The 1,153,433-nt window shown below is 44.9% G+C and overlaps 1 protein-coding gene across 1 annotated transcript; it reads right to left on the bottom strand.

Annotated features, from left to right (window-relative positions):
- Positions 1 to 242,641: 242,641 nt before the first annotated feature.
- On the bottom strand, positions 242,642 to 1,030,333 carry dcc (DCC netrin 1 receptor; the record flags this gene model as incomplete). The annotated part of the gene is made up of 28 exons (XM_067983624.1): positions 242,642 to 242,731; positions 243,496 to 243,635; positions 270,088 to 270,306; positions 274,045 to 274,194; positions 285,930 to 286,046; positions 292,249 to 292,478; positions 299,947 to 300,109; positions 348,550 to 348,621; positions 353,933 to 353,965; positions 358,981 to 359,175; positions 362,771 to 362,878; positions 365,206 to 365,344; positions 372,816 to 373,002; positions 380,621 to 380,711; positions 382,981 to 383,175; positions 388,707 to 388,817; positions 402,774 to 402,915; positions 504,116 to 504,165; positions 531,154 to 531,292; positions 540,553 to 540,701; positions 557,959 to 558,113; positions 559,937 to 560,093; positions 700,684 to 700,804; positions 707,426 to 707,580; positions 835,768 to 835,904; positions 837,893 to 838,043; positions 867,027 to 867,311; positions 1,030,012 to 1,030,333. Coding segments are annotated over 28 exons (4,203 nt in total), but the record flags the coding sequence as incomplete, so codon positions are not given.
- Positions 1,030,334 to 1,153,433: the final 123,100 nt, after the last annotated feature.

Genomic DNA, 1,153,433 nt, shown 5'->3' with positions numbered 1-1,153,433 from the left:
TTATCGCTTCTAAAAGTTTCCCCACCACCGAGGTTAAACTGACTGGCCTATAGTTGCTGGGTTTATCCTGAGGTGATCCCGCAAACACTCGGAGTGACGGTGGGGACCATTGGGCACGATCCTTGTGTAACCTGCATGATCGCAACCCGAGGAATTTCAGGGTCAAAGTATTCCCGTTACACTTTGATGGGAAATATTCTCGGAGCTGCTCCCACTCCGCTGCCATAACTTCATCAGAAGTGCGGCAGAAACCGTTTACACACTTAAACAGGGTTTCCGCAACCACTTCCTTTGAGGATATGGCAGTGGAACAGGAGTGGCTCTGTGGAAATTCCTGGCCTTTATCTTGATGCAGCAGTAGGAGACAGCGTAGCCATATAACAACAACTTGCATTTATATAGTGCCTTTAACGTAGTAAAACGGTCCAAGACGCTTCACAGGAGTGTTATCAAACAAAATTTCATACTGAACCACATAAGGCGATATTAGGACAGATGACCAAAAGATTGGTCAAAGAGGTAGGTTTTAAGGAGCGTCTTAAAGGAGGAGAGAGAGGTAGAGAGGCAGAGAGGTTTAGGGAGGGAATTGCAGAGCTTAGGGCCTAAGCAGCTGAAGGCATGGCCACCAATTGTGGAGGGATTAAAATTGGGGAGGCGCAAGAGGCAAGAATTTGAGGAACGCAGAGATCTCGGAGGGTTGTAGGACTGGAGGAGGATACAGAGATAGGGAGGGGCGAGGCCATGGAGGGATTTGAACACAAGGATGAGAATTTTAAATTCAAGGCATTGGTGGACCGGGAGCCAATGTAGGTCAGCGAGCACAGGGGTGATGGGAGAACGGGACTTGGTGCGAGTTAGGATACGGATAGCAGAGTTTTGGATGAGCTCAAGTTTATGGAGGGTGGAAGATGGGAGGCCAGCTAGGAGAGCATTGGAATAGTCGAGTCTAGAGGCAACAAAGGCACGGATGAGAGTTTCAGCAGCAGATGAGCTGAGGCAGGGGCGGAGACAGGAGATGTTACAGAGGTGGAAGTAGGTGGTCTTGGTGATGGAGCAGATATAAGACAAAGGTTTTTGCTTTGGCAAAAAGCTGGAAAAAAGTTGGTGCAGTGGGCTTTGCGCCCACAAGAGTTCATTGCCATTGACCCTGGGGAATTTTCTGGGGTTAGCCTTACTTGAGTAATTTCAGCGAGCTCCCGGTGGGATTCCTGCTGCACTGAGGAGCCTTCCAGTGGGGAAAATGGCTGAGAGTGGGGACGGTTGCTTTGAGACAGCTAAAGAGGAGGGGAAATTTATGGTTGCAGGAGTGCAATCCTTTAGGGGGCCATGTAAATTTTAAATCCCCTCCTGCCCGTCATAGCAAGATTGTGTGCCAAGAACAAGCTGGTGTTCCTTGTGTCCAATGTTGTCTTGGATGTAATGACAAAAAATGTGATGTGACGTCACTCTGTCATTGCCACACAATGCCCCTTCAGATTTAGGCCTGCTATATTCAACCGCTGCCGTCACTTCCAGCAGCAAATCCCAGAAGTGACTGCGATCGGTGGGGAGTCGGTTAGCACAGTCTCTAGTCGGTTGTCCACCCAGATCTGCCCAAAATTGGGCAAGAAGGGACACACATACATTGAAAATTTTTTTAAAAGAAACATTGAAGTCAGTGAACCTGAAGGTGGCAGAATTTGCTGTCAAATCCTGGAGCAGGCAGTGATGTAATTGTTCTTCTTTGGTTTGCTGCCATCATGATGACTGTGGATGGGTAATGAAGAGAAGATGGAAGAACTCAAGATCAGCATCCTATGATTATTCCTATAATATGGGGAGCAGTATAGAAAGAGGAAAGACTATAAAAATGACCATTGATATTGAAGAGGTGGAAATGGTGGGTAAATTTATACATCTGAGAAGTTGTATGTCTGATAGGGGATGTGAGAAAGTGGTGAGGAGACGTATTGGTCTGGGTGAAGTCATTTAGAGTGGAAAGAAGCAGCCGGGCGGCTTCAGACAGGACAAAATTGCAGGGCCCAGAGGGGCGCCCGCTGGCATCAAGGTAAATCGCAGGGGAGGAGGATTGGGGCGTTTCACAGGTGGAAAGGGGTGGCAGCCTGGGGAAGCAGAGGCCCAGACTTCTTTTTCAGATTCCTGCTCCTCCTGGACCCAATAAGGAAAGTTTTTGACTTATCTTAGAGGCCCCCCCTTCTTCCCCTCCAGGTTTTACTGTGCAGGTGCTCTGCTCAATAGACCATTAAAATGTCATTGGGATCCCAATAGCATCATAGGACCCCAATTTGCATGTATTCATGAGGCAATCGCCTGCTTCTCATGGGTGCTTCGCTTAGAAAATGTGTGCGGTTAAAATGACAGCCTGCAGGAATCGAGTAAGTACTCCCAGGTCAATTTAACTGCCCCTCTCCCCCTACCCCCCTCCTCCCTATTCCTGCTGGGTGGGGTGGATTAAAATTCCCTGTTAAATCTCTCCATTTTGTTGAGAACTTGACATTGATTGAAAGCCGTAGTGCAGAGGCTGGCTGCTTTTGGAACCTGCAGTGCATGGAGGGTGGTAAGTATCAGCAGGGAAGACTAAGTGATCAATGGTGATATACTGAGAAGTAACCAGTGTGCAGTAACAGAGCATGTTATAACAAGAAGATTGCAATGGGCCTGCCCTGTTACCATATGGCTAAAAAAGCATTTCTCTTATGGAATGGACCTTAGCTGTTAAAAAAACTGGATGAAAAACCAACACTGAGCTGGTGCTCAGAAAGAGTGATAGCAAGCAGACAGCGGCAGTGGTTGGCTGAACACAATGGCAAGGTCTTGTGGTGCCCACAGCCATCTTGTTCATGACTTTCGGGTACCTGATAGACATGGAACCAACACTAAGCAAAACTACTGAGAGGTTCCATTTGCTCGACATGGTGTGTACGCTCTTCCTTCATAAGTACATGTTGGAAATGTAGTAAACAATGTGGAGAGTAACAGACTTCAGGAGGACATAGACAGACTGGTGAAATGGGCAGACACATGGCAGATGAAATTTAACGCAGAGAAGTATGAAGTGATGCATTTTGGTGGGAAGAATGAGGAGAGGCAATATAAACAAAATGGTACAATTTTAAAGGGGGTGCAGGAACAGAGATACCTGGAGGTGCACATACACAAATCTTTGAAGGTGGCAGGACAATGTTGAGAAGGCTGTTAAAAAAGCATATGGGATCCTGGGCTTTATTAATAGAGGCATAGAGTACAAAAGCAAGGAAGTTATGCTAAACCTTTATAAAACACTGGTTAGGCCTCAGCTGGAGTATTGTGTTCAATTCTGAAGGGATAAACTCAGGGTTCAGCTTGCCAAAATCATTCTGGTTCCAGCATAGAACTCCACACTGCTTATCCAGTCTACCTGTTAAAGCATTTGCTTGTAGGGTTATCAGTAACCATGTGAGAAGAAACCCAGTTCCCATTAATGAGCCAGGCTTACTGGCCAATTATCTGCAACACCCTAGAAAACAGGCTCAGGTCCTGCCTGGCTCATGCGTCAAATTACAAGTCTTCCCCAGAGTATTGACTTGATTCCAAACTTCCATCACCAGGTATATCATCTTGGAGGCAAACTCTGTGCTAAAGAAACCTCATTTATCTCCCTCTCTCGTCCGAGGAATTTAGTCAATAGTTGGCTGTTAGAAACTGACAAGCACGGTTTTGAGCCCTTGCTAGGTTGACAGCAGGGATTCCCCTAAGTGCCATGGTAAGTAGTACATCGGAGCATAAAATGTGTGAGTGCACTACCACCGTCCTTCTGACCACGGCTTGGATGATGTCAAATGGTAGTCCCACTAGTTGGATGTGCAGAGCTTCACCAGCCACTGCTTACTTCTCTGCAGCCCAATTAAGGTAAGCACCGGTCCCTGTATAAATAAGCATGTCGTCATTAGTTGTATGACCGATATCTGACTTCTATACAATGGAGGGACCGACATAGGGGAGTTTGTGACATGCTGGCCACCTTGATGTCCTAGATGTCTACGGTCAGTTCCGATTACCAGAATCTTTTGTCACCAGTCCTTTAGTCCAGGTCCTCATGTAATGGGCTTTGGCAAAGACATACGTCTGTTGTGAGGCTGACTCCTCCCCCTCCTCCATGGTGCAGAGTGATGTAGGCCGGAACTCTTCCTCCTTGCAACAGTCTTCCGTTTTTATACAACAAATCAACCTCACATCTTGCTGCTGGATCTTGCACGTGGACCCTTTTGAGTCTTGCAGAGCTTTATTACCACACGGATATGATCAAGTCCACTGGCTTATGGTGACTGAATAAGTCAAATTTAATTTGTGTTACCTGGGATTCCAACATTTTTACCAATGTTCTGAGGATTGCATTCTGCACCCATGCACTTATCCAACAAAATGGCAAACCAGTGGCCTTGCTTATGCTGATTAATAAAGTTGTCTTAGGTTTCTTAATTAATGGAGATCTGGGGCTCAATTTTAGGGGGCGATTGCGGTGCTTTGGGGCGGGGGTCTCCAAAAATCGCGGAAATCCCGTTCGGGTTCGGAAGCCGGCTCCAACCCGCCGGCTTCCGAATTTCCCAGGGGCCCACCTGTGTGCGCGCGGGCGACCCGAAACTGGAAGTCCCGCAGGCAATTAAAGCTGGTGGGATGACAGTTAAAGAGCTAAATGTACCTCATTGAGGTACTTAAGGCACTTTACCTCTGACAGATTAAGTGATTATAACGATTTTTAACTTACCTGGGTGGCTTACCCATCGCTTCTGATTCACACCAGGTGTGAAGGGCCAGATCAGGCAAAAAGAAACTAAATAAATGACATAAAACACCATAGAAGGAAGTTAAAACACAAAATGAACCTACCTTTCCACGCTGCTTCCATGTCCGATGTCTCGCTCTCCGATCTCCCTCTCTTCGCTCCCCCCGATGTCCTCTCAATGTCCCCCTCTCCACCGCCCCCCGTTCTTCCACTCTTCCCCCCCCGCCCCCCCCCCGATCTTCCACTCTCCCCCCCCACCCCCCCACCCCCAATCTTCCACTCTTCCCCCCCCCCCACCCCCAATCTTCCATTCCAGTGCCGGATGACGTCTCGTTCTCTTTCTCTCCCCCCACCTCGCTTTGTAGCTCCTGACGGCAGCCACCCTGTCAATCACGCTGGCTGCTGGGCGCAAAACAATGAGAGGACTTTAATCATCAGCAATCACCATTCAATCGCGTTGGAAACGGTAAGTTTTGTTTGTATGGGTTTGCCATGCGCACCTTCACCCCCCCCTCCCCCCCCCGCTGCCAACCTGCCACCATTGCAAAATCGACCCCCTGGTTCCCAAAGGGAAGGAAAGTTGGGCCTACTGTGTTGTGATTATTTTCACAACCTGCAATCATACTGCAGCATTTGGAAATCGTTGATATTTTTTAATCCATGAAGGTCTGTGGTTTTACTGTAGAATGAGTCCTTTACATTTTAACAGGAACTAGTCCTAAAGCTCAACTTTCATTTCAGCCTTCTTTACTCAGCAGCACTAGTACGTTCATAATCACTGTTTAAATGGATTAAAATTACTGCAGTGGTAAAAATAATTTGAAGATATTACTTCTCCAGTGTCCATAAAATATCGTTTTTTTTATTCGTTCATGGGATGTGGGCGTCGCTGGCGAGGCCAGCATTTATTGTCCATCCCTAATTGCCCTTGAGAAGGTGGTGGTGAGCCGCCTTCTTGAACTGCTGCAGTCTGAGTGGTGAAGGTTCTCCCACAGTGATGTTAGGAAGGGAGTTCCAGGATTTTGACCCAGCGACGATGAAGGAACAGCGATATATTTCCAAGTCTGGATGGTTTGTGACTTGAAGGGGAACGTATAGGGGGTGTTGTTCCCATGCGCCTGCTGCTCTTGTCCTTCTAGGTGATAGAGGTCGCGGGTTTGGGAGATGCTGTCGAAGAAGCCTTGGCGAGTTGCTGCAGTGCATCCTGTGGATAGTACACACTGACGCCACAGTGCGCCAGTGGTGAAGGGAGTGAATGTTTAGGGTGGTGGATGGGGTGCCAATCAAGCGGGCTGCTTTGTCCTGGATGGTGTCGAGCTTCTTGAGTGTTGTTGCAGCTGCACTCATCCAGGCAAGTGGAGTGTTCCATCATACTCCTGACTTGTGCCTTGTAGATGGCGGAAAGGCTTTGGGGAGTCAGGAGGTGAGTCACTCGCCGCAGAATACCCAGCCTCTGACCTGCTTTTGTAGCCACAGTATTTATTTGGCTGGTCCAGTTAAGTTTCTGGTCAATGGTGACCCCCAGAATGTTGATGGTGGGGGATTCGGCGATGGTAATGCCGTTGAATGACAAGGGGAAGTGGTTAGACTCTCTCTTCTTGGAGATGGTCATTGCCTGGCACTTATCTGGCGTGAATGTTACTTGCCACTTATGAGCCCAAGCCTGGATGTTGTCCAGGTCTTGCTGCATGCGGGCACGGACTGCTTCATTATCTAAGGGGTTGCGAATGGAACTGAACACTGTGCAATCATCAGCGAACATCCCAATTTCTGACCTTATGATGGAGGGAAGGTCATTGATGAAGCAGCTGAAGATGGTTGGGCGTAGGACACTGCCCTGAGGAACTCCTGCAGCAATGTCCTGGGGCTGAGATGATTGGCCTCCAACAACCACTACCATCTTCCTTTGTGCTAGGTATGACTCCAGCCAATGGAGAGTTTTCCCCCTGATTCCCATTGACTTCAATTTTACTTGGTCTCCTTGGTGCCACACTCGGTCAAATGCTGCCTTGATGTCAAGGGCGGTCACTCTCACCTCACCTCTGGAATTCAGCTCTTTTGTCCATGTTTGGACCAAGGCTGTAATGAGATCTGGAGCCGAGTGGTCCTGGCAGAACCCAAACTGAGCATCAGTGAGCAGGTTATTGGTGAGTAAGTGCCGCTTGATAGCACTGTCGACGACACCTTCCATCACTTTGCTGATGATTGAGAGTAGACTGTGAAGACTGTGAAGACTGACTTTGTGAAGCTGTAATAGTGAGCATTAAAGCAGATCTGTGAAGTTAGGGGCTGCGAACCTCCTGGTAATACTCCATTCCTGACACCAGTGCAGTTTAATCACGGGTGGACTTTCTTTTTATGTGTGTCAGCTGTGGCTTAGTGGTTGCTCTTTCACCTCCGAGTAAGCAGGTTGTGGTTCAAGCTCCACTCCAAGACTTGAGCACATAGTCCAGGCTGACACTCCAGTGTGGTACTGAGGGAGCGCTGCACTGTTGGAGGTGCCGTCTTTTGGATGAGATATTAAACCAATGTAAAACAGTGGACGTAAAAAATCCTATGGCACTATTTGAGAGTAGGGGAGTTCTCCTCGGTGTCCTGGCCAATATTTATCCCTCAACCAACACTACTAAGAACAGATTATCTGGTCAATATCACACTGCTGTTTGTGGGACCTTGCTGTGCGCAAATTGGTTGCCGTGTTTCCTACATTACAACAGTGACTACACTTCAAACATACTTCATTGGCTGTAAAGAGCTTTGGAACGTCCCGAGGTAGTGAAAGGCCCTGTGTCAATGCAGGTCTTTCTTTTTTAATAGAGGTTCTTTTTTGTCCAATTTTCTCCCTTCCTCCCCTACTGGTGCTGACTCTTGCTTCGATATGGTTTAACAGGTGCCACAAGGCCTCCACTACCTCATCCAAGTGGATATTCATCATGTATGAGCCTAGATATGAGACTATTTAACCATGGAGGCCATCACAGCTGAGCCCAATATTGCTGTCACTCTGAGTACACAGAGGTGCACTTTCCAGCGAGATCATGAATGACAGTCAGAAACATGTTGCACCCCAAACTTGAGCCATCTCACAAAAAAAGTGATTTAAAAAAGAAAATTAATTCTCGGGATTTCAGCGTCGCTGGTAAGGCCAGCACTTATTGTCCCTCAAATCAAAAGCAAAATATTGCGGGTGCTGGAAACCTGAAATAAAAACAGAAAATGCTGGAACTACTCAGCAAGTCAGGCAGCATCTGTGGAGAAAGAAACCGAGTTAACGGGCATGATTTTAATATGTCGGTGGGATGGCAGCGGGCGGGGTCAATGGGCAAGGGGGAAACCGGAAAAATAAATCTCTACCTTTCCCCACACGATCACGACTTAATTGATGGCCCTTAACGTGGCTTCTGGGTTTGCCATCTGAAAGCTACGCGGCAGGCGGACTGTGCACCCGCATGACTTGCGGTCAGCTGGAGTGTCGATATTTAAAGGGTCATTGCATCAATGGCTTTTGCTGGACAAAGGAGGAACCAGGCAGAATGGAACAGCAGAGGGGCAAGCCAGCTCCAAGATTCAGTGATGCCTTACTTGAGGTGCTGCTGGCCGGGGTGAGGAGGAGGAGGGAAATATTGTACCCGGCGGACAGAAGGAAGCGCCCTCCCTCTGCCACCAAGAAGGCCTGGCTCGAGGTGGCTGAGGAGGTCGCCAGCAGGATCAACATCTCCCACACTTGGGTGCAGTGCAGGATGCGCTTCAATGACCTAACTAGGTCAGCAAAAGTGAGTACACTTACTGATTCTGGTGCACATCATGGCCCCCCACCCCGACTCACATTCTGCACTGCCAAGACTACTCCATCACATCACTCCTCACACCCACTTAAGGCTCATCCTCAACTTACCTTCACTTCCTGAGCACTTCCTCACCACTACCACACACCCCAATCCTAATCCAATGTAATGTCCCTGTCTGATACTAACCCTCTGATGCACCTCTTTCATGGTCAGCCTCACCCAAAGAAATGCATTAATTGGCTGACCACTTCACCCACACTCACCCACACATCTGTACTTTCTCCCCTTATAGGAGAAGAGAGCTCAGAATGCACGGGAGAGGGCGAGGATCGGTGGGGGGGAGGGACCACAACAAATTGTGATCCTCACAGAGGCAGAAGAGTAGGCCCGGAGATCAGCCGCATCGTCGAGTGCCTGTCCATTGGGGACGCCGAGACTAGCACCCCACAAATGTCTGGTGACATAACTTTAACATTCATCACACACAACATGAATTGATGTTATTAATGATTGGCATGTTGAACACCTCAGTATGCTCTTCGCGACATGACATCATGATGCTTAATATTGCCTTCTGTTCTTTTCCAGGCCCTTCAGCGACCGAAGTGACGGGGGAGGGCGATTCCTTAGAGGAGCTCCAGGCCTCTGAGAGCGCACCGTCACATCTTAGCGAGCCATCCACCAGCGCAGATACTCACACTTGGTGGGTCCTAGTCCTCAGTTAGTTGGGTTGTCACCTGGTGAGTCACCACACACAAGTGAGCATGAGCAGACACTAATGGCAGGGGCAGCTATGGAGACTCCGCCTCGGTGGGTGCACTCTTCTCCAGGCTCTGCTCAGCTAGATGCAGATGCTGAACCCCGGGGGCCAAACTTTAAAAGGAGAATGATCGAGGGACAGCAGCGCATTTACGAGCTACTGGTACAGGGGCCACGCACGATCTCCACAATAGCACAGAGGATGAAGGAATCCAACTCCTGCATTAGTGGAATGGTGGCACAGGTACGTGAGGGAATCTCTGAGATAGTATCACAGGTAAGTGCTGAAATGTCAGCGATGGAGAGAAGACTAGCTTCCAGCAATTATAGGCCAGTCAGTTTAACCTCAGTGTTGGAGAAACTTTTGGAAATGATAATCCGGGACAGAATCAACAGTCACTTGGACGAGGGTGGATTGATTAGGGAAAGCCAGCACGGATTTGTTAAAGGCAAATCGTTTTTAACTAACCTGATCGAGTTTTTTGATGAGGTAACGGAGAGGGTAGATGAGGGCAATGAAATTGATGTGTATATGGACTTTCAAAAGGCATTTGACAAGCCTACCATGCAGCACTTTATCATCAAGATTGCGGCCCATGGAATAAAGGGGGCATAGCAACACGGATACAGAATTGGCTAAGGGACAGGAAACAGATTGTACTGGTGAACGGTTGTTTGTTGGACCGGAGGGAGGTGTGCAATGGTGCTCCCCAGGGGTCAGTGCTGGGACCATTGCTTTTCTTGATATATATTAATGACTTGGACTTGGGTGTACAGGGCACAATTTCAAAATTTGCAGATGACACAAAACTTGGAAGGGTAGTAAACAGTGAGGAGGATAGTGATAGACTTCAAGAGGTTATAGACAGGGTGGTGGCATGGGCGGACACCTGGCAGATGAAATTTAACACAGAAAAATGCGAAGTGTTACATTTTGGAAGGAAGAACGGGAAGAGGCAATATAAACTAGAGGGCACAACTCTAAAAGCGGTACAGGCACAGAGAGATCTGGGGGTATATGTACACAGATCATTGAAGGTGGCAGGGCAGGTTGAGAAAGTGGTTAAAAAAGCAGATGGGATCCTTGGCTTTATAAATAGAGGCATAGAGTATAAAAGTATGGAAGTCATGATAAACCTTTATAAAACACTGGTTGGGCCACAATTGGAGTATTGTGTCCAGTTCTGGGCACCGCACTTCAGGAAAGATGTGAAGCCCTTAGAAAGGGTGCAGAGGAGATTTACTAGAATGATTCCAGGGACTTTAGTTACATGGATAGACTGGAGAAGCTGGTGTTGTTCTCCTTAGAACAGAGACGGTTGCGAGGAGATTTGATAGAGGTATTCAAAATCATGAAGGGTCTAGACAGAGTCGATAGAGAGATACTGTTCCCATTGCCGGAAGGGTCAAGGACCAGAGGACATAGATTTAAGGTGATTGGCAAAAGAACCAAAGGTGACATGAGGAAAAACTTTTTTACACAGCGAGTGGTTATGATCTGGAATGCACTGCCCTAGGGGGTGGTGGAGGCAGATTCAATCATGGCCTTCAAAAGGGAACTGGATAAGTACTTGAAAGGAAAACATTTGCGGGGAAAGAGCGGGGGTGTGGGACTAGCTGGATTGCTTGTGCACGGAGCCGGCGTGGACTCGATGGGCCGAATGGCCTCTTTCCGTGCTGTAACCTTTCTATGATTCTATAATTCTATTGAGCTTCAAGCTCGGCTCACAAATGAGTCCATTCAGGCCCTGACAATGAGCGTGCGGACTCTGGATGCCAACATGTCTGCTGCCCTAAACAGGCAGACACATACTTTAGAAGTGGCCTTACAGGGCATCACACATGTCCTCCAAACCTGTGGTCCAGGAGGGTGGAAGGAGTGATGTGGCCCTGGCCCAGGAGTGGGATGATGGTGAAAGGGGAACATAAGAACAATAAGAACATAAGAAATAGGAGGAGGAGTAGGCCATACGGCCCCTTGAGCCTGCTCCGCCATTCAATCAGATCATGGCTGATCTTCAACCTCAACTCCACTTTCCCGTCTGTTCCCTATATCCCTTGATTCACTTAGAATCCAAAAATCTATCTATCTCAGCCATGTACACATTCAACAACTCAGCATCCACAGCCCTCTGAGGTAGAGAATTCCAAAGATTCACAACCCTCTTAAATGGCCGACCCCTTATCCTGAGATTATGCCTTCTAGTTCTAGACTCTCCAGCCAGGGGAAACAACCTCTCAGCATCTACCCTGTCAAGCCCCCTCAGAATCTTATATGTTTCAATGAGATTACCTCTCATTCTTCTAAACTCCAGAAATTATAGGCCCATTCTACTTAATCTCTCCTCATAGGACAATCCTCTCATCCCAGGAATCAATCTAGTGAAGTATATCCTTCCTTAGATAAGAAGACCAAAACTGTACACAGTCCTCCAGGTGTACAGTCCTGTACAATTGTAGCAAGACTTCCTTACTCTTGTACTCCAACACCCTTGCAATAAAGGAAAACATGTCATTTGCCTTCCTAATTGCTTGCTGTACCTGCATGCTAACTTTCTGTGTTTCTTGTACAAGAACACCCAGATGTCTCTGAACACCAACATTTAACAGGGACATGGAAGTGGGGACACCACTCAAAGCGCTCCCATGTCTCACCAGTTGTCTCCCCCCCCCCACAACCATTACCCACCATGCTGCTCCCCCTCCAGGTGACCAAGTCTGCCCCAGCACAGGTGCAGGTGGAGCAGTCTTTGGCGGGGCCCTCATGGGCTCCAAAACTCAGAGGGCATAGGCCCAAAGCATCTCAACAGACAGGACATGAACATGAGCAACCTGCCACTACCTCTGTTGTAGCCAGAGGGGATGCACCACGTAGAAGTAGTGGGAAGTGAAAGGCTAAGGTTTTGTGATCACAAAAGGGTATGCACAAGGGTGTCTGACAGACTGTTATGTTTTTCACTTATATTTGGTTTTTGTTAAATTCACATTAAATGTTAGCATTCTCACCACTATTGCCACGTCTTGCCTATTCTTGAGTCCCTTTTGTGATAGCGCCCTTTCATGTGCTTCACCATGAACGGTGAGACTTGATGCCATCCGTTGGGTGCATTTACAGTGGGTGTATGTGTAGTTGTAGGACTGTTTTGTGCAGGGTGGAGGGAAGTGGGGTGGGGGCGCTGGTGTTGGCGGTGTTTGTTCCAGGTGGTCTGAGGACTGAACTACTCTCATTTTGCAGATGTCCATACAAGAATCGGTCAAATATTAGTGACTCCCTGGCCTCAGGAGCAGCCAGGTGAGCCATTGCTCTGCCAATGGGTTGCCCATCCTCCTCGTCCTCCTCCTCCTCCTCAATGTTGATGGCAGATGTGGATGCTGAATAAGGGCACGGGGCCTCATCCACCAGTAACCCTTTCTGTTGCACGATGTTGTGCAGGATGCAACAGACGACTATCATTCTACCCACTCTCGCTGATGCGTATTGAAGTGCTCCCCCAGATTGATCCAGGCACTGAAATAGCATCTTGCGCTGTCCTATTGCATGTTCAATGACAGACCTGGTGGTGATGTGACTGTCGTTGTACCGACGCTATGCCTCACTGATGGGGTTTCTCAGAGGTGTCATGAGCCACGTCTGCAGGGGGTATCCCTTTTCTCCGGAGAGCCATCCCTTAAGTCTGTTTAGTGTGTGGGAGAGGACCGGAATGTTGGATTCCCGCAGAATGAAGGAATCATGGAAGCTGCCAAGGAATCTGGCACACAAGTGAAGAAATCTTTTCGTTGAAGGAGTGATATCCCTTTCTGTTGATGAACTGTCCTGGCTTGTATGGAGGTCCTCAGATTGCTATATGCATGCAACCAATGACACCCTGTACCTGTTGGAAGCCAGCCACAGAGTGGAAACCCACTGCCTTCTCCGTCTGGCTGAGGTCATCCATGGGGAAGTTGACGTAGTGCGACACCCTGCAAAACAAACCACTTGTGGGCAGACGACTGAGAGATCCCGGTGATGTCACCGGTGGTGCCCTGGAAGGATCCGGAGGTGAAGAAGTTGAGGGCAGTGGTGACTTTAACAGCGACGGGCAATGTGACGCCACCAGGCCCAGCCGGGAGCAGCTTGGCATGAAGGAGGCTGCAGATGTCTGCGACCACCTGGCGACTCACTCTGAGCCTTCGTAGGCACTGCTCCTCAGAGAGGTCCAGGAGGCTCAGCCTCGGTCTGTAGACCCTCTCAAAAGGGTAGTGTCCCCTGCGACGTTGGGTCCTCTGTTGTTCCCCTCTCTGCTCTTCTGCAGGTTCTTTTGGCGCACCTCTGTCTTGTGGAGCTGCAAGTGGCAGAACTGCACAACGTGTCTGGCGTGGATGATGTGCCTCCTCCTCGGATGTACTGGTGAATGCAGCCATTGCACCCTCCCATCCTGATGTTGTCAGTTTGAGGGGGTCCAAAAATTAGGTAAATATGTGTAAACAGAACAATTCTGAGTGTGAACTAAGAATTCTCAGTCTAAACACAAAGAACTCCCAGCCAGAAGTTTGAGAGAACTGAGTGCCCTGTTGAAATAACTTACCTTTTATCCCCCTCTGTCAAACAGGGATTTAAATGGCCAAATGGCTGCCGGCTGCAACCTGCCGAGGTTTCCATGGCGTACTTCACACATCACGGGAAACACTTTGAGGCAGCGCTCATTGTTTCCCTGCATCAATAAAAATATCAATCGCAATTCCAACGACTTTAACTACATTAATTTCGTGTTTAAATATCTAAAGCCGGCGGGACTTCCGGCTTTCTGAAGCGTGCGCATCCAGATGGGTCTGGGTCGTGCGCGTTTTTTGGCGGGTTGGAACCAGGATTCCTTCCCGCTATGGAAATTCCCGATTTTGTTTGCCACCCCCCTCCCACCCCCAACGTACCCAGACTTTGAAGATAAAATCGTGGCCTACGTTTCAGGTCGATGACCCTTCATCAGAACTGAAACATTAACTCTGTTTCTTTCTCTGCAGATGCTGCCTGACTTGCTCAGTATTTCCAGCATTTTCCATTTTTATTTATTGTCCCTCCCTAGTTGCCCTGTTAGCTAGGGAGTGCCAGGATTTTGACGATAAAAGAACAGGTCAAAATTGTAAGAGTACTTTCACCATATGGACTGCAGTGGTTCAAGAAGAAGGCCCACCACCACCTTCTCAAGGGCAAATGGGAACGCTCACACCTTGAGAATTAATTTTAAAAAATCATTATTTTCCTGAGTGGGCAAATTTGGAAATAAGCATTTAAACTGAGCATCAGTATTATAAAGTGCAGTGTATATGCAAGAACATGTGGTATTTATACCTGCTAAAATAAGAAAATGCAAGAAAATTATTCACTACCCAGGATGTCAGCCAGAACCGAAAAGCTTCATTGCTTTATCATTTGATGATAGGCAACTGCTAATGATCCCTCCAAAGCAATTAATGGCTGCTACAAGGCTAATGGGGAACATTTACTTTGAAACTTGCTTTCACTGGGCAGATGAAATGAAAAATGAATTAAGACTGGAAACGAAACACTGGAGGAGTGCTCCATCTATTAAACACAAGTTGTGAAGAACCAATAGCTTCCCTTTAAGAATTCCAACTCACATTCTGTATATTAGTCACCCTCCACTGAACCAACATATGATTCATCAATCACATTGCTGCCTCCAGGAAATGACTGAAAATATAGGCACCTCTCACACAAGAAGATGTCCTGGTGTTCAGAGTTAAGCTGTTTTTGTGTTGGGTTAAGTGGCATGCTGTTGCCACTGGCTATCGACGTGTGGATCTCGCAAAGCCTGTGGCAGCTCCAGAGTAAACTTTCCAACGAAAGGTCATCGACCTGAAATGCTAACTCTACTTTTCTCCACAGATGCTACCTGACCTACTGAGTATTTTCCAGCATCTTTTGTATTTATTCCAAAGTAAACTTGCTAGATTCACTAAAGGCCCATTTTTTTCCCGATGCCTCAACAAATACAGCAAGTTTGCCTGGGGGCTTCTGCCTTTTTTAAAAATTCGTTCACGGGATGTAGGCGTCGCTGGCGAGGCCAGCATTTATTGCCCATCCCTAATTGCCCTCGAAAAGGTGGTGGTGAGCCGCCTTCTTGAACCGCTGCAGTCCGTGTGGTGATGGTTCTCCCACAGTGCTGTTAGGAAGGGAGTTCCAGGATTTTGACCCAGAGACGATGAAGGAACGGCGATATATTTCCAAGTCGGGATGGTGTGAGACTTGGAGGGGAACGTGCAGGTGGTGTTGTTCCCATGCGCCTGCTGCTCTTGTCCTTCTAAGTGGTAGAGGTCGCGGGTTTGGGAGGTGCTGTCGAAGAAGCCTTGGCAAGTTGCTGCAGTGCATCCTGTGGATGGTACACACTGCAGCCACAGTGCGCCGGTGGTGAAGGGAGTGAATGTTTAGGGTGGTGGATGGGGTGCCAATCAAGCGGGCTGCTTTATCTTGGATGGTGTCCAGCTTCTTGAGTGTTGTTGGAGCTGCACTCATCCAGGCAAGTGGAGAGTATTCCATCACACTCCTGACTTGTGCCTTGTAGATGGTGGAAAGGCTTTGGGGAGTCAGGAGGTGAGTCACTCGCCACAGAATACCCAGCCTCTGACCTGCTCTCGTAGCCACAGTATTTATATGGCTGGTCCAGTTCAGTTTCTGGTCAATGGTGACCCCCAGGATGTTGATGGTGTGGGATTCGGCGATGGTAATGCCATTGAATGTCAAGGGGAGGTGGTTAGACTCTTTCTTGTTGGAGATGGTCATTGCCTGGCACTTATCTGGCGCGAATGTTACTTGCCACTTATGAGCCCAAGCCTGGATGTTGTCCAGGTCTTGCTGCATGCGGGCTCGGACTGCTTCATTATCTGAGGGGTTGCGAATGGAACTGAACACTGTGCAGTCGTCAGCGAACATCCCCATTTCTGACCTTATGATGGAGGGAAGGTCATTGATGAAGCAGCTGAAGATGGTTGGGCCTAGGACACTGCCCTGAGGAACTCCTGCAGCAATGCCCTGGGGCTGAGATGATTGGCCTCCAACAACCACTACCATCTTCCTTTGTGCTAGGTATGACTCCAGCCACTGGAGAGTTTTCCTCCTGATTCCCATGGACTTCAATTTTACTAGGGCTCCTTGGTGCCACACTCTGTCAAATGCTGCCTTGATGTCAAGGGCAGTCACTCTCACCTCACCTCTGGAATTCAGTTCTTTTGTCCATGTTTGGACCAAGGCTGTAATGAGGTCTGGAGCCGAGTGGTCCTGGCGGAACCCAAACTGAGCATCGGTGAGCAGGTTATTGGTGAGTAAGTGCCGCTTGATAGCACTGTCGACGACACCTTCCATCACTTTGCTGATGATTGAGAGTAGACTGATGGGGCGGTAATTGGCCGGATTGGATTTGTCCTGCTTTTTGTGGACAGGACATACCTGGGCAATTTTCCACATTGTCGGGTGGATGCCAGTGTTGTAGCTGTACTGGAACAGCTTGGCTAGAGGCGCAGCTAGTTCTGGAGCACAAGTCTTCAGCACTACAGCTGGGATGTTGTCGGGGCCCATAGCCTTTGCTGTATCCAGTGCACTCAGCCGTTTCTTGATATCACGTGGAGTGAATCGAATTGGCCGAAGACTGGCTTCCGTGATGGTGGGGATATCGGGAGGAGGCCGAGATGGATCATCCACTCGGCACTTCTGGCTGAAGATGGTTGCAAACGCTTCAGCCTTGTCTTTTGCACTCATATGCTGGCCTCCGCCATCATTGAGAATGGAGATGTTTGCAGAGCCTCCTCCTCCCGTTAGTTGTTTAATTGTCCACCACCATTCACGACTGGATGTGGCAGGACTGCAGAGCTTTGATCTGATCCGTTGGTTGTGGAATCGCTTAGCTCTGTCTATAGCATGTTGCTTCCGCTGTTTAGCATGCATATCGTCCTGAGTTGTCGCTTCACCAGGTTGGCACCTCATTTTTAGGTACGCCTGGTGCTGCTCCTGGCATGCTCTTCTACACTCCTCATTGAACCAGGGTTGATCCCCTGGCTTGTTGGTAATGGTAGAGTGAGGAATATGCCGGGCCATGAGGTTACAGATTGTGCTGGAATACAATTCTGCCGCTGCTGATGGCCCACTGCGCCTCATGGATGCCCAGTTTTGAGCTGCTAGATCCGTTCTGAATCTATCCCATTTAGCACGGTGGTAGTGCCACACAACACGTTGGATGGTGTCCTCAGTGCGAAGACGGGACTTCATCTCCACGAGGACTGTGCGGTGGTCACTCCTACCAATACTGTCATGGACAGATGCATTTGCGACAGGTAGATTGGTGAGGACGAGGTCAAGTAAGTTTTTCCCTCGTGTTAGTTCGCTCACCACCTGTCGCAGGCCCAGTCTAGCAGCTATGTCCTTCAGGACTCGGCCAGCTCGGTCAGTAGTTGTTCTACCGAGCCACTCTTGGTGATGGACATTGAAGTCCCCCACCCAGAGTACATTTTGTGCCCTTGCTACCCTCAGTGCTTCCTCCAAGTGGTGCTCAACATGGAGGAGGACTGATTCATCAGCTGAGGGAGGACGGTAGGTGGTAATCAGCAGGAGGTTTCCTTGCCCATGTTTGACCTGATGCCATGAGATTTCATGGGGTCCAGAGTCAATGTTGAGGACTCCCAGGGCCACTCCCTCCTGACTGCATATCACTGTACCGCCACCTCTGGTGGGTCTGTCCTGCCGGTGGGACAGGACATACCCAGGGATGGTGATAGAAGAGTCTGGGACGTTGGCTGAAAGATATGATTCTGTGAGTATGGCTATGTCAGGCTGTTGCTTGACTAGTCTGTGGGACAGCTCTCCCAATTTTGGCACAAGTCCCCAGATGTTAGTAAGGAGGACCTTGCAGGGTCGACTGGGCTTGGTGTTTTGCCGTTGTCGTGTCCGGTGCCTAGTGGTCCGATGCCGGGTGGTCCGTCCGGTTTTATTCTTATTATGACTTTTCGTCGCGAGATTTTACAACTGCTGCGTGAGGTTGTGTTTTGGGGACTGGCGCACAAGCCCAGGTTTTGTGTAATATAAAAGCAACATAATACAGTCCCCTCAGTTAGTGTTCTAGAAATTTTTTTTCTTTGTCCTTTGAATTCCTCCCTTTTTCTCCTGAAAACATTGGATCGGTACAGTTCCATGGGTGCCACCCGATGGCTCTTCCAAATGGCCACTCTCATTTGTGAGCTCATAGAGTGAGTGCTGACAAACTCTTGGACTGTGGTGCATCAAAGCTCAATTGAAATCTGTCCTCACCTAATTAGAACAGACTCACACACCTTTTGAGTAGGAGTAACTGGATGGCAATTAAGAGCACAAGCCCTGACTGTTTTGTTTGGTCATTTTCTCCATCAATTTTTCTTCCCATCCCTCTCACCTGAATGCGTTGATTCCTGGCTGGTGGGTGTGTTTCAATGGGCTCCAGGCACCCACTGGTGCTTTGCCCAATTTGGCTATTATTTACATATGAACCTTGACAATGAGTGTTGGTAGACAGTCCTACCATTGGAACATCACAGCGGTCCCAATTATGTCCTTATTCCACATCCACTGTTTTGAAATTTGTCAGCCAGTGGGTTACAAATTAGATTCCTCAGCGAAACATTAAATATTACCTCTGTGAGGGGAGGAAAAATATCAATATTGCCCTTACCTGCTCTAAGTAGAGCGCCACTTGGCTACACAGATTGATGTTCATAGCATTTGTGCACAAATCTACAGCCTGGATTGAAACATAGCAACAGGAGTCGGCCATTCAGCCTCTCGAGCCTGTTCCACCATTCAATTAGCTCATGGCTGGTCTGTGTCTCAACCCCAATTGCTTTGCTCCATATCCCGTGATAACCTTACCGAACTAAAATCTGTAGATCTCAGTCTTGAAAATTTTAATTGACCGTGGATTCACATCATTTTGGGGAGAGAGTCCCAGATTTCCACTACCCTTTGTGTGAAAAAGTGCTTCCTGATTTCACTCCTAAATGGCCTAGTTCTAAATTTAAGATTGTGCCTCCTTGTTCTGATTCACCTCCCAGAGGAAATAGTTTCTGTATCTACCCTATCGAATCATTTTAAACATGGAGCAAAGGTAGATAAATGGTGTTGAGGTATAGATCAGCCATGATCTAACTAAATGGCGCAACAGGCTCGAGGGGCTAAATGGCTTACTCCTGTTCCTATGTACCTCGATTAAATCATCCCTCAACCTTCTAAACTCAAGGGAATATAACTACGTTTATGCAACCTGTCCTCATAGTTTATCCACTTTAGCCCTGTTATCATTCTGGTGAATCTGCGTCATAGACCTTCCAAGGCCAATATATGCTGCTTGAGTTTCCGTGCCCAAAACTAAATGCAGCACTGCAGATGGGGTCTGACCAAGACTCTATGCAACTGAAAAATCACTTCCTCCCCTTTGTATTCCAACTCCCTTAAGATAAAGGCCACCATTCCATGACCCTTTTTAATTACTTTTTGTACCTGGAGAAGTTATAATGGAGAATAAGGAAATGGCAGAGACGTTAAACAGATATTTTGTGTCTGTTTTCACAGTAGAAGACACAAACATACTGGAAATAGTGGGGAACCAAGGGTCTAGTGAGAGTGAAGAACTTAAAGCAATTAAGATTAATAATGAAAAAGCACTGGAAAAATTAATGGAACTAAAAGCCAACAAATCCCCTGGACCTTATGGCCTACACCCTAGGGTTTTAAAAGAGGTGGCTGCAGAGATAGTGGATGCATTGGTTTTGATCTTCCAGAATTCCCTTGATTCTGGAACGATCTCCATGGATTGGAAGGTAGAAAATGTAACCCCGCTATTCAAGAAAGGAGGGAGAGAGAAAACAGGGAACTACAGGCCAGTAAGCCTGAAATCAGTAGTAGGGAAAATGCTAGAATCTATTATTAAGGATGTGGAGATGCCAGTGATGGACTGGGGTGGACAAATGTAAGGAATCTTACAACACCAGGTTATAGTCCAACAGTTTTATTTTAAAATCACAAGCTTTCGGAGATTATCTCCTTCGTCAGGTGAGTGAGTGAAAGGTTCTCAAATCGCATATCTTATATTAGGCTGGGACACGCTCACACCAATCAAAGGTGTCGTTGGTGTTCAGACAGGTTAGCCACGGAAAACAGTACTGAATACACAATGGGTCAGATTACAAAGCCAGAGAGAGAAAGAGACCCGAAAGGCAGAGAGAGAGAGAGAATGTCCAGTTGTATTAAAAACAGATAACTTTTTTTTTCTCCCTGCTGGTGGGGTTACGTGTAGCGTGACATGAACCCAAGATCCCAGTTGAGGCTGTCCTCATGGGTGCGGAACTTGGCTATCAATTTCTGCTCGATGATTTTGCGTTGTCGTGTGTCTCGAAGGCCGCCTTGGAGAACGCTTACCCGAAGATCGGTGGCTGAATGTCCTTGACTGCTAAAGTGTTCCCCGACTGGGAGGGAACCCTCCTGTCTGGCGATTGTTGCGTGGTGTCCGTTCATCCGCTGTTGCAGTGTCTGCATGGTCTCGCCAATGTACCATGCTCCGGGGCATCCTTTCCTGCAACGTATGAGGTAGACAACGTTAGCCGAGTCACAGGAGTACGAAGGTTAGCGTTCTCCAAGGCAGCCTTCGAGACATGAGGACGGCCTCAACCGGGATCTTGGGTTCATGTCACGCTACACGTAACCCCACCAGCAGGGAGAAAAAAAAAGTTATCTGTTTTTAATACAACTGGACATTCTCTCTCTCTCTCTGCCTTTCGGGTCTCTTTCTCTCTCTGGCTTTGTAACCTGACCCATTGTGTATTCAGTACTGTTTTCCGTGGCTAACCTGTCTGAACACCAACGACACCTTTGATTGGTGTGAGCGTGTCCCAGCCTAATATAAGATCTGCGATTTGAGAACCTTTCACTCACTCACCTGTAAACAATTTTACAACACCAAGTTATAGTCCAGCAATTTTATTTTAAATTCACAAGCTTTCGGAGACTTCCTCCTTCCTCAGGTAAATGTATTGTCAGCAAACTTGTATACATTACACTCGGTCCCGTCATCTAAGTCATTGATATAGATTGTAAACAGCTGAGGCCCGAGCATTATTCCTTGTGGCACTCCATTAGTTACAACCTGCCAACCCGAAACTGACCCGTTTATTTCTACTCTCTGTTTTCTGTCTGTTAACCAATTTACCTGAGGAAGGAGGAAGTCTCCGAAAGCTTGTGAATTTAAAATAAAATTGCTGGACTATAACTTGGTGTTGTAAAATTGTTTACAATTGTCAACCCCAGTCCATCACCGGCATCTCCACATCATCACTCACCTGACGAAGGAGATAATCTCCGAAAGCTTGTGATTTTAAAATAAAACTGTTGGACTATAACCTGGTGTTGTAAGATTCCTTACTATTATTAAGGATGTAGTAACAGGGCACTTAGAAAATCATAATATGATTAGGCAGAGTCAACACGGTTATATGAAAGGGAAATCATGTTTGACAAATCTATTAGAGTTTTTAGAGGGTGTAACCAGTAGGGTAGATAAGGGGGAATGAGTGGATGTAGTATATTTGGATTTTCAAAAGGCATTCGATAAGGTGGCAGGCAAGAGGTTGTTACACAAGATTAGGACTCATGGGATTGGGGGTAATATATTAGCATGGATTGAGGATTGGTTAACAGACAGAAAACAGAGAGTAGAAATAAACGGGTCAGTTTCGGGTTGGCAGGTTGTAACTAATGGAGTGCCACAAGGAATAATGCTCGGGCCTCAGCTGTTTACAATCTATATCAATGACTTAGATGACGGGACCGAGTGTAATGTATACAAGTTTGCTGACAATACAAAACTAGGTGGGAAAGTAAGTTGTGACGAGGATGCAAAGAGTCTGCAAAGGGATATAGACAGGATAAGTGAGTGGGAGGGAAGGTGGCAGATGGAGTATAATGTGGGGAAATGTGAAATTATCCACTTTGGTAGGAAGAATAGAAAAGCAGAATATTTTTTAAAAGATGAGAGACTAAGAAATGTTGGTAGTCAGAGGGATTTGGGTGTCCTTGTACATGAATCACAGAAAGCAATTAGGAAAGCAAATGGTAAATTAGCCTTTATTGCAAGGGGGTTGGAGTATAAGAGTAAGGAAGTCTTGCTGCAATTATATAGGGCTCTGGTGAGACCACACCTGGAGTATGGGTACAGTTTTGGTCACCTTACCTAAGGAAGGATATATTTGCCTTAGAGGTGGTGCAACGAAGGTTCATTAGATTGATTCCTGGGATGAGAGGGTTGTTCTATGAGGAGAGATTGAGTAGACTGGGCCAATATTCTCCAGAGTATAGAAGAGTTTAGAAGAATGAGAGGTGATCTCATTGAAACGAATAAAATTCTGAGGGGGCTTGACAGGGTACTTGCTGAGAGGCTGTTTCCCATGGCTGGAGAGCCTAGAACTAGGGGGCATAGTCTCAAAATAAGAAGTCGGCCATTTAGGACTGAGATGAGGAAAAATTTCTTCACTCAGAGGGTTGTGATCCTTTGGAATTCTCTACCCCAGAGGGCAGTGGATGCTCAGTCAAAGCAAGTCAAAGCATGATACAAAGATAGGTGGAAAAGCAAGTTGTGATGAGGACACAAAGTGTCTGCAAAGGAATATTGACAGGTTAAGTGAATGGGCAAAAATTTGGCAGATGGAATATAACGTGGGAAAATGTAAAGTCATCCACTTTGGGAGGAAAAATAAAAAAGCAAAATATTATTTGAATGGAGAACTACTACAAAATGGTCCGGTACAGAGGGATCTGGGTGTCCTCGTACATGAAACACAAAAGTTAACATACAGGTGCAGCAGGTAATTCGGAAGACAAACTGATTATTGGCTTTTATTCCTAGGGGGATGCAGTATAAAAGCAGGGAAGTCATGCTACAACTGTACAGGGTGCTGGTGAGACCACACCTGGAATACTGCGTATAGTTCTGGTGCCCTTATTTAAGGAAGGACATACTTAGATTGGAGGCAGTTCAGAGAAGGTTCACTAGGTTGATTCCAGGTATGGAAGGGTTGTCTTATGAGGAAAGATTGAACAAGTTGGGTCTATACTCATTGGAGTTTAGAAGAATGAGAGGAGTTCTTATTGAAACATACAAGATTCTGAGGGGACTCGATAGGGTAGATGCTGAGAGGATGTTACCCCTCATGGGGGAATCTAAAACTAGGGGGCATAGTCTCAGAATAAGGGATCGCCCATTTAAGATGGAAATGAGGAGGAATTTCTTCTCCCAGAGGGTTGTGAATCTTTGGAATTCTTTACCCCAAAAGACTGTGGAGGCTGAGTCAACTTCCTGGCACCACGGGTAGCTCTGCTGCACAGGCTGGGAGGAAAAAGAGTGGCAGAGCTATAGTGATAGGGGACTCAATTGTAAGGGGAATAGACAGGCGTTTCTGCGGCCGCAACCGAGACTCCAGGATGGTGTGTTGCCTCCCTGGTGCAAGGATCAAGGATGTCTCGGAGCGGCTACAGAACATTTTGGAGGGGGAGGGCGAACAGCCAGCTGTCGTGGTGCACATAGGCACCAACGATATAGGTAAAAAAGGGGATGAGGTCCTAAAAGCAGAATATAGGGAGTTAGGAGGTAAATTAAAAAATAGGACCTCAAAGGTAGTAATCTCAGGATTGCTGCCAGTGCCACGTGCTAGTCAGAGTAGAAATAGGAGGATATTTCAAATGAATACGTGGCTACAGGAATGGTGCAAGGGGGAGGGATTCAAATTCCTGGGACACTGGAAACGGTTCTGGGGGAGGTGGGACCAGTACAAACCGGACGGTCTGCACCTGGGCAGGGCCGGGACCGCTGTCCTAGGAGGAGTGTTTGCTAGTGCTGTTGGGGAGGGTTTAAACTAAAGTGGCAGGGGGTTGGGAACCTGAGCAGGGAGAGAGAGGAAAGCGTAACAGGAAGGAACAGAAGGTATGGAGTAATAGGTAAAGTGTTAAAAAAGGAAAAAGCAGGAACTAAGCGTCACAAAACAGATTTGAAAGTTCTTTATCTGAATGCACGTAGCATTCGTAATAAAATGGACGAGTTAACGGCACAAATAACTACGTATGGGTATGATCTTGTGGCCATTACAGAAACATGGCTGCAGGGTGACAACGACTGGGAATTAAATATGCCAGGGTATTTAACAATCAGGAAGGACAGGCAGGAAGGAAGGGGAGGTGGGGTGGCTATGTTAATAAAGGAAGGAATCACTGTAATACAGAGAAATGATATTGGGACAAAGCATCAAGATAATGAAACAGTTTGGGTGGAGATAAGGAATAATAAGGGAAAAAAACATGAGTGGGCGTAGTATATAGGCCTCCTAATAGTTGCAACTCTGCTGGAAGAAGTATTAATCAGGAGATAGTCGGGGCATGTAATAAGGGAACAGCCATAATTATGGGGGATTTTAATTATCATATTAACTGGACAAATCAAATTGGGCAGAGCAGCCTTGAGGACGAGTTCATTGAGTGCATCAGGGATGGATTTCTTGAGCAGTATGTAACTGATCCTACAAGGGGGCAGGCAACCTTGGACCTGGTCCTGTGTAATGAGTCAGGATTAATTAATAATGTCCTAGTTAAGGATCCCCTTGGAACGAGCGACCACAACATGGTTGAATTCCATATCCAATTAGAGGGTGAGAAGGTTGATTCTCAAACAAGCGTACTGAGCTTGAATAAAGGAGACTATGATGGTATGAGAGCGGAATTGATTAAAGTGGACTGGGAAAATAGATTAAAGGGTAAGACGGTACATGAGCAGTGGTGTTCATTTAGGGAGTTATTTTACAACTTTCAAAATAAATATATTCCACTGAGGAAAAAAGGGTGTAAAAGAAATGACAGCCACCCGTGGCTAAGTAAAGAAATCAAGGATAGTATCCGACTAAAAACAAGGACATATAAGGTAGCCAAACTTAGTGGGAGGATAGAAGATTGGGAATTCTTCAAAAGACAGCAAAAAGTAACTAAAGGATTGATTAAGAAAGGGAAGTTAGATTATGAAAAGAAATTAGCAAAAAATATAAAAACAGATAGCAAGAGTTTCTATAGTTATATAAAAAGAAAAAGGGTGGCTAAGGCAAACATAGGTCCCTTAGAGGATGAGACCGGGAAATTAATGGTGGGAAACATGGAGATGGCAAAAATGCTGAACAAATATTTTGTTTCAGTCTTTACAGTAGAGGACACTAAGAATATCCCAACACTGGACAAACAGGGGACTCTCGGGGGGGAGGAGCTAAATACGATTAAAATCACTCAAGAGATGGTACTCAGTAAAATAATGGGACTCAAGGCGGATAAATCCCCTGGACCTGATGGCTTCCATCCTAGGGTCTTGAGGGAAGTGGCAGTAGGGATTGTGGATGCTTTGGTGATAGTTTTCCAAAATTCCCTGGACTCAGGAGAGGTCCCGGCAGATTGGAAAACTGCTAATGTAACACCGTTATTTAAAAAGGGTAGTAGGCAGAAGGCTGGAAATTATAGGCCAGTTAGCTTAACATCTGTGGTGGGTAAAATTTTGGAGTCTATTATTAAGGAGACAGTAACGGAACATTTAGATAAGCATAATTTAATAGGACAAAGTCAGCATGGCTTTATGAAGGGGAAGTCATGTCTGACAAATTTGCTTGAGTTCTTCGAGGATATAACGTATAGGGTGGATAAAGGGGAACCAGTGGACGTAGTGTATTTAGACTTCCAGAAGGCATTCGACAAGGTGCCACATAAAAGATTATTACTTAAGATAAAAAATCACGGGATTGGGGGTAATATTCTGGCATGGGTGGAGGATTGGTTATCAAACAGGAAGCAGAGAGTTGGGATAAATGGTTCATTTTCGGACTGGCAACCAGTAACCAGTGGTGTTCCACAGGGGTCGGTGCTGGGTCCCCAACTCTTTACAATCTATATTAACGATTTGGAGGAGGGGACCGAGTGCAACATATCAAAATTTGCAGATGATACAAAGATGGGAGGGAAAGTAGAGAGTGAGGAGGACATAAAAAACCTGCAAGGGGATATAGACAGGCTGGGTGAGTGGGCGGAGATTTGGCAGATGCAATATAATATTGGAAAATGTGAGGTTATGCACTTTGGCAGGAAAAATCAGAGAGCAAGTTATTTTCTTAATGGCGAGAGACTGGAAAGTACTGCAGTACAAAGGGATCTGGGGGTCCTAGTGCAAGAAAATCAAAAAGTTGGTATGCAGGTGCAGCAGGTGATCAAGAAAGCCAACGGAATGTTGGCTTTTATTGCTAGGGGGATAGAATATAAAAACAAGGAGGTATTGCTGCAGTTATATAAGGTATTGGTGAGACCGCACCTGGAATACTGCATACAGTTTTGGTCTCCATACTTAAGAAAAGACATACTTGCTCTCGAGGCAGTACAAAGAAGGTTCACTCGGTTAATCCCGGGGATGAGGGGGCGGACATATGAGGAGAGGTTGAGTAGATTGGGACTCTACTCATTGGAGTTCAGAAGAATGAGAGGCGATCTTATTGAAACATATAAGATTGTGAAGGGTCTTGATCGGGTGGATGCAGTAAGGATGTTCCCAAAGATGGGTGAAACTAGAACTAGGGGGCATAATCTTAGAATAAGGGGCTGCTCTTTCAAAACTGAGATGAGGAGAAACTTCTTCACTCAGAGGGTGGTAGGTCTGTGGAATTTGCTGCCCCAGGAAGCTGTGGAAGCTACATCATTAGATAAATTTAAAACAGAAATAGACAGTTTCCTAGAAGTAAAGGGAATTAGGGGTTATGGGGAGCGGGCAGGAAATTGGACATGAAGCTGAGTTCGGATCGGTCAATGCCCTGTGGGTGGCGGAGAGGGCCCAGGGGCTATGTGGCCGGGTCCTGCTCCGACTTCTTGTGTTCTTTAGATTTGTGGTTGGGATCAGATCAGATCTTATTGAATGGCGGAGCAGGCTCGAGGGGCCGATTGGCCTACTCCTGCTCCAATTTCTTATGTTCTTATGTTCTTATGTTCTTATGTACATTCACGGCTGAGTTAGACAAATTTTTGATCAGCAAGGGAGTCAAAGGATATGGGGAAAGGGCGGGAAAGTGGAGTTGAGGTAAAAATCAGATCAGCCATAATCTCATTGAATGGCGGAGCAGGCTCGAGGGGCTGAATGGCCTACTCCTGCTCCTATCTCTTATGGTCTTATGGTCAGTCATTGACTATATTCAAGACTGAGATGGATGGATATTTGGACACTAGGGGAATCAAGGGATATGGGGATAGGGCGGGAAAGTGGAGTTGAGGCCATGATCTTATTGAAAAGCAGAGCAGGCTTGAGGGGCCGCATAGCCTATTCCTGCTCCTAGTTCTTATGGATTACAAACCCACCTCAATAAGGCTAAGCAGATCCTGAGGCAAATGAAAGGATGAAGAAAAAAAAAGTTCAGTGATGATAGACTAGTTGCCTAAAGACAGACATTAAATCCAAACTGTTGGTTCTTTCGTATATCAGGTTATTTCAGAGACATACATGGTAAAGATTCTTGTTGTGAAGGTGAAGTAATGGCATATAGGATGAAAGCAGTTACAGTTGCAAGAAGCAGCTCAGTTGCCCTACTGTTCTGCAGAGGTCAATCTATGCAAGAATAAGATCCTAAGAAAGCATAGAAGAAGAAAAAAAACCAATTTAAAGCCAATTTCTTCCACAGGGATTATACAATCCATTTTGTCTGAGGAAAGATTCTACATAGTTTCTCCCTGCCCACAAAAGTAAAGCAAGCAAAACTTTGGAATATCTTTTGCAACCTACTTCCTACATCATTCATCCTTGATCAATCACCTTTCCTTAGCGAAACATTTTCAAGGTCTGAGCAGCTCAGGTTCCTATCAAGTTCCACATTACAGGTGATTATCCCTAGCTGTGCATATCATTTGAACCCTACATTCAATAGCTAACCAGATATTCATCCATTATATATTTCAATACTTTCTGATTTTTTACTTTTATCCCTTACTCATTTCAGCTTTGGTGGTGTCTTACACAAACGGCCTTCTCTCTTCACCCAGAAATATTACCATGTTAGAAATTAAAACAGAAAATGGTGGAAAAGCTCAGCAAGTGAGATGCTGCCTCACTTGCTGAGCTTTTCCAGCATTTTCTGTTTTAATTTCAGATTTCCAGCATCCACAGTATTTTGCTTTTGAATTAACGTCAGAATTTTTGGCGCAGGATTTTCCTTCCTAATGCACCTTAGTTCCCAGACACATGAACAAGGAATAGAGGGTGGAGACCCATGATGCCGGGTCTCTGCCTCCTGTACATTACTCCAGTGATCTCTGGAGTTTCCTTTGAGGATTGGCGGAGTGTTTGTGCCTGCACCAAGTGCAAGCAAAGGGCAGGCCTGTTAATGAAGCAGGAGGATCATTATCAACTCTTTTTCTTTCTGCGTTGCTGGAAGAGTCCCCATTTTGAGTGGCACCCAGAAGAAGTGAGCCTTGAGCCCTGCACCCAGCCCCTATCTGATTGGAGGATCGAACATAGGAACAGGAGTAGGCCATTCAGTCCCCTCGAGCCTATCCTGCCATTCTATTAGATCATGACTGATCTGTACCTCAGCTCCACTTACTCACCATTGCTCCATATCCCTTGATACCTTTACCTAGCAAAAAAGGCAAGAGGACCAAAAATGGTTTGCCCCTTTTTACAGGTGTAAACAATTTTACAACACCAAGTTATAGTCCAGCAATTTTATTTTAAATTCACAAGCTTTCGGAGGCTACCTCCTTCCTCAGGTGAACGATGCGGAAATCGTTCACCTGAGGAAGGAGGTAGCCTCCGAAAGCTTGTGAATTTAAAATAAAATTGCTGGACTATAACTTGGTGTTGTAAAATTGTTTACAATTGTCAACCCCAGTCCATCACCGGCATCTCCACATCATGACTACCTTTTTACAGGGTTAGTAAGACAGGAAATAGCACTGGACACTGTTAGCAGTCATTTCCACCACTGCAGGTCTCTTGAGGTCTGCAGTAGTGGTATCATTTTGATGCCTATTTCTAAGTGCACAGCCTTGCCAAGGGATGAACCTGCACCTGGGGTGCATTGGGCGTAGACTAATAATCTGGACCCACAAGTATGAGCAGGCTCAGGTCAGCTCAGACGCATAGGAGGAATTCACCCCAATTACAGTCACAAGGAACTGCAAGTTACAGTAGCAGAGTAGATTACTGATTTTCTGGGCTGCGATCTTTAACTGCCTCTGTTGAAGCATCAGTTTAATGTGTCATCCAAAGCATTATATCTCCAGCAATTCAACATTGTCAATAGTGAACTGAAGTGCCAGCCTAGATTATATGGGTACATCCTGTAGTGGGGCTTGAACCCGCGAACCTCTGATGCAGAGGTGAAGGTGCTAGAAACTGTGCCAAGCAGTAGGTATGTGATACCAAGCTTGGATTTCAAAAGTCAATAGATTGTAAAAGGGAGGGAAGTAAAGAGTTCCACAGCTTTGAAGTCCTGAGAATGAGTTAGAGTAACGGACAATGCAATTAGTCTTAACTCTTATAGAGTCATAGAGTCATACAGCACGGATAGAGGCCCTTCGGCCCATCGTGTCCGCGCCGGCCATCAGCCCTGTCTACTCTAATCCCATATTCCAGCATTTGGTCCGTAGCCTTGTATGCTATGGCATTTCAAGTGCAACTCTTCTGATAATCCATTGGGATAGATTTTTGTCTTTACCACCCAAGCATTAAACACTGCTTGACTAGAGTGCGGAGAGGAAAATTTGGTGGGAGAATAGTGCGCCAGTTAAAATGGAAGGAAAATCAGGCGGGTTCTGTTAGGGAAGTGAATTCTCTCTGCCAGATTTTCCTCTCTGCTTGCCGCCAACGCGATGCTTAATACCCAAGCGGTAAGGATGAAAATCTACCTCATTCTCTCCGGGACTTATGCAGATGTGGATTTTTCCCGCTCTGGTTTTTCCTGCTCATTCCCGAAGGCACTGACTTGCTAGGGTAGAGTTCCACAGATGACAGTCACCTTCTACTTCCTCACCCAAATGATATTGTTCATCTGTGAATCTAGACAATGAAGGCAGGACTTCCTGTCCTTTACCAAAAGTTTTCCGTTGATAGTTCAGCTGCTAAGATTCTAGACTTGGGTAAGGCCGACTTCAATGGGATGAGACAAAGACTGTCCACAGTAAACTGGGCAAATCTGTTAATGGGTAAAATGACTGATGATCAGTGGGAAATGTTTAAAGAAACATTTAACGTGATACAGAATTGGTTTATACCCCTGAGGGGCAAGAACTCTACTTGCCAAAAAAAACAGCCATGGACAACTAAAGAGGTAAGGGACAGTATAAGACATAAGGAAAGGGCATTTAAAAAGGCAAAAAATGGCACAGATCCTGGCGAATGGGAAAGATACAAAGATTAACAAAGGGTCACAAAACAGATAGTAAGGGCTACAAAAAGAGAGTATGAAAAGAAACTTGCGAGGGATATCAAAACCAATACGAAGAACTTTTATAGTTACATTCGGAAAAAGAGGGTGGTCAGGAGCAGTGTTGGCCCCTTAAAAACTGAAAGTGGGGATATTGTCATTGACAATGGGGAAATGGCGGATATGTTGAATAATTACTTTGCGTCAGTATTTACAGTAGAAAAAGTGGATAGCATGCCGGAAATCCCAAGAAAACTAATATTGAATTGGAGTATATTGAAGTAAAGCAACAGTAATGAAGAAAATAATAGCACTAAAGACAAATCCCCAGGACCAGATGGTTTCCATCCCAGGGTTTTAAAGGAAGTAGGTGAGCACATTGCAGATGCCCTAACTATAATCTTTCAAAGTTCTCTAGATTCAGGAACTGTCCCTCTGGATTGGAAAATTGCACATGTCACTCCGCTTTTTAAGAAAGGAGAGAGAGGGAAACCAGGGAATTATAGACCAGTTAGCCTAACATCTGTTGTGGGGAAAATGCTGGAGTCTATAATTAAGGATAGGGTGACTGAACACCTCGAGAATTTTCAGTTAATCAGAGAGAGCCAGCATAGATTTGTGAAAGGTAGGTCGTGCCTGACAAACCTGATTGAATTTTTTGAAGAGGTGACTAAAGTAGTGGACAGGGGAATGTCAATGGATGTTATTTATATGGACTTCCAGAAGGCATTTGATAAGGTCCCACATAAGAGACTGTTAGCTAAGATAGAAGACCATGGAATCGAGGGAAAAGTACAGACTTGGTTAGGAAGTTGGCTGAGCGAAAGGCGACAGAGAGTAGGGATAATGGGTAGGTACTCACATTGGCAGGATGTGACTAGTGGAGTCCCGCAGGGATCTGTCTTGGGGCCTCAATTATTCACAATATTTATTAACGATTTAGATGAAGGCATAGAAGTCTCATATCTAAATTTGCCGATGACACAAAGATTGGTGGCATTGTAAGCAGTGTAGATGAAAACATAAAATTACAAAGCGATATTGATAGATTAGGTGAATGGGCAAAACTGTGGCAAATGGAATTCAGTGTAGACAAATGTGAGGTCATCCACTTTGGATCAAAAAAGGATAGAACAGGGTACTTTCTAAATGGTAAAAAGTTAAAAATAGTGGATGTCCAAAGGGACTATGGGGTTCAGGTACATTGATCATTGAAGTGTCATGAACAGGTGCAGAAAATAATCAATAAGGCTAATGGAATGCTGGCCTTTATATCTGGAGGACTAGAGTACAAGGGGGCAGAAGTTATGCTGCAGCTATACAAAACCCTGGTTAGACCGCACCTGGAGTACTGTGAGCAGTTCTGGGCACCGCACCTTCGGAAGGACATATTGGCCTTGGAGGGAGTGCAGCGTAGGTTTACTAGAATGATACCCGGACTTCAAGGGTTAAGTTACGAGGAGAGATTACACAAATTGGGGTTGTATTCTCTGGAGTTTCGAAGGTTAAGGGGTGATCTGATTGAAGTTTATAAGATATTAAGGGGAATGGATAAGGTGGATAGAGAGAAACTATTTCCGTTGGTTGGGGATTCTAGGAGTAGGGGGCACAGTCTAAAAATTAGAGACAGACCTTTCAGGAGCGAGATTAGAAAACATTTCTACACACAAAGGGTGGTAGAAGTTTGGAACTCTCTTCTGCAAATGGCAATTGATACTAGCTCAATTGCTAAATTTAAATCTGAGATAGATAGCTTTTTGGCAACCAAAGGTATTAAGGGATATGGGCCAAAGGCAGGTATTTGGAGTTCGATCACAGATCAGCCATGATCTTATCAAATGGCGGAGCAGGCATGAGGGGCTGAATGGCCTACTCCTGTTCCTATGTTCCTATGGTGGGTGGGCTGGAAAATTGGGTGGAGCTCCATTATGCCAGATGCCTGTCCATTTTTACAGCTATTAGATTTTCTGGCAGAAGCAATATTGAACACTGGATGTACCCGCCCAGATATGGACAGGGGCATTTTAATGAGGTGGTGATGACATGGTGATGTCATTCTTCTCATTTTCCATCATTATGATGGACGCAATTAATGACTGTATAAAACAGGTGCCCAGCATTGCTAGGCACTGCTGAAAAGGCACAGTTACTTTTAAAGGGCTACATCAATTTTGAAACTCCTGCGACTGACTGCTTCAACTTCTATCTTAGTGTCATCTGCAGTGGAGCTTCCCTTTTTGCACCCCCCCCCCGGCCGACTCATTTAAAAATAAGTGTTGTTCTCAGGATGTGGGTGACGCTGGCCACATTTATTACCCATCCCTAGTTGCTCCTGAGGGCATTAAGAATCACTCACATAGTATGGGACTAGAATCATATGTGGGCCAGACGAGGGGTGGGCAGGTTCTCTTCCCTGAAGGACAGTAGTGACCAAGTTGGGTTTTTACAACATCCAGCAGTTTTCATGGTTATTTTTCTGGTGCCAGCCCACAAATTACCAGATTTATTGAATTCAGTTTCACCACTTATCATGGTAGGATTTCAACTCGTGACAGTTCCTATAACTCTCTGGGATCTCTGCGCTCCTCCAATTCTGGAATCTTGCGCATCACTGATTTTTATCGCTCCACCATTGGCAGCCGTGCCTTCAGCTGCCTAGGCTCTAAATTCTGGAATTCCCTCCCTAAATCTCTCCGCCTCGCGTTTTATTACGTTAAAGACATTATATGAATGTGAGTTGTTGTTGTTAGTCTACCACCATAACCATGACACTACCGCATCCGGTCCAGAAGCCACAATAGGCATACCTCTCTATCTGTGCACATTGGAGGAAGAAAAGGAGGAACGGAAGGCTATGACACCATAGAATGCATATGGCATCTGGCCACAGGTACCTCTGCTCCAGATTATACAGACTGATGCACCTACCTCTCGCTGTCCCAGGAACAGTATACAAGGAGACTGCACTTCACAAGAGAAGCCGTCAATTATGCCACATGCTGCAGCCCTACCTCCTACCAGAGGCACCGCACTGACAGTGATTGTAAAGGTAATCACCGCCCTGAATCTGTATGTTATGGGGTCAGTTCAGGCTGCCTTTAGGACATCGGTAACATTAGTTAATCAGCTGTGCGCAGATGCATCAAACAAGTCATCATTGATGCATTTTTTGCCAGAGGAAGCTAGTTCATCACCTTCCCCCTTAGATAACCAGCAGCAGCATGACAAGGCACTGCAATTTTACTGATTTACAGGATCCCCAAACTGCAAGGAGTTATAGATTGTACCACATGGCCCTACATGTGCCCTTCTTCAATCTCATCACCTATCACCATCGCACACTCCGCAACCATCTCATACACCAACTCTACAGCAGACGCCACAACCTCGAAACCAAGATAGAGTCCATACTCTCAACCTGTACTCAGGACACAGCAGACCAGCTACGTTATACCGCCAAACAGACGAGGCAACGGAACTACGCTGCCTACATGAAAACCAAGAGCAGGAAGCTTGAGAAACTCGGCATCACCACCAGCAACGACCAAGCTTCCCCTGGTACCACGGTTGCAACCACAGGGAAGTCTATTGTCAATTTATCCGACCACACCCTTCAACCAGACGAAATCGAAGTTCTCAGCCGAGGGCTCAATTTCTGCCCCACTACCAAAATGGACCCCACTAGTCTCGCGGCGGACACAGAGGAATTCATCAGGAGAATGAGGCTCCGGGAATTCTACCACAAACCCCAAGATTTCAGCAGCGAACCCAATGAGACAATCGACGATCCGGAACAGCAGACAGAGGGATCCGCGGTACAGCAACCGAAGAGGAAAGAGTCAAACTGGACTCCTCCGGAGGGTCGCTGCCCTCAGCTGGACATGTATGCTCAAGCTGTCAGGAAATGCGTCAATGCCAGATTCATCAGCCGCACTCAGAAGACAGTCCAGAATGTCACCCGAGCACAACGCAACGCCATCAATGCTCTCAAGACCAACCGCAACATCGTCATCAAACCAGCGGACAAAGGAGGAGCCATAGTCATACAGAACAGAACAGACTATTGCAAAGAAGCATACCGACAACTGGACAACCAGGAACACTACAGACGGTTACCCGCAGATCCGACCAAAGAACACACCCACCAGCTCAACAAACTGATCAAGACCTTCGATCCAGACCTTCAAAGCATCCTACGCATTCTCATCCCACGTAATCCCCGCGTGGGAGACTTCTACTGCCTCCCAAAGATACACAAAGCCAACACACCCGGACGTCCCATCGTATCAGGCAACGGAACCCTGTGTGAGAACCTCTCTGGATACATCGAGGGCATCCTGAAACCCATCGTACAGGGAACCCCCAGCTTCTGTCGTGACACTACAGACTTCCTACAAAAACTCAGTACCCACGGACCAGTTGAACCAGGAACACTTCTCACCACGATGGACGTCTCGGCACTATACACCAGTATCCCCCACGATGACGGCATCGCTGCGACAGCATCAATACTCAACACCAACAACAGCCAATCTCCGGAAGCCATCCTACAACTCATCCGCTTCATCCTGGATCACAATGTCTTCACCTTCGATAACCAGTTCTTTACCCAAACACACGGAACAGCCATGGGGACCAAATTCGCACCCCAATACGCCAACATTTTCATGCACAAGTTCGAGCAGGACTTCTTCACTGCACAAGACCTCCAACCAACACTATACACCAGATACATCGACGACATTTTCTTTCTATGGACCCACGGCAAGGAATCACTAAAGAGACTACACGATAACATCAACAAGTTCCATCCCACCATCAAGCTCACCATGGACTACTCCTCAGAATCAGTTTCTTTCTTGGACACACGAATCTCCATCAAAGACGGGCACCTCAGCACCTCACTCTACCGCAAGCCCACGGACAACCTCACGATGCTCCACTTTTCCAGCTTCCACCCTAACCACGTCAAAGAGGCCATCCCCTATGGACAGGCCCTGCGAATACACAGGGTCTGCTCAGACGAGGAGGAACGCGATGGACACCTACAGACGCTGAAAGACGCCCTAGTAAGAACGGGATATGACGCTCGACTCATCGATCGACAGTTCCGACGGGCCACAGCAAAAAATCGCATAGACCTCCTCAGGAGACTAACACGGGACGCAACCAACAGAGTACCCTTTGTCGTCCAGTACTTCCCCGGAGCGGAGAAACTACGCCATGTTCTCCGCAGCCTTCAACATGTCATCAATGAGGACAAACACCTCGCTATGGCCATCCCCACACCTCCACTACTCGCCTTTAAACAGCCACCCAACCTCAAACAGACCATCGTTCGCAGCAAACTACCTAGCTTTCAAGAGAACAGCGTCCACGACGCCACACAACCCTGCCACGGTAACCTCTGCAAGACATGCCAGATCATCGACACAGATACCACCATCACACGAGATGACACCACCCACCAGGTGCATGGTTCATACTCCTGTGACTCAGCCAACGTTGTCTACCTCATACGTTGCAGGAAAGGATGCCCCAGAGCATGGTACATTGGCGAGACCATGCAGACGCTGCGACAACGGATGAACGGACACCGCGCAACAATCGCCAAACAGGAGGGTTCCCTCCCAGTCGGGGAACACTTCAGCAGTCATGGACATTCATCCACCGACCTTCGGGTAAGCGTACTCCAAGGCGGCCTTCGAGACACACGACAACGCAAAATCGTCGAGCAGAAATTGATAGCCAAGTTCCGCACCCATGAGGACGGCCTCAACCGGGATCTTGGGTTCATGTCACGCTACACGTTACCCCACCAGCGAACAAATGTTATCTGTTTTTAATATAATGGGTCATTTGCTGGCTCTCTCTGCTTTCCGGATTTTTCTGCCTCTCTCTGTGTTTTTTTTTCTCTGTTTTTTTTCCCTGTTTGTTTTTTTGTTGAATGTGTATTCGGAGGTTCTGCAGGTAACACCTCTCTGTCTGAACACGGTGATTGCCTTGGCAACGGGCAGTTGCAGGGGCAGTCTGTAAACACCATGTATTATTGTTCAATATGTATAAATGCGTAGGCTTCAAGGAGATCTTGAAACATTTGCCTGAGGAAGGAGAAAATCTCCGAAAGCTTGTGAATTTAAAATAAAATTGCTGGACTATAACTTGGTGTTGTAAAATTGTTTACAATCACCTATTTCAATAGGAAAGGATTCTATTTACTCAATTACTAGCTCATTTGCGGCTGGTAACAAGTTGTTTTGCTGGCAGTTGCTATAATACCTTGATTTTAAGATGGTTCATCATGTCCACACTTTTTCAATTGGAAAAGGAAGTATCTACTGTATATAGGTCCTGGGTAATTAAAGGTACCCTCTACACCCATGGGTGATGACAATTGTGTGCTTGCCCAGGACACCAGTTGAGTACTGTTATATTGGGATCCAAAGTTATCATAGAGCACACTACTGGAATTCTGAAGACAGGCTTCAGATGCCTGGATCGACCTGGGGGTGCTATGCGATATAATGTCTACTTCTATTAACTCAAAGTTGTTTAATTCAAATTATTGGATAACCTAAATTCCCATTTTGCTGTGTTATTTACGTAGCTTAATTCAAATTATTGGATAATTTATATTTTTTTGTCACAAGAATCTTTCAATGACCAGAAGTAGACTGTAGTCTAGCTAACGACTTAAGGATCATGGTGCTATGCTGCACGTTGCACAACTTTGCCTTACAAAGAGGCCTCCTCAGAGAGGGCAATAGGAGGATCAGGCAGGCAAACAATAGCAGCATCAAGAGGAAATAGAAGATAATCCATTAGCAGCTGCAAGAGACATTCAGGCCAATCTGATATGTGAGAGCTTCTCTTGACCATCAAATCTGCCCAATCCATCAACATCCTCTTCATACCATTCTCTGTGCACTGCAACTCACACACATTCAAGACAACTCATCAAATCCACTTTTGAAACTTGCCAATAACAATCTCTGCATGCAAACCTTCAGTGTTACCATTATTTTGTATTCATTCCCAGTGTATGCAGGCTGGACCTGTCTTCTGCTGCCCATATCCTAACTCGCACTAAGTCCTGTTCATCCATCATCCATATGCTCGCTGACCTACATTGGCTCCCGGTCCACCAACGCCATGAATTTAAAATTCTCATCCTTGTGTTCAAATCCCTCCCTATCTCTGTATCCTCCTCCAGCGCTACAACCCTCCGAGAACTCTGCATTCCTCCAATTTTGGCCTCTTGTGCATGCTCGATTTCCTTCGCTTGACCATTGGTGGCCATGCCTTCAGCTCTGGAATTCCAATCCTACACCTTTCTGTCTCTCTACCTCTCTCCCCTTCTTTAAGACACTCCTTAAAACCTACCTCTTTGACCAAGCTTTTGGTCACCTATCCTAATATCTCCTGATGTGGCTTGGTGAAAATAATAACGCTCCTGTGAAGCGCCTTGGGACATTTTACTATGTTAAAGGCTCTATATAATTGAAAGTTTTTGTTGTTATTTCTGTATTTCTTTTTTCTGTGCTGCTGTTTCTCTGCCTCTTTTCTGCTCTTATTTCTGTCTCCGTGTTTTTCTTGTATTCCTTTCTATTCTGCTGCTTAACTTCTTTATATCACTGACCTCTCTCTTCTACTCTATTTACTTGGTGCTTTTGCTTTTTAGACGGTGTAACATTCCCTTCCTGTGTATAGTACTTTATGATGGAAAATTATTGGTTGCCATGCCAACCTGACACCTGAAGTTCACAGTGTCATCACTAGATATGTACAACGTTAGATTCTTTCACATCAGATAGAACACACTGCTGCTCAGCCCACCATAATTACTGAATGGCTCCAGCTATTCAAAAAGCAAATTACCTTTCTGATGCTTTGGGTATCTGTTTGAAATAACCATTAAAAAAAAATCAGGGCACTATTAATGCACTACAACTTGTATGACTTCTATGGCAAGATATTTCAGCAATGAAAGAGAAAAATTGTTAAAATTTCAATTGGTGTCTGTGAACATTTAGTTAGTTCTCTTCAATTCAGTGCACGTGCTTGGGGACCTCAGATTGCTAAGGAACAATGCAGGATACCACATTGGAAATAATACATTATGGTCGGATTCTCCTCTCCTAAATCAGGCAGGATAGTGGTGGGAAAATCAGGCAGAATGGCCCATTACCACTTCCTGCCATGACCTTAATTTTCCTCCCCCCGTATCATAGAGGAAGGCTGCCAGCTGCCTCTCCCCTGTCTGCCACATGCAAGTGCCAGCAGGGAGGCAGCGGCTGACAAGCCGTTCCATTTTTGGACCTTTCACCACTACTACTGCCCATCACAGGGACTGCCAAGAAAGGGGTGGTGGTAATCATTGGCGTAAGACCCACTAATGGCTATTTTGGAGGGAGAGGTCCCAGTTGTTAGCACCTTTCTCTCCCCTCTGGCCTTAGCAGCCTGCTTTTTAGGCCTTGGCCCAGCCACCCATATCCATCCCTATCTTATAACTACCTAACCCCCACTGCCACTGAAATCCTCATCCATGCCTTTGTTATCTTCAAACTTGCCAATCTTAATTCTAACATCCAGAAATCTGTTGCTCATACCTTATCCCACATTAAAGGGACAACTTTAACCCTGTCCACCCAGCGAATACACGGAGGGGTGGGCGGGCAGTTACAATGATGCCCTCAGGGCCCGACTGCGATTTTAATCCCAGGCCTGCACAGGGAAGCCGGGGTGGGTGCCTTGCTTATTTGCATTTGCATTTATGTGAGGCTCTTGTTGCAGTGAAATGGGACCCTCATCTGCTGCCAAAGACCAATGGTGTTAAAATGGGGAACGGAGTGGGAAATGGAACCGTTCCATTTTAACTGCTCCCCTGCTCCTTTCCACCAATTGAGGAAGGTTTAAAAAAACCTCGCTATAGACACCACAGCGCCTATCAAGGGGCTTTTGGTCACAAGTCGGTCAGAATTACGCCCTCCCATGAGTGGGATGTATTTTATAGAAGTTTTGCTATATACAGGAGATCCCTGTGAAATACGTCAGGTCTCTGGGTCTTCATGGCACTTCAGCAGCTCCCTGAAAAAAATTCACTCTGTGCAAAACATGCGCCGGGAATTTCCTCAGAAAGTTCTCCCGATTGGCCGAGAAACCACATTTATCTCGTTTATCCGGTGTTTCTGCTCAAGTTAGTCTGGCCGATCATGAGAACCTCGATGAAATTCCTTGCGATACACGTAAGAAACTGCACTGATCTCTGCTTTTGAGCTTTGATTTCTTGCCTAGAAATTTAGGGTCGGCCAATCCCTGTCCCTGTATGGTGAGGCCTGAGGCGCGCTCGATATTGGTTTTCTCTTTCTGATATTCACTTTCACCCAGGCGACCCAGTGCGCCTGGATACAGACCCAGGGAAATCTCTCCTACTGTCTCTACCCTTACTTTTAGTGAGCCAAACTCCTCATGGCAGTGGCTGGCTGGGCCGCAACCAGTGTGGGTTCTCTCCTGGTGGCTGTGGGCAGCCTTCACCTTTAAAAATAGATGCTTTCAGCATTTGAATATAACATGAAGTACACCCTTAAACCTAGCTTACAATCCATCTTGTAATGGGGTGATTACACAGCATGCAAGTAATCTGAAGTGCCATATGGACATGATGACAAAACATGCAACGGTTTTGAGAGGCAATGGAAGCCTTTCCCCATGGCAGCTACCAAAGCTGTACAGACATGATAGCTTGGGGACTCATTCCAGCAAGTGCTTTCCATGCTGTACTGACGATGTGGTAACATATACTGGGATCAGTGTTTGGTGCATGCATACTATAGGCATTCAGTTCATCCAAAATTGGCACTCTTCCTCAGGCTTGGCCTTCTCTTTTCGCAGGACCTTTGGATCTGGGAGAATGCATTCACTCTGTTGGTTATCTCCTGCTGCACATTGCTCAGATTGGAGAGTTCCTTTGCAACACATCCTCCAGCAACAACCACCCTTCTTGATGAAGGGGGCAGTTGTGCCATTTGGCTCTGGGTGCAGACCCTTTATCTTCCCAACAGTCAGCCAAAACAGGGAGCATTGAAAGAAATGGGCATCAAAAGAAATGAGCAAAAGTCCTTTATGAGATTTGCAGATTCCCTGCCAACCTGATGCCATGGCACTGCCTGGGCATGTGGAAAACACAGTAGAATATTATTGATGGGACAGCCCCCCATTCTGCCAACATTGGAGCATTGGTATATGCCGTGATCCCGAGGCCGTTGCTCCAGATTGGGGAGTCAGCCTTTTAATATTTCATTTGTGATTTATTTTGGAACAGATGATTTTCCGTAGCTCTCACTTAAACATTATGGAACATTGAACTTTAACTGGCTTGCATTGGGCTAATATTATTTTGTGATCGTGAAAAATCCATTACTTCCACCTATCTGTAAATGAAGACAGTCATTCTCATAATTCAATGTTTGCTTCATGCTTTGTGGACTATTTCACATGATCACAACATCATTGTGGATAAGGAAGGCTATTCGCTCCGTCCATCTATCCAGAGGGAGACCCATGTCCCCGTCCTTTTAGCATTCAATTGCTTTGTCAGTGGTTCCAGGGTTTTTGCTTTCACTACTCAATCGGGAGGTCTATTCCACAAATTGATCACTTTTTGTATGAAGGAGAATTTCCTGATATCAAACCTAAAATTACTTTTTACAGGTTTGAACTGGTTACTTTCACAGTTTAATTTAAAGTAATATTCTGGGTCAACTTTTTCAATACCCTTAACAATCTTATATACCTCTGTATGATTACCTCACAGACGCCTTGGCCTAGAAATTCCTGTTTTACACCAGAAGTGCGCCACCCGCCATATTGGATCAGGCTCCTCCGTAGGTGTCCAAATGCACGTGCTGGAAACATTTAAAAGGCTCATTATAATATTTAAATAAGGGTCCTACGCTTTTGGTATGAACCTTCTGTGAAATTGGTCTGACTCGCTACGTGATCAACTCATTTAGCAAATCATGGCGCTAACAGGCAGCAAGGACCCTGCAGGAGTGCAATAGAATTTTTTGCAGCACAGAAGACGGCCATTTGGCCCATCATGCCTGTGCTGGCTCTTTGAAAGAGCTCTCCAATTATCCCTCTCCCCTGCTCTTTCCCCATAGCCCTGTAAATTTTTCCCCTTCAAGTATTTATCCGATTCCCTTTTGAAAGTTATTATTGAATCTGCTTCCACCACCCTTTCAAGTAGTGCATTCCAGATCATAACAACTCTCTGTTTAAAACATTTGTTCCTCACGTCGTCTCTGGTTCTTTTGTCAATTACCTTCAATCTATATCCTCTGGTTACCGACCCTTCTGCCACTGGAAACAGTTTCTCCTTATTTACTCTATCAAAACCCTTAATGATTTTGAACACCTCTATCAAATGGTGTATGGTGGACAGGTATGTCCTGTCCACAAAAAGCAGGACAAATCCAATCCGGCCGATTACAGGCCCATCAGTCTACTCTCAATCATCAGCAAAGTGATGGAAGGTGTCGTCGACAGTGCTATCAAGCGGCACTTACTCACCAATAACCTGCTCACCGATTCTCAGTTTGGTTCCGCCAGGACCACTCGGCTCCAGACCTCATTACAGCCTTGGTCCAAACATGGACAAAAGAGCTGAATTCCAGACGTGAGGTGAGAGTGACTGCCCTTGACATCAAGGCAGCATTTGACCGAGAGTGGCACCAAGGAGCCCTAGTAAAATTGAAGTCAATGGGAATCAGGGGGAAAACTCTCCATTGGCTGGAGTCATACCTAGCGCAAAGGAAGATGGTAGTGGTCGTTGGAGGCCAATCACCTCAGCCCCAGGACATTGCTGCAGGAGTTCGTCAGGGCAGTGTCCTAGGCCCAACCATCTTCAGCTGCTTCACCTTCCCTCCATCATAAGGTCAGAAATGGGGATGTTCGCTGATGATTGCACAGTGTTCAGTTCCATTCGCAACCCCTCAGATAATGAAGCAGTCCGTGCCCGCGTGCAGCAAGACCTGGACAACATCCAGGCTTGGGCTGATAAGTGGCAAGTAACATTTGCGCCAGACAAGTGCCAGGCAATGACCATCACCAACAAGAGAGAGTCTAACCACCTCCCCTTGACATTCAACGGCATTACCATCGCCGAATCCCCCACAATCAACATCCTGGGGGTCACCATTGACCAGAAACTTAACTGGACCAGTCACATAAATACTGTGGCTACAAGAGCAGGTCAGAGGCTGGGTATTCTGTGACGAGTGACTCACCTCCTGACTCCCCAAAGCCTTTCCACCATCTACAAGGCACAAGTCAGGAGTGTGATGGAATACTCTCCACTTGCCTGGATGAGTGCAGCTCCAACAACACTCAAGAAGCTGTGTTGTTGGAGCTGCACAACACGATCCAGGACAAAGCAGCCCGCTTGATTGGCACCCCATCCAATACCCTAAACATTCACTCCATTCACCACCGGCGCACCGTGGGTGTAGTGTGTACCATCCACAGGATACACTGCAGCAACTTGCCAAGGCTTCTTCAACATCACCCCCCAAACCCGCGATCTCTACCACTTAGAAGGAAAGGGCAGTAGGCACATGGGAACAACACCACCTGCACGTTCCCCTCCAAGTCACACATCATCCTGACTTGGAAATATATCGCCGTTCCTTCATCGTCGCTGGGTCAAAATCCTGGAACTCGCTTCCTAACATCACTGTGGGAGAACCTTCACCACACAGACTGCAGCGGTTCAAGAAGGTGGCTTACCACCACCTTCTCAAGGGCAATTAGTGATAGGCAATAAATGCTGGCCTTGCCAGCGATGCCCACATCCCATGAACGAATAAAAAAAAACTCCTCTTGTCCTTCCATGCTCTAAGGAGAACAACCCCAGTTTCTCTAGTCTTTCATCCCTGGTACCATTCTGGTAAATCTCCTCTGCACCCTTTGAATGCCTTGACATCTTTCTTAAAGTGTGATGCCCAGAATTGAACACAATACTCCAGCTGAGGCTTTACCAATGTTTTATAAAGGTTTGGCATAACTTCCTTGCTTTTGTACCTTATGCCTCTATTTGTAAAGCCAAGGATCCCATATGCCCTTTTAACAGCCTTCTCAACTTGTCCTACCACATTCGAAGACTTGTGTATGTACATCCCCAGGTCTCACTGTTCCTACACCTCCTTTAAAATTGTACCATTCTTCCTACCAAAATGTATCACTTCACACTTCTCTGTGTTAAATTTCATATGCCATGTGTCTGCCCATTTCACCAGTCTGTCTATGTCCTCCTGAAGTCTGTTACTATCCTCCACGTTGTTTACTACATTTCCGAGTTTCATGTCATCTGTAAACAATGAAATTATGCCCTGTACACCCAAGTCCAGGTCATTTTGTATATATCAAAAAGAGCAGAGGTCCCAACACCAACTCTTGGGGGACACCACTGTGAACTTCCCTCCAGTCTGAAAAAAACCCATTCACCACTACTCCCTGCTTTCTGTCCCTTAGTCAATTTCTATCCACGTAGACACTGCCCCTTTAATCCCACGGGCTTCAATTTTGGTAACAAGTCTATTTATCTAATGCCTTTTGAAAGTCCATATACACACATCAACCGCACTACCCTCATCAATCCTCTCCGTTGCTTCATCAAAGAACTCAATCACGTTAGCCAAACAGGATTGGCCTTTAACAAATCTGTGCTGGCTTTCATTTATTAACCCATATTTTATCAAGTGCCAGTTAATTTTGTCCCGGATTATTGTCTCTAAAAGTTTCTCCATCACCGACCTTAGGCTGACTGGCCTTTAGTTGCCGGGTTTATCCCTCTTCCCTTTTTTGAACAGTCCTGTGGTATCATGCCCATATCTAAGGAGGATTGGAAGATTATGGCCGGAGCCTCCACAATTTCCACCCTTACTTCCCTCAGTAACCTAGGATGTATCCCATCTGGACCTGGTGACTTTTCTACTTTGAACGCTGCCAACCTTTTAAGGACATCCTCTTTATTTATTTTTATCTCATCCAATTTCTCTACTGCCTCCTCCTTCACTGTGACATTGGCAGCAACCTCTTCTTTATTGAAGACAGATGCAAAGTATTCATTTAGTACCTCAGCTGTGGCCTCTGCTTTCACAAGAAGATCTCCTTTTTGGTCCCTAATCTGTTCCAACCTTCCTTTTACTATTTATATATTTATAAAAGACTTTTGTGTTCCCTTTTATGTTACCTTTTAATCTATTCACATACTCTCTCTTTGTCCCTCTTATATCCTTTACAATTCTCATCTCTACTTTCTGTATTCAGCCTGGTTCTTTACTGAATTATCATAAGCCTCCTTCTATGATTTCATTTTAATCTCTATGGGGGTTAAATTCGTTAAACCTCGAAAACGGGCGCGGCGATCGTGGTGTGTGATTAACCCGCGCCCGTTGGTTGAGATGCAGGCAGCACGTAATATTCGTGCTGCCTGCTAATCTACGTGATTGCTGTGAGCAGCCAGCTTCACCTGCGCTGTGAGTGGCTGCATGTACCATCAGAGAGCCCCGATATTGGGAGTGGCAAGCACTACTTAAAGGCAGCCTGCCCCTCTTAAAGAGGTGGGCGGGGGGGTGCTCTGTGGTTACAGGGAGTGGTGTAAAGTGATTCCTGGGCTGGAAGATATTGAGGAATGGCTGTGCCTGCGACAGAGCGTGTACCAAGGTTTACAGATGGAGCACTGGAGGTCTTGGTAGAAGAGGTGGACAGATGGAGGGCCATCCTATATCTGCAGGGGGGCAGGAGGCCCTGCAGACACATCCTTAAGAGGCATAAGACCATAAGAGATAGGAACAGGAGTAGGCCATTCGGCCCCTTGAGCCTGCTCCGCCATTCAATGAGATCATAGCTGATCTGATTTTTACCTCAACTCCACTTTCCTGCCCTTTCCCCACATCCTTTGACTCCCTCGCTGATCAAAAAATGTGTCTAACTCAGCCCTGAATGTATTCAATGACTCAGCCTCCACAGCTTTTTGGGGTAAAGAATTCCAAAGATTCATGACCCTCTGGGAGAAGAAATTCCTCCTCATTTCCATCTTAAATGGGCGATCCCTTATTCTGAGACTATGCCCCCTAGTTTTAGATTCCCCCATGAGGGGTAACATCCTCTCAGCATCTTCCCTATCTAGTCCCCAGTGGGAGGCTGTGATGGACAAGGTCAATGCCAGGAGCATCACTCCACGTACATGGATGCAGTGCAGGAAGAAGTTCAATGCTTTGACATGAGTGGTCAAGGTGAGTACATTCAACTGTCAAATGGCATCTCCCACCAATTGCACCACTAGCCTCATCCACTGCACCATGCACTACACCCCCATCACCGATCTACCAACAAACTCTTTCAATCAGTACTCAACCCTACGAATCAGATGCTGCATCTCACCCTCATATATTGCCACTCTTGCAATCAGCACACTCACAACTCACAATTCACACACACTGGCAGCTATTCAATCATGAGACTATGATGGTATGAGAGCGGAATTGATTAAAGTGGACTGGGAAAATAGATTAAAGGGTAAGACGGTACATGAGCAGTGGTGTTCATTTAGGGAGTTATTTTACAACTTTCAAAATAAATATATTCCACTGAGGAAAAAAGGGTGTAAAAGAAATGACAGCCATCCGTGGCTAAGTAAAGAAATCAAGGATAGTATCCGACTAAAAACAAGGACATATAAGGTAGCCAAACTTAGTGGGAGGATAGAAGATTGGGAATTCTTCAAAAGACAGCAAAAAGTAACTAAAGGATTGATTAAGAAAGGGAAGTTAGATTATGAAAAGAAATTAGCAAAAAATATAAAAACAGATAGCAAGAGTTTCTATAGTTATATAAAAAGAAAAAGGGTGGCTAAGGCAAACATAGGTCCCTTAGAGGATGAGACCGGGAAATTAATGGTGGGAAACATGGAGATGGCAAAAATGCTGAACAAATATTTTGTTTCAGTCTTTACAGTAGAGGACACTAAGAATATCCCAACACTGGACAAACAGGGGACTCTCGGGGGGGAGGAGCTAAATACGATTAAAATCACTCAGGAGATGGTACTCAGTAAAATAATGGGACTCAAGGCGGATAAATCCCCTGGACCTGATGGCTTCCATCCTAGGGTCTTGAGGGAAGTGGCAGTAGGGATTGTGGATGCTTTGGTGATAGTTTTCCAGGAGAGGTCCCGGCAGATTGGAAAACTGCTAATGTAACACCGTTATTTAAAAAGGGTAGTAGGCAGAAGGCTGGAAATTATAGGCCAGTTAGCTTAACATCTGTGGTGGGTAAAATTTTGGAGTCTATTATTAAGGAGACAGTAACGGAACATTTAGATAAGCATAATTTAATAGGACAAAGTCAGCATGGCTTTATGAAGGGGAAGTCATGTCTGACAAATTTGCTTGAGTTCTTCGAGGATATAACGTATAGGGTGGATAAAGGGGAACCAGTGGACATAGTGTATTTAGACTTCCAGAAGGCATTCGACAAGGTGCCACATAAAAGATTATTACTTAAGATAAAAAATCACGGGATTGGGGGTAATATTCTGGCATGGGTGGAGGATTGGTTATCGAACAGGAAGCAGAGAGTTGGGATAAATGGTTCATTTTCGGACTGGCAACCAGTAACCAGTGGTGTTCCACAGGGGTCGGTGCTGGGTCCCCAACTCTTTACAATCTATATTAACGATTTGGAGGAGGGGACCGAGTGCAACATATCAAAATTTGCAGATGATACAAAGATGGGAGGGAAAGTAGAGAGTGAGGAGGACATAAAAAACCTGCAAGGGGATATAGACAGGCTGGGTGAGTGGGCGGAGATTTGGCAGATGCAATATAATATTGGAAAATGTGAGGTTATGCACTTTGGCAGGAAAAATCAGAGAGCAAGTTATTTTCTTAATGGCGAGAGACTGGAAAGTACTGCAGTACAAAGGGATCTGGGGGTCCTAGTGCAAGAAAATCAAAAAGTTGGTATGCAGGTGCAGCAGGTGATCAAGAAAGCCAACGGAATGTTGGCTTTTATTGCTAGGGGGATAGAATATAAAAACAAGGAGGTATTGCTGCAGTTATATAAGGTATTGGTGAGACCGCACCTGGAATACTGCATACAGTTTTGGTCTCCATACTTAAGAAAAGACATACTTGCTCTCGAGGCAGTACAAAGAAGGTTCACTCGGTTAATCCCGGGGATGAGGGGGCGGACATATGAGGAGAGGTTGAGTAGATTGGGACTCTACTCATTGGAGTTCAGAAGAATGAGAGGCGATCTTATTGAAACATATAAGATTGTGAAGGGGCTTGATCGGGTGGATGCAGTAAGGATGTTCCCAAAGATGGGTGAAACTAGAACTAGGGGGCATAATCTTAGAATAAGGGGCTGCTCTTTCAAAACTGAGATGAGGAGAAACTTCTTCACTCAGAGGGTGGTAGGTCTGTGGAATTTGCTGCCCCAGGAAGCTGTGGAAGCTACATCATTAGATAAATTTAAAACAGAAATAGACAGTTTTCTAGAAGTAAAGGGAATTAGGGGTTATGGGGAGCGGGCAGGAAATTGGACATGAAGCTGAGTTCGGATCGGTCAATGCCCTGTGGGTGGCGGAGAGGGCCCAGGGGCTATGTGGCCGGGTCCTGCTCCGACTTCTTGTGTTCTTTAGATTTGTGGTTGGGATCAGATCAGCCATGATCTTATTGAATGGCGGAGCAGGCTCGAGGGGCCGATTGGCCTACTCCTGCTCCAATTTCTTATGTTCTTATGTTCTTATGAAAGCCACATCACCCAAACATCTTGCAGGACACTCACTGATACACTTCCCTCTTTCTTGCAGGAGAAGGTGGCGCATATCAACAGGCAGCAGGAAAGACCTGGGGGAGGACAGGCTCGCCTACACGTCCTCACCCTCATGGAGGAGACAGTGCTGTTGATCTTGGATGGGCCGTCACTGTGGCCGTGGCCACTGGCGGTGCTGAAGGTGTTGATAAGGGTCTCCACATACCTAATCCTCCTTCTCGCTCCCCACTTCTCCCTAATCCCACAATCTTTTCTGTCGATGGGCCAGGCTATAGAAGAAAGCTGATGGGCATACAGAACCAAATGCTTGATGCACTGGAAAGCCTGTGCACAATGTCATGGGGCATGGAGGAGTCCAGCTCCAATTTGGCACAGGGCTATGCACAGAGCTTGGAGCCCATCCTTTCCCACATGGAACAGGTGGTCACCTCCATCAGCTCAGCTGTGGAACCCACCATGATGGAGCATCTGAAGACCGATGTCACAGCTTCCATTGCAGCACAAACAGCTGCCATCCAAGATCTGCATGCTCCATTTGAAGCTCAGACTGCTGCTTTGGAAGCTCAGACTGCTGCTATCGTGGCTCTGGGTACCACTGTGGAATAGGGCATCCAGGGCGTCACAGCACTCCAGCAATTTGTTCTCCAGCAGGTCACCAGGAGTGCTGAGGCGCCATCCTATGCGAGCGGCAGTGGCGCCATGGCAGTCGAACCTGGTGTTCTCTCTCAGGATGACAGATTCCTGCTCCCACCTCTGTCACTCTGCTAGTGCCCTTGTCGTTGCCTGTCAGCCAGCCAGGCCAGATTGCTGCAGCCCAGACCGAGATGGTGCAGTCTGAAGCCGGGCTCTCCCAGCCCAGAGCTGCTTGAGGTCGTCCTTTAAGGCCATCTGCACACTCCTCCATTGAAGGTCAGCAGCCTCCTACCATCCATGCTCCAGCCACTGGGAATACACCTCGTCGGAGCACTAGGAAAGGCAAAGACAGTCGAACGACAGGCACTAAGAGAATGCACAAGGGTGAATAGTCTCATTTTGCTTGCTTTATTGCATATGTTAATTGATAAATTTGGATTTGCATTTGCATTTGGTGTTGGTTTTCATTTCTGTGATAAGCTGAGGCAGGAAGCAAAGTGTAATCATAAGGAGGACGATTTGACGGTCATGTGGGAGCAGAAAGGTAAGGAGTGAGGGTCTGTTGGTGAATTGGGAGATGTCCTGGAGTCTACTGGTATCTCTCATTCATAATCTGATCACGCAGAGCCCTGGCAGACAGTCCCTGTCTACCTTGTTGCCTCCCTGCTTCTTCCTCCACTTCCTGCTGCACTTCCTCCTCCTCCTCCATCTCTTCTGGTTCAGGTTCTCGCTGGATAGGCGGTAGCAAGGGCTGTCCCCTCATAATAGCCAGGTTTTGCAGCATGCAGCATACAATGACAAATCTTGATACCCGCTCTCAGCTGAGTATTTCAGGGCTCCTCCAGAGTGGTCCAGGCAGCGGAAGCATTGTTTGATGATGCCTATGGTGTGTTCGATGATGTTCCATGAGGCAGCATGGCTCTCATTATTGGCTTGCTGTGCACGTGTGCATGTGTTGCAGACCGGAGTCTTGAGCCATTTCATGAGGGGGCTAACCCTTGATGCCCAGTAGCCAGCCTTTGACTTGCTGTGCTGGATGAAATACAGGTGGATTGCTGCAGAATGAAGGAATCATGACTGCTGCCATTGACCTGCATGATGCGCTGCGTTTGGTTGCACACCTGCTGCACATTGAAGGAGTGGAATCCCTTTCTGTTCATGAATATGGCTGAGTTCTGATGTGGAGCACGCATGGCAATATGCGTGCAGTCAATGGCACCCTGCATCATGGGGAAGCCTGCAATGCGAGCAAACCCTCGTGCTCGCTCCTGCTGCTGGTCTCTGTCAAGAAGGAACGTGATGAATCTGTTTTGGAGTGCATACAGAGCATCAGTGACCTCCCTTATACAGCCGTTCACTGCAAATTGCAAGATGTTGCTTATATCGCCAGTAGCAGCCTGAAAGGAGCCAGAGCCATAAAAATTAAGTGCCACAGTTTCCTTGACAGCCACAGGCAATGCTGTTCTTGCCCTGCTCTGAGGCTGCAGTTGTGGCTGCAGCAGTTGACAAAATCTCAGTCATGACCTCTTTCGTGAACTGCAGCCGTCGGATGCACTGGTCGTTGCTGAAGACCCTCCTTGGCTATGGCCACCTGCTGAGTGCCTTGCACCTCCTCCTCCTCCTCCTCCCTCTTCTAGCAGCTTGTCCTGCTCTGCATGGCCTCTCTGCGCATACCCAGTCATGTTCAATTCCCAGAGGAAGCTCTAGCGGGCCACCCATGTCTGGAAGCAACCTTGTTCAACACATTATTTTAAATGCCACTAACAGGACTGCGCACTCTATATAATATTGCAACTTTCTCCAAGTATAGGAAACTTCCACAAACACTCACAATTGTACCTGCAGCCAGAATAATGAATTCAGCAACTAACCTGTAACTCCGGCATGCTCCCTTTAAATAGCTCTGGTGGAGGGGTCCTTCATGCCCTTTAACTTCTGTTCAGTTGTGAGAGGTTAGGACAACGTGTTGGCTGGAGCGGGGAAATCGAAAATGGTATTGGCTGCTTCAAATCAGCATCATAATCTACATCATAATCTCCCTGCTTTACATGCTACCGGCATTCGTTAGGTGCGCGTGTGCAGCCATCTTTACCAAGATGGCGTCCTGTGCACGTCACACCGAAAGTGTGCATGTTTTTTGGGCTTAGGAGTCCGCGAAGCGCCTATACCGTGGGCGCTACGCGGCCCAATTTCGCCCCCTATATCTTTAGTCATCCAAGGAGCTCTAGTGTGGGAATGTGTCTAGTCTGTAGCCGAACTATCTCCTCTTTGAAGGCCTCCCTTTGCTCATTTACTGTTTTACCTGCCAATCTTAGATTCCAATCCACCAAAGGCCAGATCCCGTTTCAACTCACTGAAATTAGCCCTCCTCCAGTTGAGTATTTTCACATTTGAATGTTGCTTGTCCTTTTCCATAACTACTCTAAACCTAATGATATTGTGATCACTGTTTCCCAAATGCTCACCCACTGAAACATGCTCCAGTTGCCCCACTTCATTCCCAGAACTAGATCCAGAACTGCTTCCTTCCGCATTTGGCTGGAAATATACTGATCATAAATGTGCTCTTGTACAAATTTCAGGAATTCCCAGTCTATTTTAGGATAATTGAAGTCCCTTCATTATCACTACTCTAAAGTTCTTGGATCTTTCTGCAATTTGCCTGCAAATTTTCTCCCCTATCTCCTTCCCACTATTTGGTGGCTTACAGTATATATCCAGCAGCGTAATCATTCCTCTGTTGTTCTTTAATTCTAACCAAATAGATTCTGTCTTTGAACCCTCAAGTACATCATCCCTTTCCAGTGCTGTAACAGTATCTTTGATCAATACCGCCACCCCCCCACACTCCTTTTTTTCCCTTTCCTACCTTTCCAGATTATGTTGTAGCCAGGAATATTAAGTGCCCATGCCTCCCCTTGTTTGAGCCAGGTCTCCGTTATTGCCGCTATATCATAATCCCATGTAGCTACTTGTGCCAGCAGCTCTCAAACTTTATTTACCACACTCCGTACATTTATGCACATGCACTCCAAACCCATCTTAGTCTGCCTCGCATTTTCCCCTGCCTGATCCCTCTTATTTTTGAACTACTCTTTATTCTAATGAGGTTTGTCTCTCCCAGTCCTCTCTGCACCTTGTTCCTCCCCTCTAATGCTTCATCCTGTTGCCTCACCCCTGCCAAATTAGTTTAAACCCACTCCCACATCACTAATTAACCTACCTGCAAGGACATTGGCCCAAGTTCTGTTGAGGTGCAACCCGTCCCTCTTGTACAGGTCCTCCTGCCACAGAACTGGTCCCAATACCCCAGGAATCTGAACCCCACCCTGCACCATTTCTCCAGTCTCGCATTAACCTGTCTTATCTAACAGTTCCTATCCTCACTAGTACGTGGCACTGGGACTAATCCAGAGATTACTACCTTTGAGGTCCTGCTCTTTAACTTCCTCCTTAGCTCCGACTGTAGGACCTCAACCCTTTTCCTACCTATGTCATTGGACCACGTTATCAAACATGGGCCATGACTTCTGGCTGATCCCTTCTCCCCGCAAAATGTTCTGCACCCTCTCAGTGATGTCCTTTACCCTGGCACCAGGGAGGCAACACACCATGCGAGACTCACGTCAGGGGTTTCAGAAGCCCCTGTCTAACCCCCTGACTATTGAATTCTATATGACAAATGTATTTCTACTCTTCGCTGTGCATCCCTGTTATTTGCCCCACGGTGCCGTGGATGTGCTCTGTACTGCACTCCCCCGATGTGTGTCACCCTCACCAGTATTCAGTATTATTAAAAAGGCTCATGCATTTCATGCTTGCTTTTCCTAACTTTTTCTGCAGAGCGGCGGTGGACCTGAGCAGCAGCAGCAGACTGAGGCCTGAGAGCGGGGATAAAATCAGCAGCAGCAGAGCGAGAGCGGGGATAAAAGCAGCAGCAGCAGACCCAGAGCGGGAATAAAAGCAGCAGCAGCAGAGCGAGAGCGGGGATAAAAGCAGCAGCAGCAGAGCGAGAGCGGGGATAAAAGCAGCAGCAGCAGAGCGAGAGCGGGGATAAAAGCAGCAGCAGCAGAGCGAGAGCGGGGATAAAAGCAGCAGCAGCAGAGCGAGAGCGGGGATAAAAGCAGCAGCAGCAGAGCGAGAGCGGGGATAAAAGCATCAGCAGCAGCAGAGCGAGAGCGGGGATAAAAGCATCAGCAGCAGCAGAGCGAGAGCGGGGATAAAAGCATCAGCAGCAGCAGAGCGAGAGCGGGGATAAAAGCAGCAGCAGCAGAGCGAGAGCGGGGATAAAAGCAGCAGCAGCAGAGCGAGAGCGGGGATAAAAGCAGCAGCAGCAGAGCGAGAGCGGGGATAAAAGCAGCAGCAGCAGAGCGAGAGCGGGGATAAAAGCAGCAGCAGCAGAGCGAGAGCGGGGATAAAAGCAGCAGCAGCAGAGCGAGAGCGGGGATAAAAGCAGCAGCAGCAGAGCGAGAGCGGGGATAAAAGCAGCAGCAGCAGAGCGAGAGCGGGGATAAAAGCAGCAGCAGCAGAGCGAGAGCGGGGATAAAAGCAGCAGCAGCAGAGCGAGAGCGGGGATAAAAGCAGCAGCAGCAGAGCGAGAGCGGGGATAAAAGCAGCAGCAGCAGAGCGAGAGCGGGGATAAAAGCAGCAGCAGCAGAGCGAGAGCGGGGATAAAAGCAGCAGCAGCAGAGCGAGAGCGGGGATAAAAGCAGCAGCAGCAGAGCGAGAGCGGGGATAAAAGCAGCAGCAGCAGAGCGAGAGCGGGGATAAAAGCAGCAGCAGCAGAGCGAGAGCGGGGATAAAAGCAGCAGCAGCAGAGCGAGAGCGGGGATAAAAGCAGCAGCAGCAGAGCGAGAGCGGGGATAAAAGCAGCAGCAGCAGAGCGAGAGCGGGGATAAAAGCAGCAGCAGCAGAGCGAGAGCGGGGATAAAAGCAGCAGCAGCAGAGCGAGAGCGGGGATAAAAGCAGCAGCAGCAGAGCGAGAGCGGGGATAAAAGCAGCAGCAGCAGAGCGAGAGCGGGGATAAAAGCAGCAGCAGCAGAGCGAGAGCGGGGATAAAAGCAGCAGCAGCAGAGCGAGAGCGGGGATAAAAGCAGCAGCAGCAGAGCGAGAGCGGGGATAAAAGCAGCAGCAGCAGAGCGAGAGCGGGGATAAAAGCAGCAGCAGCAGAGCGAGAGCGGGGATAAAAGCAGCAGCAGCAGAGCGAGAGCGGGGATAAAAGCAGCAGCAGCAGAGCGAGAGCGGGGATAAAAGCAGCAGCAGCAGAGCGAGAGCGGGGATAAAAGCAGCAGCAGCAGAGCGAGAGCGGGGATAAAAGCAGCAGCAGCAGAGCGAGAGCGGGGATAAAAGCAGCAGCAGCAGAGCGAGAGCGGGGATAAAAGCAGCAGCAGCAGAGCGAGAGCGGGGATAAAAGCAGCAGCAGCAGAGCGAGAGCGGGGATAAAAGCAGCAGCAGCAGAGCGAGAGCGGGGATAAAAGCAGCAGCAGCAGAGCGAGAGCGGGGATAAAAGCAGCAGCAGCAGAGCGAGAGCGGGGATAAAAGCAGCAGCAGCAGAGCGAGAGCGGGGATAAAAGCAGCAGCAGCAGCAGAGCGAGAGCGGGGATAAAAGCAGCAGCAGCAGCAGAGCGAGAGCGGGGATAAAAGCAGCAGCAGCAGACCTGCAACAAGAAGAGAAAACTGCAGTGTGATGTCACAGGTGAGGCAAGTAAGTGATTGGTAGTGACTGTGGGCTAAGTTTTAAGTTAACATATAGTATATAACTAAATTTTCAAAACTAAACTTAATTAATTTAAATTAAACGAGGTAAATAATTTGATTAACACTAAATTAATTAATTAAATAAATAAAATAATGGAGAACAGGAGATGTGTTGCTGCTGCATTATGTGGGAGCTTCTGGACATTTTTGTCCAGGGTGACTACATCTGCAGTAAGTGTCTGCGGCTCGAGGAACTTCAGCTCTGAGTTGAGGAGCTGGAGTCCGAGCTGTGGACGTTACGAGTCATCAGGGATGGAGAAAGCTACCTGGATCTTTTGCTCCAGGAGACAGCCACACCCCTTAGGTTAAATACTTTAAAATTGACACGTGGTCAGGGACAGGAGGGTGTGACTGCGAGTGAGGCAGGTACGGGGATCCAGGAGGTAGTATTGTAGGAGCCTCAGTCCCTGCACTTGTCCAATAGATTTGAGGTTCTTGCAACCCTTGTGGACATGTGCAGGGACTGCGGGGAGGACGAGCAAACTGACCATGGCACCGTGATACAGGAAGCCGTTCAAGTGGGGGGGAGTAAAAAGGAAGGTGATTGTAGTAGACGACAGTATAGTTAGGGGGATTGAAACTGTTCTCTGCAGCCAGGAGCATGAGTCCCGAAGGCTATGTTGCCTACCCGGTGCCAGGGTTAAGGACTTCTCCTCCGGGCTGGAGAAGAACTTGGAGTGGGAGGGGGAGGATCCAGTTGCCCTGGTCCACGTAGGTACCAACGACATAGGTAGGACTAAGAAAAAGATTCTGCTGGGAGAGTTTGAGCAGCTAGGGACTAAATTAAAAAGCAGAACCACAAAGGTAATAATCTCTGGATTATTACCTGAGCCACGAGCAAATTGGCATAGGGTCAATAGGATCAGGGAGATGAATGCGTGGCTCAAAGATTGGTGTGGGAGAAGTGGGTTTCGATTCATGGGGCACTGGCACCAGTACTGGGGAAAGAGAGAGCTGTTCCATTGGGATGGAACACACCTGAACCAGAGTTCTAGCGAATTGAATAATTAGGGAGGTAGATCGGGCTTTAAACTAAATAAGTGGGGGGGTCCCGGTGGAGAGAAATCTAGAATGCTGAAGAGGAGAGACAAGGAAGCAGTGCAGGAAAGTGACTGGGGTAAGGATAACCAGATTGTGTCAGGGAGGGACAGAGCTCACAAACAAAAGAGTGCACTAACAAATAGGGTCCAGGTAAGAAAAAATGGTAACAAGACAAATAGGGCCATAGTGCAAAAACATGTTAAGATGTCTAAAAATGTTTAAAAGTCAAATCTAAAGGCACTGCATCTGAATGCACGAAGCATTCGGAATAAGGTAGACAAATTAACAGCGCAAATAGATGTAAACGGATATGATATAATTGAGATTACGGAGACATGGTACCAAGGCTGGGAGCTGAATATCCAAGGGTATTCGATATTTAGGAAGGACAGACAAAAGGAAAAGGAGGTGGGGTGGTGTTGTTAGTAAAGGATATTGGCTCAGAAAATCAAGATGTAGAATCAGTCTGGGTGGAGTTAAAAAGCACCAAGGGGCAGAAAACACTGGTGGGAGTTGTCTATAGGCCTCCAAACAGTAGTGGTAATGTAGGGGATGGGATCAAACGGGAAATTAGAGATGCATGTAACAAGGGTACTACAGTAATCATGGGTGACTTTAATCTACATATAGACTGGTCAAACCAGATTAGCAATAATACTGTGGAGGATGAATTCCTGGAGTGTGTACGAGATGGTTTTTTAGACCAGTACGTTGAAGAGCCAACTAGGGAACAGGCTATCCTAGATTGGGTATTGTGCAATGAGAAGGGGTTGATTAATAATCTTGTTGTGTGGGGTCCTTTAGGGAAGACTGCCCATAACATGATAGAATTCTTCATTAAAATGGAAAGTGAAGTAGTCCAATCTGAAACTAAGGTCCTAAATCTAAACAAAGGAAACTACGAAGGTATGAGGAGTGAGTTGGCTATGATAGATTGGAGAAATGGTAGAATCCGTTATTAAGGAAGTTGTAGCAGGACATTTGGAGGCTCATAATACAATCAGGAGAGTCAACATGGTTTTAGGAATGAGAAATCATGTCTGACAAATTTATGAGAGTTCCTTGAGGAAGTAACGGGCAGGGTGGATAAAGGGGAACCAATGGATGCAGTATATTTGGATTTCCAAAAGGCATTCAGTAAGGTGCCACATAAAAGATTACTGCACAAGATAAGGGCTCCCAGTGTTGGGGGTAATATACTGTCATGGATAGAGGATTGGCTAACTAACAGAAAACAAAGAGTCGGGATAAAAGGGTCATTTTCAAAATAGCAATCTGTTACTAGTGGGGTGCCGCAGGGCTCAATGCTGGGGCCTCAACTATTTACAATATATATCAATGAATTGGATGAAGGAACAGAGTGTCTTGTGGCCAAATTTGCTGATGATACAAAGATAGGTGGAAAAGCAAGTTGCGATGAGGACATAAAGGGCTCGATTTTAGCGTCGGGTTTCCTGCGGGTTTCCAGCGGGGGGGCCCCGAAAATCCCGATATCCGGTCACGTGACCGGATCGCATCGCGATCCCGACCACTTCCGGGTTCCCCGATGACATGCGGGGCTGCGTGCGTGGCCCCCGCTGGTGGGAATCCCGCAGGCAATTAAAGCCAGCGGGGTTCCACTTGAGTGTATTTACCTTGCTTGTTGAGGTCATTTAATGAGCTGAATCAGCTGTCAAAAGAGGAAGTGTGGGATTTCACCTTCATCGCAGAGTGTTTCACACACTGGGGGAAACAGTCTCTCTCCAACCAGGCGTGTTGCAGCCAGCAGCCTGTGGCAGGTGCCAAGGTGCACTCCACGGGGGAGAGCCCTCACCCACGCAGGAGGCCACCGCGTCACATAGGGCAACCCCTGCCCCCCACCACCCCCCGCCAAGCCAGAGGACAGACCGACACGAAACCGCAGCCCCACTCCGAGGAACCACCCACCTACCCTGCACAACCCCTCAGACCAACACCTGCCAGATGGGTGGTGCGTGGACACCCTCGGAGGACGAACAGCATGACCAGCCCCAGCAGCCTCGCAGTCCACGCCGTCCGCCGCAGAGACGTGGAGCCCCCCAACACGGTGTTGTTGCACGCCCACCTGCACAGCAGGAGGGAGGGCTACCGCAGGGAGAGACGCATCGCAGAGGGCACTACCCTCGCCACATGGTCCACAGACCGAGGCGCAGCTCCCCGGACCTCTCCGAGCAGCAGTACACAGGGAGGCGCAGATTCGCTCGACATGTAGTCGTGGAGATCTGCAGGCTCTTTCATGCCGAGCTGCTCCTGGCTGACCCCAGCACCAACTGCTTACCTGTCGCTGTCAAAGTCACCACTGCCCTCCACAACTTCTCCTCCGCATCCTTCCAGGGTGCAGCCGGCTACCCCGCCGATGTCTCTCAGTCGTCTGCGCGGAAGAGCCCTGCAAATACACCTGCACCTACTCTGCAGTAACACGATGGGTGGCATCAGTGGTGGGTCCTCATAGTGATACCCAGGAGCGGGCATTATTGGACACAACAGACAGGATTCGCGGAGACATGGCAGTGGTGGTGCCAATATAATGTGTGATGTTTGTTGCTCTGAAATTCAATATAGGTAACACCCATGGCAAACCCTCCGACACCCTTGTGCACCCCCTTCATGCTCACGACACGTTTGCCTTACGCTGCCTACTGCACATATGTGATGCATGCCCTGTGGCTGCAGCACAGGTGGTGGCAGGTTGAGTGAGGCTGGCCGTGAGGGAGATGCACGAGAGGGTGAGTATGGGATAGAGCCATGAGATTGTATGAGGATTGGGTTGCGTGTTAGTGGCAGGATGAGTACTGGCGAGGTGAGTAGGTGGAGGTAAGATGAGGATGGGGTTTGAGTGGGTATGAGGGGTGATGTGACAGAGTAGTGTTGGCGGTGCCGAAGGAGATGTGGGGTGGGGGCAGTGTTGTGGCAGACGGAGTGTAGGGGAAAGACTTTGTGTTCTCACTGTGGCTGACCTACTGCGGTCATTGCAGCGCCTCCTGCACTGTATGCAGGTGGGCGATATGTTGGTGGCGCAGGTGACCCCCTCTGCCACCTCGAGCCAGGCCTTCTTGGTGGCAGAGGCAGGCCGCTTCCTCCCGCCCGCCTCCTCCCACCTGCCGGGTGGAAGATCTCTGTCCTCCCCCTCCTCCGCACCCCATCTGATGATACCTGTGATGAGGCATCATTAAACTGGGAGCAGCCTTCCCCCTGGGCTGCTCCATGCTGTAATTTGTTCCATTGGTTGCAACATCTGTCAGTGGAGGACTGCCCCTTTAACTAGAGAGCCTCCAGCTGACAGATCGTACTGCGCATGCGCAGCCCGCCCGACGCGCAGACCAGCAGCGCGGAGCCCGGAGGAGCAGGTAATTGATTCCTATTAGTGTGTTGCCTGCTACGATCGCGCGGGCAACCCACTAATTTCAACGGGCGCGGAGGCCACGCACCCGAAACCCAACCCGCAGGAAACCCGCAGGCCTGCTAAAATCAGGCCCAAAGTGTCTGCAAAGGGATACTGACAGGTTAAGCGAATGGGCAAAAATTTGGCAGATGGAATATAATGTGGGAAAATGTGAAGTCATCCACTTTGGGAGGAAAAATAAAAAAGCAAAATATTATTTGAATGGAGAAATACTACAAAATGGTGTGGTACAGAGGGATCTGGATGTCCTCGTACATGAAACACAAAAAGTCAACATACAGGTGCAGCAGGTAATCCGGAAGGCAAATGGAATATTGGCCTTTATTTCTAGGGGGATGGAGTATAAAAGCAGGGAAGTCATGCTACAACTGTACAGGGTGCTGGTGAGACCACACCTGGAGTACTGCATACAGTTCTGTTGCCCTTATTTAAGGAAGGACATACTTGCATTGGAGGCAGTTCAGAGAAGGTTCACTAGGTTGATTCCAGGTATGGAAGGGTTGTCTTATGAGGAAAGATTGAACAAGTTGGGTCTATACTCATTGGAGTTTGAATGAGAGGAGATCTTATTGAAACATACAAGATTCTGAGGGGACTTGATAGGGTCAATACTGGGGGAATCTAAAACTAGGGGGCATAGTCTCAGAATAAGTGGTTGCCCTTTAAGACAGAAATGAGGAGGAATTTCTTCTCCCAGAGGGTCGTGAATCTTTGGAATTCTTTACCCCAAAAAGCTGTGGAGGCTGAGTCATTGAATACATTCAAGGCTGAGTTAGACAAATTTTTGATCAGCAAGGGAGTCAAAAGATATGGGAAAAGGGCGGGAAAGTGGAGTTGAGGTAAAAATCAGATCAGCCATGATCTCATTGAATGGCGGAGCAGGCTCCAGCGGCCGAATGGCCTACTCCTGCTCCTATCTCTTATGGTCTTATGGAGCTTAATTAATAGGCATGATGATGGATAGGCAATGGGTAACATTTAAGGAACGAATGCATGGATTGCAACAATTATACATTCTTTTCTGGCTCAAAAACGCAAATGGAAAAATGGCCCAACCATGGCTAACAAAAGAAATTAAGGATAGTATTACAACCAAAGAGGAGTCATATAAAGTTGCCAGAAAAAGTAGCGAGCCTGAGGATTGGGAGCAGTTTAGAATTCAGCAAAAAAGAACCAAGAGATTGATTAAGAGGGGAAAAATAGAGTATGAGAGCAAACTTGAAAGGGACATAAAAGTGGACTGTAAAAGCTTCCACAAGTATGTAAAAAGAAAAAGATTAGTGAAGACAAATGTAGGTCCCTCACAGTCAGAAACGGGAGAATTTATAATGGGGAGCAAGGAAATGGCAGAGCAATTAAACAAATGCTTTGGTTCTGTCTTCACGGAAGCGGACACAAATAACTTCCCAGAAATGCTGGGGAACCAAGGGTCTAGTGAGAAGGAGGAATTAAAGGAAATTAGTATTAGTAAAAAAATAGCGCTGGAGAAATTAATGGGACTGAAAGCCGATAAATCCCCAGGGCCTGATAATCTGCATCCCAGAGTACTAAAAGAGGTAGCCACGGAAATAGTGGATGCATTGGTTGTCATCTTCCAAAATTCTATCGATTATGAAACAGTTCCTGCAGATTGGAGGGTGGCAAATGTAACCCCGCTATTTAAAAAAGGAGGGAGAGAGAAAACAGAGAACTACAGACTGGTTAGCCCAACATCAGTAGTAGGGAAAATGTTAGTCTATTATAAAGGATGTGATCATGGGACACTTAGAAAATATCAACGGGATTAGACAAAGTCAACATGGATTTATGAAAGGGAAACCATGTTTGATAAACCTACTGGAGTTTTTTGAGGATGTAACTGGTAGGATAGATAAGGGAGAACCAGCGGATGTGGTGTATTTGGATTTTCAGAAGGCCTTTGATAAAGTCCCACGAGAGATTAGTCTGCAAAATTAAAGCACATGGGATTGGGGGTAATATACTGGCGTGGATTGAAAATTGGTTATCAGACAGGAAACAGAGTACGAATAAATGGATCTTTTTTGGGGTGGCAGGCGGTGACTAATGGGGTACCGCAGGGATCGGTGCTTGGGCCCAGCTAGTCACAATTTTTTTTTTTATTTGTTCATGGGATGTGGGCGTCACTGGCAAGGCCAGCATTTATTGCCCATCTCTAATTGCCCTTGAGAAGGTCGTGGTGAGCTGCTTTCTTGAACTGCTGCAATACCTGTGGTGAAGGTTCTCCCACAGTGCTGAAGGTTCTCCCACAGTGCTGTTAGGTAGGGAGTTCCACGATTTTGACCCAACAACGATGAAGGAACGGCGATACATTTCCAAGTCGGGATGGTGTGTGACTTGGAGGGGAACATGCAGGTTGTGTTGTTCCCACGTGCCTGCCGCCCTTGTCCTTCTAGGTGGTAGAGGTCGTGGGTTTGGAATGTGCTTTTGAAGAAGCCTTGGCGAGTTGCTGCAGTGCATCCTGTGGATGGTACACACTGCAGCCACAGTGCGCCGGTTGTGAAGGGAGTGAATGTTTAAGATGGTGGATGGGGTGCCAATTAAGCGGGCTGCTTTGTCCTGGATGATGTGGAGCTTTTTGAGTGTTGTTGGAGCTGCACTCATCCAAGCAAGTGGAGAGTATTCCATCACACTCCTGACTTGTGCCTTGTAGATGGTGGAAAGGCTTTGGGGAGTCAGGTGGAGAGTCACTTGCCGCAGAATACCCAGGCTCTGACCTAGTCTTGTAGCCACAGTATTTATGTGGCTGGTCCAGTTAAGTTTCTGGTCAATGGTTACCCCCAGGATGTTGATGGTGGGGGATTCGGCGATGGTAATGCCATTGAATGTCAAGGGGACATAGTTAGCCTCTCTCTGGTTGGAGATGGTCATTGCCTGGCACTTGTCTGGCGCGAATGTTACTTGCCACTTATGAGCCCAAGCCTGAATGTTATCCAGGTTTTGCTGCATGCGGGCTCGGACTGCTTCATTATCCGAGGTGTTGCGAATGGAACTGAACACTGTGCAATCATCAGCGAACATTCCCATTTCTGACCTTATGATGGAGGGAAGGTCATTGATGAAGCAAGCGAAGATGGTTGGGCCTGGGACATTGCCTTGAGGAACTCCTGCAGCAATGTCCTGGGGCTGAGATGATTGGCCTCCAACAACTACTACCATCTTCCTTTGTACTAGGTATGAATCCAGCCACTGGTGTAAGCGGTTTTCTCGGGTGTATTGAAAACACACCTCTTACTATAAGTTCTGGAACGATAGGGATTATAAGGACAGATCAGACTCAGACACAAGTTTTTGCGCTCAACTGTATTGTGTTTAATAAGATTAACAATAACACTAGTAAACAGTACAACCGTGGCTTGTCCAATAAGCCCTACTGTGCTAAATTACCACGGCCTAATAAGAGAACCCTCCCGTGAAATAAACTAACACAGGACCCCCCAGCACTAAAACCCTCTAAGGTTTGGTTGGGACTTACAATCAGCCCCTCACACAGCTAAGTGGTATTGTGGATGTGTAGGCGCAGGCAATATGCTCACCCCGATTGCCCATTGTTGCTTGCAGTTTCTTCCTGCACGTCTCGCTCCTGGTTCCGTACCGCCAACGCAGTATCCAAGTTCCAGTTTGAGTCGAGGTCCGTTGATGAAGAACAGCGCTCAGCTTCTGGCAGTGTTCCGTTGAATCGAGCCGAGCCCCACTCGGGAGACTCGCTGTAGATTGATGCTGAGGAGAAGAGATAAGAGAGCAGAGAGCAGAGCCGAGCCAGGAACCGTTGCCAAACGGCTCCTTGTATCCCCCAAAACCCATCACCTTTTCTCCCGCCAATACTGAATGATGTATTGACTCAGGTGATCTGTCTGGACGCCCCCACTCTGTGGCCTGGAGTGACTCATAACCTTTGAAATCTTAGTGAAAAATGCTATTTCGTTTTGCCGCTCCCAGGCCTTGCACCTGGAGAGACAATGGGTGCTGATTACTGGGTGCCCGTCGTTTACCGAGTGTCTGAGTTACCTCTCGGGGTATTGTTCCCAGTAATCATGCTAAATGGTGATGATGTCAATCGGTCTGGGTTCCCTTCCACCCAGCCTGTCAGTGTGAAATGTCCGATTGCATATAATTGCACCTTAGTCAGGTTAGCCTGGCTCGAAACTCCTGCCAGTCAATCCTGTTCTCTAAGCCACTCCCACAAGCTTGCCAAACAGTACAGTTCTTTCTTGGGGTGTATTGGATTTAAAATAGGATTCATAAAAATGGCCAGAACACTGGTGCTATATTGGAGAGTTTTCCCCGGTTCCCGCTGACTTCAATTTTAGTAAGGCTCCTTGGTGCCACACTCGGTCAAATGCTGCCTTGATGTCAAGGGCAGTCACTCTCACCTCACCTCTGGAATTCAGCTCTTTTGTCCATGTTTGGACCAAGGCTGTAATGAGGTCTGGAGCAGAGTTGTCCTGGCGGAACCCAAACTGAGCATCGGTGAGCAGGTTATTGGTGAGTAAGTGCCGCTTGATAGCACTGTTGATGACACCTTCCATCACTTTGCTGATCATTGAGAGTAGACTGATGGGGTGGTAATTGGCCGGATTGGATTTGTCCTGCTTTTTGTGGACAGGACATACCTGGGCAATTTTCCACATTGTTGGGTAGATGTTAGTATTGTAGCTGTACTGGAACAGTTTGGCTAGAGGCACGGTTCGATCTGGAGCAATATATATCAATGATTTGGATGAGGGAACCAAATGAAATATTTCCAAGTTTGCTGACGACACAAAACTAGGTGGGATTTTCAGTTGTGGGAAGGATGCAAAGAGGCTTCAAGGTGATTTAGACAAGTTGAGTGAGTGGGCAAATACATGGCAAATGCAGTATAACATGGATAAATGTGAAGTTATCCATTTTGGAAAGAAAAGCAGAAAGGCAGAGTATTATTTAAATGGTGATAGATTGGGAAATGTTGATGTAAAAAGGGACCTGGATGTCCTTGTACACCAGTCACTGAATCAAACATGCAGGTGCAGCAAGCAGTTAGGAAGGCAAATGGCATGTTGGCCTTCATTGCAAGAGGATTTGAGTACAGGAGCAAGGATGTCTTACTGCAGTTATACAGGGCATTGGTGAGACCACACCTGGAGTATTGCGTGCAGTTTTGGTCTCCTTACCCAAGAAAGGATATACTTGCCATAGAGGGAGTGCAGCGAAGGTTCACCAGACTGATTCCTGGGATGGCAGGACTGTCGTATGAGGAGAGATTAGGTCGACTCGGCCTGTATTCACTCGAGTTTAGAAAAATGCGAGGGGATCTCATTGAAACATATAAAATTCTGACAGGGCTAGACAGACTGGATGCAGGGAGGATGTTTCCCCTGGCTGGGGGGGGTCCAGAACGTGGGGGTCACAGTCTCAGGATACGGGGTAGGACATTGAGTGAAGAAATTTCTCCTCATCTCAGTCCTAAGAGGGTGGTGAACCTATGGAATTCTCTACCACAGAAGGCTGTGGAGGCCAGGTCACTAAATATATTTAAGAAGGAGCTAGATAGATTTCTAGAAACAAAAGGCATCAAGGGGTATGGGGAGAGAGCAGCAATATGATATTGAGATAGAGGATGAGCAGTGATCATATTGAATGTCGGCGCAGGCTCGAAGGGCTGAATGGCCATAAGACCATAAGAGATAGGAGCAGGAGTAGGCCATTCAGCCCCTCGAGCCTGCTCTGCCATTCAATGAGATCATGGCTGATCTGATTTTTACCTCAACTCCACATTCCCGCCTTTTCCCCATATCTTTTGACTCCCTTGCTGATCAAAAATTTGTCTAACTCAGCCTTGAATGTATTCAATGACTCAGCCTCCACAGCTTTTTGGGGTAAAAAATTCCAAAGATTCATGACCCTCTGGGAGAAGAAATTCCTCCTCATTTCCATCTTAAACAGGCCACCTCTTATTCTGAGACTATGCCCCCTAGTTTTAGATTCCCCCACGAGGGGTAACATCCTCTCAGCATCTACCCTATCAAGTCCCCTCAGAATCTTGTATGTTTCAATAAGATCTCCTCTCATTCTTCTGAACTCCAATGAGTATAGACCCAACTTGTTCAATCTTTCCTCATAAGACAACCCTTCCATACCCGGAATCAACCTAGTGAACCTTCTCTGAGCTGCCTCCAATGCAAATATGTCCTTCCTTACATAAGGGCAACAGAACTGTACGCAGTACTCCAGGTGTGGTCTCACCAGCACCCCGTACAGTTGTAGCATGACTTCCCTGCTTTTAGATTCTATCCCCCTAGAAATAAAGGCCAATATTACATTTGCCTTCCGGATTACCTGCTGCACCTGTATGTTGACTTTTTGTGTTTCATGTACGAGGACACCCAGATCCCTCTGTACCGCACCATTTTGTAGTATTTCTCCATTCAAATAATATTTTGCTTTTTTATTTTTCCTCCCAAAATGGATGACTTCACATTTTCCCACATTATATTCCATCTGCCAAATTTTTGCCCATTCGCTTAACCTGTCAATATCTCTTTGCAGACACTTTATGTCCTCATCGCAACTTGCTTTTCCACCTATCTTTGTATCATCAGCAAATTTTGCCAGAATACTCTGTTCCTTCATCCAAGTCATTGATATATATTGTAAATAGTTGAGGCCCCAGCACTGATCCCTGCGGCATCCCACTAGTTACAGATTGCCATTTTGAAAATGACCCTTTTATCCCAGCTCTTTGTTTTCTGTTAGTTAGCCAATCCTCTATCCATGCCAGTATATTACCCCCAACACCATGAGCGCTTATCTTGTGCAGTAATCTTTTATGTGGCACCTTATCGAATGCCTTTTGGAAATCCAAATATACTGCATCCATTGGTTTCCCTTTATCTACCCTGCCCGTTACTTCCTCAAAGGACTCTAATAAATTTGTCAGACACGATTTCCCCTTCATAAAACCATGTTGACTCTCCTTGATTGTATTATGAGTCTCTAAATGTCCTGCTACTACTTCCTTAATAATGGATTCTAGCATTTTCCCAATGACAGATGTTAGGCTAACTGGTCTATAGTCACCTGCTTTCTGTCTCACTCCCTTCTTGAATAGGGGTGTTACGTTTGCGGTTTTCCAATCCACTGGGACCTTTCCAGAATCCAATGAATTCTGGAAGATTACAACCAATGCATCCACTATCTCTGTAGCCACTTCCTTTAAGACCCTCGGACGCAAGCCATCAGGTCCAGGGGACTTGTCAGCCTTTAGACCCATTAGTTTACCTAGTACTTTTTCCTCTAGTGAGAGTGATTGTTTTTAGTTCCTCCCTCCCCTTTGCCCCTTGATTTTCTACTATTATTGGTGTGTTATTAGTGTCTTCTACTGTGAAGACAGATACAAAATATCTGTTCAATTCTTCTGCCATTTCCTTATTTTCCATTATTATTTCCCCTGTCTCATCCTCTAAGGGACCAATGTTTACTTTAGCTACCCTCTTCCTTTTTATATACTTGTAGAAGCTTTTACTGTCAGTTTTTATATTTCTTGCTAGTTTACTCTCAATTTATTTTCTCCCTCTATTATTCTTTTAGTCATCCTTTGCTGGTTTTTAAAGTTTTCTCAATCTTCGGGCTTACCAGTAATCTTTGCCAATATGTATGCTTTTTCATTTAACCTCTTACCATCTTTTACTTTCTTATGATGTGGAGATGCCGGTGATGGACTGGGGTTGACAAATGTAAAGAATCTTACAACGCCAGGTTATAGTCCAACAATTTACTTTCTTAGTTAGCCATGGTTGGTTCACCCTTTTTGTGGAGTCTTTCCTCCTAACAGGAATATATTTTTGTTGCGAGTCATAAAATATCTTTTTAAATGTTTGCCACTGCTTATCCACCATCATACCATCTAATCTGTTTACGCAGTCCCCTTTAGCCAATTCCACCCTCATTCCTTTATAGTTCCCTTATTTAAGTTTAAGACAGTAGTTTCAGACCAAAGATCCACGCTCTTAAACTGGATGTGAAATTCTATCATGTTATGATCACTGCTTCCCAAGGGATCCTTTACTTTGAGATCATTAATTAATCCTGTTTTGTTACCCATTACCAGATCCAAAATAACCTGTTCCCTGGTTGGTTCTCCAATATATTGGTCTAAGAAACAGTCCCTAATACACTCCATGTACTCCTCCTCAGGGCTATTTTTGCCAATTTGATTTGTCCAATCTATGTGAAAGTTAAAATCGTCCATGATTATTGCATTACCTTTTTTACAAGCCCCCCTTATTTCCTGATTTATATTTTGCCCTACAGTGTAGCTATTGTTAGGGGGCCTATATACTACTCCCACCAGTGATTTCTTTCCCTTGCTATTTCTTACCTCCACCCAAATTGATTTGACATCTTGATCTTCTAAGCCAAGATCATTTCTCACTATTATACCAATTTCATCCTTTATTAACAGAGCTACCCCACCACCTTTACCTTTTCTCCTGTCCATCCAAAATGTTAAATAACCCTGAATATTTAGCTCCCAACCACGTCTCTGTAATGGCCACGAGATCATACCCATTTGTTTCTATTTGTGCCGTCAATTCATCTATCTTATTACAAATGCTGCGCACAGATAAAGAACCTTTAATTTTGTCTTTTTACCATTCTTTCCTACCCCATTTGCTAGTGCACTCTTATGTTTGTACGCTCCGTCCCTTCCTGACACACTGTTTATCATTACCTCCATCACTTTCCTGCACTACTTCCTTGTCTTCTCTTTATCAATCTAAACTGCGCCCCACTTGAGCCTTCCACCCCCCCCCCTATTTAGTTTAAAGCCTTCTCTACCGCCCTAGTTATTCGGTTTGCCAGAACACTGGTCCCAGCATGGTTCAGGTGAAGCCCGTCCCAACGGAACAGCTCCCTCTTTTCCCAGTTCTGGTGCCAGTGCCCCACGAATCGAAACCCACTTCTCCCACACCAATCTTTGAGCCACGCATTCACCTCTGATCTGATTGACCCTATGCCAATTTGCTCGTGGCTCAGGTAATAATCTGGAGATTATCACCTTTGTGGTTCTGCTTTTTAATTTAGTCCCTAGCTGCTCAAATTCCCTCAGCAAAACCTCTTTTAGTCCTACCTTATGTCATTGGTACCTACGTGGACCACGACAACTGGATCCTCCACCTCCCCCTCCAAGTTTCTCTCCAGCCCTGAGGAGATGGAGATGTCCTTAACCCTGGCACTGGGTAGGCAACACAGCCTTCGGGACTCTCGGGTTGCAGAGAACAGTATCTATCCCTCTAACTATACTGTCGCCTACTACAACCACATTCCTTTTTACTCCCCCCACTTGAATGGCCCCCTGAACCATGGTGCCGTGGCCAGTTTGCTCATCCTCCCTGCAGTCCCTGCACTCGTCCACAAGGGCTGCAAGAACCTCATATCTATTGGACAAGTGCAGAGGCTGAGGCTCCTGCAGTGCTACTTCCTGGATCCCCATACCTGCCTCACTCGCAGTCACACCCTCCTGTCCTTGACCATGTGCCAATTCTACAGTATTTAGTCTAAGGGGCGTGACTGCCTCCTGGATCAAAGTGTCCAGGTAACTTTCTCCCTCCCTGATGTCTCGCAATGTCTGCAGCTCGGACTCCAGCTCCTCAACTTGGAGCCGAAGTTCCTCGAGCTGCAGATACTTACCGCAGATGTAGTTGCCCTGGACAAAATTGTCCAGTAGCTCCCACATATTGCAGCTGCAACATATCTCCTGCCCTGTCATAACTATTTAATTTATTTAATTGATTACTGCAATGCCAATCAAATTATTTTTAGGTTGAACCAAGTACTGGCCTTGTTCAGTTTATTAAATTAAGTTTAGTTTTAAAAAAAAATAGTTTTATGCTATAAGTTAGTTAGTCCACAGTCCTAAGAAAGAAGAAAACAGAAGAGATACTCACCACCAACCACCTACCTGCCTTACCTGTGACATCTCCTGCTCCTATTTTCTATATAGGTTAGTTGCCGGTTTGTTGTCTTAGGCTGCTGGTTAACTCTTGGCCCTGATTTAGCTAATTTCTGCATTCAACAACTAAATTCTGACTCCTGTTAATAACTTTGTGCCGGCGGTGGACTGCTTTTGTCTACTTCGGAAGAGTTTATTCCTGTCATGGGTGGTCTGGTAGGGCTGCCTTTGGAGCTGGAGGATGAGGTGGAGGAGCGAACAGAGGACAGAGCAGGAGCAGCTGGGTGAACTGGGAGATGGTGTTATCTTTACTATTACCTATGGGACTAATTACATAGTTGCATCGCAGTGGCGATGGGAAAGCTGCACTTCGTACACACATAGTGCCCCTGGCTTAGTGACCTGACTTTACCTGAGTTCTCAAATTGCAAGAAATCAGTGGCGTTTAAGAGGCTAGAAGAATGTGGATTTTAGTAATTGAAGTATTGAAATTTTCATTTCTATATTTTGAGTTCAATTTATTTTAGTTATTCAGTAACAGGAGCGGTCTTAAATTCTTTATTTCCTAACTGTGGGCTGGTTTGAGGCAGTAATAGGAAATTAATTAGTTATAAAAGAGGTATAATTGGCTGTTCTGGTTGATTGGCAGTGTTTTCCTTTGGTAGCTGGGCTAGTGTGTAAGTTAAGACAGTATAAGTTTGAGCGGAATAACAAGAGGCCAGAAGTGTAGAGTTCAGTCTTAAAAAAGGTACTATTGGACAGGAACTGGTCTTCCTAAAGGGAATACTTGCGTGAAGCTTAAAGGCACTCCTGCCTGGTTAAACAGGACTACTAAGCAATGCAAAGAAAAAAAATGCATTTAAGGCCATGTAAGAAAATGGCACAGAATTAAGACAGATTCAATACCAAAAGACATGCCAGGAGTGTGAAGCATCAAAATGGTAAAGAACATTTTTTAAATTGAATATGGCAAGAGAAGTGAAGGATAATAATAAAACTTTTTTTGTTACTTTGAGAAAAAGGGCTGGAGTGGGGCATGACAACTGATGCTATACAAATGCAAATATGTTTTTTGCCTCAGTATTCGCCAAGAAGGAGATAGGTAACTTAGTTGATCTGGAAAGGGAACCAGAAGGTGTTGCAGAGCTAAGACCTGACACTATTCATATTACTACCAGCATGTTTGCTGAACAGCTGTGCAAACCCAAGGTAAAGAAACCTTAGGAGGCGGATTTTTTTTTAATATTCACTCATGGGATGTGGGCATCGCTGGCAAGGCCAGCATTTATTGCCCATCCCCAATTGCCCTTGAGAAGGTGGTGGTGAGCCGCCTTCTTGAACCGCTGCAGTTCTTGTGGTGAAGGTTCTCCCACAGTGCTGTTAGGAAGGGAGTTCCAGGATTTTGACCCAGCGACGATGAAGGAACGGCGATCTATTTCCAAGTCGGGATGGTGTGTGACTTGAAGGGGAACATGCAGGTGGTGTTGTTCCCATGCACCTGCTGCCCTTGTCCTTCTAGGTGGTAGAGGTCACGGGTTTGGGAGGTGCTGTCAAAGAAGCCTTGGCGAGTTGCTGCAGTGCATCCTGTGGATGGTACACACTGCAGCCACGGTTTTGCCGGTGGTGGAGGGAGTGAATGTTTAAGGTGGTGGATGGGGTGCCAATCAAGCGGGCAGCTTTGTCCTGGATGGTGTCGAGCTTCTTGAGTGTTGTTGGAGCTGCACTCATCCAGGCAAGTGGAGAGTATTCCATCACACTCCTGACTTGTGCCTTGTAGATGGTGGACAGGCTTTGGGGAATCAGGTGGTGAGTCACTCGCCTCAGAATACCCAGCCTCCGACCTGTTAATGTCACAACAGTATTTATGTGGCTGGTCCAGTTAAGTTTCTGGTCAATGGTGACCCCCAGGATTCGGCAATGGTAATGCTGTTGAATGTCAAGGGGAGGTGGTTAGTCTCTCTTGTTGGAGATGGTCATTGCCTGGCACAAATGTTACTTGTCACTTATCAGCCCAAGCCTGGATGTTGTCCAGGTCTTGCTGCATGCCGGCATGGACTGCTTCATTATCTGAGGGGTTGCGAATGGAACTGAATGCTGTGCAATCATCAACGAACATCCCTACATCTGACCTTATGATGGAGGAAAAGTCATTGATGAAGCAGCTGAAGACAGTTGGGCCTAGGACACTGCCTTGAGGAACTTCTGCCGCAATGTCCTGGGGCTGAGACGATTGACCTCCAAACAACTGCTATCAAGGGGTGATCTGATCGAAGTTTATAAGATGTTAAGAGGAACAGATAGGGTGGATAGAGAGCAACTATTACCACTGGTTGGGGATTCTAGGAGTAGGGGGCACAGTCTAAAAATTAGAGCCAGACCTTTCAGGAGTGAGATTAGAAATATTTCTGCACACAAAGGGTGGTAGAAGTTTGGAACTCTCTTCCGCAAACGGCAATTGATACTAGCTCAATTGCTAAATTTAAATCTGAGATAGATAGCTTTTTGGCAACCAAAGGTATTAAGGGATATGGGCCAAAGGCAGGTATATGGAGTTAGATCACAGATCAGCCATGATCTTATCAAATCGCAGAGCAGGCACGAGGGGCTGAATGGCCTACTCTTGTTCCTATGGATAAGATGCATCTGAGGATTCTTAAGGAAATAAGGGAGGAAATTGCAGGAACTCTAGCACAAATCTTCCACTCAAATACTGGAGAGATGTCTGGGGACTGGAAAAAGAAAGATGTTACTCCCACTTTAAAAAAAGTTAGCATAAAAGTGACCCAGAAAGCTATAGATCAGTGATTTTCACATCCATTGTGGGTAAAATTATGAAAACCCTTATTAAAGATAAGATCCATGGGAGCAACTCTAGCAAAGAGCCAGCACAGATGTGATGGGCTGAATGGCAGCCTCCTCTGCTGTAAACTTGTACAGTTCCATGAGATTTGTGACATCAGATCATTAAAACCAATAAAATATGTTCCCTGGAGATGTTGGCCTTGATACAAGGAGTGTGCTGATGTCAGTGTAGAATCTCTCATGCAACCCAGTAGCCTTTATTATCAAAGACATTTTAAGGGATGCAGCTACCAAGGCAGGTATCATATTGTGGGGGGTCAGCAATTCTTCCAGTCTTTAGAAAGGCTGAAAATACTTTAAAAATATTTGTTAGCTGCATGCAGTGGTGGGTTTTGCAGAGAGGTGACAGGCTAAAAACACAAAGTAAAGGCTCAAAACAGTGCAATTGGTCAAATGGAATAGCTGCTGTTTGATGATTGACAAAGTGAATGTGCTCCTGCAGGAGGCAGATGCTCTCCCAATTCTGCAATCCCTCTGTACCTGGGGCATAACTACTCTCCCAGCACATAGTGCTACAGAATGCAATTCTATGTTTAATGAACATCTTTAAAATGTTGCCAGGAGACATTGTTACATGGCCAATTACTGGGAGATGTGGCACATCAACTACAATGAGGTTGCCCCTGTAAAACCTTCAGGTAACCATCCCAAGTCTCGAAGAAGACTGGCCATATCAGTGAACTACAGGAAGGATAGGATCAGGTGCTGGACTCTGCAGTTAGCAGACTGAGAAAAGAGACAATCTCCTTTGATTGGTGCTACACTGCTATAATTTATCACAATTGTGAATGATTATCTTACTAAACTAATAGCACCAATTGATCCAAATGTTTAGGGCAAATCCATATTAACTTGATAGAAAGGAAAGCACTTCCCCTCCCCCATTTTTGAGCAGAAAGTAATTGACCATAAATTTCTATGACCAACTTAAAAAAAAACATCATTTTTTGTTGTCAACATAGAGATGCTTGAATCTCCTACCCTGCAAGAGAGAGTGCAGAAGAGGTTTACTAGAATGATTCCAGGGATGAGGGACTTTAATTACATCTCTAGACTAGAGAAGTTGGGGTTGTTCTCCTTGGAACAGAGAAGGTTGCAAGAAGATTCAATAGAGGTATTCAAAATAATGAAGAGTCTAGGCAGAATAGATAGAGAGAAACTGTTCCCATTGGCAGAAGTGTCAAGGACCAGAGGACATAGATTTAAGATGACTGGCAAAAGAACCAAAGGTGATATGAGGAAATATATTTTTACACAGCAAGTGGTTAGGATCTGGAATGCACTGCCTGAGGCAGTGGTGGAGGCAAGTTCAATCATGGCCTTCAAAAGGGAACTGGATAAGTACTTGAAAGGAAAAAAAATTGCAGGGATAGGGCAGGGAGTGGGACTAGCTGGATTGCTCTTGCATAGAGCCAGCACAGACTCAATGGGCCAAATAGCCTGCTTCCATGCTGTAACCTTTCTATGATTCTAAGGCCACTGTCTCATCAATCATGCAGAACAGCATCATGCATTCCAAAGTGCTTCCATACAAAATAATAGGGGCTGCAACATCAAACTGTGCTGAAAGCAGCACCAGAGCTGACCAAACATAGAAACTGCCAATGCATGTAGAATGGCTCTCAGGCCAGTTTGAAGTTATGCAATCTGCTGTTTACAATGCAGCCTCTCAGATGTGAAGACACTTTCCATGTTTAACACTGCAGCAGTCCAGCAGGGGAAGTACTTTCAGCTCTGATTAGAAGGTTGTGGGTTCAAGCTCCACTCTAGGACTTGAGTACATAACACTCAGTTGACACTCCAGTGCAGCACTGAGGGAGTGCTGCACTGTCAGAGATGCCTTCTTTCAGATGAGACATTAAACTACAGTCCTGTTGAATTTTATATCAGATCAGGCCTAGTACTGTAGCTCCTTACATAATTAACAGATTCAAGGACCCATGAGACAGTGATATATCTGACAGATGTTTATTACTATATGACAACACACAGAATTGAACAAGCAAGCAATACATTTTATATACTCACAAGTAGGATGCCCATCAGGGAAGTAGGTCCTTATACCTCACCAGGGAATTCACAATCTTGAGCTTCAACTTGCTCTTAAACTCACTCATATTTATATAGCTGTATGGACAATTTCTAAGTAATGGCAGATGACTTCCTTTGAACCTATTAACTTTAAGACAACTATCATGTGATCTTTATGTGTCATATGTTACTGCATCAGTAGGTGGCAATGTTGCACCACGTACACATTCTCACTGGAATAATAGGTGGCCCCATAAACGATAAGTAACCTTACATGGCTGTTGCCAATTACTTTTTCACACGTAATTTAACCCAGGCATGCTCTCTCCAAAATAGGCTATAATTCTTTCTGTCTTTCTTCTTAAATTGTCCTAAACTTTACAATACTCCTGTCTTGCTTGGCTTGCAGAATCCTAACTGTCTAATCTAAATTATGTTAGTCACTATCACACAGAATACATTCTCAGAATACAAAGATATTATTACTGACTTCTGTATTGTTAAGCTATTTTTACTCATTTACCACTAGATATTCTGAGCCTTCTGTCGAATCATGGCCAATGCAGCCCTGCAATTTCTATACTTCCTCCTTTACTGAAGCCCTGTATGCGAGCCACCCCATGATGCTCTTTAGTTATGCCGAGCTATTCACCAATTATACGCTGTCCTACACCATCTGCTCTCTCAGGTGGACATAAAAGATCCGATGACATTATTCAAAGATGAATAGGGGAGTTCTCCCAGAGTCCTGGCATTTATCCCTCAACCAACACACCCAAAACAGTTTAATCGGTCATTTATCTCATTGCTATTTGTGAGACCTTGTTACATACGAACATATGAATTAAGAGCAGGAGTAGGCCATTCGGCCCCTCGAGCCTGCTCTGCCATTTGATAAGATCGTGGCTGATCTGATTGTGACCTCAACCCTACTTTCCCATCTACCTACTATAACCTTTGACTCCCTTGTTAATCAGGAAACTATCTAACTCAGCCTTAAAAATATTCAATGACCTGCCTCCACCGCTCTCTGGGGAAGGGAGTTCCACAGACTTATGACCCTCTGAGAGAAAAAAATTTCACCTCATCTTCGTCTTAAATGGGAGACCCATTATTTTTAAATTGTGTCCCCTAGTTCTAGTCTCTCCCAAAAGGGGAAACATCCTCTCAGCATCTACCCCTTCCAGTCCCCTCAGGATCTTATATGTTTCAATAAGATCACCTCTCATTCTTCTAAACTCGAATGTATACAGGCCCAACTTGTCCAACCTTTGCTCACAACCGTTATGCATAAAATAGCTGCCACGTTTCCCTGCATTACAACAGTAACTACAATTCAAAAGTAAATAATTGGCTGTGAAGTGCTTTGGGACATCCTGAGGCCATGAAAGGCTATATAAATGCAAGTTCTTTCTTTACTTTTTTTTTGATTTGTTCATGGGATGTGGGCGTCGATGGCGAGGCCGGCATTTATTGCCCATCCATAATTGCCGTTGAGAAGGTGTGGTGAGCCGCCTTCTTGAACCGCTGCAGTCCGTGTGGTGACGGTTCTGTTAGGGAGGGAGTTCCAGGATTTTGACCCAGCGACGATGAAGGAACGGCGATATGTTTCCAAGTCGGGATGGTGTGTGACTTGGAGGGGAACGTGCAGGTGGTGTTGTTCCCATGTGCCTGCTGCTCTTGTCCTTCTAGGTCGTAGAGGTCGCGGGTTTGGGAGGTGCTGTCGAAGAAGCCTTGGCGAGTGGCTGCAGTGCATCCTGTGGATGGTACACACTACAGCCACGGTGCGCCGGTGGTGACGGGAATGAATGTTTAGGGTGGTGGATGGGGTGCCAATCAAGCGGGCTGCTTTATCTTGGATGGTGTCGAGCTTCTTGAGTGTTGTTGGAACTGCACTCATCCAGGCAAGTGGAGAGTATTCCATCACACTCCTGACTTGTGCCTTGTAGATGGTGGAAAGGCTTTCGGGAGTCAGGAGGTGAGTCACTCGCCGCAGAATGCCCAGCCTCTGACCTGCTCTCGTAGCCACAGTATTTATATGGCTGATCCAGTTAAGTTTCTGGTCAATGGTGACCCCCAGGATGTTGATGGTGGGGGATTCGGCGATGGTAATGCCGTTGAATGTCAAGGGGAGGTGGTTAGACTGTCTCTTGTTGGAGATGGTCATTGCCTGGCACCTGTCTGGCGCGAATGTTACTTGCCACTTATCAGCCCAAGCTTGGATGTTGTCCAGGTCTTGCTGCATGCGGGCTCCGACTGCTTCATTATTTGAGGGGTTGCGAATGGAACTGAACACTGTGAAATCATTAGCGAACATCCCCATTTCTGACCTTAAGATGGAGGGAAGGTCATTGATGAAGCAGCTGAAGATGGTTGGGCCTAGGACACTGCCTTGAGGAACTCCTGCAGCAATGTCCTGGGGCTGAGATGATTGGCCTCCAACAACCACTACCATCTTCCTTTGTGCTAGGTATGACTCCAGCCACTGGAGAGTTTTCCCCCTGATTCCCATTGACTTCAATTTTACGAGGGCTCCTTGGTGCCACACTCGGTCAAATGCTGCCTTGATGTCAAGGGCAGTCATTCTCACCTCACCTCTGGAATTCAGCTCTTTTGTTCATGTTTGGACCAAGGCTTTAATGAGGTCTGGAGCCGAGTGGTCCTGGCGGAACCCAAACTGAGCACCGGTGAGCAGGTTATTGGTGAGTAAGTACCGCTTGATAGCACTGTCGACGACACCTTCCATCACTTTGCTGATGATTGAGAGTAGACTGATGGGGCGGTAATTGGCCGGATTGGATTTGTCCTGCTTTTTGTGGACAGGACATACCTGGGCAATTTTCCACATTGTCGGGTGGATGCCAGTGTTGTAGCTGTACTGGAACAGCTTGGCTAGAGGCGCAGCTAGTTCTGGAGCACAAATCTTCAGCACTGCAGCTGGGATGTTGTCGGGGCCCATAGCGTTTGCTGTATCCAGTGCACTCGGCCGTTTCTTGATAGCACGTGGAGTGAATCGAATTGGCTGAGGACTGGCTTCTGTGATGGTGGGGATATCGGGAGGAGGCCGAGATGGATCATCCACTCGGCACTTCTGGCTGAAGATGGTTGCAAACGCTTCAGCCTTGTCTTTTGCACTCACGTGCTGGACTCCGCCATCATTGAGGATGGGGATGTTTGCAGAGCCTTCTCCTCCCGTTAGTTGTTCAATTGTCCACCACCATTCATGACTGGATGTGGCAGGACTGCAGAGCTTTGATCTGATCCGTTGGTTGTGGAATCGCTTAGCTCTGTCTATAGCATGTTGCTTCCGCTGTTTAGCACGCATGTAGTCCTGAGTTGTAGCTTCACCAGGTTGGCACTTCATTTTTAGGTACGCCTGGTGCTGCTCCTGGCATGCTCTTCTACACTCCTCATTGAACCAGGGTTGATCCCCTGGCTTGTTGGTAATGGTAGAGTGAGGAATATGCTGGGCCATGAGGTTACAGATTGTGCTGGAATACAATTCTGCTGCTGCTGATGGCCCACAGCGCCTACATGGATGCCCAGATTTGTTCTGAATCTATCCCATTTAGCACGGTGGTAGTGCCACACAACACGTTGTATGGTGTCCTCAGTGCGAAGACGGGACTTCATCTCCACGGGGACTGTGCGGTGGTCACTCCTATCAATACTGTCATGGACAGATGCATTTGCGACAGGTAGATTGGTGAGGATGAGGTCAACTAAGTTTTTCCCTCGTGTTGGTTCACTCACCACCTGCCGTAGGCCCAGTCTGGCAGCTATGTCCTTCAGGACTCGGCCAGCTTGGTCAGTAGTGGTGCTACCGAGCCACTCTTGGTGATGGACATTGAAGTCCCCCACCCAGAGTACATTTTGTGCCCTTGCTACCCTCAGTGCTTCCTCCAAGTGGTGCTCAACGTGGAGGAGGACTGATTCATCAGCTGAGGGAGGACAGTAGGTGGTAATCAGCAGGAGGTTTCCTTGCCCATGTTTGACCTGATGCCATGAGATTTCATGGGGTCCAGAGTCAATGTTGAGGATTCCCAGGGCCACTCCCTCCTGACTGTATATCACTGTACTGCCACCTCTGGTGGGTCTGTCCTGCCGGTGGGACAGGACATACCTCAGGGATGGTGATGGAAGTGTCTGGGACGTTGGCTGAAAGGTATGATTCTGTGAGTATGGCTATGTCTGTGGGACAGCTCTCCCAATTTTGGCACAAGTCCACAGATGTTCGTGAGGAGGATTTTGCAGGGTTGACTGGGCTTGGTTTGCCGTCGTTGTGTCCGGTGTCTAGTGGTCCGTCCAGTTTTATTCTTATTATGACTTTTCGTAGCGAGATTTTACAACTGAGTGGCTTGGTGGGCCATTTCAGAATCAACCACGTTGCTGTGGGTCACATATAGGCCAGAAGGTTTCCTTCCCTAAAGGACATTAGTGAACCAGATGGGTTTTTACGACAATCCGGTAGTTTCATGGCCACCATTACTAATATTTTAATTCTAGATTTTTATTTGATTAATTGATTTTAAATTCACCAGCTGCCGTGGCAGGATTTGAACTCTTGACTCTGGAATTTAGTCCAGGCCTCTGGATTACTAGTCCAGTAACATAACCACTATGCTACCATACCCGTACTTGAGAGTCAATAAGAAAATTGATATGTTTCTTTTTCAAAGTATCAAAGAAATTGATGGTGAGACCATTATTTTCTTCAATAAAAATAATGTGTACAAAAATTACTGTCCAGACTTTCCTTCCCTTCTGTGGTGAAGCTGTAAAGCTGCATGTTCAATTTTTTCAGAAGCCTTGCACCAGGCAACAGAACTTAAGGCAATATGGTTAATGTCATTAATTTCATTCTTAATGGAATTTCTAATTAAAATGTTTAGTGTTTAAATGATACAGATGCAATATGGCGCCTTGTAAGCCAACACTAATGAAATCTTTTCTAAGGCAGACTGTAGGAGTACCTGTGTAGCAATAATAAGGAACAGCCAACATGGATTTACAAGGGAAAGGTCCTGCATGACCAACTGTTTTGACTTTTTTGAGAATGGTATAGATAATTACATAGTGGAACTCCTTATGATTGCTTTAGATTTTGAGTAAACTTCTGACAAAGTTCCACATGAAAGACTTCTAATTACACAAGCCATAGGAATCTGAGGTGAAACGTGGAACTGGATTAAAAAGTAAGTTTGAAAAATAGGAAATGGAAGGTACTCATAACCAATGCAATGTTGGGTGGGGTAGGTGTTGAAGAGGGTTCGGCAGGGAACATAGAGATGGACTCATATTTGTTAAAGACATTAATGACCAGGAAACCAATCTAAATGTAGATATCAAGTTTGTTAATGATATTAAAATAAGAAAAGCAGCTAAAGGTTTGCAAAAAAGATTTAGATCAATTATGCAACCAGGCTGACAAAAAACAACTTGAATTCAACTAGGAACATAGGAACACAGGAACAGGAGTAGGCCATTAAGCCCCTCGTGCCTGCTCCGCCATTTGATAAGATCATGGCTGATCTGTGATCTAACTCCATATACCTGCCTTTGGCCCATATCCCTTAATACCTTTGGTTGCCAAAAAGCTATCTATCTCAGATTTAAATTTAACAATTGAGCTAGTATCAATTGCCGTTTGCGGAAGAGAGTTCCAAACTTCTACAACCCTTTGTGTGTAGAAATGTTTCCTAATCTCGTTCCTGAAAGGTCTGGCTCTAATTTTTAGACTGTACCCCCTACTCCTAAAATCCCCAACCAGCGGAAATAGTTTCTCTCTATCCACCCTATCTATTCCCCTTAATATCTTATAAACTTTGATCAGATCACCCCTTAACCTTCGAAACTCTAGAGAATACAACCCCAATTTGTGTAATCTCTCCTCGTAACTTAACCCTTGAAGTCCGGGTATCATTCTAGTAAACCTACGCTGCACTCCCTCCAAGGCCAATATGTCCTTCTGAACTGATACCTATAAAGTTTTGCAGGCGGGTCAAACATATACAATGAATGATATTGAGTTAGCACAGGAAGATAAGAGATTTAGAAAGAGGCCTATGAATAATAGTAGACACATGCAGCAGGATTTCAATTGAATACCACCCAATTTTCAGAAAGGGGTAGGAAATGGATTGTGGACCTATTTTACCAGATCCATTCTTACAGCCGTCAGATTTTCCTGTCCCATTTCTGGGTGGGTGTATTTAAACGAGATGGTAATGATGATGTGATACCATATTTCCTTTCGTAACAACCTCAATAATGCTGAACATAAATTAAGCCTATATACATTCTTACGTTACAACAGTGACTACACTTCAAAAGTACTTAATTGGCTGTAAAGCGCCTTGGGACGTCTTGAGGTCATGAAAGGCTCTGTATAAATGCAAGTCTTTCTTTTCCAACAGGCGCCCAGCATTGGTAGACAATGGGAAATACGGAAGAAAGCTTAAATCGCTACAGCAAGCATTTTAATGGAGAGAGGGATATTCAATCTCACTGATGGAATTTGCATTTTTCAGTGTAGGTATGGGGACAGTTGGGCAGTCTTCTTGACCCTTTAAGCTTTTAAGGCATTGGAATCCTGCAGTAGCAGCCATTTCTTCAGTGACTGGGCTTCCTGCTCACTGGTAGCCACACTGCCTTGATCCTGTCTGAAATGTTTAAATTAAGTTGACCCCAGAAAAACTGCTGGGGTCAACTTAATTTGAGGACTGAGGACTTTCAATGTTCAGACAATGTGAAGCACTTTAAAAAAAAAGCCTGATAAAATGCTAGGATATACAGCCAGAGTTATAAAATACAAATATACAGAAGTACTGTGCACAGTTCTGGTCTGAATATTACAAAGGGATAAAGAAACACTTGTTGTGGTGTCCAAAACTAGGGGTCATAAATATAAGATAGCCACTTAATAAATCTGATAAGGAATTCAGGAGAAACTTCTTTACTCAGAGGGTGGTGAGTATGTGGAACTCGCTAACACATAGAGTGATTGAGGCAAATAGCATAGATGCCTTTAAGGGGAGGCTGGGTATGTACATGAGCGAGAAAGGAATAGAAGGATATGTTGATATGTCAGAAAATGCAGCTGCTAATTGGAGCTTAGCAAGGTTCCACAAACAGTAATGAGGTGTTTTAATGGTGTTAGTTAAGGAAGGAATGTTGGCCAGCATCATGGGAAAGCTCTTGGTCTTCTTCAAATAGTGCCTGGGAGTCTTTAACATCCACCTAAGCATGCTGATGGACCCCCGGTTTAAGACCTCATGTGAAAGACGGCACCACTAACAATGCAGCACTCCCTCAGTGCTGCACTGAAGTGTCACCTTAGATTACATAGGTGAATTTCTGAAGGGTGGGGGGGTTTTCTTTCACGCGTCCCCTGTAACTTTGACAGAAGAGCTGCAGAAACCCCAGAAAACGGCGTAAACGATATTTTTCTAAGGTTTCCACAGCCCTCCTGCAAAAGTTACCGTAGAATTTCACCGCCATATGCTCAAATTCTGAAATGGGATTTGAACTCACAACCTGTTGACTCAGAGGCCAGAGTGCTGCCAACTAAGCCAAAATGTTATTAGGATAACCTTTTTTTCTCAAAGAGTGATAACAGGGTACCCGAAGCAAAAATACTTGGGTTATTCAAAATGCAACTGGTTGATGTGATGGAAGAGTTAGGGTACGAGAGAGATGCTTCCATGGGGCAAGCTGCCTCCTCTCTCTAAGTTTTTCCACGTTCTTATTTGTATTCCAAATATTGCACTATAGTCCAATATATGTAGCAGACCTATTAATGTTACATTGTACTACTGCAGTGTTCTGATTAGACATTAGCTAAAGGTTGCAATGGTAACATTTTGTAAAGGGAATTATTTGAACTGACAAAAGTCAAGCCACTTTCTACATGAATACATCAAGGAAAGGACTCAAAGGATAAAAGGGCACCACTTGTAAGAGAACATTCCAGAAATTATAAAAGCTACAACAAGGGAGGGTGCATCGACAGTACCTATATTGCATGAAGGCAACATGAAGCCACTGCAGAAAGAAGAAAATAAAAATATTTAACATTACTGTGTTACAAACCTAGGGGTGTTTATTCTATTTACAGAACGTACAAAGGATTTTCTAAATGTACACTTGTCAGGAATAATTTTCACCTTCACCAACCGATTATCATTCCATTGAAATCAAGTGATGAAAGTGAAAATTACCTCCATAATGATTTGGATGTGGTAGAACATCTACTAGAAAAAACGTGATGCTGGCATTACAGATTGGACTTTAAAGAGCTTTGTTCTCTTGTCCCTGATTCTCCTTAAGATACTGGCCTAGAAATTCAATCATGTTCACATCCATTTTTCAGGCATTAAACGGGTGCATAGGTGTCCAATATGGCGGTCAGGAAGTTCGTGTTCATTAGGAGCCAGAAATGCACCGCTCACCATATTGAATCAGGCTGCTCCATAGGCGGCCAGGACACACGCCAGAACTGTTTAAAGCAATGGCTAAAATATTCAACTTGGGGCCCTATGCTTGTTGTAGGACCCTTTTGTGATCTTGGGTGTCCCAGCACCCGATTCACCATGTGTTAAACTTGCCCAGCAACTCGTGATGCTAACAGCCAAGAAGGTCCTGTCAGCAGCGCTATTTACAGGGATCGTCCACTAATTACAGGTTAGTTGCTGGTTTGTCATTTGAGGCTGCTGGTCAACCTTTGGGTGTTTTTTTAGCCTGTTATCTGACTTTCGAATCTTAATTTTGACTGCTGAGTAGATTTTGCTGGTGTTTTGCATTATTTTTGAATGCCTTCTAAACGGTTTTACTGCAGACATGGGTGGTCTGGTAGGGCTGCCTTTGGGTCTGGAGGGGAAGAGGGATCAGCAGCCACAGAGGGAGGAGGAGGGCATTGTGCAGGACGCCATAAACACAGTGGGCATACAGGGAGCACTTCTCCTACATGAACTTTTCGGAGGAGCAATGTATGAGGTGCCTTCGCTTCACCAAGGAGGCTGTCACTGATCTATGTCACCTGCTGCAACCACAACTTGAGCCGCGCACATGGGCATGAACAGCACTGCCTGTGGCTGTCAAAGTCAACGTGGCCTTTAATTATTACGCTACGGGTCTCTCTTAGGCAGCAGCAGGTGCCATCAGCGACATCTCCCAGTTTGCAGTCCACCGCTGTATGAGGGAGGTCGGTCACCGAGGCTCCCTACACCAGGAGGAACAACTACATTACTTTCCCCGTGGACAAAGCAAAGCAGGACGAGAGAATGTTAGGCTTTGCCCGCATGGCAGGCTTCTCCAGGGTCCAAGTGACGATCCGGATTCTTTCCCCTCAGTCTGGTTCAGTAAAAACTGAAGTCGAATACATTTTAAAGTTCAGCACAACTTTAATAGCAGGGTTCTTAGTCTGCAGCATTGATTTCAGAGCGCTGAGAACAGCTGAGAGGAGCCGAGCCGAGCGGAGGGAGCGTCCGATAAAAGGCGGGATTTCAGAGCGCTGAGAACAGCTGAGAGGAGCCGAGCCGAGCGGAGGGAGCGTCCGATAAAAGGCGGGATTTCAGAGCGCTGAGAACAGCTGAGAGGAGCCGAGCCGAGCGGAGGGAGCGTCCGATAAAAGGCGGGATTTCAGAGCGCTGAGAACAGCTGAGAGGAGCCGAGCCGAGCGGAGGGAGCGTCCGATAAAAGGCGGGATTTCAGAGCGCTGAGAACAGCTGAGAGGAGCCGAGCCGAGCGGAGGGAGCGTCCGATAAAAGGCGGGATTTCAGAGCGCTGAGAACAGCTGAGAGGAGCCGAGCCGAGCTGCGACCGAGTTCGAAGTGACGTCAGGAATCAGATCGGGACGCGACACAGGGGAGGCACCTGATTGGTGAGTAGGTTCAGGTGAGTATTTCTACTTATCTACAGTAACGAAAGTAAAAGGAAAGGGAAGGTCTGCAGGTCTTATCGGAAGTAGCGTTTATTTTTTAGTGAATCAAGGTCCCTAGTGTAGTTAACATTCTCTAAATTGAGAACAATTTAAAGGAGTAAACTCCTTAAAGGGAGTGGTAAGTAGTTTTTCTTTCCTTTTTTCTTCTCTTGACATTGTAGTTGTTCTTAAGCTAATTTAAGGGTTAAGTCATGGCAGGAGATCCCAGCGCCGTGTCATGTTCCTCTTGTGGGATGTGGGAATTCAGGGCTCCTTCCTGTATCCCTGATTCCTTCACCTGCGGGAAGTGTGTCCAGCTGCAGCTATTGTTTGACCGCTTGACGGCTCTGGAGCTGCGGATGGATTCACTTTGGAGCATCCGCGATGCTGAGAAAGTCGTGGATAGCACGTTCAGTGAGTTGGTCACACCGCAGATAAAAATTACTGAGGGAGATAGTGAATGGGTGACCAACAGACAGAGGAAGAGTAGGAAGGCAGTGCAGGGGTCCCCTGCGGTCATCTCCCTCCAAAACAGGTATACCGTTTTGGATACTGTTGGGGGAGATGGCTCACCAGGGGAAGGTGGCAGTGGCCAGGTTCATGGCACCGTGGCTGGCTCTGCTGCACAGGAGGGCAGGAAAAAGAGTGGCAGAGCTATAGTGATAGGGGACTCGATTGTAAGGGGAATAGACAGGCGTTTCTGCGGACGCAACCGAGACTCCAGGATGGTATGTTGCCTCCCTGGTGCAAGGGTCAAGGATGTCTCGGAGCGGCTGCAGGACATTCTGGAGGGGGAGGGTGAACAGCCAGTTGTCGTGGTGCATATAGGCACCAACGATATAGGTAAAAAACAGGATGAGGTCCTACAAGCTGAATTTAGGGAGTTAGGAGTTAAACTAAAGAGTTGGACCTCAAAGGTAGTAATCTCAGGATTGCTACCAGTGCCACGGGTTAGTCAGAGTAGGAATGACAGGATAGCTAAGATGAATACGTGGCTTGAGAGATGGTGCAAGCTGGAGGGATTCAAATTCCTGGGCCATTGGAACCGGTTCTGGGGGAGGTGGGACCAGTACAAATTGGACGGTCTGCATCTGGGCAGGACTGGAACCAATGTCCTAGGGGGAGTGTTTGCCAGTGCTGTTGGGGAGGGTTTAAACTAATGTGGCAGGGGGATGGGAACCGATGCAGGAAGTCAGTAGGAAATAAAGTGGTGACAGAAACAAAACGCAGTAAGGGAGAGTGTACAGAACATGACCGGACAGATGGTCTGAGAAAGCAGGGCAAAGACCAAGGGAAGTCTAGATTAAACTGCATTTATTTCAATGCAAGAAGTCTGATGGGCAAGGCAGATGAACTCAGGGCATGGATGGGTACATGGGACTGGGATGTTATAGCTATTACTGAAACATGGCTAAGGGAGGGGCAGGACTGGCAGCTCAATGTTCCAGGGTACAGATGCTATAGGAAAGATAGAGCAGGAGGTAAGAGAGGAGGGGGAGTTGCGTTCTTGATTAGGGAGAACATCACGGCAGTAGTGAGAGGGGATATATCCGAGGGTTCGCCCACTGAGTCCATATGGGTAGAACTGAAAAATAAGAAGGGAGAGATCACTTTGATAGGATTGTACTACAGACCCCCAAATAGTCAACGGGAAATTGAGGAGCAAATATGTAAGGAGATCACAGACAGCTGCAAGAAAAATAGGGTGGTAATAGTAGGGGACTTTAACTTTCCCAACATTGACTGGGACAGCCATAGCATTAGGGGCTTGGATGGAGAGAAATTTGTTGAGTGTATTCAGGAGGAATTTCTCATTCAGTATGTGGATGGCCCGACTAGAGAGGGGGCAAAACTTGACCTCCTCTTGGGAAATAAGGAAGGGCAGGTGACAGAAGTGTTAGTGAGGGATCACTTTGGGACCAGTGATCATAATTCCATTAGTTTTAAGATAGCTATGGAGAAGGATAGGTCTGGCCCAAAAGTTAAAATTCTAAATTGGGGAAAGGCCAATTTTGATGCTATTAGACAGGAACTTTCAGAAGTTGATTGGGAGAGTCTGTTGGCAGGCAAAGGGACGTCTGGTAAGTGGGAGTCTTTCAAAAGTGTGTTAACCAGGGTTCAGGGTAAGCACATTCCTTATAAAGTGAAGGGCAAGGCTGGTAGAAGTAGGGAACCTTGGATGACTCGGGAGATTGAGGCACTCGTCAAAAAGAAGAAGGAGGCATATGACATGCATAGGCAGCTGGGATCAAGTGGATCCCTTGAAGAGTATAGAGATTGCCGGAGTAGAGTTAAGAGAGAAATCAGGAGGGCAAAAAGGGGATATGAGATTGCTTTGGCAGATCAGGCAAAGGTGAATACAAAGAGCTTCTACAAATACATAAAGGGCAAAAGGGTAACTAGGGAGAGAGTAGGGCCTCTTAAGGATCAACAAGGTCATCTATGTGCGGAACCACAAGAGATGGGTGAGATCCTGAATGAATATTTCACATCGGTATTTACGGTTGAGAAAGGCATGGATGTTAGGGAACTTGGGGAAATAAATAGTGATGTCTTGAGGAGTGTACATATTACAGAGAGGGAGGTGCTGGAAGTCTTAACGCGCATCAAGGTAGATAAATCTCCGGGACCTGATGAAATGTATCCCAGGACGTTAAGGGAGGTTAGGGAGGAAATTGCGGGTCCCCTAGCAGAGATATTTGAATCATCCACCGCTACAGGTGAGGTGCCTGAAGATTGGAGGGTAGCAAATGTTGTGCCTTTGTTTAAGAAGGGCGGCAGGGAAAAGCCTGGGAACTACAGACCAGTGAGCCTGACATCTGTAGTGGGTAAGTTGTTAGAGGGTATTCTGAGGGACAGGATCTACAGGCATTTGGAGAGGCAGGGACTAATTAGGAACAGTCAGCATGGTTTTGTGAGAGGAAAATCATGTCTCACGAATTTGATTGAGTTTTTTGAAGGGGTAACCAAGAAGATAGATGAGGGCTGTGCAGTAGACGTGGTCTACATGGACTTCAGCAAAGCATTTGACAAGGTACCGCATGGTAGGTTGTTACATAAGGTTAAATCTCATGGGATCCAAGGTGAGGTAGCCAATTGGATACAAAATTGGCTTGACGACAGAAGACAGAGGGTGGTTGTCGAGGGTTGTTTTTCAAACTGGATGCCTGTGTCCAGCGGTGTGCCTCAGGGATCGGTGCTGGGTCCGCTGTTATTTGTTATTTATATTAATGATTTGGATGAGAATTTAGGAGGCATGGTTAGTAAGTTTGCAGATGACACCAAGATTGGTGGCATTGTGGACAGTGAAGAAGGTTATCTAGGATTGCAACGGGATCTTGATAAATTGGGCCAGTGGGCCGATGAATGGCAGATGGAGTTTAATTTAGATAAATGTGAGGTGATGCATTTTGGTAGATCGAATCGGGCCAGGACCTACTCCGTTAATGGTAGGGCGTTGGGGAGAGTTATAGAACAAAGAGATCTAGGAGTACAGATTCATAGCTCCTTGAAAGTGGAGTCACAGGTGGATAGGGTGGTGAAGAAGGCATTCAGCATGCTTGGTTTCATTGGTCAGAACATTGAATGCAGGAGTTGGGATGTGTTGTTGAAGTTGTACAGGGCATTGGTGAGGCCACACTTGGAGTACTGTGTACAGTTCTGGTCACCCTATTATAGAAAGGATATTATTAAACTAGAAAGAGTGCAGAAAAGATTTACTAGGATGCTACCGGGACTTGATGGTTTGACTTGCAGGGAGAGGTTAGACAGACTGGGACTTTTTTCCCTGGAGAGTAGGAGGTTAAGGGGTGATCTTATAGAAGTCTATAAAATAATGAGGGGCATAGATAAGGTCGATAGTCAAAATCTTTTCCCAAAGGTAGGGGAGTCTATAACGAGGGGGCACAGATTTAAGGTGAGAGGGGAGAGATACAAAGGGATCCAGAGGGGCAATTTTTTCACTCAAAGGGTGGTGAGTGTCTGGAACGAGCTGCCAGAGGCAGTAGTAGAGGCGGGTACAATTTTGTCTTTTAAAAAGCATTTGGACAGTTACATGGGGAAGATGGGTATCGAGGGATATGGGCCAAGTGCAGGCAATTGGGACTAGCTTAGTGGTATAAACTGGGCGACATGGACATGTTGGGCCGAAGGGCCTGTTTCCATGTTGTAACTTCTATGATTCTATGATTCTATGATTCTATGATTTGGACTCCTGATAGAGCCCCTCTATGCTGGCAGAGCAAGAACAAAAACATACAGAAATCCACACGTTTTTATACAATCAATAGGGGTTGGAACATACTTAACGAGGGTCAACACCAATCATAAGCCGGGCATAGGTTGCCATGCGAGGTTACATTATTTCCGGCCAATCATAAATCGTCCATGTGCTGATCATGCTGCTGTTAGACATCAAAGGGGATACTTCCTCACCTTCCAACTTGGAATGTTCTTCCCTGTTCCTTCTGTTCCTTATCTCCCAACCTGGAATGTCTTTCAACTTTGGCTAAGCTCGTTACCTATATTGATCTGCCATAAACATGGAGACATTCAGACCAGTCCTTGAATCACATCAAAGACTCTACATTGCTAAGACCATGCAAACCTGCTGACTATGCAAACATATGGCCTAGCAGGAGGCCAGGCCACCTGTACCAATCTCAGTTACTAACTAATTAACCCTTTCTAACCATTTTGCATTCTGCTTCTTTGCCACGTAGGCATCTTAATATTTTACCGAAAACTGACCACGTAGGGATTCTCACAAGCTGCCATAGAGTGCACCCACATTGTTTTGTGTGTTCTCCATAACCATCCTGGCACCTTTATCAATGGAAAGGGATTCCAGTCCCTCAACACCCAGCTGGTGGGTGACCTCAAGCAACAGTGGGCTCGGCTGCAAACTGCAGTCTGTCCCAGCTGGTTGTATGGCACTAACAAAGGTTAGATAGACTGGGACTTTTTTCCCTGGAGAGTAGGAGGTTAAGGGGTGATCTTATAGAAGTCTATAAAATAATGAGGGGCATAGATAAGGTCGATAGTCAAAATCTTTTCCCAAAGGTAGGGGAGTCTATAACGAGGGGGCATAGATTTAAGGTGAGAGGGGAGAGATACAAAAGGGTCCAGAGGGGCAATTTTTTCACTCAAAGGGTGGTGAGTGTCTGGAACGAGCTGCCAGAGGCAGTAGTAGAGCCGGGTACAATTTTGTCTTTTAAAAAGCATTTGGACAGTTACATGGGTAAGATGGGTATAGAGGGATATGGGCCAAGTGCAGGAAATTGGGACTAGCTTAGTGGTGTAAACTGGGCGACATGGACATGTTGGGCCGAAGGGCCTGTTTCCATGTTGTAACTTCTATGATTCTATGATTCTATGAATGAGATCTCCTCTCATTCTTCTAAACTCTAGTGAATACAGGCTGAGTTGACCCAACCTCTCATACGACAGTCCTGCCATCCCAGGAATCAGTCTGGTGAACCTTCGCTGCACTCCCTCTAAGGCAAGTATATCCTTTCTTCGGTAAGGAGACCAAAACTGCACACAATACTTCAGGTGTGGTCTCACCAAGGTCCCGTATAACTGCAGTAAGACATCCTTGCTCCTGTACTCAAATCCTCTTGCAAAGAAGGCCAACATACTATTTGCCTTCCTAACTGCTTGCTGCACCTGCATGTTTGCTTTCAGTGACTGCTGTACAAGGATTCCCAGGTCTCTTTGTACATCAACATTTCCCAATCTATCATTATTTAAATAATACTCTGCCTTTCTGTTTTTCTTTCTGAAATAGATAACTTCACATTTATCCATGTTATACTTCATCTGTCATGTATTTGCCCACTCACTCACTTGTCTAAATTGCCTTGAAGCCTCTTTGCATCCTCCTCACAACTCACAATCCCACCTAGATTTATGTTGTCAGCAAACTTGGAAATATTACATTTGGTTCCCTCATCCAAATCATTGATATATATTGTGAATAGCTGGGGCCCCAGCACTGATCCCTGCGGTACCCCACTAGTCACTGCCTGCCACTCCGAAAAAGACCCATTTATTCCTACACTCTCTTTTCTGTCTGTTAACCAATTTTCAATCCATGCCAGTACATTGCCCCCAATCCCATGTGCTTTAATTTTGCACACTAATCTCTTATGTGGGACTTTATCAAAGGCCTTCTGAAAATCCAAATAAACCACATCCACTGTATCTTCCTTATCTATTCTACCAGTTACATCCTCAAAATATTCCAGTAAGTTTGTCAAACATGATTTCCCTTTCATAAATTTTTGTTGACTTTGTCTAATCCCGTTGATATTTTCTAAGTGTCCCGTGATCACAACCTTTATAATAGACTCCAGCATTTTCCCTACTACTGATGTTGGGCTAACCAGTCTGTAGTTCCCTGTTTTCTCTCTCCCTCCTTTTTTAAATAGTGGGGTTACATTTGCCACCCTCCAATCTGCAGGAACTGTTCCATAATCTATAGAATTTTGGAAGATGACAACCAATGCATCCACTATTTCCATGGCTACCTCTTTTAGTACTCTGGGATGCAGATTATCAGGCCCTGGGGATTTATCGGCTTTCAGTCCCATTAATTTCTCCAGCACTATTTTTTACTAATACTAATTTTTAACTAATACTAATTTCCTTTAATTCCTCCTTCTCACTAGACCCCTGGTTCCTTAGCATTTCTGGGAAGTTATTTGTGTCCCCTTCTGTGAAGACAGAACCAAAGTATTTGTTTAATTGCTCTGCCATTTCCTTGTTCCCCATTATAAATTCTCCCGTTTCTGACTCTAAGAGACCTACATTTGTCTTCACTATTATGTTGTTTCTACGCAAAAAGATTTTTCCATTGTTAGTGACTTGTGCGGTTATAGTGAGTTCAGGTGGATACAGTGAGGACAGTGACTAGTGAGGTTACTGTGAAGTCAGGGAGGAATGTTTGCAGATTTAGCGCACTCCAACAGTAAGAGAGCACTAATTAAAAAAAATTATAAATAAATCAAAGGGAAGCAAAAACAAAGTTAATCACAAAATATATGAACATCCAAACAATAATTAGAGGAAAAGACCCTCTGGTCGATCCAGCCTGTCCCACACAACTGCAATGCCTTGTGCCAACCCAACGAGGAAGGAGATTGCTGGATCTCGTTCTGGGGAATGAAGTGGGTCAAGTGGAGCAAGTGTCTGTGGGGATCATTTAAGGAACAGTGATCATCGTATCATAAGGTTTAGATTAGTTATGGAAAAGGACAAGGAGTAATCGAGAGTAAAATACTTAATTGGAGGAGGGCCAATTTCAGTGGGATGAGAACGGATCTGGCCCAGGTAAATTGGAATTAAAGACTGGCAGGCAAAACTGTAATCGAACAATGGGTGGCCTTTAAAGAGCAGATGGTTCGGGTACAGTCTAGATACATTCCCACGAGGGGGAAAGTCAGGGCAATTAAAGCCAGAGATCCCTGGATGACGAAAGAGATAGAGAGTAAGATGAAGCAGATAAAGGGGGCTTTTGACAGATGTCAGGTTGATAATACAAGTGAGAACCAGGCTGAATATAGAAAGTACAGAGGAGAAGTGAAAAAGGAAATAAGAGGGGCAAAGAGAGAGTATGAGAATAGACTGGCAACTAACATAAAAGGGCATCCAAAAGTCCTCTACAGGCATATAAATAGTAAACGGTTGGAAAGAGGAGGAGTGCGGCCGATTAGGGACCAAAAAGGAGATCTATGCATGAAGGCAGAGGGCATGGCTGAGCTACTAAATGAGTACTTTGCACCTGTCTTTACCAAGGAAGAAGATGCTGCCAAGGTCAAAGTAAAAGAGGAGATATTTGAGATATAGGATGGGCTAGAAATTGATAAAGAGGAGGTATTGAAAGGTTGGCTGTACTTAAAGTAAGTAAGTCACCAGGTCCAAATGGGATGCATCCTAGGTTGCTGAGGGAAGTAAGGGTGGAAATTGCAGAGGTGCTGGCCATAATCTTCCAATCCTCCTTAGATATGGGGGTGGTGCCAGAGGACTGGAGAATTGCAATTGTTACACTCTTGTTCAAAAAAGGGTGTAAGGATAAACCCAGCAACCCCAGTTTAACCTCGATGGCGGGGAAGCTTTTAGAAACGATAATCTGGGACAAAATTAACAGTCACTTGGACAAGTGTAGATTAATAAAGGAAAACCAGCACGGATATGTTAAAGGCAAATCGTGTTTAACTAACTTGATTGAGTTTTTTGATGAGGTAATAGAGAGGGTTGATGAGGGCAATGCGGTTGATGTGTATATGGACTTTCAAAAGGTGTTTGATAAAGTGCCACATAATAGGCTTGTCAGCAAAATTGAAGCCAATGGAATAAAAGGGGCAGTGGCAGCATGGATACGAAATTGGCTAAGTGACAGGAAACAGACAGTGGAGGTGAACGGTTGTTTTTCGGACTGGAGGAAGGTATACAGTGATGTTCCCCAGGGGTCGGTACAAGGACCACTGCTTTTTTGATATATATTAATGACATGGACTTGGGTGTACAGGGCACAATTTCAAAATTTGCAGATGACACAAAACTTGGAAGTGTAGTAAACAGTGAGGAGGATAGTGATAGACTTCAAGAGGACAGAGACAGGCTGGTGGAATGGGCGGACACGTGGCAGAACAAATTTAATGCAGAGAAGTGCTAGGTGTTACATTTTAGCAGGAAGAATGAGGAGAAGCAACATAAACTAAATGGTACACTTCTAAAGGGGGTGGAGGAACAGAAAGACGTGGGGGTATATGTGCACAAATCTTTGAAGGCGGCAGGACACGTTGAGAAAGCGGTTAAAAAAGCGTGCGGGATCCTGGGCTTTATAAATAGAACTAAAGAGTACTAAAGCAAGGAAGTTATGTTGAATCTTTATAAAACAGTGGTTCGGACACAACTGGAGTACTGTGTCCAATTCTGGGTACCACCCTTTAGGAAGGATGTGAAGGTCTTAGAGAGGGTGCAGAAAATATTTATTAGAATGGTTCCGGGGTGAGGGACTTCAGTTATGTGGATAGAGTGGAGAAGCTGGGGTTGTTCTCCTTGGAGCAGAGAAGGTTAAGAGGAGATTTGATGGAAGTGTTCAAAATCATGAGGGGTCTAGACAGAGTAGATAGAGAGAAACTGTTCCCATCGGCGGAAGGGTCGAGGACCAGAAGACACAGATTTAAGGTGATTGGCAAAAGAACCAAAGGTGACATGAGGAAAAGCTTTTTTACACAGCGAGTAGTTATGATGTGGAATGCACTACCTGAAAGGTAGTAGAAGCAGATTCAGTTGTGGCTTTCAAAAAGGAACTGGATAAACACTTGAAGGGAAAAATTTGCAGGGCTATGTGGAAAGAGCGGGGGAATGGGCTAACTCGATTGCTCTTACAAAGAGCTGGCACGGGCTCGATGGGCCGAATGGCCTCCTCCTATCTGTGACCATTCTATGATTCTATGATAAACTAATAACCTGAATAATTCCAAATCATATTAATTTTGTCCCACTGTTGGAGAAGGGAGAGAGAGAGAGACACAGCATGGTGTCACCTTGCTGCTTTTAACCATGGGCTCGAATTTAGCAGGCCTGCGGGTTCCCAGCGGGTGGTCCTCCGGGAGCGTCGAAAACGCGGACGGGTAATTGTTCGCGTCCCCCACGCGATCGCGGGATAATTGGACCCATTAAGGCCTGCTTCCGGGTTCTGCGCTCCCCAGCTGCGTGCCGGCCGGCTGCGCATGCGCAGTACCGTCGACGCGATGTAGGAGCTCCAGTTAAAGGGGCAGTCTCCCAAAGCCCCTCCTGCTGCAAGCAAGAGGTCTGGGAGAATGGCTCAACCAAGGGGAAAGGCTGCGCCCCGTTTTTCAGATCTGGCACTGCAGCTGATGCTGGAGGGCGTGAGGAGGAGGAGGGAAACACTCTTCCCTGAGGATGGGCGCAAGTTCCCTGCCGCCGCAACCAGGAAGGCATGGGCAGAGGTGGCGGCGGAGGTGAGCAGCAGGGGCAACACCCCAAGGACTTGGGAGCAGTGCCGCAAGCGCTTCAATGACCTGACTAGGTCTGGCAAGGTGAGTACACCAACGCACCCTCCCACATCCCGTCCCCACCATCACGCCAAGCAGATCACAACCCCCTCCTGCACAGCCACCACTGCGCTCCATCAGCAATCCTCACAGCCACTCATTCACCATCCTCGCCGTGCACGCAAGTACCCACCGTCCCTGACCCCACCCGAACACTACCACACACCCCAATCCCCATGCAATGGGATGGGCACGTGGCCCACACTTCCTCCCATCCGTTCCGCGCCACGCTCAACCCAACCACACCGATGCTCGATGCGTCTCACGATGCAAGACGCACCCACTCACACATCTGTGTTTTGCCTTCACAGGAGAAGAGGAGCAAGAACAACCGCGAAAGGGCACGCACCGGAGGTGGGCCGCCGCAAGTGGTGGAGCTCACCGACGCAGAGGTGGAGGCGCTCGACCTCGCCCGCACGCGACATTGCCTGTCGGTGGCCGATGGCGAGTGTGTCGCTGCCGAAATGGGCGGTAAGGGAAAGCTGACACTCAACACCCATGATCGCGAGTGACCGTATCATCACCTGCCATCAGGCGCACTGTCAAGTTGGTCCACATGCCTCAAAGTGCCCTCTGTTCTCTTGCAGGTGCGTCTTTGGATCAAGCGAGCATGGAGGGCGATTCCTCAGAGGACATGGCGGTCTCTGAGGGTGCATCGTCACATCAGAGCCAACCATCCACCAGCGCAGAGACACGCACCTCGGTGGGTCCCCCTCGCCAACTAGTTGGGGTAGCACTTGGTGAGTCACTGCGCACGAGTGAGCATGAGCAGACCCTGGTGGCAGGGGCAGCCGCGGAGGGTCCGCGACGGAGGGAGCACTCATCTCCAGGCTCTGCTCAGCCGGACCCAGATGCTGAACCCAGGGGGCCACCAGAGAAAAGGAGAGTCGTCGAGGGCCACCAGCTAATTGCTGAGGTGCTGGCAGAGGTGCCGCGCGCATTGTCCACAATAGCGCAGGCGATGGAGGAGTCCACCTCCTGCATGTGGGCATTGGTGGCGCAGGCACAGGAGGGTACCGGCGACACAGTGTCGCGGGTAGGTGCGGGACTGTCTGCGGTGGAGGACAGGCTGGCCTCCCTCGAGCGTCACGCACAGCTCCACTTCGAGTCCTTGCAGGCCCTCACAACGTCTGTACGGATTCAGGGTGAGCAACATTCCGACGCCACCAACAGGCTGAGGGATACACTAGGGGTGGCCTTGCAAGGCCTCACACATGCCATCCAAACTGCCGTCCAGCAGGGTGGAAGGGGTGATGTGGGCCGAGGCCAAGAGAGGGATGATGGTGACCGGGGACATGGAAGCGGGGACGCCTCTCAAGGCGTCCCCACGTCCCACCCGTCGCCCACCTCTCAACCAGCACCCGCAATGGTGCCTCCTCTCCAGGTGGCCGAGTCTGCCCCTGCCCCGGTGCAGGAGGAGCAGTCTGTGGAGGTGCCCTCACGGGCACCGAAACCCAGGGGCCGTCCGCCAAAAGCATCTACCCGGTCAAGGCAAGAAGACGAGCAACCTGCCACTACCTCTGCTGGAGCCACAGGGGTAGCACCACGTAGGGGTTCCCGGAGAAGAATTCCAAAGGCCTTATAATCACAAAGGGAATACACCAGGGTGTTTATTATTTTGTACTTTGTTTCTTAAATGATGTCACATTCCACATATTAAATAGTCTATTCTCACCACTCCTGCCACCTCTCGTCCATTCTTCCGCGGCTTGTGCAGTAGTTGCGTTCCGTGGAGGCCATCATGACGGCGAACACCTGCTGCCACCCATTGGGCACACTGCTGTGGGTGCAGGATTACTGGCAGCACTCTTCAGTGGAGGGGGCTGGTATGGCCGCTCGCATGTGCAGGTGAGGAGATGCGAGCGCCTCGCAGTGTCTGACTCTAGGAGAACCGTTGACGTATGAGTGCGTCCCTGGCCCGGCGACCATCCCGGTGAGTCGCGGCTCGGCGCATGGGTCGTCCAACATCCTCGGGCGCGTCCTCCTCCTCCTCCTCCGCCTCCTCCTCCTCCTCCTCCTCCTCCTCCTCCTCCTCGCCCTCGCCTTCCTCAATGTGGGTGGCGGGTGTGGATGGGGCCTCCTCCAGCGGCACCCCTCTCTGTTGGGCCATGTTGTGCAGGGCACAGCAGACAACTATGATTCGTCCCACTCTGAATGGTGTGTATTGGAGCGCTCCCCCAGAACGATCAAGGCACCTGAAGCGCATCTTGAGAAGCCCTATGGTCTGCTCAATTGTAGACCTGGTAGCAGTGTGGCTGTCATTGTACCGACGCTCCGGCTCGGTGATGGGGTTCCTCAGAGGTGTCATGAGCCACGTGTGGAGGGGATACCCCTTGTCGCCGAGGAGCCAGCCGTTGCCGGCGTTGGGTGCCTGCAGGATGGGCGGGACGGCGGACTCCCTGAGGACGAAGGCATCGTGGCAGCTGCCGGGGTATCTGGCGCACACGTGTAGGAATCTCTGGCGGTGGTCACAGATGAGCTGGGCGTTCATGGAGTGATACCCCTTCCTGTTGATGAACAGCCCTGGCTCATGCGGAGGTGCCCGTATTGCGATGTGGGTGCAGTCGATTACACCCTGCACCCGTGGGAAGCCGGCCATGGCATGGAATCCAACCGCCCTCTCCATCTGGCTGCGCTCGTCCATGGCGAAGTTGATGTAGTGGGAGGCCCTGCGGAACAACCCATCGGTGACCTGCCTTATGCACTTGTGTGCAGAGGACTGACAGACCCCGGTGATGTCCCCGGTGGCACCCTGGAAGGAACCAGATGCGAAGAAGTTGAGGGCAGTGGTGACTTTGACGGCGACAGGTAAGAAGATGCTGCTTGGTCCATCAGGGAGCAGCTCGTCGTTAAGGAGGCTGCAGATGTCGGCGACTACCTGGCGATTGACTCTGAGCCTCCGTATGCACTGCTCCTCGGAGAGGTCCATGAAGCTGAGCCTCGCTCTGTACACCCTGTGCGGAGGGTAGTGCCTCCTGCGACGCATCTCTCTCTGCGGTTGCCCTCCCTCCTGCTGTGCAGGTGGGTGTGCCGCAGCACCGTGTTGGGTGGCCCCACCTCTCCGAGGCGGACGGCGTGGACTGTGAGGCTGCTGGGGCTGGTCATCCTGTTCGTCCTCCGACGATGTCAACGCACCACCCATCTGGCAGGTGTTGGTGTGAGGGGTTGTGCAGGGTAGGTGGGTGGGTCCTCGGACTGGGGCTGCGGTTTCGTGTCGGTCTGTCCTCTGGCTTGGCGGGGGTTGGTGGAGGGCAGGGGTTGCCCTATGTGACGCGGTGGCCTCCTGCGTGGGTGAGGGCGCTCCCCCGTGGAGCGCACCTTGGCACCTGGCACAGGCTGCTGGCTGCAACACGCCTGGTTTGAAGGGTCCTGTTTCCCCCAGTGTGGGAAACTGACTGCTTTGACCGTAAAATCCCACACTTCCTCTTTTGACAGCTGCTTCAGCTCATTAACTGACCACAACGAGCAAGTTAAGTGCTCTCAAGTGGAACCCCGCTGGCTTTAATTGCCTGCGGGATTCCCACCAGCGGGGCTTGCGCGCGCAGCCCCGCACGTCAGCGCGGTACCCGGAAGTGGCCGGGATTTCGTCCGAATCCGGTCACGTGATCGGAGATCGGGATTTTCGGGGCCCCCCCGCTGGAAACCCGCCGGAAACCCGACCCTAAAATCGAGCCCCATGTGTCTGTTTTTGGGATAAAGCAATGCCTCAGGTATGTGACTGACTTATGACTGAAAATCTCACAGTTAGGATTTACCCAATGTTGACAGCTGTGAGTGAAAGTGAATTGTACTTTGTGATAAGATTGACTTGTACTGTCTGAAAAGATTGACTTGTGCTGTCTGTTGGAATGACATGTACTCCGTCATTAGATTGACATGTACTTTGCCATCAGAAAGAGAAAAAGTTCTTCTGTATATTCAGATTGGCTTGTATCATATGGTTGGATTGACTAGTCCTGTCCAAATAGAGAAACGTATATCGTACTATTAGTATGATTTATATTGTGTATTTAGCTTGACTTCTGCTATGTATATTTATTAATGCTGTGTTTGGATTGATTAAGACAGTACAGATAGATTGACCTCAGTGTTGTATTTAGAGTAACTTGTACTGTATAGTTAAGAGTAACTTACCCTGTGTTCTGTGTTTCAGTGACTTGTACTCTGCTGTTAGGCACGTGTGTGTTAGAGTGACGAGCACTGTGTAATTGGAATGGTTTGTGCTATATGGTTAGAAAATAATGGACACCTGGGAATTACTGCAAGAACAATGAACACTTCAGAACCATCTTTTACAAAGCCGTGTTATGAGTCTTTAATAACCCCTTCTCTGTCAAGGTAATTTTCCTATAACCAAAGTCAGGCTAATCGGCCTGTAATTTCCTCTACCTTCTAACAGAGCTGAAAAATATTTTACTATTGCTATTACAGTTATGCACTATTTTCTTCCCCAATAAAGGGGTCAGCCCTGGCTTAGTTGTAGCACTCTCACTCTTTGGGGGTGATTTTAAACCCCAAGAACGGGTGGGTTGGGGGCAGGTGGGAGTTGAAAATAATGTTTTTTTGGGTTGCAACGGTAACCTGGCTTTATTTCTGGGTTTAACGTCGGCGGGTAAACGTACAGGCTTCCCTCTGGGAATGCAAAGTCCTAAAATTTTGCGGTTGCAACCCAAAAAAACAATTATTTTCAACTGCCACCCGTCCCCAACCCACCTGTTCTTGGGGTTTAAAATCACCCCCTTTGAGTCAAAAGGTTGTGGGCTCAAGCTGCACTCCAGGCATTAAGCACATAATCCAGACTGGCACTTCAGTAGAGTACTGAGGGAGTGCTGCATTGTCGGAGGTGCCGTCTTTCAGATGAGATGTTAAACCAAGGCCCTATCTGCCCCCTCGGATAGATATAAAAGATCCCATGGCATTATTCAAAGAGTAGGGAAGTTATCCTGGACAATGTTTATCCCTCAATCAAAACCATTAAAACAAATTATCTGGTCACTTATCTCATTGTAGTTTGTGGGAACTTGCTGTTTGCAAATTGGCTGCCACATTCCCTACATTACAACAATAACAAGACTTCAAAAAATACTTCATTAGCTGTGAAACTTTAGGACATCCTGAAGCCGTGAAAGCCACTAAATGAATGTAAGTTCTTCTTCAATTACCTTTTGGCTGCTCTGATAGGAGCTTTGATTGCCTTTAACTGAGCTCGATACCTATCTCTGTTCTCCTGAGAACTATTTCCTTTTCATCTACAAAAATACCTTTGTTTAAGTCTGATTTGATGTGGAGATGCCGGTGATGGACTGGGGTTGACAATTGTAAACAATTTTACAACACCAAGTTATAGTCCAGCAATTTTATTTTAAATTCACAAGCTTTCGGAGACTTCCTCCTTCCTCAGGTAAACGTTTACCTGAGGAAGGAGGAAGTCTCCGAAAGCTTGTAAGTCTGATTTGTCATTGCACATGACCAGTTAGCCACCTTGGCTTTGATTCAGATGCTTTCTAATTTATGCTCAGGGTGCCTCATCATTGTTGAGCTGGAGGCCTATAACATGTGCCAATGATCAATTTGAAGCCATTAGCATGATCCAAATAGCTTCAGCTGGAACCTATGCACCAAAAATTCCACAGCATCTACTGTTGAAAGCAATTTAGAACAGCAGCTCAATTGACCACTGACTTTGCTTTGTTTAGTAGGTGTTTGAGGATTTATTAATCTGGTTCTTATGTAGAGAGGGATGAAAGATGTGATTATCTAGTGAAGTAAAGTAGTAAAGCAGGCCAGACAGGTTTGATTTGCATAAACCATAAGGGAATTTGAACATTTGCACAAATCATATAAATGAATTTTCTGGCTACTTGCTTGATTTGAGGACTGGTATTGTACTTGAGCTACAGGAAGAAAAAAAAAAGCCTAAAACAGTGAGTGCTTAGTTTTGGGGATGTCTGAAAGAGGAACATGTTGATGTTGTGGAGCTAAAAGCTCATGATAAAATAACTTGAATCACAGTGGTGAGTAGATGCTGAACCTCAGGAAGCTTAATATGGGCTTAAAGCTGGGATGTAAAACTGGAATACCTTGGAGTAAATTTTTGTCCTTACTGTATTAAAATCAATAGAATGGAAAATAAGGTGGGTTCTATAACGGGCAGGCGATCCATTCTGTCAGATTACCGCCCATTGCCGTGAAGATGAAAATTGACCTTATTATAACTAGGCCAACTGATGAACAGCCAAAGGAAATGCCAAAGTGCAGCCTAGGGCAAGGTGACTAAGAAGGACAGGTCTATTGAAGGCTGACAATGATCCATTGTGCTGGATTCAGATAGGAATAATGATAGTGTCTCCTATGAACATAATTAACATTTACCCATATCCTAATTTAATCATATTCATGTTCGAGAGACACACAGAAAGCCTATGGATGTGTCTAGCCAATTAATCAGATCATAGGTAGCAAAGTTAATGAAGGATTTACCTATTAGTTTAAAGGGTGAAAAATAGAGCTAAATTGGAATTACTTCCCTTTGTGTATGAAGGACAAAGGGAGACAAACATTGATATTACTGATGTAAAGCCATGTGGAGAGTTTTACACTATTTTCTTTTCAAGAGGTTCAAAATATAAGGGGGGACTGATGTAATTAGTCAGATGTAAATATAAGTCTGGCACATGGGGAGGGGGATGACTTTAACCCACCCCACCTGGCGAGAACGACACAGTTACAATCGCCTCTGAAAACTTACCACGCTGTTCCCACTCCAGTCCGCCCACCACCGCTTGTGACATCAGCTAACCGGCAATGTATGGAACCTAAACCTTATCATGGCTGCATATTTGACATTTACAGACTTGTTCCCCAAAATTGCCATTGTAGCTCTGAATGTGCCACTTGTGACATCAACTGACCAACAATTTTGATGACCATTTTATACAAGAAATTACGGGGGTGAATTTTCTTGGAGCTTCTTGGAGTCTGAACAGGGTTCCCGCCAAACTCGCACCTAAGTCACGGTAGCGGAGCTGGAGAAGCTTCGAGGAAATTCGCCCCTATTCTTCTTGTGGTACTACCTCCACCTTGACTCCTTGCTGGACTATACCTCAGTTCTGGTGGAATACTCATACCTTCAGTAGCCAATCATTCAGTTACATAAAAAAACTGTGGCAAGTCAAAGATCTGTTTGATGACTGGCGCTAGGAGCAGCAGGGTTCTGATGAGGCAAGACTCCTTGTTGAGTGAACATCAACTATCTCAGTTGGATGAATGCTGCAAAACAAGAGTGAGTCAGTTGGGAGTCACAAGCTGTGAAGAAAAAACATCCACCTCCCTCATAATTCTTTAACCAGTGTCCAAGTTAAAAAGAATAGGTACTGTATTATCTTTGATACAACTTTCTGTGTTTTTCAATCTATCTCTACGGCCTATCCACCACTTCAAATCTGAAGGTTTTTTTGTTCTTCGTTCCTCAGGTGCTATAGACAAAAATATTAGGCCATTTATTTCTTCAGGCTAGAACATTTTTTCTAAATATATGAGGATCAATGTATCTTGAATAAATAGTTAATAAGCAAAACATAAATTAAGAAATAGGAGCAGGAGTAGGCCATGTGTCCCCTCGAGCCTGCTCCGCCATTCAGTAAGATCATGGCTGATCTTACACCTCAACTCCACTTTCCCATCTGATCCCCATATCCCTTGATTCCCCTAGAGTCCAAAAATCTATCGATCTTAGCCTTGAATATATTCAATGACTGTGTGTTCATACTTGTGTTCAAAATTCAGAGGGGAAGTGAAAAAGAAAATAAGAGGGGCAAAGAGAGAGTATGAGAATAGACAGGCAGCAAACATAAAAAGGGAATCCAAAAGTCTTCTATAGGCATATAAATAGTAAACGGGTAGTAAGAGGAGGGGTGGGGCTGATTAGGGACCATAAAGGAGATCTACTCATGCAGATGACATGAAACTTGGAAGGGTAGTGAGCAGTGAGGAGGATAGTGATAGACTTCAAGAGGATATAGACAGGCTGGTGGCCTGGGCAGACACATGGCAGATGAAATTTAACGCAGAAAAATGCGAAGTGATACATTTCGGTAGGAAGAACGAGGAGAGGCAATATAAACTAGAGGGCACAACTCTAAAAGGGGTACAGGAACAGAGAGATCTGGGGGTATATGTGCACAAATTGTTGAAGTTGGCAGGGCAGGTTGAGAGAGTGGTTAAAAAAGCATACAGGATCCTGGACTTTATAAATAGAGGCATAGAGTTCAAAAGTAAGGAAGCCATGATAAACCTTTATAAAACACTGGTTCGGCCACAACTGGAGTATTGTGTCCAGTTCTGGGCACCACACTTCAGGAAGTAGAAAGGTTGCAGAAAAGATTTACTCGAATGATTCCAGGGATGAGGGACTTTAATTATATGGATAGACTGGAGAAGCTGGGGTTGTTCTCCTCGGAACAGAGACAGTTGCGAGGAGATTTGATAGAGGTATTCAAAATCATGAAGGGTCTAGACAGAGTAGATAGAGAGAAACTGTTCCCATTGGCGGAAGGCTGAAGAACCAAAGGGCATAGATTTAAGGTGATTGGCAAAAGAAGCAATGGTGACATGAGGAAAAACTTTTTTACACAGTGAATGGCTAGGATCTGGAATGCACTGCCTGAGGTTGTGGTGGAGGCAGATTCAATCATGGCCTTCAAAATGGAACTGGATAAGTACTTGAAAGTAAAAAATTTGCAGGGCTACGGGGATAGGGCGGTGGAGTGGGACTAACTGGATTGGTCTTGCATAGAGCCGGCGCAGACTCGATGGGCTGAATGGCTTCCTTCTGTCCTGTAACATTTCTATGGTTCCATGATTCTATCCGCAGCCCTCTGGGGTAGAGAATTCCAAAGATTCACAACCCTCTGAATGAAGAAATTTCTCCTCATCTCAGTATTAAATGGCCAACCCTTTATCCTGAGTCTATGCCCCCTAGTTCTAGACTCTCCAGCCAGAGGATACAGCCTCTCAGCATCTAAAACATAAAAGAGTACAGATGTCTGAAGTATGAAAAATTGAAGTGAAGGTCTATATTTACTTACAGGCCAATAATTGGTAGTCTGGCTGGTCGTCTTTTAAAATCTGTTCTTGGGATTATTTATTGCCCATTTCTAGTTGCCCTGAAGGCACGAAGAGTCAACATAGAGAGTCATTTTTATTTAACCCGTCTGGCGGGAAACTGAAGCTAGTTTCTACGTTCGTCTTGCCAATGGGAAATTACGTCCAAATTTCCTGCAGAGCTCATTTACCTACAATGGCATAAGACAACACAAGTGCAGCATCACCAACAGGGTTAATAGCAAATGGGCTGCTATCTTCTGCCATGTCGCCTCACTCTCAGAGCCTCTTGCTTCTGCTGCTTCTCTACCTCTTCTATTATTATACAGTTGTAAACAATTTTACAACACCAAGTTATAGTCCAGCAATTTTATTTTAAATTCACAAGCTTTCGGAGATTTTCTCCTTCCGAAATCTCCGAAAGCTTGTGAATTTAAAATAAAATTGCTGGACTATAACTTGGTGTTGTAAAATTGTTTACAATTGTCAACCCCAGTCCATCACCGGCATCTCCACATCATTATTATACAGAACAGAGATATGCCCATTGGGAAGGCCATTCCATATGCTTAGTCCTTCTGAATGCATGGAGGAGAAGAGAGGGGGGGGGGGGGGAATGGGGGAGGGGCGGTGGTGGGGCGCAGAGGCCCAAAGAATGCACTGAGACTGACAGCACTTTGGTTAAATAAAGTGCAGGTCTCGCTAAGCAAATGTTTAAAAATATTACAAAGTAAATTGCTATCAAACTCCAGAAATTGGAGTTATACCGAAATCAAGTGATTTTGGGCCGTGCTGCACCTAAATATATGACCAAGGATCCTACATGCTTTTTTAACAGCCTTCTCAACTTGTCCTGCCACCTTCAAAGATTTGTGGATGTATCCTGTGTCACATCTCAAATTACTCATATACTGTATCCCAACATATTATTGTCTGAAAGAAATCTATCTAATTTGAATCTGAATGAATCAAAACTAACTGCTTCCACCATCTCCCTAAGAAGCCTGTTCCATAGACTGACCACTCGCTCACTGAAATAATGTTGCCGCAGATTAGTTTTGAATTTACCTCCCTTCAAACACAGGCTGTACCCTTTGGTTCTATTCTTCTGAACAAGGTGAAACAGCTTGTCATGTTTACATTATCTAGTCCCTTTAGAATCCTAAAACCATCAATCACAAACAAAGTTTCCTGACGTAAACTATGGGGAAAATAAATAACGCAACTTTAGTTGAAGCTGTAGATTATAGATTGGAATTACTGCACCAAATATGCATTGAGACATGCTAACTTTCCAGCTCACTGTTATCGATCCATCAAGGATTTAATGCTTTACTGTTAAGATCTTGCTTTGGCACCCGAACTGGCTCCTAGATCTACAAGCATCAGGGACGAGAGATCTGTACGTTAAATCTGTGATCCTCTCACTTCGGGTCACTGAAAAGAGCAGCCAGGGCTAGAAGAGGCCCAGTGAGGTAAGTTTAAAACATTTTTTTTTAGTTTTCTTGTGGGCCAGGTGGAGCAGGAGTTTCACTTGATTAATTCCTGGAATGAGAGGGTTGTCCTATGAGGAGAGATTGAGTAGAATGGGCCTATACTCTCTGGAGTTTAGAAGAATGAGAGGTGAAACATATAAGATTCTGAGGGGGCTTGACAGGGTGGATACTGAGAGGTTTTTTTCCCCTGGCTGGAGAGTCTAGAACTAAAAGGCATAGTTGTAGGATAGGGGGGTCTGCCATTTAAGACTGAGATGAGGAGGCATTTCTTCACTAAGAGGGTTGTGAATCTTTGGAATTCTTTATCACAGAGGGCTGTGGATGCTCAACCGTTGAGTATATTCAAGGCTGAGATCAATAGATTTTTGGACTGTAGGGGAATTAAGGGACATGGGGATCTGGCGGGAAAGTGGAGTTGAGGTCGAAGATCAGCCATGATCTTATTGAATGGCGGAGCAGGCTCGAGGGGCCATATAGCCTACTCCTGTCCCTATTTCTTATGTTCTTATGCTCCTTCGGGCCCCACAAGGAATCCTTGGGTCACCCCTGCCCCAGGTTTTCTTCCCCCTTCCTTGACGGGGCTACCCCTTCCAGAGCACTCCGATGGGCTTACTTTGCGCTGGGGATGTTTCCCACGGGTCCCTAACGGCTGCCTCCTGCCGCCCAAATTCCTGCTCCCGCTTACCGGCTAGACAGTTATTCCTGCTTTGGGCGGGGGTCTAATCTTAGTTATATAATTGAGGCTCGGGAGCTAAATTCATCTGAACCTCAGTTTGTGAGCTTGTTGCTAGCTCTGTCCCACCCCCAACCCCCAACCCCCACCCCTCCCCCCGCCCCACCTATGTACTAATCCCGCTCAGAGTTAAATCAAGGCCGTAGAGTGGTATTGTTACCTTTATTGAGATTAATTTATTAATCATAGGCTATTAAGCCTGAGGCCTTCCTGTTCTAAATGGCTCCTTTCCACAGTGGGCAGCACATTTACAAACTGAGCCATTGGAGGCATGTATAGAAAGATTTGCATAACTGAGGTCACTTTGTCCCAGTACAGATAGTATCATCAGAGACAGTCAGGAAGGTGATCTGTGCATTCCTAGAATCAAAATGATCTGAGGAAGAATTTTATGCAGTTGACACTTAACCCCGCTGATTTGAAACACAAGATTATTCTTCATTATGTAATTACAGCAGTAGTTAGAAGCATCAGTAGATACATAATCTATGCTGTATTTATTTTGTCTGCATACATTGTTGAGTCTGTTAGCTGCCCTTGGGCAGGAATCCATTGTACACAAGCTTTCAGTCTTCACTCGGACATCCCATATAAATATTTATACTGTGGTTCTGGTCTCTGGAGCCATTTAATAACACACATTGGTAAGATTTATTTCATGGGGCTGCTTCCCCACGGCAGAAAGCCAATTAAACAACTCTCCAGTGCTGGGACTGATTGATGCAGTGGATTAGCATACTGCTCTTTCATCTCCGGAACCTGTGTTTGAATCTAATTATATTGATGAAACCAAGGTCTCCTGTCTCTACCAGCTGTAAAGATCTTAGTCCAGATATTGGTGCCTGGGATTTCCGGGGTTTCCCCAGGCTGGCGACTCTGGATCTGGGCCAGCGCCGAAAACAGGTGTAGGACCAAAGCAGCATGGTAATGAGGCAGGAGAGGGGTATTCTTGCCCCTCCGATCTCACTTTCCTGTGGTTGTGTCAGGGGGGCACCTGAGAAGCCGACGGTGGGCCTTGCATCTGAAGTGGCCAAGTAGCAAGTCAAGGGAGGCCACAAAGGTAAATGCTCCCCTCCTCTTGCGACCTCTGAACCTCTAAGGCTTGGAGGTCTTCTGACTGTTGCTGAAGAACAAGAATCATAAGGACTTCAGGCCGGTGGCCAGTCAAATGGCTGCAGGCCTCTTTATTCACCTGTTTACTGGCACACGGTCCTGCCAGGGGCAAGTCTGCACCAGGGGTGTGACTGGGCTATGCTGATGACTTGAACCAACAAATTTGGGCGTTCTGAAGCCTGGACAGATGTTGTGCTCTGTCTGTCCAGTGGCCAAGAAAAGGGGGAGGAATATTGGGGCCCTTATATCAAATGAAGTTGGGCAGTTTCAATTAAATTCCAAGTGAAAGTAGCTCCAGAGCACCAAACTGTCCACAAATGTTAGGTTCCAGAATAATAGTTCTACAACCGGTTTCTCATTTGCTCTGAAGGAATGTTCAGCAAGTTTCAGCCATCTATGCTTTATTACTGTTGCTATTCTGTCTGTCTCCATGAAATATATCTCATTGGGGATGGGGTCTTTCCAGCTGACAGCTAAGGCTTTTCTCAATAGTCTTCTGTCGGTGCCGTCTAGTTCCTTTTCCAGTTTCTTAGTAAATGTCAAATTTTAGCACCTTGCATCAGCACTGACTCCACTGTGTTCTGAATATCTGGATCTTACCTTCCCTACTCTGTTCATTTGATTGCAAGCTGACCAAGCCTCACCTATTCTAGAGTTGATATCCTTTTCTGTTGTTCTAATCTATGACCCCAAGTATTTAAAGTTGCTGACCCCCTCTAATACTTCATTTAGCATAATTTTCAATTCTCTTGTTTCTTCGCTGATGTTTAGCATCACACATTTCCTCTTCTCTCCATTCATTTGAAGACCGACTTGTGCTGCTTCTTTTTCCACCTTGCTTAACAACTTCTGTCCATCTTCTACTGTGCCATTGCAGAGTGCAGAGAAGTTTGATCTTTCTTGCTGGATATCTTTGACTCGTTTTCATCTGGATGGTAAAACCATGTTTGATTTCCTCAGAGTCTGCTGATTTCCTCATTACATAGTCTAGCACGATGATAAATAAAAAGGTGCCAATGTATCTGCTTGCAGAACTCCTATTTTAATCTGAAAAAGTCTCTATCACCATCTGGGGATTGTACTATGTGTAGGTATTGCCATATATCACTGAGATGGCCATGGTGATTTATCTGGAATCCCATATGCTTTCAGAATTTTGAACATTTGACGGCGATATATAGTACCGAAGACCTTCTTACAATTCAAAAAAATCCACGCTGGGCCTATTGGACAGAATTCCCAGGGGTGAAATCGGTGAATGCACAAAACACACTGACAACGAATCAGCCGCTTCACATCAGACACAATTTTCTTTTCCATTGATTTGCTATCAGCCCGTTTTGCGCTACTGGAATTGACCAATTTCACCTCCATTATGTTTAAATATTATTATTATTTTTTTTAAATCCCAATTTTCTTTCCTTGGTTGGCAGTTCCAAGAGCTACAACAGCCCGGGTAGCCATTCTTGATGTATGAGCCTAGACAGTGAGTGTGGACAGGCTATTTATGTTATCAAAAGCTGTGGAGGCTGAGTCACTGAATACATTCAAGGCTGAGTTAGACAAATTTTTGATCAGCAAGGGAGTCAAAGGATATGGGGAAAAGGCGGGAAAGTGGAGTTGAGGTAAAAATCAGATCAGCCATGATCTCATAGAATGGCGGAGCAGGCTCGAGGGGCCAAATGGCCTACTCCTGCTCCTATCTCTTATGGTCTTATGGTCTTATTATCATGGCCCGATTCATCCTGTCCTCATCTGCTGTCCATACATATAACACCTAACAACAGGGGACATCTGGGTAGTGATCAAGGACAGGAACTCTGGCTCAATCTTATTTCTCATCGAACCCTGGGACATTGAGATCAATTACAATAAGCTTAGGGCAGCCAGGCTGAGATCAGATAACTCAGCCAACACAAACATTTTAGGATGAGTGACCTCCATGTGCTGCTTCCCAATTTTGTACTCTGCCTCAGGGAGCCAGTCCCTGTAATATTGTTGGAGTCCTCAAATTCAAAAGCCCAGGACCAGCTCCCACATTTACTTCAATTAAACTGGTGGACAGAACCCAAAGGCACATTCATAGACCCACTTCTTTGTGAGTCGAGAAATGCTGCCAGTTTACTGTAGCTTGGCTGGTTTATAGTATGGAGTGCAGCCAACAGCAAAAGAATATGACCATGAAGCTGTCTGATTGTTGCTAAAACCCAACTGGTTCACTAATGTCCTTTAAGGAAGGAAATCTGCTGCCATCATTTGGTCTGGCCTATGTGTGACTCCAGTCCTACATCAACGTGGTTGTCTCTTAACTGTCCTCTGAAGTCACCTAGCAAGCCACAGGGGCAGCTAGGGTTGGGCAATAAATGCAGCCCTTGCCAGCGACCTCCACATCCCAAGAATAAAAAAGAAATCTCCAGTCAGCTGCACTCCAGTCACGTAAAAGCACCTTTACTTTTGCGATACTGCTACCGATCAGAACCTTACCACAGAACGTTATTAAACCATTTCATTAGGACTGAAAAGAAAAAGGCTACTAAGCAATATAGTTTAAAAAAACTCAACAAAAATTTGAAGAACTATGTGAAAATTCAGAATTAGTTTTCTTTTGCAATTAATTTGCAGTGCGAGCATTGAGGACCGTTACTAACCTTTACTGCAGAAAGTATTGGAAGGATTTATCACAGTAATTTAACTGAAAGACTTTTGAGAATGGAATTGGTTTTCCAGCTTTTTTGATCTTGCTTCATCTTCTCACTTATGATTTGACGTTCAATTCTAAGACTGAATATTTAAAATAATAATTTCGGAAAAAGATAGCACCACACAATTCTTTTAAAATAAATTTCTCCTTTTACCCTCACTCTGACTTATTGGGCCTGATTTTAGCAGGCCTGCGGGTTTCCGGCGGGTTGGGTTTCGGGTGCGTGGCCTCCGCGCCCGGTGAAATTAGTGGGTTGCCCGCGCGATCGTAGCAGGCAATGCACTAATTGGAATCACTTACCTGCTCCTCCGGGGTCCACGGCGCTGGTCTGCGCGTCGGGCGGGCTGCGCATGCGCAGTACGATCTGTCAGCTGGAGGCTCTCTAGTTAAAGGGGCAATCCTCCACTGACAGATGCTGCAACCAATGGAACAAATTACAGCATGGAGCAGCCCAGGGGGAAGGCTGCTCCCAGTTTAATGATGCCTCACCCCAGGTATCATCAGATGGGGTGAGGAGGAGGGGGAGGACAGAGATCTTCCACCCGGCGGGCGGGAGGAAGCGGCCAGCCTCTGCCACCAAGAAGGCCTGGCTCGAGGTGGCAGAGGGGGTCACCTGCGCCACCAACATATCGCCCACCTGCATACAGTGCAGGAGGCGCTCCAATGACCTCAGTAGGTCAGCCACAGTGAGTACACGTAGTCTTTCCCCTACACTCCGTCTGCCACAACACTGCCCCCACCCCACATCTCCTTCGGCACCGCCAACACTACTCTGTCACATCACCCCTCATACCCACTCAAACCCCATCCTCATCTTACCTGCACCTACTCACCTCGCCAGTACTCACCCGCCACTAACACGCAACCCAATCCTCATACAATCTCATGGCTCTATCCCATACTCACCCTCTCGTGCATCTCTCTCACGGCCAGCCTCACTCAACCTGCCACCACCTGTGCTGCAGCCACAGGGCATGCATCGCATATGTGCAGTAGGCAGCGTACGGCAAACGTGTCGTGAGCATGAAGGGGATGCACAAGGGTGTCTGAGGGTTTGCCATGGGTGTTACCTATATTGAATTTCAGAGCAACAAACATCACACATTATATTGGCACCACCACTGCCATGTCTCCGCGAATCCTGTCTGTTGTGTCCAATAATGCCCGCTCCTGGGTATCACTATGAGGACCCACCACTGATGCCACCCATTGTGTTACTGCAGAGTAGGTGCAGGTGTATTTGCAGGGCTCTTCCGCGCAGACGACTGAGAGACATCGGAGGTGTAGCCGGCTGCACCCTGGAAGGATGCGGAGGAGAAGTTGTGGTGACTTTGGCAGCGACAGGTAAGAAGATGCTGCTTGGTCCATCAGGGAGCAGCTCGTCGTTAAGGAGGCTGCAGATGTCGGCGACTACCTGGCGATTGACTCTGAGCCGACGTATGCACTGCTCCTCGGAGAGGTCCATGAAGCTGAGCCTCAGTCTATACACCCTGTGCGGAGGGTAGTGCCTCCTGCGACGCATCTCTCTCTGCGGTTGCCCTCCCTCCTGCTGTGCAGGTGGGTGTGCCACAGCACCGTGTTGGGGGGCTCCATGTCTCCGAGGCGGACGGCGTGGACTGCGAGGCTGCTGGGGCTGGTCATGCTGTTCGTCCTCTGACGATGTCAACGCACCACCCATCTGGCAGGTGTTGGTCTGAGGGGTTGTGCAGGGTAGGTAGGTGGTTCCTCGCACTGGGGCTGCGGTTTCACGTCGGTCTGTCCTCTGGCTTGGCGGGGGGTGGTGGAGGGCAGGGGTTGCCCTACGTGACGCGGTGGCCTCCTGCGTGGGTGAGGGCTCTCCCACCCGCTGTGGAGTGCACCTTGGCAGCTGCCACAGGCTGCTGGCTGGAACACGACCGGTTGAAGGGAGACTGTTTCCCCCAGTGTGTGAAACACACTGCGTTGAAGCTAAAATCCCACACTTCCTGTTTTGACAGCTGCTTCAGCTCATTTAATGACCTCAACAAGCAAGGTAAGTACACTCAAGTGGAACCCCGCTGGCTTTAATTGCCTGCGGGATTCCCACCAGCGGGGCCTGCGCACACAGCCCCGCACGTCAGCGCGGGACCCGGAAGTGGCCGGGATCTCGGCGCGATCCGGTCACGTGACTGGATATCGGGATTTTCGGGGCCCCCCCGCTGGAAACCCGCAGGAAACCCGACGGTAAAATCGAGCCCATTATCCCTATTTGTTTAATTTTTACTATGTCTTGCATGTATAAAGAATTTACAAAACATATTCTTGGAAAACAAAGTTGCTTGCATGAGAAACTCAACAGCTGATCATAACAGGTGAGTTTTACCATCATCAACTATCTATAAAATCAGTTACAGCATTGGCACCAGGATGATTTTGGAGTGGGCTGTCTAAAATCTGTGTTTTCTCAAATAACATCTGTTTTTTCCACTGTGTTTCATAATGTGGTTATTAATGTTATTAATGTTTCTCAGCCAATATGCTATGACATGGCTCTCATATCCTTTTACTCCTCCAGATCCTTCTTCATATTTGAATATCTCACCATATACCACCTCCCGACCTCTCCTTCAAGATTCTTATTTTCTATCACCCAAGTCCCAGATGGCTTCCTTACCAAAACCTCCTCCATGTTGTTCTGATCAAGGATCGTAGACCTGAAATGTTAACCCTACCTTTCTCTCTCCACAGATGCTTCCTGATCTGCTGAACATTTTTACCATTTTCTGTTTTTACTCCTCCATCTTGTTTTTCTTCATTCTTTGCCTTGAGTGACTCCTTATTATCATTGAATACAAACCTATACCTGAACACATCCTTCCCCCATCTCTCCTGGCTTCCTCACAATCCTTGCCTTCCTTAATGCCATTCTCCTTATTGATTCACTCAGCCACACACATGGCCAACTTTCAACCTTGTTAGCACAGATAGACTTCAGACCTCCCAACATCTCTATCACTGACAGGGCATTGTCCAATCACTTCCTCTTCTCCTTTCTTTTACACATGGTTCTGCCTGCCCATACTCCAACACCCTTGTTTTCCACCCCTGGATTAAACTACACCTCAAATCTCTGAAAGTGCCCTCTTAAAATTCCTGCTATTTATTCCTCTGGCCTGCCATCCTTTTGAACATCAATAACTCCAGCAATTTCTCCAGAATTACTTTACCTCCACCTTCAAAGCCCTCATTCTCATTGGATTTCAGATGGTGTCCCAAGCTCACTACTCCCCCAAATACAACAGTCACCCGTGGGGCTGAAATTCATGTACTGCAAGATGAATACATTTGGCAAGTGACCAACCTAGCTGTCCACCTCCAGACATGACTTGATCACCTCAAGCAGTACTATTACTCCCTCTCCACTGGCAAATCTACATACTAATCCAGAATCATCCTAGAAAGAAGGTACAACTCCAAACTAATTTTCTCCACCATTAACATTCCAACCTTCCTCTATCCTCACCTCAAGCGCTAAATGTGAAGAACTGATGATTTTCCTATCACAATTGAGGCCATCTGCACAGCTGATGAGGTTTACTATTTTAGCAGAGTGTCCCTGGCAGAAGGTGGGAACCAACCTGTTCTGCTTTTCACAATATATCGAAATTGCGCTGTTAAACAAACAACGTCTCTGAGGTTTAAATTTGCCTGCCATAGAATACCTGAAGAAGTGATTTCAGATAATGGACCTCAATTATCAGAATTTGTCAAGCTCCAGAAGCACAATGGTTTTACCAACTTTCAAGAAGTCCTAATTACTCATAATGAATAGGGAAGGAAAGTAAGGCGTGAAGCTATAAAGGATCCATTAACCAAATAAGATCCGGGGGTAGAAATTGGTGTGCCATGTGTTTTGGGCATAAAACGGGCGCAATGCATACCAATTTAACAGTGGGTCGGCTTGTGCCCAATCTGCACAGGCGTTGGTCACACTGCTAAATTTGTGAGGACTATTTTCTAGGCATCAGACGTGCCCTGCTCAGGAATACTGCAGCGCCCCTCCTGCGGCCACCAACAAGAAGAAAATTATTACCGGGACGTCTAAAAGAAGATCCCAGGCGGATTGGGCGCAGGGCATCCTACCACTAAATTAGTATTCCTTCCACCCGTTTTATGCCCAAAAAATAGGCGCAGTGCATACCAATTTTTACCCCATAGAGTTTTATTTTTTGCCCTTCTCTGAATCCATAGTGATTCCAGGCAGGGATTGAGTTCTGAACCTGTGCTGAGATTCATGCATCGGTCTGAGTTAGTTTTATTCTATCTCTGTGGTCTGAGTGTGTATTCTCTTATTTCAACAATTGGAAATCACTTATACACGCCATTCTATCAATATAGGGCGCATGCAATTTCTCCCTCCTAATTCCCATCTGGTCTCCATGAGTTTGATTATGGTTCACTAATGTCCTTCAGGGAAGGAAACCTGCCGTCCTTACCCGGTCTGGCCTAAATGTGACTCCAGACCCACAGCAATGTGGTTGATTCTTAATTGCCCTCTGAAATGGCCTAGCAAGCCACTCAGTTGTAAAATCTCGCTACGAAAAGTCATAAGAATAAAACCGGACGGACCACCCGGCATCGGACCACTAGGCATCGGACACGACAACGGCAAACCAAGCCCAGTCGACCCTGCAAAGTCCTCCTCACTAACATCCGGGGACTTGTGCCAAAATTGGGAGAGCTGTCCCACAGACATAGCCATACTCACAGAATCATACCTTTCAGCCAATGTGCCAGACTCTTCCATCACCATCCCTGGGTATGTCCTGTCCCACCGGCAGGACAGACCCACCAGAGGTGGCGGTACTGTGATATACAGTCAGGAGGGAGTGGCCCTGGGAGTCCTCAACATTGACTCTGGACCCCATGAAATCTCATAGCATCAGGTCAAACATGGGCAAGGAAACCTCCTGCTGATTACCACCTACCGTCCTCCCTCAGCTGATGAATCGGTCCTCCTCCATGTTGAGCACCATTTTGAGGAAGCACTGAGGGTAGCAAGGGCACAAAATGTACTCTGGGTGGGGGACTTCAATGTCCATCACCAGGAGTGGCTCGGTAGCACAACTACTGACCGAGCTGGCCGAGTCCTGAAGGACATAGCTGCCAGACTGGGCCTGCGACAGGTGGTGAGCGAACCAACACGAGGGAAAAACCTACTTGACCTCGTCCTCACCAATCTACCTGTCGCAAATGCATCTGTCCATGACAGTATTGGTAGGAGTGACCACCGCACAGTCCTTGTGGAGATGAAGTCCCGTCTTCGCACTGAGGACACCATCCAACGTGTTGTGTGGCACTACCACCGTGCTAAATGGGATAGATTCAGAACAGATCTAGCAGCTCAAAACTGGGCATCCATGAGGTACTGTGGGCCATCAGCAGCAGCAGAATTGTATTCCAGCACAATCTGTAACCTCATGGCCCGGCATATTCCTCACTTACCATTACCAACAAGCCAGGGGATCAACCCTGGTTCAATGAGGAGTGTAGAATAGCATGCCAGGAGCAGCACCAGGCGTACCTAAAAATGAGCTGCCAACCTGGTGAAGCTACAACTCAGGACTATATGCATGCTAAACAGTGGAAGCAACATGCTATAGAGAGAGCTAACTGATTCCACAACCAACGGATCAGATCAAAGCTCTGCAGTCCTGCCACATCCAGTCATGAATGGTGGTGGACAATTAAACAACTAACGGGAGGAGAAGGCTCTGCAAACATCCCCATCCTCAATGATGGCGGAGTCCAGCACGTGAGTGCAAAAGACAAGGCTGAAGCGTTTGCAACCATCTTCAGCCAGAAGTGCCGAGTGGATGATCCATCTCGGCCTCCTCCCGAAACCCCCACCCGAAACCCCCACCATCACAGAAGCCAGTCTTCAGCCAATTCGATTCATTCCATGTGATATCAAGAAACGGCTGAGTGCACTGGATACAGCAAAGGCTATGGGCCCCGACAACATCCCAGCTGTAGTGCTGAAGACTTGTGCTCCAGAACTAGCTGCCCCTCTAGCCAAGCTGTTCCAGTACAGCTACAACACTGGCATCCACCCGACAATGTGGAAAATTGCCCAGGTATGTCCTGTCCACAAAAAGCAGGACAAATCCAATCCGGCCAATTACCGCCCCGTCAGTCTACTCTCAATCATCAGCAAAGTGATGGAAGGTGACATCGACAGTGCTATCAAGCGGCACTTACTCACCAATAACCTACTCACCGATGTTCAGTTTGGGTTCCGCCAGGACCACTCGGCTCCAGACTTCATTACAGCCTTGGTCCAAACATGGACAAAAGAGCAGAATTGCAGAGGTGAGGTGAGAGTGACTGCCCTTGACATCAAGGCAGCATTTGACCGAGTGTGGCACCAAGGAGCCCTAGTAAAATTGAAGTCAACGGGAATCAGGGGGAAAACCCTCCAGTGGCTGGAGTCATACCTAGCACAAAGAAAGAATGTTGTGGTTGTTGGAGGCCAATCATTTCAGCCCCTGGGCATTGCTGTAGGAGTTTCTCAGGGCAGTGTCCTAGGCCCATCCATTTTCAGCTGCTTCATCAATGACCTTCCCTCCATCATAAAGTCAGAAATGGGGATGTTCGCTGATGATTGCACAGTGTTCAGTTCCATTCGCAACCCCTCAAATAATGAAGCAGTCCGAGCCCGCATGCAGCAAGACCTGGACAACATCCAGGCTTGGGCTGATAAGTGGCAAGTAACATTCGCGCCAGATAAGTGCCAGGCAATGACCATCTCCAACAAGAGAGAGCCTAACCACCTCCCCTTGACATTCAACGGCATTACCATCACCGAATCCCCCACCATCAATATCCTGGGAGTCACCATTGACCAGAAACTTAACTGGACCAGCCATATAAATACTGTGGCTATGAGAGCAGGTCAGAGGCTGGGTATTCTGCGGCGAGTGACTCACCTCCTGACTCCGCAAACCTTTCCACCATCTACAAGGCACAAGTCAGGAGTGTGATGGAATACTCTCCACTTCCTTGGATGAATGCAGCTCCAACAACACTTAAGAAGCTCGATACCATCCAAGATAAAGCAGCCCGCTTGATTGACACCCCATCCACCACCCTAAACATTCACTCCCTTCACCACCGGCGCACTGTGACTGCAGTGTGTACCATCCACAGGATGCACTGCAGCAACTCGCCAAGGCTTCTTCGACAGCACCTCCCAAACCATGACCTCTACCACCTAGTAGGACAAGAGCAGCAGGCACAAGGGAACAACACCACCTGCACGTTCCCCTCCAAGTCACACACCATCCCGACTTGGAAATATATCGCTGTTCCTTCATCGTCTCTGGGTCAAAAACCTGGAACTCCCTTCCTAACAGCACTGTGGGAGAACCGTCACCACACGGACTGCAGCGGTTCAAGCGGTACCAGCTTCTCAAGGGCAATTAGGGATGGGCAATAAATGCCGGCCTCGCCAGCGATGCCCACATCCCATGAACGAATAAAAAAAAAAGTAAGACAGACAGCTTGTAGGTTGCTTTTATTTTGTAGCAATATTTATTCTTGCACTCTGAAAAAAAAGTTAACTTCTTTGTTTACCGTTCTCCTACTATTGAAGTTAAAGCAAGCAGTAGAAAGCAAACAATGAATTCACACTGAGACTCGGACAGCTTTCCAATATAAAAGGAACTTGTACAGCAAGGATAACCAGATAGGGAGCTCGACGGTACGTCCAAAATATAACAAGAGTAATTGGGAGCTCTCCAGGTGGATTAATGGATAAATGTACCACCTGGTGTAGTACAGAAAGCAGGGAGTAGTGGTGAGCGGTTGTTTTTCAGACTGGAGGGAAGTATACAGTGGTGTTCCCCAGGGGTCATTATTAGGATCACTGCTTTTTTGATATATATTATTAATGACCTGGACTTGGGTATATAGGGCATAATTTACAAGTTTGCAGACGACACAAAGCTTGGAAATGTAATAAACAGTGAGGAGGATAGTAGCAGACTTCAGGAGGACAGAGACAGACTAGTGAAATGGGCAGATACATGGCAGATGAAATTTAATGCAGAGAAGTATGAAGTGGTGCATTTTAGAAGAATAAGTGTGGAGAGGCAATATAAATGACATGGTACAATTTTAAAGGAGGTTCAGGAATAGAGAGACCTGGGGTTGTATGTACATAAATCTTTGAAGGTAGTTGATAAGGCTGTTAATAAAACATACAGGATCCTTGGCTTTATAAATAGAGGCATAGATACAAAAGCATGGAAGTTATGGTAAACCTTTGTAAATCACTGGTTAGGCCTCAGCTAGAGTATTGTGTCCAATTCTGGGCACCACACTTTAGGAAGGATGTCAAGGCCTTGGAGAGGGTGCAGAGGAGATTTACCAGAATGGTACCTGGGACGAGGGACTTCAGTTACATGGAGAGACTGAGGAATCTGGGATTGTTCTCCTTACAGCAGAGAAGGTTAAGGGGAGATTTAATAGAGATGTTCAAAATTATATGGGGTTTGGACAGAGTAGATAGGGAGAAACTGTTTCCACTGGCAGGAGGGTCAGTAACCAAAGGATACAGATTTAAGATAATTGGCAAAAAAGCCAGAGGGGAGATGAGGAGAATTTTTTCATGCAGTGAGTTGTTATGATCTGGAATGCACAGCTTGAAAGGGTGGTGGAAGCAGATTGAACATTAACTTTCAAAAGGGATTTGAATATATACTTGAAAAGGAGAAATTTGCAGGGCTATGGAGAAAGAACAGGGGTGTGGGACTAATTGAATCACTCTTCAAAGAACTGGCACAGGCATGATGTGCCGAATGGCCTCCTTCTGTACTGCATCATTCTATGATCCGTACAGAACAGGAAAGTCCCACTTTCAATCCCTGGGCCAGGCTGAGTTAGCTGATCACAGCCAGAGCAGCAGAAGTGGTGCTACAAACAGCCTCAATCTCGGATCCCTGGACAAGGGAGGAGGAAAAGTCAGTTGGGGTTCAGCATCTGAGCGCTATCCAGTGACCCGTGCTGGAAAATGTGTGTGTCTAGATATGGACAAATCGTTATTCAGAACTGGAAATGGAGAGAACTCCACTGGGAGAAGGGGGAGAAATATCAGAGTGATGGAGGATCAGACCTAGAACAGATGGGGGACAGGGATGGGTAGAGGAAGAAGAGGTAACAGCATAGGCACCCACGAATATGCTGTATCTTAGAGCTCAAGAAATCCATGAGCTCTTTGCAATTGGCAGTGGAGGTGAGGATGGAGGGCATGAAGAAGGAGGTTTAAAAAAGCAATTATCTGTGGAGAAAGGAAGCTTGGATTATCCTTACCGTCTAGTATGAATCTGGAACAGTAGGCAATTTTAGCTGAGGAGAGCAAGACATGGTAATAACTGACGTGATCAAGCAAGATCTGGTGATGGATGAGCAGGCTGAATGTGTGCCAGTTATAGACCTCTGACTCTATAGATGGAGGTGGCCAGTACCTCATTGTACTGAATCATCAGATGGACCTGCAACTATGGGTGCCATGGTGAGTGATGAAGTGAATGCCCAGACATATGCATTCAGGTACACATCTATATTCATTTGAGTGGTGTGACAGGGAGTTTTAGATGTGGCGTTGCCCCGAGATTATTTGCATCATCTATGGCAACTCCTATCATTCCCTGCTGCTGGGTATTCTGTCAGCTTGACTACAGATCTTTGTGAGGTTTTGAAGCCCTGCGTGTGAAGTTGATTCCCCAATGTGTTGAATCCAGACAAGGTAGACTGCTGTAGATTGGCACCCAAGATCTGTATAGCTCCAGTCACAGAATTTGTCATGGTAGCCACATTTGTACTTACGACCACTACCAGAGACCCCTGAAGTGGCCACATTTTCCATGGTGGTCTGCAGCTTGGTCAGGTAGTCATGCAGTACTGCACAGCCAAGGGTTGTGGACTCCTTCATGGATGCTGCTAAGCTGTATAAGCTGCTAGGCACACATTCAAATCATTCCATGAAGTGCTGATATTGAGTCACCAAAGTACATTTGTACACAGGCCCTTAAGATCAGAATCCCTGGGCTCAGCTGCTGAAGAATCCCTTGAGCTGGCCTCCAACTAGTAGGTTGCATCTTCTGCAGTTCCACCCATATTTACTCCTCCTCACTCGTGATCTGTGCGACTCACCAACAGACCCCCTGGAATGACTTTATCTGTGATGGTGCTTGCCACTGTAGGAGTAGGTAGCGCATTGTGCAGGAGTGCTTCTCTGAGCCCCACAAGGAAAGCTTGGGCAGCCCCTGCCCCAGGCTTCCCTCCACCCTCCCTCAACCAGGATCCTCTCCGGACCCCTCCCAACCACTTACATGAGTGCAGGTGACCGTTCCTTTGGATCCCCAGCAACGGCCTCCTGCCGACTGAAATCCTGCTCCTGCCCACCAACCGGCTAGTGATTCCGGCCGGGTTCGGGTGGCAGTCCAACCTCTAATATGGAAATGAAGCTCGGAAGTGAAAATCTCTCCCGACCTCAGGTGGTGCCAGCATGTGAACTTGCCGCTCACCACAGCCCTTCCTACCACCTCCCCCCAGCCCCACCACATATCGATCCTGCTCACCGGTAAGACCTTTGCATGAAGCAAAATATAAAGTATTGTGAAGAAGCTCCAGTTGTAACAATGGGTACAGTGCCTACTAATTAAAGAGAAGCCATACAAACATCCATCATTTCTAAAAGCAGAGTCATATGATCCTCCTCACTCTTCCACAGAAGGACCTAGTATCTTCATAATTGGAGGGGAAATAAGTGAAAGTGTAAACTAATGGGACCTTTTGGGAAAATAAGCCATCTAAGACCACAGACAAAGAACATTATTAACATGATCGATGAGATATCAATTTAGAGAGGAAGGTGATGTGAAATATGTCTTGTAGCATATATCTTCATTTGTAGAATGATCACTACATCTAAAGAGAAACAAGGTGCCCACATCACGAGTAACCTGTATCAAGGGATAAAGCTTACTGTACTTTATCTTGGGCAAGGAGAAGAAGGGTGAAATCCAATTTGTTTTTTCTGAATTCCTATAGAATAAACAATCATAAAGAACATAGGATAACTCATCAAGCCTGTTCCTTTCACACCTCACAGCCTAACAAAGATTCTGCCTTTTCAATTTAATCTAATGAGGGAAAGTTCTTCAAAAATATTCCCTTATCCCCAGAAATAATCAAGTGGAACATCAGGATGGGTATCCCCATCTTTCCTATTTAATTTTGCTCAATTGCCCTCCACGACAACAACTCGCATTTATATAACATCTTTAACATAGGAAAACGTCCCAAGGTGCTTCACAGAAGTGTAAACAGACAAAAATTGAAACCGAGCTAAGGAAGGAGATATTAGGAGGGGTGACTAAAAGCTTGGTCAGATAGGTTTTAAGGAGGGTGTTAATGGATAGGAGAGGCGGAGAGGTTTAGGGAGGGAATTCCAGAGCTTTGGGCCTTGAGAGTTGAAGAAACGGCCACCAATGGTGGGGCAAAGGAAGTGGGGTTGCGTATGAAGCCAAGGTTGGAGGAACACAGAGTTCTTGGAGGGTTGTAGGGCTGGAGGAGGAAACAGAGATAGGGAGGGGCGAAGCCATGGAGGATTTGAACACGAGGATGAGAATTTTAAATTTGAAGCATTGGTGAACTTGGAGCCAATGTAGGTCAGCGAGCACAGGTGTGATGGGTGAGTGGGACTTGGTGCAGGTTAGGATATGGACAACAGAGTTTTGGATGAGCTCAAGTTTATGGAGAGTGCAAGATGGGAGACTTGCCGGAAGAGCATTGCAATAGTTAGGTCTGGAGGTAGCAAAGACATGAATTTCAGCAGCAGATGGGCTGAGGCAGGGGCAGGGGCAGAGACGGGTGATGTTACAGAAGTGGAAGTAGGCAGTGTTTGTGATGGAGAGAATATGGAATCAGAAGTTCAGCTTGAGGTCAAATAGGATACAGAGGTTGCAAACAGTCTGGTTCAGCTTGAAACAATGGCTCAAGAGAGGGATGGAATCATTGGTGAGAGAAGTTTGTGGCAGGGGCCAAAGACAATGGCTTCGGTCTTCTCAAGGTTTAATTAGAGGAAATTGTGCCACACCCAGGTCTAGATGTCGGACAAGCAGGTTGACAACATAGAGGCAGTGGAGGGATCGGGAGAGGTAGAGCTGGATGTCGTCAGTGCACATGTGGAATATGATATGTCTTTGGATGATGTCAACGAGAGGCAACATGTAGATGAGAAATATGAAGAGGCTAAGGATAGATCCTTAGGAGACTCCAAAATTAATGATGTGAGAAGAGAAGCCATTGCAGGAGATTCTCTGGGTACAACTGGATAGGTAAGCATGGAACCAGGTAGTTCCATTCAGCTGGGCAACAGAGGAGAGGAGTTGGAGGAGGATGGCGTGGTCAACTGTATCAAAGGGTGCAGAGAGGTCAAGAAGGATGAGGAGGGATAGTGCACCATGGTCATAGTCACAGAGGATATCATTTGTGACTTTGAATAGGGCAGTTTCAATGTTGTGGCAGGGATGGATATCTGGTTCGAGAGGTTCAAACATGGAATTGCGGGAAAGATGGGCACGGTTTTGGGAGGCGACAACACGTTCAAGGACGTTGGAGAGGAAAAGGTTACAGATGGGGAGGTAGTTTGCAAGGGCAGATGGGGCAAGGGTGTGATTTTTTGGGGAGGGCGTAATGATGGCAGATTTGAAAGGGAGGGAGATAGCACCCGTGGAGAGGGAACTGTTTACAATGTCAGCTCGGGAAGTTGGGTGGTCAACAGTTTGGTGTGAATAGGATTGAGAGAGCAGGAGATGGGTCTCATGAACAAGATGAGCTCGGAGAGGGCTCGGAGAGGGGATGCTACAGTCAATATCATCATCCCCACTCCCCCCTCACCCCCAGCATCATAGGAACTTGTGTCCCATGGAGTATTTGGTTGTCTCGGTTTGTACCTATCCCTATAGCGTTCAATCCTGCTCACTACTCGTTCTTCATCCAAATCTTGTTTGAAGGATTTTACGAACAAAATAGAGAATATTTTTGCGGACCATTTGTTCCACATACCCTCTACTCTAGGAAAAGAAAAATCCTTTAATTTTCAGGCTTACTTGAGGCTTGCTAATTTTGAACCTGTGTTCAAAAAAGAAATCCTCAATGACAAACTGTTTTGAAAATTTATTGAAGTTCCAGAATTGCTTTGGCAATTTATTCTGACCGTAAACAAAGAAAGAGCTCCCCAATGGCAGAACTCATCATCACACAGAGAGCTTTTCATTAAACACAAATCAGCCAGAAAAAACATTATGTAAGTCTGAAGGTTCATCACTGAAGTACAAGGTAATTTTACAACCTATCAGTGCTGTATAATCCTATATTAATACACAGAGTGTGTGCACTTCCCTATCTCTATGACATGCTGTCTTCTAGTCTGCATTGCTGCTGGGGAAGAATGAATACATGTGCACAGTGTGATTTGTCCTGACAGCAGTGAGCAGGTTATTATTCGCTGTTCTGCAAAATGTGTCACATCAATACCTTCAATGCTTAGGACAGCGTAAAGATTATTCATAGAAAGTTAGCTTCTCACCAAAATTTCAAGGTGAGTATAATCAAAGAGGAATTGGGGGAGCAAGAGGTACAGGTAGTGTGCATCACTGTTTGGCTTAAATGTAAGCACATCCTTGAAGGGGGATAAAACAGCTCAATAAACAGATACATACACACACAAAAAATAAAGATTATGCTGCTGACCTTATTTGTAAAAACCCTCATTGAAGGAGATTAAGACAATTTGCTTAATGCTGATTTAGTTAATCCTATCTTGAGTACAACTTTGCGGTAAAATGTAGTTGAGATTGGCTAAACATGGTGCAGTCATAATTCTGCATCAAAAACAAAAGTGGAATGCACTAACAGCAAAAACATAGGTTAAACTTTTATGAACATTGCCTTACTTTAGTAAGTGTCCTGTTTTACACAGACTGCTGGTTTGTCAGATGGGGTAAAGACATGGTCTGTCCCAAATTGATATCAATATCAAGTAACTTCAAGTCATAATCATCATAAGTATCAATGTTTCATGTAAGTTTGAGTATGTCATTTAGAAAAGTTTCCTTAACAATGGGCTCGATTTCAACTGTTCCCGGTGGGTGGTCAGAAATAGGGTGGTAGTGGGTTGGGTGCCCATTTTACACTATACCCAACGTATAGGCGGCCGATTCGCTAAGGCCCCTTTTCCGCCACTGTTGAAAGTTAAAATCAGCCCTCTAAATTGCAAAAGATTATGATTCAAGCGATAGGATACTTGGGAACAGGCAAACCGGAGAAAAGAGGTGTGTTATCAGCATCGCTTACAAGGACGCTAAATATAAGTTATCATTTTTAATGGTGCCAAAAGATATAGCATTAATTGTAGAAACTGAGTGCTTGTGAGAAACTCAATCTAGTTAGGAGGGTACTTACAGTAAAAAGTGCGCATGACATGGGATATGGAAGACGTCTACAGAAATCCAAAGATATATTTCAAGGATTAGGTTGGTTGCCAAGTGAACATTGTAAATTTTGATAGAACAAATTATTAAACTTTATACTCGTATTCCAGCACATATCTCTCGAACAATGACAACTTCTTATAGAAGGTTACATTTTCATAATGTGTTTTGATTTAGGTTCAGTGCTCTCATGAGTACTTACAGGGGCTGCAATGCAAAGATTATAAAATTGGGGCTTTGTTATTTAAAGAATTCATAGAAATCTTGATCCAAGCATGAGAGAAAGCCAAGCAAAAGCATCGGCTCAAAACCTAGGCTACTGTGAGATGTCAGTTCAGATTTCTTTTGAGTAAATCAATGTATTTTTTTCCTCTTCTCCATCTTTCTCTTTTTCTCACTTTTCTCTTCCATTCTTCTATCTTTATTTCTTTCTGTTTTTTTCTCTCTCTCTCTCTCTGTAGCCTGTCTGTTGTGGGATTTCTGAGTACCTCTTTTTTAGAGCTTTATATTTTCTTTCTGGCTCAAAGTAAAACCCTAGTTCTACATAATTGCAGTCCAATAAGAAACAATGGCCCTGAAATGATTAGGGAGAGTCAGCATAGTTTGTGAAAGGTAGGTCATATTTAACTAGCCTAAAAGGTTCTTTGATAAAAGCACTGTGTAGTTGGATAGAGAAGAATCAACGGGAGTGAATTTCCTCTGAGTTTTTCCGTAACTTTGATCGAAGGTTGGAAGAAATCCGATTTACACATGTAAATGGGTTTTCTGCTGAAAGTCTGCCAAGGTTACGGCAGTGTAGCGAGAAAAGCCCCAAGGAAATTTACCCTCAGAGGATTCGGAGGTGGCTTTTGATAAGGTACTGCACAAGAGGTTGCTGGCTAAAATTGAAGTGCATAGAACTAAAGATAGTCTTATAGCATGGACAGGAAATTGGTTGGGAGATAGGAGGCAGAGATTTGGGATTAAAAGAGACATTTCTGCTTTGGCAGACAATGGCAAGTGGTGCCCCCCAAGGATCAGTGCTGGGCCTTTAACTATTCATTCTATATTTAAATGACCTGAATTTTAGAATAGAGGGGAATATAGTGAATAGTGAAAAGTGCGGAAAATTGGGAATAAGTAAGATCAAGCAAGTGGACAAAACATTGGCAGATGCAGCTTAATGTAACAAGGTACTGTGGATCTAAGAATAGAGGATGGGAACACACTCTAAATGGTAAAGCACTGGTGGTGGGATGGGGGTTTGATGAACAAAGGGGTTTAAGGATCGAGATACATTAAATATTTAAAAGCTAGTTTGCACGTGCAAGCCCTAAATATTAAAGGAATACCAATTGTTAGAATACGCCTTTACACTTGCAAAATATTGACCGGGAAATTTCTTGGAGTCACTCCCGATTCTCCAGCATTACTTCACCGGAAGTGCAACAGAAACTCCATTTACCAACGGAGCAGGAGCAACACTGAGGAATTTCCTGGCCACTTGTGCTATTATCTCTCTCCTTCCATTGTCAAAACTCTAATCTACATCTTCATCACTTCAAAAGACTGATTTTTCAAATGCTGTCCTCACCAGCCTCTTTCTTTGTACCCTTCATCCTTCACTTAATCCAGAATTCTAAAGCTCAAATCCTCTCTTGCACAAAATCCCATACACCCTTCAAGCTCCGCTCTTTCCCATTGACTTCCATTATCTCACACTATCTTTCTGAGTGATCTTCTCCAGCCACATGTCCCAAGCACTACCCTCTATTCCTCCAGCTTTGGACTACTTCTCATGTCACAATCCCTCTGCTCCACGATCTGAGGATGATCTTCAGTCACGATGACATTGCTCTTTGGAACTCTCCTCCAAATCCACTTTAACTTTCTACCTCTCACCCTTCTTACAAAAACCTCTTTAAAAAATTTGTCTCTTCAATCAAGTTTTCAGTTCCTCTCTTTCCCCAACTTATTCTCTACTTCCTTCTTTTCAGAATTCTCCTCTCCCTCATGTAAAAGTTTCAGCCTAGAAATTCTTGCAGCTAGATCTGGGATGGGGTGGAACTTCCATCCATCTCATGAATGCACCCCTGACCCCCTCCCAAATCTTGGAGTCAGGGGATAATATATTTTGCAGGGGAGGGGGGGAGGCATGCTGTTGGGCACCTGCCTCAGTTAGGGAATGGGAGGAGAGCATGATATTGCTGCAGCATCTTGCCGCATTATAAGTGGGCTGGTTTTGTTGGCTGAAAATCTTCAAAAAAAAGTTTTAAAAATTGCAACTTTAACTTTGCCACTTTCTCAGTGGCAGGAATCTGGTCTTTGAAAGGTAAATCAGTCCCACTTCTGCCAGGAGCAGGTCCTTCATGTAGGTATACATTGCGTTGTGGAGTACGGGAGGCAAAACTGACAGGGATTCCAATGATAACATCATCCTGCCAAATCTGCCTCTTTCTGTACGTCCACTTCCAGCAGAATTTTCAATGGTCCCAAAAAAAGGGGTGGAGGTGGGGGCAGACCCGATAAACAGATCCTGCTCCAAGTTCTCCCTCCGCTCGCCCAGATTGTCCCATTTTTGCACCTCCACAATGGAGAAATTTTGGGGCTATTGGAAGAGGCATTCAACTCATGGCTGCCCGTTTTATGCCTGAAAAACGGGCATCCATGAGTTGAAAATCAGGGGTGGGGAGTGGCTTCTTGATGCAATATTCAGGCGGGCCTGTAAATGGGTGAACAGCCTGCCCACCTGAAACAGGTGTAAGGTTGCTTAAATAAGCAAATTGGGGTCCTACATCCTTGTAAGACCCCAATAGCAAAATTCAGGTACAAATGGGTGAAGCATGGGTCATGCACATTCCACCCTGTTGTACTAGGCTTTGATCCCATTATTTTCTCCATTACAACTATTTTGTTTTCAAAATATTCAATCAGCAATTTCAGCATGTCCTTATTCTCTATTATTGTCGCAACTAACTCTGTTTTTATGGGTTTTCTTCCTCCTTTATCACTCGCTTTTAATGATATATTTACAAAACCTTTGCCGATACCAAGTTTATATTGAATAAATATATCCCAACTTCATTCTTGGCACAAGCAGCAACAAGCACCACTTTGGAAATTCCCTATTCAGTCTCCATAAAGCCAAACTAAAAGAAACTTTTTCCAGCATGAACTTCATCATTCACATGTTCTTTGTGTTACAGCAGATCATATTGTCAAGCTTTAACTTATGTGCCACAATCATTCCTCAACAATATATCCATTTCTTATTTTATTAATGATTTTACAAATACAACAGCAACAACTTGCATTTATATAGTGCCTTTAATGTAGGAAAACCTTCCCAAAGTGCTTCACAGAAGCATAATCAGACAAAAATGAATGCCCAGCCAAAGATGGAGATTTTAGGAGGGTGACTAATTGCTTCATCAAAGAGATGGGTTTTAAGGAGGGCTTCAAATGAGGAGAGATGTGGAGAGGCAAAGAAGTGTAGGGATGGAATTCCAGAGCGGATGGCCTATCCGGTTAAAATAAATGGTCGGGCGAGGAGAGTGGGGAGTGCACTGGAGGCTAGAGTCAGAGGAACACAGAGTTCTCTGAGAGTTGTAGGGCTGGGGGAGTTTGCAGAGATAGTAAGGGGTGAGGTCATAGAGGAATTTAAAATTGAGAATGAGAAATTTTAAATTTGTAGCATTGGAGAAATGGAAGCCAATGAAGGTCAGGAAGCACAGGGGTGACGAGTGAGCAGAACTTTGTTTGGGATAGGATACGGGCTGCAGAGTTTTGAATGAGCTGAGGTTTATGGAAGGTGGAGGATGGGAGGCCAGCCAGAAAAGCATTGGAATAGCTGAGTCTGGCAGTATATATATCACAGAAAATAAGCTGGATCAAAAAAATGGAAGCATTTGGTCACTAAAGTCTGAAAATCTCTTTAGGGCATCCTATATGAATGTATCCATATTCTGATTACAAGTTGACATCACAGTAATACTGGACAACAGAACTATTGTGTTCATTCTTACATGTTACAGTTTTTCATGGAAATTATAGTCTTTCTCCTGGATGGCCCCCCATCTTGCATCCTCTTGAAATTTGAGCTCATCCAAAACTCTGTTGTCCGTATCCCAACTCGCACCAAGTCCCATTCACCTATCACCCCTGTGCTCGCTGATCTAGATTGGCTCCCGATCTGGCAACGGCTTGATTTTAAAATTCTCATCTTTGTATTCAAGTCCCTCCACGGCCTTGCCCCTCCCTATTTCTGTAACCTCCTCCAGGCCTACAACCTTCCGAGATCTCTGCGGTCCTCCAATTCTGGCCTCTTGCGCAGCACCAATTTTCATCTCTCCACCATTGGCGGCCATGCCTTCAGCTGTCTAGGCCTTTAACTCTGGAATTCCCTCCCTAAACCTCTCCAACTCTCTACCTCTCTACTCCTTTAAGATGCTCTTTAAAACCTACCTCTTTGACCAAGCTTTTAGTCACCTGTCCTAATAACTCTTTATGTGGCTCAATGTCAAATTTGTTTTACTAACGCTCCTGTGAAGTGCCTTGGGACATATAACGGTGCTTTATAAATGCAAGTTGCTGTTGTTGTTGTTAATGGTGAGAATATTTCTCTGCTTTCCTTTTGGCTGCAGCTGGAATGGTAACCTGTTCCCAGGCTTCTACAAATATTATTCTGAACCAGCCACTATGAATAGGCCCAGAGGTGACTTCCCTCCAAAATGTTGCTGCCTCCCTGTGGTCAGCTACATCAGCACAGATTAGGGAGTGAACCTGAAAGCCTGCTGATCTGTATGACTTTAGCATCACACCATTTACCCACAATGCTATTGAGGAATTTAATAGCCTGCCTTTGATGTGAAGTCAGTGCACCTGCCTGGGAATGTTGCTTCTTTCAGAAAGTTTCTTCAGACACAAGAAGTGTCTAAACATCGCAGGACGACGTCTTAGTCACAGAGAGGCTTTCCACAAAGTGTTTCATTCTTATGAAGCAGAAAAGGCCTTTCACTGACGCTGAGACAGTGAATGAATATTTTCTTGTGGGTGGTGATGTACCAGTAATAAAGACCCGACAATGAAGGGTCTTCAGGCAGTGCAACTGTCAGATTCAACTTACAGTTGAAAAATTGATGCATCATCTAGGAGCAAGTTGTCAACGATTTGAAGAATGGAAAATAATTCATTTTGGCAAGAGACAAATCAACAGATGAAGGTGATGTTATCCATGTAACTGTGTGGGTCACATATAATTTAGAGTTGCTTTTTCCCAAAAGAAGAGATGCCTTGTTTGATTTCATTACATGGCCAGACAATGGCGAGGGTCCGGGGGTTAAATTGGATAACCCTTGAAAGCGGGCGTGGGGATCGCAGTACGCGATTAACCCACGCCCGTTTGTTGCGCTGCAGGCAGTACTTTAAATTGGTGCTGCCTGCTGTTTTACATGATTGCTGCATGCTCCAATTGGCCTTAGTTTTACTTAGTCCCAATCACGATCATGGTGACTCCTTGCTTGTGCGGACGGTGAGTATTGTGTGCTAAGTTCAGAGTTGATGGCCTTCACAGTTAAATAACACATGGAATCATCGCCCAATTGACTCATGAAGAGCTGCTAGTTGGACTCAGTTTCAGAGGGCCCATGGAATTGCTCCATTAATGATAAGTACTCAAAAAATGAACACTTTTGCCTTAAGATTAAGGATATTGTAATTTAGCAGCTGTTGTAAGACATAGTTGGAAAGCATTTTCTACAAAATAGGTTGCTTGACTGATCATGTGATCAAAAAGGTGATATTCAGAAGTTAGTGCTGGTCATGAAATAATTAATTACATTTTTCAGACACAATTTCAAATAAATTATGCCAAGTCATACATTATTTTGTTCAGCATGACTTCTTCTACAATTTTACTTCGCATTTACAAAATAATTTCAATTTAATTTCACATGTACAATTTTAGATGAGTTGAACTGAGTGGAATGATATACGACATGCCATGCTTGGTATAAAAATAGGCATGCAGTTTCCACACAAAAAATTTCTTGAACCTGCAGAGAATGGGTGGAACAATAAATGGGTGGAAACCTCGGTCCTGTCTCCTCAGAGGTGCAAGAGGTGGAGAGAAGGAGGGACATCCTGTATCCGCAGGGAGGCAGGTGGCCCTCCAGATATATGCTCAGGAAGTATTGGGAGGAAGTATTGGTGGAGGTCAATGCCAGGAATATAGCTTCAAGTACATGGATGCAGTACAGGAAGGAAGATGTTCAATGATCTGACACGTGTTGTCAAGGTGAGTGAGTTCAATCTTCAAATGGCATATCCCTGTCAACCATCTACCAACAATCTCTATCAATCAGTACTCAACCCTTCAATTCATGTGCTTTACCTCACTGTTGCAAGCCTCACACCCACAACTCACAGTTCACACACACTGGCAGATATTCAACCATGACAGCCACATCATCCAAACATCTTGAAGGATACTCACTGACATACTTCCATCTTTCTTGCAGTAGAAGATGGAGCATAACAGGAGGCAGCAACAAAGAGTTGGAGGAGGACAGGCGCGCCTACATGTTTTAACCCCTATGGAGGAGATAATGCTGACCACCATGGGAAGGGACATTGCTGAGGCCATGGCTATTGGCGGTGCTGGGAGGTTTCGATAATGAGGGTCTCTGTGTACCTAATCCTCCTCTCTTCCCACTTCTCCCTCATTCCCCAATCTTTTCTGACTCACATGCTGCAGATGGTGTGAGCACGCACTTTTTACTTTCTCCACTCCCCTCACCACAACTCAACCTGTGTCCCTTTTTCATTTCAGATTCTCAGGAAATGGAACCTTCCCAGTCAGAAGAGGAAGAAGACAGTGATGATGAAGAGACACCGTCACTCGACCTTACACTCACAGCCACCTACTCAGAGACTGACACTGTGCTAGGGTAGAGGAGGGATCTGCACGTGGTGAAACATTGGGCACAAGTGCACAGGTGACAGGGTAGGGGGAATGGATACCGCAGGTTCCAGCTCACCAGAGGCAAGGTCACATACTAATTCTGCTGCAGAGGATTCAGATGAGGACTTTGATGGGCCAGGCTACAGAAGAAGGCTGATGGGCGTACACAACCAAATGCTTGGTGCACTGGAAAACCTGCTAGAAAGCCTGCGCGCAATGTAAAGGTGCATGGAGGAGTCCAGCTCCAACTTGGCACAGGGCTTTGTGCAGAGCTTGGAGCCCATCCTTTCCACATGGAAGGGGTGGTCACCTCCATCAGCACACCTGTGGAACCCACCATGATGCAACGTCTGAAGACCGATGTCACAGCTTCCTTCAAAAGTTTGACTGCTGCCTTGAAAGCTCAGACAGCTGCCATTGTGGCTCTGGGTACCACTGTTGAAAGGGACTTCCAGGGCGTCAGAGCAATTCAGCAATCTGTTCTTCAACAGATCACCAGGATTGCTGAGGCGCATCCCAGGAGAGTGGCAGTGGCTCCATGGAAGAGGAACCTGCTGTCCTCTCTCAGGATGACAGCATCCCTGCTCCCACGCCTGCCACTCCTCCAGTGCCCTTGCTGTTACGGGTCAGCCAGCCAGGCCAGACTGCTGCAGCTCAGGCCGAGATGGTGCAGTCTGAAGCCAGGTAGTCTAAAGCCAGGCCCTCTGGGCCGTCCTCCAATGCCATCTGCAATCTCCTCAATTGAAGGTCAGCAGCCTCCCACCTCCCATGCTGCAGCCACAGGGGAAGTAGGAGCACTAGGAAAGGTAAAGGCACACAAAAGACGGGCACTAAGGGAATGCACATGGTTGAATAGTTTCATTTTGTATGCATTATTTAATGAGTGAATTGATAAATTTGGATTTGGTTTTGGTGGTGGTTTTTATTTCTGCAGTGAACTGAGGGAATAACCAATTTCTGTTGTCAGAAAGAGGATGATGTGATAGTCAGTGATAGAGGAAAGGTTTGGAGTGTGGGACTGTTGGTGAATGGGGAGGTATAGTTGAGGTTACTGGTATCGCTCATGAATAATCTGATTACATAGAACCCTGGCAGAAATAGCCTGTTTACATTGTCGCCTCTCTTCCTCTTTCTCTTCCTCCACTTCCTCCTCCTCCCTCTTCTAGCAGCTTGTCCTGCTCTGCGTGGCCTCTCTTCATTCTCCTCGTCATGTTCAATTCCCAGAGGAAACTCTACCTGGCCATTCACATCTGGAAGCAACATTTTTCAGCACGATATTTTAAATGACATAAGAGGTACTGAAAGTCCAGCTAGACCACTCCTGACCACCACTGAAACTTTAGCTAAGTATAGGAAACCTCCAAAAATGTGTACAGTTGCACCAGCAGCCAGAAGAAATAGTCCAGCAACTAACCTGTAGTTACTTCATGATCCCTTTAAATAGTGCTAGTGGAGGGGGGAGGGGGTCCTTCATGCCATTTAAGTCCTGCTCAGCTGTACGAGGTTAAGACATAGTATTGGCTGGAGTGTGGAGTTGCAAGATAGCAGCGGTGGCTTCAAATCAGTGCTGCAGGCTGATCTGCATCATAATCTCCCTACTCTGCATGGTCGTTAGGTTCGCGCGGGCAGACATCTTTACCAAGATGGCGTCCTGCGGACTTCCCATCGGAAGTGTGAGCACGCATCTCAGATCCCATTTTCGAGTCTTAGTTGGCTGCGTAGCGCCTAAAAAAAACAGGCGTTACATGACCCAATTTAACCCCCGGCGTGTTTAATGCAATTTTGGATTTTCTTGCAGAACATTCGTTTTTAAAATCCAATTTTGTGTTACAACAGATCATGGCTGAAGTTCAGCTACTGGGGTACAAATTGGTTATGGCCCGTTTTCAGATCCACAACCAGCAGCGCCCCAGCCAGGAGGCTAGAAGCTGGCCCGAAATTGGTCCTCAGGCCTCACTATCATTATTTGGGTGAGCTGCCGACACTTCCACAGTGGCAATGTTGGAGAAGAGGTCGCGCACGGTTTCTGCACATCTTATCCTCTTTTCCCCCTCTTACCTCTATCTCACTCTACATAATCTGCATGACAAACTGCAGCTTCTTTCAGTAGCAACTCATTTCATTCTGCTCTCCCTTCACACTTAAAAACTAACCCTTGTCCCTCTCTTTCATTTCAGATGCTGAAAATGTCGACTCCCCTCTGCCACTTCAGGAAGAGGAGGCCAGCCTTCCTGAAGATGCAGCATCACTCTATCTGACCCTAGCAAGCACCAGAGACTGGCACCACGTGTACTTTAGAGGATAGGCTAGAGGAGGGGTCTTCAGATGGTGAATCATTGGCCACAAGTGTTCAGGAACAGTGGGCAGGTGGATATGACGCCATAGGGCAGTAGCTCGCCGGAGGACAAGATCACAGACTAGCTCTGCTGCAGAGGACTTAGATGAAGATTTCGAGGGCCCACATTACCAAAGAAGGCTGAGACCTTCTCTGCTCTAAAGAGAACAACCCCAGCTTCTCCAGTCTATCCACGTAACTAAAGTCCCGCATCCCTGAAATCATTCTAGTAAATCTTTTCTGCACCCTCTCTAAGGCCTTCACATCCTTCTTAAAGTGCAGTGCCCAGAATTGGACAAAATACTCCAGTTGTGGCCGAACCAATGTTTTATAAAGGTTCATCATATCCTCCTTGCTTTTGTACTCTATGCCCCCATTTATAAAGCCCAGGATCCCGTATGCTTTTTTAACCACTTTCTCAACCTGCCCTGCTACCTTCAACAACCTGTGCACATATACCCCCAGGACTCTCTGTTCCTGCACTCCCTTTAGAATTGTACCCTTTCATTTAAATTGCCTCTCCTCATTCTTCCTACCAAAATGTATCACTTCGCACTTCTCTGCGTTAAATTTCATCTGCCACGTGTCCGCCCATTCCACCAGCCTGTTTATGTCCTCTTGAAGTCTATTACTATCCTCCTCACTGTTCACTACACTCCCAAATTTTGTGTCATCTGCAAATTTGGAAATTGTGCACCTGTACACCTAATTCCAAGTCACTATATATGAAGAAAAGCAGTGGTCCTTGTACCAACCCCTGGGGAACATGCTGTATACCTTCCTCCAGTCCGAAAAACAACCGTTCACCACTACTCTCTGTTTCCTGTCACTTAGCCAATTTCATATCCATGCCACCGCCTCTTTTATTCCATTGGCTTCAACTTTGCTGACAAGTCTATTATGTGGCACTTTATCAAACACCTTTTGAAAGTCCATATACACCACATCAACTGCATTGCCCTCATCTACCTTCTCTGTTACCTCATCAAAAAACTCAAACAAGTTAGTTAAATGCGATTTGCCTTTAACAAATCCATGCTGGCTTTCCTTAATCAATCCATACTCGTCCAAGTGACTGTTAATTCTGTCCCGGATTATTGTTTCTAAAAGCTTCCCCACCACTGATGTTAAACTGACTGGCTTGTAGTTGCTGGGTTTATCCTTACACCCTTTTTTTAACAATGGTGTAACATTTACAATTCTCCAGTCCTCTGGCACCAACCCCATATCTAAGGATGTTTGGAAGATTATGGCCAGTACCTCCGCAATTTCCACCCTTACTTCCCTCAGTAACCTAGGATGCATCCCATCCGAACCTGGTGACTTACCTACTTTAATTACAGCCAGCTTTTCTAGTACAACCTCTTTATCAATTTTTAGCCCATCCAATATCTCAACTACATCTTCCTTTATTGAGAGTTTGGCAGCATCTTCTTCCTTGGTACAGACAGATGCAAAGTACTCATTTAGTAGCTCAGCCATCCCCCCTGCTTCCATGAGTAGGTCTCCTTTTTTGGTCCCTAATCGGCCTCACCCCTCCTCTTACTTTCTGTTTACTATTTATATGCCTATAGAAGACTTTTGGATTCCCTTTTATGTTAGTTGCCAATCTATTCTCATACTCTCTCTTTGCCCCTCTTATTTCCTTCCCTGCTGAACTTTCTATATTCAGCTTGGTTCTCACTTGTGTTATCAACCTAACATCTGTCATACGCCCCTTTTTTCTGCTTCATTTAACTCTCTATCTCTTTCGTTATCCAGCGAGCTCTGGCTTTAGTTGCCCTACCTTTCCCCCTCGTGGGAATATGCCTAGACTGTACCCGAAACATCTCTTTAAAGACCGCCCATTGTTCAATTATAGTTTTGCCTGCCAATCTTTGATTCCAATTTACCCGGGCCAAATCCGTTCTCAACCCACTGAAATTGGCCCTCCTTCAATTGAGTATTTTTACTTTAGAGTGGTCCTTGTCCCTTTCCATAACTAATCTAAACCTTATGATACTATGATCACTGTTCCCTAAATGTTCCCCTACTGACACTTGCCCCATTTGACCCACCTCATTCCCCTGAACCAGATCCAGCAATGCCTCCTTCCTCATTGGGCCGGATACATACTGATCAAGGAAGTTCTCCTGAACACACTTCAGAAATTCTTCCCCCTCTCTGTCCTTTACACTATTACTATCCCAGTCTATATTAGGATAATTGAAGTCCCCCATTATCACTATTCTACAGTTCTTGCATTTCTCTGTAATTTCTTCCTTTATATTCTTCCTCTGTAAATTTGTTCCTCTATATCCTACCCACTAGTTGGTGGCCTATAGAATACACCCAGAAGTGTAATGACACCTCTTTTGTTGCTTAACGCCCAAGTTCTTAACCTTCGGATAGCAGAAAAATATACCCTCTGTCAGGCTGTTCAACTTAGGTATAAACTACAAACCATGTTTGTTGAAAGTAAAAGTTAAACAGTAGCAGAAAATCAATACAGCAGGTTGCACTTGATTACAGATTTTGAAACGACACCTTCTCAAATACAGAAATAAAGACACAACATTGAGAGCATCGGGAGAGCAGGGTGCACCACGGGAGATGGAGAATGTGGAGCACCACGGGAGATGGAGAATGTGGACCCCCCCACGGGAGATGGAGAATGTGGACCCCCCCACGGGAGATGGAGAATGTGGAGCACCACGGGAGATGGAGAATGTGGAGCACCACGGGAGATGGAGAATGTGGACCCCCCCACGGGAGATCGAGAATGTGGAGCACCACGGGAGATGGAGAATGTGGAGCACACGGGAGATGGAGAATGTGGACCCCCCCCACGGGAGATGGAGAATGTGGAGCACCACGGGAGATGGAGAATGTGGACCCCCCCACGGGAGATGGAGAATGTGGAGCACACGGGAGATGGAGAATGTGGACCCCCCCCCCCCACGGGAGATGGAGAATGTGGACCCCCCCACGGGAGATGGAGAATGTGGAGCACACGGGAGATCGAGAATGTGGAGCACCACGGGAGATGGAGAATGTGGACCCCCCCCACGGGAGATGGAGAATGTGGACCCCCCCCACGGGAGATGGAGAATGTGGAGCACCACGGGAGATGGAGAATGTGGAGCACACGGGAGATGGAGAATGTGGACCCCCCCACGGGAGATGGAGAATGTGGACCCCCCCACGGGAGATGGAGAATGTGGACCCCCCCACGGGAGATGGAGAATGTGGACCCCCCCACGGGAGATGGAGAATGTGGACCCCCCCACGGGAGATGGAGAATGTGGACCCCCCCACGGGAGATGGAGAATGTGGACCCCCCCACGGGAGATGGAGAATGTGGACCCCCCCACGGGAGATGGAGAATGTGGACCCCCCCACGGGAGATGGAGAATGTGGACCCCCCCACGGGAGATGGAGAATGTGGACCCCCCCACGGGAGATGGAGAATGTGGAGCATCACAGGAGCGGGAGAGCGCGGAGCACTAAGGAGTGGGAGAGCGCGGAGTATCAAAGGAGAGCGCAGAGCACCGTGAGAGTCGGAGCGGCAGGGAAAACAAACTGAGAAAATTTGCATAAGTGAGGTCACAGCCGACGTAGTGGAGGAGCCGGTGAAAGTAGAGGTAAGTCCATTTAGTATACACTCTATAATATTAATTGCAGTTGGTTATCATTGATTGAGAAATAACTATCTTAAAAAAGGGTAAATGAATTAAAAAATAGTAAATAGGAGTTAAAGGGGTACTAAGATAAAACACCTAAATAACATAAGAGGCATATATAATATAAGTTGACTAAATAGAATGGAGGGACAGCTAAAACCCATTGCCTGCAATTCCTGCTCAATGTGAGAACTCCAGAACACTTCAGGTGTCCTGGGTGACCATGTGCGCAGGAAGTGCCTCCGCTTGCTCAAGCTCAACCTCAGAGCTTCTGAGCTCGATGAGCGGCTGGAATTACTGCAGGGCAAACCGGAGGCTGACATTTTCCTGGATCGTACGTTCCTGGAGGTGGTCACTCCACAGACACGGAGAGCTCAGGAAAGAAAGTGGGTGGCCATCCAGCAGGGTAGGAAGAGGCAGGTGGTGCAGGAATCCTTCGGGAGTGTGTCGTTCACATTTCAGTATTGAATACCGGTGAGGGTGATGACAACTCGAAGGAGTGCAGTCCGGAGCGTGGCACCGTGGGGCAAAGAACTGCACTGGGGGGCACAGCGAAGTGTAGGAATGCAGGGGATTCAATAGTCAGAGGGACAGACAGGCATTTCTGCAACCGCTGATGTGAGTCCCACATGGTGTGTTGCCTCCCTGGTGCCATGATAAAGGACATCACTGAGAGGGTGCAGAACATTTTGAGGCGGGAATGGGAACAACCAGAAGTTGTGGTCCATGTGGGAACCAATGGCATAGGAAGGAAAAGGGATGAGGTCCTGCAATCAGAGTTTCAGGAGCTGGGAGGAAGTTAAAAAGCAGGACCTCAAAGGTAGTAATATCTGGATTATTCCCAGTGCCATGCACTAGTGAGGATAGGAATAGTAGGATAAGACAGGTTAATGCATGGCTGGAGAAATGGTGCAGGAGGAAGGGCTTCAGATTCCTGGAGCATTGGGACTAGTTCTGGGGCTGGAGGAATCTGTTCAAGATGGACGGGTTGCACCTCAACGGACAAAGCAGCCCTTTTGATTGTCACCCCATCCACCACCGGCACTTCCTGGTTGCAGTGCGTACCACCTACAAGATGCACTGCAGCAACTCGCCAAGCCTTCTTCGACAGCACCTCCCAAACCCGCCACCTCGACCACCTAGAAGGACAAGGGCAGCAGGCGCATGGGAACAACACTACCACATGGATTTTCCCCTCCAAGTCACACACCATCCTGACTTGGAAATATGTCGCCGTTCCTTCATCATCACTGGGTCAAAATCCTGAAACTCAGCACCGTGGGAGAACCTTCACCACACGGACTGCAGCAGTTCAAGAAGGCGGCTCATCATCACCTTCTCAAGGGTAATTAGTGATGGGCAATAAATGCTGGCCTTGCCTGCGACGCCCACATCCCATGAATGAATAAAAAAAACACAATTTTCCCTTTAACAAATCCATGCTGACTTTCGTTTATTAGCCCATACTTTTCCAAGTGCCAATTAATTTTGTCCAGGATTATTGGTCCCGATATTAGCGGGGAGGCGCGATGGCAGTGTGGGGACAAATGGGCGCGTGTCATTTGGAACCACTTAACGTGGCTTCCGGGTTTGCTGACCGAAACGATCGAGGGGCAGCAGCACGTTTGCGAGGTGCTGGAACAGGTGCCACACGCACGCTCCACAATTGCACAGAGGATGGAGGAGTCCGTCTCCTGCATTAGTGGAATGGTGACACAGCTACGGGAGGGAATCTCTGAGATACTGTCACAGGGGCGTGAGGGCATCTCTGAGATAGTGTCGCAGGTAAGTGCGGGAATGTCTGCGATGGAGGGAAGGCTAGCCTCCATGGAGCCTCAAGCACGGCTCACAAATGAGTCCATTCAGGCCCCAACAATGGCGGTTCTATAACTATTCTAAACCTAATAATTTTATGATCACTATTACCCAAATGCTCCCCCACTGAAAAATGCTCCACTTTTTAAAAATTCGTTCATGGGATGTGGGCGTCGCTGGCAAGGCCAGCATTTATTGCCCATCCCTAATTGCCCTTGAGAAGGTGGTGGTGAGCCGCCTTCTTGAACCGCTGCAGTTCCTGTGGTGAAGGTTCTCCCACAGTGCTGTTTGGAAGGGAGTTCCAGGATTTTGACCCAGCGACAATGAAGGAACAGCGATATATTTCCAAGTCAGGATGGTGTGTGACTTGGAGGGGAACGTGCAGGTGGTGTTGTTCCCATGTGCCTGCTGCCCTTGTCCTTCTAGGTGGTAGAGGTGGCGGATTTGGGAGGTGCTGTCGCAGAAGCCTTGGCAAGTTGCTGCAGTGCATCCTGTGGAACCACAGTGCACCGGTGGTCAAGGGAGTGAATGTTTAAGGTGGAGGATTGGGTGCCAATCAAGCGGGCTGCTTTGTCTTGGATGGTGTCGAGCTTCTTGAGTGTTGTTGGAGCTGCACTCTTCCAGGCAAGTGAAAAGTATTCCATCACACGCCTGACTTGTGCCTTGTAGATGGTGGAAAGTCTTTGGGAAGTCAGGAGGTGAGTTACTTGCCACAGAATACCCAGCCTCTGACCTCCTCTTGTAGCCACAGTATCTATATGGCTGGTCCAGTTTAGTTTCTGGTCTATGGTGACCCCAGGATGTTGATGGTGGGGAATTCGGCGATGGCAATACGTTGAATGTCTGGGGGAGGTGGTTAGACTCTCTCTTGTTGGAGATGGTCATTGCCTGACACTTGTGTGACGCAAATGTTACTTGCGACTTATCAGCTCAAGCCTGGATGTTGTCCAGGTCTTGCTGCATGCAGGCACGGACTGCTTCATTATCTGAGGGGTTGTGAAGGAACTGAACACAGTGCAATCATCAGCGAACATCCCCACTTCTGACTTTATTTGATGGAGGCAAAGTCATTGATGAAGCAGCCAAAGATAGTTGGGCCTAGGACACTGCCCTGAGAAACTCCTGCAGCAATGTCCTGGGACTGAGATGATTGGCCTCCAACAACTACTACCATCTTCCTTTCTGCTACGTATGATTCCAGCCACTGGAGAGTTTTCCCCCTGATTCCCATTGACTTCAATTTTACTAGGGCTCCTTGCCTCCACACTCGGTCAACTGCTGCCTTGATGTCAAGGGCAGTCACTCTCACCTCACCTCTGGAATTCAGCTCTTTTGTCCATGTTTGGACCAAGGCTGTAATGAGGTCTGGAGCCGAGTGGTCCTGGCGGAACCCAAACTGAGCATCGGTGAGCAGGTTATTGGTGAGTAAGTGCCGCTTGATAGCACTATCGACGACACCTTCCATCACTTTGCTGATGATTGAGAGTAGACTGATGGGGCGGTAATTGGCCGGATTGGATTTGTCCTGCTTTCTGTGGACAGGACATACCTGGGCAATTTTCCACTTTGTCGGGTAGATGCCAGTGTTGTAGCTGTACTGGAACAGCTTGGCTAGTTCTTTGATGAAATATCGGAGAGTGTTGATGAGGGTAGTGCGATTGATGTTGTGTATATGGACAAAAGTACCACATAATAGTCTTGTTAGCAAAATTAAAGCCTATAAGATTAACGGGACAGTGGCAGCGTGGATACAAAATTGACTAAGGGACAGAAAGCAGAGAGTATGGTGAATGGATGTTTTTCAGACTGGAGGGAGGTATACAGTGGTGTTCCCCAGGGGTCAGTATTAGGAACACTGCTCTTTTTGATATATATTAATGACTTGAGTAGGGGTATACAGGGTAATATTTCAAAGTTTGCAGATGATACAAAACTCAGAAATGTAGTAAACAATGTGGAGGATAGTAACAGACCTCAGGAGGACATAGAGAGACTGGTGAAATGGGCAGACACATGTCAGATGAAATTTAACGCAGAGAAGTGTGAAGTGATACATTTTGGTAGGAAGAATGAGAAGAGGCAACATAAACTAGATGATACAATTTCAAAGTGGGTGCAGGAACAGAGAGATCTGGGGTTGTATGTAAACAAATCTTTGAAGGTGCCAGGACAAATTGAGAAGGCTGCTAAAAAAGCATAGGAGATCCTTGGCTTTATTAATAGAGGCATTGTTAACAGATCTAGCAGCTCAAAACTGGGCATCCATGAGGCACTGTGGGCCATCAGCAGCAGCAGAATTGTATTCCAGCATAATCTGTAACCTCATGGCTCGGCATATTCCTCACTCTACCATTACCAACAAGCCAGGGGATCAACCCTGGTTCAATGAGGAGTGTAGAAGAGCATGCCAGGAGCAGCACCAGGTGTACCTAAAAATGAGGTGCCAACCTGGTGAAGCTACAACTCAGGACTACATGCATGCTAAACAGCGGAAGCAACATGCTATAGACAGAGCTAAGCGATTCCACAACCAATGGATCAGATCAAAGCTCTGCAGTCCTGCCACATCCAGTCGTGAATGGTGGTGGACAATTAAACAACTGACGGGAGGAGGAGGCTCTGTAAACATCCCCATCCTCAAGGATGGCGGAGTCCAGTACGTGAGTGCAAAAGACAAGGCTGAAGTGTTTGCAACAATCTTCAGCCAGAAGTACCCAGTGGATGATTTATCTCGGCCTCCTCCTGATATCCCCACCATCACAGCAGCCAGACTTCAGCCAATTTGATTCATTCCACGTGATATCAAGAAACGGCTGAGTGCACTGGACACAGCAAAGGCTATGGGCCCCGACAACATCCCAGCTTTGGTGCTGAAGACTTGTGCTCCAGAACTAGCCGCACCTCCAGCCAAGCTGTTCCAGTATAGCTTCAACACTGGCATCTACCCGACACTGTGGAAAATTGCCCAGGTATGTCCTGTCCACAGAAAGCAGGACAAATCCAATTACCGCCCCATCAGTCTACTCTCAATCATCAGCAAAGTGATGGAAGGTGTCGTCGACAGTGCTATCAAGCGGCACTTACTCACCAATAACCTGCTCAGCGATGCTCAGTTTGGGTTCCACCAGGACCACTCAGCTCCAGACCTCATTACAGCCTTGGTCCAAACATGGACAAAAGAACTGAATTCCAGAGGTGAGGTGAGAGTGACTGCCCTTGACATCAAGGCAGCATTTGACCGAGTGTGGCACTAAGGAGCGCTAGTAAAATTGAAGTCAATGGGAATCAGGGGGACAACTTTCCAGTGGCTGGAGTCATACCTAGCACAAAGGAAGATGGTAGTGGTTGTTGGAGGCCAATCATCACAGCCCCAGGACATTGCTGCAGGAGTTCCTCAGGGCAGTGTCCTAGACACAACCATCTTCAGATGCTTCATCAATGACCTTCCCTCCATCATAAGGTCAGAAATGGGGATGTTCGCTGATGATTGCACAGTGTTCAGTTCCATTCGCAACCCCTCAAATAATGAACCAGTCCGAGCCCGCATGCAGCAAGACCTGGACAACATCCAGGATTGGGCTGATAAGTGGCAAGTAACATTCGCGCCAGACAAGTGTCAGGCAATGACCATCTCCAACAAGAGAGTGTCTAACCACCTCCCCTTGACATTCAACGGCATTACCATCACCGAATCCCCCACCATCAACATCCTGGGGTCACCATTGACCAGAAACTTAACTGGACCAGCCATATAAATACTGTGGCTACGAGAGCAGGTCAGAGGCTGGGTATTCTGCGGTGAGTGACTCACCTCCTGACTCCCCAAAGCCTTTCCACCATCTACAAGGCACAAGTCAGGAGTGTGATGGAATACTCTTCACTTGCCTGGATGAGTGCAGCTCCAACAACACTCAAGACGCTCGACACCATCCAGGACAAAACAGCACGCTTGATTGGCACCCCATCCACCACCCTAAACATTCACTCCCTTCACCACCGGCGCACAGTGGCTGCAATGTGTACCATCCACAGGATGCACTACAGCAACTTGCCAAGGCTTCTTTGACAGCACCTCCCAAACCCGCGACCTCTACCACCTAGAAGGACAAGAGCAGCAGGCACATGGGAACAGCACCACCTGTACGTTCCCCTCCAAGTCACACACCATCCCGACTTGGAAATATATCGCCGTTCCTTCATCGTCGCTGGGTCAAAATCCTGGAACTCCCTTCCTAACAGCAGTGTGGGAGACCCTTCACCACACGGACTGCAGTGGTTCAAGAAGGCGGCTCATCACCACCTTCTCAAGGGCAATTAGAGATGGGCAAAAAATGTTGGCCTTGCCAGTGACGCCCACATCCCATGAACTAATAAAAAAAAGAGTAAAAAAGCAAGATAGTTATGCTTAACCATTATAAAACATTGGTTAGGCCTCAGCTGGTGTATTGTGTTCAATTCTGGGCAGCACACTTTAGGAAGGATGTCATGGCCTTAGAGAGAGTGCAGAAGAGATTTACTAGAATGGTACCAGGGATGAGGGACTTCGGTTATATGGAGAGTCTGGAGAAGCTGGGATTGTTCTCCTTAGAGCAGAGAAGGTTAAGAGGAGATTTGATAGAGGTGTTTAAAATCATGAACAGTTTTGATAGATGGTGCAATAAAGAGAAACTGTTTCCAGTTGCAGAAGGGTCAATAACCAGAGGACACAGGTTTAAGGTGATTGGCAAAAGAGCCAGAGGCGACATAAGGAAATATTTTTTTATGCAGTGAATTGTTTTGATCTGGAATGCACTGCCTGAAAGGGTGGTGGAAGCAGATTCAATAGTAACTTTCAAAAGGGAATTGGATAAATACTTGAAGGGAAAATTTTTTACAGGGCAGGGTAGTGGGAATAATTGGATCGCTCTTTGAAAGAGCCGGCATGGGCACGATGGGCCGAATGGTCTCCTTCTTTGCTGTACCATACATGATACTTCACTAGCTCAATTAATAATACTGATCCTAGACCCTCATCCATAACACAAACTTATACCTGTGGTTTAATCTACTCCCACAGTGTTTTTGGGTGTTCATCTCTAACTTGATGGAACCAGAAAAATGAAAAATATGCTGAAAGTTGGTGTGAGATATATCTCTTGTCTCCTTTGAGGTTTAAACTGGGACAAAGGAAATCAAAAGGATATCTCTCACAATACAGGTCATAAGCTGTCAATCAATCATATCGGTTTTAGTTCAATGGTAGCACTCTTGCCTCTGAGTCAGAAACATGAGTGCTTAATCCAGGCTGACACTTTAGTGTAGTATTGAGGGAGTGCTGCATTGTTGGAGCTGCTCTCTTTCAGACGAAATGTCAAACTGAGCCTCCAATTGCCTTCTGAGATGAATGCAAAAGCTCCTAAGGCACTATTTGAAGAAGAACAAATGAGATTTTCCTGTGTCCTGGCCAACGTTTATCCCGCAACCAACAGTACCAAAAACAGATCGTCTGGTTATTTTTTTTATGAGTGTTTGAGGGACCTCGCTATGCATTTCCTTACATTACAATAGTGACTTCACTTCAAATGTACTTCATTGGCTGTGATGCCCATCCCACAATTAAATAGACTGCTGACATTCACCGCCTAGCTGATGCATGAAGAAGGGCCACTTGGGCAAGTTGCCAGAGGATGGTTAGCCTCTGTGGACCCACACCAGAGCTTGCAGTGCCTTTAGGACAGAAGGGAGAAAATTGAATGGATAAAAAAAGCACATAGAAATGCTTCAGAGTGAGTTTGTGAGAGTGGCCATCAATGAAGGGTCTGCTTGAGATTGTGGCCCTGGCACATGGCTCCCATACAATAGGATAAGATTGTGCCTTGAGCCTGTGGGATAAACATTACTCCTATCATGGTCTGCTGTTGAATCATTTCTCCATTTTAGCATTAATGGAGCAGGCTCTGCTCTATGATGTTTTCCTCACACGCTGGTGTTGGTTGATGCTACAAACTTTTCTGGGTCGCAGTTAATGTGTTTGAAGATTCATTGACTATCATTGACCAAAACAGAGAGGATTGGACTTTGTTATCTTCTCTAAAGTGTACATCACAGTTTACACAGTACTTCTGCTTGGGAAATAGAAGATGTCTTTCCAGTGTGGCATTATGGGAAATAGTGGGTGTTCTGAATTCATTCTGTTGAACAGAAATGAACAAAATCCAGCAAACCACTGAAAGGATTTCTGTTAGCGGCAATGAAGTCGAAACTAATATGATACTGGCAGTTTTCCTTCTTACAAATTCCCCCTGAGTTTTTGTGCATTTCTGATTTTTCTTGCCTGAAGCATATTTCAATCCATTAGTAATTCTCTCCTCTCTGGTCCAATAAAGAGCTTGAGGATGACGTAGTTTTAAACTTTTTTTTAACTGTTTCAGGTCATTGTTTAAGAGCAATTTGTTTCATCACTATTTCATACTGTTATTGTAATCCTAGTAGTTATAATTTTTATTCTTTGTGTTCGAAAGTAATCTTTAAGCCTCTAACATATTTTTTAGTTTCTTTTCCGCCCTTTGCTCCCAACTGATGCTGGGATAAAGTTCCACAGACATTAGCAGCCCTCTGGCCAATTCTGTATTCTTGTGAATCTAAGTAATGAATGTTAGAAAGATATTCAACTGTATGAAGCATCACAGTCTAGCCCAATCATGTCTTCATCTGATGTCCACGCACGATTTTTTATAGCTGAGGTCACTTTATCAATCGCAGGAACCCAGACTAATTTTTGTGGACTGGGTGGCACCATCGATTGCTATTTCACCTCTGGCAGCTAGATGCAAATAGACCAACAGAATAAAAGTTTTCCCTGTTTACTACAAAGTTTGTACATTAGTTTCAATGCAGTTCCTAATCGGGGACAGACCCATGTTATAAAATATGTTTTCATGTGGTTCTGAATGCTTCCTTTGAACTCATTTTCTTGAAGAATACATAAATTGGTCTTGAGTCTTTGAATTATCCTTGCCTCATTGTCATGATAATACAAGTGTAAACAATTTTACAACACCAAGTTATAGTCCAGCAATTTTATTTTAAATTCACAAGCTTTCGGAGACTTCCTCCTTCCTCAGGTAAATGTTTACCTGAGGAAGGAGGAAGTCTCCGAAAGCTTGTGAATTTAAAATAAAATTGCTGGACTATAACTTGGTGTTGTAAAATTGTTTACAATTGTCAACCCCAGTCCATCACTGGCATCTCCACATCATGATAATACAAGGATTACTTTTGTTCAAGTAACATTGCTTGAGGTGGAAAATCACAAAAAGCATAGTAGGAAAACAACTTTGAGAAAGCGCTGAGGCAGAATTTGGTCAACGGTAGGAAACTGGTTGTGTTTCTGTTTTTTATATGACATCTGTCAGCCATAACAAATGAGCTTATCAAAAGTAGTCAACATCATAAATGCAGCTGAGTCAGTCTAGAAATAGGATCGGGATAATTGTGGATATTGCATTCAGAACAAATACGGACTTGCACCATAAGTGACTAATGCTGGATTAGTTCTGAAATCATGACACACCAATTAGAGGAGGCGAATATTCCAACTGACATGCAGTAGTGTTTACGATTAGCAGACATTAACCAGTCTCCACCATAGCAAGAGAAAAAGAAATCAATGTTTAGTCTGACAACTGTAGGGCCTTTCCATATATTTGACAGTTTATCTTCTCTGGGGCCGGTGACATCCTGAACTAAAGCAATGCTCCTGCCTGTTACTCCATGGATCCTTTGGTGGTAATATTTTGTGCAATTATCACTGGTCTGAGTTTTCCCACAGTAAACTAAAGCCAGCTGGAGCAGATTAGTGCACAAAAACTAAGTATTAACATAGTCAATTACTGGCAGAAAACTTGACTAAACTAAGCTAAGTTTTGTATTTAACATGCACTATAAGTCTCACTTGAAATAGGCATTTATGCCTTCTATGCTGGATCCTTATGATTGCTTATTTTGTATTTTCTATTAAATAGGAATCTGCTGTGCTTTATGCAATCATAGGAATTCATTGGGATCTATTAAAAGTTATGTTGTTGAGAGGAAAGAAATGTTGGACGCAAAAGAAGAAATCAAGCTTCTTGGAGGCAGCTTTAGCAATGGGGGAGATATGAGAGTTAGTGAGATCAAAAACATCAATAAATGAAAAATGCCTAAGGTACAGCTATCAAAGAAGTGGAAGCTGATGTTTAGACTTGAGAGAAATAATAAAAGCTGTCTTGAAGAATTGAATGACAATTTTTATTGCCCTATTAAAGGGAACAGGATAAATTGTAATATCGTGATTCAATCATTGCACTCGAGGGGAAGGAAGATTTTGTTCAGTGAAGCCTTGTGAGCTGAAGAAAGTTGATATATGTGGAGTGGAACCATCAGCAAAGTAACTGATAGGATTGGATGAGGAGTGGATTGGAGGAGGTGATTAATATGAAGGAAAGTAAATTGAATCCTGTGGAACCCTTGAATTAATGGAATTAATAGAAGAAAGGCAGAGAGTCATCAACAACAGCACTGTTAAAGCCATTTAAAAGGAAACTAGATAGCCATGAATAAGCTTTGATGGCAGGCCATATAATGATAATCTGCTTAGAAGTGTACAGTGACAGACCCTGTCTGAGGCTTTGGAGATGTCCAAGGCAATGACAGATGACTCGCTAACGTGTTAAAGAGCAGATAACCCATAGGTGCATAACATATGCGACAAGATGAGATGGCATACTAAAATTGTACTGGTCAAACCACACCTTGTTTATTGTATTTTTCTATTTGTTCTTAGAATGTAAGCAGCTCTTAATACCCTCACAAACATTGTAAAACAATTGCTACCCTTCACTGACGTTGGGTCAAAATCCTGGAATTTCCTAACGAGCAGTTATTCAAGAAGACCCAACACCACTTTCTCAGAGCAACTAGGGATTGACAACAAATACAGCCTTGCCTGCACCCCCACATCCAAAAAACAAATTGAAAAACACAATGCTCAAGGTGTGGTCTGACCATGACACTGCACAATATTGAACTGACCTAGCAATGCAGTTTAATAACATTCTACTTACTTTGTTTATTGCTGCTCCACAGTGATTTGACATGCTAAGCGTTAAATCTAGATCCCTTTCTATTTCACCTTTTAGCTATTTCTACAGCATCCATTTTTCATGCAATGTGTAGAGCCTTGCATTTATATCTGTATTAAATTTCATCTACCACAGATTTGCCCATTTGTAGATTTTATCTAATTCCTTTGCTAGGTCCCTGGCTGCTTCATCCACCACAACTACTCCCTAGTTTAGTATCATTTGCAAATTTGGCTAGTTTGCATTGGGTTTCTGTATCTAAGGTGTAGATCTTGACTTTGTGCGATAGTGTAAAATGGGTGATAGCGAGTCGGCAGCTCATTTTACATCTCTCCCCATTTTCATTTCTATTCAAGTCAATGGAAATAAAAATCAGGAGAGATGTAAGACAGGCCGCTGACTCGCTGGGCCCGATTTTAGCAAGGGTGCGGGTTCTCGGCGGGTGGGCAAGCGGTTCCGTGGGTAACGCGCCCGGTGAAATTAGTGGGTTTCCCACGCGATCGTAGCAGGCAACCCACTAATTGGAGCCACTTACCTGCTCCTCCGGGTTCCCCGCTGCTGATCTGCACGTCGGGCGGGCTGCGCATGCGCAGTAAGATCTGTCAACTGGAGGCGCTCTATTTAAAGGGGCAGTCCTCCACTGACAGATGCTGCAACCAATAGCAAAGATGACTGAATGGAGCAGCACAGGGGGAAGGCTGCTCCCAGTTTAATGATGCCTCACCCCAGGTATCAATACATGGGGTGAGGAGGAGGGGGAGGACAGAGACCTTCCACCCGGCGGGCGGGTGGAAGCGGCCCGCCTCCGCCGCCAGGAAGGCCTGGCTCGAGGTGGCAGAGGGGGTCACCTGCGCCACCAACATATCGCCCACCTGCACACAGTGCAGGAGGCGGTCCAATGACCTCAGTAGGTCAGCCAAAGTGAGTACACGTAGTCTTTTCCCTACACTCAGTCTGCCACATCACTGCCCCCACCCCACATCTCCTTCGGCACTGCCAACACTACTCTGTCACATCACCCCTCATACCCACTCAAACCCCATCCTCATCTTACCTGCACCTACTCACCTCGCCAGTACTCATCCCGCCACTACCACGCAACCCAACCCTCATACAATCTCATGGCTCAATCCTATACTCACCCTCTCGTGCATCTCTCTCACGGCCAGCCTCACTCAACCTGCCACTACCTGTGCTGCAGCCACAGGGCATGCATCACATATGTGCAGTAGGCAGCCTAAGGCAAATGTGTCGTGAGCATGAAGGGGATGCACAAGGGTGTTTGAGGGTTTGTCATGGTTGTTACTTCTATTGGATTTCAGAACAACTCACATCACACATTATATTGGCACCACTACTGCTATGTCTTCGCGAATCCTGTCAGGTTTGTGCAATAATGCCCGCTCCTGGGTATCACTATGAGGACCCACCACTGATGCCACCCATTGTGTCACTGCAGAGTGGGTGTAGGAGTATTTGCAGGGCTCTTCTGCGCAGACGGCTGAGAGACATCGGCGATGTCCCCGGTTGCACCCTGGAAGGCTGTGGAGGAGAAGTTCGGGAGGGCAGTGGTGACTTTGACAGCGACAGGTAGGAAGATGGTGCTCGGGCCAGCCAGGAGCAGCTTGGCATGAAAGAGGCTGCAGATGTCCACGGCTACATGTCGAGTGACTCTGAGCCTCCGTGTGCACTGCTGCTCAGAGAGGTCCAGGAGGCTGAGCCTCGGTCTGTGGAACCTGTGGCGAGGGTAGTGCCCTCTGCGACGCATCTCTCTCTGCGGTAGCCCTCCCTCCTGCTGTACAGGTGGATGTGTCACAGCACTCTGTTGTGGATCTCCACGTGTCAGAGGTGGACGGCATGGATGGTGAGGCTGGTGATGCTGTTCGCCCTCCGAGGAGGTCATGACTGCAGCTACGGCGGCCCCCATCCGGAAGATGTACATCTGAGGGGGTCCGCAAGGTAGGTACATGTCTCTGTACCCCGGGGTAAGTGTGCAGGTTGGTGACTTTGACCGTCAGGAGGAGGGTGGTGGAGGCCAAACTTTGACCCAAGTGACAGAGTGGCCTCCTGCAATGGGTGAGGGTCTCCCCCCCCCCCCCCCACCTGTCAAATGGACCTTTGCAGCTGTCACAGGCAGTGTGGGAAACTGTCCCATGTTGATCCAAAATCACACATAGTCCCTTAATCAGGTCAGTTAATGACCTGAAATAGCAAAGTAAATAGCGTCAAGTGGCATCCCGCTGGCTTTAATTGCCTGCGGGATTCCCACCAGTGGGGGCTGCACGCGCACGCCCGCGCGTCAGCGGGGAACCCGGAAGTGGGCGGGATCCTGGATTTCCTGATTTTCGAGGCCCCCCCGCCGAGAACGCACCCGATAGCGGGTGCTAAAATCGGGCCCGCTCTCTCTTGTTTTACACTATTGCACAAAGTCAAAATCTACCCCTAAGGCTTTCCTTTACATTACAAACAGTAAGCCTCCAATTCATTGTCACCCTAGGGCACTCTACTCAGTTACCCAGTATTTACCAACCCTATGCTGACATCACTTCCCTAACAAGTACGTACTGCTGCCTTTCCTGCGGTCAGTTCCTTATTCACATCCAGGTTTCACCTTGACTGTCTCATGCTTTCAGTTTCAATAGCAGGCTTTCATTAGGAAATTAATTTAAGGTTTTTTTTTAAATCTGAGCACTTCATGTTATATAGTTTTCTACTTTCCACTTCTGATGTCAAAAAAGTCTAAGAGGTTTATCAGGCAGGGTCTTTCCCTTCTTTATGCCATGTTGTCTAATGTTTATTATCAGGCAAGTTTCCTCTTGATAATCGCCTCCATTATTTTACCAGGTATTACTATTAGACTGATGGGCCTGTAGTTGTCCAAATTAGATTTAGCCCTTTTCTTGAATATGGGTATTCACTCATGATAATTGTTAGCACTTCACAAATTTCCATCCCTGGTCTCTCTTAATACCATCCATACCAAGGGTTTTATTCTAAACATGCTTAAAACCTTCATTCTGTCAACGTAGAAGCCCTTAAACCTGCATGTATTCCTTCCATCACATGAGGGTATTTTGCTAAATTGATCTCTATTGTGTCCTTTAAGATTCTGACTTCTTTTTCTTTAACTGTCTCCTTGCTGTCATGATTTTGGAAGAATTTCTTACTGTTGGGTTTTACTTCTGCAGCTATACTTATTTCCAGTTCCCTTGTTATGTTCCTCTAGTCACTCTTTTGACAAGCTTCTGAGATTTCCTGTAATCTCCCCAGTGGCTCTCCCCTTCTCCTCGCAGGCCTAGTGAAGCCTATTTTTATTTTTTATTTCACCACTGAGTGTCTTAGGAACATAGGAATAGGAGTAGGCCATTCAGCCCCTCAAGCCTGTTCTGTCATTCAGTGAGATCATGGCTGATCTGTATCCTAACTCAATCCACCCACCTTGGCTCCATATCCCTTAATACCCTTGGCTAGCAAAAATCTATCGATCTCAGATTTAAAGTTATTAATTGAGCTAGCATCCACTGTTTTTTGTGGGAGAGAGTTCCACACTTCTACCACCTTTTGCTTCCTTCAATTCCTTCCAAAATCCTAAAAACCTCAATCAAATCATCCCTTAGCCTTCTATATTCCAAGGAATACAAGCCTAGTTTAAGTAATCTCTCCTCATAATCTAACCCTTGGAGCCCTGGTGACATTCTGATGAATCTGTGCTGCACTCCTTCCAAAGCCAATATATCCTTTCTAAGGTGTGGTGCCCAGAACTATACACAATACTCCAGATGTGGTCTAACCAGGGCTTTGTATAGTTGTAAACAATTTTACAACACCAAGTTATAGTCCAACGATTTTATTTTTAATCCCACAAGCTTTCGGGGGCTTTCCCCTTCCTCAGGTGGTGTGGAAATTACAAAGAGACATTGATAGATTAAGTGAGTGGGCAAAACAGTGGCAGATGGATTTCAATGCAGGTAAGTGCAAGGTCATCCATTTTGGACCAAAAAGGATAGATCTGAGTATTTTTAAATGGTGAAAAGCCAGGAACATTGGAGGTCCCAAGAGATTTAGGGGTCCATGTACACAGATCACTAAAATGTAGTAGTCAGGTACAAAAAAATAGTCAAAAAGGCTAATGGAATGTTAGCCTTTATAACTAGAGGGCTAGAATATAGAGGGCTAGAATATAATGGTGTGACTACTTCCACACCACCTGAGGAAGGGGAAAGCCCCCGAAAGCTTGTGGGATTAAAAATAAAATCGTTGGACTATAACTTGGTGTTGTAAAATTGTTTACAATTGTTAACCCCAGTCCATCACCGGCATCTCCACATCTTGTATAGTTGTAGCAAAGCTTCCGCCCCTTTATATTCTAGCCCTCTAGTTATAAAGGCTAACATTCCATTAGCCTTTTTGACTTTTTTTGTACCTGACAACTACATTTTAGTGATCTGTGTACATGGACCCCTAAATCTCTTGGGACCTCCAATGTTCCTGGCTTTTCACCATTTAAAAATACTCAGATCTATCCTTTTTGGTCCAAAATGGATGACCTTGCACTTACCTGCATTGAAATCCATCTGCCACTGTTTTGCCCACTCACTTAATCTATCAATGTCTCTTTGTAATTTTATGTTCCTGTCTACAATACTTATTAAGCCACCAATCTTTGTGTAATTGGCAAACTTGGATAAATGGCTCTCTATTGTGTTATCTAAGTCATTAATAAATATAGTGAATAGTTGAGGCCCCAGCACAGATCCTTGTGGGATACCACTAGTCACTTTCTTCCAATTTGAGTACATACCCATTATCCCTACTCTCTACCTTCTACCGCCTAACCAATCTCCTAACCAGGTCAATAATTTGTCTTAAATTCTATGAGCTTTAATTTTAGCTAACAGTCTCTTATGTGGAACCTTGTCATATGCCTTCTGAAAGTCCAGAAAACTGCATCAATAGACATTACTCTGTCTACTACTTTAGTTACTTCCTCAAAATATTCAATTAGGTTCGTTAGACATGACCTACCCTTTACAAATCCATGTTGGCTCTCTCTAATCAGCTCAAATTTCTCTAACTGCTCACTCACTCTGACCTTAATTATAGATTCCAATAACTTCCTCACAACAGATGTTAGACTAACAGGTCTATAATTTCCTGGTGTCGCTCTCTCACCTTTCTTAAATAATAGAGTGACATTTGCAATTTTCCGATCCAAAGGGACAATTCCTGAATCAAGAGAGCTTTGGAAGTTTATGGCTGAAGCATCTGCAATTTCCTCACCTAAGAACATAAGAACATAAGAAATAGAAGCAGGAGTAGGCCAATCGGCCCTTCGAGCCTGCTCCGCCATTCAATAAGATCATGGCTGATCTGATCCTAACCTTTAAAACCTAACCTACTTCCTTTAAAACCCTGTGGTTGAAACTATCAGGTCCTAGGGATTTGTCAGTCTTTATTGCCATTATTTCTTCTAATACTGTTTTCTTGCTTGCATTAACTTTAGTGAATTCCAGTCCTTGATTCATTAATAATTTCCCTGGAATATCAGGTATATTATCCTCTTCCTCTACTGTGAAGACTGACACAAAATAATTATTCAACAAGTCTGCCATTTCCTTATTTTCATTTGCAATATTACCCGCATCTGTTTTTAAAGGGCCTACATTACTCTTAATTACCCTTTATCTTCTAATATAATTGTAAAAACTTTTTGTGTTAATCTTGATATCCCGTGCAAGTTTCTTTTCGTATTCCCTTTTTGCAGCTCTTACTATCTTTTTCGTCTTCCTTTGCTGTTCTTTTTATCTCTCCCAGTCCCCTGGATCTACACTATTCTTTGCATTTTTGTATGCTCTTTCCTTTAGTTATATGTTATTTCTCAATTCTTTTGTCAACCATGCTGTTTTATTTGTTAAGTAGAACTCTTACCCCTTGTGGGTATATACTGGTCCTGTATTAAGCTAAATTCTTTTTTGAACACCTCCCACTGTTCATCTGTAGTTTTACCCATTAACAGATTTGACCAGTTTGCTGTCATCAGTCTCCGTCTCATCCTTTTAAGGTTAGCCATACCAAAATCCAGAATGTTAGTAACTGTGTTAAGTTTCTCCTTTTCAAATCTAACATTGAATTCAATCATATTATTCAATCATATATTAAATGTCCCTTTACTGCTGGATTATTAACTAAGTCTGGCTCATTACTCAGTACTAAACCTAGTATAGTTCTAGAATCTGGTATAGTTCTAGAACATATTGCTCCAGAAAACTATCTTGAATGCACTCAAGAAATTCGCTACCTGTCTGACTTCAGCTACTCTGCTCTTCCCAATCTATATAGAAATTAAAGTCTCCTATTAAAACAACTCTGCTTTTGCTACAAGCCTCTCTAATCTCTGAATTAATAAATTCTGCCACTTCATTGCTGCTATAAGGAGGCCTGTAGACAACTCCCATTACGGTTTAAAGTCCTCGCTTATTCCTCAATTCTAACCATATAGTCTCTGCTGATTGCTTTCCCTTACCCATATCCTCTCTTACTAATGTTGTAATAGTATCTTTAATCAATAAGGCTACCCCTCCTCCTCTTCCAGTTTCCCTATCCTTTCGAAAAACCTTATAACCTGGAATATTCAACTCCCAATCATGACCAGCTTGCAGCCATGTCTCAGTCATGGCCACCATGTCATACCCTCTAAGCTGCATTTGAGCCTCTAATACACTCAATTTATTTCTTATACTCCATGCATTAGAATATAAAACTCTTAGTTGGGCAAGAGACTGCCCTGATGCTGTCTTTCTCACACCATCTAACTTAACACATTTCTTATTTGTCACTCCTGCTGTAACTACTTTAATTATTTTAGTATTCCCTTCACCTGGAGTATTTATATCATTATTTGTGACCTGAACTCTGCTCTTATCCCTTTTTAAAATCTTTAAACTGTCATTTTTATTACTGTTTCTGACTGAGCCCTCCCCCAATTTTATGTTTTTTTTAATTCATTCATGGGATGTGGATGTCGCTGGCAGGACCAGCATTTATTGCCCATCCCTAATTGCCCTTGAGAAGGTGGTGGTGAGCTGCCTTCTTGAACCGCTGCATCCCTGTGGCGAAAGTACTCCCACAGGCTGTTAGGTAGTGAGTTCCAAGATTTTAACCCACTGACAATGAAGGAACGGTGATATATTTCCAAGTCAGGATGGTGTGTGACTTGGAGGGGAATGTGCAGGTGATGGTGTTCCCATGTGCCTGCTGCCCTTGTCCTTCTAGGTGGTGGAGGTCGCGGGTTTGGGAGGTGCTGTCGAAGAAGCCTTCGTGAGTTGCTGCAGTGCTTCTTGTAAATGCTACACACTGCAACCACGGTGCACGGCAGTGGAGGAAGTGAATGTTTAAGGTGGTGAATGGGGTGCCAACAAGTGGGCTGCTTTGTCCTGGATGGTGTCGAGCTTCTTGAGTGTTGTTGGAGCTGCACTCTTCCAGGCAAGTGGAGAGTATTCTATCACACTCCTGACGTGTGCCTTGTAGATGGTGGAAAGGCTTTGGGGAGTCAGGAGGTGAGTCACTCACCTCAGAATACCCAGCCTCTGACCTGCTCTTGTAGCCACAGTATTTATGTGGCTGGTCCAGTTAAGTTTCTGGTCTATGGTGACCCCCAGGATGTTGATGGTGGGGGATTTGGTGATGGTAATGCCGTTGAATGTCAAGGAGAAGTGGTTGGACTCTCTCTTGTTGGAGGTGGTCATTGCCTGGCACTTGTGTGGTGCGAATGTTACTTGCCACTTATCAGCCCAAGCCCATGTCTTGTTGAGCCGTGTATGATGAGGGCAGAATTCATGGAGATGCAAATGAAAATGGACAGAATTGAGATGTGAGGTGATACCATGGATGTTACAGGAAGTAGTGGATACAGACGATACAGCTTTGCCTGTCTCAGAGGCCATGGTAAGTTCTGAATCCTTAGGTTGAACTTTCATATTATTCATAATATTGCTGGAGAGAAGAAAAAGTAGAGTTGGGCTTTGTTGTGTTTAATGATTTTCAACCATTTTTTCACAGAAGGAAATTGGCATGAACTATATTAAAAAATATTAGGGCGAAGTTTCAGCTTGTTTCCGCGAGTCTCGTGCCCAGATTCCAGTGCAATCTGGGCGGAATCGACTGAACCAACGCAAAAGAGCGGGTTATTTAAAACTTAAGTGAGTTACGCCCAAAACCACTTACTTTCGTGTTTTCTGCGATCTTTTACGCTGATTTTAGGTTCAATTCACCCAGATCAGGCCCCGCCCACAAAACTGGCCACCCCCCCCAGGTCAAAATTTCTCTGGTTGCTGTGGTACTTTTAATCCATTGAGACTAAAAGATAATGGGGTAGAGTTTCCGCTTTGGGTTCAATCAGGAAATTGTGCCCAGAATGCACTTGAAATTATGCTGGTTAGGCTATAGTTCAAGTTTCTGCTAAAATTTATTTGCATAATCACAAACAAAAATCTTCCATGAACTGATTGCCCTGGTTCGGGAAGATTTTTGGTCATTTTCTTAGGCGCACAGGCGCTAGTAAGCATGTTTTAAAAGTTTTCATATCAAAAAATACTTAATTTACTGAGAAACTGACCAGTGTACACCAATGAAACTATTAAATGGTTCAGTATAGTTTTTTTTAAAAGTCTTTTCAGTGATTTCAAATCAGGTTACTCACAGGCAGAGGACTGGACACTCTTATTAAAAATGCTTATTTTTGGTGATAAACCCATTTTCAGCTGCATTGATAAAACTGCACCAGGTTACCACTTGTAAATACATCAAGGAATACTTTTTAATGGAAAGAAAAAAAAAGAAACGATTATGTTGCCTGATTGCGCTGGTTCATGGAAGATTTTTGTTTGTGATTATGCCTAACCAGCATAATTTCAAGTGCGTTTTGGGCACAATTTCCTGATTGTACCCAAAGCGGAAACTCTACCCCATTATCTTTAAGTCTCAAGGGATTGAAATTACTACAGCAGCCAGAGGATGGGAGGATGTGCTAAAACTAGACAGACCCGCTTATGAAATGTTGCTACTCACATGCCACTTTGAACTGAGGCGATAAGGTCTAGAATGCCTCAAAATGAGTTACACTGCTGTTGCACCTTTAAAAAGAATGTTGCATTCCCCCCGGTGGCCACTGGACCCAGATTCCTGGGTCTGCTGATTTGCATTGCCACTGGTGCAGGCATTGGTGTAAAATCAATGTAAGCAGCTGAACTTCTGGAAGCTTCTGTACAGCCTTTAAAAATACAGCTCACCCTGCACTCTTCAGCAGCAGACCGAGGGGAGAAACAGGGAAGAGAGAAACAGTACTTGGCTCTTTCACTTCATTCTCTAATATCTTCACTGCATGTCTTAGCAATATTCTTATTATACTTGTACAAAATAGTAACCATCCAAGCACCACCTGTGCCCAGAGGGCACAACTCCAAGCTAGAGAAGAAGGACACGCAACATCACTCATTCAGATCTCCAAGCTCTTCAGGAGGGCACTGAAGGCAGGATGAACAGACTTCTGGGTGTGGGTGCCACCAAGTCGTGCCACTTGGAGAGAGCCTGTCCCATTCTGCCCTTGTCCAGTTTTGGAGTTGGCAAAAGTTGTTAACCCTAAGTAAGAGGGAAGATATTTTTGAAACATTAACTAAAGTTGCCTAAAACTGTTTCAAAACAGATATGAATGGGAACTTGTTTTTAAAGAGCGAGAGCCTTATTATCTCTCACATCATCGCTTGACTACAAGAGCCCTGTTAGAGAAATGCTTTACTCGAGGGGATACTGCAGATTACGCACAAGTGTTATGTGATTATAAACAGTAGAAGACAAATTTTCTCATTATCTGCTCTTTAGAACTGTGAGGGATCTCATTTTCTGTTGTTAATTTGTCACACCTCGAGTATTTTTCTGATAGTGTTCTTGTTTTTCAACAAAGTGTTGCTTTCATTTGGAAAATATCAGCGGGATTTTTTTTTTAAAAAACAGCTACAATCTTTATCTCTTTCCAGCTGCTCTTTACAAATGTGTGATTGAGAGCTGTAAAAAAAAATTAGCCGTCCATTCACACTTTGCAACCGTTTTTTTCTAGTGGGCTGCTATCACACCAAAGACTACAGAAAATAAACTGTTGATATTGAAGCTGCCACTGGAACAGCACACCATTCCAAAAGGATCCTATTTGATCATTAATACCTGGCCATTCTATTTGGAATGAGATAACTATATTCAGTCTATTATATTTTGCCCAGTTTATCTAACTTATGTGATAAATGATGATGCGTGTTGGTAGCATAGTGAAAGATACATCATTGAGTGACAGCAAGACTTCTTAGCTCATTGGCAAGCCTGATTGGTAAATATATGCTTGGCAAGCCTGATTGGTAAATATAAGAATTTGATAACCCATAGTCTGAAGTATGTGTATAATCAGATCTGATAACGCACACAAGAAGGAAAGAGCTTGCATTTATATAGCATCTTATTATGTCCTCAGGATATCCCAAAAGTGCTTCACACCCAATGAATTATTTTTGGAGTGCAGACACTGTTATGCAATAGCCAGTTTGCACAGAGCAAGGTTCCACAAACAGCAAATGAGATGAAAGCCTAGTTCATCTTTTTATTCTGGTGGTGTTGGTTGAGGGAGGAATGTTGGCAAGGACTATACTTCAAATAAGGCCATGAAATCCCACATGTCTATCTTGGTGCCTCGGTCTTATCCTAATGATGGCACTTTTAACAATGCAACAGTCCCACAGTATTGCACTGAAGTGACAGCCTGGATTATAGCCTGAAGAATGAAGAATACACAAAAGTGAAGAATGGCTGATATCAGGACTTCACAGCCCATAGGGCTGAAGAAGGACTGATGTCACAAATTTATAATTCATTAGTCTGAAGAGTGAATGACAGTGGGATTTCTTTACTCATGAATCTGAAAGATCAACGATTTCAGGACTTCATCCTCATTTCCTAACTAGAAAATTGGTGCTGGCTGGTGACACCAGGTGACCAAAATTAGAGAAGTATTCATTCCCCAATATTGATATCCTTCATTTTGATGGACATAAAGATATACAAATATTATAATTATGTTAAGACAGGTATTGTGGTGACTATGCCAACTACTCCAAAGATTTAAACACTAACCAGGGATTCACATTTCCATGGTAACACACTGGCTTTGTACAAAATTCCTTTACACTATTTTAATAAACACATTAAGCAGAGTGCTACAAGAAAAAAAATCCCAATCTGTTAATTGGAGACAGCAGGGGAGAAATTCCTATTGGCAACATTCATATTCGAACATTTAATGGGCTCAGACTACATTCCTGTATGCACTTTTCACACAAGAGTTAAACATTAACTTTATGCCTGTGCAAAAACAGCACACAAAGGAATGTAAGACAAGCACATTAGGCGCCAAATGTGATCCTAAACTAAACCACACCAAGTCACTAACATAAAGATTAGTTTAGTGAAAGTACATTACTGGGTTAAAATCAAATCAACAGTTAACCAATGAATTATTTAATCATATTACATAGGTCCAGATTTAATATTACCATAAAACTATTCTCATTAGAATTCATATTGACAAATAAATTCAAATAAATAACCTTATTAGAATGTGAGATCAACAACTATTATTTCTAAATTAATCACTGTCATAATTTATTAGTAATTGTTGTTCACTTAAGTTAATACTTAGCTTTGTACATCTTGGTTCTATTATCATATGGTTTGCAGACATCTTGTATCATAAGATTTGCTATTTATTATCTCAAGAATAGAGTCTCAACCAATCATCTCTCTGGGTTGATTCTGCCGTTGTCCCATCCTATCATGTCCTCCTTCTCCGTACTGTCTAACGCAGCCTGCTGCAACTCCTTCTGGATGGTTCTAAGAACTCAAAAGCTGATTTATGACTGCCATAAAGATCTATCTGTGTGGTGAACCAACCCTGAGCTACACGTCACCAGCTCAGTTCTGTAACTCTCTGGGGTGGGAGGGGAACATGGTGGAGGGCACATGGAGGAGAGCTATACTTAAATGAAAACTCCTAACTGCAAAGACTATAATAATCTCCTTCAGGCTCTTTGATATAAATGATTAAAGGGCTTCAGTGCATTTCATTTTCATTAAATAAAAATGACAGTTTGGCTAAAATTATTTCAGTAGGCATGAGTACTATGCTTGGGATGGGGCTGATGGTGAAAGTGTAAATTATTGATAGGAAAATCTGCTTCAGTCACTAAAATCAAAAGGGTAATGTTTGGATATGCAATAATGTTATAGCCCCCTTACCACTGAGTGGGAAATGGTTGCTTTGGCATTAAGGGGGCCCACACAATATTACTGCTGTACCTCATTACACCCCCTCCCCTAGGGTTTGATACTGGTTAACATATGAACTAAAGCTTCCAATTATTAGAGGCTGGATTTCTTCAGCGTTAAAAGATGTAATATTTTCCTGTCTGGCAACTGTATACATTCCATGATTGTTATCAGCAATATCAAGAGAAATACATCAGCACAGATTTTCCCCAGAAACTGCACATTTTTCAAGCCTTCCCATTTTTTTCATGGGTTTAATAAAAACCTGTGTAAATTAGATTTTTTAATTGATTTTTTTCATTGTCAATGCAGCTCCAAATGGCCTCAATTCTCACCAAATGGCTCACCTGATTGCATGCTCCAGTTGGAAGCGAGGGCTGATAACCCAATGTGTTCAGCAAACTACAAAAATCCCAGGTTGTTCATCACTGAGTTTATCTGTCTCTCCACTTCATTCTGGGTAAGTGGATCTGTGTAGCACTGATTCCTTTCTGTTTTAGCACAGTTTTTGTACTAACGAGTTTCCATTCTTTCCTAATTCAATTTGGAACGACTTGTGTGCCCACAATGTTAATGGAATGGTATCTGGCAGCACACTCTCGTTATCCATACTTTTTAAATTTATGTTTTGATATGACCCCCAGCAATTCTAAAGATTTGGGGGCGGGGTGGAAATCTCAGGGGATTTTAACTGAAATGTTTTTGGATTTTTGATGACCCTAATAGGCCAAAGTAGGTTTTACTAATGCTGAAGATGAATTCAGTGCAGCTTTATCAGCAATTTCAACAATATCTCATGTTAGGTGAATAGTGGTTACTTTATCTCGGGACAGAGATAAAAGCGAGATGACAGCAAAAGGATCATTCAAATCCTAACCCATCACAAGACTGTATGGGCTCAGGATGAATATCTGAAGGGCAGTGTGTCTGACTATTCAGGTTTATCAGGGAAACTATCTTTGGACGATGCATCACAGATATCAGCTGCTCTGCCTGTAGCTGTAAAGGTCACTGCTTCAATCACTTTTTTTATGTGATAGCTCCTTTCAACCTGAAGGAAATCTCACTCAAGGTACCATAGTTGTCTAGATACAGGGGACGACAGATGCATTGATCTGGAAAGGGGTCAAGTTCATCCATTGGTTTAAAAATGTTCAGAAACACTGAGCCACACAACAAAAGGTTGATGCTGTTGCTGGATTTCTCTGTTGACTTTGATTGTATTAAAATATGTCTATTGTCAAGTGATCCAACAGTATATGTCAAACAATAGAGTCAGTGCCGGGTGGTGAATGATGCCCAGATCATAGTCCACCGCACATTACCTCAGTTCCTCATGAGTTTGTCATCCTTAGCAACTAATGAGCCATGCTCCTTGTTTATTTGAATAACTGTCTCAAAAACACTGAGGGTATGGAGGAAAATCATGACCTTTGCACTACTCTCAAATCCGAAACTGGAATTGAAAAAACAAAGATTTGTATTTATATAGTGCCTTTCACATCCAGAGTGTTTCAGATCCAATGAACTACTTTTGAAAAGTAGTCACAGTTGTTTACTAGGCAAGCATGGCAATCAATTTGCACAACAAGGCAGTGAAATGCTCAAGATCCATTTTTGAAGGAATCTTTGGGGTGTTGAAGCAGTAATGTCAATGGTTGGGTTGTTCTGGTGATAGATTTTTGTATATAGCACCCAAGCTGTATAAAATTTTGGCATGTTGGATATTATAGCCTAGGATTCCTGAGGAGCATTCACAGTGATGGCACTGAAGAAAAGATTCATGCTCTGACTATGGACAAAGAAGAATTTCAATAGTTGTACCTGGAGGTGATGCACTAGTATTAGTGAAGAAGACTTGCGTTAAGTTATTGAAGCATCTTACAATTAAATGATTTTTAAAAAAAAATTAGTTGAAAACCAGTGCCCAAGTACAGGTCGTCATAGGTGCCAACTGTACCCGCAATGTTAATTGGGGTGTAATGCACTCCCAATTTAGATGTGTCTTTGCCTTATTCACAGCCTATCTGTTTGTGTTTGCAGTTTAATGAGCAGATTAAAATTTCTTTGACTCCAGGAACCATGCCCATCAGTAACTGTGGCTCCTTAGGGCATCGATAATTTGAACCTGCTGATTCTAATGTACACTTGTGCTGCAAATCGCTTAAAAGTCCCAGCTTCCCGAACATTCTTCCCTGGAGTAACTTTAAGTAATGAGGTATAACACTTAAACCCGACCCTGTTGTCAGACTGCGGCGAATATCTTCATTATTTTAAATTGCAGAGGCAATGTTGATATTTTATATCTACAACACAGGGAAAGTAGTTCAGCAAATGTGATCAGAATTATTAAAAGATTATAGATATGGCTCCAGATTTAGTGAAAACTGCTATTACTCTATCAATAATGTCGCTGCCCTCTGCTCTTTTGTAATATTTGACATATACGTTGAGTTAGATTTTATTTTGGATAAAATGTAATAAAAACAAAAGATTGACTGACATCTCAGTTTTTACAAACAATTTAAGGGAAAAGTGCTAAAAGGGAATTTTAACTCCATCTGCCGGGCGGAAACTGGGCAGTGCAGGAGTTAAAATGGAGCGAGTTAATTTCCTGCTCCATTCCCGGCCCACGGTGATTTAAACGCTGCTGTTTTTTTGGAGCGGGATCCTTATAGATTTATTGAACTTGGGATCATAAAAAAGCACAGGACTGCAATCAAAGCTGGGCCTTCTGCCCTGTATGGCTTAGAACTACACTTAGAACCATAGAACCATAGAAAAGATACAACACAGATGGGGGCCATTTGGCCTATCGTGTCCGCGCCGGCTCGAAGAACAACCAGGTGCCCATTCTAATCCCACCTCCCAGCACCCGGTCCGTAGCCCTGCAGCTTACAGCACTTTAGGTGCAGGTCCAAGTACTTTTTAAAAGAGTTGAGGGTCCCTGCCTCTACCAGCAATTCGGGCAGTAAATTCCATACACCCACCACCCTCTGGGTAAAAAAGATTTTCCTCATGTCCCCTCTAATCCTTCTGCCAATCAGCTTAAATCTATGTCCTCTAGTTCTTGAACTTTCCATTAGGGGAAACAGGTACTTCCTGTCTACTCTATCTAGGCCCCTCATAATTTTGTACACCTCAATCAAGTCTCCCCTCAGCCCCCTCTGCTGCCCCCAAGGAAAACAACCCCAGCCTATGCAATCTCTCCTCATAGCTGCAATTTTCAAGCCCTGGCAACATTCTTGTAAATCTTCTCTGCACTCTCTCCAAAGCAATTACGTCATTCCTGTAATGTGGTGACCAGAACTGCGCACAATACTCCAACTGTGGCCTTACCAGCATTTTATACAGTTCCATCATTACATCCCTGCTTTTGTATTCTATACCTCGACTAATAACGGAGAGCATTCCGTATGCCTTCTTCACAACCTTATCTACCTTTACTACCACCTTCAGGGACCTGTGCACATGCACTCCAACGTCTCTCACTTCCTCTATCCCTCTCAATATATTCCCGTTTATTGTGTATTCCCTTTTACTGTTTGCCCTCCCTATGTGCATTACCTCACACTTCTCTGGGTTGAACTCCATTTGCCACTTTTCCGCCCACTCCACCAACCCATTGATATCCTATTGGAGTCTACAGCTATCTTCTCCACTATCAACTACACGGCCAATTTTTGTGTCGTCTGCAAATTTGCCAATCATGCCCCCTACATTCAAGTCCAAATATTAATATATACCACAAACAGCAAGGGACCCAACACTGAGCCCTGTGGCACACCATCGGAAACGGATTTCCATTCGCAAAGACATCCATCGACCTTTACCTTTTGTTTCCTGTTACTGAGCTAATTTTGGATCCAATTTGCCACATTTCCCTGTATCCCATGGGCTTTTACCTTTCTGACCAGTCTGCCATGTGACCTTGTCAAATGCCTTACTAAAATCCATGTAGACAACATCCACTGCACTACCCTCATCAATCCTCCTTGTCACTTCCTCAAAGAATTCAATCAGATTTGTAAGGCATGACCTTCCCTGAACAAATCCATGCTGACTATCCCTGATTAAACCATGCCTTTCCAAGTGACAGTTTATCCTATCTCTCAGTATTGATTCTAATAGTTTGCCCACCACCGAGGTAAGACTGACCGGCCTATAATTGTTCGGCCTTTCCCTCGTACCCTTTTTAAACAATGGTACCATATTTGCAGTCTTCCAGTCCTCTGGTACCTCCCCTATATCTAGTGAGGATTGGAAAATGATCCTCACAGCTTCTGCTATTTCCTTCCTGGCTTCCTTCAATAGCCTAGGAAACAATCCATCCGGCCCTGGTGACTTATCAACTTTCAAGGATTCCAGTCCCTCTAGTACTTCCTCTCTTGTTATGTTTACCTTATCCAATATTTCACACCTCTCCTCTTTAACTACTATGTCCGGATCATCCCTTTCCTTTGTGAATACGGAGACACAATATTCATTTAAAACCCTACCCACATACTCTGTTTCTACGCACAAGTTACCCTTATCATCTCTGATAGGTCCCACCTTTTCCTTAGCTAGCCTCTTGTTCTTAATGTACTGATAAAACATATTTGGGTTTTCTTTAATCTTACTAGCTAATATTTTTTCATGCCCTCTCTTTGCTTTCCTTATTTCCTTTTTTACATCATCCCTGTTCTTTCTACACTTCTCTAGGCTTTCTGCAGTATTTAGTTTTCTGTGACAGTCATAAACTTTCTTTTAACTGTTTATTTACCTAATATGTAACAAAAATTATGCATAGCTCTCCACCCTCAACACCACCTAACCACTCCCCCCCGCCCCCGTCAAAAAAGAGATTTTCAAGCACTTTTTTTTAGTGATGACAGTTCCCTATTTGTTGAGCAGAAGTTATTTCTATAGTTGACTGAATGACCTCTGCTCTGGTGTCTGGTTTAGTAATGGAGTCCTTTGGCTTTCTACGAATTGTTGGAGTTTTTAATATTTTCTTTCATGTCCTGTTCGTCTACTAGAAGTCTTGTCTTAAAGAGAGTGACATTAAACTCTAAACCTATCTCCTCATATTTAGATGTGTGGATTATAATGCCGTGCAATGAAATGTCTCCCAGAAAGTAACACTGTTCCACTGGCAGTGATGCACTCTTTGTGCTGGATTGGTGCTCATTTGATGTAATGATATGGATTGTATTAGTGTTTTCATTGCAGGTGCTTGTAGTGATGCTGGTACTTCTTGAATTTGCACTGGATTGACAGATAGTCTCTGAAGTCCTTTATTGTACCAGTTTAGAGAAAAGAAATGCATTCAATGACAATGGTAAACATGGCATTTTATCAATGTTTTTTTTTCTTCTTGTATACATAAAATGTTTGATATTTTAATTAGATTCTGTGTGGGCCTTACTTCTCTCTATCTCCGTAACCCCCTCCAACCCTAGAGCCCTCCAAGTACTCTGTTCCTCCAACTCTGGCCACTTACACATCCTCCACTCCCTTCACCCTACCATAGGCGGCCATGACTTCAGCCGCTTAGGCCCTAAGCTCTGTAATTCCCACCTTAAACCGCTTTGCCTTTTCACTTCTCTCTCCTCCTTGAATACCCTCCTTAAACCCTGCCATTTAGTCATCTCTCCTAATATCTCCTTCCTTGGCTTGGTGTCAATTTTTGTCTTCTGTGAAGCAACTTGTGACACTTTCCTACATTACAAGTGCTATATAAATATAAGTTGTTGTACCTCACAAGCAAACACAATATGGATACTTTAGCAAAATACCAAGGGCACTATTTTAACCACCTCCAACCCGCCCATTTCCGGTTTTCACCGGGACGGGACAAGGGGCCGACGACCAACCCACTCCCAGGAGGCAGGTCGGGCCTTAAAATCTTTCAAGGAGGCTTTGGGCCGATTTCAACCCCGGGATTCCCGGGCCTTCTCTTTTATGCCTCGTCAAAGGAGACGAGAAGGCCCGAGACGAACAGGTAGGTTCCTTTCCAGCACAGCTTGTGGGCTGGGAGGAGCAGAAGTGCTTCCTCCAGGCTCAACAAGCCTACCTGCAGCGACTACCCAAATATCGCAGACCCCCCTCAATCGTGGACCCCTGATCCCGATCATGGACCCCCGACCCTGATCACCGATAGCGGACCCCCCCGATCACCGATTGTGGACATTGATCGCGGACCCATGACCCCAATTGCCGATCGCGGCCCCCCACCCCGATCACTGTCCCGACCCCGATCCTCCGCCCCAATGATCGCGGACCCCTAACCCCAATCGCAGTCCCCCGCGATAACCCCCGATCCCGACACCCCCGCCGTGACTGACCCCCAATCCATCCCCCCATGACTGATGACTTCCATGTCAACCTGTGCCCCCATGCCAATGGGTGCCCACCCATGCCCCCATGCCAACCCACGCCCCCTGTGCCCACCCATGCACCCCATGCCTCCCCCCCCATCCATACAAACAAAGACTTACCTGAAGACTTATCTGAACACATCGTCTCCCTGACTGGTTTCCCGTCCGACTGAGACCAGCCGGTCAATCAGGCCGGTCAGGCGGACGGCAAACCGACAAAAAAAATAAAAGACGCCCTTATGTCAAAATTGTAAGGACGTCCGGCAAACCCGTACTTCTGGGTTACCCATCTGCAATTTGACCGCCCCACCCCCTTCCCGGCTCGGAGTCAAAATCATGCCCCCCGTGTTGTTAACTATTTAGAAATATGTAATTGACAGACAAATTGAACTTTTATACAGAAAAATGGTTTTGTGGTGTGGTTTGCAATATTACATGAGTCCCAGTGCAATGTACCCCAATTACATTCTGTAATGTACTGACCCGAACTACTCAGCCCAGCCATGGCTGCTTCCATTGGTGGGGGCGGTGGGGGAGGGAAGGAGAGCCAGAGTTGCCTCTGGAGAATCCTGCAGAAGACTATTTTGTTCAGACCCTGAGAGGCAGCCCTGCCACCTCGTCTACTTTACCTCACAGCTGAGGAAGTTTGAACTGCTATCAGTGGCAATACAATAACATTAACTTGACAAAGGCATTTTTGAGAACACTCTCAGAATCAATAGAGTGAACCCACATCACATCCTCAATTCCTTCCAAATTTTCCACGTAAAAGATTTCTGACCGTCTTCACCGCTGCAGTCATCTCTTCCTGGCCCTGGGATCATTCTCTGATTTCATCTTTGGCTTGACAGTTGAACAGAATCATTTCCATGGCTATGGTTTTGACATCAATCACTCCTGATGTGTTTGTTCTTTGACATTTAGCTGCCTTGTAATATCTTCCTAGGAAGAAACTTTGCCGAACCTCTCCTCAAGAGAGGTGGGAAATGTGAGGTTATTCACTTTGGTAGGAAGAATAGAAAAACAGAACATTCTTTAAATGGTGAGAAACTATTAAATGTTCGTGTTCAGAGGGATTTGGGTGTCTGCATACAAGAAACACAAAAAGTTAGCATGCAGATACAGCAAGCAATTAGGAAGGCAAATGGCATGTTGGCCGTTATTGCAAGGGGGTTGGAATACAAGAGTGAGGAAGTCTTACTGCAATTGTACAGGGCTTTGGTGAGACTTCACCTGGAGTATTGTGAACGGTTGTGGTCTCCTTAGCTAAGGAAGGATATACTTGTCTTCGAGGAGGTGCAACGAAGGTTCACTAGATTAATTCCTGGGATGAGAGTATTGTCCTATGAGGAGAGATTGGATAGAATGGGCCTATACACTCTGGAGTTTAGAAGAATGAGAGGTGATCTCATTGAAACATATAAGATTCTGAGGGGATTTGACAGGGTAGATGCTGAGAGGTTGTTTTCCATGGCTGGAGAGTCTAGAACTAGGGGGCACAGTCGCAGGATAAGGAGATGGCCATTTAAGACTGAGATGAGGAGGAATTTCTTCACACAGAGGGTTGTGAATCTTTGGAATTCTCTACCCCAGAGGGCTGTGGATGCTGAGTCGTTGAATATATTCAAGGCTGAGAGCGATAGATTTTTGGACTCTAGGGGAATCAAGTGAGGTTGAAGATCAGCCATGATCTTATCATAGAATCATAGAAGTTACAACATGGAAACAGGCCCTTCGGCCCAACATGTCCATGTCGCCCAGTTTATACCACTAAGCTAGTCCCAATTGCCTGCACTTGGCCCATATCCCTCTATACCCATCTTACCCATGTAACTGTCCAAATGCTTTTTAAAAGACAAAATTGTACCCGCCTCTACTACTGCCTCTGGCAGCTCGTTCCAGACACTCACCACCCTTTGAGTGAAAAAATTGCCCCTCTGGACCCTTTTGTATCTCTCCCCTCTCACCTTAAATCTATGTCCCCTCGTTATAGACTCCCCTACCTTTGGGAAAAGATTTTGACTATCTACCTTATCTATGCCCCTCATTATTTTATAGACTTCTATAAGATCACCCCTTAACCTCCTACTCTCCAGGGAAAAAAGTCCCAGTCTGTCTAACCTCTCCCTATAAGTCAAACCATCAAGTCCCGGTAGCATCCTAGTAAATCTTTTCTGCACTCTTTCTAGTTTAATAACATCCTTTCTATAATAGGGTGACCAGAACTGTACACAGTATTCCAAGTGTGGACTTACTAATGTCATGTACAACTTCAACAAGACATCCCAACTCCTGTATTCAATGTTCTGACCAATGAAACCAAGCATGCCGAATGCCTTCTTCACCACCCTATCCACCTGTGACTCCACTTTCAAGGAGCTATGAACCTGTACTCCTAGATCTCTTTGTTCTATAACTCTCCCCAACGCCCTACCATTAACGGAGTAGGTCCTGGCCCGATTCGATCTACCAAAATGCATCACCTCACATTTATATAAATTAAACTCCATCTGCCATTCATCGGCCCACTGGCCCAATTTATCAAGGTCCCGCTGCAATCCTAGATAACCTTCTTCACTGTCCACAATGCCACCAATCTTGGTGTCATCTGCAAACTTACTAACCATGCCTCCTAAATTCTCATCCAAATCATTAATATTAATAACAAATAACAGCGGACCCAGCACCGATCCCTGAGGCACACCGCTGGACACAGGCCTCCAGTTTGAAAAACAACCCTCTACAACCACCCTCTGTCTTCTGTCGTCAAGCCAATTTTGTATCCAATTGGCTACCTCACCTTGGATCCCATGAGATTTAACCTTATGTAGCAACCTACCATGCGGTACCTTGTCAAAGGCTTTGCTGAAGTCCATGTAGACCACGTCTACTGCACAGCCCTCATCTATCTTCTTGGTTACCCCTTCAAAAAACTCAATCAAATTCGTGAGACATGATTTTCCTCTCACAAAACCATGCTGACTGTTCCTAATTAGTCCCTGCCTCTCCAAATGCCTGTAGATCCTGTCCCTCAGAATATCCTCTAACAACTTACCCACTACAGATGTCAGGCTCACCGGTCTGTAGTTCCCAGGCTTTTCCCTGCCGCCCTTCTTAAACAAAGGCACAACATTTTGCTACCCTCCAATCTTCAGGCACCTCACCTGTAGCTGTCGATGATTCAAATATCTCTGCTAGGGGACCCGCAATTTCCTCCCTAACCTCCCATAACGTCCTGGGATACATTTCATCAGGTCCCGGAGATTTATCTACCTTGATGCGCGTTAAGACTTCCAGCACCTCCCTCTCTGTAATATGTACACTCCTCAAGACATCACTATTTATTTCCCCAAGTTCCCTAACATCCATGCCTTTCTCAACCGTAAATACCGATGTGAAATATTCATTCAGGATCTCACCCATCTCTTGTGGTTCCGCACATAGATGACCTTGTTGATCCTTAAGAGGCCCTACTCTCTCCCTAGTTACTCTTTTGCCCTTTATGTACTTGTAGAAGCTCTTTGGATTCTCCTTTGCCTTATCTACCAAAGCAATCTCATGTCCCCTTTTTGCCCTCCTGACTTCTCTCTTAACTCTACTCCGGCAATCTCTATACTCTTTAAGGGATCCACTTGATCCCAGCTGCCTATGCATGTCATATGCCTCCTTCTTCTTTTTGACTAGGGCCTCAATCTCCCGAGTCATCCAAGGTTCCCTACTTCTACCAGCCTTGCCCTTCACTTTATAAGGAATGTGCTTACCCTGAACCCTGGTTAACACACTTTTGAAAGCCTCCCACTTACCAGACGTCCCTTTGCCTGCCAACAGACTCTCCCAATGAACTTCTGAAAGTTCCTGTCTAATACCATCAAAATTGGCCTTTCCCCAATTTAGAATTTTAACTTTTGGGCCAGACCTATCCTTCTCCATAGCTATCTTAAAACTAATGGAATTATGATCACTGGTCCCAAAGTGATCCCTCACTAACACTTCTGTCACCTGCCCTTCCTTATTTCCCAAGAGGAGGTCAAGTTTTGCCCCCTCTCTAATCGGGCCATCCACATACTGAATGAGAAATTCCTCCTGAATACACTCAACAAATTTCTCTCCATCCAAGCCCCTAATGCTATGGCTGTCCCAGTCAATGTTGGGAAAGTTAAAGTCCCCTACTATTACCACCCTATTTTTCTTGCAGCTGTCTGTAATCTCCTTACATATTTGCTCCTCAATTTCCCGTTGACTATTTGGGGGTCTGTAGTACAATCCTATCAAAGTGATCTCTCCCTTCTTATTTTTCAGTTCTACCCATATAGACTCAGTGGGCGAACCCTCGGATATATCCCCTCTCACTACTGCCATGATGTTCTCCCTAATCAAGAACGCAACTCCTCCTCCTCTCTTACCTCCTGCTCTATCTTTCCTATAGCATCTGTACCCTGGAACATTGAGCTGCCAGTCCTGCCCCTCCCTTAGCCATGTTTCAGTAATAGCTATAACATCCCAGTCCCATGTACCCATCCATGCCCTGAGTTCATCTGCCTTGCCCATCAGACTTCTTGCATTGAAATAAATGCAGTTTAATCTAGACTTCCCTTGGTCTTTGCCCTGCTTTCTCAGACCATCTGTCCGGTCATGTTCTGTACACTCTCCCTTACTGCCTTTTGTTTCTGTCACCACTTTACTTCCCACTGACTTCCTGCATCGGTTCCCACCCCCTGCCACATTAGTTTAAACCCTCCCCAACAGCACTAGCAAACACTGCCCCTAGGACATTGGTTCCAGTCCTGCCCAGATGCAGACCGTCCAATTTGTACTGGTCCCACCTCCCCCAGAACCGGTTCCAATGGCCCAGGAATTTGAATCCCTCCCTCTTGCACCATCTCTCAAGCCACGTATTCATCTTAGCTATCCTGTCATTCCTACTCTGACTAGCCCGTGGCACTGGTAGCAATCCTGAGATTACTACCTTTGAGGTCCTACTCTTTAGTTTAACTCCTAACTCCCTAAATTCAGCTTGTAGGACCTCCATTATCGAATGGCAGAGCAGGCTCGAGGGGCATGTGGCTTACTCCTGCTCCTACTTCTTATGTTCTTATGTGCTTTTATTTTTCAGTGCCAGTTTCAGGAGGGTATCATTATACTGACTGTCCGGTGCTGCTCTCCTCCATCGGACTTTCATCTAGCACCGTTCTCCATTAGGGGCTATGCAAAAGCAAAGCCAATCAATAAGACCCATTAAAATGGATCCCTGGTGCCAAAGGATCGAGGGGAGTTGTCAAGATTACATTACTAACTGAAGCTGGCAGGGAGAGAACTGTGGTTTGCTGTTGGACACAGTTTTTAGATGTAAAAACACCTTAATTTAGTTGGAAAGAGTTCACTACAGAATGGTTCATACATGGTCTGTGGAAGGAATGGGCTCCATGTTTCAAATGATCTTTTCCTATTCTATATTTTCTTAATGCTCATTACTCTTTTCAGTTCATTTTATACAAGAAAAGGACCAGCAAACTATACAGATTGTGGGAATATTTTCCGATCAACATAGTTCAGGTCAACGCTTAACGTGTTTGTACCACATCCCTCTGTGAACTATTTTAAGGTAGGTGCTAGTCCGAAATAAACTGCCGATAAACAGTGTAGAGATGTAATACCTGATTTAAACTCCTAGGGCTGGGAGTTGTGCTGGCGGTGCCTGAGGCAAAGGGCAAACCGTTCAGACCTCCGCAGTTGAGACCCAGGAGATTTTAACCCTTGCGCCTCACCTGCATAGGCCCTGTCAGTCTCCCACCCGAACCCAGCAGAAGCAGTAGCTGGCGTGGGGGTGTGATGTCGGGTGGCTGCAGGCCACTACTGGGGACAGTCTCCAACATTCAGCTAAATGGCTGAGAGAGGTGAGTCAGGAGATCCTCGCAGCCAGGGTCGGGGAAGGGTAAGGCCACGGTTTCCTTGTGGGTCCCAGAGGAACATTCCTGCTCCTCCTGGCCCACAAAGAAATACCTTTCTGGGCTTCTTATGGCTCTGGCTCTTCTTGCCATCTGGTTGGCCTGACATGGGAAGCCACAATAGTTTCCCCATGTGCAGGCCTCCGGTTAAAATTGCAGTCGGGCCCTGATGATGTAATTGGAGCCTGATCTGCATATTTAAAGAAGCTTCTATCAGGTGGCCCTCTCACCTGCCCAGAAAAGCATTTTATGATCGCAAGCCATGGGAAGGCAGTGGGATCAGTGTGGGTTAATTGCATGGGAATTTTAACTTTCTCACCATCTTGTTTCCGCCAGGCAAGCATGGTTAAAATCAGCCCTGTAGTGCAGGCGTATTAAGGAGTCATACCTGAACTTCACTGAATGGGAAATACACCCCAATAATTGAATATGCTGAGAAGCCTGAATGATTAAATACATTTTCAAAGAACATCTACTTTTCCATTGTTATGTTAATACCCATCACTTCACAGCTATTCAGCGGAGCATTACAAATATAATGAAACTTGTTAAAGGTGCTAGAAACACATCCATCTATTATGGAAATGTCATAGGTTGAGGCTTCAACTCAGTGAAGGTTTAGGAATTTCTCTTTGGAATCTATTTATACAGTGAAGATCATCAAAACACTGGAAGAAAAATGGAATTAAATCCTGTGTTTCCATTTCTTATGTAAGGAGAATATTATACTACAGTGCATCTGAGAACCCTGATTAATCGCACACTGAAAAGTAAGTAATATTTCCTGCTGTATATCATTTTTATAATCCCTCAGATGATTTTGAGAAGTATTTTGAATTATATTGTAGTAATCCATCCAGATGGTGATCTTTTTATTACTTAAGAGTATTTTTACCACCGTCCATTGTTATTCTTTTGCACTAAAAGTAAAATGGAAGCTGTCAGCTTCTGAAGTCATTTCAATAGAAAATGCACATCAGTTCCAGTTTCCAGAGTGAAAAGAAAGAATGAATTAACATTTATATAGCCCCTTACCACATCCCCAGGCTGTTCCAATGTATTTCACATCCAATGAATTACTTCTGCAGTGCAGTCATTGTTCATAGAATTATAGAATCATAGAAAGTTAGAGCATGGAAGGAGGCCATTTGACCCATCGTGTCTGTGCCGGCCGAAAAAGAGCTATCCAGCTTAATTCCACTTTCTAGCACTTGGTCCGTAGCCCTGTAGGTTACGGCACTTCAAGTGCACATCCAAGTACTTTTTAAATGAGTTGAGGGTTTCTGCATCTACCACCCTTTCGGGCAATGAGTTCCAGACCCCCAACATCCTCTGGGTGAAAAAATTCTCCTCAGCTCCCCTCTAATCCTTCTACCAATTACTACGTCCCCTGGTCACTGGCCCCTCTGCTAAGAGAAATAGGTCCTCCCTATCCTCTCTATCTAGTCCAGTCATAATTTCATATACCTCAATTAAATCTCCCCTCAGCCTCCTTTATTCCAAAGAAAACAACTCCAGCCTATCGAATCTTTTCTCATAGCTAAAATTCTCCAGCCCTGGCAACATCCTCATTAATCTCCTCTGTACCCTCTCTAATGCAATCACATCGTCCCTGTAATGTGGTGACCAGAACTGTACGCAGTACTCAAGCTGTGGCCTAACCAATGGTTTATACAGTTCTAGCATAACCTCCCTGCTCTTATGTTCTATGCCTCGGCTAATAAAGGAAAGTATCCCATATGCCTTTTTAACCACCTCATTTACCTGTCCTGCTACCTTCAGGAATCTGTGAACATGCACTCCAAGGTCCCTTTGTTCCTCTACACCTCTCAGTATCCTCCCATTTATTGTGTACTCCCTTGCCTTGTTTGCCCTCCCCAAATGCATTACCTCACACTTCTCTGGATTGAATTCCACATTGTTGTTGTGTGGCCAAACAGCAAGTGAGATAAATAACTAGTTAATCTGCTTTGGGTGGTGTTGGTTCAGGGAAGAATATTGGCCAGGACACTGGGAGATCTCCATGCTCCTCATCAAAAAGCCATTATATTTTTTACTTGCACCTGAATCACATGACCAGGTAGGTGGAGCCTCAATTTAACATCTCATCCAAAAGATGGCACCTCCAACAATGCAGCACTCCCTCTGTACTGCACTAAAGTGTCACCCTAGGTTATGTGCTCAAGTCCTGTAGAAAAGCTTGAACCCACTTCCACACTGAGATATGTGAATGCCACTAAATGTGCCAGGCTAAGGAGAACAGGAATTTATGGTTACAACTCTGTTCATGTGGTTCGGCAGCCTATTTTTTAATTGTAAATGTTAAAAAATTTAAATAATTAAAAAGCAGAAAAATGCAATGGATAAAAAAAAGTTATACCTTTATCTTAAAAAGTCTCACTTGGATCCAAATTAAAGAGTACTGTTCCTTTAAAAGGTTCCCACCAAACCGGGATTAATTTTGATGATTCCATAGTTTGTAAAATATAAATAAACGTGACAGTCTTTCCTAGGAACTCCGCTCATCCCTCAGTCTTTCTCTTCCTTTAACAGTTTACAGACTTTGACAATCCAACCTTGATGTCCTTGATTAATCTAATCCTCCCTCCTACTCTTTTTAACCTTGGTGGTATTGTCACCAGCACCCTTTGTCACCTAGCTTTCACACCAGTGGAAAGAAAAAATGTAGGGTGCTTCACTGAAGATTAAGCAGATAGAGCAAGTTCAGCACTCAGAACAAGACTGATCCAACGGTGGACCTGTGCCAACTGATTTCAAGTGCAGCGCATTTGTGATGAGTACATACTATTTAACTTATAAACATGGTTTTGGCTCATTTACTGCGGTGGTGCGAGGTCACCTTGCACCCTGCCATTGATAGCAAATATAGACGGAACTACATAAGCAAAAAAGGGAAGCTTGCATCAGATACCAAGAGCTCGATACTGCAGAAAGCCTAGAGGAGCATTCTGGTCAATACGTATCCCTCAACCTCAATTTATCTGGTCATTTATCTCATTGCTGTTTAGGATCTTGCTGGGCGCAAATTGGCTGCCCTGTTTCACCACATAACAACAGTGACTACACTTTAAAAGTACTTCATTGGCTATGAAGAGCTTTGGGTCACCGGGAGGTTGTGAAAGCTGCTATATAAATGCAAGTTCTTTATTTTCTTCCTTCTTTCATTCTTTCTCAGAAAATGCTGGAAATCCAGGTCAATCAATACTGAAAAAGAAAGACATCTGAAAGAGAAGGGATAGTAAATCAGATAAAAAGAATAAAATACAAATCATGGAAGTCTGAAGAAAAACAGAAAATGCTGGAAATACTCAACAGGTTACCCTGCACCTGAAAGAGAACAAAAGCCACCTCATAAGGTTTGCTTTGTTTGTTTTTAACATTTTTCTATTTACTAGTTATATTATTTAAAAGTTTTCAGCCAGGATCTGTGGCCTCCAAGAGATAATTAGATAATCTGCAGGGAGTAGTGATTGAGTAGGTTTACACAATGCCGTTTCATATTGTCAGGTTTGGCTCAGTAGTAGGACACTTGCCTCTAAGTCAGAAGGTTCTGGGTTTACTCCAGGACTTGAGCACATAATCCACTCTGACACTTCAGCGCAGTACTGAGGGAGTGCTTTATTGACAGAGGTGCAGTCTTTTGGATGAGATGATAAACTGAGGTCCCATCTGCCCTCTCCGGTGGATGAAAAGATTCCATGACACTCTTTGAAGAAGAGCAGGGGAGCTTTCCTGGCCAATATTTATCCATTAACCAATATCACTAAAACAGATTATTGGGTCATTTATCTCAGTGCTGTTTGAGGGGATTTGCTGTGCACAACTTGGCTGCCATGTTTCCCTACATTACAACAGTGACTACATTCCAAAAATACTTCAATGGCTGTGCAGTACTTTGGAATATGCTGAGATTATTGAGGGTACTTTATGAATGAAACATCAGGGACCTGGATTTGAATCCAGCCCTGTTTGATGGGGTGACAGTCTCTCTATTCTCTAGCTGTTATGGCCCAATATGAAATACATTTGGGCAATCTCACCCCAGTTCCTAGTGAACATGATCCCACAGCACAAAACTGTTCTTATGTTTGGACCAATTGGCTATCTCACTTAAAGTTCAAAAGGATAGCTGGTGTGGGGCATAGAAAAACTCACACTAGTCCTTTCGAGTGGGCCTTTCTGAGCTTGGAGCTAAAGTGTATTTTTAAGGCAGACTAAAGGCAGCTTCAATTTGCACCTGGCTGTGTTTTATCTAACCTGTCAGGGCTTGATACTGACATCTACTTGGTAACAAAATTGGAAAGAGCATTCTTGAGCTTGGATGGTACAAAATTCACCCCAAATTGTAATATAAAAAAAAGATGAGAGTTTTAAGTTAGCTTGGTATTTTATGTATACCTTGTAATTCTGTAACCTGACAATGGAGTTTAAAATACCCAGTCAGACAAATATATTTTTATTTCCAACTAATTGGCCATTCACATGTGCATATCCATCACGATGACCAGAGGTTTGAAGAACTGTTGCCAACCAGGTTACATTGCTGCAAGGCCAAGGATCATATCAGATTTGTTTCCTTTATTATTGGAACATATGGAGGACTACAGCCTCTACCAAGATGCTGCAGGAAACGACCAAGGCTGAAAACAGTGGAGGTAAACCAAGATGTACTGTTTAAGTGATGCTAAACACGGCTTTTAATTACTCGAGGGTTGTAGACGGAAGGAAGATTGAGGGAGGTAAGCAGTTTGCCATATTTAAAGTCCTGTTAGACTGCAAGGAATTTAGTATATTTAATACAGGGAATGTTCCTGTGGCAAACTGTGAGGAAGAATGCAGGAGGATATAGCTAGGTTGATGGATTGGTGGCACAGAAATGTGATATTGTATATTTGAGAAGGATCCTTAATAGAGTGAAGGAACAAAGAGATCTAGGGGTGACAATGGATCTTTAAAAGCGGGAATGTAGGTAGAAGAGGTCACTGAAGGCAAATGGGGTTCCGGGTTTTATATATAGGACCAGTGAATATAAAAGCAAGAATATTAGGTTTGGAATTTGAACAAGATATTGGTTAGGTCATATTTGGAATATTGTGCACAGTTAAAACCATACAATAATAGAAATTTATAGCATTGAAGAAGGCTATTCGACCCACTGTGTCTATATCAGCTATAGCAATCAATAATTAATCTCATTGTCCAAGAATGATGGGTGATATTAATCAAGAAAGGCTCGAAAAATTGAGACTGTTCCACTGGAAGGTTAAAATCTAATAGAGGTTTTGGGAAGGCAAATAGTAAGAAATGAGCCCTGAGTTTACTCAGCTTTCCGGCAGCCTTGGATAGGAATTTCCTGCACCTTGTTTGGAGGCAGGGCCTCCACTTGCTCCAAATAAGGCAACTGATGCGGAGGGAATGGGGACTCCCTACATTGGGAATTCCCGCTTTGTTGGCCTAATTGGGGTCCAGTGTATGTTTTGGAGGTCAGTACTCCAAGTGCGATGAGACCCATCTGCCTCCAAAATGGTGTAGGTGGGATCCACAAGGGGGTTCCAAGGGCCACACCCTTGAAGATTTTGGGGTAATATTTTTGTAAGCGCCATGGCACTCAGATACCTCTTCTGGGGGGTGACCTGCGTTTTCTTACCCAGACCAGACATCTTAAGCCAATATTTTAAGGGTCGTCGGTTGGTGGGTGGTGAGGATGTGCCCCCACACAGCCAAAGGCTACTCCTACAGGTTCTTCCCCCGACCTCGCAGACTTTGGTGGTGTCAGTGGTAGAGTACAATGGTGGACACCATAGTCAAACAGATTGTGGTCTAATGGCTGGAATCACAATCCCATGGATTTTCAGGGCCTTCACTGGTTGACAAATTGATAACAAGGGGGCATGGACATGGGATTATCACTTCAAGAACAAAGGGCGAAGTTAGAAGACTTTTTTTTCCACACAGAGAGTTATTAGAATGCGGAATGCTTTACCACAGGTGTCTGTTGAGTCATAGAAAATAATATAATTCAAAAGGGATTTGGATAAATAGTTGAAAAAGAAGAATTGAAAAGGATATAGAGAAAGGGTAGGGAAATTATTATCTTAATGGCGAGAAACTGGAAAGTACTGCAGTACAAAGGGATCTGGGGGTCCTAGTGCAAGAAAATCAAAAAGTTAGTATGCAGGTGCAGCAGGTGATCAAGAAGGCCAACGGAATGTTGGCTTTTATTGCTCGGGGGATAGAATATAAAAACAGGGAGGTATTGCTGCAGTTATATAAGGTATTGGTGAGACTGCACCTGGAATACTGCATACAGTTTTGGTCTCCATACTTAAGAAAAGACATACTTGCTCTCGAGGCAGTACAAAGAAGGTTCACTCGGTTAATCCCGGGGATGAGGGGGTGGACATATGAGGAGAGGTTGAGTAGATTGGAACTGTACTCATTGGAGTTCAGAAGAATGAGAGGCAATCTTATTGAAACATATAAGATTGTGAAGGGGCTTGATCGGGTGGATGCGGTAAGGATGTTCCCAAGGATGGGTGAAACTAGAACTAAGGGGCATAATCTTAGAATAAGGGGCTGCTCTTTCAAAACTGAGATGAGGAGAAACTTCTTCACTCAGAGGGTAGTAGGTCTGTGGAATTTGCTGCCCCAGGAAGCTGTGGAAGCTACATCATTAAATAAATTTAAAACAGAAATAGAGAGTTTCCTGGAAGTAAGGGGAATTAGGGGTTACGGGGAGCGGGCAGGAAATTGGACGTGAATTTAAATTTGAGGTTAGGATCAGATCAGCCATGATCTTATTGAATGGCGGAGCAGGCTCGAGGGGCCGATTGGCCTACTCCTGCTCCTATTTCTTATGTTCTTATGAAATAGATTCCTCCAATGTTTAGTTACCAACACCAATTCATTTTTAATGAAGCATTGGCTACATGTGTGACTTTAGCTACAAAATAGAATAAAATAACTTTTATTGTTTAATTCATGCAGTAAAACAAGATTCAGTTGAAATTACAATATAAATTAAAGAGCCTTATGTGGTTTAAATTCATTTTCTTTTTACGTTACCAGATTGCAGAATAGCTATTAACACTCAACCAGAAATTCGTTCTCGAGATGCAGACGTTGCTGACAAGGACGGAATTTATTACCCATCCTGGTTGCCCTTGACAAGGTGTTGGTGAGCCTGCTTCTTGAACTGCTGCAGTCTGTGTGCTGAAGGTGCTCCCACAATGCTGCTAGGTAGGGAGTTCCAGGATTTTGACCAAGCGACAATAAAGGAATGGCGATATATGTCCAAGTCAGGATGGTGTGTGACTTGGAGGGGAACTTGTAGGTGGTTTCCCATGCACCTGCTGCCCTTGTCCTTCTAGGTGGTGGAGATAGTGGGTTTAAGGAGGTGCTGTCGAAGAAGCTTTGGCAAGTTGCTGCAGTGCATCCTGTAGATAGTACACACTGCAGCCATGGAATGCAAGTGTTGGACAGAGTGGATATTCAAGGTGGTGAATGGGCTGCCAATCAAGTGGACTGTTTTGTCTTGGAAAGTGTCGAGCTTCTTGAGTGTTGTTGCAGCTGTACCAATCCAGGCAAGCGGAGAGTATTCCATCACACTCCTGACTTATGCCTTGTAGGTGGTGGAGTGGCTTTGGGGAGTCAGGAGGTGAGCCACCTGCCTCAGAATACCCAGCATCCGACCTGTACTAGTGGCCACGACATTTACGTGGCTGGTCTAGTTCAGTTTCTGGTCAATGGTGACTCCCAGGCTGTTGATGGTGGGGTACTTGGCGAAGGAAATGCCGTTGAATGTTAAGGGGAGGTGGTTAGACTCTCTCTTGTTGGAGATGGTCATTGCGCGGCACTTGCCTGGTGCGAATGTTACTTGTCACTTATCAGCCCAGAAAGTGATGGAAGGTGTCGTCGACAGTGCTATCAAGCGGCACTTACTCACTAATAACCTGCTCAGTTTGGGTTCCGCCAGGACCACTCGGCTCCAGACCTCATTACAGCCTTGGTCCAAACATGGACAAAAGAGCTGAATTCCAGAGGTGAGATGAGAGTGACTGCCCTTGACATCAAGGTAGCATTTGACCATGTGTGGCACCAAGGAGCCCTCGTAAAATTGAAGTCAATGGGAATCAGAGGGAAAACTGTTCAGTGGCTGGAGTCATACCTAGCACAAAGGAAGATGGTAGTGGTTGTTGGAGGCCAATCATCTCAGCCACAGCACATTGCCGCAGGAGTTCCTCAGGGCAGTGTCCTAAGCCCAACCATCTTTGGCTGCTTCATCAATGACCTTGCCTCCATTAAATAAGGTCAGAAATGGGGATGTTCGCTGATGATTGCACAGTGTTCAGTTCCATTCGCAACCCCTCAGATAATGAAGAAGTCCGTGCCTGCATGCAGCAAGACCTGGACAACATCCAGGCTTGGGCTGATAAGTGGCAAGTAACATTCACGCCAAGACAAGTGCCAGCCAATGTCCATCTCCAACAAGAGAGAGTCTAACCACCTCCCCTTGACATTCAACGGCATTACCATCACTGAATCCCCCACCATCAATATCCTGGGGGTCACCATTGACCAGAAACTTAACTGGACCAGCCACATAAATACTGTGGCTACAAGAGCAGGTCAGAGGCTGGGTATTCTGTGGCGAGTGACTCACCTCCTGACTCCCCAAAGCCTTTCCACCATCTACAAGGCACAAGTCAGGAGTGTGATGCAATACTTTCCACTTGCCTGGATGAGTCCAGCTCCAACAACACTCAAAAAGCTCGACACCATCCAGGACAAAGCAGCCCACTTGATTGGCACCCCATCCACTACCCTTGACATTCACTCCCTTCATCACCGGCGCACTGTGGCTGTAGTGTGTACCATCCACAGGATGCACTACAGCAACTCACCAAGGCTTCTTTGACAGCACCTCCCAAACCCCCGACCTCTACCACCTAGAAGGGCAAAGGCAGCAGGCACATGGGAACAACACCACCTGCACATTGCCCTTCAAGTCACAAACCACCCCGACTTGGAAATATATCGCAGTTCCTTCATCGTCGCTGGGTCAAAATCCTGGAATTCCCTACTTAACAGCACTGTGGACTGCAGCAGTTCAAGAAGGCAGCTCACCACCACCTTCTCAAGGGCAATTAGGGATGGGCAATAAATGCTGGCCTTGCCAGCGACCCCCACATCCCATGAACAAATTTTAAAAAGGCAAATATGTGGCAAATGCAGTTTAACAAAGATGGAATGGTACATTTTAAGAAAAGCAACAGCGAATAGAAATATACCCTGAATTGTAAAATTCTCTATTGAGTACAGGAAAGACACATTTAGGGGTACAAATGCACAGATCTTTAAAAGCAGAATTGTAGTGTGGTTCTGGGTTTTATATATAGAGGCATTGAATGAAAGGGGTTGATTGTGAATCTTTGCAGAAGATTGGTTAGGCCATAGTTGAAGTGCTGAGTTTATTTTTGTTCACCTCGTTGTACAGATTTACTAGGATGATGTGAAGGACGCAATGGTGTTGCTCTGATGAGAGACTTGAAAAGCTAGGACTGTATTCACTGCAGTAGAGAAGATTAAGTAGAGATCCAGTAGAAGTGTTGAAAATTACCAAAGTTTGAGAGAGTAAATAGTGAAAAATTACTTCCAGTGGTTGGTTATTCAATAGCAAGAGGGCACAAATTTAGAATTAGTGCCAGAAGCCTAAAGAGAGAGGTTAAGGAGGTCAGATGACTTTTTTTCAGACATATGGAATGCATTGCCACAAGGGACAATTGAAGCCAACGTTTAAGACTAAGTTAGATAAACACTTTATGAGGAAAATATTGAACGGTATGGAGAAAGAGCAGGAAAATGTGACTGGAGTAGATAGCTCTAGTTTGGAGCTAGCAGTGTCAGGGGCATTTATATAGTACTTTCACATCTTCAGGATATTCCAAAGTGTGGCAGTCAAGGTCCCACCTACAGCAATAAGTTGAATGGCCAGTTAATCTGTTTTGGTAGCATTGGTTGAGAGTTGGCCAGAACATGAGAAAAACTCTGGTCTTGCTCACATAGTGAGTGGGATCTTTTACATCCATCGAAACAAGCAGATTGAGCTTCATTTAACATATCATGCGAAAAATGACACTTCTGACAATGCAGCACTCCCTCAGTAATACACTGATGTATCAATCTCGATTATATGCTGAAGTCCTGGAGCAGGGCTTAAACCCACAACCTTTGGACTCAGACAAGAGTGCTACAACACTGAACCAAGCTGACAAAATTGGAGGACCTAAAGGTGTTGGAGAGGACATACATAAGGCAGAGGAGTTTGCACAGGTCGGGTGGGAGAAGGGTTGGAGATATTTGAAGATGAGGATTTAAATTCAATGCACTCATTATTGTAGATTAGTGAGGACAGAATGATGGTCAAGCAGAACTTAATGTAGAACAGGATACAGGCAGTAGAGTTCTGAACGAGTTGGAGTTTATAGAAGTAGGAGGATGGGAGGCCGGCAAGGAGAATATTGGAGAAATCGAGTCTGGGGTGATATAAAGGTTGCTAGTGGTTTTGGTGGTCGTGTAAAGTAAGGTCCTGCCCTACAAGTCAAATAATTCAGATTGTTAGAGGAATATTGGGGGCATGCCTTCCCATGATTCTCACAGACCAATCAACTAACTGGAAGAGTAATGAAAGTACGAATTTTGTGATTCCCATAGACCGATCAGATCGCTAGAAAGCAAAATGGACTGATCTGGCCAATCACATGGTCGGAAGATGACCTGATCTCAATTTTTTTATAAGGTGAATAGACAGATTTTCACCAGTAACTTGTTTAATTGGTCTTGGAGCTAGCACATTTTGGACTCCAGTTATATATTTAAAAACACTTAATATACATTCGGCTGAGGAAAGGACGGTTTGGTTTCCATCAGTACCTGTCATAGCTGCTAAGTTGAATTCCCTAGGTAGGTACGGTTCAGACTTCTTGGGAATATTGACTTTGGTGCTCTTTTATGGGTGTCATCCCCTGAGATCACATACTAGAATTAGGCACTGATCAAGGTGGGATTATGTTTACCTTATGCTTATTTTTTCCAGTGCTAGCTCTGGAGCAGAGGTCTTCAGCACTGCAGCTGGGATGTTGTCAGGGCCCATAGCCTTTGCTGTGTCCAGTGCACTCAACCGTTTCTTGATATCACGTAGAGTGAATTAATTGGCTGAAGACTGGCATCTGTGATGGTGGGGACCTCAGGAGGAGGCCAAGAAGGATCATTCACTTGGCACTTCTGGCCGAAAATGGTTGCGAACACTTCAGCCTTTTCTCATGCTGTATTCCTCCATCATTGAGGATGGGGATGTTCACGGAGCCTCCGCCTCCCGTTAGTTGCTTACTTATCCACCACCATTCACGACTGGATGTGACAGGACTGATCTGTTGGTTGTAGGATCGCTTAGCTCTGTCTATAACATGCTGCTTCAGCTGTTTAGCATGCATGTAATCCTGTGTTGTAGCTTAACCAGGTTGGCACCTAATTTTCAGGTAAGCCTGGTGCTGCTTTTGAACATGCTCTTCTACATTCTTGTTGAAGTCCTCATTGAATCAGGGTTGGTCATCTGGCTTGATGGTGATGGAGGAGTGAGGGATATGCCAATGAGGACTTCCAGATTGTGGTGGAATACAATTCTGCTGCTGATGGCCCACAGCGCCTCATGGATGCTCAGTTTTGAGCTGCTAGATCTGTTCTTATTCTATCCCACTTTAGCGTGGTGGTAGTATCACATGACACAATGGAGGGTGTCCTCAGTGTGAAGATGGGACATGGCCCCCACTCCTACCAATGCTGTTATGGACTGATGCATCTGTTCAAGAAGGCGGCTCACCACCACCTTCTCGAGGGCAATTAGGGATGGGCAATAAATGCTGGCCTCGCCAGCGACGCCCACATCCCCTGAACGAATAAAAAAAAAAGTAGGTTATTCCCTCGTGTTGGTGCTCTCATCACCTGCTGCAAGTCCAGTCTGGCAGCTATGTCCTTCAGAACTAGGCCAGCTTGGTCAATGGTGGTACTATGGAGCCACTCTTGGTGGTGGACATTGATGTCCCCCACCCAGAATATATTCTGTGCCCTTGCTACCCTCAGTGCTTCCTCCAAGTAGTGTTCAACATGGAGTATTGATTCATCAGCTGAGGAAGGGCAGTAGATGGTAATCAGCAGGAGGTTTCATTGCCCATGTTTGACCTGAGATAAGAACATAAGAACATAAGAAATAGGAGCAGGAGTAGGCCCTTCGAGCCTGCTCCGCCATTCAATAAGATCATGGCTGATCTGATCCTAACCTCAAATCTAAATTCATGTCCAATTTCATGGGCTCTGGAGTCAATGTGACACCACCGGACTGCACCAGCTCAAACGATGGGAAATATATTGTCTGATGTATTTCCCTCATTTGCATGGTGTCATAATAGATCTATATTTGGCAGGTGTGTTATGCCCCCGCCCAAAATCTGGTGGTAATTCTGACATGTAGAATTAGGGGTGGAGAACTGGAGTAATCAGGCCCTGCCCCACATTCAGCCAAACTATGACACGGCAATATAAAAGGAAATTTGGGGCCAGGGTAGAGCTGATTAGAGATAAAAAAACAAAATCTTATGGAGGATGAAGTAATAGAGGAAATACTGAATGAGTACTTTGCTTTGGTTTTCATAGAAGGGGGTGATAGTGGGAATGAATGGGTACAAGAGGAGGAACTGGAGCCATTAGATAATATAGCTAAATAGATAAGGAACTAATACTGAAAAAAAATTGGTTGAACTCAAAATGGAAAAGGCATTAGGCCCTGATAACATGTGTCCTGGAATGCTAAGGAATGTCAGAGACATTCTTGGATATGGAACTTATGCCAGAAAATTGGAGGGTTGCCAATGTTACCCCTCTGTTCATAAAGGAAGAAAGGGATAATTCAGGTCCCTATATGCTATTGAATAGTGGGTTATCTTCTAGAGGCCATAATATGGGATAAAATTAATATTCACTGGAGAGACCTTAGATTTGTAAAAGGTATGTTGTGCCTGATAAATCTAGAAGACTTCTTTGAGCAAATAACAGGGTAAAGGAAATGTAGGCAATAATGAAGATTTTATAATCTTCGTAAGTATAATCTATCTTAACTCCTGTACAGGCTACAAGAAAAAAATTCATTATCTGATAAGCCTCCAATCTTCTCTCTCTCTCTCTCTCTCTCTCTCTTTCTCAGCCTTTCTTATCTCTGTTATTGACAGAATGGTCATTGTACATCTGAACTTTCCTCTCTTGTTCTCTCTAACCCAGGACCTCAAAACTATGGCACTCCTTACTTCCCTCAATTTTCCCTTCCTCTTGCTCCTCACCTGGATTTCTCAATAATGCAATAGCAGTGGGAGCAGCAGTAGCTGTTATGATACTGGTGATTTGGTTTAATGGTAGATGCTAGAGAGGGATAAGGATGGTGATGGAATGGGAAAAGAGACAAAACCTGGGAATGGGGTAGAAAGAAAAAAAGTGGAAAAGAAAATGTGCACAGTTATTAAAACAAAGAAAATAAGACAGAGGATAAAAGAACTTGTATTTATATAGTGCCTTTCATATCCTTAGGATGTCCCAAACTGCTTCACAGCCAACGAATTACAGTTAGTCACTGTTGCTTATAGGCAAACATAGCTGCCAGTTTGCAAACAACAAATGACTAGATAGTTTGTTTTGGTTATGAGATTAATGTTGGCCAGAGACAACTTCCTGCTATTCAAAGGGCATCATGGGACCTTTTATATTCAGTGATACAGACAGGACCTTCAACTGAAAAGCAGCACTACCAACAATGCAGCACTAAAGAGTAATACATTGAAGTGTCATTCGAGATGATGTGCTCAAGTCCAGGAGTGGAACTTAAACCCACAACCTTCTGATTTAGGGGCAAGTCTGCAGTCACTGAGTCAAACTGACAGAACACAATGAAATGCAGTGAAAAAGTAAATAATTAAAGATTGAGTATAATAAGCAAAGAATAATGATAATTAAGAAAAATGGATGTAGTAGAGCGGATAGAGAGAAACAGAAGAATAAATGCTTAACGAAACTACATCAAAAGTACTCTTTTTGTGCTACTGAGAGAACAGTGGCAAACTATACATCTAGAAGAATGGGACCTGAAGAGATGGCCTCATTTTAGACTGGCACTAGTCCAGTTAGTTTGCTCTTTAACAGGTTATGCTGTGCTTGCAGTGGATCACAGATGGTATCATTTTGCAGGCTGGCTTTTTTTGTACACTATCACTTCTCAGTGTGCTTAGCTCCTTTAATATTTATTGGCAATAACACAGCACACCTGTAGTACTGCACTGTCTATATACATTGTGGATTCATACCAGTTATTGCTTTTTAAACTAAAAAGTGACTGAATGTGTATTTTAACATCAAAAAATAATATTTACTTTTTAAATCTACATAGCCTGTGATAGCATTACAACTGGAGATCTAAGGAAATACAAACATTAACGGTTTTCACTCCAAATTAAGAGTGATTAAAAATAGGGTTATTGGTTTATAACACCTGAGTAATCATGGAATTCTCATACATTTATCAATGTTTTGGCAATCAAATTCCATTATTTTGAGGATCAAATTCTATGACGACTGTCCATTTTTTCATGAATACCACAAATCAGTGTCCTTGAAAATATACATGCAAACATTAGCAAATCTCATTTAAAAAAAAATCATTCTTGGGATTTGGGCGTCGCTGGCAAGGGCGGCATTTATTGCCCTTCCCTGAGTCTTTTTGATACAATTGAGTGGCTTGCTAAGCCACTTTAGAGGGCAGTTAAGAGTCAAACATGTTGGCATGGGACAGGAGTCACATATAGGCCAGACCGGATAAGGATGGATGGTTTCCTTCCCTAAAGGACATGAGTGAACCAGTTGGGTTTTATACGACAATCCAACAGCTTCATGGTCACTTTTATTGATACCAGGGGGGTAATTTTAACCCCAAAGAATGGGTGGGTTGGGGACAGGTCTGCTGTAAAAATAGTTTGTTTTTGGAGCGGGACTGTATCCCGGCTCCAACGCACCCATTTCAGGTTTAACCCAGGCGCATTGGGATGTGCGCAGGTGAAACCCAGAAGTCCCATCCCCACTTAAAGCTGGTGGGCCGATATTTAAAGGGGTGATTCGCTTCATTGTGATAGTTGAGGCATTTAATTTTTTGAGTATTAGAAATGTCAAACAAATTTAACCTTACCTGTTCGGGATTCCCATCGCTTCCGGTTCATGTCAGGTGAAAGCAGGCGGGAAGGGCCGGATCCATGAGGTGAGTGCCTTTATTGCACTGCTTGGGGACCAGGAGGAGCAGGAGTGCTTCATCCAGGCCCAACAAGCTCATCTGGCTTGATCGGACCCATGCCATCGGCTGACCACCCCCCCGCCCCGATCTTCTTCAAGGCCCACCCCGATGTCGTCCATGTTCCCCCCCCCCAACACCCGATTTGTTCCAGGGCCTACAATCTCTCCCTCCCTCCCTGCTCTCCGATTCACGATTCCTTTCCCTACCGACGGGCAATTCCCTACTGTCAATCTCGCTGCCTGACGCGTGAGAAACCCAAAAGCACAAATACTCACCTTCAATTGAGTTGCGATCGCAGATTGTGACCCACTCGACTTTCAGGTTCCCCACACAAATATTTATGCACGCGCTGGGTTCCCGGCTCCGAGCTAGAATCATGCCTCAGCTTTTTATTTCCAGCTTTTTATTTCATATGCAATGATTTATGGTGAGCTGGAGATTTTATAAAAACATGGCTGTTATGCCAAGTAGTATTATTAGGGACACTGATTTTATCAGCACTGGGGGCAGCCCAACATCTAGCACTAATAGGATGGGATCTCAGGGTCTAGGAGCATTGGGAGGGGGGTCCTGTAATTTTGGCAATATCATAGAGGGAGCTTCTGCGAAGATGTTCAATGAGGTAGCGGGTGGGTTGCAAGTAGTTTGTGTAGCAGTACTAGGGAGTAAGGAGATGTAGCTGCTGGGAGGGTAGTCCTGGGGTGTGGGAGAACGGGCGGGGGGGTGGATCGGTATGGTCTGGCAGGGGTGGAAGAGTGTGTGATAAAATTGGACCAACTTTGTCTATGTTATATCATGATATCAGTTTAAAAAATCTGTAAATAATAAAAATGAAAATCTGGTATTAGAAAAAGAGACCATGAAGCTGTCGGATTTTCTTAAAACCCAATTGACCATAAGACTGCCATCAATGTACTTTGGGAAATGCAGCAATGATCCTGTTTCTATTCAGTGAGAGAGAAGATGAAAATTATGATAATCAAAGTGGATAAGGCAGCAGACCCTGCTGACATCCTAGACTTTTACAGGACATCAGAACGAAATAGCAGAGGCTCTGACTACATCCTTGGATAGAAAATAGCTGGAGGGTTGCTAATGTAACACCTGTGTTCAATAAGGAAGGAGGCGATAAACTGAACAACAATAGACCAGTTAGCGTAATATCAGTAGTAGGTATAATGCAGTATAAAATTAGCACTCTGAAAGGCATAGATTAATTAAGTACAGCCTGCAAAGAATTTGTAAAAGGTAAGCCATGTCTGACAGATTTAATTGAGTTTTTTTAAGGAAACAACAGCGTGTATAGATAAAGCTTCAGTGGAGGCTGTATATATGGATTTTTAAGAAGTGTTTGATAAGGTGCTGCATACTATGTTGATAAAATGAAGTGGAGATGCCGGTGATGGACTGGGGTTGACAATTGTAAACAATTTTACAACACCAAGTTATAGTCCAGCAATTTTATTTTAAATTCACAAGCTTTCGGAGGCTACCTCCGAAAGCTTGTGAATTTAAAATAAAATTGCTGGACTATAACTTGGTGTTGTAAAATTGTTTACAATTGATAAAATGAAGGTGCATGGTATTAACAAGAATATGAGAACAGGGGGGTAAATTTTAACAGTGAGGCAGGATCTCAGCGAGATGGGGGTCAATAAGCGGGTGGGAAACAGGGAAAATTTTTTTGTGTGTGTTCCTGACTCAATTAAAGGCACTTGATTTTACTTCCAGGTTTTGCGACTCCAAGCTGCACAGCGGGCGTACTGTGCACCCACATGACGCAATTTAAAGCCCACTATTTAAAGGGCCAATGCAACAATGCATTTTGAAGGAGAAAGGAATAAAAAGCAGAATGGAAGAACATAGAGGAAAGACAGCACCCAGGTTCTCAGATGCCTCTCTTGAGATACTACTGGCTGCCATGAGAAGCAGGAGGGAGTTGTTATACCCAGGTGACAGGAGGAAGAAACCTGCTTCTGCCACCAAGACGGCGTGGCTGGAGGTGGCAGAACAGGTCAGCAGCAGGAACACAATGCCCAGGTCTTGGGTGCAGCGCAGAAAGCGATTTAATAACCTAACCAGGTCAGGAAAAGTGAGTACAGTCACTGATCCACCCACATCCTGCACAGCAACATTCCTCTCACTCTGTCCTACCAAGCCTGCTCCATCACATCACTCCTCACACCCACTTGAGTCTCATTATCAACTTACCTTCACTTTCTGTGTACTTCCTCACCTCCCCATTTGTGAACCCACCACTGCCACTCACCCCAATCCTGATGCAATTTCATGAATCTGTCTGATAGTCACTCTCTGATGCATCACTTTCATGGGAAGCCTCACCCACAGCAATGAATCCATCGGGTGACCCCGTCACCCTCACTCACTCACACGTCTGTTCTTTCTCCCCTTGTAGGAGGACAGAGCACAAAGTAGGACTGAAGGGGGCCACAACAAATAGTGGCCTTGACAGAGGATAAGAAGGAGGTAGTGGAACTAAGCCGGACGCAGGAATGCCTGCCCGTTGGAAATGCTGAGACTGATACGCCACAAACGTTTGGTAACAGAACTTTAACATCCCTCACACACAACATGGATTGATGTTATCAATGATTGACCTCTTGAACACCTCAGGATGCTCATCGCAACATCACTTCTGCAGTGATTCTTAATATTGCTGTATGTTCTCTTCCAGGACCTTCAAGGAATGCTGAACAGGCGGATAACGTGGAAAAGGGCAATTCCTCAGAGGAGCTCCATGCCTCTGAGGGCGCACCATCACATTCTAGCAAGCCATGCACCAGGGCAGATACTCACACCTCGATGGGCCCTATTAGAGAGTTAGTTAAGTTGTCACCTGGTGAGTCACCACACACAAATGAACACAAGCAGACGTTGGCGGCGGGGGCAGTTGTGGGTAGTCTGCGTCGGTGGGCTCGCTCCTGTCCAAGCTCTGCTCAGCTGGACACAGATGCTGAACCCCGGGAGTCATCCTTGAAAAGGAGAATGATCGCGGTACAGACGCACCTTTGCGACGTACTGGAAGACTTGCCACGCTCAGTCTCCACATTAGCGGAGAGGATGGAGGAGACAACCTTCAACATTAGTGGACTGATGGCACAGGTAAGAGCGGGAATGTCTGAGAAGGAGAGAATGGCACTTCAAGCATGGCTCACAAATGAGTCCATTTAGGCCCTGACAACTGCCGTGCGGACTCAAGGTGAGCACCATTCTGCCACCTTAAACAGGCAGACAGATACATTAGTAGTGGTCTTACAAGGCATCACACATATCCTCCTAGCTGTTGTCCAGCAGAGTGGTAAGAACGATGTGGCCCTGGCCCAGGGGAGGGATGATGGCGAAAGGGGACATGGAAGTGGGGACGCCACTCAAAGCGCTCGCACGTCTCACCAGTTCACCTCCCTCAACTAGTACCTACAATGCTGCTTCCTCTCCAGGTGGCCAAGTCTGCCCCTGCACAGGTGCAGGTGGAGCAGTCTTTGGAGGGGCCCTCACGGGCTCCAAAACCCAGATGACGTAGGCTGAGAGCATCTCAGCAGTCAAGGCAGGGACCTGAGCAACCTGCCACTATATCTGCTGAAGCCACAAGGGATACACCACGTAGAAGTAGTAGGAAGAGGAAGGCGAAGGTTTTATGATCACCAAGGGAATGCATAAGGGTGTGTGACAGAGTGTCATGTTTTTCACGTGGAGGGCATTAACGGGATTGGACAAAGGCAGCATAGGTTTAAGAAAGGGAAATCATGCTTAACAAATCTACTGGAGTCTTTTGAGGATCATAGAATAATAGAAAAAGGAGCGAGAGTAGGCCATTCAACCCTTTGGGCCAGCTCCGCCATTCAAAATGATCATGGCTGATCGTCTAACTCAGTACCCTGTTCCCGCTCTTTCCCCATATCCCTTGATCCCTTTAACATTAAGAAATATATCTAACTCCTTCTTGAATATATTTAATGACTTGGCCTCCACTGCCTTCTGTGGTAGAGAATTCCACAGGTTCACCACCCTCTGAGTGAAGAAATTTCTCCTCATCTCGGTCCTAAATGGCATACCCCGTATCCTGAGACTGTGACCCCTGGTTATGGATTCCTCAGCCATCGGGAACATCCTCCCTGCATCCAGTCTGTCTAGTCCTATTAGAATTTTATATGTTTCGATGAGATCACCTCTCATTCTTCTAAACTCTAGTGAATATATGTAAGGAATCTTACAACACCAGGTTATAGTCCAACAAATTTATTTTAAAATCACAAGCTTTCGGAGATTATCTCCTTCGTCAGATGATTGAATGAAAAGGTTCTCAAATCGCATATCTTATACGATGTTGGGACAGCATCACACCAATCAAAAGGTGTCGTTGTTATTCAAACAGGCCAGTCACGGAGAACAGCACGTCCCAGTACACTCGATATACATTGTGTCTTTTACACAGGCAGGCAGAAAGAAACTCAAAATGGCAGAGAGAGAGAGAGAGAGAATTTTAAAAAACATATAAATTTTTTCCCCCTTTTTGCTGGTGGGGTTACGTGTAGCGTGACATGAACCCAAGATCCCGGTTGAGGCCGTCCTCATGGGTGCGGAACTTGGCTATCAACTTCTGCTCGACGATTTTGCGTTGTCGTGTGTCTCGAAGGCCGCCTTGGAGAACGCTTACCCGAAGATCGGTGGCTGAATGTCCTTGACTGCTAAAGTGTTCCCCGACTGGGAGGGAACCCTCCTGTTTGGCGATTGTTGCGCGGTGTCCGTTCATCCGTTGTCGCAGCGTCTGCATGGTCTCGCCAATGTACCATGCTCCGGGGCATCCTTTCCTGCAACGTATGAGGTAAACAACGTTGGCCGAGTCACAGGAGTATGAACCATGCACCTGGTGGGTGGTGTCCTCTCGTGTGATGGTGGTATCCGTGTCGATGATCTGGCATGTCTTGCAGAGGTTGCCGTGGCAGGGTTGTGTGGTGTCGTGGACGCTGTTCTCCTGAAAACTGGGTAATTTGCTGCGAACGATGGTCTGTTTGAGGTTGGGTGGCTGTTTAAAGGCGAGCAGTGGAGGCGTGGGGATGGCCTTAGCGAGGTGTTCGTCGTCATCGATGACATGTTGAAGGCTGCGGAGAACATGGTGTAGTTTCTCCGCTCCAGGGAAGTACTGGACGACGAAGGGTACTCTGTTGGTTGCGTCCCGTGTTTGTCTTCTGAGGAGGTCTATGCGATTCTTCGCTGTGGCCCGTCGGAACTGTCGATCGACAAGTCGAGCGTCATATCCCGTTCTTACGAGGGCGTCTTTCAGCGTCTGTAGGTGTCCATCGCGTTCCTCCTCGTCTGAGCAGATAGTGAATATAGGCCTAGTCGACCCAATGTCTCCTCATACGTCAGTCCTGCCATCCCAGGAATCAGTCTGGTAAACCTTTGTTGCACTACCTCTATGGCAAGGACATCCTTCCTCAGATAAGGAGACCAAAACTGCACATAATACTCCAGATGTGGTCTCACCAAGGCCCTGTACAACTGCAGTAAGACATCCCTGTTCCTGTGCTCAAATCCTCTTGCAATGAACGCCAACATACCATTTGCCTTTCTAACTGCTTGCTGCACCTGAATGCACACTTTCAGCGACTGGTGTACAAGGGCACCCAGGTCTCGTTGCACCTCCCCTTTTCCCAATCTATCACCATTCAGATAATAATCTGTCTTTCTGTTTTTACAACCAAAGTGGATAATCTCACATTTATCCACATTATACTGCATCTGCCATGTTCTTGCCCACTCACCCAACTTGTCTAAATCACATTGGAGTCTCTTTGCATCCTCCTCACAGCTCACATTCCACCCCAGCTTTGTGTCGTCTGCAAACTTGGAAATATTACATTTAGTTCCCTCATCCAAATCATTGATATATATTGTGAATAGCTGGGGCCCAAGCACTGATCCCTGCGGTACCCCACTAGTCACTGCCTGCCACCCGGAAAAAGATCAGTTTATTCCTACTCTCTGTTCCCTGTCTGTCAACCAATTTTCAATCCATGCCGGTATATTCCCCCCAATCCCATGTGCTTTAATTTTGCACACTAACCTTTTGTGTGGGACCTTATCAAAAGCCTTCTGAAAATCCAAGTACACCACATCCACTGGTTCTCACCTATCTATTCTACTAGTTACATCCTCAAAAAACTCCAGTAGATTTGTTAAGCATGATTTCCCTTTGATAAACCCATGCTGACTTTGTCCAATCCCGTTAATGCGTTCCAAGTGTTCTGTTATCACATCCTTTATAATAGACTCTAACATTTTCCCCACTACTGATGTTAAGCTAACTGGTCTGTAATTCCCTGTTTTTTCTCTCCCTCCTTTTTTAAATAGGTTGTAACCCTAGTCTCCAAGGAACCAGCCCTTAAGTCTGTTTTGTGCGTGGAAGAGGGCCGGGATGATTTACGTAAAATGAAGGAATCAATGCAGCTTCCAAGGAATTTGACACACACCTGCAGAAACCTCTTTTGGTGGTCGCTAACCAGCTGCGCAGTGATGGAGTGATATCCCTTTCGGTTGATGAACAGTCCTCATGTGTAGGCCCTCGGATTGCTACGTGTGTGCAATCAATTTCATCCTGTACCCTTGGGAAGCCAGCCAGAGAGTGGAAACCCACTGCCCTCTTAGTCTGGCTGATGTCGTCAATGGGGAAGTTGACGTAGTCTGATGCCCTGGCAAATAAGCCATCTGTGACCTGTAGTATACACTTATCTGCAGACGACTGAGAGATCCTGGTGATGTCACGGTGGCGCCCTGGAAGGATTCGGAGATGAAGAAATTGAGGGCAGTGGTGACTTTAATTGCGACGGGCAATGCATGGTCACCAGGCCCAGCCGGGAGCAGCTCTGCATAAAGGAGCCTGCAGATGTCTGCGACCACCTGGTGACTCAGTCTCAGCCTTTGTAGGCACTGCTCCTCAGAGAAGTCAAGGAAGCTCAGCATCTGTCTGTAGTCCCTCTCATGTGGGTAGTGCCTGCTGCGACTCCAGCCCCTACATTGGTCCCCTCTCTGCTCTTCTGCAGGTCCTTGTGGCTCACCTCAGTCTTGTGCACCTGCAACTCCCAGAACTGCGCGCCGTGCCTGCCGCGGATGGTGATGTGCCTCCTCCTCAGATGTACTGCTGAATACATCCATTGCGCTCCTCATCCTGATGTTGTCAGTTTGAGGGGGTCCAAAATATAAATATGTGTGAACACAAGAATTCTGAGTGTGAACAAAGAATCTCAGTATAAACACAAAGAACTCCCAGCCAAAGGTTTGTTTGAGAGAACTGATTGCCCTGCTGCAAAAACTCACCTTTTCGTCACATGTCAATCACTGGTTTAAAGGTCCAAATGGGTGCCAGCTGCATCTCGCCTCTGTTTCCATGGCATCTTTCAGAGGCCACGGGAGACACGTTAAGGGAAAGTTAAGATCATTTGTCTGGCTGAATGCACAAAAATTTAATCCCCTTAACTGCTTCAACGGCTTTAATTGGCTCTTTAAATATTGGCCCGCTGGCTTTATAAGCTCCCAAAACCAACAATTTTCACTGCCCACCTGCCCCCAACCCACCCGATCTTGGGGGTTAAAATTTACCTCAATGGGTGGCTAAAGGATAGAAAATAGAGAGAAGTGGTTAATGGATGTTTTTTGGTCTGGAAGATACAAACAGTGATATCTCCCTGGGACTATTGCTATTCTCAAAAATTTATATATATATATATATATATAAAGAGACTTCAGGAGACATGTTAGTAGATTGGGCAGATAGATGTCATTGCACACCCAGATGAAACTTAAAAAGGGGAGAAGTGAGGTGATACATTTGGAAGGATAAATAAGGAGACGAAGCAGACACCAAAGGCTTGATTTTAATCTGGAGCGATAATCGGACGGACGGACAGAGCCCATGGCAAGCACCAAAACCCTAACCTTGGCAGCGTAAGGCCGGCCAATTTTAACTCCTGGTCTTCATCTGCATGCCTCTGGTCAATCGCCTACTCAAAATAGGAGGGAAGAGTCACCTGGCTGGCAGGCGGGAGTGTAAATTTGGGCGGCAGAAGGCCATTGGCTGGGCCCAAAGGAATGGTTGTGGCACTCAAGTAAGTTGCGGGGAGGGCATTTTGAGAGGGTCTCGCATTTCGGAAGGAGAGCCTGGGGCAGAGGAGGCATAAACTGGGGTCTAGAACTCGCTGCCTGAGAGGATGGTAGAGGCAGAAACCCTCAACTCATTTAAAAAATACCTGGATGTGCACCTAAAGAGCCGTGATCTGCAGGGCTACGGACCAAATGCGGGAAAGTTGGATTAGGCTGGGTGGCTTGTTTCTCAGCCGGCGCGGACACGATGGGCCGAATGGCCTCCTTGTGTGCTGTAAATTTACTAAGATTCTATGATTGTATGATTCTAAACTATCCTTATGGGGCCCAAAGGAACACTCCTGGCCCCAACAAGGAAAGTTTAAAAAAAACTTATCTGTTTGGGCCTCTTCCCGCTATCTTCACCTGGCAGGAAAGCAACAGAGGCTTCTCTGCTCGGCCACCAGTTAAAATAACAGTCAGGTCCCGATGATGTCACCTGAGAAATTCGGGCTCTTTTCAGTGGAACAGAGAAAGCCAAGAGGAGAAGGTTCAAACCTTCTTATCACATCCTCATGACATTCAATGAATCACAGTTATTATTTAGGCAAACATAGCAATCAGTTTGCACAAAACAAGATCCCACAAACAGCTCTGAGGCGAATGACCAGTTAATCTGCTTTTGGTCCTGTCGATTGAGGGAGGAATCAGGACACCAAGAGAACTATGTGGTCTTCTTGAACAGTTCTATGGATTCATTTATATCCACCTTTGCATCTTACCTGAAAGACAGCAATCTCCCTCAGCCTAAATGATATGCTCATGTGGGAGCTTGAGCCTGCAAGCTTCTTATTTAGAGGTATGAGGATTGCAAACTGAGCCAAACTGACACTAAACAAATAAATAAAGTATTTGCACCTTAAGGAGGTAGAACAAATTATTGGGAATAAGATATTTTTACATTGCTGTACATTCCATGTAATTTTCATGACCAAAATGTCCATGCCGGTGTTTATGCTCCACACGAGCCTCCTCCCTCCTTACTTCATCCAACCTTATCAGCATATCCTTCTATTCCTTTCTCCCTCATGTGTTTATCTAGCTTCCCCTTAAATGCTTCTATGCTATTTGCCTCAACTACTCCTTGTGGTAGCGAGTTCCACCTTCTAACCATTCTCTGAGTAAAGAAGTTGCTCCTGAATTCCCTATTGGATTTATTAGTGATTATCTTATAGTTCTGGTCTCCCCTGCAAGTGGAAATGACTTCTCTATCAAGCCCTTTCATAATCTTAAAAGACCTCTATCAGGTCACCCCTCATTCTTCTCTTTTCTAGAGTAAAGAGCCCCAGCCTGTTCAATCTTTTCTGACAGGTATAACCTCTCAGTTCTGGTACCATCCTAGTAAATCTTTTTTGCACCTTCTCCGGTGCCTCTATATCCTTTTTATAATATGGAGACCAGAACTGTTCACAGTACTCCAAGTGTAGTGTAACCAAGGTTCTATATACGTTTAACATAACTTCTCTGCTTTTCATTTCTATTCCTCTAGAAATGAACCCCAGTGCTTGGTTTGCTGTTTTTATGTGATAAGCAGTGATAAGCAAACACCTGTCGTAACAGGAACTGCACTCTAGTCCTAAACTATCTATGAACAATTACACAGGTGAATTATAATTATTTTGTTAAAGTACTAAATTTGTTTAAATATGTTAAGAGGCAAATTGAGTATATATCAAAGAAGCTTAATTTATAATATCTATGTATTTTTATGTAGAATTTACAACACAGAAAGAGGCCATTTGGCCCAACAAGTCTATGCTGGTGTTTATGCTCCACACGAGCCTCCTCCCACCTTACTTCATCTTGCCCTATCACCATATCCTTCTATTCCTTTCTCCCTCATGTACATATCTAACTTCCCCTTAAATGCAACTATGCTGTCATTTCCTTGTCACTTCTCTCCACCTTTCTTCTTAAGGTGTTGATTCTTTGCTGACACCATGGGTACTTCACTCAAGTGGCCATTATTCATTTTTGAGCCTGGATAGTGAGTACTGGCAGGGTATTTGACCATGTGGAGGCAGCACAGCCATGGCTGATCTGGTCCTCACCTGTATCCACACATGCACACTTCCAGCAGGAAAGCATTAAGGAGTGGGAGCTCTCCCTTCTCTATCCCAGTGGGGCTGAGGCCAGTTTTATCAGCCCTATAACCACCATGACTGCTATCAGCTGGCTGAGGGTGGTACTTGAGACCCCTCTTGCTCTGTATGGTTCAGCTACTCACTGACTAAATACAGCCATCAGGGGTATTCAATTATAACACTTTAAAGAGGACAGGAGTCAACAAACGCTAGAGTACAGTCAGCTTCCAGCAGAAATAATCAATCACCCTGATTTTATAATGATTATCTCATGCACAATGTTGTTTGACAATGGATTAATCATCCAGATAGTTTTATCAATACTTGCTGATGTATTACCACATAGCCAATTGTTTCTTGGCCGTAGTCGTGCATGTTCTTAGATGCTCATGAAAGAGATGGCGGTATTAACAGGAGACTGAGTTAACTAGATCATGTTTCAGATTATTCCTATGTCAACAGTGAAGCTTATGTTCACTCTGAAATTCCTTCCTTCCTTCCCATCCCCCAAAGTAGGGTCGAGTGTGCTGGCTGCGAACTGCAAATGTATAAAGGGCTCCCTTCAAATCAAGAAGCTTCTAATTCTAAAAAGGAAGGAAAGTAGACCTTGGGGGAATTTTAACCCCCAAGAACGGGTGGGAGGGCAAAATTGCAGCTTTTTAAATCGCGACTGCAACCCGGCTCCATCGCGCCCACTTTCCGGTTTAACCTGGGTGTGTTTGGATGCGCTTATGCAGCTAAATCCCAGAAGCCACTTCCCCGATGAATGCCAGCGGGCGGATCATTAAAGGGGCAATTTACCTATTTGAGATACTTGAGGTCGGTATTTTTTAATTGATTCTGAAAGATGAACAAATTTAACGTTTCCTGCACGGGTTTCCCGGGGCTCATGAATCTCGCCAGTGTTGAGACTGAGAGTTCTTGTGTTGAGACATCTTTAGCAAACCTTTGGAGCCTCTCAAATTGACACGATCAGGATGGGGAGCACAGTGGATGTATTCCAGAGGACATCTGAGGAGGAAGAAAATTACCTTCCATGGCAACCACATCGTGTTGTGTTGGGATCTGCAGGTGCGCAAGAGAGAGGAGCACAACAAAGATCTGGAGAACAGCAGAGAGGGGAGCAACAGAGGGGACAAGGTTGCAGGAGGCACTACCCACGTGAGAGCATATATAGGCAGAGGCTGAGCTTCCTGGACCTCTCTGAGGAGCAGTGCCTACGAGGCTCAGATTGAGTTGGCAGGTGGTCGCAGACATCTGCAGCCTCCTTAAGAGTTGCTCCCTGTAGGACCTGGTGGCCTCGCATTGTCTGTCGCAGTAAAAGTAACCACTGCCCTCAGTTTCTTTGTTTTTGGACCCTACCGGGGTGCCATTGGTAACATTTCTAGGGTGTGTCAGTCGTCTGCACATAAGTGTATAAGGCAGGTGATGGATGAGTTATTTGCCAGGGTGTCCAATTATGTGAACTGCCCCCGCGACGACAATAGCCAGAATGAGCGGGTAGTGGGTTTTGCCTCTCTGGCTGGCTTCCCACGGGTGCAGGGTGCAACCGATTGCACACACCTGGCAATCCGAGGACCACCACATGATCCGGGAGTCTTCATAAACCGAAAGGGCTATCACTCCATCAATGCACAGCTGGTGTGGGAACACCAGAAGATAATTGTGCAGGTGTGCGCCAGATTCCCTGGCATCTGTTCATTCTGTGCCAGTCCAACATTCCAGACCTCTTCCAAACAGGAGGCAAGCTTAAGGGCTGGCTCGTTGGAGGCAAGGGATACCCCCTGCAAATGTAGCTCATGACACCTGTGAGTAACTCCACCAACAAAGCACAAGAGCGCTGCAACCAGAGCACTTGACCACCAGGTGTGTAATTGAGCGAGCCATCGGCATGTTGAAGATACACTTCAGGTGCCTGGATAGGTCTGGAGGAGCCCTTCAGTACTGACCAGCAAGGTTCTCCAGGATAATAGTGGTGTGCTGCGATCTTTTTAAAAATTCCTTTATGGGATGTGGGCGTCGCTGGCGAGGCCAGTATTTATGGCCCATTCCTAACTTGATCTGCACAACATAGCGCAGCAGAGAGGTTTAGAGGGGAGGAGGATGAATGCGCTCTCCAAGCATCCTTTGTTGGTAACAACATTGAAGAAGAGGAAGAGGATGAGGAGGACGATGAGGAATATGAAGATGGGACACCCATCGCCAGACCATCCACACACTTTGCTGCTAGGGAAGCCCTCATCTCTCACAGATTCTCTTAATAACAGTGGCAAGAGAGAGTCATTGAGATGCTCAGGCCAGCTGGCACAACCACCACCAACACCACCAAACCCCCTGTTTGCACAAAACAGTCCCTCATCCACACATACACCCATTGCATATCTGTCCAATGGGTACCGACTTCTATTGGCATTCACCATGAAGCAAATGAAAGGGCGGCTTAACACTTGGGATGCAATAATGGCCAAGACGCGGAAGTGGTGCTAATCAATACATTTAATGTGCCATTATAAAAAAAAAAGGAAATTTAACAAGATAACATTTCTTCAGCACCCTTGTGCATACCCTTGGTGAACTAAAATTGCTTGACTTACGCTTCCTACCATTTCTACGTAGAGCCTCCACTATGGCTTCAGCGGCGGTAGAGGCAGGCTGCTCAGAAGCCTGCCCTGATTGCTGAGATGCTTTTGGCTTAGGACCTCTGGTATTTGAAGCCTATGAGGGCCCCTCCAAAGATTGCTCCACCCGCACCTGTGCAGGGGCAGACTCTGCTGTAGGGAGAGGAGGCAGTATTTTGGGTACTGCTTGAAGGGGTGGGGGGGCAATGGGTGAGACTTTGAGTGAAGTTCCCACTTCCATGTCCTCTTTTGCTATCATCCCTCTCCCAGGCCAACGCCACATCACTCCCACCACTCTGCTGGACAGCAGCTTGATGAACATATGTGCCACATTGTTAGGCCATAGATAAGGTATCTGTCATCCTGTTTAAGGTGGCAGACATGCTGGCTTCCAAAGCATGCACGGCCGTGGTCATAGCCTGCATAGACTCATTTGAGAGCCGTGTTTGAAGCTCCATGGAGGCGGCCACTCTCTCCACGGCAGACATTCTCGCAATTACCTGCGACATCAATCCACTAATGCTGGAATTGGACTCCCCCATCCTCTCCATTATTGTGGAGAGCGTGTGTGGCATGTTTTCCAGTACCTCGTAAAGTTGCAGCTGTACCTCAATCATTCTCATTCTCAACCAAGGCCCCCAGCATCTGTGCCCAGCTGAGCAGAGCTTGGAGAGGAGTGCGCCCCACCTACTCTCCACAGCTACCCCTGGCACCAGTGTCTGCTCGTGCTCACTTGTGAGTTGTGAATCACCAGGTGACAACCCAACTACCTGGCTAACAGGACCCACCGAATTGCCAGAGGAATTGATGTAATCCATCTCCGCACATTCTTCTTCTACGCATGAAGGCTGTGGAAGGCAACAGAAAGTCCAATCTCGGTGGTGGGCAAATTATTGGAATCAATTCTGAGGGACAGCATAAATCATCATTTAGAAAGGCACGGTTTAATCAAGGACAGTCAGCATGAATTTGTTAAGGGAAGGTCATGTCTGACTAACTTGATTTAATTTTTTGAGGAGGTAACAAGGAAGGTCGATGAGGGTAATGTGTTTGATGTAGTGTATATGGATTTTAGCAAGGCTTTTGACAGAGTCCCACACGGCAGACTGGTCAAAAAAGTAAAAGCCCATGGGATTTAAGGGAAAGTGGCTAGTTGGATCCAAAATTGGCTCAGTGGCAGGAAGCAAAGCGTAATGGAAGGCTGTTTCCAGTGGGTTTCCGCAGGGCTCAGTACTAGGTCCATTGCTTTTTGTGGTATATATTTATGACTTGGACTTGAATGTGGGGGGCTTGATCAAGAAATTTGCAGATGATACAAAAATTGGCCGTGTGGTTGATGGTGAAGAGGAAAGCTGTAGATTGCAGGAAGATATCAATGGACTGGTCAGGTGGGCAGAAAAGCGGCAAATGGAATTCAATCTAGAGAAGTGTGAGGTAATGCATTTGGGGAGGGCAAACAAGGCAAGGGAGTACACAATAAATGGGAGGATACTGAGAGGTGTAGAGGAACAAAGGGGCCTTGGAGTGCATGTCCACAGATCCCTGAAGTACAGGTGGATTAGGTGGTTAAAAAGGCATATGGGATACTTTCCATTATTAGCCGAGGCATAGAATATCAGAGCAGGGAGGTTATGCTAGAACTGTATAAACCATTGGTTAGGCCACAGCTTGAGTACTGTGTACAGTTCTGGTCACCACATTACAGGAAAGATGTGATTGCACTAGAGAAGGTACAGAGGAGATTTACGAGGATGTTGCCAGGACTGGAGAATTTTAGATATGAGAAAAGATTCGAAAGGCTGGGGTTGTTTTCTTTGGAACAAAGGATGCTGAGGAGAGATTTAATTGAGGTATATAAAATTATGAAGGGCCTAGATAGAGTGGATAAGGAGGGCCTATTTCCCTTAGCAGAGGGGTCAGTGACCAGAGGGCATAGATTTAAAGTAATTGGTAGGAGTAGAGGGGAGCTGAGGAGAATTTTTTTCACCCAGTGGATGATGGGGGTCTGGAACTCACTGCCTGAAAGGGTGCTCGAGGCAGAAACCCTCAACTCATTTAAAAAGTACTTGGATGTGCACTTGAAGTGCCATAACCTACAGGGCTACGGACCAAGTGCTGGAAAGTGGGATTAAACTGGATAGCTTTTTTTCGGCCAGCACAGACACGATGAGCTGAATGGCCTCCTTCTGTGCCGTAACTTTCTACGTTTCTATGAATTAGTCATGGCAAAGTAACAATCTTGCCCTTCACCATACTCAGTTTTCTCATAGTTCAGTCATTGATGAAATAAAGGCATCATGTGTGTGAAAGATGTTTAAGTTCTGTCACCAGGCATATACGGATTCCCAGTCTCTCCATCTTCGATGAACAGGGATGCAGCTGTCCCACTTATTGGCATGACCTCCTCCTCTGCATCTGTCAGCTGGACAATTTGTAGAGGGCCACCTCCAGTCTTCGCCTTCTCCCTTGTATTTTGTACTCTCTTCTACAACGGGCAAAAAAACAGACTTGTGAGTGCCTGAAGGTGACGTATTCACTCGATGGATGTAGTGCATTGGGTGAGGCTGACTATCAGACAGATGTATCACATTGCATAAGGATTGGGGTGAGCGGGAATAGTGGGTGGATAAATGGGGAGGTGAGGATGTGCAGAGAAAGTGAAGGGTGGGTGCTGCTGAAACTCAAGTGGGTGTGAGGAGTGATGTGATGGAGTAGGCTTGCCAAGACAGAGTGAGAGGTGGGGTGGGGGTTGTTGTACACCACAGTATATGGGTCAATTAGCAACTGTATTCATTTTTCCTGACCTGGTTAGGTCATTAAATCCCTTCCTGCACTGCAGCCAAGACCTGGGCACCGTGCTCTTGCTGCTCACCTCTTCTACCACCTCCAGCCGTCTTAGTGGCAGAATCAGGTTTTTTTCCTCCCATCTCTTGGGTAAATTACCTTCCTCCTCGTTCTCACTGCACCCAGCAGTACTTCAAGCGATGCATCCGAGAACCTGGGTGCTGTCTTTGCTCTCTTGAAATCCATGGCTTTATTTCCTCCTTTCTCCTCCCATTGGCCCTTTAAATGGTAGACTCCGGGTTGCGTCATGTGGGTGTGCCCGCTGCGTAGCTTGGAGATGCAAAACCCGGAAGCAAAAATAATCGCCTCCAATTGAGTTACGATCGCAGATTCTGACGTGCTCACTTCACTTCCGGGTTTCCCACACGAAAATCTACCCACCCATTCTCTTCCTGAGTTCAAGTAAAAATCATGCCCCTTGAGGCAGACCATAACAGGAGGAGAAAAATTGGTGCAAATTGATCTAAAAACAACAGCAACTATAATGTTTGTTGCAAAAAAGAAAGGTTTCAACAGATCTTGGAGAGAAGTTGTACAAATAGGCCTCTCTGGAGAAGACTGACTCAACAAGATTGACATTTACAGAAAGCTCACTGATACCCTGTATAACAGGATCCATTTATAATGAACTCAAGCTTGATGTAATAATATTTCACCATGGCAGGAGTTTCAGTACATCAGGAGGGGCTTGACTGGGCATTCCTGACTGACAGTTTGATGAAATGAAGAAAGCAGTTCAAGTTCAGTTTGTGTAAAACAGTCGACTTGATTTGAAATCACCACATGCTCAATATCAATTCAAAGTATGTCTGATTCAAAGAAGGCTCTGTTTTCCCTGTTCCTTTATTGTGTGGGTCTGACCTGATGTGACTGCATGCTTTACAAAGAGAAAAGGATTGTGAAATTGGAATGAACACAGAAAAGAAAGTAAGGCAGAATTGCAGCCAGTGTACAGGCAGAGATTAAGTATACTATGACTGATGATATTAGTTTTTCTGTTGGTTTTAAAACTGTTTATGTACCTCCACTTGTCTCCTTTCTCGAAGTTGCTGACTTATACTGAGCTCCTGTTCTGCAAGTGCTGATAACTCCTCGATAGTGTAGCATGACAGCCTATCCTCGCCTCAAAGCTACTCACACACACTTTCCACCAGAAGTCATTGGACAGGAATGAGAAACAGAGCACTGACACACTCAAAACTTCTTTTATTATGTTTTTTAAAATTCATTCATGGGATGCGGGCGTCGCTGGTGAGGCCGGCATTTATTGCCCATCCCAAATTGCCCTTGAGAAGGTGGTGGTGAGCCGTCTTCTTGAACCGCTGCAGTCCGTGTGGTGACGGTTCTCCCACAGTGCTGTTAGGAAGGGAGTTCCAGGATTTTGACCCAGCGACGATGAAGGAACGGCGATTTATTTCCAAGTCAGGATGGTGTGTGAATTGAAGGGGAACGTGCAGGTGGTGTTGTTCCCATGTGCCTGCTGCCCTTGTCCTTCTAGGTGTAGAGGTCGCGGGTTTGGGAGGTGCTGTCGAAGAAGCCTTGACGAGTTGCTGCAGTGCATCTTGTAGATGGTACACACTGCAGCCACGGTCCGCCGGTGGTGGAGGGAGTGAATGTTTAGGGTGGTGGATGGGGTGCCAATCAAGCGGGCTGCTTTGTCCTGGATTTGTCTTGAATTTAGCACATTTTTAATGATAGAGAACTTCAATAGTTAAGGCAGCAGCCACTTGCTTTTTCCTTGAAGAGGTATTAACGGCTCTTTGGTTTGGTTTCACACCTCCCTGTTTTTTTCCCTCCTCTTGCTCATATTGGAGCTGAAGCCATTTGTAATCATTATTTCATAAAACTAACCTGTTCCGAGAAGCTGATCTCAGTCAGCGTGGCGACAACTGAGATCAGCTCCTCGGAACAGATTAATTTTACAAAATAATTAAAAATTATCACTCATGTTTTTACACTGAACTATTTAAAAAATAGAAGAAAGCATGGCAGAAGAAAATGCCAAGTGATCCATCAAAGAAAAGGCCAATTAGCCCACTCCATCCAGAGTCTGTTTTTGATTGATGTCCCTCCCACAGCACCCATCAGTCCCTTACTTAGGTTGGGGTCTAAATTTAACATTGTGTTCCTGGTACTATCGGTGGTTATCCTTATCACCCTTGATCCCATTTACAACTCGAAGTAAAGCAAGGTTTTTGAAAGAATGAATAATCAGAACTTTAGCTGAGATTTGTACACTTCCTGTGAACGGACCATATTTTTAATAGCATTGAAAATGAAAATGTTTTAATGTTCCGCGTTTTAAGGTTTTGCGCCATACAGCCTGGCATAAAAGGACTTGCTGATCCTCAATAGGTCAGCCTGCGAAGACGTCACCAAGCTGTCTTCCTCCTGATCATAGAGGTCTCTCTATGCAGTTTCTGGAAGAAGAAGCGCGAGCACTTTTCTCCCTGCTCCACAAAGCGGACTCTGGACCGGAAGATGATCTTTGAGGCCTTGAAGGCAAAGAGCGAAGCTTGCTGGCTCTTCAGCTCTGAGTTCCTCCCCGACATCAATCCCTATCGACTGCACTGGAGCAGATGCTGCATGCTTTTCTGGAGCTGCGACACTTCCCTCTGTCTCTCTCTCTCGCCTTCTGAACACCTTTGAGGATGAAGAAACTCTTGATGTTGGCCTTGATCGCTTCCCACCAGTGCACCGTGGAGTCGAAGAGGGGTGTCACGGTCCTCCAACCTGTATAATCCCTCTTTAGTACCTCTGGGGTTAACAGTCTCGCATTCAGTTTCATAAGAATATGAGAAATAGGAGCAGGAATAGGCCATATGACCCCTCAAGCCTGCTCCACCATTCAATCAGATCATGGCTGATCTTCAACCTCAACTCCACTTTCCTGCCCGATCCCCATATCCCTTGATTCCCCTAGAGTCAAAAATCTATTGATCTCAGTCATGAATATATTCAACGACTCAGCATCTACAGCCCTCTGGGGTAGAGAATTCCAAAGATTCACAACCCTCTGAGTGAAGAAATTCCTCCTCATCTCAGTCTTAAATGGCCGACCCCTTATCCTGTGACTATGCCTTCTAGTTTTAGACTCTCCAGCCAGGGGAAACAACCATGTTCTTATGGACCAGGTGTATCTTTGCAGCGCTCTTTCTGCAGGGTTGCTGAAGATATCGCGAAGCTTTGAGTCTTTCACTGCCTCCATCAGGAGTTTGGACGTGGTGTCCAGTATTCCATCACCCCTGCTGGACCGTCCAGCTGCATCGATGATGCAGTTGAAGTCTCCAGCGAGAACGACCGGCCTGGAGGTTGCCAGCAGCATCGGGAGATGCTGGAAGATCTCCAGCCACTCAATCCTAAAGGTCGAGGCATACACATTGATCAGTCAGAGTGGGGCGTTCTTGTATAGAACATCTGCTACGAGCAGGTGGCCCCCCACCACCTCCTTAACCCCGGTGATGGTGAAGTGGCTTCCTAGCAGCAGAATCCCCAGGCCTGAGGAATGACTATTGTTACCTCCCGACCAGATCGACTGCTCTTGGGTCCATATGTGTGACCACTGCCGGTAGTTGCTGAGGTGCGGGACCCAACACTCCTGCAAGAGCAGCAGGTCCCTCTTGACCCTGGACAGGTAGTTCAGAGTTGCAACACTTCGCGTAGTCGATTTAATACTACGCACGTTGATGGCTGCAATTTTTAAAGCCATTTTAAAAATACAAAAGGACAACCATTGAGGTCTTACAATTGGACCAATCCAGGTTCTACGTTACCATCCATTTTAGACCCTTGGTCCAGATTCTGCATTTGTGTGGTGTGCAGGAACTTCTGGACGGTCCTTGGGATGAGGAAGGAGGCCTGTCCTCCATTGGGGGAGGGTCTGCGCTTGGGGTCGACGACGGGGTCTCGTAGGGTGCTGTTTCCGTGAGCTCAGTGACCAGGTTCTTTGCTGGTGATTCCCTCTCCGCGACCGTCGTGCTGATCCCGGTTTTCCGGAGTTGGGGGACCTCGGTCTCCGCGTCGCTATTCCCAGAGTCCCGGAGTTGGGGTGTGCTGGGCGCATCACTGCTCCCAGTGACCCAGAGCTGGGTGTTGCTGCTCCCAAGTTCCTGGATCTGGAGCGTGTTGTCAGCGTCGCTGGTCACCGTCGCGTTTCCCCCCTTTTCCTTGTTCATCAGCTGAGGAGTGGTCGGTGTTGTCCATTGGGGACTCTAAGCTCCTTTTGCTGCTGGTAACACCTTTGGCGTTTGTACCTCTGGTCCTACGTGACTTTCTCTTTTTCTTTCCCTGTGTCATCCATCCTTCTGCTGCCCCTGGGTCACTTTCCATCAACTCTGTATTCTCAGGGGCAGTCTCGGGACTGGGCGTCAAGGTTTGGTTGCTTTCCTTGACTCTTCCTTCCTGCTCTTTGTCGTCCTCCTCCTCTTGGTCTTTGGCTCTTTCACGGGGGTCCACAGCAGGGGGAGGAGGGGTTGGCCTCCTTTTCGACAGCCATGACTGCTGCTGTCTTCTCCTGCATCACCTTGCCTCACGCTGCCTGTGCGTAGCTGTGTCTGTGGTTCGGGCAGGTCTTGTACGGGTGACCAGCCTCTCCACAAAGGTTGCAGCACTTGGCCCTCCTTCCTGCAGTTCCTGCAGATCATCGCCTTGCAGGAGGCCGCCTCATGCCTGGGTTTGACAGGATTGACACACTCTGGGTTGCCCCTGGTACACCACATACCCACGACTCGTCCAATTGTGAAACTTGATGGGAGGTGGACGATGTTTCCATCAGCATCTGCCTTCAGCATCGCCATGATGCTCTGCTTGCTCGTCCAGATCCCGTACATGTCCTCAATGTCGATGCTCCGATCTGCTCCGTCCACGTATCTCTTGAGGAACATCAGCACATCCATGATGGGCACATGCGAGTTGAACATGTGGACCATTAGCTTCCGTCCCTTATCCTGCGGGAGCGCGAAGAGCAGCTCCGCGGTGAGGAGCGACAACGGCGCTTCCTTCCCCTTCTTGTTGAAGGCCTGGAGCATCTTCAGGCATTCTGTGACATCCCCGAAGGTTACGTTGAAGAATCTGCTCCTCGGAAGTCCTGCAGGCAGAAGATGTCCGCAGCCTCGAATCCACAGGCTTTGAGAAGAACCTTCCTCACGAAGACGTCCCGCTGCCACGGTGAGGTTCCTTCACCCGTCCTTGCGGTCAGCCTGACGGTGTTGTGCACCCCGTGCCCAGGTGCTCGGGAAGCTCTGGCCACCATGTCCGCATGAAAAACTGAGAAAAGGTGTTAGACCGGTCCCCGGCCAGCATTAGGATCCACCTCTACGTCAGCAAAGCTCCAACAGGCTATAGCTGCTTCTACTCGTCTGGTCTAGTCCTCGTCCTCGTCCTGGGAGATCCGCCTTCTGGACCACGGACTCTAAGTTCTTCTTGATGGACGCGACCAACCGCTTTGAGTCACTTAGTCCTCTTGTGAGGATTAAATGAACACCGGTTGTTGGCAGAGAATAACATCATTAACTGGCTGCGATGTGAATGGATGTTCCTCCAGAATAGACTTTTCAGGTACCATGGGCGCTAAATTGGGCCGTGTAGTGCCCATTGTTTCAGCGCTACGCGGCCTCTCCAACATCCAAGATGGCATCTTGGCTGCGCACGCACATTTTCAGCGTGGCGTGAGTTGGACGCTATCTTGGTATAGGAGTTAGCGCAGGCGCAGATAACGAATGCAGGAATCATGTAAAGTAAGGAGAAAATGGATACAATCAGTGTGCAACGCTGATTTAAAGTGATGGACACCATTTTGGGACTAATGATCAACTCAATGCACAGTCTTAACCCCGAACATCTGAATGTGTCTTAATCCCCCCACCAGCGCTATTTAAAGGGACCATGCAGGATTTACAGGTTAGTGGCTGGATTATTGCTTCTGGCTGCCGAGACATTTGTAACTGTTTTTGGAGATCTCCTATACTTGAATACTAGGATTAGGGAACATAGCCTAACATTTATAGCCAGGACGTGCAGGAGTGAAGTTAGGAAATGCTTCTACACGCAAAGGGTGGGAGAAGTTTGGAACACTGTTTTGCAAATGGCAGTCGGTGCTAGCTCAATTGTGAGATTGATATATTTCTGTGAACCAAGGGTATTAAGGGATATGGGGCTAAGGCGGGTATATAGAGTTAGGTCACAGATCCACCATGATCGCATTGAATGGCAGAACTGGCTCGAGGGGCTAAATGCCACTGCCACTTGCTGCCTCCTGATATGCACCACGTTCTCCTGCAAGAAAGTGGGACGTGTGTCTGGGTGATGTGCCTGTCATGGTTGAAGAGCTGCCAGCATGTGTGGTCTTTGAGTTGTGGGTGTGCGGCTTGCAACTGTGGTAATGTGTAAGGGTGAGAGGAAGCATCTGGTTGGAAGAGTTGAGTACTGATGGAAAGAGTTTGTTGGTATGTGGGTGATGGGGGTGTGATGCGTGGAGCAGTGGATGCAGCTAATGGTGAAGTTGGTAGGAGACGGCACTTGACAGTTGACCTCACTCACCTTGACCACTCATGTCAAAGCATTGAACTTCTTCCTGCACTGCATCCATGTTCATAGTGCTGTGCGCCTGGCATTGACCTCGTCCCCCGGTGCCGCCCACTGCCTCTTGGGTATATGTCTGGAGGGCCTTTTGCCCTCCCCCCCCCCCCCCACCGCCCTGTGTGTTTAGGATGTCCCTCCTTCTGTCCACCTCGTGCATCAAGGCCTCTTGTACATCAGCAGAGAACCTTGGTGCACGCACTCTCGCAAGCCTGGTACAAACTCAGATTGGCAGATTGGTGAGGTCTGGCATGCAGATTGGAGGATGTGAGATTTAGTAGTGTGCAACCTTTATTCAATGTTTTAACATAACTCATCAGTTTGTAAACATAGGGACGGGAGCTGCATCTGTGTTTTGCATGTGCGATGTCTCCATGCAGACAGCAGACTGTTATTTTCAGCAAATAACAGGCATCAGCTACCTTTAAGAGATTTTTAAGAGACAGCCTGCCTTTAAGAGATTGGAGCTCCCCCTGCTGACGGGAAGTGCAAATTGCATTGAATCCTCATGTCAATGCTGATTCGGAATGCTGCTTGAAGGTAAGTCCTCATGCTTCACGAAAGTCTCGTCCTGCCTGCGCAGGGGCCAATGGGCACGGGGTAATAGCGGATTGCGCTACCCCTGCCCAATAATAGGCCCCATCCAATTTTTTGTTTTCCTCCTACATGTCTTTTAATTTAGTCCACAGGCATCAGGGTGTGACAGAACTCATTATCTCTTGAATTCACAAAAACTGAACCGCCTGCCACTTCTATTGTAAACATGTGAATTATGGGAGCACAGACTCTTTCTCATTTACCAAATTCATTTCATCCTCCAGGATTTAGTGCAGGGGCTTAATCAGTATTGACAAAACCAAGCATCGATTGCTCTCTTCACGGAACAGAATATAAAAAGGTTGTCCAGTTTTACATTTTTATTGGAATGTTTTATAATTAAAGAACAAAGTCAGTTTTTTTTTGTCTTTATCTAATGTGCCCCCATTGTCTTTGAAATGGCAGTGCAGAAGCATCCACATCTTGTACACTAGGGAGGAATTTTTTCCCGTTCTATGTGTGTAAAATTGTTTATAAAGAAAAGAAAGAATTTGCATTTATATGGCACCTTTCACAACCCCAGGATGTCCCAAAACGCTTTACAGCCAATGAACTACTTTTTGAAGCGTAATCACTGTTATAATGTAAGAAACGCAGCAGCCAATTTGTGCACATTTGTCCCACAAACAGCAATGAGATAAATGGCCAGATAATCTGTTTTGGTGATGTTGGCCAGGAAAGCGGGGAGAACTCATTTACACACAGGAGAAATCTTCCCTCACTATTTGCTAGGCCTATGAGTTCTTCACTACTTGACTGCCACTACCTATCGCAATTCTAAAAGGGAGTCGCAATACAATGTGCAACTGGGAGTGTTGAGGTTTGGAGCTAAAGGACTCATTCTGGAGTCTATTGGTTCCACCTCAGCATTTCTTCAAGACTCTCACTTGACTCTCACTTGGAAACTGTATCAGGACTCTCTTTGACAATTACAAGTGTAGGCAATAGTATGTCTGTCCATAAACTGCTGTATTTGTATTAGTTTCAGATAGATTGCATATTGAGGATTGTTGAAATATGCTAACCCCTATCCTTTCTCCTCTTTCTGTAAAGGTTTGAAGTGAAATATCTTAATCTAGTTCTTAGGGGGCACAAGACACTGCACAAATGTGCCCACTGATTGCAATGAGCAATTAAATTTGCAGGGCCGATAATAATAGCAGGTGTGGAATATAGAATTTTGACACTGGTTGAGTAGGGAGTCCTTTATGGAGGTTGGAGCTGAGGCATGTGGTTGGGGCAGTGCTAAGGGAGCATAACTCTTAATTGGGTCGATCTTGACTTTGTGCGATAGTGTAAAATGGGTGATAGTGAATCGGCAGCCTGTTTTACATCTCTCCCCATTGACATCAATGGAAATAAAAATGAGGAGAGAAGTAAAACGAGCTGCCAACTCACTATCACCCATTTCACACTATCACCCATTTCATACTATCACACAAAGTCAAGATCTACCCCAATCTATGACCTGATATCACCTGGAATTCTGGATGCTGTTACTGGGTGAAAAAGTAGAAAAGCGTTCCTTTCTCTAGAGCTGGTGTTCTTTACCTTGAAGGGCGCATAATTTCACTAAAACAGCAAATTTGGGTGAACATTTTAGGTAATGGATTGAAAGGGGGTTGGTGCAGATCTGAATATGGTGGCTTCTTAATCTCATCTGGGACACAGAAAGAAAATAGATAGGAATGGTTCATGGCCTGGGAGTTCTAACAAATGAGAAGAGGAAAAGCTCTCAGGTTTGATGGTCGGTTTGATGGCCAATTTGTACAGAGATAATCACAGCTGGGACAGTAGTGAGGGCACCACAAATGGCTTCAATGTCTCTGGGCTAGGAAAGCGAAAAGAAATCACTCAGAGCTCCTGCTGCTGTTCATTTTTCATTGACCTCGACTGAAACATGCATATCTAGTGAGAAGATATACAGTCTTGGTGTCCCCCGTGGTGAATAGCTTTGCATGCAAAGGGATTCCATTAGATCTCAGCACGCTGGTTGTGTGTTAAATGAACTTAAATTTTTGTCTCTTTTTTTAGTGTGCTGGCAGGAATTTAGAGGTTTATTCGTTGCGCAGTTCTTAGAGTAAGGATATACAACTGAGAACCTAATAAAAAAAAAATCTATAGTAATGGTGCTAAATCATCTATTCTTCTATAACGGGCATATAAGCACTATGGTCCTGAAATTACACCTTCAGATACAAACGGCCAGAATAATGTCTATTCCTGATGTGTAGGCAGGACCATCCAGGTTCAATGGAAGTAGGAGGCCAGCGGAATCACAAGTAGATTCTTAGAAAGCCTCTAAACCTGCTCTTTCCAATAGGACGTCAATTAGAAGTAGTAAATAAGAAAGGACATGGTGCATTTATATACAAAACACCAAGGCAAAGCACAGTTGCATACCGTTGTTAAATATATTGTTAAATATAGGATGCTACCGGGACTTGATGGTTTGACTTATAGGGAGAGGTTAGATAGACTGGGACTTTTTTCCCTGGAGAGTAGGAGGTTAAGGGGTGATCTTATCGAAGTCTATAAAATAATGAGGGACATAGATAAGGTAGATAGTCAAAATCTTTTCCCAAAGGTAGGGGAGTCTATAACGAGGGGACATAGATTTAAGGTGAGAGGGGAGAGATACAAAAGGGTCCAGAGGGGCAATTTTTTCACTCAAAGGGTGGTGAGTGTCTGGAACGAGCTGCCAGAGGCAGTAGTAGAGGCGGGTACAATTTTGTCTTTTAAAAAGCATTTGGACAGTTACATGGGTAAGATGGGTATAGAGGGATATGGGCCAAGTGCAGGTAACTGGGACTAGCTTAGTGGTATAAACTGGGCGACATGGACATGTTGGGCCGAAGGGCCTGTTTCCATGTTGTAAACTTCTATGATTCTATATTACACGCATGCACTATATCACGAACAGAAGAAAATACCCTAAACAGTAAGCATTGCAGTCTTTGCTTTTTAAAGTAAAGTTAATGGGGACGGGAAAAAGGTGTTGACTTTGAACAAAGGCCATATACCTGTGAACTCTAATGTGCTGGCTGGAGAAATGAATTAGCCACTGAATTAGCAGCTGAGTACTCAACAATAAGAAGAATAACAGCGGAGACACTTGGGTGAGACTTAGATGAAGGGACCGAGTGTAATGTATCCAAGTTTGCTGACGATACAAAGCTAGGTGAGAAAGTAAGCTGTGAGGAGGACACAAAGAGTCTGCAAAGGGATATAGACAGGTTAAGTGGGCAAGAAGGTGGCAGATGGAGTATATTGTGGGGAAATGTGTGGTTATTCACTTTGGTAGGCAGAATAGAAAAACAGAATATTTTTTAAATGGTGAGAAACTATTAAATGTTGGTGTCCAGAGAGACTTGGGTGTCTTGGTACAAAAAGCACAAAAATTTAGCATGCAGGTACAGCAGGCAATTAGGAAAGCAAATGGCATGTTGGCCTTCATTGCCAAGGGGGTTGGAGTACAAGAGTAAGGAAGTCTTATTACAATTGTACAGGGCTTTGGTGTGACCTCACCTGGAGTACTGTGTACAGTTTTGGCCTCCTTATCTAAGGAATGATGTACTTGCCTTAGAGGCAGTGCAACGGAAGTTCACTAGATTAATTCCTGGGATGAGACAGTTGTCCCATGAGGAGAGGTTGAGTAGAATGGGCCTATACGCTCTAGAGTTTAGAAGAATGAGAGGTGATCTCATTGAAACATACAAGATTCTGAGGGGGCTTGACAGGGTAGATGCTGAGAGGTTGTTTTCCCTAGCTGGAGAGTCTAGAACTAGTCGGCATAGTCGCAGGATAAGGGGTCAGCCATTTAAGACTGAGATGAGGAGGAATTTCTTCACTCAGAGGGTTGTGAATCTTTGGAATTCTCTACCCCAGAGGGTTGAGTCACTGAGTATATTCAAGACTGAGATAGATAGATTTTTGGACTGTAGGAGAATCAAGGGATATGGGGATTGGGCAGGAAAATGGAGTTGAGGTTGAAGATCAGCCATGATCTGATTGAATGGCGGACTATGCTCAAGGGGCCATATGGCCTACTCCTCCTCCAACTTCTTATGTTCTTATGAGACCAGAAAAGAGAGGAGCTGCAGCTGAAGTAAGGTACTGTGAGCACTGATATGGTGTGGGAAAAAGAATATCCAATCTCAGACATTGTTGATACACGTAATGAAGCGAAATGGCAATCATTGTGTACTAGATCGAAGATGGCTACCTGGCATTTAGCAGCATCAAAGAGCGGGGTATGGAATTTGGCAGCATTGGGGGTTGGAGTGTCCGAGCCTTTAGTAGCACTGAGGGGGTGGTCCTGGGGTTTGGCACAACTGAGGTTAGGGTCCTGGAGGCTGGCAATATCATAATGGGGTAGGTAATATTTTTCATGTGAAACATCTTTGTTCTAAACATTTCCAAACTTATTTTTGATTATTGTTTTCCCTTATCCACTGCAGCTGGATGAATAAATAGCACAACGTCACACTTATATGTATCTGTTTTCAAATGGAGGAAATAACCTGCAGGAAAGCAGTGGAAGGCATGAAAATGAGAGAGAAAGTAGGATTTCGGGGGGTCAGGCTGGGAAGGAATGGGAAGGCAGGGCTTGGTGAGCTTGGATCACTGTTCCAAGGAGGGGATGCTGAGCTGTGTAAGTGGGCTACGGGTACACATCTCATAGGATAATAGTATCATCTATGGTACAGCGCAGGAGGAGGCCATTCAGCCCATCGTGCCTGTGCCGGCACTTTGAAAGAGCTATCCAATTAGTTCCACTCCCCTGATCTTTCCTCGTAGCCCGATAAATTTTTTCCCTTCCAGTATTTATCCAATTCCCTTTTGAAAGTTACTATTGAATCTGCTTCCACCACCCTTTCAGGCAGTGCATTCCAGATCATAACAACTTGTTGCATAAAAAAATGTTTCCTCATGTCGCCTCTGGCTCTTCTGCCAATCACCTTAAATCTGTATCCTCTGGTTACCAATCCTTCTGCCACTGGAAACAGTTCCTCCTTATTTACTCTGATTTTGGGTGCTTTAATTTTAAGCCAATCCAGCATGCCAGCACTACTTCGCCTGGAAAGGATATCCTGGCAAGGTGCCTGGGAGATCAGGGCTATCCTTTGCAGCAGTAGCTGATGACAACATTGCGCTATTCCGGGATATGTACTGAATGTTGGTTTAATTAATTAAATAAAATCTGGAATATAAAAAAAACAATATCAGTAATGGTGGCCATTAAACTACCAGATTGTCATAAAAACCCAACTGGTTCACTAATGTCCTTTAGGGAAGGAAACCTGCCGTCCTTACCCGGTCTGGCTTATATGTGACTCCAGACCCACAGCAATGTGGTTGATTCTGAATCGCCCTCTGAAATGGCCTAGCAAGCCATTCAGTTGTACAATGTCGCTACAAAAAGTCATAATAAGAATAAAACCGGATGGACCTCCCGGCTTTGGACCACTAGGCACCGGACATGACAAAGGCAAACCAAGCCCAGTGGACCCTGCAAAGTTCTCCTCACTAACATCTGGGGATTTGTGCCAAAATTGGGAGAGCTGTCCCACAGACTAGTCAAGCAACAGCCTGACATAGCCACACTCACAGAATCATAACTTTCAGCCAACGTCCCAGACTCTTCCATTACCACCCCTGGGTATGTCCTGTCCCACCGGCAGGACAGACCCACCAGAAGTGGCGGTACAGTGATATACAGTCAGGAGGGAGTGGCCCTGGGAGTCCTCAACATTGACTCCGGACCCCATGAAATCTCATGGCATCATGTCAAACATGGGCAAGGAAACCTTCTGCTGATTACCACCTACCGCCCTCCCTCAGCTGATGAATCAGTCCTCCTCGCACCACTTGGAGGAAGCATTGAGGGTAGCAAGGGCACAGAATGTACTCTGGATGGGGGACTTCAATGTCAATCACCAGGAGTGGCTTGGAAGCACCACTACTGACCGAGCTGGCCGAGTCCTGAAAGACGTAGCTGCCAGACTGGGCCTGCGACAGGTGGTGAACGAACCAACACGAGGGAAAAACCTACTTGACCTCGTCCTCACCAATCTATCTGTCGCAGATGCATCTGTCCATGACAGTATTGGTAGGAGTGACGAAGTCCCGTCTTCACACTGAGGACACCATCCAATGTGGTGTGAGGCACTATCACCGTGCTAAATGGGATAGATTCAGAACAGATCAAGAAGCTCAAAATTGGGTATCCATGAGGTGCTGTGGGCCATCAGCAGCAGCAGAATTGTATCCCAGCACAATCTCTTACCTCATGGCCCGGCATAGTCCTCACTCTACAATTAGAAACAAGCCAGGGGATCAACCCTGATTCAATGGAGGAGTGTAGAAGAGCATGCCAGGAGCAGCACCAGGCGTACCTAAAAATGAGGTGCCAGCCTGGTGAAGATACAACACAGAACTACATGCATGCTAAAACAGCGGAAGCAACATTCTATAGACAGTGCTAAGTGATTCCACAATCAACGGATCAGATCAAAGCTCTGCAGTCCTGCCACATCCAGTCGTGAATGGTGGTGGACAATTAAACAACTAACGGAAGGAGGAGGCTCTGTAAACATCCCCATCCTCAATGATGGCAGAGTCCAGCACGTGAGTGCAAAAGACAAGCCTGAAGCATTTGCAACCATCTTCAGCCAGAAGTGCCGAGTGGATGATCCATCTCGGCCTCCTCCCGATATCCCCACCATCACAGAAGCCAGTCTTCAGCCAATTCGATTCACTCCACGTGATATCCAGAAACAGCTGAGTGCACTGGATACAACAAAGGCTATGGACCCCGACAACATCCCGGCTGTAGTGCTGAAGTCTTGTGCCCCAGAACTAGCTGCGCCTCAAGCCAAACTGTTCCAGTACAGCTACAACACTGGCATCTACCCGACAATGTGGAAAATTGCCCCGGTATGTCCTGTCCACAAAAAGCAGGATAAATCCAATCCAGCCAATTAACACCCCATCAGTCTACTCTCAATCATCAGCAAAGTGATGGAAGGTGTCGTTGACAGTGCTATCAAGCGGCACTTACTCAGCAATAACCGTTCACTGATGCTCAGTTTGGGTTCCGCCAGGACCACTCGGCTCCAGACCTCATTACAGCCTTGGTCCAAACATGGACAAAATAGCTGAATTCCAGAGGTGAGGTGAGAGTGACTGCCCTTGACATCAAGACAGCATTTGACCGAGTGTGGCACTAAGGAGCCCTAGTAAAATTGAAGTCAATGGGAATCAGGGGGAAAACTCTCCAGTGGCTGGAGTCATACGTAGCACAAAGGAAGATGGTAGTGGTTGTTGGAGGCCAATCATCTCAGCTTCAGGACATTGCTGCAGGACTTCCTCAGGGCAGTGTCCTTGGCCCAACCATCTTCAGCTACTTCATTGATGACCTTCCCTCCATCATAAAGTCAGAAATGGGGATGTTCACGAATGATTGCACAGTGTTCAGTTCCATTCGCAAGCCCTCATATAATGAAGCAGTCTGTGCCCGCTTGCAGCAAGACCTGGACAACATCCAGACTTGGGCTGATAAGTGGCAAGTAACATTTGTGCCAGACAAGTGCCAGGCAATGACCATCTCCAACAAGAGATAATCTAACCACCTCCCCTAGACATTCGGCATTACCATCACCGAATTCCCCACCATCAACATCCTGGGGGTTACCATTGACCAAAAACATAACTGGACCAACCACATAAAAACTGTGGCTACGAGAGCAGGTCAGAGGCTGGGTATTCTGTGGCGAGCTACTCACCTCCTGACTCCCCAAAGTCTTTCCACTATCTACAAGGCACAAGTCAGGAGTGTGATGGAATACTCTCCACTTGCCTGGATGACTGCAGTTCCAACAACACTCACAAAGCTCGACACCATCCAGGACAAAGTAGCCCGCTTGATTGGCACCCCATCCACCACCCTAGACATTCACTCCCTTCACCACCAGCGCACTGTGGCTGCAGTGTGTACCATCCACAGGATGCACTGCAGCAATTCGCCAAGGCTTCTTCAACAGCACCTCCTAAACCAGCGACCTCTACCACCTAGAAGGACAAGGGCGACAGGCACATGGGAACAACACCACCTGCATGTTCCCCACCAAGTCACACACCATCCCGACTTGGAAATATATCGCCGTTTCTTCATCGTCGCTTGGTCAAAATCTGGAACTCCCTTCCTAACAGCACTGTGGGAGAAACTTCACCACACGGACTGCAGCGGTTCAAGAAGCTCACCACCACCTTCTCAAGGGCAATTAGGGATAGGCAATAAACGCCGGCCTCGCCAGCGACGCCCACATCCCATGAGCCAATAACAAAAAAATAATGATATTCATGCAGCCCCCAGAGCCATTTATGAGCACATCACTGCATTGTTGAAGCATAGTTCAGGTGCTTGGATTGTCTTGGACATGTCCTGCAATATAACCTGTCTCACGGATCATGGCTCTGTGCTGGTTGCTGCACAACTTTGCTTCAAAAAGATGCCTCGTCGTGGAGATGCTGGAGGAGGAAGGAAGATACCCAATGGCAGCAGAGGCATCATCCAGAAAAGCAGCCCGTTGCCAACCACAAGAGACATTCGTGCTGCTTGCATAGAAAAAACCTTGTCTTTGAATTTTACATTAACATTCCTGTGTACATCTTCACCTTGCACCAAGATCCCATCATCTTAAGAACCTTTTCCATGCTCAATAACGCAGTAAGCTCCCGTTCAGTAATCTCATGAAATCAGCTTCCACACCTTTCCAAAAACAAAGTCTGCCACCCGTGCAGGCATCAGAGAGGGATGGTGAAAGCGTACATATATGCTGCTGTCATGTGTGGCCATTTGCTCAGCATCCTGTTCTTTGTCATCATCATCACCATCGTCAACAGGGAATAAATTTCTGCTCTTCTGCTCTTCCTCCTCATCATCATCTTCTCTCCCCCCTCCCCCCACCATTGATGTGATGGATCTGCAGAAAAGGTTAAGAAAAGTTGAGCATAACCCTCTTGGAATTAAGGACTCAGAGAAGGGATGTGAAAGCTTCTGACTAATTGCTGTCATGGTGGTTTTCTGGGTCTGCAACCACTCACCTGCCGCCTGCATTGTCCCACTGATCTCGCTATCTCCCACACCTTGAGAAGAGTCCTTCCTCAGGAGGCTGAGCAGATAGCCCCTGCAGCAAGATCCTGCTCCCTGTTCCTCTGCTTCAATCCTTTCAATGTCACGCCCTGCATCACTTGCTTTCTCACTCTCACACACTAGCTTAGATCCTCATGACCCAGAATGCCCCGCCTTTCGAGAGCATTGTGCAAAGTTTCTTCTGTAATAAGATTGAGGGAATTAAAAGAAAGAAATGATTAACTTGCACTTATACAGTGCCTTTCACCACCTCTGGACATCCCGAAGTGCTTTACAGCCAATTAAATAATTTTGTAGTGAAGCCATTGCTGTAGGGAACACAGCAGCCAATTTGTGCACATCAAGGTCCCACAAACAGAAATGTGGTAATGACCAGATAATCTGTTTTAATGATGCCAGTTGAGGGATAAATAATGGCCAGGATACCAGAGTGAAGTCCTCTGCTCTTCTTTGAATGGTGCTTATGGGGTCTTTTACCTCCTCCCGAGAGGATAGATGAAGATTGGCATTTGAGGAATGTCTCCCAGCTGGTATCACCCTATTAACGTGGAGGAAGGGATTTTAAGTTATTGCTGTTAAGGGAGATGTCGACACATACTATGAGATCCAGAATTAGTGACCTCCTTAAGTACAGTGCAATGCGAAGCTATTAATTTTAGGGGGCGAACAGTATGTTGATGCCTATCGTGCCCAGGGAAGAAATGGGAGAGTGGCCAGCGTGTTACCTTACCTGACTTTGTCAGGTAATTGAACTAATTTCCAGCACCAGTCTGCAGTTGTGGGGGTGAAAGAGGTGGCACTCAGTGCCAGTGCCACCTTCCTCCATATGGCACAAGAGTAATTTTGCTAAAGTTTCCTCCCATGGTCATCCAATGTTCTTTCTCTCCTCTACTACATTTCAGTGAGGAGAGTTTGGTCCAATCTATTAACATTTTGTGCTCTTCCTTTCTATCTCTTTCTTCAGGTACCTCTGCCAGGTCCTCCACTTGAAGATTTTTGCTTTACGTGCCTTGGGGTGTTTATTTCTACAATAAGGCACTATATAAGTGCAAGTTGCTGTTGTTGCTTGAAAATGCCCTAAAATCTCAGCTGAGCCATCTATTACACATACCTGAGAGTTAACCTTAGTCTGGCAAAATGTTCACTACCTACCTGCTGCGCCCCCAGCCTGCTGTTGTAATCTTCAGCCGTTCTAGGCTTTTTAAAAACTGCACCTGCAATTTTCATTCAGTTTATTACCAGTATTCCTGACTGAACACCTGATATTTTATCTGTGCCAATTCCAGGTAGGCATGATGTGGAGATGCCGGTGATGGACTGGGGTGGACAAATGTAAGGAATCTTACAACACCAGGTTATAGTCCAACAATTTTATTTTTAAATCACAAGCTTTCGGAGATTATCTCCTTCGTCAGGTGAGTAGTGAAGGATGGGAAGGATATTCCAGGTAGGATAGGGGAATAATTACCCCAGCACAGTACTCCAGTGTTACATGGGAGTTGTGCACAGCCAATGCCAATGAATATTTAAAATGATCTGATCCTCTGATTTACAATGGGATCGGCGCTACATTCAACCATTGGGTGGTAATGCTGCTTCTGGGCTTCATCACAGGCATAAAATGGCCCTGTGGATTTGCAGGGCCCCTATGTTGAGTGTTGAGAACACACTGTCATATGTTTCAGGGGTCCCTACAATCCCCTAATTATTCCCCTGATCCAAGCTTATCCAAGTTAGAGTTTCCGTCTCCAGCTTCGCTGGGTTCCAACGCAGGCCTTTTCACAAGTGACAAGTCCCCTGTTCTACACAATCATGGAGGAGATCTGGAATTGGCACAGTTAAAATGTCAGCTGCTCAGTCAGGAAATAGTAGTAATAAATTGAATTAGCCAAATATTTCGCAAACATTTATGGAGAAAATTTGAACGTTCATTCTGAATGTGTGGAAGTTCTGAGTGATCATTTTGAAATGAAACATGGAAAATAGGATTTAGCATTTCCCTGCCCGTATTCATTTATAACTGAAGAGCCTGGCAGGAGCCTGAAAGACAGAGACTTAGCAAAAGATTGCTAAACATAGAATAAGTAGGAAGAATGGACCTATTCAGAGAAGGACCCTCAAGTGAGAGAATAAAATCAAGAGCATTAGAAAACAAAATGCCAGTGAATCTCACAGCTGGGCTGTAAGAATTAAACTCACTCAGAATGTATTTATAGGGAATTTAAATTGTGGCTGAAAGGAAATAAAATTACTGAACTGACAACTGTTCTTAACATCTTTGACAATGCTTTTATTTTTCTCCCCTCCTTGAAAGCAGACTGACTCATCAAACACAGTTTTACTCTGATTTCTGACTGAAAACCAACTCTAAAGGCACATACAGCTACCTTGGAAGCTCATAGGGCTACTATGGCAGCTCACACTGCTGTCACGGTAGCACAGGCGGCTGTCATTTTGGCTTTAGGGGCCACTGTTGAAAGGGGTGTCACATCACTCCTGCACTCTGTTCTCCAGCAGAGCCCTCGGAGTGCTGACGCACCGCTCCAGAAGAGTGGCCTTGGCTCCATGGGAGAGGCACCTGCTGTCCTTTCTCAGGATGGCAGCATGCCTGTTCCCCCGCCAGACATTCCGCCAGTGCTCTTGCTGGTGCCACTCAGCCAGCCGGCCCAGACTGCTGCAGTCCATGCCAAGATGCTTCAGTCTGCAGCCAGACTCTCTCGGCCCAGAGCAGCTCGAGGCCGTCCTCCAAGGCCATCTGAAGTGTTCTGAATGGAAGCTCAGCAGCCTTCCATCTCATAAACTGTAGCCACTGGGTAGTGGCTCCATCTCGTAGGAACACCAGGATAGGAAAATGAGCATACAAGACAGGCACTAAGGGGTTGCACAAGGGTAATTAGTTATTTTCTTTTCTCAATGCTGGCATGATTTGTTTGATAAATTTGTTTTTTGATCTGGATTTGGTTTTGGTATTTGTCTTTGTGGTGAAGTGAGGACATGACCAATACGTTTGGAGTGAAGAAAGGCAATCGGATGGTGGTTGTGAGAAGAGTGGTAAGGATTGTGAGATTGTTGGTGAATGGTGAATGGGAAGGCTGATTTGGTTGAAGCGCTCCTCAATGAGCTTGGGCAGAATTTTGATCTTGAGCCGAGAAGGGAGTGGTAGCAGGTTGGGGGTGGGGGGAGATTTTCGGGTGTGACACCCGGAAGGTAAGTTGTTGGATCGTGATCTTTAATGAGGTCAACAAATTTTACTTCCGGGCTTCGCGTCTGGCAGCCAGCCTGATTGACAAGTTGGCTGGCTGTCGGGCTGGAAGGCCTGCAGTAGCAGGCTGCAGCCACGGATCGGAGGGAGGGATCATGGGCCGGAGAGGAGATCGGATGGGAGAAGGAGGAGATAAGAACATAAGAAATAGGAGCAGGAGTAGGCCATACGGCCCCTTGAGTCTGCTCTGCCATTCAATAAGATCATGGTTGATCTTCTACCTCAACTCCACTTTCCCGCCCGATCCCTATATCCCTTGATTCCCTTACAGTCCAAATATCCATCGATCTCAATCTTGAATATACTCAACGACAGAGCATCCACAGCCCTCTGGGGTGGAGAATTCCAAAGATTCACAACCCCCTGAGTGAAGAAATTATTCCTCATCTCAGTCCTAAATGGGCGACCTCTTATCTTGAGACTATGACCCCTAGTTTTAGACTCTCCAGCCTGGGGAAACAACCTCTCAGCATCTACTCTGTCAAGCCCTCTAAGAAATCAGATGTCGCTTAATAGTCATCCTATAACTTGGTGGCCAAGTTGGTATAAAGGCGGCAAAGAGGACTGACGCAGGATGAAAGAGTCATGACTGTTGCCAGGATAGCAGGCACAGAACTGCATAATGCACGGCCTGTGGTTGCCTGTGCATGAAGTCAACTGCATGTTGAGGTATTGGAAGCCTTTTTGATTGATAGAGATGCCAGGCTGGTGATAGGGAGCGCGCAAGGCAATGTGCGTGCAGTCAATGGCACCTTGCACCATGGTGCACCAAGCCTGTCACGCGTGCAAAACCTAGTGCTCTCTTGTCCTGCTTCGCTCTGTCAATAGGGAAGGAGATGTAAATGCTTCTTCTGGTGTAGGGAGACTTAGTGACCTCTCTGATACATTAGTGTACTGCAAACTGTGAGCTGTTACTGAGCCACCTGTTGCAGCCTGAAAGGAGTTTGTGGCATAAAAGTTGAAGGCCACGGTGAACTTGACAGCCACAGGCAGTGCTGTCCATGCCCTTGTTTGAGGCTGGAGTTGTGGTTGCAGCAGGTAATATAACTTGGTGACAGCTTCCTTGGTGAAGTGGAGGTGCTTCATACATGGCTCCTCAATAAAGCTGAGGTTGGAGAAGTGCTCCCTCAAGATCCTCTGTGGATATGGCCTTCTCTTCACTGCCCTTCTCCTCCTCCCTTTTCTGGCAGAGTCTCCTGCTCTGTGGTGTCTTCCTTGCTGCTCTCCTTTGTCTATTCCCAAAGGCAGCCCTACTAGACCACCCATGTCTGCAGCCAGATTATTAGAAAGGCAAAGAGTGACAACAGTGCAAAAGCCATAAAACATCCCTCTGTGCAAATAAAGTGAACTTTTCAGAGTGATACAACACGGCAAAAAATGCCCAGAAGTCATGCAGTAGCCAGAAATACTAAACCAGCAACTAACCTGTAAGCACTGCATGATGCCTTTAAGTTGCGCTGGTGAGAGGGCGTTCCTGCTGGTTAGCGCACGTTGTGCTATGTGAGGTCAGCACATGGCGAGTGAAGCGTTGGAGCGATGCACAATGGAAAACGGGTCCTGCAAAAAGCGCAGGACCTTAATTTAAATACATTACTTTCCACTTAGAATGCTTCTGGCTTGTGCTTCTGCCGCCAGCGCGACCCCCTCTACCAATATGGTGGGCGATGCATTTCCGTCTGGAAGTGTGCGCGGACTTGCTGCCCTCCCATATTGACGACTTAGCAGGCTGCTTAGCCCCTGGAAAAGGTTTCAGTTTGATTTTTATTTCAGCTGCATCCTAAAAAAAAGGAAAAAGTATGTTCCATTATTCAGCCCTGTTCATCTTTCATCCGATATTTGTAGTTTGCCCTTTAAATGGCCTTTCAAGGGTCATTAGTCGTAATAAACTCTTCCCAGAATATATCATTTTCTCCAACATGTTGTGAGCATTTATGGATGTATATAAAAAAAAATCGAAGCCATTTGATAAATACTGCAGATATTTGGTGTCATTGGATAAGATTGCTTGCTATAAATATCTTTTACTTTCTCATTCTAAAAATGAAGTACTTTATTGTGGAGCTGATACACGGCAATAATGATAAAAGCCTAGAAATACTGACGGGGGAAGTCGCAATGTAGGGTAGAGCCCGGATCCGTCGGGTTTCTGCTCCATTGAACATACATTTTGAAATTGCACTCCAGGGGGGCAAGCACATCTTACGCCCGCCCCTATAATGTCATAGAGGACCTCGGAGGAGTGTCTTGGGGGTTGTGCTGGGCTATCCAGCTTGCCTCTGATAGGAGCAGTGGGTCCGATGAGGCCCCATTCTGGATCTTAAAGAGGCCCCGATGTTGCAAAGAACAAACTAGCCCCTCTGTTTCTTGAAGAGAACGTCAAAAACTTTGTTGCCCCCTTTCTTTGTCCTAATTCTGGCCTCGGCTGCCCCCTCTCGGAGCAGCAAGCTGCCATCCCAAGCTCCATCTCGTTTGTTGCGCCATTGCAGGCGTGGGTGACTGCTTTGCATATTTAAATGAACCCATCAGCGGGACTTGGGTGGGGGTCAGCGGCAAGCTAAATTGGTGGGTGGAAATCCCATCCTGCTGCACTTCTGGGCCCTCAAAAGGGTCCGTGGAATTTCTATTCCAAAGTATATATTTTACTTTTAACAGTTTTGATTGGTGAGTTATTGTGCAGAAAAGGGTCTGTAGATGATGTGTTATTTGTGGTGGGAAGGGGAAAGATGTAAACAGAGTTGTCAATACAGTGGAAGTCAAGAGGTCTCCTAAATGTAAGTGGCACGAATGCCTATTGCAGCCGGAAAACGTGCGTGCAATCTATCACTCCTTGTACCTTCTTGAATCCTGCCCGTGCCTGCTGCCAGTTCTGCATGGGGAAGGAGATGAAATTGTAAGCTGTAGCAAACAATGGATTTGCTCAATGTATCTCTGTGCAGCTAATGTTACCAACGACCCCAGTAGCAGCCTGGACTGACCCCATAGCATAAAAATGTAGCGTGGCTGTGACCCTAACAACATGCGTCATAACTCGGTGATGACTTCCTCAGGAAAGCAAAGCCTCAGTAGGCACTGCTTTACGCAGTTACGTGTGCCTCTGTATATTCTAGTGTAGGGGTGCCAGGGTCAGCCTTGATTCAATGGCGGTACTCTTGCCTCTGAGCCGATGGTTGTGGGTTCAATCCCATTTCATCTCCACTTAATCTATAAACTGACACTTCACTGCTGTACTGAGGGAGATGCCATCTTTCAGATGGGATGTTAAACCAAGGTCCTCTCTCTTGGATGTAAAACATCCTATGGTACCACTTGAAGAGCAGGGATGTCTTCTGGTGTTTTGGCCAATAAGTATCCCTCAACCAACCTCACCCACTCACTGCTTTGTGGGGCCTTGCTGTGTGCAAATTGGCCGCTTTTAAAGTGTAGTCACCATTGTAAAATAGGGAAACACAGCCACCAATTTGCGCACAGCAAGGTCCCACAAACAGCAATGTAACAAATGACCAGAAAATCTGTTTTAGTGATGTTGGTTGAGGGTTAAATATTGGCCAGGACATCAAAGGCTGTTAATGAGACTAAATTAAGGGTCATGGAAAACTGTAAGCATGCAGGAGATTGCAGGAAGTTAGACGGGTGAGCAGAATGGGCAGATAGGTGGGCAGATGCAGATCAATACAGGCAAATGTGAAGTGGTACATTTTAGGAAAAAGAACAGTGAAAGGAACTGTGCAATTAACAACAAAGTCTCTTACCAGAGTGAAGGAACAGAGAGAGCTAGAGGTGGAGTTACATACATCTTTAAATATGGGAGTGCATCTGGACAAGGTCATAGTAAGGCAAGGGGGAGTTTAGATTTTAGAATTAGAGGTACTGAAAAGGGGTACTGATGTTAGGTACTCTGGTCCCGTCCGGGCTCTCTCCTATCCCTACTCCTTCACTGTCCTAGCGAGGCTCATCCTGGTGACCCTGCTCTGCCATGCTCCCTGGAAACTCTGTTCTACCTGTCCTTCCTCTGTTCCCTGATACTCAGCCCATTCTAGGACCTTCTCCTCACCAGTGCTCCAACCTTACTACCACTTTGCAGCCCATTATTGGCCTGAGTTGAACGACCACTTTTCCCCGTTCCTTCACTGTAACTCATATGCCGGCTCACCCAACATTTTCCACAAAGTTTAAAGAAGTTTTAGAATGGAAGCATTGCTCGAAAAGCTGAAGGGCTCCAAAACTTTTTAAGACTGTACCTTATTGCTGTTTACCCAAATGTAGTACTGGCATCTAGACTATTAAAAGAAATGGGGGGGGGGGTGGGGAGGTGGGATTTTAACCCTAGCATCTTGGTGGGCAGTTAAAATGCTCTGGGTTACTTACCCGCCTAGAAAACCATCTGGATCCCACAGTGTCAGATTTTAACCTGCTCTTCTGAGCAGGCTGCAAGGCACCTGCCTGAAGCTGGCAGAGTTCTTCTTTAAACATGCTAAAGAGGCCAATGACATCAACCAGGCCCTGACGGTATTTGAACTCAGGCCTGAGTGGGGAAAAGCTGCTGTGGCTTTCCTGCCAGGCTGATGTACGTCAGAAGAGGATTGGGACATGAAGAGGGCCTGAAAAGTAATTTTTGGAGGTTCCTTTGTGGGGCCTGGTGGAGCAGGAGTGCTCCTCTGGGCCCCACAAGGAAAGTTTAGGCTTCCTCTGCCCTGGGGGATAATTTGAACCCCCAAGAATGGGTGGGTAGTAAAAATTGTTGAATTCTTCAGCGGGACCACATCTTTTGGCTCGAACGTGTCTACTTTCGGGTTTAACCCAGGCACGTTAGGATGCGTGCGCAACAGAAACCCAGAAGTCCCATCCCCACTTAAAGCCAGCGGGCCGATACTTAAAGGGGCAATGTACCTTAATTTTTTGTGTTTTAGAAATGTAAAACAAATTTAACCTTACCTGTTCAGATTTCCCGTCACTTCTGATTCACGTCAGATGACAGCGGGGAGAAGGGCTGGATCCATGAGGTGAGTCCCTTTATTACACTGCCTGCAGGCCAGGATGAGCAGGAGTGCTTTGTCCAGGCCCAACATCCTCACATGGCGCACCAGGATGCCGCGATTGGCTGACCCCTTCCCCCTGCCCCCGATGGTGGACCCCCCCGATCTTCTCTAAGGCCCACTCGATGTCAGCCATGTTCTCCGCGCCCCAACCCCCCAATTTTTTCCAGGGCCCACAATCTCTCTCTCCCTCCTCCCCGATTTGCGGCTCCTTTCCCTCCCAGCTTGTCAATCTGGTTGCCTGGCGTGTGGGAAAACCAAAAGCACAAATACTTACTTTCAATTGAATTGTGATCACAGGTTGCGATGCACTCACTTGACTTCTGGGTTCCCCACGCAAATATCTAGGCATGCGCTGGGTTCCCGGCTCTGAGCTAAAATCATGCCCCTGGTCTCCTCCCCCACCCCATTCTCTGCCGGGAGACATTCTCAGGAATCCCCCCCCTAAACTTACCTACCAGCGGACAGGTAGGGAGTGGACCCGCTGCATGGTAATAAGGCCCGACCATTAAAATCGCTGCGGCCTCGTGTTGCTGCGGGCGGGCAGTAAACTAACTAACTCCTGCGGTTTCCCTCCAGAAATCAGCTGTGAGTTAAAATCAGCCCCATTTTCTTTCAATGTGTACTGACCAAAACGGGAAAAAATGTTTTGTACCCCTGATGTTTTTTTCACAGGTTTTGTGAACATGTACAAAGTTTTAAATTTCATTCAGAAAATAAATAAAACTAAATTGAAGATTAAAATGAAGAAGATGCCAAAAATTTCCTTCCTTACTGACTATTATAAAAAATCTATAAATACTGTGAGGTAGAATTTCTACCTGGGGGGGTTTCCTGATAAACCGCAGTAACTTTGGCGGAAGAGCGACAGAAACTCTGGAGAATTAGTTTAAACAGTCACTTGTGCTATGAAAAACCCACTAGTATATAATATAATACAATATAATAAATTAGGCGGCAGGCTAATCATTTTTTCTATCAAAACTTTATTTATCAAACAAAAATGCACCATTGAAATAACATTTCTATAAAAAACGGACATCTGACTGTTCTACAGTGTATTACAAAACCCTTTTTTCTTGCGTACAAGTTTTATGTAGAAACTGTCATTCTACGTTCCTCCTTTTAACCATTTGCAAGTCAGATGTACACTTAATATTGCAGTTGCTAATCTAATTTGGTTAACATTGCCTATATTTCAACATGTGACGGTCTGGTCATTCACGAAGAGTCTTTCTCGTGTATGTGAAGCTCCAGCACAATAAACCTTTACTGTAGTCACAAAAGACCCCATTCCAGACTCAGCAGCATGTTGACACTTTCTTCATAAATTATTCGAAAAGGACAGCCTAATAAATTAAATATTAATTATAAAAGGGTACAGTTCCCACCCTCCCTCCAATCCCCCAGTTAGCAACTCACAAAGAAAGAAGTTGCTAAACATTATTGTACAATAAAAATGGCATTGTTCTTTCTGCAATCACATATATTCAGTTTGCCCCAATTTACAGTATATAGTAACAGGTTCATGCCAGTTTAATCAAGTGTACATTTTTGCAATGTGTGTGGAAAATAGTCATGGCTGCTATGAGACACAGTTGTTCTGTGGCAAAAACACAACGTACAGTTCTACAAGGAAATTGAAACGACAAATAAATAGCCTGACAATAAAAAAAATAGTAGGCTTTGTGGAGAAGGAATTCTGCATACATTACTCTTACTTTAACTTAGAACTGCAATATGTTGTAGCTATTGAAGAGGATATCATACAAGCAATAATGTTCTTGGTGACTGTTCTATTCATGAATGTGAAAGATTCATATCACCAGTTGTATTTTTAACGCAAGCAAAAGAACAGCTGCAGCCTACTGTCCCATGTAAAATTAAATTTACCGAATGGTTATTGTTTGATTGTTTGAATCAAGTGGCTTGCCAAACAAAAACTCCACCAGTTCAAAGCAAGGATCATTCTGAATGGCAAAAGACTGCATCATACAGCTTACAATAAATTTCACGCCAATTGCAGTTTTGCTTGGAACAGTTTCAACAAAGTGACAAAGATGCCATTTTGACTGAAACTGATAAAAGATAATCGCGTTAAGAATCCGGAGGGAAGGCGCATTTTGCTTAAATGCAGGGATTTGTCCAGCCTGGACTTCTGTCACTGACCTTGCAAAAAGTTTGTGGGGTCAGAGTGAGGTCCCTTTATTTGCACAGCAATGGTTGGCACCCAGGCCACTTGGATCACATCTTAGGTGCCCACCCACCAGAGAGACAGCACAGTGCTGGGATCGAGGGAGAGGTGGGGGGAGGTGGGGGAGTCAATCCCTCCAGGTCTTGGAAAGAAGAAATTCATCCTTGGCCATCTGCTGGACTTTAAAAATAGGGAAAAATATTGCCTGCCTAAAATCATCATAGGAACATGGGAATTCCTGAAGTTGGAAGTCCTCGCCCCGGTCCCTCTTACGTCAATGGCCTTGAAAAGGATAGGCAGAGGCTCCACCCCTTAGAAGGCCCTGCAGAATCCCTGAATTAACATTATAATCTGGCTCCCTGCCTAATTTACGACTCTTTCAGTGCACTCCCACTGGAATTACTGCAGGAGTCCATGGGAACAGTAATGGACTTTCGACCCAAATGTTTTACTGGTTACTTGGTGGCTTTTGCCATTTTGAATATCTGCATTTTGACCCTGCAGAATTTTTGCCTCACAAGGCATTTTTGCAAAATTATACAGTCCCTTTGAAAACACTGTAGAATGTGGCACGTGAAATGGTGGTTTCTTTAATAGTCGTTTTATTCTTCTTTATTCCTCCCCAGGTAGCTTCCACCCACACCTACTACATTCCCTTCAGTTGGACTGTTGGACAATCCAGGCTATAACCCCTTTCATAGGTTCCGGTACCATTGCTCACCGGTTAACCTTCTAGGAGATACGATTAGAATAAAGTAATCTATCCTCTGCCAAAAACTAATGAACTATCTTAGCCCCGACAGTTAACCCGACCAAGGCTAGTAGTTTTAGCCCCTACAGATAACCCAAATTTGTTGCTTCTCTCGCCCACCCCCCTGCCCCCCACCATCCCCATGGGATGACCAAGTATAAATCCCAGTAGTGACAATATTCAGAATCTTAGTCAGTAATCATCAACACTTCCCACCAGCAACCTAACTGCACATGCTCCAAGTTGGCCGCTGCAATGGTCACATGATATAACTTAGCTACAATTAATTACAATTCTGATAACAGTCAAAACAATAGCAGGAGAAGAAATATTTTTCTTACCAGCAGGTGATGTATTTTATTGGTATAAATTCTAGTCTCAGGAAAATTAAGTCAATGGAAACATTTAAGTGTTTGAAAAGCCAAGTTTCCTGCTAGATCACCTTCAAGCTATCATTGACCAATAATATCATTCTAATGAACCAAGTTACCTTCAAGGATACTAGTTAACTATCTAAGAAATAGAGCAAAAGGGAGCCAGTCGCCTGCCCATTGATGTTCAAGGGACATTAATATCACAACCTTGGTCTTTGACCCTTCACATGGATTTCTTCATCAAAACAGGTACATTTCTCCAATACACCCACTCCCTCCATCTACAAGTCACCATTGCAAAATGTGCTTTCTTTCAATTTTTATGCACTATTTTTACTTTTTTATGGGCTTATTAGAATATAGGAAGTTGGGTGGAGAATAAATTATTTTTTTTTAGTTTGTAGGATACCCTTCATGCATGGTCTTCCAGATTCCTTGCTGTGCTGTTGTAAACGATATAAAGGGGAAATATTTTTAGCAATGTACAAATATTATTGTTTCTCTAGTGATTGCCTATCTTTTATCAATACAATGAATGGGGGAATCTAAAAATCCCCCATTCTAAAAATGGAAGACAAATTATTTTCAATTCTATTAATTAAAGTTTAAAGAATAGTTTGTTGGGTTTTATATTGAAACTCCAGGCTGATAAAAACTCAACAATTTGTTGGAAAAAAAACCTCAGTTTGGACCAGCTTTGGACATTGGAGCTGTTGCCAAAAACCAAGCAGTTTTCTAAACAACTAGAGGTTCCCTGCAACCTGTTTAGCAATGTAGACCTTAGGTTGGCCTATGTATGGTCATAAACCAGGACTAGGTGATTTCCTTAGTTGATCATTTGTCTGCTACACATTGCCGGCATTCTGTAATTTTACCTCTGCCATAATTTTAAACCTGCACGCACAATCCTGTAAAATTTGAAATATTACTTCACAGCGTCGGACCTCAAATACACAGTAATATTACTAGTGTATGTAGAATGTTTCCTTTTCCATAGAATGCTTTTCTAAAACCTCATGGGATAATATTTGACAATAGGCATCAAGAAACACACGGTCCAGTAGCTGGGTTTTGTAGTGTTGATAACTAATCAGTCCTGAAACTTTTGTTTCCACTGATGTGGAAAGAGAGAAAAACAGTGTGAGAACAACCCTTTATTAAGAGATTATCATTCAGAGAACATCTCTCATCATTTTTGCAACTTTTCAAATATTATTTTGCCATATTTAAATGAAAGAATAAACTGCTCTTCCACATTTAAGATCATGTGATGTGGGAGAGAGAGAACGCTGTGGGGAATCTTAGCCAAGACTATGTGAAATGAAATAAAGTGATTTGTTTTGTTTCTGTTTTTCCTTGTTTAATTACCATTTCCTTTGGAATAAATTGAAAGCTCCGAGTTCAATTTTTTTCAGCTCCCGTTATGTTATTCTATCACCAGTTACTTTAATGACTTCAGAAAATGACTTGATGCCGCTTAGTTCAATTAATTAAACTAAGTTGGGAGGTAATAATGAATTATTATTAAAGTTATTACAGGCATAAGGGAGCAATCTTGAATTGCATGTTGTTTGTTCAGCCTCCTGCTGTCTTTATTTTTTCATTTTTAATTAACAATTATTTGCAGTGTTAATAATTTGGCAACTCTTCAAACAAGTTAATTTATATGCCTGTGAATGCTGGTGATGGCTCAAAGTTAGTATTTTGATCTAATTTCTACTTGCAGCTGGCAAAATTACTTTTTAAAAATTTTCACGACTAAATCAGCAGTTTAATGCAGTAGTTTGGAAGGTTTTTTAAAATTTGGTTCTCAGGATGCGAATGGTGCTGGCAATGCCGTTTTTATTGCCCATCTCTAATTGCCCTGAGAAGGTGGTGGGAGGCCTACTCTTTGAACCACTACAGACCTCGTGGTGATGGTGCTCCCACAATGGTATTGTTCTATCGTTTTACAACTGAGTGGCTTGTCAAGCTACCTTAGAGGGCATTAAGTATCAACCACATATTGTGGAACTGGAGTCAGGCTGGTGGCACTTTCTCTTTGCTGAAGAATATTAATGATCCAGTTAGGGTTTTTACAATAAGCCAGCAGCTTTCAGTGGCCATTTTTTCTTATGCCACCTCACATATTTCCATATTTATTGCCTTCAGTTTCACAACTTGCCAAGGTGGGATTGGAACTCTTGACCTCTAAGTTGGTTATCCAGTACAATAATCACTAGGCTATTGTAAAATGTAAAATTAAATTACAAAATTTGTTTTTCTTATTCATTCTCAGGATGTGGGCGTCACTGCCCATCCCTGGTTCCCTTGAGAAGGTGATGATGGGCCTCCTATAAAACTAAGTGATTTGCTGAGCCACTTCAGAGGGCAATTAAGAGTCAACCATGTTGGTATGGGACTGGAGTCACATGTGGTCCAGACTGGGTAAGTTTGGCAGGTTTCCTTCCCTAAGCAACATTAGTAAACAGGTAGATTTTTACGACAATCCGAAAGCTTCATGGTCACTTTTACAGATACCAGCTTTTTAAAAACTGAATTCCAATTCTCAAACTGCCATGGTGGGATTTGAACTCATATTCTCTAGATTATTGGTCCAGACCTCTGGATTACTAGGCCAGTAACATAACCACTACATTACTGTGCCCATATCTTTCAAACTAACGATCTGAAACAAATAAAATAAAATTCAGGAAGAAAATTTCAAGAGTCAACAGAAATGATATCATGGCTCACAAAATGGGTAGTTTTACCTTTGAAAGGTGAGAATTTATTTTTTCTATCTAAAACATTACAAGGTAAACTAGGAGACACATGTAAAAGAGACAGAAATAAAAAAAAAATCATGTTAATTTAGCAATTAATGTGTTAGATGTAATGAAGGTATGGGCAGATCAGATCAGTACAGGCAGATGTTCCCTCACTGTTTGTATTATATAGGCCTTTCCCCGAGGAGTAGAAAATAAAGTAATTATAAAATGACTCAATGATCAAACAACTCTGCATCATTATATTTAGTGTGAAATATATTGCACCCCTCTGAAATCTGTTCATTCATAAATTAATCTTGGCATCAAAAGTAGTGTTTAAAATGAACTGTACTAAAACTGGGTAACTTGAAGGGATAGATTTTTTTTAGGAGACAGGAGAAACATAACATGTTAATTTAGCAACTAATGCATTAAATGTAAGGTATTAAAAATTGTGGTACCACCTAATGCACAAGGTGATAAACCCGGCACTAAAACCAAAATGAGTTGGTTCTCGAGACTCATTTCCTTTTATAAGTGTCACCCAGCTCATCAGTGCTAAAATGAATTTTTCCCTGTCGTATATGATTTATTGAAAGCTAGACATTAGGCTGAAGTGAATACACAAAAGAGAAAGTTTCAGAGATGCTACGATATATTTTACACTCGTTATTGTCACACAAGCTGATTTCAGTCATTTATTATTCTACTCTTTGGTTAAATATCAATATAACATAAACAATTGGGGCAGTACCATGTGCTTTTTGTAATCTGTGAATGGGTTCAGTTTGTTACCAGGCTAGAAACAGGTATTTTGAGACCATCTCCATTGTGAAATTATCCCCATTCTGTTCTGTAGTTCTTTTACAGCTCTCACTGTCCAATTTGGAGATGGGAACATCTTAAAATAAAATGCCATTTGATTGACTAAAAAAAAACTGACTCTGGTTTGATTTTTTTTTAGGAAATTAAATGGCAAAGACCTGAAGATTAACACAGTTCATAGACATGACCATATTAATCTTTGTTGCATTGAACAGAAAGGGGCTATTGAAGGATGAGCAAAATCATCAACAGCCCCAGGACGAAGAGATTAGTAAATCTATTTGTGGCACAGTAATGGTAAAGTTATGCAGGACCAGTTTTGGAGCCTAAAGTGAAGCACATGCTGACTGATATGCTCAAACAGAACAGAAAGAGAGCTAAGCCTCAAAATTCTGACTGAAGCTGCTGTTAGGTGTAATTCATTCCCAGAGGCTCAGGATCAGTAGTTTTCCTAAATCCAGTTAATAGAAAGACTTGTTGCGGGGGGTGTCCTAACTTTTAATGTATTCTGTATATTTCATTAATGTTTCTCATGCCATAACCTGTATTACTATAGACATTAGTTCACTAGCCAACTCACTATATTATGGAAACAGCATGTTCCACCTTCAAACGGCTTGTGAATGAAATATTTAGAACCAGATGTCAAGGGTCAACAATAGTCCAAAGTTAGCAATTAACAGTGGCCCACTAGATTGCAGATGACAAAAATAAAGAACAGTCCAATGAGAATGGGCATGTGACTGATCTTCTGACAGCATAGCAAATGTGTCCTATTTATTGAAAAAGATCTGGGGGGGGGGCGGGGTTGTGAATATTTTGTGCTTATCAAGAAGAGGAGTGCTAATTCTGCAGAAAAGTACACTTTTCCACTTTTAGCACCTTGTGTGAGCATTAAGCATTTCCATTTCTGGCATAGGATGGATAAGATCGAAAACCTTCTTCAGGTTCCCCCAACAGTATCCCTTAATCTCAACTCATTTCTATCAGGAAACTATGGGTCAGAGACAGAGCAGTAGAGTTTCAACGTTTCATTCTGAGCTGGATTCAAGCACAAGTATCAGCAGTCGACAACAGCAGCAACTTGCATTCATGTAGCACCTTTAATGTGGAAAAATGTCCCAAACTGCTTCACAAGAAAAAATGAATGACAAGTCAAAGGAGATATTAGGAAGGAAAGAGGTGGGATTTAAGGAGGGTCTGAAAGGAGGAGCGGGAGATATTGACCCACCCATTGTATTACTCAAGGCCCAATTTCTGGTATTAATACTTCACTGCCTCAAGTTTCCCTCTGCAAAAAAATAATTTATCCAAGGATGTATGTGTGAAAGCTAAGTTTATTTTAGTTCCTATAATGTTGAAGACCAAATATTTCTTTACCTTACTGTTAACAAAGTGTCATTCGTTAGTTACTGACCCTGAGTGCTTTGTAGTCCTGCATATATGTAAATTACAAGCCCTCACTACAGCCCAGTATTTGCTCTGCCAGCTGAAGGATGTCAAGTATGGAAGTTGGCCACCTATGAATGTTAGAACATAAGAGACAACAGAATGAAAAGAGGCCATCCAGCTCATCAAACCTAATTCTTCTATATTCTATACATAATTACCCAATCATGGACTGCACCCTGCCTACTTAATGTCCTGCATAAGCTCTGCATAAAAACTCGCTCGTGCCCAAAGCTTATCAAGCAAAACTCCACAATATTCAGCCACTATCACATCTCCACTATTCAATCCTAGCCTGCTGCTCTCCAGAGACATTTCATACTTCTTCCAATGCAACAGCATAGGAACAATTATGTCCTGTGGAATATTTTGGTCGTATTACCAATATAATCTTCAACAGCGGGGAAACTAAATTGAGGAGCAACAATGAAAAGGATTGTGAAAATATAATTGTTGCAACAATGCCCTAGATTTTGCAGGACTTTTTTTTTTCAGTATCTAAAAAAATAGCTTGTGGCTAGTAACAGTAACCAAGATGAGAAAGTTATTGATCTGACCTACCATGGTCCAGATGCCCAGTTCTAAATTTCACTCCAGTATACCATTGAGCCTCAGGCCTCTACCAGTGATAACTTGAAGGTTGTTTACTAATGAAATATGTCCTATAGCCACATTTCCTAATAATCCAAGAGGAATGCAGCAAGAGTCTAATTGATTATGGATGTTTGTCAATAATGATTCAGATTTCAAACAAACTCATAGGGGTAGAGATTGGCATTGCACAGGCAGCACCTCTGCACATGGGTGGAACTAGGAAGTAAATTGGTCAGGGGCCCTCATTATAATTAAATAGGCGGACTGACAGCCTGTCTAATCGGGGATGTGAATATCGGGTGCTCCTGACATAATTTAAAGATATCCTGCACCTCTTAAAGGAAATGTGTACTTTGGCTGCAGGCAACTTCTCAACATGACAAGGAAAAGCCTCTAGGGTCCCCCGCTTCTCAGGTGCAGCATTGGGAGTCCTGGTGGAGGAGGATGGCAGGAGGAGGGATGTCTTCTTCCCACCAGGTGGCAGGAAGGTCAGCACCAGAAGCATCACCCCACGACATGGCTGAAATGCAGGAAGATTAATGGCCTGAGCAGGGTGCCAAGATAAAACTCCTAACTCGTATCTAGCAGCATTCCCTGCATAATCCTGCACTACTTAAAGCTCCAGCACACTCAACCCTTCCCTCCCCAGATTACCAGCACTCTCCTCCATTCACTGTGGTGCACTTCACTCCACCTCTTTCTGCTCCTAATGCTACACTCTGCACCTCCTACCTCTCCTCACGATTACTGCCTTCACCTTCTCACAGCTCAGTCATCCTTCATTCACTAGCACCACTATTCATCTTGACATGCACATCCTCAAAGCATCTCACTAGGCTATCACCAACACTCTCCTATCATTCTTGCAGGCCAAGCTCACGAGTAATAGTGGGGAGGAGGTGAGGACAGGAGGAAAGAGAACTTCCATTCAGGTCATCTCCCAAGTCGAAGAGGACGCCATGGAATCCGTGGGCATGGGTGCGTCAGGGGCGCGGCAAATGGTGAGGCTGGAGGACATGTCCTGCAGGGCTCTTGGCCATCTTACACTCTTTCACTTCTCACTAAAATCTCATTCTCACACACAATGCCTGACAAAGTGCAGCTGCTTTCAGCAGCCACTCATCTGCCTCTGCTTATCCTTAACACTAAATGCTAATCGTTGTCCCTCTCTTTCATTTCAGGTGAAGCACATGGAGAGCGCCTGGAGACTGAGGTGCTGGAAGAGGGCAACACTCATAATGACGCAGTGTCACTTGACTTTACCTTAGCAAGAACCAGCTCAGAGACTGGCACCATGCTTACTTTAGAGGATAGGCTAGAGAGGTCTGCACTGGAAGACTTGCTGAGCTCTAGTGTGCAGGAGCATGGGCAGGGGGATAGAGGGCCCAGGAAGCAACTTGCCAGAGGGAGAGCTCACATCCTAGTCCTGCTGCAGAGGGCACACATGAAGCCTCTGATGGCACAGCCTACATTAAAACACTGATTTATGTACACCAGGAACTTCCAAGTGCACTGGGGTAGCCTGATAGAGAGCTTGTGCACAATGGCAAAGAGCACGGAGGAGTCCAGCTCCAACTTGTGTAGGGTCATCCAGCACACATTGAGCCTATGCAGTTAACCATGGAGTGAGTGGTCAGCTCTATGAACACTGCAGTAGGGCCCATAATGATGGAGCTTCTGGTAACAGCTTTGACAGCTATGCTGGGAACTCAGCCTGCTGTCATCAAGGCTCTGAGGTCTAGCATCTCCTCAGGCTTTCAAATCTATGAAGGAGAGTATGGATAGGAGCGTGGAGAGCATGAATAGGGGCTTCCAGGGCATCACTACACTCCTTTACTCTCTTCTCATGCAGAACAATGGGCGGGTAAAGGAGCAGTCCCATGACAGTGGCTTTGGCTCCATGGGAGAGACTCATGCTGTCCTCTCTCAGGATGACAGAACACCAGCTCCCCTGCCAGCCTCTGACCCAGTCCCTTTGTTGGATACACACAGCCAGCTGGCCCAGACTGTCTCAGCCGACACCGAGACACAGCAGTCAGCAGGTGAACCCTCAACGACCAGAGCTGCTCAAGATAGCCCACCACAGCCATCTCAAGTGCCCTCAGGGGAACCACCTCATAGGAGCACAAGGTAAATGAGTGCACAGTACAGGCACAAAGGGATTGCACTAGGGTGATTTCAGTTCAACTTCAACAGAAGGCAAATTTGTTAAATCCAGATTATACAAGATGTGAAGTAAAGAGTTTTTTACACTGACTGATGTTGATCTTCATATTTATAGCTATGTGAGAGGAAGACCCATGAGGTAGTAGTGTTGGAGGGGCAAACTGAAAGTGGGTGGAAGGAGCGGGTCAGATGGTAAGGTGGGATTGTTGATGTGCTGGGGGAGAATTTGCTTAGGAGAATCTCTCCTCAATAATTTGTTGCATCATGGCTCAGGCATTGCTCGGACTTGGTCTTCCTCATCGTTCTCTTCTTCCTCATCCCCTTCTTCATTTTCCTCCTCCACTTCTTGCAAGGCTTGGCATCTCTGAATGGCGTAGTTGTGTGGCATGCAGAAAACCACTGCAGGACTCCACCGGATCGGTCCAAGCTCGAGGATGCCTATGGTTTGTTCAATGAGAGCTCTTGTTCCTGTGGGCTTTCATTGTATTGGCATCCGCATCTGTGCCGGGTTCCTAATAAGAGTCATGAGCCAGGTGTCTCCAAGGAGCCAGCCAGCCAGACATTGGTTTGGTTGGAAGACAGAAGGGATTGAGGACTGGTGCGGTATGAAGGCCTTATGACTACTGCCTGGAAACTGGGCACAGAGCTACGTTGTTCACTGCCTGTAGTCACAGAATAGCGGAACATTCAGGGAGTGGAATCGCTTCCTGTTATAAAACAGGGCTGGTTCTTGACAGGGACAACATAGGGCAATGTGTGTGCAGTCAGTGAGGCCTTGCACCTGAGGAAACCCAGCGATGTGGGTAAACCTGACAGCTCTCTCCTCCTGATCAGCAGCCTGCACTGGGAAGGTGATGCATTGCTGTTTCCTTGCGAAGAGGGCATCCATCACCTGAATAATGGCCGTGTGGACAACAACCTGACTGATGTTGCTTATGTCACTAGAGTGACTCTGCAGCATAGATGTTAAGGGTCACCGTAACCTTCACAGCCACAGGCAGTGCTGTGTGTGCCCTGGTGTTTGACTCCAATTCTTGCTGCAGTAGGTGACATAGGACAGTGACTGCCTGCCTGCTGAAGCACAGCCTCCTCACACACTGCTCCTCTGTCATGTTGAGGTGAGACATCCTGTTGCGTGCTGTAAGGCTTCCTTTGCCCTTGCCTCATTCGCCCGCTTCTTTGACCCTCCGGAGGTCTGCGCTGCCACGCTTTCCACTGCTGCTGTTGTTCCCCCTGGTGTGGCACCAGGAATAAGACAATCCCAACAATATTCCCAGTATTCCTGCCACTGGTGAAGCAACAGAGTACAGCTACAGCCAAAAGTCAGCTCTCATGACTGCTGCTTGGAAACTGGGTACAGAGCTACTGATTTAGTATTAAATACTTCCCAACCTCAGCCAAAGTAGTCAAGAAATGGCTCCAAAAATCCCCAGCAGAGTTTTCTCGCCAAGTTTTTCGGGCATCCTTAAGAACGATCGACTCAAACGCTCCTCGGCACCAATTTCCCAAAAGGTTCCTAATACAAGCTAGAACAGAACCCCAATTTAGGTATTTTAATGAGCCCAGCCTTCATATCAGGTGGCCGCCAGGGATGCCTAAGGAGAGCCTTAAGGCGGCCGCCGCATTCTGTGTGCTCTTCCCACAGTGAATTGATATATAGAATACCGATTAGAGCCTGAAAACTGGGCAAAACGCAATTGAATTACTACCCCATAACCTGTTGGCAATAAGGAACTCAAAACTATCATAAGATTTGCCATTTGTCAAAATAGACTCTATTGGTCTAAAATATCTTTCATGTTCTTTTTTGCTATAGGTTTATGAGATTGCTGTGAAAGCCATGAGGTCATGGATATTTGATTCTGACATGGGAAGGGAAGGGTAACTTGGTTGATTGACCAACAACACTGCTTTATATACTGTCTGAGGGACTTACTTTATTGTAGTTGGTAGATCCAGATATGCAGACTGATAGTTCTACAGTTTATGTGTTGCTGCTTTTTTGCGCATAACAAGGACGAACAAAATACAACTGCAACACTGAGAGGAACTGCAACAGACAGCAAGAAGCTGGTAAACTATACCATGACTCTGCTGTGATTCTTAGCCTATGAGTTCCCAAAATAAATCTTGGCATGTTGGCACACAATGTAAGGCAATTGGATACTGTAAAAAATGTCAAAACTTTGACGGCTACATTTTTGTGATCAAATTATGTAGTAAGTGTAATTAATTGTCAAGGAATCCATGGTTGAATAATCGATCCAACACGGCCATATATCCTACAACATCAAGAATTAGAGCATGTGTGTTTTGTCCCCATTAAGATCATTTAGCCTAGGGTGCTCCAGAATTCTGCAGACCTTGTTATGTCTGCACCTGCAGCTTTAATTATTTTCTCTCTCATCAAACGGGAAAAAAAAACAATTGGTTTCTTCAAAGGTCAATGAACACTCTATGTTAAACACCCATTACTGCTTCATTTTAAACAGGGTCAATAACAAGTTATTCTGGGATGAGCACACACCACGGTTCCAAAGCTTAGCAGAAGCTTTGATTCTCTATAGCCTGCAGTGTGCTTTTAATGATACTATCTGAGGCTTGAACTCTGAACACTGAACATTTCCTTTAAATGTAAACTGACATACCACTGTGAATTATTTAAAATATTACCTTATACTGATGCCCCACTGACTCAGCCCACTGTCTATGCCTATATTCTTTCTAGACGATCAATATTTATTTACCAGTATCAAATGGGACTGCTCCGTTTTTTTCCTATTGTGCATGCCCAATAATCCAGTGTCTCGTGAGACTCTGATTGCCTAAAAACCACAACATTTTCCCCCCAACCTGAATTGGGTCACTGATGCAGTGTGCTCACGGATTCTATTCTACACGTATTTAATTGTCTGAGTTGTGGATGAAGCATTTTCCCAAAATGCACTGATAGAGCGTGCTCACTGATTCCATTTTGCTGCTATTGTATTTTATTCCCTTTTCCTGTTCCAGGCTAGTAACTTCCCTAGGTGAGCTGCCTAGATCAGTTGCAAGTGAAATACTGAACCAGTCATTAACAAAATTCCAGTGCATTACTCTAAGACAGTGTGTATATACAGATGAGCAATGGAACAGTTGTCAACATGAACAATGTCCTTTTGAGGAATTTCCTTGTTTGAACTGAAAGTTGCTGAAGAGAGGGCACACTGCGTGTCCCAACATCAGTACATAAATACTGGCATGCTGCCTGGCTCCTGGTTGATTTGTCTCTAGCGGGTGGTGGTGGTGGTTAGAATGCCGAGCCTGTGATGGCATTCAGCTGCTTCATTAGGCCCTCCAGACTGGCCATTTGCTCACTCAAGTCATCCTGCTCATATACCTGAATGAGGAAACACGACAGCCATGTTTTACACTGTGCAGACATTTTGAAGAATGGAAAAGACAAAACAGTGTGACTAAGGGGCATCTCAAAAATTCTCAGAACTATTCTAAATACAGTTTAATATACCCTTTGACTGACTTATCACCCTCAGAGTGTAACTCAATTCTGAATTCAAATTATAACGTAACGTAAGATGAAAATATGATGTGTACTATTCACCATTTTTTTTGCTTTTTAAAACACATTTTTAGATACTTTTGTGATACTGTTTTTGCATAAAATTTCAAATATATGGAGGGCTGAACAACTCCAACCTGACACAATGACACCAATAACAGGAAGGAAGGTGCCCACTGAATGGAGACTGTGACTTCAGACCATCCTGAGAGTTGATCCAGAGCCAACCCCAGTTAAGCATACCACTAGTCAGGTTCACTGCATGCAAAATATCTTGAAATGCAACCGTGTTTTAAAATGTGATTGAACAGAAATAAGCACTCAATTTGCAGTCTTGTCTGTCAAACAAGTAGCTGCCCTCAGTTATGACATACTCTATTCCTGCTTGTCTGTTATTGCTAAATTTGTCCGCATTGTTTTCTATGAACAAAACAACAGCAGGGAAATCTCATCATGCCAACAGTATACTAACTCCATTTCTATCAATGGTAATCTTATTGAAGGAAAATACTACCAACATGTTATTTTTTCCTCCAGTATTAGCTGTTTTGCTTTGAAAATGTAACTAATTCTATTGACCTTACATTAGAATGGTCCTCTGTCCTGTGGCTCTCCTCTGTGACCTCTGGGGCTGTTGGGACAGAAACAGGAAGCAATGGAGATCTCGCTTTTCCAGCCAGTCCCAGTGAAGCTGTCTTACCATGACTCAGTGTAAGATTAGAACCTGTAATCAAAACCCGCACAAAATACAAAGTTAGACGACACATAACTCTGATTTGCCGGTTTTAGTTCATACATCTTTATAAAATAATTACCTGTTTAGACAATAGAATTTATGAAGCTTCACTTTTATAAATGGAAGCCTGCAAAATGTGCAAGTGATGGATCAGCGCAGCACCCAAACCCCTGTTTGTTGCTTGGCAAAGTGGAGATACCACTACATGAGGTGGGTTGTGAAGACGTTTGCCTGGTTTGCCACTTTAGGGCACCCCACCCAGAGCATTTCAGCATGCCTGGCGGAAGGAGGTAGCTAGGCTTAACACTGTTTGGAATAATTAAAGACTTGGCTTGGATTTTAACTGCCAGCAGGTCTCCGTCTGGAAACTGCACTAGTAACTTAATTTCCCGCCAGCCCACTGCGGAAAATCAGGCAGCCTGGAGACCAGCCGCTGAGACCGGGTGAGTGGCTGGAATGGTTTCAGGGGCCGTCCAGTGGGGCTTTTGCAATGAGAGGCAGGGTGAGCCCACGGCAGAAGAGGCCTAAGCTTTGCTTGTGGGGCTGAAAGGAGCACTACAGGCCCCACAAAGACAGTAAAAACAAAACTTTTTTGGGGCTCTTCTAGCCTGATTCTCTTGCCTGCTTGGTTGGCCTGGCAGAAACCTCATTGCGGCTTCCCGCTCAGGCTGCCAAGTTAAAATTGCAGTCGGGTCCCGATGATGACGTAATTCAGGACCCAACATACATATGTAAAAAAGGACCCCGCCAGCTTTGGGCTCAGTTGAGCAGGTTAAAATCCCAAATGATTAGCTCCCGACGGCGCCAAGGCAGGTAAGTAACCTGAGTGATTTTAATTTCCCACCCACTCGGTTTCCACCGGGTGGGTATGATTAAAAATGTCCCCCTGGAAACAGATGCGGAAGAAGATGGCACACTTGAGTAAAATTGTCAAGGTAAGACTATACAACAGTGCCATCTACCAGATAGATGGCCTCAGTGTGCATGTCACAAAGTTGCCCACCATCCTATTCTACATTTACTGCGGCCCATGCCATGCCCTCACGAAACAATAGAGCTTTTACATTGCTGGGTATGCATACTCATGCTTCAGTAGGGCATATATTCAGGTTGCAACTTGCAGTTGAATGATACACTCATATCTTCAAAGGGCTACACGATGCATGATCACATATTGACACACAGAACTGCGGGTTAGCCAGATGCCTATCACTGGGTATGTGCTTGTTCAACTTACAATATCTACAGACTAGTTCTACGCTTGTATGACGAGTTGGCAGAGAATAAAAGGAACATTCTGGAAGTGAAAGAGGGCTCAGAAATTACAAGCCCTGCATTACTTTTACGGAGGCCATCGCAGACATCCTCGCATATAAGACCATAGAGAGAATCAGGAAAGATGTAGGGGCTGGCCTCTGCCTCAGCTGAGGGTAGTACATGATGTGGAGATGCCGGTGATGGACTGGGGTTGACAATTGTAAACAATTTTACAACACCAAGTTATAGTCCAGCAATTTTATTTTAAATTCACAAGCTTTCGGAGGCTACCTCCTTCCTCAGGTGAACGATGTGGAAATGAAGTCCTCGAAATGAAGTCGCATTTATAATTCACAGAACAATGCTGGTGATAACAGACAGTTTTTTCATGTAGCGTGACATGAACCCAAGATCCCGGTTGAGGCCGTCCTCATGGGTGCGGAACTTGGCTATCAATTTCTGCTCTACGATTTTGCGTTGTCGTGTGTCTCGAAGGCCGCCTTGGAGTACGCTTACCCGAAGGTCGGTGTCAAGGACATTCAGCCACCGACCTTCGGGTAAGCGTACTCCAAGGCGGCCTTCGAGACACACGACAACGCAAAATCGTAGAGCAGAAATTGATAGCCAAGTTCCGCACCCATGAGGACGGCCTCAACCGGGATCTTGGGTTCATGTCACGCTACACGTTACCCCACCAGCGAACAAATGTTATCTGTTTTTAATATAACGGGTCAGTTGCTGTCTTTTCTATGTTTCTACCTCTCTATCTCTGTTTTTTTTTGTTTGTTGTTTTTTTTGGTGATTTGTATATTCTGAGACCTGGCAGGTAACACCTGTCTGTCTGCACACTGATTGCCTTGGCAACGGGCAGTTGAAAAAACTGTCTGTTATCACCAGCATTGTTCTGTGAATTATAAATGCGACTTCATTTCGAGGACTTCATTTCCACATCGTTCACCTGAGGAAGGAGGTAGCCTCCGAAAGCTTGTGAATTTAAAATAAAATTGCTGGACTATAACTTGGTGTTGTAAAATTGTTTACGAGGGTAGTACAGTTCTAGGTATGCTTCCCTTATCTGACACTCCCCCACAAGCACACACAGAACTACACAAACATCACATACAGTTAGTATTGTGCAGTGTGGGCTGATTTGAAGGTCTTGGAGCCGGTGTTCTAACTTTTGTTCATTTTCTGTCATTCCAGGGGGCTGAGGGCACAGCAGGATCCCACTGTTAAGGGTGGGAAATCACAAGCTCTATGATCAGTAAACATTTTGGCCTTATCTAAATATTAAAAAAAAGCTCACAATGTGTACCAGTAATTTGTGTGGGTGTTAAGCCCGAATTGAAATTCATGTGCAGTGAGATTCCAGCTGAAATTTCCAGTCCCTGTCTGCAGAAATTATACTGGTGATCCCACAGGGCATAAAATGTACCGGTAATTGTGAATCAGAATTGGTGCCGTCTACATTGTGCCCAACTTAAGGTGCTAGCACTGAAACAACTGAGCATGTCCGAGATTACGTATATGGAGTTTTTCACTAATGTTACTTTTGAAAAAAAATAAACTTTTGGCTGTGGATCTTCCTTGATGTTTGGCAAAGAACTGCACAAGTCAACAAGGGGAAAATCAGGACTGCTGGACTTTACAGTCAAACTGCCTACAAGTACAATGGCAACAGAAATAGGTGACAGAAATGCCCCCGGGATTCTCTTTGGAGTGAAGCTCCAATAAAGCGGGACTTCCATCCGCCCCTCTGGATCCACACCAACCCTGACTCACTCCCCTGGGTCAGAAGTTATTCCCTATGATGGGATTTCCACTACTAAGAGGGAGTCCACCAGTGCGAGGTCAGAAAATCCCAGCACCAGAAGAGACAGCGATGGACCTTAATAGGGCAGAAGCATCCCAAAGATTAGAGTGCATGTCCCACTTAGGGTTGCCATCCCTCTCGGATTGTCCGGGAGTCTCCAGGAATGGAGGATTGTTCTCCCGGGCACTGCTGCTGGTAGTCTGGGAGAAAAGTACTTCACATTTGCACTTTCACTTCTTGCGGGTCAGAGATGGGCCAGAACTGCAGATGGGAACTCACAGTAATAATTTATTCAATTTATTGATTTCCTGCTCTACACGCGATTTTGCCCGGCCCCGATCTTAACAGGATCCGTTCCGTGATTCTGGGGTTTAATGGTTGATACCCCTATCCAGAATGCACTGTGTGCTAGAATACGTCCTATCTATTTTACAGTAAACTGGCGCACAGCCACAGAAGGAGCTCTTTACACGTGCGCTTCACCAGTGCAGCAAGTATGATTATACTGACAACGCCACAAAATATACAATTAGTATTGACTAAAATGCAACATTACTCTGGTAATCTGTTATAATTAGAGTGGATAAAGCATATTTAATAACGATCACAGACTTCACACTGCACAAGGATGTATGGTGAATTTAGTAAGTTGTTTTTCTTCATTCAACAGCCACTCTGTTGACAGACAATAAGTAGTCAGATTAAACTTTGCATATCAAAACATCCATTGAATGCACAGAATATCCTTATAATGTCATAGGAAAATGTTACATTTCAAGAAAGAGAATTTCACAATTGTAGGGGAGTATTTAAATTCACTCTTGGAAAATGGAGATACAGATTTTCTTCAAGACACTGTCAATGGCTTCAATGGGCAAATTAGCAGGCATTCAGGAAAGGTCAGACTAGCACTGTGATATCTGAATGATAAAGCTGACTGTCTTTTTTTTGAGCCCTCTTCTGATGCCATAGTTACTGACTTTGTGAGAGTTCCTGAGGGAGAGAAAAACCCCATCTTTGAAAACCCTGTTCTGTCGAAATCTGATGGACAATTTACCGGGATGTTTTCCAATTTTAGAAATTGGAATGTTGCCACTTTTATTTTAATGCTAACTAATACAAATCCTCCTGAGATGAGGAGGAATTTCTTCATTCAGAGGGTTGCGAATCTTTGGAATTCTCTACTCCAGAGGGCCGTGGATGCTGAGTTGTTGAGTACATTCAAGCCCGAGATAGATAGATTTTTGGACTCTAGGGGAATCAAGGGATATGGGGATCAGGCGGGAAAGTGGAGTTGAGGCCAAAGATCAGCCATGATCTTACTGAATGGCAATGCAGGCTTGAGGGGCCATATGGCCTACTTCTGTTTCCATTTCTTATGTTCTTATGTAAATGATAACTACTTCAATTTCTGCTGGGTGAGTTTGGTCTAGACTATAGGATTTCATCAGCCTTACCAGCAGAAATCTGGCCGATCAGGACTCACCTGCAATAGCATTCAGTTTACTCTTCTCAAGTGGTTTGATGGCCAATTAACTAGTAAAATGCTCTGATTAGCAGGAAATAAGTTAAACGTAGTATTGAAATTGCACAGCCTGATTAACTGACAATATTGTTTCTCTGACTTTGGAAGACAATTTTATTATCACAGGTTACTATCTCAGGTGCCAAGCAATGACCATCTCCAACAAGAGAGGTCTAACCACCTCCCCTTGACATGCAATGAACCCCCACTATCAACATCCTGGGGGCAACCATTGACCAGAAACTCAACTGGACCAGCCACAATGTACCATGGCTGCTGCAGCAGGTCAGAGGCTGGTATTTGCGGGAGTAGCTCACCTCCTGACTGCCCAAAGCCTTTCCTTCACCTTGAAGGAGCAAGTCAGGAGTGTGATGGAATACTCTCCACTTGCCTGGATGAGTGCAGCTACAGCAACACTCAAGAAGCTCAACACCATCCAGGACAAAGCAGTCCGCTTGATCGGCAGCCCTTCCACCACCTTAAATGTCCACTCCCTCCATCACCAGCGCACCATGGCTTCAGTGTGTACCATCTACAGGATGCACTGCAGCAACTCGCCAAGGCTTCTTCAACAGCACCTCCCAAACCTGCAACCTCCACCACCTAGAAGGACAAGGGCAGGAGATGCATGGGAAAGTCATCATCTCCAAAGTTCCCCTCCAAATCACACACCATCCCAACTTGGAAATATATCACCGTTCCTTCATCGTCGCTGGGTCAAAATCCTGGAACTCCCTACCTAACAGTATTGTGGGAGTATCTTCACCACATGGACTGCAGCGATTCAAGAAGAAGGCCCACCACCATCTTCTTAAGGGCAAATAGGGATGGGCAATAAATGCTGTTCTTGCTCGCTACACCTATATCCTATGAAAGAATTTTAAGAAAGGTGCTAGACCCCAAGTATTTACTCTTGTGTGTAATCAACATTCCGACTTTTGAAATCAGAAACAAAGATTAAACTACAATCCAAGTTTTACAAATTGTATGCATTATCTACTTGTGTAGGTTGCAATCCAAACTGTGGTGCAATGAGGCAATAACATTTATAAACTGCGGGCAGATGTCATGTCATCAGATGCCACGTGACTGGACGTCACATGATCAGGTCACGTGATCAGACCTCTCAAGAATATGTCAAATCAGTATTGGCAGCCCTAGACTCCCGCTGAAGGTTTCGGCCGAGACCAGGGTCTTCAAGAGTGTTTGGGTTGCTTGGAGGCAGAGAAGGTTGCTCCATTAGGGGATGTAAGAGCCTTTAATGGCGCTTCCCAGGGCCTAATGATGGGCCCTGGGAAAAAATGTTAAGTGTGGTGAATGGGAGAGAAGTCCTCTGGGGACTTGGGGGCCGATCCTCGCACTATTTTCATGCAGTGGGTGTGGAAGGAATGGTCAACAGTGATCCTGGCGGGGATGGAGGGAAAGATATTCTGGTCGGGGCGGTGAACCAATGGTAGGCCTCACCATCCGAATTTTCCCTCATTCTCGGCTCAATTTCGGGCCAGATTGTGGAGTAGAATCCCCCCAAAATCTGTATATGTGACAGACTTATACAAATTTCCCAGAATATTTAAACAAACCTGTATCGATTTACAGATAATTTCTTTGAACCGTGTGCCATTTTTATAAGGCTGTACAGATTTCCTGCCATACTGGCAGCAGGGGGGAAACTACTTCTTGGGATAAGTCTCTATGTCACTGGAGTCACTTGTGCCGTCTTGTTTTTATTACATGTTGTCATAGGACCAGGCCTGCCTCTGGTGATAAGGTCATTACATAAAGGCAGAACAGACAACTGAAACAACATCTGAAGCCAATATGTAAACAGTATAGATCTTAATTTTCTCCTTAATAAATGCAACATATTCATGAATTTCATTTAAATGTCAACTGCATCATATATATATATATATATATATGTGTATGTATATATATAAATAAACAAAAAGATATGAGAAAGATCACAAAGCAGGATTTGATGCTGAATCCAGCCGTGAAAATAAATTTCTTAAATTCTGCTGAAAAATATTATGGTGACTAGTATAATTGAGAAGAGACACATAGTATCATGGTTTGGTACAGTACAGGAGGAGGCCATTCAGCCTGTGCCATTCGTGTCTGTGTCGGCTTTTTGAAAAGGAGCTACCCAGTTAGTCCCAGTCCCCTGCTCTTCCACTGTAATCTTATACCCTTCAAGTATTTATCCAATTCCCTTTTGAAAGTTATTATTGAATCTGTTTCCACCACCCTTTCAGGCAGTGCATTCCAGATTATTACAACTCGCTGCGTAAAAAAATGTTTCCTCATGTCGCCTCTGGTTCTTTTGCTGATCACCTTAAATCTGTGTCCTCTGGTTACCGACCCTTCTGCCACTGGAAACAGTTTCTCCTTATTTACTCTATCAAAACCGTTCATGATTTTGAACATCTCTATCAAATCTCCCCTAAACCTTCTCTGTTCTAAGGAGAACAACCCCAGCTTCTCCAGTCTCTCCACACAACTGAAGTTCCTCATCCTTGGTACCATTCTAGTAAATCTTTTCTGCACCCTCTTCAAGGCCTTGACATCCTTCCTAAAATGTGGTGTCCAGAATTGAACACAATACTCCAGTTGAGGCCAAACCAGTGTTTTATAAAGGTTTAGCATAACTTCCTTGCTTTTGTAGTCTATGCCTCTATTAATACAGCCCAGGATCCCATATGCTTTTTTAACAGCCTTCTCAACTTATCCTGCCACCTTCAAAGATTTGTGTATGTGCACCCCCAGGTCTCTCTGTTCCTGCACCTCCTTTAAAATTGTACCATTTAGTTTATTTATATTGCCTTTCCTCATTCTTCCTACCAAAATGCATCACTTCATACTTCTCTGCTTTAAATTTCATCTGTCATGTGTCTGCCTAATTCATCAGTCTGTCTATGTCCTCCTGAAGTCTGTTACTATCCTCCACATTGTTTACTACATTTCCGAGTTTCGTGTCATCTGCAAACTTTGAAATTATACGCTCTGTACCCAAGTCCAGGTCATTAATATATATAAAAAGAGCAGTGGTCCTGATACTGGCCCCTGGGGAACACCACTGTATACTTCACTCCAGTCTGAAAAACAATCGTTCACCACTACACTCTGCTTTCTGTCCCTTAGCCAATTTTGTATGAGGAAACATTTTTTTATGCAGCAAGTTGCAATGATCTGGAATGCACTGCCTGAAAGGGTGGTGGAAGCAGATTCAATAATAACTTTCAAAAGCAAATTGGATAAATACTTGAAGAGAAAATAATTACAGGGCTATGGGGAAAGAGCAGGGGAATGGGACTAATTGGATAGCTCTTTCAAAGAGCCGGCACAAGCATGATGGGTCGAATGGCCTCCTCCTGTGCTGTACCTACTGTAATACTATGATAATTAGGTTCTGAATAGGATTCCTTATGAAGGTGGTGCACTGGCGTGGAGTACTGGAGCTTCAAACACTCTGTGGCACTCTGTAGGTTCGTATCTCGGATTGTGATTCCTCACACTGTGAGTTCCCATCTTCTGGCCATGCCACTCAGTTGGGCCATAGTCAAGTGCAGATAATGAGGACTGACCAGAGGGGGATTTACTACAGTCTACCCTTACACACATTCAGTGGCTGGATACAAAGCAGCATTGGAAGAGCCTCAGCAGCAGTCCAAATTCAAATGAAAAACAAAAATAGTAGGGAGAAAAATACATTTGGCAGGTTTTTGGCACAAACATAGTTTCTTTTTCCTTTCTCATTTCTTTTTTAACTACACCAAGAGAATCTTTATATGGGAGGCCCCATTAAACTGCTCAGAGAGAGGCCAGGAAAGAAGCACAAAGCAAGCAGGCTGATGGTGGCCATTTTGTCTTTTTTTTGCTGCAGTTATCAAATTACCTTTGTCCCTTATTATTGTGAGTCTGCCCCTCAGTATAAATGGGTCAGCTTCATGAACAGAAGGAAATTCCAAATGCTTGGAATTTCTTCACAAACATGACTCTAAGCAAATAACAGCAGACAAAGGTTCCAGATAGAAAGGTAAACAAAGTCGTCAGAAATGACTCTAACTCAATATAGATGGAATGTGTAGGATTCGTCCTCTCAAACCCATACTCGAAACAAATGCACCTGGAGTCAATTTTTAACCTCCCAGGGTGAGAGGTGTCAAACATCATCTCAGCTGAGGCAAGAACATTTCATCATATGTCAGAGCATGGACTCTAAACTATATGTCAGGATTTGAACTGTTACCCTGCCAGTCTGTTTTGCGGTTATTATTTTCAAATGAATTTACAATGCTTTCTATTCCTCCTGGCTCTCTGAAATGCCTGGCAGGGTACAGCAGCGCACAACACTTATATTCAAGAAAAGGCTTCATCAACTGCCTTCCCACAAGGGAGTGGGATGATGGTACTTGTCCATCTGTCTGAGCCAAAAGAATAGGAAACAAAATGAAGAATGACTCTATAAATTTTCAATTAAATCTTACAAATAAGCTTCTTTAAGGATAAGTTTCCTCCCTTTTGAAGTTTTTTTTGCCTGATAACATTCAAGATGACATTTAACACATCAACATATTTACTCATGCTTTGACTATACAGCTTGACACACAATACTGTGTAGGATTGGCTTTTCACTGCTGCATGTATTTAGCACGTAGCAGGAAGAGGCTGCAGACTGCATAACTTGGGGGAGGTGGGGGATTCTGGATATGATGGTTACCTAGGAAAAGAAAACTTAATGCTGGAAATACACATCGGGTTAATTCGCATCTGGCAGAAAAAGATAGGTTGATGTTCAGTATACCCTTCATCGGAAATCAACGAAACATTTTGCTTTCTTGGGGGATATTGTAAAGCCCTTCCAATATGGTACAAGCATCTATAACTGCTCAATGGGGGCCCTGTCTCTCCTTTATGTTGTAATGGGAAGAATGATGAAACCAAATTTCTGAAAGGACATCTTCATATAAATCTATCTCATGATTTTATGATGTGCCTTATTGTATTTGTTCTCTGTTGGGGTGCTCAGTGTGTACAGAGGTGTCAACAGCATGATTGAGCCAAATAGCCCAGATCTGTGAGGAACTCGCCATCCATCCTTCCTTCACCTCCAGATGTTAGCTGTGGCTCAGTGGCAGCACTCTCCCCTCTGAGTCATAAAGTGGGTTCAAGTCCCACTTCAGAGGCTCAAGCACAAAATCCAGGCTGATACTGAGGGAGCGCTGCAATGTCCGAGGTGCCGTCTTTCAGATGAGACGTTAAACCGTGGCCCGTCTGCCCTCTCAGGTGGAGGTAAAAGGTCCCATGACACTATTTCTAAGAAGAGAAGGGGAGTTCTCCCCTGTGACCTGGCCATTATTTATCCCTCAACCAACTTTGCATCATTATCTCATTGCTGTTTCTGGGACCTTGCTGTGTGCAAATTGACTGCCGCGTTTCCTACATTACAACAGTGACTATACTTCAAAACTTGGCTGTAATGTGCTTTGAAACGTCCTGAGGTTGTGAAAGGTGCTAGACAAATGCAAGTTCATTCTTTCTGATGAGCAAGACAATGTTATAACATTGTTGACCATGTGAGAATCTATCAGAATGGTTTAGACCTCACCACAATAGCCATAATGCCTGATTGAAAAGATAATGGGGTGGATTTTAACTTGGTGCAGGTTTCTAGTGGGAAAACGCTGAAACAAGTTAATTTCCCGCCTGCCAGCGGCAGCGTAAGGCATTCAACGATTTTAACCACTGGGCCTTACTTAAATGCTGCCGGTCCACTTCCCACCCAGAATGGGCAGAAAGAGGGCACCAAGCAGCTGCCGGCAGGGGAAAATCAGGTGCCCTTCGCCATCCACCGGCTGAGTGGCAGGGATAGGGACTCGGGAGGGTTTCACGGGAGGGAAGGCATTCCTGCTTCTCCTGGCCCAAGTTTTCCGCTTACCTCTTATTCCTTCCTGGCAGCATCTGACCTGGTTTCACCTGGCAGGAATGCCACCGTGGTTTCCCACTCAGGCCCGTGTTGAAATGCAATTGGGGCCGCGTTGATGTAATAGATGCATGGATTTGTGAAGTCCCCGCCTGCTTTAGGCAGGCGCCTCAGCTGCCTACAGAACCCCGCAGGCTAGGATTGCAGGCGGCACGAACCGAGCAATTTCCAAAGGGGTAAGTAACACCCCTGGGTTTTAGCTGCTCACCCGTCCAGTTTCTTTCCATCAGACGGGTAGGGATAAAATCCACCCAAAGTACGAAGTTTACAGAAGTGGTTATAAGATACAGTATAAAGAATGCTTCAATCTGAACAATATAATACACTTTTGCATTTACAGAGTCAGGCACGCAAAGAACACAAGAACATAAGAAATAGAAGCAGGAGTAGGCGTCGAGCCTGCCCAGCCATTCATTCAGATCATGGCTGATCTTCGACCTCAACTCCATGTTCCCACCTGATCCCCATATCCCTTGATTCATCTGGAGTCCAAAAATCTATCCATCTCTGTCTTGAATATATTCAATGTCTCAGCATCTACAGCCGTCTGGGGTAGAGAATTCCAAAGATTCACAACCCTGAGTGAAGAAATTCCTCCTCATCTCAGTCTTGAATGGCCGACCCCTTATCCTCCGATTATGCCCTCTAGTTCTAGACTTGGATTTGGATGATTTGGATGAGGGAACTAAATGTAACATTTCCAAGTTTGCAGATGACAAAAAGCTGGGGTGGAATGTGAGCTATGAGGAGGATGCAAAGAGGCTCCAATGTAATTTAGACAAGTTGGGTGAGTGGGCAAGAACATGGCAGATGCAGTATAACGTGGATAAATGTGAGGTTATCCACTTTGGTTGTAAAAACAGAAAGGCAGATTATTATCTGAATGGTGATAGATTGGGAAAAGGGGAGGTGCAATGAGACCTGGGTGTCCTTGTACACCAGTCGCTGAAACCGAGCATTCAGATGCAGCAAGCAGTTAGGAAGGCGAATGGTATGTTGGTCTTCATTGCAAGAGGATTTGAGTACAGGAGCAGGGATGTCTTACTGCAGTTATACAGGGCCTTGGTGAGACCACATCTGGAGTATTGTGTGCAGTTTTGGTCTCCTTGTCTGAGGGAGGATGTCCTTGCCATGGAGGGAGTGCAACGAAGGTTTACCAGACTGATTCCTGGGATGGCAGGACTGACGTATGAGGAGAGATTGGGTCGACTAGGCCTATATTCACTGGAGTTTAGAAGAATGAGAGGTGATCTCATCGAAACATATAAAATTCTAACAGGACTAGACAGACTAGATGCTGTTAGGATATTCCCGATGGCTGGCGAGTCCAGAACCAGGGGTCACAGTCTCAGGATACGGGGTATGCCATTTAGAACCGAGATGAGGAGAAATTTCTTCACTCAGAGGGTGGTGAACCTGTGGAATTCTCTACCTCAGAAGGCAGTGGAGGCCAAGTCATTAGATGTATTCACGAAGGAGATAGATATATTTCTTAATGTCAAAGGGATCAAGGGATATGGGGAAAAAGCAGGAACAGGGTACTGAGTTAGACGATCAGCCATGATCATTTTGAATGGCGGAGCAGGCCCGAAGGGCTGAATGGCCTACTCTTGCTCCTATTTTCTATGTTTCTATGTTTAGACTCTCTAGCCAGGGGAAGCAATCTCTCAGCATCTACCCTGTCAAGCCCCCTCATAATCTTATATGTTTCAATGAGATCACCTCTCATTCTTCTAAACTCCGGAGAATATAGGCCCATTCTACTCAATCTCTCTTCATAGGACAACCCTCTCATCTCAGGAATTAATTTAGTGAACCTTCGCTGCACTGCCTCTAAGGCAAGTATATCCTTCCTTAGATAAGGAGACCAAAACTGTACGCAGTACTCCAGGTGAGGTCTCACTAAAGCCCTGTACATCTGTAGTAAGACTTCCCTACTCTTATACTCCAACACCCTTGCAATAAAGGCCAACATGCCATTTGCTTTCCTAATTGCCTGCTGTACCTCCATACTAACTTTTTGTGTTTCTTGTACAAAGGACACCCAAGTCTCTATGAACACCAACATTTAATAGTTTCTCACCATTTAGAAAATATTCGGTTTTCTATTCTTCCTACCAAAGTGAATAACCTCACATTTCCCCACAATATACTCAATCTACCACCTTCTTGCCCACTCGCTCAATCTGTCAATATCCCTTTGAAGACTCTTTGTATCCTCCTCACAGCTTACTTTCTCACCTAGCTTTGTATCATCAGCAAACTCGGATACATTACACTCCGTCCTTTCATCTAAGTCATAAATATAGATTGTAAATAGCTAAGGCCCAAACACTGATCCTTGCAGCACCCCACTAGTTACAGCCCGCCAACCTGAGAATGACCCGTTTGTCCCTACTCTCTGTTTTCTGTCCTTTAACCAATCCTCTATCCATACTAATATATTACCTCCAATCCCATGAGCCCTTACCTTGTGTAACAACCGTTTATGTGGCATCTTATAGAATGCCTTTTGAAAATCCAAATATACAACATCCACTGGTTCCACTTTATCTAACCTGCTAGTTACATTCTCAAAAAACTCTAATAAATTTGTCTAATAAAAGTGAAAGTTTAGCCAAATATGTTCCACCCCATGATTTGTGACAAACACATCCATTCTGTAGTTATAGTATCATATTTGTGACAGATGCAGTCAGCTTAGTGAGTGAAACAGGAGTATAGGAAAGGTTATTTATAGCACATGGCTGAGGTGCAGTTTACAGCGTATACTATACATCTGAGCTGTTTGAAATAGAAGAGTTCTGTGTCTTTCATTCACTATGGAGAACACCCCTGATTAATATATCCAAAGCACAGGATAATACACTAAGCAAATGTTTCAGCAACAAAACAACAAACAAACATGAAAGTCAGTGACACTAGCACAAATTGTAATGATTTCCCTAGGATTAATATTATTCCTGATTTCTTATTGTCTTGCTCTTTAAGTCTTTTTCCATGCCTTGCATCATTCTCCACACAAGAGGCCAGCACTTGCTGGCCAGACTCCAGCAATCCCCACTTATGAGATTATCACCAGGAGTTGTACAAGAGTGGTCCAGGGTAACTCAACAAGTCAACTGAGTTGATGCTACTAGGTATCTTTTATGGATTTGCGCTAGAAGTGCATTTTGGGAATTTGGATGGAGAGGTCAGAGGGGCCTGCAGAATTTTACCCTCATAATGGACAGACAATCCTGTGGAGCCCACTGACCTCTGCACCTGAATTCTTTATAAAGGCTATTAAGGGTGAAGCTCTGGGATAGGAGTGTGAATTCAATTTAAAGTATACCCTTACATTTCATTTATATTGCAAAGAATCTGAAAATATATGATTAGTCAGTCAACTGAAGTCTGAATGTTAGGAATTTGTTTTTATATCACATGCGTTAAAGTAATTTCAATATTTTTTTATCGTCTCTGCTTTTGACACTTCTGAAGCTGAGGTGGAGAAGGGTGGAGGAGTGGCAGGGGGGGGGGGCGGTGGGGATTTCTTAAAGATAGTCAACTTTCTGACAGGGAAGTTGAACTCAGACCAATTGACTACTTGTCCACTTTAGCCTCAGTTGAGACTATTGGACCATCTTGCAGTTTACGAGGCGGAAAAAAATCAAACTCAATTCCGCAACACTGTGAAGTGCTTTTTAGTCCTGTTATGCTTCCTGACATATTGATCAAAGGCTGAAAAGGCTGTTACTGAGTGCAAGATTTACAGAAATGCGCTGTAATATTGGAAGAACAGCACCCGTTGATAAAAAAGGTACAGCATAAAGACGCACAGTGAAACCTCCCATATTAGGGGTTGCTTTGCCAACTGTACCAAATTGCCAGCCTAAGATAAATGACTGTTTAATCTAAATTCACTTGAAGTGCATCAAATCATTACCTGTGCTGATTAGATGCACTTAATTTCAGCAGATTTTATCCCCTTTCTGTTGTCCTGTTATCTACGTGTTGGCTGCCTAGAAAATAGACTAAATAAATAGGCTAAGACAATATGAAGCAGATTGTTTGGTGACAGTCCTTCACAATAGCACAACTATAATACTTTCATTAATTTATATTCTAGACAATCTACTGGTGAGTATGGGTTAAGTATGGGTTGATTGGTATATTTCCGGCTCAACAAGGAAGGAGGCATTGCTGGATCTGGTTTTGGGGAATGAGGTGGGTCAAGTGGAGCAAGTGTCAGTGGGGGAACATTTAGAGAAGAGTGATCATAGTATCATAAGGTTTAGATTAGTTATGGAAAAGGACAAGGAGCAATCTAGAGTAAAAATACTTAATTGGAGGAGGGCCAATTTCAGTGGGTTGAGAACGGATCTGGCCCAAGTAAATTGAAATCAAAAATTGGCAGGCAAAACTGTAGTTGAACGATGGGCGGGCTTTAAAGAGGAGATGGTTCGGGCACAATCTAGGTACATTCCCATGGGGGGGAAAGGTACAGCAACCAGAGCTCCCTGGATGACGAAAGAGATAGAGAGTAAGATGAAGCAGGAAAAGGATGCGTATAACAGATGTCAAGTTGATAATACAAGTGAATATAGACAGTACAGAGGAGAAGTGAAAAAGGAAATAAGAGGGACAAAGAGAGAATATGAGAATAGACTGGTGGCTAACATAAAAGGGAATTGAAAAGTCTTCAATAGACATATAAATAGTAAACGGGTAGTAAGAGGAGGGGTGAGGCCGATTAGGGACCAAAAAGTAGATCTACGCACGGAGGCAGAGAAAGTAACAACATGAGGAATAGGAGCAGGAGTAGGCCTTACGGCCCCTCGAGCCTGTTCCGCCATTCAATAAGATCATGGCTGATCTTCGAACATATCACCACTTTCTCACCCGATCCCCATATCCCTTGATTCCCATAGAGTCCAAAAATCTATCTAGAGGGCATGGCTGAGGTATTAATTAGTACTTTGCATCTGTCTTTACCATGGAAGAAGATGCTGCCAAAGTCACAGTTAAAGAGGAGGTAGTTGAGATACTGGATGGGCTAAAAATGGATAAAGATGAGGTACTAGAAAGGCTGGCAGTACTTAAAGTAGATAAGTCATCCGGTCCAGATGAGATGCATCCTAGGTTGCTGAGGGAAGTAAGAGTGGAAGTTGCAGAGGTGCTGGCCACAATCTTCCAATCCTCCTTAGATATGGGGGTGGTGCCAGAGGACTAGAGAATTGCAAATGTTATGCCCTTATTCAAAAAAGGGTGTAAAGATAAACCTGGCAACTATAGGCCAGTCATTTCAACCTCGGGTGGGGAAGCTTTTAGAAATGATAATCTGGGACAAAATTAATAGTCACTTGGACAAGTGTGGATTAATAAAGGAAAACCAGCACGGATTTGTTAAAGGCAAATCACGTTTAACTAACTTGATTGAGTTTTTTGATGAGGTAACAGAAAGGGTTGATGAGGGCAATTTGGTTGATGTGGTGTTTATGGACTTTCAAAAGGCATTTGATAAAGTGCCACATAATAGGCTTGTCAACAAAATGGAATAAAAGGGGGCAGTAGCAATATGGATACGAAATTGGCTAAGTGACGAGAAACAGAGAGTAGTGGTGAACGGTTGTTTTTCAGACTGGAGGGAGGTGTACAGTGGTGTTCCCCAAGGGACGGTACTAGGACCACAGCTTTTTTTGATATATAATAATGACTTGGACTTGGGTACAGGGCATAATTTCAAAATTTGCAGATGACACAAAACTTGGAAGTGTAGTAAATAGTGAGGAGGATAGTGATAGACTTCAAGAGGACATAGACAGGCTGGTGGAATGAACGCACACATGGCAGATCAAATTTAATGCAGAGAACTGCGAAATGATACATTTTGGCAGGAAGAATGAGGAGAGGCAATATAAACTAAATGGTACAATTCTAATGGGGGTGCAGGAACGGAGAGACCTGAAGGTATATGTGCACAAATCGTTGAAGGCGGCAGGGCAGATTGAGAAAGCAGTTAAAAAGCATACGGGATCCTGGGCTTTACAAATAGAGGCATAAGGCTCAATTTTCAAAGGGCGGCTGGATGGCAGCAGGGGTGGGGGTGGGGGGTCAATGGGTGTGCAGTAAACCCAGTTAATAAAAACTTACTGTTCTCCACGTGATCGCGAGTTAACTGGTGGCCCTTAGCGTGGCTTCTGGGTTTGCCGGCCGAAAGCTGCGCAGTGGGCGGACTGCGCACCCGCATGACAGGCTGTCAGCTGCAGCGTCTGGATTTGAAGAGCCATTGCTCCAATGGCTTTTACTGGAGCAAAGACCAAGAACACATAAAATGGAGCAGCACAGGGGCAAGGCTGCTCCAAGATTTAACGATGCCTCACTCCAGGTTCTACTGGCCGGGGTGAGGAGGAGGAGGGAAATTTTTTACCTGGCTGGTCGGAGGATGTGCCCTGCCTCTGCCATCAAGAAGGCCTGGCTCGAGGTGGCAGAGGAGGTCACCAGCAGCAGCAACATCTCCCGCACCTGGGTCCAGTGCAGGAAGCATTTCAATGACCTAACTAGGTCAGCCAAAATGAGTACACTTACTGATTCTCCTGCATTCTGTGTTCCACGTCAACCCCCACCAACTCATTCTGCACTGCCAAGACTACTCCATCACATCACTCCTCACACCCACTTAAGGCTCATCCTCAACTTGCCTGCACTTCCTCGCCTCTCCATTTGTGACCCCACCGCTACCACTCACCCCAATCCTCATCCAATATGATGTCTCTGTCCCTTGCACCTCTTTCACAGTCAGCCTCACCCAAAGTAATGCCTTCACCGGTTGGCCACTTCACCATCACTCACTCACACGTTTATACTTTCTCCCCTTCCAGGAGGAGAGAGCTCAGAATGCACACGAGATGGCGGGGACTGGAGGGGGGCCACAACAAATAGTGGTCCTCACAGCGGCGGAGGAGGAGGCCCTGGAGATCAGCCGAACCCTCGAGTGCCTGTCCGTCGGGGACGCCGAGACTGGCACCCCACAAACGTTTGGTGACACAACTTTAACATTCGTCACAAACAACATGAATTGATGTTAATAATGCTTGGCATGTTGAACACCTCAGTATGTTCATCGCAACATGACACATCTGTGATGATGCTTAATGCTGCTTTCTGATCTCTTACAGGCCGTTCAACGATCGCAGTGACGGCAGAGGACAATTCCTCAAAGGAGCTCCAGGCCTCTGAGGGCGCACCGTCACATCATAGTGAGCCATCCACCAGCGCAGATACTCACACCTCGGTGGGTCCTAGTAGTCAGTTAGTTGGGTTGGCACTTGGTGAGTCACGAAACACAAGTGAGCACGAGCAGACACTGGAGTCCGCGTCAGTGGCCACACTCCTCTCCAGGCTCTGCATGCATCAACTGGACGCAGATGTTGAACCCCGAGGGCCATCCTTTAAAAGGAAAATGATCGAGGGACAGCAGCACATTTGCGAGGTACTGGAACAGGTGTCACGCACACTCTCCACAATAGCGCAGAGGATGGAGGAGTCCAACTCCTGCATTAGTGGAATGGTGGCACAGGTATGGGAGCCATCGCCCCCCCCCCTCCACTTCCTGATGGTGTCAGTTTGAGGGGGTCCGAAAAGTTGGTCAATATGTGTAAACAGGACAATTCTGAGTGGAAACTAAGAATTCTCAGTCTAAACAGAAAGATTTCCCAGCCAAACGTTTGTCTGAGAGATCTGAGTGCCCTGCTGCAATAACTCACCTTTTATCCTCATCTGTCAAACAAGCATTTAAATGTCCAAATGGCTGCCGGCTGAAACACGGCTCCTTCAACATGGAGTGTTTCACACAGGACGGGAAACAATCTGAGGCAGAATGAAAATCCTTTCCCTGCCTCAATCACCATAAAATTAAATACTTTAACAACTTTAACAACTTTATATCAGCCCACCGGCTTTAATTGCCGGCGGGACTTCTGGATTCCTGAAGTGTGCTCGCACACAGATGCATCTGTGTGAAATGCAGAAGTCGGCGGGTTGGAGCCAGGTTCCTTTCCTGCTCGGATTTTCCCAATTTTTGTTGCCCCCCCCACCCCCAACGCACCTGGACTTCCATTTGAAAATTGAGCCCATAGAGTACAAAAGCAAGGAAGTCATGATGAACCTTTATAAAACACTGCTTCGGCCACAACTGGAGTGTTGTGTCCAATTCTAGGTACCACACTTTTGGAAGGATGTGAAGGCTTTAGAGAGGGTGCAAAAAAATGTATCAGAATGGTTCAAGGGATGAGGGACTTCAGTTATGTGGATGGACTGGAGAAGCTGGGGTTTTTCTCCTACGAGCAGAGAAGGTTGAGAGGAGATTTGATAGAAGTGATCAAAGTCATGACGGGTTTAGATAAAGTAAATAAAGAGAAACTGTTCCCTTGGCAGAAGCATCGAGAACCAGAGGACACAGATTTGAGGTGATTGGCAAAAGAATCAAAAACAACATGAGGATAAACCTTTTTATGCAGCGTAGTGATGATCTGGAAAGCATGCCTGAAAGGGTGATGGAAGCAGATTCAATTGTGGCTTTCAAAAAGGAATTGGATAAATACTTGAAGGGAAAAAATTTGCAGGTCTATGGGGAAAGAATGGGGAAAGGGATTAATTGGATTGCTCTTACAAAGAGCTGGCACGGGCTCGATGGGCTGAATGGCCTCCTTCTTTGCTGTAACCATTCTATGATTCTATTCTAAGTACTGACCCGAAAAAGTGGAATTTTTGTTGGAACAAGGAGTGTGAAATAACATTAGTTCAGTTGTAAAATGTAGGGTTGTATCCTGTAAAGTCTACTATCAGACTCAATGGGGGGGGAATTGTACCTTCTCCAGCCTGATGGACACTGAGCTGGGCCAGTTAAAGTGGAGAGGGTGAATACGCAACTCCATTACTGCTCCGTTCCAACTGTAAAATCTTTAATGTTTCAGGTGTATTAGGCCCCCACCTAAGTCAGGCAGGAGCTTTACACAGCAACATCCCAACGCCAACTTAATCCAGAAGAGACAAGGATGCCCACAGTGGCCGCCCTGGAGGCTACAACCAGCTGTAAAGAACAAAGAGCCCTTTCCAGGTAAGTTTAAAACTTGTTTTTTGGGAAGTCGGCCAGCGGCATTTAATCATGCCTGGTCGTTAAAATCGGCTGGGCCTCCCGCTGCTACTCCCAGACGTGCCGGCTGCTCACTAGGACACCTTCCTGCCTGGGAGTTAAAATTCCACCCAATGGGGCTGAGTCCCACACAGCCAAGAACTACACGGTACTGAATTAACTGTTGTCAAATGTCTGACAGCAACAAATAGGTAAGCTGTCATCATGTGCCAGTATTTTATATAGATATATATCACAGCACAATGACATTAGAAAATATGAGAAAAGACTATTTAACCATCCAGTTATGTTTTTCCATTAGCAGGGCGTACACATAAATATTATTAGAGACTGAACATAGGAACAGGAGTAGGCCATTCAGCCCCTCGTGCCTGCTCCGCCATTTGATAAGATCATGGCTGATCTGTGATCTAACTCCATATCCCTTTGGCCCATATCCCTTAATACCTTTGATTGCCAAAAAGCTATCTATCTCAGATTTAAATTTAGCAATTGAGCTAGCATCAATTGCCGTTTGCGGAAGAGAGTTCCAAACTTCTACTACCCTTTGTGTGTAGAAATGTTTTCTAATCTCGCATTTAGGAGAACAGGAGAAGGTTTTCCTTATTAAATATAGAAAGAAACTTGGGGGTAATTTTAACCTAACTCGCTGGGCGGGCAAACCCCAGGATCGGGTGAAAGGTCGGTTTTACACCCCGCACAATATTACTCTCCAGTGACTTCAATGGAGAATAAAATCAGGCTGAGTGTAAAACCAGCGCTGCATCTGATCCTGTCAGTTTCCCAGCGGGTGGGTTAGGTTAAAATTACCCCCACTGTGTGTGGTTCTGTGTTTGGCCGTGTGTGAGTAAGTGAGAAGTGGGGAAGGCCATGACATGACAGGATGATACTAGCCCTGAACATAGACTTCACCTTCCTCTACTCCTCTGGTATTCTTATAGTCAAGAGTGACCAGTTGACATCCTCCCAAGGAGTCAAGGAATTATCATTTCTGGGCCACTCTCCTGTTAAAATCTGTTCCTTTACATTATGTGAATTTTTGCCCTGAAAGCAGGGAATATTGAGATATAATTTGAAGGAGCATATACACTTGATTTTTATTGGGGGGGGCGGGGAACGAGGAGTGGGAAGGATGTGGGGGAACTCGGCAACAAGCGACGAACCCAGCAAGGCCAGGGGCGTGGAGGGCCTGCCAATCTTGATGGCAGAGACATTTGAATAAATATTTGCACTGTCCTGCCCGGCACCCGGCCAGATTGACTACCGGGGAACAGGCGGCAGGAGGTCACAGCCGTCAGTCAGTGGGTGGAGGGAATTCCCTGGTTTCCCGGTGGGGGGGGACAGGCCGGACTTTCCTCTTGATTGGAGATCATGGGAATGCCTGTGCTGGCGATTCCATCAAAGATCGGGGGAATACCAGGGTTGAGGGAGGCCCAAGGTCTCCTTGAGGGATCTAGGGGGACGCACTGCCAAAGTTTTAAAACTTACCTGGGCCTCTTAAGGCCAGTTGGCTTCTCCTGCCATGTAGCTGTTGCCGGGCAGCACACAGCGCGGGACTCCCCCTTGCATGGACCTTAAAGTCACGTTGTGGCGCTGACGATATCATCGAGCCACGACTTTTGAACCTTAAGAAGGCCCCCGCCTGCTTTTAGCGGGAGCTTTGTCCAGGGCCTGAATCGGTGCCGTAAATATTACCCCGGCCAGAAACGCAGTGGCGTGGAGGCGGGATCTCGATTTTTAGGATTTTAACCCCTCGCCTGTCCCTTTCCTGCCCATCGGTGTGGGGAGGGGGTGTTTATAATCGTGGCCTGTTAGACACTTACCGACTAAACCATCAGAAGAGTATAAAATATTTCTCATTTGGAATAATCGGATAAAAGGAGTGTTCTGTTCATTACAAGGATGAAGGGCTGCTTGGTCATACTTACAAACTTTTGATGGATTAGGTATTTCTACTACATCTTCAATTGATAACACTCCTGGCAAGTGAGAACTGGGTCAATCTTCCAACTAACCTAGAATGGCAGTTTGAGATAAATGGGCGCTTAGTCTGCATTCGGATGAAGTGCACTGAATCATTACTTGCACTGATCACATAGACTTCATCCAAACAGATTGTATTCCCTTTCGGTTATCCTGGATCTATGTGTTACTTGGCTCAGACAGAGACTGATTAATTCAGCTGCGCCTGAAGAACTTTCTCCATAGAATGTATACATATTTTTAAAGCCGCTAACCAAAGCTTTTGGGACTTCATAGCTAGATCTAACTTTAACTAAGCATCAACTCCTGTATATCATTCTCTTTGGCTGATTCCAACAGCAGTCCAAGCAAATAAAGACCTATTTGAGAACCTCACTGCTATCTGCAGGGACTCTAGTGATCATTTGAAACAGGAGTCTTCTTTCCTCTGACTTTTTTTATTCATTTGTGGGATGTGGGCATCGCTGGCAAGGCCAGCATTATTTGCTCATTCCGAATTCCCTTGAGAAGGTGGTGGTGAGCTGCCTTCTTGAACCGCTGCAGTCCGTGTGGTGAAGGTTCTCCCACAGTGCTGTGAGGTAGGGAGTTCCAGGATTTTGACCCAGCGACGATGAAGGAACGGCGATACATTTCCAAGTCAGGATGGTGTGGGACTTGGAGGGGAATGTGCAGGTGGTGTTGTTCCCATGTGCCTGCTGCCCTTGTCCTTCTAGGCGGTAGAGGTCGTGGGTTTGGGAGGCGCTGTCCAAGAAGCCTTGGCGAGTTGCTGCAGTGCATCCCATAGATGGTACACACTGCAGCCACAGTGCGCCGTTGGTGAAGGGAGTGAATGTTTAGGGTGGCGAATGGGGTGTCAGTCAAGTCGGCTGTTTTGTCCTGGATGGTGTCGAGCTTCTTGAGTGTTGTTGGAGCTGCACTCATCCAGGCAAGCGGAGAGTATTCCATCACACTCCTGACTTGTGCCTTGTAGATGGTGGAAAGGCACTGGGGAGTCAGGAGGTGAGTCACTCGCCGTGGAATACCCAGCCTCTGACCTGCTCTTGTAGCCACAGTATTTATGCGGCTGGTCTAGTTAAGTTTCTGGTCAATGGTGACCCCCAGGATGTTGATGGTGGGGGATTCAGTGATGGTAATGTCATTGAATGTCAAGGGGAGGTGGTTAGACCTGCTCTTTTTGGAGATGGTCATTGCCTGGCACTTGTCTGGCGCGAATATTACTTGCCACTTATCAGCCCAAGCCTGGATGTTGTCCAGGTCTTGCTGCATGCGGGCATGGACTGCTTCATTATCTGAGGAGTTGCGGATGTACTGAACACTGTGCAGTCATCAGCGAACATCCCCATTTCTGAGCTTGTGATGGAGGGGAGGTCATTGATGAAGCAGCTGAAGATGGTTGTGTCTAGGACACTGCCCTGAGGAACTCTTGCATCTTCCTTTGTGCGAGGTATGACTCCAGCCACTGGAGAGTTTCCTCCTGATTCCCATTGACTTCAATTTTACTAGGGTTCCTTGTGCCCACTCGGTCAAATGCTGCCTTGATGTCAAGGGCAGTCACTCTCACCTCACCTCTGGAATTCAGCTCTTTTGTCCATGTTTGGACCAAGGCTGTAATGAGGTCTGGAGCCGAGTGGTCCTGGCGGAACCCAAACTGAGCATCGGTGGGCAGGTTATTGGTGAGTAAGTGCCGCTACATAGCATTGTTGACGACACCTTCCATCACTTTGCTGATGATTGAGAGTAGACTGATGGGGTGGTAATTGGCCGGATTGGGTTTGTCCTGCTTTTTGTGGACAGGACATACCTGGGCAATTTTCCACATTGTCGGGTGGATGCCAGTGTTGTAGCTGTACTGGAACAGTTTGGCTGGAGGTGTGGCTGCAGAGGAAGCTCACACAGTAGTCATAATTAGGCAGCTGGCTAATGCTAGTACTATTCTTATTATTCTAGGAATGGTAAAGAAGAAAACCAAGGTTACAGTTTTAACCTACTATTGGCTGGTTAAAAATCAATAATCTGTTGCTTTGACTCCAACAGAGAGGGAAGTCACTTCCAGATTCATTGGTTGCTTTACCGATACTGCACAATGTAAAGAAAGAGAAATAACTTGTATTGTATAGCGCCTTTCACAACCCCAGGATGTCCTAAAGCGCTTTGCAGCCAATTAAGAACTTCTTACAAATGTAACCCCACTATTTAAAAAAGGAGGGAGAGAAAAAACAGGGAATTACAGACCAGTTAGCCTAACATCAATAGTGGGGAAAATGTTAGAGTCTATTGTAAAAGATGTGATAACAGAACACTTGGAGGGCATTAACGGGATTGGACAAAGTCAGCATGGGTTTATCAAAGAGAAATCATGCTTAACAAATCTACTGGAGTTTTTTGATGATGTAACTATTAGAATAGATAGGGGAGAACCAGTGGATGTGGTGTATTTGGATTTTCAGAAGGCTTTTGATAAGGTCCCACACAAGAGATTAGTGTGCAAAATTAAAGCACATGGGATTGGGGGGAATATACTGGCATGGATTGAGAACTGGTTGACAGACAGGAACCAGAGAGTAGGAATAAACGGGTCTTTTTCCGGGTGGCAGGCAGTGACTAGTGGGGCACCGCAGGGATCAGTGCTTGGGCCCCAGCTATTCACAATATATATCAATGATTTGGATGAGGGAACTAAATGTAACATTTCCAAGTTTGCAGACGACACAAAGCTGGGGTGGAATGTGAGCTGTGAGGAGGATGCAAAGAGGCTCCAATGTGATTTAGACAAGTTGGGTGAGTGGGCAAGAACATGGCAGATGCAGTATAACGTGGATAAATGTGAGGTTATCCACTTTGGTTGTAAAAACAGAAAGGCAGATTATTATCTGAATGGTGATAGATTGGGAAAAGGGGAGGTGCAATGAGACCTGGGTGTCCTTGTACACCAGTCGTTGAAAGCGAGCATTCAGGTGCAGCAAGCAGTTAGGAAGGCGAATGGTATGTTGGCGTTCATTGCAAGAGGATTTGAGTATAGGAGCAGGGATGTCTTACTGCAGTTATACAGGGCCTTGGTGAGACCAAATCTGGAGTATTGTGTGCAATTTTGGTCTCCTTATCTGAGGAAGGATGTCCTTGCAATGGAGGGAGTGCAACAAAGGTTTACCAGACTGATTCCTGGGATGGCAGGACTGACGTATGAGGAGAGATTGGGTCGACTAGGCCTATATTCACTAGAGTTTAGAAGAACGAGAGGTGATCTCATCGAAACATATAAAATTCTAACAGGACTAGACATACTAGATGCAGGGAGGATGTTCCCAATGGCTGGGGAGTCCAGAACCAGGGGTCACAGTCTCAGGATACAGGGTATGCCATTTAGAACCGAGATGAGGAGAAATTTCTTCACTCAGAGGGTGGTGAACCTGTGGAATTCTCTACCTCAGAAGACAGTGGAGGCCAAGTCATTAAATATATTCAAGAAGGAGATAGATATATTTCTTAATGCTAAAGGGATATGGGGAAAAAGCGGGAACAGGGTACTGAGTTAGACGATCAGCCATGATCATTTTGAATGGCGGAGCAGGCCCGAAGGGCCGAATGGCCTACTCTCGCTCCTATTTTCTATGTTTCTATGTTTGAAGTGTAGCCACTGTTGTTCTGTAAGAAACAGGACAGCCAATTTGCGCACAGCAAGGTCTCACAAACAGCAATGAGATAATGACCAGATAATCTGCTTTAGTGATGTTAGTTGAAGAATAAATATTGAGGAGGACACCCCCGCTCTTCTTCAAGAAGTGCCAAGGGATGTTTTATGTCCATGTGTTTAACATCTTCAACAGTGCAGCACTCCCTCGGTACTGCACTGATGTGTCAGCCTACGATATGTGCCCAAATCTCTGGTGTGGAACTTGAACCCACAAACCTCTGACTCAGAGGCGAGAGTGATACCTCTGAGCCATGGCTAACACCTACGTTAACAAATCAGCACATTTCCCTAGCCTCACCTTTCTTTTCATTCTGTGTACTTCTGATTGCAAGGAAGTCTGGCATTCATAAATATAGCAGAGTGTGATGTTTGGTATTATCCCCATTTTACACCTTATAGAGTTTGAGGAATTCCTGTCCCCAATCTGGAACTAAACGTATTCAATGTAATGGAGTCGATCATCAGAAATTTGTTTTTAAATGATTCTTCTTTGTAATCCTCAGATAACAACACTCATTTAAATATAACCCACTGGGGGTATTCAATGCACTTTCAATAGATTTCAATCTCTATACACACCTTCATAGGTGAAGCATCAAACTGCATAAAGCAACAATCATTCTTTACTGCCTCATTAGCAGTGGTCTTAGCAGAGTGCTAACTTTAAACAGAATCCATTTATTCTTAGTTTTTGCATTTTTGTTCATCTTTTTTGTTGCTAAACTCTATTTGTAAAAATAATAAAAACTAAACACATGGAAAACCAACCAACCAACCTTTTCCTGACTGGCCCTCAGTTTTGCATAGAGCAGACACACCTCCTCAATACTTGCACTACCAGGAAGGCAGTAAAACCATTGTGGCCTTGTTGTAGTAAGCCCTCAGATTGCTCGAGCAATTGGTCAGGAGGTTCATCAACTCCAAACTGAAAATGCTGTCTTTTACATTTCAGTGCACATATCATTTCAATCACTTTCCTTAAAGTAGGTGAGGAAATTAGCACTAAACAAATACCAATTCACAAAAAGTAATCATGGCTCATTGCTGCTTACCTGGTTGAGAGAGAAGTGGCGTGTAAGGAACTTTGGGCTCCAGTGCACTCATAGGAGGAGGTAGCAGGGGGTTTGCAAAGCTGCGCAGCGGGTGAGTGGGTCGAACACAGGCCGTTGGAATCGTTCTGCTCGGAGCCTCCTCGCCTGACGGGTGCTCAGGCTGTGTCTGGGTTAACATGGATGGCTGCTGAAGATGCGACGTCTGAACCTCATTCATGGCTTTGAAAAAGAAAACAGAGGTTGGAGTGACAGTAAATAAATATCCCATTTACGACAAGAGGCTTTGGAACACACTCAACAACAACGAGAACAACTTGCATTTATATAGCGCCTTCAATGTAGCAAAACGTCCTATGGCGCTTCACAGGAGTGTTATCAAACAAAATTTGACACCGAGTCACATATTAGGACAGATCAAAGAGATGGGTTTTATGGTGCGTCTTGAAGGAGGAGAGAGAGGTAGAGAGGCAGAGAGGTTTAGGGAGGGAATTCCAGAGCTTAGGGCCTAAGCAGCTGGAGGCACGGCCACCAATGGTGGAGCAATGAAAATCGGGGAAGCACAAGGGGCCAGAATCAGAGGAGCGCAGGTATCTTGGAGGGTTGTGGGGTTGGAGGAGGTTATAGAGATAGGGAGGGGCGAAGCCATGGAGGGATTTAAAAACAAGGATGAGGATTTTAAAATCGAGGGGTTGCCAGACCGGGAGTATCTATCACATCTATCTTGTTTATGTCACAGTATCAAAATGCCCCACTAACATCACCACTTTATATATCGATGGTGGAGGAAATGTGGCTCCTATGCTTGGAACTACCAGGAGGTCAATTACAGCTCAAAAATAAAAAATTGTGCAAACTAAGTCACCTAACCTTCCTGGAAACATAAATGCTACATTAAGCCGAGAGCTCAGCAGTACAGAACTGTGGTAGACCAGCATATTGCACCACAGACTGGCGAGACTGGAAGTCCAGATCCATGATTTCCCATGGAATGAGTCCCAATCTCAACCGAACCACTTGTAGAGGCATTAAAGGATGGCACGGTCCTTTCTCACAGTCAAGTAAGAAATCGAAAAACAAATATACCTCAATGGCCAGTTGCAGAACAGAATTGCCAGATATCCAGAATGGGTTTCCTGGCTGTGCTCTTCATTTGGGAATTTCTCAAGGGAAAAATCAGTGTTTTGTAGTTTTCACAGAAACAAAAATGGACTGGATTGCAGAATGCAATCCCCGAAACACCCAGCAAAAATGCCAAAATCCCATGTAATAAACTGGAATTCTTATTTATTCAATAGCCATAAACCATGGCTATAGAGGAGAGACAAAAAATAAAATGGATGGGGGAAATAATAAATAAAATAAATTTATCAAAGTCTGATGGCATTCCACATATAGCTCCATAGGACACCATCCCCAGTTTTTCTGCCTCTCTTCTTGGATAGCTCGACTATATAGGCTGTCTGTCAACAAGTCCCAGTTATCATAGAAGTTACAACATGGAAACAGGCCCTTTGGCCCAACATATCCATGTCGCCCAGTTTATACCACTAAGCTAGTCCCAATTTCCTGCACTTGGCCCATATCCCTCTATACCCATCTTACCCATGTAACTGTCCAAATGCTTTTTAAAAGACAAAATTGTACCCGCCTCTACTACTGCCTCTGGCAGCTCGTTCCAGACACTCACCACCCTTTGAGTGAAAAAATTGCCCCTCTGGACCCTTTTGTATCTCTCCCCTCTCACCTTAAATCTATGCCCCCTCGTTATAGACTCCCCTACCTTTGGGAAAAGATTTTGACTATCTACCTTATCTATGCCCCTCATTATTTTATAGACTTCTATAAGATCACTCCTTATCCTCCTACTCTCCAGGGAAAAAAGTCCCAGTCTGTCTAACCTCCTAGATCTCTTTGTTCTATAACTCTCCCCAACGCCCTACCATTAACGGAGTAGGTCCTGGCCCGATTCGATCTACCAAAATGCATCACCTCACATTTATCTAAATTAAACTCCATCTGCCATTCATCGGCCCACTGGCCCAATTTATCAAGATCCCGTTGCAATCCTAGATAACCTTCTTCACTGTCCACAATGCCACCAATCTTGGTGTCATCTGCAAACTTACTAACCATGCCTCCTAAATTCTCATCCAAATCATTAATATAAATAACAAATAACAGCGGACCCAGCACCGATCCCTGAGGCACACCGCTGGACACAGGCATCCAGTTTGAAAAACAACCCTCTACAACCACCCTCAAAGGCACAACATTTGCTACCCTCCAATCTTCAGGCACCTCACCTGTAGCGGTGGATGATTCAAATATCTCTGCTAGGGGACCCGCAATTTCCTCCCTAACTTCCCATAACGTCCTGGGATACATTTCATCAGGTCCCGGAGATTTATCTACCTTGATGCGCGTTAAGACTTCCAGCGCCTCCCTCTCTGTAATATGTACACTCCTCAAGACATCACTATTTATTTCCCCAAGTTCCCTAACATCCATGCCTTTCTCAACCGTAAATACCAATGTGAAATATTCATTCAGGATCTCACCCATCTCTTGTGGTTCCGCACATAGATGACCTTGTTGATCCTTAAGAGGCCCTACTCTCTCCCTAGTTACTCTTTTGCCCTTTATGTATTTGTAGAAGCTCTTTGGATTCTCCTTTGCCTTATCTGCCAAAGCAATCTCATGTCCCCTTTTTGCCCTCCTGATTTCTCTCTTAACTCTACTCCGGCAATCTCTATACTCTTCAAGGGATCCACTTGATCCCAGCTGCCTATGCATGTCATATGCCTCCTTCTTCTTTTTGACTAGGGCCTCAATCTCCCGACTCATCCAATGTTCCCTACTTCTACCAGCCATGCCCTTCACTTTACAAGGAATGTGCTTACACTGAACCCTGGTTAACACACTTTTGAAAGCCTCCCACTTACCAGACGTCCCTTTGCCTGCCAACAGACTCTCCCAATCAACTTCTGAAAGTTCCAGTCTAATACCATCAAAATTGGCCTTTCCCCAATTTAGAATTTTAACTTTTGGGCCAGACCTATCCTTCTCCATAGCTATCTTAAAACTAATGGAATTATGATCACTGGTCCCAAAGTGATCCCTCACTAACACTTCTGTCACCTGCCCTTCCTTATTTCCCAAGAGGAGGTCAAGTTTTGCCCCCTCTCTAGTCGGGCCATCCACATACTGAATGAGAAATTCCTCCTGAATACACTCAACAAATTTCTCTCCATCCAAGCCCCTAATGCTATGGCTGTCCCAGTCAATGTTGGGAAAGTTAAAGTCCCCTACTATTACCACCCTATTTTTCTTGCAGCTGTCTGTAATCTCCTTACATATTTGCTCCTCCATTTCCCGTTGACTATTTGGGGGTCTGTAGTACAATCCTATCAAAGTGATCTCTCCCTTCTTATTTTTCAGTTCTACCCATATAGACTCAGTGGGCGAACCCTCGGATATATCCTCTCTCACTACTGCCATGATGTTCTCCCTAATCAAGAACGCAACTCCTCCTCCTCTCTTACCTCCTGCTCTATCTTTCCTATAGCATCTGTACCCTGGAACATTGAGCTGCCAGTCCTGCCCCTCCCTTAGCCATGTTTCAGTAATAGCTATAACATCCCAGTCCCATGTACCCATCCATGCCCTGAGTTCATCTGCCTTGCCCATCAGACTTCTTGCATTGATCAAGTGTACAGGAAATTTGAGTGCATTATTATATTGTACAGGTTCTGTGTGGTGGAAGTATTGAATTCCATAGTGCAGCAACCGTCTACTTTGATGGTAAAAATAAAACTTAAGGAGAAATATCAAATTTTCAACGTCTCGTACACATTTTTATTTTTAGCATACTCTGTTATGTGTGATGATATCTTGCTATTACTAAATGCAATAAAAACACATTCTTATATAAACATTCAATTAATAATGGATGCTTACCTGATCCAAATCCTCGATCGACTGTCAGTGTAGGGAACGGCATGGTACGTAATGGAAACTGCGGGTGGGGATATCCACATGTCGGAGACGGCAGGATGCCGGGATACTGGGCACTCTCTAGTGTTGGAACAGGAATAGCACTTACAACAGCTGCAAACAGAAAATTTAAAAAACTCATATTATTGCTGGATCACATTGTCAACAAAATAAAAAAGTTTGTCGCTAATTGCAAAAGGCAAAGCACTCGAAATATGGGAAAAAAACACATTTAAAAAGATCTTATTAAACATTTAATGTGGTTTTGGTTTTATAATTATGCTATGTTTATACAATTAGGCTACATTTTAAATTAAATCATATTTCATATTAATTCTGATTAGCAAAAGGAGACCTTCAGTTTTTGCTGGAGGACACTCAAGGGAGAGTGTCTCATGATAAATGAATTCTCCAATACACTTTAAAGGTTGGAAGACAAGGGCAACAACTTTACCGATCATGGGATGTTGTCATCACTTGCACCGATCACATCTGCCTCGGCAGATTTATTAAGTGAAAGCTTTTAATATTTTTATTCACCGTATTTGGAGTAAGCTTCACATTCCAGTGGACACCAGTTAAAAATGCACAAGTTAGAGGTAAGAAAGGATGTCAGGTAGAGTTATGGAATAAATTACTAGGGAAAGCCACTGAAAACAATGGAGATTGAGGATATGATGGGAAGGCAGGTAGGTAAGATTGATATATGAAAGGGACAGACTTTTTTTTTATTCGTTCATGGGATGTGGGCGTCGCTGGCGAGGCCAGCATTTATTGCCCATCTCTAATTGCCCTTGAGAAGGTGGTGGTGAGTCGCCTTCTTGAACTGCTGCAGTCCGTGTGGTGAAGGTTCTCCCACAGTGCTGTTAGGAAGGGAGTTCCAGGATTTTGACCCAGCGACGATGAAGGAACGGCAATATATTTCCAAGTCGGGATGGTGCGTGACTTGGAGGGGAACGCGCAGGTGGTGTTGTTCCCATGTACCTGCTGCTCTTGTCCTTCTAGGTGGTAGAGGTCGCGGGTTTGGGAGGTGCTGTTGAAGAAGCCTTGGCGAGTTGCTGCAGTGCATCCTGTGGATGGTACACACTGCAGCCACTGTGCGCCAGTGGTGAAGGGAGTGAATGTTTAGGGTGGTGGATGGGCCAAATGGGTTTTTCTTATTCTTAAAAATCCTTATTTTCTAAACTAACAAGTAAAAACAAAATACATTGCAACTTGCCTAAAACTGGCCCTAATATCATAGTATCGTAGTAAGTACAGCACAGGAGGAGGCCATTCAGCCCATCGTGCCTGTGCCGGCTCCCTTTAGACAGCAGTCTGGACATAATTGATCATCCTTCTATTAAAACATTTTGGGGTATGTTTCCACAGGGATTCTCCCGCTCACGCACTGTAACTTCGGCAGAAGAGCCATGGAAACCCTGGAAATGTAAAGTTATGATGGGCATGCGGGAGACCCTCTGTGGAAATTCACCCCGTTTGTGTCTTGTATGAATGACTGAATTGTGGAGCCCCTCTTAGAATCATAGAATCGTTACAGCAGAGAAGGAGGCCATTCGGCCCAGTGAGCCCATGCTGGCTCCTCATATGAGCAATCCAGTTAGTCCCATTCCCCTGCTCTTTCCCCGTAGCCCTGCAATTTTTTTCCCTTTGAGTATTTATCCAATTCCTTTTTGAAAGCTATGATTGAATTTACTTCCACCATCCTTTCAGGAAGTGCATTCCAGATCATAACTACTTGCTGTGTAAAAAAGTTTTTCCTCATGTCGCCTTTGGTTCTTTTGCCAATCACCTTAAATCTGTGTCCTCTGGTTCTCAACCCTTCCACCAATGGGAACAGTTTCTCTTTATTTACTTTTTCTAAACCCATCATGATTTTGAATGCTTCTATCAAAACTCTTCTCAACCTTCTCTGCTCTAAGGAGAACAATCCCAGCTTCTCCAGTCTATCCACGTAACTGAAATTCCGCCATGTGTAGATCTCCTTTTTGGTCCCTAATCGGCCCCACCCCACCTCTTACTACCCATTTACTATTTATATGCCTATAGAAGACTTTTGAATTCCCTTTTGTTTTAGCCGACAGTCTATTCTCATACTCTCTCTTATTTCCTTTTTTCACTTCTCCTCTGTAAAATTCTATATTCAGCTCGGTTCTCACTTGTATTATCAACCTAACATCTGTCATACGCCCCCTTTTCTGGCTTCATCTTACCCTCTATCTCTTTTGTCATCCAGGGAGCTCTGGCTTTGGTTGCCCTACCTTTCCCCCTCGGGGGAATGTACCTAGACTGTATCCGAACCATCTCCTCTTTAAAGGCCGCCCATTGTTCGATTACAGTTTTGCCTGCCAGTCTCTTCTCATTGTGAACCACGTGTTATTATTGGGTCAGCAGCAATCAGATTGCAAAGCCCAAAACTGAAAATGGCAGTTCCCAACCAACAACTTCACCTTCATCTTCAGTTTCTACCGCCAGCCCCAGAAAAACATAAAATAGGGCTGAGTGCTATAAAACAGCTCATATTCCTACTCTATGCTCATCCCCTCCAACTTTGCCCATCCAACCACACATACCACCACTTCCTCTGGCCCCCACCTGCACTCACTGTGCATCCCCTCTATGTATCCCCTCTACTAGTTGCCCCATGCCAACTCCCTCCATCTCCTCTGCCCATGAGCAATGCTTTGGGAGATCCAACGGTGTTATAAAATACAAATATAAAATAATGGATGTACATAACAGGTCAGTTTGCAGTTGAGAAACAGCATAGTTAGGGTAATATTTTGCATGGGATCCTTCATCCAAATTCAATGGATGGTCCCCTCAAAAGGTTACGCTATCGTTCTCTTTCAAATACTGATGGAACTGCATTTCTAATATTTTCTGTTTTTATTTCTGATAAGGTTATACTTTAGTAACATCGTACATAAGAACATAAGAATGCTTAGGAATGCGAAAGGGACATTAGGTCTAATAAGCCTACTCCTTGTTCACAGATTAAGCACACCCATGTGTCTTGTTGCCATAGATGGTGGTGAGAGTGAGAAGGGGAGGCTCAACAGTCTATTATTTACTTAACAAAAATGGAAATATCCAATTTTTAAGGCATGAGTTTACAGTACTGCTAAGAAATATCCTCATTTATTTGCAGATAGGCTGGATGGTTAATGTCCTTGACCTCCAATTTTACAGATCAATCATAAAGTCAATCATTGATTTGTCAAGATAGCAGACACTTTTGCTGAAGTGACTAATATGTTCAGTGCTACACACAGTGATAATATACATGCTGACCATGGACTAATTTCCTTAATAATGAAGATTATGCTTGCAGTTTCATCAACACAGCTATTATATTTTAAATAACTTATTATCATAGTTGAAAGCTGTGTGTCTGTAATTGGTCAGATATTATTCATTAACCCTAGAAAACTGTTGATCTTGGTTCTACCAGAATTAGTATTTGCAAAATTTTAGTGCCAAATTAATGACAAATTAATAACTGGTAGCCCTCATATTGAGTTAATTTTATTTACTGAGTCTTGACCTGCTTTTAACACTGATCCACACTCTACCCATTCTCCAGTGGCCACAACCCATACTGAAGAAGCTGATGGCAATGAGCTTGGGCAGCCTCAATCAAGTGTCTGGAGACATGGGCCAAAAACATAAAACTGCTCCAAATTTAGTGTTAAGTGGCTATCTCGCTCTGATTGACAGGATGGCCGGTGTGAGAAATTGTAAAATATCACACTAATACAGTAAGGCATAGCCTTCTGAGTTTGGAGCTGAGGTGTATTGTTAGAGCAGAGCAGAGGACGTTTAATTGCTGTAGTTGGCTGAACTGTATTTGATCTGGGAGCGCTTTATACTGACACTGGGTATGAGTTCCATCTCCCAGCATTACCAAATCCGATTCTGGGTGACCGGCTGTCCAAGAGAGCTGTGTATACTGTGGAGTCGGAAGATAACAGATGTTTATCACCAATCTAAGGCGGAGAGATTTGTGTAGCACTGGAATCAGTGCAAAATGTCGCTGCGTCGGGAACACGGCCTGAAGACATCAGCCCGAGGCTCACTAGAATTGGGCTTTGGTCTAATCTGCATAAAACCAGCGAGCTGCGGATGCCAATCGGGCGTCCCGCTGCAGCTTGCTGGTCGGGCCATTAGGAAAATCGGTCGTTTTCAACACCAAACAGGTTGGTCCTGGGAAGGGGAGCATAACCTGCTCTTCGTGGCTCCACATAAGCATAGGCATAAAAATGTTAACTTACTTTATCGGCGGCGGCCTCCAATGATCCCTTTAAGGACCGCGGGAGGCCTCTGTAGACCTGGAAAAATTGATTGATGTGCTTCGCCCAATTTATGATGAACATCAAGCGGGGTCCTAGAATGGGTGTTAGGACCCTGATTGCCATATTAAAGATGCCTAATGCCTGTTTCAGGCGGGCACCCTGGACACTTGGAAATCACCGGCTTCCAATTTGGCAGCTGGGGCACATCCAGAGGCGATCGTACCCGAGAGATCGCACTCCTAAATTGGCCCCTCCAATGCTAATTTTTTTGCCCAAAAACCGGTTGTGACAGGGACCATTTTCTCCTAAAATTCATCTGTTCTCTGGCAGGACAATCCCTCACTGCACTTCCTCATGACCCATAACATTTAAGGGATGATAAAGACACCATCTAACATCTTTGAAAGGCGAAAGACTGACAGGTTAAAGATGCTAAGTAATGTGATTGATCACATATGAAATTAATCTCAACTACAGATTCCCTTTTATTTCAATTATTATACAAGGTCAAAAAAACTTCAATCAGAGCCTCAATTTATACCTTTTCAATTTGGTGTAATAAAGTGCAGCTAAAAAACAGGGTTCCTCTCACTCATAGAAACAGTTATCCAAAATTTCAAAATCATTAACAACTCCATATTTTGACACAGACACACACTCAATAGCTGACCTCCATATCTTATAAACGCATCGTTTATTAATACTAAAACTTAGCCGTGTTCATGTCATTTCCCATTCCTCTAACCTTTAACCTTCATAGCTTGCAGCAAAATGGTATTGTGCTAATCGTTAGAAGATAATGACAAATATTGTGGACAGAGATTGTTTCATTTGAAAGATATGGGCCCTGAATTTCTGCAGGGATTGTCCGAATCTCCTTCAATACCTCGGCTGGAGATTGGAGGAACCCCACTGGTGTTTATGTTTACGGCATAAACAGATGAAAACAATTGTTCATGCTGCTTACACGTGGGTTATGTTCAATCTCCCATCAAAGTTACAGTAGGAGATTGCATGAATTCCCACGGAAATTCAGGGCCTTATAACCTATCTATAAATATTGTTGCAATTCCCGTCTGCACACTTGACTTCCTGTCACCGTGTTTTCGTATTAACTTTTTCCCATTATAATTTCATGCTCCACATTTATAATGTGTTTTTCCTATGTAAACTTGTCACGCTGATTGTGCAACAGCTTTCTCAGCTGCCTGTGCCACCTCGGCCGCCATCTTGATTTTTGTTGCATTTTTTCCAAAGTTACAATGTAAATATATTTTTCTCCCCTATTTTAAGCTGCTGCTGCCTTCCAGTCTTGTTTCTACCTGATTTTTCACCTCCCACTTCACCCATTCATTGGGATAAGGTTACCATTGTTAATGAAATTAATGTAAATACTTTAAAAAAAACTTCTCCCAGGCTTGCGTCAGCCCTAAGGTAGGTGACCTGAAATGGTAAGAAAGAAAATAAACTGACAAACGTGTCCTAGCCTCCTACTGCTGACATCAAAAGCCTCCACCTTGCAAGGAGCCTGCTCTTGATAAATGCTGTCATTTCGATCCTGCATAAACTAGGCCAGCAGAGCTAAGTTCCCAACACCGCAACCATTAAAACTTCTGACCAGCTTGCCAAAAGTTGGATGTTTGCCAGTCATCACTTAACGAGGCCGTTTGTAACTCGCATCCAGCATAAACGAGGGGTGTTGGGGGGGGGGGGTGTGGGTGGGTGGTGGTGGTGGTGGTAGCAGTCTCAAATTTACATCGCTGACCTCACTGCCCCGATCCAACAACCGCCATCTAATGTAGGATCCTGAGACGGGCGGTCCAGGCGCTCACCTGTTTCCGGCGAGAGCCTCATTACAGTATGCAAACCGGGGCCCAATGATGTATGTATGACCCCAATGTAAGTTTTATGCACCAATAGCTGGAGTGGGTTAACCAGTGGCCCTAAAAGGAAGAGCTAAGTTTTAAAAAAAATTTCTTTTGATTTTATGGGGCCAGGAGGAGCACGAATGCTTCTCCTGACCTCTAAAAACTTCTGGCCCACTGCTGGCTCTTCCACACCTCCCCCACTCCATAGCTTCCACCCCCCCCACCCCCACCTCCCCGGTAAAAGTTTAGGCTCGGCTTAGCATCTGAGCCATTGGAATTCCAGACCCCACCCCGGTGAACTTGCCGGCCTAATGTAAATGTGGCCCCGACCCCAAAATGGGTCAAGCCTCTCAACAAGGTCCTTGGGCAGGGGTTAAGATCACACTGCCTGCCGCCAGCACAAAGTCTGCTCAAACTTAAAACCGACCCCAACATTTCTGGGAGGCAATTTTCAGCCCCTGCCACACTGATGTAGTTCAGAGAGTTATTTCCCTCCTCACACTCTGCTGAGGCAGTTTACCGGTTCTCCTCCCTGGAGCAGAAGATTTTCAGCTCTCCCCGGGCAGATTTTAGCCTTTATCCTCCTTTCTTTCCTCCTCCTGCTCTCCCTTCCCTCTTCCCCCTCCATCTCCTGTCCCCCATCCCTTCCCTCCTCTGTTCTTCCTCTCCTCCTCCTCCTCCACCATCTCCTCTTCTGCTCCACCGCCTCCCTTTTATCCTCCTCCTCTTCCCTCCTTCCTCCTCTCCTTTTCCTTCTGTCTCCTTACTTCCTCCCCCCCGGCACCCTTTCCTCCCCCTCCCCACTCATCCTCCTCCTCTCATTCTCTCTTCCTCTTCCCCTCACCCTTCTCCTCCTCTTTTCCTCCATTCTCCCCCTCCTCCACCTCCTCTCCTCCTCTGCCCTTTTTTCTCAGTAACTGATATTTCTAATGTCTGAAATAAGGGTTCAAACAAAATAAATGATTCATAATATATATTTCACAATATCATGATTAAATTTATCCAGTACATTGTCTTTTGTGTCTTTTAGTGCTTTTGTTAAAGTTTTTATTTCAGGGCCTCAGCCTCTCCTAACAGCCTTGGTTTTGAATTGATATTTCTGCCAGAACTGCTAAGCTGTGAGCTGAATTTAGATTGTACAGTCTGAGCATGTATATTGTGTCTAATTTCTCAGGAGGCCTCATTATGGTAGTGTCAGCTGTTACAATGGATTAATTTTCTGTAGTTTCTAAAAGTTTCAACCCACCTGTTTTTGAAAATTATTTGAAGAAAAGCTAGAGAGCAAACTTAAAAAGCTTTAGTTAGATAATGATTATTTTGACAGTTTTTTTCCTGTTGTGGCTTCAAATGCATTAAACTGAAAATGTATTTCCTTATGCTAATGTTAGTTCAATTTTCAAAAAAAACAAACTAATAATCTCACTTCTGTTTTGTTTACAGTTAAAAAAGGTAAATGCCCTAATTCTTAACACCTGTGAGACACAAGGGGGTATTTTACTCCCCTGCGCGGCGAGAACAGTGATGAAAGATGTTAATGTGGGCTAATGGAATTCTGTCATCCCAGCAGGAAGTTAAATTTACAGGGAGGCTGGAGGAAGTAATGAAGGAAATGAAATTTTAGATAAGGCAGTCACAGATAGTATGAGGAAATTAAAGGAAGATAAAGAACTAGGCCCAGATGGATTTCATACAAGGCTACATAAAGAAATCAATCAACTTCCTACCACTAATAATTAGGGAATATAATAATAATAAGTAGGGAATTATTAGAAATAGTGCCTGATGATTTGAAAGCAGTGAACCCAACACCAATCTTTAAAAGGGGCATTGGAATGACCAATGGAAACTACAGGCCAGTGAGCCCAATATCAATTGTGGGTAAAGTATTAAAAGGTATCCTGAAAGAGAGAATAATTAAACATCTAGATATAATGGTATGGTTAGATACATATGGGATGGTCAGAGGGAGTCACATGGACTTATAGGAGGGACGTCTTGCCTAACACATTTACTGGAATTCTTTGAGAAAATGGCGAGCCTTGTTGACAATGGAAATACTGTGGATGCGATATAGTTAGATTTCAGCAAGTTTTTGGATACTGTGTCACAGAAGAGAATAGTCCACAGGAGGCAAGTCTCTGAGGAGAGTTGAAAATTGGCTAAAGCAGAGAAGGTAAAGAATAGTTGTACGTAGAGTTGCATTAAAATGGGAAGGGCTTACGAATGGGTGCTATAGGGATCAGTGCCATTGATGTTCACAGTGTATATTAATAATTTAGAGCTGGGGATAAAAACAAAACTATCTAAAGTTGCAGATGATACTAAATTGGGAGGGGGGTTCAAACTATAGTAGGAACAGCAAAACCAAATACAAAGGGATTGGGATAGATTGGGAAGATGGGCTGATGAATGTCAAATGTCATTTAATGTGGAAAAATGTAATATAATGAGATTATGGGAGGGAAGCAAACTAGAAATATAAACTAAATGGCTCCAGGCTACTGGACACAACACAGGAAAGAGATCAGGGATGTTGGTGGATAGCTCACTGAAGCTAACAACAGTGTGCAGCAGAAGTGAAGAAAACTAGTTAGATCGCGGGATATATAGCCAGAGGCACAGAGCACAAATTCCAGGAGGTGATAATGAGTCTGTACGTGGTACTGGTACAGACACACCTGCAGTACTATGTACAATTCTAATCACCATACTACAGTGAGGATATCCAGGCATTCGAGCAGCGCAGAAAAGGGCAACCAAAATGATGCCTAGCTCAAGATATGTAAGCTACAGGGTGAGGTTGAAGAGCCTGGAGTTGTTAACTCTGGAAGATATTATTCCAATACTCAAGATTCCTAAGGGAACAGATAAACTGAATCCTGATAATATATTTGCCACTGGCTCTAGAACTAAGAGACAAGTGCTCTTAGAAGAGGAAAGATGCACAAGCAATTTAGATTTAATTACTTTATGCAAACAGTGGTGAATGTGTGGAATGGGCTGCCCAGGGAGACAGTGGAGGTAGATAGTGTGGAAAAATTTAAGGGAGAAGTGGATAGATATTTGAGGGAGTGACTGATTGAGAGCTATTTGTTCATGGGATCAACCTGTACTTTTCTATGTTCCCATTTCATCTAGCGTCAGCATCAAGCACTGTAAAGCATAGCCAGGTGTAAAATAAAACTTCCTATAATGTGCCTCAAAAATGCATCTTAAACCCGAGTCTGAAAAGAATACCATTACCGCATGTGACACTTCCATTTCCTACACCAGTCATCCTAATAATCCATCATCCACTTATCATGGCTGTTGTGGCTGAATACAATGGTACATGACTGCAAGGGTAGGTTGAGAAAAAGCAATTGCTTCAAAATATAAGCTGATTTAAATTTCAGGCAAAGATGATGACGTCCTAATGGAACATTCGCTGCTGCTAAGCTGCAAAGGTTGTGATAACTTCATCTTTGGATTTGCTTTGGCTCTTTGGTGATATTGTGATGGATCAGATAACACTGAGAGCCTATGACAAAATGTTCATTTATATTCTCCAATTTAGATTTCACTCAACTTCAGGGTTTTCATTTATCTACCATTATGCTAAATTTAGGTGAGAGAGTGCATCTTTCATCATCTGTAAAGTAAGACACTCACAGACAGATGAAGAACACAGAATTACATAGAATATACAGCACAGAAACACCATTCAGCCCAAAAGGTCCATGCCATGTTTATGTTCCACACGAGCCTCCTCCACCTCTTCCTCATCTAACCCCATCAACATATCCTTCTATTCCTTTCTCCCTCATGTGTTTATCTAGCTTCCCCTTAAATGCATCTATGCTAGTCACCTCAACTACTCCTTGTGGTAGCGAGTTCCACATTCTAACCACTCTCTGGGTAAAGAAGTTTCTCCTGAATTCCTTATTGGATTTATTAGTGACTATCTTATATTTATGGCCCCTAGTTCTGGTCTCCCCCACAAGTGGAAACATCATCTCTACGCCAAACATATCAAACCCATTCATAATCTTAATGACCTCTATCAGGTCACCCCTCAGTCCTCTCATTTCTAGAGAAGAGAGCCCCAGCCTGTTCAATCTTTCCTGATAGGTATTACCTCTCAGTTCTGGTTTCATCCTAGTAAATCTTGTTTGCAACTTCTCCAGTGCCTTTATACCCTTTTTATAATATCCAGAACTCAGTACTCCAAGTGTGGACAACCAAGGTTCTATAAAAGTTTAACATAACTTCTCTGCTTTTCAATTCTATCTCTTTAGAAATTAACCCCAGTGCTTGGTTTGCTTTTTTTATGGCCTTATTAACCTGCATCACTACATTTAGTGATTTGTGCATCTGTACCCCCAGATCCCTCTGCTCCTTTACCCCATTTAGACTGTTATTTTCCAAGGAGTATGTGGCCTCCTTATTCTTCCTACCAAAATGTACCACTTCACACTTATCTATATTGAAATTCATTTGCCAATTACACGCCCATTAATGCCTTCCTGTATTTTGTCACAGTCCTCCTCAATATTAACTACACCCCCTCCCCCCCACAATTTGGTGTTGTCCACAAATGTTGAAATTGTACTCCCGATTCCCGAGTCCAAGTTGTTTATGTAAATGGTGAACAACATTGGTCCCAGCACTAATCCTTGTGGAACACCACTTCCCACATTTTGCCAGTCTGAGTAACAACCTTTAACCCCTACTCTCTGTTTTGCAGCCAGCTTGCTATCCATCCTGCTACCTGTCCCCTGACTCCACATGCTCTGACCTTAGTCATGAGTCTAACCACATGGTACCTTATTGAAGGCTTTTTGAAAAAGCAAGTATATTACATCCACTGCATTACCCTTGTCTAGTCTTTCTGTTACTTCTTCAAAGAATTCAGTAAGGTTGGTCAAGCATAGACCTTCCCTTTTGAGATCCTTGCTGACTATTCTTTATTATATTTTCAGTTTATAGATGTTTTTCTATTACACATTTGAGTAAAGATTCCATTATCTTTCCTATGACTGACATTAGGCTATTTGGTCTATAGTTCCCTGGACAGGTTCTATCTTCTGTTTTAAATATAGGAATTACATTAGCTGTCCGCCAGTCCTCTGGTACTATTCCCTTTTCTAATGAATTTTTATATATATATGTAATAGTGCCTCTGCTATCTCTTCCCCAACTCCTTTTAATATGTGGAATGGAATCCATCTGGACCAGGGGTTTTATACACTCTAAGTTTGATTAGTTTATCAATTATCTCCCCCCTTTCTATCTTAAATGTCTTTATATCTTTTTGATCTCTTCTTCTAATGTCATGCCCACCATGTTAGACTCCCTGGTAAATACTGAAGCAAAGTAATTATATAATATTTCTGCCATTTGGCTGTCATTACCTGTGAGTTTATCATGCGTATCCCTTAGTGACCCTATCCCTATCCTGATTTTTCTTTTGTTATTTATGTGTCTGTAGAATACTTCACTATTTCTTTTTTATTCCTTGAGTAATGCAGTGCCTCTTGCTCTAAAAGCAGAACTCTGGATTCTAACCCCTCTTTCTTTCCAATTCCCTGAGGAAGACAATGCCCCACCTCCATTATAAAACATATTCAGACAATAAGAAAGGCAGACAAAATTGAGCCCGAATTAGAGAAATTGGCTTGAATCGTAAAATACCAAAGTCACTTACTTGGATTGGTGGGCTGTGAGTCCATAGGAATCATCAGTTTTGGGCGTGTTCCTCTTCGAGCTGCTAGAGAACGTTCTAACGTGGACATACTGCTTCCAACTTCATCAGGATCATGACCTTTGGACAAAATAATTGAAAGATACAACCATTTAAGTAGGGTTTGAACAGAGACTTCTCTAAGACTAGAAATGCTGCTTCTATATATCTATACATATGAAGGTGGAAGGTGTCGTTGACAGTGCTATCAAGCGGCACTTACTCACCAATAACCTGCTCACTGATGCTCAGTTTGGGTTCCGCCAGGACCACTCGGCTCCAGACCTCATTACAGCCTTGGTCCAAACATGGACAAAAGAGCTGAATTCCAGAGGTGAGGTGAGAGTGACTGCCCTTGACATCAAGGTAGCATTTGACCGAGTGTGGCACCAAGGAGCCCTAGTAAAATTGAAGTCAATGGGAATCAGGGGGAAAACTCTCAATGGCTAGAGTCATATCTAGCACAAAGGAAGATGGTTGTGGTTGTTGGAGGCCAATCATCTCAGCTCCAGGGCATTGCTGCAGGAGTTCCTCAGGGCAGTGTTCCTGGCCCAACCATCTTCAGCTGCTTCATCAATGACCTTCCCTCCATCATAAGGTCAGAAATGGGGATATTCGCTGATGATTGCACAGTGTTCCGTTCCATTCGTAACCCCTCAGATAATGAAGCAGTCCGTGCCCGCATGCAGCAAGACCTGGACAACATCCAGGCTTGGGTTGATAAGTGGCAAGTAACATTCGCACCAGACAAGTGCCAGGCAATGACCATCTCCAACAAGAGAAAGTCTAACCACCTCCCCTTGACATTCAAAGGCATTACCATTGCCAAATCCCCCACCATCAACATCCTGGGGGTCACCATTGACCAAAAACTTAACTGGACCAGCCACATAAATACTGTGGCTGCAAGAGCAGGTCAGAGGCTGGGTATTCTGTGATGAGGGACTCACCTCCTGACTCACCAAAGCCTTTCCACCATCTACAAGGCACAAGTCAGGAGTGTGATGGAATACTCTCCACTTGCTTGGATGAATGCAGCTCCAGCTACACTCAAGAAGCTCGACACCATCCAGGACAAAGCAGCCCACTTGATTGGCACCCCATCCACCACCCTAAACGTTCACTCCCATCACCAACGGTGCACAGTGGCTGCAGTGTGTACCATCCACAGGATGCACTGTAGCAACTCGCCAAGGCTTCTTCGACAGCAGCTCCCAAACCCACGACCTCTACTACCTAGAAGGACAAGGGCAGCAGGCACATGGGAACAACACCACCTGCACGTTCCCCTCCAAGTCACACACCATCCTGACTTGGAAATATATTGCCGTTCCTTCATTGTCGCTGGGTCAAAATCCTGGAACTCCCTACCTAACAGCACTGTGGGAGAACCTTCACCACACGGACTGCAGTGGTTCAAGAAGGCGGCTCACCACCACCTTCTCAAGGGCAATTAGGGATCGGCAATAAATGCCAGCCTTGCCAGCAACGCCCACATCCCATGAACGAATAAAAAAAAATAACATATTAACGTCTGCGCAGATTTCCTACATCAACATTATAAATTCCCATGTCCACTTTTATAATGGAAACTGACTATGTAAACTTCTGATAATGTAATGGTATCCTCTTGTACTACCAAAGTGCAGAACAATCCATAGTGCAGCTAAACCTCAGTAAATATCAGAGCCCAGAAATTGCACAGCGGTTATGGATATAAACCTGAAAATGTGGCGGCACCCAAACACATCAGAGTCTTACCCCTCTTTGCCTTGGACAGCAAATTCTCCCGAGGGGCTGCAGATGCTTCTTCTGCCTGCAGTTCCTTACATGCCTGAAGGAGTTTGAGGGTGTGTCTGGGATGGGTAGTGGGAGGGTGGGGCGTCCTGGTCTACCCAGGGAATCCCACCAAATATGCCTCTGATCAACCCATTCATACCTACATCTGCTGAGAGCAGACATAGGTTCCATTATGGGCCAAAATATGGGCCCAATAGTTACAATAGTAAATGGCAACTGATCCCAGAGGGACAGATTGCTACTTCATTATGAGCCTGCCAGCCTAGGCCTGACAAAGATCCAAAAAATGCAGCCTTTAATTTTCAATCCAACCTCACTCTACTTCCTCCCCCTCCCCAGAGGGACAGGGTGCCACACCGCCTGAAGATGGCAATGTTTTCACCGGGCAGTTGCCCTTGGTATTCTGCTATGGATGCGGCGGAGGGGGGGCGGCGGTGGGGAGGGAAGGGGCGCCACTATTATTTAAATGACTGTTCCTAGGATTTGAGACATCAGGGCAAGATGAAATTCTGCAATTGTACCACCAGAATTTCAGGTTGAGGTATCTAACTCCAACTGGTACATCTTGCATACCATCTTGGTTTGTATTCCCAGCTTTAAAACTGGTAAGAGACAAAAAATTAAATTGTTACATTAAGGATTATGTATCTAAAATGAAGGCCACTCATTTACGGTTTTCACAGGATAATGGACAGAAGTGTGAAATTCAATTTCCAAAGCATTAGTAAAATCACAAAATACCATTTATTAAAAATATTAGAATTTAACTTATTCAATCACTGTAAATCAGTGGCCTTGAGTTTATCACTGATGCATTTAAGGGGAAGCACACGAGGAAGAAAGGAATAGAAGGATATGCTGATCGGGTGAGATGAAGAGGGGTGGACGGAGGCTCGTGTGGAGCATAAACACCGGCATAGACCAGTTGGGCTGAAAGGCTTGTTTCTATTCTGTAGACTCCATGTAATTCTTTATGTAATCAGCATAAACATCCCTATTATTATAAAGCAGCAAATCCCCTGACTCACTATGAGCTAAGTTATGGGAGAGCTGCTAATTTTATTTAATAAGTATATATTTTCTGAAATAAGATGTTTTCAAGCAGACAAATTAAATAAACTTTTTCTTCAAATCTAAAATTCAACTCCTGTAGGTTTATATGGTCAATACTTTATTATACAATCTATATGATAACATTCAATCAACGGGTGCTGACCTCATTGGATGACGCACAAGGGCCAATTTTACGAACAGGCCAATTTTACAAACGCACTCTCTTGACACCAAGCCTCATCCACCAGGAGTGCATGTCACAAAACATAGAAACATAGAAAATAGGAGCAGGAGTTGACCATTCAGCCCTTTGAGCCTGGTCAGCCATTCAATATGATCATGGCTGATCCTCTATCTCAATACCATATTCCCGCTCTCTCCACATACCCCTTGATGCCTTTTGTGTCTAGAAATCTATCTAGCTCCGTCTTGAATATATTCAGTGACTTGGCCTCCACAGTCTTCTGTGGTAGAGAATTCCACAGGTTCACCACCCTCCGAGTGAAGAAATTTCTCCTCATCTCAGTCCTAAATGTCCTACCCCGTATCCTGAGACTGTGACCCCTCGTTCTGGACCCCACCAGCCTGGGGTAACATCCTCCCTGCATCCAGTCTGTCTAGCCCTGTCAGAATTTTATATGTTTCAATGAGATCTCCTCTCATTCTTCTAAACTCGAGTGAATACAGGCTGAGCCGACCCAATCTCTCCTCATATGGCAGTCCTGCCATGCCAGGAATCAGTCTGGTGAACCTTTGCTGCACTCCCTTTATGGCAAGTATATCCTTTCTTAGGTAAGAAGACCAAAACTGCACACAATACTCCAGGTGTGGTCTCACCAAGGCCCTGTATAACTGCAGAAAGACATCCTTGCTCCTGTACTCAAATCCTCTTGCAATGAAGGCCAACATACCATTCGCCTTCCTAACTGATAACTGCACCTGCATGTTTGCTTTCAGTGATTGAACACCCTGGTCCCTTTGTACATCAACATTTCCCAATCTATCACCATTTAAATAATACTCTGCCTTTCTGTTTTTCCTTCTGAAATGGATAACTTCACATTTATCCACATTATACTGCATCTGCCATGTATTTGCCCACTCACTCAACTTGTCTAAACCGCCTTGAAGCCTCTTTGCATCCTCCTCACAACTCACGATCCCACCTGGTTTTGTGTCGTCAGCAAACTTGAAAATATTACATTTGATTCCCTCATCCAAATCATCAATATATATTGTGAATAGCTGGGGCCCAAGCACTGATCCCTGCGGTACCCCACTAGTCACTGCCTGCCACCCTGAAAAAGACCCATTTATTCCTATTCTCTGTTTTCTGTCTGTTAACCAATTTTCAATCCATGCCAGTTTATTACCTCCAATCCCACGTCCTTTAATTTTGCACACTAACCTCTTATGTGGGACTTTATCAAAGGCCTTCTGAAAATCCAAATATACCACATCCACTGGTTCTCCCTTATCTATTCTACTAGTTACATCCTCAAAAAACTTCATTAGGTTTGCTAAACATGATTTCCCTTTCATAAATCCATGTTGACTTTGTCTAATTCCGTTGATATTTTCTATGTGTCCTGTTATCATAGAATCTAGCATTTTCCTGACTACTGATGTTAGGCTAACCGGTCTGTAGTTCCCTGTTTTCTTTCTCCCTCCTTTTTTAAATAGTGGGGTTACATTTGCCACCCTCCAATCGGCAAAATATTTGGAAGATGACAACCAATGCATCCACTATTTCCATGGCTACCTCTTTTAGTACTCTGGGATGCAGATTATCAGGCCCTGGGGATTTATTGGTTTTCAGTCCCATTAATTTCTCCAGCACTATTTTTTTACTAATACTAATTTCCTTTAATTTCTCCTTCTTACTAGACCCTTGGTTCCCTAGCATTTCTGGGAAGTTATTTGTGTCCTCTTCCGTGAAGACAGAACCAAAGTATTTGTTTAATTGCTCTGCCATTTCCTTGTTCCCCATTATAAATTCTCCTGTTTCTGAATGTAAGGGACCTACATTTGTCTTCACTAATCTTTTTGTTTTTACATACTTGTAGAAGCTTTTACAGTTCACTTTTATGTTCCTTGCAAATTTACTTTCATACTCTATTTTTCCCCTCTTAATCAACCTCTTGGTCCTTTTTTGCTGAATTCTAAACTGCTCCCAATCCTCAGGCTTGCCACTTTTTCTGGCAAGTTTTTATATGACTCCTCTTTGGATCTAATACGATCCTTAATTTCTTTTGCTAGCCATGGTTGGGCCGCTTTTCCTTTTGTGTTTTTGTGCCAGAAAGGAATATATAATAGTTGCAATTCATGCATTCGTTCCTTAAATGTTAGCCATTGCCTATCCACCGTCATGCCTTTTAATGAAGCTCTCCAATCTATCATAGCCAACTCACTCCTCATACTCCTCGTAGTTTCCTTTGTTTAGATTTAGGACCTTAGTTTCGGATTGCACTGCTTCACTTTCCATCTTAATGAAGAATTCTATCATGTTATGGTCACTCTTCCCTAAAGGACCCCGCACAACAAGATTATTAATTAACCCCTTCTCATTGCACAATACCCAATCTAGGATAGCCTGTTCCCTGATTGGCTCCTCAACATACTGGTCTAAAAAACCATCTCGTACACACTCCAGGAATTCATCCTCCACAGTATTATTGCTAATTTGGTTTAGCCAGTCTATATGTAGATTAAAGTCACCCATGATTACTGTGGTACCCTTGTTACATGCATCTCTAATTTCCTGTTTGATCCCATCCCCTACATTACCAGGAATTCATCCTCCACAGTATTATTGCTAATTTGGTTTAGCCAGTCTATATGTAGATTAAAGTCACCCATGATTACTGTGGTACCCTTGTTACATGCATCTCTAATTTCCTGTTTGATCCCATCCCCTACATTACCACTACTGTTTGGAGGCCTATAGACAACTCCCACCAGTGTTTTCTGCCCCTTGGTGCTTCTTAACTCCACCCAGACTAATTCTACATCTTGATTTTCTGAGCCAATATCCTTTCTCACTATTGCTCTGATTTCATCCTTTACTAACAATGCCACCCCACCTCCTTTTCCTTTTTGCCTGTCCTTCCTAAATATTGAATACCCTTGGATATTCAGCTCCCAGCCTTGGTCACCCTGAAGCCATGTCTCCGTAATTGCAATTATATCGTATCCGTTTACATCTATTTGCACTGTTAATTCGTCTACCTCATTACGAATGCTTCGTGCATATTCATATTCAGAACCACATTATGGATGCAAAATCAAAAGGAAGGTGCAACAAATGAGGCTCCATATCGAGAGTGTGCATTCGTAAAATTAGCCTGATAGTAATCAGTGCGCAGTTTGTAGACTTTATCAGGATTTGGCTCTAGTATTATACAAAAACCGTTAAATGTACTGGGCTTACCTGAATGTGAGCCACTTTTGCTGGTTAGCTGGTTCTCTGAGTGGCTGTGACTGACAGGGGTTATATCCTGGCAGCTTTGTTGCATGGGCGAATCTCTCACAGTTGGATCTGTGCCTGAGGGCTTTTCAATATTTTTCATCTCCATTTCTTCATGATGTATCCAGAGGTCTGGTGGCCTTAAGTCTTTTTGGCTGCCCTTTCGTTTGCCTCCACTGTGTGCTGCACGTTTTCTGTGATGGGAACATCATAAATTAAATAGTATTAAATAGCCAGGACACAATGGTGCAATAATTTCTACCATTTATCTCTGAGTTTAAAACCAATTGTGGAAGAAATTAATGAGGTCTGATCTTTCTGAATGTCCATAAAGTGGAATTTCAGTACAAATAAATGATGTCCTTTTAACCCTACAATAGTTGCCTGTTCTTCCCTCAAGAATATGGTGATTTTGGCCAACAGATAGCCTTGTACCACAATTTATTGGCCAAACCAATTATGTTACATTTTATTTGTAGTACATGCTAACACAACATGCAAAGAAAGGGTACCCTATCGCAGGTACTGTCAATTTGGTAACCCTGATAGCTCTAAATATCATTCCAATTAAAACACAGTGAATGACACAAATGTAACAGGCAAGACATGAGCACTTGGTTGATGCTACAGTTGCATTTGTTTCCAATTGACTCTCCTCTTCTCATGCTGGGGTATAGTTCCATGAGCAACAGCACTTCATGCAAGAGGCCATTCTTCATTTGTGAAGAATGCACATATCAACAATGTATGCAAATGTGAAAGAAATCACACAGCCGAGACGATCACCCAATTCCACACACGCAAACTTTTCAGCAACGGCCAGCAGATCACAGTCTATATGGCAACCCCTGGCTGACGTCTTCCCTCCCTATATCAGGGGCACTGAGAGCAAATGTAGCATCCCAACTACTGCCCTGGCTGGGAACAGCTAACTCAGTACAAATCAGGAATTGAGACCTTCTCGACTGTGTGGTTAGGTACCAGGCAGTGCCTTGACCCATGTGGCATTCAGAGGAACTGTGCTACTATTACATTAGGATAGGGATAGGGCCACTAAGGGAGACACGTGATAAGCTCACAGGAAATGACATAAAAATGGCAGAAATATTAAATAATTACTTTGCCTAGTATTTATCAGGGAGACTAATATCGTGGGCATGACATTAGTAGAAGAGAGAAGAGATCAAAAAAGGGAAGGTCATGCTTGACCAACCTTGTTGAAATCTTTGAAGAAATAACAGAAAGGGTAATGCAGTAGGCGTATAATATTTGGATTTTCAAAAGGGCTTTGATAAGGTACCGCTGATAGACTCATGACTAAGGTCAGAGCATGTGGGGTCAAGGGACAAGTAGCAGAATTGATAGCAAGCTGGCTACAAAACAGAAAACAGAGATAGGGGTTAAATGTAGTTACTCAGACTGACAAAAAGGTGGGATCTGTGCTGGGACCACTGTTGCCCACAATTTACATAAACGATTTGGACTCAGGAATTGGAAGTGCAATTTCAAAATTTGCTGATGTCACCAAATTGGAGGGTACACTTAATACTGAGGAGGACTGTGACAGGAAGACATTAATAAACTTGCAGAATTGGTGTGTCATTGGCAAATTAGTTTCAATATAGGTGTGAGGTATTACATTTTGGTAGGAAGAATAAGGAGGCCACATACCCGTTAGAAAAGAAGAGTCTAAAGGGGGTCGATGAACAAAGGGATCTGGAGGTACAGATACACAAATCACTAAAAGTATCGACCCAGGTTAATAAGGCCATAAAAAAGCAAACCAAGCACTGGGGTTCATTTCTAGAGGGATAGAATTGAAAAGCAGAGAAGTTATGTTAAACTTGTATAGAAGCTTGGTTAGGCCACACTTGGAGTACTGTGAACAGTTCTGGTCTCCATATTATAAAAAGGATATAGAGGCACCGGAGAAGGTACAAAAAAGATTTACTCGGATGATACCAGAACTGAGAGGTTATACCTGTCAGGAAAGATTGAACAGGCTGGGGCTTTTTGCTCTTGAAAAGAGAAGACTGAGGGGTGATCTAATAGGGGTCTTTAAGATTATGAAAGGGTACATCTACTGCATTACCCTTGTCTACCCTTTCTGTTACTTCTTCAAAGAATTCAATAAGGTTGGTCAAATATGACCTTCCCTTTTTTGATACGGTAGAAGTAGAGAAGATGTTTCCACTTGCGGGGGAGACCAGAACTAAAGGACATAAATATAAGACAGTCAGTAATAAATCCAAGAGGGAATTCAGGAGAAATTTCTTTACCCAGAGAGGGGTTAGAATGTGGAACTCGCTACTACAAGGAGTAGTTGAGGCAATTGCATAGATGCATTTAAGGGGAAGCTGGATAAACACATGAGGGAGAAAGGAATAGAAGGATATGCTGATAGGGTCAGATGAAGTAGGGAGTGAGGAGGCTCCTATGGAGCATAAACACCGGCATGGACCTGTTGGGCCAAATGGCCTGTTTCTCCACAGATGCTGCCTGACCTGCTCTGTATTTCCAACATTTTCTGTTTTTATTTCAGATTTCCAGTATCTGCGGTATTTTGATTTTAGAGTCATAGAGAGTCATAGAGTCATACAGCATGGATAGAGGCCCTTCGGCCCATCGTGTCCGCGCCGGCCATCAGCCCTGTCTACTCTAATCCCATATTCCAGCATTTGGTCCGATAGAGTCATAGAGTCATTATATTAAATCCCTTCTGCTTTTGGACTCACTGCTACTGCTATCAAGATGAGTGCCCTACATGGAATACATACACTGTTCATGGTCTAATATTTGTATAAAAGATGCAGACTGGAAGAAAAGTCCAGCAATAGCTTTCTTGAATAAAGCAAATAATTGAATAGGAAAAAAAATAATGAAAAATACTATGAACAAATAGGTAACTCTGAACAAATAGGTAACTCAAATCTTATCTTGTTACCACATCAATCAAATGTTGCCAACAGTTTCTAAGCTGAATCCCAGTAAAATTAAATCCTCACTTGGGGATAGTCGTAGAATCATAGAAATTTATGGCAAAGAAGAAGGTCATTCGGCTGAAAAAGAGCTAGCCATCCTAATCTCACGTTCCAGCTCTTGTAAGTTATGGCACTTCAAGTGCATATCCAAGTACTTTTAAGATGTGATGAAGATTTCTGCCTCTACCACCCTTTCAGTCAGTGAGTTCCAGACCCCCATCACCTTTTGGGTGAAAAAATTTCTCTTCAGCTCCCCTCTAATCTTTCTACCAATTACTTTAAATCTGTACCCTCTGGCTATTGGCCTCTCTGCTAAGGGAAATAGGTCCTTCCTATCCACTCTATCTAGGCCCCTCATAATTTTATACACCTCAATTAAATCTCCCCTCAGCCTCCTCTGTTCCAAAGAAAACAATCCCAGCCTATCCAATCTTTCCTCATAGCTAAAATTCTCCAGTCCTGGCAACAACCTTGTAAATCTCCTCTGTACCCTCTCTAGTGCAATCCCATCTTTCCTGTGATATGGTGACCAGAACTGTACGCAGTACTCTAGCTGTGGCCTAACTAATGTTTTATACAGTTGTGGCATAACCTCCCTGCTTTTATATTCTATGCCTCAGCTAATAATCCCATATGCCTTCTTAACCACCTTATCTACCTGTCCTGTTACCTTCAGGGATCTGTGGACATGCACTCCAAAGTCCCTCCATTCCTCTACATCACTCAGTATCCTCCCATTTATTGTGTATTCCCTTGCCTTGTTTGCCCTCTCCAAATGCATTACCTCACACTTCTCCGTATTGAATTCCATTTGCCACTTTTTTGCCCACCTGACCAGTCCATTGATATCTTCCTGCAGTCTACAGCTTTCTTCCTCACTATCAACCACACGGCCAATTTTTGTGTCATCTGCAAACTTCTTAATCATGCCTCCTACATTTAAGTCTAAATCATTGATAAATGATTCCTAGAAGTAAAGGGAATTAGGGGTTACGGGGAGCGGGCAGGAAATTGGACATGAAGCTGAGTTCGGATTGGTCAAGGCCCTGTGGGTGGCGGAGCGGGCCCAGGGGCTGAGTGGCCGGGTCCTGCTCCTACTTCTTGTGTTCTTTAGATTTGAGGTTAGGATCAGATCAGCCATGATCTTATTGAATGGCGGAGCAGGCTCGAGGGGCCGATTGGCCTACTCCTGCTCCTATTTCTTATGTTCTTATGTTCTTATAATGAATCATTTAATAATCATTGACCACAAAAAGCAAGGGACCAATTACTGAGCCCTGCGGAATGCCACTGGAAACAGCCTTCCAGTCACAAAAACACCCATCAGCCATTACCCTTTGCTTCCTGCCACTGAGCCAATTTTGGATCCAACTTGCCACTCCCCCTTGGATCCCATGGGCTTTTACTTTCCTGACCAGGGTGCCATGTGGGATCTTATCAAAAGCCTTGCTAAAATCCAGGTACGCTACATCAAACGCGCTTCGGTCATTGACCCTCCTTGTTACCTCCTCAAAAAATTAAATCAAGTTAGTCATACACAACCTTCCCTTAACAAATCCATGCTGACTGTCCTTGATTAATCTGCGCCTTTCTAAATTATGATTAATATCATCCCTCAGAATTTTTTCCAATAGTTTGCCCACCACCGAGGTTAGGCTGACTGGCCTGTAATTACTCAGGTCTATCCCTTTCTCCCGTTTTATACAACGGTAAAACATTAGCAGTTCTCCGGTCCTCTGGCACCATGCCTGTAGCCGGAAAGGATTGGAAAATGGCTTCTCTTAACAGCCAGGGATACATTTCATCCAGGCCTCGCAATTTATCTACTTTCAAAGATGCTAATCCCCTTAATACTTCCTCCCTCACTATGTTTATCCCATCCAGTATTTCACACTCTTCATCCTTAACTACAATGTCTACATTGTCTCCCTCTTTTGTGAAGACAGATGCAAAGTATTCATTAAGAACCAAACCCACGTCTTCCGCCTCCACAGAAAGGTTACCTTTTTGGTCTCTAATAGGCCCTACTCTTTCCTTGGTTATCCTCTTGCTCCTTATGTATTTATAAAACATCTCTGGGTTTTCCTTGATTTTACTTGCCAGTATTTTTTCATGCCCTCTCTTTGCTTTCCTAATTTCCTGTTTAATTTCACCCCTGCACTTTCTATACTCCTCTAGGCCTTCTGCAGTATTGAGCTCTCGGAATCTGACATAAGCTTCCCTTTTTTTGCCTTATTCTACCCTGTATGCTCCTTGACATTAAGGGGGTCTAGATTTGGGAGTTCCACCCTTTTTCTTTGTGGGAACATATTTGCTCTGAACCCTCACTATCTTCTCCTTGAATGCCTCCCACTGCTCTGACACTGATTTACTTCAAGTAGCTGTTTCCAGTTCACTTTTGCTAAATCACATCTCAGCTTAGTAAAATTGGCCTTTACCCAGTTGAGAACTTTTACTCCTGGTCTATCTTTGTCCTTATCCATAACTATGCTAAAACTAACTGAATTATGATCACTACCACCAAAATGCTCTCCCACTGATGATCCTTCCACCTGCCCAGCTTCATTCCCTAAAATTAAGTCCAGAACTGCACCCCCCCCCCACCCCTTTGTGGGGCTTGCTACGTACTGGCTAAAAAAGAATGCATTTTAAGAATTCTGCACCCTCTATGCCTTTTACACTGATTCTATCCCAGTTACTATTAGGGTAGTTGAAATCCCCTACTATTACTGCACTATTGTTTTTGCCGTTCTCAGAAATTTGCCTACATATTTGCTCTTCTAACTCCCTCTGACTATTTGGGGGTCTATAATACACTCCCAGCAGTGTGACTGCCCCTTTTTTGTTCTTCAATTCAACCCATATGGCTTCATTTGATGATCCTTCTGCCATATCATCCCTCCTCACGGCCGTAATTATTTCTTTAACCAATATTGCCACCCCCTCTCCTTTATTATCCCCCTCTCTATCTTGTCTGAAAACCCTGTAACCAGAAATGTTCAGCTGCCATTCCTGCCCCTCTTTAAGCCATGTTTCAGTAATAGCTATGATATCATACTTCCACATGTCTATCTGTGCCCTCAACTCTTCTGCCTTATTCACTAAACTCCTTGCATTGAAGTATGTACCACCGCCAAACTCCTTTGTTGTCTATTTTCTAATCTTTGTTTCCTCAGCGTTCCAAACTCGCTCACTAATTTCCTGCCGTCTATTTCCAGCTTTGCTTCTCTCCCTTCTGAATCTATGCTCAGGTTCCCATCCCCCTGTCAGGCTAGTTTAAACCCTCCCCAACAACACTAGCAAACCTCCCCACGACGATATTGGTCCCGGTCCTTTTGAGGTGCAACCTATCTGGTTTGTACAGGTCCCACCTCCTCCAGAACCGGTCCCAATGGCCCAGGAATCTAAAGCCCTCCCTCATGTTGTACGTAACCCACACTACTTCGGTGATTACAAAGATAGTTTTCAGTTCCCTTGAAAGAAACATAATATTGAAAGAGAAATCTTTTCTATATGTTTCCCTTGGTGCCTCTTCTATTCACCAATTGATAGATCTGTTGCAATGCATGAAAATGCCACAATGGAGTTCTGCAACCGTGAGGTGGCTCCATTGTTAAATCAGATAACCTTATTGTACACCCTCCCATTTGAATAAGCCCTGTGAACTACTCATGATACAAGTATCAAAAATGATTACCTAGGAGCTGAGGTTCACTATGGATTAGCACAACATTCTTTCACCTCTGGTACTCGTGACTGGTTCCAGCACTAGCGCCGGGCTGAAAGTCTCTTCTCTCTGTCAGCTATAAGTATCCTATGTAAAGTGCATTTGAGTGGTTTCAACCTAGTGGCTATAAAGCTAGTGCAAAATACCAAATTGGCAATCTCACTCAGAAAGGCCAGATAGATTCCTTGTGTGAGAAGTGTTCAAATGCCTACTGTTACTGTAGGGTGTGCTTTTCTGAGTTTGAGATTAACGCATGTTGTTAAGACAAAGTAGAAGGAGCCTGCTGTACTCTACCTGACCTGTGAGTGCTTGGTGTTGACACTTGTTGTGTGAAATGGAAAATAGAGTGCTTCTTTTCCCACCACTGCTATCCTTCAGCTTGATGAATACAAAATACACTATTTAATCATTATTTAACATTATTTAAGCACTGCATTGTGTCCTACAATACTTGGCAAGTGTACATAGAAAGAAAGAAAGAACTTGCATTTATATAGTGCCTTTCATGACCCCAGGATGAGAGGCACTACACTGCCAAGGAAGTAGTTTTGAAGTGTAGTCACTGTTGTAATGTAGGAAATGCGGCTGCCAATTTATGCACAAGGAGCTCCCGCAAACAGCAATGTAATAATGACCAAGTGACCTGTTTAGTGATGTTTGTTGAGGGATAAATAATGGTCAGGACATGGCCACACAAATAGTCATATCTACCATGCATCTCTGAATAGTGCTCAGGAACCCTGGTCAATTTTTCCCACCTTAGCCCAAGAATGCTGAGCCACCCTGACTGAGCTAAATCAACCCAAACCTGAAATTCAACCTGGGACCTTCCTGCTTTCGATGGCTCAGCTACTCACTGGGTAAACTCACGGAGGCATCAGGTGACCTCCTTCAGAAGTTATCACAACTAAATGAGAATAAGATATCAAAATAGTGAATAAAATGCAAACATACTTCCTTTGCTGTGCTGAAGATCGACGGGTGCAGATCACAGCAACAACAATGACCACTACGACTGTTACCGCTCCAATGGAGACCACGATGATCACCAGCAGATTACCATTCTTTTGAGGGGTCACACTGCCGTGAGGTGGGTGCATTTGACCAATTGGAGGCTCTGGAAGAAAAACAATAAGAAATATTAATATAAAAACTTAGCATTAGTCCTAAAAACATAAAGTGAGGAGGTTGGAAGAATTTTCTTCACGGAAATGGTTCTTAGAATATGAAATACATTACCGCATGTGTCTATTGAACCAATTCACTTAAGAGGAGTTAAGCATTTGAAGAAGAAAACTATTAAAGGGCATGAGCAAAGAGCAGGGAAATGGGATTACAGTAAATAGCTCAGGTGTAGAACTAGCAGTGGCACAGTCACAATGGGCTGAAACTGCTTCCTTTCTAAGCTTAAATATCTGTGCTTCTTTATATATTATTTTTGTGTAACTATGGCAAAGATACATTGTTCTGCGAGCAATGCCAGCACAATCCAGGTTATTATACCGTTAAAAGTCCAAAAGAGCATAAGGTAGGATACAAAACCGCATTAACCCATAACCTGGTTAATAAATAGATAAATTTTACAGCATTATTGTATTATTCTGCTCTGCTGTTTCTTATCCTCCATTTTGTGTTTTTCTTTTAATTGCTGTCTTTCTCCTTTTCTCTATTTCCTTTTCTCTCTTTCCCTTTCTTTTTTTCTCTATTTCTTTTTCTGTCTTCACAGGATTTGCAAGAGTTTCCCACTGGAAAGCAAAAAAGGACTAGAGCTTTAATAGAAGGTTTTCACTTTTATTATGCCAACTGGGATTGACCTGCCTCCAGGTTGAGGAAGGGGCAGAAATGCCAAGAATTACAGGGACAGGAGACTACAATTCTCAGGCAGCAGGGTAAGAGATTGTGATTTCCAAGTAAGATCACTACCAAATATGGTAGAGTGGGAGGCCAGGATAAGCACAGGTCTCTGTAGTTTAACTAACAGTATTTCAAAAGTTGCTGACTTCTCAATAGCAGATCACTGGCAGACCCGAAACAACCAGTTCCTTCTTTTCACTCATTCACTCAGCAGAAAGCAAGTTACCATTAAACAGCGGGTGCATTAAAAACAGGAGCATTTCCTTTCCTCTCGATTGGTAGCATCATGGCAGTGCTAGCATGCCAAAAAAGACAAGCCTCCACCTGGTGACAGCGTTACAACACTAGCACGCTAAAACTGACAAGTTCTCTCTTTCCATTTGGGGAAAAAAAACTCCAGGGATCTGCATCTAAAATCGGAGCTGGCAGTGAAAGTCTGGATGGTGCCTTTGGCATGCTGGTAGTATCAGCCCAACACCAGCATGCCAGGACATTAACAAAACTCTTGGTGACAGCATCTTAATTCCAACTGGTGAGAGAGAATTCTTTTCCTCTTGGAGAAAGCAGCCCTGATGCTGATCACCTATAGCAGCTAATCTGAAACCATCTCTTCCATGTAAATTGGACAGAAGTAAGGCTTGATGAGTTGCAGCATGCTGGAAGTGTGCTGAATGCGTTACAATGTTTTGAGGGAGTAGGTGGGAGGAGAGGGATAGTGCAGGTGATGCCTCCTCTGTCAAAAAGTTTATGGATCTTACTTCAGTTTTAATAATAACATAAGAACAAGAACATAAGAAATAGGAGCAGGAGTAGGTCATACGGCCCCTCGAGCCTGCTCCGCCATTCAATAAGATCACGGCTGATCCTCGACCTCAACTCCACTTTCCCGCCTGATCCCCATATCCCTTGATTCTTGAAGCTTACGGATTTTACCTCAGTTTTGACTTAGTTGACTGAAAGGCCCATGTTTTACCTAATTCATGTGTACACTCATTGGTTGCTTCACACCGCAGGTTACATGAGTCATACCTGACATTACATTTCTGAATGTACAATCTATAGTTTTGGTTTAAAGATGTTCTTTCAGAGCAATGCAGTGATACTGGGGTTTGGAGATTCATGAGCATCGGACTGGGGAATAGTAGATTTTTTTATTTGGCTTCTTTTCTCCACGTTCTCTTGAAGGTTCCAGGGGCAATTTTCCTCTGCTGCACCTGGGGAACACTCAAGTTGCCAGGTGCATTGAAGAGGAAAAGAGGACAGAGACCGGTTGGCCCCGATATTTACTCGGAGCCAGGAAGAGAGCTGGGGAGGGGGTCGGATTTTCGGACGGGAAACCCGGAAGTAAGGGTAAGTAAATCATGACAATTTTGATGGTAGGACATCTTTTAAATTTTTTCAACAGCTTTCGCGCCCGACAGCCAGCCAGATTGATAGGGTGACTGTCTGACTGTCGGGCGGGAAAGCAGCCAGCGAGTGATCAGGGTCTTTGGGGTTTGGATAGGGGGTAGATCAGAGCCTTTGCGGTTTGGATGGGAGGGGTCGGGGAAAGATCAAGTCTTCGGGGTCTGGATCGGAGATAGATCGGGGTCTTCGGGGTTTGTATGGGGGTTCGGGGAGAGATCAGGTTCTTTGGGGCTTGGATTGGGGGGTCGGGGAGAGTTTGGGGTCTTTGGGGTTTGGATGGGGGGGTCGGTGAGAGATAAGGGTCTTCGGGGCTTGGATTGGGGGTTTGGGGAGAGTTCGGGGTCTTCAGGGTTTGGATGTGGGGGGGGGGGTCGGTGAGAGATCGGGGTCTTTGGGATTTGGATGGGGGGATCGGGGAGAGATTGGGGAGAGATCAGGGTTTTCAGGGTTTGGATGAGGGGGCTGATCGCGGGGGGCTTGGGGGAAGTTGGACAGCGTGGGGGGGTAGGGGAACATCGGACCTTGTGGGTTGGTTGCCCACACCCCCCACTACCCCCACCCTGTTAAAACTGGAAGTGGGCGGGTTGGAGGTGTGTTGAGGTCGGACTTGAGAAATTTTAAATTTTTACCTCCCACCTGCCCCCAACCCACCCGTCCTTGGGGGTTAAAGTTCCTCCCATTATGTCAGGTCTCTATCCCCACTACATTGCCCAGGGATTTTCAGGTGAACCAAAAATGAACATAACTAGGCCTGCATCCACAAAAGACGTAGGCCTAGCATTTGTATTGAATGATTCAGGAAGGGGGCGTTCCCAGACCTCCTGGCTCACTTTACACTGCATCCACAGCGGCCAAGCGCAGATGCACGCCAAAACGTTGGCAGAACCCTCCTCAGTCCAGAGAGTCTGAGGTGGGTCTCCAGAGCAACCCGGAGATAGAGACGACTGCGGGTGGGGGCTATTCTTCCTTCCACAGCAGCCAGAAGACCCTGAGGCTGGCGACCGGGAGCACAGCTACAGGCTACGGAGAGCCTGGGCCTGTGCAGGGCAGGAAGTTTAGGCACATCCAACCCTTCACAGGCGCACTGCACCTCAGGTACTCTCCACCTGTCTGGTGCCTAGTTGGGGTGTGGAATTGGGGGGTGGGGGGGTTGCGGTTTGGGTATGGTTCAACTGGCATTGGCAGCCCTCTGGTACCACACCCAAGCAGAATCCTTCCTGGTTGACTCGAGAGTGAGTGTCAGCAGGCTATTCATCACAAGCAAGCCACATACTGTTCTCATTCGACAAACACATGAGCATACAGACACATTCCAGCACACAGGGACTTGTACATGTAATTATTTCTGCAAACAGGTAGTAAAAATTTAGCTGCAGCAAACGTCACAGTATCTCGTAACTGTTTTTATAGTTGCTATATTAATAACACACCTACACATGGTAGATGAAATGTTCAAGTATTTGCCTGAAAAATGTGGCCTTCTCTCATATTTGAAAGTTCACAACTGGCTGACAGTAAGATTTCAAGCAGCACAGAAAATGACAAAAAAGGTACACAGAAAATGACAAAAAATTACTCAACAAACTGAAGGAAAATATTGTTATCACCGATAGTACATCACTCCTCCATCATGAAATATTTTAGTGTTATACCAAGAGTGAATACAGCAAATTTCAGGCATCCATCAGCTGTATTTCAAGTTGTAATGTAGCAAAAACATGTACCCAAATCCTTCTAATAGTGCGTGATCATCCTTGGACTGAGGTCACAATAGGGGAAATGTCTGAAAGCATCTGTAAAGTGATGTCTTAAATTCAGCTAAGTGAATCATTTATCTGTGAAAGTGACAGATGCTATCAAAGGAATGGAATGGGAGAGCCGGTGAGTAAAAAGGCAGCTGTGAAACTGAGGGAGTGAAAGTCCCAGTGAGTACAAAGAGAGCTGTGAAACTGAGGGAGTGGGAGACCCAGTGAGTATAGAGAGAGCTGTGAAACTGAGGGAGAGGGAGACCCAGTGAGTATAGAGAGAGCTGTGAAACTGAGGGAGTGGGAGACCCAGGGAGTATAGAGAGAGCTGTGAAACTGAGGGAGTGGGAGACCCAGTGAGTATAGAGAGAGCTGTGAAACTGAGGGAGAGGGAGACCCAGTGAGTATAGAGAGAGCTGTGAAACTGAGGGAGAGGGAGACCCGGTGAGTATAGAGAGAGCTGTGAAACTGAGGGAGAGGGAGACCCGGTGAGTATAGAGAGAGCTGTGAAACTGAGGGAGTGGGAGACCCAGTGAGTATAGAGAGAGCTGTGAAACTGAGGGAGAGGGAGACCCGGTGAGTAGAGAGAGAGCTGTGAAACTGAGGGAGTGGGAGACCCAGTGAGTATTGAGAGAGCTGTGAAACTGAGGGAGTGGGAGACCCAATGAGTATAGAGAGAGCTGTGAAACTGAGGGAGAGGGAGACCCAGTGAGTATAGAGAGAGCTGTGAAACTGAGGGAGAGGGAGACCCGGTGAGGATGGAGAGAGCTGTGAAACTGAGGGAGAGGGAGAGCCGGTGAGTATAGAGAGAGCTGTGAAACTGAGGGAGAGGGAGACCCAGTGAGTATAGAGAGAGCTGTGAAACTGAGGGAGTGGGAGACCCAGTGAGTATAGAGAGAGCTGTGAAACTGAGGGAATGGGAGAAGCGGTGAGTATAGAGAGAGCTGTGAAACTGAGGGAGAGGGAGAAGCGGTGAGTATAGAGAGCGCTGTGAAACTGAGGGAGAGGAAGACCCAGTGAGTACAGAGAGCTGTGAAACTGAGGGAGAGGGAGACCCAGTGAGTATAGAGAGAGCTGTGAAACTGAGGGAGAGGGAGACCCAGCGAGTATAGAGAGAGCTGTGAAACTGAGGGAGAGGGAGACCCAGTGAGTATAGAGAAAGCTGTGAAACTGAGGGAGTGGGAGACCCAGTGAGTATAGAGAGAGCTGTGAAACTGAGGGAGTGGGAGACCCAGTGAGTATAGAGAGAGCTGTGAAACTGAGGGAGAGGGAGACCCAGTGAGTATAGAGAGAGCTGTCAAACTGAGGGAGAGGGAGACCCAGTGAGTATAGAGAGAGCTGTGAAACTGAGGGAGTGGGAGACCCAGTGAGTATAGAGAGAGCTGTGAAACTGAGGGAGAGGGAGACCCGGTGAGTATAGAGAGAGCTGTGAAACTGAGGGAGAGGGAGACCCAGTGAGTATAGAGAGAGCTGTGAAACTGAGGGAGAGGGAGACCCCGTGAGTATAGAGAGAGCTGAGAAACTGAGGGAGAGGGAGACCCGGTGAGTATAGAGAGAGCTGTGAAACTGAGGGAGAGGGAGACCCAGTGAGTATAGAGAGAGCTGTGAAACTGAGGGAATGGGAGACCCAGTGAGTATAGAGAGAGCTGTGAAACTGAGGGAGAGGGAGAAGTGGTGAGTACAGAGAGAGCTGTGAAACTGAGGGAGAGGGAGACCCAGTGAGTATAGAGAGAGCTGTGAAACTGAGGGAGTGGGAGACCCAGTGAGTATAGAGAGAGCTGTGAAACTGAGGGAGAGGGAGAAGCGGTGAGTATAGAGAGAGCTGTGAAACTGAGGGAGTGGGAGACCCAGTGAGTACAGAGAGCTGTGAAACTGAGGGAGAGGGAGACCCAGTGAGTATAGAGAGAGCTGTGAAACTGAGGGAGAGGGAGACCCGGTGAGTATAGAGAGAGCTGTGAAACTTAGGGAGAGGGAGACCCAGTGAGTATAGAGAGAGCTGTGAAACTGAGGGAGTGGGAGACCCAGTGAGTATAGAGAGAGCTGTGAAACTGAGGGAGAGGGAGAAGCGGTGAGTATAGAGAGAGCTGTGAAACTGAGGGAGTGGGAGACCCAGTGAGTACAGAGAGCTGTGAAACTGAGGGAGAGGGAGACCCAGTGAGTATAGAGAGAGCTGTGAAACTGAGGGAGAGGGAGACCCGGTGAGTATAGAGAGAGCTGTGAAACTGAGGGAGAGGGAGACCCAGTGAGTATAGAGAGAGCTGTGAAACTGAGGGAGTGGGAGACCCAGTGAGTATAGAGAGAGCTGTGAAACTGAGGGAATGGGAGAAGTGGTGAGTATAGAGAGAGCTGTGAAACTGAGGGAGAGGGAGAAGAGGTGAGTATAGAGAGCGCTGTGAAACTGAGGGAGTGGGAGACCCAGTGAGTACAGAGAGCTGTGAAACTGAGGGAGAGGGAGACCCAGTGAGTATAGAGAGAGCTGTGAAACTGAGGGAGAGGGAGACCCAGTGAGTATAGAGAGAGCTGTGAAACTGAGGGAGTGGGAGACCCAGTGAGTATAGAGAGAGCTGTGAAACTGAGGGAGTGGGAGACCCAGTGAGTATAGAGAGAGCTGTGAAACTGAGGGAGAGGGAGACCCAGTGAGTATAGAGAGAGCTGTGAAACTGAGGGAGAGGGAGACCCAGTGAGTATAGAGAGAGCTGTGAAACTGAGGGAGTGGGAGACCCAGTGAGTATAGAGAGAGCTGTGAAACTGAGGGAGAGGGAGACCCGGTGAGTATAGAGAGAGCTGTGAAACTGAGGGAGAGGGAGACCCAGTGAGTATAGAGAGAGCTGTGAAACTGAGGGAGAGGGAGACCCAGTGAGTATAGAGAGAGCTGTGAAACTGAGGGAATGGGAGACCCAGTGAGTATAGAGAGAGCTGTGAAACTGAGGGAGAGGGAGAAGTGGTGAGTACAGAGAGAGCTGTGAAACTGAGGGAGAGGGAGACCCAGTGAGTATAGAGAGAGCTGTGAAACTGAGGGAGTGGGAGACCCAGTGAGTATAGAGAGAGCTGTGAAACTGAGGGAGAGGGAGAAGCGGTGAGTATAGAGAGAGCTGTGAAACTGAGGGAGTGGGAGACCCAGTGAGTACAGAGAGCTGTGAAACTGAGGGAGAGGGAGACCCAGTGAGTATAGAGAGAGCTGTGAAACTGAGGGAGAGGGAGACCCGGTGAGTTTTGAGAGAGCTGTGAAACTGAGGGAGAGGGAGACCCAGTGAGTATAGAGAGAGCTGTGAAACTGAGGGAGTGGGAGACCCAGTGAGTATAGAGAGAGCTGTGAAACTGAGGGAGAGGGAGACCCAGTGAGTATAGAGAGAGCTGTGAAACTGAGGGAGAGGGAGACCCAGTGAGTATAGAGAGAGCTGTGAAACTGGGGGAGAGGGAGACCCAGTGAGTATAGAGAGAGCTGTGAAACTGAGGGAGTGGGAGTCCCAGTGAGTATAGAGAGAGCTGTGAAACTGAGGGAGAGGGAGACCCGGTGAGTATAGAGAGAGCTGTGAAACTGAGGGAGAGGGAGACCCAGTGAGTATAGAGAGAGCTGTGAAACTGAGGGAATGGGAGACCCAGTGAGTATAGAGAGAGCTGTGAAACTGAGGGAGAGGGAGAAGTGGTGAGTGCAGAGAGAGCTGTGAAACTGAGGGAGAGGGAGACCCGCTGAGTATAGAGAGAGCTGTGAAACTGAGGGAGAGGGAGACCCAGTGAGTATCGAGAGAGCTGTGAAACTGAGGGAGTGGGAGACCCAGTGAGTATAGAGAGAGCTGTGAAACTGAGGGAGAGGGAGACCCAGTGAGTACAGAGAGAGCTGTGAAACTGAGGGAGAGGGAGACCCGGTGAGTATAGAGAGAGCTGTGAAACTGAGGGAGAGGGAGACCCAGTGAGTATAGAGAGAGCTGTGAAACTGAGGGAGAGGGAGACCCAGTGAGTATAGAGAGAGCTGTGAAACTGAGGGAGAGGGAGACCTGGTGAGTATAGAGAGAGCTGTGAAACTGAGGGAGAGGGAGACCCAGTGAGTATAGAGAGAGCTGTGAAACTGAGGGAGAGCGAGAGCCGGTGAGTATAGAGAGAGCTGTGAAACTGAGGGAGTGGGAGACCCAGTGAGTATAGAGAGAGCTGTGAAACTGAGGGAGAGGGAGACCCAGTGAGTATAGAGAGAGCTGTGAAACTGAGGGAGAGGGAGACCCAGTGAGTATAGAGAGAGCTGTGAAACTGAGGGAGTGGGAGACCCAGTGAGTATAGAGAGAGCTGTGAAACTGAGGGAGAGGGAGACCCAGTGAGTATAGAGAGAGCTGTGAAACTGAGGGAGAGGGAGACCTGGTGAGTATAGAGAGAGCTGTGAAACTGAGGGAGAGGGAGACCCCGTGAGTATAGAGAGAGCTGTGAAACTGAGGGAGAGGGAGACCTGGTGAGTATAGAGAGAGCTGTGAAACTGAGGGAGAGGGAGACCCAGTGAGTATAGAGAGAGCTGTGAAACTGAGGGAATGGGAGACCCAGTGAGTGTAGAGAGAGCTGTGAAACTGAGGGAGAGGGAGACCTGGTGAGTGCAGAGAGAGCTGTGAAACTGAGGGAGAGGCAGACCCAGTGAGTATAGAGAGAGCTGTGAAACTGAGGGAGTGGGAGACCCAGTGAGTATAGAGAGAGCTGTGAAACTGAGGGAGTGGGAGACCCAGTGAGTATAGAGAGAGCTGTGAAACTGAGGGAGTGGGAGACCCAGTGAGTATAGAGAGAGCTGTGAAACTGAGGGAGTGGGAGACCCAGTGAGTATAGAGAGAGCTGTGAAACTGAGGGAGAGGGAGACCCGGTGAGTATAGAGAGAGCTGTGAAACTGAGGGAGAGGGAGACCCGGTGAGTATAGAGAGAGCTGTGAAACTGAGGGAGAGGGAGACCCAATGAGTATAGAGAGAGCTGTGAAACTGAGGGAGAGGGAGACCCAGTGAGTATGGAGAGAGCTGAGAAACTGAGGGAGAGGGAGACCCAGTGAGTATAGAGAGAGCTGTGAAACTGAGGGAGAGGGAGACCCGGTGAGTATAGAGAGAGCTGTGAAACTGAGGGAGAGGGAGACCCGGTGAGTATAGAGAGAGCTGTGAAACTGAGGGAGTGGGAGACCCAGTGAGTATAGAGAGAGCTGTGAAACTGAGGGAGTGGGAGAAGTGGTGAGTATCGAGAGAGCTGTGAAACCGAGGGAGTGGGAGACCCAGTGAGTATAGAGAGAGCTGTGAAACTGAGGGAGAGGGAGACCCAGTGAGTATAGAGAGAGCTGTCAAACTGAGGGAGAGGGAGACCCAGTGAGTATAGAGAGAGCTGTGAAACTGAGGGAGAGCGAGAGCCGGTGAGTATAGAGAGAGCTGTGAAACTGAGGGAGAGGGAGACCCAATGAGTATAGAGAGAGCTGTGAAACTGAGGGAGAGGGAGACCCAGTGAGTATAGAGAGAGCTGTGAAACTGAGGGAGAGGGAGACCCAGTGAGTATAGAGAGAGCTGTGAAACTGAGGGAGAGGGAGACCCGGTGAGTCTCGAGAGAGCTGTGAAACTGAGGGAGAGGGAGACCCGGTGAGTATAGAGAGAGCTGTGAAACTGAGGGAGAGGGAGATCCAGTGAGTATAGAGAGAGCTGTGAAACTGAGGGAGAGGGAGATCCAGTGAGTATAGAGAGAGGTGTGAAACTGAGGGAGAGGGACGAGAGTAAAATCAAAACATCAAGAAAAAGTCAAAAAGTGATTTCACAGCACAAGCAGTAGTGCCGAGGGCAAGTCACTAAGTATTTAGTTTATTGATCAGCTTTTATAGTGGTTATTGTTCTTAATGGTTAGTGTCTATAGTGGTTAGTTAGTGTTTTTAGGAGTTCGTGTTTTAACTAAAAAGTAAATTGACTCAAGGGCAATTAGGGATGGGCAATAAATGCCGGCCTCGCCAGCGACGCCCACATCCCATGAACGAATAAAAAAAACTTGAAGCTAAACAGTTTAAATAACTGTTAGCTCACATGGCAGGACAGCTGGGGCCCATCGCATGCACATCCAATGCCACATGGGAACTCCAGAACACTTTGTCCTGGAAAACCAAGTGTGCAGGAAGTGCCGCCAACTGCTCGAGCTCAGAGTTTCTGAGCTTGAGGGGCTGCTGGTGTCACTACAATGCATACAGGAAGCTGAGAGTTTCGGAGAGTTCAGGCAGAGGGGGAATGGGTGACCACCAGACAGACTAGGAGGAACAGCTAGGCAGTGGAGGAATCCCCTGGGAGTTTGGCTCTCACGGTATCTAGTGTTGGATACTAGTGAGGGTGTTGACACCTCGGGGGAGTACAGATAGGAGCAAATCCATGGCACCATGAGAGACTCGGCTGCATAGGGGGGCAAAAGAAATGCAGTTGTTACAGGGGATTCGATAGTCAGGGGGATAAATAGGCATTTCTGCAACCGCTGACGTGAGCTCCCATATGGTGTGTTGCCTCCCTGATCCCAGGATAAAGACATCACTGAGAGGGTGCAGAACATTTTGAGGGGGGGAAGGGGAACAGCCAGAAGTCGTGGTCCATGTAGGAACCAATGACATAGGAAGGAAAAGGAGTGAGGTCCTGCAGTCAGAGATTCAGGAGCTAGGACAGAAGTTAAAAAGCAGGATCTCAAAGGTAGCAAGCTCTGGATTACTCCCAGTGCCATGCGCTAGTGAGTATAGGAAAAGTAGGATACGACAGGTTAATGCGTGGCTGTAGAAATGGTGCAAGAAGAAGGGCTTCAGATTCCTGGGGCATTGGGACCAGGTCTGGGGCTGGAGGAATCTGTTCAAGATGGACAGGTTGCACCTCAACAGAGCTGGGACCAATATCCTCGCGGGGAGGTTAACTAGTGCTGTGGGGGAGGGTTCAAACTAATTTGGCAGGAGGATGGGCACCCGGGGGAAACTTTAGAGAGGAGAAACAAGGTGCACAGAGGACTGGGAGGGACAAATAGAACTAGAGTAAGGCATAGTTCAGAAATAGGAGGGATCAGAGAGGGGACAAATACAAGGCAGGCTAAGATGAGTTTCGTGTGCATATGCATAGTGTGGTAAATGCACAGTGTGGTGAATAAGGTGGTGAGCTGCAGGCTCAAATTGCCACATGGGTCTATGATATAGTGGCAATAACATAAACCTGGCTCAAAGAAGAGGAGGACTGAGTACTTAATATTCCTGGCTACAAGGTATTCAGAAAAGATAGGGAAGGAAAGAAAGTAGGGGGGTGGCAATAGTGATCAAAGAAACTGGAAAGGGATGATGTAGTTGAGGAGTCAAAGACAGAATCTATTTGGTTAGAATTAAGGAACAATAGAGGAGCTATTACGCTACTGGGTGTAGACTATAGGCCACCAAATAGTGGGAAGGAGATAGAGGAGCAAATTTGCAGGCAAATTACAGAAAGATGCAAGAACTATGGAGTAGTGATAATGGGGGACTTCAATTATCCAATCAAGGGAGAACCTTCACCACACGGACTGCAGCGGTTCAAGAAGGCGGCTCACCACCACCTTCTCAAGGGCAATTAGGGATGGGCAATAAATGCTGGCCTTGCCAGCGACGCCCACATCCCATGAACGAATAAAAATAAATCCCAATATAGACTGGAACAGTAACCGTGTAAAGGGCAAAGAGGGGAAGGAATTCCTGAAATGTGTTCAAGAGAACTTTCTGGAACAGTGTGTTTCCAGCCCAACCAGGAAGGAAGCCGTGCTGGATCTAGTTCTGGGGAATGAAGTGGGGGAAGTGGAGCATGTTTCAGTGGGGGAGCATTTGGGGAAAAATTATCATAATATCATTAGGTTTATGGAAAAGGACAAGGAACAATCAAATGTGAAAACACTTAACTGGAGGAGAGCTAATTTCAGTGAGTTAAACAGGGATCTTGCCCAGGTGGATTGGAATCAAAAATTGGCTGGTAAAACAGTAATTGAACAATGTGAGGCCTTTAAGGAGGGGAAAGTTCAGGTACAGTGTAGACACATTCCCACGAAGGGGAAAGGAAGGGCAGCCAAAGCTGGAGCTCCCTGGATGACTAAAGATATATGGCACGATTTTAAAAGGAAAGTGCGGGTGTGTTGGGGGCAGAGGGGCAAAGAAAATTGGGATTTTTTGGAGCAGGCATGAATCCCGGCTCCAACCCGCCAAAAAACGTGCACGACCCAGAGTCATCTGGGTGCGCCGCCGTTCCTGAATCCGGAAGTCCCACCGGCAATACGATATTTAAGGCAGTAAATCAAATACTTAAAGTACTTGAAATGTCCATAAATCCAATTAAGAATGAAGGCAAGCAATTTCAACGCTGCTTCCCCATGGCTGTGTGAAGCACGTCATGGGGAACGAGTCGTGTTTCAGCGGGAGCCATTTGGACATTTAAATCCCTGTTGACAGATGGGGATAAAAGGTCAGTTATTGCAGCAGGGCACTCAGTTCTCAGACAAACCTTTGGATGGGAGATCTTTGTGTTTAGACTGAAAATTCTTGGTTTACACTCAGAATTGTTCTGTTTACACATATTTACCTATTTTTTGGACCCCCTCAAACTGACACCATCAGGATGGGGGGGGCGCGATGGCTGCATTCATGAGTACATCCGAGGATGAGGAACATCACCATGCTCGCCATGCACGGCGTGCACTTCGCCACTTGGAGTTCCACAACACAAGAGCAGAGAAGGGAACAACAGAGGGAGCGACGTCGCAGGAGGCACTACCCTCGTCTACAGACTGAGGCCAAGCTTCCTGGTAGTTGCTGACATCTGCAGTCTCCTTCATGCCGAGCTGCTCCTGGCTGGGCCTGGCGGCATCTCCTTACCCATCGCAGTTAAAGTGACCACTGCCCTCAACTTCCTCTCCTCCAGATCATTCCAGGGTGCCACCGGGGACATTGCCGGGGTCTCCCAGTCGTCTGCACACAAGTGCATAAGGCAGGTCACCGACGGCATGTTTCACAGGGCCTCGCAATACGTCAACTTCCCCATGGATGGCCTCAGCCAGTCGAACTGGGCAGTGGGATTCCACTCTTTGGCTGGCTTCCCACGGGTACAAGGTGCAATTGACTGCATGCATATGGCAATCCGAGCACCTCCACACGAGCCAGAACTGGTCATCAACAGAAAGGGTTATCACTCCATCAACGCTCAGCTTGTTTGTGACCACCGCAAAAGATTACTTCACGTGTGTGCGAGATTCCCTAGCAGCTGCCATGATTCATTCATTCTGAGGGAATCCAACATCCCAGGCCTCTTCCATGCACCGAACAACCTTAAGGGCTGGCTCCTCGGGGACAAGGGGTACCCCCTGCACACTTGGCTCATGACACATCTGAGGAACCCCATCAGCGAGGAACAGCGTCAATACAACAACAGCCACATCGCCACCAGGCCTATAATTGAACATGCGATAGGACTGTTGAAGGTGCGATTTTTGTCCCTTGATCGTTCTGGGGGAACGCTTCAATATGCACCAGCGAGAGTGGGTTGAATTATAGTAGTTGTGATGTGTCCTCTACAACATGGCACAACAGAGAGGGGTACCGGTTGATGAGGCCCCATGCCCTCATCCAGCATCCACATCCGCCATGAACATTGAGAAGGAGGAGGAGGAAGGGTACGAACCCATTGGCAGAGCAGCGGCTCACCTGGCTGCTCGTGAGGCCAGGGAGTCACAAATATGTGAATGTTTCTTATAAGGAGATCAGAAAGTGATAATAGTCCAGTCCTCAGGCCACCTGGAAAGACCAGCGCCAACACCATCCCCTCACCCCACCCCCCACCCAGACAAAACAGTCCTGCAACTACACATACACTCACTGTAAAGTCACTCACTGGATGGCATCACTGTTCATGGTGAAGCACATGAAAAGGCGCTGTCACAAAAGCCAGTCAAGAATGGGCAAGATGTGGCAGTAGTGGTGAGAATTATAACATTTAATGTGACTTTATCAAAAACCAAATATAAATGAAAAACATGACAGTCTGTCAGACACCCTTGTGCATACCCTTCGTGATCACAAATCCTTAGCCTTTCAGTTCCAACTACTTCTACGTGGTGCATCCCCTGTGGCTGCAGCAGAGGTAGTGGCAGGTTGCTCATGTCCATGCTTGGACTTCTTAGATGCTTTCAGCCTACGCCCTCTGGGTTTTGGAGCCCGTGATGGCCCCACCAAAGACTGCTCCACCTGCACCGCTGCAGGGGCAGACACGGCCTCCTGGAGAGGAGGCAGCATTGTGGGTACTGATTGAGAGGGGGGCAATGGGTGAGATGTGGGAGCACATTGAGTGACATCCCCATTTCCATGTCCCCTTTCGCCATCATCCCTCTCTTGGGTCAGGCCCACATCACTCCTCCCACCCTGCTGGAGAACAGTTTGGAGGACATGTGTGATGCCTTGTAAGCCCAGTTGTAAAGTTTTTGTCTGCTTGTTTAAGGCGGCAGAATGTTGTTCACTCATAGTCTGCACGGCCGTTGTAAGGGCCTGAATGGACTCATTTGTGAGCCGTGCTTGAAGCTCAATGGAGGCTAGCCTTCTCTCCATCGCAGACATTCCCGCATTTACCTGCGACACTATCTCGACATTTCCACAGTTAACTGCGACACTATCTCAGACATTTCCGCACTTACCTGTGACACTATTTCAGAGATTCCCTCACGTACCTGTGCCACTGTTCCACTAATGCAGGAGTTGGACTCCTCCATCCTCTGCACTATTGTGGAGAGTGTGCGTGTGGCACCTGTTCCAGTACCTCGCAAATGTGTTGCTGTCCCTCGATCATTCTCCTTTTAAAGGATGGCCCCCAGGGGTCAGCATCTGCATCCAGCTGAGCAGAGTCTGGACAGGAGTGCACCCACCGACGGGGACTCTCCACAGCTGCCCTGCCTCCAGTGTCTGCTCGTGCTCACTTGTGTTTGGTGACTCACCAAGTGCCAACCCAACTAACTGAGGACTAGGATCCACCGAGGTGTGAGTATCTGCGCTGGTGGATGGCTCACTATGATGTGACGGTGCACCCTCAGAGGCTGGGAGCTCCTCTTAGGAATCGCCCTCTGACGTCACTGCGGTCGTTGAAGGGCCTGTAAGAGAGCAAAAGGCAATATTAAGCATCATCACAGATGTGTAATGTTGCAATGAGCATACTGAGGTGTTCAACATGCCAAGCATTGTTAACATCAATTCATGTTGTGTGTGATGAATGTTAAAGTTGTGTCACCAGACGTTTGTGGGGTGCAGTCTCAGCATCCCCGACAGACAGACACTCGAGGGTGCGGCTGATCTCCAGGGCCTCCTCCTCCGCCTCTGCGAGGACCACTATTTATTGTGGCTCCCCTCCAGTCCTCGCTCTCTCGCATGCATTCTGAGCTCTCTCCTACAAGGGGAGAAAGTACAGGCGTGTGAGTGAGTGATGGTGAAGTGGTCAGCCGATGAATGCATTGCTTTGGGTGAGGCTGACTGTGAAAGAGGTGCATCAGAGGGATAGTATCAGACAGAGATATCATATTGGATGAGGATTGGGGTGGGTGCTAGTGGTGGGCTCACAAATGGGGAGGTGAGGAAGTGCAGGTAAGTTGAGGATGAGCCTTAAGTGGGTGTGAGGAGTGTTGTGATGGAGTTGTCTTGGCAGTGCAGAATGAGTGTGGGGGTGTGGGGGGTGATGTGCGACACAGAATGCAGGAGAATCAGTAAGTGTACTCACTTTTGCTGACCTAGTTAGGTTGTTGAAAAGCTTCCTGCACTGGACCCAAGTGCGGGAGATATTGCTGCTGCTGGTGACCTCCTCTGCCACCTCGAGTGAGGCCTTCTTGCTGGCAGAGGTAGGGCGCTTCCTCCTGTCGGCTGGGTAAAATAGTTCCCTCCTCCTCCTCACCCCGGCCAGCAGCACCTCAAGTGAGGTGTTGCTGAATCTTGGAGCTGCCTTGCCCCTCTGCTGCTCCATTGTGTGCCCTTGCTCCTTGCTTCAGCAAAATCTATTGGAGCAATGGTCCTTTAAATCTAGACGCTCCAGCTGACAGCCTGTCATGCAGGTGCGCAGTCCGCCCACTGCGCAGCTTTCGGACACCAAACCCGGATAAAAGGTTAATGGCCACCAATTAAGTTGCGATCGCGTGTGGAACGGTAAGCTTTAATTTTTCGGGTTACCCTCAGATAATGAAGCAGTCCGAGCCCGCATGCAGCAAGACCTGGACAACATCCAGGCTTGGGCTCATAAGTGGCAAGTAACATTCGCGCCAGACAAGTGCCAGGCAATTACTATCTCCAACAAGAGAGAGTCTAACCACCTTCCCTTGACATTCAACAGCATTACCATCGCCGAATCCCCCACCATCAACATCCTGGGGGTTACCATTGACCAGAAACTTAACTGGACCAGCCACATAAATACTGTGGCTACAAAAGCAGGTCAGAGGCTGGGTATTCTGTGGCAAGTGACTCACCTCCTGACTCCCCAAAGCCTTGCCACCATCTACAAGGCACAAGTCAGGAGTGTGATGGAATACTCTCCACTTGCCTGGATGAGTGCAGCTCCAACAACACTCAAGAAGCTCGACACCATCCGGGACAAAGTAGCCCGCTTGATTGGCACCCCATCCACCACCCTAAACATTCACTCTCTTTACCACCACATTTGTCATAAGGCTCCTTTTACTGTTTCATTTTAATCTCTATGGGAACAATTTTAAAAGGACGGCGGGAAAGCAATGGTGGGGTGAACAGGCACGCGGGTAACCCGAATTTTTTTTTATTCGTTCATGGGATGTAGGCATCGCTGGCGAGGCCAGCATTTATTGCCCATCCCTAATTGCCCTCGAGAAGGTGGTGGTGAGCCGCCTTCTTGAACCGCTGTAGTCCGTGTGGTGAAGGTTCTCCCACAGTGCTGTTCGGAAGGGAATTCCAGGATTTTGACCCAGCGACGATGAAGGAACGGCGATATATTTCCAAGTCGGGATGGCATGTGACTTGGAGGGGAACGTGCAGGTGGTGTTGTTCCCATGTGGCTGCTGCTCTTGTCCTTCTAGGTGGTAGAAGTCGCGGGTTTGGAAGGTGCTGTCGAAGAAGCCTTGGCGAGTTGCTGCAGTGTGTACCATCTACAAGATGCACCGCAGCAACTCGCCAAGGCTTCTTCGACAGCACCATCCAAACCCGCGACCTCTACCACCTAGAAGGACAAGAGCAGCAGGCACATGGGAACAACACCACCTGCATGTTCCCCTCCAAGTCACACACCATCCCGACTTGGAAATATATCGCCGTTCCTTCATCGTCGCTGGGTCAAAATCCTGGAATTCCCTTCCTAACAGCACTGTGGGAGAACCTTCACCACACGGACTGCAGCGGTTCAAGAAGGCGGCTCACCACCACCTTCTCGAGGGCAATTAGGGATGGGCAATAAATGCTGGCCTCGCCAGCGATGCCTACATCCCATGAACGAATAAAAAAAAATTCGGGTTACCCGCGTGCCTGTTCACCCCACCATTGCTTTCCCGCCGTCCTTTTAAAATTGTTCCCATAGAGATTAAAATGAAACAGTAAAAGGAGCCTTATGACAAATGTATGGTTCATAATACAGTAGAGAACCAAGCTGTGTACAAAAAGTACAGAGGAGATCTAAAAAAGGAAATAAGAGGGGCAAAGAAAGAGTATGAAAATAGATTAGTGGCTAACAGAAAAGGGAATATAAAAGTCTTTTATAAACATATAAATAGTAAAAGGGTAGTCAAAGAAGGGTGAGACTGATTAGGGACAAAGAAGGAGATCCTCCTGTGGAGGCAGAGGGCATGGCTCAGGTACTAAATGAATACTTCGCATTGGTCTTCACTAGAGAAGAGGATGCTGCCATTGTAGAGGTAAAGGAGGAGACAGTAGCGATGTTGGATAGAATAATAATAAAGAGGAGGTACTTAAAAGATTGTCAATACTTAAAGTTGAAAAGTCACCCGGTCCAGATGAGCTGCATCCTAGGTTTCTGAAGGAAGTAAGGGTGGAAATTGTGGAGGCTCTGGCCACAATCTTCCAATCCTCCTTAGATATGGGGGCGGTGTCAAAGAGCCAAAGGCGAAATGAGAAAAAACTTTTTTACACAGCGAGTGGTTGCGATCTGGAATGCACTGCCTGAGGGGGTGGTGGAGGCAGATTCAATAGTGGCTTTCAAAAGGGAATTGAAGGGAAAAAATTTGCAGGATTGTGAGGATAGGGCGGGGGAGTGGGACTAGCTGGACTGCTCTTGCAGAGATCTGGCATGGACTCGACGGGCTGAATGGCCTCCTTCCGTGCTGTAACCATTCTGTGATTCTATGACTGGAAAATTGCAAATGTTACACCCCTGTTCAAAAAAGGGGGGAGCGATAAACTCGCCAATTACTGGCCACTCAACCTAACATCTATGGTGGGGAAACATTTAGGGACAATAATCAGGGACGAAATTAATTGGCACTTGGAAAAGTATGGGCTAATAAATGAAAGTCAGCACGGATTTATTAAAGGAAAATCGTGTTTGACTAACTTGATTGAGTTTTTTAAATGTAGTAACTGAAAGGGTTGATGAGGGTAGTGCGGCTGATGTTGTGTATACGGATTTTCAAAAGGCATTTGATAAAGTACCACGTAATAGACTTGTTAGCAAAATTAAAGCCCGTGCGATTAAAGGGACAGTGGCAGCGTGGCTGCAAAATTGGCTATGGGACCGAAAGCAGAGAGTAATGGAGAACGGTTGTTTTTCAGACTGCAGTGAAGTATATAGTAGTGTTCCCCAGGGGCCAGTATTAGGACCACTGCTCTTTTTGATATATGTTAATGACCTGGACTTGGGTAAAGAGGATATAATTTCAAAGTTTTCAGATGACACGAAACTCGGAAATGTGGTAAACAATGTGGAGGATAGTAACAGACTTCAGGAGGACATAGACAGACTGGTGAAATGGGCAGACACATTGCAGATGAAATTTAATGCAGAGAAGTGTGGTGATACATTTTGGTAGGAAGAATTAGGAGAGGCAATATAAACAAAATGGTACAATTTTAAAGTGAGTGGAGGAACAGAGAGACCTGGGGGTGTATGTACACAAATCTTTGAAGGTGACAGAACAATGTTGAGAAGGCTGTTAAAAAAGCATATGGGATCCTGGGCTTTATTAATAGAGGCATAGAGTACAATAGCAAGGAAGTTATGCTGAACCTTTATAAATCACTGGTTAGGCCTCAGTTGGAATAGTGTGTTCAATTCTGGGCACTACACTTTAAGAAGGACGTCAAGGCCTTAGAGAGGGTGAAGAAGAGATTTTCTAGAATGGTACCTGGGATGAGGGACTTCACTTATGTGGGGAGACTGGAAATGCTGGGGTTATCAGAATCATAGAAAGCTTACAGCACGGAAAGAGGTCATTCGGCCCGTCGAGTCCGTGCCGGCTCTATGCAAGACCAATCCAGTTAGTTCCACTCCCCCGCCCTATCCCCGTAGCCCTGCAAGTTTTTTCCTTTCACGTATTTATCCAGTTCCCTTTTGAAGGCCATGATTGAATCTGCCTCCACCACCCCCTCGGGCAGTGCATTCCAGATCCTACTCACTCGCTGTGTAAAAAAGCTTATCCTCATGTCACCTTTGGTTCTTTTGCCAATCACCTTAAATCTATGTCCTCTGGTTCTTGACCCTTTCGCCAATGGGAACAGTTTCTCTCTATCTACTCTGTCTAGACCCTTCATAATTTTGAATACCTCAATCAAATCTCCTCGCAATCTTCTCTGTTCGAAGGAGAACAACCCCAGCTTCTCCAGTCTATCCAAGTAACTAAAGTCCCTCATCCCTGGAATCATTCTAGTAAATCTCTTCTGCACCCTTTCTAAGGCCTTCACATCCTTCTTAAAATGTGGTGCCCAGAACTGGACACAATACTCCAGTTGTGGCTGAACCAGTGTTTTATAAAGATTCATCATGACTTCCTTGCTTTTATTCTCCTTAGATTAGAGAAGGTTAAGGGGAGATTTGATAGAGGTGTTCAAAATCATGAACGGTTTTGACAGAGTAAATGAAGAGAAACTGTTTCCAGTGGCAGAAGGTTCGGTAATCAAAGGACACAGACTTAAAGTGATTGGCAATAGAGCCAGAGGTGACATGAGGAAACATTTTTTTATGCAGTGAGTTGTTATGATCTGGAATGCACTGCCTGAAAGGGTGGTGGAAGCAGATTCAATAGCAACTTTCAAAAGGGAATTGGATAAATAATTGAATGGTAAAAAATTACAGGCCTATCAGGAAAGAGCAGGGGAGTGGGACTAATTGGATAGCTCTTTCAAAGCGCCGGCACAGGCATGATGGGCTGAATGGCCTCCTGCTGTGCTGTACCTACTATGATACGATGAAAAGAATTATGAAAATGGCCTTTCGGAAAGGGCAAAACTAGACAGTTAGGCTAGAGCAGTGTTGTACATCTTAGATTTGTGAACATTTCATCTGAACTTCATGTACTGTTGAATTATTTAGAAGAGGCAGCCAGCAATTCCCCTGAGCCCAGATACGTCATTCTCTCCTGCCTGTAATGTTATTCTTTGTTATTCACAACAGCCAACTTGTCCCAATGTAACAAGCAGAAAATGAAAAGTCCAGGCAGATTTCAAGCTGTATAGTAGTAACAACATTGCATGCTCTATCTTTAAGCATGGTCAAGTTGTGGAAGGATCCTGGTTGATTTTAGGCTGTTAGTCTGTTTTAACAAAACTTAAACTATGTCTCTGGATTATATAAAGATAGAGTGCGTCAATCTCCAACAGAGAAAGAATATGCTGTTAATGGCCAGAATTGGTTGGTCCTCAGTGTCTAAATTGGTAAGTGCACTATCTAGTAGCGAACTGAGACATAACAGACCAGGCAGTACATTTGTCTAATCTCAGCAATAAGGACACTACAAGTGGCCTCAGCAATACTAGGCCAAGGTTCCTGCTTCTGAACACTATCCCAGCGACTCATGCTGGAGCATGGGTGAGGTGTGTGAGTGCGAATGCGAGTGTGCGTGTGTGTGTAAAATATCAGGTGAGGACAGTATTGAGCTCGACAACAACAACTTGCATTTATATAGTGTCTTTAACATAGTAAACATCCCAAAGCATTTCAATCAACTATGATGTCTTCATGATTGAATAGGATATTGTTACACACTCTCCACAGGACTGCAAATTTTCTTGGGAGTTCCAATATTCTGTCGGGCAGGGACGGAATTTGAGGCAGGATACATTCGTGCCTGGCCCTCGGCTCTCTTTTCAGTCTTTACACTGTTTCTTCAGCGTTTCCACAGATCTTCTGCCGCAGTTATAGTGGATGATAGGGAAAACCCCTGCGGAAATTCAACCCCATAGTCATTAGGACTGCTTGGAGACAAGAAGGAACGGTGGCTGCAGGGCAGCTGGTAGGCAAGCTGGTGGTGGGTCTGTTTTTGCCATCAGTCATGTTTCTCTTCCCCTCCAGCTAGAATTTCTTCCCTTCCCACGGCATGCTTGTGGGCGCACATGTACGCATGTACACACACAGGCACATAGTACAAACAGGGTGGGTTCACTAATAGAACAGAGGCACCCCAATGCTCAAAGCTACATTTTGATTCTCATTATAAACACAGTTTTCGCTGGAAGAATAAGCTGTCGTGTAGAGAAATATGGCTTGGAAAAAGCAACGAGTTTTTGCTTCAACTATAATTTGTTTAATACAGCCCGTAAAATGCTGAGACATTATTCGGCAATCTACAGCCATGCTGTGTCACACATGGTGTCAGAGGTGGGATACACTCATCAAGGATATTACAGCGGTAGATGAGATCCACCATTTGGAACAGAAATTAGGATCATTCATCATGGATTATTAAACTGCAAGATGAAGTCCACAATTTGGAGCTGTATGAACAGAAGCTAGAACCTTCATCAAAGATTGTTAACTCAGCAGGTGAAACTCACAGTTTGGTGCAGAAATAGAATAATTAATCAAAGATTGCTGCTTGGAGCTGTAAAAGCTAATCAGATGAAGCATGGCAAGAAGTATTAAAAGGAAAAAAAGAAAGCAGAATGCAAAAAATGAATCATGGTGGCTCCTATATTCCTGGGGCCATGGGCCAATTTATGGTATCTGTTTGATCTTGTTTGAGCACTTTGGTTTGTAGGGTTATACTGATGCTCTGGAGTTTTGCTCAGATATCTATCGCCTGTGAAGGTCAGGGAAAGATGTTACTGCTTTTCCCCCAATTATCTCTCCTTCTGTTGACTCAGACTGGGGTATGGGTTCCACACCTCACCCGAGTCACCATTCTTCACATTGTGAGCCTTAACATTGAATGACCAGGAGGAGCATCAGCGCCAAAACATGATGCTGTTCTCATCCAATGTCCACACACCCTTTCCAGAGGATTCACTGGATAGCGATCAGAAATGGGAACTCTGGCTGATATTCCCTTCCGTAGACGACAGCATTGAAGCCAATTGTTGAGCCTCTAACTCAGCACAGATCGAACCTTGGACTTTCTGATAAGCATGGACCAGTTCCTCACTGCTTTTACCAGCCAATCCATCGGAGGAGCTCCACGTTCTTGTAGGTTTTAGTGGTGATTGGTCCCCTCCCTCAGGATTGGGTGTTAAAGACAGTGAAGAGCTGAATACCAAGGGCTGGAAATTATTCTGGAAGTTGTATAAAGCTGTAGTTAGACCCCATTTAGAGTACTGCGTTTAGTTCTGGGCGCCACACCTCAGGAAGGATATATATAGGCCTTGGAGGGGTGCAGATTCACCAGAATGATACCGGGGCTAAAAGGGTTAAATTATAGGGCCTTTACTCTCGAGTTTAGAAGAGTGAGAGGTGATCTCATTGAAATATATAAGATTCTGAGGGGGCTTGACAGGGTAGATGCTGAGTGGTCGTTTCCCCTGGCTGGAGAGTCTAGAACTAGGGGGCATAATCTCAGGATAAGAGGGTGACCATTTAAGACTGAAAAAAGGAAGAATTTCTTCACTCAGAGGGTTGTGAATCTTTGGAATTCTCTACCCCAGAGGGCTGTGGATGTTGAGTCGTTGAGTATGTTCAAGGCTGAGATGGATAGATTTTTGGACTCTAGGGAATCAAGGGATATGGGGATCAGGCAGGAAAGTGGAGTTGAGGTCGAAAATAATCCATGATCTTATTAAATGACGGAGCAGGCTCGAGGGGCCGTGGAGCCTACTCCTGCCCCTATTTCTTATGTTCATAGATTAAGTTTGTATTCCCTTGAATATAGAAGATTAAGTGGTGATCAAATTGAAGTGTTTAAGATGATTAAAGGAGTTGATAGGGTAGATGGAAAGAAACTATTTCCCCTGGTGGGGGAGTCCAGAACAAGGGGGCATAACTTTAAAAATTAGAGCCAGGCCGTTCAGGAGTGATGCGGAAAGCTCTTCTTCAATAAAAAGGGTAGTGGAAACCTGGAACTCTTTCCCCCAAAAAGCTGCTGAGGTTAGATCAATTAAAAATTTCAAAACTGGGATTGAGAGATTTTTGTTCGTTAAGGGTTATAAGGGTTATGGAACCAAGGCGGGTAGATGGAGTTAAGATACAGATCACCCATGATCTAATTAAATGGCGGAACAGGCTCGAGGGGCTGAATGGCCTACTCCTGTTCCTATATTCCTATGTTCCTAGTAGCTGAGCCATGCTTATCAGGAAGTCCTAGGTGTAATCTGTGTGGAGCGGGCCGATATGGTGAGGTAAAAGGCACGGCAGAAGTGGAAGAAGTGGACTTTTCTATAATTTCCTGTGTTCTTATAAGGTTGCACGTGAGATAATTTGTACAGTTCTTGAAAGGAATAGAAGAAAAAAGAGATAATGAGGTGAGGAGGAATAGCAGAGCACAGAAAAGGAACAGAAGTAAAGGAGGTTTGGTACAATATAATAAAATGTAGAATGGTTTCCTCCTGGGGTTAAGAAGGCACCAGTTCATTTTAATTCATATTCTTGCTCAAGAATTTTATGATCAGATTCCTATCTCTAATGGGGCAGGAGTTCTGTCATTAATAAAATATGAACATTAATATCAGCTCTGCCTTTTTTTTAAAATCAGTGCTGTGTCAAACATCCACTATATATTGTCAATTGAATATTTTCTCCTTTAGGTGTGCAACACAAGTCAAACTTTCTTTCCAATTTTCCCATCCTTTCTTTAATCCTTAGGAAAAGGAGTATTTCTCCTCTGTTCACCTCTCCAGACAGCTCCAGCAGAGATGAGGGAATCTCTAGTATGAACCAATGTGCTTTCACTATGGCACAGCAGCATGTCAGCACACTAAACTAACGTGACACTTGCATATGCCAATTGAGCCTTTTCCAAGTTGCTACTGTAAACTGAGCCTCCTCATCTCTGCTGCATCAGTATACTAATCTGAGAGAGAGGGTTAACCAAATCAATTCTGCTGCTTGTCACTGTTGAAATAATTTCCATTTCCTCCATGGAGACAAGTGTGCCTCTAAAATAAATGCTTCACAAATGGCAATTATAGTGCCGAATGTCAAATGCTGTAGGCACAATGGGATGGTGCACTACTTATGCAACATGTCACCTTTTTATTTCACTTTTCAGTTCCTCACTCGCATCAAGATGTAAGCATGGGAGAAGAATTTCCCAGGCTTTTCACCCCACTTCTCGTGAAGATAGTGACTCAAGCTGGTGTACCGATCCAAAGGAAGATCGCTGCCACCTCATCCAAGTGACCATTCTTTATGTGTGAGCCTGGACAGTGAGTGTTAGCAGACTAGTCAAACAAAAATTCAAGCTAACGCTTGGAGGACTATATTTTTGCACCAATTTAAAAAGACGACATCTGTGTAATTTGGAGAAGGTCGACTTCAATGGAAAAGAAGATCGGACGGAGTGCAAAACGGGCTGCGGATTCGCTATTGCCCGTTTTGCTCTACCGCCCGAGACCAATTTATACCCCAGATAGCAGAAAGGCCATGAATGAATAAGAACTTTAATTCTGGGGTGGTTTGGCAGAGGAGAGTGTGGTCCAAAAGTGCTTGATGTGGTCCAGCTACATCTGGTGAATGATGGCCACGCCAGTTGTGGGCCAGATACACTCAAGTCTACGCCCCTTGGACTTGAGGGAGCGAAGATGACAGCCATACAGGGAGAACGAGTGAAATGGGAGGGAGTAAAAGTTTCACTGGGGACATGGGCATCAAAGGTAGAGGTGAGGGAATGGTTCAACAAGCAACAGCTGCTGAAGAATGTAAAATATGTAAAAATGTAAGAAATGTTTTTGATTTTTATTTTCATACCCAAAGTGTCCGCTCACTTCAACCTTAGTTCCCACACTTGGTGTTAACCTGTAGAGATCTGTGTAGCTGCATATCTCAGTTACGGCTTTCAGTGTGTTCTGTTCATGGGTCTACATACCTTTTTAATAGCAATACTTGCCAGTATGCATTATTGATGTGTTATACCACAAAATCCTTTCCCTCCCTCCTTACAGTCTTCACATTTAAAATAAAGCTTTTCTACCCTCATCGATGTTCACGGGGGCTATTATTAACCCTTTACCCTGCCTTTTCCAGGTTTTTTTTTTAGAAGTTCAGATGCGATATCAATACACTTTCAATTGGAACATGTATAATTTTTTTCCCTGTTGATTTTTTTCCCCTTGGGGGCATGATCAGTGGTGTGCAAAAGGTTTCAGATTTGCTCACCCAAATTGAACAATAATTGAGCCCAGGAATCTTGTCTGCTTTGTTTCAGTAGATTTGTTTTTTTTCTTCTCCAGAATAGGATTTATTTATTTTTTGGTGGGGGGTGGAGGGGGAGCGGTTTTATTTGTAATACTTTACTATTGTTTGTTGAGGAGAAAGCCCTTTTGACTTGTGGAAACCAATGTTTTGAAAAGAAAAATGGCAAAGAAGTTACGTCATAACTGCGATCCAGGACTGATAGCCAGGTTGACAGCATTTTCACAGAATCATAGAAAATTTACGGCACAGAAGGAGACCATTCGGCCCATCATGTCCGCGCCGGAGAGTCCGTTGTTAAAATTCATTACATGAAAGTAAAAAATTGAGTATTTTCAAGGATGAATACTTGAAGGGGAGAAAATTGCAGGGGATAGAGCAGGGGAATGGAATTAATTGGGTAGCTTTTTCAAAGAGCTGGTACAGACATGATGGGCCGACAGGACTCCTTCTGTGCTGTATGATTCTATAAGTATTGTGGTGAATGGTGGGCCAAAGGCTCAGCAGTTGAGAGTTTGAAAGTGCAGTTGTGAAGGATGGGGAAAGTTTTTCCGAGGGTGGATGTAGATGGAAGTGAGGTTGGAAGGGGGTACGGAGATATGGGTTTTGAGTGATACAAGGAACTGGTCAGAGATGGCCTTCTCAATGATTGAGACCATTGGAGTAAAGAGGCAGCAGGAGACTGAAAGGTCAAAGAGGTGGCCATGAATATAGGTGAGAGGTTATATGGAGGGAGAGACAAGAGGGTGGTGAATTCAGAGGAGAGAGGGCATGGGGATCTGAGATGGAGATTCAAATCTGAGGATGTGAATGCATAGGCTGAAGGAGGAAAGGAAGAATATCTTGGAGAAACTTGGTGTGAGGCTTATGGGGTGGTAGACAATGTGAGGAGCTCAAAGGAGGAGAAGGTACCAGAGATATAGGATGAGATACCAAGGTGTGACTTGATGGTAAGGACCACATCACCACCTCATTTGGCATTCTCTGAAGGGCCCATTGAGGCACCCATCGCTGCCTCCTTACAAGCAACCCCAACTGTCCCATCCTCTTCTTTAACCAATCTACCTGCCCAGCGTGCCGACAGGGGGCTAACCTCGTCAACCTCCCTCCTATACTACCACCTTGGACTCTGCCAGTGGATCAATCACTGCCCCTCTCCGCATTTCTTTCCAGAATGTCCGTTCACTCTTGAATAGGTTCTTTGCCATCCATGACCTTATTGTAGTTAATTGCAATGACATCTCGCCTTTGACTGAAACTTACTTACGGATGATGACACCTTGCCCCTTACCAAAGCCTGGCTTTTTTTTCCAACCCCTGCCCCATTCGAGCTGTCACGGTGGTGGTGTGGCCCTTATCACTTAAACTATCATTCTCCTTTAAGGAATGGTCTCAGTCACATTTGTCATATAAATGTAAAGTGGTCTTATTTACCCATGGAACCATTATTATGGTTATGTTGTGGTAATAGCTGCTTTGTAAAGATCGTGTAGTCAATTGTCATGCAAGGCTGTACATCTCATAATAGTTGCAAACACACTGGTTATTGCCATTCTTCAATTCTAATAGTTTATCCTTCACCTTCATTATGTCGCTGGCCTATTTAACTTTGCGTGTGATTACACAAGTGACCTTCAGTTGAACCCATGAATAATCGTTTGGACACTCTAATAACCACCAGCAATAACCAAGTGATTCCTCACGGTAATTGCAGATGAGAATTCTAGCAGTAATCACAGTGGGTGAAAGAGCAAATATTTGTATTCATCAAATAGCTGTCATGTTCCAAATTCCAGTATTTTTTTTCTTCATTGATCTTTAACCTCCTGCGGTTCTGGATTAAAGGGATATTTCCCTCATGATAAAGCAATCACGTAAATTGGGTCAAACACATCACTCACATGTGATTACATCATGGCTAAAATGGCTCTTCTCATTTCCTCTACAAAGGTTTGTCAAACATGTGTGCATCTAAGGTGTCAGTTAGTCTAAAGCCTGAGACCCTTACAGCTACCTGCATCTGTAGAGTACAATGCAGAATTGGCAGACCTGAGTAATGCAGGCAGTTCCTACTCCTTTTGTGGATCCCACTATAATTTCAAAGGGACAGGTTGACCAAAAATGTGGAATGAAGTTTTTTCTTGTAGACCAACCTGACACATTACTGCTCAAGCATTCAGCTCTCATTTTTTTAAGGGCTAGAGGTCTTGTCATTATACACATACACTGGTAAAGACTTTCCAGTACCCACCACATTAATGCAGAATATGTCACATGGCTATGTGTCCTTTAATGGTGCATTTACCTTGCCACTCGTGGCAGCTCTGATTTCTGTGGTAGTACTGTAAGGTATAGGGAGTGTATCTATTGCCTATAGAAATGCTAGGACCCACCTGAAGAGTGTTTTATCCTGACACTTCTGGAGATAGGAGCAGCAGATGCCGCAATTGGTAGTGGCAACCACCACTTTTTCAGGTCATAGATGGATGGAGTGCTCAGGTCCGTTGTGTGCAAAGATAGAGTTGTGGGTGGGTGAGGGGGGGGTGATTATCATTTTGGACGGACTTCAGGTGAGCAACAGAAGGATCACTCGTGCCACCCACCCTCAGTCCTTGGTGTGAGGCCTGATCCACTGTGAGGGCTGAGCCTCATTTGCTTACTACTGGACAGCTGTGAGCACAGAACTAAAGCCCGGGAATTCTAGTGGCTTCGACAAGGAGCTGAGCCGGAAGATTTGGCAGGGGGAGGGAAGCAATCACGAGGGGGCTGGAAGCAAGCAGAAGATTTTTGTGGAGCCAGGAGGAGGATTCATGCACCTCCTGACTCCACAAAAATCTTTTTATAAAACCAGAAGCTTACCTGGTATGGGAGTGGCTTTTAAGGACTGCTGGTTAGGCGGCTCAACACATGGGGACAGTTTCCATATTTATGTTGATGATAACCAACTCTACCTCTCCATCCCATGACCACCTCTGTGTTGTCAGATTGTTTATCTGACATCAAGCCAGGAATGAGTCAGAACTTTCTCCAACTGAACATGAGAAAGTCCAAAGCCATCTTATTCAGCCCCCACCAAAACTACTCCACCCCTTACCCCCGTCACCTCCTTGGCTGCATGTCAGGTGAAACCAGGCAGTCTCAATTTCATTGTCCTGTTTGTCCCTGAGCTCAGTTTCACACTCTACCTCCACAACATTGCTTAACCCTGACCTTAAATCATTCCCACGACCACTGAAATCCTTATCTATGCTTTTCTTAACTTCCGATCTGACTTCTCCATTGGCCTCCACCCTACAGAAACTCCAAATGATCCAAAACTCTGCCATCCACTCGCTCATCACCTCTCTCCTCCCTGTTCCCGACGCACTGAATCAAAATCCTCATCCTCATTTGCAAATCTTTCTACAGCTACATCTCATCCTATCTCTTCCAGTTCTGCATCTCAGACTGTAACCTTCAATCTGACGCTAGTCTCCTTGCATCTCAACCTCCCTTCATTCCATCATCTATGGCACAGCCTTCAGCCATCTTGACCCCCCTCTGAACTCCTTCCCTTGCTTCTCTCCCTTGCTGCCTCTCTCTGCTTGCAAATTTTATCATCCATGCCTTTAATCAACACTCCTAATTTTTCTTTTAATGATTGCTGTCTGTTCTTCCACTGCAAAGCACCTTGTGATGATTTAATACAATTAAAGGCACTGTGGAAATACAAGTTGTTACTGTTGTTCATAATACAAATGCACATTAATATGCACAGATTGTTTTGTTCCAGAGGGTACAGGAAGGGAACTTGTCATTAAAAACAATTGTAAGTATAGTTTCCCCAGCACTCAATGTATTAAATGTAGAAAATATCAAGCAGTTCTCCATGTCCTTTCAAGCACAACAGTTAAAGAAAGTAATCAATCTCATGTTTTAATCACATGTTGTGAGTCTTGTTATTACATTTCGCACCTGGGTTTTATGCATCTCTTTATGTTATTTCTATCCGTACTTTGTGATTCTTCCTCACTCATATACTGTCATGAATATTAAAGTGCACGTAACTCCACTGGGTAAAATGCAGTCGACTGCGTACCTGAGTACAATTGCTAATAATCAGTGTAAATAATGGGCCGGAAATTGCTCATAAAATAACAGTGAGCCTAACACCGCTCACCGTTATTAATGGCCAAATCAAAGGGCAAGTTCCGATGACTGCACATGTGCAGTCAAACGCGGAAATCCGGAACTTGCTCTTCCTGATTGCCTGCTGATCTGACAGCTTCATGTTAAAGAGGTGTTGCAGGCTGGAATCAAAGGACCAGCGCCAACTTGCTCTCCTGCCCAGCTGAAAACTAACTAATCTCGCCAGGATAATGGTACGCTGAGTTGTATCAGGTCTAAACTAACTTTTAACGGCGTGGTAAGTATTAATGACTGCCAAACAGGACAAAGCAGCCCGCTTGTTTGGCACCCCATCCACCACCCTAAACATTCACTCCCGTCACCACCGGCGCACCGTGGCTGCAGTGTGTACCATCCACAGGATGCACTGCAGCAACTCGCCAAGGCTTCTTCGACAGCACCTCCCAAACCCGTGACCTCTACCACCTAGAAGGACAAGGGCAGCAGGCACATGGGAACAACACCACCTTCAAGTCACACACCATCCGGACTTGGAAATATATCGCCGTTCCTTCATCGTCACTGGGTCAAAATCCTGGAATTCCCTTCCTAACAGCACTGTGGGAGAACCTTCACCACACGGACTGCAGCGGTTCAAGAAGGCGGCTCACCGCCACCTTCTCAAAGGCAATTCGGGATGGACAATAAATGCTGGCCTCACCAGCGACGCCCAAATCCCATGAACGAATAAAAAAAAACCTTTCTGGTACTGAAAATTAACTTTTAAAAATGTGGAGTCTCATTACTCCTGATTTTAATAGTTTTTGGACATAAAAAAAATTCTTTCTGCCTCTTTTATCTCAGTCTTTTAATCCTACCCTTTATTTCGCTTTCTCTATCTGATTTTATAGTAGATTTATTAATCTTATCTGATGCTTCCTGGTTCTTACTCTGCGCGGTTTGTGAATGAGCTTCACTTCCTGGTTCTCAAAGCATGGCTTGCTTCAAGCTGATTGGTTGAGGAGAGACAGCGAGAACCTTTCCTCCTCTCACAGCTCAGAGAAGCCCACGAATGATCGGTGCATCTCCTGCAGCTCTTGATTAAAGCAAACTGCTGCCCAGAAGCCCGCCAAACGTTTGTGGGTGAGTTAGTTACTTCTGAGCGACGGGCGATGTCCATTTGCCGCTCGGCGCTATTTCCAACCCAATGTCATGAAATCTGAAATAAAAACAGAAAATGCTGGAGATGCTCAGCAAGTCAGGCAGCATCTGTGGAGAAAGAAACAGAGTTAATGTTTCAGGCCTGACGAAAGGTCTTCGACCTGAAACGTTTCTTTCTCCACAGATGCTGCCTGACTTGCTGAGTTTCTCCAGTATTTTCTGTTTTTATTTCAGATTTCCAGCATTCGCAGTATTTTGCTCATGACATCTGATGTCATTTTCTCCCATTATACTAAGTGAAATTAAAGTTACTTTCTCATCAGGTGACTTGTCCTTTGGAACCAGCTCATTTTGCTAATCCTAGGGAAGCTCTGGAACAAGATTTGTTAAGTGAGGCTCTGCCTGAACTAAACAGATGCAAATTAATCCCCAAACCTCTAAAGTAAAGTTTGTCCTTCACAGGTTACTGCTAATCAGGTCAATAGTTTAGCAACATTACACATTTAAATTCCCTCAGGGTATAATGCATGTTCTCACCCACTGGCTTATTTTGCATTCAGCAGTAATGCAATTGGATAAGTACTTGAAGGGAAAAAATTTGCAGGGCTACGGGGGTAGGGTGGGGGAGTGGGACTAGCTGGATTGCTCTTGGAGAGAGCCAGCATGGACTCGATGGGCTGAATGGCTTCCTTCCGTGTTGTAACCATTTTATGATTCTATGATTCTAATGTGCAGTATTTCTAAAATACCCAGACCAAAGGATGGCACTTATGGAAATGGTATCCACTTCGTAGTCACTGCAAATTCCATAGAAATTCCTACAGTCTAACAATGTAAAACGTTTAGCAGCTATTCTGTCAATCATTGTGGCCTGGAGTTTCCTTCCTGGGCGCAACTGTGAAGTTAGACCCGTAAATGTGCCCAATATCAACAACAACAACTTGCATTTATATAGCACCTTTAACGTAGTAAAATGTCCCAAGGCGCTTCACAGGAGCGTTATCAAACAAAATTTGACACCGAGCCACATAAGGAGGTATAAGGACAGGTTGGTCAAGGAGGTAGGTTTTAAGGAGCATCTTAAAGGAGGAGAGAGAGGTGGAGAGGTTCAGGGAGAGAATTCCAGAGTTTAGGGCAGCTGAATGCAAGTCTGCCAATGGTGGAGCAATTAAAATCGGGGATGCACAAGAGGCAAGAATTGGAGGAGCGTAGAGATCTCGAAGGGTTATAGGGCTGGAGGAGGTTACAGAGATAGGGAGGGGCGAGGCCATGGAGGGATTTGAAAACAAGGATGAGAATTTTAAAATCGAGGCATTCCTGGACCGGGAGCCAATGTAGGTCGGCGATACAGGGTTGATGGGAGAAGGGGCCTCAGTGCAAGTTAGGATACAGAGAGCAGAGTTTTGGATGAGCTCAAGTTTATGGTGGGTGGAAGATGGGAAGCCAGCCAGGAGAGCATTGGAATAGTCCAGTCTGGAGGTAACAAAGGCATGGATAAATGTTTCAGCACCAGATTAGCTGAGGCAGGGTGGAGACAGGCGGTCTTAGTAATGGAGCGGATATGGTGTCGGAACCTCATCTCAGGGTCAAATAGGATGCCAAGATTATGAACAGTCTGGTTCAGCCTCAGACAGTGACCAGGGAGAGGGATGGAGTCGGAGGCTAGGGAACAGAGTTTGCGATGGGGACCAAAGACAATGGCTTCGGTCTTCCCAATATTTAGTTGGAGGAAATTTTTGCTCATCCAGTACTGGATGTCAGACAAGCAATGTGACAAATGAGAGACAGTGGAGGGGTCGAGGGAGGTGTTTGTGAGGTAGAGCTGGGTATCGTCAGCATACATGTAGAATCTGACATTCTGTTTTCGGATGATGTTGCTGAGGGGCAGCATGTAGATGAGAAGTAGGAGGGGACCAAGGATAGATCCTTCGGGAACACCAGAGGTAACGGTGCGGGAGTGGGAAGAGAAGCCATTACAGGTGACTCTCTGGCTATGATTCGTAGATAAGAATGGAACCAGGCGAGTGTAGTCCCCCCAGCTGGATGACAGAGGAGAGGCATTGGAAGAGGATGGTGTGATCAACCGTGTCAAAAGCTGCAGACAGGTCGATGAGGAGGGATAGTTAACCACGGTCACAGTCACATTGGATTTGTGACTTTGATAAGGGCCATTTCAGTACTGTGGCAGGGGCGGAAACCTGATTGGAGGGATTCAAACATGGAGTTGAGGGAAAGGTGGGCATGGATTTGGGAGGTGACAACATGTTCAAGGACTTTGGAGGAGAAAGGGATGTTGGGGATGGGGCGGTAGATTGCAAAGACAGAGGGGTCAACGGTGGGATTTTTGAGGAGGGGTGTGATGATGGCAGATTTGAAGGGGAGGGGGACAGTACCTGAGAGGGAACCGTTAACAATATCAGCTAACATGGGGGCCAGGAAGGGAAGTTGGGTGATCAGCAGTTTAGTGGGAATAGGGTCGAGGGAGCAGGAGGTGGGTCTCATGGTCAAGATGAGCTCGGAGAGGGCATGAGGGAAGACAGGAGAGAAACCAGAGAAAGATGCGAGTTCTGGGCTAGGGCAGGGAGGAGCCGTAGAGGAAATTTGGCTTGGTGGACTAGGGGAAGGGAGGGAAGTGGCAGAAGCAGCTGCCCGTATCGCGTCCATTTTGCTGATATCAAAAATGCCCAATTATCTTCCCAATCTCATTAGAACTTAAAATGGGTGTAAATGGACACACATCGGCATAAACCATCGGGGCCAAAGGAAACATCGAGCCCACACCGGCATATGGGGGTTAAATTGGATAACCCCTGAAAACGGAAGCGGGGAGGATGGTGCCCGATTAACCCGTGCCCGGTCATTGCGATGCAGGTTGCACGTTACATTTGTGCTGCCTGCTGTTTTAAATGATTGCTGCTTGCAGCCTGAGTTACTTACGCTGTTGATAGTCTGCACACATTGGCAGGGGGCCCCGATATCGCGAGTGACTCGTGCTTCTTAAAGGCAGCCTTCACCTCTTAAAGGGGAGGTGCATTGTGGCACAAGAAGTGGTAGGAATCATTTGAGAAGTGATTCAATGCTGTAATACTTTGAAGAATGGCTGCGCCTGGGAGAGAGCGTGCACCAAGGTTCTCTGATGATGCACTGTAGGCCTTGGTGCCAGAGGTGGAGAGAAGGGGGGGCATCCTGTATCCACAGGGGTGCAGGAGGCCCTCCAGACATATGCTCAAGAGGCAATGGGAGGAAATAGCGGAGGAGGAAAATGCCAGGAGCACAGCTCTGAGAACATGGATGCAGTGCAGGAAGGAGTCTAATGATTTAACATGAGTTATCAAGGTGAGTGAGTTCAAGTTTCAAGTGGCATAACCCACCAACTGTACCACTAGCCTCATCCACTGCTCAGTGTACTACACTCCCATCACCCACCTACCAACAATCTTTCAATCAGTTCTCAACCATTCAATTCATATGCTTTTCCTCACCCTCACACACTTAGCACTGTTGCAAGCCTCACACCCACAACTCACAGTTCGCTGTAAAGCACTTTTAGATGTCCTGAGGTTGTGAAAGGCACTAGACAAATGCAAGTTCTTTCTTTCTAAATGTGGCAGAAAATTGTGCACAGCAAGCTCCCACAAACAGCAATGAGATAAATAGTCAGAGAGCCTGTTTTAGTTATGTTGGTTGAGGGCTAAATGTTGGCCAGGATCCTGGGAGAACAGATAAGACGGGCAGTGCTCTCAATTCCATTTCATTTGTATTATGGGATAGATTTAAGAACAGTGTCAGGGTGGCATTTGTTGAAGGAATTTGTGTCTTCAACTGATTGGAGCTGAAATTCTTTGAGGTGCGATCCCGATAGTGCCCACTAATGGTGACCCCGCAGGTATGCCTCACCTCACAGCAGAAGATGGGATGTACTTTTGTAAGTAGATTTTAAGAATTAGTGCTTGTGATGCAATTCTTTGTACTGTATGATCGCACTTCAGGAATTTGGGTGCGAAAGTCAGCACACCATGCACGATTTTCTGTCTGTTGATTTTAACAGATGAGAAATTCCGTGGCATTGCAAATCTCCACACCCAAATTCCTGAAATTCATTCCTGTCATAGGAAGTTTTGCGCCAGGAGTGCAAACACGTAAAATCTACCTGCTGATGTTTATTTTGCTGTTGATTTTTTGAAATCTTGAATTAATAGATTCACATCACAAGATATAAAAATTAGTGAATAAATTGCCTACGGTTTTAAAAAATGGGACATTTGCAGTCTGGTTTACATTTTAGAAATTGCTGGGCAGCCTTTCAACAACTGGACTGTCCTATGGCAGAATCTATTCAAGAATATTATGGCATTTCAACTATGCAAATAGCGAGCCTGTAGCACAAGAGTAAGAAAAATTGAAGACCTCATAGTTTATGACATGAGAAAACCTCAACAGTTTATATTACAGCCGTGTATCTTGGTGTCATTATTATCTATTATCCTACATGTCTATCCATCTATAATCTCATCTATCTCACAACCCACCTATCTATCATCCTATGTACCCATTATACTATTCATTTATCATCCTAACTTGTATAAAATCTATCAATTTATCTGTTATATGTTCTAATCCTATCCAGTAACCTACTTCTGCCAGAACTGCCTTTTTTAAACTTATTAATATAATCCTATACAACATATTAAAAACAGTTTTTTTTTTCTGGTTATTGATTGCAGTTTAAAATGTGAATTCCAGAATCCTTAATTACAAAAGATTAGAATACAAATAATTGTTTCACAGAAACATTATTGTAACTTAAATTATATGGTTTTCAATAAATAAACTTGAAATTTGTAATTTGTAACTATCAGTATGGCTCTTTACATTATTTTAAGAGTCAAGGCACGGCAGTGATGTAGAAATGAGAACTGATTAGACAGACCTGAGACATTTTTCTCTGACTGGGATGAGTGAACATGAAGTCTGCTGTATAAATCCAGTCTGTAAGGGTTGCCTGAGCTAGCTAAAGAGAAGATATTTACCACCAGCTGTTTATTTCTATCCTCGAGAGCAGGAGAGAGGGGAAGAGAAGTTGGTTTCTTTTGCCAAAAAATGGCTTTAAAGGTTTTTGTTCAGCCAGTTCAAAGCCTAAACTTGCAGCTGCATCATAGAGCAAAAAGAAATAACTGAAAGTAATAATTCTTGACCCAAAGGGGTCTATTTTAGCACTCGCGATCGGGTGCGTTCCTGGCGGGGGGGGCTGAGAAAATCGGGGATTCCCGGGGCGGGTCGGGAGCCCGGCTCCAACCCGCCCCATTTCCGGGTTCCCCACTGACAGGCTGACATGCGCACGCAGCCCCCGCATGTGGGACTCCCGCCGGCAATTAAAGCCAGCGGGGTGCCACCTAAGGTATTTCAGGTTGTTTACAGACCTGATTAACGTGATATTTTAGGAGGGTTGGGATTTTACAAACAACTGGGACTGTTTCCCGTACTGGGGGAAACACTCCCAGTTCAAATGGACGTGTTGCAGTCATCAGCCTGTGGCAGCTGCAAAGTCGATTTGACAGGTGGGGTTGGGGGTGAGACCCTCACTCATTGCAGGAGGCCACTCTGTCACTTTGGACAAAGTTTGGCCTCCACCACCCTCCTCCTAACAACAAAATTCACCAACTTGCACACTTACCCCGGGGTCCAGAGACATTTACCTACCTTGCGGACCCCCTCAGATGTACATCTTCAGGATGGGGGCCGCCGTAGCTGCAGTCATGACCTCCTCGGAGGGCGAACAGCATCACCAGCCTCGCCGGCCACGCGTTCACCTCTGACACGTGGAGCTCCACAACACAGTGCTGTGACACATCCACCTGTACAGCAGGAGGGAGGGCAACCGCAGAGAGAGATGTGTCGCAGAGGGCACTACCCTCGCCACAGGGTCCACAGACCGAGGCTCAGCTTCCTGGATCTCTCTGAGCAGCAGTGCACACGGAGGCTCAGAGTCACTCAACATGTAGTCGTGGACATCTGCAGCTTCCTTCGTGCCGAGCTGCTCCCGGCTGGCCCGAGCACCATCTTCTTACTTGTCGCTGTCAAAGTCACCACTGCCCTCAACAACTTCTCCTCCGCATCCTTCCAGGGTGCCAAAAGGGACATCGCCGACGTCTCTCAGTCGTCTGCACAAAAGAGCCCTGCAAATACACCTACACCCACTCTGCAGTGACACAATGGGTGACATCAGTTGTGGGTCTTCATAGTGATCCTCAGGAAAGGGCATTATTGCACAGACCAGACAAGATTCGCAAATACGTGGCAGTAGTGGTGCCAATATAATATGTAATGTGAGTTGCTCAGAAATTAAATAAAAGTAAAAACCATGACAAACCCTCAAACACCCTTGTGCATCCCCTTCATGCTCACGACACGTTTGCCTTATGCTGCCTACTGCACATATGTGATGCATGCCCTGTGGCTGCAGCACAGGTAGTGGCAGGTTGAGTGAGGCTGACCGTGAAAGAGATGCATGAGAGGGTGAGTATGAGATAGAGCCATGAGATTGTATGAGGATTGGGTTGAGTGGTAGTGGCGGGATGAGTACTGGGCGAGGTGAGTAAGTGCAGGTAAGATGAGGATGAGGTTTGACTGGGTGTGAGGAGTGATGTGACAGGGTAGTGTTGGCTGTGCAGAAGGAGATGTGGGGTGGGGGCGGTGATGTGGCAGATGGAGTGTAGGGGAATGAGTAAGTGTACTCACTTCGGCCGACCTACATAGGTCATTGCAGCATCTCCTGCACTGTATGCAGGTGGGCGATATGTTGGTGGTGCAGGTGACCTCCTCTGCTACCTCAAACCAGGCCTTCTTGGTGGCAGAGGCAGGCCGCTTCCTCCCGCCCACCGGGGGGAAGATCTCTGTCCTCCCCCTCCGCCTCACCCCATCCAATAAGAGCTGGAGTGAGGCATTGTTAAACCTGGGAGAAGCCTTCCTCCTGGGCTGCTCCATGCTGTAATTTTTCCTATTTCTTGCAGCATCAGTCAGTAGAGGACTGCCCCTTTAAATAGGGCTCCTCCAGCTGACAGACCTTACTGTGCATGCGCAGTCCGCTCGACGCGCAGATCAGCAGCGGGGAACCCGGAACAAGAGGTAAGTGGATCCAATCAGCCTGCAATTGCGCGCGGGGCAGACTGATTTCACCGGGCGCGTTGAATTGCCCCCCCGCCGCGAACCCGCCGCCATGGTAATATCGGGCCCAAAGTGGCAGTACCAAATTGCACACATTTTCAAAAAAAATAAATTGAAACTTGCCAAATTTCAATCAAAAGACAGTTAGCTCATTCCTAATTTGTAATCTTATACTTGGGGCAAGGAGTTAAAATTTAGTCCTTAGTTTAAGGAACGGCTCACCTTTCCACCAGTGCCCAGTTGGAGAATGAACCACTGCCACATCAGGCACAGCACGAGTTAAAAACAAAGTAAAATTCTGCCCAATAACGGGCCTTAAAGCCAACCAGAGACGAGCACCCTCTCCTACACCAATGTGGCATTTTGATTTTTAACACCATCCATCCTTGACTGAGGCTGCCAAATTACAAATGACTTATGGGCAGTTTTCTGATCTGGACTCTTGCCTACTACTGAGTCTCATTTCACGTGGGACTCTTCCAGCTGTCGGAGAGAGAGGATCTTCATTCCATCAGTTCACCAGAGGTAAAAAGATAGTGTACTCTGATCCTCTAAACATTAGTTAAATTTAAAATGAATGTTAACAAAAACATGAATGACAGGAACATTAAATGCAACAAAAAAAAGATGATAAGTTTGTCCCAGCATAATGACATCTCCAGAGTATCACTTCAAGATTTGAAGCAGCCTAGATTTTCTTGCTACAAAAGAACAATCCAATCAGCCACTGCATATTGTGACTATGTTTTTTTTCAAACTTAAGTCATGTCTTTATAATGCATTGTAAAAAAAGTCATTGAATAATATATTAATGAGTTCTTTATCAGCCTTTTCATGCCAAGAAGTCCTTTTGAGGTTGGAGGTCTGAATTCAAAGCCAGCTCTAGGGCAATTGATGGAGCGGGGAGAGCTGTTCTCGATGAAAGATGAAATATTGTCCCTGGCAGTGTTTTGCTAGTTATGGTGACTTTGAACCTGTGGTGTACAGTATGTATTATTGCAGGATTTTCATCTCCTTCAGGTTCTAAATTACAAAACTAATATAAATCAGATACAATCAGTATTATTTGCTGCATGCTTTCAGTTTAGATGAAAACAAATTCCATTCACTGTTAAAATAATTTATTTTAAAAGTTTAGCTACAAGTGCAATTGAGGATCTGAAACTTGGCCTTGGTTTGTCCAGGTCCAAGGTTTTATCTGAGTTTTGGGGCTTCTCAATTGATTCAGCTCCACAGAACTAAACTTGGGATTATATTTTTCAGGGATTGGGTAACAGGTGTTTTGGAAAACATCTCAAAATTACTTTCGATGCCACACACAATGTGGGCCCTAAAATTATGTAGGGATTCTCCCAGTCTCCTGTCATAACTTCAATAGGAGACTGGTGGAACCTCCAAAAATATGGGAGACACCCATTGTAACAGATTGTCTGGGGAACCTCTACAGAATTGCAGGGCCATGGTGTAGAAGGGACGGTTTCAGATTTTTACTTCATTGGGAAAATTCTCGAGCAGGTGGAATGGGCTTCATTTAAACAGAACCAGTACTAATATCCTTCTAGAGAGAGTAAATAGAGTGTGAAGTATTTAAACTAGTGAGACGGGGGGAGGGGGGGGAGAGGCATATCTTAGAGCATATGGGGGAGGGGTTAAGAAGAAAAAAAATCTAATGGAATTCTAAATTTTATCTCAGCAGGTATGGAATATAAAAGCCAAGAAGTAATGATGAGCTGATATAAAACCTTAATAAGACTTTGATTAGAGTATCGTGTACATTATTGGGCTCCACACTATAGGGAAGATATTGAGGCTTTAGAGAGAGTATGATAACAGTATGATTGTTTTCATTAGAACAATGCAGAATGTGAGGTGATATAAAAGAAGTGTTTAAAATTATGAAAGGATGGGACAGGGTAGATAGAAGTAGACTGTTTCCAGTAGTTGAGGGGTCTAGAATGAGGGGCCTTTAATACAAGATTAAATGTCTGAGATTTAGAACAGAGAGCAAGAAAAACTTTTTATACAGAAAGTTGTGAGGTTGTGGAATTCACTTCTAAGATTAGTGGTTGAGGCAGAAACTATGTCAACATTCAAGGTTAGATTGGATAGGTGGATGAAGGAAAAGAGGATAAAGGGATATGGGAACATGATGGCCAAATGTGATTAGGACCAATACTGACATGGATTGCAAAAGCAAAATACTGCAGATGCTGGAAATCTGAAATAAAAGCAAAAACTGACATGGATTGGTTGGGCTGAATGGCCTGTTTCTGTGTTGTAATTTCTTTGTATTTCTGATATATCTCATGTGCAGACGAAATAATAGAATCCAATTTCATAGCATGCAGTTGCAGAAGCAATTTTGAGTGTAATACCTTTCTCAACAGCACTATTCTTTAAGCTAAAACTTAGTACAAGGAGAGGGCTCAGAAACTATGGGCAAAAATACTCAATTGTTGTCAAATATGGTTTCTGTGGAGACGATGTGTGATGGAAAACGACTAACCAGGGTTGAAATTTTAGATTTTACAATTAGGTGCATATTCAGTCAAAAATGTTGTAGCATCTTCCCTCTGGAGATTGGCTAGGTTGTATAGAGTCCATGATGGATCAGATTGTAAATGGCTTGTGTAGGGAACACTTCTCGTCAACTGGAATAGATTTTCCTCATTCCAAGTTTTCTCATGTCGCGGAACTATATAAATTATGGCTCCTGTGAGAGATCTTTCTATAGATGATATAGTATCACTAACATTTGTTGACTGTATGCTAATAATACTGGAAGGCAGAATATAGAAAACTTAGTTTTAACATCTGCATGCACAAGTATAGTCATACTATCCAGGCAACATGATTTATAAACTATAAGCTTACATATATATTAATAATGACACACATACATTGTTCAAAATTATGGGTCATCATATTACTATACATATATAGTTCTAGAATTTAAGGGACAATTTTTTACTTGGTGAAATATTTTTGTCTTAATGAAGGTGAGGGACATTAGCATTAGTAAATTGAACATGTTTCAATTGCAATCACCCAGTGCTAGCACTAGAAACTTTCCAGTTAGGAATAACACAGGTTGGAAGCGTAGTGAGGCTTTATCTACTATTGGGGAAGATTTCGGGGGTTATATCGGTGCCTGATTAATCTGCGCCTGGCCATTGAGATGCAGGCAGCACGTAACATTCCTGCTGCCTGGTGATTTACTTGATTACTGCGTCCAGCCAGGCTGAACTGTGCTGTTGAATGGCTGCTCACAAGCAGGGGCCTCCGATATCGCGAGAGGCTAGCACCACTTAAAGGCAGCCTGCACCTCTTATTTGCAAAATATAAGATACGGATCCGCAGGGAGTCTGAACGGAGATCAAGCATCACACATGTAAAACACAGGTGCAGGTCCCGTCCCTATGTTTACAAACTGTTGAGTTATTTTAATTGTAAACAAATTTACAACACCAAGTTATAGTCCAACAAATTTATTTTTAATTCCACAAGCTTTCGGAGGCTTCCACCTTCGTCAGGTGAAGCCTCCGAAAGTTTGTGGAATTAAAAATAAATTTGTTGGACTATAACTTGGTGTTGTAAATTTGTTTACAATCGTCAACCCCAGTCCATCACCGGCATCTCCACATCAGAGTTATTTTAAAACATTGAATAAAGGTTGCACACTACAAAATCCCACATCTTCCAATCTGCATGCCAGACCTCACCAATCTGCCGATCTGAGTTTGTACCAGGCCGGCGAGAGTGCGTGCACCAAGGTTCTCGGATGATGCATTAGAGGCCTTGGTGCAAGAGATGGACATCCTAAATTCGCAGGAGGGGCAAGAAGCCCTCCAGACATATGCTCCCGAGGCAGTGGGAGGCAGTAGGGGATGATGTCAATGCTAGGCCACAGTACCATGAACATAGATGCAGTGCAGGATGAAGTTCAATGCTTTGACACGAGTGGTCAAGATGACTGAGGTCAACTGTCAAGTGGCGTCTCCCACCAACTGCACCATTAGCCGCATCCACTGCTCCTCGCACTACACTCCCCATCACCCACATAACAACAAACTCTTTCCATCAGTGCTCAACTCTTCCAATCAGATGCTTCCTCTCACCCTTACACATTACCACTGTTGCAAGCCGCACAACCACATCTCACAGGTCTCACACACACTGGCAGCTGTTCAACCTTGACGGCCACATCACCCAAACATCTTGCAGGACACTCACCGACACACGTCCCGCTTTCTTGCAGGAGAAGGTGGCGCACAACAGGAGGCAGCGAGTGGCAGTGGCTCCATGGAACATGAACCTGCTGTCCTCTCTCAGGATGACAGCATTCCTGTCCCACCCCTGCCACTCCGCCAGTGCCTGTCAGTTAGCCAGCCCACTCCCTGTAGAGTATTGGAACTTTATTATAGGAACATAGGATGATAGGAACAGGAGTAGGCTATTTAACCCCTCGAGCCTGTTCCGCCATTCATTGAGATCATGGCTGATCTGAGACCTAACTCCATATCCCTTAATACCCTTGGTTAACAAAAATCTATCAGTCTCAGATTTAAAATTAACAACTGAGCTAGCATCAACTGCCATTTGTGGAAAAGCATTCCAAACTTCTACCACCTTTTGCGTGTAGAAGTGTTTCCTAACTTCACTCCTGTAAGTCCTGGCTCTATTTTTTAGGCTATGACCCCTAGTCCTAGTATTCAAAAGCGGGTACAAATGCATCAGCAGCCAGAAGCAATAATCCAGCAACTAACCTGTAACTCCTGCATGAACCCTTTAAATAGTGCTGGTGGCGGGTCCTCCATGCTATTTAAGGCCAGTTCAGCTGTGCGAGGTTAAGACAATGCATTGGTTGGAGCGTTGAGTTCCAAAATCGAATCTATTCCTTCAAATCAGCACTGCACACTGATCGACCACATATCCTCCCTACTTTACATGGTGCTGGCATTTGTTACGCCTTTACCAAGATGACGTCCGGCGCACATCACGCTAGAAGTGTGCACGCGCATTCCTGATGCCATTTTGGGTCCTTAGAAGGCCGCGTGTCACCTGCAAAACGGGCGATGCATGGGCCAATTTCACCCCCTCTATCTTTGTACTATGTGTAACAAAGTCATAAACACGTGTTTATGGTTTCATTAGACACAGCACACATAGGGAACCTTTCCCAATTGTGTGACGGCCCCTAACTCAGGAGTGCATCCCGACTGCACCAATGTGACTGTAACATTTCAGGATCTTTTGATGACTTTTCCATAGAAAGGATTGGGAAAAGCGTTACTTAAAATGTTGTGTTTTGAAGTATAAACTATTGATGCAAGTTAAAAAAGGGTCTGAGATGACTGATTTGTTAAGATGTTAGTTAACTAGCTGAGATAAACAATAAGCAATTTTATTAGCTTGGCTGAATAATCAATAAACACCTCACACCTGTCGTGTCGGGGAAATCACTGGTCCTTGTCATTCAGCAGGAAGTCTGGCCGGCCTTCCCTTTCTGGCTTTGAACAGCGAAAGATAAAACACAGGGGTGACCAAGCAGAGATTTGTGAAACAGAATGCTGTGAGGCAATCAGGCACAGAAGGCTGAGAAGGTTGGACTGCAGGGGAGGATGGTCAGAAATTAACTTGTTTAAGTCAAGTAGGATGAACCACTGATATGGAGAAGCATGGCATGTTTTTTTTATTTTATACTATTACGTGAAGATAAGTCCCTGGCCACTGTCTGAGGATGAACCAGACTGTTCGTAACCTTGGCGTCCTACTTGACCCTGAGATGAGCTTCCAACCATATATCTGCTCCATCACCACTTCCAACTCCGTAACATTGCCCGTCTCCGCCCCTGCCTCAGTTCAGCTGCAGCTGAAAGCCTTATCCATGCCTTTGTTATCTCTAGATTTGACTATTCCAATGCTCTCCTGGCTGGCCTCCCATCTTCTACCCTCCGAAACTCTGCTGCCCATATCCTAATTCGCACCAAGTCATGTTCTCCTATCCCTCCTGTGCTCACTGACCTACATTGGCTCCCGGTCGAGAACACCTCGATTTTAAAATTCTCACCCTTGTTTTCAAATCACTCTATGGCCTCGTCCCTCCCCATCTCTGTAACCTTCTCCAGCCCTACAACCCTCCGAGGTCTCTGCGCTCCTCCAATTCTAGCCTCTTGTGCATCCCCGATTTTAATTGCTCCACCATTGGTGGCTATGCCTTCAGTTGCCTAGGCCCTAAGCTTTGGAATTCCCTCCCTAAACCTCTCTGCCTCTCTATCCTCCTTTAGATGCTCATTAAAACCTATCTCTTTGACTAAGCTTTGACCTGTCCTAATATCTCCTTATGTGGCTTGGTGTCAAATTTTGTTTGATAATGCTCCTGTGAAGCGCCTTCAGACGTTTTACTATGTTATTGGCACTATATAAGTGGGAGTTGTTGTTGTTGTTGTTGTTGTTGTTGTTGTGTTTGAAATAAGTGAATCTGATCATAAATGCAATTCAGTGTGTTCATTTAGCTGTGAAATAAAAAGCTTATTAATTTACAATCAAGTCTTGCCTCACTGAACGTCTGCCCAGTCTGCCTTTAGAGAGATTGAAGAGGTACACATTAAAAATACATGACCATCTGGTCCAGGTCACAAGGTATTCTTGTTATACCCCACTGTCATACAAGTAGATTTGGGGCCGTTTCAGTCAACTCCCATAAAATTAAGATGCTTAAACCGCTTATGGGAGTGACTGATGCCACTGAACCTGAAAAAGTATAGCAGACCCGAATTTATAATTGTGTGATTTTCCATATCCTGCACATTCACCCTTGTGGCCTCTGTAAATGAGGTCCCCAGTTTGGTGCCAAACAGAAGCACTGTGACCATACCAGTAGGAATTAGTTTGAGGCTGCCCAAAGTCATTTCACATAGGACCCTTACATCCAGCAGGCAGAAGTAATTTTCTTCCCATTTGTCTGGCTTTGAACTCAGATCCCAGAAGTGAAAGGACAATGTGCTGATTCTGCAGCACTTAATACCTTTATTCTGTCTACAGAAATGTAGTTAACAAAACAATTGATAAGTGAACTTGGATAATCTTGGAAGTCACTCAGATAAACGTGCATCAATAAATGTCAGCCATTGAGTGAGTTGATACTATTTTCCAGTAATCTGCTGTTGATTACTATTCAATAAACCTGTACCTCACAAACATTAATGCTTCCATATAACATTAACATGCTTCAACAAAATGAAGTTCACTGGCTATTGACACCTTGGGGCTGAAAATGTTGGGTGAGAGCATAAAATAGGCGATAGCAAATCGGCAGCTCGTTTTATACTTAGCTCAATTTTCTTAAAGAAAATCAGGCAGATTGTAGAATAGGCTGTTTTTAATGCTATTATTGCCCGTTTTGCATTATCGCCTAAGATGAATTTCACTCCACCTTATGTCTGTGAAACAACAAACCCAAAATAAAACAAAACCATCTGCATGAACTTTGTAAAGTATAAAAAATTATAGACACAATTGAGTCATTTCCCAGTTGTGATCTCATTTCCTTCAATGACATCACTGTCTTCCAATTAGTCTCATTGTTTCTTATCCAACCTCCTGTTTTAGTTTGTTTAAATGTGGACGAACGCTGTGGTACGACGCCCTGGTACTTTAATGCGATGTGCCAATGAATGGCGGGGTGCTGGTTCATGTACATGATTTTCCACACGGTGAGTTAGAATCATAGAATGCTTACAGCACAGAGGGAGACCATTCGGCTCGTTGAGTCAGTGCTGGCTCTCTCCAACAGCAATCCAGCTAGTCCCACTCCTCCGCCCTATCCCCGTAGCCCTACAAATTTTTTCCCTTCAAGTACTTATCCAATTCCCTTTTGAAAGCCACGATTGAATCTGCCGTCACCACCCCCTAAGGCAGTGCATTCCAGGTCACAACCATTCGCTGTGTAAAAGAGTTTTTTCTCATGTCGCCTTTGGTTCTTTTGCCAATCACCTTAAATCTGTGTCCTCTGGTTCTTGATCCTTCTGCCAATGGGAACAGTTTCTCTCTATCTACTCTATTCAGACCCTTCATGATTTTGAATACCTCTATCAAATCTCCTCTTAACCTTCTCTGCTCGAAGGAGAGCAACCCCAGCTTCCCCAGTCTATCCACGTATCTGAAGTCCCTCATCCCTAGAATCATTCTAGTAAATCTCTTCTGCACCCTCTCTATGGCCTTCATATCCTTCCTAAAGTGCAGTGTCCAGAACGGGACACAGTGCTCCATTTGTGGCCGAACCAGTGTTTTATAAAGGTTCAGCATAACCTCCTTGCTTTTGTACTCTATGCCTCTATTTATAAAGCCCAGGATCCCATACGCTTTCTTAACCGCTTTCTCAACCTGCCCTGCCACCTTCAACAATTTGTGCACACATACCCCCAGATCTCTCTGTTCCTGCACCCCTTTTAGAATTGTACCCTTTAGTTTATATTTCCTCACCTCATTCTTCCTACCAAAATGTATCACATCACACTTTTCTGCGTTAAATTTGATCTGCCAGGTGTCCACCCATGTCACCAGCCTGTCTATGTCCTCTTGAAGTCTATCACTATCCTCCTCACTGTTCACTACACTTCCAAGATTTGTGTCATCTGCAAATTTTGAAATTGTGCCCTGTACACCCAAGTCCAAGTCATTAATATATGTCAAAAAAAGCAATGGTCCCAGCACCGACCCCTGGGGAACACCACCGTACACCTCCCTCCAGTCCGAAAAACAACCGTCCACCACTACTCTATGTTTCCTCTCAAGTTGGTTAAATACGATTTGCCTTTAACAAATCCATGCTGGCTTTCCATTATTAATCCACACTTGTCCAAGTGACTGTTAATTTTGTCCCGGATTTTCGTTTCTAAAAGTTTCCCCACTACCGAGGTTAAACTGACTGGCCTGTAGTTGCTGGGTTAATCCTTACACCCTTTTTTGAACGAGGGTGTAACATTTGCAATTCTCCAGTCCTCTGGCACTACCCCCTTATCTAAGGATGTTTGGAAGATTATGGCCAGTACCTCCGCAATTTCCACCCTTGCTTCTCTCAGCAACCTAGGTAATGCATCCCATTTGGACCGGATGACTTATCTATTTTAAGTACAGCTAGCCTTTCTAGTGCCTCCTCTTTATCAATTTTTAGCCCATCCAGTATCTCAGCTACCTCTTCACTTACTGTGATTTTAGCAGCATCTTCTTCCTTGGTAAAGACAGATGCAAAGTAATTATTTAGTACTTTAGCCATACCCTCTGCCATGTGGGAGGCACGGAATGAAGGTGAGATACTTCCCCACCCCACAGGGATTATCAAGGAGAGTCTCCCCAGATTGTTCATGTGTAATTCATGTGGTTGGTTATAGAGCAGCACTGGAAGAGACATGGAAGCTTGCCTGCCCTTTCGACTCTGGTCATTAAATGGTTCAGGGGTAACCACAGAGCGCACAGAAAGAAATTAATAAAAAGCTTCAAAATATTTTTAAAAAACAAAGTAAAGTTTGAATTTGACAGCTGTTGTGACAGTTGGAAAATGTACAAAGATTAATTTGTAAAAGTCAATCACAATGATTGGTTTGAGACTGTTGAACAATTCAAACTCTGTTGGAAAGCTGTTTAAATTCTGTAACTGTTCCTAAAGGAATTTCTTTCAAAAATTAGTTTTAACTCAAATTATAGTAATCCTGTTACTGTCATCGATTGTATTTGATTGGAAGACCTACAGGAGAATCATTAACCTGCAGTGTAAAGCCTTATGTTTTTCTTAAATTATCACAGGGACACCATGCAATACAACAGTGTTAATTATTCCAAGCATGAAAGTCATTGAAAAAGATGTTAACTGGGACTGGGATGTCAGAGCCAGTGTTTAATATCCAAGAGCGCGTGGTTACTAAGTAATGGTTATTTAAAGTAAAATACTATGTTAAAATCCCAATTATGTAAATCATCTGTATCTGACAGCCCTAATGGCTTTGAGGCTAAAGGTTCCAGAGGTTCCCTGGTCAATGCTGAATTAGCTGATAGCAGGGATAGCAGTTTGGCTACATTTGGTCTCAGTTCCCTGGGTTGGGGGAAAATTAGCTTAGATTCTCACTCTTGATCACTATTAGTGACCTCTCCTGGAAATACATGTATGTCTGGACATGAAGTGAGAATAGGATTGGTCTTTGCGTGTGAATCCTTCTACAATAGAATAACTTGCCAACATTCACTGCCCAGGCTCCCATCTGGAAAGTGAGGTACCAGAGGGCTACTACCAGCCACAGAGCCATACCCACCAAGGTGTTAGTGCCTTTAATGGGAGAAAAAAATGGATGTTGTTTTCTTTCATCTTATGTTTATGAACTTACCATTTAAGCTGCTCCTGTCAATTAGGTTGGTGTCTGCTGGCCAGAATGCTCCGTCTCCATGTACACTCCTACCTGCTGATCAAAGGAGGCATGTCAGAGCTATTGAACAGAGCTGGATACCAGCATTGCAGAACAGTGTTATAAAAGAAACCTTCAGCATCACCGAAGACCTTGAGCAAAAAGTAAACTGCAAGTGAATGATAAAGGAGAAGGGCTGCATGCTGGATCCCTGTCATGGAATACTTCAATCACACATGCACATCTCTTCCAATATTATATAAGATGGAGCACTCCATCCCAGATCTTTCGAACTTCATTAAAAAACAATTGTTGTTTCGGAAATCCACAAGCTAAATAATTAGCATTAAGCTTGAAATTCTTTCAAGTAATGGATTTCTTATTTGAGTTGTTAGATTGAAAGATTAGCAAACCCTTCAAAGCAATAGGAAAAAAGCTTTCAAATCTAATGCAAACTGATGTTGCCTCAAATGGACTCGTCCACTGTTGATGTCAGGGTTGATGACATCTCAGCAATGCGCCATGTGTTACCTGTTCAGCCTATGACATTTAACTGGAAAGAGGGGAGTGGCAGAATTTGGGTAACAAGATTGGAAAAAGTTGATTCAGGATTTGAAACATCTGAATATTGGATCTGAGCAACAAAATCTAATAAAGTACCTGTCACCATTTTAAATGCATGCTATTATTTCACAGGTTTGCCTATTATAATTTAGCTATTTCCCTCTGTGAAATTTAATTGAAGTGAGTGTTTTACTTTTAAATACCAACATTCTCATGTGAGGCAGTACACCACAAATAATTAATAATTAAATCTTGGTTTAAGTGCCTGCTTTGAGGGCCTGAAGGACTATTGTAGAATATTTGTATACTGCCCCTAGTCATGGCTCCACAATCTCTCTATAAAACAAATTTACTTTGAAATTGAAAGAAATGGTGCTATCCCAGAGGTGTGGTCAATCATTTACTCTTGTTTTACCAATGTTCCAAATTGGGATTAGAATGGAATGACCCTTTAGGGGGAATTTCTTAAAGACACATACACGTTTACAGCACGTTGTGCCTCACATAACAACAATGCAAAAAAATCCCAGGAAAATGGGAGACAAAGTACAAAGGGAGCAATTTCAGGAAGGAAGATGTTCAACTTGCTACTGGGAGGTTCTGATAGGATGCAATAAAGTACAGAAACTGTTGATAAAAGTAGTCCTGCTACTATTTTTTATATTTTCAATCTTGCTTCACTATTTTATTATGATGTCATCAATTAACATTCCTGCAGTTTTGCCGATGAGAAAGTATGTTTTAAGTTCTGCCATGAAAATTCAAAACTCATGAAGATTGAATAATTATGTCCATATTTATATGTATTCCAGTCTTTATTCTGTGGTTAGGATCACAACTGTTCTCAAAATATATTTATCACTTTTTTTTCTCATCTCTCACTTCAGGTTTACCTCTCGCCAAGGTTAGATTAGCATGGACATCAATTTTTTTTGTGAATTTTGTGGTGATGAAGGTGAAGTATATTACTGCGGAGGAATCGAACACCTTCCATTTGGGACTCATGTATGCCTTGATTAGATGCACAAATATCCCAATAATTAAGAAGATTTCCATTCTATACCAGATATGCTGAAATTGTATACATATCCTTTATACGAACATATGTACGAACATATGAATTAAGAGCAGGAGTAGGCCATTCGGCCCCTCGAGCCTGCTCTGCCATTTGGAACATAGGAACATAGGAACAGGAGTAGGCCATTCAGCCCCTCGTGCCTGCTCCGCCATTTGATAAGATCATGGCTGATCTGTGATCTAACTCCATATACCTGCCTTTGGCCCATATCCCTTAATACCTTTGGTTGCCAAAAAGCTATCTATCTCAGATTTAAATTTAGCAATTGAGCTAGTATCAATTGCCGTTTGCGGAAGAGAGTTCCAAACTTCTACAACCCTTTGTGTGTAGAAATGTTTTCTAATCTCGCTCCTGAAAGGTCTGGCTCTAATTTTTAGACTGTGCCCCCTACTCCTAAAATCCCCAACCAGCGGAAATAGTTTCTCTCTATCCACCTTATCTGTTCCCCTTAATATCTTATATTTGATAAGATCATGGCTGATCTGATTGCAACATCAACCCTACTTTCCTATCTACCTACCATAACCTTTGACTCCCTTATTAATCAGGAATCTATCTAACTCAGCCTTAAAAATATTCAATGACCCTGCCTCCACCGCTTTCTGGGGAAGGGAGTTCCACAGACTCATGACCCTCAGAGAAAAAAATTCTCCTCATCTCAATCTTAAATGGGAGACCCCTTATTTTTAAACTGTGGCCCCTAGTTCTAGTCTCTCCCACCAGGGGAAACATCCTCTCATCTACCCCTTCTAGTCCCCTCAGGATCTTCTATGTTTTGATAAGATCACCTCTCATTCTTCTAAACTCCAGTGTATACAGGCCCAACTTGTCTAACCTTTCCTCATAAGATAACCCCCTCATCCCATGAATCGAGTGAACCTTCTTCTGAACCGCCTCCAAAGCAATTATGTTCTTTCTTAAATAAGGAGACCAAAATTGCATAGTATTCTAGATGTGGTCTCACCAATGCCCCATACAACTGTAGCAAAACATCTCTACTTTTATATTCCATTCTCCTTGCAATAAATGACAACATTCCATTTGACTTCCTAATCACTAGCTCTACCTGCATACTAACTTTTTGTGATTCACTCATTTATAAATGAGTTTACAATCTCCTTTCACATAATGTACGAAGGAATCCTTCCCCAAAGTGTCGCAAAACATCATCAACCAGTGACATTTTTCTGATTCCCACATCAGCCATCTTTCTCTCTGAGTGAGATTGCCAGTTTAAAGTCAATTACTGCCAAATTAGAGATGGCTATTTTGTACTGTGACTATTGGGAACTGATTTGAGACTGCCCAAACTCATTTCATATAGAACCTTTATAACCAACAGACACTTTCATCCCATCAGTTTGGGCTGGAATTGAACCCAAGTCCCAGAGACATATATACCAAACATAAGCATTGCACACTAATGGACAACAGATACAGAGTTGTGCCAGCATTTGTTGACAAAAAATCAGCCTGTCCAGCAATGCCTGGCACCTCTTCTGAGATCAGTCTAGAATGCCTTGCAGTTCTGTTGTGCACATTGCACATGCTTGACCTTATGTATGATGATACATATCCTGCATTGCTTAACTTTTCTTCTAAGATCTCTTTCTACACACAAGCACACATACAAGTACACACACATGTGTGAGTTTCTGCACATCGGTGATCATGTGGGTTCTGCAGTTGCTCAGAATGTAAGGTGCCTTTATATAAATAGATTTTCTAAACTCCTCACTTTGACACTGTCAGAAATAATGTCTGACATGAACTGCTGACAGCTCCTTTACATAAGTCTATCAGGGGCATGTTTTCCTCTTGACCCCTACAGAGCACAATATCAGCAGGGTGAGACTGTTGTCTCCCCACACATGCGTCCCTGATCCCGGCCGATATCCCGGTGTCAGGGTCATTGTCATAATTTTGAGATGTTCGTAGCAGTGATTCTGGCACCGCCAGGTTACCTGCTTTGAGTCGGGGGCACGGGGGAGTGAGGAGGAATAGCTTTGGCACCTAACAGAGTAGTGTGACCAGTGGCCCTGACAGAAGAGGAAAAATTGTACATTTTTCAAATAAACTATCTTGTTGACAGTGTTATTTAATTTCTCATGGCATTGCTCACAGCCAAGAAATTAAAAAATTGGCTCTCCTTGCACCAATTCTTTTCCTCTTAGTCTCTGTCTATACTCTTTTTGCCTACCTGTTCCTTTCTCTCTACACCTCATCCACACTTTCTCTTCTTGTCTCTGCATCTCTCCATTTGTCACCAACTCTTTTTCTCACAATCCCTCTCTCCAAAGAAAAATATAAAGGGATAGCAGGGAAGTGGGATTCACGTAGATAACTCCAGTTGAAGAGTTAGCACTGGCACAGATGTAATGGGTCAAATGACCTGCTGTGTTGCACTTTCTATGATTTCATTATCTCTCTGGAAGACTCTCCTTTCCTCTGTTTACTTTTCTTCTTGTATGTCTGCCACTCTGTTTGTTTCTGACAAATACCATTTCACTGAATTACTCAACTGGTATCTTTGATATTTTGCTGAGTCTAAACTGGACAAGGGATGGTGCTGACAAAGGGAATATCATATCATGCTCTGCAAATGGCAAAATTTGCTGTCAGTCATAAGAAAAATGCTGAGGCTATATTATCCATACCCGAAAAAATATGTTGTATACTCCTGCAAACAAAATGTTAGTGGTGCATTTACCAAATTGTTATGATTCACAGCAATACCTTACAATGATAAAGGGCTCCAGACCCGCTCCAGGATTCCCTGATTTTAGCAACCTCCCCGCCATGAACGCACCCGTTCGGCCATCCTAAAATTGACCCCAATGGATCCAATAGCCTCCACCTGTACTGTATCATACCATGATACTATGATATGGTTGAAACTCTATATAAGCAGGCCCAGGCCTCAGGGAGGGAGCAAGCGGATGGGGAGAAACAAGGAGAGGGTAACTCTTTCTAAGGATAAGTTTAGTGATTTATCAAAATATCTATTATGTTTGAACTTTTATTTCAGTACCGTATCTTTCGGTTACAGGGATGGCAACCGAAAAAACTTTCAAAAATATTGTGAGAAGTTTTATTGCTTGCCTTCTTCTGCTTGCCAGTTGTTTATTGGTAGCTATTTTTTGCTGCTTGCTGGTTCCTCCTTGGAACTTTTCCTATCCATGTAGTAATATTTAAAGCAAACAGAATTATTCATGTAACAGTGATTTGTTACTTTTTTATGAATACAATGTTTGAGGCAATCAGGATTTCAAGTGTGACAGACACTTTGCATGTGTGATGGATACTTTCCCATGCCCTATGGATGCACACTACATACAAAATGTTTGATTATAGATAGAAAGAAAAAGAAAGACTAGATTCATAACAGCCAAAACTTGGTGCCATCATTTGTCTACTGAGTGATTAAAGGATTATTCATAGAAACCTGAATCCCATGTGGAGGGACTGAACTGAAATCAATTCACTTGATGTGTCTGACTAGAAAGACAAAACAATTCTCTGCTCAAGAAGTCTACTTCTTATTCATTAAGCACAAAATTCGGCTCAGCGGCACTTCATTAATGAGATTAATTACCACGGGAGCAGCAATTCCTTTCTCTATATGACTCTGAAGGATCACGGCATAAAAACTGGCACTCAACATCATTTATATTGCACATTTCTGGTTCAACCTGAAAAGTTGACAGACTGTGGTTACCGTACCTTGGTCATTAGCCATTTTGTCAGGATGTTCAACTGTAAGAAAAGACAATATTATTAGATTCTGACAGCTTTAGGGAGTGGGGTTGCATCTGGGACTGACTATGTGCTTTGAAAAACAGGTGTAACACAAGTTGGCTGCACTTTCAACCAACTGACTGACTGGAATGAGGGTGAAGCATTTTATATTTGCACTTCAAACAGACCCACAAGAAAAAGAATTACATCAAGCCACAGAAAATATTTATCACCTAGCTCACTTGAGGAAATTAACAGAAAGTTCTGAGACTTAAAATAAATGGATTACTAGATAAGACTTTTTCTACAAAATAAATTAATTCAGTTTAAAAAGGCAATGTTTAAAATAAATCCCTTTTATAATAAAAATCCCTAAGTCAAACACAACATATCATAATCCGTCTACATTAATTTAATGCATTTAGGGGGAAGTTGATGCATTTAAGGAGAAGATGGATAAGTATATGAAGGAGAAAGGAATAAAAGGATATGTTGATAGTAAGGTGGGAGGAGGCTCATATGGAGCATCAACACCGGCATAGACCTGTTGGGCCAATTGGCCTGTTTCTGTGCTGTAGAATTCTATGTAATTGCTTCTTGACAATGCACAAAGTCATTTTATACTTGTTGGATTTTGTCATTATCACTGATAACCATACCACTGCTTTTATAGCTGGTCCCTGTGACAAATATAAACTGTTCACTCAATGTTTTATTAGCTATGTTGATTACTGTGGTTGAGGATCTTTATAGCAGAGTCTGCAACCATCCCTGAAATGTTGGGATCTTCCCAGTATTTCTATGCCTGTATCCCAAACTGGTACAGTTTGCTTCTGGATTGAAGTTACCTCAGTTGAAAACGGACATGTGCAAAGGTTATGTCCAAGATTCGGGTTATTCAGATAAATAATTTTCAACAAACATGAATCCATGAAATAGGATTTTGAATGTTAGTTTGTCTGAGACAATTGGATGGGGAAGGGATTTTGATGACCTGGGAAGTCTAGGGACAAAGTATTACACTTTCAATTCAGAAGGCTGTACATTCATATCCCAGCTATAACTGACATTCGAGATCAACTGTCCTCATTGAGTGAGTTTTACCAGTTCTCAGTTGATGGAAAAATGTGCCACCGACTGACCAGTAGCCCTCCGAATTAATGAGAAATAGCAATGGTAGGAGATAATAGTGAAGAAAAGACCCAGGACAAAGGGCAAGGGGAAGAGAGAAGTGACAATGTTAAGGTAGGCCTGTTACCACTTCCTCCTCAAATCAGACTGTGCTGAGTCAAGTCCAACTGTTTCTGGGCTGGACACTGGGAAGTCACCATAAAGTAAAACTAGCACCGGCAATCAGGCCATTTACACCGTCCAATTTGGAAATTGAGACAAATTGAGGGGAACGTTTACACATGTATTTTAGATTTTTTTCAGAGAGAGGGAAGCAACGTGTGTGTTAGCGAGAGAAATTACTTTCACATTGTGCAGCCAGTAATTATAGGCCAGTCAGTTTAACCTCGGTGGTGGGGAAGCTTTTAGAAACGATAATCCGGAACAGAATGAACAGTCACTTGGATGAGTGTAGATTGATTAGGGAAAGCCAGCACAAATTTGTTAAAGGCAAATCATGTTTGACTAACATGGAGTTTTTTGATGAGGTAACAGTGAGGGTAGATGAGGGCAATGCGGTTGATGTGGTGTATATGGACTTTCAAAAGTCGTTTGATAAAGTGCCACATGGTAGGCTTGTCATCAGGATTGTGGCCCATGGAATAAAGGGGGCAATAGCAGCATGGATATGAAATTGACTAAGTAATAGGAAACAGACAGTAGTGGTGAACGGTTGTTTTTCGGACTGGAGGGAGGCGTACAATGGTGTTCCCCAGGGGTCGGTGCTGGGATCACTGCTTTTCTTGATTTATATTAATGGCTTGGACTTGGGTGTACAGGGCACAATTACAAAATTTGCAGATGACATAAAACTTGGAAGGGTAGTGAACAGTGAGAAGGACAGTGATAGACTTCAAGATGATATAGACAGGCTGGTGGCATGGATGGACACATGGCAGATGAAATTTAATGCAGAAAAATGCGAGGTGATGCATTTCGGTAGGAAAAATGAGGAGAGGCAATATGAACTAAAGGGCACAATTCTAAAAGGGGTACAGGAAGAGAGAGATCTGGGGGTATATGTACACAAATCGTTGAAGGTGGCAGGGCAAGTTGAGAAAGCGGTTAAAAAAGTATATGGGATCCATGGCTTTATAAATAGAGGCACAGAGTACAAAAGTAAGGAAGTCATGATGAACCTTTATAAAATACTGGTTCGACCACAACTGGAGTTCTGGGCACTGCACTTTAAGAAAGATGTGAAGGCCTTAGAGAGGGTGCAGAAGAGATTTACTAGAATGATTCCAGGGATGAGGGACTTTAGTTACGTGGATAGACTGGAGAAGCTGGGGTTGTTCTCCTTGGAACAGAGTAGGTTGAGAGGAGATTTGATAGAGGTATTCAAAATCATGAAGGGTCTAGACAGAGTAGATAGAGAGAAACTGTTCCCATTGGCAGAAGGGTCAAGACCCAGAAGGCATAGATTTAAGGTGATTGGCAAAAGAACCAAAGGTGACATGAGGAAAAACTTTTTTACGCAGCGAGTGGTTATGATCTGGAATGCACTGCCCGAGGAGGTGGTGGAGGCAGATTCAATCATGGCCTTCAAAAGGGAACTGGATAAGTACTTGGAAGGAAAACATTTGCAGGGCCATGGGGATAGGGCAGGAGAGTGGGACTAGCTGGATTACTCTTGCAAGGAGCTGGCACGGACTCGATGGGCCGAATGGCCTCCTTCCGTGCTGTAACCTTTCTATGATTCAGTGTCAGTCTCAAGCACTCACAGATTTGATGCAGAGTAATGTCTCTTTGTGTTGATCCTATCTCAAAAATGCACCCTGTACTGAATCAATCTTAACATTTCCATTTCCACACCAGCCATCGTTATGGCTTTTCTGAATGAGTCAGCCATTAGTGGTAAATCATGGGCAGTTCACTGCCATAAACTCAAACTCCCTACAAATTGGTTTGAGACAGTCCCAAAATAACTTCAGTTAGAACACTTGCAGCCATTAAAGAGATGAGACTTTCACTCCACTTGTCGAATCAGGATTTAAACACAGATCCCAGAGGTTAAATGACAGACTGCTGACTCACTGCGACACCCAGTCCTCATTTTATAGTTTTTTTAAGTGGACGTCTGTTAGTTCCCTTGATATTATGTATAATCTATAGATTGCCATGTCAGGATGTTTATAGACTCTCTGTAGACTTAAAGAAGCAATTAGTGAGGTGAAAGTTGATCCATTTACTAATGTTAACAAAATTGTTGGCATCAGTAGGAAGTGAAAAATACTGCTTTATACTCATTTAATTAAAATTAGTGAGTGGAGGAATTTCATTTTCAAGAGTACAGGCAAGCCTACAGGATGCATTTGAACACCTGAGGTAGACAAATAGGGGAGAATTTCCATGAGGTTCTCCTGATTTCCTGCTGTAACTTCAGTAGAAGATCGGTGGAAACCCTCCAGCAGTGGGGTAAATGGCCGTTGTTATCTGTTTACGCTGTTTTCTCAAGGTTTCCTCAGAGCTGCCATTGGAGAACTCCCAGGGAAATCCTAGTCAATAATTTTGCTTGGCTTCAGAACCTTTCATTATTCTGCATCAGACCTGTTATTGTGAACTCAGTATCATCCTAGACAGCAGTGGAAAATACATTTAAAATTTGTTACAAAATAAAGATTATAGATAGATTTATAATAAAAAGGCAATCCAAAGTGACAGGTTTAAATATATCTAGGCTTCATCTCAGTTTTCCTTGTCTTGCCTTGATCTTCTCAAACCCACAGTAAATGCAACCTTTATTCCCTTTATTGCAGCATTAATAATACCAGAGGGATCTAAAAAAGATTTACAAAGCAGAAAGATGAATGACAATGTCCCCTCTCATTCTTTAACAACTGGTTGTTATGGAACTTGCTTAAGTCAGGATAAACAAAGATTTAATACTGACTCAGGAATGAATGGACAATAAGCTTACCAACCAATTACTATTCTCACCAGAATACTGCTGCATTTATTGAGAGAAATAAAGTCACCTTCTATAGTCATAGGTCCACACTCAAAGTATGCTTGGGTCCACACATACAAGGGAGAAGTGTGGGCAAATAAGTGACCAAGCTCCCAGTTTGAAAAAAGAAATTGGAGAGAATCACTCATTATAGGGGAGGGTTGGCCTGCTTCTAGCTCCACATATTACCAAATAAATGTTTTATATTGGAAGTCTCCTTAGATCTAAGCTATGCACACAAAACGCTAAAGGTCAATGGGCAAAAGATCTGGCACATCTTCAGATGTTTTAGTTTCTACATTCATGTTCACCTATACGTATGGATGAAAATTGTGGCCAAAAGATATATGCAAATGTTGGGACTAAAACCCTGGATGGCATTGTAGCATGCTAGGCAGAATCATGGATCAAGGCGGTCTTATGAATTTATAAGGGCCATTTTGCAGATTTTCAAGACGGTGTCTAGATAGTCCTCAAAAGGCAAGAGGGAGCTCGCATGGCACAATGAGGCTACTAAAGCACCCTCTGCACTTATATAAATTGTAATGGAAATTATTATAATACAATTTTTGCCCATGCATGTTAAATATACGGTAAACAGAGGAACATTAGAATACCCAGCTTACTTCACTCATGAAGGAAAGTATCAAAATTTACTGGCGAGTTAGCACAGCTTCCTCATTCCATTGCGTGTTTTCTCTTTCTAAATTCTATGTCAAAAGAAATTCAGAGCTTCTCCACATTGTCTTCTTAAGATACCTGAAATGCATTTTCTGATGAGCTCCCTCTGAACTATAGAATGACATTAAAATGTTCCACAAATTCAATCCCTTACAATGCAAAACTACAAAGTTAGCACCACTTTATTACTGCACAGAGTAATATATCCTGAATATTGGTTTTGAACCCCAACCTTTTGGTGTTTTGAACAGAATAGGATCAGATAGCGGTCCGAGGCCCTTGGCATTTCGCCCTTGAATTCGGAAATAGTACACTATGTCCAAATTCAGATCCAGGATTTGGTGGGTCAATCTATCACCGCTCACGGACTCCATTACCCATTCATCGATTGGTGCATTCTTCTCCATTGTATAAAACAAAGAGTAGCCTAAAGGTAAAGGAAAGAATCATTAGAACTATTTTGTAACAACAATGCATTAATGAGATAGGTTCACCTTTTGTGTGATGTCCATAATATCTGAATTGTAGAATTGGATATAATATCACTATACATCAAATTGCATTTGAATAGCGCCTTTAATATAGGAAACATCTCAAGGTGTTTCAAACAGGAGAAACAAGCAATAGTGGAAGAGTTAAAAGAGATAGAACATAAGAAATAGGACCAGGAGTAGGCCATACGGACCCTCGAGCCTGCTCCACCATTTAATAAGATCATGGTTGAACTTTTACCTCAACTCCACTTTCCCACCCTATCCCCTAATGCCTAAAACAAGATTGAAAAATAGAAGGTTTTTAAAGCTGGATGGATAAGCAACAAGGTGAAGGGATTTAGGGAAGGAATTCTAGAGAATAGGGCCAAGACACTTGAAGTCTCTGCCACCAATGATGGACTAGGGGATGGGGATAATACACAGGAAGCCAGAGTTGGAATACCAAAGTACACAAGATGGGCAATGGGTTTGGAGGGGATTGCAGGGATGGAATGATTGAAGGCTGTGGAGGGATTTGTAAATGAAGATGAGGACTGAAAGCCAATAGAGAATAACAGGTAGCTGGGAATAATTGAAAGTCAGTAATCAAGAAATCTCAAGCCCTAATTTGGTGGAAGCAGTGTGTATCTGAGCTATACAGACCAGAAAGTTCCCATATTCTATCCTCGGTTTATGATGAATTACTGATCCCAGCTGGGCTGGCATTGTGTGTACTATAATGGGCCTCAGCACCCCTGAGCTAGGGAGGGGAAAATTCTGCTTCAGATCAGAATCCTGTGGCCTCGGTTGGAAAATGCTTGTGTGTGAAGATCAGGTGAAGGGAGGATTGTCCATGATGCCCTCTATACTCAGTTATGATATAGTCTGCTGCTGACAGTTATCATCTGGACTCACACATGAAGAAGAGCTACTTGGGCAATTAAACAATTATCCAGCAGGTGGGGAGAAAATTGGAAGCATTTTTTAAAAAACAGTCAGTAATCTCAAACAAAGGGGTTGGATGACGTTGTACACCATGAGAAGAAAACCGGAGCAGTTTATAACTATCACTTTCATCCTGAAATAAGATTAGAGCCTTCAAATCACTCTAAGCTATTTATTTCTGGCCAGCAGAGCATAAATCATTAACCAGTGCACTCTATGTAGGTGATATGTAGTGGCATCCACATCAAAGCATTAATGATTGCGCCCTGATCAGAGATACAATAGTCAGCAATTAATCAATAGGATTTTATTAGGGATGGGCAATAAATGCTGGCCTTGCCAGCGATGCCCACATCCCATGAACGAATAAAAAAAATTTTAGCACTATCAGTAGATATTATATAAGGCTAATAATTCATGTCGCTGAAATACGTAGAATGTTATGTTTCTATGGGGGGGGTGGGGGAAAGACTTTGAGACAATTAGATACGTTTATGGAGAGAAAAGGGATATGAACATATGAAATTGACAGGCAGGAAAGGACCACGATGGCTGGACCAACATGGCTAAACACTTCTTACCTTCCCCAGCCTGCCCAACCCCCATTGTGGTGAGAAGGCGGCTGGAGGGATCATCTATCAAAAAAGGAAGGCTTTGTTGGGACAAATGTTCTGTCTCAGTTGCTAAAAATCTAATGTCCAGCCACTGTTGGCATAACCCAGTTATCCAGTTACGCCAGAATAGCCTCCACTTGCCTGGATGAGTGCAGCTCCAACAACATTCAAGAAGCTGACACCATCCAGGACACTTGATTGGCACCCCATCCACCACCCTAAACATTCACTCCCTTCACCAACGGCGCACCATGGCTGCAGTGTGTACCATCCACAGGATGCACTGCAGCAACTCACCAAGGCTTCTTCGACAGCACCTTCCAAACCCACGACCTCTACCACCTGGAAGGACAAGGGCAGCAGGCACATGGGAACAACACCACCTGCACGTTCCCCTCCAAGTCACACACCATCCTGACTTGGAAATATATTGCCGTTCCTTCATCGTCGCTGGGTCAAAATCCTGGAACTCCCTACCTAACAGCATGGTGGGAGAACCTTCACCTCAGGGACTGCAGCAGTTCAAGAAGGCGGCTCACCACCACCTTCCCAAGGGCAATTAGGGATGGGCAATAAATGCTGGCCTTGCCAGCGATGCCCACATCCCATGAATGAATTAAAAAAAAAACAGACCATCACTATGGGATAAGTCACATGCAAGTGCTGATGTGGGTACATACCACTACAAACTGACAATAGACTAACAAACGAATCCCATTCAACCAGTCAAAGCATCTCTCCTCTTTGTTGGCTGGCTATTCCATTTTCTTCAACACATGCATATTGCTTCCTCTTTACTCCTGCCACTCTCCCCCATTGCCACCATATACAAATTAGAAGGAAGTTATGTGACTGGACTTCTTGGAGCCCATTTCATAATTGTTCCGTTACAGACAAAAAAACAATATTACTATTAAGTATTAAAAAACTCAAAATCTTTTATATATTAATTATCTTACATCTGTGCACAATTCCTATCAGCTTTTCCCATTATAAATTCTTATGGCCATATTTATAATAGAAACTGTTAATCTAAACTTGTTATGCTGTAACTATACCTTTCAGTCTGATCCCATGTTGGGTTGGACGATATTCAGGTGTCCTTGGCGGCCACCCAAAACAGACGTTAGGCCCCTTAAATATGTTAATAAGGAGCCTAACAGCTGTTTAAGGACTTTTCCTGAAAATTGGTTGGTCATGAGTATTTTGGCTTTTAATGCAATCTAACCATCGGTCCTTAAAGGGACTGCTGGAGGCCACCACCAAAATAGTAAGCATATTTTTAAAAAACTTACCTTTATGTGAAGCCGGGGAGAGCAGGAGTGCTCCTCCTAGCTTCTCAGCACTACCGTGGACCTGCAGCGAGGCTCCTAGTTCAAATTGGTTCTCTTCCAACAGACTTCCTGAGGCCACTCACCGGAAACATGCTGATGAGGCCCAAGCCTAAATTTGGGATGAGCCTTGGGCCTCCGGCTTCTGGTGTGGTCTCGGAACGCGCTGCCTATTTCAGGCCTGAAAACGGGCCTAAACAAATTTCTAGCCCCCTGTTTTCAATGCCAAAGAAGATTGACTAGGGAAACGTGAAAACATATTAGGAACAAGCAGGATACTAGTAAATTAAATCTGCCACATGAAGCTAATCAGTCAATTTTAATTAATTTAGTTACAGGGCCAAATAGGTCCTGTAATTCACTGTCCAAAATTGGAACTTGCAATGTTTGAGAAATTTCCATAGGGTAGATCTAATTTGAAAATCAAGCAATAGCACAAACAATATTTTAAAAATGGTTTTCAGGCATTTTTTTAACATAAATTTTAACCATGATGATTAAATATGATTTTAATAGAAATAACAGTGAACAGTAATGGGTACAATTGAATCACCAATAGCTTTTCTCAGCTTTTTGGTAATGGGAATTGGAACGTGTACCTGGATTGCATTGAGGGTACGAATGGAAACAGTCTGATAGAAATGAAGCTATGCATTTACCAGTGATCTTTCCATTGGCCTCCATTGGCGGCTGCCAGCTAATGATGACTGCTCGAGGCTTTCCTTCTCTGCTAATGACAGTCAGGTCCTTTGGGGCTGAGGTAGGAGCTATTATCCAAGTATAAAGCAGAGAGGAGGAAAGAGAAAGCAAAGTTAAGAGAACCGTGGATCATTACTGCAGAAAGTTGATAAGTAAATGAGTCATAATTCTAAGCAGGTCACTTCAAGTTTGAATCTGTAGCATTATGTTTCCTCAATTGGACCCATATCGTAAGCCTGGTTTGGACACCTTGTTAATAAGAGACATGTTGACCTACAAAGTGAATATTTGCTCAGATGCTGAAGCATTCCCCTGTACCTGCTACAGTATTTGGATAATCCTTTCGCTAACACAAACCTTAACTGAACAAACTAAGCACCAGGTGACACCTACCCAGATTTTAGCACTGAAATATCATCTTCATTCTTTGATTGAAATGATAATATTCAAATCTGTGTTGACAGCTTGTGAGTGAAATACAGTAGCAAATTAGAGCTCCAACACAATGGGCCAAGATGTAGATGCAGTTGTGGAGCGGCACTGAGTGGAGGCCAAAAGAAGTCAAAATTCACTTAGTTCCCCAGTGGCTCTGTAATTTTATTTAGTGAGTAGCTGAGCTTTACAGACCAGGAAGGTCACAGCATCAATCCCAGATCTGTGCTCAGTTCAATAGGAGCGCTACAATTGGCCTCAACACTTTTTCTGGGCAAGGGAGGAGTAAAGCAGCCGAGCTTCCTGCTCCGGATCGCTATCTAGTGACCCCTGCTGGGAGTGTACATCTGTGGGCATTGAGTGAGAACAGGATTGAATGCTCTCTGTGGTTGAATGGTCTGTTAACAGCCACTAGAAAGGTTTACATTCCAAACAACAGCTACTTGGCTGAGGTACTGAAAGATGATCAATGGCCATGGAACCGTACCCCAGCAAAGAGTCAATGCCTTCAGAAGGGGAGAGGAGAAAATTGTGAAGTAAAATCATGGGCTGGCCCCGTGCACCTCCCCGTGTTAAGTTACGGTGCAAATTTTGGCTAAGGTTTGGGAACAGATTGCCTGCCTAACTGGCCCCCTGGCTAAACATGGTGCATGGCATAGGGACAGCACAGAGGGAGGGGGTGGAAATATTAAAATATCATAGAATCATACAGCATAGAAGGATCACCATGACTGTGCCAGCTCTTTGAAAGAGTGATCCAATTAGTCCCACTCCCCTGTTCTTTCCCCGTAGCGCTCCAAATTTCTCTTTTTCCAAGTATATATATCCAATTCCCTTTTGAAAGTTACTACTGAATCTGCATCCACCACTCTTTCAGGTAGTGATTTCCAGATTATAACAACTCGGTGGGTTAAAAAAATTCTCCTCATCTCCCCTCTGGTTCTTTTGCTAATTATCTTAAATCTGTGTCGTTTGGATACTGATCCTCCTGCTAGTGGAAACAGTTTCTCCTTATTTACTCTATCAAAACCATCCATATCTAAAAAAGATTGAATAGAAATACACATAAACTCAACAGGAGAATTGTTTTATTGCCACCATTTCAATGACTTGTTTTCCCTTTCTTTAGACCCCATTTAACGACACTCACTAAGAAACCTGTTCCTTTGTCCCTGCGAATTCTGCTTTGTGAGCAGCAGCTAAGAAGTATACAAGAGTAGTCTGGGGTGACTCAACTTTAAGATTTGCTTTTGTCTCTCTGGAGGAAGCAGCTTACCTTCATTTGGTCCTTCCTCCAGACGACACTGGCTGAGATCAGAGAACTTATCGTGTAGGGTATTCTAAGCATGAGCCCAGTTTCCAAAACTACATGGCACAGTGGGTTGGCATCACTCACCAACCCCAATAAGAATTTAACAGAAACAGAAAATAAACATTTCAAAAGACAATTTGAAAAGAATGAAGAACTTAATGCCACACTAAGAGCTGCTGTGTGATCACAGCTGGTCAGTCAAAAGATCTATTGGAAGAATTGGAACAAATGACTAAGGGGGATGTTTTATTAGCCATTGTGTCATTTCTATTAAGTGGCTCTTATTGAATAAACATAGCTTGTAACAACATAAACTTGAATTAGGCGTGTAAAAATCTGACAGTCTGGCTGAATAGTTCAGATTTGCCTGTGAACTCAGTCCAAATGAATCTATCTAGATTTTCTCATTGGAAGTTTTGACTTTTAAAAAGAAGGTTCTTCACTGCTAGGTAAAGATGTAACAGGGTACAGCTATGTAATGAGCTTTTATGTTTTACATTCACAATGGCTTCTTATTGTTCATATGGTCAAGAAAGAGCAAAGCAACACCTTTGTGGCTACAAAAGCTTGAGTATAAGAGTGCTCATCCAGCCAATAAAAGGTATCAAGATTATCAGAATAGTTGGGCTTCTACAGATTACAATGACTCACCAGCCTCGAATGTTGTAGCATGTGCTGTCATACTCCATGTGCTTGACCTCCGCCCTTTGGTTACCATGATAGAAAACTCATACATGGTATTGGGTTTGAGACTTGTGACAGTGTGACTCAAGGCCGTTGCATCTACAGACTAGACAATAACAAGACAGAAAACACTGGGGTAAGTTACTGACAAGGTGGAATGTACTAAAGGAAATTCAATTCAGCAACCTCAAATGTAACTATGCTGTGAGGTAAGGATGCACAATGGACTGGGTTTCCAAGATTTGATTCAGCAAGGCAAATTATTGCTTTAAGCAGTTTATGAATTTACCTAAAATGTAATCACTCTGTATTTGGTTTTCCAAATCACACAAAGATGCCAATTCCTTTTACATTAAGCTTGGTTTACCAGCTAATGAGTTCTCCTTGGAGTAAATATGCCTAACCGGGAAGGACACTGTGACAAAGCCTTCTAAAATGGATGGTATAATTTTTTGTTTTTATTTAACGATTTGAGTAAAATTTGCTTTTAACAATGAAGCTGTCCTACATGCTCGTCTGCTTCCTGCATCCTCATTACATTTGGATCAAGGATCATCGTACCATCCTCTACTTTCCTATCATCATACTATTTACAGGCATTTAAAACTTGGTATCACCTAATCACTGTTTTTACATTTCTATTTATTTTCTCCTACTCTTTTCAGCCTTGGTGATGTTATACAACTTGGGCTTTGTCCCTTGAGGGTTTTCTCAATAATAGTAATTTTATATAATAAAAATCTGAAACCTATATTAGCTTTTCAGAATCTTTGACAGTCTTACAAATGCTTGTCAGGTTAAACAGTTTAACTTTAAAATCAAAATTATCTTAGGATTAAAAACGTTAAGTTTTTTGTCTAAAAGAGGGTTTTTTTACAACTGTGCTGTACTGGATTAATGAATTATAACTGAAATTCATTTGCATTTCAATCCAAAAACTGAATGGAACAGGCCCAGCGCCAGCTTCGCTCAGCACCAACAAATTTAATGGAAAGGTCCCTCATTAACACATTCAAGGGGCCTAACATCTGTTTTAGGTGGCATCCAGGATGCCTGAAGACCGCCTGCTCCAATGTGGGGTCAGATGTATTTAAGGTGCCCTTGGGGTGCAGGACATTTTGCCACAAAATTGGTCCTCTTTGCTCCTGTTTTCCTCCCGGAAAATGTGTGCAATGAGAACCAATTTCTCCACCCGAGTGTTTCTTTGGCAAATAAAAGGTTTATTTAGACAAGCAAAGCAAAAGCTCAACATCACAGAGACCCAATGTAACACAGGAAGAAATAACATGGGAGACTCTCAAATATTTGAACAAATGTTTGGAGGCAAATGCATTAATCAAGATTTTTTTTCTTAAAAAAACAAATTTAATTTGATAAAGGCCACAGGCATGCACCCAAACGTATACACACACGTGCACAAACTCATTGTTTTAACTCCATTTCACCAATTCTCAAATCAGCTGCACACGTGCATTACTGACATATCCCTCCTACACTCTTTATCCACATTGCATGGGTGTATAAAAAAACCTGCAAATGACACCTTCTAACCAATCATAAACAAAGTACTACACATGCTGGAAATCTGAAATAAAAACAGAAAATGCTGGAGAAGCTCAGCAAGTGAGGCAGCAGCTTTGGAGAAAGAAACAGAGTTAATGGGCCCGATGTTACTAGGGCTGCGGGTTCTTGGTGGGGGGGCTATCGGGCGCGTGGGTAACGCGCCCGGCGAAATCAATCAGCTCCCCGAGCGATCGCAGCATAATTGGATCCACTTACCTGGTCTTCCGGGTTCCCCACTGCTGATCTGCGCGTCGGGCGGGCTGCGCATGCGCAGTAAGGTCTGTCAGCTGGAGGAGCTCTATTTAAAGGGGCAGTCCTCCACTGACAGATGCTGCAACAAATAGAAAAAATGACAGCATGGAGCAGGCCAGGGGGAAGGCTGCTCCCAGGTTAATGATGCCTCACTCCAGGTATCAATACATGGGGTGAGGCGGATGGGGAGGACAGAGATCTTCCCCCCGGCGGGTGGGAGGAAGAGGCCTGCCTCTGCCATCAAGAAGGCCTGGCTCGAGGTGGCAGAGGAGGTCACCAGCACCACCAACATATCGCCCACCTGCATACAGTGCAGGAGGCGCTCCAATGACCTCAGTAGGTCAGCCGAAGTGAGTACACTTACTCATTCCCCTACACTCCGTCTGCCACATCACCGCCCCCACCCCACATCTCCGTCTGCACTGCCAACACTACTCTGTCACATCACCCCTCACACCCACTCAAAGCTCATCCTCATCTTACCTGCACCTACTCACCTCGCCAGTACTCATCCCGCCACTACCACTCAACCCAATCCTCATACAATCTCATGGCTCTATCTCATACTCACCCGCTCGTGCATCTCTTTCACGGTCAGCCTCACTCAACCTGCCACTACCTGTGCTGCAGCCACGGGGCATGCATCACATATGTGCAGTAGGAAGCGTAAGGCAAACGTGTCGTGAGCATGAAGGGGATGCACAAGGGTGTTTGAGGGTTTGTCACGGTTGTTACTTATATTTAATTTCTGAGCAACTCACATCACACATTATATTGGCACCACTACTGCCACGTCTTCGCGAATCTTGTCTGGTTTGTGCAATAATGCCCTTTCCTGAGGATCACTATGAAGACCCACAACTGATGACACCCATTGTGTCACTGCAGAGTGGGTGTAGGTGTATTTGCAGGGCTCTTTTGTGCAGACGACTGAGAGACGTCGGTGATGTCCCTGGTGGCACCCTGGAAGGATGCGGAGGAGAAGTTGTTGAGAGCAGTGGTGACTTTGACAGCGACAGGTAAGAAGATGGTGCTCGGGCCAGCCGGGAGCAGCTCGGCATGAAGGAGGCTGCAGATGTCCACGACTACATGTCGAGTGACTCTGAGCCTCCGTGTGCACTGCTGCTTAGAGAGGTCCAGGAAGCTGAACCTCGGTCTGTGGACCCTGTGGCGAGGGTAGTGCCCTCTGCGACGCATCTCTCTCTGCAGTTGCCCTCCCTCCTGCTGTACAGGTGGATGTGTCACAGCACTCTGTTGTGGATCTCCACGTGTCAGAGGTGGACGGCATGGCCGGCGAGGCTGGTGATGCTGTTCGCCCTCCGAGGAGGTCATGACTGCAGCTACGGCGGCCCCCATCAGGAAGATGTACATCTGAGGGGGTCCGCAAGGTAGGTAAATGTGTCTGGACACTGGGGTAAGTGTGCAAGTTGGTGACTTTGATTGTCAGGAGGAGGGTGGTGGAGGCCAAACTTTGTCCCAAGTGACAGACTGGCCTCCAGCAATGAGTGAGGGTCTCCCCCCCCCCCCCCACACCTGTCAAATGGACCTTTGCAGCTGCCACAGGCTGACAGCTGCAACACGTCCATTTGACCTGGGAGTGTTTCCCCCAGTGTGGGAAACAGTCCCAGTTTGCTTTAAAATCCCACCCCTCCTCACATAATCCGTTAATCACGTCAGTTAATGACCTGAACAAGCAAAATAAATACCTTCAAGTGGCATCCCGCTGGCTTTAATTGCCTGCGGGATTCCCACCAGCGGGGGCTGCGTGCACACGCCGGCACGTCAGTGGGGAACCCGGAAGTGCGCGGGTTCGAGGCCGGCTCCGGTCCTGCTCCGGGATTTCCCGATTTTCGGGGCCCCCCGCCAGGAACACACCCGATAGCGGGTGCTAAAATGCTGCCCAATGTTTCAGGTCGAAGACCTTTCGACAGAACTGGAAAATGTTAAAGAGTTAAAGTTTTTAAGCAAGTACAGAGCTAGGGAGGGGGGAGGGGGGGAGGGGAAGGGAGGGGAGGGAGGAAAGAACAAAACAAAAGGGAAGATCTGTGATAGGGTAGAGGGAAAAAGTGATTAAATGATAAAAGGGATGATGGTGCAAGGCAAGGAAGGTGGTAATGGGACAGGTTAAAAAACAAAAGATTGGTCAAGAGTGGCTGTAAATGACAACAGCAGAACTGTTACCAACACGCACTGTCCAATAAAATGGGAGCAGTAGTTATGATCTGAAGTGATTGAACTCAATGTTGAGTCCAGAAGGTTGTAAAGTGCCTAAACGTAAGACGAGGTGCTGTTCCTTGAGCTTACGTTGAGCTTCATTGGAACTGTGTAAGAGGCCGAGGACAGAGAGGTCAGAGTGGGAGTGGGACGAGGAATTAAAATGGCAAGTGACCGGAAGGTCGGTGTCACGCTTGCGGACAGAGTGGAGGTGTTCAGCAAAGCGATCACCCAGTCTACGTTTGGTCTCCCCATTGTAGAGGAGACCTCACTGTGAGCAGTGAATACAGTATACTAAATTGAAAGAAGTACAAGTAAATCGCTGTTTCACCTGGAAGGAGTGTTTGGGGCCCTGGATGGTGGGAAGGGAGGAGGTGAAGGGGCAGGTGTTGCAACTCCTGCGTTCGCACGGGAAGGTGCCGTGGGGAGGAGAGCGGGTGTTGGAGGTGATGGAAGAGTAGACCAGAGTGTTGCGGAGGGAGCGGTCCCTTCAGAATGCTGAAAGGGGAGGGGGAAGATGTGTTTGGTGGTGGGATCGCGCTGGAGGTGGCGGAAATGGCGGAGGATGATACGCTGAATGTTCTGCACTCCTCTCCTGAAAGTGCTGTCCTATGCTGAGGTACAGTTCCACAGCCAATAGCAACCCTCTGAAACCTTCTCCGAACGGCCATTCTTCAAGTGTGAGTTTAACCAGTAAGTGTCGGCCAGTCATTCGACTGTGAGGCTTCACAGCTAAGCTTGATCCTGTTGCCATTTGAAGTCCATATACACTTCCTGCAACAATCACTGGAATTTGCCCTCTCTGTCTTGGGAGACATTGGGGTCAAAAGTCCACTATCCCACTCTGCTACCATAACTGTGACAGACCCCGGATTGTGCTCCATTGATAACCCAAGTGCCTGACCCCACGGGAGTTCCAAATGCAGGTAATTTACATATTACCAGTAAGTCCATGTGGCAGTATAAGCACACCTTAAGTGCCCACTAAGTGGGTGGAGGGGTGTGCAGAGAATGCAATACTGGCCAGCCCTTCGCAGGGCAGCTGATATGTTCGGTTGTAAAAATTCAAAATCAGCCGCTTTATAGGAGGGACAATGTCACTGGGGGCGCAAGTTCTTTTTTGGAGTGTTCTGCTGGAAAATATGTTATTATTAATGCTACCAAGGGTTGTTAATCCTTCTGAATAATAACTCCCACGAAGATTCAGGCCCCAGCGTGACCGAACATGCAAGATTAATTATAGACACAAGGACAATGTTCCAACGCGGCTATAACCAAACAATAAGTATTCATATAACAATGTTCTAATGGAGTTATATCAAATAAACAAGGATGGTACAACCTGTCCCGAGGAAATTTCAGGATGATCAGGCCTGGTATCGTAGGGTGTGTGGACTTCTGCCAGTGCCGAGAAACGGCTTCTGACTTGTAGTGGGACAGTGCCTCAGTTTATATATCTTTCTGAAGCATATTTGCTTCTAGTAATTTAATGACAATGGTCCCATGATGTCCTCTGTCCCGAACATCTTCCTCTACCGGGGTGCCCATTGTTCTAGACATCTTTATCCATTCTATGGTATTAACTGTTGTCCATTCTATCTATCTTATGGGGGAGGGACATGCTCTTATTTTTCTGTGTATTTTGATTGTTCGGATGCAGATATTTAAGATGTCTCATCCTGTACATGCCAATCACGAAGGTTAGCTAATTATCTGAACAAAGCTCCTGCAATTAACATAACAGGATTAGTCTGTGTCGAGGCCCCGAGTCTTTGATTATGCCGTGGGACTTCTTCTTATCTGTTTCTCACAATTGGTCCTCAATGGGCACAATTTTAACAGTGAAAAACGGTGGGTTGGGGTCTGGGGTGGCATTCAAAATTGCAACCATTTTAGACCCGCCCCCAACCTGCCTCCAACCCACACATTTCCGTTTTTCACTGGGTTGGGACGAGGGGCGGGCGACCAACCCACTCCAAGAAGGCGGGTCGGGCCTTATAACCTTTCAAGGAGGCTTTGGGCCTCCACTTTCCCACAGTTTCCAATTTCAACTCCAGAGGGCCGGGATTCCCGGGCCTTCTCTTTTATGCCTCGTGAAAGGAGGCAAGAAGGCCCGAGACTAACAGGTAAGTGCCTTTCTGGCACAGCTTGTGGGCCGGGAGGAGCAGGAGTGCTTCCCCCAGGCCCAACAAACCTACCTGCAGCGAGCCCCCAATGATCGCGGACCCCCCCGATCGTGGCCATCCCCCGATCCCCGATCACGGACCCCTTTCCCCAATCACGAACCCCCCCCGATCCCCGATCGCAGACCCCTGACCCCGATCCCCAATCTCCCGCCAACGATCGCGGAGCCCCGCAATGACCCCCCCAATCCCGACACCCCCCCCGTGACTGACCCCCAATCCCTCCCCCCATAACTAACGACCCCTGTGCTAACCTATGGCCCCATGCCCACCCATGCCCCCCCTCCATTCATACAAACAAAGACTTACCTGAACACGTCCTCTCCCTGGCTGCTCTCCCGTTCGACTGAGACCAGCCGGTCAATGAGGCCAGTCAATAGGACGGCAAACCGACAAAAAAAAGGCATCCTTACATCAAAATCATAAGGAAGCCCAGGAAACTCGTACTTCCGGTTTTCCTGTCCGTAATTTGACACTCCGCCCCCTTCCCAGCTTGGGGTTAAAATCACGCCCAATGTGTCTGTTTCACACTTCTATTGTTTCTGCAATATTCCCAATCACTTTGCTTGATGGCCTGATGTCAGACGTATCATTTCCTGTGGAATGTTGGCTCTCTTTGTATTCTCACAGACGCAAGGTCTGCACTTCGCTTTTTAGCCAAGCGTCTGAAGCTTTGCAGAATAGGATACATGATTATGATTTGGCGTGGAAATCATATTTCTTACACGTTCCAAGCCATGAACCTGGCCTGGAAAACTCCTGTGGATCCCACTTCTGCTTTAAAAATGTTCTATGTGGCTGTATCTTGCTGACGTACTGTACCTTGGGGACTCAGTGGGCGGAACTAAAGGGAATACCATTGGATGACTCCATCCCATCGGTCCTACTTCCTTTTTAATAGGTCGGGCTGCGAGGGGCAGACTCTTGCCTCCAAAGGAAATTCTTGTGACTGCACCTTGTGGGTGGAAATCTGGCATTTTCAGCCCCAATTAGTCAGTGCACCCAGGCTATGAGGAAATTCGGAACCAATGAAGCCAATTGACTTTGAAGCCAATTGTACTGCTGCACTAGTTGAGCTTAGCTATCTCAACACAGATCAGGGATTGTATGTGGGGTTTCCTGGTATGTTTGGCTCAGCACTATACCAGGAGCCATCAGGAGAGTCCCCTTCCTCCCTCCTCCCCATGTACATTTTTTTAACAATGGAGACAAATTTCAATGACTGACTAATGAATTAAACAGCGCTAAGAAAAAATAAATCAAGTTTAACTTCAATCAACAGTGTAAGCTTCGGATTATTCTTAAAGATAATTGAAAAGAGTAAAGAGACAGCTAGCCTGTAAGGAAGTGTGAAGTAGCAGTTACCTTGTACTTGGCATTAGCAGAGTAGCTTGTCCTCCATCGAACAGTATAAAAGCGGATGTCTGTTGTTGACTTCTGGTTTTTAGGCACAGTGTTATCTGCCCAACTGACCCTGACAGAGTCGTGACTGACGGCAACTGCCTGGACACCTACAGGTGGTAGCATGGGGGTGGAGGTATCTGGGATTGAGGTAGGGAGGTCACCAAACAAATGAAACAAATCAACATCTAAGGGGTCAACAGGGTCTGGATCATGACACCAAAACAAATCATGCATTGAATCAAGGAGCAGAAAAAGAAAGGAAACAGTAGCAATAATTTGAGAAGTGAGAAATGCAAAAAAATGGTGTGAAATGATGTGAGAAAATTATGAAAAAAAATTCATGTTAATTCAGTCAGGAAAGCCAATTTATATAGGGATAAGCAAACGTGTGAGATTTATCGCTTCTCTTTAAGACGTAATGGGGTAGTCTTTCTTTAAATTAATCTGCAACTATCTCTAGTTCTAATCTCTTGGCGTTGTTTTGTTTTCTTTGTGTATAGCGCATAGTATCACACTTGGCAGAGTGGTAGGCAGTGAGTTAACATCTTCGTTTTTCTTGCACTCCAAGTCAGTAGGACTTCTGTTGTTAACTTCTGGTTTTTAGGCAGAGAATTATCTGCCCAGCTGACCCTGACAGAGTTGTGACTGACTGCAACAGCCTGGACACCTACAGGTGGTAGCATGGAGATGGTGGTATCTGGGACTGAGGTAGGGACAAGGATGAGAGGTGGGAAAACTTGGAGGGAGAGTCAAGCTGTGATGTTCTCATATGTCTTGTGTATTTGCATATTGTCAAATGTAATGGACCAGTTGGACTTTGGCTCACACCCTTGCGGTGAATTTCTGAACTTAGCCAAAGGGAGACGGAGAGCAGAGGACTCCTTTCAGGAACAAAAGAAGGGACAAATTGGAGGGATAGTTGAGCTGTGGCACTGTCTTTCATCTCCTAATGTGGCAGCTATAAAACATCACTGCAAGAGGCTTGCCTGCACTGTCTGGGAAATTGCGTGTGGGACAAAGGGACCTACAGAGAGAAGAAAAGAGAAGTATAGGGAAAAGGGAGAAACAGAGTTTTAGCAAATAAGAAGTAAACACCACCTAGTTGTCTTATGTAGAACAGCGCTATATGTAGGTAAATAACAAAAATTTCAGAATTAAAAAAATTATGGCAAAAAAACATTAATTTATGCCCCCATTAGTCCATTAAAGGAGAATAAACTCTGAGAATTTTTTTGCTTATCCCTTTCAATCTATTTTTTGTTTGATTAAAGCAAATTTAAATATAGATCAAATCAAAATAAGTTTACTTTTAAAAATTTTGAGAATTGTGATCCAAACCATCTCCACACACTTTTTTTTTACACAAACTGCAAAATGTACTAAAGTGTTTTAAGTGCTGATTTCTACTGGAAGTAGAATGCAAGTTATGACTCTTTATACCAGACATCTAGCCTCAAATAATAGCACAGTGACTTTCTATATTTTCTTAAATGTTCAGAGATGGACCTCAGGCCAATTCTTTGAGCTTGACTGATGTGAACTTTAGCAATCGAGAAGATTTAGTCAAGACCCAAAATGTTCGCCCTGGGTCATCTATTCCGCTTTCAATGCACAAAAGTACCTCAAGAGCAGGCATCATGTGCAATGAACTATAGTGAAATAGTATCACACTACAGTAATTACCAGGCTTGTTTGCCGTCTCAGGTTTGACAAATGCATACCCCTACCAGTACTCCCAGGATGACAATTCAACTCTCAAAGGGATTTAAGATCAGTTTTTTTTTGCCATACAAAACCTCATTCCTAGTGGAGCAAGATTTGTTAAAGTGAAGCCCCAGAGGTCACAAGATCAATTTTGCCCTTAATTCTGCACATTACGCTTTAGACAAGGTCTGACTTAAAGTCACAGCTGGTACAGTGCCTTAATTAACTCTTAGAAAGTTGCCTTTGTCTCCTTTGAGGATCACCAGTAGTTTTGTCCATTGCTGAAATGACAGTGAGGGAACATTTCGCAGTGTAACTCCATGAAGAACACAAATGATTGAGACCTACAGGAAGGACTTCATGGGTTGTTTGTTTTTCTATTTCTCATTCTAACTTTGTTTAATTCGTTATTTTAGTCTTCTAGGCTTAATTCAATTGGAAAGCAACTGTAATTCAGCCATGACCTCACTGAATAGCGGAACAGGCTCCAGGGGCTAAATGGCTTGCTCCTGTTCCTATGTTCCTCGAGGAAAGTACTTCCAATTTAAATAAGTTGTTCCTTCAATGTCTCCCACAGCTTAGTTTTGAAATAACTTTTAACCACAAAGAACAGAGGTCTGCCGGAACAAAAATTTAATTGAAACAGATGGCAAGGGAATGCCAACTGGTGTTTCCTCAAATCTGTTGCAGACCCACCACTATGAGATGTCCCACGATTAGTAGGTTGAAACCTCTGATGAGTGCCAGCCAGATGATGATTAGCTGTGAGGCGTTGGAGTATTTCATTGTGCTGACTTTGGGCAGAGAGATGAGCGTGATAAGATACCAGCTGCTACTGAATATTCCACAATATGTTTTTGTAGTTGTAACTATTTCATTTACATTTTTTCACTGTTTATGTATTTAGAATTTCAACCAATACAAAGTTATCAACAAAGTGGAACAATCAGAATTACAAGTCTAACTAGAATAATGAACAAAAAAAGGCAGAAGAATTCCAGTAACAAAACTGAGGCCTGGAAGATAAAATAATGAATTATAATTCAACTTTATCAAATCTAGAAGATTATGCATCACCCAATTGAGCAAGAAGTATCCAATATGAGACAAAGGGGATCCTCAGACCACCAGAAGCAAGGATGTAAGGGCACCTGAGGCCCAGACTGAAGAATGGGAAAAAATATAGTTATGGAAGATTAAAAATCCAATAGGTTGTATACTCACTTGAGAAATCATGAGCATAGACTGCTCCTGAACATTTGGTAGAGAAATTGGGAGGCAAGTGAGGAGAGAAAAGGGGCAAAGGGGGTGAGTAAAATATAAGAGAGAAGGAAAAAGGGGAAAGTATGGGTGGGAAAGAACCAACAAAAACCTAGTCAAAGAAAGAGGGCTGCCTTATCTCCAGACTCAGCCATCCCATTGTGCCCAGCTCACAAAAGCTGGACTGAGAGTCCCCCAGAGTAATTTAATTTTATTTTAAGCCTCTCCACATTGAGTTCTGCTGCTGGTTACCGAACAGTATGTCAATAAGCAGAAAAAATATTTAAAAGAAAGTGAAAAAAATGTTAACTCTTCATCATGGACCAATAGCACCTAGTAGACCCATTCTGTGAGGTAGTGCTGCGTGTGTGCATCAAGGAAAGGTCAGAACAAGGAATTTGTAAAACTTATTGTTAAACAGTGATGACCATATTCCAAATTTGAACTTCAGGGTTCACCCATGGTCAACCTTGAGGGAACTTCAGATCATTCCCAATTCTTGATGGTTGACAATCCACTAAACCTGCTGAAGTCAATGGGAATCAGGGGGAAAACTCTCCAGCGACTGGAGTCGTACTGAGCACAAAGGAAGATGGTAGTGGTTGTTGGAGACCAATCATCTCAACCCCAGGACATTGCTGCAGGAGTTCCTCAGGGCAGTGTCCTAGGCACAACCACCTTCAGCTGCTTCATCAATGACCTTCCTCCATTATAAGGTCAGAAATGGGGATGTTCACTGATGATTGCACAGTGTTCAGTTCCCTTTGCAACCCCTCAGATAATGAAGCAGTCTGTGCCCGCATCCAGGCTTGGGCTGATAAGTGGCAAGTAACATTTGTGCCGGACAAGTGCCAGACAATGACCATCTCCAACAAGAGAGAATCTAACCACCTCCCCTTGACATTCAACAGCAATACCATCGCTGAATCCCCCACCATCAACATCCTGGTGGTCACCATTGACCAGAAACTTAACTGGACTAGCCACATAAATACAGTGGCTAAAAGAGCAGGTCAGAGGCTGGATATTACACGGTGAGTGATTCACCTCCTGACTCCCCAAAGCCTTTCCACCATCTACAAGGCACAAGTCAGGAGTGTGATGGAATACTCTCCACTTGCCCGGATGGGTGCAGCTCCAACAACACTTTAGAAGCTCGACACCATCCAGGACAAAGCAGCTCGCTTGATTGGCACCCCATCCACCAACCTAAACATTTACTCCCTCCACCATCGGCGCACAATGGCTGCAGTGTGTACCATCCACAGGATGCACTGCAGCAACTCGCCAAGGCTTCTTCGACAGCACCTCCCAAACCCGCGACCTCTACCACCTAGAAGGACAAGGGCAGCAGGCACGTGGGAACAACACCACCTGCACGTTCCCCTCCAAGTCACACACCATCCCGACTTGGAAATAGATCGCCGTTCCTTCATCGTCGCTGGGTCAAAATCCTGGAACTCCCCACCTAACAGCACTGTGGGAGAACCTTCACCACACGGACTGCAGCGGTTCAAGAAGGCAGCTCACCACCACCTTCTCGAGGGCAATTAGGGACGCCCACATCCTGTGAACGAATAAAAAAAAACCTCTTTCTCTGGAGCTCATTATTTGTGGAGCATTTTGCTGATTCTCCCCCATAGTTACTTTTTGAAAAATAGTTGCAGACATTTGCATCCAAAGTCAGGTGAACAAACATAGTGGGGGGAATTTTAACCCTCCAGGACGGTTTGGGGGGTGGGGGGGGTGGCGGGAGCTGGTTAAATTCTTCAAAATGTGAAACCAGACCTAACCCACCACGAGCGAGCCTGCTTCCGGTTTAAACGGGATGGGTTGGGGGTTGGGCGAGTAACCTGCTCTCAAGAGGCAGGTCAGTAATTTAAATATGTTAATGAGGCTCCATGCCTCAGATTTTAGCAGCCATTTAGATTTAATGGCTGCGAGCGGGTTTCCCAGGGTTTCAGAAAACCCAGCAGCTGATGGGAGGAGAGAACTGCTGGATCCAGCAGGTAAGTGCTTTTTAAAGACTGCTTGTGGGCCAGGAAGAGCAGGAGTACTTCACCCTGGCTCCTTAAGCTAACGTGCCATGATCTGCCTCCCTCCCAATGATCCAACGACCTGCCCCCGCGATCTCTCTCCCCCCCACACCGCAATCCGATGCCGACCTGCGATCTCTTTCCCCCTGCGATTTCTTCCCCCCGCGATCTCCGCCCCCCTCCCCGCCATGATCTCTTGCCCCCTCCTCTCTGATCCCCGGCTGCGGCCTTGTACCGCAGGTCTTCCAGCCTGCCAGCCAGCCAACCTCTCAATCTGGCTGGTTGCCGGCCAGTGAAAGTAAGATAGAGTTCCTGAGGTGTGTTTGCTGGAAAAAGTCAACTTTAATAAATGAACAAAAAGGTGCAAAATCTGCCTATTGATTCACAAGTGGTGCAGGGAAGGACCAGTAGGATGATCCTTAGAGAAAAAAGGTTAGAAAAACTCAGATTCGTCAGCCTTAAAAGGTGGTGGTTGAGGAAGACCTTGTATAAGATTTTATTTGGAACAGAAAGATTAATCCTGAACACTATTTCAAGGATGCATGACTGTGGATCAAGGGGATGTAGGTACAAACTTGTAGAAGACCAATTCATGCCCAATGTCAGGAAGTGTTTCTTCACATAAACAGAGATTAATTTCTGGAATGGTCTTCCAGGTGGCATAGTGAATCTTCCAAGGTGCAATTAGATGCTGTGATGGTGAGAGTGTAGGTTTATATATAAGGATAAGCTAGATTAGATGAATAGTTTTCCTCATTGGTAATTGGATTGAGAATTGGTTGACAGACAAGAAACAGAGAGTAGGAATAAATGGGTCTTTTTCCGGGCGGCAGGCAGTGACTAGTGGGGTACCGCAGGGATCAGTGCTTGGGCCCCAGCTATTCACAATATGTATCAATGATTTGGATGAGGGAACTAAATGTAACATTTCCAAGTTTGCAGATGACACAAAGCTGGGGTGGAATGTGAGCTGTGAGGAGGATGCAAAGAGGCTGCAATGTGATTTAGACAAGTTGGGTGAGTGGGCAAGAACATGGCAGATGCAGTATAATATGGATAAATGTGAGGTTATCCACTTTGGTGTAAAAACAGAAAGGCAGATTATTATCTGAATGGTGATAGATTGGGAAAAGGGGAGCTGCATCAAGACCTGGGTGTCCTTGTACACCAGTCGCTGAAAGTGAACATTCAGGTGCAGCAAGCAGTTCGGAAGGCGAATGGTATGTTGGCCTTCATTGCAAGAGGATTTGAGTACAGGAGCAAGGATGTCTTACTGCAGTTATACAGGGCCTTGGTGAGACAATATCTGGAGTATTGCGTGCAGTTTTGGTCTCCTTATCTGAGGATGTCCTTGCCATGGAGGGAGTGCAACGAAGGTTTTCCAGATTGATTCCGGGGATGGCAGGAATGACGTATGAGGAGAGGTTGGGTCGACTAGGCCTGTATTCATTAGAGTTTAGAAGAATGAGAGGTGATCTCATCGAAACATATAAAATTCTAACAGGACGAGACAGACTAGATGCAGGGAGGATGTTCCCGATGGCTGGGGAGTCCAGAACCAGGGGTCAGAGTCTCAGGATACGGGGTATGCCATTTAGAACTGAGATGAGGAGAAATTTCCTCACTCAGAGGGTGGTGAACCTGTGGAATTCTCTACCACAGAAGGCAGTGGAGGCCAAGTCATTAGGTGTATTCAAGAAGGAGATAGATATATTTCTTAGTGGTAAAGGGATCAAGGGATATGGGGAAAAAGTGGGAACAGGGTACTGAGTTAGACGATCAGCCATGATCATTTTGAATGGCGGAGTAGGTCTGAAGGGCCGAATGGCCTACTCTCGCTCCTATTTTCTATGTTTCTATGTAATTATATTTGTGACCTTTGTAATAAATTAATACTTATCTGATGCATGTCTAGAATAAAAGAGTCATTTATTATCAAATGGAATCTTCTATAATTCCACCGAGGCTTAGCAGAACCCAAATTGTTATTTAAATAAATGTTGCTTCAGTTGAATTCTTGGTGAAATTTGTGCCGATTAAGTTAGGGATACCAATGGGAGGAGACAGAACAATTTTCCATTCTCTGAACCCAGTGCTAGTATTAAATACTTCCAGGTATAAAGAGAGATGCAGCCCTTCATAAAGAGACTGAGTTTCAACCAAGAAATCCTGATCATTTATTCCATCATAACAAATTATTTCACTGGTTGGTAGGCACAAGAGATCACTTAATTCTTTGAGGCCTGGATGATTTTTCTTGATTTTCAAGCAACAAACCTATTTTCTTTCTTTGGGGATATGCAATTGATTCCTCGGAAATTTAGAAAGATAAAGCTTATAAAAGGTAAGATTTTGAGAAAATATATCTCACAAATAAATATAGAAATAAATAATTAAGTTTTGATGCTTTAAAGCTTCATTGTGTTAACATATGTTAAGCTTCATCTCTCCCATTCCAGCCGTGAGCTTGCTTTCCAGCCATTTCACATTCCCTCTGGTTCCAGGCACACAGGCACTTAAAGTGTCAAGGATTTGCCAATATAATCTAAAACATTGAAATTCTACAACAATGGCCAAATAAAGGGCCACAGAACGTTCCCCAATTCAGATTAATTTGAGCAAATGCACTAGGCCTCATGATAAATTTCTGCTGGGAATATTCCAGAACAGTTGTCACTACATAATTAGGCTTGGCTAACAGTTTTGTACAATCAATATAAGCAGAGTAGTTGCCTCCTCCATCCATCCAAGTATAGCCTACCTGATAATGCCCTGGTGGTGGCACTCTCATACAGAGGGACCCCCTGCCCTGCATTGTTAAAGGCCTTCAAAGAAATGACGTAATGGGAGCTTGGCTCTGCAAAAGAAAGCACAGTATCACAGTCAGTATTTTTCTTATTAATAATAAGACTTGGAACTAAATAAAGAGTCTGAGACTTCCAAGTGAAATATTTTTGGTGCTGTATTTGAAAGAAGTTAATGTCCTAATTCATCCCCACACAGGTACATATGTATATACTTTCTCAAAATTTGAGAGAGCAGCAAAGGAGTAGAAGTCATTTGTAAAATTAAATCCAATTAATATAGGTCACGGCCAGATTTGAACAAAAATATTAAATTGACAGAATATAATGGGAATTAATGTTAATTGCTTTATGATTATGAAATATGAACTTGTTCTGACCCAGATCTCCTGTTATAAGTCATCTTATTATCTAAGTCCCATAAAATTCCAATGAAATCACACCCGTGCATAATTTGTATTCTTTTGGATTCTATTTTCATGCAATCTTCCCTTCATGCTTTTTCTGCTTCTTCTCCTGAAATCACAGACCCATGCTGGGCTGCAGTTCCATATATATGCCTGGAGACCTCTGGTGTCTTGCCCAAGTGATCATTCTTTGTGTGAGGTTAGACCGTGATGGTTGACTTCACCTGATTAGACCATGAGGTTCTCCCAATTCTCCTTCGGTGGAAGATCGTCGGAAACCCTGGAGAAATGGAGTAAACGGCTGTTTATGTCATTTCTCCGGGGTATCCCCCAAGCTTCTGCCAAAGTTATGGTGGAAGATCAGGGTAGCTGCATGCAAATTCCAGACAATGATGTCGAAATATGTGCATTTTCCAATAGGAGTCACTGGCTAGAAGTTAGCAGTGGGAACCCTGACTGATATTTCCCCCTCCCTAGCTGAGGGATGCTGAGACCAACTGTAGCTTTTCTGCTGTCATCCAATTAGTAAGGCTCAATGTTACATAGGGCAGCAGATTTATCCATTGAACCATGGGAGGAATTCATCACCATTTTTTTCAATTAAAAGTACCGGAATGAACCTTCTTATAAGTCACACAGTTTGTGCATAACTAAAAACAGATAAAAATTATTTTTAAAAATACACCATTGTGGGTGGGAGGAACTGCGTCTGGGCTATCAAAGTCGAATATCATAATGGCACCATATAAAGAACTCACACTCTTGAGTGAATGAGCAGAGAGGGCCCTGTGCTGTCTTTGCAGTAAGGAAAATATCTGCTATCATATCCCCTCAGTAGTGAAGTCAGAGCAGGTTATGCAAGTCAGTAGCTGAGTAGAATACTTTCCATAGCCCAAGGACTAACAGACAACTATTCTGTACACAGACTCGGACTGACACTTTGGAACATTATTTCTTCTATTTTTGGAAACTTTTCAGTAGATTTACTTCAACTTTTATCTGGCTGCTTCCTTCCATGTAGTTAGAGGATAACTAGTAGTTTCTTCATCTTTAATGTCAAATATAAGGAGTTTATGGACTTTTCAGTCTCTGAGATTGAGACTATCTGTGCAGTTGCCTCAGCCACCAGCTCCTCTACTCTTATCTTTGGCCCTCCCTTAACCCCTCTGTCACCCCAGATCCGACCACTTACCATTTTGTAGTTTCATTCCAACTCTTCCCAGTCCTCCCCAACCTCACGTCCTCTATGAGATCCACCTCCTGCTCCCTTGATCTCTTCGCCATATAACCACCAACCACTCAACTACCTCTCCTTGCCCCAGTGCTGATATCATTAATGATTCCTTTTGCCTTGTTCCCCCTCTTCAAAATTGCCGTCATCACTCCCTCCTCAAAAAGCCCATTCTTGACCCTGCCATCCTCTCTAACTACTACTCCATATTTCTCTGAACTTGCAGCACTCTATTTTCTCAGGTCCAACCCTGACTTTGTCATTAAACCTGCCGACAAGGACACTGTTGTTGTTTGGCGAACAGATTTCTAACTTGTGGAGGCCCAACACCAACTCTCCAACACCACTTCCTACGTCCCCCTGGGCCATAACCCCACCGCCGAACATCAAGCCATAGTTTCCCAGACCATAATTGACCTCATCTCCTCTGGAGATCTTCCCCCCATGGCCTCCAATCTCATAGTCCCCCAACCCCACACAACCCGCTTCTACCCCCTTCCCAAGATCCACAAACAGGACTGCCCTGGTAGACCCATAGTTTCAGCCTGTTCTTGGCCCAACTTTTGCTTTCCTGGTTGCCAAAATATTTTCAGACCACAGATTTACTGCTAAAGGTATCGAAGCGAGATGCCTAGCTAGTATCTCTAATTCTTCTCCAAAAGACTAGTTTCAGATGATATTTACCTAGATTTTCAATGGAAAAATAGCGCTGCTTGTTGTCGACCTGCGCAGTCTCAGCGTAGGGACTGCCTACTCCATAACCAATGATGTATCCCCGGACCGCTATGTTTGGGTTTAATGGTGGAGTCCAGCTCATCACAATGCTTGTAGTCAGAGGCCTGACATGAAGAGAACTTGGCTGGTCAGGAACTTGGGATTCTGTGATAGAAAGAGGAAAAAAAATTATGTTAGTATATATAATTTTCAATTTCATTTTATAAAATTACTAAAAAGAAAATATATGTTTTAAGAAAAGAAATTCGCTTAATTTTATTTCTCACGCAAGTATCTTGCACACAGTAGTTTTAGGATAGGTTTATTTTATAATGATATGTGGATTTTGTGCCTTATCACATTGAAATGCTTCATAGTATTTCATGCAATGAATTATTTTTGAACTAGATCGACTGCTGTTGTGTAGACAAATGCAATAGTCATTCTATGTCAGCAAGATCCCACAAACAGCAATGAGATAAACATTTAATCAGTTTGTGATGGCAATGTTGGTAAGTATGTTGGTCAGGACACTAGGAAAAATCCCTGCTCTTCTTTAAATAGTGCCATTAGACCCTTAACACCCACAGGAAGATGGGATCTCAGTTTAACATCTTCAGGTTGATTTTCCAAATGACCACTCCTGGCGTGGAGCCCTGCCCTTTGGCAGCTCAAATCGAGAAATCGCGGGTGTGCTCCCCACGACCCTGTGTCTGTAAATGGGATTGTAGTGGAGTCTTTGTTAACTACACAGTAAGTCTGTTTACACAATCCCAGTTGAACACATTATAAAGCTGACAGGCTTGGAGGAATTGGCTGGGATGAGCATATTTAAATCTGTCTTCAGATTCATAGCTAGTTGGAATTCAAAATTGGTCAATCAGATTTCACTGAAGCCATGGCCTATTACATTGAGGAAAAGCAACTTTTTTTTATTTTTGTCCCTTTAAATTGGAGTTTTAACCAGCTTCCATTTAATGTCTGATTATAACAGGCAGATAACTTTATGGACATGACTTTTGCCTAAACACCTTAAACATTTCAACCCTAAACCTACAAGTCCCACTTACGCAATGCAGTGGACATTCAATGGCATTACCATCGCCGAATCCCCCACCATCAACATCCTGGGGGTCACCATTGACCAGAAACTTAACTGGACCAGCCATATAAATACTGTGGCTACGAGAGCAGGTCAGAGGCTGGGTATTCTGCGGCGAGTGACTCACCTCCTGACTCCCCAAAGCCTTTCCACTATCTACAAGGCACAAGTCAGGAGTGTGATGGAATACTCTCCACTTGCCTGGATGAGTGCAGCTCCAACAACACTCAAGAAGCTCGACACCATCCAAGATAATGCAGCCCGCTTGATTGGCACCCCATCCACCACCCTAAACATTCACTCCCTTCACCACCAGCGCACTGTGGCTGCAGTGTGCACCATCCACAGGATGCACTGCAGCAACTCGCCAAGGCTTCTTCGACAGCACCTCCCAAACCCGCGACCTCTACCACCTAGAAGGACAAGGGCAGCAGGCGCATGGGAACAACACCACCTGCACGTTCCCCTCCAAGTCACACACCATCCCGACTTGGAAATATATCGCCGTTCCTTCATTGTCGCTGGGTCAAAATCCTGGAACTCCCTTCCTAACAGCATTGTGGGAGAACTGTCACCACACGGACTGCAGCGGTTCAAGAAGGCGGCTCACCACCACCTTCTCGAGGGCAATTAGGGATGGGCAATAAATGCCGGCCTTGCCAGCGACGCCCACATCCCGTGAACGAATAAAAAAAAAACATTGCTAGTTTGGTGCTGTCTGTGTACATTAGGAGGGAAGGTGAGTTTATCATGTCTCTTATGTTTCACACAATTTATAATGTCCCATGTTTTACTGAGTGTATGTTACTCTCTGAGTTTTCTGCCCTTGGATTCTATCACTGGGTAGCATGCCTCCTGTAATCCAGAAATTGGGAAGCAGCTTACACCTAGGCCTCCTTTATTACACTCTTGATGCAGCCTTTAGGAGATTTCTGATAGTAGCCCAGTGAGAAGTCTTCTGATTGTCCCTCCACCCTCCTTTGTTGGTAGGCACTTGACTTCTACCATTGTCTCTCCACAGTTGAGTGTCAATGCTTAGGATCTCAGCAGAGCAGGGGATCAAACCTGATCACACCAATAACTTGGTTCTCCATTCTACCATGCCTCCATGCTGACCACAATGACTGGACTTTACCATCCTGTTGGTTTTCTCTCTCTTTCTCTCATTTTCTTTCCTGTATCTGTACTCAGGTTATTTTTCCAATAAACTCAGGAATTCCTCTATTTATTCAATGCCACTACAGTATATAATGATGGAGGCAGCACAGATATACAGATGTACTGACAGTAATACACAAAGAAATAACACAGATATACACAGATCTATTATTTCCCAGCAAAATTCCTTCCTCTTATCATGCAGCCCTAATATCAAAGCTCATGATAAACCATTCTTGTTGTTCCATAATGTGCAAAGGGGCTGGCAAAAGAATGCGCATAATGGAAACCTCTACAGACTGAAACTGGGGCAGATACTCCCAGCTACAATGCAATGAGAGTATACATTCTATACAATAAAACTGGCCTCTGATAAACTTATTAATCACCCATGGCTTCCGTCTCAAAGCTCCACAAGTTAACACATTCACCACTCAGGTTACATCCTTTGCATGAGATATTCACAGTTCAATTCCCTTTTATCATAGAATCATAGAAACATAGAAAATAGGAGCACGAGTAGACCATTCGGCCCTTCGGGCCTGCTCCGCCATTCAAAATGATCATGGCTGATCATCTAACTCAGTACCCTGTTCCCGCTCTTTCCCCATATCCCTTTAGCATTAAGAAATATATCTATCTCCTTCTTGAATATATTTAATGACTTGGCCTCCACTGCCTTCTGAGGTAAAGAATTCCACAAGTTCACCACCCTCTGAATGAAGAAATTTCTCCTCATCTCGGTTCTAAATGGCATACCCCGTATCCTGAGACTGTGACCCCTGGTTCTGGATTCCCCATCCATTGGGAACGTCCTCCCTGCATCTAGTCTGTCTAGTCCTATTAGAATTTTATATGTTTCGATGAGATCACCTCTCGTTCTTCTAAACTCGAATGAATAAAGGCCTAGTAGACCCAATCTCTCCTCATATGTCAGTCCTGCCATCCCCGGAATCAGTCTGGTAAACCTTTGTTGCACTCCCTCCATGGCAAGCACATCCTTCCTCAGCTAAGGAGACCAAAACTGCACACAATACTCCAGATGTGGTCTCACCAAGGCTCTGTACAACTGCAGTAAGACATCCCTGTTCCTGTACTCAAATCCTCTTGCAATGAACGCCAACATATCATTCGCCTTCCTAACTGCTTGCTGCACCTGAATGCTCGCTTTCAGCGACTGGTGTACAAGGACACCCAGGTCTCGTTGCACCTCCCCTTTTCCCAATCTATCACCATTCAGATAATAATCTGTCTTTCTGTTTTTACAACCAAAGTGGATAACCTCACATTTATCCACGTTATACTGCATCTGCCATGTTCTTGCCCACTCACCCAACTTGTCTAAAATCACATTGGAGCCTCTTTGCATCCTCCTCACAGCTCACATTCCACCCAAGCTTTGTGTCGTCTGCAAACTTGGAAATGTTACATTCAGTTCCCTCATCCAAATCATTGATACATATTGTGAATAGCTGGGGCCCAAGCACTGATCCCTGCGGTACCCCACTAGTCACTGCCTGCCACCCCGAAAAAGACCCGTTTATTCCTACTCTCTGTTTCCTGTCTGTCAACCAATTCTCAATCCATGCCAGTATATTCCCCCCAATCCCGCACACTAACCTCATGTGTGGGACCTTATCAAAAGCCTTCTGAAAATCCAAGTACACCACATCCACTGGTTCTCCCCTATCTATTCTACAAGTTACCTCCTCAAAAAACTCCAGTAGATTTGTTAAGAAAGATTTCCCTTTCATAAACCCATGCTGACTTTGTCCAATCCCATTAATGTCTTCCAAGTGTTCTGTTATCACATCCTTTATAATAAACTCTAGCATTTTCCCCACTACTGATGTTAGGCTAACTGGTCTGTAATTCCCTGTTTTTTCTCTCCCTCCTTTTTTAAATAGTGGGGTTACATTTGCCACCCTTCAATCTGTAGGAACTGTTCCAGAGTCTATAGAATTTTGGAAGATGATCACCAATGCATCCACTATTTCCAGGGCCACTTCCTTTAGTACTCTGGGATGTAGATTATCAGGCCCTGGGGATTTGTCAGCCTTTAGCCCCATTAATTTCCCTAGCACTATTTTTTTACTAATACTGATTTCCTTCAGTTCCTCCCTGTCACTAGACCCTTGGTTCCTGAACATTTCCAGGAGGTTATTTGTGTCCTCCTTTGTGAAGACAGAACCAAAGTATGTGTTTAATTGTTCTGCCATTTCTTTGTTCCCCATTATAATTTCCCCCATTTCTGACTGTAAGGGACCTACATTTGTCTTCACTAATCTTTTTCTCTTGTTATATTTAGAGAAGCTTTTACAGTCAGTTTTTATGTTCCCTGCTAGTTTACTCTCATACTCTATTTTTCCCCTCTTAATCAATCTCTTTGTTCTCCTTTGCTGAATTCTGAACTGCTCCCAATCCTCAGGCTTGCCGCTTTTTCTGGCAATTTTATATGTCTCCTCTTTGGATCTAATACTATGCCTAATTTCTTTTGTAAGCCACGGTTGAGCCACCTTTCCCGTTTTATTTTTGCGCCAGACAGGAATGAATAATTATTGTAATTTCTGCACATGTTCTTTAAATATTAGCCATTGCTTATCCACCGGCATCCCTTTTAGTAAAGTTCCCCAATCTATCCTAGCCAACTCACACCTCATACTTTTGTAATTTCCTTTATTTAGATTCAGGACCCTAGTTTCGGATTCAACTACTTCACTCTTCATCTTAATGAGGAATTCTATCATGTTATGGTCGCTTTTCCCTATGGGACCCCGCACAACAAGATTGTTAATTAATCCTTTCTCATTGCACAATACCCAGTCTAGGATCGCCTGTTCTTGAGTTGGTTTCTCAATGCATTGGTCTAGAAATCCATCACATACACACTCCAGGAATTCCTCCCCCACAGTATTATTGCTAATTTGGTTTGACCAATCTATATGTAAATTAAAGTCACCCATGATTATAGTTGTACCCTTCTTGCATTGCGCCTCTAATTTCCTGTTTAATGCCCTCCCCTACATCTCCACTACTGTTTGGGGGCCTATAGACAACCCCCACCAACATTTTCTGCCCCTTGGTGTTTCTTAGCTCCATCCATACAGATTCCACATCGTGATTTTCCGAGCCAATATCCTTCCTCACTATTGCATTGATTTCCTCCTTGACTAACAACGCTACCCCACCTCCTTTCCTTTTTTGCCTGTCCTTCCTAAATATTGAATACTCCTGGATGTTCAGTTCCCATCCTAGGTCACCCTGCAGCCATGTCTCCGTAATCGCAACTATATCATACCCGTTGACTTAGATCGGTCTTCACCCAAACTCATGATTTTTTTTTTCACCACCAACTGATGATTTGTTGACCATAATTTCAATTACCATGGTTCCGTGCAGTAAATCGTGTAACAGATTTTCCTAAAAGGATTATTACCATCTAGATCATTCTCTGGTGTTTCTACGGTGAACCAGTCAGATGCTGGGCCTGTTCCATTCACTGTCATGGCAGCAAGTTGAAAACTGTACTGCCCTCCTTTGTCCAGACCTGTCAATCAAATCACAACAGTGGTTAGCCCAAACTGTCTTTAGAAGTTAACTTTTTTTTTGCATGGTTCATATGCCAAACAAGAAACATTAGATATACAACAAGCTTCATAGTCATTTGTTCTCCCTTTCTCTAAATGCAATGAGGCCTAACATCCAGTGCACATATAGAAATCAATCAGTATTGGAGTTAATAGAATATTACATCACTGGAAGAGGTTTTTCTTTTCACTATGGAGTAATGAAATGTCATTGTCCTGAAATATTGGGTAAATTTTAACAGCGCGCCGGGAAGGGAGTGGTGGGAATGATTTCCTGGTGCAAAACCCAGAAGGTAAGTGGGCGCTTAATGAGGCCAATCAATTGCATTTCCGGGATTTGGCCCGGAAGCAAACCTGATTGACAGGCTGGCTGGCTGTCGGACAGGAAGGCCAGCTGGAGTTCAGGGGGGCCCGAGGAACAGATACGGGGGGGCCCGAGGAACAGATACGGGGGGGGCCCGAGGATCAGATACGGGGGGGGGGGGGCCTGGGGAAGAGATATGTGGGGGGGCTCGAGGAACAGATACGGGGGGGGGGGGCTCGAGGAACAGATACGGGGTGGGGGGGCCGAGGAACAGATACGGGGGGGGGCCGAGGAACAGATACGGGGGGGGGGGTTGCCGAGGAACAGATACGGGGGGCGTGGGGGGCTGAGGAACAGATACGGGGGGGGGGTTCGAGGAACAGATACGGGGTGGGGGGGCCGAGGAACAGATACGGGGGGGGGCCGAAGAACAGATACGGGGGGGCGTGGGGGGCCGAGGAACAGATACGGGGGGGGCCCGAGGATCAGATACGGGGGGGGGGGGCCCGGGGAAGAGATATGTGGGGGGGCTCGAGGAACAGATACGGGGGGGGCTCGAGGAACAGATACGGGGGGGGGGCCCAAGGAACAGATATGGGGGGGGCCCGAGGAACAGATACGGGGTGGGGGGGGCCCGAGGAACAGATGTGGGGGGGGGGCCCGAGGAACAGATACGGGGTGGGGGGGGCCCGAGGAACAGATGTGGGGGGGGGGCCCGAGGAACAGATACGGGGGTCGCTGGAGGTTGGCTGAAGAGTCGGAGGTAAGTGGGGATCCATCAGGAAAGGGATCCACCATTGGGGTCGGCTGATTGCGGGGGTCCTGTTGGTCAGGTGAGCTTGTTGGACCTGGATGAAGCATTCCTGCTCCTCCGGCCCCACTAGCAGTGCAGTAAAAGCACTCACCTCGTTGATCCGGCCTTTCCAACTGCTTTCACCTGATGTGAATCGGAAGCAATGGGAAACCCGAACAGGTAAGGTTATAATTATTTTATTATTCCAGTGCACAAAATATTAAGTACCTCAAGTATCTCAATGAGGTACATTGCCCTTTTACGTATCGGCCCGCTGGCTTTAAGTGGAGGTGGGACTTCCTGATGCTGCCTGACCAGCTGAGTGTTTTCCAGCATTTTCTGGTTTTATTTTTATTTTCACTATTGTCTGTCTTAATCCTCTCATACCTCATCCACTGGGTAAAGCCTGGCGCACTGAGCCCTAGTACTTTTACTAGGATACATTCAATGCATATGTAAGAGTAGAAATTGCAAGGCTCCACTGTTGGCACAGGACCTTGCTAGACATGAGCATGGATAAGAGGTAGAGCTGCAACATTATAGCCCAGGTTCTGCATACTGCAGTCACATTTAGTGAGGTTCTGCACTGGAAAAACAGCAAAACTTGCAATTTTTGCTCAATTGAAAGCAATCTTGCCTCTGAGTCAGAAGGGTGCTGGTTCAAGGACTTGAGTATACAATCCAGGCTGACAATTCAGTGTAGCATGGAAGGTGCGCTGCATTGTCAGAGGTAGCTCTTATGATTTTGGGTCCTTTCTATCCTTCTTACAATAGATTTATTGGCTTCTCTATTTTAGATTACTCTTCCGGTCAGTACCAACTCCCTATGACCTTAAGGGTATCTTTACTTGTTTCATATCTAGGGAAACTTTCAGTATAAACAGCTCAGGATAATGGCCAGGAATTTCCTTGGAGCTGTTCCCGCTCTGCTGCCGTAACTTTGTTGGAAGTGTGAGAGAAAACCCTGTTTACATGTGTAAACGAGGTTTCCATCGCACTTCCAGTGAAGTTACAGTGGCAGAACGGGAGCAACTCCAAGTAAATTCCTGACCATACGAACATACGAATTAAGAGCAGGAGTAGGCCATTCAGCCCCTCAAGCCTGCTCTGCCATTTGATGATATCATGGCTGATCTGATTGTGACCTCAACCCTACTTTCCCGTCTACCTACTATAACCTTTGACTCCCTTGTTAATCAGGAATCTCTCTAACTCAGCCAATGAAGTTAAATATCTTTCTGCTAATTACTTTAGCCACTGGAATTAGCCTCTGCTTTCAAAAGACCTCTCTATGGTCTACAAAAAACAGCAGAACATCACAATATTAGACCTTGTTTCAGACTTTGACTATTTATTTAACAAGAGATAAACAAATTAATAAATAGCAGCAATATATAACACAGATATATTTAAAATAGAAATTTACATTGTATATACTTAGTTCTTTTAATTTCTCATCAGTGTTGGAGCTACACTAACCTGATCTAACTCTTGAAGGTTTCAAACCGGCTCCCGTTGATTTAACCAACTCAGCTCACTTAAATATCCCAGAAACAGTTTCCAGGGTTCCTGGATTTAAGTAACTGACAGTTCAATTCAGAAAGAAGCTGTCAGTCATACACATAATTGAACCAAATCATTAGGCATTGTTTATGTTTGAATTATATGGCTTGGTTCTTTTCTCAAGCCTGTAAACCTATTGACAAAACAACTAAATATTGCAACATTGATATCAATTTAAGCTGTGACTTCATAGTACCCCAATAGCTACAGCACAAGAGGAGGCCATTCGGCCCATCATGCCTTTGCCAGCTCTTTGAAAGATACAATTAGTCTCATTCTACTGCTCTTTCCCCATAGCCCTGTAAATATTTTCCCTTCAAGTATTTATCCAATTCCCTTTTGAAAGTTATTATTAAATCTGCTTTCAGCACCCTTTCAGGCAGTGCGTTCCAGATCATAACAACTCGCTGCGTAAAAAAATGTTTTCTCATGTTGCCTCTGGCTCTTTTGCCAATCACCTTAAATCTGTGTCCTCTGGTTACTGAATCTTCTGCCACTGGAAACAGTTTCTCTTTATTTACTCTGTCAAAACCCTTTAATGATTTTGAACACCTCTATCAAATCTCCCCTTAACCTTCTCTGTTCTAAGGAGAACAGCCCCAGCTTTTCCAGTCTCTCCACATAACTGAAGTCCCTCATCCCAGGCACCATTCTGGTAAATCTCTTCTGCACCCTCTCGAAGGCCTTGGCATCCTTTCTAAAGTGTGGTGCTCAGAATTGAACATGATACTCCAGCTGAGGTCTAACCAGTGTTTTATAAAGGTTCAGCATAACTTCCTTGCTTTTGTACTCTTTGCCTTTATTAATAAAGCCCAGGATCCCATGTGCTTTTTTAACAGCCTTCTCAACATGTCCTGTCACTTCAAAGATTTGTGTATGTGCACTGCCTGGTCTCTCTGTTCCTGCACCCCCTTTAAAATCGTACCATTTAGTTTACATTGCCTCTCCTCATTCTTCCTACCAAAATGCATCACTTCGCTCTTCTCTGAGTTAAATTTCACCTGCAATGTGTCTGCCCATTTCACCAGTCTGTCTATGAAGTCCTGAAATCTGTTACTATCCTCCTCACTGTTTATTACATTTCTGAGTTTTGTATCATCTGCAAACTGTGAAATTATACCCTCTATACCCAAGTCCAGGTCATTAACATATATCAAAAAAAGCAGTGGTCCGAATACTGACCCCTGGGGAATACCACTGTGTACCTCCCACCAGTCTGAAAAACAACGGTTTTCCATTACTCTCTGCTTTCTGTCCCCTATCCAATTTTGTATCCACGCTGCCACTGTCCCTTTAATCCCATGGGTTTTAATTTTGCTAACAAGTCTATTATGTGGTACTTTATCAAATGTCTTTTGAAAGTCCAAATACACAACATCAACTGCATTAACCTCATCATCCCTCTCTGATATTTCATCAAAGAACTCAATCAAGTTAGTCAAACACAATTTTCCTTGAACAAATCCGTGCTGACTTTCATTTATTAGCCCATACTTTTCCAAGTGCCAATTAATTTTGTCCCGGATTATCTCTAATGTCTCGAAAAGTTTCCCCACCGCCGACGTTAGGCTGACTGGCCTGTAATTGCCGGGTTTATCCCTCTCCCCTGGTTTGAACAGAGATGCAACATTTGCAATTCTCCAGTCCTCCGGCACCATCCCCATATCTAACGAGGATTGGAAGATTGTGGCCAGAGCCTCCGCAATTTCCACCCTTACTTTCCTCAGTAACCGAGGACCAGGTGATTTTTCTACTTTGATTTTAACTGCAGATGGATTTTAAAGTACTTGCTCTGAAAATGCACAGGTCATCCAACACACTCCTGCTGTAATTCCAGCAAGAATGCAACGGAGTGCCCATGAAATAGGCTGGGACCTGGATATGCTGGATCCTAGTCTTGGCCTGGAGTTTCCGAGGGACAAAATGCCAATCTGCCCCAAACATAGTCTCCTGTATTAGACACAGCAGGAGCTCCCTACGCTGGTAGTTTTCACATCCCCAGCCTTAGTAGGAACCAGCATAAGAATGGAGGCTGGTATTTCTAGTCAGATAAAGCAAGGGGGAAGGGGAGGTGTGATGGCCCAGGTCAGGGAAGTAGCCTGGCCTCCTGAAGAAGTAAGCATTTTTTTCTCTTGTAACTGCAGCTCCCTCACAATGGCAGCTTCTTGCGTTGTTTCTGTGGGTGTGGAGCCCAGACACACTTCCCCGCAGACCTGGCAAAAAGACTGGTGTTCCTGGCTGCTTGGTGCAGGCAGGTGCCCAAAATGCATCAGTGGTGGCACACTACAGCTGGCCACTGACCCCATCCGAGTTAGCTGCATAATCTGGTGGGGTCAGCGTTGGAAGGTTCCAGGGTCACAGTCCATGCAAATTTATTTATTTTTTTTATTCGCTCATGGGATGTGGGCGTCGCTGGCGAGACCAGCATTTATTGCCCATTCCTAATTGCCATTAAGAAGGTGGTGGTGAGCCGCCTTCTTGAACCACTGCAGTCCGTGTGGTGAAGGTTCTTTCACAGTGCAGTTAGGAAGGGAGTTCCAGGATTTTGACCCAGCGACGATGAAAGAACAGCGATATATTTCCAAGTCGGGATGGTGTGTGACTTGAAGGGCAATGTGCAGATGGTGTTGTTCCTATGTGCCTGCTGCCCTTGTCCTTTCTAGGTGGTAGAGGTCGCGGGTTTGGGAGGTGCTGTCGAAGAAGCCTTGGCGAGTTGCTGCATTGCATCCTGTGGATGGTACACACTGCAGCCACAGTGCGCCGTGGTGAAGGGAGTGAATGTTTAGGGAGGTGGATGGGGTGCCAATCAAGCGGGCTGCTTTGTCCTGGATGGTGTCGAGCTTCTTGAGTGTTGTTGGAGCTGCACTCATCCAGGCAAGTGGAGAGTATTCCATCACACTCCTGACTTGTGCCTTGTAGATGGTGGAAAGGCTTTGGGGAGTCAGGAGGTGAGTCACTCGCCGTAGAATACCCAGCCTCTGACCTGCTTTTGTAGCCACAGTATTTATGTGGCTGGTCCAGTTAAGTTTCTGGTCAATGGTGACCCCCAGGATGTTGATGGTGGGGGATTCGGCGATGGTAATGCCGTTGAATGTCAAGGGGAGGTGGTTAGACTCTCTCTTGTTGGAGATGGTCATTGCCTGGCACTTGTCTGGCGCGAATGTTACTTGCCACTTATCAGCCCAAGCCTGGATGTTGTCCAGGTCTTGCTGCATGCGGGCTTGGACTGCTTCATTATCTGAGGGGTTGCGAATGGAACTGAACACTGTGCAATCATCAGCGAACATCCCCATTTCTGACCTTATGATGGAGGGAAGGTCATTGATGAAGCAGCTGAAGATGGTTGGGCCTAGGACACTGCCGTGAGGAACTTCTGCTGAAATGTCCTGGGGCTGAGATGATTGGCCTCCAACAACCACTACCATCTTCCTTTGTGCTAGGTACGATTCCAGCCACTGGAGAATTTTCCCCCCGATTCCCATTGACTTCAATTTTACTGGGGATCCTTGGTGCCACACTCGGTCAAATGCTGCCTTAATGTCAAGGGCAGTCACTCTCACTTCACCTCTGGAATTCAGCTCTTTTGTCCATGTTTGGACCAAGGCTGTAATGAGTTCTGGAGCCGAGTGGTCCTGGCGGAACCCAAACTGAGCATCGGCGAGCAGGTTATTGCTGAGTAAGTGCTGCTTGATAGCACTGTCAACAACACCTTCCATCACTTTGCTGATGATTGAGAGTAGACTGATGGGGCGGTAATTGGCCGGATTGGATTTGTCCTGCTTTTTGTGGACAGGATATACCTGGGCAATTTTCCAAATGGTCGGGTAGATGCCAGTGTTGTAGCTATCCTGGAACAGTTTGGGTAGAGGCGCAGCTAGTTCTGGAGCACAAGTCTTCAGCACTACAGCCGGGATGTTGTCGGGGCCAATAGCCTTTGTTGTAACCAGTGCACTCAGCCGTTTCTTGATATCACGTGGAGTGAATCGAATTGGCTGAAGACTGGCTTCTGTGATGGTGGGGATATCGGGAGGTGCCCGAGATGGATCATCCACTCGACACTTCTGGCTGAAGATGGTTCCAAACGCTTCAGCCTTGTCTTTTGCACTCACATGCTGGACTCCACCATCATTGAGGATGTGGATGTTTACAGAGCCTCCTCCTCCCGTTAGTTGTTTAATTGTCCACCACCATTCACGACTGGATGTGGCAGGACTGCAGAGCTTTGATCTGATCCGTTGGTTGTGGAATCGCTTAGCTCTGTCTATAGCATGTTGCTTCCGCTGTTTAGCATGCATGTCACCAAGTTGGCACCACATTTTTAGGTACGCCTGGTGCTGCTCCTGGCATGCTCTTCACACTCCTTGTTGAACCTGGGTTGATCGCCTGACTTGTTGGTAATGGTAGAGTGAGGAATATGCCGGGCCATGAGGTTACAGATTGTGCTGGAATACAATTCTGCTGCTGCTGCTGATGGCCCACAGCACCTCATGGATGCCCAGTTTTGAGTTGCTAGATCTGTTCTGAATCTATCCCATTTAGCACGGTGATAGTGCCACACACCACATTGGATGGTGTTCTCAGTGCGAAGATGGGACTTCATATCCACGAGGACTGTGCGGTGGTCAGTCCTACCAATACTGTCATGGACAGATGCCTCTGCAACAGGTAGATTGGTGAGGACGAGGACAAGTAGGTTTTTCCCTTGTGTTGGTTCGCTCAGCACCTGCTGCAGGCCCAGTCTGGCAGTTATGTCCTTCAGGACACGGCCAGCTCGGTCAGTAGCGGTGCTACCGAGCCACTCTTGGTGATGGACATTGAAATCCCCCACCCAGAGTACATTCTGTGCCCTTGCTACCCTCAGTGCTTCTTCCAAGTGGTGCTCAACATGGAGGAGGACTGATTCATCAGCTGAGGGAGGGCGGTAGGTGGTGATCAGCAGGAGGTTTCCTTGCCCATGTTTGACCTGCTGCCGTAAGATTTCATGGGGTCTGGAGTCAATGTTGAGGACTCCCAGGGCCACTCCCTCCTGACTGTATATTACTGTACTGCCACCTCTAGTTTGTCTGTCCTTATGTGTGGTAACTGGATTTAAACAGTCATCGATCAAGCCAAAATGAGATAATATACTTTGAGTGCAATGTAAAACGAAGGTCCCATATCTCTATTCTGCTGGTCAAGGTGGATGTTAAAGATGCCATAGCACTATTGAGAAAGAAGAGCAGGGAGGGTTCTTCCACCAACACTACCAAAACCAAATTAACTGGCCATTCATCTCAAAGCTGTTTACGGGATCTTGCTGGGTGCAAATGATTGCTGTGCTTCCCTATCTGCTGTATCCATATTTTTTTGTCAGCAAGTTGCATAACCACTAAACAAAAGAGACATATTTGAGATGAGGACAAATTATATTCATGAAGGAGGTAATCAATATTTATTTTCTATCATCTCAGAAAGATACTGCATGTTATACGTTATACTGCATGTCCAAATTATACGTTTTTATTGAGGATCCAATGCCCAAAGTGGAGGACAACACTAAGATTGAAAAGTGTAGGAGAGAAGATAAGGCAAATCAAAAATTTGTGGTAAGGTAACATTATGTTTGGGTTTTAAAAGCCTATAGACAGTACGAAGAAGAAAGGACTGAGGGAATAAAGATTTCCAGTTCTGAGATCCTGTAGGAGACAATTTGATCTCAACACTTCGAGAACTAAAGGAAGAGGAGGAGCAAGTGTGTTTAGGATAGTATAATTAGAACTTAGAAGAAAATAGAGAGGAAAGTTCAGAGAAGCACTGAACATAGTATTGTGAATATCTCCTGTGCAAATGATGTACATATGCAGTGAAGATGCCATGTACCCTACTCTGCATAAGTAGTATACTTGTGCAAACAGTGTACATCCCTAAATACAAATGTTACGCATCCTTGTACAAACAGTGTGAATAAAACGAAGCTCCCAAATCTCTAAGACAAGCACACATTGTATGCATATAATGAGTCTATTAGTGTCAATTCATATTTTACACTCAGTTGATGTCGTCCTTTGATGTGGATGTGACGTGTATGACAATGATTTTCAGAATGTGGAACATCACAGACAAAGGCCATATTCTGCTTTGCTGTGTCACTGTCTTTAGATAAATTAGTGATAGCAATTCCCAGCTTAATAACATGATCATTAACTATTAAAACTCATGGATAGTAATGCAGTTAAATGCCACTTGTCACTCTATACTCTGTTGGACAGTTAATGTTCAGAATATTGCACCACTGCAGGTACATAACAGGAAAGGTTTTACCACTGCTGTAAAGAGCTGTCATAAGGCAATCACAGCTGCTCAATGTCTATGCAATGGCTGGCACAGTGAGTACTGGCATTGCATACTGTACATGTACAAAGATGTTTGCAACCCCTCATCGTCAGACAGTGGGCAGCTACAGTTCAATCACTAAATATGCTCTCAGTCAACTCAAGGGTCAGATGTTTTTGACACCACCATACGGTAAATTTTCATCTTTAGCAATTCCAGTGCAGAGTTAATGTGTGCTGGAGAGCATTGTGACAAAAATTAACCATTTTCGTCTATAATTTGCATGGTAATGGCTTCTTTAATTCTATCATGATGCAGCTAGTGGTGGGTAGGGGCATGTCTAGTCATAATGCTTCACGCATCGACTGTGTGGGTCAGGCTTGATAGACCAGATGGTCTTTTGCTGCCCGTCATTTTCGTATGTTTGTATAAAAGGTTAAAAGTCATGTCCCATCTAAACTTGATACAACCGTGACAGAATTAGTCAGTTTGTCTGGGAGCGGTGCTGTGGGAGGGACGAAACCTTTGAATTCAATCTTTACAGTAGAGGACACTAAGAATATCCCAACACTGGACAAACAGGGGACTCTCGGGGGGGAGGAGCTAAATACGATTAAAATCACTCAGGAGATGGTACTCAGTAAAATAATGGGACTCAAGGCGGATAAATCCCCTGGACCTGATGGCTTCCATCCTAGGGTCTTGAGGGAAGTGGCAGTAGGGATTGTGGATGCTTTGGTGATAGTTTTCCAAAATTCCCTGGACTCAGGAGAGGTCCCGGCAGATTGGAAAACTGCTAATGTAACACCGTTATTTAAAAAGGGTAGTAGGCAGAAGGCTGGAAATTATAGGCCAGTTAGCTTAACATCTGTGGTGGGTAAAATTTTGGAGTCTATTATTAAGGAGACAGTAACGGAACATTTAGATAAGCATAATTTAATAGGACAAAGTCAGCATGGCTTTATGAAGGGGAAGTCATGTCTGACAAATTTGCTTGAGTTCTTCGAGGATATAACGTATAGGGTGGATAAAGGGGAACCAGTGGACATAGTGTATTTAGACTTCCAGAAGGCATTCGACAAGGTGCCACATAAAAGATTATTACTTAAGATAAAAAATCACGGGATTGGGGGTAATATTCTGGCATGGGTGGAGGATTGGTTATCGAACAGGAAGCAGAGAGTTGGGATAAATGGTTCATTTTCGGACTGGCAACCAGTAACCAGTGGTGTTCCACAGGGGTCGGTGCTGGGTCCCCAACTCTTTACAATCTATATTAACGATTTGGAGGAGGGGACCGAGTGCAACATATCAAAATTTGCAGATGATACAAAGATGGGAGGGAAAGTAGAGAGTAAGGAGGACATAAAAAACCTGCAAGGGGATATAGACAGGCTGGGTGAGTGGGCGGAGATTTGGCAGATGCAATATAATATTGGAAAATGTGAGGTTATGCACTTTGGCAGGAAAAATCAGATAGCAAGTTATTTTCTTAATGGCGAGAGACTGGAAAGTACTGCAGTACAAAGGGATCTGGGGGTCCTAGTGCAAGAAAATCAAAAAGTTGGTATGCAGGTGCAGCAGGTGATCAAGAAAGCCAACGGAATGTTGGCTTTTATTGCTAGGGGGATAGAATATAAAAACAAGGAGGTATTGCTGCAGTTATATAAGGTATTGGTGAGACCGCACCTGGAATACTGCATACAGTTTTGGTCTCCATACTTAAGAAAAGACATACTTGCTCTCGAGGCAGTACAAAGAAGGTTCACTCGGTTAATCCCGGGGATGAGGGGGCGGACATATGAGGAGAGGTTGAGTAGATTGGGACTCTACTCATTGGAGTTCAGAAGAATGAGAGGCGATCTTATTGAAACATATAAGATTGTGAAGGGTCTTGATCGGGTGGATGCAGTAAGGATGTTCCCAAAGATGGGTGAAACTAGAACTAGGGGGCATAATCTTAGAATAAGGGGCTGTTCTTTCAAAACTGAGATGAGGAGAAACTTCTTCACTCAGAGGGTGGTAGGTCTGTGGAATTTGCTGCCCCAGGAAGCTGTGGAAGCTACATCATTAGATAAATTTAAAACAGAAATAGACAGTTTCCTAGAAGTAAAGGGAATTAGGGGTTATGGGGAGCGGGCAGGAAATTGGACATGAAGCTGAGTTCGGATCGATCAATGCTCTGTGGGTGGCGGAGAGGGCCCAGGGGCTATGTGGCCGGGTCCTGCTCCGACTTCTTGTGTTCTTTAGATTTGTGGTTGGGATCAGATCAGCCATGATCTTATTGAATGGCGGAGCAGGCTCGAGGGGCCGATTGGCCTACTCCTGCTCCAATTTCTTATGTTCTTATGTTCTTATGTCTCGTGGGATTTTTCAAAAACGTGTTTGATTGGCAGCTTTTTTGAAAATTAAATAAGCAGTTATTTAAATCTGCTTGGTCCCAGTCACGTTTTTGAAGATATTTATCAGTCTGTCTTGTTCAAATGGTAACTCTGTTTGGAGCCTTTAAAGCGAGACAGTCAGGTCAGATAGTTTCCGTAGATGTAAACAAAAAAGAACTGCTACATAAGAATATTACTTATAATGTAGTTTAGTGCAGCAGTCATGGACTAATTATTATTTTCTACTACTCGAGGAGCTAGCTAAGATTAATAAAAAGAAAGACTTGCACTCCCTCAGTACTGCACTGGAGTGTCAGCCTCGATTTTGTGCTCAAGTTGCTAGTGTAACAAATGGGCTCGATATTAGCAGGGCTGCGGGTTCACGGCAGGGGGGCTATTGGGCGCGTGGGTAACGGTCGGTGAAATCAGTCTGCCCCGCGCGCGATCGCAGCCCAATTGGATCCACTTACCTGGTCTTCCGGGTTCCCCGCTGCTGAGCTGCGCGTCGAGCGGGCTGCGCATGCGCAGTAAGGTCTGTCAGCTGGAGGAGCTCTATTTAAAGGGGCAGTCCTCCACTGACAGATGCTGCAAGAAATAGGAAAAATTACAGCATGGAGCAGCCCAGGGGGAAGGCTGCTCCCTGGTTAATGATGCCTCACTCCAGCTCTTATTGGATGGGGTGAGGAGGAGGAGGGAGGACCGAGATTTTCCCCCCGGTGGGCGGGAGGAAGTGGCCTGCCTCTGCCACCAAGAAGGCCTGGCTCGAGGTGGCAGAGGAGGTCACCTGCACCACCAACATATCGCCCACCTGCATACAGTGCAGGAGGCGCTGCAATGACCTAAGTAGGTCAGCCAAAGTGAGTACACTTACTCATTCCCCTACACTCCGTCTGCCACATCACTGCCCCCACCCCACATCTCCTCTGCACTGCCAACACTACTCTGTCACATCACCCCTCACACCCACTCAAAGCTCATCCTCATCTTACCTGCACTTACTCACCTCGCCAGTACTCATCCCGCCACTACCACTCAACCCAATCCTCATACAATCTCATGGCTCTATCTCATACTCACCCTCTCATGCATCTCTTTCACGGTCAGCCTCACTCAACCTGCCACTACCTGTGCTGCAGCCACAGGGCATGCATCACATATGTGCAGTAGGCAGCGTGAGGCAAACGTGTCGTGAGCATGAAGGGGATGCACAAGGGTGTTTGAGGGTTTGCCATGATTTTTACTAATATTTAATTTCTGATCAACTCACATTACATATTATATTGGCACCACTACTGCCACATCTTTGCGAATCTTGTCTGGTTTATGCAATAATGCCCTTTCCTGAGGATCACAATGAAGGCCCACACCTGATGCCACCCATTGTGTCACTGCAGAGTGGGTGTAGATGTATTTGCAGGGCTCTTTTGTGCAGACGACTGAGAGACGTCGGCGATGTCCCCGGTGGCACCCTGGAAGGATGCGGAGGAGAAGTTGTTGAGGGCAGTGGTGACTTTGACAGCGACAGGTAAGAAGATGGTGTTTCCCCCAGTACGGGAAACAGTCCCAGTTGTCCACCCCTCCTGAAATATTCCCTTAATCAGGTCTGTTAACGACCTGAAATACCACAATAAATACTGTCAAGTGGCACTCCGCTGGCTTTAATTGCCTGCGGGAGTCCCATATGCGGGTGCTGCGTGCGCACGCCAGCGCGTCTGTGGGGAACCCAGAAGTGGGCGGGTTGGAGCTGGGCTCCCGACCCGCTCTGGGATTCCCCGATTTTCGGAGCCCCCCCCGCCAGGAACGCACCTGATAGCGGGTGCTAATATCGGGCCCGATCTTCTGTTTCCACTATGTTTGTTCTATTATTGTTTAGTAAATTTGTTTGGTGGTTGAAGCCTAATTCAGAGTCTCGTGTAGTGTTATTCTGCTATCTTCCAAAGATAAAGAGGATGACATGAGATTGCATGATAAAACTAATAGCTGGAATAAACTGTACACTGCTCTCTGATTGTTCCCTGGGCATACTACAAGACCCAAGAACGTAGCATACGTATCAACAACAACTTGCATTTAAATAGTGCCCTTAATGTTAAAAAACATTGGGCAAGGCGTTTCACAGACTGGTGTGTATAAAATGGATATTGAGCCAAGAAAAGAGAGGTGAACTAAAAGACTGGTTCAAGAGGTGTTTAAAGGAGGAGAAAGAATTGGAGAGGTAATGGGTTTTAGAGAGAGAATTACAGAGCATCAGACCCAGGAAGCTGAAGGCTTTGCTGCCAATGTTGGGGTGAGGGGAAGGGATGGGCATCTTTGAGGTCAGGTACAGAGGTACAGAATGTTAGGAACATAGGAACAGGAGTAGGCCATTCAGCCCCTTGTTCAGGGGGATATACGGCTGGACTGGAGTGATTTAAAATCAGATTTTAAACTTCAGGCGCAGGGGGATGGGGAGCCACAGTAGGTCAGTAAGGAGGGTGGTTATGGGCGAGCAGGACTTTGTACAGGGCAGGATACTCGCAGTGTCAATAAAAACGGTCAATGCTTTGAACAGACTGAATCTCACCTGTAAAGAGGTACCAGAGATTGTTGGGCTCCAGAGTCTCCATGTCACCCCTACGGCCAATCTTCTTGTGCCTGATTTTGTATCCAGTAATGAAGCCATTCTGCATATTGGATGGTGGTGGCAGCCAGCTGACTTTTATACTCTGGAAAACAAAAAGAATACTGACCTTTAATCATCAATGTTCAATCAAAGCTTATTGTATTAGAGTAACATCCCCTTTTAGTACAGCTCAATTAACCCTCATTCAGGTTTGCCAAAACATAGAGAGGCAAATTTTCAGCTTTAATTACACCACTTCAGTGACATTAATTAGGCTGTTGGGAGTGGAAAATCCATTGGCTCCCCACCAATTCCCACCACTTCCAAGATATTCTGCTTGAGGGTAAGCGTATTCAAAGCAGGCGGTAATAGAAGAGTGACTTCATACATCACATTTTCCATCATTACCGCCATAGCAACACTTGAGTTTAGTAATGTCACCATCTTGCAGCAATCCAGTGTTGCTGAAGGCACTGGTAGAAGAACTTTAAATTTTAAATCTCTCGTCAAGGAGTGAAATTAATCACACAGCGACTAATTCACTAATTTGGCCCACAATTTCTACATTTAAGCACAGAAGACCATGTCCAAGTTTATTTACAAATAAAATAATATGCAGAAGCAGAAATGTCATCAAAGTAATAATGGTACAATAATCAAATTTACACTTTGCACAAACTTGGTTGATTATTGAAAAAACATAGACTACATCTGTAATCTTACAGTTCCTTTCAAAATCTTCTTAGATATGTTGTTTATGATGGTACAGACATAATAGTTATTTTTATGGAGTTCCTTTTCTTCATCTACACAAAAGGTGAGCAGAAGACTGAAGACCCCCAAGGGGGTTCCTGGATTTTGAGGATATATTTTCTTTTGATGTAGAAGCATTTTCTTTGAGGAAATATCAGAATCTGAGTAGTCACATATCACAGTAAACAACCAATTAATGGTCTCGGAATCAAGTCTTACCTCACCTCTTATCTCATGACAATGATGCTAATTCTAAAACACACTTTACAGTGGATTGCCAAATAGAACATAAGGTTAACCATATTCATCAGTTAATCTGCAATCACAGAAGCCCTGCAGAAATTATGGGCTAAATTCTTCAAAGATCAGCGCTCTCCGTGAGGAACTGCACTCAAAGGGAGCACAGCTGGAAGATTCAGCACTATCATGTTATAGTCCTATATCTGAGCGGGATTCCCTTCGAGCCTGGCTCCCCACTAGGAGGGGTAGATCTTGACTTTGTGCGATTGTGTAAAACCGGTGATAGTGAGTCGGCAGCCCGTATTACATCTCTCCCCATTTTTATTTCCATTGACTTGAAATGACCTTGGATTTTCAGCACTAATATTTTTATCACATTGATGCAGCCCCGATTCTGCTTTTTATTGATAATACAGAGAAGTTTTGGGAATAAATGAAGTAAAAGAAAACCCATCGTGGAATCTTAAACAGTTTCTATGGGCAGGTAACAGCTAGGTAGAGCACCTGGCCCACTGTTAGAGTTAGAAAAATGGATGTGCAGCTGAGTGGGGAAGGTGTGAAGAGGACTGCCCTGTTTGGCACTTCAGGGCACTTATCCTAGAGGACAGCAGTAAACAAGGTTACCGCCACACTTTCAGCAAAGTTACGGCAGAGGAGTGGGAACAGCTCCAAGGAAATTCCGAACCGTGATTACATCAAAGTCTGACATGAAAATTGTGCCACCAATGAGTAAACTCATCCATTGTGTTTTAAGGGTTAAATATTATGCACAAAAGTTATATTTTACTCCCAGGTTTTACATCTACTGTTCCTTTGAAAGATGTCATGAGTTAAACATAGAAAAGACTGACCTCTGATCCATCATATAATCTAGTCCATTGAAAAAGGTGGGGAAAGGTGAAGCCTCATAAATTTGTTGCTAAAATTTAAATTACCTCTGCAGGATCATAGACCTTTGATCATTGTTTTATATAGGATCTGCTACTTGTCACGATGTAAATTTTTTGACATCGATAATTGAGAGTGGGGTTTTACTTTTGAATCATTCCAAGCAAATCGCACTAATGAGTCTCGAAATTAGATAATTTATCAAGAATTTTCACTTCCTCTATCCCAGCAATGTTGTAAGCCTCATTGAATCATTTTTATTGAGGGAGACCAGCCATAATAAAAATGTTCTGATACCAATTCTTAAGTCATAGTACCTACAGTTTATGATATGTAAGATGATACAAAATCCAGCAGTTTACAATTACGTAATCAATGTTTTACCTTATCATTGGAATGTACAAACCACCAATCCTTATGAATGTGCAAAAGGGCAACTCAGCTAATCAATGTCCAGTCCGCTATGAGTATCCCCCCAAATGAAGGTGAAGGCTGCGATACATTAATTAGCTGGTTCTGAGGGCATAATGGAAGAATATGTGGATGATAATCAATTTTTCATAGCCTTTTATGTATTTCTGAGTTTATGAAGGTAAGGGGTGTTATCACTATGGAATGTTTCCATTCGCAGGAAGTGTGCTCATCTAATGTATACCATGGTTTAGATGCAAAGAAAAGTTACTGGTTCCCTACCAAAATGCCTTAAATCCAACTTCAGAAAAGCTCCCCCTACTGCATTTCTGTTTCCTACAAAAGTCATCCTCTTTGAGCAGGATTTAGCATCTCGGAATATTTTTGTTCATCAAATGTACTATATAAATGTAAGTTGTTGTTAATCATTCCAAATTAGAGTCAGTTTTGCCTTATGAGCTCACACCAATAAGAACTAGGTTGAGATGGTCATGGGTCCATTTTACAAAGGACTGCCAGGTTGCATAGAATTAAATAGAAATTACAACATATAAAGAGGCCGTCTGTATTGGTACTTATCCTCCACATGAGCAGTAGTCTTAATCCCATGTGCCTGCCCTATTCCCAAATCCCTTTATTCCCCTTTCCTTCAATCACCTATCTAACCTATTCTTAAATGCTGATATGGTCTCTGCTTCAATTGTTAACTTTGGTAGTGCATTCCACAGCCTCACAATCCTCTGGGTAAAAAGGTTTCTTCTGTCCTCTGGCCTAAATCTCTTACATTTAATCTTATATCTATGTCCCCTTGGTCTAGATCCCTCAATGACTGGAAACAGTTTGTTTCTATCTACTCTGTTCCATCTCTTCATAACTTTAAACAACTCTGTCAAATCACGCCAGAATCTCCTCTGTTCCAATGAAAATAGCCCCAATTTTGAGTCCTTCTTCATATGTGCTTTTCCTCATATCAGGCAGCATTGTTAGTGAATCCGTGCTGTACCCTCTCTATTGCCTCAACATCCCTCCTATAATGCGGAACCCAAAACCACACGTAGTACTCTAAATGTGGTCTAAGATTTCATATAGATTCACTATTACATCTCGGGGTGTTAAATTGGATAACCCCTGAAAATGGGCGTGGGGATCGCGATACACAATTAACCCACGCCCAGTTGTTGCAATGCAGGCAGTATGTTACATTCGTGCTGCCTGCTGTTTTAAATGATTGCTGCGTGCAGCCAGCGCTACCTACGCTGTTGATTGGCTGCATGCATCAGCAGGGGGCCTCGATATCGCGAGTGGCTCGCTTCTTAAAGGCAGCCTGCACCTCTTAAAGGGGAGGTGCATTGTGGCTGCAAGAAATGGTGGGAGTTGTTTCAAAACTGAATCTGTGCTGTGAAATTTTGAAGAATGGCTGCGCCTGGGAGAGAGCATGCACCAAGATTCTCCGATGATGCTCTGTAGGCCTTGGTGCAAGAGATGGAGAGAAGGAGGGGCATCCTGTATCTGCAGAGGGGCAGGAGACCCTCCAGACATATGCTGAAGAGACAGTGGGAGGAAGTAGCAGAGGAGGTAAATGCCAGGAGCATAGCAGCACGGACATAGATGCAGTGCAGGAAGAAGTTCAATGATTTAATACAAGTTGTCACGGTGAGTTAGTTCAAGTTTCAAGTGGCATATCTTATCAACTGCACCACTAGCCTCATTCACTGCTCAATTCACTACACTCCCATCACCCACCTACCAACAATCTCTTTCAATTTACTCAACCGTTCAAACCATACACTTTATCTCACCCTCACACACTTAGCACTGTTGCAAGCCTCACATGCACAACTCACAGTTCATACACACTGGTAGCTATTCACCCACGACAGTCACATCACCCAAATATCTTGCAGGACACTCACTGACACACTTCCCTCTTTCTTGCAGGAGAAGGTAACGCATAACAGGAGGCAGCAAGTGGCACTGGCTCCATGGAACACGAACCCACTGTCCTCTCTCAGGATGACAGCATTCCTGCTCCCACCCTGCCACTCCTCCAGTGCCCTTGCTGTTGCCTGTCAGCCAGCCAGCCAGCCAGCCCACTCCCTGTAGAGTAATGAAACTTTATCCAAGTATAGGAAACCTCCAAAAAACTTACAAATGCATTAGCAACCAGAAGAAATAATCCATCAACTAACCTGTAACTCTTGCATGATCCCTTTAAAAAGTACTGGTTGGGGGGGCGGGGGGGGGCCTTCATGTCCTTTAAGTCATGGTCAGCTGTGCGAGGTTGGAGTGGAGTGCATTGGATGGAGTGTGGAACTCCAAAATAGCAGCGGTCCCTTTAAATCAGCATTGCGCACTGATTTGCGTCATAATCTCCCTACTCTGCATGCTCCCGGCGGTCATTAGGCGCGCACCCAAAACCCTTTACCAAGAAGTGTGTGCACGCATCTCATACCCAATTTTTGAGGCTTAGTTGGCCACGCAGTGCCTAAAGAATTGGCGCTAAACTGTCCGATTTCACCCCCCTCAACTTTTATATTTTTGCCATAAAACCCAATATTCCATTAGTTTTTGTATGACCTTATGCATGAGGGGTAGCTTTTAAGATCTGTGCATTTAGACACCACCCTCTCTACTTTATATCCAAATCACTGATGTACACAGTGAACTGAAGCGGTCCAAGAAGAGAACCCTGCGGGACACCACTACCCACTTCCAACCACTCTGAGAAACTGCACTGCACTCCCAGGCCAGCCACAGAAATAAGCCCATAGAGCACTTTTCCGATCTTCCCACCTCACTACCCTCTGTGTGCAATGGAAGGATGCCTATTCTCGGGGGGTCAAAGTAGCTGGCAATAGGCCTTTTACATAAGAACATAAGAAATAGGAGCAGGAGTAGGCCGATCGGCCCCTCGAGCCTGCTCCGCCATTCAATAAGATCATGGCTGATCTGATCCTAACCTCAAACCTAAATTCATGTCCAATTTCCTGCCCGCTCCCTGTAACCCCTAATTCCCCTTACTTCTAGGAAACTGTCTATTTCTGTTTTAAATTTATTTAATGATGTAGCTTCCACAGCTTCCTGGGGCAGCAAATTCCACAGACCTACTACCCGCTGAGTGAAGAAGTTTCTCCTCATCTTAGTTTTGAAAGAGCAGCCCCTTATTCTAAGATTATGCCCCCTAGTTCTAGTTTCACCCATCCTTGGGAACATCCTTACCGCATCCACCCGGTCAAGCCCCTTCACAATCTTATATGTTTCAATAAGATCGCCTCTCATTCTTCTGAACTCCAATGAGTTTTGTCTGAAACCTTCTCAGATCACAGGGTTGGAGGGGGCCAGTCAGCAAGCCAAGGGATTCCACTGCTAACACTGTCTGTCAGCCTTCTCTGATCTTCAGGCCTGGAAGTTTTCTGGCTGCTGTTTTCCAGCCCTGAGGCTGGTGACCAATCCCACACCCACAGGTCCCTCAGGCCTGCAGCTACACCTGTGCTCTTGTCCGTGTTTCAAGGACCTGCTAGGAGTACCATCACTCCTGTGCTCGCTGACCTACATTGGCTCTCGGTCCAGCACCTCCTCCAGCCCTACAATCCTCCGAGATCTCTGCACTTCTCCAATTCTGGCCTCTTGCGCATCCCCAACTTTTAGCGCTCCACCATTGGTGGCCATGCCATCTGCTGGCCAGACCCTAAGCTCTGAAATCCCGTCCCTATACCTCCCCGCCTCTCTCTGCTCCTTTAAGACGCCCCTTAAAAGCTAGCTGTTTGACTAAGCTTTTGGCCACCTGTCCTAATATTTCCTTATGTGGCTCAGTGTCAAATTTTGTTTCATAACACTCCTGTGAAGCGCCTTGGGACATTTCACTGCATTAAGGGCACTGTATGAAAGCAAGCTGTTGTTGATCTTGGTGTGACTGGGTCATGGTAATGATCCAGCGTAATAAATTTAGGTGCACTGCGCCTGTCCAGCTGGGCACAGGAGGGAGGAACATTGGGGCCATTATGTCTTTTATGCCACCTGTGCAGCTTTATAAAAAGTGATGTATGTATTTTAGAATCAGAAGAGAATTCAATGTTTAAATCGTTAATTCTTCCATCCCTTTCCTCTTTCCATTTCCTATGGCTAATTTCACCATCACTTCACAGAGACTGGATTAGAAGCAACCAGATGAAGTGAACCAATCTGGAGATTGCAGTTAAAACCAAATTCATATCCGGCAACCTCACAGTAACACTTTTCTCTTTGTCCAGTTCACACCGGAGGAAAGATTAAATTACTAATTGTGAGCCATAATTTACAGAGTCCACAAATCATTGTGATTTCTGATGCCCTCATAAAAATCAAAGCATTCTTTCGTCCACGACTCCAAAATGCTACAAAAGCAAAACTTCAGCACCAATGGCGAGCTCGAGCTAAAGCGGTAACTAATTGCAACAGCTAACAGCTGTAATTATAATCATTGAAGCATAGATTCAATATATCACAGACAATTACACGGATTTCAGGTAGCTATCGTTGATGAACCAGCCTCTCTTTGTCCTTTCGCCATTAAATACAGTCTATTTGCAAGATCAAATAATGATAGTCATTTTAAATTAACACTCTAGGCTTTCAGCAGAATTTCTGTACTGCACTATTAGCATTTCCATTCTAGATATGAGAATGGATAAAGACAAGTTGTTATCTCAATGTGGTATGATTAACATTACAATGCACAGAACCAGAGCATAGCAAAGTCAGGTACTGAAAGACCGCCACCAACGGCTGACCTGACCTTTAATCTCTCTGACCCTACCTAACAGAGTACGCTCTTCTAGCTGGGAAGATTTATTGGCCTAGAAATTCGATGGCGCGGCGCCCGTTTTTCAGGTGCCTAATCATCTAATATGACAGGCAGGGCATACGTATTCACTCTGTGCCGCAAGTGCGCTGCACGCCTTATCGGTAAAGGCAGAAGAAAAGGCATCCAGGGCCCACACCTGGAACCAGCGTTAGGCTCTTTGCATATGCAAATAACACCTGTTTGAAGTCGCCTTTGTAAAATTGGGCTGCCCCAAACAAAGCTGGCACCGGGCCTTAAAGCAGTGGTCCTATGCCAAAGACTATATCCAGAAATGTTTTTGGGTTGTTAGCTGTTATTTGAATTGTTAGCATTTGTTGGGCTGAGTCAGCCTTTTCAGAGCTATTCATCGGCATTTATGAGTTTTTAGTTTGAAATGTGTGTATCTTTCTCTTCTATTCCATCTTTCTGCTCTTCTTCTCCTATTCACAACTGGAGATTTTATCTCTTGCAACTAGTGAGACAGAGATACCCACCTCTTAGGTTGTGATGGAGCATTCCCCTTACACACATTTCTATGTGTTCTTTTGTTTCTTTTCATTCTCTTCCAGTTAAGTGAGTTAGCATATTCTGTTCACATGTATGATTGTGATCGTGGGAAGGTTACAATTATACATGTTAGATACCTGCACAATAAAGGAAGGTAACCATGAGTTTGATGCCAAATACCGTACTTGATTGGCTAGTGGGAGATGGGCTTATGTGGAAAATGAGCCAATCTACTCCAATGCTATTCACTAACTTTGTCAATGGTGACAATCCTGAACAATACCACTTTGAAGAATGTTCTAACATGCTGCATCACAGAGTAAACAGGGATGTGACCATGATTTCTCCATGAGCATGGAAATTGATAAATAGAGGACTGACAGCTTCTAATGTGAATGTGAAAACAACTGCAAGGCCATTCACCTGGTACAAAAAAACTGCAGACCACACCACCTGATACAGTCTAACTTCAGGGCACACCAACTGATACAGTCTCACTTCAGGGCACACCAACTGATACAGTCTCACTTCAGACCACACCCCCTGATAAAGTATCACTTCAGACCACACCCCCTGATACAGTCTCACTTCAGACCACACCCCCCGATACAGTCTCACTTCAGACCACACCAACTGATACAGTCTCACTTCAGGGAACACCAACTGATACAGTCTCACTTCAGACCACACCCCCTGATACAGTCTCACTTCAGACCACACCAACTGATACAGTCTCACTTCAGGGCACACCAACTGATACAGTCTCACTTCAGACCACACCACCTGATACAGTCTCACTTCAGGGAACACCAACTAATACAGAATCACTTCAGACCACACCCCCTGATACAGTCTCACTTCAGACCACACCCCCTGATACAGTCTCACTTCAGACCACACCAACTGATACAGTCTCACTTCAGACCACACCAACTGATACAGTCTCACTTCAGACCACACCAACTGATACAGTCTCACTTCAGACCACACCAACTGATACAGTCTCACTTCAGACTACACCCCCTGATAGAGTCTCACTTCAGACCACACCCCATGATACAGTCTCACTTCAGACCACACCAACTGATACAGTCTCACTTCAGGGCACACCAACTGATACAGTCTCACTTCAGACGACACCAACTGATACAGTCTCACTTCAGGGGACACCAACTAATACAGAATCACTTCAGACCACACCAACTGCAACAGTCTCACTTCAGACCACACCAACTGATAAAGTCTCACTTCAGGGAACACCAACTAATACAGTCTCACTTCAGACCACACCGCCTGATACAGTATCACTTCAGACCACACCCCCTGATACAGTATCACTTCAGACCACACCCCCTGATCCAGTATCACTTCAGACCAGACCCCCTGATACAGTATCACTTCAGACCACACCCCCTGATCCAGAATCACTTCAGGACACACCCCCTGATACAGTATCACTTCAGGACACACCCCCTGATACAGTCTCACTTCAGACCACACCCCCTGATACAACATCACTTCAGACCACACCCCCTGATACAGTCTCACTTCAGACCACACCCCCTGATACAGTCTCACTTCAGACCACACCCCCTGATACAGTCTCACTTCAGATCACACCCCCTGATACAATCTCACTTCAGACCACACCCCCTGATACAACATCACTTCAGACCACACCACCTGATACAGTCTCACTTCAGACCACACCCCTTGATACAGTCTCACTTCAGACCACACCCCCTGATACAGTATCATTTCAGACCACACCCCTTGATACAGTATCACTTCAGACCACACCCCCTGATACAACATCACTTCAGACAACACCCCCTGATACAGTATCACTTCAGACCACACCCCCTGATCCAGAATCACTTCAGGACACACCCCCTGATACAGTCTCACTTCAGGACACACCCCCTGATACAGTCTCACTTCAGACCACACCCCATGATACAACATCACTTCAGACCACACCCCCTGATACAGTCTCACTTCAGACCACACCCCCTGATACAGTCTCACTTCAGACCACACCCCCTGATACAGTCTCACTTCAGATCACACCCCCTGATACAATCTCACTTCAGACCACAACCCCTGATACAACATCACTTCAGACCACACCACCTGATACAGTCTCACTTCAGACCACACCCCTTGATACAGTCTCACTTCAGACCACACCCCCTGATACAGTATCATTTCAGACCACACCCCTTGATACAGTATCACTTCAGACCACACCCCCTGATACAACATCACTTCAGACAACACCCCCTGATACAGTATCACTTCAGACCACACCCCCTGATACAGTATCACTTCAGACCACACCCCCTGATACAGTATCACTTCAGACCACACCCCCTGATACAGTATCACTTCAGACCACACCCCCTGATACAGTCTCACTTCAGACCACACCCCTTGATACAGTCTCACTTCAGACCACACCCCTTGATACAGTATCACTTCAGACCACACCCCCTGATACAGTATCACTTCAGACCACACCCCCTGATACAGTCTCACTTCAGACCACACCCCTTGATACAGTATCACGTCAGACCATACCCCTTGATACAATATCACTTCAGACTACACCCCCTGATACAGTCTCACTTCAGACCACACCCCCTGATACAGTCTTACTTCAGACCACACCCCCTGATACAGTCTCACTTCAGACCACACCCCCTGATACAGTCTCACTTCAGACCACACCCCCTGATACAGTATCACTTCAGACCACACCCCCTGATCCAGTATCACTTCAGACCAGACCCCCTGATACAGTATCACTTCAGACCACACCCCCTGATCCAGAATCACTTCAGGACACACCCCCTGATACAGTATCACTTCAGGACACACCCCCTGATACAGTATCACTTCAGACCACACCCCCTGATACAGTCTCACTTCAGACCACACCCCCTGATACAGTATCACTTCAGACCACACCCCCTGATACAGTCTCACTTCAGACCACACCCCCTGATACAGTCTCACTTCAGACCACACCCCCTGATACAACATCACTTCAGACCACACCTCCTGATACAGTCTCACTTCAGACCACACCCCCTGATACAGTATCACTTCAGACCACACCCCCTGATCCAGAATCACTTCAGGGCACACCCCCAGATACAATATCACTTCAGGACACACCCCCTGATACAGTCTCACTTCAGACCACACCCCCTGATACAACATCACTTCAGACCACACCCCCTGATACAGTCTCACTTCAGACCACACCCCCTGATACAGTCTCACTTCAGACCACACCCCCTGATACAGTCTCACTTCAGATCACACCCCCTGATACAATCTCACTTCAGACCACACCCCCAGATACATCACTTCAGACCACACCACCTGATACAGTCTCACTTCAGACCACACCCCTTGATACAGTCTCACTTCAGACCACACCCCCGGATACAGTATCATTTCAGACCACACCCCTTGATACAGTATCACTTCAGACCACACCACCTGATACAACATCACTTAAGACAACACCCCCTGATACAGTATCACTTCAGACCACACCCCCTGATACAGTATCACTTCAGACCACACCCCCTGATACAGTATCACTTCAGACCACACCCGCTGATAGTCTCACTTCAGAACACACCCCTTGATACAGTCTCACTTCAGACCACACCCCTTGATACAGTATCACTTCAGACCACACCCCCTGATACAGTATCACTTCAGACCACACCCCCTGATACAGTCTCACTTCAGACCACACCCCTTGATACAGTATCACATCAGACCATACCCCTTGATACAGTATCACTTCAGACTACACCCCCTGATGCAGTCTCACTTCAGACCACAGCCCCTGATACAGTCTTACTTCAGACCACACCCCATGATACAGTCTCACTACAGACCACACCCCCTGATACAGTCTCACTTCAGACCACACCCCCTGATACAGTATCACTTCAGACCACACCCCCTGATCCAGTATCACTTCAGACCAGACCCCCTGATACCATATCACTTCAGACCACACCCACTGATCCAGAATCACTTCAGGACACACCCCCTGATACAGTATCACTTCAGGACACACCCCCTGATACAGTATCACTTCAGACCACACCCCCTGATACAGTCTCACTTCAGACCACACCCCCTGATACAGTCTCACTTCAGACCACACCCCCTGATACAACATCACTTCAGACCACACCTCCTGATACAGTCTCACTTCAGACCACACCCCCTGATACAGTCTCACTTCAGACTACACCCCCTGATACAGTCTCACTTCAGACCACACCCCCTGATACAGTCTCACTTCAGATCACACCCCCTGATACAGTCTCACTTCAGACCACACCCCCTGATACAGTATCATTTCAGACCACACCCCTTGATACAGTATCACTTCAGACCACACCCCCTGATGCAACATCACTTCAGACAACACCCCCTGATACAGTATCACTTCAGACCACACCCCCTGGTACAGTATCACTTCAGACCACACCCCCTGATACAGTATCACTTCAGACCACACCCCCTGATACAGTCTCACTTCAGACCACACACCTTGATACAGTATCACGTCAGACCATACCCCTTGATACAGTATCACTTCAGACTACACCCCCTGATACAGTCTCACTTCAGACCACACCCCCTGATACAGTATCACTTCAGAGTACACCACCTGATACAGTCTCACTTCAGACCACACCCCCTGATAAAGTCTCACTTCAGACCACACCCCCTGATACAGTCTCACTTCAGACCACACCCCCTGATACAGTCTTACTTAAGACCACACCCCCTGATACAGTCTCACTTCAGACCACACCCCCTGATACAGTCTCACTTCAGACCACACCAACTGATACAGTCTCACTTCAGGGCACACCAACTAATACAGAATCACTTCAGACCACACCACCTGGTACAGTCTCACTGCAGACCACACCACCTGATACAGTCTCACTTCAGGGCACACCAACTGATACAGTATCACTTCAGAATACACCCCCTGATACAGTCTCACTTCAGACCACACCCCCTGATACAGTATCACTTCAGACTACACCACCTGATAGAGTCTGACTTCAGAACACACCCCCTGAAAAAGTCTCATTTCAGACCACACCCACTGATACAGTCTCACTTCAGACCACACCCCCTGATACAGTCTCACTTCAGACCACACCCCCTGATACAGTCTCACTTCACACCACACCAACTGATACAGTCTCACTTCAGGGCACACCAACTGATACAGTCTCACTTCAGACCACACCAACTGATACAGTCTCACTTCAGGGCACACCAACTGATACAGAATCACTTCAGACCACACCCCCTGATACAGTATCACTTCAGACTACACCACCTGATACAGTCTCACTTCAGACCACACCCCCTGATAAAGTCTCACTTCAGACCACACCCCCTGATACAGTCTCACTTCAGACCACACCCCCTGATAGAGTCTCACTTCAGACCACACCCCTTGATACAGTCTCACTTCAGACCACACCCCCTGATACAGTCTCACTTCAGACCACACCCCTTGATACAGTCTCACTTCAGACCACACCAACTGATACAGTCTCACTTCAGGGCACACCAACTGATACAGTCTCACTTCAGACCACACCAACTGATACAGTCTCACTTCAGGGAACACCAACTAATACAGAATCACTTCAGACCACACCAACTGCAACAGTCTCACTTCAGACCACACCCTCTGATACAGTCTCACTTCAGACCACACCAACTGATACAGTCTCACTTCAGACCACACCAACTGATACAGTCTCACTTCAGGGCACACCAACTGATACAGAATCACTTCAGACCACACCCCCTGATCCAGTATCACTTCAGACCACACCCCCTGATACAGTATCACTTCAGACCACACCCCCTGATCCAGAATCACTTCAGGACACACCCCCTGATACAGTATCACTTCAGGACACACCCCCTGATACAGTCTCACTTCAGACCACACCCCCTGATACAGTCTCACTTCAGACCACACCCCCTGATACAACATCACTTCAGACCACACCCCCTGATACAGTCTCACTTCAGACCACACCCCCTGATACAGTCTCACTTCAGACTACACCCCCTGATACAGTATCACTTCAGACCACACCCCCTGATATAGTCTCACTTCAGACCACACCCCCTGATACAGTCTCACTTCAGACCACACCCCCTGATACAGTCTCACTTCAGACCGCACCCCCTGATACAACATCACTTCAGACCACACCCCTTGATACAGTCTCACTTCAGACCACACCCCTTGATACAGTATCACTTCAGACCACACCCCCTGATACAGTATCACTTCAGACCACACCCCCTGATACAGTCTCACTTCAGACCACACCCCTTGATACAGTATCACGTCAAACCATACCCCTTGATACAATATCACTTCAGACTACACCCCCTGATACAGTCTCACTTCAGACCACACCCCCTGATACAGTCTTACTTCAGACCACACCCCCTGATACAGTCTCACTTCAGACCACACCCCCTGATACAGTCTCACTTCAGACCACACCCCCTGATACAGTATCACTTCAGACCACACCCTCTGATCCAGTATCACTTCAGACCAGACCCCCTGATACAGTATCACTTCAGACCACACCCCCTGATCCAGTATCACTTCAGACCACACCCCCTGATACAGTATCACTTCAGACCACACCCCCTGATCCAGAATCACTTCAGGACACACCCCCTGATACAGTATCACTTCAGGACACACCCCCTGATACAGTATCACTTCAGACCACACCCCCTGATACAGTCTCACTTCAGACCACACCCCCTGATACAGTCTCACTTCAGACCACACCCCCTGATACAACATCACTTCAGACCACACCTCCTGATACAGTCTCACTTCAGACCACATCCCCTGATCCAGTATCACTTCAGACCAGAACCCCTGATACAGTATCACTTCAGACCAAACCCCCTGATCCAGAATCACTTCAGGGCACACCCCCTGATACAGTATCACTTCAGGACACACCCCCTGATACAGTCTCACTTCAGACCACACCCCCTGATACAACATCACTTCAGACCACACCCCCTGATACAGTCTCACTTCAGACCACACCCCCTGATACAGTCTCACTTCAGATCACACCCCCTGATACAATCTCACTTCAGACCACACCCCCTGATACATCACTTCAGACCACACCACCTGATACAGTCTCACTTCAGACCACACCCCTTGATACAGTCTCACTTCAGACCACACCCCCTGATACAGTATCATTTCAGACCACACCCCTTGATACAGTATCACTTCAGACCACACCCCCTGATACAACATCACTTAAGACAACACCCCCTGATACAGTATCACTTCAGACCACACCCCCTGATACAGTATCACTTCAGACCACACCCCCTGATACAGTATCACTTCAGACCACACCCCCTGATAGTCTCACTTCAGAACACACCCCCTGATACAACATCACTTAAGACAACACCCCCTGATACAGTATCACTTCAGACCACACCCCCTGATACAGTATCACTTCAGACCACACCCCCTGATACAGTATCACTTCAGACCACACCCCCTGATACAGTCTCACTTCAGACCACACCCCTTGATACAGTATCACTTCAGACCACACCCCCTGATACAGTATCACTTCAGACCACACCCCCTGATACAGTCTCACTTCAGACCACACCCCTTGATACAGTATCACATCAGACCATACCCCTTGATACAGTATCACTTCAGACTACACCCCCTGATACAGTCTCACTTCAGACCACACCCCCTGATACAGTCTCACTTCAGACCACACCCCCTGATACAGTATCACTTCAGACCACACCCCCTGATCCAGTATCACTTCAGACCAGACCCCCTGATACCATATCACTTCAGACCACACCCCCTGATCCAGAATCACTTCAGGACACACCCCCTGATACAGTATCACTTCAGGACACACCCCCTGATACAGTATCACATCAGACCACACCCCCTGATACAGTCTCACTTCAGACCACACCCCCTGATACAGTCTCACTTCAGACCACACCCCCTGATACAACATCAATTCAGACCACACCTCCTGATACAGTCTCACTTCAGACCACACCCCCTGATACAGTCTCACTTCAGACCACACCCCCTGATACAGTCTCACTTCAGACCACACCCCCTGATACAGTCTCACTTCAGATCACACCCCCTGATACAGTCTCACTTCAGACCACACCCCCTGATACAGTATCATTTCAGACCACACCCCTTGATACAGTATCACTTCAGACCACACCCCCTGATACAACATCACTTCAGACAACACCCCCTGATACAGTATCACTTCAGACCACACCCCCTGATACAGTATCACTTCAGACCACACCCCCTGATACAGTATCACTTCAGACCACACCCCCTGATACAGTCTCACTTCAGACCACACACCTTGATACAGTATCACGTCAGACCATACCCCTTGATACAGTATCACTTCAGACTACACCCCCTGATACAGTCTCACTTCAGACCACACCCCCTGATACAGTATCACTTCAGAGTACACCACCTGATACAGTCTCACTTCAGACCACACCCCCTGATAAAGTCTCACTTCAGACCACACCCCCTGATACAGTCTCACTTCAGACCACACCCCCTGATACAGTCTTACTTAAGACCACACCCCCTGATACAGTCTCACTTCAGACCACACCCCCTGATACAGTCTCACTTCAGACCACACCCCCTGATACAGTCTCACTTCAGACCACACCCCCTGATACAGTCTCACTTCACACCACACCAACTGATACAGTCTCACTTCAGGGCACACCAACTGATACAGTCTCACTTCAGACCACACCAACTGATACAGTCTCACTTCAGGGCACACCAACTGATACAGAATCACTTCAGACCACACCCCCTGATACAGTATCACTTCAGACTACACCACCTGATACAGTCTCACTTCAGACCACACCCCCTGATAAAGTCTCACTTGAGACCACACCCCCTGATACAGTCTCACTTCAGACCACACCCCCTGATAGAGTCTCACTTCAGACCACACCCCTTGATACAGTCTCACTTCAGACCACACCCCCTGATACAGTCTCACTTCAGACCACACCCCTTGATACAGTCTCACTTCAGACCACACCAACTGATACAGTCTCACTTCAGGGCACACCAACTGATAGAGTCTCACTTCAGGGAACACCAACTAATACAGAATCACTTCAGACCACACCAACTGCAACAGTCTCACTTCAGACCACACCCTCTGATACAGTCTCACTTCAGACCACACCAACTGATACAGTCTCACTTCAGACCACACCAACTGATACAGGCTCACTTCAGGGCACACCAACTGATACAGAATCACTTCACACCACACCCCCTGATCCAGTATCACTTCAGACCACACCCCCTGATACAGTATCACTTCAGACCACACCCCCTGATCCAGAATCACTTCAGGACACACCCCCTGATACAGTATCACTTCAGGACACACCCCCTGATACAGCATCACTTCAGATCACACCCCCTGATACAGTCTCACTTCAGACCACACCCCCTGATACAGTCTCACTTCAGACCACACCCCCTGATACAGTCTCACTTCAGACCACACCCCCTGATACAACATCACTTCAGACCACACCCCCTGATACAGTCTCACTTCAGACCACACCCCCTGATACAGTCTCACTTCAGACCACACCCCCTGATACAGTATCACTTCAGACCACACCCCCTGATATAGTCTCACTTCAGACCACACCCCCTGATACAGTCTCACTTCAGACCACACCCCCTGATACAGTCTCACTTCAGACCACACCCCCTGATACAACATCACTTCAGACCACACCCCTTGATACAGTCTCACTTCAGACCACACCCCTTGATACAGTATCACTTCAGACCACACCCCCTGATACAGTATCACTTCAGACCACACCCCCTGATACAGTCTCACTTCAGACCACACCCCTTGATACAGTATCACGTCAGACCATACCCCTTGATACAATATCACTTCAGACCACACCCCCTGATACAGTCTCACTTCAGACCACACCCCCTGATACAACATCACTTCAGACCACACCCCCTGATACAGTCTTACTTCAGACCACACCCCCTGATACAGTCTCACTTCAGACCACACCCCCTGATACAGTCTCACTTCAGACCACACCCCCTGATACAGTATCACTTCAGACCACACCCCCTAATCCAGTATCACTTCAGACCAGACCCCCTGATACAGTATCACTTCAGACCACACCCCCTGATCCAGAATCACTTCAGGACACACCCCCTGATACAGTATCACTTCAGGACACACCCCCTGATACAGTATCACTTCAGACCACACCCCCTGATACAGTCTCACTTCAGACCACACCCCCTGATACAGTCTCACTTCAGACCACACCCCCTGATACAACATCACTTCAGACCACACCTCCTGATACAGTCTCACTTCAGACCACACCCCCTGATCCAGTATCACTTCAGACCAGACCCCCTGATCCAGAATCACTTCAGGGCACACCCCCTGATACAGTATCACTTCAGGACACACCCCCTGATACATTCTCACTTCAGACCACACCCCCTGATACAGTCTCACTTCAGACCACACCCCCTGATACAGTCTCACTTCAGACCACACCCCCTGATACAGTCTCACTTCAGATCACACCCCCTGATACAATCTCACTTCAGACCACACCCCCTGATACATCACTTCAGACCACACCACCTGATACAGTCTCACTTCAGACCACACCCCTTGATACAGTCTCACTTCAGACCACACCCCCTGATACAGTATCATTTCAGACCACACCCCTTGATACAGTATCACTTCAGACCACACCCCCTGATACAACATCACTTAAGACAACACCCCCTGATACAGTATCACTTCAGACCACACCCCCTGATACAGTATCACTTCAGACCACACCCCCTGATACAGTATCACTTCAGACCACACCCCCTGATAGTCTCACTTCAGAACACACCCCTTGATACAGTCTCACTTCAGACCACACCCCTTGATACAGTATCACTTCAGACCTCACCCCCTGATACAGTATCACTTCAGACCACACCCCCTGATACAGTCTCACTTCAGACCACACCCTCTGATACAGTCTCACTTCAGACCACACCAACTGATACAGTCTCACTTCAGACCACACCAACTGATACAGTCTCACTTCAGGGCACACCAACTGATACAGAATCACTTCAGACCACACCCCCTGATCCAGTATCACTTCAGACCACACCCCCTGATACAGTATCACTTCAGACCACACCCCCTGATCCAGAATCACTTCAGGACACACCCCCTGATACAGTATCACTTCAGGACACACCCCCTGATACAGTCTCACTTCAGACCACACCCCCTGATACAGTCTCACTTCAGACCACACCCCCTGATACAACATCACTTCAGACCACACCCCCTGATACAGTCTCACTTCAGACCACACCCCCTGATACAGTCTCACTTCAGACTACACCCCCTGATACAGTATCACTTCAGACCACACCCCCTGATATAGTCTCACTTCAGACCACACCCCCTGATACAGTCTCACTTCAGACCACACCCCCTGATACAGTCTCACTTCAGACCGCACCCCCTGATACAACATCACTTCAGACCACACCCCTTGATACAGTCTCACTTCAGACCACACCCCTTGATACAGTATCACTTCAGACCACACCCCCTGATACAGTATCACTTCAGACCACACCCCCTGATACAGTCTCACTTCAGACCACACCCCTTGATACAGTATCACGTCAAACCATACCCCTTGATACAATATCACTTCAGACTACACCCCCTGATACAGTCTCACTTCAGACCACACCCCCTGATACAGTCTTACTTCAGACCACACCCCCTGATACAGTCTCACTTCAGACCACACCCCCTGATACAGTCTCACTTCAGACCACACCCCCTGATACAGTATCACTTCAGACCACACCCTCTGATCCAGTATCACTTCAGACCAGACCCCCTGATACAGTATCACTTCAGACCACACCCCCTGATCCAGTATCACTTCAGACCACACCCCCTGATACAGTATCACTTCAGACCACACCCCCTGATCCAGAATCACTTCAGGACACACCCCCTGATACAGTATCACTTCAGGACACACCCCCTGATACAGTATCACTTCAGACCACACCCCCTGATACAGTCTCACTTCAGACCACACCCCCTGATACAGTCTCACTTCAGACCACACCCCCTGATACAACATCACTTCAGACCACACCTCCTGATACAGTCTCACTTCAGACCACATCCCCTGATCCAGTATCACTTCAGACCAGAACCCCTGATACAGTATCACTTCAGACCAAACCCCCTGATCCAGAATCACTTCAGGGCACACCCCCTGATACAGTATCACTTCAGGACACACCCCCTGATACAGTCTCACTTCAGACCACACCCCCTGATACAACATCACTTCAGACCACACCCCCTGATACAGTCTCACTTCAGACCACACCCCCTGATACAGTCTCACTTCAGATCACACCCCCTGATACAATCTCACTTCAGACCACACCCCCTGATACATCACTTCAGACCACACCACCTGATACAGTCTCACTTCAGACCACACCCCTTGATACAGTCTCACTTCAGACCACACCCCCTGATACAGTATCATTTCAGACCACACCCCTTGATACAGTATCACTTCAGACCACACCCCCTGATACAACATCACTTAAGACAACACCCCCTGATACAGTATCACTTCAGACCACACCCCCTGATACAGTATCACTTCAGACCACACCCCCTGATACAGTATCACTTCAGACCACACCCCCTGATAGTCTCACTTCAGAACACACCCCCTGATACAACATCACTTAAGACAACACCCCCTGATACAGTATCACTTCAGACCACACCCCCTGATACAGTATCACTTCAGACCACACCCCCTGATACAGTATCACTTCAGACCACACCCCCTGATACAGTCTCACTTCAGACCACACCCCTTGATACAGTATCACTTCAGACCACACCCCCTGATACAGTATCACTTCAGACCACACCCCCTGATACAGTCTCACTTCAGACCACACCCCTTGATACAGTATCACATCAGACCATACCCCTTGATACAGTATCACTTCAGACTACACCCCCTGATGCAGTCTCACTTCAGACCACAGCCCCTGATACAGTCTTACTTCAGACCACACCCCATGATACAGTCTCACTTCAGACCACACCCCCTGATACAGTCTCACTTCAGACCACACCCCCTGATACAGTATCACTTCAGACCACACCCCCTGATCCAGTATCACTTCAGACCAGACCCCCTGATACCATATCACTTCAGACCACACCCCCTGATCCAGAATCACTTCAGGACACACCCCCTGATACAGTATCACTTCAGGACACACCCCCTGATACAGTATCACATCAGACCACACCCCCTGATACAGTCTCACTTCAGACCACACCCCCTGATACAGTCTCACTTCAGACCACACCCCCTGATACAACATCAATTCAGACCACACCTCCTGATACAGTCTCACTTCAGACCACACCCCCTGATACAGTCTCACTTCAGACCACACCCCCTGATACAGTCTCACTTCAGACCACACCCCCTGATACAGTCTCACTTCAGATCACACCCCCTGATACAGTCTCACTTCAGACCACACCCCCTGATACAGTATCATTTCAGACCACACCCCTTGATACAGTATCACTTCAGACCACACCCCCTGATACAACATCACTTCAGACAACACCCCCTGATACAGTATCACTTCAGACCACACCCCCTGATACAGTATCACTTCAGACCACACCCCCTGATACAGTATCACTTCAGACCACACCCCCTGATACAGTCTCACTTCAGACCACACACCTTGATACAGTATCACGTCAGACCATACCCCTTGATACAGTATCACTTCAGACTACACCCCCTGATACAGTCTCACTTCAGACCACACCCCCTGATACAGTATCACTTCAGAGTACACCACCTGATACAGTCTCACTTCAGACCACACCCCCTGATAAAGTCTCACTTCAGACCACACCCCCTGATACAGTCTCACTTCAGACCACACCCCCTGATACAGTCTTACTTAAGACCACACCCCCTGATACAGTCTCACTTCAGACCACACCCCCTGATACAGTCTCACTTCAGACCACACCCCCTGATACAGTCTCACTTCAGACCACACCCCCTGATACAGTCTCACTTCACACCACACCAACTGATACAGTCTCACTTCAGGGCACACCAACTGATACAGTCTCACTTCAGACCACACCAACTGATACAGTCTCACTTCAGGGCACACCAACTGATACAGAATCACTTCAGACCACACCCCCTGATACAGTATCACTTCAGACTACACCACCTGATACAGTCTCACTTCAGACCACACCCCCTGATAAAGTCTCACTTGAGACCACACCCCCTGATACAGTCTCACTTCAGACCACACCCCCTGATAGAGTCTCACTTCAGACCACACCCCTTGATACAGTCTCACTTCAGACCACACCCCCTGATACAGTCTCACTTCAGACCACACCCCTTGATACAGTCTCACTTCAGACCACACCAACTGATACAGTCTCACTTCAGGGCACACCAACTGATAGAGTCTCACTTCAGGGAACACCAACTAATACAGAATCACTTCAGACCACACCAACTGCAACAGTCTCACTTCAGACCACACCCTCTGATACAGTCTCACTTCAGACCACACCAACTGATACAGTCTCACTTCAGACCACACCAACTGATACAGGCTCACTTCAGGGCACACCAACTGATACAGAATCACTTCACACCACACCCCCTGATCCAGTATCACTTCAGACCACACCCCCTGATACAGTATCACTTCAGACCACACCCCCTGATCCAGAATCACTTCAGGACACACCCCCTGATACAGTATCACTTCAGGACACACCCCCTGATACAGCATCACTTCAGATCACACCCCCTGATACAGTCTCACTTCAGACCACACCCCCTGATACAGTCTCACTTCAGACCACACCCCCTGATACAGTCTCACTTCAGACCACACCCCCTGATACAACATCACTTCAGACCACACCCCCTGATACAGTCTCACTTCAGACCACACCCCCTGATACAGTCTCACTTCAGACCACACCCCCTGATACAGTATCACTTCAGACCACACCCCCTGATATAGTCTCACTTCAGACCACACCCCCTGATACAGTCTCACTTCAGACCACACCCCCTGATACAGTCTCACTTCAGACCACACCCCCTGATACAACATCACTTCAGACCACACCCCTTGATACAGTCTCACTTCAGACCACACCCCTTGATACAGTATCACTTCAGACCACACCCCCTGATACAGTATCACTTCAGACCACACCCCCTGATACAGTCTCACTTCAGACCACACCCCTTGATACAGTATCACGTCAGACCATACCCCTTGATACAATATCACTTCAGACCACACCCCCTGATACAGTCTCACTTCAGACCACACCCCCTGATACAACATCACTTCAGACCACACCCCCTGATACAGTCTTACTTCAGACCACACCCCCTGATACAGTCTCACTTCAGACCACACCCCCTGATACAGTCTCACTTCAGACCACACCCCCTGATACAGTATCACTTCAGACCACACCCCCTAATCCAGTATCACTTCAGACCAGACCCCCTGATACAGTATCACTTCAGACCACACCCCCTGATCCAGAATCACTTCAGGACACACCCCCTGATACAGTATCACTTCAGGACACACCCCCTGATACAGTATCACTTCAGACCACACCCCCTGATACAGTCTCACTTCAGACCACACCCCCTGATACAGTCTCACTTCAGACCACACCCCCTGATACAACATCACTTCAGACCACACCTCCTGATACAGTCTCACTTCAGACCACACCCCCTGATCCAGTATCACTTCAGACCAGACCCCCTGATCCAGAATCACTTCAGGGCACACCCCCTGATACAGTATCACTTCAGGACACACCCCCTGATACATTCTCACTTCAGACCACACCCCCTGATACAGTCTCACTTCAGACCACACCCCCTGATACAGTCTCACTTCAGACCACACCCCCTGATACAGTCTCACTTCAGATCACACCCCCTGATACAATCTCACTTCAGACCACACCCCCTGATACATCACTTCAGACCACACCACCTGATACAGTCTCACTTCAGACCACACCCCTTGATACAGTCTCACTTCAGACCACACCCCCTGATACAGTATCATTTCAGACCACACCCCTTGATACAGTATCACTTCAGACCACACCCCCTGATACAACATCACTTAAGACAACACCCCCTGATACAGTATCACTTCAGACCACACCCCCTGATACAGTATCACTTCAGACCACACCCCCTGATACAGTATCACTTCAGACCACACCCCCTGATAGTCTCACTTCAGAACACACCCCTTGATACAGTCTCACTTCAGACCACACCCCTTGATACAGTATCACTTCAGACCTCACCCCCTGATACAGTATCACTTCAGACCACACCCCCTGATACAGTATCACTTCAGACCACACCCCTTGATACAGTATCACATCAGACCATACCCCTTGATACAGTATCACTTCAGACTACACCCCCTGATGCAGTCTCACTTCAGACCACAGCCCCTGATACAGTCTTACTTCAGACCACACCCCATGATACAGTCTCACTTCAGACCACACCCCCTGATACAGTCTCACTTCAGACCACACCCCCTGATACAGTATCACTTCAGACCACACCCCCTGATCCAGTATCACTTCAGACCAGACCCCCTGATACCATATCACTTCAGACCACACCCACTGATCCAGAATCACTTCAGGACACACCCCCTGATACAGTATCACTTCAGGACACACCCCCTGATACAGTATCACTTCAGACCACACCCCCTGATACAGTCTCACTTCAGACCACACCCCCTGATACAGTCTCACTTCAGACCACACCCCCTGATACAACATCACTTCAGACCACACCTCCTGATACAGTCTCACTTCAGACCACACCCCCTGATACAGTCTCACTTCAGACCACACCCCCTGATACAGTCTCACTTCAGACCACACCCCCTGATACAGTCTCACTTCAGATCACACCCCCTGATACAGTCTCACTTCAGACCACACCCCCTGATACAGTATCATTTCAGGCCACACCCCTTGATACAGTATCACTTCAGACCACACCCCCTGATACAACATCACTTCAGACAACACCCCCTGATACAGTATCACTTCAGACCACACCCCCTGATACAGTATCACTTCAGACCACACCCCCTGATACAGTATCACTTCAGACCACACCCCCTGATACAGTCTCACTTCAGACCACACACCTTGATACAGTATCACGTCAGACCATACCCCTTGATACAGTATCACTTCAGACTACACCCCCTGATACAGTCTCACTTCAGACCACACCCCCTGATACAGTATCACTTCAGAGTACACCACCTGATACAGTCTCACTTCAGACCACACCCCCTGATAAAGTCTCACTTCAGACCACACCCCCTGATACAGTCTCACTTCAGACCACACCCCCTGATACAGTCTTACTTAAGACCACACCCCCTGATACAGTCTCACTTCAGACCACACCCCCTGATACAGTCTCACTTCAGACCACACCAACTGATACAGTCTCACTTCAGGGCACACCAACTAATACAGAATCACTTCAGACCACACCACCTGGTACAGTCTCACTGCAGACCACACCACCTGATACAGTCTCACTTCAGGGCACACCAACTGATACAGTATCACTTCAGAATACACCCCCTGATACAGTCTCACTTCAGACCACACCCCCTGATACAGTATCACTTCAGACTACACCACCTGATACAGTCTCACTTCAGAACACACCCCCTGAAAAAGTCTCATTTCAGACCACACCCACTGATACAGTCTCACTTCAGACCACACCCCCTGATACAGTCTCACTTCAGACCACACCCCCTGATACAGTCTCACTTCACACCACACCAACTGATACAGTCTCACTTCAGGGCACACCAACTGATACAGTCTCACTTCAGACCACACCAACTGATACAGTCTCACTTCAGGGCACACCAACTGATACAGAATCACTTCAGACCACACCCCCTGATACAGTATCACTTCAGACTACACCACCTGATACAGTCTCACTTCAGACCACACCCCCTGATAAAGTCTCACTTGAGACCACACCCCCTGATACAGTCTCACTTCAGACCACACCCCCTGATAGAGTCTCACTTCAGACCACACCCCTTGATACAGTCTCACTTCAGACCACACCCCCTGATACAGTCTCACTTCAGACCACACCCCTTGATACAGTCTCACTTCAGACCACACCAACTGATACAGTCTCACTTCAGGGCACACCAACTGATACAGTCTCACTTCAGACCACACCAACTGATACAGTCTCACTTCAGGGAACACCAACTAATACAGAATCACTTCAGACCACACCAACTGCAACAGTCTCACTTCAGACCACACCCTCTGATACAGTCTCACTTCAGACCACACCAACTGATACAGTCTCACTTCAGACCACACCAACTGATACAGTCTCACTTCAGGGCACACCAACTGATACAGAATCACTTCAGACCACACCCCCTGATCCAGTATCACTTCAGACCACACCCCCTGATACAGTATCACTTCAGACCACACCCCCTGATCCAGAATCACTTCAGGACACACCCCCTGATACAGTATCACTTCAGGACACACCCCCTGATACAGCATCACTTCAGATCACACCCCCTTGAACAGTCTCACTTCAGACCACACCCCCTGATACAGTCTCACTTCAGACCACACCCCCTGATACAGTCTCACTTCAGACCACACCCCCTGATACAACATCACTTCAGACCACACCCCCTGATACAGTCTCACTTCAGACCACACCCCCTGATACAGTCTCACTTCAGACCACACCCCCTGATACAGTATCACTTCAGACCACACCCCCTGATATAGTCTCACTTCAGACCACACCCCCTGATACAGTCTCACTTCAGACCACACCCCCTGATACAGTCTCACTTCAGACCACACCCCCTGATACAACATCACTTCAGACCACACCCCCTGATACAGTCTCACTTCAGACCACACCCCCTGATACAACATCACTTCAGACCACAACCCCTGATACAGTCTCACTTCAGACCACACCCCCTGATACAGTCTCACTTCAGACCACACCCCCTGATACAGTCTCACTTCAGACCACACCCCCTGATACAACATCACTTCAGACCACAACCCCTGATACAGTCTCACTTCAGACCACACCCCCTGATACAGTATCACTTCAGACAACACCCCCTGATATAGTCTCACTTCAGACCACACCCCCTGATACAGTCTCACTTCAGACCACACCCCCTGATACAGTCTCACTTCAGACCACACCCCCTGATACAACATCACTTCAGACCACACCCCCTGATACAGTCTCACTTCAGACCACACCTCTTGATACAGTCCCACTTCAGACCACACCACCTGATACAGTCTCACTTCAGACCACACCCCCTGATACATTATCATTATCATTTGAGACCACACCCCTTGATACAGTATCACTTCAGACCACACCCCCTAATACAACATCACTTCAGACCACACCCACTGATACATTATCACTTCAGACCACACCCCCTGATACAGTATCACTTCAGACCACACCCCCTGATACAGTATCACGTCAGACCACACCCCCGATACAGTCTCACTTCAGACCACACCCCTTGATACAGTCTCACTTCAGACCACACCCCTTGATACAGTATCACTTCAGACCACACCCCTTGATACAATCTCACTTCAGACCACACCCCTTGATACAGTATCATGTCAGACCATACCCCTTGATACAGTATCACTTCAGACTAAACCCCCTGATACAGTCTCACTTCAGACCACACCCCCTGATACAGTATCACTTCAGACTACACCCCCTGATACAGTATCACATCAGAGCACACCCCATGATACAGTCTCACTTCAGACCACACCCCCTGATACATTCTCACTTCAGACCACACCCCCTGATACAACATCACTTCAGACCACACCCCCTGATACAGTCTCACTTCAGACCACACCCTCTGACACAGTATCACTTCAGACCACACCCCCTGATACAGTATCACTTCAGACCACACCCCTTGATACAGTTTCACTTCAGGACACACCCTCTGATACAGTCTCACTTCAGACCACACCCTCTGATACAGTATCACTTCAGACCACCCCCTTGATACAGTATAACTTCAGACCACACCCCCTGATACAGTCTCACTTCAGGACACACCCCCTGATACAACATCACTTCAGACCACACCCCCTGATACAGTCTCACTTCAGGACACACCCCCTGATACAGTATCACTTCAGACCACACCCCCTGATACAGTCTCACTTCAGGACACACCCCCTGATACAGTATCACTTCAGACCACAACCCCTGATACAGTCTCACTTCAGACCACACCCCCTGATACAGTCTCACTTCAGACCACACCCCCTGATACAACATCACTTCAGACCACACCCCCTGATGATGTCTCACTTCAGACCACACCCCCTGATACAGTATCACTTCAGACCACACCCCCTGATCCAGTATCACTTCAGACCAGACCCCCTGATACAGTATCACTTCAGACCACACCCCCTGATACAGTATCACTTCAGGACACACACCCTGATACAACATCACTTCAGACCACACCCCCTGATACAGTCTCACTTCAGACCACACCCCCTGATACAGACTCACTTCAGACCACACCCCCTGATACAACATCACTTCAGACCACACCCCCTGATACAGTCTCACTTCAGACCACACCCCCTGATACAGTACCACTTCAGGACACACCCCCTCATACAACATCATTTCAGACCACACCCCCTGATACAGTCTCACTTCAGACCACACCTCCTGATACAGTCTCACTTCAGGGCAAACCCCCTGATACAGTCTCACTTCAAACCACACCCCCTGATACAGTATCAGTTCAGACCACAACCCCTGATACAGTATCACTTCAGACCACACCCTCTGATACAGTATCAGTTCAGACTACACCCTCTGATACAGTATCACTTCAGACCACACCCCCTGATACAGTATCAATTCAGGATACACCCCTTGATACAGTCTCACTTCAGACCACACCCCCTGATACAACATCACTTCAGACCTCACCCCCTGATACAGTCTCACTTCAGACCACACCCCCTGATACAGTATCACTTCAGACCACACCCCCTGATACAACATCACTTCAGACCACACCCCCTGATACAGTCTCACTTCAGACCACACCACCTGATACAACATCACTTCAGACCACACCCCTTGATACAGTATCACTTCAGACTACACCCCCTGATACAGTCTCACTTCAGACCACACCCCCGATACAGTATCACTTCAGACCACACCCCTTGATACAGTATCACTTCAGACTACACCCCCTGATACAGTCTCACTTCAGACCACACCCCTTAATACAACATCACTTCAGACCACACCCCCTGATACAGTATCACTTCAGACCACACCCCTTGATACAACATCACTTCAGACTACACCCCCTGATACAGTCTCACTTCAGACCACACCCCCTGATACAACATCACTTCAGACCACACCCCCTGATACAGTCTCACTTCAGACCACACCCCCTGATACAACATCACTTCAGACCACACCCCCTGATACAGTCTCACTTCAGACCATACCCCTTGATACAGTATCACTTCAGACTACACCCCCTGATACAGTCTCACTTCAGACCACACCCCCTGATACAACATCACTTCAGACCACACCCCCTGATACAGTATCACTTCAGACTACACCCCCTGATACTGTATCACTTCAGACCACAGCCCTTGATGCAGTATCACTTCAGACCACACCTCCTGATACAGTATCACGTCAGACCACACCCCCTGATACAGTATCACTTCAGACCACACCCCCTAATACAACATCACTTCAGACCACACCCACTGATACATTATCACTTCAGACCACACCCCCTGATACAGTATCACTTCAGACCACACCCCCTGATACAGTATCACGTCAGACCACACCCCCGATACAGTCTCACTTCAGACCACACCCCTTGATACAGTCTCACTTCAGACCACACCCCTTGATACAGTATCACTTCAGACCACACCCCTTGATACAATCTCACTTCAGACCACACCCCTTGATACAGTATCATGTCAGACCATACCCCTTGATACAGTATCACTTCAGACTAAACCCCCTGATACAGTCTCACTTCAGACCACACCCCCTGATACAGTATCACTTCAGACTACACCCCCTGATACAGTATCACATCAGAGCACACCCCATGATACAGTCTCACTTCAGACCACACCCCCTGATACATTCTCACTTCAGACCACACCCCCTGATACAACATCACTTCAGACCACACCCCCTGATACAGTCTCACTTCAGACCACACCCTCTGACACAGTATCACTTCAGACCACACCCCCTGATACAGTATCACTTCAGACCACACCCCTTGATACAGTTTCACTTCAGGACACACCCTCTGATACAGTCTCACTTCAGACCACACCCTCTGATACAGTATCACTTCAGACCACCCCCTTGATACAGTATAACTTCAGACCACACCCCCTGATACAGTCTCACTTCAGGACACACCCCCTGATACAACATCACTTCAGACCACACCCCCTGATACAGTCTCACTTCAGGACACACCCCCTGATACAGTATCACTTCAGACCACACCCCCTGATACAGTCTCACTTCAGGACACACCCCCTGATACAGTATCACTTCAGACCACAACCCCTGATACAGTCTCACTTCAGACCACACCCCCTGATACAGTCTCACTTCAGACCACACCCCCTGATACAACATCACTTCAGACCACACCCCCTGATGATGTCTCACTTCAGACCACACCCCCTGATACAGTATCACTTCAGACCACACCCCCTGATCCAGTATCACTTCAGACCAGACCCCCTGATACAGTATCACTTCAGACCACACCCCCTGATACAGTATCACTTCAGGACACACACCCTGATACAACATCACTTCAGACCACACCCCCTGATACAGTCTCACTTCAGACCACACCCCCTGATACAGACTCACTTCAGACCACACCCCCTGATACAACATCACTTCAGACCACACCCCCTGATACAGTCTCACTTCAGACCACACCCCCTGATACAGTACCACTTCAGGACACACCCCCTCATACAACATCATTTCAGACCACACCCCCTGATACAGTCTCACTTCAGACCACACCTCCTGATACAGTCTCACTTCAGGGCAAACCCCCTGATACAGTCTCACTTCAAACCACACCCCCTGATACAGTATCAGTTCAGACCACAACCCCTGATACAGTATCACTTCAGACCACACCCTCTGATACAGTATCAGTTCAGACTACACCCTCTGATACAGTATCACTTCAGACCACACCCCCTGATACAGTATCAATTCAGGATACACCCCTTGATACAGTCTCACTTCAGACCACACCCCCTGATACAACATCACTTCAGACCTCACCCCCTGATACAGTCTCACTTCAGACCACACCCCCTGATACAGTATCACTTCAGACCACACCCCCTGATACAACATCACTTCAGACCACACCCCCTGATACAGTCTCACTTCAGACCACACCACCTGATACAACATCACTTCAGACCACACCCCTTGATACAGTATCACTTCAGACTACACCCCCTGATACAGTCTCACTTCAGACCACACCCCCGATACAGTATCACTTCAGACCACACCCCTTGATACAGTATCACTTCAGACTACACCCCCTGATACAGTCTCACTTCAGACCACACCCCTTAATACAACATCACTTCAGACCACACCCCCTGATACAGTATCACTTCAGACCACACCCCTTGATACAACATCACTTCAGACTACACCCCCTGATACAGTCTCACTTCAGACCACACCCCCTGATACAACATCACTTCAGACCACACCCCCTGATACAGTCTCACTTCAGACCACACCCCCTGATACAACATCACTTCAGACCACACCCCCTGATACAGTCTCACTTCAGACCATACCCCTTGATACAGTATCACTTCAGACTACACCCCCTGATACAGTCTCACTTCAGACCACACCCCCTGATACAACATCACTTCAGACCACACCCCCTGATACAGTATCACTTCAGACTACACCCCCTGATACTGTATCACTTCAGACCACAGCCCTTGATGCAGTATCACTTCAGACCACACCTCCTGATACAGTATCACGTCAGACCACACCCCCTGATACAGTCTCACTTCAGACCACACTCCCTGATACAACATCATTTCAGACCACACCCCCTGATACAGTATCACTTCAGACCACACCCCCTGATACAACATCACTTCAGACTACACCCCCTGATACAGTATCACTTCAGACCACACCCCTTGATACAGTATCACTTCAGACCACACCCCCTGATACAGTCTCACTTCAGACCACACCCCCTGATACAGTATCACTTCAGACCACACCCCCTGATACAACATCACTTCAGACCACACCCCCTGATACAACATCACTTCAGACCACACCCCCTGATACAGTCTCACTTCAGACCACACCCCCTGATACAGTCTCACTTCAGACCACACCCCCTGATACAACATCACTTCAGACCACACCCCTTGATACAGTATCACTTCAGTCTACACCCCCTGATACAGTCTCACTTCAGACCACACCCCCTGATACAGTCTCACTTCAGACTACACCCCCGGATACATTATCACTTCAGACCACACCCCCTGATACAGTGTCACTTCAGACCACACCCCCTGATACAACATCACTTCAGACCACACCCCCGATACAGTCTCACTTCAGACCACACCCCCTGATACAGTATCACTTCAGACCACACACCCTGATACAACATCACTACAGACCACACCCCCTGATACAGTCTCACTTCAGACCACACCCCCTTATACAGTATCATGTCAGACCACACCCCCTGATACAGTATCACTTCAGACCACACCCCCTGATACAGTATCATGTCAGACCACACCCCCTGATACAGTCTCACTTCAGACCACATCCCCTGATACAACATCACTTCAGACCACACCCCTGATACAGTCTCACTTCAGACCACACCCCCTGATACAGTATCACTTCAGACCACACCCCTTGATACAGTCTCACTTCAGACCACACCCCCTGATACAGTCTCACTTCAGACCACACCCTTTGATACAGTCTCACTTCAGACTACACCCCCTGATACAGTATCACTTCAGACCACACCACCTGATACAGTATCACTTCAGACCACACCCCCTGATACAGTATCACTTCAGACCACACCCCTTGATACAGTCTCACTTCAGACCACACCCCCTGATACAGTCTCACTTCAGACCACACCCCTTGATACAGTCTCACTTCAGACTACACCCCCTGATACAGTCTCACTTCAGACCACACCCCCTGATACAGTATCACTTCAGACCACACCCCTTGATACAGTCTCACTTCAGACCACACCCCCTGATACAGTCTCACTTCAGACCACACCCCCTGATACAGTATCACTTCAGACCACACCCCTTGATACAGTCTCACTTCAGACCACACCCCCTGATACAGTCTCACTTCAGACCACACCCCTTGATACAGTCTCACTTCAGACCACACCCCCTGATACAGTCTCACTTCAGACCACACCCCTTGATACAGTCTCACTTCAGACTACACCCCCTGATACAGTATCACTTCAGACCACACCACCTGATACAGTATCACTTCAGACCACACCCCCTGATACAGTATCACTTCAGACCACACCCCTTGATACAGTCTCACTTCAGACCACACCCCCTGATACAGTCTCACTTCAGACCACACCCCTGGATACAGTCTCACTTCAGACTACACCCCCTGATACAGTCTCACTTCAGACCACACCCCCTGATACAGTATCACTTCAGACCACACCCCTTGATACAGTCTCACTTCAGACCACACCCCCTGATACAGTCTCACTTCAGACCACACCCCCTGATACAGTATCACTTCAGACCACACCCCCTGATACAACATCACTTCAGGGCACAACCACCTGATACAACATCACTTCAGGGCACAACCACCTGATATCATGTCACTTTCGGACACACCACCTGATACCATCTCACTTCAGGGCACATCTGAAATTATTTCACTTCAGGGCACATCGCATGATACAGTATCACTGCATCGTAATTCACCTGGTATTATTTGTGAAGGAAACAAAAGGGTTGGTAGAGACTATGTGGGCTGTGAGGCCACTATCTGGGAGCCAGTGACTACAGTTGGAGACAAGTGCTAGTAATGATTGGGGGAGTTGATTGGTATGTCTGCGAGTGCAACTTGGAATCCAGGCATTGTGCATGGCAGACCGACATCAAGTAGCATATGAACAGACTTTTGGGAGAGTTGGGACAGAAATTGAGGACAAGATTTATAGGCAGTTTAGGGAAGTTTGCAATAGTTCATGTGGAATCTAACAACATTGGTCGTACTGAGGAAGGGGTCTTATGTCAAATTTATGAGCAGCTGTGAAGAAAGCCAAAACAAACATGATTCTAATGAATACTATCCGTGCCATGCCATAAACAATATAGGAAGAGAAAGATTAAGCATCTGAATTTGTGGTTGGAAGAGTGGTGTGGGAAGGAGGGCTTTAAGTTTGTGAGGCATAGGGACCAGCTTTGGAACAGCAGGTGGCTGTCCACAAGGGACAGACTCCACCAGATCCGAATCAGCACTGGTTTCCTGGCACCAAGAATGGATAGGGATGTTTGTGTGAGTTTAAACCAGTAAGCTCAAGGGATGGATGGCGAGATTTACCTTAGAGCACACCGGAGAGGTGCTAACAATAAGAACAGTTGAGAAAAGAATAAGGTAATAATAAGGAGGAAAGAGTACTGTTGAGTCTGAATGGGCCAGGCTTGCAGTCTGTATATGTGAATGCACAAGCATTAGAACCAAAGTCATGGAATTAGAGAATTTAATTAAAATGGAGGGTCATGATATTGTAGTCTTGACAGAATCTTGCATTTAGCTGGGGCAGGACTCGAACTAAATATTGCAGGCTATAAAATTATCAGAGAGAGAAAGAAGGAAAAAGGGAAGAAAGGTACTGTTGTTAATTAAGGACATCATGGTAAGGAATGTAGTACTTGGACAGAGTTTATCTGAGTTGAGAAAAAAAAGGGATTTATTGCCATATTGGGAGTACATTATAGACCACTAAATAATGGGGAAAAATTGAGGATGAATTTCTTGGGCAATTTAGAGCAGTTTGCAGTAGTAACAGAGTTGCGATAATGGAGGACTTTTAACTATCCTAAGGAAAACTGGGATAAGACAAAGTTTTGTGACCAGAATGGGATCAGTTCTTCCAATGCATCAAGGACTGTTTCCCTAATTAGTCTGTTGTATATTTGGTTAGGCAAGGTTATTAACGGTTATAGGTTACAGAACCAAGGTGGGCAGATAGAGTTAAGATGAAGTGATGAGGTAGTTGAGATACTGGATGGGCTAAAAATTGATAAAGAAGAGGTGCTAGAAAGGCTAGTTGTACTTAAAGTAGATCAGTCATCCGGTCTGGACGGGATGCATCCAAGGTTGCTGAGGGAAATAAGGGTGGAAATTGTGGAGGTACTGGCCATAATCTTCCAATCATCCGTAGATATAGGGGTGGTGCCAGAGGGGACTGGAGAATTGCAAATGTTACACGCTTGTTCAAAAAAGGGTGTAAAGATAAACCCAGCAACTACAGGCCAGTCAGTTTAACCTTGATAGTGGGGAAACTTTTAGAAATGATAATCCGGGACAAAATTAACAGTCACTTGGACAAGTGTGGATTAATTAAGGAAAGCCAGCACGGATTCGTTAAAGGCAAATCGTGTTTAACCAACTTGATTTTTGATGAGGTAATAGAAAAGTTCGAAGAGGGCAATGCGGTTGATATGGTGTCTATGCACTTCCAAAATGCAATTGAAACAGTGCCGCATAATAGGCTTGTCATCAAAGCTGAAGTCCATGGAATAAAGGGGGCAGTGGCAGCATGCTTATGAAATTGGCTAAGTAATAGGAAACAGAGAGTAGTGGTGAATGGTTGTTTTTCAGACTGGAGGGAGGTATACACTGGTGTTCCTCAGGGGTCGGTACTAGGACCATTTCTTTTTTTGATATTTATTAATGGCTTGGACTTGGGTGTACAGGGCACAACTTCAAAATTTGTAGATGACACAAAACTTGGAAGTGTAGTGAACAGTGAGGAGGATAGTGATAGACTTCAAGAGGACATAGACAGGCTGGTGGCATGGCAGATGAAATTCAATGCAGAAAAGTGTGATGTGATACATTTCGGTTGGAAGAATGAGGAGAGGCAATATAAACTAAAGAGTACAATTTTAAAAGTTGTGCAGGAACAAAGAGAACTGGGGGTATATGTGCTTAAATTGTTGAAGGTGGCAGAGCAGGTTGAGAAAGTGGTTAAGAAAGCACATGGGATCCTGGGCTTTATAAATTGAGGCATAGAGAACAAAAGCAAGGCAGTTATGATGAACCTTTATAAAACACTGGATTGGCCACCACTGGAGTATTGCGACAAGTTCTGGGCACCAAACTTTATGAAGGATGTGAAGGCCTTAGAGAGGGTGCAGAAGAGATTTACTAGAATGATTCCAGGGATGAGGGACTTCAGTTACATGGATAGACTGGGGAAGCTGGGGTTGCTCTCCTTCGAGCAGAGAAGATTGAGAGGAGATTTGATAGAGGTAGTCAAAATCATGAAGGGTCTGGACAGAGTAGATAGAGAAACTGTTCCCATTGACGGAAGCATCAAGAACCAAAGGACATAGATTTGAGGTGATTTGCAAAAGAACCAAAGGCGACATGAGGAAAATCTTTTTTACACAGCGAGTGGTTGTGATCTGGAATGCACTGCCTGAGAGGATGGTGGAGGCAGATTCAATCGTGGCTTTCAAAAGGGAATTGGAAAAGTACTTGATGGGAATAAATTTGCAAGGCTACGGGGATAGGGCGGGGGAGTGGGACTAGCTGGATTGCTCTTTCAGAGAGCCGGCACAGACTCAATGGGCTGAATGGCCTCCTTCCATGCTATAAAAAAAGATACAGGTTAGCCATGATCTAATTGAATGAGGGAACAGGCTTGAATGGCCCATTTTGTAATGATGCATCTTGTGCGCTGCTATTGTATTTCTACTTAGAAAGAAATTCTTGCATTTATATTGTACTTTTCATGACCTCAGGACACCCAAACGCTTTACAGCCAATGAAGTACTTTTGAAGTGTAGTCACTGTTGTAATGTAGGAAACATCATTCTTTTCTTTTCTTTCCACTTAAATCTAAACAGGTGGAGCTGGAACTTTTTTCTTTGCTTTCCAGCCTTGAAGCAGGTTTCCAAACCCAACAGACCTTGTAAGGGTTACAAAGGAAGGTAATTAAGGGGGAGCACCACTGGTCTCCGTTTGCATGCTGCTCTCTCTGAACACTCACAACTCAAATATAGAAGTGCCTCCTAACTACATTTTGCGGCAGTGTTTGGTCACACAGTGCGACTCCTGGCCTAACCTACTCTCCGTGGACACCGCTGTCATGATATTTATTAATAGGGTTTCACACACAACCCTTTGGCCTCCAGAGACAAAGTAAAATTAACCATCGGAGCAGTGTAGCTACCCTGAGTCCATCATCTACAATACAGCAAACATAAAGGTATATGATGCACAGAAACTGCTGGAGTTTTGTGACAGCTACCTAGTAAAAAGAGGATATTAAAAGGAAGTAATTGAAATTTAATCTTTGAAACCCAGTGTGTTACACCTTAGGGAAACTATACATCTACTGCTTGGTACATCAATGATCCCTAACCATCAAGGGCGAAGTGTTTCAGCGCACATAAGTTTCTTCACCAATTGCAACCTTAAAGGGGAAGTGCAGTCCCATTATGCTTGTTATTAAACACCTTGGGATTTTTTTTCTGCATTAAAGGCACTATATAATTGCAAGTTGCTTATTGTTTTGTTAAGAAAGAAAGAAAAAAACGAAAGTCTTGCATTTACATCAGGACTTTCACAACCTCAGGATGTCCCAAAGTGCTTCACAGCCACTGAAGTCCTTTTGAAGTGTCGCCACTGTTGTAATGTAGGAAACAGGAGTGTAGGCCTAGGTTTTGTGCTCATGTCTCTGGAGTTGGACTTGTGTTACTTTATATTTTTTCCTCTTTCTGTTTTAGGTCAGAGGGTAGAGCATCTATCAGCTTCCAGACAACTACAAATTCTATCGCATAGTTGGGCTACCCGGATACTTGCAAGAGCAGCCCACTGCATAACTTAACATCCGAATGTCTCTTCCTGTGGGGAAAATCTTGGCCTGTACTCAACTCCACTTCTTAACAATACTGGCCAGACTAGGAATTCACCAGATGAAGAATCTGAGCCATGGACCCCCCTTTCTACCAACCCCTGGGACAGTTACACGCCACCCATAAATTTTCAACATTTCAACTCCCTGGCAAAATCTGCAGCTGTGTTGTGGAGAAAATTAGTGTGTAACCTTGCATCGTTTTACTGCTGGGAGGAGTGTCATTTCTTCTGATTTGTACCCTGCATTGTGGAAGGATGACATTGTTGTGGTCAACTTGCAAGTCTACAGCTTTAACGTGAAAGTTGTGGCTTATAAACCAACAGAAATTTACTATTTCTCACAAGACCAAATTCTGCCCAATGCTTTAGATCATCCTTCCCAAAATACACTGTGTAAATGATGAACAGTGCTCTCTCTCTCCCTTGTAGTACGATTGATTTCTCTAAACAGCTCGGGATTTTGTGAGCACGTCCTGTATCCAGCCAAAAAGGGACGATAGAACGCATCATAAAAGGGAGCTCCTGCTGATTTCCTCTTCCTCCTATTGGCTGGGCTGTATCTGTTCAATGCTTTGCCCAAGGTCATAAGTTCAAATCCCACTATGGCAAATTGTGAAATTGAATTCGATACATCTGGTGATTTGTGGGTTTACACCAGTGAATGTGGCCATGAAAGCTAATGGACTGTTGTAAATATCCAACTGGTTTACTAATGCCCATCATGGAAGAGATCTGCCATCCCTGCCTGGTCTGGCTTCCATGTGACTTCAGTTCCACATTATGCAATTGACTCTTGATGACCTCTGAAGTGGCCTAGCAAGCCACTCAGTGTTAAAAGAATCACTTTCAACGAGCTTCTAGGGTCAGCCTCACATCAGTAACGACCTGGTACTGGAAAATCGGGTGGTAGGTAGCGAGTGGGCAGGTAAGCGGATGTCAGCAGCTTTAAAGTATTGCTAGAGAAATTGGCACAATAAATATTGGACAGCAAATGGTGTCTGTGAGTTAGTGATGGAATGACCCAGAACCAAAACCCTCAAATTAATGACTGGCAAAGTGAAGTGCTGCTGCATGAAATAGGTATGAGACGGGTTGCCCCGTTTGACGCTCCTGGGCACCTTCCCCAGGTTAGATATATTGGGCCAGAACTTGCTCCAATCAGCATGGCCAGGCTGTTCACACATCCTGCAGACAAAGACGACAAAAATACTTACCTCGTGGTCTCCAACGTTCACTTGCTCCATTTTAAATGTTTTCTCAGTTCAGCGCTGTGATATCAGCGCACCTTCCTTCCTATCGATAGGCTGTGTGGGAATGGAAGCCCCGCCCACAGAATCTGTCAAGAGAAGCCCCGCCCACAAGCCGGCAAGTAAAACTCATTCATTTAAAGTGAAATTCTCTATGTTAGTGTAAATAAAAATTTAACATTCCTTATTATAAAAAGCCAAAGCAAATTATTTAATTTAATGAAACTTACAGAAGTTAAAAGTAAAAAAAAATGTTAATTTTTAATTTTAATTTTTTTTTTAATGATCAAAAAATATCAAAATATGAGTAATTTGACATTCCACATTTTTAAAGTTTAATTTTTTGTTGTTTCGCAGTCATTAACAGTAGTGTTAAAAAGTAGTGTTCGGCTGGCATTTTAAAAAGCAGTATTTGTCTGGTATTTTCCAGCATACCTTTTGGTGGCGTAAGTATCTTCGTCCCAGCTGGGCAGATGAGTAAGTTTATGAATTTTTAATGATTTTATTGATTGCTGCATAGGTGGCCCTTTAATTCGGACTTGTCAAACCACCAGCGAACCAATGGGAGCAAGTTTGCGATTTTGAGGTTTTACTGTGCACATGCGCATTCGTGAACTTGCACAATCGATTCGCTGGTGGTTGGAGAGGACGCCATTATGGAGCGGTGTTCTCAGGTGAGTAATTTCTGGCTCGTTATAGTACATCTATCAGTGAAATAGGATAGCACATTGTTTGAAATGTCTTACCAGGGAGTAATACACAGAGCAGATAAGATGACGTCATAAACAAAAGAGCAGCCAAACTATCACAATCTTTATGATCCATATTCCAGGAATTTTTCAGAGCACAGAATTGACTAGCTTGGCTATACTTAGGCCTCCTATTGCCTGTGTAAATCAGGGATTAGGACGTTGCTTAACAAAGAGATGAGAACGGCAGAACTCACTGTGATTTAACCAACAGCAACATATGACGGGAAAGAAAAATTATATTTTCCTACAACACAAACACATCCCAGCAGGGACCAAATCCAAATAAACCATAAACCAAATCCTGAGATCAAGCAGTGACTGGAGGGATGACAATGAATATTTTCAGACTGATCAGAAGGTAATAGTCTGAATTTAACCCCTGCCGATGGGAAAATGGCCTAAAATGCATATTGTGGCCTAATAATCAAGTTGAGTTCTCCCTGGGAATTGCGGAGAAACAATTCTCACATTCGGAGCATTATCCATAGCGATGTCTTGTTAAAATCTACTATAATGTATGGTACGAGAGAGGATGAACAAATTAATAAGCTGGCGCGTCACTGTAACAGATGGGTACTTGGCCCTCTCTCAGTCTTACTTTCTCAGCATTTTAAGAACCATCGCATTTTAGCTTGCCACTAGAGGTAGAATAACTGATTACAAAAAGTACTGTTTAAATTAAATCTCTCCCCCCCTCCCCCTTTTCTTCTTAATGTTTTTCCCATCTTTCCTGAAGACAGTGACTCACACTTCAGATGACCCAAGCCTTCCAATATCATACCCAAGTAATCCAGACAGTGACTGTCAGCAAGCATCACAACTGATCCTGATCCTGTCTCTATGTTCACACTTTCCTGCAGGGTTACTGCATAGTGATCAGGATTGGGAACCCTGGCTAATTTTTCTCCCTCCCTAGCCCAGGGACACTGAAGCTCGTTGGAGTATGCTGATCAGAAGGTGTCCAGAGGAAGGAATATAGTGGCCTTGGAGAGGGTCCAGAAAACATTCACTAGAATGATACTGGGACTAAAAGGGTTAATTTACGAGGAAAGGTTGCATAGACGAGGGGATCAATTTTCGGATGGTCGAGCAGGTGCGTTTGTGGCGGGGGGGGCTCCTAAAATTGGGGATTCCCAGAGCGAGTCCGGAGCCCAGCTCCAACCCGCCCACTTCAGGGATCCCCAATGATGCGAATCGGTGTGCGCGCAGCCCCCGCATGCAGGACTCCCACTGCAATCAAAGCCGGCGGGATCCCATTTAAGATCATTATCTGGGTACTTGAGGTCGTTTACAAACCTCATTAGTTGGATATTTTAGGAGGATTCGGATTTTGGACTACCCAGAGCGTGTTTCCCATGATGGGGGAAACACTCCCTGTTTAAACAGACGTGTTGCAGCCAGCAGCCAGTGGCAACTGCAAAGGTCCATTTAACAGGTGCGGGGTAAACCCTCATTCATTGCAGCAGGGCACTCTGTCACCTCAGACAAAGTTTTGCCTGCCACACCGTTGTCTCCACACTCCAAATTATTAAATCATACCCTAAACTCTGTCCAAACACATTTACCTACTTTGCGGACCCCCTCACACTCACACCATCAGGATTGGGGGGGGGGAGGGTTCCATTGCTGCATTCATCACTCCATTGGAGGACGAGCAACATCACCAGCCTCGCCAGGCATACCGTCCACCTCCACCACGTGGAGCTACACAACACAGTGCTGCGCAACAGGCACCTGCACAAAATAGTCGTGCAACTACACATACACCCACTGTAGGGTGACCCAATGGGTGGCATCAAGGGTGTTCATGGAGAACCTCATGAAAGGGCATTATTGCACAAGCCAGTCAAGAATGGCCAAGACGTGGCAGTTATGATGACAATATAATATGTAATGTGAGTTGATCAGAAATCAATATAAGTAAAAACCATGACAAACCCTCAAACACCCTTGTGCATCACCTTCATGCTCACGACACGTTTGCCTAACGCTTCCTACTACACATATGTGATGCATGCCCTGTGGCTGCAGCACAGGTAGTGGCAGGTGGGGTGAGGCTGACCGTGAAAGAGATGCATGAGGGGGTGAGTATGAGATAGAGCCATGAGATTGTATGAGGATTGGGTTGAGTGGCAGTGGTGGGATGAGAACTGGGGAGGTGAGGAATTGCAGGTAAGATGAGGATGAGGATTCAGTGGGTGTGAGGAGTGATGTGACAGAGTAATATTGGCAGTGCAGAAGGAGATGTGGGGTGGGGATGGTGATGTGGCAGAGGGAGTGTAGGGGAATGAGTAAGACCTGGTTGACCTGGTTAGGTCATTGAAGCGCCTCCTGCACTGCATGCAGGTGTGTGATATGTTGGTGGTGCTGGTGACCTCCTCTGCCACCTCGAGCCAGGCCTTTGTGGTGGCAGAGGCAGGCCACTTCCTCCCGTCCGCTGGGTGGAAGATCTCCCTTCTCCTCCTCACCCCATCCAGTAAGACCTGGAATGAGGCATCATGAAACCTGGAAGCAGCCTTCCTCCTGGGCTAATCCATGCTGTAATTTTGCCTATTTTCTGCAGCATCAGTCAGTGGAGGACTGCCCCTTTAAATAGGGCTCCTCCAGCTGACAGCCTATGATACGCAGTCCGCCCGCTGCGCAGCTTTCCAGCGTGAAACCCGGAAGCCAAGGTAAGTGGCTTCAATTTATTTACGATTGCGTGGGGAACCCACCGATTTCACTGGGCGCATTACCCACGCGCCCTGTCGACCCCCCGCTGCCAACCCGCCTCCCTCCTAATATTGGGCCCTAGGCTTGTGTTCCCATGACTATAGGAGATTAAGGGGTGATCTAATTGAAGTGTTCAAGATGATTCAAGGATCTGAGAGGGTAGATAGACAGAAACTATTTCCTCTGGTGGGGGTGTCCAGAACAAGGGGGCATAACCTTAAAATTAGAGCTAGGCAGTTCAGGGGTGATGTCAGGAGGCAGTTCTTCACACAAAGGGTAGTGGAAATCTGGAACTCTCTCCCCCAAAAAAGCTGTTCAGACTAGGTCAATTGAAAATTTCAAAACTGCGATTGATAAATTTTTGTTAGACGAGGGTATTATGGGTTACGGAACCAAGGTGGATAGATGGAGTTAACACACAGATCAGCCATGATCTAATTGAATGGCAGAACAGGCTCGAGGGGCTGAATAGCCTCCTCTTGTTCCTAATCACTGCCCCTTCTGTGGTCAGTTAAGTCATCACAGATTAAGGAGCAATCTTGGGACCTTTATGATCTACATGGCTGAGTGCCGCAGCCGTGGGCTCGTTTAACCAATGTGCCATCAGATAGCCTAAAAACATTTCCATTTTAATTTTATCGAAATTGAAAGCAGAGTAGAACTTCACCCACTTGCTTGCTGACCCTGTTTCCTAGATGGGGGCACCTTAAAACTCTGATTTTTCAAATTTTTTGAATTAATTAAAAATAAGGCAGTGTTCCATTAGTGATCTTAACTCTGTCATGGTTCAGGGAGCACGACATAGTAATCTTTCAAAAACAGCAGAATTTTTCTTCCCATTCCAGTGTCCTCATCTATTTTCCTGTAGGCATCAACTCCTTGCTGGGCATATAGTTCCCAGACACTGGCTGCTCTTCAGTAGCTCATCCAAGTGGTCATTATTCATGTGTGAACCTCGACAGTGAGCATTGGCAGGATATTGTTGTGTAGTGGGGTATCACAGCCAAGTCCAGTCCTGTCTTCACCAGCTGTATATGGACACATAAATGCATATTTTCCAACAGGAATCAATGAATTTCAATCAGGCCTGGGAACCCTGGCTGATTTTGTTTCCACCGTCTCGCTTAATTTTTCAAAGGTTCCCCCATCTTCAGAATGAGCACAGGTTGCAGGGAATTTGAAGAAACAATGGTAAATAAAAATTGATCAGAATATGCACTTAGGTTATATTAGGCAGAAAAAGGTTACATTTAAAAAGTAGGACAAAGAGAAAAGAGAATAAAGATCAGGGAGACATGAGTTTTCCTGGATATCCAACAAGATAAGAGTTAAGCAGTGCAGAGGGTTTCAGACAGAGAACATTGCATTAATAAGAATTTATGTCTTGTGTACGCCATTCTATGTGACTTTGGCTGAAGTTTGATGTTCCTTCTCATCCTCCTTGATCTCTTCAGTGCCATCGTTTATCACGAACAACTCAAATTGTGTTAGAACTGATGTCTATGCCCATGTCAGATACACCCAGGCACATAGTGGATATATGCAGACTAAGGTGACAGTACAGCTTAGCAGTCGCACTCTTGCCTCTGTGGAAGAATGCTATGGGTCCAAGCTCCACTCCAGAACTTGGGCACGTAACGTAAGAGTGATAGTTCAGTGTTATACTGAAGGAGTTCTGCATTGTCAGAGGTGCCATCTTTCAGATGAGATGTTAGACCAAGGACCCATCTGCCTGTTCAGGTGGGCATAAAAGTTCCCATGGCACTATTTGCAGAAGTGTTGTCCTGGCCAACATTTATCCCCCAGTATACACCAGCAAAGCAGATTAGCTGGTCATTTATCTCATGTACTGTTTGTGGGACCTTGAAGTCTGCAAATTTGCTATCATATTTGCCTACATAACAACAATAAGTACACTTCACAAATAATTCATTGGCTGTGAGGTGCTTTGGAATGACCCAAGGACATAAAAGTGCTTTATAAATGCAAATTCCTTCTACGGCCTTGCCTCTCTCTATCTTCGTGATCTCCTCTAAGTGTATTTCTCTGCATCTCTAACATTGACTGAATTCTTGCCCTTGCTATCTCTGCTTCGCCATCAGAGGCCACTCTTTTAGTGATAGCCAGGGGGTTGATTGAATATAAAAACAAGGAACTGATGTTGAATTTGTACAAGACATTAGTTAGGCCACAGTTGGATTAGTGTGTGCCATTCTGGACATCCCATTAAAGGAACAAACTTAGGGCCATGGAAAGGGTACAGTGAAAAATCACTAGAACAATACCAGTAATAAGAGGTTATAATTATGAAGTAAGGCATGAAAAATTAAGGTTTTCTTCATTGAAACAGAGAAGGTTAAGGGGGAATCTAACAGGGGTTTTCAGTATTATGAGAAGTTTTGATAAAGTAAATAGTGAAAGATTGTTTACACTGGTTGGAGAATCAGTAAAGGGTGGAATAGACTGAAGATCAACAGAAGGATGAAAAGGGTAGTTAGAAAGTTTCTTTGTGCACACAGAGTGTCATTAGAATATGGAATGCTTTACCTCAAGTGGTTATTGAGACATAAAGTGTAACATTATTTAAAATGGAAATGGGTGTGTATTTAACAAGGAAGATAATCTCATCTTGCACAAACAATATTTTAAAATTGGTGCCAATGTTTTGCTTTTGCTGGAATCTTAATAATCGATGGGCCTTGCAATCGTTGTATGGATGGGCGGAATGATGGAGAATGCAACGGATGATGATATCCCATTGTCCTGCCCTCATCTGCATTCTTCAACTTGGGGGTGCAAATCCTGGAGGGCAAACAACTGGGTGGACTCACAGCAGAGCTTGTTCCTAAACCAGTTTCTGCCCATGCTCAGCACTAATGTGCTGATTTTCAGGCAATGAGATTTTCCAGTCCCAGGGGTATAGAGTGCTGTCCCATACTATTTCTAGTGTATAACCCAGCAGTATAAGGGTAGACTGATGAGCCTGAGATACACTATCCCAAATAGTTAATACATTCAGTAAAGTATCAGTTCATAGGAAGTGTGGTATTGTCTGTGGAAGATTTTTATTGTGAATCTGAGTACAGTATTGGAAAGTAGCCCAAATCATAGAATCATAGAAAATTTAAGACACAGATGGAGGCCATTCAGCCCATCGTGTCCGTGCCAGCTGAGAAACGAGCCACCCAGCCTAATCCCATTTTCTAGAATTTGGTCCATAGCCCTGCAGATCACGGCTCTTCAGGTGCACATCCAGGTATTTTATAAATGAGTTGAGGGTTTCTGCCTCTACCACCCTCTCAGGCAGTGAGTTCCAGAACCCCACCATCCTCTGGGTGAATTTTTTTTTCCTCATTTCCGCTCTAATCCTTCTACCAATCACTTTAAATCTATGCCCCCTGGTTATTGACCTCTCCACTAGGGGAAACGGGTCCTTCCTATCCACTAGGCCCCTCATAATTTTGCACATCTCAATCAAATCACCTCTCAGCCTCCTCTGTTCCAAGGAAAACAACCCCAGCCTATCCAATCTGTCATCATGGCTAAAATTCTCCAGTCCTGGCAACATCCTCATAAATCTCCTCTGCACCCTCTCTAGCGCAATTACATCCTTCCTGTAATGTGGTGACCAGAACTGTGCATAGTACTCAAGCTGTGGCCTAACCAGTGTTATATATAGTTCCAGCATAACATCCCTGCTTTTATATTCTATGCCTTGGCTAATAAAGGAAAGCATTCCATATGCCTTCTTAACCACCTTATCTACCTGTCCTGCTACCTTCAGGGATCTGTGGACATGCACTCCAAGGTCCCTCACTTCCTCTACACCTCTCAGTATCCTCCCATTTATTGTGTATTCCCTTGCCTTGTTTGCTCTCCCCAAATGCATTACCTCATACTTCTCCGGATTGAACTCCATTTGCCGCTTTTCTGCCCGTCTGACCAGTCCATTGATATCTTCCTGCAGTCTACAGCTTTCCTCCTCACTATCAACTACACGGCCTATCTTTGTGTCATTCGCAAATTTCTTAATCATGCCCCCTACGTTTAAGTCCAAATTGTTAATATATACCACAAAAAATTCCAACAATTTGCATGAAATATCCTTCGCCACGATTTTAACAAAAGAAGAATTTTAGCTATGATGACAGATTGGATAGGCTGGGGTTGTTTTCCTTGGAACAGAGGAGGCTGAGGGGTGATTTGATTATAGTGGGCAAAGATCTCTTAAATGAACGCATAAACGTGTTGTTTACTAATATACAGTGAGGTTTAAGCCCATGAGGATTTTGAAATAGAATTGTTCAATGAGATTAAGAACACTTTCTTATTATGCATAGTACAAACAGAACTTTTTATGACTCCATTATGTATTCTATTAAATATAGTAAATGTATTTATACAGTTTTATTCAAGTATTTCTTATTAATTTTGTTTTCAGGTTGTAAAATTTTTATGTATAACTTAAAATTGTCGATTCACGGTCAATTCGCATACAGAGTTTACCTTTAAACTCATATTATAGACATCAGTTAATGAATTATAGAAGAGATTCCACCATTGGGCGCTCCCAGCAGGGAGCATTGCTGCAGGGAGAGCATCCAATGAAATCGCAGGGGTGCAGCCTGCACACTCATTTTATTAAGACAGAACATTATGGGCGACGCACCCTCTACTTCTTGAGATGCACTTTCTGCAATTGCCACTCACAGCTGGGACAGTTGGATTGTGGAATCACCCTTTATATTTAGGAGTTGACCTGGAAGAACTTTGCAATTAATAATTTATTAAAGTCGTTTAATGGAATGAGTGAACATTGCAAGAAACAATTTATCTTAAAATTTAGAGACTTGGAGTAACATGATGGAACTTAGTGTCATGTAGATACAGACATAAGAATGCTTGGATAAAGAAAAGGCAACTCACCCTGTTAAGCAAGCATGTTCCTTTCAGAGATAATGTACAGAATTTACCATTTATTTAATCTCCTGAGGAAAGCTTCTACCAAATCTATTCCTGCTGTCTAAAGGTAAATCAAGCAGTACTCCAGAAACCGGTCTAATCCTATTTAATATACCTGAGACTCGTTGCTGTTCATAGCATCACATTTCCATTGTCTAGCAGCTCATGAAGTGTCCTGTTCCACAAAGTAGTCCATCAACCGTATACAAAATTATCTTTATAACCCCCAATTCCCTTCCTAACCAGATATCCACCATGTTCTCTTTTTTTAAAATAACAGTATTAATTGTTCCAACATTAATTGTTTTAGTTGGGGTTTATTCCCTATCCATAACTTTGAGTGAAAAGTTTATTAGATTTGTACAGTTGCCCAGTAGTTGAACTCTCACTTTCCAAGTTAAATAATTTACATACATCAACATTATTGATGCCCATCAGCATTTTAAAATCTGTACCACGTTATCTCAATTTTCTTTTATTTGAGGACAAGTTCATTTCTTGGTAAGCACTTTGTACAGAATCCTAAAATTTAAGACTATCGTAGTAGGTACAGCACAGGAGGAGGCCATTCGGCCCATTGTGCCTGTGCCGGCACTTTGAAAGAGCTATCCAATTGGTCCCATTCCCCTGCTCTTTACTCATAACCCTGAAAATGTTTTCCATTCATGTATTTATCCTGTTCCCTTTTGAAAGTTATTATTGAATCTACTTCCACCACCCTTTCAGGCAGTGCATTCCAGATCATTACAACGTGCTGTGTAAAAAATGTTTCCTCATGTCGCCTCTGGCTCTTTTGCCGATCACCTTAGATCTGTGTCCTCTGGTTACCGACCCTTCTGCCACTGGAAACAGTTTCTCCTTATTTACTCTGTCAAAACCGTTCATGACTTTGAACACCTCTATCAAATCTCCCCTTAACCTTCCCTGTTCTAAGGAGAACAACTCCAGCTTCTCCAGAGATTAGGCTGGATGGCTCTTTTTCGGCCGGCACAAACACAATGGGCCGAATGGCCTCCTTCTGTGCCGTAAATTTCTATGATTCTATGATGTGCACCCCCAGGTTCTCTGTTCCTGCACCCCCTTTAAAATTGTACCATTTAGTTTATATTGCCTCTCCTCATTCTTCCTATCAAAATGCATCACTTCACACTTCACTGCATTAAATTTCATCTGCCATGTGTCTGCCCATCACCAGTCTGTCTATGTCCTCCTGACGTCTGAAACTATCCTGCACATTGTTTACTACATTTCCGAGTTTTGTGTCATCTGCAAACTTTGAAATTATACCCTCTAGACCTCAAGTCCTGGTCATTAATATATATCAAAAAAAGCAGTGGTCCTAATACTGAACCCTGGGGAACACCACTGTATACTTTCCTCCAGTCTGAAAAACATCTGTTCACTACTACTCTCTGCTTTCTGTCCCCTATCCAATTGTGTATCCATGCTTCCACTGTTCCATTAATCCCATGGGCTTTAATTTTGCTAACAAATCTATTACGTGGTACTTTATCAAATGCCTTTTGAAAGTCCATATACACATCAACTCTCATCAACCCTCTCCATTAATTCATTGAAGAACAAATTAGTCAAACATGATTTTCCTTTAACAAATCCGTGCTGACTTTCATTTATCAGCCCATACTTTTCCCAGGCCAATTAATTTTGTCCCGAATTATAGGGCCCGATTTTACCAGGGGTGCGGGTTGGCAGCGGGTGGTCAGGCGGGCTCGAGGAAAACGCGCCGGCCAAATTGAGTGCGTTGCGCACGCGATCGCGGGATGATTGATGTGATTAGCCGGCAGTTACGGGTTCCGCGCTTCTCAGCTGCGTGCCGGCGGCCTGCGCATGCGCATTGACGTCTGAGCGATGGTTGCGCTCTATTTAAAGGGGCAGTCCACCAAAGCCCCTCCAGCCACAAACTACACTCCATCAAGGATGGAGGAGCACAGGGGTAAGGCTGCTCCCCGTTTCACGGACCACGCCCTCCAGGTGCTGCTGGACGGGGTCCGCATGAGGAGGGAGACGCTGTTCCCCACGGATGGAAGGAGGTGCCCTGCCAGCGCCACCAAGAGGGCATGGGAGGAGGTGGCCGCGGAGGTCACAAGCAGGGGAAACACCACCCGCACTTGGATTCAGTGCCGCAAGAGATTCAATGACCTCACCAGGTCCGGAAAAGTGAGTACACTAACGCATTCTGCATCACTCCGTCTTCCACATCACCTCAAACACCTCACAACCCCATCTCCACTGACAGTACTGCGCTCCCGCACCAATCCTCACAGCCACCCAACTATCATCCTCACAGTGCCTGCACGTACCCACCGTCCCTGTCCCCACTCGACCACTACCACACACCCCAATGCCCATACAATGGGATGGCCATGTGGCACACGCATCCTCCCATCCATCTGGCACACGTTCAACCCAATCACACCAATGCTTGAAGCGTCTCACATTGTAATCATCACTCAATAACGTTTTTGTGTTTTGCCCTCACAGAAGAGGGCCAGGAACGCACGCGATAGGGCATGCACCGGAGGGGGCCCGCCACACGAGATGGCCCTGACAGACGCCGAGGTCGAGGCACTGGAGATCAGCCGCACGCTGCATTGCCTGTCGATGGCGGATGGCGAGTCTGGTTCTGGCGAAACGGCCGGTAAGGGAAAGCTGGCACTCATCACTCATGATCGTGAATGATCGTAGCATCACATGGCATATGCCGCACCGCCACATTTGGTCACATGCCTGATATTTCCCTCTGTTCTCTTCCAGGACCGTCTGCGATCGACGTCTCGGTTGAGGGCGATTCCTCAGAGGACATGCCCGTCTCTGAGGGTGCATCGTCACACATGAGCCTTGCATCCACCAGCGCAGATACACACACCTCGGTGGGTCCCCCCCCTCAGCTAGTTGGGATTGCACATGGTGAGTCACCGCGCACACATGAGCATGAGCAGACCCTGGTGGCAGGGTCAGCCGCGGAGGGTCCGCGTCGGTGGGAGCACTCTTCTCCAGGCTTTGCTCAGCCGGACCCAGATGCTGAACCCAGGGGGCCACCTGTCAAAAGGAGAGTCGTCGAGGGGCACCAGAACATTGCTGAGGTACTGGGAGAGGTGCCACGCGCACTCTCCACAATCGCACGGAGGATGGAGGAGTCCAACTCCTGCATGAGGGGAATGGTGGCACAGGTGCAGGAGGGTATCGCCGAGATAGTGTCGCAGGGACGTGAAGGCATCTCTGAGATAGTGTCGCGGGTAGGTGTGGGAACGTCTGCGGTGGAGGACAGGCTAGCCTCCCTCGAGCGTCACGCACAGCTCACCAATGAGTCCATCCAGGCCCTCACAACGGCTGTTCGGATTCAGGGTGAACAACATTCTGCCGCCATCAACAGGTTGACAGATACATTGGAGGTGGCCTTGCAAGGTCTCACCCACGTCATCCAAACTGCCGTCCAGCAGGGTGGAAGGGGTGATGTGGGCCTTGGCCATGAGAGGGAAGATGGTGAACGGGGAAATGGAAGTGTGGACGCTACTCAAGGCGCCCCCAAGTCTCACCCGTTGCCCCCCTCTCAACCAGTGCCCGCAATAGTCCATCCTCTCCAGGTGGCCGAGTCTGCCCCTGCACAGGTGCAGGAGGAGCAGTCTGTGGAGGTGCCCTCACGGGCACCGAAACCCAGGGGGCGTCGGCCCAAAGCATCTACCCGGTCAGGGCACGAACAGGAGCAACCTGCCACCACCTCTGCTGGAGCCACAGGGGTAGCACCACGTAGGGGGTCCCGAAAACGAACGCCTAAATTTCCGTGAGCACACAGGGATTGCAACAGGGTGTTTGTCGTTTTTTTTTAATTTTCTACTCTTTGAATGTCACCACAAAATAAACTCACTTTTTCTCACCAATGCTGCCACCTCTTGTCCATAATTCTGCGGCTTGTGCAATATGTCCCTTCCCTGCGCCTCATCATGACGACGACCACCCCGTCCCACCCATTGAGCATAATCCAGTGGGTGCAGGTGTACAGGCACCACTCTTCTGTGGAGGGAGCCTGTATGGACCCTCGTCTGTGCACGTTATGACATGTGAACGCCTCACACAGTGTGATGTTAGGAGAACCGTTGGCATATGAGTGCCTCCCTGGCCTGACGAGCACGCAGGTGAGCCGGTGTTCGGCGCATGGGTCGTTCCTCCTCCTCTCCCTCTTCCTCCTCCTCCTCTTCCTCCTCCACCTCCTCCTCATTGTCGTCCTCAATGTGGGTGGCGGGTGTGCATGGGGCCTCCTCCAGCGGCACCCCTCTCTGTAGTGCCATGTTATGCAGGGCACAGCAGACAACTATAATTCGTCCCACTCTGAATGGCGTGTATTGGAGCGCTCCCCCGGAACGATCAAGGCACCTGAAGCGCATCTTGAGCAGCCCTATAGCCTGCTCAATTGTAGACCTGGTAGCAATGTGGCTGTCATTATACCGACGCTGTGGCTCGGTAATGGGGTTCCTCAGAGGTGTCATAAGCCACGTGTGCAGGGGATATCCCTTGTCGCCGAGGAGCCAGCCGTTGCCGGCGTTGGGTGCGTGGAAGAGGGGCGGGACGGTGGACTCCCTGAGGACGAAGGCATCGTGGCAGCTGCCAGGGTATCTGGCGCACACGTGTAGGAATCTCTGGCGGTGGTCACAAATGAGCTGGGCGTTCATGGAGTGATACCCTTTCCTGTTGATAAACAGCCCTGGCTCATGTGGAGGTGCCCGTATTGCTATGTGGGTGCAATCGATTACACCCTGCACCCGTGGGAAGCCAGCCACAGCATGGAATCCAACCGCCCTCTCCGTCTGGCTGCGCTCATCCATGGCGAAGTTGATGTAGGTCGAGGCCCTGCGGAACAACCCATCGGTGACCTGCCTTATGCACTTGTGTGCAGACGACTGACAGACCCCGGTGATGTCCCCCGTGGCACCCTGGAAGGATCCGGAGGCGAAGAAGTTGAGGGCAGTGGTGACTTTGACGGCGACGGGTAAGAAGATGCTGCTTGGTCCATCCGGGAGCAGCTCGTCATTGAGGAGGCTGCAGATGTCGGCGACTACCTGGCGAGTGACTCTGAGCCTCCGTATGCACTGCTGCTCAGAGAAGTCCATGAAGCTGAGCCTCGGTCTGTAGACCCTGTGCGGAGGGTAGTGCCTCCTGCGACGCATCTCTCTCTGCGGATGCCCTCCATCCTGCTGTGCAGGTGGATGTGCCGCAGCACCGTGTTGTGGGGATGCATGTCTCTGAGGCGGACGGCGTGGACTGCGAGGCTGCTGAGGCTGGTCATCCTGTTCGTCCTCCGAGGATGTCAACGCAGCACCCATCTGGCAGGTTTAGGTTTGCGGGGTTGTGCACGCTAGAAAAGTGTGTCCTCGCACAGGGGTTGCAGTTCCACGTCGGTGAATCTTCTTGCTTGGAGGAGGGTGGTGGAGGGCAGGCGTTGCCCAATGTTACGGAGTGTCCTCCTGCGTTGGTGAAGGCTCTCCCCCCCCCCACCTGTGGAATGCACCTTGGCAGCTGCCACAGGCTGCTGGCTGCAACACGTCCGTTGGGAGTGTGAGTGTTTCCCCCAGTATGGGAAACAGTCTCATTTCACTGTAAAATCCGACACCTGTTAAATAAACAGCTCAATCAGGTCATTTAATGACCTGAAATACCAAGATAAATACACTCAAGTGGAACCCCGCTGGCTTTAATTGCCTGCGGGATTCCCACCAGCGGGGCCAACGCACGCACCCCCGCACGTCATCGCGCAACCAGGAAGTGGGCGGGATCGAGGCGCGATCCGGTCCCGCTCCTCGAAACCGGGATTTTAGAGGCCCCCCCGCCGAGAACGCACCCGGAACCGGGTGCTAAAATCGGGCCCATAGACTCTAAAAGTTTCCCCACCACTGATGTTAGGCTGACTGGTCTGTATTTGCCGGGTTTATCCCTCTCCCCTTTTTAGAACATTTGCAATCTCCAGTCCTCTGGTACCATCCCCATATCTAAGCAGGATTGGATGATTGTTATCAGAGCTTCCGCAATTTCCATCCTTAATTCCCTCAGTGACCAAGGATGCATCCCAGCTGGATCGGATGACTTTTCAACTTTGAGTACTGCCAATCTTTTAAGTACCTCCTCTTTATCTATTTTTATCTATCCAACATCGCTACTACCCCCTCCTTTACTGCTACAATGGCAGCATCCTCTTCTCTCATGAAGACGCATGTGAAGTATTCATTTAGTGCCTCAGCCATGCCCTCTGCCTCCACAAGAAGATTTTTTTTGACTGCCATTTTACTATTTATATATTTATAAAAAACATTTGGGTTCCATTTTATGTTAGCTGCTAATCTATTCTCATATTCTCTCTTTGCCCCTCTTATTCCCTTTTGTTAAATCTCCTCTGTACTATTTCTATTCAACATGGTTCTCTATACTGTATTCTGAACCTCAGATTCATCATAAGCCTTCTTTTTCTGTTTCATTTTAATCTCTATATCTTTAGTCATCCAGGGAGCTCTAGCTTTGGATGCCCTTCCCTTCCCCCTCATAGGGATGTGTCTATTCTGTACCTGAACTAACTCCTCCTTGAAGGCCTCCCATTGTACAACTACTGTTTTGCCTACCAATTTTTGATTCCAATCCACCTGGGCAAGATCCCTTTTAACTCACTGAAATTTGCCCTGCTCCAGTTAAGCATTTTCACATTTGATTGTTCCTTGTCCTTTTCCATTACTATTCTAAACCTAATGATATTATGATCACTGTTCCTCAAATGCTCCCCCACTGAAACACACTCCACCTGCCCCACTCCATTCCCCAGAACCGGATCCAGCACTGTTTCCTTCCTGGTTGGCCTGGAAACAAACTGTTCCAGAAAGTTCTCTTGAACACATTTCAGGAATTCGTCCCCGTCTTTGCCCTTTACACTGTTACTGTCCCAGTCTATATTGGGATAATTGAAGTCCCGCATTATCACTTCTCTATAGTTCTTGCATCTTTCTGTAATTTGCCTGCAAATTTTCTCCTCTATCTCCTTCCCACTATTTGGTGGCCTATAGAATACAGGCTATACTATATCTGTAGTATATATATAGCATAATAGCTCCTCTATTGTCCCTTAATTGTAACCGAATAGATTCTGTCTTTGACCTCTCAACTACATCAAACCTTTCCAGTACTATAATAGTTTCTTTGATCAATACTGCCACTCCCCTCCTTTCTTTCCTTCCCTATCTTTCCTGAACACCTTATAGCCAGGAATATTAAGTCCACAATCCTTCCCTTCTTTGAGCCAGGTCTCTGTTATTGCCACTATATCACAGTCCCATGTGGTGACTTGAGCGTGCAACTCACCAATCTTGTTTACCACACTGTGATTTAAGATAATAATGATTATTAATTATTAATTAATAATCATTATTACATTAAATTAATTAATCAATACACTCTATGCAGAAGGGAAAATGATCATTCATGGATTTTGCAAATGCCTTGCAGCAAAGATTATACCAAACACTGGGTATGCACAAATTGATTTGAAACAGATACTGAACAATACTGAAATTATGCTGAAACATTTTAATTATTATTTAAAACTTCACCCCATGAAAATGTCAGATTCTTGCATTGGGAGATGAAAAGCTCCTAGGTCCTTGTAGGCTTCTGGTTCACTGACTTGCCACGGGCGATATACAGTTGGATCAGATGTTCGGTTTAGGGATGCATTAATGGTGAAATTTCTCATAACAAGCACCCTCAGAATCCTAATAAACTTACATAAGAACATAAGAAATAGGAGCAGGAGTAGGCCAATTGGCCCTTTGAGCCTGCTCCGCCATTCAATAAGATCATGGCTGATCTGATCCTAACCTCAAATCTAAATTCATGTCCAATTTCCTGCCCGCTCCCCGTAACCCCTAATTCCCTTTACTTCTAGGAAACTGTCTATTTCTGTTTTAAATTTATTTAATGATGTAGCTTCCACAGCTTCCTGGGGCAGCAAATTCCACAGACCTACTACCCTCTGAGTGAAGAAGTTTCTCCTCATCTCAGTTTTGAAAGAGCAGCCCCTTATTCTAAGATTATGCCCCCTAGTTCTAGTTTCACCCATCCTTGGGAACATCCTTACCGCATCCACCCGATCAAGCCCCTTCACAATCTTATATGTTTCAATAAGATCGCCTCTCATTCTTCTGAACTCCAATGAGTAGAGTCCCAATCTACTCACCTCTCCTCATATGTCCGCCCCCTCATCCCTGGGATTAACCGAGTGAACCTTCTTTGTACTGCCTCGAGAGCAAGTATGTCTTTTCTTAAGTATGGAGACCAAAACTGTATGCAGTATTCCAGGTGCGGTCTCACCAATACCTTATATAACTGCCGCAATACCTCCCTGTTTTTATATTCTATCCCCCTAGCAATAAAAGCCAACATTCCGTTGGCCTTCTTGATTACCTGCTGCACCTGCATACTAACCTTTTGATTTTCTTGCACTAGGACCCCCAGATCCCTTTGTACTGCAGTACTTTCCAGTTTCTCGCCATTAAGATGCATAACCTCACATTTTCCAATATTGTATTGCACCTGCCAAATCTCCACCCACTCACCCAGCCTGTCTATATCCCCTTGTAGGTTTTTTATGTCCTCCTCACTCTCTACTTTCCCTCCCATCTTTGTATCATCTGCAAACTTTGATATGTTACATTCGGTCCCCTCCTCCAAATCGTTAATATAGATTGTAAAGAGTTGGGGACCCAGCACCGACCCCTGCGGAACACCACTGGCTACTGGTTGCCAGTCCGAGAATGAACCATTTATCCCAACTCTCTGATTCCTGTTAGCTAACCAATCCTCCACCCATGCCAGAATATTACCCCCAATCCAGTGATTCTTTATCTTGAGCAATAATCTTTTATGTGGCACCTTGTCGAATGCCTTCTGGAAGTCTAAATACACTACGTCCACTGATTCCCCTTTATCCACCCTGTACGTTATGTCCTCAAAGAACTCAAGCAAATTTGTCAGACATGACTTCCCCTTCGTAAAGCCATGCTGACTTTGTCCTATTAAATTATGATGTGGAGATGCCGGTGATGGACTGGGGTTGACAATTGTAAACAATTTTACAACACCAAGTTATAGTCCAGCAATTTTATTTTAAATTCACAAGCTTTCGGAGGCTTCCTCCTTCCACAGGTGAACGATGTTTTCAATATCGTTCACCTGAGGAAAGAGGAAGCCTCCGAAAGCTTGTGAATTTAAAATAAAATTGCTGGACTATAACTTGGTGTTGTAAAATTGTTTACTATTAAATTATGTTTATCCAAATGTTCCGCGACTGTCTCCTTAATAATAGACTCCAAAATTTTACCCACCACAGATGTTAGGCTAACTGGTCTATAATTTCCAGCCTTCTGCCTACTACCCTTTTTAAATAAGGGTGTTACATTGGCAGTTTTCCAATCTGCCGGGACCTTTGCCGAGTCCAGAGAATTTTGGAAAATTATTACCAAAGCACCCACAATCCCTATTGCCACTTCCCTCAAGACTCTCGGATGTAGGCCATCAGGTCCAGGGGATTTATCCGCCTTGAGTCCCATTAATTTACTGAGTACCAATTCCTTAGTGATTTTAATCGTATTTAGCTCCTCCCCCACTACAGCCCCCTGTTTGTCCAGTGTTGGGATATTCTTAGTGTCCTCTACCGAAAAGACTGAAACAAAATATTTGTTCAGCATTTTTGCCATCTCCATGTTTCCCACCATTAATTTCCCGGTCTCATCCTCTAGGGGACCTACGTTTGCCTTAGCCACCCTTTTTCTTTTTATATAACTGTAGAAACTCTTGCTATCTGTTTTTATATTTTTTGCTAGTTTATTTTCATAATCTATCTTCCCTTTCTTAATCAATCCTTTAGTTACTTTTTGCTGTCTTTTGAAGACTTCCCAATCTTCTATCCTCCCACTAAGTTTGGCTACCGTGTCTGTCCTTGTTTTTAGTCGGATACTATCCTTAATTTCTTTACTTAGCCACGGATGGCTGTCATTTCTTTTACACACTTTTTTCCTCAGTGGAATATATATTTTTTGAAAGTTGTAAAATAACTCCTTAAATGAACACCACTGTTCATGTACCGTCTTACCCTTTAATCTATTTTCCCAGTCCACTTTAATCAATTCCGCTCTCATACCATCATAGTCTCCTTTATTCAAGCTCACTACGCTTGTTTGAGAACCAACCTTCTCACCCTCTAATTGGATATGGAATGTAACCATGTTATGGTCACTCATTCCAAGGGGATCCATAACTAGGACATTATTAATTAATCCTGTCTCATTACACAGGACCAGGTCCAAGGTTGCTTGCCCCCTTGTAGGATCAGTTACATACTGCTCAAGAAATCCATCCCTAATACACTCAATAAACTCTTCCTCAAGGCTGCCCTGCCCAATTTGATTTGTCCAGTTAATATGATAGTTAAATCCCCCATAATAATAGCTGTTCCCTTATTACATGCCCCGACTATTTCCTGATTAATACTTCTTCCAGCAGAGTTGCAACTATTAGGAGGCCTATATACAACGCCCACTAGTGTTTTTTCCCCCTTATTATGCCTTATCTCTACCCAAACTGTTTCATTATCCTGATCCTTTGTCCCAATATCATTTCTCTGTATTACAGTAATTACTTCCCTTATTAACATAGCTACCCCACCTCCCCTTCCTTCCTGCCTGTCCTTCCAGATTGTTAAATACCCTGGCATATTTAATTCCCAGTCGTCGTCACCCTGCAGCCATGTTTCTGTCATGGCCACAAGATCATACCCATACATAGTTATTTGTGCCGTTAACTCGTCCATTTTGGTATGAATGCTACGTGCATTCAGATAAAGAACTTTCAAATATGTTTTGTGACACTTAGTTCCTGCTTTTTCCTTTTTTAATACTTTACCTTTTACTCCATACCTTCTGTCCCTTCCTGGCATGCTTTCCTCTGTCTCCCTGCTCAGGTTCCCAACCCCCTGCCACAGCTTTGATGCTGGGTTAATCGCCTTACGCCTTCTAGTTTTTATTTTATCTGTCGTGCCTAAAGTACACTTTCTTTCCGCTGCTCTACGCTTTTCCCTTTCACTTGTTCTTGAACAACTGTTTGTACTATTTGTATTGTAGATTTCCCCTGGGTCTTCCCCTCTCTTGCTGCTCTCAACTTTATTCCCTTCTGACTCCCCGCTCAGGTTCCCATCCCCCTGCCACTCTAGTTTAAACCTTCTCCAACAGCACTAGCAAACACCCCCGCGAGGACATTGGTCCCAGTCCTGCTCGGGTGTAACCCGTCACGCCTGTACAGGTCCCACCTTCCCCAGAACTGGTCCCAATGTCCCAGGAATCTAAATCCCTCCCTCCTACACCATCCCTGCAGCCACGCATTCATCCTGTCTATTCTCCTGTTCCTATACTCACTAGCACGTGGCACCGGTAGTAATCCTGAGATCACTACCTTTGACGTCCTGCTTTTTAATTTATCTCCTAACTCCTTAAATTCATCTTGCAGGACCCCATCCCTTTTTTTACCTATGTCGTTGGTACCAATATGGACCACGACTACTGGCTGTTCACCCTCCCCCTCCAGAATGCCCTGCAGCCGCTCAGTGACATCCTTGATCCTAGCACCAGGGAGGCAACATACCATCCTGGAGTCACGTTTGCGGCCGCAGAAACGCCTATCTGTTCCCCTTACAATTGAATCCCCTATCATGATAGCCCTGCCACTCTTCTTCCTCCCCTCCTGTGCAGCAGAGCCACCCGTGGTGCCCCGAACCTGGCTCTTGCTGCTTTCCCCTGATAAGCCATCTCCCCCAACAGTATCTGAAACAGAATATCTGTTTGAGAGGGAGATGGCCCCAGGGGACTCCTGCTCTACCTGCCTAGTTCTTTTACTCTGCCTGGCGGTCACCCATTTCCTTTCTGCCTGCGTAATCTTTACCTGCGGTGTGACCACCTCACTGAATGTGCTATCCACGATAGTCTCAGCATCGCGGATGCTCCACAGTGAATCCACCCGCAGCTCCAGCTCCGAAAGACGGTTAGCCAGTAGCTGCAGCTGGACACACTTCCTGCACACATGGTCGCCAGGGACACATAGCTTCCCACATAGTGCAGGAGGAGCATATCACGGGTACGAGCTCTGCTGCCATGACTTGCCTTAGACTCTCAGACTCTTCTCCCGCTCTAGGTCTCCCCTTTTATACTGTGCTCACCTCTCTGACTCTCCTGCCTCACCTGTGACGTCACACAGTAGTTGTCTCTTGTTGCAGGTCTGCTGCTGCTTTTATTCCCCAATCTCAGTCTTCTACTCTCAGGTCCACTGCCGCTCTGCGGAAAAAGTTCGGAAAAGCAAGGCAAAGCAGGACCTCCTTCCCCCACTTCACCGAACTCCCACACTTACCAAACTCTCAGCAGCTCACACTGTGTTGTCCTCACACCGTCACTGACGTGGAAGCTCATGCATTGACCAAAAGGGACAGAGGCTCTTGGGTCTGATATGTGTGTCAGCTTGACCATCAGTACATCATTCACACATTTAAACAGAGTGAGCCTCATGTACTGGTACAGTAGCATAGTGGTCATGTTACTGGACTAGTAATCTAATTGGCCTGGACTGATAATCTAGGCACATGAGTTCAAATCCTACTACAGCAACTGGGAATTTAAATTCAGTTAGTTAAATTTTTAAAAAGCTAGTATCAGGTAATGATGGCTATGAAACTATTGGATTGTCATAAAAACTCATCAAGTTCACCAATATCCTTTAGGGAAGGAAACCTGCCGTCCTTACCCGGTCTGGCCTATACATGACTTCAGACCCACGGCAATGTGGTTGATTCTTAATTGCCCTCTGAAATGGCCGGGCAAGCCACTCAGTTGTACAATGGAAGGTGGTTCACCACTACCTTCTCAAGGGCAACATGGGATGGGCAATAACTGCTGGCCTTGCCAGGGATGCCCACATCCCATGAATGAATAAAAAAATTGAACCAGGTACATTTAGCTTCACTTAAACAGTCTTTCCAATTAATGCAAAATATTCACTTGCAATAATATCTGATTCCATTAAACTGAAGGACAGAACCATGCACAGGTTTTGAACTATTCTGGTACAGGATGGAGGTATGGCAACACATCTATACTGTTATACTGATGTACCTCACAGTAGCCTTGCCAATCATATGCTGAAACCAGAACCAATATAATGCTTCATCACAATGACAACTCTGGAAGTCCACCCTTTTTTCCTGAGATCCTTGCTTGGACCCTCTCCCTTCTGCCATCCCTATTCAAGGCAAATAAATGAACATGGTGTTTTTGCTCTGTCTGTCCTGTGCTTAATGACATTGTTCATCAGCCCAATGTCATCAAATACCAGGTTCCTTATATTATTTTGCTCATCACCCCTCAGTCTCTGCCAGCTATACAGAGTACCACTAAAGGTTGGCTGTGGCTTAAGAGCAGGTAGCTTCCTACCATCTCAGGCAGACCATGTATGTAGCACTGGGATCCTTAAAGACAATACAAGAAAATAACTATGAATACATGCAGAAAGGAGGAGGATAAATAATATATTTATTATATACTGGTTTGAAACTTTGGGCAGTTTGCAGAAGAACATCAAACCATGTGCCCCATTTTCAGTCCCACTCTCTTATAATAACTAAGAGTCCAAGGGGTAGAAGATCGTAGACTCTTCAGCCTTGAAAGGAGAGGAATAATGCGGAATCTTACAGAGATACTTGAAATACTAAGTGGAATAGAAAAGGTTCATTTGGAGCACTAAACCGTGACTGCAGGGGGGGACGTAATAACAAAATGGTAAAAGGAAAGCTCAGGACTGATGTCAAGAATCAATTCTTCACACAAAGAGTGAGTAATATCTGGCTTGGTCCTCCAGGTAGAGACACGGAAGAGGACACAAATAAGTTCCCAGAAATGCTAGGGAACCAAGGGTCTAGTGAGAAGGAGGAATTAAAGGAAATTAGTATTAGTGAAAAAATAGTGCTGGAGAAATCAATGGGCCTGAAAGCCGATAAATCCCCAGAGCCTGATAATCTGCATCCCAGAGTACTAAAAGAGGTAGCCATGGAAATAATGGATGCATTAGTTGTCATCTTCCAAAATTCTATAGGTTATGGAACAGTTTCTGCAGATTGGAGGGTGGCAAATGTAACCCCACTATTTAAAAAAGGAGGGAGAGAGAAAACAGGGAACTACAGACCGGTTAGCCTAACATCAGTAGTAGGGAAAATGTTACTGTCCATTATAAAGGATGTGATAACAGGACACTTAGAAAATATCAACAGGATTAGACAGAGTCAACATGGATTTTTTAAAATTTATTTGTTCATGGGATGTGGGCGTCACTGGTGAGGCCGGCATTTATTGCCCATCCCTAATTGCCCTTGAGAAGGTGGTGGTGAGCCCCCTTCTTGAACCGCTGCAGTCCGTATGGTGACGGTTCTCCCACAGTGCTGTTAGGAAGGGAGTTCCAGGATTTTGACCCAGCGACGATGAAGGAACGGCAATATATTTCCAAGTCGGGATAGTGTGTGACTTGGAGGGGAACGTGCAGGTGGTGTTCCTATGTGCCTGCTGCTCTTGTCCTTCTAGGTGGTAGAGGTCGCGGGTTTGGGAGGTGCTGTCGAAGAAGCCTTGGCGAGTTGCTGCAGTGCATCCTGTGGATGGTACACACTGCAGCCACAGTGCGCCGGTGGTGAAGGGAGTGAATGTTTAGGGTGGTGGATGGGGTGCCAATCAAGCGGGCTACTTTGTCCTGGATGGTGTCGAGCTTCTTGAGTGTTGTTGGAGCTGCACTCATCCAAGCAAGTGGAGAGTACTCCATCATACTCCTGACTTGTGCCTTGTAGATGGTGGAAAGGCTTTGGGGAGTCAGGAGGTGAGTCACTCGCCGCAGAATACCTAGCCTCTGACCTGCTCTCGTAGCCACAGTATTTATATGATTGGTCCAGTTAAGTTTCTGGTCAATGATGACCCCCAGGATGTTGATGGTGGGGGATTCGGCAATGGTAATGCCGTTGAATGTCAAGGGGAGGTGGTTAGACTCTCTCTTTTTGGAGGTGGTCATTGCCTGGCACTTACCTGGCACGAATGTTACTTGCCACTTATGAGCCCAAGCCTGGATGTTGTCCAGGTCTTGCTGCATGCGGGCTCGGACTGCTTCATTATTTGAGGGGTTGCGAATGGAACTGAACACTGTGTAATCATCAGCGAACATTCCCATTTCTGACCTTATGATGGAGGGAAGGTCATTGATGAAGTAGCTGAAGATGGTTGGGCCTAGGACACTGCCTTGAGGAACTCCTGCAGCAATGTCCTGGGGCTGAGATGATTGGCCTCCAACAACCACTACCATCTTCCTTTGCGCGAGGTATGACTCCAGCCACTGGAGAGTTTTCCCCCTGATTCCCATTGACTTCAATTTTACTAGGGCTCCTTGGTGCCACACTCGGTCAAATGCTGCCTTGATGTCAAGGGCAGTCACTCTCACCTCACCTCTGGAATTCAGCTCTTTTGTCCATGAAAGGGAAATCATGTTTGACTAACCTACTGGAGTTTTTTGAGGATGTAACTGGTAGAATAGATAAGGGAGAACCAGTGGATGTGGTTTACTTGGATTTTCAGAAGGCCTTTGATAAAGTCCCACATAAGAGGTTAGTGTGCAAAATTAAAGCACATGGGATTGGTGGTAATATACTGGCATGGATTGAAAATTGGTTAACAGACAGAAAAGAGAGTGTAGGAATAAAGAACGAGTAATATCTGGCTTGGTCCTGCAGGTAGAGACACGGAAGAGGACACAAATAAGTTCCCAGAAATGCTCGGGAACCAAGGGTCTAGTGAGAAGAAGGAATTAAAGGAAATTAGTATTTGTGAAAAAATAGTGCTGGAGTGGCAGGCAGTGACTAGTGGGGTACTGCAGGGATCAATGCTTGGGCCCAGCTAGTCACAATATATATCAATGATTTGGATGAGGGAACCAAATGTAATATTTCCAAGTTTGCTGACAACATAAATCTAGATGGGATTGTGAGTTGTGAGGAGGATGCAAAGAGGCTTCAAGGTGATTTAGACAAGTGAGTGAGTGGGCAAATACATGGCAGATGCAGTATAACGTGGATAAATGTGAAGTTATCCACTTTGGAAGAAAAAACAGAAAGGCAGAGTATTATTTAAATGGTGATAGATTATGAAATCTTGATGTACAAAGGGACCTGGGTGTCCTTGTACACCAGTCACTGAAAGCAAACATGCAGGTGCAGCAAGCAGTTAGGAAGGCAAATGATATGTTGGCCATCATTGCAAGAGGATTCTAGTACAGGAGAAAGGATGTCTTACTGCAGTTATACACAGCATTGGTGAGACCACATCTGGAGTATTGAGTGCAGTTTTGGTCTCCTTACTGAAGAATGGAAATACTTGCCAAAGAGGGAGTGCAGCGAAGGTTCACCAGACTGATTCCTGGGATGGCAGGACTGTCGTATGAGGAGAGATTGGGTCAACTAGGCCTATATTCACTTGAGTTTAGAAGAATGAGAGGGGATCACATTGAAACGTATAAAATTCTGACAGGGCGAGACAGACTGGATGCAGGGAGGATGTTTCCCCTGGCTGGGGGGCCCAGAACGAGGGGTCACAGTCTCAGGATATGGGGTAGGACATTTAGGACTGAGATGAGGAGAAATTTCTTCACTCAGAGGGTGGTGAACCTGTGGAATTCTCTACTACCACAGAAGGCTGTGGAGGGCAAGTCACTGAATATATTTAAGAAGGAGATAGATAGATTTCTGGACACAAAAGGCATCAAGGGGTATTGGGAGAGAGTGGGAATGTGGTATTGAGCTAGAGGATCAGCCATGATCATATTGAATGGCGGAGCAGGCTCAAAGGGCTGAATGACCTACTCCTGCTCCTATTTTCTATGCTTCTAAATGCCCAGTATCAGACATTAGGTAGTTAGATGCTATGCTGGGGAGGGGGGGGGGGGGCTGCCGATTTCTATGGAAGAATGAACAAGATGGGCCAAATGGTCTCACTAATCTGTACTTATCTTTGCGATTTTTGTGATCTAATCTTTTTGCATTCAGGTTTTACCATAAATGGCTTTCAGTGGATTATTTTTGACGGGGAAATTTTATAAATCATATCATATAATTTGAGATCGACCAGCATTACTGAAGTTTTAAAAAAAATATATTTTCTTATCTGTTCAACCACACAGATCTGCAGTATAATTACAATAATGAATTTGGGATTGCCAGGATTTTTTGCAACTGAGAAACTTTGGGGAAGGGCCAACGCCCATAGTGCAAGAAATCACAAAGGTTTAACAAAGTAGGAAAGAAGACGAGGTAAATGGAGAGTTAGTGATTAGGTGATGCCTAAAGTTGGATTTTAAAAGCCTGCAGCTTGTAGAGGGAGGTAAGGAGTTGCACAGTTTTGAGGTCCTGTTGTAGGGGACAGTGCAGTGATATGGAAAATAGTTGCATCCATGACATGGGGTTTCAATTTATCTGACTTCACTTGGTATTTTTTTTGGCATCACTCCTGGTCCTGATGGTTAATTCTCCATTAGGAATATAAAGACACCCTGCTTCTGCAGATATCACAATGAAGACCAATAAAGGTTTAAAGGGGGCTTGGTATCAAAAATTGGCATTGACTAGTGAATTCTGAAAGATACATAAAATGTGTTATATTAAAGGCTAATATTTTATTCATAATAAATCAAAAGAAATATTACTAAGGAAACTGAGAAAGATGAAAAAGTGAAATATGGCAGACTAAATATACTTACTAAATAAAACCAAATAAAATCTTTGAAGACACCTGAGCTGAGCAAACAGTAGAACGCTCTGACATAAAGAAGCTAAAGTCTCTCGTGACTGTTTAGAGCAGTTTGATTGACTGCAGTAATCAAAGTTCCACATTGTAACCATGGCAACCATTTTAAAACTCAAATTGCAGTGCTGCAATAGTTAGTAACAAAATTGGCAGAAGATTATAAGGAGAACAGACTCTAATCCTTCACAAAATAACGTATTATGTGCTCATTTGGACTTACAAGTTGAGACAGCCATTTTGCTAATATTACTTGAATCATAGAATCATAGAATGGTTACAGCACAGAAGGAGGCCATTCGGCCCATCGAGCCCATACCGGCTCTTTGTAAGAGCAATCCAGTTAGTCCCATTCCCCCGCTCTTTCCCCGTAGCCCTGCAAATTTTTTCCCTTCAAGTATTTATCCAGTTCCTTTTTGAAAGCCATGATTAAATCTGCTTCCACCACCCTTTCGGGCAGTGCATTCCAGATCATAACTAATCGCTGTGTAAAAAATGTTTTCCTCATGTCGCCTTTGGTTCTTTTGCCAATCACCTTAAATCTGGTTCTTGACCCTTCCACCAATGAGAATAGTTTCTCTCTATCCACTCTGTCTAGACCCTTCATGATTTTGAGCGCTTCTATCAAATCTCTTCTCAACCTTCTCTGCTCTAAGGAGAACAACCCCAGCTTCTCCACTCTATGAACTGAAGTCCCTCATCCCTGGGACCATTCTAGTAAATCTTTTCTGCACCCTCTCTAAGGCCTTGACGTCCTTCCTAAAGTGAATGGAAGATAAATTACCCATTTCCTCTTCCTACTTCCATTTTCCATTGTACAATGAATCTTCAAGTAATTATTTACCATATATTAAAGATTTAATCCTTTCCCAATCCTTTAGATGTCATAGAATAAGACTGTCTTCCTATAATGGTACTAAGTCTATATGGAACAATACGCCTATCATTTAAAATAACATACAAACTTGATTCTTAAAAGAGGCACAGCATTCATCTCTAAGGGTGGGGGGGGGGGGGGGGGAGTCATTTCAACTTTTGGCAATAGGGTAAATGGGACGATATTGGATCAGCCGCCCATCATACACCTCTCCCAATTTTCATTTAAATGGATGGGAGGGGAGTACTGATTAGGGTGACCCAGCGATTGGTACTGGAACCCTGACTGTTTCTAATTTGCATAATGACTTAGGGCGTCATTTTAGCACCCGCTATCGGGTGCGTTCTCGGCGGGGGGGCTCCGAAAATCGGAGAATCCCGGCGCGGGACCGGAGCCCGCCCCGAACCCGCGCACTTCCGGGTTCCCCACGGACGCGCCGGCGTGCGCGCGCAGCCCCCGCTGGTGGGAATCCCGCAGGCAATTAAAGCCAGCGGGGTTCCACTTGAAGGTATTTATTTAGGTATTTCAGGTCATTAACTGACCTGATTAAAGGATTATGTGAGGAGGGGTGGGATTTTAGAGCAAACTGGGACTGTTTCCCACACTGGGGGAAACACTCCCAGGTCAAATGGACCTGTTGCAGCTGTCAGCCTGTGGCAGCTGCAAAGGTCCATTTGACAGGTGGTTGGGAGAGACCCTCACCCATTGCTGGAGGCCACTCTGTCACTTGGGACAAAGTTTGGCCTCCACCACCCTCCTCCTGACAGTCAAAGTCACCAACCTGCACACTTACCCCGGGGTCCAGAGACATGTACCTACCTTGCGGACCCCCTCAGATGTACATCTTGTGGATGGGGGCCGCCGTAGCTGCAGTCATGACCTCCTCGGAGGGTGAACAGCATCACCAGTCTCACCAGCCTCGCCATCCACGCCGTCCACCTCTGACACGTGGAGCTCCACAACACAGTGCTGTGACACATCCACCTGTACAGCAGGAGGGAGGGCTACCGCAGAGAGAGATGCGTCGGAGAAGGCACTACCCTCGCCACAGGGTCCACAGGCCGAGGCTCAGCCTCCTGGACCTCTCTGAGCAGCAGTGCACACGGAGGCTCAGAGTCACTCGACATGTAGTCATGGATACCTGCAGCCTCTTTCATGCCGAGCTGCTCCTGGCTGGCCCGAGCACCATCTTCTTACCTGTCAAAGTCAAAGTCACCACTGCCCTCAACAACTTCTCCTCCGCATCCTTCCAGGGTGCAACCGGGGACATCGCCGATGTCTCCCAGTCATCTGCGCAAAAGAGCCCTGCAAATACATCTACACCCACTCTGCAGTGACACAATGGGTGGCATCAGTTGTGGGTCCTCATAGTGATCCTCAGGAGAGGGCATTATTGCACAAACCAGACAGGATTCGCGAAGACATGGCAGTAGTGGTGCCAATATAATATGTAATGTGAGTTGGTCAGAAATTCAATATAAGTAACACCCATGACAAACCCTCAAACACCCTTGTGCATCCCCTTCATGCTCACGACACATTTGCCTTACGCTGCCTACTGCACATATGTGATGCATGCCCTGTGGCTGCAGCACAGGTAGTGGCAGGTTGAGTGAGGCTGGCCGTGAAAGAGATGCATGAGAGGGTGAGTATGAGATAGAGCCATGAGACTGTATGAGGATTGGGTTGAGTGGTAGTGGCGGGATGAGTACTGGCGAGGTGAGTATGTGCAGGTAAGATGAGGATGAGGTTTGAGTGGGTATGAGGGGTGATGTGACAGAGTTGTGTTGGCAGTGCTGAAGGAGATGTGGGGTGGGGGCAGTGATGTGGCAGATGAAGTGTAGGGGAAAGACTACGTGTACTTACTTTGGCTGACATACTGAGGTCATTGGAGCGCCTCCTGCACTGTATGCAGGTGGGCGATATTTTGGTTGCGCTGGTGACCTCCTCTGCCACTTCGAGCCAGGCCTTCCTGGTGGCAGAGGCAGGCCGCTTCCTCCCGCACGCCAGGAGGAAGATCTCTGTCCTCCCCCTCCTCCTCACCCCATGTATTGATACCTGGAGTGAGGCATCATTAAACTGGGAGCAGCCTTCCCCCTGGGCTGCTCCATGCTGTAATTTTCGCTATTTGTTGCAGCATCTGTCAGTGGAGGACTGCCCCTTTAAATAGAGCGCCTCCAGCTGACAGATCTTACTACGCATGCGCAGCCCGCCCGACGCGCAGATCAGCAGTGGGGAACCCGGAGGAGCAGGTAAGTGGATCCAATTAGTGGATTGGATGCTACAATCGCGCGGGAAGCTGACTAATTTCACCGGGCACGTTACCCACGCGCCCGATCGCCCCCCCGCCGAGAACCCGCAGCCCTGCTAACATCGGGCCCTTAGATTCAGAAGCTCAATGCAAACAGGTGAAACTTGCAGATGATACCAAACTTGGAGGACAATTGAATCTGAGAAGGCAGCTCAGGAATTGGACAAAAGATGTAAGTGAGTGGGAAAACGACAGATTAAATTTTTATCTGGGCAAATGCATATATCCCAACCTAGAGAACTAGCCAACAGCTCCAAAAAAAGCTGATCTCAAAAACCGCTCTGAATATAGGCCTATGTAATATCGCGAGAAATGCACTAGGGTATGGGTTTGTCATAATTTAAGCTGCATGTATTCTATCCCTTGTATCATGACAGATTGTGGCAAACATTGCAGGGGTGTTCTCTCATTTCTCGCGGATGAATTGCAGGCTATTGTGGATATATATTGATACTCTCCGGCCAAGACACCGACACAAAGTCCACAATGCACCTGGAATACGCACCCAAAGACACCGACCGGCCCGAGGCTGGCTCCAAATTGGGTCTTGGCTCCCTCTCTGTTGCTAAATCTGATTGTTAAATGATTTTAGAATTATTGATAACATTGTCATAATGACATGGAGGTATGCTTTTACTCCCCACCACACTCTCCTTCCTCCAGCTCCCAGAGGCATTCTTTTCTCTTTCTTCAGTTTACCTCCTTCACCAAATATATATATGCCTCTTCAAAAAAGTGGTTCATACACATCATCTGCTGAGTTAGCTGAGGTCAGCTCAGCTCGGGCCGCAGTAAGGGGTGCTCCAATTAGCTTCAGCATCCCTGAGTTAGGGAGGGAAAAAAGGAAGGAGCCAGATGATTTTGTTTTGGAAACCCCTGTTTTAATTGATGTATCTAACACTATTTAATATTGTTTGAAATATCATAGCCGCCTTCTCTGACTGAAATTGGTTCTGCAAAGCTTCCACAGCTATAAGTGATCCTGGAAGATGAGGGGCTTCTGAAATGCTGCATTCAATTTATTTTGAACAGCACAATAAATGTGCCAGTGGGTAATTTTTTTTTCAATTGCAGAATATCACCTTTTCCTCAGCACAAAATGTAAATTAATTCAATATTTATCACCTTGGACACTAATGTTGTTAAGGTAATTTTCTGGTATGTGATGGATGACAAATTAAGCCATCCCTTACTGTAAATACATTAATGAGCTTCTGAATAATCATTAACTGATGAGATTGTGTGAATTTTTTTTAATTCAATGGAAAAAAAGCTTGAATTGGTTCAGAGTCTCTGTAAGCAGCAAGGGATGATAATCTCTATCATGGGTACTCTCTCAATTAGATTGTTAAAAACTGCAGACAGGATGGTGCAGTGGTTTATACACTGGCCTTTCACCTATAAGCCATTGGATCAAATTCAGCTCAGACCGATGAGCTAAAGGTTTGCTCTGACTTGCGCATTAAGATCCTGTGTGAAATACATTTGGGACATCTCAATTCCGTTCCATTGGTTCAATATTTGTGCCCTGGATCACTGCCTCAAATATTGCACCAATTTACATTAAATTGGCACAGGATGGCTGGGCAATATCCCAAAATAGGAAATGTCATATTGGAGCAGTATGGATGCTCCTTTGAAAGTGCATCAGATTAGAGGGAACTTTATATCGAATTGTGTTATACCTGACCTTGAGGTGCTTGATGCTGACATGGGGAAGAGATAGTGTTTGAAATGAAAGGAATCCATTCTCTCCTGTTGATGAGGACTGTATTCACAATGAAAGGTAAGAAAAGAGAATGTTAACATTGCAAGACATTAAATAATAGATTAAATGACTATACTTCATTTTTTGAACTTTACCTAGAAAGAAATATAAATCTGTCAAATATCAAATCTTCTTGGAATAAATTTCTAAAATTGTTCCAGCCTTTCGTTGAAGTTCCTGTTTTCCTCTTCCCCACCCACTCCACTTTGACAGGACAAATCATTCTTTTTGTTTCCACCGTCATACATTACAACTATCTGTCCTTGATTGAAATGTTTGAAGATTTTGACTTGTAAGACTCTGGAAAGTAATAGAATTGCATTCTCATGAGACTCATTGCTTGTCAGAATTAATAAAATGTTACTGTTTGCTGGTTGGGTAGGGGTTATCCATGTTAAAAAAGAAGCCTCACCATCAATACTCTATTTATAAATTAATCATGCTATTTCCACTATGTAGGCAATGTAAGCATGAAGCAGTCCTAATCAGGTACAAGCAAAATGGAAATTATTAAGAGGGGTGTTATATAACCGTTGACCCCACCACTGCAACATTAGGCCCTCTTTACTCCATAAATTTTGACCCTCATCACTGCAACATTTAGGATTTTATAAAGTACCTGGTCATGGCCACATAATAAAATCAAAGAGTAATTTATTAGTTCCTCAGAAAATGGTGCACTATCGCTTCAGTATGTAATATCTACAGGGTGCACCGCAGCAACTCTCCAAGGTTACTTTGACAGCACCTTCAAGTTCCAAGTACACTACCATCAAAAAGGACAAGAACAGCAATGACGTGGGAACACCAAACACCTCCAACATCCTACTGCTGTTCCTTCATTGTTGCTGGATCAGAATCCTGGACTTCCCACCCAACACCATCATGAGAGCACCATCACCACAAGAACCTCAACAGTTCAAGGGGAAAGCCCACTACTACTTTCTCAAAGCGACCAGGGAAGGGCAATAAATGTGGCTTTGCCAGCGCCGCCCACATGCCAAGAACAAATTAAACAAAAACAGTGAAGTAATCCGATTCAGTCTGCCACCATAAAATAAACACTGGCTTTCAACAAAATAAAACTGCCTTGAAATGAATTCACCCTAACCCTAAAACCTACCCTAAATGCTAAACCCAAATATAACAATAAAACCAAATATAACTCTAAGCCCAAGCCTAAATTAAACTTTAAGTGTAAACCCAAATTCCCCTAACCTTATCCTGGGAAGATTTCGTTCTGATTTTATGCTGGTGGCTGAGCTGGAGGATAAAGTTCCACCTGGCGATAAAAGTTAAAATTACCCCCCTTTGTCCAAGGAAGAATTTCCTGATATCAATCTTACATTTCTTTTGTACCAATTTGAACTTCTGTCACCTTGTAGCACTCTCACAGTTTGATTTAATGTAGTATTCCTGATTTATCTTTTCCATTCCCTTAACTCTTGTCTACCTCTATAAGTTTACCTCTTAGATGCCTCCTTGGCCAAAGACTCAGTCAAAGAGGACTGCACAAAGACCATGAAGCTCAATAGTGCTCGAAGCCAATATCCCCACTGTTAGCAGAACACAATTTCCAATTAAAATCTTCACAAAAAACTTAAATAATTACAAAGATGCAATGGGTAAATCTTTTGTAAATCAGTGACTTTTGATGGCAAGATGATCTTTTTAAAGATTAGAGAAGTGGATCCTAGTAAACGAACTCGGTCAAAGAAGTCTGCACAAAAAATATGAAGCTCAATAGCTACTCAAAGCCAGTTTCCCCGCTGTTAGCAGCACACAATTTTTAATTAAAAATCTTCACAAAAAACTTGAATAATTACAAGGATGTCATGGTTAAATCAGTGTCTTTTGATAGTGGGATTTGCTTTTTCAAGATTAGAGAAGTGGATCCTAGTAAACGAACATATTCTGTCCCTGTGAATTCTTGATTCTACACACAGCTATAAGAATTTGGATTGATTAACCCCTGTAAATGCCAATCATCAACTTGACATTGATACTGACAGGTGCCTCCTGGCAATATAAGAATCCTATCATGGCTTAATGACTGGCACATTAGTTCAGTTGAACATTTGGACCAAGCCAGCTGCAAGTATGTGAGGACTCAGTCACCATCTGCATCAAGCAGCCTGTTAACATGCAAATAAACCAATTAAAATTCAAAATATGATTGGAAGACATGTTAAGTCAACCCTGATTTATCAACAATTTTTTGTAGATGCAACAAGGAATGTTCTAATTTTGTTCTAACCAGTTGGCAGCTGTCCCTCAGATTTTAAAAGAACCTCGAGTTATTTCCCGTCCCCTCCCCCATTTGAAGATATGAAAGGCCCCTTCTGCAGTGATCAATGGTACACAAGTTAGAGTTACAGTAATTATACAGTCCATTGATTAATAATTAGTGCCACCTGTAGCTGACTGAAGATTTTAATTGATTATATGATATTGTTCCTGATTCTATGAAATGTGATTATGAATCAGCGTATCGGACCCCAGGCAGCATAGTTGGTTATGACAGATTTATCAATGTAGTTTGAAGCTGTCATTTGGATAAATACCAGGGTATTATACTATTGATCTTAAATCATACTTTTAATATAGTATAATCAATAGTATACAGTCAGGGGTGTGAGTCCTCAATGTTGACTCTGGACCTCATGGCTTCAAGTCAAACAAGGTCAAGGAAATCTCCTGCTGAGGACTAACAGCCATCTCCCCCACCCCCTCAACTTTGACTCAGTACAACTTTATGTTGAACTCCATTTGGAGGAAACTCTGAGAATCAAAGGTAAAGAATGTACCATAATAATGTGGGGGACCATAATATCCACCAGTAAGAGTTGCTTGGTAGTACCACCACTGATCAAGCTGGTCGAGTCCTAAAAGATGTAGCTGTCAGATTGGGCCTATATCAGGCAATAAGAGAGTCAGCACGAGGGACTAACCGACTTGATCTCATCCTCACCAACCAACTTGTCGCAGTCAAAACTTTCTATGATAACATTGGTAGGAGTGATCTCCACACAGTCCTTTTGAACACAAAGTCTCATCTTCACAGTGAGGACATTCTCCACAATGCAGTGTGCAACAACCACATGCTAACTGGGACAGACTAAGTATAGATCTAGCAGCTCAAAACTGGGCATCTGGGCATCAGGCACTGTGGGCCATCAGCAGGAGCAGAATTGTATACCACCACAGTCTGTAACCTCATAGCTCAGCACATTCCGAATTCCTCCATCACCATGAAAACAATCCTGATTCAATGGGGATTGTAGATGAGCGTGTCAGGAGCTGCACGTGACATACCTTTAGATACCAATTTAGTGAAGTTACAACATAAGTATGTGTGTATAACACAGGATTCCTCTATGCTAAACACCAAAGCAGCTGGCTATAAACAGAGCTAAATGGTGCCACAACCAATGGATCAGAGCGAAGCTCCATTCATCATTGGTGGTAAATAATCAGGCCAGTAACAGGAGGATCTCCATAGACATCCCCATTCTCGACTATGGTGGAGTCCAGCATGTGAGTGCAAGAGACAAGGCTGAACTGTTTGCAATTGTCTTTAGCCAAAACATCCAAGTGGATGATCCCACTCCACCTCCTCCCAAAGTCCCCACCATCATAAATATCAGTGTCCAGCCAATTCGATTCACTCCACATAACTTTAAGAAGTGGCTGAGTGCACAAGAGATAGCAATAGCAATGGCCCCTGACAATATCCCGGCTATAGTGTTGAAGACCTGAGCACCAGAACTGGCAGGACCCCAAGCCTAACTCAGCCAATTACCGCCGTATCAGTCTCCTCCCAATCCCTAGCAGAGTGATGGAATAAGTCAATCACGTCACATATAATCACCAATAACCTGCTCACTGGTGTTCAGCTCAGGTTCTGCCATGTCCACCCAGCTCCAGACCTTGTCACAGCTTTGATCCATATTAGACAAATACCAGAGGAGAGGTGAGACTAACATCATCCGTTAACATCAAGGCAACATTCCACGGAGTATGGTACCAAGGAACCTTAGCAAAACTGAAGTCAATGTGAGTCAAGGGGAAAACCCTTCAGTGGCTGAAGTCATACATAGGAACAGAGGAACAGGAGTAGGACATTCAGTCCCTCGTGCCTGTTCTGCCATTCAATTAAATCATGGCTGATCTGTATCTTAACTTCATTTCCCCGCCTCGGTTCCATAACCCTTAATAATCTTAACCGAACAAAAATCTATCAATCTTAGTTTTGAAAATTTTAATTGACCTAGCCTCAACAGTTTTTTGAGGAGAGTTTTCCATATTTCCACTACCTTTTGTGGGAAGAAGTGCTTCCTGACGTCACCCCTGAACGGCCTAGCTCTAATATTAAAGTTATGCCCCCTTGTTCTGGACTCCCCCACCAGAGGAAATAGTTTCTCTATATCTATCCTATCATATCCTTGAATCATCTTAAACACCTCAATTAGATCACCTAACACAAAGGAAAGGTAGTCATGGTATTTGGATGCCATCAAAAAACCTTTCAATCAACTGCTGAACACAGGCTTTGGTTGCGAATTCAAAGAATTTTAAAATTATATTTTGACTTTATACCGGTAACACTACAGCTGCCAGCAACGCTTCACTGCAGCTTTAGAGGCCTGCCGCAGATTTTCTCCAGCTCCATTCCAGGCAGACTTCTTGGTGGAGGCCAGAATGCCCACTAAAATTGTGCAGATGACTCCAAGGCTAGAAAATTGTAGGGAGCATCTTTGTGGCAGGCAGATGTCCCTCCATGCTGGGTAATCCCACTACACCAAAGATACAGCCCAAATCTGCTAACGTGGAAGATCGAGCCTTTGCTCCTTTACTAGAGTAAATAAAACTCACTATTTGTTAGTGCTTCCTGTAGGAGGTGCTCCTCACAGGTTGAGGTGCATTGTCAGTAATGTAAAGGGAACCGTGGACACCATCTGACCTCATTGAAGAAGAGATGAAGTCTGACAGTGCAAGAGAGCAGAATTAACACACACATAACTGAAAGGACGTGGCCACTGAATCACAAGGAGTTAGTCAGAGTCAATAATGTCTTCATAGCAAGCACCCTAATTATGCCATCAACACTCAGTGGGGTAGATCTTCACTTTGTGCGATAGTGTGAAACGGGTGATAGCGAGTCGGCAGCCTGTTTTACATCTCTCCCCATTTTTATTTCCATTGATGGGCCGCCGACTCGCTGTCATCCGTTTTCCACTATCGCGTAAAGTCAAGATCTAACCCAGCGATTCAACAAAAAAAAATCAAGTCAACAGGAAAAATATGAATGTAAAACGAAAAATCAAAGATAATTATAATTCAATGCAACAGTTTGATTTGTTTGAAAAGAGGAACTAAGAAAGAACAAACAAACAAACTTGAATTTATGTAACATCTTACATCCCACAGTAATTCACAGCCAATGAACTGCTTTTCACTGTTGTCATGTAAGCAAATGCAGCAGCCAATTTGGAACAGCAAGGTCCCACAAACAGCAACAGGATAAATGGCCAGCTAATCTGTTTTTGTTGGTTTTGGTTGAGGAATAAATATTGGCCAGGATACCAGGGGAATTTCCATGCTCTTCTTCGAATAGTGCCATGGGATTGTTTACCTGAGCAGGCAGACAAGGCCTCACTTTAATGTCTCATCCAAAAGACAACACTTCTGACAATGTAGCACTCCCTCAGTACTTCAGTAAAACTCTTCCTTTAAAAACATTGAACCTGAATTAGAAACATTCTTGCCCAGTGTGGTACGGATCCATACTGAGTGGGAAAGTCCCAGGTTCATCCCTGGTTTGTGCTGAGCTAGGTAATCTCAACTAGGGCACCGTTAGGCGCATTAGTATTGGCCTCAGTGCTCTCTGAGTTTGGAAGGAGGAAATAATCAGCTGGGATCCTCACTCCCAAATCCTATTCAGTGACCAGTGCAGGAAAGTTCACATATGTAGACACCAGAGGAAGATAGGATCAGGAATTTTTTTTATTCGAGCATGGGATATGGGCGTCGCTGGCAAGGCCAGCATTTATTACCCATCCCTAATTGCCCTTGAGAAGGTGGTGGTGAGCCGCCTTCTTGAACCGCTGCAGTCCATGTGGTGAAGGTTCTCCCACAGTGCTGTTAGGTGGGGAGTTCCAGGATTTTGACCTAGCGACTATGAAGGAACGGCCATATATTTCCAAGTCGGGATGGTGTGTGACTTGGAGGGGAACGTGCAGGTGGTGTTGTTCCCATGTGCCTGCTGCCCTTGTCCTTCTGGGTGGTAGAGGTCATGGGTTTGGGAGGTGCTGTCGAAGAAGCCTTGGCGAGTTGCTGCAGTGCATCCTGTGGATGGTACACACTGCAGCCACGGTGCGCCAGTGGTGAAGGGAGTGAATGTTTAGGGCGGTGGATGGGGTGCCAATCAAGCGGACTGCTTTGTCCTGGATGGTGTCAAGCTTCTTGAGTGTTGTTGGAGCTGCACTCATCCAGGCAAGTGGAGAGTATTCCATCACGCTCCTGACTTGTGCCTTGTAGATGGTGGAAAGGCTTTGGAGAGTCAGGAGGTGAGTCACTCGCTGCAGAATACCCAGCCTCTGACCTGCTCTTGTAGCCACAGTATTTATGTGGCTGGTCCAGTTAAGTTTCTGGTCAATGGTGACCCCCAGGATGTTGACAGTGGGGGATTCAGCGATGGTAATGCCGTTGAATGTCAAGGGGAGGTGGTTAGATTCTCTCTTGTTGGAGATGGTCACTGCCTGGCACTTGTCTGGCGTGAATGTTACTTGCCACTTATGCACCCAAGCCTGGATGTTGTCCAGGTTGTGCTGCATGCGGGCACGGACTTCCTCATTATCTGAGGGGTTGCGAATGGAACTGAACACTGGGCAATCATCAACGAACATTTCCATTTCTGACCTTATGATGGAGGGAAGGTCATTGATGAAGCAGCTGAAGATGGTTGTGCCTAGGATACTGCCCTGAGGAACTCCTGCAGCAATGTCCTGGGGCTGAGGTGATTGGCCTCCAACAACCACTACCATCTTCCTTTGTGCTAGGTATGACTCCAACCACTGATTCTGGATAGGCTCTGGAATTCCCTCCCTTAATCTCTCCACCTCTCTTTCCTCCTTTAAGATGCTCCTTAAAACCTACCTCATCTGTCCTACTATCTCCTCATGTAGCTTGGTGTCAAATTTTATTTGATAACGCTCCCTATGAAGTGCCTTGGGACGTTTTACATGTTAAAGGTGCTGTATAAGTGCAAGTTGTCGTTGTTGTTGCATTGGTTCACTGTTTAGGTTCACATTTGAAGAATGGGCAGTCGGATGAGGCCACAGAGGGTGGTCAGCACCCGTGGAATCACACTGCAGCATGAGCCAGCAACTTCAGGAGGGGAGGGGATTGGGAGGGACAAAATGGAAGCATTTTCGAAAAGGAAACTTGAACGGCTATATTTCGCTCCGTGTTTTTAGCAAAAAAGGTAGATGTGACCATAAATTAGGGAGCATCGCCTGTATACTGAACTTGTTTCATTAAAATTGCCAGCAGAAAATATACATCAAAATAATCAAATGCTAAAGTCTTGTCATTTTTATATTAAAATCTGTTTGTTACAGACCTGCTTTCATTTCCTGTTCTGGACTGTGTTCCATTGAAATAACCTGAAGTACTAATCTCACCATAGGAAGTGATCGACACCCATGTGCATCTGATTTCTGACCTCTTTCTAAACACAGATCGATTGGAATTTTAGGGAGTCTCTCTGACATTGAGCTCTAGCATTATTCAGCAATGAAGTTATGTTTTTGAAAGGTTGATTTTTTTTTTGTTGGTTTTAAATGTTTTCTGCAGAGTAACTGAGATTTCCAAGCCCAATTTCACACCAGGCACAGCATGGTGTCTATCATTCTGTTCAGCTCCAGCTGCTCTGCAATTGAACATGTGCATTATCTTCATAGATAATGAAAAACATTGAAAATAAACTGAAATGTTCTCTTTTCTTTTCACATTAAAACCAAAATGGTACTTTGTGCTCGGAAAATTTTTCTCTTTTCAATACTAACGAGGGCGGGGGTGCAAGGGACAATTACATCATCAAATTGAAGGTATATCCCAGGCAAAACTTATGAAACAAAATCCTATTTCTTCTACGGCAGTCATTAAACCACAGAGGGTAATTATAGAGGGAGAACAAGGGTGAGATCAGCACTAGAGAACTTCAATTTTTTTTTCACCACTTTTCTACCGTATTCTACTCTCCTGAAGACAGATAATCTTGAACTTCATCACCTGGGCATTACCCTAGTTACCCATTGTAGGGGTTCACTGTTCATCCCATTGATTTCAGTGGGAGAAAAACCAGGCAAGTTTTGCAGTGGGCAGGCAATTCGCTCTCTCAGGGTACTGTCCAGATGGCAAAGTTGAAAATTACCCCGTTGATTCCTTCCGCTATGGTGCCAATCAACACTCCTGGTAGTTTGTACAAGTGGCCATTGTCCATACGTAAATTTTGACAGTAAGAATCAGCAAACTATTTGATCATGGGGTGGGGGAGAGGGCACTTCAACTGAGCCAGCTCCTAGTTCTTATATTTCTTATTGTCCTGGATTACCAACCCCAGAAGTTATAAATTCAAATAACGTCATGGCAACTTGGGAAATTGAATTTAATAAACCTGGTTCGTTGTGGACTGGAACTAGAACAATGTCCATGAAATCTGCCACTTTGCTAAAAACTGGTTTACTAATGTCGCCCAGCAGTGCCCCGGTTATTTTTGAGGATTTAAATACATAAATTAGCTGTGCGCTTATTTCAGGTGGCCGCCCGAGCCGCCTATTCTGAGGACCAAGGCAATATGGTGGCAGCACCAACTGGCACATCTAGTTATATTATGACATGTACTGTGCATTACTCACTCAGAAGGCCTCAGGCCTCATCACCCTACAAAGCAGGGAGCTGGTGTCCAATGTGAACCCTTAATGTGTGAGGGGAGGGGGTTGTGTCAATCTCCTAGAGGAAAAATAGATTTGATCTTACACCTTAAATCAATACTGAGCACCAAAAGAAAACGTTCTTTGTAATGCTGATTTTCTACCACTAGATGTTGCTAACATCTTAAAGTAAACCAATAAATAACAATACTTATCATATTCAAATGTCTCAAATGCTACACACAATTAATTATTTCCGAAGAGTGGTGACTATTATGTATTTATGAATGCTGCACTGTTGATTATTCATCGAGTTCAAATTCAATGCTGAGTGGTCTGTCTGGTTTTAGTTTTCTTATTCTTCCTTTGTAGTGGTTTGGTACAACTGAATGACTTGCTAGGCCATTTCAGACAGCAGTTAAGATTAAACGGGACTGGAGTTACATATGGACCAGACCCGTTAAGGACAGCAGGTTTCCTTCCCTAAAGGACATTAATGAACCAGTTGGGTCTTTAGGACAATGTGACAGCTTTGTGGTCACTTTTACCGGTACCAGATTTTAATTTCAGATTTATTTCGTTTTTTTTTAAAACAGAATTCAAATTCACAAACTGCCAAGGTGGGATTTGAACTCACGTGCGATTAGTAGTCCAGTAACATGACTACTACACTACGGTACCCTTTTTGCTGTGAACAGTGGATGCTTGTGACAGGAGATGTTCCATTCCTCAGCAAGCACATTGTCAGTTTAATGAGCACAAAATTCACAAAAGAAAATTAATCTTTAATAACCTGAGATTGAAATTATGGACAAAAATGTGATCTTAAATAGAATTTGATCATATCCATAATAAATAACTTTGTAGAGAATGGAATTGGTTTTCTACACCAATGGCATTTTTCATATTAAGTCTGATTTCAACTTGTTTTAAGTTTAAAGTGTCTTTGTCACTGAGGAGGGAGAGGCAGGGACATTATGAGGTGGATTATCAACTTGCCGCCCTGGCGTAAAACTAGGGTTGGCAATTGGCCGCCCGTTATAGACACCGCCAATCTCCAATTAAATCAATGGACATGAAAATCGAGCGGTTTCTATGACAAGCGGCCGATCCGTAACGTCAGTTTTACAACCGGACGGCAAGTTGAAAATCTATCCCTATATACAATCTTCATCATGGGGATGTGACTATTTGCGACGCAAAGTCCTGTTTCACTGTGAATTCCTCATTGCGTTGAAATGTTTGGCAAACTCAGAAAACATGTTTAGCAAGGATGATGTCGCGTTAAAGGATAAACTGGAATCATTAGCAACAGAATTATTAATACTGCAGTTCCAACATCAACAATCTAGCAGTTAAAAATTTGACCTATTTTAATTTATTTTCAAGAGTAGTGCTCTCACTACACTATCGAGGACACCATTTTCCTTCTGGGAGGATGGGGGGCTGCAGATTCCAGCCCACCTACAACCCAAATCTCCATTTCCTAGAATGTGCAAAGGACAACGGCTGATGCAATTTTGTTTTATTCGTTCATGGGATGTGGGCGTCGCTAGCGAGGCCGGCATTTATTGCCCATCCCTAATTGCCCTTGAGAAAGTGGTGGTGAGCCGCCTTCTTGAACCGCTGCAGTCCGTGTGGTGAAGGTTCTCCCACAGTGCTGTTAGGAGGGGATTTCCAGGATTTTGACCCAGCGACGATGAAGGAATGGCGATAGATTTTCAAGTCGGGATGTTGTGTGACTTGGAGGGGGAGGTGTAGGTGGTGTTGTTCCCATGTGCCTGCTGCCCTTGTCCTTCTAAGTGGTAGAGGTCGCGGGTTTGGGAGGTGCTGTTGAAGAAGCCTTGGCTTAAATACTTTACAATTCATCCAATCTATCCAGGAGGATATCAACTCCCCTATGCTGGCAACAGGTAAACCCGAACAAACCCCCTGCTCCGTTACCCGGCCCCCCGCCCAGTCTGGAGCAGCGGCCATTACGTGGGGGTGGGGGGCAGGGGCCAGGACCTGTCACAGGTAATCGGAATGCTCTTAGGTGACTTGTCCGGCACATTACTACAAGTCAAAAGCAAAATACTGCAGATGCTGGAAATCTGAAATAAAAGCAGAAAGCGCTGGAGAAGCTCAGCAGCATCTGAGGAGAAAGAAACAGAGTTAACATTTCAGGTCGAATACCTTTCATCAGAACTGGAAGATGTTAAAGAGTTAACGTTTTTAAGCAAGTACAGAGCCAGCGAAAGGGAGGGAGGAGAGGGGAGCAAAGAACAAAAGGGAAGGTCTGTGATAGGATAGAGGGCATGAGTGATTAAATGACAAAAGGGATGATGGTGCAAGGCAAGGAAGGTGATAATGGGACAGGTTAAGACACAAAAGATTAGTCAGGAGTAGCTGTGAATGGCAACAGCAGAACCGTTACCAGCACTGGCTTTCCGAAAAAATGGGAGCAGTGGTTATGATCTGAAGTTATTGAAATCAGTGTTGAGTCCGGAAAGTTGTAAAGTGTCTAAACGAAAGGTGAGGTGCTGTTCCTCGAGCTTACGTTGAGCTTCATTGGAACAGTGTAAGAGGCCGAAGACAGGGAGGTCAGAGTGGGAGTGGGACGGGGAATTAAAATGGCAAGTGACAGACAGGTCAGGGTCACACTTGCGGACTGAATGGAGGTTCGCAAAGCGATCACTCAATCTGCATTTGGCCTCCTCAATGTAGAGGAGACCTCATTGTGAACAGTGAATACTGTATACTAAATTGAAAGAAGCACAAGCAAACCGCTGTTTCACCTGGAAGGAGTGTTTGGGGCCCTGGACAGTGGGAAGGGAGGAGGTGAAGGGGCAGGAGTGTCTACAAGTGTTACCACGAGTGTTTGTCACTCCAACTGATGTGGAAGGAGGCAGGCCTAGTTAGACTAGAGCAACTCTTACAATGAAAATAATACAAAAATAGCAAATTCCTCCGAGAGATGAGGATATGTTTTGCTGTGACTTAAAAATAAATGAATAAGCTACTGCATTCCATTAAAGCGACCTCCACTGAATTGAAGAGATTTGTAGCAGTTACAACACAGGGAGGAGCACGGCTTCAGTAGCTGCTGCAGGTGTCGCACAGGGACACAATATTAAACTTTGATTTGCATTTCAATGAAGAAACAAAAAGATCCAGAAATTTGCATCAGTGACCTTAAACGCTTGGTGTCTTTCGTTATGCATTAGCAGTATAATTCCACATAAAAACGAGAGGGAAAAAAAGTGGAAGACTTTCTGGCAAGCAGCATGGAGACTGCATTCTCCCTGTTTTCACATCTCGAAAACACCAGATGGTAGAGTATGCTCCAGAGCCCAGATGTTCAGTTCGGAATGAAAATACCTCATTGTCCATATGGACACAAGCAAAGGAAATGCAGTGAACTGAACTTAATAGTTTACCATTCTTCTCCCTTTTTATTCCATTATACTGCAAATACTGGTTTAACACCAGTTCAGTTCAAACAGTGAGCAGTTCAAACTGGCATCACTGAGTAATATTGCACAATTCCAATGCTCTGTTCTCAAGCAAAGCAGAGGTCTACGTATGCACACCTAAATCATCCATTCAGAAGCATCAAGCTGCCTGAGATATTTTAAAAACACTTCAAAAATACATTTTATAATCTTAAAAAGCCTTGGACAGGGTGCAGAGGAGATTTATTAGAATGGTCCCTGGGTTGAGGGACTTCAATTAAGTGGAGAGATTAGAGAATTTGGGATTGTTCTCCTTGGAGCAGAGAAGGTGAAGGGGAGATTCTAATAGAGGTACTCAAAATTATGAATTTTGATAGAGTAGATAGGGAGAACCTGTTTCCACTGGAAGGAGGGCCACTAGCCAGAGGACACAGATTTAAGGTAAATGGCAAGAGAGCCAGAGGGGAGATGATGAGAAACGTTTTTTACGCAGCGAGTTGCTATGATCCGGAGTGCACTGCCTGAAAGGGTGATGGAAGCAGATTCAGCAGTAACTTTCAAAAGGGAACTGGACATATACTTGAAAAGAAAAAAATTGCAGTGTTGTGGGGAAAGATCAGAGGAGTGGGACTAATTGGATAGTTCTTTCAAAGAGCTGGCACAGGCATGATGGGCTGAACGGCCTCCTTCAGTGCTTTATCATTCTATGAAAACCTCATAGATCTCTCGTAACCTCTATTCCAGTGAAGAAAGTCTCAATTTAATAGGCAAAAGCAAAAAAAACAAGTTCTGATGAAGGATTCATACCTTAATTGTTAACTGGGAATTGCACCCTTTACAATTAAAAGGCCTCAGCAGAACTCTTGCCAGCTGATAGCTGCCATGCATCCTGTTCAGGCCTTTTAAAATGCCCCAATCCTCACCTGGATTAAGGTAATTGATCCTTTTGACAAACATTAATGATGACTCTAAAATACTTCAGGAAGATATAGACAGCTTAGCAAAATGGGCAGGCATGGCAGATGCAATTTTCTGGGAATAAGTGTGAAGTAATAAATTTTGGGAGAAAAAAACAAGGATTGGATCGATGAACAGAGCTCAAATACATAATTCCCTGGTTGTGTGAATGCAGATAGATAAACCTATAAGAAGCAAACAGAATTTTAAGTTTTATAAACGTGAACATTGGCCTAGAAATTCGATGGCACCACAAAACGGACGCTTAAGTATCTAATATGGTGAGTGGGGCATTGGAAGTGTGCCACCCGCTATATTGGTGAAAGCAGAAAATATGCCTGAAACAGATGTTAGGCTCTTTGCATATGCAAATATAAGGAGTCTTACAACACCAGGTTGGACTATAACCTGGTGTTGTAAGATTCCTTATATTTGTCCACCCCAATCCATCACCGGTATCTCCACATCATATGCAAATAGGGGGCCTAATTCCCATTTAAGGCCCCTGTACAAAATTGGGCTGGGCTTGCTCCGTTCAGGAAAATGGGGTCTAAAATCTCTCCAGATCTCAGCATGCGAGCTTGTCGTTCACCCTGGCTCCTCCTCCCCACGCAGCAATCCTGCCCCAAGTTAAAATTGAGCCCCATAAATCTGGTAATTTTCTAGCTTCTGTAAAAACCCAACCTGCTCACTAATGTCCTTTAATGAAAAGAATCTGGTCTAGCCTACTTGTGACTGTCCCATATTACATTGTTGTAACCAATCCCACATTACATTGTTGTAACCAATCCCACATTACATGGTTGACTCTTACATTACTCTGAAATGGTCTAACCTGCCACTCAGTTGCTTCAAGAAGAAAGCCCACCACTATCTTCTCAATAAATGCTGTCTTGCCAATATCACCCTATCCTGAGACAAATTAAAAAGAAATATAGCACCACATCAACAGCTGAGAGGAGCCGAGCCGAGCGGAGGGAGCGTCCGATAAAAGGCGGGATTTCAGAGCGCTGAGAACAGCTGAGAGGAGCCGAGCCGAGCGGAGGGAGCGTCCGATAAAAGGCGGGATTTCAGAGCGCTGAGAACAGCTGAGAGGAGCCGAGCCGAGCGGAGGGAGCGTCCGATAAAAGGCGGGATTTCAGAGCGCTGAGAGGAGCCGAGCCGAGCCGAGCGGAGGGAGCGTCCGATAAAAGGCGGGATTTCAGAGCGCTGAGAGGAGCCGAGCGGAGCTGCGACCGAGTTCGAAGTGACGTCAGGAATCAGATCGGGACGCGACACAGGGGAGGCACCTGATTGGTGAGTAGGTTCAGGTGAGTATTTCTCCTTATCTACAGTAACTGAAGTAAAAGGAAAGGGAAGTTCTGCAGGTCTTATAGGATTGTAAACAATTTTACAACACCAAGTTATAGTCCAGCAATTTTATTTTAAATTCTTATAGGAAGTAGCGTTTATTTTTTAGTGAATCAATTTAAAGGAGTAAACTCCTTAAAGGGAGTGGTAAGTAGTTTTTCTTTCCTTTTTTTTTCTCTTGACATTGTAGTTGTTCTTCAGCTAATTTAAGGGTTAAGTCATGGCAGGAGATCCCAGCGCCGTGTCATGTTCCTCTTGTGGGATGTGGGAATTCAGGGCTCCTTCCTGTATCCCTGATTCCTTCACCTGCGGGAAGTGTGTCCAGCTGCAGCTATTGTTTGACCGCTTGACGGCTCTGGAGCTGCGGATGGACTCACTTTGGAGCATCCGCGATGCTGAGAAAGTCGTGGATAGCACGTTCAGTGAGTTGGTCACACCGCAGATAAAAATTACTGAGGGAGATAGTGAATGGGTGACCAACAGACAGAGGAAGAGTAGGAAGGCAGTGCAGGGGTCCCCTGCGGTCATCTCCCTCCAAAACAGGTATACCGTTTTGGATACTGTTGGCGGAGATGGCTCACCAGGGGAAGGTGGCAGTGGCCAGGTTCATGGCACCGTGGCTGGCTCTGCTGCACAGGAGGGCAGGAAAAAGAGTGGCAGAGCTATAGTGATAGGGGACTCGATTGTAAGGGGAATAGACAGGCGTTTCTGCGGACGCAACCGAGACTCCAGGATGGTATGTTGCCTCCCTGGTGCAAGGGTCAAGGATGTCTCGGAGCGGCTGCAGGACATTCTGGAGGGGGAGGGTGAACAGCCAGTTGTCGTGGTGCATATAGGCACCAACGATATAGGTAAAAAACAGGATGAGGTCCTACAAGCTGAATTTAGGGAGTTAGGAGTTAAACTAAAGAGTAGGACCTCAAAGGTAGTAATCTCAGGATTGCTACCAGTGCCACGGGTTAGTCAGAGTAGGAATGACAGGATAGCTAAGATGAATACGTGGCTTGAGAGATGGTGCAAGCTGGAGGGATTCAAATTCCTGGGCCATTGGAACCGGTTCTGGGGGAGGTGGGACCAGTACAAATTGGACGGTCTGCATCTGGGCAGGACTGGAACCAATGTCCTAGGGGGAGTGTTTGCCAGTGCTGTTGGGGAGGGTTTAAACTAATGTGGCAGGGGGATGGGAACCGATGCAGGAAGTCAGTGGGAAATAAAGTGGTGACAGAAACAAAAGGCAGTAAGGGAGAGTGTACAGAACATGACCGGACAGATGGTCTGAGAAAGCAGGGCAAAGACCAAGGGAAGTCTAGATTAAACTGCATTTATTTCAATGCAAGAAGTCTGATGGGCAAGGCAGATGAACTCAGGGCATGGATGGGTACATGGGACTGGGATGTTATAGCTATTACTGAAACATGGCTAAGGGAGGGGCAGGACTGGCAGCTCAATGTTCCAGGGTACAGATGCTATAGGAAAGATAGAGCAGGAGGTAAGAGAGGAGGGGGAGTTGCGTTCTTGATTAGGGAGAACATCACGGCAGTAGTGAGAGGGGATATATCCGAGGGTTCGCCCACTGAGTCCATATGGGTAGAACTGAAAAATAAGAAGGGAGAGATCACTTTGATAGGATTGTACTACAGACCCCCAAATAGTCAACGGGAAATTGAGGAGCAAATATGTAAGGAGATTACAGACAGCTGCAAGAAAAATAGGGTGGTAATAGTAGGGGACTTTAACTTTCCCAACATTGACTGGGACAGCCATAGCATTAGGGGCTTGGATGGAGAGAAATTTGTTGAGTGTATTCAGGAGGAATTTCTCATTCAGTATGTGGATGGCCCGACTAGAGAGGGGGCAAAACTTGACCTCCTCTTGGGAAATAAGGAAGGGCAGGTGACAGAAGTGTTAGTGAGGGATCACTTTGGGACCAGTGATCATAATTCCATTAGTTTTAAGATAGCTATGGAGAAGGATAGGTCTGGCCCAAAAGTTAAAATTCTAAATTGGGGAAAGGCCAATTTTGATGGTATTAGACAGGAACTTTCAGAAGTTGATTGGGAGAGTCTGTTGGCAGGCAAAGGGACGTCTGGTAAGTGGGAGGCTTTCAAAAGTGTGTTAACCAGGGTTCAGTGTAAGCACATTCCTTATAAAGTGAAGGGCAAGGCTGGTAGAAGTAGGGAACCTTGGATGACTCGGGAGATTGAGGCACTAGTCAAAAAGAAGAAGGAGGCATATGACATGCATAGGCAGCTGGGATCAAGTGGATCCCTTGAAGAGTATAGAGATTGCCGGAGTAGAGTTAAGAGAGAAATCAGGAGGGCAAAAAGGGGATATGAGATTGCTTTGGCAGATCAGGCAAAGGTGAATCCAAAGAGCTTCTACAAATACATAAAGGGCAAAAGGGTAACTAGGGAGAGAGTAGGGCCTCTTAAGGATCAACAAGGTCATCTATGTGCGGAACCACAAGAGATGGGTGAGATCCTGAATGAATATTTCACATCGGTATTTACGGTTGAGAAAAGCATGGATGTTAGGGAACTTGGGGAAATAAATAGTGATGTCTTGAGGAGTGTACATATTACAGAGAGGGAGGTGCTGGAAGTCTTAACGCGCATCAAGGTAGATAAATCTCCGGGACCTGATGAAATGTATCCCAGGACGTTATGGGAGGTTAGGGAGGAAATTGCGGGTCCCCTAGCAGAGATATTTGAATCATCCACCGCTACAGGTGAGGTGCCTGAAGATTGGAGGGTAGCAAATGTTGTGCCTTTGTTTAAGAAGGGCGGCAGGGAAAAGCCTGGGAACTACAGACCAGTGAGCCTGACATCTGTAGTGGGTAAGTTGTTAGAGGGTATTCTGAGGGACAGAATCTACAGGCATTTGGAGAGGCAGGGACTAATTAGGAACAGTCAGCATGGTTTTGTGAGAGGAAAATCATGTCTCACGAATTTGATTGAGTTTTTTGAAGGGGTAACCAAGAAGATAGATGAGGGCTGTGCAGTAGACGTGGTCTACATGGACTTCAGCAAAGCATTTGACAAGGTACCGCATGGTAGGTTGTTACATAAGGTTAAATCTCATGGGATCCAAGGTGAGGTCGCCAATTGGATACAAAATTGGCTTGACGACAGAAGACAGAGGGTGGTTGTCGAGGGTTGTTTTTCAAACTGGATGCCTGTGTCCAGCGGTGTGCCTCAGGGATCGGTGCTGGGTCCGCTGTTATTTGTTATTTATATTAATGATTTGGATGAGAATTTAGGAGGCATGATTAGTAAGTTTGCAGATGACACCAAGATTGGTGGCATTGTGGACAGTGAAGAAGGTTATCTAGGATTGCAACGGGATCTTGATAAATTGGGCCAGTGGGCCGATGAATGGCAGATGGAGTTTAATTTAGATAAATGTGAGGTGATGCATTTTGGTAGATCGAATCGGGCCAGGACCTACTCCGTTAATGGTAGGGCGTTGGGGAGAGTTATAGAACAAAGAGATCTAGGAGTACAGATTCATAGCTCCTTGAAAGTGGAGTCACAGGTGGATAGGGTGGTGAAGAAGGCATTCAGCATGCTTGGTTTCATTGGTCAGAACATTGAATGCAGGAGTTGGGATGTCTTGTTGAAGTTGTACAGGGCATTGGTGAGGCCACACTTGGAGTACTGTGTACAGTTCTGGTCACCCTATTATAGAAAGGATATTATTAAACTAGAAAGAGTGCAGAAAAGATTTACTAGGATGCTACCGGGACTTGATGGTTTGACTTACAGGGAGAGGTTAGACAGACTGGGACTTTATTCCCTGGAGAGTAGGAGGTTAAGGGGTGATCTTATAGAAGTCTATAAAATAATGAGGGGCATAGATAAGGTCGATAGTCAAAATCTTTTCCCAAAGGTAGGGGAGTCTATAACGAGGGGGCACAGATTTAAAGTGAGAGGGGAGAGATACAAAAGGATCCAGAGGGGCAATTTTTTCACTCAAAGGGTGGTGAGTGTCTGGAACGAGCTGCCAGAGGCAGTAGTAGAGGCGGGTACAATTTTGTCTTTTAAAAAGCATTTGGACAGTTACATGGGTAAGATGGGTCTCGAGGGATATGGGCCAAGTGCAGGCAATTGGGACTAGCTTAGTGGTATAAACTGGGCGACATGGACATGTTGGGCCGAAGGGCCTGTTTCCATGTTGTAACTTCTATGATTCTATGATTCTATCATGTCCTCAGGATGACTCAAGGTGTTTTACAACCAACTGATTCTCATTTTTTTCCTTTCAAGTTCAGCAAAGGCCAGAAATAATTCCACTGTAACTTGCCGATTCCCAGGTGGGGTGGTGGGGGCAGGGGGGGGGGGGGGGGGAATGGGGCACGTGGGGAAGTGATCCCTAGTGGAAACAAATTTATAGTGTCCCCATAGCAACTCCCTTGGTAAGGGAGCCACTTTCTAAAAAAATGTGTGCTCCTCTTCAGTTGTCCAAGACATGATTTCGGCCCAGAGCCCCGGGTGGGACCAACATGTGCACTTTGGCGACTTGATACGCCTGGTCCCATCAGATCTGGTTCCTGGTCCCTGCCTAATTCCAGCCTTTCGGGCACACACCCATCAAAGTTGCAATCGGACTATGTCAGAAGGGCTGAGGTTTTTCAGCCCTGGTGGATATTCAGTTTACTATCACTCCTAAATCATTTTCAACATCATTCAACACAGGACTAGTTTACAGAGTGAGATTTGTTGCAGGAGTCAGCTATGAGATAGTGACCCGAAGAGCTCATGGTTTTGAAACAGATATAATATAAGTGTTAGGATTAAAGTTAAGGAAAAGTTCTAGGATATTAGCTGATTTACTAGGGCAATCAGGGATATGGCTAGGCTGGTTGAAAGGACATTTGCGGTTATTCAGCACAGCAAAGGAGTTGACATTAGTACCAGCCTGATCAGTAGAAGAGAAGCAAAGCCATTGCTGGTGGTGAAAACTGTCATAAAGTTAGGAGAGCAATATAGAGAGGTATAAGTGAGATACTTTTAGCTACAGGGCATCGAAGTAGGAGGATTGAAAGGAGTTAAGATGAGCAGCAGGGACCTCAGAATGAATAGCAAGAAATAAAACATGAGAGCAGGATGATTGGAGCTGAAAACAGAATGAGCTGAGATTTGAGGAGATAAAATGAATGTTACAGAAGTGTAGATTAAAGCAAGAAAAGGGAGCAGCAGATATACGCCGAAGTTTTGGGAATTGCAGTAAGCCAAGAATCTTTGTTATACTTTCATATACTTTTGTTGATTGGCAGAAGAAAAGGCAAGGTTAGGGGCTGTCACTGTTGAAATGTGTGAGGTGGGGGCTGGCACATGATTCACAATGTGCCATGTGGCTGGTAGTGTCCTATGGACAAAAGAGCACAGTGAAGACACCCATCCAGTCATGGATTGGCAGTGTAGTAAATTGTTAACTTCATGAAACAGGATCAGTTCTTTTTATTCTTCTGTTTTCAATCGTTTGGACGACAGTGATTGGAAGTCAACACTTCAAACTGCAGTCATACATTGAGCTGCTTGCACAGCTGGTGGTGTGGATGACCATAGAATAAACAGTGTTTGGATCCGGGGAAGAAATCTATACCCTTAATCAACAGATTCAATGGGTTGCTGCTGCTGCACAGTAAGAAAGATAATGATAAAAGAGACTATCAGTACACTGTGCTACGTCTCATCATCATCAAAGATATCACTTCCAAAGATACCCGCTTGATGGTAGTTGAGCCTAAAAATAACTTAGCAAAGCAGTACATACACATCATAGCACATGCTCCCAGAGGCCAGCAATGGGACTATGAAAAAGCCACTGTGCCTTGCTTCCTTCTCTCTCCCTCCTCGCTCAGTAATTCCAGTCGTGAATATATTCTTATCCTTAAGCATCCCACAATGTTTTTTCCAGCAAAATGTCACCTGACCAAGAGAAAAAAATTCTAGCTTGAAAGTACTAGAAAAAATTCACCAGGATAAGTTACAGATAATTACAGGAGATTTACCAGAATGGTGCCAAGGATGAGGGAATTCAGTTATATAGAGAGACTAGAAAAGCAGGGATTGTTCTCCTTGGAGCAAAGGAGGTAAAGGAGAGATTGAATTGAGGTGTTCAAAATTATGAGGGCATTTGATCAAGTAGATAGGGAGAAATTGTTTTCACTGGCAGGATGGTTGGTAACCAGAGGACACAGATTTAAGATAATTGGCAAAAATCCAGGGGGAAATGAGGAGAATTTTTTTATGCAGTGACTTATTATGATCTGGAATGCACTGCCTGAAAGGGTGATGGAAGCAGATTCAATAGTAACTTTCAAAAGGGAACTGGATAAATACTTGAAAAGAAAAAAAATGTGGAAGGAGCAGGGCAATGGGATTTATTGGCTAGCTCTTTCAGAAAGATGGCATAGGCACAATGGGCCAAATGGCCTCCTTCCGTGCTGTATGAAAGAGGGGAATTTTATCCCCCCACCACAGGCGGGAAAAGGGTCGGGGGGCTTAAATCGTCAAATTTGGGAAACCAGATCCCAACCTATCGTGTATGCATCTGCTGCCATTTTTATGGCAGTGGGTTGCGAGCCATGTCTGTGTCCCGCTCTAGAGAGGCGAGACACCTCATTATAATATTTAAAACTGGCTCTCAGTGCAGTTGGGAGCCTGATTTAAATTTAACCTGGCAGCTTTGTGGAGACAGGAGCTGCCGGATCAAGCAGGTAAGTGCTTTTTATAGCACTGCTTGTGAGCCAAGAGGAGCAGCAGCATTCCCCCCGGCAACCCAAGCAAACCTTCTGCCAATCGCGGCTTTTCTTTGCTACCGCGATCGGCTGACAACTCCTTCCCCTCCAAACCTGCGATCCAAAGCCTTCTGCCCTGTGATCTGCCGACCTCCCATTTAACCTGCGATCTTTCTCTCCCTCCCTCCTGATTGCTGGTCTGACCCCCACCTTTATGCTTTGCGATCTTTGCCGATTGCCTGGGACCGTCCTCAATGGTCCCCGACTGCGGCCCCTTACCTCAAGCTTTCCGGACCGGCAGCCGGCCAGCCCGTCAATCTGGCTGGCTGTTGGGCGGGAAACCAAATAAAGTAATGATAATGAGGTCCTACCATTAAAATTGGCAAGACCTCCGTGTGCCAGGGATTTTCGGGCTTCCTCCCTGCCTCCCCCCTCCCCCACCCACCCCCACAAACCCATTTGCCCGCTCCTTCCCCTCATCCTGGAAATATTGGGGCATACGATTCTATGATTCTAAAAGTGGAAAAAAAACACAACTGCGGGAAATCTGAAATAACTAACGATAAACACCACAATCAACCAAGAGAGAAATATAGTTTGATGCTTTGAACTTAACCCTCAAAAATATTTTTGGCTGAAAGTCAGTAATAAGGATGCAGGATACATAAGAGATTCACATAAGAACATAAGCCATTTTAGCATTCCAGAAACAATGGAAATGTTTCCACAGGGAATGACAAATTAAAGGGATATTACAAAGATCTTTATGACATGAAAGATGACTAGATTTTCAATTTGCAAAGCCAGAACACACCTGCAACTTGTTAATTGAAATTGTATTTCCCAGTCACTCGATCTGGTGAGAGGGCGCCAGGAGACAGAAAAAGAGAAGTTTTTCGATTCCTTCCCTTTTTCTATCTCCTTCTGGCACCTTTTCTCTATATTCTACTTGTTTATTATTTTACATTGAGAAACGCAGGAGAATGGGGCAAGGCCCACAGTGCAGGACACAACCAGGGTTGAAAAGAATAAGAGTGAACATGAAAAAAACATTTAAAGGGAGATATAGTATGAAAGAGTCATTTGGGAAATTATGAAGTCCAAAACTGATACGAGAAGGGATGAGATATTTTTTTTAAAAAGGCTCAATGTAGGATTGGAAAAGTTTGAAAGAAGGAGGCATACAAGGCTACGGACCAAATGCTGGAATATGGGATTAGAGTAGACAGGGCTGATGGCCGGCGCGGACACGATGGGCCGAAGGGCCTCTATCCGTGCTGTATAACTCTATGACTCTATGACACTGACAAGCTTTTGAAGACCAAAGGGGAAAAAATTCATTTTGAAGGAAAGTAAAAGTGGGAATTAGAGAATAATAAGGGTACAGGAATAAAGAGTGAAGAGCCATAGAGTGGAATTTAGCAGAAGTCTTTGGACTTTCACATTATTTTACTGTCTAGGAACATAGGAACAGGAGTAGGCCATTCAGCCCCTCGTGCCTGCTCCGCCATTTGATAAGATCATGGCTGATCTGTGATCTAACTCCATATACCTGCCTTTGGCCCATATCCCTTAATACCTTTGGTTGCCAAAAAGCTATCTATCTCAGATTTAAATTTAGCAATTGAGCTAGTATCAATTGCCGTTTGCGGAAGAGAGTTCCAAACTTCTGCCACTCTTTGTGTGTAGAAATGTTTTCTAATTATTTTACTTTCACATTATTTTACTGTCTGTACAAGACTTTGTTTACAAATTACAACGCACTTCCAAATGAAGAATTACTGCATAGTAAAGCTTTTGTTTTCTCTGACAACTCAAGCCTCCTCCGAATGATTAGTGATCAGAGCATTAGGTTACCATGTTACATATAACGGCTTTTCCTTATTGAATACAGATGAATCCAGAGCCTTTTATTTACTGGCATTTGTGGTCCTGTTTTCTTTCAGCCCCCTAGTTGTTTGCTTTCCTGTGTTCTATTCACAATATACCTTCTCTGAGATCTCCACTGAAAAGCCACAACAACACATTTGCAATGAAGGGGCCACACATTAAACGTAAGCTCAACGATTCTTTCGACAGATGCTGAGCGCTTCCAGCGTTCACTATTTTTGTTCCACATTTGTTTGTTTGGGCTGTTTTGAAGGAATACTCCAGGAGAGACAAACAAAAATGACAGACTTAGTCCAGGAATTTCTACTCTGTTTTTATTCACATACACGATTGGATCTCCTGTGACTTTGCTCACAGATATACCAGGACCTTTGATGTTTACTACAGCCTAAATATGATAATGTTTTATGGTGCAAGTATGACTGACCTCTCTGGTATTGAAAGACACAGGGCGTCACAAATACAAAAACTGTAATATATTTAAGTACCGTTTTTAAAAACTTGTTTAAGATGTAAGTAACCCTCTCCCGCCTGTCGTGGTGGTGGGGTGGGGTGGTTAATATTGACCCCAATGTTTTACATCATTAAATAAATTTAAAACAGAAATAGACAGTTTCCTAGAAGTAAAGGGAATTAGGGGTTACGGGGAGCGGGCAGGAAATTGGACATGAATTTAGATTTGAGGTTAGGATCAGATCAGCCATGATCTTATTGAATGGCGGAGCAGGCTCGAGGGGCTGATTGGCCTACTCCTGCTCCTATTTCTTATGTTCTTATTAGTTTTGAATTCACTGCCCCCCCCCCTCTTCTGGTTCTGCTTCTCAGGACTACATTATCTTGTCTCTTTAGAATTGCAAAATCAGCAATCATATCAACTCTCAACCTTCTCTTTTCCAGTGAGAACATGCTCAATTGACATAATCTCTCCTCATATCCAATTCCTCCATCCCCTCAATCATTCTGGTTGCCCTTTTCTATATCCTCTCAACAGCTGCAATATATTTTTGGACTGAGATGACCAGAACTGTATTTTAAATGTGGTTGCACCAGTGATTTATAAAGTGAAAGGATTACCTCACTATTTCTACTCAATATTGATCTTTTAATACATCTCAATATCTGATTTGCTTTACTCACTGCCACCGAGCATTGTTGCGATAGCTTTAATTTATTGTCAATCAGGAATCCCCAGATTTCTTTGGGGGAATTTTAACCCCCAAGGATGGGTGGGTTAGGGGCAGGCGAGAAGGTAAAAACTTAAAAATTCTCAAACCCGACCCCAAGCCACCTCGAACTGTTTCAAACTTTTGGTTTTAACAGAGGCGTGTTTGGGCACGTGCGAGTAACCTGCTTGCCAGAGGCGGGCCGCTCATTATTATATGGTCATAAGCCTCATTTGAAGGGATTTAAACTTAACGCCTCCAGCAAGGGTTTCCCACGGCTCGGGAAACTCGTCAATGAAACAGAGGCGAGAATGTGCGGCACTTCATGGGGATGTTTAAACTTCTCATCCCCCAATATGGATAAAGGCTCAGTGCTCACAGCTGCTTTCTCAGTTCAAACATTTTGCTGAGAGTTCTTGTGGTGAGATACGGGTTGCAGAAGTTTGGAAGCTTTCAAACGGACAAAATCAGGATTGGGGGGGTGGGGACTATAGGTGCTTTCAATTGGAATTCGGACGAGGAAGACAATCACCATGCAGGGCAGCAAGGTTGTGTTGCAGTGGAAGCTGCAGGTGTGCAAGAGAGAGGTGCACAGGAGAGAGGAGAACAGAGTGGAGAGCGGCAGAGAGGAGAACAGAGTGGAGAACAGCAGAGAGGAGAACAGAGTGGAGAACAGCAAAGAGGAGAACAGAGTGGAGAACGGCAGAAAGGAGAACAGCAGAGTGGAGAGCAACAGCGAGGAGAACAGAGTGGAGAACACCAGAGGAGAACAGCAGAAAGGAGAACAGCAGAGTGGAGAGCATCAGTGAGGTTGCAGGAGGCATGACCCACGTAACAGACAGAGGGTCAGCTTCCTTGACCTGACTGAGGAGCAGTGCCTCTGCAGGTTCAGATTGACATGAAAAGGTGGTCGCAGACATCTGCAGCTTCCTAGAAGAAGAGCTGCTCCCCGTTGGACCTGGTGGCCGTGCATCGCCTGTCGCTGTCAAAGTCACTACTGCCCTCAATTTCTTTGCCACTGGCTCCTTCCAGGGTGCCACCGGAGACATGTTGAGGGTCTCTCAATCGGCTACACATGAATGTATAAGGCAGGTCATGGATGGGTTGTTTTCCAGGTCGTTGATTTATGTCAACTTCTGCAGCAACAATAACCAGAATGAGCAAGCAGTTGGATTCGCTTCTCTGACTGGCTCCGATTGCAAACATGTGGCAATCTGAGGAACACCAGATCAACCAGGAGTATTCGTCAACCGCAAGGGATTTTATTCCATCAATGTACAGCTGGTGTGCAATCACAAGAGGTTCATGCAGGTCTGCACCAGATTCCCTGGGAACTGCCACAATACTTTCACACTGCGGCAGTCTAGTATCCCAGACCTTTTAGTACCAGGAAACAGACTTAAGGGGTGGCTCATAGGAGACAAAGGATACCCCCTTCAAACTTGGCTCATGACACCTGCGAGGAACCCCACCAATGAGGCACAAGAGCAATACAATGAGAGCCACATGACCACCAGATGTGTCATTGAACACGCCATCGGCACATTCAAAATGTGCTTCAGGTACCTAGACAGGTTTGGAGGCGTCGTTCAGTTCTCATCAGCAGGCGGTTTGCTGCGTTCTACACAACATTGTGCAGCAGCGAGGATTAGAGGTGAAGGTGAATCAGCAACTGTACTCACTTTTCCTGACCTGGTTAGGTTATAAAACTGCTTCCTGCACTGTATCCAAGAATGGGATACAATGTTCCTGTTGCTCACCCCCTCAGCCACCTTCAACCATGCCTTCTTGGTGAGAGCAACAAGTTTCTTCCTCCTATTGCTGGGGTAAATTATCTCCCTCCTGCTCCTGACTGCACCCATCAGTAACTCAAGGGAAGCATCATTAAATCTCGGTGTTGCCCTTGCTCATCCTGAATCCATCTTCAATAACTCTCACCGTCTCCCTCCAAAACCTCCTAGCTCCTCCAAATGTCATTTTTGCATTGGCCCTTTAAATAATGGACTTTAGATCGCGTCATACAGGTGCATATCATGCTCACCAACGCAGCTTGGAGATGCGAAACCCAAAGTAAAATTCTAATGAGGCAGCCATGTTGAAATCGGACATTCTGACCCGCTAAATTTTCTTAAGGGTTTCGTGCACACAATTCCCCCCTCCCCCCCACAGCTTGGAACCCACCTCTATATCCATGCCTTTGATTCTATGAAGTAGTAATCAGGTGAGGACAAGGCTTGAATTTAAAAGCCTGTAGATTGCAGGATGAAGGGAAAGCTGAAGGAGGTAAGGAGTTACGCAGTTCTGAAGGATTGCGAAAGAATGAGTTAAGAGTAGGTAACTTGGCGACGTAACCAAAGTATTGAATAAAAATAATAAAAGTAACACAACACAGTTGGGATGCAGCTTTGTGATGGGCCTATATTCTCTGGAGTTTAGAAGAATGAGAGGTGATCTAATTGAAACGTATAAAATTCTTAGCGGGCTTGACAGGGCAGATGCTGAGAGGCTGTTTCCCCTGGCTGGAGAGTCTAGAACTAGAGATCATAGTCTCAAGATAAGGGGTTGGCCATTTAGGACTGCGATGAGGAAAAATTTCTTCACTCAGATGGTTGTAAATCTTTGGAATTCTCTACCCCGGAGGGCTGTGGATGCTCAGTTGTTGAGTATATTCAAGACTGAGAAGGATGGATATTTGGATACTAAGGGAATCAAGGGATATGGGGATAGGGCAGGAAAGTTGAGTTGAGGTAGAAGATCAGCCATGATCTTATTGAATGGTGGAGCAGGCTCGAGGGGCCATATGGCCTACTCCTGCTCCTATTTCTTACGTTCTTATTTCTCTTTCTTTTCTCTACGTCTTCCAGACACATCAAACCCTGCTCCAGATATTATTTCCTCCTCTCCTAAAAACTGCATAGCATTGCAGGATTGATTTTAGCTTTCAGCCTGTCACATTTCATTATTTAGTACTCATTGTGGCACTCCTAATAGATTGGAGGTATATTGTTTTACCTTTATATTGATTTTTACCTCCACCATAGAATTTTAATCAACGTCCTCTTTTTCCAACATAGTCATAAAAGTATAGCCTTAAGCCTCAAAAAACAGAACTTGAGTACTTCTTCCATGGGAGCCACAATAGATCATTTTACATTAATTTTTACTCCTGTATAAATTTCACCTCAAAGATCTTGCACCAAAGCAAATTAAAGCTGAAAGAGTTAAAAAAAATGTTTTGCATGTACCAAGTCAGTCAAATCTGTTTTTTTGTAACCAGAGGTGATAATAACTCGAAAACTCTCATATAAGGGAAGCATTAGGAAAGGCGGTTGTCATGCTTCATGAATATTGTACAGTCAGTCATACACGCAATTGGAAGACAAATTTTTTTGCTGCAGGAATTTGTGTAGGTGAAGAATTCACGATTTGCTTTAAGGTCTCCAGGCAGACCAATTATAATGGTTTGTCCTGAATCCCTGAGCCTTGAAGTTGAAGAATTTTAAAATCTGGATAGAGTGAAGCTTCATGCCTTATCCTTGATCTTTATTTTTCCTTTTTTAATCATCAGTGCGAGGGTTGACAATGCTTGGAAATGGATTTTTTCTCCCCTATTTGAACTCGGTGATGCCATTAAACAGTCCAAGAACAGTCAGAAGGTCATGGGTTCACATCCCACTCCAACGACTTAAGCACGTAATCTAGGCTGACATTTCAGTGCAGTTCTGAGGGAGTGCGGCACTGTCAGAGGTGCCAATTTTGCAGATGAGACATTAAACAGAGGCCCCGTCTGCCTTCTCAGGTGGATGTAAAAGATCCTATTCTAAGATGAGCAGGGAAGTTGTCCCTGGTGTCCCGGCTAATATTTATCCCTCATTAAAAAAGGAACAGATTATCTGGTCATTATCTCATTGCTGTTTGTAGGACCTTGCTGTGCGCAAATTGGCTGCCGTGTTTTCTTACATTACAACAGTGACTACACTTCAAAAATACTTTCACCTGACGTGATTTGGAAGCGATGGAAAACCCGAACAGGTAAGGTTAGATTCATTTTCATGTTCCAATGCACAAAATATTAAGTACCTCAAGTACCTCAAGGGGCGGTAGCACCCTGAAAATGGCAGGCAATGAGTTACCACCCCATTTCCGCCGTTGCTATGGCCACCGCAATCCTCCCCCGGGCCTACCACTGGGTGGCTAGAACTTCCGCATGAGTCAGGCGGTAAGCCCTTTTAGTATGCAAATCGGGGTCCTATGACATACATAGGACCCCATTTTAGGACAGTACTGGGCAGAGCATGTGCTGCACAAACTTCGCCCAGAACATGCTGGTGGTCCAGCCAAAGAGGAGTCATAGGCTATATTTTTGTGGGGCTGGGAGGAGCAGGAGAGCTTGTCCAGGCTCGACAAAACCCGACTGGGCTGCTGTCACTCTGGATTCACGACCCCATTCTGACACTGGACCTACTTTCTTTCTGCCTGGAGGCTAGCTGGACCATCCCATATTCCGGCGGCCTGGAGCTGGAAGGCTGGCCCACGGCGCTTGTTTTCCTCCGACAGCCCTCCAGCCGAATGCTATTGAGGCCCAGCGCTCAAAATAGACCGGGCCTCCCGCCGCGACTGTTGGGTGGCCTTCCACCGACTGGCCACCCAAAATCCGCACCAGGGGGGTGGGGGAAACGCTAACCTCCTAAAGTCCTGTGTGCTCTTTTCTCTCTCCATCTCACCTCAGCTAGCTCACTCCTCATCTTCCTAAATTCTGCCCATTCCAATCTGATAATATTTCAGAATAGGTTTCAATAGTGACTTGGAGCTCCTCATGGCTGAAGACTGGTCCCCTTGGAAGGTAAGAGAATTCGGAAAGACCTGAGTGGAAAAGGAACCACCAGCAGATTATCTGCAGGAGTTAGCAGACAGGAGATGGCAATGGCAAGGCCTAGTGGCACCTGTGGTAACGAATCTGATATAATCTCAATCAAACATTTTTTTAAAAAAAGAATACATAATACTCTTTTCTCCACAGCTATGAAACTTGGCCTTCTAGTTCTGCACCACCAAAGATAAATTATAGAAGAACGATGACTGCTGAGTTATTCTTAGCCTCCAGTGATCATTTAATGGTATTACAGCTTTGTAACATGGCTTTATAGGCAGCATCTAAAGTCACATTGGGAATACAGCCCTTAAATGTTTCCTTGGAAGTCAGAGGAAATCAACATCAACTCTAAAACGAGACATGCATTTCTTCCAGAAATGTAGATTAAAATCCGTTCAAATTTAGGAGGCGAGAACATTTATTCAGCTTTCTCATCTGTCCCAGATATTTATATTACTATTAAATGTAAAAATTGTTGTGCACTTCAGGCAACAAAGGCAATTGAGGGCTCAATGGATTAACTGTGCAAAGCACCGCTCGTAAATTTGTCACTTTACTGTATGGATGACCCAGTGTGTAGGTCAGTGACAGCCCAACACAATTTCTATTCATTTAGCTGTGAAAGGATGTCTCAAAGGCACAAGACTCCTTAGAAAAACAGCAATATCTATTATATTATGCCATTGCTAAACTGAAGTGGAAAGAATAAAGTAATCAATTCCAGTTACAATAAAGGTCAATTCTTAAGAACCCCAGGTCAAACCACAAGCCAATTATGTTTTTTCAATAGTAATAGCCTGACAGGAATGACTCGATTCACTCCCCTCCGCCCCTATCCCTCTCACATATAACACACACATACACACACACATTTGTTTGCACTATCCCACTGGCTCTGTCCTGAGATCACTGAAGTTGAATTTACTTTAGCCCTTTAAGTTCAAATAAGCACTTTAGACATGCTCCATGTGGTAAAGCAGACCTGACTTGAAAACGGTTTCTGTACTTACTCGAGAATTTGCCACCTCCAGCGAAACATTCTGAGGAGATGCACTGGGCACTACAAAAAACACAAAAAAACACAGATAATTAAAGGAAAGAAGAAAGCACAGAGGGTGAGTTATACTTCATAAAATGTATGTCCAAACAGGCCATGGTCAAACATCCAAGTGATTCTGCACACTGGTTGCAGAACCTCATGACTTTCTATATTTACTCTAGAACATGCAATCACTTACAGTTTGAACTTGTTTACTTTTAACATGAACATAAAGCATGCGACAGAGAGGCGAGTCATCCTATGAGCTCATTTGTTATGTGTGTAATTCGCTCCAATATGGGCTCTGCCTAACCCACTTAATCTCTTGAGAAGAAGTTCTCCCTCTCAAAATGTCTCTCTGCTCCAAAAGAAAATCATGCAAAACTCCAGATTCTAACCTTACATCCTACATTATATATTCTTGACCATTTGGTCAAGGAAGCTTAGAAGCAGAAACTCAGGAACCATCATGTTCCCCTCAACATTTGTCCATAGCTATCCACACTCACCTTTACAGACCTTAATCCCATTCTTAACCAGATATCTATTCAGCTCTTAAAGGTATTGATCATTGTGGAGAATCTTGATCATTTTAAGAACATAAGAACATAAGAACATAAGAAATTGGAGCAGGAGTAGGCCAATCGGCCCCTCGAGCCTGCTCCGCCATTCAATAAGATCATGGCTGATCTGATCCCAACCACAAATCTAAAGAACACAAGAAGTCGGAGCAGGACCCGGCCACATAGCCCCTGGGCCCTCTCCGCCACCCACAGGGCATTGACCGATCCGAACTCAGCTTCATGTCCAATTTCCTGCCCGCTCCCCATAACCCCTAATTCCCTTTACTTCTAGGAAACTGTCTATTTCTGTTTTAAATTTATCTAATGATGTAGCTTCCACAGCTTCCTGGGGCAGCAAATTCCACAGACCTACCACCCTCTGAGTGAAGAAGTTTCTCCTCATCTCAGTTTTGAAAGAGCAGCCCCTTATTCTAAGATTATGCCCCCTAGTTCTAGTTTCACCCATCTTTGGGAACATCCTTACTGCATCCACCCGATCAAGACCCTTCACAATCTTATATGTTTCAATAAGATCGCCTCTCATTCTTCTGAACTCCAATGAGTAGAGTCCCAATCTACTCAACCTCTCCTCATATGTCCGCCCCCTCATCCCCGGGATTAACCGAGTGAACCTTCTTTGTACTGCCTCGAGAGCAAGTATGTCTTTTCTTAAGTATGGAGACCAAAACTGTATGCAGTATTCCAGGTGCGGTCTCACCAATACCTTATATAACATAACATTTTTCTTCTCTGAGTTCTGCATTATTTTATCACAATTCTGGTATAAATTAACCATGCGTTTCTGCTTGATCCAGTTTTTAAAAGTCAAGCTGTTTTCTGAAATCTAGTTTATTCACCCATCATATATATTTTTTTAATCTCACCGGCCTGTCTCTTTCGATCGCCAGTGAAACACACTAGAATTAATGAAATATCACAGCAGAATGAATGTCAATCAGTCGGCATGAAATTCAGGAAACCAGGCCAGACGTCAGTTCACAAAAGAAATTATATTTTGACCCCTCAAAATGGCCAAGAATGGAGAACTGGTCAACAAACTTATTCACAGAATGTATCAACAAAACAAGGAGGCTGTAAAAATAAAGCCATGGAACTAATTGACAAAACAATACAGAACAGCAAGAAGTAATCCTCAGCACTAACAGACAACAAGATAATAGAATTAATCTACAGAAGTAGTCCACAGAACAGAGTGGAACCGTGTAACAGGATCATGTAGATTAAGTATGTAACGAAAACATAGATAAAGCAGTGATAGAACGAGACAAGGGATGAGAGGACAAAATGGCAAAGCTAGTTGGCAAAGCTAGATGATGGAACTATGTAGCATCAGCACACTATAAAGCTAGACAGATGGCAGATTATGATGACAGGACAAGGTGACGGGATAACGGAATATGTAACAACTACATGAGAACTAGTTGACAATCTGGTTGACATGAAAGTCAACACAACAATGTGATAGAACAAGGCAACATCACTAAGTGACAACCAGTCAACAGAGCTGGCTAATAGAGTTGAATGACAAACTAGTTAACTTAGCTGGATAGTTAGTACAGATAATGAAAGTGGTGGAACAAGATAGTGCAGCACAGGGTTAAGATGGTGGAGGGGGGGAGTTTGCACAACCCTCCTCACCACGCTGCTTTCCCCTCACCCACCACCATTTTTTACTTGTCTGAATTCAGACACAGGAAAGCCACCCGCCCTAGAGGAAAGTAATTCCCGCCGACTTCAGGCAGGAGTCAGTGTCGGGGCATGTAAAAGAGGCCTGGGAGCTATAATTTCCCTGACCTCACCGGGGGGGGGGGGAGGGGGGGGCGGGGGAGGGGGGTGCGGACGGTTTGCAGCCCTCTTCGGCCCCCACACTCCCAATTCCTGCTCCAAACCAAAATTAGCCCCATAGAGTCTGCAGACAGTAATTGTCTGTGCTCAGACGGATATAGTTATCAGAGGGATGCTCTAATCTGTGGAACCAGTTCCTAGCTTTCAGGAAAAATGTCAGAAAGGGAGAAACGTTAAAGATAAGGCAAAAAGGAAAGTTCCACCCACAGCAACATACTAACCTGGGGATGGGCAATCCAGTCAATTTGACGATTGAGCCCCATTGTCTTTTATCTCAAACTGATCCAAATAAAATTAAACTACTGACATTGGCACTGTTCATTTTTTAAAAAAAATTATAATTTTCTCATCCTATTTTCTCCCTCCTCTCCTGAAGATTCTGCCTCATGCTGGGAATGGTTACACAGGTGCAAACATCTCATCCAAGTGACTACTCTTCACCTGTAAGCTTAGAGGGGGAGAAACTGGTCTAGCGGTGGAAAGCAGGGTGAAGTGGGCGGCGTGCCCAAAGACCCTGATTCAGCTCGCCGGTTGGGACCTTCATAGTATCAGCTGGCTTGGACACCATGCCGTCCCACAGGTAAGTGCTGGGGGTGAGGCAAATGAGAGGGGAGGGAGCGAGCATAGGACAGCAACGACCCACAGTACTGTTGTGCAGCCAGGAGAAATGCCACTTGCTCCTGGCTCCATATTTTTAAAAATGTGCCTGAAGATTTGTGGTTGGGATCAGATCAGCCATGATCTTATTGAATGGCGGAGCAGGCTCGAGGGGCCGATTGGCCTACTCCTGCTCCAATTTCTTATGTTCTTATGTTCTTATGTACTCGCTGTTTGTCGGCGACCTCCGGTGGTCGCTTGCTGGTTAGACCACTGTAGACTTGGAAAGATTGAACGGAGTGCCAGATGCTCTGCAAGGTTTATGCTGAATTTGGCAGTGGGGTCCTAAAACTCGTGTTAAGCCCTTGATTAGCATATCCAAGGAACCTAACACCTGTTTCAGGCGGGCGCCCTGGACACTTGGAAGTCGCCGGCTGCCAGTTTGGCACTTTCGGGGGAGATCAGGCGTGGGGCACTGACGTCCAAATTTCATCCCTCCCCCCCACTGCCCCTCCAACGCACTTGCCTGATAAACTGATGCAACCCAGCCCAATTTCTCCCTCGGGCTATTTAACAATGAAATGCCAAACCTGGTCTTATCCTTACACGGCACACATATCCGCGTTCCAGAAAGGATCACCAGATAGAGGTCAGAAGCAGGAACTCTGACTGAGTTTCACCGCCCCACCAGTTAGGGACACTGGAGCACTGCAGCACTCCCACTAAGCTTTGGCCCACATTGCCCAGGGACAAGCCTGGACCCTTTCCTGGTCTACAGCTCCACAGTAGGAATTGCCTTTACCAACAGACCTATTAGGACATTGGTACATATTTCATGGTGGCTTCTTATTTTTTGCTGATGTTATAACATTATTTGTAAATTAGTTCAAAGTTGGTTAAAAACATTTGCTATTTTTGGCCCATACAAAAAATAACATTAGCAAAAGTTAAATCAAACAAAATTTTACAGCAGTTTTGTTGAGTGAGTGGAAATGATAGTGCTGAATGTTTAATTTATAATTTTCCAATCATAACTTTGGTGTGATAAATTGAGTCTTGGTGTAATGAATTTTGGCTCCTGTGACTGCAATGGCACTTTTGTGCCACAATAATAATCTCTCAGCCACTTGACATACAACAGGCCAAAAGCAATCAAAACTCTCCCCTCAGGTTTATAGCAACCATCTCACTGAACAAACAGATAGACCATTAGCAATTTACTTGACCCAAAAGCAAACAGCTCCAGAGATCTTTGCACTAATGGAATATTCCAACTGAACGAACTCAAAATCGAGGAAGTGGTAAAGTTTTCAAAGGGCTTTGTTGTCTGCTGAAACTGCATTTACCCCATAGTGCTGCCAGCACTGATTTCACCGTATGGTAGATCAAGTGGCACCGGAATGGTTTTATAAGCCGCGAGCAGGCTGAGTCCTCGTTCCACTTACCCAGGCCACTGATGCAATGTTCTTGTCACTGGCCTGTATACACCTTTCACAGCCATCAAGGAATGTCTAGTCATTAAGTTACAAATTGCAACTGAGCATGTGCAGTTGTTTGTTGCCATTGGCGATGCAGAATTTACTTTATGATGTGAACAGGACAAAATCTACAACACAACGAATCAAAGCCATTACAGAAGCAATTCCGGAGTTAAATCATCTGGATCCTTATACTGCGTGGGGTCGAACGGTTTGCCGCCTGCCTCGGCCCTTGTCCGTACGATCTGCGCCGAGTTACAATCGGTCCTATAGTAACTCAGAATCAGATTCCGTTTCCTTCCCTCTTGCTCAAGCTGAACCTAAAGTTTCAAAACCTCAATATTCTGTTCAACTTGAAATGAGCTTCAAAACCACATCCAGTCCATTGGTAAAACCGCTTACCTCCACCTCTGCAACACACCTAACACTCTACCTCGTTAGTATCGCATTTAATTTTCAAACTGGCTTATTTTCTGCCATAGCAGGAATAGTCTGCTCTAAACTCACTGCTCAAAATAGATCAGCAGACAAATCTGAAACTATAATAAATGCTTTGCTGGCTTGGCTTTTTTTTTTATTCGTTCATGCGATGTGGGCGTCGCTGGTGAGGCCAGCATTAATTGCCCATCCCTAATTGCCCTTGAGAAGGTGGTGGTGAGCTACCTTCTTGAAATGCTATAGTCCACGTGGTGAAGGTTCTCCCACAGTGCTGTTAGGAAGGGAGTTCCAGGATTTTGACCCAACGACGATGAAGGAACGGCGATATATTTCCAAGTCGGGATGGTGTGTGACTTGGAGGGGAATGTGCAGGTGGTGTTGTTCCAATGCGCCTGTTGCTCTTGTCCTTCTAGGTGGTAGAGGTCGTGGGTTTGGGAGGTGCTGTCGAAGAAGCCTTGGCGAGTTGCTGCAGTGCATCCTGTGGATGGTACACACTGCAGCCACAGTGCGCCGGTGGTGAAGGGAGTGAATGTTTAGGGTGGTGGATGGGGTGCCAATCAAGCGGGCTACTTTGTCCTGGATGGTGTCGAGCTTCTTGAGTGTTGTTGGAGCTGCACTCATCCAGGCAAGTGGAGAGTATTCCATCACACTCCTGACTTGTGCCTTGTAGATGGTGGCAAGGTTTTGGGGAGTCAGGAGGTGAGTCACTTGCCACAGAATACCCAGCCTCTGACCTGCTCTTGTAGCCACAGTATTTATATGGCTGGTCCAGTTAAGTTTCTGGTCAATGGTGACCCCCCCAGGATGTTGATGGTGGGGGATCCGGCGATGCTAATGCCGTTGAATGTCAAGGGGAGGTGGTTAGACCCTCTCTTGTTGGAGATGGTCATTGCCTGGCACTTATCTGGCATGAATGTTACTTGCCACTTATCAGCCCAAGCCTGGATGTTGTCCAGGTCATGCTGCATGCGGGCTCAGACTGCTTCATTATCTGAGGGGTTGCGAATGGAACTGAACACTGTGCAATCATCAGCGAACATCCCCATTTCTGACCTTATGATGGAGGGAAGGTCATTGATGAAGCAGCTGAAGATGGTTGGGCCTAGGACTCTGCCCTGAGGAACTCCTGCAGCAATGTCCTGGGGCTGAGATGATTAGTCTCCAACAACCATTACCATCTTCCTTTGTGCTAGGTATGACTCCAGCCACTGGAGAGTTTTCCCCGATTCTCATTGACTTCAATTGTACTAGGGCTCCTTGACACCACACTCGGTCAAATGCTGCCTTGATGTCAAGGACAGTCACTCTCACCTCACCTCTGGAATTCAGCTCTTTTGTCCATGTTTGGACCAAGGCTGTAATGAGGTCTGGAGCTGAGTGGTCCTGGCGGAACCCAAACTGAGCATCGGTGAGCAGGTTATTGGTGAGTAAGTGCCGCTTGATAGCACTGTTAAAGGCTGTTAAAGAAGAAGGTAACTTGGTCGAATAGTACCAGAAATTAGGGCTGGCTTCTTTTTGACTCGTTTGTCCAGAAATTTCTAATACGCATGTCAAATATAAAAAGTATATTTTTCTAATTACAGTCCACATTTGTGTCTTATTATGAGTAAGCGTAATTATTAAGGACATTCAGGTTTTCAATTGGCAGAAGCAAAGCGGACAACAGAATTAATTCTCACGTTGATCCATGGGCTCAGCCTGGTAGTATGACAGTAAAGGAGAACCAGCCTGGAGCCGTGGCATATTATCAATTGATGTGGTTCGCTAAAAGGATAAGGCCCTTTAGTTATCTGTAAAATACACAACTACAAATAATTGATAAAGAAACATCGTAAGTAAAAAATGTCTTTCATAAACTCATCACAAAGTAGTTAGCCTCCAAATAGAGGGCAGTTCCATAGCAATCATCAGTGCTTGTTGAAAATAGCAAACAAATAGGGATGTAGGGAACTGAACCTTGGTGACGAGAGTATGCCATGTTTACATACCTAGCCTTGCAGTGAGGATGTCCTCTTTGCTCAGATATTAGCCACTTGTGAAGTGGAGAGAGAAATTTTCCACATAGCCTGCTCAATTCACAGGCTACCTGATCCAGAACTGAATGGCCAGCAGCCCCCAATCCAGTCCTAAATTAAAATTAAGTCAGCCCTTTTGATTAATTATTTTCCGTCTTTCAAGAGGTCAGCCGTAACATAAGAAGTTGGGGCACTCTCACAAAGTGCTTCAATTAAATCAATTAAACACTCAGCTTCATTTACTGCCCAAGTGCTCCTTACTTAGTGAAGCGATCACTCGCACACATACACACACACAATTTGTTTGATTCATGATTGCTTAACAGAGATGACAACATCTCCACCTAAACTAAATAGTTTATGGAAGAGGGATGTATCTGGTAGCTGGAAAAATAAATAGCTGTTTCTTAGTGACACCTATCTTGCATTGTACAACTATCCAATGCCGTTCTGTTTTTTTACCGACTAATGCCCAGCATATTGTCACTGGTACTTCAAAAATGTTTAAAACTCCCCCCTCGGCTCAGGTCTGTATAGTGGCTTAGGAAATGAATGCAGAAGCCTACAGAATAAGGGATGCAAACTCTAAAATTTACAGTCTCTGTGACGCTACCTTATTAATATATTATTGCAAGTTTAAGGTAATCGGCAAAACAGCCAGAGGCGACATGAGGAAACATTTTTTTACGCAGCGAGTTGTAATGATCTGGAATGCACTGTCTGAAAGGGTAGTGGAAGGAGATTCAATAATAACTTTCAAAAGGGAATTGGATAAATACTTGAAGGGAAAAGAATTACAGGGCTATGGGAAAAGAGGAGGGGAATGGGACTAACTGGATAACTTTTTCAAAAAACCAGCACAGGCACGATGGGCCGAATGGCCTCCTCCTGTACTGTACCCACTATGATATTGCACACACATCTTGACTAATATATCTGGAGTTGCATGTTTGCCTCTTGCAGCAGTCCATGTTCCATTCAGGTTCAGTGTAAGCTCCTTTATTACCATTCTGGGAACTTAGTTTCCCTTCTGGAAAATGTAACTTTTGTTTTTACAAAAACAAAAGGTTCAGAGAATCTATTTAAATATAATTATTCAGCCAATGGTTCAGTGAATACATTGGCCTAGAAATTCAGGAGCACCTATTTTTAGGTACGGTGGGGGGCACAGGGTATGATCCCTGCACCTGAATGGTGAGGTACAAGGATCCCCCGATATTCAGCCTCAGCCCTCATTAACATCAAGCTGGAGTGGCGGGAGGATCCCGCCGGCAGAGAGTGAACCAAGATCGGCCGTGGGGTGAGGAGGGGAAACTGAAGCCAGGGAGGGATCAGAAGCCAGGTTTGGGGGGGAGATAAGGCCTCGGTGGGGGACATTGGGCCTTGGGGGAGAGATCAGATCTGGGGGTGGTAGAGATCGTGGGGGGAGGACGGTGGAGGGGAGCAGAGGCGATGGGCGGGGGGGTGGGGTAGCGGCCTGTGGTCTTTTAACGTGGGGCTGGGAGGAGTATTCCTGCTGTGCTGTGTGAGTTCAGCATGTGGCGAGTGAAGCACTGGGGCATTCGAAAATCGGAAACAGGGCCTGCAAGACATGCAGGTCCTTAATTTAAACAAATTATTCTGTTGTTAAAATGTTCCCGACATGCGCTCATCACCAGCCCATCTACATTATCCAATATGGCGGGAGGCACACTTCCGGACGGAAATGTGTGCGCTCTTCCTGCCCACCATATTGGAGGCCGTTTAGCACATGTGAAACGGGCACTGCGCTGCCGAATTTCTAGGCCATTGTACCCAACAATTACTTACATTTATGTAGTACTTTTCATGTAATAAAATATTCCAAGACAGTGAACATCAAGCATGAGTTAGGAGAAGAAGTAGAGGAGGTGACCAATGGCATAATTAAAGAGGTACCGTTTAAGGAAACCTTTGAAGGTATGGATTAAGGAAGGAAATTCCTGAGTCTGGGAGCTTTGTGGCTGAAGGTTATTTCATTGATTGAGAAGTGGGGGGGAGGTGAGATCAGTGTTAGAAGAGCAGAGCAGAAGCAGGAAGGAGCAAAGCTATGGAGGGATTTACGGATGACCAGGATTTTAAAGTTGGGCAACAGGGAGCCAGTAGAGGTCAGTGAGGACTAAAGTGATAGATGAAATGGAACTCTTGAGCACAGTATTGGAGAAATTGAGACTTTGAGGTGAGAAAGACATGGAGGTTTCAGCAGTGGTGAAATTAAGTCAGCTCTAATTTCTGGTACTATTCTAAGCCAGCTATGTATTTATTATAGTATGGGTTTGTTTGCTGTTCTACTTTGAGCAGAGAGTTTAGAGCAGACTCAGGGCGCAGAACAGGCGGACAGGGGCTGAGGCAGGCGGCAAACCGTTTGGCCCCACGCTGAGTGAGGATCCGAACAATTTTCACTCCCCGGCCTCGTCTGCATGCGGGTCATCAGTCTCCCGCCCAAACCCGGCAGGAAGATCCAAACCGGAGCAGGATTTCGGGCAGCAAGCGGCTGGGAATCCAAGAGGAACATTCCCTGGTAGTCAAGTAAGCACATAGGAGGGGTGTCTGGAGGGTGTCGTGGTCATGAGGGGGAGGGGAGCCCGGGGCTTGGGCGGCCCAAGCTTTCTTTTTGAGGCCCGGAGGAGCACTCCTGTCCATCCCACCCCACAAGGAAAACAACAAAAAAATCTCCTCACTTTTCTCGGCCTCTTCTTACCCCGATGTCAACTTGTCACCAGGTTGACCTAGCAGGGACGACACGATGGGGTTAAAATTTCAGTCAGGCCTCGAGGACATCATCAGAGCCCAATCTGCATATTTAAAGCAGGACCCCACTGCCTTCTGGCGAGTGTCCCATGCGTCTGCTAAAAACAGCAGGTTAAAATTACATCCTGTTTGTAGGGTTTTATGGCTGGAGGAGGTTATAGAGATAGGGAGGAGCGAGGCCCTAGGGGGATTTGAAAACAAGAATGAGAATTTTAAAATCGAGGTTTTGCTGGAAGCCACTAGGCTATTTTATAGTGGTAGGAATCATAGCCAAGCCCTATTCTGTCCTCACTCAAAGTTCACATATGCTCACAATGCGGCAGCAAATACTGATTAGTGATCAGGAATGGGAACGTGGGTAGATTTTCTCTTCTCCATCATCCAGGGGTGCTGAAGCCAATTGTAGTACCCCTACTGCTCTCCTGACTGAGGTCAGCTCATTGCAATTTGGCACCTGCCTGCTTTTGTTTGCTAAATTCCGTCACTGTGCTGTCCGACTGCCTGTTTCATGTCAAATCTTGGATTAGCTAGAAATTTCTTCAACTTAACATCGGCAAGACCAATGTCATCCTGTTTGGCTTTCCCCAAAAGCTTTAGCCCCATTTTTAACCCTGTCCACCTGCCAGAAACCACCATCAATACTGCTGCCTTCTGTGACATTTCACTACGATATAGGCGCTATCTAAATGCAAGTTGTTGTTGTTGGCGCATATACGAAGACTGGCCCATTGATTAAAGTACTAGGTGGCCGCTGGTGCCTATGGAACCATTTTCTAGTATGCATCATCTCATCCCTAAATTTAACAGGGGTGGAGTGAGAATACAGGGAGCCCACTCTGGGTACAACTGAAGACCTGAAAAGCAAACGCAACCTTTTTACAATGCTTTTTGTTATTAATGTATAGTTCAGAGTTTGAACTTTCTGTGGGTATCAAGAAATCCATTTAAAAATCCCTTTTGTTTTGTTTCAGATTCATGCCAGGGCACTTGTGGCCATTTTTTCAATACAGCTGCTCCTGTTCTTCTTAAATGAAAAACTTTGGCTTTTAAAATAAGCTGAGCTTCAGACTTTTAAAAATGAAAGAAGTTCTTCTTCAAATCTGTAACCCTATGGGAACAAAACACGTGGTATTCCTGTGCTGTGACCTGTTCAGACTTATGTTGGAGCGATACCTTGCAGTCATTCATTCTCACACTTGTCCTTTGCTTTATATACGCAGTCAACACAATAAAGTGCAGCCACCCTGATTAAACGTCACTGCAGGGAGCCTTTGTTTTAATATCCCTCCACCCGTCCCACTACTCCCACTCCTTTCCTGAAGGTACTGATTCTTGCTGGGGTACAGCTTCACAGAGGCTGACCATCTTCCAGTGCCTTGCTCATGTGGCAATTCCTCACATATAAGCCTAGAGGGTGTTGGTAAGTTATTTGACAGTAGAAGGTGTAGGGTTGCCAATTCTAGTTGGACGTATTCCTGGAGGTTTCATCACATGACCTCCCGCCTCCAACCGCCCCGCCCAGTCAACCAGCCTTCGAAGTTCCAATATATTTATAACTAATAAACCAAAATGTTCAAAGAAAATTGTAAAAACACACAATTCTTTTCATACTCCTATGACTTTTCTCCCAGGGGGCTCACAGCAGTTTCCAGAAGATTAATCTTTAATTTCTGGAGACTCCGAGTCAATCTTAGAGGGTTGGCAAACCTAGCAAGGTAGGTGGGGCATGGGGGGGTGGGGGGGGTGTGCAGTTGTGGACAGGGCAGCATCACAGCTGAAGCAAATTCATTCCACGCTCTGCACTTTCTCGCAGGAGTCACTGGATAGCAATCAGGAATGGGAACTGTTCTTTTTCCCCTTCTAGCCTGGAAACACCGAGTCGAGTTGCAGCAATCCCAGCTGAGATCAGCTGACTGACACAAGGACAGGGATCTTTCTGGACTGTATGGCTCAGTTCTACATTGCGCAGTGCCTTTACCAAATGAGCCACTGGAACAGTGGAAGATATAGTGTAGTTGTAACTATACGAGAATATATGGAAGGACAAAATCCAGCCGATCAAGTCTGTTCCTTCAAATGGGGTATGCTGTCACTCCCTCTCCCTATTTAATCTCCTGAAGGAAGTGACTGTGTAATGCAGTTGAGATCTTGCAACACTGAAACAGTTGACGCTGAATGAAAAACATTAAATAAACCTCAGGAAAAAATATTTAAATCGGTAGAGAGAGAAGGAAAATCACCCATAATTTCAAACAGGAAACTGACCTGATATTGAATAAAACAAAAGAAATCAACTAATGAGCTAAACCTAACCAAACTGAACCAGGTTAATGGCAAAAAGTAAGAAGAGCCCAGATGGTGGAGGCAGTAAGTAATAAACAAGTATGACTTGATGAGAATTTCGAATGCTGTGGAAATTAAAGTTGGAGAGCAGACAGCTGAAGTGGAAAGTTTAAGTCTATAAGCTGATACTCAAAGGCAGATAGAGAGAAAAATAATTAAAATAAATTACATTGTACAGAGGCCAGAGCTGGGAAGTAGAATGTATTACTTTTGCATCAAGGTTGAAATCATTTAAAGACCACTCATCCATGTTTAGTGCAGTTCTGAGGATTCTTAGCTCTCTAGAAAGAGATCAGTAAACAAAAAGTTGGGGAATTAAAAGCCAAATTTTGTTTGTTGAGGTCATCAATGCGGATATCATACAGTTTTTGCAGCTCAACACTAAAATGAAAAATGTTACTCCATATTAGACCTAGCATTAGTGAGTTTAACAAATGGGAAAGTTTGGAAATCCACACCACAGCAGAGACAGAGGTGAGGGTGTCTCACAGCACATGTGCAAGGTTAAATACACTGATGTATCTGTGATATGTTATATTGCACAGTCTGTATCAGACCATGTAATTACATATAATGTATTGCTGTTATTATTTAAGGTCTGCTACTATTATTTCAGACTATCTCTACAATGGTTTGCTCACTGCCTGTGGTATAGATACTATGCTATCTTTCACTCTTGTGTTTTATTATATTATTCAACAAAAATGAGCTAAAGCAAGATGGTGATCTAGGAGCTTGTGACGACAATTGCGACTTGATGGTGGAAGACTTATGAGAAAAGTTGGGAGCCTCCTGGAATTTTTGGGATGATTTGAAGGCCTACATCCAACCATACTTCAGGAAGAATGTCAGGACTCCCAACATGGGCAAAGTCATTAAGGGCTTCCTCAACTTTCGATGTACCAATTGCTACAAAAATTGTATGCTTCACATCTGGATTATCAAACTTTCTGACATTTAGCATTTTGAAAAGCCTTATTAGCTGTTTGTTTATTTTTTTTTCAATCATTGTTATAGGTGTGTTGTGATTGGCTGTTAGATTTTCATTACTGCAACCAAAATCACATTCTCGAGAAGTGCACATTTCAAAAACAGGTATTGCCATCATTTTAATAATGTAATCATTATTAATTATGATAGGCATTTCACCTTTTTTCTTTTTAAAAATATGAATTCCTGTCCCGTAACATTCTATACAAAGTAGCGATGATAATATGAATCCTCACCAAACACCAGGGCCCCGATTTTAGAATGGAGACGGGATGGCAGAGGTGATGGGGGGGGAAGGGGAGGGCGGTGGTGAATGGGCGCATGGGTGACCCAACTAATAAAATGTCCGTTTCGTACGCGATCGCAAGTGAATTGGTACCAATACACGTGGCTTCCGGGTTTGCCGTCCGAAAGCTGCGCTGTGGGCAGACTGCGCACCCGCATCACAGGCTGTCAGCTGGAGGAGCTCTATTTAAAGGACCATTGCTCCAAAGGCTTTTGCTGGAGCAAAGACTCAGAAATCACAATGGAGTAGCACAGAGGCAAGGCTGCTCCAAGGTTCAGCGGTGCCTCACTGCAGCAACTATTGGAAGGGGTGAGGAGAAGGAGGGAAGACTTTTACCCCACGGACGGGAGGAAGTGCCCTGCTTCTGCCTCCAAGAAGGCCTGGCTCGAGGTGGCAGAGGAGGTCACCAGCAGGAGCAACATCTCCTGCACTTGGATCCAGTGCAGGAAGCGTTTCAACGATCTAACTAGGTCAGCCAAAGTGAGCACACTTATTGATACTCCTACATTCCGTGTTCCACATCACCATCCCCCCCCCCAACTCATTCTGCACTGCCAAGATTACTCTATCATATCACTCTTCACACCCACTCAAAGCTCATCCTCAACTTACTTGCACTTCCTCAGCACTTCCTCACCTCCCCATTAGTCACTCCACCACTACCACTCAACCCAATCCTCACTCAATGTCATGGCTCTGTCTCATACTCATCCTCTGATGCATCTCTTTCACGGTCAGTCTCACCCAAAGCAATGCATTCATCGGCTGGCCTCCAAGAAGGCCTGGCTCGAGGTGGCAGAGGTGGTCACCAGCAGGAGCAACATCTCCTGCACTTGGATCCAGTGCAGGAAGCGTTTCAACAATCTAACTCGGTCAGCCAAAGTGAGCACACTTATTGATACTCCTACATTCCGTGTTCCACATCACCACGTCCCCCCACCCCCAAGGTTCAGCGATGCCTCACTGCAGCAACTATTGGACGGGGTGAGGAGAAGGAGGGAAGACTTTTACCCCGCGGACGGGAGGAAGTGCCCTGCTTCTGCCTCCAAGAAGGCCTGGCTTGAGGTGGCAGAGGAGGTTACCACTCTCTCACACGACTGTTCTTTGTCTCCATCTAGGAGAAAAGAGCGCAAAATGCATGCGAGAGGGCGAGGACTGGAGGGGGGCCACAACAAGTCGTGGTCCTCACAGATGCAGAGCATAAGGCCCTGGAGATCAACTGCACCCTCAAGTGCCTGTCCATCAGGGACAGCAAGCCTGGTACCCCTCAAATGTCTGGTGACACAACTTTAACATTCATCATACAAAATATGAATTGATGTTAACAATGCTTGTCATGTTCAACACCTCAGTATGCTCATTGCAACATGACACATCTGTGATGATGCGTAATATTGCCTTCTGTTCTCTGACAGGCCCTTCAACGACAGCAGTAATGGCAGAGGGCAAATCCTCAGAGGACCTGCCGGCACCTGAGGGTACTCGATCACATCATAGCGAGCCATCAACCAGCACAGATACTCACACCTCGGTGGGTCCTATTGATGAGTTAATTGGGTTGACACCTGGTGAGTCACCACACACAAGTGAGCACGAGCAGAGACTGGTGGTAGGGGCAGCTGTACAGAGTCCGCATCGGTGGGAGCACTCTTCCCCAGGCTCTGCTCGGCTGGACGCAGGTGCTGAACTGCGGGGGCCATCCTTTAAAGGGAGAATGATCGAGGGACAACAGCACATTTGCGAGGTACTGGAGCAGGTGCCACGTGCACTTTCCACAATAGCGCAGAAGATGGAGGAGTCCAACACTTGCATGAGTGCAATGGTGGCACAGGTACAGGAGGGAATCTCTGAGATACTGTCACAGGGACGTGAGCAAGTGTCTGAGATTGTGTCACACCTAACTGTTGAAATGTCTGAAACACTGTCACAGGGATGTGAGCAAGAGTCTGAGATAGTCTCGCAGGTAAGTGCGATGGAGAGAAGGCAAGCCTCCGTTGAGCTTCAAGCACTGCTCACAAATGAGTACATTCAGGCCCTAACAACGGTCGTTCGGACTCAGGGTGAACAACATTCTGCCGCCTTAAACAAGCAGGCAGATACTTTACAACTGGGCTTCCAAGGCCTCATACATGTCCTCTAAACTGTTCTCCAGCAGGGTGGTAGGAGTGGTATGGGCCTGGTCCAGGAGAGGGATGGTGGCAAAAGGGGACATGGAAGTGGGGACGCCAGTAAAAGCGCTCCCACCTCTCACCCATTGCCCCCCTGTCAACCAGTATCCGCAATGCTGCCTCCTCTCCAGGTGGTTGAGTCTGTCCCTGCACAGGTGCAGGTGGTGCAGTCGTGGAGAGGCCCTCACGGGCTCCAAAACCCAGAGGGCGTAGGCCGAAAGTATTTAGGCAGTCAGGGCATGAACATGAGCAACCTGCCACTACCTCTGCTGCAGCCACAGGGGATGCACCACGTAGAGGCGGTAGGAAGAGGAAGCCTAAGGATCTGTGATCATGAAGGGTATGCACAAGGGTGTCTGACAGATGGTCATGTTTTTCATTTATATTTGTTTTTTGTTAAAGTCACATTAAATGTTATCATCCTCCCTACTACTGCCACGTCTTGCCCATTCTTGACTGACTTTTGTGATAATGCCCTTTCATGTGCTTCACCATGAATGGCGAGACTTGATGCCATTCATTGGGTCACTTTACAGTGGGTCTGTGTGTAGTTGCAGGATTGTTTTGTGCAGGGAGGGGTGGCAAGGGTGGTGATGTTGCTCGTCCTCGGATGTATAGGTGAATGCAAGCATGGCGCCCCTCATCCTGATGGTGTCAGTTCGAGGGATTCCGAGAAGTTGTTAAATATGTGTGAACAGAAGAATTCTGCGTGGAAACTAAGAATTTTCAGTGAAAACACAAGATCCAGCCTTGGGCTGATTAATGGCAAGTAACATTTGTTCCAGACAAGTGCCAGGCAATGACCATCTCCAACAAGAGAGAGTCTAACCACCTCCACTTGACATTCAACAGCATTACCATCGCCGAATACCCCACCATCAACATCCTGGGGGTCAACATTGACCAGAAACTTAACTGGCCAAGCCACATAAATACTGTGGCTACAAGAGCAGGTCAGAGGCTGGGTATTCTGCGGCGAGTGACTCACCTCCTGACTCCCCAAAGGCTTTCTACCATATACAAGGCACAAGTCAGGAGCGTGATGGAATACTCTCCACTTGCCTGGATAGGTGTGGCTCCAACAATACTCAAGAAGCTCGACACCATCCAGGACAAAGCAGCCTGCTTGATTGGCACTCCATCCACCACCCTAAACATTTACTCCCTTCACCACCAGCGCACAGTGGCTGCAGTGTGTACCATCCACAGGATGCACTGCAGCAACTCACCAAGGCTTCTTCGACTGCACCTCCCAAACCCACAACCTCTACCATCTAGAGGACAAGGGCAGCAGGCACATGGGAACAACACCACCTGCACGTTCCCCTCCAAGTCACACACCATCCCGACTTGGAAATATATCGCCGTTCCTTCATCGTTGCTGGGTCAAAATCATGGCAACCCCTACCTAACAGCACTGCGGGAGAACCTTCACTTCACGGACTGCAGCGGTTCAAGAAGACAGCTCACCACCACCTTCTCAAGGGCAATTAGGGATGGGCAATAAATGCTGGCCTCGCCAATGACGCCCACATCCCATGAACGAATAAAAAATAAATCTCCCAGCCACAAATTTGTCTGAAAGAACTGAATGTCCTGCTGCAATAACTTACCTTTTATCTCCATCTGTCAAACAAGCATGTGAATGTCCAACTGGCTGCTGGCCGAAACACATCTAGTAGAACATGGAGTGTTTCCCACAGCAAGGGAAACACGCTGAGAGTGTTTGAAAATCGGACCCCTGCCTCAAAGTGCACAAAATTAAATACTTCAAGTATCTAAATAATTCTCTTAAGTATCATCCCGCCGGCTTTAATTGCCGGTGGGACCTCTGCATTCCTGAGGCACGTGCGCACCCAGACGCATCAGTGGGGAACCCAGAAGTCTGCGGGTTGGAGCTGGGTTCTGAACCTGCCCGGAATTTCCCCAATTTTCGGAGCCCTCCCCCCCGCCCCCAACACATCCACTACTTCATTCGAAAATCGGGGCCCAGATTTCACTTGCACCCACAGAAGAAAATAAAGAAAGTGCATTTACATTGAATCTTTCATGACTCAAAACATTTCACTGTTGAAGTGTTCAGGGTTGTTTTGCTTGTGGTAGCTTTTTTTATATTCATTCATGGGATGTGGGCGTTGCTGGCAAGGCCAGCATTTATTGCCCATCTCTAATTGCCCTTGAGAAGGTGGTGGTGAGTCACCTTCTTGAACCGCTGCAGTCCATGTGGTGAAGGTTCTCCTACAATGCTATTAGGTAGGGAGTTCCAGGATTTTGACCTGGCGATGATTAAGGTTTCCTCAGTGCGAAGACGGGACTTCGTCTCCACGAGGACTGTGCGGTGGTCACTCCTACCAATACTGTCATGGACAGATGCATCTGCGACAGGTAAATTGGTGAGGACGAGGTCAAGTAGGTTTTTCCCTTGTGTTGGTTCGCTCACCACCTGCCGCAGGCCCAGTCTGGCAGTTATGTCCTTCAGGACTCGGCCAGCTCGGTCAGTAGTTGTGCTTCTGAGCCACTCTTGGTGATGGACATTGAAGTCCCCCTCCCAGAGTACATTCTGTGCCCTTGCTACCCTCAGTGCTTCCTCCAAGTGGTGCTCAACCTGGAGAAGGACTGATTCATCAGCTGAGGGAGGACGCTAGGTGGCAATCAGCAGGAGGTTTCATTGCCCATGAGATTTCATGGGGTCCCGGAGTCAATGTTGAGGACTCCCGGGGCCACTCCCTCCTGACTGTATATCACTGTACTGCCACCTCTGGTGGGTCTGTCTTGCCGGTGGGACAGGACATATCCAGGGATGGTGATGGAAGAGTCTGGGACGTTGGCTGAAAGGTATGATTCTGTGAGTATGGCTATGTAAGGCTGTTGCTTGATTAGTCTGTGGGACAACTCTGCCAATTTTGGCGCAAGTCCCCAGATGATAGTGAGGAGGACTTTGCAGGGTCGACTGGGCTTGGTTTGCCTTTGTCATGTCCTGTGCCTAGTGGTCCGAAGCCGGGTGGTTCGTCCAGTTTTATTCTTATTATGACTTTTTGAAGCGAGATTGTACAACTGAGTGGCTTGCTAGGCCATTTCAGAGGGCGATTAAGAATCAACCACATTGCTCTGGGTCTGGAGTCACACATAGGCCTGACCGGGTAAGGACGGCAGGTTTCCACCCCTGAAGGACATTAGTGAACCAGATGGGTTTTTATGACAATCTGGTAGTTTAATGGCCACCATTACTGATACTAGTTTTTTTTTATTCCAGATTTTTATTTAAATAATTGAATTTAAATTCCCCAACTGCAGTGGCGGGAGTAGTTACTCAATGCGATAGTTACTCAATTGAGGTAGTTACGCAAAGAAGCTCATGCAATAAAGGGGGCAGTAGCAGCATGGATACAGAATTGGCTAAGGGACAGCGAACAGAGAGTCGTGGTGAACGGTTGTTTTTCGGAATGGAGGGAGGCATACAGTGGTGTTCCCCAGGGGTCTGTACTAGGACCACTGTTTTTCTTGATAGGTATTAATGACTTGGACTTGGGTGTACAGGGCACAATTTCAAAATTTGCAGATGACACAAAACTTGGAAGGGTAGTGACCAGTGAGGAGGATAGTGATAGACTTCAAGAGGATATAGACAGGCTGGTGGAATGGGCGGACAGGTGGCAGATGAAATTTAACACAGAAAAATGCGAAGTGATACATTTTGGTAGGAAGAACGAGGAGAGGCAATATAAACTAGAGGGCACAATTCTAAAAAGGGTACAGGAAGAGAGAGATCTGAGGGTATATGTGCACAAATTTGAGGAATCGGTTAAAAAATCATAAGGGATCCTCGGCTTTATAAATAGAGGCATAGAGTATAAAAGCAAGGAAGTCATGATGAACCTTTATAAAACACTGGATCGACCACAACTGGAGTGTTGTGTCCACTTCTGGGCACTGCACTTTAGGATGGATGTGACGGCCTTAGAGAGGGTGTAGAAAAGATTTACAAAAATGATTCCAGGGATGAGGGACTTAAGTTACGTGGATAGACTGGAGAAGCTGGGGTTGTTCTCTTTGGAACTGAGAAGGTTGAGAGGAGGTTTGTTAGAGGTATTTAAAATCATAAAAGATCTGGACAGAATAGATAGAGAGAAACTGTTCCCATTGGAGAAATGGTCAAGAACCAGAGGGCATAGATTTAAGGTGATTGACAAAAGAACCAAAGGTGACATGAGGAAAAACTTTTTTACACAGCGAGTGGTTATGATCTGGAATGCACTGCCAGAGGGGTGGTGGAGGCAGATTCAATCATGGCCTTCAAGAGGGAACTGGATAAGTACTTGGAAGGAAAACATTTGCAGGGCTATGGGGATAGGGCGGGCGACTAGCTGGATTGCTCTTGCATAGAGCCGGCACAGACTCGATGGGCCAAATGGCCTCTTTCCATGCTGTAACTTTTCTATGATTCTATGATTCAATTACCATAATAATCTGCCTGTGCTTCCATAAAACAACAAATAATTTATGTTTTGATACTCTGTCCAAAGCTTTCTCCAATCCACAAGCTGAATCTTCTGGCATTATTATTTTTCAGTTGTCTGTTCCAATATCTAATACTCCCTTTCTGTAAATATGATGGAATTATAACTGGATTTCTCCTGTCTTCAAGTTCTTTTCACAGGCTCTGCCAAATCCATTTGATTTTCTGAGGAGAGGTTCTGTAAAGTTTCTTCCTGCATTATTCAGGTAAATCAAGCAGAACTCCAGAACCTCATATCCTGCATTATTCACCCTTGGTTGCTTGCTTTCTTAGCTTGACACTTCTATGGTCCCATTAGCTCAGAAACGATCACATCCCACACAGCATTTGATCATTATCTAGTACTTTTTCCATATGTTTTAGTTGACACATTCTCACAACTGTGGGGCGGGAGGGGTGGAGGGGTGGGGGGGGGGGTGGGGGGGGGGGCGGGGGCTGGGGGGGGAGGGGTGCTGGGTGCAGGGAATCCTTCTAATCTCCTAAAAAACCTAGCCAGGATCTTGCTAATTTTATAATCACATCCTATACTTCTGTGCTTATAGAACCTCCTAACACCTACATTGTCAATCCTACACAATGTTTTAACAGCCTTGATCATGCCTCCTCTCAATCTAATTTTCTTTAATGAAGCCAAGTGAAACTCTGTAAGTCTTTCTTTATAGTTAAAGAACATGCACTCTCCCTAAACCTTTGCTTTCTGCAAACTGCCTCTGATATCCCAAATGTGATCTCACTACTGATCTATGGAAAATTCCGATGACCTTTGACTTATTGTTAAGCATCCCAATATATGATTATCTTTGTTGATGACAGCTTCATATTGACTGGAAATTCTCAGTCAATCACACCCATTTCCTGCTTCACTTTTCTAATGACCATTCCATCATAATGCACACATATTACATGTTTCATTTTTTCTTTTTAATACTTAATCTTATGATTGGAACTAAGCCAATTAAAAGTGAATCCAATAAGCATTTTTTCATGCAAAAGGTTGTGATAATTTGGAATGCGTTATCCAGAAGCGGAATTAATTGAAGTGTTTGAAAATGACATACTTGAGAAGTAAATAAAATTAAGGGATATGAAGACAGAGCACAAAATTGAGATTCAAGAAATAGGATTGCTATGGTTAACAAAATGGTAGAGCAGGCTGAATGGGTCAAATGCCTGCTTCCTGTCCTATGTTCCCCCTTTTATATAATGAACAGTTGCATTGGACACATTCAGATATTCTGACCTGTTTTCATATATTGCTGCAGTTTTAGCATCTTTCAGGTTCTGCACTGTTTTCTTGGCATCTGCTAAGGTTCTATTCATGGTTGCCGAACTTGAATATGTTTGGACTCTGCCTCATTGCAGGGAGTGAAAGGGAATGAAATTCCCAATTTACATCTGAGCTTGACCTTCAGGACCCGATCTGCAATTTTAGTTGGAGGCAGGAGCGGGGGAGCAGTGATTGCTTCCCTGTCAGGCCAGACCTGTGGGGAGGTGGATCGTGGGCCAGAAGAGGTCCCAGCAAGGTAAGTTTTACAATTTTATTTGAGGTTTCCTTGAGGGCCAGGAGGAACAGGAGCGCTACTCCGAGCCTCAATAGGAAGCCTTGGTTCTTCCTTGCCCCGGGCAACCACCCCCCTCCCTGATCGTGTCCAGAGCCGCACCCCCACCCTGCCCCCCCACCACTTAAGTGACTGCTGGGACGGTTCCCAGGCTGCGGCCCCTGTTACCGAATTCCTTCACCTATCCGCCGGTCAGATATTGGATCTGGCCAGGTTCGGGCAGGAACCAGAGAAAATTTAAGGAAATAAGGAACAATCATCAAGATCGGTCGGGCCTCCATATCCTCGGACTCCCCGAGTTCGCACTTCGGAGCTTGATGCACTGGTCCTGCCTCCCCCCACCTTAAAATCGGGGCCTTTGTCTCTTGACATCATTAAGGGCAGTGGGCAGTATTTTTGTCTAGATCTAAACCAACAAAGAGAGGTCTCAGGTACTATATTCTCCTTAAAACTTTCAAAAACAATTTTAGTCCTGGTTACAAATTCAGTTTGTCAATCAAATTGATGGTTGCATTTTTTTCACTTTGTGCATATATTGAAGATACATGATGGATAACCGTGCTTTCTGGCTTATATGTCATAAATGGGCTGAGCCGATAATATACAAGTAATAAAGTCTGTGTGGGTCATGATCAGAGTCCCACTCAGGCCAGAGTTAAAATAGTATTTGGGGCTCAATGACATCATTGGAATCCGATCTGCATATTTAAAGAAGGACCCCACCGGCTTCAGGTGGGTGCCCTTACTGCCTGCTCAGAAAAGCAGATTAAAATCAGACATGAAATTGGCTGGTAAGTCACCTGCTCCTGCCCAGGCTTATGTCCCCAGTTTCTCTCTTATCTGCGTGTATTTCAAGTTCATAGAATCATCGAAAGGTTACAGCACAGAAGGAGGCCATTTGGCCCATCGAGTCTGTGCTGGCTCTATGCATGAGCAATCCAGCTAGTCCCACTCCCCCGCCCTATCCCCGTAGCCCTGCACATTTTTTCATTTCAAGTACTTATTCAATTCCCTTTTAAAGGCCATGATTGAATCTGCCTCCGCCACTCCCTGGGGCAGTGCATTCCAGATCCTAACCACTCACTGTGTAAAAAAGTTTTTTCTCATGTCACCTTAGGTTCTTTTGCCAATCACCTTAAATCTATGCCCTTTGGTTCTTGACCCTTCTGCCAATGGGAACAGTTTCTCTCTATCTACTCTGTCTAGACCCTTCATGATTTTAAATACTTCTATCAAATCTCCTCTCAACCTTCTGTGTTCCAAAGAGAACAATCCCAGCTTCTCCATTCTATCCAAATAATGTAAGTCCCTCATCGCTGGAATCATTCTAGTAAATCTCCTCTGCACCCTCTCTAAAGCCTTCACATCCTTCCTAAAGTGCAGTGCCCAGAACTGCACACAATACTCCAATTGTGGTCGAACCAGTGTTTTATAAAGGTTCATCATGACTTCCTTACTTTTGTACTCTCTGCCTCTATTTATAAAGCCCAGAACCCCATATGCTTTTTAACCACTTTCTCAACCTGCCTTACCACCTTCAACGATTTGAGCACATATACCCCCAGATCCCTTTGTTCCTGTACCCCTTTTAGAATTGTGCCCTCCAGTTTATATTGCCTCTCCTCATTTTTCCTACCGAAATGTATCACTTCATATTTTTTGGCGTTAAACTTCATCTGCTCATGTCACCAGCGTGTCTATATCCTCTTGAAGTCTATCACTAACCTCCTCACTGTTCACTATCCTTACAAGTTTTGTGTCGTCTGCAAATTTTGAAATTGTGCCCTATACACCCAAGTCCAAGTCATTAATATATATCAAGAAAAGCAATGGTCCCAGCACCGACCCCTGGGGAACACCACTGTAGACCTCCCACCAGTCTGAAAAAGAACCATTCACCACTACTCTCTGATTCCTGTCATTTAGCCAATTCTGTATCCATGTTGCTATTGCCCCCTTTATTACAATGGCCACAATCTTAATAGCACGCCTACCACGTGGCACTTTATCAAACGCTTTTTGAAAATCCATACACACCACATCAACTGCATTGCCCTCATCTACACTCTCTGTTACCTCATCAAAAACTCTATTAAGTTGGTTAAACACGATCTGCCTTTAACAAATCAGTTCTGGCTTTCCCTAATCAATCCACATTCGTCCAAGTGACTGTTAATTCTCTCCCAGATTATCGTTTCCAATGGTTTCCCCACCACTGAGGTTAAACTGACTGGCCTATAATTGCTGGGTTTATCTTTACATCCTTTTTTGAACAAGGGTGTAACATTTGCAATTCTCCAGTCCTTTGGCACCACCCCTGTATCTAAGGATGTCTGGAAGATTATGGCCAATACCTCCGCAATATCCCCCCTTACCTTCCTCAGCATCCTAGGGTACATCCCATCCGGACCAGGTGACTTATCTATTTTAATGTAAGGAATCTTACAACACCAGGTTATAGTCCAACAGTTTTATTTGAAAATCACAAGCTTTCGGAGCTTTCCTCCTTCGTCAGGTGTGTGAAGGTGAACCCTGGTGGGGTTACACCTTCACACACCTGACATCTGTCATACTGATTTTGCTGACCTCAGTTGAGGCAGTGATAGCAAAGTCAGGGCTGTGACTGCGGATTCATCACAACATTAACAGAGAAACCATCTAGCCAAGCATAGAAGACCGTAGTTCTGGATCCACCACTCCCTTCCAGGCCAGACACCTTTGCCACTGGCTCCTTCCCTGCCCAGGCTTTAACTCCCAGCCCATCTCAAACACAGTGAGAAACACTGAGGAGAGGAGACAGATGTAAACAAAATACCTACAGAAAGAGTGAGACAAGAAAAGTGAAAAAAAACATTCAGTGAACAACAAAGAAGTGTAGAAGTGACAATGCGAGAAAGTTTGCAACAACCATATTCAAAGAGAGGAAGATATGCAGAAAGACACAGAGAAGGATACAGAAAGAATTGGAGAGTGGATGAGGAACAGAGAAGCAGTTACAAAAAAAAACTAGTATTCCATTAAGTATGCTAATCACAGTATAACAGGTTAATTATGTATAGTTTAACATCTTCAATATGTGTCATATATAATCTAGGTAACACTTCTGTACTGATTCAAACTGATCTATCTTTCTTCAAACATTATTGTTAATGGGAAATTTGTATAGGGATAATGGTAGGAAAATGGTGGATAGATTGTAAATTGTCCTATGCTGCTAAACCCAGAATAAGTCGTGCCACGCAATTTGATTAAAGTGCAGGGGGATATTAATTAGGCTGGGAAAAGAATAAGAGCCAACTAAGTCATTCAGTAAGTGCGACATCCAGGATAATGCAAGGAGACAATATATAAAATCAAGTAGCTTTGCAATCAGATTACAAAGGAGGTTGGGAGTCCCTGACCTGTGACAGATGAAACTGAATTAAGTGCATTAAGGGAAGCATTCATCATGGGTTAAGAAAGCACTGCAGACTTTGTTTAAAGCTCTGAGTCATTCTTTTTGTCTTTATATTGTTCCATCTGCCCTTCCCTCTGCCTTTTCAGCATCTCTCACTTCCAATCCTCCTTCAGTAGAAAGACTAGGAATGCCCCAACACTGCTCTTGTGGGACCCTGCCCAGCAAACGTTCATTGCCTTCATGATGGTTGGGAAGAGAAACATTGGCAAACATTGAAAAGAAACAGAAAAAAAAACAATATTAGCATGTGGTGGACTCTCCACATGATTGAATAGGGACTTATGCCAAGTCCAAATTGATTCTTCTGCAGAAGTCATGGCTGTATGCCTCTCTTTTGATGGCATACTTTAAAGAAGCCACTGGGGATAACATAAATGCCAGAGAATGACGGAACTGGACAATGAAGTAACGGCAAGATAATGTCAGGACCACAAAATCCGTCATTGCAGTGAGGTGAATGGGAGAAAATGAATGTATTTTTTTAATAACTGGACTTCTGATACATCCTACAGATTTTCTGGACAAACCATGCAAAAACCAGACTGTTCAGCCCAAACTGGATCAGTGACAATTTTAGTTTGGAAACAACTAAGGATATCTCTACAATGCAGCAGAAGAAAGATTAACTTCTGTACTGGATGCAAAGGGTTAATTGTGCTGCAGACACTGCTTTTCCCTGCATATCTAGTAAGAGACTTAGTGGCTTGTAAATCAATATTCAAAGGCTTTGAAAACCCCAGAGGCTGCTTCTTAAGACTTAAACCTTCTCCGACTCAATGATTTCCCCAAATCCCCTCTGATTTTAAGACTGTAAAGTAAACTAATCATGAGCTCACATCCCTGCCTACCTCACTTCAGTGAAAACACTCCGAATGTCAAGTTTTAATAACTGGTAGAAAATCTGTACTTTAGAAAATAAATAATGGATTTCTGGAATGAATTATAGATGTGCCTATGGTTCTACAAGGTCTGGATACCATGAAGATTATGGAGGATACAATTGTGTGGTCGACTGCATATGATATTTATCTAATGGGTGGACTCAACAAGCAACAAATCCAAAAGTGCTTTTTGATATTGGCCCACCCATTTGAAAATGGATGCTCAATATATTTTTAATTGTAATTCACAAGGTCATAAGATAAATGCAGATGATGAAATACATTGACATAAACAATTAAACCCATCATTTGCCTCTTTGTGAAAGTGATCAGATAGACCTTGGGGATAGATTTTTGTCATCACCACCTGGGGAGTGATCTAGAAGGCAGATCGTAGAATCATAGAAAATTTATGGCACAGAAGGAGGCCATTCGGCCCATCGTGTCCGTGCTGGCTGAGAAACGAGCCACCCAGCCTAATCCCACCTTCCCGCATTTGGCCCGTAGCCCTGCAGGTCATGGCTCTTCAGGTGCACATCCAGGTTTTTTAAAATGAATTGAGGGTTTCTGCCTCTACCACCATCTCAGGCAGTGAGTTCCAAACTCCCACCACCCTCTGGGTGAAAATTTCTTTCCTTATTTCCGCTCTAACCCTTCTACCAATCACTTTAAATCTATGCTCCCTGGTTATTGACCCCTCCGCTAAGGAAAATAGGTCCTTCCTATAATTTTGTACACCTCAATCAAATCACCCCTCAGCCTCCTCTGTTTCAAGGGAAACAAACCCAGCCTATCCAATCTGTCACCATCGCTAAAATTCTCCAGTCCTGACAACTTCCTCGTAAATCTCCTCTCTCTAGTGCAATTACATCCTTCCTGTAATGTGGTGACCAGAACTGTGTGCAGTACTCAAGCTGTGGCCTAACTAGTGTTTTATACAGTTTCAGCATAACATCCCTGCTTTTATATTCTATGCCTCGGCTAATAAAGGAAAGTATTCCTTTATTAGCCAAAGCAGATTGCCCACCCTTTATAGAACCTGCCCGATTATCAATAAAATAATTAACCATTCATTGTGCTTACCATCAGAGAGAGTGCTGACCAGCACATCTTGGCTAGAAACCCCTGCTCCATGTCTGTTGAAAGCCAGAACTCGCAAACTGTACTTGGTGAACTTCTTCAGTCCTTCCAGTTTATAGGACACACTATCCACATCAACACTCTGAAACAGGGGGACAACAACAGGTCATTATCAGATGGGCAAATGCACCCTGCTTAGTCACAACAAATTGAGTCAGAGGCATTATAACAAATCCAAGAACAGGAAGTCTCTCTTTACTCTAAGCACACTTGGTAGTTGTTTAGTTTTTCTCTCCTTATTTTCAACCATTTTTCTCCCTTTGAATGCTACTTTGAATTTTGTGAACAGTAAGATACACATATAGAAGCATGAAAACACCTCACCAATTGTGAGGGCCAAAAGGGCAGCGACACATGATAATGCAAGTGCATCTCACTGAGAGCATGCTTTTTAAAATAAGGCACTGATCAATGATGAGGCGCTCAGCCTGTGTTTATCAGAGCACTTTTATTTATTGGGAAACATAGGTGAAGAACCGAGGCCTACAGTGCAGAATACCAACAAAGGTGACAAGAGCAAAAGGGATGAAGTAAATCAAGAAGTAAAGATAAACTGATATCAAGCTTGGGTTTTAAAAGGATGAAGGTTATAGGAGGAAGAAAAAAGAGGAAGGTTACAGAATTGCACAGTTTTGAGGCCCAGGGAAAGAATAAGAAGAATAAGTTAAAACAGAGATTGCACAATGAGTCTTCATTGCAACTCACTGAGGATAGAAAGAATTTGTATTTATATAAAGGCTTTCACCTCCTCAGGATGTCACAAAGCAATGAATTACTTTTGTAATGAAGTTGCTGTTGTTATGTAGGCAAATGTGGCAGCCAATTTGCACAGACCAATGTACCATAAATAGCTAACATGATCAGTTAACTATTGATCTGTTTTGCTGGTGTTGGCATGTTGGCAAGGACTCTGAGAGAACTCTCTGCTCTGCTTCAAATAAAACAATGAGTTCATCAGAACAGACAGATGGGACTCAATTTAACATTTGATCTGAGACAGCACTTCCAACATTGCAGCACATAGCTGAACTGTTAGCCCAGATTATGTGCTCAATTCTTGGATGGGATTTGAAACCCAAACCTTCTAACTCAGAAGGCGAGAGTGTTATCAACTGAGCCAAACTAACAGGGAGGGGGAAAAATGTGTAGAATTGTGTATTTACAGCTTAGGCAGAAAAAGCAGAGCAGCTTTGACTATAGCGGCTCCAACACAATATAGAAAGCTAAGAAATGCAATGGAGACACAGAACTTGGTCGCTAGAATTGAGAGAGGATTGGCTATGAGACAACAAGCTTTTTCTTGTATCCTGTTCAGGAGCACAAAATGTGCCAAAATAGTCTCTTCAGATATGGGAGCAGTACTTGAGTCTTGTATGGACTTGGGCTTTGTAGAGAGTTATGATTTGTTCAGGGGAAAAGAAGTGTTTGCGGGTATTTACCAAAACAGCAATTATTTCTGCATCAGTGCTAAACTGAACACTAGTATGCTAAAAACGAAGTATGTGTTGGAGTTCATTATTACGATCAGATCAGATTGTGTGCTGTTTATTTTTCTGGTTGTATTTAAATTAAGTAAAAAATAAAAATATATACAAATGTTAAACCGAGACCAAACAAAGTTGGCTGCACCAGCAGGGAAAGAATTTTCATGCACAACCATGTGAGAGACAAGATAAGAATTTTAAAAATAGCCTTCTAATTGAGTGCACCAAGAGCTGCTCAATGCCACAAGAGCCAATTGCAGCACTAATGTTGTCTCAGCAGAGTTCTAACAATGATTTCCAATCGATGCAATGTACTCAAATCCATCCTCCATTTCTTGAATGACTTTTTTGCCCCAATTCATACTGGGGTACGATTCCACAAGCACCACCACCCTCCTGTGCCTTGTTTCACATATTTATTCTTCATGTTCGTTCAAACAGTGATGGCCAATTGACTTGGACATACTTTCCAACAGGGGTCACCAGTCTGTGATTGGGAAAGGAAACAGGGTTTCACAGAATTACATAGAATGTACAGCACAGAAGCAAGCCATTCGGCCCAACAGGTCCATGCCAGTGTTTATGCTCCACACGAGCCTCCTCCCTCCCTACTTCATCTTTCCCTATCAGCATATCTTTCCATTCCTTTCTCCCTCATGTGCTTATCTAGCTTCCCCTTAAATGCATCTATGCCATTTGCCTCAACTACTCCTTGTAAAGAAGTTTCTCCTGAATTCCCTATTGGATTTATTAGTGACTATCTTATATTTATGTCCCCTGTTTCTCCTCTCCACAGCAAGTGGAAACATCTTCTCTACATCTACCCTATCAAACCCTTTCATAATCTTAAAGATCTCTATCAGGTCACCTGTCAGTCTTTTTTCTAGAGAAAAGAGCCCCAGCCTGCTCAATCTTTCCTGATAGGTATAACGTCTCAGTTCTGGTATCATTCTAGTAAATCTTTTTTGCACCTTCTCCAGTGCCTCTATATCCTTTTTATAATATGGAGGACAGAACTGTTCACAGTACTGCAAGTGTGGTCTAACCAAGGTTCTATACAAGTTTAACATAACTTCGCTGCTTTTCAATTCTATCCCACTAGAAACGAAACCCACTGCTTGGTTTGCTTTTTTTATGGCCTTATTAACCTGTGTCACTCCTTTTAGTGATTTGTGGATCTATACCCCCAGATCCCTCTGCTCCTCTACTCCATTTAGATTCTTATTTTCCAAGCAGTATGTGGCCCCCTTATTCTTCCTACCAAAATGTACCACCTCACACTTATCTATATTGAAATTCATTTGCCAATTACACGCCCATTCTGCAAGTTTATTAATGTCTTCCAGTATTTTGTCACGGTCCTCCCCGGTATTAACCATACCCCATTTGGTGTCGTCCGCAAATTTTTAAATTGTAGTTTCGATTCCCGAGTCTAAATCGTTTATGTAAATGATGAACAACAATGGTCCCAGCACTGATCCTTGAGGAACACCACTTCCTAGCTTTTGCCAGTCAGAGTAACTACCTTTAACCCCTACTCTCTGTTTTCTGTTTTCTAGCCAGCTTGCTATCCATTCTGCTACTTATCTCCTGACTCCACATGCTCTGACCTTAGTCATGAGTCTAACTTATCGAAGGCCTTTTGAAAATCCAAATATTATATCTACTACATTATCCTTTTCTACTCTTTCTGTTGCTTCTTCAAAGAATTCGATAAGGTTGTCAAGCATGACCTTCCCTTTTGAAATCCGTGCTGACTATTCTTTATTATATTTTTGGTTTCTAGATGTTTTTCTATTACATCTTTGAGTAAGGATTCCATTATCTTTCCTACCATTGATATTAAGCCAATTGGTCTACAGTTCCCTGGACTAGTTCAATCTCCCTTTTTAAAAATAAGAATAACATTAGCTGTCCGCCAGTCCTGTGACACTATTGCCTTTTCTAATTAATTTTTATATATATATATAATAGTGCCCCTGCTATCTCTTCCCTAACTTCTTTTAATATGCGCAGATGCAATCCATCCGGACCAGGGGTTTTATCCTATCCCTATCCTGATTTTTATTTTGTTATTCACGTGTCTGTAGAATACTTTACTATTTCTTTTTATATTCCTTGATAATTTAATTTTGTAGTTTCTCTTTGCCTTCCTAATTGTTTTTTTTAACTTCTTTCCTAACCATTTTGTATTCTCTTTTGTTAACTATATACTTAGTACATGCCTTTTTCTTTAGTTGATTACATAGAATTCTTTCTTTGATTAGTTCCTCTCACTAGCATCGGGACACTGTGCCAATTGTATCGCCATAACTGTCACCATGGCTAAGATTAGCTAACAGCACAGACCAGGATGAAACCTGGGACCATCCTGGCTTGTGTGGCTTGGTTCCACAGTGATCAGTTCACTTAGCAACTCCACCACCACATGCCCCTGAATTATTTCCTCAATTAAATGCTACTAATTTATTTTCCTGATCAAAGCCACTGATTTACCTTTCTCATGGACAAATGGACAGAATTGAGGAATTGTATCCCCCAAGATGCCATGTAATAAAAGCTGAATTTAACTTATTGAGTCAACTTAAATCAGCCGCTCTGCTTATGATCAATAACTACCGGTAAAGACCACCTTTATTTTTTTCCTTTGAGACCCTGAATTGGACATTAATGTGAATGACACTGACCCCACCCCTTCAGGAGTTTTGGGCACTGGTTTGTTTTTCTGTGTTCGAGTTCTCTTTACAAAGGAAATGATTTCTTGCCGTTTGTTATTTGACAACAATGCGAAGATGCTTTCTTCTGCAGTGAAATGCTGCTTTGAATTGCAAACATTTTTAAACTCGCCCCTCCCCACAAAAAATTAAATTTGAAATTAAAAAAAAAGAATTTGTATTATTTGATTTCTAAGAGTCATAATTATAAGATGGTCACTAATAAATCCAGTAGGGAATTCAGTTGAAACTTCTTCACCCAGAGAGTGGTTAGAATGTGGAACTCACTACCACAAGGAGTAGTTAAGGCAATTAGCATAGATGCATTTAAGTGGAAGCTAGAGGGAGAAAGGAACATGAGGGAGAAAGGAATAGAAGGATATGTTGATAGGGTTAGATGAAGTAGGGTGGGAGGAGACTCATGTGGAGCACAAACACCAGCATGGACCAGTTGGGCCAAATGGCCTACTTCTGTGCTGTACATTCTATGTAATCAAAGCGTGCATTTACACTACAAGTGTAGCGTTGGTGCGAATTGGTTTCTTGCTTGTGGTCCTGCTGCCAGAAGGGTAAGGTATAGAATACAGAAATTCTTCAGCACATTACTTGGAAGGTAAGCCACAGCTAGCGATAAAGAATACCACAAGTGTTACTGACTCAATTAGTAAATGCACCATATTATTATCCACACCAGGAAGATCCAAGATTTGACCCATGGTCTGTCATGAGTTAACTGATCTCAACCAGAGGGAAGTGTCTAAGAGACAGCAGAAAGAGATTTAGTAGAAGAAGATATCTTGTGGACCATAATTTAAAAGATCCAGTGCTGAGTCTTTCAGTTATCTTGGTAAATAATTGTCTGCACACGCGGCTGCCCACACTTTTTATAATCACAATCATTTCCATTAATGGGCTTCAGTAGCCTCGAGATAATTTCTGCATTGTCTGTTCACAATAGCTAACTGGTAATTAATATGCCAGTAACATTTCTGGTATTGTTTAGTGTTACCTGCAGGTTTCTATTAATATTTTGCCTGGATTACACATCTTATTACACCAGATTCTAAATTACAGTTTCCTCCTAAGTAATGTGCTGCTGGATATCTATTTTCCACATCTCTTCCTTCTGGCAACAAGACTGCAAACAAGATTTGGATGCCTATAATAGGTGCCTATATTTATATGGACGGATTTTCTTTTCGTTATAAAAATGGACTTAGGCCCTGAGTAGTGAAATCATTCTTAAAATTATTGATATTTTTCTCCATTTTATGTTATGTTTTATTTGCAACTGGGTGAGTGAGACAAGTTGGAGACGGGAACATGTGTAATTTTCCCAGGTGCACCACGGCCAATTCTAGTTGTCCCGATGGCTGTTGCATCTGAAGTCAGGTAACTCAGCACATGTCAAGATGGAAAATTAAACCTTCTGGCCTGAACGATTCTGTAACATTTACCCACTAACACAGCTGCAACCAATGTAAGGGTATAATGGGCAAATGTCCCTCTGAGTCTTTTTTTGGGGTCCATTTGGGAGGAATTGTCCCTCACTTTCCACCCCACACCATGCCAACTTTTTTTATACATGGTTGTGCATCTATCCAATATGTCATCGGAAGAACTTTCTCATCTGCTCTTAACTATAATAATAACATAAGAAATAGGAGCAGGAGTAGGCCATACGGCCCCTCGAGCCTGCTCCACCATTCAATAGGATCATGGCTCCGCTTTCCCACCTGATCCTCATATCCTTTGATTTCCCCTTGAGTCCAAAAATCTATCTATTTCAGTCTTGAATATACTCAACAACTTAGTATTCATAGATCTCTGGGGTAGAGAATTCCAAAGATTTACAACCCTTTGAGTGAAGAAATTCCTCCTCGTCTCAGTATTAAATGGACGACCCCTTATCCTATGACTATACCCCTTAGTTCTAGACTCTCCAGCCAAGGGAAAAAAAACATCTACCACCCTGTCAAGCCTCCTCAGAATCTTATATGTTTCAATGAGATCACCTCTCATTCTTCTAAACTCTGGAGAGTATAAGATCATTCTACTCAATCTCTCCTCATAGGACAAACCTCTCATCCCAGGAATCAATCTAGTGAACCTTCGTTGCACGGCCTCTAAGGCAAGTATATCCTTCCTTAAATAAGGGGACCAAAACTGTACACAGTACTCCAGGTGTGGAATCACCAAAGCCCTGTACAATTGTAGTAAGACTTCCTTACTCTTGTACTCCAACCCCCTTGCAATAAAGGCCAATATGCCATTTGCTTTCCTAATTACCTGCTGTACCTGCATCTAAACTTCTTGTGTTTCTTGTACAAGGACACCCAAATCTCTCTGAACACCAACATTTAATAGTTTCTCACCATTTAAAAAATATTCTGTTTTGCTATTCTATCTACCAAAGTGAATAACCTCACATTTCCCCACATTATACTCCATCTGCCACCTTCTTGCCCACTCACTTAATCTGTCTATATCCCTTTGCCGACTCTGTGTCCTCCTCACAGCTTACTTCCCACCTAGCTTTGTATCATCAGCAAATTTGGATACATTACACTCAGTCCCTTCATCTAAGTCATTAATATAGATTGTAAATAGCTGAGGCCCAAGCACTGATCCTTATGGCGCCCCACTAGTTACAGCCTGCCAACCTGAAAATGACCTGTTTTTCCCAGTTCTCTGTTTTCTGTCCATTACCCAATCCTCTATCCATGCTAATATCTTACCCCCAACCCCATCAGCCCTTATCTTGCGTAACAACCTTTTATGTGGCACCTTATCGAATGCCTTTTGAAAATTCAAATATACTACATCCACTGTTCCCCTTTATCTACCCTGCTGGTTACATCCTCAAAAAACTCTAATAAGTTTGTCAAGCATGATTTCCCTTTCATAAAACCATGCTGACTCTGCCTAATCATATTATGATTTTCTAAGTGCCCTGTTACCACTTCCTTAATAATGGATTGCAGCATTTTCCCGATGACTGATGACAGGCTAACTGGCCTGTTGTTCCCTGTTTCCTCTCTCCCTCCTTTCTTGAATAATGAAAGATATTCTGAAATATAACCCCCGATTTTAACTTGGGCCGGGAATCAGGGGTGTGGTGTTGAAGCGGGCAGCAATCCGCTTGGCTCCCCGTCATCCCCCAGAGCTTGAGGCGCGGGAGATTTTAACTCGTGGGCTTATTAGCATGCTCCAATGCTGACTCCCGCTCAAAGCTGGTGAGAATGATGTCACCGCCAGTGAAAATTAGAGGGGGTCAGGCTGCCATCGGAGACCCACAGGAATGGTAAGTGAGGAAGGGGGGGGGGGATTAGTAAAGTCCACAATCAGGACCCAAGATATCCTTGTGAGGCCAGGAGGAGCACTCCTATCAGTATAGACTTGGTCATTTAAATTATTCCCCTGCTACACTGGGGCGGGCGATCTTTCCGTGCCTTATTTCAGGCAAGATGTGGGGGGGGGGGCGGGATCGCCTCCCCCCAGTCATCCTAATCGCATTCCTCTGAACGTTCCCCCCACTGGGGGAGGGAGAGGTGTTGGGGGAATAATAATCAGGCCTATAATCCTCCTGTTGTTTTGTAGATCATAGAGCAGCAAACATACATCATGTTATAAATGCAGCATTTGTATACAGTTTGACTGTTAACATTATAAAATGTTTAAATCAAGCTTAAGCAAAATTAATATCCAATTAAAAGCAATTTATAACTCAATAATTTAATTAACAACTAATTTATATAATTTAGTACAAAGTTATGATAGATTTTGAATTTCTAGTTATTTAAAAATTTTTGGTTATTTTAAAGATCTTATTATCTGGGAGAAGAAAAAAACATTTTCATTCACATTATGTTGTACGTAATGTAATATTGTGTTTTGACATGAATTGTGCCAAATTGTTTTGCATGGAAAAACAAAGGCCAGGAATCTTCCTCAGAGCTGCTCCTGCTCTGCTGTTATATCTCTGTCGGAATTGCAGCGGATACCTTGTTTACGCGTATAAATGGGGTTTCTACCGCACCTGCGGGGAAGTTACGGCAGCAGCTCCAAGGAAATTACAGTCCAAAGTTAGCCAAAAATGTTTTCCTAAAAACAGTGCTGGTTTAGCATACTACCCTCTCTCCTCTGGAATGTAGGTTCAAATCAATCCAGACTCTGTGCTGAGTTAGATTATCTCAGCTCTATGGCAGTAGGTACAATAAGCGATATTCCTGCCATGGGCTTGGTTGGGGGGGGTGGGGACCAGAAATGGCTTTCACTTCTGAGGTTATTCAATGGCCCCCTGGTGTAAAGCCCTTGTCTTTGGACACTGGGTGTGGACAGGATTAAGTTTGAGTGTCATTTCCCATAGTCAATTAGCCCGCTGATATTGACTTGTCTCAGCTTATGTATGAAGAATGGTCACTTGGCTGCAGCCAGTATCCCTGAAACCGTAAATCAGATGGAGTTGGTGGTTTCAAGAGAGGAGAAAATTGGAATTATTGAAAATCCAGCCCAGATCAATGGAATAAGAGTTTTTTTTCTCCCCACAGTTTCTGACTAAGAGTCTTTTGTGAAATGTACTTGGTGACCTTGACCCAGTTCCTAGTGGGAATGGACTCAAGCACAAAACTGACTGACACTAACTGGCAATCTCATTCAGAGAGATCATAAGGACGGATGAAGTGATGAGAGCTTAACAGCACAACTGTTTGTATCATTCCTGAGAGTTTGATTTTAAGACTGGGTGCCTAAAATTGAGAAGCATTTATTCCACAGCACTAATACTCATTGATAAGCATGTAAATTCACTAAGAAATTAAAAAGACTGCCTCAGTAAGTAGAGTTGGTTGTCAAGCTCCCCCACTTGCAACGGTTAAAATGCAAAGGTTTGGTACCAAGCCTCCTGATTCCGTCAATACCCCACATCTCAGTAGCTTGAAATGGCAGATCTTGGTGGAAACCGGTGGCAACCTGATTGGTCCTAGTTCAACACCAGTTAATGGAGCCAGAATCTCCTTAAGATGTCAAGCTTTATTAAAGCTGAAAATGACAGTCAGCTATCACATGACCAAGTAAAGTAGGTGAGTATGTAAGTCTCAACTCGATGAAAATAAGGTACAGATTCTGCTGTCACATTAGCTCACCTGTTCTTTTCTGCCAGTGACCTCTATCCAAAACAGCCTGTAGCCTTGGATTGGACTATTTGCAAATGCAGGGGGGTCCCAGGAGGCTAAAATGGAGGTCGGTGAGGTGGAGGCAACTTTAAAATTTTCTGCTGGTCCAGGAACTTGCACTGTTTAATGTAGAAAAAATATTAGATATACAGAGGAACAACACCACAGTGCATTTTTTTTAAAATTACAGAATGCACAAGTTGATTGGTATCTGGAAAAAGAAAGATAAGTAAATATTTCAGGTATTCTGGATTTCTGATGAAGGTTCCCACCTGGAATGTTAACCCCTGTCTCTCTCTTTCGCTCTCTGAGATGAGATTAACCTGCTGTATATTTCAAATATTTTCTGTTTTTACTTCAGATTTCAAGCATTCACAGTTTTTCGTTTATCTTTCATCATCCCTACAATGGATGTCTGACAAACAGGTTTACTCAGGAAATGATGTATTCTGCACATTAATAGAAGGGATCATACACATGATTCGCTCTGATGAAAAGCAAATTCCCTCTCTTCTGCCCCAACAATTTGGCCAATTACCGCCCCATCAGTCGACTCTAAATCATCAGCAAAGTGATGGAAGGTGTCGTCGACAGTGCTATCAAGCGATACTTACTCACCAATAACCTGCTCACCGATGCTCAGTTTGGGTTCCGCCAAGACCACTCAGCTCCAGACCTCATTACAGCCTTGGTCCAAACATGGACAAAAGAACTGAATTCCAGAGGTGAGGTGAGAGTGACTGCCCTTGACATCAAGGCAGCATTTGACCGAGTGTGGCACCAAGGAGCCCTAGTAAAATCGAAGTCAATGGGAATCAGGGGGAAAACTCTCCAGTGGCTGGAGTCATACTTAGCATATAGGAAGATGGTAGTGGTTGTTGGAGGCCAATCATCTCAGCCCCAGGACATTGCTGCAGGAGTTCCTCAAGGCAGTGTCCTAGGCCCAACCATCTTCAGCTGCTTCATCAATGACCTTCCCTCCATCATAAGGTCAGAAATGGGGACGTTCACTGATGATTGCACAATGTTCAGTTCCATTCGCAACCCCTCAGATAATGAAGCAGTCCGTGCCCACATACAGCAAGACCTGGACAACATCCAGGCTTGGGCTGATAAGTTGCAAGTAACATTCGTGCCAGACAAGTGCCAGGCAATGACCATCTCCAACAAGAGAGAGTCAAACCACCTCCTCTTGACATTCAATGGCATTACCATCGCTGAATGCCCCACCATCAACATCCTGGGGGTCACCATTGACCAGAAACTTAACTGGACCAGCCACATAAATACTGTAGCTACGAGAGTAGGTCAGAGGCTGGGTATTCTGTGGTGAGTGATTCACCTCCTGACTCCTCAAAGCCTTTCCACCATCTACAAGGCACAAGTCAGGAGTGTGATGGAATACTCTCCACTTGCCTGGATGAGTGCAGCTCCAACAACACTCAAGAAGCTCGACACCATCCAGGACAAAGCAGCCCACTTGATTGGCACCCCATCCACCACCCTAAACATTCACTCCCTTCACCACCGGCACACCGTGGCTGCAGTGTGTACCATCCACAGGATGCACTGCAGCAACTCACCAAGGCTTCTTCGACAGCACTTCCCAAACCTGTGACCTCTACCACCTAGAAGGACAGGGGCAGCAGGCACGTGGGAACAACACCACCTGCATGTTCCCCTCCAAGTCTCACATCATCCCGACTTGGAAGTATATCGCCGTTCCTTCATTGTCGCTGGGTCAAAATCCTGGAAATCCCCACCCAACAGTACTGTGGGAGAACCTTCACCACACGGACTGCAGCGGTTCAAGAAGGCGGCTCACCATCACCTTTGAAGGGCAATTAGGGATGGGCAAAAAATGCTGGCCTTGCCAGCGATGCCCATATCCCATGAACGGATATAAATTAAACATGCCTCACTCCCAACCCCAGAAGAGCACCTCCCACTCCAACAGAATGGCATGTGTCCATTTCTCACAGCTGCCATCCTCCGGCCTTTCTGATTGCCAATGTAGTGCCAATTAGTGTAAAATTGGGTGTAATGTAATGCCTTTGGTCCTTGACCACTGGGAACTGGGTTGAAACTTTTCAAACTCATTTCATATTGTGTCTTACAGCCAAAAAATAAGGAGAATGACACCCTTTTCGGCTAGGGTATTTTGCTTTTTTACAACTAGAAATTGGCAATCAAACATGCTCAGTCAATTGAGTTAGTCTACATACGAATGAATAAATGGCAAAATGAATACCATTTTTTCCACTGGTTATGTTATTCTGTCACACCAAGAAGCAGCTTTCCCAGTAAGCACTTTGATGAGTGAGAAATATTGAAAAACTAGCAGGATTGAGGAAATGGTGAGAAAATTGAATACAGAGAGAAAAAAATGCAATGTAGCAAACATAAAACTTTGATTTAATGTGTAACGTTGATTCTATAAAAGCAGGATCAGAAAAAAAATTCAAACAAATTCTAAAGGATTAGGCATGCAAGTAATCAGTCCAAATCAGCATAATGAGAGAAATAGATTTGTGACTAAAACACGTATGAATTTTCAATGAGACATTCATTCGGCTCATGTCATGGTTTCTCTATGCCACATTGTTAGTATTACTGGAAAGGCTAATTTCTAGCAGCATGCACTTTATTCAATGCAGTGCACTTTGGATGTTAATAAGATTATCAGCTGGAATAGTAATGAGCTATTGAAATACTGGACCCCGCAGTACAGGCAAGCTGAATTAAGTGTGAATTAATGGAAGCCTCGCTGCCTAGCCGCCACAACAGGCTCTTTTCAAAAGTGTGAAAATGAAAATTATAAACAGGATTTACAGTCCCCAATCTCATTATTCAGCCAATAAGAGCATCAATCCCCAGTATGTTAGTGAAATTTTACATTTTAAGCAGATGTGGAAGATCTGCGCTAAACTGTAACTGATCTTTTTAGCCCCTTTCTGATGTATTAATCACAGTCTTTATGAAGTAATTTTAAGAAGTATTAAATTTTTTTTGTAATATAATCCTGACTAAATCAACATTTTCAGACACATTAGCACAAATTAAATTAATTCTTATCACCGCCTTGCATCATTTTGAATTATGTTTTTTTTGGAATTAAAACATCCTGTTCATTTTTTAAAAGAATGTCTGAATCCCAGTTCCCAGTGATTTAATGCTTTAAGTACAGAATTTGGGGCTCGGAATTTATAATGCCGAAAATTTGCTTCTTTATATTTGTTCTACATTTTTTCCCTTCTTTTTTTGGGGGCGAGTCCCGATCCAGAGAAGATGGGAAGCAGATAAGGATGTCACCAGAGATATTTTTAGATCAGCGGTGTTCTGAGTGGCAGACTGCACACTTTCCCAGGCCTAGTACCAGCCAATTTCCAAGTTGCCAACAACCTTGCCAATAACAGAGCAATGGTTATTCTTAGTCTACACAATGAGTTGTGAAACTCACCCAGTTAGAGCAAGAAAGTGGGGGCCAAGGCTGTTATCAAGAGTTCAGCCTTGTAAATTAGCAATATGGCATCCTCCCATGAGAGCTAATGGGTCACCGATGCAGAATTAACCTCAAATATTCTTCATCAGCGACTAAATCCGGCTGTATTATTGCTTGGGAACGTCATCTTTTGTTATATATTCTAGGAACAGTACACCATTTCAGCCAAAAACTATTCTTTTTTCTTTAGTTTTCCCAGTTTGACATTGGGTTTCAGATTGGTGGTGTTCTACATTTTGTTCACGTGGTACTTGCAGATGTATAGGTTAATCCATTAACTCTGCTGGCATGGTTGGACGTATTCGGACAACATTACATTTTTAAGTGTCATCGTTAATGGTGAGGGATAGCCCAGGCGGACAGGTGGCTGGCAGGACGGTTTGGGATTTTCCCTGCTTTGTTTTGAGATGGTTATGGTTGGGTTACTTTTCTTTCTTGTACCTAAGATGGGATACTGTTCCCCCCACCAACTCCCCCTTACTTCTCATAACAGTTGTTTTATCTCGGAAGTATGATACTATTCTTCCATTTTAAATCTCATACCAGTAATTTAAAACGGTAAGGGGGAGGGTCTGTGCTGCAATTTTTGTGAGAGCGCATATATGCCAGTTAGAACAAGTGATTGGTTATGTGGTAGAAGACAGAGAGTAGGGATAATGGGTATTGTCTCAAATTGGAAGGAAGTGACTAGTGGTGTCCCACAAGGATCTGTTCTGGGGCCTCAACTATTCACTATATTTATTAATGACTTAGATAACACAATATAGAGCCATATATCTAAGTATGCCATTGACACAAAGATAGGTGTCATTGTAAGTAGTGTAGATGGGAGCATAAAATTACAGAGAGACATTGATAGATTAAAGTGAGTGGGCAAAACTGTCACAGGTGGATTTCAATGCAGGTAAATGTGAGATCATCCATTATGGACCAAAAAAGGATAGATCCGAGTATTTTTTAAAAGGTGAAAAGCCAGGAACAGTGGAAGTCCAAAGAGATTTAGGAGTCCATGTACACAGATCACTAAAATGTAGTAGTCAGGTACAAAAAATAATCAAGAAGTCTAATGGAATGCTAGCCTTTATAACTACAGGCCGAGAATATAAAGCCCTGTTTAGACCTGTGTACAGTTCTAGGCACCGCACCTTAGAAAGGATATATTGGCCTTGGAAGGAGTGCAGCGCAGATTCACTAGAATGTTACCAGGGCTCCAAGGGTTAAATTATGAGGCGGGATTACATAAACTAGGCTTGTATTCCCTGGAATATAGAAGATTAAGGGGTGATTTGATTGAGGGTTTTAGGATTTTGAAAGGAATTGATAGAGTAGTTAGAGAGAAACTTTTTCCGCTTGTGTGGGAGTCTAGGACAAGGGGACATAACCTTAAAATCAGCGCCAGGCCACTCAGAAGAGAAGTTAGGAAATACTTCCTCGCCAGCGACACCCACATCCCATGAACGAATAATAAAAAAAAATATTGCGAATAGTTGGGGTCCAAGCACTGATCCCTGCGGTACCCCACTAGTCACTGCCTGCCAAAAAGACCCCATTTATTCCTACTCTCTGTTCCCTGACTGTCAACCAATTCTCAATCCATGCCAGTATATTCCCCCCAATCCCATGTGCTTTGATTTTGCACACTAACCTCTTGTGTGGGACCTTATCAAAAGCCTTCTGAAAATCCAAATACACCACATCCACTGGTTCTCCCCTATCTATTCTAATAGTTACATCACCAAAAAACTCCAGTAGATTTGTTAAGCATGATTTCCCTTTCATAAACCCATGCTGACTTTGTCCAATCACGTTAATGCCCTCCAAGTGTTCTGTTATCACATCTTTCATAATAGACTCTAGCATTTTCCTCACTATTGATGTTAGGCTAACTGGTCTGTAATTCCCTGTTTTTTCTCTCCCTCCTTTTTTAAATAGTGGGGTTACATTTGCCACCCTCCAATCTGTAGGAACTGTTCCAGAGTCTATAGAATTTTGGAAGATGATCACCAATGCATCCACTATTTCCATGGCCTCTTCCTTTAGTACTCTGGGATGTAGATTATCAGGCCCTGGGGATTTGTCAGCCTTTAGCCCCATTAATTTCCCTCACACTATTTTTTTACTAATACTGGTTTCCTTCAGTTCTTCTCTCTCACTAGACCTTTGGTTCCCTAACATTTCCGGGAGGTTATTTGTGTCCTCCTTTGTGAAGACAGAACCAAAGTATGTGTTTAATTGTTCTGCCATTTCTTTGTTCCCCATTATAATTTTCCCCATTTCTGACTGTAAGGGACCTAAATTTGTCTTCACTAATCTTTTTCTCTTGACATATTTATAGAAGCTTTTACAGTCAGTTTTTATGTTCCCTGCTCATTTACTCTCATACTCTATTTTTCTCCTCTTAATCAATCTCTTTGTCCTCCTTTGCTGAATTCTGAACTGTTCCCAATCCTCAGGCTTGCCGCTTTTTCTGGCAATTTTATATGTCTCCTCTTTGGATCTAATACTATCCCTAATTTCTTTTGTAAGCCATGGTTGAGCCACCTTTCCTGTTTGATTTTTGTGCCAGACAGGAATGAATAATTGTTGTAATTCCTGAACACGTTCTTTAAAAACTAGCCATTGCCTATCCACCGTCATCCCTTTTAGTAAAGTTCCCCAATCTATCCTAGCCAACTCACACCTCATACTTTTGTAATTTCCTTTATTTAGATTCAGGACCCTAGTTTCGGATTCAGGACCCTAGTTTCGGAAATCTACCCTTAACTGCCTAGGCTCATTGATGAAGAATAACCACTTGAGTGAAGTATCAGAGAGCTACTATTGGAACCAGACCCAAACAACATCAGCATCTTCAGGAGAGGAGGTGGAAAAAATGTTTTTTTTTTCATGAAGACCATGCCCCTTTAAGCCAAGAATGGTTTCTACTTTAATGTTCTGCATTGCTTGGCTAAGTCCTGATAGCATCTTTAAGACTTGACAATATTTCACAAAGTCACCTCATGTGGAATGGAGAGATTAGACTGAAGTAATCAGATAGGGTGTTCAATCTTATCTTAAGTATTGAAAAAAAAACTAGAGCCCATATACAAGCCAGAGAAATCATGGCAGAACATTTTAATCTCGAGATACAAAGCCTTCATAGAAATCCAGATTCCTATACTTCAGATGATTATTTCAAAAAGAGGGATCTTGCCATGAGCTCTTAAACTGATTAAAGAGACAGACTGTGTGCACTTTTCTGCATTTCCATATGGTTCATTGGCATCTGATCCTACCTGCTTGTATGGGCAATCATTTTAACGGAAATTATACAGCATTAAAATGGATTACAGTCACATACAGAGATTAGGTGCTTAGAATTTATACTGTAAGAAATTGTGGTAATAACATAATCGATGGGGGCACTAGTGGGATTAGAGCACAATGAGTCTTTTAGATTGGATACCCGAGCAAGCAAAAAGCTACAACAAAAAAATGAAGCCTTTATCCTCATCAGCATTCCACTCTATCCATGCTGAGCCAGGAGACAGGGATATTCGACACACCACGCTTGGTTGGGATTATCTTGTCAGTCCTATTCAACACAAACTAGACTTCGGCCATCAAACGTTTACCTGGTTTTTGAACTAGTGTATGCAAGGAGCTTTGAACAACATTTACTCATGTTTGCAGCTTAACCATAATGGGTCAAACCAGCATGGACAAGTTGAGAGACAAAAATGTAACTTCTAGGCCTATTGTTGCTTTCATTTTGCAGGATTTATACTGTAAAGTACATTTTTAGGGTCCTTGCATGTTTTGATACTTTATAAGAATAGGCGAATGAAACAAGTGAAGGTCCATCAATCAGATTCCTTTATGTATCTTATCAAATGTACTTCATAATATCAGGAACTGCTTCAATGCACAAGTTTTCTGGTAACCTAATGGGTAAATGCATTAAAACATACAAACTAAGAAAGTCCCAGGTTCGACGGTCTGTGCTGAGTTAGCTGCAAAACACTACAATTAGCCTCATTGCTCCTGGGCTAGGAAAAAGAAATTCAGCCCCCACTGCTGATTGCCACCTCCTGGAAAATGCCCTTGTGGGCATTGGATGAGGACAAGACGAGGCTTGGATATAAATACTTGCATTTATTTCATGCCTCATCATATCAAAATACCTCAAAGTGCTTTCAAATAATGAATTGCTGTTGCAGTGCAGTGACTGTTATGAAAGCAAATGATCCTTATGGACAAATGGTTTAGTGATTAGATCGTGATTCAATCGTGACTTTCAAAAAGAAAATGGATAAGTACTTGAAGGGGCAAAAAATTGCAGGGCTATGGGGATAGGACAGGGGAGTGGGACTTGCTGGTTTGCTCTTGCAGAGAGCTGGCACAGACTCGATGGGCTGAATGGCCTCCTTCCGTGTTATAACCATTCTGATTCTATTATTTTACTAATCAATGTTACAACTGCATTACTATCAGAAAGTTCAGAATGGAAGCCTGGCGATTATCCACAGGGAGGGATGGAACACTAGAGGGAGTGGGAGGCTTCAGAATAGAATTACCAAAGGCCTGGGAGTGGGTCACATGCCCACCTTCTCAGCCATGTTGGTGTTTTGTTTCATTTTTGGGATGTGGGCGTCAGTGGCAAGGCCAGCATTTATTGTCCATCCATAGTTGCCCTGAGAAGGCAGTGGTGCTTGAATTGCTGCAGTCTCTGTCAAGGCTCACGGTGTGCGGATATTACACAGTGTGCTGAGAGTTCGGTAAGTGTGGGAGTTTAAGGGTTAATCTCTCTAAATCTAGTGCATATTGCTTCAACTGTTTAAGGTCAATTTAAAAGTTTAAATTTCTAAGTTTCTGTCAGGTTTCAGCAGAGAGCTGCTGTCGCAAGTTAATTGGTTAGCTAGATTCAACTGGTACTTGAAGGTGGGGCAGGCCTGACTCATCTGAGTCTCAACTGTAGAAATACAGGGGCCTGTCAGTGCAGACTGCACGGTGTGCGGATACTACACAGTGTGCTGAGAGTTCGGTAAGTGTGGGAGTTGGGGGAAGGAGGTGCTGCTTTGCCTTGCTTTTCCAAACTTTTCCTGCAGAGTGGACCTGTGAGTAGAAGACTGAGATTGTGGAATAAAAGCAGCAGCAGACCTGCACCAAGAGACAACTACTGTGCGACATCACAGGGACTTAACTCCTGGACCTAAGATAAATAAGAAGCAAAAAGTAATCCAAGTGGGACGTCACCAAGGAAGAGGTAAGTGATTGGCTGGTGAGTATTTTCCTGCTGAATTTGTCTAAGGTTAGAGTTTGTGGATTCTAGGGTCTCTGTTGTGTAGTGGGGGACTGCTGTTCAGCAAGGGCCCTTGAGTATACCTTTTAATTGAAGTGAAATTGGTGGGATTCATTTAATTTGAATTAATTAGTTAAAGGGTAAGTCATGTCAGGACAGCCCAGCCCCGTGTTATGCTCTTCCTGCTCTATGTGGGAAATCAGGGACCCTTCCGGTGTCCCTGACGACCATGTGTGCGGGAAATGTATCCAGCTGCAGCTACTGACAAACCGCATTGCGGCACTGGAGCTGCGGATGGATTCATTAAGGAGCATTTGCGATGCTGAGAACGTCGTGGATAGCACGTTTAGTGAGTTGGTCACACCGCAGGTAAAGGTTGTACAGGCAGGAAGTAATTGGGTGACCACCAGGCAGAGTAAGAGGAGCAGGCAGGCAGTGCAGGGGTCCCCTGTGGCCGTCCCCCTCTCAAACAAATATACCGCTTTGGATATTGTTGAGGGGGATGACTTATCAGGGGAAGGCAGCAGCAGCCAACTTCCTGGCACCAGGGGTAGCTCTGCTGCACAGGCTGGGAGGAAAAAGAGTGGAAGAGCTATAGTGGTAGGGGATTCTATCGTGAGGGGAACAGACAGGCGTTTCTGTGGCCGTAAACGTGACTCCAGGATGGTTTGTTGCCTCCCTGGTGCCAGGGTCATGGATGTCACTGAGCGGCTTCAGGGCATTCTCAAGGGGGAGGGGGAGCAGGCAGAGGTTGTGGTCCACATTGGGACCAACGACATAGGTAGGAAGGGAGATGAGGTCCTGCATCAAGAATTTAGGGAGCTAGGTAGCAGATTAAAGAGCAGGACCTCAAAGGTTGTAATCTCTGGATTACTCCCAGTGCCACGGGCTAGTGAGTATAGAAATAGGAGGATAGAACAGATGAATGCGTGGCTAAAGAGTTGGTGCAGGAGGGAGGGTTTCAGTTTCCTGGATCACTGGGCCTGCTTCTGGGGAAGGTGGGACTTGTACAAGTCGGACGGGTTGCACCTGAACCAGAGCGGGACAAATATCCTTGCGGGGAGGTTTGCTAGCACTGTTGGGGGGGGGTTTAAACTAACTTGGCAGGGGGATGGGATACAGAGTGGAGCTACAATAGGGGGTGATGTGCAGCCAAATATAGAGAAAAAAACAAGTCAGCTTGGAAGACAGGGCAAATATGTGAGGGCAAGGCTGGATGGCATCTATTTTAATGCAAGGAGTCTTGCGAATAAGGTGGATGAACTGAAGGTGTTGATAAACACATGGGAGTATGATATTGTTGCTGTCACAGAGACATGGTTGAGGGAGGGGCAAGACTGGCAGCTCAATATTCCGGGGTACAGAATCTTCAGGCGAGACAGAGGGGGAGGTATAAGAAGAGGGGGGGGGTCGCAATATTAATTAAAGAATCAATTACTGCCATAAGGAGGGATGATATATTAGCAGGTTCCTCTAATGAGGCCATATGGGTGGAGCTTAAAAACAAAAAGGGGGCAAGCACTTTGATGGGAGTGTACAATAGGCCCCCAAACAGTCAGGGGGAGATAGAGGAACAGATATGTAGGCAAATCTCAGAAAATTGTGCAAATAATAGGGTAATAATAGTGGGGGATTTCAACTTCCCCAATATTAACTGGGATACTCATAGTGTAAAATGCTTAGAGGGTACAAAATTCTTAACGTGCATCCAGGAGAGCTTTTTGAGCCAGCATGCAGAAAGTCCTACAAGAGAGGGGGCGGTACTGGACCTAATTCTAGGGAATGTGGCCGGCCAAGTGGAAGAAGTGCTAGTAGGTGAGCACTTTGGTGACAGTGACCATAATTCGGTGAGATTTAAGGTGGTCATGGAAAAGGACAGGGAGGGGCCGGAAATAAAGGTTCTAAATTGGGGGAAGGCCGATTTTAATAGGATAAGGCAGGATCTGGCCAAAATGGACTGGGATCAGCTGCTTGTAGGAAAATCCGCATCGGAGCAATGGGAGTCTTTCAGAAGGGAGATTGAGACCATACAATGGCAACATGTTCCCGTAAAGGTCAAGGGTGGTTCCAAGAACTCCAGGGAACCTTGGATGTCAGGGGATATACGAGAATGGATTAGGAAAAAAAGGAGGGCTTTTGGCAGATACAAAAGGCTAAAGACAGAGGAAGCCCTAGAGGAGTACAAAAAGTGCAGGGGGATACTTAAAAAAGAAATTAGGAGATCAAGGAGGGGCCATGAAATAACACTGGCGAGCAAAATAAAGGAAAATCCTAAGATGTTTTATAAGTATATTAAGGGTAAGAGGATGACTAGGGAAAAAATAGGGCCCATTAGGGACAAAAATGGCAATCTGTGTGTGGAGCCGGCAGATGTAGGAGGGGTTCTAAATGAATTTTTTGCATCTGTTTTCACTATGGAGAAGGACGATGTAGACATAGAAATACGGCAGGGGGACTGTGATATACTCGAACATATTAACATCGAGCGGGAGGAGGTATTGGCGGTTTTAGCAGGCCTAAAAATGGATAAATCCCCAGGCCCGGACGAAATGTATCCCAGGCTACTGTGTGAGGCAAAGGAGGAGATTGCGGGGGCTCTAACACATATATTCAGAACCTCTCTGGCCACAGGGGATGTGCCAGAGGACTGGAGAACCGCTAATGTAGTACCATTATTCAAGAAGGGGAGTAGGGAAAAACCGGGGAACTACAGGCCAGTGAGCCTAACATCAGTGGTAGGAAAATTATTGGAAAAAATTCTGAAGGACAAAATTAGTCTCCACTTGGAGAAGCAATGATTAATCAGGGATAGTCAACATGGCTTTGTCAAGGGAAGATCATGTCTGACTAATTTGATTGAATTTTTTGAGGGGGTGACTAGGCGTGTGGATGAGGGTAACGCAGTGGATGTGGTATACATGGATTTCAGTAAGGCCTTCGATAAAGTCCCCCACAGGAGACTGGTCAAGAAGGTACGAGCCCATGGAATCCAGGGTGCCTTGGCACTCTGGATACAAAACTGGCTTAGTGGCAGAAGGCAGAGGGTGATGGTCGAAGGTTGTTTTTGTGACTGTGAGAATCCCTACGTGGTCAGTTTTTGGTAAAATATTAAAATGTCTACGTGGCAAAGAAGCAGAATGCAAAATGGTTAGAAAGGGTTAATTAGTTAGTAACTGAGATTGGTACAAGTGGCCTGGCCCTCCTGCTGGGCCATATGTTTGCTTAGTCAGCAGGCCTGCATTGTCTTATCAATGATAGGTCTTTGATGTGAGTCAAGGACTGGTCTGAATGTCTCCATGTTTATGGCAGATCAATATAGGGAACGAGCTTAGCCAAAGTTGAAAGACATTCCAGGTTGGGAGATAAGGAACAGAAGGGACAGGGAAGAACATTCCAAGTTGGAAGATGAGGAAGTGTCCCCTTTGATGTCTAACAGCAACATAGTCAGCACATGATTATTTATGATTGGCCGGAAATAATGTAACCTCGCATGGCAACCTATGCCCGGCTTATGATTGGTGTTGACCCTCGTTAAGTATGTTCCAACCCTATTGATTTGTATAAAAACGTGTGGATTTCTGTATGTTTTTGTTCTTGCTCTGCCAGCATAGAGGGACTCTATCAGGAGTCCAAATCAATGCTGCAGACTAAGAACCCTGCTATTAAAGATGTGTTGGACTTTAAAATGTATTCGACTTCAGTTATTACTGAACCAGACTGAGGGGAAAGAATCCGGATCGTCAACTGGAAGCCTGTGGCCAGTGGGGTACCACAGGGATCGGTGTTGGGTCCCTTGCTGTTTGTGGTCTACATTAATGACTTGGATATGAATGTAAAAGGTATGATCAGTAAGTTCGCTGATGATACAAAAATTGGTAGGGTGGTAAATAGCGAGGAGGATAGCCTCAGTCTGCAGGACGATATAGATGGGTTGGTCAGATGGGCGGAACAGTGGCAAATGGAATTTAACCCGGAAAAGTGCGAGGTGATGCACTTTGGAGGGACTAACAAGGCAAGGGAATACACAATGAATGGGAGGACCCTAGGCAAGACAGAGGGTCAGAGGGATCTTGGTGTGCAAGTTCACAGATCCCTGAAGGCGGCGGAACAGGTAGATAAGGTGGTAAAGAAGGCATATGGGATACTTGCCTTTATTAGCCGAGGCATAGAATATAAGAGCAAGGAGGTTATGATGGAGCTGTATAAAACACTGGTTAGGCCACAGCTGGAGTACTGTGTGCAGTTCTGGTCGCCACACTACAGGAAGGATGTGATCGCTTTGGAGAGGGTGCAGAGGAGATTCACCAGGATGTTACGAGGGCTGGAGCGCTTCAGCTATGAAGAGAGACTGGGAAGATTGGGTTTGTTTTCCTTGGAGCAGAGGAGGCTGAGGGGGGACATGATTGAGGTGTACAAAATTATGAGGGGCACAGATAGGATGGATACTAAGGAGCTTTTTCCCTTCGTTGAGGGTTCTATAACAAGGGGACATAGATTCAAGGTAAAAGGCGGGAGGTTTAGAGGGGATTTGAGAAAGAACTTTTTCACCCAGAGGGTGGTTGGAGTCTGGAACTCACTGCCTGAAAGGGTTGTGGAGGCAGGAACCCTCACAACATTCAAGAAGCATTTGGATGAGCACTTGAAATGGCATAGCATACAAGGCTACGGACCAAATGCTGGAATATGGGATTAGAGTAGACAGGGCTTGATGGCCGGCGCGAACACGATGGGCCGAAGGGCCTCTATCCATGCTGTATAACTCTATGACTCTATGACTCTATATCAAGAATGAGCACTTGTGTTAGGCTGCCAATGTCCACAGAACTTTGTCTGAGCTTCAGTGAGGAGAAGAGAATATTGGAACTAAATATTAATAAAAAGAAACTGGTTTAATAAATGCTTTTCTTCTGTCAGCAAAGCAAAGGTTTTTTTGAAAGGATTTTTATTTTATTGGGATTGTTATTTGGGCTGAGTGAAAAGGGTAGTATTTTCAATGTCCATTTTCTCCAGTCTATCCAGATCCAAATATTTCCCAGCACTCAATCTCACACTATCCTAGTTGTCGTAAGAGGTCATTGATGGGTGAGTTGTGAAAAGACCCTCTCTTTACTGGTTAACAATGAACACTGTCATTGGTAGTGCATATGAGCAAGAGTTTATACACTTGTGGATGAGTGGACTTAGCAGTAGGCTTGTCTCATCATTCGAGCTCTTCTCAGGGATCTTGTAAGAGGGTTTGGATGGAAAGACTGCTCTTTGATCTGTACTTGAAAGTACTGAGCTAGTTAATATTTGGCACCAGTCTGATTAATGAATACTATGAATGGTAATTCTTTATTATTAATCAATTGCCCCTCTAAGCACCAAATTGATTTTAAATTTCACAACACTTCATAATACAAAGCACCATTTTATTGGCGGTAACCATGGGATGGGGGTAGTTGTACAAGGTACTCATGGACTAGTCTACCTTGTCTGGAGTGTGGTTTGGTCAGATCTTGTGTTGTCCTGGGTGGGTGGAAGGTGTATTCCTATCTTGATTACATGTTGAATACTCCAGATTTAATTTTGTGAAGTTTCTCCTTGTTACATTGTTTTGTGATGGTATGCAGCATCCCCTTTCATTTAAAAAAAGAACTTTTACCTCTGTACTTTGTTGTCTCTCCCAATATCTTCAAAATATACTCTTACCTTGGGTTTCTCAATTTACAAAAAACAATCAGCTTGTTCCCAGGAATCTCCCAAAGCTGTTTTGTGAAGGCTTCAGAAGCCCAGGTAGACTCTCCTTCTCAAATATCCCTGCCTCATAGGAAGTGCTTCATTTCTGATCAACGCCTCAATAAGGGGTGTCAGCAGGAACTCACCATGTGGTTAATTTCAGAGATACAGATTACGCCTGTGGGTGCACTGCTCTACTGAGGTGGATCAACACAGCCCCGTTAACCAGTCAAGTCCTTTTCCACACCATAGGAGTATCCAATTCTACACCATCCCCCCACCCTAAAAGTGTGCCTTAAATCAATCCATTTGGTGTCTTCAAGGTGCTATGCAAATCATAATAATGAGTCTATACTCTATGTTTAAGCCTGAACAGCGAGTGTCAATGGGCAAGCCTGATTCCGTCCACATACACAGAGATACACATATTCCAGTGGGAGTCACAGGACAGTGACCAGCAAAAGGATCTTGGCGTCAAAGCTACAAAGCAGTATTGTAATAATTCAGGTCTTTACCAGTGATAAAAATGCTTACGATCATGGGAACGTTTTATGGCATTATTGTCAGCTTCTTCAACTACTTACGCTCAATTGTAAACAATTTTACAACACCAAGTTATAGTCCAACAAATTTATTTTAAATTCCACAAGCTTTCGGAGGCTTCCTCCTTCCTCAGGTGAACGGTGTGGAAATGAAATTTTCGAATCCTTCTCATTTGAAAATCACAGAACAATGCCTGGTGATTACTGCCCGTTGCCAAGGCAATCACAGTGAGCAGACAGAAAGGTGTCACCTAAAAGGCCACCGAATATACAAACCCCCCCAAAAAAAAGAGAGAGAGAGAGAGAGAGAGAGAAGGAAGCCAGTCAATGTTATATTAAAAACAGATAACATTTGTTCGCTGGTGGGGTTACGTGTAGTGTGACATGAACCCAAGATCCCGGTTGAGGCCGTCCTCATGGGTGCGGAACTTGGCTATCAATTTCTGCTCGACGATTTTGCGTTGTCGTGTGTCGCGAAGGCCGCCTTGGAGTATGCTTACCCGAAGGTCGGTGGCTGAATGTCCATGACTGCTGAAGTGTTCCCCGACAGGGAGAGAACCCTCCTGTTTGGCGATTGTTGCGCGGTGTCCGTTCATCCGTTGTCGCAGCGTCTGCATGGTCTCGCCAATGTACCATGCTCTGGGGCATCCTTTCCTGCAACGTATGAGGTAGACAACGTTGGCCGAGTCACAGGAGTATGAACCGTGCACCTGGTGGGTGGTGTCCTCTCGTGTGATGGTGGTATCTGTGTCGATGATCTGGCATGTCGTGCAGAGGTTACCGTGGCAGGGTTGTGTGGTGTCGTGGACGCTGTTCTCCTGAAAGCTGGGTAATTTGCTGCGAACGATGGTCTGTTTGAGGTTGGGTGGCTGTTTAAAGGCGAGTAGTGGAGGTGTGGGGATGGCCATAGCGAGGTGTTCGTCATCATTGATGACATGTTGAAGGCTGCGGAGAACATGGCGTAGTTTCTCCGCTCCGGGGAAGTACTGGACGATGAAGGGTACTCTGTTGGTTGCGTCCCGTGTTAGTCTTCTGAGGAGGTCTATGCGATTTATCGCTGTGGACCGTCGGAACTGTCGATTGATGAGTCGAGCATCATATCCCGTTCTTACTAGGGCGTCTTTCAGCGTCTGTAGGTGTCCATCGCGTTCCTCCTCGTCTGAGCAGACCCTGTGTATTCGCAGGGCCTGTCCATAGGGGATGGCCTCTTTGACGTGGTTAGGGTGGAAGCTGGAAAAGTGGAGCATCGTGAGGTTGTCCGTGGGCTTGCGGTAGAGTGAGGTGCTGAGGTGCCCATCTTTGATGGAGATTCGTGTGTCCAAGAAAGAAACTGATTCTGAGGAGTAGTCCATGGTGAGCTTGATGGTGGGATGGAACTTGTTGATGTTATCGTGTAGTCTCTTTAGTGATTCCTCACCGTGGGTCCATAGAAAGAAAATGGCCATCCCCACACCTCCACTACTCGCCTTTAAACAGCCACCCAACCTCAAACAGACCATCGTTCGCAGCAAATTACCCAGCTTTCAGGAGAACAGCGTCCACGACACCACACAACCCTGCCACGGTAACCTCTGCAAGACATGCCAGATCATCGACACAGATACCACCATCACACGAGAGGACACCACCCACCAGGTGCATGGTTCATACTCCTGTGACTCGACCAACGTTGTCTACCTCATACGTTGCAGGAAAGGATGCCCCAGAGCATGGTACATTGGCGAGACCATGCAGACGCTGCGACAACGGATGAACGGACACCGCGCAACAATTGCCAAACAGGAGGGTTCTCTCCCTGTCGGGGAACACTTCAGCAGTCATGGACATTCAGCCACCGACCTTCGGGTAAGCATACTCCAAGGCGGCCTTCGAGACACACGACAACGCAAAATCGTCGAGCAGAAATTGATAGCCAAGTTCCGCACCCATGAGGACGGCCTCAACCGGGATCTTGGGTTCATGTCACACTACACGTAACCCCACCAGCGAACAAATGTTATCTGTTTTTAATATAACGGGTCATTGACTGTCTTCCTTCTCTCTCTCTCTTTTTTTTGGGGGGTTTGTATATTCGGTGGCCTTTTAGGTGACACCTTTCTGTCTGCTCACTGTGATTGCCTTGGCAACGGGCAGTAATCACCAGGCATTGTTCTGTGATTTTCAAATGCGAAGGATTCGAAAATTTCATTTCCACACCGTTCACCTGAGGAAGGAGGAAGCCTCCGAAAGCTTGTGGAATTTAAAATAAATTTGTTGGACTATAACTTGGTGTTGTAAAATTGTTTACAATTGTCAACCCCAGTCCATCACCGGCATCTCCACATCATACTTACGCTCAGGCTGAGTAGATACTTTAATGGGTTGCGAACTCTGCCCTGGTCCAACATCATTGTACGCTACGATCCTAAATGAATAAGTTTCTTCTGGTTTCAAATTTCCAACGGTAAGCTGCAGGTCACTGTACTGGGAGGTATTTAATGCACGCTCCCTGAATTTAAACAAAAAAAAGTGAGAATTAGCAGCACAATATCACAATGCACACCATGGAAATAAGTGACGCCACCATCTCCATCCTATATTTGGCAGTAGGTTCATTTAGATAGACCACCCTGTATTGTAAAGAAACAATTAAGGCTTGTAATTAATCACAGGAAGTGTTCTTTCAGATCTATGAAGTACCTTTCAGCGATTTGTCAGCACCAGTATTATTGGAACAGCGGTAACAATGTTCTGTTGTGTTTAAATTATTTACTCAGCCTTCCCCAGCGAGCATTATTAAACACTACTGGGCATTTCTGTAGCCTCTGGACAATATTCAATACTATTACTCCTTACAATATCATGCTATGAAAATCACAGTTGACACGCATCTCGTGAAAAAGGCAAAGGAGGGAATGAAAAGTAAAAGAAAATCAGAATGCATTTTAAAAACACTAATAGAAAGCTGGAATTAATAATAAAAAAGGAAAATAAATTTAGAAAAGTAAGGGTCGTTAAGAAAAATAAGAAAAAGAGAAACGGGGAAATCTGAAATAAAAACAGTAAATACCAGAAACACACAATAGGTCAGTCAGCATCTGAAAGAAGTAAGATACGATAATGTTTCTGGTCAGACGCAGTGATTAATGTGTCCTTCCCGTTCAGGTGCTGACTGACTTACCGTGTGTTTCCATCATTTCCTGTGTTTATTTTTCAAAAGTAAATACCTTTTACAAACGATTAAGTTTTGTCTCTGATTCCCACACTCACAGCAGTTTGTAGGAGTGATAATATGATTAGTGGCAAAATTCCAGTGATCAATTATACTTACTATCTTGTGAAACTTACTCTAAAATATGTTACAATGCATAATTAGCCATCTTTAGAGAAGAAACAGTTTACCCAAGATTTCCATTCCGAAGCAGAGGATTAATAACAACTGAAGATATCTCCCAATGCAGAACTTGTGAACACACATTATTTATATTGTTTAACTTGAAAATTATCCCTAACTAGCAATAAATAATACAAAGAACAAAACTGTGGCTCCCTGAAGCCTTTTACATATATATATAAAAGAAATGACAGCACGGTACAGGCAAAATAATTACTGTTAGTTTTACTGTTAGTAATAGAGCATTGTGAAATTTCTTTATTGGTGCAACAGTCATTTGCCCGAGAGCTTCCCCAGAAATAAATCACGTGAACTTTTCAGCAGAGTCAAATGCAAAAGAAATGGGAGTGCGATTGGAAAAGTGGAGATAGAGCAGATAAAACTATATTGGATGTCAGAAAAATGACAATAAACCATTGAAACAGGTAAATAGGCAGAGAGAGGGGGAGCAGGTTGCTTTTATGCATGATTCTAAGAATTAAGAGTTTGAGCCAGATGAACAAAAAAAAGAGAATAAAGCGGACTAGTTGAGAGGGTGACAGACTGAAAGAGGCAAAGATAGATAAATAGAGATGAAGTACACACTGGTAGATAGTAAATTAATATTGACTCATGGATTCATTGACAAGAGAGAATGGTCTTGGCTTGAGTGGAATAGTAAAGGACAACCAACCGATAGATAGAGCAGGCAGACACAGGGAAAAAGATTGGAGTATAAAATTAAAAAAAGAGAAAATTTATTGACAGGTATTAAGTGATAGAGACCACAAAAGAAACAAATTATTGGAAAAACAGGAAAACATAGTGTAATGTATAGGGAATTATTATTAATGATAATAATAGTACATATTAATTTGGCATTTTCAAGATGTGCAGCAATGACAGATTTGATGAAACTGTTTAAGGCACATGTCTGTGCAATTCTGTTCCACACCTACCTGTTAACACTTTCCCTGGTGAAGTAAACTGCATACGTCTGGATACTTCCATGAGTCTCGGCAGGTGGACGCCAACTGAGTCGGACAAAACGGCTGGAGACCAGGACGGGGACCACGTCCCGAGGGGCAGAGGGGAGGACACCGGAGCTTGGTAAGGCTGAGGGTTCAGGAGGAGAGGAACTGGTCAGTGAGGCCGGTATGAACAGGGTTCTCAGTGTGGGAACTGATAGGGTAACCACAATTTGTGAATGAGTTGTGTCATTATTAGGTTATAAGGAGCACATTAATGAACAAAGTGTGGAGCAATAGAAAAGGAGAAGGAAGCAGAGGCGGGGAAAAAAATGATAACTTAAAAAAAATTAAAAGAATTTAGCATTCCAAAAGCACATTAGAACAGTTAATCAGCACAAACACAGTAACCCCTTAGGGATCATGATGAAAAATGTTATTAATGATGGATGTGAAATGGCAAATACTTTCAGTGATTATAAACATTCCACACAGTCTGGTTTATATATTTCTCATTATTTATTCCATTTCTACTTATTAATTTTTAACCTTATTTTCCCCTTAAGGTCAGCCTATATTTGCCTCAGATAACGAGTGACAATCCCCTCCATAGACATCTTAGATAATTACCATCAATGCCACTTTTTGGCTCCTTCGGAAACCCAGATACTATTTTCCTCTCTGAAGTAACTTGGTAAAGTTAGGTGAACCCACTTTTCTAAAACAGCCCAGGTGTGAATATCAGCCAAAAGTGGGATTGCAACTCTTAGTCAGGAGTTTGATGCATCTTATCAAGGTTATCAAGGAATATGGAGCAAAGGCGGGTAAATGGGGGGCATAGATAAGGTAGATAAGGCATAGATAAGGTAGATAGTCAAAATCTTTTCCCAAAGGTAGGGGAGTCTATAATGAGGGGGCATAGATTTAAGGTGAGAGGGGAGAGATACAAAAGGGTCCAGAGGGGCAATTTTTTCACTCAAAGGATGGTGAGTGTCTGGAACGAGCTGCCAGAGGCAGTAGTAGAGGCGGGTACAATTTTGTCTTTTAAAAAGCATTTGGACAGTTATATGGGTAAGATGGGTATAGAGGGATATGGGCCAAGTGCAGGCAATTGGGACTAGCTTAGTGGTATAAACTGGGTGACATGGACATGTTGGGCCGAAGGGCCTGTTTCCATGTTGTAAACTTCTATGATTCTATTCTATGGAGTTGAGGTACAGATCAGCCATGATCTGACTGAATAGAGGAGTAGACTCGAGGGGCCGATTGGCTTACTCCTGTTCTTATGCTCTAATGTATGGAGTAGCCCGTACAGTTTCCTTACAGATTAGGAAGCAATAGATTTAGCACATTACAAAATTGTGTCTGACATTGTTATACACTTGAAACAAATCCCTCCTGAGAAGCATAAATCTTCAAATTATCTTCAAACCTATCTTCTTACATTTTTTTGATCAAATATATTTTCTATTTGGACAATGTTCTCTGAATGAGCAAAATGTGAAAGAGATGAAATTCCATACATTTTTAATAAATTAATTATAAAAATAGATAAAAGCACAGAAACAAAAAAGAGCTGAAATCCATTTTATTTCCCTTTCAGGTAACCAGAAACTCAAAAACTCTTGGATGCTAGCTTACCTCCTGGCCATTCCTCCCCTTCATCTCCTTCTGCCCTATCTCGCCCTCTAACTGAACCCCTTGCTGGATTTTCAACATTCCCTCTGACCTCCAACAATCTTTCCTCAGTAAGAGTCTCAGCTTTGTCCCACTACACCCCTACCTCAACAAATTCTGAGCTGAACATGATGCCAAGCTAATCTTCCGCCGCCGCCTTCGACTCCAGACTTTTTCTTTTTTGTCCACCTTGTGCAGCTGTCTCCAGCCTTCAATATCGTCCTGGACCCCTCCTTCTGGCCTCTTGCCGTCTATCAATCTTTTCATTATAATATTGGCCATTTCAGTTTCTCCGCTTCCCTTTCTCAATCTGATCTATCACCCTCTGAACTTCCAGCACTCCGATTCCTCAATTCTAACCCCAAATTGTCATCAACAATTTACGTGTATTTCCTCCAATCTAGTATACTATATTTATCACTCCCGGCATGGTCTCCTCCATACTGGGAAATTAAAAGACAGATGAGAGGATCACTTTGCCGAACACCTCCATTTTGTCCCCAAGTGCGACCCTGAGCTAACTGTGGCTTGTTACATTAACTCCCCCTCCCATTCCCATGCTGACCTCTCTGCCTTGTACTTGTAGGTAATTCCTTATTTCCTGTGATTCTTGGACACTGGATGAAAAGTCAAGCAAAGAAAGTCACCCTCACTTTTGTTAATCAAAAGTAAGTACTTAATGATGTTATCATTCATACGAGCAATCATGAATCAAAGTCAAACTTGCACAAATAGAGATAAATAGGTATGATCTAATAGCCATTACAGAGACATGGTTGCAAAATGACCAAGGTTGGGAACTAAATATTCCAGGATGCATGACATTTAGAAAAGAGAGGCAGAATGGAAAAGGAGGGGGTGTAGTCCTAATAATAAAGGATGACATAAGGACAGTGGTGAGAATGGATCTTGGCTCGGAAGATCAATATGGGTGGAAATTAGAAATAACAAGGGGCAGAAAACACTGGTGGGAGTAGTTTATAGGCCCCCTAATAGTAGCAATACTGTTGGACAGAGCATTAATCATGAAATAATAGGAACTTGTAACAAAGGAAATACAATCATCATGGGGGACTTTAATCTGCTTATAGACTGGGCAAATCAAATTGGCAAAGGTGGTTTGGAAGACGAGTTCATGGAGACAGTTTCCTGGAGCAATACGTTATGGAACCAACCAGGGAACAGGCTATTTTCGGTCTTGTATTATGTAATGAGATAGGGTTAATTAGTAATCTCACAGTAAAAGAACCTCTAGGGAAGAGTGATCAGAATATGATGGAATTTCAGGGTTTGAAAGCAACGCACTTAAGTCAGAAACTAGAGTCTTAAACTTAAATAAAACCAATTACGTAGGGGCAAGTTGTCAAAGGTAGATTGGGAAACTGAATTAAAGGGTTTGACAGTTGAAAAGCAATGGCAAACATTTAAAGAAATATTTCAACATTCTCAACAAATATGTATTCCATTGAGAAATAAAAACTCCAGGGAAAAAGTGATCCACTAGTGGCTAACTAAAGAAGTTAAGTAAAGTATTAGATTGAAAGAAGAGGCCTATATAGTTAACCAAAAAGAATAATAAGCCTGGGGATTGGGAGAGTTTTAGAAACCAACAAAGGACAACCAAAAAATTGATAAAAAGGGAGAAAATAGAATATGAAAGTAAACTAGCAAGAAATATAAAAACAGATTGTAAGAGCTTCTACAAGTATGTAAAAAGGAAGAAAGTAGCAAAAGTAAACGTTAGTCCTTTAGAGGCTGAGACAGGAGAAATTATAATGGGGAATCAGAAAATGGCAGATGAGTTAAACAAATATTTTGTATCTGTCTTCACAATAGAAGACACAAAAAGCATACCAAAAGTAGTAGGGAACCAAGGGGTAAATGAGAGTAAGGAACTTAAAACAATGAATATCACTAGAGAAAATGTAGTGGACAAACTAATGGGACTAAAAGCTAACAAATCCCCTGGACCTGATGGCCTACATCCTAGGGCTCTAAAAGAGGTGGCTACAGAGATAGTGGATGCATTGGTTATGATCTTCCAAAATTCTCTAGATTCTGGAATGCTCCCAGTGGACTGGAAGGTAGCAAATATTACCCCATTATTCAAGAAAGGAGGGAGAGAGAAAATAGGGAACTACAGGCCTGTTATCCTGATATCGGTCATTGGGAAAATGGTGGAATCCATTATTAAGGAAGTGGTAACAGGGCACTTAGAAAATCATACTATCATTGACAATTGTCAACCCCAGTCCATCACCGGCATCTCCACATCATTAGGCAGAGTCAGCATGGTTTTATGAAAGGGAAATCGTGTTTGACAAATTTAACAGAGTTTTTTTGAGGATGTAACTAGCAGGGTAGATAAAGGGGAATCAGTGGATGTAGTATATTTGGATTTTCAAAAGGCTTTCGATAAGGTGCCACATAAAAGGTTGTTACACAAGGTAAGAGCTCATGGGGTTGGGGATAATATACTAGCATGGATAGAGGATTGGTTAAAGGACAGAAAACAGAGTAGGGACAAACAGGTAATTCTCAGGTTGGCAGGCTGTAACTAGTGGGGTACCGGAAGGATCAGTGCTTGGGCCTCAGCTATTTACAATCCATATTAATGACTTAGATGAAGGGACCGAGTGTAATGTATCCAAGTTTGCTGATGATACAAAGCTAGTTGGGAAAGTAAGCTGCAAGGAGGACACAAAGAGTCTACAAAGGGATATACACAGATTAAGTGAGTGGGCAAGAAGGTGGTAGATGGAGTATAATGTGGGGAAATGTGAGGTTATTCACTTTGATAGGAAGAATTGAAAAACAGAATATTTTTTAAACTGTGAGAAACTATTAAATGTGGGTGTTCAGAGAGACTTGGGTGTCCTCGTACATGAAACACAAAAAGTTAGTACGCAGGTACAGCAGGCAATTTGGAAAGCAAATGGCATGTTGGCCTTTATTGCAAGGGGGTTGGAGCACAAGACTAGGGAAGACTTACTACAGTTGTACAGGGCTTTAGTGAGACCTCACCTGGTCCCCTTATCTAAGGAAGGATATACTTGCCTTAGAGGTGGTGCAGTGAAGGTTCACTAGATTAATTCCAGGGATGAGAGGGTTGTTTTTTTGAAGTGAGGTTGAGTAGAATGGGCCTATACTCTCTGGAGTTTAGAAGAGTGAGAGGTGATCTCATTGAAAGATTATGAGGGGGCTTGACAGGGTAGATGCTGAGAGATTGTTTCCCCTGACCGGCAAGTCTAGAACTAGGGGGCATAGTCTCAGGATAAGGGGTCGGCCATTCAAGACTGAGATGAGGAAAAATGTCTTCGCGCAGAGCGTTGTGAATCTTTGGAAATCTCTACCCAGTGGGCTATGGATACTGAGCCATTGAATACATCCGAGGTTGAGATGGATAGATTTTTGGACTCTAGGGGAATCAAGGGATATGGGGATCGGGCAGGAAAGTGGAGTTGAGGTTGAAGATCAGCCATGATCTGACTGAATGGCGGAGCAAGCTCGAGGGGCCATATGGCCTACTCCTGCTCCTATTTCTTACGTTCTTATAAGCCATACATATGACTTTCCTCTAGAAAATCCTGCTATACACTTAATAATTTGCAACATTATTATGTAATGACTTAACAATTGATACACACATCAGGCAAATCATTAATACTTATACAACCTTTAAACCAAGGTTTTTGCTCATCGGGCCTGAAGCTTGATCAGCTCTTCAGTTCTCGAGGTCCTCTTCTTTTTGTGTGATGTTCAATTGTACTGTGCATTCCTTGTGACTGCCGAGTGGTGAAGAGGCTGTTCTTCTCCTAAAGTCTTCTTCTTTTTATATTGTTTTTTACCAATAAGACGTAGGATTGGGGAGTGTCATTCTTTTTGACCCCTTTGCTATGCCTTAATCATTAACATACCTCAATGATTGTGTGACTGGAGATCCTTTTGATGTAGAAAAGACCATCTGCTCGAACGATAGGTTGTAAAGGGCCCCTTTACTGTCTCTGTTTGTGGCCTTTCATGCAGAGATAGCCCCTTACATTTCCATGCCCAGACATTCTTAACGGTCCTTACATCTACAATTTTGATTGCTTCAATGGCTTCAAATCCATTGCTTATACCATTTGACCATACGCTGGATGCAATGCTATTTGATGTTTTACAAATCCCAATTCTTTCAATGGATTACCAGATAGGAATGAAAGAGCCAATACCTTTTCACACCTATCATTGCTTCCCGATCCAAAGCCTTTTCTTACATTACCCCCGCCCGCAGTGTTGAAAAACTTGTCTTTCCAACAGCCTATGTGTTTTGAAAGCCTGACGAGGCTTTAAGCTCAATATTATCCATCTAGCTTATTTATTTAATAATCTTGATATTTATCCGCAGTACAATGTCTTCGATCCCGAAACTCATACTTCTCCAATGCCATCAGCGTCATTGAGAGAAAAACAGGATTTGTGAGAACACAGTTTATCACATTACTGTGTTTGCAGGTTTTCAAATGTCTTTGTTTAAAAGGGATACAGTTAACCCTTTCTTTCAAATGACTTTTGTTAACAAAAAGTTCAATGCAAGCTATAAGAACAATATCTCATCCTTCCCTGCACTCTGTAATCCTCTGATCTCAACATTTGCTTTAGTAACTTTAGCTATATCTTCATTTTTAAACCTATTTCAATTTCATACCTGATACCCAGGTTTTCCAAGTTTTCTGTCTTTCCCATTTTCTCACATTTCCCCAGGCCTCCCACTTCCTTGCTATTTACACCTTTGTTTCTTTAATATCTGAATGTTTCTGTCCATTACTTGAAACAATCTGTTATATCATTCCACTCACGATTCCTCCCTATGTTTGTTTCTTTTATATTTATATACACTTATAATTTCCCCTGCTCTTTTTCTGATGTATTAACATACCTGTCCGCCTCTCAGTTCTGAAGCAGGGGCTGCATCTGAAGCATTAACTTATCTGTTCTCTCCACCAAATGTTGACTGACCTGCTGTATACTTCCAGCATTCTCTGCTTTCGTTTGAGCTGCAATCCCCTCCATTCAGTAAGTTTATCGAAAATGTACAGTGTGATTAAATGTGCTGGAATTTGAGAAGAGAACACCAACAGGCTATTTGTCCATCATTAGCATGTCTCTGATGATTTCCAGCACAACATAAAAAGAATAAGAAAGCTTCATGAAAAAAAGCAGAAGAACAACCATTTTTTGCTTGTTAAAGGCCAATCTAAGGGGTAGAAATTGCTCAGAGCGGTGAACCAATATTGCTCGCCGCTTCATAGATTTATACCAACCTACTAACTTTCCGTCGGCCACTTTCTCTAATAGGAAGCGGAGAAGAGCCCAGTGTCAGTTCAGGGGAAGCTAGGACCCTGGGAGAAGCGAGAGGATCGATCTCTCCCCTCAAGCAATCAGATCACAGCATTTTTGACAAGCTGCGTTCACTGTCTCTGCCGGCTTGGAACGTGAAAACCAGGATGTGAAAGATACAACATTTTAAATCAATGTAAAAACAGTTATAGACAGCGAAAAAAAAAGAGAGGGTAAGAAATAATTGAATTAAATAAAAGAGACAGAAGGGAAAAGTGAAAAAAAAAATTTTTTTAATGTTTTTTTTAAATGACCAAAAACTATTAAAATAAGGATGAATGAGATTCCGCGTTTTTAAAAGTTAATTTTTAGTTGTTGCTGTTAAAACTTAGTTTAGACCTGTATTTTTATGTGTACCTGTTGGGTGGTGTAATTAGTTACTTTCCAGCTGGCCAGATAAGCAAGTTTGCGCTTTTTCAATGATTTCTCTGATTGCAGCGGGCGATATCCCTTTAATTCAAAGCTGTCATATCGCCGGTAAACCACTAGGAGCAAGTTCACAATTTCCACGTTTCACTGCGTTTTCTGCGAACATCGGAACTTACTCCTCCATTTCATCACTAACAACGGAGAGCACTGTTGAGCTCTCCGTAATTTGGGATCAATTTCTGCCGCAAGGAGACCACATGCAAAATGATGCACCATTGGAGGCTTGTAGAAAGGTATTGCATGCCAGGTTGGATAGATCAGAAAAACTGCAGTCCCTGCCTTTTTAACACCAAGAATAACCTATGCTTGAAACAGCAAAGTTTTTTTTTAGTCATTTACTTGTTCTCAATCAACTTTTTTGTGGTGATCTTACATTTTTGGGTATTGATATTCTGACAATAAGCAGGGCCAGTTTTCCTCTTTATTGCACTTGGGGATCATTTTGTACTCAGGTACAATGAAGAGAAGAAAGGAGCAGAGACCCATTGGGCTCGATTTTACCAGCGGGTTTCATGTGTGTTTCCAGCGGGGGGGCCCCCAAAATCCCGATATCCTGGCACGTGACCGGATCGCGCCACGATCCCGCCCACTTCCGGGTTCCCCGATGACGTGCGGGGGTGCGTGCGCAGCCCCCGCTCGTGGGAATCCCGCAGGCAATTAAAGCCAGCGGGATGCCACTTGAGTGTATTTATTTTGCTTGTTCAGGTCATTAACTGACCTGATTAAGGGACAGTGTGTGATTTTAGAGAAACATGGGACTGTTTCACACACTGGGGGAAACAGTCCTAGTTGAACTGGACGTGTTGCAGCCATCAGCCTGTGGCAGCTACAAAGGTCCATTTGACAGGTGGGGGGGGGAGACCCTCACCCATTGCAAGAGACCGCTCTGTCACTTGGGACAAAGTGTGGCCTCCACCACCCCCCTCCTGACAATCAAAGTCACCAACCTGCACACTCACCCCGGGGTCCGGAGACATGTGCCTACCTTGCGGACCCCCTCAGATATACATATTGCGGATGGGGGCCGCTGTAGCTGCAGTCATGACCTCCTCGGAGGGCGAACAGCATCACCAGCCTCGCCATCCACGCCGTCCACCTCTGACACGTGGAGCTCCACAACAGAGTGCTGTGACACATCCACCTGTACAGCAGGAGGGAGGGCTACCGCAGAGAGAGACGCGTCGCAGAGGGCACTACCCTCGCCACAGGGTCCACAGACCGAGGTTCAGCTTCCTGGACCTCTCTGAGCAGCAGTGCACACGGAGGCGCAGATTCACTTGACATGTAGTCGTGGACATCTGCAGCCTCTTTCATGCCGAGCTGCTCCTGGCTAGCCCCAGCACCAACTGCTTACCTGTCGCTGCCAAAGTCACCACTGCCCTCCACAACTTCTCCTCCGCATCCTTCCAGGGTGCAGCCGGGTACACCGCCGATGCCTCTCAGTCGTCTGCGCAGAAGAGCCCTGCAAATACACCTGCACCTACTCTGCAGTAACACAATGGATGGCATCAGTGGTGGGTCCTCATAGTGATACCCAGGAGCGGGCATTATTGCACAAAACAGACAGGATTCGCGGAGACATGGCAGTGGTGATGCCAATATAATGTGTGATGTGAGTTGTTCTGAAATTCAATATAGGTAACACCCACGACAAACCCTCAAACACCCTTGTGCATCCCCTTCATGCTCACGACACGTTTGCCTTACGCTGCCTACTGCACATATGTGATGCATGCCCTGTGGCTGCAGCACAGGTGGTGGCAGGTTGAGTGAGGCTGGCCGTGAGGGAGATGCACGAGAGGGTGAGTATGGGATAGAGCCATGAGATTGTATGAGGATTGGGTTGCGTGGTAGTGGCAGGATGAGTACTGGCGAGGTGAGAAGGTGCAGGTAAGATGAGGATGGGGTTTGAGTGGGTATGAGGGGTGATGTGACAGAGTGGTGTTGGCGGTGCCGAAGGAGATGTGGGGTGGGGGCAGTGTTGTGGCAGACGGAGTGTAGGGGAAAGACTACGTGTTCTCACTTTGGCTGACCTACTGCGGTCATTGGAGCGCCTCCTGCACTGTAAGCAGGTGGGCGATATGTTGGTGGTGCAGGTAACCTCCTCTGCCACCTCGAGCCAGGCCTTCTTGGTGGCAGAGGCAGGCCGCTTCCTCCCGCCTGCCGAGTGGAAGAGCTCTGTCCTCCCCCTCCTCCTCACCCCATCTGATGATACCTGGGGTGAGGCATCATTAAACTGGGAGCAGCCTTCCCCCTGGGCTGCTCCATGCTGTAATGTGTTCTATTGGTTGCAGCATCTGTCAGTGGAGGACTGCCCCTTCAACTAGAGAGCCTCCAGCTGACAGATCGTACTGCGCATGCGCAGCCCGCCCGACGCGCAGACCAGCAGCGCGGAGCCCGGAAGAGCAGGTAAGTGGCTCCAATTAGTGTGTTGCCTGCTACGATCGCACGGGCAACCCACTAATTTCACCGAGCGTGTTGACCACGCTCCCGAAACCCAACCCGCCGGAAACCCGCAGGCCTGGTAAAATCGGGCCCATTATGTTTAGTCTCTGCCCTAGGACTTCCTGGACGATCCCAAATGACCTTAATGGGAGCACGCATTGAAATGAAGTGCAAGGGGGTGTTTCCAGCTCCCATGCCCCACTTTCCACTGCGTCTATCCATGGGACACGCAAACTTAAGGACACCCTAAAACATTTGCACTGGTGCTTGTGCCAAGATTTTCCTCGGATCAAAGGGTCTGAGGGGCCCTGAGAAAAACCCGAAGATGGTAATTGGCTGCAGATAAGTTATTTTATCTGCTCGAAGCAAACTCTGAGCCTTGACTGGGGAAGAAGTAAAAGGCTATCTGCAGCTGGAAGACCCCAAGACTGATGGTCAGGAGTGCAGCTGCGGTCTTGTTTCCATATCTCTCCCCACCACTGTTCCCAGTTCAAGGCTCTGACAGGGGGTGCCCACACCATGCTAATGGCCCATGGAAGGAAATTTAGATCATCTGTGCTCTTCACAGGTTCAGGAATCCATAAAGGTTATAACACAGAAACAGGCCATTAAGCCCAACCAGTCTGTGTCAGTGTTTATCCTCCACACGAGCAAATAGTTCCAATCACATTTACCCACCCTCTTCCCATTTGTCTTCAACCCCTTTCCTTCATCCACCTCAGGGACTGCACCACTGGCATCCCATGTAGGGGGGGAAGAGAGAAAAATCATACGTCAAACATATACCTAATAACTATTATATAATGGTGACAGATTCAATCTCTTCAGCTTATCATTGGTTCCGTTATGTTTTCAGGGGTGAACTCCATAACTTTCTCAAAAGGGTTAAAATAGTCGCTGATCTTTCAACCAAAGGAATATGTGCAATAATAAACTAAACATTGCTTCTTGATATTCTAAAAATAAGGAAGCGAGACAAAGGCATGATGTAGTGAATTATAAAAAGTACAATGACAATGTTTTAATACTAAATATGGTGATGTCAATTAGGAGTGGTATATTGATATGAGAAGTTAAAGACAAAGAAATTAATAGGGCTTATGAAGTGAAATTTAATGTTCGTATTTATATAGTTATATCACATATTTAAAAGAAACCTCATTATCCAAACCTAAACTGAATATAAGAAAAGACTGAATACAAAGCAGGACACTGCACAGAATGCTCAATAAGTATTCTTGCCATATGGTTTAACTCCACAATTGAGTAATGTACCCAGTGAAAAGGATGTTACATGAACTACAAAGGGTGCAAACTTCTGGGATCCTATCCAGGCAAGTATCACTTTCACATGAATTCTTTCACTCAAGAACGTGTTGACAATTTGAAAATGCTCAATACTTTGAAGTTTGGCCTCGATATTATGGCACCACATGCACAAGTGGTATAATTTTACTGGAGACTTGCTAAAGCCAACAGCATAAGACATCCATTTAATAAGTAGGTAACAGCAAATGTGAACTTTTAAAAGGTTATTGCACCAAGCTTCAGGAGTTTTGAAAGTCATTTTTCTTTGAATCTATAATTCTACTGTAATGTCCTAAAGTTATCAATGCTTAATATGTGAAACATGATTGGAGGTTTTATACTGCACTTTCATTTTGTTGGAAAATGAATTATGCAACTTAGAATATTAAAATTCAAAAAATGCTGTATCACATAGAACCACAGAAAAGATACAGCACAGAAGGGGGCCATTTGGCCCATCGTGTCCGCGCCGGCTCAAAGAACAACCAAGTGCCCATTCTAATCCCACCTTCCAGCACCCGGTTCGTAGCCCTGCAACTTATTGCACTTTACGTGCAGGTCCAGGTACTTTTTTAAAAGAGTTGAGGGTCCTTGCCTCTACCACCAATTCGGGCAGCGAATTCCATACACCCACCACCCTCTGGGCAAAAAAGATATTCCTCATGTCCCCGCTAATCCTTCTGCCAGTCAACTTAAATCTATGTCCTCTAGTTCTTGAACTCTCCGCTAGGGGAAACAGGTACTTCCTATCTACTCTATCTGGGCCCCTCATAATTTTGTACACCTCAATCAAGTCTCCCCTCAGCCTCCTCTGCTCCAAGGAAAACAACCCCAGCCTATCCAATCTCTCCTCGTAGCTGCAATTTTCAAGCCCTGACAACATTCATGTAAATCTTCTCTGCACTCCCTCCAGAGCAATTACATCCTTCCTGTATTGTGGTGACCAGAACTGCGCACAATACTCCAGCTGTGGCCTAATCAGCGTTTGAGACAGTTCCATCATTACATCCCGGCTTTTGTATTCGATACCTCGGCTAATAAAGGAGAGCATATGCCTTCTTCACAACCTTATCTACCTGTACTGCCACCGTCAGGGACCTGTGCACATGCACTCCAAGGTCTCTCACTTCCTCTACCCCTTTCAATATATTCACGTTTACTGCGTATTCCCTTTTACTGTTTGCCTCCCTAAGTGCATTACCTCAAACTTCTCCAGGTTGAACTCCATTTGCCACTTTTCCACCCACTCCACCAACCCATTGGTATCTTCTTGGAGCCTACAGCTGTCCTCTTCACTATCAACTACATGGCCAATTTTTGTGTCGTCTCCAAATTTGCCAATCATGCCCCTACATTCAAGTCCAAATCATTAATATATACCACAAACAGCAAGGGACCCAACACTGAGGCCTGTGGCACACCACTGGAAATGGATTTCCATTCACAAAGACATCCATCGACTTTTACCCTTTGTTTGCTGTTACTAAGCCAATTTTGGATCCAATTCGTTACATTTCCCTGTATCCCTTGGGCTTTTACCTTTCTGACCAGTCTGCCATGTGAGACCTTGTCAAATACCTTACTAAAATCCATGTAGACAACATCCACTGCACTACTCTCATCAATCCTCTTTGTCACTTCCTCAAAGAATTCAATCGGATTTGTAAGGCCTGACCTTCCCTGAATAAATCCATGCTGACCATCCCTGATTAAAACATGCCACATCAAAATAATTTGATCAATTGCTATTAGAAGTGACACCAGTGTCAAAATTAACAGCCCAACTCTCCTGGAGGAAGTGCAGCGGAGTGGGTGCCAGTGGCCTCCCCTCCTGACCTTCCCGGAGTATCAAGCCCTGATGGAAACTAGCGATCTGGGCCGGGACTCAATGTATCTGGATCCCAACCGATTTTCCACCCCCCTGCTGCATTCCCTGCTAACTTACACTGAGCCCACAAATGTTTGGGGTCAACATCTTTATCTGTATTACATTTAAAATAAAATTGCTGGACTATAACTTGGTGTTGTAAAATTGTTTACAATTGTATTACACTGAACATGATTTGAAAATTGTAGAGAGCAGTATCCAATCAAGCTCAACACAACACAAAAAGAGAATATGAAAAGAAACTTGCAAGGGATATCAAAACCAATACGAAGAACTTTTATAGTTATATTAGGAAAAAGAGGGTGGTCAGGAGCAGTGTTGGCCCCTTAAAAACTGAAAGTGGGGATATTGTCATTGACAATGGGGAAATGGCAAACATGTTGAATAATTACTTTGCGTCAGTATTTATAGTTGATAAAGAGGATAGCATACTGGAGATCCCAAGAAAACTAATATTGAAATCGGGGACAGGGACTCAATAAAATGAACATAAGTAAAACAACAGTAATGAAGAAAATAATAGCACTAAAGAGTGACAAATTCCCAGGACCAGATGGTTTCCATCCCAGGGTTTTAAAGGAAGTAGCCCGCTTGATTGGCACCCCATCCACCACCCTAAACATTCACTCCCTTCACCACCGGCGCACTGTGGCTGCAGTGTGCACCATCCACAGGATGCACTGCAGCAACTCGCCAAGGCTTCTTCGACAGCACCTCCCAAACCCGCGACCTCTACCACCTAGAAGGACAAGAGCAGCAGGCACACGGGAACAACACCACCTGCACGTTCCCCTCCAAGTCACACACCATCCCGACTTGGAAATATATCACCGTTCCTTCATTGTCGCTGGGCCAAAATCCTGGCACTCCCTTCCTAACAGCACTGTGGGAGAACCGTCACCACACGGACTGCAGCGGTTCAAGAAGGCGGCTCACCACCACCTTCTCGAGGGCAATTAGGGATGGGCAATAAATGCTGGCCTCGCCAGCGACGCCCACATCCCGTGAACGAATAAAAAAAAAAGGTGGGCACATTGCAGATGCCCTAACTATAATGTTTCAAAGTTCTCTAGATTCAGGAACTGTCACTCTAGATTGGAAAATTGCACATGTCACTCTACTTTTTAAGAAAGGAGAGAGAGGGAAACCAGGGAATTATAGACACGGACTGCAGCGGTTCAAGAAGACGGCTCACCGCCACCTTCTCAAGGGCAATTAGGGATGGGCAATAAATGCCGGCCTCGCCAGCGACGCCCACATCCCATGAACGAATAAAGAAAAAACTCTGTTGTGGGGAAAATGCTGGAGTCTATAATTAAGGATAGGGTGACTGAACACCTCGAGAATTTTCAGTTAATCAGAGAGAGCCAGCATGGATTTGTGAAAGGTAGGTCATGCCCGACAAACCTGATTGAATTTTTTGAAGAGTAGTGGACAGGGGAATGTCAATGGATGTCATTTATATGGACTTCCAGAAGACATTTGATAAAGTCCCACATAAGAGACTGTTAGCTAAGATAGAAGCCCATGGAATTGAGGGAATAATACAGACTTGGTTAGGAAATTGGCTGAGCGAAAGGCGACAGAGAGTAGGGATAATGGGTAGGTACTCACATTGGCAGGATGTGACTAGTGGAGTCCCGCATGGATCTGACTTGGGGCCTCAATTATTCACAATATTTATTAACGACTTAGATGAAGGCACATCTAAGTTTGCTGATGACACAAAGATTGGTGGCATTGTAAGCAGTGTAGATGAAAACATAAAATTACAAAGGGATATTGATAGATTAGGTGAATGGGCAAAACTGTGGCAAATGGAATTCAATGTAAACAAATGTGAGGTCATCCACTTTGGATCAAAAAAGGATAGAACATGGTACTTTCTAAATAGTAAAAATTTAAAAACAGTGGATGTCCAAAGGGACTTAGGTGAGGGGTTCAGGTACATAGATCATTGAAGTGTCATGAACAGGTGCAGAAAATAATCAAGAAGGCTAATGGAATGCTGGCCTTTATATCTGGAGGACTGGAGTACAAGGGGGCAGAAGTTATGCTGCAGCTATACAAAACCCTGGTTAGACCGCACCTGGAATACTGTGAGCAGTTCTGGGCACCGCACCTTCGGAAGGACATATTGGCCTTGGACGGAGTGCAGCGTAGGTTTACTAGAATGATACCTGGACTTCAAGGGTTAACTTACGAGGAGAGATTACACAAATTGGGGTTGTAATCTCTAGAGTTTAGAAGGTTAAGGCGTGATCTGATCGAAGTTTATAAGATATTAAGGGGAACAGATAGGGTGGATAGAGAGAAACTATTTCCGCTGGTTGGGAATTCTAGGAGTAGGGGGCACAGTCTAAAAATTAGAGCCAGACCTATCAGGAGCGAGATTAGAAAACATTTCTACACACAAAGGGTGGTAGAAGTTTGGAACTCTCTTCCACAAACGGCAATTGATACTAGCTCAATTGCTAAATTTAAATCTGAGATAGATAGCTTTTTGGCAACCAAAGGTATTAAGGGATATGGGCCAAAGGCGTGTATATGGAGTTAGATCACAGATCAGCCATGATCTTATCAAATGGTGGAGCAGGCACGAGGGGCTGAATGGCCTACTCCTGCTCCTATATTCCTATATATTCCTATATTCCTACAATCTTTAGGGATAGCACTGGGTTCATTTCGAGAGAGATAGAACTGAAAAGCAGAGAAATTATGTTAAACGTGTATAGAACCTTGGTTAGACCACACTTGTAGAGTACTGTGAACAGTTCTGGTCTCCATATTATAAAAAGGATATAAAGGCACTGTAGAAGGTGCAAAAAAAATTTACTAGGATGTTACCAGAACTGAGAGGTTATAACTATCAGGAACAATTGAACAGGCTGGGACTCTTTTCTCCAGAAAAGAGAAGGCTGAGGGGTGACCTAATAGAGGTCTTTAATATTATGAAAGGGTTTGATAGGGTAGACGTAGAGAAGATGTTTCCACTTGTGGGGGAGTCCAGAACTAGGGGCCATAAATATAAGATAGTCACTCATAAATCTAATTGGGAATTCAGGAGAAACTCCTTTATCCAGAGAGTGGTTAGAATGTGGAACGTGCTTCCACAAGGAATAGTTTAGGCGACTAGCATAGATGCATTTAAGGGAAAGCTAGATAAACACATGAGGGAGAAAGGAACTGAAGGATATGCTGATAGGGTTAGATGAAGTAAGGCAGGAGGAGGCTTGTGTGGAGCATAAACACTGACATAGACCTGTTGGGCCAAATGGCCTGTTTCTGTGCTGTACATTCTATGTAATTCTATGTAACAGTATCTTATCTTTACCCCTGGACACTCTGTAGCCCTTCAGTCTAAACACTGAAGGTGAATTTCCGTTTAAACAATTTCTCCAGGGTTTCTGCGGCTCTTCCACCAAAGTTATGGCGCTGCAGGAGAACCCCCCCACAGAAATTCACCCACATTGACCTTACTTGTATCCCCAATTTTCATGCCAGTTTCTCTAATTCATGTTGTTCCCTTCTATTTTGGAGCTGTTTTACAAACTTTTTGTCTTTCTAATACGTTTGTACAGCTTAAATTAGATGATTTTTGTATTTCATCCAACCCTATTAAGAAAGAAAGACAGAAAAAAAAAAGAACTTGCATTTATATTGGAACTCCAACGACCTCATGATATCCAAAAGTGTTTCACAGCCTCTTTTTACCTCTTTCTAGGCAAGAGGTAAGGACATCTGTTCGCAGGCTATTAAACCTATTAACTGCTTCTTTGAACTATTAGTTACCGTATCTGACTCCTGACCTTCACCTGTTGCTCTCCCCTTCCCTCTTGGTTTTGGTCAGTCCTATAAAAGGACTCGCCTACTGTCCTTTTTTGGTTCTGATGAAGAGTCTACACTGGAAATATTAACTTATTTTTTCTGTTGTCAGATGCTAAAGGTGCTGGACCTCTGGTTTGGAGGAGCAAGAACTGAGAGGATCAAATCAACATCATCAAGAAAAAAACTGAGATTGTAGGAGCAGAGCTCCCTGTTAACAACTGGCAGGAACCTTACGATATGATGTTAGGTGCTCTTGGAATTACCATATGTGGCATAAGCCTGACCCATTGCCCCACGCCTGCACCATCACAGCCACCCAAGCCATTTTCCACTTTCTCTGGAGGTCCAAAATGGGCCAGGTCTACAGAGACACCATGGCCAATCTTAGCCTTCCGCCCAAAACAGGCGCAAAGTCAGTGAGGTGGCTACACCATCTGCCCATTGTTGCTGGTATGAGGCCCGAGCAATGTGAACAGTGTAGTCGGCATCAGTGTCCTCAGAGCGGAGAAACGACATCAGTGAGGGTTTCTGCTGCAGGTTCCAAACCAGTGACTATGCTAACAATGCAGGCGTTTGGATGGCCCGGTGAGGATGCAGCCGGATTCGTCTGTAATACCTCGCACATTGGAATTCACCATCTAGTCTCACAGATTAAGAATTTTTTTTTTTACGAGGTGAGGCAGGGTTAACTGCACTTGTAGAACCCTGCCCAGCGTGAATGTAACAAATGAAACAGTGCATCAAATGCCTACAGGACAGGGCAGGTAAAACGGCGGGAGGCAAATGGGGAGTTAAAAGTTTATATTTTATTTTACAGCAACTGAACCCTTCACAGTTAAAGTGCAGAATTCCATTAATTGTTTCTGCTCTTAGGTCTGGTGATACCAGCAGCCAGAGATTAAAAATAATAAATTCAAATTCTATTTTCAAAATATATCAATGAGCACATCCACTATTAATTCGATCTATGCTGTGCTCTTTATTGAAAATCAAGCCACGTTACCACTATACGCAGTCAGAAGCAATTAATGGTAATCGCGCACTCTAGCAGAGAAAGGGTCAGCTGTATTAAGTTTTATCTGTTTCACATACACATCTCATACTGTGTCACATACACACAGTTTTATTGATTGATCATAGGGAGGGAGCTAGCAGTGCATACCAATAATACACTCAGTACCAGCCAGGAGGCAAACTATTCAAGTCAAATAGATGCTGGTGAAAAGATTATAGCAGATACACAAGTACAATCAAACTTCACGTACATCGAAAAAAATTCAACAAAGGCACATAATGCACAAAATTGTATTCTTTAACAGATTAGAACACCAGAATTTTTAGGAACAGGTAAAGTTCATTAGGTCCAATAAAGCTAAACCTGTTTATAAACAGTATCCAAAAGAAAGAAGGACTTGCATTTGCACCTTTCACGACTGCAGGATGTCCCAAAACGCTTAAAAGACAATTAAGTACTTTTGAAGTGTAATCATTGTTGTAGTGTAGGAAACGTGGCAGCCAATTAGCGCACAGCAAAGTCCCACAAACAGCAGTGAAATAAATGACCAGATCATCTTGTTTTTGGTGTTAATTGAGGTAAAAATGTTGGCCACATCACCGGGAGAACTCCCCATCTCCTCTTCAGAAAGTGCCATGTGAACTTAGATGACAGGCGGGGCCTCACTTTAAAGTCTCATCTAAAAGATGGCACTTCAGTACTGCACTGAAGTGCCAGCCTAGATTATGTGCTCAAGTCTCTGAAGTGACCTTCTCACTCAGAGGCAAGAGTGCTACTGCCTGAGTCACGGCTGTAACCTAACCTTTGACCCTTCTCTCCAGAACCCTGGTAATGTATTCTACAACTCTTATAATTTTATTATGGGATTCTTGTTTTTTTTAGTTATTTAGGTACAAAAGCTAAGTAGTAATGCTAAACCGATATAAACCATTGGTTAAGTTGCAATTAGTTTAATTTTGCGCTGTTTTGGGTGCCTTGCTTTAGGAAAGATGTCAAGAGCATAGAGAGCATAGGGAGAGATTTACTAAGATGGTACCAAGGATTACAGACTCTACTTATGAGGAGAGATTAGACAAAGTGGGGCTCTTTTAATTAGAACAGGGAAGGCTAGAGAGAGATCTTATAGAAGTGATCAATGTTATGAGGAGTTTTCATAAGGTAATTATGGAAAAAGCTATTTCCATTACTCAGTGAGTCAATAAATTTAAGATAATGAGCAAAAAAATGAGGGGTTAAGACCATTCTTTTTACACAGAAGGTGTTTAGGACATAGGTTGCCTATGGCACTAAGTGGTTAGCTCTTTCAGAGAGCTGGCACAGGTATGATGGACTAAATGCCATTCTACTGTGCTCCAAAATTCTATGGCCTCAATATTAACGGGAGGCAGGGAGGGAGCAGCGGAGCCCAGTAGCGGGCAACGAACCCAGCAAGGCCGGGGACATGGAGGCCCTGCTGACTTTAACGGCAGGACCTTATTTAAATAATTCTTCCCTGACTCCCGCCCGACACCCGGGCAGATTGATTGCTTGGCCAGTGGGCAGGAGTAGAAATTTAGCGGCAGGAGGCCACAATCGGGGACCCATGGGAATGGTCTCCAGCGGTCAGTGGAAGGAGGGTTTTGCAGGAGTTTGGGGATCGAGGGTTGCAGTGAGATCAAGGGAAGGGGGGTGGGTCTGGGGAGGCCCAATAACTCCTTGAGGAGCCTGGAGGGAGCATTCATGTAATATCGTGGCCTATGATTCTGTGATTCTACCATTTGAGTGAAAAATGTCCACCATACTTTCTAATATCTAATTTGTGTCTGAGATTGTGATTAACCTTCATTGCTGGGGAAGGTTAGAGGTTCTTTTATCTGCATCTAACACACTATATCTGACCTGAGAATTTATGCTTGGAAAATAATATTTATGGTTTATCCTTACCAGGAAAGACATTTTACGAATCAGCCAGACTTACTTCAAAATGTAGTACTGGACTAGTATTTTCCATTTTGGACACCCTGTGTCAGAATCAAGGACCTCCAGACCAGATATGACTTAGATGAAGAATACAGCTTCCTTTACCTAGCCGAATGATAGAAATTAAACTAAATCTCAGATGAGGACATCTTATTGCAGTAGTGTGACATTTTCTATTTCCCACATCAGCCGTCCTTATTCCCTCTCGAGTGAAGACCGTCAATTTAGTGCCAATTAGTGTCACCCGAGGGACTCACTTTGCGCTGTGGACCTGTATCTACTAAGAACTAGGCCGAGACTGTGTAAAATCATTTCACGAAGGCCTTTAACAGTCATCAGGATCATGCTTGGTTGTGATGCCTCCATGGTCAAATATTTTGCTAAACTTACTGTCCAGCTTCACTCATAAAAAATGGCCACCTGGGCTATGTACCAAAGGGTTCCCAGCTCCTGCAGAAACATACACCTTCTGGGAAGGAAGGGGGAAAAGTTGGGATAGAAAAGGAATTTCAAACCTATCCTGGTTTGTATTGATGTCTAGTGATGTTATGCAAAGAAAAAAAGACTAACTAACGAGTAAATATGGAATATGTATGTAACCAATATGAAATATACATAAAAATACATAGAATTTATAATACGGAAACCACCGATAGGCCCAACCAGTCCGTGTTGGTGTTTACTTTCCATTTGAGCAAATAGCCCTAATCACATTTACTCACCATGTTCCCGTATCGATTATAAATTCAGAATTGTGCTTAAAGACACCCTAGGATGAGTCACCTCCACATCCTGCTGTGGGCTACAATCTGGCCCACCAGCTGTGCTACTCAAAGATGACCTCTGTTACCAAGTAACAGCTAACATTAAACAATCACTGAGACCTGCTTTGTGTGTGGAAAGATGTGTTTTCCCAACACAACTAATACATAAACACTCCCTCCACAAAAGAAAATTATTACATTACATCCATGAATCCACTAGGAAGGTGCTAGCCCTGTTTTCAGGCAACAAAATTACAACAATAATTGTCAGGAGATCCTGCCCTTTCCTCTAATTGCAGTACTCTGTGTATCACCATTATGAGTCAAAATAGTCATAATAGATCACCCTATTCACACAGAACACAATGTTTCCCATGATTATTCCACTCCAGATTCATCTGCAGCCTCTGATCTAATGCAGCTAATCATTACTCAAGTGATGGGTGAGTAGGCTTCCAACGTGATGTAACAATGTCACCTCTAGTGCTGAGCTCAACGTTTTTAATGCAATCTAGAGGCACCAGGATAGTCATGTTGACTGAATATAAAATTTTCTTTCTTCCAATTTTATACTTTTTCTTCTGAACAATGTGTTGATTCATGCTGGTATATGTTTCCATCAGCATCAGGTGCCCTCCAGGACCTCACCCAAGCAGTCATTCTTCATGTGTGATGTAAGAGATCACTAGAGAAGATTAAGGGGTATGGAATTAAAGGGAAAGGATAGCAAGCTGGATTAAAAATTGTCTAGAAGGGAGAAAACATAAAGTAGGAGTTAAGGGCAGTTTTTCAGAGCGGTTGGAAATCATAGAATGGTTACAGCATAGAAGGAGGCCATTCGGCCCATCGAGCCCATACCGGACGGGTCATGGTGTCCCACAGGGTTCAGTTCTGTGGCCACTTTTATTCACTGTGTATCTCAATTGTTTGAATGTTAGCCTAAAGGGAGTGGGGTCAAAATTTGCAGATGATACCAAGATAGGAGGTATAGTTAATTCTTTAGAAGATCAAAGGCAGCTGCAAAGGGACATGGATAAATGGGGGAATGGGCTAAAATGTGGCAGGTGGAATTCAATGTCAAAGTCTGAGGTGATGCATTTTGGAAAAATAAATAACAGCAGTAATTAGACTCTGAATGGAAGTAAGCTTGGTGCTATGGAAGAGCAGAGAGATTTGGGGGGTATTAATCTAACTAAAAACATTGCGCATGTGAGAAGGGTGCAGGACATTAAAGGCAGAACCTCAGGTCGAAAAGGCTGAATGGAATTCTAGGTTTTATCACAAGAACAATGCAGATTATGGGAAGATATAACATAAGTTTTTTTTAAAATTCTGAACAGATGGGACAGGGTAGATAGAAGCAGACCCTTTCCAGTAGTTGAGGGGTCAAGATCAAGGTACCAGAGGTACAAGATTAAATGAGATTTTAAACAGAAAGCATGAGAAATATCTTCATCCAGTTTGTAGGGCTGTGGAATTCACTTTCAGGGTTAGTGATTGAGGCAGAAATTATGCCACCATTCAATATTAGATTGGATAGGCGGATGATGGAAAATGGGTTGAAGGGATATGGGAACAGGATGGGTGAATGTGATTCAGACTATTGCTCACATGAAGGGTAAATGTGGACTTGGATTGGTTGGGCTGAATGGCTTGTTTCCATGTTATGTCTGTGTATTTCTAATTATAAGAGGGACCTCAAAAGTATTAATGGAAGAAACAGGGGGCATCTTTGCAAATTGTTGACTCAGTGCAAAATTCTGTTGGATGTCAACTTCAGCTTGGAGTCCTTTGTGGCTACAATGAGATGGCGTGGAGTTGTTGGTATTTCTCACCTTTCTTACATCGCGTCTACAGCACAGAAACAGGCCAATCGGCCCAACTAGTTTATGCCGGCATTTATGCTCCACATGAGCCTCCTCCGACCCCTCTTCACCTAACCCTATCAGCATATCCTCTATTCCTTTCACCCTCTGCTTATCTAGCTTCCCCTTAAATGCATCTGTCATGATGTTGTTTGTTCAATGACATCAAAGTCGAAATAGTTCCCCTTTGGGGTTCAGAATTTTTACATAGATCAGTTGGTATGTTGAAACAGTGTCACGGGCAAGTTTGGAATGGCCATGGATAATGACGCTGTCTCAAAGTGACAACACATTCACACTCTTCCACCAACCTCCCTCTGCTGGGTGGGTGGAAGTGGTCGGACTGCCCCTTGCAGCTGCCAATGTGAAATAGCCTGCAGTTAAGCCATTTCATGTCCTTGCTCACAGCTACCTCAGTCTCAAGAGACCATCAAAGACACACAGCAGTCAGCCAACTCACAAGCTATAGTCACTGCTATAGCACATAGAAGAAGCACAAGATCAGGTAACAGAACGCATCAGTCACACTATCTCACCAGATAGCACTAGAAAGACACCCATGTCTTTCTTCTGCAAACGGCAATTGATGCTAGCTCAAATGCTAATTTTAAATCTGAGATAGATAGCTTTTTGGCAACCAAAGGTATTAAGGGATATGGGCCAAAGGCAGGTATATGGAGTTAGATCACAGATCAGCCATGATCTTATCAAATGGCGAAGCAGACTCGAGGGGCTGAATGGCCTACTCCTGTTCCTATGTTCCTAAGTCATATTTGGAGAAATAAAACATGTTTGTACTTCAGTTATATTATGTCCAGAGAGTGTTCCTGTTATGGTATTAAACATAGAAACATAGAAAATAGGAGCAAGAGTAGGCCATTCGGCCCTTCGGGACTGCTGCGCCATTCAAAATGATCATGGCTGATCGACTAAATCAGTACCCTGTTCCCGCTTTTTCCCCATATCCCTTGATTGCTTTAGCATTAAGAAATATATCTATCTCCTTCTTGAATACATCTAATGACTTGGCCTCCACTGCCTTCTGCGGTAGAGAATTCCACATGTTCACCACCCTCTGAGTGAAGAAATTTCTCCTCATCTCGGTTCTAAATGGCATACCCCGTATCCTGAGACTGTGACCCCTGGTTCTGGACTCCCCAGCCATTGGGAACATCCTCCCTGCATCTAGTATGTCTAGTCCTGTTAGAATTTTATATGTTTCGATGAGATCACCTCTCATTCTTCTAAATTCTAGTGAATATAAGCCTAGTCGACCCAATCTCTCCTCATACGACAGTCCTGTCATCCCAGGAATCAGTCTGGTAAACCTTTGTTGCACTCCCTCCATGGCAAGGACATCCTTCCTCAGATAAGGAGACCAAAACTGCACACAATACTCCAGATGTGGTCTCACCAAGGCCCTGTATAACTGCAGTACGACATCCCTGCTCCTGTACACAAATCTTCTTGCAATGAAGGCCAACATACCATTCACCTTCCTAACTGCTTGCTGCACCTGAATGCTCGGTTTCAGCGACTGGTGTACAAAGACACCCAGGTCTTGTTGCACCTCCCCTTTTCTCAATCTATCACCATTCAGATAATAATCTGCCTTTCAGTTTTTACAACCAAAGTGGATAACCTCACATTTATCCACGTTATACTGCATTGGGTGTTTTATCATCAGGTGTCAGAAATGGTATGTTTAGCAGTTTTGTAGGAGTTGGGCAAATGTAGGTGAAGGAGCATTTGCTGAGGACACGGTGAAGATACAGGGAGGACTCTTACAGCCGACAAAGGTGATAGTCTCCACAGCCTCCTGTAATTCATCTCATTGCTGGTGCACAAGTACCCTCCTTCTCTGGGTGGTCCATGTTGATACCTTGTTGTTGCTGCAAACTTATGGAGCAAGCAACAAATGACTATGATGTGTCGCAGTTTGGCCAGGGTGTCTTGCAGGATGCCTGTGATTTGTTTAGACATCAAAATCTGTGTTTTGCATTGTCCTGTGCAAATGGTCACAACCAAGTGACACACTGATAGCTTGGTAGCCCTACATTATCCTGCACAAATTAGTGAATGAATCACTACTGTGTGTAAGAGCACTTAGGGCTACATGTGTACAAACTTTGGGAAATTCTGCCATTTGGAAAAAAATTAGGGCCCAATCCTGCTGTTGCCGGTGTTCCGTGAAGAAAGTGATGAAGTTCCTTGCTCCAGTAAACAATGCATCAGTCACCTACTTGATACATTTGTGGACTGCAAATTGACTGATACTGCTGATGTCTTTTGTGTCAGTCTCAATGAGCCTGAGGTGAAAAGTTAAGGGCTGAAATAATCTTGATGGTCATTGGCAATGCTGCACCTACCCTGGGGTATAGTTTCAGGTCAGCTTGCAGCATGCTTCATAACTCTGTCACAGCCTCCTTAGCGGATTGAAGCCTCCGCATATATTGTTCTTCAGACAAGAACAGGTAAATCCACCATTGCCCATATGTGCCGTGGCGAGGATAATGTCAGGTAGGCACAGTCCTCCTGTGAGGTAATTTTGCTTCCTTTTCTTCATCCAAGTAGGATGAAATGAAAACCCTCCTACAAATTCCCTTCTCTTATCAGCAAAAGTAAAAATAAAAACATTTTAAATTGCACTTGAAAGTTGCTGGCTGTTCTATTAAATAATTTCCATTAAAAGATGCAGCCTAACACCCTTGAATTTAATTTATATGGACAAAATTAAGAAGCTGCATACTTGTGGACGTAAAGGCCAGTGAAAGTAGCACTGTGCCACTGAACTACTAATTTCTGGTGGGAACTACCGTCTGCCTTGACGTATCTCAACCAGAAATACACAGAATGGATAGAGATTGGCATCACTAATCCTCACCCAATTTTCAGCTTCATTTTGTCCCATGTGCATTCATTTCTGGGGCAGAGAGAAATTATGGCGGCGGTGTTATTCATAATTAGAATAAGTTACTCAAATCTGTTCAGAAAACACAGGCTTTTTAACATTTTAACAGGCAGCAAAGCATTGCTATTGACGGTTAGCATAGAAATTCATGGCGTATTGCATTATGCCAAATCACTTCATGATATTCATGATATAGACTGACCCATGTTACTTGGTATAAATTAAGGCCTGAAGTTCCACGGGCATTCTCCTGATCTCCTATCATAACTTTAGCTGGAGACCGGTGGAATGTATATTCAAGCCATTTCTCTGGGGGTTCTGCCAATCTCCCACTGAAGTTATAGCAAGAGAACAGGAGAAGCCAAGCAGGTTTTCCTTGCCCAAGTGTTTATCATGTATATACATGACAATGATATGCACTAAATTCAGTGCTCCAAGTAGCGAGCCAAAATCAAAGTGAGCACAGGTTGGAGAATCAGGGCACCTTTGATTGTGGCATCCCACGTGAGTGCTGAATTTACCGTTAATAGTTCAGTGATGCTTTGCTACATTTACTTCTGTTTGAGTAGCTGCCTGAGACATGGTACCATACCAGTAATGGGCTGATTTATTGGTGGGATCTTGTAACTACCACATGGGGGCACTCTCCAGACAAGGCTGCTGGAAATCCGATGAAAAACTCAACATGCAGGGCACAATGAGTTATTTGACCAGAGTCAGCATTTTAACCTACACATTTCCATGAAAAGATGGGTAAAACTGAGCATGTCATAAATTAATTTGCAAATCGTTTACATACAAATTTAATCTTTTTTTCCCAAAGAAAACAACTTTATCCTTAATCTTGAAATTCCATCTGCACAGCTTCATCAACCAACTCAACAGCTGTTATAGTCAGTTATTATCCCTTTACAACACAAGGACTTCTGACCATAGATCTCCGGTGGGGTAGCAAGCTATTTGAATCTATCTGAATCACGGTGAAGATTAGATTTTGTGAAGCCGGCTCACTAGTGGATATGTTCTGCAAATTAATAAAACAAAATGCATGTAGCCAGAACCTCATAACAGCATAAGCCTCTTTAAACAGAGAATCTCACCATGAGGATCCTCTTTTTATTTATTTATTTTTGTCAATTTTGTCCCCCCCTCTCCTTCTAACAACATTTGATTCTTTGCTGGGGGATGGTTCCACAGGTGCTGTCCAGCCTCTGGTCCTGCGACCAGTAGGGTATTATTCATGTTACTGATTAGTAACAGACTATTCAAATATGGGAGGTGCCATAGCAAGCCCAATTCCTGTCCTCGCCCGACATTAATTCACACACACTTCCAGTAGGCATCACTCAATAATAACCAGGAATGGGAACCCTTGCCAACGTTCCCTTTTGCTAACCCAGGGTTGCTGTGGCCACCTGTACTGCCCCTTTCACCACCTCAGTTAACTCAGTGCTACTGATCTCAGATCAGTTAATTCAGCACTGACCAAGGGTTGAACCTTGGACCTCCTTTTGTAGGAGTTTTGCATTCCGGATCCCCTTTTCTACAATAAATCTCTTCATCCAGGTCCCTTTTAAGAGAGTGAATCGCACTCTCCGGATCTCCTTTTAAAGAGGAAGTCTCACTATCCAGCTAAGATCTCATTGCAACTATGATCAGCTAACTCAGCACTGACTGGGGATTCGACCATCCCTGACTGTATGGCTCAGTTCCAAAGTAGACAATATATTTAGCCACTGGGTGGAGCTATACACATCTTCTTTTAAAAGAAATGAGATGGTAAAATGCACTTACCGATAAAACATGGCATGCAGAACATTTCAAATAAAGCATTAACAATCCACAGGTTTATTTTTATTTAGATTTATTACTAACTCAAGAGATCCAATAATTCGATGGTGGGCATTTCCCCCCAGTATACTAGGTGTAAGGTTTGAGGTCGACAACACATCAGAGGTGCCCAGGGAAGCCCAGTGCAGCCAACTAATGCAAAGGACACTGAAGGCTGCCGAATATGATGTAAATGAGGGGCTTCCCCATAATGGACTAGAGTGCCTGAGCAGGGATCTACATGTTCGGATCTCTACTTGCCCAGACCCTGTTTGGAATGGGTTCTGAAGGAGAGGCCCTAATAAAAAAAATGAATTTCCTCCCTGGTGCTCTCTCCCCTTCCTTTCCTTCCTGCTGTTTACCCTCATTCCTTGTTCATTCCCCCTCTTTTCTCCCTTTCCCCCTCCTCCTATTACATAGAATAGAATTACATAGAATTTACAGCACACAAACAGTAAACTTGTCCCAATCGGTCTATGCCAGTCTTTATGCTCCACACGAGCCTCCTCCCACTCTATTTACTTCATCTCACACTATCCAGCATATTCTTCTATTCCTTTCTCCCTCATGAACATATCTAGCTTCCCCTTAAATGTATCTATGCTATTTGCCTCAACCCCTCCATGTGGTAGCAAGTTCCACATTCTCATCACGTTCTGAGTAAAGAAGTTTCTCCTGAATTTCTTACTGAATTTATGAGTGACTATCTTATATATTTATGGCCCCTAGTTTTGGACACCCCCACAAGTGGAAACATCGTCTCTACATCTATCCTATCGAACCCCTTCATAATTTTAAAGAACTCTATCAGGTCACATCCCAGCCTGTTCAGTCTTTCCTGATAGTTGTACCCTCTCAGTTCTGGTATCATCCTTGTAAATCTTTTTTGTATGTTCCCCAGTGCTTCTATATCCTTTTTGACATATGGAGGCCAGAACTGTTCACAGTACTCCAAGTGTGGTCCAACCAAGGTTCTATGTAAGTTTAAAATAACTTCTCTGCTTATAAATTCTACTCCTCTAGAAATGAACCCCAGTGCTTTGTTTGCACTTTTTATGTCTTTGTTAACATGCGTTGCTACATTTAATGATTTGTGTATCTGTACCCCCAGATCCCTTTGCGCCTTTCAGGCTCTTATTTTCTATGGAGTACGTGGCCTCCTTATTCCTCCTACCAAAATGCACCACCTCACACTTAACTTTGCTCTTCTTGCCCTGGAAAGTGAAACTGCTGACAGTTTACGGGCAGCCACTGGTGCTGCTGCATGGGGGCCATGTTACCAGCCCCAGGGAGCCTGGCACGTATTGCCCTTTGGCCAGCTGAAACAGATAGACTTCACTTTTCTTAGACTTAGATAGCAAATTGGCCCAACCTCCGTACTTTGGCACTAACAAGTAAAAACAATCAATTGGTGGCACCGAGTTGAGACCAGTGTCCTTTGTCAACACAATGAACATGAACTGATTGCAAACCTAAAATAAAAGCAGAGCTGCCAAAGCGATCATATATAACTCGTGGTCCAGAAGCTTGCTGAACACCGTTACATGAGGACAGTGGCCCTTTGACCAAATGGATTACATGTGAATAAATATAAACTGGGGGGGCTGGGCGTCTAAGTGGCCCTGAAATTTCAAGAGGATTTGGCCAGTCTCCCACTACAACTTTAGCAGCTGACTGGTGGGAGACCCCAGAGAAACAAAGTAAATGGCCGGTTTCAGTGCTTTAACACCATTTTTCTGGGGACTCCGCCAGTCCCTCACCAAACTTATGGCAGGAGACCGGGAGAACACCCACAGAATTTTAGGGTCAGTGGCAACGGCGACAGGTGACCTTTTTGACAGGTGAGGCACATGCTCTAGCCTGTTACTTACTGCACTGCCAGTTAACCAACTATTATTTTCATACCGGCAGATCTGAAATTGCCTCGATGTCTTCCTGTCTTTCTTTATGACTTGCAGCGCTGGTGTTATCCTGCCTTGTTTTACAATTGTACCCTTCTCCTCTCGAGATCAAAGAGAAAAACTCGTCTTTAAGTTCGAACACAATATTACTGTCAAGCCTCGACTGACGCCATTTTTTAAGCAATATCCCAACTCAAATCCCACCGCCTCTCGTCTCCGCAGATACAGTTGCTCACTTCCTCCTCACGCAACCTATGAGTTTGCCGATCCAATCTATCTTGTTACTATGACAACAAGCCCTTCTCGCATGCACAATGTTTTTAGTTAGAACTTATATATTAACTTATGATTTAAACTTTAGTAGCAATTAATTAATATTTTCTTACATACACAGTTTATTATTAATACCATTAAATTAATTTTAAAAATACAGTTGATTGAAGTAATTCGAATAGGGAAGTCTGTGACAATTCTAGTTGAGGCACTGCCTCACTTGCCTCACCAGACAAACCGGCCCTGCTCAGTGGGTTTAATTATCATTACATATTACAGTAAATTAAAGCACATGCCCATTACCGGATTACTCAGCAGGACGTTCACATCAACAGAGAACACATGGGTCCCTATTTTTTCTTGCATTGATGCTGGACTTTTTTTTAAATTCGTTCATGGGATGTGGGACTCGCTGGCAAGGCCAGATTTATTGCCCATCCCGAATTGCCCTTGAGAAGGTGGTGGTGAGCCGCCTTCTTGAACCGCTGCAGTCCGTGTGGTAAAGGTCCTCCCACAGTGCTGTTAGGTAGGGAGTTCCAGGATTTTGACCCAGCGACGATGAAGGAACGGCGATAAATTTCCAAGTCAGGGTGGTGTGTGACTTGGAGGGGAACGTGCAGGTGGTGTCGTTCCCATGTGCCTGCTGCCGTTGTCCTTCTAGGTGGTAGAAGTCACGGGTTTGGGAGGGGCTGTCGAAGAAGCCTTGGCGAGTTGCTGCAGTGCATCCTGTGGATGGTACACACTGCAGCCATGATGCACCGGTGGTGAAGGGAGTGAATGTTTAGGGTGGTGGATGTGGTGCCAATCAAGCAGGCTGCTTTGTCCTGGATGGTGTCGAGCTTCTTGAGTGTTGTTGGAGCTGCACTCATCCAGGCAAGTAGAGAGTATTCCATCACACTCCTGACTTGTGCCTTGTAGATGGTGGAAAGGCTTTGGGGAGTCAGGAGGTGAGTCACTCGTTGCAGAATACCCAGCCTCTGACCTGCTCTTGTAGCCACAGTATTTATGTGGCTGGTCCAGTTAAGTGTCTTACAGAATCATAGAATCATAGAATGGTTACAGCACAAAGGGAGGCCATTCAGCCCATCGAGCCCAAGCTGGCTCTTTGTAAGAGCAATCCAGTTAGTCCCATTCCCTCACTCTTTCCTCGTAGCCCTGCAAATTTTTTCCCTTCAAGTATTTATCCAATTCCTTTTTGAAAGCCATGATTGAATCTGCTTCCACCACCCTTTCAGGCAGCGCATTCCAGGTCATAACTACTAGCTAGGTAAAAAAGTTTTTCTTCATGTCGCCTTTGGTTCTTTCAATGGGAACAGTTTCTCTTTATTTACTTTATCTAATCCCTTCATGATTTTGAACACCTCTATCAAATCTCCTTTTAACCTTCTTTGCTCTAACGTAACTGAAGTCCCTCATTCCTGGAACCATTCTTGCAAACCTTATTTGCACCCTCTCTTAGGCCTTCACATCCATCCTAAAGAGCGGTGCCCAGAATTGGACACAATACTCCAGCTGTGGCCGAACCAATGTTTTATAAAGGTTCAACATAACTGCCTTGCTTTTGTACTCTATACCTCTACTTATAAAGCTCAGGATCCCGTATGCTGTTTTAACCTGTCCTGCCACCTTCAATGATTTGTGCACATATACCCCCTGGTGTCTCTGTTCCTGCAATCCCTTTAGAATTATACCCTTTAGTTTATATTGCCTCTCCTCATTCTTCCTGCCAAAATGTATCACTTCGCACTTCTCTGCGTTAAATTTCATCCGCCATGTGTCCGCCCATTCCACCTTGAAGTCTATCACTATCCCCTTGAAGTCTATCACTATCCTCCTCACTGTTCACTACACTTTCAAGTTTTGTGTCATCTGCAAATTTTGAAATAGTGCCCTGTACACCCAAGTCCAAGTCATTAATATATATCAAAAAAGGCAGTGGTCCTAGACCTGGTGCAGAACTGTCTGGTGTTCCCTACTTTCCCATTTAATTGCGGAATGTATGCAGAGTAGTGAGCTTAGTGCTCAGGCTTGGCCAATTTTCCAAGGTTTGGCCTAATTCTCTATTCACAGCGCACTCCTGGCCCACATCAGATCTGGCCTTGCGAGCTCACCAGGGTGCCAATGTGAGTAATTGCGCCTTGGGACATTTTACTGCATTAAAGGCGCTATATAAATGCAAGTTGTTGTTGTTGTTGTTGTTTATTACTGATACAAAGCATTGGCTGCAGACAGACCACATGCTGCTGCCATCAGTGACTTCTCTGCTTTGGGAAATAAAGCAGTGCAATACACTGGGCATCAATGCAGTGATCATGTAGAATACTGCTATTACTAGTCAATAGGATAAGAGGTGAAAGTGCTGACCAAGCCATCAGCCACCTGTTTCATACATATGCGGGCAACCTGCACTGGAGTTGAACCCTACGCTCGTCTAGAAGGAGATGGAGGCAGAAATATGGAGCGAGAAGCTGATATTGACTGCCATCGGCTGTGTTCTCCCAATACTGCAGGTTGGCTGCTGTTCCTTACAGCTAATGGCACAGCTGTGCAATTGGCTCCCTGCTGATTTGGAGCCTGCGGAGGCAGTTGCCCAATGTCAATGCTAGGTAGGCATGCCAGGGCCTTCAGATACAATTGGTGGCATAATGGTGGGTGTAGCCATCCAGCTCTGGTGCCCGTTTGTCATCTTATACCACTTTACCATGAAATGCTACGTTTGGAACATTTCAAAACCAACTCCATCATTAAGTTTAACTTGGTTGGTACATTACCTCAGAAATCTTTATTAACTTGGCTTGTCACCCCCTGAGCTTGAACAAAAGTTTGGAAGAGCACTTTCTTTCAGATTTCCCTACTTTTTTCAGCTCTTCCTGTTCTAGTGAAGTATTCTAAATGTTTCCCGGGAACAGCAGACAATTTTAGATTTTACATCAACATTACAAACTGTAAGGAGAAAAAAATTTCTTGAAAAAACATTTTAAAAATCATATCTGAAGAATTCTTACATAAAATGCCAACAATTAATAACAAAAACCAATGCTACAAATGTATTGTAAACTGGAAACTAAAAAAATGGCTAGAAAGCCTCTGACCCTTTAAATCTCCATTGTACATGGATTTTCCCCAAGCCCTTTCCAGATGGGCAAAGGGAGCATCCAGCACAATTGACAACAGGGTTCGTTGGTGGTACAGATTTGGTTAAATGGATCAGAGCCAGATTTTCTACTCCTCAGAACCTGTTCTGCTCCTGCACCATCGCACAACCATAGTGACCGGAAAATATACCCTTACATTTCTTGGCAAGGAAGTTCTGAATTTATGAGGTTTTAAATGGAGCAGTCTACAATTAGCACAAGTGTGCTGATTATGATGATCGGTGATTTAATTACCAGTAATAAGCATTTCCTCTGTGAATCACCATTTAATATAATTGTTCCCATTTTGGTCATTTTCTGCATTGAAAGCCATTTTTATGTAAATCACACAACTTTCAGAATTGCAACTTATCTTAACATGATTATGGATTGCAATGCAATCAGTGTAATCTTCCCAGAATATTTCAACTCAATCACACAATGGAAAATCTTCTAGCGGCTGTTAAACTGCAGAGGGCAGCAACAGAATTCACTGTGTGAATTCGCTGAAAATAAATACAAATTCCTAGGCCGGGTAGTCATGAAACTGCAGAACCTGTTTCATTTTAAGTTTGACATTGCAGTTTGGCTTGTACGGGGTGATTTTCCAGTCACAATATTGAAATGCCAAGACCACAGAGCGATGCCAGTAAAAACACCACCAGGCTGATCTCACAGTAGTTCCTGAGGTTGGCCCTCATTAACTATGGATGGCTAGCTCCTAGCCATATTAGGTCTAGTTGGAATACAGAAGTGAGGAAGTGATGCTTCAGTTTTACACAGCCTTAGTCAGACCCCATCTGGAGTGTTGCGTTCAGTTTTGGGCACCGCACCTCAGGGAAGATATATTGGCCTTGGAGGGGTTACAGTGCAGATTCACCAGAATGATACCAGGGCTTAAAGGGTTTAAGTATGATGACAGGTTGCATAAACCTGGTTTGTATTCTCTTGAGTTGAGAAGGTTTAGGGGGTGAACTAATTGAGGTCTTTAAAATGATAAAGGGATTCGATAGGATAGATACCCTGATGGGGAAATCCATAGCAAGAGGGCATAATCTCAAAATTAGAGCTAGGTTATTTAAGAGTGAAATCGGGAAGCACTAAGGGTATCAGAAATCTGGAACTCGCTCCCCCAAAAGGCTGTGAATGCTGGGTCAATTGAAATTTTCAAGACTGAGATTGATAGATTTTTGTTAGGTGAGGCTATCAAGGGGTATGGAGCAAAGGCAGGTAAATGGAGTTGAGGTGCAGATCAGCCTTGATCAAATTAAATAGTGGAACAGGCTCAAGGGGCTGAATGGACTGCTCTTGGTTCTATGTTTCTGGTGCTTGCAGCTATCAAAGGGGGTGAACATTCATGGTCATCAGCCATTAACAAGCTGCAACTTTAAAAGGATGTAACCACATAAAGGTAAATGGTCACATACGATGGCAAAGTTTGTTTCAGCCTTTCAAAGACTGCAAGGACTTGCCCGACAGGAAGTGATGGCCAGGTTCAATATTGTGTGTGCTACCTGCAAGACCTAGGAACAATGAATTTAGTGGCACACCCAAAGAAAGCAGTTGAGATAAGACTGTCCAATAGCACCATTATCCAGGTAAATGGTCCAAGTATGCATGCCACTGTGCTGCACGTCAACTTTTTCAACAATTATTCCTAGTCCATGCCAAGTCCTCACACACCCTTATAGTTCTTTCATCCTAATAATCTCACAGTTATATACTCCAGCAAAGCACACATTCAAGCTGCATCTTACAAGTGAATGCTTAAGCATATTGACATCTTCAAACTGTTAGAATGCAACCTATCTTTGTGTTGCATGGTTACATCTTGACACCAAGGATCCATTGAAAGATGGGCAAATGTAAGTCACTGTGTATGTACTCCTTCAACTTACAACATCTCAAGTCTACTTGCATGACAAGATGGTACATAAGAGTTCGAAAACACAAAAGGAAAATTAACGGTTGAAAAATCATAGGGAGCATTCCCACAATTTCCTGATATGCACTCCTGGTGGGAGCATGCTTTTGAAAAACTGACCCTATAAATACAAGGGAAGAGACCTGAACAGGAGAGGGCTTAGAAATTATAAGCCATTTACTCCCTTAGAGAAGGTCACCCCAGACCGTATAGGAGAACACTGATGGAGATGGGGAAGGTGAACCCACAGGCTTCTGACAGAAGTTCCCTTCCTTAAGATCACTACCACTGAGAAGGACAAGAGCAGCAATGGTGTGGAACTATCAACTCCAAGTCCTAACTTGGACATATGTTCACCGTTCTTCGTCACTGCTAGGTCAATATCCTGGAATTTCCTAGCTAACACCATTGTGGTGGAAGTCCAGCGGAATGGCTTGGAAAAAGGCCAGGACCTGGATATGTCGGGTAGCAGCCTTAGTTGGCAAGTCCTGATCAGCCTTGCAAGGGGCAGAGGCACTGCCTGCACTTTACAAGGGCACCCTTGTCAGACGAGGTGGGGTCGGTTGGGGGGGGGGGGCTTCTTGTGTTAACAAGCAGCCTCGGAGGAGGGAGAGAAATCACTGCGGCAGGTCTTCCCTGATGCAGAGTGTAGAGGGGCTGGCTGCCTCTATTACAAATTCGCAGGGCCGGAGATTTGAATCGATCACCTCACTATTGATGCATTTCCCTTTGGGATATTTAAAATGTAAATTGCCCATTCCACAAGCCGTAGCAATGGTGTATGTGGGAACACACAGTGTTTATTACACAAACTGCAGGCAATCCCAAAAGTGGAGGTAGGTCGCAGGGAGATGGTGGAACGGCTACACACCCTATTTTCCTGCCGCAACTAACTGGAACCTCACGTAACTCCAGAGGAAGTCCTGCTCCCTTGTTGGGGCAGAGTAGAGGAAATTTTGTCCTTTATGTTACTTATGGAGAATATTGATGTGGGACTGGATGATGCTGATTCTGAATTTTAAAAAGGGAAAAGATGCCTCTTCTCCTTGCCTTGTTAAGCACAGAAATGAAAAAATAAAATTCAAGAGAAAGATTGGAGCTTTAGTACCCTTTATCACTATTGTTTTAAATTACACAGGGAAATTAGGAATGTCAATACGTCTACTCCTAATTATCAGTTAAAAACAGCTTGTTCAAAGAAGGCAAGTCTAGAGGGAGTATTTTCAGTACAAAGTACTTCTCTATTTATATAATTAAAAAAAACAAAGGAAGAATCTATCTGCTGCCTGGTAGGAGGTACCTTTGATTTAGTCACTCACTTTCTCTCCCATGGAGCCTTATCACTTCAGTTCTCCACTCGCACCCTAAGCTTTGTTGATAATATAGATTACAGAGGCATCACGTCTGTACCCTGGGATGGCTGTGCTCACTTTTGTGGAAATAAGTGTTTCCGACCACACTGGATGCCAATCCAGAAACACGGGAGACTGGAAAGGTTAGCACTGGCTCTGTTTTCAGGCTGGTTGAAGGGGTAGCCTAGCAGAAGTAATTTTTCTTCAAAGTACTTCCATTGTCTGCTCATAAAATATAAATAAATTGGCAGACTTTTTTTTTCAAACAAACTTAAAATAAATTATTATGTTCCATCTCAGTCAATTAACTGGCCAGGGCCAAGCTGCTCCAGATTGAAGCTCGGGCTGGTTTGAAATCATTGTTCCCATTGCAATCAATAGAGCCGCTCTGAGACACACTCAGTTCTTCCCCATCAATAATGGCCTGGTGGTAAGCAGGCCCCAAAATGACAGGCCTTCAATAAGATTAAAAATCTGATGATTTTAAAATTCTCAAGCCACATTTTGATTAATTTTTTCTTTTGAATAGACAATTGGGCTGAAAATCCACAGGGGGAAGTGCATCCCAACATAAATATCGGGTTGCACCTGCCCAGGATTTCGACCGCTGACCTTGCCAAAGTTTCTGGGGTCGGGGGAGGTCCCTTAATTAACTTGGCAGGGGTACAGCTCGGAGGCTTGCCTGCTCCAGAAGGCCAGGAATTCCGGACAAAGATAGCCCCTCAAAACAAAAAATATGCTGTCGTCAGCCCTTTTGTAAGAGGGCCAGAAAACACTCATGAATTTTGGCGATCTTTGTGGGGGACAATGCTGCCATCCTGGGCCTAGACCTCCAGGTGGGCACCACACGTGGCCTTTAGTAACGGAGGTACTGTCGCCGATGAAACTCTGGAAAACCCTGCAAGGCAAGCTGACCTCTGCGCCTGAATTCTCGATATGCACTCATGGAACGTAAAGCTCTGAACCAGGACGGCAATGGTGAAATCTACCCTATATTGTCACCCATAACCTCAGTTTAGAAGAAAGAACTTGCATTTAAATGAGTAAAGTTTAAATGTGCAATGACCTCTGTTAGTATGCGGGAGAAAGCAGAGAAGTGAGCACTGGAGCAGCATGGTGGGCATTGTGCAACTGGTATATTTTCCCTCCTTGGTAATAACAAGAAATCCCCTCATCACTCTCCCCCTCCACCCATACTTTAAGGCCAATCTTTCCATTGCAGAAGGTGGCAACCCCTTTAAAGATACCCTGGGAAGACTCTAATATGTGACAGGATAACAACCATTCACAATTCAGAGCTTTTCACCACTGCTTAAGTAAGGCATCAACTATGGGACCAAAAAAGCAACATGGCTAACTTGTGGTCTTGCCCTTCATTTCGACCTGCCTATTCCCAGTTTTCTGGTCCTGCGCATACATCTTAGATGCTCTCACGAGTAACCTTGGCTTCCCTGAGGCAATCACTTTAGATAGTGGGACTTCAAAGAAATACTCCTTCTCTGCCATTTCCTAAAAATGGGAGGGAACGAGGCAGTGCCTGCATCACCTCAGGTTTTGACTAATAACATTGCAGCCAGCCTGCTCCATGAAATGGTGCACCAGCCTTTTGTCCCTTTCAGAATGCAAACAAAAAAACAAAGTGTACTTTAAATGAATTGGCCTGCAAAAAAATCAATCAGAAATAGAGCAAGAGTAAGTGCTTTAATTTATGAATCTTAAGAACTGTTGTAATTAACCAACAGATCACTCTAGAAATCAATGAAGAAATATATATACAAATGCGAGTGATTTAAGTGGTGTACAATTAATTAACTTTTACCCCTTCAAACCAGTCGACGGATTCCAGCCTGCGTTTCTCCAACTTCTGTGGCACTCTTCATAATGTATTAGGTAACAAGGAAACAACAAAAATGATGGAAAAAATGGGTCTTTGAGCTGCAAAATATTCTATCCATACAGATTTCCCCAGGGGAGCCAAATCCCATGAAGGACAAATCCTAGTCAGTCTTTTTTTATTGCTTCTCTCCTCAGCTCTGTACATATTAACATGTTTTAAATTTAGATCAACCTGATTTAGTTGTGTCTGCACGCGTCTAGGGCAGACGTGATTTAGATGGAGTTTAAAATTAATATTTCTTGTAAATACAAAAGCTCCTGTCTATATATACGTGTAGATGGCTGGTAATTTAAACCTTTACCTCCTTTTCAGTTCTGAGAATGACATCCCTGTAAAACTGCACAAGCTTATGGCAGAAAGCACAAATTTATTTTTCTTGTTATTGTGCATCTTGCACTGCCTTTTTATGCTTTTGTGCCTATTGACATCACCCCACCCCCTCCCCACTCCACCAGTCTTCATTTCTCACAACAACTTGACCTCTGCGACCAGCTTGCCTGGACTTGACATTGTGAATGGAAATGAGCAAATAGAATGAATTTATTGGGCAAGATTGTGTCAGACTTTGCAAGATAATAGATGGGTTAGCCGTTGGATTTGCCTCAGCACTTGTGGCTGTACCACTCGTGCACATATCAGCTCAAAGCAAAACACAACCAAATATGTGTCTACAAATCATCCTGATCACTCATTATTTTTGTTAAGATAACGTTCTTAAGGTGAGTAATTTTTTAATTTTTTTTTCTCCTTTTCCCATTTTCTAGTCAGAGCTGTGTCATATGCTATACCTCGTATAAGAGGGTGACCAGATGACCTGCTCACCTAGGTCTCTATCAATGCTGGACTGTAATTAACATCTCGGAGGTGTACAACAGACTGGGCTTGACCTACCATCTGATTTTCTTTGTCTCCATTCACTCTTGGTTTCCATTTGCTGCTTCCCATCAAGCCATGGCTGAGAGGGGGAGTTCACTTTGTAGTGATTGATTAGAGCTGCCAAGCATTGCGCCATTGTACTGCCCCTTGATAATACAAAGGCAAAACAAAACTTTCTCTGGTCTAGGACAGCCTATGCTAACATAAGAATGTCACCTCTTCCACCCTCTTTCACTTTTCTTGGTCTTCCCACTCCATACATCATCTGTGGCCAAGAGGAGCTGGCCAACCTGCTCACAGGCTTCCACCATAGCTGCTCAGAGGTGCACAGAACAAGGGCTTCTGATTTTCCTTCTGGGAAACATACCATGGGACATGGTAAGGAAGCTGCACAAATCATGTAGGCCATCAGCAGTTCTGTACGGTGCTAAGAGCTTGGACCCTCATGAAAGCACAGAAGCAGAGGTGGGATAATTTTGAAACTTGCAGTTTCAAGGAAGATGTTGAGCATCTTCTGGGAGGACTGAGTGACCAGCACTAAAATAATGAGAAGGAGATGTTTGTGTTCAGTAATAGAACATTATAGCTAGAAGATTGTAATGGGCAGGGCTGATGGCATAAGATTGATCCTAGCTGGGAAAAGATCGGGTGAAAGGATAAAACTGTGATGTGACTTTGAAAATTTGCAAGCATGGTTTTCTACAACTTTTTGACAATAAAGTATGTCAATTTCTTTTCATATATATGACCAAAGTTCTGCTCCAAGAGCAAAAAGAAAGTCATAAAAATCAGCAACACTGATAAGCAGAGATGACAAAAAGACTGAATTCTGGGCTTTGAGGTGTCAGATCATTACTGGGCAAGAGCCAAATGTCATTAGTAGTTGGAACATTGATTTGCAAAATTTCAAATGTCTGTCAGTGGTTTGCTGGTCAGCAGGCTTTCAATCCAAGTTTGAGAGCTATAATTGGAAGAATGTGAAGAACTCTTAGACTATTATCTTGAACCGACCTCTGCAGCATTCAAAAACAAATGCAGCACCAAGCTACTCTCTAAATATTTTATGCAGCTTTAAAAATAGCAGAAACTTTAAAAGTGTTTCAGCCAACAAAGATAATGGGGAAAACCATCTTTTATGTTCTGCAGTGAACAACATTATGCGGTCCACATGGACCCTTTCAGTGATAGACTGGGATGTAGAGACTTCTTCCCCCTCCGCCTCATACTTCTATGCCAGAGAGCATATTATGTTGATTTTTTTTAAAACTGTATTTCGCATGTCCTGCTGGACTCCAGCAAATTTATATCTGCAAGTGAATGACAATGTAGAAAAACACTTAAAGATAACCCACTATGATTGGCCTCGGGGGGAGTCACAGAGAAGCATATTTATCACAAACAGAAAAAACCCTGCTGCTTCTCCCACCACATAAGTCATCAGGTATTACCCGGCATAATTGCAATTGGTGGATTGTCTAATGACCAACTAATGGTTACATTTCTTTGGGAGGGAGGTAGGCAGGGTTCCTTTGGGTCAAAGTGGAAGCTCAGAACCAAGACAACTGTCAATGGCAAATTTGGTAATCCAATACCTGAGCTAGGCAGATACACCGTACTCTGGTCATTGTTGACATTTGACCATCTTTAAGATAATTGGCTAAAGAACCAAGGAGGAGATGAGGAGAATTTCTTTACGAAGCAAGTTGTTATGATCTGGAATGCACAACCTGAAAGAGTGGTGGAAGCAGATTCAGTAGTAACCTTCGAAATGGAATTGGATATGTATTTGAAAAGAAAATATTTGCAGGGCTATGGGGAAAGAGCAGAGGGGGACTAATTGGATAGCTCTTACAAAGAGCCAGCACAGGCACGATGGGCCAAATGGCCTCCTTCTGTGCTGTATGATTTTATGATTTTTTTTGTGTAAGCTGGAGGGTAGACCTGACACTTGGCTTGGGATTCTTCCCAATTGCTTTCAGATAACCTGCAAGCCGAAGTATGGTGGTCCTAGTAGACAAACAGCATGAAGTTTACCAGTGATCTACTCCGTGACCTGGCTGGTAGATTTGCACAAGAGCAGGTCTAGTTGACCTCACAAGTACAGAGGAGGGAAGCCATATGGCCCATCTGGCTTATCCTTCCACAGCATGTAATTACTCTTTGTTTGATTCCTAATCGATCAAGAAGTGCTACCCAACATTAGTCCTCATGTTGCCTTTTACCAGTTGGTACCTGTATCTCCTTGGCCTACAATCATGGTTTAACCTGAAATAATGTTCAGAATTAAACTTTTTTATGCAACTTGGTTTCTTAGGGGGGAGATGTTCCTGTGAAGTGCCTTGGGATGTTTTGCTATGTTAAAAGCACTAAATAAATGCAAGCTGTTGTTGTTGTTGTTGGGTCTGTGCCCAGGTGCACTGACTCGCCTGGATGCAGCCAATATTAATTTGAAAGCAAGGAATACTGGGTGAGTTCCTTTACAGGCATGTAGTTCAATCCATTCGATCTTTCAATATTTATATGGTCCAAGTGATCCAGTGTATCTGGTCACAGGCCCAGGAAAATCTCCTCTTATATCCAATATTAAGTTTTAAACTTAAACAAAGTCGATTACATAGGTATGAGGGGCGAGTTGGCTAAGGTTGATTGGGAAATTAGATTAAAAGATAAGCAGTGGTGAACATTTAAAGAAATATTTCATAATTCTCAACGAATATACATTCCATTGAGGAATAAAAACCCCACGGGAAAAGTGATCCATCCATGGCTAACTAAAGAAGTTAAGGATAGTATTAGGTTAAAAGAAGAGGCTTATAATGTTGCCAAGAAGAGTAGTAAGCCTGAGGATTAGGAGAGTTTAAGAAACCAGTAAAGGATGTCCAAAAAATTGATAAAGAGGGAGAAAATAGAAAATGAGAGTAAACTTGCAAGAAATATAAAAACAGATTGTAAGAGTTTCCACAAATACGTAAAAAGGAAGGGATATGCGAAAGTCTCTTAGAAGCTGAGACAGGAGAAATTATTATGGGGAATAAGGAAATGGCAGAGACGTTAAACACATATTTTGTATCTGTCTTCACAGTAGGAAACACAAAAAACATACCAGAAATAGTGGGGAACCAAGGGTCTAATGAGAGTGAGGAACTTAAAGTAGTTAATATTAGTAAAGAAAAAGTACTTTTGAAATTAATGGGGCTAAAAGCCGACAAATCTCCTGGACCTGATGGCCTACACCCTAGGGTTCTAAAAGAGGTGGCTGCAGAGATAGTGGATGCATTTGTTGTGATTTTCCATAATTCCCTAGATTCTAGAATGGCCCCAGTGGATTGGAAGGTAGCAAATGTAACCCCACTATTCAAGAAAGGAGGGAGAGAGAAAACAGGGAACTACGGGCCAGTTCCCTGACATCAGTCGACGGGAAAATGATGGAATCTATTATTAAGTACATGGTAACAGGACACTTAGAAAATCATAATATGATTAGGCAGAGTCAATATGGTTTTATGAAAGGGAAATCATGTTTGACAAATCTACTGGAGTTTGTGAGGATGTAACTAGCAAGATAGATAAAGGGGAACCAGTGGATTTAGTATACTTGGAATTTCAAAAGGCATTTGATAAGGTGCCACACAAAAGGTTGTTACACAAGCTAAGGGCTCATGGGGTTGGGGGTACTATATTAGCATGGATAGAGGATTGGTTAATGGACAGAAAACAGAGAGTAGGAATAAACGGGTCATTTTCAGGTTGGCAGGCTGTAACTAGTGGGGTGCCGTAGGGATTGGTGCTTGGGCCTCAGCTATTTACAATCTATATTAATGACTTAGATGAAGGGGCCGAGTGTAATATATCTAAATTTGCTGACGATGCAAAGCAAGCTGAGAGGAGGACACAAAGAGTCTGCAAAGGGATATAGACAGGTTAAGTGAGTGGCAAGAAGGTGGTAGATGGAGTATAATGTGGGGAAATGTGAAATCATCCACTTTGGTAGGAAGAATAGAAAAACTGAATATTTTTTAAATGGTGGGAAACTATTAAATGTTGGTGTTCAGAGGCATTTGGGTGTCCTTGCACACGAAACACAGAAAGTTAACATGCAGGTACAGCAAGCAATTAGGAAGGCAAATGGCATGTCGACTTTTATTGCAAGGGGATTGGAGTACAAGAGCAAGTCTTGCTGCAATTTTACAAGGCTGAGGTGAGACCACACCTGGGTACTGTGTACAGTTCTGGTCTCCTTACCTAAGGAAGGATATACTTGCCTTAGAGGTGGTGCAACGAAGGCTCACTAGATTGAATCCTGGGATGAGAAGGTTGCCCTGTGAGGAACGATTGAGTAGAATGGGCCTATACTCTCTGGAGTTTAGAAGAATGAGAGGTGATCTCTCATTGAAACATATAAGATTCTGAGAGGCTGTTTCCCATGTCTGGAGAGTCTAGAACTAGGGGACATAGTCTCAGGATAAGGGGTCGGCCATTTAGGACTGAGTTGAGGAGGAATTTCTTCACTCAGAAGGTTATCAATCTTTGGAATTCTGTACCCCAGATGGCTGTGGATACTCAGTCGTTGAGTATATTCAAGACTGGGATCGATACTCTAAAGGAATCAAGGGATATGGGGATCGAGCGGGAAAGTGAAGGTGAGGTCAAAGATCAACCATGATCTTATTGAATAGCGGAGCAGGCTAGAGGGGCCTTATTTCCTATTTCTTATGTTCTTATGTTCTTATATCTCTGACATGTCATCTCTCATTTGCCTCCTCTCAAGGCTGAAGTGGTCTTAACTTTTTCTCATAACTCATTCTTCTGATACTAGACATTAACTTTTTGGCCCTCACTGCTCCATTTCTAGGGTTTAGATGTTTCACCTGTACCTCGGTGAGGAGAACTGAGTGTAGCATTCAAGATGTGGCATGAGCAGAGCATCACAGAGCTTTAGCATAACTTCAGACTTACATTTTACTGATTTGGCAATATAGGAGCCATTCTGCAATATCACCAGCGAAGCCACAGTCAAAAGGAGTGCTGGTTGAAGATAAGGTTACAATGTTGTAATCATGATTCTCCAACCTGCACTCCCTATGGGTGCGGCTCCCAGCTGGATGTGGAGGATTGTGGAATCATCCCTTGTAGCATCATTCTGTTTGTTTGTTGCTTTCTACTTAGTAATGATGAGCCATGATAAATGTTGAGTTAACTATTAACACCAGCTTGCTTTCAGCCCCTCTCAGAGTCATTTCAACACCATTCATTGAATAAGTATGCATCTTATTTTTTTCCTCCCACATGTAACACTTGTCTATATCGAATTTCATCTGCCATAATTCTGTCCACTAGCAAACATTGTCTAGGCCCTTCAATAGTTCCTTAGCTGCTTCATCAGACTTGGCCTCACAATACCCTAGATTAGTATCATCTGTGAATTCGATCAACTTGCAAGGTTGACTTTCTCTCTCTCCTTCTGGGAAAATGTCTGACACCTTCTTTGCCAAGATAAACCAGTTGAGATCAGCAACTCACCCTGAGGATAAAGTCATGGGCAATGATCCATGTCCTGTCATTCCAAAGCACACTTACTGCAGAAAAAACATTTCAACTATGATTGGTGTGGAGATATTAAAGAATCTATGCTGTTGCAGACAACACGTGTAGTGTAATTGTAAAGTTTTCAATGTTTGAGCATACCGTGATAGTTTGTGGGTAAATGCACCACAGTGTTTACTACTGAGCCATGCAGTGCAGAAAGATCCCAGGTTTGATCCCTGGTCTGCTCAGCCAGTTAATCGTACCTGGGTGGTGGTTGGAATCCTACAATTGGCCTCATCACACTGAGCTAACGGGTTAAAAAAAATCAGCCAGGGTTCCTGCTCCTGATCACAATCCAGTGACCTCTGCTGAAAACGAGTGTGTATGTATGTTGGGTGAGAACAGGATCAAGCTCAATTGTTATGCCCTGCATAGGCCCTGCGCAGTACAGTAGAATTACATAGATTTTACAGCACAGAAACAGGTAATTTGGCCCAAATGGTATGTGCCGGTGCTTATGCTCCACACGAGCCTCCTCCCACCTTACTTCATCTCACCCTACCAATATATCCTTCTATTCCTTCCTCCCTCATGTATTTATCTAGCATTCCCTTAAATGTATCCATATTATTTGCCTCAACTACTCCATGTGGTAGCACGTTCCACCTTCTAACTACTCTCTGGATAAAGAAGTTACTCCTGCATTCCTTATTGGATTTATTAGTGACTATCTTATATTTATAGCCCCTAGTAAACTGGCCTGCTGATTTTCACGCGGGATTTTCCATTTATGCACTTGCCAGCTTGCCATTTTCTTCCCACTGAAGCGATTGGCATGTACAGACGCAGAAAACCCTGGCCTTACCATTTGGGCTCACGCTTGATGGGTTAGATGAGGTACTGAGCTGCACCTGGCCCCATAGAATGCCACTCAACAAGTGTCAAGCCTTCAGGAGAAAGGGAAGAAAAGTGTGGGAAAAGCCGAGACTGATTTAGACTCAGGATTCAATAATCAGTTAATCTCCATTGCTAACTCATGAAATGTTGCAGGCTTGTAAGCTGTATAGATTGTTAATACTATACACCCATTACATGATTAAAGCATGCAGTTTATGTAAGCATGATAATATTGTGCTCAATGATCTTGCCGTTTATATACTGAATGTAATTTCTAGATGGTGTGATTTTTTTTTCCAAAGGCATTAAACAAATGAATCTGCAATTATAGAGGTTGTTATTGCTTTTTAAGGGAAAGAAATTTCAATGAGATGTAACAAGGTCACTGGTGCCTCTGTTATTGCTTTGTTAATATTAATAACTAACAATATAATGTGCATTTGTAAAATTTGAGGTGTAAGGTTATAGTGACAGTCATTTGAAAAAAATCCAATTGTCTCTCTTCCATTGCTGAAGGTATTGGTTCTTTCTCGGCTATTGTTCTATTAGGGCCAGCTGCCCAAGGCTACCTCAGGTAAGCAATTTTTTTTAAAAAGTAAAAATGGAATTTTGGCACTGTGTTCAATTAAGCTTTCCTGTTGAAAATGAATTGTAAGGACCAAGTTGTCACTCTTAGCTGGAAGCAGCATCTGCAATCCACTCCCTGTGGCCGCCCCACCCTACATGGAGTGTGAATCAATCTTCAAATTTCTTTTCCATTATGGACAAATTACAAACTTTAAAAGAACTAGAACTTCACAATGACTATTGGATCAGAGTGACTCCAGCAATATTGAAATACCAGCAATCAATAGGAGTGTAATATGCTCTCCGGTTGTTACATTTCTTGCCCAATATTTATCTAATTCCATTGCCTTGTCATATTGGTTCATGCATATCCTGCTGCCCGTATCCTATCCTGCACCATGTCCCGTGCACCCATCACACCTGACCTCAGTTACTTACATTGCTTCCTTGGGTTAATTGTATCTATGTGATTTATATCAGTTAGTGTTATTGTATTCAGGTGGTGGGTATCAACTGGGGACTCTCTTGTACCCATTTATAAGAGGGTGCGTAATGTTGAGCTGGGTGAATAAAGGCTTGGAAGCAACTGAAGACCAGGCTCTAGTATTCTATCCTTCACCACCTGGCCGTCCAATTTATAACACCTGTTCCCCCATATATTTCAAATCTAACATTCCCATCTTTGTATTTAAATCTCTCCATGCCTCGCCCCTCCCTATCTTGATAACTTCTTCCAGTCCTACAATTTCCTCCAAACTCCATTCCTCTAACTCTAACATTCCCACCTTCCTAAACCCCAGGAGTAAAAACAAAATTGGTGGAAGATTTTACAGACAAAATTTTAATAATAGACTTGTGAAATATGTTACCATGGGAGGTTATTAATGGATTCAAAAGATGTGCTTTACTGGAGATAGAATGAGTACAGCGATATCATGAGAAGCTGAGTTGATCTCTTAAAAAGGGATGGTTGGGCCAAATGGCCTATTCCTGTTTTAAAAATTCTTATATTCCTATGCATAATAGATCTATAATAAAAGCACATTGAGTGCTACTGTAAATTAATATGCAACAAATATACAAAAGGAAACCCTGGTGCAATCAAAAAAGAGTTCGTTATAAGCAGAATAGGGCAGCACTACTCATCCATTAATGTACTTCTAGTATAAGCTTATTATATGTAAGAACTGGAGAAGGCCTCATGGCCAACATACTCATCCCTTTAGAAAAGATCAATCTCGCCTTCTCACCATATTCTTCAAACTCTACTTTCTCCAGAAACGCATCTCATTGTCTTTTGAACCCATTTATATTGTCCACTTCAATCAACTTGCTCCGTAACATATTCCACATGTCAATTTCAGAAAAAAAATGTCTTGCAATCAGCTGTTTCATAAACAGAAGAGTATAAAGTCACTTTGAAATCCTGACCAAATTTGTCTCTCTGGAAATGCAAAATTAATTCTGCCTTTTCCTCAATTTATGAATTCTGGCAGATCTAAAATCAAACCAAGAAAGAACAAAATCTATCCCCACAAACTGCTGTACACAAAATGATTTGAAGAGCTGAGAATTATATTTACAGGAGCAATCCTGCAAACTCCACGTGACCTCCATGTGTACATCACTGAGACACCAAACATTGTTATAATTCCATTTCCCTTTCAAACTACAAGTTCCTGTGAGTACTGAGCTTCTTTTGTAGCTTAGCAACCTACTTTCCTTTGTGTGCTAGCTTTAATATATGTCTTGTATGAACCTTCCATTAAATATGATGATGAATAAGTACAAAATAGATTCAATTATGGGCTTATTCTTTGATGTCTGGAGTCACATTGTATTAGATATTAAAGCTGCAGAGATAAGGCTGTGGTAGCATAATGGTTATGTTCCTGGACGAGTAAACCAGAGGCCTAGACTAAAAATCCAGAGAACGCAAGTTCAAATCCCATCATAGCAATTTGAGAATTTGAATTCAGTTTAAAAATCTGGAAATAAAAAAGCTGGTTCCAGTAAAAGTATCCAGTCTTAACTGCCTTCTGAAGTGGCCTAGAAAGCCACTCAGTTAGATCAAACAGTTACAAAGAAAAATAAGAATCAAACCGGACAGACCACTCAGCTGCGACCTGGGAAACTACATAGGCACACAAAGTCTTCCTTGCTAGCATATAGGGACTGTGCTAAAGTTGGGAGAGTTGTCTCGCCGACTAGGCAAGCAACAACCTCACAGTCATACTTACAGAATCATATCTATCAACCAACGTCCAAATTTCTCCATCACCATCCTGTTAGGAATGTCCTGTTCCACTGGGAGGACAGACCCACCAGAGGTGGGGGCACAGAGGGGGAAGGTGGCCCTGTGTACATAAGAAATAGAGGCAGGAGAAGGCCAAACGGCCCCTGGAGCCAGCTCCCCCATTCAATAAGAATGCTGCATCTGTGCCCGTATGCAGCAAGACCTGGACAACATCCAAGCTTGGGCTGATAATTGGCAAGTAACATTCGCGCCAGACAAGTGCCAGGCAATGACCATCTCCAAAAAGAGAGAGTCCAACCACCTCCCCTTGACATTCAACGGCATTACCATTGCCGAATCCCCCACCATCAACATCCTAGGGCTCACCATTGACCAGAAACTGAACTGGACCAGTCATATAAATACTGTGGCTACAAGAGCAGGTCAGAGGCTGGGTATTCTGCAGCGAGTAACTCACCTCCTGACACCCCAAAGCTTTTCCACCATCTCCAAGGCACAAGTCAGGAGTGTGATTTAATACTCTCCACTTGCCTGGATGAGTGCAGCTCCAACAACACTCAAGAAGCTTGACACCATTCAGGACAAAGCAGCCCGCTTGATTGGCACCCCATCCACCACCCTAAACACTCACTCCCTTCACCGCCGGCGCACAGTGGCTGCAGTGTGTACCATCCACAGGATGCACTGCAGCAACTCGCCAAGGCTTCTTCGACAGCACCTCCCAAACTCGCGACCTCTACCACCTAGAAGGAAAAGGGCAGCAGGCACATGGGAACAACACCACCTGCACGTTCCCCTCCAAGTCACACACCATCCCGACTTGGAAATATATTGCCATTCCTTCATCGTCGCTGGGTCAAAATCCTGGAACTCCCTTCCTAACAGCACTGTGGGAGAACCTTCACCACACGGACTGCAGCGGTTCAAGAAGGCGGCTCACCACCACCTTCTCAAGGGCAATTAGGGATGGGCAATAAATGCCGGCCTCGCCAGCGACGCCCACATCCCATGAATGAATTAAAAAAAAATTATGGCTGATCTTCGACCTCAACTCCACTTTCCCGCCCGATCCCCATATCCCTTAATTCCCCTCGAGTCCAAAAATCTATCTATCTCAGCCTTGAATATATTCAACGACTCAGCATCAACAGTCCTTTGGGGTAGAGAATTCCAAAGATTCACAACCTTCTGAATGAAGAAATTCCTCCTCATCTCAATCTTAAATGGCCGACCCCTTATCCTGAGGCTGTGTTCCCTAGTTCTAGACTCCCCAGCCAGGGGAAACAATCTATCAGCATCTATCCTGTCAAACCCCTTCAGAATCTTGTATGTTTTAATGAGATAACCTCTCATTCTTCTAAAGTCCAGAAAATATAGGCCCATTTTACTCAATCTCTCATCATAGGACAACCTTCTCATCCCAGGAATCAATCTAGTGAACCTTCACTGGACTGCCTCAACGGCAAGTATATCCTTCCTTAGATAAGGAGACCAAAACTGTGCATAGTACTCCAGGTGTGGTCTCACCAAAGCCCTGGAAAATTGTTGCAAAGATATCCTCACTCTTGTACTCCAACCCCATTGCAACAAAGGCCAACATGCCATTTGCTTTCCTAATCGCTTGCTGTACCTCCATGCTAACTTTCTGTGTTTCTTGTACGAGGACAACCAGATCTCTTTGAACACCAACATTTAATAGTTTCTCACCATTTAAAAAATATTCTGTTTTTCTATTCCTACAAAAGTGAATAACCTCACATTTCCCTACATTATACTCCATCTGTCACCTTCTTGCCCACTCACTTAATCTGTCTATATCCCTTTGCAGACTCCTTGTTTCCTTCTCACAGCTTACTTTCGCACCTAGCTTTGTATCATCAGCAAACTTGGATACATTACACTCGGTCCCTACTTCTAAGTCATTAATATAGATTGTAAATAGCTGAGGCCCAAGCACTGATCTTGTGTAGCACCTCACTATTTACAGCCTGCCAACCTGAAAATGACCCGTTTATTCCTACTCTCTGTTTTCTGACTGTTAACCAATCATCTATCCATGCTAATATATTACCCCCAACCCCATGAGCCCTTATCTTGCGTATCAACCTTTTATGTAGCATCTTACTGAATGCCTTTTGGAAATCCAAATATACGACATCCACTGGGTCCTGTCTATCTACCCTGCTAGTTACATCCTCAAAGAACTCTAATAAATTTGTTAAACACGATTTCCCTTTCATAACACCATGTTGACTCTGCCTAATCATATTATGATTTTCTAAGTGCCCTGTTACCACTTCCTTAATAATGGATAATTGTGAGTCCTCAACATTGACTGTGGACCCCATGAAGTCTTGTGGCTTCAGATCAAATCTGGGCAAGGAAACCCCCTACTGACTACCACCTACCACCCTCTCTCAGCTGATGAATCAGTATTCCACAATATTAAAAACACCACTTGGTTCCAGCATAGGTGCAATACTGGCATCTCCCCAACAACAGGAAACATTTCCCAGGTATGTCCTGTCCACAAAAAGCTGGACAAATCCAACCCAGTCAATTACCACCCTATCAGTCTACTCCCAAAGTGATGTCAACAGTGCTATCAAGTGGTAGTTACTCACCAGTAACCTGCTAACCAATGCTGTGTTTGGGTTCCGTCACGACCACTCAGCTCCAAACCTCATTACAGCCTTGGTCCAAACTTGGGCACAAGACCTGAATTCCAGAAGAGAGGTGAGAGTGACTGCCCTTGATATCAAGAAAGCATTTGACTGAGGGTGGCCCCACGAACCCTGGTAAAACAAGCCAATGGGAATTAGGGAGAAAACTCACCAGTGGCTGGAGTGATACCTGGCACATAAAATGAAGGGTGTGGTTGTTGGCGGCCAATTATCTCACCTCAGAACATCACTGCAGGAGTTCCTCAGGGCAGCTTCCTAGGCCCAACTATCTTCAGCTGCTTCATCAATGACCTTCCCTTCATTATAAGGTCAGAAGTGGGGCTAATCGCTGATGATTGCAAAGTGTTCAACTCCATTCGCAATTTTTCAGATAATGAAGTAGTCCATGCCCACATGTATCAAGACCTGGATGATATCCAGGCTTGGGCTGATAAGAAGCAAATAACATTTGTGCCAAACAAGTGCAAGGCAATGGCCGTCTCCAACAAGAGAGAGCCTAACCACCTGCTCTTGACATTCAGTGGCATTATCATCGCCGGGTCCCCCATCATCAACATCCTGGGGGCCACCATTAACCAGAATCTCAACTGGACCAGCCACATAAATGCCGCAGCTACTAGAGTAGGTCAGTGGCTGGGTATTCTGCAGCAAGTGCGTGGAAACACCATCACCTCCAAGTTCTCCTCCAAGTCACACACCATCCTGACTTGGGCATATTTCGCTATTCCTTCATCATCGCTGGGTCAAAATCCTGGAACTCCCTACCTAACAGCACTGTGGGAGTACCATCACCACACGGACTGCAATGGTTCATGAAGAAGACCCACCAGCATTTCTCAAGGGCAATTAGGGAAGAGCAATAAATAGGGATGAGCCTTTCTAGCGATGCCCACATCTCAAAAATGAATTAAAATAAATGAATTTCCAATGAATAATTAACTTCTTGTTTAGATTTTTAGATATAGTTGATTCTTATTTTATTTAAAACTTTTTTCAGTAATTTTTGTTTGGGGTGTTCACCCTGGTCTTTTTGTTTCTAATAACACCCCCCCCAACCCTCCCACACACACATACACTCCCCCCAGTCTGGCATATCCATTCACCAATTATGATCAAGAGGACAGATAGGTAACCTGCTCTGAAGACACACGCAAGAGCAGCCAGGAGATGGGCCTTCCATTAAATTTCCACTGTCTCCACCGTTGTGTCCCAAAACACCGCACCTGTGCCACCTTGGCACAATTTTATCTATAGATGGGAGCCGCAAACAGCTAAGCAGGATGGATCACCTTTGTTCCCCAGAAGCACTAAAGCTAAATAAGAACTGCACACATTTTTAAACAAGCCCCAGACAATCTTGAACTTCTGTATTTTCACAGTGTATCATAGTTTGATTACAGTTAGCTTCTCTCAAAAACTCATTCCCAGTGATCAATATAAAAGCCACATTGTGATGACAGGCATATTGTACCAAGGGAGGTGGGTGAACTGGAGGCAAAAGGAGGCAGAACAGCAACTGCATTATAAACAGGATGGTGATAAAATGAGGTGTTTTAACTCCTAGCAGCAAACAGGCAAAGCTCCCAGCGGCTGTTGAAGAGAAAAAGACTCCACAAAATGCCTTCTCTCCCCAAAATGTACAGCTCGAAAACAGAAATAAAATATTTAACAACAAGCAATAAGCAGCTAATTAGGTTACCTCGAGTGTTCTGATGTTTATTAGTAATCACCAGCAGATTCTATGCGGCATTGCTCATGGTGAGTGGGAGTATGCGCTCTGTTACGTTATGTAACATACCGTATATTATCAGGGCCATTGGTTTAATGTGATTGAATAAGTCACGTTGCGTTTTTATCGATTAGGAACTATTTTAAGACCGCCCAAATACGCTTCACTTTGGACTTTTCACAGTTGGCAGAGTGAGGAGAGAATTAATGGAGCTCCCAATGGTTTTGCCATTTTGTTTGTATGTGATGTTTAATTTTGCTTTTTGTTTATTCGTCCCAAAAAAAGTTGCAGATTGCTTATTCAATAAAAACTTAGCTCTGCAATCACTTTTTTTCTTCCAGCATTCACCTTGTAATCACCAAGATTAAAATCACATTGCGTAGTATAAATTTATTTTGCAATTCATCTCCTTTCTTCCCAGCTGGTAAAAGGTTCTGTTGAATCTAAAAATGTTTGTAAAGAAATTTGTTTGAATGGGAAGAAAGAGTAGTTCTTGGCTCTTCTAAATCTTATTGAACTGCATTTTCCAGATGAGGAATCTTGATTCATAACCTAATATTAACCTGAATGATCATCAATATAAAAGGGTTGATTTTGCAGGCCTGAACTGCTGGTGGGAAATTTCAGCCATCGGCCGCACATATCAGGAAATCGTGGTCGCTCTGCTTGATATGCGCGGCCCGTGGACAATGCTCTCCACCAGCATTGTGAAATCAGAAAACTACTCGCACAATGTAATACTAAGGAAGCTGCTCTAGTGGTTCACTTGGTAATAAAACTGCCCAGTATAGAATTAAGACTTACTAAAAGTGAGACTTGTATCATGAAACAATGAGAAACATCACAAAGCATTTCACACAAATTGCATTGAATTGCAGTCACTATTATTATGTAGGCAAACACAGCAGCCAAATTTACACTACTTCATTTGGTTTTTTATGGTGTTGGTTGAATGGTGCCATGGGATCTTTAACATCCACATCCAGCTGAACAGGCAATCAGGCTCTGGGTTTAACATTCCATCAGATAGACAGCACCTCTGGTAATGCGGCACTCCCTCAATACTGCACTGTAGTATTAGGTCAAGGCTAGAGCTGAAGTCTGAACCCACAACCTTCTGACTCAGAGGTGAGAGTGCTAATAACTAAACCAAATGCACATACAGACCAGATGGCCTGGACTTGATCGTCAGTCTGTGCTAAATTATAAACAATTTTACAACACCAAGTTATAGTCCAGCAATTTTATTTTAAATTCACAAGCTTTCGGAGGCTACCTCCTTCCTCAGGTGAACGATGCGGAAATGAAGTCCTCGAAATGAAGTCGCATTTATAATTCACAGAACAATGCTGGTGATAACAGACAGTTTTTTCAACTGCCCGTTGCCAAGGCAATCAGTGTGCAGACAGACAGGTGTTACCTGCCAGGTCTCAGAATATACAAACGGGCAGAATATGCAACGGGCAGTTGAAAAAACTGTCTGTTATCACCAGCATTGTTCTGTGAATTATAAATGCGACTTCATTTCGAGGACTTCATTTCCGCATCGTTCACCTGAGGAAGGAGGTAGCCTCCGAAAGCTTGTGAATTTAAAATAAAATTGCTGGACTATAACTTGGTGTTGTAAAATTGTTTACAATTGTCAACCCCAGTCCATCACCGGCATCTCCACATCATGTGCTAAATTAGCTGACCATAACTCAGGTAGTAGTAGGTACAACTGGCTTCAGTCTCCCTGGGATTGGGGGGGAGGAGAAAATCAGCGTATGTTGTACACATTTACATAATGTAAGAACATGATCTGACTTGATTGTAATATACTCATAAAAACAACAACTTGCATTTATACAGTGCCAGTAATGTAGTAAAACATCCCAAGGCTGTTAAAAGAGGCAAGGGTGGAAATAACAGATGCTCTGACCATCATTTTCCAATCCTCCCTGGATACAGGCGTGGTGCCGGAGGATTGGAGGACTGCTAATGTTGTAGCATTGTTTAAAAAGGGAGAGGAGGATAGACCGAGTAATTACAGGCCAGTCAGCCTAACCTCGGTGGCGGGCAAATTATTGGAATCAATTCTGAGGGACAGGAAAAATCGTCACATTGAAAGGCATGGATTAATCAAGGACAGTCAGCACGGATTTGTTAAGGGAATGTCGTGTCTGACTAACTTGATTGAATTTTTTGAGGAGGTAACAAGGAGGGTCGATGAGGGTAATGCATTTGATGTAGTGTACATGCATTTTAGCAAGGCTTTTGACAAGGTCCCACATGGCAGACTGGTCAAAAAAGTACAAGCCCATGGGATCCAAGGGAAAGTGGCAAATTGGATCCAAAATTGGCTCAGTGGCAGGAAGCAAAGGGTAAAGGTCGATGAATGTTTTTGTGAATGGAAGCCTGTTTACAGTGGGGTTCAACAGGGCTCAGTACTAGGTCCTTCCTTTTTGTGATATATATTAATGATTTGGACTTAAATGTAGGGGGCATGATTAAGAAGTTTGCAGATGATACAAAAATTGGCCATGTGTTTGATAATGAGGAGGAAAGCTATAGACTGCAGGAAGATGGGACTGGTCAGGTGGGCAGAAGAGTGGCAAATGGAATTCAGTCCAGAGAAGTGTGAGGTAATGCATTTGGGGAGGGCAAACAAGGCAAAGGAATACACAATAAATGGGAGGATACTGAGAGGTGTAGAGGAAGTGAGGGACCTTGGAGTGCATGTCCACAGATCCCTGAAGGTAGCAGGACAGGTAGATAAGGTGGTTAAAAAGGCATATGGGATACTTTCCTTTATTAACCGAGGCATAGAATATAAGAGCAGGGAGGTTATGCTGGAACTGTATAAAACACTAATTAGACCACAGCTTGAGTATTGAGTACAATTCTGGTCACCACATTACAGGATGGATGTAATTGTACGAGAGAGGGTACAGAGGAGATTTACAAGGATGTTGCCAGGACTGGAGAATTTTAGCTCAGAGGAAAGATTGGATAGGCTGGGGTTGTTTTCTTTGGATCAGAGGAGGCTGAAGGGTGATTTAATTGATTGTACAAAATTATGAGGGGCCGAGATAGAGTGGATAGGAAGGATCTATTTCCCTTAGCAAAGAGGTCAATAACCAGGGGGCATAGATTTAAAGTGATTAGTAGAAGGATTAGAGGGGAGCTGAGGAAAAATGTTTTCACCCAGAAGGTGGTAGTTGTATGGAACTCACTGCCTGAAAGGATGGTAGAGGCAGAAACCATCACACATTTAACAAGTACCTGGACATGCACTTGAAGTGTCATAACCTACAAGGCTACGGACCAACTACTGGAAAATGGGATTAGGCTGGGTGGCTCATTTTCAGCTGGTGCGGACACGATGGGCCGAATGGCCTCCTTCTGTGCCGTAAATTTTCTATGATTCTATGATTCTAAGGTGCTTCACAGGAGCGTTATCAAATAAAATTTGACACCAAGCCACATAAGAAGATATTAGGACAGGAGACCTAAAGCTTGGTCAAAGAGGTAGGTTTTAAGGATTGTCTTAAAGGAAGAGAGAGGTAGAGAAATGGAGAGGTTTAGAGAGGAAATTTCTGAGGTTAGGACCTAGGCAGCTGAAGGCACGGCCATCAATGGTGGAGCGATAAAAATCGGAGATGCGTAAGAGGCAAGAACTGGAGGAGCGCAGAGATCTCAGAGGGTTGTAGGGCTTGAGGAGGTTATAGAGATAGGGATGTGTGAGGCCATGGAGGGATTTGAAAACAAGGATGAGAATTTTAAAGTTGAGGCATTGCCGGACCGGGCGCCGATGTAGGTCAGCGAGCACAGGGGTGCTGGGTGAATGGGACTTGGTGTAAGTTAGGATATGGGCAGCAGAGGTTTGGATGAGCTCAAGGTGGGAGGCCGGCCAGGAAAGCGTTGGAATAGTCGAGTCTAGCGGTAACAAAGACATGGATAAGGGTTTCGTAATATGGCTCATTTTGTGAAGTATCAGAGGGTGGCTGGTGCCTGTGCAACTGTAGCACAGAACAAGTCGGTACCTTCAGAAAAGGAGGAGGAAAAATTTGAAGGGACATTATAAAAATAAATATATAAAGAGGGAATAAAGAACCAAACCATTCCTAAAAATGAAAATTAAACGAGCAATTTCAGACATTTTAAGCAGCTAAGCAATAGGTAAGGCAAATACTTTTCTTTGATTTGATTTCTCCTGTTTTTTCCACAGGATTAGCTATCATGCAGCGTTCATCCAGTTCAAGGGGCAGGTTGAGTGGGGGGGATGATGGATTTCTCAGTGATTGCTCCCAGTGCCTCACTCCATGATCTTATGAACAGGAGGTGTACTTGCAAGCCAACAATGTCAGTTATTGCCTCCTTCCAAGATGGAGCATCCAGCCATCGTGAGGTGCACCATCTGGCAACCAGAGTGGAAAAAATGGCAAGATTCAATGGCAGGCATCACTGAGTGACGGGTGGCCCCAGGATTTGGACATGTAACCATCTGGTTGGGAGGCAATGGAGACTACTACCTATGCTACTGGCCTCCCCAGAAAAGATAACTTTGGACCTAGATATCGGTTCTGGAAGCAAAAGGGGTTGAAATTATTAGCAGGTTTCATGAAGGGGGGTGGGGTGGGGTGGGTACATCAAAAAGAAAGTAAAATGGAGCCCTTTCAAGTAACCACGGTCATTTCAATTTCAACCTTCACACTGAGAGTGCAGTGCTGATCGTAGTGATTACTATTTAAAGAGCATCCAGTGTAATACAAACTGTCTAGCAGACATGAACAGCAGAGCAAAATGCCTCCTAGCCAGGATCAAAATTAAGTCCCAATTTCAAAAATGGTTGCTCTATACTTAAATCATTTTTCCAGTCACTGATAAAGGGGGGGGGGGTCGGAGAACCAAATAGAATACAGTAACAGGCTCCTCCCAGAAACAGGCTGGAAGCATGAAGTCAACATCTGCACTTGTCCTGTTGTTTAGAATTGATGGAAATGAATGAGGGAATACCAACAAGGTCACGTTTTTTTTGCGAACTGAATACCGATCTGTCATGCCTAATAGATGAAGCCCTTTAGTTTTTGAGGTACTCCGGCTGCTAGCAGCAGCCAAGGAGAAAATAGAAAGACACTCATGCATGAATGCCAATCAGGCTGCACGGAACACAATGATGTATTTACATCTGCAAGGCTGTGCAGCAAGACAAGGGGCTTAAGCTAGCGGACCTGGAGAAATTCCAGTCATTCTGTTGTTTCCCACTGTTTTGTTCCAGCAGAGTGGGCATTTAACATAATTGTCAATTAATAAAAAGTGGAAGAGGTCTCATCTCAGGAATGCTAAGTGCCAATGATCCACAAATTTCAGCTAATAAAAACACTCTGAAATGATTGATTATTTCAAGTCATACACTACAGTAGCAATTCAATGTAGGTTTGTGTCCCAAAATGTACAAATATCAGCTGCTTTTGAGCGCCGTACTGTTAAATATCTCCTTTAGGGTGTGTTACTATACAATGCCCAGAACTGAACATGACAACCATTATTCAACACGTGAGACCATGTCCATGAACCAAAGTGCCCATCGTCCCTCCTTTTTCTTAACTTAGACACCTTAAGAACCAAAAGAATGGCTGTGGTAAATAGAAAAAACACAAATCCCATCAGCTATAGGTCTATGTACAGCAGTCCACTGTCCAACATGAACAATCTTGCTGATGATTCAAGTTCTCCAAAAGCAATATTGAAATTTGTGAAGAATACAATTTTTGTGTTGAACGTCAATGGACCACCTAAAATGCTGGCAACAGGCAACTATGAAATTCATTCCCATATCCAAAGGTTCCAAAGGGAATTTTATATTTTGTTTCTTTTTGCAGCGCATGGCTGATTGGATGTAAAATCCAGCTGACCCACTGCACCCAGACTTCCAATAAAGGCCCCCTCGCAGGTTTGGGAGCACAAATCAAAAAATGGGCCCTGCGGTTCTTTAATTGATTTTGACCCCAAAAAGTGACATTTACTTTTTAAAGTTGAAAATGTTAATAAATTTGTTTTGGCTCAGCTGGTTAAACTGTTGAGAAATTCTATGTTTGTTCCAGAGCTTGCAATCTGCTGAACCTGGGGTGAAAATCACGTTGCAACGCCAATAACAAAAAGTCCAATTGAAAATAGCACAAAAAATCTTTGTGATCGAATAGCGGGTGGCATTCAAAACAAACTCTTAAGCCCTGATTTTAACACAGCAACATGAGTTCAGCATTGAGGCGGCTGGTCCCGCTGGCGTGAGGCCCGAATCATTTTAACCGCTGGATCACAAATTGGGGTTGTAGTCTCCAGCGTTTAGAAGGTTAAGGGGTGATCTGATCGAAGTTTATGGGCCCGATGTTACCAGGGCTGCGGGTTCTCGGCAGGGGGGCTATCGGGTGCGTGGGTAACGCGCCCGGCGAAATCAGTCAGCCACCCGCGCGATCGTAGCCCAATTGGATCCACTTACCTGCTCCTCCGGGTTCCCCACTGCTGATCTGCACGTCGGGCGGGCTGCGCATGCGCAGTAAGATCTGTCAGCTGGAGGAGCTCTATTTAAAGGGGCAGTCCTCCACTGACAGATGCTGCAACAAACAGAAAGAATTACAGCATGGAGCAGCCCAGGGGGAAGGCTGCTCCCAGTCTAATGATGCCTCACTCCAGGTATCAATACATGGGGTGAGGAGGAGGGGGAGGACAGAGATCTTCCCCCCGGCGGGCGGGAGGAAGCGGCCTGCCTCTGCCACCAGGAAGGCCTGGCTCGAGGTGGCAGAGGAGGTCACCAGCACCACCAACATATCGCCCACCTGCATACAGTGCAGGAGGCGCTCCAATGACCTCAGTAGGTCAGCCAAAGTGAGTACACTTACTCTTTCCCCTACACTCCGTCTGCCACATCACCACCCCCACCCCACATCTCCTTCAGCACTGCCAACACTACTCTGTCACATCACCCCTCATACCCACTCAAACCTCATCCTCATCTTACCTGCACCTACTCACCTCGCCAGTACTCATCCCGCCACTACCACTCAACCCAATCCTCATACAATCTCCTGGCTCTATCTCATACTCACCCTCTCGTGCATCTCTTTCACAGTCAGCCCCACTCAACCTGCCACTACCTGTGCTGCAGCCACAGGGCATGCATCACATATGTGCAGTAGGAAGCGTAAGGCAAACGTGTCGTGAGCATGAAGGGGATGCACAAGGGTGTTTGAGGGTTTGTCATGGTTGTTACTTATATTGAATTTCTGACCAACTCACATTACATATTATATTGGCACCACTACTGCCATGTCTTCGCGAATCTTGTCTGTTTTGTGCAATAATGCCCTCTCCTGAGGATCACTATGAAGACCCACAACTGATGCCACCCATTGTGTCACTGCAGAGTGGGTGTAGGTGTATTTGCAGGGCTCTTTTGCGCAGACGACTGAGAGACGTCGGCAATGTCCCCGGTTGCACCCTGGAAGGATGCGGAGGAGAAGTTGTTGAGGGCAGTGGTGACTTTGACAGCGACCGGTAAGAAGATGGTGCTCGGGCCAGCCGGGAGCAGCTCGGCATGAAGGAGGCTGCAGATGTCCACGAATACATGTCGAGTGACTCTGAGCCTCCGTGTGCACTGCTGCTCAGAGAGGTCCAGGAAGCTGAGCCTCAGTCTGTGGACTCTGTGGCGAGGGTAGTGCCCTCTGCGACGCATCTCTCTCTGCGGTAGCCCTCCCTCCTGCTGTACAGGTGGATGTGTCACAGCACTGTGTTGTGGAGCTCCACGTGTCAGAGGTGGACGGCGTGGATGGCGAGGCTGGTGAGGCTAGTGATGCTGTTCGCCCTCCGAGGAGGTCATGACTGCAGCTACGGCGGCCCCCATCCGGAAGATGTACATCTGAGGGGGTCCGCAAGGTAGGTACATGTCTCTGGACCCCGGGGTTAGTGTGCATGTTGGTGACTTTGATGTCAGGAGGAGGGTGGTGGAGGCCAAACTTTGTCCCAAGTGACAGAGTGGCCTCCTGCAATGGGTGAGGGTCTCCCCCGCCACCTGTCAAATGGACCTTTGCAGCTGCCACAGGCTGACAGCTGCAACACGTCCATTTGAACTGGGAGTGTTTCCCCCAGTGTGGGAAACAGTCCCAGTTTGCTCTAAAATCCCAACCCTCCGCACATAATCCCTTAATCAGGTCAGTTAATGACCTGAACAAGCAAAATAAATAGCGTCAAGTGGAACCCCGCTGGCTTTAATTGCCTGCGGGATTCTGACCAGCGGGGGCTGCGCGCGCACGCCGGCGTGTCAGTGGGGAACCCGGAAGTGCGCGGGTTCGAGGCGGGCTCCGGTCCTGCTCCGGGATTTCCCGATTTTCGGGGCTCCCCCGCCAGGAACGCACCCGCTGGCGGGTGCTAAAATGCTGCCCTATAAGATATTAAGGGGAACAGATAGGGTGGATAGAGAGAAACTATTTCCACTGGTTGGGGATTCTAGAAGTAGGGGGCACAGTCTAAAAATTAGAGCCAGACCTTTCAGGAGCGAGATTAGAAAACATTTCTACACACAAAGGGTGGTAGAAGTTTGGAACTCTCTTCCGCAAACGGCAATTGATACTAGCTCAATTGCTAAATTTAAATCTGAGATAGATAGCTTTTTGGCAACCAAAGGTATTAAGGGATATGGGCCAAAGGCAGGTATATGGAGTTAGATCACAGACCAGCCATGATCTTATCAAATGGTGGAGCAGGCACGAGGAGCTGAATGGCCTACTCCTGTTCCTATGTTCCTATCATTCTCCATCTCGCTGGCGAGTCTCCCGCCCGATCCTGACACAAATCAGTCCCTGGCCGGAGGGCAGGAGTGGGATGTCGGGCGGCAGGAGACCGCCACTGGGGACCCGCGAAAACCGTCGCCCACAGTCAGGTAAGTCCGTCGGGGGGAATAGGGGTTCCGGAGGCGATCGTGCACGGGGGAGGAGGGGCCCAAGGTTTCCTTGTGGGACCCAAGAGGAGCTCTCCTGGCCTACAAGGAAGCATTACATTTGTTTTTAAATTACCTTCTTGGCCCTCTTCTGCCCAAAACGCGCCTTTAAAATGGCACGGAGTGTGAGTGTGGCACAAGCAAGGTGAGCACCCCAATTGTAACCCTTCATGTGTCTCATTCTCTTCAGGCTAGGGTTGCCAACTCTCCAACATTGACCTGGAGTCTCCAGGAATTAAAGATTAATCTCCTGGACACTACTGCGAGCCACCCAAGAGAAAAATCACAGGGGCATTAAAATAATGGTGTGTTTTTTCATTTTCGTTGAATGCATCGAGTTACACCGAAACTACAGCACAGAAACAGGCCAGCGTTTAAGTTCCACATGAGCCTCTTCCCTCTCTACTTTATCTAACCCTGTCAGGATACCCTTCTGTTCTTTTCTCCCTCATGTGCTTACCTGGCTTCCCCTTAAATGTATCTATGCTATTTGCCTCAATTACTCCTTGTGGTAGCGAGTTCCACATTCTTACCACTCTTTGGGTAAAGAAGTTTCTCCTGAATTCCCGATTGGATTTATTAGCAACTTTTTTTTATGACCTCTAGTTTTGGACTCCCCCAAATGTGGAAACATTTTCTCTATGTCTATCCTATCAAACCCTTTCATTATCTTAAAGACCTCTATCAGGTCACCCCTCAGCCTTCTCTTTTCTAGAGAAAAGAGCCCCAGCCTGTTCAGCCTTTCCTGATAAGGATGTCCTCTCAGTTCTGGTATCATCCTTGTGAATCTTAATTGCATTCCCTCCAATACCTCTATATCCTTTCTATAATATGGAGACCAGAACTGTGCACAATACTCCAAGTTTAACCTAACTTCTTTGCTTTTCAATTCTATCCCTCTAGAAATGAACGCCAGTGCTTGATTTCCTTGTTTTATGGTCTTATTAACCTGTGTCGCTACTTTCAGTGATTTGTGTACCTGTACCCCCAGACCCCTTTGCTCCTCTAACCCATTTAGTTTCTTATTATCCAAGCAGTATGTGGCCCCCTTATTCTTCCTACCAAAATACACCAACTCACACTTATCTATATTGAAATTCATTTGCCAATTACACGCCCATTCTGCAAGTTTATTAATGACCTCTTGCATTTTGATGAATTCTTCCTTTGTATTAACTATACGCCCCAATTTGGTGTTGTCTGCAAATTTTGAAATTGTACTTCCGATTCCCATTCCAAATCGTTAATGTAAATTGTGAACAACAGTGGTCCCAGCACCAATCCCTGTGGAACACCACTTCCCACCTTTTGCTAGTCCAAGTAGCTACCCTTAACCCCTACTTTCTGCTATTTGTTTTGTAACCAACTTGCTATCCATTCTGCTACCTATCCACTGACTTCACATGCTCTGACCTTAGCCATGAGTCTACTATGTGGTACCTTATCGAAGGCCTTTTGAAAATCCAAATATATTACATCCACTGCATTAACCTTGTCTACTCTTTCTGTTACTTCTTCAAAGAATTCAATAAGCTTGGTCAAACATGACTTTCCCTTCTGAAATCCGTGGTAATTATTACTTATTTTGTTTTCGATCTCTAGATGTCTTTCTATTACATCTTTGAGTAAAGATTCCATTATCTTTCCTACCACTGATGTTAAGCTAATTGGTCTATAGTTCCTTGGACTTGTTCTATCTCCCTTTTTAAATATAGGAATAACATTAGCTGTCCGCCAGTCCTCTAGCGCTATTCCCGTTTCTAATGAATTTTTATATATATAATAGTGCCTCTGCTATCTCCTTCCTAACTTCTTTTAATATTCATGGATGCAATCCATCCAGACCAGGGGCTCAATTTTCAAACGGAGCCAGGACGGGGGCGGGGGGTCAAATTGAGGTTGGGAAACCCATTAGTACGGGTTTCCTGGACTCCTTACGAATTTGACATGAGGATATCTTTTATTTTTTTTGCTGGTTTCCTGTCCGACTGGCCAGCTGATTAACAGGCTGGACTCAGTCGGACGGGAGACCAGCCAGGGAGAGGACATTTGCAGGTAAGTCTGCAGGTAAGTCTTTGCTTGCATGGAGGGGTTGAGAGACGGGGGGCATAAGTGGGCAAGGGGCATAGGTGGGCAAGGGGCACAGGTGGGCAAGGGGCACAGGTGGGCAAAGGTGATGACAGGTGGGCATAGGTGGGCACAGGGGTCGTGAGTCATGGGAGATGGGATCGGGGGTCAGTCATGGGGGAGCAGGATCGGGGGTCATCACGGGGTTCCACGATCGTTGAGGGGGAGGGTCGGGGGTCAGGGGATCGAAGTGGGGGTCACAGGATTGGGGTCGGGGGATCGGGGTCAGGGGATCGGGGTCTGGGGATCAGGGATCCGGGTCGGGGTTGGAGGATCGGGGTCAGAGGATCGGGGTCGGGGTCGGAGAATCGGGGTCGGGGAATTGGGGTTGGATGATCGGGGTTGGTAATCAGGGTCGGAGGATTGGGGTCGGGGGTCTGCAATCTGTGGGGGGGGTCCCGCGATCGGGTGGGGGCCACGATCTGGGGGGGGTGGGTGGTCGGTGCAGGTATGCTTGTTAGGCCTGGGGGAAACACTCCTGCTCCTCTGGGCCCACATGTTGTGCCTTTTTAGGCACTTACTTGCAGTCGTGGGCCTTCTTGCCTCCTTTCACGAGGCGTAACACAGAAGGCCTGGGAATCCCGCCCGCCCCAGGGTTGAATTAGTTAAAAATGGAGGCCTCATGCCTCCTTGAGAGGTTTTAAGGCTTGACCCACCTCCTGGGAGCGGGTTGGCCGCCCGTCCCTCGTCCCGCCCCCATGAAAACTGGAAATGGGTGGGTCGGAGCCAAGCCTGAAATAGTGGCAATTTTCAATGCCCCATGCCCCCAACCCATTTGTTTTTTACTTTTAAAATCGAGCCCCAGGTGTTTTATCCTCCCAAAGTTTGATTAGTTTATCAATTATCTTCCCAATTTTAATCTTAAACATTTTAATATCTTTTTCAATCTCTTCTTCTAATGTCCTGCCCAACTTATTAGTCTCCCTGGTAAATACAGAGGCAAAGTAACTGTTCAATATTTCTGACATTTTGCTGTTGTTACCTGTGAGTTTATCTTAGTGGCCCTATCCCTATTCTGATTTTTCTTTTGTTATTTATGTGTCTGTAGAATACTTTACCATTTCTTTTTATATTCCTTGATAATTTAATCCCGTAGTTCCTCTTTGCTTTCCTAATTGTTTTTTTTTTACTTCTTTCCAACCTTTTCATATTCCCTTTTATCATCCTCTCCTTTATTCTCTATGTATTTGTGGTATGCCTTTTTCTTTAGTTTCAATTTTACCCGTATCTCTTTATTCATCCATGGTGTTTCATTATTGGCTAGTTTGTTCTCGCCTTTTAGGGGAATATATTTCTCCTGAACTCTATTGATCACCATTTTAAATATTTCCCACTGCTGTTCTATTTCTTTGTCTGTCAATTTTTTTTCTAGTTTACCTTCCCTAGTTCCATTCTCATCCCCTCAAATTAGCTTTCTTCCAATCTGTTACTTTGGTCTTTGTCTTCATTTATTAGTTGTAAAAAAATATTGAAAATGGGGCAAAGGCTGTTTGACTGGGTGTGGTGGTTGGAGACGGGAGGTCATGTGATGAAACCTTCAGGAATATGTCCAGCTAGAGTTGGCAACCCTACTTTGGGCACCTGGGATTAAAATAGGGCCCTTAAATTAAATATCACATTTTACAGATTCAGTCAATATATCTCTCAATTTTTTCAGTCCTATCATTTTTTTAATGAATTATTAGATTTTAGCCATCGTTTAAGGTGTCTTGTCCTTTTCTGCCACCTCTATGCAATTTGTGTAGCAGTAATTCCACTAATCAGAGTAAGTAGGTTGGGACTGCTAAATACGTAATCACTCTTGCTGCCCCAAACAACCCTTTGCATTATAATGAGGTCTGAACCAAGGCTGCTTCTTGGCATGTGTGTGTTTGCATCACTTCAGTAAAGTAACAGCATGAGATGGAGTCAAAGTACTGTCTAGGCATTTTGTCTAATGCTGCCATTAAAAGTCACAAAAACATATGCTGGGGCAAAGGTGCACGGTACTGCAAGGTATTTTATACGACTTCTCTGTTAATGAGGGAACCAAAAGCCGTATGTGTTACATCAGAGGTCACGCTATATCACAGAGTGAGAGACTCAATGTAGCTATCTCAGTGGTGAATGCTATTATCTGAAATATCATGAGATTTAGAATGTAAAACTGCTTTTTAAAAAGAAAATCTCTTCTGTCAAGTAGAAGGATGTTGGTGCTGGGGAATAGAACACTTTCCATTTCAGACACCCAAGGGCAGATTTTTCAATCATTTTGCCTAATAATTGGACGTAAAGTGGCCATTACCCATTGGAAAAAGGGGGCAGAGTTCTGTTACATCGGGCCTCCACCCACTTAGCACCACGTCTAATTTCACAATCCGATTTCTCAGTGCCGAGAAAGCACCCGATAGTTTGCCAGTAGATGTATATAAATGAGGCCACAATATGTGATTGTGCCGTTCATGCAATTTCCCAGCGTTCACACTACCCACTCATATAAAATGGCCATCCATGGCTGCTAGGCATTAGCCTTTTTATGGAAATGTGTTTAAAGATCCCTATATGAGAACTGTATTAATATTTTGAGGCCGTTTCTGCACTTACTTTCTTTGTTTCATCCCTGTTTCCATTTAGGTGGTCAGGATTTTCTGTGCCGTTTATTTTGCAACATCCACAATAGTAGCACTCTGGGTTTCCCACGAGAATCATCAAGCATTTTGGAGCAGTATTGTAGGTACATGGCTGGGTTGACTGTCTATGTGCCATTAATAGATGTAAAGTCCAGCTGCCAATGGATAGGTCTGGGTCAGTCTCACCAAGCTTTCAAGGATCATGGTAATCTGCTGTGTGCTGCATAACTTTTTTCTACAAAGAAGCATTGTCATGGAGACCGGGGAGGAATAATGCAGAAGAGAACCTGTTGCTGTGGCTGTGAAAGCCGTTCAACAAGTTCTCCTAACTCATTAAGTTAGGCATGTTATGTACCTCGGACAAGAAAAGCCCATCATGCTTTTATGCACTCACCCATTTTTTTGCTAGATTTTATCCCCATGTACCAGCCCTCCCTGCCCCATCCGCTAGGAAAGGCAACAAAATGGAGACCTGATAACCAATTCAGGAGTCCTCTGAGAAAACTTCTTCCGGGACCCCTCGAAGATGATCAGGCAAAACCCAGGAGGTGCCAAACAGAAATAATTAGTCTTAGCTCCCATTTGCCTGCTGTAATTTTTACAAAATTTGTCTAATGCTTTCTTGAATGAAATACATTAGCAGTCCTGTTAATAGACGTTCCCCATGCTCTCCACAAATATGCCTTAGACTGCTGTACCACAATTCCAAAATTTGCATCTCCTGCCACCTGATGAAGCGTTTCATGGATCTGCCACCTGATGAAACACGCTCCAAAATCTTTGCAAGAACACCCTCTGTATACACAATAGCTTCAGTTCAACCAAATTTGTAATAATCCTACATGTGATGTGTGTGCGCCTACCTTTCTTATGGTGCTTCCCCTTCGTGACAGGATGTGATATATTTCAACTTAAACCTATTCTGGTGCTTTACTCAGGTGCTACCTCAAGTGGCAGGAGGACGTGAGGTGGATGGCTGCTCTGAATCCACAACAGCACCTTGGGATCAATGTGACTTTCGTCCTCCAGAATTGAGTCCTGAGACAAATCACCTGCAAGCTCTCCCACTTCTGCCATTGCATGAGCAGCACGGTCTTGCGTGTGCTTTCTAGCACATGTGCAAGCATTGGACAGAGTTGGCAGGCAAGTCAGGATGTATCGCTGCTCTGAGAAACATCATCTGTGCCCATTCCAGCCAAATGCTTGCTGCGGTAGGCACTGCCGATTTGTGGCCACTGATCAGAGTGACAGCACACCTGATGGCCTCAATGAGATCAGTGAGAGTCTACTTCATGATTCTCTCTAGTCAATCCACAATCTGTCGAAGTAACAAGAGATGACTCACTTCACTTTGAAATGCAGGGCCTCTATGACAGTAGTCCGCACATTTATGTGATATGTATCGGCTGACCGTAGATAGTCTGCCATGCTACAGGGCTCTTCTACAGATGCCTCCGGTGTTGCCAAATGCTCCATGGTAGACAGCAATGTTGTAAAACCGAGGCATAAAATATGCGAGGCAATGCACAGACAGCTAATGGACTAACCCACACAAGCCACTATTTCCAGTATGTTGCTGCCACAGTCCCCAGTGACTGCATCAAGGCATCAATGCTCAGAAACAATCAACGCAGCATGCAATGTTGGCCCTCACAACGGGAGGTTCCTTGTCCTCTGCGGTCACCACCACCTGCTCCTGCCCACTTATGCTGTGTATCAAACACAGTGACGCTCCTCGGGTTTCACTCTCTAAATCCCCCAGGGGGCACGTGTCAGTTAGATGTAGAATAATTTCCCTCTGCTTTGCCCCGACACTGACACTTGGAATGACACGCAGCCAGTTGCCTTGAAGAAACACTGTTGGAAATTTAGGGGGTATACTGTAGGAGCTCACAATGCTAAGTGAGTACCACCTATTGCATCTTGCATTTTGGAGAAGCCAACGACTTGTTAAAACGGTATGGTTTTATCACATTCCTGCCTGGCAGTCATGAAAAATTGAAAGGAGTCCCATACTCTTCCAAAAATGGTACCAGTGATCTGCTGAACGAATATCTGGATGGTGACACCTTGCAATTATATAGCACATTTAACGTAGAAAAAATGTTCCAAGTTGCTTCACAGAGGTGTAAGGACAAAATGGACGCCAAGCTAAAGGGGTGATCTCTATTGCATCAAGCGTAGCTTACGATGGGATAAAAACTGCCAGCATCAGTTAATACTTGCGGAAGTGCTTCACCTTAGAGCCTGGTGCCTGGAGAAGCTTGAAAAAGTTACTGCTGGAATGACAAGAGAGCTTTTGGATTGGAGGCTTTTGCCGTTCACCTGGTCAGAACTGACCCTCCCTCTGACAGTCTGAGAGACTGTGAAACCACCAGGAATTTTTTCCACAACCTCAAGGTAAGAGGTTCTGAGTTACAGTTATGAGATTCGCAAGGAGCAGGACAGGATGGAAGAAAGGAGAGTGAAGCAGCATTTGATGAGGATGTATCTAACAAGATAGTATTTCCCCAAAGAATTTACACACAATGCAGATCTTATGAAGACCTCTGTGTAAGAAGAGTGTGTTTCACCAGAGACCATTGGATAGCTGTGTCGGCTATGACTGTGGGCAATACAATTTACTACTGCGCTCAACTTTTATGCCATTGGCTCATTTCAAGCAACCACAGGAAACCTGTGTAACATCACTGCAGGTAATCTCCTCCAGCCCTACAAGTCCCTCCTCTCCCCTCCCCTAGAACTCTTCGTTCCTCTGATTCTGACCTTTTGGCCATTCTCCCTTACCTTTTCCATACCTGATGAACGTTCCTTCAACTGTCTAAGCCCCACGCTCTGTAATTCCCACTCTAAACCCTTCCTCCTCTTCACCTCCCTCTCCTCCTTAAAGACCCTCCTTAAAATCCACCTTTTGATCAAGCTTTTGGTTACCCCTCCTAATATCATAGAATCATACAGCACATAAGGAGGCAATTCAGCCCATTGTGCTATGCCAGCTCTTTGAAAGAGCTGTCCAATTAGTCCCACTCCCCTGCTCTTTCCCCATAGCCCTGCAATATCTCCTTCTTTGGCTTGGCATCTATTTTTATCTGATTATATCAAGCACTGTGGGACATTTTACTACATTAAAGGCACTATACAAACACAAGTTGTTGTTATGATAGCTTTTAATGATTGCTAATGAAATTGCATTTTAAGGAACTGCAATTTTTAAAGACTATGCGTTCCCACAACTTCAATAACAGATTGTAAAATTACAATGATAAATGGACTCTCTCCAAATTTCTTGAAGAAAGAGGAAAACCTAGCCCCTAAGATAAACGATCTACTTATATCGTTATGACATTATGTAAATGAAGCCTTGGTAAGATTTGTTGGGTTACATACTCTGATGGGCCATGCATTAGGTGAATTGTTTCAACGACAAAAGAGAAAGGTTTTAAGAGAACATTCTTTGGGCTGAGTTCCTGAAACAGCCAAGAACAGGCTCTGGAAACACTGCTGAAAGACTGCCTTGTTGGCATCATCAGTGAATTCACAGATGGATGGACTATACTGTAGATTCTTACAGTGTGCCTTATTTGTGGGGGACAGGTTGGTTATTTTTTATCCCATCATTTTTTTTTCTTGTCTTCTGCTGGCTTGGGCTCCCACTAGTGATCCTTAACCAGTGGCCCTGCAGGGCATGAGGTGAGGAGCAGATTGGGTTTGACTGTGATGCCACCCCACATTCTGGTCCACTCAACAATTGAATAGCTTGTCAACAATCACCATTGAAACCTGCAGAAGAAGAACGGCCATTCATGTAGCAACTGATGACTCAACTATTTAACTGATATAGCATATCTGGGAATTAAAATTCACCTTTACAATTTGGGCAAAAAGCATCACCTGATTTTTGCCCAAATTTGCCCAATTTGCTCAGGGGTGCAATCCTCCACACCTGATTTTCCTCTCTGTGGAGCACAGAGAGGAAAATCAGGTGTGGAGGATTGCACCCCTGTAACATAGCACACGTGATTTTCCTTCCATTCTCCAATAGGCATGCAAGTCTTTCAGCTGAATTTTCCTCTCTGTTCTCCACCAAGGTGACGTTTAGCGCGCAGATGGTAAAGATACAGGGCGCTAAATTGGGCCGTGTAGCACCCGTTGTTTTGGCGCTACACGGTCTCTCCGATATCCAAGATGGTGTCTTGGATGCGCACGCACGTTTCCTGTGTGACATGTGCCAAACGCCATCTTGGTATAGGAGTTAGCGCGGACGCAGATAACGAATGCTGAAATCATGTAAAGTAGGGAGAAAATGGCTTCAATCAGTGTACAAAGCTGATTTAAAGTGATAGACACCATTTCGGGACTTAACGCTCAACCCAACGCACAGTCTTAACCCCGACCATCTGAACGTGTCTTAGAGTGCCTGAAGGACCCCCACTGGCGCTATTTAAAGGGACTATGCAGGGTTTACAGGTTAGTGACTGGGTTATTGCTTCTGGCTGGCACGACATTTGTAACTGTTTTTGGAGGTCTCCTAGACTTGAATACTAGGATGCAGGGACTCAGCCTCACATTTAGAGCCAGGATGCGCAGGAGTGAAGTTAGGAAATGCTTCTACATGCAAAGGGTGGGAGAAGTTTGGAACAATCTTCTGCAGTCGGCAGTTGATGCTAGCTCATTTATGAATGTTAAACCTGAGATTGATAGATTTCTGTGAACCAAGGGTATTAAGGGATATGGGGCTAAGACGGGTATATGGAGTTAGGTCACAAGTCCACCATGATCTCATTGAATGGCGGTACAGGCTTGACGGGCTAAATGCCAATGTCATTTGCTGCCTCTTGATATGCGCCACCTTCTCCTGCAAGAAAGTGGGACGTGTGTCTGGGTGATGTGCCTGTCATGGTTGAATAGCTGCCAGTGCGTGTGGCCTGTGAGCTGTGGGTGGGCGGCTTGAAACAGTGGTAATGTGTAAGGGTGAGAGGAAGCATCTGATTGGCAGAGTTGAGTACTGATGGAAAGAGTTTATTGGTATGTGGGTGATGGGGGGTGTAGTGCCTGGTGCAGTTGGTGGGAGACGCCATTTGACAGTTGACCTCACTCACCTTGACCACTCATGTCAAAGCATTGAACTTCTTCCTGCACTGCATCCATGTTCATGATGCTGTGCACCTGACATTGACTGCGTTCCTCACTACCTCCCACTGCCTTTTGAGTGTATGTCTGGAGGGCCTCTTGCCCCCACTGAGAATATAGGATGTCCCTCCTTCTGTCCACCTCTTGCACCCAAGGTCTCTAGTGCATCAGCAGAGAACCTTGGTGCACGCACTCTCACAGGCCTGGTACCAACTCAGATCAGCAGATTGGTGAGGTCTGGCATGCAGATTGGAGGATGTGGGATTTAGTACTGCACAACCTTTATTCAATGTTTTAACATAACTCATCAGTGTGTAAACATAGGGATGGGACCTGCATCTTTGTTTTACGTGTGTGATGTCTGATCTCCATTCAGACTCCATGCAAACAGTAGATTGTTATTTTCGGCAAATAACAGGTGCCAGCTACCTTTAAGAGATTTCTAAGAAACATCCTCCCTTTAAGAGATTGAGCTCCTTCTGGTGGTGGAAAATGCGAATTCCATTGATTCCCCATGCAAGGTCTGGAAAGGAACGCTGATTGCAGGTAAGTGCTCCGGTGGGTCCAAACTTGCATCCTGCCTGCGCAGGGGCCATTGGGCGCAGGGTAATAGCATATCACGCTACCCGCATCCAAAAACGGCCCCTATCGAATTTTTCCCCAAAAAATCTACCCCACTCTCTATATTTATCGCGATATATAGACATCTATTTCTGTTGTCTATGTCTGGAATCATATATTTACTATATTCCTACCCCCCTCTCTACCCTGGGAATTGCTGTTGCTTACATTATTTTATGAACACAATGTGCTACATCAAATTATTTTGTTTTCTGTTTACGTAAATGATTTAGCCATAGGCACAAGAGGAATAATATCAAAGTCTGCTGATGATTCTAAACTGTGGGGCACGGCAAACAGTGGGGGCGAATGCAGAAGGTTGTAGGAAGACATAAAGCGGCTTAGAGCTGCAGAGGAATGTAGAACAGCATATTTTGGGGAAAAAATAACAGTGAAAGGCAGCATATTTAAATGATAAAGACTTTTAATAGAGGGAGGAACTGATCCAGGGATGCAGACATATAGATCTTTAAAGGTAGATGTGGAGGTAGGAACGTCCATATAAAGGCAAATGGATTCTAGGTTTTATATAAAGGGGAACTGAATACAAAAGGAAGGAAGTGATGTTGAGTTTGCATTAATAATAGGCCACTGTTGGAACATTGGATGCAGTTCTGAGCATCCCATTATAGGACAGATAGTAGAGCCATGGAAAGGGTAAAGTGAAGATTCACTAGCATAACACCGGGAATGGACGGTTATAATTATTAAAAAAAAGCTCAAAAAGCTTAATTTCACTGGTATAGAGAAAATTAAGGGGGAACCTAATGTAGCATAATTAGTGAAATTGTTTTCACTGGTTGATGAGTTGGTATCAAGGAGATATAGGGGTAATCAATTAAATGACTATCGGATGAGTTCTACAACGGGCAGGCAATCCATTCCGCCAGATTACCATCAGGTAGTGAAGGTGAAAATTTAGACCATAAACTCCAGATTATCACTAGAAGAATGAAGGGAAAGTTAGAAGAATGTTATTTTCACAAAGAGCCTTATTTGAACATGGCATACTTTTCCAAACGTGAACATTGAGGCAGCGACTATATCATCATTTAAAAGGAAATTGGATAAGTCTTTAAAAAGGAAGAACATAAAAATGCATGAAATGGTCAGAGAAATGGGATTAAAGTAGTAGTTTTAGCTCAAGATCTAGGACCAGCTAAATGGCCTCATTCTGTGCTGGAACTTCTTTGATGCTGTGAAAATCATCTCACCACTGCTTTAATAGAGGTATTAATCTGAAATGGGTTATAACCTCCATTAACATAGTGGAAAGAGGAAATTGATATGAGTGTGTTAAGCATTTGTATAATAATATTGGCACGTCATTTCTGGCCCTCTATCTACTGCATTAAATCTCTTTTAGTATCTATCTATTGCTGTTTATCTTGCCTGTCTATCACTGTTTGCCTATTTCTTTATCTAGCTTTCTCGCACTGACTATAAGCCAAACATTTCGTTGTTCCATATATTAATTTTTACACATGCCTTCTACTGTCATGGTGAAAAGTGCACATTTTTGGAGCACCCAATTTATTTAATCTCCTGAGGGAAATAAATAACCACAGGGAAAACTTTAAGATAAAGGTCTGAATTTCTCAATGAGCTCCAAAGGCAATGTAACAAAACTCCAGGATATTAAATTAATACCTGTATTATTTTACCCAGTTACATCCCACAAATGACATTCCCGTGGTTCTAGCAGCACAAGAACTATTGTACTTCTGAGAGTATTTGATCGTCAACATCTATATTTATTCGTATAACTTTCAATTTTGTTTTCTATCAGATATTTATCCTGTTATTTGCTAGAGGAGTTAGCACTAACATTTATATTGGGAGATTATTCCATGTAAAAATATTACTTTCTGGGTAAGAAGCATTTTTCCTAATATCTAGTTTTACTTGAGGCTTGTTAATTTGTACTTATGTCCTCTTGTTTTTAGATCAAGGTTTAAATTAAATAACATAATCTGCAGTTCTCACTATTTTAAGGGCCTGGCCATTAACTCAGCGGACTTTTCTCCAATGAAAATGAGCCCAATTCTGCGTCGATTTATGGCAGAAAGTCCTGGAATCATCTTAATCTTCCTTCTCTGAATTCTCTTCAGTGCAACAATTTCTTTTGAAGACAGGGGGTCGAAAATTGCATAGAATTTTCTAAATATGGTCCTACCAATGAGCCATACAGGTGAGATTGTGCAAAATCAATATTATAGGGTTCAAATAATATATTTCAATCTTTCATCAATTGCTTTTGAAAGCTCTTCACAGTACTTGATTAATCTTATTTGTAGCAAACTCACATCAGTGAATGGTCAATGCTTATAATCAAATCCTTTTCCTCCTCCATTCTCACAAAGGGACATCCATTCATTTATATATATTCATACTAAAGTCCGTCTGTCCTTACTCCATCCACTTACTTGTCCAGATTATTTGGAATGCCATCAACCTTCCCTACTCTAGTTACCTGGACATTTAGCTTAGTAGATTCTCTGGTTTTAAGTATTACAAGCTGTTAAACTACAGAACAACATTACATTTTTAGATTTAAGAAAGAATTTGCTATTTATAGGAACAATGATGGACACGAAAAGAAACTGGTCCATCCAGCCTATCCCACACAATTTGTGATACATTGTGCATAACAATATATACACTCCTTATCCTACCCAAAACCATGTGATGTCCTGGGAGAGACAAAAAAAACATAAAGAGAGAGAGAGAGTTTTCATTATCTCATGATGCTTCAGAGTGCTTCACAGCCAATGAAGTACTTTTTGAAGTACAGTCACAGTTGTAACATAGGGAAATGCGGCAGCAATTTGTACACAGCAAGGTCCCATAAACTGCAATGAGATAATAAAATGATGGTGGTTGAGGGATAAATGTTGGCCAGCTCACTGGGAAGTCCCTTGCTTTTCTTCAAAAAGTGCCATGGGATCTTTTACGTCCACCTGAGAGGGAAGATGGGGCCTCGTTTAACATAGAATTATACAGGACAGAAGGAGGCCATTCAGCCCATCATGCCTTTGCTGACTCTTTGAAAGAGCTACCCAATTAGTCCCACACCCCTGCTCTTTCCCCATAGCCCTGTAAATTTTTTCTCTTCCAGTATTTATCCAATTCCCTTTTGAAAGTTACTATTGAATCTGTTTCCACCACCCTTTCAGGCAGTGCATTCCAGGTCATAACAACTGACTGCGTAAAAAATGTTTCCTCATGTCGCCTCTGGCTCTTTTGCCAATTACCTTAAATCTGTGTCCTCTGGTTACCGATCCTTCTGCCACTGGAAACAGTTTTTCCTTATTTACTCTATCAAAACCGTTCATGATTTTGAACACCTCTATCAAATCTCAACTTAACATTCTCTGCACTAAGGAGAACAATCCCAACTTCTCTAGTCTCTCCACATAGCTGAGGTCCCTCATCCCTGGTACCTTTCTAGTAAATCTCTTCTGTACCCTCTCTAAGGCCTTGACATCCTTCCTAAATTGTGGTGTCCAGAATTGAACGCAATGGGCTAGAATTAGGGCTGCTTGGTGCCCGTTGTTTTGGCGCTACGCGACCTCCCAAACATCCAAGATGGCGTCTTGGATACGCACGCTTCTAATGTGACGTGCGCCGGACGTCATCTTGGTAAAGGGTTTAGCGCATGCACAAATAACGAACGCTGGCAGCATGTAAAGTAAGGAGAAAATGCATACAATCAGTGTGCAACGCTGATTAAAGTGATAGACCATAAGACCATAAGAGATAGGAGCAGGAGTAGGCCATTCGGCCCCTCGAGCCTGCTCCGCCATTCAATGAGATCATGGCTGATCTGAGTTTTACCTCAACTCCACTTTCCCGCCTTTTCCCCAATTCCTTTGACTCCCTTGCTGATCAAAAATTTGTCTAACTCAGCCTTGAATGTACTCAATGACTCAGCCTCCACAGCTTTTTGGGGTAAAGAATTCCAAAGATTCACGACCCTCTGGGAGAAGAAATTCCTCCTCATTTCCATATTAAACGGGCAACCTCTTATTCTGAGACTCTGCCCCCTAGTTTTAGATTCCCCCATGAGGGGTAACATCCTCTCAGCATCTATCCTATCGAGTCCCCTCACAATCTTGTATGTTTCAATAAGATCTCCTCTCATTCTTCTAAACTCCAATGAGTATAGACCCAACCTGTTCAATCTTTCCTCATAAGGCAACCCTTCCATACCTGGAATCAACCTAGTGAACCTTCTCTTAACTGCCTCCAATGCAAGTATGTCCTTACTTAAATAAGGGCACCAGAACTGTACACAGTACTCCAGGTGTGGTCTCACCAGCACCCTGTACAGTTGTAGCATGACTTCCCTGCTTTTATACTCCATCCCCCTAGAAATAAATGCCAATATTCCATTTGCCTTCCGGATTACCTGCTGCACCTGTATGTTGACTTTTTGTGTTTCATGTACGAGGACAGCCAGATCTCTCTGTACCGCAGCATTTTATAGTATTTCTCCATTCAAATAATATTTTGCTTTTTTATTTTTCCTGCCAAAGTGGATGACTTCACATTTTCCCACATTATATTCCATTTGCCAAATTTTTGCCCATTCGTTTAATCTGTCAGTATCCCTTTGCAGACACTTTGTGTCCTCATCGCAACTTGCTTTTCCACCTATCTTTGTATCATCAGCAAATTTGGCCACAAGACACTCTGTTCCTTCATCCAATTCATTGATATATATTGTAAATAGTTGAGGCCCCAGCATTGAGCCCTGCGGCACCCCACTAGTTACAGATTGCCATTTTGAAAATGACCCTTTTATCCCAGCTCTTTGTTTTCTGTTAGTTAGCCAATCCTCTATCCATGCCAGTGTATTACCCCCAACACCATGAGCTCTTATCTTGTGCAGTAATCTTTTATGTGGCACCTTATCGAATGCTTTTTGGAAATCTAAATATACTGCATCCATTGATTCCCCTTTATCCACCCTGCCCGTTACTTCCTCAAAGAACTCTAATAAATTTGTCAGACACGATTTCCCCTTCATAAAACCATGTTGACTCTCCTTGATTGTATAATGAGTCTCCAAATGTCCTACTACTACTTCCTTAATAATGGATTCTAGCATTTTCCCAATGACAGATGTTAGGCTAACTGATTTATAGTTACCTGCTTTCTGTCTCACTCCCTTCTTGAATAGGGGTGTTACATTTGCGCTTTTTCAATCCGCTGGGAACTTTCCAGAATCTCGTGAATTCTGGAAGATTACAACCAATGCATCCACTATCTCTGTAGCCACTTCCTTTAAGACCCTCGGATGCAATGATAGACTCCATTTTGGGACTTAACGCTCCACTCAACACACTGTCTTAACCACGACCATCTGAACATGCCTTAGAGTGCCTGGAGGACCCCCCATCAGCACAATTTAAAGGGACCATGCAGGATTTACAGGTTAGTTGATGGATTATTGCTTCTGGCTGCTGATGCATTTGTACCTGTTTTTGAGGTTTCCTATACTTGAATACTGGGATGAGGGGACATAGCCTAACATTTAGAGCCAGGGCATGCAGGAGTGAAGTTAGGAAATGCTGCTACATGCAGGGGGGTGGGAGAAGTTTGGAACACTCTTCTGCAAATGGCAGTTGATGCTAGCTCACTTGTGAATGTTAAATCTGAGATTGATAGATTTCTGTGAACCAAGGGTATTAAGGGATATGGGGCTAAGGCGCTTATATGGAGTTAGGTCACAGGTCCACCATGATCTCACTGAATGGCGGAACAGGCTCAAGAGGTGAAATGCCATTGCCATTTGCTGCCTCTTGATATGCGCCATCTTCTCTTGCAAGAAAGTGGGATGTGTGTCTGGGTGATGTGCCTGTCATGGTTGAATAGCTGCCAGTGTGTATGGCCTGTGAGTTGTGGGTGGGCGGGTTGCAACAGTGGTAATGTGTAAGGGTGAGAGAAGGCATCTGATTGGCAGAGTTGAGTACTGATGGAAAGAGGTTGTTGGTATGTGGGTGATGGGGGGTGTAGTGCGTGGTGCAGTTGGTAGGAGATGCCACTTGACAGTTGACCTCACTCACCTTGACCACTCATGTCAAAGCATTGAACTTCTTCCTGCACTGCATTCATGTTTGTGGTGCTGTACGCCTGGCATTGACTGCGTCTCCTGCTGCCTCCCAATGCCTTTTGGCATACGTCTGGAGGGCATCTTGCACCCCCATCCCTGCAGGTATAGGATGTTCCTCCTTCTGTCCGCCTCTTGACACAAGGCCTCTAGTGCATCATCAGAGAACTTTGATGCTCGCTCTCTATCAGGCCTGGTACAAATTCAGATCGACAGATTGGTGAGGTCTGGCGTGCAGATTGGAGGATGTGGGATTTAGTGATACACAACCTTTATTCAATGTTTTAACATAACTCATCAGTTTGTAAACATAGGGACTGCACCTGCATCTGTGTTTTACATGAGCAATGGCTGATCTCCGTTCAGACTCCGTGCGAACAGCAGACTGTTATTTTTGGCAAATAACAGGTACTGGCCACCTTTAAGAGATTTTGGCAGGCTGTCAGAGAGACAGCCTGCCTTTAAGAGATTGGGGCATCCCCTGCTGGTGAAAAGTGCGAATGTCCTTGAATCCCTGTGGCAACGCTGATTTGGAACACTACTTTCAGGTAAGTATTGAGGCTGGATGAATGTCTCGTCCTGCCTGCGAAGGAAGCACCAGGTGCAGGTTAATCGCGGTTTGCAGTACCCACGCCCGGTTTCGGGCCCTATCCAATTTAACCCCCAATATTCCAGCTGGGGCCTAACCAGTGTTTTATAAAGGTTTAGCACAACTTCCTTGCTTCTGTACCTATGCCTCTATTTATAAAGCCAAGGATCCCATATGCCTTTTTAACAGCCTCCTCAACTTATCCTGCCACGTTCAAAGACTTGTATAGGTATACCCCCAGGTCTCTCTGTTCCTGCACTCCCTTTAAAATTGTACCATTTAGTTTATATTGCCTCTTTTCATTCTTTCTACCAAAATGAATCACTTCACATTTCTCTGCATTAAATTTCATCTGCTTTGCATCTGCCCATTTCACCAGTCGGTCTATGTCCTCCTGAAGTCTGTTAATATCCTCCTCACTGTTTACGACATTTCCGAGCTTCATGTCATCTGCAATCTTTGAAATTATGCATTGTATAACCAAGTCCCGGTCATTAATATATATCAAAAAGAGCAGTGGTCCCAACACCGACCCCAGGAAACACAACTGCATACTTCCCTCCAGTCTGGAATACAAACGTTCTCCATTACTCTCTGCTTTCGGTCACCTAGCCAATTTCGTTGCTACACAGCAACTGGCCCTTTAATCCGATGGGCTTCAATTTTGCTAACAATTCTATTATGTGGTACTTTATCAAATGCCTTTTGAAAGTCCATAGAAACAACATCAACCGCACTACCCTCATCAACCCTCTCGCTTACTTCATCAAAGAACTCAATCAAGTTAGTCAAACACGATTTGCTTTTAACAAATCCGTGCTGGCTTTAATTTATTAACCCATATTTTTCCAAGTGCCAATTAATTTTATGCCGGATTTTTTTTTATTCATTCATGGGATGTGGTTGTTGCTAGCAAGGCCAGCATTTATTGCCCATCCTTAATTGCCCTTGAGAAAGTGGTGCTGAGCCACCTTCATGAACCGCTGCAGTCCGTGTGGTGAAGGTTCTCCCACAGTGCTGTTAGGAAGGGAGCTCCAGGATTTTGACCCAAAGACGATGAAGGAACAGCGATATATTTCCAAGTCGGGATGGTGTGTGACTTGGAGGGGAACATGCAGGTGGTGTTGTTCCCATGTGCCTGCTACCCTTGTCCTTCTAGCTGGCAGAGGTCACGGGTTTGGGAGGTGATGTCGAAGAAGCCTTGGCGAGTTGCTGCAGTGCATCCTGTAGATGGTACACACTGCAGCCACGGTGCGCCGGTGGTGAAGGGAGTGAATGTTTAGGGTGGTGGATGGGGTGCCAATCAGGCGGGCTGCTTTGTCCTGGATGGTGTCGAGCTTCTTGAGTGTTGTTGGAGCTGCACTCATCGAGGCAAGTGGAGAGTATTCCATCACACTCCTGATTTGTGCCTTGTAGATGGTGGAAAGGCTTTGGGGAGTCACCACAGAATACCCAGCCTCTGACCTGCTCTTGTAGCCACAGTATTTATGTGGCTGGTCCAGTTTAGTTTCTGGTCAATGGTGGGCCCCAGGATGTTGAGAGTGGGGGATTCAGCAATGGTAACGCTGTTGAATGTCAAGTGGAGGTGGTTAGACTCTCTCTTATTGGAGATGGTTGTTGCCTGGCACTTGTCTGGTGTGACTGTTACTTGCCACTTATCAGCCCAAGCCTGGATGTTGTCCAGGTCTTGCTGCATGCGGCAAGGACTGCTTCATTATCTGAGGGGTTGTGAATGGAACTGAACACTGTCCAATTATCAGCGAACATCCCCACTTCTGACCTTATGATAGAGGGAAGGTCATTGATGAAGCAGCTGAAAATGGTTGGGCCTAGGACACTGCCCTGAGGAACTCCTGCAGCAATGTCCTGGGGCTGAGATGATTGGCCTCCAACAACCACAACCATCTTCCTTTGTGCCAGGCATGACTCCAGCCACTGGAGAGTTTTCCCCCTAATTCCCATTGACTTCAATTTTACTCGTCTCTAAAAGTTTCCCACCACCACCAATTTTAGGCTGACTGGCCTCTAGTTGCCAGGTTTATCCATCTCCCTTTTTTGAACTGAGGTGTAATATTTGCAATCCCCCAGTCCTCTGGCACTACTCCCATATCTAAGTATGATTTGTCTCACCCAAAAGACAGAATCTCTGACAGTGCAGCGCTCCCTCAGTGCTGCACTGAAGTGCCTGCCAAGAATTATGTACTCAAGTCTCTGGAGTGGCATTTGAACCCATGACCTTCTGACTCAGAGGCTCAAGTGCTACTATTGAGTGAAGGCTGACACCAGATTTGTGAGGATTGTCAAAGACATTGTTAACACAAATATAATTGACAGGTGATGAGAAACATACAGACCTCTTCAACAATCTACTGGCTTTTAAAACTCAAATTTGGCATCACCTATCCATTATTTCTTGATTTATCTCATCTTGTCTCCTACTCTTTTCAATCATGGTGATATTCTAGATTATGGGCCTTTGAACATCACCTCAAATTCTTAATAATAAAAAAATATGGTTTTGAATAATCATTTACATTGTTTTACTGTGACATAGGTCTAAATATTAAAATTATAACAATGTAAACACAAAAAATCTCAAAAAAATCTTAGCCATAAATTTAGCTATTTTATCTCCCAAATCCCTGTAAAACTTTCCACTGCACAGGCTTGCTCCTGTCTCTGTGGCTTGGGGCTGGAGTATGACATGGCTTCTCAGTACTTGCAGTGGGCTTAAATGCTCATGTTTCTACCAATGTGAGGATCTTAAACCTATTTGAAGCTTAATTAGAAGGCTGTCATTTTTATGCCTGTCAGAATCTCACTTTGCAACACAAATGTACCCCAGGCTGTTAAGAGAAGCAAGGGAGAAAATAGTAGAGGCTCTGACCATCATTTTCCAAACCTTCCTGGCTACAGGCGTGGTGCCGGAGGATTGGAGGACTGCTAACGTTGTACCGTTATTTCAAAAGGGAGAAAGAGATGGACCGAGTAATTATAGGCCAGTCAGTCCAACCTCGGTGGTGGGCAAATTATTGGAATCAATTCGGAGGGACAGCATAAATCGTCATTTAGAAAGGCACAGGTTAATCAAGGACAGTCAGCATGGATTTGTTAAGGGAAGGTCATGTCTGACAAACTTGATAAGATTTTTTGAGGAGGTAACAAGGAGGGTCGATGAGGGTAATGCATTTGATGTAGTCTGCATGGATTTTAGCAAGGCTTTTGACTGGTCGAAAAAGTAAAAGCCCATAGGATACAAGGGAAAATGGCTTGCTGGATCCAAAATTGGCTCAGTGGCAGGAAGCAAAGGGTAATGGTTGACGGGTGTTTTTGCGACTGGAAGGCTGTTTCCAGTGGAGTTCTGCAAGGCTTAGTACTCGGTCCCTTGCTTTTTGTGGTTTATATTAATGATTTGGACTTGAATGTTGGGGGCTTGATCAAGAAGTTTGCAGATGATACAAAAATTGGCCGGGTGGTTGATAGTGAGAAGGAAAGCTGTAGACTGCTGTAAGATATCAATGGACTGGTCAGGTGGGCAGAAAAGTGGCAAATGGAATTCAATCCAGACTAGAATGAGGTAATGCATTTGGGGAGGGCAAACAAAGCAAAGGAGTACACAATAAATGGGAGTATACTGAGAGGTGTGGAGGAACAAAGGGACCTTGGAGTGCATGTCCACAGATCCCTGAAGGTAGCAGGACAGGTAGATAAGGTGGTTAAAAAGCCATACGGGATACTTACCTTTATTAGCCAAGGCAGAGGACATAAGAGCAGGGAGGTAATGCTGGAACTGTATAAAACATTGGTTAGGCCACAGATTCAGTACTGCGTACAGTTCTGGTCACCACATTATAGGAAAGATGTGACTGCACTAGAGAAGGTACAGAGGAGATTTATGAGGATGTTGCCAGGGCTGGAGAATTTTAGTTATGAGAAAAGATTGGATAGGCTGGGGTTGTTTTCTTTGGAAGAAAGAAGGCTGAGGGGTGATTTAATTGAGGTATATGAAATTATGACTGGACTAGATAGAGTGGACTGGAAGGACCTATTTCCCTTAGCAGAGAGGTCAGTGACCAGGGGGCATAGATTTAAAGTAATTGGTAGGAGTAGAGGGGAGCTGAGGAGAATTTTTTTCACCCAGAGGGTGGTGGGGGTCTGGAACTCACTGCCTGAAAGGGTGGTAGAGGCAGAAACCCCCAACTCATTTAAAAAGTACTCGGACGTGCTCTTAAAGTTCCGTAACCTACAGGACTACGAACCAAGTGCTGGAAAGTGGGATTAAGCTGGATAGCTCTTTCTCGGGCCGACATGGACACGATGGGCCGAATGGCCTCCTTCTGTGCCATAACTTTCTATGATTCTATGAAGAACAACCATTTTTGTTCAACAGGAAGCAATTCGCCTCCAACCAAATGTCGCACTTCAAAACAAGACAATTCACTGGAATTGTACTTTTTCTACTTCAATCACATGACAACTTCAATGAATTTTGTAATTCAATCTCACATCCTCTAACTTCAGTAAGACATAATGTTACATCAGTAGCATGCCATCCACATGATATCCTACATCAATGGAACATCTTAATTCAATAGAATGGAATACAACTTCAAATATGAATGATCTTACTGCAATATACCTTACTCTTACAGTAAGACTTCAGAAACACTTCCTCTTTTCAACCATACATCATCATACTTTAACCATACATTATCCTACATTACAACATTTTACTTCAATAGTATATCACCTGACTTCAATTACACGTGACTTAATTACAATCACATGCCGTCTTATTTTGTTGTATGCTGTCTACCTTCAATCATTTACCTGAGGAAGGAGGAAGCCTCCGAAAGCTTGTAAATTTTAAATAAAATCGTTGGACTATAACTTGGTGTTGTAAAATTGTTTACAATTGTCAACCCCAGTCCATCACCGGCATCTCCACATCATTTCAATCATGTGCCATCTTAATGCATCAATATGCTGTAATAGCATGGCATCTAACTTCAGTCACACACCCTCTTATTTTAATAATATGCCCTATTACTTCAACAGCAAGATATTTTTTCCCATTTTTTTCTCCCAATGTCTTTGATGACAGCAAAGACTCATGCTGGGGTATGGTTCCATGGGCACTAGTAACCTTCCAGTACCTTGCCCATACAATCAATATTCACATATGAGTTTAGATTTTAAGATTCGCAGGTTATCCACTCCTTACCCAACATTCACAGAGGTGCACCTTCCATATGCAAATATGATTCCTGACAATATAGAAGGTTTGAGCTTTAATAACAGTTTAAAGGTGCTGTCAGAATAAGAACATAAAAGGTTTTAGCTAAAGGAAAAGACGATTAGGCCCAACAAACCTTTCCCTTTTGACTGACCTCTTGTACAGAGACCCAACTTCTAACCATAACTCTTAATTTCTTCATGAATTAATTTATACAATTGACTTCAATGGTCTTCCATGGTCACTTATTCTATTACTCATTTTGTAAAAAAGTTCTGCCCAACTTGCCTTCTTACTTCTAACTTTCTAACCAGTAGTCCCTGGTATTTGAACTCTCTGCCATGGCAAACAATTTGCCCTGATCAACTTCATGAATTCTCTTCAAAATCTTTAAAACTTCAGTTATGTCACCTTGAACTCTTTTTCCCCAAAGATAACAAGACCCTTACTTTTACACACAATCTTACTTCAATTATATCTCATCCTTTAATCACATGCTATCTTACTTCAGCACTTTTTCTAACTACAGTCATGACATCTCACTTCTGCAACAGGCAAACTAACTTTAGCCAGACAACTTTCTCTTTTAATATTGTTCCAGCTAACTTCAGTCACACACCATTTTACTTCAACAGCAGACACTGTTATGGGTACAAAAATTATTTTTGTGCTTATCAAGATGTAGAGCTTCAGTGCTGGAGAATAGAATTTCCCATTTTGAACACTTAGGGGGTAATTTTATGTGTTTATGCCACCGGCAGGGAGCCTCATCCGCCACTATGGAGCCTCACCCACCGGCAGAGAGCCTCATCCACGGGCACAGAGCCTCACCCGCCGGGAGGGAGCCTCACCCACCGGCAGAGAGCCTTGCCCGCCAGCAGAGAGCTTTGCCCACTGGCATGGAGCCTTGCCTATTAATGGTCAGAAAATCATGGGAAGCATCTGCCCAAATTTCCAATATGTACCGCTGTCTTAGAAAGCTCCCTGCCAATAGTGCAGATTCATAAAATTACCCCTCTAGTACTAATATCAAGCACTCTCACACCAGGTGTATCGTGGTTAGATGCAGAATATAGTTCCTTCTATCTGTTGCAATAACCTTCAGCTCCAACCTTAGAAGAACACCATCTACTGCATTGGATTGTCGTTCTCTCATCTCTTTGGCCTCAATACACTGCCCATTCATAATCAATGAGCACAGCTTGCCAATTAATGCAATATTCTTAATGGTGATCCTGACATTAACATTGCTTGGTAACAATACAAGTACATTGCATCTTTGAACTTTTCAAAAACAGAACTTTTGTGAAAATTATGCTGAACTCCATTATATTGAAATCCCATTCGCTGCAGCATAATTTAATATGAATATTAAAAGGGTGTAAGGATAAACCCAGCAATTATAGGCCTGTCAGTTTAAACTCAGTGGTGGGGAAACTTTTAGAAACGATAATCTGGGACAGAATTAACAGTCACTTGGACGAGCGTGGATTGATTAGGGAAAGCCAGTACGGATTTGTTAAAGGCAAATCGTGTTTAACTAATTTGACAGAGTTTTTTGATGAGGTAACAGAGAGGGTAGATGAGGGAATGCAGTTGATGTGGTGTATATGGACTTTCAAAAGGCCACATTGTAGGCTTATCATCAAGATTGCGGCCCATGGAATAAAGGGTGCAGTAGCAACATGGATACAGATTTATCACAGAAAAATGCGAAGTGATACATTTCGATAGGAAGAATGAGGAAAGGCAATATATACCAGAGGGCACAATTCTAAAAGGGGTACAGGAACAGAGAGATCTGGGGGTATATGTGCACAAATCATTGAATGTGGCAGGGCAGGTTGAGAAAGCGGTTAAAAAAGCATACGGGATATTGGGCTTTGTAAATAGAGGCATAGAGTACAAAAGTATGGAAGTCATAATGAACCTTTATAAAACATTATTCGGCCACAACTGGAGTATTATGTCCAGTTCTGGGGCATCGCACTTTAGGAAAGATGTGAAGGCCTTAGGGAGGGTGCAGAAGATATTTACTAGAATGATTCTAGGGACGAGGGGCTTTAGTTATGTTGATAGACTGGAGAAGCTGGGGTTGTTCTCCTTGGAACAGAGATGGTTGCGAGGAGATTTGATAGAGGTATTTAAAATTATGAAGGGTCCAGAAACTGTTCCCATTGGCGGAAGGGTCAAGAACTAGAGGACATAAATTTAACGTGATTGGCAAAAGAACCAAAGGTGACATGAGGAAAAACATTTTTACACAGCGAGTGGTTAGGATCTGGAATGCACTGCCAGAGGGGGTGGTGGAGGCAGATTCAATCATGGCCTTCAAAGGGGAACTGGATAAGTACTTGAAAGGAAAAAATTTACAGGGCTACGGGGAAAGGGCGGGGGAGTGGGACTAGCTGGATTGCTCTTCCATAAAGCCGGCGGGGACCCGATGGGCCGAATGGCCTCTTTCCATGCTGTAACCTTTCTCTGATTCTATCAATAAAAATTTAAGATTGGGGACATTCCAAAAGATCATCTGCGCCATACACCTTTAAGAGGAGTGTACTGCTTGCTGTAAAATCAAGGTTGACATATTCGTGGGAAATCTTGGGATGTCTAGGAGCCAAATAAAAATAAAAGATTGCTAGGCCTAAAATTAAATTCAGCTGCAGTTTTAAGTAATCAATTTAAATTATTATCAGTCCATGGCTTTGCATTTTTCTGCTTTTTTCTATCCTCAACTGATAATTAAACATTGCCATCCTAAGACTATAAAAATTTGACAATATTACGGTCTGTCTATATTTATTTGATTTTGTTAACTTTAATGGACTCAGCAGGTCTCACACAAAAAACATTACCACATGCACGGCAATCATATTTTCTCAATTTCCACTGTAAGCATAAAAATGTATTGCAGACTGTAAATGCTAAAATGCCTACTCCCTTTGGTGGTTTTGCAGAGTCCAGTTTTAGTTTAATCAATTTCTTACCTCCAATAAATAAATAATAATTGTTCAAAGTGTCCCTGAGGGCAGTTAAGCCTCCAGTAGTGACTTGAACAGTTTTACCTGATATATTAAATTCCACAGATGGTTGCATCCGCAAATAAAACATGTTTGACTACCATCTGCATTATAGGCCCATTGGGCAATGCCTAAGCATCTGTGGTAACTATTTCCTTCTTAACTCTCAGAACACAGCAATGAATAGAATTACAGCAAAGTCCAAGGGATGGTGTCATCTTGCAGGGAAAAATATTATTTTTTCAAGGGAGGGAGGGGTAATTCAAATCTAACCTGGACACAGTGCTGGTCAACTGATATATTGGATAGTGCAGTAGGTCCACAGTTCAAACATGCCACACTCGCTATAATAAATGGACTTCTCATACTTTTATCTTAAGTGCTTAAGTGCCTAAGGTACAATAAATAATGCAGAATAGATTACTGTTACTTTCGCATCGCCACATCATCTATTTGCATATTATACCCTTCCTGTGCATAAAAATCGTAAAGTATCTTGCAGGATACCTTACTGTGATGACACTGCTACCTTTATATTTTAATGTCATTAAATAATACTGGTTTTTATGAAGTTATTTATTCAGATTCATAATTTCACTTTTTTTGTGGTACAGTCTCCACCGCTTGTAGCGGGTGTGTTGGTGTTAACTTGATTTGCCCGCTATACGCGGTGGATGGTAAATCCAAAAAGGTAAGTAACCAACATGTTTACTGCCTGAAAGGGTGGTGGAAGCAGATTTAATAGTAACTTTCAAAAGGGAATTGGATAAATACTTAAGGGAAAAAAATTGCAGGGCTGTGGCAAAAGAACAGGGGAATGGGACTAAATGGATTGCTCTTTCAAAGAGCCGGCACAGGCATGATGGGCTGAATGGCCTCCTTCTGTGCTGTATGACTCCATGATTCTATGATTTAAAAATAACCAGGAAATCTCACCTAGCAACTGCCTCTTCTAATTGTTAGCAGTTGCATCCAAAATCTCATCACTAAATCGCACTTTAACGATGTGCAAACAGCTGATTGAAACTGCTTGAAGACCCGACTTTGCCTGAAATCAGTAAAGCTTTTTAAATCAGCAAGTATAATACAGGGGAATAACGAGATGCGAATAGCTGATTGAAACTACTTCAAGACCTAACTTTGCCTGAAAGCAGCACAGCCTTTTTAATCGGTAGGTACAGGGTAAGTACTTATTGAACTGCCCAAAATAGTTGGCACACATTATAAGCAGCAGCTTTGTAATTGACTCCTATGGTAATGGTAAAAGGTTAGCTCTATTTGCTCTATATAGAAGGCTGCCCGTGCCTAGCGTGGACGGTGCAAGTAGTGGGGACTGTATTTACTTTCATCAAGCTGCTGGAATGATAATGCTTGGCAATGTAACAAATGTCCACCTTTGGCAGTGTGGAAAACCATAAAGAAATGCCTGACCAAATTAACTTTCTAATACACCTAAACCATAAGGCTGACCATATTAATGTAGAAATACTGAACAGTTACTTGACCATAAAAGAAGCAAAGCATGATGGATAAGTTGACCATGTTAGCTGACCAGCTGAATATAATAGAAAGCTTATGTTTTAAGTTCTCACCAAAAACACACAGAAGAGCTATTGTCTGCTTATGAGATAACTGTCTGACTTAACAAAAATGAATGACCATATAGCCTTGAGACTGAGTACAGAACTGATAATAAAGACAGTTTCTTAGGGGAAAGGCACTTTCCCAGACATTGTCTCGTGTTGTTGAACAGGCATGGGAAACTAGAGGGTGGGTTCCCTATTTTTGATTGACTAACCACTTGAACCAATGAGAGTGTACATGTACGCCCATATTCAATGATAGACAGACATTACTAATTGAACTGTATAAAAGTTAACTGTTTCCTCTGCTCAGCAAAGAGGTGGTTCTAACCATTGTCTTAGAACACAGCTTCCACTTGAGCTCAAGTTTCTCTTAAATAAAATTCTTACTTGTCTGAAAATAAGTGTTTGGAGTTAATGCATTGTGTATAATAGGTAATTAAGTTTTCGACAGTTTCTTGGAGGTCCCACCGAGATCGTTTGTGATCCCCGGTAAGTACGGACCCAAGTTGTCTGTACGAACCCAGACACACTGCGATTGATAAGTGAATGCATTAACTGACGTGACTAATTCTTCTGTTTGCCTTTAGGAATTGGAAGGCGATCATAGGAAATGTGTTTCGTATAGACAAGGAAAGAAAAAGGGGACAGAAAAAAAAGAGAGACGCGCGACAGATTACTCGATATTGTCAGCTGCGGTGTTGTAGTAACGGGCTGAGAGAGAGCAATAACGGAGTAGATCTGTGATACCGGTGACTAGAGTGAAGTTGAGGTTGCTGTAAGAACCAACAGACTGTCAGCTACTAGTGGATAAAGGCGCCAGGAAAACAGAGAAGGTAACCAGTTTACAGACTTGTTTAAAAAAATTCTTAGTATAAAGTTGTAATTTGGACAAGCGCAGACTAGATGCATAATTTCGGAAAAGTGTGAAATTACAAGTCTGTAGTGGCGACAAACGCAGACTGGTGTGGATGTTGCGGATTTGGAAAAGTGTGAAATTCTGGTTTACCTGAATTAAGTGTTTCGGTAGAAACACTGATAGTGTTCCCCCCTGCTCAAGGGAAGGAGCACTTTAAAAAAAAAAGTCTTGGTAAGTCAGCTGATTCAACTAAGTGCAGACGTTTTTCTCACTCACCTAGTCTGAGCTTGTTATAAAAAGGGTTTTAACCCCACGTGAAGGCTGGGACCCTAAAGTAGGTGAAGAGAACACATGACGTCTTGTCCAATCAGCTGAATTATCCAGTATAGAATTGTGATAGTTAAGATAGGTCTTGATTGTTGTGTAATTGCAGTGTGGAGGATTGTATAAACTATAAGCAAAATCCCTCCAAAGGGAACACCTGCTGCTTACATGTACAGAAACTTTGGGAAAGAAACAACTGACGAGTTGATAGTTTGGTCCAAATGGACCAGGACTAAGAAATATCCCTTTCCCGAAGACGGTACATTTAATATGGATAGAATTAAGTGACTAGAAAAATGTTTAAAGGACAGAGACCCGAAAAAGAAAGGTTCTTTTGTTTCAGTGTACTGTCTCTTTAAAAAGCCTGTCCTGAACAGTGTTTTCTGTCGGTGTTGTGGGCCACGCCCCCTTCTTACTGCGTCTTACATGTTTTCTTCTTTTGTGTAATGTATCTGTTTTGTCTTGTGTTTAATTCTGATATTGCTGAATTAAAATTGGAGTTATTGAGGTTAAGTGACCTATTAAATTCTGGTTCTTATAAAATGTGAGCATGTTAAATTCCAGACATGGGATCTTCAAAAAAAAATTGGCATTTTGAATTTTATCTTGTGATTGGCTGTGGTTTAAAAAAAATGAGGTTTAAAAGTATGTTAAAAAAAAGAGTGAATTGGACAGCAAGTTGTGGAGCTTGCGGAGCGGTGTGAGGGTTGGGGGAGCCTGGACAGGAGTTGGTCGCAGAAGTCTGGAGGTGCTGGACTGGCTGTGGGCTGAAGTGTACGATGGGAGATGTTGTTTCCAGGTATGAATTTTTTTTTTTAAAATTATGTGAAAATTACGTTGACGTATGCTGAGAACGCTGCGTGAATCTGATATCTGGCTCCGTCGTTTTGTTAAAAAAAAAGGTTAACCCCTTCTAAGGACACCGACATCTGTTTTCAATTCACCAAGACAAAATGAGGTTTAATTGTAAAAGAAAAGATAAAGTGCAGATTTAAAGAATTACAAGTTACAGGATGATCTCTAGTTATAAATTAAACTGATCTTCGAAGCATTTTATGCTATTGTGATTGATTAAACACTATGATTAAAATAAATCTCAAAAATAGTGTGCAAAATATATAGTGTAAAGCAATCCATAAATGTGAGAAAAAAAATCAGTCAAACCTGTGTGAAGAAAAATTTTGAAGGTGGGATGTGGAAACTTAGGGCCCGATTTTACCAGGGGTGCGGGTTCTCGGCGGGTGGTCCTTCGGGCGCGTGAAAAACGGAGCGTGCGAATTGAGTGCGTCCCGCGCGCGATCGCAGGATGATTGATGTAATTAGCCGGCAGTTACGGGTTCTCCGCTTCTCAGCTGCGCACCGGTGGGCTGCGCATGCGCAGTGACGTCTGAGCGATGGTGGAGCTCTATTTAAAGGGGCAGTCCACCAAAGCCCCTCCAGCCACAACCAAGAGGTATCGCAATATGGATCAACCCAGGAGTAAGGCTGCTCCTCGCTTCACAGACCACGCCCTCCAGGTGCTGCTGGACGGGGTCAGGAAGAGGAGGGAGACGCTGTTCCCGAGTGACGGAAGGAGGTGCCCTGGCAGCGCCACCAAGAAGGCATGGGAGGAGGTGGCGTCGGAGGTCAGCAGCAGGGGCAACACCACCCGAACTTGGATACAGTGTCGCAAGAGATTCAATGACCTCACCAGGTCCGGGAAAGTGAGTACACTAACGCACTCTGCCACACTCCGTCTTCCACATCACCTCAAACACCTCACAACCCCATCTGCACTGACACCACAGCGCTCCCGCAACAATCCTCACAGCCACTCAACGATCATCCTCACCGTGCCTGCACGTACCCACCGTCCCTGTCCCCACTCGACCACTACCACACACCCCAATCCCCATACAATGGGATGGCCATGTGGCACATGCATCCTCCCATCCATCTGCCACACGCTCAACCCACCCACACCAATGCTTGAAGCGTCTCACAATGCAATCATCACTCAATTACGCTTTTGTGTTTTGCCATCACAGGAGAAGAGATGCAAGAACGCCCGGGAAAGGGCCCGCACCGGAGGGGGCCCGCCACACGAGGTGGCTCTGACGGACGCCGAGGTGGAGGCATTGGAGATTAGCCACACGGTACATTGCCTGTCCGTGGCGGATGGCGAGGCTGGGTCTGCAGAAACGTCCAGTAAGGGAAAGCTGAAACTCAGCACTCATGATCGCGAATGATCATAGCATCACATGGCATCTGCCGCACCGCCACATTTGGCCACATGCCTGATATTGCCCTCTGTTGTCTTACAGGGCCGTCTGCGAGCGCCGTGTCCGTTGAGGGCGATTCCTCAGACGACATGCCGGTCTCTGAGGGTGCATTGTCACATATGAGCCAACCATCCACCAGCGCAGATACACACACCTCGGTGGGTCCCCCACCTCAATTAGTTGGGATTGCACATGGTGAGTCACTGCGCACATGTGAGCATGAGCAGACACTGGTGGCAGGGTCAGCCGCGGAGGGTCCGCGTCGGTGGGAGCACTCTTCTCCAGGCTCTGCTCAGCCGGACCCAGATGCTGAACCCAGGGGGTCACCAGTCAAAAGGAGAGTCGTCGAGCGGCACCAGCACATTGCCGAGGTACTGGGAGAGGTGCCACGGGCACTCTCCACAATCGCACAGAGGATGGAGGAGTCCAACTCCTGCATGAGGGCAATGGTGGCACAGGTGCAGGAGGGTATCGCCGAGATAGTGTCGCAGGGACGTGAAGGCATCTCTGAGATAGTGTCGCGGGTAGGTGCGGGAATGTCTGCGGTGGAGGACAGGCTAGCCTCCCTCGAGCGTCACGCACAGCTCAACATTGAGTCCATGCAGGCCCTCACAACGGCTGTTCGGATTCAGGGTGAGCAACATTCTGCCGCCATAAACAGGTTGACAGATACATTGGAGGTGACCTTGCAAGGTCTCACACACGTCATCCAAACTGCCGTCCAGCAGGGTGGAAGGGGTGATGTGGGCCTAGGCCATGAGAGGGAAGATGGTGAACGGGGACATGGAAGTGGGGACGCTACTCAACGTGCCCCCACGTCTCACTCGTTGCCCCCCTCTCAACCAGTGCCCGCAATGGTGCCTCCTCTCCAGGTGGCCAAGTCTGCCCCTGCACAGGTGCAGGAGGAGCAGTCTGTGGAGGTGCCCTCACGGGCACAGAAACCCAGGGGGCGTCGGCCCAAAGCATCCACCCGGTCAGGGCACGAACAGGAGCAACCTGCCACTACCTCTGCTGGAGCCACAGGGGTAGCACCACGTAGGGGTTCCCGAAAACGTAAAGCCAAGGTTTTGTGAACACACAGGGAATGCACCAGGGTGTCTGACGATTTGTTATCTTTTTATTTCTAGTCCTTGAATGGACATAAAGAATAAACACAATTTTTATCACCACTGCTGCCACCTCTTGTCCATTCTTCAGCGGCTTGTGCAATAGGTCCCTTCCGTGCGCCTCATCATGACGACGAACACCTGGTCCCACCCATTGGGCATAATACAGTGGGTGCAGGAGTACAGGCACCACTCTTCTGTGGAGGGGGCTTGTATGGACCCTCGTCTGTGCACGTGATGATATGTGAACGCCTCACACAGTGTGATGTTAGGAGAACCGTTGGCATATGAGTGCCTCCCTGGCCTGACGAGCACGCAGGTGAGCCAGTGTTCGGCCCATGGGTCGTTCCTCCTCCTCTCGCTCGTACTCCTCCTCCTCCTCGTCCTCGTCCTCCTCCTCGTCCTCCTCATCGTCGTCCTCAATGTGGGTGGCAGGTGTGCATGGGGCCTCCTCCAGCGGCACCCCGCTCTGTTGTGCCATATTGTGCAGGGCACAGCAGACAACTATAATTCGTCCCACTCTGAGTGGCGTGTATTGGAGCGCTCCCCCAGAATGATCAAGGCACCTGAAGCGCAATTGTAGACCTGGTAGCAATGTGGCTGTCATTATATCGATGCTGCGGCTCGGTGATGGGGTTCCTCAGAGGTGTCATAAGCCATGTGTGTAGGGGATACCCCTTGTCGCTGAGGAGCCAGCCGTTGCCGGTGTTGGGTGCGTGGAAGAGGGGCGGGACGGTGGACTCCCTGAGGACGAAGGCAACGTGGCAGCTGCCAGGGTATCTGGCGCACACGTGTAGGAATCTCTGGCGGTGGTCACAAATGAGCTGGGTGTTCATGGAGTGATACCCCTTCCTGTTGATGAACAGCCCTGGCTCATGTGGAGGTGCCCGTATTGCTATGTGGGTGCAATCGATTACACCCTGCACCCATGGGAAGCCAGCCACAGCATGGAATCCAACCGCCCTCTCCATCTGGCTGCGCTCATCCATGGCGAAGTTGATGTAGTTCGAGGCCCTGTGGAACAACCCATCGGTAACCTGCCTTATGCACTTGTGTGCAGACGACTGAGAGACCCCGGTGATGTCCCCCGTGGCACCCTGGAAGGATCCGGAGGCGAAGAAGTTGAGGGCAGTGTTGACTTTGACGGCGACGGGTAAGAAGATGCTGCTTGGTCCATCCGGGAGCAGCTCGTCATTAAGGAGGCTGCAGATGTTGGCGACTACCTGGCGAGTGACTCTGAGCCTCCGTGTGCACTGCTGCTCAGAGAGGTCCATGAAGCTGAGCCTCGGTCTGTAGACCCTGTGCGGAGGGTAGTGCCTCCTGCGATGCATCTCTCTCTGCAGTTGCCCTCCCTCCTGCTGTGCAGGTGGACGTGCCACAGCACCGTGTTGTGGGGATCCACGTCTCTGAGGCGGACGGCGTGGACTGCGAGGCTGCTGAGGCTGGACATGCTGTTCATCCTCCGAGGATGTCAACGCAGCCCCCATCTGGCGGGTGTAGGTCTGAGGGGTTCTGCAAGGCAGGTAAGTGTGTCCTCGCACAGGGGTTGCGGTTCCACGTCGGTGAATCTTCTTGCTTGGAGGAGGGTGGTGGAGGGCAGGCGTTGCCCTATGTTACGGAGTGTCCTCCTGCGTTGGTGAAGGGCCTCCCCCCCCCCCCCCACCCCCCCCCCCCCCCACCTGTGGAATGCACCTTGGCAGCTGCCACAGGCTGCTGGCTGCAACACGTCCGTTTGGAGTGAGAATGTTTCCCCCAGTATGGGAAACAGTCTCAGTTCAACGTAAAATCCCACCCTTCCTAAAAAAAATCTCAATCAGGTCAGTTAATGACCTGAAATAGCTACATAAATACTCTCAAGTGGAACCCCGCTGGCTTTAACTGCCTGCGGGATTCCCAACTGCGGGGTCTGCGCGCGCACGCCGGCGCGTCAACGTGGAACCCGGAAGTGGGCGGGATCGAGGCGGGATCCGGTCGAGGTCCTCCATTTCGCAATTTTCGAGGCCCCCCCGCCGAGAACGCACCCGAGAGCGGGTGCTAAAATCAAGCCCTTAATCTCAGAGGGAGAAGTATCAAATTACTGCTATCACGAGAGAGCCAGTTTATATTAACCCCTTCCATCCCAAGAAGACCAGACTGTCATGCCAAGAGCAGTTCAAACAGATAGAAATGACCCAGTCGGTTGAGAACTGTCTGAGGCTTGCCCAGAACACAGGTGAACATGAGGTAACAATTGGTATAGGTTATATTATTAAAATTGACCCAATTACTCGGAAATGCCAAAGGCTACAATTGACTGAGATATAAGCTTCCACACAGACAATGCTACAAAAAAAGAGATAGAAAGGAATGTAAAACAAATCGTATGAAGAGAAAGCATAGGTTGGACAATTGGAAGTCCATTACTTGAGCTATGTACTGACACAGGGTACTAAACGTCTATCAGTTTTACCCCGCCACAGTATGATAAGAAAGTTCGACAAGTTCTGGGGCTATTCAATTTTATTTGAAACTATTCACGAATAGTAGCTCCAATACAAGATCTGACCAAAGAGGGGAAGACCTTCCCTGACAAATTATATAACTCGCATTGAGAATGCTAAGAAAACTCAACAATTATATCAACACCTCCTAACTCAAGTGTTAAAACAAAGCACGACATGGAATGGAGGTGGACATCGTAAAAGAGATAGACAAATATGGAGACGTAAAGATCTGTGATAAGTGATATAGCAACTGCCTTTAATACGGGTGCCTCAGTTGTTAACACCATTGATTTGGACATCTTGAAAACACAGAGATTAGGACTTGGAGTTGGAAATTCCAGTCTGCAGTCCTACGTACATCTGTATGTAGGAGAGACAGGGTTTATTTCAGACAGGTTGCGAGCTCCAGAGAGAGAGAGAGAGGGACTAGGCAATTTCTCTCTCCTGTTTTGTTTTCTGGATTTGTTTCGGGTAAAAGGATTATTCCTTTGGACAAAATAAATAATAAATGATGATTTGACAAATTAACCCCTTGGGCTCCCAAGAAGAGCCGCAATGGATTTTCTGTGTTTCTTTTAAAACAGGTGACCCTGTTTTTTGGGACCACGTGAGTGTTGATGGTGCAGGATTACCAAGAGTAGTTCTTTGACATAAAATGGCTTTACAAAGTTACGGTGCAACCTTTGCTGGAGAAATTTGGTGCAGGAAACAATCCAGTGGCGTTAAAAATTTAAGACTTTAGCTGCAGACATCAGCAGATACCAAATGTCACAGCGTGGTGATATCAACCTGATTCTCTTCTTTTGAAAACATTTTGATCTGTTTTGTTTTAACCCATTTATTGTCTTCCGAGACAGAGTGCTTGAGGTGGTAAGATATGGGAGTTACATCCAAAAGTAATTACGAGCACTTCATCTCTACTATAAACGCACAAAGCCTGGACATAATTTGTTTCTGAAATTGGAATTGATAAGAAAAATTTATATGAGTTGCTATTCGAGCACCGAGAAAGGAAAAATATACTTGTAATTTAAGGGGATAATCAAATTATATTTTAAAATAAAAGAAGTCCAGTCTAAATGGTTCCTATTGAATGCTGTGTATCAAGGAAGAATTCTTTTCGAGAGGGAAGAAAATTTTACATTGACAAGTCCTGTCAGTCCAACAATACTGCTCTCAAGTTGGGATAATTGTGAAATGATAGAAGGGACTCGGGCACAATGTAGTGGGATATTTTGGGAAATGAAAAGCGGTTCAAGAAGAAATTACATGAAATAAACTAATTTTGGGATATTGGAGCTGACTGTAAATATTGTATCGGATAGTAACATTGGTTTGACAACATTAGATCAAAAGGTCAGAGATTTAGGGTCTCGCATTAAAGACATATTTAAAAATAAATGAAAATACAGATAAGGAATTGTCTGAGGATCAAATGCTGACCATACATTTGCAAAGGATAGCTACAGTGCTAGAAACACATGCCCAAACCATTAATAAATTAATAAAAGAGGAATATAATGTACCTTAGCAGGCGGCTGCCAATGACATCTGCAGTACATATGGTAACTGGATTGTGGAACAGACACGAGAGAACCTAGCCCAAATACAGGCAGGGGAAGTACCCTTATGGATAACAAATCAACAAACTGAGGGTGAACCTGACCTGTGGGCATGATGGAGGTGGTACCTCCAAGCGGCTGTTAGCAAACAAGAACATCACCCCTTGCCAATTCAGGGCAATGGTGCGGGTGTACCCCACTCAAGTGGAGTGTAAACCTGACGGAGGAGGGCTCCTAGGGTTGGTACTAGTAATAGTGGTGATGGCACCTGAAACCCAGGGACGAGAGGTGTAACAAGTTCAGAATATTGGGGTAGTGAAGGACAGAATGCACATATCCCATCACAATATGTTACCATATGCTGAAAAAAAAAATTAAAGGGAATTTGGCTGGAACAAAATTAAAGGGATGTGTTACTAGACATGCTGTCACTGTATGTCCACATAGTGTTGGACACAGCCCAGAAGCACAGTGTGGGTTTAACAATACCGGTACCAATCATGATATTAACTGTACCATGGAGACCCTAGAGGCGGATCTAAAACCCACTCAAGTGGCATATGCCGGAGAGGGCGAATACTGTGTTACGACTAATTTGAAAACATTTAAATATGCCAATCTAACTTGTGATATTTTAAATCCAGAGTTCTGCTCCATTCCTGAAGTCCTGGTTCGGATTGGACCCGAGGAACTGGTAGAGATACACCGGCATAACCTCACCACCGTACAAGTTTCTGAGGATATCAAAAAGGACTTAAAAGAATATCAGGACACATTTGGGTATCTGACACCCCTGTTACCTAAATACTTGAAAGCATTGCGAATGGAGATACGCCTCTCCCAGAAGGTTTATTATAACCTACAACAGGACAATAAAAATATTAAACATGACATTGACCAAATTAAAATCACCACTTGGTGGGATGACCTCTGGAATTTGGGACTGAATATACAGATCCATCCTTGGATTAGATTAATTTCATATGTATTAGTCGTAGTGCAATTTGTTGCAATATGATTCTTGGTTTTCATGGCATGTAATAAATGTAAGTAGAGGATGAAGGGTTTGGCAAAGATAGTAAAACAGAGCCTGGGTGAGAATGTCCCCATTGTCTCTGCGATTTCAACTAAGAACACATCTTAATGGTACTGGGAGTAGCACCCGCTGGGGTAAGGTGCATGTAAAAGGGAAGACAATCATAGTTTGATAGGATTATCAGATGCTCTGCCTCTCTTCCACCCGGACTGGTGGCCAACACGAAGGGAACCTGGTTAAGATGAGGTACAGCATCTAACGGGATATTGTAGGGATGAAATTTGGATTAAGGGATATAAAGGGGTGGGTCCCAATCTCGAGTTCAAAGGTCAGGCCTAGTAGTTGATTAATTAACCCATAAATCCCCATACAAGGACCCCGGCGGTGGTGTACAAAAAAAAACTGACTGATTAATTAAACTGTTATAAGAGACTGTTGCAGCATGGCATGTCCTAAACTTTTAAATCAAATGAGAATTATTGGCTCGGCATGCCTGATCGTGTGGGTGGAAACTGGCATAAAACCTGTTACAACCCCTGCTGCAAGCAGACTCAATCGTATTTCAAGGGAACTGCATGTCAATACTTTTTTATACATGTCATATATGTATGCAAAGCGTCAAGGTATCTCTAGTTGCTGGGTGTGCTCACATATCCCCGTTCAATCCAAGGGAGGCATTCCACTCAGACCAGTCCCCCAAACTTCCCAAGAAATAGCGGAGTGGGTAATAAATCAAATTGAAATTAATGGGAACAGAATGCGAGATAGTGGCTGGATGAGTGCGAGAACAAGTAAGACAATGTTTGTGAGAAAGCAATGGAAGGAGTATAGCCTATTGCTTTGTCAAATGCTGCTGTGTTATGATGTCCAATCTGGGTACACATATAGCGCCCACTAATTTGATGGTGCAAGTAGGGGTGACACAGGATGAGGTGACACAGGAGGAGTTTGAATGTCTGGGTAGAATAATGCTCTATTAGAGTATTGCCCTTTTATATATATATAGGACAAAAGGGGGGAATGTGGAAAACCATAAGGAAATGCCTGACCAAATTAACTTTCTAATACACCTAAACCATAAGGGTGACCATATTAATGTAGAAATACTGAACAGTTACTTGACCATAAAAGAAGCAAAGCATGATGGATAAGTTGACCATGTTAGCTGACCAGCTGAATATAATAGAAAGCTTATGTTTTAAGTTCTCACCAAAAACACACAGAAGAGCTATTGTCTGCTTATGAGATAACTGTCTGACTTAACAAAAATGAATGACCATATAGCCTTGAGACTGAGTACAGAACTGATAATAAAGACAGTTTCTTAGGGGAAAGGCACTTTCCCAGACATTGTCTCGTGTTGTTGAACAGGCATGGGAAACTAGAGGGTGGGTTCCCTATTTTTGATTGACTAACCACTTGAACCAATGAGAGTGTACATGTACGCCCATATTCAATGATAGACAGACATTACTAATTGAACTGTATAAAAGTTAACTGTTTCCTCTGCTCAGCAAAGAGGTGGTTCTAACCATTGTCTTAGAACACAGCTTCCACTTGAGCTCAAGTTTCTCTTAAATAAAATTCTTACTTGTCTGAAAATAAGTGTTTGGAGTTAATGCATTGTGTATAATAGGTAATTAAGTTTTCGACAGCAGTACAATGTCAGCACTGAACACTCCCGGATTAGGTGCAACACAGCCAAGGACAGAGTAGAGTTCCCCCTACTCTGCTCTACAAACGTATAATTATCCCAACCTCAGAAAAACAACTCCTGCCATCTGGTATAAGAGTTTCCATTTCACTAAATTACCTTACAGCCTCTCTGAGTGTGATTGCTTGATTTTTTTAAATGCAGGTGGGTTAAGACTGTAGGATGGACCATGATCCCAGATATAAATGATATCCTCCCTAGTTGTATTATTCACCTCGGGTGTTGGATCCGGAGCTTGCAGATTGCCTTGTTTCCTCCTCTTCCAAACTATCTGAATTGTTTTCTTTCTCATCTGTCTCCTTCCCAGATACTTTAATGAGTTCCTCATTGAAATATGAAGGTCATTGCTTCACATTCAGTAATTAAAACACAATAGCACCAATTTCCACTTGGATGTCGAGGTGTTTAAGATGATTAAATGATTTGATAGGGTAGTTATAGAGAAACTGTTTCCTCTGGTGGGGAGTCCAGAACAAGGGTGCATAACCTTAAAATTAGAGCTTGGCCATTCTGTGTGATGTCAGGAAGTACTTCTTTGCACAAAGGGTAGTGGAATCTCTAGATTCAGGAACTGTCCCTCTAGATTGGAAAATAAGCACATGTCACTCCGCTTTTTAAAAAAGGAGAGAGGGAAACCGGGGAATTATAGACCAGTTAGCCTAACATCTGTTGTGGGGAAAACGCTGGAGTCTATAATTAAGGATAGGGTGACTGAACACCTCGAGAATTTTCAGTAAATCAGGGAGAGCCAGCATGGATTTGTGAAAGGTAGGTCGTGCCTGACAAACCTGATTGAATTTTTTGAAGAGGTGACTAAAGTAGTGGGCAGGGGAATGTCAATGGATGTTATTTATATGGACTTCCTGAAGGCATTTGATAAGGTTCCCACATAAGAGACTGTTAGCTAAGATAGAAGCCCATGGAATCGCGGGAAAAGTACGGACTTGGTTAGGAAATTGGCTGAGCGAAAGGCGATAGAGAGTAGGGATAATGGGTAGGTACTCACATTGGCAGGATGTGACTAGTGGATCTCCTAAGTCCTCATGGGTACCATCAGTGACGCCCTTACATTTCGCTATTTGGAAAAAAATATAGGGCATGATTTTGACCCCGAGCTGGGGGAGGGGGGGTCAAATTGCAGATGGGAAACCCGGAAGTACAGGTTTTCCGGATTTTGACGTAACGGCGTCCTTTATTTTTTTTGTCGCTTTGCCGTCCAACTGACTGGCCTGATTGACAGGTTGGCCTCAGTCGGACGGGAGAGCAGCCAGGGAGAGGATGTGTTCAGGTAAGTCTTCAGGTATGTCTTTGATTGTATGGATGGGGGGGGGAGGCATGGGGGTCATGGGTGGGCATGTGGGCATGGGTAGGCATAGGTTGACATGGGCATAGGTTGGCATGGGGCATATGTTGGCACAGGGCATAGGTAGGCATGGGGGTTGTCAGTCATGAGGGGAGGAATCGGGGTCAGTGACAGGGGGGATCTGTCAGGATCGGGGGTCATCGCAGGGGTCCGTGATCGTTGGGGGAAGGATCGGGGATCGGGGTCGGAGTCGGGGTCCGCGACCGGGGTGGGAGTCGGCGATCGTTGTGGGGGGGTCACTGCAGGTAGGCTTGTTGGGCCTGGGAAAAGCACTCCTGCTCCTCCCGGCCAAAAGCTGTATGGATGGGGGGGAGGCATGGGGGCATGGGTGGGCAAAGATGGGCATGGGGGTATGGGTGGGCACATGGGCATGGGTAGGCATAGGTTGACATGGCAACTACCTGTTAGTCTCGGGCCTTCTCGTCTCTTTTCACGAGGCGTAAAAGAGAAGGCCCGGGAATCCTGGCGCCCTGGGGTTGAAATTGGAAACTGTAGAAAAATGGACGCCTGAAGCCTCCTCGAAAGTTTTAAGGCCCGACCCGCCTCATAGAGCGGGTTGGTCACCCACCCCTTGTCCCGCCTCGGTGAAAACCGGAAATGGGTGGGTTGAAGGCGGGTCTGAAATTATTGCAATTTTCAATGTCCCCTCGCTCCCAACCCGTCCGTTTTTCACTGTTAATATTATGCCCATCGTCTCTTTCGTGCTATTGCCAGTTTTCCATGAAAAGTGTTATAATTGCTTGTTTTGGCAAACCAGGTATCAGTCAACAGCTTTATACATCTATGCACTGCAAACTGGCTGAAGTTCCCAATGGCACCCTGGAATGAGCCTGAAGTTAAAGTTAAATGCTGTGGTGAACTTGACAACCATGGACTTTTGAGGAGTCAGGTTCAAGTCAGGTCCAAGCACGTAACACAACTCTGTCACAGTCTCTCTTGTAAATTGTAATTTACAATGTCAGAGTTTCTCAGTCAAATCCAGATCAGTGTGCTTCTGCTTCCATATCTGGGTTCTAGGGTAATCGCGGGTGCAAGCTGTCTGCCTTTAATACAAAATGGGTAGCATAGTGGTTATGTTACTGGACTAATAATCCAGTAAGCCTGGATTAATATTCTAGAGTCATGAGTTCAAATCCTACCACAGCAGCTGTGGAATTTAAATTCAATGAATTAAATATAATCTGGAAAAAAAAACTAGTATCAGTAATGGTGGCCATAAAACTATTGGATTGTCATAAAAACCCATCTGGTTCACTAATGCCCTTTAGGGAAGGAAACCTGCCGTCCTTACCCAGTCTGGCCTATATGTGACTCCAGACCCACAGCAATGTGGTCGAATCTTAATCGCCCTCTGAAATGGCTGAGCAAGACGCTCAGTTTTTCAAGAAGGCGGCTCACCACCACCACCTTCTCAAGGGCAATTAGGGATGGTCAATAAATGCTGGCCTTGCCAGCAATGCCCACATCCCATGAACGAATAAAAAAAAATCTCACCTGCTTGGAATCCCTCCTTTGCTCCTCCTCTTCTTCATCCAAATAACATATATATAACAGAATTTCTATGGGGAAACCCATAGTGCCAATATAAGTTGCATCAACAACAACCAGCATTTATATAGCGCCTTTAACGTAGTAATAACATCCCAAGGCACTTCACAGGAGTGTTATCAGACAAAATTTTTGACAACGAGCCACATTAGGACAGGTGACCAAAAGCATGGTCAAAGAGGTAGGTTTTAAGGAATGACTTAAAGCAAAAAAGAGAGCTAGAGAGGCAGGAGGTTTAAGAAGGTATTCCCAGAGCTTAGGGCCTTAGTAGCTGAAGGCACAGCTACCAATGGTGGAGCATTGAAAATTGGGGTTCAGCAAGAGGCCAGAATGGAAGGAGACCAGAGATCTCGGAGGGTTGTAGGGCTGGAGAGATATGGAGAGGCGATGCCATGGAGGCATTTGAACACAAGGATGAGAATTTTAAAATCAAGGCATTGCAGGACCATGAGCCAATGTCGATCAGTGAACACAGGGGTGATGGGTGAATGGGATGGGGCGGGTTAAAATGTTATTGCCAATATATTTGCCATAAACTGCTTGGAAAAAATGGAATGAACTAAGTAGTCTAAGATAAATAAACCACAATATTCCTCTTCAGAAAAATTTGTTTTATGTGGGCGTGATGAGCATGTCTCATTCCCGGTGTGAATGCTGTGAATTTGTGCATCCACTCAACTTGAATAAATTATCGGGTAAATGTTCTAGGTGAGAACTTCCTGCCCCTCAGTCCCAACAGACCAGAAGTTGTTGTGATCCAGCAAGTGCAATCTTCATCCATAATCTCAACCTGCTCTCCGCACCCTCTGTCCCCCTGCTGAGTTTATGCAACTGCTGATGGCATAACAAAATAGAAAATTCATCCTAGTATACGCTGTACCGAGTTATAAAACCTATAATAGATTATTTAATATAACTTATCAGAATTAGAGGAGGCGGTGAATGTGGTCTTCATATCCCTATTAATGCCATTTTGTTGTGCAACAGATACTTTTTGAGATGGATATTATTCATTTCCTCAACCTCAAAACTGTGGAACTCCTTACTTTCCTCAGTCTTCCCTTCATCTTATAATCTACAGCCTTATAAAGTCCAAGCTCTGCATTATCTAATCTTAACATTCTGAGTTATCTTGTATCCTCCTTTACTCTTTTGAACTTGGTGGAATTCTGCACAATGGGCCTTTGCCCTTCTCAGTAAAAATAAAAGGTTCCTTTTCAGACCGTTATTACCCACCTTTGTACAATTTAACTGGGCTATTTCTACACTTTTGCAATACAGCTCAGCCTGGGTGGGCATTTAATAGTAAAATTACTCAGAACGGGGCGATGACAATGTTTATATAAGCAAATAGGACCTTGGTCTAACGTTTCATCTGAAAGGCGGCACTTACTACATAGTGCACTCCCTCAGTACTGCACTGGAGTGTCAGCCTACATTATGTGCTGAGGACTTGAGTGTTTTCAAGGGATCTACCTGAGACACAGTTCCCCTTTACATGGATGAAAAATGGGCCTGGTAAAAATTTGTGATTACGTCAACATATTATTCATACAAGCTGGTGCATACAGTTTTTTTAAAAGGTCAATTTTTCAACAATTTATGAGGAGGAGCCATACCCAGGTTGGTTCTATGAGACTTCTGCACAAAAGTGGGCGGTCCAGACACAGGTGAGAGGGTAGGCAGAATGAGAAAGGAACTTTATACGATCTTTTGCATTACAGACTTGGACATAGGAGAACAACCTGAGGGCATAACCCTCTCAAACTTAGAGTCCTGCTGCCACCCTGTAAACTGTTGCAAAGTGAGTTGGGAGAGGAAACACATGCATATAGTGGCTATGGGTCAAGACCCATCATGACAAATTAGCCAATATGTGTGTGTGACATAATTGTGTTAGAAAGTTATCAACCAGTGACATCACAGAATACAAACCGTATACAAGACAGAGGTGTACAAGTGAAGATATAATGATTGGCCAATATAAAACAAAAAAGAGCTCTTTTACTGGGTATATTTAGATTGATGGCAGGTGCTAGGACCCAGGAGTAAAAATGGACTTTCCTGCCCGCCAGTCATAATAGATCCATCAGTTTTACTTTATCTGTCTACTGGCTGAGGGAGACCCAGGCTACTTGAATCAACAGTCAAACAGAAAAAGCAGCTTGAGGTTGAAAGAGTGAGATTGAGAGAAAGAGGGTGGGGGGATGGAGGAATTGAGTATCAAGAGGGGTCATGTTAACCTAACCTGCTGGACAGGGAATGGGCAGATTCGGGTCGGACACCGTTTTACACCCCGCTCCAATGGAATGTAAAGTGGGGTGGGATGTAAAACAGGCAGCCGACCCACACCCACCCATTTTGCACCCGGCAGGTGAGGTTACAGTTTCTCCATCTGGCTCGTGTCCAATTTGTCTTGTTTTAAGAAGATAGCGTAAGTAAACTTTTTTTAAAAAAAAGAGAAATGATATCTTTAGAAATAAATAAATATTATGAATATAAAACAGATTTCTAACATGCACTAGTCCCAGACTACAATGTCAAAAGCAAACTAATCACAACCTCCGATTTAGCTTGAACACCCTCTGTGGGTGGGCAGGGGAGGGGATGTGATGGGAATGGGATGAGATGGAGAGGGTCGGAAGGTGATGGCAGGCCGCCAGTTTCATCATGAGCTACAGGAGAATTTCATTAAAGGATCGCCCCTCTAAATAATTAATGTTTAAATAAAGCAAATTCGATTGCAAATTGAACAAAAGATATTTCCGTGGAGACAGCCCATTCTATTCTGTCAAACAGCGATAAGACATTAGCATTGCGGAAGTGTGCACATCTCCCCCAGAAACCACTGGGTGCTCTTGTACATTTTTTTTTGATCTTGTAATATACAAAAAGGCTTTCTTCCCAAATATAAAATTCAACAATTGTCTAAAAACTGTAAGTGTTTGAGTACACAGGTTTTGATCTTATTAAAGAATCTCCTTGCTCGTAAATTGCCTGCATTATGGAATCAATTTGAGTGGTTATTGGTTGAAAGCTTCTCACATATCTTTAATACATGGAAGAAGATTGTAGGTCTGAATGTAATTGTTGTCAATTTTAGCCAGACAGGCAGGCAGATCTCCTCACTTCACTAGTTTAAGACAGCTCTTACTTTCAGACTATTGATATCCCATTCATAATGCAGTTCTGACTTCAGAAGTAGTGTTATAATAGTGTTATAATGTAATGAGGCTGAATACATGCCTCTGGAGGCAGGGACCACCACTCCTGTTTGCTGTTGGGAGCATCATTTTATGGTGGCTGCCGATAGACTAAGCTCTGGGTCCACCCGTACAGGTTTTGGAATTGCTGGCCTGTATATAGACGTTCCCGCCGATGTTGTACAATATCTGTAACCAGGATGTTAATGTCACCAACAGAACTTTGTAGCTGCTACACATGGATGAATCTGTGTATAAGCAGGACAAATTCAGCATGCAGTGAACCATCACACATACAGAACTGTTTTGATTGGAATCAGTTCTGTAATATGGGACATAAAATTCCATTTACAGGCACAAATACCTGAGAATAACTTTCTTCCCAGCAGACTGTCAGAGATGTTGAAAAGCTAATACAGCTCATAAACTTGAGGAATAGACTTAACGCAATCCATCAAAAGTCGTGTGAATACAAGAATTCTTTCCCTGTTCCTATAAGGAAGGGGTGGAAATTTTGTAACGCACTGTTAAAGCCTGGCAAAGAATAGAGGATTACTCTGATGGCAAAAGGATGTGCTTGAGCTGCAGGTAATCTTAATGCTTTTCTACCTATTGACTGCATCACTTGGAAATGAAGAAATATATTGCTTGTGAGCTGTACCTGTCCAACAATTTACGCTTTTCATCTCCTTGAAGATTTTGTATGGGGACGGTGAATTTTTTTTAACATATCAATCTAAAGCCCCAGCAAATCAGTAAAAAAAAATGGTGCAAATCTTACGCAGTAGACTAACTATCTACCAGTTAACTGGTTGCCAGTAAGCATCCCGTTTTGTTCTTGTGGTCATTGGAAAGCAAAATTGGGTGGAGTAGAAAATGGGTGCCCGATCCAATCCTGTCGGGTGTATTAGGTTATAATTTCTCCCAATGAATTCCTTTCAAATATTGTCACTGCAACAGCCAATTTTCTCTCCACAGTGTCCCACAAACAGAAATGAAATAAATGACCAGTTGGAGGTGTTGACTGGGGGAAGTTCACTAATTTAATCACTCCTACCCTCCACCCTTTCACAGACCTCTCCCTTTTGTTCTTTTCCTACCCCACCTCCCCCTTTTCCCTGGCTCTGCAATTGATTAAAAGCTGTTCCTCTCTAACATCTTCCAGTTCAGATGAAAGGTCATCAACCTGATATGTTAATTCCGTTTCTCTCCATAGATGCTGCGTGATCTGCTGAGTGTTTCCAGCATCTTCCGTTTTTATTTATTATTTATTATTGAGAAAACTCTCTGCTTTTGCTCATATAGTTCTATGGGTTGTTAACATCCATCTGAACCACTGGAACAAATAGACAAGTATCCATCCTATCTGTGCCCCTCATAATTTCGTGTACAAAATTATGAGGGGCACAGATAGGATGGATACTAAGGAGCTTTTTCCCTTCGTTGAGGGTTCTATAACAAGGGGACATAGATTCAAGGTAAAAGGCGGGAGGTTTAGAGGGGATTTGAGAAAGAACTTTTTCACCCAGAGGGTGGTTGGAGTCTGGAACTCACTGCCTGAGAGGGTTGTGGAGGCAGGAACCCTCACAACATTCAAGAAGCATTTGGATGAGCACTTGAAATGCCATAGCATACAAGGCTACGGACCAAATGCTGGAATATGGGATTAGAGTAGACAGGGCTGATGGCCGGCGCGGACACGATGGGCCGAAGGGCCTCTATCCGTGCTGTATAACTCTATGACTCTATGACTCTATGACCTCCAACAGTGCAGCAGTCCCTCGGACTGCACTGAAGTGTCAGCCTAGATTTTGTGTTCAAGTCTGTGATGCAGCTTGAACTCACAACCTTCTGACTCAGAGAACTGAGCCAACTGTGAGATTATTAGGGTTTAATTATTAAGATTTGCAATACATTTCGAAAGAGCTATCCAATTAGTTACATTCCCCTGCTCTTTCCCCAAATTTTCAAGTATATATCCAATTCCCTCTTGAAAGTTATCATTGAATCTGGTTCCACCACCCTTTCAGGCAATGCAGTCCATTTTCAAGATGCAGTAAGGTGAACATTATGGAGGTAATTTTCTGAGTACACACTGCCTGCATATATCGTAAAATCACTTGCGGCTTGCCAGTGATGTTCCGAAACACGATGGCAGCGGGCAAGGCTCCCGTCACCAACACATACTTGAAAAAATCCCCCCCCAATATCTGAAGCATTGCTCCCATCCTCTGCCCTGCTCCTATATTGATCCTGTTTTGTTTTGGACTTGGCAGAAGGTAGCAAATCTAGCATAACACTGTCCCCTGTTATAAAGCTGTTACAAGAATCGTACATGGTTCTTTCAGTACATAGGGAAGTGGCTCTATTGTTATTTGGCTGCTACGCAAGAGAAGCAGAGGGAGATGTGGAAGTATGGGGCGAGCTGCAGTACAAAGGGATCTGGGGGTCCTAGTGCAAGAAAATCAAAAAGTTAGTATGCAGGTGCAGCAGGTGATCAAGAAGGCCAACGGAATGTTGGCTTTTATTGCTAGGGGGATAGAATATAAAAACAGGGAGGTATTGCTGCAGTTATATAAGGTATTGGTGAGACCGCACCTGGAATACTGCATACAGTTTTGGTGTCCATAGTTAAGAAAAGACATACTTGCTCTCGAGGCAGTACAAAGAAGGTTCACTCGGTTAATCCCGGGGATGAGGGGGCGGACATATGAGGAGAGGTTGAGTAGATTGGGACTCTACTCATTGGAGTTCAGAAGAATGAGAGGCGATCTTATTGAAACATATAAGATTGTGAAGGGGCTTGATCGGGTGGATGCGGTAAGGATGTTCCCAAGGATGGGTGAAACTAGAACTAGGGGGCATAATCTTAGAATAAGGGGCTGCTCTTTCAAAACTGAGATGAGGAGAAACTTCTTTACTCAGAGGATAGTAGGTCTGTGGAATTTGCTGCCCCAGGAAGCTGTGGAAGCTACATCATTAAATAAATTTAAAACAGAAACAGACAGTTTCCTAGAAGTAAAGGAAATTAGGGGTTATGGGGAGCGGGCAGGAAATTGGACATGAATTTAGATTTGAGGTTAGGATCAGATCAGCCATGATCTTATTGAATGGCGGAGCAGACTCGAGAGGCCGATTGGCCTACTTCTGCTCCTATTTCTTATGTTCTTACGTTCTTATGTACAATTACTGGTTTAGGAAATTGCTCTTGAAGTGACCCAATTCAAGATTATGAAAGAAATTGACAATGTTTATCCAAACACCCACTCAAAAAGCTACATGCTTGTTTGGGTCTAATGGGTTTTCGCCATTTTTAAAATTCCTTATGTTCTTATCCTGATAATGTAGCACCCGTTTGTGGGAGCTTGCTGTGCATAAATTGCTTTTCCTACGTTAGAACAGTGTCTACATTTCAAAATAGTATTTGATTGACTGTGTAGCGCTTTGGGACGTCCTGAGGTCATGAAAGGCGCTATATAAATGCAAGTTCTTTCTTTCTTTAAACTGCAATCAAAGCTGAAAGCCTCTGTATTATCAGGAGTCATGGACTTTGCACATGCATCACATAAATTACTGCTGACAAACGACTTCTAGGTAACGTTCTCGCTGCTTAAACAGCAGCTGTTTTAGTAATTGTCAGGACGATGGTGAGTAGCAGGGGTGTAAACTGGCTGTTAAATCTTTAGCTAGATAGGGGGCAACAAATAGAATGAAACCCATTGAAAAGGGCACAGTGTAAATGTGTTCCCTTTATTTATTAAGGTGTGAGGTAAGGCTTTTATTTTAGAATGGCAGAGTGAGAATTCAGTAAATTTTGAGGAAAAGAAAGAGATGGAGATCCAGGCACAGAATGTATCTCAGGCAGGCCTCCAGGCCGGAAACGTCCATAAATGGTTGAGAGTGTCTGATGAAAGAATTACAAGCAAGGAATGGAGACCTGCTACATAGATGAGAAATTCAACACCCACACCCACAGTCAGCTGGAGAAAGGGTACTCAGGAACAGGTAATATGGTAAAGTTACCGTGGTGTCTGCTTCAACTTAGTGATATTGGGGCCAACATTTCTTTGGGGCTCTGCCAGTCTCCCACCATACACCCCTCTCGATAGAGACATGGTTGTGCCAGGTCTTTGCCACTTTCAAGAGCTTCCAACTTGCCTTGTAAGGGATTGAACCTCCTTACAAGGCAAATGTCATCAGGGGCATGGAGCCAGGGAGCGAAGATGCCTTGTGCCAGGAGATCTCTCCGCAATGGCTCAGTCAGGATCTGGTGTATCTGTGGAGGCCAGAAAACCAAGTGAGTGAGACTTCCAAAGGGATCAATGTGGGACCCACTGGTGGGATACAGACCAGGAAAGTGTCTGAACCTCCAAAGAAAATTACTGATCAGCCTCCTTGCACAGGGCCAGGGACGGGGTGGCCCAGTGTTGGGCAGGCATTGCATTTTCTACGCCACCTACAGAGGGCAGACGGGGCCTTAGTTTTAATGTCCCACCTGAAAGACGGCACCTCCGACAGTGCAGCACTCCCTCACTGAAGTGCCAGCCTAGATTATGTGCTTGTCTCCGGAGTGTGGCTTGAACCCATAACCTTCTGATTCAGAGGCAAGAGTGCTACCACTGAGCCAAGTATAATGAGGAGAGGAGGAAAACAGATGGAGAGTGAGAGACCCTGACCTTTTGCTACCTGCCCTCAGATGGGGCTAGTAGGAATGTGTGGGGAGTGGATGGGGCTAAGACTGAGGTGAGTGATAACAGAGTGAAGAAGAGTGGAGATACAGGGATTAAGTGGGAAGTTTTAAGGGGAAGAGTATGGATACTGATCAGAGTGTGGGTGGTAGAGAGAGAAGGGGATAGAATCATTGAAAATTTACGGCACAGAAGGAGGCCATTCGGCCCATCGTGTCCGTGCCGGCTGAAAATGAGCTACCCAGCCTAATCCCACTTTCCAGCACTTGATCCGTAACCCTGTAGGTTACAGTACTTCAGGTGCACATCCAAGTACTTTTTAAATAAGTTGAGGGTTTCTGCCTCTACCACCCTTTCAGGCAGTGAGTTCCAGACCCCCACCACCCTCTGGGTGAAAAAAAATTTCCTCAGCTCCCCTCTAATCCTTCTACTAATCACTCTAAATCTATGCCCCCTGGTTATTGACCTCTCTGCTAAGGGAAATAGGTCCTTCCTATCCACTCTATCTAGGCCCCTCATTATTTTGTACACCTCAATTAAATCACCCCTCAGCCTCCTCTGCTCCAAATAGAACAACTCCAGCCTATCCGATCTTTCCTCATAGCTAAAATTCTCCAGTCCTGGCAACATCCTTGTAAATCTTCCCTGTACCCTCTCTAGTGCAATTAGACTATAACGTGGTGTTGTAAGATTCCCTACATTTGTCAACCCCAGTCCATCACCGGCATCTCCACATCATAGTGCAATTACATCCTTCCTGTAATGTGGTGACCAGAACTGTACTCAAGCTGTGACCTAAACATCCAAGTACCGTTCCAGCATAAACCTCCCTGCTCTTATATTCTATGCCTATGATAGTGGGAAGGTAAAGGGAGGAAATGGATGGAAGAGGATGGGGAAAGTATGAGTGATGGGGGAAGGGATGGGATGGGAGCTACTGAGGGCAACATTTTCCCTCACCTCTCCAAAATCCAACTTACAGCTGCTGGTGGCTCATTTTCCATGGAAACCCAACACCTCCCATCCAAAAGGAAAGAATAGAAAAAAAGGATAGACAGAGAGGCAGAAGAGGTAAAAGAGAGAAGGAAAAAAAGAGTTAGGGAGAGAGAAGCAGAAGAGGAGACAGAGAGGGAAATAAGAACACAAAGACAACAAAGATAGGTAAGAGCAAGAGAGAGAGAGAAGGAGGCCACATTCTCTGATTTACCGTGTGCCACGTCATAAAAGATTGACTAGAGATCCGAGAAATATTTCTGTACATGACGCTGTCTGCATATGAAAGACTATGTTTGTAATCACACGGCTAGACATGGCATGCTCTGCTTATAAAACTTGCAACAGTTTTTCAACTGAAGAAAAAATAAAGAACTTGATTAAGGTTTTGTTTTTGCAACTCAAGATGAAGCTGCGTGCAAAATAGTTTTTGTTTTTTTTTCTTCTTTTCAATTTGTTTTACAGAAGGCACTGACTCCTGCTGAGGTACAATTCCTCTACTTTGCATTAGTATTCACTAAGGAAGATAATAGTAACTTGCTATACAATTCATGTAGTGTCCTAGAGGATTTTAAAGTTTGTATGATGGAGATACTTAATAATTTAGGAAGATTTAATACTGCCTGGGCTCGATAGTTTTTGTCCCAGGGCGCTGATTGAGATGAGGGTGGAAATTTTGTGGGTCACCAGTTATTATCATGGAAGAATCGCTAAACACTTGTGAGATTCTGCAGGACTGGAAGCAGGCAAATGTAATACCTCTATATAAAAAGTGTGACCCAGGCAAATGTAATACCTCTATATAAAAAGTGTGACCCAGGCAAATGTAATACCTCTATATAAAAAGTGTGACCCAGGCAACCACCACTCTATTAGTCTGGCATTGATTAAAGGTAAAATGATGGAATCTCTTCCAAAAGGCAGGCTGGAGGTAGACCATTATAGCAATAACTTAATAATGAGCAGCCAACTTCGATTTAGAAGGGGGGTGAGAATCCCTACGTGGTCAGTTTTCGGTAAAATATTAAGATGCCTACGTGGCAAAGAAGCAGAATGCAAAATGGTTAGAAAGGGTTAATTAGTTAGTAACTGAGATTGGTACAGGTGGCCTGGCCCTCCTGCTGGGCCATATGTTTGCGTAGTCAGCAGGTTTGCATGGTCTTAGCAATGTAGAGTCTTTGATGTGATTCAAGGACTGGTCTGAATGTCTCCATGTTTATGGCAGATCAATATAGGTAACGAGCTTAGCCAAAGTTGAAAGACATTCCAGGTTGGGAGATAAGGAACAGAAGGGACAGGGAAGAACATTCCAAGTTGGAAGGTGAGGAAGTGTCCCCTTTGATGTCTAACAGCAGCATGATCAGCACATGGACAATTTATGATTGGCCGGAAATAATGTAACCTCACATGGCAACCTGTGCCCGGCTTATGATTGGTGTTGACCCTCGTTAAGTATGTTCCAACCCTATTGATTTGTATAAAAACGTGTGGATTTCTGTATGTTTTTGTTCTTGCTCTGCCAGCATAGAGGGACTCTATCAGGAGTCCAAATCAATGCTGCAGACTAAGAACCCTGCTTTTAAAGTTGTGCTGAACTTTAAAATGTATTCGACTTCAGTTATTACTGAACCAGACTGAGGGGAAAGAATCCGGATCGTCAGGGGAAACCTTCTTGACAAACCTCCTCGCGTACTTTGTAGATGTTACAGACAAAGTAGATAGTGGAATTCCTAATAATATAGCTGATTTATGCTTTCAGAAAGCTTTTCCAAATGAAAGACTTTCAATTAAACTTAAAAACAGGAATCCTGGTACAGCAACAGACTGGATAATAAACTGGCTTGAAAAAGGAAAACAGAGTGCATTTGTGAGAGGTGGAAGTTGAGTTGGGGGAAGTATTAAAAGCAGTCTCACAAGAGCCAGTGTTTGGACCCATATTGTCTAATTTATACAAATGCCCTAGATATCAAAACCATCTGTAAACTGGTCAAATTTGCTGGTGATACAAATGTAGGGAGAACAGTAAAGAAAGAGGATACAGCAAAGGGTTGACAAATGGATTTAAATCAGTTATACAATTGTACAGATAAATGGCAAATTAAATTTATCACTGAGAAACGCATTGGTCAGCTTGAATGTATATATAATTAATTATAACTGAATTAGCACAGGGACGTTGAGAGAAAGTGGCCTGGAAGTAATAGTAAACACATTACATCCAATGTTTAAATAATGTGATGCAGCAATTAAAAGAACTAAGAAAATTGCTGGGAATATATCCAGAACAGTAGGCAACGTTAGAGGGAGAGAAAGGGCGGGGGTCGAGTTTCCGCTCGTTATATCAGGGCAATCCGGATGGAATCGGCCGAACCAGCGCATAAGATCGGGGAGTTTTAAACGTAAGTGAGTTATGCTCGTGTTTTCTGCAAACTTTTACGCTGGTTCAAGATCAGGCCCCGCCCACAAAACCGACCACACGCCCAGATCAAAATTGCGAGATTCTGCCAGTTGCGCTGGTTCGGGAAGGCTCTTCAAATTGTGCTCATTTTCTTAGACCCACAGGCGCTAGAAAGCACATTGTAAAAAAAAATTCATATCAAAAATATTTAATTTACTAAGAAACTGACCATTGTACACCAATGAAACTATTAAATGGTTCTGTAAAGCTTTTTAAAGTCATTTTCAGTGATTTTAAATCAGGTACCCACAGGTGGAGGACTGGATACTTATTAAAAATGTTTATGTTTGGTGAAAACCCATTTTCAGCTGTACGAATAAAACTGCACCAGGTTGCCACTCTTAAATACATCAAGAAAAACTTTTTAATGGAAAGAGAAAAAAAGAAACAATTACGTTCTATTATGCTAACCGATTGTGCTGGTTCATGGGAGCTTTTACGTTTGTGATTATGCAAATGAATTTTAGCGGAAACTTGAACTGTAACCTAACCAGTGCAATTTCAAGTGCACTTTGGGCACAATTTCCCGATTGCGCCCGAAGTGGAAACTTTACCCCACGGTGTATAAGGGAGGCCCTCAGTAAAGAATGAAAAATGTTAAATGTTAAGATAAGGTAAATCCAGATTATGGCTGGGATTTGGTCAGGGCGGGAGATTCCCCCACCTCACTGGCTCACTCCTGACGCTGGATGATTTTCTAGTTGCAGGCTAAATAAGCCCTATTTTAGGTGGGCTCCACAGCTCCTGCCCAGAAACACGGCTGGGGGTGCCTGAAGAATTGCTGTGCCAAGCTTCAGGCGTCTTTCGCAGTGTCAAGTGACTGACAGCTTCAGAACTGCCCTGGGCCAGCACGGACTCGATGGGCCGAATGGCCTCCTTCTGTGCTGTAACCTTTCATGAAAAGCAAATAAAAATATGTTTTTCTCTAACAATGCCTTAGCTTATCCAATTAATCGGCCAACTAGAGTACAAGTGATACATTGGATGATTTCTGTACCATTGTAGCGCACCCATCCATACCTCACCCATATTTAGGTGGACATATTGTATGATCCCATCAGTTCCAGTAAAAAATCCTTTTTTGACAGAGGGGGCGCCACCAAAGAACTTCCTGCTATTCTACTGGATTTATGCCAGGAATTCTGTCCCTTCACATCAAAGTACATCAAGAAATTAGGACCAAACAACATAAAGAGGAACTAGTTAAAAAAAATTAGAAATGGCAAGAAAAATGAGTGATAAATATTTGAATAATTGGCCAAACGAGGTAAAAAAATTTGGATTATTCAAAATACAATTAGATTCTATGAAAGCAGAGTTAATGGACTAGAGGGATGAGTTTCAGTGGACTGAATGACCTTCTCTCAGTCCTGACTTCTCTTCTGTTCTTATGTTCTGATTATGACAATGATTATTTGTATCCGAGTGACTTTATTGCCGTCTGCTTTGCCTAAGTGTATGCCTCTTAAGTATTTAGATATTCCCCTAAGTATGTAATTATCATGAATTGCTTCTATCTGTGTATCATATCCTTTGACTATTAAACATTTCACCCTCACAATCCTCTACTTATAACTAGACAACCTTAACAAGAAGTCAAAAGTTACAGGTTCAGAAGGTTCACAGGTCACTGAAAACTTCAAGTTGATTAAATAAAGAGTTGAGTTGGGTTTTTCTTAAGGTCAATTGGAGTTCCTCATGTATCTTAAAAAGAAACATAGGGATAGAATCAAAAATTCATATTTCAGATCTGAATTTATGAAAAAAAAATTGGACAGTTCTGATTTTTACCTGCTCTTCCTCCATCAATCTTTGGCATTAACCTAATCATGTGTTTTAGCATTACTTGTGCTGATGTTACATAGAATTACATTGCACAGAATGTACAGCACAGAAACAGGCCATTTGGCCCAACAGGTTCGTGCCGGTGTTTAAGCTCCACACGAGCCTCCTCCCACCCTTCTTCATCTAACCCCATCATCATATCCTTCTATTCCTTTCTCCCTCATGTGTTTATCTAGCTTCTCCTTAAATGCATCTATGCTAGTCGCCTCAACTACTCCTTGTGGTAGCGAGTTCCACATTCTAACCACTCTCCGGGTAAAGAAGTTTCTCCTGAATTCCCTATTGGATTTATTACTGACTATTTTATATCTAGTTCTGGTCTCCCCCACATGTAGAAACATCTTCTCTACATCCACCCTATCAAACCCTTTCATAATCTTAAATGACCTCTATCAGGTCACCCCTCAGTCTTCTCTTTTCTAGAGAAAAGAGCCTCAGCCTGTTCAATCTTTCCTGATAGGTATAACCTGGTAACATCCTAGTATTTTTTTTTCACCTTCTCCGGCACCTCTATATCCTTTTTAAAATATGGAGACCAGAACTGTTCAAGGGACTCCAAGTCTGGTCTAACCAAGGTTCTATACAAGTTTAACATAACTTCCCTGCTTTTCAATTCTATCCCTCTAGAGAGGAAACCCCAGTGCTTTATTTGCTTTTTTTATGGCCTTATTAACCTGCATCGCTACTTTTAGTGATTGTGAATCTGTACCCCCAAATCCTTCTGCTCCTCTATCCCATTTAGACTCTTATTTTCCAAGCAGTATGTGGCCTCCTTATTCTTCCTACCAAAATGTAGCACCTCTCACTTATCTATATTGCAATTCATTTGCCAATTCCACGCCAATTCTGCAAGTTTATTAATGTCTTTTTGTATTTTGTTGCAGTCTTCCTCAATATTAACAATGGGTGTCGTCCCCAAATTTTGAAATTGTACCTCCGATTCCAGAATCCAAATAGTTTATGTAAATGGTGAACAACAGTGGTCCCAGCACCGATCCTTGTGGAAGACCACATCCCACCTTATGCCAGTCCGAGTAACTACCTTTAGATGATCCAGTTAAGGGACAAGTCCGAACAACTTGGCGCATGGTGTCCATGTTGATTGTTTGTTAGAGCAATGCAAAACTAATCCCATTGCCCTGCTCTTTCCCCATAGCCCTGTATCTCCCTCTGACCTTGGCAGTCATTTAAAATTCAAATTCCACAACTAGGGCCCTGAAATTCTTGGGCCCAGGAAAGCGGTTTCCAGCAGACTGGCAGCAGGGGGCCGGAAATGGGGTGGGACATATTATGATGTAGCATATGTGAGGGAAGTCCATCGAATGATGGAATTCCGTCATTTATGCCCTTAGCAATGCTGAACGCCAGGGGCGCCTGCGAGTCCCTGGTGTCCGGCATTGCTTGGGCTGTTGGGGCGGGGGAAGAGAATTTTCACATCCAAAGGCCGGTTTTGATTGCATTGTCAAAACCAGCAGTAGAAGTAGCCACAGGCCATTATTGGACTGCCAACGCCCCCAAACCCATTAACATTTTTCCAAGGTGCCTGAACCAAATTCCTAACCCCCCACTCAACCCCAGTCAGGCAGGCCCCCTAATTGTGCATGGACATTTACCCAGAGTCTTTAAATTAGCCCGCTTCTGGGATTTTAGAAGGGGTCAGGGATGTCATCAGTGGGCGAACGAAATTCCGCACCACCCCAGATCCACTTCCCTCCTCCCCCAACTAGGCCTTCCCAGGGTTTTCAAGGCCTTCATTTCTGACCACTGAACTTTCCCTGATGGCTGGGGTGGGCCAGTGTAGACCAGCAAGCAGACAACCGCATTGTCGGGCTGTAACACTGAGCTCAGCATCTCAGTTTGTCTGGACAAGCAGCACAGCTGCTTACGGCGGAGCCCGGGGAGCTATCTTTTTAAGGTTGTTGTCAGATATATGCTGCACTGTAAAAGGCCTAAAGCAATTACTGTTGCTGTCCAGGAAGAGCAAAGTAGAATTACAGAATCATACAGTGCAGAAGGAGGCCATTCGGCCCATCATGCCTGTGCCGGCTCTTGGAAAGAGCTATGTAATTAGTCCCACTCCCCTGCTCTTTCCCCATAGCCCTGCAAATTTTCTCCCCTTCAAGTCTGGGATCTAGGATCTTCAGGACATTTGGGTACGATCTGCATGGGGCCAGGTGAGGTAAACTGGGATGCTGAAATCACGTTCGAAATTTGTGCACAGTGTATTTTTCCTTCCAGCCGAGGGCAGGGGTGGGGGGTGGGTGTGATGAGGGGATTTTACCTGTGCTGTGTGTATCAAAATCATATCTCTGTAAAATCATAACTCTGTTTATAATGAACTGGTTTATGATTTTTATATACTTACTGCAAAAAGGAAATCTTCCCCCAGGTGACTATTAACTTTGAAACAAACAGATAACTCAACAGAGCAGTTAAAAGAAGTAGTTTTATCAGAGCAGGGACATATTCCAGAACAGTAACTAGGCATAATATCACAAAAGCTGCCCCCTCCCCCCACCACACACACACACACACACACACACACACTCAAAGCAGCCAGCCTTCTGTTTCTGACCGTTTACTGCAGAGTAGCCTGTCTTTCCTTCAGCAATGGAGATTTCCAAAATAAAGTCAGACTACTAAAACTTCATTTACTTATTTGTGTTGCAAAGTGAGATTCTGACAGGCATAAAAATGACAGCCTTTAATTAAGCTTCAAATAGGTTTAAGATCCTCACATTGGTAGAAATATGAGCACTTAAGCCCACTGCAAATACTGAGAAGCCAAGTCACACTCCAGCCCCAAGCCACAGAGACAGGAGCAAGCCTGTGCAGTGGAAAGTTTTACAGGGATTTGGAAGATAAAATAGCTAAATTTATGGCTAAGTTTTTTTTTAGTTTTTTTGTGTTTACATTGTTATAATTTTAATATTTAGATCTATGTCACTTAGGCTCTGGCTACAATCTTCTAATCCTCCTTAGATATGGGAGTGGTGTCAGAGGTCTGGAGGATTACAAATGTTACACCCCTGTTCAAAAAAGGGGAGAATTATAAGTCCGGCAATTACAAGCCAGTCAGCCAAATTCGGAGGAAACTTTTAGAGACAATAATCCGGGACAAAATTAATTGGCACTTGGAAAAGTATGGGCTAATAAATGAAAGTCAGCACGGATTTATTAAAGGATAATCGTGTTTGACTAACTTGATTGAGTTCTTTGATGAAGTAACAGAGAGGGTTGATGAGGGTAGTGCGGTTGATGTTGTGTATATGGACTTTCAAAAGGCATTTGATAAAATACCACATAGTAGACTTGTTAGCAAAATTAAAGCCCATGGGATTAAAGGGACTGTGGCAGCGTGGATACAAAATCGGCTAAGGGACAGGAAGCAGAGAGTAGTGGTAAACGGATGTTTTTCAGACTGGAGGGAAATGTACAGTGGTGTTCCCCAGGGGTCAGTATTAGGACCACTGCCCTTTTTGATATATATTAATGACCTGGACTTGGGCATAGAGAGTATAATTTCAAAGTTTGTAGATGATATGAAACTCGGAAATGTAAATTGCTCCATGCGGCGAACCAGCAGTGTTCACCACTGATTAGATTTAAATTCACCCACTAAGTTACCTCATTCTTTTTGGCGGTAACTTCCTTGAACTGCGAGTTCAAATAACATCAACGTTCTTTCCCGGGCTGTGTGAGTGGTGAAAGGATCGCTAAGGCCCCTCAGCCACTTAGCTTGAAGCAAGCCACGCTGTGAGAACCAGCACGTGCAGTTTATTCACAAATAGCACAAACTAAAAACCTGGATGTGGTATTATAAAATGACATGGAGAGAGTGAAATAAAGAGAGATCATGATTAAAAGGCTCAGATAAAAGAGACAGAAGGAAAAGTTTTAAAAAATCATTTTTTAATTTAATTTTTTTTTAAATGTCCAAAACTATAAAAGTGTTAGGAGTAATGAGACACCACATTTTCAACAGTTAATTTTTAGTGCCAGACAGGTTGTTTGGCAGTCATTAAGACTTACCACGCTGTTAAAACTTAGTTTAGACTTAAAAAACTGAGCATACCAGTTTTGTGGCAATATTAGTTAGTTTCAAACTAAGCAGGAGAGCAAGTTAGCGTTGGTCCATTGATTCTATTGATTGCAGCCGGTGATGTCCCTTTAAGGTGAAGCTGTTAGATTGTTGGTGAACCAGGAAGAGCAAATTCTAAATTTCCGTCTTTGACTGCACATTTGCGGTCGTTGGAACTTGCTCTTTGATTTCGCCACTAATAACGGTGAGCCGCTGTTTTGAAAGCAATTTCCTGCCCATGGTGGAGGATAATAATAGACTTCAGGAGGATAGAGACAGACTGGTGAAATGGGCAGACACATGGCAGATGAAATTTCAGGCTGAGAAGTGTGAAATGATACATTTTGATGGGAAGAATGAGGAGAGGCAATATAAACTAAATGGTACAATTTTAAAAGGGGTGCAAGAACAGAGAGACCTGGGGGTGTATGTACACAAATCTTTGTAGGTGGTAGGACAAGTTGAGAAGGCTGTTAAAAAAACTTATGGTACCCTGGGCTTTATTAATAAAGGCATAGAGTACAAAAGCAGGGAGGTTATGCTAAACCTTTATAAAACACTGGTTAGACCTCAGCTGGAATAATGTGTTCAATACTGGGCACCACACTTTAGGAAGGCCTTAGAGAGGGTGCAAAAGAGATTTACTAGAATGGTACCAGGGATGGAGGACTTCAGTTATGCGGAGAGACTGGAAAAGCTGGGGTTGTTCACGTTAGAAGGTTAAGTGGAGATTTGATAGAGATGTTCAAAATCATGAAGGGTTTTGATAAAGTAAATAAAGAGAAACTGTTTCCAGTGGCAGAAGGGTTGGTAACCAAAGGATACAGATTTAAGGTGATCGGCAAAAGAGCCAGAGGCGACATGAGGAAACAATTTTTTATGCAGTGAGTTGTTATGATCTAGATTGGACTGACTGAAAGGGTGGTGGAAGCAGATTCAATAGTAACTTTCAAAAGGGAATTGGATAAATACTTGAAGGGAAAGAATTTACAGGACTATGGGGAAAGAGCAGGGGAAAGGGACTAATTGGATAGCTCTTTCAAAGAGCCAATACAGGCATGATGGGCCGAGTGGCCTCCTTCAGTGCTGTACCACGTACTATGATACTATGTAGTCGGCGGCTCAAAAAGCAACATTAATTCGCTGTTTGCCCTATAATAAAAACAATAACTAATCACAAGTTTAAACCTCATTGAAACTGCTCTGATGATTAATTTTCTGTTTCTAAAATATTCACACTAGCCCTGACATTGGTAGCAGCACTTCGATGTTAATGAGGCAGCACTAGTGTTGTTTGTGCTGTGAAATCGGCAATGTAAAGGGAGAAAGTTCCAGGAGAAACTCGCAGCCAAGGCAGACTGCTTTTATTTGAAGCTGCTCAGTATAATACAGATGAAGTGTTAAGCTTCCCTCCATTAAACCTCATCAGAAAGCAGGTAACAGTTAGTGACAATGGATTATACTGCACAGCTGTATTACAATAATTATTCAAAGGCAAAGTACTTCTGATTTGTGGATCACAACCAAATACTGTATCCAAAAAAAGAAATTATATTTCTTCATAGTTGCAATCGTCTCCTAAACAAAAATGTTTTATTGGTAACAAGAATTTAACTTGCTCACCCACGGCCTGGCCGTTGTGAGAAAGTTTTATTTTTTTTGTACAATGTGTAAATTACTACGGTTGCCATGGAGAATCCCTGGCCTTAGGCAATGGGCAGTGATAGTCTGAACAGCTGTGCAATGCAGAGTACATGCTGTGTTTAGAATGGATGGCTACCATTTATGCAAAGAGCTCAGACAGCAGGAGCCATGTTCCTCCCACCACGGTCAGCAGCTTCTGCTAATATATCTTTATGGCCAACTTCACTACCATCTGTCCATGTTCTTTCTCAAACTGCCAGGAAGCTTGAATAGGTTGAGGTTTACATGCTTTGAAGAGCTGTTTCAACAAGAAATAATCAGGAACTGAACTCTGTGGTATGTCTAACCTAGGATTGATTGAATCTTTCTTTCTTTTCTTTCATTTCGTTCTTTCATCCATTCCACTTACTTTTAAGTCCTATGATGTGAGGCATTGATTTAAGGTTACTGGTATTTTAAATTAATTTCAGCTCTGGCACCAAGTACTTATGATTTGTGGATCACAACCAATAGTCCCACCCTACCCCACCACTATTTGGCTCTTCATCTGGTTTTTGATTCGATAAAAATTAGCACCTACAATATTACTTTTGGTAGATTTGAGCACCAAGTGTGGGATTCCCATTTGTCTGGATTTGGACCAGGCAGTCAGGCAGTTTCTAAGAGGGTTGTCAGAAAATTCCTAAACTCTAGGCTGGACACCATAAACATCTTAGCCCTCAAAATCTGTGTGCCAGATTGCAAATTCCTAGTGTATGTTGGCTGGGCGTGCAGCGCAGGAGATGTAAAATCAGACAGGACCCAAAACACTGGGTCCAAGCCCAGGCTACCAGTTTCCAGAAGGGCCTGTTTGAGGCAGACCCTTCATCCAATCCAAACATGACCCACGACATTCGATGGGACGGAGCCATGGGAGGGAATTTCCTTGGCCCGGGCCTCTCTAACATTATGCAATCTAGATGAACTCAGTGTACCGGTCACTCAAGAGTAGATGTGGGATCCAGTGTGTGGGTCCTGGGTAAGACCCTCAGTCAAATTGACAACACAAGTATGCTTTACGACCCTTATAAAGGGAGCCAGAGGCAGATGGCAAGCCACCCTGCTGGATGGACACGAGGGCTGGTCAACGCCACTTTACCCATCATTCTCCTTTGGCGGGCGCTCAAGATGCATCCATAGTGGTGAGGGCACTCTCGGCTAATATTTAGTCAGGTTGCCTCCCTCTGATCTTGGATACTTTGGTGGGGTCAGGTGCAGAGGCCACCAACTTTGCCACTCTTCAGCCAAAAAATCAGACCCACATAAATTCGTGACCATTGTCGACAGAATTCAATTTCTCTTTGCTGGATGTAGGCATCTCACATTGAAATGAGTTTGGACTGTCTCAAACTTACTCGTAATGGACATGCACAATTTGGCAGTCTCCGACTGCCCACAATGATGGCTGCTGCCATGGCAGGCACCAACACTCAGTACACTGCATACCCCTGATGTGTGATATCTTTCATGCAAAAAGATTGTAACTTCATCACTGCAAGCTTGCCAAACGATAAGTCCAATCAATGCATGAAAAACAACATTATCAGTATATATACAATATTAGCAATCCTACTCATACTAGTGTGATTCTTTCCTGCATCATTTAGTTGCACATAACCAAACTTCATCTTTGGTCAAACAAAGCAATCAAATCCAAAAGTTTAGTATCACTGCCAGTCTTTTCAGGCAGCACAGTAGGAGTACCAGTCAAATTTGATGGTATAATATCACTATTAATTAAATCAGTCAGTACAGTATCACTGCCATTTAAATCTGATGGTATAATACCACTATCGATTAAATCAGTCAGTACATAATCACTGCCAGTCAAATCAGGTGGTATAATATCACTATTAATTAAATCAGTCAGTACAGTATCACTGACATTCAAATCCAATAGTACAGTATCACTGCCAGTTAGATCAAGTGGTATAATATCACTATTAATTAAATCAGTGAGTGCAGTATCACTGACAGTCAAATCTGATGGTATCATATCACTCAGTTAAATCAGTGAGTACAGTATCACTGATAGTCAAATCCAATGATAAGAAGAGTTTGTACCCAAAATGTAAATTTGTCGGATCTCTCCACAGATGCTGTTGTGTGTTTCCAGCATTTTGTTCTTGTTTCAGATATTCAGTATCTGTAATATTTTGCTTTTTCCTTGTATTGCTTAATTCAGTGCCACTTCTCTTTCAGGTATGTCAAGTTTGAAGGAGTTCTGTTCCTCTCCGATCAAATTTCTGTCTCTTTCCCCATGCTCACTTTCATTCTTGTTTTTTGATCGTATATTTGCTAAGACCTATTTTTACAGCCACATCTTTTTTTCTCAGTGCCTATCTCCAGCTGTGCCTCATTCCATATGGATCCCAGTGCAAATTTCAGATCTACACACAACCACCGCTAACTCTGTGATATTCATCGCTCCTCTAACTACTGCTCTCATCGCTTCATGCAATCCACCCTCTCCACTATGTGCTGCCACATACATGCTCTTGAACTTTCTCTTGCCTAGTATTGACTCACTTTATTTCGGGGCTGTCCTGGTCCTCATCTCAGCTTTTTAACAAAACACCTTTTTTCTTACTTTCAGGTAACAAGACCATAAACTCAAACAATTCTTGGATGCCAGCCTACATCCTGATCCCTCTCCCCGTTTATAGGAACATAGGAACAGGAGTAGGCCATTTAGCCCCTCAAGCCTGTTCCACCATTCAATGAGATCGTGGTTGATCTGTAACCTAACTCCATATACCCGCCTTAGCCCAATGTCCGTTAATACCTTTGGTTAACAAAAATCTATCAATCTCAGATTTAAAATTAACAATTGAGCTAGCATCAACTGCTGTTTGTGGAAGAGAGTTCCAAACTTCTACCACCCTTTCCTTGTAGAAGTGTTTCCTAACTTCACTCCTGAAAGTCCTGACTCTAATGTTTAGGCTATGTCCCCTAGTCCTAGACTCCCCAACCAGCGGAAATAGTTTCTCTCTATCTACCCTATCAGTTCCCCTTAAAATCATGAAAACATCAATCAAATCACCACTTAATCTTCTAAATTCCAGGGAATACAACCCTCGTTTGTGTAATCTCTCCTTGTAATTTCACTCTTGGAGTCCAGGTATCATTCGAGTAAATCTACGCTGCACTCCCTCCAAGGCCAATAGATCCTTCATAGGTGGGATGCATCCTAGGTTGCTAAGAGAAGCAAGGGTGAAAATTGCGGAGGTACTGGCCATAATCTCCCAAACATCCGTAGATACAGGGGTGGTGCTAAGGACTGGAGAATTGCAAATGTTACACCCTTGTTCAAAAAAGGGTGTAAGGATAAACCCAGCAACTATAGGCCAGTCAGTTTAACCTCAGAGGTGGGGAAACTTTTAGAAATGATAATCCGGGACAGAATTAATAGTCACTTGGACAAGTGTGGATTGATTAGAGAAAGCTAGCACGGATTTGTTAAAGGCAAATTGTGTTTAACTAACTTGACAGAGTTTTTTGATGAGGTAACAGAGAGGGTAGGTGAGGGGAATGCAGTTGATGTGATGTATATAGACTTTCAAAAGGCGTTCGATAAAGTGCCGCATGGTAGACTTATCATCAAGTTTGCAGCCCAAGGAATAAAGGGGGCAGTAGCAACATGGATACAGAATTGACTAAGGGACAGGAAACAGAGAGCAGTGGTGAACAGTTGTTTTCGGACTGGAGGGAGGTGTGCAGTGGTGTTCCCCAGGGGTCGGTGCTGGGACCACTGCTTTTCTTGATATATATTAATGACTTGTACAGGACACAATTTCAAAATTTGCAGATGACATAAAACTTGGAAGGGTAGTAAACAGTGAGAAGGATAGTGATAGACTTCAAGAGGATATAGACAGGCTGCTGGCATGGGCGGACACGTGGCAGATGAAATTTAACACAGAAAAATGCGAAGTGATACATTTTGGTCAGAAGAACAAGGTGAGGCAATTTAAACAAGAGGGCATAACTCTAAAAGGAGTACAGGAACAAAGAGATCTGGGGGTATATGTGCACAAATCGTTGAAGGTGGCAGGGCAGGTTGAGAAAGCAGTTAAAAAAGCATATGGGATCCTGGGCTTTATAAATAGAGGCATAGAGTACAAAAGTATGGAAGTCATGATGAACCTTTATAAAACACTGGTTCGGCCGCAACTGGAGTATTGTGTCCAGTTCTGGGCAGCGCACTTTAAGAAAGATGTGAAGGCCTTGGAGAGGGTGCAGAAGATATTTACTAGAATGATTCTATAAGTGCAGGCAATTGGGACTAGCTTAGTGGTATAAACTGGGCGACATGGACATGTTGGGCCGAAGGGCCTGTTTCCATGTTGTAAACTTCTATGATTCTATGATTCTATGAGGGACTTTCATTGCGTGGATAGACTGGAGAAGCTGGGGTTGTTCTCCTTGGAACAGAGAAGGTTGAGAGGAGATTTGATAGAGGTATTTAAAATCATGAAGGGTCTAGACAGAGTAGATAGAGAGAAACTGTTCCCATTGGTGGAAGTGTCAAGAACTAGAGGGCATAGATTTAAGGTGATTGGCAAAAGAACCAAAGGTGACATGAGGAAAAACTTTTTTACACAGCGAGTGGTTAGGATCTGGAATGCACTGCCCGAGGGGGTGGTGAAGGCAGATTCAATAATGCCCTTCTAAAGGGAACTGAATAAGTACTTGAAAGGAAAAAAATTACAGGGCTACGGGAATAGGGCAGGCAAGTGGGCCTAACTGGATTGCTCGCATAGAGCCAACAAGGACTCGATGGGCTGAATGGCCTCGTTCCGTGCTGTAACCTTTCTTTGATTCTAAGGCGCAGTGCCCAGAACTGAACACAGTACTCCAGGTGTGGTCTAATCAGGGCTTTGTCTATCTGTAGCATAACTTCAACCCCCCTTGTATTCTAGTCCTCTAAATTTAAAGGCCATCATTCCATTAGCCTTTTTGATTATTTTCTGTACCTGTCCATGACATTTTCATGATCTATTTACATGGACCCCTAAGTCTCTTTGGACCTCAACTGTTTTGAGCTTTTCACCATTTAGAAAGTACTCTGATCTATCCTTTTTAGATCCAAAGTGGATGACCTCACACTTGCCTACAGTGAAATCTATTTGCCACAGTTTTGCCCATTCACTTAATTTATTAATATCTCTGTAATTTTATGCTTCCATCTACACTGCATACAATGCTGCCTATCTTTGTGTCATCGGCAAACTTGGATATGTGGCTCTTTATCCCGTCATCTAAGTCGTTAATAAATACAGTGAATAGTTGAGGCCCCAACACAGATCCCTGTGGGACACCACTAGTCGCATCCTGCCAATTTGAGTACCTGCCCATTATCCCTATTCTCTGCCTCCCACTGCTCAGCCAATTTCTTAGCCTGGTCAATAATTTGCTCTCAATTCCATGAGCTTCAACTTTAGCTAACAATCTCTTATGAGGGACTTTATCAAATGCCTTCTAGAAGTCCATATAAACAACATCCATAGACATTCCCCTGTCCACTACTTTAGTCACCTCTTCAAAAAATTCAATTCGTCAGGCATGACCTACCCATTACTAAACCCTGCTGGCTCTCACTGATCAGCTGAAAATTTTCAAGGTGTTCAGTTACTCTATCCTTAATTATAGACTCTAGTAATTTCCTTTTGACCCTATCACTCCTTTTAATTTCACCCCTTGCTGGATTTTCACTATTCCCTCTAACTTTCCACTCTCTGACCCCGAACAATATGTCCTCAGCAATAGCCTCAGCTTCATCCCCCTAAGCCCTCACCTCCACGAATTTCGAGCTTGACATAGTGCTGAGCTGTTCTTCTGCCCCCTTCATCTCCTTGCTTTCTCTGATGGCCATAAGGGCCTTCATTCATGTATCTGAGCCTTTCTGCTGTCTCCAGCCTTCACAACCCATTTTTAGAAAGTAGGTTCTACACCCAAAAGGTCATCTTGTCTGTCCTCTCTACAGATGTTGACTAACCTGCTATGTGATTCCAGCATTTTCTGTTTTTGCTACAGTATCTATGTCAGTTAAATCTAATGTTACAGTATCAATGTCAGTCAAATCTAATGCTACCGTATCAATGTCAGTTAAATCTAATGTTACAGTATCAATGTCAGTTAAATCTAATGCTACAGTATCAATGTCAGTTAAATCTAATGCTACAGTATCAATATCAGTCAAATCTAATGCTACAGTATCAATGTCAGTCAACTCAGGTGGAAAAGTATCAATATCAGTCAAATCTAATGGTACAGTATCAATGTCAGTTAAATCAAATTGGGCAGAGCAGCCTTGTGGACGAGTTCATTGAGTGTATCAGGGATGGATTTCTTGAGCAGTATGTAACTGATCCTACAAGGGGGCAGGCAACCTTGGACCTGGTCCTGTGTAATGAGTCAGGATTAATTAATAATGTCCTAGTTAAGGATCCCCTTGGAACGAGCGACCACAACATGGTTGAATTCCATATCCAATTAGAGGGTGAGAAGGTTGATTCTCAAACAAGCGTACTGAGCTTGAATAAAGGAGACTATGATGGTATGAGAGCGGAATTGATTAAAGTGGACTGGGAAAATAGATTAAAGGGTAAGATGGTACATGAGCAGTGGTGTTCATTTAGGGAGTTATTTTACAACTTTCAAAATAAATATATTCCACTGAGGAAAAAAGGGTGTAAAAGAAATGACAGCCATCCGTGGCTAAGTAAAGAAATCAAGGATAGTATCCGACTAAAAACAAGGACATATAAGGTAGCCAAACTTAGTGGGAGGATAGAAGATTGGGAATTCTTCAAAAGACAGCAAAAAGTAACGAAAGGATTGATTAAGAAAGGGAAGTTAGATTATGAAAAGAAATTAGCAAAAAATATAAAAACAGATAGCAAGAGTTTCTATAGTTATATAAAAAGAAAAAGGGTGGCTAAGGCAAACGTAGGTCCCTTAGAGGATGAGACCGGGAAATTAATGGTGGGAAACACGGAGATGGCAAAAATGCTGAACAAATATTTTGTTTCAGTCTTTACAGTAGAGGACACTAAGAATATCCCAACACTGGACAAACAGGGGACTCTACGGGGGGAGGAGCTAAATACGATTAAAATCACTCAGGAGATGGTACTCAGTAAAATAATGGGACTCAAGGCGAATAAATCCCCTGGACCTGATGGCTTCCATCCTCGGGTCTTGAGGGAAGTGGCAGTAGGGATTGTGGATGCTTTGGTGATAGTTTTCCAAAATTCCCTGGACTCAGGAGAGGTCCCGGCAGATTGGAAAACTGCTAATGTAACACCGTTATTTAAAAAGGGAAGTAGGCAGAAGGCTGGAAATTATAGGCCAGTTAGCTTAACATCTGTGGTGGGTAAAATTTTGGAGTCTATTATTAAGGAGACAGTAACGGAACATTTAGATAAGCATAATTTAATAGGACAAAGTCAGCATGGCTTTATGAAGGGGAAGTCATGTCTGACAAATTTGCTTGAGTTCTTTGAGGATATAACGTACAGGGTGGATAAAGGGGAACCAGTGGACATAGTGTATTTAGACTTCCAGAAGGCATTCGACAAGGTGCCACATAAAAGATTATTACTTAAGATAAAAAATCATGGGATTGGGGGTAATATTCTGGCATGGGTGGAGGATTGGTTATCGAACAGGAAGCAGAGAGTTGGGATAAATGGTTCATTTTCGGACTGGCAACCAGTAACCAGTGGTGTTCCACAGGGGTCGGTGCTGGGTCCCCAACTCTTTACAATCTATATTAACGATTTGGAGGAGGGGACCGAGTGCAACATATCAAAATTTGCAGATGATACAAAGATGGGAGGGAAAGTAGAGAGTGAGGAGGACATAAAAAACCTGCAAGGGGATATAGACAGGCTGGGTGAGTGGGTGGAGATTTGGCAGATGCAATATAATATTGGAAAATGTGAGGTTATGCACTTTGGCAGGAAAAATCAGAGAGCAAGTTATTTTCTTAATGGCGAGAGACTGGAAAGTACTGCAGTACAAAGGGATCTGGAGGTCCTAGTGCAAGAAAATCAAAAAGTTGGTATGCAGGTGCAGCAGGTGATCAAGAAAGCCAACGGAATGTTGGCTTTTATTGCTAGGGGGATAGAATATAAAAACAGGGAGGTATTGCTGCAGTTATATAAGGTATTGGTGGGACCGCACCTGGAATACTGCATACAGTTTTGGTCTCCATACTTAAGAAAAGACATACTTGCTCTCGAGGCAGTACAAAGAAGGTTCACTCGGTTAATCCCGGGGATGAGGGGGCGGACATATGAGGAGAGGTTGAGTAGATTGGGACTCTACTCATTGGAGTTCAGAAGAATGAGAGGCGATCTTATTGAAACATATAAGATTGTGAAGGGGCTTGATTGGGTGGATGCAGTAAGGATGTTCGCAAAGATGGGTGAAACTAGAACTAGGGGGCATAATCTTAGAATAAGGGGCTGCTCTTTCAAAACTGAGATGAGGAGAAACTTCTTCACTCAGTGGGTGGTAGGTCTGTGGAATTTGCTGCCCCAGGAAGCCTCATTAGATAAATTTAAAACAGAAATAGACAGTTTTCTAGAAGTAAAGGGAATTAGGGGTTATGGGGAGCGGGCAGGAAATTGGACATGAAGCTGAGTTCGGATCGGTCAATGCCCTGTGGGTGGCGCAGAGGGCCCAGGGGCTGTGTGGCCGGGTCCTGCTCCTACTTCTTGTGTTCTTTAGATTTGTGGTTGGGATCAGATCAGCCATGATCTTATTGAATGGCGGAGCAGGCTCGAGGGGCCGATTGGCCTACTCCTGCTCCAATTTCTTATGTTCTTATGTTCTTATGTATCAATGTCAGTTAAATCTAATGTTACAGTATCAATGTCAGTTAAATCTAATGCTACAGTATCAATATCAGTCAAATCTAATGCTACAGTATCAATGTCAGTCAACTCAGGTGGAAAAGTATCAATATCAGTCAAATCTAATGGTACAGTATCAATATCAGTCAAATCTAATGCTTCAGTATCAATTTCAGTTAAATCTAATGTTACAGTATCAATGTCAGTTAAATCTAATGCTACAGTATCAATGTCAGTTAAATCTAATGCTACAGTATCAATATCAGTCAAATCTAATGCTACAGTATCAATGTCAGTCAACTCAGGTGGAAAAGTATCAATATCAGTCAAATCTAATGGTACAGTATCAATATCAGTCAAATCTAATGGTACAGTATCAATATCAGTCAAATCTAATGCTTCAGTATCAATTTCAGTTAAATCTAATGCTACAGTAGCAATTTCAGTTAAATCTAGTACTACAGTATCAATGTCAGTTAAATCTAATGCTACAGTATCAATTTCAGTCAAATCTAATGGTACAGTATCAATGTCAGTCAAATCTAATGCTACAGTATCAATGTCAGTCAAATCTAATGCTACAGTATCAATGTCAGTTAAATCTAATGCTACAGTATCAATATCAGTCAAATCTAATGCTACAGTATCAATGTCAGTCAACTCAGGTGGAAAAGTATCAATATCAGTCAAATCTAATGGTACAGTATCAATATCAGTCAAATCTAATGCTTCAGTATCAATTTCAGTTAAATCTAATGCTACAGTAGCAATTTCAGTTAAATCTAGTACTACAGTATCAATGTCAGTTAAATCTAATGCTACAGTATCAATTTCAGTCAAATCTAATGGTACAGTATCAATGTCAGTCAAATCTAATGCTACAGTATCAATGTCAGTCAAATCTATTGCTACAGTATCAATATCAGTCAAATCAGGTGGAAAAGTATCAGTATCAGTCAAATCTAATGATACTGTATCTATCAAATCAGGTGGTAGAGTATTAATATCAGTCAAAATAGGTGGGAAATAACAATATCAGTCAAATCAAGTAGTACAGTATCAATTTCAGTCAAATCAGGTGGAAAAGTATCAATATCAATCAAATCTAATAGCACAATATCACTGCCAGTCACCCTGATGGTACAGTACCATTGCCAGTCACCCTGATGGTACAGTACCATTGCCAGTCACCCTGATGGCACAGTATCATTGCCAGTCACCCTGATGATACAGTATCATTGCCAGTCACCCTGATTATACAGTACCATTGCCAGTCACCCTGATGATACAGTACCATTGCCAGTCACCCTGGTGGCACAGTATCATTGCCAGTCACCCTGATTATACAGTACCATTGCCAGTCACCCTGATGGTAGAGTATCATTACCAGTCAAACCAGAAGCATACACTCACTGCCAGGCCAATCAAGCAGTAAAGTATTACTACCAATCAAATCAAATGGTACAGTATCACTAGTGGTGAAATCTGGTGAGCCCGGATATTACTGTGTGAAATGTTATAACCTGAACATTCAACAAGCTTGTATCAAATTTTCCACTGTTTTAATGATGGAATTAACCAGTTTACTTTCAAGGGACCAACAACTCCGTTAAAAGAGCAGAGGGAGGAATTTGACACAAATACACTCATACGATAACATTGATCACAGACATTTCGAGGCTTTGGTTTGAGTATAGGATCCTGCCATGACATCCTCGATAATAAAAAGTACAGCGCAGACTATAGATTATCCTATTTAGAAACCACCTCAAACCTTCAATCTATTATTAACTTGGAATACACTACAAACTATACAAACAAAGCAGCCATAATTCAGTCCCCATTTTCAAGTCACTTATTTTGTCCTTATTTTTATTGATGTTATATTATTATTTATAGTTAAGTGACAAAATTTATGACAATTTGGGAGCAGAGAAGTAGGATTGGTTGTAAATAGGACTTTTTGTGCAGGATATGCTGAGGAGCTGGGAGATGCATATCTGAGTCATTAGAGTGCCATCACTGGTGAGAGGGTATAATTACAACATGACAAGTTTACAGGCAGTTTCTATTATAAATATGGACACAGGAATTTATAATAGCAAAAGCTGACAGAAAAGAGTGACAAAACATGACAACAGGAAGTAACGTTCTGTACATGATTAGTGTGCACAGGCATACGATTTTTAAAATATTATAGATAGATAAATAGATACATTTTTTGCTGATAAGGATGATGTGCTTAAGCTAGATTTCATTTTTTAAACTTAGAATATTTCTGTATTGTTAGATTCAACATACAAGGGGTTAACCCCATAGCTGCAGTCAGCCTGGAATCAGGCTGGTTATAATGGTAATTTGAAGTGCTAATTAGTCATTCAAGGGGAGGCTTATTATGTGCAATCTCAAACATTTCAGGCTATTGTGAGAAGATGGGTCTTTGTGACACCTGGAGGTCCAGATGTCATTCTATTCCATTTGCACAGTGGAGAGCTTAGCGAAGGCAGACACCTGGGATTGACAGCTCAATGGACTGAGCGCCCCATCTCACAAACTTAAGGGAGACAGTTCCCAGCTTTCTCTTTCTCTCCCACTCCCTCGCTGATACACAGAGTGCTTTATGGTATCGCAGCAGCAGCTTTCTCTCTCTCTCCCACTGTCTCGCTGACACACAGAGTGGTTTATGGTAATGCAGCAGCAAGAGGCTGTTTGTTTTTTAAAAGTCTGAACTAGTTTAGCTTCAAAGCTTTAAGCTGGAGAAGGTGAGCCTGTATTTAGATAGATAGCAATTTCATTTTTATTGCTTTTTCATAACTGAGGAATGCAGAGAAAGGGATTCTTTTCACTGTGAGAAATATATACTGTGCCTTGACTTATCTTTTCAGTCTACCTTCTGTAAATGGTGGAGAATCTACGTGGCAGCATTTATGATATTTCAGTAGCTGGGATACAAAGTAAGGGCTCTCTGCTTTAATCCCTGGAGCAAGCAATCATTGAACTACTTATAGGGCAGGAAAAGGTACACTCCAGATTATAAGGGACACGAGGTCCACTACGGAATTGACCAGTGATTTTGAACCTGAGAGAATATCTTGCATTAAAACCTAAAATTTGTAACATTATATTCTGTTGGAGCAAGACTTCTGCTTGCACCTCTAAAACTGCCACAATGCGACCCAGTTCTTGGGTTGGGTTCATTACCGTGCAAGGCAGGCTCCCAGCAGGATTTCTGCCACCAAAATAGTGTCCATCATTCCCACAAAACTAACTTCAGCAGTGCTGCAGCAGGGAAATCACTGCAGCAGCACATGAGGTAACGGGGCAGAAGAGCCCCAAAGATGGCAGGAAATACAGCCATGTAGACCTCGTCAGACACAAAGACTTACAAGTAAACCTGCCGAAAGGCCTATATGTGACTCCAGTTCCGCTCCAACGTGTTTAACTCTTAACTATCTCCTGAAGTGGCTTAGCAAGCCACTCAGTTGTATCAAACCGCTTCCAGTGGTTCAAGTGGAAGGCCCACCGCCACCTTCTCGGGGTAACTAGGGATGGGCAATAAATGCTGGCCCAGATCACAAGAATGAATTTATAAACATAGATACATGTGTGGGGACTAATTGGAGGGAGAGAAGGCCTATTGTAGGCCCTCTCCCCCCATTGCTGAACTTTGGGGGCATTACTGTCACTATCCGGAGCCTACCATCAGCTTCACCAAGCTGTCCCGGGAAGCGGCAACAACAAAAGCAAGAGGGAGAGAAATGACCCAGGATCTGCAATGGGTGAAGAAGCAGCAGCAAGCAGCAGTCCTGGCGGGAGGAGGGAGGGAGAGGAAAATTGAGGCCATGAAACGAGGCAGGCCTCACTGCCACATTTTCCATCAATTCTAGGCGGGATAGCACACAACAATGCAGCGCTATGTGTTATCCTAAGTACCAAGAGATCCACAGTGTGATGCACTACCATTTACTTACGGCTTCTGGAAAGAATTTGTTGACACAACAGAGTTGATTTTACAAATGCGTCCTATCGGTGGGGGAGCCTGTCCTGCAGAGTGTGCAGATGAAGAAATCGTGGGTGCACACCCCTGATTTCCATCAATTAAACTCTAGACTATTCACAGTCCCCTACTGTAAATCATTCTTTTCCAGGAACTCAAAACCATGGGAGAAAAAGAACAGAGTCTTCAGTTCTGCTAAAGGGTATACACATAAAATGTTATCCTGTCTTTTTCCTTTGCAGATGTTGACTGACCTGCTGTGTATTTCCAACATTTTCTGTTTTTATCTCTACTTACTCAGTCTTTCCTTGTCCTTATAATCTGCAGGCTTAAAAAACCTAATTGAATGTTACCTACCCACTCATTCTTAATTTATCTTATTGCCTATTCTTTTCAATATTGATGGTCTCCTACTCTGTAGGCCTTGGCTGTACACCAGGTTTCTCAATAAATAAAAGTTTTGTCCGTATGAAATGCTTTTCTGCAAAGCATCACTAAGTGGTTCTTAATTGGTTTTGATATTTTCAGAACTGCAATGGTAATTTTCTTCTTTGTCCCTAAAAAGCACCCTTACATTTTGCATTGCATTGTCCCCCTGTAGGACGATTTTTGTTTTCCCTTTTAGATAGTGAACACCATTGTCAGACTTCAGAGTATTTTGCTCCAAGCTTCACGAGGCTAAAAGTTGACATTTTATGGACATATTCATCAGCTGGTATCTGATGGTCACACAGAGGTGTTCAAGAAAACTGCACAATACCCAGTTTCTGCCACTAGAGGCTTCCAGTGAGTTACGAGGGGAATATTAATCCTCCCTCTAGTGGTGGAGTGCAGATACTGCTGTGTTATAACATACCACTGATATTCCACAGGTCCCGCAAATTCAATGGGCAAGAATCTCCTCGGAGTTCATCCTGCTCCACTGCCGTAACTTTGCCGGATGTGCGGCAGAAACCCTGTAAACGAAAATCAACAGGGTTTCTGCCTCACCTCCAGCAAAGTTAGGTGACGGAGCAGGAGCAGCTCCAAGGAAATTCACCCGCAATGTCAGACAGATGGACCAAAATGGCATTTCCTGTCCTGTACCTTCCTATGTTCCTATATTTAGCATCTCAGTTCTCCCATTCTTAGGAGCTACTTTGGCAACACTCAGCATTTTTAAAAATTCGTTCATGGGATGTGGGCGTCGCTGGCAAGGCCGGCATTTATTGCCCATCCCAAATTGCCCTTGAGAAGGTGGTCGTGAGCCGCCTTCTTGAACCGCTGCAGTCCGTGTGGTGAAGGTTCTCCCACAGTGCTGTTAGGATGGGAGTTCCAGGATTTTGACCCAGCGACGATGAAGAAACGGTGATATATTTCCAAGTCGGGATGGTGTGTGACTTGGAGGGGAATGTGCAGGTGGTGGTGTTCCCATGTACCTGCTGCTCTTGTCCTTCCAGGTCGTAGAGGTCGCGGGTTTGGGAGGTGCTGTCGAAGAAGCCTTGGCGAGTTGCTGCAGTGCATCCTGTGGATGGTACACACTGCAGCCACGGTTCGCCGGTGGTGAAGGGAGTGAATGTTTAGGGTGGTGGATGGGGTGCCAATCAAGCGGGCTGCTTTGTCCTGGATGGTGTCGAGCTTCTTAAGTGTTGTTGGAGCTGCACTCATCCAGGCAAGTGGAGAGTATTCCATCACACTCCTGACTTGTGCCTTGTAGATGGCGGAAAGGCTTTGGGGAGTCAGGAGGTGAGTCACTCATCGCAGAATACCCAGCCTCTGACCTGCTCTTGTAGCCACAGTATTTATATGTCTGGTCCAGTTAAGTTTCTGGTCAATGGTGACCCCCAGCATGTTGATGGTGGGGGATCGGCGATGGTAATGCCGTTGAATGTCAAGGGGAGGTGGTTAGACTCTCTCTTGTTGGAGATGGTCATTGCCTGGCACTTGTCTGGCGCAAATGTTACTTGCCACTTATCAGCCCAAGCCTGGATGTTGTCCAGGTCTTGCTGCATGCAGGCTTGGACTGCTTCATTATTTGAGGGGTTGTGAATGGAACTGAACACTGTGCAATCATCAGCGAACATCCCCATTTCTGACCTTATGATGGAGGGAAGATCATTGATAAAGCAGCTGAAGATGGTTGGGCCTAGGACACTGCCCTGAGGAACTCCTGCAGCAATGTCCTGGGGCTGAGATGATTGGTCTCCAACAACCACTACCATCTTCCTTTGTGCTAGGTATGACTCCAGCCACTGGAGAGTTTTCCCCCTGATTCCCATTGACTTCAATTTTACTAGGGCTCCTTGGTGCCACACTCGGTCAAATGCTGCCTTGATGTCAAGGGCAGTCACTCTCACCTCACCTTATTCAGTTCTTTTGTCCATGTTTGGACCAAGGCTGTAATGAGGTCTGGAGCCGAGTGGTCCTGGCGGAACCCAAACTGAGAATCGGTGAGCAGGTTATTGGTGAGTAAGTGCCGCTTGATAGCACCGTCGACGACACCTTCCATCACTTTGCTGATGATTGAGAGGAGACTGATGGGGCGGTAATTGGCCGGATTGGATTTATCCTGCTTTCTGTGGACAGGACATACCTGGGCAATGAAGTACACAACTACACGTTGGTCTCAAGATTCAAAGCCAGAGCCGATTAACCACTGGAAAATGAAAGGATAATCTGACAGAGGGTCCATTGAATGAAAGTAGGCAACAACCTTACTTTTTCTTCACCCTCTATTATTTTCTATCTGTCTTCTTCTGTGTTTTTTGAAGTTGAGGAAAGCAAGTGGAGGGCCAAGGCCTCAGGACACAGCCATAGTCCAAAAGAGTAGGAGATAAAACAAAGTAAATCAAGCTATAGTCCAACTGTTTTATTTGAAAATCACAAGCTTTCAGAGGCTTTCTCCTTCGTCAGGTGAGCGAGTGTGGGATTCCATGGAAGGTTACCACATTTATATTCAGAGAACAATACCTGGTGATTCCAGATAATCTTTCCAACTGCCCGTTGTCAAGGCAATCAAAGTGTTCAGACAGAGTGATGTTACCGACAGGACCACCGAATACACAAACGGCCAGAACACAAAACAGAGAGAGAGGGAGAGAAACATCCGAAAGGAAGAGAAAGACAGAGAATGACCCGTTGTGTTAAAAACAGATAACTTTTTTTCGCTGGTGGGGTTATGTGTAGCGTGACATGAACCCAAGATCCCAGTTGAGGCCGTCCTCATGGGTGCGGAACTTAGCTATCAATTTCTGTTCGACGATTTTGCGTTGTCGTGTGTCGTGAAGGCCGCCTTGGAGGCCATCCCCACACCTCCACTACTCGCCTTCAAACAGCCACCCAACCTCAAACAGACCATCGTTCGCAGCAAATTACCCAGCTTTCAGGAGAACAGCGTCCACGACACCACACAACCCTGCCACGGCAACCTCTGCAAGACATGCCAGATCATCGACACAGACACCACCATCACACGAGAGGACACCACCCACCAGGTTCATGGTTCATACTCCTGTGACTCGGCCAACGTTGTCTACCTCATACGTTGCAGGAAAGGATGCCCCGGAGCATGGTACATTGGCGAGACCATGCAGACACTGCGACAACGGATGAACGGACACCGCGCAACAATCACCAGACAGGAGGGTTCCCTCCCAGTCGGGGAACACTTCAGCAGTCAAGGACCTTCAGCAGTCAAGGACATTCAGCCACCGATCTTCGGGTAAGCGTTCTCCAAGGCGGCCTTCGAGACACACGACAACGCAAAATCGTCGAACAGAAATTGATAGCCAAGTTCCGCACCCATGAGGACGGCCTCAACCGGGATCTTGGGTTCATGTCACGCTACACGTAACCCCACCAGCGAAAAAAAGTTATCTGTTTTTAACACAACGGGTCATTCTCTGTCTTTCTCTTCCTTTCGGATGTTTCTCTCCCTCTCTCTCTGTTTTGTGTTCTGGCTGTTTGTGTATTCGGTGGTCCTGTAGGTAACATCACTCTGTCTGAACACTTTGATTGCCTTGACAACGGGCAGTTGGAAAGATTATCTGGAATCACCAGGTATTGTTCTCTGAATATAAATGTGGTAACCTTCCATGGAATCCCACACTCGCTCACCTGACGAAGGAGAAAGCCTCCGAAAGCTTGCGATTTTCAAATAAAACAGTTGGACTATAACCTGGTGTTGTAAGATTCCTTACATTTGTCAACCCCAGTCCATCACCGGCATCTTCACATCAAAGTAAATCAAGTAACAGTGATCAAGGGGTAAATTTTAAGGTTTAGTACAGAGCTGCATTGCAATGGGAGAGCATATTGGGAATTCAGAGAGGGAGGTCAGCACAGCCTAATTCACAACATGCACAATTTTCCAGCTATTAATCAAAAACCAAGCTTGAGTTTTAAAAGCCTGTAAATTCCAGTCAGAAGGGACTAAAAGACTGAACAAGTTATGAATGGCCTGGAACAGAGCGAGTTAGAGTAGGAGATAGTGAGATGTCAGTACAGTGAGGGAGCAGGGAGGAAGTCTGTGTCGGGTAGCATATTTTAAATTTAGGAAGAACGTAAGGGGAACGTTCAGGAGTGCAATGATCACAGTCATATTGTTAAAATAGGGATTGATGAGGAACCGTGTGATGGAAAGAGAGGTTAGAGCAAGATTGTTTATAAGATGAAGAGCTGTTTCTTGTATCCTGCCCAGAAGTCTGTCAGACAAGTATCTTGTGCCACTTGCCACACATTTTGTCCCTGTTTCAGGGGTATGTGGAGGTACTCTTCCAGTTAGATGGATAATGGCCACAAAGCAGCAAGCTGGATGAAAGGCTTTGCTTCAGTGCCTTCTCCTCCTAAGGCAGTTTACCATTCACTTGCGAATCCCAAGGCAGACAGATTTCAAATCTGCCCGTCCGTGAGTGGGTAATTTGTTGAAGGAAGCTGCACAGCCAGCTGCTCTTGGCAACCCTTAAAAAATTCTGAAGTAACAATCAGGACTGGATCGTTCCCAGATATCATGTTGCTTTACAAGGTACAGAATCTTACTTTGTTTGACAAACAAATAAAAAATCATCCCCTTTAGATTCTCCACTTATGGGATGCTGACTGTCACCACAGTTACCGGAAAGCACGGACCCAAAATCACTCTCAGTGCTGGAAACTCTTCACTGCTGGTGAGAGTTCAGTGACTTCAATGAATTTCTGCAATGTATTTACAGGGAGCTGAGGTCAGCAGCCCTTCGAACAACAAATAATATCACAGACTGAAACATTTTAAAAACCAAGTTCCTGCACCCCAGCTGGAAGGATCCTAGAATCATCAGATAACCAACTCACTTTAAGTGTTAATGTAGTTCAGTAGTAGCATTCTTGCCTCCGACCTAATCAAGTCCCAATGCAGGGACTTTTTAATGTTGGCCAACACTTCAAATGCAGCACAGAGGGAGTGTTGCATTGTTGGGGGTGCCATCTTTTGGAAGATATGTTAAACCCAAGTCCCATAAATGGAGGTAAATGATCCCTTAAGTACTTTTTTGAAGAATAGCAAGGAAATTTTCCCAGTGTCCCGGCCAACAATTATCCCTCAACCAACACCACCAAACTGATTTACTGGTCATTTGTCTCGTTGCTGTTTGTGGGGCCATGCAGTGCGCAAATAAACTGCTTTGTTTCCTTAAATAACAAAGTGACTTTTAAAAAAATTCATTCTTGAATGTAGGCGTCACCAGCAAGGCAGGCATTTATTGTCCATCGCTCACTGCCTTGAGAAGGTGGTGGTGGGCCTTGTCCTTGAACACAAGCGTATTGATACAACTGAGTAGCTTGCTCAGCCACTTCAGAGGGAAGTTAAGAGTCAACTACATTGGTGTGGAACTGGAGTCACATCTAGGCCAGACTAGGTAAGGTCTGCACTTCAAAATAATTCATTAGCTGCAAAGCGCAATCAGGACATGAAAAGCACAACATAAATTCATGTTCTTTCTTTTTACTGTCCAGTAGACTACTGTCTGCCCACAGCAAGTACACAGGAAGCCTCCAACCCAACATCCCTGTTCAACCTAAGCCCCCTTTTCAAGGGAAATCCTGCCAACCCTCAACACACAATGCAACCAAAATGCACAGGACTCAGTAAATGCACGTACAATGTAATGAAACTTATAAAGTGCCATAACTAAGTTGAGTTCAATAAATAAAATGAAAGATTCAAATACAAAGCCCATCCCTAAATCGTAACCTTTTCCAAAATAACTTAGCCATTGTGTTGAATGAATGTAAAATGTGAGTGCCCTTCCTTTTAAAATTATTACTTTGTCATTAAAAAGGGTAAATACAAAAAGAATGAAAGGCGATACAAGTGTCTACGATTTTTTGTCTTACCAGGTTCTGGAATGATTAGCTGTCCGCTGGTCTGCACATTCCCAGCATCGTTCTCTGCCACACACTGGTAAAAACCCTCGTCTGACTTCACCAGGCCCAGTACCCGTAGGTTACTGCCACTCTACAACACAAAGTAAAAGGACGTAATGTGAAATCATTTGACAGTAACAGCAAAGTCTTTGCAATCCAGAATCAAACTTAATGTTGGTCCATTTCATAAAGTAAAGATTCATTTTGTACTCTACTGATGAGTCAATATTTAATTAGGTAGGCTGCACATTTGTCGGTTAATGGATAAATAAACTGTGGAGATATAGGTAAATGGATGCATAAGGGCAGAAATTGGTAATCAGGCGTAAAACTGGCGCAAAGCATACCAATTTAGTAGTGGGACGGCCTGCCCCCATTCTGCGCAGGCATTGAGCCCACTGCTATATTCGTAGGGCCCATTTTTTAGGTGTGCCGGGTGGCTGCCTAAAACAGGCATCAGGCCCCTTGAAAATGTTAATTAGGGGCCTAATGCCTGCTGATGGACCCCTATGTAAAATTTGTTACCGATGAGCGAGATAGGCGTCAGGCAGGCAAGGTTTTAATTTTTTTTTTAAAAACACCTTCCTGTGGAGCCACGATGAGCAGAAATGCTCCCCCCAACTCCACAGTCCTGGCGATTCCTCCCCCGCCCCCATTGCCCACTCCAACCCCACTCCTGGAACTTACATGAGGGCCACTGCCGGCGAGGCAGGCTGCTCGGAATTGATTTTTCTCGTGGGGTGAGCAGCCGTGGGGGCGCGACCAGTGCCGGCAACTTGCCCCGAGTAACTGGATGAGGCCCGAGGATCAATTCCAGGTGATCCTCAGGCCTCCTGATTCAGGAAAACGGGCCCCGACTAATGTCTATCCCATAAACTAAGATGCTGAAAGACACCTATAAACCTGATAAATAGGGTTAAATTTTAACGGGGAGCTGGGAAGAAAATGTTGTGGGGGTGGGGGGCGCGGAATTTCTGAATGGGAAACCCGGAAGTATGGGTTTTCCGAACGTCCTTATGATTTTGATGTAAGAACATTTTTCAATTTCTTTCAGTAGGTTTCCCGCCCGACAGCCAGCCAGATTGACAGGCTGGCTGTCAGTTGGACGGGATAGCAGCCAGGGAGTGGATGCTAGCAGGCAAGTCTTAGATTGGTGGGGAGGGTCGTTCAATCATCGGGGTGGGGGTGTGGAGGGAGCGATCGGTCATTGGGGAGGTCAATCATCGAATGGGGGTCGACATTGGGGGGGTAGACATGGGGGTATCACACATCGGGTTGGACATTGGGGGCGGTCGGTCATCGGGGGGGTCGGTTATCGGGGGGGGTTGGACATGGGGGGGTCAGACACGGGGGGGTCAGATATCGGGGGGGGTCTGTCATCGGGGGGGGGATTGGTCATCGGTGGGGGGGCATCGGTCATCGGGGGGGGCATCGGTCATCGGTGGGGGGGAATCAGACATCGGGGGGGTCAGACATCGGGTGGGGGTCGTTCATGGGGAGGGCATCGGCCGATCGCATGTATGGGATTACATCAGATAGGCTTGTTGGGCCTGGAGGAAGCACGCCTGCTCCTCCTGGCCCACAAGTTGTGCAATGAAGGCACTTACCTGTTGATCCGGGCCTTCTCGTGTCCTCTCACGAGAATCAGAAGACTTGGGAATCCCGGCCCCCAGGAGTTAAAAATAAAAAACCTATTAAAATGGAGAACGCAGCCTCCTTGAAAGCTTTCAGTGACCGCCCCGTCCTCTTGAGAGCGGGCTGGTCACCGGCCCCTCGACCCGCCTCCGTTAAAGCCGGAAGTGGGCGAGTTGGGATCGGGTTTTGCATTTTTACAATTTTTTCCTTCCCACCCACCACCAACCCACCCGTTCTTGGTGTTAAAATTTACCCCATAGACTCATACTATAAATATATAAACAGAGATCAGACAGTTTTGAAAGACAATAGAAATTTACCTTAATACGAGGACATCACGGCAGTGATGCGCAGTATGCGGAGCATCACGTCTGAGCCTAACCCTGTCTTTGCCCATGATCCATACACAAACACTTCCTCGCTGAGGGGACTGTACAAAAATCAGGAGCGAGAACCCAGCTTACTTTTTCTCCCTAGCCCAGGGTGTTGAGCTAATTGTAACACCACTGCCAGCAGCCCATCTGAGATCAGTTAACTCAGCACAGATCGGGAATTGAACCTTGGAGCCTCTGGTCTCTGTTGCTTAGTTACTCACTGTCTTTACCAACTGAGACCTCCATGGACAGCCAAATCAGTCAAAATTAAACCATGGAAAGCATGGCTCTTCCTATATTATTCCTCACAGTGGCACTCTAAAGCAGCCAGCCATCTATACCAGTTATTATAGTGAACTGTTGAGCTTAGACATACCATTTATAAACGTTGCTCTGACCTTTCTCAACCTGCCATTTGGAAAGTTAAGTTGGGTTCATTTAAGAACTGTATGCGGTGGGCACTGGGTGAGAACCAGATTGGGTTCAGCTCAGCTGCACATATTCTTTCTTTTTTCAAGATGATGGGTGTCAGTGCTGTGGAATGGAATAACTTTTCACTTCTGTAATTGCAACAGTTTGGTGTTTAACACTAATAGAAATGTTTTAGTTTCAACTTGCATTTATCTAGCACTTCCAATTTAGTGCAGATAAATGCAAGTTGAAACAGAGACCGAAGGAAAAAAACTGGACCTTGAGCCAAGGAGATATTAGAAAAGATATTATCAAAGATATTGTCAAAGAACTGGGGCTTTTGTTTGATAACCTTGGCATTCGCTTCGACTCTGGGCTAAAGGACATTTTGCTCCATTGAAGGCATTATATAAGTGCAAGTTATTGTTGTCATTGTCTTAAAGAGAGGCTCAACTGCGGAGAAGGCAGTGGAGAGTGTGGTTCCTGTTGGCTGAAGGCATGTCTGCCAACGGTGGGCAGAAGGGAGTGGGGGATACACAAGAGGCCAGAATTAGAGGAACGAAGAGTTCGAGGGGGATGATAGAGGATGTGAGGATAGAGGAGGTCACAGAGATAGGGAGGGGCGAGGCTATGTAGGGATTTAAACACAAGGGTGCGAGTTTTAAATTTGAGGTGTTCAAGGACTAGGTGTATTCTTCAGCTCAGATAATGAGTGTGAGTGCAGGCTGTTTGACACGCAATTTATCATAGCTATACTGTTCTTACCTGATACCCACACATATCACTTTGCAGGAGAATTCAATGGATGGGAGTGGGAACTTTGACATTTGCCTTCCCAATCCATGAACGCTGAGACCAATTTTAATGCTCCAGCTGAAATCGGCTAAATCACTGGGGACTGGGGATCAAACTTGGGGCCTTCTGCTCTCTATGGGTTAGTATCCCGACTGAATCATCAGGACAGCTATCTGTTATATTTGAAAGGCCATAGTGCCTGCTCCTCCCTCTTGCTGTGTTCCAATACATCAGTTTCCTTATGTGGAGATAGTAATGTAAAGGTTACAGGACTGAACCAGCAACCCAACTGTTAGGAATTCAGATCTCACCGTAGCAATTTATGAAGTTGAATTTAACAAATCTGGTAAATGTATGGGCTATCCTCAGAAAGAAATGACTATGAAATGCTGTTGTTTTGCGGTAAAGTCTAATTCACTAATGCCGTTCAGGAAAGGGATGCCAGTCCCACACGACATGCTTGACTCTTAACGCTCTCTAAAGTGTAAGAACCACTCAATTGCAAAAACAATTTCTTCAAAACAATTCGAGATGGGCAATAAGTGTAGCCTTACCAGCGCCACCCACTTCCTGGGAATAAAAAAATTGTTGACTTTTGTTTACCTGTGATTTTATTTTTTTAAAACTCATCTGTACCTTTGTCATAATGTCATAATGGGGCAAAAAATTTTAATAAAATAAAAATGTTACACAGCAGAGCATTCTAAGAGAAATCAAACCATCACCATCAATCCTATTTTACAGCCAATCATGAGCTACTCTTGTCCCTTTGCTGGAAATTAACTTCCTGATTTTTTTTTAATTAAAAAAAATGTCATTTTGATAAAGATTAATTCAAACTACACACATGAAAGTGCAAAACAAGGAAACTCAGTTAAGAAAAGTGAAATAGGTAATGTCCTTTACAGCTGAGTAAACAGTTTATCAAATGGGAATCAATCTTGGATCAAATCCAAGCCACTTAAATCGCTGTTGCTTTCTCCAGCTCATTGTTAAGAATGAAATCTTGGGCTTGGCGCCAGCGTTTCTATTGTCCCACTACAAAATAAATCAGAGCATAGCTGAGCCCATTCCAGTCTTTGTGTTCTGCACTGATACTCTGGATTGCTGACTGTTGTCTCTGGCTATACTCTCGTATCAAGGTCCCAGCAAGCCGCCATGTTAAAGATCAAATGCCACAATCAAGACTCTTAAATCTTCTCCCCTCCCCTGCTGAAGATGCTGTTGATGGGGTGCAGTTGTATGGGCACCAGGAGCCCTCCAGTAACTCATTCAAGAGGCCATTCTTCACGTGTAAGTGTACCTTCACCACACGGACTGCAGCAGTTCAAGGAGACGGTTCACCACCACCTTCTCAAGGGAAACTAGGAAGGGACAATAAATGCTGGCCTTGCCAGCGACACCCACATTCGGAGAATGAATATAAAAAAATATAGTGACTGTCTGCAGAACAATTTGGCCAAGAAATCAAGCTTGATCCTGTCCTCACCCAAATTTCCAAACACAGGCATTTTCCAGTGAGGGTCACTAAAAAGAGGGAACCCTCACTGATTCCTGCCCCCCTCCCCTCACTAACACACTAACTTTAATGCTTCTGTTCCAGCTGAGGTCTGGTAACTCAGTATAGACCAGGGTTGGAACCAGTGACCTTCCTTCCCTGTATGGCTCAGTTCTGCAATGGACATTGTATTTATTCAATGAACCATCAAGGGAAGTTCTAAATTCAAAGTATTAGAATAATGAGTAACTTCAATACCCTGTTTATTTTTTCTGCTGATTTTTGGGGCATTTTAATTTAAGCAGCAAATACTGATAGTATTGCTGAAGAAATTAGCTTCCTGGATTTGTTGAGCCTGACAATGCAGCAAAGGTAAATTAACATTGATAGTGACAGAATCATCTTCAGCAATCAATTCAATTCAAGTCCAGATATATTTCCAACCTCTAAGCCAGATTCCTTAATGATATCATGAGGGTCACTATTTAAATAAAAATGCATTAAAAAAAAAACTATATAGAGCTGTGCAGAGAAAAATAGAAGCGCTGATTTATACTCATCAGTGCTAGGGAATGGAACAATTTCCTATTTCAGGCACTTGGTGCCAGCATCAAGCATTCCCAGTTCAGGTATCGCATGGTTAACTCTGCCCCAACAATGTGCTTTAGCATAGAACCTCAGTAGGGCAACTATCACTGCACCAATGTGGCCATCTCTTTGGTCTCTTTGAGTGTAATTACAAGTTTAAGAGGATGTTGCGCACCTAAATCATAATGACCGATTTATAGAGAATAATTTTATTATACGTAGCGGAGAGAGGAAATATTTCCCCTTGTGTCTGAAAGGGGGTGTTTGTATTGTGGACCAGGAACTCAATGGGAACTGGGTTGAGAGTGCTCAATTTTATATAGGACTCATACAACTGGTAGAGAGAAGGGACTTTGATCCCGTCAGTCGATGTTGGATTTAATCTCAGTGTTAGAGGTAAAAGGAGAGTGTTTTAATCCACTGCACCATCCAGTCCCCAAAATAAGAAGTCATTGAACTATCTAGCTTTTAAACACTGAGTCCTACTGGTGATAGTCCTGTTGTATACTGACAAAATATAGATAATGCTTAACATATAACAGAATGTGTGTTTATGTCAGAAGGGGCACTTTTATACCGAGCAGTTGTGTTCAGAATTAATAGTCAAAGCCAGCTGTATTCCAATTAATTTAATTTGAGCCAAGTTGCAGCCAAGCCCAATGGAACCAGTCAAATTGAGGTGGGTTTCAGCTTTGGCTTTGTTAGTGTTAGTTTCTTCAGCATATCAACAGCTATGAAATTGAGAATCCATACGTGGTCAGTTTTCGGTAAAATATTAAAATGCCTACGTGGCAAAGAAGCAGAATGCAAAATGGTTAGAAAGGGTTAATTAGTTAGTAACTGAGATTGATACAGGTGGCCTGGCCTCCTGTTTGCGTAGTCAGCAGGTTTGCATGGTTATCAATGTAGAGTCTTTGATGTGATTCAAGGACTGGTCTGAATGTCTCCATGTTTATGGCAGATCAATATAGGAAACGAGCTTAGCCAAAGTTGAAAGACATTCCAGGTTGGGAGATAAGGAACAGAAGGAACAGGGAAGAACATTCCAAGTTGGAAGGTGAGGAAGTATCCCCTTTGATGTCTAACAGCAGCATGATCAGCACATGGACGATTTATGATTGGCCGGAAATAATGTAACCTCGCATGGCAACCTATGCCCGGCTTATGATTGGTGTTGACCCTCGTTAAGTATGTTCCAACCCTATTGATTTGTATAAAAACGTGTGGATTTCTGTATGTTTTTGTTCTTGCTCTGCCAGCATAGAGGGACTCTATCAGGAGTCCAAATCAATGCTGCAGACTAAGAACCCTGCTATTAAAGTTGTGATGAACTTTAAAATGTACTCGACTTCAGTTTTTACTGAACCAGACTGAGGGGAAAGAATCCGGATCGTCATTATGAACAGCTTACCACTATCTGAAAATAATCGCTGGGAATGACCACTTCTCCATTCTTTATCCACCTCACAGTAGGGACCGGCTTCCCACTGAGTGCACATTCAAACTCAATGTCCATACTTTCGTAAGCATACAGGTTGGAAGGACGTTTTAGGAAGCTTGGAGGAACTGTAATAAAGAGAGATAGACGGACGGTTAATTTAAAACAAACAACAACAACTTGCATTTATATAGCATTTTTAACATAGCAAGATGTCCCAAGGCTCTTCACAGGAATCTTAGCAAACAAAATTTGACACAGAGCCACATAAGGAGACAGGTGACCAAAAACTTGGTCAAAGAGGTAGGTTTTATGTAGTGTCTTAAAGGAGGGGAGAGAGGTGGAGAGCATGAGATGTTTAGGGACGGAATTCCAGAGCTTAGAGTCTCAAAAAGACAGTAAATAACTACCATAAATTACAGTGTGCTGGTCACATCAGTGTGAAAATTTCTTCATGCCCCCAAGATTTGCAGATCATTAAAACTTGAATGAAGGTGCACACTCTGCGCTGGATTTCATTGTATTGGATTTCCAGTTCCTGATCATGCAGAATAGCAGCTCTCTGCACTTGGTAAAAAAGGTAACATTGCTTTCGATCTTTACCTGTAAGAAGGTTTTTATACGCTATATGCCAGTGGTTTCTTGATAAACATGCACAGGATTCCCTTCTCTTTACATGGTTGAAGGTGTTGTGCAGCACTTGCCAAGTTAGCATAGCTGAGCTGTTTATAGGTTGCTGATACAATGGCACAAATCAACCAAACCAGCCCTCTCCCTTTCCCCTCCACTGCCATGCACATAAAGGGGTCAATTTTGACTTTTGGGCAACCAACCGGCGGAGTTAGTAATGTAGTCAGTCCTTTTTATCTTTGTGTTGATCTGACTGCCGCACAGCCATTTTAAATCCATGGACTCAGTATCCCTTGTGCGTGTAAATTTTTAAAAATTCGTTCATGGGATGTGGGCATCGCTGGCGAGGCCAGCATTTATTGCCCATCCCTAATTGCCCTTGAGAAGGTGGTGGTGAGCCGCCTTCTTCAACCGCTGCAGTCCATGTGGTGAAGATTCTCCCACAGTGCTGTTAGGAAGGGAGTTCCAGGATTTTGACCCAGCGACGATGAAGCAATGGTGATATATTTCCAAGTCGGGATGGTGTGTGACTTGGAGGGGAACGTGCAGGTGGTGTTGTTCCCATGTGCCTGCTGCCCTTGTCCTTCTAGGTGGTAGAGGTCGCGGTTTTGGGAGGTGCTGTCGAAGAAGCCTTGGCGAGTTGCTGCAGTGCATCCTGTGGATGGTACACACTCCAGCCACTGTGCGCCGGTGGTGAAGGGAATGAATGTTTAGGGTGGTGGATGGGGTGCCAATCAAGCGGGCTGCTTTGTCCTGGATGGTGTCAAGCTTCTTAAGTGTTGTTGGAGCTGCACTCATCCAGGCAAGTGGAGAGTATTCCATCACACTCCTGACTTGTGCCTTGTAGATGGCGGAAAGGCTTTGGGGAGTCAGGAGGTGGTCACTCGCTGCAGAATACCCAGCCTCTGACCTGCTCTTGTAGCCACAGTATTTATATGGCTGGTCTAGTTAAGTTTCTGGTCAATGGTAACCCCCAGGATGTTGATGGTGGGGGATTTGGCAAGGTAATGCCGTTGAATGTCAAGGGGAGGTGCTTAGACTCTCTCTTGTTAGAGATGGTCATTTCCTGGCAGTTGTCTGGCGTGAATGTTACTTGCCACTTATCAGCCCAAGCCTGGATGTTGTCCAGGTCTTGCTGCATACGGGCACAGACTGCTTCATTATCTGAGTGGTTGCGAATGGAACTGACACTGTGCAACCATCAGCGAACATCCCCATTTCTGACCTTAAGATGGAGTGAAGGTCAGTGATGAAGCAGCTGAAGATGGTTGGGCCTAGGACACTGCCCTGAGTAACTCCTGCAGCAATGTCCTGGGGCTGAGATGATTGGCCTCCAACAACCACTACCATCTTCCTTTGTGCTAGGTATGACTCCAGCCACTGGAGAGTTTTCCCCCTGATTCCCATTGATTTCAATTTTACTAGGGCTCCTTGGTGCCACACTCGGTCAAATGCTGCCTTGATGTCAAGGGCAGTCACTCTCACCTTACCCCTGGAATTCAACTCTTTTGTCCATGTTTGGACCAAGGCTGTAATGAGGTCTGGAGCCGAGTGGTCCTGGCGGAACCCAAACTGCATCGGAGAGCAGGTTATTGGTGAATAAGTGCCGCTTGTTAGCACTGTCGACGACACCTTCCCTCACTTTGCTGATGATTGAGCGTAGACTGATGGGGCGGTAATTGGCCGGATTGGATTTGTCCTGCTTTTTGTCGACAGGACATACCGGGGCAATTTTCCACATTGTCGGGTAGATGCCAGTGTTGTAGCTGTACTGGAACAGCTTGGCTAGAGGCGCAGCTAGTTCTGGAGCACAAGTCTTCAGCACTACAGCTGGGATGTTGTCGGGGTCCATAGCCTTTGCTGTATCCAGTGCACTCAGCCATTTCTTGATATCACGTGGAGTGAATCGAATTGGCTGAGGACTGGCTTCTGTGATGGTGGGGATATCGGGAGGAGGCCAAGATGGATCATCCACTTGGCACTTCTGGCTGAAGATGGTTGCAAATGCTTCAGCCTTGTATTTTGCACTCACGTGCTGGACTCCGCCATCATTGTGGATGGGGATGTTTGCAGAGCCTCCTCCTCCCGTTAGTTGTTTAATTGTCCACCACCATTCACGACTGGATGTGGCAGGACTGCAGAGCTTTGATCTGATCCGTTGGTTGTGGAATCGCTTAGCTCTGTCTGTAGCATGTTGCTTCCGCTGTTTAGCGCGCATGTAGTCCTGAGTTGTAGCTTCACCAGGTTGGCACCTCATTTTTAGGTACGCCTGGTGCTGCTCCTGGCATGCTCTTCTACACTCCTCATTGAACCAGGGTTGAACCCCTGGCTTGTTGGTATTAGTAGAGTGAGGAATATGCCGGGCCATGAAGTTACAGATTGTGCTGGAATACAATTCTGCTGCTGCTGATGGCCCACAATGCCTCATGGATGCCCAGTTTTGAGCTGCTAGATCTGTTCTGAATCTATCCCATTTAGCATGATGGTAGTGCCACATAACACGTTGGATGGTGTCCTCAGTGTGAAGTCGGGACTTCATCTCCACGAGGACTGTGCGGTGGTCACTCCTACCAATACTGTCATGGACAGATGCATTTGTGACAGGTAGATTGGTGAGGATGAGGTCAAGTAAGTTTTTCCCTCGTGTTGGTTTGCTCACCACCTGCCACAAACCCAGTCTGGCAGCTATGTCCTTCAGGACTCGGCCAGCTCGGTCAGTAGTTGTGTTACCGAGCCACTCTTGGTGATGGACTTTGAAGTCCCCCACCCAGAGTACGTTCTGTGCCCTTGCTACCCTCAGTGCTTCCTCCAAGTGGTGCTCAACGTGGAGGAGGACTGATTCATCAGCTGAGGCAGGACGGTAGGTGGTAATCAGCAGGAGGTTTCCTTGACCATGTTTGACCTGATGCCATGAGATTTCATGGGGTCCAGAGTCAATGTTGAGGACTCCCAGGGCCACTCCCTCCTGACTGTATATCACAGTACCGCCACCTCTGGTGGGTCTGTCCTGCCGGTGGGACAGGAATACCCAGGGATAGTGATGGAAGAGTCTGGGACGATGGCTGAAAGGTATGATTCTGTGAGTATGGCTATGTCAGGCTGTTGCTTGACTATTCTGTGGGACAGTTCTCCCAATTTTGGCACAAGTCCCCAGATGTTAGTAAGGAGGACTTTGCAGGGTCGACTGGGCTTGGTTTGCCTTTGTCGTGTCCGGTGCCTAGTGGTCCGATGCCGGGTGGTCCGTCCGGTTTTATTCTTATTATGACTTTTCGTAGTGAGATTTTACAACTGAGTGGCTTGCTAGGCCATTTCAGAGGGCAATTAAGAATCAACCACATTGCTGTGGGTCTGGAGTCACATACAGGCCAGACCGGGTAACGACGGCAGGTTTCCTTCCCTATAGGACATTAGTAAACCAGATGGGTTTTTACCACAATCCGGTAGTTTCATGGCCACCATTACTGATATTAGTTTTTTTTTAATTCCAGATTTTATTTAATTAATTGAATTTAAATTACCTAGCTGCCATGATGGGATTTGATCTCATGACTCAGGATTATTCATCCAGGCCTCTGGATTACTCGTCCAGTAACATAACCACTATGCTACCGTACCCATAAATGCACTATGTGGTGGGGAATGACAGTGAATCATACAGATTGGGAAGGTGCAGGTTTGGCCCCTGGTCTGTGCTGAGTTACTTGGTCTCAGCTATAGTGTTATCGAAGGTACAACAATTAGTTTCAGAATTTCTGGCCTAGAGAGGAAAGAGATTTGGCCAAAGTTCAGCTCCAGATCTGTGTTTAGCTACTCCTGCAGGAAGTGTGTGCATGTGTAGAAGCCTGTGAAGCCAGGACTAGGCTTAGTTGTGATGGTCCCCAAGATGATATAACCTACCAACACTCACAGTCCAGACAGTGGGAAGAATGAGGTAATGGAGGCAGTCCACACTCACATAGCCATGCCCCAGCATAAGCCGCCACCACCCTCAGGATGGGTTGGGGTCGGGGAGGGAGGGGTGAAGAGAGGAAATCAAAATGAAAATTGGAGTCTAAATAAATAGAGAGAATGACGCTATATGAAAGGTCTGCAGGAGTGAGTATGTGGGACAAATTTCCTACCTCCATAAACTCAGAATGAGGTGAAAATTGACCTTCAATGGCTCACAGAATTTTTTATTAATGAATTGACCTCTGAGCCTTCAATGAAGTGCAATATTGAACTGTAACTTATTTCTGCATATGGCCATTGTTAATCAGTTGAAGGCAACTTGTTTCACCATTTCTCCATTTTACAACCTTTGAGGAAGCACACCTTGTCTTCAAGTAAGTCAAAGTAGCTAGTTTAGATACTGACTCCCAATCACAGATCAGACCTGGAGCACAGTTTATCCATATGTACATATAGCACCTGTCATTTTGGATGGCTGGGTGTCTGTGAGTGAGCAATAACTGCTAATACTAGTTTTATGACATCTCCACATTCATTCAAGGAAACAGATAAACAAAGCATAACCATGCTTGACGTAGTACCTGAAGGAATCAGGTTACATGGTGCAGGTACAGGCAGTTTTGAGAAGAGTAAATAATAGAAAAAATCATTGTTATTTTTATATTATTGCAATGTTTCTTCTTAAAACAGAACAAAACTTTCACTCAAAATACTCAGCACCAATCTTTCAATTGAGGATCACAAACCTCACAGTTCCCAATGTCACAGTGATAATGGCACATTTACTTGAAAGGTAGCACCTCACCAAGTTGCTGTATATCATTGCACAACATGTTAAATGAGGAAATTAATAGGTCAGCAGCTTTTCTTTATAACTCTCTGATTATAGGGCTGCACGAGTAAAATAATATTTGTATTTAAAAGGCGTTGGAAACCCTGTCATTCTTATCAAATTCCTTTTGGTACAATATTACTTTTGACATCCAAATTTTAGATGTTTATGTTCATCAACTCTTGTCTAAGCAGAGTTACCTATGGTTACCATATACCCACCCCCCCCACCCCCCAAAGTGCCCAAGAATAGCCGCACCCAAATTTCTAGGCCACAGAAATTGTGTCACTGCCTCCTGTGTTTGGCCAACTAGTGAGAAAAGGGTTTCCTCCCTCTCACAAAGATGGTGTTCTTTTACTGGACTAATAAAGGGACACCGAGGAAAGAAACTGCAACGGGTGAAGTTAATTTCTGAATACTTAATGTCCTATTTTTACACAGGCTTTAATCCATTAAATAAATGGATTAACACCTATGTAAAAGCAGTGTTCAAGCAGGAATGTAGTACAAGTGCCTAAAAGATTCATACATGAACTTCGCCTGTCGGAATTTCTTATTCTTAGGGTTCGCCATTTATTTCACCGTCTCCCATTTCCCCATGGAGCGCCATCTTTCCTTAGTTCTTTCATGTAACAGTAAAGATTTATGTAGATATGGGAGCGGTGTTTTCTTTTTGGCGGTTTTCACTTCTGTAAGATAAGCATGAAGGAAATCCAGGGGAACAAAAAAAAGACGACAAGATAGGTCTTCACTTGACTGGAGAAATTGTGCAAAACTATTCACCAACAAGCACTTTGCTTGAATCAGGAGTGTGCTTGCATAAGGATTTCCACACACTGCAGATAGTAACAGCCAATTGCCAAAATCTCCCCACTACAGCCCAATTAATAATGAATTTTCCAATTCAATTTAAAGAAAACCAACTCAATACACTTCAAAAAAAAACAATATATTACACAAAATTGATTACATTTTGATAACGCAGCACTGTCCCCGGATAACAATTGACAGTGGATTAATGCTTAAAACGCTGAGCTTTAACAAATGGATAATTGGGTAATATTTTATGCTTGGATCAGGGATTCTGTGCTGTCGTTCGACAGGTATATGCTTATCTCGAATGGTCTGTACTATTAACTAGCAAGATTTATTTAAAGGAGCTACCATCTTCATGAGAAAGTGTTTGGTAAACCATTTTTTTCCGAAGGGAATTGAAAGAAAAGTTGTGCACAATGACGAAGTTGTGCACAGGAGTGATACAACAATGTACATTCTGGCAATTCACCTTATGCTGTGAGTGAGCAACAGAAAGATTTGCAAAACATTTTTTTGCTGATTATCTTTTGTCATTCATCATGGCTGGTCAGGCCCTATAGCTAACTGTAGAAAGTTTCTTTGTGAGCGAAGCATTCACAGAATGTACCAAGGTCATCCACAAAATTGACCTATTTGGTTTGCCTGCCTTTTTTATACGGTATTTCCTATGCCCGAGTGAATTCCATTACCAATGTGCTTATCTATCTGGGTAAACAGGTCCTAGCAGTACTGGGTCCACCTGGCAGTCTGTTGCTAAATAATGTAATTCAGGTGGGACTGCAAGTTTATACGTACCCCTTAGAGGTGATAATGTCATGAAGCTGAGGGGCAAAGACATAATAAAATTGGGCGAAGCTCATTTTTAAGAAGGTGCCTCGCTGAACAACTGCTATTGTTTCGGGTTTATTTCCTCCAGGTTTCACCATAATCCATAACAACTCTCCCTGTGGCCGTTTCTCAGCTAAGGTCCTGTCGATCCCAGTTATTTATGTTTGTCCAACAAAAAAAAATGAATAAAGAGTCTGCCTACAGTAGATCACTAAAATATGTGGAGAATCCATCAGGATTGTTAAATTGAGTTCAAGCTGGGAGAATGAGCTGAATGGCTTCTCTTATCGGTACTTATCTTTGTGAAACGAAGGTGCCAAAAAGACGTATTTTGGCTTTTTTCTTTCTGTCATGGTACATATGGAGTTGAAAGCCTGATTCACCCACAGACAATAGTACAATTTGTTTTGAATCACAAGCCCCAAAATACATACATTGGCCCCGATATTTACAGGGAGGTGGGGAGGGACCGGAGGCCCGTGTCAGCGGCCAGGAAACCCGGAAATGCTTGCAACGTGGAGGTCCTGCCAAATTTAACGGCAGGACCTCATTAGAATTTTTTAACTCCGTTTCTCACCCAGCAGCCTGCCAGATTGAGAGGCTTTCCGGCTGCCGGGTGGGAAAGCCTGCTGTTGAAGGCCGCAGTCGGGGAGTGCTGGGGACGGTCCCCGAGAAGATCGGGGGTTGGTGGGGATGGGGCTCAGAATGCGGCAGCGAGGAGGGAGGGAGAGATCGCGTGGGGATGAGATCACGGGAGAGGAGAGATTGTGGGGCAGGAGAGATCGTGGGGCAGGAGAGATGGCTGGTGAGGGGAGGATCATGAGAGGGGGGTCGGCAGATCGCAGGGGGGTCGGCTAATCGCGGTGGTGGGGGGGTTCGGCCGAGCACGGGGAGAGAGAGATAGCGGCAGAAGGTTTGCTTGAGGGGCTGAGGGGAAGCACTCCTGCTCCTCTTGGCCCACAAGCTGTACTGGAAAAGCACTTACCTGCTGGAGCCGGCATCTCCCACTTCCCTTTAGTTGCTGGGTTTCCCGAGCCCTGGGAAACCCGGCTCGCAGCCGGTAAATGCAAATGGCTGCCCAAATCTAAGGAACGGAACTTCATTAATATATAAAAATCACTAACCCACTTCTCCAGAGCAGGTTACTCGGCCACCCCTCCCCCAACCCGCCACGGTTAAATCGGAAGTAGGCCTGTTCATCCTAGGGGGTTAAAATTCGCCCCATTGTGTCCAGTTAGATATCCAAGGGAGAGACAAATTAAAAGCATTTTTTGGGATTTATTTGCATGTAAGATTGATGGGCACTTCGATTTGCGTTTAAGAGAAACATATTTAAATTTGCTTTGTCCAAGTCAAATTTTGAAACATATTTCTCAGTCAGCCTTCTTCAAGCTAGGTACTCCAGCTGATGCCATCAGAGAGAGATAAATAAGACAGAATGATTCCATGGACGGTCAGCAACAAACCACCAGGTAAAGGTTGATATTCAGGAACCTTGTTTAAATTGTCGCTTAACACAGCAGATGTGGCTATTAGTTATTTTCTATCTTCCAGAGACGGAAAGCAAAGCCTGCAACTTTTGTAAATCTATAGTGTGAATTACTTGTCTCATCCATTCATTCCTTCACAAATTGGTTTGGCAATTTGTGTTCTAAGCCACAATCTACAATCTACTGAATTATCTATTTTAAGCTGTCAGCCTTGGCTCAGTGGTTGCACTCTCACCTCAGAGTCCAGAGGTTGTGGATTCAAACCCCAACTCCAGAGGCTTAAGCGCAAAATCTAGACTGACACTTCAGCGCTGTACTGTCGTGCTTCCTTTCGGATGAAATATTAAATCGACGTCCTGCCTGCCCTCTCAGGTGGATGTAAAAAAATCCCATTGCACTTTTCAAAGAACAGGGGAGTTCTCTTGGTATTGTGGCCAATATTTATCCCTCACTAAAACAGATTATCTGGTAATTTATCCCATTGCTGTTTGAGGCGCCTTGCTGTGCGTAAGTTGGCTGCACTTAAGTATATCGTTGGCTGTAAAGCGCTTTGGAATGTCCTGAGTTTTGTGAAAGGTTCCAGATAAATGCAAGTTCTTTCTTTCTTTTATCTTTCGAAAGTTGAAGAAGATCACATGGGGGCACTTGATATAACCAGTAAGCCAAATTATACATGATGGTTTTCTGTATGATTCCTGGACCCAACTCATAGTAAAGTTCCTTCTACTCAGCAGCAGCAATATTCCTAATTCCAAACCTCCAAAGAGCACTTATTCTTGCACCAGTATGAATCTTTGCATTTCCCATAGATTCAAGATCCCCCTCCCAATTGGCAAATGTTATGATAAATGTTGTGACTGTGGATATGTATATGGCTGTCCTGAACCCAAAACATACTGCAGAGGAATCGAGGAGAGAGGCGAGATCAGAGGAGGGGAAAGGTGAGGAGAGGAGAGGAGAGGAGAGGAGAGGAGAGGCGAGGCGAGGCGAAGGAAGGAGAGACCAGAGGAGAGGAGAGGAGATGCGAGGCAAGGTGGGGAAAGACGAGGAGAGGAGAGGAGAGGATAGTCGAGGCAGGGAGAGATGAGGTGAGGAGTGGGGTGGAGAGGCGAGACGAGAAGAGGAGAAGGGAGGAGAGGGGAGGAGAGGAGAGAAGAGGGAAAGAATGGCTGGAGTATTGTGTTTAATGTTTGGTTCATCCCAGATCCAATTGAAGTTGGTCCTGCAGACTTCCAAGGGACTTTGATCTCAAAGAATATGCTGAGCTTCATAGACAGTTCACGTTGCACATGCTGTCAATAGACTAATAGTCAACAGAAATTGGATGCACTCCAATTTCTAAACAACTCCATAAACAGTCATTGCAGTGATTCACACTCCTTCAAGTTAGGTTAATGCTTAGAAAATAGTTCAGTACTACTGAAAAAAATTAAAAGACAATACTTCTGTGCATCACAGTGAGAACCATAGAAAAAAAGCATGTTACATCAAAAAGTAGGTTACAGAGAGGGCACTTCATTTTATGTAGTTTCTCTATTAGTGAGGGAGACAAAGAAATGTGTGATGTACCAAAGGCCATTATACTAAGGATTGACTGTCTTGCTTGACAATACTAGCCACCTTGAAAATTTCATCATACTTTGACTTTTCATAAAAATGTTAAATCGCTCTTTTGTAGTATTCCTTTCCTGACGGGTGATAAAAGATGGTGGCCATCAGCTACGGCAGTCATATTTATTACTTTTGTCTTGTGTGATTTATTATGTGTGAATTAAAAAGAGAAATGGGACTTTTGCACAAATACATTAATATAATGTTAACACGACAGATTTTCTTCACTTGTCAAGTCTAGCTGCTGTTTCAAATTTAAAGTTGCTGTTTCCTTCAATATTGTCTTTTGATCAGCTTCGGGGGCTCTATTGATTTTTAACTAGCAGATCCCCGGTGGCATTGCTCGCAGCAAGTTGGATGTTACAATGTCTTGGAATAACAGGAGCGCTTTACCTTGTAACACACAAAGGGGGGTCATTTTGATGTCGGGTGACAGTGTCTCGGCTCAGGCACCCTTTAAACACCTCTGCCCATTTTTGATTCTATTGAAGTCAATAAAAATGAAAATGAAGAAAGGTGTTTAACGGGTGACCAAGCCGATACACTGTCTCCCGGTTACCCCTAAGGTGTTATTGTGCTGCAAAGGTAAACCTATGATCAATGTGCCCTGCCCCTTTAAGGCAACAAAGTCTAATTGATGTAAATTCTGACAGAAATTCCGACAGAGCCAGACAGACAGAGAGTAAGATGATGCAGAAAAAAGGGGCATATGACAGGTGTCAGGTTGATAACACAAGTGAGAATCAGGCTGAATAGAGAAACTTCAGAGGGGAAGTGAAAAAGGAAATAAGAGGGGCAAAGATAGAGTGTGAGAATAGACTGGCGGCAAACATAAAAGGGAATCCAAAGGTCTTCTATCAGCGTGTAAACAGTAAACGGGTAGTAAGAGAAGGGGTGCGGCCGATCAGGAACCGAAAAGGAGATCTACTCATGGAGGTAGAGGGCATGGCCAAGGTACTACATGAGTACTTTGCAACTGTCCTTATCAAGGAAGAGATGTTGCCAGTAAAGGAAGATGTACTTGAGACACTGGATGGGCTAATAATTAATAAAGAGGAAGTACTAGAAAGGCTAGCTAAACTTAAGTCACCCGGTCTGGATGGGATGCATCCTAGATTGCTGAGGGAAGTAAGGGTGGAAATTGTGGAGGTACTGGCCATAATCTTCCAAACATCCGTAGATATGGGGGTGGTGCCAGCGGTCTGGAGAATTGCAATTGTTACACCCTTGTTCAAAAAAGGGTGTAAGGATAAATCCAGCAACTATAGGCCAGTCAGTTTAACTTCGATGCTGGGGAAACTTTTAGAAACGATAATCCAATATAGAATTAGCGGTCACTTGGACAAGTGTGGATTGATTAGGGAAAGTCAGCATGGATTTGTTAAAGGCAAATCATGTCCAACTAACTTGATAGAGTTTTTTGATGAGGTAACAGAGAGAATTGATGAGAGGTTGATGTGATGTATATGGACTTTCAAAAGGCGTTTGATAAAGTGCTGTATAATAGGCTTGTCATCAAGACTGAAGCCCATGGAATAAAGGGGGCAGTAGCAGCATGGATATAAAATTGGCTATGTAACAGGAAGCAGAGAGTAGTGGTGAACGGTTGTTTTTCGGATTAGAGGGAGGTGTACAGTGATGCTCCCCAGGGGTCGGTGCTGGGACCATTGCTTTTCTTGATTTTTTTTAAGACTTGGACTTGGGTTCACAAAGGAAAGGGATGATCTGGACGTAGTAGTTAAAGAGGAGAGGTGTTAAATATTGGATAAGGTAAACATAACGAGAGAGGAAGTACTAGAGGGACTGGAATCCTTGAAAGTTGATAAGTCACCAGGGCCAGATGGATTGTTTCCGAGGTTATTGAAGGAAGCCAGGGAGGAAATAGCAGATGCACTGAGGATCATTTTCCAATCCTCACTAGATACAGGGGAGGTACTGGAGGACTGCAAGACTGCAAACGTAGTACCATTGTTTAAAAAGGTTACGAGGGAAACGCCGAACAATTATAGGCCAATCAGTCTTAACTCAGTGATGGGCAAACTATTAGAATCAATACTGAGAGATAGGATAAACTGTCACACGGAAAGGCATGGTTTAATCAGGGATGGTCAGCATGGATTTGTTCAGGGAAGGTCATGTCTTACAAATCTGATTGAATTCTTTGAGGAAGTGACAAGGAGGATTGATGAGGGTAGTGCAGTGGATGTTGTCTACATGGATTTTAGTAAGGCATTTGACAAGGTCCCACATGGCAGACTGGTCAGAAAGGTAAAAGTCCATGGGATACAGGGAAATGTGGCGAATTGGATCCAAAATTGGCTCAGTAACAGGAAACAAAGGGTAAAAGTTGATGGATGTCTTTGCGAATGGAAATCTGTTTCCAGTGATGTGCCACAGGTCTCAGTGTTGGATCCCTTGCTGTTTGTGGTATATATTAATGATTTGGACTTGAATGTGGGGGGCATGATTGGCAAATTTGCAGATGACACAAAAATTGGCCGTGTAGTTGATGGTGAAGAGGACAGCTGTAGACTCCAAGAAGATATCAATGGGTTGGTGGAGTGGGCGGAAACCTGGAGAAGTGTGAGGTAATGCACTTAGGGAGGGCAAACAGTAAAAGGGAATACACAGTAAATGGGAATATATTGAGAGGGGTAGAGGAAGTGAGAGACCTTGGAGTGCATGTGCACAGGTCCCTGAAGGTGGCAGTACAGGTAGATAAGGTTGTGAAGAAGGCATACGGAATGCTCTCCGTTATTAGCCGAGGTATAGAATACAAAAGCAGGGATGTAATGATGGAACTGTATAAAATGCTGGTAAGGCCACAGCTGGAGTATTGTGCACAGTTCTGGTCACCACATTACAGGAAGGATGTAATTGCTCTGGAAAGAGTGCAAAGAAGATTTACAAGAATGTTGCCAGGGCTTGAAAATTGGAGCTATGAGGAGAGATTGGATAGGCTGGGTTTGTTTTCCTTGGAGCAGACGAGGCTGAGGGGAGACTTGATTGAGTTGTACAAAATTATGAGGGGCCTAGATAGAGTAGACAGGAAGTACCCGTTTCCCCTAGCGGAGAGTTCAAGAACTAGAGGACATAGATTTAAGCTAATTGGCGGAAGGATTAGAGGGGACATGAGGAAAAACTTTTTTACCCAGAGGGTGGCGGGTGTATGGAATTTGCTGCCCGAATTGGTGGTAGAGGCAAGGACCCTCAACTCTTTTAAAAAGTGACTGGACCTGCAACTAAAGTGCTATAAGCTGCAGGGCTATGGACCGGGTGCTGGAAGGTGGGATTAGAATGGGCACCTGGTTGTTCTTCGAGCCGGTGGGGACACGATGGGCCGAATGGCCCCCTTCTGTGCTCTATCTTTTCTATGCTTCTATGGTTCTATGGGTGTACAGGGCACAATTTGCAGATGACACAAAACTTGGAAGTATAGTGAACAATGAGGAGAATAGTGATTGACTTCAAGAGGATATAGACAGCCTGGTGGAATGGGTGGATACGCTGCAGATTAAACTTTAACGCAGAAAAATACGAGATGATACATTTCGGTAGGTAGAATGAGGAGAGGCAATAGAAACTAGAGGGGACAATTCTAAAAGGGGTACAGGAACAGAGAGATCTGGGGGTATATGTGCACAAATCGTTGAAAGTGGCAGAGCAAGTTGAGAAAACGGTAAGAAAAGCATACAGGATCCTGGATTTTACAAATAGAGGCATAGAGTACAAAAGCAAGGAAGTCATGATGAACCTTTATAAAACACTGGTTCGACCACAACTGGAGTATTGTGTCTAGTTCTGGGCACCACACTTTAGGAAAGATGTGAAGGCATTAGAGAGGGTACAGAAAAGATTTACTACAATGATTCCAGGGATGAAGGACTTTAGATACGTGGATAGACTGGAGAAGCTGGGGTTATTCTTCTTGGAACAGAGAAGGTTGCGAGGAGATTTGATAGCGAGAAACTGTTTCCATTGGCGGAAGGGTCAAGACCCAGAGGACATAGATTTAAGGTGATTGGCAAAGGAACCAAAGGTGACATGAGGAAAAACTTTTTTACGCAGCGAGTGGTTAGGATCTGGAATGCACTGCCAGGGTGGGTGGAGGAGGCAGATTCAATCGTGGCTTTCAAAAGGGAACTGGGTAAGTACTTGAAAGGAAAACATTTGCAGGGCTAAGGGGATAGGGCAGGGGGGTAGGACTAGCTGGATTGCTCTTGCAAAGAGCTGATACGGACTCGATGGGCCGAATGGCCTCCTTCCGTACTGTAACCTTTCTATGATTCTATGATTCTAAATCAGAGGCTAATTGCTGTTGCTGGAAATCAAGGTTTGCAGATTGGGAGGTGCATGTAAATTTCCAGCTCCAGGTCAGAAGAAATTAGTACAAAATAACTTTTTTTCTTTCTCCTATTTTATACTTTTGTTACTTTGAAGTGTGACATCTGAAGTGTGACAGGCATAGGTTAGACTCAAGACTTTTAGATATGGAGATTTTTGTGCTCACCAGGGTGAGGGGATGTCGATACTGTGACATGAAACGTTATTAAATGTTGGGAATCAGTACCAGCATGAAACAGTCCCAAACCAAGTACAGCATGAATTAAATGTCAAGTTGCTCCTACCATGCCCCAATATTAGAAGTGGATTTATGCTATGCCACTCACCCGTGTAGGCTCCCTTGATTGAGTTTGCCCACAACTCCAATTATACTGCTTTGCAAGGTGCTATAGGGGAAATTACCTGACTGCACATTGCTGGTCGCACCAGTGTGGAAAATTGGATCGATTTGTGCTGGTGTTCCTTTCAGTGTTTTTTTTTTAAAAAGAGGTTTTGGCTCAAGAATTTTGACTGGCATATTTGTTTAGGTGCCATAACTATAATTTTCAAAATGGCCTTTTCAGTGGGGAGCCCTCTTTTTCTGTTATTTGGAGGATGAAGTAGAGGGTGAATGAAATGATCGGTGACTCAGCTCAACCTTGATTTGATGCCAGAGGGCTGCAGGTGACTGCAGAAACCACCTCCAATCATGAGCCAGGGTCTGCAGGAGAGGAAAGGAAAAGTGGAGCGCAAAAATCAATAGATGAATTCATTCCCGGCTCAGAATTCAACACTTGGCCACACAGACTGATAGTAGTACAGCTGTGGAATCATCTCTGAGAGCTTCACAATATCCTTCACTATCCCTGGCCGCGCGTAATGCTTACTATGCTCTTTTATGATGCTACAGAAGTATCAGGAAACAATTGTTTTATTCGGCACAGACTTATAGTAGTCCCTAGGGGGATGAGACGAATGCATCTGAAAAATGGGCCTTTCGATACATTTCAGGTTTAAATTAATTAAAGTTTGACGTAAGGAATCAAACAAGATAATGCTTCTTTATTGCACTTAGGAGAAGAAATTGCGCAATCATCTGGCTTAAACCAAAAGTAATTGGAAAACATCAAACAGATGTCAAAGCTTTAACACATGGCATTTGACTGCAAACTGCTTCTGAGTGCCAGCCAGTTCTCGCGCCAGGGCTACAATGTGAGCTGTATCACAGAGTCAATTCATAAATGAGGGAGTTAAAGCCATTACGGTGCATTGCCAACCCTTAGCCCATTCTTTGGATGTGTGCTATTGTAAATACTACATTACATCCTCATTAGCATATGTTAGTCCTGCTGTGCAGTACACTGGTCCGGAACAAAACGAAAATAACAAAATGTAAACATTGTTTGTTTAAAAAAAACACACATCTCTTTTAATGGCTTAATGAGGGAACAGTCATCTGCTCGTGTTTTTTTTTCCAGTTTTCTTGCCTCCTCTCCTGAAGGTGCTGCCTCATGCTGGGGTACAGTTCTAGGGGCAACAACAGCTTGCCAAAGCAACATTTTGACCAAGTGTGAGTGCAGACTATGTTGGCAAAGGTATTCAATCATGGGGGACCATCACATTCAAACCAGATTCTCCTCACCCAATGTCCAAAGATTGGGGTCACTGGATAATACTCAGTAGTGGGACGTGGGTGACTTTCTCCTTGTAGCCCAAGTGCAGTGAGAACAATTGTAATGCTGCAACTGCTGCCCTGTTAGATTACCTGTCTAATCTCACGCCCTACATTGTACATCCCTAACTGACAGTAATCTTTGGCATGGTATTTCCATGATCCAAGGATAGAAAGAACTTCCATCCCATCAGTTTTGGACTGGATTCAATCCCAAGTTCCAGAGGTTAAAGGACAGTGCACTAATCTCACCCGATAACCGCTACAAACCAAATTGCAAAAAAAAATAGTGACCCAGGCTCGAATAAGTGATCCACCTGAAAATAAGAGAAGTAGCTTGGCTGGCTTGGCCCAGAAATGGATTTCTGTTTCCACATAAAAGGTAATTTTACACTGACTGAGTTCAGTGTGCAGTAGCAACCTAAAACTGGAGCCAGAAGATGATTGGAGATTGGGAGGGGGAGAAGAAATAGGGCTTATCATTTTGTTTTCAAAACAAGTTATTCTGAAGCAGCTTGTTCCGTGTTGTCTGACTAAGTGCAGAGATTTTCCATAACGTTAACACCAAATCCATGACTTTTCTTCCTTGATGGGGGTAACCTACCATGCATAAGAAACAGGTTCTCTCTCACATTCTGTCTCTTATCCCTTTTTAATCAAATTACCATGTCTGGCTGAGGGGAGCGAAATAAAAGCTTTGACAAGAGTTCAGTACCTGCAGCGGTGTGGAAGGATCGGCTGAGCAGAAACAGCAGCCTAATGCTGCTGATAATAATTTATTTCCTTTTAAGAGACGCATCAGCCTACAATATACATCAATAGTAGAAGTTGCTTCACGCGACTTAACCTTAGTTGCTTCACGCGACTTATCACCAGCATTGTTCTGTGAATTATAAATGCGACTTCATTTCGAGGACTTCATTTCCACATCGTTCACCTGAGGAAGGAGGTAGCCTCCGAAAGCTTGTGAATTTAAAATAAAATTGCTGGACTATAACTTGGTGTTGTAAAATTGTTTACAATTGTCAACCCCAGTCCATCACCGGCATCTCCACATCATAACCTTAGTAGAAGCAATGTGAACACAACCAAAGGGGCAATTAGGTCAATACATGCCAATCTATACTAAAAGGAACTCCACAGTAGCTTTTAGGTAAACAAATTAGTATTCCCCATGCTTTTATTTTATTTAAGCCTATCAAGGCCTCTAGCCAGGACATAACTGCAAAGAGAACAATTTTTGTCATGTAACTTTTGTGCTGATCACAATGTCCTCATTGTCTTAGTGCTGGAAATGGAACACTTTTCCATTTCAATCACCCAGTGCCAGCATCAAGCACTTCCAGCCCTGGCTAAATGCAGGTTAAAGATTTCTCTAATCTTCCCCATAATATGCCTCAACCACAATTTGAGAGGTACATTCCCTCCCCACACCAATGCGGCATGTTAATAAATTAGGCAGATAGACCTCATTTGAAATTTAATGCAGAGAAATACACTATGAGAGGAAGAATAAGGGGAGGATATATACACTAAATAGTGAACCTTTAAAAGGAATATAGAGAGTTAAGGGTTCAGATATAGAAATCTTTATTAAGAGCTATATTAAAAAAAACTTATGAGATCCTAAGTTTTATAAATAGGAACATTGAATGGAAAAGCAAAGAAGTAATGGTAAACCACATAAATCACTGGTTAGGTCACAGTTAGAATACTGTATCTAGTTTTGGGCACTCTACTTTAGGAAGAATGTGAAGGGTATGGAGGGGTTACAGAAGTGTTTCACGAAGATGATACCTGAGATGAGAGGATTTAGTTATGAGGACAGAAGAGAGAAACGGGGGCTCTTTTCATTAGAAGGTTCAGAGACGATCTGATCGAGGCTTTCAAAATAATGAAGGCTTTTGATAAGGTAAATAGGGAAAAACTATTTCCAATGATCAGTGAGTCGGGAACTCAAGAGCATAAATTTAAGACCTTCACCAACAGAACAAAGGGAGAGGTTGAGAGATTTTTTTTTACAGGGGATGAGAAGGGAGATGGCATGTACTGCCAGAAAGAGTGCTACAAGCAGAATTCATAATAGCTTTTAAAAGGGAAGTGCATAAATATTTAAAGGAGAAAAATGTAAAGGTTACAGAGAAAAGGCAGGGGAATAAGTGGATAGTTCTTTCAGCGAACTGGCACAGGCACAATGGACCGAATGGCCTCCTTCAGTGCTCTAAATTTCGATGATTTTTCCATTTCCTACACCAACGGGGGTGAAATTGTTCATCATCAGTAGCACGAAACGGGCAATAGCAAATTGGCAGCCCATTTTACACCATGCCTGATTTCCTCTTCTGTTGAAGCATTGAAGTCAACGGAAAAGAAAACTGGCCGCAGTGCAAAAATGAGCTGTCGACTCGCTATCACCCGTTTTGTGTTGCTGGCAAAGACCAAATTCACCCCCCCACCCCCGGGTATCCTGTCACCTCTCCAAGTGCGATTTCTAATTTGGTGCCCAACTGTGACAGTCTTTTGTTGCGGGTCGATTTTGCAATGGTGGTGGGTTGGCAGCGGCCGGGGGCGGGGTGGGTGGTGAAGGTATGCATGGCAAAACCAATTAAATAAACTTTCTGTTTCCAACTCGATATTGCATGGTGATTGTTGATGACTAAGGTCCTCTCTGGCTCTTGACAGGCTGCCTTCAGGAACTGCAACGCGAGGGGCGGGAGGGAGAGAGAAAGAGGGAGAGCAAGATGTCATCCAGCACTGGAATGGAAGATCGGGGAGTGAGAGGGGAAGATTGGGGGGGGAGAGGGGGAGATCGGGGGAGAGGGGGAGATCGGGGGGGAGAGGGGGAGATCAGGGGAGAGGGGGAGATCGGGGGGAGAGGGAAAGATTGGGGGGGAGAGGGGGAGATCGGGGGGAGAGGGAAAGATTGGGGGGGAGAGGGGGAGATCGGGGGGGAGAGGGGGAGATCGGGGGGGAGAGGGGGAGATCGGGGGGAGAGGGGGAGATCGGGGGGAGAGGGGAAGATCGGGGGTGAAGAGGGGCAGATTGGGGGGGAGAGTGGAAGTTCGGGGGGGGACTGGGGGAAGATTGAGGGGGAGAGAGTGGAAGATCGGGGGAGGGGGAAGATCGGGGGGAGAGGGAAAGATTGGGAAGGGAGAGGGGAAGATCGGGGGGAGAGGGGAAGATCAGGGGTGAAGAGGAGGACATCGAGGGTGAAGAGGGGAAGATCGGGGGTGAAGAGGAGGACATTGGGAGGATATCGGGGGTGAAGAGGGGACATCAGGAGGACATGGGGGGGGAGATCGGAGAGGGAGATATCAGACATCGGAGCAGGGTGGAAAGGTAGGTTGATTTTGTGTTTTAAATTCCTTCTATGGTTTTTCATTTAATTTATTTTGTTTCTTTTTCTCTGATCCGGCCCTTCATGCCTGGTTTCACCAGGTGCGAATCAGAAGTGGTGGGCAAGCCGCCAGGCAAGTTAAAAATCATTACAATCACTTAATCTGTCACACGTAAAGTGCCTTAAGTACCTCAATGAGGTACATTTGACTCTTTAACTGTCATCCCACCGGCTTTAATTGCCAGTGGGACTTCCGGTTTCGGATCACCTGCGCGCACACAGATGGTTCCCTGGGAAACTCGGAAGTCGGCGGGTTGGAGCCGGCTTCCGAACCTGAACGGGATTTCCGTGATTTTCGGCACCCCTCCCACCCCACCCTCAACGCACCCGCAATTGCCCCCTAAAATTGAACCCTTGGTGTGGGCTATGCCCAGCAGGGAAAGAACCCATTTGTGTCAAAACTTACACCAATAGTAGAGAAGATTTTTATCCCGTCAACTGGAAGCACAGGTGAGGGGCTAGATGGCTCATAAGTAGGCCCAAGACATATTACCAGTGCCACTTATGACTGAATCATAATCATCAATCTTTCAGTGAAGATGACATTAACTAAATACAGTGTTCTGCCCAATGACGTCCACTATGACAGCTGTCACTAGAAAAATAAATTGAAGGCAAACTGCTTCACCATCTCCACTGTGTATTTTACAAAATATAGCACACAGCCAGTAGTGAATTTCCAGACAATAATATAGCTGAGAAGTTCAGAATTACGTGGAATCCACAGCAGAGAAACGGGCCATTCGGCCCAATTGCCCTATTCTGGCGTTTATACTCCACATTGTCCTCCTCCCACTCCAATTACCTCTACCCACCCTGTCTCCCCTGTATACCTCTATTACCTTCTCCCTCAGGTATGCATCAAGCCTCCCCATAAATGCATCAATGCTATTTGTTTCAATCACTGCATGTGGCAGTAAGTTCCACATTCTCGCCATTCAATGCAAAGAAATTCATCCTAAATTCTTTACTTGTTCTGTTAGTGGCTTTCTCATATTGGGGGGGGGTTTAAACTAACTTGGCAGGGGGATGGGATACAGAGTGGAGCTACAATAGGGGGTGATGTGCAGCCAAATATAGAGAAAAAAACAAGTCAGCTTGGAAGACAGGGCAAATATGTGAGGGCAAGGCTGGATGGCATCTATTTTAATGCAAGGAGTCTTGCGAATAAGGTGGATGAACTGAAGGTGTTGATAAACACATGGGAGTATGATATTGTTGATGTCACAGAGACATGGTTGAGGGAGGGGCAAGACTGGCAGCTCAATATTCCGGGGTACAGAATCTTCAGGCGAGACAGAGGGGGAGGTATAAGAGGAGGGGGGGTCGCAATATTAATCAAAGAATCAATTACTGCCATAAGGAGGGATGATATATTAGCAGGTTCCTCTAATGAGGCCATATGGGTGGAGCTTAAAAACAAAAAGGGGGCAAGCACTTTGATGGGAGTGTACTATAGACCCCCAAACAGTCAGGGGGAGATAGAGGAACAGATATGTAGGCAAATCTCAGAAAATTGTGCAAATAATAGGGTAATAATAGTGGGGGATTTCAACTTCCCCAATATTAACTGGGATACTCAGAGTGTAAAAGGCTTAGAGGGTACAAAATTCTTAACGTGCATCCAGGAGAGCTTTTTGAGCCAGCATGTAGAAAGTCCTACAAGAGAGGGGGCGGTACTGGACCTAATTCTAGGGAATGTGGCCGGCCAAGTGGAAGAAGTGCTAGTAGGTGAGCACTTTGGTGACAGTGACCATAATTCAGTGAGATTTAAGGTGGTCATGGAAAAGGATAGGGAGGGGCCGGAAATAAAGGTTCTAAATTGGGGGAAGGCCGATTTTAATAGGATAGGGCAGGATCTGGCCAAAATGGACTGGGATCAGCTGCTTGTAGGAAAATCCGCATCGGAGCAATGGGAGTCTTTCAGAAGGGAGATTGAGACCATACAATGACAACATGTTCCCGTAAAGGTCAAGGGTGGTTCCAAGAACTCCAGGGAACCTTGGATGTCAGGGGATATACGAGAATGGATTAGGAAAAAAAGGAGGGCTTTTGGCAGATACAAAAGGCTAAAGACGGAGGAAGCCCTAGAGGAGTACAAAAAGTGCAGGGGGATACTTAAAAAAGAAATTAGGAGATCAAGGAGGGGCCATGAAATAACACTGGCGAGCAAAATAAAGGAAAATCCTAAGATGTTTTATAAGTATATTAAGGGTAAGAGGATGACTAGGGAAAAAATAGGGCCCATTAGGGACAAAAATGGCGATCTGTGTGTGGAGCCGGCAGATGTAGGAGGGGTTCTAAATGAATTTTTTGCATCTGTTTTCACTGTGGAGAAGGACGATGTAGACATAGAAATACGGCAGGGGGACTGTGATATACTCGAACATATTAACATCGAGCGGGAGGAGGTATTGGCGGTTTTAGCAGGCCTAAAAATGGATAAATCCCCAGGCCCGGACGAAATGTATCCCAGGCTACTGTGTGAGGCAAAGGAGGAGATTGCGGGGGCTCTAACACACATATTCAGAACCTCTCTGGCCACAGGGGATGTGCCAGAGGACTGGAGAACCGCTAATGTAGTACCATTATTCAAGAAGGGGAGTAGGGAAAAACCAGGGAACTACAGGCCAGTGAGCCTAACATCAGTGGTAGGAAAATTATTGGAAAAAATTCTGAAGGACAAAATTAGTCTCCACTTGGAGAAGCAAGGATTAATCAGGGATAGTCAACATGGCTTTGTCAAGGGAAGATCATGTCTGACTAATTTGATTGAATTTTTTGAGGGGGTGCCTAGGCGTGTGGATGAGGGTAACGCAGTGGATGTGGTATACATGGATTTCAGTAAGGCCTTCGATAAAGTCCCCCACAGGAGACTGGTCAAGAAGGTACGAGCCCATGGAATCCAGGGTGCCTTGGCACTTTGGATACAAATCTGGCTTAGTGGCAGAAGGCAGAGGGTGATGGTCGAAGGTTGTTTTTGTGACTGGAAGCCTGTGGCCAGTGGGGTACCACAGGGATCGGTGCTGGGTCCCTTGCTGTTTGTGGTCTACATTAATGACTTGGATATGAATGTAAAAGGTATGATCAGTAAGTTCGCTGATGATACAAAAATTGGTAGGGTGGTAAATAACGAGGAGGATAGCCTCAGTCTGCAGGACGATATAGATGGGTTGGTCAGATGGGCGGAACAGTGGCAAATGGAATTTAACCCGGAAAAGTGCGAGGTGATGCACTTTGGAGGGACTAACAAGGCAAGGGAATACACAATGAATGGGAGGACCCTAAGCAAGACAGAGGGTCAGAGGGATCTTGGTGTGCAAGTTCACAGATCCCTGAAGGCGGCGGAACAGGTAGATAAGGTGGTAAAGAAGGCATATGGGATACTTGCCTTTATTAGCCGAGGCATAGAATATAAGAGCAAGGAGGTTATGATGGAGCTGTATAAAACACTGGTTAGGCCACAGCTGGAGTACTGTGTGCAGTTCTGGTTGCCACACTACAGGAAGGATGTGATCGCTTTGGAGATTCACCAGGATGTTACCAGGGCTGGAGCGCTTCAGCTATGAAGAGAGACTGGGAAGATTGGGTTTGTTTTCCTTGGAGCAGAGGAGGCTGAGGGGTGACATGATTGAGGTGTACAAAATTATGAGGGGCACAGATAGGATGGATACTAAGGAGCTTTTTCCCTTCGTTGAGGGTTCTATAACAAGGGGACATAGATTCAAGGTAAAAGGCGGGAGGTTTAGAGGGGATTTGAGAAAGAACTTTTTCACCCAGAGGGTGGTTGGAGTCTGGAACTCACTGCCTGAAAGGGTTGTGGAGGCAGGAACCCTCACAACATTCAAGAAGCATTTGGATGAGCACTTGAAATGCCATAGCATACAAGGCTACGGACCAAATGCTGGAATATGGGATTAGAGTAGACAGGGCTTGATGGCCGGCGCGGACACGATGGGCCGAAGGACCTCTATACGTGCTGTATAACTCTATGACTCTATATTTATGCCCCCTTGTTCTGGACTCACCCACAAATGGAAACAGTTTCTCCACTCCCACCCTATCAAACCCCTTCATCATTTTAAAGATTTTTATCAGGTCTCCTCTTATCCAGAGAAAAGAGCTCCAGTCTGCTCAATAATTCCTAATCGTTGCACCCTCTCAATTCTGGTAACATCTTTCTAAATCTGTCCTGATGACTGTTGGTTAATTAGTCATCTTTAGACATGGGCTGGTAATTGGTTGGGAGGGGCGAGACAGAAAGTAGGGATAAAGAGAACATTCTCTGATTGGTGGATGTGACAAATGGTGTTCCCTTGGGTTCTGCACTGGGACCTCAGCTTTTCACTATATATATTAAAGACTTGGATGAAGGATTAAAGAGTTTGTCTATTGAAATTTGTAGATTACACCAAGTTAGAAGGCATAGTAAGTTGTGTGGATCGAAGCAAGAAGGGATGTAAACAGATTAAATGAGTGGGGAAAACTCTAGCAGACGGAGATCAATGTGGGGAAGTGTGAGGATCTAAGAAAGACAAATCAAAATATTTTCTTAATGGTGAGAGACTAGGAGCTGTGGAAAAGCAATGGGATTTAGGTGTCCATGTACACAAATCACTAAAAGCTAGTGCACAGATACAAAAAGTAATCAAACAGGCTAATGAGATGTTGGTCTTTATCTCAAGGGGATTAATTTAAAAGTGAGGAATTGATGCTGCAGTTGAACAGAGCTTTTGTCAGACCTCATCTTGAGTATTGTATTCAGTTTTGGGCACTGAACGTGAAGCAAGATATACTGGCGTTGGAGGGGCTACAGCACAGATCTACCAGAATGATACCGGGAATTAAAGGGTCAAATTATGAGGATTGGTTGCATAAACTTGGCTTGCATTCCCATGTGTTTAGAAGGTTGAGGGGTGATCTAAACGAGATATTTAAAATGATTAAGGGGCTTGATAGGGTAGATACAGAGAGACCATTTCCTCTGGTGGGGGAATCCAGAACAAGAGGGCATAATCTTAAAATTAGAGGTAGGCCATTTAGGAGTGAAATCAGAAAGCATTTTTTCACACGAAGTGTAGTGGAAATCTGAAACTCATTCCTCAAAAGACTGTGGATGCTGGGCCAATTGAAATTTTCAAGACTGAGAAGCTTTAGATTTTTTGTTAGGTAAGGATATCAAGAGATATGGAGAAAAGGTAGGTAAATGGAGTTGATGTACAGATCAGTCATGACCTAACAGAATGGCAGAAGAGATTCAAGGGGCTGAATGGCCTACTCTTATTCCTATGTTCCTAGTGTGGTACTGAATCACCTGATTTGTCCTGTGTTTACTGATCTCCACTGGGGCAGCAGTAGGGATATTTCAGTTGCCTTCAGCATCTCTGGGCGAGGAAGTGAAAATAGTGTCAACTGTGGCTCATTGGTAGCACTCTTGCCTCCTAAGTCAGAAGGTTCTGGGTTCAAGCCCCACTCCAGAGACTTGAGCACATAATCCAGGCTGACACTCCAAAACAGTACTGAGGGAGAGCTGTACTGTCTGTGTGCATCTTTTGGTTAAGACGTTAAACTGAGGCCCTGTCTGCCCTCTCAGTTGGATGTAAAAGATCCAATGGCACTATTCAAAGAAGAGTAGAGGAGTCCTCCCAGTGTCCTGACCAACATTTATCCCTCAACCAATACCTAATGCAGATGAACTGGTCATTTATTTCATTTTTGTTTGTGGGAGCTTGTTGTGCGCAAATTGGCTGCAACGTTTCCAACATTACAACACTTCAAAAATATTTAATTGGTTGTAAAGCATTTTGGGACGTTCCGAGGTCATGAAAGGCATTATATAAATACAAGTCTTTCTTCTTTCAAATAAAAGCCATATTTCTCAAATCTGATCATTATCCTGTGATTCTGCTGGAAAAGGCACATGTGTGGATGTCAGGTGAGGCCAGGATCAGGCTTAGCTGTGATGCCTTCCTAAATTAAAATAGCTTGTTTACACTGTCTAGGTTCACCTGTGAAGAATTCCCTTTAAGTAAGGCATGGAACTGTACACCAGCAAGGGGCTTTGAAGTCAGAAGAGAGAGAAAGGAGATGTATCTCGGGAAGAAGGTTTAGGATGCTCCATAAATGCAGGTATCATACTTGAGCACTGGAGTGTTGCAAATGTTATTCTGATATTCAAAAAGATCAAGACATGAACCGAGAAATTATAGGCCAGTTAGTCTAGCACTTGAAGTGTGGAAAATGCTTGACAGCATAATATGGGATACCATCAATACAGCATAGAAGCCATAAGCAATTTCTAGAGGAATAGAATTGAAAAGCAGAGAAGTTATGTTAAATTTACATAGAACCTTGGTTAGACCACACTTAGAATACTGTGCACAGTTCCGGTCTACATATTACAAAAAAATGTAGAGGCATTGGAGAAAGTGCAAATAAGATTTACAAGAATGATATCAGAATTGAGAGGTTATAACTATCAGGAAAGTTGGGGCTTTTTTCTCTAGAAAAGAGAAGGCTGAGGGGTGATCTAATAGAGGTCTTTAAAATTATAATGGGGATTGATAGGGTAGACGTAGAGAAGATGTTTCCACTTGTGGGGGAGTCCAAAACTAGGGGTCTTAAATATAAGACAGTCACTAATGAATCCAAGAAGGAATTCAGGAGAAACTTCTTTACCCAGAGAGTAGTTAGAATGTGGAACTTGCTACCACATGGAGTGGTTGGGGCAAATAGCATGGGTGCATTTAAGGGGAAGCTAGATAAACACATCAGGGAAAAAGGAATAGAAGGATATGCTGATAGGGTTAAATGAAGTAGGGAGGGAGGAAGCTCGTGTGGAGCATAAACACCGGCACAGACCAGTTGGGCCAATTGGCCTGTTACTGTGCTGTAAATTCTATGTAATAGTCAGCCTGGATTCAGAAGCAATGTTACGTGTCTCACAAATCTACTGGAATTCTTTGAGTAGGTAACTAAATTACAACAACAGCGTTAAAGTTTAACTATGTTATAGGCACTATATTTGAAACTAAATTAGTGGACAAATCGAGTGGATATAATCTCCATGGATGCTCATAAGTTATTTGCTAATATAGAAACAACAAAAACATGCATTTGTATTGTGTCTTTAACATGGAAAAATGCCCCAAAGTGCTACACAGAGGCATAAGGAAAATTGGACACTGAGCCAAACAAGGAGGTATTAGGAAGGGTGACCAAAAACTTGGCCAAAGCAATGGTTTTAAGGTGGGTCTTAAAGACGGAGAGGGAGACAGAGAGGCAGAGGGATTTAGGGAGGGAATACCAGAGTGTGGGTTCTAGATGGTTGAAAGCATGTCTGCTAATGGTAGGTTGAAGGAGGGGGGCATGCACAAGAGGCTGGAGTCAGAGAAATGGATAGTTTGGTGGAAGGGGTTGGTAGAGCTGGAGGAAGTTACAGAGATAGGGAGGGGTGAGGCCATGAAAGGATTTAAACACACATGAGAATTTTAAATTATGAGGCATTGAGGGACCTGAAGTCAAAGTAGGTCAGCAAAGACAGGCGGGATGGGCCAGCAGGACTTGGTGTAGGACAGGACATAGGCAAAAGAGTTTTGCAAGAGCTGAAGATTATGGAAGGTCCAGATTGGGATTCTGGCCAAGAGCGTACTGGAATACTCAGTTTTGGGCTGGCAAGACCTTAATGTGACCCCATATACTCTCCATCACAAAGACCGTCTACTTCTACTTCTGTAACATCATTCCCATCTGCCCCTGCCTCAGCCCATCTGCCACTAAAACCCTCATGTCACCTGTCATGCCTTTGTCACTTTTAGACTGGACCATTCCAATGTTCTCCTGATCGGCCTCCCATCCTCCACCCCCCTGTAAACTTCAGCTCATCCAAATCTCTGTTGCCTGTATACTATCCCACACCAAGTCCTGCTTAACATCACCCCTATCCTTGTTGACCTACATTTACTCCTTGTGCTCAATTTTCAAATTAAAATATGGGTGGGTTGGGGGCGGGGGGCATTGAAAATTGCCACCATTTCAGACCCGCCTCCAACCCAGCTCCAACCCACTCATTTCCGGTTTTCACCAGGGCTGGACGAGGGGCGGGTGACCAACCTGCTCTGAGGAGGCGGGTTGGGCCTTAAAACCTTTTGAGGAGGCTTAAGGCCTCCATTTTTCACCAATTCCCGATTTCAACCCCGAGGAGCCGGGATTCCCGGGCCTTCTGTTTTATGCCTCGTGAAAGGAGGCGAGAAGGCCCGAGACTAACAGGTACGTGCTTAGAAAGGCACAGCTTGTGGGCCCAGAGGAGAAGGAATGCTTCCCCCAGGCCCAACAAGCGTACCTGCACCGACCCCCCAATGATCGCGGACCCCTGACCACTAATCGCGCACCTGACCCCCCCCCCCGATCGCGGACCGCCAACCCCAGACCCTGATCTCTGACCCCAATCCAACCCCCGACCCCGATCCTTCCCCTCCAACCTCCGACCCCTGACCCTGATCCTTCCCCTCCGACCCCCCCAGTGATTGCAGACCCCCGCGATGGCCCCCGATCCCAACACCCCCCGTGACTGACCCCCCCGATCCCATCCCCATGACTCATGACCCCTGTGCCAAGTTATGCCCATCCGTGCCTACATATGCCAACCTATGTCCATCTATGCCCACCCATGCCTCCTTGCCCACCCATGCCCCGCTGTGCCCACCCCCCGCATCCATACAAACAAAGACTTACCTGCAAACTTACCTGAAGATGTCCTCTCCCTGGCTGGTCTCCCGTCCGACTGAGACCAGCCTGTCAATCAACCGGTCAGTCGGACAGGAAACCAACAAAAAAAGACGTCCTTACATCAAAATCGTAAGGACGTCCGGGAAACCCATCGTAATGACTCCCCCGCCCTCTTCCCAGCTCCGTTTTAAAATCACCCCCCTTGTCTCCCAACGCCTTCAATTTAGAATTCTCATCCTTGTGTTTAAATCTTTTCATGGCTTTGCCCCTTTGTAACCTCCCCCAGTCTTGCAACCGTCCACAAACTCTCTGCCCTCTGACTCTAGCCTTTTGTGCATCCCCCCTCCCTTAACCCCAACATTGGCGGCTGTGTCTTCAGCTATCTAGACCTCATGCTGTTGAATTACCTCCCCAATTCCCACTGCCTCTCCATCTCCTGTAGGACCCTCCTTAAAACCTATCTCTTTAATCAAGCTTTAGGTAACACTTCTTACATCTCCTGCTCTGTCTCAGCAGCCATTTTTGTCTGATTACGCCTCTGTCAAGTGCCTTGAGACATTTTTCTACATTAAAAGCGCTATCTAAATGCAAGTTGTTGTCGCTTCAGTGGTATATGGGCTGAGGTAAGGGCAGAGGCGGACAATGTTACGAAAGTGGAAGTAGGCAGTCTCTCACACCAAAGCCAGTGTAAACAGCACTTCAATTTTCCTTTCCACTTTTTACAGTACTTGATGTGCATTCAACTGCTTTATTATTGCATGCTTGTGGATTTTCAATGGGAAGAATGACTTCGATGGCAAATTGTTCAAAAAACTTGGTATCGGCTCCGTATGTATAAACTTCAACCATAGGTAATCACTCAAACTTTTGGTTCAAAACCAGACAAAAACAGGAAAGGAGTAGAATAAGGATTGAGTTTATGGATAATAAAAACATACAGTTTTAAAAGCAACCGGTTGCATTTCTGGAGAGCAACATAACTTAGAGATATTATGAGAAGGAGGGTCATTGGGTTTAAGATCCAGCAATGAGCGATTAATTTGTTGGGCCTAATGGTCTTTTCCTGGTTCTAGGAATTCTTATGTTCTTACTGTAAGCTTGTAAATTGCTTTTGAGGGTATAGATTTGTGAATCTTGTCCTGCACACTCTGTTGCATTGACCATAAAAACGTACTTTTAATGGAACAGCGATTTTAATGATTGTTTAATATCCTCTATATCACCTATTACAGAGACTCTGTAATACTTAATCCTAACAATAAAAAATGAAAACACTTAGCATCAATTTTGGAAGCACTCTGAGGAAATCCTTAATGTGCCAAATATATGAGATGGAGAGGAGGACACAGAGACAGGTGGAGCTCAAACCCCAATAAATGTTGCCATCTTATCTCAACCAAGGCAAATGGGGGCACAACAATTGTTCTCAGTGTTAATAGGCTGGAGAGGGGAACATTACCCAGGGTGGTGGAAAGGTGCATTTGTGTTGACGTTTTGTGAGCAGGAACAGACTCAGCTGCGATCCCTGCCCCCAACTGTGATTAAATGGCCGGTGTGACATTATAGCCTAAATTTTCCATTACCACATATTGGAAGATCGCACACGCCTGGTCTGCAATTCTTCGATGTGCACTGTTGGCGGGTAAGATTCCCTCACTGCCAGTTCATACTCAGAAAATTACACCCAATATGAATGCACTAGTTGTATTTATATTATTTGAAAAAATTCATAACCCATATATCCATCCTCACCATGTTAAGGTGAGGCAGTCTCGTCAGCTATAAGTTCATTTTGGTGTGTGAGGTGGTAGTGGAGTTGGGTTAGATTGGTCCTATCAGCACAATCAGGCCAGGTCATGTCAGGTTGGGCTGCCAGTAAAACTAAGAAGAATACAGTGGCATCCTCCAAACGCTTGATAAATCCACCTCTAGTTTCTATTCCCCCTGTGCAAGGCTACAATTTTATTACAAGTGGTCTTAAACATAGCCTCTACAATCCAAACAAGTCCTTAACAAGCATTTAAAAAATCACTAGTTATCTTTCAGTCCTTTTGCTATGGAATCAAGACACAGGTTAGCATTAGAAATTGACGTTTTGGTCCATTTCTGCTTAATACCATTTTTTGCTCACCTGCACACTCGTTATCTACGTTTTTTGTCACAAATTACACCCAGGGGAAAACATACCCCCAGGTGCCATTACACCACGTCAGTTTCAGTCCACTCCTCTTAATGCTGTATTAAAGAACACCGTCTTTCTGAAAATGTCTTGTCAAATCTTTTTTCTATTTGTTTGCAAATACATGTGTGATGACAGAATTCAAGTTGAAATGTATCATTACTGGACATTATTGTGACAATAACACACAACTCCTCCTGCTATCTATGGAACAAAATAAATTGTCAAGTGTTTTATCAATGAAGACAGTAGCCCTATAATTACATTGCAAACAAACTGCTTGATTACCTGATTAGTCTGAGAGGACAGACACTGATGAGCATTAACAATGCATCATCTTATAAATTGTAAACAATTTTACAACACCAAGTTATAGTCCAACGATTTTATTTTTAATCCCACAAGCTTTCGGGGGCTTTCCCCTTCCTCAGGCAGTGTGGAAGGGAAAGCCCCCGAAAGCTTGTGGGATTAAAAATAAAATCGTTGGACTATAACTTGGTGTTGTAAAATTGTTTACAATTGTTAACCCCAGTCCATCACCGGCATCTCCACATCATCTTATAAAGGGGATGTTCAAGTTTTCCTCCCTTGCTTTTTCTGTTTAGGAAATCACAATTTCATGAGCATAATGCTCCTGGCATAATCTTAAAGGGAAAGTCCATTTCTCTGAATTGTCACACAATCTTACAGTGTAAGGCACATAAACAAAGGATGACTGGTGCCAGTAAGGCACCAGCATAAAGGATGATCACTATTAGTAAGTGCAAAGATATCTGCCATTATAATGCTGAGAATTATGTAGCAATTCAAATGAACAGAATTTCGCAAGGCAAAGTACTTGGATAAAAATCTTCTACCTATTTGGAAACTCATCATTACTAGCATTGCTTTGCATCCCAAAGAGATCTGTCATTTGAGTTTGGAGGAGACCAAGACATGTGCTCAGCTGCTGTCACCCACGGACTCCATCTGTGAATGCTTCCAATAGCATCCTTTGGCGTTCCTTCGTTGTTCTTAGATTATTGGCTGCAGCATTTCCTACATTACAACAGTGATTACACTTCAAAAAGTATTTCATTGGATGTAAAGCGCTTTTGGACGTTCTGAGATGGTGAAAGACGCCATATAAATGCAAGTCTTTCTTTTCAGATGCCAATCCAAAGCTATCAGTGACTTAAATGACAATACCAGCTAGGAACTTGTGTCAGAGGTCTCAAGTCCTTCACTCAGCACCATCTCTCCTCAGCAACCATGAAAGAAGTTCAGTACAGAGGCAGGAAGTTTGGAGAGATGGTAACATAATAAAGCAAAATGACATTTGTGATCATTTTGACTGACATTTTTCCAACAATGCTGTGAGCCTCCATTACAGTGAGGCAGAGGGATCGAAAGCTGGTTATTCTGTGAAGTTCAAAATTTCACAAGAATGACAAACATTTGATCCCAATCTGTGAAGAAGCACAATGTTCTGTGAGAAATATCAGGCAATAAGCCGAGACAGCAATACAATTTCCAACAACGTTCATGCTTTTTTCCTTTCTGGGAAGATTTTTCAGTGTCAACACATTTTTGAGTGATGAACGGAAGTGAGCAGTAAATAGAACAGACCATGTTTTCAGTTATGTTTAACTGTTTCCAGTACAGGCAGACAATGGAAGCAAGTCTGTATAAAGGCAGACAGTGGGCGAGAAATGTCAAAGAAAAGAAAGTTCTTGTTTATTGTCCTGTATTGTAGGTAGCTTCTGATATCACCTCTGCGCTACGAGCTACAATATAATAAAGATAGGAGAGTTTATTGTGGGAGAACCCATTAAACAGTGAAACCTATGATCCGAGAGTGATGTTACTACAGTAAGTGGAATCCTCTAGCTGAAAGCAGTTTATTACACAAGAAAGTGTTATGGTCAAAGTACTTTAAATGTGTGTGTGTGTTTGTGTGTGTAAGTGTGAGTGCAAGCATGAGTGTGTGTATATACGCCCTCTGGGGAAGGGATACTAATGTATTACACAGGGAAGCTATGATGACTGAACAATGCATTACATGATGAAAGTGTATGAAGCGAGATACATTAACTTGGGCACAGGTTCAAAAATAATAAGCTTCAAGTGAGATTGGAGATTAGAAGATTCTTTGTCCCACAAAGTAGTGCATATGAGGAACAAACCCACAGAAAAAACAATTATTGCTGTACCAGTTAGCTCCACCAGAATGAATGTCTGGTTAGGAACATGACTGAAAGTGAGAGGATAGGAACAGACTGACACAATCACATATTCCATGGGGCATGATAATTCCTGAGCCAGTAAGGCAATGTGTCACCTGTGTAGGACAACCATCTAGAGCTGAATAGTAGACATGGATAAACATCCTGGAATTTTATTTGATTACCTTTTGGAATCAGGAGTATTTATGTATAACATTCCCTCGGGACGTTCAATAGCCAAAATGGGCAAATGGTATTTGGAAGCAATGGCCTTGAGAGACTGATAGTCTTTTTCTCTGACTGTGTTTTCTTTTAATATTCTACACAGGTGAACTCCAGGATATGAAAGAGTGATCTGGCTCCAACTTCCACCTCCTCACCCCCAACTTAAAATCAATGGGGGACAGTTCTACCCTAGGAGGGTGGAATTGGTCTTCGCCAGTAGCACAAAACATGCTCATATCAAATCAGCAGCCCGATTTACACTGCGCCTGATTTACACTGCGCCCGATTTACAATGCGCCCGATTTACACTGCGTCCATTATCTTCAGTGGAAAAGAAAATCGGGCTAGGTGTAAAATGGGCTGTCGATTTACTCTGAGCATTTTTACCCCATAGGTATTTTTGGGAGGCTTTGTTTGTTCCGTGGTTTCTCTGGAATAGATCATGTTAGTGGGAAAGAGAGGAATCTATTAGAAAGTTTAAACCCTGCAGAGCCATGTTGCTGTTAACTCATTTCACTCTCTTATAGTTTCAGAGAGGAGTGCAACCAAGTGAATAATAGTGTTGGTGGTGGCAGCAAGCAGTCATTATCAGTGAGGCTGCACAGATTGTATTCTGTGGGTGATGTCACAGGCCTAGACACCCTGATCTCCATTAATATCTAACACTGCGCTATTGGAGTTGACTCTTAATGCTCTCAGGGCAACTAGGGATGGGCAACAAATGTTGCCTTGCTAGCTTTGCCATAAATATTAAAATAAATCAGCATATGTGCCAAAATAAGTATTTTTAGAGTAGATTTATGAATTGATATTCCCAAAACATAGCTTTTCACAACTGGAGTGCACATCAGGAATTGGGGCACCGAGATCAGCAGACTCTGCATGGGTTTTAACCATTAAATTAATAGATTGGAAAATTGTGCAAGGCACACTGACCTCAACTGCCAAATTCCCAATAAGCTCTTTGTGGGAAGCACTGAATCATAAAATTTACTCTATTTGCCATAAAATCAGTGCCCATAAATTGCATCCTCACACTCAAACCTGAAAACTTGGTGCGATGATTTCTACAAAGATCTGTTTGTGTTCAAGATTGTGATGGATCAGAATAGGTGACATTTTAAAAGGCAAGTCTTCAAAAATAGTACAGAATAGAGACAGGTAGTGTGGTGTTTGGGGGAAGAGGGGTATGATCACAGCTTGACATCTGAAAAAAGAACAAACTTATGCTTATACAAGACCTTATTACACCCTTAGAATATCTCAATACACCCAAATGGATTACTTTGAAGTTCAATCACTATTATTATGCAGGCACAATATTACGGCTGGGTATTCCGTTGGAGCTGCTCCCGCTCCATCACTGTAACTTTGCCGGAAGTGCAGCAGAAACCGTGTTTATGCAAGTAAATGCGGTTTACAACAGCGGAGTAGGAGTAGCTTCAAGAAAATTCCTGACCCACGACAATGAAAATTCAGTGCCGAGTGTTCTAAACTGGATAGCCCGGCAGTGAAGAATAGAATGCTGGAGCCTGGTCTTCAGTTGCTTCCAAACCTTTATTGACAGAGCTCCACATTACACACACCACACCCTAGATAAGGATATATATATATATATATATGTGGATACAAGAGAGTCACAATTAATACAATTAACACTAATTGATAGAAATCACATGGATACAATTATCACCGAGGTTAATAAGTAACCCCCTGAGATCAAAAGGTGAGAGTGACTGTCCTTGGTATTAAGCAGCAAGGAACCCCAGTATAACTGAAGTCAATAAGGATCAGGGGAAAATTCTCTAATGGCTGGAGTCATACTTTGAACAAAGAAGCATTGTGTGATTGTTGGAGGCCAATCATCTCAGCTACAGGGCATCAGTATGGGAGTTCCTCAGGGCAGTGTTCTAGGCTCAACCATTTTCAACTGCTTCATCAATGACCTGCCCTCTATCAGAAGGTCAGAAGTGGTTCAATGATGATTATACAGTGTCCAGCTCCATTCATAATTCCTCAGATAATGAAACAGTCAATGCCCGCATGCAGCAAGATCTGGACAACACCCAGGCTTGGAGTAATAAGTGGCAAGTAACATTTGCATCACACAAGTGCCAGGCAACGACCATCTCCAACAAGAGGGAATCTAACCACCTCTCCTTGTCATTCAATGGCATTACCATCACCGTGTCCCCCACCATCAACATTCTGGGTGTCACCATTAACTCGAAATTGAACTGGACTAGCCGCATAAAAGTCGTAGCTACCAGAGCAGTTCAGAGATTGGGTATTCTGCGACAGGTGGTTCACCTACCGACTTCCCAAGGCCTCTCTACCACCTACAGGCACGAATCAGCAGTGTGATGTAATATTCTGCACTTGCCTGGATGGATGCAACTGCAACAACATTCAAGAAGCTCACCACCATCCAGGACAAAGCAGTTTACTTGATCAACAACTGATTCACTAGCCTAAACTTCTACCCCCTCCACCACCAGTGTACCATGCTGTAGTGATAAGTGTCTACAGGATGCACTGCAGCAACTCGCAAAGGCTTCTGTGGCAGCATCTCCCAAATCCGCGACCTCCTGCACAAGTCCTCCTCCTGACTTGAACATATATCGCCATTCTTTCATCATCACTGGGTCAAAATCTTAGAAGTTCCTACCTAAAGCAGTGAGGAAGCATTTTCACCACATGGTCTTTAGTGGTTCAAGAAGAAGGTCTACCATTGCCTTCTTAAGGGCAGCTAGGGATGGGCAATAAATGCCGATCTTGTCAGCGATGCCTACATCGCGAGAATGAATTAATAAAAAAGATAAAGGAGTAAGTGGAAAAAGCAGACTTCTATGTTACAAATCAAACCTTTGCATCTGCTTTACACTGGAGCAATCTCTGGGTAGCCGAGCACAAGTCATTGCCCGCACTAGAGGAAGGGAGCAAAAGACAAACCTGAGACTTATCCACGGAAGGTAATCTCTGAAGCAAAATTACAGTGAGAGCTCACAAAAAAGTTCTTTACTCTTGTGCGTTCTTTTAAAATCAGATGTTTCATGAGGAAGGGAAAATTTTAAATTCTGCCAAAGGCCATGACAGCTCTGTTGTGCTTGTTTCCAGAATGATTCCTGTGGAAATTAACCCACAGACAGCTCCTGGATGCTGTGTCCAGTGCATCCTGACTTCAGCGCTGCCAGAAGGCAGAGCTTTTGGATATTTTATAAATCCAAAGGAAAGAAAAAAAGAACTTGCATTTGTATTGGGTCTTTCACAACCTCAGAATCTCCCAAAGCTCTTTACAGCCAATGAAGTACTTTTGAAGTGTAGTCATTGTGTGACGTTGGGAAACGCGGCAGCCAATTTGCGCACAGCAAGCTCCCACGAACAGCAATGTGATAATGACCAGATAATGCTTTTAGTGCCGTTGCTTGAGGGATAAATATTGGCCAGGACATCGGGGAGAATTCCCCTGCTCTTCTTTGAATAGTGCCTTGGGATATTTTTCATCCACCTGAGAGGGCAAATGGGGCCTCGGTTTAACATCTCAACCAAAAGACTGCACATCTGTCAGTGCAGCATTCCCTCAGTACTGCACTGAGGGTATCAGCCTAGTTTGTGTACTTGAACCCACAACCTTCTGACTCAGAGATGAGAGTGCTACCACTGAGCCAAGGCTGAGACCCTAAACAGAAAATATGGGTTACGCTACTGAAATTATTTTAATAGAGTCAGGGAGAGGGAGTTCAAACATTTTATATCTATGTTGAGGGTACAAACTCAGAACCTTCTCTCCATGTCTCCTGAAAGTGTTGACTCAACTGGGCTATAGTTCCACAGTTACCTTTTTGGTCCCAATTTTCTTATATCCTTCCCTGAAGACGTTGACTGGTGCTTGTATTTCCTATACTAACACTCAGTGCCACATAGCAAAGACAGAAGCAGATTTACGTGCTACTCTGCTTCCTTCCCTATCTGAGTCCCTTCAAGGAGGTAGGAAAACAGGGAAAATGCGGAGCAGGCAATCGCCTATGGGCAATCTCTGCCAACCGCTGGTAGCAGTGGTGGTAGGATAAAGGTAAAAGCCTTCCAGGCTGCTTAGGTCAACAAATGAAAGAAGGTAGTATGATTATGCCGAAAAGGCAAAAAGTTACCCAAAAGATACTGCAAAAGATAGTTAAAAAAATAAGTTAAAAGTTAACATGAAAATAGCTTTGTTGACAGCATAACAAATCCAGGATCCAGCAGTCTGCTCAGTCTTTGTAAAAGCTTATTGGCCAGGAGTGCTGGGATAACAAATAAAATAATTTCCGATCATTTCTGGTAGTTATTTCAGATCACTAGGGAGTGAGTTAGCTGATCAAAGCCAAGCCAGTAGTACGGAGCTATAATATCATTTTTACAATGTTTATTTATCCATGTGAGCAGCAACTCCCAGAGACATTTATCTTTTTGCTGTCAGATAGCATTCATTATGCAGCTATGAACTCATCTAATGAAGTTTTCAAACACAGAATAATAAAGGAACATGTGTTTATAAAATGAGAATAAGTATGGACTGAATTTTCCTCTGAATAATTTGAATGAACCTGAATATTAAATTAAGCAAAGTGGATTATCACCAGAAACGTTCACAAAAACAGACATCACCTTCCTTTTAAGATTAATTACATTACCATGACAAAAAAATAAAATCTATATGGGGTAATATAACAGGGACCTGTCTAATCAGTTTTCTGATTATTAAAATGTTAATGCTTGCTGTATTTGATTTAAATAAACATCTGTCAAGTGTATTTAAAAGTACTTCTCCACAGTATTAATTATGGCTCCCGTCAGACAATGTCCCTAAGGCCCGGCAAAGAAATGATAACACCACACACTGACGGAGACGCTGATATTTATTGCTTGTTCCCACCAAATGTTTTCCTCTCCTGTCCCAAAGGCACTGACTGGGATACAGTTTCACAAGGACCCATTACCGGCCGGTGTTTTGCCCGGAAGCTATTTTTCATTCTTCATGGCCAAGTGCGATCCTGTACAACACACGCACAGTTTCCAACAGCTATCCCTGGATAGCAACTGGGAGCAGGGAACCTGGCTGATATATTTTCCCCATCCCTAGCCATGAACGCTGAGACCAATTGTAGTGTCCTTTGTACTGCTCTGGCTGAGATTGACGAATTCAGCACAGGCCGAGGCTCGAACAACTTCCAGGTTCTGTACAAGCTTGCAGTGACAAGTTTTGAAACAGTCTAAGTTGCAAAAAAAAAACCCAGCTGTTATCACTAATCCTGTATTTTCTTTCCGTTTTATTTATGGGTTTCACTTCAGCAATGGTTTTAAATTGTTTGAGACTAAAACTGCCTGCAGGGGTATTTTTACAGAAAATTACTCATGGCATTTGAATGGGAAACAGGAACATTTTAGAAAGCACTGGGTTTATCAACCAGCGACATTCTGAGAACACAGAACAGTCCAGTCGTCAAAGGACTCAGTCTTACGTTAAACATTCACATCAGTATAAATAGCTTTGAAAATGCCCCGTGGCACAGATCCAAACGTCTGATGAACAATAGCCTGTTGGAAACATTCAGAGTACTTACAGGTTGTCTTTTATTAGTCTTTCCCTGTTACGACCCAGTTACACTGCAGTTTTTGAATTAATGCAATGTCATTTTCATGTCGTATCAACACAGAGACTGCAGTACAACTAGGGAGTGAGTTAGCTGATCGTAGCCAGGCCAGTAGTATGGCACTACAACTGGCCTTAGTGTTTCTGGGCTAGGGAGGAGAAAAAGAAACAACCAGAGCCACTTGTTCCCAATTTATATCCAGACATTGCGCATGTGTAGATGTCAGGTGACAGCATGTTAACTTTTGGCACACGGTACGAAACCAGCTCAAAGAGGTAGTTTCATAGAATTACACAGAATGTACAGCACAGAAACAGGCCATTCAGCCCAACAGGTCCATGCTGGTGTTTCCTCCCTCCTTACTTCATCTAACCCTATCGGCATATCCTTATCATAGTATCATAATAGGTACAACACAGGAGGAGATCATTCAGCCCATCGTGCTGGTGCCAGCTCTTTGAAAGAACTATCCAATTAGTCCCTTTCCCCTGCTCTTTCCCCATAATCCTGTATTTTTTTTCCCTTCAAGTATTTATCTAATTCCCTTTTGAAAGTTATTATTGAATCTGTTTCCACCACCCTTTCAGACAGTGCATTCCACATCATTACAACTCGCTGCGTAAAAAAATGTTTCCTCATGTCGCCTCTGGCTCTTTTGCCGATCACCTTAAATCTGTGTCCTCTGGTTACCGACCTTTCTGCCACTGGAAACAGTTTCTCCTTATTTATCCTATCAAAACAGTTCATGATCTTGAACACATCTATCAAATCTCCCCTCAACCTTCTCTGTTCTAAAGAGAACAACTCCAGCTTCCCCAGTCTATCCACAGAACTGAAGTCCCTCATCTTTCTATCTGTATTTCGCACCGTTTGGCTTTCTCACCTGATGCAGTATCACCAAAGCCAACCAATAACTGACTTTTTAATTGTTTGCAAAGAGCCAACTGTCATATTGCCACACTGCTATGATTAAAAATACAACAGGCATTCAAATGCTGATGAGAAGACTCTTTAGGTACAGGCAGCTCTGTTTTGCCTGACCAGTGAGTGATTGAGAGTGGGCAGTATAGCGCAATGCTTCCAGCTCAAACTTGCTCTCACCAGGTACTAATTTCAAACCGCTTCCTACAATAAAGCAGCCGCATAACAATACCAATGACGGGAATTGAAGGCTCCAGACAACTCGTAATTAGTACATAGAGTAATATTCCAATATATCTGGCTCCCTACATTCATGAACAACAAGTTTGAAATTGAATATTTTCCAAATTATTGATAGCAGGCGCTGACTGCTGTAGACAGATCATGGGGGTAATTTTAATCCCCAAGAACGGGTGGGTTGGGGGCGGGTGGGCAGTGAAAATTGTAGATTTTTGGAGCGGGACCGCATCCCGGCTTCAATGCAGGTGCGTTAGGATGCACGCGGGTAACAGAAACCCAGAGGTCCCGTCCCCACTTAAAGCCAACGGGCTGCTACTTAAAGGAGCAATGTACCTCATTACGATAGTTGAGGTAAAACAAATGTAACCATATGTTTTACCTCAACAATGTAAAACAAATTTAACCTTTTCAGATTTCCCATCACTTTTGATTCACGTCAGGTGAAAGCAGGCGAGAAGAGCCAGATCCATGAGGTGAGCGCCTTTATTGCAATACTTGTGGGCCAGGAGGAGCAGGAGTGCCTCAAGCTCACCTGGTGTGACAAGACCTCCACGATTTGCCAAACCCCCTGATGGTGAACCTCCACCCGATGCTGACCACCGCCCCCCCCCCCTCAATGCTGGACACCTCCCACCTCCGATGTTGGACCCCCCCGATCTTCTCCAAGGCCCACCCGATGGCATCCATGTCCCCCCATCTCCCCCCACCCATGGCCCACGATCTCGCTCTCCTCCCTCCCCCCTCTCTGATTCGCAGCTCCTTTCCCTCCTGACAGGCAGCCACTCTGTCAATCTCGCTGCCTGGTACATGGATAACCCGGAAGCACAAACACTTACCTTCAATTGAGTTGCGATCGCAGATTGCGATGCACTCACTTGGCTTCCGGGTTCCCCACACGAGTATTTACGGATGCGCTGGATTCCCGGCTCTGAGCTAAAATCATGCCCCATTAGTCTGTCACCAAATGATGACAGAAACATATACCTGGATATTAAACCCCCCCATGACGGGCGGTAAAGGGTCGGGGGGAGGGAATGGCATTAAACATTTTAAAATGGGGAACATGTCCCCAACCCGCTGCGTACCTGCCCTTTGCCATTTTCACAGCGGTGGGTTTAAAGACGTGACGGGACACTTCATTAACGTGCTCCCACAGTGCAACTGGGACCCTGATTTAAACTTAATGTTTGCCACATGGGTTTCCCAGGGTTTGGCAGTAAAAGGGAGGCGGGATCTACTGGCTCAGGAAGGATAGTGCCTTTTATAGCACTCCTTGTGGACAGGGAGTAACAGGAGTGCTCCACTCAACCCCACAAGGAAGCCTACGGCCTCCCCCTGCTGATCACAGCCTCTTTCTCCCCCCTAAGAACTGCTCTCCAGCCTTCACCCCTCCTGATTGCCTCATTCTTCCCCATTCCACAAGCCTCGATCTCCAGCCTTCACCCCTCCTTATTACCCCTATTTCCCCCCCATTCCCCCCAAGCCCCGATCTCCAGCCTTCATCCCTCCCGACTGCTGGGGACCGTCCCCACGGGTCTCTGGCTGCGGCCTCCCGCTGCTGGTTTTCCCGCTCAGCAGCCGGCCAGCCTCTCAATTTGGCCGGCTGCCGGGCGGGAAGCGAAAGAAAAAATTTATAATGAGGTCCTGCCATCAAATTGGGCAGGACATCCGCATCCCCGGCCTTGCCGGGTTTTACCCCGGGCTCCCCCGCACCCTCCCCACCTCCCTGTATATATCGGGGCCATAGAACATGAGAAATCATGGAACAAAAACAGGCCGTTGAGTTCATGCAGCCTGCTCCTTCTCACAGGAACATGGGCAAGCTGCTCTATCATCTACTCTACCTGACCCATCTAATCCCCTGAGGAAAGGATCTGCAACATTTCTCTGTCTCACAGGGTAAATCAAACAAAAACCCTGAATACCTTACATCCCATATTATTTATTCTTGACCAGTTGCTTTCCATAGCATGGAATTTCCAAGACCAAACCGCTCATCTTCCACACAACATTCCATCATACATCTATACTTATCGATATAACCATTAACCTGTTCCAAACCAGATGTTTATCCAGCTCTTTTCTTTTTTAAAGATGGACACAGCATTAGCTGGGAATCTTTTCCATGCATTTTGCAATTTTGCATTGAAAAAACAATTCTTCTAATCCTAGCCAATGCTGGAAGCATTTAATTTCCTTTCAATTTTCTCCCATCCTCTCCTGAAAATGCTGACTCACATTGGTTACAGTTCTATGCCTATCAGCAGCTCTCCGGTATCTCATCTGAGTGCCATTCTTCACCGTGGCAGGTGATTAAACTATACAAGACAAAGTCTGATCCGGTCCTTACCCAATGTCCACATGCACATACAGCAGGAGTCACAGGATAACAATCAGGAGCAGGAACCCTGCTGACTTACCACTCCCTGGCCAAACCCAACTGCAGAGCAGCACACCGTACTGCATATTCCCACACCAGCCATCTTTGTGGCAGCGAGGGGGGCCTTCTTGTGTACAGTAGCCAGTCTGTGCCCAGTTGTGGGCACGTTTGTGCTGTGAATCTGTATCCCCTAGCAAGTGGATTAAAGCCATCCAGACTCATTTCACTCAAGACGCTTAGTCATCTTATCACTCTGTGCCGGATTCAAACTCAAGGTCCATTAAAAACAATTTATATGTATACAACACTCCTCATGTTAAAATAAAACATCTTAGAGCATTTTACAAATGGAAGAGGTAGATGCCAAGCAGGAGATTAAAAAATTTAGAGAGGGAGACAGAAGGCATGGTTGGAGAGGTAGGTTTTTTGGAGGCTTTTGAAGGCAGGGAGAGAGATGGCAAGGCAAAATGTTATTGGAAGAATTACAGAGAGCAGGGTCAGAGTGGCCTGCACGAGTGGAGTGAAGGGTACAGGGACAGGCAGTAATCTAGAGTCAGAGGAAGGAAGATTTTGAGCTGCGAGTATATTGCTGGAAAATACTTCCTTAATAAGGTGGAACTAAGCCATGGAGGGATTTGAAAACAAGCATGAAGATCTGGAAGTCAATTTGCTTGGGCAAAATGCCACACAGAGCTGGGCAGGTTCAGGGTGATGGGCACACAGGACTCTGCGCAGGAGAGGAGTCAAGCCTCAGAGTTCTGAATTAGATGAATTTATGAAGATAGAATGTTGAGGAGAGCAATGACAGAAGACAATCGTTGAAGTTGATTAGACAAGAGTTTCAGGAACAGAGAGAGCGAGTTAACGGGCAATGTTACAGAGATCCTAGTAGTGAAAGGACATTGTACTAGTCCAACGTACCTTGCAATTCGTGCCTCTTATTTTCTTTTAAACAAAGTTATCAAATTTAAACCAAAAACACATCTACAGCTAGGACTTGTGTTGCATTGAAATTATGTTTATAAAGACAGTCACTTGGAATTTCCATGGCGGTTCTCCAGGAGAAGATTGGTGGAATTCCTGGAGAAATTCTGTTTCTCTGGGGGTTCTACTGAAGTTATGGCATGAGACTGGAAGAACCCACAGAAATTCAGGGCTCGTGAATTGATGAATGGTTTTAAGTAATGCAAAATATATGTACCAAAAAAATGGTTGTGTACAATTCCTCTAAAGATATGGGGTATATTTTCCTTCAACGATTGAAGAATATCACTTTATGCTTTATCTATTTTTTTCAATAAAAATATCATGCAGGAGAAAATATGACCTCAAAGAAAGAAAGACTTACATAGAAACATAGAAAATAGGAGCAGGAGTCAGCCATTCCTCTTCAAGCCTGCTCCGCCATTCAATATGATCATGGCTGATCCTCTATCTCAATACCATATTCCCGCTCTCTCCCCATGCCCCTTTATGCCTTCTGTGTCTAGAAATCTATCTAGCTCCTTCTTAAATATATTCAGTGACTTGGCCTCCACAGCCTTCTGTGGTAGAGAATTCCACAGGTTCACCACCCTCCGAGTGAAGAAATTTCTCCTCATCTCAGTCTTAAATGTCCTACCCCGTATCCTGAGACTGTGACCCCTCGTTCTAGACCCCCCCCCCCAAGCCAGGGGAAACATCCTCCCTGCATCCAGTCTGTCCAGCCCTGTCAGAATTTTATATGTTTCAATGAGATCCCTTCTCATTCTTCTAAACTCGAGTGAATACAGGCCGAGTCGACCCAATCTCTCCTCATACGGCGGTCCTGCTATCCCAGGAATCAGTCTGATGAACCTTTGCTGCACTCCCTCTATGGCAAGTATATCCTTTCTTAGGTAAGGAGACTAAAACTGCACACAATACTCCAGGTGTGGTCTCAGTCCCTGTATAACTGCAGAAAGACATCCTTGCTCCTGTACTCAAATCCTCTTGCAATGAAGGCCAACATACCATTTGCCTTGCTAACTGCTAGCTGAACCTGCATATTTGCTTTCAGTGACTGGTGTACAGGGACACCCAGGTCCCTTTGTACATGAACATTTCCTAATCTATCACCATTTAAATAATACTCTGCCTTTCTGATTTTCCTTCCGTAGTGGATAACTTCACATTTATCCACGTTATACTGCATCTGCCATGTACTTGCCCTCTCACTCAACTTGTCTAAATCGCCTTGAAGCCACTTTGCATCCTCCTCACAACTCACATTCCCACCTAGTTTTGTGTCGTCAGCAAACTTGGAAATATTACATTTGGTTCCCTCATCCAAGTCATTGATATATATTGTGAATAGCTGGGGCCCAAGCACTGATCCCTGCAGTACCCCACTAGTCACTGCCTGCCACCCCAAAAAGACCCATTTATTCCTACTCTCTGTTTCCTGTCTGTTAACCAATTTTAACTTGCATTTATATAATGCTTTTCATGACTTCAGGAAATCCCAAAGCGCTTTACAGCCAATGAAGTACTTTTTTTTAAGTGTAGTCACTGTTGTAATGTTGGAAATGCGGCAGCCAACTTGCACGCAGCAAAGTGATAATGACCAAATAATCTGTTTTTTAGTGACGTTGGTTAAGGGATAAATATTGGCCAGGACACCAGGGAGAACTTCCCTGCTCTTCTTCGAAATAGTGATGTGGGATCTTTTACGTCCACCTAAGAGAGCCGCCGAGGCCCCGATTTTAATTTCTCATCTGAAAGAAGGCACCTCCGATAGTGCAGTATCTCCTCAGTACTGCACTGGAGTGTCAGCCTGGATAGAAGGGCAAGTCAATCTCAAACTAAAATCATCTAGTGGGTTTTTTAAAAATCCATTACATACATTTTTTTAAAATTATTTTTCTAGATTTAGCCTTAGGAAATTCCACACAGATTTGTGGGATCAGAGTTCAAGCAGGAAATTTCACATTTCTATGCATATCCCATAATGCACCACTTCCAATGAAGAAAGCCACGCACAAGTGACTATTTACAGCCACCAACAACAACAACTTGCATTTATATGGAGCCTTTAACGTAGTGAAACGTCCCAAGGCACTTCACAAGAGCGTTTTCAAAGAAAATTTGACACCTACCCACATAAGGAGATATTAAGACAGGTGACCTAAAGCTTGGTCGAAGAGGTAGGTTTTAAGGAGCTTCTTAAAGGAGGAGAGAGGTAGAGAGGCGGAGAGGTTTAGGGAAGGAATTCCTGAGCTTAGAAGTCATAGAACAATAAAAGGCTGTTCTCTCCATCAAGGCTACTGTTTCCAATGCGCTGTTGGTCTATTTACACTCTCTTACACTGATTTACAAAATATCTTGAGGGGAGAGAATAAACAGAGAGAAAGACACCCCACCCAAAGAAGGGAAAAAACTCTGTATAATTCCTCCCTGACCTCCAAAGCAATTGAGAGAATCCTCCAGCACATTAATCAACCACAACGAGAGTGTAAAAAGATAAGATGTAGAAAACATGTAAATTTGGAGTATGTCCCTCTCCCCGCACTGTCATCATTCACCTTGACAAGTACAAAATTCACTAAACAAACAAAAATAACATCTGAGAATAGAGAACAGTGAAATACAGTTTGAGCCTCCACATAGAAAGCAGACCTGACATTTATGACCGTCTCACAAATGGGAACATAAATCCTATTTCAGTGCCTTCCACAACAAATTATACCAAGGGTGTGTGAATTAACCAGTAAAAAATATTTTCCGTTCTCCATATGTCTGAGCATACTTTCCTATTAGCTCCTCAGTCCTAGGAGTCAGCAACTACCTCTCTCCCTCCAACATTGTTAACATACGCTTTAACAGAGCGAGTTACATTTTTCTGAACATGTTTAAACCACTGCTCCAGCGACTCAATGGGTAAATGAGAGGTACAGACCAAGAAGGTCCCGGGTTCAATCTCTGGTCTGTGTTGGGCTGGAGTATGATTTTTACTTGAACCTGGGTTGATTTTCACATGGGAAACGCGGAAGTGAAGTGAGCGCCCTGGAATCTGTGATCGCATCTCAATTGAAGGCAATAAATTTCACTTCCGGGTTATCCGCCCGGCAGCCAGCCTGATTGACAGGCTGGCTGCCTGTCAGCTAGGAAAGCAGCTGGGGTGAGATCAGTATCCTCGAGGACTGGATGAGAACTCGCCAATGCGGGACGCTCAGAAATCAGGGGGATCGGCCCGATGGCAGCAGGTAAGCTTGTTGGCCTGGAGGAAACACTCCTGCTCTTCCCGGCCAGCAAGCAGTGCAATAAAGGCACTTACCTGAATGAACCGGCCCTTTTCACCTCCTTTTACCTGGCAAGGTTCACGAGCCCCGGGGAAAGCCGTCTCTTGACGACGTCAAGTGCCACGCTAAATACCCGCCAACCCGCACTGGGACGCGACCTCGTCCAGTGTGTTCTTCGCGTGCATCCAAACGCATCCACGTTAAACCAGAAAGTGGCCGCATTGGAGCCGCGTTGCGGTCACGATTTAATAACCTGCAATTTTAACCTCCCACTCGCCACCAACCCATCCTTTCTTGGGGGTTAAAATTCCTGATCTCAGCCAAGGCAGTGGTTGGATACTATAATTAACCTTGGTGTCCCTGGGCTAGACAGGAGAATAACCATCCAGGCTGCAGCTCCCGATGATCACTCAGTGACTCGATATGGAGCATTGGTTTCAGCTGTGATGTTCCCACCAGGTTCGAATACCAATAAGCACTGTCCAGGGTACATACAGGAAGAATGTTACTTCCACATCTGCAAGCGTGGCTGCCAAATAACTGTGTGGAATCCACAGCACCAAAAGGTCCAGAATTTGTGGAATCCCTTTATATTGAAGCAGAGCTGTGATATTAGAACAAAACTTTGAGGTCCCAGCAACAACAAGACAACAAATGATAATAATTGAGAAATGCCATAGCAAAGGAAACAGCTCTAGGCCAAACACTGGCCAGTGTATCTCTAAAAAATAAACAACTGAAAAGAAAAACTGAAAAGGTCATAGCCAAGGCAATGAAGAGGAAGTCAAACATTCCTCATGACAAAGGCAAGCCAATGATAGGCAATAGGGTCTTTGTTTGTCAGTGGAAGATTTATTCAAAGCTCACCGGATTATGGTTACACAACGGCAATCATGAAAAAAGTCCTCCCCGAGATGGCATTTTGAAGTTTGCTACGGCTCTACTGAAGGTGCAAGACATCATACCTCAATATCCTAAAACAATCTAGCTATCGTAACATCAAAGATGGAAAACTTTGAACATACACTGTTTATACAGTGTGGTTGAAGGCTGACTTCTTCAGGGTATTCAGAAGTGTGATGTAGCTCCTTCATCACCTGTCGCTGGTGATAATGTTGCTAGTTAGATTCATAACGTCCTCAGATGAAATAAAAACAATTCTTACTGTAGGGCTTGATGAGAACCTTCATTGGAGAAGTGACAATTCAGAAGCACAACATCAAAGCTTGTAGTGACTATTTCTGCTACATTGCAAGGCTGCACATGTCTCATCCAGAAAATTGGCTTTGTGTAATGAAATTTTATAACATTCAGTCCCTGTTGGATTGTCTGATTATCAAAGCTGGATAATAATTTAATATTTTTTTAACACAGCTTTTTCTTGATCTGCGTTGGGTTGCAAATATGAACTGGTGCTGCATTGCCGATCTGACTTTTACAATTCTTTTAGTTTGATTTTTCACAATAAGAGCATAGTGTGCATAAATGCAGGAAGTATGGTTGGGTATAGAAATAAAATGAAAAAATTAAGAACATATTTTAATCACATTTTTTAGAATGGAAAGTTAGAAGTGGAAAATGGAAGTGTGTTAACACAGAATGTTATGGCACTGGAGGAGGCCATTCGGCCCATCATACCTGTGCCAACTCTCTGAAAGTGCTATCCACTTAGTCCTACTTCCCCTGCCCTTTCTCCATACCCTTTTAAGTTTTTATTTTTTTATCTATTTATTCACTTCCCTTATAGATAAGCTATTATAGATTCAGTTTCTACCATTGTTTCTGTTAGGGTATTCCGTGTTCTAAATACCTTCTGCAGAAAAAAAATCTCTTAAACACCCGCTTTGTTCTTTTGGTGAATATCAAACTTATGCCCTTAGGTATGAAACAATCAGTGGAAATAGTGTGCAGTATGAAGATAAATGCAGAGAATGGGTCTACATGCAAAGAGTGATGATAGATGCAGAGATAAAGATAAAAGCAAAGAGTGAAGATGGGATGCACGAACTGATGACAGATGCAGAGTTAAGACATTTAACCGAAGCCTTGCCAATTGGATGCTAAAAAAACCCACGACATGTTTGAAGAAGAGTAAGCAGCTCTCCTGATGTCCTGGCCAGTATTCTTCCCTCAACTAACATGAAAACAACAACAGACTAACTGGTCATTCATAGCACCACTGTTTGTGATACCTTGCAACAAAGTACTTCATTGTATGTAAAACAATTTGAGTTGTTTGAGAGATATGGCAAAGTGCTACATAAATGCAAGTCTTCTGAGTATTTTCCAGTTTTAGAACTCATTTTAGGTGTCAGCCATGGCTCAGTGGTTACACTCTCGCCTCTGATTTAGAAGGTTGTGGGTTCTGGTCCCACTCCAAGAATTGAGCACAAAATCTAGCGGACTTCAGTGCACTATTGAGGGAGTGCTGCACTGTTGGAGGTGCCGTCTTTTGGATGAGACGCTAAACCGAAGCCGAGTCTGCCCTTTCATTTGGACATAAAAGATCCCATTGCACTATTTCAAAGAAGAGCAGGGGAGTTCTCCCGGTGTCCTGACCAATATTTATCCCTCATTAAACAGATTAGCTGGTCATTATCTCATTGCTGGTTGTGGGAGCTTGCTGTGCGCAAATTGGCTTCTGCATTTCCTACATTACAACAATGACTAAACTTCAAAAAGTACTTCATTGGCTGCAAATCGCTTTGGGACATCCTGAGGTCATGAAAGGCTCTATATAAATGCAAGTCCTTTCTTTCTTTCTATTTCAATTGCTCTTTAAGAATTTATTAGATCGATCTTCATATGTATCTAAAACCACAGAAAATCCAATCTATATAATAATTGGGTTCAGAAGAGTATCCTCTTTTAGCTGTCATTTAATTGAAAGCTTTTATACAAATACATTTTCACAAAACTCAGAAAAATAATGGAAGTTTGTAGCTATTGATGAAGGTTGGGAGTATGTAATTGAAAAATGCATTTGAAGCCCACTAAGAAGGCTTAAGTAAACAATCTAGAAAGCATTATTTTGGATTTGTATGAAGGTGAAAGAGGTTATCAGAGATTTCATCTGAAATGTTAGCAGATAATAACCTCAACCTTTTTGTAAATTTCTGCTCACAAATTCCTTCCCCCACCACTAAAGAAGCAGACTCATGATGAGGTATGGTTCCAAGGGCACCAGCTGCCCTTCAGCGACTTGCTAGCTTGACCATTCTACATGTAAGAATCTCAACAGCTAAGCCCTTAAATCAGAGTGGCAGTCATGTGGGCAGAGATGCCGAGGCGGGCAGCAAACAGTCCCAACCTTAACAGCGTGAGGCCCAGGAGATTTTAACACATCTGCACAGAGCCCCGTCAAACACCTGCCTGAAAACATCTGGCCGTTGGGTGGGAGCGAAGTTTGGGCAGTAGAAGCCTACCACTGGGGCCAAAGGAATAGCCCCTGGCACTCAGGTAAATGGCTGCCAAGGAGTTCGGGAGAGCCTCACAGCTGGGGGACAGAAGGAAGCCCAGGGCAGGGACTCTTACTGTAGGACTCAGAGGAGCACTCCTGTTCTCCCTGGCCCCACAAGGAAAGTCAAAAAAAGAGAAAACACTTCTCGGTTTCTTCTGGCCCTGACGCTTCTTCCTGTTGGGTTGGCCCAGCCAGAAAGCCACAATGGCTTCAATTCGCAGACCATTGGTTAAAATAGCAGTCGGGCCCCAATGACATCCTGGGAGACCAATCTGCATATTTAAAGAAGGACCCCGCCAGTTTCCGGCAAGTGTCCATCTTGCCTGCTCAGAAGATTGCCTGTTATTAGTTTACATCAATAGACAGTAACTTTCCAACAGGTGTCACTGGACAGCTATCAGGAGCAGGAACCCTGGATGCTTTTCCGAGGTATTGAGACCACTTGTAAAACCTCAACAGTCACCCCGGTTAAGATCAGATACCTCAGCACAGACCAACCTTAAATCTTCTTGCTTTGTATTGCTCATTGAGACATTGGGCAGTGCGTTTATCCATTGAACTATTCGGGAAGCTGGGCAAGATGTACTTTCAAAAAAAATCACAATTCTCAGTGAAGACTTAATACCACTACTAAGACACAGATATCAGACCTTCGGTTTAAGTTTGAGGTTGGGGATTGGCTTTGGATACTGTCTCAGTTAGCTGGTAGTCAAACAGAGGTCAAGCTGGATATGTCATCAGAGAAGGTCTTTTCTGGTCAGATTTCCAAAGACTGCCTAACATCCTGCATTAACCCAACGTTTGAATAACATCTCCCACTGCACCAGTATGACATTTCCATTTCCCACACCAGCCATCTTTGTGTCCTTTATGCCAATTTAATGGCAATTGTGGGATGGCATAGTCTGGTTCTAAATAGATTATAAATAATGCTGACTGTGGTGTAAATTTCTTTGTGACCATTAAACATCCTCGGTGCAAAAGTGGAGAGAGCTTGTGAAGTGCTGGCGTTTTGTGGGAGGGAGACCAAATCGTTCTGTAAACTAACCTTCCATTCAAAAGTAGTTTATCTGGTTCAAAGCACAGCTTCTGTGTGGTACTTAGAAAAAAAATACATTTGTGCTTGTCGCGCCCATCATCATGACCTCGTGTGACCCAAATGACTTGTGCCTGATAGATGCAATCATCCTCAAATAATTCTCATAGTAAATTAGGGGATGCTTGGGAGAATATATCAATCCCTTTGGACTTGATCCATCTGCACCTTCTTTGATAGCGACTGGCTGTTTCTCAATAGTGCTATCATCACACAATGGAATTTTATAAATTGGAATTGCTGGATGACATAGGCCTTTAAAGAGAGCGCTTATGTTTAGACCCAATCGTACACGGCACCTAGAGCAGAAATGCTGCCTCTGTAATTGTTGTTGCTCTTTTAGATTTGTCTCAATCAGCCCTGGTAATGCCAAGCAAACAAAGGCAGGAATGGTGTAGCTATCAGGCCTTGAAATGGCCATCCCTTTAAAGAAAAGGAGCTCTCCCTCGTTCTCAGCATGAGGAGGTTTGTATTCGAGCAGCTTTGTGAGAGGATTTCCTGAGAGCGTTAGAAATTGAAAGCATCAGATTAAAGGTCACAAAGCAACTCTTAGCCTTGTGAAAACAGTTGGATTTATTTTGCACTGTAATTCTCTCCATTTTCCTCACACATATGCCGTTCATTAATACTCACATTATTCAGCTAATCCCCAAAACACCATCCAAGAACAAAAATTAAAAAGTCTCTGTTCATTTCTTTTTTAATCATCTTTTCCTAATCCCTTGAATGGAGAATTTGCTTTCTGATAGGATTTTTTTATAGTGTACGGAGCACACTTTTTATCACTTTAACACTTGGGGCTAGACTTGCTCTATTCACTATTTCAAAATCCGTACAAATCTCTTCACGGCCTCTCCCCACCCTACTGCTACCATCTGCTCCAATTCTAGTCCCCAGCTCGAACCTTATGCTTTTCCAATTACAGGACAGCCCTCCATATCCTTCCGCCCTGCTGTCAGTGGCACAGCCTTCAACTATCATAGCCCCGCTCTCTGGTACTTTCTCCCTAGGCCTCTTTGAAGTTCTACATCCCGTCCCTGTGCTAGTGGGTACACAAAGTAGTCAAAAAGACCAATGGAATGTTGGCCTTTATCTCAAGGGGGTTGGAATTCAATAGTGAGGAAGTGATGCTTCAGTTGTACAAAGCCTTGGTCAGACCTGATCTGGAGTACTGCGTTTAGTTTTGGGCACTGAACCTCAGGAAAGATATGAAGGCCTTGGAAGGAGTACAGCGTAGATTCACCAAAATTATACGGGGGCTAAAAAGGACAAATTTTGAGGACAGGTTTCATAAACTTGGCTTGTATTCCCTTGAGTTTAGACGGTTGAGGAGTGATATAATCGAGTGCCAAAATGATAAAGGGATTGGATACAGTAGATAGAGAGAAACTATTTCCTCTGGTGGGAGAATCCAGAACAAGGTGGCATAATCTTAAAATTAGAGCTAGACCATTTAGGAGTGAATCAGGAAGCACTTTTTCACACAAAGTGTCGTGGAAACTGGAATTTGCTCCCCTAAAAGGCTGTGGATACTGGGTCAACTGAAATTTTCAAGGCTGAGATTGATAGATTATTGTTAGGTAAGGTTATCAAGGGATATAGAGTAAAGGCGAGTAATTGGAGTTGAGGTACAGATCAGCTATGATCTAACAGAATGGTGGAACAGGCTTGAGGGGCTGAATGGCCTATTCCTGTTTCTATGTTTCCACCTTCAAAAATCTCCTCAAAACTTTTCTCTTCGACCACATCTTTGGTCACCTCCCCTAACACCAACTCAGTGTCTGATTCCCCTTCCTAACCTTTTGTGAAGCATTTTGGGGACATTGGGCTGTGTTGGAGACCCTGGGGGGAAATTTCTGCAAATGTTCTCCCGATCATCTAGAAGATTGATGGAAACCCTGGAGAAATGGAATAACCAGCCATTTACGCCGTTTCTCCAGGGTTTCCGCCAATTTTCCCATGAAACTACAGGGGGAGATCGGGAGAATCCTGTGAAAATTCCAGGTACCAATGTAAGTGTAAGTTGCAGTTGTGTAATAAACAGAGGAAACAGTCTCCCTTGGACACCCAATGTCATGTGACCCCATGTGCCATTTTGAAAATATAGCAAGACAGACATTTCTAATTTTATTTTCCTGTGGTTAAAAATATCTATACTTAAAAATTATTGAATTTAGTTTTATATATTTTAGAAAGCATTTTAGGTCCTCTCTTTCTAATTTATCCTGTTACCACCCACACAAGAATAACATATACACCTAACGCACAGGCTCAATTTAGAGACACACCTGACACCCTTACAAACAAATAAAGGCATACACAGACTCATGGAAATACAGCCAAATATACACTGCCTGTTACAGGTGTTCCTAAAGCATATTGTTAATATATTGGTATAGTTCACAAACACAACAATGTGTACTTTTTGGATGCAAACCCCATTCACCTGAATACCAGAGATTGGATTCCTCTATTACTAGAACATCAAACATTGGAGGTGCTCCCCTCATTAGAAAATCAGGGATTATATGAACACTCATCCAGACTGTGATCCACCAGCAATTGAATCCATACTTCCTCCCATCAGTAAACTCTAATCCTAAATATTCACCCAAAGTAAATTTCATGGACAATTATTTCCTGAATGTTTTTGGAAGTTTAAAAAAATATATTGCATATATATATTGTCAGTTTTGCCTCTGGTCCCAAAGTAAATGTTGTTCAAACCTCCAAACTACAGTTCCCTTACTACCTCAATGGGTAAATGAAACATCTGCTGTAGCACTGAGGTACACTGACCACAGAATCATAAATTACAACACATAAAGAGGCCATGTGACCCACTGTAACCGTGCCCTGCTAGTTCTTCAGTTGGACCAATCTACTCTAGGACAGTCCCAGGTTCAAATTCTGGTCCGAGTTCAATTTGCTGATCTCAGCCAGGGCAGCAGAAGAGACACCGTAATTGACCTCAGCGCCCTTGGGCTAACAAGAGGGAAAAAAAAGTCATCATTATCCATTGAACCTTGCTGGAAAAGGCACATCTGTGAATGTTAATAAGGACAAGATCTAGTTCAGCTCTGATGCCCCTCAATGTCTCAATAACATGTTAACATTCACTTTCTAGCCTCATACACGAGGAGCGGCAAGTTGGGTGAGGCATCAGAGAGTGTCTGGCATCCATAGGATCATATCCTTGCATTAGTCAGCTCTTCCAGCAAAAAAAAAGGGAGAAAATTGAAGAAAAAAATGTAGAAAATCCTAGGCCTACATTTGACTTCAGTAGTTTTCACACCACTTTTGGCTTCCTTTGTGGCAGTGAGAATTATACCCCATAGGGAGTGTTCTTCTGATGTTATGGTGAAGTTACATTGTTGGGACAGAGTAGAGGAAACTTTGCTCCATCTGGCTTTGCCGTGCCTGATCTCAGAACGCTCGATGCTTCCACTGGCTGGGTGCAAGGTATGTTCCACTCCCCAGCACCTCAACTTATTTCATCTTGAATGAGCGCGAAATGTATCATAAATAAATCAGAATGTGGAAAAGAGTGAAGGTCTCGGTAACCTGGGTGCAGAGGCTGCATTCAAAAATACTGATGGTCCAAACTATCACTTTGCAGCATATAACAGCTTCTGTGTAGGGTCGCATCTGAAGAACACCCACTTGGGCTAAGTGTCTGAAGCACCCCTGGAACAACATCCCCAGCATGAGTCACTATTTTCAGGAGAAGAACGGAGAGAAATGGGAAAAATTAAAAACTACAACACCTTTGTTTGGAATTAAGTCTCTGCAGTCTTAAGCTGTCAATCACAAAAAGTCACGCCATGCTTATAATGTGCTATCTGCACAGTCCAGCGTAATCACTTCTTTTGTGCTGTCTAACACCACTGACATATGAATGCGTATGAATCGAGGAATTTCACTGGTGTTCTTGAAACCCTCCCCCTCAATCTACTCCTGTCCAAAGATGGTTTATAGACACAAATGTGAACAGATAGTGTTGAAATTAATGAGGAAGCGATGTAATTGCAAATGCCGTAGATGAGTTGAAGACATATCTATTTGAGCCCGTTAGAAATTACTGGCAGGAGTGAGATTGGACAGATTGTTTTCCCCGGATTGGAAGATTCTAATTACCCAAGCATGTTTCTATTTGTGATGTGAAAAAAAAATGCCTCAAGCATTGAGATTGAAAGAATACAAAATAAATTCCAGAGGCAATGATGTGTATGATATTTTAGCACAGCAGCAGAAATGGCTTTTTGTAGTACTACAGGATTTAATATTAAAATTGTAATATACTGTAGTCATTTAAATAAGCCATTTTATTACCAGACAAACATATATATATAAAAGCTAATTTAGAAAATTAAAACACAATAATATTGAAGGGAAACAGTTCAGAGCATTTACTTTGTCTTTGTCTGCTTTCTAAGACATCTGCAAAGCATCATCTCTTCGTGATACAATTTAAGATCTACTATTATGTACAATACAATATTGCAGAGCTTGCTACTGGTGTTAGAGAGCATAAAGTAAGAGATTACTCTGGACCACATTGAAAGCATGCCGTCACTTTTTTTGATTGACAGTTTGAATGCACAGCCTTAATTCCCCCATTTCTCTCCTGAAGGTCGTGACTAGGATATCAATCCAAAGATGCTTGTGATATCTACCCAAGTGGGCTTTCTTCACATGTGAATCTAAACACTGAGTGCAGGCAAACTGATCAATGATGAAAAGCATCACAGCCAAGCCCAATCTTATCTTTACCCAATATCCATACACATTCCGGGAGTAGGAAGCCTGGCAGAATTTTTTTCCCTCTCACCTTGGGCCATAAGAGCCACTTGTAGTACCACAACTGCTACCCTTGTTGAGATCTGAGCCCCGAGATTCCACAGGTAATGATCCCAGCATATACGAAAAGCAGCAGGTAACTGAGCTGAGGAGGTGGCAGGCTTAATTCCTGGTCTGTGCTTAACTTAGCCTGAGTGGCACTAGGGATGCTGCACATTACAGGAAGGACATAATTGCTCTGGAGAGAGTGCAGAGAAGATTTACAAGAATGTTGCCAGGGCTTGAAAATTGCAGCTTCGAGGAGAGATTGGATAGGCTGGGTTTGTTTTCCTTGGAGCAGACGAGGCTGAGAGGAGACTTGATTGAGGTGTACAAAATTATGAGGGGCCCAGATAGAGTAGACAGGGAGTACCTGTTTCCCCTAGCAGAGAGTTCAAGAACTAGAGGACATAGATTGGTGGAAGGATTAGAGGGGACATGATGAAAAACTTTTTTACCCAGAGGGTGGTGGGTGTATGGAATTCGCTGCCTGAATTGGTGGTAGAGGCAGGGACCCTCAACTCTTTTAAAAAGTATCTGGGCCTGCACCTAAAGTGCTGTAAGCTGCAGGGCTATGGACCGGGTGCTGGAAGGTGGGATTAGAATGGGCACCTGGTTGTTCTTCGAGCCGGCGCGGACACGATGGGCCGAATGGCCCCATACTGTGCTGTATCTTTTCTATGGTTCTATGGTTTCTAACTGGCTTTACTGCTTCTGAGATGGGGAAGGAAAATCAGTCATGGTTCCTATCCAGTGATCCATGTTGGAAAGTGTGGAAATGTGCATGCCAGTTAAAGAAAGAAAGATTTTCATTTATATAGAACCTTTCACAACTTCATTAAGTCCCAAAGCGCATCACAACCAATGAAGTACTTTTGAAGTGTAGTCACTGTTGTAATGTAGGAAACACAGCAGTCAATATGCACACAGAAAGGTCCCACAAACAACAATGATACAAATGACCAGATAATCTGTTTTAGCTGTTCGTTGAGGGATAGATATTGGCCAGGGCACCGGAAGAACTCCCCTGCTCTTCTTTGAATAGTGCCATGGGATCTTTTACATCCACCTGAGAAGGCAAATGGGGCCTCGGTTTAAGATCTCATCCGAAAGACGGCACCTCCAACAGTGCAGCACTCCCTCAGTACCACACTGAAGTGTCAGCCTGGATTATGTGCTCAGTAGGGGCTTAAATCCAATTGAAGACAAGATCAAGCTTAGCTGCGATGCTCCCCAATGTGAAATAGCTTCCTCCCTATCTAGTTTTATGCATGAAGAATAGCTACTTAGAAAATGTAGCGGAGGGTGCTCGCTGACTGAAAGGGAAGAAAATTGCCAAAAAAAAGGTAAGGAAGAGAAATTATTAGTGACAATTGTGGAGAATTTTCCTTAAAAAATCAGTTGAATTTTCATCTATTGAATATAGTATTGTTGATGTTGGGGGGCTCTAGTGTGGTCACTATATACTCTGGTGGCCAGGGAGGCTATAAAGGAAAATCACTGGATGGATTTTTAAGAAAAGCTGCTACAGAGACCAAACGGGTATCAACTTTGATCAACATACAGTCGATTTAGAACCATGTAGACTTATGGTTTGGCTCTAATGTATTTTATACTCTTTACTCTGCAGTGGTTGGAGCTAAGAATTTGATTGATAACTCAATGGCATACCTAGTTGGTTCATAGTATCATAGTAGGTACAGCACAGGAGGAGGCCATTCGGCCCATTGGGCTTGTGCTCTTTGAAAGAGCTATCCAATTAGTCCCACTCCCCTGCTCTTTTCCCGTGGCCCTATAAATTTTTTCCCTTCAACTATTTATCCAATTCTCTTTTGAAAGTTACTATTGAATCTGCTTCCGCCACCCTTTCAGGCAATGCATTCAGATCATTACAACTCGCTGCGTTAAAAAAATGTTTCCTCGTGTACTACTGGTCTCAGGGTTCACTCTTGTTCGACTCTCGAGGAAGGGCAGAAGTGTCAAGAAGGTCAGCACGAATCCATTGACTGGACTTGACTCCAGGGATTGAGTTTCACTGGTTGGAAGCCGACTCAGCAATCTCTTCATTTTCTCCTATACAGCCAACTGTCAGTTCAGTTTGGGAATCTAATGCTGTCTGGAACATTGCTCTGTTGTGGTTGCCTTACATTTGGTGGGTGGGTGAGGGCTTTTGCACGACCCTCACTGCAATTTCTTTCCTTAAAATATATTTGGGCGACAACTTCCTCTGTTCACTGTTTATAGTGAAACCAGACATGCATTTGAGGAGACTCCCAGGTTTTGCTTTCTGTAGCTTAATAATAAACGTGAGTATGAGGAATGAGCATACAATGTCACTATTAATAGCAAATTGAGAAAATCTTTCACCCCACCACCCCCCAGCCTCAGTTGCCTTATTAATGGAAAATGCTTACACTTTGGGACAAGAAGGCCACCATGTCATTCAATTTAGATTTCAATACAGCTGGGATTTTTTTTTAATAAGGCTCATTATTCATAACTTATTTAGAAAATTAGCTCTCTTGGTAGTCTGATTGGAGAAATGCCCAGAACTATTTTTTTTCCTGGAGGTGGGGAAGAATTTGTAATTATAATTGACAACCTGGCTGAGTTAGAATATTTAGTCTTGTGTGGTACGGTACGACAGCTGCACAGATGATCATTTTCCACCTGGTACATTTACTATCTAAACCCACTTGCACTTAAATCCTCCAGCTGAAATCCAGGATGAGTTCTGTAAGTTCTTTTTATAAACTTCTCATTTCCTGAAGTCACTGACTTAGGACCCTGATTGGCATTGCTATTCATGAGACCCCCGCCTGCCTGCTATGCTGGGGTATGGCTCTACACCTGCTGGCACCCCTCCAGTACCTCACCTATATGACTATTCTTCATGCTTGAGCCTAGATGGTGAGCTTTGGTAGGCTCTTTGACCATGGATCACAACTGAACTTGATTCTATCCTTGCCAGAGGTTCACCATATGCACCTTCCAAGAGGAGGTCACTAGATGGCCATCGGGAATGGAAACCTTGTCTAATTTTATGCCCTTCCCTCACTCAAGGCTTTTAATACCAGTTGTATCACCCTTTCTACCATCCTGACTGATATCAGCCAATTCAACACAGGTCAGGGATCAAGCCTGTGACCTTTCTGGTTTAGTTCCACATTAGGCGCATACCAACCAAGCCACTGCAGGGTTTTTTAGTATTGTAAGTCCTTAACCAGTCTGCAAAGTGGGACATCATAAAAGGACATATACCCCTTCCTGTTTGGCCATTGGCTATTATGGAGGGATTCATAGTGTGATATCAATGGAATATAGAAGATGCGAGGATGGATAAAGGAATGATTTGGGGGAATAAGAAGATATAAATAACGATAATGGGATGATGATACATAGTAATATAATCACATAGGGATGAATTTTAACCCCCCCACCAGGCGGGAATAGGGCATGTGAGCACTAAAAGCTGGAAGAACTAACTTACTGCTCCACTTAACCATATTACCCGGGCGCACTTCGTAGGAGTCCAAGGCTTCCGCGACAGGCAAGAGGAAGCCTATTGTGGGGGGGGGGGGTCTTGGCCATCAGGGGGGGGTTTCTGCCATCGGGAGGGGTCTCAGGGTGAGGGTTGGTTTAAATCCTAACCAGCAATTTCTGAGATGGGGGTGGTTGGGGGTGAATAAGAGTTTGTGATCCTGTGCCAGAATTTCTGCTCAGTGGTGGGGAGGAGAAGGTTTGTTATCCTATCCTGGAATTTCTGCTATGTGTTTGTGGTCCTATACTATGGGGACGCATTTGGGCTTATGGTCATTTTTTGGGGGGTTGTTCTCGGATATATACTCATTGGCTTGGTTCCCAATTTCTGCTCAGTGGGTGGGGATTGATTTTTTTTTGCTCAGTTGAGAGGGGGGCCATGTTTATTATTCTACAGGGGGATGCAGAAAGTGATGCAATCGTGTTGCTGGGGGGGGGGAGAGATTTCTTTTCATTGGTTGCAGTTTTTGCTAGTTGATCTCCCATGGCATTGCACATGGGGAATCAAAACCAATTAAACTTTTCAGGCCAAACAAGGGAAATAATTGAACCGAGACAGGGAGGGGAGGGGTAAGAGAAAGGGAGAGGGTGAGAACAGTGAAGGCGGACAGATTGGGGGGGGGGGGGCAGCGAGGGGGAGGAATGGGGAGGGGAGAGAGGACGGATAGCGGGTGAGGACAGGGAGGGGTGGGGTGAGGGAGAGATGGGTGGAGAGGATAAGACAGAGGAGAGAGGGAAACGAAAGAGGAGGAGTGGAATAGAGAGGTAATAGGAGGTGGGGAGAGGGAGAGGGAGAGAAGAAGGTGAGGTGGAGGAGGAGAGAAGCAGGTGGGGGGAGAGAGGGATGAATGAGGGTAAGGTCAAGGAGGCAGGAGCTTGAGATTGATCCGATTTCTGGATAGGTGCTTCCCAAGAACTCAGCAACAAGTCCAATTGGTAGTTTCCTCGGCAGGTTGGAAGTTTGCCAAGCTATTTGGAGGACACATACACCCAGCCACAAGTGTAGTTCAAGTAGATTTGTTAACAAACTTTTTCAGTCATTTTTGGTTGGCTTCTGTGTTTCATATTATTTGGGATTCATTCTTTGGGGTTGCCTATTGCTCTGAGGATTCTACTGTTGACTGTGTGTGCACTTCCATCATCCTGGATTTCCACGGACGTTCACTCTTTGCAGGTTACACATCTTGCTGTATTTTTAAGGTACTCTACAATTACCTATGTTTACAAACAATTTTGGGTTTTTTATTACTGACCGTTGGGGAGAAGCCAGCAGACAACATATACCAATATTAAACAAGGAAAGACCTGCAGCCAACGTATTGACGTTGATCAGGGAGTCAATGGGAGCCACCAGCATCTCGCGCCCAATACATGCTGGTCTACATTGAGGCTGTCCATGGAGGAGGGCACGAAGAGCTGGCTCCAGATTCAGGCCAGGAATAAGGAACATATACCAGGGTGAGCAGGAGAGAAGTGATTTGATGATCAGTGCAATATAAGAAACATTCATATTTTGAACTTCCTAACAACACCAGCACTAGCATTAGCATTAAAAGGTGAAAAGCATAACAGATGTCCCTGGCAGTTATATTCTGCTGCATATGGGAAATGTGGTAGATTCAATCTAAAGGCCTGTCAACCATTGCTGAGGGAAGGTTCAGCTGAGAAAAAAGAAGAACCTTTCGGAACTCTGGTGTGGAAAGTAGATTTATTAGAGCAGATATGACAGAGAAGGAGAAAATTAGAGAAAGAGATGAAGTATTTACTGGAAGTGGAATGGGAAAAAACACAATCCAAATTGCTGTAGGAGGCCGAGCTTATAATAAATATCTTTGGAAAGCCTATTGCCAAAGATGGAGAGCTAGAAAGCTAGAAAAAGAAGGGAAGAGATGGACCACACAAAGGTAAAGAATGGAAGAGAATTGGAAACACATTTGGATTGCTATAATTTATATTAGCAAAAGAGCCAAGTCCTTATAAAATGTTATGATTCTTTCAGAATATTCCAATATTTCAGATTTTGTCATCATTCTTAAATATATAAGCTGGTGCACATACTCAAGGCTGATTCAGGATGTTAACAATTGATTATTTTCTGAATATTTAATTTAATTGAACGATGGCTGGCAGAGTGAATGAGGGCCCAGCACAAAGAACTCTTTGCTGAGAGAACTGAGAGACCAGCTGTAATACCTGAGGTTTTATTGAGATGTGTCAATCACAGGTTTAAAGGGCCAAATCAATTACAGCTGCATCTCACCTCCGTTTCAATGGCAAGATTCATTAGCCAGGGAATCCCGTGTAGGTGAAGTAAAATTCGTTTCAGGTTCAGAATCAACAAAAAATTACTGACCTCAAGTATTTCAAGTAACTAAATTACCCCTTTAACGATCCGTCAGCCGGCATTAATTCGGGACATGACTTCCGGGTTTCGGCTGTGTGCGCGCATTCAAACGCACCCACGTTAAACCCGGAAGTAGGCGCGTTGTAATTGGGTTGCAGACTCCCACTGGAAAAAGCTGTTATTTTAACTTCCCACCCACTTCCAACCCACCCGTTCTTTGCAGTTAAAATTATCCCTCAACACTCCAACATGCCAACCATAAACCTTTTTTAAAAAATATTTTTTCACGCTCCTCCCTTGAAAGTATCAGTGTACACTGAGTATGGTTCCACAGGTGCCAACCATCTTCTGGTACCTCACACAAGTAGCTATTCTTCACAAAATAAAAAGGGAAAACTGCAAATACTGGAAATCTGAAAAACAAAAACTGCTGGAAAATACACAGAATTTGTAAAGGTTATGACATGGGAGTGTATCATAGAATCTTACTGCACAGAAGGAGGCCATTCAGCCTATTGTGCCTGTGCCGGCTTTCTGAAAGAGCTATCCAATTAGTCCCACTCCCCTGCTCTTTTCTCATAGCCATGCATTTTTTTCCTTTTCAAGTACATATCCAATTTCCTTTTCAAAGCTACTATTGAATCTCTTTCCACCACCCTTTCAGGCAGTGCATTTCAGATCATAACAACTCACTGCCTAGAAAAATTTCTCCTCATGTCTCCTCTAGTTCTTTTGCCAATTACCTTAAATCCGTGTCCTCTGGTTACTGACCCTCCTGCCAGTGGAAATAGATTCTCCTCATTTACTCTACGAAAACCCCTCATAACTTTGAACACCTCTATTAAATCTCCCCTTAATCTTCTCTACTCTAAGGGGAATGTTCCCTTTATCAAAATCCTGATGAAGGATACAGATCCAAAACGTTGTAACCTTTACAGATGCTGACTGACCTGCTGTGTTTTTTTTCAGCATTTTCTGTTTCTCACCTGTTCTTCATGTCTGAGCCAAGAGAGTATCAGCAGGACATTTGGCTGAATGGACATCCTGTGCTCACCAGATCGCCACAGACAAACACTTTCCAGCAGGAGTCACCGGACAGCATTTAGAAGTGGGAACATTGCGTGACTTTTTGACTTTCTAAGACTGGTACTGCTACTGTCCAGCTGGGATCCGCAAACTCAACACATTCCAAAAATGGAACCTGGGACCTTCCGAGTCTTTACGGCCTACTTCCATACTAGCCAGTATATTTACCAATCACATCATCAAGGAATCTATACCATAAGTCTGTTGTGCTTGACATGGATGCCAGTAACAATTTAACACAAGGAGGAAGCATTCAGGGCAGCATATCTGGAGCTGGATTTATCCGATGTATATGTCCTGTTCCAGCCCAGAGAGTAGTGGATTAACCAGTTGGCTGACAGAAGTAACTCTTTGCCATAACTGTTGAAGTTTTGCCTGTCAAGCTCATTTTGGAAGGAGTAATAAGAGGCTCAACTCTTATTTGTGACATTTAAAATCAACTTCAGTCCACATGTATCTTGTGCTTATTGTAAATGATGAATAAAGTACTAAATTTGTTACAGTTTCACCTCTTGAGTGCTGTTCGACTAACTGAAAATGACTGAATCATCCAGCAGAGGAAAAAGGACTTGGACAGATACAAGAATCCTGACAATACAGAACAAGCTCCAGGATTTAACCAGTTACCAAGACACTCGTGCATCGATTGATGCCGGGTAGGAAACACATACAAAGCTACTTCAACCACAGGAAATTCAATTTGTAATTTCCACCGTGGACCATGTTGTCATCCTTTCTGCTTGACTGATTTCAACCATGCATGGCTCCTCTGAAGATGCATTGAATTTAAAAATGTTTCCTTGTGTGTATTGTTGCTATAAGTACTTATTAGAACTTTGCAGTATCATTTTTGTTAAGAAAGTGGTACTCAAAAATCAAAGGATGTAGTCATAGAGTGAGCTTTTTTTTAGCCCGCTTAATGTCCAGAGTTAATTATGGTTGTTAACTTCAAGGCTTCAATTCTTTTACTGTTTTTTATTTGCAAATGAATCCATTATTGGTCCCTCAGTGGTCCCACATTTAACCACTTTGTCATTGCAGCATCAGCAATGATTCTTTAGAGGTCCAGATATAATTGAGGTTTACAGAAGAGGCATGTAGGCTGTCAGTACTGCTTGCCATTGACTTCATTGGAAATGGAAAATTTTGGTCTGTACAAATAGATTTTTTTTAAAACAAGCTTTGCTCAGACCCCATCAGGAGTACAGGCACAATTTTGGTCATCAAATCATAGGAACAATATTATTACCACTAAAGGGTGCAGAGGTGAGCAACAAACATTATCCAGGTATCATAGAATTTAAGTTATGAGGAAAGGTTAAGGAAGTGGAACTTGTTTTCTTTAGAAAAGAGGAGACTTTGAGATGACCTAGTTGAAGTTTTCAACATTATGGAAACAAATTGACAGAGGCAATCGAGGCAAATTGGTCACAATAGCAAATAGCTCAAGTATCAGGGACACAAGTTAAAAATTAGAAAATTGGAATTAAAGGTGGGAAGTCTGGTGGAATTTTATTTTTATACACATAAGAGAACAGACTTGTGAAATAAGTTACCAGAGAAGACCATTAATGTGGAGACCATAAGTGGGTTCAGCAGATAATTCAATGCTTTTCTAGAGAAAAATGTGAGCAAATTGATGAAAAGGGCCAGTCGTTGGTTCTAGTGACTTTTCCTCCTCCTATATATGCGCTTTGCTATGGAATGACAGATACTCGAACCCTGCCCTCAAAGCATAGATCTCAAAAAAGGTAAGCTGCTCCATGCATTTTTAGCACAACGTGATCTAAGTATACAGCAGGAAAGACCACTTCACCCTCACATCACCTTTTGTGCGAAACTCAGTACACTGAGCAATTTTATCCACAATTTTTTTTAGAATGAAAAAAGTTGCATTTATGTAGTGTCTTTCATGACTTCAGAACTCCCAAAGTACTTCACAGCTAATGACATACCTTTGAAATGTAGTCATTGTTGCAATGCAGGGAAACACAGCAGCCAATGTGTGCACAGCAAGATCCCACAAACAGCAGATAAACTGTTTCAGTGATGTTGGTTAAGGCATAAATATTGTACAGGACACCAAGAGAACACTCCTGCTCTACTTTGAGTAGTGTCATGGGATCTTTTATGTCCACCGGAGAGGGCAGATGGTGCATCAATTTATCAGCTCATCTGAGAGACAGCACCTCCAACAGTGCAGTACTCCCTCAGTACTGCACTGGAGTGTCAGCCTAGATCATGTGCTAAAGCCACAATTGTCTGACTCAAAGGAGAGAGTACTATTACTGAGCCAAGGCTGACACTTGTAATTTAGAAAGAGGAGAGGACTTTTAGGCCCAATATCCATGGGCCTTTCCTGTTTCTGTTTACGCCAAATTAAAACTATTTACAAAACATTGCACAGGTTAGAGTGAACAGCTGAGAGTTTGGTGAGTGTGGGAGTTTAAGGGTTAATCTCTTTAAAATCTCGTGTAAATTGCTATCAACTGTTTAAGTTCAATTTTAAAGTTTAAATTTTCACGTTTCTGTCAGGCTTCAGCAGAGAGCAGCTGTAGTAAGTTAAATGGTTATCTAGATTAAACTGGTTCCTGAAGGTGGAGCAGGCCTGACTCATCTGAGTCACAAACTGTAGAAATACAGGGGCCTGTTCATGCAACAGCACGGAGTGCAACGGAGCACAGAGTGAACATCTGAGAGTTTGGTGAGTGTGGGAGTTGGGGGAAGGAGGTACTGCTTTGCCTTGCTTTTCCTAACTTTTTCTGCAGAGTGGTGGCAGACCTGAGCAGCAGAAGACTGAGAGTGGGGAATAAAAGCAGCAGGTGAGGTGAGGCAGGAGAGTCCGAGAGGTGAACACAGTATAAAAGGAGAGACCGAGAGCAGGAGGAGAGTCTGAGAGGTGAACGCAGGGTAAATCTAAGGCAAGTCATGGCAGCACAGCTCGCACCCGTGATATGCTCCTCCTGCACTATGTGGGAAGTCATGGACACAACCAGTGTCCCTGGTGACCACGTGTGCAGGAAGTGTGTCCAGCTGCAGCTACTGGCTAACCGCATTTTGGAGCTGGAGCTGCGGGTGGATTCACTGTGGAGCATCCACTATGCTGAGACTATCGTAGATAGCACGTTCAGTGAGGTGGTCACACCGCAGGTAAAGATTACGCAGGCAGAAAGGAAATGGGTGACCGCCAGACAGAGTAAAAGGACTAGGCAGGTAGAGCAGGAGTCCCCTGGGGCCATCTCCCTCTCAAACAGATATACTGCTTTGGATACTGTTGGGGGAGATGGCTTATCAGGGGAAAGCAGCAAGAGCCAAGTTTGTGGCACCACAGGTGGCTCTGCTGCACAGGAGGGGAGGAATAAGAGTGGCAGGGCTTTAGTGATAGGGGATTCAATTGTAAGGGGAACAGATAGGTGTTTCTGTGGCCGCAAACGTGACTCCAGGATGGTATGTTGCCTCCTTGGTGCTAGGGTCAAGGATGTTGCGGAGCGGCTGCAGGACATTATGGAGGGGGAGGGTGAACAGCCAGTAGTCGTGGTCCATATTGGTACCAACGACATAGGTTATAAAAAGGGATGAGGTCCTGCAAGGTGAATTTAAGGAGTTAGGAGATAAATTAAAAAGCAGGACTTCAAAGGTAGTGATCTCAGGATTACCACCAGTGCCATGTACTAGTGAGTATAGGAACAGGAGAATAGACCGGATGAATGTGTGGCTGCAGGGATGGTGTAGGAGGGAGGGATTTAGATTCCTGGGACATTGGGATTGGTTCTGGGGAAGGTGGGACCTGTACAAGCAGGACGGGTTACACCTGAGCAGGACCGGGACCAATGTCCTCGCGGGAGTTTTTGCTAGTGCTGTTGGGGAAGGCTTAAACAAGAGTGGCAAGGGGATGAGAACCTGAGAGGGGAGTCAGAAGGGAATAAAGTTGAGAGCAGGAAGAGAGGGGAAGACCCAGGGGAAATTTACAATACAAATAGTACAAAGAGTTGTTCAAGTACAAGTGAAAGGGAAAAGCGTAGAGCAGCGGAAAGAAAGTGTAACTTTAGACACTACAGATAAAGTGAAAACTCGAAGGTGTAAGACGATTAACCCAAAATCAAAGCTGAAGGTCAGGCTAGGGTGTGTGGCCCAACTAAGAGTTCTATATACAAATGCACGGAGTATAAGGAATAAATTAAATGAACTACAGGTTCAAATTCAAATTGGAGGGTATGACATGATAGCTATTACTGAGACATGGCTGCAGGATGGTCAGGATTGGGAACTAAATATACCGGGATATAAGGTCTACAGGAGAGATAGGGAAAATGGAAGAGAGGGAGGAGTAGCCTTAATGATTAGAGATGAAATCACTTCAATGATAAAGGAGGATATAACGAGAGGTAAGCAGCCAACAAAACCTTATGGGTTGAATTGAGAAATAGGAAAGGATCTAAGACTATAGTGGGAATTGTGTAAAGGACCCCTGGCAGCAGCTCTGAAGTGCTAGGTGGTATAAATGCAGAGATTAGACAAGCACGTAAGAAAGGCATAGTGGTCTTAATGGGGGACTTTAACCTTCACATAGATTGGGAAAAGCAGACTAGCAACTGTCAGAAAGGTAGTGAATTTCTTGAGTGTGTTCGGGATAGTTTTCTACAGCAGTATGTTCTGGAGGCAACAAGGGGGCAAGCCATACTAGATTTAGTAATGAGTAATGAACCAGATTTAGTTAATGGCTTAACTGTACGCGAACATCTATCCAATTGCGATCATAACATGATCAAGTTCAATGTAGTGTTTGAAAGGGAATAAAGTGAGTCAGCTGCAAAGATTCTAGACTTGGGTAAGGCCGACTTCAATGGGATGAGACAAAGACTGTCCACAGTAAACTGGGCAAATCTGTTAATGGGTAAAACGACTGATGATCAGTGGGAAATGTTTAAAGAAACATTTAACGTGATACAGAATCGGTTTATACCCCTGAGGGGCAAGAACTCTACTTGCCAAAAAAAACAGCCATGGACAACTAAAGAGGTAAGGGACAGCATAAGACATAAGGAAAGGGCATACAAAAAGGCAAAAAATGGTACAGATCCTGGTGAATGGGAAAGATACAAAGATCAACAAAAGGTCACAAAACAGATAGTAAGAGCTACAAAAAGAAAGTATGAAAAGAAACTTGCATGGGATATCAAAACTAATATGAAGAACTTTTATAGTTATATTAGGAAAAAGAGGGTGGTCAGGAGCAGTGTTGGCCTCTTAAAAACTGAAAGTGGGGATATTGTCATTGACAATGGGGAAATGGCGGACATGTTGAACGATTACTTTGCGCCAGTATTTACAGTCGAGAAAGAGGATAGCATGCCGGAAATCCCAAGAAAACTAATATTGAATCGGGGACAGGGAGTCGACAAAATTAACATAAGTAAAGCAACAGTAATGAAGAAAATAATAGCACTAAAAAGAGTGACAAATCCCCAGGACCAGATGGTTTCCATCCCAGGGTTTTAAAGGAAGTAGGTGAACACATTACAGATGCCCTAACTATAATCTTTCAAAGTTCTCTAGATTCAGGAACTGTCCCTCTGGATTGGAAAATTGCACATGTCACTCTGCTTTTTAAGAAAGGAGAGAGAGGGAAACCAGGGAATTATAGACCAGTTAGCCTAACATCCGTTGTGGGGAAAATGCTGGAGTCTATAATTAAGGATAGGGTGACTGAACACCTCGAGAATTTTCAGTTAATCAGAGAGAGCCAGCATGGATTTGTGAAAGGTAGATCGTGCCTGACAAACCTGATTGAATTTTTTGAAGAGGTGACTAAAGTAGTGGACAGGGAATGTCAATGGATGTTATTTATATGGACTTCCAGAAGGCATTTGATGAGGTCCCACATAAGAGACTTTTAGCTAAGATAAAAGCCCATAGAATCGAGGGAAAAGTACGGACTTGGTTAGGAAGTTGGCTGAACGAAAGGCGACAGAGAGTAGGGATAATGGGTAGGTACTCACATTGGCAGGATGTGACTAGTGGAGTCCCGCAGGGATCTGTCTTGGGGCCTCAATTATTCACAATATTTATTAACGACATAGAAAGTCTCATATCTGAGTTTGCCGATGACACAAAAATTGGTGGCATTGTAAGCAGTGTGGATGAAAACATAAAATTACAAAGCGATATTGATAGATCAGGTGAATGGGCAAAACTGTGGCAAATGGAATTCAATGTAGACAAATGTGAGGTCATCCACTTTGGATCAAAAAAGGATAGAACAGGGTACTTTCTAAATGGTAAAAAGTTAAAAAACAGTGGATGTCCAAAGGGACCTGGAGGTTCAGGTACATAGATCATTGAAGTGTCATGAACAGGTGCAGAAAATAATCAATAAGGCTAATGGAATGCTGGCCTTTATATCTAGAGGACTAGAGTACAAGGGGGCAGAAGTTATGCTGCAGCTTTACAAAACCCTGGTTGGACCGCACTTGGAGTACTGTGAGCAGTTCTGGGCACCGCACCTTCGGAAGGACATATTGGCTTTGGAGAGAGTGCTGCGTAGATTTACTAGAATGATACCCAGACTTCAAGGGTTAAGTTATGAGGAGAGATTACACAAAATGGGGTTGTATTCTCTGGAGTTTCGAAGGTTAAGGGGTGATCTGATCGAAGTTTATAAGATATTAAGGGGAACGGATAGGGTGGTTAGAGAGAAACTACTTCCACTCGTTGGGGATTCTAGGAGCAGGGGGCACAGTCTAAAAATTAGAGCCAGACCTTTCAGGAGCGAGATTAGAAAACATTTCTACACACAAAGGGTGGTCGAAGTTTGGAACTCTCTTCCGCAAACAGCAATTGATACTAGCTCAATTGCTAAATTTAAATGTGAGATCGATAGCTTTTTGGCAACCAAAGGTATTAAGGGATATGAACCAAAGGCAGGTATATGGAGTTAGATCACAGATCAGCCATGATCTTATCAAATGGCGGAGCAGGCACGAGGGGCTGAATGGCCTATTCCTGTTCCTATGTTTCTATGTTCCTATACACCTTCAGAAGAGGCAGAGTGAAAAGTGGAGAGAATGAAAATAAATAAGAGGCATTTTTTAAACAGTAAAACCTTGTTGGATAAATCAATAACTAAGGAACAATGAAAAGACTCCTGACAGCAACATCCCAGCCAGTTGTAATTTTCTCATTCTGCTTTTTTTTTTAATTGTGTGTGTGCAGCAAAGTGAAGTCAGAAAAATCAATTTCCATTTCTGACTCACCACACATTGTAGCACAGACAAAATAAGAAAAAGCAAAAACATATTTATTTGTATCTATTTTTTGCACCCAATTGCATTGTGCAGGGTGCTACTGACAGTAAAGGTTTTTATTATAACTCTCAAAGGGCACTACTGAGGTGATTGATTGTTGCTATGGCTCAGAGCACTGTTCCTTTAACAATGGGACCTGGGTTTGAATCCAGCTCAGGCTGATATAATGAAATTAAATGAGCTGTAAGGATTTGAAATTAAATGTCCGTAGGACAACACAGTTCCTAATGACTGTAGGCCCACAGCACATAATCCAGTGACAACCTCACTCAGAGAAGATGGCTGGCTTAGGTCAATGGAAATGTCACACTGGTGCAACAGAAGCTGAGTTGCATTGCTGGGGCAGAGAGAGGGAACTTTACTCTGTATCTAACTTTGAATTCTCTCCCTAAACCCTAACACTTCGGTATCTCCCGACACACCTTAAAAGCCCCCTTCAAAACCTGCCTTTTTGACCATGCCTTCAGTCCACATCCTAACGTTCTCCTTTGAACTGCTTGGCATCAATTTTTGCCCCGATGCTATAACATGCAAGTTGTTTTCATTACATCTGACATTAATATTAAGTCCAAAAAAACAGGAAAACACTCAATCTCCCAGCACTGACATCTCTCACCTCAAAATGCTCTTTTTTAAAAAATTAAAAAACGGGGGGAAAAGATTGTTAAAATAGTGGGGGTTTTTTTTGTTGAACAAGATATTCTGGCATCTTTCAAGAAATGAAAACCAAAACCTAACCAAATCAGACAAGTTGTTACAGGTCTTCAGCTTTAAATGACTAATTATGATGGGTTTCTCCCTCAAATTGTCTTCCCTCCTCTCCTGAAGCCATGATTCTTACAGGTAAGCTCATAGAATTACATAGAATTATATAGAATTTACACCACAGAAACAGGCCATTCGGCCCAACAGGTCCATGCCGGTGTTTATACTCCACACAAGCCTCCTCCCACAAAACTTCATCTCACTCTATCAGCATTTCCTTCTCTTCCTTTCTCCCTCATGTGTTTATCTAGCTTCCCCTATGCTGATCGCCTCAGCTACTCCTTGTGGTAGTAAGTTCCACATTTCAACCACTCTCTGCGTAAAGATGTTTCTCCTGAATTCCTCATTGGATTTATTAGTCTTATATTTAGCACTCCTAGTTTTGGACCTGTCGAGCCTGCTCATGTCCACCTTTGTGTACTTTCCAGTGTAAGTCACTGGCTAGCAATCGGGAGCAGGAGCTCTGGCTGACGCTTTTTACTCCTCCTCCTAGCCTGCGGATGCTGAGGTCAATTCTGGTACCCAAGACTGAGATCAGTTAATTCAGCATGGGGCCAGGAATCAAACCTAGGACCTTCCTGGTCCGTGTGTGGTGTATTTACCCACAGAGACTTCAAGTGTCTCAAGCAGCTACATTTTCAATATGAAGAAAGAGTTGACTACAGTCTAAATGTACTAAGAGGTTTTGTTAGGACTGCATAGCAGCGGTAGTTTGTTGATTCATTTACCATCCCCCCCCTCCCATTTCATTACTGTGTTTTCATGTACAGAGTGTATATAATCATACACTGGCTCCGACAAACCATGACTGAAGTAACATTCACCATCAAAGTGTGAGCACGTGTAATCTAATCAGGGCATTAAAAAAATGAAATGTGGATTTCAGAGAGTCACAGCCATAACTCCCAGCAACATCTGTAGCTGGTTTTATTACCAGCAGTTTAAATTCTTTAGCCTCAAGCTTTTTTTTTGAATTACAAAGGCAGGCTGCAGAAATTTACATTTTAATTGAGACAGAAGACAAAATGCAGAGTTGGTGCAGAATTAACTCCGGCCAGTATGAGCAAATAAGATATGTACCACAGCACCAGTAAAAAGCTGACAGATTTGCAGCATTTCTGCTTCTCTCACTGTTTAGCATTTGATTGAAAGCAGCTCATTATTAAAAAAAAATTATTGAGTCCCATTCAAAAAAAAATAAAGACTTGCATCTGCAGAGCGCCTTTCATAAGAACATAAGAAATAGGAGCAGGAGTAGGCCATCCGGCCCCTCGAGGCTGCTCTGCCATTCAATAAGATCATGGCTAATCTTCTACCTCAACGCCATTTTCCTGCTCTATCCTCATATCCCTTGAAGCCTATCTAGAAATCTATCGATCTCTATTTTGAATGTATTCAATGACTGGGCCTCCACAGCCTTCTGGGGTAGAGAATTCCAAAGATTCACCACCCTCTGAGTGAAGAAATTTCTCCTCATCTCAGTCCTAAATGGCCTACCCTTTATTCTGAGACTGTGACCCCCTGGTTCTAGATTCCCCAGCCAGGGGAAACATCCTCCCTGCATCTATCCTGTCGAGTCCTGTAAGAATTTTGTACCCCACTAGTCACACTCTGCCAACCTGAAAAATACCTGCTTATTCCTACTCTCTGTTTTCTGTCTGTTAACAATAACCTCAGGATGTCCTAAAGCGCTTTACAGCCATTTAAAAAAAAAATTGTAGTCACTGTTGTAATGTACGAAATGCGGCAGCCAATTTGCGCACAACAAGGTCCCACAAACAGAAATGTGATAATGACCCATCTGATTACGCTCCTGTGAAGCGCCTGGGATGTTTTACTACATTGAGGGACTATATAAATGCGAGGAGTTGTTGTTGTACTGAGAACAAAGTGATCCTGAGGTTTACGACTTCCAGCCTTTAACAAATCCTTGCCTGGTTGTCCTTGATGAATTTCTAAATGTGTTCTAAATGGCCCTGATATTCATGGTGAGACGGAGAGGGTGTGGGGGAGGTCGAAAACGGTTGGGGAACGCGCCAAGGCCGGGGACGCAGAAGTTCTACTGAATTTAGCGGCAGGACCTCGTTATAATTTTTTTCTTCCATTTCCCGCCCAGCAACAGGCTAAATTGACAGGTTGACCGGCTGTTGGGCGTGAAAAACCAGCAGCAGGAAGCAGCAGCCAGGGACCCTTAGGGACAGTCCCCGGCAATTGCGATCACAGGGCAGGCCGGAGGAGGGGGGTCGCTGATTGCAGCAGGGGGAGAGAGAGGCCAAAATCAGCAGAAGGAGTGCTGAAGGTTTGATTGAGGGGCCAGGAGGAGCACTCCACAAGGAGAGCTACAAAAAGCACTTACCTTCTGGAGCTCCCACCTCCCTTTCGCTGCTGGGTTTCTCTGGGAAATCCGGCCGACAACTGTTAAATTTAAATGAAACTCCCAATTGCACTGTGGGAGCCTGATTTAAATGTGTTAATGAAATGTCCCACCTTTCCAAGACGGGACACATGTGCGTCTCGCAACCCACTGCCGTAAAAATTGCCCTCTCCCACCTGTTGTGTGGGGATTAATATTGAGGTCTGTATTTCAAATTATGGATTCCAAGGGGTAAATTTTAACATAACGCCGAGTTTCACGTCTCCAAGCTAGGCAGAGGGCGTACTGCTCATCCGAATGATGTGCTAGGACCTGGATTACTTAAAGGGATATTGCAACCATGGGTTTTGAGGGAGAAAGGAGAAATCATCAAATATGGAGCAGCAGAGGACGAGGCCAGCACCCAGGTTCAGTGACTCTTCGCTGGAGTTGCTGTTAGCCAATGTGAGGAGCAAGAGAGAAACATTGTACCCAGAAGATATGAGGAAGCACCCTGCATCTGCCACCAAGAAGGCCTGACTCGAGGTGGCAGAGGAGGTGACCAGGAGCACCGACTGAAGGACTTGGATGCAGTGCAGGAAGGGCTTCAATGACCTAACCAGGTCAGGAAAAGTGAGTACAATTACTGATTCACCTGCATTCTATGGTGCACATTAACCCCCCCCCCCCCCCCCGTCACACTCTGCCCTGCGAAACCTTCTCCATCACATCACTCCTTACACCCACTTAAGGCTCAGTGTCAAGTTACCGTCATAGAATCATAGAATGGTTACAGCACAGAAGGAGGCCATTCGGCCGGTTGAGCCCGTGCCGCTCTCCGCAAGAGCAATCCAGTAAGTTCCACTCCCCTGCCCCTTCCCTGTAGCCCTGCAAATCTTTTTCCTTCAAATATTTATCCAATTCCCTTTTGAAAGCCACGATTGAATCTGCTTCCACCACCCTTTCAGGCAGCACATTCCAGGTCATAACCACTCACTGCATAAAAAAGTTTTTCCTCATGTCGCTTTTGGTTCTTTTGCCAATTACCTTAAATTTGTGTCCTTTGGTTCTCGACCCTTCTGCCAATGGGAACAGTTTCTCTCTATCTACTCTGTCTAGACCCCTCATGATTTTGAATAGCTCTATCAAATCTCCTCGCAACCGTCTCTGCTCTAAGGAGAACAACCCCAGCTTCTCCAGTCTATCCATGTAACTGAAGTCCCTCATTGCTGGAACCATTCTAGTAAATCTTTTCTGCACCCTCTCTAAGGCCTTCATCCTTCCTAAAGTGCGGTGCCCAGAATTGGACACAATACTCCAGTTGTGGCTGAACCAGTATTTTATAAAGGTTCATCATAACTTCTTTGCTTTTGTACTCTATGCCTCGATTTATAAAGCCCAGGATCCTGTATGCTTTTTTAACCGCTTTCTCAACCTACCCTGCCATCTTCAGCGATTAGTGCACATATACCTCCAGGTCTCTCTGTTCCTGCACCTCCTTTAGAATTGTACCCTTAATTTATGTTATATTACCTCTCCTCATTCTTCCTACCAAAATGTATCACTTTGCACTTCTCTGCGTTAAATTTCATCTGCCACGTGTCCACCCATTCCACCAGCCTGTTTATATCCTCTTGAAGTCTATCACTATCCTCCTCACTGTTCACTACACTTCCAAGTTTGTGGCATCTGCAAATTTTGAAATTGTACACCCAAGTTCATGTCATTAATATATATCAAGAAAAGCAGTGGTCCAAGTACAGACCCCAGGGAACACCAATGTATACCTTCCCCCAGTCCGAAAAACAACTGTTCATCACTACTCTGTTTCCTGTCACTTAGCCAATTTCGTATCCATGCTGCCACTTTATTTCATGGGCTTCAATTTTGCTGACAAGCCTATTATGTGGCATTTTATCACCATATACATCACATCAACCCTCTCTGTTACCTCATCAAAAAACTCTATCAGGTTAGTTAAACACAATTTGCCTTTAACAAATCTGTGCTGGCTTTCCTTTATTAATCCATACTTGGCCAAGTGACTGTTAACTTTGTCCTGGATTATCGTTTCTAAAAGTTTCCCCACCACTGAGGTTAAACTGACTGGCCTATAGTTGCTGGGTTTATCCTTACACCCTTTTTTGAACAAGGGTGTAACATTTGCAATTCTCCAGACCTCTGGCACCACTCCCATATCTAAGGATGATTGGAAGATTAGGGCCAGTACCTCCACAATTTCCACCCTTACTTCCCTCAGCAACCTAGGATGCATCCCATCTGGATCTGGTGACTTATCTATTTTAGGTACAGCTAGCCTTTCTAGTACCTCTTCTTGATCAATTTTAGCCCATCCAGGAAAAAAATGTTCCAACAACGTTCACCTGAGGAAGGAGGAAGCCTCCGAAAGCTTGTGAATTTAAAATAAAATTGCTGGACTATAACTTAGTCCTCTCCAGATGGCCAAGTCTACCCCTGCACAGGGGCAGGTGGAGCAGTATTTGGCGGGGCCCTCATGGGCTCCAAAACCCAGAGGGCATAGGCCCAGAGCATCACAGCAGTCAGGGCCGAGACCTGAGCAACCTGCCACTACCTCAGCTGAAGCCACAGGGGATGCACTCTGTAGGAGTAGTAGGAAGAGGAAGGCAAAGTTTTGTGATCACCAGGGGTATGCACAAGGGTGTCTGACTAAATGTCATGTTTTTCATTTCTCTTTGTTTTTTGTTAAATTCGCAATAAATGTCATACTTGCCACCATCACTGCCAAGTCTTGCCATTGTTGAGTCCCTTTGGTGAAAACGCCCTTAAATGTGCCTCATCATGAACAGCAAGACTTGATAACATGCTGAATGGGTGGCAACAATGGGTGCATGCATGGTTGTAGAACTGTTTTGTGCAAACGGAGGGGTGGGGGGGGGGGGGGTGGGTGGTGCTGGTGTTGGTGGTCGTGCTGGTCGATCCAGGTGATCTGAGTACTTCACTATCTTCACTTTGCAGATCTCCATATGAGAATCTATCAAATATGAGTGACTCCCTGGCATCACAAGCAGCCAGGTGTGCTACTGCTCTGCCGATGGGTTGCCCATTGTCCTCGTTCTCCTCCTTGTCTTCTTCAATGTCAATGGCAGGTGTGGATGCTTCATGAACGCATGGGACCTCATCCACCTGTAACCCTCTCTGTTGAGCGATGTTGTGCAGGACGCAACACACGCCTATTATTCTACACACCATCGCCAGTGAGTACTGAAGGAAACCCCCAGATCAATCCAGGCACCTGAAGTGCATCTTAACCATTCCTATGGCTTGTTCAATGACAGACATGGTGGTGATGTGACTGTTGTTGTACCGCTGCTGTGCCTCGCTGGTGGGTTTCTCAGAGGTGTCATGAGCCACTTCTGCAGGGGGTATCCCTTGTCTCCAAGGAGCCATCCCTTAAGTCTGTCTTGTGCGTGGAAGAGGGCCAGGATATTGGATTCACGCAAAATGAAGAAATCATAGCAGCTGCCAAGGAATTTGGCACACGCCTGCAGAAACCTCTTCTGGTGGACACAAACCAGCTGGACATTGATGGAATGATATCCCTCTTGGTTGCTGAAAAGTCCTGGCTCATGTGGAGGTGCTCGGATTGCTACGTGTGTGCAATCAATTGCGCCCTGTGCAAGTGAGAAGCCCGTCAGAGAGTGAAAACCCATTGCCCTCTCAGTGTGGCTGATGTCATTCATGGGGAGGTTTACGTAGTTGGATGCCCTGGCAAATAAGCCATCCATGACCTGTTGTATACAATTATGTGCAGACGACTAAGAGATCCTGGTGATGATGTCACCAGTGGCGCCCTGGAAGGATCCGGAAGTGAAGAAATTAAGAGCAGTGGTGACCTTAACTGCAACAGGCAATGCGTGGCCACCAGGCCCAGCCAGGAACAGCTCTGCATGAAGGAGCCTGCAGATGTCTGCAACCATCTGATGATTCAATCTGAGCCTTCGTAGACACTGCTCCTCAGAGATCCAGGATGTTCAGCCTCTGTCTGTAGACCCTCTCACGTGGGTAGTGCCTCCTGTGACCTTGGCCCCTCAGGTTGGCCCCCTCTCTGCTCTTCAGCAAGTCCTTGTGGCTCACTTCTGTCTTGTGGAGCTGCAACTCCCAGAACTACATGCCACGCCTGCTGTGCATGGTGAAGTGCCTCCTCCTCAGATGTACTGTAGAATAAATCCCCTCCCCCCCATCTTGACGATGTCAATTTCAAAGGGTCAAAATGTCGGTAAATATGTGTGAACACAAGAATTCTGAGTATGAACCAAAAAATCTCAGTCTAAACACAAAGAACTCCCAGCCAAAGGTTTGTCTGAGAGAACTGATTGCCTTGCTGCAAAAACTCACCTTTTCTTCACATGTCAATCACTGGTTTAAAGGTCCAAATGAGTGCCGGCTGCAACTCGCCTCTGTTTCCATGGTGTCTTTCAGAGGCCACAGGAGACATGTTCAGAAGCAGTTAAAATGGCTTGTGTAGTTCAAATCACAAAAATTTAACATCTTTAAGTACCACAATTGGCCCTTTAAATATCGACGGGACTTCTGGGGTTTCAGAAGCCCGCGCGCACCCAGATGCGCCTGGGTCAAACCCGGAAGTGGGCGGGCTGGAGCCAGGATACAGACCCGTTCCCAAAACCGACAATTTTCACTGCCCACTCACCCCCAACCCACCCATTCTTCAAAGTTAAAATTTACCCCAAAGAGTTTGTCCACAACCGATGTTAGACTTAGTTGACCTGTGTATCCTTCTCTCCCTTCTTGAACAAAAGTGGTACATTGGCTATTCTCAACTTCAATGGCACAATTTGCATATTTGAGGATTGAAAAGTAATTTAAGGAGGATTCAAAAATCTACTAATGCCCAGAGAACAAAAGTTAGCCCTTGTGTATGCAGTGTGACTCTGTCAATGTAGCTGCAGCAAAATGCTTGTACTGTCAATAATAATGATGCTATAATCTTTTTAATACTCTCTGAATTACATGACCTCAATAACAATATTCATCACACGTAGACCATTGTCAGCCCAAAGCTGAGCGTGTGCATTGAATTAATTTTCTTTTTCTTGCTCCTCTTCCCCTTCCACATTTCTCCACTCCTTTCTTGAATGTGTTAATCGTGGTCAGGTTCAGTTTCATGGGAACTAGGAGCCATTCGGTGAGTAGCTGTTCTTCATGTGTGAGCTTAAACAATCAGTGTTTCACATTGGTGGGTATTCAACTACAGAATCATCACAGTTGGGCCCGATGCTGTCCTCACCTATTCTTCCCAGCAAAGGTCACTGGAGACTTATCAAACTGACTGATGTTTCCTTCCTCAACCCAGGGATGCTGAGGACAATTGCATCATTGTTAATGCTACCTTGGCTCAGACCAGCTAACTCAGCACAAACTAGGGATTAAACCTGGGTGCTTTGCTCGTCTGTATATCCCAGTATCACACTAGTTAATCCAATTACTCACTGAGCCATAAGGAGTACGTACACATCTGTTAATTTTCTTTAAAAATATACACATAACGAAACAAACAGTGGTAGTACTGTAGTAGAATGGAGCTCCAATAGAGTCATGGAATGACAACACATGGGTCACGCCCATAATTCCCCACAGGTGAACTCACAGTCTCAGGCGTGCTGTTGCAGATGGAGTGTTGGGGACAAGGCAAGCTTAGACCAAGCACTTCCCCAGAGGAAGAGCAGGAAAGCGTGGAGAAGAGTCACACCCTCTCTTGTGCCTCCTGACTTCCAGCAATAAAGCAGCATTGGCCTACCCTTTTGGCTGGGGATGGAATGTTGAACAGCAAAACTAATATAAATATGTTGCAAAAAATAAAATGAATTAAAATAAAAACTGCATACAATAGCAGATGCTGACAGTAAAATTAAAGTCAGCAACTCAGACTTGGGGTTCTCAAAGAACAATCATAAAATTTTGCAAAATTCATTCTTTTTCCCCACCAATTTTTTTTCCCATCCCCTCTTTCCTTGATGACATTCATTCTTTGATGGGATACGGTTCCAGGACTACTCGCCCTCCAGTACCTCAGTCAAGTGTCCATTTTTCACGTCCGAACGTCGCCAAGCTATTTTACCATGGGAAGTATCACAGCCAAGCCCATTCTCAGCCTCAGAGCGCTGAAAACAGCTGAGAGGGACCGAGCCGAGCGGAGGGAGCGTCCGATAAAAGGCGGGATTTCAGAGCGCTGAGAACAGCTGAGAGGAGCCGAGCCGAGCCGAGCGGAGCTGCGACGGAGTTCGAAGTGACGTCAGGAATCAGATCGGGACGCGACACAGGGGAGGCACCTGATTGGGGAGTAGGTTCAGCTGAGTATTTCTACTTATCTACAGTAACTAAAGTAAAAAGAAAGGGAAGGTCTGCAGGTCTTATCGGAAGTAGCATTTATTTTTTAGTGAATCAAGGTCCCTAGTGCAGTTAACATTCTCTAAATTAAGAACAATTTAAAGGAGTAAACTCCTTAAAGGGAGTGGTGAGTAGTTTTTCTTTCCTTTTTTTTCTCTTGACATTGTAGTTGTTGTTAAGCTAACTTAAGGGTTAAGTCATGGCAGGAGATCCCAGACCCGTGTCATGTTCCTCTTGTGGGATGTGGGAATTCAGGGATCCTTCCTGTGTCCCTGGTTCCTTCACCTGCGGGAAGTGTGTCCAGCTGCAGCTACTGTTTGACCGCTTGACGGCTCTGGAGCTGCGGATGGACTCACTTTGGGGCATCCGCGATGCTGAGGAAGTCGTGGATAGCACGTTCAGTGAGTTGGTCACACCACAGATAAAAATTACTGAGGGAGATAGTGAATGGGTGACCAACAGACAGAGGAAGAGTAGGAAGGCAGTGCAGGGGTCCCCTGCGGTCATCTCCCTCCAAAACAGGTATACCGTTTTGGATACTGTTGGGGGAGATGGCTCACCAGGGGAAGGTGGCAGTGGCCAGGTTCATGGCATCGTGGCTGGCTCTGCTGCACAGGAGGGCAGGAAAAAGAGTGGCAGAGCTATAGTGATAGGGGACTCGATTGTAAGGGGAATAGACAGGCGTTTCTGCGGACGCAACCGAGACTCCAGGATGGTATGTTGCCTCCCTGGTGCAAGGGTCAAGGATGTCTCGGAGCGGCTGCAGGACATTCTGGAGGGGGAGGGTGAACAGCCAGTTGTCGTGGTGCATATAGGCACCAACGATATAGGTAAAAAACAGGATGAGGTCCTACAAGCTGAATTTAGGGAGTTAGGAGTTAAACTAAAGAGTAGGACCTCAAGGGTAGTAATCTCAGGATTGCTACCAGTGCCACGGGCTAGTCAGAGTAGGAATGACAGGATAGCTAGGATGAATACGTGGCTTGAGAGATGGTGCAAGAGGGAGGGATTCAAATTCCTGGGACATTGGAACCGGTTCTGGGGGAGGTGGGACCAGTACAAATTGGACGGTCTGCATCTGGGCGGGACTGGAACCAATGTCCTAGGGGGAGTGTTTGCTAGTGCTGTTGGGGAGGGTTTAAACTAATATGGCAGGGGGATGGGAACCGATGCAGGAAGTCAGTGGGAAATAAAGTGGTGACAGAAACAAAAGGCAGTAAGGGAGAGTGTACAGAACATGACCGGACAGATGGTCTGAGAAAGCAGGGCAAAGACCAAGGGAAGTCTAGATTAAACTGCATTTATTTCAATGCAAGAAGTCTGATGGGCAAGGCAGATGAACTCAGGGCATGGATGGGTACATGGGACTGGGATGTTATAGCTATTACTGAAACATGGCTAAGGGAGGGGCAGGACTGGCAGCTCAATGTTCCAGGGTACAGATGCTATAGGAAAGATAGAGCAGGAGGTAAGAGAGGAGGAGGAGTTGCGTTCTTGATTAGGGAGAACATCATGGCAGTAGTGAGAGGGGATATATCCGAGGGTTCGCCCACTGAGTCTTTATGGGTAGAACTGAAAAATAAGAAGGGAGAGATCACTTTGATAGGATTGTACTACAGACCCCCAAATAGTCAACGGGAAGTTGAGGAGCAAATATGTAAGGAGATTACAGACAGCTGCAAGAAAAATAGGGTGGTAATAGTAGGGGACTTTAACTTTCCCAACATTGACTGGGACAGCCATAGCATTAGGGGCTTGGATGGGGAGAAATTTGTTGAGTGCATTCAGGAGGAATTTCTCATTCAGTATGTGGATGGCCCGACTAGAGAGGGGGCAAAACTTGACCTCCTCTTGGGAAATAAGGAAGGGCAGGTGACAGAAGTGTTAGTGAGGGATCACTTTGGGACCAGTGATCATAATTCCATTAGTTTTAAGATAGCTATGGAGAAGGATAGGTCTGGCCCAAAAGTTAAAATTCTAAATTGGGGAAAGGCCAATTTTGATGGTATTAGACTGGAACTTTCAGAAGTTGATTGGGAGAGTCTGTTGGCAGGCAAAGGGATGTCTGGTAAGTGGGAGGCTTTCAAAAGTGTGTTAACCAGGGTTCAGGGTAAGCACATTCCTTATAAAGTGAAGGGCAAGGCTGGTAGAAGTAGGGAACCTTGGATGACTCGGGAGATTGAGGCCCGAGTCAAAAAGAAGAAGGAGGCATATGACATGCATAGGCAGCTGGGATCAAGTGGATCCCTTGAAGAGTATAGAGATTGCCGGAGTAGAGTTAAGAGAGAAATCAGGAGGGCAAAAAGGGGACATGAGATTGCTTTGGCAGATAAGGCAAAGGAGAATCCAAAGAGCTTCTACAAATACATAAAGGGCAAAAGAGTAACGAGGGAGAGAGTAGGGCCTCTTAAGGATCAACAAGGTCATCTATGACGGGAACCACAAGAGATGGGTGAGATCCTGAATGAATATTTCACATCGGTATTTACGGTTGAGAAAGGCATGGATGTTAGGGAACTTGGGGAAATAAATAGTGATGTCTTGAGGAGTGTACATATTACAGAGAGGGAGGTGCTGGAAGTCTTAACACGCATCAAGGTAGATAAATCTCCGGGACCTGATGAAATGTATCCCAGGACGTTATGGGAGGTTAGGGAGGAAATTGCGGGTCCCCTAGCAGAGATATTTGAATCATCGACAGCTACAGGTGAGGTGCCTGAAGATTGGAGGGTAGCAAATGTTGTGCCTTTGTTTAAGAAGGGCGGCAGGGAAAAGCCTGGGAACTACAGACCGGTGAGCCTGACATCTGTAGTGGGCAAGTTGTTAGAGGGTATTCTGAGGGACAGGATCTACAGGCATTTGGAGAGGCAGGGACTAATTAGGAACAGTCAGCATGGTTTTGTGAGAGGAAAATCATGTCTCACGAATTTGATTGAGTTTTTTGAAGGGGTAACCAAGAAGATAGATGAGGGCTGTGCAGTGGACGTGGTCTACATGGACTTCAGCAAAGCCTTTGACAAGGTACCGCATGGTAGGTTGTTGCATAAGGTTAAATCTCATGGGATCCAAGGTGAGGTAGCCAATTGGATACAAAATTGGCTTGACGACAGAAGACAGAGGGTGGTTGTAGAGGGTTGTTTTTCAAACTGGATGCCTGTGTCCAGCGGTGTGCCTCAGGGATCGGTGCTGGGTCCGCTGTTATTTGTTATTTATATTAATGATTTGGATGAGAATTTAGGAGGCATGGTTTGTAAGTTTGCAGATGACACCAAGATTGGTGGCATTGTGGACAGTGAAGAAGGTTATCTAGGATTGCAACGGGATCATGATAAATTGGGTCAGTGGGCCGATGAATGGCAGATGGAGTTTAATTTAGATAAATGTGAGGTGATGCATTTTGGTAGATCGAATCGGGCCAGTACCTACTTGCATTGGGGAGAGTTATAGAACAAAGAGATCTAGGAGTACAGGTTCATAGCTCCTTGAAAGTGGAGTCACAGGTGGATAGGGTGATGAAGAAGGCATTCGGCATGCTTGGTTTCATTGGTCAGAACATTGAATGCAGGAGTTGGGATGTCTTGTTGAAGTTGTACAGGGCATTGGTGAGGCCACACTTGGAGTACTGTGTACAGTTCTGGTCACCCTATTATAGAAAGGATATTATTAAACTAGAAAGAGTGCAGAAAAGATTTACTCGGATGCTACCGGGACTTGATGGTTTGACTTACAGGGAGAGGTTAGACAGACTGGGACTTTTTTCCCTGGAGAGTAGGAGGTTAAGGGGTGATCTTATAGAAGTCTATAAAATAATGAGGGGCATAGATAAGGTCGATAGTCAAAATCTTTTCCCAAAGGTAGGGGAGTCTATAACGAGGGGGCATAGATTTAAGGTGAGAGGGGAGAGATACAAAAGGGTCCAGAGGGGCAATTTTTTCACTCAAAGGGTGGTGAGTGTCTGGAACGAGCTGCCAGAGGCGGTAGTAGAGGCGGGTACAATTTTGTCTTTTAAAAAGCATTTGGACAGTTACATGGGTAAGATGGGTATAGAGGGATATGGGCCAAGTGCAGGAAATTGGGACTAGCTTAGTGGCATAAACTGGGCGACATGGACATGTTGGGCCAAAGGGCCTGTTTCCATGTTGTAACTTCTATGATTCTATGATTCTATGTTCTTACATGCACATGTCCAGCAGGGGCTGCAACTGTGGGTGGAAATACTGGCTGATTTTTTTCCCCTTCCTTAACTAAAGCACTGAGACCAGTAGCGCTTATACCACTGCCCCTGCTTCAATCAGCTAACTGCACCGCTGGGAACTGAACCTGAGAGATTCCTGGTCTATGTTGCTCAGACAAAAAAACCCACTCACCCATTAGAGAATCCTATAAAAATCATTCTTACGCTTCTCCAGTGTGATGCTGGGAGGCTCAGCAGTTTTCAAAGGGTTAAAGGCTAACAACATCTGCTTGACTTCAAACCCACATTCCAAAACTAGCAAGAGCCAAATGTACATGGCAATGTCTTTGCTTCACTCATATTATGTAATGTTTAAAATTGTAAGTAATTGTGCTCAATGACAGCAGTCTTGCACCTACTATTCACAGGTCTCGGGCTTCAAAAGAATAAATGACAGCTTTGAAATAGGATCTTACTGACTCTATTTGTGTGTTTTTGCCTGAAAGACTGCAGTACATCAATACGATAAATTATTATTTCACTATTAGCCAGCTGGGAGCCGGTATTAGTTTTACTAGAAGACATCAAGTTGTATAAAGATATCAGTAGCCTTGCTTTTAAAAGTGAATCAATCCATGTAATAGAATGCAATGCCCCCTTAAAAGAATTCACATGCTTTCAAACACTTGCACTGTGATTTGGCAGCATAACACACTAGAGAATCAATGTTCTATGGTATAGAGTGACAGGGCAGAGGTTTGCATGGCCACAAGTCTCCGCAACTGAGTAGCTGATCTGAGCCGCACCACCATGAGGAAGTAGCAATTAGAGATCGCATGCTTCCCAATTGGAAGGGAGGGGAAAATCAACGATAGAGTTATACCACCCACCACTTCAGTGCACTGTAGTCCTATACATAGCGGTCAGTTCACAGTGACATTGGCTAAAATCTGCGAGCACCAACCATTCCTTCTGTGGCATACTAGCAGATGGTACATGGCACGGAATGAATAAAGAACAGTTCAAGTGAATATCATACACTCCCAAGAAAGTATTATTGCAACTTGCCAAATCTCCTTTTGCATTTTCCCTCCAAGTGGGATGATACCTTTACTTTATCTTTTCCTGGACCTCCTCGCTGAGATCGGATTTTACCACATGGACAACTAGGGAATTGCAGGCATAAACCTGCATTCTTCCACTCTGTGGCATATTGTGCCAGAATAGCGATGTGCTCTGCCACTGTACTACTTGGACATTTTGACTTTCCTGCCAGAATATTTTTCATTTTAAACAGTTGACCTGTTTATGAAATGTTTTCCTTTCCATGTAAGGCCCCTCATGCCAAGCACCCACCTCCAAACAAGAAGGCTGCATCACAATTACTAAAAACAAATTAAATTGCCTGTACAGCAATGTGCACAGCATCTCAAACGAAACAGGGAAACTGGAGCCAATAATTCATAGTGAGGAGGCAGATGTGGTAGTGTCAACTGAAACATGGTTACATAAGGAACAGGACTGGCAGTTAAATATTGCAGGATATAATGTATTTAGAAAGGATAGGGAGATATAAAGATAGGTGACCAAAAGCTTTAAGGAGCATCTTAAAGGAGGAGAGCGGTGATGGGAGATCGGGACTTGGTGCAAGTTAAGATACGGGCAACAGAGTTTTGGATGAGCTCACATTTACAGAGACATCTCATCACATCTTAAACGGCATTGCACACAGTTTATACATAAACATAGCATCTCAAACACAGCAAAATCGCACAAACAGCAAAGAGATGAATGACCAGTTACTCTGTCTTTGGTGGTGTTGGCTGAAGGGGGACAACAGGAGAACTCTCATAAGATCGTCCAATGTCCACCAAGGCAGAGGCCTCAGTTTAAAGGACAGAACCTCCAATAGTGCAACACCTCAGTACTGCACTGAAGAGTTGTCTAATTTCTGTGCTGAAATCCTACAGTGTGCTTGAATCTACATTTTTTGACTCAGAAGCTAGATGCTCATGGTTTTCCTTCCCTCCATTATGGGAGCTACATCAACTCCAGACAATACCAGCAAAATCAGGAGACTCTCTTTGTGCGGAATCTCAGGCAATAACTCCAGTGCCAATTCCTTAGATGTGGATCAGTCGGTGTCCAAACCCAGTGAAATACCTGACTGCCTTTAAAAACTCAAAAGAGAAAATTAGCTTAAGAAGGCTAACTTTCTGATACTTTACAATATAATATTGGATTTATAGTCAATTTTTTTTAACTCTATGAGGGTGAGTCTTGCTCCCAATTGAACCAATAATGCCACACAATTCCATTCAGAGGCATTCTAGGAAATCCTAACAGGATGTTGCAATGGTCTCTGAGAGTCAATGATAGGAGAATTTTTAAAAATGATTTCCTATTACATCGCCTCTTTTTGTTTGTATTAATTCTCTAAATGGCTGCACTTTGGCAGTGGATGTATGGGTTGGTAGCCAAATAATTGTCCATGTTTATTCTGTAATCTTGTTTAATTATGCTGGTTGATATTGTTATGTAATCCATCTGACGGTCTGATAGTTTTAAGCCCTATTTTTGTACTTCTTGATATCTTTACAGTTTTTGAGTTCTGTTTCAACCAAAACTTTAAACAAATAAGTAAAAATTTTGGACTGGACAGTTTCCTGGGCTGTGCAGAATCTATGGGATTCTGCAGGATCAGGGGGAACCCATTAAAGTATCAGTTCCTCTTAAAATCAACATAAAACCCCATAAAATCCAATAGTGGGTTGTGCAGGGTTATCCTATCTTCTCAGACACTGTGCGACTGGTTTGATTCATGACAAACAAACAGTCCTATCAATAATCCCGTGCCATCTTGAAAAGATGTATTTTTACATCATTGTCATGTCTTAAAAATATTTATATACATAATCAACTTGAGTTGTGTAATAAATTACATCAAATAAGTTATTAGGAAGCAGTGTTTCCCGCATTAAATACAGGCACTAAATACCAGAGTCTTTCTTTGGCTGCTGCCTGCCAAATATGGTATACTGATAGTGTGTATGCATTATTTTATTCTATATGCTGCACAAAGGAAAACTTGAGCCTTTCTTCAAAACTTAATCCTCTAAAGCTTGAATCATCCTGATCACTCTTCTCTAAACACTTCCCAATACATCTATATCCTTTATGAGGTAGTGAGACCAGAACTGCATGCCAGAGCCCAGAATTAGCCTCACCACTAATCCCAGAAATGTCAGTATAACTTGTTCTGACTTTAATCCAAACCCTTGAGGTGCAACCCAGTGCCCAAATTAACCTTAGTAATAACTGCTTCACACTGACATAAACTTGATCTCATCCAAAACTCTGCTGCCCGTATCCTAACTCGAACCAAGTCCCATTCACCCATCACCCTTGTGCTCGCTGACCTACATTGGCTCCCGGTCCACCAACACCTCAATTTTAAAATTCTCATCTTCCTGTTCAAATCCCTCCATGACCTCACCCCTTCCTATCTCTGTAACGTCCTCCAGCCCCTCAGCCCTCCAAGAACTCTGCGTTTCTCCAACTCTGGCCTCTTGTGCTTCCCAGTTCCATCGGCCCACCAGTAGCGGCCGTGCCTTCAGCCGTCTAGGCCCTACGCTCTGGAATTTCCTCCTCAAACCTCTTCGCCTCTGCACCTCTCTCTCCCCCTTTAAGACACTGCTTAAAACCTACCTCTTTCACCTGTCCTAATGTCTCCTTCTTTGGCTTGGTGTCAATTTTTGTATGATTACACTCCTGTGAAGCACCTTGGGAGGTTTTACTATGTTAAAAGCTCTACATAAATGTAAAGTATTGTTATAGAATATGATCAGTGATTACTCCCACACCCTTTTCTTTGTCAGCCATGATTTCTTGAAAAAGTATTGGACAAAATTTTGCTTACTAAAAGCACAGTATGTTGTTGTCCTGCCATAGCTCAGTGATAGCACTCTCACCTCTGAGCCAGAAGGTTGTGGGTTCAAATCCCACTTCAGGGACTTGAGCACATAATCTAGCCTGACACTGAGGGAATGCTGCATTGTCTGGGGAGCCGCCTTTCAGATGAAATTAAATTGAGGCCGTGTCTTCACTCTCAGGTGGATGTAAAAGATCCTTTGGTTTTATTTCGATTGTAAGGAATCTTACAACACCAGGTTTGACACTCACCTGATGAAGGAGAAAGCCTCCGAAAGCCTGTGATTTTCAAATAAAACTGTTGGACTATAACCAGGTGTTGTAAGATTCTTTACATTTGTCCACCCCAGTCCATCACCGGCATCTCCACATCAGGGTTTTATTTCGAAGAAGAGAAGGGGAGTTCTCCCCATTGTTGTGGCCAATATTTATTCCTGTGTGACCTTGCTGTGCACAAATTCGCTGCCACCTTTCCTACATTACAACAGTGACTGTACTTCAAAAAGTACTTCATCGGCTGTAGAGCGCTTAGGGACATCCTGAGGTCGTAAAAGGCATTGTATAAATGTAAGTCTTTCTTTTTCGCTACGCATTTTTCCTGGAATAGAAAATATTACTGGAGTCCTTAGTACTAGTAAAACCGTAACTGTTATCAGGGTCAACAGGAAAGAAAATCGGGCGTATTTGGCAGGGTGTATGATGGGCGTAGTGTATAACGGGCGGGATGTATAATGGGTGGCCAATTCACTACCTCCTATTTTACGCCCCCGTCGAGGTTCAAAGTTTTGCCCCCAATATCCTTACACATCTCTTTTTCAGTAAACAAGATGGATAAACAGATAACCTTTGTGTGCCAAGTGAGAGAGGGAAACAGTACTCCTGTTGATATCCAGACGGCTCTGTGGTTCTGGTTAAAGCAAGGCTCGTTAGATACAAATGGTATAGATTCAGGACAGATCTAGCAGCTCAAAACTGGACATCTATGAGGCGCTGTGGGCCATCAGCAGCAGCAGAATTGTATTCCACCACAATCTGTAACCTCATGGCCCGGCATATTCCTCAATCTACCATTACCAACAAGCCAGGGGATCAACCCTGGTTCAATGAGGAGTGTAGAAGAGCATGCCAGGAGCAGCACCAGGCGTACCTAAAAATGAGGTGCCAACCTGGTGAAGCTACAACTCAGGGCTACATGCATGCTAAACAGCGGAAGCAACATGCTACAGACAGAACTAAGCGATTCCACAACCAACGGATCAGATCAAAGCTCTGCAGTCCTGCCACATCCAGTCGTGAATGGTGGTGGACAATTAAACAACTAAAGGGAGGAGGAGGCTCAGTAAACATCCCCATCCTCAATGATGGCAGAGTCCAGCACGTGAGTGCAAAAGACAAGGCTGAAGCGTTTGCAACCATCTTCAGCCAAAAGTGCCGAGTGGATGATCCATCTCAGCCTCCTCCCAAGATCCCCACCATCACAGAAGCCTGTCTTCAGCCAATTCGATTTACTCCACGTGATATCAAGAAACGGCTGAGTGCACTGGATACAGCAAAGGCAATAGGCCCTGGCAACATCCCGGCTGTAGTGCTGAAGACTTATGCTCCAAAGCTAGACGTGCCTCTAGCCAAGCTGTTCCAGTACAGCTACAACACTAGCATCTACCCAACAAAGTAGAAAATTGCCCAGGTAAATCCTGTCCACAAAAAGCAGGACAAATCCAATCCGGCCAATTAACACCCCATCAGTCTACTCTCAATCATCAGCAAAGTGATGGAAGGTGTCATCGACAGTGCTATCAAGAGGCACTTACTCACCAATAACCTGCTTTCCGATGCTAATTTTGGGTTCCGCCAGGACCACTTGGCTCGAGACCTCATTACAGGCTTGGTCCAAATATGGACAAAAGAGCTGAATTCCAGAGGTGAGATGAGAGTGACTGCCCTTGACATTAAGACAGCATTTGACCGAGTGTGGTATCAAGGAGCCGTTGTAAAATTGAAGTCAATGGGAATCAGGGGGAAAACTCTCCAGTGTTGGAGTCATACCTAGCACAAAGGAAGATGGTAGTGGTTGTTGGAGGCCAATCATCTCAGCCCCAGGACATCGCTGCAGGAATTCCTCAGGGCAGTATCGTAGGCCCAACCATCTTCAGCTGCTTCATCAATGACCTTCCCTCCATCATAAGGTCAGAAGTGGGAAGTTCACCGATGATTGCACAGTGTTCAGTTCCATTTGCAACCTCTCATATAATGAAGCAAACCGTGCCCGCATGTAGCAACATCCAGGCTTGGGCTGATAAGTGGTAAGTAACATTTGCGCTAGACAAGTGCCAGGCAATGACGAAATGACCATCTCCAATAAGAGAGAGTCTAACCACCTCCCCTTGACATTCAACGGCATTACCATCGCCGAATTCCCCACCATCAATTTCCTGGGGGTTACCATTGACCAGAAACTTAACTGGACCAGCCACATAAATACTGTGGCTACGAGAGCAGGTCAGAAGCTGGGTATTCTGTGGCGAGTGACTCTCCTCCTGACTCTCCAAAGCCTTTCCACTATTTACAAGGCACAGGTCAGGAGTGCAGCTCCAACAACATTCAAGAAGCTCGACATCATCCAGGACAAAGCAGCCCGCTTGATTCTCACCCCATTCACCACCTTAAACATTCACTCTCTCCACGACCAGCGCACCATGGCTGCAGTGTGTACCATCTACAAGATGCACTGCAGCATCTCACCAAGGCTTCTTCAACAACACCTCCCAAACCCACGACCTCTACCACCCAGAAGGACAAGGGTAGCAGGCGCATGGAAACAACACCACCTGCATGTTCCCGACTTGGAAATATATCGCCGTTCCTTCATCGTCGCTGGGTCAAAATCCTGGAACTCCCTACCTAACAGCACTGTGGGAGACCCTTCACCACACGGATTGCAGCAGGTCAAGAAGGCGGCTCACCACCACCTTCTCAAGGGCAATTAGGGATGCGTGATAAGTGCTGGCCTTGCCAGCAACATCCACATCCCATGAACGAATAGAAAAAAATGTAGATAGCAGAGTCGTTGACTGTTTAGAATAGAATAGAATAGATGAAATGATGCATTTCACAGTGCTGGTCAATAGTGTTATTAAATTAAATTGTTACTGTGAGATTGATTATTTTGTGTCTGAAACCATAAGACTCCATCTTTAGTGGGCTAACAAGGCAGAGCGAGAGAGAAACAGAAAGAGGCACTTGAAGAAATAAGAGAGCGATACAGACATAGAATGAGATTGGAGATCTCAGTCACTGACAAGGCTATCTTCAAACATTTCCTTATCTGCTCCTCATTTACATCGCCTTGCCCTCCTCCATCTTCTCTGTCTACCCTTGGAAAAAACTATCTACTAATTTCCTCACAAATGCCATCTGCAGTTCTTGACTTCTATTCCTCTGGACGGCCACTTGCCACAATATTGCGCTGTCCACAACTGTTTTGCTCCCACCTTCAACATCCTTGGTCTCACCAGATCAAGGATGTTTCCTACCCCACCCCATACACTAGTCATGTCTGTGGACTCAATTCTGTCAGTTATAGACCAGAGCACACATGCTGCTTACTAAGCCTGACTATCCACTCCAAGATCTACTCAATCACCACAAACAGTATTGTCACTCTGACTGTGTGGGCCAAATTGTCCTGCTGCTTCAGGAGTATGCTAGTAGGCAAGAATGACCCCAAACTCCTGATCTCTACCACCAACTAGCTTCTCTGAACTCCCTCCCCCTGCATCTTCTCTTCTGACATGAAGTACATGGAGATTGTGCTCCTTTTGTCTCCAAAATCAAGACCATTCCTTTGGTTGCTGCTGCCTCCTCTACCTGGTAAATAAATTGGTTAATGCCTGCATTATAATAGCAGGCAAAGGAATGTCATACAAACATGTTAAGCATTCATCTGCTAACATTGGCAACAGTTGTTTCTAGAAAGGGGAGCACTTGCACCTGGCTTCTAATAGTGTGATATATTTAATATGAATCCTTGGGTGCCTTTGAGGGCTACAGTTTTCATACAGTACGCTTGAGTAGGAACCTGGTGAGACTTAAAATCTACGACTTTCAAAAAAAAGAATCGTTGGATTCATTTCAAATGACACTTGGGAAGCAATTCTGTGCTGTGAGAAGATTTAGTTATTTTCATATTGTTGCAAGAGATTCCACAGTTTACAAAGAGAATGCCTTGTAATTGGTGGAGACAATGCTCCTCTTCACCTTCCCAAATTGCTTTCCAAACCTGTGCAAATGATGTTCCATTTTATATAATATGTATTAAAGGAGCATCATCACCCTTAAAGTTGAGTTTGCTGATCATTTTTTTTTTAGTGTCAACAAATATTGTTGTGAGCAAAAACAGCATTGAACCACTTAAGCTTGCACCATCATGCATCATCTTTGTTTTAGCTGTCTGTTCACCCTCTCTCTGTGAAGCAGTGACAACATCCTTCAATCCTTCAGTAACTGTGATGACATCTTTTATTCATAGCACACTCGGCTTCTTTACTGCTCCATTTCCTTCTCTGATTAAGGCTTCACAAACTAAAAACATTATAGAATCACAGAATCTTCCAGCCCAGAAGGAAGCCATTCAGCCCATCATGCCTGTGCTGGCTCTTTGCAGGAGCTATCCAATTAGTCCCACTTCCACGCTTTCCCCATAGCCCTGCAAGTGATTATCCAATTCCCTTTTGAAAGTTATTATTGAATCTGCTTCCATCGCTCTTTCAGGCGAAGCATTCCAGATCATAACAACTCGCTGTGTAAAAAAACTTCTCCTCATCTCCCCTCTGGTTCTTTTGCCAATTACCTTGAATCTGTGTCCTCTGGTTACTGACCCTCCTGCCAGTTGAAACAGTTTCTCCTTATTTACTCTATCAAAACCCCACATAATTTTGAACACCTCTATTAAATCTCCTCTTAACCTTCTCTGCTATAAGGTGAACAATCCTAGCTTCTTCAGTCACTCTAAATAACTGGCCCCTCATCCCTGACTGTAGGATCGGTTTAAAGTAGTTTGGTTATTTAAAGCATATGGCTGACCTTCTCACATTTCAATTACATAATCATCCCAGATGAGACGATCAGTTTTAGAGTTCAAATAGACTACTTGGAAACATTTTTGTTGTTGCAGTTTTCTGTCCTTTTCATTTTTAATGGCACTCACTCTTGATGACATATGATTCCACAATTTACTGGTCCTCTTGTATCTTGCTAAAGTGACCAATCTTCATAAGTAAACCTGCAATGTTGGCAGGCTATTTGACTGTTAAAGGCACAGTGGCCAAACCCAATCCTGAACTCACCTGATGTTCACAAAGATTCACTTTTCTGCAGTGGTCGTTGGATAATGATTAGGAGACTCCTGGTAGATTTTTTTTACCATTCCTAGCCCAGGGAGGCTGAGGCCAATTTTAAAGTGATTAGTGTTCTAATTTTAGATTCTGTTATTTTATAAATCCAGTTTGACAACAGTATATTTTCTGGGGCATGTGAAACAAAGGTGGTGGGTGAATGCTGGGTAGTCTAGTCCAGCTGATCTCTCGTTGTCCTGTATTTTGACTTTGGTTGACCTAATACTTGAGGATTCAGCAACCTAAAGCGAATTGCAAGAACCTGATGCATGTTCCTCCTTAAAGCTGCAAAGAGCACAGTTGTTCCCGTTCCAAACCAGACACCCAGGGTGAATGGATGGAAGCTTACCATAGATTGCCAAGACTGGAATGTAGTCCTCCAAACTGGGCTCACAGAATAGTCACAGAGCACAGACATCATTAGAGTAGCTAGGAATCAGAGAGGTGCCCCCAGGAAATCCTCACTGCACCACTAAGTAAGGATCTGTATTTTTACAGCATAAGGTGAATAGTGTTTAGTAAGCCAACTGCACTATTAAGCGAATGCTGTAATTTGCTGCCACAGCTAATGAGGCTGCAATGATTATTGAATTAATTGACCATCTTTCAACCACACCAGTGATCAAATCTATTATTTATATTTGATTAATGGGGAAAATACGAATCAACACGTATTGCTGTAATGTGATAAACCTATATTTAAGTTGCTCCTATTAGCATTTGATGTTATCTCAAAAACCCTTCGCTGTCTGTGACATTCTATTAAGAAACAGGCTTAGCGAGGCATTATTTTACTACTACAGTATGAGGTCTCTCTTCAAGAGCTATACGGGGGTATGTTCTTGTTCCTCTTAAGCTCCAAATATACCATTCTACATTCTCTTCCTCTTCCTTGCATCCTCACTGTTGAAATTAAAACCCACCACACCATTTCTTAACCTAACTGTAGAGAGTGCTACCACTGAGCCAAGGCTGACACCATAACATGCCAGTTTCTCTCCCATCTGGCTTCTTATTCAGTGAAAGAACCTCCCAAACCCGCGACCCCTACCACCTCGGAGGACAAGGGCAGCAGGCACATGGGAACAACACCACCTGCACGTTCCCCTCCAAGTCACACACCATCCCGACTTGGAAATATATTGCCATTCCTTCATCGTCACTGGGCCAAAATCCTGGAACTCCCTACCTAACAGCACTGTGGGAGAACCTTCACCACACAGACTGCAGCAGTTCAAAAAGGCGGCTCACCACCACCTTCTCAAGGGCAATTAGGGATGGGCAATAAATGCTGAGCTTGCCAGCGACGCCCACATCCCATGAATGAATTAAAAAAAACACAAGTGAAACAAGGTAAACCAGCTATGTTAGAAAGAAGAAAGAACTTGTACTTATATAGTGCCGTTCATGACCATAGAATGTCCTAAAGCACTTCACCGCTAATTAGGTACTTTTGAAGCGTGGTCATTGTTGTAATGTAGGGAAATGCAGCAACCGATTTGCGTACAGCAAGGTCTCACATACAGAAATGAGATAAATGACTAGGTAAACTTTTTCGACGGTGTTGGCCAGGACACCAGGAGAGCTATCCTGCTCTTCTTCAAATAATGCCCTGGGATCTTATACGTCCACCTGTGAGAATAGACAGGACCTCAATTTAATGACTCATCTGAAAGACAGCACCTCCAACAGTGTCAACTCCAACTCTCTCGGTGTCAGCCTAGGTTATGTGCTCAAGTCTCTAGAGTGGGGTTTAAACCCACGACCTTCTGCCTCAGAGGCAAGAGCGTTACCATTGAGCCAAGGCTGACACTAGTTGCCACTAGAATAGAGTGTTTGCATGAATGTATGGGGGCGATTTTCATCTCACTATCATGCCATTTGTCAGCATGATTGGGGCGGCAACGAGATAATTTTTTTTTCAACTTACAGCTGACTTGCCGCCTGATGTGATTTTTGAGTGGGTCTCGATTTAGGCAGGCAGTGGTATTGTCCAGTACAGACGGGAGTCTCATTAATATATTGAAATCAGAGTTCTGTTTCATATTTAGCACCTTGTTTATCAGTGGCAGCTCACCGATTTTATTATAACAAGGCCCAATCACCAAAATAGGTCGGGCCTCCGCTGGCAACATCGGGCAGCAGTGCAATCGCCCCACTCAGCCGCTGCCTGCCTGAATCAAAAATTACCCCCTATGGCTTTTAATCCACCAAGTTGGAATCTAAAAAATGACTCCAAACCAGTCTAATACATATATAGAGTGGCACATTCTAGACTGCCATGAACTCAGACCTCCCTGATTTCTTAGGAAGAATGATCACATTTATATCCCTCTACTACATTGTAGGAGAAATGTCCTAAGAATTGTTTTAAATGCATCTTCAAAATGGAGTAACTAGTTAGACTGAATGCTAGGAAAGGAAAGGGCTAATGCGAACTAAACCAGAGAAGCTTATACAAGCGTACGAATTAAGAGCAGGAGTAGGCCATTCGGCCCCTTGAGCTTGCTCTGTCATTTGATAAGATCATGGCTGATCTGATTGCGACCTCAACCCTATTTTCCCGTGTACCTACTATAACCATTGACTCCCTTGTTAATCCGGAATCTATCTAACTCAGCCTTAAAAATATTCAATGACCTGCCTCCACCGCTCTCTGGGGAAGGGAGTTCCACAGACTCACAACCCTCTGAGAGAAAAAAAATTCTTCTCAACTCCGTGTTAAATGGAAGACCCCTTATTTTTCAACTGTGGCCCCTAGTTCTAGTCTCTCCCAGAAGGGGAAACATCCTCTCAGCATCTACCCCTTCTAGTCCCCTCAGGGTCTTATATGTTTCAATAAGATCACCTCTCATTCTTCTAAATTCCAGTGTACACAGGCCCAACACATCCAACCTTTCCTCATAAGATAACCCCCTCATCCCAGGAATCAGTCAAGTGAACCTTCTCTGACCCACCTCCTAAGCAATTATGTCCTTTCTTAAATAAGGAGACCAAAACTGCACACAGTATTCCAGATGTGGTCTCGCCAATGCCCTGTACAACTGTAGCAAAACATCTCTACTTTTATATTCCATTCCCCTTGCAATAAATGACAACATTCCATTTGCCTTCCTAATCACTTGCTGTACCTGCATACTAACGTTTTGTGATTCATGTACTAGGACATCCAGATCCCTCTGTACCTCAGAGTTCTGCAATCTCTCTCCATTTAAATAATATACTGCTTTTCTATTCCTCCCACCAAAATGGACAACTTCACATTTTCCCACATTATACTCCATCTGTCAAATTTTTGCCCACTCATTAACATATCTATATCCCTTTGCAAACTCCTTATGTCCTCTTCACAACTTACTTTCCTACCTACCTTTGTGTCATCAGCAAATTTAGCAACCATACATTCGATCCCTTCATCCAAGTCAGTAATATTATACAAACAAAACATTCCTTACCAGGATTAGAAAACAAGCCATCAAGACTACAGGCCCGGAGATAGTTTGTTAAAAGGAACATAAAGATGTCCTACTTTAACAGGACCTGTTTGCGACCCTTTTGTTAGCAATGACCTGAGAAGCTAGAGAATAAACAAGTCACTTGACATGTCTAGGCACCATTGCTTCCTTGGTTTGGAGGTCATCAGAGGTACCGATAAGGTCATGTGAAATGATTGGCATCATAAGGGCTGAACTCTTCTAACACGTGTCACTCAGATTGGTCAATAGAATTGAGGAGGTTTCTTTGGAAATTAAGGATGACAATTTCATGACAATTTTCAGTTCTCAGTTTTCAGTTCTTAGTTCTTAGTTTAGTTCTATTCTTTTAATAGTTCTTGTATTAGTCTTTGTTGTAGAAGGTGTAGGAGTTTTTGTCTAGTATATGTAGAAGTGTGTCTGTGTAAAATGGAAAAGTGCATCTCTGACAGAGAGAAAGGTTACAAAAGTTAAGATTTTAGACATACCAGACAGCTACAGGCAGATATAAGTGCACCACTTAGACATACAAGTTTCCCTGAGATCAAGGGAGGTCAGATTTAAGCCAACTAGTCCTACCAGCACAGAAGGTGAATTTACCCAGATGCATATTATCCAGGAGGAATGCATAGCACTGCTAAAGATGGAGGTTCACCACTTTGACGTCTCAGAAAGCTAGCACCATCCTCCCAGAGGAAGGTGAGGCAACCAGTTCACCTGTGCCAGCTCATAAGAACGAGATTGTATATCTGGAAACATTGCTAATTACAAGCATATAGACTTTACTCTATTCAATAGACTGGCTATCTAATGCTGTTAACTTGTCAGCTATCTAAGGAATCTAATCCTAAATTAATTTCACTAATTTATATCAATCTCAGACACTGATCTCAACTGTAAATTTATCAGCAAGCAGTTAATGCTGAATTATTGTGACATTAGAATTGCCTTTGTAACCTCTGTTATTTATTTTGTTAATTAATATTAATTACTAATTATTTGCATACTCAGTGTTTAAGTTTAAGTACTGCTAACTATGATTCTAAGATTAACAAACAATTGTTAGTTCATGACTTTGTTGTCTGACTTCTTCTTTGCTAATCGGCAAGAGCAGGTTAATTCATTCACTCAGTAGCTTGTACGCATCCTGATCGAAGGTTGGTGGTGTAAACGCTAATATAATCTAAACTAGTTAATGTAAGACAGGTCAGTAAGTCACATTTAAGCATTATTAAGTCCTCAGCATAAACTGGGTGATAAACCCCAGATGGTTCCTTGATAAGGAGTTAAGGTGAAGGGTTAAGGATTCGTCTGGTGTCCTTTATGAATATTCTTGTCAGGGTATCGCTCCCAGTGTTCTTGCAATATGCTGTCAGGGATCCCTGACACATCTCTTTGACACACTAAAATGTCATTATTTTCAGTCTGTCGTACAAGCTCAAGACTAAACTAGAAATGTTGATAAAGAATCTAAATAAGTAAAACTGGTGCGAAGACCATGAGTTAGAAATGAATACAAATTATTCGCCCGATCAAACCAAGATCGCTAGTAAACAGAGGTGAAACGAAAAAAAAATCCTTGGGAAAATTTCGGAAATCTATGCTGAAAAGCAAGTGCACCAGCAGAAGCACAGGATTTGGCGTTGGATTAAAGTCCTTACCAAATAGATAGATATTACACGTTCAATCCACGGGATGGTTTGAAGTAACAAAAGGACCTGACCAGAGGAAGAATTGATAGATGTTAAAAATGAGAACAAAAGGAAAGAGAAAAATGTAAACTTTGAAAGAGGCTTATTAATTCATTTTATTACTGCTAATTTGTGATGGTCCCTGAGTTGCTGGAACCGTGGAAATATCACACAATGGAAGATAACTGGTCCAGAATGTATAACGCAGAATGCAAGTTCTGATAGATATTCTGCAGTTTTGCTTGATTTATCTTTAGTGATGGGGGGGCTCGTAGGAATTTTGAAAATCTTGGCTCAGGATATTAAATGGGCTGGATGGATTTGGCTATACGGAGGAACATAGGAACAGGAGTAGGCCATTCAGCCCCTTGAATCTGTTCCACCATTCAATGAGATCATGGCTGATCTGTATCCTAACTCAATCCACCCGCCTTGGCTCCATATCCCTTAACACCCTTGGCTAGCAAAAATCTATTAATCTCAGATTTAAAATTATTAATTGAGCTAGCACCTATTGCTTTTTGTGGAACAGAGTTCCACACTTCTACCACCCTTTGCATGAAGTGTTTCCTAACTTCTCTTCTGAATGGCCTGGCTCTGATTTTAAGGTTATGTCCCCTTGTCCTAGACTCCCCCACCAGCAGAAAAAGTGTCTTTCTAACTACCCTATCAATTCCTTCCAAAATCCTAAAAACCTGAATCAAATCACCCCTTAACCTCCTATGTTCCAGGTAATTCAAGCCTAGTTTATATAATCTCTCCTCATAATCTAACCCTTGGTACGTTTAATGATCATTCCTTGTTACACATTTTTTCTGTCCTTGGGACAGAACCTTGCCTGATGAAAAAGAGTAGCAAATCTGACCAAGGCCAATTATCCTAACATTAGTAACAGATAAAATAATGGAAACAGTTCTAAGGATTAGGCTGGAAGAGTATCTATATAGTAATAATTTTTTAAAAAACAGTATTGATTTAGAAATGAAAAAAACTGCCTGAAAATCTTAACTTGCATGAGGATGTTACAAATAAAGATGATGAAGCCTCTCTATGAAGCTTTGACTAAGATGAAAATAAAAGTGATGGGTATCCAAAGAAGAACATGGGACTGGATTTAAAAAAGTGGATAAAAATTGGAAATAGAGAGTGTTTATGAGCAATGTAATGAGCAAGTTGGAGTTGATGTAGGGAGGAGGCCAGTAAGGACTGTGGCCAAGCAATTAAAAAAGCTAAAAGAATGTTGGGATATAAAACCATAATACTAAAGTACAAGTGTACAGAGGTTATGCTAACACTTTGCAATGCACTGGTGAGACCACATTTGGATTACTGTGTTCAATTCTGGTCATCACGCCATAAAAAAGGACAGGCATTGGAGAGTCTGCAAACACGAGCAACGTGTAAAGGGGATGTTCGATAGGGAAAGATTAGAGAAACATGAGCTCTAAAGTTTAGGAAAAAGGTAGTCAAGGGCCTTCAGAATTGAGGTGTATAAAATATTAAATAGTACAGATAAGGTTAACCCACAAAATTACTTTAGAGTAAGTCAATGTGGTAGGTCCGTTAGGAAGGAATAAAAATTAAATAGATATTATGAAGACCTCCTTATCTCGTTCTTGATTTTTCTCATATTCTTATGGATTAAACACAAAGAAATCTTAGATAAACGAGGAGTGTCATTAGTTAATTTGGACTAAAAATGCCACAACATTTGAAAGCAGAATTAGGAGTGTCAAAAAATGTCATGCTGGTAAATTTCAAGTGAAATGGTCAAAGAGATATTGAGATGATTGAAGAGATACAATGAATTAACTGATTAAAAATGAATCACATCAAACAGCCATTGCAGAATTTAGTCCTACACGATGGGTAAAATAACATATATCATACTGTATGAAATGACCAAGAAAATAGAAAAGATGCAATTAGATATGAAATAAATGACTTGTAATTCTTTAGCTGATGAGGAAGAATATCAGCAATATTGTTGCTGTCTTGATGTCTTTTGAAGCAAGCAGTTCCAATCCTTCATTTTTATTTAGTATATGATATGCTTTATCAAGTGTATCCCCGGCATCAGATGCAATCACAATAAATACTTTTTTTTGTGTGAGGGCCGAGGACAATTATGATGCACAGTTTGTTTCCTTTTTTTCTTCTTCCAAAGAATCTATGTAAGGCCTGAATGAAAATATCCTTTCATAATCTCTAGGCTATTAGATTTAATCAGTGCCTGGCACACAGCATCATCTTGTGAGGCCCAACATCCAAAAAAAAAGTTTGCAAGGAATCCGATGAGGAAGGTATTAAGATCGCCAATGAGAAATTATTTAAAAAACCCGAAGAAAATCATTGTAGATAAGGTAGGTAATCAAAACAAAACTAGTTAAAAGTGATGAAAGATACTCTAAATAAAAGAGCTGATGAGAACCCATTGCTCAATAAAACTGATGAAAGGGATCATAAATGAGGCAGTAGAATTGAGAACTATGCAATAAAACTGATGAGATCATAAATATATCATTAAATTAAATGATGATTAAAACAGTCTGAAAAAAAATGTTTTTAAAGCTAGATAGTAAGCCTGAGAATTAGAGAATGAGGACAAAAGGAATAAAGAAACGGAAGGAAAAACTGAAGTGAAATAAAAACCATTCTAACCATACAGTATTGGTTGGTAGTCTGACCTTTCCATATGTGTTGTATTCTCAGTTTCCCTCCCATGCTACAGAACCATGAGGTTTTGACCAAGCAGTGCCACAATGTGTGGCCAGGCAAGTGGCATTATGCTCTGGAATTCCAAGCACTAAATGATGGTTTGCACTTGTTATTCCTCATATGACTGGCTACCAATCCTGACTGTTCCATCATGCCGATATTTCAACCTTTATAAGAACATGATGTGAAGGTTTTGCCCAAAACATTAACCTGTCTTTTTTTTCAAAGGGGGACCTACTGTGCACTTCCAGGATCTCCTGTTTCATTTCAGATTTCCAGTTGTCTTTTACGTCGGCTCAACATTTATAGAGTGAAACCTCCATTTCGAACTCACCCCACCGCCCCCCTCCCCCACCCCCAAATTGTATCATGGGAAATTTTCAGATAATCAACACTCCTCAAAATTTGCTATAGCAGTCCTTGGTATGGAAACCAAGACAATTAAAACACACTAATAAAATACCAGCTGAATGTGCAATAAGTTAACATAGAATCATAGAGCACAGAAGGAGGTGATTTGGCCCATCATGCCTGTGCTGGCAAACATCTCGCACAAGGTTTTATCCAGCAAAAGTTCTGGTAGTGCACATAATGGAGGTTCCATTGTCATTATATGTATAGTAGAACACCTGTCTTGATTGGTTTTGATTTATATTAACAGTATTTTAATGCATGATATGAGAACATTGCCTTTGTGGGACTTCTGCAGGGAGTCTTCTAAAGTTTTCAGTATTTATTCAGGAAAAAACTTACTCGAAAAATTTTACACATAGGAATTAAAAGGGATGAAATTGCTTCTTGTGGCCTTGGGCTCCTCTCTGCCTAACTTGTTCAATTGTAATTACAGTACAGCCAGAGAGGAAACTGATTATCGTAGAAGGAAATATCAAGACTTTAAAAATGCCATGGCAATGGAGAACAGAGAATTGCACTTAACACGTTTCAACAAACACTTACTGGAGTGATGGGGCCAGGAGGAAATGTCATCTTCTGCACTGTTTCTAAGAATTGAAGATAAATCTGTTCAATTTACATATTTATCCCATTTTACATCTTGTGTACTTACAGCCCATGGTGCTTGACAGAGATCCGAAATCAATATGATTCACCCATTCTCTCAAGCTTAGATTTTTTTCTCCCTCATTTTCATTCCTCCCTTCCTGAAGGGACTCACTTGTGCTGTGGTACAGTTCCATGGGTACCAGCCATCCTCTGGCACCTCACGTAAGTAGTCTTCATCATACACAACGCGGAGGTTGGCATAGCCAAGTCCCAACCTGTCCTTACCCAAAACCGAAAACAACTACACTTTCCAGCACGGATCACTGGAGACAATCAAAAGAAGGAACCCTGGCTGTGCTTTCTTTACTCTCCATACCCCGCTGGCATTGAAATCAATCATGGCTGCCCGAACTACCACCCTGGCTGATACGAACATACATACTTACGAACATATGAATTAAGAGCAGGAGTAGGCCGTTCGGCCCCTCAAGCCTGCTCTGCACAATCTCAGCACAATCCAAGGATCGAATTGGGACCTTCCTGTTGATAGCTCACCTGGTTGAGAATCACAATCACAGATGTCCCACCCACCCACTCCCTCCCCCTTATCCTGCTACTATACGGCAACACGTATTGGAGCTCCAACATATTGTATGACCAACCATGTAGTTATTTATAATCTTTAATAGAGGAAGATAGGTTTCAACTGTGCAACAATCATTTTTTCCTGTTAGGGTGATGTACCTTTAAGTGCATCTGGGGAGGATTAAGTGACCTTGCTTTCTACAGATTGCCTACTGCAACACTTGAATTAAGGGAACTGCCAATCATTCTCTTTCTCCAGTGCATAGCGTGTGGTTGCCTGCTGATTTCTCTTTCACTGAACACTGAGCCGAATCAATGTTGAATAAAGTTATTTTCTGCAGTTCCAAATGGCCTCCAAACCAATTTCTACCTCCGTTTGTACCCAGTTAAGGACCGTGCAGGATCTAATCGACCGTGCTCGTCACAAGTAGATGAGACACAAAGATCACACACACTGTCCGTGTACATTGCTAGTTTATATGATTGTCCACGAACGGTAGACTATACAATCTGCGTTTATATAGTGCCTTAAACATCAGCGCTCCACAAGCAATTCAGAAAATGAACTTACTCCTAATATGGTGGAGGAATTCATACTTGTTTTTTCTCCGCTGCTCTCATGAAGGGTTACAGTTCCACAGGTCATGCTGGGTTACAGTTCCACAGGTGCTACCAGGCCTCAAGTACATCACTGAAGTGGTTTTGTACCTTCTAGCACAGATTACTGGACAGCAATCAGGAGCAGGAACCCTGATTTAATTCACTCCTCCCTATCCCAAAGGCACTCCGGCCACCCGAAACATTCACTCCCTTCACCACCGGCGCACAGTGGCTGCAGTGTGTACCATCCACAGGATGCACTGCAGCAACTTGCCAAGGCTTCTTCGACAGCTCCTCCCAAACCCGCGACCTCTACCACCTAGAAGGACAAGAGCAGCAGGCACATGGGAACAACACCACCTGCACGTTCCCCTCCAAGTCACACACCATCCCGACTTGGAAATATATTGCCGTTCCTTCATCGTCGCTGGGTCAAAATCCTGGAACTCCCTTCCTAACAGCACTGTGGGAGAACCTTCACCACACGGACTGCAGCGGTTCAAGAAGGCGGCTCACCACCACCTTCTCAAGGGCATGATGTGGAGATGCCGGTGATGGACTGGGGTTGACAATTGTAAACAATTTTACAACACCAAGTTATAGTCCAGCAATTTTATTTTAAATTCACAAGCTTTCGGAGACTTCCTCCTTCCTCAGGTAAATGTTCAGGAGCTCCTTGAAGCCTAAATGAAGTATAATGAAGTATAAATGCGTAGGCTTCAAGGAGCTCCTGAACATTTACCTGAGGAAGGAGGAAGTCTCCGAAAGCTTGTGAATTTAAAATAAAATTGCTGGACTATAACTTGGTGTTGTAAAATTGTTCTCAAGGGCAATTAGGGATGGGCAATAAATGCCGGCCTCGCCAGCGACGCCCACATCCCATGAACGAATTTTTAAAAAATGCATTCTAGAAAGTTATAGCACAGAAAAATGCCACTGAGCTGTTTTTTTCACCCCATGAGCCAAGTAGTCTTACCCATTCTAACCACTCTCTGTGTTAAAGGGTTTTTTTCAAACCTCCTTTAATTCTTTTTGGTGTCAGCATAGGCTCAGTGGAAGCACTCTCATCTCTACATCAGAAAGTCATGGGTTCAAGCCCAATTCTGGGACTTGGGCACACTTCAGTGGAGTACTGTGGGAGTGCTGCATTATTGGAGGTGCTGTCTTTCAGATGAGATGTTAATTGAGGGCCCCTCTGTCTTCTCAGATGGACGTAAAAGATCCCATTACACTATTCAAAGAAGAAGAGGGGAGTTCTCCCTGTTTCCTGGCCAACATTTATCCTTCAACGGGCACCAATAGCAGATTAAAAAGTCTTTCATCCCATTGACATTTGTGGGACCTTGCTGTATTCTAGAACGGTCCCAGCGGATTGGAAAGGAGCAAAGTTAACTCCACTATTCAAGAAACAGGGAACTACAGGCCAGTTGGCCTGTAATCAGTCATCAGGAAAATGCTGACATCCATTATTAAGGAAGTGGTAACAGGGCACTTAGAAAATCATAATATGATTAGGCAGAGTCAACATGGTTTTATGAAAGGGAAATTGTGTTAGACAAACTTATTAGAGTTTTTTCAGGATGTAACTGGCAGGGTAGATAAAAGGGAACCAGTGGATGTAGTATATTTCGATTTTCAAAAGGCATTCGATAAGGTGGCACATAAAAGGTTGTTACACAAGATAAGGGCTCATCAAATTGGGGGTAATATATTAGTATGGATAGAGGATTGGTCAACAGACAGAAAACAGAGAGTAAGGATAAACGGGTCATTCTCAGGCTGGCAGGCTTTAACTAGTGGGGTGCCGCAAGGATTGGTGCTTGGGCCTCAGCTAATTACAATCTATATTAATGAATTAGATGAAGGGACCAAGTGTAATGTATCCGAGTTTGCTGACGATACAAAGCTAAGTGGGAAAGTAAGCTGTGAGGAGGACACAAAGAGTAAGCAAAGGGACATAGGCAGGTTAAGTGAGTGGGCAAGAAGGTGGCAGATGGAATATAATGTGGGGAAATGTGGTGTTATTCACTTTGATAGGAAGAATAGAAAAACAGAATATTTTTTAAATGGTGATAAACTATTAAATGTTGGTGTTCAGGGAGACTTGGGTGTCCTTGTACAAGAAACACAAAAAGTTATCATGCAGGTACAGCAAGCAATTAGGAAGGCAAATGGCATGTTGGCCTTTATTGCATGGGGGTTGGAGTACAAGAGTAAGGATGACTTACTACAATCGTACAGGGCTTTGGTGAGACCTCACTTGGAGTACTGTGTACAGTTTTGGTCTCCTTATCTAAGGGAGGATATACTTCATGGCCGAGTGGATGATCCACCTCAGCCTCCTCCCAATATCCCCACCATCACAGAAGCCAGTCTTCAGCCAATTCGATTCACTCCACGTGATATCAAGAAACGGCTGAGTGCACTGGATACATCAAAGGCTATGGGCCCCGACAGCATCCCGGCTGTAGTGCTGAAGGCTTGTGCTCCAGAACTAGCTGCGCCTCCAGCCAAGCTGTTTCAGTACAGCTACAACACTGGCATCTACCCGACAATGTGGAAAATTGCCCAGGTATGTCCTGTCCACAAAAGCAGGACAAATCCAATCCGGCCAATTACCGCCCCATCAGTCTACTCTCAATCATCAGCAAAGTGATGGAAGGTGTCGTCGACAATGTTATCAAGCGGCACTTTTTTTTTATTCGTTCATGGGATGTGGGCATCGCTGGCGAGGCCGGCATTTATTGCCCATCCCTAATTGCCCTGGAGAAGGTGGTGGTGAGCCGCCTTCTTGAACCGCTGCAGTCCGTGTGGTGACGGTTCTCCCACAGTGCTGTTAGGAAGGGAGTTCCAGGATTTTGACCCAGCGACGATGAAGGAACGGCAATATATTTCCAAGTCGGGATGGTGTGTGACTTGGAGGGGAACGTGCAGGTGGTGTTGTTCCCATGTGCCTGCTGCTCTTGTCCTTCTAGGTGGTAGAGGTCGCGGGTTTGGGAGGAGCTTACTCACCAATAACCTCTCACCGATGCTCAGTTTGGGTTCTGCCAGGACCACTCGGCTCCAGACCTCATTACAGCCTTGGTCCAAACATGGACAAAAGAGCTGAATTCCAGAGGTGTGGTGAGAGTGACTGCCCTTGACATCAAGGCAGTATTTGACCGAGTGTGGCACCAAGGAGCCCCAGTAAAATTGAAGTCAATGGGAATCAGGAGGAAAAGTCTCCAGTGGCTGGAGTCATACCTAGCACAAAGGAAGATGCTAGTTGTTGTTGGTGGCCAATCATCTCAGCCCCAGGACATTGCTGCAGGAGTTCCTCAAGGCAGTGTCCTAGTCCCAACCATCTTCAGCTGCTTCATCAATGACATTCCCTCCATCATAAGGTCAGAAATGGGGATGTTTGCTGATGATTGCACAGTGTTCAGTTCCATTCGCAACCTCTCAGATAATGAAGCAGTCCGAGCCTGCATGCAGCAAGACCTGGACAACATCCAGGCTTGGGCTCATAAGTGGCAAGTAGCATTCATGCCAGACAAGTGCCAGGCAATGACCATCTCCAACAAGAGAGAGTCTAACCACCTCCCCTTGACATTCAACGGCATTACCATCGTTGAATCCCCCACCATCAACATCCTGGGGGTCACCATTGACCAGAAACTTAACTGGACCAGCCATATAAATACTGTGGCTACAAAAGCAGGTCAGAGGCTGGGTATTCTGTGGCGAGTGACTCACCTCCTGGCTCCCCAAAGCCTTTCCACCATCTACAAGGCACAAGTCAGGAGTGTGATGGAATACTCTCCACTTGCCTGGATGAGTGCAGCTCCAACAACACTCAAGAACTCGACACCATTCAGGACAAAGCAGCCCACTTGATTGGCACCCCATCCACCACCCTAAACATTCACTCCCTCCACCACCGGTGCACAGTGGCTGCAGTGTGTACCATCCACAGGATGCACTGCAGCAACTCGCCAAGGCTTCTTCGACAGCACCTCCCAAACCAGCGACCTCTACCACCTAGAAGGACAAGAGCAGCAGGCACATGGGAACAACACCACCTGCACGTTCCCCTCCAAGTCACACACCATCCCAACTTGGAAATATATTGCCGTTCCTTCATCGTCGCTGGGTCAAAATCCTGGAACTCCCTTCCTAACAGCACTATGGGAGAACCTTCACCACACAGACTGCAGCAGTTCAAGAAGGCGGCTCACCACCACCTTCTCAAGGGCAATTAGGGATGGGCAATAAATGCTGGCCTGACCAGCGACGCCCACATCCCATGAACGAATAAAAAAAAATTTGCTTTAGAGGCGGTGCAATGAAAGATCAGTAGATTGATTCCTGGGATGAGAGGTTTGTCTTATGAGGTGAGATTGAGTACAATGGGCCTATACTCTCTGGAGTTTAGAAGAATGAGAGGTGATCTCATTGAAACATATAACATTATGAGGGGGCTTTACATGGTAGATGCTGAGAGGTTGTTTCCCCTGGCTGGAGAGTCTCAAACTAGAGGGGCATATTCACAGGATAAGGAGTCAGCCATTTAGGACTGAGATGAGGAGGAATTTCTTCACTCGAAGGTTGCGAATCTTTGGAATTCTCTACCCCAGAGGGCTGTGGATGCTGAGTCGTTGAGTACATTCAAGGCTGAGATAGATAGATTTTTGGGCTCTAGGGGAATCAAGGGATATGGGGATCGGGCGGGAAAGTGGAGTTGAGGTCGAAGATCACCCATGATCTTATTGAATGGCAGGGCAGGCTTGAGGAGCCGCATGGCCTACTCCTGTTCCTATTATGTATGCAAACTGACTGCCGTTTTTGGCTACGAAACAACAGTCACTACAATTCAAAAGTAATTTACTGGCTGTAAAGTGCTTTTGGGCCATCTGAGGATGTGAAAGGGGTAAATAAATCCAAGTTCTTTCTTTCTTTTGTGATTATCTTAAATTTGTGCCCTCTCCTTACCATCTAACTAACCACTGGAAACAATCACTATTTGCCTTATCATAACCTTTCATAATCTTGAAGACCTCTATCGGGTCATCTTGTCAACCTTAGCTCTAATGAAAAAAGCTCTAATTTCTCAAGTCCCTCCTTATAGCTTTGACCCTCATCCCAGGTAACATCCTAGTGAATCTACATTGCACCTTTTCCTTTGTTTTTATATCCCACTTATAATGAGGTGCCCAAATATGTCCAATCGCAACTTAACTATGGTCTTGTGTAAGTTTAACATTACCTCCTTACTTTTGTATTCTATAATCCTACAGCCTCCCCAAAACAGACTCGGAATAGAACCTCAGACCCTCCTGCTCTGTACAGTTGATGCATCTACTAAGCCATCAGGGAAGCAAGTTGTATATGTTTATATTCAACTGCTAATTATTCATTCCTTATAATGTGACATTATTTGAATGTAATGATGGAGAGAGATAGCATGCTACCACCTCCAGGGCAGGCCCCATAGGCTTACTAAAGAGCAAACATATAAAGAATAAAAACGGGGCAATGGAAATATGGGGCAAAAGAATTGATTAGCCTGTTTCAGTTCAGGTGCTTAGATCTGTTGCATTGTCTTTTATACAAAATGGAATGGGATTTACATCATACCTGTTTATGTTGGCCTATTGCAAATAGGAAGAACGAAACAAGAAAAAGCCATTTAATCCTTCCAGCCTGCTCCTATGACGAATAAATCTCTTCCTTTGTTGCCCAAACCAACTCCAAAATCAATGAGCGGAAGTTTTTTAACCTCTAAATTAACAACAGAATGAACAACTTTTGTACTTGACCATTTCTTTGCAATTCAGCTGCAAATTCACAGCAGAGGCAAATTGCAGCCCTGGTATTATTATTGGGTTGTCGACCCTCTTTTCTTTGTTAGTGAGGTTAAAAACCCCTTGAACAAAAGACATTTGAATGAATGGGTTAACTATGCCCTTTTTAAACAAAGACATTTGAAAAACTGCAAACAGTAATGTAGACAGAATTGGTTTAAACTGTGTTCTTGCAAATTCTCCCCTCATTGATGCTGATAACATTGGAGAGGATGTTTCAGGACCAAAGATATTGTACTGTGCTGATAGATAGATACAGATTGTTAAATAAATAAGCTAGATGGATAATATTGAGCTTAAAGGCTTTTGGAAACACAAGCCTTTCAACACAGCAGGGGGTAATGTAAGAGACGGAAACACGTTGCTACAAGGGTATACATCAAAAGGCTTACAACAAAGTTATGGCACGGGAAAAGCAATAATAAGTAACAGTATGGTGTGAAAAGGCATGAGGCCTCTCATCCCTATCTGGTGATCTGTTCAAAGAACTGGGATTTGTAAAACATCAAATAGTGTTGCATCCAGCATATGATATACCATAAAAGCAAATGGTATAAGAAGAGGAAATGAAAGGGGCCACACGAAACAGGATGTGCAAGGTCATAAAAATTTGAAACTATTAGCAGTTAGAATCGGAGACTAAATTGTCTGAGGCACAGAGATAAGAAGGGTCTCCACATTCCAGTCACATGAGATCATTGCACCTAGTTTTGATTGATTTAACTGTCAATCATTGAGGTATATTAATGATCAAAGCCTAAACGGACAATCATTGAGGTATATTAATGATCAAAGCCTAAACTGCCAATCATTGAGGTATATTAATAATTAAAGCCTAAACTGCCAATCATTGAGGTATATTAATGATCAAAGCCTAAACTGACAATCATATTAATGATCGAGGCCTAAACTGACAATCATATTAATGATCGCGGCCTAAACTGACAATCATATTAATGATCGAGACCTAAACTGACAATCATATTAATGATCGCGGCCTAGCTACAGGGAGGTAATTGAACAAAAAGATGACACTCGCTCAATCCTACGTCTCATTGGTCCAAAACCATATAAAAAGAAGACCTCAAGGTGAAAACAGTTTCTCTCTACCATGCTGCAGTCGAACATCGCACAAGAAGAGGCCCTCAAGTGTTGAAGAGCTGATCATAGAAACATAGAAATTTATGGCACAGAAGGAGGCCATTCAGTCCATCGTGTCTGTGCCAGCTGAAAAGGAACTATCCAGCCTAATCCCACTTTCCAGCCATTGGTCCATAGCCTTGCAGGTTAAGTGTATATCCAAGTGCATATCACCCTTCAAGCCTTGATGAAAAATCCTTGGTTTAAGGTTATATGAATTAATGATTTGCCTGATGTGTGTATGAATTGTTAAATCATTAAATAATAACGTTGCGAATTACTAAGTGTACAAGGGGTAGAGTGAGGTCATATGTCTTGTTTGATTTTGTTTCATGCAGGCTCATATGAATTATAACATCATTAAATAATTACTTTTGATTAACAAATCTACCATGAGTGGGGACTTTCTTTGCTTGACTATTTGTCCAGGTTCAAGAATGAAAGGAAATCAGGTTTCCCTACATTACTGTCTTTGACTCTTCCCCCAAGGCATGCTTCTGCAGTGTGGAAGGCATGTGAATTAATCACAGATTTTTCCATGAGCAGTATTGCCAACATTCCATGGTCAGATAGGTGCAGCTGCTGCTAAGCAAGATGACAAATGTCATTTTTATTCTTCACTCTGACAAGATATTTTTGGGCACAATTTGGTTACTGCACTGTCTCTTTGATCCATTAATAGATACAGTCATACCACCGCTGACTGATACAGGATCATAACTGTCAAAAAAAAGGACTCGATGACTTTGCCAGTGAGATTCAGTATGAGTGTGTGCAGCTCAAACCATGATGTGACATGACCCACCAATGACAAAATAGACCAGTCATGCATTGAGAAAATAAGGCTCAATGTTATAACAACCAATTAACCAGAAGAGAAGACAGAACGCAAGAGCCATTAATACATAGCTAAGGTTGATCAGTACAAGCTACATATCATCCTAAGATGAAATATGTGAAGATTGGACAAGCTAGAAATTCATCATAGCGAACTATGTAGCAGTTGAGTGATGATGATGATATAATACACATACAGTACTCTATCTACATCATGAATCAACAGAGCATGTATGTCTAATGAATTAATATTACAGTTTCCAACCTTCAACAGCAAATGTGACTTATTTAAACACAAAGGGGGTTAAATTGGTTAACCCCCAAAATCGGGCATGGTAACCGCGATCTGCGATTATCCTGTGCCCAGTGCTTCCTATGCAGGCAGGACGAGGCATTCGTCCGGCCTAAGGACTTACTGACAGCAGCGTTAAAAACTTGGCCTGACATGACAATTCAAGGAAATGTGCACTTTCCACCTGCAGGGGGAGCCCCAATCTCTTAAAGGGAGGATGTTTCTTAAAATTTCTTAAAGATAGCCGGTACTTGTTATTTGCTAAAAATAACAGTCCGCCATCTGCATGGAGTCTGAACGGAGATCAGACATCGCACACCTAAAACACAGATGCAGGTCCCGTACCTATGTTTACAAACTGATGAGTTATGTTAAAACATTGAATAAAGGTTGTGCACTACTAAATCCCACATCCTTCAATCTGCATGCCAGACCTCACCAATCTGCTGATCTGAGTTTGTACCAGGCCTGCAAGAGTGCGTGCACCAAGTTTCTCTGTTGATGCATTAAAGGCCTTGGTGCAAGAGGTGGACAGAAGGAGGGACAACCTATATCCGCAGGGGGTGAGGGGCCATTGACCCTCCAGATATATGCCCAAAAGGCAGTGGGAGGCAGCGGGGGACAAAGTCAACGCCAGGCGCACAGCATCATGAACATGGATGCAGTGCAGGAAAAAGTTCAATGCTTTGACACGAGGGTTCAAGGTGAGTGAGGTCAACTGTCAAGTGGCGTCTCCTACCAAATGCATCACTAGCTGCATTCACTGCTCCACGCACCAGACCCCCCATCACCCATATACCAACAAACTCTTTCCATCAGTACTCAACTCTTTCAATCAGATGCCTCCTCTCACCCTCACACATTACTACTGTTGCAAGCTGCCCACCCACAACTCACAGGCCACTCACAATGGCAGCTATTCAACCATGGCAGGCCTATCACCCAGACACAGGTCCCGCTTTCTTGCAGGAGAAGGTGACCCGTTACAGGAGGCAGCAAGTGGCAGTGGAATTTAGCCTCCGGAGCCTGTTCCATCATTCAATGAGATCATGGTGGACCTGTGACCTAACTCCACATACCCATCTTAGCCCCATATCCTTTAATACCCTTGGGGTTCACAAAAATCTATCAATCTCAGATTTAGAATTCATAAGTGAGCCAGCATCAACTGTCGCCTGCAGAAGAGTGTTCCAAACTTCTCCCACCCCTTGCGTGTAGAAGCGTTTCCTAACTTCACTCCTGCACGTTCTGGCTCTAAATGTTAGGCTATGTCCCCTAGTCCTAGTATTCAAGTATAGGAGACCTCCAAAAACAGGTACAAATGCATCAGCAGCCAAAAGCAATAATCCAGCAACTAACCTGTAAATCCTGCATGGTCCCTTTAAATAGCATTGGTGGAGTTCCTCCAGGCACTCAAAGACGTGTTCAGATGGTTGTGGTTAAGACTGTGCGCTGAGTTGAGCGTTAAGTTTCAAAATGGTGTCTATCACTTTAAATCATTGTTGCACACTGATTGTACGCATTTTCTCCTTACTTTACATGCTGCAGGCGTTCGCTCCCTGCGCATGCGCTAACATCTATAACAAGATGGCATCTGGCGCACGTCACACTAGAAACGTGCATGCGCAGCCAAGACACCATCTTGGCACTTCAGCGCCGAAACAACGGGCACTACACGGCCCAATTTCTAGCCCGAAGTGATTTGTCTTTTCCAGGATTCTGAAGACAATTTATTCCCCTCCAGTTTTCTCTCTTCCTCTTCTGAGGGTACTGATCCTGTTCACTCATCACCCCTGTGCTCGCTGGTCTACATTGGCTCTCGGTCCGGCAACGCCTCGATTTTAAAATTCTCATCCTTTGTTTTCAAATCCCTCCATGGCCTCATCCCTCCCTACCTCAATAACCTCCTCCAGCCCAACAACCCTCCAAGATCTCTGCACTCCTCCAATTCTGTTGCACATCCTGATTTTCATCGCTCCACCACTGTCGGCCGTGCCTTTAGATCCCTAGGCCCCGAGCTCTGGAATTCTCTCCCTAAACCTCTCCACCTCTCTAACTCTCTCTCCTCCTTTAAGACGCTCCTTAAAAACCTTCCTTTTGGTCACCTGTTCTAATATCTCTTTATGTGGCTCGGTGTCAAATCTTGTTTGATAATGCTCCTGTACAGCACTTTGGGATATTTTACTACATATAAAGCGCTATATAAATGCAGGGAGTTGTTGTTGTTGTTGTTGTTGTTGTTGTTGTTGATGATGATGATGATGATGATGATGATGATGATGATGATGATGATGATGATGATGATGCATGCTGAGTTAGAATTGCACAGATGCCAGATATCCTCCAAGCTCTTGCACAAGTGTTCATTTTCATGTATGAGCCTGGACAGTGATTATCCACAGACTATTCAACTGTTGATTGCATTGCAGCCAAACTTGCTTGTCCAACATCCACATAATATACTTACCTGTAGAGGTCACAGAATAGTAATCAGCAGTAGGAACCCTAACGATGTTTTTTCTTTTCCCTATCCCAAAGCAAATGTAGCATTTCAACTTGGATGAGGTAAGCGAACAGAGATCTGCAATTGAATTGTGATCTTCCTGATCTGTAGGGCTTGGTGCCATGCTAGTGCTGCATCTGGTCACTTAGTTGGACGAAAGGCAGCTTTATTCTTATACAGAGACACTAACCTATGATGCCAGGGTTGAATGTTTGTAATAACAATTAGCAAAAGACACATGAGCTATTTTAGCCTCTAATGTCTCCATGAAAATAATAGTATGTAGGTTAACTTTCAATAATGAAAACTGAAATATATATGACCTGTTCTTCCCCATCCCTCAAATGATCACACTTTGGATTCACACCATAAATTGAAATAACGGTGAACTTTATATTAGAAGTCAATGGGGATCATTTTCAAATTCACTGCGTGGGCAGTAATGTGGCAGAATGGAAAGAAACTCGGGCAAATTCTATAAAGGCCAGGCAATCCACTTTGACACATGACTGCCCAGGTGTTGAAGTTGAAAATTACCCCCAATGTACCTTTAGTGCTTTTGTTGAGCATTTTAGCTTGACTATACAAAGCTCATGGTGCTTACCAGAGGGCTGGAACTACTTGCCACCTCTTTGCTGCAATGAAATTTCTATTCGTATGCAGATGAATAATGAAACATCTATTCATATGTTCTACAACATGCTGCTGCATGTAATGTATTACACTACCAAAGATTCCAAATGCCTACATGGGTCCTTTAGTTTTTACAGTAAGTGGCTATCATATGAAGTTGCCCCTTTGAAGAAATTCAGTACAAAGTAGGAATGATAGGTAAGAGTTTATTAAATCAGGATAAACTGGAGAAAAAAACACACTGGTTATGCAGTCTTATGCAGTACCAATGTGTTGCTCCACAAGGTGGGAATTATTGTTGATGTCGTTCATAACTAAATAGCATGTGACACTCACTGCATAGACTTGGACATGAAGAATAAACATTAGGTTGAAGCAGCAGAGGACTGCTGGTGCCTTTAGAATAGCAGCTAAGGAAAAGTTAGTGCCTTTAAAAGAGAAAGAGAAAAGTAGGACAAAAAAAACTTTGTCTGGGCACAGGTGTTACAATCAGATGATAGAGCTGTGGGACTGCATAATGAATTAGAACTACTACCATAATGTTAATCAAATGGAACATAGCAAATTGATATATGGGCACATGTACAGTGGCACTAGAAAATGATAAATAACAAAAAAAAGATTCTAAAATCATGCACTTAGAAAATATGTCATTTAATGAAACAGAAAGATGCACTTGACAGAACAATGAAAGTGTCACCCATTCGTGGAGTGGAGCAACACATTGGTACTCGGGCATGCTGAGTAGTAGGAAGTGGATTGGGGTTTACTATTCAGAGTGTTGAGTTCTAGGTCTCAGGAATACTGTAATGGGTAGGTGCCAGGCAGAGGTCAGGCAACTCCTCACAAGAAGAAAGACAAAATCAGCAGGTGAGTCACGAGAATCTCTGCTCACATGCCCCTTAGTTGCTGAGTGCGTTGGGATAGGTTTCCTGTCCTTTCAGCTGGGGTATGTTTAGTGTGTGGAGCAGGGAAACCAAAAAAAAAGACATAAAATGGGAACAAAATTTGGCTGCAGTGAATCATAGAATCTTACAGCACAGAAGGAAGCCATTCGGCCCACTGTGGCTGTGCCGGCTCTTTGTCCAATTTAGTCCCACACCCCAACTTTTTCCCCATGAAAATTAGTCCTCTTCAAGTACATGTCCAATATCCTTTTGAAAGTTCCTATGGTATCTGTTTCCAACACCCTTTCAGGTAGTGCATTCCAGATCTTAACAACCCTCTGTGTGAAAACATTTCTCCTCATTTCCGCTCTAGTTCTTTTGCCAATTATTTTAAATCTATGACCTCAGGTTACCAATCCATTTGCCAGAGGAAACACTTTCTCCACATTTGCTCTATCAAAACCACTCATTATTTTGAAAACCTCTATCAGGTTGCCCCTTAATCATCTCTGCTATAGGAGAACAATCCCAGTTTCTCCAGTCTCTCCAAATAAATGGCCCCTCATCCCTGGCTGTAGAATTGGTTTAAAGTAGTTTGGTTATTTAAAGCGCCATATATAAAGCATATATTCCCCTATTTACAAAGCCAAATATCCCACATGCTTTCTTAACTGCCTTATCAACTTGACCTGCCATGCCACCTTCAAAGATTTGTGAATATGCACCCCCAGGTCCCTCTGCACTTGCACCCCCCTCCCCCCAGTATAGTACCATTTAGATGATACTGCCTCTCTATGTTATTCCTCCCAAAATGCATCACATCATATTTATCCATATTAAATTGCATCTACCATATGTCTGCCCATTTCACCAGTCCGTCTATGTCCTCCTGAAGTCTGCTACTATTCTCCTCACTATTTACGATGTTGCCAAGTTTGCGCAAACTTCGAAATTGTACTCTCTATAGCCAAGTCCAGGTCATTTTTTATAACAAGAAAAGCCATGGTTCTAAACCAACCCCTGGGGGACCCCAATGCATACTTCTCTCCAGTCAGAAAAATATTTGTTCACCACTACTCTCTGCCTCCTATCCTTTAGCCAATTACGTACCCAAGTTACCACCGCCCCTATAATCCCATGTGCTTCTATTTTCTGAATAAGTCTGTTATGTGGTACTTTATCAAATGCCTTTTGAAAGTCCATTTATACATCTACTGCACTACCTTGATCAACCCTCTCTGATACATCATCAAAGAACTCAATCAGGTTAGTCAGGCATAATTTCCCTTTAACAAATCCATGCTGGCTGTCCCTTATTAACCCATGCTTCCCCAAGTGAGAATTAATTTTGTCCTTGACAATGGTCTCTAGTGGTTTTCCCACCACTGACGTTAGACTGATTGGCCTGTAGTTACCAGGTTTATCCCTCTCCCCCTTTTTGAATAGGGGTGTAACATTTGCAATCCTCCAGTCCTCTGGCACCACTCCCATATCCAAGGAGGATTGAAAGATTGTGGTCAGTGCTTCTGCTATCTCCACCTTTGCTTCCCTCAGCAATCTAGGATGCATCCCATCTAGGCCGGGTGACTTGTTAACTTTAAGTGATGCCAACCTATTAGCACCTCCTTGCTATCTATTTTTATCCTGTGCGATATCTTTACTCCCCCCTCCTCTGCTGTGACATTAACTTCATCCTCTTTTGTGAAGACAGATGCAAAGTACTTATTCAGTACCTCAGTCACACCCTATGCCTCCACAAGAAGATTTCAATATCCTTGTAGTAAGACTCATAACGCCAATCAAGCAACACTGTTGGCTGGTCCTTAGGTTGCAGAGTAAATATAAATACTCAGAAGCATTCCTGTTTCCTTGCTAAAAGTAACGTCAAATAATTCCTTTGCAAGATCACAAGATAAATAAAGATGAGCAAGGCCATTCGGCCCATTTAGTTCATCCCCGTTGCAGCATCCAACTGTTTCTTAAATAATTCCAAGCCCATCACCTCCACTACTCTACCTAGAGGTTCATTCTACATGCTGATCACTCAGGATGAGATTTTGAGGGCACCCATCAGGAGGTGGTACCCCAAAAATAATGGGCAATGACTTACCGCCTCATTCCCGCTGACGGTGAGGCCCATGTAATCCTCGGAAGGGCCTACCGTTGGGCGGACAAAGCACCCGCCTGTGTCAGGCAGTCGGCCCTTTTAAATTACTAATTTGGGGTGCCATGATGTACACAGGAAACTGTTTGTCATTTTAAGACAGAACTGGACAGAGCAAGCACCGTGGATGCTCCGCCCAGTTTCATCTGGCGGTCCAGCCAAAGAGGAGCGCAAAGGTATGTTTTTATTTAATTTTTGGGGTCAGGAGGAGCAGGAGCTGCTGCAATGGGACCGTCATGAACGGACCTCCTCCCCATCCCCCACCTCCATTTTTCTGGGCCGGGCCAGCCACTGGGCCACTTGAAATTGCGCCAGCCTGGAACCAGCAGACTACTCAATGGTGCCCATTTTCTGTCCGCAGCCCACCAGGGGTATGGTAACGAGGCCTGGCCTTCATAATGAGCCAGGCCTCCAATCGGCACTATCAGGCGGCCAGCCTATATGCTACTCCAGACAGCCACCCGATATTCAAAATCTACACCTTTGTGCAAAGAAGAACTTCCTAATTTCACTCCCAAATTTGCCTTTTACTAGTTTGAACATGTGTTCCCTTGTCCTACTTCCATAATTTAGTTAGAAGTAATTTTCCGGATTTACCTTTAACTATGTTATATATAAGATCATCTCCCAGATGTCTCCTTTCAAGGTTGAAAAGCCCAAGGTTTTGCAGTCTTTCCTGAAAACTCAGACCCCTGACACAAAGGGGGTGATTTTAACCCCCGAGAATGGATTTGCGTCCCCAATTACTGCTGGCGAGTGCATCGTTAACGGGGCAATTTACCTACTTGAAATACTTAAGGTAAGTAATTTTTTGTGGATTCTGAACCTGAAACTAATTTAACCTTACCTGCACAGGTTTCCCATAACTTCACAAACTCGCCAGTGAAACAGAGGCGAGATTGATGTCGAAGTTGATTTGGCCCTTTAAACCTGTGATTGACACATCCCAATAAAAGCTCAGGGATTGCAGCTGATCTCTCAGTTCTCTCAGGCAAACATTTGGCTGAGAGTTCTTTGCGCTGGGTCTCTATTCACCCTTCCAGCCATCACTCAATTAAATTAAATATATAGAAAATAATAAATTGTTCAAATCCTGAATCAAAATTGAGTATGTGCACAAGCTTATATTTTTAAGAATGGTGGCAAAATCTGAAATATTTCTGGAATATTCTGCAGTCAAGTTACTTGAAAGAATCATAAAATTTTATAATAACTTGGCTCTTTTGCTAATATAAACTATAGCAATCCAAATATGTTTCTAATTCTCATCAATTCTTTGCTTTTGTGTGGCCATCACTTCCCTTCTTTTCCTGGCTTTCTCTCTCCATCTTTGGCAATAGGCTTTCCATAGATATTTATTACAAACTCAGACTCCCACAACTGTTTGGATTGTGTTTATTCCCCACCCCACTTCCAGTAAATACTTCATCTCTTTCTCTAATTTTGTCCTTCTCTTGTCATATCTGCTCTAATAAATCTACTTTCCACACCAGAGCTCCGAAAGATCCTTCCTTTTCCTCAGCTGAACCTTCCCTCAGCAGTGGTTGACAGGCCCTTTGATTGAATCTATCACCTTTCCCATATGTAGCAGAATATAACGGTCAGGGACACCCGTAATGCTTTTCATCTTTTAATGCGAATGCTGGTGTTGTTAGGAAGTTCAAAATATGAATATTACTTATATTGCACTGATCATCAAATCGCTTCTCTCCTGCTCACCCTGGTATATGTTCCTTATTCCTGGCCTGAATCCGGAGCCATCTCCTCATGCCCTCCTCCCCATGCAGCCTCAATGCAGACTGGCATGGATAATCATGGAATCATAGAAATTCATGGCACAGAGGTAGGCCATTCAGCCCATCGTGTCTGTGCCAGCCGAAAAATAACTATCCAGCCCAATCCTACTTTCCGTCTCTTGGTCCATAGCCTTGTAGGTTATGGCACCTCAGGTACACATCCAAGTACTTTTTAAATGCGATGAGGGTTTCTGCCTCTACCACCCTGTCAGGCAGTGAGTTCCGGACCCCTACCACCCTCTGGGTGAAAAAATTTCTCAACTCCCCTCCAATCTTTCTACCAATTAGTTTAAATCTATGCACCCTGGTTAATACCCTCTCTGCTAAGGGAAATAGATCCTTCCTATCCACTCTATCTGGGCCCCTCATAATTTTATACACCTCAATTAAATTTCCCCTCAGCCTCCTCTGTTCCATTGAAAACAACCTCAGCCTATCCAATCATTCCTCATAGCTAAAATTCTCCAATCCTGGCAACATCTTCTTAAATCTCCTCTGTACCCTCTCTCGTGCAATCACATCTTTCCTGTAATGTGGTGACCAGAACTGTACGCAGTACTCAAGCTGTGACCTAACTAGTATTTCATACAGTTCTAGCATAAACTCCCTGCTCTTATATTCTATGCCTCGGCTAATAAAGGAAAGTATTCCATATGCCTTCTTAACCACCTTATCTACCTGACCTGCTACCTTCAGGGATCTGTGGACATGCACTCCAAGGTCCCTCTGTTCCTCTACAATTCTCAGTATCCTCCCATTTATTGAGTATTCCTTTGCCTTGTTTGCTCTCTCCAAATGCGTTACCTCACACTTCTCTGGATTGAATTCCATTTGCTACTTTTCTGCCCACCTGACCAGTCCAATGATATCTTCCTGCAGTCTACAGTTTTCCTCCTCACTATCAACCACACGGCCAATTTGTGTATCACCTGCAAACTTCTTAATCATGCCTCCTACATTTAAATCCAATCATTAATATATACCACCAAAAGCAAGGGACCTAATACTGAGCCGTGCAGAACCCCATTAGAAACAGCCTTCCAGTCACAAAAACACCTGTTGACCATTACCCTTTGCTTCCAGCCACTGAGCCAATTTTGGATCCAACTTGCGACTTTCCCTTGGATCCCATGGGCTTTTATTTTTCTGACCAATCTGCCTTGTCAAAAGCCTTGCTAAAATCCATATAGACTATATCAAATGCGCTACCCACATCGACCCTCCTTGTTGCCGCCTCAAAAAATTCAATCAAGTTAGTCAGACACAACCTTCCCTTAACAAATCCATAGAATCATAGAATCATATAGAATCATAGAAGTTACAACATGGAAACAGGCCCTTCGGCCCAACATGTCCATGTCGCCCAGTTTATACCACTAAGCTAGTCCCAATTGCCTGCACTTGGCCCATATCCCTCCATACCCATCTTACCCATGTAACTGTCCAAATGCTTTTTAAAAGACAAAATTGTACCCGCCTCTACTACTGCCTCTGGCAGCTCGTTCCAGACACTCACCACCCTTTGAGTGAAAAAATTGCCCCTCTGGACCCTTTTGTATCTCTCCCCTCTCACCTTAAATCTATGCCCCCTCGTTATAGACCTTTGGGAAAAGATTTTGACTATCTACCTTATCTATGCCCCTCATTATTTTATAGACTTCGATAAGATCACCCCTTAACCTCCTGCTCTCCAGGGAAAAAAGTCCCAGTCTGTCTAACCTCTCCCTGTAAGTCAAACCATCAAGTCCCGGTAGCATCCTAGTAAATCTTTTCTGCACTCTTTCTAGTTTAATAATATCCTTTCTATAATAGGGTGACCAGAACTGTACACAGTACTCCAAGTGTGGCCTCACCAATGCCCTGTACAACTTCAACAAGACATCCCAACTCCTGCATTCAATGTTCTGACCAATGAAACCAAGCATGCTGAATGCCTTCTTCACTACCCTATCCACCTGTGACTCCACTTTCAAGGAGCTATGAATCTGTACTCCCAGATCTCTTTGTTCTATAACTCTCCCCAACGCCCTACCATTAACGGAGTAGGTCCTGGCCCGATTCGATCTACCAAAATGCATCACCTCACATTTATCTAAATTAAACTCCATCTGCCATTCATCGGCCCACTGGCCCAATTTATCAAGATCCCGTTGCAATCCTAGATAACCTTTTTCACTGTCCACAATGCCACCAATCTTGGTGTCATCTGCAAACTTACTAACCATGCCTCCTAAATTCTCATCCAAATCATTAATATAAATAACAAATAACAGCGGACCCAGCACCATGCTGACTGTCCTTGATTAATCCGTGCCTTTCTAAATGATGTTTTATACTGACCCTCAGAATTTTTTCCAATAATTTGCCCACAGCCAAGGTTAGGCTGAGTGGCCTGTAATTACTCGGACTATTCCTTTCTCCCTTTTTAAACAAAGGTACAATGTTAGCAGTCCTCCATTCCTCCGGCATCATGCCTATAGCCAGAGACAATTGGAAAATGGTGGTCAGAGCCTCCGCTATTTCCTCCCTTGCTTCTCTTAACAGCCTGGGATACATTTCATCCGGGCCTGGTGATTTATCTACTTTCAAAGATGCTAATCCCCTTAATACTTCCTCTCTCACTATGTTTATCCCATCCAATATTTCACACTCCACTTCCTTAACTACAATGTCTGCATCATCCCCCTCTTTTTTTGAAGACAGAGGCAAAGCATTCATTAAGAACCATACCCAAGACACCCGCCTCCACACATAGGTTACCTTTTTGATCTCTAATAGGCCCTACTCTTTCCTTAGTTATCCTCTTGCTCTTTATGTATTTATAAAACATCTTTGGGTTTTCTTTGATTTTACTTGCCAATATTTTTTCATGCCCTCTCTTTGCTTTCCTAATTTCCTTTTAGATTTCACCTCTGCACTTTTTATACTCCTCTAGTCTTTTGCAGTATTGAGCTCTCGGTATCTGACATAAGTTTCCCTTTTTTGCCTTATCTTACCTTGTTCACTCCTTGACATCCAGGAGGCTCGAGATTTGGGAGTCCCAACCTTTTTCTTTGTGGGAACATATTTGCTCTGAACCCTCATTATCTCCTCCTTGAATGCCTCCCACTGTTCTGACACTGATTTACGTTCAAGTAATAGAAATCGGTAGATTATTGAATCACCACAAATTTTCATATGGGGAGGGATGTAGACAATGCAAAGTAAAACAAATTGTAGCTTTTATTTATCAAAAAAAGGACAGGGAGTACATATAACTAATGAAATATGAGCAGGCTGCACAATAACCTTTTTTACACAGCAAGCGGTTAGGATCTGGAATGTGCTACCCGAGGGGTTGGTGGCAGCAGATTCAATTATGACCTTCAAAAGTGAATCGGATAAGTACTTGAAAGGAAAAAAATTGCAGGGCTACGGGGATAGGGCAGGGGGTAGGACTAGCAGGATTGCTCTTGCATAGAGTCGGTGCGGACTCGATGGGCCAAATGGCCTCCTTCCGTGCTGTAACCTTTCTATGATTCTATGATTCTATAACCTAACATCTTACGTTCGTCCATGAGAATTCTGGTCGATAAATGGACAGGCAGATAACTGGAGTGCAGATAACGGAAGATCCACTGAGGGGCCTTTATTAACATTGTTTGCTTATCTGAGCAAAGCAGAATTCTGAATTCAATCTAAACTTCATGGACACCTAGCATTTACTTTTGGTTAGAAATCTACATCAAATTGCACAACACGAAATTTTCACTTTGCTTCCTTGTAATTTTTTCCCAACTGAAGCCTAGAGATAAGGCAATTATTTTCCCTCCAAATCCAGAAAAAAATGTACACTTAAACGGCATGTTTTCTGTTCGAGGTTGTGCACAAATTAACTTCAACCAAATGAGTGACATAGTCTGCTGCCAGACACAGACTGAGAGCTCACTAAAAGCAATGTTATTCAGTATCTGTCCAGCACCTCATTTCATTGCACTTCCTACCACCCTCTCGATTTTTCGATAAGAGAATGGCAAAATAGAGGGTTGTGGTCCTGGACTAGCAATCCATTGGTTGTGAGTTCAAATACCAAGTTGTGAACTTGAATTCTGGAAAAAATAACCATGAGAAAAGTAAAAAAAAAACTCAATACACCAACATTCACCCCGAGACGCCCCCCCCCCCTCCACCCCCGATGCCAGACACCCCCGCCCCCCCCACAGCCCCCAGAGATCTCAGATGTACTTGGCATCCGCCCCCTGGCTGCTTTCCTTTCCAACAGGCAGCCAGCCTGTCAATCTGGCTGGCTGTCACGCGGGAAAGCCGGAAGTAAAATCAATTGCCTTCAATTGAGTTGCGATCGCAGATTCCAGCTCACTTGACTTACAGGTTTCCCACACGATAATCTACCCACCCACTCAGTTCCCGGCTCCATGCTAAAATTATGCCCTAGGGATCAGCCATGTGGCTGAACTGCCTCTAGTGCTTGAATGCCTCCATTGTAACTCAGTGACCAGAATGGGACACATTACTCAAGGTATGCTTTGGTCAAAGCTCTGTACAGTTTGAATATGTCTTCCTCCAACTTGTACTCTACTGTTTTGGCATTATATTTCAGCAGTATATTTGCTTTGTTGATTGCTGTTCCTAAGTAGCTGGAGATGTTAAAGACCTGAAGATCTTTTTCAATTAGCTATTTCAACACCATTAATGAATTGCACGTGTTACCCACTTTTTATTCCTAAGTGCATTACTTTATATTTTTCCTTATTAAAATTCAGCAGCCATTCTTCCATCAACATACATATTTTGTACAACTCACTTTTTATTTCCTGAGCTGCCTCCTCAGAATCAATTAGCTCTCATAGTTTGGCATCATTTGCAAATTTAACCAATTTGCATTGAGTTTCTGAATCCAAGTTGTTGATGCATATCAGAAACAGAAGTGGTCCCAGTCCTTATCCCTGGGGTGTCTCATGTAGCACGTTTCCACATCCGAACATAATTCCTTTAATGATTATTTACTATTTTCTCCCCTTCAGCTAATTTCTTATTCATTCCTAAGGTTTACTCTGAATTGCCACTGCATTGATTAAAACTAGTAGCCTTTTGTGAGAAATTTTGTCAAATGCATAGTACCATTTCAGAATCTAAAGATTAATCCAACCAGTCAGAGAAATGGGTCTTTGATATTTGTAATCCCACACAGAGACTTACACATGGGTCAGCCAGTCTACTGTATTAGCTACTTTCTAGGTTGTGCAGACTATGAGTCTTCATCAAAGTACCTCACCTCCTGAGATGTTCTTGTCTTCCCTTGGAAAATAGTGTGAAGTGGTGGAAGGATTCGCAGGCTGATTAACAGTCTGACAGGCCGTGATATTAATGCTTCTTCCATCTTTATATCAGATGATCAATAAGATGATTAGTCCTTTATGGTAAGAGGGTTTTATGGGCTCCCACACCCTATGTGATGAGGAGGGGCCACCCACACCCACCAGATGCAAATATCCCACTGAATGTCAACCCAGAATTCTGATCCGGAGCTCTGGGCTCCATTCGCCGGGACTGTCTAGAGCGGGATTTGAACTCTATACCTTCTAACTCAGAGATAGGAACGCTAACACAAGGCCAAAGGTTACCTCCTTGGATATGCAAGCTATTCTTGGTTTTTCCCCAAATGAGCTTTTAAGCACAAACACACACACACAAACTCTCAGCATTCAACCCATAAAAGGTATTGTAACTCTCTGGGCCAATAAAATTTCATGAACTTTTGACCTCATAGTGCACAGGTGAAATGCATTACACTATCTATGTGCCACGGGATATGAATTTATGACTTTCAGATCTAAAAATGAGGAAATCACAAGTATAGCATTCAAACCATTTAGGTGAAGACTTTGTCGCTATATGTGTTTCTATACAAACAAAACATGAGTTGGTCAGTCAATTAAAGCAGAACAATAATCAAAGCTCCCAGTGCTGCTAAGTGATAACAAGCCTATCGAGCCTAATAAGAAATAATAGAAAATCAACAAATGTGTCAATACTTTATTTTTCTCAATAGTCCTTTAAAGGGCCACTGCCTTCCTGAAAAATATAATGTGGAGATGCCGGTGATGGACTGGGGTGGACAAATGTAAGGAATCTTACACCAGGTTATAGTCCAACAGTTTTATTTGAAAATCACAAGCTTTCGGAGATTATCTCCTTCGTCAGGTGAGTGAGAAATAATAGAAAATCGACAAATGTGTCAATACTTTATTTTTCTCAATAGTCCTTTAAAGGGCCTAAAAATGAGGAACCTGACGAAGGAGATAATCTCCGAAAGCTTGTGATTTTCAAATAAAATTGTTGGACTATAACCTGGTGTTGTAAGATTCCTTACATTCCTGAAAAATAGTTAGCATACCTATTTTGTTTGTGGAGATACAAGAGCTGACAGAGACATGCATCGTGAAGATATTAGGTACAAGCAACGTGATGTATCATCTTGACTCAATTTATATCATGTTGCATGTTTACAAATTTCATGAAGGCAGGGTCCCTTTAATAGCTGGCAATTTTTTTCCCTTTTTCCAATGATCTCGCTATGTCGTCTGTGCTAAACATTTGTTTTTCATAAAAAGAATCAACACATACTAGGAAAGTACTTTACAGGCTCTGGTATAAGAAAATGACATAAGCAGTCCCAAATATAATATTTCATAGAAGTTCACGTCTCAAAAGCTTATATTTCTAACAAAGCACAAAAACAAATAGAAATCTGCCGTCTTTTCCACAGTACATTTTTTTCTGGAAATAATTGGAGAAATGGCTGCTCCCTTTGCCAATGTGAAACCAATGTAAGGAATCTTACAACACCAGGTAATAGTCCAACAATTTTATTTTAAAATCACAAGCTTTTGGAGATTATCCCCTTCGTCAGGTGAGTGAGTGAATGTGAAACCAGCCACTGAAACTATGTGTGAGGATAACTTCTCCCTCAACCACCTTAAGTAAAGGGGAATCAGTGGACCTTTGTATGGTGCTTCCAACAGTGGCATGGCCAAGATTATCGTGTTCAAGCTGATGGGTGTAGGCCCTGGCCTGACCAATCCAAGGCACAGTGTGTTCGTGCTACTGCACTTCCCCACTATGACACATTGGGGCAGATTTTCATCTTTACCACCAGGGCGTTAAGTATCACCTGAGTGGAGCACAGAGAAAAGAATAAGAGGATTGGACACCCATAATGGAGCCTACCAATATTTTTTCCATCAGCTGAAAATCAGGCGGGCTCCCTTATGGGTGTACAATCCTCCGCTCGCGATTTTCCTTTTTGGACTCTGCCCAGGCGATGTTCAACACCCAGGCGGTAAAAACGAAAATGAATCCATTCTGTTGCAGTTCAGCGTTAAAAGACTGCTGTTCCAGCTTTGCCTTCGTAATCAAGTCTTGACCTCAACAAATGGGACATGCTGCCTGCCTCCACTTTGTCAGTTGCTTTTAAATGTACACTGGGTTAGTATTTCAACCAGGCTTATTCATATATTGGTTGAAGTTTGCAATTACTGTTTTGCCAATATGCATTAATGTCTCATGCTACTCTTAATTTCCCCTACCACTATCACCACTGGTGACTAACCTGCAATCACTACTACTTCATTTTAGTATTACCTCAAAATACTCTCAACAAATAAAGTCCAAGTTTGGGAGGACAGAAGCTATCATTGTCTAGTGGGTATTTCTTACAGTTCAAGTGGCCATGGCATAAAAATTTGACACTGTCACCACTATCATAGAATCATAGAAAGGTTACAGCGCAGAAGGAGGCCATTCTGCCCATCGAGTCCGTGCCCACTCTATGCAAGAGCAATCCAGCTAGTCCCACTCCACGCCCTATCCCCGTAGCCCTGCAAATCTTTTCCTTTCAATTACTTATCCAATTCCCTTTTGAAATCCACGATTGAATCTGCTTCCACCACCCCCTCTGGCAGTGCATTCCAGCTCCTAACCACTCACTGTGTAAAAAAGTTTTTCCTCATGTCACCTTTGGTTCTTTTGCCAATCACTTTAAATCTATGTCCTCTGGTTCTTGACCCTTCTGCCAATGGGAACAGTTTCTCTCTATCTATTCTGCCTAGACTCTTCATGATTTTGAATACCTCTATCAAATCTCCTCTCAAACGTCTCTGTTCCAAGGAGAACAACCCCAGCTTCTCCAGTCTATCCATATAACTGAAGTCCCTCATCCCTGGAATCATTCAAGTAAATCTCTGCTGCACTCTCTCTAAGGCCTTCACATCTTTCCTAAAGTGCGGTGCCCAGAACTGGATAACAATACTCCAGTTGTGGCCGAACCAGTGTTTTATAAAGGTTCATCATGACTTCCATACTTTTGTATTCTATGCCTCTATTTATAAAGCCCAGGATCCCGTATGCTTTTTTAACGCTTTCTCAACCTGCCCTGCCACCTTCAATGATTTGTGTACATATACCCCCAGAACTCTCTGTTCCTGTATCCTTTTAGAATTGTGCCCTTTACATAAGAAGATAAGAACATAAGAAATAGGAGCAGGAGTAGGCCATATGGCCCCTTGAGCCTGCTCCACCATTCAATAAGATCATGGCTGATCTTTTATCCTCGACTCCACTTTCCCGCCCGATCCCCATATCCCTTGATTCCCTGAGAGTCCAAAAACCTATCGATCTCAGCCTTGAATATACTCAACAACTCAGCATTCACAGCCCTTTGGGGTAGAGAATTCCAAAGATTCACAACCCTCTGAGTGAAGAAATTTCTCCTCATCTCAGTCCTAAATGGCCGACCCCTTATCCTGAGACTATGCTCCCTAGTCCTCGACTCTCCAGCCAGGGGAAACAGCCTCTCAGCATCTACCCTGTCAAGTCCCCTCAGAATCTTATATGTTTCAATGAGATCACCTCTCATTCTTCTAAACTCCAGAGAGTATTGGCCCATTTTACTCAATCTCCAGCCACCATTCTACTGAAATCCCAATGGCTTAATTGCTACACAATCAAGCTGACCATTCATTCATGGACATAAATACAATTATCAGAACATAGTTGAACAAGATGGCTACCTAAAACATTCAATATTTTTAATGGAGTTTTTGTACGACATGTTGAGATACACTGTTATGGGATCAGTTAATGGATAAATTATCAGATTAAACTCACCCATCACAGTGAGCTCTGCAGAGGCACCGATTGTCTGATTCTCGTAGTTGGCGGCGCATGTATAAAACCCGGCGTCTTGTTCAGTTATGCTTTTGATGAGCAAGTTACTTCCAGCCAGCAATGAGTACTTTTTTGACCTGAAACAATTACAATTGTCTACTGTTAACAATTGAAGAACAGATCTTCCAAGAAATATTCATATTTGTTTGCAGAACTCAACTTGAGGTTCTGTGTCAAAGAATTAAACACACATGAGTAGTGTGCTGAATCTATGAGAGCACCAACACTGGGACAATCAGTTGGAGGAGTGCCCTTTTAGATTTTCCATTCCGCCCACCATGACCCATTAGACTGCTGGTTTCTTGATTCCTCCCCAAGAGGAGAATCAAAATCAAAGGGACTGCAGTGGCAGCAGAAACCTGGGAGCAGAAACTCTTTCTTTTAGATGTTTTGAAGATGATGAAGGGATTTTATAGGTTGAAAATAGGTTAGGTTTTTCTGGTATGTACGGAATTCCAGAATCAGTCGGCACAGATTAAAGATACAGAGAAGTGAAATAAATATGCAACTCAGACAAGACTTCGTTAGCAGAAGGGTGATCAACAAATGGAACAAGTTGAACAGGGCTTCAGAAAGGAAAGAGACAAATTGCTGACATTTGGAAGGATGTAATGGTTTTTAAATGTTAAATTGAAAAAGAAAGCGAATGATTGGGTCGGCTGATGGTCTTCTTCCTGAATTGTTGCTATGTTACTCTAGTACCCATCACGGTGGAAGCTGAGTAGAGTTTTCAGAGCAGGCTCTTCCTGGCTGTTTCAGGAATTTGAGCCTGGAAATTATACTGTGAGATATAATCGTACAAATACTTCAATAATAAGTTCAATAATGAGTTCTGACGAAAGGTCTTCGACCTGAAAGGTTAACTCTGTTTCTTTCTCCACAGATGCTGCCTGATTTGCTGAACCTCTCCAGCATTTTCTTTTTTTATTTCAGATTTCCAGCATCCGCAGTATTTTGCTTTTGTACAAATACTTCATGTGCTTATATCAAATTGCTTTGTTCACTATTTTAACAGAGGTGTTAAGTCAGTTTGAAATATGTGTGACTTAAATAAGTCTGAACCTCCTTTTTTACTTATCATATCGAAACTAAATTTGCACTGCAGCTGAAGGGATAGCTAATAGGAAGTTGGAATTTTAACTGTTTTACAATGTACAGAATGTCTCACATTGCAAAATTTTTGATCTTGCGTGAGTCTCATCTACATCTGGTCACACATATAGTTTTGCTCAATGCATTGTACTGAAAATGGTCTAAATGCTATTCTGGCAGTGACTACAACAGGGACGATTGAATTGGTCTCTTTATAACAGGTCCATCTTTGTCACGTATAAATTATTTAATTAGCCTATATATATTGCGTATATGCTTGCACCAGATGAATTGCAAGAAGGCCGTTAGAGCCATTTTCAGCCTTTGCAATATCACTTGCAATCACTGTTTCTTAGGATGCTGAATTAAACAATAAAAAGTCTCAAAATAGCCAAATATTACATCTATTGGGCTGAATGCTCAACTACCATGTTTTACTTATCAAGTACTCCTAGGTTGCAGTAACAGATTTCCATTCTTTGTTTTGCAATTGGCCCATTCTGTGTTTCGTGATAAGTCCATCCCGTGTTATGTGATTGTCATTGGAATTGGCTTATTTTTTTGTATATGTGGTAGATTTTCAAGGGGTGCAGCTGGAGAGAACAGTAACTATGATAAATGTCTCACAAATGTGATTACGTTGGCTGCCAGAAGCACAAAAAGATTTTGAGAAATTGTACTAGGGGTATCAATGGGCTAGTTAGAAACTTCCAACAGCCTAATACATGCTGTAGCAATCCTGGCTGAGAGAATGCGTGAGGAAGCAGCATACTGCTGAGGAAGATGGTGTAATGAATAGCCAGCTCAATATAAACAGAAGCTGTCCTTTATTCTTTACTTACTGCAGGGACAGAACTACTAAAATGTGAAGTATGAAATGACACGTGATTTTATTTCTTTCAGACAGATCCAAATAGTTTTCAGTGATTTGTTGAGCTGGGGTCTGTGAGAGAAACATAATAGACACACTTGCCTGGTCTGAACAATCTCATTCCCTTTCTTCCATGTGATTGTAGGAGCTGGAAATCCAGAAACACAACATTCCATAACTCCATCTCTTCCTTCCAGAACAGCTGTATTTAGGGGTCGCTGAATGAACATTAATTGTCTGTGTACGCCGGGCTCTTTAAAGTAGAAAAGAGGAATATTTAGCACCACAGCCAAGGATATTACATGAAAAGATACAAAGCTCTATTCTGAACAATACACAACCCAACCCAACCAAAGTAAACATAATGATTGGATCTCTGGAAGTTAACCGTATTAAGCATTTTATGAAAATCATATATTCAGTCTCTACTCAATCACTCCTGATCACTGTAAGGACCCCAACCACTTTTTCTGTTATTAATAAGTTTACTTGGGAGGTTATTATTATTTTCTAATAATAATGAGCTCTCCAAAAAACATTTCAGTGCAATGCTGAGGGAATGCTGTACTATCAAAGGTGCTGCCCACTGAAGAAGAAATTAACCTGAGGCCCATCTGCCTGTTCCGGTGGTTCAGGTGGATATTAAAGATCTTATGGTATTATTTGTTGAAGAGCAGTGATGTCACCTAGTGTCCTGGCCAACATTCTTCCCTCAACTAACACCATACTAACAGAATAACTGTCATTCATCTCATTTTGTTTGTGGGATCTTGCAGCGTGCAAAGTTTGCCAGGTTTGTTTGACCTAGTCTGAATGGGGTGGGGGTACTCTATAGGGTAGAAACTGTGTGAAAACCAAAAGCACAATTCTGCTGTATTTCCAGCAGTTGGGGCTATAATCTGGGGCAGGACTCAGATCCACCAGGTTTCCATCGCCTTGACGATCTGCCAGGAAATTGTGATCTTAGGTACTTCTTACATCAGCCCTAATTGCTGTAAGTGTAAGTGTTCCAGCACAATGGGGGCATTTCTGGGGGGGTGACATTGGGCTTCCTCGGGAATTCCCCTCAAAATGCCCGAGAGGCTCAGCAGGACCCATGTCCGCTGAGAGCAGGTGCAGGTCCCATTTCGAGGCCTAGTGAAGGGCCCAGCAAAGAAGAACGAATGGTACCCAATCCCAGAGCAATGATTACTATTACCAAGTTGCTCCTCTGTTCTCTTAAAGGTACTGTCTGAGGTTTGCTGCTTCAATGGAGCGGGCGCCTCTTTTGCGACCCGATGGGTGCAGAGGTTTCTGCTGCATTGCATTTCCGCCAGCTCAAATGGTTCCATGGGATCTCTGCTCTCATATCCTTAATTCTTTCCAAAGAAGACTGATAAAATCAAATTCCAATTAAAGAGCAAGTGTCACTGTCAGGTCCCTTTTATAAGATATAACCATTGTGAACAACTATGACTAGCTTTAAAATATTTTTCTGTTTTATTTATAATTCTATTTCTTGATCTGAAATTATAGGTTTCTGAGGGCTGGTGTTTCTTCCATTTATCATGAATGGGCAAGAAAAATAACCTAATGAGTGACGTCATCATTGGGAGAACTGAGAGAGTCTCTGAACTAATTGTTGTAACCTTTTGATTTTACAAGGCAACTATTGAAGGTGACATTCATGCCTGATCCACATACAGATGTTTCTACTCCCAATTTATTTCTGCGGGACTAAATTCTATCCTGGTTATTAACAAGTCAGTTTCCACTGCAGTGATCTAAAGTGGCTTTTTGTCTTTCCGTCTGCATCATTAATTACTTCTTAATGACCCAAAGCCACATAGCAAAAGCTGCGTTTAATTGACTAAACACACAAGGTGAGAATATGATGATGTATGCTCTACTTCAAGTGTATATGTGGCACTGCAATTATTTTTGCTCATGTTTAAAATAGTGATAATTCTGGAACATAAGATAATTGGCAAAAGAATAAGGGGCAGATGAGGAGAATTTCTTTTACACAGTGCATTGTTCTGATCTGGAATGCACTGCCTGGAAGCAGATTCAGTAGTAACTTTCAAAAGGAAATTTGATATATATACTTGAAAAGGAACATTTGAAGGGCTGTGAGGAAAGAACAGAAGAGTGTTGGATAGTTCTTTCGAGGAGCAGGCACAGGCATGATGGGCTGAATGATCTCCTTCTGTGCCATATGATTCTATGATTATGAACTTTAAATAATAAAAACAATACCCCACATAAAGAATTCCTGGATAAACCTGAGGATCGTCTGTACAATAACAATGTAGCAAACAGCAGTGAGCATGGATTAACAAGGGGAGATCCTGCCTGACCACCCTTCTTGATTTCTTTCAGGAAGTGACAACCCAAGTGGACTGTGGTAAGCCCGAGACCTCAACTTCCAAAAGGCTTTTGACAATGTTCCACACAAAAGGCTATTTCAGATCTTCAGTCCCGACAAACGGCTGGTGACAGAACTTTAACATTCAGCATTCACAATAGCGAATGATGTCAATATGCCTTGCCCATCTTCAGCACCTCAACATCTGTCATCATGCTTAATATTGCCTTCTGTTCTCTTACAGGGCCTTCAGCAACTGCCGTGACGGTGGAGGGCGATTCCTCAGAGGACCTGCCGGCCTCTGAGGGGGCACCGTCACATCTGAGCGAGCCATTCACCAGCGCAGATACACAAATCTCGGTGGTCCCCGTCCTTACTTAGTTGGGGTCACACATGGTGAGTCACCACACACACGAGCAGACACTGGTGGCAGGGGCAGCTGTGGAGAGTCCGTGTCGGTGGGAGCATTCTTCTCCAGGTTCTGCTCAGCTGGACACAGATGCTGAACCCTGGGGGCCATTCATGAAAAGGAGAATGATCGAAGGGCAGCAGCACATTTGCGAGGTGCTGGAACAAGTGCTACGCGCGCTCTCCACAATCGCACAGAGGATGGAGGAGTCCAACTCCTGCATGAGTGGAATACTGTCACAGGGACGTGAAGGCATCTCTGAGATAGTGTCCCGGGTAAGTGCAGGAATGTCTGCGATGGAGGGAAGGCTAGCCTCCATCGAGTTTCAAGCATGGCTCAACAATGAGGCCATTGGGGCCCTGACAATGGCCATTCGGACTCAGGGTGAGCAACTTTCTGCCGCCTTAAACAGGCAGTCAGATACACTAGCCCTGGCCTTACAAGGCTTCACACATGTCCTCCAAACTGTCGTCCAGCAGAGCGGTAGGAGTGATGTGGGCCTGGCCCAGGAGAGGGATGATGGCGAAAGGGGACATGGAAGTGGGGACACCACTCAAAGCGCTTCCACATCTCACCCGTTGCCCCCCTCTCAACCAGTACCCACAATGCTGCCTCCTCTTCAGGTGGTCGAGTCTGCCCCTACACAGGTGCAGGTGGAGCAGTCTTTGGAGCGGCCCTCATGGGCACCGAAACCCAGAGGGAGTCAACCCAAAGCATCTAATCGGTCAGGGCATGAACAAGAGCAACCTGCCACTACCTCTGCTACAGCCACAGGGGAAGCACCACGTAGGAGTAGTAGGAAGCGTAAGCCAAAGGTTTTGTGAGCACAAAGTGGATGCACAAGAGTGTTTGATGCTTTGTCATATTTTTTATTTATATTTGTTTTGTTTTCCACTCACAATAAATGTTATTATTATCACCACTACTGCCACATCTTGCCCATTCTTGACTGGCTTGTGCAATAACTCCCTTTCATGAGATTCACCATGAACACTCACACTTGATGCCATCCATTGGGTCAGTCTACACTGGGTGTAGATGTGGTTGCACGACTATTTTGTGCAGGGGACGGGGGAGGGGGCTGATGTGACCGCTCCTCTGTCCATGTGGTGAGGACTGGACTTTTCACACTGTCTGATGTTAGGAGAACCGTTCACATATCAGTGACTCCCTGGTCTCACGAGCAGCCAGGTGAGCCGCTGTTCTGCTCATGGGTTGCTCCTCCTCCTCCTCCTTGTCCTCCCCCTCCTCCTCCTCCTCCTCCTCCTCAATATGGGTGGCAGATGTGGAGGTGGCCTCCTCTAGCGGCACCCCTCTCTTGTGCTATGTTGTCCAGGGCACAACAGATGACTATAATGCGTCCCACTCTGTCTGGTGTGTACTGAAGCGCTCCCCCAGAACGATCAAGGCACCTGAAGCGCATCTTGAGCAGCCCTATACCATGCTCAATTGTAGACCTGATAGCGATGTGGCTGTCATTATATCGACGCTGTTGCTCGGTGGTGGAGTTCCTCAAAGGTGTCATGAGCCACGTGTGCAGGGATATCCCTTGTCCCCGAGGAGCCAGCCTTTGTGGGTGTTGGGTGCGTGGAAGAGGGGCGGGATGTGGGACTCCCGGAGGATGAAGGAATCGTGGCAGCTGCCAGGCATCTGGCACACACGTGAATGAATCTCTTGCGGTGGTCACAGATGAGCTGAGTGTTGATGGAGTGATAGCCCTTCCTGTTGATGAACAGTCCTGGCTCATGTGGAGGTGCTCGTATTGCTATATGGGTGCAATCGATTACACCCTGCACCCGTGGGAAGCCAGCCACAGCGTGGAATCCCACTGTCCTCTCCGTCTGGCTGAAGTCATCCATGGGGAAATTGATATAGTGCGAGGCCCTGCGAAACAAGCCGTTGGTGACCTGCCTTATGCACTTGTGTGCCGACGACTGAGAGACCCCGGTGGCACCCTGGAAGGATCCGGAGGTGAAGAAGTTGAGGGGAGTGGTGACTTTGACAGCGACAAGTAAAAAGATGCTACTCGGGCCAGCCGGGAGCAACTCGGTATGAAGGAGTCTGCAGATGTCCGCGACTACCTGGTGACTGACTGTGAGCCTCCGTATGCACTGCTCCTCAGAGAGGTCCAGGAAGCTGAGCCTCGGCCTGTAGACCCTGTGCGAGGGTAGTGCCTCCTGCAACACTGCTCTCTCTGTTGTTGCTCTCCGTGCTCTTGTGTAGGTGCCTGTGGCGCAGCACTGTGTTGTGAAGCTCCATGTGGCGGAGGTGGATGGCGTGCCTGGCAAGGCTGGTGATGTTGCTTGTCCTCGTATGAAGTGATGAATGCAGCTATGTGCTCCCCATCCTGACGGTGTGAGTTTGAGGGGGTCTGCAAAGTAGGTAACTGTGTTTGCACAGCAGAGTTTTGGGTATAAATTAAGGATTTTGAGTGGAAAGACAAAGGTGTTGCAGTCAAAACTTTGTCTGAAGTGACAGAGTACCCTGCTGCAATAAATGAGGTATTCCCCCCCACTGTCAAATAATCCTTTGCATCTCCCACTGGCTGCTGGCTGAAACACATCTGCTCCAACAGGGAGTGTTTCCCACAGCACGGGAAACAGGCTGAGAATACTTGAAAATTCCACCCCTGCCAAAATCTCCACTCAATGAGGTCTCTCAAGGACCTCAACTGTCTAAATAAGTATGTAAATTATCATCCCGCCGGCTTTAATTGCCGGTGGGAGTCCCGCACGCGGGAGCTGCGCGCCTGCCCGAACGCGTCACTGGGGAACCCAGAAGTGGGCAGGTTGGAGCCGGGCTCCGGACCCGCTCCGGGATTCCCCCATTTTACAAGCCCCCCCCCACCGCCCCCAATGCACCCGCTCGGCCATCCTAAAATCGACCCCTTTGTGTCCTCCTCACAGCTTACTTTCCCACCTAGCTTTGTATCATCTGCAAACTTGAATACAATATACTCAGTCCTTTCATCTAAGTCATTAATATAGATTGTAATTAGCTGAGGCCCAAGCACCGATCCTTGCGGCACCCCACTAGTTACAGCCTGCCAACCTGAGAATGACCCATTTGTCCCTACTCTCTGTTTTCTGTCCTTTAACCAATCCTCTATCCATGCTAATATATTACCCCAATTCCATGAGCCCTAATCTTGTGTAACAACCTTTTATGTGGCACCTTATCGAATGCCTTTTGAAAATCCAAATATACGACATCCACTGATTCCCCTTTATCTACCCTGCTAGTTACATCCTCAAAAAACTCTAATAAATTTGCCAAACATGATTTCCCTTTCATAAAACCATGTTGTAAGGAGGTTGGATACAAAAGTAAGGAAGTCTTAGAACAAATGTACAGGGCTTTGGTGAGACCTCACCTGGAGTACTGTGTGCAGTTTTGGTCTCCTTATCTAAGGAGGGATATACTTGCCTTAGAGGCAGTGCAGTGAAGGATCACTAGATTAATTCCTGGGATGAGAGGGTTGTCCTAAGAGGAGAGGTTGAGTAGAATGGGCCTATACTCTCTTGTGTTTAGAAGAATGAGTGGTGATCTAATTGAAACATATAAGATTATGAGGGGGCTTGACAGGGTAGATGCTGAGAGATTGTTTCCCATGGCTAGAGAATCTAGAACTAGGGGACATAGTCGCAGGGTGAGGGGTCGGTCATTTAAGCCTGAGATGAGGAGGAATTTCTTCACTCAGAGGGTTGTGAATCTTTGGAATTCTTTACCCCAGAGGGCTGTGGCTGCTGAGTCGTTGAATATATTCAAGGTTGAGATAGACAGATTTTTGGACTCTATGGGAATCAAGGGATATGGGGATCGGGCAGGAAAGTGGGGTTGAGGTCAAAGATCATCCATGATCTGATTGAATGGCAGAGCAGACTCAAGGTACCATGTGGCCTACTCCTGTCCCTATTTCTTATGTCCTTATTACCACTGATGCAAACCGCCCACTCACAACTCACAAGCCACACACACTGGCAGCTATTCAACCATGACAGGCACATCACCCAGACACACATCCCGCTTTCTTGCAGGAGAAGGTGGAGCATATCAGGTGACAACAAGTAGCAGTGGCATTAACCCCTTGTGCCTATTCCGCCATTCAATGAGATCATAGTGGACCTGTGACCTAACTCCACATACCCGCCTTAGCCCCATATCCCTTAATACCCTTAGTTCACAGAAATCTATCAATCTCAGATTTAGAATTCACTATTGAGCTAGCATCAACTGCTGTTTGCAGAAAAGAGTTCCAAACTTCTCCCACCCTTTGCGTGTAGAAGCATTTCCTATCTTCACCCCTGCATGTCCTGGCTCTAAATGTTAGGCTATGTCCCCTAGTCCTAAAATTCAAGTATAGGAGACCTCCAAAAACAGTTACAAATATCTCGGCAGCCAGAAGCAATAATCCAGCCACCAGCCTGTAAATCCTGCGTGGGCCCTTTAAATAGCGCTGGTGGGGTCCTCCAGGTACTCTAAAACAGGGTTAATACTGTGCGTTGAGATGAGCGTTAAGTGCCAAAATGGTGTCTATCACTTTAAATCAGCATTGCACAATGATTGTATCCATGCTTCCGGCGTTCGATATTTGCACCTGCGCTAACTCCTGTACCAAGATGGCGTCCAGCGCACGTCACGCTGGAAATGTGCATGCGCAGCCAAGACGCCATCTTGGATGTTGGAGAGGCCGTGTAGCACTGAAACAACTGGCGTTACATGTCCCAATTTAGTGCCCATGGGCTTTTGAGTTTGGAAAGGAGGTGCTTGACGAATGGTGAGGATATTGAAAAAGTTAACCCAAAATCTTATTTTAAATTAAACTGTGGGAGTAGAACTAGAGGACACAGCTCCAAACCAGAGTAGGGTACTTTTAGGACCGACATTAGGAAATTCTCCTTCACATAAAGAGTTATCAATGTGTGGAATAAACGTTTGTGACCATCTGTATTGTATTTTCAGTTTAGATTTGTAAAAGAAAAACCTATCACCGTCGTAAAGCATCAAAAGGCGTTTGATAAAATACCATATATTAGACTTGTTAGCAAAATTGAAGTCCATGGGATTAAAGGGGCAGTGGCAGCATGGATACAAAATTAACTAATGGACAGAAAGCAAGTGAACGGTTGTTTTTCAGACTGGAAGGAAGTATACAGTGGTGTCCCCCAGGGATCAGTATTCGGGCCACTGCTCTTTTTAATATCTATTAATGACCTGGACTTGGGTATACAGGGCCTAATTTCAAAGTTTGCAAATGATACAAAACTTGGAAAAGTAATAAACAGTGAGGAGGATAGTAGCAGACTTCAAGAGGACATAGACAGACTGGTGAAATGAACAGACACATGACAGATGAAATTTCATGCAGAGAAATGTGAAATGTTGCATTTTGGAAGGAAGAATGAGGAGCTGCAATTTTAACTAAATGGTACAATTTCATAGGGGGTGCAGGAACCTGGGGGTTTATGTACAGAAATCTTTGAAGGTGGCTGGACAAGTTGATAAGGCTGTTAATAAAGCATACGGGATCCTTAGCTTTATAAATAGAGGCATAGAGTACAAAAGCAAGGAAGTTATGCTAAACCTTTATAAATCACTGGTTGGGTCTCAGCTGAAGTAGTGTGTCCAATTCTGGGCACCACACTTTAGGAAGGATGTCAAGGCCTAGGAGAGGGTGCAGAGGAGATTTACGAGAATGGTACCTGGTATGAGCGGCTTCAGTTACGGGGAGAGACTAGAGAAGCTGGGATTTTTACCCTTAGAGCAGAAAATGTTAAGGGGAGATTTAATAGAGGTGTTCAAAATCATAAAGGGTTTTGATAGAGTAAATAAGGAGAAACTGTCTTCAGTGGCAGAAGAGTCGGTAACCAGAGGATACAGATTTAAGGTAATTGCCAAAACAGCAAGAGGTGAGATGAGAAAACATTTTTTTATGCAGCGAATTATTATGGCTTGGAATGCACTACCTGAAAGGGTGGTGGAAGCAGATTCAATAGTAACTTTCAAAAGAGAATTGGATAAATACTTGAAGGGGAGAAAATAGCAATGCTATGGGGAAAAAGCAGGAGAGCGGGACTAATTGGATAGCTTTTTCAAAGAACCGAGACAGGCACAATGGGTTGAATGGCCTCATTCTGTGCTGTAAGATTCTATGATTCTATGTGCCATAGGCTTGACCAGCCCACCCCTCTGCATAGCTCCACAGTTCCATAGCATAGACACAGACAGGGAGGGATTGCAGAAATATACCTTTGCCTCAGGCATTGAAACAAATTGTCCATCTCCTCTAGCACTTGGGGCCAAATGTGCTCAAACTGCTGTGCCAGGATGATGCCCCATCCCAAGCCCTGCAATCTCTACCCCACCCTGAACATGCCTGAATTTCTTGGCCGTGATCTCTAACTGCAAACTGCCTGATAAAGCTGGCTTTGTTTGAAGGAAATGAAAAATATGCGGGAGTTTTTAAGGGAGATTTCATTCCTTGGCTGAGTCACAACATAGATACAGATTAGGAAGGCCATTCACTTTGTCCTAGCTCACCCATTAAGAAAGTACATACCGCCTCTCCATCACAACCTCCAACTGCTTCTTAAATGATTCTATCTGGAGCAGTTCTAGTGCGTTGCTCATCCCTCAATTTATATACCCAATTATGTGTTCTGACTAGCATTTTAACAAATGACAATGCTCCTTTAAGAACACAACATGCCAGCTATCAGTATATCTGACAACCCACATTGCCAGATTGGCTCACCCCCATCAGGAGCTGTCACATTATCCCAACATGAAGAGGTATTTACGATACATCAAATAAACCAACAGGGACATGCACCGTACAAATTAGTTTCAGATGAAAGGAGCCTGTTCTTTTACAGGTTTCTCTACTTAAAGGGATGCATTTGAAAACAATATATAACTACCTATGTTATATAAACCTTTGGATCAATTAGCGACAGAGAGTTGTATTACAGATGACAGCAATTTTAGTTAAGAGCAAATCCTTTGGCTGAGAAGTCAAACAACAAACTTAAAGAGTACTTAATCCCTGCACTGGGATTCAGGTTAACTCAGACCTTGGGATCAGATGTAGAATGTCGAAAATTCTAAAGATTTGAATCCCAATCAAAAGTAGGAATAAACTGGGCTGCTATGATGAATGGAGAGAGTTTGCATTAGACCAACAGGATGAACACAGCAACCGCCTCTCGGGAATCGGTTAACTCCTGAGAATATTAAGGTTTTTTTTGTGCTTAAAAAATAGAATTATCCATCAATTTCAATTCAATTCAATTCAATTCAACATAAATAAAACAACAAAATGGGAATTTTGTGCAAAAAAATGGATTGGTATGGTAGTAGACTAGTAACCTAAATTCAAATTTTACCATGGCAAGTTGTGATATTGAATTCAATAAATCTAGCAATTTGTGGGCTGGTACCAGGAAAAAACCCAATTGGTTTATTAATGTCCTTTAAGGAAGGGTGCTGGCCACTCCTACCTGGTCTGAGCTACACATGATACCGCTCTTAATGCCCTCTGAAGTGGCCTAGTAAGCCACACAGTTGTAAACAATGACTACCAAATTCAAAAATAAGTGAACAAAAATTAGACAGACCTATTACTAGGTATTGTTTCAATAAAAGACAGAGACAACCTCAGCCCAGTCAACCCTGACCAAGTCTTCCTCACCAGCATCTGGGGACTAATCAAGCAGCATTTGGGGCTAGAAGATGCTGTGGTACTGTTTGAAAAGAACAGGCAGTTCTCTTAATGTTCCAGCCAACATTCTTCCCTCCACCAACACTAGTAAAACAGATTAATGTGTCCCTCGTTGGTGTTCCTGGAATAATGTGTGCATTCAGGCTACAATATTTGCCAGATAAACAACAGTCACAGCATTTCAAAGTAAGTCATTGTAAGTGAAGTGCTTTGAGTCATCACTAATGAATGTGATCAGGGTGCAATAAATGCACATCTTTCTTTTTTTACCCAATTGCTTTTTTTATGAGAGTGCCAAGGGAATCAGACGGATACCCACTAAGAGCTACAGCGAGATTACTCAGAATCTGTCTGATAGGTTACAAAGAAAAACAGATTGTCAGTCATCAATTGAGACCACCATAGGGTAACATATTCTACTAGACCTGCAGAGAGGCACATATATGTCTATTCCTAGACCCCCAAAGAACCAGGTCTATACCTACCATAAGAACACCAAATAGCAGACTAGGTAATCCAATATCTGACGAGTCCACAGTATTCCACAGTACTGTTGACGATTGACCAGCCAGCCTAGTTCATTAATGGGACCCGGAAGGGTATGCCTGTCACTCGAGGCTAGAATTCTTCCCACACGGCTCCAGTTAAGTCTGCAAGCCAAATACCTAACGGGTACAGTGATCCTTGCTGGACAAACAACGGGTAGCTTACCAGTGCTCTGTGCTTCTAAACTGCATGGTTTCAGCTGGTTACATTCCATCAATACCTTGGGTTCCGAATGACTTGCTTCTTCATTAACTGTCCTGACAGAGAGAGAGTGTGCACTCTATAACAGACAAACAGAAAACTTTACCTGTGTGGATCTCTCAGTAGCCTGGTTTGGGACTCTGAAGCACAGTGATGGGTTTCTGCATGTGTCACACATCTCACTGACCAAATTGGAACTATTCGAACTATACCGATAAAACAAATCCAAATACCAACCGAATTTGAACCACAGAATCACTGCTCAAGTTAACTTAAAAACCAGCAACTTTTCATACAGAAAGCTATCAGCAGAATAATCTTCAATGATCAATAATCAGCTAGTTTTCTGCCATTGCTGTGAATCACCCCGGCCCTTGAAAGAATTCAACAGTAATCATTTGTGCAGCTTATACTATATTTGCCCAGAAATTGCTTTTAAAATAATGTTGAGCCTAACAAGTTCTGCTGACAGCACATGCACAGTCAAACGCAGAAATCCTCAATTTGCTCTTTCTATATCACCAATGATGTGACAGCTTCGCCTTAAAGGGATATCGCTGGCTGCAATCAATGGAATCAACGGAACAGCGCCAACTTGTTCACCTGCCCAGATGGAAACAAACTAATCTTGCCGCAAAACAGATACGCTCAGTTTTTTAAATCTAAAGGAACATAGGAACATAGGAACAGGAATAGCCTATTCAGCCCCTCGTGCCTGCTCCGCCATTTGATAAGATCATGGCTGATCTGTGATCTAACTCCATATACCTGCCTTTGGCCCATATCCCTTAATACTTTTGTAAGGAATCTTACAACACCAGGTTATAGTCCAACTGTTTTATTTGAAAATCACAAGCTTTCGGAGATTATCTCCTTCGTCAGGTGAGTGAGTGAAAGGTTCTCAAATCGCATATCTTATATTAAGCTGGGACACGATCACACCAATCAAAGGTGTCGTTGGTGTTCAGACACGTTAGCCACGGAAAACAGTACATCCCAGTATACTGAATACACAATGGGTCAGATTACACAGACAGATAGAGAGAGACACCCGAAAGGCAGAGAGAGAGAGAATGTCCAGTTGTATTAAAAACAGGTAACTTTTTTTTCCTGCTGGTGGGGTTACGTGTAGCGTGACATGAACCCAAGATCCCAGTTGAGGCCGTCCTCATGGGTGCGGAACTTGGCTATCAATTTCTGCTCGACGATTTTGCGTTGTCGTGTGTCTCGAAGGCCGCCTTGGAGAACGCTTACCCGAAGATCGGTGGCTGAATGTCCTTGACTGCTAAAGTGTTCCCCGATTGGGAGGGAACCCTCCTGTCTGGCGATTGTTGCGCGGTGTCCGCTCATCCATTGTGGCAGTGTCTGCATGGTCTCGCCAATGTACCATGCTCCGGGGCATCCTTTCCTGCAACGTATGAGGTAGACAACGTTGGCCGAGTCACAGGAGTATGAACCATGTACCTGGTGGGTGGTGTCCTCTCGTGTGATGGTGGTATCTGTATCGATGATCTGGCATTCTTGCAGAGGTTGCCGTGGCAGGGTTGTGTGGTGTCGTGGACGCTGTTCTCCTGAAAGCTGGGTAATTTGCTGCGAACGATGGTCTGTTTGAGGTTGGGTGGCTGTTTGAAGGCGAGTAGTGGAGGCATGGGGATGGCCTTAGTGAGGTGTTCGTCATCATCGATGACATGTTGAAGGCTGCAGAGAACATGGCGTAGTTTCTCTGCTCCGGGGAAGTACTGGACGACGAAGGGTACTCTGTTGGTTGCGTCCCGTGTTTGTCTTCTGAGGCGGTCTATTCGATTCTTCGCTGTGGCCCGTCGGAACTGTCGAGCGTCATATCCCGTTCTTACCAGGGCGTCTTTCAGTGTCTGTAGGTGTCCATCGCGTTCCTCCTCGTCTGAGCAGATCCTGTGTATTCGCAGGGCCTGTCCATAGGGGATGGCCTCTTTGACGTGGTTGGGGTGGAAGCTGGAAAAGTGGAGCATCGTGAGGTTGTCTGTGGGCTTGCGGTAGAGTGAGGTGCTGAGGTGCCCGTCTTTGATGGAGATTTGTGTGTCCAAGAAAGATACCGATTCTGAGAAGTAGTCCATGGTGAGTTTGATGGTGGGATGGAACTTGTTGATGTTATCGTGTAGTCTCTTCAGTGATTCTTCGCCGTGGGTCCATAGAAAGAAAATGTCGTCGATGTATCTGGTGAATAGCATTGGTTGGAGGTCCTGTGCAGTGAAGAAGTCGTGCTCGAACTTGTGCATGAAAATGTTGGCGTATTGGGGTGCGAATTTGGTCCCCATGGCTGTTCCGTGTGTTTGGGTAAAGAACTGGTTATCGAAGGTGAAGACATTGTGATCCAGGATGAAGCGGATGAGTTGTAGGATGGCGTCTGAAGATTGGCTGTTGTTGGTGTTGAGTACTGAGGCTGTTGCAGTGATGCCGTCATCGTGGGGGATACTGGTGTAGAGTGCCGAGACGTCCATCGTGGTGAGAAGTGTTTTGATTGCCAAAAAGCTATCTATCTCAGATTTAAATTTAGCAATTGAGCTAGTATCAATTGCCGTTTGCGGAAGAGAGTTCCAAACTTCTACCACCCTTTATGTGTAGAAATGTTTTCGAATCTCGCTCCTGAAAGGTCTGGCTCTAATTTTTAGACTGTGCCCCCTACTCCTAGAATCCCCAACCAGCAGAAATAGTTTCTCTCTATCCACCCTATCTGTTCCACTTAATATCTTATAAACTTCGATCAGATTACCCCTTAACCTTTGAAACTCCAGAGAATACAACCCCAATTTGTGTAATCTCTCCTCGTAACTTAACCCTTGAAGTCCGGGTATCATTCTAGTAAACCGACGCTGCACTCCCTCCAAAGCCAATATGTCCTTTCGAAGGTGCGGTGCCCAGAACTGCTCACAGTACTCCAGGTGTGGTCGAACCAGGGTTTTGTATAGCTGCAGCATAACTTCTGCCCCCTTGTACTCTCGTCCTCTAGATATAAAGGCCAGCATTCCATTAGCCTTATTGATTATTTTCTGCACCTGTTCATGACACTTCAATGATCTATGTACCTGAACCCCTAAGTCCCTTTGGACATCCACTGTTTTTAACTTTTTACCATTTAGAAAGTACCCTGTTCTATCCTTTTTTGATCCAAAGTGGATGACCTCACATTTGTCTACATTGAATTCCATTTGCCACAATTTTGCCCATTCACCTGATCTATCAATATTGCTTTGTAATTTTATGTTTTCGTCTACACTGCTTACAATGCCACCAATCTTTGTGTCATCGGCGAACTTAGATATGAGACTTTCTATGCATTCATCTAAGTCGTTAATAAATATTGTGAATAATTGAGGCTCCAAGACAGATCCCTGCGGGACTCCACTAGTCACATCCTGCCAATGTGAGTACCTACCAATTATCCCTACTCTCTGTCGCCTTTCGCTCAGCCAACTTCCTAACCAAGTCCATACTTTTCCCTCGATTCCAGGGGTTCTATCTTAGCTAACAGTCTCTTATGTTCCTCCTAACATTCCTCCCTTGTTCCTCCTAAGCAACTAGCATGCCATTTTAGATGCTCTTCCTCCTGCATTCCCAACTAACAATGTGGTGACCTGGTGCCAGGTGACTCTAGATTGGCAGTCAGGGGAGTCTAAAGATGCAGTCTCTATTGCAGCCATTGGAGCTACTCTACAATGCATAGGATACCTCCCAACAGTGACGTCAGGGAGCCACAGAGCAGTGAAGGATACCAAACATGCTCTCGGTGGTGTTGAGAAAATTGGTAATTAAAAAAAAACATGATTTGTAAATAGGGACACAGGTTTTCAATATAAAAAAAATGAGGGTAGCACTTTGATCAAAAAAGTATTCCCGCTAGATTTCCCTTCCCCTTTAGTCTGGAAGTTACACTTGCGATATTATCATACAGATGTCGAGGGGGGTGAAAACAGGCAGCAGTGGGCCAGAAGATTTTTTGTCGGTCCCAGAGGAGCATTCCTGCTCCTCCTAGACCCACAAGAAACTTTTAAAAGCTCATCTGTTGAGAGAGGTCTTCAGCAGTTCCTTTACGGATTGCCAGTTAGGGCTCTCAATGCCTGGAGAAATTGGAGTGGCATTCTCCATGCCTTCTTCACTCATATATCCTTGAAACTTTCAATCCTCCAACAGGCATACGACACCAATTTGCATATTTAAAGAACCTCCCGCCTGTTTTGGGCAGGACTGCTGGCTGCCCATTAAAGGAAAGTGTACAAGGTCCCCACTAGACTTTCAACTGCTGGTCGCATGTTTTTCATAAGAACATAAGAAGAAATAGGAGCAGGAGTGGGCCATATGGCCGCTCGAGCTTGCTCCGCCACTTAATAAGATCATGGCTGATCTTCTACCTCAACTGCATTTTCCCACCCTATCCTCATATCCTTGATTCCCTTAGTATCCAAAAATCTATCGATCTCAGTTTTGAATATACTCAACGACTGGGGTAGAGAATTCCAAAGATTCACAACTCTATGAATGAAGAAATTTTTCCTCATCTCAGTCCTAAATGGCTGACCCCTTACCCTTAGACTATGCCCCCTAGTTCTAGACTCTCCAGCCAGGGGAAACAGCCTCTCAGCATTTACACTATCAAGCCCTACAAAAATTTTATACGTTACAATGAGATCACCTCTCATTTTTCTAAACTCTGGAAAATAAAGGCCCATTCTATTCAATCTCTCCTCAAAGGACACACCGGTCATCCCAGGAATCAATCTAGTGAACCTTCCTTCCACTCCCTCTAAGCCAAATATATCCTTCCTCAGGTAAGGAGACCAAAACTGTACACAGTACTCGATGCCTGGTCTCACCAAAGTCCTGTATAATTGCAGCATGATTTCCCTACTCTTGTACTCCAACCCACTTTGCAATAAAGGCCAACATATCATTTCCTTTCCTAATTGCTTGCTGTACCTGCATGTTAATTTTCTGTGATTCGTGTACAAGGACACCCAAATCCCTCTGAATGCCAACATTTACTAGTTTAATTCACCTTTTAAAAAATATTCTGCTTTTCTATTCTTCCCACCAAAGCGAATAACCTCAATCGCAGGCTGTAATTAGTGGGGTGCCATAAGGATCAGTGCTTGGGCCTCAGCTATTTACAATCTATATTAATGGCTTAGATGAAGGGACCAAGTTTAATGTATCCAAGTTTGCTAATGATACAAACCTAGATGAGAAGTAAGCTGTGAGGAGGACACAGAGTCTGCAAAGGCATATAGACAGGTTAAGTGAGTGGGCAAGAAGGTGGCAGATAGAGTATAATGTGGGGAAATGTGACGTTATTCATTTTGGAAGGAAGAATAGAAAAATTGAATTTTTTTTAAATGGTGAGAAACTATTAAATGTTTGTGTTCAGAGGGATTTGGGTGTCCTTGTATGCGGAACACAGAAAGTTAACATGCAGGTACAGCAAGCAATTAGGAAAGCAAATGGCATGTTGGCCTTTATTGCAAGGCGGTTGGAGTATAAGAATAAGGAAATCTTGCTGCAATTGTACAGGGCTCTGGTGAGACCACACCTGGAGTACTGTGTACAGTTTTGGTCTCCTCACCTAAGGAAGGATATACTTGCCTTAGAGGCGGTGCAACAAAGGTTCACTAGATTGATTCCTGGGATGAGAGAGTTGTCCTATGAGGAGAGATTGAGTAGAATGGGCCTATACTCTCTGGAGTTCAGTAGAATGTGAGGTGATCTCATTGAAACATATAAGATTCTGAGGGGGCTTGACAGGGTAGATGCTGAGAGGCTGTTTTCCCTGGCTGGAGAGTCTAGGACTAGGGGGCATAGTCTCAAGATAAGGAGTCAGATATTTAGGAATGAGATGAGGAGGAATTTCTTCACTCAGAGGGTTGTGAATCTTTGGAATTCTCTACCCCAGAGGGCTATGGATGCTCAGTCATTAAGTATATTCAAGAATGAGATTGATGGATTTTTAGATACTAAGGGAATCAAGGGATAGGGGGATCGGGCGGGAAAGTGGAGTTGAGGTCGAAGATCAACCATGATCTTATTGAATGGCAAAGCAGGCTCGAGGAGCCATATGGCCTACTCCTGCTCCTATTTCTTATGTTCTTATGTTCCTGTGTTCTTGCCCAATCACTTAACCTGTCTATATCCCTTTGCAGCCTCTTTGCATCCTCCTCACAGCTTACTTTCTCACCTAGCTTTGTATTGTCAGCAAACTTGGATACATTACATTCGGTCGAGAAACGGACAGCTGGCAGTTGAAAGTTTCCCACATAGTGTTGTTTTCGTACTTGTGGAGTAAAAGCCAGTGTAAGTTTGAATTCTTCAGGTGAATTTAAAGAGGACAAACCAAAAGGAAAGGCTCATATGACAGCAATATTTTGCTTACAGCACCGGCAGAGGCAAAATCTCTCCGTTATACTGACAATCAGAAGCAAAATTGACGAGGCCAATGACTGATGGAAGGGTGAGTATCAGGGCTCTGAACCACTGAAATGACCTTTAACCTCCTAGCTGTAATTTTGCTAGTGATTTAACACTGAAAATTCACTTGCATTACACTGGTGAGCTGGCAAGAATTTTGCATCCAGCTGCCAAGATTGTCAAAATGGTCAATACTATATTGATTCTGTTTGTCATGCACTTCACAAGAATATAGCCTCAACCTTTACACGTTTCACTGTTCAAGAATTAAAAGAATAAGCTTAAATTACTGATTATGCTTGTGCGCTACAACAACATAAGAATTTAAGGATGGGAAAGGGCATTCAGCTCATCAGGGATGCTTCATAATTTAAGTCCTCTGTTAGGACTCAAGCTGATCATCTGAGTTGTCCTTGCTCAAACACCTATCACTCTAGCGCCTGCTGAATCGGATATTCATCCATTTCCTCTATGCATGTTTCAACTGAGTCCACTATGCTAGGTGGCTATACATTTCATAAGTTAGCAAACCCTTTTCCTCCAACTTTCTTCCCTTTCCTTCCTTCCTCTCCTGAAGGTGCTAACAACAACAACAACTTGCATTTATATAGCACCTTTACCATAGTAAAACTTCCCACGGCACTTTACAGGAGCGTTATCAAACAAAATTTGACACCGAGCCACATAAGGCAGCTGAAGGCATGGCCGCCAATGCTGGAGCGATTAAAATCAGGGATGCGCAAGATGCTGGAATTGGAGGAACACAGAGATCTCAAAGGGTTCTCGGGCTGGAGGAGGTTACAGAGATAGGGAGGGGCAAGGCCACGGAGGGATTTGAAAACAAGGATGAGAATTTTAAAATCGAGGCGTTGCCAGACCGGGAGCCAATGTAGGTCAGCGAGTACAGGAGGATTGGTGAACAGGAATTGAGGCGAGTTAGGATGAGCTCAAGGGGCAGCAGAGATTTGGATGAGCTCAAGTTTTTTTTTATTCATTCATGGGATGTGGGCGTCGCTGGCGAGGCCAGCATTTATTTCCCATCCCTAATTGCCCTTCAGAAGGTGGTGGTGAGCCGCCTTCTTGAACTGCTGCAGTCCGTGTGGTGAAGGTTCTCCCACAGTGCTGTTAGGTAGGGAGTTCCAGGATTTTGACCCAGTGACGATGAAGGAACGGTGATATATTTCCAAGTCGGGATGGTGTGTGACTTGGAGGGGAACGTGCAGGTGGTGTTGTTCCCATGTACCTGCTACCCTTGTCCTTCCAGGTGGTAGAGGTCGTGGGTTTGGGAGGTGATGTCGAAGAAGCCTTGGCGAGTTGCTGCAGTGCATCCTGTGGATGGTACACACTGCAGCCACAGTGCGCCGGTGGTGGAGGGAGTGAATGTTTAGGGTGGTGGATGGGATACCAATCAAGCGGGCTGCTTTGTCCTGGATGGTCTCGAGCTTCTTGAGTGTTGTTGGAGCTGCACTCATCCAGGCAAGTGGAGAGTATTCCATCACACTCCTGACTTGTGTCTTGTAGATGGTGGAAAGGCTTTGGGGAGTCACAAGGTGAATCACTCGCCGCAGAATACCCAGCCTCTGACTTGCTCTTGTAGCCACAGTATTAATGTGGCTGGTCCAGTTAAGTTTCTGGTCAATGGTGAGCCCCAGGATGTTGATGGTGGGGGATTCAGCGATGGTAATGCCATTGAATGTCAAGGGGAGGTGGTTCGACTCTATCTTGTTGGAGATGATAATTGCCTGGCAGTTGTCTGGCGCGAATGTCATTTGCCATTTGTCAGCCCAAGCCTGGATGTTGTCCAGGTCTTGCTGCATGCGGGCACGGACTGCATCATTATCTGAGGGGTTGTGAATGGAACTGAACACTGTGCAATCATCAGTGAACATCCCCATTTCTGACCTTATGATGGAGGGAAGGTCATTGATGAAGCAACTGAAGACGGTTGTGCCTAGGACACTGCCCTGAGGAACTCCTGCAACAATGTCCTGGGGCTGAGATGTTTGGCCTCCAACAACCACTATCATATTCCTTTGTGCTAGGTATGACTCCAGCCGCTGGAGAGTTTTCCCCCTGATTCCCATTGATTTCAATTTTACTGGGGCTCCTTGGTGCCACACTCGGTCAAATGCTGCCTTGATGTCAAGGGCAGTCACTCTCACCTCACCTCTGGAATTCAGCTCTTTTGTCCATGTTTGGACCAGGGCTGTAATGAGGTCTGGAGCCGAGTGGTCCTGGCGGAACCCAAACTGAGCATTGGTGAGCAGGTTATTGGTGAGTAAGTGCCGCTTGATAGTACTGTCGACAACACCTTCCATCACTTTGCTGATGATTGAGAGTAGACTGATGGGGTGGTAATTGGCCAGATTGGATTTGTCCTGCTTTTTGTGGACAGGACATACCTGGGCAATTTTCCACATTGTCGGATAGATGCCAGTGTTGTAGCTGTACTGGAACAGTTTGGCTAGAGGCGCGGCTAGTTCTCAAGCACAAGACTTCAGCACTACAGCCGGGATGTTGTCGGGGCCCTTGGCCTTTGCTGTATCCAGTGCACTCAGCCGTTTCTTGATATCACGTGGAATGAATCGAATTGGCTGCAGACTGGCTTCTGTGATGGTGGGGATATCGGGAGGAGGCCGAGATGGATCATCCACTCGGCACTTTTGGCTGAAGATGATTGCAAACGCTTCAGCCTTGCCTTTTGCACTCACGCACAGAAGGTGGAAGATGGGAGGCCGGCTAGGAGAACATTGGAATAGTCATGTCTAGAGGTAACAATGGCATGGATGAGCATGTTGGTAACAGTTCCAAGAGCACCATCCTTGTTGTCGATGTCTGAATTTTTTTTCATTGCATTAATACCGCATCAGTGCTTTAGGAGAATTTTGGAGTAGGATTTTCCATCACTAACCTGCCCCAAATCGGGTGAGATAGTGGTGAAAATTGCAGGAGAATCAGACAACATGGTCTGACCCCATATTCCCACCTGACTTTGCTTCCACCACCCCAGTAAGGAAGGCCTGTGGCTGCCCCTTCCCCAACTGGCACATATACATGATGGCAGGGACGCAGGGCCCAGCAAGCCACCTGATTTTCCTACTTGTCGCCACTGATTCTGCAAACCCCAGGGGCCACCAGAAGAGGCATGGCAGTTGTCCCCAGGTAGCGTCGACAAGCCCCCTACTTCATTGGTTGGACAGAGAGAGCCCAGGAATGGTCTCCTCTCCCTCCATAATGGCCCCAAACATTAATCTGTTGAAAGCCTGTTTAGTCTGAGACCTTTCTAAAAAATTGCTGACATCTTCAGACACTTCTACCCTTCAATTGTGTCTCCAATGTTGTCAGTGGGACATTGCGCCCACAATGCGTTTGAAATTGTGTCGGTTAGGTTACATTTCAAGATTCCACTAAAATTAATTTGCATAATCACAAATGTAAAATCTTCCATGAACCAGCGCAATCGGGCAACGTAATAGAATGTAATTGTTTCTTTTTTTTCCATTGAAAAGCATTCCTTGATGTATTTAAGAGTGTTAACCTGGTGCAGTTTTATCGATACAGCTGAAAATGGGTTTATCACCAAAAATAAGCATTTTTAATAAGTATGTCCAGTCCTCCGCCTGTGAGTAACCTGATTAAAAATCACTGAAAATGACATAAAAAATCTATACTGAACTATTTAATAGTTTCATTAATGTACACTGGTCAGCTTCTTAGTAAATTAAATATTTTTTGAAATGAAGAAACTTTTAAAACGTGCTTACTAGCGCCTGTGTGCCAAAGAAAATGAATGCAATTTGAAAACCCTCCTCAAACCAACGCAATCTCGCAATTTTGACCTGGGGGCGTGGCCAGTGTTGTGGGCGGGGCCCGATTCCGGCAAATTTAATCTTGAACCAATGTGAAAGATCACGGAAAACACAAATGTAAGTGGTTTTGGGAGTAACTCACTTATGTTTCAAATTCCCAGATCTTTTGCACTGGTTCGGCCGATTCGTCTGGATTGCACTGGAATCTGGGCGCAAAACTAGCGGAAACAAGTGGAAAGTTCCCCCCAAGTGTTAATGATATGCCATTCATTGCTAACAGTGTTTGTTATTTTTAGTACAAATGTGGATTGTCTTCCAGTGATCAATATTAAATCTACAGTTAGTCTGACGAGTTTGTAGATGTTCATGGATCTCTCTCAATTATATCCCTTTTCTCAGAATATCTTGCTTTCATACACAGCTTGGTACCACCTTCAGATATGGCACTGCTGGCACAGACTCAATAAAGCCAATTTTAACCTCTTGCGCAAATGAGAATGTGTGGGGAGGAGGGCAAAACAGAGGCAGCGCCTGCCCTCCGGCTTGACACTGCACTCACGCCGGCTGGCATTTTAACTCCCAGGTTATGGAAGGCGTGTGAGGCCTTTGCCCACAGACCAGCGGGGGCATCATTAAAATACAAAAGCAAGGGTTTGATAACACTCAGCAATTTTAACTTTGTGTCACAAGGTTGGTGGCTCGTTAGGGAAACCCGGCATGAAGGAACAGCAGGCCCAGAAGAGGGACGAAAAGGGAAGTCATTTTTTTGAAAGAAGGTTTCCTTGTGGGCCAGAAGGAACAGGAGTGCTCCTCCAGCCCCCCCCCAACCAAGGAAACCTCGGGCCCTGGGCTTTCTTTCTCCATCACCCCCCCGACTTACCTGACTGCTGTGAACCGTTCCCCCTCACACCCGGTTAAATCAGGGGTAATGTGCTGAAAGGCCTCTTTTGCTATTGTAAATTTTAATGGTACTATAGTTCTACAATTCTCTCGTCAAGATTATTTATAAAGCTTATAAACAGTAGGAGAGCTTGGACTGATCTGTGAGACATTCTTTGGGCATAGCTGACCACAGAACATTGATTCTATTTACTATGGTGATGGACAGGATGGGGAGGAAATTAATTGAACAAAGGTGCGATGTCTTGTAGATGAGACCTGGGATACTTATGGAACTCCTCAGATTCTCCGCTTTGAAAGGACTTGCAGAAGTTTTCTAAATTTTGATTGCGGGATCTCTAAATGGTATCATATGGATATGTCTCCTGTAGAGCGAGGTCAAATACATCATTCTAATGTTATGCTCACAGCACCAAATAGAAGAAATACTATAATAGAATATATCGTATATATTTACTATATACAGTAAATGCAAGCTCTTTCTTAGCGTTATGTCGACCATATGTGGGCACATATGAGAAAACGTTATACCCAACTTCCAATTAGTGCGCCCATTCAAAAAAACTGGGCAGTAAGAAAATATACTGTTCAAAAATCCCTCTCCACATCACATAGATACCTAAAGATATTGATGGTAGATGCTGGTCAAGCTTATGTAGTATTTAGCTTTGTCAGCACACACTGCAGGCAGCCTAATATCACTGCTCCATTCACCATTTAGTTCAAAGAAAACATTATTTACGAGTATATTCGTAACAGCACGATTTATGCCTTAACGGTGTCACACATTCAGCTTTCAGTATGTGTCTGGAATATTTTAACTTAAATATGCATCTCTTTTTGAAAAGTTATAAGCTATAAATTAACTTTGTAAAAAATAAAAACGATGAAGGGTTTCAAAGTGGATATGCGTTAAGTAGTTTTCAACAACAGCTCTGAACACCAAATACTTTTAACTCTTTATTTTGCAAAGTAATTTACTTATTGCATGTTAAAAGTACTGAACGCATTATGTTTTCTTAATAGTGCATTACATTAAACATTTGTCATTTTAATTAAATTAATCTTTTAAAGTGGGAGATTAAATGTTGCATTTTTGATGTACTGTGCAGCTATAGCAGCTGCTGTTTATATGTGCTGCACAGATACAACAGCCAGCAATTTGTTGACAAATTAATAGGGTACTGGTTTGATAAAGTAGTTGTTTTGACAGTGCGAGTGATGGCTCCTTTCATCTACTACAGAATGCACTTTCAAATCTGCTGGTAATATTATACAGCCACTGTAGTTATGCTGAAAAAGTGACATGGGTCTGGGACTAAGGGACTTATAGTTGATAAACTGATCGACTGCCATATGGAAAGTGGTAGTCTAAATTGTCATGGTTAATTTGTGCAGCATGAACGCTAGTTCACAAATTCCGAAGTAGGTTTAACGACATACCTTCCTCAACCGCTACCATCAAACACAGGTTAACCGGTCTTCCATCTCATTGTTGTTTGTAATATTTTATTGTGTGTAAAGTGACTGTTGTGTATGACAACATGACAACACGTCACTGCACTTCAATGTAATTTGTTGTATGTGAATTAGAGCGGCTGGTCCATCAAGCCTGTCCCAAGCTGTCATGATGCACAAAGCACCGTGACTCTCAGTGTTCCCTCCCATTAGTAATCATGTAATCTCCTGAGAGAGGCAAAAACACAGATTTTTAAAAACCCTAGGCCAAATAAGCGGAAAACATCTGGGTAATTCCTCTCCAACCTCCTGAGGCGAGTTCCAGGGTATCACTGTGACCATGAGGTACAAACCCTAGTCCCACGTACCATCAGTAAATCTTTTAGACTGGTGGACTAAAAATAATCAATTTAGCCAATTGTTGGAGGGAGGAGAATTAATTTCAGCCATGCTACAGATTCTAAATTGTATATGGTAGTGGCGTTGTAAGTCACATTTGAACCAGAACTGTTGAAGCCATTTCCTTAATACGTTTCAGAACACGTCAGTTAAAATGAATGTGCACACCGCACTGATACTATTCATCCACAGATCACGTGCAAACTACCCCATCATGAATTCTAACCCGCCTATTTAAACTGCTGAGGCAATGTTCTACATAAATACTCCCTACTCCGCAAATGTAATTGTACAAATTCCAAAATATCATACATTCTAAAAACATCATCTCTACTATTTCAACCTGGCCTGCTGTCCTCCAGACCATTGAGGTTTACAGCACAGAAAGAGGCCACTTGATACTTCATGTCTGTGCCAACTCTTTACCAGAGTAATGCAAAACTAATCTCCCTGCCCTACTCTTTCCCCATAGCGCTGTATGTTCCTCTGTTTCATATGTTTATCGAGTCTTCCCTTAAAAAGTGCAACAGTCGCTGCATCAACTACTCCCTCTAGCAAGCATTCCATGCTTGAACAATTCTCTGTGTGCAGAAATTTCTCCTCAGCTCTCTCCTCACTCTCTTCATGACAATTTTACATTGATAACCCCTCATCACTGAGGAAATAGTCTTTCCCTATTCACACTATCAAAATTTTAGAAACCTCTATTAAATCTCCCCTTAGTCTTCAAATGATTATTCAGTTTTCCCTTAAAGGTGTAATAGTCCCTGACTTGTGTGGCAAAGCGTTCCATGCTCCAACAACCCTTTGCATAAAGAATTTTTTCATAGCCTCTTTCCTCAATCACTAAGTGACAATTTTAAATTGTTGACCCCTCATCACTGACTCCCCAATCAGAGGAAACAGTCTTTCCCTAGACACTCTATCAAAACCCTTCATAATTTTAAAAACTTCTATTAAATCTCTTGGCCTTCTCTGCTCCTGTGGAAATAGTCCCAATGTCTTTCCTCTCAACTATGGTTTCTCATCTCTAGCATCATCCAGGTGAATCTCCCTGTACCTCTATGGTTTTAATATCCGTTATATAATGGAACACCCAAAACAGCACAAATACTGTAACCATAGCCTAACCATTGCCTTGTATACATTTATCATTACTTCTTTGCTCTTGTATTCCACGCACCTGTTTATAAAACCCAAAATGTTACTGGACCTTTTATGGCTTTATCTACTTGCACTCAAACTTTCAAGCAACAACGTATTTGAAACCCTCCGTCTCTCTGTTCCTCCACATCCTTCGGTGTCTTTGCATGGAATGTATACGCCCATTCCTTGTTTTCCCTCCAAAATATATTACCTCACACTTCTCCACATTCAAGTGCATCTGCCTTCTCTTTGACCATTCTGCTAAACAGTCAATGTCCTCCTAAAGTCTTTTATAGTACCCCTCACTTGTGCCAAACTGCCTGTTTTTATGACCTCTGCAAAGTTCAACAGTATGTTGCCTATGCACAAGTCCAAATCATTGAGACTAAATGTGCATTTTATGGTATTACTTTCAGCCCTTCTTCAATCCAAGCAACACCCATTTACCATGACCTATTGTTTCTTGTCCATCAACCAACTTTCTAATATGCTGCTACATTTTGCCTTATATCATACACCTGAATTTTTGTGAACAAGCCTCCTGTGAGACATTTTATCGAACACCTTCTGAAATCAATATACACTATAAATATTGCATACACATTGTCTATACAGTCAGCTACTTCTTCAAAATACTCAATTAAATTCAACAAACACAACTTGCCTTTAACAAATCCTTGCTTATCCCCTGCATCTCTAAACACTCACTAATTTGATAATGAATTATGGAATGTAACAGTTTGTTCTCAAGTGCCATTAGACAGACTGATTTATCCTTCTCTCCCTTCTTCAACAAAGTGAACAAACTGCACTACTCCCACCCCTCCCCCTCCTCCACCACCATATACAGTGCAATTACCCCAAAAAGCTGTGGCGGCTGAGATTCCAATTTACCTGGGCCAGATCTGTTCTCATCCCACTGCAATTGGCCCTCCTCCAATTGAGTATTTTTACATTAGAGTGGACAGAGTCGTTTACCATTGCTATTCTAAACCTTATGATACTATGATCACTGCTCCCGAAATGCTCTCGCACTGACACTTGTTCCACTTGGCCCGTCTCATTCCCTAGAACCAAGTCCAGCAATGCGTCCTTCCTCGTTGGGCCGGAAACATACTGATCGAGAAAATTATCATGAACACATTTCAAAAATTCCGCCCCCTCTTTGGCCCTTATAGTATTACTGGCCCAGTCTAAATTAGGATAGTTGAAATCCCCCGTTTTCACTACTCTATGGCTTTTGCACCTCTCTGTAATTTCCCTGCAAATTTGCTCCTCTATATCCTTCCCACTAGTTGGTGGCCTATAGAATACTCCCAGTAGTGTAATGGCACCTCTATTGTTCCTTAACGCTAACCAAATAGATTCTGTCCATGACCCCTCCATGATATCCTCTCTCTCCAGCACTGCAATATTCTCCTTAATCAATACTGTCACCGTCCCCCCTCCTATCTTTCCTGAACGCCTTGTATCCAGGAATATAGTACCCAATCCTGCCCTTTTTTGAGCAAGGTCTCTGTTATCGCCACGTCATATTCCCATGTGGCTATTTGTGCCTGCAGCTCAGCAACCTTGTTTACCATGCTTCGTGTGTTTACACACACACACACCGCAGAACAGTCTTAGACCTTCTTGTAATCTCTCTTGGTCTGATCCCATCTAAAACCTTACTATTTTTTACTCTAAGACTATCCTTCTGCCCTGGTCCTTTGTGCCCCTTGTTTCCCCTTTCCAATGCTACATTCTGGTGCCCATCCCCCTGCCAAATTTGTTTAACCCCCCTGCCCCCCCCACAGCACTAGCGAACCTCCCCACAAGAACATTGGTCCCAGCTCCGATGAGGTGCAACTCATCCGGCCTGTACAGATCCGACCTCCCCCAGAACTGGTCTCAATGCCTCAGGAATCTGAAGCCCACCCTCCTGCACCATCTCTCCAGCCACGCATTCATCTGCTCTATCCTACTATTTCTATACTCGCTAGCGCATGGCATCGAGAGTAATCCAGAGATTACTACCTTTGAAGTCCTGCTTGTTAATCTCTTTCCTAACTCCTTAAACTCTGCCTACAGGACCTCATCCCTCTTCCTGCCTACGTCATTGGTACCGATATGGACCACGACCTCTAGCTGTTCACCCTCCCCCTCCAGTGATATCCTTGACCCTGGCACCAGGGAGGCAACATACCATCCTGGAATCATGTCTGCGGCCACAGAAATGCTTGTCTGCACCCCTAACTATAGAATCCCCTATCACTATTGCTCTCCTGACCTTTCTCCTTCCCTACAGGGGGGAGGAGAAAGAAGAAAGAAGAAAGAAATCTATGCCTCTCAACATTTGAAAGGTCACGTCTCCCATTGTTTTTTTTCTCAACAGTAAAAACTAGCTCTGTGAGTATCTCTTTATACTTCCTCATGACCTTAGGTTTCTGGGATTTCCACATGATCATTGGCTTATGGGACCTTCCTAGTTTATATGGCTCACAATCAAAAAGCCTGATCCCACTTAATGTCCCACACTCACACATGCAGAATGACCATTTGTATAAGATGCCAAAGAGACCGAACCCAACATGAGTCGCGACCTTCATGAGAGGAGAGAAAAGAAACACTAGACCCTCAGTCTTACCACATACAGATTTAATGAATCTCTGTTGGCTTTCCAAATAAAGCACTGTGGTAAAAGCCATTGATAACAAAACAATACCAGTGTGCTTCTTGACTTCAGGCATATCAAACATCTATCAAACTAAAATCTATGTATGAATAAAGATCATGAAAACCAGGACTCAGAATTCTTTTAGGTTTAAAACAGCAGGTATCAGACGAGTCATTGCACAGATAAATTGCTTAAGGCAGCCAAGCATTCACAGCAATATTCTTTAACCTCCTCAGTTGGTTCTTCGTATTACTGTGGGGCAGAATTCACCGCTTACTTGCAGGAATAGAAGCTATGTTAACTGCTAAGAAACAGGTTACTGTTTCCCCATTGGTGGCCTGTTGTTGGTATTGAAATTCTTGCTCAGTACAAATATGCATAGGATGAGGCATGAACAGCTGTGAAATATGATTAGGATTGCCACAAGGGAGTTATGGTTAGTCTCATGAGAGGGAATGAAAAATTATATTCAACGGGTGGCCACGACCTGAAACTCATCCTGTGGGGAATCGCAGGCATGAATCTAAATCCTACCACTGTACACATCAACATATTGATATACGTCATCACTGCAAAACCTACTAGTAGCCCTTTTATACAAATCTTTCCAGTAAAAGGATGGCCAATGAAGTGCCTCTGTCATATAATGAGTTAGCACATTGTTCTTTCATCTATGGAACCTGGATTCAACTTCAGCTTTGACTGCTAGGCTGAAACTTTCCTCTATCTGCTTAGTTGTAATAGTCTTAAGTGAAATGGCTTTGGGCAGTCATACTTGGCACTTCATTGAAAATCTCTCTTGAAAAGGTCAGAGAATGACTCCTATGGGAAATTGAAATGTTACATTACTTCAGTAGGGGATGCTGTTCTGAGGTTAGTGCAAAGGCGTATTATTGTTGCTGATTAGAAGGAGCTTTACTCTGCAACTGACTACAGTATACCCGGTCTGATACTGACACTTCTCATATTCTCAGCAACTGCACAATTGGATCATTTAATTATGAAGAAAATTCCCCCATTTCTTGTTACGGGTAATTTTCTTGTGGCTGTGTAAAATGAGAAGCTCCTCTGTTCCATAATGCTAACAACCTTTAATGAAGGCAAATATCCATCAAAAAGAGGGTATCCCATCAATGGAGCACAGTGGAAGTATTTTCTATCCTGCAGCACTGATGACGCTTAAGAGCAACCTCAACACTTAACATCCTCTTACCAGACAAAACTTGAAGGTCAGCATCATTCCCAGTTCTTGAACTTCCAGGATTTTCCGCCAGGCAACGGTAGGACCCGCCATCCCCAGCCTGAAGTTTACTGATCACCAAGGATCCAGAAGGGAGAACCACCACGCGCGTGTCATCAGCACTTAGCTTCAGATCGTTGCGGTTTTTCTGCCAATGAATGGAAGGCATAGGCTCACCAGTAACTTCACATTTCAGCAGGGCAATGTCTCCTGCATAAGCAGAGACTGACTCTGTCTGTGAGATGAATCTCAGTGGACCTAGAAATAAATAAGACAAACATCTGTTAATCATTGTTAAAAGTGGATGGAAAAAAGTCAAATCCTATGACATCACAGTGATGTTGTGACATGAGGGTCATGGGCTGTAAATAATACTTGCATTATGGGTTTCAGTGGAGCAGAACTTTATAATGTTACAACATGGGTGAGATCTACACAGATGCAAACAGTGCTGTTCTTCTGAGGTTTAGGATTAAGGTACCTCATTGGGGCAGAATAGAATGAGATTTACTCTGTGGGTGCTTGATGCCAGATGCCCAGAGCGAAAGAAATATCCCATTCCCAGCACTAACCTCCCACACCCTGATGACCGCCAAAGAGCCAAAGAAAAGAAACACATTTCTGACTATTCAGTGGAATACCTGTCTCTTTAAGAGGCTTAATTTCTTCTTGTAACCCAAACAATTTAACAACTGTATTAAAATAGTGCACAAAGACATTTTATGAGACCACATTAACTAATACACTACCAGAGGAAATTGAATCCATAAAAGTTATGATGAAGCTTCATATTCAGCTAATGCTAATTTTACATATAAATTAATATGGCTCATGGGCACAGTTAGTAATACTCAGCAACTAAAAACAGACTCAACTCATATATAATTGAATTGGACGTCCTCATTATCTCTTGAACATGTCCAAAAATAGTTCTGTAGATAGTAGATTATCTTGGTTTATTTTCACTTAGCTACAGTTTCAGGCAGGAGATGATGTTCCCTTGATGCAATTCTAATATCCTTGATACCATTTGTTGACAAGAACCTGTCTATTTTCTTTTGTGAAACCCATTAATGTTTCTTTTTCCATCAATTGTGCCAGTAATCTGACAGACATATTTACCACCCCTTTTGTAAACCTGTTCCTCCTGCATTTCCTATTTTCATTTGTTGTCTTTAATTTGTAAATATGAACCCTTGTGCTTAAATTCTGTGCATGGCAGAAAAGCTTTCTTGAATCTAATTTGACCAAACCTTTCAAAGGACCATTCCTTCAGGTCCCCAACGGTGTCATCCTGCCACTCAGAATCCTGCTCCTGCCCATTGGCCGGCTAGTGCTTCCCAGCCTGGTTTGGGTGAGAGACTGAAAGGGCCAAAGAGGTTAAAATCTCCCAGGCCTCGTGCTGCGGAAGGCTGGACGGTTTACCTTCCGTCCTGGACCCTGGCTGCATGACTTCTGAAACGGAGTTAAAATCGTGGCTTAGGGAAACTTCTTGCTCATCTTTGAACAGTGCAATTGGATCTTTAATATCCACCTGTATCACTTTAGCATCTCAGCTGAAGGACAGCACCTCTAACAATGCAGAATTCATTCAATATTGCACTGTGAAGCAATCCACAAGATGTTTATGATGTATTTGAGTTCAGTCATTTCCAATATGACTATTTTAACTGAGATGACAATTGCTGAACAGCAACTGCTGTGCTTTCACACAGGTCCAGCAGTGTCTGCAGTTGTGATAATGATGTAGAGCAACATGAATTGGACTTGGACAGGGTAAAAGGGAACCACATACAAACAAGAGTATCGGCAGGTGTCTCCAAACCAACAGTGGGATTAGCAGTTTGTGCGATCCTGTCTGTGATGAGATTAATTGGATGTCAGTTTCTGCCCTTACACATTTATCTAGTGAAGGGGTGAATATGAGTTCAGTGGCTTTGTCAAGGTTTTTCAAACAGTAGATTAGAATACACCTAAAGTGCTATTTGATCCGGAGCCCAGGATGAAAAGCATAGGCTGGGAAGCAAGCACAGTATCTCAGGGATGGGTTTGAATCCAATCCAGAATGACGAGATGAAAGTCTCTTCCTGGTGTAAGATTTACGATGAAATAAATTTGACCAATCTCAACCCATTTCTTAGTTGATGTGAGCCCACAGCTTAAACGATAAGGGAATACTTTCTTTGGAGTCCTATGTTATTAACATGGCAGTTTCCTATTAAGATATTCATGTATTGAGTCTGACACTTGTACTGCAGTTGAATTTTCTTGATCTCGTGCTTAAGTTGTGCTTTAGTACTTAGCTATAATTTATACGATCACCCTCCCGTGCCACACATAAACACACACGTGCACACACCCACTGTCACAAATTTGTTGAATTTCCCATTCATCTTCATATCATTCTATATTCATAACTTTTTATAGATGGGATATAACGCCTAGAATGGCTGCAAGTGAGAACGAGTAAGAAAGGCCTTTCTCATTAGGACACCAAACCCCTGTAATACTGTGATGAATAGATTACCACATCCCAGCTTTCACCTTTAGGTAACAATGTAAGTCATTGTAGTTTTCTAGTAAAGATAGACCAGTGATGTAGCACTCTGCTCTGACCATTCCTGTGACATTCCTTCTCCTCCCCAAAGTGACAGCTAGTTAACAATTTCACTCGTATGTAATGCAACTTTTATTTTCAATGGTGTGAAATATCAAATGTGTGATCATGAGAATCTGTTGAATGAACTAAATACTGTTCACCCCATTGAGCTAACCTTTCCAGCACTGCAGAAGAATCCAACTTGTCTGTCACTAGAGACCACTGACAAATATACTAATTTGGCAAAATCCCTCCTGTGTTGGATGCTTTTTTATACATTAGAAAATGTGCTGGTGGCTTCAGAGATATGACCAGCTTAATTTTTACATTCTGTGCTTTAAGTTGACTGAAAAATTGTCTTTGAAGGCTGTCCTCAAGCAACAAATAAACTGCTTTTTGAAAGTTGTTCCCACCTCAAAAATGTAAGAGAAATGTTTTAAATAATTTCTTTTTAGGAAAATAAAGTATAGAAAACATAGAAATGTGTTATATTAGATAGCAAAGAGTAATTTTTTTAAAAATCGGACAGAATCGACTGATCCAGCCAATTCTGGATTCTGGTCTGAGCCAGCTTTTGGTCAATGATGACCCCAGGCTACCTATGGTGAAGAACTTGAAGATGGGGATGTCATTCAAGGTCAGGGGAAAATTGTTAGACTTTTTCTTGTTGAAGATTGGTCATTGACTTGCACTTATGAGGAGTGAACGTCACCTGCCACTTGTCAATATTATTACTGTAATATTGGGTTTTGTTTCAGTTTCACAACTCATGAGCTGAAAACAAATTAAGCCATTCAGCCTAAGAATTTCCCCGTGAGCAGTCGAAGAGTTAAAACAGCCTACAGTATTGGTGCTAAATCAGTTCCCCCATCTGTTATTACCATCTGATTCTCTATCCTTAAAAGTGTCAAGTCAACTAACACGGTCTTGCTCCAGCATTGAGCTTACACCCCTTACAGCCTCCTGCAGCAAAAAACTGTCGGCTTCTCTTCACTCAAAATTCACAGAGTCAGCATTCACTGCCAGAGGTGGCAGTTCACTCCACAAATTAACAGGTTCCTGTGAAAAGCTTCTTCTCCAAAGCTGAAAATCAAGCGGTTTTCTAGTCTTGAAAGCAAACCTTTATGTCCTTTCTTCCCCATTAAATACAAAAGAATTTACTAGTTTCCAATTTGTCCACTCTCCTCATTATTTTGTTATCTAGAAGCACATTTCCTTTCACTCTTGTCTTAGCAAAAGAGGAACTTGGAAGAAAGTCTAAAGTTTTGTGATGCACTTATAGATCTCTTTCTCCTTCTGTATTTTAAATTTCTACTTCCCCCTGGGCCCAACATTTGCCTTCAAATGAAAAATCGGAAAAATACATGCTTTACATCATAATCAATGCCTCCATAAAATAATCGCAGAAGCAAGTGGTTTTGAAATCTGCATTTGCTGAGGATGCAATTCCATTTGCAGCAACAAAAGCCTAGCAACCAATCCTGACATGACTGTAATAACAATCCGTTAATGCGTCTCAAGCATTGTGTCTGTGAAAACATCTGCACAGTGTGGGATGTGCAATTTTTTGCAAAAACACCTGAACATCTGGCCTCTTGCGCTTCGCCGATTTTAATTGCTCCACCATTGGTGGCCATGCTTTCAGCTACCGAGGCCCTAAGTTTCACAATTCCCTCTCTAAACCTTTCCGTCTCTCTATCTTTCTCTCTTCCTTTAAGACACTCCTTAAAACCTACCTCTTTGACTAAGCTTTTGATCACCTGTCCTAATGTTTCCTTATGTGGCTCGGTGTCAAATTTTGTTTGATAATCACTAGTGTGAAGCACCTTGGGATGTTTTGCTACATTAAAGGTGCTATATAAATGTAAGTTGAACAAGGGGAAAATCCCAGTTTACCAACGAGGCCCTGCAAGTCCTGTTAATTCATGCAATGGAGTGAAGCAGATCAATCTTCAGTCTCTGAACATGCAATGGAGGTGCCAAGTTTCGTAATATATTACTGGCAGAGCCACCTCGCTCTCAGTCACTTGAAGGAATTGGTTGAAGCTCCTTAAGAAGTTGCACACTTTAAAGAAAATCACATGGGCATGGTATGATCGTTATTATAAAGTGGCAGCACAAGAAGGAATGTAGCAGTTGCACAAAAATATACACACAAAAAGCAATGCGCTGACACAGACGAATCTTATCAAGAATGTAGGAATTAAGGTATTAAGCATGGTTATACAAATGACATTATCATTATGCATGGACTTTTATCATTAAAAATTAAACCTCACAAGTCATCAACATTTGGTTTTGTTCCTCTGCTCTGGCTGATAGTTCAAGTAGCTTAGTACAAACAGTATCTCTGTTTTACAGTAGAAACATTGCTTGGAGAACATTTTATTGTGAGTTCTTCTTAATTGCATATTCCTAAGGGGAACATAATGTTTAATGGTAAGTGAATTGTGTAGCTAGGAGGAACTCACTGTAAGTTGACTTCTTTCCTCCATCCTATAATTAAACTTCAGAGAAACACATAATGAATAATACTCTTACTGTACTAAATGAAATGTAACTCGAAGGACTTCCATATAGCCTACAGCGACACAAGCAACAACAACTGCTTACATTTATACAGTGTCTTCAAAGTAGAAAATGTCCCAAGACGCTTCACAGAAGTGTAATCAGACAAAAATTGACACCGAACCAAAGAAGGGAGATATTAGGAACAGTGATTAAAAGCTTGGTCAGAGAATTAGGTTTTAAAGAGGGTGTTAAAGGAAGAGAGAGAGGTGGAGAGAAGGAGAGGTTTATGGAGGGAATTCCAGAACTTAGGGCCTAGACGGCTGAAGGCACAGCCGCCAATGACAGGGTGAAAAGAGCGGGAGAGGCACAAGAGTTGGAGGAACGCAGAGTTCTCGGAGGGTTGTACGACAGACTCAAAAATACGGAGCGAGATGGCCTTGCTTTCCTGGCTGCACATACGTTCGAAAAATAAAGCCGAACTGCATTAATTGCTATATTCCACCAGTGGGCTTCAGAGACTAAAGACAGAGATTTGTTAGCTAATGGTATGTTACTTTGGTAAAGGTGCACTTGTGAGCCCTTACTGACCTCTGTTTCCTATACATTTGAGTAATAAATGCAATTGTCAAAGAACAGAAGACAATCTCTTGCAGAGCGTGTAATTTTGTTTTCCAGAATGTATACAGTGAGTTAAATGTTTGCCCTTGTCAAAGACGGCGAGGCTGGAGATTGAAACACAGTTCCACTGGCCATATCAGAATGGAGAATTCCAATCAGGAACAGCAGAGTCAGATGTACAGCAAAACTCAAAACAAAACAGAAAATGCTGGGAGCACATAGCAGGCCAGTCAACGTTTGTGAAGAGAACAGACAAGCTAACGGTAAGGGAGTGGACCCTTCATCAGAAAGTCTACGCCTGTGAGGTTCACCTGTCTGTTCGCTCCAAAGATGCTGACTGATCTGCTGAGTGCTTCCAGCAGTTTCTGTTTCAGATTTTCAGCAACTGCAGTATTTTGTTTTTCTCTCTCTACTCTTCCCCCAAATCTGGTGTAATTTGGGGTGCTTTAAAGCTTCAAGGCACCCCATGCTGCGCCAGATTTCTTGCTTTTCACATGCCCACAGGCCTTATGCTATTTTAGTGCCAATTTGTACCAAAATACAGAGACTTTTGTGGCCTCACATCTGAAAGATTTTACTGTGGAAGAAGAGGCTTTTCAACCATTTAACCAGGGAAGGGTGGTTCGATGTAATTTATATTAAAATGTGCTTTTAAGTTAAAGTTTGCTTACAAGGGATTAGAATTCACAAGACAGTCACTTGAGGGTCGGACGTCAGACGAAGCGTCTGTCCAAATGACCTCAGGCCATGGCGGGATTCGTTAAAACACATCCCAGGAAATATTGACACATTAAAGACTGGAATGTCTTAGTCTTCTCAGCTCTGTAGGAGCCCACATCCGGGAAGGGGGAGGTGGTGGTGAGTAGCCAGATTATTGGCAGCTCTAATGGCCGAACACTGGATGGGAAAGGGGCTGGAGGTTCCGCCTTCAACCTCCTATCCACTGGCAAGCCACAACAAGTACAAAGAGACACATGTTGGGCATCAGTTGGGAAGAGCTACTGTGAGAAGCAGGCCAAGGCCTAGGCTAGAAATTAAGAATAGAGCTGGTCAGATTTCAGTTAGGCACTGGACCAGAAAGAAAAACAAAAGTATTATTTAGCCCACTGACTGGGACAGTGTGGTGCAGTTTATTATTTTCTTTCTGACAGGGAGGAAACTGAAGTTAAGTTAAAGTATGGTGAAATCTGTTACCACTAACAGTCAGAAATTGAAAATCATGATGAGGGGGTAGGGGGCAGGAGGCACATTGGCCAACTCTTTGATGCCCAAGGCCCACCTGATGCAATATTCAGGCAGGTCTGTAAATGGGCAAGCAGCCCACCCACCTGAAACAGGCATAAGGCTGCTTAAATATGCAAATGGATGTCAATGCATCGGCGCCACCTGTGACTAATCGATTTATTGATGAAACTAATAACGCAACCAGCAAACCGAGTAAGAGAATCTTCAGATCCCAGTCAATCGGCTAATAATGACAACAACATTGTCTACAAAGGCTGGAATTATATGCCGAGTCTGCCTATGCTAAATAAATATTAATAATAAAATGCAAATTGCAAAATAGGTTCCAAGTTACAAATGGGCTGAGCTCACGCCAACTAGTTTTACCGGACACTGACCAGCCCTCAAACGGATCACTGGATGCTGCTCAGAAAACGGTCCAGGAAATTTTAAGTTCATTTTTGTGAGCCCAGGGGAAGCAGGAAAGCATCTCATGAGCCCACAAAAAAACTCCAGGTTACTGCCGGCTTGTGTGAGGCCAGCGTGAAACAGCAGACGGAGAGGCCATTTTGGGTGGCAGTCGAATTTCTCAGGTTATGACAGCGTCGTTGGTTCCACAAGAATAAGGTGTGCTGCTGCCGCCTCAGGCGCCCTCTCACCCCCACCACGATCGGTCCAACACGCACCCCCCCCTCCGCAAGACCTAACTTCATGCTCGCTAGCTCGGCCTCCAAGCCACCCAATATTGCACCATCTACAGACAAGAAGCTGCAGCAGGATATCCACTTCGTGCCCATCGCTTGCCATGGGCATGGTAATGTAGCCCAAACTCAAATCTGGTTTGGTCCTCATGCCGTCATGACCGGGTGCACAGAGTGGCCGCAGCACCCACGGTTTCAGACAGAAGTCAAATTTCTCCCCCTGTATCACTTGGTTCTCTCACCCCCCTTCTTTTTATGTTACAGATTGACTGCATATTTAAACCTGATTTACGTGGGTCTTTATAAGGAGCATCTGCTCTCAGGGATTCCCCCAACATATGTCACTCGGCAAAAGAGAAAAGCCGCACGGTACTAATTATATGCAACTTCAGCGTTCTGTTCAACCCAGAGCTGAGTTTCACCCTTTTCATTACCAAGAACCATCTCTGTTTCCACTGCCACTGAACCCTTATCCATACCTTCATCACCTCTAGATTTGACTTCTCCAATGCCTCCTTGTCAGAGTCCTGACCTCAACAGTCCACAAACTCCAGGTCATCCAAAATTCCACTGCCCACATCCTGTCCCACGTTAAGCCCCACTTGCCCATCATCCCTCTCAATACCGGTCTAAACTGCAACCCCCCCACGATCAGCCACTGGACTAAATTTAAAATCCTTACCCCATTTGCAAATCCCTCCACTGCCTCACCTTACCCTATCTTGCAACATTCTCCAGCCATACGCCCACTCCCGCAATATCCACTCCTCCTGTGCTGTCCCACTCCCTGCACTCCACCTTCAGTGACAGAGCCTACAGCTACATCAGCCTTAGTCTATGGAAATCCCTCCGCAAACCCTCCTCCTCCCTACTACCTCCTCACTTTTAAGAACTTTCTCCAAAACCACTTTAACCAAGTTTTCAGTCACCTCCCCTAACCCTGCCGCAAAGGCTCAGCACCAGTTCCTTTTCTCACTCACAGAAAGAAAAACTGCTCAATTTTTAAGACATTTTAGAATGGCTCCACACTCTTTGCTGAAGGCACACCTTTCATCTTCTATTATTGCCAATGCTAATTATTTCTCAGCTTAATATTGGTGGAGTTCTTACCTGCCCATTATTGGAGGGATAAAAACAAATTAGAAAAGTTAATCGTCATTTTTGTCTCTCATGTGACACAATGACATTACAACATAAAGGACAACCTATTTATAAAAAGAGGAAAATTTCTTCCCAGCAACTTCAAAGAAACTCCCCTCTTCCCAAAGTGTGGTACAACTATATCAGTAAAACAAAATTATTCAGACAGCATAGGCCACCGCTATTTCAAAGTCCACCAGCAGCTCTGTGCACCCCTCCCTTTCCATTAGTTACCCTTATGTGATGGAAATGCTGCACGCCTTCTAGCACTGGCCCTGAGAGGAACATGTTGTTAATACGAGATATCTGACTATATGTATTACTTTGTAGCTGACTTATCTTCACTATACAGAAAACACTTTACAAGGATCCACTTCAGGTTGCCATCGAGTCAGATGACAGAAACCTGGCTTCTAAATCACCAGCTATTGTACGTACAGTGTTTGAACGAATATCAGGATGTTTGCGTGCACTAAAGATGTCACTGTAAATTTTGCATTCTTCATTGATTGGTTGCAATAAAGGAAGGTTGATGTGAATGTTTTACAACTAGTCAAGATGTGTCAAAGCAGGAGAGTTGCTGTACATCGATGTACCTTGCTCTAAGTAAATACGACGATTGCACAGCAACAAAAAAAATTACTACAGTAAGGACCTGATAAAAGAAAACAAATCTGACGAACGCCCCAGTGATAAGCCCCATCATCCAAGCATTCACGCACATACATAGTCAGGCAGCAAGATTGGGTACAATTGCATTGCGATAACATTTATCCTGATATTAAAAAGCACTTCTGTTTCCAAAGAACTTATCCCCTGGCTTTCTTTCTCAGTTTCTGCTGTTCTCATTGGAACTGTACCCAGAGCACAATTAGTTGTGAAGTTTATGGAAGTGGAGCTTCAAGTTTATGGGTAAATATGTGGCTGTTTTGGGAATTTTTTAATGGTGTATAAAGGGATGCAGGTAAGGAACTTTCTTGTTACTGTGTCTTGGAGAATTTTTTTCTGGAATTGTGATTGGGGAGAAAATTAAAACGCGGAGAAAGGTTTTGCATAATATGATTGGTGGATAATGAAAGTGGAAAATAGGTCATAAATAAGCAATGTGAAAGGAGATTTAACCAATGAGGAATGAGGAAATTAATAGACAAGCTCAACCATCACAACACACAGAAATTTTATTATAAGATTACGATATTAATATTCAAACAGATTGTATGAATGTTACAAATATAGACAATGTGAAATCAGCATCTTTTGAGATGTCCTTAAGGTACTGACCGCAACCCAAACCACACAACAAACAGGTGCCCCAGTCATTGCTTTTCTTGCTGCAGATTTTATTTCAGATTACAGGGACATTTGGCACCACATTTAGACTGACAAATAGAGGCCAGTCAGTAGCGTGACCCAGATCTATCTGAATCTAATCTCTAGAGCAAATACACCAAATTTGACATTCAAAAACTGGTGTCACCATAAGATGAAGCTGCTTATGAAATTATAATTTTGTATTATAACGCAAAGAATTAGCACATTACTGGTCATATCCACTCCACTACGTATACACTGTGTGTGTGTTGGTGCATGCACACGGCATTTGCCACAGCAATGGAAGGACAGCTTTTTCTCTGCCCTGTGCCTGGGGAAATTGTCAGAGGAAAAACGGGGCAGAAACCTATTGGGCATGATTTTTACTTGGAGGCGGGAAGGGAGTGGGGATTTTTACTTGGAGGCAAGAAGGGAGCACGAAATCCGGAAGTAACATGGTCTGGTCACAATCAGTGATTGCGACCTTAATGAGGCCAATAAATTTTACTTCCGGATTTCACGCCCAGCAGCCAGCCTGATTGACAGTCTGGCTGGCTATCGAGCAGGAATCGGAGAGGAGGGAGGGAGACATCATGTGCTGTGGAGGACATGGGATGGAGGGGGGGGGCCATGGAGGACATCGGGGGGGGCGGGGGGGAGAGCGGGCCGGGGAGGACATGCGGGGGGGGGGGGGGAGCATGGGGGAGATCACGGGGTGGGAGGTGAATAGGTTGCCAGAAGATCGGAGACCGGGAAGAGTTGGAGGTATGGAGGGGTCTCGACCATCGTGGGGGGGGGTGGGGGGGGGGGGGGGGGCGGCTGACCACGAGGGAAGGACTCCTGTTCATCCTGGTCCACAAGCAGTGCAATAAAGGCACTCACATCATGGATATAGCCCTTCTCGTCTGCTGTCACCTGACGTGAATCAGAAGCGATGGGAAATCTGAACAGGTAAGGTTAAATTTATTTTACATTTCCAATACACAAAAAATTAAGCACCTCAACTATCGCAATGAGGTACAGTGCCCCTTTAGAAACCCGGATGTATTGGCCCACCAGCTTTAAGTGGAGACTGGACTTCCAGGTTTCTGTTGCGCGCGCATCCTAATGTGCCTGGGTTAAATCCAGAAGTGGGCGCGTCGGAGTTGGGATGTGGTCCCATTGAAGAATTTTACTACCCACCTGCCCCAAGCCCACCTGTTCTTGGGGGTTAAAATTACCCCCATTATGAAGGAGGGGAGAAGCTGGGAGCAGCACCTTGAAATGTGGGAGGAAAAGGATTGCCAGCATTAACTGAGCAGGAGTGGTGAGCTTCAACTGTTGGGTGGCAGGAAAGGATGCCAGAAATAACCCTGAGGGGGGAGTAAAAAAAACAACAGCTTGAACTGGGATGTGGAAGAAGAGTATGGCTAAGGAGACAGAGACAAGAGCGACAGCATGAACTGAGAGGGTTGGAGGATGGGGGTGTTCCTGTGAAAGGGTGCTGCTCCATGTGTCTCTAGACCTCCATTCACAGCTTGCCTAATGGTGGGATGTTGTTCCCTTTGTTTCACTTGCTTCCTAGGGAGGGTGGAGTGGGGATGCATCTCGGGGTAAGTGCTGAGATGCACCCATCCTAGACCTCTGACCCTGATTTTGTGGTCAGGGCTGATCCAGGAATTTGTTTGTCTTCGGAAGGCTAGAAGTGCATCTGAGACAAACCCACTGAAGGGGTCAGAAAGCTCAGCCAGAAAGTGCACTCTTCATAAGAAGGCCGCAATTAAAAACGTTTTTTTAAATTCCAATCTTTTCTTCAGTGGACCAGGCCTCAATCCAAGCCTGTACCCCGAAGGGGGCCCCATTTTAGCCATGGAGCAAACTGGAAGGCCTGCTTTCACAAAGCGTACCGCCACCAAGGTTACACTGAAGGTTGAGGTTGCAGGAACTCCCTACAATGGGAATTCCTGCCCAAGCCCTTCCGTCTCTTAAAATGATTGTCTTTTTTGGGGTGGACGGAGGCTCCACCTTCACAAGGCCATCTAGAAATTGCTTCACCAGACCAGGACCCAGTGTGTCCAGTTCCCAGCCTAGTTACTAGCTGTTCCAGCAGGTGTACGCCAGAATAGCTGCAGCCCCATTATTTTTAACACAATATTGAGTTTCCACAGGGACTGACTGTATTGAAAAACAATGATTACCATTCTCGCAATGCTGAAACCAAGATCCATTGCATTGTCCAACTTATTTTTTCCTGGGATCATTAAACTGGAAATTCCTATCTCCCTCAGTCTTTCCTTCTTCCTCCATGAGGAAGTCTAAAAGAATAACAAAACCTAAATAAAATTTTATTGCCTTCTTATGTACTCACAATCACACTTTATCCTCTGTCTAATTTTCCAGACTGCAGGACCTCTAATAATATCACTCTTAAGTAGCAATAGGTGATGCAGTCTTAACAACAATCATAGCAACCTTTGATGCACAAAAATCATCTTCGCTTTCCAATGTTCAGACTTGAACTAAGAAGGTCTTGACCTCAACCTTAGGACTGCTTTACACTGCTTTAGACGTAGAGAAAATGTTTGCGGGGGAGTCCAAAACTAGAGGTCATAAATATAAAATAGTCGCTAATAAATCCAATCGGGAATTCAGGAGAATCTTCTTTACCCAAAGAGTGGTAAGAATGTGGAACACGTAAGGAGGAATTGAAGCGACTAGCATAGATGCATTTAAGGGGAAGCTAGATAAGCACATGAGGGAGAAAGGAATAAAAGGATATGCTGATAGGGTTGGATGAAGTAGGGAGGGAGGAGGCTCGTTTGGAGCTTAAATGCCGGCATAGACCAGTTGGGCCGAATGGCCTGTTTCTGTGCTGTAGTTTCGATGTAATTTGATGTAACACATCATCCCAAATATGCACCAGTCACAGCCCCATCTAATTGTACTTATCAGTCCATTCAAAATCAGCATAAAACCAAAGAGTATTGTAAAAAGGTAATATCTTCATGCAAATCTATTTGCTAAGAATTATTTGTCTGGGGAAGAAATTAGGAACATAGGAAGAGGAGCAGGCCATTCAGCCCCTCGAGCCTGCTCCACTACTCAATTAAATCATAACTGATCTGTACCTCAACTCCATTTACCCATATCCCTCGATACCCTTACTTAACAAAAATCTACCAATCTCAGCCTTGCAAGCTCCAATTGTCCCAGTACTCACAGATTTTTGGGGAATTCTAGGTTTCTGCTAGCTTTTGTGTGAAAAAGTGTTTCCTGATTTCCCTTCTAAATGGCCTAGCTCTCATTTTATGATTATGTCTCCTTGATTGCCCATCAGAGGAAATAATTTCTCTGTATCTACCCTATCGAATCCTTTTCGCACTTTGAGCACCTTGATCAGATCACCCCTCAATCTTCTTATTTTTCATCGAACTTCAGTGGAAATATAAATCGGGAGTGATGTACAACAGGCTGCTTACTTGCTATCACCTGTTTTACACTATCGCACAAAGTCAGGATTACCCTCATTGTGTGAAATGTTTAGAGACATTTTGAGATTACAAGGCTCTATATCAATGCAAGTATCATTTAATCGCCCAATTGATTAATTACCAAAGATCCTGCTCACTCCTCATTCCCACAATTTTAAGTCTATTCAGTTTGCTATTTTCGTTATAAGTTTTCTCGTCTTGTGTTTTTTTATGACTGTTCATGTTTCGATATCAGCTGATTGTGCTGCGCTAATAATATGCTGCTCCAGTGTGAGGGTTTAAGTCTACAATTAAGCACTAAACAGCTAATTACTACTTCACGGTGACATTTTTTTTATCCAGTAAAGTGTAATTATCAGCCATTTTACAGAGCAACCAATACAAATTATACACAACAAAGTCCTTTTTAAGGCAGGATGTGACTCAGCATCAGAATGATGCATTTTCAATCAAACAGCATATAATTAAAATAAATCACTGTTTTGACTAATTAATTTCTGTAGTCATCGTGCCTTCCAGTTATCATATAATTTGTTCACAATTTTAAGTCTATTTAGATTAAGGATTTAATTATTAAGAAACCGATCTGGCAAGTGGATAAATAAGGCTTAGTCAAATGGATTTGGGCTTTAAGGTAACTCTGTTCCGGAACAATTTCAGATCAAGCAGAAAGTAGCTGGGTAAGGAGAACAGGGACCGTAAAATTATCAATTTCAACAACTACAAAAAAAAAGATGTTCTGAAAGACAGAATGTCAGACGGAATGAAAGAGGAGATGTCTTCTGATGTCAGTGATCGATGTTTGACTGTGGCAGATTTTTGTTCCTGAACTGATAATTCCAAGCCTTATGGTGGAGAATCAGTTCACTGTTTTTTGTGACATCTCCAGAGATATTTGTTTGCAACTGTGCTGCTGCTCTCAGCCACATGCTGCTTTAACCAAATGTACCGGCCCCAGATTGCAGATTTCCAATAACATGGCGTGGGATGGCAGCACCTTCAGTTTAGGATAGAAGGGCGAAGAATTGGAGGGAAAAAGTCAAATAGTAATAACATAAATGAAATCTATGTAAGGGGTGATTCTGCACTCCTGTACTCACAGGGGGTCACAAGGGGATAGATAGATATACCGGCATTAGAAAGTACTGTGAGGAGTCACTTGGGTTTTAATGCAATAAATTGTGTTCTTTGCACATGTTGGTAATATATTACCTTCATCCTTCTGAAGGGTACTTTTGCATTATGGGGATGATTCCATAGTCCTGTGCTCCCATTGCAGAGGTGCATTTATGTGAAGCACAGGTCAGAGAATTTGGGGAGCCTGTGCTCCAGTCTTACAGCCCTACCTACAACCCATATTCCCTGTCAGCACAGTTTCTTCACTGAGAGCAGGAGAGTGCAGAATCACATCTTTTATATATATTTCATTTTGATCATTACTGTATGAATTTTTCCTTCCGATTTTCTCTCCTCCTCCTGAAAGCTAAAGGCGTTGCCTCCTGCTGGCATATGGCGACATGGTGCCAACAACCCTCCAATACCTCACCCAGGACACCCATGGGGCCTTAATGCGTGAACCTAGACAGTGGGTGTCAGCGGGCTATTCTTCTACATCACAGCCGAGCTCCATGCTATCCTCACCTGATGACCCAGCAGGGACCATCAGTTAGCAATCAGGAGTTGGGAATCATGGCTGATTTTCTTACCCTCTTAAACTGAGGCCCATTTAAGCACCTCCAGCGGCACGCAGTCTGAAGTTACAGCAGACTAGCGAAAGAAAGTGGGACCATTGTGTGAGTAAGTTCCACACTGGGCATCTTGATAAACTCTACTACCCTAAAATTTCACCTCTTGTGCCAAGATTGTGCCTACTGATCCCCTTCAACCCAGAGTTTACAAGGTCAGTGAGAGGATATGGTATTAGCATAGGGCAGGCAGGGCAAGTGCCACTTAGGATACTTGTTTGGTGTCCACTTCTGTGAAGTGCCAAATTCCACACTAACTCCAGCTTCACCTTGTCCCTCACCCCCGAGTTCTTATAAACAAACGACATGCCGGGATAGTTTTGGATTATTGTAGAGTATGGAAAATGAAGCATTCACAGTGTATCTGATGTATCTTACCTGCGCACATAGTGCTCATGAGTTATCTAGCTCCATGTCACTCGATTATCTTTCCTGACTGCATTATTCCCAACATGTATTCCAAGTTCATTTGTGTTTTATGGTATATTGGACTGGCTTGTAGGCTTTTGCAGTGATTTCCAGAATCTAGTTCTTAGTCATATAACTGCTCAAATTAAATGGGACTCAATGGAAATGTGCAATTCTGGTTGTTTAATTCTATCCTGTAAAAGCATTGTAATGAGAAAACAAAATACTCTTCTGGAATGATGATATTGTAGATAGTGCCTACATTGTACTCAATTAGTCTTTTCTGTTGAAAGCAGCTGACAGATAATTAATTTACTGGTTCATATTAATATTCAAAACATTAACACCACTGTCACATGTGTGTTGTTATAATCAGTTATTGAAGAAACCATCAGCTATGACACTGGGCATTTGGAAGGGAGAACTACGAAAGCAGCAACTAAACAAAGGGAAAATGACCTCGGAGTACAACAATAACCTCAGAACTAGGTTTCAGTCATTTTAACAGCATTTTAACTTTGCTCTTGAAAGAAGTCACTGTTTGTACATTAGAAATCTTAGCTTAGTAATTACATTTGATCAATACTGAAGATGGGGGGGTGGGGTGGAGTGTCAATGATGCAGTAGAATAGGCAGTAAAAAGGCTTTTGGGATTCTTTATTATAAATATGGGGCAGTTAACAAAAAAACAAGTGAGAGATGTTGAATTTGTACAAGACATTGACTAGATCATGGTTTGGAGTATTGGGTGCAGTTTTGGGCATGGCATTATAGGAAGAATATTTGAGCCATAGAAAAGGTACAGTGAAGATTCATTAGAATGATTCTGGGAATAAACGGTTATAATTATGAAAAAAGGCTTGAAAGTTGGGGCTTCTTCACTGGAACAGAAAAGGGGAGATCTAATAGAAGTTTTCAAAATTATGAAAGGTTTTAAGAGGATAAATAATGCTGGATTGTTTCCCCTGGCTGTGGAATTGGTAACAAGGAGGCAGAGATTCAGGGTTGCCACTGGAAGAATTAAGGGGCAAGTTAGAAGATTTTTTTTTACATAGAGGAATATTAGAATATGGAATAAGTAACTATGAGAATAAGTAACTATGAGACAGAAACTATCACATCTTTTAAAAAGTATTTGAAAAGGAAGAATTGTATTCAAAAATTGTATGTCAAAACGGAAGGAAAATGGGACAGCTCCAGTTGAAGTATTAGCATTAGTTCAGTTGCAATGGGCCAACAAGCCTCCTTCTTCGCTGTAATTTCTACGACTCTATCTAATGGTTGACGGAGCATGCATTAGGCAATGGAAAATTTGCTGTCCATTGATAACCCAGTATAACATTGCTTTTGTATAAGTTCCATGCTATGCTGCTGGTGCCTGCTTGTGTGTTAAACAATTAAATACTGGAGTTAAATGCTCCATTAAAGTAGCTGGCAGAGGAATTTTCTGTAAGTCTACTCCTTGCCTAGATCGTACTTTCTCCCTAAACTTCTCTGCCTGTCTACCTTTAAGAACCCTTTTAAACCCCATTGCTTTGAGCAAGCTTTCCATCACGTTATGCTATCACATCATGGTTCGGAGTCTGTATCTTTCCCCTCTGCAAAGCACCTTGGGACATTCTGTACATTAAGACTATATAAATGTAAAATTGGCCCAGAATTTGCTGTCAAAATAACAGTGAGGCTAATGGCGCTCACCGTTATTTATGTGCAAATCGCACAGCAACTTCGGGCGAGGGCAGATGCGCAATTAAACACGGAAATCCAAAAGTTGCTGTCCGAATTGCACCGCTCCGCCATTAGCTTCGGAAAACGAGATCTCGCTGTCGGCCTCACCTTTGAAATGCATTGAACAGCGTGATGTTCCTTTATTTGCGCGGTAGATACGAACTAAACTCGCCACAAAACGGTAAGTCAAGTCATTTCAAGCTTAAGTGCCCTTTTAATGATGTGATAAGTGTTAATTACTGCCAGTTAACCCATCTGGCACTGAAAATTAACTATTACAAGTGTGAAGTTTCGTTCCTTCATATTTTAATTGTTGTTGGAGATTTTAAAAAATAATTAAAATACATTTTATTTTTTTTACTTTCTGTCTCTTTTTTCTCTCTCTCTTAACCCAATCTGTCTTTCCCTCTCATTGGGCTCGATTTTCCCGGGAAGTTGCAGGTGTGTTGGGGGTGGGTGGGCTCCAAAAATCGGGGAAATCCCGTTCGGGCTTGGAGACCGGTTCCAACCTGCCGACTTCCGAGTTCCCCGCGGACGCACCTGTATGCGCTCAGGCGTCCCGAATCTGGAAGTCCCGCCAACAATTAAAGCCGGTCGGATGAGAGTTAAAGAGCAAAATGTACCTCATTGAGGTACTTCAGGTACTTTACTTGTGACATATTAGGTAGTTAGAACGATTTTTAATTTACCTGGGCGGCTTTCCCAAGGCTTCTAATTCACGCCTGGTGAAGGGCCAGATCAGGCAAAAAGAAACAAAATAAATTACATAAAAAAGCATTGCACGAAATTAAAACACAAAATGAACCTACCTTTCCACCCTGCTCCGATGTCTGATATCTCCCTGTCCGATCTCCCCTTCTTCACCCCACCAATGTCCCCCTGATCTTCCCCTCTCCCACCCCCCGATCTTCCCCTCTCCTCCCCCCGATCTTCCCCTCTCCCACCCCCCGATCTTCCCCTCTCCCACCCCCCGATCTTCCCCTCTCCCCCCCAATCTTACCCTCCCGCCGCGATCTTCCCCATCCCCCCCGATCTTCCTCTCTCCCCTCCCCGATCTTCCTCTTTCCCGTCCCCGATCTTCCTCTCTCCCCCCACCCCCTGATCTTCCTCTCTCCCCCTCCCCGATCTTCCTCTCTCCCCATCCCCCCCGATCTTCCTCTCTCCCCTCCCCGATCTTCCTCTTTCCCGTCCCCGATCTTCCTCTCTCCCCCCACCCCCTGATCTTCCTCTCTCCCTCTCCCCGATCTTCCTCTCTCCCCCCACCCCCTGATCTTCCTCTCTCCCCCTCCCCGATCTTCCATTCCTGCGCCGGATGACGTCTCGCTCTCTCTCTTTCTCTCGCACCCCCCCTCACCCCGCCCCACCCTCCTGACGGCAGCCAGCTTGTCGATCAGGCTGGCTGCCGGGCGCAAAACCCGGAGAGGACGTTAATCACCATCAATTATGATGCGATCACGTTGGAAGCGGTAAGTTTTGTTTATTTGGGTTTGCCACGCGTATCTTCAAACCCCCCCTCCACCACTGCCAACCCGCCACCATTTCAAAATTGAGCCCTTTATTTCTCTTTCTGTACCTGATGTGATATTGAATTCACCCATTCTAATTTACACTTCCTTCTCAGTCCTTGCGCTGTTAATTTCACAATCCTTCAATCTGATTGGTTAAGGAGATACACAGTTGCATTCCCTGTTCACTCAGGTCCCAGCCGCACCGTTTCCGTCTCGTACTTTCAGCAATTTGTGGCGCAAAACATCCTGGAGGTTAAACGGGCAAGGACAAGTCTAACTAACGGTGGGTGCTGTTCGTTGCCCTGCTACAGCAAATTCTGGGCCATTGTGTTAGTGAACCTTTTAATGCTTGTATGATAATATCCCTCACAGTAATTTCTACTGTAGAAAACGTACGTATAACACAAGGTTATGAGCAAATGACTGAAGAAGATGGTTTGATGAGCAGCACTCAAAATGCACCTCTGCTTTTTTCAAACAATGGGAGAGAGATTCCAATGTGTTTTAAACAGAAAGTCTAGCTCCTAGGCCTACTAGGTAAAGGCGTCACCTGGTGTAATACTAAATCATACAGACCAGAAGATCTCACGTTTGATTCCTACTCTGCGCTGTTAGTTAATCTCAGGTGGCCTAGAGCAGTAATTAGAGTATTACAATTGGCCTTAGGGATGGAAAAAATTCGACAAGGCTTGTGACTTCTGAGTGCTATCCAGTGCCTCCTTCTGGAAAGTGTGCTTGTATGTGGACATTGTGACATTGTGAGAGAACTCAGCGATTGGGTTCAACTGGAATGTCCTTTATAGTTGAATGCCTGGCAAATCTCACTATCTAGGCTCACGAACGAAGAATGAGCACATGGGTGAGCCATCCATGCCCCAGCCACATCAGGAGAGATGGGGGGATAAATTGAGGAGTGAGGAATACGTAAAATGCAAAAATAAAGTTTAAACAAAGTAGCTAACACTCCGCAGCCTTTCAGAGCCACGGTGCTGTCTGGCTGACATTTCAAAGCTTGACTGAAATGTAACCCCAGTCAAGAATGCAGCTCGTATCAGCAGCCCCAGGGACAGAGTAAAAGCTGCTGTCACTGAGACTCTGCAAGTGGTCTCTGCCTGTTCAGAATGCAAAACTGAGAAGCGCATTATGTTCCCCTCCCCCTCGGGCTTGGTGAGTAACCTAGTGGGAGTTTAATCTCTCCCTACAGAAACGCTAATTAGTAAGCAATTAAAAGTTCATTTTAAAAACCTAATCATTAGGGAGAAACCCTCTGGCTCTTAAAGCCACCTAAACTGTTTAACATTCAGTAAATGTTTGAAGCCAAACTCGGTAGGGGGGGGGGGAGGAGAGGGGAAAGGGGGCAGGGCGGGGAGTCACCCCTTCTGTTCCTTAAAATATTCATGATACAATATTTATGTCAAGTATGCTGAACATCATTTTTTTATAATTATTGTGGAGCAAACATTGAAATGCCATGGACTGCTATCACTTCCGTGTACTTAAAGGTAACATTACCATTAAAATTTTATTAAAAACATGAAATAGATCAGTCTTTCCATTCCAAAACTGTTATCAATATTTGATGGTGTTAAGCCTGATATACATTTAATCTTGATTTTATTAATAATTTAACAGACTATATTCCATCAACAAATGTAAGATTTCTAATTCGAATAGGGCTTAGCTTAATACTTAGGGATTTGAATAAACAGGGCTTTTGTAACAGCAAAACTATTCTATGGAGTATATACTTTAAACTCTCTGCTATCCTTACAGATATTTTTTATTCTGCAGTTGTGAAGAGCATTTTTACTGCCCACAGGATTGATATTTCACTATGTATGAAAATCCTCAATCAATAATTCACAACTGTGAAATAATGTTCAACAGCCTGCAACAGTGCTTAACATCCCAGAATTCATTTAAAATATTCGGTTAAGGTCTTATCAGGAACGGTTACCTCTTAAAACACACAAGCATCTCAATGGTAAATTCCATTTTACAGGTATCACCGCCAAGCATCACAAGTCTTCCATGTTCATGAAAGCGCTGTCACCAGTAAACTTCCTCCTTCCTTCCCAAGCTCCTTCTCTTATTTTTTTTTTTGGCATTCTCTTTTCTAGGTGGGGGGAGTACTAGGAAGATGGACATTTTCCATTTTTCACCACCCAGTGTCAGCATCAAGCACTCAAAAGCCAGCTGTATCTCAGGCCCGGTGTCAAGTTAAAGCTCCCTTTACATTGTCCCAATAATGTGCTTCATCCCAACTTCGGAAAAGCAGCTGCTACTGCACCAGTAATGAATTGTTTCTTTACTCTCTGCATTTACCAGTTTAGTACCATTACGTAGACAGGTCTGCGCTGTGAGCTTACACCCACCAGGAACCAGATTGAGAATAATCCAAGTTTATTTCACACAAAATCCTTACATCCAGCGGTATGAGAGGAGACTTTCATCCCGTTATTCCACACTGGATTCAAAAGGTGTAAAAACAGCCTGCCACCTCTGTGCCAGTTAGTCTCCTGTTTAATTTCAACACAAGTCAATTCAACCAAAGAAATACATTGATATTTAGATATTTCATTTGCAGTGAGACCCTGAGGGAAACAAGGTTCTTGGAGAAGATTTCTTGGTGTGAATATTGATCAGTGTTATCCCTAAATTTTGTGCACATTAATATGGAAGCGGACTCCTGGGCACGCAAATGAGCTCTCGCATGAACATTTAATCTAATTGACAGTGGTGACCCATCAGTGTTGCGTCACTTGGGTATCGTGAGCATTAAATGTATGGTGACGACACCCAGCTAAACCTCTCTACCACCTCTATTGATTCCTCCACTGCCTCTGCGTTGTGGGACTGCTTGTCCAATATCCAGTCAGGGATGAGCCGCAATTCCCTCCAGTCAAACACTGGGAAGACTGAAGCCATCACTTTGTTCCCCGTCACAAACTCCATACCCTAACCACCGATTCCAGCCTTGACCCTGGCCGTTCACTGTCTCAGGATGAACCAGACTGTACACAATCTCAGCATCCTGTTTGGCCCCGTTAAGAGCTTCAGACCTCAAATTCTCTCCAACACAAGGACAGACTACTTCCACTGCCTTAATATTGCCGGCTTCCACCCTTGCCTTAGCCCAGTTGTTGCTGAAACCTTCATCCATGCCTTTGTCACTTTCAGACTCGACTATTCCAATGTTTTCCTGGCCAGCCTCCCATCCTGCACCCTCCGTATACTTCTGCTCATCCAAAACTCTGCTGCCCTATTCTATCCCACATCAGGTCCCGCTTACCCATCACCCTTGTCCTTACTTACCTATGTTAGATCCTGAATTCCCCCCATGCCTCAGATTTAAAATTATCATCCTATTGCATTTCCCTATCACTATAACCTCCTCCAGGCTGAGTTAGACAAATTTTTGATCAGCAAGGGAGTCAAAGGATATGTGGAAAAGGCGGGAAAGTGGAGTTGAGGTAAAAATCAGATCAGCCATGATCTGATAGAATGGCGGAGTAGGCTCAAGGGGTCGAATGGCCTACTCCTGCTTCTATCTCTTATGGTCTTTTGGTCTCCATCCCTACAACCGGCCCCCTCTCCTGAACTTTCCGTTCCTCTGACTCTGGCCTCTTTTCCATGCCATTCCTCCCTTCATCCCATTAATGGCGGTGGTGTCTTCAGCTGCCGAGGCTCCACGCTCTGAATTTCCCACACTAGACCCCTCTACCTCGCCATCTCTCTCACCTCCTTTAAGACCCTCCTTAATTCCCACCTTTTTGACCAAGCTTTTGGTCACCTAATATCTCTTCAACTTCCATCTTTTCCTTATGCCCCTATGAAGTTCCTTAAGGTATTTTTTCTACCTTAAAGGCACTATATAAATGTGAGTTGTTGTTGGCTGTATTGCACTTAACAATCAGATAGTCTGCTGGAACTCACTATCTGGGAACACACATGAAGAATGACCATTTCCATGAGATAATGGAGAGCTGATAGCATATGTGGAACTTTATTCCAGCATGAATCAACACTCCTGAGAGAGAAAGAGAGAAAAGAAAAAAGTAGAGTTTAAATACAGATTAATAACAAAAATGCTTTCAAAGAGGAAATACATAGAATAACATGAATTTACAGCAGGTCATTTGGCCCAACTGGTCTACGTGTATGCTCTACATGAGCCTCCTCCATCTCTACCTCAGTCCATCCAGTGCTGAAATGTTCTCACATGTCTTTGTCACTTCCAGACTTGATGGCCTGGATATTAAGGCAGAAGCAGGTTCCAAGCAGAAAGGGTGAAATTGAGTGCGCGAAACCCGGAAGAAAATTTAGCGAGTCGGAATGTTGGATTTCAACGTCATTTTACTTCGGGTTTTGCGTCTCCAAGCTGCGTCAGCGAGCATGATGTGCACCCACATGACGCGATCTAAACTCCACTATTTAAAGGGCCAATGCAAAAATGGCATTTGGAGGAGCTAGGAGGTTTTGGAGGGAGACAGTGAGAGTTATTGAAGATGGATGCAGGACGAGCAAGGGCAGCACTGAGATTTAACGATGCTTCCCTTGAGTTACTGATGGGTGCAGTCAGGAGCAGGAGGGAGATAATTTACCCCAGCAACAGGTGGAAGAAACTTATTGCTTTCACCAAGAAGGCGTGGTTGGAGGTGACTGAGGAGGTGAGCAACAGGAGCATTGTATCCTATTCTTGGATACAGTGCAGGAAGCAGTTTGATGACCTAACCAGGTCATCAAACCGCTTCCTGCACTGTATCCAAGAATACATCCTGTGGTGTACAACAACCCCCCTCTCACTCTGTCTTGCCAAGCATATTCCATCATATCACTCCTCACACCCACTTAAGTTTCAAGAGCCCTCAGGGTTCACTTTTTAATGCACTTCCTCACCACCGTTCCCTGTAAGCTGCCAACCACCCACCAGTCCGTTGAGTACTGTGCACTTCAGCGCTCTGTCCACGCATGGCCAGGATAAAAAGCGCGGTCAGGAGAAGGCCCGAGAGCGGAGAGAAGCGGGAAGAGCGAGAGGATATAAAGCACGGTCAGGAAAAGGCCCAAGAGCGGAGAGGAGCTGGAGGAGCAAGAGGATAAAAAGCACGGTCAGGAAAAGGCCCAAGAGCGGAGAGGAGCTGGAGGAGTGAGAGGATAAAAAGCACGGTCAGGGGAAGGCCCGAGAGCGGAGAGGAGCAGGAGGAGCGAGAGGATAAAAAGCACGGTCAGGGGAAGGCCCGAGAGCGGAGAGGAGCAGGAGGAGTGAGAGGATAAAAAGCACGGTCAGGGGAAGGCCCGAGAGCGGAGAGGAGCGGGAGGAGCGAGAGGATAAAAAGCACGGTCAGCGGAAGGCCCGAGAGCGGAGAGGAGCGGGAGGAGCGAGAGGATAAAAAGCACGGTCAGGGGAAGGCCCGAGAGCGGAGAGGAGCGGGAGGAGCGAGAGGATAAAAAGCACGGTCAGGGGAAGGCCCGAGAGCGGAGAGGAGCAGGAGGAGCGAGAGGATAAAAAGCACGGTCAGGGGAAGGCCCGAGAGCGGAGAGGAGCAGGAGGAGCGAGAGGATAAAAAGCACGGTCAGGGGAAGGCCCGAGAGCGGAGAGGAGCAGGAGGAGCGAGAGGATAAAAAGCACCATCAGCAGAAGGCCCGAGAGCGGAGAGGAGCGGGAGGAGCGAGAGGATAAAAAGCACAGTCAGGGGAAGGCCCGAGAGCGGAGAGGAGCGGGAGGAGTGAGAGGATAAAAAGCACAGTCAGTAGAAGGCCCGAGAGCGGAGAGGAGCACGAGGAGCGAGAGGATAAAAAGCACGGTCAGGAGAAGGCCCGAGAGCGGAGAGGAGCGGGAGGAGCGAGAGGATAAAAAGCACGGTCAGGATAAGGCCCGAGAGCGGAGAGGAGCTGGAGGAGCAAGAGGATAAAAAGCACGGTCAGGAAAAGGCCCAAGAGCGGAGAGGAGCTGGAGGAGTGAGAGGATAAAAAGCACGGTCAGGGGAAGGCCCGAGAGCGGAGAGGAGCAGGAGGAGCGAGAGGATAAAAAGCACGGTCAGGGGAAGGCCCGAGAGCGGAGAGGAGCAGGAGGAGTGAGAGGATAAAAAGCACGGTCAGGGGAAGGCCCGAGAGCGGAGAGGAGCGGGAGGAGCGAGAGGATAAAAAGCACGGTCAGCGGAAGGCCCGAGAGCGGAGAGGAGCGGGAGGAGCGAGAGGATAAAAAGCACGGTCAGGGGAAGGCCCGAGAGCGGAGAGGAGCGGGAGGAGCGAGAGGATAAAAAGCACGGTCAGGGGAAGGCCCGAGAGCGGAGAGGAGCAGGAGGAGCGAGAGGATAAAAAGCACGGTCAGGGGAAGGCCCGAGAGCGGAGAGGAGCAGGAGGAGCGAGAGGATAAAAAGCACGGTCAGGGGAAGGCCCGAGAGCGGAGAGGAGCAGGAGGAGCGAGAGGATAAAAAGCACCATCAGCAGAAGGCCCGAGAGCGGAGAGGAGCGGGAGGAGCGAGAGGATAAAAAGCATGGTCAGGATAAGGCCCGAGAGCGGAGAGGAGCAGGAGGAGCGAGAGGATAAAAAGCACGGTCAGGAGAAGGCCCGAGAGCGGAGAGGAGCGGGAGGAGTGAGAGGATAAAAAGCACAGTCAGTAGAAGGCCCGAGAGCGGAGAGGAGCACGAGGAGCGAGAGGATAAAAAGCACGGTCAGGAGAAGGCCCGAGAGCGGAGAGGAGCGGGAGGAGCGAGAGGATAAAAAGCACAGTCAGTAGAAGGCCCGAGAGCGGAGAGGAGCACGAGGAGCGAGAGGATAAAAAGCACGGTCAGGAGAAGGCCCGAGAGCGGAGAGGAGCGGGAGGAGCGAGAGGATAAAAAGCACGGTCAGGATAAGGCCCGAGAGCGGAGAGGAGCGGGAGGAGCGAAAGGATAAAAAGCACGGTCAGGGGAAGGCCCGAGAGCGGAGAGGAGCAGGAGGAGCGAGAGGATAAAAAGCACGGTCAGGAGAAGGCCCGAGAGCGGAGAGGAGCAGGAGGAGCGAGAGGATAAAAAGCACGGTCAGGGGAAGGCCCGAGAGCGAAGGCCCGAGAGCGGAGAGGAGCGGGAGGAGCGAGAGGATAAAAAGCACGGTCAGGGGAAGGCCCGAGAGCGGAGAGGAGCGGGAGGAGCGAGAGGATAAAAAGCACGGTCAGTAGAAGGCCCAAGAGAGGAGAGGAGCTGGAGGAGTGAGAGGATAAAAAGCACGGTCAGGAGAAGGCCCGAGAGCGGAGAGGAGCAGGAGGAGCGAGAGGATAAAAAGCACGGTCAGGAGAAGGCCCGAGAGCGGAGAGGAGCAGGAGGAGCGAGAGGATAAAAAGCACGGTCAGGGGAAGGCCCGAGAGCGGAGAGGAGCAGGAGGAGCGAGAGGATAAAAAGCACGGTCAGGGGAAGGCCCGAGAGCGGAGAGGAGCGGGAGGAGCGAGAGGATAAAAAGCACCATCAGCAGAAGGCCCGAGAGCGAAGAGGAGCAGGAGGAGCGAGAGGATAAAAAGCACGGTCAGGGGAAGGCCCGAGAGCGGAGAGGAGCGGGAGGAGCGAGAGGATAAAAAGCACGGTCAGGGGAAGGCCCGAGAGCGGAGAGGAGCGGGAGGAGCGAGAGGATAAAAAGCACGGTCAGGGGAAGGCCCGAGAGTGGAGAGGAGCGGGAGGAGCGAGAGGATAAAAAGCACGGTCAGGGGAAGGCCCGAGAGCGGAGAGGAGCAGGAGGAGCGAGAGGATAAAAAGCACGGTCAGGGGAAGGCCCGAGAGCGAAGAGGAGCGGGAGGAGCGAGAGGATAAAAAGCACGGTCAGGGGAAGGCCCGAGAGCGGAGAGGAGCGGGAGGAGCGAGAGGATAAAAAGCACGGTCAAGATAAGGCCCGAGAGCGAAGAGGAGCGGGAGGAGCGAGAGGATAAAAAGCACAGTCAGGGTAAGGCCCGAGAGCGGAGAGGAGCAGGAGGAGCGAGAGGATAAAAAGCACGGTCAGTAGAAGGCCCGAGAGCGGAGAGGAGCGGGAGGAGCGAGAGGATAAAAAGCACAGTCAGGATAAGGCCCGAGAGCGGAGAGGAGCTGGAGGAGCGAGAGGATAAAAAGCACGGTCAGGGGAAGGCCCGAGAGTGGAGAGGAGCGGGAGGAGCGAGAGGATAAAAAGCACGGTCAGGGGAAGGCCCGAGAGCGGAGAGGAGCAGGAGGAGCGAGAGGATAAAAAGCACGGTCAGGATAAGGCCCGAGAGCGGAGAGGAGCAGGAGGAGCGAGAGGTTAAAAAGCACGGTCAAGATAAGGCCCGAGAGCGAAGAGGAGCGGGAGGAGCGAGAGGATAAAAAGCATGGTCAGGATAAGGCCCGAGAGCGGAGAGGAGCTGGAGGAGCGAGAGGATAAAAAGCACGGTCAGGATAAGGCCCGAGAGTGGAGAGGAGCAGGAGGAGCGAGAGGATAAAAAGCACCATCAGCAGAAGGCCCGAGAGCAAAGAGGAGCTGGAGGAGCGAGAGGATAAAAAGCACCATCAGCAGAAGGCCCGAGAGCGGAGAGGAGCGGGAGGAGCGAGAGGATAAAAAGCACGGTCAGGATAAGGCCCGAGAGCGGAGAGGAGCGGGAGGAGCGAGAGGATAAAAAGCACGGTCAAGATAAGGCCCGAGAGCGGAGAGGAGCGGGAGGAGCGAGAGGATAAAAAGCACGGTCAGGGGAAGGCCCGAGAGCGGAGAGGAGCAGGAGGAGCGAGAGGTTAAAAAGCACAGTCAGTAGAAGGCCCGAGAGCGGAGAGGAGCAGGAGGAGCGAGAGGATAAAAAGCACGGTCAGGGGAAGGCCCGAGAGCGGAGAGGAGCGGGAGGAGCGAGAGGATAAAAAGCACAGTCAGTAGAAGGCCCGAGAGCGGAGAGGAGCAGGAGGAGCGAGAGGATAAAAAGCACGGTCAGGGGAAGGCCCGAGAGCGGAGAGGAGCGGGAGGAGCGAGAGGATAAAAAGCACGGTCAGGGGAAGGCCCGAGAGCGGAGAGGAGCAGGAGGAGCGAGAGGATAAAAAGCACGGTCAGGGGAAGGCCCGAGAGCGGAGAGGAGCAGGAGGAGCGAGAGGTTAAAAAGCACGGTCAGGGGAAGGCCCGAGAGTGGAGAGGAGCGGGAGGAGCGAGAGGATAAAAAGCACGGTCAAGATAAGGCCCGAGAGCGAAGAGGAGCGGGAGGAGCGAGAGGATAAAAAGCACGGTCAGGGGAAGGCCCGAGAGAGGAGAGGAGCGGGAGGAGCGAGAGGATAAAAAGCACAGTCAGTAGAAGGCCCGAGAGCGGAGAGGAGCAGGAGGAGCGAGAGGATAAAAAGCATGGTCAGGATAAGGCCCGAGAGCGGAGAGGAGCAGGAGGAGCGTGAGGTTAAAAAGCACGGTCAGGATAAGGCCCGAGAGCGAAGAGGAGCTGGAGGAGCGAGAGGATAAAAAGCACATCAGGGGAAGGCCCGAGAGCGGAGAGGAGCAGGAGGAGCGAGAGGATAAAAAGCACGGTCAGGAGAAGGCCCGAGAGCGGAGAGGAGCAGGAGGAGCGAGAGGATAAAAAGCACGGTCAGGATAAGGCCCGAGAGCGGAGAGGAGCAGGAGGAGCGAGAGGATAAAAAGCACGGTCAGGATAAGGCCCGAGAGCGGAGAGGAGCAGGAGGAGCGAGAGGATAAAAAGCACGGTCAGGGGAAGGCCCGAGAGCGGAGAGGAGCAGGAGGAGCGAGAGGATAAAAAGCACGGTCAGGAGAAGGCCCGAGAGCGGAGAGGAGCAGGAGGAGCGAGAGGTTAAAAAGCACGGTCAAGATAAGGCCCGAGAGCGAAGAGGAGCGGGAGGAGCGAGAGGATAAAAAGCACAGTCAGTAGAAGGCCCGAGAGCGGAGAGGAGCGGGAGGAGCTAGAGGATAAAAAGCACGGTCAGGGGAAGGCCCGAGAGCGGAGAGGAGCGGGAGGAGCGAGAGGATAAAAAGCACAGTCAGTAGAAGGCCCGAGAGCGGAGAGGAGCGGGAGGAGCGAGAGGATAAAAAGCACGGTCAGGGGAAGGCCCGAGAGCGGAGAGGAGCAGGAGGAGCGAGAGGTTAAAAAGCACGGTCAAGATAAGGCCCGAGAGCGAAGGCCCGAGAGCGGAGAGGAGCAGGAGGAGCGAGAGGATAAAAAGCATGGTCAGGATAAGGCCCGAGAGCGGAGAGGAGCAGGAGGAGCGAGAGGTTAAAAAGCACGGTCAGGATAAGGCCCGAGAGCGAAGAGGAGCTGGAGGAGCGAGAGGATAAAAAGCACAGTCAGGATAAGGCCCGAGAGCGGAGAGGAGCAGGAGGAGCGAGAGGATAAAAAGCACGGTCAGGGGAAGGCCCGAGAGCGGAGAGGAGCAGGAGGAGCGAGAGGATAAAAAGCACGGTCAGCAGACGGCCCGAGAGTGGAGAGGAGCGGGAGGAGCGAGAGGATTAAAAGCACCATCAGCAGAAGGCCCGAGAGCGAAGAGGAGCTGGAGGAGCGAGAGGATTAAAAGCACCATCAGCAGAAGGCCCGAGAGCGGAGAGGAGCGGGAGGAGCGAGAGGATAAAAAGCACGGTCAAGATAAGGCCCGAGAGCGGAGAGGAGCGGGAGGAGCGAGAGGATAAAAAGCACAGTCAGTAGAAGGCCCGAGAGCGGAGAGGAGCGGGAGGAGCGAGAGGATAAAAAGCACGGTCAGGGGAAGGCCCGAGAGCGGAGAGGAGCGGGAGGAGCGAGAGCATAAAAAGCACGGTCAGGAGAAGGCCCGAGAGCGGAGAGGAGCAGGAGGAGCGAGAGGTTAAAAAGCACGGTCAAGATAAGGCCCGAGAGCGAAGAGGAGCGGGAGGAGCGAGAGGATAAAAAGCACGGTCAAGATAAGGCCCGAGAGCGAAGAGGAGCGGGAGGAGCGAGAGGATAAAAAGCACGGTCAGGAGAAGGCCCGAGAGCGGAGAGGAGCAGGAGGAGCGAGAGGATAAAAAGCATGGTCAGGATAAGGCCCGAGAGCGGAGAGGAGCAGGAGGAGCGAGAGGTTAAAAAGCACGGTCAGGATAAGGCCCGAGAGCGAAGAGGAGCTGGAGGAGCGAGAGGATAAAAAGCACAGTCAGGATAAGGCCCGAGAGCGGAGAGGAGCAGGAGGAGCGAGAGGATAAAAAGCACGGTCAGGGGAAGGCCCGAGAGCGGAGAGGAGCAGGAGGAGCGAGAGGATAAAAAGCACCATCAGCAGAAGGCCCGAGAGCGGAGAGGAGCGGGAGGAGCGAGAGGATAAAAAGCACGGTCAGGGGAAGGCCCGAGAGCGGAGAGGAGCAGGAGGAGCGAGAGGATAAAAAGCACGGTCAGGGGAAGGCCCGAGAGCGGAGAGGAGCGGGAGGAGCGAGAGGATATAAAGCACGGTCAGGGGAAGGCCCGAGAGCGGAGAGGAGCAGGAGGAGCGAGAGGATAAAAAGCACGGTCAGGGGAAGGCCCGAGAGTGGAGAGGAGCAGGAGGAGCGAGAGGATAAAAAGCACGGTCAGGAGAAGGCCCGAGAGCGGAGAGGAGCATGAGGAGCGAGAGGATAAAAAGCACAGTCAGGGTAAGGCCCGAGAGCGGAGAGGAGCGGGAGGAGCGAGAGGATAAAAAGCACGGTCAGGGGAAGGCCCGAGAGTGGAGAGGAGCAGGAGGAGCGAGAGGATAAAAAGCACGGTCAGGAGAAGGCCCGAGAGCGGAGAGGAGCATGAGGAGCGAGAGGATAAAAAGCACAGTCAGGGTAAGGCCCGAGAGCGGAGAGGAGCGGGAGGAGCGAGAGGATTCAACAAAAAGCTCGGGAGGGTGTCGTAAGCCACTGCAACACCACACCGTCATACCCATGTTTAAGCAGAAGGCAATAGCATCAGCAAACAATGGAGCCAGCGCTAAGAAGAAATCCTGGCTTCCATTCAAAGAACAGTGGCTAAATGAAATTGTAGAGGCAGAATCTCATGAATCAAGAAGCAAGATCCGTGTACAAATGAGGGAGATATTCCAATCTAGTGCAGATGTGGGCTTGATCTGCAAAATGTGTGCTGGAGCAAAAATATCAGGTGATTTCTCCACTGGCAAGAAATGGGAAGACAGATGGAAGTTAGACTACATGAAGAGGCATTTATCAAGCAAATTTCAACGAATCTGCTGTGGTTGTTCTTAAAAGCAGTTCTCACCCACTAGGGTTCAGTTTGCAGAAAATGTTCACAGAAACTGCTGCTGAAAAAGAGAATAGAATGGACCTGACGGAGAGACAGCGATCGAAGCCAGATGAAATAAAGATTCTCATAGACAATGTACTGCCTGGAGTACGAATGAACAACTCCATGCACTCCATTACCACATGGCTAAATATCTCCAGGTACCAGCAAGCTGGCCTAGCAAAAACTATGCCTTTGAATTTCTGGACTTGTCCATGCAGAACTTGTCCAGCGGTGTGCCTCAGGGATCGATGCTGGGTCCGCTGTTATTTGTTATTTATATTAATGATTTGGATGAGAATTTAGGAGGCATGGTTAGTAAGTTTGCAGATGACACCAAGATTGGTGGCATTGTGGACAGTGAAGAAGGTTATCTAGGATTGCAACGGGATCTTGATAAATTGGGCCAGTGGGCCGATGAATGGCAGATGGAGTTTAATTTAGATAAATGTGAGGTGATGCATTTTGGTAGATCGAATCGGGCCAGGACCTACTCCGTTAATGGTACGGCATTGGGGAGAGTTATAGAACAAAGAGATCTAGGAGTACAGGTTCATAGCTCCTTGAAAGTGGAGTCACAGGTGGATAGGGTGGTGAAGAAGGCATTCGGCATGCTTGGTTTCATTGGTCAGAACATTGAATGCAGGAGTTGGGATGTCTTGTTGAAGTTGTACAGGGCATTGGTGAGGCCACACTTGGAATACTGTGTACAGTTCTGGTCACCCTATTATAGAAAGGATATTATTAAACTAGAAAGAGTGCAGAAAAGATTTACTAGGATGCTACCGGGACTTGATGGTTTGACTTATAGGGAGAGGTTGGACAGACTGGGACTTTTTTCCCTGGAGAGTAGGAGGTTAAGGGGTGATCTTATAGAAGTCTATAAAATAATGAGGGGCATAGATAAGGTAGATAGTCAAAATCTTTTCCCAAAGGTAGGGGAGTCTATAACGAGGGGGCATAGATTTAAGGTGAGAGGGGAGAGATACAAAAGGGTCCAGAGGGGCAATTTTTTCACTCAAAGGGTGGTGAGTGTCTGGAACGAGCTGCCAGAGGCAGTAGTAGAGGCGGGTACAATTTTGTCTTTTAAAAAGTATTTGGACAGTTACATGGGTAAGATGGGTATAGAGGGATATGGGCCAAGTGCAGGCAATTGGGACTAGCTTAGTGGTATAAACTGAACGACATGGACATGTTGAGCCGAAGGGCCTGTTTCCATGTTGTAACTTCTATGATTCTATGATTCGCCAATCTTTATTTCATACACTAATTATTGATGAAAGCACGGATATTTCAGTCAGCAAGGTGCTTATCATTTATTTCAAGTTCACGAAAGCTGCTTCTGCAGTGCACAAGACAGTGTTCGATGGAATTATTAAGTTAACTTCTTGCGATGCACCAGCTATTACAACGGCTATCAAAGACTTCTACACTCTGAATCAGCAGGACATGATGAAAATGGTGATGTTCACTTCAGATGGTGCTTCTGTCATGCTGGAAAACAACAATGGCGGTGCCACACAGCTTCAGCAGCCCATTCCACATTTAGTGGAGCAACACTGTGTGGCTCCTCGAGAAGATTTGGAAATAGTTGATGCCTGGAACAAAGTACCAATTATAAAGGAAATTGAGACATTGCTGAGAACCATTTCTACAGTCTTCTACAGATCTTCAGTTCGAAAAGGACAATTTGAGGAAATTGCAAATGTCACAGAATGTGAAGCTGTGTCCTTTCAACCTCTGAATGAAGTGAGGTGGCTATCGAGACATTTTGCTGTTAGTGCTCTGATGCGCAATTACAATGCTCTTCTTCAATACTTTGAACATGATAAAACAGAGAACAATGACCCAGTATTGCCAAGTATTGCCTGAAGAAGTTCTCAGACCCTACTTACCATATCACCATTGCGGCATTGAATGATATTCTGTTTGAGCTAGCAGAATTGTGCAAATGCTTTCAGAAGAGCAGTTTAATAACAATTGAAGCTGTACAGTTAACGAGGGTCAAGATCTGCAGGGTCAAAGGACAGTATCCCGGCGAGACAGTCATCTGGTGTAATACAGTAAAAAATCTAATTGTATCATGCACAAGAGATGAACCATTCAAGGGAGCTTCCATTCTGACATTCATATCCCTACTATGTGATCGTCTGGAAAAAGGTTCCCAGAAAATGAACTCAATGAACGGTCCGCTTTTGATTTTGCTTCACTTAAACCACAACAAATCAGTTATGAATTTGGCACTGGGAATATTGAAAAGCTGGTTGACAAATACAGACAAATCCTGATCCTTGGTCAAGTGGGGTCTTCTGGGCAAAACATCATGGATGAGAGGGAGCTCATTGTGAGCCAATACAATGACTACAAGTACTTAATTGCAGAGAAGATTGATACAAAGTCATTGAAAACATTTCAGGACATGGTGACTTTCACTCTACAAAATGCAGAACGGTACAATGTGGTTTCATAACTAGTGGATATATGGGCAACGTTTCAAGCTTCAAGTGCTGATTGTGAGCGTGGCTTCAGCCTTATGAATAATATAAAAACAAAATCACCAAACGGTGTGAAAGAAATCACCTTGATATGCTTATGCGGATCAAATCACATCTGTCAAGCGGTAGAGAGGTAAACTTGGACAAAGTATATAAACACTGGAAGAGAGGGAGAGACAGAAGAGAAAAACATCCGAACCAGAGACAGTCACCCTCTTCTCCACCATCTGGCCTGTCACCTACAGACTCTGGGTCTCAATCAGGATGTCCCCATTCCTCTGGTGACAGTGTTTACTTCTGAGATTTCTATAACCAGTTTTGATTAATTAAAAATCCTTGACAGTTCGTCTTGTTATAATTATCCATTATTTTGTACATTTGTTCGGTTTGTTATATACCCTGAATAATGTTTTCAAAAAAGATCTTCTATTCAAAATTGTGAGTTTTTTTTTACGGTAGCACACACACCCTTTATATCGATGCACAAACCCAAAATCGTTCCGCACACGGCCGAAAAAAATCAGAGGGAATGTTCTTCCTCTCCTCCCCATTCATCCATCCACCGCTGCCACTCACCCCAATCCTCGTGCAATGTGATGCATCTGTCTCATATCCACCCTCACTGAATGCACTGCATCCATCGGGTGAATATGTGGCCTACAGTCACTCACAGATCTGTTCTTTCGTCCCTTGTAGGAGAAGAGAGCGCAAAATGCAAGGGAGAGGACTGAAGGCGGCCCACCACAAATTGTGCAGCTGGCAGATGCAGAGGAGGAGGCCATGAAGATAAATGGCACCTCTGCGTCCCTGATAATCGGAGATGGAGAGACTGGGAACTCGCTGATGCCTGGTGACGGAATTAAAAATATCTGACACTCGTGGACTTTATTTCATAAAATACTGAACTATGAGAAACCTGAGTCTGCTGTTTGGTAAGGTTGTTACTTTGCCAGGTCTAATTCATATCCGTTTCTTCTGCCTTCCAGGACCTTCATACGTAGAGCAACAGTCTGTGGACATGCCTGATGACGATTCCTCAGAGGACCTCATTCCTTCTGAGGGTGCACCAACGCAAATACTCGCATGGCGGTGGGTCCAGTTAGACAGTTAGTTGGGTTTCACCTGATGATTCACAATTTACAAGTGAGCACGAGCAGACATTGGTGGCGGGGTTAGCTGTGGAGAGTCCGCATCGGAGGGCATACTCCTCTCCAAGCTCTGCTCAGCTGGACACAGATGCTGAACCCTGGGGGCCATTGTTGAAAATGAGAATGATTGAGGTACAGCAGCAACTTTGTAAGATAGAGGCAGGCATGCCACACACACTCTCCACAATAGCAGAGGGGATGGAGGAGTCCACCTCCAGCATTAGTGGATTGGTGTTGAGGTAATTGCAAGATTGTTTGCTGCCTTAAACAGGATGACAGATACCTTATCTGTGGTCTTACAACACATCACTGATCTGCACCAAGCTTTTCCACAGCAGAGTGGTAGGAGTGATGTGGTACTGGCCCAGGAGAGGGATGATGGCGAAAGGGGACATGGAAGTTGGAACTCCACTCAAAGCACTCCCACGTCTCACCCATTGCTCCCCCTCACCCGATCCCGACATGCTGCCTCGTCTCCCGATGGCTGAATCTGCCCCTGCACAGGTGCAGGTGGAGCAGTCTTTGGAGGGGCCCTCACGAGCTCCAAATCCCAGAGGTCGTTGCCAAAAGCATCTCAGCAGGCAGGGCAGGAATCTGAGCAATCCGCCACTACCTCTAACTGAAGCCACAGGGGATGTGCCACATAGAAGCAGTAGGAAGTGTAATTCACCAAGGGTATGAACATGGGTGTTTGACAAAATGTTATGTTGTGAAGTTTCCTTTTATTACAACGATACATAAAATTTAATGATTTACAACACTTCCCTGTCTTGCCCATTATTGCGTGTCGTGTGCCAGCTCGCCCTCAGTTGTCTCATGATGAATATAAATGCATGACGGGACCCACTGGGGAATGTGCAATGGGTGTATGCTTGGTTGAAGAACTGTTCTGTGCAAGCTGTGGAGAAGAGGGGGATGGGGGAGGGTGGCAGAGGATTTCATTTTTTATTGTTTCCATTCCGACAAGCTAACTGAATCTTCGAGCTATGAGGGCATCCCTTCATATTGCTCCTCATTCTCCTCCTCCTCCTCTTGAATGGTCTCAACATCAGAAGATGATTGATGTGCGCCTTGATCATCCTCCACCTCTCATCCTTGCTAAAGTGCAATGTTGTGCAGAACGCATCCCACCACTATGATTCTGGAGATCCTCGCTTGCAAGAACTGAAGGGCGCTTCCAAACCTGTCTCGGTACCTGAAGCAAAATTTGAACGTGCCAATGGCTTGCTCGATGACACATCTGGTGGTCATGTGGCTCTCATTGTATCACTCTTGCGCCTGATTGGTGGGGTTTCTCACAGATATCATGAGCCAAGTTTGAAGGGGGTATCCTTTGTCTCTTACGAGCCACCCCTTAAGTCTGTTTCCTGGTATGAAGAGGTCTGGGATACTAGACTGCTGCAGTGTGAAAGTATCATGGCAGCTCCCAGGGAATCTGGTGCAGACCCGCATGAACCTGTTTTTGTGGTTGCACACCAGCTGTACATTGATGGAATGAAATCCCCTGCAGTTGACGAATGCTCCTAGTTGCTCTGGTGTTCCTAAGATTGCCACGTGTTTGCAATCGATGGCACCCTGTACCTGTGGGAAGCCAGTCAGAGATGAGAATCCGACTGCTCGCTCATTCTGGTTATTATTGTCACGGGGAAGTTGACATAAGTTGATGTCCTGGGAAACAACCCATTCATGACCTTAATGTGCTGCCAACTGAGAGACCCTCAACATGTCTCCAACGGCACCCTGGAAGGAGCCAGTGGCAAAGAAATTGAGGACAGTAGTGACTTTGACGGTGACTGACAATGCACGTCCACCAGCTCCAGCAGGGAGCAGCTCTTCTTCTAGGAGGCTGCAGGTGTCTGCGACCACCTGCCATGTCAATCTGAACCTGCGGAGGCACTGTTGCTTAGCTAGGTCAAGGAAGCTGACCCGCTGTCTGTACACCTGGTTATGTGGGTAGTGCCTCCTGTGACCTCGGCCTCACTGTTGCTCTCCACTCTGCTGTTCTGCACTCTGCTATTTGCCACTCTGTTCTCCTCTCTCCTGTGCACCTCTCTCTTGCACATCTGCAGCTCCCACTGCAACACGACCTTGCTGCCGTGCATGGTGATTGTCTTCCTCGTCCGAATTCCAATCAAAAGCACCCATGGTGTCCCCCCATCCTGATTTTGTCCGTTTGAAAGCTTCCAAACTTCTGCAACCTGTATCTCACCACAAGAACTCTCAGTAAAACATTTGCCAGAGGGAACTGAGAAAGCAGCTGTGAGCACTGAGCCTTTATTCATATCGGGGAATGAGAAGTTTAAACATCCCCATGAAGTGCCGCACATTCTCGCCTCTGTTTCATTGACGAGTTTCCTGACCCTTGGGAAACCCGTGCTGGAGGCATTAAGTTTAAATCTCTGTTGAAATCTCTTCAAATGAGCCTTAATACCATATGATAATGAGCGGCCCGCCTCCGGCTAGCAGGTTACTCGCACACACCCAAACGCGCCCCTGTTAAAACTGGAAATGGACGCATTGGAGGCAGGTGGGGGTTAGGTTGGAGAATTTTGAAATTTTTTCCTTCCCACCCGCTCCTAACCCACCTGCCCTTGGGGATTACAGTTCCCCCCGATGACTGCAATGCTCTCCTTGCTGGTCTCCCTTCCTCCAACCCTAAAGTTCCAGCTTATCCAAAACTCTGCTACTCGTATCATGTCCCACACACAACCATCATCTCCATACAACCTGATCCACATTGTCTCCCGGTCCCCCCACACCTCATATTTAAAATTCTTGCCTTTGTCTTTAAATTCCCCCCATAGCCTCATCCCTTCCCATCACCGTAACCTCCTCCAACCCTAACCACCCCCACCCCACAAAGAAAGAACTTACATCTATATAGCACCTTTCACAACCTTAGGACGTCCAAAAGCGCTTTTACAGCCAATGAAGTACTTTTGAAGTTTAGTCACTGTTGCAATGTAGAAAGTGTGGAAACCAAATTCCGCACAGCAAGGTCCCACAAACAGCAATGCGATAATGACCAGGTAATCTGTTTTGCTGATGTTGGTTGAGGGATAAATATTGGCCAGGACACCTGGAAAAATTCCCCTGCTCTTCTTCAAAATAGTGCCATGGGATCTTTTTACATCAACTTGATAGGGCAGACGGGGTCTCAGTTTAACGTCTCATCCGAAAGACGGCACCTCTGACAGTGCAGCGCTCCCTCAGTACTGCACTGAAGTGTCAGCCTAGATTTTGTGCTCAAGTCTCCAGAGTAGGGTTTGAACCCACACCCTTCTATCGCAGAAGCGAGAGTGCTATCATTGAGTCTCTCATGTGGCACCCTATCAAATAGCTTCTGGAAGGCAATGTATATAATATCCACTGTATTCTCTTTAGCTATACACTCTATGATTTCCTCAAAAAGTTCAATTAAATTAGTCAAGTACAACCTGCCCTTTGCAAATCCATGTGGACTATTCCTCAGTAGCCCCAGCTTTTATAACAGTACTGCCTGGTTTTCAATCGCAGTTAGTCATTCCTCCCTTTAGTATTACTAAAGAGGCCCGAGATATTTTCTATTTTCTATAGAAAGTCTAAGTTGTGGTGTTTAGTTCTGAGGTAAACATTCCCATCGTGGCCATTTATTGTCTGTGATGTTGCCAGATAATGCAGAAAAATATCTTTGTACAATATTTTATGACTTGAAGCATGGAATATTTTTATATATGACTAAATCCTAATAAATGCGCAAGCAATTTGGCAAAAAGAAAATGTAAAACCTGGATCAGGATTATTCTTTGATCAGGATTCCTACAAATTATAGATAAAAACAAGCAATTTGCAAGTCTTTGCACGACAGCCTATTTAATAAGTCACTAAGCCATTCAATCAAAACACAACGAGCAGAAAATACTTAACTAAAACCTGTATTTAGAAGTGATTAGAATTTGAAAACATGTGGCTCTCTCTCAGTAATATTTGGCGGGTGATTGACTATCTGGAGTGCACTGAGGATGAAACAAAACAGCAATCAGGGAACTGTTTGTGATTGGATCAGGATTTTGCACTAAACAAAGGCATCAGGGAGAAGTGGTAGAGTTGTCAATCATCTAAGATTACGACCAGAACTGCATCACAAGGGTCGCTAACATTTATTTACTTATTACCTCCGTAACATCGCCCATCTCTGCCCCTACCTCAGCCCATCTGCTGTTGAAACCCTAATCCATGCTTTTGTTACCTACAGACTTGACTATTCCAATGCTCTGCTGGCTGGCTTCCCATCTTCCACCTCCACAAATTTTAGCTTATCCAAAACTCTGCCGCCCATAAACTAACTTGCACCAAGTCCCATTCATCCATCACCCCTGTGCTTGCTGACCTACATTGGCTCCCAAATTTAAAATTCTCATTCATGTGTTCAAATCACTCCATAGCCTTGCCCCTCCCTATCTCTATAACCTCCTTCAGCTGTATAACCCTCTGAGAACTCTGTGTTCCTCCATCTCTGGACTCTTGTGCATGCCCGACTTCCTTCACCCCACCATTGGTGGCCGTACCTTCAGTTGTCTAGGCCCCAAGCTCTGGAATTTCCACTCGAAATCTGTATGCCTCTCCACCTCTCTCTCCTCCTTTAAGACGCTCCTTAAAACCTAGCTCTTTGACCGAGCTTTTGGTCACTTGTCCTAGTGTATCCTTCTTTGGCTCAGTCTCAATTTGTGAAGCGCCTTGGGATGTTTTACTACCTTAAAGGCGTTATATACATGCAAGTAGTTGTTGTTTAAAACAGGTTGCACTGCATCTCAACATTCTGTATGAATCCAAAGAGTCACCCAAACACCAATGCTAAAACTTCACGTACCACCTTGCCTGCCTGTAAAACTCTCCTCTAGTTCCGTCACCTAGAACTCAAACCCTTACACACTGATGTGAAAACATATGCACATGCTGAACTAGGATTGCCGGGACATGCATTTGAGATTATAGGAGATTTAGAACTTGCCCATTAGTACACGTGTAATTTCTCCAGGTATTACTGGGCTCCATCTAGCAATAAGACATCTTTTTTTTTACTGTTGCTTCTTGCTATAATTTGTTGTTATGCTGCATAACATACAAGAAAGTGTTATACACAGATCAGGAGTTCCGGACAGTAAGTCTCCTTTAATGCAGAGAAACGCGAAGTGATACATTTTGGCAGGAAGAACGAGGAGAAGCAATACAAACAAAAGAGGGTGCAGGAACAGAGAGACCAGCTCCTTCTATGCTGTAATGATTCTATGATTCTATAAGTAGGACTGTCACCTTTTACCAGATTTAAAACCAGCCAGGGATACAAATATGAGCTGGACGACGGGAAGGGACATTGGACACAAGGAAGGAAAGTGGTTTCAGGGGAAAGCAGTTGATGTAAATAATGTAGTTGCTTGGCTTACATTAAATTTAACATATTAGTTTACCAAAAATCATATTAAGAGATTATCGACAATAAAGCAGAGCTTTGAATAAACACACATGTCTATTAACAGACACTCCATAAAGTTACTTTAGCAATATTACTCAGATAAAAAATATTCGAATAAAGTCAATCCCAGAATAGAAAGAAAGAAATATAATTATCAGTGATAATTGATGGTTTTATCAATATTTCTTTAACCCAGACTTCCTCCTCATTATAAAGAGTCTTTTTTTAAATTATTGAAGCCCAGGCATTGACAGACATATTCATTTCTGATTAATGGGGTGATTGTTTTAACTGTTCACACCATTTGTTGTACAGATTCTGGTCAACACTTAGCATTCTATAATTGTGAAAGGTTATCACTGCTAAATGAATGCAATGTCAGCACTTGTTTAGTGAAGTATTCGACAAAGGAAGACATACCTGTAAATAACTAGTACTGCCTTTGATGGAAGAGGCTGTAGAGTCAGGTTAGCTAGAATGGAGCAGGGGCTGGCTATGACTACAATTGGGTAGCACTGGAGACTGACATTGTCTGTAGATTCTGTGGGGGGGGGGGCGGGCACAGGATATTGTACAACGGGCTTCAAATCGGCAGATTTGCATCTTGTGAATCAATCCATGGTGTGATTCATATTGGAGCTTTACCAAGAGTGGCCAAGAAAGTGTTTTGGATTGTGGCTCTTGACAAAATATTGTTGAGTAACATTTATTTATGATGTCATTAGCAAGCCTTCATTCGAATCAGCTTCATAACGCTTCATCAGCTAGTCTTGTGCTATATTTTTTGTTCCATTTTAAGTAATATAGCCATAAGAACATAAGAACTTAAGAAATAGGAGCAGGAGTAGGCCATTCAGTCACTCGAGCCTGCTCCGCCATTCAATAAGATCATGGCTGATCGTCGACCTCAACTCTATTTCCCCGCCCTATCCCCATATCCCTTGATTCCCTTAGTGTCCAGATATCCATCAATCTCAGTCTTGAATATACTCAACGACTGAGCATCCACAGCCCTCTGGGGTAGAGAATTCCAAAGATTCACCCTCAGAGAAGAAATTTTTCCTCACCTCAGTCCTAAATGGCCAACCCCTTATCTTGAGACTATGACCTCTAGTTCTAGAGTCTCCAGACCGAGGAAACAGCCTCTCAGCATCCACTCTGTCGAGCCCTCTAAGAATTTTATATGTTTCAATGAGATCACCTCTCATTATTCTCAACTCCAGAGAATATAGGCCCATTCTACTCAATCACTTTAGTGTTACAAACTGGATAGCCAGGTGGTGAAGGATAGAATATTAAAGCCTGGTCTTCAGTTGCTTCCAAGCCATTATTCACAGCGATCAACCCAACCCACACCCTAGTTAAGCTTTCTAATAAATGGATAAAAGAGAGTCCCAATTGATAGACACCACCTGAATACATTTAACACTAATTAATATAAATCACATGGATACAATTAACATTTAGTAGTTATTAATATATGCTACTAGAATTTTAATTTTCATATAGTATTTTTCCCCAGCTTTTAATTGACTCGATGAGACTATTAGCATATACTGCAAATTCTTAGCACAAACAGGGGTGATAGGTGACTGGGTCTTGGTGCGAAATAGGATACGAGCAGCAGAGTTTTGGATGAGCTGAAGTTTGAAGAGTGGAGAATGGGAACTTCAACAATGGCATGGCCACAAATAACTGGCAAAAGTTGCAGATTAGGGACTGGGGCTAGCTAGAGCAGAGCAGAGACGAGCTTTGATGTGTCTACAGAGTCAAGCAATGGTGGAGCCTGATACTGACTTGGGAAGTCACATGTGCACTGCAAAGAGCTCCAATGCATGCATGTCATTTCACATGGACAAACCTCAAAGAAATTCCAAAAAAAACTCAGTAGGGGGAATTTTAACTCTTGCCAATCGGCGGGAAAGGAGTGGGGGAGCAGGGACAATTTTATACCCTGCCCGCCCAGTTTCTGCAGTTAAAATCGGCTGGGTGACTTACCAGCCAACGTCCTGCACTGATCCCGCCGTCTTCTATTTTAACCTGCTTTTCTGAGCAGGTGGCAAAGACACCCGCCTAAAGCTGGCAGAGTCCCTCTTTAAATATGCAGATTGGTGTATAACAGCACCATTGGGTCCTGACTGAAATTTTAACTGTGGGTAGTCAGCGGGGGTGGAAGGCAATCCTGTGTGGAAGTCTTCAGTGGATCTTCCAGCTGTCCCCTCCGTTGAAGTTCTATACTTCAAATGCAATTACTTATCTGGAGGCAACTGGTAAAAGGAAATAAAGCAGGTTTGATTTTAACCTCCAGCGGGATTCTGGCAGGAAACCGCAGGAGTCAGTTATTTTCTTATCCAACCCTCAGCAGTAAGAGGCCATCACAATTTTAACTGCCAGGCCCATTACCATGCTGCCATTTCACTTCCTGCCTGCAATGGGCGGAAAGCAGCTGCCGGCTTCGTGAAAATTAGGTGGCCCTTGGCAACCCGCCAGCATGCAGGTAGGCGTGGGGACAGGATTTCCGGCAGGGTCTCTTGGAAGGGAATTTAGGAGAGTCCTGAGCAGGAGAGGTCTAAAACATCCTTGTGAAAACTGGATGAGCACCCTGGATCCACAAAGGAAAGTAAAAACCGTACCCTTCAACGCCTGTTTATGTCCTGATCCTCTTCAGACCTGCTTCAGCCTAACGGTAATGCCGCAGCTGCCTGACGGTGAGATTGGATTCTCTCCATTCATTGCGGTGTGAGGTTGGAGTTTCTGTGTCATGGTAATGAGAGGGTTGAATTGTCTCTGTTAATGGCAGTGAGATAGTTGGATTGTCTCTGTTAATGATTGTGTGACGTTGGATTGTCTGCGTATGAGGTTAGATTGTCTATGTTTTTAGTATGTGTATGTTAATGGAAATGTGAAATTAGGGGATGCGTGTTAAGAGCAATGCCAAGTTCCAGAGCCTGTATTAATGGCACAGGAGGCTGGAGTGACTCTCATGGTGGTGGTGTGATGATGAATTACCTACATTAATGGCAATGAAAGGCTGGGGGGCGAGTATTAAAGCGAACGGAAGGTGGACTGCATTAATAGTAGTATAAGGTATAGGGTGAGTGTTAAGGGCAATGCAAGGCTAGATTGTCTGCATTAATAGCATTTTAAGATCAGAACATACTTAGCAATGACCTTGTGTGGTCAGATTGTCTGTGTCAAGAGTAATATGTGTTAAAACAAAAATAATTATCCCACCTTAAAAAATTGTTCGGAGCCCCCTCAAAAGGATTAACTTTGACCATGTCAATTATTTCTAATTTTTGATGATTTTGGTGCTCATCAAGGTGAAAAATGGGGAATGAAATGTTCCTTTCTTTCTACACCAAGTGTCAGCATCAATTACATTGAGGTCAGATAAACACAGCTAAACACACAAACTCAAGCTTTCTCTGCTCTGAAACCCTGGAGGCTGACGTCCTACCACACCAGGATGAATTTTCCACCAACCATATTTCTGCTGACCTCCCATATGAGGTCGCCAATTTACTGCCATTTTATGGGTGATGCACACGGTAGATCTAAGAACTACTGGCATCTGATTTGAGACTGTCCAAAATCATTTCACGCACAGAAATAGCCCAACAGACAGAAGAGGCTTTAATACCCTTTCTAATGAAAGGTCAACGACCTGAAACATTAACTCTGTATCTCTCTCCACAGTTGCTGCCTGACCCGCTGAGTGTTTTCAGCATTTTCTGTTTCTTTTTCAGATTTCCAATATCCGCAGTGTTTTGCTTTAGGCTTTAATACTGTTGGGCGTGGGGAGAGCAAGGTGGATTGGCTCACAGGTATCAGAGGTGAAAGAATTAACCAATTTCAGTACCTAGTTCCACAGAGGATACCACTTCAAATTTATGTCTTTGAACCCCTCGCCCCACTATTGAATCTGAATGAAGCAATGACAAAAAGTGTCTCCTCCCCCTCCATTTATATCCTGAAATGCCAGCATGTTCGACTACAGCATTTGCAGCTTTCAACTAACAAAAGCCAGGTGATATTTTTAGATGAGGGGGTGGGTTGAAAAATACCATTTAATTCATAAATGAAGCAAAACAAATGGAATAATTGAATTTTTCAAAATAGAACTGAAACTTAAACGTGTCAAGCCTATTTTTGAGGAGAAAGCATATTATAATCAGATTACTTAGCTCATTAAAAGGCTGAGAGAGATCTTTTTGTGTGTGTGCATGACTGGTATTTACCCTATGACGGAGATGCTCTAATTAAATGAAGATTACTTTTACTCATTCATGCTGATTCAGCTCATTAAGAAGATAATCTCACCATAACCTTTCCTGTGGTTTCTGATGGAGAAATAATACATTAACTGGGGAGCTGTGAATAGTTATGAGTGTATACTTACATGACGACTGCACTTCAATTCAGGCTCAGGACTCTGGAACAGGGAGATGTTATAGCAGTGAACAGCTTTCATCACAGAGATTGTTCAATAAAAGGCACAAGCACTTTTATAAGTATTATTATAAAAAGGATATCGAGGCGCTGGAGAAGGTGCAAAAAAGATTCACAAGAATGATACCAGAACTGAGAGGTTATACCTATCAGGAAAGATTAAACAAGCTAGGCTCTTTTCTCTAGAAAAGAGAAGGCTGCGGGGTGACCTGATAGAGGTCGTTAGGATTATGAAAGGGTTAGATGAAGAGGGATGGGAGGAGGCTCATGTGGAGCATGGACCAGTTAGGTCAAATGGCCTGTTTCTGTGCTGTACATTTTATGTACTTCTATGTAAGCACTGATTCACATTTGTACCTGATACCACAGTAGACTTGGGATCTACACTAAAGCAACGCACGTTTGATCCAATTCAGGCTATTTCTTTTTTTTTGGATACAAAGCCAAGGCTTTTGTCTGGCAAACACTTACCACTTGAAGCTGGAGACGTAGCACCAAGGAACAGAATGATCTTTTTATTAACAAAAACAATAATGGTTTCTATGTTGTAAACATATCTGTCCCATAAATGCCATGATGCCCCCACCCTGAATCTCTGCCACCGACCCTACCAGAATTCACAGGGTCAGAGGGAGGTCTCCCCATTTGTCTAGCATGGGTGGGCACTTAGGGTGCATTTAGGGTGTCCACCCAGGTGTCCGGGTGTATCCAGGACAGAAAGTCCATCTGGGGAGGGGGAAGGGATGCATTGGGCCACCTCTGGAAAGAGGAATTTGCTGCCCCCTTGTGGCCCCCTGGAAAGAGGGTCCTCGCCTAATTTATGGCTATTGCAGCGAACTCCCACCAAAGTTACAGCAGGAGTCCACCAGAATGTTCCACTACATCATGCCTGTTGGAGAAGGAATCAAGTGAGACTGGTTGGTGGAGTGGACTAGGTGCATGTGGTCAAGTTGGGGAGAGGAGAAGAGAATACCTAGTGGTCCAGTGCAGAGCAAAGGTAGTGGGGATGTTACATTTGACCTCAGTATTCCCAAACTAGGAAGAGGAAAAGGCAGTGAGGAGCTCATTAATCACGATTCAGTGACCCTTACTAGAAGTGCTCCCCCCTTCCCATACCTTATGGTCAACAACTTGCCAGCACATAGACAATCTCCCTTTCCTCTCCAAAGTTCTTGAACGTGTTGCCACCTCCCAAATCCATGCCCATTTTTCCCACAGTTCCACGTTTCAATCTTTCCTATCAAGTTTCCGCCCCGCCACTGAACCAAAACTGCCTGAACCAAAGTCACAAGTGACATCCTCTGTGACTGTGACCATGGTGCATTATCCCTCCTCAATCTTCCTCAACCTCTCTGCAGCCTTTGGTACGGTCGACCACACCATCCTCCTTTCCAGCTTGGTAGATTCCTTCTCATGAACCAACTTGGGCGTCCTGTTCGATCCTGAGCTGAGTTTCCAACCCAAAATCATCTCCAGCACAAAGACCACATGTCTTCACCTCTGTAACATTACCTGCCTCCACTCCTACCTCAGCCCATCTGCTGATGAAACCCTCATCCATGTCTCTGTCACCTCCAGACTCAAGTATTCCAATGTTTTCTTGGCCAGCCTCCCATCCTCCACCCTTCGTAAACTTCAGCTCATCCAAAACTCTGCTGCCCACAACAAGTTCCGCTCACCCATCATTCTTGTCCTTGCTGACCTATGTTGGCACCCGGCCTCAAATTTAAAATTCTCATCCTAGTGTTCAAATGCCTTCACGGCCTTGCCCTTCCCTATCTCTAACCTCCTTCAGCCCTACAACCCCTCCCCCCAGAACACTCTGTTCCTGTGACTACGGCTTCTTGTGCATCCCCCCGTGCTTTGCCTCACCATTGGCGGTCATGCCTTCAGTCATCTAGGATCATGCTTTAGAATTCCTTCACTAACCCCTCCACTACTCCATCTGCCTTTCCTCCTTAAAACTGACCTTCTTTGGCTCACATCCATTTGTGCCTGATTACGCCTTTATGAAGCACCTGGGGCCGTTTTTCTACGTTAAAGACACTATATAAATGCAAGTTGTTGTTGTTTAGGATAATACATGAAGAGCAGTGATTTCAATGAGGTACTGAAGGTAACCTTATGGAACCACACCCCATACCCCAGAGAGAAGTGAGAACTGGGGAAAGAAATACACAAGCTTTACAGTTGTGCTCAAGGGAACATCGAAATGGATTCATTAACCTTTCTCACAATACGAACACGATTGCTTAGGTAATTTGAAAATAACAGCTTATCCCTTAAGTCACAGACCCTCCCCATTTCCAGTACCAGTGTGGAAAAAGACCACTGTTGAAGTCTAGGTTTGGAAAACAATTATTGTCGGTCATTTCTGAAATCCTATCTGAAGTTTCAGGTGGCCTCTTTTCTCAGGAAATTCTGAACTACTGACGACTTTGTTCAGGAGATTAAGTGGTGGTAAACGGAGCCTTTCAGCACCTAATAGAACCACTTAGCTCCTGAGGCACCAATCTTCCTGTCAGGCTGTCAGGGCCTTATGCGGTACAATGTATCTATCATTGCTGCTTCTAAACATATTAGAGGTTCACTAATGGAACTAAACAGAGTTTTGCAAATTCCATACAAAAAAACGTAACTTAGCATATTCTGTGCACACAGATCAACTAAAGAGGTTTAAACATTTTTGCTTTTTTTATGTTGTATTTACATTACAATGGGCTGAATGGCCTCCTTCTGTGCTGTATGATTCTATGAATTATGTAGCTTTCAACACACAAAATTCACATTTGTTTTTTTATTTTTTACTCTGTAAAATCTTGATTCGGTGCATTTGTAACAAATTTGACTTAGAACCTCTCTGACCATTTCTTAACTTCCATTCCTTTTTAATGATGTGGAGATGCCGGTGATGGACTGGGGTTGGCAAATGTAAACAATCTTACAACACCAGGTTATAGTCCAACAATTTTATTTGAAAATCACAAGCTTTCGGAGGCTTCCTCCTTCGTCAGGTGAATGTTCACATTCACCTGACGAAGGAGGAAGCCTCCGAAAGCTTGTGGTTTTCAAATAAAATTGTTGGACTATAACCTGGTGTTGGAAGATTGTTTACATTCCTTTTTAAGAATAGCCTGTGCGTCATAAACTTCAGCTCATCCAAAACTCTGCTGCCCTGTGGGAATATCCATTGATCATGAATTTACATGATGTACAAGAACACAAAGAAAGAACTTGCATCCACATAGCATCTTATCACATTTCTGAGAAACACCTCAAACCACTTCACATACAATGAATTACTTTGAAGCAAGTGTTGTTAGGTAGGCAAACACAGCAACCATTTTCCTCACAGCAAGATCTCGCAAAAAACAATAAGATGAATGACAAGTTAATCTGTTTTTGCTGCTGCTAGTTGAGGGAGGAATGCTATCAAGGACACATTCTTATTCCGATGCTGCCCTGAGATCTTTATTATCTGCTAAACAAGGAGACAGGATCTCGGTTTAACTTTTTATGCCAACGACAAGATCTGTGACAATATAGCAGTCGCTCGGTACTGCACTGGAGAATCGACCCCATTATCCATTCAAGTTCTGGAAGTAGAATTGAACCTACAATCTTCTGCGCTACATCCGGCCCACGGCTAAAGCCACGGAGGCGCTAAAAGTTGCACTCGGCCCTGGCTCCACTAAGTGTGTCGAGGAGGCTCAAGTGTGTGGAGCGATCCCGTCTGAGCTGACCCCCGTTTGGACTGAATTTCTCATCGTTGCCAGGCCCCGAGTCCTCCTTCGGAAGCCGGCGCCTCACAACTTGAGCAGTCTCTCAGAAATCCCCTCTGTGCCATTTCACTCTGCTCCTGCACGCTCTCCACATCCTCACCCTCGTCTTCCATCCGGACGTGCCATTTTGCCATCCGGCGAAGGCAGGGGTCCCCATTGGAGGGCTCTCTAAGTGGGAGTCCTCCTCTGCACCATTGGGGATATGGGGTGGAGAGTGTTGCATGGAGCAGTGCCCACAAATCAACTGTTAAGCCATTTCACGGACTGCCAGGCTTCCTGTAATTTTTGCAGCCTGGACGAGTCCGTGTTCCATGTCTATGCCGAGAGTGAGATAGTGCAGCCCCTGTTTCGCTATTTAAAGTGGCTGCTCCTCAAGTTCTGGCTGCACTTCAGTCCCACGCTCCTGATCTTTGGCCATGCAGTGGGGTGGGGGGCGGTGGGCAAGTCGGAGGACCTCCTCGTGGGTCTGCTCCAGGTCCAGGCTAGAGGCGGCCCGTAGGGGTAATCGCTCCGACTACCTGCCTCTCTTCCACAGCATTCTTCGCACCCGCATGGCCCTGGATTGGGAGCACGCGGTGTCTGCCAGTATGCTTGAGGCTTTCCGCGATCGGTGGGCACCACAGGGATTCTGATTTAATTTGTATGATTGGGTGTTTATTATTTGTGTTAATAAAAATTAAAAATTTATGGTGGCACTTCGTTACTTTTTCAGGGTTCATGATACTGGGACAACCCAGTGTTATTCTACGGGTTCACTCAACGATACATACAATCTTCTGACTCAAAAGCAAGAGCGTTACGAACTGAGTCAACTTGCATCACAACTAAAATTGCCAACTCTCATTGGACGTTTTCCTGGAGGTTTGATCACATGACATCTGATCACAGGACATCTGATCACATGACACTCGCCTTCAGTTTGCAAATGTCATCGTAAAGGTTGAGTTTCTTTCCTCGTGGTTTTGTGCCAGCAGTTGTTAAGCAAGAAGTTCTGAGAACCAGAAGACCTTCCGTAAGCAGGCGAAGGAAGTGCACGGATGCCAACTACAGGTGTGAAGCTCCAAAGCAAAGAGGTCATGAGCAAGAATTAGTTAGAGTGAGAGACTTAGAGACAAGGCTTGCTTTCAGCACAGGGAGGATGCAAGCATGAGGAAGAGCATGTAGATGATGTATCTGGGATTCAGAGGGGACAAGAAAGTTGATAAGACCATAACAGTATGGATGCAATTGGAAACAGGAAAGGACATAATGGAAAATGGGAAGTCAGAGGTGAGATGGAGACCTTTTTGTTGGATCCAGTCTGGGAGTGTGTTAGAGCTGTTGGCATTGGTACAGTAGAGAACTGTTGAGGGGAAAGAATTGTTTGGTATGAAGGGAGATGTCGAGTTCGAGTTTCCGCAACATATATGACACGAGTGATGTGCCAGTGGCGTTTTATGAGCTTTGGGCCATTTAGAGTTTGTCCTTGGGCCAGGAGGGTACTGGAGATAATCTCACTCTCTGGTTTTCAGTCAGAGAGAAGTTTTTACATGTTTTAACTATGGGTAGTATTTCTTCCCACATCCATTTGAACTCCCTCCCTGTCGCTGAAGCACTTTCTAATACCAAAAACAGCGAGGCCGCAAGGTGGCACTGGATACCCACAATGCCCTATGTCGCTGAAAGCGCTCTATTGTGAGAGCAGAGCGGACGCGTGCACTGGTTGTGGGAGCAGTTGCACCGAGTTAGGAAGGAGCCGGGAAAGAACAAATGCCCTCATTCCAGAGACAGCAGCGGTGGTCACCAGGCAAGCTTGCAAATCTTTCTCCTGGGCTAATCGCAGGATTGCCCGGGAGATCAATCCTCAATTCAGGAGGGTTGGCAACCCTAGTTAAGGAAGTATAGAAGGTAAAAGACCCATTCTGTCCATCAGACTGTCCTTCCAACAGATCATGTATAATTTGTAATGCATGGAGTATCCCAAATGTATTTACTGCCGAGGGCAGTAAATGTTTCCCCTGTTCTTGAAAGCAGTTAAGAAAAAATTCTGTCTCAAACCCTATTCAACCCCAAGTTGCTGCATACACCTAGTTTGTAGAGTTTATTGGTTATATACAATATATGAATTATGTGTTTTAAACAAGATACAAAGAGAAATGGATACTTGGGAATGCTTAAATGCAGTAATCTTACTGAGGTATTCAGACTATATCATAGAAAGGAAATGTCCACCATTGTCATGGTGACCCACAATAACCAAGGTCTTCATTTCTTTGGATTTCTGCAGAGACTTAGGAAAAAATAGAAATCAGACTCTGTGACTGGCAAAGGCTGATCTGTTCTGTATAATGTGCGCTCCCACTAGCTGACATCAGCTGATACTAGCGGAGGCTAACGACTGATTCACAAGCTGCACGTGGCTTTCTGACAGTATTGCAGCCCTCTGATTAGGCAGCTGGAACAGTCACATGGGCCTGTGTTCAGTGAGTGGGAAGTGCCATTTCTATTTTACAGAAAGTGGGGCTCAAGCTTAGAGGGCAGTGTTTACAAGAGGAAACAGTATCTTCCTGCAGAGCAACAGGAAGGAGGCAACAGTGAGTGGGCAGCAGTGCCAAGAAGCACAACAGGTCGAATGGCCTACTGTACTGTAATTTCTATGATTGTAAGAGATTGATATTGAAGAGCAGGAAACAAAGTGGCGGAGGAAACTTAGTGATTTTGCCATAGATCAAATCAAGATAATTTTAATGTCAAAAGTCTGACTTGTTGGTGATAATGGTTTGAGGGGTTTTAAGCTTAATATTGCTGAAATACTGACACATTCTGAGATGGCAAATATTATTTAATTGATTCTTTTTGTGGATAAAGTGCAATCTGCTGTATAATAATATGGTAGTTAAGAATGAAGTAAATGTGATGTCAAATGAGTTTTCCTTGGAATGGAAATGAGGGAAGAAGACACATAGGATAAAATAATATAAATTGTGTCAGAATAACAACTTGTGTTTTTCTGATACCTTTAATATAGAAAACATCCCAAAGTACTTTATGGGAGAGGAGAAAAATAAATAGGAATATATAAGGGAATAGACACCAAGCCACGGAGGAAGAGATTGGGAGAGGTCACCAAAAGCTTGGTCAAAAAATGGATTTTGAGAAGGTTTTTAAAGGTGGAGAGGGAAGGAGAGAAATGGTGTGATTTAGGAGGGAACTCCAGAGAGTAGAGCTGAAGCAGATGAAGGCTCTGCCACAAATGGTGGGGCAAAAGGAGGGGCATGGATACACAAAAGGCCAGAGTTAGAGGGCCGTAGGGGGGATGTAAGGCTGGAGGATGTTGTAAAGATAGGGTGAGATGAGGCCATGGAGGATTTCAAGATTTAAAGTTAATGCTCTGGGGGACTCAGCCAATGTGGGTTAGTGAGGACTGAGGCGATAATCGAGAGAGACTTAGTATGGAGCTGGATTTGGGTGGCTGAGCTTTTGACCAGTTGGAGTTTGTGGAGCATGGAGATGGGAGGCTGATAAGGAAGGCATTAGTGAAATCAAGTCTACTAGTGACAAAAGCATGGGTAAGGTTTTAGCGGCAGAGTAGAATGGGTAGGGGTGGAAATAGGCAATGTCATAGAGATTGAAGTAAGCAGTTGAACAGGACTCCAAGGCTGTGAACAATCTGGTTCAACCTGAGACAGCAGAGGGAGGGTGGAGTCGGAGGCAAGGGAGTGGAGTTTGTGCTGGGGGCCAAATGCAATTGCTTTGGTCTTCCCAATGTTTAGTTGGAGGACTCATCCAAGTTGGACAGTCTGACAGCACAGAAGCAATGGAGGGTTCTCGAGAGAGGTAGTGGCAAGATAGAGGTGGGTGTCATCCCTGCACATGTGGAAGATGCTCCCTATGTCTGCAGGTGATGTCACCAAGGGACAGCATCTAGATGAGAAAGGTGAGGGGGGTGAAAGATGGATCATTGCAAGGCTCCAGAAGGGATGGTGCAAGGGTGGGAAGTGAAGCCATTGCCAGAGATACTCTAGCTATGATCAGAGAGGTAAGGTTGGTACCAAGCACAGGCAGTCCAAGACAAGAGACATGTTGGAAGAGGATGGTGTGGTTGATCGTGTCAAAGGTTGCAGAGAGGTGGAGGAGGATGAGGAGGGATAATACACCACAGTCATAGTCACAGGGAATGTAATTTGCAAATTTGGTTAAGGGTGTTTCGGACAGAGGAAGGAAAGGTTTTTACATGAGTGTGTTTTAATATTTGATGCAGAGCTAATCTTTCTTCATGGAATCTGAGGCTCAGGGTATGCCACAAAGTGTTATAAAACTCTTGATGTTTATTAAGATTTGGGTGTTCTCAATATATTTCTCTCGTGGGCAACACAGAGGACCACATCCAGAGGCAAGTCCATACTTACTATGAACTGAAATGTGACCTAATGCACAAAGTAATCTGGGAGATACCTGAATGAACAATAAATTCATTTATTGCTGATATGTATACTGGGAAAAGTAACTCCAGACCTCTCAAACTGACAGACATATAACTCTGACAAACCAGGATACAACTATAAATCAGGTTCATTCAGAAATAAAACTAGCAGAAGCAAAAGTTAAACAAAAGTAGGTCCAAAGAGACTTAGGGATCCATGTACATAGATCATTAAAATGTCATGGACAGGTACAGAAAATAATCAAAAAGGCTAATGGAATGCTGGCCTTCTTATCTAGAGGACTAGAATGCAAGGGGGTAGAAGTTATGCTACAGACAAATAAAGCCCTGGTTAGACCACAACTGGAGTATTGTGTTCAGTTCTGTGCACTGCATCTTAGGAAGGATATATTGGCCTTGGAGGGAGTGCAGTGTAGATTTACTAGAATGATACCTGGACTCCAAGGGTTAAATTACAAGGAGAAATTACTCAAACTAGGGTTGTATTCCCTGGAATTTAGAACATTAAGGGGTGATATGAAGTTTTCAAGATATTAAGGGGAATTGATAGGGCAGATAGAGAGAAACTATTTCCGCTGGTTGGGGAGTCTAGGTGTAGGGGACATAGCCTAAATATTAGAGCCAGGACTTTAAGGAGTAAAGTTAGGAAACGCTTCCACATACAAAAGGTGGTAGAAGTTTGGAACTGTCTTCTGCAAACAGCAGTTGATGCTTGCTCAATATTTAATTTTTATTGTTACATTGATAGATTTTTGTTAACCAAAGGTATGAAGGGATATGGGGCTAAGGTGGGTATATGGAGTTAGGTCACAGGTCAGCCATGATCTCATTGAATGGCAGAACAGGCTCAAGGGGCTAAATGGCCTACTCCTGGTCCTATGTTCTTATTAAAGCAGGTAGACAGAGGTTCACTTAACAATATCTGTAATAAAACAATCAAAACCATGGATTTTTGGGTTTTCTGTAGTACTTTAAATAACTTGATGAAATGCTTTTATGTGAGAAAGACAAACTCACAGAATCCACCGTTTGCCTCTGCATACATTGCAACACTGTGAAAAAGGAACTGGCGGATTGTCAAAAGGTTTCAGTAATTATTTCTGCCAAGAGGGCAATAAATATGGAGCTGTCAATCATATCCAGCATCAGGCATCCTGGATGAAATGCCTGTTACAACAGACTCATGCCCTTGGTGGGTCAGCAGTCCTAATCAGTTCGGCCTCCTTCTCTCAAGTTTTTTTTAAAATCCATCTTTCTGGACAGAAAGCATTACCTGTTAGACCTCTCTCCCTTAACTGATTAATTGCCAGATCAAATAGTCTGGCTTGTTTGTTGCAGACCATTTTGTCTCCAGTGTTCTCCTGTATACAATAAATCAAGAAAGCTTCCACCTCCCATAGTCTGTCTATGGCCATGCATATTTTCCTCAAATATTGTTAAAGGCATTTTAAAAAAATCAAAGTTACACTATTTACCATGACCCATTGATGATAAGAGTCCTTGACCAGATAATACGTGCAATCTATTTGGACTAGCTGCTCTCAAAAAGTTAGTAACCAATTTAAAGAGGTCGCCAGATGCAACTCCTAAAAAGAAATATTAAAAATATAAGGGTATATTTTGAAAATTTACACTCCTGGTGCCTGGAATTTTGTGAACCAAGAGCACATCAGGAATTCATGCATAGAGGTCAGTAAGCTTCAGAGGATTGTTCATCCATTGATGGAAAATCTCACAAAGAACTTGCATTTGTATAGCACCCTTCACGACCTCAGGATGTCTCAAAGTGCTTTACATACAATTAAATACTTTTTGAAGTACTCCCTGTTGTAATGTAGGAAATGTGGCAGCCAATTTGTGCACAGCAAGGTCCTGCAAACATCAATGAAATAAATGACCAAATCATCTGTTTTAAGGTGTTTGAGGGATGAATATAGACCAGAACATTGGGAGAATTCCCCTGCTCTTCTTCAAATAGTGCAATGGATCTTTTATATCCACCTGAGACGGCAAACAGTGCCTTGGTTTAACATCTCATCCCAAAACACCTCCGACAGTTCAGCACTCTGTCAGTAATGCACTGACGGGCCAGCATAAATTATCTGCTCAAGTCTCTGAAGTGGGATTTGAACCCGTGACCTTCTGACTCAGAGGCGAGAGTGCTATCACTGAGCCAAGACTAACACCACAAAGCACACAGACCTCCTTGCCTGAATTCCTAATATGTGCTCCTGGTGCATGAAGCCCCACACAATGAGTACAAATTCACAAGACCTACCCCATGGAGTCTTTTATGATTCGAAATGAGACATCGCAGCACTAAGCTAAATGGAGGAGGACTGTGTCATGTGAGAAGCAGACGAACATCAGAGTTCTGTACTTGGTCCAACTTCCATGTTCGGTTCCACCTATGTATGTTCTTCTTAAATCTTCAACATGCACAGGTCTGTTCTGAGTGACGCTAACATTTCAGAGTTATGTTCATGCACAATCAAGTAGAAACCAGATTTCAAGAAAATAACGAAAAACAAAATGTGAAAGTCTGCATTCAGATGTGTGTCACTCTACCTTGTGCAGTGGAAACATATTTTTGTTGTAGTTACACCAAGAATATTATCGAACTGCTAGTGTTGTCCCATTATTTATTCTCAGAAATTATTCAGTTTTATTTCTTATTATTAATTGCTGTGATTCTAGCAATTTTTGTAAACTAAAAACCTTTAAGCAAAAAAAATGATTGACTGGGATTTTGTTGTTACAACTCCAGCCGACAATAAAAATACCACAGTGAAAATATCAAGTTACATTGAGTCTACAGCACAGAAACAGGCCATTCGGCCCAACTGGTCTATGCTGGTGTTTATGCTCCACAGGAGCCTCCAACCACCCCTCTTTTTCTAACCCTATCAGCATTCCCTTCTATTCCTTTCTCCCTCATGTGTTTATCTAGCTTCTCCTGAAATGCATCTATGCTAGTTGCCTCAACTACTCCTTGTGGTAACACATTCCACATTCTAACCACTCTCTGGGTAAAGAAGTTTCTCCTGAATTCCCTTTTGGATTTATTAGTGACTATCTTATATTTATGGCCCCTGGTTCTGGTCTCCCCCACTAGTGGAAACATCTTCTGTATGTCCACCCTATCAAACCCTTTCATTAAAGGCCTCATCCTGGGGTTTAAAATTTCCCCCTTAAAGCTCCTCCTGTACCATCATTGACAGGTACTGACCTATAGAGAGGAGGAACTCTATGGGTCTGTATCTGTCAGTGATGATGCAGGGATACTCAAGGGACAGTACCCGCCAGTGATGGTACTTAAAGGCTTATAAACTGACTTTAGAAATAAAGAAGTTTACAGCATAGAAGAAGGTCATTTGGTCCAACATGACCGTCCCAGCCATTTGCTAGAGCAATCCAAATCTAATTCCGCTGCCCTGCTCTCTCCCATAGACCTTCCTCTGCTTCAAATGTCTGTCTGCTGTCCTTATACAATATACAATGGTTTCTGTCTCAACTACTCCGTGACGTGCTGCAACAACGCTCTGTGTAAAGAAATTGCTCCTAACCTCTCCTCTCACTCACATAGGGACAAATTTAAATTGATGACCTCTCGTCACTGACTCCTCAACCAGAGAAACAGTCTTCAGCTACTCTATGAATACCTTTCATAATTTTAAAAACTTCTATTGATTTTGCTCAGCCTTTTCTGTTCCCGTAGGAATAGTCCCAGTATCCTAAGCAGAGTTGACTACTTTCCCTAAATTAACATAGAAAATAAGATACTTGACTTTTTTCAGTGGGGTTTTTAGTGTTTCCACTTGCAAACAAAAAAATGAGTGCTGCCTGTGTTGCAAAGGTAAGTAAGATTTGACCTAATAAACTGGATTCCCTGCACCAAGTAGGAGTGAGGTCTGTTGCTAAGTTGGTGACGTTATTATAGATCACTCTCCATTGTTAAGCTTATGATGTTATATGACCAATACAGCTCATAGAATCATAGAAAGTTACGGCACAGAAGGAGGCCATTCAGCCCATCATGTCTGTGCCAGCCGAGAAAGAGCTATCCAGCTTAATCCCACTTTCCAGCACTAGGTCCGTAGCCCTGTAGGTGCCAGCACTTTAAGTGCACATTCAAGTACTTTTTAAATGAGTTGAGGGTTTCTGCCTCTACCACCCTTTCAGGCAGTGAGTTCCAGACCCCCACCACCCGCTGGGTGAAAAAATTTCTCCTCAACTCCCCTCTAATCCTTCTACCAATCACTTTAAATCTATGCCCCTTGGTCACTGATCCCTCTGCTAAGGGAAATAGGTCCTCCCTATCCATTCTATCTAGTCCAGTCATAATTTTATACACCTCAATTAATTCCTCCCCTCAGCCTCCTTTGTTCCAAAGAAAACAATCCCAACCTATCCAACCTTTCCTCATAGCTAAAATTCTCCAGCCCTGGCAACATCCTTGTAAATCTTCTTTGTACCTTCTCTAGTGCAATCACATCTTTCCTGTAATGTGGTGACCAGAACTGTACACAGTACTCAAGCTGTGGCCTAACCAGTGTTTTATACAGTTCTAGCATAACCTCCCTGTTCTTATATTCTATGCCTCGGCTAATAAAGGAAAGTATCCCGTATGTCTTTTTATCCACCTTATCTACCTATCCTGCTACCTTCAGGGATCTGTGGACATGCACTCCAAGGTCCCTCACTTCCTCTACACCTTTCAGTATCCTCCCATTTATTGTGTACTCCCTTGCCTTGATTGCCCTCCCCAAATGCATTACCTCACACTTCTCTGGATTGAATTCCATTTGCCACAGTTCTGCCCACCTGACCAGTCCATTGACATCTTCCTGCAGTCTAAAGCTTTCTTCCTCACCATCAACCACATGGCCAATTTTTGTATCATCTGCAAACTTCTTGATCAAGCCCCCACATACCATACCCCAGTTGGTCGGTACAGTTGCAATGCCGAGGCAGGGTACAATTAAAGCCTGCAATGTTATCATAGCAAAATAGTTGTTCTCTAAATGGGTTAATGCCTTCATTAAATTAGCAGCAAGAGGAATTTGATGTGTGCAGGTTAAGTGTTTGTGCGATAACATTGCACACAATAATTTCCAGGCTTATAATTAGGCTATCAATGAGGCCCCATTCCTGATCATTCTACTTGAAAGTGGGCAGATGTGAATATCAGGCGAGGACAGGATCAGAATTGGTTGTGGTGACCCCTAAGATTTCTCCCTAGGCTCACTTATGAAGGATAGCCAATGGGGTGAGGGGCAGTTAGTACCTCTGGAACTGTACTCCAGCAAGCGTCAACACTTTCAGGAGAGGAGGAAGGAAATCAGGAGAGGGAAAAGTCGAAAAAAAATTGTGACAGGTTGTTTTGACTGTACATCAAGACTGAGAGTGATACACATACAAGCAGATGGGTTTCATGGTAATATGTTTTTTCAAGCCTCACTAATAAGAAGTAATAGCGCAGTGTGACTGTGCTATTTTTAGCCCATGTTTCTAAACTCTACCATGTTATCTCACTGACCCAGAACACCCTTCCAAACCGTGTTAGACAAGCATGAATGCTCCGTCCCCTTCAGTCAGCTTCTACCAACAGTTAAATGAGGCGTGAGGCCATTTATCTGAAGCCACCCCACCAACCTCATAAAAACTGCACTTCTGTCATGGGTATGCTGTGCTATTGAACCCAGATGTAGAAAGATTACACGTTCGGAGCAGATGATAAAACTCTTTTATACCATCCATTATATTACAGGATCGCTTCCAGTCGAAGTGGCCCTGCAATGTGCTAGAGCTGCCTTGGCTGTGGAGTCCATTCCATTCACATCACTGGTGTATTCAATATTACCAGCAGCAACAAATAAAAAAACTGTGTGTACAGCAACAACTTGCATTTATATCGGATCTTTAATTTGGAAAACATCCCATGATATTTTACATAGGGAGCAGCAGAAGAAGAAAACAATTAGTATACACAATCTTGCAAACGTACATAGATGTTTAAAGTACAAAAGGAGACCATTCAGTCCATTTCATTGTTCTGCTCTCATCCATTATTCTGTATCCTCCTCTTTCATATGTTTATCTACTCTTTCCTTAAGATACAATGCTCTATACCTCAACTATTCCCTATGTCAAAGCCCTTCATGCTCCAACAATTCTCTGTGTAAAGAAATTTCTCCTAACCTCTGTCCTCACTCTCTTAGTGACAATTTTAAATTGATGATCCCTGATTGCTGACTTCCCAACTCGAGGGAATATTCTTTCCCTACCCTTTCAACCAAAACCTTTAGTAATTCTAAAAGCACTATTAAATCTCCTTTTAACCTTCTCTCGTTCCAGTAGAAATTGTCACAGTAGCTCTTCATCAGAGTTTCTCATTGCTGATATTATGGTGAATGTATGCTATATACTCTCAACGGCTTTAGTGTTCTGTCTATATTGGAGTACCTAAACTGTACACAACACTCTAATTGCAACCTTGTACAAATGTATCATTACTTCCTTACTCTGTACTCTGTGCCCCTCTTCATAAAACTCAACAACCTAATGGCCTTTTTACTGATGTGATCTACCTGTGCTTTGGGGAAATTGTGTATTTGCACTGTGTTTACACTTTCCATTGAGTTGATACTACCATTCCTCACACTTCTCTGCATTAATTTGCCTCTGGCACTTCTCAGCCCATTCCGTTAATTTGCCTATGCCCTCCTTAAGTTTTTTTTATTGTCCACCTCATTGTTTGCCAAACTGTCTACTTTTTAATATATATATATATATATATATATATATATATATATAGTGAGAGAGAGAGAACAAACATAGAACCAGCATTCTGGGGTATACCATTTCCAACCCTCCAATCCAAGCAAAACCCATTAACTCTAACCCTATGATTCCTGTCCATCAAGCAACTTTCTAACATGCTGCTATATTTTCTCTATACAGTACCCCTGAATTTTTGTAACAAGCCTCTTGTGAGACACCTTACCAAACACCTTCTGAAGATCCATATGTACTAGATTTATTGTATTCCCATTATCTATACAATCAGTAACTTCTTCCAAAAACTCTATTAAATTTGTGGAACACCATATGCCTTTAACAAATCCATGTTGACTGTCCTTGGATATCCTATGCATCTCGTAATGTTTCATTAATTTATTCTTGAATTATGGATTCTAAAAGTTTGCCCACAGCTGATGTCAGGCTAACTAGTCTATAGTAACTGGATTTATCCTTCTCTCCCTTCTTGAACTGGGTATTACATTTATTACTTTCCAGCCTCTTGGCACAATTTGCAAATTGAAGGAGGACTGAAAAATTGTGATGTGGAGATGCCGGTGATGGACTGGGGTGGACAAATGTAAGGAATCTTACAACACCATCTGTTTTATTTGAAATAAAACAGATGGACTATAACCTGGTGTTGTAAGATTCCTTGCATTTGAAAAATTGTGGTCAGAGCTTCACCTTTCTCCTCTCTAAATTCCTTCGAGAAAAAGAAAGAAGAGCTTGCATTTATATAGCACATTTTCACATCCTCAGGATATCCCAAAGCAATTTACAGCCAATGGATTGCTTTGAAGTGCAGTCACTGTTGTTATGTGGGAAAACACTACAGCCAATTTGGGCATATCAAGCTCCAAATAACAACAAATTAATGTATGACCAGATAATCTGTGGGAGGTTGGTGGTATTGGTTGATGAAAGAAATGTTGTCCAGGACAGTGGGAGAACTCTCTGCTCATCTTTGAATGGTGCCACGGGATTTTTTCATGTCCATCTCAGATGGGGCCTCAGTTTAACATTTCATCCAAAAGATGTCACCTCTGACAATGCAGCATTCTTTCAGTACTGCGACAAAGTGTAAATTTAGATTATGTGCTCAAATCTTGGACTGGGCCTTAAACCCAGCACCCCTGACTCAGAGGCAAGAGTGTTCCCAAGCGAGCCAAGCTGACACTGTCAACAGCCTAGGCTGGGCATTCTACAGCGAGTGGCTCACCTCCTGATTCATCAAAGCCTTTTCGCTACCTACAAGCCACAAGTCAGGAATGTGATGAAATATACTCCACTTGCCTAGATGAGTGCAGCTGCAACAACACTCGAGAAGTTCGACACCAGTCCGCTTGATTGGCACCCCATCCACCAGCTTAAACATCCATTCTCTCCACCATCAGCGCACCGTTGCTGCAGTGCGTTCTATCTACAGGATACACTGCAGCAAGTCACCAAGGCTTCATCGGCAGCACCTTCCAAATCTGCGACCTCCACCATCTCGAAGGACAAGGGCAGCAGGTGCATTGAAACACACCAAGTCACACGCCATCCTGACGTGGACATATATCACTATTCCTTCATCGTCGCTGGGTTAAAATCCTGCAACTCTCTACCTAACAGCATTATGGGAGTGCCTTTGCCACATGGACTGCAGCGGTTCTGGAAGATGGTCCACCACCACCTTTTCAAGGGCACTTGGGATGGACAATAAATGCTGTCCTTGCCAGCAACGTCCATATCCTGAGAATGAATAGTAATATAAAAAGTCAGTACCTAGTGACTTGTCCAGTTTAAGTTCTGCAAATTTTTTCAGAACTAATTCCTTTCTCACAGTTATCACTAATAATTGTTTTGTATCCTTCTCTAGTAGACTTACATTCTCATTTTCAACATCATGTATAAAAACATGCAAAATATTCAATTAATATCTTTGCCATATCTTTATCCTCCACAACTAGATTCTCCTTTCACTCTTCAGCAGTTCTACTCTGCCATAGTCTACAACAGCCATGGTTGTCTACATAGCTACAGTGGCTGTCCTTCAAAAGTAATCCATTAAATGTGAGGAGCTTTGGGATGTCCTGATAAGGTGCTAAACAAATGCAAACACTTTTTTAAAGAAACATGCCCAAATGTAGCTGTATTCATCTCAGATGTCAACAATTTACCGTTTTAATTTGCTAAGAACCAATACCATTAATAACCTATCCTTGATAGCAGGTTCATACTGGCTGAGGAGACAATGTAAATTCGGCTAATGAAGCTCAGTACAAGTGGCAATATTGTACAACATTAACAGAAAGTTACTGCAACAAAGCCATTATATAAGGATGCTCATGCATGTTGCTACAAGTCCACTGGAATGTATATGAACTGTCAGTTCTATTTACAAGGTGCCCATTTAACTGGCCTGTATTGCACTGCAACCACGCCAGTTAAAAACTGATGTAACCATTTCTGTACAGTCTCTGACAGACATTCGAAAAGAAGCAAACTCTTAATTGTGAGCACTGTATGTAGAACTTAACCTTAGATACGTCCTCAGCATTTTTGTTTTGTTTTGAATAAGTGCTTTGAAAAATATGTGAATTTAATAGGGTAAATCTAATTCGGACTATTGGCTTGCGTAGAGGGTAAATGCCGACATAGACTGGTTGGGCTGGATGGCCTGTTTCTGTCTTGTAACTGTTATGTATTTTTTCTATCTAGCCCTTTACCTGTACATCCTCCATTTTGTTTGCCAAAGATTGAAGTTATAGGATCTTTCACTGTTACTAAAATTTCATATGTTGTTTTATTCTAGAATTGCCTATGTTACAATCTAAAGTAGTTAATGCAGCAATTTCAATCATTTGCAATAGTTCATAAATCATTTATAAAAATAATAATAAATAACCCTCCACTCAGATCGTTTAATAAGATTACTGTTGGGTCTAACTGGACGTGATGAATGTCACTCTGTAAAATCAGAATTACACTCATAGCACGAATGGCAAAATTGACAAGTAGATATTAAAATCGCTGAGTGGGTTGCACTATTTCTAAATACATTGAAAAGTCATATGTCATATTATCTCAATGGCAAAAGCCATAATGAAAATGTTGACATTTAACTACAGTACTTGTTATACCTGCAGGTGGCACTGTGATGAAGTTTTTCAATGTAAAACGTCACATAACATTAGCTACTCAAACAACAGTAACTTTATAGAAAATTCGGAATTAGTACTAAAAACAGATTGAGTCTGCGTGCAGTTGTTGGCTCTGACCACTGAGTGTCACTGTGGAGCAGCCTGTTTGTCTCTGCCAGTAATGCAGGTAAGTTTGAAAGTTCGTAAGTAAATATAGAACTTTATAAATTTGATTAGCGCCCCTCCCACCCTGACAGCTCCACAGGACTGCCTTCCACCTAAAACCCCTACTTTTAATTATCCACTTTGGAACCCCCTCCACCCTGAATGGTCCTCCATCCAACACGCCTCTGTGACTCTTCGGAATTGCAATCTCCAGAGCTTGCCTGATAAGCTACTGTCACTCTCGCCCACTCACTAGTAATGGCTTGTATCCACAAGGCCCTTCTGTAGGCCCGAGCCTTAGGTCGCAGTTGCATCATTGTCCAATGGTCCATGGCGAGACAGCTGTTGTTTAATTCTGTGGCTATAGCACACTCCATCATTCCAATCAGCATCTCCATCCATAATCCCCCATCCGCCATCAAATGTGCCTTTGCAATCCACCCCGCCCCCAGAGCAGTACCTTGACCCCACTCCCCCTCCCCGTCCCATGTAGCACGAATCCTTGCCTGAGTTCTCCTCCCATTGAGTAATATTTCAGCAATTCCCCTTCCCACCACCCCTCCCATGCCCCCCATACTATTATTATAAAAATAATAATAAGATTACTGTTGGGCCTTCTCCCTGCCATTGTCCCTGTTATCCCCATCACCTCTTCGCCAATGAGAATCATTCCTCCCCCAACATCATTTTGTGACCCCCATCCTTTTCCCCACAGCATTTGTCACTGAACCCCCTCCCCCCCCCCCCCACCTGTCACTGAGCAATACCGGCCTTGGCTTTCCCCTCCATTTCCCGCTGTCTAGCATTTACCCCCCTCACCAGAGCAGCATTTGAGCTTGTACCCTCTCCACTAAGCAAGGCAATGAATCGATGCAGGCTCACCCTCCCCCCTCCCTTCAATCAGGAAATTATTGCTGACCCATTGTTAACCCACCACCACACTGGGAAGAGAAATCAACCTTGGCCCACTGTAACACCCCCCCGCTCCCCACTGAAGAGGGAAATTAGAATCCAGTTATCTCCTGCCCTTTAACCTTGCCTTGAATACTGTATCTGGTCTTGACTCCTTGCATGCAATGCCACGGAAGATTGACTGATAATTAATATGAAGGGAATTGCGCCCCTCCATCGCCACCAATTCAACTGCACAGCAATGAGCGCTGCTACTCAGACTGAATGTTTAAAAGCCTCAGTATTAGGGAGTACTATTCATTAGTACAGAAGCAGCTGTTGAATGCTGAACATTTACAAGCTTCATTAGTCATTTGTAACACAATTGTATTGTGAAACCTCTGCTTGTTTACATTGAATGGCACAATTCAGAACACTAGCAGCACTGCTGAAACACCGACGCATGTGCAGTCATTGAAAGGAATGTGAAGGCGACTGAGTTTCTGTCTCAGACCTTCCTCGATACCAGGGGTTGGTCTGTAAAAGGCAGCAGCATAAAACCCACGTTGCTCGTCTGTACACGTGATCTGGGAGCTGACAATAAAATGGCAGCTGCCTTTTACAGAACAAAATGATGCATTTGTTCCTACTGGCCATCAGTGATCCTTTGCGATAAAAAGCCACCTCATGAGAAAAGAAACAAAGGCTTGCATTAATATTGTTCCAACCATTGGTTGGAAGTGTAGTGATTATTGTCACAACCTTCCCAGAACTCCTAACAGAAGAGATACATTGGAAACGGATGGTCTCAGGGCCACCCTCTTCCTCGTCCTGCCTTAATTTCGATACTCAAAGGTTGTGCAGGACAGCAATGAATCCTTCTTAAACTGCTTTAAATTTTTGAAGGAAACAATGTAAAATTACACTCCCTTTTATTCTCCAACACCACCCCCCACCCCCACCAAACTGTTGCACAAAGAATACAAACTACCAACTTACATCAGAAGCACACAGGATGCATTGGGAGCATCACTTCCATTTTGCTGATAACAACAACAACAACAACAACAACAACAACAACATGCATTTATATACCTCCTTTAATATAGTAAAACGTCCCATGACACTTTACAGGAGCATTATCAAACAAAATCTGACACCTGTTGAAACTTAACGCTATTACTTATTACTATACAATGCATTAACACCCAAATAAGTAGTACAAAGAGAAACTTTATTGAACCCCGACTTGTATACAAGTGGAAGTGCACCTCAAAACAATGGTTGAGGGTACAACTTCGCCGAGTCAATGCAACAGCTCATGTTTATACAATTCATTAGGCAACGCCCACCTGTTACAGAATATGGGCGTACATGTACAATCTTTATTGGCTCAGGTAGTTGGTCAATCAAGTAGTGAGCCTGACCCCGAACATCCATAGTCATCACGTAGGCCTGAGCAGATGTCAGCTATTTTCTTTCTCTCTACATTCCTGTTCCTTGTTATCAGTAAGGCTGGAGCCAGTCTCAGGGCTTCATGGCCATTCATCAACTCTTATTATTATTATTATATTCTGTCCTTATCTCAAGGAAGGCCAGGCTGTGCTAGGCTTAATTATCAACATACCAAGGCTCAAACGCAATTACACAATTGTGCTTACTGTGTTTTTGTGGCTAATCCTATCATGTGAGTTAATAAAGAGTTAATATGGTCAAGTATCCCTTCATGCACTTCCACACACCGAGTCACATTAGGAGATATCAGGACAGGTGACCAAAAGCTTGGCCAAACAGGTAGGCTCTTAGGGAACATCTTAAAGGAGAAGAGGTAGAAAAGCAGAGAGGTTTAAGGACGGAATTCCAGAGTGTCTCTGCGGGTTTTAACACACTTAAATTCATTTAACACAAGGTTTTATTGCATTCCAGAGTGAACACAACCATAATCTGCGATACCAAGGTTCACAAAATAAAAAGGCACCATTCCAGCTTTTCTTACTGACAGGTCAGATCTTATCGTGGTGATGAAGGTAGGGTCTTTGATTGGGATTGGGAGTTACAGGAATAGATGTAGACTGAGATGGTAAAATACCTCATAGACATGATGTGCTGCTGGAGTGGTGGGATATTGTGTGCAAAGAGTAGCAAGGCAGGACAGAGTGGTAGAGATATGAGGATGGATGAATGAATATTCTGGAGTTATATTTTTATATCCTTTGGGGATATTTATACAGAACTTTCCACGAGAGATTAATTGCTCCTGTGATAGACTGGATTTTAGACGGTCTGCGGAAGGAGCAGGGCTTGTTGAGTCAACTGTTTTTTTCATTCCTTGGTTTATGTTATAACTGAACTGCTGTCCTCAGTTCTTCAGGTCAGTAGAGGGTCACCCTCAATATAAAAAAATGGATAATTTCATTACCTTAAGTGCTTCTGAAAAACATTAATGTAAAGTGAGCATTTGGGAACATTACAGCAACTGATTTTTTTTAACATTTTAGTTTTAATTAAAGGATCACATAAAACATGTTAACGTAATATGAATATTGAATTCATAGGCATGCATCTCTCAGGTTTTAACACACTCAAATTCAAGGAGCACCAGGTTTTACTACATTCCAAGAGAGATCTTGGTGGGCTGCATCCCATAAAATCCCAGAAGAGAAATTGGTCCCCGTTGTGCTAGTTTTTTGGGTGCAAAATTCACTTTGGGTATTCACGCATCCATTTCCTCCTCCTCCCCCTCCCCCCCCCACCCCCAGAATTGCACCAGCTGCCAAGCTGCCAGCCGGCGACTTCCGAGTGCTCACAGTGCCCACCTAAAATGTGCTAATCAGGGGCCTAATTCCTTAGGAACCCGCTGCCAAATCCGGCAGATACTGGGCGGAGCATGTGCCACGTATGCTCCGCTCAGTTTTCCCGGGACTACCGTGACCCAACCTGCACATTTTGAAGGGACCACTGCAAGCTGCCGAAGAACTGGTAAGTTTCTTAATTTTTACTCACATCAATGTAGAGCCAGGAGGAGCAGGGGTGCTCCGCTTGGCTCCGCAGCAATACTGTGGGCCACTGCAGGCCCGTGCTCGGCCCACTCACGTTCAACTCCCCCACCCTCCAGGAGTTACCTGTGGCCAGCTCAGCGTCTGAGCCAGCCAATTGTGGGAAGGCCCCGCCCAGCAAGCTGCATCGGGAAGCCCGATTGGCATCTGCAGCTCACTGGTTTTAGGGAAATAAGGCCTGAGGCCCAATTTGAAGCAAGCCTCGGGCCTCCATCGTCAGGTACGCGTTCCAGAAACATCGAACACACAAAAAACAATTTCTGTGTTCCCAGCATTATCAATGGTTAGCACCCATTTAGCCTCTTAAGATTAAACCATCGTTACTCCATACTGATTCCCAAATGATGTATTTTGAAAGACTATAAAGAAATTCTTTCTAAATTCAGTATGTTCCTGAAACAGTTGGAATTGATTTTGGCTTAAACCCATTTTTAGATGAAAATAAACCATTTCTTGAAGTGCCTTCATGTCTTATTCTGTAGTTAATCCATTTTTTATGTAATTGCCCCTCTTCCCCTAGTTTTCTTCATGAATAAGTGTACCACTCAGCTCTTCCACTCTGAATGTGCAACCTGGGATGTTAAATTAAATATAAGTTGCTGTGCAGCCTTAGCTATCTTTAAAAGATTTTCCAAGAGTATTAACCAGTGCAAGTTAGGTAACGAGTCTGATTTTCAATGCGGGGGGAGGGAATAATAGTAGGTTTTCCACCAGTGATGCCAATAGAAAGTTCCATTGCCACCAGCTTCCCCTCCTGTCTGCAAATTGTAAATACCCCTCTGGCAGGAGCAGTGATGGCCTTTTTTCTCTCCTACAGATGGAGTGTAGATGATAATAAATTCACCGAAGGACATAGGAAAGCATGAAGTGATAAAAAGTCATTCAATCCATTTTTTCCACAGACTACACACAATCCACTCATGAACTCTGTCCAATCCATTTAGTCTCCTGAAGGAAACTGCAGCAGAGTTTTGCCTCATTTCTGAAAGCTAAATTAAACAAAACTCTAGAATAGCATCCAGCCTTACTTCCTACATTATACCAGAAGGCAACAGGGTAAAACTGCCAACTTCCTTTCCTTCCCTCCTCCATCAAATCTTTCTGAGAGCACAAATCTATTATTCCTTTGCAGAATTCTGGTTTTGGTCCCTGACCCCATATCTTCAGGATTTACAATGAGGACAGAAATGGCTACAATAAGAATAAATTGGCTTTTTTTCTAATTATCTTTCTTTTTCTCTTTCTTGAAGCCACTGATTTTTGCTGAGGTATGGTTCCATGGATACTGGAACCCTTCATTTCAACCCCTGATCATGGAGGACATCACAGTCAAGCTTGATCCTGTCATCATGTAACATCTACACAAGCAGACTTCCCAACAGAGATCAATGAATAGTGGCCAGGTCCCTCTCTCTAGACCAGGAGAACTGAGAGGCCGACTATAGCTGAGGTACAGATCAGCCATGGCCTAAGTGAATGGCGGAGCAGGCTCGAGGGGCCGACTCCTGTTCATGATGTTCTTATGTCCCTACCACAAACCTAACTGAGATCAGCTAATTCAGGACAAACCAGAGATCAAATCCAGGACCTTCCTGATTTTAACTTTTAATGGACATCCAAAGATTTCAATGGGGTCAGGTGCATACAATCTTTTGATGGGATTCACTCTACATTTTGTACTTACCTATACATTCTATTTTAATTTAGAGCAGGCAGCAGTATAGTCTCATCTTCCCTACAGTGTCTTTACATTTGTTTTTCAACCACGTTTTCCAATAGCAATTATTGGAGCTGGTATAAAAATGGTCTTCACTTATTCAAGCAGGCCTCCATTTCACCATCTCCACCCTATCAGTAGCAGCTGAGAAATCTACCACTGCAATGCCTGACGCCTATTTCTCAGTCATTTAGATTATTTTTCTCCATTTATTTTTTGCAGTGAGTATTGTTACCACTTTGTCAGTAAATGAGTTGGAAGCAAGGTGAGGCTTACGGCAAACAGAATCTATTTTACAGCTGTCTACTTACTCAGCAAACAGAGTCTATTTAAATAGAGTCTCTACGAACTACAGCAAACAGAACTCATGACCGAAACTACAGAAAAGTCTCCTAATAAAAGCAGGGTTATTTCTCCAGCAAAATGCAGTGAGTGGAGGAGAATTATATTTTACAAATGACATGCATAAAATCAATCCCAGTCACTTACAGCAGTGTGGTCTCCAGTTGTGATTGATGGGGGAATTACCCAATCATCTCCATTCTGGCTTGGACTTGTGGTGTTACGATATGCAGCCTTTATTTTCTTCCTTACCCATTCTCCTTTGAATGTGACAACTCATGCTGGCATACAGTTCCCCAGGACTGTCTCCCACCTAAAACCACCTCTGGTAACTATATCAAATGGCTGTTCTACATAACCCCAATTCTGTGGGACTGCCAGAATCCCTGCTGGGAATGATTAGCAGCCCGAGTCGATCTGGCGTATGGGGAGCTGATTGCCACATTTTGCAAGAGAGGTCAGCTCATATCAATAATTAGCATTACAACTTGGGCCTTTCGCCAGCTCTTATACTAATTGTAAGTGGGGGGGGGGGGGTGTTGGGTGATATTGTGCAAAATCTGGCCAGCAGCTTAAAGTTAATGGTTGCGTTCACTTAAGTGCACATACAGTTTTCAGCATAGAAACAGGCCATTCGGCCCAACAGGTCTATGTCGGTGTTTATGCTCAACACGAGCCCCCTCCCACCTTACTTCATCTAACCCTATCAGCATTTCCTTCTATTCCTATCTCCCTCATGTGCTTATCCAGCTTGCCCTTAAATGTACCAATGCTAGTCGCCTCAACTACTCTTTGTGGTAGCGAGTTCCACATTCCAACCACTCTCTGGGTAAAGAAGTTTCTCCTGAATTCCTTATTGGATTTATACATGGAGGGGAAATATTGTTTCAGCACTTCTGAAATTTAAGAATGGATTTTTAGTACTTGTCAGACTTTGCCAAGACTGGGGGAGGAATAAATGTCAAGCAAAAGGAAACCCAATGTAGAGACACAAATTGGGGAACGTGTAATGGAGGGATGTAACACTGAAATCCCTTGTTTAAAGACCAGCAAAGTGAAGTACCACTGCGCAAGGTGGGTGCAAGCTGGGTCGCCCTGTGTGACAACTTTAGGGCACCATCCCCAAAGGACACAATTACAGCTTTGTCTGTCAGAAGTTGTTGATGAGGCTCAAAGACCTGGGCAGTAAGTGAGGGCCAACCACAATGATTTCCACTCTTGGTAGACATGCTGCCCAGGAAATGTTCCGTGCCCTGTCCAGTTAATGCCTCCTTAATATAAGGAAAGTGATAGTCGTGTTGCCTCTTGCAGATGCTTAATACATCAATGGACAGATGAGTGACTAAATTGGCATATGTCACTGATAGTGGCATAATATTTAATGTATGCCCCTGGAATTAAATAGTTATCTGCAGGCCAGCCTGCAGCAGGTGGCACAGCTGTATGAAAGATTCTCTTGTGAAGTGGAGGCAAGAAAGTCAGGTCTTCTGTGACATATGCAGGTAGATGTGGTGGGGTCTGTAAAGGCGGGTCCTGGGGTAGTGATAGGTACGGACTTAATGGTGTCATTGCACCTGCGTTTGTTGCCCCTTTATGAAATTGTCCTCCTTATCTAGATCATACGTTGCTATCAGAACCTCCAAAGAAATTCTCATTTTCACCACTTTTTCAGTACTATTTAAATTTCAGCTACAACCAAGACTGCTGTGGGAAAGTGCTGGCAAAGAAAACAAAACTGGCGCACTCTCCAGCAATTACAATTAATACACGGAGCAAAATGCAAAGAAATGGGAATGCTAACTAAAAACCGATAGCCAGCAGGAGCAAAAAGCCTGACTTATTGTTTCTCGCCTCATTAGGGACAATGAGGCCAATCGTAGCACCCTCACTGCCAACCCGGCAGAGTTCAGCTCATCGGTACACACTAGGACCAAGGACCCAGGACCTCTGTGATCTGCCTGGTTCAGTCTCACGCTACAAGGTACATTTACTTCGTGAGCCATGATGGGGATGGGGGGGCGCTTGGATATTTACATCTTGACGCATATAATGACTACTGCCAGGCAGGAGGAGAAAACATTCAATGCACCAGGATCAGAAGCAACTCCTAGTCATGTAACAGGAAGGCCATTACCCATCATGACAGACTACCTGTAGCTTTAGTGCTGCTTCTGAATTCAATTCGTCTAGCCACAACGTCTCACTATGGTAACCCTGCTCGATGTTGCATGCGGTGTACCATTTTAATAGAACCCTTTTCTTTGAAGTCATCTAATTAGGTAGAGCATTACAATGCTTGATGATGAATTTTTCCGTCTGGTTGCAAATTTGTTCTAATAATTACGGTTATCTCCTGAGCACTTTCTGTGCTTTTAGCAGCATCGTTCTGAATGATGGGGTGCTCTTCTCACCCATCAGTAAATTAGTCATTCACCCTATTGAGCCCTTTATTATGATAAATGTACGATCACTTTTGCCTGCCAATTACTAAATTTTAAAATAACAATTAAAACTGCCCGACAGTGACAATCTACCGCCTCCATAAAAAAGACGTTATTGAAAGTGGTCTGTAGAAAATTAAAAATTCATCTCAAACAGCTCAGTGATTTTTTTTTTAAAAGATAAGTATCCATGGCAGCCTGGCGTTACAATACTACACGGCAAGACTAATGGCCCCAACTCCCTGCTTTTCTCTTCTCCACCGTAATCTTGATGTGGCAGGAAATGTGCACTTCCACTTCTGTCTCTCATCTGTTTCTTTCATTTGCCTTCTAGCATTCAGATAGCGATTACCAACAGCTTCTTGACCGCATCCTGAGATTACGCCATGGCCATGCGCTGAGCATGCTGGGCAGGGTATTGGTCTTTATTTAGTAAATCTCAGACTCTTCAGCCTTGAAAGGAGGCGAGTGAGAGGCCATGCAAGATATTAAGTGGAACTAGAGAAGTGGAACTGAGTATTGTTCCAAGTTAAACTATGACTGGAGGATGAGGGGACATCGGATAAACCAGTAAAATAACATCAACAGGTACTGAAAAGAGACATTTTATAGCAGTATGTAGGTTTTACATTGCCATCCTGGGTAATAAATATAGGATACTGAGCCATTGAGGCAGCATTTTCATAGTGTTGGAATGGTGAAAGCCACATATTCCAGGAGTGCTAGGATTTTCTTCTGCCAAAATTAGGTGGTACAGCAGCAGTGAGGCAGGGAAACTGGGGCAGGGAGATCTACCACAGACATTGAACATTTTCCCTCCCTCCCCCTTGCAGGTATCAAGGCTGTCTACCCCTTGACCACCTGTAGCATTTAAATGGTGGTGAGAAGCGTGTGGCTAGATAAAATGGCCGATTTCTCTGACCTCCTGCCACTGTACTACAGCCCTAGGAAAGACGACAGGAATTGTGGCAATACTGACTTCATGATAATTGTAAACAATTTTACAACACCAAGTTATAGTCCAGCAATTTTATTTTAAATTCACAAGCTTTCGGAGATTTTCTCCTTCCTCAGGTAAATGTTCAGATCCTGAACATTTACCTGAGGAAGGAGAAAATCTCCGAAAGCTTGTGAATTTAAAATAAAATTGCTGGACTATAACTTGGTGTTGTAAAATTGTTTACAATTGTCAACCCCAGTCCATCACCGGCATCTCCACATCATGACTTCATGATAAGCAGACTGCACAAAGAAGGGAGAGGTCCTGCTCCTGGCCACCTCTCCCCTCTTCTATGGGATCCTGATGCCAGAAGAAGTGATGTGGGCTCTTCCTGTGTCTTTGGACAAAATTTCCAGAGCATCTTCAAGGGTGTTGTACCTCTTTTAAATTTAGCTCCTATCCCTTTTGGGTGCTGCAGTGAGTGTCCCACCTTTTGTGGCAGCAATGGCACATTCCTTCTTTGGTGCAGAGTTACTGCCTGGAGACCAGCCTGCATGTATAATTAACCCAGACCCACCAAAATGGGTCAGGGTCACAGCAGGGTCAGGGGACCGAGCAGGAGTCACAACCTGACCCTCTTTCGGTGGTGAAACTGCCCCAGAGGAAAATCCAGCCCCTACAGGAGTAAATGGGTTCAGAAGTACCTCCTCAGAGAACAACAATTCATAAAGTTCACTATAAAAGGTGACAATCTTCATTTTTGTCTTGAAAATAAAATCTCATCACACCATGGAACTCCAGATCCTCCATCGGTTGGCAGATTTCGAACAGGTCCAGCCAGGATTCAGTTGGTGCCTTTTTTACATAGAATGTATAGCACACAAACAGGCCAGTCAACCCAATTGGTCTATGTCGATATTTATGCTCCACACAAGCCTCCTCCCATCCTACTTCATCTAACCCTATCAGCACATACTTTTACAAGAGAATATAAATACTAACTAGTAAAAGGCAAATTCAGGTCTGATGTCAGGAAGCACTTCACACAAAGAATAATTAATACCTGCAATGGTGTTCCGGGTAGGGTAAAGGAGGCAAGAAGTCTGGAATCATTCAAGAGGCAACTGGTTACTATGATGGGAGGACTGTAGGTTTCTACGGAAGGATTCAGGCACAAATGTTCATTTTGCTTATACGGCATTTGCAGGAACATATATTGATCCAATGAGGTTGTCAGCATCATTGTACATATAGGAAGGGCTACAGTGAGATTGTTGATAGTTGCATGTGCCGATATATAGTGGTGTTACAACGCTTCTGGATCAGGACACTTATGTTGGTGGTGACCAAAGGGGATAGGTGTAGTTGGGCTGGGGTGCATAGGGTTTACTTACATGGTCTAGTGTTAGAGCCATTAAGGCTAAAGGCACCTACCAGTAGACCATGGTGTTAGTATTATACACCAGGCTGCTATGACTAATTACTTTACGACAGTAAAGCTGGGACGGAAAAGCTACTGCTGTTAACAAACATTGCAATGCAAGTGGCCAGTGATTGGTCACATGACTTTTCAGTTGCTGTTGTCAAGCAGTTGTGATGCACACAAAGTTTACAACACCCCCTTTTCAGCATTGCGTTTGGGAAACAATAATGTGGTTCCCATTTTGCACACTGTAAATGCGGCCATTTTGTTGCCTTTCACAGGGAAGGTTTAAAAAAAAGTGCCAAACAAAGGCCACCGCCACTGTAAGTGACTATGTCTCCCCCCGCCACTGTAAGTGACTATGTCTCCCCCCGCCACTGTAAGTGACTATGTCTCCCCCCGCCACTGTAAGTGACTATGTCTCCCCCCGCCACTGTAAGTGACTATGTCTCCCCCCGCCACTGTAAGTGACTATGTCTCCCCCCGCCACTGTAAGTGACTATGTCTCCCCCCGCCACTGTAAGTGACTATGTCTCCCCCCGCCACTGTAAGTGACTATGTCTCCCCCCGCCACTGTAAGTGACTATGTCTCCCCCCGCTGCAACCAGTACAGGCAGTGAAGCAGTTTCACCACCACATACCAGCTTCACCAGCAACTAGTTTGAACCAAAAACATGTTTATTTTTTTCTTTAAATGCATATTTGCAAATACAACTCTTAGTATCAGCCTTGACCTTTGGATTTCTCTACCCCAGGGGGCTGTGGATGCTGAGTCATTGAATGTGTTCAAGACTGAGATCGATAGATTTTTGGACTCAAGGGAAATCAGCGGATCGGGCGGGAAAGTGGAGTTGAGGCCAAAGATCAGCCATGAACTTATTGAATGGCGTAGTAGGCTCGAGGGGCCGTATGGCCTACTCCTGCTACTATTTCTTATGTTTTTTATGTTTCTTGACTGAGTGGCAGTGCTCTTGCCTGAGTCAGGTCATGGATTGAAGTCCCAGTCCAGGACTTGAGCGCATGATCTAGGCTGACACTTCTGTGCAGTACTGAGGGACTGCTGCATTATCATAGGTGCCATCTTTAGGATGAGATGTTAAACCGAGATCTGGTTAACCCTCTCAGGTGGACATAAAAGATCTCATAGCACAATTTGAAGAGTAACAGGGGAGTTCTCCTGGTGTCCTGGTCAATATTTATCCTTTAACTAATGCCACCAATGACAAATTATGTATACATAGAATTACATAGAATTTACAGGCCATTCAGTGTTTATGCTCTACAACAGCCTCCTCCCACTTTATTTACTTCATCTCACCCTAGACAGATCCTTATGTTCCTTTCTCCCTCGTGTACTAATCTGACTTCCCATTAAATGCATCAGTCATTCTTCATTCTTCTCACTGCTGTTTGTGGGACTTACTGTGTGCAAAGTAGCATTTACATAGAATTACATAAAATTACATAGAATGTACAGCACAGAAACAGGCCATTCGGCCCAACAGGTCCATGCAGGTGTTCATGTTCCACATGAGCCTCCTCCCTCCTTATTTCATCTTACCCTATTAGCATTTCATTGTATTCCTTTCACCCTCATGTGTTTATCTAGCCTCCCCTTAAATGCATCTATCCTAGTCACTTCAACTACTCCTTGTGGTAGCGAGTTCCACATTCCAACCACTCTTTGGGTAAAGAAGTTTCTCCAGAATTCCCTACTGGATTTATTAGTGAATATCTTATATTTATGGCCCAAAGTCCTGGTCTCCTCCGTAAATGGAAACATCTTCTCTACATCTACCCTATCAAACCCTTTCATAATATTAAAAATATTAGGTCACCCCTCAGTTTTCTCTTTTCTGGAGAAAAGTGTCCTAGCCTGTTCAATCTTTCCTGACAGGTATAACCTCTCAGTTCTGGTATCATCCTAGTAAATCTTTTTTGCACCTTCTCCGGTACCTCTCTATCCTTTTTATAATATGGAGACCAGAACTGTTCACAGTACTCAAAGTGTGGTCTAACCAAGGTTCAATTCAAATTTAACATAACTTCTCTGCCTTTCAATTCTGTTCTTCTAGAAATGAACCCTGATGCTTTGTTTGCTTTTTTTATGGCCTTATCAACCTGTCAGTACATTTAGTGATTTGTGTAACTGTACCCCTAGATCCCTCTGCTCCTTTACCCCATTGAGACTCTTACTTCCCAAGGAGTATGTGGCCTCATATTCTTCCTACAAAACAGTAAACACACTTCAAAATTAATTCATTGGCTGTAAAGTATTTTGTGACATCCTGAGGATGTGAAAATCGCTATATAAATGTAAGGTCCTTCTTTTTTGCAGCAACTTCCTCAACGCTGGGGAATATCTGTACAAGAAGGTGATCAGGGAGTGGAAATAGATTAATCTGTCAAGGTATTGGCAGCCATCTACCTTTGGCCTTTTCTGCATTCATGTTCTGCACTGAGGTTGTTTATAATGGAGCTGCAGCCAAAGGCAGAGCTCACGTTTGTATCTTGGATGCTTAGAAACCCACCCTGTGACTGGAAGCTGAGAAAGGCCTTTTCTCACAGGGAGTGAGGAGGGAGAAAAAACCTGGAAAGGAGAATCACCCAGGCCAGTTTTCAAGAATGGCATTGGCAGAGGTCTTGAAACAAAGTGCCAGGGAGGGATATGTGACCCAGTAGAACCTAAAGAGCAGATGGAAAAATACAGCAATGGCAGCAAGTCTCCTCAAAAGTCAACAAATTAAAAATGTGCAATAAATTAAAAAATATTGAATTTTCTATTTTTATTTGAAGGATTACTTCCAACTCAAAAGAGCTCCCCCCCTCCGCCATTGCACCAGTATCTGCATTCCGTGCTATTTGTATTTTCCAAACCAAACATTCATGTGACCTATCCAAGTGAGGCTATCACTTGGTGCCAAACAATGGGCATCTTTGAGCAAAATACTCACACCCATTAGGAACAGGATTGAAACTTTCCCCAAACTCACTTTCAATTTGACCTGTCTGCCTGCTGTTGACTGACCTGCCCTGTGTGTTCAGCATTTTCTGCTTTTGGATCATTTTACCTAAGTCTATTAAAGCTGGATTTGAATCCATGTCCCAGAAGTGAAAGCCGCTGCACTCCCCTGTCACTCTTGTGCAATACCGATTACAATGAATATTGGAATGTTTTTTGATGCTTGAACAGGGAAACAAGCTCAGTAGTCATCATTGGAAAAGGTTTCCTCTCTTCTATGTTTGTAGAAAATTATAAACAATTTTACAACACCAAGTTATAGTCCAGCAATTTTATTTTAAATTCACAAGCTTTCGGAGGCTACCTCCTTCCTCAGGTGAACGACGTGGAAATCAACGATTTCCACATCGTTCACCTGAGGAAGGAGGTAGCCTCCGAAAGCTTGTGAATTTAAAATAAAATTGCTGGACTATAACTTGGTGTTGTAAAATTGTTTACAAATGTCAACCCCAGTCCATCACCGGCATCTCCACATCATGTAGAAAATTAGTATATATATGAAGGATGGGATATGAACTACGAAACAGGGCTACGGACCAAATGCGGGAAAGTGGGATTCGGCTGGGTGGCTCGTTTCTCAGCCAGCGTAGACACGATGGGCCAAATGGCCTCCTTCTGTGCCATAAATTTTCTATGATTCTATGAATTGTTACAAATTTCAACCAGGGGAAATCTTCCCCCAATGTGCAGTTAACTGCTTTAATCTCTTAAAGTTCCTTTTCTACAATAAAACACACTGCAATTGTCATTTTTACTATTTAGTACATAGAAGCAATTAATCTCTGATATAATTATTGATCTTCAACTATTAAGCTTGTTCCAGTAATGTGAGCTTTTATTCCACATCAATACTTGCACTCTCAGCCAATCACATCTCAAAACCTTCATAATCTATTGCCATTCAACATATCAGGTTTAAAGAAATATTTAACATCTGCCAAAGTTGGTTTTTAGCACCATAAATATTGAGAATTTGCAGCCTAAGGACAGTTTTTCACTAACTGAAATTTGTGTGCACACATTTGCTAAATACAGTCATTTTATTTCTTATGAAAGACATTTTTTATTTTATAAGGAGTCACCCACTACAAATAAGAAATAATTCTACAATAGGAATGTAAACTGACATCCTGCCCAACATGTAAAATATCAACGTCATAAAATGTGGTACAAATGTTCCAATGAATCACTGGATTGATATCTCTGCAACCACCTCTCCAAAACCCTCCACATAGTTGGGGGGATAAAGAGTAACGAGACAGGTCCACCATTGTCCATCGTAGATCCATCATGTTCCCACATCCCAGGAGACAAGTTGGGTCTCTTAGTATCCTCACCTCTTCCCAAATCTGGTAGCTCAGTTCTACCTTCCCTGCATTACAATTGATAATTCCTCTGATTTATATTTTTTGAGGACTGCATTCATCCATTGACACACGGCTGGCTCCCTTGGACACCATTCTAGAACAACAGATGGAACTTTCAACTTCAGCGGGGGTGTAAATGAAATGGAAAATCGGCTGGAGTGTGTAGCAGGCGGCCGATTCGCTAACGCTCATTTACAAGCCCCACACCCCGTTGAGTTGAAAGTTCCAGAAAATTAGTCTCTTTGTGACCAACAATACCAATAGAATCATTCTACACAAATATTGAATTGTTTTCACACTAATTTGGCACTGGCATCACCATGGCAAAACTAGCAACAGCAACAATGTTCATTTATATAATGCCTTCAAACGTCAATGCTCACCAACAGCTACAAAAAAGCAATTGTAAACAATTTTACAACACCAAGTTATAGTCCAGCAATTTTATTTTAAATTCACAAGCTTTCGGAGGCTTCCTCCTTCCTCAGGTAAATGTGGTGCATTTACCTGAAGAAGGAGGAAGCCTCCGAAAGCTTGTGAATTTAAAATAAAATTGCTGGACTATAACTTGGTGTTGTAAAATTGTTTACAATTGTCAACCCCAGTCCATCACCGGCATCTCCACATCATTACAAAAAAGCAGGCACAGCAACCCAAAAAAGCTGGCAACTGAAGAACAGCCCTGACTTAAGAAAGCAAGTCGCTACAAGGGCTTTGTTCCTTAATTGAAACACAACATTCCTTCATTTGTATTGGAGGAAAAAATAAGTACATGAAAACCCGAAGGGGAAATCCAAATGGTGAAGGCCCAAAATTGGTGGTACATTCCTCGAAGGTCTGGGGATATGCTCCCCCAGCAAAAGATAGAATTTTTGCATTGATTTTCATTAAAACAAAAAGGAGAAACAAAATGGTATTTGGATTTTTAACAGAGCAAGCGGGCCATTATTTACCCAAAAGTTACCCCAACAGTCACCCTCCCACATCCAACCCCTCTTCCAGACCTAGTTCAAAGAGATACTGCATCCCATCCAATTCCCCAACCTTTCACAGAGAGATTCTCTTATCTAACCCATCCAAGAGGAGGGACGAGAGGGGCACGGTCGGGACGAGAGGGGCACGGTCCTCAAAACACCGACTATTTGCATATAACACTGACACGCAATGGCTACTCCCAAGCTGCTGAAACCTTCATTCTTGTTTGTCACCTCCAGACTCGACTACTCGAATGCTCTCCCATTCTCCACCCTCCATAAACTTCAGATTAGCCAAAACTCTTCTGCCCGTATCCTAACCCGCATCAAGACCTATTCATGGCTGGATTACTTTTATTGACATTATATAGTATAAATTTTCTATTAACACCTGCACATTAACATGACTTTATTTTGTTTAATGTATATTTTGATCAACAGTAGGCTATCTAACTTTTGAGGATATCATAGCCACGTCTGATCCTGTTCTCATTGCTGCAACCACATGTGTATTTTTAGTTGGGGCCACTGGATAGCAATCAGGAGCAGAAACTCTTTCTCCTCCTTATCCCAGGCAAGCTGTGGCCAATGTAGCACAGAAAATATTAACTCAGCACAAGGATCGAACCTGCAGGCAGTGGCTCTTACTTCAGAACTTATAACAAGCTGATATGTAACATATCAGATACCTATGGCTCTGTGTGACAGATGGGATTGATTCTTGGTGGAGCAGAGGGTGAATGCCTCCATGGAACACCTCCTCTGTGTTTCAGTATCTAGTCTTTCCCTTGTTGGCCAATCAACGTGCGGGAGTTAATGGAAAACTTATAACATATAATGTCAATAAAAGTAATCCTGACGTGAATATAGTTCTCCCCCCTATTTGGTTTTGTTGGTATTTGAAGAGGTCATATTCAGCTCAAGAATATACTACTCAGATCTATATCACTGATCCTGGTTTCACTACACAATCTATCAGTTTAGTTCCTGTTTATTCATAAGAGCACTGAATAGAGTTTCCAATCAATATCAATCTGACGTTGCACAATATGGATTTGTCTAAAAGTTGCAGTTCCATTTTGGTCCAATTTAAACAAATTAGTTGAGGTACACTTGTATTTATTTGTTTTATCATTCTCTCCTGTGCATATGCGTAACACCATAATTCTAGCACAGCAAACATCTACCTGCTTCCATGTTTCATTGCGTTCTCCTATTGATCGCTAATAGAGAGTGACAGAGTTAGGTTTTTTAATATATATTTAATTGAGTTCCTATGGTGGTGTTCATGATCAAAATTAAATTGTTTCTCTTTTAAAAATATTGTTTCTCAGCTTGTCTCCTGCTCTCTAATTCTTTCTGTCTTCTCCTCTCTTTCTGTCCTTTATTATTTGTACTATGTAAATAGACCGTTCCGGAACAAACCAGTAGCTCTGGTTACATTTTAATGAGACACGATACGATCAGATGGTAAAAATCGAGTAAAGGTTACTCAGCCACTGTAGCATTTCATCATTTGAGTCCCTTTCAGGACCAGCACAAATCATGTTCTTGTCCCTTCTGCCTTGGTGACAAGTCGATATCTGTTTTTTTAATCATAAATTCACAATGATCAGTGTGAAAATGTTTTTATGTATCAGGTGGTGGAATCATAAGCTCCAACTTTGGTGGGGTGGGGGGCGCGGAGGGTGGATGCATCCCTAGTAATTTTACCTCGCTCACAGTCTGAGTACAAGCACGTCCCCACCCAGGAAAAGAAAGAAAGAAAGAAAGAAAGAACCTGCATTTAAATAGCACCTTTCACGACCTCAGGACATCCCAAAGCACTTTACAGCCGATGAAGTATTTTTTGAGGAGTGAACACTGTTGTAATGCAGGAAACGCGGCAGCCAATTTACGCAGAGCAAGGTCCCACATACAGCAATGTGATAATAACAAGATAATCTGTTTTTGTGATGTTGGTTGAGGGATGAATATTGGCCAGAACAGCGGGAAGTACGCCCCTGTTCTTCTTCGATGAGAGCTTTTATGTCCATCTCAGAGGGCAGACGGGGCCTTGGTTTAAAATCTCATCTGAAAGACGGAGAAGAATACCACTAATAAATGGTTGTCCAAACTAAAATTAATACCCAATAATTCAAATGATGTCAAATACAAATTGATAATTTCCTTCCAATGTAGTGTTGCGACTGTTTTGCATCTTTCTTTATATAAGAAGCGACTGTGGAGACTGCACAAATTAGAGGGTGTGCTAAATTTTTAAAAATGCAGAAATATTCCACAACCAGAGGTGCAACCTAATGGAGCGTAGTGAGTTTCCTGTCCCGTTAAGTCCAACTCGATCTAATCAGTCTCGAACTGCTATCTGCAGCTGTCATACCTGACTGAAAATATCTAATTTTGAAAAACTTACTGAGATGAAAAGAAAAAAAATTAATTAACCCAGGAAGTGGGATGACCACAAACTGAACCCAATGCCAAAAGTAAAGTTTTGCTGCTTATTATCAAAGATGGAGGTGATTTTTAATCTGAGTGTGATGCAGTACTGCAGGTAAATATTTTATGTCAGCAAAGTCAGAAGTGTATTATTATGCCACTATTATAATGCCACTAATTTATTTTGGATTCCAACAGCAATATTTATTTAGCGTCTTTAACAAGGTAAAACATCCCAAGGTGCTTCACAGGGGCATTAACAAACAAAATCTGACTGCGAGCCACATAAGGGGGTATTAGGATAGGTGACCAAATGCTTGGTCAAAGGGGTAAGTTTTATGGAGCGTCTTATAGGAGGAGAGAGAGGTAGCAAGGTGGAGAGGTTTAGGGAGGGAATTCCAGAGCTTAGGGTCCAGACAGCTGAAGGCACGGCCGCCAATGGTGGAATGATGAAAATCGGGGATGCACAAGGCCAGAATTGGAGGAGAGCAGAGATCTCGGAGGGTTGTGGGACTGGAGGAGGTTACAGAGATAGGGAGGGGCGAGGCCATGGAGGGATTTGAAAACAAAGATGAGAATTTTAAAATCGAGGCTTTGCGGGACCCTGCGGGAGCCAATGTAGGTCAGCGAGCACTGGGGTGTAAATGGCTAAATCTTTTTCCCTTATCCTGATGGTTGACTCATAGACCCACCTTTTGATGGATAAGGGAGCCGGCATTAGTAGTGCAAACAGTGGAAGCTGGCTCATTGACTCCAATCTCCCAGCATCTGAACTAAAACATGGTAATATAAAAGTGGCTTAAAAGACAGGCTTTGGTCTAACTGTACATGAGCAGCGTGCCTCAGGATTAGAGAAAGCTGGCACACGTAGAACAACATGATGCAACCAAAGACTGCTACAGAAAGGACAAGATACTGTTGTTAACTCCTATGTAAACTTACAGAGAAGCTTATGTAAGAACACATTTACATTTGTGAACTGTAACGAGTTTCTAATTCTGCTTGAACTCTTGAACAGCGCAGGCTAATTTGCATTCGTTGCAGCTGTTCATTCTGGTGAGTTTGTAAATCTTTTGTATTTTAATAATATACTACATTTCCTCCTGACTTAGATAGGTACCATCAACCCCATTGCTATAATTTTCTATGATTTACAAACAAAGTAGTAACCTCCCTTTATAAATTTAATTTCTGTCTTGAACCCCCGCAGATTCACATTACAAACCATCTGCCAGGCATTTGCTGAACAGCTGGGTCAGTCGACTCACAGACAGGAACCTCTGGGGTTGCAGGTGAGCCTTGATTACCATCTGCTACATTTTTATCCACTGGAGGGTCTAAGTCACTGGTGGATCTCCCTGTCTCTGAAAATGGTACATATAGCAGGAATACCCATTGTTCTTTGGGTACATCCGCAGTGTTACATGATTGATTAGTGCTGACACCAGATAGCCTCTGGACCCACCTACGCTTAATACGCTTGAGGTCTGATTCCTGAATGCACAACCCCAAGGGGGAATAATTTCCCCTGATGAACAGTTAGTTCCAGTCAATTGTGGTAGTACAAGGCTATAACCCTCTCTCATATACCCGAGTCCATCCTCACATGATCAATTTACATGCCCTTGCAAACACACTGAAGCTCTCTTTTAATCACAGCAAGAGTCACTAGTAAGGTTCAAATTATGACAAGTGAAATGTCTCTACTGGACCTCAGTCACTATTGCACTCTGACTGTTATCAACTCAAGAAATCCTTCGTAAAGATGCTGTCAGTACAGCACCAACATTAACAATTACCCATTCAAAGATATGATTACCAAGCCAAGGAATCTTTGTAACTGTAGGGAGATTGGAACTCTTCTAGAGCAGTGATATTTAACATCTTTGTCAATGCCAAGTTATTGACTCAACTTGCTGAAAACTTAAGGTAACTCTATAGGGGGCGATTTTCTGAGTTCACATTGCTGGCAAGGAGCCTCGCCCACTTGCCACACACATCAGGAAATCAGGGGTACGCTGCCCACAATTTTCTGACCATTCATTTTGATTGATGAAAAATCAAGGGGGCATGCCCATAGTTTCCCAATATGCATGGGCAGCAGACGAGGCTCCCCCCACCACCCCAGCATCATGAACACATAAAATTGGTCTTCATTTGCAGGTTTATTGTCTAGTTCTTTTGCAACTGCCTGCAGTGAGTCAGTCACTGCTTGTTCTTCAGATGGAGAGTTTACGACAATAGAGCAGATTATGTTACCATCAACGAGAACAGTGTACAGCTTTTGATGACATAAGACATTAACAACATAAAAAAGAACTTGTATTTCAATGGCACTTTTTCACATCCTCGGGATGTTCCAAAGCACTTTACAACGAGTGAATGACTTTTGAAGTGCAATTACTCTGTTATGGAGGCAAAGGTGATAGCCCATTTGTGCACAAGAAACCACAGATGAATGAACGATCAGGCATTCTCTTCCCACTCCTGCAACTTTACCTCTAGAGTCCTCTAAGGATCTATCCTTGGCCCCTCCTATTTCTCATCTACATGCTGCCCCTCGGCAACATCATCCGAAAACACAACGTCAGGTTCTACATGTACGCTGACGACACCTAGCTCTACCTCACCACCACCTCCCTCAACCCCTTCACTGTCTCTGATTTGTCACACTGCTTGTCCGACCAGCAAAAATTTCCTCCAACTAAATATTGGGAAGACTGAAGCCATTGTCTTCAGTCACCACCACAAACTCCATTCCCTATCCACCCACTCCATCCCTCCCTCTGGCCACTGTCTGAGGCTGAACCAGACCGTTCACAACCGTGGCGTCCTATTTGACCCTGAGACAAGCTTCCGACCACATATCTGCTTCATCACCAAGACTGACTACTTCCACCTCCATAACATTGCGCGTCTCCGCCCCCGCCTCAGCTCATCTGCTGCTGAAACCCTCGTCCATGCCTTTGTCACCTCTAGACTTGACTATTCCAATGCTCTCCTGGCCGACCTCCCATCTTCCACCCTCCATAAACTTGAGCTCATCCAAAATTCTGCTGCCCTAGCCTAATTCTCACCAAGTTCCGTTGACCCATCACCCCTGTGCTCGCTGACCTACATTGGCTCCCGGTCCAGCAATGCCTCGGTTTTAAAATTCTCATCCTTGTGTTCAAATCCCTCCATGGCCTCGCCCCTCCCTATCTCTGTAACCTCCTCCAGCCCTACAACCCTCCGAGATCTCTGAGCTTCTCCAATTCTTGCGTCTTGCGTATCCCCGATTTTAATCGTTCCACCATTGGCAGCTGTACCTTCGACTGCCTAGGCCCAAAGCTCTGGAATTCCCTCCCTAAACCTCTCCACCTCTCTGCCTCTCTCTCCACCTTCAAGACGCTCCTTAAAACCTACCTCTGACCAAACTTTTGGTCACCTGTCCTAATATCTCCTTATGTGGCTCGGTGTCAAATTTTGTTTGAAAATAGCTCCTGTGAAGCGCCTTGGGACATTTTACTATGTTATGGGTGCTATATAAATATACGTTGTTATTGATTTGATAGCGTCAGTTGAGGGAGGGTTGTTGGCCAGACACTGGGAATATTTGCTGCTTGACTTCAAATAATACCATGGGATCTTTTACATCCACCTGAGCAGGCTAACGGGGCCTCAGTTTAATGTCTCATCCAAATATATGGCACCTCCAACAATCCAGCACTCCCTCAAAAATGAGCTTAAGTGTCAGCCTGGATTATGTTCTCAAGTCCATAGTCAAGGTCAAGGAAAGACCATTGGACCCATCAAAGTTCATCCCTTTAGAGCTTTAACTCTCTAATCATGGAATCTAACTTTATTTTGAATATCCCCATTGTTTTTGCTTCTATTACCTTGTATGATGGATTATTCCAAACTTTTGAGTAGAAAAGTTATCAGCTTAAATTCACTCATTTAAATATGTGCCCTTTGAATTTATCTTTCTGACTTATTCTGAAGTGGTATTCGGGTTTTCCTTACCTATGTCCTCAACCAGCTGCTCTCTAGCCTGTAGAGCCTGAGCTTCTTTAATCGTTCTTCACAACCCATCCCCTTGGAATCAGTCTTGCTCTTCTCTGCACCCTCTCCAATGCATGCAGTTTTTTGTACTCTGGTGCCTAGGACTGAACTCTATTCTAAGTGTCGTCCAGCCAGAGCATTGTAAAGCTTTAGCATAAGTAGTATTCTCTCTTCTGACTATATATTAAAGCATTCTATTAGTTTTGATCATTGTTTGCCACACTGCCTGGAAGCAATAGGGCAAATTTTTCTCATTGGTGCTTGAGCAAATAATGGGTGTAATTTCAACCTAACTCGCCGGGCAGGAAACCCACGGGATCGCGTGAAACGCTGGTTTGTTGCATCCCACCCAATATTACTCTTCACCGACTTCAATGGAGAGTAAAGTCAGACAGGATGTAAAACCAGCAATGCGCCCGATCGTTAGGTTAAAATTACTCCCCATATGTTTGGGCAGAGCACATCGAGGAAAATCAGGCAACGGAACTGCACAGCAGAAAAGGAGCTTGTCTGAGTTTCCATCCATTTAAATTCACGGACAGAAAATTAGGCAGGCTCCATTACAGGTGTGTGTACCCCTCCACTCAATTTTCCTCTCTGCCCAAACAATTATTTACGCTCAAGTACAAGAAAGGAAAATCTGTCCCGATGTGTCTACTAAAACTCCCAGTTGTACATTCCATGACGTACAATTTTTCAAGCAGTGCGCATCCACATTGTCACTGATGAAGGTGGGGAATGCAGTAGGGCTATGTATGCTTTCCTGAGGCAGTCCTATTAAGGTGCTACAATAAAAAGACAAGTAGCTTGTGGATTGCTCAGCCTATGATTGTATATTCCCACAAGGGGAAAAGGTAGGGCAACCAAAGCCAGAGCTCCTTGGATGATGAAAGTGATAGAGAGTAAGATGAAGCAGAAAAAGGGGTCATATGACAGATGTCAGGTTAAGAATGGAATTGAGATATAGAATACAGAAAGTACAGAGGAGAAGTGAAAAAGGAAATAAGAGGGACAAAGAGGGAGTATGAGAATAGACTGATGGCTAACATAAAAGGGAATCCAAAAGTCTCCTGTAGGCATATAAATAGTAAACGGGTAGTAAGAGGAGGGTCGGGGGCGATCGGGGACCAAAAAGGAGATCTATGCATGGAGGCAGAGGGCATGGCTGAGGTACGAAGTGAGTACTTTGCATCTGTCTTTACCAAGGATGAAGATGCTGCCAAAGTCACAGTAAAAGAGGAGGTAGCTAAGATACTGGATAAGCTAAAAATTGATAGAGAATGTACTAGAAAGACTGGCTGTACTTAAAGTAGATAAGTCACCAGGTCCGGATGGGATGCATCCTAGGTTGCTGAGGGAAGTATGGGTGGAAATTGCAAAAGGTGCTGGTCATAATCTTCCAATCCTCCTTAGATATGGGGGTGGTGCCAGAAGACTGGAAAATTGCAAATGTTACACCCTTGTTCAAAAATGAGTCCAAGGATAAACCCAGCAACTACAGGCCAGTCAGTTTAAACTCGGTGGTGGGGAAACTTTCAGAAACGATAATCCGGGACAAAATTAATAGTCAATTGGACAAGTGAGGATTAATAAAGGAAAGCCAGCACGGGTTATTAAAGGCAAATCGTGTTTAACTAACTTGATTGAGTTTTTTGATGAGGTAACAAAGAGGGTCGATGAGGGCAATGCGGTTGATGTGGTGTATATGGACTTTCAAAAAGCATTTGATAAAATACCACATAATAGGCTTGTCAGCAAAACTGAATCCCTTGGAGCAAAAGGGGTGGTGGCAGCATGGATACGAAATTGGCTAAGTAACAGGAAACAGAAAGTAGTGGTGAACGGCTATTTTTCGGACTGGAGGAAGGTATACAGTGGTGTTCCCCAGGGGTCAGAACAGGACCACTGCTTTTTTTGATATATATTAATGACTTGGACTTGGATGTACAGGGCACAATTTCAAAATTTGCAGATGACACGAAACTTGGAAGTGTAGTAAACAATGAGGAGGCCAGTAATAGACTTCAAGAGGACATCGACAGGCTGGTGGAATGGGAGGACACGTGGCAGATGAAATTTAATGCAGAGAAGTGCAAAGTGATACATTTTGGCAGGAAGAATGAGGAGAAGCAATACAAACTAAACGGTACATTTCTAAAGGGAGTACAGGAACAGAGAGATCTGGGGTATATGTGCACAAATCTTTGAAGATAGTAGAAAAGGTTGAAATGCAGTTAAAAAAGCATACAGGATCCTGGGCTTTATAAATAGAGGCATAGAGCACAAAAACAAGGAAGTTATCTTCAATCTTTATAAAACATTGGGTCCACCACAACTGGAGTATTGTGTCCAGTTCTGGGCAGCGCACTTTCGGAAGGATGTGAAGGCCTTAGAGAAGGTGCAGAAAAAAATTACCAGAATGGCTCCAGGGATGAGGCACTTCAGTTACTTGGATAGAGTGGAGAAGCGGGGATTGTTCTCCTTAGAGTAGAGAAGGATAAGAGGAGATTTGATAGAAGTGTTCAAAATCATGAAGGGTTTAGATAAAATAAATAAAGAGAAACTGTTCCCATTGACGGAAGGGTTGAGAACCAAAGGACAGACCAGAGATTTAAGGTGATTGGCAAAAGAACCAAAGGCGACATGAGGAAAAACCTTTTTACGCAACGAGTAGTTATGATCTGCAATGTGTTGCCAGAAATGAATCAGTCCTCCTCCATGTTGAGCACCACTTGGAGGAAGCACTGAGGGTAGCAAGGGCACAAAATGTACTCTGGGTGGAGGACCTCAATGTCCATCACCAAGAGTGGCTCGGTAGCACCACTACTGACCGAGCTGGCCGAGTCCTGAAGGACATAGCTGCCAGACTGGGCCTGTGACAGGTGTTGAGCGAACCAACACAAGGGAAAAACTTACTTGACCTCGTCCTCACCAATCTACCTGTCGCAGATGCATCTGCCCATGACAGTATTGGTAGGAGTGACCAGCGCGCCGTCCTCGTGGAGACGAAGTCCCGTCTTCACACTGAGGATACCATCCAACGTGTTGTGTGGCACTACCACCGTGCTAAATGGGATAGATTCAGAACAGATCTAGCAGCTCAAAACTGGGCATCCATGAGGCGCAGTCGGCCATCAGCAGCAGCAGAATTGTATTCCAGCACAATCTGTAACCTCATGGCCCGGCATATTCCTCACTCTACCATTACCATCAAGCCAGGGGATCAACCCTGGTTCAATGAGGAGCGTAGAAGAGCATTCCAGGAGCAGCACCAGGCGTACCTAAAAATGAGGTCCAAACCCCCGGTCAAGCTACAACACGGAACTACATGCATGCTAAACAGCGGAAGCAACATGCTATAGACAGAGCTAAGCGATTCCACAACCAATGGATCAGATCAAAGCTCTGCAGTTCTGCCACATCCAGTCGTGAACGGTGGTGGACAATTAAACAACTAATGGGAGGAGGAGGCTCAGTGAACATCCCCATCCTCACTGAGTCCAGCACGTGAGTGCAAAAGACAAGGCTGAAGCGTTTGCAACCATCTTCAGCCAGAAGTGCCGAGTGGATGATCCATCTCTGCCTCCTCCCGATACCCCACTATCACAGAAGCCAGTCTTCAGCCAATTCGATTCACTCCACGTGATATCAAGAAACGGCTGAGTGCACTGGATACAGCAAAGGCTATGGGCCCCGACAACATCCGACAGTAGCGCTGAAGACTTGTGCTCTAGAACTAGCCGCGCCTCTAGCCAAACTGTTCCAGTACAGCTACAACACTGGCACCAATAACCTGCTCACCGATGCTCAGTTTGGGTTCCGTCAGGACCACTTGGCTCCAGACCTCATTACAGCCTTGGTCCAAACGTGGACAAATGAGTTAAATTCCAGAGGTGAGGTGAGAGTGACTGCCCTTGACATCAAGGCAGCATTTGACCGAATGCGGGACCAAAGAGCCCTAGTAAAATTGAAGTCAATGGGAATTAGGGGGAAAACTCTCTAGTAGCTGGAATCATACCTAGCACAAAGGAAGATGGTAGTGGTTGTTGGAGGCCAATCATCTCAGCTCCAGGACATTGCTGCAGGCGTTCCTCAGGGCAGTGTCCGAGGCCCAACCATCTTCAGCTGCTTCGTCAATGACCTTCCCTCCATCATAAGGTCAGAAATGGGATGTTTGCTGATAATTGCACAGTGTTCAGTTCCATTCACAACCCCTCAGATAATGAAGCAGTCCATGCCCGTATGCAGCAAGACCTGGACAGCATCCAGGCTTGGGCTGATAAGTGGCAAGTAACATTCGCACCAGACAAGTGCCAGGCAATGACCATCTCCAACAAGAGAAAGTCTAACTACCTCCCCTTGACGTTCAATGGCATTACTATCGCCGAATCCCCCACCATCAACATCCTGGGGTCACCATAGACCAGAAACTTAACTGGACCAGCCACATAAATACTGTGACTACAGGAGCAGGTCAGAGGCTGGGTATTCTGCGACGAATGACTCAACTCCTGACTCCCAAAAGCTTTTCCACCGTCTACAAGGCACAAATCAGGAGTGTGATGGAATACTCTCCACTTGCCTGGATGAGTGCAACTCCAACAATACTTAAGAAGCTCAACACCATCCAGGACAAAGCAGACTGATTGATTGGCACCCCATCCACCATCCTAAACATTCACTCCCTTCAACACCATCTACAGGGTGCACTGCAGCAACTCGCCAAGGCTTCTTCAACAGCACCTCCCAAATCCGTGACCTCCACCACCTAGAAGGACAAGGGCAGCAGGCACATGGGAACAACACCACCTGCACGTTCCCTTCCAAGTCATACACCATCCCGACGGAAATATATCGCCATTCCTTCATCGTCGCTGGGTCAAAATCCTGGAACTCCCTACCTAACCGCACTATGGGAGAACCTTCACTACACGGACTGCAGCGGTTCAAGAAGGCGGCTCATCACCACCTTCCCAAGGGCAATTAGGGATGGGCAATAAATGCTGGCCTTGGCAGCGATGCCCACATCCCATGAGCGATTTTTTTAAAAAAGGGTGGTGGAAGCAGATTCAATCATCGCTTTCAAAAAGTAATTGGATAAATACTTCAAGGGAAAAAATTTGCTGCGCTCCGGGGAAAGAGACTAACTGTATTGCTCTTACAAAGAGCCGGTACAGGTTCGATGGGCCAAATGGCCTCCTTCTGTGCTGTAACCATTCTACGATTCTATCATAATCATATTCGCTAGCTCCATTCTCTTGCTTTCACATCCAGCTCAACTTCCTTCAGAATTTCAAACACATGGACCCCATCCCCCTTCATAGTTTTCTCTAACAGATTTAGCCCTTTCAATCTCTATTTGTAGCTTATTGATTAATGATCTGGCATTATACTTGCTACTCATCGTTGGATGCTTACCAAAGGGCTGAAATTCCTCGCGTCAATGATTTTAAACAGGATTTCCCACCCATAAAACTGTTAACAAGGGGAATTTCAACCATAGGTCTTTTAAGAAATACAGTTATCTAAACTGAATATAATACTCTACGGTGTGCTCTACAGTGTCAGCATCACTTCTTAACATTTATATTCCATGCGGCCGAAAATTGTCAGGGGTATAAGTACAGGAATGCATCCGCCCAGGACCTCCACCATTAACCCCGCCAGTCTCATCTGAAAGATGGCAGCTCCGACAGTTCAGCACCCCGTCAGTACTGCACTGGACTTACAGCCTAGATTATGTTTTCAACTTGCTGGAGTGTGACTTGCATCCACAACTTTCTGACTCAGAGGCCAGAGTCTACCACTGAGCCACAGCTATGTATTTATACTGTTCTGCTATTCTATTTACCTTGGCAATTGCTGATATATAATGAGAAAGTGCTTTCCTTGTTTAGCCAACACTTATATGCAAAACTATTTCCTATTGCATCTGTTTCTTTTTGGAGGTGTCCTTCCAATCACTAATGGGTCAACGTGATATTATCACTTTCCCCGCTGATTGTAAATTCACACTGTCACATTCTACTAACTTTGTAATTCATAGGTCTGTTATCTATGGGGAAGCACTTGGCCTCCACACAGTGCTGCTGCAAAGCAACACAGATAAGATTTGCAAGATACCTGGAGCACATACATTTAAGATCATCACCAAAGGGTTGTTTGGTCTTGGAACACCTGACCAGACATAGTGATGAAAGCAGGATCGATAATAACTTTTAAAAGGGAACTGAATAAATTTTTGAAAAATAACATTTTTAAAGGCTATAGAGAAAAGACATGGAATGGGACTAAGTGCGTGGCTCTTTCAGAAAGCCAGCACAGCCATGATGGACCGAATGGCATCTTTCTGTGTTGTAAAGCTCTATGAATTTATGATTCTTTGAGATAATCATCCCTTCTTTTTTCCTCACTTTTCTTCTCCTGTGATCTCTGCTGGCTAATGATCGACTCTCCACACCTTCTCAGCACTCAAATTCCACTGGACAACCTCCAGCAGCACATCTGCTAATACTCTGCCCCTCAAACAGCTCCTGAAACCAATCCCTCGTCATAGCTGTCTCTGAACCTGGACACTGGCTCATTTACACTTCAAACTAACTCCACGCTGTCTACAGGTGAACTTCATCCTACTACAGCGCCTTAGACTTCAATTTTGGACTCTTTCATATCATCTCCTCCCTGTCCTCTGCTTACAAGTGGGATATGTGTCTTCTAATCTCTGCCATGCCTATGTAACCTGAATACCTACTGTGCCCAGACACATACACATTTTGGCTAATGGTCCAGACCTGAGCCCATTATTTCCATCTTCCTATTTTCCTTCTTAGCCCATCTCAGGCCCTTCCCTCTTGTATCCTCCACTTGCTGTCACCCAGCTATGCCATATTTCATTTCTGCACTCTCAGGAATTTTGATCCCCAATCCCTACCCCAACCCCCTTCCTACTCTCCTGCAGTCTTCCCAGCCTTGGATCCCTCTTGAATAAGCCTACAGCTACCCTCTGTGCATTCCCCAAAGGGCCATCAAGGCACCTATCAATGCCTACTTACGAGCAGCAAGCCCAACTGCCCCATCCACCTCTCTCTTGCCGACCTTCCCACTCAGTATGCCCGCCCAGATTTAACCTGTGCTGCTCACCCCACCCACCTTGGACTTTGCCAGTGGATCAACAATCGCTGCCCTTCACCACATTGCCCTCCAGAATGTCTGTTCATTTTCAAACAAAGCCCTTGCCATCCATAACCTTATTGTGGATGATCGCATTGATATTGTGGCTTTGACTGGAACTTGGCTCATCAGGGGTGACACCTTGTCCCTCACTGAATCCTCATCAGGTGGCTATGCTTTTTACCACCTGCCCACCTTAACAGCCACGGTGGTGGTGTGGCCCTTATCACCAAGTCACAGCTTTTACTCCTCTGATGTCTTCTCCTCCTTCAAGCACCTTTCCTTTAAAATTCTCATTATATATCCCCACCACCAACCCTGCGTTTCTCACCAAGATATCCTCCATCCTTTCCTTTGCTTCCTTAGCCTCTGCATTGAGTGACTCTGCATCTTCAGTGATTTCTGTTCTCCCTAAACCTCTCCCTCCATATTCACGGCCACTCCCTTGCCCATGCCATCTCACGTGGCCTTTCTACTCCCATGGTCTCAATCGCTGACAAGGCGATCTCTGACCACTTCCTTGTATCCTTTATCACCCAAAGACCCCTACCCCCTCCCAACCCCACTTCCTTCAGCAAGAGGCCTAGAAAAACACTTGCTCAAGTCACTTTCAACTACCTATTCAAACTTCCAACTGCCTGCACTTTGGCCCTCCATTTACCATGATACTTTTACAGCTATCAATTTACTCAACTATTCCCTCACCTTCACCTTGGATGCCTTTGTTCTCACAAAACCTTTACTGTTTCCCATCCTGATCCTTCCCCCGGTATGGACTCATCTTCACTCCCTCAAGTTCAAGGGCCACAGACTTGAGTGTATTTGGTGTACATCTGGTTTAGCCATCCATCACCAGATGGATCACATCAAACGTCATCAGGCTTCACTCTCCTCTACCAAAACTCCATGGATCATACCAGAGACCAATAATCTCCTTAATCCCCTTTCTTCTGCCCCCTCTACCCTCACCTCCAACAAGTGCGAGGGGCTCATGGCATGGTCACAAAGATTGAGAGCATCCATTCAGCTGCATCTGTTGTTTTCCCCCCTTTCCCTTGCTCACCAAGCCATACCTCCTCTCAGCCTCCCTCCTGCCGTAGCCCTGAACCTGTGCCTCTCTCAAGTTTTCTCTCTCATCTTCCACTCCAAACTCATCAGGTCCATGAAACCCAGTTGCCACTCCCCTGCTCCCATTCCCACTAAACTGAAGGTATCCTAAACCTTTTTAAGTGGTTGATTTTCAAATGAATTTGCCTTGGTTTTGTCTTTAAACTTTCAGTGGAAGATTTTACAATGGTTCTCTTATTCTTGCTTATAATCAAATAACATTCAGTATTTTTAAATGAGGATTGATTTCTTTGGAGACACTTAATGAGACATTTGCGCTAAGAAAGTATTGATTACTTCATTAATGAACTTTTAGGGGACCGTGACTTCACCATGGAAAATGCAATTAGAGCAATTTAAAATATATTAGGATCGCTGCATCAGAAAAAACAGGAAGCCAAAATGTCTTCATTTTTTTAAGTTTCAAAATAAACGCTATAGTTTCTATTGACTGGTATCCTATACCCTTTAGGGCAAAATGTCCCAGAATAACATGTTGCCTGTGATTAGCTGCAAGTAACCTATCTATAGAAACACCAAAGGAGTGTCGAATTTCTGAATGCATGGAGTCCTGCCCAACAGAAACACATTAATGGAAATAGAGGGCTCAATACCCATGAATTCCCATCCATTCATTTTAACAGAAGAACAATTGCAAACAGGCAAAGCTCTAGATTGGATCATGTATTTCGAAAGTTGGCTCAGCGGTTGGATGCAGTGCACCACAGATGCAGCCTGGTTTTCCTGGCATCTCTTCGTTGTTCCTCCTCTTTTTCCTCTTTACAAAAAGAGATACAGGCGAATTCCCAGTGGGAAACCCATTGTGGTAGTGTAGCAGCAGGAGGGGAAAAAAGTTACTACCACAGCAGTAGATACAAAGGCCTAGAAAATGGATTGCGCCCGAATTGGGGCCCGATCTGAGTGCAGCGCACACTGCCGCATCTAATAAGGCCGATGGCAGGACCTCGGTGAATTGGTCCAGCGGCCTCGTTTGCTTATTACCGACGAGCTGCAGGGGCCAGGTGTGGCCCCAGAGGCAGCTCGCCAGTTCAGGGAAGATGTCAAGATCGTCTGGCTCAAGCACTAGCCAAGGTCGTAACGAGAGTCCAGGGGTGGGGGGAGGGGGGAGGAGGGGGAGAGTCAATCAGGAGACGGGCGAGCAATGGCCGGCAGCAACCTGTGAATTTAATGTACAATGGAAGTAAAAAAAATTGAAACTTACCTTTCCTAAACCTAAGGCAGCGTGTAGTGGTCCCTTTAAGGACCTTTGGTTTGGCTGTCAAGTACCTGAAGAAACTGACCGCAGCATGTGCCGTGCATGCTTCGGTCATGCACAATCCAATTTTGCAAAGAGGGCCTTAAACAGTCATTAGGCCATCTATTTGCATGTGTAAAGGGTGTAACGCCTGTTTTAGGTGCGAGCCCTGGATGCCCATGGAACAGCCTTTACTAAAATGGCTGGTGGCGCACTTCCGGCGCAGAATGAGCATGTGCACAATGCCTGTCATATTGGACCCTTAGGTGTCCGTTTTATGCTTGTAAAATGGGAACAGTGCGATCCAGTTTCTAGGCTAATGGCTCTTAAAAGATCTCTGTCTCATAAGGAAAAAACAGGAAAAAAGCTTCCCCAGTGGCCTCACAACATTGCAATCTCACTAAACTGATTCTCATATAGAGCTTAGCAACTGGCAACCCGGAACTTTCAGTTTTTATGGGCAGGTATAGGAACCAGTGTAAAATGGGCAGGAACGACAGAAATTCGGATGTATGACATCATTACATTTTTATGCGCTAATTTACATGCAGCCACCCACAAACTGATGGGTGCTTTCTGCAACCTTCAAAATCCAATCTGATAATTAAAACGGAGGCAAAATGAGCAAAGATCCAACAGGACGAATCTCCACCCAAGTTTTCAATTAGAACTGGTCATTTAATGCTTGAAAAATAGACATTTCCCTTGGAAAACCTAAGCTGGTAACTCTTGAAGGCAGCTCTTTCGACCTCACTGTGTTACAAACTCCACCTCAATCTTCACTGTTAAAATGTTACCACACCTCTCTGGCACGGAGTTAACATTAGCAGCAAGGTCTACAGCACACATGGAGATTTCAGCAGGCTCTCAAAAAATTACTTTTAATCTAATCTGTTGCAAACTCATTTTCATTTTGTCAAATCCAATCCGGTACAGCCCACTAGAGCGAATGGAAATATGAAAATTGAAAGCAAAAAATTGGTAACTTGTTTCGGGTGTGCTATTTCTTTTCCAATTGAGAAACCTAGATGAAGAGGCAAGGCCCATTTGTGCTCCTCCTGTCCCCACAAAAATAAAAGTTGAAAAAACATTTTGAGCTGTATTTTGAGCGACCTCCAGCAGTCCCTTTATGGTTAAGCCTCGACACTGGTACAAATGGGCAGAGCAAAGGACCTCAATTTGAAACAGGCGGGCATTTCGGCCGCCCATCTATAGGCCCCTAGCAAGGTGGCGGTGGCTGGAGTGGCAGCGTAAATGGTAAGTGACCTACACCATTTTCATACTGCTACTGCCCCATTTAGGCCGTTGCGGCTGAAGTTAAACTCTGCCGCACTGAGTCTTATTGGGGCTAATTCCGCAATCCTGCAGTGCTTGCAAGGAGCATGGATTGGAGATAGACCTCCGGTATTGCAGTCATGTTTATGGCCCGTGCTGCCTCCATGTGTGCTTCCACGCCAGGTAAACGGGATAAGGGAATTACCCCTTTAAATCCAAGTAATTATTACACAAACTGGATTAGATTCTTTAAAGAAGAATCCTGAAAGTATTCCACAAAATAATTTTTAGACTTTTTTTGTGATAGGGACTTTGGAATCAAGAATCATTTTTATATCAGAACTTCTGGGTTTTTCCTATTTAAAGCTATACCTTTCAGGCTTAAATTCTTACTAAGTATGGCTTGTGTTATATACATCATGTGTTGCAGTCTGGTCCAGTCCACAAGAGTGAACAGAAATATCAAATTTGCAGCCCCGTGTTGGGCAGAGAATTGTGCTTTGTTCTCTGGCCCATGCGGATGCACTGAAGAGTGACCTATGGCGTGTTGTGTGATATATTTTATTTTCATACTCTGCGTATGCAAGTGCCTGTATCTAGCCCCTGTCTACATGTGGTAGACATTATGTCGTGAGACCCAAATGCAATCTGACCACTGGATTGTAAAGCCTCAGTATAACTCTGTAGACTAAAACTCTACTGTTCTGGCTATATTCCAGAATTCTATTCGCTTTTTTAATTGCTTTGCCACAGTGTCTGGATACTGAAAGTGATGAGTCTACTATCACTCCTGGGTCCCTTTCTAAGTCTCATTCTGCCAATTCAAATCCACTCATTGTACACTTATGAAGCTACACATGTCAATGGCCTTTTCTCATTCCATGCAATTTTATATCCTTAAACATATTTAACTCAGGCTCTTGACAACCAGCAAAACGATGAGACTTGGGTGCACACTACTGCAACCTGAATTGGTTACAAAGGTTCAAGTCCACATCGTTGTGAAATGCTCCGAGTGTGGCTACAGTGACACGACTATGCTGACTCATTTTTCAAAACACAAGAATGATCAGGAAGCAAAAAGAAAAGGGAAAAGCCAGATTGCTAACATATAAATAATAGAAATAATAGAGCAGTTTACAATCATCAATGTGATTTCAATTTGTACTTTGTGATTGAAAAACAATATCACCTTCGTCACCCTGCAGTCTTCATGAGTAGGCATCTTTCTTACATCTGAAATGGAAATCAATATCAAAATGGCCAGCATTTATTATAATCTATTTATTTCATATTTGTTCAGTGAATCTTTGTCTTTGTACATAGATCATCAGGAAACTAAACCCTCAAGAAAGTGTCCACGTGGTATGATCATGAGCAAGTAATGAATTAAAGCTGAAGACGGTTTGAGGAACAGACTCCCAGTGAAAGCAATTGATGTAATTCATCCTTTCCCAGAATCTTAAAACTGTAGAACCCCTTACCTCCCTCTGGCCTATAAATTTGATTGTGCAGCGCCCGTTTTCTGTGCGCTAACCGGCCTATTGAGCCCAAATATGACGGGCAAATTTCCAACTGGAAGTGCACCACCCGCCATATTGGAAAAGGACAAAAAAAATCGGCATCCAGCGCCCACGCCTGAAGCAAGCATTAGGCCCTTTGCAACAAAAACAGAACATGCTGGAAATACTCAGCAAGTCAGGCAGCATCTGTGGAGAAAGAAACAGAGTTAACATTTCGTGATGCTGCCAGAAATGCTGAGTATTTCCAGCATTTTCTGTTTTTATTTCAGATTTCCAGCATCCGCAGTATTTTGCTTTGGATTTTGATTTAGGCCCTTTGCATATGCAAATAATGGGCCTAATGTATGTCTGAGGCCCCCACTTAAAGATTGGTTTGCCCTGAGGCAGCCACCACTGGCTGCAGCCAGAAAAACAGACCTTGGGGCCGCCTGTTATCAACAAGATAAGTTTTTTAAATATACTTACCTAAATATGGAGCTGTGTGGAGCACTCCTGCTCCATCACATTTAAAGAAAGCCGCTCTCCGCACCCTTCCCCACCTGATATCACCTTCATCACCCTGCAGTTTGACACAGGTCTCCCCTTCTCCCCCTCAACCCCCACTCCCCCCCAAGTCTCCAATCTCCCCCATCCTCTGATCTCCTTGGCCTCTGATCTTCCCCTAGCCTTCAGTCTCCAATCTTCCCCCAGCCTCTGATCTCCCCGACCCCCTGGTATCTAATACCCCTGTCCGGGTCCTCACTTAAATGAGGCCTGCAGCAATGCTAGCAGTGGCCCAATCTTTGTTGACTCTTCAGCGGTGGGCTCTTCACAGTTCGCCAGCTTGATGGAAATAAGCCCCGAGGCCCAATAACAAAGATGCTTCAGGCCTCACCATTCAGAAGCAGGAATCTTACCCCGTGGGCGCACCTGAATTTCTATCTGTCTTCCTCCAATCGGCGGGATTTTAAAACCCAGGCTTTGCATCATGATTTAACTCCCTTTAAAAAGCAGCTGGGTAAATATTTAGTTAGGAAAGGGACTGAAGATTAGAGGGATAGGTTTATACCGAGTTATTCAAATTCTCCAAGGTATATGATAGATCTTGGAGTGCTAAGAGTTGGGAGAGAGTGAGTGAGAGAGAGAGAGAGAGAGAGAGAATCACCCTTGGACAGGAACTGTGTCCTCTGGATTCCAAGACATCCTCCTGCAGAACAGATAGGGCAGCTCAGAGGAATAAATAAAAAACCCACAAACCCCCATGTTCCCTTGCAACAATTCCCCTGCTAAAAGGTCAAAAAGGTGGCAGCAAGATCATAAACAGTTTGAAAAGATGGAATCTGCCCCATTCTAAAATGTGCCATGCATCTTCTAACTTTTGAACTATGATTCTGAAAATATGCTTCAGATAAACTATGTCATAAGAACAGGAAGATGCATGGAACAAGGAAAGTCTATGAAGCCCACACCTTCCACAGCTCAGACACAATCTATCCAGCCACTGACTCTATCACTTGTTCAATTTTCTGATGGAAAGTACTGCATAAATACTCTCTGATCTATAAAAGGTTATCGAGTAAAACTGCAGGATATCCATCCGTACTCACATCTCCATTTTCAACCCTGGCCTGCTGACCTACACAGATAGCATTCCCTGCAAACAGTTCAGGTATTATCATGTTCTGTGGGGTATTTGATCACTCAGTCCATACCAAATTCCTAAAACCCCCGATTACATTCCGAACTGGATATTTACCAAACTAATTTTGAAGGAATAAATTGACTCACCCTCAGTCGTTTTTGCTGCGTACATTCAATTTATGGATTCTTTGTCAGGGATACAGTGAAAAATATCTGGCCATTTGTCGTGAATCACAGAGCTAAGAACTGATTGAAACCTAACAATTAAAGGTCAATAATTATAAAGCTACACTACCTTTAGTTACATCGAGTCTATAGCACAGAAACAGGCCATTTGGCCCAATTGGTCTATGCTGGTGTTAATACACCACACACGAGCCTCTTCCCTCCCTACTTCATCTTTTATGTTTTTATCTATATTCTTATTATCCGTTATCAGGAGCAGCTCCACGAGTTAGGACTATTTACTTCAGAGAAACATAGGTTTAGAGGGGACCCACTTGACCTCATCTTCACCAATCTACCTGCATTAATAGGAGTAACCACCGCACAGTTCTTGTGAAGACAAAGTATGTCTGCACACAAGGACACCCTCCATCATGTAGTGTGGCACTACCACCAAGCTAAACTAGGGACAGATCTACTAGCCCAAAGCTGAGCATCTGTGACACACTGTGGATCATCAGCAGCAGTAGGACTGTATACCCCCATAATCTATAACCTCATGGCCTGGTACATCCCTCACTCCTCCATTACCATCAAGCCAAGGATCCAATTTTGTTTCAATGGGATGTAGAAAGGTGTGCCAGGAGCAGCACCAGGTAGACCTTAGAAAGAGGCACCAACCTGATGAATCTCCTACATAGGGCTACCTACTTGTTAAGCACAAAATGCAGCAGACTATACACACAGCTAAGCAGTCTCACAAGCAACGGATCAAAAGAAAGCTCTACCACATCCAGTCGAGAATGGTGGTGGGCAATCAGGCAACTAACAGGAGAAGGAAGAATCCTCTTAAACATCCCCATCATCAATCATGGTAGAGCCCAGCATATGAGTGCAAGAGACAAGGCTGAAATGTTTGCAAGCATCTTCAGCCAAAAGTGTCAAATGGGTGATCCAACTTGGCCTCCTCCCGAGGTCCCCAACGTCATAAATGCCAGGGTCCAGCCAATTTGGTTCGCTGCATATGACATTAAGAAGCAGCCGAGTTCCCTGGAAAGAGTGAACATCCTGGCTGCAGTGCTGAAGACCTGTGCACTTGAACTAACCATCCCTGCTAGCCAAACTGTTCCAATGCACCAATGACACTGGTATCTACCTGAGAATATAGACAATTGCCATTCACCAGCAGCTTAATTGGACCAGACATATCAACATTGTGGCTACAAGACCAGAGAAGAGGCTGGGTTCTCTATTCACCTTCTGGCTTCTCAAAGCCTCTCCAATATCTACAAGGCTCAAGTCAAGATGTGATGGAATCACATCACTCATCGGATGGGTGCAACCACACCAGCACTCAGTAAGTTTGATACCATCCAAGCCAAAGCAATTTGGTTGATTGGCGCTTCTGTCTCTGGATTTAGTATCCACTCCTTCCATCACCAGTGGACTGCAACTGCAATATCTATGATATACAGGATAGACTGCAGCAATTCACCAAGCTTGCTGCAACAACGCCTCGACCACCAAGAAGAATAAGAGCAATAATATCATGGGAACATTGTGATTTCCACATTTCCTTCAAAATCACACATCATCCTGACATGAACGTATTTTGTCTTTCCTTCATCGTCGCTGGGTCAGAATCCTGGAATCCCGTATCTAACATCATCGTAGGGGCACCACCACCACAAGAACTGCAGTGGTTCACAGAGAAAGCCACCAACACCTTCTCACGGCAACTAGGGATGGGCAATAAATGCAGCCTTGGCAGTGGCACCAAAATCCCATGAACAAATGAAAAAAACAATGTAGGTCTTAAAAATGATGAAGGGATTGGACTCAGTCTGATTAGATAGGTTATTTGAGATGGATAGGGATGGTAAGACTAGAGGTGATGCATATAAAATCCTTAGTCGCAGGATAAGTTAGATGCTAGGAAGTATTGATTTTCACAGAGAGTGGTTAGCCTCTGTAAACGACTACCAAAATATGGGATGGGTATAGAACCACTGTAGTCCTTTAAAAGGAATTTGAAAAGTTTCTGAGTGAACATGACATTTCCAGTCAAAGAAGGTTATCGAGCTGGAACGATGATGAGTAATGGGCTAGTGCTGTGTGTTGGAGCTGTCTGTTGATTGCTTTGGGGGTCGGAGAGGAAACTCCAAGAGTTTTTCTTAAATTGGCTGCATGTTTTTTTTCCCTATTCTTTTGTCTCTTCCAGGGTATTGCGTAGATGGAGGGTGGGTCAGTGGTGTACATGGTAGCACTTTTCTGGAAGTACTGGATTTGATGAATCGGGGGGTCCTTTCCTGTTCTTTTTGTAAGTTCCCATGAATTATTCCTGTTAAATAATGTTTTAGATTGAATTTTTAATGTGAGGGGAATTTCCTATTTCAATTTGTGATATGATCAGTTGAATAGTCTATTGAGAGCAGAGGGAAGCAATATTAAGTTGGTAATCATTCTTTTAAATTAATTTTAACATCCATACCACACACTGTTTCCCAGCCAAAATGCCAGGGGGCTAACCAATGCTGCTTTTAACCAACCTTCTGCGGAGAAGGCAGGGAAAAAGACTTTTTGATTTCCACTCTGCAACTGTTAAGCCAAGAAACTCACTGTGAGGAGTACTGCAAGTACTAAACTGTAACAATATATATATCATTCACGGAGTAGAGATCTTATATTCCTGGATCGTTGTGTCCTGTCTAGCTACTAAGTAGCCATGATGTGGAGATGCCGGTGATGGACTGGGGTGGACAAATGTAAGGAATCTTACAACACCAGGTCATAGTCCAACAGCTTTATTTGAAAATCACAAGCTTTCGGAGGCTTTCTCCTTCGTCAGGTCTCCTTCGTCACACTCACCTGACGAAGGAGAAAGTCTCCGAAAGCTTGTGATTTTCAAATAAAACTGTTGGACTATAACCTTGTGTTGTAAGATTCTTTACATAGCTACTAAGTAGATCAGGCAAGTGCTTTATTAGGTGCAGAATCAGTTCCCAGAAACACCAGCATCGAAATTCCTGGTGAGGTCTAAGGGGGACAGATATGGGCATGGTTGCCAACCCTCCAGGATTGCCCTGGAGTCTCTAGGAATTGAAGATTAATCTCCCGGACACTCATGCGAGGAACCCAGCAGAAGAATCAGAGGGGCATTAAAAAAATTATGAGTTTTTTTACAATTTCTTTGAACGCTTTCATTTATTAGTTATAAAAATATTGGATTTGGGGGAAAAGGTGGTTTTGCTGGGTGGGGCACTTGAATACGGGAGGTTATGTGGTGAAACATCCTAGAATGCATCCAACCAGAACCCTAAATCTGGGGTGGAGAGGAACTTCCACCTGCCCCTTGCCTGTGACCAGTCTCTGAACTCCCAGGGTTCGGGTCAGGGTCATCCCAGGGTCATTTAAATGACCAGGGTGGGCGTTCTCGCCATTTCTGGCACAACAGATTTTTAAAAACTGAATTCAAATTCTCAAACTTCCATGGTGGGATTTAAACTTACATGCTCTAGATTACCAGTCCAGTAGCATAACCACTGCACTAGTGTAATCCTGCTGCCACTGCAGTCAAAAACAAGGCTCCAGGAATTTCAACTTTTATGTTTTCGCATACAAGAAGCAATCAAAAATAAAGAGACATCAATCAATAAAGATTGATTACTAAATGAGTTGTGAATGAGAAATATCATTACAAGATCCACACCACGGCATGAGGCATTGTTACACCGTTGGCAATAACACTGGATCTATAAGCAACTCAGGACAAAACTGATCCGAGCATAAATCTAATGCAAGTTTAAAATGTGTTTGAATTACCTTTTAAAATGCTCAGCACAAATGGAGTCGATCGACTGTCAAATTTTACCCAGAGGCAGTAGTACATTCTTCGAAGTCTAATCAGCTTTAAATCAGGTTTCATTAAAGTGCTGACATAGTCAGCATGGATTATACATCATGTCCTCAAGCAGGAAGGGAAGAGCCTGGTAACTCTCTACAAGATAGAGATAATCTTGGAAAACCCATCGACTTCACTCCTTGATTGAGATCAAACATTTATTTCAATCACAAAGACACACCATTCAGTAAATTTGGAGGCAACTATTTATGGCTGATATGAATAATTAATGATAATGAAAATAAATATTACAGTCCTTTGCCCAATCTGTCATTTTACATTGTTGTTATGTACAGATATTACTAATTAGTAATCAACAAAACAGGAAAAATAGGGCAGGATTTTCTCATGGTGGCAGGATGTAACGGGAGGGGGGGTCAATGGGCGTGTGGCAAACACGGCAAAAAAATTCTTACTTTTTTTATTCGCTCATGGGATGTGGGCGTCGCTGGCGAGGCCGGCATTTATTGCCCATCCCTAATTGCCCTTGAGAAGGTGGTGGTGAGTCGCCTTCTTGAACCGCTGCAGTCTGTGTGGTGAAGGTTCTCCCACAGTGCTGTTAGGTAGGGAGTTCCAGGATTTTGACCCAGCGACGATGAAGGAACGGCGATATATTTCCAAGTCAGGATGGTGTGTGACTTGGAGGGGAACATGCAGGTGGTGTTTTTCCCATGTGCCTGCTGCTCTTGTCCTTCTAGGTGGTAGAGGTTGTGGGTTTGGGAGGTGCTGTTGAAGAAGCCTTGGCGAGTTGCTACAGTGCATCCTGTGGATGGTACACACTGCAGCCACGGTGCGCCGGTGGTGAAGGGAGTGAATGTTTAGGGTGGTGGATGGGGTGCTAATCAAGCGGGCTGCTTTGTCCTGGATGGTGTCGAGCTTGTTGAGTGTTGTTGGAGCTGCACTCATCCAGGCAAGTGGAGAGTATTCCATCACACTCCTGACTTGTGCCTTGTAGATGGTGGAAAATTATAAACATAATTTAATAGGACAAAGTCAGCATGGCCTTATGAAGGGGAAGTCATGTCCGACAAATTTGCTTGAGTTCTTTGAGGACATAACGTACAGGGTGGATAAAGGGGAACCAGTGGACGTAGTCTATTTAGACTTCCAGAAGGCATTCGACAAGGTGCCACATAAAAGATTATTGCTCAAGATAAAGAATCACTGGATTGGGGGTAATATTCTGGCATGGGTGGAGGATTGGTTATCCAACAGGAAGCAGAGAGATGGGATAAATGGTTCATTCTCGGACTGGCAACCAGTAGCCAGTGGTATTCCGCAGGGGTCGGTGCTGGGTCCCCAACTCTTTACAATCTATATTAACGATTTGGAGGAGGGGACCGAGTGTAACATATCAAAGCTTGCAGATGATACAAAGATGGGAGGGAAAGTAGAGAGTGAGGAGGACATAAAAAACCTACATGGGGATATAGACAGGCTGGGTGAGTGGGCAGAGATTTGGCAGATGCAATACAATATTGGAAAATGTGAGGTTATGCACTTTGGCAGGAAAAATCAGAGAGCAAGTTATTATCTTAATGGCGAGAAACTGGAAAGTACTGCAGTACAAAGGGATCTGGGGGTCCTAGTGCAAGAAAATCAAAAAGTTAGTTTGCAGGTGCAGCAGGTGATCAAGAAGGCCAACGGAATGTTGGCTTTTATTGCTAGGGGGATAGAATATAAAAACAGGGAGGTATTGCTGCAGTTATATAAGGTATTGGTGAGACCGCACCTGGAATACTGCATACAGTTTTGGTGTCCATACTTAAGAAAAGACATACTTGCTCTCGAGGCAGTACAAAGAAGGTTCACTCAGTTAATCCCGGGGATGAGGGGGTGGACATATGAGGAGCGGTTGAGTAGATTGGGACTCTACTCATTGGAGTTCAGAAGAATGAGAGGCGATCTTATTGAAACATATAAGATTGTGAAGGGGCTTGATCGGGTGGATGCGGTAAGGATGTTCCCAAGGATGGGTGAAACTAGAACTAGGGGGCATAATCTTAGAATAAGGGGCTGCTCTTTCAAAACTGAGATGAGGAGAAACTTCTTCACTCAGAGGGTGGTAGGTCTGTGGAATTTGCTGCCCCAGGAAGCTGTGGAAGCTTATGTTCTTATGAAAGGCGTTGGGGAGTCAGGAGGTGAGTCACTCACCACAGAATACCCAGCCTCTGACCTGCTCTTGTAGCCACAATATTTATGTGGCTGGTCCAGTTAAGTTTCTGGTCAATGGTGACCCCCAGGATGTTGATGGTGGGGGATTCAGCCATGTTAATGCCATTGAATGTCGAGGGGAGATGGTTGGACTCTCTCTTGTTGGAGATGGTCATTGCCTGGCAATTGTCTGGCACAAATGTTACTTGCCACTTCTCAACCCAAGCCTGGATGTTGTCCAGGTCTTGCTGTATGCGGGCACGGACTGCATCAGTACCTGAGGGGTTGCAAATAGAACTGAACACTGAGCAATCATCAGCGAACAGCCCCATTTCTAACCTTTTGATGGAGGGAAGGTCATTGATGAAGCAGCTGAAGATTGTTGAGCCTAGGACACTGCCTCCACGTAATCACGACTTAATTGAAGGCCCTTAATGTGGCTTCCAGGTTTGCCGTCTGAAAGCTGTGCAACAGGCATACTGCGCACCCAAATGACATGCTGGCAGCTGGAATATTTAAAGGGCCATTGCAAGCAAGGCTTTTGTGGGAGAAAGAAGAAATTTCAAGATGGAGCAGCAGAAGAGAAAGCCAGCACCCCAGTTCAGAGTCTCCGCACTTGAGTAGTGGCCGGGGTGAGGAGCAGGACGGATATACCATACCCGGCTGATGGGAGGAAGCGCCCTGCCTTTGCCACCAAGAGGGCCTGGTTCGAGGTGGCAGAGGAGGTGGCCAGCAGCAGCAACGTATCCCAGACTTGGTTGCAGTTCAGGAAGCGTTTGAATGACCCAACCAGGTCAAGAAATGTGAATACACTTACTGATTCATCTGCATTCTGTGGTGCACATCAAACCCCTCCTCACACTCTACCCTGAGAAACCTACTCCATCACATCACTGCTTACACCCACTTAAGGCTCAGTGTCAAGTGACCTTCACTTTCTATGCACCTCCTCACCTCCCCATTTGTGAACCCACCACTCCCACTCACCCCAATCCTGATGTAATGTGATCAATCTGTCTGATAGTCACCCTCTGATGCATCTCTTTCATTGTCAGCCTCATACAAAGCAATTCATCCATCAGGTGATCCCGTCACCCTCACTCACTCACACGTCTGTACCTTCTCCCCTTGTAGGAGAAGAGAACACAAAATGCAAGGGAGAGGAGTTGGACTGGAGGGGGGACCAGCACAAATAGTGGCCCTGGCAGAGGTGGAGAAGGAGGCCTTGGAGTTGAACCAAATGGTGGAATGCCTTGCTGTTGGAGATGCCGAGACTGGCACCCCGCAAACGTCTGGTGACAGAACTTTAACATCCCTCACACGCAACATGAATTGATGTTATCAATCATTGATCTGTTTCACACCTTAGTTTGCTCATTGCAAACTCATTTCTGTGATGATTGTTAATATTGCTTTATATTGTCTTCCAGGGCCTTCAAAGAGTGAGGAGGAGGCACGGGCCATGGAAGAAGGCGATTCTTCAGAGGACCTCCATTCCTCTGAGGGTACACTTTCATTTCATATCCAGCCATGCACCAGCGCAGATACTGTCACTTCGGCGGGTCCTGTTAGGCAGATATTTGGGTTGTCACCTGGTGATTCAACACTGACAAGTGAGCATAAGCAGACACATGTGGCAGGGCCAGCTGTGGAGAGTCCGCGTCGGGGGGGGCGCACTCGTTTCCAAGCTTTGCTCAGCTGGACCCAGATGAAGAACCCCAGGGGACATTGTTGAGATTGAGAATGATAGAGGTACAGCTCCACCTCTGCAAGGTAATGGAAAAGGTGTCACGCACACTCTCCACAATAGCGGATAGGATGGAGGAGTGCAACTCCATCACTAGTGGATTGGTGGTGTGAGGTAAGTGCAGGAAGTCTTCTGTGGAGAGAGTGGCAGCCTCCATTGAGTTTCAAGCATGGCTCACAAATGAGTCCATGCAGGCCATGACAACGGCCATGCAGACTCTGGATGCCAACATGTCTGCCTCCTTAAACAATCAGATAGAAACTTCATCCGTGGCCTCAGAAAGTGCACATCTCCTCACCAGCCTGCTGTCCAGCAGAGTGGTGGGAGTGATGTAGCGTCGGCCCAGATAAGGGATGATGGCGAAAGGGGACATGGAAGTGGGGACACCACTCAAAGTGCTCCCACGTCTCACCCGTTGCCCCCCCCCCCACCTTAACCACTCCCCGCAATGCTGCCTCCTCTCCCGATGTCAGAATCTGCCCTAGAGCAGTCTTTGGCAGGACTCTCACAGGCTCCAAAACCCAAAGGTCATAGGCTGAAAGCATATAAGGAGTCAGGGCATGAATCAGACCAACCTGCCACTACCTCTGCTGAAGCCACAGGGGAGGCACCACATAGGAGCGGTAGGAAGAGGAAGGCTAAGGTTTTGTAATCACCAAGGGAATGCACAAGTGTGTCTGAAAGAATGTCATGTTTTTCATTGATATTTGTTTTTTGTTAAACGCACATTAAATGTTGTAATTCTCACCACCACTGCCACGACTTGTCCATTCTTGAGTTCCTTTTGTGAAAGCACCCTTGCATGTGCTTCATCATGAACGGCGAGACTTCATGCAAACAATTGGGCGTGTTTACAATGGATGTATGTGTGGTTGTCGGAGTATGTTGTGCAACGGGGGGGGCGGGAAGGGGATGGGTGACTCGTGTTGGTGGTGGTGGTCATTCCAGGCGGCCTGAGTACTTCACTATCTTCATTTTGCAGATCCTCTTATGAGAATCTATCAAAAATGAGTGACTCCCTGGCATCACAAGGTTCCCCATTTTCCTCCTCCTCCTCATCAATGTTGATGGCAGATGCGGATGCTTAATGTGCGCATGGAAGCTCAGCCTCTCTGTTGAGCGATGTGCAGGATGCAGCAAACAACTATTATTCTACACACTCTCGCTGGTGAGTATTGAAGGGCTCCCCCAGATCGATCCGGGCACCTAAAGCGCATCTTGTGCATTCCTATGGCTTGTTCAATGACAGACCTGGTGGTGAGGTGGCTCTGGTTTTACCGCTGCTGTGCCTCCTCCTCAGATGTACTGCTGAACACATCCATTGTGCCCCTAATCCTGATGGTATCAGTTTGAGGGGGTACAAACTGTAGGTGATTATATATGAACACAAGAATTCTGAGTGTGAACAAAGAACTCCCAGCCAAAGGTTTGTCTGAGTGAACTGATTGCCCTGCAGCAAAAACTTACCTTTTATCCCCGTTTGTCAATCACTGCTTTAAAGGTCCAAATGGCTGCCGGCTGCAACTCACCTCCGTTTCCATGGCATGTTTCAGAGGCCACTGGAAACACGTTGAGGCAGAGTTAAAATCGTTTCCCTGCCTCAATCCACAAAAAAATTAAACACTTTAAATACTTTTAAGTATCTTAATTGCTGCTTTAAATTTCGGCCTGCCAGCTTTACTTGCCGGTGAGATTTCCAGCTTCCTGAGGCGCTCGCACACCAATGCGTCAGGGTGAAACGCGAAAGTCGGCAGGATGGAGCCGGGATTCATTCCCGCTCCGTAAAATTATTTTCTCTGCCCCCTACCCCCCGCCCCAACCCACCCAATCTTGGTGGCTAAAATCATGCCCATAATATCTAGTCAGTGAATTTTCCTCTAATTCACAATTAAACATAACTCTGCACTACAGCCAAGTTATAAAAATCAGTCTTTCTATTTTATTTTATTTTGATTTTGATCTCCCGTTGTATAGACTGACCCCTTTGATTTTCGTATACTTCCCACAGTACGGATTACATTCATTATTCTATAGAATTTTGGTCCATCAATTATTTATTGGAATCAAAAACAAAAGGCCCTGTTCTTAAGATTTTTTTTTTAATTATTTCATGATGGAACTAAAAACTACAAGAAGTAACATAGATGTAGATTGGTATTCAGCTCACCTGCATAACGTCCATGTGACAAAACATGATATGAATGTTCCAATGTAATCCCAACAAGATAAAGAAAAAGGAGGTGGGAAAGATGTTTGGTGGCGACTGTACCTTCCAGCAAAGCTCCCCTAGCTTCCCTGATCCTAGAAGGTCCTGAATTAATATGCAGGAGGAAGTCTCCTCTACCCAGTGGAGGATCTCCAGTCTTCAGCTGTGTACTCCAAGGATCTTCCTCAACTCCTCCTCAACGTGATGTTAGGGCCATACCCCACACACATTAGATAACCTTGTTCAATGTTACTCTTTCAGCACTGTGACCACAGGAAACACCAACTTTTGTCACATGCTCCTTCAACGGCCACTGAAAATGTATGTACACATCTGCAAAGTAATAACATTTTTCCCAAAGATAAAGGAAACATTTATTTATGATATCGCTCATCTATAATAAATTAAGTTTTGCACAGAGGCTGCGGCCTCCACACTTCCTGTAATATTGCTCTATAACACTTCTCAATCACACTTAATCATAATCAAATTTGTTCAAACCTAGGGAATTGTATTCTACCACACCTGATTAGTTGTTCTCCTGCATGGTTGACTCCCAGCCCTGCTCCTTCCAGCCCTGCCTTGCAAGATATGTTATCCTCACAAAACTTTCGCTTTTAGGTGTTTATCCTTCAAATTGCATATATTCCTAGACAATTCATCTTGTTTATTAATAGTGGGGTGTGAGATGAAGCAATTGGGGATTTAACATCATCGCACTGATAATGGCCTTTCCTATTTCTGACTTGTTTTCATTTTAAAATTTCAATTTTTAAAAAAAGTTTATGCTGCAGCAAGTATAGCAATTGCTGTTGTGCAAAGTTGACATGTTATCTAATATACCAGCATGACAATAAAGTTTCTAGAGAAGCTGTTCCTAGTCATTCACGGACCAGAGCATGGCAAAAGCATTCTAATGAGGCAACAATATTGCTTTTCAATACACTCGCAAATTTTGGATACTGGAATGCATGCTCTGCTACGGAGAACGCATTTATTTACTCTCATGTGCCACAAAACAGGGGGATATCTCCCAACACCATTGAGCTTTCAGTGCATCAGTTCCTCTATATTCCAAATTCTCAACAGGTCTACTTCACAAATGAATGTCTAACCATTAACCCCACTGATAAGGTCAGTTATTTATATCACATTGCTCACGTATCTTCTCCATTTAATTACACTAACTATTTCCTCAGCTGTCTGATAGTCTTCTCGTTGAAATTTTGTGTGCTCATTTACTCATGCCACCTGCGTTACTGTGTTCTTTTTCAGGATCCAAATTATGGAAAAATTATGTGATCAAGAACATATTGTTGCTGTCTAAAGCTCCCCCAGAGACAACTTCACAAACTACAGGAGGCTGAATGTCTTTTTTTAACCTTGTTGCTAAAAATTCTAATTTAAAAAAATTATGTTCACCTGCACACTGATGTCTATTTGTATTGAAGAGGTTAATTCATTCTGACTGAAGAGGCTAGAAATAGATATTACATTTTCCAGGCTGGTCCCTGCTTACTTCCTTGTATAGTATGGGGTCAACCAACACCTCAAACAGATCATCTGACCTTTACCTCATTGCTGTTTGTGGGAGCTTACTGTTTACAAATTGGCTGCAGCATTTCCTATATTATGACAGTGGCTATGCTTCAAAAGTACTTAATTGGCTGTAGAGTGCTTTGGGATGTCCTGAGGTCATGAAAGACGCTATATAAAACACATATTCTTTCTTTTTTCACCTTTCTTTGCTACCCCTCTTCATGATCAATGTCATACAAGTACCAGACACAACTATATTTTTCAAAGTCAAAACTGCCTGTACCACAAGAATCACATAATATTACCACTTATTCTTTCATTTACCCAAGTCTTTTACATCTCACCTCTTTTGACAACAATTGACTACAAAGAATGCCACAATTCACTGTTAAAGGTTCATATTGTTAACACTTTCTTTCAGGCCGCTTTTATATGAAGTGCTCGGCTAGGTTCCATGAAGTGCTGAAAACTATCAAATAACATCAAACCATCACAATATCCCATTAAGTAAACCTTGACTATCATCTAGAGTTCCACACTGTTCTTTTGAAATTCAAGATTTTATTGTCTACAAACCATTTTGTTACTGTCCTTACTCTCCCAACACAATCACTTACTTTGACTGGAGCTGCAGGATTTTTTTGTTGGTCCACAAAGATGGTTATTATAAACCCACAGAAGTGTATTGTACAAAAAAATCTCTTTTGAAGAGATTCCAGAATTCCTACAAACTGCAAACTGGGTTCATGACATTTTAAAACTCTATAAATGACAATTGTGTTGAAGCCATCTGTCGCTTTTTCCCCTGAAGGTTAGTTGTAAAAACCTCCTATTTTTCAGGCAACCATTTGAAATTCTCCACAGTTAATTGAGGTTGTACCAGGGTAAAGCAGACGTAATGCATGAGAAATTCAAAAACTTTGTACAAACTTTACGATGCATAATACTTTTTAATCAACATGTTTGTGGAACTGCGCAAAATCTATTCTATCCCATCAATACGTCTGTACTTCCCCTTAGTCGGTGAAACAAGAAACCACAGCATCTTACTAGGTCTGGGTTTCGACTAACATGACAAGAGTTTAGATAGACAACAGCATGAGATAACATTTACAGGGGCAACAACAGAACTGTCCTGACAGCAACTTGCAGCAACTGATCGGCCTGAAACACTTCCATTATTACCTCACAGCAAGTAAGCCTGCTAGAGACCAATAGTAAGAAAGAAGAGTTTGCCTTAGATAGTGCCTTTCACATCCTCCGAAACATAGGAACATTGGAACAGGACCAGGTCATTCAGCCCCTCAAACCTGTTCCGCCATTCAATTAGATCATGGTTGATCTGCATCTAAACTCCATCTATCCACCCTGGTTCCGTAACCCTTGATACCCTTGCCTAACAAAAACCTATCAATTTTAGTTTTGAAATTTTGAACTGACCTAGCCTCAATAGCTTTTTGGGGGAGAGAGTTCCAAATTTCAACTACCCTTTGTGTGAAGAAGTGCTTCCTGACATCACCCCTGAACAGCCCAGCTGTAATTTTAAGGTTATGGCCCCTTGTTCAGGATGTTGTAAAGTGCTTCAAAGCCAATGAATTTCTTTTGAAGCTTTTGAAGTTGTTTTGTAGACAAATGTGGCAACGAACATTAAATGAATGAATGACCAAATAATTTGTTTTTTGGGGTATTGGCTGTGGGATGAATGTTGGCCAGTATTCATAAGCTGAGCCATGAACCCGCCACTGCTGGATTATAAACGTTCTGTCTTGCCACTACATCGCCATACTAACTCTGAACTGTTCGGAATTAGGAAGAACAATTTTTTATCTCAATGAGACTTGCTTTATGAAATATAATTAAACTGTACGCTCAGTGAAACTGAAATTGCGATACCAAAAGTGAGGCAGAGTGAGGCAGGGCTTCCACCCACCATTGTGTCCTGGCACTGAACCTGCCCTAAATTGCGGGTCAAGAACCAGAGGACATAGATTTAAGATGATTGGCAAAAGAACCAAAGGTGACATGAGGAAAAACTTTTTTACACAGAGAGTTTTATTTTATTCATTCATGGGATGTGGGCATCGCTGGCAAGGCCGGCATTTATTGCCCATCCCTAATTGCCCTTGAGAAGGTGGTGGTGGTGAGCCGCCTTCTTCAACCACTGCAGTCCGTGTGGTGAAGATTCTCCCACAGTGCTGTTAGGAAGGGGGTTCCAGGATTTTGACCCAGCGACGATGAAGGAACGGCGATGTATTTCCAAGTCGGGATGGTGTGTGACTTGGAGGGGAACGTGCAGGTGGTGTTGTTCCCATGTAACTGCTGCCCTTGTCCTTCTAGGTGGTAGAGGTCACGGGTTTGGGAGGTGCTGTCGAAGAAGCCTTGGCGAGTGGCTGCAATGCATCCTGTAGATGGTACACACTGCAGCCACGGTGCACCGGTGGTGAAGGGAGTGAATGTTTAGGGTGGTGGATGGGGTGCCAATCAAGCGGGCTGCTTTGTCACGGATGGTGTCGAGCTTCTTGAGTGTTGTTGGAGCTGCACTCATCCAAGCAAGTGGAGAGTATTCCATCACACTCCTGACTTGTGCCTTGTAGATGGTGGAAAGGCACTGGGAAGTCAGGAGGTGAGTCACTCGCCGCAGAATACCGAGCTTCTGACCCGCTCTTGCAGCCACAGCATTAATATGGCTGGTCCAGTTAAGTTTCTGGTCAATGGTGACCCCCAGGATGTTGATAGTGGGGGATTCGGCGATGGTAATGCTGTTGAATGTCAAGGGGAGGTGGTTAGATTCTCTCTTGTTGGAGATGGTCATTGCCTAGCCTCGTCTGGCACGAATGTTACTTGCCACTTATCAGCCCAAGCCTGGATGTTGTCCAGGTCTTGCTGCATGCGGGCACGAACTGCTTCATTATCTGAGGGGTTGCGAATGGAACTGAACACTGTGCAATCATCAGCAAACAGCCCCTTAACATCCCCTAGGACAGCACTTCCCAAACCCGCGACCTCTGCTGCCGAGAAGGACAAGGGCAGCAGGCACATGGGAACAACACCACCTGCATGTTCCCCTCCAAGTCACACACCATCCCGATTTGGAAATATATCGCCGCTTCTTCATCGTCGCTGGGTCAAAATCCTGGAACTCCCTACCTAAAGCACTGTGGGAGAACCTTTACTACACGGACTGCCGCGTTTCAAGAAGGCGGCTCACCACCACCTTCTCAAGAACATCCCCTTTCTGACCTTATGATGGATGGAAGGTCATTGATGAAGCAGCTGAAGATGGTTGGGCCTAGGACACTGCCCAGTGGTTAGGATCTGGAATGCACTGCCAGAATGTGTGGTTGAGGTAGATTCAATCATGGCCTTCAAAAGGGAACTGGATAAGTACTTGAATGGAAAAAATTTGCAGGGCTACGGGGATAGGGCAGGAGAGTGGAACTCGCTGGATTGCTCTGCATAGAGCCGGCACGGACTTGATTGCCCGAATGGCTTCCTTCCGTGCTGTAACATTTCTATGATTGTCAGCCTGTGAATTCAACCACTTCCTGATTTGAAGAGTCATGCTAGTACCTTCCCCCTCTTTTCTAACTGAAGTTAGGTTAAACCCTGACACAAATGGCAGAATTTCTGGGACAGCAGCATTTGCCCTCTTTATTCTGTCATTTGTTAACACGCACCACTTTGGGGCTGGGCGCATCTTCCGCCAGCACCTAGTTCCATTGAAATTCAGTGTGTATTTTAAAACAAGTGTAACTCTGGTGTATCTAATTCACACCCTAAATTCTGACCTCCTATGTCAGAACCAACCCATTTTTCCCCCACAAAGATTGCAGAATTTCGTGCCCAGTGTTGCTATTTTTCTGCTCTATTTACTATCCTCCCTCTCTGCGCTATGCATCATTCCCCCTGCTGAGAGAAATGACCTAACTTCTGCCAGCGTTGCTCAATATAGTGATAAGGAAATATGTAAAACTGTCATCAATGGGAATCAGGGGGAAAACTCTCCAGTGGCTGGAGTCATACCTAGCACAAAGGAAGATGGTAGTGGTTGTTGGAGGCCAATCATCTCAGCTCCAGGACATTGCTGCAGGAGTTCCTCAAGGCAGTGTCCTAGGCCCAACAATCTTCAGCTGCTTCACCAATGACCTTCCCTGCATCGTAAGGTCAGAAATGGGGATGTTCGCTGACGATTGCAGTGTTCAGTTCCATTCGCAACCCCTCAGATAATGAAGCAGTCTGTGCCCGCATGCAGCAAGACCTGGGCAACATCCAGGCTTGGGTTCAAATGTGGCAAGTAACATTCGCGCCAGGCAATGACCATCTCCAACAAGAGAGAGTCTAACCACCTCCCCTTGATATTCAACGGCATTACCATCACTGAATCCCCCACCATCAAATTCCTGGGGTTCATCATTGACCAGAAACTTAACTGGACCAGCCACATAAATACTGTGGCTACAAGAGCAGGTCAGAGGCTGGGTATTCTGCGACGAGTGATTCGCCTCCTGACTCCCCAAAGCCTTTCCACCATCTACAAGGCACAAGTCAGGATTGTGATGGAATACTCTCCACTTGCCTGAATGAGTGCAGCTCCAACAACACTCAAGAAGCTCGACACCATCCAGGACAAAGCAGCCCGCTTGATTGGCACCCCATCCACCACCCTAAACATTCACTCCCTTCACCACCGACGCATTGTGGCTGTAGTGTGTACCATCCACAGGGTGCACTGCAGCAACTCGCCAAGGCTTCTTCGACAGCACCTCCCAAACCCACGACCTCTACCACCTAGAAAGACAAGGGCAGCAGGCACATGGGAACACCAACTGCATGCTCCCCTCCAAGTCACACACCATCCCGACTTGGAAATATATCGCCGTTCCTTCATCGTCGCTGGGTCAAAATCCCGGAACTCCCTTCCTAACAGCACTGTGGGAGAACCGTCACCACACGGACTGCAGCGGTTCAAGAAGGCGGCTCACCACCACCGTCTCAAGGGCAATTAGGGATGGGCAATAAATGCCGGCCTTGCCAGCGACGCCCACATCCCATGAACAAATTTTTAAAAATGAGAGGGGCTACAGGTTTTATTCTATCTCAGTCAACAGGAGGAGTAACCTTTTTTCCGGGAGTGAGATTTTGACTTTCTGGTAAGCATTCCCGCCTTTAATTTTAAAGGTGCAGTGTTCAAATCCCGCTCCAGACAGTCCCGGTGAGTGGACACGGGGCTCCAGCTCGGAATTCTGGGTTGACATCCAGTGGGATACTCGCGTCCGGTGGCTGTGGGTGCCCCCCCCTCCCCCGCATCATATGGTTTGTGGGAGCCCGGAAAACCTTCCCGCCGTATAGGACTAATCACTGATATAAAGAAGTTTGCAGCCATGGAAGAAGCGTTCACACCACAGCTGAGAATCCTTCCACAACTTCACACTATTCTCTCCAAGGGAAGAGTGTGAAAATACAACAACCTTGTCCCCTACTAACAAAAGGACAAAATAATCCAATGCGCATGGCCCTGACAGAGTACTGTTCTCTTTTAGCGATATTAATTCGGAAACTCTGAAAAGGAGATGCCTTCAAATGAAAAATATCGTCCTACCTAGAAAAGACAAGCCAACTATGTTTACATGGAGAGTCCAATCTTCTACTTCTCAGGCTACATCCGAGAGAGGCCTCTGATTTAGCAGGCTATCCTGAATTTATAGAGGTCCAACCACTCAAGGATTCGCTTGGAGGGTGTCCAAGCTTCCATCTCATCTCATCAACTAACTAAGTAGCTGAATCCCCTTATTCTGGCGGTGATCTCAGCACCATCAGGCAGTCCTGCTCTGGCTGAGGTAATTCAAATGACTGAAAGTAATGGACTAGGACTGGACTAATGTTGAAATTAGAGCCACCTGATTATGGGTTGTGATAGGAGGATACATCTTGATTTAAAAAAGCACACAAGATCCACGGGCCACTGGTAACTGATGTTGGTAAGGAGGTTAAAAAAAAGTCAAATGACAACAACTAGGAGAATCAGCAGGATTTTTCTAAAGATGAAAGAATATGGTGGAAAGTGACAGAACAATCAAGAAACGATTTCTTGAATGCCAATTAATTAATCAAATGGACAGCGTCACAAGCAGAAGAAACAAAGGGTAGATTTTCATTTTGATACCAACTGGGCATTAAGCATTACCTGGGCAGAGTGCAGAAAGGAAAATCTGGCAGGGAGGATCACATTTTTAACAGATCCCGTCAGGTTTTCCTTCCATTCATTTCAATGGACGTAAAACCCAGCAAGTTCTGTTAACGGCGTTTGATCCTCCGCGTCTGGTTTTATTTTTCTGCACTCTGCCCAGGTGACCCTTAGCGTCCCAGCCAGGGAAATGAAAATCAAGCCCATGATTGTTTTAAAAAGTGGGGAGGAACAATGGCAATAAAAAGACTTTAGAAGACAGCTGAACAACTAGTTAGCCAATTTCTAATGTATTTTGAATCTTCAGTGCTCTATTCTAGTACACAGAAATTACAATAGCTATGACCAGTTTTTAATGTAGAATACCGGCTGTTGTTCATTTGACAGAAAAAGCTGTATGTGGGCCTGCTAACTTCTGGGTAAAGCTTCTTTCGAGAGCAAGCTCCTGCCCTTCCTGCAGAATCCAGACAAATGGTATATATATGCATATATGTGAAAACTGGTGCATTTTTGATTTCCGAATGCAAATACAGTCTACTATTTTAATTCAAATGAACCAGTAATTCCATTTTTTAGCACTAAATAATCACTTTCTTGTGTTACTTACAATGCTTCTTTCAAATTGTTGGATAATCTGAATTTATTTAGTGCACAAAAACCACTTTGAATTATCAGCAGTCGATCATGGGCTGTAAAAAGTACCGAACCAAGGTTGAAAGGAGTAGGGGAGGGACAAAGTGAAGCAATAGGTAATGATTAGATAATGGCAAGCTTGGGTTGTTAGATCGTAGGATGGAAAGAAGATTGAGCGAGATAAAGGAGTTCTGTAGTTTGAAGTTGTGAAAAAGAATGATCTCGAGTAGGAGGCGATGGTGTGAAATTCAACTTTGGGGTGCAAGACGAGCGGTAGCAAATCGGCCACTCATTATACACCCCACCTGATTTGTCTTTCCATTGTGGTCAGGAAAATCAGGGGCAGCCGATTCGTTACCGGCAGTTTTGCACCTTCCCCCCTCCACTGATTTTCACCCTTGATGAATCTTGATTTTAACACATTGTAGATGCAACATATTATAATGTAACATGTTAAATTTTACTCTTGATTCTAGAAATAACCGTTCTACGTGGGTAGATAACTATGGCCATTATAGTGTTTCTGTAGACACTTTCAGAATGCTTCAGCCCTTCACAGATGGTGTGGGATGATGTGATAGTTTTCAGCCAGCATTTGACTGGGCATCCGGTGATCCCATGCTATCCCTCTTAATCTCAGAGCATAGGAACACTGTGATAACAATCATATATAAGCAAACTATAGTCAGGGACCCCTCAGCAACAGATCGTCTCTACTATTGTTTGATGTAACTTCTGAAAAATCAGCAGCCACTCCTGATGGTTCATGAATGTGGACATTGATTGAGTACAGAATTGAGTTTGGTTCTGATACCCTTCAGCATTTAATATCAAGACCCACAGAATAAGAATGACCACTCGGATGAGATAACAGGTAACGACCAGTGCCTGTTGAAACCTTACCCAAGTAAGAATCAGTGCTTTTGAAAGAAGGGGACAAAATTGGAGGGGACAAAAAAGATCAAAACTAAGAATCAGCAGTGTATAAACTTATTTTTTTAACCTTAGCAAGTAACAGAACCCAGGCTCAGGTCACAAATACAATTTTTGCCTTCACTGGATATTCCTTAAAGATGATAATTGTCAGGATAAAACAGTAACTGATATTTAGAGATTTAAAAAAAGAGGGGGAAAATTATCTGTGTTATTTCCTGTGGGAGGTAAATGATGTCACACAACAAGAACGACTTCATTGAAGAAAATGAAAGAATATTAAATCAGATTATTTCTGCACACACAGAAATATTGTGGCCACTGGAAGAACAAGGATAAGTGCAAGCTTTAAGCAGACGTCTTTTATTTTAAATTGCAGTCTGTTCCAGAAGTAATCTGGAACTTGTCAAACCTACTCTAACATGAGGCAATGGAATGCAACTGACACATTTTCTGACTGATTTTAATGAAAAGTCAGATATTTGGCGTGGACGTTGTAATAACATTTCCATTATCCCTCTGAAGCCCGGAGCAGCATCTCGGCCGAATGTCAATTACAGTGACAAGGTTAGCGGATTTTATGGACTTTTTTTTGCAGCAGTGTTAATCTAGGAAGAGATATCAGTCCCTGTGACTACTGGCACTTTAATGGAATTAGCATCAGGGATATGAGGATTTTATTACATGACCAGATGTTACGAGGACAACAACTAATCGATTAGTCAACCAACTGTAGCTGATAAGCAATTTAAAATGTGTCCTTATTAAGCACAGCACTAAAAATCATATCTACCACTGCTGTGATTGTCTTTACAGCGTGTCACAAATAAAAAGAACACACTGGAACTTTTGTTAATAGGCTATCTCATTTCGGTGATAAATGGAGGATAACTGATGAAGATTGCTGGGCCATTAAAATAATATACGCCACAGTGCAATATGAGGGAATATACAAACTACTAGTGGGTAGCAAGCCACACAGACTAAGAACATATAAGCATGTATGCACATAAAGTGAGGGGGAGATCAGGTTCACCCGTATTACTGATAGCAAATACCAACTGTGTTATTTATAATATATATTTATTTATGCAAATATTTTAATGTCTTAATAATCTATACCAGCTGTTATTTATAAAGCACACTGATGATTATATTTACTGTATTGCCTATAATTTATGCTAATCATGTTATATAATGTATATTAACAATATCCTTTATATATAGCCCATATATGAATTGAATATATTATTTAGTAAGTTGATGTCCTGTGTGATGTTACATACATTCTGTCCTCATTTTTATATCTCCCGTATAAATTCCTGTACTCTCCACTGGGGGGAGGGTGTAATTATAGTATGACAAGTTTATATCAGTAGTTTCCATTTTAAATGTGGGCATAGGAATTTATAATGGTAAGTGGACAGGAAGTGCACGCAGACGTAAAATTTTTATAATTATTTAATATAAAATCTTGCATCCAGTGCTCATCCATTTAGAATGTGTCAAAAGTAAAAGTAGAGAAATAAATATATTATGCCAAAATTTGCTCTCAAAATAATGGTGAGGCTAATGGCATTCGCCGTTATTTATGCGCAAATGATACAGCAACTTCTGGAGAGCGGCAGATGCACGGTTAAACGCATATATCCAAAAGCTACTGCCCGAGTTGCGCTGCTCCATTAGCTTCGCAAAAACAGCATCTCGCTGTCAGCGTCACCATTGAAACGCTTTGAATGGTGTGAAGATGCTGTATTTGCGCGGTAGATACCAACTAAACTCACTGCAGAAAGTTAAGCCTTGTCATTTCAAGTCTAAGTACCCTTTTAACAACGTGATAAATGTTAATTACTTCCAATCTCTCTGGCACTGAAAATTAACTGCGACAGCAACTTGCATTTATATAGCGCCTTTAACATAGTAAAACGTCCCAAGGCGCTTCACAAGAGCATTATCAAACAAAATATGACACCATAAGGAGATATTAGGATAGGTGACCAAAAGCTTGGTCAAAGAGGTAGGTTTTAAGGAACATCTTAAAGGAGGAGAGAGAGGTAGAGAGGCAGAGAGATTTAGGGAGTGAATTCCAGAACTTATGGCCTAGGCGTGGAGTCTCATTCCTTCAGGTTTTAATTGTTGTTGGAGATTTTAAAAATGTAAAATTTTAAGTATTTGATTTTTTTTTACATTTCCTTTCTATCTCTTTTTTCTCTCTCTCTTAATTCAATCTTTTTCCCACTCTCTTTATTTCTCTTTCTGTCCCTGATTTGACATTGAATTCACCCACTCTAATTCACACTTCCTTCTCAGTCCTTGCGCTGTTTATTTCACAATCCTTCAATCTGATTGGTTAAGGAGATACCCTATTGCTTGCCCTGTTCACTCAGGTCCCAGATGCACTGTTTCCCTCACTGCACTTTCAGCAACTTGCCACGCAAGAAATTTAAAAACCTAAACATGCAAGGGCAAGTCTAACTAATGGCAGATACCGTTCTTAAAATAAATGAGGACACTTTAGAGCAAGATAGGATTTTATCCAATGTGTAGAGGAAGGGAATACTTGTGAGTTATTTAGACATTTCCATTTATTAGACAAATATATCTCACAAATCAATATGTGGGATGCATATTTTACTTTGAAAATCTGTTTTTTCAATGTGCTATTTTCTGCTCATTTCTATTTATTTTTCTATCTCTCTTTAAGTATCACTGTGTCATGTTCCATTGCTAGGCTGGGAAGATGGGTTTGCAACGGGCTCCCAGGAGTCTGCCCGATATCACTTTGCACTTAATGCACATTGTGGAGTGATTCCTGCTAAACAGCAATTAAGCAAATGCAGTGCATGACCCTGTAACCCAGCAAACCATTTTGAGGCAACCTTTTAGGTAAGGATGTTGCATTATTGTTGGCATTCACTAATGAGATTTTTTTTTAAACTCATCCAACAATTTAATTTTACTATTTGTATAAAAAAAGACTGAACATATATGATTCGGCAAAATATGAAGTAACATTTTGGTTATGAGTTCCATTCTGTGCTTGATGGCCTTCATTGGATCCTGGTCCTGCAGTGCCTCAAATTTAAATTTCTCATCCTCGCGTTCAAATCCATTCATAGCCTCACCCCTCCCTATCTCATAAACCTGCTCCATCTCTACAACCCTCCTCTGCATTCCTCCAACTCTGGCTACTTGTACATCCTAAAGTACCGTCATCTACCATTGGTGTCCATGCTTTCAGCCATCTAGACCCTAACCTCTGCAATTGCCTCGCTAAATCTCTCCACCTCTTTAAACCTCCTTAACCTCCTTAAAACCCAACTCTTTGGCCAAACTTTTAGTCTTCTTCTAATATTTCCTTCTTTGGCTAGGTTTTGATTTTTATCTGATTATGCTTCTGTAAAGCACCTTGCAATGTTTTACTACACTAAAGGCGCAATATAAATGCAAGTTGTTGTATAAATGTTGAATTGAGAGGCTGGCAATGTTTCAGTTATTACTGACAGGTTATTTTTACAACAGGGGCCTGGTTAATTCACTGTATTGAAGCTTTATCCTTTGGCATCTGGGATGTCAGCCTGAAGCAGACCCAGGCAGATTTGATAAAGTAATTGTCCTTTCTTTGACAACCGTTAATGGTCTTGTACAAAATGAGATTGTGGAGATCGCAATCGCATCCAGTGAGTGTGAATCCACAGCATAAGAACACCTGTACATTGTGCAATTTTGACCCGTCTCCTTCGATGTGCCTTGTCTGTTCTTGAGGTTACTGAACATGTGGAATAAACTTCCAGATATAGTAGGGAAGGTTAAAAGCCCTGGAATCATTTAAGAAACAATGCTACAATGGTGGTGGAGGGAAGTCACTGCGATCTCTCTGAATGGATGAAGTAAGTTAGGCCGATTGGCCTTCCTTATCAGTAATTATCTTGTGACCAAAAGAAACTGCTATCTGCAATTTCATTGTACAATCGCTTAATGCTCTCACGCCAAATTTTAATGGAGGTGTTAACTCATTTATTTTAAATTTTATAAGGATCACTTCTCTACGTGATATGAAACTCCTTCTCGAAAGGGTGCCCTGATGGCATTTGGTTAGGATGGGGGAGGTGGGGGGAGGGTTATAAAGCACAATTGTGGGCCATGTAGATGGAGTTCAAAATTGCATCCAATGTGTGTAGCACTGGATTTTGGAGTGGTTGAGATGCAAAAAGAGAAGAATATTCCATTGTCCCAAAGACCTTTATCTTATCCCATGATCAGCAACTGATATTCATCAGTAAATTACCACTGGTTTTATGGAGGCAAAAGCTCTACTGTTTATTGCCATGTGTGACCTGATCATTTTTTTCATGTTAGTAACTGACCTGATGCCACTTTGAATGCATAAATCACTGATAACCTGCATGTCCCAAATGGAATACATTGCCTTCCAGCAAATCCAGGACAATTCCATTTTCTTCCTAGTTCTGGTTGAAGTGGATTCTGCAGACCTATTTTTATGGAAATAGGAAGTACTCTGATTTAAAATGGTAATTTATACGTGGCAGTCAAAGACCAGACTGGGCTAGATCACATTATGTAGTCAAATGAATTTCAATCTGGGTAAGTGTGAGATAGTACATTTTGGTAGGAAGAATGAGGCCATATACTACTTGGAAAATAAGAGTCTAAATGGGGTAGAGGAGCAGAGGGACCTGGGGGTATAGAAACAAAAATCACTAAAAATAGCGACCCAGGTTAATAAGGCCATAAAAAAAGCAAACAAAGCACTGGGGTTCATTCCGAGAGGGATAGAATTGAAAAGCAGGGAAGTTATGTTAAACTTGTATGGAACCTTGGTTAGACCACACTTGGAGTATTGTGAACAGTTCTCATTCCCATATTATAAAAAGGATATACAGGCACTGGAAAAGGTGCAAAAAAAATTTACTAGGCTGGTACCAGAACTGAGAGGTTATACCTAGCACAGGACTAGGGCTCTTTTCTCTAGAAAAGAGAGGACTGAGGGGTGACCTGATAGATGTTTTTTAAGATCATGAAAGGATTTGACAGGGTAGATGTAGAGAAGATGTTTCCACTTGTGAGGGAGACCAGAACTAGGGGCCATAAATATAAGATAGTCACTAATAAATCCAATCGGGAATTCAGGAGAAACTTCTTCACCCAGAGAGTGGTTAGAATGTGGAACTTGCTACCACAAGGAGTAGTTGAGGCGATTAGCATAGATGCATTTAAGGGGAAGCTAGCTAAACACATGAGAGAGAAAGGAATAGAAGGATATGTTGATGGGGTTAGATGAAGAAGGGAGGGAGGAGCTTTGTGTGGAGCATAAACACCGGCATGGAACTGTTGGGCCGAATGGCCTGTTTCTGTGCTGCACATTCTATGTAATAGCTGAATTCGACACATTTTAGATGCCTTTTGGCTCAGATATTCCGGTCCCCTTATAAAGATTTCAACATGTGCCAGTAGTTCATGCTTATCGTTGTGTTGCTTTGCTCATTGGGTTTCCTCCTATTGGCACCTTGTATATATGACATGAGACAAAGCAATCCATATAAATGGTCTTTTTGTTTTATTTTAAATCATTACACTTTTAACTTTCCAACAGGTGTTCTTGTGGCTGCTAGGCCTCTATTTTCTGATAGTCTTGTGGGAAGGAGGCCTCTGATTTCTGGTGGTCTAATAGTAGATTGGTATTCTCAGTAGTCGAAGTGAAGCTGGTGGAAGGTAGGTGGGTGTGTATTTGATCCCTGGCTGTCTGGGGAGGGCCAATCAATGCCTTAGGTCATTGGAACTGAGGTTGGCTGATGAATTCCTAAATAGAACCTCCAAACAAAAACCTAAAGATTCATCCCTGCTAAGTACACTTTCTTTCAGAATTATCATTTGCCCTCAACAAGGACATGTCAGCCATGGTTCAGTGGTAGCACCCTTGCCTCTGAGTCAGAAGATTGTGGGTTCAAGTCCCACTTCAGAGACTTGAGCATAAGATCTAGGCTGACACTCCAGTGCAGTACCGAGGGAGTGCTGCACTATCAGAGGTGCCGTCTTTCAGATGATTCGTTAAGCCGAGGCCCCATCTGCCCTCTCAGGTGGACGTAAAAGATCCCATAGCACTATTTCAAAGAAGAGCAGGGGGGATCCCCCCAGTGTCCTAGACAATATTTATCTCTCAACCAACACCTAAAACAAATTATCTGGTCTGTTTGTGGGATTTTGCTGTGTGCAAATTGGCTGCCGCGTTTCCTACATTACAACAGTGACTACACTTCAAACATACTTCATTGGCTGTAAAGCACTTTGGGACGTCCTGAGTCCTTGAAAAGTGTTATAATAAATGCAAGACTTTCATTTTTTCAATTAAATTGACAATTTAACTCCTAGGCCCTGGCGATGCAAAGTTCCTGTGTTATTATGGAATTTGGGACATTTTGGCTCATTCAAAATTCCGCTGGAAGTGGAGGTGGGCATTTCTTGCAGATGTCACATAAAGAGATAGAACTGGCGGGCTGTCATCATCCAACAGAAATCCATCAATTGTCCCCAAAGCTTTTACGATGCAGGTGTACTAGTGTTCCAGGACTTGATTCTGTCAGAATTGGGGCCCATTAGAATTCCAAGAGGCGGGATTTATATGTCAATCAATCGTAGGGAAAGCAGCAAATTTAAAATATGCAGCTGGCAAGGTGCTGCAGTGAAATCCCTCCCTGCCTCCATTGAGGCAGATGCCCCGGTCTCACCTAAAATAACGCGGCCAGCTGTCCAACACATGCAAATGCTGATCCTGAAATGTGGGAGGGAGCTGAGAAACCAGGAATTTCTGGGCTTTCATCTTCTTCATGCAATCCAAGCCCCTTTAACATTTTACCGTCATTGTCAAAACATCTCATAGATATTTAACGGAGCACAGGGTTCTCATGTTCTTGCTGAAAATCCATTTGAATACCAAGTCGAAATCCATTATTAGAAGGCCAAAAGTTAACACTCATATACACCTACACACTCCATTACAGCAGGAGTAAGTAATCTTAATCAAGATATGCAACAGAGAATATTGTGGTGCTCTGTTTATCTAGAAATTGAGGAAGACCGCCCACAAGCAATGGAGTCACATGAAGGTGACAAAACTTCAACTGACAATTGGATTGAGCACCATTCGCTAATAGTCCCCACTCCAACATCTTATTAAAGGTACAGTGTCCTCATGGTAAATGTCAGATTGTTCGGCGGATTAACATAATATTTTTATATCGCAATGATAAAATTTCAAATTAATTACATCACGTCACTGTTCGTATCTGACGCCACACATTTTATTAACACCTCATTTTAGCTTTGATTAAAATATAAGATAAGAGCTAACTGACAATGGCACAGATAATAGCACCTGGAATTAAGAGGGATGTGTCACCTGGATAGAGAGATGCCTGAAGGGCAGAGAGCAAAGTGTAGAGGTAAAAGGTAGTTTCTCAGTCTGGAGAGGTGCAGTGAGTGGTATTCCACTGGGATCTGTCTTTCAGCACTCTTATTTATGGCATACATAATTGATCTGGATTTAGGATTTAGGGAACAATATCAAAATTTGGTGATGGCACTGACTTGGGAGTATGGCAAATTGTGATGAAGATTAAATGTTAAAGACGCAGGAAGACATAGATTTGTTAGCAAGAAAGGCAGATAGGTGGCAGATGCAGTTGAATGCAGAAAAATGTGATGTAATACATTTTGGAAATAAGAATAGGGAAAAGAAATAAACATAAATGGTAAGGTTTTAAATGGAGTAAAGGATCAGGCAGATCCTGGTGTGTAGATGCACACATCGTTAAAGAGGTCTACACAAATAAATTAGGCCATGTAAAGACAAATGGATCCTTGGTTTTATATCTTAGAGGCAGACAATCAAAGCAAGGAGGTGATGCTGAACTTGTTGAAGACCTTAGTTAGACCACGAATGGAGAATTGTGTACACTGTTTGGGGTCCCATTACTAAAAGGATATAAGAGCCATGGGAAAAGATGCAGCATAGATTTATTAGAATGTTACCGAGAATGAGAGGTCACAGTTATGAAGAGAGACTTGAGAGGTTATGATTTTTTTTCAATAAAGCTGAGAAGGTTAAGGGGTGACTTCATAGAGATCTTCAAAATAATGAAGGGTTATGATGAGAAAAATCCTTCCTATTATCTGTCTGGCAATTGGATGATGACTGGATTGGGATTGGCAGTCCTGCCCTTCCTTCCAGTTAAATAACCTGCAGACACTCATTGTTGAGACCCACATATGGAGAATAGCCTTTTAGCAAGTCACAGGAGAGCGGCAAGCACAGTATATGTCAGCACTTTCAGGAGAGGTGCAGAAACAATTACAGGACAAAAGCTTGCGATTAAAATCAGAAACGGCAGTTTGAATATTTGTGATGTATTTACTGCGCTGACCAAGATGGCAGCGAGGTTGGAGAGTCTTTGCAGCAGGCTGGTCATAGCCATATCCAGGACCGACCATTGCCGAAGTATCCTTCAAATCACAACACAAACTCACATACTCAAACAGTGTTTCTACAAACCTCTGAACTGTGCGAGGTAATCAGCTTATTTTACACGGTGCATGGGGAACAGATAGCAATCAATGTTGTTACTAAGATTTTGATGTAGCATAACGGTGGGTGGGTGCATTTTCATACTATGTTAAACTATAAAAAAAACAGCAGTACAATTATAGATTTTGTCCTTCCAAACGTGGGTTGTGTCTGGAGTGAGCTTGAGTGAAATATTGGTGGTTTCAGGTCCGTCAGGAATGTTAATAGTGGTGAAAGCAATTTGAGGTGATGAATTAAGAGCACCACAGAAGATTTAAGTTTATTGGATTAAGTGCAATTTTTCTTATACTGTCTTGGTTCCAATTCATTACATATATGTAGTGACAATACTGAAAGCTCTTTTCTGCAGTCCTTACTAATTTCACGTGGAAGCAGTTAATATTCCTTCTGAAGGAAGTGGCACCATAGGGAAATACTTGTGGCAAACAGCCCATAGCACTTTGGCCTGGTAGGACGTGCTGAACTCAAAGGGGGCGAAATTGGGTCGTGTAGCGCCCATTTTGTAGGTGCTACGCGAACATCTAAGCCCCAAAAATGGCGTTCGAGATGCGCACGCACACTTCCAGTGTGACATGTGCAGGACCCAATCGTGGTTTGCACAGGCACACCTAACGAACGCCAGCAGCATGTAGAGTAGGGAGATTATGACATTAATCAGTGTGCAATGCTGATTTAAAGGGACCGCTGCTATTTTGGAACTCCACGCTCCAGCCAACACACTGTCTTAACCTCGCACAGCTTAACAGGTCTTAAACGGCATGGAGGACCACCTACCAGTGCTATTTAAAGGGATCATGCAGGAGTGACTGGTTAGTTGCTGGATTATTTGTTCTGGCTGCTGATGCATTTATGCCTGCTTTTGGAGGTTTCCTATACTTGAATAAAGTTGCAGTACTCCACAGGGAGTGGGCTGGCTAGCTGACAGGCAACAGCAAGGGCACTGGCGGAGTGGCAGGGGTGGGGCAGGAATGCTGTCATCCTAAGAGAGGATAGCAAGTTCATGTTCCATTCAGCCACTGCCACTTGCTGCCTCCTGTTATACGCTATCTTCTCCTGCAAGAAAGCGGCATGTGTCAGCGAGTGTCCTGCAAGATGTTTGGGTGATGTGCCTGTCATGGTTGAATAGCTGCCAGAGTGTGTGACCTATGAGTTGTGGGTGTGTGGCTTGCAACAGTGGTAATGTGTGAGGGTGAGATGAAGCATCTGATTTTGAAAAGTGCGTAATGATTGAAAGAGTTTGTTGGCATGTGGGTGATGGGGGGCATAGTGCATAGAGCAGTGGATGCGGCTAGTGGTGCAGTTGGTAGGAGACGCCACTTGAAAGTTGAACTCACTCACCTTGACCACTCCTGTCAAATCATTGAACTTCTTCCTGCACGTGTTCGTGATGCTATGCTCCTGGCATTGTCCTTGTCTGTTACTGCCTCCCACTGCCTCATGAGCATATGTCTGGAGATAGTTTTTTGGCAACCAAAGGTATTAAGGGATATGGGCCAAAGGCAGGTATATGGAGTTAGATCACAGATCAGTCATGATCTTATCAAATGGTGGAGCAGGCACGAGGGGCTGAATGGCCTACTCCTGTTCCTATGAGGGCCCCTTTCCCCCCTGTGGATATAGGATGCCCCTCGTTCTGTCCCCCTTTTCCACCAAGGCCTCTAGTGCATCATCAGAGAACCTTGGTGCACACTCTCTCGCAAGCCTTGTACAAACTCAGATCAGCAGATTGGTCGGGTCTGGCGTGCAGATTGGAGGATGTAGGGTATAGTTTTGAGAAACCTTTATTCAATATTTTAAAATGCAACAACAGTTTTTGAACATAAAAACAAGACCTGCATCTGTGTTTTATGTGTGCAATTTCTGATCTCCATTCAGACTCGTATCTTACATTTTGAAAATATAAGAGTTCCGCAAACATTAAGCTGCCAAGTTGTTGCTCATTAAAAATTCCAGAGTTCCCATCATTACCATTCTTCACTATATTGCAGCACAGATTCACTTCACAATTGACTTATATCACTTCTTGCAGCCATAGTGCACCTCCCCTTTAAGAGGTGGAGGCTGCCTTTAAGTAGTGCGAGCCACTCCTGCTATTGGGGCCCCCTGCTGGTGCATGCAGCCAATCAACAATGCAGGTGGTGCTGGCTGCACACAGCAATCACAGAAATCATCAGGCAGCACGAATGTTATGTGCTGCCTGCATCTCAACGACCGGTCGCGGGTTAATTGTGCACTGCGATCCCAGCACCCGTTTTCGGAGGTTAACCAATTTAACACCCCTAATCTTACACCGCTTGTTCCAGTGAGGAGAGGCCACTGGAAAAAGTCTGGGGGAGAATCATCCTTATTTTATTATTATTAATTCCTAAAACCTAAGGAAAAGGCCAAGGCTCAAAGTGCATCATTTTTGCATGCCTCCTAACCTCTGGTTTCAGATCGGCAAAGGCCTGGAGGCTTAGGAACAGGTCATGGTATCATAGTAGGTACAGCACAGGAGGAGGCCATTCAGCCCATCGTGCCTGTGCCGGCTCTTTGAAAGAGCTATCCAATTAGTCCCAGGTCACATGATCACCATCAGCCACGGACAGTATGTGATACAGAGACTTACCATCACTTTAAAAAAAAAGAGCTTCCTTGCAAAGGGATAACAAAACTGGTCTGAGATCAGATAAATTACTGCGATGTCAAGAAGTATTAATACCAACCCACTTAGGCCAATTAATGTAATTACTGTAATTCAAATTAGCATTATGGGAGGAGAAGAGCAGGAGCTGCAAGTCATATCCCACAAGTTATCTTGGTTTACAGAATATGGCATTCATTAGATACCTCCTAATATTCGACCCTCTAGGCGTCTGATTTCCTCTAGTAGCGCATTGGTACGCACACAGGATTTTTTTTATGAGTGTACTACCAGAGGAAAATAATTAGCATTTATAATACAACTTATCACATCTTCAGGGCAACATGGAGCCCTTTACAGCCAATGGATTTTGAAGTGCAAGAAAATGCAAAAGCCAATTTGCACATAGCAAAGTCCCACCAGCAGCAAACAAATGAGTCTGCGTTGTGGTGGTGATTGGGAGACAAATGGTGGTCAGATCATCAGGAGAACTTCCTGTTCTTCTTCAAATAGTGCCATGGGATCTTTACATTCCACATGAACATGCAGACAAAGCTGCAGCTTAATATCTCATTTTAAAGACAGCATCTCTAACAATGCAGAAGTCCTCAGTATTGAATTGAACTCGCACCCTAAGTTGTGTCTTCAAGTCTGTCGTAGACTTCGACCCACAACCTTCTGACTCAGAGGAGAGAGTGCCACCAATTGAGCCAAGCCAACTGGTGCCACAGTTAATTTAACATTTTTACTAAAAGTCCAATATGATGAAAGCCAGAAAACTATCAACATATGGTACGCTTTAAGGAAACATTCACAAAGCATTGTTAGATTTGAGTGATTCAAATAATATTTAAATGGTCTGGAAATGAAAACTGATTGTATACAGTAAAATACTGCTTGTAAATGCAAAATACTATGAGGTTACTACATCAATTAATGATTTATATTGGACAACAAAGACTGCCTCCCTCTTAAGGCTTCCCTTCTTAAAAGGGAGAGGAAAATTAGGCAGGGTTCCACTCCCTCTATGCTATCCAATGACCCCTGCTAGAAAATATGTGTTTACAGACATTGGGTGAATATATTAACGCAATAGGCTGTGATGCCCTCGATAGTCAAATAATCTGCCTTTATTCTCTGAACTTACAAATGAAGAATGGTCACTTGAACAAGGTTATGGAGGGGGGGGGTGGGGGCGGGGGGAGTTGGCATTTCCATGGAGCCATGGTCTCGGTGCCTTGAGGAGCAGACGCCAGGAAATCGAAAAAATTAATTTTCTGTCTGTGTTTTAAATTTGTAAAGCAGGCGTACTTCTAACATAGATCAGCTGGACTGGGCAGCTTAAAGATTGGTTGTTTTAAGGTCTCAAATCAAGCCAAAAAAAAAACCCAGACAAGAGCAGCTGCTCCAAGAAGACACAGACTGTGATATCTTCCTCTGCATCTAGAACTCCTCCGCAAAGTCCGGGATCATATCCAAAATATAGAAAAATCATCATCTGCTTGTACAGAGTGGCTAATGATTTTTGACACATATAATGATGAATATATTAATACGCACAGCACTGCTTAACACGACAGGAATTTTTTTGTAATTTGTTGTGTCAGATTCTTTGATTCCCTTCCTAAACTTGAATCTTGTTCTCTGTGCAAGTGCTATGCAACATGGCAAAGCGCAAACATTGGGCGATACCAATGGGATACTACACGTAGGATAATAACTTTTTAGGAGAATCAGTTTAAAAACCTTCCTTACCTGTTTTTTCTTACACTCCTTCAACTCAAGTGAGTACAATTTATCAAGTTGTGACGTTTCATGTGTGTATACTCTTCATCTATCTGATGAAGGGTGCATACCTGAAATGTCATAACCTGTCTTATTTCTTTATAGCTGCTAACTGACCTGTTATGTAACTCCAGCATTTTCTCTTTTTATGTTAACTTTACAGCATTTGCAGTTTTTACATTTTTTATTTTATGGACTGAAATGTATTCATGAAGCAACGATGGCTGGTTTCTGACTTAGGGAGAACTCCAGAGAAGATGGGTGTTCTGTTACAAAGGCAGGTAATATATTTGAGGTGAATCATATGATAAATATTGACTAAATATGGGCTCCAGGTCTCATTACAGCCTTGGTCCAAACATGGACAAATGAGCTGAATTCCAGGGGTGAGGTGAGAGTGACTGCCCTTGACATCAAGGCAGCATTTGACTGAGTGTGCAATCAAGGAGCCCTAGTAAAATTGAAGTCAATGGGAATCAGGGGGAAAACTCTCCAGTGGCTGGGGTTATACCTAGCACAAAGGAAGATGGTAGTGGTTGTTGGAGGCCATTCATCTCAGCTCCAGGACATTGCTGCAGGAGTTCCTCAGGGCAGTTTCCTAGGCCCAACCATCTTCAGCTGCTTCATCAATGACCATCCCTCCATCATGAGGTCAGAAATGGGGATGTTAGCTGATGATTGCACAGTGTTCAGTTCCATTCGCAACCCCTCAGATAATGAAGCAGTCCCTGCCCGCATGCAGCAAGTCCTGGACAACATCCAGGCTTGGGCTGATAAGTGGCAAGTAACATTTGTGCCAGACAAGTGCCAGGCAATGATCATCTCTGACAAGAGAGAGTGTAATAACCACTGGCCCTTGACATTCAACGACATTACCATCGCCGAATCCCCCACCATCAACATTGACGCCCACATCCCATAAACAAATTTTAAAAAATAAAAACAAACATATAATACAACCAGTTTAGTTTAATTGTCAGCCAGTAGGATCATTAGTTGGTATGATAGTGATTTCTGGTCAGTTTTTTTTATCCGTTTATGGGATGTGGGCGTCGCTGGCAAGGCCAGCATTTATTGCCCATCCCTGATTGCCCTTGAGAAGGTGGTGGTGAGCTGCCTTCTTGAAACGCTGCAGTCTGTGAGGTGAAGGTTCTCCCACAGTGCTGTTAGGTAGGGAGTTCCAGGATTTTGACCCAGCGACGATGAAGGAACGGTGATATATTTCCAAGTCAGGGTGGTGTATGACTTGGAGGGGAATGTGCAGGTGGTGTTATTCCCATGTGCCTGCTGCCCTTGTCCTTCCAGGTGGTAGAGGTCGCGGGTTTGGGAGGTGCTGTCAAAGAAGCCTTGGCGAGTTGCTGCAGTGCATCCTGTGGATGGTACACACTGCAGCCACAGTGCGCCGGTGGTGAAGGGAGTGAATGTTTAGGGTGGTGGATGGGGTGCCAATCAAGTGGGCTGCTTTGTCCTGGATGGTGTCGAGCTTCTTGAGTGTTGTTGGAGCTGCACTCATCCAGGCAAGTGGAGAGTATTCCATCACACTCCTGACTTGTGCCTTGTAGATGGTGGAAAGGCTTTGGGAATCATGAGTTGAGTCACTCGCTGCAGAATACCCAGCCTCTGACCTGCTCTTGTAGCCACACTATTTATGTAGCTGGTCCAGTTAAGCTTCTGGCCAATAGTGACCCCCAGGATGTTGATGATGGGGGATTTGGCAATGATAATGCCATCGAATGTCAAGGGGAGATGGTTAGACTCTCTTGTTGGAGGTGGTCATTGCCTGGCACTTGTCTGGCGCGAATGTTACTTGTCACTTATCAGCCCAAGCCTGGATGTTGTCCAGATCTTGCTACATGCGGGCACGGACTGCTTCATTATCTGAGGGGTTGCGAATGGAACTGAACACTGCGCAATCAGCGAACATCCCCATTTCTGACCTTATGATGAAGCAGCTGAAGATGGTTGGGCCTCGGACACTTCCTTGAGGAACTCCTGCAGCAATGTCCTGGGGCTAAGATGATTGGCCTCCAACAGCCACTACCATCTTCCTTTGTGCTCGGTACGACTCCAGCCACTGGTGAGTTTTCCCCCTGATTCCCATTGACTTCAATTTTAATAGGGCTCCTTGATGCCACACTTGGTCAAATGCTGCCTTGATGTCAAGGGCAGTCACTCTCACCTCACCTCTGGAATTCAGCTCTTTTGTCCATGTTTGGACCAAGGCTGTAATGAGGTCTGGAGCCAAGTGGTCCTGGCGGAAACCAAACTGAGCATCGGTGAGCAGGTTATTGGTGAGTAAGTGCCACTTGATAGCACTGTCGACGATACCTTCCATCACTTTGCTGATGATCGAGAGTAGACTGATGGGCCACTACTTGGCCGGATTGGATTTGTCCTGCTTTTTGTGGACAGGACATACCTGGGCAATTTTCCACATTGTCAGGTAGATGCCAGTGTTGTCGCTGTACTGGAGCAGTTTGGCTAGAGGCGCGGCTAGTTCTGGAGAGCAAGTCTTCAGCACTACAGCCGGGATGTTGTCGGGGCCCTTGGCCTTTGTTGTATCCAGTGCACTCAGCCATTTCTTGATATCACGTGGAGTGAATCGAATTGGCTGAAGACTGGCTTGTGTGATGGTGGGGATATCGGGAGGAGGCCGAGATGGATCATCTATTGTGCTCATCAGTTAACATTGCAGGCAGGCCTCCTTTCCATTCAACATAACTGCCGACTGCCAGACAAACTCTTCTGTCCGATGAGTGAGTATGTTGCAATTTCCTCTGAGTGTGGTAAAAGTCACCCATTTTCCAGCTGCCCTTTTGCACAAGACAAAGAAGACTCTACAAATCCCTTACGCTGGCAGAGCTTGCAAGTTCTGTGTTTCACATATTTCTGAGGAAACAATAATGAGTAGTACATCACTGGTGCCATGCACTGAGTTGTGAAGGACTTTCTTATGAGCAAAAGAATATTCAAGAGTGAAAATATATCCCTTTATTGTGGGAAATCATTTGACAGGAAGATGAGTCTTGCTGAATACCAAATATAGCATTGACATTATAGTATTCATATTATATTAGCAAATAATAAAGATAGTGAAAGCTCAATATTAATAACAAATCACCCATTTGTAACACAAGTTGGTGTCTACCATGATTGGATTGCAGAGAGGCAAGCAGCTGCTGATGCTGACACCTCCATGGAACCACCATTTGATGGGGTTTGGTTTGCATTGATGGGCGGTCATCATGATGGTGATAAGATACTCACACGTTGTATGGTTGTGTTCAGCCTGCCGTTTGTGAGGAGTTCCTGATACCTGCTGTTCACCTAGCAAGGCATGTTCTTGTCAGTTTAAATAGTGACTTTCCTCCTTGGGGAAAGATAGGCTATTTTTGGGGTTGAGGTGACTCCAAGATGACACGTCCAGTGATGGCAGATGGAAACTCTCAACTCTCTGCTGCTGACTGGGTAATCTGACACCCGAGCCCGGCAGGTCCACTGTAGTCCGTTGCACTAGTGACAAACGAAAAGCCACTCTAGTTAATTAAGGGGATGTGGAGAGGAAGACTTATCTTTGTGGGTCTGAGGTTCTTCCCACTCAGCTCCAGATAACTCTGAAAGCCAATGCCTTAACAAGAAGGGTGTAAGCAGCAAGGAGCTTACCAGTACTTTCTACTAAAAAGCTTTGTGGTTTTAGCTGGTTAAACCAATAGTACCCCAGCTCACAAATACAGTTTCATAAGCCATGTCCGTCGCCAACTTGCATCTGAACTTGTTAGATTTAGGTCAACAGGATGCGCCCCTAGGGAAGAATGTGTGCAATCCATATCGGACCATCCGATCCTCTACCTGTGTGGATTCCTCAGTAACTTGGTTTAGAGACTATTCAGCATGGTAATGGGTTTCTGTACTTGTCAGTCACCCCCCTGACCAAATAAAGTAACACAAGTTGAGAAGGTATGATAATGGCATATTTTTCTCTGTCTGCCGGGGCTACATTACTTTTGAATTCATCTTGATATGGAGGCTTGTTTTGCAGTGTGTCATGAAGTGACAAGAAAACAGATATTTCATTAAGAAATTATTTCGTCCTTCCCAGCCAGAATATCCAGGAAAAGCTTAGAGTAAAGGGAAAGGCACTTTACTACAGTGTGGGGAAATATTGATGCCGATCACTTGTGTGCCTACAAACATACAGGTTAGCATAAGAATGTAAGAAAGTATGTTCTTGGAAGTGAGGAAATTATGCTACACTTATTCCCCAGTGAACACTTACTCCCTGGACACTAAGCAGAGGAAATAGGAGTGGAGATATGTTGCCCCGGGATATCTGGCTTTCCCTGAGGGGCACAGACTACTTGCACCTTCAATAGGTGCATGTAAGGGGTAGTCATTCAAATTAGGTGGAAGGGAGCATTACCAGTACTCCCATCTCAGTTTACTGTTCCTTCACCAGCCTCACACCCATCTTCAGGGCACCCATGCGCCCAGCCCCTTTCCAATCAACAGATCGGTGAGGAGCAGGCAGTGGCCCTATAAGTAAGTCCCTTTTCTTCTTTACAGGGATGTTGGGCCATGGATCAGCTGAAGTCTCCGATCACAGTGGCTATTGCTGCTGTACTAGGAGAATGTCTGGGCCATTTAAATAACCTGAGCCCTCAAAGAGGGTCATTTATTGCAGCACAAGGATGCAAAGTTATGGTCATGGTAAATTTGGTCTGGATATGCTGAATGTGGGTGGTAACGGTTTGAGTGACAATTATCGCATGTTATAATGGATTTTAATTTGAGTGAAGTTTCCTTCATTCATCTGGGCAGTGAAAATAAGCCTTCATTCACAGAGAATAAAAGCTACTGTCTATTTCCAATTAATTAAAATGCAAGAGAGCACATTTTTTACTTAACTGAGAAATCTAGGTGGAAGGTTAAGCCCCATAGTGCAAAATACCACCACAGTTGGAAAGAGTCGACAAAGAGATGAGCTAGGTTATGCCAAGCTTGAATTTCAAAAGCCTGTAGGTTGTGGAAGAAAGGAAACATTAAGATGTTGGGGGGGGGGGGGGGGGTGGTGGGGAGGGGTGGTTTACAGCGACCCAATATTTTGGGTTACAGCAGAAGACAGTGTACTGAGTCTACAGTTCCAACACAGTTAAAAGAATGCAAGTAGGAGGAAGTGCTTTGGAGCTTTTTTGCAGCTTTGGAAGAACAAGGGAAGAAAGTTCAGAGCAGCATTGACCATCACAGTACCAATAAAATAGAGAAATACAACAAGGATTATTGTCCCATCTCTCTCATTTATTCAGTCATCCAGAGAAGTCAGGCATTATTCCAGATTAACACTTTAATTACAAAAGCTTATACTGGCTCAATCACAGCTTGCCAAGTCATTGACTGCATCTAGATCCCACAGTGGTTGGTTCTATATGCACAGATATAGATAGACATAGGTAATTATTCAGCCTGTACAAGTGATGACTGCATACTGGAGTTCACGGGACAAATTTTCCAGGTCCTGTGGCTGGGCATACAGGGTCTCCTTGGTACAGGAAAATCGAGTGGGGAGGATGTCATAAAGGGGCCCTACTGATGGACCACAATTCAGGAAAGGTGGTAGGGGCTCCACTTTGGACGTGTGCTCCTCCCCACCCACTTTTCCTGTATTCATTGCACCCAGTATGCCTGAGCGCTGGACCAGGAAGATTTACACCTATATCTAAGCTAACTGTAGCTGGTTCAGCCTGACAGTTCATCTTGCTGCATCCTGTCTCTTCTGTGATTTTTTAAAAAATTCGTATAAATTAACCAAAGTTCAGCATGGCTAGGTCAAATCCCTTGCACTAGCATAAAATATTAATCTATAGTGGTACTAAAGTATAGTATACTCTCTTAGCTCAACTTAATCAATAACAAACAAACAATAGATCCTGAGGTAGTACACCTCCAGGTTCCACAAGGAAACCATGGGCCTCCCAAACCCAGACTTCCTCGCCCCTCCCCCGATCACGATTCCCCTGCCAAGTCCCTCAGACCCTCGTACCTAGTGGCGGGAACTATTCCCATAGGTTCCTAGCCAATTGCCTCTGAGCCACCCGATTTTAATGGCCGTGCAGTCGCTTGCTGGACTTTTTGGTCGGGCAGTCAGCAAGTGGTATGCTAATGAGGTCCAGCCATTAAACTCCCTGCTACCGCTCCCAGACTGGCCAGTACTTGGCCGGGAGTGAAAATCGACCCCAAGGTTTGTCTGAACTCAATTTTACCATCGTGAGATATATGTTTCTCTTGGTCTCCTCAGATAGCATTCATTTCAACTCAATTGTCCACCCTTTGTAAGAACTTTATAGGATCTGATCCATTTTACCTTTGGACCCTTGCTTTCTCGTAATCCATCAGCAACGCACTCACCTCATCGTTCCCCTCAAAGGGTGGGAGATCTTTGACTGCCCTATGACAGAAATGAGACACTCTGTGCTTACTCTCTCAAACTTTTTGCTGCACATTTTCAATCACTTTTAGTTTCAGTAAATTCTGTATTGTAGGTAATATGGATTTTGTTCTATCTTCATCGACCACTACGCTGGGCTACATAAGAACATAAGAACATAAGAAATTGGAGCAGGAGTTGGCCAATCGGCCCCTCGAGCCTGCTCCGCCATTCAATAAGATCATGGCTGATCTGATCCCAACCACAAATCTAAAGAACACAAGAAGTAGGAGCAGGACCCGGCCACATAGCCCCTGGGCCCTCTGCGCCACCCACAGGGCATTGACCGATCCGAACTCAGCTTCATGTCCAATTTCCTGCCCGCTCCCCATAACCCCTAATTCCCTTTACTTCTAGAAAACTGTCTATTTCTGTTTTAAATTTATCTAATGATGTAGCTTCCACAGCTTCCTGGGGCAGCAAATTCCACAGACCTACCACCCTCTGAGTGAAGAAGTTTCTCCTCATCTCAGTTTTGAAAGAGCAGCCCCTTATTCTAAGATTATGCCCCCTAGTTCTAGTTTCACCCATCTTTGGGAACATCCTTACTGCATCCACCCGATCAAGCCCCTTCACAATCTTATATGTTTCAATAAGATCGCCTCTCATTCTTCTGAACTCCAATGAGTAGAGTCCCAATCTACTCAACCTCTCCTCATATGTCCACCCCCTCATCCCCGGGATTAACCGAGTGAACCTTCTTTGTACTGCCTCGAGAGCAAGTATGTCTTTTCTTAAGTATGGAGACCAAAACTGTATGCAGTATTCCAGGTGCGGTCTCACCAATACCTTATATAACTGCAGCAACACCTCCCTGTTTTTATATTCTATCCCCCTAGCAATAAAAGCCAACATTCCGTTGGCTTTCTTGATCACCTGCTGCACCTGCATACCAACTTTTTGATTTTCTTGCACTAGGACCCCCAGATCCCTTTGTACTGCAGTACTTTCCAGTCTCTCGCCATTAAGAAAATAACTTGCTCTCTGATTTTTCCTGCCAAAGTGCATAACCTCACATTTTCCAATATTATATTGCATCTGCCAAATCTCCGCCCACTCACCCAGCCTGTCTATATCCCCTTGCAGGTTTTTTATGTCCTCCTCACTCTCTACTTTCCCTCCCATCTTTGTATCATCTGCAAATTTTGATATGTTGCGCTCGGTCCCCTCCTCCAAATCGTTAATATAGATTGTAAAGAGTTGGGGACCCAGCACCGACCCCTGTGGAACACCACTGGTTACTGGTTGCCAGTCCGAAAATGAACCATTTATCCCAACTCTCTGCTTCCTGTTCGATAACCAATCCTCCACCCATGCCAGAATATTACCCCCAATCCCGTGATTTTTTATCTTAAGTAATAATCTTTTATGTGGCACCTTGTCGAATGCCTTCTGGAAGTCTAAATACACTATGTCCACTGGTTCCCCTTTATCCACCCTGTACGTTATATCCTCAAAGAACTCAAGCAAATTTGTCAGACATGACTTCCCCTTCATAAAGTCATGCTGACTTTGTCCTATTAAATTATGCTTATCTAAATGTTCCGTTACTGTCTCCTTAATAATAGACTCCAAAATTTTACCCACCACAGATGTTAAGCTAACTGGCCTATAATTTCCAGCCTTCTGCCTACTACCCTTTTTAAATAACGGTGTTACATTAGCAGTTTTCCAATCTGCCGGGACCTCTCCTGAGTCCAGGGAATTTTGGAAAACTATCACCAAAGCATCCACAATCCCTACTGCCACTTCCCTCAAGACCCTAGGATGGAAGCCATCAGGTCCAGGGGATTTATCCGCCTTGAGTCCCATTATTTTACTGAGTACCATCTCCTGAGTGATTTTAATCGTATTTAGCTCCTCCCCCCGTAGAGTCCCCTGTTTGTCCAGTGTTGGGATATTCTTAGTGTCCTCTACTGTAAAGACTGAAACAAAATATTTGTTCAGCATTTTTGCCATCTCCATGTTTCCCACCATTAATTTCCCGGTCTCATCCTCTAAGGGACTTACGTTTGCCTTAGCCACCCTTTTTCTTTTTATATAACTATAGAAACTCTTGCTATCTGTTTTTATATTTTTTGCCAATTTCTTTTCATAATCTAACTTCCCTTTCTTAATCAATCCTTTAGTTACTTTTTGCTGTCTTTTGAAGAATTCCCAATCTTCTATGCTCCCACTAAGTTTGGCTACCTTATATGTCCTTGTTTTTAGTCGGATACTATCCTTGATTTCTTTACTTAGCCACGGATGGCTGTCATTTCTTTTACACTCTTTTTTCCTCAGTGGATTATATTTATTTTGAAAGTTGTAAAATAACTCCCTAAATGAACACCACTGCTCATGTACCGTCTTACCCTTTAATCTATTTTCCCAGTCCACTTTAATCAATTCCGCTCTCATACCATCATAGTCTCCTTTATTCAAGCTCAGTACGTTTGTTTGAGAATCAACCTTCTCACCCTCTAATTGGATATGGAATTCAACCATGTTGTGGTCGCTCGTTCCAAGGGGATCCTTAACTAGGACATTATTAATTAATCCTGTCTCATTACACAGGACCAGGTCCAAGGTTGCCTGCCCCCTTGTAGGATCAGTTACATACTGCTCAAGAAATCCATCCCTAATGCACTCAATGAACTCGTCCTCAAGGCTGCTCTGCCCAATTTGATTTGTCCAGTTAATATGATAATTAAAATCCCCCATAATTATGGCTGTTCCCTTATTACATGCCCCGACTATTTCCTGATTAATACTTCTTCCAGCAGAGTTGCAACTATTAGGAGGCCTATATACTACGCCCACTAATATTTTTTTCCCCTTATTATTCCTTATCTCCACCCAAACTGTTTCATTATCTTGATGCTTTGTCCCAATATCATTTATCTGTATTACAGTGATTCCTTCCTTTATTAACATAGCCACCCCACCTCCCCTTCCTTCCTGCCTGTCCTTCCTGATTGTTAAATACCCTGGCATATTTAATTCCCAGTCGTTGTCACCCTGCAGCCATGTTTCTGTAATGGCCACAAGATCATACCCATACGTAGTTATTTGTGCCGTTAACTCGTCCATTTTGTTACGAATGCTACGTGCATTCAGATAAAGAACTTTCAAATCTGTTTTGTGACGCTTAGTTCCTGCTTTTTCCTTTTTTAACACTTTACCTATTACTCCATACCTTCTGTCCCTTCCTGTTACGCTTTCCTCTCTCTCCCTGCTCAGGTTCCCAACCCCCTGCCACTTTAGTTTAAACCCTCCCCAACAGCACTAGCAAACACTCCTCCTAGGACAGCGGTCCCGGCCCTGCCCAGGTGCAGACCGTCTGGTTTGTACTGGTCCCACCTTCCCCAGAACCGTTTCCAGTGTCCCAGGAATTTGAATCCCTCCCCCTTGCACCATTCCTCTAGCCACGTATTCATTTGAAATATCCTCCTATTTCTACTCTGACTAGCACGTGGCACTGGCAGCAATCCTGAGATTACTACCTTTGAGGTCCTATTTTTTAATTTACCTCCTAACTCGCTATATTCTGCTTTTAGGACCTCATCCCCTTTTTTACCTATATCGTTGGTGCCTATGTGCACCACGACAGCTGGCTGTTCGCCCTCCCCCTCCAAAATGGGCTACTTTTTCTTCCTGTGTTTTCCAATAGTTCAACCTTCTCTTCACTTTTCTCAATGGAGATTTTTCTGCTTGCCTTCTCTTTCAGCCTTTCCTTTGCTCTGTGGATAACCTGGTGATAAACTAACTTTCTTCAAATTCCACTATCTGGTGAACTTCTTGAATTGTTCAGAGCTAAACTGTGAATCATCATCTTTGAAAGCGACTTCTGGTACTTCATGTCTTGAAAATTGACCTTTGAGTTTTCTTATCATCTTTGCTATGGTGTCAGACAAGTAGCCAATCATCTAATTTAATTATTGACCAATGATGGTCAGATAGCACTTATCAAAATTGAATCCAATCTTTGCATACAGATTATTGGGCACTTTATGGCATCAGCAACTCTTTTTGCTATCTAATATCTATCGTTTTATATTCCCAATATAATATTTCAGTTCTACTTTAATCCTTGGCTGGTAGACTCATCTTGGTCTCTTCTCGCACAACCTCCTACAATTTGGGACAAATGGATGTGTAACCATTCAAGATAAGTTTCTTCAAAATATGACGGCTTTTATCTCTTGAAGGATGTGACACATTATCTCACAGCTGACTGATCTCTGCAATAGGAGAGCTTTCAACCATATTAGCTGTCTCCACTTCTTCCTGCAATTCATCCTTGGAACTATAGAGTAATATGTTCTGCTTAAAGTATCAGCAATTTAGATCTGTTTGCTTGGCTGAGAAACAATCCATATACCATACATCTGAAATTTCTAACTTTGTAGATGTATTGGAGTATTAAGAAATGGTGTCTTCAGCACAACTTCTAGTGACTGGTAGTCTCTCTGTACTATCACTGGTCTACAACACTTATACTACCATGCACATATCATGCGCTTCAACAATCTGTGCATACCACGTTTCTGTAAATGTTTTACTTGCAGATGCAACTGACTGTCCCATCTGGAGGAATTGTAATCACAGGAAAGGACTCCCACAGCTACCTTGATTATACTTCCTCCCACCCCGCTTCCTGTAAGGACTCTAATCCATTCTCCCAGTTTCTCCGTCTCCGTTGCATCTGTTCTGACGATGCCACCTTCCACACCAGTGAGTCCGATGTCTTCCTTTTTCCTCAACCGAGGATTCCCCTCCACTGAAGCTGACAGGGCCCTTGATCGTGTCCGTTCCATTTCCCGCACTTTTGCCCTCACCCCTTCCCCTCCCTCCCAGAACCACGATAGGGTCCCCTTTGTCCTCGCCTTCCACCCCACCAGCCTCCACATTCAATGCATCACCCTCTGCCATTTCCGCAACCTCCAGCACGATGCCAGCACCAAACACATCTTCCCCTCCCCTCTCCTTTCAGCATTCCGAAGGGTCCATTCCCTCCGCGACTCCCTGGTCCACTCTTCCATCACCCCCAACACCCGCTCTCCTTCCCACGGCACCTTCCTGTGCAAGCACAGGGGATACAACACCTGCCCTTTCACCTCCTGCCTTCCCACCATCCAGGGCCCCAAACACTCCTTCCAGGTGAAACAGCGATTTACTTGTACTTCTTTCAATTTACTATACTGTATTCGCTGTTCACAATGCGATCTCCTATATATTGGGGAGAGTAAACACAGATTGGGAGATCACTTTGCTGAACACCTCCACTCAGTCTGCGAGCATGACGCTGACCTTCCAGTCGCTTGCCATTTTAATTCCCCCTCCCACTCCCACTCTGACCTCTCTGTCCTCAGCCTCCTTTACTGCTCCAATGAAGCTCAACGGAAGCTCGAGGAACAGCACCTCATCTTTCGTTTAGGCACTTTACAACCCTCCGGATTCAACATTGATTTCAATAACTTCAGATCATAACCACTGCTCCCATTTTTTCGGTCAGCGGGTGCTGGTAATGGTTCTGATGTTGCCATTTACAGCTCCTCTAGATCCATCTTTTGTTTCTTTACTTGTCCCATTACCACCCTCCTTGCCTTGCACCATCATCCCTTTTGATATTTAATCACTCCTGCCCTCCACCCTATCACAGACGTTCCCTTTTATTCTTCCCTCCCCTTCCCCCCACCTTTCCCGTGCTCTGTACTTGCTTAAAAACTGTTAAATCTTTCACTTCTTCCAGCTCTGACGAAAGGTCATTGACCTGAAACATTAATTCTGTTTCTTTCTCCACAGATGCTGCCTGATTTGCTGAGTATTTCCAGCATTTTCTGTTTTTAATTCAGATTTCCAGCATCTGCAGTATTTTGCTTTTCCTTTACCTTAATTCTGTTCTGTTGGTTTTATCTGCTCCTGGCTGCAGCAATTTAATAGCTACTGGTACTTTCAAAATGTTTATAATAAAACTGCTTTTTTTTCTTAATTCCATCAAACTTCTGTGGCTTTAGCGGTTAAGAAATTACCTGCAGACAACTTTTGGGACACATTTTGCAGTTAAGAGCAACAAAGGTCAGATTTTTCAAGGTTTAAAGTAACTTACTGAGTTGTATTTAATTACTAGGCCCAGTCTCAAATTTCTTGGGATGTGGCCAACAGAGGAAAGGCCGCACTTATTGCCCATCCCTGGTTGGCCTGAACAATCAATTGGCTTGCTAATAATATGCAGGCATTACAAGGTTCCAGTGTTGCTGTGATGGTAATGACGATAAATGAGACATGACTTTATTCTGCCATTACCAACTATTTTGAATATTCACGCCCATATTCGGGTGGGCGTGTTTATGGTCCACCACTATTTATAGAACTGTACAGCACAGAAGGAGGCCAGTCGGCCTATTGGTCCTGTACTGACTCTTTGAAAGAGCGATCCAATTAGACCCACTACCCTGCTCTTTCCCTATAGCCCTGCAAAGTGTTCCTTTTCAAGTATTTATCTAATTCCCTTTCAAAAGTTAACATTGAATCTGTCAGAAAATCCCAGAAGTGGTAGCAATTGGCGAGGAGCTGGCGGAATGGCTGATTTCCCACCTCTGTCATGCCAAAGCCACCCACCCCAAGTCCCTTTTTAATTCTCCCTGTCCTAATTCAACTGCATTCATTGTATATTTATGTTCCAGTTATTGATCAAAGTGCAATAAATCAGAGTTCAATTTAATTTGCCATGTGTCTGCCAAATTGCATTGCTGATCTAAATCTTTTTCCAAATCTTTTGCTGTATCTTCTGTCTCTGCTGCCTGCCCTATTTGGTTGCCATCAGCAAATTTGACTGGCTTACAGTTAGTTTTGGTATCGAGGTCATTTACGTAGTTACAAGCACTAGGTATCCAAGTATTGACCCTTATCTAAAATTGCTAGACTGACATTGCACCTTTCACATGTACTCTATCCCTGTTTTCTATTTTTTAACCAGTTTCTTCTCCAGCCCTATGTTCTACCCTAGATTCCGGTGGCTGCAGGTTTAATTAGAAGTCTTTCATGCAGATCTTTCAAAAGCTCACTTAAATTCTAAATAAACTATATAATTAGTGCCACTATCTATTTTATCTGTAACACCTCCAAAGATCTCAAGGGTCTTCCCCGTACTCGGTGTTGTTTATTCATTACTAAGTTATTTCTACGCTGGTATTCCTCCAGCCTGCCCCTCATAAAAAGATTCCATTATCTTACAAGTTATTGATGTTAAGCTAATGGGCCTGTGGTTGTCTGGGTTAACCTTTTAAATAAAGTTACTATGTTTGCCGACAGACAATCCTGCAGAATGCCACCAGTAGTGCTTAGCAACTCTCCCATGAAGACAGACAATGCCCCACAAATGTCCTTGTTTGTCTCCTACAGCATCAAAGGATGTAAACTGTCTGGTCCAGATCATTTATTAATCTTAAATCCCCAGCTTATCAAAGTAGAAATTCCTCTGCAATTTTTAGCAAATTGTTCAATATGTTTGGGTAAAATTCCTCTGCTCACGATTTTAACAACATTAAAAAAAGACTTAAATAGTTGTAAAAATGATCAACAGAATTCCACCTGAACATTAATGAGTATTTTAAGCATAACACATATGGGAATATCTCCACTATCGAGTACCTCTGCTACAAAGGCTTTAAAATCTTCTATGGTGCTGAGTGTAGTGCAGAGGTCAGAATTATTCTCTCTTCTGAATATTGTTAGAAAATATTCATTTAATATTTCAATTATTTTATTTCTTCAACAGCACTGGCACTTTTATCTTTGAGAGTTCCAACTTCCTCTCTAACTGCTCTTATGACAATGGAAGAACCTTTTCATGTTATCTTGAGCTTTACTCATCCCTATGTCGCTCTTTGTACTTCTGTGAGGGCCCTAGAGATGTGTCTAGTTCACTATTCAAATATTCAAGCCTAAGATGGACTTGGGCTTTAAATACAGATAAGAGTTGCTGAGTGGAAAGTAAGTGGCAGAAATATAACCTACATGTTTAAAAAGGATGTTTTTCTCTTGGTTTGTTACCTAAAGCAGTATCTTCAGTAAATCGAAAGATAATCATTCCTGGATTGTTAAGTAAAAGTGACCTTCTTTCATATGAAATGACATTTTTTTTATTTGCAAAATTCATTGACCATGCTTCTTATTTCCACCCAAGCCTCATCTTTATAACCTACAACATCCTCCCCTCCCCCCGCAAACTCTCTGTTCCTCTGACTATAGCCTCTTGTGCATGTCACCTCTTTTTGTCCCACCCCCACTACGCCTGCAGCTGCCTAGGCCCCATGCTCTAGAATTCCTCCACTTAACTGTCTCCCTCTGCTCCTTTAACACTCTCCTTAAAACCCACCTCTTTGAACAATCTTTTGGTCGCTTTTAATATCTGCTTCTTTGGTTTAATCCATTACTTGCTCCCATACCATTATCCGCTGCCCCAAACATATTGTTTGTGTGAGGCCGCAATCACGTGTACTTCCTTTGGTTGGGGAGAGGGAAGGCTGCAGACGCAGCTGCGAATGACCTCCTGCAGTATCCTCCCCTGACCCCTTGAACTTTGGTGAGGTCAGCAGTTGAGTTAAGCGGGTGCAATTCCTGCGTAACTGTCGGATTGTGATCCCCATGGGCATTTGGGGCCTTGATGAATAGCTACTTGGGTGAGGCACCAGCAGGCTGCCTGTATCTATTTGCATTTGTACCTGTCTGCCTCTGTGTGGTCACAAGAAGGAATGTGACAAATTTGACAAAATTACAGAGAATTACATCGAATTTTTCAGCACAGAAACAGACCATTCAGCACAACAGGTCTATGCCAGTGTTTATGCTCCACACGAGCCTCCTCCCGCCTTACTTCATCTCACCCTATCAACATATCCTTCTATTACTTTCTCCCTCGTGTACTTATTTAGCTTCCCCTTAAATGCACCCATGCTATTCGCTTCAACTACTCCATGTGGTAGCAGGTTCCACATTCTAACTACTCTCTGAGTGAAGAAGTTTCTCCAGAATTCCATATTGGATTTGTTAGTGACTATCTTATATTTATTTCCTAGTTTTAGACTCCCGCACAAGTGGAAACATCTTCTCTACATCTATCCTATCGAACCCCTTCATAATTTTAAAGATCTCTATCAGGTCACCTCTCAGCCCTCTCTTTTCTAAAGAAAGGAGCCCCAGTCTGTTCAATTTTTCCTGACAGTTATAATCTCTCAGTTCAGGTAACATCTTTGTAAATCTTTTTGCACCTTCTCCAGTGCCTCTTCATCATTTTTATAACATGGAGATCAAAACTGAGCACAGTACTCCAAGTGTGGTCTAGCAAAGGTTCCATATAAGTTTTACATAACTTCTCTGGTTTTCAATTCTGTTCCTCAAGAAATGAACCCCAGTGCTATGTTTGCATTTTTATGGCTTTGTTAACCTGTGTTGCTACTTTTAGTGATTTGTGTATCTGAACCCCTAGATCCCTTTGCTCCCCATTTAGACCCTCATTTTCCAAGGAGTAAGTGGCCTCCTTATTCCTCCTATCAAGATGCACCACCTCTTACTTATCTACATTGAAATTCATTTGCCATTTACATGCCCATTCTGCAAGCTTATTACGTCTTGTATTTTGTCACAGTCTTCCTCAGTATTAACCATACCCCCCAGGTAAATCTAAGTGAAACAGAGTGGAATGTCTGTGCCCTCCAGTTTGATATCGTCTGCAAATTTTAATATTGTACTTCCAATTCCCGAGTCCAAATCATTTATGTAAAAGATGAACAACAGTGGTCCCAGCACCGATCCCTGTGTAACAACACTTCCCACATTTTGTTAGTCTGAGTAACTACCCTTAACCCCTACTCTCTCTTTTCTGTTTTGTAGCCACCTTGCTATCCATTTGGCTACTTGTCCCCTCACTCCACATGCTCGCACCTTAATCACGAGTCTACTATGTGGTACCTTATTGAAGGCTTTTTGAAAATGCAAGTATATTACATCCACTACGTTACCCTTGTCTACCCTTCTGTTACTTCTTCATAGAATTCAGTAAGGTTGGTCAAGCATGACCTTCCCTTTTGAAATCCATTTTGACTATTCTTTATTATATTTTCAGTTTCTAGATGTTTTTCTATTACATCTTTCCTACCGACGTTAAGCTAACTGGTCTATAGTTCGCTGGGCTGTTCTATCCCACTTTAACATTAGCTGTCCGCCAGGCCTTTTCTATTGAATTTTTTATAATAAAATAGTGCCTCTGCTATCTCTTCCCTAGCTTCTTTCAGTATGCACAGATGCAATCCATCCGGACCAGGGGTTTTAAACTCTCTAAGTTTGATTAGTTTATCAATAATCTCCCCCTTTCTATCTTAAATGTCTTGAGATCTTTTTTGATCTCATCTTCTAATGCCATGTCCAAAGGGTAAATGTGGGAAAAAAGGATGGAGTCGGTGGGAAAATAATTATAGATTTAGGTTAATGTTTCAGGTGTTGACTCTTTGTCAAAACTGACAGAACAGTTCTGGGGCAGGGTCTACCCTCAAAATATCTTTTTTTTTCCTTTCACTTCCTGTGTGTTTTCAGCATTTTTTGTTTTTACTTCAGATTTCCAGCATTTGCAGTATTTCTTTTCATCTCTGCCAGTTCAGCTCTTGTTTTAACCCTTTTTTGAAGAATACAACTAACGTGTGATTCTACACCTCTGCAGGGCACAACACCTCTTAGTCTGGCAAACCAAATCATTTTTCGAGTTGCACACATAAGCACGCAATTTAATAATGGCAAATGATATAACTAAGAATTTGATTAAAATTAATAAGTTGGATGTCATTTAATTGGGGATCTCAGCTTTTCTACTCACTGTAAAACAGTCCAACATGTCTGACACTTTTTAATTAATGTTACATACTGTACATCTGCTGATAATTCTATTAACACATCAGTTAACTTCAACTTCTGCCAGTAAGTATTAAAATTGCATAAATCAAGTTTTGTTTCATTTTTCCCCCTCGGTGCAGTGTTAAATTCTTTCAGTGACTCTGTCCCTCTGTCTCTCAGACATTTTTCACACTGGTATTTTTTCCAGACTTCAGCAGACATTAATCAGACAAGAGCTTAGCCGTCTCACTGAGTAGACCTGGCTTTTATTAGTGCTGCAGACACAAGATGTGGCAAAGTAAGTGTAAAAAAAATTGTTTGTACGTTTTTAAAATTTATGGGGGTTTTCCCTCAGGATCTTTTAATGGTCATTTTGCTTTGTGCTCATCAAAATGTTGGAATAAGTGGTACCCATTTTATGATTTAGTGCTTCCATCACAGAGCTTTGTTCATTAAAATTGGTGGATGGGAAATCGTGCAGACTGCGAATTGGGTGCACTGACCTTCTTGCCTGATATACATTGCTGTTGCATGAAGCTCTGTGCTGACTCATAAAGCTGACACATTAAGAACATAATTTAGGAACAGGAAAAGGCCATTAGGCCCAACAATTCCATCCTCTGTTAGGAGATTTAAACCGACCTACCCATCTTCTTACCATATCACTCAATCTCTCTAGAAACACTTGCTTGCCTCTTCTATGGCCAATCCTGCTGGATTATTTCACAAATCTATTAGCTTCGATATTGCAGTCCCAGTGTAAGTGCCACTGGGTCTGCATAGTGGGGGTTGCTGTGTGCATCGTCACGGTAAGAAATTGGGATTGCCAAATAATGCAAGCCCAGCTCATGCATGTGATTTAAACACGCTCGTTGCACCACTGCTGCCTTGCACAGGGAGCGAGGCCATGTGGGAGAGGGCAGGAAATCACAAACACTTGTAACCCTTAAAGGCTGCAGCTTCAACTTGAAGAGAAGGCATCTCCTTAATTGACGGCAGTGAAAGAAGGGCGAATAGATGGTGATGAAAAAGCTGCTGAATCCAGAATGTGACTGTGATTTATATAATTTTGGTAGGTTTACAGAGGCTTGTGCTGGTGACCATTGCAATGTCCAAAAACCCACCAATGTTCTTTGCCACAAAATGTGCGGAGAACCGGGCGCACGGGCCGGCGCGCGGAGAACCGGGCGCACCTGATTTCGCTCATCTGTGGCAGGGCTTCACACTGCCAGCTAGAAATAAAATCCTCATTAAATTGGTGATATTATTCAATTGGGGCATCCTGATCTGAATGGCACCCAAATGGTTTACAGTTTGATCATCCTTCTGCAGCAAAATCCTCAGCTCCTGAATTTCCACGGGAAATGTCCCAATCTCCCACCATTAACCTCAATGGGAAACCGGCAGAACCTCCGGAGAAATGGCGTAAACAGTTTAAAATGGCCACTTACACTATTTGGGTGGGGGGCCATCAATCTCCCATCAACGTTACAGAGAAAGATCAGGACAAGCCCACACCCACAACCCCTCCCCTCCGTGTCCTTGTAAAATGAGTTTGTTTTTAAATAAATTCTTCATTTTGAGCTCTGAGAGGTTGCAACAAACAAAAACACAACACAGTGACAAAATGGAAGAACAAAGTGCTCTTTCACATCGCTGTGGTGGAACATTGTAAAATAATCGCTATTAAACGATGTTACTTTGTGAAGTACCTGTGCTTGTCTGCAGCTTACACCCTGTTGCTATGCCTCCGAAAAACACAAAAACAACGTCTGCAATCACTGCTATTGTTCATCACAACGAAATTGAGTAATAGCCTTTTCAACAAAATCCCTGCTCATAGATCCGAGTGCACAGGCATCTTTTGCCAGAAACAGGCAGCTGTAATATTGATGTATAATACCTTGCTGAGGAGCTGAATAAAGTGTTCAGATTGCTGCGAATTGCCATATTGGCTGAAAATGATACAATCTAAGATGAGATTGTGTCGTGGTGACTGACTCTGTCCTGACTCTTTGCCTGCACAGAATTTTAATTTACTGGTGTTTGCACTGGGATGCCAAGAATAAGAAATAAAAATCCATAGAAACCCTTCCCTTCACAGCCGCCAAGGATTTTAGAAAACAAAGTTATTCTGTTGAAAACATTAATGAGAAAATACAGGAATCATCTGCAGATACTGTCAGTACCTAAAGAGAAAGGCTGGTGTTTTGAGGTGAAACCCTCTATCAGACTAGTCGCACCTGAAATGTTTACCTCTCTTTCTCTTTCAGATGTGAACAGACTAGCTGCGCATCTCTATTTTTTTCTGGTTTTGTTTCCGATATCCAGCATGTAATGTTTTTTACCTAAATCTGAAAAAACTTCTTCACACAAGAAGTCTAGTTATGAAAGTGTTACTCCATGGAAAGGTTAAGCAACTCTGCATTAGTGCTTGTTTGGTTCCTTAATGCAGAAAGAAAGTGGAGTGAGGGGGGTTCAAACCCTCGACGTAAAGTATTCCTCTCCATCTGGGTGATGTTAATATAATCTCCTGTCCTATAGGTGATATTCATTGTTTCAATCTGGTGTTTCTTCCCTGTGGAAGCTGCTATTTCTACAGGGAGCCACTCAGAGCACAACAGTTACAGGAGAGTCATCGTGGAGCTCCATTGTGTATACTGAGGATTAGCATTCTTCCCTGTCCTCACCCCAATCAGCATAGATCAAGGAAAATCCAAGTGCAAAGCAGTACTTGGGAATTTCCTTACAAAGATTGATCACATTACTGCCTCACACTTTTTTTTGCCAGTCAGTGTTGAAATCTGTTGGAGCTTCGTATAACAACCGTTTATTGACTGAGATGCAGCTTAGTGGAGAGGCTGGACCGTGACTGTATGGATCAAATACAATGAGGTCCTTCAATAATATGCCCCAGGTACTTAAAGTACAGCACTGTTGGTTTCCATAAAACTTCCTTTTGGATATCTTGTGTGGGTAGATTCGGGGGCAGGAATTTTTTTTTAGTCTTACACATGACTCAGTGGAAGAGATAGCTCACACCAGATTGAATTCTCTGAGTGAGTATACATGAGTGTGAACCGACCCTGTACCGCAATAAGATGCATATTTCCCCCCTACTTCCAGTGAGTCGGTGAGAGCACATGCATTTGATGTGTTAGTAGCTCAGTTAAATGCAAACACAAATAGGAATGGCCACGCAATTTCCAAAATTACGCTCGTTGGCAGTCTGCTCGTTAACATAGTTGCTCTGATACTGGGGCAGGAAGAAGGACTGTATGGGAGAGTCACAAAAGTGCCAGATGTAATTATCAAAAATCACAGGTGCACTCCCCAATGGTAGCGAGGAAAAGTACTGCTTGATGTTATACTGAAACATTGAGTAGACCACAGTTAGAATATTGTAAAATTTTCTGATTCTATTCAGAGCAGAAGGTTGTTCCTACATTCAATCACCACTCTGTGCTGAATTAACTGATCCCAACTGAGATCAACAATTAGCATCAGTGTCCTTGAGCTAGGGAGGCAATGTTAGCTGGGGTTCCTGCTCCATATTGCTATCTTTATTGGAATGTGTGTGTGTGCATGTGTGTGTTTGTGCGAGTGTGTACATGTGCGCGCATGAAGGTGTAGAGCGGAATAGCTCACTGACACTCACTGTTTAGGCTCATGTGAAGAACAGACAATTTGGTACGGTACCAGAGAGCTACGTTTACCCTGGAAATGTAACTTAGCACAAGAAAAGGAAGAGCAATTTTGCAGGAAGGTGAAACTATTCTGAGCTCACTGATCTTCAGAATGCAAGTTGCATTTCAAGATGTAGAAATCACGCTGCCTGAAGGGAGCATTATCCATTCTCTTCTGTACCACAGATGACTGACAATGGGAATAACCCGAGAGGATAGGATGAAGACACTGGGGGCTTCAGTAGGGGTAGCACTCATCATTACCAGGAGCTGGTCATTAACATGATGACAAGGAACTTCTATATCCTGGTTCTCTCTGAATACAGATCTTCCATCTCCTAATGTCCCCTGCAGCTGAGAAAACTTCTATCGAAAAATCAAGTTAATAAAATCAGGGAAACCCTTTGAGGTTTTTTGCGTGAAATTATTAAGCACTGTTAGTTTGAAGGAGCATCTGATTGAAAAACATCTTACCTTTTGATCCATACATAGGACTGAGAAACATCACAATTGTCACCGTACCACAATATGACAGCATTGTTAGGAGATGATGTATTAATTGAAAAGTTTCAATATTTATAGAGTCCCTGGGTGCTTCTGATTATTATGTTTCAATCTATTGCTGCAGAATATGAAAGTTCAATCTGTCAACGTGTTATATGTTGGGAATTCCAAACAGCAGTATATATGAACCAAGACTTGTAAAATAATACTGTAAGTCACTGAAAGTTAAACAGGCTATAGACAGGCTTATGAGGATAGACACAGTGATTTTGCAAGTTTACGGTAAAATGTTGACTTGAAGAAGGCATTGCGGGGATACTTCTGTACATAGAAATCTTCTTCCAGATAGAGCTCTGGTGGTTGCTATAGCTGAGTGCACTGGACACAGTAAAGGCTATGGGCCCCGAAAATATCCCAGCTGTAGTGCTGATGACCTGCGCTGCAGAAATATCCACACCCTTAGCTAAGCTCTTCCAGTACACCTACACCACTAGCATTTGTGTTTATGGTTGTTGGAAGCCAATCATTACAGCCCCAGGACACTGCTGCAGGACTTGCTTGGATCTGTGTCCTAGGCCCAACTATCTTCAGCTGCTTCATCAATGACCTTCCCTGCACCATAAGGTCAGAAGTGGGGCTGTTCACTAATGATTGCACAGTATTTAGCTCTATTTGCAATTGCTCAGATAATACAGCAAGACCTGTACAACATCCAGGCTTGGGCTGATATGTGGCAAGTAACATTCGCACCACACAAGTCTCAGGCAATGACCACCTCCAACAAGAGAGAGCGCATCCACCTCCCCTTGACATTCAATGACATTACCATCACCAAATCCCCCACCATCAACATCCTGGAGGTCATCATTGACCAGAAACTGAACTGGACCAGCCACATAAAAGCTGTGGCTCTACAGCAGGTCAGAGGCTGGGTATTCTGTGGTGAGTGTCTCCCCTCCTGACTCTCCAAAGCCTCTCCACCAGCCTTGAGGCACAAGTCAGGAGTGTGATGGAATACTCTCCACTTTCCTGAATGGATGTAGCCCGAAAAACACTCAAGAAGCTCGACACCATCCAGGATAAAGCAATCCACTAGATCAGCAGCCCGTCCACCACCTCAAACATCCTCTCCCTCCACCATCCATGTACCATGGCTGCAATGTCTCCTATCTACACGATGCACTGCAGCAACTTGCCAAGGCTTCTGCAGCAGCACCTTCCAAACCCGCGACCTTCACCACCTAGAAGGACAAGGGCAGCAGGTGTATGAGAACACCTTCACCTCCAAGATCCGCTCCAACTCACACACCATCCCGACTTGGGCATATCTGGTTGTTTCTTCATTGTCGATGGATCTAAATTCTGGAACTCCCTACCTAACGTTCCTGGTTACAGGGTTTTCAGACGAGATACAGAAGGAGATAAAAAAGGAGGGGTGGCAATATTGGTTAAAGAAACAATTACAGTCGTGAGGAGGGATGTTATGTTAGAAGAATCATCAAACGAGGTCATATGGGTTGAGCTAAAGAACAAAAAAGGGGCAATCACTCTGCTGGGAGTGTACTATAGACCCCCAAACTGTCAGAGGGAGATTGAAGAGCAAATATGTAGGCAAATTTCTGAGAAGTGCAAAAACAATAGTGCAGTAATAGTAGGGGATTTCAACTACCCTAATATTAACTGGGATAGAATCAGTGTAAAAGGTATTGAGGGCGGAGAATTCTTAAAATGCATTCAGGACAATTTTTTTAGCCAATACGTAGCAAGCCCAACAAGAAAGGGGACAGTTCTGGATTAAGTTTTAGGGAATGAAGCTGGGCAAGTGGAAGGAATATCAGTGGGAGAGCATTTTGGTGATAGTGATCATAATTCAGTTAGATTTAGCATAGTCATGGAAAAGGACAAAGATAGAACAAGAGTAAAAGTTCTCAATTGGGAAAAGGCAAATTTTACTGAGCTGAGAAATGATTTAGCAAAAGTGGACTGGAAATAGCTACTTGAAATTAAATCAATGTCAAAGCAGTGGGAGGCATTCAAGGAGGAAGAGGGTGAGGGTTCAGAGCAAATATGTTGCCACAAACTAATAGGGTGGGACTGAAAATCTAGAGCCCACTAGATGTCAAGGACCATACAGGGTAAGATGCGGCAAAAAAGGGAAACTTAGATCAGATACCGAGAGCTCAATACTGCAGAAAGCCTAGAGGAGTATAGAAAGTGCAGGGGTGAAATTAAAAAGGAAATTAGGAAAGCAAAGAGAGGGCATGAAAGAATATTGGCAAGTAAAATCAAGGAAAACCTAAAGATGTTTTATGAATGCATAAAGAGCAAAAGGATAACTAAGGAAAGAGTAGGGCCTATTAGAGACCAAACAGGTAACCTGTGTGTGGAGGTGGAAGAGGTGGGTATGGTTCTTAAAGAATATGTTGCGTCTTTCTTCACAAAAGAGGGGGATGATGCAGACATTGTAGTTAAGGAGGAGGAGTGTGAAATATTGGATGAGATAAATAAAGTGAGGGAGGAACTATTAAGGGGATTAGCATCTTTGAAAGTAGATAAATCACCAGGCCCGGATGGAATGTATCCCAAGCTGTTAAAAGAGGCAAGAGAGGAAATAGCGGAGGCTCTGACCATCATTTTCCAATCCTCCCTGGCTACAGGCGTGGTGCCGGAGGATTGAAGGACTGCTAACGTTGTACCATTGTTTAAAAAGGAATAAAGAAACAGCCCAAGTAATTACAGACCAGTCAGCCTAACCTTGATGGTGTGCAAATTATTGGAAACAATTCTGAGGGACAGTATTGATCATCATTTACAAAAGGCATGGATTAACCAAGGACAGTCAGCATGGATTTGTTAAGGGAAGGTTGTGTCTGACTAACTTGATTGCATTTTTTGAGGAGGTAACAAGGAGGGTGAATGAGGGTAGCGCGTTTGATGTATTGTACATAGATTTTAGCAAGGCTTTTGACAAGGTCCCACATGGCAGATTGGTCAGAAAAATTAAAGCCCATGGGATCCCAGGGAAAGTGGCAAGTTGGATCCAAAATTGGCTCTGTGGCAGGAAGCAAAGAGTAATGGTCGATGGGTGTTTTTGTGACTGGAAGGCTGTTTCCAGTGGGGTTCCGCAGGGCTCAGTACTAGGTCCCTTGCTTTTTGTGGTATATATTAATGATTTAGACTTAAATGTAGAGAGCATGATTAAGAAGTTTGCAGATGATACAAAAATTGGCCGTGTGGTTGATAGTGAGGAAGAAAGCTGTATCCTGCAGGAAGATATCAATGGACTGGACAGGTGGGCAGAAAAGTGGCAAATGGAATTCAATCCAGAGAAGTAATGCATTTGGGGAGGGCAAACAAGGCAAGGGAATACACAATAAATGGAAGGATACTAAGAGGTGTAGAGGAACAGGGGGACCCTGGAGTGCATGTCCACAGATCCCTGAAGGTAGATAAGATGGTTAAGAAGGCATATGGGATACTTTCCATTATTAGTTGAGGCATAGAATATAAGAGCAGGGAGGTTACGCTAGAATGGTATAAAACACTGGTTAGGCCATAGTTTGAGTACTGCACACAGTTCTGGTCACCACATTACAAGAAAGATGTGATTGCACTAGAGAGGGTACAGAGAAGATTTACCAGGACTGGAGAATTTTAGCTATGAGGAAAGATTGAATAGGCTGGAGTTGTTTTCTTTGGATCAGAGAAGGCTGAGGGGAGATTTAATTGAGGTGTATAAAATTATGAGGGGCCTCGATAGAGTAGATAGGAAGGACCTATTTCCCTTAGCAGTGAGGTCAATAACCAGGGGACATAGATTTAAAGTAATTGGTGGAAGGATTAGAGGGGTGCTGAGGAGAAATATTTTCACCCAGAGGATGGTGGGGGTCTGAAAGGGTGGTAGAGGCAGAAACCCTCATTGCATTTAAAAAGTACCTGGATATTCACTTGCAGTGCCGTAACCTACAAGGCTACAGGCCAAGTGCTGGAAAGTGGGATTAAGCTGGATAGCACAGACACGATGGGCTGAATGACCTCCTTCTGTGCTGTAAATTTCTACGATTCCATGATTGATTCCAATAGCATTGTGGGAGCACCTTCACCACACGGACTGCAGCAATTCAAGAAGACGGCTCCTCAGCATGTTCTCAAGGGCAACTAGGGATAGGCAATAAATGCGGCCTTGCCAGTGACACCCATATCCCAAGACTGAATTTAAATAAACTAATTTCCTCCTACCAGTTCAAGTCTGATCTATCAAAGAAGCACTGGCCTAGATTTCCCTCTGGGTATTTGCCCATTTTCTGGCATTCCCAATGTTTAACTAACCTGATTGAGTTTTTTGATGAGGTAACAGAGATGGTCGATGAGGGCAATGCGGTTGATGTGGAGTATATGGACTTCCAAAAGGCCTTTGATAAAGACATAATAGGCTTGTCAGCAAAGTTGAAGCCAATGGAATAAAAGGGGCAGTGGCAGCATAGATACGAAATTGACTAAGTGACAGGAAACAGAGAGTAGTGGTGAACAGTTGTTTTTCAGACAGGAGGGAGGTGTACAGGGGTGTTCCCCAGGGGTCAGTGCTGGGACCACTGCTTTTCTTCATATGTATTAATGACTTGGACTTGGGTGTACAGGGCACAATTTCAAAATTTGCAGATGACACAAAACTTGGAAGGGGAGTGAACAGTGAGGAGGATAGTGATAGACTTCAAGAGTGGAAGACAGGCTGGTGGAATGGGTGGACATGTGGCAGGTGAAATTTAACGCAGAGAAGTGCGAAGTGATACATTTTTGTAGTAAAAACGAGGAGAGGCAATATAAACTAAAGGGTACAATTCTAAAGGGGTTGCAGGAACAGAGAGACCTGGGGATATATGTGCACAGGTCGTTGAAGGTGGCAGGGCAGCTTGAGAAAGCAGTTAAAAAAGCATACCGGATCCTGGGCTTTATGAGTCGAGGCATAGAGTACAAAAGCAAGGAGGATATGATGAACCTTTATAAAACACTGGTTCTGCCACAACTGGAGTATTGTGTCCAATTCTGGGCACTGCACTGTAGGAAGGATGTGAAGGCCTTGGAGAGGGTGCAGAAAAGATTTACTAGAATATTTCCAGGGATGAGGGACTTCAGTTGTGTGGATAGGCTGGAGAAGCTGGAGATTGTTTTCCTTCGAGCACAGAAGGTGGAGAGGAGACTTGATAGAGGTGTTCAAAATCATGAGGGGTATTGACAGAGTAGAAAGAGAGAAACTTTTCCCATTGGCGGAAGGGTCGAGAACCAGAGGACATAGATTTAAGGTGATTGGCAAAAGAACCAAAGGTGACATGAGGGAAAGCTTTTTACGCAGTGAGTGGTTGTGATCTGGAATGCATTGACTGAAAGGGTGGTGGAGGCAGATTCAATCGTGACTTTCAAAAAGGATTTGGATACGTACTTGAAAGAAAAAAATTTGCAGGGCTACGGGGATAGGGCGGGGGAGTGGGACTAGCTGGATTGCTCTTGCATCGGACTCGACGGGCCGAATGGCCTCCTTCTGCGCTGTAACCATTCTATGATTCCCAGGGCAGAAAATGGGGAAAACTGCGGAATCCAGGCCCCCAAAAACTGCTGGGACAATTTTCCTCCACACTACTGGGACATACCACAACACCCACCTTGTGCCCCACCGTGTGCAAATGGTGATGGCTGACCGTGGCTTGCTATCCCACCCTGTTTTTCTCTCCTACCATCTCTTGATGAGAACACCCATTTCAGATGTGTTGAGGCCTATTTCTGGCAGGCCACAGGAGGAAGAGTCCAGAATGGAGCTAGAGCTAGATCCAGAAGACAGCTGCAGTGGTGCCTCAGACAAGTCCTTTTGCTCTGTGTATCAGGAGCTGCAATTAAGATTTTTTTTCCCCAGAGGATTATTGCTGACCTCTGGAAAGAATGGATTTCCCTTAGGAACCATGCGTTCCACTGCTGTAAGAAGTAAGACGAGGAGGGTCAGAACAACCTCCGCAGAGTTGCCAGGCCCCACAGGCAGCCTCTGGCCCCTAACTGCTTGTACATGTGCCTTCCCGTCTAAAAACCCACAGTGAGCGACTTCAGTCCAGAAAATAACATTTTGGGACACAATACATGAGTAATTTGAGACATGACATGTGGTTAGTGCAGCATACTTGGAAGGAACAGGTGATGGGATTCTCCCTGCCAAGGGGGAGCCTGCTGCTGCAGAAGATCAAAGAGAAAGTGAAGGACCTTAAAGGGGCAGAGGAGTCCCAAAGAAGGTAGAAGCAGTTTTGTAAAACATAGAAACATAGAAAATAGGAGCAGTAGTAGGCCATTCGGCCCTTCAAGCCTGCTCCGCCATTCAGAATGATCATGCCTGATCCTCTATCTCAATACCATATTCCCGCTCTCTCTCCATACCCCTTGATGCCTTTTGTGTCTAGAAATATATCTAGCTCCTTAGAGTCATAGTCATAGAGTCATAGAGTTATACAGCACGGATAGAGGCCCTTCGGCCTATCGTGTCCGCGCCGGCCATCAAGCCCAGTCTAATCTAATCCCATATTCCAGCATTTGGTCCGTAGCCTTGTATGCTATGGCATTTCAAGTGCTCATCCAAATGCTTCTTGAATGTTGTGAGGGTTCCTGCCTCCACAACCCTCTCAGGCAGTGAGTTCCAGACTCCAACCACCCTCTGGGTGAAAAAGTTCTTTCTCAAATCCCCTCTAAACCCCCCGCCTTTTACCTTGAATCTATGCCCCCTTGTTATAGAACCCTCAACGAAGGGAAAAAGCTCCTTAGTATCCATCCTATCTATGCCCCTCATAATTTTGTACACCTCAATCATGTCCCCCCTCAGCCTCCTCTGCTCCAAGGAAAACAAACCCAATCTTCCCAGTCTCTCTTCATAGCTGAAGCGCTCCAGCCCTGGTAACATCCTGGTGAATCTCCTCTGCACCCTCTCCAAAGCGATCACATCCTTCCTGTAGTGCGGCGACCAGAACTGCACACAGTACTCCAGCTGTGGCCTAACCAGTGTTTTATACAGCTCCATCATAACCTCCTTGCTCTTATATTCTATGCCTCGGCTAATAAAGGCAAGTATCCCATATGCCTTCTTTACCACCTTATCTACCTGTTCCGCCGCCTTCAGGGATCTGTGAACTTGCACACCAAGATCCCTCTGACCCTCTGTCTTGCCTAGGGTCTTCCCATTCATTGTGTATTCCCTTGCCTTGTTAGTCCCTCCAAAGTGCATCACCTCGCACTTTTCCGGGTTAAATTCCATTTGCCACTGTTCCGCCCATCTGACCAACCCATCTATATCGTCCTGCAGACTGAGGCTATCCTCCTCGCTATTTACCACCCTACCAATTTTTGTATCATCAGCGAACTTACTGATCATACCTTTTACATTCATATCCAAGTCGTTAATGTAGACCACAAACAGCAAGGGCCCCAGCACAGATCCCTGTGGTACCCCACTGGCCACAGGCTTCCAGTCACAAAAACAACCTTCGACCATCACCCTCTGCCTTCTGCCACTAAGCCAGTTTTGTATCCAAAGTGCCAAGGCACCCTGGACTCCATGGGCTCGTACCTTCTTGACCAGTCTCCTGTGCGGGACTTTATCGAAGGCCTTACTCTTAAGTATATTCAGTGACTTGGCCTCCACAGCCTTCTGTGGTAGAGAATTCCACAGGTTTACCACCCTCTGAGTGAAGAAATGTCTCCTCATCTCAGTCCTAAATGTCCTACCCCATATCCTGAGACTGTGACCCCTCGTTCTGGACCACCCCCCAGCCAGGGAAAACATCCTCCCTGCATCCAGCCTGTCTAGCCCTGTCAGAATTTTATACATTTCAATGAGAACCCCTCTCATTCTTCTAAACTCGAGTGAATACAGGCCAAGTCGACCCAATCTCTCCTCATATGACAGTCCTGCCATCCTCAGCCAAGACCTAGGCCCACAGAGTAAGGTGCACAGGAGCCAAATTAGAGGGACTTGAGGTCCCTACCAAGCCTGCTTTCTCCATTAGTGGGCATCAAGGCCTCACTACCATTACCCCCAGCCTCTCACCACCTTCCATCAGGAGTAACAGTGAGTGGACGGGATGGAAATGGTATAGAAAGCCAGGCACTGCTCCTTCCCTCGACATTTATATTCATTGGGTGGGAAAGGGGCCACCAATGGCGGTCTTGGGGTCGGGGGCGGGGTGGGGGAAGGACAATCAAGCCAGCCTGGAGAGGCTGCTGTAGGCCGCACCATCCCATTTTTCTATCAATCCCACCTCTATCCTGCCCAATTTGGAATGTTGATGGCAGAGTGGAAACCCAGCCCTATATCTCACTTCCCACTCTCTGTCCTAGTTACTATACATATAAGTTATGGCAGGAGATCAAGAGAACCCCTGTGGAAATGTAGCATGGCTGACCTTAATTAGTGCAGACTGCTCTCATCAACCCTGCACCATTTAACCTAATTTTATTAGTTATTTATTTGGCTGCATTACCTATTGCTGTTTAGACTGACAATAGTAACTGTTCTATGCTTTATCTGCTTGAACACAAAATATACCATGTTGTCCAAAAATATAGTCATATTGGGAAACATGTCATGATTACATCATTTTGGGATTTTTGTGCATTATCATTTTAATTTTCCTTTTTATTATATTGCTATAAAATGAGACCTATACTATAGGGCCGTATAATACAGGTAACCTATTGATCAATGCCGGGCATAAAAGAGACAAACATAGAATGGTTGAAAAATTTGCTGATCCTGGCATCAGAATAGCAATTAAAACTATCCAACCAACAGCACGTTTGGTATTTTCACTCCCTGGTGCAGTACTGAGCCACACAGGCCAGGAAGATCCATGGTTTGACCTCTGGTCTGTGATGGGGTCGCCAATCACAGCCAGTGCAGCACAATGAGAGTGCTGGAATGCGAGCATCGGATGAGGACGGGGTCAGGCTCGGCTTCGATGCCCCTTACAGTTAAATAACTTGTTGACACTCGATTCGCACAGCTCACAAATTAAGAAAGGCCCCAGTTTAACAAAGTACCTGAGGACATGTCAACACCCATGGAACTGTACTCCAGAATGAGTCAGCACCTCCCCAGGAGAGAAAATCTGGGCAGGAGGAGGGAGCGGGGAACTGTGGCATTCACTAATTCAGAAACCTGTCAACAGTCAGAGAATAACTTGGATTTGATTTTTTTTTATCTTATGCAAATCATGCTGGCAAAAAAATTGTGCTACACAGATTTTGGTATCAATAAAAATGACAATATTGGCAGAAAATAAGGTAGGAAAGGAGAAAAACAAGGAAATTAGACTCGATGGGAAAGATCTGTCTAAGTGGTAGGTTTTCCCTTGCTTACCTGCCACAGTTAGCCGAGCTGTCCTGCTCACTATCGCCCCAGCCCCTTCCACTGAGGCCTCGCACTGGTACAGCCCTTCATCGGGTCGATGGTGTCTTGAATGGACCACGTTCTGTATCAGTAAAGATCCATCAGGCATCAGCTGCCGCCTCTCGTCCATTGCCAGGTTTAAGAAGACTCCGTCTTTTCTCCAGCCAATATTCATCGGGCCTTGGTCTGCCATAGCCGAGCAGTTTAGTAGGAAAGATCCACCTCGCACGGTTACAGTGTCTGAAGGCTCAGAAACAAATCTCAATGATATGAATCTTTTGATCTGCGAACCTGAAACGAAAAGGAACAAAAATGTGGGTTAAAAATGGAACAATGCTCTGGTTCAAACAATTCTGCAATAAAGATATAAATTATTGGGTGGGTCTGTCTTATTTCTGCTGATGCTGACTGATGATGATAGGGGTGCTGTAATCTAGTGTAATGTTGTCCAATACGTTAGCCACTAGCCACATGCAGCTAATTGGGAATCCAGATATGGCCAATTGCATTTTTGATCAGTAAATAAAAAATGAAATATCAACACCATCATCGAGCATGCGATCTCAATACTCATTCACACGGAGTATGCATTTTTCATGTTTTCATGCATTTGTTGGTAAAATAGTAAAACGAAAAGCACAGTGTGTAAATATTTTTTGATCATTGTATCTGCTTTACTTCCTTGGTTACTGCGTATTGGTTATTTGCTAAAACTGTGTGTAACATGGGTGAAAACATCGGACTTCAGCACCATGGAAACACCAGCATTGTATGGAGAGGGGATCTGTCATTATGATCAACTCCTCTAATTGGAATAACTGCTACAGGCCAGCAGATGAAAGCAATCTCAACCAAAAATGACCAGCACCAACCAGGCATGTCACGGCAAAGGGCAAGCAACATCTAACCACGTTTCGATGAAGCAGCGGCGAGTCTGGTGCATCTCATTGTGTGAGTCAACATTCTCGGCAATCACTCTGATTAAGTCAAGGTACTGCTCGCAACTGTTGGACAAAAACCTAGAAACTGCACTAAGATGTACTGTGTCTGATAAATTCATGCCAGAATTCCAAATTTTGGTGAAAGAGAAAGACTGCAAAGTATCGTATTAAGTGGTGGTAGATGTTTGTTAAGTAAATAGATTGTTAAGCAATTCATTATTTTTAAGTAAATTTACCTGTATTATGCGTAAGGTGTTTTCCACAAAAGTTAATGCATGTGGCTAAAAGGGTGTCGCCAAAGTCATGCCTGTGGCGAGTCAGCAATTTCACTCTGGATAACACTATGTAAGGAGTCTTACAATACCAGGTTATAGTCCTGATGTGGAGATGCCGGTGATGGACTGGGGTTGACAATTGTAAACAATTTTACAACACCAAGTTATAGTCCAACAAATTTATTTTAAATTCCACAAGCTTTCGGAGGCTTCCTCCTTCCTCAGGTGAATAGTGTGGAAAAACAGCTTTATTTAAAATCACAAGCTTTCAGAGGCTTCCTCCTTCGTCCTTCTTATAAGGGAATATCAGATCTATAAGTGCTATAAACAAGGCTGAAGGTGCAATAACCTTCTGCTGCCTTGTCCTAAGAATATTCACTACTATATAGCCTATGGCTGGGATTTCTGGCTATTTGACTATTCAATTCCATTGGATTTTTTTGAATCTGCCGCTTGACTGAGCTGAAAGATCTTAGAAATAGGCATCTGATGACCCAATCTGAATACCTTTATCCAGGTATACCTCCCAAGATATATCTGTACCTGCATCTATGACTGTTGTATTATACAGTGGTTGTGCTGAGTCTGTGACTGGTGCAGTATACAATGATCCTTCCAAGTCTCAGTGGATCCAGTATGCTCAGTCCATTTTAGGATCAGATGTTGATAATTTGCATAAATCAGCATGAAATGTCTCTCCTGCTGCTAATGAAAGGGATTCAAACTTGCTGCATTGAGAGGCCAGGAAGGCACTAACATAATCTTGCATTACTGCAATGGAACATCATCTTATTCCCAACATTGTAGTATTTGTGGAGGAGCCAAAATATCTCTCAACAAGTTCCATTAGCAATTCATCGTTTTTTTTGTAAATTCTCTAAGATGGAAAATCCTGAAATGCTGAATTAGCATATATCATATTTATGTGGCTCTTGCATAACATCAAGGGTCTGGCTGACATATTTCAGCCCTTATATCAAAAAATTTCCACTAAATCCTGCAAATCGTTGACATTATGCATTGGCACATTTCATAGAAAACACACACAGGTGGAACTAGGTGAAAAGAAATAAATTGAATTGGGTGCATCAATTGACATCTGGCGATAGACTAACCAAAATGAATGAGGTTTTAAAAAAATACATATGCACTCTTAAATGGAGCAGCAAGCAATCACAAGTTGGTTTGTGATAAAACTTCACACGTCAGGAATTTACTTGAAAGTAATCCTTGACCTTTGACTTTTCATGAGGACATCACCAGCAATCAATTTGTTCTTCCCCTGCATTAGGGCCCCTGGTGTTGCTATGACACTGAGCACACAGATCAACTTGTAAATTTTCTTTTTTTTTCGGGGAATGAATAAAGAATAAATAATAAGCAATGAACAAGGTTGAAGTCAAAAATTAATTTTCGGCCAGCTCTCTTCGTTCTTTTTACAGATATGGGCAAGTAGGAGCTAAGAAAGTAAATGAATAATAAGATTGCCTTCCATGACGGTGATAAATAGAGATCATGAAGTAAGTGCTTATGGACACCTCCTCACAACCAGTTGGAAAGCAGCATGAGCAGGTAAATAGGTTGCTGCCCACCTCCCAGACAGAACATGGAGCATCACATGGCAAGGATGGGGGAATAAAGAAATGGATGATATAACTAAAAATTGAGCAATTTTTAACTAAAAAGGAAATGGTGTATCTTATCGGGAAAAAAATTTAAAATGTTTCTGCCATATTTTGGGGTATGCCAATTCATAACTTGATTTCAGACGGGAAGACCCAGTCAGATCTATGGATCACAACTGACAGATTGAACTCTTCCAACCACAGCTGTCAGAAGTGGCAGCGTTTTAAATACTTCACTAAGGGAATCAAGGGATACGGGGATACGGTGGGAAAGTGGAGTCGAAGTAGAAGATCAGCCATGATCTTATTGAATGGCAGAGCAGGCTCGAGGGACCGTAAGGCCTACTCTTGCTCCTATTTCTTATGTTCTTAACAATGAACACTGCTGTGCTATGCTCAAGCATAACACACCTATATTTGTCCTGTAGCCTGACTACAGCCTCAATCCTCTAAGTTATTCTGTAATAAATCAGCCATTTGACCCGGGAGAGTCTTTTTAAACACCTGGTATTGTATTCTTTTTTTAATGTTGCTGATCAAATTCAAGCCCATTAAAAACTGGCCTACTCCTCCCAAATACCATGTACCTTCTCCCCAAACAGAAAGCCCTTTTAAAAACAATGCTCAGTGAACAAATGTGACGTAGTACTGAGCTATACAGAATAGGAAGATCCCAGATTCAATCCATGATCTATACCAAGTTTGCTGATCATAGCCAGGACTACAGTTAGGGTTGTCAACTCTGGTTGGATGTTTTCCAGGAGGTTTCATCGCGTGGCCTCATGCCTCCAACAGCCCCACCCCTACCCTCCTGTTATTGTCCACCAGACATATCCATCCTCACAGCACACCACCATCCCAAGCTAATTGGAAAGGGAACACTCTTCCTTACCCGATTGGATGATTCTTGACTGTCAGTTAAAAAGCCAATATTTTTATAACTAATAAACAAAGTTATTCTTGATAAAGAAAAAAAACACACCATTTTTTTAATGCCCCTATGACTTTTCTCCCTGGTTTCTTGCAGCAGCACCCTGGAGATCAACCTTTAATCCTTGGAGACTCCAGGACAATCCTGGAAAGTTGGCAATCCTATCTATGATGGGGGCCCCACAATTTCCTAATAATGGCTCCTGCCAATGAAGGCACTGAACTGACTGGCACTGGTCAAGTATAAGTTTATACAACCCAAAACAATCCCCTCACCCCATGCCCCAGGCTGAAGGAGTACAGGCAGTAGTGAACAGTCGGGAAGGGGGATTAAGACAGGGGAAATCAGATAGACGTAAATAGAAATAAAAAGGCTACCAATGCTGAAAATCGGAAACTGAAATGCTGGAAATTGCCAATGGGTCAGTCAGCAGCTGAAAGAGGAACACAGGTTTGTGTTTCAGATGTAACCCTTCAGAACTGCAGTACAGGCAGGAGAAACCTCTTTACAAGACTGCCAAAGGAGCTTATCAAAGAATCGTAGAAATGTCGATGTAGGAGGAATCTATTTGAGCTGTGGATGTACGAATGGCAGATGGGAGTATTATCTAACTGGGGAACCTAAGGGGTGGATGGACAAATAAATTTAGAGGTCCAGGTCACCAAGTAATTTAAAGCTAGCTTGCAGGTAAAAAATTTATTCAAAAAGTCCAATGGGACACTAGGCTTCATCACAAGAGGTTTAGAAAATAAAAGCAATTATAAAGAGTGCTGGGAAGACCTTATTTGCAATATTAGAGTAAGTTTTGTAACAAAGTCTCACTAGTTGCACAATGTGATTGGAGAGTCAGGCACAGAGGTCAGGTTCACAGTGCTCCCAATTCTCTGATTAATTTTAATCACCTGAAAAATCGGCAAAACTGCATATCGGATTCACTGACTTCCAATCCCGATTGTCCAGTGATGGACCAAATGGCCCGCTCTTGTTCTTATTATCATGTGTTACTGCCAGATCTAGTTCGGGGCACCACGGGTGGCTCTGCTGCACTGGAGGGGAGGAAGAAGAGTGGCAGGGCTATAGTGATAGAGGATTCAATTGTAAGGGGAACAGATAGGCGTTTCTGCGGCCGCAAACGTGACTCCAGGATGGTATGTTGCCTCCCTGGTGCTAGGGACAAGGATGTCACGGAGCGGCTGCAGGGCATTCTGGAGGGGGAGGGTGAACAGCCAGTAGTCGTGGTCCATATCGGTACCAACGACATAGGTAAAAAAAAGGATGAGGTCCTGCAAGGTGAATTTAAGGAGTTAGGAGATAAATTAAAAAGCAGGACGTCAAAGGTAGTGATCTCAGGATTACTACCAATGCCACGTGCTAGTGAGTATAGGAACAGGAGAATAGACAGGATGAATGCATGGCTGCAGGGATAGTGTAGGAGGGAGGGATTTAGATTCCTGGGACATTGGGACCGGTTCTGGGGAAAGTGGGATCTGTACAAGCGGGATGGGTTACACCCGAGCAGGACCGGGACCAATGTCCTCGCAGGGGTGTTTGCGAGTGCTGTTGGGGAAGGTTTAAACTAGAGTGGAGGGGGATGGGAACGTGAGCAGGGAGATAGAGGAGGTGGAAACAAGGATAGAAACAAAAGACAGAAAGGGAAGAAGCAATAGTGGAAGGCTGAGAAAACAAGGATGAAAAACAAATAGGGCCATAGTGCAAAATAATACTAAGATGACTGGCAATCTTACAAAGACAAGTCTAAAGGCATTGTGTCTTAATACGTGGAGCATTCACAATAAGGTAGATGAATTAACAGCGCAGATAGATATTAACAGTTATGATATAGTTGCGATTACGGAGACATGGCTGCAGGGTGACCAAGGATGGGAACTGAACATCCAGGGGTATTCAATGTTTAGGAAGGACAGGCAAAAAGGGAAAGGAGATGGGGTAGCTTTGCTAGTAAAGGAGGAAATCAATGCAATAGTGAGGAAGGATATTGGCTCGGAAAATCACGATGTGGAATCTGTATGGGTGGAGCTAAGAAACACCAAGGGGCAGAAAACGTTGGTGGGGGTTGTCTATTGGCCCCCAAACAGTAGTGGAGATGTAGGGGAGGGCATTAAACAGGAAATTAGAGGCGCAATGCAAGAAGGGTACAACTATAATCATGGATGACTTTAATTTATATATAGATTGGTCAAACCAAATTAGCAACAATACTGTGGGGGAGGAATTCCTCGAGTGTGTACGTGATGGATTTCTAGACCAATATGATGAGGAACCAACTGGAGAACAGGCGATCCTAGACTGGGTATTGTGCAAAGAGAAAGGATTAATGAACAATCTTGTTGTGGGGGGTCCCTTCGGGAAGAGCGACCATAACATGATAGAATTCCTCATTAAGATGGAGAGTGAAGTAGTCGAATGCGAAATTAGGGTCCTGAACCTAAATAAAGGAAATTACAAAACTATGAGGTGTTAGTTGGCTAGGATAGATTGGGGAACTTTACTAAAAGGGATGAAGGTGGATAGGCAATGGCTAATATTTAAAGAACGTGTGCAGGAATTACAATTATTCATTCCTGTCTGGCGCAAAAATAAAACAGGAAAGGTGGCTCAAACGTGGCTTACAAAAGAAATTAGGGATAGTATTAGATCCAAAGAGGAGACCTGCAAAATTGCCAGAAAAAGCGGCAAGCCTGAGGATTGGGAGCAGTTTAGAATTCAGCAAAGGAGAACAAAGAGATTGATTAAGAGGGGAAAAATAAAGTATGAGTGTAAACTAGCAGGGAACATAAAAACTGACTGTAATAGCTTCTATAAATATGTCAAGAGAAGAAGATTAGTGAAGACAAATATAGGTCCCTTACAGTCAGAAATGGGGGAAATTATAATGAGGAACAAAGAAATGTCAGAACAATTAAACACATACTTTGGTTCTGTCTTCACAAAGGAGGACACAAATAACCTCCCGGAAATGTTAGGGAACCAAGGCTCTAGTGACAGGGGGGAACTGAAGGAAATCAGTATTAGTAAAAAAATAGTGCTAGGGAAATTAATGGGGCTAAAGGCTGACAAATCCCCAGGGCCCGATAATCTACATCCCAGAGTACTAAAGGAAGTGGCCCTGGAAATAGTGGATGCATTGGTGGTCATCTTCCAAAATTCTATAGACTCTGGAACAGTTCCTCCAGATTGAAGGGTGGCAAATGTAACCCCACTATTTAAAAAAGGAGGGAGAGAAAAAACAGGGAATTACAGACCAGTTAGCCTAACATCAGTAGTGGGGAAAATGCTCGAGTCTGTTATAAAGGATGTGATAACAGAACACTTGGAAGGCATTAACGGGATTGGACAAAGACAGCATGGGTTTATGAAAGGGAAATCATGCTTAACAAATCTACTGGAGTTTTTTGAGGATGTAACTAGTAGAATAGATAGGGGAGAACCAGTGGATGTGGTGTATTTGGATTTTCAGAAGGCTTTTGATAAGGTCCCACACAAGAGGTTAGTGTGCAAAATTAAAGCACATGGGATTGGGGGGAATATACTGGCATGGATTGAGAATTGGTTGACAGACAGGAAACAGAGAGTAGGAATAAACGGGTCTTTTTCCGGGTGGCAGGCAGTGACTAGTCGGGTACCGCAGGGATCAGTGCTTGGGCCCCAGCTATTCACAATATATATCAATGATTTGGATGAGGGAACGGAATGTAACATTTCCAAGTTTGCAGACGACACAAAGCTGGGGTGGAATGTGAGCTGTGAGGAGGATGCAAAGAGGCTCCAATGTGATTTAGACAAGTTGGGTGAGTGGGCAAGAACATGGCAGATGCAGTATAACGTGGATAAATGTGAGGTTATCCACTTTGGTTGTAAAAACAGAAAGACAGATTATTACCTGAATGGTGACAGATTGGGAAAAGGGGAGGTGCAACGAAACCTGGGTGTCCTTGTACACCAGTCGCTGAAAGCAAGCATTCAGGTGCAGCAAGCAGTTAGGAAGGCGAATGGTATGTTGGCGTTCATTGCAAGAGGATTTGAGTACAGGAGCAGGGATGTCTTACTGCAGTTATACAGGGCCTTGGTGAGACCACATCTGGAGTATTGTGTGCAATTTTGGTCTCCTTAGCTGAGGAAGGATGTCCTTGCAATGGAGGGAGTGCAACAAAGGTTTACCAGACTGATTCCGGGGATGGCAGGGCTGACGTATGAGGAGGGATTGGGTCGACTAGGCTTATATTCACTCGAGTTTAGAAGAATGAGAGGTGATCTCATCGAAATGTATAAAATTCTAACAGGACTAGACAGACTAGATGCAGGGAGGATGTTCCCGATGGCTGGGGAGTCCAGAACCAGGGGTCACAGTCTCAGGATATGGGAACCAAGATGAGGAGAAATTTCTTCACTCAGAGGGTGGTGAACCTGTGGAATTCTCTACCACAGAAGACAGTGGAGGCCAAGTCATTAGATGTATTCAAGAAGGAGATAGATATATTTCTTAATGCTAAAGGGATCAAGGGATATGGGGAAAAAGCAGGAACAGGGTACTGAGTTAGATGATTAACCATAATCATTTTGAATGGCAGAGCAGGCCCGAAGGGCTAAATGGCCTAGTCTTGCTCCTATTTTCTATGTTTCTATGTGTTCCATATCATAGCCACCCTACTCTATGTGCTCTATTCCCATATCCTTTTAATACTTTTCTTCTCCAAATGCTTATGTAATAAACACTTCTGCTGCATGAACATGCCAGTTCTGGTGAAACCTTGTTAAGCACTGAGACAATAGCCTCACAGAATGTGCCTTTGATTTTAGTTAGCCAACCTTAGGAATGATATATTGGCCTCGGAGTACACCCAGCAATGATTCACCAGGATGATATCTGAGATGAAGGGACTGAGCAATGGGCCCAAAAATCTGTGGAGGCTAGTGATGCATGCCTGGTGTAAATCAGCCAGAAGTACAGCATAGGGTGCAGGTAATCAGCTGGGAGGAAACCAGAGAGACCTGGTCACGGCCTGGGTCGTGAATTTCTTCTGGAACTAGTTTGGGATCCAACCCACAAATAGCCAATAACATAAGTCGGGCAATAACATAAGTGGGGAGGGATTCCCACACCGGAGTTATCTTGACAGCAGCCTCCTTTCTACCAAATGCTCTGTACGACAGTATGAACCCAGCGTACCAGCACTTTGAGAAGCAGAGTACTCCAGGGGGTACAGGCCTGGGTCTTGGCCTGGACCTCCACAAAAAAATTGTTCGTGTCATAGAAATTGCCCCCTTATAAAGAAGGCCAATTGGGTGTCATAAATTAAAAAGTTGAACTCGTGGCTGGCCAACACACCTTCCTGCCTCTTCCCCACTTCTGGTGGGTGCCCACCAACAACATGATAATGAGGTGGCCACAGCAATAAAAAAAAAATCACTGCTGCACATCCAAATCAGAATCCATCAGAATGGAGTGAAATTCATATTGACCCAGTTTGATACTATTTGAATTGGTGTTTTAGATTTAATGGTCACCTCTAACAGAGTATTTGAGAAGCTCATAACACAATGTTCTGTTTCTGAAATTGAGAAACCAAGGTGCATAGGAGTAAATTTTGTAAGCGTGAGGTTACTGGAATGGAGCCACACTAGACAAGAGTGCAGGTCACAGCAGCAGCACTACAGTGTTTAATGACTTATCTGCGAGCCACACTCTCATCAATCAAAGCTCCAAGCTGGGAGCCTTGAATTGCAAAATTTACTCTAATGTGCCAAGATTGAAACGAATTGGATATAACATGATATAAATCATGAACTAGCAATTGGGTGATGCCAAGCTTGGGTTTTAATAGGTTGTAAGAATGAGACAGATGGGATAGATAGAAGCAAGAAAGGAAAAAAGGGGTCTGAGCAACTACCTCAGCATTAAAATATGCTTGTAGGACTCCGCAGTATCTATGAGTGGTGGCATCGCTTATGATCCAAGAGGATCTACCACCTAAATTAGTAATGGGGCTCCAGTACCAGTCCTGCCAGATGTTTGTATCCACAGCCACGTTAATGGTAAAATCACATTAGATCATTGCACCCACCATGACAGCAGAACACCTCACCTCATAAGAAAAACTGAGACCTTCCCGCTTGACGCCAACATATACCTCAGAAGGTAAATGTGGAGCACTGTTGATATTTGAGTTAGCTGGTCATTATCACATTACTGTTTGTGGGACCTTGCTGTGTGCAAATTGGCTGTAGCGTCTCCTACAATACAACAGTGACTACACTTCAAAAAGTACTTCATGGGCTGTAAGCGCTTTAGGACATCCTGAGGCTGTGAAAGGTACTACATAAATGCAAGTCTTTCTTCCTTTCAGAGGGTGGGGCATCAGTGGCCCATTCACCAACTCAACCAAGTTTGTTAGATCACATGATGGGTCAGGCAAAGCTTCTTATAATCTAATTCTTTCAAAATACCATTACCACCATCCTCCCCTGACTGTATCTGGCTATTTCTTAAATCAGTCTCATGTCCTGGCAACCTGTTCAATAGTTGTGTAAAATTTCCCTTCACAACCCTGAACACATTGTCTTGCTACTATAGAGTATTTGAAAAGTATTGCTCCTGGTTTCTCCAGTCTATTAATAAGTATCTTTTGCACATCTATAACTTCCTTCTGAGATGTTTCTTTTAAATAGATATGACAGCAAATGAAAATAAGGAAAAAAATGTATAATACGCTAATTAAAAATTAAAAACAGCTCCTGGTGTTCACTTCAACACCAGATGATCATGAATCCCTGGGCTTTGTGTCATTCAGATCCATCTGTCAAAGTTGGCATAAGTTTTGTCACTTTTCCACCTGGCTCTATCAGGTGGAGCATGTGGCAAGAACAGAGTATTCCAACTGAGTGAGAAGGAGATGAAACAGCAAGAGAAACTACAAAAGAACTGAGAAAAGAAACTGGGATTCTCCTGCAAGAGAAAAAGCCCAACAGAAAACACTACGGTTAAATAATTTGTCCATGTAGTCTCATAAGAGAACATGGAAGGGGAACTTATATTATCCATCAGTACATTGACTTGTTAGCTGAGAGCAAAATAGGGCCATGATTGTGGAGAGTTCCATGATCCATGACTGACAGACTCACAGCTGAAAGAGGCCACACTGAGGCCAGAAACATTATGGGATCATGGGATGGGTGATAAGGGAAAGAGAAAGGACTAGGAGCATAGAATCATAGAATCTTACAGCACAGATGGAGGCCATTCGGCCCATCATGCCTGTGCCGGCTCTTTGAAAGAGCTAGCCAATTAGTCCCACTCCCCTGCCCTGTCCTCACAGCCCTGCAAATTTTTTTTTCAAGTATTTATCCAATTCCCTTTTGAAAGTTATTATTGAATCTGCTTCCACCATCCTTCCAGGCAGTGCATTCCAGAGCAATTCAAAATTTATTCTTAAAAAGGTAATAATCTCTGGATTACCACCCAAGCCATGTGCAAATTGGCATAGGGACAAACAGATTAGATGGTTAAATGCACAGCTGAAAGAGTGTTGTGGGATTCAGGGGTTTCAATTCATGGCGCACTAGCACTGGTATTGGGGAAGGAGGGAGCTATTTCATTGGGATGGGCTCCACTTAAACTGGGCTGGGACCAGTGTCCTGGCGAATCGAATAACTAGGGCGGTAGATAGGGCTTTAAACTAATAAGAGTGGGGGGAGGGTTTAGGTAAGGGTAATTTTTTATCAGTCGAAAAAGACTGCAGAGCAGAGTAGTGATTTGACTAAAAACAGAGAGTGTGTCAGGAAAGGACACAGAGTTTAACAAAGATGATAGGGCATTAGTGATTCAGGTCACATCAGGGAAAAAAAGTAAAAAGTTAAAATTAAAGGCACTGCATCTGAATGCAGGAAGCATTTGTAACAAGAAAGATGAATTAATGGCACAAATAGAGTTTGATCTGGTAACATTACTGAGACGTGGTTGCAGGGTGATCAAGGTTGGGAATTAAATATTCCAGGGTACTTGACTGTTAGAAAAGATAGGCAAAATGGAAAAGGAGGCGGGGGGGGGGGGGTAGCCCTGATAATAAAGGATGAGATAAAGGCAGTAGTGAGAAAGGATCTTAGCTCAGAAAATCAGGATGTAGAATCAGTATGGGTGGAGCAAAGAAATAACAAGGAGCAGAAAAAAATGGTGGGAGGAGTTTATAGGCCCCCTAGCAGTAGTTATAATGCTGGACAGAGTACAAATCAAGAAATTAAAGGAGCATGTAACAAGGTGAATGCAATAATCATGGGGGACTTTAATCTTCATATAGACTGGGCAAACCAAATTGGTAAAAGTAGTTTGGAGGATGAGTTCATGGAATGCATCCGAGACACTTTTCTAGAACAATATGTTGAGGAACCAACTAGGGAACAGGCTATTTTAGATATAGTATTGTTTAATGATACAGGATTAATTAGTAATCTTATAATAAAGGATCCTCTGGGGAAGACTGATCATAATATGATAGAATTTCAGATTGAGTTTGAGAGTGATGTAGTTAAGTCTGAAACTAGGGTCTTAAATTTAAACAAGGCTAATTATGTAGGTATGAGGGGCGAGTTGGCTAAGGTAGATTGGGAAATTAGATTAAAAGATATGATGGTAGATAAGCAATGGGGAGCAATTAAAGAAATAATTCATAATTCCCAACGAATATATCTACCCTTGAGGATTAAAAACTCCACAGGAAAAGTGATCCAACCAAGGCTAACTAGAGAAGTTAAGGATCCTTTACAAGTGGCCTTCCAAGGCTTCACACAAGTCCTCCAAACTGTCGTCCAGCAGGGTGGAAGGAGTGATGTGGGCCTGGGCCAGGAGAGGGATGATGGTGAAAGGGGACATGGAAGTGGGGACGCCACTCAAAGTGCTCCCACGTCTCACCCGTTGCCCCTCCCGTCTCAACCAGTACCCGCAATGCTGCACCTCTCCAGGTGGCCGAGTCTGCCCCAGCACAGGTGCAGGTGGAGCAGTCTTTGGAGGGGCCCTCATGGGCACCGAAACCCAGAGGGCGTCCGCACAAAGCATCTAATCGGTCAGGGCATGGACAAGAGCAACCTGCCACCAACTCTGCTGAAGCCACAGGGGTAGCACCACGTAGGGGTTCCCGTAAACGCAAGGCGAAGGTTTTGTGAGCACAAAGGGAATGCACAAGGGGGTTTGACGATTTGTCATGTTATTATTTATATTAGTTTTCTGCCACATGCACAATAAATCCTATTATTATCACTACTACTCCCACGTCTTGCCCATTCTTGACTGGCTTGTGGAATAGGTCCCTTTCATGGGGTTCACCATGAACACGCACACTTGATGCCACCCATTGAGTCATTCTACAGTGGGTATAGGTGCAGTTGCACCACTGTTTTGTGCAGGGGGCAGGGGAGGGGGCTGGTATGGCCGCTTCTCTGTCCAGTTGATGAGGACTGGACTCTTCACACAGTCTGACGTTAGGAGAACCGTTCACATATCAGTGACTCCCTGGCCTCACAAGCAGCCAGGTGAGCCGCTGTTCTGCCCATGGGTTGTTCCTCCTCCTCCTCGTCCTCCTTCTCATCGTCCTCCTCCTCCTCGGCCTCAATATGGGTGGCAGATGTGGATGGGGCCTCCTCAAGTAGCACCCCTCTCTGTTGTGCCATGTTGTGCAGGGCACAACAGACGACTATAATGTGTCCCACTCTGTCTGGTGCGTATTGAAACACTCCCCCAGAACGATCAAGGCACCTGAAGCGCATCTTGAGCAGCCCTATACCATGCTCAATTGTAGACCTGGTAGTGATGTGGCTGTCGTTATATCGACGCTGTTGCTCGGTGGTGGGGTTCCTCAGAGGTGTCATAAGCCACGTGTGCAGGGGATATCCCTTGTCCCCGAGGAGCCAGCCCTTGCGGGTGTTGGGTGAGTGGAAGAGGGGCGGCACGGTGGACTCCCTGAGGATGAAGGAATCGTGGCAGCTGCCAGGGTATCTGGCGCACACGTGAAGGAATCTCTTGCGGTGGTCACAGATGAGCTGAGTGTTGATGGAGTGATAGCCCTTCCTGTTGACGAACAGTCCTAGCTCGTGAGGAGGTGCTCGAATTGCTATATGGGTGCAATCAATTACACCCTGCACCCGTGGGAAGCCAGCCACAGCGTGGAATCCCACTGCCCTCTCCATCTGGCTGAGGTCATCCATGGGGAAGTTGATATAATGCGAGGCCCTGTGAAACAAGCCGTCGGTGACCTGCCTTATGCACTTGTGTGCAGACAACTCAGAGACCCCGGTGATGTCCTCGGTAGCACCCTGGAAGGATCCTGAGGCGAAGAAGTTGAGGGCAGTGGTGACTTTGACAGCGACAGGTAAGAAGATGGTGCTCGGTCCATCCGGGAGCAGCTCGTCATTAAGGAGGCTGCAGATGTCCGCGACTACTTGGCAACTGACTCTGAGCCTCCGTATGCACTGCTCCTCAGAGAGGTCCAGGAAGTTGAGCCTCGGTCTGTAGACCCTGTGCTAAGGGCAGTGCCTTCTGCGACGCATCTCTCTCTGCGGTTGCCCTCCCTCCTGACGTGCAGGTGGATGTGTCACAGCACTGTGTTGTGGAGCTCCACGTGTCAGAGGTGGATGGCGTGCCTGGCGAGGCTGGTGATGCTGTTCGTCCTCCGTGAAGGTCATGACTGCAGCTACGGCGGCCCCCATCCGGAAGATGTACATTTGAGGGGGTCCGCAAGGTAGGTAAATGTGTCCGCACACCGGGGTTGAGGTTCCAAGTTAGTCAATTGTAGTGTTAGGAGGAGGGTGGTGGAGGCCAAACTTTGTCCAAAGTGACAGAGTGGCCTCCTGCAATGAGTGAGGGTCCCCCTCCCCACCTGTCAAATGGACCTTTGCAGTTTCCACAGGCTGGTGACTGCAATACGTCCGTTTGAACTGGGAGTGTTTCCCCCAGTACACGAAACAGTCTCAGTTCATTGCAAAATCCTACCCCTCCTAAAATATCAGGTCAATCAGGTCTGTAAACGACCTGAAGTACCTGTTTAGTTACTTCAAGTGGCATCCCACTGGCTTTAATTGCCGGCGGGAGTCCCACATGCGGGGGCTGCGCGCGCATCTAAGCGCGTCACTAGGGAAAGTGGAAGTGGGCGGGTTGGAGCCGGGCTCCAGATCCGCTCCGGGAATCCCCGATTTTCGCAGCCCCCCCGCCACGAATGCACCCGCTCGGGGGTGCGAAAATTGAGCCCATGGGATATGGGGATTGGACGGGAAAGTGGAGTTGAGGTCAAAGATCAGTCATGATCTTATTGAATGGCGGAGCAGGCTCAAGAGGCTGTATGACCTACTCCTGCTCCTATTTCTTATGTTCTTATACATTGGTTAATGGCTATTCCATTTCTGAGATAGCCTAATTGTGCAGAAATCTCAGAAAAGCTGATTTTGAGCATCTAAAACTCACAATTTCTAAAACAAATGTGACACTACTTACGTATGCATACATAGGTACAAAAATACTTATAGAAATGGAATTGCTGCCGATCTCCCACCGACGGCACAGCGGGAGAAACCCGACAGAGGGCAATTTTCAACCTTTGACCCTCAGTGAACTTTATTGACACATCAAAAAAACAAAAATCAAACAATAGCACGATTCCAGGAATTTTTGCTGATGTCCCTTTCCTCACTTTACTCACTGAAATAAGAATAAATTTCTATAAGCTAAATTTATTTGAACAGTTTATAATGTAATTTAATGAAACTACCAATCACTTCCTCAAGAGTCGCAACAATTTTTATCATGTATTCCTACTTGGGTATGCACAGATGCATTTTATCTAACATTATGCTATAACAATGTATAAAAGACATTCTATTCTCTTGAAACATTGCAGTTTAAATCACATGAGCCTAGCTATTACCGTTTATATTTGTAAATGTTCGTGTGACATCCCACAGCTCTTTTAACAGAGGCGTTAACCTATTCATTTTATGGCAGCGGTAAACAGCACACTAGTTTAATAACATCTGATTTGATCATACAAACTTGCCATCAATACTTATTTGACAAGACACCTATGTGCCGAATTTACAAAATCATACTGCTGGTAGAAGCCTCGCCAACCAGGAATGCACATCAGGAATTATGGTGTGTGCTCCCACGATTTATCTGTTCACTAATTGGGAGCATGTGCCCGGATTCCTGATACTCACTCCTGGTGGGTGAAGGATTTCTGATCAGAGCAAAATTCCATAAAATCAGCCTTATACTGACACAATTTTTTTTTGCCATAAGCATAATAAAACTGCATGCACTTCAACTGTACATAGCAGTGCTACTAATGTTTTGTCAATGACTACAATTTCAAAATCCTTTTGTGCCCTGGCTGTGGCAACATATCAGAGATGATGGAGCATGGATGGAGAAACAGGAACAAGGCTCATCTGACGGAGGTTGCAAATTGGTGCCACATCTGGGTAGTTTGACGTTGTGAACTTACGCACACCAGGATTTGGGCTGAAACTGTCTCGGCTCATTTCACACAGAACCTTTACAGCTAGCACCTCCCGAACCCACAGCCTCTACTACCTAGAAGGACAAGGGCAGCAGATGCATGGGAACGCCATCATCTCCATATTCCCCTCCAAGTCATACACTATCCTGACTTGGACATATATTACCGTTGCTTCATCATCACTGGATCAAAATCTTGGAGCACCCTACCAAACAGCATTGTGGGAGCACCTTCACCACATGGACTTCAGCAGTTCAAGAGGTGGCTCACCACCACCTTCTCAAGGGATACTAGGGATGGGCCATAAATGCTGGCCTTGGTAACGACGCCCATATCCCAAGAATGAATTCCAAAAAAAAAGCAGAAAGATCCAACACTCCCAGTGCAGATTATCGATAGCATGGAGCAAGTAACGGGCTTGTTAGTGACACATCATGATTTTCTATCCATTCATTTTAATGGGTGGGAAAAAAATCACAGCTGCCTGCCAATTGGAGCAAGTGGGTACCTGAGATTCGCTCGTAGTGATGCAGGCGTCCACTGGCTCCTTGCATGCACAAGGTGCCTTCGCAAACCTCAGTAGGGTCAGTGCTGGAGGGCACTGGTGGGCACAATCGTGGCCCATGCATTTCCAGGGCCACGTTTCTTTTTGTTGCTCTTGTTGTTATTGAGAAGTGTGGATGAAAGGCCAAAGAACAAAGTGGAAGAAAAAACATCAAGGTTACAGAACAGGAGTGGAGAAAATTAATCAAGAAGCACAGGTTAGGTGACAAGTTAAAAGCCTATCGATTGTAGGAAAAAGGTAAGACTAGGAGAATGAGTAGGGGACAATGCAGTGAGTCTTAAGGATTTTAACACTGTTAGGATGCAGGGAGAGGAGGAACGTGTAGGACAGTGTATTTGCAGTTAAGGAGAAACAAGAATGGGAAAGTTCAGTGCAACAATGACCACAGCTGTACCAATTAAATAGAGAAAGATAAGAAAGCTGGCAACAGAGAGGTTGGGGACTAGAGATGAGAGAAGGATTGGAAGTAGTGAGATGATACATTTTGATACAAATCACATCACGTAGTGTGCTTTTAAACAAATGAACAAAAGAGTTTGCCAAACTTTCTTTTCGTGTAGACAGTCCTTTAAAATGTGACCAAGAAAAGACCTATTCTTTTTTTCATCCCCCCCACCCCCCTCCTTCACCCAAAGGAATTAATCTTTTGATTGGACATGGTTCCACAGTAACCCTCACCAAATAGGAACATAGGAATATAGGAACAGGAGTAGGCCATTCAGCCCTTCGAGCCTGCTCCACCATTTGATAAGATTATGGCTGATCTGTGATCTAACTCCATATACCTGCCTTTGGCCCATATCCCTTAATACCTTTGGTTGCCAAAAAGCTATCTATCTCAGATTTAAATTTAGCAATTGAGCTAGTATCAATTGCCGTTTGTGGAAGAGAGTTTCAAACTTCTACCACCCTTTGTGTGTAGAAATGTTTTCTAATCTCACTCCTGAAAGGTCTGGCTCTAATTTTTAGACTGCGCCCCCTACTCCTGGAATCCCCAACCAGCGGAAATAGTTTCTCTCTGTCCACCCTATCTGTCCCCCTTAATATCATAAACTTCGATCAGATCACCCCTTAACCTTCGAAACTTAAGAGAATACAACCCCAATTTGTGTAATCTCTCCTCGTAACTTAACCCTTGAAGTCCGGGTATCATTCTAGTAAACCTACGCTGCACTCCCTCCAAGGCCAATATGTCCTTCTGAAGGTGCGGTGCCCAGAACTGCTCACAGTACTCCAGGTGCGGTCTAACCAGGGTTTTGTATAGCTGCAGCATAACTTCTGCCTCCTTGTACTCTAGTCCTCTAGATATAAAGGCCAGCATTCCATTAGCCTTATTGATTATTTTCTGCACCTGTTCATGACACTTCAATGATCTATTTACCTGAACCCCAAGTCCCTTTGGACATCTACTGTTTTTAACTTTTTACCATTTAGAAAGTACCCTGTTCTATCCTTTTTTGATCCAAAGTGGATGACCTCACATTTGCCTACACTGAATTCCATTTGCCACAGTTTTGCCCATTCACCTAATCTATCAATATCCCTTTGTAATTTTATGTTTTCATCAAATGACCAATCTTCAGCTGTGAATCTAGACAGTTGGCAGACCACTCGAGCACTGCAGCTATCACGGCCAAGCCCGATCCTACCCTCACCTAACATCCAAACACATGCACTGCCAGAAGGAATGGCAATCAGGAGTGGCAATGCTGGCCGGCTTTCTCCTCCCTAGCTCTGGGGCACTCAGGCCGATTGTACCACCATCCTGGCTGAAATCAGTTAACTCAGTACAGACAAAGAATTAAAGCTGGGAACCTCCTGGTCTCTATAGTTCAGCTACTCACTGCTTTAGCCAGCTGAGTCATGGGACAAGCCAAGAAATCTTTACATAACAATGGAATGGCTCTATTGTATTTCTCTCCCTTTTTAAAATACAGTGGGAGGAATTTGCATAAATTAGCATAATAGAATGTTAATTGAATACAGTGTGAACTCAACAGGTGCAGAGCTTAGATGCATTTCAATAACTCACAGCAGGCCGGTAAAAAAAATTACAGGCTGTCGTTATCGTGCCTTGTAATAAACATGTGCAGTGCTTGGGCCTGGCAAGATTTATAACCTTCATTTCGAAACAAACACCAGAAAATCACAAAGCAACCAATAAATATCAATTATTGTCACTTGTGCACGTACAATGGTTTTATGTTTAATCTATTAGAAGGGATGCTCACGGGTGACTTGTTGAAATGAGATATCCCTTTATGGACAGCACCAGCTTCCAAATTAGCACCGGCAACTAACAAATTTGTTAATTGGGTTTTGATAACAGCTAATATAGCGGTTGGATCAGACTCTGGTATGTACCCAGCGGATAAGATCAAATCAGGCAATTTGTAGCTATGAATGAACTAAAACCTAAAAACTGGTGTTGGGGTGAGAGGAGGGAAATCAGTTCACTCCCAGCCTGAATATTGAAGCAATAGGACATACATTTTAAAATATCTCATTTTAACATTTTGGCCTGTCACTCCCCCTGTGGTTGCTAGCTCTCCAGTTTTTGAATAGGCTATTTGGAAATGTTTGACCTACAAGTTGAATACTTGAAGTCTGTTTTTAAAATAGGTTTTTTTTGGGGTTATTTATGGAGGCTACTAGATTGTCAATATTATACATATAGAGAATAATTTTACATATATAATGAGAATAATGTAATAGATTAGTACAAAAAGCTTTGCCGGTACTAACCCTTGGTTAAACATCTTTAGTTTGTCAGTACAGAAAGGATGAATAAAAGAGAAAGAGGAAAAATGGGGGCAACTGATTATTCACGGGTTCAAACAATTGGCAAGTGTGTAATCAGAGCTCTTAAAGACAGAATGAGAATGAAAGAGACACAATGCTGGAGAAGTGCAATCTCATAATTCCTGATTCAAGCCTTCATTCTCGTGCAGCTCCATTCTATGGATGAGCTGATCAAAGTGTAAAGTTCTGTGCAACCGTTCCTGCTCTCCCTCCCTTTAAACAAGTAGACATGATGTGGAGATGCCGGTGATGGACTGGGGTTGACAAATGTAAGGAATCTTACAACACCAGGTTATAGTCCAACAGTTTTATTTGAAAATCACAAGCTTTCGGAGGCTTTCTCCTTCGTCAGGTGAGTGTCGAGATTCATTGAAAATTACCGCATATGCGGAGAAAGCCTCCGAAAGCTTGTGATTTTCAAATAAAACTGTTGGACTATAACCTGGTGTTGTAAGATTCCTTACTTTAAACAAGTAGATGCAGAATACACATCTTTGGACAGCAGTGCACCCACCATTCTGTCACCATATTAGCATTGCCTTTTGCCTGGATGTGCTCCTGGTGTCCCATACGTCCAAGTGCAATATTGAGTCTATTTTTATCAGTAATGTGAGTGACCAGTGGTGGTGACCCCACCCAATTACATCCCTGTTGAGTGGGGAAGGTGCAGCACCATGCATGTGTTCTCCATTTCATTGGTAAAGTCCAAGTAGCAGAGAAACTTCTGATGATTGAAAGCTAACAAGATAGTCAGTGATTTTTAATCACTGAAAGCTGACTGGCAGTACGGTCAGCCAACCTGGGTTCTTAAACTCTTCAAAGTAAAGCAATTATATTTCAAAGAATGCAACGCCTACAGAGGTCTACAAGCAACAGGCTCCTAATTTCTGTTATAATTGTCAGCTTTATTTCGCATCAGTGAAGCACCAATGTCAGACATGCAGTATAATTGGCCACGAGTAGCTCTTCCCATTTTCAATTTACCAATTTCTATATTTTTGTTTCCAATGGTACAGAATCACATGACTTATCAAGCAGTGACATCAGGATTTAAATTGCTGATTAACACATGGGGATCTACTATCTTATATTTATACTATAATATAAGAACATAAGAAATAGGAGCAGGAGTAGGCCAATCGGCCCCTCGAGCCTGCTCCGCCATTCAATAAGATCATGGCTGATCTGGAATATACTGTAATTATCATAGAGAATAAAACAAAGACCCCTGCTACCCCACTTCTGGCCATGCAGCTCTGGACCAATTCCCAGAAGACCCCCGATAGTGGTTCAGAAATGGCTCTCCCTCAGATTTTCCCTTCCTGTAGGGAAGCACCGAGCCCCCGCTTACCACCTCTGTACAGCAACAGACCTGAGTTTGGAATCTGTGGGATGAGGGTTTGTGATCATAAACCAAATGTTGATGCTCCATCCGAAGAACTGAAGCTCTAAAAGAGTCAAATTAAACGGGCACAAAACAAGAGATGGCAATCAGTGAAATGCACAGGATTTTTACCTTCCCTCAATTTTCCCCTTCTTTTCTCCTCTCAAGACAATTGGGTTGAAATTGTTCTTTGGTGAAAGTGCAATGCAGGCGATAATGATTCGGTAGGTCATTTTACACAGTGCCTGATTTCATCTTCCATTGACTTCAGTGGTGTAAAACGGGCTGCCAATTCGCAATTGCCCATTTCGCATTTTCGCCAAAGAGCAATTTCATCCCTTATGACTCATGTTAAGCTACAGTTCCCCAGTATCATCAGCCCTCCAATACTTCACCATTCTTCATGTGATGGCATTCTAGTTAAACGTGGGAGGCATCGCAACAAAGCCCGATCCTGTCCTGACCCAATGTTTGTGCATTCTCACTTTCCAGCAGGGGCCACTGGATATTGATCAGGAGTGGGAGCCTTGGCTGACTTTTCCCCTCCCAACCAGGGACATTGAGGGCAGTTGTAGAGCTTATACCTGCCCTCGACTGAGATCAGCTACCTTGGGACGTTTTAGGACGTTAAATATGCTATATAAATGCAAGTTGTTGTTCAGTAAAGACAAATGAGAATCATGGCTGATTATTCCCATCCTCAGCCCAGAGACGCCAATGCCAGTTGTATTATCCCCTCTATTGCCATGGCTGAGATTAAACAACTGCTCAGATAAGGGATCAAATCCAAGACCTCACTGGCCTGTATCATGCAACCTGGTGCATTTACCCACTCAGCCAACAGGAATCCCAGGATTTTTATTTACATAAATCATAGTTTTACATGTCCTGTATTGCCTGTAACAATTTTTCACAAATGAAAGAGCTTGCAATGAAAATTTGACCAAAAATCATTTTGTTCGACATGATATGGCAGCTCAAACAATTCTGTAGCCATCTGGCTAATTTCCTCAATTGAAATCACCAGAAGCGCAAGTGCTCTGCTGTAACTACACAGGTCTGGGCCAGAGAACCATTTAAAGTAATTTGGAGGAAGCAGATGACCCATGAGCTTACATTGATTGTAATGGGCAAATCCAGTCAAGTGAGTAATGATGAGTTGATGGTGCAAATTTGTTCCGGTCACTCTATAATCTGGTCCTTAGCAGTGAAGGGTCACCTCACATCCAAATGGTCATTGAGGAAACATTTATGGGTCATAAATCAGTCAATAAAATGATGAATATACAACCAATTAATTGTGCTTTTGCAAAGAACAAATGCCCTTTCACCCATATGGTGGACTCCTGTGACAAGGCCTATTCAGTCCCTTGTGACTTTAAAAGCTACATTTGTTATCTTTATTTGGTGGAAATATAACCTACATGATCCTCTGCAAAAGTTGAAGTTGGGGACACTTGAATAATTATTGACTATTCAGCAAATCTGTTTGTTTAAAATTAATTAGATTGTAAGATTTAAGACCATAAGAAAGCATAGAATGAGAAAAGGTCATCAAACCTATTTCTTCGGTGTACAATATACTATCCAATGGACTCTACCCAATCCATTTAATCCCCCGAGGAAAAGATTCCTTAAAGTTTCACTCTGCTCCCTCAAGCAAACCTGCAGTATACCTATCGAACCTTACATTTACATTATACACCTCAGACATCTTAGACATTCATTATCAAGGCATTTTCAGGATCCTAACAGCTCATGAACTCATCACTTTGCACACACACTTATTATTACCTTTATCTGTGCTTGTCCATTTAAACCTCAGTCTCATTGCTAACCAGATATTATCCATCTTCCTTTCTAAAAAATGCATTCTCTGGTTTAGCCTGGGGCTTATTCCACATATCCGTTATACTGTGAGGTAAAAATTCATGTTTCAGGCTAATTGCTTCAAAACAATTGGTCATGCAAACAACAATTCACACTTAGATACCATGCCTCACGTAACAATATGTCCCAGAGCGCTTTGCAAGGGGAAAGGTGGACCGCAAGGAGGGAAAGAAGGAATTTAGGGGAGCAGACCGAAGGCAGGGTTTTTAGGAGGTTTTTGCAATACAGGGAAGGTGAAGTGGTTTTGGGAGAGAACTCCAGATAATGGGCCCTAATGACTGAAAGATCAGCCACCAATCACGGAGCAGGGATCAAGCAGTAACCCAGAAGTGAGGAAGATTGCTCAGAGAGGGTGGAGCAAGACCCCGATGGGGTTTGAAAATGAGGACAAGGATCTAGACATCAATTTCTTTATCTGTGCAGGTGATCAAGAAGGCCAACGGAATGTTGGCTTTTATTGCACGGGGGATAGAATATAAAAACAGGGAGGTATTGCTGCAGTTATATAAGGTATTGGTGAGACCGCACCTGGAATACTGCATACAGTTTTGGTGTCCATACTTAAGAAAAGACATACTTGCTCTCGAGGCAGTACAAAGAAGGTTCACTCAGTTAATCCCGGGGATGAGGGGGCGGACATATGAGGAGAGGTTGAGTAGATTGGGACTCTACTCATTGGAGTTCAGAAGAATGAGAGGCGATCTTATTGAAACATATAAGATTGTGAAGGGGCTTGATCGGGTGGATGCAGTAAGGATGTTCCCAAGGATGGGTGAAACTAGAACTATGGGGCATAATCTTAGAATAAGGGGCTGCTCTTTCAAAACTGAGATGAGAAGAAACTTCTTCACTCAGAGGGTAGTAGGTCTGTGGAATTTGCTGCCCCAGGAAGCTGTGGAAGCTACATCATTAAATAAATTTAAAACAGAAATAGACAGTTTCCTAGAAGTAAAGGGAATTAGGGGTTACAGGGAGCGGGCAGGAAATTGGACATGAATTTAAATTTGAGGTTAGGATCAGATCAGCCATGATCTTATTGAATGGCGGAGCAGGCTCGAGGGGCCGATTGGCCTACTCCTGCTCCTATTTCTTATGTTCTTATGTTCTTAATTCACTGGGTACAGGAAGCCAGTAGAGCTTGGCAAGGCTGTGGACGATGGGTGCATGAGACTTTGTGTGGGAGGGGACTCCAGCCACCATTATTTAAATAAGGCATTTAAGATGAACAAAGGAGTTGATAGGGTAGATAGAGAGAAACTATTTCCTCTGGTGGGGGGATCCAGAACAAGAGAGCATAGCCTTAAAATTAGAGCTAGGCCGTTCAGGGGTGATGTCAGGGAGCACTTCTTCACACAAAGGGTTGTGGAAATCTGGAACTCTCTCCCCCCAAAAAGCTATTGAGGCTAAGTAAGTTAAAAATTTCAAAACTGAGATTGATAGGTTTTTGTTAGGCAAGGGTATTAAGGGTTACGGAACCAAGGCGGATAGAGCGAGTTAAGATACAGATCAGCCATAATCTAATTGAATGGCGGAACTGGCTTGAGGAGCTGTATGGCCTACTCCTGTTCCTAGGTTCCTACATTTATTAGCTGAATTCTGTGAAGGGTGGATTTCGGGGAGTAGGGCAAGGAGAGACTTAGATAAATCAACCCTCCAGCTGAGGATTAGAGGTTCAGCAATGACAGGAAGGGAGTAGGGGTGTGCAATATGCTGGTGGTGGAATACTGTGACCTTGAAGTTAAAAAGCTGAGTTTAGGGTCAAGCAGAATGGCAAGGTTGCGTTTCGCTGCATTCAGCAGGTTGGTGAACTTGAAGTCAGATAACTTTGGAGGTGGGAGGTGGAAAGAATGGTTTCTGATTTATCAATGTTGAGCTGAAAGAAACTTCAGCTTATCCAGCTTGATGTCGGACATGCAAATGAATAGCACAGCAACAGCTTTCGACTGCTAGACAGGTAGAGTTGGGTATTTTTGGTGTACATGCAGAAGCTGACCCGACGCGGACCCGATGGGCCGAATGGCCTCCTTCCATGCTGTAACCTTTCTATGATTCTGTATTAGTGGATGATGTTGCTGAAAGGTAGCACATAAATGACACATTTTTTAAAAGACCCAAGCCATGTTAGAGGTGATCTTGTAGGCACAGGAGGATAGACTCTTAGAGAAGATAATAATCCCTGCATTGGGATAGATAGAAGTATTGGTTACTTGATTAGGGCAACCTCAGTTCTAGAAGCAGATCAGAAACCAGACTAGGGATTTGAACCAAAAGAGGTGAGTGCACAATTGGAGGAGGAGGGCTTGACACATTCAAGGACTTTGACTAACAGTTATTTGATGATATACATTTGTCAGTACATATTGGTAAGCCATTAATCATTCAAAATAATATATACTGTTACATCATTATGTGACAAAACTACCAACAAAGATGAAGGAACCAACAATTGTCAGACCAGCATGTACACAATATCATAAATGAAAGTCAACAATAAAGGGGAAAAAACCATTAAGACTCATCAAAGTTAAGGATAAAGTGTTACAGGGCAGCATGGTGCCAGAGATCATGGAAGCCCCAATGTGGCCGTACCAGTTTCACATGTGTGATCCTCCACATGATGAGCTCCAGGAAGAGAGAGAAGAATTAACTGTGGCCACTCGTGTCCACCCTCTGGTGGGCAGTTTCAGAGCAGCAGTGGTAAAAGTACACTGAAATATCAACTAGTTGTTTATGACTGGAAAAGTTATCATCGTATTGGTGCTTGTTTGACTTCTCTAACTCTATGTTGTTCCATATGTACATTTATGCTAAGTGCATCCCCCAACATACAAACAGTCTTAATAAATGCTTTCTTTGTAACTGCAAACCACAGTTAAAATACACAGAAGTTATAGAAAGCATCTACCTGGCCTCAGTAAATAGCCTTTTGGAAGATTTAGGTTCTTAAATTTGTCTACATCCTGGTATTTCACAATCAATGAATGCTGGGTCAACAGCAATAGATTCTACACTCGCATGAAAATCCAACAGGTATCAAGATTTGAAAAAGGGCAGTCCATAAAATGGTCTTGCAACATCTTATGTTAGTGATGTTGTAGTTCTTTCCTTTTACCTTGTAAATCCTAAATTCCTTTGATGATTATGAACTTTGTGAGTGACACAGGCCATGTGGATCCTTGTGCCTCAGAAACATTCATGTAAATTGTAGATAATGATTAAAAATTGGGATGGATGGACCAAAATAGAGGGAGCTATACTCTGCATCTATTCATGCAAAAGCTGACCTGGGAGTGTTTGATGCGGACATTGGGTGCCTGGTGTCAAAATGTTCTAATTCTCAGGGCTAATATTACTTCTCTTTCATAGCCATAAAATTGACAATTTTTTTTTCAGAAAGTGGGATGGACATAATATTCTCGTTCCTTTTATTCTTCGCTAAGTTTGTGTTGATACTGGGACAGGCAGCGTCAGAAATTTGTGCCAGGACCTATTAAGCCGAATCCTTATCAATTGCTGAGAGTGACGGGCATTGCCAGATATGGGCAGATGTATTCTCATTAGGCGGAATGACAAATTGACGTCATATGTCACGTTTTCCATCATGACCACCTTGGTGACACTGGATATTAGCCTGTACACAACGCTAAGCGAGGCAGAATGCCCGAAAAAAATTTAAAGCAAAATCAGTATGTCAAATCAGTAGCATAACTAGCGATCTACATAGCTTGAATCTATATTGGTGATTGCTGAAGGCTGCCTGGCCCTTTAAGCTGTTGCAGGTTTCTGAATGATGCATCAGCGACTGTTCCCACCCCTCACCCTGGTCACAAGCTTCTAAGTCCTGGAACCAAATATCACTAGGATCTTCTCTCAAAAATGTAAATGAGGGTGATCCCAAAAAATTAGTTAGGATCAGCAGCAAGTCAGTCAGGCTGGTGTAAGTACCACCCTGCTATACTTTCACCAGCTATTGCCCGGGGCGGAAAATTTCGGCTCATTCAAGTACGTGGAGCTTGGAAAAGTGGGCAATAAAATATGAATCACACACACACAAACACACACAGTTTGCACCTTTGCTATAGTGGCATCAACGTGACTTACAGTAACTTGTTTGGCTCACTCAGTCTGAACCAGCAATGAGTTCCTCATCAGCCATGCAGCAAAACAACCACAATCTGCCAATCAGAAGAGCAGCCAATTCCTAACTCTTAAAATAAATTGGTAATCAAATGGGCACAGGCAAACATCCTACTCTTAATGAGATACCTTCAGGCATTCTTGTCCTTTTTTCCTCTTTTTTTCTTCTATTGTGTCTTTTTGATTAAACATTTTCACAAAAACAGTTATCACTTCTTTGTTGCCAGATATCACCCTTTGATTACCCCATGGTTAAGGGATTTCACCAGTCATTCACATCCATGAAAATTACAGCCACTGCTCATCCCAACAATGGCCTTTAATTTAATTGGTGGTCTGTTTTCACAAATTGATAATTTTGCTCAATCTTTACCCCACACAAGAGGTGAGGGATCAAAGGTTCCTCAGTTTCATCAAGATTACTATATTACTGAGTGTGTGAGTGGGCAATAATGATGCCATCTCATTGAAAGCTTTTTTTCTTGTTTTCTTTCAGTTTCTTTAAAAAAATCACAGTATTTTTTCCAAAGTAAAGAACAATTTGAACATTTAAAAAAAAAATAAGGCTAGAATGATGAAGCTCATTTGGTAAATGCACTGCCTGGTGTGGAACTGAGCCATACAGACTAGGAAGATCCCAATTCTATCTCCATCTTGTTGAGTTAGCTGATTTCAGCTGGGTTGATAGGAGAGCCACTAAGAGGGGAATAATCAGCCAGGGGTCCCACTCCTGATGACTGTCCATTTACTGGTATTGGAAAGCATATTTGGATGGTGGCCAATGACAGGATTGTGGCCTCCATTGTGAATAGCCTGTTGTTACTCACTGTCCAGATTCGCACATAAAATATGGTTGGTTTAGCAAGGTGCCAGAGGATGGCGCGTGCTGGGGAACCACACACCAATGTGAAGTCGCACTTTCAGGAGCTGAAAATTGGTGGAAAAAATAAATGAAAAAAGACTAGAGGGAGGAACCAAAGTGTGGCATGGCAGGGCAGGACAGAGGTTCATCGTTAGATGGCGCATATGGCACATAAAGAACTAGAGAGGAGATTAGGAGAAATGTAATTTGATATCTTACCCAAAAAAAAAATCTAAGAAGAAATCAATATATTCTTTGTGCCCAAAGCTGGCCAGAGACATACTAGCAACAGGGCAGGGTCTGAGATCTGGCTTCAGTTTTGATATTGTCTTTGCTGATGGTGAAAAATCACTGAAAACGTTAACGAGCACATCATAAAGGCACAGAACTGAGTGGGAAAGTGGACATAAATCAAAATAACTATGAAAGCTACTGATTGTTATAAAAAGACAACTTGTTCTCTAATGTCCCCCTACCCAGTCTGGCCTACACATGACTCCAGACCCACGTTATGTGGTTGACCCTTTCCCCTCTGAATTGGCCTGGTGGGTCACTTAGTTGTACAAACAATCATTACTCAAGAAGGCAGCCCGAGGACAACTAGGGATGGGCAATAAATGTGGCCTTGCCAGTACTGTATTACCCACATCCCAAGAACAAATTAAAAAAAACACACGTTTATACGTTATAAACATTTCTAGAAAGCCTACTCAAAATCAGGATTGTTCAATCCAAAATTGGACAGTTGCTCACCCCGCTTTAGCTCAAAGAATAAGACAAGTATGAATTCTGATAAGCAATACACATCCGAAACATCAAAACCTTTTTTTTAACAGCTGTAACTGGACCTATTGTGTATTTCCACTATTTACTGGTTGTATTTTAATCAGCTGAGTATTGTTTGCTAGGGAGAAATAACGCATGTACACTCCAAGCTGAATTCTTAGGGTTTTTGAGGATCCAAACCTTTTTGATTTTTTTTAGGACCTATAGCTAAACTAACCCAAAGTTGAGATAAAAATTCAGCTTCAAGTCATCCGATATAGTCAATGGCACGGTCAGTGCATATGATGATGTCCATTGCCACCCAGCTTCCAATGGCCAGTAGAAGTCAGGATGCCAACAATGTCTACTTAACAGTCCATGACAAATCGGTGCTGAGAATTAGAGGGCCAGAATTTGCTGTAGCATGGCATCTAACGGCATCTGCCGTTGATTAGACTTGCCCCTGCACTCTTCAGCTCAAAGAATTTTTGCCCACAATGTTGCTGTAAGTGTGAGATGGTAACAGCACACTGAGGGAAACAGGGCATCTGGGACCTGAGTGAACAGGGCAACCAACAGGGTATCTTCTTAATCAATCAGACTGAAGGATTGGGAAATAAACATGGAAGGACTGAGAAGGAGGGTGAATTAAAGGGTGTGAATTCAATGTCAAATCAGATAGAGAAAGAGAAATAAAGAGAGGGAAATAAAGATTGGATTAAGGGAGAGAGAAAAAAGGGACAGAAAAGAAAAGTAAGAAAACAAAATTAAAAATTAAAAATTTGACCATTTTAAATTCTCCTCGAAAAATTCAAAACTTGAAGGAATGAGACTCCACATTTGTAAGTTAATTTTTGGAGGTTGATTGGCAGTAATTAATAATTATTACGTTGTTAAAAGGGTACTTACACCACTAATTACTAGCCCTAAATATCTGTGGTGAGTTTAGTTCGTATCCACCCCGCAAATACAGCAACTTCACGAAATTCAATGCGTTTCAATGGTGTGGCAGACAGTGAGATGCCGTTTTCATGAAGCTAACGGCAGAGTGGCGCAACTTGGACAGCAACTTTTGGATTTTGCATATAACTGGCATCTGCTCCTTGCTTGAAATTGCTGTACGATTTACGCATAAATAATGCCGAGCGCCATTAGCCTCACCGTTAGTTTGACAGCAAATTCTGTTTTTTTTTAAACCTTGGAATGGTTTAAAATATGCTAAACCCAACAAAAATGGTCCAGTTTAAAAATAGTCATCTTGTACCTTCTAATTTTAAAAGATGGTATTTTCAGTTAAGTTTGTGACTTCAGAGATACTTGTCATGTTAGGCACGTTTTCTGAACTCTTACACCCATTTCTGTGCATCCAACTATTTTTTTTAACAAAACAGTAGGTAAATACACCACATAGTGGTGTGGCACTGAACCATTTCGACTAGGAAGGATTGGATTCACTGCTCAGTTTGTGCTGATTTAGATGATCTCAGGTCAGATGGTAGTGGGGGTGCCACATTTGGCCTTGGTGTCACTGCACCAAGGAGAGAAAAAAATAGCCTTTGTTCCAACTCTTGATCATTACCCCAGTGATCCCTGGAAAGCATGTTTACGAATGTCGGGTGAGGCTGCTGACCTGCAGGCTTCCAAATTCAGCAAACCCTTTGACCCCATCATCCATATACTCAGGCCAGGCAACCGATGCTTGTAAAAGAGCAGCAGGGGAGCCTACACTGGTGCCGCCTATAAATGGGAGTAGCACACTGCCGCTCTGAAGAGGAGCTCGAGGCTCTTATTGGGCCAAAGACTGAAGTATAAAACAAAATTTATTTCCACGGGAAATGATGGGATCCTCTGTGATTGTTACCTTTGCTCCTTAACTTCTGTTAGGCTTTTAGAAGATGGACAAAGGAATCCACGCCTGCTCTCAGCAGGCATGGAATCAGCTGGTTGTAACAGGGGCGAGGGTGTGCCAAGTTCCTGAGGTAGCCCGGGTATATCCTCAGGCGTGCCCAGAACTGTTGTCAAGACATGGAAGAGGCAGGTGGAAAACCCGTTTGGCTGCTGCATTTCCTACATTACAACAGTGGCTACACTTCAAAAGTATTTAATTGGTTGTAAAGCACTTTGAACATAAGAAATAGGAGCAGGAGTAGGCCAATCGGCCCCTCGAGCCTGCTCTGCCATTCAATAAGATCATGGCTGATCTGATCCTAACCTTAAATCTAAATTCATGTCCAATTTCCTGCCCGCTCCCCGTAATCCCTAATTCCCTTTACTTCTAGGAAACTGTCTATTTCTGTTTTAAATTTATTTAATGATGTAGCTTCCATAGCTTCCTGGGGCAGCAAATTCCACAGACCTACTACCTTCTGAGTGAAGAAGTTTCTCCTCATCTCAGTTTTGAAAGAGCAGCCCCTTATTCTAAGATTATGCCCCCTAGTTCTAGTTTCACCCATCCTTGGGAACATCCTTACCGCATCCACCCGATCAAGCCCCTTCACAATCTTTTATGTTTCAATAAGATCGCCTCTCATTCTTCTGAACTCCAATGAGTAGAGTCCCAATCTACTCAACCTCTCCTCATATGTCCACCCCCTCATCCCCGGAATGAGTTCATGAAATGCAGTATATAAATGCAAGTCTTTCTTGTCTTTAAGATATTTAAGTAGCCAGAACAGTGGCAGATGAAATTTAATACAGACAAATATAAAGTGTTACACATAGGAAAGAAAAATAGATAACACACAAACTGCGTGAATGGTGCTGAAATAGCTAAGGGTGAAGCTGAAAGAGATGTAGGCATCTTAGCAGACTGGGCACTAAACATGTTCAACTAATGCAGAACAGCAATAAGCAAAGCTAATAGGATATTGAGCTAATTGAACAGAGGAGGCTAATTGAGTCAGAGGAGGTAATGATCAAACTGCATCGTGCTCTGGTCAGACCACATCTTGAATAGTGCTTCCAGTTCTGGTCGCCAAGAAACAAAAGAATATTCAAGCACTGGAGGCAGAACAGAGAAGAGCCACAAAGATTCTTAATTTCAAAGGTCTGAGTTATGAAGGGACGCTGGAGAAACTTGGGCTTTTTAGCCTAAAAGGAGGTCCAGAAGAAGTGAACAGCGATGAACAAACAGACATGGTCATCGAGGGCACCGGTGAGCCATACCACATTCCAGTAGCAACATCGACCAGTGCTAGCATATCATTTTTAACAAAATATGACCATAATCACAGTTTAACTCAAAGGTTCTGTTGCGAGCAGTGAAGTAAATATACACATCGTAGCAGCTGCCACGAAAGTGGATCCTGCAGAAAAGGAGGACCTGAATAGACGAAGCATGGAGGAGGATGGCACTGTTATTACACTATAGGTTCCTTAACCTACACTTAGAGTGCCAATGACAGCTGTTTTTTAGGGTTGCCTGTTATGGGTTTTTTTTTGCTATACAGTAGATTTGTCAGAATTTGCAAACTGCTGCATGTGTGAAATGAGCAGCTTAATATTTTAAATGGAAGGAACTCCAGAAGAAATACAAGATTTAAAATCAATGAAGTAGTTAGATCTTATAGAGGTACATGAGATTGTTATGGGTATAGGAAAAGTTAAACTAGAATATTATTTTACATTAAATTGTGGGAGTAGAACAAGGGGACACAGGTTCAAACTAGTAAGACGTAATTTTAGGACTGAAATTCTTCTTCACACAAAGAACAATCAATGTGTGGAATAGACTTCTTGATAGATTAGTGGAGGCAAAAATCCTGCAATTGTTTAAGAAACAAATGGGGGACATTAAGATTGTTTTCGATGGATGAACAAGGATAGACCAAACAAGCTTCCTCATCTGGAATTATCTTGTGATCTTGGGAGAAAACAAACTTTAATTAAAAGGGGCTGTTCTGATAAAGAGTCACCTCAGAAACGTTAACCTATCTTTTTCTTTCAAATGCTGACTAGCCCACAGTACATCTCTAGCAGTTCCTATTTTCATTTCTGATTCTCAGCAGCTATGGCTTTGTTTTTTATCTTATAATTAAAGGACCACTGTGTTCATGAGAAAGCATGTGACATATATTACATACATAAAGCTTAAGACATAAAACCCAAAACACATTGATTACTTCTGATGCTCTCAGAATGAAAGCAATGCTTGGCTCTTCTAGCTCATTCCCCTCCATAATCAAAAAGAGGTTTGCTACTTTTTTCATAAAGACTGTACCCTTTAAGAGACTCTGCATTTAACTGTACAGCTTAGCTACTCACTTGATAAGCTTCCTGAATCTTCAGGGGAGCCCCAGAAGCTGAATCTCTTGGATTGGGAAGATGTTGCATATTGGGTACTCTTTGGCAATGTACAGTTAGTTTATTTGGTACAAATCACAGCAGGTGCAACAAAATCAAAAGGTAAGATCCAGAGGTCAAATCCTTGAGCTCAAAATTCCAGAGACTGGGCAGGGCAGAAAAGCAGCGCACTTTGGCATGGAACTGGGGATCCACTGAGTTTTCGGCCCATATTAATTCCGCAGGAATTTCTGATCAGCGGGGTTGGGACAGGCGACTCTTTCACATTCACTGACCCCCTCATCTACAGGCAGCATTAGGGGCATTTCTGGGGACGTTCCTGACCTACCCTAGGAATTCTGTTCAGTACACCACGCAATAGGTGCAGCATGATCTGTGCATCCGGAGAGCAGGCTTGGATCCCAAAGTGGGCCTTAGGAAGGCTCCAAGGCTGGCTAAAAGAAAGGTCATCCTAACTAGGGCAGATCAATTGCCTTTAAGGTGATGTCCAATTGCTCCATTAGGCCCTTCCTAGACTATGTCCCCCGCCTGTCGCTCAGTTGGTGGGCACCTGTGTAGTACCTCTACCAGGCATAAACCACCTGCCCTGATTATGCAAATTATTCTGTCCCCAGGATTTGGGACGAGGTCCACGTCCTCTGCTGTCGAAGACCTGAGAATCTCATTCTCCCAAACTTCTGGTTATGGGGTGGGGACCCCACAATTTGAGGATCCATATTTTTTAACAGCCACAGAGCACAAGTCTCCTTGTACTGCAAAACCACTCCTCTCCTTCTAGGTCCTCAATTAAAACTTTATTACAGCTGAAAACAGATGAACAGAATAAATTGTCCAAAATAGAAATTTAGTTGCTTTCGAGAGCAAACAAGTGTTTGTGTCTGCAGCAAAAGGCTGACATGTGCATTAAAAAAAGGGCTAGAACTGGCATCGAGGCAAAACTGGCCCATTATAGATGCATCCTTAATCAATAAATATAGGCAGGTGCTGTAATAAACAAAAAGGGAAATCATGAAGTATTGGAAGTCATGCAGTCGTCAACTATAAATCCTGTTGTGATTATAACTCTATGGATATGTTAAAATCAATTATTATAAAAGTCTGCAGCCAATTAGCTAGTTTGGCAATCAATAGTTTAAAATTATACTGTGCATGCTGAGGACTGGAATATTCTTTTAGTTTTAACCTTCAACCTCTCTCTCTGTCACAACCTTTTGTCTCTCTTAATTTTATCAACATTACATAGAATCATAGAAAGGTTGCAGCATGGAAGGAGGTCATTCGACCCATCGAGTCCACGCCAGCTCTGTGCAAGAGCAATCCACCTAGTCCCACTCCCCCGCCCTATCCCCATAGCACTGCAATTTTTTTCCTTTCAAGTACTTATCCAGTTCCCTTTTGAAGGCCATGATTGAATCTGCCTCCACCACCCCATCGGGCAGTGTATTCCAGATCCTAACCACTCGCTGTGTAAAAAAGTTTTTTCTCATGTCACATTAGTCATTGCAACTTTGAACTTTCCTCTCTTGTTCCTCCTTAACTCCAAATACACTGTCCGACATACTCTTCCCCTTCCCCACATCCTGTGATGAAATCAAAGCTTATTGTGCCATGTTGCACAATATTATGTAAATTCCTCACCATCTGCAATATATTGGCTTTTAAAACCCAAGCTTGGTCACCGAATCATGATTTCTTGATTTTCTCTATTATCTTGTGATGTCCTGCATTATAGACCTTGACCCTTCACCCTGATTTCTCAATGCAAAAAACAAATGTTTATGTTAATTGTATGATTTATGTCAATGAATGTTAATTGCATTCAGGTGGTGGATATCAATTGGACAGCTTTGCTAGGGTGTGGTGTGTGTAAGGGGAATCTCCATGAATAAAAGTGTGGAAACAATAGAAGACTAAGCTCTAGCATCCTATCCTTCACCATGTGGTTTTCCATTTATAACAGTTTACACTTTTTCATCCATCTTAGAATCTAACTTTGTTTGCAATTATTTGAGCTTTTATTTTGGTAAATATTCTGTAGCTTGATAGGAATTGCAGTGAAATCCAATTGTATGCAACTTTGATCTAAATCCCAGTCATATCAAATTCCCCATTTCCTGATTCTTTTATGGTTATGTACAATTATCCCTCTGATATGTAGAGCTGGTGCTTTTTTTGGCTAGCATAACTTTCTGCATGAGACAAAGCTTTGCCATATTTGTAGTACAGTAACATGGGTAAATATTTATTCCCATTGGAGTACAGACCAATAGTCAGACACCATGCCTGACACATTAAACAAAAGATGAAATGAAGCATTAGAACTAGTGCTACACAATAATGAGAACATTGATCTAAAGGACTCTGCAATGTTAATCTGTGTTCTAATTCATTTCCAATCTGTTACCCTCCCCTTGGGCAGGAACTCATTATGAATAAGCTTTAAAGAGTTTTCACCATCTTCTTCATGAAGTATTATGTTGTGACTTGTAGTGCAGAATGACATCATCATGATAACTCAGGCAGATTCAATTAAAATTGTTTTCCCGGTTTTCTTCTCTCCTGCAGGTGCTCAGTCCTGCTGGATGCGGCTCCATAGGCACCGGCCGCCTTTTGGTATCTCACTCGTGAATAATATCCAATCATGGATTGCATCACAGCCAAGCTCAATCCTATCTTCATCCATCATCCACACACCTGCACATTCCAGTAAGGCATCACTTGGTAGAAATCAGGAGTGGAAACCTTGGTGGATTTTTTTTGCCTCTCCATGTCCCAGGATCAACTGTTGCTTGGTTGAGATCAGCTAATTCAGCAAAGACAGAAATTGAACCTGGGTCCTTTTTTGGCTCAACACCTTAATAGGTGGTGCTTTTATTCACTGAGCCACTGGAACTATACAGATAAAGGCTCCGCAAAAGATTCATGTGGGAGTAGATTATAGTGCAAATTGCTTCCCTGACAACTAGCACAACTCCTTTCAGCATGGGAAAAGATTGGAAAGCATCTTGTTGAGCAGACATTTCCCCTTTAATTGGGGTTGTCATATGATTTTATATTGGTCAATGTTATACTTATCAAAGGGAGGGCATCAATGGTTAATGGAATATTTTTCTTTATTTTATACTCAGTGTCAGCATCAAGCACTCATAAATTTTACTCAGTTTAGATGCATAGTAGAGTTCCATTTTCTCCACCCCACACTCCTTACCTACCCATGCCACAGCAGGGTTAATTCTTTCATTCCCCGCACCAGCCATTGTTATGCCTGTCCAATGAGTCATACGGCCAATTTAATGGCAATTGACACAGAATTACAAGAGTTTACACAGTGGGCTCATGCCCACTAAGAAATAGGTTAAGACTACCTCAAAACAATTTCACATTGGCCTCTTACAGTCAGTAGAATGACACCCCACCATCTGCGTTGGATTCAAATCCTGATCCCAGAGGGGAAAGGGCAGTGTGCTTGCCCACTGCACCATTCAGTCCTTTTTCTTAGAATAAAATCATAGAAAGGTTACAGCACGGAAGGAGACCATTCGGCCCATCGAGTCCGCACTGGCTCTATTGAAGAGCAATCCAGCCAGTCCCACTCCACCGCCCTATCCCCGAATCACTGCAATTTTTTTCCTTTCAAATACCTATCCAGTTCCCTTTTGAAGGCCATGATTGAATCTGCCTCCACCACCCCCTCGGGCAGTGCATTCCAGATCCTAACCACTCGCTGTGTAAAAAAGCTTTTCCTCATGTCACCTTTGATTCTTTTACCAATCACCTTACATCTATGTCCTCTGGTTCTTGACTCTTTCACCAATGGGAACAGTTTCTCTCTATCTACTCTGTCTAGGGCCTTCATGATTTTGTTTAATACCCTTCATATTTTGACCCTTCATATTTTTGTTTAATAAATATAATTATATTGATAGGACAGGGGTGAATTACGTACTAGTGATTGACTACAGAGGTGTCAGCTGTGGCTCAATTGGTAGTATACTCGCCTCTGAGGGCAGAAGGTTGTGTGTCCACTCCAGAGACTTGTATACAAATATCTAGGCTGACTATCCATTGCAGTATTGGGGGAGTGCTGCATTGTTGGAGGTACCGTTAATTGGATGAGAAGTTAAACTGAGGCCCTGTCTGCCCTGCCAGGTGTAGGTAAAAGATCCCATGGCACTATTTCGAAGAAGAGCAGGGGAGTTCTTCTCGATGACCTGGCCAATATTTATCTCTGAACCAGCATCACTAAAAACAGATTATAATTTATCTCATTGCTGTTTGTGGGACCTTGCTGTGCGCAAATTGGCTGCCGCGTTTCCCTACATTTCAACAGTGGCTACACTTCAAAAAGTACTTAATTGGCTGTAAAGCGCTTTGGGACGTCCTGAGGTCATGAAAGGCGCTATATAAATGCAAGTTCTTTCTTTTCTTAATCAGTGCTAAGTTTTAACCCTTGGTCCGTGAGGTTCAGGTTTGGAAAAAAAAATCCCACTTTGCAGGCAGCATGGAGCCTTTCTTTTTAGTGGGGCTTCCCAACGAATCCTACTTCCAGCATACAATGACTCCGTAGCTAGTAAGTTGGGTGGGATCAGGGCGCCATCTTCATGGCAGGTGGAGGTCCTGCCTCTCTCCCCTGCCACCAGAGATGCATCCCAATCAATGGGCACAGAAACCATGGACTAATACATTTAATTAAGAATAAAATATTGTTTATCTTTTAACCCTGCTTGCCCTATTATCTCTTTCTCCCATTCTCTTTTCATTATTATTCTCTGTCCTAATTTTGATTTTTTTTTCCAACTTCAATTTTACTTTTTTCTTACCTAAACAAAGCTATCTTATCTTTTCCAACTAAAGTCTTTGATTTACCTTGTTTCCTTTTCCTCCTGACTTGACCCCATCTATTTTGGAGCAGAGAATGGTTTTAAAAACTGAGTGTTTATTGGCTGAAGATTACATTTAACGGTTGATTGTTCAGACAACAAAAGCCCCGATATTGAACACTGATCTATGATGTGCTTTGCTGATCAAAACGGGAAGAGTCTGCTGAAGGAATACAGTGCAAGCCATTTATAATGGCCTGGTCTGTGCACGGGTGTTTGGTCCATTATAAGCAGTTGTCTGATTTATGCCTCAAGGCACAATTCACATAGCAACTTAAACCTGAGCAATGGGATCAACTATTTTGTCAGCTGTAAGGTACTGACTGTAGTTGTAGTGTGGCTGTGTGCCATATTGCAACTGATACTCCAGCCGATCCTGCCAGTCAAATTTATGTTTCTATGTTAAGTCTCCACAGATGCTTCTAATTACTGTGACTGATCTGCAGCACACTATACCAGCAGAGGAGGCCTGAGGTGCAGTGTGCCCGACCAACTGAGCAGGACTGACACCCAGGCCCCAAAATTCGTCAGGTCGCCAATCTAGTGGTTGCGCAGGGACTGCGCCCAGTGGTATGCTCCAAAACTGGGAGGGCATTAGCATGAGGCAGGCAGGCAGGCACAAACTACAAGCAAATCTCTGGCATCTGCCTATACCATGGAAACTCCTGCTTTCTTGCAACCCTGATGGAAGTGGGTTTCTCAGGCCCTCTCACCCTTCTCCTAACTCCACCATTGTTCCCATCAAAGCCCCGACCAATTTGCATTATTAAAAAAAGTGTAAGAGCTTTTCAGGGGTCCAGTCCGCTTGACTAACCTGGACCCTAACCTGGAGGCCATTCACCGCCGCTCACTTGGCGAACCAGTCACCATAGAAATGCCAGTTCCTGCTTGAGGAGCAGGAGCGGAAGCAATCAGCCTAGGAAGACCCCTTCCCGTGCGTCCTACAAGGGACAGACGGAAGTTCCGCCCCTTACAAGGCACCGAGGAAACTCCTGGATGCGGGAGTAGGGGTGAGGGAGGGGAAGAATCAGCTTAGCTGTGTTTCCCTGGAGGTTCCCCCCGATCAGCTGAGTGGGTCTGAGCCATAGTGTATTGGATCAACTGAGCAGAGTTGAGCTGTAGCTTGCCAGATGAGCTGAGCAGGAGCTGTATTGGGTTTTGGGATCAGCTGTAGCACACGACGGTACTCCTGGTGAGTGAGCTGCAGCTGACCCTGAATCTCAATACAGTTTCCCGCTTAATGACCTGACATACTACAGGTCAGGCACGCTCAGCTACGCTGCAACTTATACTCAGCTAATTTGACGCACTGAAGCTCTGCCCTATTCAACCGCACTCCAACCCCTGCTCAACTGATCCAGCAAGCTGTAACTCAGCCACGCGCAGCCACACCAATTAGAAGCATCAGTACAGTATATACAGTTAATCCCGAATCCCAAGTTAAATCAATTGTTAACAACAGATACTAATTGTCTGATTAAAATGGCATTAATGCCTATTGTCAGCAATAGATTTACCATTGAGTTCAATGGGTTTGTTTTGGATTTGAAATTTTGTCAGCTATAAGTAGTTTTCTATTAGGATATTCTAGAAGGATATGCTGGTAGGGGTAGATGAAGTAGGGTGGGACGAGGCTCGTTTGGAGCATAACCACTGGCATAGACCTGTTATCTGAGCTGTTCCTGTGCTGTAAATTCTATGTAATTATATTCACGTCTGATATAAGTAGACAGCAGTGTACACTCATCAGAATTTATTTGGAGCTTGACAGTGCTGTGCTCAAAGGGTTAATAAAATTATTGGGAAAGAAGCGTTTGAACTTTTTGTACAATACCTGATATTTTCCCTTTTTACTTCAGCTGGTTTACGTTATGTAAAAGGCAGAATCTCAATTAACTTTGAGCCACTGGCTTGACGTTACCAACTGTCTCACTAACCAGCATTGGTCATTCTGCCCCAAATTAATGCAAAACAAAGCAAAAGTTAACGCTAGAGTTGGTCTCAGTGCCCCACTGCTAAGGAGAGGAAAAAAGTCATCCAAGCTTCCAGCTAACCAGTGAGACCTGCTTGTAATCATACATGGGTGTTGATGGGATTGGTCAGGGCATGATTGGGCTGGTCCATGATGCCATCTGCGGTGAAATAGCCTGCTGGCACTGACTATCTGGGCTCTCGCATGAAGAATGGCTTCTTAGGCAAGGTATCAAAAGTCAACCGGCAAGCCTGGAACTCCAACCGGCATAAATATGGTTACAGTTCCTTTCTCTTGATGTGGAGCTTTGTGCACAGGGAACATATGACGGGATTTCAGGCTGGAAGGTCAGTGTGCCACACTGGTCCTGCAGAGCCTGCTGATTTCTGCACCCGAATTCCTGATATGCGCTCCCGGCACTTGAAGAGAGAAATATAACCCTTGGTCTCTGAACAGTGCAGCATGGTACATGTGGCTGTATGACAGCACTTGACAGTGTGAAGGAACACCATCAGAAACATCTCTGCAACCAGATGGGAATTTTGCAACGCGGTACCTTCAGTGGGATCTTCTGTCTTTTGAGCTTAGTGCTATACCATGTGGTGTACTGACCTATTGTGGGAGCAACGCAACACTTCTCTGTCGAATAACAGTTTTTTAAACATTTATAATTTTCAAAGGATGAAGATACTGAATGGATACCTTCCAGTTTTGTTGCGGAATTTATGTCACTCCCCCTGCTCTGAATGAACTGATTCAGCTTTAGCCATGCTCCTTAAATTGTCTGTTCCAATAGTGACCTCACCATCTAATGGGAATAAATCATTTGAAAGGGGAGCGGTATAAATTTTGGCAGTATCATTTAAGTTGTTTGTTGAAGACAGTGAACTTTTGAACACTGGAATTAAACAACAAGTTTGCCAATTAAAAGATAGTGACAGTCACACGGATGAAAATACAAGACAAACTGAAGCACAAGCTGCTCATTCTCTGTACTCTGGTGTTGCACTGCTGCAGGTAAACCTCACTCAGATCGGATTCAAATCAACCAGAGATGATGGAAATTAGCCGCATAGGTACTGCAGATCGCATAAAACCCCAAATATTGATGACTATAAGAAAATTATATAAATATAAATGTTAGGTAGTTAAAGGGGTCATGACTCCAGGGATGTGATCACCATTCATTATGTCCCAGGTAGCTGTTTGACAATTAACTTTCACTCCCGATGTCTCAGTGGATAAGTGCCCTAGCCAAGCGTGCCATCTGAAATGTGTCTAAGCACTTTAAACCCAGTTCCTACTGGCATGGGCCCATATGGGCAAAACTGGCACTAAAGGACTGAATTTAACTCTGGGCTGGAGCGGACGGCAATCCCTTGCAGGAGGCTGTAACGCAGCCCCGGCAGATCTTAACTACTGGGCCTCATACAAATATGTATGTACTGTAAATAATTGGAGATAATTTATTTGTCTAGCAAGTCATTCAATATTCACAGGAATTTTTTTTAAAATCGTGCATGTGAAATCCCCAATTTAAATTACGATGCTCTTGAAAAACACTAATTCTGCTTTTCCAATTTTCTTCCTTCCTCCCTGGAAGACTTGACTCTTGCTGGGATACAAGATCCTCAGATACTGCCAGCCTTCCGGAATCTCACTCAACTGACCCTTCTTCACCTGCGAGTCCAGACAGAGAGGCTCAGCAGGCTATTTGAATGTAGAGTAGAATACAGCCCTGCCCTCGTCCAACAGCAACACACTTTCAGCGCACTTTCCTGCAGAGCTCACTGAATAGTGATTACGTGCAGGAACACTTGCTGATTTTTTTTCCATCTCCCTAGTCCAGGGAAACTGAGCCGACTGTCGTGGCCTCAGTAGCTGACTCAACTCAGAAACAAACGTGGGATCTTCTGTCTTTTGAGCTTAGTGCTATACCGTGTGGTGTACTGAGCTATTGTGGGGGCAACACATCACTTCGAATAAGTTTTTTTAACATTTATAATCTTCGAAGGCTGAAGATACTGAATGGATACCTTCCAGTTTTGCTGTGGAATTTATGTCACTCCCCCTGCTCTGAATGAACATGAATGAGGTCACTGATTCAGCTTTAGCCATGCTCCTTAAATTGTCTGTTCAAATAGTGACATCACCATCTAATGGAATAGATCATTTGAAAGGGGAGCGGTATAAATTTTGGCAATGTCATTTAAGTTGTTTGTTGAGGACTGTGAACTTTTGAACACTGGGATTTATTAGTGGGGCCATTAGATAGCTGGAGATTTAAATCAAGGCATGGCATTAGGTCATGACCTTAAGGCTACAATGGAAAGCAATCATTAGACACACTGATTAGAGGGCCTTCAGTCCTATGGGACATTGTAAAGGATGATATTTATTTTCTCCTCCCCTTGTTGGCTCTTGAGGCTACAGTTCTACAGGATTTGTCAGCCATCCAATACCTCACCAAGTTGTTATTCTTCATCTCTGTGCCTAGTCTGCATTATATCTACAAGCTATTTGACCTCAGTAGCAACATAGCCAAGTTCTATCCTGTCCTCACCTGATACCCACATACAGAAAGAGTCACCAGAAGGAGAGTCCTAGCTGATTTTGTTACCTTCCTTAACCCAGGGTACTGAGGCTACTTGTAGTGGCCCGACCGTCATGCAGCTTACAATTAGCTTATTCAGCACAGGCTATAGTTTAAAGCCATGGCTCAAGATCTTCACTGCGCATTGCAATAACTAAGCGAGCCTTTGGGGAGTTAGTGTCTTGCTTGACAGCAAACTTAAACATGTGCGATTCTGAAGGAAAAACTAGAATCTACAGTAAGCGTCGTTTATTGGTGTAGGATTGGGGCTTTATGGAATTAAACAACAAGTTTGCCGATTGAAAGATAGTGACAGTCACACGGATGAAAATACATGACAAACTGAAGCACAAGCTGCTCATTCTCTGTACTCTGGTGTTGCGCTGCTGCAGGTAAACCTCACTCAGATCGGATTCAAATCAACCAGAGATGATGGAAATTAGCCGCATAGGTACTGCAGATCGCATAAAACCCCAAATATTGATGACTAAAAGAAAATTATATAAATATGAATGTTAGGTAGTTAAAGGGGTCATGACTCCAGGGATGTGATCACCATTCATTATGTCCCAGGTAGCTGTTTGACAATTAACTTTCACTCCCGATGCCTCAGTGGATAAGTGCCCTAGCCAAGCGTGCCATCTGAAATGTGTCTGAGCACTTTCAACCCAGTTCCTACTGGCATGGGCCCATATGGGCAAAACTGGCACTAAAGGATTGAATTTAACTCTGGGCTGGAGCGGACGGCAATCCCGTACAGGAGGCTGTATCGCAGCCCCGGCAGATCTTAACTACTGGGCCTCATTCAAATGCCACTTGTCAGCTGCTCATCCATTTCCGGCGGAAAGTGGCGGCTGGCTGGCCCCGAGGGGGGGGGGTGGGGGGTGGAGGGGAGGGACGGAAACGAGGACCAGGCGCCCTGGAGGGTACCCAACAACATCTTGCCTGCAGCAGAGAAAGTCCGGGGCAGGGAAGGGGAGGCCCAAACTATCCTTGTGGGGCCTGGAGGAGCACCTCTGCTCTTTTCAGGCCCCACTAAGGAAGGTTTTTTTTTTAAAACTTGCCTCAGAAAGCCTCGCTGGATTCCTGATTGGTTTACTGGCGGGGCTGGCCGCGACAGGCAACCCGCTCAGGGTGTTGATTAAAATGCCATCAGGGGTTTGATGAATGTCATGGGACACAGCCAGATTCCGGAGGAAGCCTCATTCAAAACCAACGGCGTTAAGAATCATAGAATGGTTACAGCACAGAAGGAGGCCATTCGGCCCGTGGAGCCCATGCCGCCTATTTGTAAGAGCAATCGAGTTAGTCCCATTCCCCCGTTCTTTCCTCATAGCCCTGCAAATTAAAATGGGGAATCAGTGGGAACTGAGTGGGAAATGGAGCCACTCCATTTTAAATGCTCCACCTCTCCTGTTGATTAGGAAGAATTAAAATTCTCCTTTAAGTGGCAATTTCACTCAGACGAATGGCTATTACAGAAAGTGGAAGAATGTCACACTGGTGCAATGATGGTGCTCTTCTGCAATTGAGGCTGTGGCACATTGTTAGGGAAAAACAGAGGGCGTTTTACTCTATATCTAACCATGATATACCTGACCTGGGGATTCCTGATGTTGACAACGGGTGCCTGGAATGGGAAAAGTGTTCCATGGCCCAGTACGAACATCACAACATCACAACATCACAAGATAATTCACCTTAGTTCATCCATCCAGAGAGAACCTAATGCTTGCCCCTTAACAATCTTTAAGGTCCCTTTCTAGGCTAACAAGCCCATTTCTCTCATTTTTCCTTATGACACAGACCCCTGATCAGCCTTGTGGCTCGTCTCCGCGCTCTCTCCAATGCTTGAACATCTGTCTTATTTCTTGGTGACCAAAACTGGTCAGAGCATTCAAGGAGTGGCATGATAAGAGCACTATAAAATTTGATGATTACCTCCTTCGACTTATATTCGACAGTTTGGCTATGTATTTTTCACCTTGATGCTCATAACAACAACAACTTGTATTTATATAGCACCTTTAATGTAGAAAAAAATCCCACAGCACTTCTCAGAGGCGTAATCAGGGAAAGGAAACATAAATTTGCTTTTAAAAAGAGTCACCAGTGTTAGCTCTTCACACTCTCACAAAATGGTTTCTGGCAGCAGGAAAGTATACAACTTCACACTTCCATATGCTCCCTGACATAGGAAGGCCCTATTCTCATGTTAGCTGCCTCCTGATGCAAAGATGATTTTTTTTTAAACTTATGCTTCTCATACTGTCATTTTCTTTTTCCGGTTGTAGATAACAGACGAAAAAAGGGAGGAAAAAAATGCCTGCTGAAATACAGACCACTTAATAAACGTCCATATCATCTTTACACAGTGTGCAAGATAGTCTTCTTCATTTCTTTCCAATTTTGGTACATTTGCCGGTATTGAATGTTGCAAAGTCCTCATTTTCCCACTGCTATCATCATGACTCACTAATCTATCTGAGTGTCCATCTATTTGAATCAAAATGCTTATATGAAGTCATTAAAACACAGAATACATTTTCAGCTTCTTCAATTAACATGTAATGGTTGCTGGCAAGAGTATTTCTTTCCCCAGCAGATTCCAAAACTTGGGCTTTGTTAACTTCAAAGAACAGGGTTTCCATTATTTGTCCAGAAGCGTTATCGAGGTCTACTGGCAGATGACCTATTAAGTGCTTGACTCTTTGTCCCAATCAGTCATGTATTCTTCTTCCCTCTGCTGAAAATGGTGCAATCTGCTATCCCCCCGAGGTACAGCTTGATGGGAAGCCAGCGGCCTCACAAAAAAAAAAGCTATTGGCAGTTTATGCAGGGCATGTCCATCTTCCAATTATCACAAGAGAGGCTCTGCATAAATTATTTGATAGTGTTATTAAAGCTGTCAGGAATAAATTGCTCCCTTTTGCCACAGCTGTCAGGAGGCTGAGATGCGCTTTGACACGCCGCGACTGTTCAAAGACGGACAACGAACCTTTGCCTCCTGCTGGGGCGTTGCCACAACGACTTCCAGACAGGCTTTGGAAACTAACATATAAAAAGACCCCCAAGGGGTGTCCACGCACCCCATCTGCACCCTGTGAAGTGTGGCGAGCTCAGGTCTACTGCCACACATACACACAAAAAAAACAAGCCACGTCGAAATTGCAAATGCCTTTTCTCTCCCTGTTGTAACCCAGTTCTGAGCTGTCCAGCTATAAAACTGAAGCTGTTACAATTCCTTCGCTCTTGTTAACATCCAGTGCACAAAAGAAAGAACAGTCATTTGAAAATCTTTAAAAAGTGCCTTCAAAGCTGATTGATATTTTAATCAAAATGGCTGGGGCTTGTTTGTACTGAAGAACGATAGAGTGATTGAGAGAAGCAGCTTTTGGCTTGCGAGATTCCTCAGAGGGAAGGAATTTATATTGAAGCACTGCTTCACTAAATGGTTCTCCAGACCCAAACCATTCCTGCTGCTGCAGAAACTGCTCTGTTTATATAGAGGGGCTGTTTCTGCAGCAACCAGATTGTAATAATTGTGTAGTTGTTCCAAAGCTGCTGTTCTCCATAATTTTGTTTGTTGCTGTTACTTTCCCCAATGATTTGGAAAGGTACTTGCAGCAGGAGCAGAACCACTTTGCTGCCTGTCTGATGACGGGCGGGAGCATCTTTGTTGCTGAGCCTGTAAGGAAAGGGTTAATTAGACTGATGAAGTCTGCTCATACTGCTATTGAATTGTCCTCACATTGTAGCAATGTTAGCTTTTAGCCTTTGTTTGTTAGGTGGGGAAGTACGATCCTTAAATATTAAAATCTTAAAATAGTTACAAGTGTAGAGCAATTATAAGATGGTGACCACTGAACGTTTGAACTGAGACTGACCCTTACAGGTTTTAATATGAAGTAACCACCTGCTTAAAGAGAGAAGTGAATTGGAGACGTGTCATTGCGTACTGGTTCCCAAGTTTCAGGGACGTGGCAATCATTGATATAGGTGCAAAGACAACAGTTAGACCTGCAAAAGGGAAACATCTGGGTAAACATTATCTCCTTAATTAGAATTTAGAATCAAACCGGTGCTGAATGATACTAAATCAAAGACTGACTTATAGTTAATAGTTTCACTTGATGGAATAGCATTTATGTGTAACAAGAGAGAAATTTGTGCTAAGATAATGAAATGGGGAGTTAAATTGATCTCGTTAGCCCAACGCAAAAAGAGCTAGATGGTAAGGTTATCAGCTGAAGTCATTGATAAAGGAATCGGTTTCAATTAGTTTCTCCTTATATGGAATTGTTCTTATCTTTTGATTTAACTATGTAGAATCGTGCAGATTGTCATGAAGTAGGGGTAAGAAAAAAGTATATGAGCAGCAAATTGTGATGAAGATTTGGATTCTAAGGGTTCGATCAACCTGAATACTGAGCTCAGAACTGTAATGCATTTCAGTCCCCAACCATCAGGTGTGGTTGTAAGTATTATATTTTATAAGTGTATGTTTAAGTACTCTTGCATGTACCTAATAAATCAATGAATGTTTGACCTCAACGTTTCAAGAACCTTATTGAATTTAAAAAATAGATAGAATGTCTAATCATAAATAAAAAACATCCTCTAACAAACCCAGTAGCCATATTATTTGGTCACTTTCACCATCAATGGCAGGGCTTATACTGAAGGTGTAGCCATTGGAGGCATGACTGAAAGCCACCGGCCTTGGTGCAGTTGCCACCTTCAATAGCAGGAGTACCCCTATGGTTGCATTAAGGGTTTGCCATTGATGACAGCACTAGCAACGGTGGAAAAATGCAAATAGATAGGTGGTATAAGATACAGATTAACTGACTGCAGCTAGGTGAGCAGAATCAAGGCAAAACAACATCAATTATCTGTGAACATTCTCAGCCAAGTAAAGAATTCTAACACCAGCTCCAGAGAGAGAGCAAGGGTAGGCCCATGCTGGGAGTGAGAGATTTATGATGAGCAAGTGTGAGATAGTTTACAAACTCATTTAAACATGTGAAACAGTGCTTCTTTGCTACAATGCAGGGCCCTGATTTTTTTCTTTCCTTATTATTTTCCCCCAATTTTCTCCCTTCCTCTCCTTAAGATGATGACTCGTGCTCAAGGTATGGTTTCTTGAGCATTAGCTGCCCTCTGGTATGCTACCCAAGTGGCCATTCTTCATGTGTAAGCCTCACAGTCAACCCTAGATCTTCCAATTTGGTGAGATTAGCAGTAGATATGTGGTGGGGTGGACTTTGTGTCCACTCAAAGTAATCAGTGTTAACCCTGGTGAATATTCCAGGGTCAGATCAATGACCGTAACTTGCTTTGTCCTGCCTGAATTACACCAAGGCAGAAATAGCCTCATGTGAAAGAGAAAGAATAAAGAGACGATTTCATTCCTTGTTAGTGAGCAAATACAACTTGGATTATTTGAAAATTGTGCTAAATTCTTTGGAAACACCTGAACCATTGCAAGCCTGAACACCTCTCAGGAGGAATTTGGAGATTTCTTTTGTAATATTAAAGGGGTCATTTTTATGAAATCATGTCTGCAAAATGGAGAACGGCAGGGATGGGGGCGGCGGTGCACCCAAATTCCCGATACATGCTGCTGCTGGTGGGAGAAGCTTCCCCAATTTCATTCCTGGGATGGCAGGACTGACGTATGAGGAGAGATTGGGTCGACTAGGCCTATATTCACTAGAGTTTAGAAGAATGAGAGGTGATCTCATCGAAACATATAAAATTCTAACAGGACTAGACAGACTAGATGCAGGGTGGATGTTCCTGATGGCTGGGGAGTCCAGAACCAGGGGTCACAGTCTCAGGAGACGGGGTATGCCATTTAGGACCGAGATGAGGAGAAATTCCTTCACTCAGAGGGTGGTGAACCTGTGGAATTCTCTACCACAAAAGGCAGTGGAGGCCAAGTCATTAGATGTATTCAAGAAGGAGATAGATATATTTCTTAATGATCAAGGGATATGGGGAAAAAGCGGGAACAGGGTACTGAGTTAGACGATCAGCCATGATCATTTTGAATGGCGGAGCAGGCTCGAAGGGCCGAATGGCCTACTCTTGCTCCTATTTTCTATGTTTCTATGTTTGCGCGGCCGTGATATCTGCCATGGTCAAAGTCTGCTTACGCTCACTATCAAGGTACACACTTGACAAATGACCACTGGGGTGAGGTTCCAGAGGCTTGGTCATTCCCATAAATCTGTACCCCAGCAAACGTCAGCAACCTTCAGGAGAGGACATGGGGGAGGACAGGGGAAAAGACAGGAAACATTAAAAAAAAACACATAACTTCCCAGAATGCGCCATTTGTACTATCCTCCGAAGAGGCAGAATTTGCATCACAAAAGGCTATTCCTTCCCTAAATTTAGACACAATTATGTACTTTGGAATGCCACATTGATACTGCTCCCTCTCCCCATAGAGGGAAGGCAGGAATATTATGCTACTGGGAAAGGGGACACATCATTTGTGCTCCCCAGGTAGAGTTGTCACCCTTTTGCAAGTCCAAAACCAGATAGAGGTGTGAGAGAGATGGAGCGGCAGAGTGGGAGTTTTGCTTTGCAGATGATGGCGGAAGGCCCAGTTACGTGTGTAAACGGGGTTTCAATCGGATTTGCGGTAAAGTTACAGCAGTGGAGCTGGACCAGCTCTGAGAAAATTCCCGGCTTATGTGTTCAAGTCCTCGAATGGGACTTAAACCTGGAATTTCTGATTCAGAGATAAGAGTGCTACCAATGAATTATTCTCATAACAGCAGCTATTTTCCCCAAAGACAATGATTTCAAATAAACTACAAAAAAAAATGTTCTGAATCTCTGCTTGGCGTCAAATCCAATACTGTATGAAATTACTTTTTATGACAGTCTAACACTTCTCCAAATGTCATCCATGTAAGGTGAGATACTCTGGCTATTACCAGTCTTGATCACAGACATAATTGTATGTAAACAGATGGTCCCAGTCAGTGAAAGGGTTGGGTAGCGATACAGCACAGACTCAAACAGCACGACTTTTTTCCAATTTTCTCTGCTCCTCCTCCTGAAGGCATTGAATCATGCTGGGGTCGAGTTTTACAAGTGCCACAGACTTCCAGGCAGTCACCTGAGTATCCATTCTTCATGTGTGAGCCTAGACTGAGAGCGCCAGCAGGCTATTTGACAGTGATGGGGAGGGGGGTATCACATTGCAATATTCCAAAAAAGACCCAATGGCTGTTACATGAGGGAGAGTGAAAGGCAGTTCCTTAACATTTTAATAAGGAAAAGAAACATACACTGGAAAAAAACTGCATTTCTAAACTAATCATAGGAATATTTCTATATACAGTAAATTCTTTGGAACGTTAATCATAGTAAATGGTTCTCTCTCCTCAGGTACTGTCCCCCTCCCTTTCAAAACAGCCATCATCATCCCCTCCTCAAAAAACCCACCCTCAACCCTGCTGTCCCTGCAAACTATCACCCTATCTCCAACCTCCCTTTCCTCTCCAACGACCTTCAATGTACTGTCACCTCCAAAATCTGTACTCATCTTTCCTGCAACTGCTGCTTGAATCTCTAAAATCTTGTTTCCACCCCTGCCATAGCCCTGAAACGGCCCGAATCAAACTCACAAATGACGTCCTCTGTGATTGCGGCCATGATGCATTTTCCCTCTTTGATCTCTCTGCAACCTTTGACATGGCTGACCACACTAACATGTTCCAATGCCTCTCCTCTGTTGTCCAGCTCAGCCCTTGCTTTGTTCCACTCTTATCTACCTGATTATAGCCAGAGCATCTCCAGCAATAGCTTCTCTTTTCGTCCTGGCAGTTACCTCTGGAGTCCCCAAAGGATCATTCCTTGGCACCCTCCTCTTCCTCATCTACATGCTGCCCCTTGGCAAAATCATCTGCAGACATGGGGTCAGTTTCCACATTGTACATGGATGACATCAAGCTCTACCACTCCACCAATTCTCTGGACCCCTTCACTACCACTGTGCTGTCAGACTGCTAGTCTAACATCCAGTCTTGGCTCAGCCACAATTTCCTCTGGTTTAAAAGATTCAGAAGACCAAAGCCATCATCTTCAACCAAAGCCAAAAATTCTGTACCCTTGCATTGGTTCCATCCCCCTTTCGGGCCAATGTCTCAGGTTGAACCAGACTGTTCACAACCTCAATATCCTATTCAACCCCTGGGGGAGCTTCTGATCCCATATCCTCCCCATTACAAAGACCGCCAACTTCCACCTTTGTGCCATCTCTTGCCTCCAATGCATCTGCCACTGAAACTCTCATCCATGCCTTCATCACCTCCAGTCTTGACAATTCCAATGCTTTCCTGATCAGCCTCACATCCTGCTGCTCTGTAAACTTAAGCTCATCCAAAACTCTGCAGGATAAGTCCTGTTCACCCATCATCACTCCTGTCCATGTTGACTCCCAGTCCTCCAATGCCTTAAATTTAAAATTCTCATCCTCATATTTAAATTCTTTCATGCTTCATCCCTTCCCATCTCTGTAACCTCCTCCAGCCCTACAATGACCTCCAGAACTCTCTGCTCCGCTGATTCTGGCATCTTGTGCACCACCCCCCTCCCTTCGGTCCTTCAGCCATTCAGGCCCCTTGCTCTGGAACTCCATTCCCAAACCCCTGTGCCTCTCCACTTCCCTCTCCTCCATTAAGACCCACCTTTTTACCAAACGTTTTGTCACCCCTCTTAATATCTCCTTTGGCCCAGCGTCCATTTTCTTATCTGATTACGCCCCTGAAGCGCCTTGAGACGTTTTTATACGTTAAAGATGCAAGTTCTTATTGCAATCATTTCAAAGTATTTTCTGCTTTGATCCTTTTTATCTCTTTTAGTTACAATGGGAATTTGGCTTCACGTTAGTGGCAGGAACGATCTATGAGTTTGTTATTCAGTTGTAATAAATATTCGTTTTATTATTATTTTCTTCCATTCCATCATCTCCTTATGGCACACACTGTTGCTGACCAAGGCACTGGGCAAGTTGGTCCCAGTTCCATGCCAATGCCCTCCATATCTGGCAATGGGAAAGTGTAAGAACACAGCCCGAGGTGACACTCCCTGTGACTTTCCCTTTTGCTTTGTTGGAATGTACCTGGCCTCTTCTCTCCAGCACGGTCGAGATTGATGACTTGCCACACAATCAATGACAGGTGCAAACCTACGTCCAACACTCCACACTGCAGTGCTTCAAGAGCTCCAAAATACTGGACCACCACATTGCGGTGAAGAATGTTTCTATCTATTTGAATGACATTGTGGACCCCCTATAAGATCATTTTTCTCATCGTCTTTTCACCCTGAATTAACACTTCCAGCGAAAAACAGCATTACCAACCATTTTATTCTTCTCTAGTATCGGTATCTCAAAGCTGCCTGTACACAATCTGTTGGCCCAGTTTTCTTCTCTTACCTTCAGGATTTTGGAGGCCCCACGGCTGGTTAATACAGTTCTCACTGACTGAAGCCAGTTGAGCTCTTTATAAACACTCATTCAATCTGTTTCTGTCCCCAATTAAACCAATGATAATTGGTTCTGAACTCAGTCTTATTGTTGCAAAAAACATTTTTATTAATAAACAGAATAATGTATTGTAACTCAACAAATAAAGAAACCTGACGATGGATGGATAAATAATGATTATGGGGAGAGATGTTGGGCATGGGAGAAAGTTATCTCATTTGGACCAATTACACAAGAGATTTTTTTTTAAAAAGAGGTTTATAAACTTTGGGCTACGCAATGATGTGGGCAATGATATGTGGGCACTCAATCGCTCCCCCTCTGGTCCACAGTATCTTTTGGAGTAGACAATTCCTGACAGTTGATGGAATTGAGCCTGACAAAAATTCCCCCCTGCATCCACAATGGCCTGTGAATTAAGGGTTACCAGAGCAAATGATAGTTTTATGAATATTCAAATCAGAAATGAATATTTATTGTACCTCTGCAACCCAAATCGCTGAATAATGATGCCAACAATTACAATCCCTCAGGGCTCATTGATGAGACAGTCACTGTAAAATGAGAGAGACAGGTCATGCTGCAATTTCCACCATCTCATTTTCCAAATGATAAAAGTACACCCAACAACGTTGTGTTCAAAATTATAGAGATTAAAAAGTTTAAATCATGCACCATTTGCTTCATGGCAGGGGCGTCATTTTGACTTTGGCCGATAGTGTAAAACAGGTGATATCGGATCAGCCGTCCATTGTACATCTCTTCCGATTTTAAATGAAGATTGGGAGAGGTGTATAACAGGCAGCTGATCTGATATTGCTCACATCTCGTGCCAGCAGCTGAATTCCCGTTTGCTCCCCAGTGTGGTACACTGCACTTACCAGTCCTGAACCACATGAGATTGTGTCCCGGGTGTTGATCTTAATCAGGAGAGTCAGAGAAGAGGAATGAAACAGAAAAGGACTGTGATGTCACTGGTGTGACCGCTGGCCATGTCACACTTGCTGCGATGGATAAAGCTTCACAAAATGTCACTCATAAGAACATAAGAACATAAGAAATAGGAGCAGGAGTAGGCCAATCGGCCCCTTGAGCCTGCTCCGCCATTCAATAAGATCATGGCTGATCTGATCCTAACCTTAAATCTAAATTCATGTCCAATTTCCTGCCCGCTCCCCGTAACCCCTAATTCCCTTTACTTCTAGGAAACTGTCTATTTCTGTTTTAAATTTATTTAATGATGTAGCTTCCACAGCTTCCTGGAGCAGCAAATTCCACAGACCTACTATCCTCTGAGTGAAGAAGTTTCTCCTCATCTCAGTTTTGAAAGAGCAGCCCCTTATTCTAAGATTATGCCCCCTAGTTCTAGTTTCACCCATCCTTGGGAACATCCTTACCGCATCCACCCGATCAAGCCCCTTCACAATCTTATATGTTTCAATAAGATCGCCTCTCATTCTTCTGAACTCCAATGAGTACAGTCCCAATCTACTCAACCTCTCCTCATATGTCCACCCCCTCATCCCCGGGATTAACCGAGTGAACCTTCTTTGTACTGCCTCGAGAGCAAGTATGTCTTTTCTTAAGTATGGAGACCAAAACTGTATGCAGTATTCCAGGTGCGGTCTCACCAATACCTTATATAACTGCAGCAATACCTCCCTGTTTTTATATTCTATCCCCCTAGCAATAAAAGCCAACATTCCGTTGGCCTTCTTGATCACCTGCTGCACCTGCAAACTAACTTTTTGATTTTCTTGCACTAGGACCCCCAGATCCCTTTGTACTGCAGTACTTTCCAGTTTCTCGCCATTAAGATAATAACTTGCTCTCCGATTTTTCCTGCCAAAGTGCATAACCTCACATTTTCCAATATTGTATTGCATCTGCCAAATCTCCGCCCACTCACCCAGCCTATCTATATCCCCTTGCAGGTTTTTTATGTCCTCCTCACTCTCTACTTTCCCTCCCATCTTTGTATCATCTGCAAACTTTGATATGTTACACTCGGTCCCCTCCTCCAAATCGTTAATATAGATTGTAAAGAGTTGGGGACCCAGCACCGACCCCTGCGGAACACCACTGGCTACTGGTTGCCAGTCCGAGAATGAACCATTTATCCCAACTCTCTGCTTCCTGTTAGATAACCAATCCTCCACCCATGCCAGAATATTACACCCAATCCAGTGATTCTTTATCTTGAGCAATAATCTTTTATGTGGCACCTTGTCGAATGCCTTCTGGATGTCCAAATACACTACATCCACTGGTTCCCCTTTATCCACCCCGTACATTATATCCTCAAAGAACTCAAGCAAATTTGTCGGACATGACTTCCCCTTTGTAAAGCCATGCTGACTTTGTCCTATTAAATTATGTTTATCCAAATGTTCCGCTACTGTCTCCTTAATAATAGACTCCAAAATTTTACCCACCACAGATGTTAAGCTAACTGGTCTATAATTTCCAGCCTTCTGCCTACGACCCTTTTTAAATAAGGGTGTTATATTGGCAGTTTTCCAATCTGCCGGGACCTTTGCTGAGTCCAGAGAATTTTGGGAAATTATTACTAAAGCATCCACAATCCATACTGCCACTTCCCTCAAGACCCTAGGATGTAAGCCATCAGGTCCAGGGGATTTATCCGCCTTGAGTCCCATTAATTTACTGAGTACCAATTCCTTAGTGATTTTAATCGTATTTAGCTCCTCCCCCCCTAGAGCCCCCTGTTTGTCCAGTGTTGGGATATTCTTAGTGTCCTCTACCGTAAAGACTGAAACAAAATATTTGTTCAGCATTTTTGCCATCTCCATGTTTCCCACCATTAATTTCCCGGTCCTCTAAAGGACCTACGTTTGCCTTAGCCACCCTTTTTCTTTTTATATAACTGTAGAAACTCTTGCTATCTGTTTTTATATTTTTTGCTAATTTATTTTCATAATCTATCTTCCCTTTCTTAATCAATCCTTTCGTTACTTTTTGCTGTCTTTTGAAGACTTCCCAATCTTCTATCCTCCCACTAAGTTTGGCTACCTTATATGTCCTTGTTTTTAGTCGGATACTGTCCTTAATTTCTTTACTAAGCCACGGATGGCTGTCATTTCTTTTACACCCTTTTTTCCTCAGTGGAATATATATTTTTTGAAAGTTGTAAAATAACTCCTTAAATGAACACCACTGCTCATGTACCGTCTTACCCTTTAATCTATTTTCCCAGTCCACTTTAATCAATTCCGCTCTCATACCATTATAGTCTCCTTTATTCAAGCTCAGTACGCTTGTTTGAGAACCAACCTTCTCACCCTCTAATTGGATATGGAATGTAACCATGTTATGGTCACTCATTCCAAGGGGATCCTTAACTAGGACATTATTAATTAATCCTGGCTCATTACACAGGACCAGGTCCAAGGTTGCTTACCCTCTTGTAGGTTCAGTTACATAATGCTCAAGAAATCCATCCCTAATACACTCAATAAACTCTTCCTCAAGGCTACCCTGCCCAATTTGATTTGTCCAGTTAATATGATAGTTAAAATCCCCCATAATTATAACTGTTCCCTTATTACATGCCCCGACTATTTCCTGATTAATACTTCTTCCAGCAGAGTTGCAACTATTAGGAGGCCTATATACTACGCCCACTAGTGTTTTTTGCCCCTTATTATTCCTTATCTCTACCCAAACTGTTTCATTATCCTGATCCTTTGTCCCAATATCTTTTCTCTGTATTACAGTGATTCCTTCCCTTATTAACATAGCCACCCCACCTCCCCTTCCTTCCTGCCTGTCCTTCCTGATTGTTAAATACCCTGGCATATTTAATTCCCAGTCGTTGTCACCCTGCAGCCATGTTTCTGTAATGGCCACAAGATCATACCCATACGTCATTATTTGTGCCGTTAACTCGTCCATTTTGTTACGAATGCTACGTGCATTCAGATAAAGAACTTTCAAATATGTTTTGTGACACTTAGTTCCTGCTTTTTCCTTTTTTAACACTTTACCTTTTACTCCATACCTTCTGTCCCTTCCTGATACGCTTTCCTCTGTCTCCCTGCTCAGGTTCCCAACCCCCTGCCACAGCTTTGATGCTGGGTTAATCGCCTTACGCCTTCTAGTTTTCATTTTATCTGATTATCACTCATCATTAGTCTGTGGCCTCTCAGTACATGCACACTTGGAATTTGTCCAAAATTGGAAAATAAAGGCTGCTACAATCTTTTTTTAATATATTAAACATTTGTTTTTTGCAAGAAAAAAAAACCTGAATCCAGCAGTACAGATCTATCTCTCTGTGGACTGTGGACTGTTGTCAAACCAATGTCAAACTCATTAACTCACTTTTTGAAACTCCCAAGAGTAATTGTGTTGAACAGGGAAAGCAAAGAGTGGCAGCCAGAATCTCAAAGGCCTTCTCCTCTTGTTTACACCCTGTTGCTTTCACCTGCTGTAATCTGGAAACCCTTGTCCAAATGGCCTGAATCTCACTGCACAATATTAATGGGCCTACCCTTCAGTTTCCCTTAGGTTCACAGGTCATCCATCTACCATCTTCCACCTCCCATCTGCAAGAGCAGCCTTGTTACTAAAAGATCAATAAACCCACCAAGCACACCATCATCACTCCATGATGTTCCTGCATACAGAATGAAGCCACGTCTGTCTCACCTGGCACATTCACTGGCTCAGATTTAATTAGAAAATGGCTGACGATTTCTAGGTTTGGAGGAAGATCATTTCTTGTTGCCATGCCTGCTACAGGAACGCTGACAAAATACAGGCAAAGCAATTTACTGAAAACAGGAATCTGTTCTCCTTGCCAAAGGTTAGAAGGAACATGACATTTTTTAAGAACAGGAAAAGGCCATTAGACTCAACAAGCCCGTCCCTTTTTAAAAAAAATAGGTTTTCTGATCTACATAGGAAACAAGCTCCTGTACTATAGGCGTATTATGCCTCGGACATTTATGAACAGCACAGGGCTAGTTCCACAGTCAGAGAGAAAGTCAGGCGTGATGGGCACATGATCGCCTGGCTAACACTCCAAGAGCGCAGCTCCATGCTGGGAGCACATGATCATGGAATCAGCCCTCATATTTCAGGGCGGTCCAGTGGATTGGAAATTATCCTTTTATCTGATACCTCGTTTCATAGAATCATAGAATCATAGAAATTTACGGCACAGAAGGAGGCCATTTGGCCCATTGTCTCTGTGCCGGCTGAAAAAGGGATAGACACGTTAAATGAGTGAGCAAGAAGGTGGCAGGTGGAGTATAATGTGGGGAAATGTGGGGTTATTCACTTTGGTAGGAAGAATAGAAAAACAGAATATTTTTAAATGGTGAGAAACGATCAAAATGTTGGTGTTCAGAGAGACTTGGGTGTCCTTGTACAAGAAACACAAAAAGTTAGTATGCAGGTACAGCAAATGGAATGTTATAAGAACATAGGAACATAGCAACAGGAGTAGGCCATTCAGCCCATCGTGCCTGCTCCACCATTTGATAAGATTATGGCTGGTCTGTGATCTAACTCCAAATACCTGCCTTTGGCCCATATCCCTTAATACCTTTGATTGCCAAAAAGCTATCTATCTCAGATTTAAATTTAGCAATTGAGCTAGTATCAATTGCCGTTTGCGGAAGAGAGTTCCAAATTTCTACAACCCTTTGGGTGAGATCCGGAATGAATATTTCACATCGGTATTTACGGTTGAGAAAGGCATGGATGTTAGGGAACTTGGGGAAATAAATAGTGATATCTTGAGGAGTGTACATATTACAGAGAGGGAGGTGCTGGAAGTCTTAACGCGCATCAAGGTAGATAAATCTCCGGGACCTGATGAAATGTATCCCAGGACGTTATGGGAGGTTAGGGAGGAAATTGCGGGTCCCCTAGCAGAGATATTTGAATCATCCACCGCTACAGGTGAGGTGCCTGAAGATTGGAGGGTAGCAAATGTTGTGCCTTTGTTTAAGAAGGGCGGCAGGGAAAAGCCTGGGAACTACAGACCAGTGAGCCTGACATCTGTAGTGGGTAAGTTGTTAGAGGGTATTCTGAGGGACAGAATCTACAGGCATTTGGAGAGGCAGGGACTAATTAGGAACAGTCAGCATGGTTTTGTGAGAGGAAAATCATGTCTCACGAATTTGATTGAGTTTTTTGAAGGGGTAACCAAGAAGATAGATGAGGGCTGTGCAGTAGACGTGGTCTACATGGACTTCAGCAAAGCATTTGACAAGGTACCGCATGGTAGGTTGTTACATAAGGTTAAATCTCATGGGATCCAAGGTGAGGTAGCCAATTGGATACAAAATTGGCTTGACGACAGAAGACAGAGGGTGGTTGTCGAGGGTTGTTTTTCAAACTGGATGCCTGTGTCCAGCGGTGTGCCTCAGGGATCGGTGCTGGGTCCGCTGTTATTTGTTATTTATATTAATGATTTGGATGAGAATTTAGGAGGCATGGTTAGTAAGTTTGCAGATGACACCAAGATTGGTGGCATTGTGGACAGTGAAGAAGGTTATCTAGGATTGCAACGGGATCTTGATAAATTGGGCCAGTGGGCCGATGAATGGCAGATGGAGTTTAATTTAGATAAATGTGAGGTGATGCATTTTGGTAGATCGAATCAGGCCAGGACCTACTCCGTTAATGGTAGGGCGTTGGGGAGAGTTATAGAACAAAGAGATCTAGGAGTACAGATTCATAGCTCCTTGAAAGTGGAGTCACAGGTGGATAGGGTGGTGAAGAAGGCATTCAGCATGCTTGGTTTCATTGGTCAGAACATTGAATGCAGGAGTTGGGATGTCTTGTTGAAGTTGTACAGGGCATTGGTGAGGCCACACTTGGAGTACTGTGTACAGTTCTGGTCACCCTATTATAGAAAGGATATTATTAAACTAGAAAGAGTGCAGAAAAGATTTACTAGGATGCTACCGGGACTTGATGGTTTGACTTACAGGGAGAGGTTAGACAGACTGGGACTTTATTCCCTGGAGAGTAGGAGGTTAAGGGGTGATCTTATAGAAGTCTATAAAATAATGAGGGGCATAGATAAGGTCGATAGTCAAAATCTTTTCCCAAAGGTAGGGGAGTCTATAACGAGGGGGCACAGATTTAAGGTGAGAGGGGAGAGATACAAAAGGATCCAGAGGGGCAATTTTTTCACTCAAAGGGTGGTGAGTGTCTGGAACGAGCTGCCAGAGGCAGTAGTAGAGGCGGGTACAATTTTGTCTTTTAAAAAGCATTTGGACAGTTACATGGGGAAGATGGGTATCGAGGGATATGGGCCAAGTGCAGGCAATTGGGACTAGCTTAGTGGTATAAACTGGGCGACATGGACATGTTGGGCCGAAGGGCCTGTTTCCATGTTGTAACTTCTATGATTCTATGATTCTATGATTTGTGTGTAGAAATGTTTTCTAATCTCGTTCCTGAAAGGTCTGGCTCTAATTTTTAGACTCTGCCCCCTACTCCTAGAATCCCCAACCAGTGGAAATAGTTTCTCTCTATCCACCCTATCTGTTCCCCTTAATATCTTATAAACTTCGATCAGATCACCCCGTAACCTTCTAAACTCCAGAGAAGACAACCCCATTTTGTGTAATCTCTCCTCGTAACTTAACCCGTGAAGTCCGGGTATCATTCTAGTAAACCTACACTGCACTTCCTCCAAGGCCAATATGTCCTTCTGAAGGTGCGGTGCCCAGAACTGCTCTCAGTACTCCAGGTGCAGTCTAACCAGTGTTTGTAAAGCTGCAGCATAACTTCTGCCCCCTTGTAATCTAGTCCTCTAGATATAAAGGCCAGCATTCCATTAGCCTTATTGATTATTTTCTGCACCTGTTCATGACACTTCAATGATCCCCTAAGTCCCTTTGGACATCCACTGTTTTTAACTTTTTACCATTTAGAAAGTACCCTGTTCTATCCTTTCTTGATCCAAAGTGGATGACCTCACATTTGTCTGCATTGAATTCCATTTGCCACAGTTTTGCCCATTCACCTAATCTATCAATATCGCTTTGTAATTTTATGTTTTCATTTACACTGCTTACAATGCCACCAATCTTTGTGTCATCGGCAAACTTAGATATGAGACTTTCTATGCCTTCATCTAAGTCGTTAATAAATATTGTGAATAATTGAGGCCCCAAGACAGATCCCTGCGGGACTCCACTAGTCACACCCTGCCAATGTGAGTACCTACCCATTATCCCTACTCTCTGTTGCCTTTCGCTCAGCCAACTTTCTAACCAAATCCGTACTTTTCCCTCGATTCCAGGGTTTCTATCTTAGCGAACAGTCTCTTATGTGGGACCTTATCAAATGCCTTCTGGAAGTCCATATAAATAACATCCAGTGACATTCCCCTGTCCACTACTTTAGTCACCTCTTCAAAAAATTCAATCAGGTTTGTCAGGCACGACCTACCTTTCACAAATCCATGCTGGCTCTCTCTGATTTACTGAAAATTCTCGAGGTGTTCAGTCGCCCTATCCTTAATTACAGACACCAGCATTTTCCCCACAACAGATGTTAGGCTAACTGGTCTATAATTCTCTGGTTTCCCTCTCTCGCCAAATGTTGGCCCTTATTGCAAGGGGGTTGGAGTACAAAAGTAAGAAAGTCTTACTACAATTGCACAGGACTTTGGTAAGACATCACCTGGAATATTGTGTACAGTTTTGGGTCTCTTTACCTAAGGAAGGATGCACTTGCCTTAAAGGTAGTGCAGCGAATGTTCACTAGATTAATTCCTGGGATGAGAGGGTGGTCCTATGAGGCGAGGTTGAGTAAAATGGGCCGATACTCTCTGGAGTTTAGAAGAATGAGAGGTGATCTAATTGAAAAAACAAGATTATGAGGGGGCTTGACAGGGTAGATGCTGACAGGTTCTTTCCCATGGCTGGAGAGTCCAGAACTAGGGGGCATAGTTGCAGGATAAGGGGTCGGCCATTTAAGACTGAGATGAGGAGGAATTTCTTCACTCAGAGGGTTGTGAATCTTTGAAATCCTCTACCCCAGAGGGCTGTGGATGCTGAGTCATTGAATATATTCAAGGCTGAGATAGACAGATCTCTGGACTCGAGGGGAATCAAGGGATATGGAGATCAGGCAGGAAAGTGGAGTTGAGGTCGAAGATCAGTCATGATCTGATTGAATGGCAGAGCAGGCTCAAGGGGCCAGATTCTAATCCTTCTACCAATTACTTTAAATCTATGCTCTGCCAAGGCAAACAGGTCCTTGCTATCCATTCTATCTTTTCTTTTTATTTGTTCATGGGATGTGGGTGTCGCTGGCAAGGCCAGCATTTATTGCCTATCCCTAATTGCCCTCGAGAAGGTGGTGGTGAGCCGCCTTCTTGAACCACTGCAGTCCGTGTGGTGAAGCTTCTCCCACAGTGCTGTTAGGTATGGAGTTCCAAGATTTTGACCCAGCGACAATGAAGGAACAGCGATATATTTCCAAGTCGGGATGGTGTGTGACTTGGAGGGGAACATGCAGGTGGCGTTGTTCCCATGTGCCTGCTGCCCTTGTCCTTCTAGGTGGTAGAGGTTGTGGGTTTGGGAGGTGCTGTCAAAGAAGCCTTGGCAAGTTGCTGCAGCCACTGTGCGCTGGTGGTGGAGGGAGTGAATGTTTAGGGTGGTGGATGAGGTGCCAATCAAGCGGACTGCTTTGTCCTGGATGGCATTGAGATTCTTGAGTGTTGTTGGAGATGCACTCATCCAGTGGAGAGTATTCCATCACACTCCTGACTTGTGCCATGCAGATGGTGGAAAAGCTTTGGGGAGTCAGGAGGTGAGTCATTCGCCACAGAATACCCAGCCTCTGACCAGCTCTTGTAGCCACAGTATTTATATGGCTGGTCCAGTGAAGTTTCTGGTCAATGGTGACCCCCAGGATGTTGATGGTGGGGGATTCGGCGATGGTAATGCCGTTTAATGTCAAGGGGAGGTGGTTAGACTTTCTCTTGTTGCAGACGGTCATTGCCTGGCACACATATTACTTGCCACTTATCAGCCCAAGCCTGGATGTTGTCCAGGTCTTGCTGCATGCGGGCTCAGACTGCTTCATTATCTGAGGGGTTGCGAATGGAACTGGTAGAGTGTTGGGGTAGAGTGTTGGCGTAGAGTGTTGGGGTAGAGTGTTGGCGTAGAGTGTTGGGGTAGAGTGTTGGGGTAGAGTGTTGGGGTAGAGTGTTGGGGTAGAGTGTTGGGGTAGAGTGTTGGGGTAGAGTGTTGGGGTAGAGTGCTGGGGTAGAGTGTTGGCGTAGAGTGTTGGCGTAGAGTGCTGGGGTAGAGTGTTGGCGTAGAGTGTTGGGGGAGAGTGTTGGGGGAGAGTGTTGGGGGAGAGTGTTGGGGAGAGTGTTGGGGGAGAGTGTTGGGGGAGAGTGTTGGGGTAGAGTGTTGGCGTAGAGTGTCGGCGTAGAGTGTCGGCGTAGAGTGCTGGGGTAGAGTGTCGGCGTAGAGTGCTGGGGTAGAGTGTTGGGGTAGAGTGCTGGCGTAGAGTGTTGCGGTAGAGTGTCGCGGTAGAGTGTTGGGGGAGAGTGTTGGGGGAGAGTGCTGGGGTAGAGTGTTGGCATGGAGTGCAGGCGTAGAGTGCTGGGGTAGAGTGCTGGGGTAGAGTGCTGGGGTAGAGTGCTGGGGTACAGTGTTGGGGTAGAGTGTTGGGGGAGAGTGCTGGGGTAGAGTGCTGGCGTAGAGTGTTGCGGTAGAGTGTCGCGGTAGAGTGTCGCAGTAGAGTGTCGCAGTAGAGTGTTGGGGGAGAGTGTTGGGGGAGAGTGTTGGGGGAGAGTGTTGGCGTAGAGTGTTGGCGTAGAGTGTTGGCGTGGAGTGTTGGCGTGGAGTGTCGGCGTGGAGTGCTGGGGTAGAGTGTTGGGGTAGAGTGTTGGGGTAGAGTGTTGGGGTAGAGTGCTGGGGTAGAGTGCTGGAATAGAGTGCTGGGGTAGAGTGCTGGAATAGAGTGCTGGGGTAGAGTGCTGGAATAGAGTGTTGGAATAGAGTGCTGGGGTAGAGTGTTGGGGTAGAGTGCTGGAATAGAGTGCTGGGGTAGAGTGTTGGGGCAGAGTGTTGGGGTAGAGTGTTGGAATAGAGTGCTGGGGTAGAGTGTTGGGGCAGAGTGTTGGGGTAGAGTGCTGGAATAGAGTGTTGGGGTAGAGTGTTGGGGGAGAGTGTTGGCGTAGAGTGTTGGCGTAGAGTGTTGGCGTAGAGTGTTGGCGTAGAGTGTTGGCGTAGAGTGTTGGCGTAGAGTGTTGGCGTAGAGTGCTGGCATAGAGTGCTGGGGTAGAGTGTTGGGGTAGAGTGCTGGGGTAGAGTGTTGGGGTAGAGTGCTGGGGTAGAGTGTTGGGGTAGAGTGTTTGGGTAGAGTGTTGGGGTAGAGTGTTGGGGTAGAGTGTTGGGGTAGAGTGTTGGGGTAGAGTGCTGGGGTAGAGTGTTGGCGTCGAGTGCTGGGGTAGAGTGCTGGGGTAGAGTGTTGGCGTAGAGTGTTGGCGTAGAGTGTTGGGGTAGAGTGCTGGGGTAGAGTGTTGGGGTAGAGTGTTGGGGTAGAGTGTTGGGGTAGAGTGTTGGGGTAGAGTGTTGGGGTAGAGTGTTGGGGTAGAGTGCTGGGGTAGAGTGTTGGCGTCGAGTGCTGGGGTAGAGTGCTGGGGTAGAGTGTTGGCGTAGAGTGTTGGCGTAGAGTGTTGGCGTCGAGTGCTGGGGTAGAGTGCTGGGGTAGAGTGTTGGCGTAGAGTGTTGGCGTAGAGTGTTGGCGTAGAGTGTTGGCGTAGAGTGTTGGCGTAGAGTGTTGGCGTAGAGTGTTGGGGTAGAGTGCTGGGGTAGAGTGTTGGGGTAGAGTGTTCGGGTAGAGTGTTGGGGTCGAGTGTTGGGGTAGAGTGTTGGGGTAGAGTGTTGGGGTAGAGTGCTGGGGTAGAGTGCTGGGGTAGAGTGTTGGGGTAGAGTGTTGGGGTAGAGTGTTGGGGTAGAGTGTTGGGGTAGAGTGTTGGCGTAGAGTGTTGGCGTAGAGTGTTGGGGTAGAGTGTTGGCGTAGAGTGTTGGCGTAGAGTGTTGGCGTAGAGTGTTGGCGTAGAGTGTTGGCGTAGAGTTTTGGCGTAGAGTGTTGGCTTAGAGTGCTGGGGTAGAGTGTTGGGGTAGAGTGTTGGGGTAGAGTGCTGGGGTAGCGTGTTGGGGTAGAGTGCTGGGGTAGAGTGTTGGCGTCGAGTGCTGGGGTAGAGAGCTGGGGTAGAGTGCTGGGGTAGAGTGCTGGGGTAGAGTGCTGGGGTAGAGTGTTGGTGTAGAGTGTTGGCGTAGAGTGTTGGCGTAGAGTGTTGGGGTAGAGTGCTGGGGTAGAGTGTTGGGGTAGAGTGTTGGGGTAGAGTGCTGGGGTAGAGTGTTGGCGTCGAGTGCTGGGGTAGAGTGTTGGCGTAGAGTGTTGGCGTAGAGTGTTGGCGTAGAGTGTTGGCGTAGAGTGTTGACGTAGAGTGTTGGGGTAGAGTGCTGGGGTAGAGTGTTGGGGTAGAGTGTTGGGGTATAGTGTTGGCGTAGAGTGTTGGCGTAGAGTGTTGGCGTAGAGTGTTGGCGTAGAGTGTTGGCGTAGAGAGTTGGGGTAGAGTGTTGGGGTAGAGTGTTGGCGTAGAGTGTTGGGGTAGAGTGTTGGGGTAGATTGCTGGGGTAGAGTGTTGGGGTAGAGTGTTGGGGTAGAGTGCTGGGGTAGAGTGTTGGCGTAGAGTGTTGGCGTAGAGTGTTGGCGTAGAGTGTTGGCGTAGAGTGTTGGGGTAGAGTGCTGGGGTAGAGTGTTGGGGTAGAGTGTTGGGGTAGAGTGTTGGGGTAGAGTGTTGGGGTAGAGTGTTGGGGTAGAGTGTTGGGGTAGAGTGCTGGGGTAGAGTGATGGGGTAGAGTGTTAGGGTAGAGTGTTGGCGTAGAGTGTTGGCATAGAGTGTTGGCGTAGAGTGTTGGGGTAGAGTGCTGGGGTAGAGTGTTGGGGTAGAGTGTTGGGGTAGAGTGTTGGGGTAGAGTGCTGGGGTAGAGTGTTGGGGTAGAGTGCTGGGGTAGAGTGTTGGGGTAGAGTGCTTGGATAGAGTGTTGGCGTCGAGTGCTGGGGTAGAGTGCTGGGGTAGAGTGTTGGCGTAGAGTGTTGGGGTAGAGTGCTGGGGTAGAGTGCTGGGGTAGAGTGTTGGGGTAGAGTGTTGGCGTAGAGTGTTGGCGTAGAGTGTTGGGGTCGAGTGTTGGGGTAGAGTGTTGGCGTCGAGTGTTGGGGTAGAGTGTTGGGGTAGAGTGTTGGGGTAGAGTGCTGGGGTAGAGTGTTGGGGTAGAGTGCTGGGGTAGAGTGCTGGGGTAGAGTGTTGGCGTCGAGTGCTGGGGTAGAGTGCTGGGGTAGAGTGTTGGCGTAGAGTGTTGGGGTAGAGTGCTGGGGTAGAGTGTTGGCGTAGAGTGTTGGCGTAGAGTGTTGGCGTAAAGTGTTGGCGTAGAGTGTTGGCGTAGAGTGTTGGCGTAGAGTGTTGGCGTAGAGTGTTGGCTTAGAGTGTTGGCTTAGAGTGCTGGTGTAGAGTGTTGGGGTAGAGTGCTGGGGTAGAGTGTTGGGGTAGAGTGCTGGGGTAGCGTGTTGGCGTAGAGTGTTCGGGTAGAGTGCTGGGGTAGAGTGTTGGCGTCGAGTGCTGGGGGAGAGTGCTGGGGTAGAGTGCTGGGGTAGAGTGCTGGGGTAGAGTGCTGGAGTAGAGTGTTGGCGTAGAGTGTTGGCGTAGAGTGTTGGGGTAGAGTGCTGGGGTAGAGTGTTGGCGTCGAGTGCTGGGGTAGAGTGTTGGCGTAGAGTGTTGGCGTAGAGTGTTGGGGTAGAGTGCTGGGGTAGAGTGTTGGGGTAGAGTGTTGGGGTAGAGTGTTGGCGTAGAGTGTTGGCGTAGAGTGTTGGCGTAGAGTGTTGGCGTAGAGAGTTGGGGTAGAGTGTTGGGGTAGAGTGTTGGCGTAGAGTGTTGGGGTAGAGTGCTGGGGTAGAGTGCTGGGGTAGAGTGTTGGGGTAGAGTGTTGGCGTAGAGTGTTGGCGTAGAGTGTTGGCGTAGAGTGTTGGGGTAGAGTGTTGGGGTAGAGTGTTGGGGTGGAGTGTTGGGGTAGAGTGCTGGGGTAGAGTGCTGGGGTAGAGTGCTGGGGTAGAGTGCTGGGGTAGAGTGTTGGCGTCGAGTGCTGGGGTAGAGTGCTGGGGTAGAGTGTTGGCGTCGAGTGCTGGGGTAGAGTGCTGGGGTAGAGTGCTGGGGTAGAGTGTTGGCGTAGAGTGTTGGCGTAGAGTGTTGGGGTAGAGTGCTGGGGCAGAGTGCTGGGGCAGAGTGTTGGGGTAGAGTGTTGGGATAGAGTGCTGGGGTAGAGTGTTGGGGTAGAGTGTTGGGGTAGAGTGTTGGGGTAGAGTGTTGGCGTAGAGTGTTGGCGTAGAGTGTTGGCGTAGAGTGTTGGCGTAGAGTGTTGGCGTAGAGTGTTGGGGTAGAGTGTTGGGGTAGAGTGTTGGCGTAGAGTGTTGGCGTAGAGTGTTGGCGTAGAGTGTTGGGGTAGAGTGTTGGGGTAGAGTGCTGGGGTAGAGTGCTGGGGTAGAGTGTTGGGGTAGAGTGTTGGGATAGAGTGCTGGGGTAGAGTGTTGGCGTCGAGTGCTGGGGTAGAGTGCTGGGGTAGAGTGTTGGCGTAGAGTGTTGGCGTAGAGTGTTGGCGTAGAGTGTTGGCGTAGAGTGTTGGCGTAGAGTGTTGGGGTAGAGTGTTGGGGTAGAGTGTTGGGGTAGAGTGCTGGGGTAGAGTGTTGGGGTAGAGTGTTGGCGTAGAGTGCTGGGGGAGAGTGCTGGGGTAGAGTGTTGGCGTCGAGTGCTGGGGTAGAGTGTTGGCGTAGAGTGTTGGGGTAGAGTGCTGGGGTAGAGTGTTGGGGTAGAGTGTTGGCGTAGGGTGTTGGCGTAGAATGTTGGGGTCGAGTGTTGGCGTCGAGTGTTGGCGTCGAGTGTTGGGGTAGAGTGTTGGGGTAGAGTGTTGGGGTAGAGTGTTGGGGTAGAGTGCTGGGGTAGAGTGTTGGGGTAGAGTGCTGGGGTAGAGTGCTGGGGTAGAGTGTTGGCGTCGAGTGCTGGGGTAGAGTGCTGGGGTAGAGTGTTGGCGTAGAGTGTTGGGGTAGAGTGCTGGGGTAGAGTGTTGGCGTAGAGTGTTGGCGTAGAGTGTTGGCGTAGAGTGCTGGGGCAGAGTGTTGGGGTAGAGTGTTGGGATAGAGTGCTGGGGTAGAGTGTTGGGGTAGAGTGTTGGGGTAGAGTGTTGGGGTAGAGTGTTGGCGTAGAGTGTTGGCGTAGAGTGTTGGCGTAGAGTGTTGGCGTAGAGTGTTGGGGTAGAGTGTTGGGGTAGAGTGTTGGGGTAGAGTGTTGGCGTAGAGTGTTGGCGTAGAGTGTTGGGGTAGAGCGTTGGGGTAGAGCGTTGGCGTAGAGTGTTGGCGTCGAGTGTTGGCGTAGAGTGTTGGCGTAGAGTGTTGGCGTAGAGTGTTGGCGTAGAGTGTTGGGGTAGAGTGTTGGGGTAGAGTGTTGGCGTAGAGTGTTGGCGTAGAGTGTTGGGGTAGAGCGTTGGGGTAGAGCGTTGGCGTAGAGTGTTGGCGTCGAGTGTTGGCGTAGAGTGTTGGCGTAGAGTGTTGGCGTAGAGTGTTGGCGTAGAGTGTTGGGGTCGAGTGTTGGGGTCGAGTGTTGGGGTAGAGTGTTGGGGTAGAGTGTTGGGGTAGAGTGTTGGTGTAGAGTGTTGGGGTAGAGAGTTGGCGTAGAGTGTTGGCGTAGAGTGTTGGGGTAGAGTGTTGGGGTAGAGTGTTGGGGTAGAGTGTTGGGGTAGAGTGTTGGGGTAGAGTGTTGGCGTAGAGTGTTGGGGTAGAGTGTTGGGGTAGAGTGTTGGGGTAGAGTGTTGGGGTAGAGTGTTGGCGTAGAGTGTTGGGGTAGAGTGTTGGGGTAGAGTGCTGGGGTAGAGTGCTGGGGTAGAGTGTTGGGGTAGAGTGTTGGGGTAGAGTGCTGGGGTAGAGTGTTGGGGTAGAGTGCTGGGGTAGAGTGCTGGGGTAGAGTGTTGGCGTAGAGTGTTGGGGTTGAGTATTGGGGGAGAGTGTTGGGGTAGAGTGTTGGGGTAGAGTGTTGGCATAGAGTGTTGGGGTAGAGTGTTGGGGTAGAGTGTTGGGGTAGAGTGTTAGCGTAGAGTGTTGCCGTAGAGTGTTGGCGTAGAGTGCTGGGGTGGAGTGCTGGGGTAGAGTGCTGGGGTAGAGTGCTGGAGTAGAGTGCTGGGGTAGAGTGTTGGGGTAGAGTGTTGGCGTAGAGTGTTGGCGTAGAGTGTTGGGGTAGAGTGTTGGGGTAGAGTGTTGGGGTAGAGTGCTGGGGTAGAGTGTTGGCGTAGAGTGTTGGGGTAGAGTGTTGGCGTAGAGTGTTGGCGGAGAGTGTTGGCGGAGAGTGCTTGGGTAGAGAGCTGGGGTAGAGTGCTGGGGTAGAGTGTTGGGGTAGAGTGTTGGGGTAGAGTGTTGGGGTAGAGTGCTGGGGTAGAGTGTTGGGGTCGAGTGTTGGCGTAGAGTGTTGGCGTAGAGTGTTGGGGTAGAGTGCTGGGGTAGAGTGCTGGAGTAGAGTGTTGGGGTAGAGTGTTGGCGTAGAGTGTTGGGGTAGAGTGTTGGGGTAGAGTGTTGGGGTGGAGTGTTGGAGTAGAGTGCTGGGGTAGAGTGTTGGGGTAGAGTGTTGGCGTAGAGTGTTGGGGTAGAGTGCTGGGGTGGAGTGCTGGGGTAGAGTGCTGGGGTAGAGTGCTGGGGTAGAGTGTTGGGGTAGAGTGTTGGCGTAGAGTGTTGGGGGAGAGTGCTGGGGTAGAGTGCTGGGGTAGAGTGCTGGGGTAGAGTGCTGGGGTAGAGTGCTGGGGTAGAGTGTTGGGGTAGAGTGTTGGCGTAGAGTGTTGGCGTAGAGTGTTGGGGTAGAGAGCTGGGGTAGAGTGCTGGGGTAGAGTGCTGGGGTAGAGTGCTGGCGTTGAGTGTTGGGGTAGAGTGCTAGGGTAGAATGTTGGGGTAGAGTGTTGGGGTAGAGTGCTGGGGTAGAGTGCTGGGGTCGAGTGCTGGGGGAGAGTGCTTTTGGTAGAGTGCTGGGGTAGAGTGCTGGGGTAGAGTGCTGGGGTAGAGTGTTGGGGTAGAGTGTTGGGGTAGAGTGTTGGGGTAGAGTGCTGGGGTAGAGTGCTGGGGTAGAGTGCTGGGGTAGAGTGTTGGGGTAGAGTGTTGGGGTAGAGTGCTGGGGTAGAGTGTTGGGGTAGAGTGCTGGGGTAGCGTGTTGGCGTAGAGTGTTCGGGTAGAGTGCTGGGGTAGAGTGTTGGCGTCGAGTGCTGGGGTAGAGTGCTGGGGTAGAGTGCTGGGGTAGAGTGCTGGGGTAGAGTGCTGGAGTAGAGTGTTGGCGTAGAGTGTTGGCGTAGAGTGTTGGGGTAGAGTGCTGGGGTAGAGTGTTGGCGTCGAGTGCTGGGGTAGAGTGTTGGCGTAGAGTGTTGGCGTAGAGTGTTGGGGTAGAGTGCTGGGGTAGAGTGTTGGGGTAGAGTGTTGGGGTAGAGTGTTGGCGTAGAGTGTTGGCGTAGAGAGTTGGGGTAGAGTGTTGGGGTAGAGTGTTGGCGTAGAGTGTTGGGGTAGAGTGTTGGGGTAGAGTGCTGGGGTAGAGTGCTGGGGTAGAGTGTTGGGGTAGAGTGTTGGGGTAGAGTGTTGGCGTAGAGTGTTGGGGTAGAGTGTTGGGGTAGAGTGTTGGGGTAGAGTGCTGGGGTAGAGTGCTGGGGTAGAGTGCTGGGGTAGAGTGCTGGGGTAGAGTGCTGGGGTAGAGTGTTGGCGTCGAGTGCTGGGGTAGAGTGCTGGGGTAGAGTGTTGGCGTCGAGTGCTGGGGTAGAGTGCTGGGGTAGAGTGCTGGGGTAGAGTGTTGGCGTAGAGTGTTGGGGTAGAGTGCTGGGGCAGAGTGCTGGGGCAGAGTGTTGGGGTAGAGTGTTGGGATAGAGTGCTGGGGTAGAGTGTTGGGGTAGAGTGTTGGGGTAGAGTGTTGGGGTAGAGTGTTGGCGTAGAGTGTTGGCGTAGAGTGTTGGCGTAGAGTGTTGGCGTAGAGTGTTGGGGTAGAGTGTTGGGGTAGAGTGTTGGCGTAGAGTGTTGGCGTAGAGTGTTGGGGTAGAGTGTTGGGGTAGAGTGTTGGGGTAGAGTGTTGGGGTAGAGTGTTGGGGTAGAGTGTTGGGGTAGAGTGCTGGGGTAGAGTGTTGGCGTAGAGTGCTGGGGTAGAGTGCTGGGGTAGAGTGCTGGGGTAGAGTGCTGGGGTAGAGTGTTGGGGTAGAGTGTTGGGGTGGAGTGTTGGGGTAGAGTGCTGGGGTAGAGTGCTGGGGTAGAGTGTTGGGGTAGAGTGTTGGGATAGAGTGCTGGGGTAGAGTGTTGGCGTCGAGTGCTGGGGTAGAGTGCTGGGGTAGAGTGTTGGCGTAGAGTGTTGGCGTAGAGTGTTGGCGTAGAGTGTTGGGGTAGAGTGTTGGGGTAGAGTGTTGGGGTAGAGTGCTGGGGTAGAGTGTTGGGGTAGAGTGTTGGCGTAGAGTGCTGGGGGAGAGTGCTGGGGGAGAGTGCTGGGGTAGAGTGTTGGCGTCGAGTGCTGGGGTAGAGTGCTGGGGTAGAGTGTTGGCGTAGAGTGTTGGGGTAGAGTGCTGGGGTAGAGTGTTGGCGTAGGGTGTTGGCGTAGTGTGTTGGCGTAGAGTGTTGGGGTCGAGTGTTGGCGTCGAGTGTTGGCGTCGAGTGTTGGGGTAGAGTGTTGGGGTAGAGTGTTGGGGTAGAGTGCTGGGGTAGAGTGTTGGGGTAGAGTGCTGGGGTAGAGTGCTGGGGTAGAGTGTTGGCGTCGAGTGCTGGGGTAGAGTGCTGGGGTAGAGTGTTGGCGTAGAGTGTTGGGGTAGAGTGCTGGGGTAGAGTGTTGGCGTAGAGTGTTGGCGTAGAGTGTTGGCGTAGAGTGCTGGGGCAGAGTGTTGGGGTAGAGTGTTGGGATAGAGTGCTGGGGTAGAGTGTTGGGGTAGAGTGTTGGGGTAGAGTGTTGGGGTAGAGTGTTGGCGTAGAGTGTTGGCGTAGAGTGTTGGCGTAGAGTGTTGGCGTAGAGTGTTGGCGTAGAGTGTTGGCGTAGAGTGTTGGGGTAGAGTGTTGGGGTAGAGTGTTGGCGTAGAGTGTTGGCGTAGAGTGTTGGGGTAGAGTGTTGGGGTAGAGCGTTGGGGTAGAGCGTTGGCGTAGAGCGTTGGCGTCGAGTGTTGGCGTAGAGTGTTGGCGTAGAGTGTTGGCGTAGAGTGTTGGCGTAGAGTGTTGGGGTCGAGTGTTGGGGTCGAGTGTTGGGGTAGAGTGTTGGGGTAGAGTGTTGGGGTAGAGTGTTGGTGTAGAGTGTTGGGGTAGAGAGTTGGCGTAGAGTGTTGGCGTAGAGTGTTGGGGTAGAGTGTTGGGGTAGAGTGTTGGGGTAGAGTGTTGGGGTAGAGTGTTGGGGTAGAGTGTTGGCGTAGAGTGTTCGGGTAGAGTGTTGGCGTAGAGTGTTGGGGTAGAGTGTTGGGGTAGAGTGTTGGCGTAGAGTGTTGGGGTAGAGTGTTGGGGTAGAGTGCTGGGGTAGAGTGCTGGGGTAGAGTGTTGGGGTAGAGTGTTGGGGTAGAGTGCTGGGGTAGAGTGTTGGGGTAGAGTGTTGGGGTAGAGTGTTGGGGTAGAGTGTTGGGGTAGAGTGTTGGGGTAGAGTGTTGGCGTAGAGTGTTGGGGTAGAGTGTTGGCGTAGAGTGTTGGGGTAGAGTGTTGGGGTAGAGTGTTGGCGTAGAGTGTTGGCGTAGAGTGTTGGCGTAGAGAGTTGGGGTAGAGTGTTGGGGTAGAGTGTTGGCGTAGAGTGTTGGGGTAGAGTGTTGGGGTAGAGTGCTGGGGTAGAGTGCTGGGGTAGAGTGTTGGGGTAGAGTGTTGGGGTAGAGTGTTGGCGTAGAGTGTTGGCGTAGAGTGTTGGCGTAGAGTGTTGGGGTAGAGTGTTGGGGTAGAGTGTTGGGGTAGAGTGTTGGGGTAGAGTGCTGGGGTAGAGTGCTGGGGTAGAGTGTTGGGGTAGAGTGCTGGGGTAGAGGGTTGGCGTCGAGTGCTGGGGTAGAGTGCTGGGGTAGAGTGTTGGCGTCGAGTGCTGGGGTAGAGTGCTGGGGTAGAGTGCTGGGGTAGAGTGTTGGCGTAGAGTGTTGGCGTAGAGTGTTGGGGTAGAGTGCTGGGGTAGAGTGCTGGGGCAGAGTGCTGGGGCAGAGTGTGGGGGTAGAGTGTTGGGATAGAGTGCTGGGGTAGAGTGTTGGGGTAGAGTGTTGGGGTAGAGTGTTGGGGTAGAGTGTTGGCGTAGAGTGTTGGCGTAGAGTGTTGGCGTAGAGTGTTGGGGTAGAGTGTTGGGGTAGAGTGTTGGCGTAGAGTGTTGGCGTAGAGTGTTGGCGTAGAGTGTTGGGGTAGAGTGTTGAGGTAGAGTGTTGGGGTAGAGTGTTGGGGTAGAGTGCTGGGGTAGAGTGTTGGCGTAGAGTGCTGGGGTAGAGTGCTGGGGTAGAGTGCTGGGGTAGAGTGCTGGGGTAGAGTGTTGGGGTAGAGTGTTGGGGTAGAGTGTTGGGGTAGAGTGCTGGGGTAGAGTGTTGGGGTAGAGTGTTGGGATAGAGTGCTGGGGTAGAGTGTTGGCGTCGAGTGCTGGGGTAGAGTGCTGGGGTAGAGTGTTGGCGTAGAGTGTTGGCGTAGAGTGTTGGCGTAGAGTGTTGGGGTAGAGTGTTGGGGTAGAGTGTTGGGGTTGAGTGCTGGGGTAGAGTGTTGGGGTAGAGTGTTGGCGTAGAGTGCTGGGGGAGAGTGCTGGGGTAGAGTGTTGGCGTCGAGTGCTGGGGTAGAGTGCTGGGGTAGAGTGTTGGCGTAGAGTGTTGGGGTAGAGTGCTGGGGTAGAGTGTTGGCGTAGGGTGTTGGCGTAGTGTGTTGGCGTAGAGTGTTGGGGTCGAGTGTTGGCGTCGAGTGTTGGCGTCGAGTGTTGGGGTAGAGTGTTGGGGTAGAGTGTTGGGGTAGAGTGTTGGGGTAGAGTGCTGGGGTAGAGTGTTGGGGTAGAGTGCTGGGGTAGAGTGCTGGGGTAGAGTGTTGGCGTCGAGTGCTGGGGTAGAGTGCTGGGGTAGAGTGTTGGCGTAGAGTGTTGGGGTAGAGTGCTGGGGTAGAGTGTTGGCGTAGAGTGTTGGCGTAGAGTGTTGGCGTAGAGTGCTGGGGCAGAGTGTTGGGGTAGAGTGTTGGGGTAGAGTGTTGGGGTAGAGTGTTGGCGTAGAGTGTTGGGGTAGAGTGTTGGGGTAGAGTGCTGGGGTAGAGTGCTGGGGTAGAGTGTTGGGGTAGAGTGTTGGGGTAGAGTGTTGGCGTAGAGTGTTGGCGTAGAGTGTTGGGGTAGAGTGTTGGGGTAGAGTGTTGGGGTAGAGTGTTGGGGTAGAGTGCTGGGGTAGAGTGCTGGGGTAGAGTGTTGGGGTAGAGTGCTGGGGTAGAGTGCTGGGGTAGAGTGTTGGCGTCGAGTGCTGGGGTAGAGTGCTGGGGTAGAGTGTTGGCGTCGAGTGCTGGGGTAGAGTGCTGGGGTAGAGTGCTGGGGTAGAGTGTTGGCGTAGAGTGTTGGCGTAGAGTGTTGGGGTAGAGTGCTGGGGCAGAGTGCTGGGGCAGAGTGTTGGGGTAGAGTGTTGGGATAGAGTGCTGGGGTAGAGTGTTGGGGTAGAGTGTTGGGGTAGAGTGTTGGGGTAGAGTGTTGGCGTAGAGTGTTGGCATAGAGTGTTGGCGTAGAGTGTTGGCGTAGAGTGTTGGCGTAGAGTGTTGGGGTAGAGTGTTGGGGTAGAGTGTTGGCGTAGAGTGTTGGCGTAGAGTGTTGGGGTAGAGTGTTGGGGTAGAGTGTTGGGGTAGAGTGCTGGGGTAGAGTGTTGGCGTAGAGTGCTGGGGTAGAGTGCTGGGGTAGAGTGCTGGGGTAGAGTGCTGGGGTAGAGTGTTGGGGTAGAGTGTTGGGGTAGAGTGTTGGGGTAGAGTGCTGGGGTAGAGTGCTGGGGTAGAGTGTTGGGGTAGAGTGTTGGGATAGAGTGCTGGGGTAGAGTGTTGGCGTCGAGTGCTGGGGTAGAGTGCTGGGGTAGAGTGTTGGCGTAGAGTGTTGGCGTAGAGTGTTGGCGTAGAGTGTTGGGGTAGAGTGTTGGGGTAGAGTGTTGGGGTAGAGTGCTGGGGTAGAGTGTTGGGGTAGAGTGTTGGCGTAGAGTGCTGGGGGAGAGTGCTGGGGTAGAGTGTTGGCGTCGAGTGCTGGGGTAGAGTGCTGGGGTAGAGTGTTGGCGTAGAGTGTTGGGGTAGAGTGCTGGGGTAGAGTGTTGGCGTAGGGTGTTGGCGTAGTGTGTTGGCGTAGAGTGTTGGGGTCGAGTGTTGGCGTCGAGTGTTGGCGTCGAGTGTTGGGGTAGAGTGTTGGGGTAGAGTGTTGGGGTAGAGTGCTGGGGTAGAGTGTTGGGGTAGAGTGCTGGGGTAGAGTGCTGGGGTAGAGTGTTGGCGTCGAGTGCTGGGGTAGAGTGCTGGGGTAGAGTGTTGGCGTAGAGTGTTGGGGTAGAGTGCTGGGGTAGAGTGTTGGCGTAGAGTGTTGGCGTAGAGTGTTGGCGTAGAGTGCTGGGGCAGAGTGTTGGGGTAGAGTGTTGGGATAGAGTGCTGGGGTAGAGTGTTGGGGTAGAGTGTTGGGGTAGAGTGTTGGGGTAGAGTGTTGGGGTAGAGTGTTGGGGTAGAGTGTTGGCGTAGAGTGTTGGCGTAGAGTGTTGGCGTAGAGTGTTGGCGTAGAGTGTTGGCGTAGAGTGTTGGGGTAGAGTGTTGGGGTAGAGTGTTGGCGTAGAGTGTTGGCGTAGAGTGTTGGGGTAGAGCGTTGGGGTAGAGCGTTGGGGTAGAGCGTTGGCGTAGAGCGTTGGCGTCGAGTGTTGGCGTAGAGTGTTGGCGTAGAGTGTTGGCGTAGAGTGTTGGCGTAGAGTGTTGGCGTAGAGTGTTGGGGTCGAGTGTTGGGGTAGAGTGTTGGGGTAGAGTGTTGGGGTAGAGTGTTGGTGTAGAGTGTTGGGGTAGAGAGTTGGCGTAGAGTGTTGGCGTAGAGTGTTGGGGTAGAGTGTTGGGGTAGAGTGTTGGGGTAGAGTGTTGGGGTAGAGTGTTGGGGTAGAGTGTTGGCGTAGAGTGTTGGGGTAGAGTGTTGGCGTAGAGTGTTGGGGTAGAGTGTTGGGGTCGAGTGTTGGCGTAGAGTGTTGGGGTAGAGTGCTGGGGTAGAGTGCTGGGGTAGAGTGTTGGGGTAGAGTGTTGGGGTAGAGTGCTGGGGTAGAGTGTTGGGGTAGAGTGTTGGGGTAGAGTGTTGGGGTAGAGTGTTGGGGTAGAGTGTTGGGGTAGAGTGTTGGCGTAGAGTGTTGGGGTAGAGTGTTGGCGTAGAGTGTTGGGGTAGAGTGTTGGGGTAGAGTGTTGGCGTAGAGTGTTGGCGTAGAGTGTTGGCGTAGAGAGTTGGGGTAGAGTGTTGGGGTAGAGTGTTGGCGTAGAGTGTTGGGGTAGAGTGTTGGGGTAGAGTGCTGGGGTAGAGTGCTGGGGTAGAGTGTTGGGGTAGAGTGTTGGGGTAGAGTGTTGGCGTAGAGTGTTGGCGTAGAGTGTTGGCGTAGAGTGTTGGGGTAGAGTGTTGGGGTAGAGTGTTGGGGTAGAGTGCTGGGGTAGAGTGCTGGGGTAGAGTGTTGGGGTAGAGTGCTGGGGTAGAGTGCTGGGGTAGAGTGTTGGCGTCGAGTGCTGGGGTAGAGTGCTGGGGTAGAGTGTTGGGGTCGAGTGTTGGGGTCGAGTGTTGGGGTCGAGTGTTGGGGTAGAGTGTTGGGGTAGAGTGTTGGGGTAGAGTGTTGGTGTAGAGTGTTGGGGTAGAGAGTTGGCGTAGAGTGTTGGCGTAGAGTGTTGGGGTAGAGTGTTGGGGTAGAGTGTTGGGGTAGAGTGTTGGGGTAGAGTGCTGGGGTAGAGTGCTGGGGTAGAGTGTTGGGGTAGAGTGTTGGGGTAGAGTGCTGGGGTAGAGTGTTGGGGTAGAGTGTTGGGGTAGAGTGTTGGGGTAGAGTGTTGGGGTAGAGTGTTGGGGTAGAGTGTTGGCGTAGAGTGTTGGGGTAGAGTGTTGGCGTAGAGTGTTGGGGTAGAGTGTTGGGGTAGAGTGTTGGCGTAGAGTGTTGGCGTAGAGTGTTGGCGTAGAGAGTTGGGGTAGAGTGTTGGGGTAGAGTGTTGGCGTAGAGTGTTGGGGTAGAGTGTTGGGGTAGAGTGCTGGGGTAGAGTGCTGGGGTAGAGTGTTGGGGTAGAGTGTTGGGGTAGAGTGTTGGCGTAGAGTGTTGGCGCAGAGTGTTGGCGTAGAGTGTTGGGGTAGAGTGTTGGGGTAGAGTGCTGGGGTAGAGTGTTGGGGTAGAGTGTTGGGGTAGAGTGTTGGCGTAGAGTGTTGGCGCAGAGTGTTGGCGTAGAGTGTTGGGGTAGAGTGTTGGGGTAGAGTGTTGGGGTAGAGTGTTGGGGTAGAGTGTTGGGGTAGAGTGCTGGGGTAGAGTGCTGGGGTAGAGTGTTGGGGTAGAGTGCTGGGGTAGAGTGCTGGGGTAGAGTGTTGGCGTCGAGTGCTGGGGTAGAGTGCTGGGGTAGAGTGTTGGCGTCGAGTGCTGGGGTAGAGTGCTGGGGTAGAGTGCTGGGGTAGAGTGTTGGCGTAGAGTGTTGGCGTAGAGTGTTGGGGTAGAGTGCTGGGGCAGAGTGCTGGGGCAGAGTGTGGGGGTAGAGTGTTGGGATAGAGTGCTGGGGTAGAGTGTTGGGGTAGAGTGTTGGGGTAGAGTGTTGGGGTAGAGTGTTGGGGTAGAGTGTTGGCGTAGAGTGTTGGCGTAGAGTGTTGGCGTAGAGTGTTGGCGTAGAGTGTTGGGGTAGAGTGTTGGGGTAGAGTGTTGGCGTAGAGTGTTGGCGTAGAGTGTTGGGGTAGAGTGTTGGGGTAGAGTGTTGGGGTAGAGTGTTGGGGTAGAGTGCTGGGGTAGAGTGTTGGCGTAGAGTGCTGGGGTAGAGTGCTGGGGTAGAGTGCTGGGGTAGAGTGCTGGGGTAGAGTGTTGGGGTAGAGTGTTGGGGTAGAGTGTTGGGGTAGAGTGCTGGGGTAGAGTGTTGGGGTAGAGTGTTGGGATAGAGTGCTGGGGTAGAGTGTTGGCGTCGAGTGCTGGGGTAGAGTGCTGGGGTAGAGTGTTGGCGTAGAGTGTTGGCGTAGAGTGTTGGCGTAGAGTGTTGGGGTAGAGTGTTGGGGTAGAGTGTTGGGGTAGAGTGCTGGGGTAGAGTGTTGGGGTAGAGTGTTGGCGTAGAGTGCTGGGGGAGAGTGCTGGGGTAGAGTGTTGGCGTCGAGTGCTGGGGTAGAGTGCTGGGGTAGAGTGTTGGCGTAGAGTGTTGGGGTAGAGTGCTGGGGTAGAGTGTTGGCGTAGGGTGTTGGCGTAGTGTGTTGGCGTAGAGTGTTGGGGTCGAGTGTTGGCGTCGAGTGTTGGCGTCGAGTGTTGGGGTAGAGTGTTGGGGTAGAGTGTTGGGGTAGAGTGCTGGGGTAGAGTGTTGGGGTATAGTGCTGGGGTAGAGTGCTGGGGTAGAGTGTTGGCGTCGAGTGCTGGGGTAGAGTGCTGGGGTAGAGTGTTGGCGTAGAGTGTTGGGGTAGAGTGTTGGGGTAGAGTGCTGGGGTAGAGTGTTGGCGTAGAGTGTTGGCGTAGAGTGTTGGCGTAGAGTGCTGGGGCAGAGTGTTGGGGTAGAGTGTTGGGATAGAGTGTTGGGGTAGAGTGTTGGGGTAGAGTGTTGGGGTAGAGTGTTGGGGTAGAGTGTTGGGGTAGAGTGTTGGCGTAGAGTGTTGGCGTAGAGTGTTGGCGTAGAGTGTTGGCGTAGAGTGTTGGCGTAGAGTGTTGGCGTAGAGTGTTGGCGTAGAGTGTTGGGGTAGAGTGTTGGCGTAGAGTGTTGGCGTAGAGTGTTGGGGTAGAGTGTTGGGGTAGAGCGTTGGGGTAGAGCGTTGGCGTAGAGCGTTGGCGTCGAGCGTTGGTGTCGAGTGTTGGCGTAGAGTGTTGGCGTAGAGTGTTGGCGTAGAGTGTTGGCGTAGAGTGTTGGCGTAGAGTGTTGGGGTCGAGTGTTGGGGTAGAGTGTTGGGGTAGAGTGTTGGGGTAGAGTGTTGGTGTAGAGTGTTGGGGTAGAGAGTTGGCGTAGAGTGTTGGGGTAGAGTGTTGGGGTAGAGTGTTGGGGTAGAGTGTTGGGGTAGAGTGTTGGCGTAGAGTGTTGGGGTAGAGTGTTGGCGTAGAGTGTTGGCGTAGAGTGTTGGGGTAGAGTGTTGGGGTAGAGTGTTGGCGTAGAGTGTTGGGGTAGAGTGTTGGGGTAGAGTGCTGGGGTAGAGTGCTGGGGTAGAGTGTTGGGGTAGAGTGTTGGGGTAGAGTGCTGGGGTAGAGTGTTGGGGTAGAGTGCTGGGGTAGAGTGCTGGGGTAGAGTGTTGGCGTAGAGTGTTGGGGTTGAGTATTGGGGGAGAGTGTTGGGGTAGAGTGTTGGGGTAGAGTGTTGGCATAGAGTGTTGGGGTAGAGTGTTGGGGTAGAGTGTTGGGGTAGAGTGTTAGCGTAGAGTGTTGCCGTAGAGTGTTGGCGTAGAGTGCTGGGGTAGAGTGCTGGGGTAGAGTGCTGGGGTAGAGTGCTGGAGTAGAGTGCTGGGGTAGAGTGTTGGGGTAGAGTGTTGGCGTAGAGTGTTGGCGTAGAGTGTTGGGGTAGAGTGTTGGGGTAGAGTGTTGGGGTAGAGTGCTGGGGTAGAGTGTTGGCGTAGAGTGTTGGGGTAGAGTGTTGGGGTAGAGTGTTGGCGTAGAGTGTTGGCGGAGAGTGCTGGGGTAGAGAGCTGGGGTAGAGTGCTGGGGTAGAGTGTTGGGGTAGAGTGTTGGGGTAGAGTGTTGGGGTAGAGTGCTGGGGTAGAGTGTTGAGGTAGAGTGTTGGCGTAGAGTGTTGGGGTAGAGTGCTGGGGTAGAGTGTTGGAGTAGAGTGTTGGGGTAGAGTTTTGGGGTAGAGTGCTGGGGTAGAGTGTTGGGGTAGAGTGCTGGGGTAGAGTGCTGGGGTAGAGTGTTGGGGTCGAGTGTTGGGGTAGAGTGTTGGCGTAGAGTGTTGGGGTAGAGTGCTGGGGTAGAGTGCTGGAGTAGAGTGTTGGCGTAGAGTGTTGGGGTAGAGTGTTGGCGTAGAGTGTTGGGGTAGAGTGTTGGGGTAGAGTGTTGGGGTGGAGTGTTGGAGTAGAGTGCTGGGGTAGAGTGTTGGGGTGGAGTGCTGGGGTAGAGTGCTGGGGTAGAGTGCTGGGGTAGAGTGTTGGGGTAGAGTGTTGGCGTAGAGTGTTGGGGGAGAGTGCTGGGGTAGAGTGCTGGGGTAGAGTGCTGGGGTAGAGTGCTGGGGTAGAGTGCTGGGGTAGAGTGTTGGGGTAGAGTGTTGGCGTAGAGTGTTGGCGTAGAGTGTTGGGGTAGAGTGTTGGGGTAGAGTGTTGGGGTGGAGTGTTGGAGTAGAGTGCTGGGGTAGAGTGTTGGGGTGGAGTGCTGGGGTAGAGTGCTGGGGTAGAGTGCTGGGGTAGAGTGTTGGGGTAGAGTGTTGGCGTAGAGTGTTGGGGGAGAGTGCTGGGGTAGAGTGCTGGGGTAGAGTGCTGGGGTAGAGTGCTGGGGTAGAGTGCTGGGGTAGAGTGTTGGGGTAGAGTGTTGGCGTAGAGTGTTGGCGTAGAGTGTTGGGGTAGAGAGCTGGGGTAGAGTGCTGGGGTAGAGTGCTGGCGTAGAGTGTTGGGGTAGAGTGCTAGGGTAGAATGTTGGGGTAGAGTGTTGGGGTAGAGTGCTGGGGTAGAGTGCTGGGGTCGAGTGCTGGGGGAGAGTGCTTTTGGTAGAGTGCTGGGGTAGAGTGCTGGGGTAGAGTGTTGGTGTAGAGTGTTGGGGTAGAGTGTTGGGGTAGAGTGCTGGGGTAGAGTGCTGGGGTAGAGTGCTGGGGTAGAGTGCTGGGGTAGAGTGCTGGGGTAGAGTGCTGGGGTAGAGTGTTGGGGTAGAGTGCTGGGGTAGAGTGCTGGGGTAGAGTGCTGGGGTAGAGTGTTGGGGTAGAGTGTTGGCGTAGAGTGTTGGGGTAGAGTGTTGGGGTAGAGTGTTGGGGTATAGTGCTGGGGTAGAGTGCTGGGGTAGAGTGCTGGGGTAGAGTGCTGGGGTAGAGTGTTGGGGTAGAGTGTTGGCGTAGAGTGTTGGCGTAGAGTGTTGGCGTAGAGTGCTGGGGTAGAGTGTTGGGGTAGAGTGTTGCGGTAGAGTGATGGGGTAGAGTGTTGGGGTAGAGTGTTGGGGTAGAGTGTTGGGGTAGGGTGTTGGGGTAGGGTGTTGGCGTAGAGTGTTGGGGTAGAGTGTTGGGGTAGAGTGTTGGCGTAGAGTGTTGGGGTAGAGTGTTGGGGTAGAGTGCTGGCGTAGAGTGCTGGCGTAGAGTGTTGGCGTAGAGTGTTGGGGTAGAGTGTTGGCGTAGAGTGTTGGCGTAGAGTGTTGGCGTAGAGTGTTGGGGTAGAGTGTTGGGGTAGAGTGTTGGGGTAGAGTGTTGGGGTAGAGTGTTGGGGTAGAGTGTTGGGGTAGAGTGTTGGCGTAGAGTGTTGGGGTAGGGAGTTGGCGTAGAGTGTTGGGGTAGGGTGTTGGCGTGGAGTGTTGGGGTTGAGTGTTGGGGTAGAGTGTTGGGGTAGAGTGTTGGGGTAGAGTGTTGGGGTAGAGTGCTGGGGTAGAGTGTTGGGGTAGAGTGCTGTGGTGGAGTGTTGGCGTCGAGTGTTGGGGTAGAGTGTTGGGGTAGAGTGCTGGCGTAGACTGTTGTCGTAGGGTGTTGGCGTAGAGTGTTGGGGTAGAGTGTTGGCGTAGTGTGTTGGGGTAGAGTGTTGGGGTAGAGTGTTGGGGTAGAGTGTTGGGGTAGAGTGTTGGGGTAGAGTGTTGGGGTAGAGTGTTGGGGTAGAGTGTTGGGGTAGAGTGTTGGGGTAGAGTGTTGGGGTAGAGTGTTGGGGTAGAGTGTTGGGGTAAAGTGTTGGGGTAGAGTGTTCGCGTAGAGTGTTGGCGTAGAGTGTTGGCGTAGAGTGTTGGGGTAGAGAGTTGGCGTAGAGTGTTGGGGTAGAGTGTTGGGGTAGAGTGTTGGGGTAGAGTGTTGGCGTAGAGTGTTGGGGTAGAGTGTTGGGGTAGAGTGTTGGCGTAGAGTGTTGGCGTAGAGTGTTGGGGTAGAGTGTTGGCGTAGAGTGTTGGCGTAGAGTGTTGGCGTTGAGTGTTGGCGTTGAGTGTTGGCGTAGAGTGTTGGCGTAGAGTGTTGGCGTAGAGTGTTGGGGTCGAGTGTTGGGGTAGAGTGTTGGGGTAGAGAGTTGGGGTAGAGAGTTGGGGGAGAGAGTTGGGGTAGAGTGTTGGGGTAGAGTGTTGGGGTAGAGTGTTGGCGTAGAGTGTTGGCGTAGAGTGTTGGGGTGGAGTGTTGGGGTAGAGTGTTGGGGTAGAGTGTTGGGGTAGAGTGTTGGCGTAGAGTGCTGGGGTAGAGTGCTGGGGGAGAGTGCTGGGGTAGAGTGCTGGGGTAGAGTGCTGGGGTAGAGTGCTGGGGTAGAGTGCTGGGGTAGAGTGCTGGGGTAGAGTGCTGGGGTAGAGTGTTCGCGTAGAGTGTTGGCGTTGAGTGTTGGGGTAGAGTGTTGGGGTAGAGTGTTGGGGTAGAGTGTTGGGGTAGAGTGCTGGGGTAGAGTGCTGGGGTAGAGTGTTGGGGTAGAGTGCTGTGGTGGAGTGTTGGCGTCGAGTGTTGGGGTAGAGTGTTGGGGTAGAGTGCTGGCGTAGACTGTTGTCGTAGGGTGTTGGCGTAGAGTGTTGGGGTAGAGTGTTGGGGTAGAGTGTTGGGGTAGAGTGTTGGGGTAGAGTGTTGGGGTAGAGTGTTGGGGTAGAGTGTTGGGGTAGAGTGTTGGGGTAGAGTGTTGGGGTAAAGTGTTGGGGTAAAGTGTTGGGGTTGAGTGTTCGCGTAGAGTGTTGGCGTAGAGTGTTGGCGTAGAGTGTTGGCGTAGAGTGTTGGGGTAGAGAGTTGGCGTAGAGTGTTGGAGTAGAGTGTTGGAGTAGAGTGTTGGGGTAGAGTGTTGGGGTAGAGTGTTGGGGTAGAGTGTTGGCGTAGAGTGTTGGGGTAGAGTGTTGGGGTAGAGTGTTGGCGTCGAGTGTTGGCGTAGAGTGTTGGCGTAGAGTGTTGGCGTAGAGTGTTGGCGTAGAGTGTTGGCGTTGAGTGTTGGCGTAGAGTGTTGGCGTAGAGTGTTGGGGTCGAGTGTTGGGGTAGAGTGTTGGGGTAGAGTGTTGGGGTAGAGAGTTGGGGTAGAGAGTTGGGGTAGAGTGTTGGGGTAGAGTGTTGGGGTAGAGTGTTGGAGTAGAGTGTTGGGGTAGAGTTTTGGGGTAGAGTGCTGGGGTAGAGTGTTGGGGTAGAGTGCTGGGGTAGAGTGCTGGGGTAGAGTGTTGGGGTCGAGTGTTGGGGTAGAGTGTTGGGGTAGAGTGTTGGCGTAGAGTGTTGGGGTAGAGTGCTGGGGTAGAGTGCTGGGGTAGAGTGCTGGAGTAGAGTGTTGGCGTAGAGTGTTGGGGTAGAGTGTTGGCGTAGAGTGTTGGGGTAGAGTGTTGGGGTAGAGTGTTGGGGTGGAGTGTTGGAGTAGAGTGCTGGGGTAGAGTGTTGGGGTAGAGTGTTGGCGTAGAGTGTTGGGGTAGAGTGCTGGGGTGGAGTGCTGGGGTAGAGTGCTGGGGTAGAGTGCTGGGGTAGAGTGTTGGGGTAGAGTGTTGGCGTAGAGTGCTGGGGGAGAGTGCTGGGGTAGAGTGCTGGGGTAGAGTGCTGGGGTAGAGTGCTGGGGTAGAGTGTTGGGGTAGAGTGTTGGCGTAGAGTGTTGGCGTAGAGTGTTGGCGTAGAGTGTTGGCGTAGAGTGTTGGGGTAGAGAGCTGGGGTAGAGTGCTGGGGTAGAGTGCTGGCGTAGAGTGTTGGGGTAGAGTGCTAGGGTAGAATGTTGGGGTAGAGTGTTGGGGTAGAGTGCTGGGGTAGAGTGCTGGGGTCGAGTGCTGGGGGAGAGTGCTTTTGGTAGAGTGCTGGGGTAGAGTGCTGGGGTAGAGTGTTGGTGTAGAGTGTTGGGGTAGAGTGTTGGGGTAGAGTGCTGGGGTAGAGTGCTGGGGTAGAGTGCTGGGGTAGAGTGCTGGGGTAGAGTGCTGGGGTAGAGTGCTGGGGTAGAGTGTTGGGGTAGAGTGTTGGCGTAGAGTGCTGGGGTAGAGTGCTGGGGTAGAGTGCTGGGGTAGAGTGTTGGGGTAGAGTGTTGGCGTAGAGTGTTGGGGTAGAGTGTTGGGGTAGAGTGTTGGGGTATAGTGCTGGGGTAGAGTGCTGGGGTAGAGTGCTGGGGTAGAGTGTTGGGGTAGAGTGTTGGCGTAGAGTGTTGGCGTAGAGTGTTGGCGTAGAGTGCTGGGGTAGAGTGTTGGGGTAGAGTGTTGCGGTAGAGTGATGGGGTAGAGTGTTGGGGTAGAGTGTTGGGGTAGAGTGTTGGGGTAGGGTGTTGGGGTAGGGTGTTGGCGTAGAGTGTTGGGGTAGAGTGTTGGGGTAGAGTGTTGGCGTCGAGTGTTGGCGTAGAGTGTTGGGGTAGAGTGTTGGGGTAGAGTGCTGGCGTAGAGTGCTGGCGTAGAGTGTTGGCGTAGAGTGTTGGGGTAGAGTGTTGGCGTAGAGTGTTGGCGTAGAGTGTTGGCGTAGAGTGTTGGCGTAGAGTGTTGGGGTAGAGTGTTGGGGTAGAGTGTTGGGGTAGAGTGTTGGGGTAGAGTGTTGGCGTAGAGTGTTGGGGTAGGGAGTTGGCGTAGAGTGTTGGGGTAGGGTGTTGGCGTGGAGTGTTGGGGTTGAGTGTTGGGGTAGAGTGTTGGGGTAGAGTGTTGGGGTAGAGTGTTGGGGTAGAGTGCTGGGGTAGAGTGTTGGGGTAGAGTGCTGTGGTGGAGTGTTGGCGTCGAGTGTTGGGGTAGAGTGTTGGGGTAGAGTGTTGGGGTAGAGTGCTGGCGTAGACTGTTGTCGTAGGGTGTTGGCGTAGAGTGTTGGGGTAGAGTGTTGGCGTAGAGTGTTGGGGTAGAGTGTTGGGGTAGAGTGTTGGGGTAGAGTGTTGGGGTAGAGTGTTGGGGTAGAGTGTTGGGGTAGAGTGTTGGGGTAGAGTGTTGGGGTAGAGTGTTGGGGTAGAGTGTTGGGGTAGAGTGTTGGGGTAAAGTGTTGGGGTAGAGTGTTCGCGTAGAGTGTTGGCGTAGAGTGTTGGCGTAGAGTGTTGGGGTAGAGAGTTGGCGTTGAGTGTTGGGGTAGAGTGTTGGGGTAGAGTGTTGGGGTAGAGTGTTGGGGTAGAGTGTTGGGGTAGAGTGTTGGCGTAGAGTGTTGGCGTTGAGTGTTGGCGTAGAGTGTTGGCGTAGAGTGTTGGCGTAGAGTGTTGGCGTAGAGTGTTGGGGTAGAGTGTTGGCGTAGAGTGTTGGCGTAGAGTGTTGGCGTAGAGTGTTGGCGTTGAGTGTTGGGGTAGAGTGTTGGGGTAGAGTGTTGGCGTAGAGTGTTGGCGTAGAGTGTTGGCGTTGAGTGTTGGCGTTGAGTGTTGGCGTAGAGTGTTGGCGTAGAGTGTTGGGGTCGAGTGTTGGGGTCGAGTGTTGGGGTAGAGTGTTGGGGTAGAGTGTTGGCGTAGAGTGTTGGGGTGGAGTGTTGGGGTAGAGTGTTGGGGTAGAGTGTTGGGGTAGAGTGTTGGCGTAGAGTGCTGGGGTAGAGTGCTGGGGGAGAGTGCTGGGGTAGAGTGCTGGGGTAGAGTGCTGGGGTAGAGTGCTGGGGTAGAGTGCTGGGGTAGAGTGCTGGGGTAGAGTGTTCGCGTAGAGTGTTGGCGTTGAGTGTTGGGGTAGAGTGTTGGGGTAGAGTGTTGGGGTAGAGTGCTGGGGTAGAGTGTTGGGGTAGAGTGCTGTGGTGGAGTGTTGGCGTCGAGTGTTGGGGTAGAGTGTTGGGGTAGAGTGCTGGCGTAGACTGTTGTCGTAGGGTGTTGGCGTAGAGTGTTGGGGTAGAGTGTTGGGGTAGAGTGTTGGGGTAGAGTGTTGGGGTAGAGTGTTGGGGTAGAGTGTTGGGGTAGAGTGTTGGGGTAGAGTGTTGGGGTAAAGTGTTGGGGTAAAGTGTTGGGGTTGAGTGTTCGCGTAGAGTGTTCGCGTAGAGTGTTGGCGTAGAGTGTTGGCGTAGAGTGTTGGCGTAGAGTGTTGGGGTAGAGAGTTGGCGTAGAGTGTTGGGGTAGAGTGTTGGGGTAGAGTGTTGGGGTAGAGTGTTGGGGTAGAGTGTTGGGGTAGAGTGTTGGCGTAGAGTGTTGGGGTAGAGTGTTGGGGTAGAGTGTTGGCGTAGAGTGTTGGCGTAGAGTGTTGGCGTAGAGTGTTGGCGTAGAGTGTTGGCGTAGAGTGTTGGCGTAGAGTGTTGGCGTTGAGTGTTGGCGTAGAGTGTTGGCGTAGACTGTTGGGGTCGAGTGTTGGGGTAGAGTGTTGGGGTAGAGAGTTGGGGTAGAGAGTTGGGGTAGAGTGTTGGGGTAGAGTGTTGGGGTAGAGTGTTGGGGTAGAGTGTTGGGGTAGAGTGTTGGGGTAGAGTGTTGGGGTAGAGTGTTGGCGTAGAGTGTTGGGGTAGAGTGTTGGCGTAGAGTGTTGGCGTAGAGTGTTGGGGTAGAGTGTTGGGGTAGAGTGTTGGGGTAGAGTGTTGGGGTAGAGTGTTGGCGTAGAGTGTTGGGGTAGAGTGTTGGGGTAGAGTGCTGGGGTAGAGTGTTGGCGTAGAGTGTTGGGGTAGAGTGTTGGGGTAGAGTGTTGGCGTAGAGTGTTGGCGTAGAGTGCTGGGGTAGAGTGCTGGGGTAGAGTGTTGGGGTAGAGTGCTGGGGTAGAGTGCTGGGGTAGAGTGCTTGGGTAGAGTGTTGGGGTAGAGTGTTGGCGTAGAGTTTTGGGGTAGAGTGTTGGGGTAGAGTGCTGGGGTAGAGTGCTGGGGTAGAGTGCTGGGGTCGAGTGCTGGGGTCGAGTGCTGGGGTCGAGTGCTGGGGTAGAGTGCTGGGGTCGAGTGCTGGGGTAGAGTGCTGGGGTAGAGTGTTGGCGTAGAGTGTTGGGGTAGAGTGCTGGGGTAGAGTGCTGGCGTAGAGTGTTGGGGTAGAGTGCTGGCGTAGAGTGTTGGGGTAGAGTGCTGGGGTAAAGTGCTGGGGTAGAGTGTTGGGGTAGAGTGTTGGGGTAGAGTGCTGGGGTAGAGTGTTGGGGTAGAGTGCTGGGGTAGAGTGTTGGGGTAGAGTGTTGGGGTAGAGTGTTGGGGTAGAGTGTTGGGGTAGAGTGCTGGGGTAGAGTGTTGGGGTAGAGTGTTGGGGTAGAGTGCTGGGGTAGAGTGTTGGGGTAGAGTGTTGGGGTAGAGTGTTGGGGTAGAGTGCTGGGGTAGAGTGTTGGGGTAGAGTGTTGGGGTAGAGTGATGGGGTAGAGTGCTGGGGTAGAGTGCTGGGGTAGAGTGCTGGGGTAGAGTGTTGGGGTAGAGTGTTGGCGTAGAGTGTTGGGGTAGAGTGTTGGGGTAGAGTGTTGGGGTAGAGTGTTGGGGTAGAGTGCTGGGGTAGAGTGCTGGGGTAGAGTGCTGGGGTAGAGTGCTGGGGTAGAGTGTTGGGGTAGAGTGTTGGGGTAGGGTGTTGGGGTAGAGTGTTGGGGTAGAGTGCAGGGGTAGAGTGCTGGGGTAGAGTGCTGGGGTAGAGTGTTGGGGTAGAGTGTTGGGGTAGAGTGCTGGCGTAGAGTGTTGGGGTAGAGTGCTGGCGTAGAGTGTTGGCGTAGAGTGTTGGCGTAGAGTGTTGGGGTAGAGTGTTGGGGTAGAGTGTTGGGGTAGAGTGCTGGGGTAGAGTGTTGGGGTAGAGTGTTGGCGTAGAGTGTTGGCGTAGAGTGCTGGGGTAGAGTGTTGGGGTAGAGTGTTGGGGTAGAGTGTTGGGGTAGAGTGTTGGGGTAGAGTGTTGGGGTAGAGTGTTGGGGTAGGGTGTTGGGGTAGGGTGTTGGCGTAGAGTGTTGGGGTAGAGTGTTGGGGTAGAGTGTTGGGGTAGAGTGCTGGCGTAGAGTGCTGGCGTAGAGTGTTGGCGTAGAGTGTTGGCGTAGAGTGTTGGGGTAGAGTGTTGGGGTAGAGTGCTGGCGTAGAGTGCTGGCGTAGAGTGTTGGCGTAGAGTGTTGGGGTAGAGTGTTGGCGTAGAGTGTTGGCGTAGAGTGTTGGCGTAGAGTGTTGGGGTAGAGTGTTGGGGTAGAGTGTTGGGGTAGAGTGCTGGCGTAGAGTGTTGGCGTCGAGTGTTGGCGTAGAGTGTTGGGGTAGAGTGTTGGGGTAGAGTGCTGGCGTAGAGTGCTGGCGTAGAGTGTTGGCGTAGAGTGTTGGGGTAGAGTGTTGGCGTAGAGTGTTGGCGTAGAGTGTTGGCGTAGAGTGTTGGGGTAGAGTGTTGGGGTAGAGTGTTGGGGTAGAGTGTTGGCGTAGAGTGTTGGGGTAGGGAGTTGGCGTAGAGTGTTGGGGTAGAGTGTTGGGGTAGGGTGTTGGCGTGGAGTGTTGGGGTAGAGTGCTGGGGTAGAGTGTTGGGGTAGAGTGCTGGGGTGGAGTGTTGGCGTCGAGTGTTGGGGTAGAGTGTTGGGGTAGAGTGCTGGCGTAGACTGTTGTCGTAGGGTGTTGGCGTAGAGTGTTGGGGTAGAGTGTTGGCGTAGAGTGTTGGGGTAGAGTGTTGGGGTAGAGTGTTGGGGTAGCGTGTTGGGGTAGAGTGTTGGGGTAAAGTGTTGGGGTAGAGTGTTCGCGTAGAGTGTTGGCGTAGAGTGTTGGCGTAGAGTGTTGGCGTAGAGTGTTGGGGTAGAGAGTTGGCGTAGAGTGTTGGGGTAGAGTGTTGGGGTAGAGTGTTGGGGTCGAGTGTTGGGGTCGAGTGTTGGGGTAGAGTGTTGGGGTAGAGTGTTGGCGTAGAGTGTTGGCGTAGAGTGTTGGCGTAGAGTGTTGGGGTAGAGTGTTGGGGTAGAGTGTTGGGGTAGAGTGTTGGCGTAGAGTGTTGGGGTAGAGTGTTGGGGTAGAGTGTTGGCGTAGAGTGTTGGCGTAGAGTGTTGGCGTTGAGTGTTGGCGTTGAGTGTTGGCGTTGAGTGTTGGCGTAGAGTGTTGGCGTAGAGTGTTGGCGTAGAGTGTTGGGGTCGAGTCTTGGGGTCGAGTGTTGGGATAGAGTGTTGGGGTAGAGAGTTGGGGTAGAGAGTTGGGGTAGAGAGTTGGGGTAGAGTGTTGGGGTAGAGTGTTGGGGTAGAGTGTTGGGGTAGAGTGTTGGGTAGAGTGTTGGGGTAGAGTGTTGGCGTAGAGTGTTGGGGTAGAGTGTTGGGGTAGAGTGCTGGGGTAGAGTGCTGGGGTAGAGTGCTGGGGTAGAGTGCTGGGGTAGAGTGCTGGGGTAGAGTGCTGGGGTAGAGTGCTGGGGTAGAGTGTTGGCGTAGAGTGTTGGCGTTGAGTGTTGGGGTAGAGTGTTGGGGTAGAGTGTTGGCGTAGAGTGTTGGGGTAGAGTGTTGGGGTAGAGTGTTGGGGTAGAGTGTTGGGGTAGAGTGTTGGGGTAGAGTGCTGGGGTAGAGTGTTGGGGTAGAGTGTTGGCGTAGAGTGTTGGCGTAGAGTGTTGGCGTAGAGTGTTGGCGTAGAGTGTTGGGGTAGAGTGCTGGGGTAGAGTGTTGGCGTAGAGTGTTGGGGTAGAGTGTTGGGGTAGAGTGTTGGCGTAGAGTGTTGGCGTAGAGTGTTGGGGTAGAGTGCTGGGGTAGAGTGCTGGGGTAGAGTGTTGGGGTAGAGTGTTGGCGTAGAGTGTTGGGGTAGAGTGTTGGGGTAGAGTGTTGGCGTAGAGTGTTGGGGTAGAGTGCTGGGGTAGAGTGCTGGCGTAGAGTGTTGGGGTAGAGTGCTGGCGTAGAGTGTTGGGGTAGAGTGCTGGGGTAAAGTGCTGGGGTAGAGTGTTGGGGTAGAGTGTTGGGGTAGAGTGTTGGCGTAGAGTGTTGGCGTAGAGTGTTGGGGTAGAGTGTTGGCGTAGAGTGTTGGCGAAGAGTGTTGGCGAAGAGTGTTGGGGTAGAGTGTTGGGGTAGAGTGTTGGGGTAGAGTGCTGGGGTAGAGTGCTGGGGTAGAGTGCTGGGGTAGAGTGCTGGGGTAGAGTGTTGGCGTAGAGTGTTGGCGTTGAGTGTTGGCGTTGAGTGTTGGGGTAGAGTGTTGGGGTAGAGTGTTGGCGTAGAGTGTTGGCGTAGAGTGTTGGGGTAGAGTGTTGGCGAAGAGTGTCGGGGGAGAGTGTCGGGGTAGAGTGTCGGGGTAGAGTGTTGGGGTAGAGTGTTGGGGTAGAGTGTTGGCGTAGAGTGTTGGCGTAGAGTGTTGGGGTAGAGTGTTGGGGTAGAGTGTTGGCGTAGAGTGTTGGCGTAGAGTGTTGGCGTAGAGTGTTGGGGTCGAGTGTTGGGGTCGAGTGTTGGGGTAGAGTGTTGGCGTAGAGTGTTGGCGTAGAGTGTTGGCGTAGAGTGTTGGCGAAGAGTGTTGGGGTAGAGTGTTGGGGTAGAGTGTTGGGGTAGAGTGCTGGGGTAGAGTGCTGGGGTAGAGTGCTGGGGTAGAGTGCTGGGGTAGAGTGTTGGCGTAGAGTGTTGGCGTTGAGTGTTGGCGTTGAGTGTTGGGGTAGAGTGTTGGGGTAGAGTGTTGGCGTAGAGTGTTGGCGTAGAGTGTTGGGGTAGAGTGTTGGCGAAGAGTGTCGGGGGAGAGTGTCGGGGTAGAGTGTCGGGGTAGAGTGTTGGGGTGGAGTGTTGGGGTAGAGTGTTGGCGTAGAGTGTTGGGGTAGAGAGTTGGCGTAGAGTGTTGGGGTAGAGTGTTGGGGTAGAGTGTTGGGGTCGAGTGTTGGGGTAGAGTGTTGGCGTAGAGTGTTGGCGTAGAGTGTTGGCGTAGAGTGTTGGGGTAGAGTGTTGGGGTAGAGTGTTGGGGTAGAGTGTTGGCGTAGAGTGTTGGGGTAGAGTGTTGGGGTAGAGTGTTGGCGTAGAGTGTTGGCGTTGAGTGTTGGCGTTGAGTGTTGGCGTTGAGTGTTGGCGTAGAGTGTTGGCGTAGAGTGTTGGCGTAGAGTGTTGGGGTCGAGTCTTGGGGTCGAGTGTTGGGGTAGAGTGTTGGGGTAGAGAGTTGGGGTAGAGAGTTGGGGTAGAGAGTTGGGGTAGAGTGTTGGGGTAGAGTGTTGGGGTAGAGTGTTGGGGTAGAGTGTTGGCGTAGAGTGTTGGGGTAGAGTGTTGGCGTAGAGTGCTGGGGTAGAGTGCTGGGGTAGAGTGCTGGGGTAGAGTGCTGGGGTAGAGTGCTGGGGTAGAGTGCTGGGGTAGAGTGTTGGCGTAGAGTGTTGGCGTTGAGTGTTGGGGTAGAGTGTTGGCGTAGAGTGTTGGCGAAGAGTGTTGGGGTAGAGTGTTGGGGTAGAGTGTTGGGGTAGAGTGCTGGGGTAGAGTGCTGGGGTAGAGTGCTGGGGTAGAGTGCTGGGGTAGAGTGTTGGCGTAGAGTGTTGGCGTTGAGTGTTGGCGTTGAGTGTTGGGGTAGAGTGTTGGGGTAGAGTGTTGGCGTAGAGTGTTGGCGTAGAGTGTTGGGGTAGAGTGTTGGCGAAGAGTGTCGGGGGAGAGTGTCGGGGTAGAGTGTCGGGGTAGAGTGTCGGGGTAGAGTGTTGGCGTAGAGTGTTGGGGTAGAGTGTTGGGGGAAGAGTGTTGGGGTAGAGTGTTGGGGTAGAGTGTTGGGGTAGAGTGTTGGGGTAGAGTGCTGGGGTAGAGTGCTGGGGTAGAGTGTTGGCGTAGAGTGTTGGCGTAGAGTGTTGGCGTAGAGTGTTGGCGTAGAGTGTTGGGGTAGAGTGCTGGGGTAGAGTGTTGGCGTAGAGTGTTGGGGTAGAGTGTTGGGGTAGAGTGTTGGCGTAGAGTGTTGGCGTAGAGTGTTGGGGTAGAGTGCTGGGGTAGAGTGCTGGGGTAGAGTGTTGGGGTAGAGTGTTGGGGTAGAGTGTTGGGGTAGAGTGCTGGGGTAGAGTGCTGGGGTAGAGTGCTGGGGTAGAGTGCTGGGGTAGAGTGTTGGCGTAGAGTGTTGGGGTAGAGTGCTGGGGTAGAGTGCTGGCGTAGAGTGTTGGGGTAGAGTGCTGGCGTAGAGTGTTGGGGTAGAGTGCTGGGGTAAAGTGCTGGGGTAGAGTGTTGGGGTAGAGTGTTGGGGTAGAGTGTTGGCGTAGAGTGTTGGCGTAGAGTGTTGGCGTAGAGTGTTGGGGTAGAGTGTTGGCGTAGAGTGTTGGCGAAGAGTGTTGGGGTAGAGTGTTGGGGTAGAGTGTTGGGGTAGAGTGCTGGGGTAGAGTGCTGGGGTAGAGTGCTGGGGTAGAGTGCTGGGGTAGAGTGTTGGCGTAGAGTGTTGGCGTTGAGTGTTGGGGTAGAGTGTTGGCGTAGAGTGTTGGCGAAGAGTGTTGGGGTAGAGTGTTGGGGTAGAGTGTTGGGGTAGAGTGCTGGGGTAGAGTGCTGGGGTAGAGTGCTGGGGTAGAGTGCTGGGGTAGAGTGTTGGCGTAGAGTGTTGGCGTTGAGTGTTGGCGTTGAGTGTTGGGGTAGAGTGTTGGGGTAGAGTGTTGGCGTAGAGTGTTGGCGTAGAGTGTTGGGGTAGAGTGTTGGCGAAGAGTGTCGGGGGAGAGTGTCGGGGTAGAGTGTCGGGGTAGAGTGTCGGGGTAGAGTGTTGGCGTAGAGTGTTGGGGTAGAGTGTTGGGGGAAGAGTGTTGGGGTAGAGTGTTGGGGTAGAGTGTTGGGGTAGAGTGTTGGGGTAGAGTGCTGGGGTAGAGTGCTGGGGTAGAGTGTTGGCGTAGAGTGTTGGCGTAGAGTGTTGGCGTAGAGTGTTGGCGTAGAGTGTTGGGGTAGAGTGCTGGGGTAGAGTGTTGGCGTAGAGTGTTGGGGTAGAGTGTTGGGGTAGAGTGTTGGCGTAGAGTGTTGGCGTAGAGTGTTGGGGTAGAGTGCTGGGGTAGAGTGCTGGGGTAGAGTGTTGGGGTAGAGTGTTGGCGTAGAGTGTTGGGGTAGAGTGTTGGGGTAGAGTGCTGGGGTAGAGTGCTGGGGTAGAGTGCTGGGGTAGAGTGCTGGGGTAGAGTGTTGGCGTAGAGTGTTGGGGTAGAGTGCTGGGGTAGAGTGCTGGCGTAGAGTGTTGGGGTAGAGTGCTGGCGTAGAGTGTTGGGGTAGAGTGCTGGGGTAAAGTGCTGGGGTAGAGTGTTGGGGTAGAGTGTTGGGGTAGAGTGTTGGCGTAGAGTGTTGGCGTAGAGTGTTGGCGTAGAGTGTTGGGGTAGAGTGTTGGCGTAGAGTGTTGGCGAAGAGTGTTGGGGTAGAGTGTTGGGGTAGAGTGTTGGGGTAGAGTGCTGGGGTAGAGTGCTGGGGTAGAGTGCTGGGGTAGAGTGCTGGTGTAGAGTGTTGGCGTAGAGTGTTGGCGTTGAGTGTTGGCGTTGAGTGTTGGCATAGAGTGTTGGGGTAGAGTGTTGGGGTAGAGTGTTGGGGTAGAGTGTTAGCGTAGAGTGTTGCCGTAGAGTGTTGGCGTAGAGTGCTGGGGTAGAGTGCTGGGGTAGAGTGCTGGGGTAGAGTGCTGGAGTAGAGTGCTGGGGTAGAGTGTTGGGGTAGAGTGTTGGCGTAGAGTGTTGGGGTAGAGTGTTGGGGTAGAGTGTTGGGGTAGAGTGCTGGGGTAGAGTGTTGGCGTAGAGTGTTGGGGTAGAGTGTTGGGGTAGAGTGTTGGCGTAGAGTGTTGGCGGAGAGTGCTGGGGTAGAGAGCTGGGGTAGAGTGCTGGGGTAGAGTGTTGGGGTAGAGTGTTGGGGTAGAGTGTTGGGGTAGAGTGCTGGGGTAGAGTGTTGAGGTAGAGTGTTGGCGTAGAGTGTTGGGGTAGAGTGCTGGGGTAGAGTGTTGGAGTAGAGTGTTGGGGTAGAGTTTTGGGGTAGAGTGCTGGGGTAGAGTGTTGGGGTAGAGTGCTGGGGTAGAGTGCTGGGGTAGAGTGTTGGGGTCGAGTGTTGGGGTAGAGTGTTGGCGTAGAGTGTTGGGGTAGAGTGCTGGGGTAGAGTGCTGGAGTAGAGTGTTGGCGTAGAGTGTTGGGGTAGAGTGTTGGCGTAGAGTGTTGGGGTAGAGTGTTGGGGTAGAGTGTTGGGGTGGAGTGTTGGAGTAGAGTGCTGGGGTAGAGTGTTGGCGTAGAGTGTTGGGGTAGAGTGCTGGGGTGGAGTGCTGGGGTAGAGTGCTGGGGTAGAGTGCTGGGGTAGAGTGTTGGGGTAGAGTGTTGGCGTAGAGTGTTGGGGGAGAGTGCTGGGGTAGAGTGCTGGGGTAGAGTGCTGGGGTAGAGTGCTGGGGTAGAGTGCTGGGGTAGAGTGCTGGGGTAGAGTGTTGGGGTAGAGTGTTGGCGTAGAGTGTTGGCGTAGAGTGTTGGGGTAGAGAGCTGGGGTAGAGTGCTGGGGTAGAGTGCTGGCGTAGAGTGTTGGGGTAGAGTGCTAGGGTAGAATGTTGGGGTAGAGTGTTGGGGTAGAGTGCTGGGGTAGAGTGCTGGGGTCGAGTGCTGGGGGAGAGTGCTTTTGGTAGAGTGCTGGGGTAGAGTGCTGGGGTAGAGTGTTGGTGTAGAGTGTTGGGGTAGAGTGTTGGGGTAGAGTGCTGGGGTAGAGTGCTGGGGTAGAGTGCTGGGGTAGAGTGCTGGGGTAGAGTGCTGGGGTAGAGTGCTGGGGTAGAGTGCTGGGGTAGAGTGCTGGGGTAGAGTGTTGGGGTAGAGTGTTGGCGTAGAGTGCTGGGGTAGAGTGCTGGGGTAGAGTGCTGGGGTAGAGTGTTGGGGTAGAGTGTTGGCGTAGAGTGTTGGGGTAGAGTGTTGGGGTAGAGTGTTGGGGTATAGTGCTGGGGTAGAGTGCTGGGGTAGAGTGCTGGGGTAGAGTGTTGGGGTAGAGTGTTGGCGTAGAGTGTTGGCGTAGAGTGTTGGCGTAGAGTGTTGGCGTAGAGTGCTGGGGTAGAGTGTTGGGGTAGAGTGTTGCGGTAGAGTGATGGGGTAGAGTGTTGGGGTAGAGTGTTGGGGTAGAGTGTTGGGGTAGGGTGTTGGGGTAGGGTGTTGGCGTAGAGTGTTGGGGTAGAGTGTTGGGGTAGAGTGTTGGCGTCGAGTGTTGGCGTAGAGTGTTGGGGTAGAGTGTTGGGGTAGAGTGCTGGCGTAGAGTGCTGGCGTAGAGTGTTGGCGTAGAGTGTTGGGGTAGAGTGTTGGCGTAGAGTGTTGGCGTAGAGTGTTGGCGTAGAGTGTTGGCGTAGAGTGTTGGCGTAGAGTGTTGTGGTAGAGTGTTGGGGTAGAGTGCTGTGGTGGAGTGTTGGCGTCGAGTGTTGGGGTAGAGTGTTGGGGTAGAGTGCTGGCATAGACTGTTGTCGTAGGGTGTTGGCGTAGAGTGTTGGGGTAGAGTGTTGGCGTAGAGTGTTGGCGTAGAGTGTTGGGGTAGAGTGTTGGGGTAGAGTGTTGGGGTAGAGTGTTGGGGTAGAGTGTTGGGGTAGAGTGTTGGGGTAGAGTGTTGGGGTAAAGTGTTGGGGTAGAGTGTTCGCGTAGAGTGTTGGCGTAGAGTGTTGGCGTAGAGTGTTGGGGTAGAGAGTTGGCGTAGAGTGTTGGGGTAGAGTGTTGGGGTAGAGTGTTGGGGTAGAGTGTTGGCGTAGAGTGTTGGGGTAGAGTGTTGGCGTAGAGTGTTGGCGTAGAGTGTTGGCGTAGAGTGTTGGGGTAGAGTGTTGGCGTAGAGTGTTGGCGTAGAGTGTTGGCGTTGAGTGTTGGCGTTGAGTGTTGGCGTAGAGTGTTAGCGTAGAGTGTTGGCGTAGAGTGTTGGGGTCGAGTGTTGGGGTAGAGTGTTGGGGTAGAGTGTTGGGATAGAGAGTTGGGGTAGAGAGTTGGGGGAGAGAGTTGGGGTAGAGTGTTGGGGTAGAGTGTTGGGGTAGAGTGTTGGGGTAGAGTGTTGGCGTAGAGTGTTGGCGTAGAGTGTTGGGGTGGAGTGTTGGGGTAGAGTGTTGGGGTAGAGTGTTGGGGTAGAGTGCTGGGGTAGAGTGCTGGGGTAGAGTGCTGGGGTAGAGTGCTGGGGTAGAGTGCTGGGGTAGAGTGCTGGGGTAGAGTGCTGGGGTAGAGTGCTGGGGTAGAGTGCTGGGGTCGAGTGTTCGCGTAGAGTGTTGGCGTTGAGTGTTGGGGTAGAGTGTTGGGGTAGAGTGTTGGGGTAGAGTGCTGGGGTAGAGTGTTGGGGTAGAGTGCTGTGGTGGAGTGTTGGCGTCGAGTGTTGGGGTAGAGTGTTGGGGTAGAGTGCTGGCGTAGACTGTTGTCGTAGGGTGTTGGCGTAGAGTGTTGGGGTAGAGTGTTGGGGTAGAGTGTTGGGGTAGAGTGTTGGGGTAAAGTGTTGGGGTTGAGTGTTCGCGTAGAGTGTTGGCGTAGAGTGTTGGCGTAGAGTGTTGGCGTAGAGTGTTGGGGTAGAGAGTTGGCGTAGAGTGTTGGGGTAGAGTGTTGGGGTAGAGTGTTGGGGTAGAGTGTTGGGGTAGAGTGTTGGCGTAGAGTGTTGGGGTAGAGTGTTGGCGTAGAGTGTTGGCGTAGAGTGTTGGCGTAGAGTGTTGGCGTTGAGTGTTGGCGTAGAGTGTTGGCGTAGAGTGTTGGGGTCGAGTGTTGGGGTAGAGTGTTGGGGTAGAGTGTTGGGGTAGAGAGTTGGGGTAGAGAGTTGGGGTAGAGTGTTGGGGTAGAGTGTTGGGGTAGAGTGTTGGGGTAGAGTGTTGGGGTAGAGTGTTGGGGTAGAGTGTTGGCGTAGAGTGTTGGGGTAGAGTGTTGGCGTAGAGTGTTGGCGTAGAGTGTTGGGGTAGAGTGTTGGGGTAGAGTGTTGGGGTAGAGTGTTGGCGTAGAGTGCTGGGGTAGAGTGCTGGGGTAGAGTGCTGGGGTAGAGTGCTGGGGTAGAGTGCTGGGGTAGAGTGCTGGGGTAGAGTGTTGGCGTAGAGTGTTGGCGTTGAGTGTTGGGGTAGAGTGTTGAGGTAGAGTGTTGGCGTAGAGTGTTGGCGTAGAGTGTTGGGGTAGAGTGTTGGCGTAGAGTGTTGGGGTAGAGTGTTGGGGTAGAGTGTTGGGGTAGAGTGCTGGGGTAGAGTGTTGGGGTAGAGTGTTGGCGTAGAGTGTTGGCGTAGAGTGTTGGCGTAGAGTGTTGGGGTAGAGTGTTGGGGTAGAGTGCTGGGGTAGAGTGTTGGCGTAGAGTGTTGGGGTAGAGTGTTGGGGTAGAGTGTTGGCGTAGAGTGTTGGCGTAGAGTGCTGGGGTAGAGTGCTGGGGTAGAGTGTTGGGGTAGAGTGCTGGGGTAGAGTGCTGGGGTAGAGTGCTTGGGTAGAGTGTTGGGGTAGAGTGTTGGCGTAGACTGTTGGGGTAGAGTGTTGGGGTAGAGTGCTGGGGTAGAGTGCTGGGGTAGAGTGCTGGGGTCGAGTGCTGGGGTCGAGTGCTGGGGTAGAGTGCTGGGGTCGAGTGCTGGGGTAGAGTGCTGGGGTAGAGTGTTGGCGTAGAGTGTTGGGGTAGAGTGCTGGGGTAGAGTGCTGGCGTAGAGTGTTGGGGTAGAGTGCTGGCGTAGAGTGTTGGGGTAGAGTGCTGGGGTAAAGTGCTGGGGTAGAGTGTTGGGGTAGAGTGTTGGGGTAGAGTGCTGGGGTAGAGTGCTGGGGTAGAGTGCTGGGGTGGAGTGCTGGGGTAGAGTGCTGGGGTAGAGTGCTGGGGTAGAGTGTTGGGGTAGAGTGTTGGCGTAGAGTGTTGGGGGAGAGTGCTGGGGTAGAGTGCTGGGGTAGAGTGCTGGGGTAGAGTGCTGGGGTAGAGTGCTGGGGTAGAGTGCTGGGGTAGAGTGTTGGGGTAGAGTGTTGGCGTAGAGTGTTGGCGTAGAGTGTTGGGGTAGAGAGCTGGGGTAGAGTGCTGGGGTAGAGTGCTGGCGTAGAGTGTTGGGGTAGAGTGCTAGGGTAGAATGTTGGGGTAGAGTGTTGGGGTAGAGTGCTGGGGTAGAGTGCTGGGGTCGAGTGCTGGGGGAGAGTGCTTTTGGTAGAGTGCTGGGGTAGAGTGCTGGGGTAGAGTGCTGGGGTAGAGTGCTGGGGTAGAGTGTTGGTGTAGAGTGTTGGGGTAGAGTGCTGGGGTAGAGTGCTGGGGTAGAGTGCTGGGGTAGAGTGCTGGGGTAGAGTGCTGGGGTAGAGTGCTGGGGTAGAGTGTTGGGGTAGAGTGTTGGCGTAGAGTGCTGGGGTAGAGTGCTGGGGTAGAGTGCTGGGGTATAGTGTTGGGGTAGAGTGTTGGCGTAGAGTGTTGGGGTAGAGTGTTGGGGTAGAGTGTTGGGGTATAGTGCTGGGGTAGAGTGCTGGGGTAGAGTGCTGGGGTAGAGTGCTGGGGTAGAGTGTTGGGGTAGAGTGTTGGCGTAGAGTGTTGGCGTAGAGTGTTGGCGTAGAGTGTTGGCGTAGAGTGTTGGCGTAGAGTGTTGGCGTAGAGTGTTGGCGTAGAGTGCTGGGGTAGAGTGTTGGGGTAGAGTGTTGCGGTAGAGTGATGGGGTAGAGTGTTGGGGTAGAGTGTTGGGGTAGAGTGTTGGGGTAGGGTGTTGGGGTAGGGTGTTGGCGTAGAGTGTTGGGGTAGAGTGTTGGGGTAGAGTGTTGGCGTCGAGTGTTGGCGTAGAGTGTTGGGGTAGAGTGTTGGGGTAGAGTGCTGGCGTAGAGTGCTGGCGTAGAGTGTTGGGGTAGAGTGTTGGCGTAGAGTGTTGGCGTAGAGTGTTGGCGTAGAGTGTTGGGGTAGAGTGTTGGGGTAGAGTGTTGGGGTAGAGTGTTGGGGTAGAGTGTTGGCGTAGAGTGTTGGGGTAGGGAGTTGGCGTAGAGTGTTGGGGTAGGGTGTTGGCGTGGAGTGTTGGGGTTGAGTGTTGGGGTAGAGTGTTGGGGTAGAGTGTTGGGGTAGAGTGTTGGGGTAGAGTGCTGGGGTAGAGTGTTGGGGTAGAGTGCTGTGGTGGAGTGTTGGCGTCGAGTGTTGGGGTAGAGTGTTGGGGTAGAGTGCTGGCATAGACTGTTGTCGTAGGGTGTTGGCGTAGAGTGTTGGGGTAGAGTGTTGGCGTAGAGTGTTGGGGTAGAGTGTTGGGGTAGAGTGTTGGGGTAGAGTGTTGGGGTAGAGTGTTGGGGTAGAGTGTTGGGGTAGAGTGTTGGGGTAAAGTGTTGGGGTAGAGTGTTCGCGTAGAGTGTTGGCGTAGAGTGTTGGCGTAGAGTGTTGGGGTAGAGAGTTGGCGTAGAGTGTTGGGGTAGAGTGTTGGGGTAGAGTGTTGGGGTAGAGTGTTGGGGTAGAGTGTTGGGGTAGAGTGTTGGCGTAGAGTGTTGGGGTAGAGTGTTGGGGTAGAGTGTTGGCGTAGAGTGTTGGCGTAGAGTGTTGGGGTAGAGAGTTGGCGTAGAGTGTTGGGGTAGAGTGTTGGGGTAGAGTGTTGGGGTAGAGTGTTGGGGTAGAGTGTTGGGGTAGAGTGTTGGCGTAGAGTGTTGGGGTAGAGTGTTGGGGTAGAGTGTTGGCGTAGAGTGTTGGCGTAGAGTGTTGGCGTAGAGTGTTGGCGTTGAGTGTTGGCGTAGAGTGTTGGCGTAGAGTGTTGGCGTAGAGTGTTGGGGTCGAGTGTTGGGGTAGAGTGTTGGGGTAGAGTGTTGGGGTAGAGAGTTGGGGTAGAGAGTTGGGGTAGAGTGTTGGGGTAGAGTGTTGGGGTAGAGTGTTGGGGTAGAGTGTTGGGGTAGAGTGTTGGGGTAGAGTGTTGGCGTAGAGTGTTGGGGTAGAGTGTTGGCGTAGAGTGTTGGCGTAGAGTGTTGGGGTAGAGTGTTGGGGTAGAGTGTTGGGGTAGAGTGTTGGCGTAGAGTGCTGGGGTAGAGTGCTGGGGTAGAGTGCTGGGGTAGAGTGCTGGGGTAGAGTGCTGGGGTAGAGTGCTGGGGTAGAGTGTTGGCGTAGAGTGTTGGCGTTGAGTGTTGGGGTAGAGTGTTGAGGTAGAGTGTTGGCGTAGAGTGTTGGCGTAGAGTGTTGGGGTAGAGTGTTGGCGTAGAGTGTTGGCGTAGAGTGTTGGGGTAGAGTGTTGGGGTAGAGTGCTGGAGTAGAGTGTTGGGGTAGAGTGTTGGCGTAGAGTGTTGGCGTAGAGTGTTGGCGTAGAGTGTTGGCGTAGAGTGTTGGGGTAGAGTGTTGGGGTAGAGTGCTGGGGTAGAGTGTTGGCGTAGAGTGTTGGGGTAGAGTGTTGGGGTAGAGTGTTGGCGTAGAGTGTTGGCGTAGAGTGCTGGGGTAGAGTGCTGGGGTAGAGTGTTGGGGTAGAGTGCTGGGGTAGAGTGCTGGGGTAGAGTGCTTGGGTAGAGTGTTGGGGTAGAGTGTTGGCGTCGAGTGTTGGCGTAGAGTGTTGGGGTAGAGTGTTGGGGTAGAGTGTTGGGGTAGAGTGTTGGGGTAGAGTGTTGGCGTAGAGTGTTGGCGTAGAGTGTTGGCGTAGAGTGTTGGGGTAGAGTGTTGGGGTAGAGTGCTGGGGTAGAGTGTTGGCGTAGAGTGTTGGGGTAGAGTGTTGGGGTAGAGTGTTGGCGTAGAGTGTTGGCGTAGAGTGCTGGGGTAGAGTGCTGGGGTAGAGTGTTGGGGTAGAGTGCTGGGGTAGAGTGCTGGGGTAGAGTGCTTGGGTAGAGTGTTGGGGTAGAGTGTTGGCGTAGACTGTTGGGGTAGAGTGTTGGGGTAGAGTGCTGGGGTAGAGTGCTGGGGTAGAGTGCTGGGGTCGAGTGCTGGGGTCGAGTGCTGGGGTAGAGTGCTGGGGTCGAGTGCTGGGGTAGAGTGCTGGGGTAGAGTGTTGGCGTAGAGTGTTGGGGTAGAGTGCTGGGGTAGAGTGCTGGCGTAGAGTGTTGGGGTAGAGTGCTGGCGTAGAGTGTTGGGGTAGAGTGCTGGGGTAAAGTGCTGGGGTAGAGTGTTGGGGTAGAGTGTTGGGGTAGAGTGCTGGGGTAGAGTTCTGGGGTAGAGTGCTGGGGTAGAGTGCTGGGGTAGAGTGTTGGGGTAGAGTGTTGGCGTAGAGTGTTGGGGGAGAGTGCTGGGGTAGAGTGCTGGGGTAGAGTGCTGGGGTAGAGTGCTGGGGTAGAGTGCTGGGGTAGAGTGCTGGGGTAGAGTGTTGGGGTAGAGTGTTGGCGTAGAGTGTTGGCGTAGAGTGTTGGGGTAGAGAGCTGGGGTAGAGTGCTGGGGTAGAGTGCTGGCGTAGAGTGTTGGGGTAGAGTGCTAGGGTAGAATGTTGGGGTAGAGTGTTGGGGTAGAGTGCTGGGGTAGAGTGCTGGGGTCGAGTGCTGGGGGAGAGTGCTTTTGGTAGAGTGCTGGGGTAGAGTGCTGGGGTAGAGTGCTGGGGTAGAGTGTTGGTGTAGAGTGTTGGGGTAGAGTGCTGGGGTAGAGTGCTGGGGTAGAGTGCTGGGGTAGAGTGCTGGGGTAGAGTGCTGGGGTAGAGTGCTGGGGTAGAGTGCTGGGGTAGAGTGTTGGGGTAGAGTGTTGGGGTAGAGTGTTGGCGTAGAGTGCTGGGGTAGAGTGCTGGGGTAGAGTGCTGGGGTAGAGTGTTGGGGTAGAGTGTTGGCGTAGAGTGTTGGGGTAGAGTGTTGGGGTAGAGTGTTGGGGTATAGTGCTGGGGTAGAGTGCTGGGGTAGAGTGCTGGGGTAGAGTGCTGGGGTAGAGTGTTGGGGTAGAGTGTTGGCGTAGAGTGTTGGCGTAGAGTGTTGGCGTAGAGTGTTGGCGTAGAGTGCTGGGGTAGAGTGTTGGGGTAGAGTGTTGCGGTAGAGTGATGGGGTAGAGTGTTGGGGTAGAGTGTTGGGGTAGAGTGTTGGGGTAGGGTGTTGGGGTAGGGTGTTGGCGTAGAGTGTTGGGGTAGAGTGTTGGGGTAGAGTGTTGGCGTCGAGTGTTGGCGTAGAGTGTTGGGGTAGAGTGTTGGGGTAGAGTGCTGGCGTAGAGTGCTGGCGTAGAGTGTTGGGGTAGAGTGTTGGCGTAGAGTGTTGGCGTAGAGTGTTGGCGTAGAGTGTTGGGGTAGAGTGTTGGGGTAGAGTGTTGGGGTAGAGTGTTGGGGTAGAGTGTTGGCGTAGAGTGTTGGGGTAGGGAGTTGGCGTAGAGTGTTGGGGTAGGGTGTTGGCGTGGAGTGTTGGGGTTGAGTGTTGGGGTAGAGTGTTGGGGTAGAGTGTTGGGGTAGAGTGTTGGGGTAGAGTGCTGGGGTAGAGTGTTGGGGTAGAGTGCTGTGGTGGAGTGTTGGCGTCGAGTGTTGGGGTAGAGTGTTGGGGTAGAGTGCTGGCATAGACTGTTGTCGTAGGGTGTTGGCGTAGAGTGTTGGGGTAGAGTGTTGGCGTAGAGTGTTGGGGTAGAGTGTTGGGGTAGAGTGTTGGGGTAGAGTGTTGGGGTAGAGTGTTGGGGTAGAGTGTTGGGGTAAAGTGTTGGGGTAGAGTGTTCGCGTAGAGTGTTGGCGTAGAGTGTTGGCGTAGAGTGTTGGGGTAGAGAGTTGGCGTAGAGTGTTGGGGTAGAGTGTTGGGGTAGAGTGTTGGGGTAGAGTGTTGGGGTAGAGTGTTGGCGTAGAGTGTTGGGGTAGAGTGTTGGGGTAGAGTGTTGGCGTAGAGTGTTGGCGTAGAGTGTTGGGGTAGAGAGTTGGCGTAGAGTGTTGGGGTAGAGTGTTGGGGTAGAGTGTTGGGGTAGAGTGTTGGGGTAGAGTGTTGGGGTAGAGTGTTGGCGTAGAGTGTTGGGGTAGAGTGTTGGGGTAGAGTGTTGGCGTAGAGTGTTGGCGTAGAGTGTTGGCGTAGAGTGTTGGCGTTGAGTGTTGGCGTAGAGTGTTGGCGTAGAGTGTTGGCGTAGAGTGTTGGGGTCGAGTGTTGGGGTCGAGTGTTGGGGTAGAGTGTTGGGGTAGAGTGTTGGGGTAGAGAGTTGGGGTAGAGAGTTGGGGTAGAGTGTTGGGGTAGAGTGTTGGGGTAGAGTGTTGGGGTAGAGTGTTGGGGTAGAGTGTTGGGGTAGAGTGTTGGGGTAGAGTGTTGGCGTAGAGTGTTGGGGTAGAGTGTTGGCGTAGAGTGTTGGCGTAGAGTGTTGGGGTAGAGTGTTGGGGTAGAGTGTTGGGGTAGAGTGTTGGGGTAGAGTGTTGGCGTAGAGTGCTGGGGTAGAGTGCTGGGGTCGAGTGCTGGGGTAGAGTGCTGGGGTCGAGTGCTGGGGTAGAGTGCTGGGGTAGAGTGTTGGCGTAGAGTGTTGGGGTAGAGTGCTGGGGTAGAGTGCTGGCGTAGAGTGTTGGGGTAGAGTGCTGGCGTAGAGTGTTGGGGTAGAGTGCTGGGGTAAAGTGCTGGGGTAGAGTGTTGGGGTAGAGTGTTGGGGTAGAGTGCTGGCGTAGACTGTTGTCGTAGGGTGTTGGCGTAGAGTGTTGGGGTAGAGTGTTGGGGTAGAGTGTTGGGGTAGAGTGTTGGGGTAAAGTGTTGGGGTTGAGTGTTCGCGTAGAGTGTTGGCGTAGAGTGTTGGCGTAGAGTGTTGGCGTAGAGTGTTGGGGTAGAGAGTTGTCGTAGAGTGTTGGGGTAGAGTGTTGGGGTAGAGTGTTGGGGTAGAGTGTTGGGGTAGAGTGTTGGGGTAGAGTGTTGGCGTAGAGTGTTGGGGTAGAGTGTTGGGGTAGAGTGTTGGCGTAGAGTGTTGGCGTAGAGTGTTGGCGTAGAGTGTTGGCGTTGAGTGTTGGCGTAGAGTGTTGGCGTAGAGTGTTGGCGTAGAGTGTTGGGGTAGAGTGTTGGGGTAGAGTGTTGGGGTAGAGAGTTGGGGTAGAGAGTTGGGGTAGAGTGTTGGGGTAGAGTGTTGGGGTAGAGTGTTGGGGTAGAGTGTTGGGGTAGAGTGTTGGGGTAGAGTGTTGGGGTAGAGTGTTGGCGTAGAGTGTTGGGGTAGAGTGTTGGCGTAGAGTGTTGGCGTAGAGTGTTGGGGTAGAGTGTTGGGGTAGAGTGTTGGGGTAGAGTGTTGGCGTAGAGTGCTGGGGTAGAGTGCTGGGGTAGAGTGCTGGGGTAGAGTGCTGGGGTAGAGTGCTGGGGTAGAGTGTTGGCGTAGAGTGTTGGCGTTGAGTGTTGGGGTAGAGTGTTGAGGTAGAGTGTTGGCGTAGAGTGTTGGCGTAGAGTGTTGGGGTAGAGTGTTGGCGTAGAGTGTTGGGGTAGAGTGTTGGGGTAGAGTGTTGGGGTAGAGTGCTGGGGTAGAGTGTTGGGGTAGAGTGTTGGCGTAGAGTGTTGGCGTAGAGTGTTGGCGTAGAGTGTTGGGGTAGAGTGTTGGGGTAGAGTGCTGGGGTAGAGTGTTGGCGTAGAGTGTTGGGGTAGAGTGTTGGGGTAGAGTGTTGGCGTAGAGTGTTGGCGTAGAGTGCTGGGGTAGAGTGCTGGGGTAGAGTGTTGGGGTAGAGTGCTGGGGTAGAGTGCTGGGGTAGAGTGCTTGGGTAGAGTGTTGGGGTAGAGTGTTGGGGTAGAGTGTTGGGGTAGAGTGCTGGGGTAGAGTGCTGGGGTAGAGTGCTGGGGTCGAGTGCTGGGGTCGAGTGCTGGGGTAGAGTGCTGGGGTCGAGTGCTGGGGTAGAGTGCTGGGGTAGAGTGTTGGCGTAGAGTGTTGGGGTAGAGTGCTGGGGTAGAGTGCTGGCGTAGAGTGTTGGGGTAGAGTGCTGGCGTAGAGTGTTGGGGTAGAGTGCTGGGGTAAAGTGCTGGGGTAGAGTGTTGGGGTAGAGTGTTGGGGTAGAGTGCTGGGGTAGAGTGTTGGGGTAGAGTGCTGGGGTAGAGTGTTGGGGTAGAGTGTTGGGGTAGAGTGTTGGGGTAGAGTGTTGGGGTAGAGTGTTGGGGTAGAGTGCTGGGGTAGAGTGTTGGGGTAGAGTGCTGGGGTAGAGTGTTGGGGTAGAGTGTTGGGGTAGAGTGTTGGGGTAGAGTGTTGGGGTAGAGTGCTGGGGTAGAGTGTTGGGGTAGAGTGTTGGGGTAGAGTGATGGGGTAGAGTGCTGGGGTAGAGTGCTGGGGTAGAGTGTTGGGGTAGAGTGTTGGGGTAGAGTGTTGGCGTAGAGTGTTGGGGTAGAGTGTTGGGGTCGAGTGTTGGGGTAGAGTGTTGGGGTAGAGTGCTGGGGTAGAGTGCTGGGGTAGAGTGCTGGGGTAATGTGCTGGGGTAGAGTGCTGGGGTAGAGTGTTGGGGTAGAGTGTTGGGGTAGGGTGTTGGGGTAGAGTGTTGGGGTAGAGTGCAGGGGTAGAGTGCTGGGGTAGAGTGCTGGGGTAGAGTGTTGGGGTAGAGTGTTGGGGTAGAGTGCTGGCGTAGAGTGTTGGGGTAGAGTGCTGGCGTAGAGTGTTGGCGTAGAGTGTTGGCGTAGAGTGTTGGGGTAGAGTGTTGGGGTAGAGTGTTGGGGTAGAGTGTTGGGGTAGAGTGCTGGGGTAGAGTGTTGGGGTAGAGTGTTGGCGTAGAGTGTTGGCGTAGAGTGCTGGGGTAGAGTGTTGGGGTAGAGTGATGGGGTAGAGTGTTGGGGTAGAGTGTTGGGGTAGAGTGTTGGGGTAGAGTGTTGGGGTAGAGTGTTGGGGTAGGGTGTTGGGGTAGGGTGTTGGCGTAGAGTGTTGGGGTAGAGTGTTGGGGTAGAGTGTTGGCGTCGAGTGTTGGCGTAGAGTGTTGGGGTAGAGTGTTGGGGTAGAGTGTTGGGGTAGAGTGCTGGCGTAGAGTGTTGGGGTGGAGTGTTGGGGTAGAGTGTTGGGGTAGAGTGTTGGGGTAGAGTGTTGGCGTAGAGTGCTGGGGTAGAGTGCTGGGGTAGAGTGCTGGGGTAGAGTGCTGGGGTAGAGTGCTGGGGTAGAGTGCTGGGGTAGAGTGTTCGCGTAGAGTGTTGGCGTTGAGTGTTGGGGTAGAGTGTTGGGGTAGAGTGTTGGGGTAGAGTGCTGGGGTAGAGTGTTGGGGTAGAGTGTTGGCGTCGAGTGTTGGGGTAGAGTGTTGGGGTAGAGTGCTGGCGTAGACTGTTGTCGTAGGGTGTTGGCGTAGAGTGTTGGGGTAGAGTGTTGGGGTAGAGTGTTGGGGTAGAGTGTTGGGGTAAAGTGTTGGGGTTGAGTGTTCGCGTAGAGTGTTGGCGTAGAGTGTTGGCGTAGAGTGTTGGCGTAGAGTGTTGGCGTAGAGTGTTGGGGTAGAGAGTTGGCGTAGAGTGTTGGGGTAGAGTGTTGGGGTAGAGTGTTGGGGTAGAGTGTTGGGGTAGAGTGTTGGGGTAGAGTGTTGGCGTAGAGTGTTGGGGTAGAGTGTTGGCGTAGAGTGTTGGCGTAGAGTGTTGGCGTAGAGTGTTGGCGTAGAGTGTTGGCGTAGAGTGTTGGCGTTGAGTGTTGGCGTAGAGTGTTGGCGTAGAGTGTTGGCGTAGAGTGTTGGGGTAGAGTGTTGGGGTAGAGTGTTGGGGTAGAGAGTTGGGGTAGAGAGTTGGGGTAGAGTGTTGGGGTAGAGTGTTGGGGTAGAGTGTTGGGGTAGAGTGTTGGGGTAGAGTGTTGGGGTAGAGTGTTGGGGTAGAGTGTTGGCGTAGAGTGTTGGGGTAGAGTGTTGGCATAGAGTGTTGGCGTAGAGTGTTGGGGTAGAGTGTTGGGGTAGAGTGTTGGGGTAGAGTGTTGGCGTAGAGTGCTGGGGTAGAGTGCTGGGGTAGAGTGCTGGGGTAGAGTGCTGGGGTAGAGTGCTGGGGTAGAGTGCTGGGGTAGAGTGTTGGCGTAGAGTGTTGGCGTTGAGTGTTGGGGTAGAGTGTTGAGGTAGAGTGTTGGCGTAGAGTGTTGGGGTAGAGTGTTGGCGTAGAGTGTTGGGGTAGAGTGTTGGGGTAGAGTGTTGGGGTAGAGTGCTGGGGTAGAGTGTTGGGGTAGAGTGTTGGCGTACAGTGTTGGCGTAGAGTGTTGGCGTAGAGTGTTGGGGTAGAGTGTTGGGGTAGAGTGCTGGGGTAGAGTGTTGGCGTAGAGTGTTGGGGTAGAGTGTTGGGGTAGAGTGTTGGCGTAGAGTGTTGGCGTAGAGTGCTGGGGTAGAGTGCTGGGGTAGAGTGTTGGGGTAGAGTGCTGGGGTAGAGTGCTGGGGTAGAGTGCTTGGGTAGAGTGTTGGGGTAGAGTGTTGGCGTAGAGTGTTGGGGTAGAGTGTTGGGGTAGAGTGCTGGGGTAGAGTGCTGGGGTAGAGTGCTGGGGTCGAGTGCTGGGGTCGAGTGCTGGGGTAGAGTGCTGGGGTCGAGTGCTGGGGTAGAGTGCTGGGGTAGAGTGTTGGCGTAGAGTGTTGGGGTAGAGTGCTGGGGTAGAGTGCTGGCGTAGAGTGTTGGGGTAGAGTGCTGGCGTAGAGTGTTGGGGTAGAGTGCTGGGGTAAAGTGCTGGGGTAGAGTGTTGGGGTAGAGTGTTGGGGTAGAGTGCTGGGGTAGAGTGTTGGGGTAGAGTGCTGGGGTAGAGTGTTGGGGTAGAGTGTTGGGGTAGAGTGTTGGGGTAGAGTGTTGGGGTAGAGTGCTGGGGTAGAGTGTTGGGGTAGAGTGCTGGGGTAGAGTGTTGGGGTAGAGTGTTGGGGTAGAGTGTTGGGGTAGAGTGTTGGGGTAGAGTGCTGGGGTAGAGTGTTGGGGTAGAGTGTTGGGGTAGAGTGATGGGGTAGAGTGCTGGGGTAGAGTGCTGGGGTAGAGTGTTGGGGTAGAGTGTTGGGGTAGAGTGTTGGCGTAGAGTGTTGGGGTAGAGTGTTGGGGTCGAGTGTTGGGGTAGAGTGTTGGGGTAGAGTGCTGGGGTAGAGTGCTGGGGTAGAGTGCTGGGGTAATGTGCTGGGGTAGAGTGCTGGGGTAGAGTGTTGGGGTAGAGTGTTGGGGTAGGGTGTTGGGGTAGAGTGTTGGGGTAGAGTGCAGGGGTAGAGTGCTGGGGTAGAGTGCTGGGGTAGAGTGTTGGGGTAGAGTGTTGGGGTAGAGTGCTGGCGTAGAGTGTTGGGGTAGAGTGCTGGCGTAGAGTGTTGGCGTAGAGTGTTGGCGTAGAGTGTTGGGGTAGAGTGTTGGGGTAGAGTGTTGGGGTAGAGTGTTGGGGTAGAGTGCTTGGGTAGAGTGTTGGGGTAGAGTGTTGGCGTAGAGTGTTGGCGTAGAGTGCTGGGGTAGAGTGTTGGGGTAGAGTGATGGGGTAGAGTGTTGGGGTAGAGTGTTGGGGTAGAGTGTTGGGGTAGAGTGTTGGGGTAGAGTGTTGGGGTAGGGTGTTGGGGTAGGGTGTTGGGGTAGGGTGTTGGCGTAGAGTGTTGGGGTAGAGTGTTGGGGTAGAGTGTTGGCGTCGAGTGTTGGGGTAGAGTGTTGGGGTAGAGTGTTGGGGTAGAGTGTTGGGGTAGAGTGCTGGCGTAGAGTGCTGGCGTAGAGTGCTGGCGTAGAGTGCTGGCGTAGAGTGTTGGCGTAGAGTGTTGGGGTAGAGTGTTGGCGTAGAGTGTTGGCGTAGAGTGTTGGCGTAGAGTGTTGGGGTAGAGTGTTGGGGTAGAGTGTTGGCGTAGAGTGTTGGGGTAGGGAGTTGGCGTAGAGTGTTGGGGTAGAGTGTTGGGGTAGGGTGTTGGCGTGGAGTGTTGGGGTAGAGTGCTGGGGTAGAGTGTTGGGGTAGAGTGCTGGGGTGGAGTGTTGGCGTCGAGTGTTGGGGTAGAGTGTTGGGGTAGAGTGCTGGCGTAGACTGTTGTCGTAGGGTGTTGGCGTAGAGTGTTGGGGTAGAGTGTTGGCGTAGAGTGTTGGCGTAGAGTGTTGGGGTAGAGTGTTGGGGTAGAGTGTTGGGGTAGAGTGTTGGGGTAGAGTGTTGGGGTAAAGTGTTGGGGTAGAGTGTTCGCGTAGAGTGTTGGCGTAGAGTGTTGGCGTAGAGTGTTGGCGTAGAGTGTTGGGGTAGAGTGTTGGGGTAGAGAGTTGGCGTAGAGTGTTGGGGTAGAGTGTTGGGGTAGAGTGTTGGGGTAGAGTGTTGGGGTCGAGTGTTGGCGTAGAGTGTTGGCGTAGAGTGTTGGCGTAGAGTGTTGGCGTAGAGTGTTGGGGTAGAGTGTTGGGGTAGAGTGTTGGGGTAGAGTGTTGGCGTAGAGTGTTGGCGTAGAGTGTTGGGGTAGAGTGTTGGGGTAGAGTGTTGGCGTAGAGTGTTGGCGTAGAGTGTTGGCGTTGAGTGTTGGCGTTGAGTGTTGGCGTTGAGTGTTGGCGTAGAGTGTTGGCGTAGAGTGTTGGCGTAGAGTGTTGGGGTCGAGTCTTGGGGTCGAGTGTTGGGGTAGAGTGTTGGGGTAGAGAGTTGGGGTAGAGAGTTGGGGTAGAGAGTTGGGGTAGAGTGTTGGGGTAGAGTGTTGGGGTAGAGTGTTGGGGTAGAGTGTTGGGGTAGAGTGTTGGGTAGAGTGTTGGGGTAGAGTGTTGGCGTAGAGTGTTGGGGTAGAGTGTTGGCGTAGAGTGCTGGGGTAGAGTGCTGGGGTAGAGTGCTGGGGTAGAGTGCTGGGGTAGAGTGCTGGGGTAGAGTGCTGGGGTAGAGTGTTGGCGTAGAGTGTTGGCGTTGAGTGTTGGGGTAGAGTGTTGGGGTAGAGTGTTGGCGTAGAGTGTTGGCGTAGAGTGTTGGCGTAGAGTGTTGGCGTAGAGTGTTGGGGTAGAGTGCTGGGGTAGAGTGTTGGCGTAGAGTTTTGGGGTAGAGTGTTGGGGTAGAGTGTTGGCGTAGAGTGTTGGCGTAGAGTGTTGGGGTAGAGTGCTGGGGTAGAGTGCTGGGGTAGAGTGTTGGGGTAGAGTGTTGGCGTAGAGTGTTGGGGTAGAGTGTTGGGGTAGAGTGCTGGGGTAGAGTGCTGGGGTAGAGTGCTGGGGTAGAGTGCTGGGGTAGAGTGCTGGGGTAGAGTGTTGGCGTAGAGTGTTGGGGTAGAGTGCTGGGGTAGAGTGCTGGCGTAGAGTGTTGGGGTAGAGTGCTGGCGTAGAGTGTTGGGGTAGAGTGCTGGGGTAAAGTGCTGGGGTAGAGTGTTGGGGTAGAGTGTTGGGGTAGAGTGTTGGCGTAGAGTGTTGGCGTAGAGTGTTGGGGTAGAGTGTTGGCGTAGAGTGTTGGCGAAGAGTGTTGGGGTCGAGTGTTGGGGTAGAGTGTTGGGGTAGAGTGCTGGGGTAGAGTGCTGGGGTAGAGTGCTGGGGTAGAGTGCTGGGGTAGAGTGCTGGGGTAGAGTGTTGGCGTAGAGTGTTGGCGTTGAGTGTTGGCGTTGAGTGTTGGGGTAGAGTGTTGGGGTAGAGTGTTGGCGTAGAGTGTTGGCGTAGAGTGTTGGGGTAGAGTGTTGGCGTAGAGTGTCGGCGTAGAGTGTCGGGGTAGAGTGTCGGGGTAGAGTGTCGGGGTAGAGTGTTGGGGTAGAGTGTTGGGGTAGAGTGTTGGCGTAGAGTGTTGGCGTAGAGTGTTGGCGTAGAGTGTTGGCGTAGAGTGTTGGCGTAGAGTGTTGGGGTAGAGTGCTGGGGTAGAGTGCTGGGGTAGAGTGTTGGCGTAGAGTGTTGGCGTAGAGTGTTGGGGTAGAGTGTTGGCGTAGAGTGTTGGCGTAGAGTGCTGGGGTAGAGTGCTGGGGTAGAGTGTTGGGGTAGAGTGTTGGGGTAGAGTGCTGGGGTAGAGTGCTTGGGTAGAGTGTTGGGGTAGAGTGTTGGCGTAGAGTGTTGGGGTAGAGTGTTGGGGTAGAGTGCTGGGGTAGAGTGCTGGGGTAGAGTGCTGGGGTAGAGTGCTGGGGTAGAGTGTTGGCGTAGAGTGTTGGGGTAGAGTGCTGGGGTAGAGTGCTGGCGTAGAGTGTTGGGGTAGAGTGCTGGCGTAGAGTGTTGGGGTAGAGTGCTGGGGTAAAGTGCTGGGGTAGAGTGTTGGGGTAGAGTGTTGGGGTAGAGTGCTGGGGTAGAGTGTTGGGGTAGAGTGCTGGGGTAGAGTGTTGGGGTAGAGTGTTGGGGTAGAGTGTTGGGGTAGAGTGTTGGGGTAGAGTGTTGGGGTAGAGTGCTGGGGTAGAGTGTTGGGGTAGAGTGCTGGGGTAGAGTGTTGGGGTAGAGTGTTGGGGTAGAGTGTTGGGGTAGAGTGCTGGGGTAGAGTGTTGGGGTAGAGTGTTGGGGTAGAGTGCTGGGGTAGAGTGCTGGGGTAGAGTGCTGGGGTAGATTGTTGGGGTAGAGTGTTGGGGTAGAGTGTTGGGGTAGAGTGTTGGGGTAGAGTGTTGGGGTAGATTGTTGGGGTAGAGTGCTGGGGTAGAGAGTTGGGGTAGAGTGCTGGGGTAGAGTGTTGGGGTAGAGTGCTGGGGTAGAGTGTTGGGGTAGAGTGTTGGGGTAGAGTGTTGGGGTAGAGTGTTGGGGTAGAGTGTTGGCGTCGAGTGCTGGGGTAGAGTGTTGGGGTAGAGTGTTGGGGTAGAATGTTGGGGTAGAGTGCTGGGGTAGAGTGTTGGGGTAGGGTGTTGGGGTAGAGTGTTGGCGTAGAGTGTTGGGGTCGACTGCTGGGGTAGAGTGTTGGCGTAGAGTGTTGGCGTAGAGTGTTGGGGTAGAGTGTTGGCGTAGAGTGTTGGGGTAGAGTGTTGGGGTAGAGTGTTGGGGTAGAGTGTTGGGGTAGAGTGTTGGGGTAGAGTGTTGGGGTAGAGTGTTGGGGTAGAGTGTTGGGGTAGAGTGTTGGGGTAGAGTGTTGGGGTAGAGTGTTGGGGTAGAGTGTTGTGGTAGAGTGCTGGGGTAGAGTGTTGGGGTAGAGTGTTGGGGTAGAGTGTTGGGGTAGAGTGCTGGGGTAGAGTGTTGGGGTAGAGTGTTGGGGTAGAGTGTTGGGGTAGAGTGTTGGGGTAGAGTGCTGGGGTAGAGTGCTGGGGTAGAGTGTTGGGGTAGAGTGCTGGGGTAGAGTGCTGGGGTAGAGTGCTGGGGTAGAGTGTTGGCGTAGAGTGTTGGGGTAGAGTGCTGGGGTAGAGAGCTGGGGTAGAGTGCTGGGGTAGAGTGTTGGGGTAGAGTGTTGGGGTAGAGTGCTGGGGTAGAGTGTTGGGGTCGAGTGTTGGGGTAGAGTGCTGGGGTGGAGTGTTGGCGTAGAGTGTTGGCGTGGAGTGTTGGCGTAGAGTGTTGGGGTAGAGTGTTGGGGTAGAGTGTTGGGGTGGAGTGTTGGCGTAGAGTGTTGGCGTAGAGTGTTGGCGTAGAGTGTTGGGGTAGAGTGTTGGGGTAGAGTGCTGGGGTAGAGTGTTGGCGTAGAGTGTTGGCGTAGAGTGTTGGGGTAGAGTGCTGGGGTAGAGTGCTGGGGTAGAGTGCTGGGGTAGAGTGCTGGGGTAGAGTGCTGGGGTAGAGTGTTGGGGTAGAGTGTTGGCGTAGAGTGTTGGCGTAGAGTGTTGGGGTAGAGTGCTGGGGTAGAGTGCTGGGGTAGAGTGTTGGGGTAGAGTGCTGGCGTAGAGTGTTGGGGTAGAGTGCTGGGGTAAAGTGCTGGGGTCGAGTGTTGGGGTAGAGTGCTGGGGTGGAGTGTTGGGGTAGAGTGTTGGGGTAGAGTGTTGGGGTAGAGTGTTGGGGTAGAGTGCTGGGGTAGAGTGTTGGGGTAGAGTGTTGGCGTAGAGTGTTGGCGTAGAGTGTTGGCGTAGAGTGCTGGGGTAGAGTGTTGGGGTAGAGTGTTGGGGTAGAGTGTTGGGGTAGAGTGCTGGGGTAGAGTGCTGGGGTAGAGTGTTGGGGTAGGGTGTTGGGGTAGAGTGTTGGCGTAGAGTGTTGGGGTAGAGTGCTGGGGTAGAGTGTTGGGGTAGAGTGTTGGCGTAGAGTGTTGGCGTAGAGTGTTGGCGTAGAGTGTTGGCGTAGTGTGTTGGGGTAGAGTGTTGGGGGAGAGTGTTGGCGTAGAGTGTTGGGGTAGAGTGTTGGGGTAGAGTGTTGGGGTAGAGTGTTGGGGTAGAGTGTTGGGGTAGAGTGTTGGGGTAGACTGTTGGGGTAGACTGTTGGGGTAGACTGTTGGGGTAGGGTGTTGGCGTAGAGTGTTGGCGTAGAGTGTTGGCGTAGAGTGTTGGGGTAGAGTGTTGGCGTAGAGTGTTGGGGTAGTGTGTTGGGGTAGAGTGCTGGGGTAGAGTGTTGGGGTAGAGTGTTGGGGTAGAGTGCTGGGGTAGAGTGCTGGGGTAGAGTGTTGGGGTAGAGTGTTGGGGTAGAGTGTTGGGGTAGAGTGTTGGGGTAGAGTGCTGGGGTAGAGTGCTGGGGTAGAGTGCTGGGGTAGAGTGTTGGGGTAGAGTGTTGGGGTAGAGTGCTGGCGTAGAGTGCTGGGGTAGAGTGCTGGGGTTGAGTGCTGGGGTAGAGTGTTGGCGTAGAGTGTTGGCGTAGAGTGTTGGGGTAGAGTGCTGGGGTAGAGTGCTGGGGTAGAGTGCTGGGGTAGAGTGCTGGGGTAGAGTGCTGGGGTAGAGTGCTGGCGTAGAGTGTTGGGGTAGAGTGCTGGGGTAGAGTGCTGGGGTAGAGTGCTGGGGGAGAGTGTTGGCGTAGAGTGTTGGCGTAGAGTGTTGGGGTAGAGTGTTGGGGTAGAGTGTTGGCGTAGAGTGTTGGGGTAGAGTGTTGGGGTAGAGTGTTGGCGTAGAGTGCTGGGGTAGAGTGCTGGGGTAGAGTGCTGGGGTAGAGTGCTGGGGTAGAGTGCTGGGGTAGAGTGTTGGGGTAGAGTGTTGGGGTAGAGTGTTGGCGTAGAGTGTTGGCGTAGAGTGTTGGCGTAGAGTGTTGGGGTAGAGTGTTGGGGTAGAGTGCTTGGGTAGAGTGTTGGCGTAGAGTGTTGGGGTAGAGTGTTGGGGTAGAGTGTTGGCGTAGAGTGTTGGCGTAGAGTGCTGGGGTAGAGTGCTGGGGTAGAGTGCTGGGGTAGAGTGCTGGGGTAGAGTGTTGGGGTAGAGTGTTGGGGTAGAGTGCTGGGGTAGAGTGCTGGGGTAGAGTGTTGGGGTAGAGTGTTGGGGTAGAGTGTTGGGGTAGAGTGCTGGGGTAGAGTGCTGGGGTAGAGTGCTGGGGTAGAGTGCTGGGGTAGAGTGCTGGGGTAGAGTGTTGGGGTAGAGTGTTGGCGTAGAGTGTTGGGGTAGAGTGCTGGGATAGAGTGCTGGGGTAGAGAGTTGGGGTAGAGTGCTGGCGTAGAGTGTTGGGGTAGAGTGCTGGGGTAAAGTGCTGGGGTAGAGTGTTGGGGTAGAGTGCTGGGGTGGAGTGTTGGGGTAGAGTGTTGGGGTAGAGTGCTGGGGTAGAGTGTTGGGGTAGAGTGTTGGGGTAGAGTGTTGGGGTAGAGTGCTGGGGTAGAGTGCAGGAGTAGAGTGTTGGGGTAGAGTGTTGGGGTAGAGTGTTGGCGTAGAGTGTTGGGGTAGAGTGTTGGGGTAGAGTGTTGGGGTAGAGTGTTGGGGTAGAGTGCAGGGGTAGAGTGCAGGGGTAGAGTGCTGGGGTAGAGTGTTGGGGTAGAGTGTTGGGGTCGAGTGTTGGGGTCGAGTGTTGGGGTCGAGTGTTGGGGTAGAGTGTTGGGGTAGAGTGTTGGGGTAGAGTGTTGGGGTAGAGTGTTGGGGTAGAGTGCTGGGGTAGAGTGCTGGGGTAGAGTGCTGGGGTAGAGTGTTGGGGTAGAGTGTTGGCGTAGAGTGTTGGGGTAGAGTGCTGGGGTAGAGTGCTGGGGTAGAGTGTTGGGGTAGAGTGCTGGGGTAGAGTGTTGGGGTAGAGTGTTGGGGTAGAGTGTTGGGGTAGAGTGTTGGGGTAGAGTGTTGGCGTAGAGTGCTGGGGTAGAGTGTAGGGTAGAGTGTTGGGGTAGAGTGTTGGGGTAGAGTGTTGGGGTAGAGTGTTGGCGTAGAGTGTTGGGGTAGAGTGCTGGGGTAGAGTGCTGGGGTAGAGTGCTGGGGTAGAGTGTTGGGGTGGAGTGTTGGCGTAGAGTGTTGGGGTAGAGTGTTGGGGTAGAGTGTTGGGGTAGAGTGTTGGCGTAGAGTGCTGGGGTAGAGTGTTGGGGTAGTGTGCTGGGGTAGAGTGTTGGGGTGGAGTGTTGGCGTAGAGTGTTGGGGTAGAGTGTTGGGGTAGAGTGCTGGGGTAGAGTGCTGGGGTAGAGTGTTGGGGTAGAGTGTTGGGGTAGAGTGTTGGGGTAGAGTGCTGGGGTAGAGTGTTGGGGTAGAGTGTTGGGGTAGAGTGTTGGGGTAGAGTGTTGGGGTAGAGTGTTGGGGTAGAGTGTTGGGGTAGAGTGTTGGGGTAGAGTGTTGGCGTAGAGTGTTGGGGTAGAGTGCTGGGGTAGAGTGTTGGGGTAGAGTGTTGGGGTAGAGTGTTGGCGTAGAGTGTTGGCGTAGAGTGTTGGGGTAGAGTGCTGGGGTAGAGTGCTGGGGTAGAGTGTTGGGGTAGAGTGTTGGCGTAGAGTGTTGGGGTAGAGTGTTGGCGTGGAGTGTTGGGGTAGAGTGTTGGGGTAGAGTGCTGGGGTAGAGTGTTGGGGTAGAGTGTTGGGGTAGAGTGTTGGCGTAGAGTGTTGGGGTAGAGTGCTGGGGTAGAGTGCTGGGGTAGAGTGCTGGGGTAGAGTGCTGGGGTAGAGTGCTGGGGTAGAGTGCTGGGGAAGAGTGTTGGCGTAGAGTGTTGGGGTAGAGTGTTGGGGTAGAGTGTTGGGGTAGAGTGCTGGGGTAGAGTGCTGGGGTAGAGTGCTGGGGTAGAGTGCTGGGGTAGTGTGCTGGGGTAGAGTGCTGGGGTAGAGTGTTGGGGTAGAGTGTTGGGGTAGAGTGCTGGGGTAGAGTGCTGGGGGAGAGTGTTGGGGTAGAGTGCTGGCGTAGAGTGTTGGGGGAGAGTGCTGGGGGAGAGTGTTGGGGTAGAGTGCTGGCGTAGAGTGTTGGGGTCGAGTGTTGGGGTAGAGTGCTGGGGTAGAGTGCTGGGGGAGAGTGTTGGGGTAGAGTGCTGGCGTAGAGTGTTGGGGTCGAGTGTTGGGGTCGAGTGTTGGGGTCGAGTGTTGGGGTAGAGTGTTGGGGTAGAGTGCTGGGGTAGAGTGTTGGGGTCGAGTGTTGGCGTAGAGTGTTGGGGTCGAGTGTTGGGGTCGAGTGTTGGGGTCGAGTGTTAGGGTAGAGTGTTGGGGTGGAGTGTTGGGGTAGAGTGTTGGGGTAGAGTGTTGGGGTAGAGTGCTGGGGTAGGGTGTTGGGGTAGAGTGTTGGGGTAGAGTGTTGGGGTAGAGTGCTGGGGTAGGGTGTTGGGGTAGGGTGTTGGGGTAGAGTGTTGGCGTAGAGTGTTGGCGTAGAGTGTTGGGGTCGAGTGCTGGGGTAGAGTGTTGGGGTAGAGTGTTGGCGTAGAGTGTTGGGGTAGAGTGTTGGCGTAGAGTGTTGGGGTAGAGTGTTGGGGTAGAGTGTTGGGGTAGAGTGTTGGGGTAGAGTGTTGGGGCAGAGTGTTGGGGTAGAGTGTTGGGGTAGAGTGTTGGGGTAGGGTGTTGGCGTAGAGTGTTGGCGTAGAGTGTTGGGGTAGAGTGTTGGCGTAGAGTGTTGGGGTCGAGTGTTGGGGTAGAGTGCTGGGGTAGAGTGCTGGGGTAGAGTGCTGGGGTAGAGTGCTGGGGTAGAGTGTTGGGGTAGAGTGTTGGGGTAGAGTGTTGGGGTAGAGTGCTGGGGTAGAGTGCTGGGGTAGAGTGCTGGGGTAGAGTGTTGGGGTAGAGTGTTGGGGTAGAGTGCTGGGGTAGAGTGCTGGGGTAGAGTGCTGGGGTAGAGTGCTGGGGTAGAGTGCTGGGGTAGAGTGCTGGGGTAGAGTGCTGGGGTAGAGTGTTGGGGTAGAGTGCTGGGGTAGAGTGCTGGGGTAGAGTGTTGGGGTAGAGTGTTGGGGTAGAGTGCTGGGGTCGAGTGCTGGGGTAGAGTGTTGGGGTAGAGTGCTGGGGTAGAGTGCTGGGGTAGAGTGCTGGGGTAGAGTGTTGGCGTAGAGTGTTGGCGTAGAGTGTTGGCGTAGAGTGTTGGGGTAGAGTGTTGGGGTAGAGTGTTGGGGTGGAGTGTTGGCGTAGAGTGTTGGGGTAGAGTGTTGGGGTAGAGTGTTGGGGTAGAGTGTTGGGGTAGAGTGTTGGCGTAGATTGTTGGCGTAGAGTGTTGGCATAGAGTGCTGGGGTAGAGTGCTGGGGTAGAGTGCTGGGGTAGAGTGTTGGGGTAGAGTGTTGGGGTAGAGTGTTGGGGTAGAGTGCTGGGGTAGAGTGCTGGGGGAGAGTGTTGGGGTAGAGTGCTGGAGTAGAGTGTTGGGGGAGAGTGCTGGGGGAGAGTGTTGGGGTAGAGTGCTGGGGTAGAGTGTTGGGGTAGAGTGCTGGGGTAGAGTGCTGGGGTAGAGTGTTGGGGTAGAGTGCTGGGGTAGAGTGTTGGGGTAGAGTGTTGGCGTAGAGTGTTGGGGTAGAGTGCTGGGGTAGAGTGTTGGGGTAGAGTGTTGGCGTAGAGTGTTGGGGTAGAGTGCTGGGGTAGAGTGCTGGGGTAGAGTGTTGGGGTAGAGTGTTGGGGTAGAGTGTTGGCGTAGAGTGTTGGGGTAGAGTGCTGGGGTAGAGTGCTGGGGTAGAGTGCAGGGGTAGAGTGCTGGGGTAGAGTGCTGGGGTAGAGTGTTGGGGTAGAGTGTTGGCGTAGAGTGTTGGGGTAGAGTGCTGGGGTAGAGTGCTGGGGTAGAGTGTTGGGGTAGAGTGCTGGCGTAGAGTGTTGGGGTAGAGTGCTGGGGTAGAGTGCTGGGGTAGAATGTTGGGGTAGAGTGTTGGGGTAGAGTGTTGGGGTAGAGTGCTGGGGTAGATTGTTGGGGTAGAGTGTTGGCGTAGAGTGTTGGGGTAGAGTGTTGGCGAGGAGTGTTGGCGAGGAGTGTTGGGGTAGAGTGCTGGGGTAGAGTGCTGGGGTAGAGTGCTGGGGTAGAGTGTTGGGGTAGAGTGTTGGGGTAGAGTGTTGGGGTAGAGTGTTGGGGTAGAGTGCTGGGGTAGAGTGTTGGGGTAGAGTGTTGGGGTAGAGTGTTGGCGTAGAGTGTTGGGGTAGAGTGTTGGGGTAGAGTGTTGGGGTAGAGTGCTGGGGTAGAGTGTTGGGGTAGAGTGTTGGCGTAGAGTGTTGGGGTTGAGTGCTGGGGTAGAGTGTTGGGGTAGAGTGTTGGGGTAGAGTGTTGGCGTAGAGTGTTGGGGTAGAGTGCTGGGGTAGAGTGCTGGGGTAGAGTGTTGGGGTAGAGTGTTGGGGTAGAGTGTTGGCGTAGAGTGTTGGGGTAGAGTGCTGGGGTAGAGTGCTGGGGTAGAGTGCAGGGGTAGAGTGCTGGGGTAGAGTGCTGGGGTAGAGTGTTGGGGTAGAGTGTTGGCGTAGAGTGTTGGGGTAGAGTGCTGGGGTAGAGTGCTGGGGTAGAGTGTTGGGGTAGAGTGCTGGCGTAGAGTGTTGGGGTAGAGTGCTGGGGTAGAATGTTGGGGTAGAGTGTTGGGGTAGAGTGTTGGGGTAGAGTGCTGGGGTAGATTGTTGGGGTAGAGTGTTGGCGTAGAGTGTTGGGGTAGAGTGTTGGCGAGGAGTGTTGGCGAGGAGTGTTGGCGAGGAGTGTTGGGGTAGAGTGCTGGGGTAGAGTGCTGGGGTAGAGTGTTGGGGTAGAGTGTTGGGGTAGAGTGTTGGGGTAGAGTGCTGGGGTAGAGTGTTGGGGTAGAGTGTTGGGGTAGAGTGTTGGCGTAGAGTGTTGGGGTAGAGTGTTGGGGTAGAGTGTTGGGGTAGAGTGTTGGGGTAGAGTGCTGGGGTAGAGTGTTGGCGTAGAGTGTTGGCGTAGAGTGTTGGGGTAGAGTGCTGGGGTAGAGTGCTGGGGTAGAGTGTTGGGGTAGAGTGTTGGGGTAGAGTGTTGGCGTAGAGTGTTGGGGTAGAGTGCTGGGGTAGAGTGCTGGGGTAGAGTGCTGGGGTAGAGTGCTGGGGTAGAGTGTTGGGGTAGAGTGTTGGGGTAGAGTGTTGGGGTAGAGTGCTGGGGTAGAGTGCTGGGGTAGAGTGTTGGGGTAGAGTGTTGGGGTAGAGTGTTGGGGTAGAGTGTTGGCGTAGAGTGTTGGGGTAGAGTGCTGGGGTAGAGTGATGGGGTAGAGTGTTGCCGTAGAGTGTTGGGGTAGAGTGTTGGCGTCGAGTGTTGGGGTAGAGTGTTGGGGTAGAGTGTTGGGGTAGAGTGTTGGGGTAGAGTGCTGGGGTAGAGTGTTGGGGTAGAGTGTTGGCGTAGAGTGTTGGGGTAGAGTGCTGGGGTAGAGTGTTGGGGTAGAGTGTTGGCGTAGAGTGTTGGGGTAGAGTGCTGGGGTAGAGTGCTGGGGTAGAGTGTTGGGGTGGAGTGTTGGGGTAGAGTGTTGGCGTAGAGTGTTGGGGTAGAGTGCTGGGGTAGAGTGCTGGGGTAGAGTGCAGGGGTAGAGTGCTGGGGTAGAGTGCTGGGGTAGAGTGTTGGGGTAGAGTGTTGGGGTAGAGTGTTGGGGTAGAGTGTTGGCGTAGAGTGTTGGGGTAGAGTGCTGGGGTAGAGTGCTGGGGTAGAGTGTTGGGGTAGAGTGCTGGCGTAGAGTGTTGGGGTAGAGTGCTGGGGTAGAGTGTTGGGGTAGAGTGTTGGGGTAGAGTGTTGGGGTAGAGTGTTGGGGTAGAGTGTTGGGGTAGAGTGCTGGGGTAGAGTGCTGGGGTAGAGTGTTGGGGTAGAGTGCTGGCGTAGAGTGTTGGGGTAGAGTGCTGGGGTAGAGTGTTGGGGTAGAGTGTTGGGGTAGAGTGTTGGGGTAGAGTGTTGGGGTAGAGTGTTGGGGTAGAGTGTTGGGGTAGAGTGTTGGCGTAGAGTGTTAGGGTAGAGTGTTAGGGTAGAGTGTTAGGGTAGAGTGTTAGGGTAGAGTGTTGGCGTAGAGTGTTGGGGTAGAGTGCTGGGGTAGAGTGTTGGCGTAGAGTGTTGGCGTAGAGTGTTGGCGTAGAGTGTTGGGGTAGAGTGTTGGGGTAGAGTGTTGGGGTGGAGTGTTGGCGTAGAGTGTTGGGGTAGAGTGTTGGGGTAGAGTGTTGGGGTAGAGTGTTGGCGTAGATTGTTGGCGTAGAGTGTTGGCATAGAGTGCTGGGGTAGAGTGCTGGGGTAGAGTGCTGGGGTAGAGTGTTGGGGTAGAGTGTTGGGGTAGAGTGTTGGGGTAGAGTGCTGGGGTAGAGTGCTGGGGGAGAGTGTTGGGGTAGAGTGCTGGAGTAGAGTGTTGGGGGAGAGTGCTGGGGGAGAGTGTTGGGGTAGAGTGCTGGGGTAGAGTGTTGGGGTAGAGTGCTGGGGTAGAGTGCTGGGGTAGAGTGTTGGGGTAGAGTGCTGGGGTAGAGTGTTGGGGTAGAGTGTTGGCGTAGAGTGTTGGGGTAGAGTGCTGGGGTAGAGTGTTGGGGTAGAGTGTTGGCGTAGAGTGTTGGGGTAGAGTGCTGGGGTAGAGTGCTGGGGTAGAGTGTTGGGGTAGAGTGTTGGGGTAGAGTGTTGGCGTAGAGTGTTGGGGTAGAGTGCTGGGGTAGAGTGCTGGGGTAGAGTGTTGGGGTAGAGTGCTGGCGTAGAGTGTTGGGGTAGAGTGCTGGGGTAGAGTGCTGGGGTAGAATGTTGGGGTAGAGTGTTGGGGTAGAGTGTTGGGGTAGAGTGCTGGGGTAGATTGTTGGGGTAGAGTGTTGGCGTAGAGTGTTGGGGTAGAGTGTTGGCGAGGAGTGTTGGCGAGGAGTGTTGGGGTAGAGTGTTGGGGTAGAGTGCTGGGGTAGAGTGCTGGGGTAGAGTGTTGGGGTAGAGTGTTGGGGTAGAGTGTTGGGGTAGAGTGTTGGGGTAGAGTGCTGGGGTAGAGTGTTGGGGTAGAGTGTTGGGGTAGAGTGTTGGCGTAGAGTGTTGGGGTAGAGTGTTGGGGTAGAGTGTTGGGGTAGAGTGTTGGGGTAGAGTGCTGGGGTAGAGTGTTGGGGTAGAGTGTTGGCGTAGAGTGTTGGGGTTGAGTGCTGGGGTAGAGTGTTGGGGTAGAGTGTTGGGGTAGAGTGTTGGCGTAGAGTGTTGGGGTAGAGTGCTGGGGTAGAGTGCTGGGGTAGAGTGTTGGGGTAGAGTGTTGGGGTAGAGTGTTGGCGTAGAGTGTTGGGGTAGAGTGCTGGGGTAGAGTGCTGGGGTAGAGTGCAGGGGTAGAGTGCTGGGGTAGAGTGCTGGGGTAGAGTGTTGGGGTAGAGTGTTGGCGTAGAGTGTTGGGGTAGAGTGCTGGGGTAGAGTGCTGGGGTAGAGTGTTGGGGTAGAGTGCTGGCGTAGAGTGTTGGGGTAGAGTGCTGGGGTAGAGTGTTGGGGTAGAGTGTTGGGGTAGAGTGTTGGGGTAGAGTGCTGGGGTAGATTGTTGGGGTAGAGTGTTGGCGTAGAGTGTTGGGGTAGAGTGTTGGCGAGGAGTGTTGGCGAGGAGTGTTGGCGAGGAGTGTTGGGGTAGAGTGCTGGGGTAGAGTGCTGGGGTAGAGTGTTGGGGTAGAGTGTTGGGGTAGAGTGTTGGGGTAGAGTGCTGGGGTAGAGTGTTGGGGTAGAGTGTTGGGGTAGAGTGTTGGCGTCGAGTGTTGGGGTAGAGTGTTGGGGTAGAGTGTTGGGGTAGAGTGTTGGGGTAGAGTGCTGGGGTAGAGTGTTGGCGTAGAGTGTTGGGGTAGAGTGCTGGGGTAGAGTGCTGGGGTAGAGTGTTGGGGTAGAGTGTTGGGGTAGAGTGTTGGCGTAGAGTGTTGGGGTCGAGTGCTGGGGTAGAGTGCTGGGGTAGAGTGCTGGGGTAGAGTGCTGGGGTAGAGTGTTGGGGTAGAGTGTTGGGGTAGAGTGTTGGGGTAGAGTGCTGGGGTAGAGTGCTGGGGTAGAGTGTTGGGGTAGAGTGTTGGGGTAGAGTGTTGGGGTAGAGTGTTGGCGTAGAGTGTTGGGGTAGAGTGCTGGGGTAGAGTGATGGGGTAGAGTGTTGCCGTAGAGTGTTGGGGTAGAGTGTTGGCGTCGAGTGTTGGGGTAGAGTGTTGGGGTAGAGTGTTGGGGTAGAGTGTTGGGGTAGAGTGCTGGGGTAGAGTGTTGGGGTAGAGTGTTGGCGTAGAGTGTTGGGGTAGAGTGCTGGGGTAGAGTGTTGGGGTAGAGTGTTGGCGTAGAGTGTTGGGGTAGAGTGCTGGGGTAGAGTGCTGGGGTAGAGTGTTGGGGTGGAGTGTTGGGGTAGAGTGTTGGCGTAGAGTGTTGGGGTAGAGTGCTGGGGTAGAGTGCTGGGGTAGAGTGCAGGGGTAGAGTGCTGGGGTAGAGTGCTGGGGTAGAGTGTTGGGGTAGAGTGTTGGGGTAGAGTGTTGGCGTAGAGTGTTGGGGTAGAGTGCTGGGGTAGAGTGCTGGGGTAGAGTGTTGGGGTAGAGTGCTGGCGTAGAGTGTTGGGGTAGAGTGTTGGGGTAGAGTGTTGGGGTAGAGTGTTGGGGTAGAGTGTTGGGGTAGAGTGTTGGGGTAGAGTGTTGGGGTAGAGTGTTGGGGTAGAGTGTTGGCGTAGAGTGTTAGGGTAGAGTGTTAGGGTAGAGTGTTAGGGTAGAGTGTTGGCGTAGAGTGTTGGGGTAGAGTGCTGGGGTAGAGTGTTGGGGTAGAGTGTTGGGGTAGAGTGCTGGGGTCGAGTGTTGGGGTAGAGTGCTGGGGTAGAGTGCTGGGGTAGAGTGCTGGGGTAGAGTGCTGGGGTAGAGTGCTGGGGTAGAGTGTTGGGGTAGAGTGTTGGCGTAGAGTGTTGGCGTAGAGTGTTGGGGTAGAGTGTTGGCGTAGAGTGTTGGGGTAGAGTGCTGGGGTAGAGTGCTGGGGTAGAGTGTTGGGGTAGAGTGTTGGCGTAGAGTGTTGGGGTAGAGTGCTGGGGTAGAGTGCTGGGGTAGAGTGCTGGGGTAGAGTGTTGGGGTAGAGTGTTGGGGTAGAGTGTTGGGGTAGAGTGTTGGGGTAGAGTGTTGGGGTAGAGTGTTGGCGTAGAGTGCTGGGGTAGAGTGTTGGGGTAGGGTGTTGGGGTAGAGTGTTGGCGTCGAGTGCTGGGGTAGAGTGTTGGGGTAGAGTGTTGGGGTAGAGTGCTGGGGTAGAGTGTTGGGGTAGAGTGTTGGCGTAGAGTGTTGGGGTAGAGTGTTGGCGTAGAGTGTTGGGGTAGAGTGTTGGCGTAGAGTGTTGGCGTAGAGTGTTGGGGTAGAGTGTTGGGGTTGAGTGTTGGCGTAGAGTGTTGGGGTAGAGTGTTGGCGTAGAGTGTTGGGGTAGAGTGTTGGCGTAGAGTGTTGGCGTAGAGTGCTGGGGTAGAGTGTTGGGGTAGGGTGTTGGGGTAGAGTGTTGGCGTAGAGTGCTGGGGTAGAGTGTTGGGGTAGAGTGTTGGGGTAGAGTGCTGGGGTAGAGTGTTGGGGTAGAGTGTTGGCGTAGAGTGTTGGGGTAGAGTGTTGGCGTAGAGTGTTGGGGTAGAGTGTTGGCGTAGAGTGTTGGCGTAGAGTGTTGGGGTAGAGTGTTGGCGTAGAGTGTTGGGGTAGAGTGTTGGGGTAGAGTGTTGGCGTAGAGTGTTGGGGTAGTGTGTTGGGGTAGAGTGCTGGGGTAGAGTGTTGGGGTAGAGTGTTGGGGTAGAGTGCTGGGGTAGAGTGCTGGGGTAGAGTGTTGGGGTAGAGTGTTGGGGTAGAGTGTTGGGGTAGAGTGTTGGCGTAGAGTGCTGGGGTAGAGTGATGGGGTAGAGTGTTGGGGTAGAGTGTTGGGGTAGAGTGTTGGGGTAGAGTGTTGGGGTAGAGTGCTGGGGTAGAGTGCTGGGGTAGAGTGCTGGGGTAGAGTGCTGGGGTAGAGGGTTGGGGTAGAGTGTTGGGGTAGAGTGTTGGGGTAGAGTGCTGGGGTAGAGTGCTGGGGTAGAGTGCTGGGGTAGAGTGTTGGCGTAGAGTGTTGGCGTAGAGTGTTGGGGTAGAGTGCTGGGGTAGAGTGCTGGGGTAGAGTGCTGGGGTAGAGTGCTGGGGTAGAGTGTTGGGGTAGAGTGTTGGGGTACAGTGCTGGGGTAGAGTGTTGGGGTAGAGTGCTGGGGTAGAGTGCTGGGGTAGAGTGTTGGCGTAGAGTGCTGGCGTAGAGTGCTGGCGTAGAGTGCTGGCGTAGAGTGTTGGGGTAGAGTGTTGGGGTAGAGTGTTGGGGTAGAGTGTTGGGGTAGAGTGCTGGGGTGGAGTGTTGGCGTAGAGTGTTGGGGTAGAGTGCTGGGGTAGAGTGTTGGGGGAGAGTGTTGGGGTAGAGTGTTGGGGTAGAGTGCTGGGGTAGAGTGCTGGGGTAGAGTGTTGGGGTAGAGTGTTGGGGTAGAGTGTTGGGGTAGAGTGTTGGGGTAGAGTGTTGGGGTAGAGTGCAGGGGTAGAGTGCTGGGGTAGAGTGTTGGGGTAGAGTGTTGGCGTAGAGTGTTGGGGTAGAGTGTTGGGGTAGAGTGTTGGCGTAGAGTGTTGGGGTAGAGTGCTGGGGTAGAGTGCTGGGGTAGAGTGCTGGGGTAGAGTGTTGGGGTAGAGTGCTGGGGTAGAGTGTTGGGGTAGAGTGTTGGGCTAGAGTGTTGGGGTAGAGTGTTGGCGTAGAGTGCTGGGGTAGAGTGTAGGGTAGAGTGTTGGGGTAGACTGCTGGGGTCGAGTGTTGGGGTAGTGTGCTGGGGTAGAGTGTTGGGGTAGAGTGTTGGGGTAGAGTGTTGGGGTAGAGTGCTGGGGTAGAGTGTTGGCGTAGAGTGTTGGGGTAGACTGCTGGGGTAGAGTGCTGGGGTAGAGTGTTGGGGTAGAGTGTTGGGGTAGAGTGTTGGGGTAGAGTGCTGGGGTAGAGTGCTGGGGTAGAGTGCTGGGGTAGAGTGCTGGGGTAGAGTGCTGGGGTAGAGTGTTGGGGTAGAGTGTTGGGGTAGAGTGTTGGGGTAGAGTGCTGGGGTA

Source organism: Heptranchias perlo, chromosome 1, assembly GCF_035084215.1.
Source record: "Heptranchias perlo isolate sHepPer1 chromosome 1, sHepPer1.hap1, whole genome shotgun sequence".
In the NCBI taxonomy this organism is placed as follows: domain Eukaryota; kingdom Metazoa; phylum Chordata; class Chondrichthyes; order Hexanchiformes; family Hexanchidae; genus Heptranchias; species Heptranchias perlo.
Note: the sequence above shows the minus strand (reverse complement) of the source record. Positions and strands in the feature narration are given on the sequence as shown.